At 40.2% G+C, this 1002640-nt stretch overlaps 1 protein-coding gene, 2 long non-coding RNA genes and 3 pseudogenes across 25 annotated transcripts; all 6 read left to right on the top strand.

Annotated features, from left to right (window-relative positions):
- Window positions 1–107827: 107827 nt before the first annotated feature.
- Window positions 107828–110986, top strand: LOC109702198 (large ribosomal subunit protein uL18-like; annotated as a pseudogene).
- Window positions 110987–163304: 52318 nt separating this feature from the next.
- On the top strand, window positions 163305–764597 carry Magi1 (membrane associated guanylate kinase, WW and PDZ domain containing 1). 23 transcript variants are annotated; one of them, XM_074044163.1, is made up of 25 exons: window positions 164173–165089; window positions 515388–515504; window positions 635803–635922; window positions 651354–651560; window positions 659391–659592; window positions 669516–669598; window positions 673792–673827; window positions 680277–680334; window positions 683328–683431; window positions 685875–685967; window positions 691830–692012; window positions 693077–693697; window positions 721598–721629; window positions 730982–731198; window positions 735133–735216; window positions 738030–738121; window positions 739507–739699; window positions 741728–742021; window positions 744858–745058; window positions 752489–752582; window positions 752712–752772; window positions 754509–754652; window positions 757058–757196; window positions 759255–759343; window positions 761146–761353. In XM_074044163.1, exons 1-25 carry the CDS (start codon window positions 164783–164785, stop codon window positions 761200–761202), a joined length of 3828 nt encoding a protein of 1275 aa, XP_073900264.1. In that variant the 5' UTR covers window positions 164173–164782; the 3' UTR covers window positions 761203–761353. The 23 variants fall into 23 exon arrangements, with proteins under 23 accessions (XP_073900258.1, XP_073900264.1, XP_020021877.2 ...); XM_020166288.2 differs by having other exon boundaries at window positions 744855–745058; XM_074044162.1 differs by having other exon boundaries at window positions 673789–673827.
- Window positions 284575–300276, top strand: LOC141411525 (uncharacterized). The gene is made up of 2 exons (XR_012436342.1): window positions 284575–297697; window positions 298158–300276. It is a non-coding gene; the product is annotated as an uncharacterized lncRNA (long non-coding RNA).
- LOC141413241 (small nucleolar RNA SNORA26) lies at window positions 395146–395254 on the top strand (annotated as a pseudogene).
- Window positions 526143–539649, top strand: LOC141411524 (uncharacterized). The gene is made up of 4 exons (XR_012436341.1): window positions 526143–529947; window positions 530985–531139; window positions 532306–532396; window positions 533593–539649. It is a non-coding gene; the product is annotated as an uncharacterized lncRNA (long non-coding RNA).
- Window positions 764598–892956: 128359 nt separating the features above from the next.
- LOC141413043 (U1 spliceosomal RNA) lies at window positions 892957–893161 on the top strand (annotated as a pseudogene).
- Window positions 893162–1002640: the final 109479 nt, after the last annotated feature.

The raw sequence follows: 1002640 nt of genomic DNA, 5'->3' as shown, positions 1-1002640 counted from the left end.
TAAAAATAAAAATATTTCGTTTCTTTGACCTAAAAACTAATATCCTTTATTTCACTTTAAATTATTTTCTTGTTCATGGGAGTAGGAGAGTAGTCATTAGAGGATAGGAAGGAGAGGACAGTGAGAATAAAGAGAGGGTCAGGTGGCCAAAATCAAAATACAGCTAGGGAGGGTCTGGGGAGTAGCCCAGTGGTAGAGCATCTGCCTCAGGTTAGAGCCCAGGTACTGCAGAAAAAAAGAGAATTCTCTACCTGTAGCTTACAGCAATTTATTATATATTTCATAAAGAACAGGAAGAGAATGGAAGTTTGAAGGTTTCCAACACAAATATTAAATAGAAATAATTACCCTGATCATTACACATTGCATACATAGATTATCACACATTGTGCCCCATAAATATTACAATTCTTATGTGTCAGCTAAAGATAAATTGGAATACAAAAATCTACTTGTTCAAATATTTACTGATTTGTCTTGTTCACTGTTGTACCCATGTATACACCTTGAAGTCCATGTCACTAATTAATAAAAGTTTCTAGGAGTAGGCCTGTCTTTACATTTACTAAACAGTCATCTTCTGATTTCCATGTATACTAAGGGTCCACTACATCTCACATGTGGTGTTAGGTACCTGATGGATGTTTTCTCAATCTTTGCATCAACTCTATGAGGTAAGCCCCACTGTCATCCTCATTTCACCTGATGCTCCAAGAAATTAAGAGGCCAACACAAAGATACAGAAAACATAACAGGGACAGGATGGGAAATTTGCTTAGTGTACTCATCAGCGTTCCTCAAAATGCTCTTCATAGCTTTAGCAGGTTCCTTGTCTAGCTGTTCTTCAATCCATCTCCCATAACTTTGCTAGAATCCTTATTCTCTTCTAGACAAGATGACATACAAATGAATAATGGAATAACTTTAGGTATTAAATGGGATTCAAATTCTGAAATACCACTCACTGGGTTTGAGCATAACTTCTCTGAGATTGAGTTTTCTACTCATAGTCAGACATGTCATACACTTTCAAGCCTCCTCATTTTTCAAATATTATTTCCTCGGAACACCTTTCTCTATGCTGCCTGCAAATACTAGTCGTCTCTTGTCTGCCACATGCCCCCTCCAAAAGCCCTCTTGAACTATGCTAGTTCATTTGCTCTATGCCAGCAGGATAATCTCTGCTGCTGGTGTTTATATGTTTTAAGGTCTCAAACAATTCAATGTGAACTACTAAGAATACACACCCATTTGATTAATTCAAAGTCACTTAATTAGGAAATTTGTTGATGTGCTCAAAATCCCTTTTGCCATGTAATGCAACATAGCCATGACAGCAATGTTCCATCATACTCATAGGTCCTGCTCAAAAGGAGCAAATACAAAAAAAACATATACACTGGGGGCAGAAATCTTGAGGCCATCTTAGAATTCCTCCTACCACACTTTCTGATAAGCCCTCACTGACAGCCTCAAAGGCCCTCATGTTTCTATCAATAGACTTTCACAGCCTTCAGATCCTTCCACCTTTCACCTACTCCCTGCTATTAAGGCATGACCACAGTTTGGGAGATACAACTGCATTCCGTCTCCAACTACCAGTGTACCTTGTTTATCCATTTCTGCATAACAAATTAGCAGCCTAAAACAACGGTAATGTTTTTTTATCTCACAGAGTTTCTGTAGGAATACTATAGTTGGGTGGTTTTGACTCAGGAATTTGGAGGTCACGGTAAAAATGTTGCCCAGGGGCATATCAAAAGATTTGATCAGGACTGGAGAATCCACTTCCAAGATGGTGGCACATTCCCATGACTGGCTAGCTACTGAACATAGCCTTAGTTCCTCACCACATGGACCTCCCTATGGTGCCACTTAAGCATCCTCATGACATGGCAGCTGGTTTTACCAAGTAATTTAAAATAAAACAAGACATAAACTATGATATCATTTATGACTTAGCTTCAAAGTCACTCAGTTGTCATTCCTGCAATAGCCTATTGGTTACACATGTCATCCATATATATTATGGGATTGGACTACACAAGGCATGAATACCAAGAATTAAGGATCAATGGATGCCATTTCCAGGAAATATAAGAGGGTGTGACACACTAAAGTGGCCAAATAAAAAATACCAAATGCTCACAAAGATGAAAACAACTCACAAATTGCTTTGGGAAAGTCAGTATCATACAACCATGATAAAATAGTGGTCCTCTTAAGAAATAAACCTAAGTTCATACAAAGAGTTTAACATGATTGTTCAATGCAGCTTTATCCATAACAAGCAAAAAAGGAAGCAACGCAACTGTCCATCAACTAATAAATGGATAAACACATTGGGATCCATTCTTACAATTGAATATTTCTTGACAATAGAAAGAAATGAATTACTGGTACATGCAATAGCATGGATTAATCTCAAAGCATGTGGTAAATGAAAAAAGACAGACACAAAAGGCTGCACACATCATGATCTCACTTATATGAAACTCTAAAAAATCTTGAGTCCACCTTAGGATTCCTCTTACCACACTTTCTATAAGTCCTCAGAAAATTATAGTGACAGAAAGCACATCAATGATTTCCAAAGTCAGAGGTGGAGGTAAAGACTGACTGAACAGGGGCGTAAAAAGTATTTTGCAATGATGGAGATATTCTTCATCATTATTGTGGAGGTGGTTGCATGGGTGTTTACATTAACAAAATTCACTGACTCTCACAATTAAAATAGATGCAATTATTATATATAAATTAAATCCCAATAGATTTTCTTAAGATGTGAGTACTTATCTCACAGGATAATGAGGATTGAATAGCATATGCATGGAAACTATTTAGCTCAGTTCTTGGCATACATAAAATATAAAATTTATTCTGTATTTTTCTATTTAGGTTACAGATTCTGAATATTATGAGAGACTAATAAGACATTAGAGTGCATATGCACATTGTAATACACACTAACATAATTTCCTAAGTGAAAATAATCTTGTTTCTTGTTACTAATGTTCTTTAAGGTTTTAAATACAATTCCTTCCCCAAGAGAAAATTTAACCCAGACATTTGACTTCAATTTTTGTTTGTTTCTTTGTTTTCGGTAGAACTGGGGTTTCAACTTAGGGTTTTACACTTTCAAAGCAGGTGTTCTACCACTTGAGCCATATCTCTAGTCCATTTTGCTCTGGTAATTTTGGAGATGGGGGTCTTGAGAACTATTTGCCCAGGCTGGTCTTGATCTGTGATCTTTCAGATCTCAGCTTCCCAAGTAGCTAGGGTTACATGTGTGAGTCACCAGCACACAGCTTGACTTAAATTTTGATTAAAAACAACCTTTGAAACAGGTGTGATGATGGTACATGCCTGTAATTCAAGTTACTCAGGAGGTATTAAAAAGAGAATCCATGGTCCAAGGCAAACCTAGGCAAAAATCCAGACTCTCTCTGAAAAATAACTAAAAGCACAAAGGCCTCGGAATGTGGCTCAAGTATTAGAATGCTTGCCTAGCAAGTGCAAGGTCCTAAGTTCACATGCTACTACCATCAAAAAAAAAAATCCTTTGAGCTAAAACTAAGGAAAAACTGTTCCTTCTCAACATAAAGATTGTAACTTTAAAAGAGAAATTGATTTGTTATCATTTTCTGGTAACCTAGAGGGAAATATAATTCTTTGGGAGCCTTTCAGAATCAAAATGAAATTGTCTTTTTTTGGGCAAATGTAAAAGCTTTACCAGGTAGCCCATGAAGTCACTAGCAGCCCTTTAGGAAATACAGATATTACAAACATGACCTGGGGCTTCTCTTTCATTGAAATACTAGCAGAAAGACTCATTATCACTGTGCATGTCTTTTAAATGGAATATTTCCATGTGAAATCATTATCAGCACACTGCAAGGTGAGAAACTATTAGATTAGGCTATGATAGCTTCTGCCTCATAAATGGGATTAAGGCCTTCGTAACAGAGGCTTCACTTGGCCCTTGGCCTTTTGACCTTCCACCTCCCACCATAGGAGGATGCAACTCTCCAGGTGCCATCTTGGAAGCAGGAACTGGGCTCCTGACATTGAATATGCTGGTTCCTTGATCATGGACTCCCCATCCTCCAGAATCATGAGAAATAAGTTTCTGTTCTGTATAAATTCCTCAGTCTATGCTATTTTGCTATAGTAGTGAAAAATGGATATTTAGGCCCTAGGCACAAACTCTTGGGATTCTACATGTCAGGTCCAGCCCCTATACACAAAATAAAGAAACGTGGTAAAAGGCAGAGAAAGGTTTATTATGTGTAGGGTATGCCATGAGAAGACAGCACTTCTGTTGTTCTTCTGCCATCTTCAGGCTTACATAGAAAAAGAATTGGGGACAAGAGGTGAGAGGTATGCATAATTATCAAATAGACCTGGTCACATGTGTGTTCTGGTGGATCATTATCTTAGTCCTTGTTTGGGGGAGAGATTCCAGAGAAGTTGTTATCATTGTCATCACTGGTCAGGTAAACAAGTCATTGCTGCCGGGGCAGGTGGTGTCTCTTGGTGGTCTCTGCTGTTTCTTAGGGGAAGTTTTGGTCCCTTGTCATAAAAATGTTATTAATCAGTTCTGTCGGTCCCAGAGCCCAAGGTGATTGCAAAGTGATTTCAGAAGCATTGACTTAGAGCAATGAGAAATACAAAATATAGGCAGGGATGCCAAGTTTTTCTCCGGCTTTTTATTAAGTAAAGAATCAGTGCTTTTCAGCAAAAGCAGTTTAAGCACTTTTTTACAGTAGCACAAAGTGACTAAGGCAATACTTAGAATCATTTTTAATGAAAATACTATGGAAGTATTTTAGTCCATCAGCAAATGGTAGCAAAAATATATAATGGAAAGGAAGTCAAAAGAAAGTTTTAAAAGGCTTGTGTGAAAGGCTAGTTTTCTGTTAAGTGATAGAATCATGAGTAAACATATCATGTGACTTTGTGCTTGCATTTCAAGACAGTGAGAAAAAAAAAGGTTGAGTCTTTCAACAAAGGATTTTGGGACAATCAGCCAATCATTCAGAAGAAAATAATGCTTGATTCCCATTCCTACTCTTTACCTCCAAAACCAATTCCAAATGTTCTAATTGCTAGAACTATTAAAAGAATACTAGGAAAAAAGATAAAGATTTCACCATTCTTGAGGTAAAGAAAAAGGTTCTAGTCCAATGTGATGGTATATGCCTGTAATTCCAGTAATCAGGAGGCTGAGGCAACAGGAGACTGAGGTCAGAACAGCCTGGACTACATAGAGAGACCCTGTATCAAAAAACTGAGAGCAAGAGAGAAGAGAAGAGACGAGACAGAAACAGAGAGAAGAATAAAAGGAAGGAAGAGAGAGGAGAAAGAAACATTCATTTAGAAAACTTTAAACTGGGGAAAACATACACACACACACACACACACACACACACACACACACACACACTTATTAGCATTGAAGTTTTAATGTATAAATAGCTCCCATAAATCAACAAGAGAAGGGCTGGGGAAGTGGCTCAAAGTAGTAGAGCACCTGCCTAGCAGGCCTAGAAGCATGAGGGCCTGAATTCAAACTCTAGTACCACCAAATAAATAAATAAGCAAATAAATAAAAACAGATTTAAAAAATCAACAAGAGAGAGATGAATACCAACAGAAAAAAAGTGGCCAGGGATTCCAAAAGAAGAAATACAAATAGTAATAAACATTTGAAGAATGTTTTTAAAACTTATTAGTAATACTAAATGAAAACTAAAACAAAAATAAGGCATATTTTAAATTTCATCAAACAGGCAGATTTTTTTTCTAGAGAAAGCACCACAACAATTTTTCTGGTGGTTAATATAGCAAGATATATAAAAACCCTTTGTAAAAATGTGCTTTGTCCTTGACTATTGTACTCTTTGTTTTGTACTCTAGGGTACTACTGAAATATGACATAAGGATATTCATTTCAGTGTTTGCCACAGAAAATAAGAATTTATAGAGTCAAAAATGTTCATCAGTGTGTTACTGAGATAATCATCTGCAGGCTACATCGGGGGAAGATCCACTCTCCTGTGTTGGCAGGATGAGTTCCTCACAGGATGTTGGACTGAGGGACTTAATTCCTACTGTCTGCTAGTGGAATGTATCTCTTAGCATCTTGCCACATGATCCTCTCCTGAGGCAGCTTGAAACATGGCATCTGGCTTCCTTCAGAGTAAGTGACCAAGAAAGAGTGAGAAGGCCAGGTGTGGTGGCTCATGCCTATAATCCTAGCTACTCCAGAGGTGGAGATCAGGAGGATTGAGGTTTGAGGCTAGCTCAGGCAAAAAGTTAGTGAGAACCCCATCTCAACCAATATAAGCTAGATATGGTGGTTCATGCCTGACATCCCAGGTCCATGAGAAGCATAAATAGGAGGATCACCATCCAGGCCTGCCCAGGGATAAACATTAGATCTTCTTTGAAAAACACCTGAAACAAAAAGGGCTAGAGGCATGGCTCAAGTGGAAGAGCTCCTGCCTGGCAAGCATGAGGCCCTAAATTCAAACCCCTACACCACACATACATACACATATAGCTCAGTGATACAGTGTGCACTTAGCAAGCTAGAGGTCCTCAGATCAATCCCCAGCATCAATTCCCCCCACACAAGCTAATCTTTGAGGTGATGTCCCATCACTTTTGCCAGCCCAAACTCAGAGGGAGGGAATTACACAAGGGCATGAATATAAGGCAGCAGGATTGCTGGTGGGTAATGTTAGAGACTATGTATCTTACATGCACAGAAGAAAAACTGTGAACACTGATTATCCCTGTGCATATTAAAAATGACACGTTTTCTTTTTGCATTAACAGTTTCTAATGAATAATTACCACTGCTGCAACTATTATCATCATACAAGTTTTTTGTTGCTGATCTATATCTGGTTGACGGCTACTCAAGTGGGATACTGTTTAATTCCTCATCTTCCTCCAGGAGCAAGTTGAAATATACCTGTCTAGGTTTGACAAAGAGTGATTCAGTTATCTTTCATAATTTTATTCAATTATGAAATATTTGACCCAAGATAATGCTTTGCTAGGTTGCGAAGATATAAATGAAAATAATCAGTATGAAATGCACTTTGGCTAATTTTCCCTCTGACAAAGTTCTCCACTCTGTGGGGTGTTCAAATTTTTCTAGAACCTTGAGTTTTGTGCATTTGGTACCCATCAGGTCCACAATCCTGTCACATTGAAATACGACACAGAACTGCCCTTGCTGTAATTGTTCCTCTATTGAGTTACATTGACAATTACCTGATAATTACAGGTCACCCTTGTGACACCTACCTGACACAGATGACAGCAAATGATGTTCCCCAGTCTTTAACTATGGCTACATAGTAGGACAAAACATAGATGTGGTTCATGATTTTCTTGTAAATCATTTAAAACAAATTTAAATAAATATAGTCTGCCAGCTAAGCCCAAATGAGAACTTTTATTATTCTTCAAATTAATTAACTCCATCAGAAAAGGCTAAACACTGATGGTCTGTTAACAATAACCTTTTTCTCTATAAACATCTCAACTTGATTTTTTTTTCTCATGGTTCCACTGTCCTTGCAGTCTACTAGGTTAAGAAGCCTGCCTCTTTTTTTTTTTTCATTTTTCTTTTATTATTCATATGTGCATACAAGGCTTGGGTCATTTCTCCCCACTGCCCCCACCCCCTCCCTTACCACCCACTCCACCTCCTCCCTCTCCCCCCCCAATACCCAGCAGAAACTATTTTGTCCTTATTTCTAATTTTGTTGTAGAGAGAGTATAAGCAATAATAGGAAGGAACAAGAGTTTTTGCTGGTTGAGATAAGGATAGCTATACAGGGCATTGACTCACATTGATTTCCTGTGCGTGGGTGTTACCTTCTAGGTTAATTCTTTTTGATCTAACCTTTTCTCTAGTACCTGTTCCTCTTTTCCTATTGGCCTCAGTTGCTTTAAGGTATCTGCTTTAGTTTCTCTGCGTTAAGGGCAACAAATGCTAGCTAGTTTTTTAGGTGTCTTACCTATCCTCATCCCTCCCTTGTGTGCTCTCGCTTTTATCATGTGCTCATAGTCCAATCCCCTTGTTGTGTTTGCCCTTGATCTAATGTCCACATATGAGGGAGAACATACGATTTTTGGTTTTTTGAGCCAGGCTAACCTCACTCAGAATGATGTTCTCCAATTCCATCCATTTACCAGCGAATGATAACATTTCGTTCTTCTTCATGGCTGCATAAAATTCCATTGTGTATAGATACCACATTTTCTTAATCCATTCGTCAGTGGGGGGGCATCTTGGCTGTTTCCATAACTTGGCTATTGTGAATAGTGCCGCAATAAACATGGGTGTGCAAGTGCCTCTGGAGTAACCTGTGTCACAGTCTTTTGGGTATATTCCCCAAGAGTGGTATTGCTGGATCAAATGGTAGATCAATGTCCAGCTTTTTAAGTAGCCTCCAAATTTTTTTCCAGAGTGGTTGTACTAGTCTACATTCCCACCAACAGTGTAAGAGGGTTCCTTTTTCCCCGCATCCTCGCCAACACCTGTTGTTGGTGGTGTTGCTGATGATGGCTATTCTAACAGGGGTGAGGTGGAATCTTAGCGTGGTTTTAATTTGCATTTCCTTTATTGCTAGAGATGGTGAGCATTTTTTCATGTGTTTTCTGGCCATTTGAATTTCTTCTTTTGAGAAAGTTCTGTTTAGTTCACGTGCCCATTTCTTTGTTGGTTCATTAGTTTTGGGAGAATTTAGTTTTTTAAGTTCCCTGTATATTCTGGTTATCAGTCCTTTGTCTGATGTATAGTTGGCAAATATTTTCTCCCACTCTGTGGGTGTTCTCTTCAGTTTAGAGACCATTTCTTTTGATGAACAGAAGCTTTTTAGTTTTATGAGGTCCCATTTATCTATGCTATCTCTTAGTTGCTGTGCTGCTGGGGTTTCATTGAGAAAGTTCTTACCTATACCTACTAACTCCAGAGTATTTCCTACTCTTTCTTGTATCAACTTAAGAGTTTGGGGTCTGATATTAAGATCCTTGATCCATTTTGAGTTAATCTTGGTATAGGGTGATATACATGGATCTAGTTTCAGTTTTTTGCAGACTGCTAACCAGTTTTCCCAGCAGTTTTTGTTGAAGAGGCTGCTATTTCTCCATCGTATATTTTTAGCTCCTTTGTCAAAGATAAGTTGCTTATAGTTGTGTGGCTTCATATCTGGATCTTCTATTCTGTTCCACTGGTCTTCATGTCTGTTTTTGTGCCAGTACCATGCTGTTTTTATTGTTATTGCTTTGTAATATAGTTTGAAGTCAGGTATTGTGATACCTCCAGCATTGTTCTTTTGACTGAGTATTGCCTTGGCTATTCGTGGCCTCTTGTGTTTCCATATAAATTTAACAGTAGATTTTTCAATCTCTTTAATGAATGTCATTGGAATTTTGATGGGAATTGCATTAAACATGTAGATTACTTTGGGGAGTATCAACATTTTTACTATGTTGATTCTACCGATCCATGAGCATGGGAGATCTCTCCACTTTCTATAGTCTTCCTCAATCTCTTTCTTCAGAAGTGTATAGTTTTCCTTGTAGAGGTCTTTCACATCTTTTGTTAGGTTTACACCTAGGTATTTGATTTTTTTTTAGGCTATTGTAAATGGAATTGTTTTCATATATTCTTTTTCAGTTTGTTCATTATTAGTGTATAGATATGCTGATTTTTCTATGTTGATTTTATATCCTGCTACTTGCTATAGCTATTGATGATGTCTAGAAGCTTCTGAGTAGAGTTTTTTGGGTCTTTAACGTATAGGATCATGTCGTCTGCAAATAGGGATATTTTGACAGTTTCTTTACCTATTTGTATTCCTTTTATTCCTTCTTCTTGCCTAATTGCTCTGGCTAGGAATTCCAGTACTATGTTGAATAGGAGTGGAGATAGTGGGCATCCTTGTCTGGTTCCTGATTTTAGAGGGAATGGTTTCAGTTTTTCTCCATTAAGTATAATGCTGGCTGTAGGTTTGTCATATATAGCTTTTATAATGTTGAGGAACTTTCCTTCTATTCCTAGTTTTCCTAGAGCTTTTATCATGAAATGATGTTGGATCTTATCAAAGGCTTTTTCTGCATCTATTGAGATGATCAAGTGGTTTTTGTCTTTGCTTCTGTTAATGTGGTTTATTACGATTATTGATTTTTGTATGTTGAACCACCCCTGCATCCCTGGGATGAAGCCTACTTGGTCGTGTGAATAATCTTTTTGATGTGTTGCTGAATTCGGTTTGCCATTATTTTGTTGAGGGTTTTTGCATCAATGTTCATTAAGGAGATTGGCCTATAGTTCTCCGTTTTGGAGGTGTCTTTGCCTGGTTTTGGGATAAGTGTAATACTGGAGAAGCCTGCCTCTTGTCCAACTTCTTATCTAACCTTCATGCCTGAGCCATCACCTACCCTTTAGAGACCCTATTCTCCTTTTCCTTCCCTCTACAAAACACTTTGGTTTAGTCCTTCAAAAATAATGGGGCAACACATGCCTATAATCTCAGCAGTCAGCAGGTAGAGGCAGGAGGATCTGAAGTTTGAGGATAGCCTGGGCTACATAGTGAAACCTTGTCTCAGAAAAATAGATTAATTAATTAGCCTATTAATTAATTAATGGCTGAAACAGTCACCATTCTCCTGACTCCATGTCCCCATTCTCGGTGCACAAGGACATCTCTGCATAAGTATGAGACATGGCAGCTGGGCGCCGGTGGCTCACACCTATAATCCTGGCTACTTGGGAGGCAGAGATTAGGAGGATTGAAGCTGGAAACTATCTCGAAAAAAATCCATCACAAAAAAGGACTGGTGGAGTGGCTCAAGTGTAGGCCCTGAGTTCAAGCCCCAGTACTGCAAAAAGTAAGTATGAGACATCCATTCCAAGGCAGTCCCCATGAAGATGAATGGCTTATAGACTCTATTTCTTTTCTCACTTTGTTCAAGCTATCACCCTATAAATTAAACATTATAATCAACTCTGGATTCCTACTTTCTGAAAGGAAAGCAATAAGCCCCAAGAGGAAATCACTGCCCCTTTGAAAGACAGTTTGGAAGTTTCACACAAATCTAGACGTAATCTTACGAATGACCTAGCAATTGCATTCCTTGGTATTGACCCAAAAGAGCTGAAAACATGGCTCACAAAAATCTGCACATGGATATTAAAGAAACTTTTATTCCTTAACTGGCAAACCTTGAAAGTAACCAAGAAGTTCTGCAGGAGGTGAATGGATAAATAAACTGTGATAATCCAGTCAAATTTGGGGAGGGGGAGGAAGGGAAGCTACTGGGGCTTGAACTCAAGGCTTCATACTTGCAAAGCAGGTACTCTACCATTTGAGCCATGCTCCCAGCCCCAACTGTGATAATCCAGACAATGGAATACTGTTTAATTCTAAAAAGAAATGAGCAATTGAGCCAAGAAAAGACATGGAGGAAACTTAAATGTATACCATTAAGTAAAAGAAGCCAATTAATATATATATATACTATATAATTGCAGCATATGCCATTCTGGAAAAGACAAAAGTATGGAGATAATAAAAGGATTAGTGGAGGTCTGTGGGGATAGCTCAGTGGTAGACTGCTTGCCTAGCATGCAGGAGGCCTTGGGTTTGATTCCCAGCACTAAAACAATCAGTAGTTACAAGGAATTGTGCAGGGAGAGAAAAGTAAACAGGCTGAGCACAGAGGATTTTTAGGGCAATAAAATTGTTCTGCATGAAGCTGTAATGATGCATTTGTGTCATTATACATTTGTCAAAACTCAGCATATATAACACCAAGAGTGATTTACCTAGTATAGCTATGCAGTTTGGGTAATAACAATATTTCAATTTAGATTCATCAACTATAATAAATGTACCACTTTAGTGGGGAACGTAGGTAATAAGCTTAAAAGTGCTCTGAACAATAGTCTGTCATATACTTTTAAAATAAGGAAGTCATTTACTATTCCTTGAGCTATCCAATGATAACATTCCTTAGTTACATTCCAACTTCCTACCCAGAGAGAGAACAAGAGGGAGGGAAAGAAGGAGAGAAGGAAGGAAAGGACGGAGAAAGAAAAAAGGAAAAGTAAGATAATATAGAAAGAGAGAGAAAGAGGAAACTCATATTTCTGCTCCACATTTAAAAGACACTTTTCCTACACCCCAAATATTCATGGACAAATGAATAAACAAAATGTAATATGTACTTTTATATACACAATAGAATATTTAAAAGGAGGGACATTCTGACACATGCAATATGCTAAGTGACATAAGACAGTCACAGAGACACATATTAAATGATTTCCCTTATATAAGGTACCTAGAGTTGTCAAATTCATAAAGACAGAAGTAGAATGGTTGTTGCAAGGGGCTGAAGGAAGTTATTGGAGTTAGTACTTAATATGTACAGTTTCTGTTGGGGAAGATGAAAAAATTCTCAAGATGAATAGTGGTGATGGTTGCACAAAAATGTGAATGTGATTCATACCCCTCAACTTTACACATGAAATTTTTGTTTGTTTGTTTTGTTTTTGTAGTGCTGGGGATCGAACCCAGGGCCTTACACATACTAGGCAACTGTTCGACCAGTGAACCCCCTCAAATGGTCATTTTTATATTATACACATTTTTTCAGAATAAAAAGATACTATTTCTTCATAGGATGTAGAAACTATTTAATGTATTCAGTTTCAAAGATGAAGTGTTTCCCAGGCTCCCAAGTAATGCTGACATGGACACTCTTTTTAATCAATAAATAATTGAATTTCTTCCTCCCCTACTCCTTCAGTGCACTGTGCCTCAGCAGCCAGAGTCACAGGAGGGAAGGAGAGGATGACAATAGCCATTAGTAAATGGATATATTACGAGCCATAGGACCCCAGGTAATTCACTTCTGTGGATAAGTTTAAAAGAATGTAGGATTACTTTGAATTTCCATTCACCAGCTCCCTCATTAAGTACCTTTCTCAGGCTGAGTTCGCCATGTTTTCTTCTTCATTGTGAACCTTGGGAAGAGCTCTGGGGCACTGTGGTCTTTTATTTATTACCTTCTGTCAAACAAACAGCAGGCCTCCTTACCAAAGGGCACAACCTTTTACTCTTCTGAGCTACTGGCATGCATCCCAAATGAGCACATTAGGTTTAATATTACAGGCCAAGCACTAATCTTGGCGATCTCTCCAGGTGAACCCCGTTTGAGTTCAAAGAATCGCTTTAAAAGGTGAATGGGTATCTTTATTTTGATGCAGGCTCAATGCTGCTAATAGTGCAAAATGGCCACCGGATTCTACAAATAATTACAGGAGAACATGTTACCACCTGTAGGTGATGTGCCATCCAGGGGGCGATCCCACATTCTCTGTTAGTTTCTAGTTTCGTTCTTTTTACAGGTATTATTTTCTAACAGATATTTTATATTTTCACCTTTAGCCTGAGTGATCTGGCCTGTTATGACAACTTCATGGCTCACCATTTACCTTTCTTTCCTAGCAACACTCAGCTTTTTGATCCATGGGATGAGACAAGCTTGTCTACACTTTCAGTCACAGGACCTTTGCACATGCTTGACTTCCACGCTCACATTTCTCCTTCCTACTCAATCTTCATTGGTTTAGAAATAAAGTCAGCAGTGATCCATTTTCAAGGAAAGGTATTTAACTCTGGCTGCTTTCTTGCTATCAACTTGTGGATATTGGGGGAGGGCCAGCTAAGAAGGGAACTTTAACCAGAGGGGTAAATCACAATAGAATAAGGAAACAGGTAAAAACTGTGTGTGTGCCAGAAGGCACTATCACAGGGAGACCTTCCTGCCACAAAGAGAGGCAGATACCACTTAAAGTGCATTTCTAAAATCTGACTAATTCCAAGAGAGGCTATTTTAAAATAACCCAATTGGAAATTTAGGCAATGTACACCCCATAGTACTCAGCCAATGAGGAAGCAGGGCAGGGACTTGTGCACTGGAGAATATAATGCTTATTGTAAGCACTTTGGGTGTGCCTGCTCTCCAGGTGCCTGATTTTGTAAGATGCCATTAAAGCCTTGTTTTCACTGTTGACCCTGTGTCTCTGAGTCCATTCTTCGAGTTTGGACAGGTGAGCGTATTTCTCAGAACTGAAGGTTCAGCCTCCTATGGTTTCCTTAGAGAGGTTGCCTTCACCTTATCCCACTGACACCATTTTTTTTTCACTCAGCACCTGTTGCAATGTGTAATTCTAAATTTGTGTGCTCATTTGTTCAACAGCTGTCTCTACCAGATTATAAAAATGTATGAAGACAAGGATAATTTCTATAAGTTCACCACTTGGGCCAGATTCACAATATGGGCTCAACTGTTGGAGTGAAGGAAAGAAGGGAGAAACAGGAGTGGGGAAGGAAGGAAGAGAATGAGGGAGACAAACAGCTTTTTGTTTAATTTTTGTTTTATTTCTTTTTGGGGTAATAGAGTTTGAACTCAGAGCCTCATGCTTGCTAGGGAGGCACTCCACCAGCCACATGATGCAGTTTTATATTCAGCTTCCTAAGAAAACTAATTTGCATTCTGAAGACCCAATAAGCATCCAAGACTCCTAGAGACCTGTGCTATTGCTCTGATATTTTTGACAGTTGGAAAACAAAGGATACCAATTTGCAATATGTGTATCTCACAAGGTAGCATGTGAAGTCCATGTTGTAATCTCTTATTTTTCCTGACCCCTGGCCTCTCCAAGAATTCAACATTATTTCCCTGCCATGATTTCCTTTGAAAAAATGGGCACTCTCAGAAGCATCACTGCTTCCAGACAGAGTAATGAGAAATCAGTTCTGTTGTGACCCGGTTGGCAAGACATTGGCTGTTTCACAAAACCAGGAAATTGTCTTTTTAAAAAAATCACTGTGGAGAGGATTCCAAGATGGCGGCTAGAGGTAGGAAGCAGAAAGCGAGCCTCCTATAGTGAAATCTTGGAGAGATGCTGGAGACACACTTTGCAGGCATAATCACTGAGAAAAGGCAAAACTTTGACCCCTCCACATCTCCAGCCGGTGCAGAGAATCTCCACTTCATGTCAAACGGAGAAACAAGGAGGGCCCACGGGGCCGCCAGTGGCCGATGCCCATACGGCTTGGGAAGACGCAGACCAGGTGAGCTTCGCGGTACCATGGTACCCCCACAGACAAGCCTGGGCCAGAGCAGCATAGCCCCCTGGACAGACTGACCTCCACCCGGGAAAAAAAGAGAAACTGAGTAATAAGCAATAAGAACAGTTAAGACACGCTGGAAAGAGGGTGGGGCGCCCTGAGCACTGAAGATTGGGGGAAGGGAATCGTTCCCAGGACTGTAAATAAACGAGCCGGGCAGGCCGGAGAGGTTCTGGCAGGAGCGGGGCGTGCGCCCAGCAACCAGGAGCGGGAAAGCTTGTGAGAGTAGAGGTGGGAGGAAAACTGCACAGGAGAGGGGGGAAGACCCACCTCCCACATGAACTGTAAATAAACACGCAGGCCTGACAACGCGGGGGCAGTGTCACCTTTCCCAGTGCTTGGAAAGGGGAAAGCCTGTAGCAGAGGCTCCCGCACAGGAGAACTCTGAGCAAACAAAGCCTGTGGGACCAGGTGAGTGCTAGCTCACCCCAGAGATCTGCATAAATAACGCCACCAGCTACAGGCTGAGAGAAGCAGGCAGGCAAGCCACAGTTGCAGATACCACTCTCAGAACTGCCTCCAGACGCTTTTTTTTCTTTTTCTCCCTACCATTGATGAGAGAACAACCGAATTGCACCTGCAAGCCAAAAAAATTACTGAAACTGTATTGCATTTGAACTGGGGACACTTGGTGGGACTTTTTTTTTTTTTTTTTTTGTGAGTGCGCAGTTTTGTTCTACTTTATGCATCCCCTTTGATGAGACAACTACAGAACAACATCTGAGGCACCAACTCCAGGACTGGAGATTGAGACGGACACCCAAATTATTAAGACTGAAACTGCATTGCATATAAACTTGGAAGTTTTTTGGGTTTTTTTTTTTAATTTTCTATTTTCCATTTTATTTTAATTCATTTTTATATATAGATATTACTTTCATTTACTTATTTTTTATTATTTTTATCTTTGATTTTCAATCCTCTCTCTGTCTCTCTAATGTCTGTTCAGCTTACTGTCGATTAGTACACTAACACTCACTGTTTATACCTTGGAAACTCTCTTGTCTGACACCTTGTTCTGCTTTCTCCCTCTTGTCTGTATATTTGTTTTCCCCTTTTCTTTAACTTCTTGCATCTCAGCTCACTCTTCCATTCTAAATATTACCATTGTTATTATTACAAGCTAGAAAATACTTAATTGCACACAGTACAGGGACAGTAACAACACCAAGGACAATGACGGGAAGACAGAAAAAACAGGGAAACCAGTTTCCCCACAGCAAAAAATTAGTACAGGAACCAGAGGGGAATGAAGAGAACAGAAACTCAGATCCAGACTCCAACAAAATGAACATAAACTATGCCAAAGGACCCAATGAAGCCCACAAAAATAATTTAAAAGAAGACATACTACAAGTACTCAATGAGAATTTTATAGAGATGATACTGGATAGGGTCAACCAAAATGTACAGGAGACACTCAAGAAATTCCAAGACAATAAAAATAGAGAATTTGAAAAAGCAAAAGAAGAAATAAAGGAAACCATAGAAGCACTGTATAAACACCAAAGTGAAAGAGAGAACACAATGAATAAAGGGATAAATGAACTCAGGACAAAAATAGACAACAATAAAGAAGAAAACTGCCAGGATATGGAAAACCTCAGAAAAAAGAACGAAACAGAACTGCAAAACAAAACGGAAGGCCAATCCAGCAGAATAGAACAAACAGAAGACAGAATCTCAGAACTTGAAGATGAAATGGTAATTAAAGGAAAAACCGAAGAACTATTAATTAAACAACTCAAGACCTGTGAAAAGAAAATGCAAGAACTCACTGACTCCATCAAAAGACCAAACTTGAGAATCATGGGCATCGAAGAAGGAGAAGAGGTGCAAGCGAAGGGAATGCGTAATATATTCAACAAAATAATAATGGAAAGTTTCCCAAATCTAGAGAAAGATATTCCCGTACAGATGCAAGAGGCCTCCAGGACACCAAACAGACCAGATCAAAATAGAACTACTCCACGACATATCATCATTAAAACAACAAGTTCAGAAACTAAGGAAAGAATATTGAAGGCTGTAAGAGAGAAAAAACAAGTAACATACCAAGGTAAACCCATGAAAATCACAGCAGACTTCTCAACAGAAACATTAAAAGCAAGAAGAGCAGGGGGTGAGATCTTCCGGGCACTGAATGAAAATAACTTCAACCCCAGGATACTCTACCCAGCAAAGCTATCATTCAAAATAGATGGAGCAATAAAAGTCTTCTATGATAAGCAGAAACTAAAACAATATGTGACCACAAAGCCACCATTACAAAAGATTCTGCAAGGGATCCTGCACACAGAAAGTGACACCCAACTTAACCATGAAAAGGCAGGCAGCACCAAACCACAGGATAAGAAAAAGCAAGACAGTAGAGAGTAACATCAAGTTAGGTATACACAATCAAACCTTCAAACAACTAAGACAACTAAATGGCAGGAATCACCACATACCTATCAGTACTAACGCTTAATGTTAATGGACTTAATTCACCCATCAAAAGACACCATTTGACAAAATGGATTAAAAAAGAAGATCCAACAATTTGTTGCTTACAGGAGACTCATCTCAGTGACAGAAATAAGCATATGCTTAGGATGAAAGGCTGGAAGAAGATTTACCAAGCCAATTCCCCCCGAAAACAAGCAGGAGTAGCAATACTTATCTCTGACAAAGTAGACTTCAAACCTACATTGATCAAACGAGATAAAGAAGGACATTCCATACTAATAAAAGGGGAAATAGACCAAAAGGAAATAATAATCATCAATCTGTACACACCCAATGTCAACGCACCCAATTTCATCAAACATACCCTGAAAGACCTAAAAGCATATATAAACGCCAACACAGTGGTTGTGGGAGACTTTAACACTCCATTGTCATCAATAGATAGGTCATCCAAACAAAAACTCAATAAAGAAATCCAAGATCTAAAATATGCAATAGATCAAGTGGACCTAGTAGATGTCTACAGAACATTTCATCCAACCTCTACACAATATACATTCTTCTCAGCAGCCCATGGAACCTTCTCCAAAATACATCATATCCTAGGGCACAAAGCAAGCCTCAGCAAATATAAGAAAATAGAAATAATACCGTGCATACTATCTGACCACAATGCAGTAAAAGTAGAACTCAACAACAAAAGTAAAGACAAAAAACATGCAAACAGCTGGAAACTAAATAACTCATTACTTAATGAAGAATGGATCATCGATGCAATAAAAGAGGAAATTAAAAAGTTCCTGGAAGTCAATGAAAATGAAAACACAACCTACTGGAACCTATGGGACACAGCTAAGGCAGTCTTGAGAGGAAAGTTTATAGCCATGAGTGCATATATTAAAAAGATTGAAAGATCCCAAATCAATGACCTAATGATACATCTCAAACTCCTAGAAAAACAAGAAAAAGCAAATCCCAAAACAAATAGAAGGAGAGAAATAATAAAAATAAGAGCTGAAATCAACAAAATAGAAACCAAAAAAAACCATACAAAGAATTAATGAAACAAAAAGTTGGTTCTTTGAAAAAATAAACAAGATCGATAGACCCCTGGCAAACCTGACTAAAATGAGGAGAGAAAAAACCCAAATTAGTAGAATTAGGAATGCAAAAGGGGAGATAACAACAAACACCATGGAAGTCCAGGAAATCATCAGAGACTACTTTGAGAACCTATATTCAAATAAATTTGAAAATCTAAAAGAAATGGACAGATTTCTAGACACATATGATCATCCAAAACTGAACCAAGAGGAAATTAATCACCTGAATAGACCTATAACACAAAATGAAATTGAAGCAGCAATCAAGAGTCTCCCGAAAAAGAAAAGTCCAGGGCCTGATGGATTCTCTGCTGAATTCTATCAGACCTTTAAAGAAGAACTGATACCAACCCTCCTTAAACTGTTCCACGAAATAGAAAGGGAAGGAAAACTGCCTAACACATTTTATGAAGCCAGTATTACACTTATCCCAAAACCAGGCAAAGACACCTCCAAAAAGGAGAACTATAGGCCAATCTCCTTAATGAACATTGATGCAAAAATCCTCAACAAAATAATGGCAAACCGAATTCAGAAACACATCAAAAAGATTATTCACCACGACCAAGTAGGCTTCATCCCAGGGATGCAGGGGTGGTTCAACATACGAAAATCAATAAACGTAATAAACCACATTAACAGAAGCAAAGACAAAAACCACTTGATCATCTCAATAGATGCAGAAAAAGCCTTTGATAAGATCCAACATCATTTCATGATAAAAGCTCTAAGAAAACTAGGAATAGAAGGAAAGTTCCTCAACATTATAAAAGCTATATATGACAAACCTACAGCCAGCATTATACTTAATGGAGAAAAACTGAAACCATTCCCTCTAAAATCAGGAACCAGACAAGGATGCCCACTATCTCCACTCCTATTCAACATAGTACTGGAATTCCTAGCCAGAGCAATTAGGCAAGAAGAAGGAATAAAAGGAATACAAATAGGTAAAGAAACTGTCAAAATATCCCTATTTGCAGATGACATGAACCTATACCTTAAAGACCCAAAAAACTCTACTCAGAAGCTTCTAGACACCATCAATAGCTATAGCAAGGTAGTAGGATATAAAATCAACATAGAAAAATCATTAGCATTTCTATACACTAACAATGAGCAAATGGAAAAAGAATGTATGAAAACAATTCCATTTACAATAGCCTCAAAAAAAAATCAAATACCTAGGTGTAAACCTAACAAAAGATGTGAAAGACCTCTACAAGGAAAACTATACACTTCTGAAGAAAGAGATTGAGGAAGACTATAGAAAGTGGAGAGATCTCCCATGCTCATGGATCGGTAGAATCAACATAGTAAAAATGTTGATACTCCCCAAAGTAATCTACATGTTTAATGCAATTCCCATCAAAATTCCAATGACATTCATTAAAGAGATTGAAAAATCTACTGTTAAATTTATATGGAAACACAAGAGGCCACGAATAGCCAAGGCAATACTCAGTCAAAAGAACAATGCAGGAGGTATCACAATACCTGACTTCAAACTATATTACAAAGCAATAACAATAAAAACAGCATGGTACTGGCACAAAAACAGACATGAAGACCAGTGGAACAGAATAGAAGATCCAGATATGAAGCCACACAACTATAAGCAACTTATCTTTGACAAAGGAGCTAAAAATATACAATGGAGAAATAGCAGCCTCTTCAACAAAAACTGCTGGGAAAACTGGTTAGCAGTCTGCAAAAAACTGAAACTAGATCCATGTATATCACCCTATACCAAGATTAACTCAAAATGGATCAAGGATCTTAATATCAGACCCCAAACTCTTAAGTTGATACAAGAAAGAGTAGGAAATACTCTGGAGTTAGTAGGTATAGGTAACAACTTTCTCAATGAAACCCCAGCAGCACAGCAACTAAGAGATAGCATAGATAAATGGGACCTCATAAAACTAAAAAGCTTCTGTTCATCAAAAGAAATGGTCTCTAAACTGAAGAGAACACCCACAGAGTGGGAGAAAATATTTGCCAACTATACATCAAAGGACTGATAACCAGAATATACAGGGAACTTAAAAAACTAAATTCTCCCAAAACTAATGAACCAATAAAGAAATGGGCACGTGAACTAAACAGAACTTTCTCAAAAGAAGAAATTCAAATGGCCAGAAAACACATGAAAAAATGCTCACCATTTCTAGCAATAAAGGAAATGCAAATTAAAACCACACTAAGATTCCACCTCACCCCTGTTAGAATAGCCATCATCAGCAACACCACCAACAACAGGTGTTGGCGAGGATGCGGGGAAAAAGGAAGCCTCTTACACTGTTGGTGGGAATGTAGACTAGTACAACCACTCTGGAAAAAAATTTGGAGGCTACTTAAAAAGCTGGACATCGATCTACCATTTGATCCAGCAATACCACTCTTGGGGATATACCCAAAAGAATGTGACACAGGTTACTCCAGAGGCACCTGCACACCCATGTTTATTGCGGCACTATTCACAATAGCCAAGTTATGGAAACAGCCAAGATGCCCCAGCACTGACGAATGGATTAAGAAAATGTGGTATCTATACACAATGGAATTTTATGCAGCCATGAAGAAGAACGAAATGTTATCATTTGCTGGTAAATGGATGGAATTGGAGAACATCATTCTGAGTGAGGTTAGCCTGGCCCAAAAGACCAAAAATCGTATGTTCTCCCTCATATGTGGACATTAGATCAAGGGCAAACACAACAAGGGGATTGGACTATGAGCACATGATAAAAGCGAGAGCACACAAGGGAGGGGTGAGGATAGGTAAGACACCTAAAAAACTAGCTAGCATTTGTTGCCCTTAATGCAGAGAAACTAAAGCAGATACCTTAAAGCAACTGAGGCCAATAGGAAAAGGGGAACAGGTACTAGGGAAAAGGTTAGATCAAAAAGAATTAACCTAGAAGGTAACACCCACGCACAGGAAATCAATGTGAGTCAATACCCTGTATAGCTATCCTTATCTCAACTAGCAAAACCCCTTGTTCCTTCCTATTATTGCTTATACTCTCTCTACAACAAAATTAGAAATAAGGGCAAAATAGTTTCTGCTGGGTATTGAGGGGGGGAGAGGGAGGGGGCGGAGTGGGTGGTAAGGGAGGGGGTGGGGGCAGTGGGGAGAAATGACCCAAGCCTTGTATGTACATATGAATAATAAAAGAAAATAAATAAAATAAATAAAATAAAATATCAAAAAAAAAATCACTGTGATGACCAGTGAGACTATATGATGTTTGCAGATACAAAATGGAAAGATCAAGGAAGAACCTAGATATTCATATTAGTAAAGCTTGAGAAAGAATGATTAAAAGTAAAAGTTTCCAGGGGCTGGGCATGTGGCCTAGTGTAGAATACTTGCCTAGCATACATGAGGCCCTGGGTTGGATCCCCAGCACCACAAAATAAATTGACCAATTAAATGTTTCCAAAACATTAATTCCCTTGAAAGGAGATGATTTCCTACAGTATATTAACTACACGTTTTTTTCTCCTATGTAGGCAACTTACCCTGAGTAAGTACTCAGGAAGTACTGTGCTTGCACTAGTGCTATGATTGCACTATGATTATTTCATGCTAGCATTGAATGATTTTTTTTTTATTTTGGTAGGACTAGGGTTTGAACTCAGGGCTTCACATTTCCAGAGTAGGTGCTCTACCACTAGAGCCATACCTCCAAGTCCATTTGCTCTGGTTATTTTGGAGATGGGGGGGTGTCTCTTGAACAATTTGTCTGGGCTGGCCTTAAACCATGATCCTCCCAATCTCAGTCTCCCAAGTAGCTAGGATTATAGGCATGAGCCACTGGTGCCCACGTGAATGAATTTTTTTTTTTTTTTTGAGATATAGAGTCTCACTATATTTACCAGGCTGATGTTAAACTCTGGAAAAAGGGATCCTCTAACCTCAGCCTTCTGTGTAGCTGGGACTATAGGGACAAACAACCATGCTTGGCATATAATGGATTTTTAATATGTGGGGAACAACCTCTTATTGATAAACTATCTGTTGGGTTTTATTGTTTGTTTTGTTCTGGTTTTTGGTGGTACTGAGGTTTGAACTCAGGGCCTTGTGCTTGCTAAGCAAGTGCTTTACTACTTGAGCCATGCTTCTGGCCCTTTTTGCTTTAGGTGGTTTTCAGATAAGGATTGTGCTTTTGCTCAGCTGGACTTGGACCAAAATCCTGCTACCTGTACCTCCCGAGTAGCTGGAATTATAGGTGTGGGCCACCATGCCTGGCTTGATAAACTGTTTCAATTGATCAATAGCAATACTAGATGACCTAATATACTGCCTTCCTTTTCCACCTCTTTTTCTCAACTTCTTTTTATAGCCCTATAAAAGATTAGAAGATCAAGAAAATTGGGACAGGTGTTATAAAAATGTTAAATCAAAAATATGTTTCTAAAGCCAGGTACCAGGGGCTCATGCCTGTAATCCTAGCTACTTGGGAGGCAGAGATCAGGAGAATGGCAGTTCAAAATCAGTCTAGGCAAATAGTTTGTAAAACCGTATCTTGAAAATACTCAATACAAACAAGGACTGGCAGAGTGGCTCAAGTGGTAGAGTGCCTGCCTAGCTAGTTCAAATCCCAGCACCACCAAATATATATGTGTGTGTGGGTTTCCAAAATGTTTAGTGTTAGCCTAACTTCTTTCCTAAATATTCTATAATTAACAATGAGACTAATTTGTAATGAGAAAAAAACTTGGTTGAACTATGCCTTTGTGCAATTGTTTTGAGCAGGTATTTGGAGATGAAGCCTATCATTTTACGTGTTTTGGGCTTATGCATCAAGACTTGGGCAGAACGTTGTGAGTAAAACGTTAAAATGAGGACTGCTGAGCTAAGCATTGCAATGCCTTTGAAACAAATATGGAGGCTGTCTTCCACAGCACTGTCTCATTGGAAATGACAGATTAAGATTTCCATGGGAGATTACATCTGAATTGTTTGTTGTAGCCCCCACTATCACCACCACCATCATTGGGACCATACTGAGAGTGGAAAAGTCATGAACTGGATCAGAATGGTTTCAAGGAGTATGGGGAAACTGAGGCTGCATTTTCTGTGTTAAGGTGGCCCTCTCACATGCCTCGTACACCTCATACGTTAAGGTGGCCCTCTGTAAGTGAGAAGAGCCAAAAAGCTGTGAACTGGGGTAGCAACTTGGCCTCCCAATGCTGTGCATGTAATCCTGTACCCATTCAAAAAACTAAGAAAAGATGGCATTAACTTTTACAACCATGCAGAATCTGCAATTACTGCTGAGCCAGATATGATATGACATGAAATGATATGATATAATATGATGCAGATATGTTGGCTGAAATCTCTTTAATTCTGAAATATCCTGTTATTCTATAGTAACTTATTCATTCTTCAAAAATTGTACTAACCCTTCTTTTCTGTGGTATTGGGGTTTGAACTCAGAACCTTACACTCTACCGCTTGAGCCACACCTCCAACCCCAAGAGGATTCTTTTTTAATAAGAGAAAAAGTGTGTATAGCTTTGCAGGTTGCACATTGCACAGCTCTAATGAATGGTGACTGTACTGTCATCCATGTGAGTGTTTTACTCATTTTTCATTGTGCCAATGTGCAGTCTGTGTAAGTGGCAATCTTTGAAATCGTGCGCAACCTATGTGGTCAGATAGGGCAGCCCTGCATCTACCTCAGTCTGAAGTTTTTGAGTTCCAAATGGACATTGTTTCAGATTTAAAAGGAAAGATTTTGTAGTAGGTGCTGTTATGTACTGCCCCATATCCTCTTGGCTCACCTGAGTTTACCTGTAGATAGTCCTGGCCACCAACAGTGCCCTACTTCAGGAATCAGTGCCTCTCATTCTGTTGACCTGAGTCAACATGGGAAGTTTGCAGACAAGGCAAGACATGTGGGTACAGAAAAGCCTAGCCTTCTCTCTGATGGGGGAGAGTGTTCCAGAAGTTCCCCAGGATAACTGAGACCTAGTTGCTTACAGTACTAATCTGCTCTGATATGTACACTTTATCACTTTCTTTTTCCTTTTCTTGTCTAAATTTTTTTCTTTTTTGTTTGGTTTGTTCTTTTTTTAATTATTGTTGTACTGGGGGTATATTGTGACATTTACAAAAGTTCTTACATTATATCATAATTGAATTCACCCTCTCCATCATTATCCTTTATCCTCCCTCCCCTCATTCTTGGAGTAGTTTCAACAGGTCTCATTTTTCCATTTACATACATGAGTACATGGTATTTCTACCATATTCACCCTCCTACACCCTTCCTTAATCCTCCCCCTTCCCACTGGTACCAACCCCCAGACAGGATCCATTTTGCCTTCCTGTTCTCTGTTTTTTGGGGAAAAAATATTTTTATTTGTTTAAGATAGCCATACAGGGTGTTTAATTGTGACATTTCCATGTATACATGTGTTATAACCCTAACAGTTTCATCCCCTCTATTTTTTTTTCATTTTTCTTTTATTATTCATATGTGCATACAAGGATTGGTTCATTTCTCCCCACTGCCCCCACCCCCTCCCTTACCACCCACTCCGCCCCCCTCCCTCTCCCCCACTCCCTCAATACCCAGCAGAAACTATTTTGCCCTTATTTCTAATTTTGCTGTAGAGAGAGTATAAGCAATAATAGGAAGGAACAAGGGTTTTTGCTGGTTGAGATAAGGATAGCTATACAGGGCATTGACTCACATTGATTTCCTGTGCGTGGGTGTTACCTTCTAGGTTAATTCTTTTTTCATCTAACCTTTTCTCTAGTACCTGTTCCCCTTTTCCTATTGGCCTCAGTTGCTTTAAGGTATCTGCTATAGTTTCTCTGCATTAAGGGTAACAAATGCTAGCTAGTTTTTTAGGTGTCTTACCTATCCTCATCCCTCCCTTGTGTGCTCTCGCTTTTATCATGTGCTCATAGTCCAATCCCATTGTTGTGTTTGCCCTTGATCTAATGTCCACATATGAGGGAGAACATACAATTTTTGGTTTTTTGAGCCAGGCTAACCTCACTCAGAATGATGTTCTCCAATTCCATCCATTTACCAGCGAATGATAACATTTCGTTCTTCTTCATGGCTGCATAAAATTCCATTGTGTATAGATACCACATTTTCTTAATCCATTCGTCAGTGGGGGGGCATCTTGGCTGTTTCCATAACTTGGCTATTGTGAATAGTGCCGCAATAAACATGGATGTGCAGGTGCCTCTGGAGTAACAGTCTTTTGGGTATATCCCCAAGAGTGGTATTGCTGGATCAAATGGTAGATCGATGTGCAGCTTTTTGAGTAGTCTCCAAATTTTTTTCCAGAGTGGTTGTACTAGTCTACATTCCCACCAACAGTGTAAGAGGCTTCCTTTTTCCCCGCATCCTCGCCAACACCTGTTGTTGGTGGTGTTGCTGATGATGGCTATTCTAACAGGGGTGAGGTGGAATCTTAGCATGGTTTTAATTTGCATTTCCTTTATTGCTAGAGATGGTGAGCATTTTTTCCTGTGTTTTCTGGCCATTTGAATTTCTTTTTTTGAGAAAGTTCTGTTTAGTTCACGTGCCCATTTCTTTGTTGGTTCATTAGTTTTGGGAGAATTTAGTTTTTTAAGTTCCCTGTATATTCTGGTTATCAGTCCTTTGTCTGATGTATAGTTGGCAAATATTTTCTCCCACTCTGTGGGTGTTCTCTTCAGTTTAGAGACCATTTCTTTTGATGAACAGAAGCTTTTTAGCTTTATGAGGTCCCATTTATCTATGCTATCTCTTAGTTGCTGTGCTGCTGGGGTTTCATTGAGAAAGTTGTTACCTATACCTACTAACTCCAGAGTATTTCCTACTCTTTCTTGTATCAACTTAAGAGTTTGGGGTCTGATATTAAGATCCTTGATCCATTTTGAGTTAATCTTGGTATAGGGTGATATACATGGATCTAGTTTCAGTTTTTTGCAGACTGCTAACCAGTTTTCCCAGCAGTTTTTGTTGAAGAGGCTGCTATTTCTCCATTGTATATTTTTAGCTCCTTTGTCAAAGATAAGTTGCTTATAGTTGTGTGGCTTCATATCTGGATCCTCTATTCTGTTCCACTGGTCTTCATGTCTGTTTTTGTGCCAGTACCATGCTGTTTTTATTGTTATTGCTTTGTAATATAGTTTGAAGTCAGGTATTGTGATACCTCCTGCATTGTTCTTTTGACTGAGTATTGCCTTGGCTATTCGTGGCCTCTTGTGTTTCCATATAAATTTAACAGTAGATTTTTCAATCTCTTTAATGAATGTCATTGGAATTTTGATGGGAATTGCATTAAACATGTAGATTACTTTGGGGAGTATCGACATTTTTACTATGTTGATTCTACCGATCCATGAGCATGGGAGATCTCTCCACTTTCTATAGTCTTCCTCAATCTCTTTCTTCAGAAGTGTATAGTTTTCCTTGTAGAGGTCTTTCACATCTTTTGTTAGGTTTACACCTAGGTATTTGATTTTTTTTTAGGCTATTGTAAATGGAATTGTTTTCATATATTCTTTTTCAGTTTGTTCATTATTAGTGTATAGAAATGCCAATGATTTTTCTATGTTGATTTTATATCCTGCTACCTTGCTATAGCTACTGATGATGTCTAGAAGCTTCTGAGTAGAGTTTTTTTGGGTCTTTAATGTATAGGATCATGTCATCTGCAAATAGGGATATTTTGACAGTTTCTTTACCTATTTGTATTCCTTTTATTCCTTCTTCTTGCCTAATTGCTCTGGCTAGGAATTCCAGTACTATGTTGAATAGGAGTGGAGATAGTGGGCATCCTTGTCTGGTTCCTGATTTTAGAGGGAATGGTTTTAATTTTTCTCCATTAAGTATAATGCTGGCTGGCTGTAGGTTTGTCATATATAGCTTTTATAATGTTGAGGAACTTTCCTTCTATTCCTAGTTTTCTTAGAGCTTTTATCATGAAATGATGTTGGATCTTATCAAAGGCTTTTTCTGCATCTATTGAGATGATCAAGTGGTTTTTGTCTTTGCTTCTGTTAATGTGGTTTATTACGTTTATTGATTTTCGTATGTTGAACCACCCCTGCATCCCTGGGATGAAGCCTACTTGGTCGTGGTGAATAATCTTTTTGATGTGTTTCTGAATTCGGTTTGCCATTATTTTGTTGAGGATTTTTGCATCAATGTTCATTAAGGAGATTGGCCTATAGTTCTCCTTTTTGGAGGTGTCTTTGCCTGGTTTTGGGATAAGTGTAATACTGGCTTCATAAAATGTGTTAGGCAGTTTTCCTTCCCTTTCTATTTCGTGGAACAGTTTAAGGAGGGTTGGTATCAGTTCTTCTTTAAAGGTCTGATAGAATTCAGCAGAGAATCCATCAGGCCCTGGACTTTTCTTTTTCGGGAGACTCTTGATTGCTGCTTCAATTTCATTTTGTGTTATAGGTCTATTCAGGTGATTAATTTCCTCTTGGTTCAGTTTTGGATGATCATATGTATCTAGAAATCTGTCCATTTCTTTAAGATTTTCAAATTTATTTGAATATAGGTTCTCAAAGTAGTCTCTGATGATTTCCTGGACTTCCATGGTGTTTGTTGTTATCTCCCCCTTTGCATTCCTGATTCTACTAATTTGGGTTTTTTCTCTCCTCATTTTAGTCAGGTTTGCCAGGGGTCTATCGATCTTGTTTATTTTTTCAAAGAACCAACTTTTTGTTTCATTAATTCTTTGTATGGTTTTTTTGGTTTCTATTTTGTTGATTTCAGCTCTTATTTTTATTATTTCTCTCCTTCTATTTGTTTTGGGATTTGCTTGTTCTTGTTTTTTCTAGGAGTTTGAGATGTATCATTAGGTCATTGATTTGGGATCTTTCAATCTTTTTAATATATGCACTCATGGCTATAAACTTTCCTCTCAAGACTGCCTTAGCTGTGTCCCATAGGTTCCAGTAGGTTGTGTTTTCATTTTCATTGACTTCCAGGAACTTTTTAATTTCCTCTTTTATTGCATCGATGATCCATTCTTCATTAAGTAATGAGTTATTTAGTTTCCAGCTGTTTGCATGTTTTTTGTCTTTACTTTTGTTGTTGAGTTCTACTTTTACTGCATTGTGGTCAGATAGTATGCACGGTATTATTTCTATTTTCTTATATTTGCTGAGGCTTGCTTTGTGCCCTAGGATATGATGTATTTTGGAGAAGGTTCCATGGGCTGCTGAGAAGAATGTATATTGTGTAGAGGTTGGATGAAATGTTCTGTAGACATCTACTAGGTCCACTTGATCTATTGCATATTTTAGATCTTGGATTTCTTTATTGAGTTTTTGTTTGGATGACCTATCTATTGATGACAATGGAGTGTTAAAGTCTCCCACAACCACTGTGTTGGCGTTTATATATGCTTTTAGGTCTTTCAGGGTATGTTTGATGAAATTGGGTGCGTTGACATTGGGTGCGTACAGATTGATGATTATTATTTCCTTTTGGTCTATTTCCCCTTTTATTAGTATGGAATGTCCTTTATCTCGTTTGATCAATGTAGGTTTGAAGTCTACTTTGTCAGAGATAAGTATTGCTACTCCTGCTTGTTTTCGGGGGGAATTGGCTTGGTAAATCTTCTTCCAGCCTTTCATCCTAAGCATATGCTTATTTCTGTCACTGAGATGAGTCTCCTGTAAGCAATAAATTGTTGGATCTTCTTTTTTAATCCATTTTGTCAAATGGTGTCTTTTGATGGGTGAATTAAGTCCATTAACGTTAAGCGTTAGTACTGATAGGTATGTGGTGATTCCTGCCATTTAGTTGTCTTAGTTGTTTGAAGGTTTGATTGTGTATACCTAACTTGATGTTACTCTCTACTGTCTTGCTTTTTCTTATCCTGTGGTTTGGTGCTGCCTGCCTTTTCATGGTTAAGTTGGGTGTCACTTTCTGTGTGCAGGATCCCTTGCAGAATCTTTTGTAATGGTGGCTTTGTGGTCACATATTGTTTTAGTTTCTGCTTATCATAGAAGACTTTTATTGCTCCATCTATTTTGAATGATAGCTTTGCTGGGTAGAGTATCCTGGGGTTGAAGTTATTTTCATTCAGTGCCCGGAAGATCTCACCCCACGCTCTTCTTGCTTTTAATGTTTCTGTTGAGAAGTCTGCTGTGATTTTCATGGGTTTACCTTGGTATGTTACTTGTTTTTTCTCTCTTACAGCCTTCAATATTCTTTCCTTAGTTTCTGAACTTGTTGTTTTAATGATGATATGTCGTGGAGTAGTTCTATTTTGATCTGGTCTGTTTGGTGTCCTGGAGGCCTCTTGCATCTGTATGGGAATATCTTTCTCTAGATTTGGGAAACTTTCCATTATTATTTTGTTGAATATATTACGCATTCCCTTCGCTTGTACCTCTTCTCCTTCTTCGATGCCCATGATTCTCAAGTTTGGTCTTTTGATGGAGTCAGTGAGTTCTTGCATTTTCTTTTCACAGGTCTTGAGTTGTTTAATTAATAGTTCTTCGGTTTTTCCTTTAATTACCATTTCATCTTCAAGTTCTGAGATTCTGTCTTCTGTTTGTTCTATTCTGCTGGATTGGCCTTCCGTTTTGTTTTGCAGTTCTGTTTCGTTCTTTTTTCTGAGGTTTTCCATATCCTGGCAGTTTTCTTCTTTATTGTTGTCTATTTTTGTCCTGAGTTCATTTATCCCTTTATTCATTGCGTTCTCTCTTTCACTTTGGTGTTTATACAGTGCTTCTATGGTTTCCTTTATTTCTTCTTTTGCTTTTTCAAATTCTCTATTTTTATTGTCTTGGAATTTCTTGAGTGTCTCCTGTACATTTTGGTTGACCTTATCCAGTATCATCTCTATAAAATTCTCATTGAGTACTTGTAGTATGTCTTCTTTTAAATTATTCTTGTGGGCTTCATTGGGTCCTTTGGCATAGTTTATGTTCATTTTGTTGGAGTCTGGATCTGAGTTTCTGTTCTCTTCATTCCCCTCTGGTTCCTGTACTAATTTTTTGCTGTGGGGAAACTGGTTTCCCTGTTTTTTCTGTCTTCCCGTCATTGTCCTTGGTGTTGTTACTGTCCCTGTACTGTGTGCAATTAAGTATTTTCTAGCTTGTAATAATAACAATGGTAATATTTAGAATGGAAGAGTGAGCTGAGATGGAAAGCAAGAAGTTAAAGAAAAGGGGAAAACAAATATACAGACAAGAGGGAGAAAGCAGAACAAGGTGTCAGACAAGAGAGTTTCAAAGGTATAAACAGGGAGTGTTAGTGTACTAATCGACAGTAAGCTGAACAGACATTAGAGAGACAGAGAGAGGATTGAAAATCAAAGATAAAAAAATAAAAAATAAGTAAATGGAAGTAATATCTATATATAAAAATGAATTAAAATAAAATGGAAAATAGAAAATTAAAAAAAAAAAAACAAAAAACAAAAAACTTCCAAGTTTATATGCAATGCAGTTTCAGTCTTAATAATTTGGGTGTCTGTCTCAATCTGCAGTCCTGGAGTTGGTGCCTCAGATGTTGTTCTGTAGTTGTCTCATCAAAGGGGATGCATAAAGTAGAACAAAACTATACACTCACTCACACACACACACACACACACACACACAAAAAAGCCCCACCAAGTGTCCCCAGTTCAAATGCAATACAGTTTCAGTAAGTTTTTCGGCTTGCAGGTGCAATTCGGTTGTTCTCTCATCAAAGGTAGGGAGAAAAAGAAAAAAAAGCGTCTGGAGACAGTTCTGAGAGTGGTATCTGCAACTGTGGCTTGCCTGCCTGCTGCTCTCAGCCTGTAGCTGGCGGCGTTATTTATGCAGATCTCTGGGGTGAGCTAGCACTCACCTGGTCCCACAGGCTTTGTTTGCTCAGAGTTCTCCTGTGCGGGAGCCTCTGCTACAGGCTTTCCCCTTTCCAAGCACTGGGAAAGGTGACACTGCCCCCGCGTTGTCAGGCCTGCGTGTTTATTTACAGTTCATGTGGGAGCCCCTCTCCTCTGAAGTTTTCCTTCCACTGCCACTTTCAGCAGCTTTCCCGCTCCTGCTTACTGGGCGGTGCTGCTGCTCCTGCCGGCCGCCATGTTTGTTTATAGTTCATGTGGGAAGTGGGTCTTCCCTCCTCTCACAAGCTTCCCCGCTCCTGGTTGCTGGGCGTGCGCCCTGCTCCCGCCAGAGCCTCTCCGGCCCGCCCGGCTTGTTTATTTACCGTCCCGGGAAGGATTCCCTTCCCCAATCTTCAGTGCTCAGGGCGCCCCACCCTCTTTCCAGTGTGTCTTAACTGTTCTTATTGCTTATTACTCAGTTTCTCTTTTTTTTTCCCGGGTGGAGGTCAGTCTGTCCAGGGGGCTATGCTGCTCTGGCCCAGGCTTGTCTGCAGGGCTACCACGGTACCGTGAAGGTCACCTGGTCCGTGTCTTCCCAAGCTGTATCTGCGCCGGCCACTGGCGGCCCCAGGGGCCCTCCTCGTTTCTCCTTTTAACGTGAAGTGGAGATTCTCTGCACCGGCTGGAGATGTGGAGGGGTCAAAGTTATGCCTTTTCTCAGTGATTATGCCTGCAAAGTGTGTCTCCAGCGTCTCTCCAAGATTTCACTATAGGAGGCTCGCTTTCTGCTTCCTACCTCTAGCCGCCATCTTGGAATCATCCCCTCTATTTTTCTCCTTTCAACCTTAGTCCCCTTCTTATGATGGTTTCAACAGGTTTAAAATTCTATATTCATTTTTGTATAGGAAATACATCAACCATATTCACCTTTTTAACTTCCTTCTTTTACCCTCCCTTTGTCACATGTGATCTACCTTAGTGTGACCTGTTTTGCATAATACTGTTTGTATTTGAATTGAACCTATGAAAACATGCAACCTTTGGCTTTCTGAGCCTGGCTAGCCTTACTTAAGATGATGTTCTCCAGTTCCATCCATTAACTTGCAAACAACAAAACTTCTTTTTTGTTTTCTTATTTGTGCTTTCAGATATTGTCTTCTCTGAAACTACCCGCACTCAAGTCCTTGTCTTATTTTCAGTTGTAGATGAAACCAAAATTAGGACAGGTGTCCTTATGAGCAAATGGCCTTAGTCGGATATAACTTGAAGTGTGGCCCATGGCTAAATATGTGTTGATAGGATGAATGAATAATTCTTCCTCAAGAGTCCAAGGAGCTGCCTCCACTGATAAGGAAGGTGGGTGGCAGAATGGAAAGTTGGAAATACCTCAACTGCCTGTGTGATACATGACAGAAAACACAACTGTCTCCCATCTATGCAATTAACCATGCTCCATTCCAAATGCAAACAACTCTGGCACTGAAGAATTCATGTTGCAATTATGAGTGGGCATAGGCATCACACTTTGTATTTATGCTGTCGAATGTCTCCCTCCACCCCTGAAATTCTCTTCAATTTTTTTTTTTTGCACAGTAGGGGCCCAAACCCAGGGTCTTGTGCATGCTAGACAAGCTCTCAGCCATGAAGCTACATTCCAGGCCTCTTTAATCTCTTAATAAAACACCTACAAACATTCCCATTACAATCCTAGCCTAATGCCTTGAAATAACCTAGTTTTGGAACAATAGCTACCTAACCAGAAAAAGACACAAGACTCTAGGGACAGGGAACTTCAAATCCATTTCTTTGTTCAAAATTATGCTTTTATCTCTGAGCCTCGATAATGCTTTTTTTTCCTTCTAATTCTATAAGGAACACATGTTCAAGGGGTGTGAAATTAACACAGTGCCTGTACAATCTCAATAAATAAACATGAAAACCTTTTCAGTGCCCATCACCAGCTTCATTCAATTAGTGAAATGTTAAAACATTGTTGCATTGTACAACCTAAACTTTTAATTTCTGGAAAACCCAAATACAATAAACAACTAACAAATAAGAAAGCTTGAAACCCTTCCCTTTCCTCCAAGACAGTGTTCCTAGCCAAACAAGGAAACAACAGTATGCTTTTCTGAGATTCACATTTAAGAAGAGTGGTTTCAAGCACCCTAACTTTGCCATACTTGCACATGGTAGACATTATCAATCCATCACTAAAACATCATACTCCTCAACAAAGTGTTGCCAGCCCTATCGGCAGTCAGTTACAATTGGTAAAAGAAAGTCATTTCTTCTACTGATATTTACTGAACTGCTACTATGTTTGGGTCACTGTTCTAGGTCTAGGACTGTAGTACTGGACAAGCAGATAATGGTCTTGCTTTTTCTGGGCTACTAGAATTCTGTGTTTTTAAAAAAACAGAAAGATTTGGTTTAGGGATACAACTCAGTGGTTAAGTATATGCTTAGCAGGCATAGGGCCCTGGGTTCAATCCCCCTCACCAAATAATAAAATCAATAAATAAAACCAGAAAATTTTGGAAAGTCTGAACCCCCAGAATTTGATGGCTTTGATATTATGGTCTGCATACTCTATCAAGTAGCCACTCTTGTGTTCATGTAAGCTTCCTCCTTTGAGATCAGCAATTCTAACATTGCATAATGAGGTCCATTATCTCCTTGCTAATAAAAACTCAGACATGGGGGTAAAGGTAAATAAATTGGGTAGAACATTCTTTCTCCCTCTTTACTTTTTTCCAACAGCACTAACCTACTCTGTACCAGGTGCTAAATTAGGAACAGGGAGTGGAAGGGGACTAAACTTCCTTCCCTGCCACTGCAATCCTCATAGTGCTGTGAGTGAGGTGAAAACAGAAGCAATGGGCTCTTTTCCTATGGTGGACTAGGACCTGAACTCACCAGTCGGCAGAACAGGCTCTGGAAAGGAATCAATCCACTGTACAACCATTGCTATACATACTCTGAAGTCATAGATTATTTGTAAGAGCTACACTACAATAGCTACCATCTTTGATGTAACCAATCCTTTCTTTTTTCTCTAGACTTAAGGGAAACCCAGAGGACAAAAAGTTCAAAACCATTCTGGTAATTTTTTATTTTTAAAAAAATTTAAATGTAAAACCAAACACCTATGTATTACCATCCAAAGGTACTTTGATATTTTATTAATCTACTGAAATTTTAAGAAAAATAAGGGAGCAGATCCTCCATCTGACCCTGGATACCACCCTTGACACTGACCATAAGGCAAGGACCATAATGCCCTTGCTCTGACTCTGACCCCTAACCCTAGCCCTGGCTCTATCTATCACTTGAGTCTGATAAGCCCTTCACTAGCCATAAATCTTAACTTAATCCTGACACACACCATGACCCAAATCCTCTCCCTAGTCCTGACCCTTACTATAACCCTAAAACTCACCCTTGCTTGACACTGACCCTGAGCCTTTCCTGCTTATGACCCTTTCTCACACAAACTCGGCCCTGACCACCTCTGACCTGAACCCTACCATCCTCTTGAGCTTGGCATTTCCCATCCTTATGAAATTGACTCTGATCCTGACACAAGCCTGATAATGATGTGAGCCAGCTGATTTTGAACATGAAATCTTGTATATGTGCACTAGTTTCATCTAGACTCCTTGTAATTCACGATAGGAATGTAGAAAACTATGTGTCATTCTGAACTGGCTTACATTTGTACTGGGTATTTTCAAATATGTTGCTTTGATTTGTGTTAATACTATCTACCTCAAAGTAAGAGTACAGTCAAGAACAATGTGTGGTTCTCATTGATTTGCCTCAGCTACAGCCTGGGTTCAACTCTATCAATTCTAGCAGTCATAAAGAATTGCCTTTAGGTGTTTATGTCTAGATCTGAGCTTGACTTCATCTTCATAACTTATCTCTACACCTACCTACAATTTTCAACTGTCTTCAAACTCTTAGTAAGAAATTCCTATCAAGGACAACATGTAAATGTAAACTTATTTCACATACATGGCTTATATTATCTTTATTTTGTTCTAATTCATAGTAAGGACAGTTGAGATCAATGTGAGTTCCTGAATTTTGAAGTTTTTCCTTACATAAATCTCATATACATTTGTGTTCAGGCAAATGAGGCAAACCAGGTCAGCATCAACCATTCCTCTAAAAAATAAATCTCCTGATTACTTCTTAAAGTAAAATGAGATAACTGTAAGGACAGGAAAACACATCCATTTCAAAGGCAAATTCTTACAAAGGCAAAACACACACACACACACACACACACACACACACACACACATTATATATATGGGGAAAAGAATATTCTACCCAGTTTATTTACCTTTTCCCCTTATGTCTAAGTTTTTATTAGTAAGGAGATAGTGGATCTCATGATGCAATGTTAGAATTGCTGGTCTTATAGGAGGAAGCTTACATGAAAACAACAAGAGTGGCTATTTCATAGAGTATGCAACCCAGAATATATATGTATATACACACACACACACACACACATATATATATGTAAGCCATATTTAGAATTGACCCTGATTTCTTAAAATATCAGTATATTAACAAAATATGAAAATTGTCTTTAGTTGCTAATAGATATACTTATCCTTCCCTTCTCAAAATTTTAGTTAATATGAGATGCCTAGTAAAAAATAACCCAGATGGTTTTTAACTTTCTGTCCTCTAGGTGTCACTTATGTCTACAGAAAAAGAAATAAAAGCATGATTACTGCAATTTGAGATAATAATTAATGTGGATCATTGATTATACTGGGTATAATAGAGTTTCTATTTGAGATAATAATTAATGTAGATTGCTGATTATACTCAGTGTAATAGAGTTTCTATTTGATTTTCTATTGATTTTTAAAAGCTGTAGTTCATTTTCATGATAAATTTAATCTGGCATACATTGTTTTATTTAATATACTGACAATTAAATTATACTTTTACTACAGCTAAAAACTTTATTTCCTAATTATGTGTTGTAAGAAGTCTCCAATCATAGAATTGGCCCCATATTCTAACAACATCCAATCAAGACCAAAACCTTTGCTTCCTAGGAACTCCTCATATCACCCAAAAATAGACAAAATTCCATAATGGAATTCTGACATGTCTTATTGAGACACCCTGCAGTTCCCAGGACCAAGCGCCCACCTTCTATGCAGCTGTTAATAAGCCTAAGTTATTAGTCTACAGTATATCCCTGGGAGTCTTTGACTCTAGTCCTGGCAAGACCTGGCATCCGTGGGTACAGGAAGTGTGCAGTCGGATTGGCCAGGATTGGATCCATGTTTCTGCCTTCTCAAAATATTTCTGCTTTCTCAAAATGTTGGCAGTGCTGGGGTTTGAACTCAGAACCCCATGCTTGTTAGGCAGGTACTTTACCACTTGAGCCACTCCACCAACCTTGTTTTTTGCTGGGATTTTCAGGATAGGGTCTCTGAACTTTTTTGCCCAGGCTGGGTTTGAACCATGATGCTCCTGATCTCTGCCTCCTGAGTATCTAGGATTTCAGACATGAGCCACCAGTACTTGGCAGGAGATAAATTCTTATAAACAAATAAACTGGGTGGTTTTAAGGGAGGCAATAATTTTCTCTTATATCTAGAGAAAAAAAATGAAAGATTGATTACGTAATGATAGTCATTAATGTTTTGATTGTACTGGGTACAAGGCTTGCAGAGGACAATTCTATTTTATAGCTATAGTCAAAACCTTATTTTTATGCTTTTATTTTTATGTATGCATATCCAAATCCCTACAAATAAGGGTATATAAATAAGTACTTTACTTTTTCCATAAATAATGTGCTAAAGGAATAAATAAAAATTTAAAAATTTCACGTTAAAATTAACTCCCAATACAGGTGCCTTTCGTCATCAAATTATTCTGTTAATTCTGTGTGTTTTTTGCATACTTTTTACCCATTCCTTCATACTTTAAAATCCGGTACAAATGCGGAGCTGATGAGCAGCAGGTGGAGACACTGAGCGGTGCGCGCGCCCCCCACCCCTCCCCCTCCCCCTCCCCTCCCCTCCCCTCCCCTTCCCCTCCCCTCCTCCTCCCCTCCCCCTGCCCCTCCCCACCAGACGCGCGCTCGCGGGCCTGCCCTGCGCAAGCGCACTTGTTTGAAGGAGCAGGTGGTGGGAATTCGGCATGTTGCTGAGGCCGGGACCCTGCCTTCTGTGTGGGTCTTCCTTTTGAGGAAGGAGAGGAATGCAACAGAGCTCTCGCTAATCCCTGCGTCTCGGCAGTCGCAGCAGGCGCTCCTGGAGCTGCCAAGGGCCCCCTAGCGCTGTCGTTTTTGGAGAACAGCAATTTGACCGCCTTGGCACCAGGAACAGTCGGTGCACGCTCAATGGTCAAGCAGGGGGCTTTTCTCCCAAGGTCAGCATAGGGCCAGGGCAAGGGGATTACAGCGCGCGTGTCCCACAGCAGTGAGTCCTGCCCACTCCCGCTCTGTGTAACGGACACAGGGCGGAGGCTCCCCTCTGCAAACTTTGTCAAGAGTGACACCTCTGCCCACTGGCCAGCATGCCTTGAGGAGCAGTGGGTGACTTCTGCCAAAAGAATTAAATTGCAGACGTTTTCTGGGTTTTAAATTTACGTCACTGGTAAAGGAGGTGGGGTTGGGTGGGCTGAGAGATCTGTCCCAGCTCCCTGTGTCCCCCTAGGAAGGACATGGGCAGAATGGAGTGTCAGGACCCCAGTCAGACCAAGGTGTTCAACCACCTGTTCCTTGAAGAAAGTTTCCCACTTGCATGGTAAGGGGATGGACAGATAGCTTGACTCCTAACTGGTAGACATGAAAGGTAATGGCATACTTTGGAAAGTGGGAATTCAAGAGCTCCTGGAGCTTCATTCATTTTAATTTTAAAATTCTCTTAGTTCTCTGTTTTCATCTTGAGGACTGCAGATGATAAGAAGTTTCTGTGTAAAAGTACTTAATAGCAGGACTAGTAAAGTGGGTGTCATTAGAGAGGTAAGTGGGAATTCCCCAAATGGGAATACAAAACCAAGCCACCCCAGTACCCCTCAACCCCCCACAGGGAAAGCATAGTTCTGCAGTGAGGGAAAACTTCAGTCCATCCTGAAAATACATACACAATAAACAAAACAGATGTACAATTCATTGGAAAAGGTGTTTGTATGAGGTCCATCCAGGGGTATTAAAGGGCCTGAGAGCCTCTGACTCCTGTCTTTGACCTACCCTAGGACTTTTATCAGAATTGTGTAGCTAGCAGGCAGCACATGCTTTGAAAAACATCTTTGACATCTTGATCTAAATTTAGGCCACTTGTACAGGTCTCATATTTTGTCAGTTTATCTTTGCTTTTTTGTTGAACTCCATGTTCAAGTGTTTGGGCAGCATCACTCAGCTATCCTGAGATCTTGATAGTCATCCTAAATTGAATTACAGACTTGTTTCTGACCATTTGAATTTCTACAAGACTTGTCTGTGTGATTATAAGAATGTCTGTCTGTATTACATTGTGTATATTGTTTTTGTTTAGCTCAGTGGTAAGTTCTTTATTTGTTATCCAATTTGGATAGTTTTTTTTTCAAGATTAGAAACATCTTTGTTTCTAAATGAATCCAAATTTGTGGACTACTCCCCAAGTTTATTTACTGTAGATATAAATATTTTCTCTTTTATTTTTTTGTGAGCAATCAAGCCTGGATGAGGACAGTTATACTCATTGTATGAACTGACTTAATTTCTGAAAGCTGTCTGTATTTTAAGGGTGAATTTAATTCTGTGTTAACTTTTTTAACATTGAAAAAATAAAATTTTGTCAAGGCTATCCAAAGGAATTTGCAGGAATAGTTCAAAAGTGTGTAGAAATAATCAGCATTAGAATAATTTGGTGACAAAAAGGAATATCTATTGATCTGGGCATAAAATATGGAGTAATTTTACACAAAAGGCTCAAATTCTGATCTTCCTCTTTTGGCACATTATTTATGTAACAAGTTGTAGTTAAAGACAGATTCCTTTTTTGTATGCATCAAGACATACATAGATATACAAGTATAAATAAGTAACAATTTAAAATTTTAAACTAGCATAAATGTCAGTCTACTGAAGAAAATATTAAATTTATTATATTGATGAACTATACAACTCTTTAAAATACAAAGTCAAATCTTATACATATACTAGTAATCCTTATTCTCAGTATAATCAACTATCTGTCAATTACTAGCTTTAACTTCATTAAAGGAATAGTTTTTTTCCTTATCTAGTCATAAGAGATAACTAGAAGGTTGATGGTAAGGTCACAGTCACATTCTAGGTATAGCTTAGGGACATGCTGAACACCAAGTAATCGTCATGGTTAGAGTTAGCATCATGGTCAGGTTCAGGGTGAATTTCAGGTTAAAGATTGGACAGAGGATCAGTATCAAGGTCAGCAGAAAGGACAAGGTCAAATAAGATGCAGCATACAAAATTTAGTGTCAAAACTATGTGAAACAGAAAGGCAATTCATAAAACTATAAATTACCAAAGGCTGGGGATGCAGCTCAGTGGTAGAGTACTTGCCTAGTGTGTGTGAGGCCCCGGGTTTGATCCCCAATATGACAAAAATTAATTAATTTTTTTAATCAACTAAAACGACCATATGACCCAGCAGTTCCATTTCTGTGTATATATATCCAAAAGAACTGAAAGTAGGGCCCCTAAGAGATATTTGTACTCCCATGTTCATATCAGCTTTATTCACAGAAACCAAACTGTAGAGCTAGGCATGGTGGCGCATGCCTGTAAATTCTAGCTACTTGGGAAGTGGAAGAAGGAAGACATGGAGTTTGAGGCCAGTATGGGAAAAGTTAGTGAGACTCTATCTCAAAAACAAAATTTAAAAAGGGGAGGGCTTGGCTCTTACACTGTTGGTGGGGATGTAGACTAGTACAACCACTCTGGAAAAAAATTTGGAGGCTACTTAAAAAGCTAAACATTGATCTCCCATATGATCCAGCAATACCACTCTTGGGGATATACCCAAAAGACTGTGACACAGGTTACTCCAGAGGCACCTGCACACCCATGTTTATTGCGGCACTATTCACAATAGCCAAGTTATGGAAACAGCCAAGATGCCCCACCACTGACGAATGGATTAAGAAAATGTGGTATCTATACACAATGGAATTTTATGCAGCCATGAAGAAGAACAAAATGTTATCATTCGCTGGTAAACGGATGGAATTGGAGAACATCATTCTGAGTGAGGTTAGCCTGGCCCAAAAGACCAAAAATCGTATGTTCTCCCTCATATGTGGACATTAGATCAAGGGCAAACACAACAATGGGATTAGACTATGAGCACATGATAAAAGCGAGAGCACACAAGGGAGGGGTGAGGATAGGTAAGACACCTAAAAAATTAGCTAGCATTTGTTGCCCTTAACACAGAGAAACTAAAGCAGATACCTTAAATGCAACTGAGGCCAATAGGAAAAGGGGAACAGGTACTAGAGAAAAGGTTAGATCAAAAAGAATTAACCTAGAAGGTAACACCCACACACAGGAAATCAATGTGAGTCAATACCCTGTATAGCTATCCTTATCTCAACCAGCAAAAACCCTTGTTCCTTCCTATTATTGCTTATACTCTCTCTACAACAAAATTAGAAATAAGGGCAAAATAGTTTCTGCTGGGTATTGAGGGGGTGGGGGGGAGAGGGAGGGGATGGAGTGGGTGGTAAGGGAGGGGGTGGGGGCATGGGGGAGAAATGAACCAAGCCTTGTATGCACATATGAATAATAAAAGAAAAAGAAAAAAAAAAGGGGGGAGGGCTTGGGCTCAGGTAGTAGAGCTGTCACCTAGCAAGTGTGAGGCCCTGGGTTCAATACAACTCTTGCATGATCTGATGGGTCAAATAGATTTCATTTCTCTATTTTGTACTAGGAGAATAAGAGATACTTTTTGATATTTTCCTGCATATGAAAATCGCAATATGAAATCTACTTCTTCAAACAATACCTTCCCCCTCATAGGAGACTCCAACAAGCTTTCCAGGCTATCATTTTTTCAGGGCCCTTCTAACCTCCCCTTCAGGAATCTCTGGTCTCAAATCATTTAAAGATATTGATTATCTGCTCCACCACAGACACTGTTCTTTCTTTTTGTCCTGGTTGCCTGTACTTGGTTTCAGTTTTCAGATAAGAAAGGAGAGTGCTGTAAGGCTCTATTTATAATATGTCCTTGAAAGCCGAGTGCAACTTCTTCAAACTAAAATACTGGCAGGTAAAGGGAGGAGACAAGGCAGGAGGTCACCCACAATGAGAATGACAGCTCTAGATGGATGAGCACAGGCACAAGGCACACTCTTAGGCAGGCTTGCACACATATGCAGGTCAAAACAAGTAAAAAGAAAAGAAACAGAGGTCCAGGAAAAGAAAGAGAAATGGCTGGTACATGATAGAAAGTCAATATATGTTCAGTGAAGGGGAAAAAGATGACAAGGAAGGAGGGAGGCAAGAATCCAGAGACTACAGATTTGCAGAAGAATGCAATGAACTTAGTCAGGGGACTTGAATTTTAAGTGTGGCTCTACATTTATTAGAAATTTGAGCTTGGACAAGTTGCTTGACCTCTCAGAACTTGGGTAGTCTCTTCCCTTGAGTGGGCAAAATATTTCCTTCCCAAGTAATCCCATAAGGTTGCTATGAAAATTGAATAAAAGAATGGCTATAGAAGTCCTTGGTAAACTGAAAAGACTGTAAATAAACAAGGTCCTCAACATCATTGTCATAGCCAGCAGTTGTTAGAGTGCTACTTGTGAACCAGTATGACATGCTTTGCGTACATTAAAGCATTTAACCTCATAGCAATCTTGCAGGAATAATCTGTTATTATTCTTCTTTACTCATGAGGAGACATAAAGAGGGATGGTAATTTGCTGGAGGTCTTTCAAATAGTCAGTGATCAACTAGAATTTGAACCAGGCCTTCCTGAGTCTAGCAACCAATTTTTTCTACCTCCTCCTGGGCCTTAATATATATCCAGTGCCTTTAAACATAGGCCAGTGAAATAAAATCTACTTCCCGGTGTTAAAGGACATTGTATTCATTTGCTAGGTCTGTCTTCACAGAATACCCCAGACTGAGTGGCTTAAACACGAGCAATGTATTTTCTCACTGTTTTGAAGACTGAAAGTTCAAGATCAAGGTGCCAGCAGGGTTAGTTTCTAGCGAGGCTTTCTTTCCAGTTTGCAGATGGCAGCCTTCTTGCTATGTCCTCATCACATGGCCTTTTCCTGTGCAAGCACACTCCTGCTGTCTCTTCTCTCCTACTAAGGCCACTAGTCAACTAGAATTGGGACCCTATCCTTATGACCTCATTTAACCTTCATGACTTTCCTAAAGACCCTGTCTCTAAATATAGTCATGCTAGGATTTAGGGCTTCATATGAATTTGAGGGGAACATAGTTTGATCCATAACAGATACATAATAGACATATACTCCAAAAAAAACCCCAAATTCCAAAGATTCTCTACTTTCCCCACCCCCCCACCAAGGAGACATTTAAAAAAAAAATCTCATCAGGTCAGCAACAGCCACTGCAGCAAAAATTCTCAGCTCTGAGTCCTGCCCAGATATCCACTCTCCCGTCATGCCAGGCAGCTCTGCTGCGAAGGAAAGAAGTGGGGTTTGTGCAAAACATTTAAAGTGTTCCTGCTCCCTCCCTCCCGCTCAAGAGCACTCTGCGGGAGTGAAGAGATCTGTCCCCTTTCCTCTTGCCAGGCATTGCTATTTATAGTTGCTGGCTCCTCTGAAGGAGTGAAGGGTTTTAAAATCACTTGCCCTGTTTTACATATGCCTTCTCCTAAGCCATTAAGAACTATTATTCCTGGTTCCCATGGGGGAGAGTGGGGGGGAAAGGGAGACAAAGAGGAGAACGATTTGCTACATGCAAAACTGCAGATCTTTCTTTTTTGAAAAGCCTCCAAGGAAAATAAATTGTGGTTTTATCCTATAGTGTTTTCTATTTAAGTCTGCCCATAACCAAGTCCTCTCCAATTGTTCTGAAAACCTAGAGAAAAAGTTTCAGCCAGGTTGACTTCATCCTTGAATCCTGCTTCACAGAGTTGCTGATGAGTTGTAGGACAAAATGAAAGAAAAGCCAGAGGGGTTTGTTGCCTGGATGCCAGAAGCCATTAAAGCATTTTGCAATTTATTTCTGAACTCCTAGAAGCACATGACAAATTACCAGCACCAATCTATCTAACAGTATCAGACTTCCGAACTTGTGAGCCATATGTTCACATCATTGCTTTGTGCAAATAGATACCCTAAATATGCATTGATCTGGCACATCTCATAAATATCTATCCGAATGTTCTCTTGTCTGCTAACACAGATATTAGTAATAATAATACTAAATAATACCAAGTTGCAGCCATGCCCAAGACTAAACTGTAGGTTTTGTTTGCACATTGAGTGAAAGCTATTTGTAATCATAAAAAGAAAAAAAAAATAGCCCAGTAACCAGAAGTTCTTATGGAAGATAGAATAAACTTGTATGTTACTGTTTTTATATGTGAATGTTAGAAGAAAAATAGAAATATGGTTGGACTTGATTTTTTTTTTTCATTTTTCTTTTATTATTCATATGTGCATACAAGGCTTGGTTCATTTCTCCCCCCTGCCCCCACCCCCTCCCTTACCACCCACTCCACCCCCTCCCGCTCCCCCCCTCAATACCCAGCAGAAACTATTTTGCCCTTATCTCTAATTTTGTTGTAGAGAGAATATAAGCAATAATAGGAAGGAACAAGGGGTTTTGCTGGTTGAGATAAGGATAGCTATACAGGGCATTGACTCACATTGATTTCCTGTGTGTGGGTGTTACCTTCTAGGTTAATTCTTTTTGATCTAACCTTTTCTCTAGTTCCTGGTCCCCTTTTCCTATTGGCCTCAGTTGCTTTAAGGTATCTGCTTTAGTTTCTCTGCATTAAGGGCAACAAATGCTAGCTAGTTTTTTAGGTGTCTTACCTATCCTCACCCCTCCCTTGTGTGCTCTCGCTTTTATCATGTGCTCATAGTCCAATCCCCTTGTTGTGTTTGCCCTTGATCTAATGTCCACATATGAGGGAGAACATACGATTTTTGGTCTTTTGAGCCAGGCTAACCTCACTCAGAATGATGTTCTCCAATTCCATCCATTTACCAGCGAATGATAACATTTCGTTCTTCTTCATGGCTGCATAAAATTCCATTGTGTATAGATACCACATTTTCTTAATCCATTCGTCAGTGGGGGGGCATCTTGGCTGTTTCCATAACTTGGCTATTGTGAATAGTGCCGCAATAAACATGGATGTGCAGGTGCCTCTGGAGTAACAGTCTTTTGGGTATATCCCCAAGAGTGGTATTGCTGGATCAAATGGTAGATCGATGGTTGGACTTGATTTATTCCCAATAAGAATTGTAGGTTGGTTTCAGCCATCTAGAGTAAGAACACTCTTTACTTTGGGAACCTTGCCTGTGTCCATGAATTAAGTGACAACTCATATTTACTGTCATAGTACTAATCTCACATTTTTTGGAAAAAATGAATTAAATATATTCCTAAATTTTCTGTTACCAAAACTTCCTTCCTGGTTTCTGTAGTTAACAATTGAAGTTCTGAGCCTTTAAAGACACAAGACTAGTTACTGGATGACAAATCAACAAATACTAACTTAGAAAAAATCTGAAAGAATCTTATTGCTGTAGTGATATTGTAATTGCTTGAGACTTGCTGAGTTTGTAGGTCATCATAACTTTTTTCAAAGCTTTGGATTTGGTCAATTTTTTTAGAAATTTAAGACTGCTTTACTTTCTTATTTAATTTGAGAACTTTTGAAAACATAATGCCAAAAAATATAATAAATGTATGTATGCCTTTCAACCAAATTAGCTAATGTTAGCAATTTTCCAACTGTCCTTGAATCTTTTCTTTAAGATACATAACAAAAATTATGAAAGTTGTAAGGTTTGTATTTCTGTATGCCTCTCCAAAGTGACCACCACCATGAGGAATTTGGAATATATCCTCCAGCCACAAATACATGTAGCCATTGATAACACGTTTTGTATATTTTTAAACAATTATATAAATATCTTATTGTATCAGTCACCAACTAAAATTTTTATTCTGCATTAAGATTTTTTTGAAAGATTTCCTTCTGTGCTACTTGCTGGCATTTTTAAACCATATTTAATTATTTAAAATAAAATAATTTACATCTCTTACTGCAATTAACAGGATAAGACAGTTCATAATTTTAATAAATCAGAGTTAACCTGGACACACCCATAATCCCAACGTTTATGGAGTATTATCAGAGAAGGCCACCTCCTTGATGTCTCACTTTGTGACCCCAAGTTTGGGGACAAAGACTTGGATCCAGCTAGTCTAACAGGGGAATTGTGGAAGACAAGCAGGTGTTGCAGATGTTGAAGTTGGTATAAATATGGGTTACTGAGATTGCCACAGGGCAAGTGTGGGTGGACACAACAGGGTTAATTTTCTAGCACCTCTTGAAAAGTACAGGAAATGCTGCCCACATAGGTCTGTCTGAAGGAAGAGGGTATGGAACATCCATCTGCAAGCTGCTCTTCCCCATTGGTTGAGGCTGGCCCCACAGCACTAGCTTTGTCTGATTTGGGACGCACTTTCTGTGAGCATGAAGGCACTGGGAAAAGGCCTTCAAGCAGAGCAAGAAAGATGCACAGTGCACATGTCATTGGGGCGTGATCAACCCAGATTAGTCCACTCACCCAGAATTACTGGGTCATCTAAACCCTCCCCTCAGCTAGGCCCATAGAGGCTGGACATCAGCTAATGGTAGGCCTCTGTTTTTCTTACAAATGACTATACAGAGTGGACCTTCCCTGCTTCCTAAAATCCAGCAAATAATGGAGAAGACCAGTTTTTCATCTCTTATAAGTTGTCTCAGAAAATTCCAAACAAGGGGTCACCATCACACAATTCTTTGTAGACTGCTTCCTTTCCCATAAGGAGAATGAAAGGTAAGTTGTGCATAAGTGTGAAGATGTCAACATCTTCCTCACTGGTCCTATACTAGATGCCAATTAAACGGGAGGACCACACCTGTTTGTAAAACTCCAGCACACAGTGGATACTCAGTAGATAGCTTGCGACCTGTCGGCTTAACTACTTTGTGCCTAAAATCCCAGTTTTACGCACCATTACTCTTCAAGGGATGTGTCCATATTCTGAGTTGTTTTTATACACACCATCAGGTCACCCATTTCCATATCTCACACATTGTGATCCCCTGGGCATCTATAGGACAGAGGACAGGTATGTCGTGAGAAAAAAGAGTCCATAGCATAGTTTCTGTCAAGGACAAAAGGCAAGAGGCAGAGAGAAGAGCAACTGGTAAGGGGAAGGCACTAGCTGTGAAGGAAGGTGGAACAAGTGAGTATTGTTAGGTTTGTTTTGTTTTGTTTTTTGTAGTACTGGGGCTTGAACTCAGGGCCTACACCATGAGTCACTCCATCAGCCCTTTTTTGTGATGGGTTTTTTTAAGATGGGGTGTTGTGAACTGTTTGCCCAGGCTGGCTTTGAACCGCTATCCTCCTGATCTCTGCCTCCTGAGTAGCTAGGATTATAGGCATGAGTCATCAGTGCCTGGCTGAGTTTTTGACTGTTGGGATCCTCCTTATGTGCAAAAGCAATTTATCCCAGTGATCTTTTGGATTAATTTCTTTGTTCAGAGCCCTCCTGTTACTTATTCTAAGTCTTGCTCAAAACCTATATGACAATCTCCTGTGTTCAGTCCAATAACATTCACCCTTTCCAAAATGCTGCAGGACTGAGATCACAACAGCTGATTTCCCTGTGGTACCTGGCATAGGTACAGTTCTCAGTGAACTGGTTAACCGTCCTCTCGCCCAACCCAGAGGGCCTTTTTTTTTTTTTAAATGAAGTATGTCAGGTTTCCAAGGCCAAAGGGAAGTAGAGGATGATAGTAATTATCTACATGACTCCAGCTGTAATCTCACTTTTGCCTGAATATAAGCCTTACCTTAATTGCCTTGGTAACTAGACAGAGACTTTATTCTTGGAATTACAAAATTGTAGGTCTAGCAAGAGACCTAAGAAGGTCATTTATCATCAGAATAATAAGCTCAATTATGTGGTAGAAATAGACACTAGGCACCTTTTCCCTTTCACATCTCTGGGAAGGGAGTTGATTTTTCAGCATCTCCACCCTGCATCTCACCCCCTTTTTATGTTTCCCCAACGAAGCCGCCAAAAGTGAAACCCAGACTCTACAAAATCCTGAGGAGTCCTTCAGAAAAAGAGCCTTCTAAGATGTCCTTTGGTTCCTGTTCACAAAAAAACACCATTTATTTTATTGGGTCAGTAAAATCTGATGCTAGACTTTGAAACCATGAGTCAAGTAAATACAAGAGTCTGAACCCTTTCAAACTTGAACTCCCAGTTTTTGGCAGGCTTTTTCCACCTCAATAGCTTGAGACTTCAGGTAATATCCTGTAACTGCAAATGGACTTTAGGAGAAGACTGATTTTATTTTTGTTATTTAATCAATAAGGTTCAAATGTATTTTTGATTTACTAGGCTCCAAGGCATTCACTGAATTTATATTAGAACAGCATATTATAGGAAATAAGCACTGTCACTTGTAAAGGATGTCACCATCCACAAACTCTCCCCATGTTCTCCCCCTCTGGCTGTAAAAGTGTTCATCATTCCTACCCCTTTATGCTTACATAACATCTCAACACTTTTCTCCGATTCCATGGAAGCACCAGAATATTTGCGTCAATGTTTTTTTCTTAAAGAACTTTGTATTCTCTGTATGTATAGATGGCTTTTCAAAGGCAATTACAGATGTCACTTATCTTGTACTATAGACTAAGCACACGATGAAAACTCCCTTTGCAACTTGGTATCTCTTTTAAAATTAAAAATTTCGTCCAGCTATGGTGTTCCAAAGATTCCATTTCTGCAAATGTTATGCTGTAATGAAAGGATCAGTGTGCTTATGGTTTCTAGTAATTATTTCTAATTATATATATTTTTTATTTTTTTAATTTAACAATGACTGCCTTTCTGCTGAGTACTTGCTATAGATGAGTGCTATGCAATTTGGTTTCAGCTTTGTTAGCCAGGTATATTTATTTCTTTTTTGTAGATGAGGAGACTGATTTTTGGAGCAATTTACTTATTTGCCCAGATAATAAAGGACTTCAGCTGCATTGGAATGAGGTCTGCATGTATGATTGAATTTTATGTGCCAACTTGATGTGGACATGGAGAGCCCCAATATTTAGTCCAATAGTATTCTGTACATTTCTATGAAGGATTTTGGATGAGATAAACATTGAAATTGGTAGTCAGAGTCAAACAGATTGTCCTCCTTAATGTGAACTGGCCTGATCCTATCAGTTGAAGGCTTGCATAGACCAAAAGGCTAGCCCTTCCTCAAGAAAGAGAGAATCACTTCTGCCTGACTGCCTTTGCTCTGAGACATTGACTTTTTGCCTGCCTTTGGCCTCCAGCTGAAACATCAACTCTTCCTGAGTCCTAAGCCTGTCTGCCTTCAGAACTAGAACTTAACCTATTGGCTCTCTGAGTCTCCAGCTTACCTCTGCACCCTGTGGATATTTGGACTTAACCACTTCCATAATCAATATGGGCCATTTCCTTTATATTTTATCTATCTATCTATCTATCTATCTATCTATCTATCTATCTATCTATATCTATATCTAACTAGCTAGCTAGCTATCCATCCTATACATCCATCCCATTGGTTCTCTAAGATTCCTGCTAACCCCTAATGCAGTATGATTTCAAAAGTCAGATTGGCAAGCCCTCATTACATCCAGTGTACCAGAGTCTTCATTTAATGTAGAGATCCACACATAATTCTACTCATTCTCTGAGTGAACAACAGTGTATCCAAGGTGGACCAAGCTTTAAAGATTTAAGTGACATCCGCTGCATACTTTGCACCACCTGATACCTAAGGCATAGCAATATTTTGTGACTTTTCATAATGCATTTTAATAAGCCTGACAACATCATCTCATTTTGCTCTTCATTTAGAAACAATGATGAATATTAATAAATGCCCAAGGCACAGTGTCTCTTTTCTTATGAGAACGTTGTTACATGCATAAGGAGCTTCTAGAAAGTTTGGTGTAAATGCTAAGGTGGAGGGATGTGTTCTGGACTCTATAAACTTAAGTAAAAACCTCCCAAGCTTCTGCTTCTCTCTGAGGAGGGGTTGGTAGAGACCCTGGATTTTTTGAAGAGAGCCATTCATCAGCCAGAAAAATTAAATAAGTTTCATTCTGAGGAATACTGCACAGGGACATCCTATTTGTTTTCTGCTATTATTTTAAGCAAGCCCATTCTACCAATGGATGAGTTAAGTTGTGTACTATTCTTATCAAGACCCCATAATGCTAAGTAGCAGACACTGTGTCAGTATGGGCAATAAAACCCCTAAAAACTCACTCCTCCACTTGAACAAAAAGAAACTGCATTCTTTTATAGAATAAATCCTTATTTGGATCAAATCCTACTCAAAGGAGAAAGGAGTTTAACTGTTTCCAAAGATCACCATTTTGCAGATGTGAAAGGTAAGGTAAGTTCAAGTGGGTGAAGAAAAGCAAAGCCCAAGACATTTAAATGTCTACCCCAGCCTTAGGTACCAGAAGTTAGCAGAACAGCCTCCTCCTCCACTCTCAGTCCATGTTGTTCAGGTAGAGCCAACCTGTACCCTAGCTCAGGAGGAAGGCCTATGGCCAAGACCTGGAAAATGTGATTATTCTATACCCTTGGCCAAGTTCTGGGTCAATGACAAGTATGTGGCCCGTGTCAGGCCAACTACAGTCAATTCTGGGACAATTTTTTTGTTTTAAATAACTGGACAGAAAGTACTTCTTTCTGATCTGGAAATTCTGGCATCTGTTCTCATCACACTTTGGAGAGAGACTGATGAAGATGTAGTAAGCACAGAGTGCAAAGCCAGGAGATGGAGAGAACAATGTTGGAGCCTGCTGGGGCTGAAATGTGCCCCCGTGAAATTCATATGTTGATGTCCCAACTGCCAGTCTCTCCAGTGTGAACTTATTTGGAAATAGGGTCTCTAATTAGGGTAGCATCTAATCTGTTATGACTAGTATTCTTATACAAAGGGCACATTTGGGTACAGAAAGATGCATACAGAAAGAACATCATGATGGAGAGAGGATGCTTCTAGGTGCCAAGAAACACCAAAGCTTGTCAACAGAAGCTAGGCAGAGATGCTGGATATGGTGGCTCATGCCGGTGATCCAGCTACTTGGGTAGTAAAGATACGAGGATCACAGTTTGAGGCCAGCCTGGGAAAAAGTTAGTAAGACTCTACTTCGAAGAACAAGTCAGGTGTAATGGTACATACTTGTAATCCCAGCTACATAGGAAGTATACATAGGAGAATCTTGGTCTAAGGCCCCAGTGAGAAAAATGCAAGACCCTGAAAAATAACTAAAGTAACTGGAAAATAACTGAAGCAAAAAAGGGTATAGCTCAAGTGGTAGAGCAAAGCACTGTGTTCAAACTCTAATACAAAAAAAAAAAAAAATCTAGGGAAAGAGATAAAACAGATTCTCCCTCATAGCCTCAAAAGGAATCAACCCTGCCAACGTCTTGGTGTCAAACTTCTAAGCTCCAAAGTTTAAGACAATAAACTTCTGATGTGTTGTGTAAGCCACTCAGTCATTGACACTTTGGTATGGACAGCCCAGACAAAATACTGTCTTGAAGGTGACTTACCCTAGAATTTTCAGCTTTCATTCTTTTTTCTTTTCTTTTCTTTTTTTTTTTTTTTGTGGTACTGGGGCTTGAACTCAGGGCCTTCATCTTGGAGTCACTCCACCAGCCCTTTTTTGATGAGTGTTTTCGATATAGGATCTCGAGAAATATTGGCTGGGGCTGGCTTTGAACCACAATCCTCCTGATCTCTGCCTCCTGAGTAGCAAGGATCACAGGCATGAGCCACCAGCGCCCAGCCTCCAATATTCTTTTTGTATAGGTTACTCCATAACCTATAGCACATCCTAGGAGGGCAAACAGGAGGGTGATAGGACAAGACTGTGACACCTAGGAAAAGTTGATGGACCTAGGGACAGTCAACCAGCAGAAATGACAACTTACAGGAAGTAGGTAAAAAAGCCCACAAGAGAGGGACATTTTCGGCGTGGTTTCCTGCGGTACCCCCAGGGCCCCCGCACATACATCCTGCACTATGACTATTTAATGAGTAAATGAAAAGAAAGTCTCAGGGTCCTCGCTGCAGATGCCAGAACATGTTTAAGAAAACACAGAGGGTGGGGGATATTATTACCTCATTCAAAGGATGTTGGAGACACCAAATAGTTGCAGGTGATTGGCTGAAGCTACAATAGTGCAACCATAATCCTGCCACAAATCCAGACATGAGGCTCCTGAATGCTGAGCATCGCAGTTTGGAATACTTTTGTCTCTGTCATCAAGGACCAAAAGAAACTTTTGATAAAAACTTTGCCCTCGACTCAAGTGGTAGAGTGCATGCTTTACAAGCAAGAAGTCCTGAATTAAAACCCCAGTTCTACCAAAAAAAAAAAAAAACAACCAAAAACCCCCAAATCTTTGCAACTTAAGCTTGTTTTCCCCATGCTACATTCTGGACCACAAGAATAAGATCTCCATAACATCCACGGGAGCATGGGAATAGTTCTGCTGCCAACTCTCCCAGTATGAAGGAATGTTTTCAGTGAAGAATAATCACAGCTCTTGGATGCTCGCCCTGGGCTGCGTTAGGCACTGTGGGATTGCATCTGGATGGAGGAGCAGTTTGTAGGGTCATTTAATGGCTGGGTGTCCCTGCTCAAATTACTAATCTCCTTGGTGTCTCAGTTTCCCAATTTGCACATTGGCAATGATTCTAGCATCATAGTACGTTGGCAGTGAGTTTTAAAAGACTTCCTCAGAGATCCTTGTGTATATTTAAGTTGAGTTACATATAAAGTAGCCAGCACAGTGCTAGGTGTATAGTGCCACGGGCCCCTCATCACAAGTCCAGCAGGCGTGCCATTTTACCACGCTGAAACAGAGGACGAGAAACCTGTGTATGGGGACAAAGTAGTTGGGCCTAGATCTGAACAGAAATCTATGTGACTTCAGAGCCTGAAATCTTAGATACCTACAGGCTTGTTGAACTGCTTCTGTCATTTCTGAATTATAAATATGGGAAATTTGGGGGCAACAGAGAAATTAATAAAGTTTTCAAAATATATTTCCTGCTTCATCTTTTTCATATCCTCATATAAGTTTATTAGGTGCCTGGATAGTTTTAAATATTTCTTTAATAAATTGTCAATAAAACCAGATAGGCAAGTATGAGTGCTTGATTTGCAAGCTTCCAAGCTTGCAAAGCGAAAATGCTGACTCCCCAAGTGTGTCCCTTTGTACAGCAGAGCTGGGCTCATGTTCAGTCTAGATTAGTGGCAAGTGGGCCTCAGTCAGCACTGTCCTTGTCACTGGGAGTATGAACAACACTTTTGCCCTTCTCCCCAGAAAAATACACATACAATTTCATGAGCCTCCAGATGACATCTATGAATTTCTAGTTTAAAAGAAAAAAAAAAAAACTCCTCTTAATTAGTATGACTCTAAAGCTTAAAAAAAAATCTGCAATCATGTTTTATACAGCAGCAAAAACAAACAAAAACACCATAGTTTGCCTATGCGCTTCTTCCAAATATCCACTAAAAATCTAACATCTGTATGCCGGTATGTGAAGTCACATGGAAGCCATTTTTTTTCATCCATCCAACATTTATCAAATGCCTATCATGCATTTGGCATTGTTTCTTTTTTTTTTTTTTTCATTTTTCTTTTATTATTCATATGTGCATACAAGGCTTGGTTCATTTCTCCCCCCTGCCCCCACCCCCTCCCTTACCACCCACTCCACCCCCTCCCGCTTCCCCCCTCAATACCCCGCAGAAACTATTTTGCCCTTATCTCTAATTTTGTTGTAGAGAGAGTATAAGCAATAATAGGAAGGAACAAGGGGTTTTGCTGGTTGAGATAAGGATAGCTATACAGGGCATTGACTCACATTGATTTCCTGTGCATGGCTGTTACCTTCTAGGTTAATTCTTTTTGATCTAACCTTTTCTCTAGTTCCTGGTCCCCTTTTCCTATTGGCCTCAGTTGCTTTAAGGTATCTGCTTTAGTTTCTCTGCATTAAGGGCAACAAATGCTAGCTAGTTTTTTAGGTGTCTTACCTATCCTCACCCCTCCCTTGTGTGCTCTCACTTTTATCATGTGCTCATAGTCCAATCCCCTTGTTGTGTTTGCCCTTGATCTAATGTCCACATATGAGGGAGAACATACGATTTTTGGTCTTTTGAGCCAGGCTAACCTCACTCAGAATGATGTTCTCCAATTCCATCCATTTACCAGCGAATGATAACATTTCGTTCTTCTTCATGGCTGCATAAAATTCCATTGTGTATAGATACCACATTTTCTTAATCCATTCGTCAGTGCTGGGACATCTTGGCTGTTTCCATAACTTGGCTATTGTGAATAGTGCCGCAATAAACATGGATGTGCAGGTGCCTCTGGAGTAACAGTCTTTTGGGTATATCCCCAAGAGTGGTATTGCTGGATCAAATGGTAGATCGATGTCCAGCTTTTTAAGTAGCCTCCAAATTTTTTTCCAGAGTGGTTGTACTAGTCTACATTCCCACCAACAGTGTAAGAGGGTTCCTTTTTCCCCGCATCCTCGCCAACACCTGTTGTTGGTGGTGTTGCTGATGATGGCTATTCTAACAGGGGTGAGGTGGAATCTTAGTGTGGTTTTAATTTGCATTTCCTTTATTGCTAGAGATGGTGAGCATTTTTTCATGTGTTTTCTGGCCATTTGAATTTCTTCTTTTGAGAAAGTTCTGTTTAGTTCACATGCCCATTTCTTTATTGGTTCATTAGTTTTGGGAGAATTTAGTTTTTTAAGTTCCCTGTATATTCTGGTTATCAGTCCTTTGTCTGATGTATAATTGGCAAATATTTTCTCCCACTCTGTGGGTGTTCTCTTCAGTTTAGAGACCATTTCTTTTGATGAACAGAAGCTTTTTAGTTTTATGAGGTCCCATTTATCTATGGTATCTCTTAGTTGCTGTGCTGCTGGGGTTTCATTGAGAAAGTTCTTACCTATACCTACTAACTCCAGAGTATTTCCTACTCTTTCTTGTATCAACTTAAGAGTTTGGGGTCTGATATTAAGATCCTTGATCCATTTTGAGTTAATCTTGGTATAGGGTGATATACATGGATCTAGTTTCAGTTTTTTGCAGACTGCTAACCAGTTTTCCCAGCAGTTTTTGTTGAAGAGGCTGCTATTTCTCCATCGTATATTTTTAGCTCCTTTGTCAAAGATAAGTTGCTCATAGTTGTGTGGCTTCATATCTGGATCCTCTATTCTGTTCCACTGGTCTTCATGTCTGTTTTTGTGCCAGTGCCATGCTGTTTTTATTGTTATTGCTTTGTAATATAGTTTGAAGTCAGGTATTGTGATACCTCCTGCATTGTTCTTTTGACTGAGTATTGCCTTGGCTATTCGTGGCCTCTTGTGTTTCCATATAAATTTAACAGTAGATTTTTCAATCTCTTTAATGAATGTCACTGGAATCTTGATGGGAATTGCATCACACATGTAGATTACTTTGGGGAGTATCGACATTTTTACTATGTTGACTCTACCAATCCATGAGCATGGGAGATCTCTCCACTTTCTATAGTCTTCCTCAATCTCTTTCTTCAGAAGTGTATAGTTTTCCTTGCAGAGGTCTTTCACATCTTTTGTTAGGTTTACACCTAGGTATTTGATTTTTTTTGAGGCCATTGTAAATGCAATTGTTTTCATACATTCTTTTTCCGTTTGCTCATTGTTAGTGTATAGAAATGCTAATGATTTTTCTATGTTGATTTTATATCCTGCTACCCTGCTATAGCTATTGATGATGTCTAGAAGCTTCTGAGTAGAGTTTTTTGGGTCTTCAAGGCATAGGATCACGTCGTCTGCAAATAGGGACATTTTGACAGTTTCTTTACCTATTTGTATTCCTTTTATTCCTTCTTCTTGCCTAATTGCTCTAGCTAGGAATTCCAGTACCACGCCAAATAGGAGTGGAGATAGTGGGCATCCTTGTCTGGCTCCTGATTTTAGAGGGAATGGTTTTAATTTTTCTCCGTTAAGTATAATGCTGGCTGTAGGTTTGTCATATATAGCTTTTATAATGTTGAGGAACTTTCCTTCTATTCCTAGTTTTCCTAGAGCTTTTATCATGAAATGATGTTGGATCTTATCAAAGGCTTTTTCTGCATCTATTGAGATGATCAAGTGGTTTTTGTCTTTGCTTCTGTTAATGTGGTTTATTACGTTTATTGATTTTCGTATGTTGAACCACCCCTGCATTCCTGGGATGAAGCCTACCTGGTCGTGGTGAATAATCTTTTTGATGTGTTGCTGAATTCGATTTGCCATTATTCCGCCGAGGATTTCTGCATCAACGTTCATTAAGGAGATTGGCCTATAGTTCCCCCCTTTGGAGGTGTCTTTGCCTGGTCTTGGGATAAGTGCAATACTGGCCTCATAAAATGTGTTTGGCAGTCTTCCTTCCCTTTCCATTTCATGGAACAGTCCAAGGAGGGTTGGTATCAGTTCCTCTCCAAAGGTCCGATAGAATTCAGCAGAGAATCCATCAGGTCCTGGACTTCCCTTTCCGGGGAGACTCTTGATTGCTGCCCCAACTTCATTTTGTGTTATAGGTCCATTCAGGTGATTAATCTCCTCTTGGTTCAGTTCTGGATGATCACACGTATCCAGAAATCTGTCCATTTCTTTTAGATTCTCAAATTTATTTGAATATAGGTTCTCAAAGTAGTCTCCGATGATTCCCTGGACCTCCATGGTGTTTGTTGTTATCTCCCCCTTTGCATTCCTGATTCTACTAATTTGGGTTTTTTCTCTCCTCATTTTAGTCAGGTTTGCCAGGGGTCTATCGATCCCGCTTATTTTTTCAAAGAACCAATTTTTTGTTTCATTAATTCTTTGTATGGTTTTTTTGGTTTCTATTTCGTTGATCTCAGCTCCTATTTTTATTATTTCTCTCCTTCTATTTGTTTCGGGATTTGCCTGTTCCTGCTTCTCTAGGAGTTTGAGATGTATCATTAGGTCATTGATTTGGTATCTTTCAATCTCTTTAACATATGCACTCATGGCTATAAACCCTCCTCTCAAGACCGCCCCAGCCGTGTCCCACAGGTTCCGGTAGGCCGTGCTTTCACCCTCATCGACCTCCAGGAACTTTTTAATCTCCTCTTTTATTGCATCGATGATCCATTCTTCATTAAGCAATGAGTTATTTAGTTTCCAGCTGTTTGCATGTTTTTTGTCTTTACTTTTGTTGTTGAGTTCTACTTTTACTGCATTGTGGTCAGATAGCATGCATGGTATTATTTCTATTTTCTTACATCTGCCGAGGCCTGCTTTGTGCCCTAGGATATGATCTATTTTGGAGAAGGTTCCATGGGCTGCTGAGAAGAATGCATACTGTGTAGAGGTTGGATGAAATGTTCTGTAGACATCTACTAGGTCCACTTGATCTATTGCATATTTTAGATCTTGGATTTCTTTATTGAGTTTTTGTTTGGATGACCCATCTATTGATGATAATGGAGTGTTAAAGTCTCCCACAACCACTGTGCTGGCGTCTATATATGCTTTTAGGTCTTTCAGGGTATGTTTGATGAAATTGGGTGCGCCGACATTGGGTGCGTACAGATTGACGATTATCATTTCCCTTTGGTCTATTTCCCCCTCCATTAGTATGGAATGTCCCTCCCTATCTCGTCTGATCAATGTAGGCCTGAAGTCTACCCTGTCAGAGATAAGCATTGCTACTCCTGCCCGCCCTCGGGGGCCATTGGCTTGGCAAATCTTCCTCCAGCCCCTCATCCTAAGCATATGGCATTGTTTCTGGATGGTGATAATTTAGTTATGAAAAAGACAAAGCTCTTGTTCTCAGGGAGATGAAATTCTAGCGGCAAGACTGACAGTAAACACAAAGAAAGCAACATAAGAAATAAAACAGAATAAGGTAACCAAAGAGTGACCGGTGGCTATTTTAGGTGAGGTAGGGCAGGAAAGTACCTGGGATTCACTTCAGCTGGAACCTGCATGGCGAGATGGAGCCAACTTTATGAAGGACTAAGAAACCACATAGCAAGGCAGAGGAAATAGCATGTGCAAAGGCCCTAAAAGGTAATGAGTTTGATCTTAGAGAAGATCAGAAACAGGGCGGCATGGTTAACACACTGAGTGTGAGCCCTCAGTAACTCTAGTAAGTGTAATTTCTGCATATCAAGTTTGAACAAATGTTAATAATGACTGTAAGTATGTAATAGGTTTTTAAGAACAGACACTGGCCAAGGCTGCTGGTTCACAGCTGTAATCCTAGCTATTTGGGAGGCTGATATCTAGAGGATCACAGTTCAAGGTCACATTGGAGGGGGAAAAAAAGTTCACAAGAACCCATCTCAGGGGAGAAAAGCCTGGGTGTAGCAGTATACACTTATCATTCCAGCTATGGTGGAAAGTTTAAAATAAGAGGATCATGGTCCCATCCAGCCTGGGCAAAAAGTGAGACCCTATCTCCAAAATAACCAGGGCAAAAGGAGAAGGAGTTATGGCTCAAGCAGCAGAGCACCTGACTTGCAAGCACAACGCCCTCAGTTCAAACCCCAGTACTGCCAAAGAATAGATTCTGATTGTGTGGGAAGTCTAGAAAATCAAATGTTTAAAAAAAAAAATCAAGAAATGATCAGCATTTTTCCAATTATTAAACACTCAATCAAAAAGGATCTTTGGGCCACAGATCATCTTTTAGGAACTGCTGTGCTAATACAACAGCTTCTCCAGGCCCTAAATGGCTTTGATTAGAAGGAAGCTTCTATGCACCCAACTTTGAGAACTAGGCTTGGCCTCTGCTTTCACTTAAGGTGTTAAATCTTCAACATCTGTAAATTATATTCCAAACACATGTCACCTTTTGGAGAAGAAGACAAGGGCCCATGGTTCCAGCAGACATATTTCAAGTTTGGGGGAAAAATCATAATAATTATGGTTGTGACTATAAGCCAGGTTCCAAAAGGCCTATCTAAAAATGCTTTAGGAAGGTAGGAGTTTCTAGGGATACAAAAAGAAGAGAGAAATTAATATAGACATGTCTGCAAAGGTTTTGGTCCTGCCTCAGAATTGCAGGAATGTTGCTGTACTGGGTTTACCTTAGTGCTGATGAAACCAAGTCCAGCAGATGGAGGAGTCTTCTACCACCCCAAATGGCAGTCATTCCGCCCATGTTTAAGCAAAACATCACAAAGCCAGGGTTTCTTTAAGGTTCTGGTTAGAAAGTAATACAGAAAGCTGGTTGCACTTAACTTTGAGTAGCTCATGTTTTTTTTTTTTAACCCATATTGAAAGAACACAGAGATCTTTCAGTTTATTATTTAACTTATTGAAAAATTTAATAGATGAAATCCATTAGTTTCATATCAAAGAAAGGAAAATTGAAGAGTTTTCCCATCACCAGCATCAAGACTGCAGGTTAGGAAAGAATGAAATAATATTTATTAAGCACTTAGAGACATGTGGAGAGATTAAAGGGTTAGCTCCCAGAGAATGTCACTGCAGCTTTTTGTATAGTGTTTGATAAAGCTTTCAAAAATCTTATTTTACTTGGGCCTCTTAATAACTCTTAGAGTTAGCATATTACTCAGGATCCTTTTAGGCTATAAATGGAAGATGACTTAAACATGCATATGCATAAAAGGGATTTTATTGGCTTATATAAAGTGGAGTGCATTCAGACCTAGCTAGATCCACAAGGCAGACTATCTCTCTCTCTACCTCTTAGTCTTTCTCCTATTATTCCATCTCCTTTTTTCTTTCTCCTTCCTTCTGTGTGTCTTGTTTTCACTTTTCATTTTAACATGTTAGCATCATTTTTTTCTACTGTGGATGCCTTCCTATGGGCAACTAACAGATCATCCTTGAAGACTGCAATTCCAGATGAAGTAGAAATCAGTTTAGGTGGGAAGGGTCTAACTGGCCTGACATTGCCATGTGCTCTTCCTTCCAGTCAATCTTTATGGACAATGGAATAGTTGCCACAATTCATATTCTTGAGCAAGCAGCAGATGGGACTGACATGGAACTAGGGCTAGGGTTATTAGTTCAGTCAGCCACAGAAAAAGGGGTGCTAAACTGAAGAATGCTACAAAGAGGCAGCATCAATATTATTAGCCCCATTTTTCAAATGAAGAAGCCTTAGTGGTGAACTTGACCAAATTTAAATATGTCTGTTCTCGACAGCCTCTAATTTCTTTCACAGAAGATTAAGTCTTCCATTCCATAAGACAGATGAGGTTTAAAATGCACCATAACAATGCATTAAATTCACATCACAGTAAAAATGGCTGTTACAAAATCCTTCTCTGAAAGACAGTCCTATTTCTGGGACAAGTGTGGTGTGCAGCTAAAGGAACAGAGAAGAATGCAGTGGAGAGAGTGACTGGAGTTCTTGTCACTCCCCCTCTACCCTGAAAACTTTTGAAGGAAAAATCTGTGACTTCCTTTCCTTTATCCCCTGCAGGGCTTGGCAAAGGATAGCACACAGCAGTAAATGTGAGCCAAGTAAAGAGAAATAAATTAGCACCCTCTGCTTGTCCTCTCTCCCTGGTAAATGGATGTGAATCCCACACTTGGCCTTCAATGTGATGTCCATCTGATTGACAGGACTGACCTTTCCTGCACTGGCAGGCTGTGAAGGTGTTTGATGGGTTGGAGAACCATGCAAATGATCTAGAATCATGAATTTACAAAATATTACAGCAGAGCTTAAAGTATTATATGACTCAACTCTGTTTTTACATATCAAAGAAAATATAGGCCAGAAAATGTATACCAAGCCCCACATTTTCTGGAGGTGTGGTGGGCATTGGGAGGGGTTTGTAGGCTACTGTCCTTGGTTCTGATCCACCCTTCATGCATGATGGTTTTGCCTGGTATTGGACACTTGGCCTCTTACCCAACTTCTCCAGATGCTTTGGGCTTTCCTGTATTTTCCCTCTTAGGATTGATGGGAGAAATAAGGCAAGTTATATACTATTTCAGAAAAAATAGAACTAAGCCTTCAATCACACTAGAAATGTAATTCTATATACTTTTAACAGTTCTCTCATCTTTTCTGATCATTATTCATCCTTTCTTTTCCCGAATTTGTGAATGACATTCAAAGAAATGAATTCGTTTGCTCCAAGCTCACAAATGAGCTGGAGGTCTCAGATTTCCTGAATCCTCAACTGTTGTCACCACAACACCACACTTTACTGTTTGACTAGTATCTGAAAGTGCTATTCATAGTGACTGAGGACTAAGGCATTCCCACCCTCTAGAAGCACCTGTATCAGCTATTTATGGCTGCATAACAAATTACTCCCAAACTAAGGAACTTAAAATAATAAATATGTATTCTCTCATAGCTTCTGTGGGTAAGGAGTTCAAAGGCAGCTTAGGTGAGGCATTTGAGCTCAGGATTTCTTAGGAAGTTGCAGTCAGGATAGCAGTCAGCACTGAAGGCTTGCTTAGGACTGGAGAATCTTCTCCAAGATGACTCACTATCATGGCGGGCAAGTTACTAATGATTATGGGTAGAAAGCCTCAGTTTCTCACCATGTGAGCCTCTCTACATGCTATGCTGAGAGTCCTTACAATATAGCCGTGGGCTTCAGGGAACTCAGGTAGAAATGGTAATGTCTTTCATGATCTCATCTCTAAATTCACATAATGTCACCTCTATTGGTCCAACCAAAGAAGCTGATAAAGGGCATACATCCTAAAGACTTGAATCATTGGTGGCTGTGTTGGAGGCTGGCCACCACAGCCTCTTCTGTACAACCTTTCCAGAGCACCTGTCCCACTATATGATAAATACCTGTCATTTGTGCACCTTCTGTGGCAGATCCAGATATCACCACTATCACCATTTCCCTTGCTAACATCACCCTAATTTTGTTCAGGTGTTAGGAAGCACTTTTTATAAGGATCAGCAACCTATGGCCTGTGGCCTGTTTTCATAGAGCCCATGAGCTAAAAATAATTTTTATATTTTTAAAGGTTATAAAAAATAAAAGAAGAATGTACAACACAGACCTATATACTTTACACAATACCTAAATTATTTGCTACCTGGCCCTTTACAGAAAAAACTGTTCAACCACCGTCAATGTCACGAACAGTAACTCACTCTAAACTTTCATGTTGGGTATTAAGAACAGGCAGATGTCTCAATTCTGGCCTAGAGGTTACAAGAGAAAGCACACTACACATTGGGGAGCTTCTGGAAAGCACTGTTCTCCCTCATCAGAAAAAAGTGAGTCCATCAGAGGAGATCCCTTATGGCTTTCATCCATCCTGCCTGAGTGGTTGTCTGGTGAGAATGAAGCTGTGGCAGCTATTTTGCAACTATGAGGGATAAACCAAAAATATTTTGGGGAAATTCCAAGATACCTGACCTTGTTGAGTTTTTCAATTAAGCTTCCCTAACCATCAACTTCTAGATTTTTGTTGCACCAGAGAATTAAAAGGATCTTTAAGACATTCTTTGGGTAATTTTGTAACTTGCAGCTGAAAAAACTTCTAAATTATATATGCACTTCCTGAGAGAATTTTAGAGGGCAAAAGTCTTGTTAAACACAGAATCCCTTGTTTCTACAATAAGCCCTGGCTAAATTCTTAAGTATTAGTTGTCTAAATCAGGATTTCTCAACCACAGCAATTGACATTTTGGGTCAGATAATTCTTTGCTGTGGAGAGTATCCTGTCCATTGTAGATGTTTACTGACATCCCTGGTCTCCACCCCTTAAATGTTACATCCCTTCTTCTGAGATGTGACAAACAAAAATGTTTCCAGACATTTCCAAAGGTCTCCTGGCAGATTTAAAAAAAAAAAAATCTCTGAGCCGGGCAGCAATGGTTCACATCTATAATCCTAGCTACTTGGGAGGCTGATATTGGGAGGATTGAAGTTAGAAGCCAGCCTAGGCAAATAGTTCATGAGACTCCCATCTCCAAAATAAGCAGAGCAAAATGGACTAGAGGTGTGGCTCAAGCAATAGAGTGTCTGCTTTGCAAATGCAAAGTTATTAAGTTCAAATCCCAGTTTCATCCAAAAAAATCCCCCAAAAAACAAAAAACCTCTGATTGAAACTCACTGGTCTAAATAAATACTAGGATATTTACTTCTACCATAAATGACTTACTATTGCAAATCTATAGATTCAACATGGGTTTAATCAAACTTTGATTAAGGCAGAGAGGCCTTAATACAATGGGCCCATGGAGAGGGTGAGCTAGAACCAGAAAGATCAGTGAAAAGGAGGGAGGTAGAACCACAGATATCTCAGCTCTGCCTCGAGCTGAACAGACCCAGAAATAACCCCTCCCCTCTCCTGTCTGGTCCTTTTTGAAGTGTAAATAGCATCATGAGAAGGTTTCTTGGTCTGCGCCTTCAATGAAACAGTCCTGGAAACCACAAAGGGCCAGGCAACAAAGATGAAAAGAAAGAAATGTGAGCTTGCTAATAGTATCCAGAGTCAAGAGAGATGGAGCCCTTTGGGGAAGAGGTTATGATAAAGGATGGAGGAGGAAAGATTAGAAGACAGCACATGAAAGTGGTTGAAAAACACAACCCAATAATGAAAAAAAATCCACCACTGCCTCAGAGGGAGGCCCTGCCACGCGCCTATCTCTTTTGAAACGACAACAGAAAAGTTTCCAACAAACTGTTTTCTGTCAAATGCTGGCCCCGGACAGATTGTGGCATATGGAATTCGGTTTGTCTTTTAAGTCACTGGGGTTTTCTCACTCAGCCTCACCAAATGGTGGCTGTAATTATGGCAGTAAATGCTTCTCAAATGACAGCTTTTTTCCTCTTTAAAAGAGTGAACATTTTAACGAGTATATTGAGGAACCCACAAAGCAAATGCAGGGTTTTTGGGGAGACAAGCTAGAGAACACAGTGCCTTATTTCCAAGAAAGAGCCCATGGCCAAAGGTGAAAGGTCAGAGTTCCAATCCAGACTGACCTCTCTCTAGCTTTGTGATCTTAATTAAGCCAGAATCTCTATCTTGCAGAGCCTGAATTTTGTCCACTGTGAATCAGGGTTAATTTATGAGGATTAAACAGGAACTTCTACATAAAAGAGCTTTTTATAAATTTGCCTCCATATGCAAGGAGTATCATTATCCTTGTCACTTGTACAATTGATGTCCCTCTATGACAGGTGAACAACCAAATGACATCACTTACACGAGGCACATACTATGCATTCATGCACCTATCAGTGGTCTTTGGATATTAGATTAATGTAAATTTCATCTTCAGTCTCATGCTTAAAATTCTTCCATGTTGTCCCATCCAAATGACTAGGGCCTCCATAATCCAGCCCTTCTCATCACTCCAGCCTTAAATCTTGTTGCCTTGCATGTCACATCAAAATCTTAGGTATTGCAAAGCACTTGCAGTTTGGGACAGACAATGATTTGACCGGCCCCCCCTAAAATCATGCTGAAATTTAATCACCATCATAATAGTATTAAGAGGTATGTCTGGTAGGTGTGGAGATACACACCTTGTAATCCCAACACTCAGGAGGCAGAGACAGGAGACAGGAGGATTATGAGCTAGAGGCTAGCCTAGGTTACATAAACTGAGACCCTGTCTCAAAAAACAAAACAAATAATCCAAAGAGGTATGAGATGATGAGGATGCTGCCTTCATGAATGGATTGAGGCCATTATCACAGCAGTGGGCTTCTGATAAGGGAGGAGTCAAGCCTGGCTTCTTGTCTCAAGTGTGTGGGCTTCCTCACCCCACACAGCACAAAAGCCCTTGTCAGATGACACCAGTGTGGCCTAGAACATGCAGCCTCCAGAATGTGAAGAAATAAATCTCTGTTCTTTAAAAATTACCCAACTTCAGGCACCTTGTTGCAGTAATAGAAAATAAAAGAAGACACTACACGTACTCCTTTCTCTCTCTTCCAGGTCTTGATATGTGGGCACAGAATGTTTGTTTTCCCTCTTGCTCAACCCTTGGTCTAATGAACTCTCACTTTCTCTTCAAATTCCAGTTTAGAAGTCACTTCCTCTGTGTTATGGGCTGACCTCGGGTACCTTGGAATGTGAGTGTATTTAGAGATAGGACCTTTTAAGAGAGAAGTGAGGTGAGAATGGGTCTTATGAGTTGGCCTTAACCCAATATAATTAGAGTCCCTAGAGCAATAGGAGGCTGGAAGGAAGGCCATGTGAAGACACAGGGAGCTAAGCAGAGAGACCCCAGAAGGAGCCACTTCTGCCTCCATCCTGATGTTAGACTTCTCTGCTGCAGAACTTCGAGAAAGTAAGTTTTTGTTGTTTGAGTCTCCAGCCACATGGCAATCTTAGCAAACTAATCCATCCTGGAAGCTTTCCATGACCCTCACCCCACCCCCAGTCACAAGCCTCTCACAACACCATCTATTTATTTTTCTTGCAAAACACACGGAAGTCACGTGGAATTGCTTCCTTTTTGCATGGTCCCTATCTTAGGGGGTGTGTGTGGGGTGGGGGGGGTGGATGACTGATGGTCCTGAGTCAGGGACTGTGTCTCTGCATCACCCAAACCTACCTAAATTCCTGGCATATTAAAGGCAGGCCATACACCTTCTACTGAAGGTAGATTGGTCGAGATGGTATCTTAGTCCACTTTTTGCTGCTATGACAAAATATCCAAGGTTGGGTAATTTATAAGAATTCTGAAAGCTGGGGAGTTTAAGAGTATGGCATCAGTGAGGACCTTGTACTGTTTCAATACACAGCAGAAAAGGCAACTCACAAGGATTAGACTTGCTTTATAACAACCAGCCTTTCCATGAATAGCCCACTCCCACAAGAAAGGGATTATGATTAATCTCTCTCTTTTTTGGCAGTACTGGGATTTGAACTCAGGATCTCACATTTGCTAGGCAAGTGTTCTACCACTTGAGCCACACCCCCAGCCCTTTTTGTTTTAAATGTTTTTCGAATAGGGCTTCACATTTATACTTGGGGCTGGCCTGGACTCTGATCCCCTTATTTATGCTTCCTATGTAGCTGAGATACAGGCACACACCACCAGGCCCAGCTTTCTGTTGGTTGAGATGGAGTCTTGTGAACTCATTGTCTGTGCTGGCCTCAAACTGTGATCCTTTTGATCTCCCACAAGTAGATAGGATTACAAATCCGCGCCACCACACCCAGTTTAATCTCTCTTAACGACCTAATCATCTCATTGTTTTCAGCAGTACTGGATTTTAAACTCAGGGCCTTACACTTGCTAGGCTTGAGCCACACCTCCAGTCCTTTTTAGATTATTTTTCAGATAGGGTCTTGCACTTCTGCCTGGGCTGGTCCTCCCACATAACTGAGATGACAGGCATACCCCACCACACCCAATTTATTGATTGAGGTAGAATCTCACTAACTTTTTGCCTGGCTGGCTTTGAACAGAGATCCTCCCAATCTCTGCCTCTCTAGTAGCTAGAACTACAGGCATGAGTCCTCACTCCCAGTCCTTAATTGCCTCTTAAAGGACCCAACATCTCTCAATAACATTACATTGGCAATTAAATCTCAACGTGAGTTTTGTCAGGGACAAAACACAGCAGATGGATATGAATGAGAAAATATTATGTCAGTTTCCAGATAACTTAGGTAAATACAAGCTTTACCATTGAACAAAAGATACGAAGTTAGAGTAGCATTTTCCTAGTTTACTAAATTCACTAGCATCTATAAAGTAGCTGTAACTCACTAAATGTATGCAAAGATTGCAAACGTTCTTTTTCTTTCTTTCTTTTCTGGCTGTACTAGAGTTTGAACTCAGGGCCTCATGCTCGCTAGGCAGCTGCTCAACCACTTGAGCCACTCCACCAGCAAACATTCTTGATCCTACAGTTATTAGTTGCCAAAGGAAATGTTCACGTGGATTTTTCACTATCCTTCTTGGTTCTGTGACTTGACATTTCTCTATTACAGAAAAGTCAAGATGGTGAGAGGAAAAGATGGAAGAAAAAAGAGAGAAGACTCTTTGTATATTTTAGAATCCACCATCAAAGATCTAAATCTGATAACTCCAATTGAGGCTTGTAAGGAAATATAGGCCCCAAAAGTGACCACGTGGAGAGGAGTGATCTGGCCAAGAGATTCTTTATTGCCGGGTGGGAGAGGGAGAGAGCCAAGAGAGCCAAGAGAGAGAAGCAGGAAGGGCAGGGGCTTAAATACCTGTCAGTGGGACTCAGCATGACCTGATTGGTTAGGATCTTATGGTTCATGCTGATTGGAGGTTGGGGCAGAAGGAGGATTCAAGCTAGACTTGAGGCAGGACTGTGACCCTGGGAGGCAGGACCGTGACTCTGGAAAACAGAAGCTTAAGGGTGCAGTAAGAACTGAAACCCATTGGCGCCATTATTGCCAACATTCCTCCCTTTTTTGTTTGTTAAGGAAGGGGCGCGTTGTGTTCGCTCTGGCTTCTTTGAGCTGGCAAGGGGCGGCGTAGGGGAAGAGAGGGTTAAATGGCAAACAATGTTGGGGTACACCCGGGCTCATGATGAGCCTCATGATGGCGTACACCCAGGCTCCAAAAATGAAGATTTCCTCTTCCCTGAAGTTGATGAAGTTCCCTTGCAGCCACAGGTCATAAAGTCTCGAGCCAATCCTCCGACCTCCGCATGGTGGGTATCAGCCAACTATCCCTGCGTTTTGGAGAGGTTGGTGTCCCTGGAGGTGCAACTGGTTAAATTTTGGATTAGCAAGAGTAGACATGCAGTGTGATACAAGGGAGGAAGCTTAAGAATAGGAGAGCAAGAACACAGGCATTAGGACGGCATTGGCCAGGAGACCACTGTGAAATGTTCTTCCCTAGACAATTTCAAGAGTCCTCCAACCACAGAGAGAGAAATGGGTGGCCATACATTATCTAAGACCCAAATAGGAATATTAGGAGGAGCATAAAAAGTTGTCTGTTCAGGGACTACATACCTAGGAATCTAAATTCTGCAAAATCCTATAACTGCCAGGAAAGTTGTAAGCTGTCTTATGGTGTGGGGGGTTGGGAAACAGAAGATTGGGTTGATGCATTTATGACTCAGGGAGTGAGTCTGTCCCTATAAGGCCACACCTAGGTAGGTGACCTGTGGGAGGCAGGGACTGTCAGGATTTAAATGTAACACTCTTGGATAAAAGAGAGCTTTAGCTCATTATTTTATATAAATTGACACTTTTAACCTTTTAAATGTTTGTACCATATTTAGATAAAGTATAACATAACACTGTTACAAGGTGGTCATTTAAGACACATAAGCAAATATGTAAATGAACTCTGATTTAGTAGTACTTAAAGCTTGACAAAATCAGCAGAAAACACTAATAATTTCTTTGATAAAATCTTTCTCTGTAATGATTTTTTGTAGATGTTACTCAGAGCAGAACAATATTAAGATAACCTTATTATTTCATAGACATAGAGGATTTGATTTTAGTTTGACATGACCCTAAAAATCTTTCAGGCAACTCTTAGATTATATTCAAATTTAACTTTATCACACATCAAAGTTTTTTATTATACACTTTTAAAACTTACTCAGACCTTTATATAACATACTAAACCCTTTGATGGCTTGTCCTAATCCTTCCTATTTGAAACAATCTTTAGGACAAACACCTTCTTTGCAAAATCCCTTCTCATCCAAAAAAACCATTCCTTTTTTCCTTTAATTTCTCAAAAAATACATTTATTACCTATCTATATCCTTTCCAGTTGTTTACTTTGTAACTTGTATTTTAAAATTAACTTTTATAAGAATTTTAAATTTATTGTAGGGGCTGGAGCAACTAATTAGTAGCCCTTGTTTTTAGGAATAGGCATAAGACTTCATCATCCCTCAGGCTTGAGGGGATATTGTTTTGGGTGTGGAAACTGTGAGGGATTTTTGAGTTTTATTTGAATAGGGAGGGCTATCCTGGCTCACCCTACACTCATCTCATCAGTCCACACTGTGGAATCTTTTTGTTCCTGAAGGAGGGGGCAGCAGAGATAGCTGCCTGGGGGGAGGAGAATTTGAGCTTTTAATTGAGATAGTAAATCCTGTCCCAGCAGGGACACTGGAGTTTCAGGTACTATGAGGAAAGAGTGACAGAAGAGGAGGTCTCCCCAAGAGCTGGCCAGAGGCCAGGTAAACTAGCGTTCTAGGGACTAGCCAGATTTGCCCCAAACGATAACTTTTGTCATTAGACCGGGGACCAGGAGAAAAAGGTAAAACAGAGAAACAGGCTCCACTGTCTAGGAGGAAAATGACCTTTTGTTTTTCTGCCATTATGGCTCCTCAACATTGATGCCAAGAAGTGGAGTGTGGCCAGGAGGCTTGGACCCATCAATCTGTAGGAGGTGGCACCTTGCCTTCCATCTGGTGACGGGGGCACTTAGACCTCCAGTGGTTACCCTTGCAGAGAGCAGGGTCCTGGTTGGGGGTGGGGCTTTCTCCCAGGCTGTCCCCCGTTAAGCATTCTCTGCAGAAGTGCCCCTCCTGTCCACCTTGGAAGCAAGTTCAGGATACAGGCCCCAGCCGGGTGGGGCCCTCTATGAGAGCAGCAATGAGGCCATGGTGTCTCTTATCTTTTTCTCTCCTGTTAGTAAGGTCCCGGACATACAGACATAGCCATAAATACAGACATGGCTAGCTGTATTACTTGCTACAATGACTTTTCCCTTAAGCCAGAGTCTGAATTTTTTACAAATATCTGGGGCTGACTGTTAGAAATTTATCTTTGAGGAGAACCTCTCCCACCTGTGACTCTGAGTTCACCGTGGTATGCTTTCTGATGTGTCCTTAAGATGCTTATAGAAAGGTAAGAGGATTTTTTTTTAAGTTGTTGCTGTAAAGTAAAGTTGTTATTTTACATTGACACCTGACATTCTGGAGAGCAAGTCTCTGAACTGTTCTGGGCCTCAGTTTCCTCGTTTGAAGAATGAGGGATCTGGTCTAGGTTAAACTATGTTTTTCCACTATGAGATGGCTGAAGTGACATTAATGCCCCCTATCTTCTTTACCGTTTTTTATTTATTTTTTTAGTAATGCTGGGGAATTGAATCCAGGGCTTTGCACATGCTGGGCAGACATTCTCCCATTGAGCTACTTCTTCAGCCCCAGAAGCAGTATTTTTTTTTTTTTTTTTTTACTTTGGCTGTACTGGGCTTGAACTAAGGACTTTCTGCTTGTAAAGTGGCACTCTACTGCTTGAGGCATATAATCATTTCCAACCTGAGCGGCCTGAGCCAGAATCCATTGCTTTTCTAATGAGAGAAATTTGTATAGGGGACCTCAGTTTACATTTTTTTTTTTTACTTTTATAGAAAAGGTCTAACTGGAGTATGGTATTGTTATTTAAGGAACCCTGTGAAGGCCACTTCTCTTGGTCACCCAAGGCATAATGAGGCCAGGCCTCAGTACAAAGCTTCCAACATCTACCAGCCAAAGACTGGAAGATGCAGGTCCCATCTAGAAAGAACAATATGTTAGGATCCTGTCTTTTAGCTAACAGCAGGCAGCCTCTTTAATAAAGGCTATCTTTTTAATGAAGAAATATTTGTAAAGTTAGAGAAGGGCATTCAGAGGGCATTTCAGGCCAATAAAAGTGCCATACGGGACAACTAGTGTTAATATTTGGAGGGAAAAATTTATGCTGAGGCCAAAGGTATAGAAAATTTAAATGAGAAATTTAGAGACCACAGTAATGTCTACTTTGTTATTTCTGGAACTATAACCTTGATCTAACAATTGACTTACAAGGGTCTGATGCCCTGAGGTGTGAGGTGGGGCTAGGAGCAGGACTTGTGCAAGGCGCCACTCCCTCCACACACACCTGGGACAAATGACCCTGACTGCCTAGGCCTGATCCTGCAGACTGTCACCCCTCCCCCCTTCCTGTGTACTCTGCGCGCGTTTATTCTAGGGGAAGTGGCAGTGGGTTGCAGCCATCGCCATGTGTGGCTGGCGGCCCAGGATGTATTGGGTCCTCTCTATGGATTTTTCTTAGCTATGGCAGGCATTTTTGCTGTGTCCAGAAGCCAGCATCCTGTGCACAGGTGCACCTGTTTGCTTCCCTCCTCCCCTTGCAGGGGCAGAGTTAGAGCGTGAGTGTGGCGGCTGCAGGTTTTTGCAAGCACTTTTGTAAAGCAGCTAATTTAAAGTTACGTTAGACTGAGAGGCCTGGCAAACTAGTTGGAACAACTTAAGTCATAAGGTACCATGCTACAGGTTTTTCATGGGAGGCAGGGTCCCAGTAAGCCCAGGGAGGGGAAGGCAGACAGAGACAGAGGACACATGGTGAGACCATAGAGGAGGCAGAAAAGGAGCTGACATCTTAGGTAAGGAAGGGGAAGGCAGAGTCTGGAGGCATGACACACACCTGAGGGATTAGCCATCACCTGTGTCTCCAGGTTGCTCCTATTGGTTGGTACTGGCAGGCTTTCAGCAAAACGAAGCCTCCACTCTCTGGTCACCAAATAAAGCATGAGCTCTCCCAGAGCTGGAACCACCTTGAGGCCAGAATTGGCAAGGAGTGGCTTGCTTAACTCCATGATGGGGAAAGTTTTTCAGGAAGATAGGAGGAGATAGGTATGGTAAGCAGTGCAAGAAGTCTGTTTACATGGGGAAGGAGGAGGTTTGGGAGAGGAATTGGCTGATTTAGAAACTGGTTTACAGGCTGATAGAATCTACGCAGGGGAACAGAAAGTACAGAGGGAGGGTTTGAAGTCAGAGAGCCAGATTTAGACAGAGGTATGAAAAGGCTTGGACATAATGGAATCTCTCCCCATTGTCCTGATTGCTCACAGTAGTTACATGTCCTGTAAAAGGTTGGGATCTAAAAACCCAAAAAGGGGCCAGTGACTTTGGTTGTTTAAAGGATAAGTGGGCCAAATTTGGGTGCAAAAGTGGATTAAATTTTTGGTTTTATGTCTGGTGTCAAACCCAAGGTGTCCAAATTATTGAGGAGGCATCTCAATGGGGAGTCAGCAGAGAAGAAGTAGAGGCACCCATTATGAGGGACCCGGTCCCAGAATGGGAGAGGAGGATATTATGTACTGTGGAGCATCCTCGCGCAGCACAAATATCTGAGAAAACGCAAAGCGCATGAGAACCAGTTGTCACTGAGTTCAGGTGGTTTGCAGGCCAGTGGCCAGTGGCTTGGATTACCTAGGCCTAGGTTTTGTAGGGTCCCAGACCCTGTAAAATCCAAACCCTGCAGAGAAGGGGATCCCTCTACCGTCTGAGCCACCCAGAGATAGCCCAAAGCAGGCGAAGTGTTCTAAAACCCAGAGACACTGAAGGGAGAGACCGCAAAGGGAGCCCAGAAGGGTATGTGGACTCACCAAAGAATGTCCAGTGTTGGATGCGAGCGAGGGCGATCAGGAGGATGAGTCCTGGCCAGTCACGTCCTCAGGGTGGTCGTGGGGTGAGTCAGAATGGGGGTCCCACCAGGATTAGTGGGGAGCCCCCATCTGAGTCATGGCACCAAATGTAAGGAAATATAGGCCCCAAAAGTGACCACGTGGAGAGGAGTGATCTGGCCAAGAGATTCTTTATTGCCGGGTGGGAGAGGGAGAGAGCCAAGAGAGAGAAGCAGGAAGGGCAAGGGCTTAAATACCCCTCAGTGGGACTCAGCATGACCTGATTGGTTAGGATCTTATGGTTCATGCTGATTGGAGGTTGGGGCAGAAGGAGGATTCAAGCTAGACTTGAGGCAGGACTGTGACCCTGGGAGGCAGGACCGTGACTCTGGAAAACAGAAGCTTAAGGGTGCAGTAAGAACTGAAACCTATCGGTGCCATTATTGCCAACAAGGCTGAAATCTATTTACACTGATTCCACAGGAACATAGTTGGTCACCACTTTCCCCGGAGCCATCCTTCAGAGCAAATTGGAAGAGTTTAAGGAATAAGTCCAAGAAGTTCTTTTTTTAAAAACATGGAGTCTCAGTCTATCCTCTTAATAATTGAAATTACCCAGTAATACCCAGACAAGATCAGCCTGTTTGATATTTAGATAACAAACCATTGAAAACTGCAACAGCCAGAGGGAGCAATTAGGGAGAAAGAAAATTAAGAGTTCTCAGATATATCCAGGTCTGTCAACTTTGTCAGCTAAGTGTTTCCTTTAATTACCACTGACTTTCATAATAGTCTACTAACCCAATACATCCATTAACACTTTGTCTCACAGATTATTCTGTACATAAAATCATTCATTTTGCAGTACTAGAGGGGAGGAGAAGACAGGTATATTGAGAAGAAATGCATCCTCTTACATGGTCACATTTGATTTTTAAAAATTCTTTTGCTTCAGAGCAAACTTTTAAAGCCAAGCTTTATTTTATTTTAACTGAATTGATCCATCATTCTAGCAGTGTTTTGACTCCAAGCATTTGCTTCTGTTGCAATATTTGTTACCCAATAGCTCTTTAGTAGGGGACAGAAATGATTTGACAAATCAAGTCAATAAAGCCATTCTACAAGTTTCATTATTAGTATTTTATGAAGGCAGTGCAGGACTTGGTTGGCACCAGGAGAATCAGGGACAAGGCCCATTTGAGGCCATTTACTACCCGTCTTAAGCCTCAGTCTCTCCCTTAACATTTCCTTTAAACTAAAGTTTCCCTTCAAGCTCCCCTCAGTTTCTTTCCAGTAAAATGGGGCATCGCTGAGGAAACCTGTTACATCCTACCTTTCAAGGTTTCCAGGGGACCCAAAGGAGAGAGTGGATGGGCTTTTTAGCATTTAAAACACACCAAAAATTTAAGGTATTCCAGTCTTTTGTGTTTACTGTGTAGTTTCATTAACTTCCAAGCACTGAAGGACAGAGCAGCTTCTGCCAGTACATGCCTGGCACTAGTATCTCCCAAGATTTACCAGTCCTGACTAATAAAATAGAAATTAAACACCAATAACCAGGAGTGAGAAATCAGATTGATGAGACGCTGCCTTACCTGAATATTAATTATGAATTAGGAGATTCCATTATGAGGCTGTGATAGGGATGCTTTATTGGTTCATCAATAGAGTTCATGTTAATGGACTGACATAAAACACCCTTGGAAGAAACAGCTCTGACTTTCCCACCCAAGACCATAAATGCAAAATAATTTACATGGCACAAAATCTATTCCCTTCCAGTCTGTAAAACTAATGAGAAACACCAGGCTTGGGAGAAAATCGAGGATTTAAAAGATCATAGATGCTAATTTCTTCCCTTTCTTCATTAGGTTCAAAACTTGCTATAATTATCAGACTTAGAATTCCCTAGAAGGAAAAGACAAAAAGACACTGGTTTGAACAGGAACTTTGACATAGGTATATGTACTGGCTCAAATGTTCATGCCCAAATCCTGCTAACTATGTTAGACTACTTGTCATTACTATAATGAAATACCCAAGACAGGCTAACTGTATAAAGAGATTTAGTTAGCTCACAGCTCTGGAGGCCCATGGGCACAATGTCAGCATCAGTTAGGATCTGGTAAGAATCTTATGGTTGGAGGGCAGGAGTGAGCACAGGTGGAAGAAATCACATCTCAGAACAGGAAGCCAAAGAGGCCAGGTGGGGCCAGGCTCAAGCATTGTAACAACCTTCTGTTAAGAACCAACCAGGGTCCCACCAGAAATATCTTACTCCCTTCTACCGGCATGTCTTCAGTTGACCTAAGGACTTTTCATTAGGCCTCACCAACCTTTAATAGGCTCCACGCCACCTCCCAATACTACCATCTGGGGACAAAGTTGCCAATAGGAACCTTGTGGGATGAACGAGATCCAAACCTTCACCCCGCCTAAAGCAGGACTTGGGCCTCACCTTGTCACAGTATGTTCTTGCCTCCTAGCCTCCTCTTACAAGCTGCTGTCCAGCAACTATTCAAGGAGAGGCCCTGGCCCTCTCCTCCTGCCCGAGGCTTCTGTGAGCACAGGGCAGCTCAGCAGGTGTCGCTCCTCACCATTCCTCATTCTAGCACCAGTATGGTAGAAGGTCACCACACATGGACCCTGCTCACTGGGTGCCAAAGCATCCTGAGTCTTTTCAGGTTTTCAGGAGCCTGGGTTCTTCCCTACATCTCCCCTCTTCTCTGACACTCAAGACCAATTCATTAAACAAGTCCTTTGTCTCTCCTCTCCCCCCTCCCCTTTGCCTCTCCACAAACAGATAAGTAAATCCTTAATTTTGTTCAGACAATAAAATAAAAACCACTTTTTATAACAACTTGTGATTTGAATATCTGTAGGAATCACCAGCCCCTAATCAAAAAGGGACAATACCACCCTGTACTGGTGGCTCATGCCTGTAATCCTTGCTACTGAGGAGGCAGAGATCAGGAGGATCACGGGGGGGAGGGGGTTGAAGCCAACCCGGGCAAACAGTTCATGAGACCCTGTTTTGAAAATACTCAACACAGAACAGGACTGGTAGAATGGCTCAAGTGGTAGAATGCCTGCCTAGCAAACGTAAGGCCTTGAGTTCAAATCCCAGTACCACCAAAAAAAAAAAAAAAGAGAGAGAGAGAAAGAGAGAATACCAACTGTCCATGCAGTTGCAGAGAAGTTGGAATTGGAATTTTTTCACACTGCTAAAAGGTAAAATGATGCAGCCATTTTGGAAGTAGCTTGACAATATTTTGAAATATTCAACATAGAGTTACCATATGATGCAGCAATTCCACTCCTAGGTGGGTACCAAAGAAAATTACAAATGTAACACTCACACAGAAACATGCACAAATGTTCATAGCAGCATTATCCATAATAACAAAAAGAATGAAAGCAAACTAAATGAGTAGATAAGTAAAATGGGGGTACATTCATACAATAGAATATTACTAAGCTATAAACAGGAATGAAGTACTGTTCATGCTACAACAGAGCCTTAAATACATGCTAAGTGAAAGTAGCCAGACATAAAGGCCACATAATAGCTAGGTGCACACCTTAGCTATTCAGGAGGCTGAGTGGGCAGGTTTATGAGTTGAGGCCAGCCTAGGCTACATAATGAGTTTGAGTCCAGTCTGGGTCACATAGTGAGACCCTATCTCAAGGAAAATTTTCATATATTTAAAGTGATTTTTTTCAATACTAGGGACTGAACTCAGGGCCTTGTGCATGCTAAGAAAGCATGAGGTTGCTACACCCTCAGTCCTTTCATAAAATTTTATTTTTAGACAGGGTCTGGCTAAGTTGCCCAGGCTGGCCTCAAACTTGCTATCCTCCTGCCTCAGCCTCCCAAGGAGCTGAAATTACAAGTATGTGCCACCATATGTGAATGGGAGGCCCATATATCATACCCACCTGGTGGAAAATTTAAAAGAACCAACAGGCTGATATAGTCACTTAATTGCTCGATAGCTACTTGGAAGCCAGGTATTGTGGTACGTGCCTGTGCTCTTAGCTTCTTGCGAGGTAGAGGCAGGAGTATCACAAGTTTGAGAGACCAGCTCCAGACAAAGTTAATGAGAAACTCTCTCAAAAACAAAAGACAGCCAGGCACTGGGGGCTCACACCTGGAATCCTAGCTATTCCGGAGACAGGGATCAGGAGGATCACAGTTTGAAGCCAGTCCAGACAAATAGTTCCTGGAGACCCTATCTCAAAAAAAACCTTTTGCAAAAAAGGGCTGGCAGAGTGGCTCAAGGTGTAGGCCCTGAGTTCAAATCCCAGTACTGCAGAAAAAAAAAAAAGACTGGGTGCATAGCTCAGGTGGTAGAACATTTGCCTAGCAAGTATGAGGCTGGGAATTCAATCCCCAGTACTGCTAAACAAACAAGTCAATAAATATAAATACATGCATGCATGCATACATAAATACATACATAGTTACTTGGCTAGAAGCCTTGCATGTACAAGATAGGGGTCTGAGTCACCTGGAAGAAGGCATGCTCATTTTTAATACCATGGATTTTGGAACCAGAATGTGTAAGTTTGCAGTCAAGTTCCACCACATGACTTTCAGCAAGTTATGTAAGCTTCCTGTGTGATTCCCTCCCTATAAGGTGGGGTAATAGGAGAATCTACCTCATGGTGTAGAGAGATTAAGTGAGCCAGTGCACGTGGCGTTTGCAGAAGGTGAAGCACTAGCTGCTGTTATGGCTGGATCTTTGTGGAATCTTTCCTATGGAAGGCTTTCAGAAAAACCAAGAGGCCTGAAGTAGAGGTGACCAGGTGAGCTCCCCTCTCTCACGACATCCCCTGACACTGTTCTAGTCAGGTGCCAAAGCCAGCAGGGGCCAGTGCTCTTCCATGTGGTATGGGCTCAGCCACTCAGAGCTGCTGTAATAGGTTCCAAAGGGAAGGGAGCCCCCAAGGCCTGGCTGTCCCTTCTGCAATCCCAAACTAACTCCAACTGTCCCTCACATCATCTCAAGCAAAGGGAGCTGTCCCAAAGGAACACTGGAGACTCTATTCCCAACTTTCTAAACACAACTGCCACATGCCTCAGCACTATTTTTAGTACGTCAGGCCAGTGTGACAGAACAGGACACCCAAAATGGCAATCCAAATTTAACCTTCCCACTCCTTACGATGTCATCCTACGTCCTATTGTTAATTTCTCCACATGCATCACCCTCTGGAGCTATGTCACTCCTGTACTTGTTTGTTGGAGTGTACAATTGTTTTCATTGCAGGATGAAGGTCCCTAAAAGCCAGGGTCCTTGTCTGACTTCCTCATTACTGCTGTATCCTAGCACTCAGAATAGTTTCAGCACATAAGAGGCACTCGGTGAACATTTGTGGAATGAATGAATGAATGAACGGTTCTGGGAATATCTGTCCACGCCTTTCCTCTGAGCCCATGCATCTGGGGCCCTGCATATTTGGAGGAGGAGGGGAATCGGAGGACCTCCCCACTTCCCCAATGTCTCTAACTGGACCCTAACTTGTCTCCTAAGCAAAGACATTAAACATTTCTTAGAAACTTGTTTTAGGAATTCAGAGACTCTGATTAATAAATAAGTCAGTGCCCAGCATGCCTGAGGCCCTGGGTTTGATTCCCAGCACTGCAAAAAAATAATTAATTAATTAAGGTACCTAAAAGGAGAGGCTGGGTGCTCATGTCTTTAAAAAAGAGGCAAAACAGAAGGAGCTCTCCACAGGGAAGGAAGACAAGAAAAGCAACTGCAGAAAGGAAGGGGCTAGGAGAAAGGAAGGGGCTAGGAGAAGGGAGAGGAGGGGGATCAGAGGGAAAGGGCTGAGCAAGATCTGAGTGTGCTGATTTTTTCTATTTGTCATTTACCCTCTTGAGGTCTGGCTGCACTTCCAGATTAGTTGATGCTTTCAGTTCACATTAGTTTGGTTTTTTGCAAACAAATAATTCCTCACTACATCACCCTAGCACAAAGAAGCCACTCTCAAAACCTTTGGTAACTGTAACGCATTTTTTCATTCATTCATTTGGTCACTTACTTCAGAAATACTTATTGAGCAGTCTCTGGGCTAAAAGGCAGAGACACATAGGTAGGCAGAAGTCACCAGCTCTGCCCTTGTAGAATTCTGGTAGAAGAGACAGCAATCAATCAAATAGGGACAAGAAGAGAAATGAGTGGACCCTTGCACCTCCCACTACTTAGGATGCTCCAGGAATGATGGTGGTTACGCAAAGTAGCTCCCAAGTCATATCTGATATTAAAGAGAACACGATCTGCTCATTAAAGAGAATGGTCACCTCATTCTTGACCCAAATCTGGCACATGTTTTATCTGATTTGATCCCTAGCTGATTCCATAAGGCTAAGCTTAGAATATGTCCATTTTATAGCCAAGTTTATAAACCTTGTCCTCACAGGGTTAAGTAACTTGTCCCAAGTGAACAAGACTGGGCGGATGCAGATCAGGAACTGGCTGAGCTGTGTCTTCAAAGCTTCAAAGGAGGGCTTTTCATTTCCCTCCTCCTACAGAATGTTGCTTTTTTCCAGGAGACGGTAAGTGTGGAAGAACTGTAGACACCGCACAACCCTGCAGAAACTTGAGACAGAAGGCATCCAGGCAGGATTCTGCTCTGCTATTTTTAGGATCAGCTCTGCCAAAACAATGCCAAGCAGCCAAGAGAAAAGGCATTCAGTTGGCTCTCTCTGCTGGAACTGCAGCCAGGTGGATCGCCACAGGTCTACCTGCGGGTACATCTCTCTCTCCTGGAGGCCCAGGGTCTCCCTCAGCAGGGGGGAAGGTGGCTGGCTGAAGTTGATGAGGCCTGTGGAAGCTCCCAGGCAACCAGGCTCTGTTCCTCAGGTGTCACATTCAGTGAGACCCTGCAGTGAAGACAGACAGTACAATCACAGAGCTTCTGAGAGGCTCAGATCAGGCTCCACCAAGCTCTTAGAGCTCAAAATTACTTTCCTGAACTCATCTAGGCACTACACTCCTGGGAAAATCTCATTTTCCTCCAACTTTATCTCACATTGCTGACAGAAAGGATAGAAATAACCTCCTCTGAGCTATAAAAACAAATGTCAGGAAACCCCCTAGAGCTCCCTCAGTGCCTAGGAAGCAGTAACCTTGTGTTCAGATGATTCTTCCTTAGAGCGAGACAGGAGCGGAACTTGCTGGGGTTTGCATTTGGCTTTACAAAAGGCAGCCCAGCAAGGAACTAGGAGAGCTGCCAGGGCCCTGCAGCTCAAAATATCTCCTACCGCACTGCTGGTGCCTGACATTCAACCTGGAGACTTCACTGCTTGGCTCACGAAAGCACCTCTCACGAGGCTATTTCTGGACTTCACCTAGGTTCGCACTTCAAAACACACAGTGATTGTAAGTCTGTGTATTCTGTAAATTATGTTTCTCAAAGTGTGGTCTGAGGAACTCCTGCTGAAGCTTTATCAGAATAAAGATCCAGATGTTGGGCCCCACTCTAGGCTGGATGAAGCCTTCAAGGTGTGAGGCCCGGGTATCTTCACTGGAAACAAGTAACTAGTTAATTCTTTCTTTTTTTTTTTTTTTTTTGGTGGTGGTACTGGGGCTTGAACTCAGGGCCAACACTTTGAGGCACTCCATCAGTCCTTTTTTTGTGTTTTTTTTTTTTTTTCAAGATAGGATCTTGAGAACTATTCAACAGGGCTGGCTTTGAATCGTGATCCTCCTGATCTCTGCTTCCTGAGTAGCTAGGATTACAGGCGTGAGCCACTAGTGCCTGACCTGTTAATTCTTAAGTACACTAAAGTTTGAAAATCTTGACTCTATACCACATGTTCCCCTACCAGTGTTCTAGCATTTACTGCAAATAAATCATTGGTTCTAAGATCTTGTCCCTCTAGACGAAGGGTACTCAAATGCAATGCTACGAGCAATTGAGCCAGGGAATTTTTGGTTTGGAGAAGGAAAGGCTCTTCTGGCATTAGAGGATGTTTGGCACCATCCCACTTGGTATTAGTAATTATTCCCCTGTGTTTGTGACTACCAAAAATGTCTCCAAGCTGGGCATGGTGGTACATTCCTGAGTCCTTAGCACTTAGGAGGCTGAGGCAGGAGGCACTCAAGATTGAGGCCAGCCTGGGCTACATAGCTACACAATGTCTCAAAAATCAAAACACTCAAAACAAAATTTCCCTAAACAGCAAAATCCTCTCTCCTTCCTCCACCTTGCCCTGTCACTGAGAGACACTGCTGTATCTCAGTGGCTCCCATCCTATATGTGTTAGAATTATACAAGGATCTTTTCAAATTCACATTGTTCTGTCTATGGTAGAATCCAGACACCTTGTGTCTTAAGAGCTTCCCAGGTAATTCTGTTATGCCAGAGTTGGAAACAGTTGCTCAATCTAGATAGATATTTGACACCAAGGGTCCACGTGTATATTTGCAATTTCGCAGAAGCCTCAAACAGGTAAGATACATGGATAGGGTTCTTTGAGCACCTATGCTCCATAAGGAGCAATCACCCATATCTGACATGATGAGTTACCTCTTCTGAAGCTAACAAGTGGATGACTATAGCCCAAATAAGTTGTAATTTCCTTTCTACCTCACCCTGTAGAGCCTAAGCTGGGCAAATCAGTTTAAGAGTAGATCTTTTCTTGATGGCTAAGTGAATATATGGCTTCTTTTCTACTGGATGATGCCATGTGGAGATATAACAGATAAAAAAGATGCAGTTATTTTGCCACCATCAAAAAGTCAACCAAGGGAATGTTATCATTCGCTGGTAAATGGATGGAATTGGAGAACATTATTCTGAGTGAGGTTAGCCTGGCCCAAAAGACCAAAAATCGTATGTTCTCTCTCACATGTGGACATTAGATCAAGGGCAAACACAACAAGGGGATTGGACTATGAGCACATGATAAAAGCGAGAGCACACAAGGAAGGGGTGAGGATAGGTAAGACACTTAAAAAACTAGCTAGCATTTGTTGCCCTTAATGCAGAGAAACTAAAGCAGATACCTTAAAGCAACTGAGGCCAATAGGAAAAGGGGACCAGGAACTAGAGAAAAGGTTAGATCAAAAAGAATTAACCTAGAAGGTAACACCCACGCACAGGAAATCAATGTGAGTCAATGCCCTGTATAGCTATCCTTATCTCAACCAGCAAAACCCCTTGTTCCTTCCTATTATTGCTTATACTCTCTCTACAACAAAATTAGAGATAAGGGCAAAATAGTTTCTGCTGGGTATTGAGGGGGTGGGGGGGGAGAGGGAGGGGGCTGGAGTGGGTGGTAAGGGAGGGGGTGGGGGCAGGGGGGAGAAATGAACCAAGCCTTGTATGCACATATGAATAATAAAAGAAAATAAATAAATAAATAAAGACAAAAAAAAAAAAAAGTCAACCAAGGAATGAAACTGGCACACAAAGGTGAGTAACGCCGAGAATCACAGAGAAACAGAGCTGGAGCCCTGATCAAGTTGTACCTGAATTCTGCCCTGTTACAGACTTCTTTAGTCACATTACAAAGTTAATCATCTTTATTTTATTTATTTATTTATGTATACTTTATTTTTTTTCTTTTATTCATGTGCACATACAATGTTTGGGTCATTTCTCCCCCCTTCCCCTCATCCCCTCCCTTCTCCCCCGGCCCCTCCCTCTCCCCCCTACCCCCCTCAATACAATCATCTTTATTTTTAAACTAAGCCTTTTGTTTTATTTTTAGATGAGGGTCACAAAATGTTGTTCAGGCAGTTCTCAAACTCATGAGCTTAAGTGATCCTCCTTCCTCAGCCTCCTGAGTAGTTAGGATTATAGTTGTGCACCATCTTGGTTTAAAGTAAGACTGTTGAAGCTAGATTTTCTGTTACTTGCTGCCAAAACCATTCTAATTGATACAGCACCCTAAGTTAACATCCTCTTACAACTATATTATATTACTTAGTCTTGGTATTTAAAATGTGGTCCTTGGACCAGCAGCTTCATCATCATCTGAGAGCTAGTCAGAAAAGCAGAACCTCAAGCTCTTGTCAAGATCTACTGAATCAGAAGTTGCACTCAAATAAGATACTTATATGCTTGGTATAAATATTCAAGCTTTAGAATCACTGGGCTATGGGACAGGAAGCAATGATAAAGAAAAGCTAGACGTGGATGCTTGGCTTCTCCAGTTGGGCTCGATGCTGTTATATACTAAATCACACCTCAGCGTCATTGACTCAATTAATCTTTCACTCATTCAACAAACACAAATTTAGCACTACATTTATAAATATGATCATGAGAAAAAAAGGAGGGGAATAATCTCTGCCCTTAAGGAGTTTGCTGTCCACTTGAGGAGACAGACATTACTTAATCACATAAATGAATGTTAAGTACCAATCATACAAGTGTTTGGAGAGGCACATGGAGCCATGGGGAGGCTGATCTGGTTAGGGTGGTCAGGCCTGACTGCCCTAAGAAGACCAGAAGACTGATTAGGGAAAGGTGGGGCAGGTGGAAGAGGAGAGGAGGCAAAGCAGAGAAGAGGTGATGTACAAGACCTTCCATGCAGGAAGAAGCAGGGTGAACTCAATGAGCCCCAGAAGGAAATGAAGCCTGGGGTGCAGACAGCTGGGCAGGGAAGTTTAGGATGAGCTTGGATGGATGACAAACATTAGGCCATGTGACACTTGAAAACCCATATTAGGTGGGCTGGGGAGGTAGTTCAATGGTAGAGCACATGCTCAGCTGGCACAAGGCTCTGGGTTCGATTCCCAGCACAGGAGGCTTTTCCATAGGTCCCAAACTTACAAAAAATAAGTGATGCATTTAGATGCAGATCCAGCACAGCACTGCTTATTCTTGAGAGTGACATTCAACCTGAACCCGTCTTCTAACACCTTCTGATCTTGTCTTCACCCCTCTCTCCTGTAACCCAGCCAAGTAGACTGGTGTAGTTCAGTGTGTTCACACCTTGCTTGCTATTTGGGGTTGGCAGGCAGAATGAGCATTTGGGTCAGCCTGCATTGGGTTGCTGTGAGTGTCACAACGACAGGAATTAGTGACATATGACATCATCATCACCACACTCAGCACTTCACAGCACACCCAGGCCCAAAGAGACAAGATAAATATGTGTTGGATGAACAACCCAACCTGGGTTCCTTCACTGCAGTGAGGCTCAGCACCTCATCTGTAAAATTTGGTATTAACAGTACCTGTTTCTTAGGGTTGTACTAATGAGGAGACTTAGTAATACACGGCACAGTGCAAGGCACATGTCACATGTTCTCCATGCCAAATTCACACACACACACTTCCAAAAGGGACCCCAAAGAAAACACTATGAGCAGCAGTTTCTTCAATCTAAAACAGACAATATCTAAAATATTGCCCAAGGGGTTGCTCCTGAAAGCCAGCATACTTGTGGTGATGTATGCTGTAATCCCAACACTTGGGAGGTTGAGGCGGGAGGATTGTGAGTTCAAAGACAGCCCTGGCTACACAGTAAGCCCCTATCTTTAGAATTTGTGGTACATTGTGTGCATGTATGGAAATATTACAATGAAATCCCTTTGTTCAACTAATATGTGCTAATGAAAATTGGGGAAAGAACCAAACATGTAACTCCTGAATTCTCCAAAGTGATTTTGTGAGTGAATGGAGAAATGGAGGTGTCCTCATTTACTACTGTCTCTTAGTTTCCAATCCAAATGTATCTTGTTAATTTTTTTTCTTCCAGGTGCCATGTTACACTCCCCACTCCCAGGAGCTGGGGACAGCATCTAGGGCCTCATGTATGCCAGGCAAGTGCTCTACCACAGAGCTGCACCCAAAGCCTTCTATATGTTTTTTAACTCATACTTGTATTATTTTAGCAGCTCAGTAACTATCTTTTAAAGTCACCTTTGAACTTCAGGCTCCTCTGGTTTGAGGAAAGTGCTTGACAAAGCCATGACCCTGACCTTCTGTGTCTCTCAACTGATCTGTGTACCAGGATCCCTGAACCTTGAGAAGTTCCACAGCTAATCACAAAGTAGACACAGTTGTGGGTGAGCATTACCCCCCCTAATCCTGCACCTCCCCGGCCATGTTCTCTGCCATGGGACCCTGAATACACATCTCAGTTTCCTTAACAGAAAACAGGGATCATAAGAGCCATGTGGAATGGTGATAAGCTAGGTGGCCTCCAGTGTGCTGGGGACAACCCAAGGTTTACCTATTCTTCCAGTGTAGGAATTACAAAACTGACCCAGCCAAGATGACAAACTGCATAGTTCCTTTATCAAGAGCTTGAGTTTTGCAGATGAGCAATGATTTAATGTGAATGACAATTTAGGTGACCTGCCTACACACTGTTTTACCTATAAAACGGCAAAAGTAATAGGATTTTTCCTCCCAGATTGTTCTAAGAAAAAATGCAAACCATGCAGGCAAAAGCACAATGAACTGGAGCTGCCCACCCTGCCCTCCACACTAGAGGCTCTTTCAGATTCCACTGTGAGAAAGACCTCCAATGTAAAATGACTTTGACAGGTTTCGTTGTTCCATATTCATACAGAAAATGTGTAGAAAGTACCTCAACCATATTCACCCTCCTTTACCCTCTTCGTCTCCCCTCCCCTCCCGATAGCGTCTCCTCCTTACAGGACCTGTTTTACACTCCTGCCCTTCATTGTTTAAGTACCTGTTCATTGTAAATTAAAAAAATAATAATAGAGGTGGAAAAAATAATGAAAGTGAATTATTAGGTATTTAAATGGGACATTCTCAAAGGTAAAATACTGGTTAAAAATACTCTGCTTTTCTTGTCAGAACAGGAATAGGAAACTAATATTTTCAAGTTAAATTTGTCATGCAAAAAATTATCTTCACAGAACATTATTACTGTGAGTATAACTTCACTTTCTTCAAAATAATTATTTTCAGAGCTCTCTTATAAATAAGTGACTAAACCTGCAAATTTTACTCAGACCAAGAAAAACAGATGTGGGGAGTTGTTTGGATTTGACTTGTTTTCAGTGAACTTCTTTGACTTTCATAATAGACAAGAAAAGACAAAAAATTGTACTGAGATGGAACATTTTCTCATTCCTGTTGCCACCCATAGGTTCATATCTACCTCTAAACAGAAGATATAACATTTTCCCTAGGTACTTTGTTTTGAAAGAATTAAAAGAAAGTTGCTGGTCTGGCTCTGAGGCTCATGCCTATAATCCTAGCTACCCTGGAAGTGGAGATCAGAAGGGTGACCATTTAAAGGCAAGCCTGGGCAAAAAGTTCATGAGACCCCCATCTCAACTAATGCCTGGATGTGGTGGCACATACCTGTCATCCCAGCTACATGGGAAGCATAAATAGGAGGATTGTGATCCAGACTGGCCTGGATATAAAGCAAGACCATATCTCTAAAATAAACAATACAAAAAGGGCTAGGGAGTGGCTCAAATGGAAGCTTTCAAGGCCCTGAGTTCAATCCCCCAGTACCACCCAAAAAAAAAAAAAAGTTGCCAAGTAATGTTGAGTTTGAAAAGAACACAAAACTTAGATTGGATAGGACCAATGATTCAGCAATGCCTTTAAAAAAGACCAAAAGACATGGACTCTGTATCTACCAAGAATTATCTTATAACAGGCCCCTTTGCATGGCTGAATCCAATCACAAATGTTGTTCTCACCAACTAGTACTTCAACCAGGTCAATAAGTATAAAGGCCACTTCAGAAACTGATATGCTCCTGTATGGTCACGTGTATAGGTTTTTGTTGTTCAGAGTGACCTAAGACAACAAAGTATTTACCCATCAAAAAGAACTGCAAAATACTCACCCAGCAAACTCTCACAGTTTGGATATAAAGTATCCCCAAAAAGGCTCATGGGTGGAAGGCTGGTTTCCCAATGCAGCAATGTGCAGAGGTTGGGTTTTGGGGAAGTGATTGGATAATGAGGGCTTCGACTTCATCAATGGATTCATCCACTGATGGATTCATAATTGGATGAGTTATTGGAAAGTGGTGGAAACTTTTGGAGGTAGGACTAAGTTAGAGGACATGGGTCACAGGGGTGTCCTTTGAAGGAAGTGTCTTGTCCTGGCCCCTTTACTTGCTCTCTCTGCTTCATGGCTGCTCTGCTCCCAGCACATCATCCCCATGGTGATAAGACACAGGCCTAAAAGGAAGGGAGCCAGCTGACCATGGACTGAAAACTCTGAAACCATGAGCCAAAATAAACCTGTTTCCCTTTAAACTGATTTTCTTGGGTATTTTGTCACAGCAACAAAAGCCCAACTCACACTTCCATTTAGGCTCCCATCCAATCGTTTATGTGATCTGGTGTGTTCGCTTGCTCCTTTCAGGTGACTCATTGTTCTTCTCTCACAGTTTCTAATACTGCTTAGGAAAAAGATGGGAAATCTGGATGTTTTTTTCCCTCCTGCTGACAGACAGCCTCCATTTCCATGAATTCAGTTTTCTCAACCATTGATTTTATACTAATTCCTAAGTGATTTCTTCTGGCATTCACTATTTTGCTGACTCACCCACCAGTCTCTCATGCCTCTGAAAAAGTCTTAGCTTGGATGAACACCCTACTTCTTTGGCCTGACCTTGCCCAGTTGCAAAGGGACCTCACTATTTCACCTATATGGTCCCTGTAAGTGTTGCCTAGCAACGTGTTCTCCATATGTTTCTACTTCCCAGAACTTTATGATTTTTGCAGTTTTTAAGGGCACGCTGAAAGACACTCAGCCAGTCAGCAGCCATCACAATGCCAGTCTAAGCCAGCTCAGCAGCATCTGGGGTCCCTACAGGTGTGCACACTGATCACTCTGCACACTCAGCCTCCTCTACTTCCAGGACTCTGCTCTCAAAATCCCACATTCTCTCTATATCACAATCTGCAAATTTTACACTGGGTTAGCCTCAAATTGTACTCCATACACACCACATCCAGTCATCCCTCCACTCACCATTCTGATACATACTATGTGTTCTCAGTTAAAGCAGAATAAACCGACACATTAGGGAAAAGGTAGGTCCCATCTGGGAAGCACTTGGGGAACACCAGTGTGCTTATGGTCCTTGAGAACCTCAGGTTTCCAGTTAGATGTTACCAAGATGGATTTTTCACTGGTTTCATTCTAGAGAACAAGCCCCACTTTTTATTGATGAGAAATGTAAAATTGTAGGAGCCATTTTCAAGGAGCATGGTGTTAGAAATCATACTTAGGTGTGGTCTAAAGATAGTCACCAAGCCCTGGTCACGTTGGCCTGTTTTGATTCCTTAAGAACACCGGGAACCCCCAAAAAGGAGAGCTTGGATACTCTGCCCCTGAGTCTTAACACAGCTGATTCTGTTTTGTCACTCAGGGGTCACCTTGAACTTGACTTTCTCAAAGAGGCTGTTTCTGAACTCCACTTGTTCTCCATCACATCACCCCTTTCGGGGCACCTAGCATCTGAAATTATTGCATTTCTTTTCTTACAGTCAGTGAGGACTTCACAAGTGGATCGTGGTGTCTTAGGGTCTCGTGCTTAGTCGGGCCCTCCACTTGGTTTGGTATAATGTTCTGCTGTTTCCATCTTGAAATTTTTCATAATTTTTTAAACAATGGTTCTGCACTTTTACCTTGTACTACAAGTCACTTAACATGCCTACTTATGGTTTATTGTCATTCTCTTTGCTCTTAGATTGTAAACCCTAGGACAGCAGGAGCCTTAGCTCTTCGGTTCAGTATTGGATTGTCAGTACCTAGAACACTTCAGGGAACACTGTAGAGTAAGCACGCCCAAATGGTCAAAAATAGCAAATTTAAAAAATCAAAAGAAATTTCAAAAACAAAAAAAATTTAATTCTTGCACGCACATTACACAGCTCAGTGGATGTAGAAAAGCTCTCAGTTCCATCTCATCTTCTGTTGGGTTTAAATTATTGTGATTGGCTGAGTGTTTCCCTGCCCTCAATTTTGTAAAACTCTGCTTCCCAAAAAGCAAAAATGGTAATCAAAAAGCAATGTAAAAGTTATGGTAATCCTCCTGAGTCAAAAAGGACACATAACGTACTCAACTGAAGGGATAAAGTGCGCATGTCTTTAGGGAAAGTTGGGCAGCTCTGTGGAAAAAATGAATCAAGCATCCTCAGTACAGCACTCAACTGTATGCGTCCTGAGCATACATGGCTTTTCCTCGATGGTGGTCTCTGTGGAACCATCTATCTGCCAATACAAAGGGTCTACTATAGCTGCTCAAATAAATATTCACATGAAACATATGACCCAGCAAGGTCACTCATCTACCCAGTAAAATTGAAAAAATGGTCATATTAACATCTGTACACGAATGTTACAGCAGCACGATTTATAATAGCCAAAAGGTAGAAACAGCTTGTACTTCCACCAATAGATAAACAAATACAAGTAACCATTCCTCAGGCATGAAAGAAAACTGTAGGGGAGAAAACATTTCTTTGTCACCCATTGCTAGGTTCCTAGCTGAAGAATGCACAATAAAAGAGCATTTAACAAGAGAAAAGCACACACATTTGATATAAGCGTTATGCGACATAGAAACCTTCACAAGTGAAGACCCCCTTCTAAAAAACGGAATTCTATGGTTTCGTGGTTCTTATAAATCTTTCTTTGCCCTTCACCACTTTGCCCTCTGGAGGCTGAAGCCTCTGTAGCATGTGGGCATGCTACAGAGTGAGAACCTGTCTCAAAAAGAAAAATAAGTGGGAGTGGGGAGTAACTGCTTATTGGGTATGGGGTTTTATGTTGGGTGATGAAAATAACTAGATACAGATGGCAACTGTACAACAGAGTGAGTATACTAGACACCACAAAATCGTTCACTTTGAAGTGATTAATTTTAATTGATCATGAATTAATTTTGTTATATGAATTTCATCTCAATTTAAAAAGGAAACCAATAGCAGTCTGCAAAAAACTGAAACTAGATCCATTTTTATCACACTATACCAATATTAACTCTAAATGGATCAAGGATCTTAATATCAGACCCCAAACTCTAAAGTTGGTATGGGAAAGAGTAGGAAATACTCTGGAATTAATAGGTATAGGCAAGAACTTTCTCAATGGAACCCCAGCAGCTCAGCAACTAAGAGATAGCATAGATAAATGGGACTTCATAAAACTAAAAAGCTTCTGCTCAACAAAAGAAATGGTCTCTAAAGTGAAAAGACCACCCACAGAGTGGGAGAAAACATTTGCCAGCTACACATCAGACAAAGGACTGATAACCAGAATATATAGGGAACTTAAAAAACTAAATTCTCCCAAAACTAATGAACCAATAAAGAAATGGGCAAGTGAACTAAACAGAACTTTCTCAAAAGAAGAAATTCAAATGGCCAAAAAACACATGAGAAAATGCTCACCATCTCTACCAATAAAGGAAATGCAAATTAAAACCACGCTAAGATTCCACCTCACCCCTGTTAGAATAGCCATCATCAGCAACACCACCAACAACAGGTTTTGGCGAGGATTCGGGGAAAAAGGAACCCTCTTACACTGTTGGTGGGAATGTAGACTAGTACAACCACTCTGGAAAAAAATTTGGAGGCTACTTAAAAAGCTGGACGTCGATCTACCATTTGATCCAGCAATACCACTCTTGGGGATATACCCAAAAGACTGTTACTCCAGAGGCACCTGCACACCCATGTTTACTGCGGCACTATTCACAATAGCCAAGTTATGGAAACAGCCAAGATGCCCCACCACTGACGAATGGATTAAGAAAATGTGGTATCTATAAACAATGGAATTTTATGCAGCCATGAAGAAGAACGAAATGTTATCATTCGCTGGTAAATGGATGGAATTGAAGAACATCATTCTGAGTGAGGTTAGCCTGGCCCAAAAGACCAAAAATCATATGTTCTCCCTCATATGCAGACATTAGATCAAGGGCAAACACAACAAGAGGATTGGACTTTGATCACATGATAAAAGCGAGAGCACACAAGGGAGGGGTGAGGATAGGCAAGACACCTAAAAAACTAGATAGCATTTGTTGTCCTCAACACAGAGAAACTAAAGCAGATACTTTAAAGCAACTGAATCCATTAGGAGAAGGGGACCAGGAACTACAGGAAAGGTTAGTTCGAGAAGAATTAACTTAAAAGGTAACACAAATGTACAGGAAATCAATGTGAGTCAACTCCCTGTATAGCTATCCTTATCTCAACCAGCAAAAACCCTTGGTCCTTCCTATTCTCTCTCTTCAACGAAATTAGAGATAAGGGCAGAATAGGTTCTGCCGGGTAGTGAGGGGTAAGATAGGGTAAGAGGGGGGAAGAAATGACCCAAACATTGTATGCACATATGAATAAAATAAAAATTAAAAAAAAAATAAATAAGTAAATAAAAAGGAAACCAAAAAATAAGTATTTGTCGAATGAATTTATATTTACAGACCTTGTTTCAGAGGCCATGACTAAATTTAAAGTATCGTTAACCTAGCCTAGGGCCCTAATGACACAAGTCCCTGGCTTTTCAGTCTGCATGAAGATAAGAACACATTCACCCCATTCTTTCAAACGACATTCGAAATATTTGCTTCCATCAAGGTGACAGGGCACTGTCATCATTAATGCCAAACCGATCACTATATTTTCCATTATGTTTTGTCTTATGTTATTTTCTAACTTTCAAAATTTTAAAGATGATTATAGATAAACATCCTGTTGTTAAAAAAATTATACAGAGAGATCCTGTATAATCTTCATCCATCTTCCCCTAACAGTAACAGCACACTATAGGATATTCTTACAACCAGGACACAGATGTGGACATATTCCTTCTAGAAGGACATATTCCTTCTAGAGCACCAGGGTCTCATTGGGTTTACAGGCATTTGTGTGCATGTATATGTGCTCACATGTGTGTGTAACAATAGCTCCTGTTAGTACATAGTTTGTAGACTTGTAAGAAATCCCGGAGAGATGCTGCCCCTACCACAGTCACCACAAGGAAATGGCCGAAAGCACAAGTTAAAAGGAAGAAATATTTCTAAAACCATGCAGGGCACTCAGTAGTCTGGAACCTGTTAGTTTACTCTTGCTTTTGACTTTGACTTGACTCTCAGCGCTGGGATTCTTTGGCAACAGATATGCATTTTGCTTAACGCAATAGACTGGGGTGGGGGGCGGTATATTACAGGAAGATTTCCTTCTGTCATTTGAGAAACTGGGAAACTTCAAAGTTGGCAAACAATAAATGGCAGCATAAAAAGGCGAGTGCCAGTGAGATTGTGTTTATGGAGCTCAGCCTGCTAATAAATTTAACTTGGACCTGGAACCTCAGGTGACTGAACACACTTGAGGACAGTTTTGTGTTTGGGACCATCCTGTGTGTGGTTCCATGCTATTTAAATGCTGCTAGCAAGAGTGCATTAGTTGAAGGACCAGGCATCTCGTTTTGCCTGCTTGGCATCCAACCCCATTTTCTGCTAGTAGTGTGTGGATTTTTCTTTGCAGACTCATTCACGTCCTCTCCTAGCCCAGCTGTTTTGGCGATTTCATCCACAACCCCTCCCCAAACTCACACACATCCATGGCTCCAAGGATGGGCACATGACTCAATTAACACCTTCCATTCTTCCACATAAAATCGTGGGTTCAGAAAATTCACATATCCAAAACTTGGTCAAAAGAGACATAATCACCAATGTTTTCCTAGACTGGTTAGAGAAAGAGACTCTCTCTGATGGACTTGAAGGTGTTAACTTAGTCATGGAGCATCTGAACACCAGCAGTAAAACCCACTGGCAATGAAGCCAACATGGAAGACAGCAGACCTCAGGGCTCTACTGAGCATATAGAACCAGCTACACCTAAAAGCTCTGAACTTCTGTTACATGAGTCAATAAACTAATCAAATAATTGTGTGTGTATGTGTGTGTTGGTCACTTACAATTTCATGAGAAGGATCAATGGCAAATAATGTCTATTAGGTTAAGCCCAAAGCCATATTCTAAAGCTAATTTAGTGTTTGTCCTCTCATCACTCAACAATCCTCTTATCTTCTCATCTGTCTGCATTACTGCCTGCAATCATTTGTCTGACCTCCGGCTTTGATGCTTAGCGTAAAATAAGTAACTCAAGTAGAGTAAATGAAAGGCACTGTGACTACATTAATGCTTCTGACCCTTTAATGTCGTCTTTTAAATAGGTTATGCTTGTGTAGCACTGCAGAGGACCATCTGAACCGCGCATTTAAGTTCTGTAATGAAATGGACGGCCCTCATTGTTTATTTATGCAATGCATGCAGCCTCCTTCTAAATCCTAATTCAATCTTCCGTCACTGTTTTGCAAGCTTGGAGCTCTAATGACTGCAAAAGAAATGTTTGCTGCTTCAGATGGTGCTATTAAAAGAAAATTGTTCCCAAAGAAATTCTTATCTCCTGATGGGGGGAGCTAAATCACTATAAATTATGGAAAAGGAAATTGCAAATGTGTCTTGCTTTCTCTTTATTGGAGCCATTGTTTTATCACAACTGTCAAGTTGAGCACACACCTATTTTGAAAAGCTTTTTACAGCTTTGGATTAAACGCAAACGGAGAAATAAGAGGCTGTATAATTAGGGAGACTCACGGAGCTTGCTTTGCAAACTCAAGGCAGGGTTTCACCATTACTTTTTGATTCACAAATGGCACCAGCAAGGGGTGGGGGAAGAAGAGGCACAAAAGGTGAAAAAGGGGAGAAATGCAACGCCAAAAAATACAGTTAAGACAAACAAACCAAGAAGATAACGGGTAATTGTGGCAGGAGAACAGTAAGAATCTTGAAAAGAAAACCTGAGACCCGCAGAGTTTCCTTCCTTGGGGCAGGGGCAAGAAAGGATAGGGATTTGAATGTGTTTACACTGAACAAGCACAGTCAATAAACCTGCCAACATTGATGTGGACTTTGATTTTACAAAAGTTGCATTGAAGGTGGCTGTTTCTTCCTCTCCACCACTGCAATTTCAATGAACTCAGGTAGCTGTAACCACTGTTCACGTCAATCATGGATGTACTTACTGGGCAAAGCCAGCAGAGGGAGCCCGAGATCAATGGGTGGGTTCCAAACCCTACCAAGGCACCCCTCCCCATCCAGAACCTTCCAATCTGGTTGGTGGCTAGGAACCTCTTTCTTTCTCCCATGCCTCCTGTCTGACTCACCTCTCTGCATTACCCTCTCTTTCCCTGAAACTTAATTCCTGTTCCCCAACATCCCTGCCTCTTTTCATGCTGCATATCTATTATCCCAGCCAAATTATCTGATTGGTCATTTGGAAACATTTTACCAAAGAGTTCAAGATTGACATCCTGTTGGCAGATCCTATGGTGAGTAGAAAAGGGTGGTCCTAACATAGGTCACACATTAAAAATAATGCTGAACGAAAGTGTGAACGTCAAGTAAAAAAGGCTTATAATTAAATATTACATGAAAATAACAGGTTACAGTACTGCGTCATAGTAGGAACTCAAATGTATAAAGATTATTTTTAATAAGAAAAAACCCAGAAATTTGTCAAATTAAACATGGCTGTTCTGTATATACTTGGCATACATGAGGCCTTGGGTTCAATTCCCAGCATCAAAAAAGGAAAAAAAAAAATTAAGCTGGGGGTGTAGTTCACTAGTAGAACACGTGCTTCACAGGTCAAAGGTCCTGGGTTCCATCCCCAGCAACTGCCCCACTGCTCTGGAGTGTGAGGCACATGGGGTGGGGGTTAGAGGATGATTTTTTTCTTGCTCATTATGCAAGAAATATGCATAAGCCTATGTCTTGGCCCCTTTGTCTTGGTATAACTAAACACTACCAATTAGCCAGGTGTGGTGGTACACATCTGTAATTCCAACATTTTGGAGGCTGAGGCAGGAGGATTGTGAGTTTGAGGCCAGTTTGAGCTACTTAGAGATACTCGGTCTCAAAAACAAACCACCACCACAACAAAAAAAAAAAAAACCCACAAAACCCACCAAACAACACAACAACAAAAAACCCCCACAGACTGGGTAATTTATAAACAATAGAAAATTATTTCCCACAGTTCTGAAAGCTGAGAGGTTCAAGATCAAGGTAACAGTAGAAAGGGTCTCACACTTTTTGCCAGGGCTGGTCTGAGACTATGAGCTTCCTACCTCCACCTACAGCATAACTAGAATGACATGTGTGTGCCACAATACCCAGCTTGTTGGTTTAAACGGGGTCTCACTAACTTTTTCCAAGGCTGCTCTACTCCCATCTCCACCTTCCAGGAAGTTGAAATTACAGGGATGCACCCCCCATGCCTGTCTCCCAATGGTCATGTCTTAAAGACTAAAAATGGATTCCTGAATGAGGAGACAGTGCAATGAGATAGAAAGAATATCAATTTAGGAACTGAATAAACCTGGAATCAAACCCGGCTAAGTAAATATAATTTATTGCATCTATTTACTTGAGTTTCTTCAAGGTGCTGTCTTTATCTGAAAGCCAAGGGAGAAGGATGAGTAGTTTTCAGTTATGTAATGGTCACTGGTACATCTCAGGTTAAAGGATAATATTCCCAAAAAAAGATAAAAATCATGGCTCACGTAGAGACCTAAAGTGAATACCTGAAGATGCTAACTCATTACTAATGAGAGGACTGATGAAATGTTGCAGCTATGCAAAGGAGACAAAGAGCAGACACACAAACAGATGGAAAGGCTGGAGAGAATCCCACAAAACCCTCTTCTTCTACAGTGGGAAGGGGAAATCAGTTGACTGGCCACAGACAAACTTCTTTGCATGACAACAGGTAAGAATCATTTCTGTTACTATTAGTTTTATCACCAATTTCTGAATTGTTCTGGTCAATACAGAAATCTATAGTAAAACCATTGTCAAGTTCACTTTCATTTCAACAGACCTGCAAGTGGGGATGTCAAAGACGAGGATATGCAACCCTGCAAATTTTCATTATCTCCAGTTACTTAGGCATTCCACTAAAAGAACATCCAGTCGCTTCTCTGGCTTATTCCAAAGTCTGAAATTTTGCCTTACCCTACCTTAAGACCTAACTGAAGATGTTGCCTCCATTCTGTGTGTGTGGTGTTGGGAATCGAACCCAGATCTTTGCCCATGCTAGGCAAACACTCTACCACTGAGCCCCAGCCCCAGCCCACCACCATCTTTTAAAAGAGTAGACCTATCAGACAAGATAGGTCAAGTAGAAAACAACTGTTCACAGTTAATACTTATTCCCATTAAAATATCACAGTGTTAAAGATTCTGCTGTAATTATCTAACAAATGGGAATGATGGAATAGATGATCTTTCAAGCCCCTTCAAATGTAAAATTGTAGGATTTTATCACCCAGAATGGTAATTTAAATTTTATTAAAGCCAAATTTCAAAAAAGGTTAAGAGAAAATTTATAATTAATCTGAAACAAAGATAAAGATGAAATTAACATGTAAGTTAATTATAAATAAAACTTGATCATAGATAGAAAAAATTAAAATATTTTCGGTAAAGTTGGAATTATATGAAGTCAGGCTTCTCCTTATTTAAGAAATAGCAGCAAAGAATGACAACAATTGAAGATGAAAAGTGAGAAAATCTCAAGTAAAAGTGTCCTGATTGATACAGAAATTTATGGTAAAACAATTTTCAAGGCATTCTTCAAGGTGATACACATAATGATTTTTAGTAATTTTATCTCATTTCTTTGTAAAAACTTCAGCACAGTTTCAGTAAGTATCATTTTTATACAGTTAAAAAAAGTAACTCCAGCAATTCTAAGCAATTAAGGTAGCTCTAGGCTGTCTTTCCCTTTAATTAGATAGTTACTACCAAATCATTAACATTGTAATATTTTAATGAGAATAATTATTAATTGTGGACAATTATTTTCTATTTTATCTATTTTGTATTTGATTTCTGGATTTTATAGTTTCAGATTTCCAGGGAAGTTCTATAAATTCTTCAACATCTTGCCACTGGCTCCAGATTAGCTGTGTCTTATTTTTAGTGTAGGGACACTAGTCTGTGACAAACCAACAACTCAATAATTCTCTCTTAGCCATTTAAATGACCCAAGCCTTTCAATAAATTTAGGGAACAGCAAAGGAATTCAAATGACATTTCCTTCTATTCACAAAAACTTCAACTTTTATGTTCTGTAATTAATGGTACTGTCTTACCAAGAGCAACATGACAAAATAGGGCCAGTTACCATTTACCATGGCCATCCAATAAAGGGTCAAAGGTTATCACAACAGGATATCTGTGTTTAAGTGGAAAGAGATAAAGAGACCAGGCAAGCTAGTTAGCCTCATTTTGTTTTCCAACTAGAAGGAAGTCCACCAAAATAGACTTTTGAATAGTGAAAGCTGCAATCTCAGTGCAAATGGTAATTTTTAACGTTCTAGCCCTTTTTTCCTTCCAACGATGGGTGACAAGACTATAAAACATTAGCATATATAATTCTAACTAGGCACAGCAGCTAGAGTTCTAGAATCTGTAGTTCTAGCATTTGGGAAGCTGAGAATTGAGAGTTTGAGGCCAGTCTGGGCTGCATTAGAAAACTATTCTAATTGAGTATGTGCAATATGTGATACTTCCCCTGTATCTTCTCATGGCCTGCATCCATTTCCACTCCCATCTCACAGAACAAGAGTAGCCAGGTTCTAGAAGTAGGGATGACCAGACCATATGGATGTTTGGTTGACGAGCATGGTTCTACTTTGAGCACCTTCTATACGCATCTCATCTCATGATTTTCCTTTCTCACAGATTTCCCTAATAGCTTTTCATTATGATTCTGTCAACCATCAGTACAACCCTTTACCTTTTTATTTATTGAAAATGGCACAGCTCTCAGGGAACCATGTATACCCTCTTCCTGGGCCTACAGAAGAAACCACTAAACCTCTAAGAGATTCAGCTTACATACACAATAAGTGGTCAGTTGGATTTGAATCCACATCTATTCAGTTTCTTCACTGATGCTCTTTGTCACTCATGTATTATATCCTGGTTGCAAAATAAATGTGTATTCTTTTTGTTTTGTTTTGTTTTTTCCATGCTAGGGATGGAACCCAGGGCCTTGTACATGCTAGGCAAGTGCTCCAACACTGAGCTACATCCCCAGTCCTGTATTCTTTTTTAAATAGACTTTACATGTTCTTTGTAAAGATAATCCAAACCATGCGGGAAGGTACAAAATAAGACAATAAAAATTACATTTCCACTGTGCCGTGCTTAATATTGGAATATATTGAGTTCCAGTTTTGTTGTTTTGCTTTGTTTGCTTTTCTTTGTTTTGCACTGAGGATTGAACCCAGGGTCTTGTACATGCTAGGCAAGCACTCCACCACTGAGCTACAACCCCAACTCCACGTTTCAGTTTTTCAAGAGCACTTTATAAAGCTGGAATCATCCAGTAATTGCATTCTAGAGCTCCTATGTTCACTCATATCAACACCATTTGCTCATTAGGTAGTTGAAGGCCACAGCTGCAGATAATTCCTTCAAATTAATGCAATAGAATATTTAAATCATTCAAGTTACATTTTTCTCTCTTTTTTTTTGGCACCAGGGTTTGAACTCAGGGCCTTACACTTGCTAGGCAGGTGCTCTACCACTTGACTCACTCCAAGTATTTTCGAGATGGGGTCTCATGCACTATTTGCCCACACTGGCCTTGAACTGTGAGCCTTCTGATCTCTGCTTCCTGAGTAGCTAGGATTATAAGCGTGAGACACTGGCACCTGGCTTCAAGTAACATTTTTTTTAAAGCCTGGTTATCATCAAAGTTTTTCATTTTTGGTGTGCATCCCATAAGTAGAATTAGTGTGTGGATAAGACATGGAACTCAGATATTAATCATATGAGGTTTTTTTTTTAAAGTAGAATATGGTGGTCCATGCCTGTAATCTCCAACTACTTGGAGGATCCTGAGCTCAAGGACAAACTGGGCCATATGGTGAGATTCTCATAAAAAGCAAGCAAACAAAAATACTGGTTCAGTGATAGAATGCTTGCCTAGCCTGTGCAAGGTCCTGGGTTGAATCCCCAGCAAAGAAAGAAAGAGAAAATAAAAGACTTCATACAGAGAAAATCATTACCAGAGTAGGGGGGGTGAGGGGGGATGTCTTAAATACATTAACATGTCTAAATTCACTATAATACGGATTTCTCTTTCCCTCCCTCCCTTCCTTCCTTTCTTCCTTTCTTTCTCTACTGGGTTTTGACAGGGCCTTGCACTTGCCAAATAGGCATTCTACCCCTTGAGCCATGTCCCCATTCTGGATGGGAAATATTTTCACTGTTTCTCTGTAAAGCATAAAAAGCCACTGGCAAATGTAACGTAAGATAGTATTATTACACCATGATGTTCTCTGACACTTCTCCACCCTCTTCCCTGTTGACGCTCTTGACAGTGGACTTGAACACTGATTTTCATTAGCCAGGATGTTTTAGGGGCTGTAGTTCTTGATTTGTGCAAAGGTATGCCTATCTGTTGCACATGTTAGATAAAGGACAGCTAATTATAGCCCAAAATACTGGGAGAAGAGAGCTGCCTGCAAGAAACTATATACGGCAGAGATTCTCAAGAAAAAAACCAATCCCTTGGAACTCCTATTGTGACCAGAAATTTTCCAAATATGAGAAGCATATTTGAGAACTGAACAGTACAGCTCAGTGGTAGAGTTCTTGTCCACCATGTGCAAGATCTGAGTTCAATCTGCAGTACCACACACACAAAAAAATTCACATTTCTTCCTAACAACTGACTTACGTGTAGACCTTTGTAAGGCTATATGTGAATAGGAACATAACACAGGGATAAAGTTTCGCCCAGTGCCACAGATGGCTTCTGGAAGTCAAAACACTGATCTCGCACAATGCATCTCCTTTAATAATGTCTACACTTACCAGGCTGGGTGATGGTTTAAACAGAATTTCCCTAAAATTGTTCCCTCTCTTTTAAGTTGTCCACATCTGGCTTATTTCCCTAAACTATTTTTTTTCTGGCATTACACTTTGGCAGGCTTAAGAAAAAAACAACAACAAGCAAAAATTCCTTGCCACACTCCATCCTGTGATCATTTACCACTACTGTCAAAAAGCAACTTCAATTTTTGCTCTGTGTATGTAGGAGAGAGAGGAGAGAAGAGAAAAAGAGAAACACTAGGAAAAGAAAGCCTTCATTACAGCACTGAGGGAATGCTTAGGGAAAATAAGAGCGATTTATCCGCTATCTGGAAGGCTAGATTTTATAGAACTCGGTAGATGTGGTTCCACTACTTTCTTTGACCAGATTAAATTAGAATCAACAAATGATCAGTAAAATCACAATTGACTTTGGCAAAGTTACCTCTGTCACTCAGAAGTCAACTCCAATGTTGACTCTTAGGACAGCTGCTTCCCCGACTTCTGGGTATAATGCAGAACCAGAGCCACCTTCCAACTCCTCCCCTGTTAATGACTGCACAGCATTTGTGGCTACTTGGCATATCTTGCAGGTGGTGTGTTTTTGTCAATGGCTACGTATTTGCTGCTTTGCTTTCTGTTTGACTGCACCTCAGTGACAGTTTAAAGAGGCCATGGTTACTATCAGTTTTAAGACAGGTATTACCAGTCAGTTCTCAAGATGCATTTAACTGTACGCTTCTCCCCATATTTGTTTAGAGAAGGAGCCCAACAAATACAAACAAATAACTGCTTCATTTCTTAATTTCCTTGCTGACAGGGGTGTCACAAGGTGGGCACGGAGACACAACCCAGAACTGCTAGGTGCAGATTTTCAAGAAAGCAACCTGTGGTGGTGAGGAATCTTCTGGAACACAGATTGAGTCTTTGCCATTTTGCCTACTTGCATTCCAGGAGCCATAAGTTTTGGATCACAGGGAGAAAGGAGAAGCAGACATGGCCCTTGACAGCCCCTTGGAGCCACAATATCAGCACCAACTGCCTACGTCTAGACTTCTAATTACATGAGAAAAATAAAACCCTCACTTGGTTTAAGCCATTGCTTTTGGTGTTTCTGTCACTTACTGTCAAAGTCATTCCCTGCTGATACATCACAGTAATTCCAGTACTTTGAACCTTGCCTGGCACTTGGTAAGATATTCAATATTTGTGAAACGGGGTGCACTTGAGGCCATTCAGAATCAGAAACTAATATAAAATAGCAGGGGACATGTTGGAGTTAGAGGATGCCAACAGATCATATTCTTCTTTCCTAAGGATTACAAGTCAATCAACAAATAGGAGAACCAAATAGAGATTTGTTAAAACAATCTTTCATTCATTCATTCAACATTCATTGGACTACTACAATGTATCAGACACCATGATAGATATTAGGGATAAAATAGCCAGTATAACAGACCAAAATTCCCACCCTATTGGGAGAAGTGGAAGAAGAAAGATAATAAGTAAGATATGTGGGCATGTCAGGAATCAGAGCAATTCAGAAAAAGCAATCAGAAAAGGTCTCCCTGAGGAGTCATTTAGATACAGCTCAGAAGGAGTCATGAATGTATAAGGAAAGAATGTTCTAAGTAGAAGAACAGAGACTTCATGGGCCTGTAGTGGACCCTTCCCAGGTATCACCCATTTTGGTAAAGCTTTACCATTTTGGTGCTGGCCTAATGTCAAACCATCAGCATTAGGGTTCTTTCTGCCTGGAGCTCTCTGGGTACTGGACCCTGCTCTGCCCTCTACATAGCTGGCTATTAATGCCGGGAACTGACACAGGCCAGGGACAGAGGAGAGTGGTGTACAAGTTCCCCAGGCCCCTGTCCCTCAGGTGGACTAACAGATGTCTAGGTATAGCAGTGGCTCTGAGACTTTGCCAGACGAATGGGATCAGTTGGCAACAGCAGTCACTGGCTAAATAGCACACCCTTTATTGGGGGCCCTTTCCTTTCCAAACTCCCTCTCCAATTTCCTACAGGCATTCAGATACGTGACTTACATCAAATTCTTGTCTCCAAGGCTGTTCCCATTGAGGACACAAGGTGAGAAAGGACCCAAGTTGGCCATATAGGGAGGCTGGTATTGCTATGGCTGAGAGAAAAGGAACAGGAGTAATGAGAGGGGAAGTCAGGCCAAGTGCCAGAGGCTCACACCTGTAATCCTAGCTACTCAGGAGGCTGAGATCAGGAGGATCACGGTTCAAAGCCAACCTGGGCAAATAGTTTGAGAGACCCTATCTCAAAAATAACCAACACACTAAATAAGGGCTGGTGGAGTGGCTCAAGTGGTAGAGTGCCTGCCTAGCAAGTGCAAGGCCCTGAGTTCAATCACCCCAGTACCACCAAAAAAAAAAAAAAAAGAGAGAGGAAGTCAGAGAGTGACCTAAGGTCATGGGGTCCAAGACCTTGTGGGACACCATAGACTTCAGCATTGACCCAAGTGAGAAAGGAAGCCTCAGAGGAGTTGGGCTACAGCAGTGACATATTCTGAGTTATGTTTCAAAGGTTCATTCTAGTTGACAACAGACCATAGCATGGTAATACTGGAAGCAGGGGACTCACAGAATACTTCCATTATTACAGCTATGCTGGTAACAGACGATGAGAACTTGGACCAGGGAGGAGGTCTCACAGCTGTTAAAGCTCGATTGAATAACTCTGCCCAGACACAATGCCAAAATGATCTTGCTTCTCCTTACCTCAGCTGAATTCCACCTCCAACAGAGCAGCCAGAAGACCTTGGCCTCCCAGCACACGGCAGTCAGCATTAAGTAAGTGACATGGATTTGGGTTGGAGTCCTGGCGCTATCACTTAGATCCAATGTGGCCTTGCACAAAATACCCATTTTCTCCATGGCCAAAATCTTACCCACCATGGAGGACTGCTCTGATTTAATTAAATAAGGGAATGTTTGCAAATTTCTGAGTTCAATGCTTATACTAATAAATGACAGCCTTAATATTACTCTGATCACCGTATTTCATCAGCTCTAAGACATCATTATTCTTAAATGCATTGTTACTTATCTACCTCCAAGGAAGATAAAAAGTACTGCCAATTAAACTAAGATACAAGGTCTTAATGACAGTGACAGTCCTGCATCAAGCACAAAAGAGATACATTGGCTTCTCACTGCTCTGAAATGTCTTTCAACTATTCCAAGAACTTCTCTTGCCTTCAGTTGCAGGGATGAGGTGTGATGGGAGATGCTTTTGCACATATTGGACAAACAGCATGAACGGAAGTATAATTGCAGACTTCATCTCTTTGAAGGATGCTTTCCAAATTCCCTTCCACAAAACAGAGGAATCAATGTCGTCCTTCCTTTGACAAATATTTGTTTCAATAACCTCACTGACACCCTGCTACTTTGCTTCAGTATTCACAAAAACTGAAAATAACTTTTCATTTTGGCACTGAATCTTTGTGTACTCTTTTGTAAAGTATATCAATTGCCAATCTTAACATATGCAGTTCCAACAGGGGTAAAACATTGTGGAAGCAACAATTTTGAACAGATAGGACCAAGTTAACAGATTCTCAGGCAGGAACAACAGCACTGTAAGCCATATGCATACACATTAAAACTCATGCACTAAAATGTCAACTGTAGGGAAAAATGTGTCTTTTCCCCATTTGTCACAGGTTCATGGCTGAGGCCCCTATAACAAAAGACAGATGAACAAGGGAAAAGCACACAAATTTATTTTACATACGTTTTATGTGACACAGGAGCTTTTAGAAATGAAGCAAATAGGGAGAACTATATTTTTGAAGGGTCATGCAGAAGCACGATTACAGGATGAAGAGGTATGATCTCATGGCCATATAAGCTAGAGGGAAGGGTGGTAGCAAGGCTTGTTTGTTCAGATCTTTCTTGGCACATTTGTGTCTTCATTCCTTCCCTCCACGTAGGGAGGGAGCCTCTCTGGAACGAGGGTCTTGTGAGCTTCTTTAGGTGAGGGTCAGCTGGATTTTATTTCCTGATAAATCCAAGGGAAGGTCAGAGACATTCTTTTTTGCTTCTGCAGTTTTCTCAAATGCCAAAGTGCCATATTTAGGCATAGCATATCCTATTACTAAGAGCCTCAAAGTGGAAACTTCCCAAATATCCATCAACAGTGGAATTAATTTTGGAATATGCATACTGTAGGACACACAGTAATAAGAATGAATTAAAAAACAACCAGCAACAACATACATAATTTTCATAGATATAACATGGAGAAAAAGAAACCAGATACCCAAATACAATTCTATTCATACATAATTCAATGACAATCAAAACTCACCCAAGTCATTAAAAGTCAGGAGAGTGGTTAGTTAGAGGGAAAGGTAGAATGATAACTAGATTTAGGCAAGAGAAGAACACACAGGGTGCCGGTAACTATCTGTTCTGTAGCTAGGTGCTGACTACATTGCATTTTGGATGGTTTATGAAAATGAAAATCCACTAAGTAGTACACTTACGACTTGTGCTATTTCTGTAAATATATTATAGACCCCAAAATGTTAGCGGGTTCAGTGGCTCATGCCAGTGAACCTCCAGTTACTCAGGAGATAGAGATCAGGAAGATCATGGTTTGAAGCCAGCCCAGGCAAAAAAGTTAATAAGACCCTATCCCAACAAATAAGCAGTTGTGGTGGTGCAAATCTGTTATCCCAGCTACACAGGAGGCCATAGGTTGGAGGATCGCAGTCCAAGTTCTACTCTGGGCAAAAAATATGAAACCCTACCTGAAAAATAACTAAGGCAAAAAAAAAAAAAAAAAAGCCAAAAGGCTGGGGGTGTAGCTCAAGTGATAGAGTGCATATCTAGCAAGTGTGTGGCCCTGAATTCAAACCCCTGTACTGCCAACAAAAGTTTACAGTATTTTGCATACATATATTTTGCATATATAAATGCAAAGCAACATTTCATTATTAGAATAAAAAGTGGCATTTGAAGGAAAGATAATTTATCATACCACCTTATCATAAAATCTTATTGACTAAAACTGTATACCAAATAAAACAATCGACACTTATTTCATTCTTTGCCTGCAGTTGCAATCAGAAATAGCATTTTGTTGAACAAGAAAAGTAATTTTCTTTTCACAGTTTTATTTTTATTTTCTTTCAAAGTAAATTCCTGCTAAACCTGCTCTCTCCCAAACACCCACCTACACTATGCATTGGAACACATTCCCTGCTTCAAGTGTCTCAGTGTAGTTTTCCTCCTCAGATAATGAAGACTTCCTGTGAGTGCAAAACACTGGAAGAACCCAGCAAAAGAAGTAACGATTTCTTCCTGGAAGAGCCAGGAATGCAATCCCCAAGAAGTGTGTAGAACAATGGCTTCCAACACAGGATCCCTCAGCTCCCAAGGTCAAGGCTCGATCATCAGGTGAGATGAGAATAATGACTAGAGGAAAGCCTGGACGTCAGTGGGATTGTGTTCTCTGTACTCTAGTAAAGAGTTTTATGCTGCAATCTACCGAACTTCTGCTCATTTACCTCCACTTTTAAAGCAGCCTTGGAGGTTGAAAAGACTGAAGTCTTGCTTCCAGGAAGGCATTCTTTCTGAATGCTGGTGTGTAACTTCTTTTTGTCTACTTTTACACCTGTGGTTGCAAGACTGATTTTACAATGCTCCTCGATGAATATATTAATTCATCCATCAGCTGAATCTCATACTACCTTCATACTACCCCTGCTGAGCAAGAAGAATCACCCAGCCCGGCCCACACTCTGTACCTGCTACATTAAAATAGTTTTTGGCAAAGTTTATACATATGTATTTACACATATATGTGTGTGTGTATGTATATACATACACATTTTTCTGTTTTTCTATGTTTATAAGCATTTTTCTGAGTTCTATCTATCTATCTATCACCACTTATAAATTCTGGAGGACCTCAGAGTGGATCCTGGCCCAGACTATCTTTTCTTCTTTCTTCATCTGCCTTTTCCTTTCCCTCCCTGTTTCCCTCCCTCCTTCCTTTTCTTCTCTCCTTCCTTCTTTTCCTTTCTTCCTTCCTTTTCTTCCTTCCTTCCTTCTTTCTTTCCCTTCCTTTTTTCTTTCTTCCCTTCTCTCTCTCTCTCTCTCTCTCTCTCTCTCTGTGCCTCTTTCCCTCCCTCCCTCCCTGTCTTTCCTCTTCCTTTCTTTCTATGTAGCCCACACTGGCCTCAAACTCAACACCCTCCTGCCTCACCTCACGTGCTGGAGTTAAGTTGTGCACCACCACACCCAGCAATCTGCCTATTTCCCCATCTGCTCCCATCGAGCCCCATGGCTTTAAAGTCCACCTACGAATCTGTAGGTGACTCTTGGTAAAAGAAAAAGGGAAGGAGTAAGAGAACTGCTCAGTACCGTGCACTGACAGTGCAGTGGCACGCCAGGTCAGATTGTACTTGAATCTTAAAAATGAACTTGGGATGCTTACAGCAGAAACAAAAGACCCTCTATCCAATGTAAAAGCTCCACATAAAACATGTGGGTGAGAGTGTGCAAATTCTGCTGTCTTTCCCATTTCCCACAAGATCTTCAGAATGAAACGGTGTTCTACTGGTCCTCAGGCTCTCAGCCCAGCTGGGCTTCCGGAAAATCACAGATATGCTCTGAACACACCTCAGGCGAGGGCAGTGGTTTTCACCTAAGGGGACACTGAGCAACACATCTGGAGGGTTTTTTTGGTTGTTACAATTGGAGAGGACATGCTTACTAGTAGCTAGAGGGTGGAGACCACCATGTTAGTCAGGTTCCTGGTACTTTAATGGAATGCCTGAAATAATTAACTTATAAAGAAAAAAAGCTCATTTTGGCTCACAGTTTTGGAGGTTCCAGTCCAAGGTCGAGTGGCCCCAATGTTTGGGGCCTATGCTGAGGAGCATACAGCACAGCAAACTGCTCACCTTGCGATCTGGGAACCCAAGAAGAATAAACCAAAGTCCCACAATTGGCTTTAAGGGCCTACCCCCAATAGCCCAGGGATCTCTTTTAGGGGCTCCTGTCCTAAAGTCCAGAGCACTCCCCAGTAGCACCACCTGGGTAGCTAGCCATTAATCAGGGATGTTGTAAAATATTCTACAGTGCACAGAGAAGCCCTGTGTGCACTTATCTGATTCCAAATGTCAGTAGTGGTAAGGTTAAAAAAACTCTGGGCTAGTGGGGACTGGTGGCTGATGCCTGTAATCCTAGCTACTTGGGAGGCTGAGATTGGGAGGATCATGGTTCAAGGCTAGCCCTTGTAAATAGTCTACAAAACCTTATCTTCAAAATAACCAGAGCCAAAAGGACTGGAGGTGTGGCTCAAGTGGTAGAGTGCCTGCTTTGCAAGCATGAAGCCCTGAGTTCAAACCCTGGTCCCACCAAAAAAAATAAGTAAATAAATAAAAACTGACTAAGGATAAGTAGATAAGTACTTTTTCTTCTTTCCCTTTACCCCCCCATCCCATCCTGCTCTGGCTGTCTCATTCGTCCACTGTTCTTCTAATTTAAGTAGTTACAACTCTGCTAGCTTAGACACCTAGCTTAGACACTAGCATTCTGATCTGTACACTGCCCCCAATTAAGCACACCTCCTAGTGTTCCTGCCCTTTGAATCTAAGTGGTTCCGTGACTCATTTTACCCAACAGGATGTGGCAAATATGATTCCATGCCACAGCCAGCTGAAACCTTAGAAACTTTTGTGCTTTCTTTTATTCTTTTGGCAGTACCGGGATTTGAACTCAGGGCCTCACATTTGCTAGGCAGCTATATTACCACTTTAACAACACCTCCAGACCTTTTCACTCTGATTATTATTATTATTCTTTTTGGTGGTACTTCAGCTTGAACTCAGAGTTACACCTTGAGCCACTCTACTAGCCCTGCTTTGTGAGGGGTTTTTTCAAGATAGGGTCTTGAGAACTATTTGCCCAGGCTGGTTTCAAACTGAAATCCTCCCAATCTCTGCCTCCTGAAGAGCTAGGATTACAGGCATGAGCCACTGGTGCCTGGCTTGCTCTGATTATTTTTGAAATAGGGTCTTACTTTTTGTCTGGGATGGCCTGGATTGTGCTCCTGCTATTTTTTGCTGCTCACTGTAGCTGGGATAGCAGATGTACACTATCATGCCTAGCTTTTTCTGTTGAGATGGGGTCTCTTGAACTCTTTTTGCCTAGACTGGCCTCAAACCACAATCCTCTTGATCTCAACCTCTCAAGTAGCTAAGATTACAGGCTTGAGCTACTGTGCCTAGTTCCAGCTTTTTATTTGTTGAGATAAGGTCTTGCTAACTTGTTGCCAGGGCTGGCTTTGAACCACAGTCCTCCTGATCTCCATGTCCCAAGTAGCTGGGATTACAAGTGTGAGCTGCTATGCACAGACTACTTTTGTGCTTGTAAAAGCCCTGAAGCTGAGCATGTTGGCTCATACCTATAATTCCAGCACTCAGCAGGCAGAAGCAGGAGGATTTTGAGTTTGAAGCCAACCTGGGCTACATAGAGAGACTCTGTCTCAAAAAGCAAAAGGCTGGGGATATAGCTCAGTGGTAGAGCACTTGCCTGGCATATGCAAGGCCCTGGGTTCGGTCCCTGAGGTGCTGTGTACAAAGTCCAGCTAGCAGGTGTCAAGACTAAATGATAAGGTGGCATATGCATGGAGAAGCATTGAGACTCCATGGATAGAGAAGAAGCCAATTTCCCAGGTAAGCCCAGCTTTCCAGTTGCTCCTTTCAAAGCAAAGAGCAAAGGAGCCCAAGGCCCATTGGGCCTCAGGCAACTGGAGCCACAGCAGACACCACAAGGAGCAGAAGAACCACTCAGCAGAAGCCAGTCAGCTCAGAATACTAAGAGATGACAAGACTGCTGTTTAGGAATTAAGGTCTAATGTTAAATAGACAACTCAAACTGCTTCCCTGACTCCAAAAGGAGAAGATGAGGTGGAATCATGATATTTCAAATTCATATTAGTCTCAGAATCCCTGAGACTAAACACAACCCCATCTGGAAGCACAATATGTATATATCTGTGAAGGATGATTTGGGAACACAAGTGACAGAAAAGTGGCTTTGACAGTAGTGGCTTCTTCCTTATATGGCAAGAAGTGTGAAGCCAGGTGCTTGCCAGAACTGATGCAATGACTCACAGAGGTCAGAGCACTGTTTCTGGGATCCAGACTTTCCTGTCGTGCTCTGACCACATATTCACAAGATTGCTGATGTCGTCGTGGTGGACATGATGTTAGCATTGAAGGGAGGAGGCAGAAAGAAAAAGGAAGAAAGTGGCAGACATGCCTGTCCCCTTTTAATAAGGATATCAATATTTTCCCAAGACTTCAGTGTTGGCTTCTTCTCATGTTTCATGGGCTAAAACTGGGTTGGCCATATGCAAATCAATAGCTGCCAGCGAGGCTGAGCACTGAGACACAGGAACGTCACGAGTGACTCTAACCACACTCCACCGTGTGAGGTTAGGCCCATGCCTCCACACACAAAGTCAAGGTCTCAGAAGAAAGGAGCAGGGCATGGATGCAGAGACAATGTGAAACACATGGAAAAGGAGCTGAGGCCATTGAACCAAGACAGAGCCTGCATGCATTCCTGTCAGTTCCACCTCCCTGCCCTCACTCTTCTCCACTCCCTCCAAGAAAACCCCAGGACTCCAGAGAGCCAAATCCAAAAGTCACTCCACTATGTTTTGACATCTCTTCCTGCTCTGACATTCTAGAATCTGTCCAGTCCCCTGAGGTAATTTCTTGGGGAATCATATTGCATTCTCATTCTCTCTCTCCCCCTCCCACCCTCTCCCCTGGGACAATCATCCAGTATTTTCTCTCTCTCAAATTGTAAGAGTCCTCCTTCCCTGCATCACGAGATTTCTTTCTTTTAGTCATGCAGTTATCAAGTTCCTTTTCATTTATTCACTCATTTATCAAGTTCGTTTTGGAAACTCTGACATCTCTTCTAAATGTAATGATCAGTAACAGGTGACACAATATCTTCACGATCGCCATTGCAATGATTGTCACAGGTTACTCTGACTACCCTTGGTTTCTAGAAGAGATTGTGAAGCTTGGGAAGATGGGTAAATGAGCCTAAGTTACACAGTGCTGAGCAGTCACTCAAACCATATGACAAAATCACATCAAGTGCTTTTTGCACAGACTAAATTCTGAAGTCTTTTCCAATGCCAGAAATTGAGTTGAGATTTTTAAAAATTGAGGTTCTTCTTTTTTGGGAATTATTTTCCAGGTAGGGACATTAAAAAAAAAAAAAAAAGGCCCTTGACCCCTATAGTGCTGGTAGGCTTCAAGGTTCATGTCAAGCTGCACACTAGGTTTGCCAAAGTTGTCAAGAATCTGCTGATGCTGGTGGCTCACACCTGTAATTCTGGCTACTCAGGAGGCAAAGATCAGGAGGATCATGGGCAAATAGTTCATGAGACCCTTCACAAAAATAGAGCTGGTGGAGTGACTCAAGGTGTAGGCTCTGAGTTCAAACCCCAGTACCACAAAAAAAAAAAAAGAAAGAAAGAAAAAGAAAAAAAAGAAAGCCTACTTTTAAGAGATACCAAGCAAAATTGAGAAGATGAGAGGGTAAAAGTGATGATTATGCTCAGAAACGCTTGGTGATCCTGGACAAAAATAACTGCAACACAATAGTGGAACTACTCTATGGAACTTGGGGGAGGAGAGAAAGGAAAAGAGAAAGATAGAGCATCAACAATATTGGAATGCCTAACATCTGTGAAGGTAGAGGATCTGTACTGAAAGCTGTTGAATAATGGAAAGTGAGAGGGAAGGGGTAAGGGAGAACAATGGAAGGGCTGAATGGACCAAAGTAAAGTACACTCACAGCAGGGACACATCGAGAAACCCCTTTGAACATTGACTTAGAAATTAGTATCTATTCTACATAGGTACAGTGTGTTGTGGGGTACTTGTGGGAGGGAGGAGGGTGAATAAAGGAGATGAAAGTGAGGGAATATGGTTGATGGACTTCATATATGAGCTAGAACAATGAGACCTCTTGCAATCGCTTTAAATGGGGCAGGGAGGGGGTCGAGGAGGAGAGATGGTGGGGGTGATCTAACCAATGTACAAGTAAGCCTATTCAGAATGTCACAATGAATCCCCCCATACAATGAATATATCCTAATAAAAAATTACAACACACCAAATACAGGATGATAGTTGGTGTAACTAACAGAGATACCATTTGCTAGATTGTTCATACCTAGGTAGAAGGGAACAGGATAGTTAGCATGGCTTATGCACAAGAACCACCAAAGAATGATATGAACATTGACCTCACAAATTATACAGCAGCCTGTGAATTGGTTTGCTGCTGGCCCACAGGCTTCTCAATGGGTCCGCATGGACAAGATTTCTGAAGGCCAAGTGGAGGTGACCAGTGTGGGAAGCGCTAGTGTTCAACCTGGTGCTTTTACCTGCTATTTGGATGCAGGCCTTGTCAGAACTACTGCTAGCAATAAAGTTTGGGGGCTCTGCAAGGAGTTGTGGATGGAGACTTGTCCATCCCTCCCAGTACTAAGCAAGTCCCTGCTTATGATTCTGAAGTCAAGAAGTTTAGTGCAGAGGTGAAGAAGGTGAGATGCTTATAAGAAACAGTCCTCTTGGTACCTAAAGACTAGCATGACCCCAGACATGATGGAACAGACTGTGAGAAAACTCATAGTGCTGTATGAGAGAATCCAGTCTAGGAAAAGAAGCCCATAAGGGAAGTTCCAGAGAGATGGAACCACCCAAAAATGCCTCTTGCCCAGAGCAGTAGCTCAAAAGAAGCCAACTTCATCAGAGCTCAGCAGCAGCTCTGAAAAGCTAAAACAAACAATTTTCTATGAAGAAAACAATAAAAACTAAAAACAAATAACTAAAAAAGAAAATGAGTTGGTAAATGAATACAGCCATCATTTCAGAGAGTAGAAGGATTAAGAAAACAAAATAAAGAGGAAAAGGGTATTCTTGGGATGAGTGGGGGGCTCTCTTTTGGCCATTCTGAGGAAGTGGTTATTTGAGCTGTGAAATGCCAGTCATGAGAAGATCTGGGAAAAAAGAGTTCCAGGTATTTATGAAGAAAGTCACATATTGAGGAATCATCGGTACCAGCGAGACTGGGCAAGAGAGAGGGAGAGAGGCGAGCAGGAGAGGGGAGATCAGAGTCGAGAGGAACCAGTGGAGATATAAACAGAAGCCAGCTTGTTCACTTATTCATAAGCCTCCCCTTCCCCATGATTCTTTTCAAAGAGCTCATCTGGTTCCAGTTCCACCTTCTTTGAGGGTCAAGAACTAGAAAGCTTAATTCCCAATGTTGCCGGTTCTGGAAGCCAGTGGTTTTACAGACACAGACTTGGAGGAGACATGGCGAGGGAAGAGTCTGTGGATGAATTTTCCTTGTGATCCTTCCTTTTTGCCTTCTCATTTGGAAGCTGGCATGAATCATTGTCTTTGCAGCTAGGAGAATAGCTGAGTCAAGCAAATACAATGCAAATACAATGGGATATACACTGCATCTATCTATCTATGGGAGGGCAGCCAGGGAGGGAGCCAATGCAGTGATATGTACTCCAAAACATGAAGGAAGAGCTCTAAGGCAGTTCCACTGCTGTGGATAAACCTTTGGTTTCTTTTAAGAAACCAATGAAGATACTTTACAACTGAGCATAAAACAAGTTGATTAAGCTTGAACCCAGGGCCCTACACATGGTAAGTTCTTGCCATAATACTGAATTACACCTACAGGCATTTTGGGGGAGGATGGTTGTTTGGTTTTTGTTTTAGTAAAATAAAGGTTGGAAGGAGAGAATTGGATGTGCTCCTTTTGAACTAGAGTCTAAGATAGCTTCAATGGACAAAGCAGATCTTTCAGTGTACAGGCAAGACCTGCATCTCCATGGGATTTTCATGAATCCCCAAACTCCATCTGCAAAGGTTCATAACAAGACTCTGGGAAACCACACTGGGAAACTGAGGGATGCACACTTGCCCTTTGATAGGGGCCTAAAACACTTGTAAAGGAAGTTCAAGATGGTGGTGGTATAACCTATAACAAACCAACTGAAGGACAGATCTTGGTCACACAAGAGTGACCACTAAGTATTCTATATTCTAACTCTTTAGTAGTATATGGGCGAATATGCGCAATTTTCTGTTTTTAAAGCTTCTTGGAAAGCAGAGTTAGATGATTGAAACTCCATTAAAACTACTTCTGGTTTGGGAGGGAGGAAAAGAGAGAGGGAGAAAGGGAAGGGAGGGAGAGAGGGGAAAGAGAGAGAGAGAGAGAAAGAGAGAGAGAGAGAGAGATTTGATTTAGTTAGATTTCTAAGTTCACAGTATGATGTCAGGCCCAGTCAAAGACAACCTAACTTGGTGGCTACCTGTGCAGATTCTATGCTCTTTGGAATGGTCGATTTTTCACTCTGCTGTTTTCCAGGAAAAATGTCATGAAGGAGTTCAAACTTTTTAACAAGATAAAGGTAATCACACCCAAATGGAAGGAAGGGAGGGAGGGAGGGAGGGAGGGAGGACAGAAAGACTTTTTTATACTATCCCAGTTGACATACACAGGATGGGAGAGGGAAGGAGATGAAACCTTCCCTTAGGTGTTTGAGATGCCTGATGCAAACTTTCCTATGGAGATTATTCCTTCTGTTAAGAGGATTCTTGGCCAAAGATCAAGGAAGACTTCCTTCTCTCTATTGGCCGCTGGTCAATTAGTTAATTTTGTAAGGTACTGAGTAACAGACTCAGAACTCAGAGAGAGAGTGCAAATTATAGATCTTGCTCTTAAACACAATTCAGTCTCCTCTGCGCCTCTGTCTCTGACTCCTTCTCATACCCTTCCCTACACACACACACACACACACACACACACACACACACACACACACACACACTGACTAGGCTGAAACAACGTTGGAGGCTATGGATCAATGGCAGTAATGGATCATTCAGCACAGGGGTTTTTGAGTGAAAAATAAACGTCAATATTTAAAGCAAAATTGCATTATGTGTCTTATTTATTGCCTCAGGCCCTACTTTCTGAAGAACTCAAGCCAACACCAGCAATAATCAGACATTATCTGCACTTTGTATGGCAGCTTTCTCCTGGTAGGACTCTTTTTGACTCCTATTAAAGTTCCCAATTGAATTACAGGAGCTGCTCTGACTTAGGAGGGAGGATACACCTGAAAATCAGAGTTCTTCCATAGTCAAGATAGAGACAGAATGGACCTCTCTTTCCCCCTAGTAGGGTGACCTCTTTTATATGTGAGATGAGGACACATGACATCCAAATACAACTTCCTCCTCCTCCTTGGAGTATGAAGCAGCTGGTTGCTTTTATGCTCAAATAGAAATATGACAAAGATAAAAAGCATGCTTAAATTCTCAAGATTTGGAGAAAAACAAGCTCTCAAGCTCCCGTTCTTTCTGTCATCAAAATGACTAAACTTAGGGTTAGGAATGAACTAGCCCAGGCTGGGCAATACCTGGGTCTTTTGTCTTCAAATCTTTTAGCACAAAACAAAGACTGCAAGCCAGGTCTTAGACCACTGAGGCAGGATCAACCAAAAGTCCCCTCCCTGGTAAAATGCCTGAGCCTAAAGGCAAGATATCTAGAAGTAGAGATCAGATGGATTCTGAAGATGATATGAGAAGGAAAAAAAAAAAAAAAAAAACATTTCCCTTTAACTAACCAATTCTCCTCTTAGAACTTTTTCTTATGGAAAAGTCAAGATTAATATAAAATGACACTATGATGGGATTGCTCATGTTATGGAAATTTTAAAAACATAAAATAATATGTATCTTTTATTAGTAACAGGATTACCCAAATTTCAATATCCACACAACGTAATACCAGGTAGTCATTCAAAATGATAATAAAGATTTGAGTTCCCTGACATGAAAAAGAAGTCCATGATTATATATTTGGGCTTAAAAAAGCATATTACTAAATATACTGGTAAGATTACCAGAACAACAGTTCTCAAAGTATGGTCCTTAGTCCAGCGGCCTCAGTATCATTAGGGAACTTCCTAAAAATGCAAAATTTTGGCCTCCCTCCCAAACCATTGAATCAGAATCTGTTATAGTGGAGTCAGCAAGATGGTTTAATAAGCCCTCCAGGTGATTCCGAAGCATGCTAAAGACTGAGGAATACCAGTCTGGAACAGAGAGGGTCCTGTAGGTGCTCACGAGGGGTGAATAAGGAATGTTTCTCCTTTGCGATTCTAACAAAGCCCTAAACCACGGGTATGGGGTATAGTGGCTGTAAATGGTCTTAAATAATTACTGCTTTATTATTTCACCTGAACTTGGATAGGGATGGTTCCAGGCCCTAGATTTAAGGCTGTGTCTGTATTTATTCTGATTCTTTCATGAATATGCCTCATTTCAGGCTATAGCCAGATGGCTGTTGTTCCAGGCATCATAGATCATATCCAGAAATACACACCCAGAGGCAAAAAGGTCCTGCTTCTCCTGGAGCCTTTTTGCTGTTGTTACTGTTGTTTGAGACAGGGTCTCCCTATGTAGCCCAGGCTAGCCATGAACTCACAGTCCTCCTGCCCTGCTCTGATTATCAGTGTGCACCACTGTGCTCGGCTTTGGAGTCTCTCACCATAAAAACTTTCACCAGGGTCCCTCTTCTCCCCCAGAGTGGTCTTCTTATCTCATCGGCCAGAATCAAGTCACATGCTCATTCTTAACTATTGGTGAGAGGTATAAGAAAACCACAAGTAGCTAAATTAATCAGGATTCACAGCTTAGCTGGAGCAAGGATCCCCATCCCTGAAGGATGCACACTGAACAAGCTAGGTCCCTCTAAAAAGAAGGCAAGGGAAAATGGCTTTGGGGTAGGCTGCATTTGTCCTAGGTTAATAACAGCTTTCTTGTATTTTTCCACAAAATCTAAGTGCTCCTCATTGCCATGAGTTATGTTTCAGGTATGTTGCAAAACGGAGCCTACTCTTCTTTTCTTTCTAGAATGTTCCTTGTTTTGGAACTGGTTCCCGAGTCTGAAGAGGAAGAAGGGTCTTTCCATCTTTTCTTTTAAGGTATCTCAAAAACCGACAATATCAAGTGCTAGCAAGGTCATGGAGCAAAGAATATGTTATACATAGCTGTGGAACCATCCGTCAGGACAAACATTTTTAAAAATTGCTTGGTAATATTGACTAAAGCTAAATGTACATATGTCCTATGACTAAGTAATTTTACTTCTGGAAATTACAGGAGAGAGGTGACATGCATGCAGCAGTTTTCTTCACAGCAGCACCAAAATGGAAGCAATCTAGGCGTCTAGCAATGGACAAATGGTAGTGGTACAGGTGTACAAAGGAATGCCGCAAAACAGTGAAAATGAACAAGCTAGGGCTATTCCCAACAACATGAATGCATCTCTCCAGTAAATGAGAGAAGTCAGACACAAAATAACGCATACTGTATAATTCATTTCAGTGGAGTTCAAAAACAGGTCAAATCGATCTGTGGTGCTAGAGGTCAGAAGAAAAAGGAAAACTGAAAAAAGAAAAATTTAACTTCTGGATGGTCTTGTTCTAGACAAGTAGTCTTTAGAAATAACACAGTATTATATTGTAAAACAAAAGATAAATAGACCAGTAGAATAAAACGATCCTAAACAGATCCAAGTATATATAAAATTTTAGCCTCTGATAAAGATGGCTTCCCAAGTCACCTGGCCAAAGACAGAAGTTTACTAAATGGTGCTGACACAACTGAGTAGTCAATTGTAGAAGAAGAGACTAGCTGGGAAACATGTCACACACCTGTAAACCCAGCACATGGGGGCAGAGGCAGGAGGATGGTGAGTTTGAAATCAGTCTGAGCTAAATAGTGACACCCTGTCTGAAAAAAAGAAAAGAAAAAGAAAAAACTAGATGCATCCTTTCTACCACACACCAGAAAATCTAAAATATAAATTAGGGAGCTAAGGGAAAAAAAATAAAAACACTAGAAGAAAACATAAGTGAATTTCTCATAACCTCAATGAAGGCAAAGGTTTTATATTAATGACCTCAAAATCCAGAGGCAATAAATGAGTGATAAATTCAATTTTATAACAGTAAAATTTTCCATAACAAAAAACCACTATGAACAAAGTCCAACGACAATTGATAATCTGGAAGAAGATATTTACAACATATACCTCAAATAAGGGCTAACTTCTCTAACACATAAAGAACATTTTTAAATTGCCTTGAGAACCTAATAAAAGAAGGAGGAAGACGCAAAGACACACACACAATTCACCATAACATTACATTTATATAGAAATGGTTATGAAACTTATGACATGATGTTTAAACTCCCTCCTAATTAGATAAACATAAATTTTTTAAATGCCAGAATATAATATTTCAGCTGCTAGGTTTATGTGACTGTGAGACTATAGGGAAACAGACACTGTCAAATACTGTTGATGGGAACACACGCTGGTTCAATTCCCGTGGAGGATATTTTGGATAATCTAATGAAACTGCATATCCACTTACCTTTTGACTTGGTCATTCCCTTTCTAGGGATTTATACCACAGCGACATTGCCAGCAATACAAAAGTACACACACAGAAAGTATTATAACAGTGTTGGTCATTGCAAAATAATGGAAACCACCTACATGGTCACACGGAGGACAGTGGGTGAATGATACACAATGAAGTGCTGTGTGGCTGTAAAAAGAATGAGGAAGTTCTCAATGAAGGGGTACAGACTATTTCCAGGAGAATGGTTTAAGTGAAAAAACCCAGAGAGTATGTGCAGTATGCTACTTTTCATGTGAGAAAGAATATTAAAAAATATGCATGTAAAGATTTATGATAGAAACTCATGATGTTGATAACCTATTTTTAAAAATGAGTAGAAATATGTGGAAAGAATGGGGACCTGGGAAAGAAGAAAGGGGAAATAACAGCTGAGTAAAAATTCTAGATCTTAGAAACAAGTTAATGTTTTACTGTTCTAAAAAATGAATATGTAATTGAGTCAAGCAAGATGCAGAGCAAAACTAAATACAAATGACTCTGTTACAGCTGACACAATAACCACTGGTGGAGCAGAGGAAAAGTAACTACTTAAGGTCAGAAAACAGTTTTACTATGTATTACAAGATTCAAGAATGGTACACAAATGCTGAATTCTGGTTAAATTTGATTTTCAGAGGCATATAGTTTAGTAATTTGGAAGTGATGCTCTATATATCCAAAGACTGGACAGTCAATGAGCATTTTACTTATTTACTTATTTGGTGATAGGAATTTGATATAGAGGCTTGTATATGCTAAGCACACAGAGCTACACCCCTACCCCAAGTAAATGTGTTATAAATGAGTTACTGTTTTCTGCCTGTCACAGACGAGAATGACAAATAATTTTTAAAAAAGGGGGGGTAGGAAGGAAGACTAGAATAAACACTGTGGTGTTGGACTGGAGTTGGAGTTACTATCCAGTACTATGGTTATCTATTCTTATCTAGAGTGATATACAGATAAACAGATATAGAAGTAGCAGGTGTTTGTGTTACTCTGTGCTCACAGATTTCCTCAGCGGACCCAGAAACAATGGAAGCAGTGGCACCCAGGGGCCCTACCCACACACAGAGCTCAGATCTTGGTCTCAAGATCATTTCCCAGCAAAAAAGAACAAGGGCTTCTTAAAGAAATGACTGATTCTGGGCAGGGGCAGAGAAAGCACAAGCTGACACTGGAACATCTTGTGATTCCACGAAGCAGGGAAGTACTAAAACAAAACCAAACAAATAACAACTGGTGGGGTGTGTTTAAAGGGACATAGGAGCCAACTTGAAGGCAATCCCAATGAGCAAAGCTAGAACAATCTGAGTAATGGAACAGCAATACTAACAGATTGTTACACACAAAATAAAACATCCATGAAAGCAACTAGCTCATAACTTAATAAAATAATCTTTACTAAAAAGAAATGACTAATGAACTAAAATTGGAAATAAGTAACTGCCTAAAATAACTGTCCTATGTTTGAATTCTGGTTCATAAATGTAGAAATATCATTAATAATGGAAACTAAAGTTAGTGGGCAAATGTATGAATAAGATATTTACATGATTTTAAAGTATCTTCCAATAAGATACTTATTAATTAGAAAAGGGGAAATAATAGCTTTACAGTAGAGATATTTGGTGAATCTACCTTCATTGCATGAGCGAGTGTCTGTCACTAATAAGGAGACACAGTCATGCATCTCTGGACAGAAAGAAAGCACTGAGAAAGGCACTAAATCACCCCAAAACTTACATCACTGTCCAAAATACATAACTTGAATTTAATCTTGAAGAAAGACCCCACACAAACCAAAGTTGATGGACATTATACAAAATAACTGACCAGTCTGTTTTAAAATGTCATGGCCCTGGGTGTGGTGACCCACATCTGTAATCCCCTTACTCAGGAGGCCCAGAAGATCAGCAGTTCAGTCAGCCTGGAGCAAAATTAGCACAAGACCCCATCTGAAAAACAAAGCAAACTAAAAAGCAAAAGGACTGGAGGTGTGATTCAAGAGGTAGAGTACAAGGCTCTGAGCTCAATCACCAGTACCACCAAAAGGACAAAAAAAAAAAAAAAAAGCTGTGACAGACAGTAGAACACAATGCATGAACCTGGCCTAGATCCCGGACCAGACAAAAGACATAGTGGAATAGTCAGAGAAATTGGCGTGTAGAATAGATCACAGCATTGTACCCAGGTTTACTTCCTGGTTTTGATCATTGTCCCATGACTTGGCAAAAGTGGGTGAAGGAGAGGCAGGGAACTCTTCATACTACTTTACTTTTTTTTTTTTTTTTTGGCAAGACTGAAATTATTCCAAAATGAAAGCATGAGAGAATTGGTGATTGCTCTTAGGGAAAGCGACAACTCAGAGGAGTATGAACACATTGAAGTGCTAGAACAATTCTCCATGTCAGTCTGGATTGGGGTACATGGGGTACGTAGATATTTAAACTCCACCAAGCAGTGAACACTTATGGTTTATGTACTTTGCTGTAGGTATGCTACTCCTGAATACTTTTTAAAACAAAGTGTTTAAAAAACCACACACAAATCAACCTCAGCCAACCAAAACTAAAGAGTAAGTTCAGTGATTTACACCAGTCCAGGCTCAGAATAAAAGTCAAGAACGTACCATTTATCATCATGGTGCTATCAATAAATATAACATGTCCCCAGGAGAGATATCACAGGTCAGATTTACAGCCCAATTCAGCATTTAAAGGGTGCTTATAGTTGACACCTGCAGTGTGAAGTGATTTTTAAATTTTCATTGATTATTCATGGCATAGTAGTAGAAGAGATTTTAATACCCTTTTTTTTTTAAGATGAGGAAACCAAATCTTAGAGAAGTGAAAAGACATTGGCCACCTAATCAGAGACTGGTAAAACCAGCATTTCAAAGCTGGCTGTGACTGATTTCTAAGTCCAGGCCGTGTCTGACTATCTCACACTGCCTCAAACAGGAGCTGGATCACCAGCACTGCAAACAAAACAATGAAAACCAGAAGATTTGACTTGTTTTTTTTTTTTTTTTCAAATGAATTCTAAGCTCCTTTTGTAGTTGTTGTCATTAAAACCTTTATCATGCCAGGTGCAGGAGGCAGAGATTAGAAGAATTGGGGTTCGAGGCCAGTGGAGGCAAGAAGTTAACAAGACCCCATCTCAACCAATAGCTGGGTGTGGTGGTGCTCACCTGTCATTCCAGCAAAAAAGGGGAAACAGATAGGAGGATGGTGGTGTAGATTGGCCTAGGTATAAAGCAAGACTCTATCTCAAAAATAAGCAACACAAAAAGAGCAGAGGCATAGTTCAAGTGGTAGATCACCTCCCTAGGAAGTGCAAGGCCCTGAGTTCAACCTCTAGAACCACCAAAAATAAAATAACTAAAGCATAAAAGGGCTGGGGAGTAGCTCAAGTGATAAGAGCATCTGCCTAGCAAGTACAAGATCCTGTGTTCAAACCCCAATACCACACGTGCGCACACACACACAAACTTTAAACACTTAGGTCTTTCTAAAAAATGTGACTCCAAATGTTGGAAGAAAACTTAAAAGTATAGCTTAAAGTGAGCTCATGCTTAAAAGTCCAGCTTTTAAGTATGAGCTCACTTTTTTTTTTTTTTTGCCTTTTGCTAACTTTTGGGTTTTACCTTTCCCTTCAAATTAAGTTGATTGCCTATCACTAATCATAATAAAATAATAGAACAAGTTCAGACAGATCCATTGTCAAGTCAATGGACAATGACTAACTTACTCCTTCGAGGTGAGTTTCTTTGCATCCCTTTGCAAATGTATTAGAGACTAGTCTGTAAGACCTCAAACAGCTCTTTTTGCAATGAGTCCCAGAACGCTAGAATCCTCTCAAAGAGTTTCCTACGTGGCCGGTACACTCTGGTACTTAAGACCACCAGTCTCCAAATCTGCTAGACCTCCTTGGAGCCCTGGCTCTCACTTCCAGTTGTATCAGCTTCCACAAGTTATTTAACTTCTGTGAAGTCCAATTTTTTTTTTATCATCAAATGAGACTGATACTAAGACAGCTGCTTATTTTCCTTGGGTTTTTGGAGAAGTAAATGAGGTACAGCATGCAGAGCACTTTGCATACCTCTTGACACGCACATACTGTCAACCATTATTATGGGCGCTAGTCCAAGCTAACAGGCATCTGTTCATTGTTCAAGTGCCTGCTCCAGGAGGTTTTACTGAGCACCTACTATGCACAAAGCACTCTGAGGGATACAAAGATGAATCCTTTTGGTATGTCCAAGGGAAATAATTTTACTCTGGAATTCACTCTACAGGTGTTTAGTGTATGTCTACCATTGTATCAGAGGTCAAGGAAACAGTCAATAAGACAAAGTCCCCAAACTCTGAAAGCGTATATTCTATTGTGAGGAAAGAGATACTCAGTCAGTCAACAAAGACACAAGATGGCTGCACTTGGTAGAAACAGGAAAACTGGTTAAGGAACAAAGGAGCGTAGGAGGCTACTGACTGATTATGGTAAGGCCTCTTGCTTCTTGCCCTTTCTTCCTTGCCCTTTCTAACTGCCTAACGTCTATGGAAACTAGAATAGCCACATCAACAGTAATGTGTAAGCAAGAGCTACAGAGGGCAAGGCCTTCCATCCTGGGCACCAGCTGCTCTGGTCTATGCCACTGTCATATTGTGTTTTTGCCACTCACAGGCCAGCCTAATAATAACCAAAACAATTACTCTCTCCTGGGAACATTTCTGCTTCCAACATCATCAAATATGGACATCTGGAATAAATTCAGAAATTGATTCACAAATGTAGAGAGAATGCCAGAGACTACAAAGTAGTAACACTTGAGATTAATTAAATACCGGGCAAACCCAAATCCATTTTGTCTCCCTTCCCATGCGTGAGCGATGGGTAACCTTTCCTTCTCCTCTGAGTCTAGCCTGGAGGCACTTCCTGAATCTGGTTAGCGCACACCCTCCTATGTGTCTGCTACCTTGCATGGCGATGTGACTATTGCTTTAAGTAACTGCAAGTCCACCAGCTTCACGATAAACTAAAGGGAAGGAAAATGGGAAACTTGCTGGAAGGAAGATGGCTTTTAGAACACAGTCGGTAAATAGAGTGAGAAGAGGCATCCTGGCTATATTTTTGAACTGGCAGAAAACTGCAGCGAGTACATTATTCAGCAGTAATATAATACTCTCCCACGAATATTCCCGGTGGGGAGAACCTGGGGTTTTAATCATTTAGTAATGCACTCGTGTCGGTCGATTCCTGCAGATTTGTCAAGGGCCGTAAATGAACCAAGTTTTATCTGTCTTTCTCTTTGGGGGCCAGTTCAATTTTTCATCTACAGCACAAACAACTTTAAGCAGAGAAGACATTGGCAAGGGAAATTTCCTTTGCAAGCACTCCTGGGCCTTCAGGTGCTGGGCTAAGCTGTTGCAGGAACTTGGTAAGGGATCTCTGGCACTGTCTGTAATCCAGAATCCCTGAAGCCTGTGTTAAGGCAGCAGGGTTGCATAGCATCCTAGAATTTTCTAGGCTCCTCATGAGAAGCCACTGTGGGTGAGGTTTGGTTTATGTGCTTGATTCCATGTGATCTTTCTTCTGTGTGATTTCAGGCACTTGTCGTTTTTGCTTCCCATTGGCTTCAGTCCCACTGTCATAGGCTTTCCTAGGGGTGCACTTCAATTTCCCTGGGGATTATTCACTGGGTGGATTTTGATCCCAGCTGGGTTATCACGTGCCACCCAGCACATGTTCCTCTGTTATCTTGTGTGTCTGGGAAGTGAAAACCAGTTGAGTGAGTTAACTCTGGCCTCTGCCTAAGACAGGCAGTAACACTGAGTAATGAAGAGGCTAGACGTTGGGAGGAAAGCCGACATGATCTGGATTTCAGTTTTGTCTCTGCTGGCTGTGTGTCCTGCAGACAGTTACTTAACTATTCTGAACCTTGGTTCCTTTTTTTTAAAAACATGGAAAAATGCTACCCAATTTCCAGGCTTGCTTAAAAAGTAAACAAGTGCATATATAAGAGGAGTTAGCTTTAGATCCTTAGGATAAAGGTTCAGGAAGAAGAGTAGACTTTTCTCCTAGAAATCATAAAAAAAAAAAACAAGTATTCTCTAAATAATTTCTATGAATGAAAACCACTGACATGTCACAGAAAAAGAAACAGGAATTGCTCTTAGCCATTTAAAAAGATGTTCAACTTCACTAATAAGAAAAATGCAAGTCAATACCATACAGGGATATAATTTCTCACTTATTAAACTGGCAAAAATCCCAAAATTTTACACCATACAATAATAAAGAGCAGATTCTGCACTCTCACACATTGCTGACAAGAGTGCAAAATGGTGCAACCCTTTAGGGGGCTAATCGGTAATCGCTATCAAAGTTACAAATGCATTGGCTTTTTACTCAGCAATTTCACTCCTGGGAATTTTGTTTTACAGCTGTACCTAAACCAGCACTAAGTGAAGTGACAGATACATGTTGTTACCAGTTGCAGAGCTGTGTGCATGAACAAGAGGTTGGAAATACCCAAGAGTCCAGCTAAAGGCCAATGGGTAAATAAACCATGGCTCATGGACTTAATATGACACAGCTGCAAGGGAGACAATGCATTCTCTTCACCCTATGAATTATCTCAGGGAAACTATTAAGTGAAAAGAGCAGGATGCAAAACTAGTATGGATCCTCCCAATTTCTATGAAAAAGGAGAAAAATAAGAATATATTTTTAACTGCTCAGAAATAAACAGCAAAAGGCAGCACAACGGATTAATGAGTGATTGAAGATTAGAGTCCAAAGGGTGGGAAACTAGGTAGGTGGAGTCAGGATTTAGAATAACACTTCTTTTGAGTTAATTTTTATATATATTTTTTTTTTGGTGGCACTAGGGCTTGAACTCAGGACCTCACACATGTTAGGCAGGTGCTCTACCACTTGAGCCTCAATGCCAGCCTAATTTCATTTTTCTTTTTGAACCTTGTAAATATATTGCCAACTCAATAAGGATAATTATCAAACACTTCTAAAATGAAGAAGGACTTTCCAGATCAGTTGGAGGTCATATTTCAATTATCTGCCATGTTGAATGTAAATGGCCCCTTGCCATATTATAAACCTTGAAGCTAGGGCATGTCTTACAGAGTCCAGTAACCTGGGTGGAGGGTCATGTGTCTTACTCTCAGTGAAAGAGCTGAATTAGCTCATCTTACTAAACCAATGAGTAACCAATGCTGCTTTGGAGTACAGGTTTGATCATTATCAAAACCTGTTAATCAAAGTGTTGGAGGAAAAAAAAGTGTTGGAGGTGTGACTCAAGAGGTAGAGTGCCTGCCTCGAAAGTGTGAAGCTTTGAGTTCAAACTTCAGTGCTGCTCAAGAAAAAAACCAAAACAACTCAATCAAGTCATACATGGTGGTTCATGCCTGTTACCCTGGCTACTGGGGAGGGAGAGATGGGGAGGACTGCAGTTCAAGGTCAATTCAGGCAAAAAGTTCACAAGACTCTATCTTTGTCAACAAAAGCTGGGCGTGATGGGCGCCTGTTGTCCCACATAGGAAGGAAGCATAAATAGGAAGACCGGGGCACAGGTCAGCCTGGCATAAACTCAAGACCCTATTTGAAAAATAACTAAAAGCAAAAAAAAAAGGTTGGGAGTGTGGCTCAAATGGTAAAATGCCTACCTAGAAAGCACAAGGTCCTGAGTTCAAAACCCAGTACTGGACTGGCGGAGTGGCACAAGTGGTAGAGCACCTGCCTAGCAAGCATGAATTCCTGAGTTCAAGCCCCAGTATCACAAAAAACAAAAACAACACCAAGAACAACAATAAAAAAACAGTTCTGTCAAAACAACAACTATCAATCCAGGAATGACATGGAAAAAAAATGAAACTTTCACTTTTTAAATGAGAAGGGGGAAAAAAAGTAGATCACTGAAGAACTCAGTGATAGGGGAAAAGGGAAGAAAAAAACCCAACTCTAATGTATTCCTTCTCTGAACTCTGCAGGGAACTTCAATCTAGTTTCCTTGCAGAGTTAACATTTAAAACTGAAACCCAAATACACAGCAGCACTTTCTTATAAAGGCCAGAAAGTACCCACACGTCTACCCTGGGTCTTGTTCAAACTGAGGTGGGACTTGTAGGGTCAGAGAACAAGCTTCTCCATAGAACTTTGAGCTCCTCCCTCACCATCAGTTCCCTGCTGGGAATGGGGGACCATCACCAAGACAAATGATTGATAAAATAACTCACATGCCCAAGAGCCAATAAAAATTTGTTCATCCACACCTCAACTTCCTCAATGGACAATAACTTATAAAAAAAAATGCCATCTCCTTTACTGTGGGGTGCCTGATTTATTGATTGGGCATCTGTTTCATATAAAGGACCCCGAATGGAACAACAATCTATGTTCTAACAAAACGGAGGATTCATTCCATAAATCACTTTCAACCTTTCAGATATCTCACACTGAATTTCTTTTAAATCCAGGCACATTTTTCTTTTCCACAGAACTGTCCTGCATGTTGCTATTAAAGTGGAAAAACACATATATATTTCAAGCTGTTAAAAGACATCAAAATAGCAATGGTAAATCTAGAAATCAGTTTATTTCTCTTTAGCTTTTTCCTAAAATAAAGCTCCTTTATAAATGTTTTCAGGATGAAATATTTAAAGCAGTCAAGGTCCTCAGAGATCTTCTAGCCCAATAATTTGCAAACAAGTGGAACTTCCTTGCTTGCTTCCCTACTCCCTTGCCAGAGCAGACATTACTAATTGATCAGTTCTTTCCTGTTAGAGTTGCTTGAGGCCCTGCTGTACTTTACAACCCAAAGTTCCAGGCAACCTCAATCAAGGAGCAGCAATTACCACACAGGATGGAACAGTCCAATCCAGGCACTTTCAAGATAATAGAGTCAAAGCATAGAAGGCAAAGGACACATTGCCAAGGTCAGGGATGAGTCAGTGATGCACCTGAAAACATATTCTTAGGTATGGAGTCCTGGTATTCTCCTGGATCCACACCACCTATGACTTGCACTCAAAGGTCAAGTATGAATTGTTTTGTATATGTGTGGTTTTTGTTTTTCAATAGAAGAATTTCTCCTTTCTTAAGGAAAAAAACCTTACACACACAAACAATCCTGATGTTGGAATTAAAGACCTCTGGTGCTGAAAACAGACACACAAGAGACAGAGAAAATCTTGACAAGTCAATTTCTCTTGATCAAGAGGGTGCAAGCATGTGCTCACTCCAGCTGCGCAAACACGAAAGCACAAAATGGCTGACCGTGGGTCCTCCTTATATCTGTGACGCAGTCGTACCTGCTCCTCACCTGGGATTTGTCCAGGTCAAAGGTTCACAGTCTTTCCCGATTGGCTAAAAGGCTTGGGGGATGGGTTAGGGTATGCAGTTTGGTGGCAATTGAGTCAGAAATCCAGAAGAAGAAGCAAGGACCCTTTAAACATGCAAGTCACCTAAGTCATCTAAGGACCTGAGGAATTTTTAAGTAATCTAAGAGAGTAACAAATACTTTGATAGAAAAGATTATTTTTCTTACACAAATTAGCTATACTTTTTCAAATAAAGGATATACCAAACATTCCCATCAAATGATTTAGAAGTCCTGGCTACCTGCCATTCTAAATATCATTTTGTTTTAGTGATAATCTTTTTTTTTCTTATCAATGTTCTTCTTCTTCAATGCAGAAGCCATAATTATTATTAAACAGGAAATTACTTTTCATTTGGGCTGACACAAATGAGCAGGCAGTGATCTTGATGCATGGGTAGTACCCTCACTTGTGCACGGTGACACAGGGAAGCTGCAAAGGCTTTTCATCGATGTATCACAGTCTTTATTTAACTTCAGTTGGGCTTTATTTTTTCCTTTGCTCCAACTAAACTTTCTCAGAATTACAGAATGTCAGAGGCAGATGAGGCCTTTCAATTCATGTGATTAGACACCTATGAGGAAGCAGAGAATTCTAGAAACGATTTGACCAGGATAACACGGTGTAGTTCAGATCTTGCCATTCTAAGCTCCTTCTAGTTCAGCACCCCACAATGCTAAGATCGAAATGAGGAATTTTATGTCCACCAGACAATCAAAAACACACTGAATTCTCTAATGAATGCTTTTTTTCTTTATCAATCAATACTTCTTAAGCTGTATTAGTATGCACAAAGCCCTGGATTCAATTCCAGTGCTACTAAAAATACCTTGCAAAACTGGGGACTGTGAAAGGATGTGGGGTTAGTTTAAGTGGTAGAGTGCCTGCCTAGCAAGCATGGGGCCCTGAGTTCAAACCCCAGAATAGCCAAAAAGAAAAGAAAAGAAAATAGAGTAATTTAGGACTGTAGATGTACCTCAGTGGTAGAGCACTTGCTTAGCCTGTAAAAAGCCCAGGATTCAATCCCCAGCACCAAAAAACAAACAATACTGTAATGTGCGTGTGAATCACCCAGGGATCTGACTAAAATGTAGACTACCATTCCATAGGCCTTGCATGGGACCTCACATTCTGCATTTCTAACTGCTCCCAGGCAAAACCAAAATTGCAGATCCATGGCCCAGTGATCTCTTTAGCCACAGATAACCATCTGGTTCTAGTAGTGAGGGATCCTTCACTGGATCTCTAACAAGTCACATAGGACCATCATCAATCAGGTTATTGAAGGTTGTATGGAGTGAGATTCAGCTTACACAGTCATGAGTTACTGGGAGAAATTAGGCAATTAGAGCTGTACTTGATAAGGAATAGAAAGATGAAGTTTTATTTTCTTTGTTGTTATCTTCCAATCTTCTCTGCTGTGTTTTCCCACCCCAGGTTCATATTTAGGGCAGCTTTTGTGACTTCTCCAGAAACATTCACATATGAGCAATCTCATTTTCAGGTATTAAAATGTCCAAGGTAGTGTAATATCAAAATTTGAGTTCCCATCCAGGTCAAGTTTTTCTCCCTAGCAGATCAGACCTAGCCCATGATAGGAAAGCAGCTGGAACTTGTTCTCACCTTGTTCTGCTTTGTCTTTTAGCAATTCTCTGCTTCCTCTAGACCCCATAGAATTGGGTGGGAAATAGGGAGAGAAGAGTCTTACTGAACTGGTGATAAAATCTCAGCCATTGAATCCTTCCCTATTAGGAAACTTTTGTGAGTTTTCTGGAGATTCAATACTTTCCTCCCCGTCCCCAAACTAGGGATTTCTGAGATGCCCCGTACCTTTGGCTAATGCATTGTTTCACTGACCAATTCATGTGGCTCCTTGTGGCCACATGAATGGCAGTATGGTACAGTCCATACTACCACATTCTACTACACTCTTCTTCGGAGAGGGGTTCTTTCAAGAGATTAAAACATGGCTACAACACCAATGGGGTATCCACAGTCTTGGCTTACAGTCTACTTTGTATGTTGTCTCTCACCCTTAGGCCTTGAGTTCTGGGCCCTCCAAAGCCCAGGAGAAATGATTCAGGTCCTTCTATGAATATTTTCATGCCATCTTGCTACCTTTGTTATTTTAATCTCATTTAGAACCACATAGTATAGAACGATGATCTATGGTGTTAAAAATCCCTAGAGATCTACAGAGTGGTTTTATATTTCTAATAAAATAATACTAATCCTACTAGCATAATGATTATGTGGCATTGAATTTCTTCCAATTCACTTAATTACAGTGATTGAACACCTATCAATTTTCAGGTACACTAAAATGTCTATGAATTTATGATTAAGTACTTCTAGAATTCTGGTAGGTGGCATTTTTGGATTTTCTTCACATGGAAAAGAAAGGTATCACATAGAATAGTAATCTCGTGGTTTTGAATCCTGGGGTTGTTCATTGGTAGGACTGAAGCACATTTAGAGAATGTGGTATAAGACTGGACATCACACAAGGTGGTTCTGATCCTACCACTGCAATGGCTGGACTAGTTCACATTAATTATCTCTTCAAAGTCTGTTCAACATAATAGCCATTTCTTGAGTAGATACCAAGCCCAGGCACTTGGCAACAAGGTTGAAGCTGTAAATCTGTGTTGTAATGGGATGTCGCTTGCTCTAAAAACTCTTTGACATTCACAGGTTCAAATATAGTGAAAATGGTCCTGGGACCTCATTACTAATTTTGTTTTGTATGGTCCTGGTTAAGGGGACCTTACCAGACAAGCTGGTGTCAGTGTTTGTCTCACTCAGACCCCCTAGTGAAGGTATCCTTACACTTAGGTTACCTTTTATGAGCCATGTGGGACTCCAGCGCTCTGCTCAAAGTTGATTGAAGCTGACAGCAGCATTTGAGCCTGCAGCAGCCATCGGTCAGCTAGACAGTGCCCCAGGTGATAGTTTAGTCCAAGAATTATAGAAGACCCTGATTATTTCAATTAGATTCTTCCCTAGGGATACCCAACTTATTTTCTAAAGAATCAAAACCCAACCTTTCAGCCACAACTTGCTCAAAAGCTGAAAAGGGGGGGAAGGGAGGGAAGAGAGGGAAGAAAGGCTCTCTGCCCATAACCATGCAGGGTAAATTATGCCAAAACTAAACAGATCCTATGCCAAGAGTAAAATAAAACCTAACAAAGAAGGGACTGTATAGCTCTAAAATTTATCATCTCTGCTCTTTGACCCAAGAATGCTACTACTTCTAGAAATGGATACTAAGGAAGTAATTGAACAAATGTAAGATATATGTATGAGTTACCAATAGTAATAGCAGTTTTCATAAGGAAGGGAAAAAAAGCCCAACCTAAATCAATAAGACACTGGATAAATTAAACTTTTATAGAATATCTACCTGTATATTATTATAGGAAGAAACTCATCATAGATGCAGTGAAAACAGTGTTTGTGTGACAGACTATAAATAGTATGTATGTGTATAATATGATTTATAAGGATAAAAGTCATATGGTTAATAAAAGTGATGATTCAGATTAGTGGAGATTTTTGCTTTCTATTTATGCTTTTCAATGTTTTTGATCTTTTAAACTATGTCCTTATATATGAGTTGAGTATCCGTAATATGAAAATCTGAAATGCTCCAAAACTCAAAAATTTTTGAGCACCACCATGACACCACAAGTAGAAAATTCCTCACTTAACCTCATGTGACAGATCATGGCCAATATGCAGGCCTACTACAAATGTTGTATGAAATTACCTTCAGGCAAGCCAGGTATGGTGGTTCATGCCTATAATCCCAGCTACTTGGGAGGTACATGACAGAAGAATGGAGGTTCAAGATCAACCTGGGCAAAAAGTTAGCTAGACACTACCTCAATAAAAAGCTGGGTTGGACACCAGTGGCTCATGCCTAGATACGTGAGAGACGGAGACCAGAAGATCAGGAGGAGAGCCCTGGCAAACAGTTCACAAGACCCCCATCTCCAAAATAACCAGAGCAAAATGGACTCAAGGTGTGGTTCAAGTGGTAGAGTGCCTGCTCTGAAAGTGTGAAGCCCTGAATTCAAAAAACCCCAGTTTCACCAAAAAAAAGAGTTAGGCATGGTGGGTGCATGCCTGAATCCCAGTGACACAAGAGGAGCACGTAGGAAGATCATCCAGGCCAGCCAGAGGCAAAAAACTTAGACCGTATCTGAAAAAATAGCTAAAAAAACAGGGTTGGGAGTGTGGCTTGCATGGTAGAGTGCCTGCTTAGCAAGCTCGAAGCCCTGAGTACAAACCCCAGTATCACCAAAAAAAAACCAAAACAAAACAAAACAAAAAAAACCCTCAGGCTACGTGTACTATGTATATATAAGGTACACATGAAACATAAAAGAATTTCATAGCCGGGTGTCAGTAGCTCACACCTGTAATCCTAGCTACTCAGGAAGCAAAGATCAGGAGCATCACAGTTCGAAGTCAGCCTGAGCAAAGTTCGAAAGGCCTATCTCAAAAATACTCAACACAAAAAGGGCTGGTGGAATGGCTCAAGTGGCAGAGTGCCTGTCTAGCAAGTGTGAGGCCCTGAGTTCAAGCTTCAGTACTGCCAAAAAATTTTCATGTTTAGATTTGGGTCCCTTCCCTAAGTTATCTACTTATGTGTGTGCAAATATTCCAAAAATTAAAAAATCAAATTCTAAAGCACTTCTTGTCCCAGGCATTTCAGATAAGGCATACTCAACCTGTATTTATAATCAGAAAAGAATTATTAAAAAAAAAACAAAGAAGCCAGGGTACAACTTACTAGGAGAGCACTTGTCAGCATGCATGAGGCCCTGGGGTTTAATCACTAATACCACAAATAACAATAATAATAATGATAATGATGCAATGAAATTAAATTGCTAGTTTTTTCCTTTGTGCATCTTTTGTGAAAAACCTGCAATAAACTAGAGTAGCTTATCTGTGGAAATGTACTACTAACCACAGGTAAAATTTTGTGTTCTAATAATTCTAACATATTTTACCTAACCCAGTATGTCCAAAAGTTATTCTAGTAAATAATTAATATAATTCCATTCAGCTATTTGCCTTCTTTTCCCCTAAGTCTGAAATTTTCCACATTCATAGCACATTGCAATTTAGACTAATCATATTCCAAGTGCTTAATAGGCATGTATATTGAAGAGTACAGTTTTAAGATATGTGTGCTGTTCTACACAGTCAGTAGTTAGCCAATCCTTTTTTCTTTTGCCCAAATGAATAGATCAATCATAAAAAAAAAAAAAGAAAGAAAGATCAGCCATGATCAAGTGTTAATAGTGGTTATGTTTGAGAAGGAAAATCTTTCATTTTCAGAGGTTTTTAATTTCAGAAGTTGTTCAGTTTTCTGCTTCAATGGTTTGTATTATATTGAAAATCTTCAAAAGTCTGTTGTCCATTGTTTTTGTTCATTTTGTCTTTTTAAGAAAACCTGATCTAGCCAGGCACAGGTGACTCATGCCTGTAATTCTAGCTGCTTAGAAGACAGAGATCAGGAAGATCGAGGTCTGAAGTCAGCCCTGGCAAATAATTTGCGAGACCCTATTTTGAAAAAACCCATCACAAAAAAAGGGCTGCTAGAGTGGCTCGAGGTGTAGGTCCTGAGTTCAAACTCCAAAACAGCAAAAAAAAAGAAAGAAAGCCTGATCTAATGAATGCCTTTCTCTCCCCGTCCCCACCCCAGCAAACACACCTTAGGTGAACTCTTACCTCTGTCTTATCTCTACTTTCATTCCACATTGTTGACAACAGGGGCAAAAGTCAGAATCCTCCATAGACACAGTTGTTGCTGACTCCTGGGGAAAGGAGTGGCAGGGGACAGCAATAAGAGGCACTTAATGTATTACTAGAGAATGATGGGAATTATTATTAGGGTTCCCTGAGTAATCTCTCTCTCACTCTCTCTTTTTCTCCTGAAGTGTTTTCCCCAAAGTGCCACCAAAGGATGTTTCTATGGCCTGACCGTCATGGAAAGGACAAGCCATCACATAGACAGGACAGCACAGTGGATTCAGGTCCTGGGTAGGAGTGTCTCTGGGTTTCCATATCCTTAACTGTAGAGATCAAAATAGCTCTCTACTTACAACCTATTTCAAATGTCTGCTTTTAAGATTTTTGTGTCAAATAAAAATACATAGAAAAAAGTGTGTACATCCTACGTGTGATGCTCAGTGACTGTTCACCTATTAAATATCCTCATGTAACCATCACTGTAATCAAGATGCAGAACCCTCTTAGCACCTTGGCAGCCCCTGCCAGGGCCCTCCATCTGTACTACCATAAACTGAGCAGGTTAAAAGGCCACAGCCTTCTCATCTCAGTTTTCAGAGGTCAAGACTCAGAACATGGCTTAGATGCTCTGCTCAGGTCTCCCAAAGCTTGGCTTCTCACCTAGGACTGGGCTCGCTCAAGTTGTTGGCAGACTACAGTTTCTCATGGCTATATAACTAAGGTCCCATTTTCTTGCCAGCTGATGGCTGGGGACCACTCTCAGGAACTACAGGCTGCCCACAGAACCTGGGCTTGTGGCCCCCATAGGCAGTTCACGGGTGTTGCTTCCTCCTAGGTCAGGAACAGCTTGTCTCTAGCTTCTTCTGTCTCTAACCTCTAGCTTCTCATTCAAGAGTCCACCTTAGAATTTTGCCTACCACAACATCCCCTAAGGCTATCCACTATCTGATATATAACACAATATTTTTACCTGTCTTTAAACATGATGAAAATGCATTCCTCCTGTGTCTGATTTCATTGAACGTTGTGTTTGTGCAATACCCTCCTTCTTCTGAATATAGTTGCTGAAGAGGCATCTCCATCATCTGTAATGTTTCATTAGTGTACCACAATACCACATCTTATCTATCCATTTACAGATTGATGGGCATTTGGGTAATTACTATTTGAGGATTAACAGTACTGCTATGAACATTCTAGAACATCTTTTGGTGAACATATGAATACACTACCAACCAGCTTTCCAAATTGGCTCTACCCACCAGCAGTGTTAGAAAAGCTCATGAGGCTGTGTTGTGGGTTATAAAATGTAATCATAAAGTTAGGACAGCACCTGGGATATAGTAATGACTAAATAAAAGTTAATATTCTCAGTAGAAATTCATGAATACTAAGCCCTTTTTTCTGGCACACTATGAAAGTCTATGAGGTGTGTCTGCCCATCTGACTGATATATCCCTAGGGATAAACTAACATCTATTAGCAAAGGGATTCCATCAATGTTGAACCTCCTCACAAAAAGAAATTCTACAGACTTACATTCACTCTCCTTTTCCTCAGCCTTTGCACCACTGCGTATAGTAAGAGGATACTGAAGTCTAAGAGTACTCTGCAGAGTACACTGAGAAGATAGTTTCTTTGAACTTGGCCAGGTAGCAACATTAAAACAAGCATCATGATATTTTTGCTTGCAGCCTCTGTCTATTGATAGATTTATTTTATTTATTGGCAATACTGGGGGTTGAATTCAGGGTCTCACCCTTGCTAGGCTGGTACTTTACTGCTTGAGCCCTTTTGGCTTTGGTTATTTTTAAGATAGGGTCTTGCTTTAAGTTCCATCCAGCCTGGACCAGTATCTTTTTACTTGTGCTTCTCCAAGTAGCTGGGATGACTGGTATGTGCCACTGTGCCCAGCCATTGGTTAAGAGAGAGTCTTACTAACTTTTGGCCCAGGCTGGCCTCCAGACACAATCCTGAGTAGCTAGGATTATAGGATTGAGCCATTGCGCCTGGCCATAGCAGCTATTTCTAAAACAGAGCCTACTCAGGTTGTTTCTTTGCAAGACAAGATGACTTGCTAGGATCATTAAACTATAAGAAACATCCTGGTTTAAAACCCTACCTAGGGAAAGTTTGTCTCATTTTGCAGAGGATTAAGAAGTGAAATGTAGTGGCCACAAAATGCGACTCTTCTGTATTTGGTTATTTTTCATCCAAGGGCTTGGGCATGTTAATCTATTCTTCCTAATTGTTCATTATTCCTAATAGGGGTGATGAGTCACTGGCTTCGGCTGCTTGATGCAAGGCCTTGGAAGGCTAAGTCAAATCAAGAAAAAGAGTAATAAGGAACTCTACAAATCCATCGTCGTATAAATCAAAGTCATTGCCTAGACTCAAAGCTCTTTAGAAGATGGCCTGATTTTAATTAGAGGGTCACTTAGCCTAACTTCCAGTTCCTCATTTGCAAAATAGAGCAAATGATGACATTATATAATGGCATTATAGGGCACCGAAACCCTTTTAGAGTATCAATCAAATACTTCATTCTCACACCATGCCAGACTTGGTGACAGGCAATGAACAGTTATTTATTAAGTATTAACCATGTATCAGCTATTATCATTTTCAACATTTAATTATTTGCATTTCAACTATCAACCTCGTGGAAAAGTAGCTGCAAAATTTGGAATCTTAAGCCAGCTTCATACATCCCCTCTCAAGTTCACGTCCACCCATGTGCATCAGCATATACCCACTGTCTACCACGGGCATGGATCCGGCTCCTTGAACCTGAATTCTCAATTTTTTCAGTCAGAAGATGGAAACTCATTGAGCCATCAGCCTCAGTGTTTCACAATTAAAAAGGCAGATAAGTCACAATTCAATGTTTTGGAGATTATCTGCCCTATATCCCCCACCCCCACCAACTAAGAAATGACAGGAAGATCATAAAACATGTCTGAAAATAGGTGGCTTCATTTTTACAGCACAAAATTTATTTTCGCCAACTCCTCCAGTCCCTGTGCCCCAAGCTCCCAGGACTCTACATGAAACTATCAGTGGGAAAACATTTCCAAAATGCTTTCCCCTCCCTCCGATACAGAGGTCCTAAATTTGTTTTCAGCCTTAGTCAGTTGCTTGAGGAATAAATAATAAAATTTACACTGGCAGAGGAACAAATGAAAGTCACAAAAGCCAAAGAATGGTACGGAACAGAACACTCATCTTTGGTGCCAAAATTCTTAGGTTCAAATCCTGGCAAAGATTTGCCTGGCTTAAAGTTCGCACATAAAATATAGGATATCAGTTCAATTTGAACTTCAACTAAACAACAAATAATTTTTTAGTAGAAATATATCCTGTGTAAAGATTTGGTATGTATTTCTGCTCAAAATTTATTTGTTGTTTATCTGAAATTCAAATTTAACTAGGTGTCCTGTATTTTGATTTGCTAAACCTGGTAACCCTATTCTGTTTATTACTTGTGTGACCTAGGGTAAGTCCCATAAACTTTCTGTGCTTGTGTCCTCTCTTCTGTAAAACAGGAACAGCAAAGGCATACTTCTCATATATGGCTGTAATTGTCAATATCTCAAGAAAAATGTCTGGTTCTCGTCCTTCTAGAAACATGGAATGATCGCCCGTCCTCATCTTCTGAAAGTGAAGTGAAGCCTGGGAATTGATTTAGCCAATGAAAAGCGAGCATGTGTCACTTCCTGGCAGAAGGGCTCCCTTCTCTCCCTTCCCCCCAACTTTCCACCAGACCCAAGGAAGATGCAAGGGTGAGGAAGAAAGGTACACCTATGGTTTTAAGTACAGAAACTTGGGAGTTTGTTAACTTGCCATGGTTGTGAGCTGTTATGAAGATTTTGTGAACTAATAATCAGCAGGGATTTGGGACATACGTGATAACCAGAGGGCACTAAATAAGCAGTGTAGTGTTTGCAACCCTGTTGGAGAAAAAGGAATTGACAAAAGCCTTGCTTGCTATTTGCATGTGTCAGCTTGGGTTGCGCACCAAAATGCCTTAGATTAGGTGGCTAAGAAAACCAGATATTTATGTTATTCCCGTTTGGGAGAGCGGAAGTCAAAGATCACGGTGCCAGGATGGTTGGGTTCTGGGGAGGGTTCTCTCCCTAACTTACAGATAGCCACCTTCCCATTGTGTGTTCATGTAGTCTTTGCTTGGTGCATGTGGTGCATGTGAGGAAAAGAAGAATGATTGCTCCCTTTCTCTTTCTCTTTCTCTTCTTATAAAACCATCAATCCTATTGGATTAGGACCACACCCTATGACCTGTATAACCTTAATTACCTCTTAAAGCTCTCTCTCCAAATTCAGTAATGTTGGGGAACAGGGCTTTAACATATGCATCTTACAGGGACACAATTCAGTCCATTGCATGGTTCACATTTTGGCAATAAACATGCATTGTCCAGTGCAGTTTTTTTTTCTCCAACCTAAGAAATTAAAACACCTACCTGTACCTACAGTGATTGGTAATGCACTCTCTATGCAGAAAGAAACATTTAGCACAGGGAGTTTCTTTAATCATTAGATAGAATTTTTATGTGTAAAACACTTCTGATACAAGGGTCTACTGCAATTGTAGCATGGGTTATAACAGAATGACTGACTCGATTGCAAACAACCAGGGCTGGGGCTGAGCAATCTGCAGAAGCCAGCCATGTGCACAATAATTCAGAGAGGGCAGAGAAACCGGATCCAGGGGGGAAATCACAGGCAGCTAATGAGAATCAGATGCAGTGTAATTCAGACCACAGCGCACATCTTGATCTCTGGGCACAGGGAATTACATCCATAAACAGACCAGACTTGATTTTATGCAGCGCTTTCACCCCCCAAGAATCCCCAAAGCATTGCAAAGCACACTCTTGTTACTGGTAGCTCAGTGATGTGGAAGGCGAACAGGGAAGATGGGGATTCAGAGCTCAGGCCCAGAGCCTTCATTTAGAATCCATGCCGTCCATGTGGCTGACTTACTGGGAGGCCAAGTGACCTTTACTGATAGAAAAATATACTTTTTTCCTTTTCAGTTAAAACATGCTCATAAAAAAATCCAAATATCCTTTAAGGAGGCTTTCAAACTTTGACCATAGACTACAGTTGGAAAATACATATTACATATTAGACTATTGCATATCTGTGTACATCTATATTTTTAAATACAACAGAAACAGAACTTCACAAAATATTACTTGCCTGTATTAAATGTGATGTATTCTGAGGTTATCAATTTTGATTTTTCAAAAGCTGATCACTGCCTAATTATGGATCACTGTTGTTTTTATAGCCCACTTCTGTACAAAATCTCCAATTCTGAAATCCACTGAATCCAATGAATTAAAGGATAGTGACTCTCCAGTTATACATAACATATGGCCCTAGGACTGTCATTTTACCTTTTTAGGTAGCCAACCTTCTGGGAGTCCTCCAGTTTTAACTTGCTAAGATTTTTACGTATGACACCTGTGTGTATAGATGAAGCAAAAATGTGCTGTAAGCATCTTCATGTGAAGAGACTGTTTAGAATTCTTGTTCTAAGAGTTAGGGCTTAAAGGTGAGAAGAAGTCCACTCTCTTCCAGCACTGAACACTGCTTTGGGTTGCCTCGATATTAGTCAGCAGTTTTTGGTTGCGTGTACAGTCTGCCCCACCAAATACCCACGAAAACAGCGAGTGGTCCATGGCTGAACAGTCCAGAGGCTGTGCGGGTTTCAGCCAGCTGGCTCTGGAAGTAGACAGGATGCCATGATAACCTGTTCTCCATCCCTGGATTCTACAGTCCTCTCTGTTGGCTTTTTTCTCTCTGTTCATAACTCCTCTGGACTTAAATTCTTCCTAAGACAGGAAAGCGGGCTCTTCCCTGCTGACCGGTTTGGCAAAAGCTCTAGGCTTCTCATTAGCCCAGCTTGGGTCACATGCCCTGTTCTGAACCAATCACTGGGACCAGGAATATGCCTTGCTCCAGTTGTTTAGGTCTGGGTCATCTGCCTACCCTTGGGGCATAGGGATGGCGTAAGACTAAGCCAACCCATGAACTTGAGAACGGCATCATGTCACAAAGGAAGATTGAGAGGTCACTTCCAAAAGCGAGGGGCAAAAATTTTAAGCAGATGATGAAAACTACTGACCTCGAACCTGCTAGACCACCAGTCCTTACCCCCTATTCAATCTTACAGCACACAGAGGAAGATGAAGGTCTTCATCTCCACATTTAGAGAACACTTGTCATTGAGAGAAATCCTAACATTCTCTCTCTCCAATCACATTTAGAACTGTGGCAAGGGAGTCTCCTGGCTTTCAAATGGGAAATTTAATGTGCTGTGAACTTCTGATTGTAAGCCGAAGAACTAAAAACTCTCTTTGGGGCCTTTTAGAAATTATCTTCCCTGATTTCATGCCCATGGTTTGTCATGTTGTAATTGAGTTCGGGGTTGTTCTGCAGCCGCCTTTGCAAACAAAGTTTAAACGTGTAGGTCACCTTGGATTAACCAACGCTTTGTATTGCGTGCTCCACTGATTGGCTCAACTGCTAGAGTCATGAATCCTTGCTCTGCCTTGCACGGAAAAGCAGAGAGAGGTAAAGCACATGGCTCACACAGAAAAACAACTTTCACACAATCTGACGGAGGAAGAATTCACATTGGAGAGCCATGGCTCTCCTGCATTTTGCTAAATACCTTTGTCTTCTGGGAAGCAAGACAAACAAAGCTGTGACTTTCAGACTCTGCAAATATTATTGCTGTGTACACGAAGGGGTTGACTTGCCCCAACACAGAAAAAGACAGACTAGAAGAAGTAACCACAGATTATTTTTTTTGTGGAACGTGTGCCTCTCCAACCTGCCTGTCAGGGTCAGAGTTTTGGTATTTGTTTGATCACTCTGTCTTGCTTTTAATAGTTCGGAGTTTTGAAAAGTAATTTCTCATTGAATATTTCAATTCAAGCTAGATAAAGGCAACCTGACCATGATATAGGCACATTTGTGACCTTCCAGAAAGAGACAAATTTCCTTCGGTTTTAGAAATAAACTGGGTGCTGGTGGCTCACACCTGTAATCCTAGCTATTCAGGATGCAGAGATTAAGAGGATCATGGTTCAAAATACTCCCTATCTTGAAAAAAAAAAAAAACAAAAAAATCCATCACAAAAAAGGGCTGGTGGAGTGGCTCAAGGTGTAGGCCCTGATTTCAAGCCCCAGTACCACAAAAAAAAAAAAAACCCAGTAACTATTTCTTTATAGGTATCACATCTGCAACAAAGAAACTAGTGCCTTCTCCACTGCCTAGAGCATTCTCCCTTCCCTTTCCTGTGGCTCTTTCTTTTCTCAGACTCTACATCTTGGCTTAAGGAGAGGCCATACTTTCTTAAAAATTGAACATTAAAAAAATTAAACATAAATGAAAGTAAGCAAAATTACCATACCTACCAAATCCATTTCAAGGTATCTATGCCAAGGGAAAGAAAAACATCTGACTGTGCAAATATGTGAATATTCATCGCCAAATTATTTATGACAGCCAGAAAGGGGGAACTACCCAAATATTCATCAACAGGTGAATGGGTAAACAAAATAAGGTATGTAACAGAATTATTCAGCCACAAAAAGGAAAGAAGTATGTTAATGCTACAATATGGATGAATCTTAAAAGCATTATGCTAAGTGAAAGAAACTGAGGCAAAAGATCACATATAGTATAATTTCAATGATATGTACAAATCTATAAAGACAGAAGGTATACTGGTTATGCATTCAGCTGGAAGCAGAAGTAAGAATTCACTATAAATGGGCATGTGGCTCTTACTGGGATAACAAGAATGTTCTAAAATTGGATTAGAGTGACAGTTATACAACTTGATTGATTTAATAAAAATGACTAAATCAAATAATCATAATAAGGCCAGGCCTTTCTTAAGCCCGAGATGAAATAAAATGCCCTTGCAAGGCTTTCCTTACTTTAAAAAACCTCTCACACTTCAAAGTACTTGAACTTGGTCTCACATAGCTGGGTTCTAGTTTCAGCTGTGCCATTAACCTACATGATCTTGGATAGGTCACCTGCCCTCCTTAAATGTTGAGATTTCAGAGGACAGGTGCATTTATATCAAATTATTTGTCAATAATCTGACAACATTATGCTTGTGATCCTCTTTCCTAATTGGCCGTGTGTTCAGAGCCTATTCTTTTATCTGTCTTGTACCTTTCCCTATGATGCATTAAAGGTCTCTGGGTCACAGAACACGGTGGGTAAGAATTCTGGGACCAGCTGCCTGAGTTTGAGCTGATACAGATGCCAGATGTATGACTATGGGTAAGTTATTTGACCACACCTATTTCATCACTGGGAAATGGACTTTTTGTGAGATATTTTAAGCCACATGTGAAAATTCAATGAGATGCTACCCGTATGTGGTAATATATATGCAGTGCTTAGAACAATGCCTGGCCTACAGTAAGCACTATGTAGGTGTTAATTATTATTGGTACACAGTGTGTCTAGAAAGAAAATAATGTGTACCTGGTGGCTTCTCACTGCCCAGAAAGGGTGTGTCCACTCTAACATGCATGCCCACCCACCAGCCTGTGTAACAGCACTGACCTTGTAATAACCTTGTTGTTTGTGTTTTGCCTACACATCCTTCGATCCCTCACCTCAGCTTCTCCTGGATGTAGGTTGACATTCAGAAACAACAAACTATTTTGTACTAGCATTTATTTTACTACTGTGTTCCTCAGTTCAATCATTTATTATTTACGAATTGAATGGTAACCGCTGTGGTTTCAGTGCATCCTTCAAGGGTTTGTGTGCTGCAAGCTTGGTGCTAGTGGTGGTATTGGGATATAATGTGCAACCTTTAAGAGGTGGGACCCAGTGGGAAATGATTAGGTCATAGAGGGTGCTGCTCTCAGAAGGAATAGATACAGTTCTTGTGGGACCCTGATAGTTCTTAAGAGAGGGTTGTTATAAAAAAACCAAGACCGGCCCCTCCCCTCTCTCTCGCTTCCTGTTTCACATGTGATCCCTCTCACACCCACTCTGACACAATGCCATCTGCCATAGTGTCCTCATAGCTGAGCTGATGCCGGTGCCATGCCCTTGAACCTTCAGAACTGTGAGCTAAATAAATCTTTTTCTTGATAAAGTATCTAACCTCAAGATATTTTGTTATAGTAATGGAAAACAGACTGACACACCAACCATGTGCTACATAGCCTCCTTGGTGCCAAGGACTAAATATAGAACAAGGTACAGTCCCTGTCCTCAAGAAGTTTCAGGTCAGAATCAGAGGTTCCTAAACTTCATCAGGCATCAAAATGACCCAGATAAAATGGTAAGATCATAGGGTGTGTCATAGAGAAGGGAGATTTTAGCATCTCCTCCCTGGCTCATCGCCTCCATCCACCCCATATACTACTTCTAATTTTAAAACAATGCTGGGGGCATGCCTCAGTGGTAGAGCACTTACCTAGCAAGTGCAAGGCCTTGACTTTAAACCCAGGAACTGCCAAAAAAATTTTTTTAAAATAATGTAATATATGAATCAAAATGTGTTTAGGAAATGTTGGTATTTTCACTGATCTTCAACATGTGAGATCACATGTGCTTGCTATACAAACCCAGTTTCAGGGTGAGTCTTCCTCATAACGAACCCCATCTTCCATTTTTTTCTATAGAGAAATTTTAGAGTTGGTCCCATGCTGTTAAGTTTTGTTTTTACTTATTTACTTATTTAAATCAGTATGATGGTAGATTTATAAAACATAGCCATTCTGAATCACAACCTCCAGGGATTTTACAATTTATTACAAAACAGTAGTAATCAAAATAGCTAAGAACACATGACAGGAAAAGTACAGCCTTTTCAACAAACAGTGCTGGGGAAACTGGACATCTATATGCAGAACAAAAATGGTACCTTATCTCATACTTTATACAAGAATCAACTGGAAATGGATGAAAGGCAAACACAGGACCTGGAACTATAAAACTACTGGAAGACAACCATAGAGGAAAAGCTCAATTAGATTGATCTGGGCAGAGAGTTCTTGGCTATGACCCCGAAAGCCATAGGCAATGAAAGCAAAAACAGACAAAAAGGATCACATGGCAAAGGAAACAACAGAGTGAAGATACTACCCACAGACTGGGAGAAAATATTTGTCAATCATACATTGGATAGGGGGCTAACATCCAAAATATATAAGGTGTTCAAATTACTCAGTAAGAAGAAAGCAAATAAGCTGATTTAAAAATGGTAAAAGGACCTCAACTGCCATTTCTCAACAGAAGACATACAAATAGCCAACATGTATATGAAAAATGCCCATCACTAGTCAGAGAAATGCAAATTAAAGCCATATGAGTCTTACCTTACATTTGTTAGATTATCATTATCAAGAAGATGAGAGCTATTTGTTGATGAAAATGTGGAGAAAAGGGTACATTTGTACACAGCTAGTAGTACTGTAAATCAATTCAGCTATTTTGGAAAACAATATGGCAGCTCCTCAAAAAAACTAAAAGCCAAACTATCATGTGATCCACAAATCCACTTCTAGGCATGTACCAAAAGGAACTGAAAACACCATGCCAAATAAAGGAGTGTACGCCTGTGTTCATTGTAGCATTATTCGTTAACAGCCAAGGTTTGGAATCAATGTAACTGTCCATCAATGCATGAATGAATGGATTTTAAAATGTGGTGTATACATATACAGTGGGATATTTCTCAGCACTTAAAGATCAGGAAATCTTGTCATTTGTGAAATCATGGATGAATCTAGAGGACATTGGAATAATCCGGGTACAGAGACAAATGCTATATAATCTTACCTATGTGCAGAATCTAAAAATGTCCCATTTACAGAAGTGGAGAGTAGTGTGGTGGTTACCTGAGGCTTGGGGGAGGGGAGCTGGGCATGACTGCTCAATGGTACAAAGACAGTAATAGTTCTGTTAATGTATTGCACAGCAAGGTGAGTATAGTTAAAAACAAGGTATTGTAAATTTCAAAATAACTACAAAAAAGGATCTGAAATGCTGAAATGTTCTTGTCACAAATGAGTGATAAGTTTTGATCTTATCAAAACCAATTAGATTGATCTGATTTCACAACATATACAATGTATCAATACATCACATTGTACCCCATAACTGTATACAATTATTTGTCAATTTAAAAAAATCTCCAGGTTACACCCAGGCATCTGTGACCTGTTGTTTGTTGTTGAGACAGGGTCTCACTACGTAGCCCAGGCTGACTTCAAACTTGAGATCTTGTTGCCTCAGTTTCTCGAGTACTGGGATTACAGACGTGCCCTACCATATGTGGCTGGCATCTGGGTTTTTAATATCCTTCTCAGGGGTTCAGTCTATGGGCTTGTGGCAACCATTGCTTTAAGTCATGGGTGGTGAGAGGCAGGATGAGTTAAGCCAAAGAAAGGGAGACCAACTAGGCAGGGGGTTAGGGGAGAACAGTAAAAACCAGGATACCAGGGAGTGAGGCAGAAAAACAGCTTCCAAGATGCCCAGGTCCTAATTCCTTAAGCCAATGAATATTACTTTACCTTGTAGAAAGGACTGTGTGTGTGTGACTAAGGATCTTGGATACTGTGTGTATTTGTGTGTGTGTTGGGAATCGAAGCCAGGATTTCACACAGGCTAAGCATGCATTCTACCACTGAACTGCACCCCCAGCTCAAATTAAAAATGACAGCAGAAGGAGGTTATCCTGGATTAGCTAGGTGGGCAGTGAGGCCCATCATGACTGTCCTTATAAGAGGGAAGCAGAAGAGGAGGACAACCACGTGACTGTCCAAGCAGGGAAAGTAAAGTGATAGCATATGAGAAAGGTGGCACAAGCCAATGTCAAGGACTGAAGCAAGGCAGCTGCCAGAAACGAGAAAAGACAAGGACACAAATTCCTCTAGAGCCTCTGGAAGGAATCTACCCTGCAACAGCTTGCTTTTAGATCCTTAAGCTTCCTTCAGATTTCTGAATTCTACCTCCTATCAGGGGATAAATATGGGCTGTGGTAAGCCACTAAATTTGTGGTTCATTTTTATAGCAGATACAGGAAACTAATGCAAAAGAAAAAAATTAATACAGAAATATGTGGAAGTGAAATCAATAGGATTTAATAACTGGCAGGATATATAAGGTGTGAGGGGAGAGATAAGGAGAAGAAGGAGGAGGAGGAGAAAGAGAGAGACAAAAGGAGGGAGAGATATTGGAGGAATTAAAATTAGGTTTGGCATGGCGGCTCACACCTGCAATTCCAGCTACTTCAAGATGGATATCAGGAGGATCATGGTTTATAGCTAGCCCAAGTAAAAAAAAGTTCATGAGAGCACCATCTCAACCAATAAAAGCTGGGTGTAGTGACAAATGCCTGTCATCCCAGCTATTCAAGAAGCTTAAATAGGCTTGAGGTCCAAATCCACCTGTGAGGAGGTTGGGAGGAATGCAAGACCTTACTTAAAAAAATACCTGGGGCTGGGGGTGTGGCTCAAGTGGTAGAGCATCTGCCTAGTAAGTGCAAGGCCCTGAGTTCAAACCCTAGACCCCAGTATTGCCAAAAAAAAAAAAGAGTGGGTCTAGGTTAGATGCTGATGATACCAATAAAAGGAGAAGGGAGAAGAAGAGGGATAGAATGAATTATCTGGTCAATTGTTTGGGTGCTGTACAGGCCAAAACCATGGTTTTGCAAGTCTGAAGTTTTGGTGCTGTCATTTGCAAAAAAAAGACAAAATGAAATGCTCTGTGCCTGGTAAGCTGTGAGGAAACCTGGCTTGAAATGATAGAGGAAGTAGCTGTGCCCCGTGTGGTTCACAGTCTGGGACTCGTACTCCAGGCAAGGATTTTGCTCCATACTGCCACCCCTTCTCCATCAGTCTAGAGAAGCGTTTAAAATGAGCCCTAACACCAGGGAAGGAGTAAGTGGAACACAGACCCAGGGCCTGGTGAGGCATGCGTCTATTGATACTGGAGACACAGACTCAAGGGGCTGGTCAATATTTTCTGCGTGAGCCTCATTACCTGGGACATAGGCTTAGCCAGTTTATCCTGTCCCCCTTTTTTAAGAGGAGTTTGGGAAACAAATGAAGAGTTTAATAAGATGCTTAAAGGGAATATTTGAACTGCTAGAAAAGCAAACTGCACTTAATCACCTCCAAACGTTTGAGAAACACATTTTCTGTCCAGCTGACACGCGAATTACAAACCTTTCCTAGTTCTTTATTAAAGAAACCCTGTGCAGACTAGAGAATCATTGTATAGCCTGGTTCTACTTCCTGGAAATAATGAAACTGTTTCCTTTCAAATGTTTTTGCTTTCCTACCTTCTCTAATTCTGATGGGTTTTTCTCTATCAAGGAGTTGGAGTGGAGACACAAGGGTTTTTCTCACACAGCTGCTCCTCCATCACCTATCCTTTCACAGTTGGTGACAGCTCAGGTTGAGCTCAACACCAGGCTTTCCCTCAGGTCCCTGTCACATCCATCACCAAGACCTGACCACCTCCATCTACTTGTCTCTCTTTTCAGCTCTGAAATTCTAAACATGGCTCTGTTATCTCCCACCTGGACCACTGCAACAGTTCCCTGAGCACAGACGGGTGCCCTTCCCAATGTCTCCTGACAGCTCCAAATGAGGTCTACCCCCAGCCAAGGGCAGCCTGTGAAGTCATGAGCTGTGAGACTGCTTTCGCTCACCCGTAATCTTCCTGAGCCTCCCTGTCTTCATCTACAAAACCAGATAATAACAGTAACTGCCTCTGAGGCTTGAGGTGAGGATTAAGTGAGAGTGAAGTCCTTCCCACTGCATCTGCAAATAGCAACGGACCAATAATTACATGGTATGGTTATTATTACCACGTGGCCTTTCCACTAGCCACCAATCAGCACAATCTCACATCAGTTATTATCAACATGTACCTATTTATTATACCACACTCATACATCCATTTATATAGATAAAATGTAAAGGGGGATTTAGGATTTCTTTTCTTTCCCATAATTTTTAGGGCAAGCAAAATTAGGAGAAAACACACATAATTTAAGTAAAATCAATTACACTTATGAACAGTGAATCACAGATAAAAAAGAAGTGTATAAATATGGGTTGGTGGACAATTTCATAGTTCTTTCCTTGAAGTTAACAAATTTCCTTTCAGATTTCATCTTATTCCCTGATGACCCCAAGTAAATAAATAAATTTCGAAAGAATCAAAATCTGACAATAGTGGAGTGGGCTCAGTTTTGAGAAGGGTATTTTCTCAGTATATGAAGAAAGAATTTAATTCTTAGCTGACCAAATATAAAGAATGAAAAGTCAGCAAGCAACACTGCCTCAGAGACCTCCGTCATAACACTACCGAAACAAAAATGTGTGTGTTTTCCATCCCATTAATTCCTTTTATCTCCAGAGCTGTTTAATCTCTCAAAATGTGCTCTGAGTTCTGTAATTCAAGAGCAAAGTCTCTGGCAACCATGTTTTGCAGGAAAAGCTCATTAACTTGATGTGAGGGAAGCTTTCTCTAAAGTAATGAAAAGAATATTTTTAAATGAAACACCATTTTATTACTTTTAAAGGACCCAGGACCGGAGTTAGAACTTTAAGAGGCTCTCAGGACTGAAGAGATTATGATGGTCATTTCCCACACCCTCCCAACCTTAAAATAAGTGAAAAGAAATCCAAGTTCTAGTTTTCCCACAACTACTCCATAATAGATGTTCTTGAAATAGCATATATTTAATTCTTTAAGAGAGTGTGTGTGTGTGTGTGTATGTGATTGTTTTGACTAAGCACGTATTTAGGAAGCCTCCCAGGATGCTAGACTATAAGGACTTCCATGTAGCAAAAAAGTCTAGTACAAGTGCTGGTCTGACAAAGGTAGAACTTAGAGACCTGGATTCAAATCCCAACTGTTTGAACTTGGACGAGTCTCTTCTCTCTGAACTTGTCTGTGGTTCAAACATGGCGTGGGAGTGAGAGTAGAAACACAGTGAGTGTCTCCTAGCTGGATATTAGTATACTCCTGTTTATAGCAAACCTGTTGTTTGTATGGAAAAGGTACCAAAGCCAGGCACTGCTGAGTTCTTTAAATAGATGAAGAAGGCAATCTTAAAAATAATTATTTTGTCAAAATTTGCTTAGAATGCTCAGATGACAGAGAATCTTTCAAAAACCCTACCAATTTTCAGGTTAGCAGAATCTAAGGTAATGAGTTTTTGGCGTCCTACAGTGTGGAGAGAAGGAATGAACAACAAAGGAAAGAAAATGATATATAGTGACCTAAGGAAAAAATATACACCATGTCAGTGTGCTTTAAGCATTTGGGGAGAAAACAAAGGGTTCTTTGCAGCAAAATGCTTGATGCCTGCCGGGAAAAACCACTTTGCTGAGAACAGGAAGACTTTCAATACCTGCTCAATCATTTCATGTCTTTTCTGTACATTACGGTGATTAAAAAAAAAAAAGGAGTTTTCATTTAACACATCTGAATCATTGTGTTAGATGATGAGGGTAAAGTGACCAATTAGACTTAAGCCTCACTCACATGGAACACATTGTTTGGTGGTAGGAACTTTCTACTGATAGCATTTATTGGGCAGTAACTATGTGCCAGGCACAGGTTTAGCACATCCCATTGGAGTGAATTTAATATGACTTTCACTAATGGGACTGAGTAAGAAGCTATGGAATTTCATCACACCTTTTCTTGCAGTGACCATCAAAAGTTGTTAATTGGTGTAGGAAGGGAAGGGCAAATACAATCAAAACCCTACATTTACGCCCCCCTCCCAAAATTCTATGTAATTCATTTAACAATGGGTCAGTGTTCTTCACAAATGTCATTATCATGAAAGACAGAAGAAGGCTGAGGAATTGACCAAACTCAAAGAAGATAATCACAAAATGTAATCTGCAATCTTTGTCTGGATCCTCTCCTGGAGAAAAAAATTTAATAAAAGTCCTTATTGGATCAATTGACAAAGCTGGCATATAGACAGTAGATTCAATAAAAATACTGATCAATGTTTAATTACCTCAACTAGATAAATGCCATATGGTTATGTAAGAGGATGTTCTTGTTCTTAGGAAATACACAGTGAGGAACTGAAGGGGAGGGCTGCATGAGAAATGCAACTTAATCCCCAAAGGAAGAGATTTTTACATATGACAAATGATAAAGTATGTGGGACAGGGTGTTAACAATTGGTGCATCTAGCTAAAGGATCTGGGGGAGTTTTTGGTACTTTTCTTGTAATTTTTCTTGACACTTACAATTATTTGTGGATAAATTATAAACTGTAAGTCTAGCCTGCTGGATTCCTGACAGCACAAAGGTAGAGAAAAAATCCCAAGCAATACTCTGCAGCTGGGTATCATTAAGAATGGTGTCCTGTTGTGACCAGATATTAAAAGTTTGCCCCGCCATGGTGAATTTTCATGGATTTGGACAATAAAATGAAACATTCTCCCAAACTAGGATTTTATTATCATTCCTCTGAGAATGTATACTTGGTCAAATATTCTTTATTTTGGCTCCAAGTTGCCTGCAATTTCAGAATGTGTTTTGAAATCAATTCATCTCTTTGACCAGATAAATATTGAAAAATCATTAAAAATATAAAGTAGAACTAACTTTTTGTGTTGAAACTCCTCTACACTATTCCCATTTCCACTCATCATGAGGGAATTTTTACTTGAAATCTGAAATCCCTAACGAGCTTAGTCCCTTGGTGACCCAAATATAACTTTCTCCTGATCTGAAGTTTTTCTTGTTTAACAATGTAATTTATGGCTAGCTGACACATATCTGGGGAGGTAAAAGATTCAAATACCAGCTGTGACTGGGGAGTTTGGGAGAAATAATTTTATGTAGACTCAGTTCTAAATGAAGGAAAAAACCTTACCTCAGAGGGGATGATGTAACAGATAATTATCATTTGCAAAATGTCTCAAGGTCTTGAGATGAAAGCAGCCCTGTGGGTATGTCAGGCTGTCATTTTTATGGTGGGCTCTCTTAAATTTCCTTGATAGTACATGGAGCACAACCATTTAGATTGTTTTCTCAGAGGCTTATGAAAGTGGGTACCTCACTTCACCAATGGAACAAATTTATTTATTTGCCCTTGGCCACTGGTAGGGTTCCTAGCAAAAGAAAGAAATTCCTAAGTGGGTCTGGTAGTTCGTGCCTATAATCCCAGCAGTAGGGAAACTGAGGCAGGAGGAACACAAGTTCAAGGTCAGCATGGGGTATATAGTGAGACCCTATCTTTTTTTCATCTTATCATTTCCTTTTATTTCCGTTATTATTTTGGTTTAATGTCTTCATACTACTATTGCCTTACTTCACTTGATCAAATAAATTAAATTCCACTAATATTTATTGAGCACCTATCCTGCATTAGGCTCAGAGAGAAAACTGGTAAACCAACAGACCCAGCCACTGGTCCCATGAAGCTCTTCAGTGGAAGAGAAAAAGGAAAAATATTCACACAATTAGCATTTTGTTTTAAAGTTGAACAAAGGACATAAACCAGAAATGAAGAGGAGAGACCTGAGGTGATAAAGATGGGACTGGGGTGTGTTACTTCTAGTAGATCTTTCCGGGGCAGGGGGGTTGTATTGAATGTGATCACGGATTTCCTTACAGGCGAAGTATTTTAATATCACACTACTTGGTCAAGAACGAAGCATCTGGGCTGCAGATGAGTTCAGCATCATTTTCTTAGCAGTGTTTCTCATTTTCTCAGAGTCTCAATATTTTTGAGGATTATATGATAGAAAGAAATATTACAACTACAGAAAAAGACCACAAATGCTGAGCCAAAATTGATTCCCACACACAATCCTAAAAATCAAGAGGAAATTAAATATTTTTTATAAGGTATAACATAAACAATATTACAATAATGAATTTAGGGACAGACAATGGGACTCACTGTCATTCCTAAGATAACATTTAATTAGGTATTGAAAGCTTTCTACAGTGTAAAGGCTCAGCAATACATACCTATTATTATGTGCTAGTTTTGCTTGTTTCACTTACAAAGATTGAATGATCTATCATGGAAATACCCCTTCTGATATAGGTCCAAAACAGTTGGTTTGTACAAAGTAACTGTAAAATTGTTAGGTTGGATGCCCGAGGCTCCCATCTGTAATCCTAGCTACTCTGGAGGCAAAGATCAAAGTCAGCCCAGCCAAATAGTTTGTGAGACCCTCTCTTGAAAATACCCAATACAGAAAAGGCTGGTGGAGTGGGTTAAGTGATAGAGCACCTGCCTAGCAAGCATGAAGTCCTGAGTTCAAACCCCAGTACTACCAAAAAAACCAAAAAACAAAAACAAAAAAACCCTACAAAATGGTTAGAACTAAAGTCCTTTAAATATTACTCCCAAATAACAACAGAGGACTGAACAATCATTGGTCTTATTACCTGCTTCTCAAGAGAACACAAATTGTGAGATCGTGGAGGTAAAGAATCAGTAACAAGTGTTTGCTGAATGAAAAAATGGAAGGTCAATGAATGAGAAGAAATCCTTCTCTGTGTAGAAAAACAGAGTTACATGTGAAAACCAAAACAAACCAACAAAGAAATGTTTGAGTCCTGTGAATGTCTCAGATGCAAAATTTTTGTTTCAACAGCCTATATTTACACCGTTATTTGGACACTTTTTTTGTGTGTGTGTGTAGGACTGAGGTTTGAACTTACATCTTCAGATTTGCAAAGCTTGAACCACACCAGTCCTTAAAACACCTTATACAGCTGTCAAACAGAACAGCATATGCATTTGTTGCAGCTTTGGGTAAGGTAGCTAAAGGTTACAGCCTAAATGACTCTCTCTAGAGTTTGGTTAACTAAATTATAAGACCAAAAAAAAATTGCAATAGTTTGCAGCTGTTTAATAATTTTAAGGGAATTTCCTCAGATGCCTGTGAAGGTGTTTGCTGCTGTTTCATTTCACTGATTAAATCAACTCAGTTACTCAGCACCCCTCCCCCGTTTGGGGGGGTTCATAACAATAAAATGAAGAATGAAAAACTTCTAGTCATGTTCCCATAGCTAAGAAACAGTTTAAATGTTGTCTGATATGAAATAACCTCTAAGACTCTTTCCCAGCAAAAAAGAGGCAAGGGATTGACAGAGTATTAAAAGGAGATCGCCACACAAAATATTTTACAAAGTATATCCACCAAAAACTATGTAGTTAAAATGTTGAATTTGAGGAAGTGAATGGATATGGGGGCGGGGAACACATGCTTCTCACTGCTTAGTACTGTTGGCAATTATTACATTATTATTATTATTATTTGTGCTGAGGATTGCAGCCCAGCTGAAAAGAATGCTAAGCCTGCAATCTGCTGCAGAGCTACACCTTCAGGTGTTGGCAATTAAAAAACCAACTAAAGTGTTCATTTTTTACTTACTCAAACTTCCACTGATATGTCTTGGAAGATTTCACTTAAAAAAACAATACAACTTGAGAGAAGATGCTTTGGGGAGCAGTTCTACCCCATTCTCATTACCTGTACATGCTGCTTTACTTTTAGAGGGCACAAAAGTGTTTGTGAATTTCTGTCATTTTTACCATTAGGTTAACTTGACCACCTATTACCTAAATCTCAATTTCAACAATAATAGAACGGAAGGACTTACTCAGTGGAGGAGTCCAGAAGCAGGGCAGGCCCCAGGTGAGATTTGATTGTAGCTCTTACCACTGTCTCCCATCCATCCTCTTACTTTGGCCTCCTCCGAATCAGAGTGGGCCGTGGGCAGGCCCTTCTGTTGGTAGCACCAAGGGTCAACCCTGTCCCAGGCCCTGTATCTCTACCACCACTGCACTGTCCAGAATCAGGATGTAGGGTGCCTCTGTCACAACATTCCGTGTCAAACACCCAAGTCCCTCCAATGAAGACCAAGGTCACAGGTGCAATGCTGAGTCAGTGACTATAGCCAGGTGGACAGAATGTGCCCATTAGCTGCACCTGGATTGTCTGCTCCTACCCTGGGGAGAAGTCACTTCCCAGCACACAGGTCTCCTGAGGAGACCCAGGGGCCTGGCAAGAGTTGCTCAAACAGTAGAGTGCCTGTTTTACTGGTAAAACCCCAGTCCCACCAAAAACGCAAAAGAGGATGTTGATGGAACATGAGGGCCATTGGGAAGGAGTAGAAAAGGAGGAGGTGCCGAGGTGGCAGACGTCAAATCTATTACATCAGACCCAAGAGCAAACACAGAGCTGGATGCCATGATGCGCCCTTTGTGCGCCCAGCTACCCGGGAGGACTGTTTGTGTGGATAAGTGTGCATTTGCTAGGCAACATAATAAGACCCAATTTCAGAAACAAAGAAAAAAAACCTCCAAAAGGCAAATACAGAATTGCCTCCAAAACGTTGATTCTTAGGCTTGCAAAAATGGTAATCAGTGCTCTGAGTGCACAACAGGTTTTTTAGGTAACACTACACATGACCTCCAAATGAAAGAATGATACCACCTTTGTATCTGATAATTTTACTTTTTTTTGGCAACACTGGGGTTTGAACTCAGGACCCCATGCTACCACTTGAGTTTTATCTCCAGCTCCTTTTGCTTTAGGTTATTTTTCAGATAGGGTCTTGATCTTTTTGCCTACCACGCAGCCTTGGGCTGAGATGCTCTTACCTTTGTCTTCCAAGTAGCTGGAATTACAGATACTAACCATCATGCTGGGATTGTTTGTTGAGCCTTTTTGCTCAGGTTGGCCTTGAACTATGATCCTCCAGATTTGTGCCTCCAAAGTAGCTGGGAACAATTTTACTTTTTAATACAAATTATTAAATGAGCCCAAATCCTAGAAGTACCATCACTAAGTCAAGATAAGAATGTAGCCTCATCTCTGTTGTGAAGGTCTAAATGTGCCCTTTGGATTCTGCTCTCCATGGGAGGAGTTCTCCATGGTCACAGTCAGCTTTTATTTATGGGTTTCTAACAGAAATCACAGCCAAGTTTGCTGACCTTTTCTAAAATTGGAATCTGGCAGAACCCACTACTCACAAAGCACAAGCTGCCTCTTCGCCACTAAGGCTATCAGATTGCTGGAGTTGTTAGACTGGCATTCAATCATCAAAAAATAACAACTGTATGCCACTTTCTGGGTAGGTGCTGGGGACACAGGAGGGAACAAGATAGGGTCACAGCTCCCCAGCAGCCCCTGAGGCTTGGTCTAGGTGGGAGGGCAGACCACAAATATATTTATTTAGACAGTTAAGTAAATACAAAATTGCAGAAGACCTTTTGTGAGTTGTCCCTTGCCCATGCCTACCAGTTCTTAAGGGTGGCTTCCCCTTATTCTCTGAGAGCCAGACATCGGGGTCTTTTATTCTCAGAACTTGTCCTGTTTCCTTTCCTCTCTTGAACACACACTGTTCCCTTTAAAAAAAGAAACACTTCCAATTCTCCTCGGCCACATTCCCCTTCCTTATGGCATCCTCTGCTCTTCCTTTGGGTTTCAATTTAAACTCCATGGCCTAAGAATCCTTGCCTAGATTTGACTAATGTCTTCATAGGACACTTTTTTTTTTTTTTGGCAGTTTGAATTCAGGGCCTTGTGCCATACCTCCAGTTCTTTGTGCTCTGGTTGTCTTGGAGATAGGGTTTCACTTTTTGCCCAGGCTGGCCCAGGACCGTGATCCTTCCATTTTAAGCTTCCCACTGTCACTGCCATGACAGGCTCACACCACCATGCCAAGACATTGGTTAAGATGGGGTCTCATGAACTATTTGCCTGGGCAGGCCTTGAACTGGGATCCTCCTGACCTCAGCCTCCCAAGTAGCTAGGATTACAGGCATGAACCACTGCACCCAGCTCGTCTCCCTCTTGCCACAAAGCTCCATTACAGTCAGACAAGTAAGGGAGACATCTGATTGCATCTGTTCCCCCAGCCAGATTCCCTACTTCTTGAGAGCAAGACCAGGTGCAAACTTTACCTCTGTGTTTCCAGGCTACACCATACACAGCTGCATCTCAGGGTCTCTTGCTATTTGCTGGATTTGACCATGGTCTCCCAGATGACTGCATGTCCCACTCCCTTGCTTCCTTTAGGTCTCTGCTCAAAATATGAACTTAGCCATGAGGCCTTCCCTTACCACCCAACAGGTAATAGCTAGTCACACTCTGGACATCACAATTCTTCCTTTCCCTTCCATAACACCCATTGTCAAAGATAATTTTTTCCTTTGTGTATTGCCCCATGCGAATAAAGCCTTTGCCTATTAGTTGATGGCTTTTTTCCCCAATAGCTCAAATGGCACCCGATGTGTTAGGTGTGCAAAAAAAAAAGTTTAATGAATGAAAAGATGAGTCAGTACATAATGCATAGCAAATGACTGGCAGATAGTAGGCACTTAAAAATATTCTGGAAAGAATGAAGGCCTAGATGAGGAAGTACAGGTACAGTTAAAACAAATACAGGCCATTTGGCCCAATTAGAGGAGTCACAAAAGTTGTACAGAATAAGAAAAAGGGTTTCATGCTGGGTGTGGTGGAGCATATCTGTAATCCCAGCACTGGGGAGGCTCAGATAGCAGCATCGGGGAGTCTCCTTTTGTGAGACTCTGGCTCACAAAAGGAAGCAGGGTGTTTCAGCCCTTTTGATTATGTTCAATAGGTAAAATGTTAGGCAAACTTTCTTAGCATTGGCGTCTAGACTAGAATGTGTGAGGCAGGGACGGGAACTCTGAGAAACCCTTCACTCTCCAGACGTCCTCTTTTCCACTGACTACCCCCATCCCCCACCCTGTTCCTCAACATATTTTCACTCAGCTGGCAGCTTTTGTAGTTCTGCAGTGTCTTGCCAAGAATGGAGATTAAAAATGTCCCATAGAGAAATTAGCATCAGGGTTGACCAATTGGAATCCAAACCCTGCAGCTATTTTCCAGCGTTCCTCAACTCCCAGGAGAAGCAGAGAGGAAAAGCAGCAGAGGTTAGAAGGCAGGGTTCTAGAAGTGTCATTCTCTCACTTACCATGGCTGAGTTGTGTGTAGGAGGAATCACATATCATGGAGCAGAGATTCCTGGGCCTGGGAGATGAATTCTCTCTGCCTTTTAAAACGTTGTGGTCTTTTGGTTCCTAATGATATGACAAAAGGAGCTATATGGTTTCTTCTGGAGCTGTGTCAGGATTTGCTCCATAAATTACCTGGAAGGATGCCATATGCAAATACAGAAAGAAATGGCAGTCTTAATATTCATGGTGACAGCTTAGTTGTCCTCAAGAGGCAGGGAAGGAGAAGTAGCTATCTTTTTAGTCTTCCCTCCCAACTTTTTTTTTTTTTTCTTGGCAACAGGTTGGGACCAGCCTAGAAATTTTAGTTAGTGCAGTTTTGCCTAAATTTTAACATTATTCCATATAATACTGATGATAAATTGTTATACTCCTTTGGAAACTACCTGTTCACAGACTATTTCTCCTGGGATATAGGAAGTCTCTTATGGAGGTGGTATGATTGTCTCCCCAAACCTGGATCGCTTTGCTTTTCATGAAACAAACACTAAGCAGATTAGTAATTCCATTCACATGCATGCCAAAAAAAAAAAAGATGAAGTATATATTTACCATCGTCATTGTTATTGTGAAACTCTACATGCAAAGTATTTCATGATAACTATCAGCAATCACTCGAATTTTATGGTTGAGCGCAGTGGGGCTCAGACAGGTTATAAAACTTGTCTAAGGACATACTAGGCGTTATGTGACACACCGGGATTTGGGTCTAGGACTACAGTTACAGAAGTCTGTGCTCCAAATCCAGATGCTGGAGTGAGCACTGGTATTTCTGCAATGTTCAAGTTTTCTCCTTTCTAAGTTACATTGTATACACCAGCCCATTCTATATTATTTTAGTATATCATAATTTTTTAATGGTATTAGTGTTTTGTTTTAATGTAGGTACAGTTCATTTTTAACATACTATTAATTATTACTATATTATTATTATTATTATTATTATTATTATTATCATTGCTTTGGGATGGAACCCAGGGCCTTGTGTATACCAGGCAAGTACCCAAGCATTAACCTACATTCTTAGCTCCAGAAGATTTTCTTAAATACATTTTTATTCTTAGTTGAAAAAAATCATTGTACATGTTTATGGGGCACAGTGACATTTCAGTACATGTATAAAATGTGTTTTGTTACCTCAAACAGTTTTCATTTCTTTGTGTTGGGAGCATTCAAAATCCTCTGTACAGGCTATTTTGAAATACTCAATTAATTGTTGCCAATCATAGTTGACACAGCTTTGTGGATCACAGCTCGTCACTCCTCCAAAGAAATCCTATAACTGGGAAGGAAGACTTTCCCTTCCTCTAGGAGCTAGAAAGCATGAATTTATTTTGTATTTGTCTGGATTTTCCCATTCTGAACACTTCATACAAATGGAATTATATGATGTTTATTTCTCCTTCTTTCACTTAACAACGTTTTCAAAATTTTCCATGTTTTAGCATGTATGGCTATCTGATTCCTTTTTATAGCTGAGTAATATTCCATTATATAGACATACTTCATTTTGTTTATCCATTTCTCTATTGAAGGACATCTGAGTTGTTTTCACCTTTTGACTGTGTGAATAATGGTGCTGTGAGCATTCCTGTAAAAGTTTTTGCTGGCACACCTGTTTTCAATTCTTTTGGAGAATTGAAGTATATATATATACATATATATATATATAAAACTTAGAATTGTTGAATCATAGTCTATGTTTAACTTAATAAGGAACTGCCAAACTGTTTTCCATAGCAACTATACCATTTTATAATCCCACTGCAATATATAAGGGTTCCTCCTCACCAACATTTGTTATTCTCCTTTTTTTTTGCTGGTATGGGGGATTGAACTCAGGACCTTGCACTTGCTAGGCAAGCACTCTACCACTTGAGCTATGCCCCCAATCCTTTTGCTTTTAGCTTGTTTTTCAGATAGGGTCTCAGGCTAACTTTTCTGGGCTGGCCTGGGACCTTGATCTTCCTGGGGTCATGGGCATGTCCTGCCAGGCCCAGAATTTGGTTCTCCACTTAAACAAGAATATCCTTCCTAACGGGCATACAGTGATATCTTATTAAGGTTTTGATTCACATTTCTCTGCTGCTGTTGGACATCATTTCTTGTGCTTTACAGTGTTTTCAAAGCAAGTTGCAATTTTTAGAATGGGTTTAGATTTGCAGGAAATTTTTAAAGATTATATAACAATATTGTAGAAACAGTCCCCATATAAATATATGGGTATATAAATATACTGGATGGTATCTCTTTGTCATCACGATTTCTTCTGCTTGGATTTTGAATTTTTTGATTGAGAATTATGTCACTATTATTATTAATGAAGATTATACTACATTGTTTACTGGTCTACAAAACCATAGTCTAGATCATCTCACAGTGAGGCTAGAAATTAAAAATGGAAGTCTTAGTCTCAGTCACATCAGGTTGAATACTGGCTGTGTCTTCTTAGGCAAGATATTTAACTTCTCTGAACTTCAGTCTCTTCATCTCTAAAGCAGGGAAAATATCTCCCTCATAGTTTCATGGGAATCAAATGACAAAGCACATTGAAAGTAGTTATGTGCAGTGTTTGGCTCACAGAAGACACTCCATAAATATGATGTTTGCTTTCATTTAAAAGCACAGAGCACTTTTTGTCTGTCTGTTCCCATAGCTGTCAGAATTTATGGGAGATCATCATACTGTCAGCATTCTTCCTTCATCCATGCATGGTACTTACTCATCCTTCAAGTATGGATTGAGCCCATGGCATGTGTCAGGCTGGTGCAAGAAGCATCCATCAGGAAGCAGAGGACCCTAGGATGGAATCCTTACTGTCATTTGCTAGGTGTGTGATCCTCGGCCAATTCCACAGCCTTGTCAAAGTGACTCCTTCCTCATCTGCAAAATGGGACTACACAGACTTCCTGTCTTGTAAAATGGTGGGGAATGAATAAATGTGGCCTATAAAGCATTTCCCAGAGTGCACAGTACAATAGGCATCCACTAAGAAAATGTTAGCCACAATTGCTACGACGGTCATGACTTTGATTAAGGCAAAGACAAATTTTTGTAAAGATTTAATGAGACAATAAGTGCAAAGATTTATAGCAGTGCATATCATGTTGTAAATATGTCTCCACATAAATGTTATTCTTCTTCTGATTTGCTTTTCACCCATTTAAAAATGTAAAATCATTCTTAGCTCATGAGTCATCCAGGGACAGGTTAAGGGATGGCTCAGCAGTGGGCTGTAACCCTTGGCAGAGTGCTTTCTGCACAGAAAGGGTGAGTGTGGTTTCATGAAACCTTCCTTTCCATCAAATGTGTATGTGTGTGCAGCTAGCGATGGGAAATGCATTTCTTACTGTGAATAGAAATCATAAAAGTTTCAAAAACACAAACCTCAACAAGGTTCTCAGCCATCTGGAAAGTAGTGTCAGGAAATGCCAGCTTGCCTTAGCAAGAGGATTGCATAGCTGCAATAGTTTAAGTTTAGTGGGGCCAATTAAAAATAAAGTCATACCAAGTCAAATTAGGAACTGAAGGAAGCTAAGTCAAGTCTAAAATAGGGTAACCCTACATGTGAGTGAATGAGTGAGACAGTGAGACAGAGTAGTGAGACAGAAAGAGAGGGGGAGGGAGGGAAAGAAGGAGAGGGGGGACAGAGAGAGAAAGAGAGAGAAAGAGAGAGAGAGAGAGAGAGAGAGAGAGAGAGAATAGCTATCTGTCTGGTGTTTGCTCCCATCACTCAGCTGTGAGCATTCCCAGCAGTCTCAGAGTTCTGGAGGCAAGGTCACGAGATCAAGGTCAAACATCTGAAAAATGCAGATGTTGTGAGTCTGAAAGCAGAAACATTCCCTAGCCTATGCTCGTTTGTGCACTCACTAAAGTGAGGGGCTAACTTAATAATTAAAACACAGTGTCTTCCAACACTTAGCTTAATTCAACACTTGTCTGCTGCATCTAAAATCCTTGGGGGACTCAAACTCAGGCAGGCTGTCTCTGCCAGGAGTGTCAGGAACATGTAGGATACAAGGACTCCAAATTTGGGCACTGACTCCCTGGGAGACATTGCTCATAAGCACTCTGGGTTTGCCTAAGCCTTTCCTCACCTGGGCAACAGTCCATAAAATGAGTTTAAAATTCTAGGAACGTGGTTAAGTCTGGAAAGTGAGCAATACATTTTTTTTTTTTTTTGGAGTCCTCATTCATCTGACTATACAATCTGGTAAGGAACAGTTTTTCAAAGATGGCACAGTTCAAGGGGCAAGGTGACACAGACTCTAGATTACTTCATTGTCTTGGGTCATTTCCCCCAAACCTCACCTGGGTTTGCTGCATCCACTTTGTGGTAAGACAAAATTGGAGTGGAGGTGACTCTAGTCACCTGAGAACTCTATGAACACCTCCATAAAACACACCTTCCAATACCTCAATGCACTTGGTCTTTCATTCCTTAAAATACTGTTAAAATAAACTAGAGGGAGGAGGCAAGAAATTCTCCTACAATGGCACCTTTAGTTTCTGAAGCCATGTTTACAAACTACAATCCTCCCTAATGACATGTTCTTCAGAACTTCCCTGCCTGTGAACTTCCTAAACACTGATTTTTTTCTTGTCCGAGTGCCAGATAAGGAGGTAGGCTTCCTCTAGGAAAAACAAAACAAAACAAAACAAAACACAATGTGTTTTAGTTCTGTGCCATTAGTTCCTATGAGGAATTAAAAAATAAGTATTTAATTCTTGTTGAATCAATTGACAAATAAAAAACAATCTATTTGTGCCATCCTGCAGCATAGAATTTTCTTTTTCAGCTTAGCCTCATAGGAACTCAAGCCCCATTTTAGAACACATGAAATAGATGTTACGTGGTTTAACCAGCCATCCATATTAAACAAGTATAATACTTGACTGGTTTCCATTATAAAGAGGTTAACACTACAGTGTTTCCACCCTCAGAATATCTTCAAAATACCTATAAAAATATGGGCTGGCCACTGCAGTTTTGATTGAAATCAAGGTGCTTTGGGATTTTTGGAGCTTTTAGATAGCTTCATAAGAGGCAACTATAAGATTCTGCAGAGAAGCCTACCTTCATGTTTCCCCAAGTAGCCCCAAGTTCACTTTCGCTCTACTAAGCTTGATTAGATAGCTGAGGATTGGGGCCTGTGTGGGCTGGGGATGAACCCAGAGCCTCATGCATGCTATATGTTCTTTCCAAGCTGCATCTCAGTCTTCTCTGATGACGCTTGATGTTTTTGACTCATTTGTGTTTACTGTTAAGGCCACTGAAAAATAGACAGTCTGCCTCCACTCTCAACAAATGAAATTGCTTTAGTGCAGACTGATTGCTTTTCCCTCCTGTTCGTGAAAAATCTCCTTTCTGCTGGGACTTGATAAACTGGACTGTGCAAGTGGCTTGCAGCTATTTTTTCCAGCAGGCTGGATAAGGCCAGTCTGCCTGAAGCAGGCCAGGGTAGAGCAACAGACAGGAAAGCAGAGCCAAGAGAGAGAGAGATACAGCTGAGGGCATCCTTGCACCTTTTCACCTAGACACACTGAAAGCGAGGTTCATTTCCAGCCTTGCCAGTTACATGGGGGATTATGTTTCCTGTTTTGTTTAAGCTAGTTAAATTGGGTTTTTGTCACTGGGAACCAAAAACATTCCATGACAAGTTGTTATCTTAGTCTTTCTAAAATCCTGAATGGTCAATACAAGAGCCTTGGTTAAATATATTTTGGAATATTCAAAAAAAGGATTATTATTCAGCTATTAAAAATGATATGTGTAGGCCTATGTTTACAAATAGGAAAATGATTGTCAATTACTGAGTGAAAAAATATAAAAGGATTACTTTATACCACAAATTAACTATAAATTCCAAATGGATAAAGGGAAGATAAACTCAAGAACGTAGAATGTGTGTGTGTGTGTGTGTGTGTGTGTGTGTGTGTGTGTGTGTGAGAGAGAGAGAGAGAGAGAGAGAGAGAGAGAGAGAGAGAGAATACTTACAAAGATCCAGGAGGAGAGCCACCCAAGTATAAAAGTGGTTAATTCTTGGTGGTAGGATGTGAATAATTCAATTTAATGCTCACTTTTTACTTATTTACTTTTTTTTAATTTGTTCTCCTCAAACTAATGTTACTAGAGTATTTTTTTAAAACATGGGCTGTTCAGTTTCAATGTATATTTTTCTCCTCTCCCATTCAGTTTTGCCTTGGTGCAGGAAACTGATAAAGATATGTAATAAAACACAGGAAGAAATATCAGAGAGAAAACTGATATTCCAATGGTGAAGTCCAGTACTAGTTAAGCACCTATTATGTTTGAACTAGCACATTTTTACAGAGTTGGTGGTTGATGGAATAAGAGATATACAAATGTCTGTTCTCAAGAAAATGCAAATTTCCTGTTTTCAAGGTAATTAGCAATATCATCAAGTACATTTTCAGTGAAATTACATAGGATGACATCCGATTTGATGTATTTAGTGTTGTAAATAGCTTACCCATTTGGGAAATCTTAGGAGAAATAGAATAAAATTTGGGGTTTCTCTTGGCTCCACAGAACTCAACCTAATGTCGCATCTTCCAGTACTCATTATTCATTTTTTTGCACAGACGCAAAACAGAACATTCGTCAGGATCTAAAAGTTTAAATCCTCTCTTCCTGGAGTTCCTTCTCTGGGGTATTGAAATGATAGCTCATTTCTGATGTCTTGAAAGGTCACAAAAATTAACATTTTATTTATTCTTGCTTAGATGAAAGTACCAAGGGGAGGAATAGTACAGACAGAGAAAATTAACCAATTGCCTGCCTAGTGAGGAGAAGAACACATTGTTAGGTGAATCATAAAAATGCCTCCACAAGGTCATTAGGAAAATGTCCCTTACTGCCACTCACCATTTGCATGAACTGTGGCATCAGTTTCCCCTATTGGTCTATGCTCCATGTCACCAGTATGAAGTCTGTAACCTTAATGTATACAAGGTATCATATTGATGCCTCTAATGTACACCTTTTGACTGCATTCTCCAGGAATCAAAAGATAGCTGACATATATTTGCTGGCCAATCTATTTCCTATCCTTGCATTTTCAGAAAAATGAGGTAAAATGCCAGTGTAAACTGCAATTATGACTGGGAAACTTTGGGAAGAAATAAATTTGGGGAAGGTTGAAGAAATGTACATTTCATATGCATGGTTTTTTCCTTCCTTCTAGTAGAGCTAGCTTCATGAAAATCAGATATGAATTTGTTGAGTTTATTATTACAGTTGACTCTTCATCCAAATCTACTGTACTTATTGAGCTCAGTGCTGAAATGCTTATGCAACAGTCTAAGGGTGTTTAGCACATCACCTGTACTGCCTCCCTCAAATCTCCAAACACTGTAGAAGTGTGTGCAAAGTGATCCTCTCTCCATTGCTGTCATTGGCACTATCTTCAGCGTCCTTCCATGAGCAACAGGAGCCTAGTTTCCAGAGTGGAACACTGCATTCCTTCAGACTAAAAGGAAGAGCTAGACAGGAGGGTAACTGAATTACTGGGCACACACTATGTGGGGAGGGGAGAACCGTTGCCCAAATATGCTAAATGGTCATATCCTACACTCTCTCAGTGCAGTGTTCTGAAAACCTTAAAAGTCCAAATGATGGACTTGTGAGTTTCCGTGTAATGGGCCCGTCTGTCCATTTGATCCAGTCATGGTGGAGATGAACGAGAGCTTCTGAAAAAGAGAGGCTGGAGGTCAAGTTCCTCTCACTACTGAGAACCACAGAGAACAGAACTGGGCAATGGTATTTTCAGTTCTGGATATCCAGGGATAAAGGTATCAACAGTAGCACACGTTTATGTGCGGGTATTTTTTGTAAGTTCTAGAAAGGAGGGGATGGATTATCGTTATTATCCAATACGAAACACCAACGGGCTCCAAAGTTCTCTTCTCCAACACTAGTTCTATGAATTTTTATTATATTCCTTGTTACAGGTATTCATTTTGCAAGTGTTCTCCCAAGGAAGTGGAGGCTGGGAGAGGTCACCAAGCTTGATGAAGATCACATGTTGGGGGACCCTCCCATCCTTTCTGAGTCTCTTCAACTTCCCTCTCTTGTTTTTTGGAATCTCTCCTGTGACTAATGACGAACAAGTTACAGATCTCGAAGGAGGAAAAGGAACTGCTTGCAGGCCCATTTTCAGGGAATTTGGGGAGAGCAACCCTTCAGGTCCCACTTCCCCAGGACAAACTCTCACTGAACCCCACCTCTGGGAGGCTTTGGCCGCGGCAGCAGCCCTGGGGCAGCGAATTCCGAAGTGGCCGCCTCGCCGCAGTCCCCGCGGGCGCCAGGGCGCTGGTGCAAGTCCCACACCTTTATCTCCTGTCCGGGGAGAAAGTCCGAAGGCTTCATGTCTCCGCCAGGAACTGGAGCCCGAGGCAGAGGACTGGCTGCCCGGGTCTTTGCTGGAAGGACAATTAAAGGTTAGCTAGAGCTCTTGATGACCACACTAGCCCTTGGGCTTTTCTTCTTTGCTTGCAACTTTTCCGGTGTCCCAAAAAGTTGGCTCCAAAGTTTAAGGGTGAGGGTGTATGTGTGGGCGCGTTTGACGCGCACAGGCACATCAGTTGGGGGGAGGAGGCTGTGGGTCCCCATCGTCCCCTTCCCTAGGGTTACAGAGACACCCGCAAGACCCCGCGCCAGTACCTGAGCCCGTGGGCGCAGGGCAGGCGGGGAGCAGGCGCACCTCAGGTCGGGCTTGGGTTTTAGAAAGAAATGTCGCGGGAGGCCGCGGACAAGCCGGGCTGGGTGACCGACAGCGTGACCAGCCACTAGCCGAGGGCGGAGAGAGGCTTAGGGCCGGCGTGAGGGCGTGCTTGTGTGCCTGAGTGTGAGCGCCCGAGTGAGTGTGCGAGTCTCCCCAACCCCCACCTGTTTGAAATGGTTTTTAAGTGCCCAACCTAGATCGCCTGTGTTTCAAAAGTTACAAACAGCTAGAAGAAAACACGTGCGCGGGCTCCTGCCCCAGGGCTGGGTTGAGGACATCGTCGGACCATGAGGAATGAAAGGGGTGTGGGAAGTGGGGGGCAGTAAACTGGCTTCTTCAACTGAAAGCCATCGGCTTTAGGACCCAACGGGAAACATACTGGAATCTCTCCCTTTGGGGAGGAGGGGAGGGGCGGGCCGGCCGGCGGGCGGCCGGCTGGGCGCATGCGCGCGCGTCTCCTCTTGCCGGCCGCTGCGCTCCGCCGCGCGGAATAGAATGAACTGTAACAAAACAAGCCGAGCCTTTGTATCTGCTTAAAGGGGCCGCGGGCACTTCCCTCCGGTCCCCTCCACTCCCGCCCCGCAGCCGCGTCTCCAGGGCTCCCAGCAACTGGCTGAAGGGCTTCCCTTGCCCTCAGGACCAGCCGGCCGGCGAGGAGAGGCGAGCCGGGCGAGAGGCAAAGAGGAGGCACCACATTTTCTTAGAGGCAAAGAAAGAAAGGAAGAGAGGGAGAGAGAGAGAAAAAAAATAACCCGAGCGGCGCAGAGTGGACTCTGGTCGGGAGAGCACGATCGCGCGCCGGAACGTGGACCGAGAGGCACCGGAATGCAAACAAAGCTGGCGGGCGCCGGTGCAGGGCTCGCGGGGGAGCCCAGAAAGTTTGTTTTATGATGGCTTGAGTGCGCGAGGGTGTGCAGGGGAGCGAGGCTGCCAAGTTTCTCTCTCCCGCTTCGTTATCTGGGGAGAGATGGTTCTCCCATGAACCAGCCGAGGCTCGGGGGCTCGTGCAAGTGGGGGCACCTGTCTCTCATTTTGTTATTTTTTTTTGGGGGGGGAGGAGGAGAGGTGTAACTCATCATGTCGAAAGTGATCCAGAAGAAGAATCACTGGACAAGCAGGGTTCACGAGTGCACCGTGAAGCGGGGACCCCAGGGCGAGCTGGGGGTGACGGTGTTGGGGGGCGCGGAGAACGGGGAGTTTCCGTATGTTGGAGCAGTGGCTGAAGCGGTGGGGCTTCCCGGCGGTGGCGAGGGCCCGAGGCTGGGTGAGGGGGAGCTGCTTCTGGAGGTGCAGGGGATCCGGGTGTCCGGCTTGCCCCGTTACGACGTGCTGGGAGTCATCGACAGCTGCAAGGAGGCGGTCACCTTCAAGGCCGTCAGACAAGGTAAGACGGGGCGTGCCTTCGGCAGCTCATCTAGGACACTGGGGATGGGGGCGCCCCCCATGGCCCCACCCCATCGTGGTTTCCCGCTTGCCTATTCCGTACGCAGCGACCAGAAGTTGAGGCCGTGCAAGAAACACACAAAGTTGTGAGGTTGTGGGGTGTTTGCCCACCTGCGTTTGGGAGAGGGGCTGGGTTTGCGTCGGGAAGCGCGGAGACGTTTGTCAGGCCTGATCTGCCAACCTGTTATCTCCGACACTCAGTACTGGCAGCCTCGCCTGCACCTGAAGGGAAGTTGGGGAACTGAGGCCCCGGCCAATGTGGACGCTCCTCCAGGCTACTTGGGGGAGCCATGCAGCGCGCCACTAGTCAGTTTCCAGATCTGGCGAGTGGGTGTAAGGAGGGAGAGGGTCTGCGGTTTATCGGACTCTTCCATCAGAAAATTGGCCTTACCCTACAGTCCCTCCAGGTGGGCTGGGTTTTGACCTCCTGGCGATTCCTAAACCCGCCGCCTCAAGAGCCTGCATGCACCCCACAGCTGGATAACGCACGTGTCTCCTCCGTGTGCAGACGCGGTGGGGGAGGGGGAAGGGGTGTTTCACGGGTGGCGCGAATCAAGTCCAAGTTTACCCAGCCGCCACCAACCACCTCCACCGCCGTCATTATGGATGATGATTATAATAATTCATTGTTAGTCTGCTTACGTGAGGGGCTTTCTGTCAGATGTTTTAGTTGAATTATCTCATTTTGATTTACGATTCTAATTGCAAATAAAGAAACCAGGACTGAGGTTTGTCAAGTGACTTGCTCAAGGTCACAAAACTACCAAAAGTGTTGGAATCTTAAGTAGGGAGGAGGAAGGGGTTGGGGTGGGTACCCCTTAGGGACTGGAAGGACTGATTTTCAAGGACGGAAGGGAAGCAAATTCCTTCCTTAGAAGTGTGTAGAGGAGGAGTGGTGCATTTGATGACACTTTCTCGGGTTTGTGTAGGCAAGGGCTGTCCCTCTATCTGCCCCTGGGAGAATGACTGCATTCCTTAGAGGGATCCCTCCTGCAACCAAGCACTGTGATGCAGCTTCTCCGGATGAAAGTCCCAACGGAGGTGGCAAAGTTGAATGTGGTGAAAAGTTGCCATATGCTTCCATCAGGAAGGCAGCAGCTGTAGCAGTGTGTCAAAGGAAAGGAGGACTGGGCTGAGCTGAGCTGGTCCTCTCAGAAACAGGCGTCCTCCAGATGAAACAGAAGAGGGGTAGGGTGGGGGGATAGCCTGAACTTTTGAGAACTTTGGGAGCTGAGGGACTGACACTTAGAAGTGGAAAGCTCTGTCATCTGTGTCCTTATCCTCCTCTCTTAGACACCTCCTCCAACAAGCCCTCCAGCATCTTGCCAGGTTGAAAAATTACTTCCTCCTCCATGTTTCCTTGAGGTGTATTTGTGTGTGTGTCACTGTGAACCATGACTTAGTCCTCATTTCCTCCTTTCTGTATAGATAGGTGACCTCGTTGAAAGAAGTGACGGTGACTCATTCCTTGCACATCTCTCTAGGCTTTGCTTGAGGTCTAATACCTTGCCTTGCCTGCTGGTTTGCCCTTCTCTGCAAGCTGGCTTGTGGCTATTACATAAGCCAATGTGTGAAAGCATGCAGAACAGTGCTGGCACATAGCAAGTGCTCAGTAAAGACGAGTTATTCCTGTTAGGTCTCGCTTGAATTTGAGCAGTTATTTATCCAGTAACCTGGACTATGAATTTCATGTCAGTTACCCACATGATTATGACTTGACAGAGCCATAGAGAAAACACTTTGTCAGGCATTTGATGGGAGCAGTGTGGGTCTCAGTTCAGGGCCATTTTGGAGGAAGGGCGATGACTGGCAGTGTCTTCTGGGCCCTGAACTGGGGCTAGTGTGCAGTGTACATGATGCTGTGTAGCTGAGCCCACACCTCCCACTGATTTCCACAGAACCTGGAGGCATGGTCCACGTTCATCCATGAAACCGAGGGACGTGTGACGGGATGACCAGGAAGGATAGAACCAGAGCCCTCTGGGTCTGGCAGAAACTGTAGGGTCTCCAGTTGTTAATTCCTTTCCCTCAGGACCATTCTTTGTGCATAGAAATGTTCGCAGCAGGGTGACTGTGTGAATCTACTTGTAACGAGATAGGAAGAAAAGACATTCTTAGGGGAACTGGGATGGCCTGGAATCCACTGCAGGGTGAAAGCTGTTTTATGCAGAGATGATATGGGCACAGTTACTTTTTCTGACGTCTTCATAGCAGAAAGATGGCCCTGGCCATCATTTCACAAGCTTTTTGTTCCCTCTTTCATATTGAGAATGCAATTTAAATTGTATGACAGAATGGTGTCTATGTCTTCATTACTGTGTCTTACTCATACCGTATTTGGTGTGTGGTGAAGAAAAAAGGTACTTTTGTGTTTGTATCTTGAGCTTGCCCCTCGCAGGGCCATGGGCCACTCTGGGAACTGTTTGTATAGAAGTGTCATGGTCTTGTGGGAAAGGTTGTAGTTCATGGCCATTCTCTGGAGAGATGCATGGGTCAAAATAGCCTATAGCAAATAGCCTTATACCACGCAGAATTGTGAATTGTGAAGGACTCAGACTAAATGGACCTACTGGGCTGGAGTCTGGTCATTTTAAATGGAGAGGAAATCCTTTGTCATAAAATGCCTAAAAAATGCCCATATATGTATCTTAGTTATGGATATGTTATTATATCTGTATTTTAAATGGAGAGGAAATCCTTTGTCATAAAATGCCTAAAAAATGCCCATATATGTATCTTAGTTATGGATATGTTATTATATCTGTATCTACATTGTCATTTACCTATAGTAAGATGTACAGATCTTTTTTAAGATAAGGTTCTTAAAGTGTGACTTTATTTTTAACTGCATGAGAACATAAAAATTGTACATATTGATGGGGGTTTGAGGTGACTATTATTATTATTATTATTATTTTGGTGGGACTGGGGTTTGAACTTAGGGCTTCGCTCTTGCAAAGCAGGCATTCTACTGCTTGAGTACATCTCCAGTCCATTTTGCTTTGATTATTTTGGAGATGGGGGTCTTGTGAACTATTTGCCCTGGCTGACCTCGAACTGAGGTCTTCCTGAGCTCATCCTCCCAAGAAGCAAGGATTGTAGTCATGAACCATGTGATGTTTTGCTATATGTGTATGTTGGGTAGTGTTTAAATCAGATTTGTGCTGATATGAAATGTCTACTTTGATGGGTTTTGACATGTATGTGTTCACGCTATCTCTCAAATCGGAACCTTTCCATCATCTCAGAAAGTTCCCTTATGTCTCTTTCTGGTTAATCCCTCCTAACCTCAACAAAAGGCCGTTTGATTTCTTTTACCACTGATTTGCCTGTTGTTTCTTCATAAATGTGAAATAATGTAGCGTGTACTCTTTTGTGTCTGGCTTTTTTCGTGCAAAATATTTTGGAGGTTTCATGTTGTGTATATCATTCTTTTCTTTTTTATTGCTGGGTAGTATTCCATTGTGTATATACACCAGCTCGTTTTTTTTTTTTTTTTTTTTTTGCATGTTGATCATTTTGACCATTGGCCATGTTTGACTATTATAAATAAAGCTGCTGTAATGGTTGCATTTGTTTAACATCCTTGCCAATCTTTGATTTTTGTCTGCCTTCACATTTAGTGGTTCTAGAGTTTACAGGGGAAAAAATATAGTTAGGGAAATTTTTTTTGTGTTTTCTTTTTTTGGTGCTGGGGATTGAACCCAGGGCCTCATGCATGCTAGGCAAGTGCTCTATCACTGAGCTACATCCCACCTGTAGTTAGGGAAATTTTGATACAGGATATAGCTGGTGTTTACTAAGTTCTTACCTTAGAATATGTCAGGCCAGTGTGCTGAGGGTTCAATCCCTAGTACCCAAACAACCAATCAAAACAGAAAACATAAGCTAGTACATTATGGGAATTCTCTTCACTTATCCAAACTGGACTCAGATTTTGGGAACCGAGATTAAGAGAGTTTGGGTAACTTTTCCAAGGGGCCTACGAGAAGTGGCAGAGGAGAGCCGGAACTCAGCCTTCTGTGATTCCTAAACTCTTGCTATTAATTGCTGGGGTGGAGTTCCTAGACCACTGCTATTAGTCTCACCCGAGACCAGGTTAGAACCGCACACTCCCTCCTGCACTAGGCCTGCTGACTCAGACACATCAGTCCTGGAGCCTGTGGGGTGTTCTCAGAACCCCTCAGGTATTGCTGGTGCTTGCTCCATTTTGACAACAGCTGCTGGAGGCTGAAAATGAGAAGATGATATGGAGTGAGGCTGAAGACCTGGGGTCCAGAACAAGTTGTGCCAGCTTCGGTGTCTTCTCTAACACATCCCCTCTTGTGGTCCTAAGTTTCTTCATGCCAAAAGTACGTGGGCGGGCCTGTCCTCAGGTCATTTGCTGCACTTCCATGAATAACCCAGACGATGAAGGTTGAAAATGGTGTGATTGCAGTTTCCCAAATGGGTATATTATAGGTCATGCTTTCATATTTTTGTAGATGAATTCTGTGGCTTTGCAAATTGCCCAGGAACCAAAATTGTCCCTCGACCTTTTTTTTAAAAGGCAGATTGGAGACAATAAATAACACACAATTTAAAAACCAAAACATTGTCTTCAGACTCCTCTCACTGCAGAGAGGGAATTGTAACCACATATGGTTGAATATAGTTCTTGGTGCCGTTTGTGTTTTTAAATTTTGATGCTGTGTATTTGTTTTGACCCATCAGAACATATGACAACAGCTCTGTAACAACAGAATTCTGTTACTATTTTTCCCTCCTTGTTTTAAAACACAGTGTCTTGGTTATCTTGCTTTGTTTATTTCCTGTGAATGTCTAGAACTTGCTTCCTCCTTCTCCCAAGATAGCCTCAAGATTGACTCCTTTACTTTTTTTCTATTGGGTTTTTTAAAAGACAGGGTCTTGCTGTGTAGTCCAGGCTGGCCTTGAACTCTTGATCCTCCTGCCTCAACTTCCTGAGTTCTGGGATTCCAGATGTGCACCACCATGCCTGGATTTTAACCACTTTTCTTAGTGTGTCTTCAGAGATACCGTCATTGGTCTCCTCAGTGACCTGATCCAAATGTCTTCCTCCTAAGTGCCTTGCAGTGGACTCTGGTGACAGGGAGGCCCTAATTCATAAGTGCATTGGGAAGAGATGCATGTAAGTGAGTCTCCCATGCAAGTCTAAGCCGTTCCCGGTACACCATTGATCACATGTAAGACAACTCTGAGCCCACCACCTCCCTCTTCTGCTGTATGTGTCTCTTCAGAGCCTTCTCCAAGTCTCATGATCTCCTCCTCCTTTATTGTTCACCTCTTCTTCTGCTAGACTATTAAGTTCCATGAAAATAAGAAGCCTGTCTCTGTGGTTCCATCTCTGTAGTACCTAAATATTACCTGGCACATGTTAGGTCCTCACTGTGTAATAGGTGCTCACTAAAACTGGTTGCACGAGGGCATGACTTTTTCATTCTTTCTTTTTCAGGTGATAAGTGCATCTCAGCCATCTGCAAAATCTGGCCTCTTTCTCCCTCCTCATCTTCTTCTCCTTTAGGAGCTCAGTGGCTTCCCTTGCTTATCACCTGCTCTTCCAATTAAAGCTGATTCCCTGTGGATATTAATTTATAGTGGGCTAATGAATTTAACGTGAAGGCCTAATGAATTGTATTTAGAAATTTCTGCCTGTTGACTCTAACTGAAGTTTAACACATGAACGTCTAAATTTCAGATGTTCAGCAGTGTGGTGATGAGGTTTTTTCTGTTGCATGTCAATGTGGGAACTGCTTTGTGTCACCCTAAGAAGGACACTTCACCTTCGTTTTCTTGCAGCCTCCTCTCTGTGTACAGTTTTTTTAGGTCAACAGCAAATCAAATCTTCGCTACAGAAAACAGTCAGATTTTAGTTCTCTCTCTTAAATTACTCTTTGTGTTTATATATCCTTTTTTTTTAAAACTTAAACTTTCAGAAATCAATCTGTTTTTGTTCTTGGTGCCAAAAGACCCCACTCAGAAGGATATTTTTAGTTTATACTGTGGAACACTCTGAGACTTTTATAATAAAATCATGCAAAGACAGCAACCCAACTTGTCTGTTGTTTCCAGTGCCCAGCCTTTGCCATTGGCTGTATTATTTAAGAATAGATTAACTTGACCTTATGAGGCAGTGGCGTACAATTGGTTCACTGCATTTGCTGGCATTCATTACCAGCTAGTTTCGGATGGCAGAATTGATGATATCCACCAAGGGGAATTAAGTGGTTTATAAGAGAAAACATTCTGACATCTCTTCACCACAAGGGTTTACATGAAGGATGTTGCTTTATAAACAATGGTTATTTAATGCAAAACACCACTCTGTGATGTTAGTGGTCCTTTGCTTGAGTTTGTATATACGTGTAACAGGATATGTTGATTTTGTATACACCAAGAATAAAGGCTGTCAGATTTGTTGAGGACTGACATTCATGTCCTAAAAAGTAGGTTACTGTATTCCTGCCTGTCTTTATGCAACCAGCTCACAGGTGAGACCTATAACCTTGAAAAGTTCCTAGTCAGTGCTGGAGCTGTGGTAGGCTGGCCCCTATGGAAGGTGGCATTCATGTGGTGTTTCTTGTAAATTCACCTTGTTGTTTCCCTAGCTGAAGCCTGTAGACGTCAAGGATGGGCCTATTGTATGGGACTTCTGTTTTATAGTACAGTGTTTTGTGGAAGGTTCAGTGTGTTCTGGATATCAGCTTTTGTGGTGGCCTGTAATGGACTTAGAAAATGTAATTTGAACAGTGTCTTTTAGGACTAAATAGTAATCTTCTTTTTCTAGCTCAGTAACTAAATAATAGAAGAATCTATTATTTATGATCATGTCTGTAGCCCTTATCTCAGAGTGAAAGCCAAAGTCCCTGCAGAAACTCCCAAGACCTGTAGGATCTGGCCCTTGATGTTACTTCTGACTTCCCACCCATGGCCTGCTAGCCCTCACCTTAATATCTGACAGGCTTGTTTCCTCATGAGCTTCAAGTCTTTCTCAAACGTCACCTTCAGTGAGACCTTCTCTGACCACGCTACCTAAAACTATAACTGCTGCCACCTGCCATTCCCTATTCTCCTTCTCTGCTTTACTTTACTCCATAATAGGTAAATCATTCAAACTAAGTAAATTCCCTCTAGAATCTAAAATCCAAGGAGGTAGGAGTGTTGTCTTTCACCCCACTCTCGCTGTATCCCTGCTACCAGGAGCTGTGCCTGCTGCATAGTAGTTGCGCTAGTATTTGCTGAGTGTCTGTTGTCAAACGTAGAACTAGAATAAATCTCTCCTGAGCTCAGGTGCCTCTGAATATTGTGATATATGAAAGTCTCTAAAAAAAGCAGTTAATTCATGATGGCTCACATTAAACTTCATAAGAGTTTAACATTTACAGTCTGTGGTTGTGGCTAAATAGAGCTTAGCTGATTGATCTCAAAGTATTTTTGAAGACAGTGAGCTTTGCTGGCCTTCTTGAATTGGTGTTGATATTATTGGTTTACATATAAGCACACTTAGATCCTTGGTGTCCTGTCAAGGAGAGGAGAGTCGAAGAGATAAGGTCACATTGAACTTGTATTTCTAATCTTAACTTTGTGTATTGAAGAGGTCTTGACTTTAAGAATAATTGAGTATTGATTTCAGGTGCTAGATGATTTTGGGAAGTGGCAGGGCCAAGGGTCACCAGGCAGTTGATCTAAACAGGAGACTTGAAGCTACTTGAGTCACCCTGAGGATCTCATTGACTGAGGGGTAGGTTTGTGCACAGCAACCCTTCCATAGCCCAGTCATTGAGCCCAGTCCATTTTCAGGCCTGTCTGCCCTTCATCCCTGCCCCTACCCCACCAAGATCCTTGTCTTGAGTTGAGGCCCTAGAAGCAGACTCTTAGTGGCTTATTTGGGAGGTGCTATCAGGAAGCCCAAGTAGAGGGGACAATGAGACAGGGGAGGGAAGATAGCCAATAAAGTTGCCTAAAAACAGCAAGGTCACCCCGGGGGATTGGGGTTGAATAATTAGGTTTAGGCACATGCTGAGTGTGTCAGGGAAGTTTGCAAACTCTCTCCCCCCTCATGTAGCCTGTGAGAAGCTTTTCCAACTGGCTGTGTGCGTGGACTTCTGTTCACATCTCCACTGTCGTGAGAATGAGTTACATAAGACAATTTACATTCTCACGGTTAAGTGTCAAGTCCACTGTTACTGCAGACAGAGGCATTTGTGTATGCTTTCTAGTGGGCCACGGTAATTTTTTCCACCAGACCAATCTTTTAGTCTGGTAGGAGACAAGACTTGAGACTCTCTTTATGGACAGTGGCATTATGGTGTAATTAAAAGGTCATTATGCCCTGATTATAAGTCATGTTTCAAAATTATTGCTAGATTCACTCTTAGCAGGCTGGTCATGCTGCTCGTAAAATAATCCACAAATAGCAATTTATTGAGGTGTTGTAGATTCAGATTTTAGGCTAGGCTGGCTGGCTTAGAAGGCAGGCTTTCCACCTGACCAGCTGGGGGAATTGGGGCAAGACACTTTACTTCTTTGAGCTATGATCTCCTCTCTGAAAATGGTAATGATAAAGACAGTTACCTTCTAAGGTAGATGGAGGAAGAAAATGAGATGGAAGTAAGCCACTTGGCACTAGGCCCGGCCCACAGTGATTGCTGAGAAAATACTGGCTTCTGTTGTTGGAATGTTCCTCATTTGAAAGCACCTGTGTGAGAAGAAAGAGCCTCTTGGGAGATGGCGACTCTGCCACACAGTTCTCTGGAGAGCTTTTCAAGTCTAGAAAAAGCACTCATTTTTTTTTCATGATTCAGATGCTGCCTTTTTAAAAGGCTCAGACTGGATTGGTTTCAGGTAGGTAGGAAGGAAGCCTGTAGAAACTCCAAGCGTTGGTGGAGGTCTCAGCCCACGTTGTCACCAGTGATGAATTGATTCTAATGATGGTCTTCAAATGGCAGGTTGTGGAGGAAAGGCAAGTTCTTGCCCTATTTCTTAGGTATTCTAGGCAGGCCGGTACCAGCATTGATGATCCTTGAGATGTTAACACTAAGGTCCTCCCGTTTTCCTACGACTACATTTGAGCCTCCACACTAACAATATCTGGGGAGGCCGTGAGGCTTAGTGGTTATAAAGGGCTCAGAGTCAGTTGGTCTGGGTTCAAATCCAGGCTCTGCCTTTTCCCAAATGAGAGACCACAGCAGGTTAACTGGCAGAACACCCATTCTCCTGGGTGGAAATGAGAATAATACTTGTCTTATAGGGTAGTTGTAAGGACTAAATAAAATGATGTATGTAAAACACTTGGTACCCTTCTTGGCTCTTATGTGAAATACACTAATACCAGTTATGATCATTTTTAGTCAAGAAATGGAGACACATCAGTGCGTTCTGCTAATGCCCCAGTTGGGGTCACCCCCAGGGACATTTTGCAGTGTCTAGAGTTGCTTTTGGCTGTCAATTAAGCATTGGATGCTGCTGGCATCTGGTGAGGAGAGTCAGAGAGGCTACTAAACATCCCATAATATACCACAGAGAATTGTCCCATCCAAATGTCCACTAGGCTGAGGTTGAGAAATCCTGCTGATTTCTCAACCTCAACCTCAATCTTCTTAACCTGAAGATTCCCTGTATCTTCAGGGTTAAACCAGGAACATGAATTAGGAGTGGTAGATTAGGAATTGTATCTATGGCATATGATACTCCGACATGTCACTGAGACCCAAGTTAAAGGGTTTACCAGGGTGGATGACTTCCTCTTATTTCAGCCGTGACAAGTATAGCTTTAGAGGTCAAGTTTATTCATCCAGACTACTGACACAGGTACGATTGAAACTCATATCCACCTGGTCCACTTGGTTACCTTGGGTTTCCATATTCCAAATGCTTTGACCACCCATATCCTGAAGCATCCATGTTCTTGTATTGTGGGGGTCAGTGTGGATGTAGCTGTTGGGGCTGGAGAAAGTGCTACGTGCCTGGTAACCCCACTGAATACAGCCCTAGAAATTAAAAAAAAAAAAAAAAATTCCCCAAGTGTTTCCTAGGCAGAAAACAGAATGTGCTACTATGTATTTTGAAGCAATTCTATTTATTTTCTACCTTCTTCTGTTCTTTGTGATCTCTCTCACCAACACTGTTGATTCCTTCTTCCTCAGTGTTCTAAGTAGTTTGAGTACACAAGATTGTTTCCACAGTCACAGTCTTGGCCAGCTGTTCTCCGCTCTGAATTATCAGTTCTTGAAGGCAGCAACCTTGCCTTATGTATTGTGTCATCTCTGCCCTGTATAGGAGCTCAGGAAATAGCTGTTGAGTTGAATTCTTTGGAGAATTATGCCTAACAAGTAGGCATAATTTTTACATTAAAAAAATTCTTGCCTGAGATCTTGTTGGCTAGAAAATCCACATTTTATTTTTAAGGCATATTAAATATACTTAGCCATATGTCTGAATTTTCTGGGATGATTTAAGATGGTTGTCTGCCAGTTGTAGCATTTTGAACTGTAGAGAAAATATTGAATTAATTGTGGTGAAGGTCTTAGTAGGCCTTTATTCTGGCCAGATGTGTGCAGTGGTTGCTTATGTAATGTGGCTGTGGGAGGTGCCACTTTGGCCTGATTTAAATCGAGTCAGTATCTTACCACCTGGATTCTTGGGGAAGCCTTGGAATTTACATCTGATAGGGAGCATGTGTTCATTTCCTTCTCCAACTATCAGCCTGTTTAAGTCTGTGTAACTTGGTTAAGAATTTAAAGCTCACGATCAAGTTGTTAGAAAAAAATAACTTTCCCTGGTATTGGAGCATGTGTATTTTTTCTTTATAAAAAGCATATGCATCAAGATTTTGGTTTCTCATCTTTTAAAAACTCAAATAGTGTTGTGACCTTTTGTGACTATCAATCACTACCCGTAGTTGGACTGTACTTATGTAGCTTGTTTTTTCCTAGTGAAATTTAAACTTTTTTCTACATTTAAACAACGTGTAGGACACAGAAAGATGCTAATATGGAAGGAAAATGTGTGCACGTTGCCCATAATCTCACCCCAGAGAAATACATATGATAACACCATAATTATCCATCCACCTATCCATACACATGCATCTCTCTCTCTCTCTCTCTCTCCATATGTGTATATGTATTTCTTTTTTGTAGATTTGGGGGCAGTATCTTTTTCTTGTTAGCATGGGATTGTATTTGGTGAGATTTTTCTATGTGCCTAAAAAAAAGGTCATAGATTTTTAAGTGCTCTGTTAGATAAACTCTATCATTTCAGTATCTACTGGATCTTCTTTTGGTTACTCTATAATGGGTTAGACCATGCTTTTTGGGGATGAGCATGTGGATTGTTTTCAGTTCTCATATAAAATTTTGGTGAATATCCTCACACATATACTTTAGTGAATCACTTCAGTTAGTTTGTTTGGATAGATGTCTAGAAATGGTGTATATGAATTTTTTTCTTTTTAAGACTTTTATTTATTTACTTATTAATTGTTTTTGGCAGTACAGGGGTTGTGAACTCAGGGCTTCACACTTGCTAGGCAGGTGCTCTACCATTTGAGCCACTCCTCCAGCCCTGTAAGATTTTTAATACTGCTCATCATGGTGCCATCCAGACAATATATTCATTTATCGCCCTGCATCTGGTGTGTATATGAGAATGCTGTAGGTCTTCACTTATCTCACTTGTAAGAGATAATACTACTAGAATTGTTTATTTGTAGCAGTCACGATAAACTCCCATACTGTGTAAATATTTTAAAGGATATTAGGAGTGGTGGGGGCTGGGGTGTACTGGAAGGGCTTACATTGTTTGAAGGGAAGACTTGCCATTCTGCTATAGCCTGTCGTTGCCCTATAACATCATTAGATCGGTGTTGCCAGCTTCTTCAACTTTTCAAAGAACCCATAAGCTTGGAATTTTTAAAAAGCAAAATTTCCTAATCTTTAAATGGCGATTTAGAGTTCTTTCAAACGTGGGTGAACCAAACAGAACACATCTGGGAGCCATATTTGGTCCTCAGGCGACAGGTTTGCAACCTCTTGTTTATGTATTTGTCTGTCTCACATATTTCATCTCTTTAAGAGCAGCAATCACATTTCTTACATCTTACTCTCCGGGCCCAGGATACTGACCAACTCACAAAAAAGGCCAAGAAATGTATGTGGACATGAATAATACATTCCGGAAGTGGTTTAATTTGGCACTAAAACTAGACCATGTAGGTTCACTGAGGCCCAGCTGGTGACAGCTCTCCAATTCTAGTTGAGGAGAGCTGGGGAGAGAGTGTATTTTGACAGCTGATCATAATTCTTGGAATATTTTGTCTTAGGGCCTGGGTCTGCTGAAACTTAGAACTGGGTGCAAAATCACATCTTGAAATTGACATTTGTATAGCTATGAATCCCCAGTATGGGAATAGAATCTATTTTCTGCTCAGGGATGATTTCACCGTGAAATGTCTGGCCTTCCAAATAAAAAAACCAAATGAACATTAAGCCTACCATTTGGGGAGGAAAGTTTCTAATAACAACCTGTTTCACATTCTACAGCAAAGGCAGGGTTCTAACTTTCCTCTAAGAGTGCGTTCCTTCAGGTCGCAGTTAACCTGTGAGGCCGGTGAACCCTGTTCTCCCATGCCATTCATTGTTAACTGTAGATTTCTGTTTGTTAAAAACCGGTGCAGCCCTTGCTGCTCTCCTGCCCGCATAATGGATTGCTCTGCATTGCATAATTCATGTTAGGCACTCTGTTTGCTGCACCAGGCTGAGCAGCAGGACCCTGGTAATTCAGAAGTTCAGTCAATGCGGTTTTTTCTATCAAGGACCTCTACAAAATCAAAACTCTAAAACCGACAGCAGAAGCCCAGTGTGGAGTTTAAATATGATTAGGTTTGGATTTGGTTCGTGGGTCTGTTTCGCTCCTCTGGTCTTCTCTCCGCATCTATATCAGAATGGAACATTCCAGTAGGCTGTCTAGGAATTCAGTTTTTAGATAGGATATTCTCTGTGTAATCCAGAACTTCATGTGTGAGACAGAACGAAGGAGAGTTTTCAAGTTTAGATTACTGTGTGGTCTGAGCAGCTTTCTTTAGTATGATAAGCACATTTGGGGCACTCAAAACCCCCTCAGCTTTGCATGAAATTTGGCTTCTGTCTGCTACTTTGAAATGCTCGAGACTGCTATGTAGCACATAAACCTTACGTTCCATGGTGCTGTAGGCTGGGTGATCCTTGGTAAAATTTTTGCGCTTTGATCTTTGTTAAGGAGAAGAGTCTGACTGAGCCAAAGTGCAAACCCACAAGCACCTGCACAGTGGATGTGAAACTCATTTGCTTCAGCTAGGATTAACAGGGTTGCCTCGCTGACCCTGGGTGCATGTTCAATTAACACCTATTTTTGCCCCCTGAGGTTTCATGATTGATAATTTTATGGCACTATAATAGCAGTGGGTAACTGATCATGGGGAATTCATGTCCAAGTTGCTGACACATGACCCAAAGCTAGGTCAGTTTGGGATTTTGTATTTTAAGTTTAGTGAGGAAGAGATGGGGGAAAAATTAGCAATTGTTCATTCCAGCTGAAGGATAGCAGAAAATGTCCCAGCTTTTTCCGGCTTTAAGCTATGAGGCACATTTCTTGTTCCAATACATTTTTCTTTCTAAATTACAAACAAAGAAAATGGTTTTGGAAGCACAAAGTGTTATCTCATTGTTGATGTATTAATTATACATGCATCATGACGTATAAGAGAGAAGTCAGGAAAAAAAGGATACCCAGCAAAGGCAACATTTCTATAGATGTTGCCTATTTGTGTCTGTAACTCAATGGGAAAATACTGGCAGGAGGAGGAAAGACTCTGGCTTTCTTATGCAGTGTGAATCTGTTTCTAAGACATTTTAGCTGAATATGTAAGCTTAAGCTATTCTCTGTGAAATAAATGATCTCAAAGAAAGATAATTGTGAGAAGCCATTGATGGAAATATGATTGCTAGTAGTTAGCTATTCTTGGAGAGTTTTGGTGGAAGGAGCCTGTCCTTGGGGTTTAATAAAACATGGTGAGGTGCCCAGCTGCCTGAATTCCTGGGGGAAAGAGACACATGACAAGGGGTTGTGGGCCAGTGCACCTGTCACCAGGCACGTCTGTTCACCTGATGGCTGCTAACAGATTGCAGGCAGAACTGCTTTGGAGAGAAAGGTCAGCTTTGGAAACACTGGCCCACAAATTGGATCTGGGTGAATGGGAAGGACATCAGAATTACCTGGGAGACTTTACAAGTTATGGGTGACTGGAGGTGGTGGCTTCATTAGTGATTCTGACCCATGTCTCACTGCCCAGCACAGTCCTGGTGTGCCAACTCCAAAGAATTGTCCATAGAACAGCCCTGATTCAGAGTCATTCAGGGTATATGTCAGATATAGGGGTGACAAGACCCCAGCTTAGATTTATGGAACTAGAACCCTGGGGGAGGGGGTGAACACAGTGTAGCTGTAGTGCTCAGAACAGTTCTGGCTGTTTGAAGTTCCAGGCTCTAGAATACTGGCTTTTTCAATTCCAGTTACCTACTAGATGGTGGGAATAGAGCCCACTGTACACTGGAATGAACAATGATTGAGTAAGGGGATTAAGAACGGAAAGAAACTGGATTATCTGAGCTGCTGGTTCTTTCAGGGGCAAATACTGGATATGTGTACATGTGTTTGTGTAAGGTCATTTTCTTGCTTTAGGGTTCCAGCATCAGTCTGACATCCTCTCCCTCCATTCCTGGAATAGTTTCAACAGGTCTCATTTTTCCATTTTCATACATGAGTACGTAATATTTCTACCATAGTCACCCTCCTACATCCTTTCCTTATATTCTCCCCACTCCCACTGGTCCTAGCCCTCAAGATAGGACCTGTTTTACCTTCCTGCTGCTTTTGAAAAAAACAAAAATACAGTTTTGTTTGTTTTAGATAGCTATACAGAATGTTTCATTGTGACATTTCCATGTATATATGTATTATAACCTGAATTGGCTCATCCTAGAGGGACCTTTTTTTCCCTTAGCACTATGTTTGCCTTTTTTAAAGGACCTCTGGGGGAAAGACAGCACTGGCCAACAGAACACACTGTGCTGTTAGTGTACTCTTTATGTTGTCCCCTATCTGATCCACTAGCCACACGTGGCTGTTGTGTACTTGAAATGTGACTAGTGTGTCTGAGGAAATTAATTTTAAATTTTATTTACATGTAATGAGTTTGAGTCTAGGTAGCTACCCATGGCTAGTGTCTACCATATTGAACACAGAAGACAATGCCATTACAAATAGTGAGGACAGTCGAGTCTTTGTTGTTACATTCAGCTACTCTAAGATAATTTTGGGCTCCAAGTGACACTTGGGCTTGATGCTTCTTAAATTTGAAAACTTGATATAGGTAATAAGTATTTCACTGTTCTTTTGGCCTTTTAAAGTCAATGCATTACTGATGACAGTTTTCTTAAGTTCAATAGATTGTGTGTGTCCATTTTCCAAGTTGTGTTTCAGGAGACTAGTGATAATATTTCTCCTGTTGGTTGCTCTGTATCCAACCCCTGATATAATGGGTGATTACAGTGGATGGTTGGAAAGTCATTTCCAATCATTGTGAGTATTTTATGCATGGAGACTCCAATTTGCCATTTTAGCACTTGATGTTTTTGATTACAATTAATTTAAAAAAATTCACATGGCTTAAAAAACCAAACCAAAACAAAGGGAAATAGCTGCTGCGTGTAAGTAAGTATTTCAGAGGTGCAGCGCTTCAGATGGGGTTTGATCAAGGTGATTTCCTTCAGAGCTACCAGTAGGCCATATGGTGCCGGAAGTCCACATGGTACCCATACTCCTTGAGGGTATAGCCAATAAACCTGTAATGGAAAATCTTGATCGTCTCAGTGCTTCTTTCTTCACTGCCAATGCCTTCAGCCTCACCTTGGTGTCTCTTGTTTGTAGAAGGGTAACTGATCAGTGAGGTGACAGGCATTCCTACTCATAGCTGAGAGAGAGGCCCAGAGCAATTCCATGCCCCTGTGGCTTCATTCTGCGATCTCTAAACCAGTTATTGAGGCTTATGCAAATTGGTGTCCACTTGCAGGGGGGTGGGGCAGCCCTCATTTGGGCCAAATAATTGTTTCATGTTGTTCATGCTTTCCTAGTGAACAGATAGGTGGTGGTAAGAAGGGTGACATCATGGAACAGATGCCAGATGTGTTCACTTCTTACACCTACCACCAACACTATCACTTCAACAGCTAGGAAGCCATGTTCTACTCTGGCTGTAACTCCAGAGCCTGTGCTATTAAATAGTATTCAAGAACAATGGTTTGTGGCTTCTGGGGTTGTAGCTTATTGGTAGAGTACTTGCATAGCATGCATGAGGCCGTGGGTTCAATTCTCAGCACCATAAAACGACCAAAAACACACAGAATTTTTTTTTCTTTTTCTTTTTCTTTTTTTGCGGTACTGAGGCTTGAACTCAGGGCCTGCTCCTTGAGCCATTCCGCTAGCCCTTTTTGTGATGGATTTTTTCCAGATAGGGTCTCATGAACTATTTGCCCGGGCTGGCTTAGAACCACAAACCTCCTGATCTCTGTCTCCTGAGTAGACAAAAATGGTTTTTAACCTTGTGGTGATTTCACACCTCCAGGACATTTGGCAGGGTCTGGACATGCTTTTGGTTTTTATAATTGGGAGATGCTACGGGCATATGGAGGGCAGAAGCCAGGGATGCCACTAAACATCCTACAGTGCACTGGACAGCCGCATGACAAAGACTTATCTGGCCTCAAATGCTGTTAGCACCAATGCTGGGAAACCCCACTCTCTAGATTCAAATGTGACCTTGTCATAGAATTGTATACAAGTTACTCCCCTTCTCAGCTGCCCACTGTGTTTTCTTCTCAGCAGTCATCAGCTGAAGGTGTCCTCCTTATTTACTGTTTGTCCTATGCAAATGTCACTACTTATGGACAGTAACCCAGTCCTTACATTTTACTGCTGTCATGGCTAGGTAGTGCCTGGCACCTGGCAGTTGAGAGGCATTAATATTTTTGGAATGAATAAATGAACCAGCCAAAATGGGTGCTTATTTTGGGTGGGTAGATGCATTCAGATATGGAAGTGGCTCAGGGAAGAGTCAAGAATTAACCAGAAGCTTTGAGTTATGGTAGGCAATAATGGACCCATTGTGGATCCCAAAGAGCAGAGTGAAAGGAGATCGGACAGTACGATCTCATTGTGCTGGCAAAATCCAACAAGCAATGACTTGAAAGAGAAGAGTGAGAGATAGTAACCAGGACCGGCTGTGCTGTGCTGAGTGAGGTAAGAGACTGAGCTCCATCACTGTTTAAGACCCTGGGTGTTTAGAATGCCGGGAATGCAAAGAGGGTCCCTAGCCCACCAGCAGCCATAGCTCTATCTGGGATCTAGGTCACAAGGGGCCATGATCCATGTGAGGCAAGTAGCTTAGTGGCGACAATGGACTGGCCTGGTTTTGGGTTCAGCTCCATCCCTTATAGGCTGTGTCACCTTGACTGAGTCCCTAATGCCTTTGTCTCAGTTTCCTCATCTATAAAAAGAGATGGTAATTGTGCCTGGCTCTAGGCCACATAGCTCAGTCCTTATGAGTTTTGTAATCTCAGGGTTTAAATCTTGGCTCTGTTACAAGGTGGAAAGGACAATGTCATCTTGGGGGGAAGAGCTTGGCCAAATGCTGTGCACAGGGAACATAGTCTTTGGAAAATAGCCTGCTTTTGTATCCCCTGGTGGTAGCAGAAATGCGTCCGTGTACTGTAGTGGCTAAGAGTATTTTCTTCATGGCTTATAAAAGAAACCAACCTTAAATATGCATGTGCAACTCCCCCGCCCCCCCCAAAGTATCCTAATCTTATCTTCGTTTCATGGTTTTGTGTGTGTGTGGGTGTGTGTGTGTGTGTGTGTGTGTGGGTGTGTGTGTGTGTATGTGTGTGAAGTACAACCAGCAATCATTTTTTTTTTTTCATTTTTCTTTTATTATTCATATGTGCATACAAGGCTTGGTTTATTTCTCCCCCCTGCCCCCACCCCCTCCCTTACCACCCACTCCACCCCCTCCCGCTCCCCCCCTCAATACCCAGCAGAAACTATTTTGCCCTTATCTCTAATTTTGTTGTAGAGAGAGTATAAGCAATAATAGGAAGGAACAAGGGGTTTTGCTGGTTGAGATAAGGATAGCTATACAGGGCATTGACTCACATTGATTTCCTGTGCGTGGGTGTTACCTTCTAGGTTAATTCCTTTTGATCTAACCTTTTCTCTAGTTCCTGGTCCCCTTTTCCTATTGGCCTCAGTTGCTTTAAGGTATCTGCTTTAGTTTCTCTGTGTTAAGGGCAACAAATGCTAGCTAGTTTTTTAGGTGTCTTACCTATCCTCACCCCTCCCTTGTGTGCTCTCGCTTTTATCATGTGCTCATAGTCCAATCCCCTTGTTGTGTTTGCCCTTGATCTAATGTCCACATATGAGGGAGAACATACGATTTTTGGTCTTTTGAGCCAGGCTAACCTCACTCAGAATGATGTTCTCCAATTCCATCCATTTACCAGCGAATGATAACATTTCGTTCTTCTTCATGGCTGCATAAAATTCCATTGTGTATAGATACCACATTTTCTTAATCCATTCGTCAGTGCTGGGGCATCTTGGCTGTTTCCATAACTTGGCTATTGTGAATAGTGCCGCAATAAACATGGATGTGCAGGTGCCTCTGGAGTAACAGTCTTTTGGGTATATCCCCAAGAGTGGTATTGCTGGATCAAATGGTAGATCGATGTCCAGCTTTTTAAGTAGCCTCCAAATTTTTTTCCAGAGTGGTTGTACTAGTCTACATTCCCACCAACAGTGTAAGAGGGTTCCTTTTTCCCCGCATCCTCGCCAACACCTGTTGTTGGTGGTGTTGCTGATGATGGCTATTCTAACAGGGGTGAGGTGGAATCTTAGTGTGGTTTTAATTTGCATTTCCTTTATTGCTAGAGATGGTGAGCATTTTTTCATGTGTTTTCTGGCCATTTGAATTTCTTCTTTTGAGAAAGTTCTGTTTAGTTCACCTGCCCATTTCTTTATTGGTTCATTAGTTTTGGGAGAATTTAGTTTTTTAAGTTCCCTGTATATTCTGGTTATCAGTCCTTTGTCTGATGTATAATTGGCAAATATTTTCTCCCACTCTGTGGGTGTTCTCTTCAGTTTAGAGACCATTTCTTTTGATGAACAGAAGCTTTTTAGTTTTATGAGGTCCCATTTATCTATGCTATCTCTTAGTTGCTGTGCTGCTGGGGTTTCATTGAGAAAGTTCTTACCTATACCTACTAACTCCAGAGTATTTCCTACTCTTTCTTGTATCAACTTAAGAGTTTGGGGTCTGATATTAAGATCCTTGATCCATTTTGAGTTAATCTTGGTATAGGGTGATATACATGGATCTAGTTTCAGTTTTTTGCAGACTGCTAACCAGTTTTCCCAGCAGTTTTTGTTGAAGAGGCTGCTATTTCTCCATCGTATATTTTTAGCTCCTTTGTCAAAGATAAGTTGCTTATAGTTGTGTGGCTTCATATCTGGATCCTCTATTCTGTTCCACTGGTCTTCATGTCTGTTTTTGTGCCAGTACCATGCTGTTTTTATTATTATTGCTTTGTAATATAGTTTGAAGTCAGGTATTGTGATACCTCCTGCATTGTTCTTTTGACTGAGTATTGCCTTGGCTATTCGTGGCCTCTTGTGTTTCCATATAAATTTAACAGTAGATTTTTCAATCTCTTTGATGAATGTCATTGGAATTTTGATGGGAATTGCATTAAACATGTAGATTACTTTTGGGAGTATCGACATTTTTACTATGTTGATTCTACCAATCCATGAGCATGGGAGATCTCTCCACTTTCTATAGTCTTCCTCAATCTCTTTCTTCAGAAGTGTATAGTTTTCCTTGTAGAGGTCTTTCACATCTTTTGTTAGGTTTACACCTAGGTATTTGATTTTTTTTGAGGCTATTGTAAATGGAATTGTTTTCATACATTCTTTTTCCGTTTGCTCATTGTTAGTGTATAGAAATGCTAATGATTTTTCTATGTTGATTTTATATCCTGCTACCTTGCTATAGCTATTGATGATGTCTAGAAGCTTCTGAGTAGAGTTTTTTGGGTCTTTAAGGTATAGGATCATGTCGTCTGCAAATAGGGATATTTTGACAGTTTCTTTACCTATTTGTATTCCTTTTATTCCTTCTTCTTGCCTAATTGCTCTGGCTAGGAATTCCAGTACTATGTTGAATAGGAGTGGAGATAGTGGGCATCCTTGTCTGACAACCAGCAATCATGATGGACCCCATTACTGACCAAGATAAAAGGAAGAAAAATAAGTGAATCCCAAATAATAATGCAATTTGCAGCTATTGACTCCCAAAGAAGAGTAAAGGTGTTTGCTTTTTCTTTTATCCTGTTGCTTGGCATTTTCGCTATTTGCCGATGGATTTTGGCTTTGCCCTCCTTTCTTGTGTTTACCTTGCAATCCTTCTCAAAGTTGGGAAGCTTCCACTGCTCACCTGCCTACCCTGTCCTGTTACCTGCCTTTACCTGTGGGAGAGGAGACTGAGGCACTATGACACTTAATAGCGGAGGATGCTTTAATACTTGTAGGCTCAGACTTTTTTTCCTAGGGCCACACGTGCATAATCACTGATCAACAGCACATGGCACCTTATCTTCCCCATTTTAGAGATCAGAAAACTGAAGCTTGAGAACTTGTGACTTGCCTAAGGTTTCCAAGCTGATTAAATGACAGCAATAGTTTTTCTCCAGCTGGGAAGCCTTGCAGGCAGCATTTGACAGGATGCTGTCCTATCATTGTGTGGCAGGTGGCGGGATGTCCCAAGGACTGTAGGGCATCACTGTGTGCTTGCAGGAGGAGCTTGATCTGAGGACAGCCTGGGCCTAGCACCCCTCTTTTCATTCCCGAGGGTGGCAGTCTTCACACCCTCCTTGGGGGAGGAGCTGCCTGTCCCTGGGCTGGGAGTTTGTGGCCAGCTCACTGCCACACAGAGCTGTTTTGTTTCTCTGTCGGCCACGCCCAGTGCATGTCTAGACTCAAGTGCTTGCATCCTCCAACTCTGACTGACACCACTTGTCAGGGTTCCAGGCAATAGAACTTGCACTTCATAGACATTGCAAGGTTATAGCGGACTTTAGAAAAATTATGGTGAAATATACATAACACGAAATACACTGCTTTAACCCATTTTAAAGTGTATAGCTCAGTAGCATTAAGTACTTACATGTGGTTATGCCAGTGTCACCACCATCCATCTCCAGAACTATGTCATTTTCCACAATGGAAAGTGTCACCACTAACACCTCCCCAATCCCCTTTGCTCCCAGCCCCTGGTAACCTCTGTGACATTTCTATGAATTTGGCTAGAGAAGCTTCATATCTGTGGAATCATACAGAGTTAGTCTTTTTGGAACTGGCTGATTTCACTTGGCACAGTGTTTTCAAGGTGCATCCCTGTTGAAGCCGTGTCACCATTTTCTGCCTGTTTGAGGCAGAATGCTATTCTATTGCCTGTACAAACCACATTTTGCTTGTCCATTGGGCTGTCCATGGACAGGTGGGTTGTTTTCACTGCTGGGCTTTTGGCTTCCTTTCCGGAGCAGGTGCAGTGATCAGATTTTCTTGATGTCTTTGCCTCCTCCCTTCTGCTTCTCTTCCTTTTTTGTTCTGCTTGACTTTCCCAGGTCTCTGAATGTCCCTAGCTCTGCCTGGATGGAATGTAGCCAGCACTGCTAACTTGTTTCTTTGGTGCTTAGAGCCATCTGCAGAAGGAGTATGTATCGGTTACCTGGTCTTCAGTATCACTGCCATCTTTAACTCAGTCAACATTATTACGTTTCTGGAAGGGAGGCTGGTTGCTCAGTTGTTATGTGTACAGGATTTGGATTGCATGCAGTCTGCATTCAAATGTGGTCCCATTGCTTGTGGGTTTGTGATTTTACTTCTATGAAGAAAGGTGTGGTAATAAGAACACACAGCTTAGCTTGTAGGGTTGCTGCAAGGATGAAGTGGAACAGTGCAGTGCACCTCACTATGGAACACCGAGCAGTACTGAGTTGCTGGTAGTTATTATGTTTGTGGTTTCCTTGCTTTTGAATCTGATAACTTTTGAGTCTTCATTTGTGGAGGTGCTGAGTTGACTGTGTAATAGACTCAAAACACTTCTGCTTAACACTCTGGGTTTTTATAATCTTTGCTGGCATCACTACCTCCTCTTAGACTTTATGGAGCTGAATTTGTTGGACCAAATTATATGGAACAGATTTGATAGAAACACATTCTAAGTCTACTGTCTTTATGTCTTCGTGTTATTTCCCTGAGAGCTCTCGAAGTCTGAATTTAGTCACCACTCTGTAGGAAGCCACAGATGATTATAGATCAATTAAATGAATCCTGAAATCTTTAGTATTCTAGAATAATTGATAAAAAGATGGAAGAATAGAAATGCAGATAGACATATTCCTGGGGAGTTGCCTGGCTTGGCCAGGTTTTCTTTCTGTTGGTAGTTGTAGCTGTGAATAGGATCAAAATTCAGCATCTAGACATTTATTGCTTGTACAAAAATATACCTTACACAGTTTTATTATTGCACTTTATTTTTAATATCTTTTAATCACTTGAGAAAGTAATGGTTCTGGGTTATCTAATATTGCACAGCCCTTCCTATGTGCTGTGTGTGCTAGACCTGTTCTTAATTAACTCATTTACTTCTTAATCAGCTCTTGTGAGTGTGGATATTATAGTCATTCCCATTTTATAGAGGAGGAAGTGGAGGCTCAGAGGAGTTAAGATGTTTTCTGCCACTGCTTTTAATGACAGATGGGAAGCAAAGCAGGTTCTGAGGTCCAGGAATGTTGGCTGTTTTTCCAGCTTGAGAAGAGGTTGGCTTTGTATCTAGTTAGTGATGAGGAAACAGGAGCAAGCCAGGGGCTTTGTGTCCAGGTTCATTTTGCTTTGATTTTGAGATGGAGTGTCTCTGTGCTGCTCTGGTCCTGAACTCCTGGGCTCAAGTGGTCCTTATGTCTCAGCCACTGAGTATCTTGGACTACAGGTCTGCAGTATTGGGCTTGACTTTTTTTTTTTTTTGGTACTGGGGTTGGAACTCAGGGCCTGATGCTTCCTGGGCAGGTGCTTTACCACTCGAGCCACACCCCTAATGTGTGTGTGACTTTTTATACCCAGGTTTGTGACACATTCTGAGCTGATTTTGATATACCACAAGAATTATGGAATTACTAATTTATCATTTAGCAAATATGCATCATATATATGTCTTTCCATTTAGATTTTTTCTAAATCAAGACAGACCATCAGTGTTTGACAGAGGCAGTTAGGAGACACCTGAGGCACGTGCTGCTGCGGAAGAGCCATTGTGATTACAGCTGCACTATTTTATTTCTGTTTTCTGAGTGATCCAGTGCCTCCTACTTACTAATTAATGCCTGTGCCTCAGTTTCTTCACAGATGGAAATATTTTATTCAGGAATTCAGTGAGCACTTAGTAATTTTATATTTATTGAGTCTGGGCAGCTGTCAGGAAGACGTCTCTCTGCTCTTTAAGGAACAGCCAGGGCTCTGTGGGCTGAGGATTTGTAACCATCCACTGTGGGGCTCTAAGTCCCTGACATGGAAGTTGGGTGCACAGCTCACCTTTGAACTGTTCCCCAAATGGTTTCTGTGCGCAGCTCAGGTTAGTGAGCATACTCCACTAGAAGTGTGTGAATGTGCACGTGGACCTGAAGACCACAGGGTGAGGTCAGATCCGGGAACCACCTGACCACAGGAGGCCTGGGCTGAGCCTCACCAAGAGGACATGGCCTTCTTCCCCTACCCTTGTGCTCATCTATTTACTGTTACTTTGTGTTGCTGTTGAATTTGGTGCTAGGGATGGAACCCAGGGCGTTGTGCACACTAAGCATGGGTCCTACCGCTGAGCCACACTCCCAGTCACTTGATTTATTTTAAAATAAATTCTTTTTTATGATTGGAGGGGAGATCCGGTGGGGTGGGTAAGACACAGCAGTGACAGAGTCTTAAATGCTATAAGCTTATGTTTTCCCCCGTGAAGATGCTGGCCCCATAGATACAAAAGCATAGATGTGTTCTGTGAGCCCGCGTTGACTTTTCCTTTCTGTGTAATGTGATTTGTATTTGATGCAATATGGGGTCACAATGAAGGGTCCAGCCTCTATAGGCAGTCAGTCCCAGGTCTGAAGCCCCTATCTACTCTGTCCTTCAGTGATATTTGATATTTAAAATCTCTTTTAAGCCTTTTTTTTTTTTAAGTCATAAAGTATCTACCTCACAGAATTGTTTGTGAGAATGAAGTGGTGTAACGCATGAGAAACAGTCATCGGAGTACCTCACGCATAGTAAGCACTCAAAAAATGCTGGCTGTTATTAATGTTATTTTACCGTGAATGACAGTGATATTAATCTGTTTAGTAAACATATACATCGTGATTTCTATGTGCAAATTAACGTGATTGATTCTGTGTGACTCAAAATTGAATGAAACATGTCCTTAAGGGATCACTCCTGGGCTGGAGGAGTAGCTCAAGTACTAGACTGCCTGCCTAGCAAGTGTGAGACCCTGAGCTCAAACCCCAGTACCACCAAAAAGAAAAAAAAAAAATAAAGGATCAGTCCTGCTGTTAAACAACAGCTAATGAAATTGTTAGCATTTATAATAAACCTTGATACTATTTTGAATCTGTGTTGTACAGATACAGAAACTGTGGCCTAGAGGTTAAGGCAGGTGATTTTGAGAGTTTTTGGAAAACTCTCTGGGGGTCTGTGTGACCCTGTGCCTATCTGTGGTGCTGAGTCTCTGAGTCCCCACCATCTAGAGCTGACCATGGGCTCAGATTTGTGGTTCAGGACAGGAGGGGAGAATTAGCCAGTGCTGTGGGTAGTTCTCAGGAGGGAAAGACGACTGAAGATCCTTTGCCAAAAGTTAGGCTCAGGCCTGGCCTTATCAGGAGTTTGTATTTGCCCTTCATAGGGTTTTTATAGGGATAGGGTGGGGTGTTATTGTGAGTGGAGGGGACATGAAGGGACAGTGGAAGCAGTAGCCTGAAGGCAGGAAATTTTCCAAGTGTGCTCTAGACCCTGAGTGTACAGAGTTGAGGGAGGGTGTAAGGAAATAAGGGAATGACTTAGCATTCTTTTGCTAGGTTTGGAGAATTTCAGAAGTGCCTGTTAACTCCTGGTCTTCAAATGATTTGATAAAGCCTTTTAGGAGAGTCTGTGGGAAGAACCCATTAAAAATGGTAACATTTTGGCCTAGCATTTCCACCACTAGAACCCTTTTCTCTGGCAAGTTCTCAAACCCATAAAAGACACATGTAGGGCTATGATCTATATAGTATTACTTAAAAAGACAAACATTTGAAGTTGGCTTATGTGTGTTGTGTGGTTGAAAACACACAGTACCTCCCCATAGTCAGTTACAATCATGGGATGGATCTCTGTCCCTGACATGTGAACAGATGCTACATTAAATGAAAAAGCAAGACTCAGCATCGATTGGAGGATCCCATTCTTGAAACATTATCATAGCCAATCTGGGTGGGTGTGTTCCTAAAAATAAAAAGGTCTGGACAACAGGGATTAGTAGATACCCGTGGCTGCCTCTAGGTCGGGTAACCCTATGGCCCAGTTGGTTAGAAATAGCTGTTTACACCTGTTGTCTTGGTGTAATTATTAATAGTTCATCCTTTCAGTCTCTGGGGTCCTGCTTTGGACAGTGGCTTATATGGTTATACCACTTTCCTCTGAGGATTAGAGTTGGAGCAAGAGGAGTGACCTGAAATCTACCTGCTACACGTGTGACTTGGTGATGTAGTTTACTACCCGCAAACAATTATTTTTTATAAGGTAAATAGAGAATTCCGTCCCTTCTACATGAGATAATAGTTCATGGCCAAACTGCCGTTGCATGGTCTTGTTTTTGGGAGGAGTTAACTTTTATCTTTTCTTTTCTTTTTGCTCTACTTAAATAAAGCTTCAGTGAAGTCATTGAAGACTTTCATTGTCAGAATAGTGTACAACATTTGTCACTAACAGCGTTTTTCAAAGACCTGGTGGGGATTTTTGCATTACCTTCTGAAATTCTTCCTTGGAAAAACAACACACCTTTTGAGAAACAAAACAAAACAAAACAGTAACATTGTGACCTTCCCATCCCCAGGTTCCTCAAACATAAATGTAGACACAATAGGAGTTTAAATTATTAAATGGACTACATTGCAAACTCTAGACCTAGCATGGGCTTCAGAGTTGGCGGGGTTCCTCTTTTTTTTTGTTTGCTTCCCACTAAAAATTCCAGAGGAAATGACGATGGGAGGGAAGTAGCTGCAGTTAGGAAATACCCAGAGTCCTTTTGAAATGCCCGCTCTGTGCTAGGGGACTTTCATTCTTTCCTCGAGACCCTTGAGAAGGAGTCTTATCCTGCTTTCATTTATATGGAAACTGAGCTCAGAGGAACTAAGCACCCTCCCAAGGTGCTTAGGATTCAAATCAGTCTCCTTTGGAATTCTGATGGTCACTTCACTAGGCAGAATTTTTCCACCTCAGTCTTGTTGACATTTGGCCATAATTCCTTGCTGTTGGAGGCTGTGGTCACCATTGTGATATTCTTAGCTACATCCCTGATCTCTGCCTTCTCCTTGCCAGTAACTCCTACATTCTCTCCTCTCTTAGTTGTAAGATTGCCAAAAGTCCCTTGGAGGGTAGAATAGACCTTGGTTGAGAATAAAGATAGTATACCTCAAGAGAGAACCTCACTGAATCCAGAGAAATCGGGGTGAATGCTGGGCACCAGTGGCTCACACTGATTGTGGTTTGATGCCAGAAAGTACTTAATGAGACATCTCCAAAATAACTAGAGCAAAATGGACTGGAGATGTGGCTCGAGCAGTAGAGTAACATGGAGCCTTGAGTTCAAGCTCCAGTTCCACCAAAAAAGAAAATGGAGAAAAGAAACCAAGGATTAACAATAGACAAGCAAAAGGGGACACTTATACTTAGCAGTGAGTGAACTCTTCCAGGTTTAAAACCCGGGCACCTGGAAAAAAGTAGCTGCAAAGCTTACCGATCAACAGTGGTTCTGGTCAAAATGGTGAGAAGATTGAAAATCTCAGACATTTCTAAGTCTATTAATCTTGCTTGTCTTTTGTTCCTCTTTGCCCTGATCATCTGGGGACGTGCTGTGACCATGAAGGCTCACATTACTCATTCCATATGGCTCCATTCAGCTTTTTAAGAATGTCGCCTATGGGCCGGGCATGTGGCTCAGAGGTGGAGCGCCTGCAGGAGGCCCTGGGTACTTAGATAAATCCACTGATTTGACAAATGTTGCTTGCAGCCATTTGGGAGCTTTTCCTGTGGTGCTTGGCTTTTGTACCATGCGTTCTCCTTAAAGGGTACACAGGCCTGTGATGCTGCCTGAAATGTTGATGACCTGTCCTGGAAATTCCTGCCCAGTGCGTGAACACAGCTGGGGATCTGCTTTTCTTATCTGTTTGCACCTCCGCTTTTCCATAATTATCTGGTTATTACTTAGTGTTAAGGTCTTTGTTTTGTGTTACAAATTAATGCTGGTGATAGGGAACTTTTTTTTTTTTTTGGTGGTACTACGATTTGAGCTCAGGGCCCCACATTTGCTAGGCAAGTGTTCCACCGCCTGAGCTACTCCACCAGCCCTTTTTTGGTTTAGTTATTTTTCATACAGGTTATTGCTTTTGCCCAGGGCTGGCCTTGGACCATGATCCTCCTACCTATGCCTCCTGAGTAGCTGGGATTACAGGTATGAGCCACTGTGTCCCACCCAGTTCTTAAACCTATATTTTTGTTGGTATATGACTATTGCAGTGTTAGTTGCAAGAAAAGAACACTTGGGACAGCTCCTTTCAATTTCCCCTTGCCATATGGGGACACTCATGAATTGGCTTTCTTCAGTATCACCAATTTTTGTTGAAAGGAACAGGTCAAATCACATGTTCTAAATGAATCACTGGCCCTCTGTTGCATTCCCCAGCTAGGGGTTATTTTGAATAAATTGATGTCCCTCCAATTCTTTGGGAAGCACTTAACTCAGTAGGTCCCTTACCAATTAAATAACACAGGTAACCCGGCAACACTTGGTTCCTTGGAGAGAACTTTCAAGTCTTGGCCCTTGGTTTATGGCTGAGTACAGCGCTAGCAGGAGACCAAACATGAAATATTTGTTCTATGCTTTTATCAGTGCCTGGATCCAAGAGCAAACGTGCCTTGTCAACACCAAGTTGGTGGTGACTGTGGTGTGCAAAAAATGGAAAATAGATGCAGTTCTGTTCATTGTTGAAATAGAGCAGAGGTCACACAGCTTCTCCAAATTCTACAAACAGGAAATTCCAAGAAGGAAATTCCATTTTACCAAAAAGGAGCCCTTAGGGATTTTCAGGTGGCTGTTCTAATGACATTGGAGTCCAGCCAAGCCGGAGAAAGTCTGAGTTCACTAGAAAGGTGTCAGCCGGGAACTCCTAGGAGGCACCTTTGTGTTTAGCCTTTCTCATCATCCACCTGCCTCCACCCTGGTCAGAGGGTCACTTTCTCCTGGAAGCAGCGTCCTTCCTTCAGTGCTCCTGGCCGCCGTGGGCATTAGTGAGCATTATGACAACCGAGAGTCCACGCTTTAAGAACTCAAGCGTAGGTGTGGGAGCCTTTGTGAGTTGCCCACATCATGGAGGCTGGCAGTGCCACTGGGAGCCAAGGCTTCTTAGAGTCTGTGTCACTGTTAACACCTCTCACCCTGCCTAGCCCCTTTGCGCTTGCTTGTAAAACGGGCTTAACAGCAGTTCCTGCTTCAGAGTTACTGTGATGGCTTAGTGAACCAGTATATGGGATGTTCAGCATTGTGTGGCATTGGGTCCAAGCATTTGGTACATGCCAGAAATCATGATTTTTTTAAGTAAAGAAGCATTTTTTTCCTGGATTTAAGAATACATGTGCTCATAATGGTAGGTTGAGAACCACTGTGCTGTGTAAAGGTAATTTATCTTTAGTGATCACCTGCCGTGTGTTAGGTGCCACATTCCTGGTTCTGCAGACTGTGTTTACCCCTCAGTGCCCTGGAAATGGAAGCATTATTGTGGCATTTCAGTTGATGAGGCTGGGAGAGGTTACCTCATCCGGGTAGTCAGTGGAATAACCAAGTTTTGAATTGGGATATTCCTTATTTTTATGAGTCTTAAGTACTGTTTAACACTACCTCCAGCATCTTGGGCAGCCACTCAGGCTGATTCACTCTCTGTGTGCACGTTTGTCTTTTGTGTTAGCGTTGGGACCTTTCTTGCTTATTTCTTTGGTAGGAAAAGGACTCCATTTGACGTGTGGGGTTAGCTTTGATGCAGCCCTGGGTCAGAAGGGAAGAAGAGATAATTTGTTATTACAGATAGACTGTCTGGGGCTAACTCTTGCTTCTTTAGTGAAATCCTTGGGTCTGCCCACTTCTCTTCACCCTCTTAAAACTGGTCAGGGGACCCCCCAGGTCTTAGGATCAAAGTCTTTATAGACCAACAAGAGCCCTTGCAGTCTGGCCCTGCCTCCTTTGCCATCCTCGGTCTGCACATGCTGTGTTTTTGTGGTTCCTTTTCTTTGCTGTGCCATGGTGCCTTTGCATGTGTCCTTCCTCTCCTTTGGATGCTGTTTCCTCCTTTCTGTACTGGGCCAATGTCTGTCTGTCCTGCAGTTCTCATTCTGTCACCAGTTTCTCCAGGAAGCCTTGCCTCACAGGGTCTGATCTTGTTTCCCTTCTGCATCACTCCTCACGCAGGCGCGCACTGGTGTGTTTGAGATGGTGTAAGTTGTGTCTACCCCCAGTGCTCACTGCTAGGCTGTGTGAGGCTAAGGGGCGTTGCTAGTTTTACTTCACTGGATCCACAGGGTCTGCTGGGCAGAGCCTGTATCTGGCATGCACTAACCTTTTAGAGACTTACTGGTAAGACTGAGCTCTGGGTTTACCCAAGGCTGTAGGGTCCAGTTTGGCAGACCCACAGCTTGACTGAGCTCTGATGGGATGCAGATCGTATTTCTGTAGGTTCAGCTGGGGCGTCTCTAAGATGCTCCCACAGGACACAGATGTTGGTCTGTTGAGCCCAGTGAGATCCAAGGAACAGGTGTGGGCAGGTGGGGGTCCATCCCCTTCTCGTACGTTTTTCTTCTGCTTTGAGGAAAGTGTGGCGGACACATTGAAATGGTGATTGATGCGCTGTCACTCCCACCTTTAGTTGCTTCCAGTGTCCCTTTTTTGTTTTGTTTTGTTTTTGGTGACACTGGGGCTTGAACTCAGGGCCTCACGTTTGCTAAGCAGGCGCTCTATCACTTGAGCCATTCTGCCAGTCCAGTGTCCCTTCTTGTCTGCAGTATATTTTCCCTTTGTATCAAGGCCATCCACAGCACTACCCCAGAGTCCTTGACAGATGGTCCTGAAACATTTCCTTCAAACGACCACAGACCATCCTGACAGTAGCTGCATGGGATGTAGTTAAGGTAAAAATTCATTTAAATAACCTCATTCCCCAATAATATTTATGTGTCTGTGTGCTCAGATATTTTCATGATCTTCCTCCCTCCCTTCTTTCTTTATTCCTTCCTTTCTCTCTACCTTTCTTCTTTTTGGGGCAGCGGTACTAGGGTTTGAACTCAGGACTTTGCACTTGCTATGCAACAGCTCTACCACTTGAGCCATGCTCTTAGCCCTTTTTGCTTCAGTTATTTTTCAGATAGATAGCTTTTTCCCAAGCTAACCTTAAATTGCAATCCTCCTTCCCATGCCTCCAGAATAACTGGAATTATAGATGTGAGCCACTATGCCCAGCTGTTTTTTTTTGAGATGAGGTCTTGCTCTCTTTTTTTTTTGCCCATGGTTGGTCTCGAAGTATGATCCTCCTCTCTCTCCCTTCCAAGTAGCTGTGATTAGAGGCTTGTACCACCATGCCTGGTCCTATGTTATGATTTCAAACAATAGTTCTGTACTTGATATCCTAAGAAACTTCCTTAATGTCTGGTACCACAAGCTAGTCAGAGTGTAAATAAATAAAAAAAGCTTCACATTGGAATTACCTAGGGCTTGGTGTTTGCTGAAAAATAAATTATTCTAGTTTCATATGTGTGTGTGTGTATTCATACAAGCATACACATGTGTGTATATGCATGTTACAGGGGAACTCTGACTTCTTTGACTTTGAGAATTTTTTAAGAGTTTAAAGCTCTGAATAAATCCATGATACTGTCTTTTTTTTTTTTTTATTTTGGTGCTAGTAGGGTTTGAATGCAGGGCCTCATGCTTGCTAGGTAGGTAGGTAGGTATGCTGTTACTTGAGCCACTCTGCCAGCCCAGTAATATTCTGTCTTATAAGGTGGGAATTTTTCTATCCTACTTAGCACTGGCACTGATTGTTTTCCCACCTCTCACAGGTTACTTCTCTTTTTCTGACATTATTTGTGTAGTAACAGCATAAATACGTCTCCCATCCTAATCCTCACCAGCAGTGGTCAAGGAGGGCTAAGTAGAATCGGTGTAGATTTCTGTTTACCTGGCAGTGCAGTGTGGTGGCAAAAGTCGCAAGCGTTAATGGCAGGCATAATTGAGTTGTCACTCGACAAGTTATTGACCTCTCTAAATGTTATTTTTAATCAGCTCAGGGTCACCCACATAAATACAGAGATCCAAAGTGGCTGACTGTGAAGGCAACGCCTCATTCCAAGAAATACTGCCCAGGAGACCACAGTAGACTTACTTGGTCCCAACCTTCTGTCTCTTGAAGAGCACTTAAAGGAATGCTGGTGGCTCCCTTCTGCAGCACTTCTGAAGGTACCCTGCCCTCTGCCTGTGTGTCTTCAGTGCAGTTCTAGGTACCTGGCAGGACTCTCTACACTTGGAGTTCTTCTTACTTAAGGAAGAGGTCTCTCTTCTCTGCACTCCACCCCTCTTGTGTCTCCTTCCCTTCTTTTTCTTGGTCCTTCAGCTGCTATTTTCTTATCTCACTTTGATTCCTTTCACCCATTCCGCTCATACACACTGCTGGCCTCAGCATGTACAGTAAGACACGGGAAGGAACAGAAGATTTTTCTAGCAGCTGAGGAGACGCAGATCTTGTGACTACTGATGATTGGACAGCTGGAGGTGGGGCTGTTATTTAGAAAACAAGGACATTAGAATTACATCTGAATCTGATGGAGATGGTGGCCCTGGTCAGCGATGTACCCAGAAGTCTCGACAGGTAGGCCTGTTAAGTCCTTAAAACAGATGAAGAGCCTGGAGAACAGTTCTTGGGTTTCAAAAGAAAAAAATAAAAGATGCTGCAAACTCAGGTATGGTCCACACACTGCAGATCATCAACTCTGTTCCCCTTTCTGGCTTGCTCCCTGAGTAGGAGTGTCACGGATGCCTCATTACTGAAGGCTGAGGTCTCCCTTGCAACCCATCCAGAGATCTGTAGGTCACATCGGCTCCGAATTAAGCCAAATGACGCTTTGCATATGGGGTCGCTATGTAAACAGCTGCTATCTGTGTTCCATTAAAACTAAAAAGCGTGATTTAACATGGCAAATTCATACTTTCATAGACTTCATCTTGATGTCATCCGAACTTTGGAATGATAATTCAGCAGATGTTTTAATACTCTTGAACATTACATTTAAATCAAATGCAATGGGATACAGAAGAAACCATGCTGCAGTGCAACTCAGAGGTATATGATATATGCCAAGGACCCTGCTAATTGTAACCAGGACCACTGTTTGTAATCATGGCTTCAAAGGTGACTTCTTGGGCTTCTGTGGCTGCAACCCCATTCTTCTGGTCTCTGCTGTGCTCTTTTGCCTGCCAAAGTGTTTGCTTTCAAACTGCAATATCCAAGGATGCCAGTGACTCACTCTCTCTCTGTCTCTCTCTGTCTCTGTCTCTGTCTCTCTCTCTAAAATTTGGTAGTGCTGGGGTTTCATCCTGGGGTCTTACGCTTGCTAGATGTGCTATACTGTTTGAGCACATGTCCCTAGTCTTTGAGACTTAGACTTTTTGACTTAATCATATTTGTGGGATTCTTTTGCCAGTGGTTTTGCACCAGGGCAGACTTTGTAAAGATGGAAGAATATTATCCACCATCCCCTTCCTTGAGGATAGTCAAGTCCATATCACATCCTCTTTGGTTTTTTTTTTTTTTGCAGTGCTAAGGATCAAACCCATGGCCTCATTCATGCTAGGCAAGTGCTCTACCACTGAGCTATGTTCCTAGCTCCTGTATCCCCTCCTCTTGAACTGGGATAAATCTTGATGGTTGTCTGGACTGAAAGTATATGACAGAAATCACATTATGGGACTTTTTAGGTTAGACTGTGAAATGCCCTGCTGTCTTGGGATGCTTGCTCTTGGAACCCAGCCATCATGCCACAAAGAGGCCCCCACTGGCCCCCACTTGAGCCATGCCTCCTGGTCCTCATAATGTCTTCATGATAATAGGTGTGAAGCAAAGAGGGTTGGGGGGTGTGGCTCAAGTGGTAGCAAGTGTGAGGCCCTGAGTTCAAACCTCAATACTGCCAAAAAAAAAAAAAAAAGAGTAGGTCTTAGGGGTCATGGTCACTTCTGGTTCTCAGTTGTTCAAGGGGAAAGGACTAACGCCAACTGTGCTGTCCATCTGCACAGTTATACGGGTACCACTTCCCTTCTCACCCCTCTTCCCTCTTTTGTGCTAGCAATTGAACACATCACTGTGTCACAATCCAGCATATTTCTTCTTTTGTATGTTCAAGGCAGGCAGGTCCAAGTAGTTAAGAAATTTCCACTAAGTATATGAATTTAAATTTAATACTGCCTTCATGGGGGTGTGTGTGCGTATGCATGTGTGTCTTGTCATTGCCAGTACCAGCCCTGTGCTATTTCTCTGGCTAGTGTCAATCATGAGATGTAACTTACATATTGGGCGGCTGACCCTTCCTGTGCCAGTTCCTCAAAATATAAACATCTTTGTTACTGTTTTTATTTTTCATCTTACCCTTTTTTTTTTATTGTTGTGCTGGCGGTACATTCTGATATTTACAAAAGTTCTTACAATATATCAAAAATATCATATCTGAATTCACCCCCTCCATCATTCTCCTTTATCCTCCCTCCCCCATTCGTGGAATAGTTTCAGCAGGTCTCATTTTTCCAGTTCAATACGTGGGTATACTGTATTTATACCATATTCACCCAAAAAGCCCAACTTTGGAGTGTGGTGAATCAGAAGCACTGTGTTTGAACGTCCATCTGGGACAGGTGAGTGGCAATCAGCACCAAGTTATTTCGTGAATGATACAGATCTTTCACCCTCTGGAATATCTTATAAATAGACTCATTTCCATCTAAGAGCTACATCCCTACAAATCAAGTTGGAGCTCGACTTCTGTATATTTGCATGCAAAGGAAACAAAATGTCAAGTGATTAAAATTGGTAGCTTAGAGAATTCTTTTTTATAGAGACATTTAACACAGTGAAATCTTTTCTCATCCAGACATTTTTCCTTTTTCTTCACATTTGCCCTTTGTTTTCATAAAGGCTAATTAAAAATGTTGTATTTCTAAGCTAAATATTGAAGTTACTGTTCTGCCTGGTAGAACTAATGGGGGTCCCTTTACTGGCAAGAGATTTCTGTACTGGGCATTTGCTTATGTTTATGAAATTCCCTGAATGAAATTGAGGCACAAGTGTGTCACATGACTGCAGAGGCTCTGGCACACTGGGCCTTGAGACACTGAAGCCCTAAAGTGCTTTACCAAACCTGAGCTTGCTGTGGAACAAGAGTGGAGAGGAGGGGAAGACTTGGACCTGGCTAATGATGATTCAGGGTAGCACTTCGTTTTATGTCTGTGAGAGCTTTCAACTTCCATCTTTTTCTAAGGGTTTTAACAGCTTGGCCTGTGGGCAAGCAATCATTTCATTAATACTGGCACAGATGTTCAGGTTTTTCCTTTGTTTTCTTCAGCCTACTTGCTTGTGATTAGGCAAATGCCTTATTATGAACCAAACAGGAAGCCAAATTGAGAGGGCAGGTGGGAGCCATCTTTAGGCTTCACTCATGCACGATTCCCCATTAGATAGGAATGGAGCCTGGTCATTACTTCTCTTGTTATGTGTCAGCCATACTTGTTACTCACCTCTATGTACCTCAGTGTTCCCCTTGTAAAATGGGGATAATTATAGAACCTGCCTCCTCCAGTTACTTTGAGGACTGGGGGACATGATGTCTGTCAGGCCTGCATATGTGGCATATAATAAAGTTTTAGATGCTATGTCACTTTTTAAAATATTCAAACTTTATTTCAAAATTTTCTTTTTGAAAATCCCTCTGATGTGTTTTCTTTCTTCCTAAAAGGTCTTCATCTCTCTGTCGTCTTCCAGCCTAATAAACCAATTCCTACTTGTTCTTCAAGACTGAACTCGAGCTGTGGTCTTCAGACCCTCTGCCTCCGAATACCAGCTTAGGGGTGTGCTCAGGTTACCCCATACTTGCTTCATTGGTCCCATTCCATTTTATTATTGTCAGAATACATTTCTGTCTCCTTGATAGCAGGCCCCTTAGGGAAAGTAATTCTGTCTTTTCCATCTCACTGTCTCTTGTGCCAGGACAAGGTATCTTCATGTCTTCTTTATTTTTTTTGGCAGTACTTGAGTTTGAACTCCTTGCTAGACAAGCATGCTACCACTTGAGCCATGCCTCCTGCTCCTCATGATGTCTTAATAAATGCTGACTGTAACTCTTGGAGCCTCAATGTCCTTCTTGGGCATTGGGTTCTTGCGATGATTTAGTGAAATAATGGATGTGGAACACTTTAGACAGTGCTCTCTCAGTAAGGTTGGTAGACTAAGAGGAGTAGTTGCTGCCCTTATGTAAAGGCCTGATACAGAAGGCAGAGCCCATGGTGGTGGATGTTGCCCTGTTGCTGACAGGGAATTAATATTCTTTAAGTGCCACCTTGGGCCAAGCTTCCAATGCTGAGTCTCATCCTGCCCAAGGGGGAGACAGGGGGCACTAAAGCTCAGTTCTCAGCTCACCTGCTCCCTTAAGAGATACTTGCTTTGGAACACCTTTCATTTTATCAGGTGCCTTTGCTTGGTTTCAACTTTTATTCCTGACAAGGCCCAACTGTACCTCAAGCTGTTTTTGCCTTTATCTTATTGGGTGGTGCTGGTTGGTTTTTTTTTTTTTTGGGGGGGAGTTTCCTTTAACCTACTGTTAGTAACAAAATGTGGTTGGGGTAGGAAGAAAGCAGGGGAAATAGGGTTGAAAGTGAAGATTGGCCCCTCAGCCTGGCTTCCTGAACCCATTCAGAGTCCCTAAAAGGTATTTGGGGGAGGAGTCTTAACCTATGTTTGTCAGTAAAAGAGAACAAGACCTGACTGACAAGCACATGTTTTCCAAAGATACAGTTCCCCAGGTTAACTTCAGTGTCAAGTGTCTGTACCTTTATGTGGGATGATCTGAACTCGGAGGAGCTGTGTAGGCTGTCTGGGGGCAGGCAGGTTACTCATTAGCTCACATGCAGTCAGACCACCAGCTTTACACAAACAGGCTGTATTTGCAAAACATGATGCAATTCGTTCTTGATGGCAAAAAGATTGTGGACTCCTAGTGCATCCTATCATGTCTTAAAAGGGAATTCAGCCACCACATAATAAAGAAAGGAGTAAATCAACATTAATACCATGTGTCAAAAAGCGACTGAGCTTCTGCCATAGAGAAAGCAATGAACTTCCCCAGGTTGTCTAGAAAGCATTTTGACTTTTAGGGCATTAATATATATATGTTAAAAAGTTGGATATGGTGGTATCTAAGGGTGGAGGATCATGAGTTTGAGGTTAGCCTGAACTACATAGAGACCCTATCTCAAAAAAACCAAGGACTGGGAATATAGCTCAGTAGTAGAACACTTGTCTACGGTGCACAGGCCCTGGGTTCAATCTCCAGAACTACAACAAGCAAACAAATAATATATATGTTAAAATAGACTTGATTTCAGAGTATTTCATCATATATTCACCTTAAGGCTTCGGTACTTTGCTAGGTGCATCATATATATGTATATATATGTGATGTATATATATCTATGTGTGTGTGTATATATATATATATATATATATATGTAAGTGGGGAAGGGATGGGGGTTAGGTATTGGTGTACATATGAATTTTTGGTATTTCGTGTCTTTGGCACATTCATAGTAGGCATATCAATATTGTTGATGGAGTGGCATAGTGGTCTCAGAATTTATTGGTCCTATCTCCTTTCTATTTCTCTTCTCCCTGCCTGCCTCCAAACTTACAATGTTTTTGAAAAGGGATTCTCTTATAGCCATTGCCTTGATTGATAAAGGGTCAGAATGAAAAGGTACTTATAAAGTGTAACGTGCTTTTTATCCCCACTTAGATGAGATTCAATTCTCTGTTAAGAACTGAAGTAATTGTAAATACAATATGTAAGTGAACTGTAAAACTACTTCCATTAAATGTTTCAAGTAGTGGAAATACATCAACACTAACCCTACGAAGCTATGTGCCTTAAAAGTTTACAGCCTTCATTTTATGAGCTTCCAGGCTTTTTGCACTAGATGAAAGGAACACTACCCTGTAAAAATTGGTATCTTATGAGCTTGAGGCTTTCACCAGCATTTTAGGAAAGGCAAAAGTAAAAGACAATGGTTTTAGAGTATGACCCACAAATATGAGGAGTGGTTGTTATCTTTTGGTGGCAGTTAAATAAGGGAGGCCTAATAGATTAGTCTTGGTATGTTAGGTCTTAATTTCTAAATATGTATTCTTTATTAAAGGAGTTTGTTCCAAAGAAAAAGCTAGGCTTACTGGTTGATGCGTTACAGAATTGCCCCAAGTAATGAATTTTTGGAAGTATGACTAGTGAACTTTTTTCATTTGTTATTTCAACAAATGTTTATTGAGAGCCTACTGTAACAGTTATCTCTTGACATAAAATGCTGTGTAATAAATAAATCGTCTTGAGCTCTGTGGCATTGGACATTAAGTGGCCTTACACTCACAGATCTGCAGGTTGGCTGGGGAACTCTGCTCTGTGTGTCTCATTCTGGAGCCTGGTATTGGAACTGACATCACACAAAGTCATTTCAGCACATATCCAAAGCAAGTCAATGAAGTATGTCCTCACATGGAGTTAGGAGAGGAGGAGGAGGCAATGTTTGCCAAAAAATAATTGAATCCACCAGCGCTGCTATTCACTTGTGATATTAGAGTTATAGTGGTGAACAGATTGATAAAGCCCTTAGTGTCATGGGCCTGACGGTCCTGTGTGTGTGTTGTTGAGAGAAAAGATAGGAAAGACAAAAGCAAGTCTTGGAACATGATCGTTTCAGACAGCAGGTAGGGCGACATGACAGTACATGACAATATTTGTCATCTATGTCATTTTCTCATTTTTGCTGACTTCTTTAGGGTTGGTATTCTTTTTTTTTGGAGTATGAACTACTAGCTTTAGTATTACAAATCTCAGCAAATGTGAACTTTGATCTGAGGATAAGTTGGTAGAAGTTTGAGTGGTTCGGATCTTGTATGGGATCTTATACAGTGCCCTTCAGGGTAAGTGAGTCAGTATGCTGCCTGACCTTGACCATCAGGGCAGGGACTGGACACACGCACACATTTTTAAGTCTCTGCTCCAGGAAGGCAGCATAATTCACAGGAGAAATTCTAAAGAACATTGATATCTCAATTACATTTCCTCCTTTACTCAGCAAATGAAGGAACCCAGCAGATGAGTTCCTTTTCAGCTGTGAAAGAATTGAGAGCTCACCTGACAAGGCATGTGCTGGAGATGATGTCATTTTTGCTGTGGATGACGACAGTGAGAGTGGCTTGTCAACAGGCATGCCTGCCAGTCATTTGATGATTTACCCTGGCTGGGACTGCTCACAGCTCAGGGTGCCTGTACCATGTGGAATAGTCTTAGAAGGGCAGAAAGCTTGCTGAGTTCCCAGCCCTCCTACTGTCCCAGCTGTCCGACACAGGCCAGAGGGTGTTTGCTTCACCTGGCAGAGCGCATACAACAGGAAATGTGGGAGTTCTCCACCCAACCTTGACAGACGGGAGGAAAGAGCAAAGCTGGCGGAAGTCTAACTTCATTTTTGGGTTTCAGACTGTCAGACTGGAAGGGAGAGTTGAAGTGGGGAATTTTTTTCCCCTTGGTTTTTCATTTATAGTTATCACTAAATATATTCCAGTGATGGAAAATTACGGCTTTTTACTTGCCATTTAGCAGCTGTGTCTGTATCTCTTTTTTAGTTTTTTGGTGTATATTTTAAATTCATTTAGGCTTGAATGGAGTGGAATTATGAGAGTTAAAAAAAAAAAAAACCCGAAGTGTCACACTTAATTTAGGGTTAGGTGCAGTATAAAAAGACAAGTTATAATAGTAGCTAGCAATCATTGAGCGCCTACTGTGTCCTGTATCTTGGGTAAAATGTCTGACACAGGTGATATCATTTTGCATCCTTCTGAACACTGAGTAGTTAATTGGATGCTGTAATTATTCCTATATTATAGACAGGGAAGCAGGCTCAGAGGTCATTGGTGGGTAATAGATTCTAATCTCCATTTTTGTGCTGTGGCACAGCACATTCTGAGAACTCTGGTTATTGTTTTAGGAAACGGAGAAAGATTCCTTTTTATTGGTGCACAGACTTTGATCGTATCTGTTCCCAGAATTCCCAGAGCAGACTTGGGCAGGTGCTGAGTACTGTAGAGACAAATGCTCTTGACTAGTTCCAAGCAGGAAGAGAAGGGCCCAGTGGAACAGTGCATGTTCAGCTGGAAGAGGTTAGGGGACGTTGTTAACTTTTGCTGTCTCAGGAATGTACTTGCTTCTTTCATGCCCTTCCCTGGACAGTAGCCTTGACTAGCATTTGAATTCAGTGTTTGGGACCTGGTGGCACACTTTGGATTTGATCTCTTATCTCAAAAAATTCTTTAAGGGAGCTATAAATCTGAATGGTGAAATTGAGTGAAAAGAATATGTCTTCTTGTCTCTCTCTCTCTCTCTCTCTCTCTAGCTGTACTGTTAATTTTTTTTTCTAACATTTCTAATGAACTTGAGTTGTCAGTGGGAGCAAATCTGTCTTCTCATTTCTTGGTCCCCCTGTGTTGGGACAGTGTGGGCCACTTACACACTCAATGACTCGTTGTGAATCTTGGTGACTGTTACCCCTATGAACGGCAGGATCGGGCAGAAAATGCATCTCCCCGCCATCCTGGAGCATTTGTTCTTCATGTTCTTGCTTATCTCAGCACCTTTCTGGAAATGTGTCTCTTGTCTGTCTGCACCAGGAAGGAGCCAAGGTCGAGCGACTCATCAGAGGATCCCAGTTGCTGCTGTGTTTGTCTAGGGTCTGTACACTGGGTGAGAGTTGAGGATCAGTGGTGAACAAAGTCCTTGTTCCCCCAGAAGCTTCTAGAATGGTGGAGGAGCTTCCTGTCTAGGGACTTTGTGCTGCTCGTTTGTAACAATGACCAAATACCCTTTTGTTTCTTTCATGTGACACAGTCAGGGGAAGTGGGAAATGTCCTCTTTGTCCATGGGACTTATCTGTGTGGAGGACAGAGGAAAGATGAGTGGATCCAATGGTTGAAGTTGTTCATTAGTCCATTTTTTATGTGTGTGTTATGGTGGGCTATTTTTTTGGAGGCCCTCAGTAAGCCCTGTATTCAAGTGCTTTCATACTTAGAGTCCTTTCCACTTCAGCCTAGACAGGACTTAAGACTGTTTTAAAGATGTGGCAGTAGCGAGGCTGCCCCCAACTGTGTACTAGAGTGGCCGGGACCCCAGACTTGGGAGTGTGGATGGCATCTTAGAAGCTTCAGCCCCAGACAGAGCATTTGCCTTGGGACCATTCACTGTGGTGGCGTGGTCCTTAGTCACTAACTGCCTTTCATGTTTGTTGAAGTGCCTCTTTTTCATGACATGACAATCTTTTTGAGGATAGGTCGAAATTGCTTTCCTTCTCTGAGTTGGAAGCACAGACTAGAAGGTAAGAGTATAGATCTTGCAACCTGGCTGGATGTTGTTCCTTTTCCAGGGTGCTGGCTTTTCCCAGCTGCCTTACTGGGAGATGTTTACCTAACATCCCTCAGCTGTGTGTGTGTGACTGCTGTCTGCACTGCAGATAGAGCCTGCCTCATGGAGTCTGAAAATTACCCAAGGTGATGTAGCACAATGTTTGATGAGACAACATTTGAACTACCTCATTCACAGGCTTGTTGTAATCACATCTCACTCAATTCGGTTAAAATGAGCTGTTTCCCAAGTCTGTAAAGGCTGCAGTGGTGAAGAAGTTTTTGGGTTTAGGCAGTGGAACCCAGCACAGTGCTTGGTACACACTTAGTGCTCGTCAACATTTGTTGACTGGCTGAAGACTGTGGGAAGTCTATTTCGATGTGGGTTATTCTTGTGCAGTAGGTGTTCAGTAAGGGCTTGCTGTTTTTCAGATTGCCTGTGGGTTCCTGCAGCGAACTCCAGACTCTGGCTGCATGAGTTCTTGTTCTGCCAACATAGGCTCACACCCTGTGGGATAGGAAGACCTAGTAGTCAGGAAGAGTCATAGGGGAATGGCGTCTGTGTTGCTGGGAGAACCATGTAAAGCAAGCACATTAGTCATGTGTCATTATAACCAACTCCATGAGGTCTGTGGCCATGACTCTGAATTAAATGGGGTGTTCTATTAGATATTTCATCTCCTGTCTGGAGTGTGCAAATCAAGCTCAAATGATGGCCAGACTCCCGGAAAGAGAAGGGCATTTGGGAAACCCAATAAGAGGTTCCTTTTTCCCTTGTTCTCATTCCTGGATCTGGAAGGTGGTGATAATGTTGAGGGTTTAAGTATTCAAAATGTGGTCAATGGACCAAGCAACAGCTTCAGCATCTCCTCAGAGCTACTTAGGTAGAGACTCTCAGTACCCTACTCAGACCTGTTCAATTTGAATCTGCATTTATTCTTATTCTTGAAGTATTGGAGATTAAACTCAGGGCTTCGAGTTTGCTAGGCAAGCACTCTGTCACTAGAGCCATGCCTCCAGCCCTTTTTGCTTAAGATTGTTTTTCTGATAGGGTCTAGTGCTTTTGCCTGGGCTGGTCTCAGACCATGATCCTCTTACTTCTGCCTCCCTAAGATTATGAGCATGCACCACCATGCCCAGCTTTTTTTTTGGGGTGGGGGGAGGATGGGGTGTTTCTAACTTTTTTGACTGGGCTGACCTCCAGCTGTGATCCTTCTATTTCCACCTCCCACATAGCTAGGATTACAGGCAAGTATCACCATGCTTGGCTTAAGAATCTGAATTATAGCAAGATCTACTTGGGCAGGTAGTTTGAAAGTTTTGTTTAGATAATTGTGATATTGAAGGGAAGGTAAATTGAGAGAGAGAAAATGCTACTTTTAAGTTATACTGCAGGGTGGTTCACTTTTTTTGTCAGGTTTTCTCCTTTGCACATTGTACTCAGTCTATGTTATTTCATCACAGAGAATGAAGGCTGGTACCCAGGACCTGGAGGAGGAGAACAAATGCTTTATTAAATTATTTACAGAAGGAATTTCTTTGTCACGATGCTAGTGAGGTAGTTTCCTTAGATGTGTGACTGTCAGGGATATCAAGAAAGAGAAAGAAGGCTGACATTTATGAAGTGCCTTTTGTATGGCAGTTAGTGTATGAGGTGCTCTCTGGGAGCTGTCTCATCCGGTCCTTTACAACTTCCTGAGTTTATTGAGGTTTTGCAGGGTAACTTACCTGAGGTCAAGTGCCAGGTCTGTCTGAGATCCCCACCTCTTCCAGCCCATCATCCTGCACATTTCTTTCTCATGACATTCAGGTTATTTTTTAAACTGATGTCAATGTGTAATTTTGGGCAGAATCTAAGCAAGAAAGGTATTTACACTAAAACTCACATTATTCCATCATAGTCTTAAATGTAGTAGTGACTGCTAACCATCCGAACTTCATTGCATCTGATGATTGCTAGGAGACAGTCGGCTAGGACCAGCTGGCCCAAGCTATTGCCTCAGTTTCCTGGGAACAAGGAAAAGTGACATGGAGTTCTGTCACCTGCATGTCCATAAATACAGTGGCAGTGCAGAAAAATACTTTCATGATCGAAGAAGTGTAAAACTTGGAATCTGAGGCAGAAGTGTTGAGATGGAAATCACCTTCATGGTTTTTGCCAGTTTGTCAGTAGTACTGAATTACTGATGTGCTATTTTACAACTGGTTACATTTCAAAAAATGAAATACTTTTTTTTTTTTGCAGTACTGGGATTTGAACTCAGGACCTCACGCTTGCTAGGCAGACAGTGTACCACTTGAGCCACTCTCCCAGCCCTCCCAAAATTAAATACATTTTAAGAGCAAGCTATATCACACTCATAATTGGGAGACCATACTGTTTGCCATACATACAACACACATCAGCTGAAGTTTCTGAGTGTGAGTCCTCTTGTCCCTTCATTAAAAAAAAAATCCACGTAGAGACTGAGATTGTAACTCAGTTGTAGGGCATTTGCCTAGCATGAATGAGATCCTTGGTCAGTTCCCCAGCACTGAAAAATAAATAAAATTCAGCAAATAGCCAATGTTAGAGAGGTGGATCCCCCCTCCCCTGCCACACACACACACATCGCATAGTTACAAGCTGTGACCTTCTGAGATTCAAAATCAGAAGGGTTGAAAGAGATTTAGAATTCTCATGATCTACTATTTTATCTCAGTGTCCACATACCACTTGAGTTCTTCTGCACATTGGCAGATGTGTTTGAAGGTAACTAAGGTTTTTGTTTGTTCAGACGTGGTCTCACTACATAGCCCTGGCTGACCTCGAACTCATGACCTTCCTGCCTCAGCCTCCCAAGTGCTGGGATCACAGGTGTGCACCACCATGCCTGCCTGATAACTAAGGTTTTTTTTTTTGTTTGTTTGTTCTTTTTTGTTTTAAGCATTCTCTTTCTAGCACCATCTCTGTACCAGTCGTTCAGCTCGCCTCACTTTAGCACAGGAGTATTTTGTTACTCTGAGTTCATGCTAGTCGGAGTGACTCTGGGTTAGAAGCAGACTGGTTGAACATAGTACCAAGGCAGGAGCTGAAATGTGAAGAATGAAATTTGAAGCATGTGCTGGAGAGTGACCTGACAGCTCTGCTCATGTGGTTTTAGAAGTTTTGGCTAAATTAGGAGAGCCTCCCTTACCATGGGCTTGTTCTTTGGCAGGCAGCCATGGTAAGTGTCAGCTATCCTGTAGGGGCTTACAGATCTTTCTAGGTGCTGGTCCTTCCATCGATAATGTCCTTAGTGTTTTCACTTTTCCATTTTTGCCAGTGGTGAAAGGCTTACTAAGAACCTATCAGAAATTTATAGTACTTGGAGCAAGACTTAGAACTTGACCTCACCCTCCCGTTCTTGACCGTGGGACTTGGGTGAACCTTCTTTCTTTCTGCACCTCAGATAGTCTCCATGTCCTTCCAGAGTTGGCCACTCCCTCTCCTCTCTCCTCTCAAGACCCCTTCTGATTATCATGATCAGGTATCTAGACTTTGGTCCTTCTCAAACCACCTTCATAGTTTCTTTACCTCTCTGTGCTTTCTTGAACAAGTTTTTACTGATATTTTTCTTTTGATCAAATCACTTCAGATTTTAGTTTGGATAGATCTGTTTTTTTTTTTAATTAAAAAAAAGGTAGCTAACTTTCCCCAAATACCTTTAAAATGAACACATAACTGCTAACATTTAAAAAAATTGTACCTGAGATTAGGGATGTAGCTCAGTGATAGAGCATGTGTTTAGCCTGTGCAAGGCCCTGGGTTCCATCCCCTGTACCACTAAAAAAAAACCAGACAGACAAATGAATAAATAAATATTGTACCACAAAATCATTTCACCTGCCACCCCTGCCCAATATAGTTTATATCAACCCTTAACCTATAACAATAGGTCTCTACTGCTGGCATTACATTGGATTGATATGGGAAGATAGAAAAGCTTCCCCAATTAAATTAAAATGGCTGGGAATGGGGTTCGGCTGTAAATAGTTTTTCTAAAAAGTTCCTTGGGTGGGGCTAGTGTGACCTGCTTTAGTTTCACCTGTTTTAACGCATGCTTTCCATTATTTCTGTATTTATCCTCTTAAAAACTTTCACTTTGAAACTTTAAGGTTATACAGGAACAATTCAGTTCTCGGGTACTGTCAGCATAGGCAGCATTTCAAGTGTCAGCTTTTGTGCTAGACCATTGGAGTAATGTGGTCAATCTCAGTACTGCCAGTATTAACCAGAGGATTACGGCAGCTGTCTGCATCTTTATGCGCCTTAGTTAAGTCAGCTGTCAAATGAGAGACTAATCCTTACCACGGGTTCTCCCAAAGTTGAATAAGGGTCAAGGAGGAAATGTATTTTTAAAATGGTTTTTTCATTTGTTTCAAGGATATCAGAGCATATAAATATTGTTCATTAGCACTACAAACAAGGAGGATAAGATATGGCGTAGGAAGAATCTAAGGAGAAATATTTCATATTAGTGGTGGTAATTTTGAAAACAGACTTCTTGCTAATTACAGCTATAGAACCTAGTCCGTGTTCTCACTCTTGGACTGTGATTGTCATCTATGTGGGACAGCTGCCTCATCTTAATGCTTGCACTGAGCACCCGCTGCTAATTGCAGTGCGGGCACAATCTCCTTGCTGCTTTGATGACAGCACTTAGAGGTTAGACTTCCTTTCCCTGTACCTCACTGTGGTTTTAATTGTGATTTTTGCTGTTACGAGTTTACATTGGATTTGTCCTCATTTGTGGGTGGAATCCTGGAAGTTGAAGGTTTCCGTGGTATTGGTAGCAGTCTTGCTTTGAGGCAGAGAGTGCTTGGGATGGAGGGATGTGGATAGGGAGAGAAAGCCTCCTTCCCAGGCTGCAAGTGGACCTGGTCTGGATTACACCTTTCCCAGGGCAGGTTGCTGGCATTGTCAGGAACGCAGTTATATATTCTTTCACCTTCAACTCCAAAATAGCTGAAGAAGATATAATGTAGGCTGGAAAAGACAGGATGCCACAGACATGAATGGATACCCCAGATTTGAGGCCCAATATAGATTTGAGTAACTTACAGGGGTTGTTGGAAACTTCCAGTCACTTACTGATGTATTTTCACACTTGATTGGAATGTCATGGGCCCCCGGCTAATGGTCTCTGGAAAGCAATTTTGTCTCATTTTTAAATTTGAAAAACATGTCCACATAATAACTTATATACCTGTCATATCATCAATGCGTTTTCAGATTTAGGATCTCATTTTTCTTTATAACATGGGGAGGTCATTGGGAAAGGAATCATCTTTGCTTAATGACACAGGCATTAAGGTCCAGTTTAAAAAAAAAAAAGGCAAAATAGAAGTGTTTTGAGTCCTGACTCCTGCCATTTATTAGCTGTGTGACATTGGGCAGATTAGCCTCTCTGAGCCATACTTTCAGAGACTCTCAGAAATACTATGCGTGGGGGTTTGAAGAATAAAAAAAAACATGGAAGCCATTGTGACTTAGCACACAGTTGGCAGTGAGTTGTTGAGGTAAAGATAGGTTAAATGATGGGTGTGGGATGGAGAACTAGTTCGCTCACAGAGACTGCAACTGTTTGGTGTTGTGGACAGGCTGCTGGTCTGACAGTCACCATGCTCACTTAGAAGTGCCAGCCCTGTATTCTCCAGCTGACCCTGTCCAATGTGTGTGCTAGTTAAATTTAATAATTCTAATTGTATGAATTAAAATGAAATAAATTAGTGACTTTCATTCCCTGGTCCCACTAGCCACTTTTCAAGTGTTCAGTGACCCACATATAGCTCTTGGCTGTGTATTACATGTTGTTTATCGTCTGTACCAGGTCAAAATTTCTCTTAACCATGCAGGCTTGGAGACTTTAATTACCTAACCTGAAATAAAGACGTGAAGGGGTCGTTTTCCTGTACTGCTGTTTTGGCTGGAGCTACATTTTCTCTGAGGACAAGGAACTTTGCCTCGTTTCTTGGCTGAGTTCCTTGACCTGGTCCTTTCCTTATGGCTTTGGTAAGAGATCTGGCCTTAGGAACAACTCCGTGACCCCGATCTGCCTGGAATTTGAACTGTCTGTCCTCTGCTTATCTTTTGGTCTAAATTTGGGCAAACCATGTGCCCCTTCTCCACTGCTAGATCTTTCTCTGTAAGGTGCAGCTTAGAAGAAAAAGGCAGAACCTTATTCTCTTACCTTTCTGCTCCTGGCCAGGGAGCTGCTCATCCTAACTGGAGTGTCAAGCAGAACCACAGTACATTTAACAAAGGGAAGAAATGCTAAAACACAGCTATAAAAATGTGGGTATATTTTAAATATTTATATCTAATAAGTTAATGGTTTTAGTGATCTGTCCTATCCCATCAGGAGTGACTGCCATTATGAGATAATTAGGGTTTTATACAAGTGTTACTTATCAATGTCTTGTAGAGTGTGTGGTCTGGTAGTGGGGCTCTTGTGGAATATTATAGTGATGGTAGTGCAGATTTAATCCAGTGAGTAGGTTGTAGTGACTGTGAATCTGAGCTCATAGGAAGTTCAAGTTGAAGTCCTTTGTGGCTAACAGACCCAGACTCAAAGCTCAGAGACTCCCGTGATAGGCCACGAGAGTGCAAGTTTTGTCTTTCTTAGAAACATTTGTTGTTGTTGTTTCTTAATGGTGAGGAGCATGCATATTTTAATGCAGGGGTTTCTCAGCGAAGAGGAAACAAATCTAGGCTCCATCATAAAGTAAGTCTTGTTTGCTTTCTGACATAAATATTTGCTTCTCTTTTCTTTATGTGGAATTACTATTTATTTTTCTCCTCTTGCTTTCTGCTCCAGTAGTTACTGATTTATGGACCATTGTTTACTTGTGCTCCCCTTTGAAGTTGTGAAAATCAAGCACAGTCCTTTTATCTGCATAATGTGGAGGGCTGTGAGGCGCTCCAAGGTCTCTGGGAAATGACTTAAAAACCACTGGTAAGCATTTCAACTCTGGATTTTTCTGTCTTTTGAAATTGGTTCAAACAGTTTGGATTAAAATAATTTGAGCAGACAATGAGGTTTACCTGGCACAATTCCAAGTCTGAATGCTTCTCTGTACCTATATTTTATTTGTTAAATAAATACTGTTAAAATTTTTGAATTTAATTACAGGCTTGATGAGTAGCCTTTCTGATAAGTTGTTTCCTTGTCCTTCCTTAGTTGCTGCTTCCCCTAATTTACCCCCCACTTATTCCCTCATGTTCTCCTATAGTTACCCAGCACCCTAGAGGATGCAGAAAGAGTTGGGAGCAGCCTCTTGGAGGCAGGGAACTTTGTCAAGTGATTTAACATCTTAGTCTCAGTGTTGTGGATTGGTTGTACTTGTCTCATAAGGTAAATTTATAAGTGGGTGGGAGTTGTCAATGAATTAATGCATATAAAGTACTTAAAGTGGTACCTGACATCTGGGAGCTCCTCAGTGTGTTGTCATTCATCACTTATTGAATTATCTTACTTGTCACATATTCATTGAATAACCCAAAAGGCCACATGCTGGGTATCGAGAACCCAGAGGTTAACAGAAAGAAGTGGCTTTGCATTTGTGGATCTTCGAACCTAGCAGTTACTTACATTTTATTTATTTATTTTCAGTAGTGGGGATTCAACTCAGGGATTCCCACTCAGGCCTCTACCACTTGAGTCATGGCCCTAGTCTTTTTGTTTTCAGTTGAATTTTCAGATAGGGTCTCCAGCTAACTTTTGCCTGAGCTGGCCTTGAACTGTGATCCTCCTGTCTCTACCTCTCAAGTAGCTGAGACCATAGGTTTGCACCACCACACCCACCTGCATCCATCCATCCATCCATCCTTCCAGCCTTCCATCTATCTATCTATCTATCTAAAATATTGCCCATCCACTGGGAAGTAAGCATTAAATGGGACAGTGATGGCCAGTTTACATATGCACACCTTCACCCTCTTTTTAATAGGTTTAAATAAGGTTTATGAAAAACATGCCATTTTATTCTCAAATTCATTCTGCACACTGAGGAGTAAGGAGAGTTTTCCCTTTCCTTTGTAGGTGAAGCTCTGTGAGACAGATTCTTGAAGTTCTTGCTGAGGTTAGGTTTGGGGGGGCGGTCTGCTACTTTGTCCAGTTCTCTACCATAGCCCTTCCTGCCCCTCTTTTGGTACTGATATCTACCCCCGGTGTTTCCTTATTGACCAAGCATGACAGACTTCCAGACATTCTGTTATTTTCTTGATCTGTGATGAACAAGATAGCCATGCCATTCCCCCGACCATGTAACTAGAAGATGGGATGGAGAAGTTCAAAGTGCTCTAAGAATGTATAACAGATTATTCTTAATATCATCTGAAATGGGGATGGCAGGTCAAAGAAGAATTTTTGCAGGGAAAGCATTTAAACTCACCTCTGTTAGTGAATTTAATGTCTTCTGAACGGAATCACAGTGACCTTGGTCATACACATGGATGTTCTTAATGAATATGAGAGTTAGTTGAGGTTAGTTGGTGCATAGGCTCCTCTTTGTTGGAAGTGTACACAACAGGCAACTGAGAAACATTGGAAAAGTTTATGTCTCAAGTGTAGTTGAAAATTCCTTTAGATATCACATTCTGAAGGGTTCAATGGATTGAAGATTCTTGAAATGAGTGCAAGACTAATAGACCTTCTCAAGGAGGAATCTTCCACCATTTTTCCTCTGATACTTTGAGAAGCTAAAACAAATTTCTTTCCCAGTATTTGGTTGTTTACTTACTAGCTACCTATCTGTAGGAAATGCCATATTGTCTCAGAACAATGGAAGCTGTAATCATTAGAGGGCATGGAGTTCTGACAGTGACTTTGGCTCTTTTTTTTTTTTTTTGGCATCTCTGAGTTCAGGTGCAAAGGATTATATTGCAGAAGGTCCAAGAGAATTGGAAATGGAGAAATGAGACATTGAAACTAAAGTTATTAAAATAGTGTCCATTTTGAATATGCTCAATACCTTGCTTGAGAACCATTAGTCAAGACGAATGCATTATGAACTGCAGATCTGTATAAAGACTTCTACCATAGTTGAAAAATTGTATTTTCAACTATGTATTGTATAATCAGAGTAAGGGCATGGAGATAGGACGGGGGAGCATGCAGGTTAGATGTATGTGGTCATTTCCTCCCCATGCCCAGGCAGATGTCCATTATGGCATCTTGGTGGAGATACTTGTCATTCTCATGTTAGTTGCTGGAATTAGCATATGAGATGAAATCTGTATGCATTCCTCATATATGACATTGCTTTTTTTTTCTGTTGATGTGAGCCAGATTTTACCCACATGGAGTTAACTTTTTGACAAAACACTTACCCTGCCTTAGTAGACAAAATAATATTTGCAGAGATCCTTTAGGTGAGCTGATGAAATGGATTCTATAAATACTCTACAACCTCGCTTAATTTCATCCATAGATGAGTTGGGGTGTGCACTGAATTTGTCTCTTGCATCCGAATCAGGGTCAATCTCTAAGCTCTATTAGCAGAAGTGTGTAATTAAGGTAAAGTGATTTAAGCAGGCTAGCCAGCCCTAAAATTAGCTCTTGCTTTGATAGTCCCCAGGTGCAAAAGCACACAACCCTGGTCCTTTCACCCTGGACACACTTGATTTCTTTTTCTTAGCTGTCTTTATATTTTAACAGGATTTTAGCAACTTTGATTTTGGTTAGATTTTGGAGCTAAAATTATCTTCTCCTGTGGAGCGTTAATCATATTTGAAATGTTGATTGGAACCTTAGCAACTTGTTTGTTAAATATTCTTTTAAGGCTAAGAGTTATATTAGTTATGTTTAGCTTATGATAAACCTCAGTCTTTCAAGCTATTTTTGGGCTGGTGTTTTGAGAACAATGTCATTATTATTGGCTCCTCTTTCTTTAAAGTGAACGTAGGTTGTGTAATCAAAGAAAGGATTTTAAGCCTACCTGGGAGGATTGACCAGGATAGCTGCAAGTTTCCCTTTGGTGGCAGTGGGAGTGAAGAATTTGACTTCTCTGCTGTTCCCAGTGTGCATCCTTGGGCAGGGTTTGCAGTTGTTCTTGTGCTGAGTTAAATGGAAATGACAACAGTACTCACCTCCTAGGGTTATAATAAGAATTAAATAAAATGACATTACAGTGAATGGGCTGGGTACAGTGCCTGTCACACTAAGCTTAAGATACAAGAACTTACAGGAGGCCAGAGCAGAACTAGGTTGAGAAAAGTGAGTTACCTGCCTCAGGTGCAAAAGTGAAGAGGCACTGAAAACCTTAGTAATCAAGGTATATAATACTAAATACACTACTTTATTCTGATCTTTTTATGCTTTTTGGTATTGGGGATTGAACCCCAGAGCTCCACACATGATAAGCATATGCTCTTACCACTGAGCTACACCCTCAGCTCCACTGCACTACTTTTCAAAATAAAAATTAATGATAAAGTCCTCAATGACCAAAATATGAAACAGAATAATTTCAGTATTTTCGGTATATGCTTCCGCCTTGCTTTTCTCCCCCCTCAGTCCAGGCCCCGTGCTCGCTGAGGGGGGCTCTTTCTGAGAACCATGGCTTAGCAGTGTTTCCAGGAATGGCAACCAGTTTGTACTGACCCACTGTGAAAGGCTACTTCCTCTTGAGTCACCAGCCTGCACTTTTAGGATGGCTCTCTAGAGTCAAGGGTGTAGAGCAGCCCTGGAATACTGTGGAACGCCCAGATTATTAAGCAACATGATTCCATATTTTTGGTCTTGTGACTGGCTGTAGGAGCCGTGAAGCTCAGACAATTGGAGTAACTGGCCTGTTCTGTTCACATAGAGGTTGTTCACCTCTTTCAACTCCAACCTGAAGTTCATTAGCAAAGCTGTTCTTTGAGAGGTGAAACATAGTCCCCCGTTCTTAATCCTGACCTGCCTTTTGAACACAAAAGGAAGAAGAAAGAAAGTGAAAGAACGAAGAGGTACCAATTTTTATTCATCTAGCTCTGGGTATTTTAAAGTTGTAGTGAAAGGGAAATGTTGCCATTCAAATTTCCCAAAGCCATGAGTGCTGGGAGTTTTACAAACACATCCCCAAGGAGCTTCATCAGGTTTCCTTGGGGTTGCTGGGCTACGCTGTTTGGAGGAAAAATAGCACTACCCTGAAGAGAGTAAGAATAGCTGAAACCACATGTCTCTGTGAGCTCTCAGCCAACTGCTCCTGATGGAAACCGAATTTAACCACTAGCATGGTTTTTGTTGGATGGCGTTTTGATTAAGCAACAGGCGACTTCCCAGCCCTGGAAATATGATCTATCGAAGATAGAAATAATATGACCCAAATAGAAGTCTAAGTAGCAGGAAGAGCTGGTAGGCTTAGTTGACAAATAATTATAAGAAAGTTGGACTGGATTTCATGTTTAATTCTTATTTATTTTTCCAGAGATCTTGTTATTTCTATGTGTAGGCGGAGCCAAAAAACCAAACCAAAACCAAACAACCCTGACTGTTCCCTCTAACTAGACTCCTTTTTTCTGGAATTGAAAACAATAGCAACAACAACAAAAAACAATCAAAAAACAAAAACAGAGTGAGTGAAATGGGTATTTGGGTGTGCCAAGCGAAGGAAGTGGTGCCTTGTTGATCCTTAAAATCATTGCTGTATGAATGAAGAAACTGAAGCTGAATCACTCCCGTGGTAGGATTTCAAATGACTCTTGTAATGAGGGCATGGAGTCCACCTGGGGGGCAGTCCCAGCAGGGATCTCTGAGTGGAGATTTGGGTGTGATAGAATAGGAGGGGACATCCATCTGTTAGCCCCCATCCTTTAGCCCTCTCCTGCCAGCATTCCAGGCTCCAGGGGATTCTACAGTCATCAGGCCAGAGAAGGTCACTGCTCTAATGGGAAGGTGGCAGGATGTCCTGATGAAGAGAATGAACTTGGATCCCAGCTTTATCACTTACAAGCTGTGTGTCTTGGGCAAGGTACTTAACCTTTCTGTGCTTTAGATTCTCACTTGCAAGATGAGGGTGATGCTGTTCCTTATCTTACATAATTGCTGCAAGAACTGGAGTGCTTAGACCTTACCTGGCACCTGGTAAGTCTTCCGTATCGCGTAAGCCCAGTTTTTATTAACCACTGTTATTGTAAGGCCTCCTTTGTGTGCGTATGCATGTGGCAGAGAGTAGGCATGCTGAGGAACAAATGCTGATAAAATGAGGGAACCAAAGCTAGTGACATAAAGGAATCAATCAGAACATGACTCCCAAGGGATCATGGGTGATGAGTCATAGATAGGCTCGTCAGGAAGAGTGGGTGCTGGAGACAGGACCCAGGTTCTGAGCAGGGTGCTCTGTTGGGGGTGGGGGAAGCAATAGGCAAAGAGAACAGCGTCCACAGTTCCCTGAGGCAGTGAGTTTGAGGAAGAGCAGAAGGCTTTTGGGGTTTAGGTTAGATGGGAGATGGCTCTAAAAAGAGGGGACAGGTCCCTCGTGACTTTATCAGTAGTCATGGTGACAAGCTTGGGTTTTATTGTAAAGATGGTAAGTTGTCAGATGAGCAGGGACATGACCCTGTGGGAACAAATTCTCCATGCCTCAGTTTCCCCTGTGATGAAGTGAGGCGGAGTCCTTGTAGGCAGAAATGAAAGTGAGGATACCTGTGGGGAGTGGAGTACGAGAAGCCTGTAAGCACAGTTGTACTCAATATTCTGCAGGCTGAGTTCAGCACAGCCCTAGCTGCAGAATAGGGTGAGAGTAAGCTGCAGAGCAGCTGCTTTTCCTAAAATGTTTATGTCAAATAATCTGTAGGCTGAGATTTGGCACAGCCCCAGCTGCAGAAGAGAGCGAGAAGGTGAGATGCATCTCAGCTGCTTTTCCTAAGCTGTTTACAACGTCAAGCCCTTCCCTGAGAACTGTTGCTCTACCTCCTTGTTTACCAATGGATATAAAAGACTCACTGAAGGAGGACGGGAGGTTTTTTTTTTTTTTTGATGGGGATTTTTTTAGCTGAAGGGAAATTGCTGGAGGGAGATTGCTGAAGGGGGAAAATGAATTGCTGAAGGGAGGATTGATGAAGGAAAAGAATTGCTGAAGGGGAATTGCTCAAGAGGGGTTGGTAGAATTGGTTGGTAGCTTGCGAGGGAACGGCTGCTGTTGGTTGTCTGCAAGACTGAGGGTGAGACTTTAAGAAAGCTAAAGAGAGAACATGGGTCAGTGCAAGTCTGCACTGAGAACTTTATACATAGGCTATAGAAAAGCTAAGCTAAAGAAAAGCTAAAGAGAACATGGGACAGTGCAAGTCTAAGGACCTGGACTTTAAGAGAGATTATGCTTAAAAAAAAGCTAAGAGAAAACATGGGACAGAGTAAGTCTAAGGAAAGAGCGTTTAAAAATTAGAAAAGAGAGTGGGTGGTAAGGGAGGGGGTGGGGGGAGGGGGGGAGAAATGAGCCAAGCCTTGTATGCACATATGAATAATAAAAGAAAAATGAAAAAAATAAAATAAAAATTAGAAAAGAAGACTTTAGAAGCAAGGTTTTAAAGAATTGTAAAGGAGTAAGACCTTAAAGAATAAAAATAGAGAAAAGAAGCAGAGTAGGTGAAGAGAATAATAGAGAAAAGAGGCTGTTGTGTGTCTCCATCTGAGTGCCCAGCACACCTGGCCCTAACTTTCTGTGTGTCTGTTTATCTTTTGTCCATTCTGCATCTCCCGTCAGCCCCAGTTAGCCCCAGTTAGGTTCAGTAGCAACAGGAGTCAGAGAAAGCTCACTCCAGGTACCAACCTCTTTCCACGTGCCCTGGGGGAGATGTGGTGAGAGGCCACACGGTTAGACTCCATGATGCCTTTCCATCTCCTTTCCAGTGCTGAGAGGCCCAAAGCCCACAGTCAACGGAAGGCAACCCTATAATGCCACCATCATTTATAAATAGGAATTGAGTATCATAAAAAAGGCCAGGGTTAAGTGCTTTAATTGACATTTTGCTTTCCTGGAATTAGGGTTTAAAAGATCGCCTACTGGGATGGTTTCCATTTCTTGTTAACTTGAAATATTTAAACGATTTCTGCTTGAAAATACCTGTAAGAGATACCGCTGAGAATGAAATGTCATTTGAAGATGGCTTCTATCTGTTTGTACCTTTTGAACAAAGTGAGTGTGAAATAGTAATTTGAATTACGCAGGCAGGAAAGGTTCAGCCTCCACTGCCTCTTCTTGTGTACCTGTGCTGTAAGCTAAATATGTTCTGATTGATTCCTTTATGTTACTGGTTTTGGTTCAACAAAGTCAGATGCAAGGGTAATTAATTCCAGAACATGATCAAAAGAAATTTTTTTTTTTACCATGAATAAACTCATCAGTGAGAAAGGGCTTTTAAATTAATTTTATATGGTGCACATTGTAACAGCCTTCCCTGCATTGTATTTAAAAAATGGTTATGTGTATTTGCTCCCCAATATTTCTGGAAGATGGGTTTCATGTCCCCTATAGATACCAAAATCCTGAGATGCCCAAGTCCCCTGTATACAATGAGATAGTATTTGCATAGAACTTACACATTCTCTTCTATATTTTAAATCATCTCGAGGTTACTGGTGATGCCTAAAACAGCGTAAATGCTAATAGTTGTTATACTGTATTGTTTAGGGAATGATGACAAGAAAAAAGTGTGTACACACTGGGTACTGATGCCACACTTGGCCGAATCCACACATGCAGATCCCACAGACAAAGGCTACTGACTGTATAGTAAATGACATCATTCAAGGGTGTTGGTGATGGTTTGCTTTATCTGTGAATGTTTTATGAGTCAGCAATAAATCATGTAATGTCAGACATGGGCTGGCCAGGGAGGAGCAGCAACAGGTCACAACCAGCACAGAGAGACGTGGCTGAGTTCACCAGATGCCCTGGCTTCTCAGCACTCAGAGCAGAACCATGATGAAACACCAGCAAAGGGCATGTGTGAAGGCACCCAGCTGGAAAGTCTGCCCTTTGGGATGGGGACTGTCCATAATACAGTGACGATGGAGTTCAGCTTGGCATTCGTTTCTCTTTAATTCCCAGCTCAAAAATGTAACTTGAACTCTCCTATGTTAGTGCATGCTAGTGTCTGCTGTCACCCTCTGGAAAGAAGAGTATGCCAATAAGAACACCCAAGAGCTTGATACAAGTGAGTGAAGGCTCAAACTCATGACAGTCAACATCTGTCAGTTATGATTTAATTTTAGTCCAAGTCTGAGTGACATTTGGTTAGGGAGGAAAAAGCAGAGAGAAACCAGTGTCAAGATTTTCGTGATGTAAAAACCATCTTCCAATTCAGATTCAAGGAACAGGACATTGTTGAAGAGTGTTTTCTTTATTTTATGCCTTACATAAAATGTGAAATTCTAGCTGGGCCTGGTGGTACATGCTTGTATTCCCAGCACTTGGGAGGCTGAGGCAGGAGGATCATGAGTTAGAGGCTAGCCTCTGGTAAGTTTAAGACCATCCTGAGCCACATAGCAAGACTCTGTCTCAAAAAAAACTAAGGGCTGGGTATGTAGCTCAGTGGTAGAGCATTTGGCTAGCATGTATAAGGCCCTGTGTTCAATCCCCAGCACAGAAAGAAAAAAAATAAAATAAAATTCTGGTAAGGACTCAAAATGATGGGACCATTTTGTGGTCTTACCTTTTTCCTTTACGTCTAGCCTGTGCTCCAGAAAGAGACAGATGTGATTTTGGAAATTTGCCTTCTGGGAACTGAATTATTTGCTGAGACAAGTGTTGAGTTTTTAGAATGAAAATAACTATTGGCTTAAGTTGGGTAGCAAAGAACATTTCAGTCATTTCTGGATCACAAAGAAATTCCAAGTTGACATTTCTCATGGATAATTACTGTTTCTTCCTTATAGATACTTCCTTTTTTATCTTTGCACTGTAGTATGAACGATTTGTATAAGTTTTTGCAACTCTGCAAAAATAATCCTGCTTCTGTGGTGCTGTGATAATTTGTCACTATCAGAACTTGGTTTAGGATTGAAAATTTCTGATGGTTTCTAATTCTGCACTAAGTTCTCTTCCAGTGATCTTGCCTTGTGGTGTCACTCTTGTGCATTTTTACCCCACACTGTGCCATGATTGGTCTCTGTGCCCAACAGCAGCATAGTGGTGGCCTGTCACTTTCAAGATTAGATTATACAAGTCTTTTGTCCTAGGTGTGTTCTTTCTTTCTCTCTGTCTCTCTTGTATCCTTTGCTCTAGGGTAGACCATGTGGTGAGCAGCACTATGTAGGTAAGGGATTGAAGTGGCCTATGACAGCCTCTTGAGTCAGCTTGGAAGAGGACCCTCTAGGGCCAGTCCAGCTGCAGGTGATTGCAGCTCCATCAACACTTCACTGCAAAGGCCTGAGAGATCCTGAGCCAGAAACACCCAGCAAAGCCACTATTGGTTTCCTGATCCCCTCCAGAAACCATCAGCTAATAAATGTCAGTTATTTGAAGCCACTAAGAACCAAACCCAGTAAGATCAGGCTCGTTTGTTACACAGCAATAAGTAACTGTTACAAACTGGCCGTATTTATCTACCCATTTACACATCTCTTTCTCTGTCCCACTGTTCAGGTTTTCAGCCAATGTTTGATGATTGGCTGTGTCTGTGGAGCTGACATAGCTTCATATTAGGATGCTAACATGCATGCCATGATCCATGTTCTTACGGAGCAAAATGGCTCCTTTCTGTAGTCAAACTCGGGCTGAATTCTACCTTGACACTTTCCTAGTTGTGTATTTGAGTTTCAGAAGTAAGTACGTGTTTAAAGGCACTTCTTAGTTTTGTGTACCTTTTCTTTTTAGCATTCTTAATACTAATTCTGAACAGGGAACAATCAACATCCATTTAAACTATTTTTGATTTATACTATAAAATGAATTTGTGATGAAATCAATGCAAAATTTATTGTGTGGTATTGTATTTATAAGTTGTGCTGTGCTTTAAGTGGATTATTTATCTTCATTGTATACATTTCTCCTGATTATCTGAATTGTTCTGGAAATGAAAAGAGTTTGAGAAAGAAAATGAGACTTGAGCCAAGTCAATAATATGTTCTAATGTTGATGGAGTGCTTTTCGTATGCCAGATTCTGGGATAGGCAATTTATGTACGTTTCTTCTCTTTATCCTCTCAAGATATTATTATTATGTCTATTTTATGAATAATGAAATAAAGATTCAGGGCAGTTAACTAGTAGAAAGTCTAAAAATCATTAAGCTTTAGAAATGAATTTCAACCCAGGTCTGAAGCTTTTAGCTACTCTGCTATAGATGTACAGACACATGCACTCCAGTACACAGAACCATGTTTCAGGAGTTTTTAGTTTGGCCAGGAGATACTCACCTGCACTGTCACTATGTGTTAAACAGAGTACTTTTTTTTTTTAATGGTAATACTGGGAGTTGAACCCAGGGCCTTGTGTTTGCTTGACAGACTCTCTACCACTTGAGCCACTCTGCCAGCCTAAAACAGAGTTTTTAAAAGGATGGTGGTTTGGCCAAATTTATATGAGAGTTTCATGGAGGCTTCAATAGTCTGAACTTTAGTGGGGTGTCTCACCAAATCTTGTGTAATTCCAAGGAACTTTTTTCTTTTTTCCTTACAAAGAGAATGAAGGTGGGGGAAAATATAGGAATTATTACATTGTAGGCTTTATGAAAATTTGCTTTAACAACTCCTCTTCCTCCTCCTCCTCATTATTATTATTATTATCATTCCAGTTCTAGGCATTATCCTAGTGCCCCACTTACGCTGGCCAAGTGTTCCATCACTGAGCTGCACCTTATCCCATATCTCAGTAAGTTCTGATTATCTTAACAGAGGGGGCTAATATTTGTGGAAGGATAGCAAACTACTTTTACTTTTAGTCTTCAAAAAAGTATATTTGGCACCTACTAGGAGGTGGTATGTTAGTGGAGGGACTATTTTTGATTTAATCAGTCTTGGCTTTAATCTGAGCACCTCTGTGTGTTAGATGTGTGGCAGTCAGTCAAGTTCCTATGTGCTTTTGAGGTTATTTCCCCACATATAAGAATGGTACATCATGTTTGCTATTGAGAGGATTGAGTGTATGCATAATATCTGCTTAGCAAATACTAACCATTAGTAGTTGGATATGTAGTTACTCTTCTTGGTATTTTTCCTGTTACTCTTCATCACTCTGTCATTAGCAGCCTCTCCTACCCAATCCTAACACTTCAGAGTAATCATAATTCTTTTAGCCAGAATACATGAGAGTTCAGACAACAGTGTGGTTCCAGCCAAGTGAAGCTCATATGGTGCCAACTGCCCAGGACAAGGTTACATAACAGAAATGAAGTAATTAATTTGTAATTTAAATAAAGGAAGAAGTATTTGTGTATGTTGCTTGTGTTATGTCTTGGGCAATGGACTATTATGCCAAAAAATAGTTGGAATTGCCAAGGTCTAATCACTTAAGCAGCAAATGCTCTTCTTTTGGTGATTTTCTGCTCCATTTCACCAAGTGAATAATTTGAATTGACAACAATGGCTTTATGTCATAAATCCCTCTTTTCATGGTCTTCTGCTTCTTTCTCTGCTGATAGTGTGTGTGTTCTTCATGTCTGCTGCCTTGTGTCCTCATCAGTTTTCCAAATGAGGGCTGGAGCTGCTTTGCTGTGTGAGGTAGTAGCTTGAGGTATCCTGAAGTGGCCCCCATTAGGCTGCATTGCTGGAATGGTGGCAGCTGAGCGACTTGACTCAGCCCTTTCCCTCTTTATCCCCGGCAGTCTCTTCCCCTTTGCTTTGCTCTCATCCCCTGTCTAAACACATTTGCCTTTGCATTTTCCTTTTGCTCTGTGTTGGGGTATAGGATGATGTTTGAGTGTTCCCAACAGGGGTATAGCAGGATAAGTAGTTTGCTTCTTGAGGGAAAACCCCTCAAAATGAAACTCTCCACTCCTGATCACCCATGCACAGTGGAGGGAAGCTGGAGGAGGGACGTGGAGCTGGTGGAAACCTAGGGAAGCACATCAGGCAGGAAGCTGGGAGGCCCCCCAGCAGGGTGTAGGAACGTGCCTGTCTTGAGGAAGTGATGTTATGCCTGAGGCTGCTGCACAGATCTTTGTGGGTAGTGGCAGGGTTTTTTGAATGGCATAAAAACCTGGAGCTTGAGTTGGGTGCAGATTGTTTCCTGTCTGGGTGAAGGGTCTCAGGGTACACCTTTCTACTACAGGAAAGGAGAAACCTTACAGTGAGGACACTGAGGCTGCAGTGCCTTGGGGAGCATTTCAGATGGGGTCCTGTTTGAATCAGGTACTCTCTAGGGAGGATATTGAGTTACGAGAGGTAGCAGTGAGTGTTTCCTGTATGTTCATTGTCACTCAAGACCGCAAGCCACAGATCCTTAAGGAATGAACCCACCTTTGTCAAGGCTCTGGGAGCCTTGTATATTTGGCTTTGCATTTTTTTAAATAACTGATATGTCTGTAGTTGTAGTACCAGCTGATCCTTACACACACTTGGCAAGTATGCTTTTTTCTTTGGTTGCTGTCTCGGTGAGGAAGCTGTGGAGACTTAATGTATCAGGGAGCTCTTATACATATGCTGTGTAATAAACTTTACCCAAAGTCTGTGGCCTTCAACAGCTAGCATGTCTTTCAGTCACAGGTTTGTGGGATGACGAGTAGGAATTTATTCAGGCTGTGAGTTGGCTAGTCTTGGCTCCTGAGTGTGGGCTTGGGTGCAGGCACGTATATTTCATTTATTTGCAGAGTACAGGAACAATGTGAAGAATTGTGAGTGATGGTGTGGCATACCGTTCCACTTAAAACTTTCCTGATTCTGTTTTTGTTTGTTTTTAAAAAATAGAGTGAAATATAGCTGACTTACAGTTTACCATTTTGAGTATTTAAAAACGTACAGGTCTGTGGTATCAGGTACATTCACATTGTTGTGTGACAAATAATCACCATCTCTAACACTGTTTTTCATTTGTGTTGATTAAACACTGACGTCCCATTTTCCTCTCCATGTAGCTCCTGGAACCCACCATTCTACTTTCTGTCTTTTTGCATTTGATCACTCTCAAAGGCTCATGCAAGTGCTTTTCTTTATCCATTCTTCTGTTGATGGACACTTTGGATTACAGTCCCATTTTCCTGATTCTTTGTCACTGCCTTCTCATTTTCCCCATGGCTGGGATCATCTGACGTGATTTAATGCTCTTTACCTCCTCAGACCCCGAGTCCAAGCACATCCATTCATTTATTCTACAAGTATATATTAAGTGCCTGCTGTGTACTAAGTACTATTAAAAACGAGCCTGAATTGTGTCAGCTATTTTAGCTGTGCTGGCCTACTTCATGGCCAATAGTTACATCTGCCTATTGAAATCTAACTAATTAAAGTAAAATAAAAATAATTTAAGTGAGTTCCTCAGCCACACTGTAGTTGCATTTCAAGTGCTTAATAGCGACACATGGCAGGTGGCAACTGTAAAACAGCACAGAGAGATAGCATTTCCATTACTGCAGAAAGTTCTGTTGGACAGTGCCAACTTAATGGGTTTGGGAAAAGCTAGATAGGACCAGGTGAGAGGAACAACTCTTTTTTAAACCACAAACCTGTTGGGGGGTGGGCAGCTTGTGAGTGCCAGCTTGCCATAGTGTATTCAGGCAAGTTTGAGCAATAAGCCAGTCAAAGCCCTCCTTCAGCACAGGAGGAAAACCAAGCAAGCAGTGCAGATTCTCTAGGTCAGTGGCAATTTTACGCCACCTCAGGCATTTGGCAATTTATACAGGTGAGTTTGGTTGTCATCATCGGGATGATAGGAGGTGGAAACGAGGGATGGTGGTAGACATCCTTCAGTACAGGACAGTCTGCCACATCACAGAACTGTGTAATGCCCAAATACCATTAACTCTACACTTGAAAAATGTTTCTGCTCCTGGTGAAAGGTTACAGGTAAGTGTGCGAGCCACATTTTCCAGCATGTAGCAAAAGCTCGAGAACAGTAAGAGGAAAGGAAGCCCTAGAGATGGACAGAGACTCCTGAGGGGTATGAGTGCCCATTTGCTTTATTCTTTGAGACCAGCCTTAGTCATTTGCCTGAGTTCTGTGAATTACTTAAGTATGACACTGATTTTACTATTTCACTTGAATTATTTTGAGTCAGGCTTTAGTCTTGGGCTACATGTACATAATATAGCAAATTACTTAGTGACTCCTTCTTTTAGTTACATCCTATGTAAAATTGGCTATACAAATATGCACCCTGCCTGCTGAATGTTTAAGTTACTTCCATGATTGTCCAACACATCAGGTAGGCAGGCAGTTCGTTGTAGCACGCTCACCATGGTGTTGTGACTAAATTCCAAATAGACCACTACACTCCTTATGAATCCTGTTTATTTCAAATAGTCTGATTTAGAATACTCATGGATGTTTACCTTTATTAAAGATTTTAAAAGACTATGTGTAAAATTAAAAAATTTCAAACAGTACAGAAAGATCTAGTATAGAAAAGTCTCAAATTTCCTGACTTCTCAAATTCCATACGGATGGAACCCCCTTAGTAGTTTCTGGTCCTAGTAATCGTGTATGCATAAAAAAATATTTTTTCCTCCTTCCTTTCACTGCTCTGTTGTACATAGGATATGTATACTGAAGCTACAGTATGCATTCTATACACACACACACACAATACACTCCATGTGTTTTTAACTGCTGTGTATTGTATGAGTTTCTGCTCTTTCCCTCTTAATATTTACAGTATGTTTTAGAGCTCTTTTTCCATCAGCACCAAAATTGACTCCACCCTTTTTAATGACTTGGAGTTTACCCCTGAGTCAGTATTCCACACATAATGCATTTAACCAGTCCTCCTCTGCTAGTGAGCATTATGGTCTTTCCAGCCTTTTGTTTTTATAGATAATGCCACACTGAGGTAAGTAATACACCCTGATCGTATGCACAAATAATTGTATTTATAAAATAAAATCCCCGTAGTAGATTTGCTGGTTCAATAGGTAGGCCTGTTTTGTGCTTTATTTTTATTTATTTGTATTTTGCAGATTGAACCGAGGGTTTACACATCCACCTCTTATTTTGTATTTTTGTTAGGTTGAAGTTGGCCTTGAGAAAGGTGCACTGCTTTTCACTTTCACCAGCTGTATATGGACATGCCTAAAATATGAATGACCCTCCCTCCCATTTTTTTTTAAAACCATCTTTTCTATCTCATTTCTCTCTCTAGTTTCCTCTCCTGACCCTAGACACAGCCTATAAGTGGTCAAGATTTTGGTTCAAGGGCTTATTTTATCACAGTCTGGGGAATGCTAATTCCAGGAGTATGCATAAAGACACAGTCTATCCCCTTTGAGAAACTGCCTGAAACCTGCCCCCTGGGCAGGGGCGTGAGATGCCTTGGAGACTCCTCTCCTCTTCCTTCCTGGGTGGAGCCTCCCCTCTTGGCCTCATCTGGGTGAAACTTTCTTAGTGCTCTTTCCTCCCTTCTAATCCCTAGGAGGCTTTTAAGAGCTGGCACTCATCTGTAGTGCCTGAGAAGTCAAAATCTATAAACTTGCTTTGGGTGTTTGCCAGTGCTTAAAGATAGGCATGGTTGAACCACTGCATTCCATGGCATTTTAGAAGCAGTGGTATCTGTTTGCATGAACAGTGTCAGGAAACAGGTTCCATTTGACTGTGTTGGCCTGACATTTCCATTAACACTTTGAGTGGGGAGAGGGTGTCTCTGGTTGAGCTGGCAAAGGACCCAGCTTTATAGCCCATTTCCTTCTCTTTCCCCGAGAAGCAAAGACTCCAGTTGGGGTAACCTTGCAACTTGATTCTTTGCCTACAGAGTTTAACTGGGATACTTTTGTGGGGAACATGTTAAGGATTCTTTTACTCTGACATCATTGACATGTCTTCTCTTTAGTGCTCTTCCAGTTTTGAGTGGGAAATGACATTGTGGGCTCTTCTCACTTTTTTCCCCAATGCTTTACTATGAAAAAATGTCAATGTACAGAAAAGTGGAAAGAATTGGATAGCAGACAACTGCATGCCCACTGTAGATTATGTAACTGGCATTTGAAATACTTGTGCAGTCTTCCATCAATCCACCCCTCTATCCATCCTTCTGGGCTCTTTCAGTGATGGTGTTGGAGAGACACTGGCACAGGTAGTTAGGAACATGTGCTGTGGAGCCAGACTGGCAAAGTCTGATTCCTGGCTCTACTCTTTACTAACCTTGTGAAGCCGTTGAATCTCTGGACCTTACTGTTCTCATCTATAAAATGGAAATAATAACCATGGCAACTTCATAGGGTTTGATGATATTAAATGAGTTAGTCATGCATAACATTTAGAACAGAGACTTTTGCATACTGAATTAACCATTTAGTAATGCTAGATAGTGCTAAATTAATATTAATTTCATACATTAAGAAAAGCTAATAGGTTTCATGGATTTTAGGGAAAAGCAGCCAGTGAGATTTAATCACAATCTGTCTTACTTCAGTGGTGGTAATCTCCATACTTTGTGCTTTCTCTCTTAGTGGCAAGATGCAGAAATTCAGGATTCTGTAAAGTGGCAGAGGTTTCTGTGGTTGCAAACAAATCTTCATCTGGCTTCTGGAAAACAGGAGGATACACCTAAGTGCTGTGAGCTGTGGATGTGACCTTGTGTTCTTGAGGGTTGAGCTTGTATCTTGTGAAAATACCTCAGTCTTCTTGCTGTCTGGGCTCTGGCTGACCTAGCTGGACCAAAATTACCTTGGGTTTTTTGGCAATGGATCATTTGTCAAATGTTAGAGGTGCTAGAAAATTCCTCCTAGTTTGCTGTCTGAGATAGCTTATGGAAAGAAGGTTAAAAGACAGAAATGAATGTGATTACTGACTTGATCCTAAGCATGGAACATTTTGAGAAGTCACACTGCAGTTGTTCATTTTAGGGTAGGAGTTAGGGCACATGGAAACCAATGTTATGCACATACTTCGTGACGCAAAGAGAAGGCTAAAAGAAACCCCTCTGATTGTCTTCTCCCTTAATTTCCTGCCTCTGTTCAAATGCATTCCTCTCTCCCTTTTCCTTTAAGGCCCCCTAAAAAAGCTAATCTTCCCCCTCTAATTAAGCGAACATAGTTTTTAATGGAATCATTTTATTTTCATTCTATTTGCTTTGAGAGTTGCCATATTTTCATGACAGCTGGTTCTCAGTGTGTACTTACAGACATGTCTGTTTCCACTTAAAAATTTTCATTTAAAATACATTTAATTACATAAAAGATTAGTTTTTAAGGGCTAAGGTAGAATAGTGGAAGTGGTACTTTTGTGGCAGAAGACATGAGGATGGGGTGCAAATGATAGAAGTGTTCTTAAACAGCGAACAAAGTGATCCCTTGAGTTTTTATATATTGTCTCTGTTGACAGTGGACGCTTTGGGCAGAGGGGACCCTTACCACATGGTTGCATCTGATTTGAAGGTAGTCAGTGGCAAATCATTTCCACTCTACATCTGTTTCTTGGCTAAGAAATAAATATGCAGTTGGTTCTGACCTCGTTGGAAGGTTTTAGAGCAAGGATAATTATGCCTTGGGGCTTTGGCCAGGCACGCTTGTCTCTAGGAAGCAGTCCTTGATATCAGCACCCAGAAGTAGGTGAGTTGGATACAGATGGTTTCCAAGAGCATTTCTCATTTGAAAATCTTCTTTCTCATGTGGCTTGGATGGCCAGGTTTGGGTACTTTATATCTGGAGAACTTGGAGGTGGCTTCTTAAGATGGAAAATATTAAAAAGGAACACTGCTAGTAGGTTGGGGTGCAACTCAGTGGTGAAGCCGTTGTAACTCGGTGGTAAAGCCTTCGGTTTGAGCCACAGTACCATAGAAGAATGAATGAATGAGTTGAGCCTGGTGGGTGGTGTGCTCCTGTCATCTCAGCTGCTTGGGAGGATGAAGGCAGAAGGATTACTTGAACCTAGGAGTTGGAAAGCAGCCTGGGCAACATGGCCAGACTCTCTTCCCAAAACAAAAAGTAGGCGGATTGGGGACCTCAGGGAATCCCAGAAACTGAATCCTAGCTAAGCCTGAGGATTTGCCTAATTTGTAGAGATTCTCTTCAGGGAGCTAAAGGTGTGCACCTGCCCAGAAGGCTCTGTTTGCTTTGAGTAAGCACTAAACAGCCTGAAGTTTGAGAAGAAGGGGAAGGGGGAAAGGGGAAGGGAAGATCCTTACCTTGGAAAGAGAACCAGATACTTTCTGCTAAGAACTTGTTGACTATTCAGGGAGCATTGAGAATGAGGGTGGGGTGGGGAGGTTTTGTTTTGTTTTTGGTGTGCAAAAGGATATTCCTGTCTCTGTAAGAGGAAGCAGTGATTCATTCCCCAACTTGCTGAAGGTGTATGAAGGATATGAGGCCCTGTCTGGAATGTCAAAGTGATTTCAGATGGGCCTCCTTTTCCTTTGTAGGGTCTGATTTTGACCCACTGAGAGGCCACCATACCTCAGTTGGCCAGTGGGTTGTCTTCCTTCATGTCCTGACGATGTCTAGCTTCCATTCCATGGATTTCTAACCACGGTAGTTGCTAGGGGAAGAGGTGTGCTGTCAAAGAGACGGGGAACGGGAATGAAAGACAGGGCAGGACCATTTTTGAGCTTAATAGGTTAGAACTGTGTTGCTGTCTCGGTCTGCAGTGCGGTCCCTCACAGGTTCCTTGCAGGGACTGATGAGATAAGAGTTAATATTAGTGCTCATAAAAATAGAGGCGGGGGTAGCTTAGTGATGGAGCATGTGTTTAACATGTGTGAGGCCCTGAGTTCACAGCCAAAACCCAACAACAATGATAAATAAAATTAAAAAGCTATACTAACAGTGGTTACATGACAACTCCCTGTTCTTCAGCCGAGGCCTGGCTTAGCCACTTTGCCAGCCTTGTGGTCTTGGACAACCTTGTAAAGCTTTAGAAGTGGCATTTGTCTAACATGAAGAACTGTGGACCTTCAGTCAACAGATTTTCTAAGTGCCCACCGTATCCCTGGCACTATGTCATACTTTGCCTGTTTTATATATTTATTTATCTCAAAGCTCTCTGCCCTTCTGGAAATTTCCAGAACTATTGTGATATTTCAGTAAAATACTGTATACTAATGGGCTTGGCATGTAAGTAGGGCTCTCTTAAAACTATAAAATAGTTATAGAAAAATTACCCACTGTTAAAATTATAAAATAATTATTATAGAAAAATTACCAACAGCCCATTCTATTAGTTGGTTATTATTTTTAACACCACAACTCTGAACAAATAACTTCATTATTTTCTATGCAGGATTAAAAAAAACACCAACAACTAATACTGTCAGAACTTTTTCACCTGCTTAGGAGAGAAAGCCTAATTTCTCTGCCCTAATTTTCTCTGACCTGAAACATGGTCTGGCTATGTTGCCCAGTCTGGCCTCGAACTCCTGGGCTCAAGCCAGCCTCCTGTCTCATCCTTCCAAGTGGCTAGGAATACAGGTGTGTGCCATCATGTCCTGCTGTATGCAAATGGACATTTTGAAGTAACAAAGCTAATTCTTCTAAGACAGGGCTCAGAAAGACCAGTGGTGGTGGTGGTGGCGGTGTGAGTGTGTGTGTATGTGCGCTCGAGTGTGGTTTCCTAGAGAAACTTGAATATACTTAGAGAATGCAGTTCAGAGAAACCTCACTCCATGAGACAAACAAGCCAAATATACATATTTAGAAACATACTGATATGAGAAAACTAGGAGAGAAAAAACAACTTCTTGATGAATGTTATGTTAAGTCAGGTCATGGAAATGCCCCAATTGGAGAAATAACCTTTTCCAAATCACTTAGCTGGTTGCTCAGGTGGCTCCCTCACTGTTCGTGCTAAGCAAGCAATTTGCTGTAAGCTTCATTCTTTTCAGCACAATGGAGCATTCATGATGTTTATCTGGCAGAAACTTTATTAAGGGAAGCCTGACAGGAGACTGGGGAAGGAGGGATGAGATCTGTCTTTATTGAAGAGCTTGTCTTTTGAAACATGTGAAATGATAAGAGTGGCTGAGGTCTCTGGTATCAGTTCAAGTTCTGCTGTTCTGAGTTTGAGAATCCCTGTTCTTCATGGAGTGCTTTTGTAAAACACTGTCTAAGAACTAGACCTCCTTTATCATTGGTTTCTCCTACGGGGCTCTGCTTTGATGTTATTTCCCCAAATACCCCATATAACTAGCTGTTACAGTCAGCTCTGTTGAATGCACAAATTATTTTTCATTGGATGTTTTTGTTTGTTTACATTGTTCCTTAATTTATATAAGGAATCTTCATGATGTAGGTCATTTATTCATGTTCATTGTCATGTAAGGAACTTGGGTTTTAGTTATTTTGGCAGTACTGGGGGTTGAACTAAGGGCCTCATGCTTACTAGGCAGGCATTCTCCCACGTGAGCCACTCTGCCAACTTTCATGTGAGGAAATAATAGCATGTATAAAAATAATAGCAATGGTTATCACCTAGGAAGGGACAAGATAAAGAACTTAATAAATTCAAAGAGATGAGGGGAAATGCCTTGTGGATAGGTAGTACCAAGCTCAGTGTGACTTATTTCTATAGATTTATGTCAAATAATTCTTTCACTGAGCAGAGACGAGTTAGTTTCCTGGCTGTTTGTTCAACTTCTAATGCGTCTCAAGTGGGCTAGCCTGCTGCAGGAGTATACCAGATGAAACAGGAATGCCCTCCTTTCATTCTCCTCTTGTCTGTGAAAGCATTGTGTCTGGGATTTCATGTTAGCTCAAAACAAAAGGAACCGAATTTATTTACTCATGTAATTATCCTATCAATACTTTGTACCTAGCCATGTCAGGCTGGCCTATGCTCTTTACTGTCTATAGCATGGGAAAGACAGATAAGTCCCTGCCCACCAGGAGCTTATAACTTAGTGACAGGTACAAAATGTCAATCAGGGTGATCTGTTATTAGTAGACAGGCAAGGAATCCATGCAAGTGGGGCATTTCAACTCATTTCTCAGATTTTTTTTCCCTTGTGGTTCCATAGGAGCAAGATGGTGTACTTGTTAGTTTTACCATCACTGTGACAGAATGCCTGACATCAACAACTTTAAAAGTGAAAGTTTTACTTTGGCTCATGGCTTTAGAAGGTTCAGTCCGTAGTTTCTTGGGCAGAAAATCATGGTTGCAAGAGTATGTGATGTGGTGGGTGGGGGATGTTTTCAACTTGAGAGAACATGAAGCAGAGACGGAGGAGCAGAAATGGACCAGGGAAAAGATGCAGCCAGGGAACCGCCCCCAGTGACCTACTTCTTCAGGTAGGTCCTACCTCCTACAGTTTCCAGACCCTTTCAAATAACTCCACCATTGGGGCTTGGTCCCTAACACATGAGCTTTTTTTTTTGGTGGGGAGACTTCATATCCATCTTCCCTACTTCACATGGGGAAATTATATGGAAACAAGGGTGGGAAAATTACAAGAAGAAATTGGACAATTAAGATGGGTGAAGGGTAGGTAGGTGAAAACCTACCTTTCTGTACAGTTCTGCTTAAGGAAAGCACTGTGTATGTTTGTGTGGACGATGAGATCTGTGATTCCAGCATCAAAGGTGGATGATTTTCTCCTCTTTGATTTTAGGATAAAATATTGTAATTAATTAGGATTAGGTGCTTTTTCTCCCTTTTGGAGTCCTTAGGACAGATCTCCTTTTTGTTTGGTGACTAGAGAGACCAGTGGCATGCTAGTGTTCTTGGAATTATTTGTACTGGTTGATCTGTTAGAAACCACTGTAAAGACAGATGTGTGTCTACCCTTCCCCCTGCTCTCTTCTCCAAAGAAGAGAACCTTGGTGAGGAATCTGTGAAATGTGAACTATGACTTGTTACTGAGGTTTAGTGAAATGGCTAGAGGTTTTCCAGGCAGAAGGCGAAAGCAGGATTGTCTAGGCACCACTTTCTTCTTATCTAGTTGGACTTTTCTGGGAGCTTTTCACATGGAGAATCCAGGCCCAGAGGGAAATCAGTGAACTGCCTAAAAACCCATCTGGGGTAAGTTTAAACCACTCCTGGAAGATACAGGCTGTACTCATTGGTTTGAGAAGAACAGAAAGAGACTTGTCTGTGTTATTCTTGGTATTAAAAGATAATTTAATCACTTGTTCATTAGGACTTTGTTAAGCACCTATTGTGCAGACATTGTATCTTGCCCTGGGGAAATCTGTGATGGGCAGAAGAATGATATTCTTTGTGGGGTTAATTGTGCAGATAAGGGCATGGTGACAATTAATGTGGAGGGCTAAGAGGAAGAGAATCACACTCTCAGACAGGAGAAGATGAAATGGCCCAATGTGGAAGAAAGGGAGAGCAGGGAGCATTTGAACACAGTGAGCTTCAGGTGTGTTTGAAATCTTTTTTGAAATTTAACCAAATGAAGAGGGTGGAGAATTGAGTTAGTTCAGAGTTTTAGGATTCACACCTTGTGGCCCTGCCATGCTCCTCAGACATTCCCAGAGAGTTCAATACCTTGTCTTTTAGCAGTTGTGAGAAGCATTAAAATTCTTCCTGCACTGCCCAAGGGACATGTGTATTTTTGCTTGCGAGGACCGTGGGCATTGGCTTTTTAACCTCAGATAGATGGGCCAAATTACCCAGAATTCTGTCATTTTCAGTATCACTGTTGGAAAATAAGTGTGATCCCCATGAGGAATGACATTTAAGACCAAGCTAGCCCCTGCTTCTCTTAGTAGGCATTACAGCATGTGTTTAGATTTACCCAGTCTATTCTGTGCCCAGACACTAAATTCCATTGCCACTGCAATAACCTCTAGACACCCTGCAAGTAAGTTTCTTCTTGAGATGGGTTGCATGTGTGTCCCTTTAGTGCCACAGTAAACAGATCTTCATTGAATATAAACATAGCTTAAAATACATCTGTGCTGAACTTAGAGGACCATCGTGATTTCTCCATACAGTTGTTTCTGCATGTGAAGATTATTGAACTGGTTTTAGAATGTGTTTATTTTTTTTTTAATTGTGCAAGTCTGAAAAACTTGGTTTAGACTTGGAGGTCTTTAAAGATGTACTTCCTTGTTTTTTTGCATGAGTGGGAAAGGAGAGGGAGGTCATCTGATAATTATGTACATCACTGTGGATGAGTTTTCACAAAGTTAACCCACCTGGGTCAGTAATCATAGTCTCAATAGAACATGACAGTAACCAAGAGTCCCCATTAGGGGCTCACCCCCTTCTCCTGAGAGTGACCACCTTTCGGACCTTGTTTTGTGTGTTTTGGAACTTTGTATGAACAGATGCTTTTGTTCTGGCTTCATTTGCTCACCATTATGCTGAGATTGGTCCATGTGACATGTAGCCATAGTCTGTTCGTGTTGACTTTCCTATGGTTTTCTAACATGCCTGTATCAACATTGCCTCCTTGCTGTGCTTTTGAGGATATTTGTGCTGCTTATAGATTGGGACTGTTTTGAATATCATTGCTGTGATGATGGTCATCCGTGTCTTTTGGTACACATGCACTGTCATTTCCCTGGGGTGTGCCCCGGAGTAGAATTGTAGTGTCTGGTCATCGATTATCCATTTATCTAATTTAAAATCATTCAACAGACAGTTCTGTTCCAGCTTGCATTCCCACCAGAAATATATGAGTTTCCATTATTTAACCTCATTGCCAGCACTCGGGTGGGATACTTTAATTTAATCCATCAAAAAGTATGACTATTTAAAATTGTTGTAGTTGATATGTTTCATTGAAAAGAAATGAGGCTGAGGTTTGGAGTCTATAAATGAACTTAGCTCAGCCCTTCTCTTGAAGGGCCACTTGGTGATTATTTAAGACTTTTAACTGTTGGTGAGGCAGTATTGTTAGGCCTCATTCTCTAGAATCTTAACACACCATGGTGCAAAATACCAGCATCAGATTATACGAGACTACATAGCTATTGAATCTGTGTGAGCTGCAGTCTCCTTACCTGCAAAACTGAGAATCATTTAAAACTCCCCCCCAGAGTTGGTACGAAGAGTATGTCAGTCATCTCCCCAAGAGGCGCTTAGCATTTGACCATAGCTGTTATAAGAGGGAAGTGATGAGGTTGCTCTGAGTCATAGGAAGAAGTGGCTGGCTACATTGCTTTGGAACACTCTTGTATTTGTTTTAGTTTATCTATTTTTAGGGGAGACAAAGTTATTTTACTGAGAGCTTTAGACGCCAAACCCCCCAGTATATCCTTTCTGGAAGCATCTCATGTGTTTGATGTCTGGGTGTCTCTGTGTTGTGGAAGACACCTCCAGCCCAGGGGCTGCTCTGGGGTATGTGTGTGCTTTTGACATAGGGCAGTGGAAAAGGAAATCATCTTTGGTTTGTCTTTTGCCACACAGGAGTTCTATTTTCTCTTTGTTGACCCTCTGCATCCTCCCCTGAAAATGCAACAGAGCCCTGCAGCATGGTAAATATTGTGACTGGCAGCACCAGTGTTGCTGGTGTTGTTTTCCCCTTTCTACAATTGCTTGGTTACCCAGGGTGACCAGTGTAAAAGCTCAGTGGTTGACATACTGACATTTGAAAGACAACCATTGCCATTCCAGAAATGAAAATGTGATACAAAGAAAAATAAGAACCACAAGGTAAATTTTCTTTGGTGGGGAATTGTGAGGTATTTGAAGAAGGAAAAGAGTGATGTGACTTTGCTTTTCTTCCCCAGCACCCAGATTTAGGCACCATCCCTGGGCCTTCGAGTAGATTCTTCAAAAACCACTGAGCATCCTTTAGATGGGTTACTCAGTACCTTCTTGTGAACACCACCTTGTTCTGTCCATTTGCCTGGCAGAACTTGCTAGAAGACAGGCCAGAAGGCTAGGAGAGGTGTAGCCCTTATCATGTCACCACAGAGATTATGACCTGGTGGAATGCCATTTGTAACTAGTTTTAAAAAAAAAAAAAAACCTAAAGACATTTTCTTCACTTCTTCCTCCTTTTCCTTTCTTTCTCTCTGTCCTTCTGTCTTTCCGTCTTTCTTAAGTCTATTTTTCTGTCTCTATGCCTGTCTTACCTTTCAGAAAGTAAGGAAAGGGAAGCTAATCAGAAGTGAGGCCTGCTGGTCTCTGGATTCACATAACAGAGACGGTCCCTAGCAGTAGCTTCTTATAAACTGCATAATTTGGGGCAAGTTCCTTCATTTCTTTAAGTGGCATTTCTTTCATCTCTTAATGGAGACAGCGCTTACACCATTGGTGGTGTGGTTAAAAACAACCAGGTGAGTTGCAAAAATAATAAACACCTTACTAATCTCTACTCAGTGGCAGGCATTCGTCTAAGTACTTGACGTTGTAAGTTCTTATCCCTCTCCTATCTGCCCTGTGGATTGGCACCCTCAGTTATAGGTGAGGAAACTGAGGTAGTGAGTGTTTAAGTAACTTGACCACGATTACTCAGTTAGTAGGTGACAGAGCTGGCATTTGAGAGGCAGTTTAGTCCAGAATCTGTGTCCTCAATCAAGATGCTGCTGCCTTCCCACTGTCCCTTTTATCATGTACCTCTGCTCCCTCTTGTCCTCTAGGCATGACCAGTTTGGCATCACTTCCTGTGTTTTTTGAAGCAGGAAACCTGTGGATTGTGTACAATCCACAGTAGACCATACCCATAGGCTCTGCCTAGGTAAAAATTAACCACCTTGCCCAGAGCTGGCCCCGTGGCCCAGGCTTGGCGGGGGCTGGCTGGCTTTCTTTCAGAGTGGCCTGGTTCTAGCTGGCTTGCTGCCTCAGACCTGGCTTTCTTTCCCACAAAGTTGCTTCTGAGAAAAAGTATGGGAAACAAATGACTTCAGAGGTTTTTAGAAACAAAAGTGCAAACTCTTAACAAATTTCATCTGGCCTCGAAATCTTATTACTCCAAATCTTGAAAATATTTTCTTATAGGATTATTCCCTGAAGGTTGTTAATCTGAAAATGATCCAACTTAATAGGCCTGACTTTTTGCCCCCTGGTATGGTGTCTTTTGGATTTGAGTGCTGGAGTGTGGGGGTTGAGGTAAAAATATTTCTCTGGAGGAAATGAAGTCATTTTATTTAATATTATAGCTGCCACTGGGATGCTATCATTTCAGAAAGGGATGCTGGTTCCATACAGCCAAGATGAAGTTTTTAAATTAGTCCAAGAGACTTTTTAAAAGGTAGCAGTGGGTTTTTTAGAGCCACAAACATTCTAGCGAGCTGTGTTTATCCTAAAATTCTTGCTCTAGTTCAATTTTACCTGACAAGCATCATCTTTCTAGATCCACGTGACACCCAAAGCCACATTTCCTGCTTCTCTGTTTTAGTACTTGGCCTTTAAAAGCTGTTTGACTTTTGGTGTCACAGAGTGGCAGTAAGCTAAAATGTTTCCCTGCCTGAGGTTCTTGTCTGAGAGAGGCTCCTCTGGCCCTGCAAGCTGGGCACAGCAGAGACAAACCTTCATTTGTTCACTGGAGGGAGGAATGTGGCTTGTTCACCTGACTCCCTGGATACACCTGTAGGGCTGGTTTCTGCTGAGCTCTTGAGGAAGGCGGTGTTTGCTGACCTTGGCAATTGTCAATAGTGACTGGATGCAGAGGGACAAGGTTTCTGTGTCCTCGTGTGGCTGGTGAAGTTCCAAATATGTGTGTAATCTCTCTTAAGCTGGTGTGGTGAAGCTGAAACTTGGCTTATCACTGGGCTGAGATTCTCCTGGAGCATATTTGAGATAACAGTGGAAAAAAGTGGCAGCTCTCGCATTCCCAGACCTGAGATACTAAGAAGCTTTATCTTTCCTCACAAAGAGGGGGATTTGGTTTGTTTAATTGGCCAACCTGACTGTGAGTAGGCCAGGAGTTTTAAAGGTGCCTTGCCTCATCTAGTTTTAATTTTATAGCAAGTAGCACAGAAGCAGGATTGAAGGCGATGGTACCTATGGTTGACTTGTGATGAGTAGTCTTTTTTTCTTTTTTTTTTGTTTGGTGGACTGAGGGCTTCTATGCTTGCTAGACTAGACAAGTGCTCTACCACTTAAGCCATGCCCTCACCCCAAGAGTAAGCATCTTAAGGTTTGATATTGTCTTCTCTTGAACACCCCCATAGACACCTTGTCTCTGTGACCTTGAGGTTAGCATGTCCCTGAGCCTCAGATGTGCCGTCTGTGGAGGGGATAATACTGGTAGTACTCAAGTCACTGGGTGGGAATAAGGACTTAGTATTTGTAGTCCTTAGACCAGTACCTGACACAGGATAACTGTTACTGACGTGTTTACAAATGAAAATCCTATGAAGTGCCACAGTATTTATGTGTTATCTCTGGTTACTGACTAGTCCAGCGCACAAAAATTAGCCATTAGATCAAAAGACCTGTTTGTTAGTATGTGTTTTTGTTTTTTTTTCTTTTACACATGCTGCCCTTGCCGTTCTTCCTGTTCCTTTGCAGAGCTAAAGTATCGGAAAAAGCCAAGTGCAAGTGCTTCCTTATAATATTGGTTTGGTCATGGTCAAAAACAGGAATTGTGAGTCATGAATACCAAGTTAACAGGAATGAGCCAAGGTAAAAGGACATCCTAAGGATGGGGGGACATCTGTGACACACTGACAAATTCATTAGGCATTAAAACTGCATTCGTAACCTCTTGGCTCCCCAGGAGATCTGTGGATAGAAATTAGTAGAGCCATAAATTTGGGTAGGGTAAAAGTTACATTGACATTTTCCTTGACCCCTGGCAGAAACTGAGCATTTCCTTCCATGATAAATGTAGGCGACAAACCACAGTGGCAAGCGATACCCATGACTTGGTCATTAAGTGGAATTTTAGATAATATTTCATAGTCTCATTTATGCTTATAACTACTTAGAAACTATAGGAGTAATTTTGTTTATCATTTTTTGTGCCTTCATGAAGAAAAATATAGATTTATTTAAAAAATATTTTAACTGTTTTATTATAGTTGGTTTCCTTTGTCCTCTTATATATTTTATTTTACCTACTTTTATTAATTAATTTTTTGTGGTGCTGGGATTTGAATTCAGGGCCTCATGTTTGGTAGGCAGGCAATCTATCATTTGAGCCATTCTGCCAGCCCTTTTGCTTATTTTTACACATTCTTTCTGATGTGGAGATATGGCTCAAGTGTTAAGAGTGCCTGCCTTGCAAGTGTGGAGCCCTGAGTTCAAATTCCAGTTCTGCCAAAAAAAGAAAGAAAGAAAGAAAGAAAGAAAGAAAGAAAGAAAGAAAGAAACAAAACCACAAAACCAACCAAAAACAAAAACCCCCAAACAAAAAAAAAATGTTATACTGAGAGGCACCCATCAGCCTCACCAGACTACTAAGGGAATATAGGCACAAAAAAGATTGTGGAATTTTAAATTTGAAAACTTAGACTGATTTGAATCTATAGAGCAACACTGTTCAGAAGAAATATAATGCAATTTAAAGCTACGCACAATTAAAAACTTTTTAGCCAAGCATGTCTGTAATCCTGACTACTTGGTAGACTGAGGCCAAGTTTGACGTTAGCCTGAACAACTTAACCAGACCCTGTTTTAAAAATAGAATGAAGAGGCTGAGGCTGTAGCTTAGTGGTAGAATGCTTGCCTGGTATGTGCAAGGCTTCATCTCTAACACCACAAAACTAACAGCACCCCCTACCTCCAATGTGTAGCTTCTTTAAAAAGAGAAAAAAGAGGAAGGTGAAATTAATTTAAAATATATATTGTATTCAAATGAATATATGTAAAATGTCATTTTTGGCAGGTTTCCAGTATTACAAATTACTCAATGAGCTATTTAACCTTTTACTTATTTATTTTTGGTGGTACTGCGGTTTGAACTCAGGGCCTCTGCACGTGCTAGGCAGGTGTTCTACCGCTTGAGACAAGCCCCCAACCCTTTTTGCTTTAGGTATTTTTCAAGTAGGGTCTTGAATTTATAGCCAGGCTGGCCTGGATTGAGATCCTTCTCATGCTGCTTGCACAGTTGGAATGATAGCTGTGAGACGGGGTCTCAGTAACTTTTTGCCTGGGCTGACTTTGAAAGGTGGTCCTCTCTCTCTCTGCTTCCAGAGTAGCTGAGATTATGGATGTGAGCCACTGTACCTGACTGGTACTTAACTTTTTGTCATGCAGAGTGTTTGAAGCATGCATGCCTTTTATACTTTCTCATTTGGGTGCTACAGGTTCACTAGGAATACTTTTCCACTTAGAAGAATTTCACTTGAAATGTGGATTGAAGTGGTTCCAAACTCAAGAAAAGTTTTGCATTCATTGCATTGTGTGATTAAGCTGAAATGAATGGGAATGAAATAAACCTAAGGCTGTAGTTCCTCAGCCAATGGAACCACAGCACAAGTCCTCAGGGGCTGCGTGAGGCCTCTCCAGAGCCTTCCCAAGGACAGCATAGTGGTTGAGCAGGGTTCGGGGGAGATTGCCTTAGATGAAGCTCTGATTTGTTTAGGGAAAAAGGTGCCACTTTACACCCTCTCCTTAGGGCACTCCCAGCCTCCTGCTGGTCACTGAGTAGGCCTTACTTTGGCAATGACCACAATGTGGAGCTTCGTCCAGAGTCTTTGTTTCACTCCAAGGAAGCATCCTCATTTAAGTGGTGGCCTTTCGAGGTTGTGACTGGAATTTTGTAATTTCCATTCCAAGGAGTTGTGAAGGGATTTACAAATTCTTGGAAAGATTCTATTGTTTTTTTCCTTGAGCAATCTTTGGCCTAATAATGGAATTTGATTTACATAGAGGATTTTTAGAACTTGTTTTGTTTGTTTCTCTTCCTGGAGAAAGCTGTGGGACACTATAACCTTTAAGTTAGTTCTCACTTCATGAATTCACAATATATCTTCTTTATCATTTGACAGCGAGGGCTGGATATAAGCCTGGTCTCTTAGCCTGTGGGGGCATGGAAGGTTCTACAGGTCCACCAGGAAGAGGACCCTTGGAACAAAGATTCAGTGAGACCCCTTGTCTCAAAACTACAGGTTAATGTGGTTACAAATGTCTCTTTCTTCTAGGAGTGCTCTCTGAACTTGAGCTAGGCTATTTTAGCAAATACTAACTTATCTGCTGGGATGGCTACCTTTACTTTCAATTTCCTAACTTTTTTCTGGCTTCATATTGGATGTGGCCTTTTATTTCTTTTGATTAAAATTCCCAAGCTGTGAAAAAAAATATGAGCAATAATGTTGCTAGTCCTTATTCCAGATTAAATATAGCACTAGACCCTAGATTTAAGTTTAAGAAACTTCTTCCCCTACACATATAAGTTTACAAACTTGGGGATTTAGGTACCTCTGGTTCAGACTTTTCCTTCTGTCACTTGTGATGTGTTCTGGCACTTCCAAGTCAAAGTTGATCTCTTTGGGGCTTTAGAGACCTGGAAGTGTGTCTCAGACCTCAGCCACACTGGAACCATTTGCTGAATATTATTCTGTGCCAGGGCATCTGAAAGGGAATAAAAAGGAATCTTGGTAAAATGAAGCAATAAACCGGATAAGTCTAAATGATGATTTCAACTAGGTGCATTTGCCAGAGGATTCTGTTGTTTGTTTTGTTAAAATCTGCACTGACAGAAACAGCAATTTCTAGCCAAATAGTAATACTAAGAGACCGCAGTTGACTGTGAGGAATTCATTCAACAAATATCTAGTGGTGGATGCATTCTGTGTCAGGTGGAAGGCGTTCTAGAATATAACAACTCAAATGCTGGACACACCCTGGCCTGGGTTTACTATACAGGGTTGGGAATGTATGTGATAGGACCAGGGCATTTGTACTTTAGTGAAGTGAGTGAGGAATGCTGTGTAACTTGGGAGGCGATGCCTACCTTGAAGAGTCCAGAGTTATGTGTCAAAGGAGGACATATAACTCCTTTGACACCCTTGAGGGAGTAACACCCACCTTCTTTGCACATCATTTTCTCTGTGTGTTGTGCACTGTGCCTCTCTGGCCTTCTCAGATTGGAGGAGACTGGGTGATTCAGTCCAGTCATTTTGCTTTGGGACATAAAATTCAGCTACATGATTTAAAGATACTGTATCTGTGGCATGCCTCCTTGTAAAACTTGTTTACAGTCTCACTGCAGTGAGATTTTATGATAAAACTGTAGCAGATTGAGGGTCAGGACTGGCTCAAGCAGTATAGAGTGCCTGCCTACCAAGTGCAAAGCCCTGAGTTCAAACTCCAGTACTGCCAAAAAACAGATTTTAATAGTTGCTTAAATAGTGTTTCTTGGCAGGTTTGTTTATTTATTTATTTATTTATTTTCGGTACTGGGGCCTGAACTCAGGACCTACACCTAGAGCCACTCCATCAACCCTTTTTTGTGAAAGTTTTTTTTCGAGGTAGGGTCTCACCAACTATTTGCCCTGGCTGGTTTCGAACCATGATCTGATCTCTGCCTCCTGAGTAGCCAGGATTATAGCTGTGAGCCATTGGCACTCAGCATGTGTAGCTTTTTAAATCTCTGGGTGGGAGATAGATATCCTTCTTTATAATGTTGTGATATATTTTACAAATATATGGAATAAGCTGGGCCAGTTTAAATTGTGTCCTTACCTTTTAAAGAAAAGACTTCTAACATTTAAATTTGGAGTCAGATGGGTTTTGGGATCATGACCACTCAACTTCCCACAAATTTTCAGGTTTCTGGTCCTACCTTGAAGCATAGGTTCCTGGAAAGCTGCATGTGAGTTTTAAATCCAGTTTAAAAGTTACCGTAAGCTCTATGTAGGCAGTTGGGATTCTCGTGTAACCAAGGGGGCAGGTGCATTGGGCATTTTATTCAGGCTATTGCAATAGGCAGAGTTTCACTATGAGAAGGCCTCAAGGTCAGGTCAAAGCCATTGCTGATTAACCCTTGCACTGAATCTGCACATCTTTGGTTTATCATTGGTGTAAAGGGAGCTTGATTTCCTGATCACTTTTTTCAGTGTTTTCATGGGTGACTTTAGGATGCCAATATAGGAGTTTTGTCTTTACAATTTATCTTAGGTCAGAAGTTAGAGAAGTCCTGTGTTTGTCCTCTGTTCCCCTTCTAAGTTTTTAATTATATTTAGGAGCTATGTATACCTTGCATGTCCTGTTTGGGATTTTACAAATTCTAATCACAGCGTAAGTATGAATAAAGCCATAACTTTAAAAGGATGGAGCCCCCATTATCTTAACATTTTGTTAATCTGCTTTCAGAAATTCTGAGCTGTGGCGTTTACATGAGTTCTCTTGCAATTTTAGGACCTGTTTCCTTTAGGGACTACAGGAAACACAAACTGGGAGGTGATTTTATATAAAAATAAGATGTTATTTATTTATTTATATGTTACTGAGAGCCCAAAGGCCTTAGAGTATCAAACCTAACATGATATAGAAAAAGAACCAGTTTTTCTTGACCTTTAGCTGTAAATTGAAATTAATTCATATAAAATGATGGAGATGAAAACACTGTGATTGTAGCATTTTGGGCATTGCTTAGTTGTCATTCATGTGGGATTTTAGATTTTACTTCAGAAGTGTGTTGTATAAACTCATAGCTGGATAGATTTCTTCAGCTATCTGCTTTTTCTTGTGCCTTCATTTTTGTCATTGTTTTTACTTAGTGCATATTAATGGTACAAAGGGATTTCCCTATGGTATTTCATACATGTTTATACTGTGCTTTGATCAGGGTTCTTTGTTTTCCCTGTTCTCGTTCCCTCCCCTATTTTAAAACAGTTTTTAGTGGGTTTTATTATGCCATCTTTGTTCATGGACACATCTCCTTTGATACTCACTCCTCCTCAATATTTTTTTTCCTCTGTCCCTTCCATGCATCCCCCAACAGCCTCACAGTTACATTCCTGTTATATATATGTGTATGTGGTATTTATTAGATCTGTCACACACCATTTATATAACACATTTATTATATATGTATTAGGTCTAGATTCTGCATATGAGAGAAAACATTAGATATTTGTGAACCTGTCTTATTTTGCTTAATTCGGTGATCTCTACTTCCATCCATTTTCTTGCAAATAACATAATTTCATTCTTTCTGGCTGAATAATACTCCACTGTGTAGACATATCACATTTTCTTTATCCATTCATCAGTTGGAGAGCACCTGGGCTGATCGCATAGCTCTGTTATTGCAAATAGTACTGCAGTAAACATGGGTGCCCAAGTGTCTCTATTGTATCCTGACTTACGTTCCTTTGGATATATGCCCAAGAGTGGTATTACTGGATCATGTGGCAGTTCTATTTTTAGTTTTTTGAGGAGCCTCCATCCTGATCTTCAAACTGGCTGCACTGTTTTGCAGTCCTACCAATGTTGTGTAAGAGTGTGGTGATGTATTCCTGCCCCCATCTTCACCAGCATTTGTTCTTTGTTTTCTTGATGGCAGCCATTCTGACTGGGGTGAGTTGGAATCTCAGAGTAGTTTTGATTTGCATTTCCTTATGGCCAGGGATGTTGAACACTTCTTAATGCATTTATCCGCCATTTGTACTTCTTCTTTCTAGAATTATCTTTTCAATTTATTTGCCAATTTATTAACTGGTTCGTTGGTTCTTTTGGAGGTTAGTCTTTTCAGCTCCATATATATTGTGGGTATTAATCCCTTGTCAGAAAAATAGCTGTGTTCAAAAAAAGTTCTAAAGTGTGTTGTGTAAATTCTTAACTGGACAAATTTCTTTACCCGTTTACTTTTTGCTGTACCTTCATTTTTTTTAATATTTAAAAATGCTTCTGTGTTTTTTTTTTTTTTTTCTACATGGATTATATCCTTTCTGTTTGTCATTTTCACGTCCCTGGCTGTGCATATCCTTGAGTCGGTGTCACACTGTGTGTGCATGTGTACCAGTTTTGGGAAATGAGTTGCTGCTGAAAACAACAAGGCCTGCTTACGGGCACAAGACCTAACCAACAGCTCACTGCGTGACATCGCCAAGACAAATAGGACTGAGCTATTCCCTTTTGGTGGCTGCTCTGTTCTCTGCTGATTTTATTGCCACCCGTGGCTCTGCTTCTTGATCACCTGGAGAAGTTGCTGAAATTTGTACCTTAAGAAAGCAGGAGTGGGGAAAGACTAAAACAAGATGTGATAATGTGTTAATATTCCATCTTAGTAAATAAATGAAATAAAGCAGCAAAGGCGGGGTGGGGGTAGAGGTGGAATTCTAACTGGCACCGAATGCAGAGGGCAGTGTCACCAGCCACTGAGACACAGCTAAGGACTTCAAGTTTCCAAAAGTTTTTTAGCTTGAGCTTCTTATGAAGTGAAGTAACACATTTTTTTGTTTCTTCTCTGTCACCACCCTTTTGGATTTCTAGTCATGGCCCTTAGTTCCCTGGGAGGGCAGAGCTGGGAGTACATGCAGGAATGGCAGGAAATGCCAGGACCTCATTCTGAGAGTCACTCTGCAGGGCTGTTTGCCCTCTTGGATGTGCTCATTCCAGCCCCTGCCAGTGTCCCTGTAGGCTGGCCTCAGACTGCTGTCAAATGCTGTTTTCCTCTTAAGTAAAAAATAAGAGTGCAGGGGTATTTTGATTTCGGATTTCAAAATATTTATTTGAGAAGTGCTGTTTCAATGTTAAGAAACTGAAAACATTACCACTCTAATGCTTAGTAAGCCTCTCTCAATTGTGGCTGTCTCTAGTACCTTCAACAGGGCTTGGCACCCAGCACACTTTCCTAGAATGATTGTAAGGCCACAGCTCAGTGACCCCAGAGTCTCTTCGGTGGTGGTTCTGAGTGCAGATTCTTGGACACACCTTCCCTAGGCCTTCAGTTTAGAACCAGGATGTCTGGGAGAGAGGACAGAGAACCTGTGTTGTATAGAAGGCATTCCCGCAAGCTTCTTGGTATTCTCTGCAGCACTTTCGCCCTAACACGCCAACTATTTCCCATTTCTCTGTTGCTTTTCCTGTCTGTTGGAACGTGAAGACGTGTTTAGTTCTAAATTCCATGTTCCCCTCCCCAGCAATACTATATTTTGAGTAGTCTCAGTACAGCGAGTGAATGAGTGCCTGTGTTGTATAATGAATATTTGCCTAGATGACATACATTTTCACGATAGTCAACAAAGTTGGTTCTTTCTTTAATACCTGATCATTTTCTTTTTGTGGCATTCCCCCCCCCCCACTTCTTATGTTGTGACACTGCAAGGAGTTAGTAATTAGGTATATAGTCCTCCCCCCCATTTTCGAACTGTTCTCTTGATGAGCTGGGGGGTTCTTTCTAGAACTACAATTTCTTGCAGAGAAGATGTAGTATCCAAAGGGTTCTTTTCATGCTATTAAAAAGCTATTGGCATTTTTACAACACTTTCAATCTCTGCTGTTTTGCTTGCTGAAAGTACATTAGTTTTTTTAAGGGAAAAATAACACAGAGTCGCTTTTCATTAAATTTTTACTAAGAAATTGCAAAACTGCTCAATGGAGTTGAGCCGGGATTCCTAAGCCCTTACCTTGGGGTCAGGCGCAGGGTTGTTTAGGCACTTCTAGATGGAGTTAAGCAGACTCTGTTTTCTGGAACTTGGCTTTTTTCATTTGAGAAAATAAAAAATTAGCCAATAATTCCTTAAGCTATGTGGTACTGATCTTTTATAGTCCAAGAAATTAATGCCCACTTCACACATAAGTTTGAGTCTTTGAAGTTCTGTAGAATTAATAGGTTTCATAATTGCAGAATTTCTGAAGATTTGTACTGTCACTAAGGTATAAAAGAAAGAATTCCCCAAATTTGTCTGACTATGAAATCTTTAATATTTTGGGATGCTACTCATTTAAAGTATTGTTTTAAGGCAATATTTTGTAGGACAAAATTCATGATGGTAGTAAAATCCATAGTGCTTATAGCCTAGACTTTACACTTACGTATACATAGACACACACACACACACACACACACACACACACACACACACACACACACACACACACACACAGTTAGTGCTTCTCATTTAGTAGGGTATTATTTCCCCAAGGGTTTTTTCCCTAAAGTGTGCTTGTGTTCTGAGAGGTACAGAGTTCAGAGTCAGAAAAGAATATTTCAAAAGATTATTTCTATATACTCTTGCACTAAAAGAAAAATCAGAACAAAACAAAAATACTGCATATGTAACATGAAGAATACAAGTATAAACATTGCAATTTATACTTCAAATAACATTAACATTTTTTCTTTAGTATGTGGTGATCTAATCCAGGACCTTATGCATGTGGGGCTCCAAAACTGAGCCTCCCACCACCCCCTCTTCCCCGCCCCCACTGCCCTGCAGCCCCCAGGGCAATACTAGTTGTATAAGCACATACTTATCTGCCACTAACTGTGTGCCAGCACTATTGTGAGCATTTTACAAATATTAATCTTCAAAACAAAACTTTGAGTGTAGCTGCTGTTATCCCTTCTCTCCTCTCCCCAGGATTAAACCCAAGGTCTTGTCAATGCTAAGGACACATTCTGCCGCTGAGCTATACCCGTAGCCAACATTTTTTATTTCTGAGGAGCATATTTTCTTCATTTATCAGAGAAGTCAAACCAGAGAGCTCCAGACTTTGAGCTGGGTTCTCATTTCAGTGGAGTAGCAGTGGTTCTTGAGGGAGTGTGGTATATGCAAGACATGGTTCCCCACGCACAGTTGGCCATGTCTGCAACTGGAATTTTTCTGATTGACACAACTGACAGAGTACGCCTGACACCTAGATGGTAGAGGCTAAGGGAGCTGAATTTGATTTGCAGTATTTTTCTTGTATACTGTTTCATATTAAATTACAGGTGTTTGGGGGTGTGTGTGTGTGTGTGTTTGGTAAACAGTGGAGGAAAAAGCTGAAAGATGGTGTTACTTTCCAGGAAACTTACAGTCCTTCTTCGAACTTCTCTATTCATTGAATTGTGGAGTAAGAAGGGGTTGTGTGAGGTTTTGGGTTTGTGAGGAGTTGAGAAATCTTCTACTGACTTGTGCTGGAGCAAGCCAAATCCTGGTTCATACGTTATGAGTTGTCTTTGGGTGAGGCAGAATGGTAACTGCTTTGTCTGCATGATTTTGTTTACTTCTTTTAACAATCCAATAAAGTTCACAACATAACTAGTTTTAAAGCTGCAGAAACGATCTCAATAATAAAGTGACTAGATTCCTGTTATGTACTGAAGGTTTGTGTTTAAAATTTTCATGTTGAAATCCTAACCCTAGTGTGATGGTATTCGAAGGTGGGGCCTTTGGGAGGTAATTAGGCCATAGGATTGGAGCCCTCAAGGAAGGGATTAGTGCCCATATAAAAACAGACCCTAGAGAGCTCTTTGCACTCTTTTCTGTCATGTGAACACAGGTCGAGAAGCCAGTAGTTGGCAGTAGTTGAGGAGAGGGCCCTCAACATTGCCCAGCTGTACTGGACTTCTGGCATGGAATTGATGGGAGACATAAATTTTTGTCATTTGTGAGCCACCTAATCTCTGGCCCTTTTGTTATAAACAGCAGCTGAACTGACTAAGACAGCCCCCTAATTTTGTCGATGCTTGGTATGAATAAGTAAGTAAGTAAGTTCTTTGAGTGTCCTTTTCTAGTCTTGTTTCCCTTTGATCTCTGCTTTGTTTGGAATAAGAAGTAGGGGTTGGAGAGCTCTCTCCTGGTTGTCACTCTCATCCTTTAAGGCTTTTTCCCTCCCAAATGGTCACCTTGCCCAGCTCCTGGCACATAATTGACAAGGATGTCAAAGTTTAGCTATCAAGAGACAGACACATAAAACAAACAACAATTAGGTAACTTGAAACCTCTGCCTCACTAAATGTTTCAACATTCTTACTTGATGCTTTTCATTTTGGTCACTTAAGATTTTGCTTTTTCTTTTTATCCTTCCTTGATCTCCAGAAACTGTAAAGTGATCCAGAAACTTAGTATTTTAAGAACAACCATTTATCAAGTGACCACAATGTGCTTACTAATGTTGAAAGAGGATGAGGAATGTCATCTTTGCTTCCAACCCTTATTAGACCCAAACTTCTCCATATTATGATGGCTTGAGTCTTTTAACTGCCCAAATCATTCACCCTTTCGTTTCTTACAGCGTCTTAGATAGAGTTCACACATTCCAGGGGAGATCAGATGGCTGTCTGAGTATGGAGAAGTGGGAATTGGTATTTTAGATCGACCATGTCTCTACTGCATCATGATTTTAATGGGTCCATAATTTAACATTCACCATTGAAATATTTTTATGAATGTATAAATAAGAGCCATCTTTAAGGCCACTTAACAGTGGTTCTTTTGCATCATTCAATCTGTTATGAATAATTAAGGATGAACTACAGTTACCTACTTTTGAGTTGTTTGTAATTTGTTCCAAACTAGCACTGGGATATTGATTTCCCCCCACAGAGTGTTAACATGGAAGAACATGAGATGATTATCATGTTGGTAATATATAGTTTGTGTGTTTTCTTTTTAATAATAAAGATTATACCTATTGCTAGATTAGCCTTCCTGTCCATAGTGGTAGAAATAAGGAAACTTGCACGGACAGAAGGCAGTTTTTAAAAAGAGAAATAAGAATGACTCTTCATTAACAACTGTGGAACCACAGTAAGTTCACAGAATATGTTTCATTGATGGTCTTAGTTGCTCATTGAGTGTACGCTCTGTTAGTTTAAAGTAAAAATATACGTTAATGGTTTTTTCTTTAGTTATGTTGTCATACGAGAATGATTTTGATGGGGTCACAAAAGAAATAGTAGTGCTGGTGTTTACTTTAGTGGCTTTGGGACGCCTAAATTAATGAGTTAAACAGGGCAGGATATAGCATCAGGAGGGGGAAGTTCCTGCTGTTTACCTACATTGGTTGCATTCTCTCTGAAAAAGACAGTGGGCAGAACCTTTTCTTTTGTCTCTGAGGTCCGGTTTCCTCTTGTGTTTGGCTAGCCTATCAGAACAAAATGATTTCAGTGATGTAAGCTCATTTCAGGAAATGTTTAATGAGTCGCAGGAAAACTATAAATAAGACTTGTGTCATTGTCGCACCAAAGAACAAGCACATCTGTAGGCCTTAATTAGGATGCCTGCGCCCCCGCCCCTTCCCCCCCCCCCAGTTCATTACAAGAGGGCTGTATTCTAATACATACATACTTGATGCTTTATTTTCATTAATTTTGTTCTGGGCTTTAAATTGTCCTGTCTGGATGTAGGAGAATTATCAAGTTCCACATGTGACTAGCGGGGAGGCTGTCATTTTTTACAGTGTCACCTGAAGTGTATCAAGGAGACATTCAGAGGTTGATCATTTTGTTTAGCCTGTGTGTAGTACTTGACCCACTTTGACCCACCTTGACCCAGTGAACGAGAACAGAGCTTGCTGTTAAAAGGCCCTTAAAGGGCAAAATAGTGTCTGCCAGGTACTGAGGGGGTGGGGGGGAGAGGGAGGGAGGGGGCGGAGTGGGTGGTAAGGGAGGGGGTGGGGGCAGGGGGGAGAAATGACCCAAGCCTTGTATGCACATATGAAAAAAAAAAAAAAGGCCTTTAAAGGAGAACATGGAAGTGGTTGGGGGTGTCGCTCAGCGGAAGAATGCTTGCCTTGCATGTGTGAGGCTCTGGGCTCCATTCCCAATATGAAAAAGAAAGAAAAAAAAAAAGTACATTTGAACTGTTTGTCCCAGTAACATTTTAGTTAGAGTAATTAAATTGAAATTTAATTTTCTGTCTACTGATAAAGTTATTTCTCATGAAAACGGTTTTTATTTGTATCTAGATAGTTGAAGAAAATTCTTAGTAGTAGCTTGAAGTTTGTCTTTGTATGTATTTGAACTTGAAGAAAGGATAGTTGTTTTGCCAAATAGCATGGAGTATACTTCTTAAAGTCAAGATTTAATCACATATTTATTTCTTAATAGAGTGTTACTTGTCTGCATTCTCTTGATCTTGACAACTGCTCTATTTCTTAACAAATTTTAAAAACTGTAAGAATGGTCATACTCTATTTTCCAACATATTGAAGGTAACATTTTACCTCTTCATAACTCTTTTGAGCTTAACTAATCTTAGTGCAACAGACTAATGTCTCTTTAATAAAATATTGCTTAATTTTGATAGAATTTCATTTTTCTCTCCCTCATTCTTTGTATCATATTTCACATTTGCAGTTGCTCTCCTGTTTGTCAGTGTTTAGTTAAATTGGAAGTAAAAATAAAATAGGGGAGAGGTTGGTGTGCAACTTGGTCCTAGAGCCCTTGCTTAGCATTACTGAGGCCCTGGATTCCATCCCCAGCACTGTCCACCCTCCCCACCCCCCAAAAAAAGTTTAAAAATGATATTTAGCAGGTGAGGCACAGCAAGCTGTGTTTGTGCTTATCCAAAGCAAGCCACACAGGAAACACACATGTACCCAGATGGCCTCAGGCTGCAGAGTTTGCCTGTGGACAGGCCATCAACCACAGATGGTCCAGACGTGGGGAAAGCTGTCAGCCCTAGAGACATCTACCTCCTGTCCATTGGGGGCAAGCAGGACACCCCCAGGAAGAAGCTGATTTCTAGACAGTTTCCTGGTGAGCCAACTGGGGAGGGAGAGGATTTCCTCAGCTGACACTGAGTATTGCTGCTCCAAACAGACAACGCCTCCAGCCTTAGAAACCAGTGGCAGAAAAAAAAAGGGCAATGGAGAAGGGACAGGGAGGGGCTGTTGAGGTTGCACTGGTATCAAATCATTGGTCACATCACCATTCTTTTGTCAGCACTGTGAAATCTCAGAGCAGTAACAACTTGTTGGAATTTTGATTCTGAATACAGACCTCTTCCTCCTTATCTGTCACCTCCCCAATGAAGTCTTTCTCTGGTAAAGTCATACTGGTGTAGGCCTTGCTTTTGGTAAGCTGTGCCAACTTGCTCAGGAGGGAAGATATTGTCTGTAGAGAAAGATAGGTAGAGTTTTTTTTTTAAAAGCAGCTTGACTTAAATTTTGCTGACTTTATTTTTGGCTGGCAAGGCAAATACAGTTTCTTCTGTGCTGTACTGATGGATCAGCACCTTGGGGGAGTGAGCCTTTTGTCTCTTCGCTTACCTCACTTCTGAGTCCTTCTTTCTATTCTCATCTGGTTGCCTCTCCAAGACTCATCAACTATATTAAAATGTGCCCGCCCTTCCACATGGAATATAATACATGTAAGCACATAAGAACTGATTTGAAGTTGACCTGCTGTGGATTATAGACAGCTAGCGAAACACATCTAAATTCTGCTTCTGCCATTTTTTTCCTTTGTGTTTTTATAATCATTCGTCTTCCCACTACCATGTTCGTCATATGTCTAGGGCCTTATGACTGAGTATGTGGTTCTCATGGATTATGCTGCTCTGTTGTGAAACCCCTTCCCTGGCCCCTCTCCATTGATTTCAGAATGAAGGTCGTCAGTGTCTACATAGAACTCCTTTTTCTGTTCGGTGCCTAACAAAGGTGACAAAGCTCAGTGGCTTAAAAAACAATCTGATTTGTCATTTCTCATGATTTTGTGGGTTGGTTGGCAAGGGTGGTTCTTGGCCTGGTTTTACATAGGCTCATTCTGTTCATCTGGATGGTGGCCAAGGCAGAAGTTCCAAAGTGGTCTCTCCCTGTGTCTGTCCTTTGGTCCTGGCTGTCCTCTGGAACACCTCAGTTCCTTTCCATGTGATTGCTTTTCTTCCATTGGGCTGTGTTGTTTTCCTTACTTGGTGGTTTGCATCCCAAAAGAGTGAAGGTGAGCTGGTACAGTGATATGCACCTGTAGTCCTAGTTACTTGGGAGGCTGAGGCAGGAAGGTCACTTGAATCCAGGAATTGGGAATCAGCCTGGGCGACATCGGGAGATCCTGTCTCATCAAAACAAAACCAAAGCCCCGAAGAAAATGAAGATGACAGAGGCAGGCTTCTTGATGCTTATGCCACATTGTGCCACCTTCACTCCCTCCCTCTGTGGGTCAGAGCAAGTTCCAGGCCACCTAGAATTCAAAGAGTGAGGCTATAGACCCTATCCCATGATGGGATTTATTACAGAGAATTAATCTACTTTATCGTTCCTCTCTATTCTTTGTACTTGCCCTCTTTCATTTTATATCACAGCCTCTAAACTTTCAGTTCCTTAAGCTCACTTTGTTCTCCAGCTCTTGGCCAGAAAGCATATGCTTGTCTCCATGTAGAAACTTCTTTATTGTCTGCTTTTTGAGCTAGCTGCTATACATGCATCAGACTTCACTTCATTCGTATTTATGAAAGTTGCCCTTCCTGTCCTGATACCCTAGATTTTGGAAAATGTAACCCTTCCTCTGTGATCTAATAGTTCCCTTTGTTTTTCTTGACAGTGTATCATTCGTCATTCTTTTATTGGAATTTTAAATTCATTTCTCCCTTTGCCTGAGAAACTAATATGCTGTAGGAGGGTGTTTTGCTCTTACTGAGCCTGTAGTTCCTGCAACAGTGAGTGGCTAGGCAGATTCCTTGTTAGTGTTTGATCACATGATTTTGACGTTTCCCTTGGGAATATACTCCCTCTCCCCCACTTTCTTTTTTTAACCTTTTCTTTTCAATTTAACAATCTGGCAGTAGGGACATAGCCCGTTTAAAGAGGGACTTGGTTTATAATAAAGCTGGAAGCCTTCTTCTTAGACTCACTTGGCATTAGTCCTGTCAAATCAGTTACTAACATGGATCTAATGTTGGGAGGAGTTTGTAAATTAGGTGGGTAAGGGTGTTACCTAAAGCTAAGCCTTTATTAGTAAAGAATGGAGAATAACTTTCCCCTAACTCATTCAACCTGTTATTTCTTCCTTTTGTGAACCTCTGTTGTGCTTAAAACACAATACAGTTGTCACTCTGATTGCCTTTTCCCATGTGCATGATTGGCCTCTAACCTAGGTTCACCTAGGTTTTATTCCATAAGACTTTATTGTACAAAATGCAATTGTACATTTTATACTTCATTTACATTCTTCACTGGCATCGTATCATAAATAATTACTAAACACCGACTCATCCATGGTATCTGTCTTATTTTACCCCATGCTCCATATTTAGTGTTAGTATAAGTTTTGTTGAGTGTGTATTCTAATCTATCCTGTTCTGTAGCCAGCCTTTAAAACCCTTTCTCCCCCTTCCAATAATTCTTATTTCCCTGTATTCATGCCTTTATATAGTTTTCTCCTAAACTAAGTAGGACTGATATTTGAACCAGTGGAAATCAGTGTCCCTCCCACAGCTAGATCATAAAGACCCCTTGGTTTCTACCTTGCTTTCCTGGATCACTCACTCTGGGTTAAGATGTATTATGAAGATAGACATATGACCTCTTGGAGAGATCTCTTGCCAACAGCCCTATCAGTGAACTATCTTAGAATGAGATTCTTTAGCCCCAGTCAAACCATCGGATGACTGCAACCCTGGCAAACAAACGTTTGACTGCAGCCACACCAGAGACTATTATTTGTTGTAGAGAGAGTATAAGCAATAATAGGAAGGAACAAGGGTTTTTGCTGGTTGAGATAAGGATAGCTATACAGGGAGTTGACTCATATTAATTTCCTGTGCGTGGGTGTTACCTTCTAGATTAATTCTTTTTGATCTAACCTTTTCTCTAGTTCCTGGTCCCCTTTTCCTATTGGCCTCACTTGCTTTTAAGGTATCTGCTTTAGTTTCTCTGCGTTAAGGGAAACAAATGCTAGCTAGTTTTTTAGGTGTCTTACCTGTCCTCACCCCTCCCTTGTGTGCTAAAGCTTTTATCATGTGCTCAAAGTCCAATCCCATTATTGTGTTTGCCCTTGATCTAATGTCCGCATATGAGGGAGAACGTACGATTTTTGGTCTTTTGGGCCAGGCTAACCTCATTCAGAATGATGTTCTCCAATTCCATCCATTTACCAGCGAATGATAACATTTCTTTCTTCTTCATGGCTGCATAAAATTCCATTGTGTATAGATACCACATTTTCTTAATCCATTCATCAGTGGTGGGGCATCTTGGCTGTTTCCATAACTTGGCTATTGTGAATAGTGCGGCAATAAACATGGGTGTGCAGGTGCCTCTGGAGTAACCTGTGTCACAGTCTTTTGGGTATATCCCCAAGAGTGGTATTTCTGGATCAAATGGTAGATCAATGTCTAGCTTTTTAAGTAGCCTCCAAATTTTTTTCAGAGTGGTTGTACTAGTCTACATTCCCACCAACAGTGTAAGAGGGTTCCTTTCCTCCCCCCCCCCCCCCCCATCCTCTCCAACACCTGTTGGTGGTGGTGTTGCTGATGATGGCTATTCTAACAGGGGTGAGGTGGAATCTTAGTGTGGTTTTAATTTGCATTTCCTTTATTGCTAGAGATGGTGAGCATTTTTTCATGTGTTTTCTGGCCATTTGAATTTCTTCTTTTGAGAAAGTTCTGTTTAGTTCACCTGCCCATTTCTTTATTGGTTCATTAGTTTTGGGAGAATTTGGTTTTTTAAGTTCCCTATATATTCTGGTTATCAGTCCTTTGTCTGATGTGTAGCTGGCAAGTATTTTCTCCCACTCTGTGGGTGTTCTCTTCAGTTTAGAGACCATTTCTTTTGATGAACAGAAGCTTTTTAGTTTTATGAGGTCCCATTTATCTATGCTATCTCTTAGGTGCTGTGCTGCTGGGGTTCCATTGAGAAAGTTCTTACCTATACCTACTAACTCCAGAGCATTTCCTACTCTTTCCTGTGTCACCTTTAGAGGGTGGGGTCTGATATTAAGGCTCTTGATCCGTTTTGCCGTTCTCCTTTTCTGCAAAGCAGTGGTAGAGGATAAATCCTGAATGACTTTTCCCTCTTGTTCCTCATTTCCAATTTGATTCTGGGTTGTGTCTTTTACCACGAAGACCTTTAGTATTTTGGGGTTATCGTATGTTACACACCTGAAAGAAGTAAAGATTGTGTTGAAAATGTACTTTTGTGATATCTGTAAGGAAAGGCCCTGTTCCTAGCTTTTCCAAATTATCATGTGTAAAGACACTGTTGGAAAAAGTAGAGGGCAGTATAAAGAAACACCCTCCTTTTGGTCAGTGTAAACTCAAGCGCTCTCTTGGCATTTTGAGCTGAGTATGTATAGCAGTTGGGTGTTCTTATTTGCCACATAGACGTCAGAGTCAGGATGTCTGAAATATTTTCTCTTTGGACAGTAAAATGAAGTAATCTGAATATAGCACAATCCACAGGTCTGCAGCAAGGCTTTCTTTACATTAGTGTAAGCCAAATGAAAGAGAAAATGAACAGAAAAATCTCATACAATCAGATCAGAAAAGTACAAGTTCAAATGTTCACTAAAAAAGAAAGTAATAGTGAAATCTTTTGAAGTACTTGTAACCACAAAAAGAAAATACAATAAGGTTTCTTTCTATTCTAAAATGATTGGGTTCTCAGGCTCTTTCTCTCCGTGGTTTATTTTCTGGAATACTTGACAATCCTAAGTTTCAGAGAAGTATAGGTTGAGCATCCTTAATTTGAAAATTCAACATATGAAATGCTCCATAGTCTGAATCTTTTTCAACACTGACATGACACCACAAGTAGAAAATTCCACAGTGTGAAATCTCATTTTATGCACTATAAAAATCACTGAAGAAAATGATCTTCAGGCTACGCATATAAGGTGTGTCTAAAAAACATACATGCATTTTGATTTTGGACTTGGGCTCCATCCCCAAGAAAATTCATTTCATATGTGGAAACTCCTCTGGTCCCAAGCATTTCAAATAAGGAATACTCAGCCAGTATTTTTTTGTTGTTGGTATTTTGTTTTGTTTGGTGGTACTGGGGCTTGAACTAAGGGCTGCACGCTTGCTACACAGGCATTCTACCACCTGAGCCATTCCAGCTCAACCTGTATTTTAAAAGGTGATGGCATGCCAATGGGGAAGAGATATTTTAAAATAAATGGCTTAATTAGTGTCATAAAGCTTTTTAGTAAGTATCCATGTATATTTTAGTTACAGTGCAGTGAAAAGCTAGTCATAAGAAAATGTAGGTGGGATTTCCACTGTGCTGTTTCCAGAATTGGGGTCAAATCCACACATAATGGCAGATTTTTTTTTAATGTATCCAACCTGGTTTTTTGCCTCACAATATAATTTGAAAGGAAGTTGAAGAAAACATGAAAATGCAGGTGGTCATTTTGATAAGAGTGTCTGTCTGGCTCAGAAGCTGCTAGTAAAGACTTACAGACAACGATAAGAGTGTTTACTTTAGAAAAAAGTGTGTGTGTGTATTTATTTATGTCATTTACCCTTCCAGAAAAGCTATGAGACACACAAGAAAATATTTTTCTCTTTGATGAAAGAGATGACAGTTTGGTTTAAGTGACTTGCCCAGAGTCACCTAACTGTTAGAAGTCAAAGAATGAACTCGAATTCAGGATTTCTGGCCCAGCTCACTGTCCACAATTCTTTGGTGCTCCTCAACTTCTTATCCTGAATTATTGCCCTGGGTGGATCTGTGCTATATGGCCTTTTGTTTGCAGTTTGTGGTATGTTGTTTGTGGTGATTTGTTGTAGTTTGATGCCTGTATGACTTTTGCGTCATGAAGGGTTCTCAAGTTACAGGAGGTGGAATTGTGCCCTGTATTATTTTGACCTCATTGAATTTGAGATGTAGAACATCTTTCAATTTCATCCAGGTTCTTTGCCTGTGTGATGGCTGGCTTTTCCTTGATTTGGGAGAGGCTGATGTATATAGGGACTTCCGAGGAGGATGAATGAAGTTTGTGGATTGGTAAGAGGAGGATGCTGCATGTACAGGTTCATTGTCATGGGCTCTTTTCATTTAGTAGGTTGAAAGGCATCCATGATAATCTCTTGTGTCTTACCAACACATTATTGTATTCCAGAAAGCTTATGCTGGTTGCAATCTTGGATTAAAACTGTTTCATTCATTTTCATGGTCTTGAAGAACAGGAGTAATTTCATTGTTTTGCTTCTAGGTTGGAATAATAGGCACACTGCAAGGTGTGGTTTTCCTTTCTTTGCGTTTTTATTTGAAGAGGTAGGTTTGAAAGGGAGAAGCTACACCTTTCATATTTAAAAGAAGGCATTAATCTTCTTCTCTAGCAATTAGAAGCATGGTAATTAGACTTGATATGGCTGGACATGTATTATAGAATTTTGGGATCTTTCAGGTGGAAGGAAACAATTGAATACAGGGACCAAAAGCCACATATTTTCCCCAGTGACAGTGTTGAGAGATACAGAGATGTGGACAGTAGGTATTTCTGCCCTGAGAGAGCAGTTGAGTCCTTGGGAGAGTGGTGCCCCATTTTGTCTCATGTGCTCTTTCAAATGGTGTCTTCCAATTCCTGTTTAAACAATCCTACTGGTGTAGTCTGAGAAACTCCCTATACATTCATTTTTTGTATTGTTGTTGCCTCAAATTCTCTTCTTAAGTATGCCAGTAATTATTGGTTAATAGCCAGCCATGGGCAGGACCACTGGTTGGTTGTGTTTGCTAATTTGCCATTGTTTACATTTCAGCACCATGGCCAATATTAAGTGACCAGTGTAGTTGCTGAATACAGGGTTGGGAAGAGTGGCACACAGTTGGCTGTCTGGTACTGAACGAGCCGGCTCCTGCCACCAGTAAGTCCCATATGTAATAAATTATTGCTACTGAACTATAATAACCGTAAAGGAGGGTGGATTCATTGCAGCCTTACTATGGGTCAGAAAATTTCAAAGTTCTTTGATACACGTTACCTTATTTAACCAGCACAATAACACAGAGAAGTAAGTACTGTTTAACTCTTCCAGTTTTAGGATGTTCTTTCTATTCCCAGGTGCTTGAACTCTCAATCTCTTTGGTTAGCTTGTGAAAAATGTAGTTGCTTCTAAAAGGCAGATCTGAGATTCAGACCCATCTTTCTGATTCTAGTCTGTACTGGTGATCAGTATAAAATATAAATAATTGTTCTAACATTTAATAGCTTTCCTTCCCCCCGCCCCCGCCGTAAGCATCCGTTTTTTGTTTTTCAAGAGAAGCCATTTCTTTATCTAGTTTTCTGAGCATCTGTTACATGTAGGCACTGTTTTAATGTGCACATATCAGTGAAAAAAAACCAGTCATCTTCATGGAGAAAGATAGATAATAAATTTATGTCAAAGCAATTTATGTGGCATAATGGGGTGAAAATGCTATGAAGGAGTAGAACAGTAGGGAGGACTATGTTCTGGTGGGACCTGCCCCGCAGTTTTAAAGAGGGTGATGATATTCTTGAAATAGCTTTCAGATACTTCACATTTCAGATTGCTTTTTTCTGGAAGGACATGCTGTGTTAAGTAGTCTTTCCTGGGCACCAGGTGTGGTCTGCCTGGCTCCCTGTGCAGTCAGGATCTCCTTTCCCTTGGTTTGCTCCCTTGTTTCTCCCCAGACTTGTGTCACACTCCTGGCTGGTGGTGGTCTTGTGGTCAGCCTAAACCACAAGGCCTTGCTACAGAAACACCTGCCAGCCACGCCAGGTTTCTTTCACTGGATCATTTTACTGCTGATTGATTGAACCCAGAAGTAGTGTTTTACATTCATCTCTGTGGTTGCTCATTATGTAAAAATCCTGCAGGGCTGCTTGCTATACAGGCAAATAAATCTCTGCCTTTATGACATCTCTAGTTCTTAATGCTCCTTGAAGCAGTGTTTTCAAGTGTGGGATCACCTGTGATACACGAGGAGATAGGAAGCAGTCCATGCTGAAGGCATTAAATGGCATTTGACTCCCACAATGACATCACACACCCTTTGCAGTCATTTTCAGTGGGTGTGTTATGTCAAGGAGAAAGTGTCATGTTGATTCCAGTGAGTTCCTAATCTTTTTTTTTTTTCCTGATGGGACTGGGATTTGAACTCAGAGCTTTGTGCTTGCAAAGCAGGTACTCTGCTGCTTGAGCCACACCTCCAATCCATTTTGCTCTGGTTATTTTGGAGATGGGGATCTTAAACTATAGTCCTGGGCTGGCCTTGAGCCTCAGTCCTCCCAATCTCAGCCTCCTAAGCAGCTAGGATTATAGGAATGAGTCCATGGTATTCAGCTAGTTGCTAGTATCTTTTAGGACTTGCAGACCTGCATTTGAGGGAGAGAGATGGAGATAGAGAGGGACAGGGGGAAGGAGAGGGAGGGAGGAAGGGAGAGATACCATTCTAGTTTTGGATCCTTAACAGATGACAGTTCTTAGCTAGGAATTGGTACCATGCTTATATTTATATTGTATTTATCATTCTGGTTACCTTCTATTTGTAGTGAGTGACACTGATTTTACCAATATAACAATGAAATAAAATTTCAAATTTAATCTATTCAAAAATGACTTTCTTTAAAGAAATATTAAATAGCAGAGGTAGTTTTTAAGTGCGGCCCATTGTAGAGGTTGCTGTTCTGTATCAGAAGTATGGTTGATGCTTTTTTAAACAGAGGTGCATGGTCGGTTGTAGACATAAATTCTCTTAAAAGCTCCTGTTGTAAAAATAAGTAACATTTTAATACTTAAAAATATCTAATTATAGTCATGTGTGTAAGTAGTGGAGCCGAGCATAAATTCTGGATCCAAACGCTCTTGCTTTGCATCTGTCACTCTTTTATTAATTGTGTGACCTTGAGTAAGGTACTCAGGGTACCTCAGTTTGCTCATCTGCAAATTGGAGATGAAACTATCTCAGAGGGTCGTTGTGAGGATTAACTGAGGGTAGTTATGGCTACATTCTTACAAGGTATTAGTAATATTCTTTTTGGAGGGGATAGAGTTCTTTGGGTTTATCTGTCTAACATGTTCTAATGAGTATTACTTAATACAACTACTTCTCTTTCTATGTAGAGTACTGTGTTAATATGACAAACAGTATTCTCCTTGTGTTTTTCCCAGCTCTGATGGGGAATTCTGTGCTCACTTGCCTTGGTTGTTTATAACTGTCCTTATCAGGTCAAAGTGGGCTTTTTGTACCAAGTCTGGGCAAAGTGCCCTTCATTGTCATTCTATTTGCCCTTTCAGCCAATTTCTTAAGTACTAAAAAAAAATAAAAAAATAAAAAATAAAAATAAAAACACCACCTGTACTGAGGGCTTTTATTACCTTGGAATCACATTCCAAAGGAAGTATCAAGGTTGGTACAGTAGATGAGGAACTAGAAATTTAAAGGTGCCTTCATCTGGGTCAGAGTTCCCTTCTTCTATGCTCTCATGGCTTCAGTTTATCAGTGAGCTCTGCTCTGTTGCAGAACGAGCAGTGAAGGTAAGTGAGGCAGAGACACCGGCATGGAAGAGCATGTCCTGTGGGGAGCTCTGCACAACTTGAGCTGCCCCAGAGATGTATGATAATTTTATGGGGGAATTAAAGGATCCTGTGGTTAGCCAACTGTGGCTAGGCTGAATTCATAAAGCTCAAATGACTTATTTATTTGCTTGACTTCTCAGAAAGTTTTGTGGCTAAAAACATCCACAAAATTTAGATACTCTAAAAATGCTCTCGGAATAGTTAACTTTAATTTAGCACGACTGTGTGCCAGGTGTGATTCTGAGCCCTGCGCATGTGTTAACTCTGTAAATACCCACAGGAGCCTCACGAGGTAGGCACAACTATTTATTCCCATTTGATGCACAAGGAAAAGGAAGCAGGGGGCAGGGGGGGCTTTGGTGTAGGATGCAGAGTTTCCTGAACTCAGCCCTGAGAGACAGGCTTTGCGATGTGTCTTAGGTAACTAAAGACCCACTCTGGGAAACCTGCTGTATGGCTCTCAGCAAACTGACTGATGCTTAGCTAGTTTTAGATGTAGGATGACCTTACTCTGACCTCACATTGTTGAGCATTCTGGTCCCTACACAGGAAATCATGGCCTCCCTTGGTGTCCCTGTGTCATATAAATTTGTCACCCAATGACACTCCCCCTACCCCTTTCAATACTACATTTTGAACTTAAGGCCTCTAGGATAAGGTCTCAGTTTTTTGTCCTGACTGTCCTTAGACACAGCTGCACACCACCATACCTGGCTTATTGATTGAGATGAGGGCCTGCTAACTTTTTGTCCAGGCAGAACTGGAACTGCAATCCTCTTGAGTAGCTGAAATTATAGGCATATATCACCATGTCTGTCCCTCAATGGTACTTTAGACTTAATGCTAGAAATTCTTGAAGCAGGCAGGACTCATAAATCTAAAAGAACAGGTTTAATTTTCTGTCTTTCTACTCTCCTGGATGGTGATCTCTGTGGACTGACCCTTCTTAATTTGGGTATTTTAATAGCTTCTCTTGAAGGCAAGAGCTTGATCTGTGGAAAGGAAAGACAGGTTTGAGTGGGGCCTGTGATCCGTCTTTAGTCCTGTGAAAAAACACGTGATTAATAAATCATTGAAATCTTTCTAAAGTTAAAAGGATGGGAAAAAATGCTACCTTTTTCATCAAGGTTTTAAATGTATGCCATTTGGTAAAGAGCCAAAGTGACATTTTTTACAGATGGTCTTAGCTTCAATTATTTATACATCCCCTTGAAATATTTCAGTATTATACAAGTGATGAAATAGTGTTGGGCAAATTACTATTTCTGCTCCTATAGACAGTTGAGATGAATACTTAAGCTCTTTAATTATTTCCCGTTACTTTTAGTATAATACCCGGATTCTTTGATGCTGCCTGCAAGATGGGGCCCCGTTCTATATACTTTTAGGGCTGATTCGGATTGAAATTGCTTTTTTGTGGTAATGAGAATACAACGCTCTTTTGGTGGCTATACTTAGCCGCAACATGTTCCTTGGCTCGTTACTGCACAACAGTAACTATTGGAAGGTGCACATGACTGGCCATCCTTGTCTGCTGTTTCCCTTAGCACCCTCCATGTAACCTTGGTAATTCTAACCTAACTTAAAATTACTTTGAACTGGGATCTGATGGCTCATACAGCCTGTAATCAGTTCAAGGCCAGCCTGGGTAAAAAGTTCATGAGGTCCCCATCTCAAAAATAACCAGAGTAAAATGGACTGGAGGTGTGACTCAAGCAGTAGCGTGCCTGTTTTGTAAGCATAAAGCCCTGAGTTCAAACCCTAGTCCCACCAGAAAAAAATCTAGTAATGTCTTTCATTTTTGCTAAAGGGTAAACTCCCTAAAAGATGGCTGTATATTTATAACGTTTACCACTGTATCTATTAGGACACTTAGAGGTGTCTAGAATAGACACCTAGGAGAGCCTGCCTAGTAGGCTTTTCATGATGTTGTTTAAATGCACAGACAGAATGGCAAGGGAATACACCAGTGGTTGCCATTTGATACCAACCTGGTCATCATGACTGGCTGGTTGCCATTACTGTTTCTTCTTTCTGTTCAGAGATTGTCTGTGGTGATGGGGAGTTGTAAGGCTTCATTTATTCATTACAATCTCTTCTCAGTTATAAAAGTTTTGGGGGGCTGCTCTGACAAACTTGGTGACTTACCAACAGAAATTTAATTTTTCCAAGTTCTGAAATCTTAAAGAGTTTAAAATCAAGGAGGTCTGTTTTTCCTCTGAAGGCTTTTAGGGAAGAATCCTTCCTGTTTCTGGCTTCTGGTGGCTGCCAGCATGTCCTGGCATCCTTACCTTATAGCCATGTGCTATAGTTTTGATTTAGAATGTCCCCTACAGGCCCGTGTATTGGTGGCTTGGTCCCTAGAGAGATGCTTTTGGGGAATGGCAAAACTTTTAAGGACTTGAGGTCACCCCTGAAGGGGATCATGAGACCCCAGTCTATTCCTCCTCCATTCTTTTGCTTTCTGACTAGGAGGAGAGAAATGTTGTCCTTTCCAGAGCAATAGGCCAGGTTGTCATAGACTGAAACCTCCAAAACTATCAGCCCAAATAAACCTTCTCTGTTTATAACTTAGTGATCTCGGGTGTAGGTGGTGGTGATGGAAAGCCAATTAACATACATTACCACTTTAGCATACTTTACCACTGCCTTCCCTCCTCCTGGCTATCTTCCCTGTGTGGATGTCTTCTCTTTTTTAAAGTATATCATTCACAATTAGTCTGAAGGCTTGCTCTAATCAGTGTGACCTCTTAACTAATTATGTCAGCAAAGAAAACCTATCTCTAAATAAGGTCACCTGATGTTCCAAGTGGACTTGAGTTTTAGGGGAGGGTCACAATTCAAGCCAGTATGCCAGGGGTTAACTCATTCATTGGCTGCCGATTCATGAACTGAGTCCTGTGACTTTGTTTATGGCATTTCATCCCTTATAATCTCAGTTTTTATAAAAGGAGACTACATATTGTACCTGAACCTTAGGAGTTTTTGAGGATTAAATAAGGCGATGCAGATAAATTAGTATATATGTAGCCAGCATATGCTATGCACTTGATATGCTTCTATAAATGTCTTTTTTTCAAACCTAAGCACAGATATATGTTCTAATTCTTTTTCTAAATCAATTCCAACTTTCTTCTGTGCTTTTAAAAAACTTTTTCTAGTAGGTTTTAGTAAATTAGCAATCATTTTGACCAATTCTTCAAGATCAGAGCCTTTATGTTGATTGGTGGTTATTCCAATACAGTAACAGGCTTTTAAAAAAAAATTTTAAGTTGATACTAAGATATGGACTGACTTAAGAAAATTGTCTTCTTAGATCAAGTTTTCCTGATTGCACATTGTCACATTGTCACATTGCACACGGGACAAAATACCCCATGACAGGGTTCTTCCAACTTGACAAAACAGTATTAAATCATTTTGCAGTGGTATGAAATGGTAATATAAGTCAAAATTGTATGTATGCATTTTCTGGGCAATTATAATCCAAACTGAACTTATTTTGTAAGTGGAGTCAATTTTGATTGTAAAATTGCAGCCCAAGTCTATTTTGTTCTTACCAAGTGAAAATGTAAGATTAATTAAAACCCATGGGGGGAGGGTTCATTCAACTTAATCTTAATTTTCATTTTCTTTTACATGTGCAGTTGAATAAATGTTCTCAAGAACAGGAAAAAGGGAATAAATTTAATTATACTGCTTTGTTTTTAAAAAGTATTTCTTAAGTCCTAGGAGAAAATGAAGAGTGTAAGTAATGGAATACTTTGAGGTGGTTGAGTCTAGGGAAAGAGAGATGAGGTTTACACTTGACACCTGTATTACAACTTTAAAAAGAGACAGTTCAGGATTAGAAATTTGGATGATGTTTGTGTGTGACTGGCAGAATTTGAAGATTCAGTATGTTTTGTTCCATATTGCTTAAAACTTAAAAGAAGATAATTTTAGAGCCACTTGGTTTTGAATTTCATTATCTTTAATGACTATCACAGAGCTCTTAGAGAAATTGTGGGCATATTCAGAAGTGTTTAGTTGGAAGAACAAAATACAGTAGAACAGAGGTGGTGACCAACACTTGAAGTGGGTGGAGGCCTGAAGTTCAATTCTCTTGTGTGGCCTAAGAGATGCTGTATTCAACAGTTTTCCATAGCTGTGACCAAAAGAACAGTGAGAACAACTTAAAGGGAGGAATTATTTACTTTGGTTCATAGCTTCAGAGGTTTCAGTTCATAGGGGCCTGTGGTGAGGCAGGACAACATGGCAGTTGGGTCATATGGCAGAGGCTAACTTACCTCATGAAAAGCAGGAAGGAGATGAAAGAAGGGAGTGGGAGAGGGATGGAGGAGGGTGAAAGCCTGCTTTCTCCTCTTTCCTGTTATTCTGTCCAGGTCCCCATTCTAGGGGATGGTGCCAACCACATTGAGGGAAGGTCTTCCCTACTCGAGTAATCCTCTTTGGAAATTCCTTCACAGACACTCAGAAGTGTGCTGTACTTCTCCTAGGTACTTCTCAGTCCAGTCAAGCGGACAGTCAGCATTAATTGGCACAGATGCACACAGGACCACAGGAGTAATTTGTGACAACCATTGCTCCCTGAAGTGAACGTGGCTGCTAGAAGTATGGTTTGTTCTCTGATTCTGAGCTCCCGAGCCTACTCTGGTGTCACTCTAAGAAGTAGTGTGTGGAATGAAACAGTGGATCAGAAGAGGAGCCAGGACCACTTACACTTCTGTTTTTCCTTAATGTCCAGGAATAAGAAGCTGATGACCAAGGGGCTAAGATTGAAAAACTTTAAAGGGGGGCAAGATGAGTATAGGTCTGAAATATTTGGTTAAATATTCAGTGAGTTTAATTCACTTTTGTCAAAAGGAAAAACTGATGAAATTCTGTTGAGCAAAGATCCTGAAAACTGATAGTCTTGGCAAATCAGTGTTTACTGTATGGCCTGGTTGCCTGTGTAGTCAGTGTTCTTGTGAACACACCCTTGGTCTGCCAGAATCATATGGGACTCCAGTTCTCTACCTTTTTGGCTAGTGTTTTTTTTTTTTGTTGTTGTTTCTTTTTTGAAAATGAGGCTTATTAACAAAGATCACTCAGCCATACAATTGAGTTCTTAACTTTTTTGCAGGGATTCTCCTTATCTTGAATTTATTTATTGGTGGAACAATTTGAAATGAAGAATATGTTAAATTCTCTGAGGTTAAGCAAACAATTATTTTAAGCCGACATGCTCAGCCACTGAGCAGTAGCCAAAAGAGGTCAGTTAAAGAATGTTGAGGAGCTAGACACTACTGTAGATCTCAAAAGTGTACAGTGTGGCTGGATACAGTGGCTCAAGCCTGTAACCCCAGCTACTTGGGAGGCAGAGATTGGGAAGATTGTTGTTCCAGGTCAATCCCAGGAAAAAGTTCGTGAGACCCCATCTCAACCAGTGGCTGGGTGTGTGATGACAGTGTGGTCCAGGTTGATCCAGGCATAAAGCAACACGCTGTTTGAAAAGTCACTGAAAGCAAAAAGGGCAGAGGGCATGCTAAAGTGGTAGAGGACTTGCCTAGCAAGCAGGAGGTACTGAGTTCAACCTATAGTACCATTAGAAAAAAAAAGAAAAAGTACAATATACAGGTGATCATTTCCAGCCCCAGATTTTTAATCAAGATAAGCAAAAGTATAGAGTGCAGAAAGTTAATGTGATATAATTATTTGGCTTCCTGTTTAAATCACAGATATCCTTGTAAAGATTTAATAAAATGCTTAATGATAGTAATTTATTTGTAATGGTTCTGTCCCAATCGCAGTATGTAGTCATTATCTTATAACTACGAAATTAATTCAGTACCATTTTTATTTTATTTTTCTGAATAGCTCTTAAAAGAAAACAAAAAAGACTGTTAGTGCAATTTTCAAGTCATAGCAAAATTGAGAGTGAAGGGCCGGCAGAGTGGCTCAAGTGATAGAGCACCAGCCTAGGAAGTGTGAGGCCCTGAGTTCAAATCCCAGTAGAACCAAAAAACAAAACAAGAGCAACAAAAAAGGAATAAAATTGAGGGTGAAGTACAGCGATTTCCCATGTACCCTTTGCTACTATCTTATGCATGGTTTCCACCCATCAACATCCCCAACCAGAGGGGTATGTTTGTTACAAATCATGAACCTACACGCACATACTCTCATTACCCAAAGACTGTAGTTAACCTTAGGGTTCACTCTTGGTGTTGCATTTTTTTTATGGATTTGGACAAATGTCTAGTGACATAAATCCACCATTGTTGTATCATCTAGAGTAGTTTTACTGCCCTAAAATCCTCGTTCACTGCTTATTCATCCCTCATCCCCACCTCCCAACTCCTGCCAGTCACATCTTTCTACTGCCTTGATTCTTCTGCCTTTCACTAAGGTCGTATGTTAGGAATCATATAGTGTGTAGCCTTTTCAGATTGGCCTCTTTCACTTAGTAATGGACATCTACTTTTCCTCCATGTGACTTCATGGCTTGATGTTGAATTTCTTAGTAGTGCTAAATAATATTCTGTTGTTTAGATATGCCATAGTTCATTTAGCCTTTCACTTACAGAAGGATGTCTTAGGGCTTTCAAGTTTAGGCAGTTGTGGATAAACTTGCTATAAACTTTCGTGTGTGTGTATAAATGTAGGTTTTCAGATCCATTGGGTAAATGCCAATGAGCGCTCTTGTTTATGTTTAGTTCTGTAAGAAACTTCAAAAACATCTTCCAAAGTTGCTTCCCCATTTTGCATTCCCAGTAGCAATGAATGAGGGTCCTTGTGTTTTGCACGCGTGCCAACAAGTGTTGGTGTGTTACTGTTCCATATTTGGGTCGTTCTGATATGTATGCAGCCATATCTTGTAGTTTCTCTGCATAGCTTTTTATTTTATTGTATTTTTCACTTTCAGAAGTGATACTGATGATACAGGAGGATGGGAGAGAAAGCAGATCATCTAGCTTCAGTTGTCTCTTCATCCTTAAAGTTTATCATCTGTTGTGTACCTTTCCAGTGTTTCTCTATCTACATGCAAAAAGGAAGTGTCCATGTATAAGTTTCAGAATAAAAACTGATGAATTTAGTCACCTTTGACATTGTAAATTTAGAACTTAAGCAAATACCTGGCAGTCCAGATAATTTTTTTTAAAGTCAAAGATAACTTTTTAGGACCATTATATATTCATCAGGTGAACAATTTTCAATGATGAAAAAAATGTAAGCAGTGAAAAGTAGGCCTTACCCCAATCACCTAGCTTCTTTCCACTTTCATCATTCCATCATTTGGGTTTCCTGGAGGTAGAGACATGTGTTGTGTGTGATGTCGCTTAATGATGGGGGATGTGTCTTCAGAAAAGAGTTATTAGGTGATTTGTCACTGTCGAAATAGAGAGTGTACTTTTCTTATGGGAACTTTGTTATGTGTGATCCGTCATTGACTGAACTATTGACATGAGATGCATGACTGTATATTTGCATAAGAACTACTTGAATATATTATACACTTATTATTGTATGTGTATTTTGGGTATACTATATTAATATATATATATTTGCCTATATAATATAAATGTGTATCTTTTATATATACAAATGGTGGCATGTACATAAATTTGCATCTTTTTTTCATTGATGGTACATTTTTGACTTTGTACAAATCAAAGTTTGACTTACTAAGCTATGGCCTCTTGTTTCAGGGTTATTTCATCATTTTTAGAACTAAGGAAGCACAAATGAACTGGGATGTCCATGGGGAGGAAAGCTAGGAAACAGAAAATAGCATTAGTTACCTGACAGTCATCATTTCACCATGCAGGAGGAGGCAGTTTTCAGGAAAGCATATGGAATCTGCCACTTGAAGGATGCATGTGCTCAGCCCGTAGGGATTATTCACCACATCACTGCTGCTATAAACTCCTCTTTTAATTAGGTAGGAAGCACCTGCGTGATATTACTTCATCATTTTTCCTTTTCCCAATCCAGTCTCCAGGGATTTAAAAAAACAAAAAAGAAAGAAAATGGGCCTAACAAGCTGGAATTTCAATTTTCTGTAGGGGTTAGCGTTCCATGTCTAAGAAAGGGCAAGCGTATAGATGCTCTGCTCCAACTGGGTGATAATAGTGACATTTTAAGGGCGTGAATTATGGAGGGCAAATGACTACAGGCTGCAAGGTGTTTGGCAGGACTTAGGTATTAGCATTCACATGTGTTTGAATCTGCTTTTTTGCTTTGAGTGTTTAAAAATACTTAAGAAAATTACAGCAGACCTTTGGTACCCATGGGAACCGGATGCTCAGGATGCACAAAGTTCAATGCTGTATTGTGGATGCTTGACTCATTTTTCCCATAATCCACCAACTTCCACTAAAGACACGCTGCCTTTTAACAAATCTCAAATGTTCACTTGATCTCTTTAATTAAGCACATTTACTTTGACCTTGCTTTTGGGGTACCCCAGATTTTTAGAAATTTAAGGGCAGGGAAACAGTCAACAGTTGACAGATCAGTCAAAAATGATTTGAACCCAACTGATAATACCGAGGGACTGAGAGTTTTTCCATATCCACTGAGCTGTGTGATGCAGGAGGGAATTTAAAATTTTTGTTTTTGAAATTTCTCTTGATTTTTTAAAATATTTTTGACCACAGTTGGTCAAAACCATGTGTAATAAATCAGTGAATAAGGCTTACAGTAATGCTGCAAGGTACAATGGTTTGTTCAAAGGTGAACGATACTCATGTTTTTTTCATCTCTGGACTCTTGAGTATCTCTATGAGATGGTCCAGCACCCTTTCTTGACATGGGAAAGTTGGCTGACACTGGCCCCACAGTAGTCAGCTTCTTGCAGCAGACTGATTAGCATGACTTTTTTCTTTTTTGCAGTACTGGGGTTTGAACTTAGGGTCTACACCTTGCACTCCACTAGCCCTTTTTTGTGAAGGATTTTTCCAGATAGGGTCTCTTGAGCTATTTGCTCAGGCTGGCTTTGAACTGTGAGCCTCCTGATCTCTGCCTCCTGGGTAACTAGGATTACAGGCATGAGCCACTGGTGCCTAGCACTAACCCAGATAGTTTTGTCATAAAAATGATTGCCATTTATTGAGTGCCTACTGTATACTAATAACTTTACAAATTCATTTTTGCGTAACCTTCATTTCTACCCCAAGAGACTGATGGTATCTTCTATGTTTTATGGGTGGGTTAACTGAGCCTCAGAAAAGTGACATATACAGAATGTCACTCACGTATCCTAAGCCATTGAACTCAGTTACGTGGTGTCTAATAAGTTTATTTTTGTGACCACCCTGAAGGTGTCCATCCACCACAAGCAACTTTGTTCTGAGTTGACACTCTTTTCAACTTGGTGACTAGTAAATTTAACATGTTCATTGGACATTTGTGGAACATTAGGTTCACACCCTGTTAAGGATGTTGGCCTTCCCAGAGGTCTCAGACCAACTGCTCGCGGGCGGAATTTGTGTTGTACCCATTTTGATTGTTTGGTTTTTGTTTGGGGAAGATGATGTAGTCTGCCCCTTGAATTGAGCATGGTTGCCTTGAAGCCTGGTGCTTGGCGTGAGCTTTGTTCTCTCTTGTTGCCTGTAATTCTGTTCCCAGCCTGCTCCCCTAGTCAAGGTTGTCTGTGTAGCCTCTGATCACATTTTACTTCTGTGATTTTAGAAACCATGAAACCAGGAAGGATCCCATTTGCAATGTGTTCATCTGTGGCTTCAGATTAATTAAGGCTATCGATTTGATTTTTGCTCTGCAATAAATGTTGCTGGCGTTTATATTACATAGTAGAAACAGCAAGTTGGCTTGTTTCTAGGTCAGTGCTAACCTTTATCATGAAGCCTCCTGTGGGCAGAATTCCTTGCCTAGCCTGCTAGTCTGCTGATTCTTGAACTGAATCTGAGACTTCGTTATTGCCCTGGGGTGATTTTGATCACAAGGCTACATCTAATGAAGAAGGCATGAAAGTTAGTTGTTTAAAAAAACAAAAATACATTTGGAGAAAAAGGAGAATGTCATTTTTTCCCTTTTTTATTTTTATTTTTGCTGGTGTTGGATTGGAACCCAGGGCCTTGGGCATGTTAGGCAAGTGCTCTACCACTGAGCGCACCCCCAGTGCTCCTCCCTAATTAACTCTAGCTTTAGACAGATTGTTCTCTGGCTTCATGTGAATGTCTTCTAAACCAGAATGTTCCAGAGCATCAGGGCCCCTTGAAAGAACCCAGAGAACCTGGGATCCATTCTACTGTTTGTGCACCTAGCCTACAACAAATGCAGGATGTTCCGAAGGCATTTCTCTTTCTTTTATTTCCTTCTTTCACTGACTTCTGACATGTTTTCAGTGCATTTCCTGTGAAAAATTTGCCCGGAGAGTGGTCTGTGCGGATGCATTTGGTAAGTATTTTCTATTCCCACATCCACTTAGGGGTCTGAAAGATGTACTAAGTTAGTTCAGCCCCCTCTGTAGTCTTGTCCTTTCTGTCCATCCTCTCCCTACCTCCCGGAATAGCTCTGTCTTTTAGCTTTCTTTAGACTATACTTTGTGGTCCCCCCTCAACCCCCCACCCCAATTTAATTAGAAATCTAGGTAGAAATTACCAAAAAGCATTAAGCCATGTTTTGGATTTTGGCAGGGGAGGGGCACAATCCTGTAGTTCCAATTCAATTTTTTTCATTAAGCATGAGTTTGTAAAATATTAAACAATTCTTGACAAAGTAGCATTTCAAACAATTAGACTAAAATAAAAGTTTATGTCGTTCTTCATGATTTCTGACAGATTCCTTGATGACATAGCGATGGGTCTTTAGATTGGTGACTGTACTTACACAGTAATTTGTAGCACACTCACAGAATTGTCCAGATGTACACTCAGGTGGACCTGTTCTCCTTCTTTTGGGCATGTTTGTTAATATCTTGTCACAGAGCTGATAAATCCTTCTCATATATATATTTTTTCCTTTTTCCTTTTATTTATTTTTTTTTGCAGTGCTGGGATTTGAACCTGGGGCCTTGCACATGCTAAGCTACAGCCTCAGCCCTGTGATTTCTTTTGGCTCTTAAAATATGAAGAAAACTGGTCCTAAGAGATGAGGTGCCTTGCCTGGGTGACATTGTGATTTACCTTAGTGAATCCATTTTCTAGCTCCTTGTTCTCATTCCTGAAACTCACCCTGCTTTAGGTGTGAGTTGAAAAATACTTTTTCAGTACTTGTTTATTACACCAAACAGAGATCCCAAATTCCCAGATAAAGCCAGATACAGATACACACAAGCTGTTTTTAACCATGCCCAAATCTTGATGGTCTGTATGCAAATTGTCCGCTTATAATGAATTTTATTTTGGGAGGAGGGCAGTACTTGAGTTTTAAATTTGAGGCCTTCATGCTTGCTAGGCAGTCTCTGTACCACTTGAGCCACAGCTCCAGCTCTTTTTGCTTTAGTTATTTTTCAGATAGGGTCTTAGGCTTTTTGCCTTGGTTGTGCTGGAGTGTGATTTTTCCTTATGCTTCCTGTGTAGCTTGGATCATAGGGTGTGTACTACCATGCTTAGCTTATTTTTGAGATAGGGTCTTGCTAACTTTGTGTCCAGCTGGCCTCAAACCATAATCCTCCTGATCTCTGCCTCCTAAGTAGGTAGGATTATAGATGTGAGCCACTCTCCTGGTCTGCTTATAATGAATGTTTAATCCCAGACTGGATTCTCCTAGCGTCTTTTAGCTTGCTGTTGAAGTCTTTTGGGTCCTATCCTGGCTCTGTGACAGATAGGTTAGGAACACGCCCTAAAATCTGATATGTATTATGACTTTTGAAGCGGGCTCTTTTTTAAAGAGATTAGGATTTTTTTCCCCCATCTAGCTGAAAGAATGGATTGTTGCATTTTACCTTAAGTAGCTTTCAAAACTGGGTTCACAGACATTCAACTGGGCAGTTTGATACCCAGACCTGAGGGAAGCTCAGTCAAGGAAGGAAGTATTCTGAGGTCTAATTCCTGTCACCCCCACATTTCCCCTCTTGTAAAGTGTGGTCATCAGTGGTTGAATCTTTAGGCTTCTGACGTACCTTTGGTTCATTTAATAGCTGTGCACGTACTTGGGCAAGGTTACTTTTCTTAATATCCTTGTTGTGTTTGTTATTGAAATGGGATTACACTACCTGTCTTGTGGGGTTTAAGTGCAGTAATGACTGGGAAGCCACTAGACACAGAATAGGTCTTGTACATAAGAAGCATTTGGAAATGATAGAAGACAAATCTTAACACCTTCCAGGTACCAAGTTTGATGCTAGAAAATTACCCAATAAAATGGTGGCTTTGCATTTATTTGGAAGAGCAGAGTAAATGAAAAAAAAAAGAGTCTATAATAGACATAAAAATTTTGAGGACAGAGTGGTCATGGTGTTGAGGTAGGAGCATTGAGGGGATTGAAAATAATCAGGGTTTTGGTACCAAGAAACAAGAATGATGTTAAGCATGTGAATTAGAATACCTTGGTAGTAAGTGGCAGAAAGTCTACCCTGAGTCCATTTTAGGTAGAAAATAAATGCATTGAAAACAGACAATAGAGACTTGGAATAATTTCTAGAATTGAGGAAGACCTAGGTAGTACTATCAGAAGGTAGAAAATGGGCAGCTCTTTCTACCTTTATGCGTAGAGGGTCCCAGTTCTCTGGTTTGGAGGATGAATCAACTGTGATCAATTTTAGTCTTTTTCTACTTGAGATTCCAGTTGCATGGAGGCATCTCCAAATGTCCCAGCTCAGGTAAAATGCCCACACAGAGCACCTTGACTATGGTTCCACCATACCTGACCCATGGAGATAAGGAGCTTTCCTTAGCAAAGAGGGATTGGGAGCAGGGAGGTGAATGCTTGTTGGGTGGCAGAAGTCTACCATGTCTGAAAGAGGCCTGAAAGTCGTCCTCTATTCATGAAAGTGATAGATGATAAGCAGGAATTTGATTCCGTCGGGGGAAATGTTAGAATGGAGAGGTGCTTGACTGTGTCCTGACAGTATTGGAATGCTTCTGGATATTCATGGAGGTTGAGGGTCACTTTTTTTCGCAGCAAGGTGTTTTATTTTATTTATTTATTTTTTCTTCTGATTGGTAGTATGCTTCAAGAGGATGTGAGACCCCAGTGTCTTCAGTTGTTTTTTTTTTTTTTTTTCTTTTATTATTCATATGTGCATACAAGGCTTGGGTCATTTCTCCCCCCTGCCCCCACCCCCTCCTTTACCACCCACTCTGCCCCCTCCCTCTCCCCCCCACCCCCTCAATACCCAGCAGAAACTATTTTGCCCTTATTTCTAATTTTGTTGTAGAGAGAGTATAAGCAATAATAGGAAGGACCAAGGGTTTTTGCTGGTTGAGATAAGGATAGCTATACAGGGAGTTGACTCACATTAATTTCCTGTGCGTGTGTGTTACCTTCTACAAGGCCCAGGGTCGAATCCCCAGAGCACAGACAGCACAAGCAGTACTGAGACTCTTCTCAGATTAGGGTGTCACTTTCCTAGCTTTGTCACACCTCCATGTGTTCCATGAGATTGGTTTTGGCATGGTACTCCCCCCAACAACCACTTGATTACAGTGTAAACCAGAAAGACACTTGGAACATGTTTTTTGTTTTTGAAGGTGTTTGCATTTCCTTTGCAATGTGCATTTCAAAGATGTGTTTATTGTCAGCTTATGTCATTGAACTACTGTTATTTAAAAACACATGTATTTTTAATAACTGGTATATTCTTTTCATGGGGGATAAAAGGTATTTCTCCCAAATTTCCATTACCAGTTATACTTATCTTTTACAGTGGTACTTGTGAAATCTTTGACAGCCAAAACTCCTTAAAATATTGATTGCTTTATATTCATTTATTCAAGGTAATTTTATCCCAACATCGACATATGGCTGTGAGCTAGCATTGTGTAGATGTCGTCTGGGTTTGCTTAGCTTGCTTGGAATTCCCAAGTCCCTGAAATCAAGTTGGTGCCTGTGCAGGAAGAGAGGCTTTATTTATGGAATGCAATGTGAGGATAGGCTCAGGGGGAGGCGCTGTGAGCAGGCAGCACTGGGCAACAACTTGAAATTAGTCATACTTGAAGTGGATTCCCAGTTGTGCACAGAGTTGGCATTGTAGAACGCCATCCCTTAAAAGGGGTTATTTTATCACAGTGGACATCATCTTCTGTATTTTAAAACCATAAACTTACCACTTTTATTAAAAAATTGATTCGTATCAGCACAATATGGCAGGAAGAAGTAGAGTTGGAAGTTTAGTCCCACCATATTATAGATAAAAACGATGAAGGATTGATCACATGATAGAAGCGAGAGCACACAAGGAAGGGGTGAGGATAGGTAAGACATCTAAAAAACTAGATAGCATCTGTTGCCCTCAACGCAGAGAAACTAATGCAGATATTTTAAAGCAACTGAGGCCAATAGGAGAAGGGGACCAGGACCCAGAGAAAAGGTTAGTTCAAGAAGAATTAACCTAGAAGGTAACACACACGCACAGGAAATCAATGTGAGTCAACTCCCTGTATAGCTATCCTTATCTCAACCAGCAAAAACCCTTGTTCCTTCCTATTATTGCTTATACTCTCTCTTCAACAAAATTAGATATAAGGGCAAAGTAGGTTCTGCTGGGTATCGAGGGGGTGGGGGGAGAGGGAGGGGGCGGAGTAGGTGGTAAAGGAGGGGGTGGGGGCAGGGGGGAGAAATGACCCAAACATTGTATGCACATATGAATAAAATAAAAATTAAAAAAAAAAAGAGACGGTGAAGGGTCTTTATGATTGATGACTAGAGGACTTGAGGACATCAGTCTTCAGGTATGGGAGATTGCCCTGAGGAGTCTATTAGAAAGTCAGACCCACTTTCCAGTAAGGAAAGTTAGCCAGGGCATCTCATATACTTCATACTGGGCAGAGTAGCTGCCAGTTTTTTCTTATTGGATTTTTGAAGTCTGTTAAAAGTTGCTTGCTTTAAAAATATTAAGGATTGCTGTGGACAGTGTTGATTGAGGGAGGAAGAAGAGTGTTTTGCAGTTGGGTAGACATTTTCTTTGTGTACTACCTTTGACTTTTTTATTGTGAACTAGTGAAGTATTCAGTATTTGGTCTCTTATTTTTTTTTTAAAACCATATTTATTTACAGGAACTTTTCCCTCAGGGCATGTTTGCTTATGTGTGGCATCTGGTTTATTTATTCTATGTTAAATTTGATTCTTTAATTCTTGTTTAAAGTTGTGCTCATGTGGAGTTTGTGTGCTTGCTGAATAATAAAAATTTCAGATCGTGATAAACACTAGAAAGAAAAACAAGGGAATCTGATAAAAAGTGACAGAGTGGGGGAGACACGTGACAGAATTTTCCTCATAAGCCTTTTTGTCAAGGTGACATTCAAGTTGAACATTAAATCAGGGCCAAGTTGGCATATTGGAATGCAGACAGAATGACTCTGTATCAAGGCCCCCAGGCAGGAACAAGTCTGACAAAAAAATCACTGGATGTGTGAAAAAGGAATTGGGGTAGCCAGAAACCATCTCAGAGGATGTTTGGTGACTCTGGAAGGAGTAATGGTAACTGGAAATGAGAATTCAGGAGTGGGCAATGTAAACCGCTGCGTTTTTCGAAGCATTCCTAGCGTTCCTAGATTTTAAACCCAACCAGCGCCTTCCTTTTTAACATGCCCACTTTGCTTTCAAAAGTGCTTGCTTTTCAGTAGCCAAAACCTTACTGGCTGGCAGCTCGAATTTCTAGGAAGGCAGTGGGAATGAGGGGACTTTGCGTGTGGGGATGTCCAAAGATTTGGTACCAGCAACCAGAGTTTGGATCTTGGTTCTGTTGCTGACAAGTGCTTGTGTCACTAGTGGTGGGTGAGGGTCTTGAGACAGTCCTCTAAGATGAAGGAAAAAGCGTGTGTGTGTGGTTTTCCTTATTTGGCCCTTTAGATTTTTGCCTCTGAATGTTAAATAAGAATTTCAGGGAGAGACACAAGGCAAGGAACAAACATTGATTCAGTAAGTAAAGTAGGACAGATGTATCTTAGAGGCAAGGCATGGCCATAGGAAAAGGGTACTACACATAGTTGTGGGTGCAGGCTCGTGATAGGATGTAGGGGAGGTTTGACACTAGGGGTACTTACACTTAGTAAAACGGGGCGCGGGGTAAGAGGGATGCTAATTAAGCAGCCCCTGGCTAAGTGTGGATGGTGGATCATTATCTCCATTCTAATGCTGCTAGGGGTTCTGGAAAAGTTGTTACCATTGTCATCACTTGAGGGGAACAATCTGGATCCCATGAGATGATTACTCCTATTTCAGGGTACAGCCTCATCATCATAGGTAATTGTCTTCATTTGGGGGGTGGTCTGTCTTGGGAGACTCTGGTCTTCCTTCAGGTGGTTTCAGCCACTTGTCATAAAGATGTTATCCATCAGCCCTGTCTTTCCTGTTATCTAGGATGTCTGCAGGAGAGAGATTCAGAGCAAAGGAGACAGATGTTTTTAGTTAACCTGAGGGTCCAAGTAAGGAGTCAGTGCCTTTTAGCAAAAGCAGTTTGTAAGGTCCTGTTTCAATAGGACTTTGGGGTAGTCACTAAGCCAGCAGGCCCCAGTCTGTGAAAGGGAATCTTCTCCACCTAGAGTTGTCTGAAGGATCAATGGAAATGACATATCTAAAGTGTTTATTATCAGTAACAGTATATATCATACCACATTGAAGGCAAAGGGAACGAGGCAGTGGTACTCTTCACAGTTTGAAAAATCTAATTACAGGCTCTCCTCAGGCAGTAGAGAAGAACTCATGTTAATTTTGTCAGTAAGCCATTTCTTTTCAAAAATCCTTAACCTTCATCAAGTGAAGCTTACTCCAGCTTTTTTCTTTTCTGTTTGTGAGGTAAACAAGAGACAAGACCTTTCTTTCTGAATTTGTGGGTCAGTGCTCGAGTCAGTAGGGAGATCTGATTTCTGTTACTATTCAGCTGTACAGGCCTGTGGTTATTTCCCTTGAGAGTTTACTGAAAGCATCCACTTTGGATGCTGAGGAGGGCTGGAATGGGCCCTGAGGCCCGGAGGAGTGGTCTTCTCTGGGAACAAAACCACAAACAGCCAGCGTTCTTGCTGATGTTCCTTTTCTGCTTCTACCCACTTGTCTTATCTTCTGGATGCCCTAGCCCGAAAGCGTCCTTCTTCATAAGGCCTTACTAGCCTTCCAGCCTACCTGGATGGCCCCCATCCCTGAGTCATGTGATTTTACAAGTCTCCCTTTCCGCTTTAGTCCTACTGAAGGTGAGGGAGATTGGGCCCTTGATCCTCTGCAGATGGGAGATGCCCTCGTTCCTTATAGAAAATGACTTAGTGTTTACATAGAACCTACACAGTCATCCCATATCCTTCATTTTTATTATTTGTTTATCTGTTTTTGAGGTGCTGGCGATCAAACCCAAGGCCTTATATATTCTGGGCAAGTGCTCTGCAAGTGAGCTATATCCCCAGCCCTCCCATAAACTCGAACACCTGATGCAATTGTAAATGTATTGTTTAGGGAATCTTGTATATGTCACTGCAGACACATTCCCCCCAGCCCCCGCCATGGATGTGGCACCTGTGATACGGAGGGCCAACTATATCCTCGTTATTGTGGGATGCTGTCATTTTCAAGATGTGCCCTCATGATAAAAACATTTTCAGGGAGAAGACTGACATGCTTGTACATCGTTAGATTCTTAGATCTAGAGATGTAAAAAAAAAAAACCCCAAATGAGCAGAATGTTACATTCTTAAAAAGGGAATACCCTAATTGTACACAAATCATCCCAAGAATTCCATTATTTGTGCATTCTAAAACCACTCTGAGAGCTCTTTCTATACCTCAAAGGAGCACAAGAGTCTGTCAGGTGACACATGTGTCCTGATTTTTGTGAAATGTTACTATTTAGATATGTAGTCATCTCCTGCTGTATGGTATAATTCTAGTGTAATTCAAAGTGTGTGCATTCCTCCAGTAAGTTGTTAGGCAACGTTTTTCTCAACCACCAGGGCAGTGCTACTCCAGATGTGCTCTGTATACCAGAGAGGGTGTGAAACTGCTTTCTTGCTGTCCACAGTGGTGTAAATACAGACATTGAGAGTAACCACTTAGAAACCGGACAGTATTTGCATAGAACAATTGTGTAATGTGTCCAGTGCTATAAAAAAAGTTTATACCTTGTGTTTCATGTGCGTTTTAAAGGTTTTTTCCCTTATAGTAAGTAGTTATTGGTGTATTTGGATACTTTTGGAAATAAGAAACAACTGATTCATTCCCACACATGGTTTGAGAAGCTGCGCTCTACAGTTGTAGCATCCAACCCTGACTGTATTAATATGCTGTTATTCAAATCAGAGAAGCCTGTGCATCAGTTCAATCAGAACTTTGTTGATATTAGCATAGTCATCAGTGTTATTCTTTTTTCGCTTTTCTTTTTCTCATTGTTCCCCCCTTCCTTCCTCTGTCCCTGGGTCCCTTCCCTCCCTCCCCCCTTCCTTCCTCTTCCCTCTCTGTGCGCTCCTCCCCACCCTTCATAGTCTTAAAGCTCCGCTTGTTACTGTAACGTGGGTCATGGTTGAGATCCCCTATGTAAAATATATAGTGCTTTTTGTTGTTGTTGTTTTTTGGTGGTACTGGAGCTTGAACTCAGGGCTTCAAGCTTGCAAAGCAGGTGCTTTACCACTTGAACCACACCTCTAGTCCATTTTGCTCTGGTTATTTTGGAGATGGAGGGCCAATCAACTATTTGCCTAAGCTGGCCTCAAACCATAATCTTCCTGATCTCAGCTCCCAAGTAGCTAGGATGACAAACGTGAGCCACTGGTGCCCTTCTGAATACCTACTTTTGCTGAGATGATGGGAATACTTGTTGATTTCTGTAAGAGATGAAAAGCCTCCAGGATTATGCTTTTGTTTTCCTGTCGCCTGCTTAAACTTTGTCTCAAGATGCTGTCCCAAGAGGATATTGGAAGGCAGTCTCACCTACCATGGTAGGGGGCTCTATAGATGTGGTGATCAACTATGACCTTGCTCTCTTTTGACTTCCATTCTAATGAAGGAAGGGACACAGGCTGTTAACAAATAAATGCAGAGGCAAAATCTTTGCTAATGACCAGTGTGAACTAAATGGGTAGGTGACCTATATTAGGCAGAGTGGTCTGAGACTCGGAGAATCAGGGAGAACAAGATGGGCAATGTGAGCTAAGGGATGGTGGGAACAGAGTCCTAGAAGTGGGCAGAGTTTGGAACTGGCAGAGCTTGGGCTGTCCTGGAAGTGGGCCAGGGAAGAACAGCCGCAGGGCCTTTAAGGCCCTGGTAAGGGTTTGGATTTTGTTCCTAGGGCAGTGACCATTTGTTGAAGGATGTTAGTCAGGAAATGAACTTCCCATCAGCAGGCTGACTTCTCAGAGGCTGAATATCACTTTGGAGGTATGGAAGGCAAAAAGGGGGCTGACCCTGACTCACCTTTCAAATTCTGAGAGTCTGATTTCAGGTCAAGCAGACAAAACAGAAAATGAAGGAGGGTCGGCCCCTCTGGCCTTCACTGGCTCTCCTCCATGTCTGTCTTATGGAAATCTCAGCCCTTGGTGTGCAGCAAAGTCTCTGCGTGATCTGAATTTATTTGGAAAATTGAATTGAAAAGTTACTCTACAATCTCCCCAACTTCCTCACAGTGTAAGTGTTGTGTCTGTTCCTTTTTAATTCCCTGAATTTACATGGTTTTGAGGAATGTGGATTTATTTTCTTTGCTTGATTTTAGGCAAATTGAAAACTGGGCTATTTATAAAAAGCACTTTAGGAACGTTGATTACAACAAACCAACTGGTGAGAATAGAAATAAAAAGGAAGGAAAAGCCTTCTTACTCCTCTCTTAAGAAAGCTGACCTCTGGGGAGGGAGTGTGTGTGTGTGTGTGTGTGTGTGTGTGTGTGTGTGTGTCTGTCTGTCTGTCTGGAGGCTTTCTTGTAGGCTATATTCTACATGCAAATGACATTTCACTAATGCTTTCTTTGTTCCAGGAGTTTCATTCTTGCCCTGCCCTATGGGGTAGCACTGCTGTTGTACCTCTTTTGTGCAAGAGGAAACTGAATTGTAGAGAGAAGTGACATGCCCAAGTCACAGCTGGCTGGAAATGGTAGAGCCAGGGTACACACCCAGTGCTGTAGCCCAAGCTCCACCATCCCACCCCTGCAGTACAGGAAGGCTTCAGCTAAGAGCCCTTGGTGAATGTGGACAACTTCCAGGGCCCCTTTTTACCCTACTGCCCTGGATGCCTCATTCTATATATTTAATGACACCTACGTCCCCTTTCATTCTCTTCCTTTTTAATCGTGAATTTGCTTTTGCTGAGGCTCCTGAAGTCAATTTTAGCTTTCTGTTGTGTTGCCTGAGGTTAATGGTGATGTTGGAAGGTCAATGCTGCTGGCTTGATCTTGCTCTTAGGCTGGAGAGGAAGGCAGGTCTACTGCCCCACTCCTGTGCCCTGATGGGGGAGCATGCTCAGTGTCCTGCTCTCAGGTAAGAGCACACACCTAGTCAATCCCGCCCCTTTTCAAGTTGCAGGAGGAGCCCTGCCTGCCTGTCTGCCTGTCTGTCCCAAATTGGAATGAGGGGGAGGGAGCCGCAGGCTGGTACAGGTAAGAAAACTGAGCTCTGAGTCTTTTCATAACTAACCTCAGCCCTTCTGCTGTGAGTCTAGGACGCCATGGGTGCTTCCAGCAGGGATAAATGGCTGGCTCCCTGTAGGGGTTTACTTTTGCATATTTAAGGGATTGGACCTGTCCCTGCCTTCTCCAGTCCGTATGTGGGCTGCCATCTTCCTGTACTGCTTGGAATTTTATTGTGAAGTAGCCATCTTGGTTCATTTTGGTTTTATTCTACTGTGTGAAGTTGGGCTCCATTCAGATGGATGGCAGCCTGTGGCTTCCCTGAGTTTGCCAGGCACCCTGGAGGTAGGAGCAGTATTCCAGAAATGTTTCTCTGGCAAGGCAGGAATCAGAGATGCATGAGTTCTTCCTTCTCTTTCCATGTTCCTCTCCCTTGAATTTGTACAGTAATAAATACCTATGAAATTATTCAGTAACTAGATGCAAATCCAGGTATTTATTCTCTACTATTGTTTTATTAGAAATTACAGTTAATCCCTATTAGAGAATTCTCAAAAAGATGTGTTATTTTTGCATTCTTTCACGTTTAATAAATAGCTCTGGAGGGGAAAATTATGATGTATGGTGTCCTTTCCTGATTAGACAGTTTTCATAGTTCTTTTTATATGGTGAATGTATTTTCTTTTTAAATAATAATGGATATTTAAACCAGGCAAGTGTCTTCAGAAGCAGAATAGGTACGCACGAGTAAGTGTGGTAATTATTGGGACCCTGTGGAATTGCAGGCATTTGTGGATTTTCATGCGTTCTTGGATGTCTAAATGCAAATTCATGGAAGGTACTTAGGGAAGGAGAGTAGTAGGGTTAGTCTATACAAAATGTGCCTTTTTCCCAGAAACTGTGCATTGGACTAGAGCTGCGGTAGAGCTTGAACAGAAGTTATTTGTGTATGTGGATAAATGATTTTCACCATTCTGAAGCTTAACAGAAATATTTTTCAATAGGGAAAAAAACAGCTCTCTTCCATTGCAGTTCTTTATTTTCCACAGCGGTAGCAAGCAGCAAGTGAGGGAATGTCTTTAATTGAAATCACAGAACTTCATCTCAGCCAACTTTCAATTGCTTCCCCAAGTGCTGCGTTTTGCCAGAGTTTCAAACAAGACTGTACAAGAAAGGAAAAGAATGTGGTATTCACAGCCACTAAAACGTTGTAAAAACAGCTCTGCTATCTCGGGCCAATTTAGTCCCCGCCCTAGTCTCATCATTCCACCCGGGGTGATCAGAAATGTAATTCATGTGCATCCTCTGAGCTTCTGGATCTCCACTCTGGGCCTGGGTGGTGGATTCCTTCTCTTTTCACAGACCACCCTCAGTTGTTTGCCCTTTTCTTCCTGTGGCCTCAACTTTTTCTTTCTTGTCTGTTGATTATGTTGGTTAGAGAAGAGTAGTAGGTTTCTGAGTTGCAAGTACCTCACTGCTTGGATAAAAATAAAAAGGATGTGTCTAATTTGAGGGTATAGGGCACTGAGGGACTCCACGGTTAGGGATACCCAGGGCTAAAGGTTTTGAACATTCAGGTTTTTCTGTGTCTGTTTTCCTGCTTCATGTGCTCTTCCTTCTTTTTTTATTTTTACTTTTTTAATTTTTGGCAGTACTGGGGTTTTAAACTCAGGGTCTTGTGCTTGCTAGACAGGCGCTGTACCTTTTGAGCCACCACGCCAGCCCTTTTTTGGGCACACAGTAGGGTCTCCTGAGCCATTTTCCTGGGGCTGCCTTTGAACCGCGATCCTCCTGATCTCTGCCTCGTGAATAGCTAGGATTACAGGCATGAGCCCCTGGCACCTGGCTTAACTCTTCCTTCATACTTCTATTCTTCTTTTAGCGTATACTGGTCTGCTTCCCTGGGCTGGACTGTCCCCATTTCCAATGCATCTCTTCCTCTTAAGGGCTCAGACAGACTGAGGCTACAATCATAGTCCTTACGGTTAAGTTCTGAGGAGCGGAGCTCTGATTGGTCCATAGTGGCTGTCCTGCCTTATCCTTGTGGCTTTCCATGTAGACATAGTGGCTGGGAGTGTGTCTGTTGTCATCAACAGAGAAGGGTGAGGTAATGGCTGTGAGATTGGGAAACCAGAGTATTTTTCTGCAACCCAATGGTGTTTACCACATTTGTGTTCCTATGCTTCTTTGGTGGGCTTTGTGTGTGTTTTTGTGTGTGCGTGCGCGTGTGCACTAGGGCTGAAATCCAAGCCCTTTGTGTATGTTAGGTACCCCAATTTCAGGTTCATCAAGACCCAGTCAAGGAGCTGGAGATGTAGCTCTGTATTAGTCAAATAGTGGTTAGTATTTACACGTATGGTGTTGGAAAGACACATATGGCAAAGTAATTGTGTGATAGTGTATTATGGGTACATGAGCATTTATTGAGTGCCTACTGTGTGCCAAGGCCTGTTTAAAATCTAATCCTAAACAAGTAACACATGATTCATTTAATTTTTATCCACATATTTATTACCTCCTCCTAATTATAACTTTTCTGGCTGTCTGTTACCCATCACATACATTATATTCAGTGAGTCGTTACGCTGAAGGTTGGTTAGCGATGTTGTGATTTTTACCATTTATTTCTGGGTTATGGGATTTTTAAAAGTTAATGAATTCAGAGAGGCCCGATATGACAAAACATAAGGTATTGCAGGGGTCCTTGACATAACTTCCAAAGCATGGTGAGTGGGTATGTACTACCCATCACCTCTCCCAAAAACCCACAAGAAGTATAATTTCCCAGTGTGATAGAAAGCTCATTATATTTTTGGTCCAGGTAATTGTAATCATGGGATGTATGATAATGTGAAAGCAAATCTGAAATTCTTTTGGAACATTAATTATTCTCTTTGATCTAAGCTTGCAAGTGATTAACTGCAAGATGTGTGAAAAACATTTGTTTCTGTTCCTCTTTGGATTTCCATGCATTTAAGGCCATTTTAGCACTTGCACTTGGACTTGACCAAGACTTCTATGGCATCTGGAAAATGTATCTGTTGGGGAGGGTTTGTTTTAATTCTCATTCCTTAATCTAATTTTAACTTTAATCCTCCTTTGCAAGTCTAATTCAAAATGTAGGCAAGTTAGCTGAAGCATATTAGAAACTGTTAAAATTTTCTTTGGGGGCTTTTGTGTGCGTATGGAGACTTGACATTCAGGACCAATTCATTTTCCAGCGTAAAAATGAGGACGTCTCATAGTGTTTTACTCATTTCTATGGGTCTTGATTTTATTTGTCTGCTATTGTTGCCTGAAAGGGGTTTTTAACAGAGTCAAGTCAAAAAGGCTGGTAGTGTTTTGACATGGTGACGTTTCTGGTATGTGTCAGCACCTCTGAGGTGATCTGTGTTTTTCCTGAGTTTGATGTTCCTCCCTTGCCTTCCTATGGTCTGTTTGTTTTCAGGTCATGATAAGCATAAGCCTGATTTCTGCAGTTGAATGAGCATAGTACACCTTGTTAGTAAGAATTACTGAGAGAAAATGGACCCGAGCAATTCTGAACTTCCTTCCTCTCATGACAGTTTTCGTGCAGCTGAATCCTCTCGGTTTAGGTTTTGTTACAGGAATGCATTTTCTATTTCTGAAAGAGATTCATTGGGACTGTAATAATTTTGTTTGGTTGCTGTGTTATTTTCATTCATTGTTTTATATCAGTGTATTTTGAAGGACCTTGCATAATAAGTGTGTTAAAATAATAGGAGCCTGGTGCCAATGGCTCACACCTGTAATCCTAGCTACTCAGGAGAGAGAGATCAGGAGGATCGTGGTTTGAAGCCAGCCTGGGCAAATAGTTCTGCGAGACCCTATCTCGAAAAAACCCTTCACAAAAAAGGGCTGGTGTGGAGTGGCTCAAGGTGAAGGCCCTGGGTTCAAGCCCCAGTACCACAAAAAAAAAAAAAAAAAAAAAAAGAACTTCCGAGAAATGAATCATATAAATGTATGAGCTATCATGGACTCCTATTTTCTGTGCTATCAACAATTTAAATTTCAGATTGTCCGTTTTATTTATGTGTGTATGTCTTATGATTTTACATACATAGGTATACATATGTACAACTAAGCATATGGAATTTAACTTGTACAAGTAAGTGCCTACCTTGTATGGTGTCACACTAGACTGTTCTGTACTACTGCTTTTCCACAGGGTTTTGCAAATAGAATATCTTTCCTGATCCATACCCTTTTCCCCTTCTTTTTTTATTTAAAACTTTCAGTGGTTGATGCTGGTTGAAACCTTTGGCAGAAATAGATAGATTGAGTCCTTTTGAGCAGGGATTGCATAGAAAGAATCGTGAAGCCTACTGGTATACCAAACTCTCTTGCTTGTGCCAGTCTTATTTAAAACATTTATTCTTAAGTATTCTAGGGAGAGGAAGCTGTTTATGAGTATATCTTGAGTTAAGCATTGGGGATTGTGTCACAAATTAATTGTAGGTAGCAAACATCTGTCTTATTTGGAGACAGTTTGCTTTAAAAAGTGATCGGTGTAGCAGTGTTGTTGAAATACCTCAGTGCTTTCTGTTAATTTTCTAAATACAAAAGAGTGGTGCATGATTATCAAAAAAAATTATTAGAAAAGACAGACCAAAACAAACAAAAAACCAACTACCTATAACTCCATGAATCAAATATAACCAGCGTTATCCCTTTGAAGTGTATTATTCAGGTGCATTAGGTGTGGGTGTGTAAAGTAAAAAAAAAAATTATGGTGACATAATTTTCACCATTTCTGTTTTCGCTTCCTGTTCAATCATGAGCATGTTGCTATATCAAAATGAACAAATGTGATTTTACATTATTTTTAAGGTTTGCTTAGTGTTCCATTGCATGGGTACATTATATCTGAAACCACTGATATCTGGGTTGTTTCTAGTTTTTCATGTTTTAGACAACTCTGAGATGAACATCCTTGCAGCTAAATATTTGTCCACCTTCTTAGTAATTTTCTTGGACAAGCTTTCCAGATAGGGAATGGCTGAGTACAGGGTTTAGATGATTTCAAGATCTTCTTGTTTGTTTTTAAATCACATGTAAGCAAATTGTCCTCTGCTGATACCCTTCCTGCCAGCACTGGCATGGTTGCCTGTAATCACTGCTGTTAGTAACGATGGTAACAATATTTATTATTAATATTTTTTTTTTAGTATCCTAATGGCTTCATTTTTTCCTGGGACTTCAGTTTTCTTCCTTGCCCACATCTGTTAATGGTGTTAGAATTTGAGGTTGCCTTTTGGAGAAAACTCCCATAGCTGTGCAGGTTTGATCTGGCTTCACGTTGCTGTTGTCAGCCAGGCTGTTGCATGGTGTTGATCTGATTCTCTTTGAACACCCTGTCCTGAGTGTTTTGGAGAAGAAGCGGTAGTGGGTCAGTCTAGATTTGGTCCAGATTCTTCTCTGAGCTGGAGAAGCACTGAGCGAGTGTCTTCATTGAACACCCAGAGCACCTCTCTGCTTCTAGGCAGACAAGGGGTATAAAAAATGAATAGGTTTCCTGGGAGATATGAATTGCTGTGGTTGGATATTTTGGGCTTAATGCCAATTACAGTTTGATAATTGAAAAATCCTTTCAGAGGACAAGTGTTTAGAAGTACATTCACTGATGGTCTAGCTCTACCTTGTTTTTCAACATTAATATTGAGTATAATTGACATGAGTTTGGATGAGGCTTCTCTATATAAATGACTTTGTTTCGATTTTCACCATTAACTGTGTGCCTGGCATGCCAAACTATAATGAATTTCAGTTAAATTATTCCCTTTGATACAGAAAGCTGTAGGAGAGATGGTCATTAATCATATCATTAATCATATCATAGTTTGTTGTAAGATCTGGGAAGAAAGAAAATCTGATTACTGTTTGAAGACAAAGATAGTGTCTGCTGTATTTTGCCTTCTGGAATGAATTATGGTAATTTTGAGATTACTGGCTTGTAACTCTGAGGTGACATTTTGATTTCTGAAACCTGAAGGTATCACCTAACTTTAGACCAGCAAATTCCCTATGTGTTTCACGTGTTTTTTTCTATAAATGCCAGTGGCAAAGGCATGGGGTAGAGGGCAAAGAACTGGAAAAAGGTACTGAGCCTTGGATGAAGCACCTGCCTGTTGTACTTGCTGTGACTCCACATGGGGAGGTGGTGCCCACTTGTAATAAGTCACATTTGTTAAAGAGCTACAGTCACTTTTATGCCTGGCATTTAGTCAACCCATAGGTGAAAGAAAGGACGGATGGATTTATTGTCAAGTTTTGCAAGATCATGCCTGTGTTACTGTTATCTTCCTTGAATAGCACACATCTGTAAAAGAGGGAGAGTTTTTCATTGGTTCTTATAAATAGCATCATTTAGTGCCTCTGTTTCTAATGCCTGTTATCGTTCAGTCCTATTTGGAAGTGTCAGTGATGGGTGTGTGTTGTTTCAGTCTCCTGCAGAGGTTCCATGACAACAGTAAACATTCATGTTTCAGGTTTCCATAAAGCAGTAAATTCAGATGATACAAGCAGCCTCAGCCTGCAATAAAGATGTATTGTGAAATTTCCCATCCCAGAAGACACTCTTAGAGCTGGGATTGGCCCTTTCAAGGCTGCCCATAGTGACGACTGTGAACTTGCCTTTCATACTTGGTGTCAGATGGCATCTGTGCTTCACTGGCTTCATTGTATTGCCTGGGTATGTCCTATTTAGACTTGATTGGATGGCTAGCACCACTTGCCTAGGTGGTTTCTATTCTTCTTGCACAATACTGTTGATATTTTATCTCTCTTTTCTTCTAATAGTCCACATTAAAAATAAGAACCAACCCTAACATTCAAATTTCCTGATAAAGCACCAATACTTTAGAATGGGGTTTCCTCCAGTTCCTTTCCAAATCTGTTCACTGACACGCGGATATCCCTTTTGCATGCTTTTGGTGGGATGATTGATTTGCTTTCATTAGTTTTCTTTCATTTTTTGAAAACACAGATGTGTCCTAGCTTTTAGAAGTAAGCAGGACAGCTTTTCAGTCAAATATTTCACAAGCACCGTGTGGTGGGGGGTTGGGCGGGGTTTAGAGTCACATGGGCCTGTGTTTTCATTCTGATATCCTCATTTATTAATCATGTCAGCTTGGGCTTGGGTCAAATGAAATTCCATTTTCTCGCTGTTAGGCAGGGATAGTGAAATTGAGTGCTTTTTAGGGATGGTGGTAGCAGTTGACTTCAGTGCTGTGCCCTGTTCCATATTGCTGAGGTTGTAGTGTGACTTTGACATTGTCTGCATGGCTGTTTGCTTTCTTCTCTTTGAGTTGAGGGGAGGGACTTGTGGTTATGGTGAGAGAATTCCAAGACAGGGTCATAAAAGATGGTATAACTTCTACTGCATTCTCTTGATACACTTGACTTTGGAATTCCTCCAGCAGCCATGAGGAAGCTCACAAGGCCACATGGAGAGGCCACATCTAGGTGTTCCAGTGGACAGCCCCAGCTGATATCCCTGCTGATTCGCCCTTGGCCTCAAGTCACCCTCACTCTTCCCAAAGGAAGTGCCAGAGTTCAAGAAGCAGACACAAAACATTTCAGTTGTGCTTTGTGCAAATTCCTGATTCGCAGAAATGATGAAATACAATAAAATGGTGGTTGTTGGCTTAAGCCAACAGTTTTTGGAATTTGTTCTGTAGCAGTAGGTAATCGGAATAAGATATTGTGATGTTAAAGAAATAGTTTTCTTCTAGGTTCAAAACTGTTTGTACACTTTATAACTGTGTGATCTTGGGTCTGGTATTTAACTTCTTGTGCTTGTGTTCTTCAATAGAAGGAGGTATGTAAGGATACCACCTCCTTCTAGACGTGTGAGAACTGGTGATTGAATATTTGTGAGATGCTCAGTAAATATTCATTGCCCTTATCTTTTATTAAATAGTATTGATGGAATTGGAGAATGTATGGAGAGAATTATGTGAATTGTATTTTGATTTTTTTTAAAGGGGTTATGCAAATTTTAAGTTCTTTTCTCTAGACAGGGCACCAGTTTGAATGTAATTTTTATAAAAGACAAAAAAGTGAAAAAAAAAATTGATGACCTGTATCTGATGAAATGTATACTGAGTTTACATATTTTGCTAAGGTGTGCATGTCTGGGAACTGTTGGCTTCTGTAGGAAGAGGCATAAGGACTGTGATTATAGGACAACAGAAGAAGGGATGAAGGATAAGAGGTGGGAAGGAAATTAATGGTAGGAATTTTTAATATCAGAAACTATGCTCCAGTCCTCTACAAGGGTAATCTTCCTAGGTACGCCAAGGCAGATAGTGAGAAAAGAATGCTGTTACTGTACTTTTTGCTGAAATTGAGTCTATTAGTTTCTTTCTCTGGGTTATACACGGGGAAAGAGGAACAATGACAATTTTGCTTCTAGGCTTAAAACTCTAGTTGTGTGCTCACTCTTCAGAGTTTATTTCTGCATTTGAGTAGCTTAGGAACCACTCTAAGCCTCAGTTTCTTCAGCTGTCAAGTGGGTCTAACGGTTCTTATTTCCAAGAGTTGTTAGGAAAATTCCATAGGATATGCTGTTTCCCAACGTTTCCCGATCACAAGCGCCCCTCTGTAGCATTTGCTAAGATAATTGGACCCATTCCAATTTCTAGGGATTCTGTGATTTTTTCTTTTCTTTTTCAGTACTGGAGATTGAACTCGGGTTCTCATGTTTGCTAGGCAGGCATCTACCACCTGAGCCACTCCATCAGTCCCGATTCTGTGATTTTTAAGTAAGTCTTCTGATAAGGCTGGTTTTGGAGGCATGAAGATTATGTGTATCTAGTCCATTCATTAAAACAATGGATAAGTGTTAGCTGCTTTTCTTTTTTGTGTGTGGTGTTGGGGTTTGAACTCAGGGCCTGTACTATGAGCCAGTCCACCAGCCCTTTTTTGTGATAGGTTTTTTCATGACAGTCTCACGTACTATTTTCCTGGGCTAGCTTCGAACCGTGATTCTTCTGATCTCTGCTTCCTGAGTAGCTAGGATTATAAGTGTGAGCCACCGGCACCTGGCTAGTTGCTATTATTTATCGTAATTATTTTAGTGCCATCGGTAACTTCTCATCAGTTACTGTGCTCTCTACATTTAGTTCTGTAGTTCATGACAGTTCTTAACATATAAACCAGGCAATGGCTGCAAATACTGACAGATCAATAAAATCTGTTTCCTTTTGTATTCATTTAAAAGCTATGCATATTACTAACCTCTTCCTTTACTTTTGGAGTATCAATTCTCATAACTGAGTTAATGAATTTTCTCCTAACCGATTAGACCTTTTGGAGGACTGGGTTGAGGCATCTTTTTTCTGATTAAAGAAAAGTAGTTTTGTAGATAGGATGACTGGACCTTGAGAGAAATTGTCCACTGACTGCCCATCTGGCTGTGACTAGAAGTCTTCATGATCTATGCGCCATTATCATTAGGTCACGTGTGCACGTGTGCATGTAAGGCGTGGGAAGTGACCTGAGTTGATAACTTTTATTTCTTTCATGAACAGCATGGGCAGGCATTATGGAGACAGACAACCTGTGGAATGACAGGTGGCTTCTGTGTTTTGCTTTCTATAAGGAGGAGCACGGTGGCCATGTTTGTCTACATGTGAGTATCCTCCTACAATCCCCTGTGAATTCATGCTGATAGATTGGCCTTCTGCTCAGCCGTTTGACGTCAGCAAGGCAGCCCTCCTCCAGGAAGCCTACCTTGGCAACAATAGATGGAAATGGCCATTATTTGTGCTTTCCTTAATAGCACAAAGTTTTGCATTGCTGTTATAGATAAGTTATTTCGAGGCCTTCCACGTTAACCTGTGTTGTCCTGAGAGGGAAATGCAGAGGCTGGTCTCTAGTTGAGTTCCCCAGTGAGTGTTAGCTTCCTGCGCTACTCAGGACAGTACTTACTGTCATTCATGTTGCTGGACAGCTGAGACTGAGGGTGCTGGGATGAAGTGCTGAGCACAGTGCTAAGGCCAGGAGAGAAAGCCTGTGTGTACCTCAGACAGCAGCTGCTGAAACTCCTCAGAGACTCCTAGAAACAGAAGGTGTTCTTGTCTTTAAAATGATGGGCCTTTCTCTTGTCTTTTAGCACGTTTTGTTCCACATGTCAGATGATTGCTTTCCTTGCCTAGTAAATTCAGCCCTCTTCTTCTGACCTGGGTCTACTCTAGTTACTTTCTGTTTCTATGGATATCACAGTGTCCAGGTCAGTTGAAACACGACTCTGGATTGAGGTGGTTCCTAATCTTTGAGTCTGTTCTTCAAAAACTTTAATAGTCACTTAATATTAGGGATGCTTTTAGGATCTCTTGGTTTTGAAAAATTACAATGAATCTGATAATGAATTAATAATAGCCTGTATAGGATATTATATATTATAATAATACAGTACTACATATACACACATATGATATATACACATATATGACATTTATATATTGTAGACAATAATCACATTAATCACATTATTTAGTATATAGAGAATTTGTGGCATTCATGTAGAGTCCCAAACTCCTTGGAATATCTGTTTCCTGTAGGCCATAGGTTGTGGGAGTGTTGAACTGATCATATTGGGAAATGTTCTTGCTTTCTTATTTCCTTCAGGGGAGAAATGAAAGCTTTTAATTCTCTGAAATGAGTATTTTATTTTTGAGTGTTTAAAAAAATGGTAAGATTCTATGAGTATTTTAAGCTTTTAATTTGCCTGTGAGTTTGTATATGTATTTGAGACTTGTTTGCAGTTTTGGTATTTTCTAAGGCTGCTTTCATTTCTAATTTCATTAGAAATTTTATTCCATTTACTACTTGAATAATTTTTTTTCCCCTTACCCAGTGGTAACTTGCAATGTAGTCTGACATGTGTTTCCTCTGAACTTAGCCACATAGGAGTGCTTTGGGGCATGGAGGGTTGCAATGGCAGTCCTTTGATTGCTAAAATTCTATACATACCACCCCTGCTCAACACTGTCTTTGGTTCTGGACACTAAGATAAAAGATAGTTTTCCATGTTTTTTGTTTTGTTTTGTGGTACTGGGTTTGAACCACACATGCAGCCCTCTTTGGTCTGGTTATTTTGGAAACAGGGTCTTGCTTTTTCCCTGACTGGCCTTGATCTTCCTGATCAGTCTTCCAAGTAGCTAGGATTACAGGTGTGAGCCATTGACCTCTGGTCTTATTTTTCAGTCTGTTTTCGAATATCCTTGGGCTTTTGTAAAGTTTCTGAGATGGATTTTAGATGCTCGATCTGGTTCTTGGGTATAATTCTGATAAGGTTGGGTACTAGGAATTGCTTTCATAGTAAGGAGAAGGTAATTTAGCTAGTGATCTGCTTTTCATAATGATTGCATGTTACTGATCTGAAGAAATGCTTGTTTGGTGATAGATTCTTCCTGAAGCACAAGATCCCACATTGAACTAATGACAGCCTGAATGATAAAGTTGTTGTATTCACTGCATTTGCAGGTGTGTTCTCTCTCTCTCTGTCTTTTTCCCTCTTCCTCTTTCTTTTCTCTCTCCCTCCTTGCCTCTCTCAATGGGTTCCTTCTTTGTAGCTCAGGTGGGCTTTGAACTTGCTAGGTATCCCAGGCTGGTCTTGAACTGACCCAGGCCCAGTGTTATGGTTTTAGATGTTGCCACACCCCTGGCTATTGTTCAGGTTCTAGTATTTGGTAACATTGAGTATGTGTGGCGTTACCATGTGCTGGTGTACGGTATTATTGTGTGTAGCACATCTATGCTGCGTGCAATGAGGAAGTGAGTTCTTGTCAACTAATACTGGATCAAACTCTAGGTTTAAAAATAGGCAGCCTTCTGTGTCCTCATAAGATCTTGATAGCCTTAGACAGTGAGGCTCAAAGACGAATTGCTTCACTACCCAAAGTGAAAACACTAGGTCTGACATGACAATGGTGTCTTGTGAGAGCTTCTTGATGTCTTAATCCAACATAGAATCTAGAATCTCTATTTTTGTTTTGACTTTTTTTTGTGTGGTATTGGGATTTGAACTCAGCCTATACCTTGAGCCACTCTACCAGCCCTTTTATGTGATGGGTCTTTTTTCAAGATAGGCTCTCACGAACTATTTGCCCCAGACTGGCTTTGAACCATGATCCTCCTGATCTCTGCCTCCTGAGTAGCTAGGATTATAGGCATAAGTCACTGGCGCCAGCTAATTTTTCTGAATCCTTAATGTTTCCTGACCTACCTTCTCCTCTTTCCTCCTTCCTCCCTTCCTCCCTTCCTCCCTCCCTCAGTGGAGTTTGAACTCGGGGTCTTACACTTTCTAGGCAGGCATTCTACCACTTGAGCCACTCCAGCATACTCCCATTGTGGTATGTGTTAAAGGCAAGGAATAAAGAAATAGACTCAGTGTTACCATTGTTATTTTTTTAATGTACAGTAGAATTTACAAGTGGGTAAATTTATGTCATCGAATTCATAGGGCTGTGGTTTTATTTGTAGATGGCAATTTCATTACCTGCCTCTGCCTTTTTTTGGTATTAGTGTGTCTTACAGAGTTCTAATATATGCATTATTTCTGTAGTTTATGTATATTATTAAATACATTTTATTACAAAGGTCCAAAGAAAAGACTGCGTTCTGAAGTAGAAAAGTAAATTTTCTGTTACCTCCCTCTGCCCCCAACCTAAAATTCTAATCCTCTAGATGTAACTAGTTTAAGATATATTTTTTCAATTTTTTTCCTACACATATAAAAATATGTCTGTGATCTTTGGAATCTGTTGTCTAGATGGCAGGTATACTGGTTTTACTTGTGTTTGAAATTCTTGCCTTCAGCTTGGACTATTCTCAGTCCGTATTTTAAGTTCACCTTGTATTTTATGAGTTCGCACTGAAGTCTTTGACATTAACTAGGTACTTAATTTTCTTCACTGATTAAAAAGTGACAAGTGGCATAAACCCATTGATTTTTTTTTTTTTTGAGGAAGAGATGTATAAGATGAGGTTGGAGAAGTTAAATACTTCTCTTGTTCTCTGTATTCGTTTTCTGTGTATCAGCGAGAGACATTTGTGTGCACGAGCTGGGATTTGCATTTCATAGTGACTTCATTAGAAGTTCGTTTCTGCCTTAACTAATGATCCAGCCCCATGGAGGTCAGCACTAATGTGGGGATTCTGCAAGGTTGGAGGCTCAGGTTCTGTTTCAGGTATTCCCTGCTACCACAGGGTGTTGTCCTTATCTGCTGTTGGGATAGTGGGAAGGGGACAAGGGAGGCCAGGTCTGTCTTCTTCACAGGTGTGACTTGGAACTTAACACACTACGCTTCTGCTCACATCTCAGAAACCAGAGGCTGCTCCATGGCCACAAGCAGCTGCCCTGAAAACCTTTAATCAGGCAGCCGTATGCTCAACTGAGAATTTGGAGGAATGAGAGAGTGTTTTAGGAGGAAATTCTAAATCTGTTGGTGAGTACTCCTTTATCATGTCCTTTAAAGAGAATCTTGAGACACACTTACTTGAGAATTAGTGAAAAAAAAATCCCATGGTGAACCAAACATATAACACATTAACTTTCATTTAAATGTTTTCTTATTCTCATTCATTTATGCAATTTGACTGTCAAAAATACTGAACCCAGAGTTATGGACCCCAGGCCCAAACTCCTTGGCTTTCACATGTCAGGTCTGGCCACTCACCCCTATTCACCAAATAAAGAGACATGGTGAAGGCAGAGAAAGATTTATCAGATCCCCTGGGATATGCTTTGGGAAGAGGCAAAGTAAGCACTTAGCCCGTCTTTAGCCATCTTTAGGGTACAGAAATGAGCTTTAGCTTTAAATGGACAAATGTACTCCCAGTCATGTGTGTGTTCCAGTGATCAGCTGGGACCTGGCTGGCTATTATCTCAGTTCTTTTTCTTCAAAGGTTACAGAAAAGCTCATATTGCTGTCATCACTTGAAGGGAACAGTCTGGTTCCCAAGATGTGATTACTCCTACTCCAGGGTGCAGCCTCATCATTATAGGTAATTGTCCTCATTTGGAGGGGTGGTCTGTCCTGCAAGGTTCTGCTGTTCCTCAGGGGTAGTGTCAGTCCCTTGTCTTAAAGATGTTATGGATCATTCCTGTCCTTTCTTGATTCCAAGGTGGCTGCAGGGCAGAATGGCTCAGAGCAAAGATAACAGGTATAAAATGGAGACAGGGATGCCAAACTTTTCTCCTGTGGTTAGTTAACTCATGGGTCTAAGTGAGGAGTCAGTGCTTTTCAGCAAAAGCAGTTTAATCACCTCTTACAATGTTATGCAGGATTTTGCTAACAATAAGATAATTACATACATCTGTGCAGAATAGATGTTGAGCAAGGTTTTATCGGATAATCAAACTACTTATAGTAGGATGGTGTGGAATATAACAGTTCAGTTCTCAATCTAACGGAAGGTTGGTCCAGTATAGTTTGAAACTTTAACTATAGACAGTATTGTTTAAATTGACTTTTGCTTTAATTTATCAAACTTGTTTGCTATAGTTAGAGAATGGAGATATAACAGTAATCTGTACTCAGAGATATCTCTGCTCAGATAGCCAATCACTTACTATTTAATATTTAAATGGCATAGTATGTTCAGATGAATGTGTCCACTGGTATATCTGTCTATTATCTATCTATCTATCTATCTATAATCTACACATGTATATACAGGTACTGTACAAGTGCATGAACCTTCTTCCATAGATTTCCACTATTTTATAGTCTGAAGTTTTTGGTTCATATTTGCTGCTTAATAGGGAATGTTCACCATACCTGTGAAAACAGTGTTTTTCATCACTGTCATGTGTGTTATGGATGTTTATCATGCATCTGTGTCCTGTTGAGCATTTAGGTTGTGTCTGAACTCCTGTTTTCGTCATGAACAAATTTTGTGCATACGATCTTACGTGTTTTTCTTACTATTTCTTTGAGCCAAATACTACATGTAAAATTGCTTGGCGTTTATACTTCAAGATTTTTGATATGAATTGTCCTGATACAAATTTCCTTGTACTCTCTCCAATTCTGGAGTTTTATCTTTCACTTAAATCTATGTTCATAAGGTAGCAAAATTAGTCGTGGGATAGCTCAGCATTTTAACAGTCAGGAAATGCATTCAAGTTATTTTAGGTTCTCTCTTCCTTAATTTTATGCTGCATTTTGAGGCTCTGTCCCTTTGTGTTAGAGGGAAATGCTTTTTGTCCATTGTTTACCCATTTTGTGTTTTTCTAGATGGTAGCTTAGTCAAGTTCTTCCTTTTTCCTGACACTCCATGGGGTGCAATTTATCCTTTTATGTTGGTAATGAGTGTGCACTTAGATACCTCATGCCTGATGTGTTCTGTGATCAGCTCCCTGTTGTATCTAAGGAGAGGGGACTAATGGCGTGCACAGGGAGAGGGGATGGATAGGCTTTTTTAGAGTTTGTGTTTTGTTTGTTACTTTGTGAATTCAGAAAGCTAATTAGTTGACCATCACCTTTAAATCCCTTTCATCTAACCTTGAACAAGTCTCTTCTTCTCTTGTTTATCTTCCTCTTGTTCTAGGATAGCTACACTCTATTTTGCCTTTCCACTAGAATGTCATTTTCTTTCTTTCTTTCTGAGGTTTTCCCTCCCATTTAGAGGGAGTGACTCTTCTAGAATTCCTTTTTTTTTTTTTTCTTCCCTTTTTAATGGACTGGGAAATTAAGACTGAAAGGTTTATTTCTTCCTGATGAATAGGAAATGTCCTGGTGCTAATTTATTGGGGGTTATGGCGGTAATGACATCATTTTACCAAAGCCCAGAGGCAATGCATATAAACACAAAAGATAGACATTGTTACTGTTTCAGCCATCTTTTCTGTTGTCTGGCTATAAGATAGGAAAATTAGAAGGAGGAGTGGATTAAAGACAGCCAAACAGTGGCAATTTAGGAATGTATCACTGTCATTCCTGGATATCTGGATATTCAGATGCCATATTCTGTCCCCCCCAGCCCCCACACACATGTACACACAGTGCTGGAGATGGAAGGGCCTCACGCATGATAGGCAACACTCTACCACTGAGCTACACCCCAGCCCCTTGAGGCCAGTGTTCAAAGCACGACAGTTCTTTTAAACAGTATCTTTTCAAAACTGTGCATATTAGTAATTCCATAATTGACTCATTCCTTTTAAACTGGGTGGTCTTCCAGCAGTATAATCTTTTAGCAACTGGCCAGAATCTGTGGGATTCCAGAAGTCTTTGTTTTCGTTGTTGCAAGGAATTATTTGTCTTACAAGTATTAAATTCTTCTTTCTTCTGGCACACCCTACTTGTAAAGTGCTGATGTTCACTCTTGAGGGTCACATTTCAGAAGTGTTTTATTTTGCTTCTTTTAGACTAGAAGTTGCTAGTATAACTTCTGCATAGGGAGGTTTTGACTCATTATTTCCATCTTGATTTAGAAACACAAAATCCAACTTCAATAATTGTTCTGTAATGAAATAGCTGAATGGTTCTTGGGACATTGGCTGATTTTTTTTGACTCACTTTTAGTATTTGCTTTTGAATTGTGCTTTTTTTCATAAGCGAGCATTGCATTTCCAGACCTGTGACTTCAACGTCTTTAGTGTGGCTCGGGCTGCTGAATAACTAGGGTATTTCAGAAGATGGGAAGGCACAGGATTCTGTAAATTGCTGATGTGGGCTGCCAGCCTGGGCTAGCTGGGTACGTGACCACAGGTGAGGTGCGCTTGGTACATTATCTCCCTGCACACTTTCTTTTCTGGGTTTTTTTCTATTCTCTTCCTTTAACTTTCCCCCCTCCCTTTCTTTTTCTTTTCTTCCCTCCCATTGGAGAATGTCTTTCAGCCTCATCGAGAGGGTCATCTTAAGATTCCATGTCCTCTGCTTCCTGAGAGAACATGTGACTTTAAGTTGCACCATTCAGACACTCTTCTGAAATTTGAATATGGAGCTGAGTGATACAACAACTATTCATAGCAAGGTGGCACAGAAGACTCCTCTTGCCTCTGCAGCCTAAATCCTCACAGTCCTGGTCTTCCTTAGGCTGTTTCTTTTATTGTGTGTCCACATAAGAAATTTCTTTTCCTCCTCTTAATTTAGCCAGTGTTGGTTTCTGTTGCCAGCTGAAGAATTCACTCTGCAGTATACATCTTGCAGTGGTCCCGAAGGGTCCTTATAAGGGTGCCTACCCAGCAAATTCACATTAACCCATCTCACAAAGAATCACATACAGATCAGAATGGTTATCTGTAAAGTTATCACAAGAAAGTCAGCTGTCGAGGTTGCACGCTGAGGCTGGCATGTTAGTGCATGCGTTGTTGGCAAGCCACATGGGAAGATGTGTCTAGGAAGTGCTAGTTGCAGGATCTGTGGTAGAAACCCAATCTCCTCTTGATCTTGACAGTGCTGGGAAGGGTACTGCCAGCTCTGTTTTCTCTGCCAGCTTTCCAGGCACTCTCCTGCCTCTTTACCACAGCCTGTGTAAGTGATCAAGGCACCTTCGTCCTCTCCTGTCCAGTTTGGTTAACTGAAGTACTTGGATGACTTTAGGAAGAGACTAGGAGCTGAGCTGTGCATAAACTTTAGAACACATTCTCCTGCATGCATAGAGTTCCTTAAGGCTGAGTAGAGATCATCTGACGAGCTGACGGCTTACTACACTCACAGGCCAATTCTAACTTCCAAGGCTTACAACTCATCACCTGGATTGGACTTTGGGTACGTCTGAATTCCTAATTACAGATTAGAAAGATTTTCACATGTGTGCCATAAAATGGCTATGCACCGCCCTTAGCCAAGAAGAGCTATTTTATTTCATACCCTTCTCCACCTCTTGATTTTTTTTCACTCCCAAGATCTTGGAGGAAGACCGATAATCCAGCTCTCCAGGTTAGAGGCTGCTGTAGGACCAAGCTTTTCCAGTATGACAGCCAGACTTGGTTTCCCTAGGAGTTTTTATGTCTTGCGCCCAAGTCTGGTGAGTGAGGAAAGTTGCATGCTTATCACCTTTACTTTTCTCTTGATTACTCTGTTGGGCTCACCAGCTTTCCTTGACTTTAACTTCCTCTATTGAATTCATTTTATTAATATGGTTTGTCCAAAGAAATCACCTTGATCAGGGTCCCAGAATACAGAATGGCTTCCTGTTTCTGTGGAGAAGCATCAGAGCCTGGTGATCAGGAGGTACAGAATCTCAGCTATGTGGGTGTGGCCAGTTCTTTCCTCAGAGGATGTACCCTTCCTGTGCCATGATTTCATGATCTCTAAATGGGAGGTCATCACAGTACTCAGATGGTGTTAATTTAGTGTATCAGTACATGGGAAGGTTTTTCATTACTGCCTTTTGCATTGACGGTTGAACTTGGCCCACTGAACACTGCACATGTGTTGTGTAGTACATCTGCAGTCATCGGCCTTCCTTGCCACACTTTCTAAGGCTAGGCATAATTACATGTGGTTGAGCATCTTGCATGTGCCACAGACTGCGGTATGTTTCATTAGTTATACTACAGAGTTGACTCACAGCAACAGCCTATCCACTAAGGCAGTCTTGAGCTCTGCTGTTCACATAAGGACAATTTGTTGGAAAAGTGAAGGCCCAAAGTCATACTCACCTTGTGAGGAGGTAGAGGAAGAATTCAAAGTGAGATGCACCATTTCCAAGGGGCAGCTCTCTGCTCCTTTTAATACCTCTGGACTATTGAAATTCTAACACATGTGGCCAGGGTCATTGAGCCAGTAGAGTGTCTGCTTTTTGTTTCCAGGGTGGCGTGGCTTGAGAATTGGGCCGTGTATTATTTTTCTGATTAATTTTAATGCTGTAACAGAAAAATTTAAAGCCATATCTTAAAAAATTAAAATGATATAATCCTTTAAAATTAAATTTCCTATTATTAAAGACTAAATAACTTATAAATACTTGTGAAATAAAAAAATGGATATAGTCAATAAATAGGATATAACTGAGTTATCTTTTAAGCAGAACCACTGATCCTTCTCTACTTCTTTCCCTTTTTCCTTCCTCCCTTCCTCCTTCCTTTGTTTCCTTCTTTCCTTCCTGTGCTGGGGCTTTTGAACTCAAAAGAAAAATTAAAACCGTTCCCTCTAAAATCAGGAACCAGACAAGGATGCCCACTATCTCCACTCCTATTCAACATAGTACTGGAATTCCTAGCCAGAGCAATTAGGCAAGAAGAAGGAATAAAAGGAATACAAATAGGTAAAGAAACTGTCAAAATATCCCTATTTGCAGACGACATGATCCTATACCTTAAAGACCCAAAAAACTCTACTCAGAAGCTTCTAGACATCATCAATAGCTATAGCAAAGTAGCAGGATATAAAATCAACATAGAAAAATCATTAGCATTTCTATACACTAACAATGAGCAAACGGAAAAAGAATGTATGAAAACAATTCCATTTACAATAGCCTCAAAAAAAATCAAATACCTAGGTGTAAACCTAACAAAAGATGTGAAAGACCTCTACAAGGAAAACTATACACTTCTGAAGAAAGAGATTGAGGAAGACTATAGAAAGTGGAGAGATCTCCCATGCTCATGGATTGGTAGAATCAACATAGTAAAAATGTCGATACTCCCCAAAGTAATCTACATGTTTAATGCAATTCCCATCAAAATTCCAATGACATTCATTAAAGAGATTGAAAAATCTACTGTGAAATTTATATGGAAACACAAGAGGCCACGAATAGCCAAGGCAATACTCAGTCAAAAGAACAATGCAGGAGGTATCACAATACCTGACTTCAAACTATATTACAAAGCAATAACAATAAAAACAGCATGGTACTGGCACAAAAACAGACATGAAGACCAGTGGAACAGAATAGAGGATCCAGATATGAAGCCACACAACTATGAGCAACTTATCTTTGACAAAGGAGCTAAAAATATACGATGGAGAAATAGCAGCCTCTTCAACAAAAACTGCTGGGAAAACTGGTTAGCAGTCTGCAAAAAACTGAAACTAGATCCATGTATATCACCCTATACCAAGATTAACTCAAAATGGATCAAGGATCTTAATATCAGACCCCAAACTCTTAAGTTGATACAGGAAAGAGTAGGAAATACTCTGGAGTTAGTAGGTATAGGTAAAAACTTTCTCAATGAAACCCCAGCAGCACAGCAACTAAGAGATAGCATAGATAAATGGGACCTCATAAAACTAAAAAGCTTCTGTTCATCAAAAGAAATGGTCTCTAAACTGAAGAGAACACCCACAGAGTGGGAGAAAATATTTGCCAATTATACATCAGACAAAGGACTGATAACCAGAATATACAGGGAACTTAAAAAACTAAATTCTCCCAAAACTAATGAACCAATAAAGAAATGGGCATGTGAACTAAACAGAACTTTCTCAAAAGAAGAAATTCAAATGGCCAGAAAACACATGAAAAAATGCTCACCATCTCTAGCAATAAAGGAAATGCAAATTAAAGCCACACTAAGATTCCACCTCACCCCTGTTAGAATAGCCATCATCAGCAACACCACCAACAACAGGTGTTGGCGAGGATGCGGGGAAAAAGGAACCCTTTTACACTGTTGGTGGGAATGTAGACTAGTACAACCACTCTGGAAAAAAATTTGGAGGCTACTTAAAAAGATGGACATCGATCTACCATTTGATCCAGCAATACCACTCTTGGGGATATACCCAAAAGACTGTTACTCCAGAGGCACCTGCACATCCATGTTTATTGCGGCACTATTCACAATAGCCAAGTTATGGAAACAGCCAAGATGTCCCAGCACTGACGAATGGATTAAGAAAATGTGGTATCTATACACAATGGAATTCTATGCAGCCATGAAGAAGAACGAAATGTTATCATTCGCTGGTAAATGGATGGAATTGGAGAACATCATTCTGAGTGAGGTTAGCCTGGCTCAAAAGACCAAAAATCGTATGTTCTCCCTCATATGTGGACATTAGATCAAGGGCAAACACAACAAGGGGATTGGACTATGAGCACATGATAAAAGCGAGAGCACACAAGGGAGGGGTGAGGATAGGTAAGACACCTAAAAAACTAGCTAGCATTTGTTGCCCTTAATGCAGAGAAACTAAAGCAGATACCTTAAAGCAACTGAGGCCAATAGGAAAAGGGGAACAGGAACTAGGGAAAAGGTTAGATCAAAAAGAATTAACCTAGAAGGTAACACCCACACACAGGAAATCAATGTGAGTCAATGCCCTGTATAGCTATCCTTATCTCAACCAGCAAAAACCCTTGTTCCTTCCTATTATTGCTTATACTCTCTCTACAACAAAATTAGAAATAAGGGCAAAATAGTTTCTGCGGGGTATTGAGGGGGGGAGCGGGAGGGGGTGGAGTGGGTGGTAAGGGAGGGGGTGGGGGCAGGGGGGAGAAATGAACCAAGCCTTGTATGCACATATGAATAATAAAAGAAAAAAAAAAAAAAAAAAAAAAAAGATCTCATGCTTGTTAGACAAGCACTCTACTACTTAAGCCATGGCTCTCAGCACTTTTTGCTTTAGTTATTTTTATTTTATTTTATTTTATTTTTGGTAGGGTCATGTTCTTTTGCTTGGGTCAGCCTTGGTCTGCAATCCTCCTACTTCTACCTTCCATGTAGCTGGGATTACAGGCATAAGCTACCATGCCTGGCTTTTTTCTTTTTCTGAGACAGGGTTTCACTATGTAGGCCAGGTTGTGCTCATGATTGATCCTTCTTCTCTGCTTCCTGAGTGCTGGGATCATGGACGTGTGCTACCGTATCCTTCTCTGATAGTTTTCTTAATGGACTAGAATCCTGACAATTTCACAACCTGAATTTCAGTATTTTGTTTGTGGCAGTAAGCATCCAATTCAGGACTTCACTCATGCTAGGCAAGTGCTGTACCCCAGAATTACATCTCCAGTCCCTTTATGTTTGTCAAAATAGTGTCATTCTGGATAATTATTTTGTAGATAGGGAATTGAAGACAGAAGGCTGTTTACTGACTTGCTAAAGGCCACCTGGTAAATTAACTGCAAAACTGGCATTAAAACCCTAGTTTTCCAACTCCTGTGCAGGTTGTATGGAGACCATCTTGTCCTTTAATAAGACAAGAGTGAATTTAAATTTGTATGTGATGCTTCCTGGGAAACTTAATCTGTTCAAAATGGTGTTTGGGAGCAATTGGCACATCTGCCAGGAGGCATCAGGCCCTGTATGTGGGTTACAGTGATGGAAGACGATGCCGATGCCATGATGAAAGAAGGAAAGAATTGGGTTCCCCCCTGCCACACACACACAGTGATTGGGACCTGCAGCCTGCTGGTTACTCATAATACTGAAATAAGCTTGCAGTTTCTTCTACCTGAGAGAACCTATATCTTTTTTGACTTTTATTTTCATCCCATCTACCTAAGACTTAGTCCTTAGCTCTTGGCTTGAAACTCTTCCCCTGAGAACCCGTCTGTTGTTCTGTACTCTGACCCTTCCATCCTGGGACCCTGGGACCCTGGGACCTTGGGTCATGTTCCATAAGGATGTCCTCAGATCCTATTGCATTTTCTCCTTCCCTCCTGTCATTACCAACAAGTAAAGGTTTGGGTCTTCATCATCCCTGTTGACTCTGTTGTCCAAAACATTTCTCTTGATGGTGGACTTGGGACTACCAACATGTTCTGATTAAGCAAACATACAAGTTTCTCCCAAACTCGTATGTTATCTGGACAGCCTTCCCATGGGCCATTTCCGTACTTGGCACTTAGGCACAAATTTCCACTCATTTTAACACAGCACGTTTTCCTTCTGATTTGTCATTCCCACCTATCAATATTGTTTGAGTAATCAATACTTAAATGTGATGCCTCTTGTTTTTAGAGTGAAGACTACCTGAGGATCTTTCCTTGGGCTGGTCACTGTTCTGTCCCCAGAGCACGAGTGCCATACAGTAGGAATTCAGTCGATATGTTGGAGAATTACTATTTTAATGGATACATACAGAGTATTTGGCTCATGGGAAGTTGGGTGTGCATAGGAGAGTAGAAAGATGAACCCAAAGCAGAAATACTGACAGACAAAATATTCACAATATTCTCTGTTCTTTCCACATTGTTTAACACAGGGCTTTGATTATTAGATAATCTTTGCTATTTCTTTTGATTGTAAGATGTTTTGAATTTTTTCATGAAGCTAGGAGTAGGGGTGACAGAACAGAAAAACATGGGGTAGAATAAACATGTCCTTTTTTTAAATGTTATTTGTTATTCCTCCTCTCCAGTGAAATGTGTAGTAACCTTTTTTTTTTCTTTTATTATTCATGTAGTAACCTTTAAAATGTGAATTCCATCCTTTGGATTCATCTCTTCTCCTGATTTAATGGTGAGGCAATTTTGGATTTCATTCTTCTTTACTTTTTGCCCTCAAGGAGTTTGCATTCTCATTGAAAGAAAGGATTAAACAGTGGTGTGCTTTAGAGGCTGAGAAAGGAATGGAGCCTTGTGGTTCATCACCTTTTCTGCTTTGTAATTATTATCTTCCCTGGGAAGGAAATGTTGAGTTGGCACACAGTAAATTACAGGGTATGTGTGTTTAAGTCTTTCTTCATTCATGGTAGCAGGAACCTGTTGGAGAAGTGGTTATAGACAAATGTGTAACTTGTTCATCATTTTTCTTGGTTTGTTTATCAAACACTTTGCATGTGGCACTTATTTAGCATTGTGTGGCATCCAAAGAAACACATCTACCCTCTCCTAGTAAAAAAGACAAAAATGATGACAACCAGCCACTGTGAACTTACTGAGTGCTTGGTATGTACTTGTTAAGAGATCTAGGTACGTGATTTATGCACTCAGCAAACATTTTTTAATCTGCCTACTGATACTAGTATTGTTTTAGATATTGGGTGTGTAGCGTGAGCAAGACCCAGCTCTTGCCTTTCTTAATCTTGAGTGTAGACAGGTAGCTGTGTTTGGAAGGCAGAGACATTTCACTTCCCATGATAATGTGAAAGGTGATGAAAGCAGTAGGCATTGATGACAGGGTCCCAGGTCATAGTGCTATGTTCATTTTTTCCTTAATTTAGGCGGTCACAACTATTGCTTTGAATTTCATTCTTGCTGTGGTGAAAATAAGTGGATAAATATGTAAACATTTCTTCTGCCTTTGCTGCTATGATGGTGTAGGGAGGGATGTTTCCTGTGGTGTGCAGTTGTCAAAGTCAGCCGTTCCTCATCTTCTCAGATTCAAGGCAGGATTGCTTACTTATATGACATGGCCATGCTGATCCCCTCTGTCGTGAAGCTTCTTGTTTTGGAACTGTGCAGCAGTTTCTTTTTCATAATTGTCCTAACGATACTTAGTTCTCCTTCTGTATTGCCACTTCCAAATCCCTGATGTTTTAGCTGAGTTGGGACACCAGGAGTCAGCCTTTCCTGATGGGGGCGATGAAATGTTGTCTGTGTACACCTTAGCCCACAGTGGCACCCCTGGGTCAGATTCTATTATAATGGGAACAGCACTACCACCTTGTCTACCACCAGGGGTATGGCTAGTGTTATCTTCATCCCCGCTCTATGGTTTTTTTGTTTTGTTCTTTTGGCAGCATTGGGGTTTGAACTCATGGCCTTCTGTTTGCTAGCCAGGCATTCTACCACTTGAGCCACACACCAAGTCCTTTTTGCTTTTACATGTTATTTTATTTTACATTTTATTTTACATGTAGGTTCTCGCATTTTTGCCCTTGGCCAGCCTCAGACTGCAACCATCCTACCTGTGGCCTTCCAGCACTGGGATGACAGGAGCACAACGCCATGCGTACCTTATTTGTTGAGATGGGGTTTCACGAACTTTTTGTCAAACTGACCTCCAACTGTGATCCTCCCAATCCACACCTCTTTCGTACCTAGGATTATAGATGTGAGCCACTGCTCCTGGCCTATATGGTTTTTAAGGGAGGTTTCTTTGAACACTTCTCAGGTAGACATTCAGTAGCTGAAGTCGCATGTCTGTTAGGGATGATGGGGGAAGAGCACGAGAGCAGAGGAGAGACTGTAGTAAGTACGAAGTGTGAACTCTGGAGTCCGTCAGACCCAATTCTGACACTTGTCCACTTGTCAGCTGTGTGGCTTTAGACAAATTTGTAGATGCTTGCTGTGGCTGGTATCCTCATCTATAAATGAGAATAAGAATAATCACGTAATCTTGTGATGCATTCTGCTCCTCACTGTGTGCAGGTCCTTCACCTAGACTACCTGCCATAAGCCTTATAATCCCTCTTCCAGCTGTAGGAGTCATCATTAGTCCAAATACTCGTTGAACACACAGCCAACATCTAGGGGAGGAGAGGTTTGGTTACAGGCACTTTGGCCGTCAAAGGTGGCTGTGATAGATGAAGTTTTGAGCGTGATGTCACTAAGTATGTGTAACATTTGTTCCAGCTGTGGTGTCATTACCATAAACTAAACTGTATTCTTCCAAGAGACCTGCTTCTTCCCTTGTGGGACAGTCCTGACTTCTTTCTGCAGGGAACCTTTACTCCCATTTCCTTCTTTTTTAAAATAGGAATTTAAACACATTTAAAAAAAAATCTGCAGTTTTAAAATTAAAAAAAAATTTTAGTCATGCATTGGAGAACTAGTCAAATGAATCATCTGACCCTTCACAATTAATTGAGCCACTGCCTCATTTGTTTAAGTACAATTTAACTTAAGAGGGCTTCAAGTTTGCTTAATAGTCTTTAAAATTAGGAATATATTATTTTGTTTTTAAATTTTTTGTGATTGTATGTTTTAAATTTAAATTTAAAAATTTAATTATAGTATTGTAGTGAGGGTATATCGTGACATTTACAAAAGTGCTTACAATATATCTTAGTTAAATTCACCCCTCCATCATTCTCCTTCCCCCATTCTTAGAACAGTTGCAGCAGGTCTCATTTTCCATTTTCATACATGACTATATAATATTTCTACTATATTCACCCGCCCACACCCTTTCTTACATCTTCCCCTCTCCCACTGGTACCAACCCCCCAGACAGGACCTGTTTTACCTTCCTGTTCTCTGTTTTTGAGAGAAAAAGAAGACATTTTTGTTTATTTAAGATACTTATAGAGAGAGTTTCGTTATGATGTTCCCATGTGTATATGTATTGTATCCCTCATTGGCTTATCCCCTCCATTTTTCTCCTTTCTACCTTAGTCCTCTTACAGTGTTTACTTCTATTTTCAAATCCTGCCCCCTGCAGGTGGAGGTGGGCCTGGTCTTCCAGTGTCCCAAAGGAAATACTGAACTGTTGTTCTTGGGACCTCCAGCGATCTTGAAATGCTTCAAGTCTTTTCTGCTTCCTCCTTCGCTTCGAGTTTTGTATCAACAAGTTGAAAAAATTTCAAGCAGTAATTCAGCTCCAGTCTCTGGTGCATTGAGAGGCTTTCTCATCCCCAATTAGGCTGCAAGCCTGTCTGGTGGGGTTACTCTTGTTTACTGAGGAGTTTTTGGTTTTTTTTAAAGCAGATTGATGGCATGGAAGTCATTCCACACTGCCTCCTGTGTTGACTTTGATTACTGCAACTCCCAGATGGAGCTCAGGCCATCCTGAGCAGATGAAAGGAGATAAGCAAGGTGAATGATGGGAGGTCTCTGAGAAGAAAGCTACCCCATGCAAAAACCTCTTCCCACCTTAGCACCTCCCCTGCCCTGCCCTGCCCGTTTCATTGATAAGTTGGAGGCAGCTCCAGCTCAGAACTGGTCCTTAACTCAATCTGGGTAGGGGCTATTTGTAAATGGGCTGACGGTATTGAAGCAAAGTGTAATGTTTAAACTGTCATGAATGTGATATGTAATCATGGTGGGAAACCTATCCTTTTTGTTTCTGGTGTGCTTTATCTTTTATTTCTTCCTTGTAATCTGGGAGTGTAATCAAAATTTGAGGATGGGAGAGAATGATAATTCATGTTTTCTTGGTTTATAAAGAATGGCCCTACATTGTTACGTCCTGACTTTTGACTTGAGTTCTGAAAACCTTGGCAGGTAAAGATTTCATCCTGAACCACAGTGGTTTTGTGATGTGCCATTTTTGTGGTTTGCTGTGAGCTTTTCTGTTCTTGAAGGTGGTCATGTTCTTTTGTGATGATCAGAAATCTTTCGCATGTTATTAGTGGACTGGAAATGCAGATAACTGTGCCCGCTTCTCACATCCCTGATCTGAGAGCTAAGGCTTTTTCTCCTAGTGTGGAACCTGCTCTCTTCCGTTAGGTTCACAGGAGATCATCTCAGGGGAACCTGTCCCCATGGATGGAAGTGGAGAAAAACACATTAAAATAACTGTGGGCATTTGATTGCTGTTCATACTTACATGGAGGCTGTCACACTAATGACCTACCTTAATTACTTGTGTTACCCAGTTGTGTGTTGCCAGAGAGGGAGCTGTGCTGTGGAGGGTGTCTTCTCTGCTGTGCAGTGAATTGACTCATACGGGTGATTATGTCTAAATCTACTTAGTTTGCAGGAGGATGGTCCTAGGCATCTCAAGGAACATTTTATGTAAGTCTCATATGGGCAAAGGTCCATAGGTTAGGCCATAGACTAGGTGGATCATGACATGGGTTTTGGACTCAACTTGCCTTTGAGTCCTGGTTTCAATTTGAACACTTTTTTTTGTCCTAATCAAGTATGATGATAATAATAGCAGCAGTAGTAATTATTATTATTATCATTATTATTATTATTATTGTTTGTGGTGCTAGGGATTGAACTCGGAGCCTCAGAATGCTAGACAAATGCTCTGCCATTGAGCTATAGCTCCAGCCCTTCATTAAGTCTTACTTGTGGATAATTTTTAAGAATGAAAAAAGTGCTTTAAGCAGGCTGGGGATGTTCCTCAGGGGTAGAATGTTTGCTTAGTGTGTGTGACGTACCGGATTTAATCCCAGCACCTAAAGAAACAAGACAAAGAAAAGGGACTTTGTAGGAGTCCTCAGGAAAGGTGTCGGTCTCTACCATTGCCATTCCTGCCTTTCCATGGCATAGCTGAGAGGGCACCCCTTTAACTCCTCAAGCTGTTTCTACTGATGTTTCCCTGTGTGTTTAGAAATCTCCTATATTTGTGGCTGATTGTTTCACTTACCTATTATTATCCCTTGGAAGGAAGTTGAGGATTTAATATTTTGGGAGGAGGGGTACTGGGTATTGAACCCAGGGCCTGGTGCATGCTAGGAATTGCTTTTCCATTGAGTTACACCCCCATCCCAAGAACTGCATTTTCTTATACTCCCCCGCTACCCCCACTTTTCTTCCTCCTACTATCTGTAGATTGGTACTAATATATCAGCATTTTTTGCTTGAATAACCACAGCTCAGCCACTTGGTGGACTATAATTATATTGCACTTTATGACATTTATAAAATGCTTTTTCTTTCGCTTAATGTCCTTTGTGCCTGTCTCATATTCTTACTCAGACCTGCAGAACTGAAGAAACCCTCCCAGCATAGGTAAACCATTGACAGAATCCATCAATTGCTATAAAAAAAAATTCTTAATTTCCTCACTCATGCTGTTTTCTGTCTTCTTGCTGTAACATGGACTGACTGCTTTCTGTGTGTATTCTCCATCTGTATCCTGGGAATTTCCTTCCTAATGTCCTTGAAAGAGAGGTTTCTTATCCCTCTGAGCCTCAGTTTCTTATCTGTGCAACCGATGGCAGAGAGGTGCAGTGAGTTGAATGATTTGAGATCTGTAGGCAGTGACATGACCTAAGAGTGCAGTCAGGATTAACTGCTGTTAGTTTTTTCCTTCTTCATCTTTTCCCTTTCTTTTTTATTATGTTACACTGTGGCCATTCAGCTGCTGTGCATCTTTAAGACTCAGGCAATATGATCATTCATAGTCCTTTCTCAGAGAGGCCCAGAGGAGATGGGTCTTCACTAAGGCTTTCTGCTCCTTGATGCAGAGAGCAGAGCTCGAACCAGAGCTCTGCACCTGTCGCTTTGGTCAGAGGCCTGTGTTCTTTCTTTTTTAACTCATGCAACTTCAGTAGCTTGCAGAGTGTTTTCTTCATTTTTCTCCTTTTTTCTGATTTCTTTTCCTTTCAAAATGTATAACAAGTTTATTGCGATAGATTATTCCAAATTCAAATATCATATAAACCAGCCATTTAGTGTGTTCAGTTTTGGGTTCAGCGATAGAGTACGTGGTTAGCATATGCAAGGTCCTCGGTTCTGTCTCCAGGACCCCCAAAACCATAGCTTATAATTCAGTATTCACAGAGTTCAGCCATCACTAAAATGCACCATTATCTCAAAAAGAAACCCTATAATCTTTAGCTATCACTTCCGTAGTGCCATGCCTTAGACAAATGCTAATGCATTTCCTGTCTCATAAGTTGCCTATTTCTGGACATTTTGCATAAATGGAACCAATAGCATAAGGCATTGTGACTGTCGTATCTTTACTAGTGTCTTTAAGATTGATGTATGTGTTAGCACGTGGTAGTTCTTTATTCCTTTTTCTTATAAATTTTGGAGGTTCTGGGAATTAAACCCAGGGCATCAGGGTACTGTACTTGTTAAACAAAAACTATCACTTGAGCCATGTCCCTGGTCCTTTTGTGTTTTGTTTTTGAGATTTGGTCTCCCTGCCTTTGCCTGGGTGGCCTGGAATTGACCATTCTCCTGCCTCTGCCTCCTGAGTAGCTGGGATTATAGCTTTGCACTGTCACAGCTGGATGACTTCATTCCTTTTTATGGCTCTGTCCCATTGTGGAGATAGACATTTTGTTTTTCCATTCATCAGTTGATGAACATTTTGGTTTGTTTTCACTTTTTGGCTATTAAAGTAATACTGCTCTGAATGTTTATGAAAAATTTTGTGAGTGTATGCCCTTGTGTCTCTTGGGTATGGACTAAGAATGAAATTGCTCATTCAAATGGAAACTCATTGGTTAACCATTTGAAAAATGCCTACCATAGCAGCTGCACATTCCCCCAGCAACACAGAGAGGTCTAGTTTCTTCACATCATCACTAACACTGTTATTATCTGTTTTCATATGCCAGTCAAGAGTATGTAAAGTGGCATATTATGGTTTTGATTTGTATTTCTCTGATAGTTAATCATATAGAACATCTCCTCATGTGTTTATTTGGTTATTTGTACATTATATTTGGATAAGTGTCAAATGCTTTGCTCATTTTTTGGGGGGATAGGAATGGTGTTGGAGTTTGAACTCTTTGGGAATGCATTTTCAGTTTCATGCTATTTTCAACCTGCAGTGGAGGTGACAGAAGATCCAGATGCATCCCTCTTTGTCTTTTCATTATTGAATTGTGATATTTCTTTATGGATAGTTAACAGTTGTATGGTTTGTATTTATTTTCTTTTGGGTCTTTGGGTCTTTTCACCATTTTCATAGTGTCATTTGCAGCCTCAAATTTTGCCTATTTTTTTTTTGTTCATACTTTTCTTAGTATCTTGCCTAACGCAAGGTCATGAAAAGTAACTCTTGTAACTACTAATAGTTTTATAAGGTTTTAGTTTGCTCTCCTATTTAGGTCTGTGATCCACTTTCAGTGGGTTTTAATGTAAGTATGAGGAAAGGGTCTCTTGTATGTGGATATGAAGTTTCAGCACTGTTAGTTTAGGAGACTTCTTATTGAGTTGTCTTGACATTCTTGTCCAAATGAAACTTACAGAAAGTTGGTTTTGAGCCAGGATCTCTCTATGAAGCCAGCCCGGTCTAGGACCCTCTGTGTAGCCCAGACTAGCCTTGAACTTGTAATGCTGCTGCATTGATCTCTGTAGTGCTAAGATTATAGGCATTTGTCACCACACCTGGGTTTGCATGAGTTTAGGTGCACTACCATTGTCCCATCTTAGTGTGCTGTTATTCTCCACAAGTGTGGATTACTAAGATAATAATGTAATAGTGATAATATACCAAATGGATCCCATCACCCCACCCCATTCACCTTTTTGACCAGACGAAATAAACATATTGGAGGGATGCATTTCTCTTGCAATAAAGGGAAGCTGGAGAACCAAAGTACCATAATGTACCAAGCAAAGACTATCGAATGTGCTAGAAAATATGCAACAGTGATTAATTTTGAAGGTCATCACAAGAATAATGTGTAGCATGAGCACAAGCAGTTCAGCTGCCAATGAGCTCTTCTCTAGCTTCTGCTCCAGACCTCTGTAACCTGAGGGCTTGCTGTGGGGCCAGAGAACACAGATGCACTTGGCCATGACTCCATGGGATGTGTCCTGATCCACATCCTCTGCATTCCCACACACACCAGGTTGTCTCAGGTCTCAGCCAAGAGACAGGTCAGCACTTTGCCTGTGGACAGCACCAAAGCCATCTTGGCCACTGCCCCAGAACTCTGGGAACTTGTGCAATGAAATGGATTCTGATGTTTTTATTGCCTTTGTGCTTTATTTTTTTTTTCAAGAATTGAAATCCAGGATACTTAAAGTACACTAATAAAAACATAGTTGGGTGACCTTTGAACCAATGTATTTTTTTGACACCATCACCAGGTCAAGATATGGAACATTGCAAACACCTCTGAAGAACCCTGTGCCTTTCCCACTCAGTGCTCTCCTCCTGGAGGGCAGCACTGTATACATTTGTCTTGCCTTCTAAGGAAACTCAAAATCAAAACAAAAGCCAACAACAAAAAATCCAAAAAGAAACACCTCACTATAGTATGTACTCTTTTATGTCTGGCCGAATTTGTTCATTATGCTTGAGAGGTACATTTGTTTATTAGTAGGTTCTTCTTCTTCCCCCACTTCCCGGGCTGATTTGGACATCAGTCCTCCTTCCTTTGCCTTTGAGTAGCTGGGATTGTAGACATGCTCACCACACCCAGATAGTGGTTCTTTTGTATTGATTGTACAACATTCTACTCCTTATTTATTTTTCTATTTATAGGCATCTGGATAGTTTGTAATTTGGGTCTATTTTCTGTAAAGATGCTGTATTTCTTTGTGTTTTAGTGTTTCAGTAGTCATAAGCACTTCTTTCTTTATTTACATAGGTATGCAAGAAGTAAGTCTAAGGGTAGATGTTTGTTTGACTTTAGAAGCATTGCCTAGTGGGTTTGGAGGTTTGATCTTTTCTTGCTTCTATCTGGTGTTTGTGGCCTCAGGTGTGTATAGGTCAGGAATTGGAAAGAAGAAATTGATGACAGCAGAATGGAGAAGGGCACTGTGTACTAAGGAAAGACAGGAGAGAGATAGAGAGGAAGAGCTGGAGACATTGGGATGATTAGACTGAGCATGACCTTTCACTGTGGATTCAAGCACTAACCCTACTTTTCTAGTTATTTAACTTGGAAGCACTTGGCTCACCTACGAGGCACATTTTCCTCACCTGCAGAATAGGGTGAGTATGGCGCTATGTGAAACATTGCTTAAAAGGAGCAGTTAATATGTCTTGAGGGCTTCCTTACCAGTCACTGCACAAGGTAATTATCTGTTGATCTTTGCAAAAAGCCTATGAGCTAGATACGGTTATTTCTCCAATTTTATTAGTTAGGAGGCTGAATGTATTAGCTTTCTATCTCTGTGACAAAATACCTGAGATAAACAGTTTAAAAAGAAGAAAGATTTATTTTGGCTCACAGTTTCAGCGGCCTCAGCCCATGGTTCTGAGCCCTGCTGCTTTTGGACTCATGGTGAGACAGAACCTCAGGGTAGGGAGCCTGTGGTAGAGCAAAGCTCACTTCATTGTAACCTGGAAGCAAAGAGAAAGAGAAGGGACTGGAGACAAAATACACCTTTGAAGGGCTCTTCCCCAGTGACTTACCTCCTCTAATTACACCACCCTGTGTCTTAAAGTTCTGCCATCTCTCAACATCATTAAGTTATGAATTCATACATGGATTACTCCATGGAGAGGTTAGCCCTCCTGATCCAGTTACCTCTCCAAAGCCCCACCTCGGAACTGCTGCATTGGAGACCAAGCCTTCAATACATGAGCTTTTGAGAACATTTTAGATCAATCATAACATTGAAGACCTGAGCAGTCCAGTAACATGTCCCCAAGTCACACAGCTGATTAGTTAGTAGGGTGAGAACTCCTGATAGACTGATTGGGACAGACCTGGGCCACAGACAGACATGAAGAGAATGTCTTTGCTTGCAGACCTGGTCAAGTGGAGAATATTATCCTCATAGGCAAGAGAACGTACCGAGTGACTCATCGTGGGGTGAAGAAGAAGTCCCTTTCTGTAATATTTAGCTGTATGTCTAGGGAAACGCTTTGAGTTTCTGTCCCAGTATTGGCTAAAAATCTTCGAACGGTGATAATGCTGAATGATCCAGATCCCGGCTCACTCTTAGTCTGCCTGAGTCATCCAGCCTGCTCCTTGTGAAGTCTGGTCCCAGGTAAAATTCCTTCCTGCTCCTTTTCTCTACCTCCCTCTGCCAGCTACGTTGCTAGCTACAGCGCTCCTTATGCCACTTGCTGGCTGCTGATTAATTTGCCATCTGAGATCTGATTCTGGCCTCCGGGAAAATGCCCTGAACTCCAGAATTATTTTTCTCTCTTCCTTTCAGCAGTTCCCAAGGTCTTCGCAGTGCTGTCCTCTGAGGTGTCCCAGGGTGCCAACCCTACAGTGAGTCACGTATCACAGAGGTTTCTGAGGAAAAAGTTAGTGCACCTCCTGTCCGTCTTCCCATTTCAGTTTTCCCTCAGCCCATAGTCTAAGGCACCTGGTGTTATCAGGTTAAATACCTTTTCATGTTGATAATTTATAGGAACATATGAAAGCATAAAACCATTGACTTACTTCTTTTTCTTTCACCAAAGGGTAAAGTTTCAGTGTACACAGTCTTGTCCCCCAGTCTTCCTGTCTCTCTTCTCCCCTATCTCCCATCTTCCTTTGCTCCTTTCTTCCTTGTTCCCTTCTTCCTTTCAGTGAGTTGCTTATTTGGTCCAATCCTTGACCTGGGACTAGAGGCTGTAAAGAGGCATTAAGATAACGACCTGACCCTCTGGGAGGTCAAGGTCCTGTGGGAAGATCAGTGTGTGAATTGATACGAAGGTTTTACATGTGGTTTGGACAGGCCTGTTCATTCATCTATAGAATGAAACAGAATGGTCGTTGGAGGTCCAGGCTTCCAGTATTGAGTTGATCTTGGGTCCTTGAGAAGTAAAAATAAATAAGTAAATAAAGTATCCCTGTGCTCAGACAGCTTATTAAATTAAATTTAGCCCCTATTCTTTCCATGTGTGTGTACTGATCATTGGAGACATTCGTCAACCTTACAGTCTCCTGTCTGTGGAACAGATAAAGTTCAGCATCCTTGTAGAATAAGTAGTTCTTTCTAAGAGGAGTTAAATTTGATGAAGAACGGCCCTTCCTCCTTCAGAATGATGTGATCCATTGTCAGGGCAGTCATCAATGGTGTATGCTACAAAGCCATGCAATACAATGCAGATTGCTTTTTCTGGATGAAGGAATAGAACAGATGTGACCAACAGTTTCCACGTGCCGGGCACTGTGTGACATGCTCCACACATGACTCTTGCCGTCTCGTTCTCATGACAGTTAATGAAGTAGGCAGTACTGTGTCCTCTTAATTTAGACCAGAAATGTGAGACAATAAGCAGTTCAATTTCAGTTCGGTTCAATTACAAATAATTGCTGAGTGCCTACTATGTATCAGGCTCTGTTATAGGCACTTAGAATCCCTCAGTTAAAAACCAGTCTTGCCTTTCGGAGGTGTGAGCAGGACAGATAGCGTAGGACATTTGGTGCAGAATGAAACATAATCAGTAAATTATGACGTATATTAGAAGTTGGTGAGGGATGAACAAAAGAAACAGTAGTCTCAGGGGTTTGAAAACATCTAGGGATAGTAGATTACAGGATTAAATTCAGTAGGCTGGGTGGACTTTATTGAGAGCCAAGAATTCAGTAAAATGTGCAAAATTATAAAACAAAAAAAGACTCCTCAGTCCCATAATCCAGCTGAAAATCTAGCTAAAAGGGTTTAAGAACTCAATGTACAAGTCTTTGTTGGACTGAGGAATGCAGGAACTGTTCAGCCTGTCACCCTTCCTCTCTGATGGCCTGTAGTATATTTGAGGGAGATTAGCCCCAAAGAAATACTTAGGTGCTCAAGTGAATAGTGCTGACAGATGTTCAGAGAAGGAAAGACTGGCTCTCAGGAAGCATTCTCCCAAGAGAGAGCTGCTGAGCACACGTTGTACACCAGGCCCTGTGACTGATACAGGGACTCATGGAGACTTTCTTCCATGACACACAGAGGCTGCCTGGGAGATGAAGTGGGGCAGTTACTAATAGGCTCTGTCTTGAGCGTCACACAACTTTTCAAAATCTGAGCTCTACCCTTCAACATTTGGCATGTTGCTTTACCTCTTTAAAATATGCTTTCCTTCTCTACGAAGTGGGGATATTGCAGTTCAGCTCAGGGGTTGACGTAAGCATTTCCTCTGGGGTCTGACATGTGTTGAACAGTCACTGTTGATCTGACATGACTATTACCCATCCTCAGTCTGCAAAACCTTTGAGGTTTTGCTCATAGTGAGTTTCGCTGGCAACAGGCCTGTGATACAGTTAGTCTTTCGAAGGTATCTGGAACCCAGGCCAGGGGAGAGGCCTATGGTGGAGAAACACTGAATGTCTTACTTCCTCCAGCCAACAGTGCCAGCTTTCCAGAACAGCATATAAACTGAAAGAACTCCTGGGTATTTTTCTCAGCAGGCCAACTTGTAAGCAAATGACAGGGTAGGGAGGAGTGGCTCGTGGGATCCTGACAGATCAGCAGTTATAAGAAGCCACTCTGGGGACTGCCATCTGTTCCCATCCTCCCTCACCTGACTGATGTATCTGAGCCTCCTACACTGAGTGGACTTCAGGAAGCACAAGTGCGTGGCAGGCACCCTGGGGACCAGAGGCTGGGGCAGTCCTGCAGGGAGGCTGCTGGCTGTGACCCATGCCCACACTTTGAGGTTAGGTGGGGCTGGGCTGGGTTGGGCTTGCAGAGGGCTCTGTGGAGCTGAGTTCTAGGAATTATTCCAGGAAGGACTCATGCATTCAGCCAACACTGCTACTCTGCCAGAGCCTGTATGAACAAAACCAATATTAGTTCAGGGGGTGCAGACTGGTGACCTGTTGATAGTGGCTATTGGGAGACAGGTGGGAACAAGTCTTACAAACTTCTCTTTAAAAAGACTTGACGGTGGATTGACAGCTAGGTTCTCCCACCCAGGGCAGAGGCAGCAGCTGCTGCTGCACAATTGTGAGCTGTCCTTAGTCTCTGCTGTCCAGTGCCCTACCCCCTGCCCTGTTACACTCAACACCTGGCTGCTTCACACTTGGTGAACAACCCTGAGTTAAGTTATTTTGCTAGCTTATTTCATGAACGAGGCAGCCTTAAAGAAAACAGTCAACCCTGGGAGACAGCAAAGTTTCGACCTGAGGGATGAGGAGGGCTGGTGGGGCAGAAGATGTGGCAGTACCACAGTGCTAATCAGATTTGACTTGGCATCTCTTTGTTCCAAAGGCCAAGTTACACAGGCTGTTCTGCCATTGCCTCATCTTTCTGTGCTGGACAGTGGTGTGTGGGTGTGCGTGTGTGTGTGTGTGTGTGTGTGTGTGTGTGTGTGTGTGTGTGTAAACAGTTGATCAAGGCCCGGGGACGAACTCTTAGGTCAGCTGACCCTTCTAAATCTCAGCACAGGATCCTCTCTTCCTGTTCTTTTAGTGTTGCTTTCTTTGTTAATCGTCTATGGTTTTCTTTTAAATGCATATATATATATTTTTTTAATGAGACAGGGTCTCACTAGATAGTCCATGTTGGCCTGAAACTCATTGTCTTCCTCCTTCAGCCTCCTGAATGCTGGGATTATTGGTGTGTACTAATATGTCTGACTTGCACATGTTATTTTTAAAGAAAAACAAAATTTAAAATATGGAAAAATTGGATACTGCAAATATAAGGAATTCTTCCAAACCACACTTATTTTTTTGTCGATAGAATAGATCTTTAAGTTTTCTATGTATTTATGTATCTAATATGTTTGGTGTGTATTTCCTGGGTTTAATCCCCAACACAACAAACAATCAATAAATCTTCATTTAAAAAACATTAAAAAATGATTTAAAAAACCCCACATAAACGAGGACTGGGCATGGTAACTCAAGCCTGTAATCCTAGCTAGTTGGGAGGTGGAGAACAGGAGGATTGTGGCTCAAGGCCAACCTGGGCAAAAAGTTCACATGTCCCCCATTTCAACCAATGGCTGACCATGGTGGTGCATGCCTGTCATCCCAGCTATGCAAGAAAGCACTGATGGGAGGATCGTGGTCCAGACTGGCCTGCATATAAAGTGAGACCCTGTCTCAAAAATAGCCAACATAAAGGGGGCTAGTGGAGTGGTTAAAGTGGTAGAGAGCCAACCTAGCAAGTGCTAGACCCTGTGTTTCAGTCCCCTACTCTTCCCCCCACCAAAAAAACAAAACACAGAAAACACCGTAAAAGAAGCTTAAAGAAAATAGGGCTGGGGATATAGCTCAGAGGTAGAACACTTGCCTAACATGCAAGAGGTCCTGGGTTTGAACCCTACTACTACAAAAATAGTGAAGTCTGCTTAGTCTCTGTTACTATAGCAGCAATGACCATTTACACATATTCCTTTACCCCTCCAGCCTTCTCTAGAAAACTTTTGATTTTCCTACTATTTACAGCCTTACTAAAAACCTCCTTTTGCACCTGAGCTCTATTTGAACAGTGGTGGGTCAGTAGACAGGACTTCTACATTAGTACATTAGTGCGATGTTTGCAGTGAAAATCCAGGGAAGGCCACCTGCTGTTCCTCCAAACAGCCTGGAAACACATGGTAGGGGATGGGCACAGGGTCATGCTCTCCTCTCCTTTTCATGGTGCACCACTCTGACTGGGAAACTGGAAGGAAAGTGCCATCTCCCCTCTCTGCACATCACAGCTGTGATGTGCAGCTGTGCAGTGCCAGTGAAGCCTCTTGCCATCTCGCTGTGGCTGATGGACAGCCTTGACAGACCAGACTTCCCATCACAGCTGCTGCTTTGGACTTGGTGAGTAAGCAGGCCATTCCCTCAACCTGCTTACAGAACTTGTCCATTCCACTTGTCACTCAGTGGGAAACTGTCCTGCAATGGGCCAGGGACAAGGCAGTGCCTAGTGTTCTGATTATCACCCCACACAGATCCTTTTAATCTTGGCTGCAAAAATCCATTACTGACATTTTGGTGAAGAACCTTCCTGCCATTCCCCACCCCCCTCTCCCTCTCCCTCTCCCTCTCCCTCTCCTTCTCTCTTTCCTTCTCTCTCTCTCTCTCTCTCTCTCTCTCTCTCTCTCTCTCTCTGTGTTTAGATTGGGGGTAATAATGTTCTTAACAAAATAGGATTATACTGTACTAACTTGTGAAACTTAATTTTTTACAATATACATGTGTGTGTATTTCATCTCATTTCATTTTCTGTTGAATGTTTATTCACTAACCTATTTAAAAATAAATCTTTCCACTGTCATTCAGTTAATATGTGTTGGAAAAATGGAGTAATTAAATAATCATATCAGTGGAGAACTGTGAAGGACAGTTACTCTGAGACCGTAGCAGGGGTCTCAGACCCCTGAGAACTAACACCCAGTATTTGAGGACTAAGATGCTGAGGAGGAATTGAGATAGGAAAAGGAGGCACCATCCAGTTTTTTAGGTGTGTAATATTCCATTTATAGGCATCTCAAGTCATTTTGAGGGGCATTTAGATTATTGCTGAGTTTCAATCTGCTTTATCCACTTTGATGGACAGGTTAGGGACTTGGAGCCCTTGGTCTAGCCGGGCACAGGGGAGTTGTCTTGCCTGAATGTACCCACATGCACTCTGGGCTTTCTTATGTCCAGTGATCCAGATTTGCAGATCTCAGTCTGGCTGCAGACAGAGGTAATTGATCTGCAAAGGAATTACAGGAAGGCAGTGGGCCTCATGCTGGGATGTTGAGGCCAAATAGTCACAGTACCATGCTCTGCCATAGTAACTCATGGTAGAGGGAATACGCCCTTGTTAGTTTGCGTATTCATACTTTAGCCATATAGCATTCATCAAGCCCTTACTCATGCCACCTAGTGTATTAAAGGTTGAGAATGTGGAGTTGAGGGCTCTTAACGTCTGCCTTCCAGAAGCTCACAGTACTGTGACTGAATAGACATGTCACTGTATGCCATTGTGAATAGGACTCTTGTAGTAAGGAGTGAGCCTCATCTGTTCCATCTGTCCTGGTAGCCAGAGGACACGGTGATCAGCAGCTCTACGAGAGCTGCTCAGAAGAGGGTATTTGAAGTGTTCCGTGAAGGCTAATGAGAATTTGGTACCATCTGGTATAAGGAACCTAGAGAGCAAAGCTTTCAAGGATACAGGAGTCCTGTCATTGCTGCTATAACAAAAAAGTCCAGAATTTCTGGGGCTTCACATGATAGAAATTTGTCTTCATTAAATGTCTAAAATCTGTGCATGATTTTCCTCCAAGTGGTCATTTTGTGGCTCTGTCATCTTCGACATGTGGCTCCTGTGCCACTGTGCCTTCTGCAACAAGCAGGTAGAAGAGGAAAGAATATGAAGTATCCTGAAGTTTTATGAGTCAAGCCTGAAATGGCCTCGTGGCACTTTGAACTCAATTACATGTCCATTCTTGCTGCATGTGGGCTGTGGAATGGAGCCCAGGTGTGTTGTACAGGCTGAAGAAGTGGTAAGCCTGGGTATGGGCTGTTTTACTTGTGTTTTTGAGGGTACTGACAATGATCTAGAGGAGAGGAGGAGGGGGCACAGAAAGGGAGGGAGGAGAATCTATGGTGAAATCATGCATAATTAATTAAGGCTGACATTTAGTGAGTGCTCACTGTATGGTTAAGTGCTATGAAGTGCTAAGCATTAACACTCTGAGATAGATTTTCTAATTTCTTCATTTTATAGAAGGAAAAACTTGGTGTAGGGATCATTTGCTGAGAACGACAAGAACCAGGATTCAGGCTGGTCTCCAGTCCAGCTCTTGAGCTCGTAACCGCTCACAGCTACCTCTTTCCAGACAGTATTGTCCTGCTGCTTGTGAACAGAAGAACCATGTCTGAGATGAGTCGGCAAGGTCTCAGACACAAGTAAAAGTGAACAATCAAAGATGAACAAGATGTGAAATCTGGAGCCTGGTGGTGCCAATTAAAGAGTGACAGGACATGTTCTGTGTGAGTTTTTCAGGAAGAGGTTGGTATTACCTGTTGTTCCAGATCAGCCAGCCATTGCGTGATGGCTGGCTCTGATGTAGCACTGTGGATCGTACAAGCCTGTTAATGTCTTGACAAGTTGCTGTCTGAAGGTTTTTATTGGCCACTCTGATAGTTGTTAAAGAAAAGCTAGGTCCACATTTTAGAAGTGTTGGTGGAAGAGCAATTTCTGTGATTCAGCCCTTGAGTCACTCTGTGACTTGTCTTTGTGTCCTGGGGCCCTCCCCTCTGTGTTTTCCACTCACCTTTAAGACGTAGGTCAAGTAGCTCCTCACCCTCACACTTTGCTTCCCTTCCTTAGGCAGAGATGGGATCATCGCTTCTCTGTTTTGTCACACAGTTGACTCTTCTGGAGTCTTACTCTGTTTCCCTAGTAGGGTAACAACATCTCCTGGTCAAAAGAAATACAGGTTAGTTTGGGGGTGTAATTTTATGGAGAAAAGGAGTTATTACCCAGCTATAGAAAACTGGGGTTGCAAACTCAGTGTCCTTAAGAGGCAGGGAGGTGACACAAGAACGATGCTCATCTATCTGGGTGAGAATCGTCAGTGGGATGGTAGCTAGACAAGAGAGTCTACAAAAGTGCAAACTCAATGTCTCCCTCCCAAAAGTCCCCCAAATTGTGTTAGCAAATAGTATGATTTGCACAGGGCATATTGAACCCACAGCTTCCACGTTGTGACCTCTAATGAGGATTACAGCTCCTTGGAGACATCTTTGAAAACAAGGAGCTGGAATGGAGAGCACCTAGCCAGGCTCCCTGCTCTCAGCAGCTAGAAAACTACGGTGAAGAGAGCTTGCTTTCTATTGCTCTTAACTTTGAGGGTGACCCTGGCCCTGGGTCCCAGGGCATGTCATGGCTATGTTGGCCTGACCCTGTCACATCCCTAGATATGCAGCTGAAAATACAGATCTTCATTACAGAACAACCTATGCCCCTCTTTTGCTTATGTGAAATCTGTATGTTACTGTAGAAGACATGGGAAAATGAAAGGGAAAGTAATGATTATTGTGTGTTGTTTTGAAATGGCTGGAAGAATATATTTGTCATGTCAAGATCAGTTCAGATCTGTGAAAGATGGTTTCTCTCCTCAAAGGAGCTGGCAGAAATGAAGACAAGAGACATTACTCACTGTAAGCCAACTGCACACATCCTGTTTTTCTCCCCTAAGGATTTGGTTCCGTGGCACTGGCCACCTTGGGGAGGGCAGGCTTCTATCACAAGCCTAGGAGGACCTTCTCTGTGGTACCTGGCTGAGGATGCCATCACCATGGCAAATCCCCACAGCTCTTGTTAGAATTGTACCCAGATATCCCTGCAGCTGGCCCTGAGGATTTGTCCCTTCTTGAGTTAGCATGGAGGGAGGGGACGGACATGAGCTGTGGTGCCATGGGCACTGGCACCAGCCCTGAACAGTAATGTGGCTTCTGATTTGCTCTGTGAAGATGTTTCCATCCATGCACAAATTCGCCTGTAGTTCTGGTGTAAGGATTAAACAATACCACATGTTTAAAGTTCATAGCACAGTAGTTGGCACACAGCAAGAATCCCCGTTGTCCTCTTTTAAGAATTCTTGTTCTGACTTTGGTGGCTCCAGTTGGATTTGTGGTGGATAGAGAGAAATTTGGAATTAGCCCATTCAGAAATGGAGATAAATTAATTTTGAAATAATCTCAAGTCAACGAGAAAATACAATTTGACTTATTAGTTCTTTTAGGCATTTGGAACATATATATTTGCATAAAATAATTATTGATAACTGTAGTGTGATTTCACCCCGTGCCATCACTGAGGAGGAGTTTCTTGCAGAGGTGACAGGACCAGGCCCTTGGTGTTTTATAGAGCAAAGATTTCCACTCATAGTGCTATTCCTCTCTCCCTTTCTTCTGCCCCAAAGACAAAAATATTCCCAATTAGGCCCAATGAAGAGATGAAGACTGTAATACAACTGGAGGTAAAGAAATTTTCAGTTCCTACTGGGACAAAGCAGTGATTTAGTTACCCTTCTGAAAATCCTGATTCTTGGCTTTTCACATTTATTAATAGCATTATCCACCTAGGCACAGTCGCAAAATCTACAAGATTAAAAATTAGTTGAATGCTGCAGAGACTTGTTGATGTGTTGTCTGTATAACAACTAAATTGTGTCTTCTGTTGCAAGGCTCTCTCTCCCAATCTCACTGCTTAGCTTTGTAAAACATAACTTTCCTTTCTCTTCTGTCAGCATGGAGCAGTGAGGTCTTTCTGAAGTCATCTGGAAACTTCTGTTGGTCCTGAATTTTTTTCCGGTGGTCTTGATCCTACTTGTGCATCAACTATTATTGAAATATACCTGTGAACACCCCTTTAGTATTAGTATAGTCGAAAATACTAGGTTTTTGTTAATCTCTGCTTAATCACCTGGCTGTTGTATAGCTAAACCCATTTGTTCCCTGCCTCTTTGCCTTCCTACCTCCTTTTAAGTGCCCAAGGCTGTTTTCAGTATGTCCCTGTAAAGCAAGGCCTACCTGTGGGAGACAGACTGCAGCACCCCCTAACCAGCTTCCTGGTGCATAACAGTTTTTACAATTTCAGGAAAGACAGCATCTCAGGCTTATTCCTTTTTAAGGTCTTCCTAGAGGGGAAAAATAGGCAAAGGAACTAAAAATCATAGACCTGCTCATTAACCCCCTATGACGTAATACTGCAAACATCTTGAGCGATGCCAGAGCCATCCAGCTCAGAACTCTATAACCCAGGCAGGACCCTGGACTCCAGTTTTCTCCTGTGTGGTTTGGGGAGTGCCTACGTCTGCTCTGGTTGCTGTAATGAGAGGATTAGTAGGTGTGAATTGGAGAATAGCAATGAAAGCATTCTGATTTGCAAGCAATCATAGGGTGATAATTAACAAAATTTCATCAGGTTTTAAGTTCTTCAAATGTGAAAAATAGGACATACCTGAAGTCAGATGACTTGGCAAACATGGCTGTGTTTGGATGGTTCCTCAGCTCTAATGCAGGCTTAGGTTTTGTGCTATGTTCTCCTGTTTCTTCCCTCCAGGCAACTGCTTGCCAGGGCTCATAAAGACTAGCTCTGTTTCCTGTTCTGAATGCTGCTGACCATGACTCTGGTAACTGACCTTATAACCAAAGGCCAAGGCTTGTGAGAAACAAGGGCTGCTTTTCTGCCAGGTGTAGTCCATGAGTGTGCAGCCCTGCTAAGCCCCATTACGTCTGTCTGGGGAGACTGATGTATGCAGGGAAGTCAGGGGGTGTTGGTTTTCATGTGTTTTTGGTAGTGTGTTTGACAATTTCTAATACGGATTAAGAGAAAAGGAAGTCCAGATCTATGGATGATTTGAGCTCTCCTTCCTTTAGGTGTCCTTATAAACTTGAGCTTTCCCAGAAACTCCCATAGAGAGGCAAGGTTCTCTTTCTTTGCTGCTGGCTGTAGTGAGGAGATTATTCCAGCTTTGGAGAGAAAGTACAGACAATCTGCTCCAAGTTTTGTGCCCCAGGTATCAATATAGAAGGGACAAGTTGACCTTTTGAGGAAGTACTATTGACAGTGAGGTTTGGCACTCAATGTCCTCATCTGAAATATGTCAGAATGGAGGGGAGTGAAACCTGGCTTGCTGTCTTGGGATCCTTGTTTACTATGATATTGCTTCTTCTGTGTCACCTGATTTGAAGGCAATCTTGTTATTCTCTGTGTGGGAAGGACACAGCATCAGGCAGTGTGCAGTGTGAGTCAGATGGATCGAGCACCTGAGTTCACTGAGTCTGTACTCTGGTGTATACTTTATCCAAGAGGACCTTGAGTGTTTCTTTCCATCTGTTATTCTTCCACCTTCTGGGAAGGAACATTATAGGGCTGGGAGAGGTAGGAATGGAAACACTGAACCCTTGAGCTATCTGTTGGCATAGAAAGTGCTCAGAATGTAGGGAGGTGTTCAGGTAAGACCTGCCTTTTGTTGTTGTGGAGTGTCTTCCATTCCTCTGGCTTTTCCTTCTCTTCCACGAGTTTGAGGACTGTATTCTGGACACCTTATCTAGATCTGTTCCCTATCCAGTATGGTGACCATTAACCAAATACAGCTATTTAAATTGAAATATAGATCAATTAAAACGAAACAATTAAGAAAAGCCCAAGTCCTTCAGTTGCCTTATTTGAATCGTTCAGTAAGCACATGTGACTTCCATCTAGGACAGTACAGGTTGAAAGCATTATCTTGTCACAGAAAGTTCTGAGGGAAGGCATTAGAGGTAAGCTCTGGAAAGCAAAGTCCTGTCTGCATGGATGTGCTTGCATCTCTCTCTCTCTCTCTTTCTCTCTCTCTCTGTGTGTGCACATACACATACGCTCACCATCAAGGCCTCAGGGCAGAGCCTGAGGTACCTGGACCATGAGAATCTCCAGTAACTGTGATGCCCGAGCAAGTGAGACAAAGATGAGTGGATATGCACACATAAGTGGAGGAAGGACTTTCATTCCGTATGTCATTGGCTTAGTGCCACCCTCATCTTCACCCACACCAGGGCACCCACAGGGGTACCTGGCTTAGTTCTCCTAATTTCGTATGTGCCATCTGCTACCTGTTGCCTTCCTTTATTTAATTACATGTCTTCCCTATTCTCCAGTACTGTTGAAACAGTACACAGGTCACTTTCCATCTTGTGGACCCCTGTTCGTTCTTGCTTGTAATGGCATCTTTCATGGAGCCCATCCTGTATGCAGGTTAGGGTGTCAAGTACTTTGGGGGGCACAATTGAAATCCTGCCATGTTTTTTGGAGGGAGCCCCCCATTTCCCTCATGGGAGAGTGGAGGCCCTCCAGGATTAGAAGCTTACCCAAGGTGAGCCAGTCCCTAGTCCTGGCAGAGCCAGTGGTGACACCCGTATCTAAGGTCAAAAAGCCTCTGGGTGGACTCTTCCTCATGGCTTCCTGTTTTATCAATATGCAGGTCAATCCTAGACACATGTATAGGGTATGTTAGAAACGATTTTGCCTAAGGAGGATTTACTCTTTATCTAGAACATGAAAAGCCTAGGGGACAGTGGTTAGAGGAACCTGAAGTGTACTGTTGTTTTTGTTCTGTGTTCTGCCACCTCTAGGTATAGCTCTTGTCCTCCCCAGACCTGAGGTTCCTAGAAGGGAAAAATGAAGAGGAGGATAAAAACCAGTGACAGCTCTCTGTCCCCTTAAGGAGCTTTTCTGGAATTCCCACCCATGAGTCTTCCTGATAATTCATTGGTCACCCATCTGTAGAGTGGAGGTTAGGCACACTCATCTGCTTCCTAGTGAAAGTGGGCTTCTGTCAACAAACAGTAAGAGAAAAATGAATCCTGGGTAGGCATTTCACAGTCTGTCTCAAGTTCATGTTTGCATTTTCATTTTGTAGATTGTAAACTCATGCTTCATAGATCTGAGCAGGTTTTGTTTTATTAACCCAGGGGGTAAATAATTGTCCCTGCTACTGCTGTCGCGAGTACCATCCCTGCATGTGTAATACCCAGCAAATGTTGAGCTTATGTCTTGCTTTCCTGGGCATTAGAATTTTTAGTCTTTCTCCCAAGGATACTGTTCCCATCTCTGAACTACCACCCTTCTCTCTGTGGTTTTTGACTTTGAGTAGATAAATCCCTTTTCAGTAATGTGACCATCTCTCATGGAACCCTGGGAGTTATGGGAGAATCATGGGTTGTGATGCAAATGTACAAACCAGGCAACACAGCAATCCTCTCAGGTGGCAGACAGTCACTTGTACAATGCAGTGACTGAGTATCCTCAGGGAAATGGTTTTATGCAAATTCTCCCAAACAGAATTTCCATGAGTATATTGGAAAGTTATTAATTTTGCAGAAAAGGTGGTTCTTCAAAGTCTTGCTTTTGAATCCACTTTTATTTATCTTGATTATCTATTTATTTCAGTCTTATGTAAGCAATGGTGAAAATACTGACATAGGAATTCCCAGGCTTTCTGAGAGTGGAGAGATACTCACGTATCATTACCTCCTTCTCTTGTCCTTTCAAAAATTAGATGTCTCATTTGTACAAAGCACTGCTGGATAAATTACTCGGATAGCATAATCTTTGAATGAAAAGCAGAAATGTCTTGGATTTGTTCATGTTTCCTTGTTTCTTTTTGCTTTAGTAAATTTTAAATAACAGGTCAGAGTTTTCATACAATCAACTTGTCTTTGTTAGGAGCATTTCTGATGGTTCCTGATTGAGACAACCATTTCTTCCCAAAGAGGTTTCCATTTTTAGTGTTAGCAACAAAATGCACCTAGCAGAAGGTAGCCTTAAAACAATTTAATAAAATATGATCTTTTGTAGGTGAGGACAGCTTTTGTGTTTTGTTTTCTTACCATTCACCTCTTTTTTGGATACATTTTGAGGTTATTTATTGATCCAGAAATTCATGATACATTTCTCTAATATTAAGTTGGTGGGGAGGATGGCAGGAGCAGAACAGAGAAATGAGTAAGGGTGTGATACACTGGAACATCGCAGCAACTGAGAAAAATGTGGCATGTGTTTTAGATTTTTGGTGTTGAAGTACTTGAGGCATAGAATTTATGTTAAATTTTTTTTTTTATCAGCACAGGGTTTGCCTAGAAGAATGAGCTAAGATCTTAGCCCTGCCAGGAACTCATTTATCAGTGTATTCAAAATGTACTTGTAGAACTATTCATATCATACTGCAGGTTTCCACTGAGCTGTGTACTTCATTTTGTTGGTTTGGACAATCTAGAGATTGACAAAAATCTGACGACTTATTTTGAATCAACAAAGAATGCTGGCAAGTGTCTCAGAGTAGCAATGCAAATATTTTCTGACACTTTGTCAGTTAAAACTTTGGGTATCTGGTATGTCTTCCTTTTTTTGTTTTTTTAAGTGGTTTTTTTTTTTTTTTTTTTTTTTCAGTGCTGGGGAACGAACTCAGGGCCTTGCACTTGCTAGGTGAGCGCTCTTCCACTGAGCTAAATCCCCAACCCCTTAAGTGGTAATGGAGGTGTGTATACACAAACCTCTAGTGAGTATGTGTGTGTTTTCTATTAGGTAGCATTTCACATTTTGTTGCATTAATACTAGGTCAGTTGTGTTTGCTCACTGTCTTCCTTTCCACCCCTCTGGCTCATATCTGATCTGGCCAGGCTTAGGAAGTCCATCCTAAACACAATCCCACTTTTATCACTAGCTGCCTTTGCCACGTCTTTGAAGCCACCAGGAGGATAAACTCGGTCAGGTTTTCTCCTTTGTGATAGAGCCAGACAAAAGGGCAGATATAGGTAGTATTGATCCATGAACTGACTTTGTAAAGTAGGCTGTTCATAGCCCCACCAGGTAGAAATTTGCCAGACTTACCATGGTAGTAACTAAACGCTCTGGAGCTTTCCCCTTCCCAGTTCAGTGTATCCTCACTTAACAGTCTTCCCCATAAGATTCAGCCTTTCCAACGCGTCCATATTCCTTTCAGATTCTTCCCCTTCCTCTTTCTGACACCCATAAAAACTGTGCAGCTTCTTGTGAAATTCTTTTGATTAAACTTTGTTTTATATTATTGACTATAAACATTTCATTTTCTGCTTGTATGTTTTAGAAGATGCTTCCGAACATACATAACCATGTAAATGTGTGTGTATTTAATTTAGCCTAAATAGATTTTCCTCAATGTGCTTTGCAAGATTACGCTCAGTCAGAACCACTTATGAAAAGCCAAGTAAGGCAGCAATGTGATATAAGTCAGCAAATAAGAGAAAATTAAAATATAAAGGCATTTATATAATAATAGAAATTACTTTCATAATCACGCTTGTTAATGTGCTAAACATCATATATACACACACACATAAAACTTGAAAAGATCATTTGTGTATATATATGTTCATATATACTTATATATGTGTATATGAAGTTTCAGGGATCATACCATGAATAATAGTTGTATCCCTGGCTGAGAGATTTGTCCCCTCACTTAGAGTAGATCCACAAGTGAGCATCTTGTGTGCCAGATGCAGTCCTAGGTACCAAGCATACAGCAGTGAGGAAAGCAGAGTCCTTGCTTTGCAGTGGGGGAGATTTTTAAAAAGAGACCTAGTGAAGGTAACTGACTAGTCTAGACTCAAGCAACAGATAAGGGAGGCAGTGGGAGTGAATTCTGTACCAAGATGCTTCTACGTTGGTGGTGGTGGCTTTCTTCTGCAGTCCTGTTTATCTGCCCTATCCTCCAGCATACTCCTGTAAAAACAGAGAACAAAAATTCAACATTACTTTGACAGCTTGAGTTTTATCCTAAAAGTTCATCCAGAGTTTATATCGTATTCTGTTACTTATCTTGGTTCTAATGGAAAACCCTTTCAGATGATGTAATGTGCCTCTCTGTATCTTTACACTCCAGGAAGATGTGTCTTCCTTATCTTGACATTTTGAAGTTGTCTTTGCATTAGTAGGATCTGCTATCATGGAATAAGGATGTTCCTCTTCAGCTATGGGACTTTCAATTTTAAAACCTGAGACTGAGTTTGCTTGGGAATAAGGGCTTTCCCAGGATTGCAGGACTTTCAGTGTATAAACTGACCAAGTCCTAGGCAAACTGACTAGTTGGTCACTTTGTATAATGCAAGCAGAAGGGGGCTATGATTATCATTTAGAGAGTTTAAAGAGTCATGGCTCCAAATATGTGGGTTAAAAAAAATCTTAGCAAATCCCCCAAATTAGTATTATTTTCATAAAGATACAGGATATCCAAATAAGTTTGAGTACTCCTATTTTATTTCACTTCTTCATTTTGTTTCTGCAGTATTGGGGTTTGAACTCAGGTCTTGAACTTGCTAGGCAGGCACTCTATCTCTTAAGCCATACCTCCAGCCCTTATTTCACTTCCAAAATCAGTTATTTAGAAGAAAAATACTATATACATCTAGATCATCATAATGCATAATTGATGAATTAACTTCTGGCATGTATTCCTGCTACATATCAAACCAGTGGGCTGGTGGAGTGGTTCAAATGGTGAGAACCTGAGTTCAAACCCCAGTACCACAAAAGAAAAAAAGAGAAAAAAAAAAAAGAAAAGATTCAAACCAGTAACTTATTTATCTGCATTGTAGAGAAATTCCCTAGATCAAACCTGAATCTACAGAAGGAAGAGCTATTTTCTTTGAGGTTAAATTTCTTTTATTCATATGTGCATACAATGTTTGGATCATTTCTCCTCCTTACCCTCCCCCCTCCCCCCCCTCGCCCCCTTGCTAGCCCCTACCTGAGCGAGGTTAAATTTCTGTAGGTTGCTTTATGCCAGCTTCAGATCTTTAGTGGAACCTGGAAAGAAGGAGAGGAAAAGGTAATATTGATTGATGTTAATTCGTTTGAATTCTTTCTCTATAAGATATGAAAAAAATACAACTTAACCCTCTTGAAACTGTCTAGAAGAAATACTTGCTGCTTATCAAAAAAAGTCATTTATTGATGACTTAGAGCATCTTAACAGACTTTATTTCGTTCAGTTTTTATAATCAATTAAGCTGTCGATTAATGAGTATTACCTGCAATAACAACCAATCACCAAATTCTGGTGTGTTTTAAAAGGGTTTGTTTTTGTGTATCATATGGGTTGGGGTGAAGAAAGACCTGTGCTCATCCTAGTCACGTAGGTTGACAGAGAAGCCACTATTCCTGGTAGCATAACTCCTGCCTTGCAAAAATGAAAAGAAGACGCTGGATGGTCTTAAATTGGCTGGTTAGAGTTTGAACTGGAAATGACTTCCTTTTCCCTCTGTGCTCCTCATTGGCCAACACAGATCACATGATCCTACCTATCCATAAGCCAAGAGTCCAAGAAATGGCACCTGGACATGTTTCCAACAGCAGAGCATTGGAAATAGTGGATGAGTTGCTCTGGTGTCTCCTGTTGCAGAAGCCTCTGCTTGAAGTTGAGGAACCCAAGGCTAAGATTGTTGAAGTAACTGAACCAGGAACAGTCAGCTTGGAGTGGGCTGGGTTCAGGCCAAGGATTCTATGGGCACAGCACCTATGCTTTTAACCACTGAGCTGCACTTGCATGTCTCTCAACAGTTTTCATCTCTTCATAAATTTCCTCCTTTCAAAATGAAAATTCTTAGTTTAAAGAAAATCAGATACAGCAGAAGTTGGGTAATTTTACTAAGAACACAGTTGTTTTCTTTGTGCAAACTGCTTCAAGATTTCAGTACATCTTAATTAAAGATTGTTTGTCAGTTCCTTGGAAGGGCTGTATTATCGTCAGCTGAGCAATGATGGGTCCATGGGGCTAGGAGTAAACTTACTTATGGGCTGATGTGGATCCCCAGGCCATAGGATGACATTCTAAGTATCTTATTAAGACTGTCCAGAACCCACACAGGATATAAAGCATTCTAGGTCAATTTGCTTTGCTTCACATTGCTTGGCCCACCTCTTTTAATTCTCCCATATGTTCTCCTTTATTGGAAATTTCACTTAGCATAACAGGCAGTTCCTGTGTTCACCATACTTCTGGTAACCCAAATAAAGACACATGGTTTGACAAAATGGGTCTCTTCTAACTCGTTTCCTCTTCTCGGTGCTGACAATAAATTTGACAAATATACTTCCTATCCTTTGAGTAATTATTATCCTCTGGCTATTGCTTTTGTGCTTCTACAAGGAAAAGGTATTTAGTTCTTCCCAGCTACCCAAAGTCAACAGAATTTTAAACTAATCGGTGAAAGTCTGAGTACCTCTTAGGTGTCGGTAACAACTGTACCTTGACTTACTAGGATTGCCACTGAATGAAATTTTCACACTAACTGCCATTAGTTGGTGGGATTTAGGAGTTCTTTGGAACTGTTTCATTTTTGTGCAAATGTGCTAGATTAATGAGCATCATTTTCATTGTGGTGAAGCAGATCACAGGGACCAGACAGCATGATAGGAACAGGCAAATAGCATTTAAATCTCAGCTCTGTCACATACTAGTTTTGTCATGTGATACCAAGCCTTGGCGATTCTACTTGGTGAAAAGCCCTGTACCCAGTGAAGTTGCATCATCTAAAACACATTTAAGAGCTGAGTGTGGGAGTCCCACACCGGCAATCCAAGCTTCTTGGGAGGCTGAGATCCGTAGAAACATGGTTCAAGGCCAGCCTGGGCAAATAGTTTGTGAGATTTCTATCTCCAAAATAACCAGAGCAAAATGGAGTGGAGGCATGGCTTAAGTGGTAGAGCACCTACTTTGCAAATGTGAATCCCTAAATTCAAACCCTAATCCCATCACTCCCCTAAAAAAGCACATTAGGGCCAGGGGTGAAACTCAGTGGTGGTGTGTGTTTGTCTTGCATACACAAGTCTCTGGGGTCCATCCTAAGGCACTCAGAAAAAAAAAGAAAGTAAAAAACACATTTAATTTGCACAAATCCTTTTTTTACGTTCTCATCATAAATTAATGAATGAGGGAAACAAGTGAATAACAGTTGAGTGATGTATTTCTCTATGATATGTAAGTTAAGGAGTGTTTAAAAGCACATTTCACCTAGAGAAAGTGATTTCTGTGTCTCTGTGGAGTCTTGTTGTGTTACCCAGACTGGTCCTGAACTCATGAGGTTACATGGTCTTGCACCCTACCCTCCCAAGTAACTAGGACTTCAGGCATGTGCTACTGTGCCAGACTTGAATTTGTATATTTTGATACTTATATATATTGACAAAAATATATTTGTGAGTATGCTTGAGAGAGAAGAATATCTCCATATGGATAAAAGCTAACTTTCTTCAACATTTCAGTTAGAATAATTTGAATAAATTAGAAGCTAAGGACTGTCTGTTCTTACGTCTCACATAGAGAACTTTGAAGACAAAGTGCTGTCCAGATCTTAATTTTAGAACACAGGGGAGCTTAGATTTTTGAGGAAAAAGAACCACCAGGTGGTGCCATTTTCTGATCCAGAGAGAACTGCAAACCCAAGCCAGGGAATTTCCATCTGGGATCCCCGTAACAATTTGGGATTTCTAAGGCATTCGGCCATCTGCCTCAGATTTAATGTTATTAAGTGCGTTGAAATTCTTGCACATTAAATCCGCACGTAGAAGACTCTGTCTCTAATTTGTGATTTGTCACGCTACCCTCATTTAGCCCATAGGATTTTTTGTATTTACAAGGAAGAAAACCGCCTCCGGTGGTCAGTTGCTGTCTGCACAGACAACTCATTATGTAGCAGTGTTTTCAGTAAGTACCTACCCTCAGGGCAGGGAAAATTTGGTGCAGAAAATAATTGTCTTAAAATTGGTGTAAACAATGTGCTTGCCTTTTTGGTATAACTACTACTGTTTGTAATCTATAAGAACAAGTCAGTGTTTCCCATCTTTACTTGGGGATGGGACCCCAAAGGATTAAAATACCAGCTAATTGTATTTGTCAACTCTCTGTCCTTTCACATATGTGTGAAATGCTTCCTCAGAAAAGTGGTGTCACGGCTGAGACCTTAGGCCTAGGAGTGGTTGCCTGGATTTGAATTACAAGCCCATTTCCTCGCTGCCTTGGATAAGTCACTTAACCTCTCAGGCCTTGTTATCCCATGTATGATGGGATCATAACACAACTTACTTTAGGGTTGTTACAAGGTCAAAAACCTGAAATGCGTATTTTTATAGAATAAGTGTTCAGGACATATGGGTGATCTTAATGGAAGCACTTGGACGCAGTTGCATCCAGATCAAATAGTGTGGTCCTCATTGAGCCAGAAGCCCCATCCCAGATCTGCTGTCCTGCCGTGCCCTTGGTGGCAGAGCACCATAAGCACGGAAATAGCTGGCATTACAAGCATGCATCACCATACTCTACTTAAAAGAAATGTTTGAGCCTTTAGCCTGGTTATCCATCTTTGAACTAGATAAGAAGGACAAGAGGATCTGTCTGCTAGATCATAAGGCCAGAAAAGTATTGAGTGGTGTGACGAATGACATTGGAAGCAAACCAACGATGCTTACCTTTTGTAAAGGACTGTGTAACTTCAGAAATCAAGGTCCTGTTGCTATGGCACTGTCTGCAATTTGCTCAAAGAAGAGGTTGAGGCAGGCGAGGCTGGAACAGATGGGGGTGAGGAGCTGAGCACTGCCCCTTGAAGGTAGACTTACATTATCATGATCTTCAGCCTGGCAGTGCAGAAGTCCAGCAAGGACATGCATGACCTCTACGCAGTTGTCAAGGATGTGGTTATGACATAGATGGTGGCACTCCATTAGAGATTGGCATTGGTTAATTTAAGGCACCAACTCTAATGAATTATCTCATGTATTCCACTGAGGTAGATATTATTATTATTATCCCTGTTTACAGGTAAAGATGATGACATTTAGTGAAGCTGGTTGACATATATAGTCAGTGATGGAGCCAGACACCAGTTCAGAGTTACTCTAAATCCATGCCTCATCTTAACCACTATATTGCCTACTCCTATACATTGAAGTTGGCAGATTAAATTCTTAGGCGAAAGAAGGGGTTGAATGCATTTATGTATGCACAAAGAGTGTGGATGTCTCTCTAAACTTTAAATCTTTAGTGAAAGTGGGCTCAGGGCTCCCTGACCTTTGCTTGGGTAGAGGAGAGATAAAGGACAATGGTATCATTTATTCAAGATTTAATTTTTATGCATTTAGGTCAGATCTGATGTGTGTTGGAAAACAACTGTAAAATACGACCTAAGACTTGGGTGAGTTGGGTTTTCACTGTTTTTGAGCTGCAGTTTGCACGCTGCTTCTCTGGACCTCTGTCCCCCAAAGTATGTCGTTAAGAAGTTCTGCATGCTCTCCCTAGTAGATATCTGTTGGTGTGTTAAAGTGAGAGTTCCTTGGGTAGGGAGGGTCAGAGCTTTTGATATGCTAAGAACCATCAGGGTTTCCCCAAAGGAGGACATGATTGTAATGTTCCCCAACCTTTTTTGATCATGGAACTCTCCATTTTCAGGGCTCCTCTGAGACTGTTCAAAACAGACCAAAGGATTGAACCCTGATACTTCCTTCCTCCCTTTCTCCCTCTCTCCCTCTCTCCCTCTCTCCCTCCATATACATTCTTTTGGTGCTGGGGATCCAACCAAGGGCTTGGTGTATGCTAGAGAAACTCTCTGCCGCTGGGGTACATCCTTAGCCTCCTGCTTTCTTTTACTTTCATTTCACTTTTGGTTGCTTCAATGTCAAAATCTTTCCACACAGTTTCAGTCCTGCTGATGACTTACTTCTCTGCAATGAGGAGAGCTGGAGTGAAGAAATCCTCTGGAAATCAGAGGGTCTTTGGAAATGAGTGAGCTAAATGACCCATAACTAAGCCTTATCTTCTCAGCTGGCTGCCTAACAAATTTATCAGGCTAAAATAAGAAGCATTCATAATTTCTCTGGCTTAGCCATCTGAGGGATGGCTTCACTTGGTACTTTAGCTCAGAATTTCTGATGGTGTTTCAGGGTGTCAACTGGGCAACAGCCTCATCTGAAGGTGTGACTGGGGTAATGGTGGGGGAATCACCTTCAAGATCCCTCTCTTGGTTGGCAGGCCTTCGTCCATCTCCTTGTGACCCTCTCTACTGGACTGCCACATGTATGACAACTGGCTGCTTCTAGGGGGAGAATGAAAAAGGCTCTCCTAAGACAGAAGACCCAATCTTCTTAAAACCTTATCTGGAAGTGGCATCTCAACCCTTCCCTCAGTTCTTGATGTTGGAAGTGCATCAGAAAGTTTGCTCCACACCAGTGGGGAGAGGATTATTTAAGGCTGTGAATGCTTTGAGGCGGGCATCACTGAGGACCATCATAGTGACTACTTACCATGAAAGTTTAAAGAGAGAGAGATTTTTAGTAAAAGAGATACCTTTTAATTTTCATTTGTATTGAGGACACCGAGAAGAGTTTACCAAAAAGTTTCCTGAGTCCCATTGTGAGGAACACATTTCATGGTCCAAGAGTAAGAAGAAAAGAGTAAGATAGATGCAGAAAGGAATAAGGAACAGCTTGTCACCATGACCTTTCCCCCTGGGAACCCTGAAGCTGGCAAGAAGAAAGGAAAGACAGAAGAAATTACAGAGAGAAGAACTTTGCTGTGGTCCAAATAATTCTTTCAGCAGGAACAATTTTAGTTTTAAACTACACATTTATAAAATTCAAAGGAACATAGGACTAAAAAAAAAAATGAAAAAACAGGTGTGAATTTCTTTGCTTGATTAAATAACCTTTTATACCTCCTCCCTTACCAGAGTGTAAATTACAGTGTTATAAAAAGGTGGTGATGTTGATTTGCTATCTCTTAAGACACCCAGGGGGGAAAATCAACTACTTCCTCTCTCTAGGAAACAGCTCCACAACTCAGGGCTGTGACATCTGTTTTGATGTTAGAGAAATAGCAATAAAAATTTGATGGAGGCAAGACAATTTCTGTGGTAGAGATCTGGAGCCGGAACTCAAAAGGAGGAATGATAAAAATACTCAAGCTGCTAGGAAAGTAATTAAACAGTTAAATAATTATTTAATGCTCACTTAATTATTTATTTCATTATTGGAATTGGCTTCCTTCATGTCAGTGGTATCAAACTACATAATGATAGTATTTTAAATTTTTCTTAAAAATATATTATTGTTGTACTGGGGGTACATTGTAACCTTTACACATGTTCTTACGATAAATCATAGTTGAATTCACTGCCTCCCCCATCATTCTCCTTTATCTCTTTCTTCCCCCCATTCCTGGAATAGTTTCAGTGGGTCTCATTTTTTTCATTTTCATACACGAGTACATAATATTTCCACTACATTCTCCCTCCTGCACCCTTTCCTTATATCCTCTCCCCTCCCACTGGTACCAGCCCCCTAAACAGGACTTGTTTTGAACTCCCATTGTCCTCCATGCATTTCTAGTTGGCTCATATCGGGCCACTTGTGATTTGACTCTTTGTTCTCCATATTTGAGGACCCACTGCCAAGAGGTGTGGCTATGTAATAATTAGGCTTGTGTGAAGCCTTGTATTGGCTCAACAGGGCAGGTGATGGGAAATTTATGACACTAAATGCTTATATTAGAAAAGAGGAAATTTCAAGTGAAATAAAAAAATGAATTCCTACTTTAAGAGATTAGAAGAAGAGTGAAGTAAACCCAAAGCAACAGAAGGAAGGAAATAAAGATAAAAGTCAGAAATCAGTGAAATTGGAAACAGAACATAATAGAGAAAAATCAATGAAACAAAGAGCTAGTTCTTTGAAAAGATCAATAAACCTGACAGACATCTAGCAAGACTGATGGATGAAAAAGGAAAAGACGCTAATTATAACTATAAAAAATGAAACCGAGGTCATCATTGCTAACATCATGTACCTTTTTTTTTTTTTTAACATCATTTACCTTTTATTGAAGACTAGTTGTGCCCCTTTCATCTTGGATCTGACAACCTGCTTCATGCAACATCAGGTGGATAGTGACACCAAAGCACTGTGCACCTGGGGTAATGTGGGTGGTATGCCACTGCCACCAAATTAGAGTGTTTTGATACTTCAGATTGAGCAGGGAACAAGCAGTTTGCCTGCAGTGATGTTGACTTCAGCTCTGCGCTCATCTATTATCCACGGTACCAATTTTATAATTAAAGCAGGAATAAACAAGTAGCTTAATGTAATCTGTGATGGAGAAGCAGGGCGGTTGAACAGAAGGACTGCATTCTGGTTTCAACCACAGAGTGGGAGAGTCTATATGTGGTGCAGTGGGTGATATAATTGTAAATATAAATTCTTAAATCTGCCAAATAATGGCCTATAAATACTTAGTATAAAATAAGAATGTTCTAATTTGCATTTAAATAGTTTAGTTTTCTTAGATTTCACTATAAAAATGTAATATTAATGCAAATATTGTTTGGCAATAAAAGTAAATACACCAGACAGAGTTACTAATTTCTCTCACACAGTCATCTATTTTCAAATATTGGCTTATCATGAGTGGCCTTTATCATACTTATGAGTTCTATTTGTTAAAGGAGGAAGAATCAGAAATCCAGGAAGTGCAGATGCATGGAATCAGAAATTCATTGGCTTTTTGGTAACAGTGAATCTTGTCTCCAATTCTGTTATAAATTAACTTGGTGATATATTTGTCATTGTTATTAAGTGATCTTTTTGACATTTTCTTCTCTTTCTGCTAGACATGTCTGAACAAATGAAAGTTTAAATATTTTTTGATATAGCAGTAGCCTTGTTTCCTGAAGTCCCTGAATAAAATAAATATTGTACCAAAGAGGCATTTAAAAAGGTTATAGACAAACCAAAATGGAATTCTAAAAGAAATGTTCAAATTATCCATGAGGAGGCAGGAAAAAGAAAAGTGAGAAAAGGAAAACAGAAAATAGAAAACAAAATACAATGAAAAATAGAATGGTTGACCAAAGACCACATAAGTAATTTCATAAAGGTGCTGGAGGTGGTGTAGTTTGGTGGTGAAGCATGTGCTTAGCATGTACAAGCCCTGGGGTGGAACACACACATGCATGCACGCACATGTTACACACACACCCTACTATACGCTGCCTTCAAGAAACTCACTTCATCCTATATGGACAGGATAAAGTAAGAGATGGAAAAAGTATAATATACAAACATTAATCAAAAGAAAGGAGTGACTATATTAATACCAAATAGAGTTCAGAGCTCATAAAATTAGCAGAGAGGGAAGTTTTATAATGCTAAAAGGGGAATTCCACCAAGTTGGCATAGGAATACTAAATACCTGTGTGCCAAACAACAGAGCCAAAAACTACGTGAAACAAAAACTAATAGAGATGAAAGGAGAAATGGAAAAATCTGCAATCATAGCTCTAGACTTCAACACCATCTCACAACAACTGAGGGAACGGCTAGAGAGAAAATCAACAAAGATCCTAAAGAACTCAACCATACCATCAAGCAACAGGATTGAATTGGCATTTGTAGACTACTTCCCCCAACAGTGGTAGAATCCATATTCTTTTTAGGCACACACAGATCATATGTTACAATAGACTATATCCTGGGCCACGAAAAAAACCTCACCAAACTTAAGAGAACTGAGATCATTCAGAGTGTGCTTTCAATCACAGAGCAACCAAACAGAAATCAAGTAAGAGAAGGATAACTCCAGCAATGTGAGCCTCCTGTGTTGTTTCCTGATGTTTTAAACACATTCACACTGCTTGAGGTTTCTGCATGGAACTTTCTTCCCTCACATTTTTCTCCTGGTTTATTCATTCTAAACATTAAATTCAGTACCATCTAGGAACTTCTGTAATTCTCTAAAGTAACCTCCATACAACATCCTTTGGCTGCTGACTTTCTGTTCCTCTCACCACTTTCACTTCACAGTGTCATTTTCTTATTAGTGTTTATTAATACCTGCAGTTAACTTTTTAAGAAAGATTTTTATCAACAGATGATACACACAAAAATATCAGGTCCAGAAAAGTAAATGTGACCTGTGTTGTGGTCACAGTATCCCCTGCACTCACAGTAGGTGTTAGGTCAAAATTTGTTGAGTGGACGATAGGTGTCTATTACATAGTTAGTCCTGTCTACCAGTAATCTAAAAACATTCTTGTTGCCATTAGAGATGTTGTGAAAGTTAGTAAACAACTTTTTTCCTACATGCAAATGAAAGAGAGTGCTTGCCTTCTTCTTTTCGGCTAGCCTTTGGTTTCATACAGTTGCTTACCTGATCAAACAAACTCTTGCCTGGATTGAAATAAGTTGGCTATACATGGGAGCATTCAGAAGCCTGCCAGCCAAATTTATGGAAAATAAACTGGAATGTTCCTTGCATTTAGTTGGAGTAATGAAATAAAATCTCATATAGCCTGGAATTTAAAAAGTGAATATTCTATATTTTATATAGAATAGTAACGACTTACAAATAGGTAAGTGATCATTGGTACCCTATGAGGTAGACACTTGCACTTATTCATGCACATTCAATCAAAGGTCACTGTCTAGTCTTTTAGTTTATGTCAAGTTGGTGTTGTACATGCATTGTTGTTTAAACTGAAGAGTTCTTACAGCGTGGTTGTTAGAAGATCCAGAGGTTTACATTCCAGTCCTTGTTCTTTCACTGATGCACTTGTTGGGAGACACTGGAAATGCCATTTATTCTTTTCCCCAAGCTATTTGTCTCTCCCATAAGAATCAGGATGATAACTGGATGGCCATAGAGCTATTGTGAGGATTTAAACAAAAAATAATTCATTCCTTGGTAGTGTCATATACTAAGTGAAAACAGTGTGTAGGGTCAAGCTCCCCACACTCCATCAGAACTTGAGAACCGCAGTAGTGTGCCATTTTCATCGAAAGTGGACACAGGCCCTGATGGCTGTAGTAAAGGCGGATACTTCCTGATGGACAGCCATTTCAATGAATATTCAGTATCTTCCATGTCTTTGCTCAGCTGGGGAGGTGTAGAAATGAACAAGAAGCTGAGAGCTTCTGAGAGAGATTGTCAAAACAATCTCAGTGCTTTTGTGACCCAGGAATCTTGAAGTGAGAGTGAATGTTCACAAGCAAAGCTGGAGGAGTCCAGGTGGAATGTTCTTGCAAAGAAGATGGGTGTGGATGAGTACGTCCCGTTCAGAGAAGTGCTACCAGTTTGGTTATGGAGAATTGCCCGAAAACTTTTTATGCTCTTGTGATTTCCCCATTCCCAGAAGCTTTATTTCAGTGCACTTAGCTTTTTTTTTTTCCCTTTATGTGCTCAGAGCATACTGAAAGTCTTTTACTACTGTTTGAAGAAACCCAAGCTCCTTCTTTGGCATCATTGGTAAAGGGCTTAATCATGTTTTAAGGCTCACGAACTGTATAGTACCAACTGCCTTTGTAGGCACTGATGGGAGACCTCAGTTCTGCCAACTCAGCATGGTGGTGGGTGGATCAGGGATTTCCACTGATGATTGTGCAGCTGCTCCCTTTGCAGTCACCATGAAGGCTTTGTGGGCAGCAAGAAAGAGGCGTCTCAAAAGGAGGAGTGGTTAAAACTGCAGAGGCCAGAAGGCACTGTGGGATGATTGACAAATTGTTAAAGACCTGCTGGTGAATGATGGTCTGAAGTATCTCAAGAGAGTATTAGCACAATATTTAAAGCAAAGCCCACAATTAGGATTTAGCTTTGCTAAGTCCAGGAGCCAGCATAGTGTGTAAATTACAACTCAGATGGTGTTCTCATGGGAACGTGTGTCATGGTGGTACAAATCAGGTTTGCCTTTTCTTAACTCTTCAGTCATGATTGAATACCTCCCATCTTTTTTTGTTTTCTTTAAGCCAATGTAGTTAAAATGGACATTTTATCTAAAAATTCCTATTCACACAAGTGGATTTTCTCTAGTAGGCACTTTAAATTTCTCCTTTGCAAAAGTCTGTGGAATTTTTTGCTGGTGCTGTGGGTTCATGTTTCCTGCCTGAATCTTAAGACTCAGAGTCATTTAGTTCTTTGCTTTTTTGCTTAGAAACTTGGCATTCTTTATTGTGGTTGCATGCCAACTGTCAATGGTTACAGGCCAGTCTTCAAACCTGCTTTATGGATTAAGTGTTCTGTTTTTGTGTACTTTGTAAGAATGGTCCAGTCCAAACGTGTACTTGGTTACAATGAGATGCTTTGTGTCTATACTTCTTCTTTCTCTACGTCATTCATAAAGGAGAGAATTCCAACTCATTACCCTTGGGTATTAGTCTACTTGTTTTGATCTTTCTACAAAGTAATGATACTTTGATTTTACAGACATTTCTCCCTCCCCAAGTTGCCAGTTTCTTCACAATTAGAAGAGGAAGCTTTTAGCAGGAGAAGCTGAGGCTTGCTAGGCAAGCAGTGCTTAGTCCAGGTGGTCCGTCAAATCAGGGGCAAGGGTCTGATTTGACAGACAACACCTGTGTGCTGTTGTCTAGGTCAGAGTTAGAAGTGAGGAATATTATGAGGAATCAGATCATTGTTAGGGCACTGTCAGTTCACATATATTCATGAATCCATTGGAATGCAGAATCAAATGCAGACTAAGCTCCTCATTTCACAAATGAAGGGGGAAAAATTAATGTCAGAGAGATCCAATGACCTGCCTAAAAATCCACAAGCAAATCTAAATTCCTGACTAGTGTTTATTTTTTAAATAACCTTCCTAAAACTAGGCAGTGCCACACCCTCCACAGTTTTGCATGCTTGCTTGCTTCAGTTTAATGCCAGATATTCCAAGTGGGACTCTTGATAAACAATGCAGAGGTCATCTCTATATTTCACTTAGTAAAATACTACAGGTAAGACAATCTTGGTGCAGTTTGGGTAAGAGATCCAGAGTTTAATCACCTGTACACTTCTGATTACTCTTAATATTGCATAATACATTACTGTTCATTGTGAACTACTTTGCAAATTAATTGCAAACATAAGTCAGCCTTGTTTAATCATTTCAGGGTGGTTGCCAGGAGCCTCTTCTCACAAGGGGTCTGATACAGAGTCTAGCTGTGGGTGTCTGATAGGAAGCTATGTGTATGAGTGAAAATGTGTTTGGCAAGAACTGATTATCTGTGGCTTGAAATTAGAAAAATAATTGAACTATTTGATTTTTAAAAACCTACTTTATGTTTTCCGTAAGAGCTTTCACTGGAGCTGCGGTTGCACCACTCATTGGTTCAGTGACTGGTGGTAAACTGACTTGTGCCAACTACAAGGTTGGTACAACTTTATTTGTAAGTTAATTGTTTGATAGTCATTTCTTTGACAATACTACTTTTCAGGTATGGTTTTACCAGTATATAAATAACCTCAGGAGGATTTGTGATTATTCAACAATCAGATTTATCCTTAAGGTATAAATTAGGAAAAGTGTGACATCTCAAGCAGAGGTTCCCCCTGACACAGTGTGTGCTCAGACTCTAGCACTGGTGTTGAGTTCCTGACACTGGTTTCTGTATTATGGACCTGGGCAGTGCTGGCAGTCAGAACTCAGAGGATCTTCGTATCTGACTGTGTACCAGCCTTTGTCTGCATGAATAATCTTACGTGGATCTAGAGTACAATTTTTTAAGTGTAGGTAGATGTTGTGATTAAGACCTTACATGCACAAGCATCGATGAATCCAGAGTAGAATTTGGGGCTTACGCATTTTATCGGTCAAAACCTAATGTAAGCACAAGTATTTCCACAGAGGTCCATGCCATGCTTTTGCCATTATGAAAGCATATTATGCTAGAAAAGTTTTAGAATTATTGATTCAAGTTAATTGTCTTTGCTATTTAGAATACTCTGGAATGATTTAATATTTTTGATAGGAATCTTGCAAAGACTTTCTCCAACATCAACAGCTGTCTTTGGCAATCATTGTACATGTGATTTTATGCAACTCTCACATTTATTAAAGAATATTTGTAAATAATAGTCTATGTATCTTAATCTGTTGGTGCTGCTACAACAAAATACCTTAGACTGGGTAATTTATAAACAACAGAAATTCATTGCTCACACTTCTAGGGGTTGGAAATTTTTAAGATCAAGGCATCAACAGATTTCAGTGTCTCTTGAGGGCTGGTTCCTCATAAACAGTGCCTTCTTATTTTCCTCAGATGGCAAAGGGAGCGAATGCTGGCTCCTTTATTAGGACAGTGTCCTGATGAAAACAGAGCCCTTAGAACTTCATCATAGTCCCATCGCTTAATATTGTCCCATCAGTTTCAGGCAGACCACCACACTCTGGAACTGTACCTGTTGTCTTTAAAGACTTGAAAGCCTAAGATGTGCAGAACTGAGGTTCATTTTGCCTGAGCCGTGTATTAGTTTCCTCTTGGTACCGTACAAACTAGCACAAACTTAGTTGCTCAGATGCAACAGGTTTATTATCTCAGATTTCTGAAGGTAAGCCCACCTGACATGGATCTCACTGGGTTAAAATCAAGATGTCGGCAGAGTTGTGTTTCTTTTTCAAGGCTCTAGAGGAAGATCTGTTTCCTTGTTCACTTGAGTTTTTGGCCCAATTCAGTGCATTGTGGTATGAGATCTTTGCTTTTTTGCTGGCTGTCAGCTAAGGGCCATTTGCAGCTTTGAGAGACAGCCTGGTATGTTTCTTGACTCGTCGCCCACTTCTTGGAGCTGTAAAGCCGGCAGCAGAGCTATGGATGTAGCTCAATGCTGGAGTTTGATCCCCAGAGCTGTAAGTAAGTAAATAAGTAAATCAGTCAATCAGTAAGTAAAAATTCTGCAACAACAGGTTGAACTTTACGCCTTTGGTCTCTTTCTTCCTACATCATCCCTCGGACAAGTAGAGGGAAGGCTCTGCCTTGTAAGAACCCATGTGATTAGATCAGCCTGCCAGACAATTTATAATTTTCCCATCTCAAGGCCCATACCCTTTATCCAGGTGATGCTGTTGGGTGATGGAAAGTGGACCCCCAAGAGAGATGCTGATCCTTCTTGAGAATGAGGAACCATTGTTAGCAGTGGAGGATGTCAGGGTGGGCACAAAGGCACATCGGTACAAGTTGGGTATACTGAGAAATTGAAAAATGTGGCTAAGAGCAGTACTCAGAGCATGGATTAATCTCCTCTCATTCATATTTAGGGACTTTCTTACTTGTCTCCCTAATGCTATCATCCATAGTATGATTAAAAGTTGTTGGGAAGAATTACTATTTGAAATCTCAAGTTAGTTATGTTTTCCATCTTGAAACTCTGCTACAGAGGATTTGTGGAGGGTCTGAGACGTTACAATATCCTAATTGCAAAAGTGTTGTCCTGTTAATACAATGCCTAGAATGTACTTGGAGAGAAGATTTTATTAAGTGCACACTGATAAAGGTCGGATTGGTCTGGTCTTCTGAGCTGGGACAGACTGTACCAAGACTCAAATGATGTAGACGCTTGTATAATGGTTGCAAAGGTCACTAGGAAAAATCTTTTTCTCGTTTACATATTAATTTATTTTGAAGTTTCATTAGATTGAGTTGCCGTACTTAACTGATCCAGAAGCAGATGAAGGCTTATTTGGGCTAAAACAACTGGTGAAAATTTACATAGACGATGATGTCTAATCTTTATTTGAGGGCACATTTAATAATAATATTCCCTCTACTTCTTACCTCAGTCATGATCAGGTGTAATGGCTCACAGTGCTAGCACTGGAGTACAGCTGCTTAAGCTAGTGTAATAATGGCGATTTCTTTATATTTAAGTTTTATTTTGTTCCCCTACCTATTATGAAGTAAAGCTGTTCATTCGACAAACACTAGAAACTTCAGAGAAGTCAAACAAAACAGAATTCTACCACAATCATAATACTCATTTGATAATGTTTTTCTACCACTTGGTATATATTTTTCCAGATTTTTCCCTGACATGTCCATGTGTCTGTGCATATACACATACACATATGCATACACACCCATCTGTGCAGACATGGGTATATATATGTCTTACTAAAATGAGATCATACATGTAAAATACATACACATATATGTATGTAATTTTCAAATGAGAATTTTCATCTCAAAACACTGTGAACATCTTTCCTTATAGATAAACACAGTTTTAGGAAATCCACTATATAATTTTGGTATAATTTATTTCACAAGTTCCATTCGGAGCTTCAGTAGTTGGTAGTGTTTAGCAAGCAGCTCTCTAGGGAAGCTGGTTTCCCTGGGGTAAAATGCATCCGCCTAGGCTGATTTCGAAGCGAGGTGTGTGGTCACTGAATGTAGACTTTAGAATTGGTACTACTCTTGGGAGCCAGTATGAGTCAGCTTCAGCACGTGACAGCTTAGGCTCAAGTTTCCTTCCTTCTTTATGTATTTATTTACTTTCTTTGTGGTATTAGAGATAGAAGTCAGCCTCACACATGCTAGGCAAGCACTCTATCACTGATTCACATCTGTAGCTGGAGCTCACAGTGTTTAAATAATTAATTTTAAGAGTAGTTGTTAAAGAGAAGTATTTAAATGCTAGACAGATTCTAAAAATGATGAGACCCACTCTGCTAGGGAAAAAAAAAAAAAAGAATGTATCATTGGTCAAAATGAGCTAAACTTTAAATATATTCTAGTCAGGCACCAGTGGCTCACACCTGTAATCTTAGTGACCCAGGAGACAGAGATCAGGAGGATTATGGTTTGAAGCTAGCCTGGGCAAATAGTTCAAGAGACCCTGTCTCTAAAGAACCCAACATTAAAACAGGGCTGGCGAATGGCTCAAGTGGTAGAGCGCTTGCCTATTAAATGTGAGGTCCAGAGTTCAAACCCCAATACCACCAAAAAAAAAAAAATCTAAATCAATGTGCATTGTAAAATTGACTATTTTCCATGGTCTGTTCTTTTTGGGGGGTGGGGCGGCCACTGAGGTTTGAAGATAGGGCTTCATGCTTGCAAAGCAGGGGCTCTTACCCCTTGAGCTGCACCTCCAGTCCATTTTGCTCTGGTTATTTTGGAGATGGGGGTCCTATATACTATTTTCCCAGGCTGGCCTCAAAGTGTGATCCTCTTGATCTCAGCCTCCCAAGTGGCTAGGATTATTGTTATGAGCCCCTGGCGCCCAGCTGGATTATGCCATTGATGGTAAGTTACCTGTCCACCTCCTCTGCTCCACAGGTATCTTACAGTCTTAAGCCATTTGTGTTTATATGTTAGGATATTTGGTCTTAGGTGACAGGGAAAGCAAATCACGCCTCTTTTAGGAAGCATCCTTATATATTTAATGTGATTTTTTTTTTAAACATTCCCATCACTGTTTTGGTGTTTGGGACCAAAAGAGTTTAGGACAGAAAGAAACATGCTATTTTTCAGTAAGGAGATAATTTGTGTAACTTCTTCAGAGGTTAAACTATTGATAGATAAGAGAAAAGACATAGTTACTGGTAACACTGCCTCCCTGGATAAAAATCCCGAGCACTGACTGCTGCCTTAGATGTGGAAGTATATTTAGGCAGCCAGCTTTAGTATAATGCAGAGCCATTGTGTCTGCTCTTTAGTTCATGAATCCATTAGTGGTGGGATGAGTGAGGTTAACAGGTCTCCTGAGAGCAAAGGATGGATTTATTTTTGAGGATAAAGAAACTTTCTATAGCGTATTTGGCTCATGTGTGCAATTACTTATGGCCTTTGGCACTGTTCACGTGTTTTATAACAGTTATAGTTTGGAATTCACCTAGGGCCTCCAGACATATGGACCTCTTCTTTTCTCCCATCTATACCACCATACATGTTCCTTTACCTCCCGGACCATGGGTCCAAGTGAGATGCATTGTTTTGGAACTTGTGAAGGGCTGTTGGCCACCTAGGAATTGGAAAGGAGGCCAGATGTGATGTGCAAACAAGGTTTACTCTGCCATCTGCAGCCCTGGCACTTAGTTGTAACTCTTCTCCAAGATCCCACCAAGGGCTTAAGGAAAAGGCAGAGCAGGGATTCCCACAGTTACGTTAAAATCCAAATTTGCAGAGTCTGTGGGCAGGCAGGAGTAGCTTGGCCACATAGCTCTTAATCCTCTTTTAATTAAAAATTTTAATTTTTAAATTTTTCCTAGGGAAAAAGATGGTAGGGTAATCATCAGTAACATTACTGATTGCTTTGTGTTGGGCTCAATGCTGAGAACTCTGTTTAATTTTAACAGCAGATCTAGAAGGCCGACTTCAAAATGTTCTCCATTTTACTGGTGAGGTGAAGAAGTTTAATTCACCCAGCATCTGGTACATGGCTGAACCAAGATTCATATCCAGTGTTTTAAGTTCTAGAGCCTGCTGTGCCCTGCTACCTCGCTCTCCTGGGGTGAAATGGAGGAGGGAGCAATACAGGTTTGTGTCTGTTATTCAGGGTGCACTAGCATCCTCAGTGCCTGGGTCATTCTTGCAGAGAGTACAGGCTCAGCAAATATTCATTGTGAAAAAAGATAGTTTGCTGTGGGAAGAGTTTTTCCTCACTTTATTGCATTCCCATCAAAAGAGAGATTCTGTACTAAGCTGTCAGTACTGCAGGAGAAGTCACTGGAAGACATACTTTGGTGACAAAGAGGAAGAGAATAAAAAAAAAAAGATGTTGACAACTGCAGTGTGTGGCAGTCACAGCAAGTTGAGGAAGGACTTAGTTTGCTTTAAGTGGACTTTACATGGCTGCCAGTAGCCTGGGACTCAGTGGTATGAATAAGAAATGACCTTTTCTTCATTTAACAAATATCTGTTGATTCCTAGTAGATTCCTAGGAATATAATAAAGAAGGATATGTTCCCCATTTTTTTTTTTTTGTTCTCCATTTTTGTGAGACCTGTTTTCCTCCTTTTTTTTTTTTTTTTGGTGGTATTGAGTTTGAACTCAGGGCCTCCTACCTGCTCGACCCGTGCTCTACCGCTTGAGCCATGTCCCCAGCCATTTTTGTAATAGTTATTTTTCAGGCCGGGTCTCTGTTTTTGTCTTGGTGGCTTGACCTGCAGTCCTCCTGCCTATGTCTCCCACATAGCTAGGGTGACAGGCATGTACCACCATGCCTAGGTTATTTGTTGAAATGGGGATCTCACTAACTTTTTGCTTGGGCTAGCATTCAACCACATTCCTCAAGATCTCTGCCTCCCAAGTAGCTGGGATTACAGGCATGAGCCACTGGGCCTTGCCAACCTCTTTTCCATCTTGTCACTAGGAAATACAATGGAACATAAAAAGGGTAGACAGAATAATATACCCCATTGTGCTATCCTCCATGCCCTCAAACTCTTCAGTCCTGTCCCTCACCATCCATGTCACCCATCCAGTCTTAGGTTGAATCAGTTCCTGGATGTCACATCCCTTCATAGATATTTAAAAATGAGTTTTTTTAAAAGTCAATTTAAACAATTTTAAGTAGATAGGTGTGGTGGCATATGCCTGTCATCCCAGCTACTGGGGAGATGAGGCAAGAGAATCAGGAGCTGGAAGCCAGCCCAGGCAAAGGTAGCATGAGACCCTGTCTCATAAACAAAATACAAACAAAAGGATTAAGGGTGTAGCTCAAGTGGAAGGGTGTCTGGCACATATCATAGTCAGTCAGTCAGTCAATCAGTTAATCTCCCATAAAGCTGAGGGTATCTCAAGTAGTAGAGTGCTTGCCTCATAAGCACAAGTCCCTGGGTTTAATCCCTAGTAACAACACCTCTCCCCCCATAATTCCTAGCCTTCAGATATCTAGTCAGTGTTCATATTACTACATATTAAATGCAATAAAATACTTGTCTTGCTGTTTGAATAGGATCTAAATAAGTTCTACCCATGGCAGTATGTCGGTTGAGTTTTGCTGTTGTTTATTTTTATCTGCTAAGTTTCTTCTCTGTACTGGTCTCTCTCTCTCTCTCTATCCTCCTCCTTCCCTCCTTTCTTGCAATTTACTTTTGCAGAAACTGGGCTGCTTGTCCTGTTGTTCCCTACAATGTGAAATAGATGACCCTGTCCCCGGTCCCTAGATTGATACAGACACTTGCTGTCTTCCCTTTTTGTGTCAACAAAAATGAAGTATCTCAGCAAGTTGAGGTGGTCACCTTGAAATATAGAAAAGAACTCCTAAAATGACAGATTTGTCTTAGGGTTTATTAGCTTATGTAGGCCATCCTTTCCCGATGGATATCTTGTCAAGAGTTTGAGTTCCCTACCATCTTCCTCTTTGTTCTTTGTTGGAGCTTAGCTATTTATATTAAATTTTGCCCCCACTTTGACACGTTAGGTCACAGGGGAAGCCAGCCCTCTGCCCATGTAAATTGCTGACTGTTTGTGATTGTGTTGCTTTCTTTGGTTAGTCATTTGCTGTATGTTGTGATTCCCATTTATTGTAGAGAGATCTGCAGAAGCCCCATGCTAGTAGCTAAGATTCAGGTCTCTTTGTTTTTGTAATATCTTAGCCTCTAAGAAGATCAGATTGACAAAATCCCTAGTGGCTTACTTGGTAAGAAACAGCATTTGTAAATAGGAAATAGCTTGGTGTTTTGGTTGTAACTTTTTTCAGTTTCTCATTGATTTCCAGAAATCATGTGGGGCAGAGTGGAAAGAAGTATAGTCATAGGCATTCTAGTGTGTGGGGAGTGGCACCAGACATGTAGACATATAAACTATGGCCAAAGTCCAGGAACCCTGAGCAGTGGCTCAGTCCTGGAGAGTCCAGAGAAGGTCTAAGGAGCCTCAACTATTGGTTTATATCACGAAGTCTGCTTCCTTGGGCTCTGAGATTCTGTGATTCTAACATTCTAATGCAGATGCACTTAAATTCAGTGTGAAGATCGGGCATCGTACCCAGTGCTTATTTCCCTGTCTTCTGTCAGCCTAAGAGCTTCTTAGGTTTACTTTGAACCACCACCTCTTCCTCTGCTTGTATAGACCCCAGCTCCTGGGGTAGCAGTGTGGCAAACAGAGAATAATATCCTTGGCCTGCAGTGATTGAGTCAGGGATTAGACTCAACAGTGTAAATTAAGCTGGTGCGGTGGGAAAAAGGCATTGTCGACTTGAACTTGGATGATTTGGCCTTTGGCTGCTGTGTTTCTACCATAAGGCTCTTGAGAAAAAAGCCTATAAAGATGAAAAGAGAGGCAATCTTGGTGATAAGACTGTGCCCCTGACTCATGCCTCAAGTCATGCCCTTTACGTGAGACAGGAAAGTCTTCAGGAAAGGTGACTTGAGTTATTTGAATGGCGTTTCCTGTTCTTGGAACCCAAGGAATCCTAGCTGATTCAGACACATTTGTGTGTTCCCAAGTAGGTTGCAGAAATGTGGTTTTGTGATTCTAGAGAGGCATGACCCCATGGAACATTAAAGTGTTACAGACTTTTGGTAGAGATGTTTCTAAATTAGAGTGGACTCGGTACCTCTTGACATTAACAAAACATCTCAGCACTCCATTCCTACCCCTCCGGCCACCAGCCTCTTGACGTGGAGGGTACTGCTTCTCATGAAACAAGTCAGGATATGCTCATCACAGATTGGATGTGAATAGCAAGAAAATCTTGGATAAATCTCAAAGGATAACGAGCAAGCTTCTAAAACTGTTGCCTTCTGGTAGCAATACGGGGGCTCATCTTTGAGGATCTCCAGCAAATGGTAATTGGATGCAGTGCAAGGTGAAAAGCAGAAGAACAAATGCAACAGTAAATAACAGTACTTTAAGTGAGGTAGGTTTTTTTTCTTCTTGCTTTAAATACGTGTTGGTGCAGCAGTAATGATTTGTTTCTGTTTGGGTGCTGATTGTCACATATTCCCATAGGTTTGTGTAAAGGTCAGTCAGCTGATTAATAAATTGTTGGAACAATCTTCAGAGTGGCCTGGGGCGGGGATGAGACTTGGAGATATTTACCCACCACAATGCATTGTATTTGCTTGCTGTACAGTTAAACAGTTTTGCGTGACAATTTCTGAATGGATAAACTCTGTTTTACCAAAACAGCCTTTCTTCCCCAACTTAGCCTTGTTTTGCCTTCATACTGGGGGTGGACTCAGCATGAAGTCTATGCAGTTGCTTTGTAAAAGAAATGCCTTGACTTGGATCAGAGGCAGTTATCTCTGCCTGTAACTCCATCCTTCTGCTATGCAGTTGTGTCCTTTGATCACGAGGGTGACCAGTGTGAGGGTGGAAGGAAAGAGGTAGAGTGCATAAAATTGAGGGCAAGTGAACTTAGTAACTATAAAGTAGTCCCAGTCCGAAATTCTGTTATTTGGTGAACATACGCATTTTTAAGAAAGCATGATAGAACTGTGCATTTTCCTGAGGAATATTTCCAGTAAGCATGAATATGCGTTAGCATTAATGAGCTTACAGTGAACCCTGCAACTCTGGGAGATCCTCTCATATAGGAGTCTTCTGCATTCTGGCTTCTCTACCCTCCAGTCTCCTCTCTCTAAGGCTGCCAGACACCTGTCCTATAAAACTTAAATCTGATGCCACAATGCTCTCTGGTGACCAGCTGAAAAGCCTTGATTAGATGTAGGAGTCATTCAGTGATGACCCCTGCTTCTTACCTTTCCACATTGGATCCCTCTTCCGCTACCCTCGAACCTACCCTTAAACTTACTAGACGTGGAGCTCCTCCTGCCAGCAGGATCCTGCTTCCTGCCGAGCTGCACTTGTCACCTGGGATTCACTAGCGTCTGGGAAGCATCTCCTCCCCTCTTGCCTCATCCCGGCTCAGTGCTCTTTCTTTGTGTCCTGACTGTACCCTGTGCTGACTCCCTTTTTTTTTTTTTTTTAACACCTATGAGTCCTCATTCAGCCATAAATCCAAATATTGTTCCATCATCCATCAAACTTAATCATGTTTATTGTCTGAGCTCTAGCACTTGGTATGGTGCTTGGCAAATATTGCCTTAGTAAATATTTGTTGAGTTAAATGTAGAATGACATTGAGATAGAAATAGATGTGCAAACTGGTGTAGTGAAGCTTGGTGGATAAACGCCCAGAACATCCACTCAGGAGGCGGAGATGCAGAGGATCACAGTACAAAGCCATCCGGGGCAAAAAGTTCACAAGACCCCTTCTTAACTAATAAAAGCCGAGTGTGGACTGTGTGTACCTGTCATCCCAGCTGTGGGGGAAGCATACGTAGGATCTCGTGGGAAGCATAAATAGGATCTCGGTCCGGGTCATTGTGGGTAGAGACAGGTGACCCTATTTAAAAAATAACTGTAGCAAAAAGGGCTGTGGGTGTGGCTCAAGTGAGAAAGTGCTTGCTTCATAGGATTGAAGCCCCCAAGCTGCATCCCAGTATTGCAAAAGGGAAAAGAAAGAAGTCGTCCATGGAGAACCCATTGTCCAACATTTTCTGGACTGGAATGCGTTTGAGGAGTATTGTGGGTTAAAAAAAAAACTTAAAAAATTCTATTCTAAAGGGAAAAATGAGGATTAGGGGTGTAGCTCAGTGGTAGAGTGCATGCTTGTCATGTGTGAGGCCACGAGTTCAATCTGTAACACCCAAAGAAGGAAAATCAGAGTGACAGAGAACCTCATAATTTCTCTTAGGTTTTCTTTAACTGCACTTAATGTGTCATGTGCTTTGGTTTTTGCTGTGTAACTAGAGAGGAACAATTAGACGGTGTCATCGTCTCTTGCATTGGAATGGAATGTTTTAAGCTATTATCCTGGTCAAAATTTCTTTTAGGCTTTGCTTTTCATTTTTTATTAGACCATTGTGTCTTGCTCTATTACATTTGCTATCTCATTAGCAGACAAACTCTTCCTTTCATTACTGTCATAAAAGTAGTATTTACCAAGGCCAGAGCAGTGCTTGTTCCTTGAACGACTTAGAGCAGAATGGGAATGGCCGGAAAGAGCATGTGTGTCCTCAGTGCTGAGGACACCTCCAGTCCCCAGCTGAGCACATCTGACAGATTTTCAGTGTCCATCATCTCTCCCCCTCTTCTATAACACTATTATGTTGTTAACTTGGCCTCACTTTGGAAAATGGGAAGAAGTACCAAGTATATTTTAGGGTTAACAAGATGTATATCAATTTTTTTGTGTGTGTGGTGCTAGGGATGGAAACAAGGGCCTGCACAACATGTTACTCAAGTATTCTACCATTGAGCTACCCATCCCCAGTTTTTGCTTATTTTTTCATTTGTCTTGTGCTGAGTATTGACCCTAGGTTTTCAAGCATGGTAAGCAAGTGACCTACCACTGAGCTATACCTCAGACAACCAGTAAGTTTTTGGCTTTTATCTCCAGTTTAAATTTCCAAGAGTAAGCTCTTGTTTTCTGTCAGATTGGTACCATGCCACAGATTCAGCATTAAGTAGTCCCTCCTTATCTGTGGGGATATGTCCCAAGACTTCCAGTGGATCCAGTGGATGCCAGAAACATCCAACAGTACCAAACCCTGTGTTTTCTACTTTTTTCCCTATACATATATACCTAGGATAAATGTGATTTTTTTTTTTCCAAATTAGGTACAGTGAGAGACTGCCAACAATAAGTAATAATAATTATAAGACTGTACTGTAATAAAAGTCATGTGAATGTGGCCCCTTTCTTGAAATATCTTAATGTATTCTATTTATCTTTTTTCTTATGATGGTGTGAGATGATATATAACCTGTGTAATGAGACGGAGTTAGATGAGTGATGCAGGCATTTGTGATGTAATGTTAGGGTTTTACTTGAGGGCCACTGGAATACCCAGCCACTACTAAGGGACTCATGGGCAGGTAGCATATGTGGTGTGGATTTGCTGGACAAAGGGATGATTCACATTCTGGGTGGGATGGAGCAAAATGACATGAATTTTCATTATGCTACTCAGAACTATACTCAATTTAACACTTACTGTTTATTTCTTTAATTTTCCACTTAATATTTTTGGACCATGGTTAATCATGGTTATTTGAAACCATGGAAAGTGAAACCATGAATAAGCTATGTGGGAACAGTACTGCCATAGTGCATTTACAAACTACCTGTAGAGCCATTCAGAATATAATGTCATTTTAAACTGTAGAAGCATTTCCATATATAATTAGCTAAATGTGTAACTGCAAAGCATTTCTAAATGCAATTAAGTTCAGTTATAAGATATGTCATCTCATATGCAAAATTGAAATAATCTTGAGAAGCGTATCTATCATTTTATGATAAAATTTAGGGAAATACGGAAATCTCTGGAATTAGTCAACTAACATATGCAGTCTTACAGTTCAAATTAAGAAATATATAGTAACTTGGCATGTTTTATATCTAAGAATATAAAATTCTTGCTGTCATAAAAGCGATGCATTGATAATTTTTTTGTAGACTACAATTTATATCTAAGCCTTTATATTTCTCATATATAAAATATATTCAATATGTTCCTTAATGTTTTCAATGTAATCACTTTAATATTGAAGATAACAGATACTCTGTCATTAAATTATTAACTAATCCACCCAATATATATTTGAAGCACTAGAGTAGGTGCTAATAATAGGAAGGTGAAATAAAACATTCTCTTAACCCATTTTAAAATAACCTCACATCTCAAAATTTCCTTCGTCTCTTTTGAATTATTGTGATGATACGGTATTTATGATGGTCACAGCAACGTAATTGATTCTTGCATTGTAGAGAAAAAAAATGAATAATCCTGAAGGGCTATGTCCTTTGAGCATATATGACTGAGTATTTCACATATCTTTAGTGGCATTGATCATTTCCCCCCTATTAGCTTAGCATCTGAATTGTTAACAAAGTTCTACTTTGGGCAATCAGTCATGGCAAATATTTGACACACTGTAAGAGATTCTATGTTTACAGCGAATGCCCCACTTAACAAATTCCAAACCAATAAAGCTGAGGAGTACTGATGGATCTCTAGAGTTGTGCTGTCCAATTTAGTAACCACTGTCTCCATGTTATTTAAATTTAAGTTAATTGAGATGAAATAAGATTTAAAATTCAGTTCCTTAGTCCCACTGGCTGTTGTAGCTGTAGGTTATGACATTGTGTAGCATCCATTATAGAACCTTTCCATCACTGAAGGAAGTGTTTTGGATAGCACTGTTCTAGAGATTTCCACAACCTTTTTTGCTAACTTAGCTTCTTTTATTAACAGAAAAGTTTTTTGTTTTTATTTATTTATTTATTTATTATTCATATGTGCATACAAGGCTTGGGTCATTTCTCCCCCCCGCCCCCACCCCCTCCCTTACCACCCACTCCACCCCCTCCCTCTCCCCCCCCACCCCCTCAATACCCAGCAGAAACTATTTTGCCCTTATCTCTAATTTTGTTGTAGAGAGAGTATAAGCAATAACAGGAAGGAACAAGAGTTTTTGCTGGTTGAGATAAGGATAGCTATACAGGGCATTGACTCACATTGATTTCCTGTGCGTGGGTGTTACTTTCTAGGTTAATTCTTTTTGATCTAACCTGTTCTCTAGTTCCTGGTTCACCTCTCCTATTGGCCTCAGTTGCTTTTAAGGTATCTGCTTTAGTTTCTCTGTGTTGAGGGCAACACATGCTAGCTAATTTTTTAGGTGTCTTACCTATCCTCACCCCTCCCTTGTGTGCTCTCGCTTTTATCATGTGCTCAAAGTCCAATCCCATTGTTGTGTTTGCCCTTGATCTAATGTCCACATATGAGGGAGAACATCGATTTTTGGTCTTTTGGGCCAGGCTAACCTCACTCAGAACGATGTTCTCCAATTCCATCCGTTTACCAGCGAATGATAACATTTTATTCTTCTTCATGGCTGCATAAAATTCCATTGTGTATAGATACCACGTTTTCTTAATCCATTCATCAGTGGTGGGGCATCTTGGCTGTTTCCATAACTTGGCTATTGTGAATAGTGCCACAATAAACATGGGTGTGCAGGTGCCTCTGGAGTAACCTGTGTCACAGTCTTTTGGGTATATCCCCAAGAGTGGTATTGCTGGATCAAATGGTAGATCAATGTCTAGCTTTTTAAGTAGCCTCCAAATTTTTTTCCAGAGAGGTTGTGCTAGTCTACATTCCCACCAACAGTGTAAGAGGGTTACTTTTTCCCCGCATCCTCGCCAACACCTGTTGGTGGTGGTAACACAAAAGTTTTATCTAAGATCCTTTCACATCCATCCTTCCTTCCTTTTCCCCCCCTTCCTTCCCTTCTCCCACTCACCTGCTCTCCTTGCCCTCTCCCTCCCATTTCTTTTCTTTCTTGTTTTTCTTGCTGGATATCAAACCCATCATGTTTTCTAAGCTTGACTCTACGTTAAAATCGTGTGGGGAGGGCTGAGGATGTGATTTAAGTGGTAGAGCACCTGCTTGGCAAGCACAAGGCCCTAAGTTCAAACTCTAGTCATAGATAAAAAAAATCACGTGGACAATGTTTGACAATGCCATTGTTCAGGCCAATTAGAAACAGATTGGGAGAGGAAGAAAAGTCAGGTATCAGTATTTAAGACAAAAAAAAAAAAAAGTCCCCTCAGTGATTACATACAGCCAGCTGCCAACATCTATGACCACCACTGGAGACAGACAATAACATTTATTTATTTACTTATTTATTTATGGTGTTGGGGATCGAACCTAGGGCCTTGTGCATGCTAAGCAGGCACTGTAGTTCTCAACTAAGCCCCTTGTTCTGCATTTTATTTTTTCAATATGGAAATTATTGCCTCCTGGTGTTGGTACTTCTCTCTCTTTTCTTATGTCCAGACTCCTTTGAAACCTGCCTAGCGGGAAGAAGTAGTGTACCATGACAGAGCTTAGCTTTTGGCGGGGAGGGGTGTCAGTTCTGCTCCCTGTTGAATAATCTTTGGTTAGTTAAATGAGCCCAGTGTAAACGTTCTTTACTTCATGTATAAAAGGTAGATAATAAACCTGTGAGGATTAGTTCAAATGAAGCATACAGAACATTGGCACATATGTATTTAATAAAAAATATTGTATAAGATAATTTTCTATTTTAAAAGATATTTAACATATATAATAAATGATGTATACATATACAAAATGATATACATACATATGTATGTATATGTCACTTATTATATATGTTAAATATCTTTTATATATATGCTACATATGTATGTGTATTTGGGGAGGAGCCAGTACTGGGGTTTGAACTCAGGGCCTTGTGCTTGCTAAGCAATCACTCTACCACTTGAACTATACCTCCAGCCCTTTTGCTTTGGTTATTTTTCAGATAGGGTCTTGCTTTATGTCAGACCCAGCTTGGACCTTTATCGGGACCTTGATCGTCCTGTTTATGCTTCCTGAGTAGTTATAATTACTGGTATAAGCTGCCCAGCCTAAAGTGTATTTCTAATATATTTTTACCATATAAAACTTTTGCTGAGATAATACTGCATGACTTGCCTTCATGAATGTTGCTCTCTCAGTCAGGAAACTTTAAAATATTTTCCCTTAATGTGTCCTATGACTAATCAAATAGACACCATTGTCATATGAATGGAGATAGACTCAGGGGCAGAAACTCTTCTATAATGGCAGCTGCATCTAGTAGAAGTTGCTGGCTTTCTTGGTTAGTACCTCGAAAGTGCTAAGTTGAGTGAACGTAAAGCCCTCAGCGAGTACTTCATCTCCACCAGCAGGCAAGTAGTACCTCCATTCTTGAAAGTCATTAGCAGCCAGTGTTGGCCCTACCTGGGTCAGGTCAGCCATCTCATTGCCAGAACATGGAGTCCAGAATTGTTAAGAGAGACTCTTTTCCAGCTCCTTAAACCACTAGGATTTCCTGGAAATTGGGGGAGAGGAAGGGACAGTCAATGACTCCTGCTGGCTCCTGTAGCCTGGTGGAGAAGAGGCTGTCATGACAGCAACTGGCTGGGAACTGTACCAGGTAGGACTTAAAAATACGTCTGTGGAGTGCATTTCCCAAGAGGCTGATCTTACAGCTTTCCCAAATCAAACCTAAAATGCAGTTAAATTTTACGAGCTTCATCCATCCTTTTCCTCTCCATAGACATTAGTATGTTCTTTCAAAAGGTATGTTTTTATAAGGAGCCTATTAAAATGCCAAGACTCTTAGCAACTGGTTGTATAAATGAACCATTTTATGTCTGTTTTTAAATGATCAAATCAAATTACTGTAGAAATGAAACCTGAATTATCATCAATTTCTCAGAGATATAAAAGCTCAACAGCCATATTTTTCTCCATAAAAGGCTACTTTTGTAACATCCTGTGGTGCTCTGGGTACCTCTGAACAGTCCTGACTTTTCAGGAAAGGTGACCTATGGGGGTTGGTCACGAAGATCCGCAGTTGCTGAAGAAATGAAGTGCTTGGTTTCTTAGCAAGAAACAAACAAACAAAACCCCCTATGTTGCACAGTTCAAAGACTAGAGTAGACCCAAGTCTGTAGGTCTTTCAGCCTTATAAAAGACTTGGTTTCATGGATGCCTTCTCGGATGTCTGAGGTGAGGGATAAATACTGGTAACTGCGACATTCTAAGCCTTAGTTAATATATGTCAAAAGGGCTTCTATGAAGCAATATACCTCAGTTGTTGAGATAAACATAATATGCATCATCACAGTTAGTTTTCACTACCTGAGGAATGTGATTTATCTTTTCTGCCTCACACAGGTGAAGTTAATGGAGGGTTGCCCCATTATGAAGAGTTTATTAGAGGTGACAATGCTGGTGTCTAGCAGAGAACTTTGAACCTTAAATTAGTAGGTACTCAAGACCAGCCCTTCAGTGAAACCTCCTAGATGTTGGCGAGTTACTCCCCACTTGTAGTCTGTTGATATTTTTATAAAATGGCTGCACCATAGTCCTTAGTGACATCCATTTTTTGTTTGTTTCATAAGCAGTAGAACCATTTCATTGCACATGATTCTAGGAGGATGGCTAATATGTAATGCAGGCTCAGTTTGGTTAAGTTTGGGGTGAATGGAGAAGAAACCCACACATAGGGGTTCTTTAGTCACCGCTGCAGGGTGCTTGTGTGTATATATATGGTTAGCACCTTGAGATTTTCAGAATAAATCTCAACTCCACTATCGAGGGGCTTTTAGATTGGTGCCATTCTCTCCTTGTCATGCATATTATTTATGGTCTCCATTGCCCTCAAACACCTGTGTACTGTCAACTCTCTGCTTCTGATTATTTCTGTAGGATACATTTCTGGAAGTGGGTGACTGGGTCAAAGAAGATGCATATTTTAAAGACATGTACATTGCCAAAACTCCTCCTCAAGAAAGAAGAAGGCACCATCTGCCAGTCAACTATAGGCTGTTAGTGGGTTCTGTCCATCACCATACAGTATATATTTCTTCAGAACAGCTGATAAATTGATAGGCCCCAAATAGTATCTCCTGGTGTCCATTTGATTTGTTTGGTTTGTAGCCACTTTTATTTTTGGTATTGAAGTTCAAACTCAGGGCTTTGTGCTTGCTCTACTGCTTGAGCCACACCTCTAGCCCTTTTTTGCTCTGGTTATTTTGGAGATAGGATCTCCCTTTTTCCCTAGACTGTGATCCTCCTGTTTTATGCTGCTTTCCATGGCTAGGTAGACAGACACACACCACCACATCGAGCTTTTTTCTGTTGGGATGGGGTCCTGTGAACTTTTGGCCCAGGCTGGCTGAACAGTGAGGTGGGAATGAAAAATAAAAGGAGCTTGCCAAAGGATCCATGATAAAATTTGAGGGAATAAGGTTGTGAGGTTTGGTAAGATAAGAGTCAGAGGGCATTCCAGTTTTATGTGTCAAGGCCATGCTCACTGCTCGCTCCTGGATTATTTTAGGAGAGCATGTGCTGTGCCATTGGGACCATTGCATTTTTGCATTTTTGTATTGCACTTTTATATATATGAGTCCTTGCTCAAAGAAGATTTAGGGCCATAGCAATGTATGTCCAACCAATTAGGCGTGGGTATATTGAGGAATATTGGGTTAAGATCAGATAAACAATATAGCAAAAATAATAACATTTTGAGAATATCATTTTGTGCTACCTTTTATGTTGCTCCTACATCAAGCCAGCTATTTTATAAGAATAACCAGGTGGGTGGCTTATTATTCTTTCTCCCATATAGTTAAATTATTTCTCATATGTCTAATATCCAGGAACAAATGTTTCCTGAAAGCTGTATCATGTAGCTTGGTTTTGAGTTACAGAAACACAGATCTGTTTCAGGCTGGAATAATGTAGAGATTCTGATGTTATGTTCCCTGCTCCCAGGTTTCTGTGAGGGAATTACACAAAAAGGCAGTTTTATATTTATAGCTGTTTGTATATATACATATACCTATATAACAAAAGACTTTTACATTTGCAGGAAATTACTATATATTCAACTATAGTCAACAAATTAGCTGACACTGAGTAAGTAACTGGCACTAAAAGCAACAGACTGGGAAGTCTTTATTATATAAGATACAGAGGTATCTAGTGCTACTTAGAGGCATGGATGAGACAGTCCTTGGGAATGACCTGGAATCTGGACCTGAGAAACCATCAGGAGTTTGTCTTTGTCTTGGCTCTGCTTTGTTGTTTTTGCTACATTCTCTTTCTGTGCAGCCCAGCTTTCATGTGAAAGGAAACACAAATAACCCTTAGTTTCTTCTAAAGTTCCAGCCACCCACAGCGACTGACTGGTGGGCTCTCAGTCACAGCTTCACATTCCCTGGAAAGAGACTCTGTGTTGCCAAGCTTGGGTCACATGACTACTCTTGGCCAATTTCATAGACCTTGGATTCCCAGTCAAACATGGCTGCCTGAGGCTCCCCATGGAGATCTGGCAGGAAGCTTCCCAAAAAGAGGGTTGGCTTCTGGGCTTGGCAGGCAATCCAAAGGATGTCTCATAGAATAAGAAAAAAGCAACCCAACTTTTATATACTAATCACCCAGCCTGTTACCAGAAAATGTGAGTGATTATAGCTTTCCTTGTTTGTCCAAGTCAGTAGGGGCTGAATGATATGACTGAAAGGAAAGGTTCCCATAACAATAGATGCTTTTCATATGTTGAGGAGCCAAGATGCAAAGATTATTCTAGGACAGTGCCTAGAGAAAAATAATGAAGTGTGCATGTCAACATTTTGCTTTCCTGTACACATGCGTTGGGGAATGCTCGACCTTTTTACAGTTAGTTTCTAGCAGCTTAAAATTTAGTAATCTTTTGAAAAGGAAAGCTTTCTTTGCTTGGTTTTTGAGTAACCATTTATTCAACTGTTTATCAACCCTTTGTTTAAAACCAGTGAATTAATTATCTCAGCAGACATATGTTAAGTACTTAATGTATGTCATGTACTTGCAAAGTGGTGAAACTAGAGTTCATCTGAAACATAGAGTCTCATGGATGAGAAAAGGGAGAGAGCTAAACAGATACAAAAATACTAAACACAGTTGTGAAGTGTGTTGTCAGTGCATAGCTTGCTGGAGTTGAGAGGAGTAGACCTGGGAAGGGAATCATTCCTTACCACATGTGGTGTTGGCCTTTCCCACTTGGCTCATTTCAGAAATGCAGCTCTAAGAGAGGGCTGCCTTCATCTTCCCTTAGACACACTCCCTAACAGCACCTACAGAGGAGGAGCCCTGATTGGTTCCTGAGAAATTAGAGAAGGGAAATACCCATCTGTTCATTCATCTCTCTCTAGGGAGTCAGGTTGGGGTTCGTTTTCCATTTGTGTTCTTCCCTGTTTCTTATCTGGAATAGTTTCTAACTTCTGCTCCTAATCAACACTGCAGCGGAATTACTCATGTTTCACTTACCAGTCTGTCTTGAAATAACCTTTTAGAAGCATTATTTCTCTAGGTAGAGGCATTACTGCCACACTAATGGGCCTCTTAGGTGTGGGGAGTAGAGACTGGGATTGAGAGAGAGGCCTCCTGCTGGCTAGACTGCAGAAACAGTCTCTGAATGCCAAGACATGAGGGGCTCTGGGAAAGAAGGTCCTCCTGGTTTCCTGGAAGTGCCACTGTATCTAAACTCCCATAAATTCCTATAAATAGCATATATTTTTTGAGTTAAAATAACTTTATCTAACCTTTGATCCTACAGGATATTTGATGAGTGAATTTCATGTACCTGTGCACATTTCTGCCATTATTTAAATCATAAGATACTTGGAAAAAGAGGAGATTCTGAAATGAAGGCAAATGATAGAGAAAGAATGATGGAAAAGTGCAAGAGAAAATGATGGAGAGTGGGAGGAAGGAGACAGTGAGAATGTGTGTGTGTGAGCTATGGGAGAACCATTCAAAATGGTATGTGCAGAAGAGGATGATGGATGAGAAGATCCCAGGTGAGTTTTGAGACTGACTGTGAGATCTTCCAGCAGGAGGAAGTGTATGGTATCCACCATTATCATACACGAGAAGACTGAATTGGATGTCCAGGTTATTGGTTTTGCCTGTGTAACATTCATTCTTCTTTATGTTGGCAATGGGCAACCCACCCTTTCCCTACTTCAGGGCTCAGGTGCAGGCCTGTGACCACAACAGAAAACCAGAGTGTCTCATCCTCAGCTTCAATTGGGTTTTATGTCACAGCTAGAAAAATTTTGATTTCTTTGTTCTGGTAGGACTGAGCTGAAGCCAAAGTAGAAAGTGTGTGAAAGACCCTTCATTTAAATTGTCCTTTCCACTCCATCAATCTTTCTTTCCTTTTACCTTCATTGCCATTGGTATTCTGACTTACGCAAGCCATACTGTTTCCATATTGCAAGGGAACTTAAAATGGGTGACATCAGAAGAGTGGATTTCTGTGATAGGTAAAGGTTTATATAAAACTCTCACCTACTTATTCAACCTCCCCCTGGAAATGGTGACAGTTGTAACAGTGTTCTAATGGCCTTAAATTATCCACTACATTTGAGCTGCTGAAGTGTCCAGAAACAAGCTTAGGGTCCCAGTGTGGTCAATTATTCCAGCTGTTAGAGCTTATCATCACTGTCTGTAATGGGAATGTTGCGTGAAACCTCAAATTGTTTTTTTACACCACTCTGATATGTGTTTGTGTGTGTAGCACAGTATTGTAATGTAAATGTGTTTTTTAATAAGCTACCCACGACTGTAATTGTGGGCTCCATCTCCTTTGCAGTCCCAGTATTCAAATATTTCTCTCGTATCAAATATCTGTGCTTTAGATTATTCCCTCTTTGGATGTTGCTCTCATTTTCCTGGCATAAATCTCCTTTTCTTTTCTTTTCCTTCTGGATTGTCCATGAGAAACATCAGTGCTGTACCTTACATATCCCAGCTGAGCTTCAGCTGGGAAGTTAATTAATGTTCTTGTAAGAGGAGAATGTACTTAAACTATCTGGTTTTACTTAAAAAGAGATATAAAAAGCCAAGATCCATGAAGGTCCTCAGTGAGTCCAGATGTATCTTGAGTGACGGAAGAGAATGGTCCCCAGTTTTCGAGGTGGTTGGAGGACTATTGGTCTTCTAAAGGTTTCGCCATGCAGTGAGATCCAAGGGTAGGTAACCTGTTACTTACTACTGTTAGCGTGTTGGCTGTTGACCTTTTTGTCCCTTGACCCTTGATATCTTTGTGCTCTAAGTGACTGAGGCTCAATATTTAGACCAATCTCATTTTAAACCTTGGCTCCATCAGGAAAACCAGCTACAGGACCTTGAATAATTTACTGTCTCTCAGTATTCAGTTTTTTCTCTAACCTGAGAATTCTGGTATCTTTCTTGAGCAGTTGCTCCGAGGATTGCTGTGGCCACGTGTAAAGCATGTGTTGTTTTTTTTTTTTTTTTCCATTTTTCTTTTATTATTCATATGTGCATACAAGGCTTGGTTCATTTCTCCCCCCTGCCCCCACCCCCTCCCTTACCACCCACTCCCTCCCTCCCTCTCCCCCCCCCCCATACCCAGCAAAGCATGTGTTGTTAATAGGAGCCAACCAGACTTCCCAGTCCAGTGGTGGCCTGCTTTATCTACCGCAGACATCATCTGTGCTATCATTTGGGCATCGTGTTTTATATTTATCTCTCTTTGGAGTAGTTGGTCTGAGTTCACAGAGCACCATCCTAATTCTTTATGTGGGAGAGGGGACAGTGTATAGCACGGTGGTTAAGATTACAGATTTAAAAGTTAGACCTGGTTGTGCTATGGTGTCTGCTGTGGTCTGAGTGTGTCTTTCCCAAAATAGTTTTGGAACTTAAATGCCCATGTGATAGCACTAAGAGGTGGAAACTTTGGCAGGTGATTAAGTCATGAGAACAGAACCCTCACAAAGGTGATAAGTACCACTACAAAAGAGGTTGAAGGGATACCCCGTTCCATTCTTGTCCTTCCTTTGTGCGAGGACACAGCAAGAAGGTGCCATCTTTGTAGCAGAGAGCAAGTTCTTTCTAGACACTGAAGTTGCTGCTTTCAGTACTGGATCTTGTACTTCCCAGCCTCCAGAACTGTGAGAAACAAATTTCTATTATTTGTAAATAACCCAGGCTAGGATACTTTGTTACATCTGCATGAATGGATTAAGACAGTCTCCAGTGGTCTTGAATAGAGGGTTTAAATTTACTGTGGCTTAGTTTCTTTATAAAATGTAGAAAATTATGTAGTACCTATTGCATAGGGTAGTTTTACAGGAAAAAGTGTATAAAGTAGATACTTTTTATCATTTTATTGCTGTTTTTACTGTCTTCATCATAGTCATCATTATTTTTCTTCAATGGAAATCACTTCTTCTCAACTGAGGGCTAGTTCACCCTTTCCCTCTCCCTCCCTCTGCCCGGGTGATATCAGAAGTGTCTGATAATATATGGAGACATTATTTTGATAGTCACAATTTGGGGACTATGCTACCAGTATCTAGTGGACAGAGGCCAGGGATGCTTTTAAATATCCTACAATATACTCTGATCCCAAGTGTCAGGAGTGTCAAAGTTGAAAACCCTGATGTAAATGAATTGTCCAGACCAGTTAGTGGTGGCATGGTAAGACTGCTCTTCCTCTTTATACCCTGGCGTCGCTGTGTCCCTTTTATGAAGCTATCTGGGAAAGGCTCCATTTGTAACACGATGCATTAGTTAGAGCTTTCTGCTTTTTAAAAATTTTTTTAGTACTAGGGTTTGAATTCAGGACCTACACCTTGAGCCATTCCACCAGCCCTTTTTTTTGTGAAGGGATTTTTCAAAATAGGGTCTCATGAACTATTTGCCTGGGCTGGCTTCGAACCACAATCCTCCTAATCTCTGTCTCTTGAGTAGCTAGGATTACAGGCGTGAGCCACCAGTGCCCAGCTGCCTTTCTTATTTGTGTCCTGTGCCAAGTAGAGTCTACGCCAGGCCATGACTGGCTCCATGAATGTGCCCAGAGAAAGAGAGGGATGGAGAGGAGTGGACTTTGAGATGCCTTTGTTTCTGTTAGATTTGTGTTAGTTTGTCATTGTTATCTTAAAGGTTTAAGAAGTCTTCATGGACCTTAATTTACATTTTTTTTGACGCACTCACATTACTGTTCCTGTGTGAGATGGTGTGAGGTTCTTTACTGTATGCAAAATCCACTTAGCACTTTGTTTTTCCTGCTTATTTCCATCTACAAGTGATGGACTGAGCACAGTTTCATAAGGAGCGATTTTAAGATGAAAATTCTGAGGGGCATATTATTTCAAATATTTCCTTAGCTTTCATTTATAGTTCCTAACTTGTAAAGAGACCACTGGGCAGAGAGAGAAAATGTATTAAAATGTGAATTCTTAAATACATTTCCATATGCATAATGTCAATTACAATATCGTTGCCTTCATAATTTCAGTTCAGAGTGTTAATTGTCGTCTCTCAATAGAATTCAGAGATCCCTAATACTGTTTTAATCTTTGTCACATTACTAGATTAGCAGTATTTGCTCTCTGGTTTAAAAATAAAAAGGTCAGCTTTCTTAGGTCTCATCTAAAACCTCATTCACTTTGCAAGTAGTTGGAAACAAATACAGAGACAGAAAGTTTTCGAAGATGTTACTGAAAACGATAAAGGAGGTCACTGGTGGGTCACGCCTGTAATCCTAGCTACTCAGGAGACAGAGATCAAGAAGATTACAGTTTAAAGCTAGCTCAGACAAGTAGTGTGCAGACCTTGTCTCAAAAATACCCAACCAAAAAGGGGCTGGTGGGGTGGCTCAAGTGTAAAGCGCCTGCCTAGCAAGTGTGAGGTCCTGAGTTCAAACTCCAGTACTAAAAGAAATAACAAAAGGAGGTGAGACTGAGGGAGTCTGCTCTTGGGGGTACTGGAAAGGTCTGTTTGTCTACCTGCATGGTGGTTACATGAGTGTGTGCATGTGTAGAACGTATGGAGGTGCAGACATGAAATTTACATTCTTCACTGTGGGTGGGTTAGATGTCAGCAAAAGACACGCCCACAGAGGAGGTAGTCTCTCTGGGGAGTGTTAAAGGATGAGGTGGTCTGGCCATGGCAGGAAAACGGCCAGGGTTCAGTACTTGAGGCGCGAGATTAAGAGTTCCTGTCATTCATTCTTTCAGCCATTCTTCCAGTGTTTGTTTAACCCCGGGATCGACATCTAGGATGGATGTCACAGGATGAACCAAAGGGTTGTCCAGATCCTCGTGAGGGTGTTGCCAACCATCTTCACTGATAGGAACAACCGGGTGGAACCACTGGTTTCTAACCCCAGGACTCAGTGTGGGGCTGGGAGGCATCACATTGTTAGGGAGCCTTAGAGTAATTTTGAAGGATTTCTTTATTTTTCTAGCCGTCTCTCACACAAATGCTTCGTTTGCCCCCATTTATTTATGTTTGTTTGTTTATTTATGGTACCAGAGTTTGAAATCAGGGCTTCAGGATTTCGAGGCAGGCACTCTACTGCTTGAGCCAGAACCCCAGCCCTTCTTGCTCTGATGATTTTGGAGAGTAAGTCTTGCTTTTTGCCCCAGCCTCCCTGGACCAAGATCCTCCTATTTTAGGCTTCCTGCTGTGCATGGATGACAAGTTTGTACCACCACATCTGGTTTTTCTCCCTTGAGATGGGTCTCACAAAAATAATGGCCTAGGCTGTCATTGAACTGCAGTCCGTTTCATCTAAGCCTTCCAAGTAGCTGGGATTATAGGTGTGAGTCACTGGCTCCTAGCTTGCCCTTTATTTTTAATTACTTAATTGATGACTGCATCTGGATGGCAAAAGATTAAAATCCCAACCACAAAAGGAAAATTGCTTTGTTTTCCTTTGTTCTTCTCCCCACTCCCCCACCAAATAGAACGTAGAGTTCCCTTATCAGAGGTAACCATTCTGTCCAGATCTTTTGTGAGAAGGGTTGGTAGTGTAGGGAGAATAGGAGGAGAAGGAAGGAGTGCGGAGAGTTTTGAGGCCAGAATTTCCATCGCAAATTTGATGAGCCATGCCTCACAGGTAGTAGAAGCTTGGATAAATTTTGAGTGTCTTTTTAAGAATAATGTAGGTGCTTTGGAGCTAATAAAATAGAAATTCTGTAGTGAATTTCTTGGAAGTTTTTGTTTATATTCATTTTCTTAATAGATATTGAAAATATGATTCACTCTCATGTTAAGTTCTATTAAATGCTTAAAATCTATCTATTTGATAAAGGTGGGAGCCACTGGGCTGGTTTAGGACAGGTGTTGAGTGGGGAGTAATTGAAAGTGAGGCAGACTGTCAGGGAGATGCACACAGACTTGCAAAGGTCTGCCTCAGACCTTGGTCATGTGACCTTTGTTCAGCCATGATTGCCCAAGGTGCTCTTTCTGCTAAGTCATCCAAGCACAAATATTTCCCTCCAAATTTGATAGATTTAGCAACCTGGAATTTTTCTAGAATGCTGTGACTTGACATCTAATCTTGAAATGTAGCCACTTTTACCACTTTAAAAGTTCAAAAATTCCCCCCACCCCCAGCCAGACCTATCATTTGGATGTACTGTATTTGATCTCAAAATACTCAAACCATTGGCGTGGTCCATCAGTGTGCCTATTTAACTGGACACTACAAACCTGTGTTTTCTTGAAATCTTTTTCTTCCCCCCTGACTTTCTGTGCTTCTTCCTTACTATTTCAGGAAGGGGTGTTCCACTGGAAACACTAGATCCATGATGTAAGCCCTCCAAAAGCTATTCCTGGGGTTATTCTTTCTTATTTTTCATAAATATCTAAATTGAAATAAACAAATGATTCTTAGCAGTTTGCAGGTAAACACAAGATGACTGAGAGAAAGGGCAAAGTAAGTACTTGCAGGGAAATTTTCTCATGTCATCTGGCCCATTCAATCCTCTTTCATCCAAGGAAGAACAAAACAAACTATGTAACAGATCATTTCACTCTAAGACAAAGGAAGAAAACACATGAGAAAAATGCCAGATAGTTCCTGGTAGAAACTAACATCAAAATACTTGCAAACCAGAGGAATGAATAAATAAATATTTTATTTTAGTTTTTATTATTGTATGCTCCCAGAAGCAACGATTTTTGTTAGTTTTTTATATGGTAGTTTATCTTCTAATTAGGAAGCATATTTCCCGTGATGGGAGCTCATGTTGCAGTGGACACAATTCTAATACTCAGAAGCAGTGTACATGCTTCATGGTGTCCCTGATCGAGCACCTGGTCACTTCTCACATTCCTTGGGTGATAAGGAGCAGCAAGACAAGGAGAGGGGAATTGGATGAGCTGACATTTAGGCCTGTCCTTTCTAAGATTTTCCTTTCACTCTTCATGGGGGTAAGAGAGAAATTCACAATTTCCAAAGCACACTCTTCAGTTTATATAAAATACTCTGAGATAATACAGCATCGATTATATTTAATATTTCATGCTCCATCACTGCTATGACACCTTTCAGTGTAAAGACCAGAAGGTAAGGATCGAAATGACGAAGAAGGTGATGATTTGCATTACCAGGCCTGCCACGTGCAGGGCTTTTCTAAATGCTTTCCATGTGGTAAGTCATGTGTTCTTCACCAAGTCCCCATAAAGAGCTCGGATTATTAGTGTCTCCACTTGTTGACGAGGAAACTGAAGCTTGGGATCAGTAATATACCCATTCAGTACAGCAAGTGGTAGACCTGGAATTATACAGTCTGACTCTTCAGGATGTCTGAAAAATTGGGAAGCATGGTATGAACTTAATTTAAAACAATATGGCAGTTGTATGTTCAAATAATATACTCACTGTTTTTTTTTTCCTCTCTCTCAATTACCAGACATCTTTTCAACTGAAGAAACATTTAAATGTAAAACATTAGTGCAATTGTTAATTGAGGGATGGGGAGTGTATAACATACTATAGAATTCCCCCAAATTCTGGAAACACTGGTCAAAAGGATATACTCTTAAAAATACGTGAATAGGGGCTTTCATATTCATTTAACACTATAGTTAACTGATTTATGAGCTTCCCTTTTAGTGTAGCTGGAACATTTTTAGAAATTTTTTTTTCTCTTTTTCTTGAGATGGTCTTACTATGGGTCTCACTCACTGTGACATAGGTGATACCACTGAGGTCCTTTGGAACTTCAGAGGGTCCCTGATGTAAGTTTCAGAGTGATGTCTGCTCCATGTTTTTTTTTTTTTTTTTAAAGGAAGAAAGATTTGTTTTGGTTCAGTGTTGTTTTTGGGTCTGTGGTAAGACAGTACAGCATGGAGGGGAGTGGGTTGTAGAGCAAAGCTGCTCACCTCATAGCAGCCAGGAAGCAGAGAGAGAGAGAGAGAGAACAGAGAGAGCATGCTCCTTCTTATAGCTCTGTTAAGCTATGAATCCATAAGTGGATTAATCCACTTGTGAAGGTCAAAGCACTCATGATTCATTCACCTCCCAAAGACCCCCTGCTCCATGGTTTTTGATGGCTTTTGTTTCTTAGGAGGAAGAATGGCATGGCATGAGTAGGCTGGTCCTTGTTCAGGGATTGTGTGGCTTTGTTTATGGTGAAGAATTGAAACCGCGTTTTAGAAATTGAGAGTGCTGTGTCCCTATGTCAAGGCATAGCTCCATAGCCGTGTTCAGCAGCATACTGGGTTGTCAGATCCAAGCACTTGCTGGGCCCTAGCACTGTGATCATGACAAAACTTCCCTCGAAGCTGGATAATTCCATAGAAATGTCAGTTGTCTGTGACCTGGACGCTTCTGAGTTCCTGAATGTTACCATTGGTTTATAGTCACAGAAATTCAGTTTGTGGTTTCTCTTTCAGTCTGTTTAGTTAGAAGCACAGTTTGTCATACATGGATCAGATTAATTTGGACAGTTTGTGGAATAATACAGTTAGCCATAGACTCTCAAGGCACCTTGTCCCTTTTACAGCTGCCTTGGGCACTCCTTTCATATTTCCTGGACTGTATTGTTTGTCTCTACTCTTGTTTTTGAAAACACAGGAGACCACTGAAGTGGGGTGGGTTGTTTTGACTGCACTAATTAGGCTTTCTTTGTATCCCAGAGACTAAAGATTTTAATTTTTTCCCCAAACTTCAAAATTTACCAGCGAATAAATGCTTCAACTTCAGTGTGTAATAAATAATCACTGCTTAGGAGACATAGCCAAGATTGTCTGCACGAATAGCAAGTACTCTGAAAATAATCAGAAGTACAAATGATTGGTATCAATCCAAGATCACACCCTTGAAACATGGAAAGAGTGAAAAAATACCTAAAATTTGGTGGCAGCTGTTAAAGGAGTGGTCCTCAAACTATAGCACTCAGGTCAATGTGGCCCACAGCCTATTTTCATAGCTATAGTTCTAAGGGAACATAGGCACGCCCATGTGTTATTTACTGTTATGTGTTAAGCAGAGTTCCACCTTTCTTTTCTTTTTTTAAAGAAAAATTTCTTTCATTTCTTGATGCATGTAGTCCATTTTCTTTCCCCTATAAACTAGCTTTTTTTGTTTTTTTCCCCAAGTGTACTTGGTGGAAAAATGGCCATTGTAGCCCTGACTTCAGGGCCACAGGACTATAAGCAATGCAGTAGTCCCTCCTCCACATCCAGGGGTTCTGCATCTGCAGAACCAACTGTAGATCAAAAATACCTGGAGGAAAATCTGTCAGTACTGAACATGTACAGACTTTATCCCCTCAAGTATTCAGCATAGGAACCATTTATATAGCGATCTAGAGATTATTTAAAGTGTGCAGGAGGATATGTGTAGGTTACAGGCAAATGCTAAGTCATTATATATAAGGGATCTGAACATCCATGGATTTTGGTATCTGCTGGGGATCCTGCAACCTACACACAGAATCCCAGCCCGGTTTAAAGACTTTTAAAAAGCACACTTTTGTTTTGTTAATTTTTTTTAATGGAAAGTAATTGTAGTAACAGGATGCTAGGTGAGGGAGTTCCTGGAAAATAGTGGTCCAAGGTGTTTCTGTTCCATTTTTTAACTTAATGGGCATGAAAGGCACATTCTATAGGTTTTCTCTAGGGGCCTGAGAGTGTTAAGAAGGGGGACAAAATGACAGCAGTGGCTCAGTAGGTTTGGACTCAGAGACTTGGGTTTTATTTCTGCGTTTATCTTCAAATGGCTGGGTGACTTTCAGTTACCCAGCCTCACCAGTCATGTGATTGAAGTGTGAAGCGAGAATGACTCAAATCTCTCAGGATTGGATGAAGGTTGAAATGGTACTCAGTCATTTGCAGAATTGAGGGACCTTATGGACAAAGAAAATGTTCTATGTCTCATGAGTACAGAATGTAGGAGGGAATTTTGGAAATGTGCCCATCTCTTGGCCATCCCAGTGTGATTTTCAAGGACTTTTGTTGTAGCCTGCAGGAGGTGTTTCTGAGGATGGTTAAAGATCCCTGGGAAATAACCGGAAAGGAGAGAATTCCTCAAGGCCTGGAACAGCTTCTCCTCTCCATCTACTTGCTTATCATCCTTCCAGGACGTTTTGGCCATTCTTTATTTTTAACATTGTATTTGTTGTATGAGTTTGGTGCTTTGGGAATAAATAAACTTCTCTAAATTTTCCTTTTCTTCTCACTAAGCAACCTCCACACATAACTGTAAGAAGCCATCCTGACCTATGGTGTTTCCTTTGAGGATGCCCCATTTCCCTGACTTACTTTCTGACATACCTCAGTTTGCTGTGGGTTGCAGCACAAAGAAAAATGCAAACTGAAAATAATTGAGAGAGGGTCTGGGAGATGTAGCAGAGGGGCTTCAGTGCAATCCAACCTGCGAAGTCTGTCTGAGCCCTTCAGATACTTCTTCCACACAGTTGGCAGTGGAGCTCATCAGGAGTGAATTTGCACAGATCCACCAACAAAAGCAGCCCCTGGAATAGTTCTGAATGTATCCTCTAAAATGCATAGGGAGGAGTGGTCATAACTTATGTACATTCTAGCAACTTGCTTCCAGAGAGAAGCAGCTGCTATGGTGGTAAAGGAATGATATTTGGAGCAAGACCAGGGTTGGAGTCCAGGTTTTCTTTTTCTTTTTTTTCCAGAGTTCATAGCTTTGGCTAGTCCAAACTCCTTTCTGAATCTTAGCAATATTATATGTAAGACTGGGCTGAGAACACCTACCTCGTGGGATGGTTGAGTGATTCCCAGAACAAATTACATTTACAAACCCCTTGTGCTGTTAACATACATGTTACTTGCTCCTGCTGGCCAAATGGGCTTTTGGAGAATTTCTCTTGATAGTTTTGTGAGAGTTTGCTTGGGTACAGAATCATTACAGTGTATGTTAATTACTTGTTAAGGTTTCTGGATTGAGCTCAAGAGAATTAGAAGGGCCTAAAAATGTGGGAGAAAAGGAAAAATGTACCCTCCAGATTAGCAGGCCATGGCAGAGATGACTCCCTAAGTATCATGTAAATAGGGTTTTACATGACTGACCTGTTTTTTCCTCTGTACCCTGGCCCTCTCCATACTTGGTTTTAGCCATGTTGAACTCTCTCTCATTTTTGGAATTTGCTAAGTTCTTGGCTTCCAGGCCTTTGTACTTTCTGCCTGGGATGATTTTCCTGCCCATATTTCAATGGGCACCTCCTGCTGTAACTTCAACTGTATCATCACACTCTTTGGTAGCTTTATTAACTACCCAAGGCCAAATTAGGTGTACAACTCCTGTTTTTCCATAAACCCATGGACTCCCTCATATTTTTTGGCCATCTTCTTGGTCTATTTGGTCTGCCAGCCTGGATAATCTGAGAGGACAGGGAATGTACCCTGTTTGCTATCATATCTCCATTACTGAGTATAGTTCTCTGTTACATGGAATGATTTTTAGGTGTATAAATGAATGATGTGTGAGAGTCAGTGCTGTTGTCACTCAAGCACAATGTGTTTTGGCATTCAATATGAAATTTCTGGGCTGCCTAGAACCAGCTAAACAACATCTTTGTTTTGACAGTAGATTGTTCATAAAAAATAGTAGAGGAAGACTTTTCAAGTTGAATTTATCTTTCAGCATTCAGGTTTCTTTTAGAGTGTGTTGCTGTGGAAATGTTCCAGGGCCTCAAAAGTTCAAGGTATCTTAGAAGATGGCTGGCGCCTGTGTCTGCAGCAGCTTGTGCTTTCCCCATTCATTACACAATAGAAGATTTGGTCTGAGGTTGTCTCTCAATGAGTTTTTGGAGCTGAATGTGGGTTCTGGAGAGGAAATAAGGCAGTGGTAGTGCTGCTCTCGACGCTGTTCTGAGTTGCTTGAAATAGGATGAAGAAAGAGAAGAATCTGATTTCCTCTAATAAAATGCTCTTGGTTGCTGTTGTATTAACAGGTTCATTGACTAAAAAATATGAAGTAGGAAGACCAAAAATGACAGTGAGAGAGCTGTGTTGGTCAATATTAAAGGAGTCTTTGGACAAAGGGATTATAGTCTGTACCACTGAAGGCACCTACAAACTTGTTGAGAGATAGTTAGGTCATTGTTGTTCATTCATTTGGGTATGAATGAAGAAAAGTATTTTGATCTGGTTTCCAAGGCACAGTAGAAATTAAAGAAATGTCAATTTCACTCATTCATTCATCTCATTCAGTTAATAAATATTTACTGAGGTCAGTTATGCCAGATTTTTTCCCCAGGGGGTGGAAATAAAGCAGAGAACCAGACAGTAACTATTTATGACATATTTCATTTCTTGTAATGATTTATGTTATCTCAATGTATTTTATCCTAAATAAATAGCTTTGTATAATCTTTTGTATGACGAGAAGGGAAGCAAATGAGCGCAGTGCAGTGCTATCTGTAGTTTCTCTGTTAATGACATTTAATTTAAACATTTACTTTTTGTCTGTGTTTATGTCATGATTTCATCACCTTTGGTCACATTTTTGGTTTAGATCTATTAGATGAAACATACTAGTTCCTTCTCCCCTCCAAAAAAAGGTAAATATTGCCCAAGTAGTTTTGAGTCTCTTTCTGTAGCCATGAAGTTAGCGCCCTCTTGTGGTTGACTGTATCTCTTACCATTTTTCTCAAATACCTGCTGCTTGAAATAAAAATTATATAGTAATTCATAAATACTTATGAGGTTAAATTACACTTTCAGCAGCTTTATTGAGATATACTTACTATACTATACAAAATTCATTCATGTGGTGTTTTTTGTTCATACCTGTAATCCTGGTACTTGGGAGGCTGAGATCAGGGAATTATCAGTTCTGGATCAGCCTTGGCTACATAGTGAGTTCCAGGCTAGTGTTTCTACATAGTCAGACCATCTCAAAAAACCAATAAACAAAAAACCCACAAAATTTATTCATGTAATATGTACAGTTCAGTATTTCAATAGACTCACAAGGTTGTGCAACCATCGCTATATTCTCACTTCAGAATATTTTTATTCCTTCTAAAAGTGACCCTGTATCAGTTGTTTGCTGCCTCATACCAACTGAGACTATAAGCAACCACAAATGTACTTTCTGTCTACAGAGTTGCCTATTATGAACATTTTTCTAAAGGGAACTGAATAATGTATATCTTTTATGATTTGCTAGTCTTATCTTGTTTTTGAGGTTCGTCCATGTTGTGACATGTGTCAGGACCTCGTTCCTTTTGGCAGATAATACTCATTTGTCCATTCTTCAGTCAGTAGTCCCTTGGATCAATTACATATTTTTTTTATGCACAAGCTTCTTGTGGACGTATGTTTTCACTTCTGTCTTATGTATACCTAGGAGTAGAATTGCTGGGTCATGTACTAACTCTGTGTTTAACTCTTTGAGGAACTCCCAGACTGTTTTCCAATCCCTGAAGACTCCTTTCCTCTACCTTCAAAGCCAGCAATGTTGCATCTCTCCATCTTTTTTCTGTAAGCACCCTTGTGGTTGTGTAGGGCCCATCCAGGTAAATACTATTTTAAATTCACCTTAATTGGGTAAATTATACTTGCCACGTATAATCTTCACAAGTCCCTGCGATCAGGGTGTGAACATCTTTGGGGCTAGTATGGTTGGTTACCATACTCCCTAATTATAATTTCTGTCAGGTGTGATGAAAAAGTACTTTTCTTTAATAGTCAGGGATTTTAGACTTGGGCCATATAATGAATGGACCTGAAATGAATCACGCTCCACCACCCCACCCCAAACTTCAGGAAGTCTGCCCACGACAGCCTGCTGCTTACCAGGGATTGTATTTGTATAGAACAGTGTCATGGTTACAGTGACGGACTCTCCAGTCCAGAGGCTCAGCCTCCCAGTGGCTTTGATTTCATGAAAGACACTGGAATTGTGAATGTTTTGTGGTTCCTGAGGGACAGTGTGAGGGAGATTAAGGGAAGAGTTGAGCATAGGCTTCAGCAAGTACCTTCCGTGGTAGTTGCTGTTATTACAGATGTCACCAACATTGTTTTGAAGCCATTGATGGTCCTGTAGCAACTTCAAGACCATGAGATGAAAACAGAATTATTTATGAGTTTAATGCCAAGTCAGTTTCATCATATCCTTGGGCCTTGAAAAGCAGCAATTACTATATAATTTGTGTAGTAATTCTCTTATTTCTGGGTGGGGAGGGATGTTTTAAAAAATCTCCACTTCTGTTTGAGGGGGATGAGGCAGCTATGTAGCTGAAGCCATCAAGTACCCTGGATCACATGATTCCCGGTGCCCAGCACAGGGAAGCTCTCAGTGAGTGCCGTGAGATGTCTTGTGACCAATCAGAGTCTGTTGTCCACTGTGTGCAGGCATTACTCTGTTTTCCTTCCACACATTAAAAAAAACAAACAAAAAACCCAACAAAAATACATAAACAGAAAATTCATCCATAGCCACTGCTCTAAGTATAAAATAAGCAGTGCACATGCCTCCTTTTCCCCACGAGAGCTCATTCTTCCTCATCAGCCCCCTTCTGTGAGCCACTGTTCAGAGCTTCCTTAATTTCCCTAAGTTTTTATAAGCAAGTCCGCACGTGATCTTAAAGTACACATTGGCTCAAAGTAGGGATTTATTTAAAAATGTTAGAAATATTTTTTCATAGATGGATTCTTTCCTCCAAGAGGAAACTATGATGGAGCTGTTGACAATTTCTGTTGCTCTATGATTGTGAGGATGAGAACGGAAACTTGCCATGAATACGTGGGTATTCATGATGACTTCCATGTCTGCTTTCCAGTCCTCTGCATCTCCCCAGTGTTGTGGTTGGAGAACTCCCACTTTCACTCTTCCTCAGGCCTTTGCTGCCAAGTCTTCCAGGCAAGTGTGCGATGGTAGAACTAAGCATGGATTTGATTAATTTGTGTGTGTTTGAGATGGGAAACTTCTTTGTCTCTTGGTATATTTGGTGGTGCTAACTTGGTGTAAATCACCTGTCTGCCTCTTTTTATGACACATTAACATGACATCTTATTTGTCATTGGTTCCTCTTCTGCAAGTTTGCCAAATGTGCTTGGAAAGGAAGGTTTGTGTTGCAGGTGTCATCTCCCTCTTTTGTTATTTCTTCTTTCCGTTATTCACATGGTATTTATTTCCCTTTTACCATTATTTGAATGGTAGAACATATTCCCATCCCATGGATCTAGCTAGTAAGGGAACAGGTTAGAGTTACTTGCCACCGCCTTGGCTTAACAACACACTTGTCACTTTCAAAAGATTGATGTCTTCGACAGGCCTTTAGGGATCAAGACCTTTGCCTCCCTGGTGTGAAAAATTTTCATTAGACTGGCTTCAAAAAGGCTTGTGTTCCCACAGGAGAGCCCATCTGCACGAACCTATAAATCCCTAGTTGGAATTTTCCTGGGAGGGGGCAGAAGCTATCAAAGGAAGGGATAAATGTATTAAGGGATTCTGCTGCTCCTGCTCTTGGAATGCAGATTTGACTTTACCTTTGTCAAGTTTAGCCTTAAATCTTCTCTTGGTTCCTTACTCAAGAAAACATAGGTAAAGAATCCCTTATGGCTGGGTTGAAGATGTGTGACCTTTGGAGAAATGGTGAGAGCTTCAGTGTGTGGCATCTGACAGTCACTGCTGCCTCTCCTTGCCTTGGGCTGAACCTTCAGAAGCTGCTTGGAGACTTTGTCATGTTTGCTTGAGACCAGGATGTGTCTGTCTGTGCACATCTGCATGGGGGCGGGGGCGGTGCTTTAGTCCTGCTGTGCCCAGCCTCTGATGGAAGAGGTCACACTGGCAGCACTGCATACTCAGGAGTGGAGAGGAGCCGAGTGAGGCTGATCCGTTACCCCTGTGCAGATCTAGGCCATGACTAAGCACTGCTCGACCTTTTAGAAAGTCAAGAATCACTCTTACCATTGATGAATACAGGCCTTCTCTCCCAGGCCCTGTGGACCTTTTGGACGGGATTATTCACTGTTTATTGGTGAGGGGTGGCAGCCATTGTGTGCATTAGAGGATGTTCCACAGTGTTTCTAGGTTCTACTCTTAAGTGACAGTAGGATCTTCCCAGTGTGACAACTGTTAATACACAGGATACTGCCAAATGTCCCCTTGAAAGCATCACTGCCCCAGGTGAAGACCTCTTTGGAAACTTGAGAGTTTGGGGTTTTTTTTTTTAAAGTTTCCAAAAGTGAAGACACATTTTGATTGTTTTTATTTATCTTTGTCTTTCTCCGTTGAACAAATAGTAAGAGGACGGGCACGAATGGACATGGTTGTAAAGTCAAGCATTCCCCAGCTCAGTTCTGACTCTTGGCCTCAAGTGGTCTTGGCAAACTGTGGGACTTGTGCTGTCCTAACCTGTGCAGTTGACGCCAAGTCCTCCCTCTTCTCTAGTTGTACTGGGGGCATGGTTTAGATCGCCTCTGTGGAGGGCCACAGTGTGTTGCAAGTGAAGTTGACTGTTCTTTATCCCTTCCTCCATCTTTCAGAATGCATTAGTGGTATAAATTGTGCCTCCTGTCACTGTAGGGCTACAGAGAATATAGTATGTAAAATTGCCTAGTATTGTGTAAGCACTCATTGAATGTTTGATGGTGAGTAAATGATACCTGGTACCTAAATTATTATGCATACCTACTTAACCATGATGTGACTGCATTCTCAAATAGCACTACAGCGGTGTGAGCTCAAACATACTGCTTGTGTGCCAGGCATCTTGCTAACTTTTTTAAATGTGTTACTTAATGGTCACAAAGACAGGTAATGAGGCAAGAGGTGTAGCTTGGTGGTTGAGCACTTGGCTAGCGTGTGTAGGGTCCTGAGTTTGAGCCCCAGTCTTGTGACACCTCAGTCAAATGAGTAGGGGGGATTTGAAGCCAGCTCTGTGCATTTGCTCCCCATCTTTTAGGAGACAATATATTTTTAAATCCATTTGCTAGTTATGCTATATATAGTCCCTGTATTTTCATAAATCATTCATAATGACTTTTGATTTTTTTATTTGCCAAACCTACTTTTTCCTCCCTTGACATGTAGCATTTGTTCTGCCCCAGTCACGCTAAGTTCTTTACAAAGAGAAATGGGCCCTCCTGGAGTAGGCAGTGTCACCGTCTGTTCTGTAGTTGAGATACTGAAGCGCTAAGAGCTGAAGTACGGCCCTGAGGTCACACAGCTTGCCAACACACATCTGTGTGTCTGCTTCTAAATGAAGTGATTTGCTTTTATAAATGAAGTCATTTTAGGGTCAGGAAAATCTTTTCAGTTTTTGCTTTTTATTCGTACACTTTATCCACACACTCATGCATTCATCCTGCAGTCCTTTTCGTGAGCATCTACTGTGTTCTAGGCTCTGTGCTGGTCCCTGGATGCCCTTGGGGAAGGTGAGAGGAGAAGGTAGAGTCCTGTGGAATCCGTCGCAGGAATCAGGAGCACTGTTCAGAAGGGACGTCCCAGGGTGTGAACGAAGCAGCCGCCATGGGTTTAAACAAAAGGGGCTGAAGTGCAGAAATGGTGGGATGAGGAGAGCGAATGCCTTTTTATTCATGAATCACACAAATGTCTTTCAGCTGCTCCAAGCTGGAGGCCATGGCTTCATGATTTACATTAAATCCGTGGTTATTTTGGGGGGGGTACCGTTTTTCGTTGCTATCATGAATTTTTTCTTTTTCATTATGATGCCTGAAAGCTGGCATTAATTACTGCAGTGGTGTGCCTGCCCAGAGATCTTGCTCAGCTGCCAAGAAAACAAAATATTGAAGGAGAATCAGAAAATCACTCCAGATGTATTCTATTATCATGTAGAAATCAGCCCTTACAAAACCGATGTCTCTTTTATAATTTAATGTGTTGGACAAGGAGATTTTTTTTTTAAATGTGAGTTTAAATAAAGGTTACCATTTCTTTTTTAAAGAATGATAGTTTTTCCTATGACTCAAAGACCATGTGAAATTTTTTGGAACTGTATCTTCAATTCTCTCACCTCCTCACCTTTTTTTGATATTCATATTTTTGTGCCTTTTTAAAAATAAGTGAGAGTAAAATATAATTAATTCAAGGTAAAACATTCAGAAGCCATCACAAACCCAGCAGTCTGCCCATAGTGTTTTGTCAGTAGTGAAGAGGGCTGCACTGGTTTCTTCCACTTCTCCTGCTCTATACCTGAAGGAGATGGTGGGGGGGATGAGGGGTTCTCTTTCAAGGGGACTGGCTAGGATCACAAACTACATTCAGAAGGTGACCAAAACAGGGAATTTGAGTACTAACTTCCTTGACTAGATTTGGGACACACTGTGTTGAGGGGAGGTTATGTTTTCTTTCTTTTTTAGAAACAAATTTTCTTTATTTATTTTTAAATATTATAAAGTTTCATCAAAGCCTAATTAATAATGGTACTAGGAAGACCTTTAGTCATACACTTAAAATCACGGTTAATATTTTAGCATGGGTAGTGCACATTTTTTCTGTGCATATCTGTTCACGTGGAGGCTGAGCAAACTCATTGTTTTCAATGGAAGATGCTCTCAATTGTAACAGCTGTCATCATTCCCCCAACAGAAGCAGGGGTTGTTTATGACTTTTTTTCATGGGATAAGGGAGAGAAGGAGAAACCTGATTATATCATAAGACTTCAGAAATTTTAGGCTAAAAAATGAATTTGAGCTCAATCTATATGTTGTTACTGTGCCTTTTTTTGATAAGAACTCTAATAAAAATTATAGCTGACATTTTTTTGAGCTCTTACTATATGCAAGGGATTGTGAGGTTTCTATACATTGGCTCATTAAATTTTTATATTATTCTATGATGGGATAATATTTTATCCCAATCTTGTAAATGAGGAAACTGAAGTTAGAAAGGATAAGTAATATCCTCAATGGATGTGCTGATCCATTGCAAAGACAGAAGTCAAGCCTGGGCTTCTCTGCTCTCAGAGGCTGACCATTTACCATCACCTTCCTTCTGTACATTAGAACCCTGTGTTAAGCACAGAATATATGCTCTGTGCTACTTGGCTCTTCATTGAGTTTTTTGGCCATGTGTTTCTTAAAGTCACTTGTGATCTTTCTTTATGTCTTTTTGTACTGGTTCACCACCAAATGGGAAAGCGTGTTAGGTGTGCCATTTCTCTTACAGCAGAATGAATGTCAAGGGTAAGAAGGGGTGCTCAGTATGTCCACAGCCTTGTGAACAGAAGCTTGGACTGTGAGTTTTAGGGGATATATAGTCCATGGGGTTATGATCACTTTTGAGTCCTTTTCACTAAACCTGGATGTTCAGAATAAGAATTTTGTTCTAATAAGATATTAAATATAGCACAAATTTGGGCTTCCAAAACTATCCAAGAGGCATTGCAGGACAAAATTTTTGCTCATTTGAAACATCTTCATTAAATTTATGGGTTGAAAAAAGTCACAGGGAGCAGGAAGAAGCATCAACAATATTGTGATAACTGTTCTTCTACACCTTTGTTGGAAATAATATCTACTATTTCACTGCTTCTGTGTTTGTGAATAACAGGATTTTGGTTCAGCAGGAACTTTGTCAGATATAGAAATTCATAAAAACAAAGTTTTACCCAGTGTTGGGACAAAACGTTATTATTACTATTTTATTAACTGGAAAATTGGGTTATGAAAACAAATGCACATGTACACGTGTGTATTGGGTGGGTTTGTGTTACAGGAATCTGTAGCAAGTAATTTCTGCATCAGCTATTTATCCTTTGGAATTTTCTCTGTTGTGAATTCTTTTTCATATTTGCTCTTTGGAAGAAATTATCCTAATTTGTACTCGTTCAGCAAGCACAAGTAATTCGTATTACAAGGAAAGTACAATGGGATATAAAAATTCTAAACTTTGAATCTAATTACAAAGAGTCATTAAAATTAATGACTTAAGTATAATTAAGGCACAAGCAGCCTACTCAGGCAGTCTGAGTCCTGAGAAATGCAAATTAGAATACAGTTATAGTTTCCTTCTGAGTTCTCATGTTCTCCAGAAGACAGTCTTCTCAACTTCTAGATCACATACAAGTTCAAAGGCAAGTGTAACTTAGAATTCTAAGGTCTGTCTACCTGCATTGCAGCCAGTGGAAGTTCTAAGGTGGTGGCTCTCGTAACAATTATGATGTGAATATACTTGGTGCCAGAATATCTGAATTTATCCTATCCCCCTCTCCTTTTGGTCACTAATCTTTCAGGGGTATTGGTTGTTGCTTTAATGTTATTCCTTGGTCTTAGTGATTCAGGGTTTGTGAGAACTTGAGAGTTCTTTTTCTTTCTTTCTTTTTTAAAAAGTTTAAATTTTATATGGATAAAACTGATCATTGCTAATATTTAAGGTAAGCTACTCTGTGTTAGGTACTTCTTTGAAATATGTATACATATACATATATTTTAGAATATATATATACATACATATTAGAATATATATACATATATATGTGAATATGTATACATATATGTGAATATATACATATGTATGAATATATATACATATATATGAATATATATTCTTTGAATATATATATATATATATATATATATATATATATATATATATATATATATATATGATTTCCTTTATTTCTTACAATGGCTCTGCCTCTCAGGTATTTTCAGGATTTAACAGATGAGGAAATAAGGTCTTGGAAGATCACATGACTTTTGCAAAGGAAGGAGGCTGGTCTGAGGCAGTCTGGATTTTCACCCAGCTCTGCAGACCCCAGGACCTCTGCAGTTGCTCATGACCTTCCTCCCTTTGTGCTAGTCTTCCTTCAGTTCCCCTCCATCAGTCATCATGCCAACCTCCCCCTGCAGCCTATTCATCGATCAGGAACTGGGTTGTAAAATCATGTCCCTGGAAATGAGGTCTTGTCCCAAATGGACACTCACTGACAAACCCACTCAACCTTGAAGTTTGTTAGCTTCCTGGCTTAAGAGTCTCTCCTTAGGCTGTCTCTTTTTTCTTTTTCCTGTCCCTGTTTACTTCTTTTGTACTGGCTGCTTTTGTAGTGGGTCAACTTGATAGGATTGAGGTGCACCTAGGACATTAGTAAAGCACTTTTTGGAGTGTCTTTGGGAGTTTGCAGAGAGGATTAAGTAAGGGGGAAGATCTGACCTGAATGCAGATGGCACCATCTCATTGGCTGGGGGCCCCAGATGGAATAGAAGAGGTAAAAAAAAGAGAAAGCTAGCTAGTTTTACTCTTCTGCTTTCTAGCATTCTGCCCCTCTGCTTTCTGGCTGCTATGTTGTGAGCTGCTTGCCACACCTTCCCAACCATGATGAACTGAAACCTTGGAAACCATGAGTCAAAATAAATCCTTTCTCCCTACGGTATTTTTGCTCAGGTATTTTGTCTTAGCAGCAACAAGAAGAAAAATCTGAGTAATACATTTTCTGTGTGTGAAAGGTGTTCTCCTCAAGGCAGCTCCTGCCCTCATTGTCTCTGCCAGTGGTCCAAGGACGAGGTACCTCTCCCCCTTCCTAGCATCATTTTCAGTCTCTGGATAGAACTTGGGGGGGCTCCCTTGGGTCCTTTGCTTACATTGGTATTGGTTGGCCACTGCGGTTCTTGTGCACACCCCCATGGCAGGAATGACAAGGTCCTATGATGGACAGCTGTACCAGAGTCCCTTGGAATCTGGACTAAAGAGACAAGGAATAATTTCTCCACAGTATCACAGAGCTAATGGGTAGAATCAGAAAGTCTCCATTTTGATAGGCAGATGTTGATTTCCACAATGAAGGGAATGAGCCTAATAAGTTACATTCTTTTCAAATACAAGATCATAAAATGGTCTTAGACACCATCTGGTCCCCAGTTTTAGTTATGTGCTCCAAACAACACTGGAGGATCCATGACTTCAGCTGAAGCAGTGAGATAATGCTTCATGTGTTTTCATGTGTTTTCTTGTGAATACTAGCAGAAAATAAACAATGAAGGCTCACATGCTCACTCATGTGTTTTCTTGTGAATACTAGCAGAAAATAAACAATGAAGGCTGATAGCAAATAACTGTTAACACATTTGGGGAAGATCAATTGTGCCTTCTTATGATATAGGGTTTTTTCTTTTTCCCCCTGCAGGCCTATACACTTATATTTGTAATTTTGTATTACACAGTTGTAAAATTTTCCATATTTATATCAAAATAAAATGTCAATATTTCCTCATGTTCTGCAAAGAGATTTTCACCTCCATATGCTGTACCACCTGAAAAGATTGAGAACTACCTTACAGGATTTTTTTTTTTCACCACATTCACATACCATCTGACTTGACATTTGCTCAGTAATGCTCTTTAATTGATATGTGCGCGTGTGTGCAGTGTGTGTGTGTGTGTGTAGAACCCAGGGTAAGCACACTTCCTCTGATGTACATTCCCAGCCTGTAAGTTAATTTCTTTAAAGATAAAATGATTTAGTTTAAAAAGGAAAATAAAAATACTGAGCCAGGCACCGGTGACTCATGCCTATAATTCTAGCTACCTGGGAGGCTGAGGTCAGGAGGATAACAGTTTGAGGCCAGTCTGGGCAAATAGTTCATGAGACTCCTAACTCCAAAATAAACAGAGGAAAATGGACTGCAGGTGTGGCTCAAGGGATAGAATGCCTGCTTTGCAAGTACAAAGCCCTGAGTTCAAACTCCATAAAAAAAAAAAAGAGAGAGGAAAATACTTTGAGATATGAACAACTAGCCTTTTTCTAATGCTCATTACCTGTTAAAAACATCTCTCAGTCCCGTCCCTCAGCCACCCGTGGAACATAAATCACCCTGGGAAACACTTGAGGTATGTAGATACCAGTTGATTAAAAGTAGATATCCGTTGCTGAAGTAAAGTGAGGCACAAGGAGTGACTTGCCCCTGTCCAGGATTGCTGGGCATGATTAGAAGAACTGACCCAGCAGGATTTTTGCCAGCTGCTGCTTTTGCACCTGGCAAGAGGGATGGTGATTAATTTTACCAAGTGGTGGGCAGTAGCAGCTAAGGGCAGTGATCAACACATGTTGTGATTTTACACATTTCCAGCAGTGCTTGACCAGTTTCCATGCCAGAGTTAGAAATCCCTATTTCAGTTCTCTAAAAGAACTGAACTGACTGCAGTCTTCTCTGGGACTGGAAGCTGCTTTGGAGCCTCTGGGAAAAGCTAAATGGCCACTGATGTCTTGTTCTAGTGGTGGCATTTCTGCAGGCAGTGTTCGGAATACCTGAGACACACAGATGGAAGTTTTGCCCAGGGATATATTTTCTTCTTCCTCCCCTATCTTTCTTGCACCCTTAATAGTAAGGTGGAGAGCAATAATCGAGGTCTGAACCCAAGACAGCAGAATGCCTGCATGCTACATATGTGTACAGGCTGAGATGTTCGTGGTGTATTTTGCTGCTGTTGTTTTTAAGAGACGGGGTCTCACTGTGCTGCTCAGGCTGACCCTGAACTGGGTTTAAGTGATCTTCTTGTTTCAGCCTCCAAAGTAGCTGGGATTATAGTCACTGCCACTGTGCCGGGTTCTCATGGTACATTCTGGAAACGAATGTGCCTGCCCAAGGGCCCCACTGGACCCAGTGACTCTCCATAGAGATTATGACAGGAGAGGTCATCTCATTGGTGGTGTTCAGGCTCTTTTATCGAGGAAGTGATGCAACATGGGAAGGCCTTCCAGTTGCCCTCCATCCTAAAAACCTGAACCAAAGGAGCACTTTTAACCTCTCTGTGCTTCACTTTCTTCACGTGACCAACAAGGATGAGAAACAGCACACCAGGATCATGATCACGGGAGATGAATAACTGATCACATCCTTCTTGCATTGGTTCTGCACTCCATCTTCTTATTGGGCTTCTGCAAATCAGTTGTCATCAGCTGTGAATGTGCTCTGAACAAAAGTATAGTAGGCTGTATTTTAAAATACAGTTGCATAGAGAGAATGGCCATGCATTTAAAGCAAGGTGGACACTCATTTCCCCGCAGTCCAGAGGTACCTGTGTTTATCTTGCCATCAGCAATAGTGGGGAGCTTTGCTTTATAAGGCATCTCACAGCCCAGGATTTCCTCATTGCCATTTGCATACCAGTCACTTTGGAATGTCCTTAAAATATAGCTTATACCTGGGGTGGACTTGGGGTTGTGCATTTCTAATAACTCCCTGTGATGCTGATACATGTTGCAGGTCTAAGTGCCAATAAAAGGCTGGGAGTGGTGGCTCAGTGCTGTAATCCCAGCTACGTGGGAGGTGGAGATAGGAGAATCTTGGTTCAAGGTCAACTTGGGCCAAAAGTTAGTGAAGTTGTATCTCAAAGAGCAAGCTGGGTGTGGTGAGGCATACCTGTGATCCTAGCTACATGGGAGGTATAGGTAGGTGGATCTCAGTCCAAGGCCAGCAAAAAGCCCCAGACCCTATCTGAAAAATAACTAAAGCATAAAGGGCTGGGTGTGTGGCTCAAGTGATAGAGGGCTTGTAGAGTGCTTGCCTACAAGTGCTTTGAGTTCAAGCCCCAGTACCAACAAAAACAAAAACCTGTATATGTATTAGGATTATATGTATATGTATTAGGATTATATACCTAAGTAATCATTTGGGTGCTCATCTTCCTTTTGCCATCAGGAAACAGGGTGGACACCTTTTGAAGAGCATTTTCTTACTGCTTCATGGATAAAGCCAATTTTGAGTTCAAATTTTGCCCCAAAATATATACAATTTCTTTTTTAAAGGCATTGAATCTTGTTAAGGCATGCCGCCTTTCACCTCAAAATTCATCTATTCAACTTACCAAGAGGCCGTTGACTGGTTTTAAGTTCCAAGGAGTTTTTAGCACTAACTTAGATAGAAATCCTTTATCAGAATCCCAGTGGGTTTCAGTAAGATGACACTGGAGAAGTGTGAATTGTCCCAGGAGTTTAAAGGTGAAGAAATATTACTCTCTACACAGAGCAGTTTTTACTTTATAAACATATTTCTCACATTTTTCCAAAAGGTAATGATTTCTTTAAAGTCTGTCACTGTAGTATTTTCTAAAGGAGAGAGATTAAAAATTAAACCCTAGAAAGGTTCAAACCAGGGTTCCTGAGTGTTCTGCCTTAATAGGAAAATCTAGGCCTCCCGTGCTTATTTCATCTTGCCATTTATTTCATTGATGTGAGTAAAGTCATTCTGCCCCACAGCTGGCTGTTATTATGGGAGCCCTGCAGGAGTGATTAGGTTTTCAGAAAAGCATTCTAACTTTCTGCTGTTTGATTTCAATAGGTTTTTTTTTTTTTCTTGGGTACTTCAGTAAAGCCCCACCCCCCAAAAAAAGATAAAAAGACTGATTGAAGCAGGCAACCTTTGCATTTTGGTTCTTGAATTTGATATAGTGGGATCAATATCCTTAAATAATTTTTTTCCAGGAGCTTACTTAAAGGATTTTTAGGTAGCTTGCCTATTTTGGCTTTGTTAAAAATCAAATCTAGTTCAAAGATGTAATTGGCTTTTATTAGTGATTCACAAATTGGGGAATATCTTGTCTAAGAGTTTATAAAAGGCAGAAAGTAGCTTCTATGGGAATAAGAGAACAGCAAAATTAAAACATGGGTGGGTGCCGTCAGGCTGCTTCAGAGGGGAGGGTGTCCTTATATACTTGGCCAGTTAACTATTGTCTCTCTCCTGACTTCTCACAGATCAGACAAACAAATTAGTTTCAGTTGGGTGACTTGGAAGTTTAACACAAGTGACTCCATTTTGGTTTGAGCTGATCTTTTGGGGACTGTTGCAGGAGCTTAGTTCAAAACAGTGACCTTTTTGTAAATTTCATTTAACAGTTTTCATGGCTTTGTTCAACATTAAAAAAAAATGGCAATACTAGGGTACCATCAAAATTTAGGGTCTCACACTTGCTCAGCAGGTGCTCTACCACTTAAGCCACAACTCCAGCCCTTTTTTGCTTTTGTTCTTTTTCAAGTATGGTCTCGTATTTTTGCTCAGGCTGGCCTTGGGCCTCAATCTTCCTACCTACTTCTATTGTATAGAGGCCACAGGCACGCACCACTATGGTTGGCTTATTTGTTGAGATAGGGTCTCACTAACTTTTTACCCATGCTGGCTTCAAATCATAAATCTTTTGATCTCTGTCTCCTGAGTAACTGGGATTATGGGTGAGAGCCACTGTGCTGGGCCCTCACAGCTTCATTTTGGAAGAGTTTTTTTTTTTCCTTGGTGGAAGGAATGGATGGCTTTGAGCTTCCTAAATATTATAAAATATCCTCTAATTTAGAAGATAAGAATTTTGAAAATGATTTGGTGATTCAGAAAGACATAGCTTTTTTTTTTTAACTTTGGAAAAATTATTTCTAGAAGTCAAGGATCATATGCTTTCTGGGTCAAGCAGGAGAATGAAATGTGTGAATTAGTGATGCCCAGTAAGCGGGAGATGGAGATGACAGTGATCAGGAGAGTTCACCCTGGCCAAACAGAGCATGGGTGCAGACTGACTTTCTATGCCATGATTCTGCCATCCCTTGTACATAATCCAGACCAAGCACTCACGTAAGAGGAAAGAGAAACAGAAGCTTAGAGAAGGGGGCCGTCACTTGCCCACGATGCTGATCTGTTACCCGCTGACCTGGTACTGGAATCTGGGCATCTTCATCCTCAGGCAGGTGTTACTTTATGACAGTAATGACTGTGATGACTGAGATGGGGAGTCATCTTTCATTGCTGTGGGTCACGGTCCACATCCTTTGCACTTTTCTTCATAGGTTTCCAGATAGTCATTTTCTCAAGTCTTGAAGCTTTTGCTGGTGAGCAGCAATTGCCAACTGTGCTATAACTGGAATTAGGTTGTAGATATCTAGGCAAACCCCAAAACTTCAACCTCTCTCCCTAAACATATTCATTAGAACACCAGTATATTTTTGAACTCCGGAAGGAGAATGTGATGTGTAATGTGTCATTTGCAACGGTTTGGCAGTGAGGTTATTCTTCTTTTTTCTTTTTGTGCATCCAGTTAAATTCATGTTTTGGGTTCATTGAAGGCATACTGCGTGTGCTGTGTCTCTAACACTGCTCCTGAAATAGCCATTGAGTCACTTGAAACCTGGTTTCCATTCTCTTTCATGCACATCTGCTGAGACACAGTCCATTTTGTGCCCCCCTTCAAGGGGACACAATAGTTGAGGTGTGTTCTGATTGTTGCCCGTCAGCTAGGACTCCTTGCTTCAGGTAATACGCTGCACCAAATGTAACCAAATCTTCTTAAAACCCCTGTTACTTGAAGTAGGTGTTCCCTTCTTATCTAAATGAGGGTTTGTGCTGGGCCTGTAGAAAGAACTTTGCTGAGTCTGTGAGGTTTAATTAGTCCTAACTATGTTAGGAAGGCAAATGTAAATATTCATAGCTGTTAATTAAATAAGCAGGAAAATGTTAGGCATAGTTCACTCCTGCCTGTTCCTCTCAATTTAATATCTAGTGAGAAGGAAAGCACAGATGGGACCAAAGAAGGGCTGGGATGGTCAGATCAAGTTATGTAGTGAAGGGCAGTGAATGTTCTAGTTTATTAGCAAGGCTCACATGTATATTAATGATTTAGGTGGGTATTACAGAAATGTAGACTTTATTCACGAAGAATCATGGCCTGGTTGAGAAACAAGGGAAGAACAGAAATTTGAAAATGGCAACCATGGTGAAGATGATCCATTGACTTGCAGAACGGGGAAAAAACAAAAAAGAGTTTGATTTTTTTATAGAGAAGGAACCACAAGCATTTCTCAGCTAGTGAGTAAATCTTCTTTACAAAATTAATTCCAAAAGGTGACATAGGCTCTGATTGGATATTTCTAAAGATCAGAAACTCAAAACTTGTCAAGGCAACTGAGGATGGAGGAAAGGCATCACAGTTTAGTGGATTTGATGTTAGGCTGTCCTGGGTCTAAATCCTTCCCTTCCAAGTCTTTAGCTGAATCACTTTTGGTAAATTACTTACATCTTTTTAAAATTCAGTTTTATTTATTTACTATAAAAAATATGAGTTACTAACACACACTTCATCAGGTTGTTAAGAGCACTAGTAAAACTGGCATTTGATATGTAGAAGAACATTGGTATATTTGTATTGGTCATTGCCAGTACTGCCACCAACTGCTTGGCTGTAACTTAAAAACATGAACAAGAAGTAAGAAAAAAAACAACAAAACTCCCTAACGGCAATCCTGTTCTGGGTAGCCTGTTTCTTGGTGTTTGCCATTTCCAGCACCAGAGCTATAAATGGGATTCATTGTACTTGCCAAATGTTTTTATTGGATAAGAGTTGATTAGATGCACTGTGTTTTAATGGGAACAGGAGAATCAGATAATGTAACTAAGTTCTTGTAGCATTGAGGACACCACATCGAGGACCACTCTGACTTCCCTGATGGAAAGTCTGCATTGATTCCTAGGGATACAGCTGCCTTAGGAGAATCAAAGGCACCATTTGGTTGACTTGATTTAGTTGCTATCATTTCTTTGATGATTAAGTGACCATTGTTCTGCCATATTCTCTGTTCAGTGTGGGAATCCTGCGGAAGCAGTACACAGTCTGTTTTCCATGCCACTTATCGAGCCACGTGAAAAAGAACAAAACCAAGCAAGAAGTGCCACCTTTAAATATTTAAAGCACATTAACACACCCCAGGCATGTGCTGAATCCTGTGTCCACACCTGTGCTTATTCCAGACACTTACTATCTGAAATTCCTTTCAAAGAATCATGTTAAGTGATACTATTTTCTCACCGTATTTAAAAGAGGATGCTTTGAAGAAAAAAAAAAAAAGGATGCTGTCTGCTGTCTGCAAAATGTATGGTTTTTGATGAGTCTTTTCCTAAATACTCTGTGGAGTTAGGTGATATTTCTAACAGGCCTCCGTTGTCAGGTTTTCTTTAAAACTTTAACATCATTTGAACTTTGATTTAGAGTAAACAGTGAAGAACCAAATTTAATAAACTGATACTCCTTTTCTTCTTTTGAAATGCTGGTTTTTGGAAAACTTAACACACATAGTAAAATGGAGCATCAAGCCATCTTTGCAAGGTCAAATCTAGACATTCACATTTTCCTTTTCTTTTGATTCTGGAGAGAGAGGGGCTGGAGTTAGGAGAAGCACAGAGGGAATAAGTCCAACAATTAATGTTATGTTGGCTTGAGTTAAACTTTTACATGAGGCTTGGGAATGTTTTTTTTAAACAAGGTTTCCCTTTCTCTCTCTCTCTCCCTCCTTCTTTCTCCCTTTCCCTCTCTCTCCCTTTCCCTCCCTCTCTCCCTTCCTCCCTTTTTCCCTCCCTCCCTCTCTCCCCCGCTTCCAGGCTGGTCTCAAACTGCTGGGGCCAAGCAATCCCATGAGCATCTCTTGATAATTTAATATCATATCAATTTTACCTCTACATTCTTTTTTAGGGTGGGAGAAGTAGAAATTCAGGTAACTATGTGTAAGCATTTCATATTCTTCACAAGAGGAGCAGAAAACACCTTCCTAATAACTAACTAGAATCCTTGTGGACAACCAGGACTTTTTCTCTTTTACTAGAAGTGTATTTACACAGAAGGGCAAAGGAAATTTCCATAAAACCCAGAGAATAGCTTGTAAAACTCCTCCCTGGATCCTGCCTAGAGTCACAGCTGAAAAAAAGTGCATTTATAAGCAATATGTATAGATTTACAACAAGGAGATGGTGCTGTTTGTCATTAGTGTAGGTAATACTTCTGAGTCCCACTGCCTGGGTTGGAATCCCAGCTTTTGTACTTAGCAGCTGGGTGGCTTTTATTTCCCTACTCTTTACTTTTCTGGGGGTGGTTGTATGAATTAAATTGAGTTGCTTTATCAAAAGCACTTGATGCATCATGAGTGCTCCTTAGATGCAGTTATTGTAAGGGTGGTAACCTCTTACCTCTGTCTTCCTAGAGTGTTTCAGCTTGGCCTGAGAGTTAAAGTGACATAAAACAAAACAGGAGGAATAGCATACGTACCTATTTAATAAAAGTTTTACGTGACAGAGGAACCATCCTAAGGAAATGAAGAGCCAAAGAAGTGGCAAAACTTACACACTTTCATGTTCAATTGAACAGAGAGGCAATTGTGAAAAAGTAACTGAACTACTTGGAGAACCTAAAGAAAAGAATTATTTTAGCAAGAACTGTTTGTACAGAATTCACTCAGTCTTTACTTCCTATCATTGATAATCAGAAGGTTACCTTCTAGTACATGAAGTACACCCTCCAAATGTGCGTTTTATTTTCTGCTTTCAGGAAGAAGGAGGAGAGGGTCACAGTGCCCTTCTTGTCCCTGCTGTTTTTTTTTTTAAGTGCTTTTAGTTCAAAGTAATCCTTATGCCAAAGTGGCGTATGTAGGGGTGAGTATTTGCTACCCTCCCTCCCATCGTCATCTCACCTAGCTCTGTGCTTGCCTCTGGAATGACTGGACATATTCAGTTGTATGGATGTGCCATCATAGATGGAGTAGTCCTTGCTTTAGGAAATTGATGGTGTTTTGATTCTTGGTCTAAACTGTGCCACAGTGACTGCTCATGTCCATTTACTTAGGCCTGCATTTAGACCTCATTCCAGACATGACAGTGACACCTGCCCTCCCTACTGTGAAGAATGCTGTTCTCTTTCATTTTCTAAGAGCATGCCAGGCTTTCAGTCCCATCTCAGCTACTTACTAGCTGTGTCACCTTGGTGAGGCATTTAGTTTCTCACAGCCTCAGTTTTCTCATCTATAAAATGGAAGGAACTATAGTACCCACTTCCTTGGGTGATTGTAAAAATTAAACAAGAAAAGTAGGTAAAATGCAGCCCAGTAACTAGCCCATAATAACTCACCAGTCATAATGTAACTGAAGAAACATATAGAAATAAAATAATTAATACAAAGAAACAAATAGGAACAAAGTAGCGATTGTCATTGCTAACATTCTTGATTCTTTTGCTCATGATTCTTCAAGTGAATAAATGAACAATGTGTGATTCACTGTCTTCTTGGGGTTATTATAATATAAAATAATGATGGCCTCCCTCTGAGAGCTGTGTGTTTTTTTCTCCTCTTCCTCCCCACCACCCCTCACATTCTTATTTCACTTATCCATCTGCTTGCAGTAATGAGATTCCAGAGGCCAGTTTTTGGGGAGTCAGTTGGTGCACAGTATCTGCCTCTTTTGCATCTTTTGTAGTCCCAAGGCACTGGTCAGACTTTCACCTTCTAGGAAGAGAAAGATGGTGGCCCAAGGAGCTGTTCATGGAATCCCTCCCCCAACACAAAGGATACATACCTGATTCTTGTTAGAGGGACAAAAATGGAGCCATTTGGCTTGTGACTATGCATGGACTGCCTTTCTGAAAAGCCCTGGGCCTTCAAGTGGCTCTCACTTGGTGAAATGCAGTCTTTCTGGGTTATTGTGAGCACTGGATAAATGGCAGGGTTACAGTAAAGAAAAAAGGGGACAATTTCCACCATCACCTCTGCCGACCTCCTGGAAGCTTTCTGGGCTCTTATTCTAGGTTGCCCAATTAATGTGTGAGTCCTCGAGGGTTAAGCAGCCCGCATTTTGTGTCCGTCTAATCCCATTTAAGAACAAGATGGAAAATACAACCCTTCATCATATCAAGACCATTTTTCATTCCTTGTAGCACTGTCCACACACCTGACTTGTTTTCATAAGCACTTGGGAACTCAGCAATCCTAGAGGGGAGGGTGGAGTTGGGCAGGTGACATTCCCTACCTGCAGCCGTCCTGGGCATCTGTTTTCTCCAACTGCCTGGACATTGTGCATTCCAGGCCATTCTTTGCTGGCTAATGAGAGCAGGCTGGCTGGCAGGATAAAGACATCTCCTGAAGCATTGTTCATTCAGCTTATGGCTGCTTGGGAACAAAATGGCTCATTCCTCTTAACCTCTGTGCCTTTGCCACCAGACAGGAGACAGATGTACAAGCATCTCAAGAGGTTAGGAATGAAACCTCAAGTAATTACTGCAGAAAATGGCTTAGCAATGTTGCAATTTGGTGTTTTGCTATAGTTCTGAAGAGGCCTTCCTCAGCAACCCTAGGAGCAGGTCTATTCCAAATACAGTGTATTATCAAAATGTCTAATGGTTCTGCATTTGACTCCACTTACCTTCTCTTGCTGTGTAGGAGTTCTTCCATTGCATCTCCAATCTGTTAATTATTCCTCTGTAATTTAGCTGTGATCAGATGGAGAAGTTGCGTTGCTGGAAAGTTGTGATGTCTAACAGCTGCTTTACCAAGAACATATCATTGTAGAAATGGATGGATACTCTAAAAATTGGGCATGCCTAGTGAGAATCAAGATGGGTTGAGGATTTCCAATCACAAGGGGTGCTTATTACTTGTTGGGCTGTAGGGGCACCCCATTCTTTCATCCTCAAATACCCTCCCAGTTCTGTAATTGGGCTCCCCGCCTCTGTCTTCAGGTCATCTGCCTGTGTGCATTAAATGTTATGGAAAGGGCAAATAAGCTTTTTGCACTCAGAGACAATTATGTCTGTCCCTTCACTCTTTCTTTCAAAGAAGTATTTCCAAGAAACTGCTGTCTGACAGACCATCTGAAGAGTGAAGTTTCTTTTCCTAGTTTTCTCTCTGTTGTGACTTTAAGTTTGCAAGACCCCTCCTCCCTTATCCTTCCTTTATTCTAAGACAGTGTTTTAGAATGGTAGCTAGGGACATAGCTACTTCCTAGCTGTGTGACTGGCCAGGTTTCTTAATCTTCTTGACCCCCAGTTTTTTTTTTTTCTTTCTTTCTTTTAGAAAAAAAAGTAATAGTAATAGTAACTTCTTCAAAGAATACTGTGTGACATGTAGTAAACAATTATTAATCATTGGGTATTTATTATGAACCTACAATACAGCCCGATGTACAGCTAGGTATTATGGAGGGTGAAAGAGAGGGAGAAGAAAAGGAAGAGGAAGAGGAGGAGGAGGACAACAACAATAATAGTGTTTGCTAACAGTAATTCTCCATGTGCAGTATGCCTTTCCCTGTATTAAGAGTTTGATGTAAAGTTGGGTGCAGTGGTATGCACCTGTAATCCTAGCTATTCAGGAGGCTAGGGCAGGAAGATTTTTGAGTTCAAGACTAGCCTAGGCAACAAAGGGTGACCCTGTCCTCAGAAAATGAACAACAACAAAAAGAAGCAGAGTTTGACACATGCCATGTCATTTTACCCTCAACATAATTTTATCAAGGAGATAAGTGTTACAGTCTCTCTTTTTGCCAAGGGAAGCAAAGGTCAGAGAGGTTATATAGGTTTTTACTGGTCAAAAATAGTAAGTAGGAAGATTTAAAGGGGCTGTCTACATCTGCCTTCCTCTTGGAGGTGATAACTAGCAAGGCTCCTTGAATGGGTAAAGGGAAAGGCATGTGTGACAAAGGGAAGTCCTACAGCACACCTCTTGTCCCAGTGCTTTGGGTTGGCTAGATGACATCTCCATGGTTTAGCACCCATCTTAGCCATCTAGATCCATTGTCTTAATGATTAGAGGTTTCTAGATATGACCATTGTGAATTCCCTTATCTCAGGAAAGTATAAGAGCACAGATACAAGCCAACATTTTGAGTCTTTACTCTTGTTTCCTGTGTGGGGAGCAGGAAATGTTTCTCTTCCACCCCCACCCCCTATTTCTCCCTACTGTATCCTGCTATACTAAAATAAGTCCTTGTTAAAACTTCCAAGAGAGAAAAAACAGTGCATGGAAGAACCAAGATTTGAATCCAGGCCTGTTGTAGAACCTTGTATTTTAATTTCAGTGATGCATGTCTCAAACCAAAATGAGCTTCATTGTCAGTTCACTTTATATTGTCACTGTCCCTTTAAATAGGAGAGAGTCAGTTTTCTTGGAACAAAGATCTCTTCACATTTCTCAATACCAGTTTTGTCCTCTGACTTTGAAACCATGACTTTTCTTTTGTGCTTTTATAGTAGAAAAAGAAATAAGGACAAATACTGAAGACTTCTGTTTGTCCAATCTTGGGGCCCATGTAAAGGAAAATCAGCTTCTTCTTTCTCTCCCTTCAGCTGCTGCAGGGCACACCACAGTATGTTGCAGTGGATGGCTTTTGGACTGGGGTTTTCTACCTCCAACTGTTGGTTGCTTGCTCAAATATTAATCTGTTATAATTATGTACGTGGGTTGAGGGTGCCAACAGCAACAATAACAGCTGCATCTCCTTGTTTACTCCTTGTTTATCTCATATGTTCCTCAGAACACATCCATGAAGGTGTAGACAAAGAAAACAGACATCTGTGACTTTTGAGGTTGAGATGATCACAATTGCAGCAGTTCAGTTCAAGATGTAAAACTCTGTCTGAAAGGAGAGCATCATGGAAGAACCAAAATGAGGGACTTGATTCAATTCCATGCTCACCCAGTGGGAAGACCAGACAGATGGCCTTACTCCTGTGACACTCAGTTTCCTTTTGTTGATAGTGGGCAGCATGGAAGTTCTCCTTTTGGGGGCTATGCTAACAAGTACATGGATGACATCATGTGTGAGAAGCTCCCAAGAATTAGGTGGGCTGTGTACAAAATGTGGATCCAAGAGAACATTTTTTTCCCCCACATATTTCAAGAGTGCCATTCTTGGGAAGTGAGCTCCAAGTAGCCTGGGCTACATAGTGAGACAAACAAACCCAAAATAAAAAGCAAAAAGGTAGAAAAAGAAAAGAAAGCAAGGAGACAGACTGGGTCTAATCCTTAGATGTTTCTGAGAGTCAGGAAATCAGTGATGTTAAGCATCTTTGAAGTGGATGCACAAACCCTCTCTCCTTCCACCTTGCTTTGTTGTTATATTTGCTCCCTTTCCCGATGCTCCTCCACCTTGCCTTCTTCCCATGGGATCAACAATTCCATTTTCAGTCATCTCTGCTGTGCCTCTCTGAGAAGAATCAGCTGGTACTGGGAGATTTTTCTCCTCAATATAAATCTGCCCTTGAGGTCAGCAGAGGTCTGTGGCAGGGGCAGAACACAATTAGGATCTAGGACTTTAGGGGCCTTAGGGTTCTGTCACTCTGAAGTGATGAGATATCTCAGAAACAGGCTTCTCAAGCCAGATCTTCTCAGAGAAGTTTCTAAAAAGACGAAAAATGCTCTGAAGTATCTTTCTGGAGTAGTGTGGCTAGCTTTGTTTTTCAAGTGAGATTAGGTGGTTAAAATTCAGATATCTTGCTTTCTATGTCAAAAGATGAAATTCTCAGCCAGGTACCAGTGCCTCAGTCCTATAATCTTAGCCACTTCGGAGGCAGAGATCACAAGAATTGAGGTTCAAGGCCAGCCTGGGTAAGTAGTTTGCAAGACCCCTGTCTCCAAAATAACCAGAACAAAATGGACTGGAGGTGTGGTTAAAGCAGTAAAGTGCCTGTTTTGCAAGTGTGAAGCCTTGTGTTCAACTCCAGTCCCACCAAAAATGAATTGAAAAAAGATGAAAATCTTAATACAACCAGATAAGGCAAAAGTACATGTCTGGTACCATCTCCCTTTAATCTCTAAAATAATTTCTTTTATGGTTGCTATTTTTCTTTAGGGGAAATGGCTGAGAAACCTAAATGTTGAAGCAGTTGCTTGTCCCTGTAGTACGTTAAACACTTTTGAGAAGATGGTTTAAGTCACCAGGCCAGTTTGTCTTTATTTCTTTAAATGTGATTTATAGAACATTGTTTTCAAAAAAGTATCCACAGGTAGTATAGCTGTAGTGGAGTCTGTTTTCAAATTTTGGAAATCTCTCTTCTATGAAAGCACTCTCCCTGTCTCCCTGCTTTCAGGACATGGATAGTTGGAAATCAGTGACGATTCAGAGTCTACAAAGACAAACGTTTTTTTCACCACATGTTGCTGTTACAAATTAGCAAATGGGAAACTGTAATTTCAGGAGGGCTCTTAAACTTTGTTTTCAGACAGAAACAATCCAAACTGAGATTATGAGAGTCTGAAGTATATTTTCCTGAGTGTTTGGGTAGAATTATTTCAGTATGGTTTTCTAGTTTTTATCCTGAACTAAAATGCTTAAAAGTTGTCATACCATGTATAGGTTCAGATATAATTCCCTCACTACCAAAGGATTTCTGTTGTTTGTGGAGACAGGTATGAGGAGGTGGAGGGTACGTGGTATTGTTCTGTTGGAACTGAGACAGGAGTGGAGACATCATTTTCTGTCACTTTCATTTTAGTTCTATTGAAGGTAAGAATTTCTACTGCTGACCTCAAGAGGTGTCACCTGGGAATAGGACTATCATTTTTCACAAAAGTAGCTTACAGGAAGAGACTGTGTTGCTGTAATTCACTTGAGAACACATACAGGAGGCAAAGGACATTTCTCAAACTTCGGAGAGATGCTTTTGACAGGCTTGTCATGGTGGAGTCCTCTGCCCCCAGGAGCGGGAGGCTGGGATGAAGGTGAAGCATTTACAAAGTCCTTCTGTTGTTCAGTCAGTTTGCATTTAAAGAAGCATCATGACCTTTGCTTATGTTTTTATGAGCTGTGTTTTAAGAGGGTCTAAATTGACTGCTGCATAACAACACATACGAAAATCTTCTGGGTTCTCTTTTCTGTCGCTCTTCGTCACTTGAGAGCTTTGTTCTCATCAAACCATTGAGTACCGCCATGTTTTCCTGTTTATGCTTAGAGAGTGCACCTGTTTCTTTCCAGGCAGCCACGTTTCACAATGGAACACAGCCTCCATTCTAGCTCCCTTTGTTCCTCAAGAAGCCACTAGTGGCAAGTAACCTCCATTTGTCCTTTTTCTTTTCAATGGGTGGGGGTCAGGGAGGAAAGTAAGTTGGGAAAAAGAAGTCCTTGAACTCTCCTACAGAAACTGTTTTAACTTCATGAATATTGAGTAGTTGTACCAGATTTAGAATATCTTTGGAATCATTCACTGTGAATGTTGAAATTATTTAAAAAATTCACAAGTGGAGAAGATGGTAAAACCATAGGAATTTGAAATGGAAGAGACCACAGACATCGGAATTTGGAGTATCTAGGTTTAAATTATCCAACGTTTGCATTACAGCATAATAATGTGTAAAATTGCCTCGAGGGTAACAGTTTTCTCAAATTGCTACTCTCTGAAGTAAGTTGGCACAGGGTTAATGAGAGTTTTATTTTAATAATGATGGTAACTTTATAGAATAGCTGTTGCCTTGACTTTTTTTTTTAGGCTAACTCAATTGTGGGTAAGTTAATTTCATTATTCACATGAGAAAATTTTAAAGCATTCCACCAAGCTTCCTGAAGACCATAAATGTATGTATAGTTGTATCCTTGGGTCTCATTTACATTTTCTTAGAAGACATACTCATTTTATATGCCTGTATGTAAATTCCTATGACTTCACGCCGACTCTCATCGCACACTGTCTAGAAGAAAGGAATTCTGATTACCACCCACACCCTTTCCTTGCCTCCTGCAGCACTCTGTGCAAAATGGTGTCTTTTAAATTTCATGTGCTTGATCGAATATGCTGATTCCGAAGACCACAGGTATAGAGTGAAGACCAGAAGCTGGACCTAGATATGACCTTGAACCCTGTCAAGATCCATAACCTTTCTAAGCCTTTTTCTCTTTGATTGTCAAAAATAGCTAACTATGTCCATCCTTGGTAAGCGTTAACTGAGATCATGTAAACACACTGTCTGGAGTGTAATATTTAATCAGCGAATGCATTTCCACCTCTGTTTATGTAGATGTTTTCCTTTTGAACAGGAAAAACAGTAACTAGATGACATGTATTCCAAATGGGTTTAACCTCCAAAATACTTATGTCCAAGTTGGTTGGCTAAGACGTTTTGATATGGGACTAGGTGTGAGGGCACACACCTGTATTCCCAACCATTCAGGAGGTAGAGGTAGGATGATTGCAACCTGGGCAAAAAGTTAGTGAGATCCTGTCTCAGAAACAAGCCAGGTATGGTGGTATGTGCCTGTAATCCCAACTACTTGGAAAGTAGTGTTAGGTGGGGGCATGGCTCAAGTGGTAGAGCACTTACCTAGCAAGCACAAAGCCCTAAGTTCAAACCTGAGTTCTGCCACCACCCCAAAAAAGAAAGAAAAGGTAGGGGGAGGAAGGAAGGAAGGAAGAATGAATTCCCTTGTGTTTATTGGTTTGATAAACACTAGGCAAGCTGGCATATTTAGTTGGAAATAGTGAGAGAAAAGTCTGCAAGACTTCTCTAAAGTTCTAATTCTTTCAGCACTCTTTTATTTATTTATTTTTTTATTCATATGTGCATACAAGGCTTGGGTCATTTCTCCCTCCTGCCCCTACCCCCTCCCTTACCACCCACTCCGCCCCCTCTCTCTCTCCCCCACCCCCTCGCTACCTGGCAGAAACTATTTTGCCCTTATCTCTAATTTTGTTGAAGAGAGAGTATAAGCAATAATAGGAAGGAACAAGGGTTTTTGCTGGTTGAGATAAGGATAGCTATACAGGGAGTTGACTCACATTAATTTCCTGTGCGTGGGTGTTACCTTCTAGGTTAATTCTTTTTGATCTAACCTTTTCTCTAGTTCCTGGTCCCCTTCTCCTATTGGCCTCAGTTGCTTTTAAGGTATCTGCTTTAGTTTCTCTGCATTGAGGGCAACAAATGCTAGCTAATTTTTTAGGTGTCTTACCTGTCCTCACCCCTCCCTTGTGTGTTCTAGCTTTTATCTTGTGATCAAAGTTCAATCCCCTTGTTGTTTGCCCTTGATCTAATGTCTGAATATGAGGGAGAACATACAATTTTTGGTCTTTGTGGCCAGGCTAACCTCACCTAGAATGATGTTCTCCAATTCCATCCATTTATCAGCAAATGATAACATTTCATTCTTCTTCATGGCTGCATAAAATTCCATTGTGTATAGATACCACATTTTCTTGATCCATTTGTCAGTAGTGGGGCATCTTGGCTGTTTCCATAACTTGGCTATTGTGAATAGTGCTGCAATAAACATGGGTGTGCAGGTGCCTCTGGAGTAACCTGTGTCACAGTCTTTTGGGTATATCCCCAAGAGTGGTATTGCTGGATCAAATGGTAGATCCATGTCTAGCTTTTTAAGTAGCCTCCAAATTTTTTTCCAGAGTGGTTGTACTAGTTTACATTCCCACCAACAGTGTAAGAGGGTTCCTTTTTCCCCACATCCTCTCCAACACCTGTTGTTGGTGGTGTTGCTGATGATGGCTATTCTAACAGGGGTGAGGTGGAATCTTAGTGTGGTTTTAATTTGCATTTCCTTTATCGCTAGAGATGGTGAGGATTTTTTCATGTGTTTTTTGGCCATTTGAATTTCTTCTTTTGGGAAAGTTCTGTTTAGTTCACTTGTCCATTTCTTTATTGGTTTGTTAGTTCAGCACTCTTGAACTAATAGTTCTTCTAATGGGGGATCCTGGTATTCCTGAAACCATTCTTCTTAAGACAATGTCTTTCAAAGTGGCCCTGATAAAAGGGAGGTTCATGAATATCAAAAAGTGCATCATGAAATATGTCTAAGAAAATTCTTGTTTCAGAAGCTTATAGAAGAACTTTCTGGATCTTGAAAAATGATACTGTATATAAAACTCTGAGGATTAAAACAAGTGAGTGTGCGTACAATTGGGGAAAAATTCTCATCTGCCTTGTTAGTTCTCTATAAATGTTTTCAATAGTTAATTTCTTTTAATTTTTTTTCACTAATTAGCTCTTTATTTTCTTCCCTCTTGAATTGTCACTTGAATGGGATGAGAATTAATTTTGAATGTGCTATTGTTTTTCCACTGGATCATAGGAATATTTTCTTGATACATTCTTTGTGGTGGTGATCAAAATTCTGTCTGGGGAAAAGTTAATTAGCCTGTACTAAGTTAGAGTTAGGAGAAAGAAGTTAGGGTGTTATTTTGTACAATAGGGTGACTATAGATAACACTAATGTACTATTTATTAAAAAATGCAAGATAGGATTTTGACTGTTTTCAGAATACAGGCATGATTAATGTTTGAGGTAATAAGTTTCCCCTAATTTGAACATTACCCGCAGTGAATCTGTCCAGTGTACCCAATGTATCTATCATGTGCACACAATATATTTATCATGTGCTACATTTTAAGTGAATGGAAAATGGGAGAAGGGAGGAGTAGAAAGTTCTCTGGCAGGAATAATCCAGAGATCAAGGAGAGAGATTTTGTGTGATAACAATGAATGTAAAATCACCCGTTCTGCTAGACAGTGTCCATTGGGAAGCCATCTGTGCCCCTGCCTGCTGACATGTGGTCACTTCCTGTGCTGTGTTAGGAGTTGCATGATTCTTGAGTTTGGAGCTCCTCTGCTTTTCCTGAGATTCCAACTTTGTTTTTTTCTTCTTTTTCCTGATTGTTGCTCTATAGTATGCAGTTTGCGTGTTGATTAAAGAAGAGTGGAGAGTAGGCCTTGGGGGCTAGGACATGGCTCAAGGGGTAGAGAGCCTGCCTAGCAAACACAAGGCCCTGAGTTCAAGCACCAGTACTGCCAATAAATAAATAAGTAAATAAATAAAAAAAAGTGGGCTTTGGAATCAACCATCCCGGGCATGAGTCTACACTCTTTATTACTCATGAGCTGTGTTGCTTAGTACAGATTACTTTTCCTATTATTACACACTCACACATAAAATGGAAATAATAACCATACCCAGTTTGTAGTGTTTTTTTTTTTTTTTTTAAAGAATCTGGTAACACTGTAAGGGTGCTTCCTAATAGTATTTTTTCTTACCCCCATCACTACCACCACAAAATTGGGTGGATGATGGTAATGTGTCTGTGATACCACAAATTGTGAGTCCAAACAGTTCAAGCCTCACAAGTCAACTGTGTGTGTGCATGCATGCATGTATGTTTGCGCTTGTATGTGTGTGCATGTTTTCTTGCCCAAGCTTTCCTATAGCTCCCAGGCGTTCACAGTCAACTCAGGACACATGGAGCTTACATCAGTTTCTGCCATCTTTTGTGCACAGCAGGAGCTCACTCTTTCTTTCCCTGTTTCCCATTTGCATGCCAGGTAAGAAAACTCATCCTGGTACTGCTAAAATGGTAATGCAGACTTTGTTCAGCACCATTGCAATAGGGCTCTTACAGCAGAGGAGAGAGCTTGGGCTTGATTCTGAATATATAGCAAAGAAGTGGGTATTTAGAGCTAGTGTACAGGGAGAGATGGGGTCAGTGGATAGAGAATTGCTAAGAGAAGGCTTCAGAGGATAAGGAGATTCTAGCTGAAAGTGGGCTAAACATGATCAGATATCAAGGGTTGGGTGTGAGTTAGTAGGATTCTTTGCTAAGACTGGAAGATCAGACAGGGTTCAAGGTTGAGGCCTAGCAGAAAAGAGGGCTCATGGAAGGCTGGCTGAAGTCAGGCACACGTCAAGGCCCTGTCCTGAGGGGAAAACAGATGCCTGCATGATGCATTCCCGCAGAACAGTTTGCTTCTGTGTGCTTAGGAATCTTACCTCTGTGATTACTGTTGTACCTTAGTAAAATTAGCTCTAAAATTTTGTGGCTACCGACCATTTTGAATTAATGATGTTACTAATTTTGACATTATATTTATTTGATTCATTACCATTTATAAGCACTTTTCCATATGTTATTTTATTTATCTTTTTCCATATCTCAAAAATATTTTAATTTGAATTTTAGAACAAGATTGTAGTTAATTCACTTTTTTGTATTTTCATCTTTACAGATTAATTTATTGTATATTTGACTTTTAGTTGATCAAAAATCATAAGGTGATCATAATATACACAAATGTAGGAATAAACATTTTTAATTTTAAAAGGTAATTTAAATTTATTTTGCATTTTTATTAGCACATATTGTACACGTGGGGATTTCATTGTGCCATTTATATATATTTACAATATATCTTTTTTTTTTTTTATTGTGCTGGGGGCACAATGTGACATTTACAAAAAAGTCCTTTATTCCTCACACCAAACTGAAGTAGATATTCCACCATCTTATAAAAGAAAATTGAATCTTAGAGAGGTCAAGTGACTTGTATAATACCATATTAAAGTAAATCGTGCAACGTAAATTTTCAGTCCAGGTCTTAAATATCCTTTTGAGTATCTTGAAAGATGCCTTTAAATATAAATAACTTGTAAAACTGCTTCCATAAGTAATTCTGTATTTGTAAAAGAATTAAATAAAGAAATTAATTTTTGAAAATTGATTAGAGACCATTCTTTAGTTGTAAATATAATATTCTTCTGAAATATAGAATTGCTGAATGAACTTAAGTGTTAGAATTTATGTATTTTAATTAGAAAATTATACTAGTGAATATAAATGTGCACAAACACACATATATATCCTTATACACACGCCATCCCCATTTGACTCAGTGATACTTGCAAAGGCCATTGTGAGTGAAATTTGGAAACTGTGTTTGTCATCTCTTGTTCCTAAGGCTACACTGGTAAATGACCCATCATCAGCTTGTCTCTTTGGTGAGAAGTACTGCTAGCATCCAGGAAGTGTTTTTGGAAATTAGCTTGTCAGGATCCTGTAGAACAGTGCCCTTTTCTTCGAAGGTCAGTGCCACATCATAATATTAGATGGAAAGGAGACATCAGGGTAGACAAAGGGTGACATTGCTTGCTCTTTGAAGATGACCCTGCCACACAGTGGGAATGCCTCAGCCTGACTCTGATGCCATCAATATTTCTCTCTGCTTTCTCCCTGTCTTTGTTAGTGCACCATACCCAGCAGGGGGCAGAACTAGAAGCCACCAGCTGAAGGATCCTTCCATTTATTTCACTTGTGAATCAACGACTAGTTTTACCATTTTTATTCAGATTTTTTTCCCCAAATAATTATAGCTTATACTCCTCAGGCACTTCCTCCATGACAAGCACTGTGTACATAGTAAATACATTGGTTGGATCAATCCTTGTAATAAATTTATTACATGTCTTAATTTGCAGTTTAAGAGGAAGAAACTGAGGCTCAAATTAAATAACTTGCCCACTCCTCTTGCATAAAGGAAGTTTTTTTTTTAGTTAGTAGCTTATTTCAATGTCTAGAACAATCACCACTGTCATATTCTTTCTTATGCTGCAAAAATTCCGAGGAGTCTTTTATTTCTTATGTTGAGAATAGTTGAGTACATAAGAGCCCTTCCTTTAAGGTCTCTGTTCCCCCTCAGTAGCTTGCAAGTTTCAGTGGATGTGAAGGACTTGGGGAGTGTGGAGAGGCACATGAAAAATATACATGTCTCTAAAACCCAGGATTCTAATAGAAAAGATCTGGGGTTGGACCCTAGAGTATGCTTTTTAACCTCAGGTAAGGGATCGATCACATTTGGGAAATTCTGATCTACACAGCAAATTTTGCCCTAATGCTGATTCTTACAGACACTAATTACATTGCCTTTGAGCTGTGTACATGTGTATTTGTTATATGTTACAAAATGTAAATAGCCATTTGGAGGAACTGTGTTATAGATTCTTTTATCAACTTTATGAACTCAGTCTACAGTTGATCTAGTTGTTTGATGTGATTGTAATGGCAGATGTTCTTAGCAGAGATGCATTCTAACCTGAGAAGTGGTGTTCAGCATCTCCCATCTGACTTTAGTGTTTATTCCTTGATCCCTATCTGAAAGGCTTATTTTGCTAACCTCTTCCCTACATGAAAATGCCTTTCAGATTCTCCAGATCTCTGTCCCTGCCTCCATCAGCACGCTGGCCACCATTGCAGGATAGATGCCTAGTGGTCCCCAGCCATCATTTTACAGATGAAATGAACAAACCTAACTGAAAAACATGAAAAAATGAGAGCACCGAGGGCACATCCATCTGTGTAGTATTCTGAACTCAAGGGTCTCAATAATCCTTAGGGTACTGTGTTCACACTTCGAGAATCACTTCCACGCACCTAAGTGACATTTCCTTTATTCCTATTCACCCTGTCTGTTTAAATGTGTCTTATCAAGGAGTCTTCACTTATGCTAGACTCCACCTCCCTATGCCACCCTCGCTGCATTCATGCTTATGCTAAAATGTCTGTATTGTTCCTAGGCTACACATTTCCAAGCACAGGGATGGAAGCTCTGTTTACTGTTCATCCCAGTTTCTTATATTCCCAGCACAGAGAAATAATTGAATATACTTACTAACTCAATAATTGACTTGGCAGAAGTGCAAACTAATATATTTTCCAGGAATTTGCTGGTAAAGAGGGAAGAGGCCTGAACACAGTTCGTTTCTATACTAGATTATAAAGTCCTTGGTGGGTGGAATCCTGGTATTGCCTTCTGTATCATCAACAGTGGTAATTTGTGCTCCGTGGTTGTGCGAAGTGAGTGGATGGATGTGTGACGAGTGTGAGTGGATGGATTCAGGGGCTGGATTGGATTTTAAAGTGGGAAATGAGGATCCATTAGATTATGTGATTGTTGTGTCCTGGAAATGACTAATTTCATGGTGGTTAATGCTATCTACTCCGAGTTATGCTTCGTACAGTGATTTTTATATAGTTGCATTAGGAGCTTTATTAAACATACATCCATGATAGGAGCCCTTACTCAAAACAGTCTTGAATCGGGGAAAAATATGTGTTGAATTAAGAATTCAATATCCACATGCTACTGCCAGCCTGCCACGAGAAGAAGAAATAATTGACTAAACATGTGGCTTAAACTACTAAGAAAGACATAAAATTATACCAATTGAATTTTAATATGTGTTATGTGTTTATGTTTTTCAGGTAAGGAATTACATTTGGTTCTGCCTGGTTTCCCACAGGACATGACAGATGCTGTCTTCCTGGGTTCATTTGTAACCTTCCAAATCATGCAGAATATGCATGCCTGCAAAATTAGGGCTTCCAATTGTAAGTAATATGCTCTGTGCTTCTGTCAGTGGAGTGGATCTTGTGGTAAGAGCTATGCCATATGCTCTGGGCTGTATCTCCTGTGTTCTCTGTTAGGCTGATTTTGGAATAATAGTCTGACTTACTGACCACTGGCCATGAGCACCACTTCCTAGGTCATTTTGAGGCTCTGGGCATGCTTTGCTTTCTGCCCTGCTACCTGTCCCATTCATCCTGCTTGAAATGCCTTTTCTTTTTTCTTCTGCACCTGTGTATTTTATTTATTATTTAATTGAGTTTTAATACTTTATTTTTCCTTTGGTTGTACTAGTGTTTGAACTCAGGGCCTTGCATTTGGTAGGCAGGCACTCTACCACTTGAGCCATGCTGCGAGACCATTTATTCATTATTTAAAATACGATGACTTCTGGTTCCCTGTATGTAACATTTCCATTGCAAAAAGAATCAAATGTAGAAAAATGTTTTAATCCGTAGTGGATAACCATATACAAAGAGAAATAAGCCAGACACAAAAGGACCAACATTATCTGGTTTCGCTTACATGAAAATCTAGAATGAACAAATTCATACATGCTGAAAGTACAGTTGGAGGAAACTAGGCTGGAAGGCGGAAGGGAATGGGAAATTATTACTTAATAGTTACAGGATTTCTCTTGGAGGTGATGAAAAACGTTTGAAAGTAGTTGTGCTAGTAACACAACACTGTAAATATAATTAATGCAACCCAATTTTACACTTAAATGGTTAAAATAGCAAATGTCCCATCTTTTTAAAGCCATAAATAAAGGAAAAAAATAATCAGCCCCCCCATAATGCCATCCCTCAGAGATTTCAATGTTGATACTTTGGCCACGTTTTCCATGCTGTTGTTTATTTTGAGACATATTTTCTGAAAATGTTGGTTATTGTTGGTGAGATCATATGGTATGATACATTCTTCGTTTCACTTTCTTCAGTCTTCTAAGTATTTTTCTGTACCATTGGAACCTTTGCACCAGTGCAGTTAGCTGCTTAAGATTTTGCGCTGAACAGACTCATTCGTAGTAGACCAGGTGTCACCATGGTCTTTCTAAGCAACCTGGTTATACCAACTTCTCCATTTCGCTCATTGAGGTAGAAGCCAGCAAGGGGGTTGAGCATTGGTATGCCATCGTCCGTGAAGACTAGTGCCTTGGGGGATGTTTGGAAGACACCTGATTGGAAGATCTGTGCACCCTTTACCTTTCCTCTGGTCTTAATATTCTCTGATACAGGGCCACTAGTTCCAAGACCTATAAACTATCTGAAAGGAACGAGCCAAAACCAAAGTACTAGCAAAATATTTTCTACAGTACAGGCAGATCTCTTCCTTCTCTCTGTTGTCAGTGAGATACCCAAGGAGCTTTTTGGCCTTTCCTGCAAATTGATTTGTAATATAATGAACAATTTGAAAGAGTCATTGCAAAACACACCCAAGTATGTTCTCTTATTAGAATTCTGATAAAAGAATGTAAAGTCTTTCTTTTTTTTTTTTTTGTAAGTAGCTGAAGGATAAAACCCAATACACAATAGCAGTGTTTTGGTGGGTATGTAACTTCTTTATATGTAGTTTAATTGTCCCAGATTTTCTTTTCTTGTATTAAAATATATCCTACCCCAAATCTGAGAAGTGACACACAAAAAGGAATATATGTTAAACACACTGTAGATACAGGAAAAAATTATTTTGACAAAAGCGTTAATGAAACTAATGGAAAAATTTAAAGACTTTTTCAATACTGGCAGAGAGAAGGCTTCTGAGATATTTTGGTTGATTTAGGAGGAGGTTGGTAGACCCTGAAGAACATAGTGTGTGGACAAACTGTTAGTAGTCTTTTAAACTTTCTTCTCCTTAGATCATGCTAGGCACATAGTGGAAATGTGACATTGAGTTGAATGAATGGATGGATTTTGAAAGTATAGAACTTTCTGAAACAGGAATGAACATATTACAACAGGAATGACAATATTTATTTTAACCCATGGTCTCAAGAAAATTGGCGGGGTGATAATAGATGTCATGGTATATGACTGTATATCTGACATCCAGAAGAATGTGTATAGAAAGTATACCAGATCTTACTGTTTTTCTTCAGCAGTTGATAAAAAAAGAAAGGCTTATTTTACCCTGCCTCCTATTTACCCCTTCTAGAAAAGCTACTTTTTACGTCTGTTTTCAGACTTTTGAGTGGGCAGATGTTTTAGAGTTTGTTTACAAACATTTTTTGCAGACATATTGATGATCACCAGGTTTCTTCAATTAACAGCAGCTTCTTTAGGCTGGTTTTCTGTGTTCTGATTGACAATGTGACAGATGCTGTAGGTTTCCACAGATGCAGGGATAGAGAAGTCACCAGCTCGGCAGAATTCAGTGGAAATCAGATGGTGAGCCCTGAGATGGCTCACACAAATGGAACTCAGATAAAGGGGAGGAAGCACGTGAAACAACCTCGCATAGATGGCATCTTATATTACGTCAGCAGTTGCCCATTTATGATGCATTGGCCACGCCCACACACATTCACTCATACCATCCTCTGAAAGGCTCTGGAAATAGAAACCCTGATGTGTCAGACTTCATAGACTTTACTTGCTCTATAGTGAAAAGAGTTTATTGGGATGGGAAGTATGCTCTTGGTTTGTTAGATTTTTGTAAAAGGGGGAAAATTCATGTATTATCTCCAAACATGAGCACAGGGATCCTAAGAATCATCTCTTGATTTTGAATGAGATAATGATATAAAACCTTTGACACGGTACCTGATGCTTGTAAGTGCTCCACAAGTGACGCCTGTGGTTGCTACTATTATGGTTACTGCTGTTGAACAGTAGAGATCTTTGAAGAGCAGTCTTTGTTCTTGCACTTGATGAAGTGTTACATGTGCAGTTGTAAGCATTTTGATGGAAATGTGTATAAATATCATCATACATGGATAAGTAGGGGCAATGAAAACCACATAATATGATTCTTGTGCATGCTGAGACTTTATCCCTAATAAGCTGCACATCCTGCTTAGCCAAAGTAGCCTCTTCTCCATATTGGACCCATTAATCTCTACCCAGTTCAGGCCCTAGCGTTTAATAGATATTTGTTGAATGAATTGGTGGTTAACAGGTCATGGATATTTTACCATTTGCAGCTTGGAAAGTGTATGTATGTCTGTGCATTTTTTAGAGTCTCCTTGTTGAAGGTTTTCAATGTATGTGTAATAAGTTCCATTTCCAAAGAAATATGTCAGTTGATTTCTGTGACATGGAATGATCTTGGGGTGTATTCGTCACTATTAAAACCATTAACTTGGCTCAGAACATAGGCTCTGTATAAAATGGGTCTTTTTTTATACTCCAGTTGCAGCTCAAGGGAGATAAAACTACTCCACAGTAAAGTTTTAAGTTTCTTTGTAAATCTTAAATATCAGTGCAATACCTGATGGTCTCAAGGATCAGTCCTTTTTATCTCATCAAATGAGCTTATCAATGGATATAGCTTAGTAGAAGAAGCAAAGATGGTAACCTCTTTTATTTTAGTAGAGCTATGGCTTCTACAAGTTCTGATGAGGAGCTCAAGGTCTGTGTGGTCATAATTACAGTCTTTGATTGTCTTTTTGCATCATTACAGAAGGAGCTTTAAAATGTGCATTTCAGAAACAGCTCAAATGGTATTAAACTCTTCACTATGCCCCCAAAGCCACCACTGAGACATGTTTCTCTGTGACAAAGGCAGTAAATCTGGAATGCTTAGGAAACAGTGTGAAGAAGTAAAGGCAATGGTCTGATAAATAATAATTGCACACTTTGTGTATGCATTCTAGAGGTTATACATACATATATGTGTGCAAAAACAGGTTACATATTTGTAACTGGATTTTTAGTTACTTAGTAATGTATGACTCAGTTTTTCACATGTCAATAAGGATTGTTTTCACAGCCTGAGTTTAGTCGTATGAAGTGGTGGTTTTATAGTTCAAGTTTGAAGAAGTTTTCAAAATCTCTGTTGCTCATAGTTTAAAATTGATGCAAAGTAATTAACAGCAATGGAGGTTTTTTTTTATCCTTCTCCCCACTATCTCTGAGGCTTTCCAGAGACTCTGGAAACAGTTTTTAGTTTAACAGTAAACAGGAAAAGAATGTGTGATCCTGCAACTAGACACCCTCATTGCTGCCTCAACCATCTTGCTAAGGCGGAAGCAGTAGGTGTGGTGGTCAGAAATACAGGTTTGGAACTGTGCTTCCTTGGTTCCGATCCCAGCAGTCTCACGATGTGTGACCTTTGGCAAGCTTGTTAATGACTCTCAGCAATGGTTTCTGCACCTGTGCATTGGGGTGGAAATTGTACTGACCTCGTAGGAGTCATGATGTGTGTAATGTACCTCGCACAGTGTAGAGCACCAGAAAATGTTACTAGCAGCATTATCACTCCCGGTTTATCAAATCCAGGGTATTCCATACCAGAAACACAAATAGAGGTTGTTGTTTTTTTTCCTGTATGTGTGTTTGGTTGTGTGTCTGTGTAAACTGACACACACTCCTGTCAGAGGCTTCAGGTAAACCAACATGTGAAAGTCATGCTAAGTCTTCTCTGAGGATATCCGTGGGCTGAGCGCAAGTTTAAGTGCAAACCTTTGATGTAAACACTTTGTACTATAGTGAGAAGATGAGGCCTAAAGGCATTGGCACAGAGAGGAAAGAAAACAGGAACTGTCAAAAGCACTGGTTGCTTACAGTTTTTCCTTTTACATTAGAAAATTGTAAAGAAATGCAGAAACTAGGAGACTTTAATGAGGCTTGTTTCACAGGCTAATGTGTGTGTGTGTGTGTGTGTGTATGCACGTGTTCAGCAATTAAGTGAACTTCAGACTTCCACATTCACCTTCCTCCAGCCTACTTGCTGCATGAGCTACAGTTTTGCTGATAAGGTGGGGTCCTAATGATCTCACTTCCATGTTCGAGAACTTTCATTCGTTCTAATTTGACATGACTTACATGGTCTTTGTGATTTGATGCCAGCTACTGACCCTTACAAAATCTTCATTTTTCTTTTCTCCTCTCAGTGGAGTTGTAAGACCCGACACTGTGTGGTAGCAGGTGGCTGTGAGTGAGGAGTGGTTGAAGTCATTATGCTAAGCATTCAGGTCACAGATGTACCTGTGACACAGGTACACAGCACTCTGCTTATCCATAGTGGAGCAATATTACATGATCGATTTATTCCCTGTCACATCCCCCTGTTCAGCACATTGGTGGATTTTAACTTGGTGCATACCTGGTAAGCAAATGAATTAGTTCCAAACATTGGCTTATCCTTGACCTGACGTTGCTTCTGTCTCTCCCTCTTTTCCTCCCTCCCTCTCTCTATATAGTCCAGGCAGACTCTGAACTCCCCATCCTCTTTCCTGAGCTTTCTGAATGATGTAATTATAGGCATGTACCACCATGCGCAGTTCTAAGAAGTTGCTGTTTAGAAATTAGTGTTGGGGTAGATTCTTCCATCCATCCATCCATCCATTCATCCACCTCTCCATCACTTTTAAAACTCTTGAAGCAAGTGTGACAATATTAGCATTCATTTCTTCTTGGTATGCACCAGGTGTTTATAATAGTCTATGAATGAAATTGTCTTTGAAATCAATAGCATGATCATTAATTTTATGTGTCACCTTGTCTGGATAAAGGGATGCTCAGATAGCTGGTAAGACAGTATTTTTCAGTGTGTCTGTGAGAGTGTTTTTGGAAGAAATTGACTTTTGATCAGTAGACTGGATAAACAAGATTTGCATAATCAGTGTGGGTGAGCATCTATATGTATCCTAACGGTTCTATTTCAGAGGAGAATAGACTGATCCAAACAGTATTCTGTTCAGTGGGGGTTCTGCTCTCACGTGTGGAGCTCCACTAATCTAAAAATCACCACTAGTAGATGCTAGGTAGGCGAGGCTGCTGCTGTTGCCAGGAATTGTTCTAATGGGTTAGGGCTAAAATGATAGACATGAAAGCACACTTGTTAGTGAGGCTCATGTAAAATCAGAGGAGAGGTAAATAATGGGATAGAGAATGGGAACTGGATAGCCATCCATTTAATATTTGAACTCATCTTCACAAATGTCAGCCTTAGCCAGGCGCAGTGGCTCAAGCCCTGTAATCCTAGTTTCTTTGGAGGTAGAGATTAAAAGTATTTTGAGTCAAAGCCAGTACAGGCAAAAAGTTGCTAAGACCCTCATATTGACTAATAAAATAGCTGGGCTGATAAGAGCATAAGTAGGAGGATCACAGTTCAGGCTGGCTTGGGCATAAAGTGAGGCCCTATCTTAAACCAAAAACAACGCAGAAAGGGCTCTGGGTACGGCTCAAGTTGTAGAGCGCTGCCTGGCAAAGTGCAGGCCTTGGGAAAAGATCAATGCACTCCTCAAAATTCTGTTTTGGGATTTTAACTGTTAAAATGTCTTAGGGAAGAGTTGTGTCTTTGGTTGGCTGGCATGACCTTCCTCAGAGCATCTAATCTGGTGTTTGGCATAAGAATAGCAGGCTGGAAGAACTAAGCTTCCTTGGCCAATATATGTTGCTTTTTTTTTTTGTCTTCACTAGATAATACCATCATTGATACACCACTCTGGGGCATGGGGGTTGAATGTTTCCTACAGTGGGGAGGGGGTAGTTTTTGCTACATTGGAGGAATTCATAGCAAGAGCTATGGGTGCCAAATTGAGTGTTGTCTGGCCATCAGTGGATTTTTTAGATTGCCCTTGACCTGTTGACAACATTACTGAGCGTAGTGATTTATAATGTCCATGCAGAGTGTCAAGTACAAGGAATCACAACTCTCCCAGTTATTGGTCCCTGTCTGAGTTCATTGTTAAGACAATGCAATCACTTCCATACTTTGTTTTCTATTGATCTCCTGTCATTTTACACACACACACACACACACACACACACACACACACACACACAACTTTTTAAAAACAGGATTATCCACTTTAAAAAATGAGAAGCCAAAACAATAAATTCTTCTTCTATTTGTTTATTATTAGAACACTTGCAGCCAGCAGTTTCTAACGTGGAAGTGAAATTTTAAACAAAGCAGTCTGCATGACCCTCTTTCATTTTCAAGGGAGAAATGAACAGTTAGGATTATAGTGCAATTCTAATGAGCTGGTGAAAAATACTTGCAGGTTAAATAGCATTCATTGATCTTTAAATTAGCTTTGTGTCTTTTAGGAATAATTTATCATTAAGTAATCAATAAGGGTTTTTGAGGCAGGGCAGATTTTTTAAGTCACTTAATTTTATGCACAGGTACATACTTTAAGAGAAAGCAGTTTTTATGTGAATTATAATGATCAGAAAGATAATTTTAGGATTTGTTTTTCTTCCTTTCTTGCTTGCTTTTTTTCTTTTTCCAGAGTTCTCCATCTAGACATGATACTGGATATAACCTTCCTAAAAATTTCTAGTGAATGTGTACATATATTCTGAGGATTGGACCACTTTATCAGATTTTAGGAACTCTGTGCCCTTCAGGAATCTTCATTGGTCATAGTTTTGAATCGGAATCAGTCACCTCAGAGTTTTCAAAGCTGCTGAAAGGTAGATTTGGCTCATGATAGGAAGGGTTATGTAGATAAGGCAATGTATCTAACCTGCAATGGAAAATGAGGTGGCGTCTTGCCAGCTCATTCTCACCTGCTCAGCCTCTTCTGCATCCCTTGGTCTATCAGCTCTGGAGAAAATGAGCTGATTGTGTGTCCTTATTTTTGAAAGAGATAAATGGACCTAAGGAGGGCCATTCCAGCAGGAGGAAGAATAGATTGGAGTTTAAATCAGACCCAGGATGGGGAAAAGTAACAGTTGGAGTTAGAACAGGAACTCCTGTGTTCGATGACACACCTGCATTGCTGTTCCCAGGGAGAGATTAATAACTGCAGTGGTGACATGGTCTCCGACAAATGTGTGAAGGTGGTTCCTTTTGCTCCATTTCCTGCATGGGAGTGTCCATGTGACTATTCCCTGTGTTTCCTGACTGATCAGGCTGTGGAAGAAATGGCCCAGACCATTATAGTGATTTATTTGTGCTTTAATATGCCATATAAAGCCACTTTGTTTCAAAATTAAGATGAGACAGCCAAGGAAGGGACTGGCTGAAGAGTTAAGCAGTCTTCAAATTACCACATCTGCTACATCTGTCCCTATAAACCAGATGGTTTTTTGATAGGATGAATCTCATTGAAGAAGAGATAGATGAGGTTGCCTTCTGGTTTTTCTCATGGATTGCTGATATTATAGACAAGCTTATAGGAGAAATGTCTGCGCTCTAGTGGGCTGCATCCGATATATTGTCATTGTCATTAATTTCTTTTCCAAGTCCAGTGTTTTAAGGTCATTAAGGCATCTAAAATGTGGATATTTTACATAAAATTATTGATCTAGCTTATCTTAACACACACACACACACACACACGTAATCTTGAAAACTGGGCTCAGGTCATCAGCAGGACCTTGGATCCTTACCCCATAATATGACCTGATTTTCTAGTTTGCCACAGTTCTCACCTTCTCACCATTCAATGATATGTTACACCTTGCTCATTTTTCTCATTACAGTATGATCAGTGAATTCAAGAATCACAGTCATGGATATCTTTGCATTAAGGAAAGTTCTCCACATATAGTCTGATGCCTTCAAGTAGTGGGTGTGCAAACCCTAGAAAGTGAACCAGACCTGGGGTGGGGGTGGAGGCAGTTGGCATTAATGATGTATAATCCCTGGCAAGATTTTTGGGTGATTTCCTTATGACCAAAATGTAAAACCATAAGTCTTAAAAGAGTTATATATGTTTCATACAAGATGTCTGCATTTTAAATCAGCTTCACATTCTTGTGTTCTAAGTTGTCAGAAATAAGTGCCTAATATGTTTCAGAGGTCAAGCTAGCCTTATTTCTTTTCCTGCTTGTGGTACTGAGATCCTCTAGAGGGCAATAGAGAGCAGCTTGCAGTTAGAGATGTAGGGCGGAAATTCTGGTTTGCGATGATTTAGAAACCTTTTTCTTTCCCTCTCTTCCTTCCATAACAGCTACTAAGACTATAGGGACATCATGGAAGATGTGGGATGAAAGATGAAACTTGCACTCTTGGCTAATTTTTGCTTATCAGTATCCCCAGGAGTCAGTCAATGAGAGAAGTTTGTGTCCATACAAGTGTTTAGAGGTTTTTGTATCTGAAATCACAGTACTGGACTCCAACCTGCATGTGTGTTTTGTTGACTGCTAAGTGCTCCACAGCTGGGCCGTATCCTCACGCATAGACATTGGAAAGAGAGGCCCAGCTCTCTCTATGTTGATTATGTTATTTCTAAGGTTTGTGACCTCTTCATCTTCAGGCCAAGAAAAGAGTTCATTTTATTCCTGAGCAGGTTAGAAGGAGTGAATTTTGATTCACATGGATAATTTCTACCAGGAAGCAATATAATATAAAGGGGTAAAAATTTTCACAAGACTTATCATACAGTTGTTTAATTGTGACCTTTTAATATCTGAATATTTTATCTCAACCACAAATAATCACTGTCAACAGTGTTTCATTTGGCAGTTTCTAAAACCTAGGAACTCATTCTGTCCTGGTCTGTAAACCTGGCATGGATATAATGAAGATTGCCCTTTCCATTCAAATTCTAGCTACTGTCAACATTTAATGTTCCTCTTAGTATCGGTCCTTGAATCCTGGAGACAAACATGCACAAAAGTTTATTTATTGGCTGAATTTAATTTTAGCTAGACTACAGCCCAGTGTTAAAGTTAGCCATGTGTTCATGTTTCTATCCATCACATGTAATAGTGTTTGGAGGTCCGAGTTGGCAAACAGACATTTTCATATTTTCTTTGGAGCTGTAACTCCCTGAGGACAGGGTTTCTTTCGTAGGAATATTTCTCTGTTCTCCCTTTTCTTTATATACTACTCATTAAATCATTGTGGTATGGGTTGTATGTTTTAAATGGACATTAAAATCTCCTTCCAGGGAGACTGGAAGAAATGCCCTGTTATACTGTGGTTACCTTTTGGGTTATCCAGTCACTGAAATTTGAGGTTAGGAGATATTTCCAGAAGAAACTTGACTTACCCTGCTTCTTTTTATTGAATATGGTAAAATGTGCAGCGGAGGTGACACTTCAGCCTCTCACACTATATAGGCTTTTGAGGAAACAGAACATGTGCTATTACATATCTCTCTTTATGGTCATTTATTTATACATAGCTCCTTCTGCTTTAGGAAGACACTTGTGCGATACACTGCTGCCATGGTGTAACAAAACTCTGATTTTGTGGTAGCACAATTATTTGATTTCACACGAAGCAGACCTGTCCCTAGTCAGACCTGATGAATCATGATTGGTCTAAGTTAGTCTGGTTGGATTATTCTGCTTCAACAGATTGATCTAGAGTTGTACCTGTGACTTAACTCCAACCAATAAGACATAAGAGGAAGTAGGAGAATGTCCTTTTTGGAACAAAAATGGCAGACCTTGGTAGACATAAATCATTTTGACACACCTGCTTGAAATGAGACTATCTTGTTTATAAATAAATTGGCCATCTTGCAAAAATAAGGTGACAGGAATGAGGAGGAAAACTTAACATGCAGGGAAGGTAGAATAGAATACATCTCTGTCTTTCACAGTATTGTTTTTATTTCTATCTTTTGACAGTACTTGGGGTTGAACTCGGGGCCTCCTGCTTTTTGGGCAGACACCCTACTACTTGAGCTGCTCTGCCAGCCCTTTTCATGTTTGTTATTTTTGAAATAGGGTCTTGCTTTATGCCCGGGCATGCCTGGACCGTGATGATGCTCCTATTTATGCCTCCTGTGTTGCTGGGATGACAGATGTGCATCACCATACCCAGCCATTGGGTGAGATGGGAATCTCACAAAGTTTTTGCCCAGGTTGTCTTTAAACCATGATCCTCCTAACCTCCGCATCTGGAGTAGCTAGGATTATAGATTTGAGCTACTGCGCCTGGCTTTCACGGCATTGTTGAATATCTGAATCAACCCCAGAAACCTTGTTCTTCCAGATTTCAGTGAGTAAAAGAAGCCATTCATTGTTTAAGCCACTGTTACTCAGTGATTCTCTTACTTGCAGCCAAAAGCATTCCTAACTGATAAATGCTTAAAAGGCGAGTGAACTAGGCAGTGGTATATTTTGTCTCATTCCACTCTTCTGCAAATATTGTTTTCTTCCGGTCTGGAAAGAATGACAGATGTTGAGAAATGTATTAGACTCTTGGTATGTATGGCCAAGTTTTAATTTTTAATCCAACAGGAAGTCCCAAAGTGTTTAGCAATAGAAAGAAAAGAGTCTATCATTTTTTGTTTAGTTTAATCATTCTTAACTGTATAACCAAAGATCAGAAGTATAGGATTGCATTGCCTGGCGATTTTGGTTTTGATGTGTTTCATCCCTCTCCCCAATTGCTTGTTTTGAAATCGAGTCCAGTCTGCTGCTTAGACTGCATTACTGTATTTACAGTAGACTGATTCAAAGGTCCTCTCAGGTGACTCTGTTTATGGCTGATTTCCCAGAGCAGCTGAAATGATTGGGAGGTAGGGATCTCTTTTGTTAGCATGCAGAACCTCAGAGATGGGCTTCAAAGATGGCAGGCATAGATTTGCTCAAGGGACTTGGCCTTGCTGGGCAATAACTGTAATGTTTAGATAACACTGGCAGTCATTCCTCTCTGAGTTACATTCAGCATCCTTTCTAACCTTTGGCTGGAGATCAGTCCACTTAAAATTTCAGATAAAATTAAACCTGTTAGGGACTCTATAAAATATATCTGTCACAATTGTGTGTTGTGATATATCCAGAATGTTAGAGTCACCCTGAACCTTTTGTACTAACTATATCATGATACTCACTGAAATCATTGAAAACTTTTAACTAGGAAGTATTTTAAAATTTGTAGTTTGTTTACTAATACAAGTCCAGGAAGCTTCAAATTATCTCACATAATGTAACATCTTTGGGTGACCTGCTATAAAAATACATAAGCAACTTGGAGTTGGTGTTTCATTCTGTATAAATATATTTCTATATAGCTTATTCTCTTCAGAGTGAATACTATTCCACACCCAATTTTTGTTGATTGCTAATCTCTAGAACAGATTTTTTAAAATTGAATAATGCAAATTCAGACTACCATAGGTCCAAGTTTTTACAAAATCTGATTGAATCAGGCCAGAATTAATCTGCTTTTACTGTATATCATTTCTTTTTTATCTTGAAATTTGTTAAGCATGGTAAGTTATCATTTTGTGAGGAGATGGCATAGAGGTATTGATTAGGAATCGAGGTAGAGCCTCACTATTTTAAAAAATAATTGACTTCTCTATACAATCCAGTTCTTCTGGAGAAATTGTGCTTATGCAGTTAAAAAGTTTTTTTTTTTTTTCTCATGTTCTTTTTTTCTTCCAAGATTCAAAAGAAGGTTGTTAAGAATAATGGTGCCTAGACAAAATAATATTAACACAAATGTGTTTTTTCTTTGCACCATTTCTTTGGAGTGATTGCATCTCTTCCATCAATGCTGCTTGAAGGATGAAAGTGCAGCTGTGAACCTGAACCTGAATGTGTGCTTCTTGCTTAGCTGGGTGAAGGTCAGGTTTGAGGAAGTGACCTACCAAGTTTAAGTGTGAATTCCTCTTCTTCATTCTTTAGGCTTTCCTGCTGCTCTTGCCCACACGGCAGCAGCTGTATTAACAAGAACTCACATCATGGCAGTTTCCTGCTAAAACCCACAAAGCAGCCTCCCTCAGATGAAGATCTACCTCCTTTCCCTACAGTGGCTGTGTAGTCCCATGTGATTTACCCTTCTCTAGGGCTCCTTCCTCTTTTCACAGGTTGCTCCAGCTCCAGTCATTCCTCCTTCATTTTTCCCAAAGTCATGTCTATCTCATTTGCAGCTTCCATTTGCCCAGTGTGAGAAATCTCTTTTCCTAGGTCTATGCTTGGCTGGCTCCTCCTTAATAGCACACACTCAGCTCTTGTGTCACCTCCTTGGAGGAGCCTCCCACCCTCATCCAATGTAAAGTAGTTCCTCCAATCCCACCCACAGCCATTCTCCATTTCATTACCTAGTTTGATACATCAGATTTAAAACATACAAGACTTCTGAATTTCTTTTATGCGTCTACATTTCTATTGTCTGTCTATGAAAACAGAAGTTCTGCCTTGCCTAACTTGTCTTATACAGATACTGAATGCTCCAGTGCTTAGAGCATATAGTGTTCACTCCTTCCCCATAGTTACTCCTTAAATAAAATGCAAATGAGGGAAACAATGAATGAATATATCTGAAATAGTTTCAAAGAGGTAGAATTAAATTAGGCCATGCACATAGAGTATTTTCCCAGTATATGTTAGGTTGTCTTCCTCCTCTTCATCCTCCTTCTTGTTCCTCTTCCTTTTCCTCTTCCTCTTCCTTTTAAGTGTGGTGCTGTGGTGTCTATAGACACAGAGCTTTGTTTGTGCTGAGCATACGCTGTACCACTGAGCTACATCCCAACCCACGTTTACTTCTTTTTATCCTAAAACATCTACCTCATTGGGAGTTAGATTTAGAATAAATTCCCACCCCTTTCTTTTTTTTTTACTTATTTATTTTTGAAACTTGAGATACAGTTTAAATGTTTATTGAATTTCCTTTATCAGGTAACAGAAATTAAATGTCTAAAGCCAGGGCTCCCAAACTGTGCTGTGTGAATACTGATGAAGTTCCATTAAAATGAGTGTGCTGTCAAGTAAGTTGATGGATTGCGGCAGCATGGTATTCCTGAAGAATATTCCATTACCATACTGAAGGATATTTGTGAGTCCTGCAGTGTAGAAATTTCTCTTACTTTGGCTCATGATTTACTACACATCTGTGGTCATCCTAGTCATTTTCTTCCAGTTCCTGTTAACATTGACTGTAATTATACCTCATCCATTCTTCCTCTCACCTTTTTGTATGCCACAGCTATAATAGTGTATGGCGATGTTTGCACGACCCTCTGAAACAGATTTGGAACCCTTAGGATGCTTACAGAATAAAGAGATCATCCTGGGGGAGGAGGGTGTCAGCTCCTCCAGGTCCTGTCTTGGCTCCCAAGAATGGAAGACATCAGTATTTCTAGAAATCCTGGTTGAGAAGTTGTGCTTTACAGCGCAGTTGTAGGTGGTGGTCTGGAAAATATATAGCCTCTTTTCAGATCAGTGTGTATAAAATACTATCATTCTCTCTCTGGCCATTTTCAAGATATCATCTAAGAAGTGAGGATAGCATTAATCAGATTTCCAGGCTTTGTGAGTACTGTGCAAACTTGGTGCTCTGAATAGAAAACCCCCCAAAAAGATGAAATACAAAACAAAACAGAAAACCAAGACCATATGTACCTGCTTTATGGAATAATCTTCAAAGATTTGGCAGAGCTTCTAAATCCACTTCTAAATTTTTTTTAATTTTTATTTTTTTTAGTATTCATATGTGCATACAATGCTTGGGCCATTTCTCCCCCCTGCCCCCACCCCCTCCCTTACCACCCACTCCACCCCCTCCTTCTCCACCCCCCACCCCCTCAATACCCAGCAGAAACTATTTTGCCCTTATCTCTAATTTTGTTGAAGAGAGAATATAGGCAATAATAGGAAGGAACAAGGGTTTTTGCTAGTTGAGATAAGGATAGCTATACAGGGAGTTGACTCGCATTGATTTCCTGTGCATGTGCGTTACCTTCTAGGTTAATTCTTTTTGATCTAACCTTTTCTCTAGTTCCTGGTCCCCTTCTCCTATTGGCCTCAGTTGCTTTTAAGGTATCTGCTTTAGTTTCTCTGTGTTGAGGGCAGCAAATGCTAGCTAATTTTTTAGGTTCCACTTCTAAATTGTTGGAAAACGTACATCACAGTAGACACCCATTGTTAGAGACCCAGTAACTTCACTGGATTGAATGGTTAGCATCCCACACACAGAATATTCAATTCTGCTAGACTTCCATTTTGTCATAATTTAATCTAAAAGCAAGGTTTCTCATTGTGAAATATTAAGCCAAGGTGTTTTATATAAAAAGCATTGAATTATCTTATTCTCCAGGTGGCGTGGTTTAAATAAGATGGAAGTGTAAATCTAATCAAGTATAAGACAATGTTTTTTTATACTGCATAGGTTCTTTATAAAAGACTGATTCATATGCAGCAGTAATTCATTTAATCTTAACAAGTCTTTGCATAATTTTATATTCCTTTACTATACTCTTTGCCAAGAATGTGTTCATGTAAATCACTTTTCCTCTGCTAAACTGACTCCAGAAAATATTTGAGAAGCAACTAGACTATGAACCCTTTACAGAATAGTTTCTATTTTTTTCCTTTATTTTTATTGCAAATTAAATTACCTGGAATCAGGCCTTCTGAGAGGTAGAGTTTCCATGTTTTTTTCCTGTTATTCTAACAGGCTTTATTGGAGGGACCAGAATGGAGACCTGTGAAGTCCTAAGCTCCAGACCTTCTGTCTGTGGTCATGGGCTAAGACTAGGCTCCTCATGGTTTAAGATGATTGAAATGAAATATGCTATTACTCATTCCTGGATGTGGACAGAGGGTGAAGGAGGAGATGCACTAATTCCTGTCTTAGAGCATCTTTATCTTGGTCTAAATGGCCTTCTTTCTTTTCCATACTGAGCCAGAGAGGAGCCAAAGGCTAGCCCACTTGTCCACTTCCAGCCTTAGTTTCTGAATGACCAAGTTTTCATGCCCTTGCCACTAACATTTAGTGGAATTGAGACTGTGGAAGCCTGGCTGATGACTGGCCACCTCTCCTCCCGCTGTCTTTTCATGATACAGATGGCCATGTGGATGGTGCTTTCATAAGAACTTGAATGTTTTATTTATACTTGTGTCTATAGGATGTCCTCAATTATAATTGCTAGCATTGGAAGTAGGTCCTAATACGCTCCTTATTTTTTCAGATTGAAACACAGGGGCACACAGAAGTCAAGTGGTCCCTTTGAAGTTATAAGTGATAGAACCAAGTTTCAACTCAAAGCATCATGGTCCCAAACCTGTGAATGTAGCCATTGCACTCTGCTGCCTCAGTATGACTTAATGATACCTGGAAGGGTAAAGACTCAAACTGTGTTGTATTAGAATCACATTTGGAATTCTTTCCTTCTGAGCGTATTGAAAAGTTGAGTTCTTTGAACTCAAGTGCTGAGTCTTGTGATTTTAAAACTAAGGAACATTTGAGCTGTGTTTTCGTGGTGATCATCTATTCATTGGTTAATTTGATAAATATTTATTGAGCACTTTTGTGTGCTAGACATTATTCTAGGTAATGGGAATTTGGGAACAAACAGAACAGGGGAAAGTCTTTCACCTCAGGTAGCATATATTGAGTCACATTCTAGTGGGCAGTCCTTTTCCTAAAGGACTTTCCTCTGGATGACTGAAGGAGAGCTGGAACAATTTTGACAATAACCTGAAAGATGAGACAGAATCACTTGGGTATCGTCGTATGGTGATGATTTTTGTTTCTATGGTAACCACTTTTCTTACCATCCCACTCCACCACTACATCTTAATTTCAACAGGACAGTGTGAGTTTATGTATAAGACTATGTGCTTTTGCAAAGCCTGTTTGGAATAGAAGAAAATTCTAATGTGTTTGGTTCTAAGCTGCATGGTGTTCAGGCTAATTAAACCTTTGCAGGCTCATCATCGTCAGTGTTTTGCTTGGAGTATAGAATTGGTGTGTTTGAAATGATGGCATATGTGCAGTTGGTGAATTTTAAAAATATATATGTTCACAGGCACACCTAGCAAATTCTCACTTTTCTAACCCAAAAAACATGCTAATTTTCACACAAAGATTTTTTTGGCACTCACACCTCATCTCACTAATGATTAAATACTCGAGGCTCTAATGAGGCCCTTTTATGTGATTAAGATTTCATTACTCTCATTTAAGCATAAGTTCTCCACCAAAACTGTGATTATGATGTGTTTTACATGTCTGAGTTACTAATGTTGTCATTCATTGTTGTTTTTCACTTCTTAGAATCAGTGAGGAAGTGCTGTTTAAAGAGGAGGCCATTACTTATGTTGCCCAAAGTTGCTGAATATGTTACAAATATAGCATCTGTAGAATTCAGGCCCCTTCTGGAGAAGCACTGTGAATGGGAGAGGTCTTGATAGAAGGGTCCTGAAAGTTTGAGAACGGATGCTGGAGGAGATTCCATGGGCTGAGGTGCCTCGATATGGCTCCTGCTATTGTTTCTACATCTGAAGAATCTCAGCTTGCTTTTGGGACTCTCTTGGGTTCAGGAAATCTTAACCTTTTCTCTGGGTGCTGGGTACCCTGTATAGAATGCCCAGTGTGAAAGCTTTGTGGAGCTGTAGCTCTTTGTTACACACTTACCCCTGTGACTATACCTACAGTGAGTGATCAAGGGATTTTAGTATTAGCCACAGTCTGGGTCAATTGTCCCTTTTCTCATGTCCTTTAGGTTTCATTGAGCAACTGTCATTGGTCCAATTTACTAACGTAGGTTTCCCCTTGAACCCACCTGACATCCTTTTCTAACTTGTGGCTGCAGTTCAGGCAATCAAATCAACCAGGGATCATTGTCCCCACTCAGTGATATTGAGTTCCAAATTCTCTCTTACAATTTTCCTTTAGAAGAATGGATGCCACTTCTCATGTCTACAAAAAATCAAGGATACCATTTGAGTGTGTTTTTTTCCCCTCCCCATGCACCTACTTCTAGAAACAGAAGTGTCTAGAAACTCACATGGTGATGCTTTCATTTTTCCCAGAAATATGGGCCAATGATGAGCTGAATTGTATTTGTTCATGTGAGACCTTGGCTGTTCAGAAATTTCTTGAGGCTTTCATGTCATGCTACAGTTTTGTAATTTTGGTGAACTCTAGTCTTTTTTATCAAAGAGTTTAATATCCTGTTGGAAAGAAGATGGGGCCTAACTATTTCCTTATGTCATCCAGCTCAACTGGTTCCAACAGTTTTCCTACTTACTAGGCCATTTAATCCTTAAAAAGTAAGCAAACCCATTCACAATAGCCAAGTTATGGAAACAGCCAAGATGCCCCAGCACTGATGAATGGATTAAGAAAATGTGGTATCTGTACACAATGGAATTTTATGCAGCCATGAAGAAGAACGAAATGTTATCATTCGCTGGTAAATGGATGGAATTGGAGAACATCATTCTGAGGAGGTTAGCCTGGCCCAAAAGATCAAAAATCGTATGTTCTCCCTCATATGTGGACATTAGATCAAGGGCAAACACAACAAGGGGATTGGACTATGAGTACATGATAAAAGCGAGAGCACACAAGGGAGGGGTGAGGATAGGTAAGACACCTAAAAAACTAGCTAGCATTTGTTGCCCTTAACGCAGAGAAACTAAAGCAGATACCTTAAAGCAACTGAGGCCAAGAGGAAAAGGGGAACAGGTACTAGAGAAAAGGTTAGATCAAAAAGAATTAACCTAGAAGGTAACACACACGCACAGGAAATCAATGTGAGTCAATGCCCTGTATAGCTATCCTTATCTCAACCAGCAAAAACCCTTGTTCCTTCCTATTATTGCTTATACTCTCTCTACAACAAAATTAGAAATAAGGGCAAAATAGTTTCTGCTGGGTATTGAGGTGGGGGGAGAGGGAGGGGGCAGAGTGGGTGGTAAGGGAGGGGGTGGGGGCGGGGGGAGAAATGAACCAAGCCTTGTATGCACATATGAATAATAAAAGAAAAATGAAAAAAAAAATAAAGATAATACTTTGTGATTAAAAGACATTTTCAAAAAAAAAGTAAGCAAACCCATCCAGGGATGGTAAGCAATGATGAGTTGGCCATGATTCAAATACCTGTACTACCATGATTTACTAGGTTCAGTTTCCTAATCTGTACAGCGGACACTCCATCTACCACCCAAGATCATTGCACAAATTGGTTGGCTCGATTCTTAGGCCATGGAAGTTCCATTCCTTATATTGTAGTTATGAGAATACTGTGGTGGTACTAATTGGCCCTGAGTAGGAAGCATGGAAGGAAAGTGGAAGGCAAGAGTTTCAAGGGCAGAATGAGAAGGTAGGAGGGCATTTCAGGAAGAAGAATCAACTTAGTCAAAACCCAGAGTTGAGAGCTGAGAAATTCTAGGACAGTTTGGGAGTTACATGTTGCTTAGTAGGCCTTTGGAATAATTTTGTTTGATTTTTTTCCAGTTTGAGCTTTGGAAAACAAAGATGCCACTCTAGTAGTAATCAAGTCTGTGTAATCCTACCTGGGGGAGGGGGAAAGGACATAAGAAAAACATCACTCAATGATTTTGTTCAATGGGTGTTTATTGGTACATTGTTTGGAACAGTAGTAACAAGAGGGGTAATTCCTTTGAGTATAACATGCTTTTCCCTTTCATATTTCTGTTTATGTGACCTTCTTCCCATCATCCAGAGGCATCCACTTGCCTCAAGAGATAAGGAGTCTTACAACAAGAAGGCAAGAATCAGTGCTTAACTTTTTGTCTATAAAAATAAGATATTCTAAGTCCCTTAAGTCTTCATTAGCATATCAAGAACGAGGCCCAGTGAACTTGAATGCCAAGTTTTATATGAAGAGGGTGGTCATATTTACTAGCTTGCCTGGGACAGGTCCAATTCATATACATTGTCCTGAACTGACCTGATGATCAATAGTTCTCCTTTCACTCAAATGCATTCTGGTTTGGACGATAAGTCACAGAGCAGCGATTGAGATGGAGAACACTTCAGGCCCAGTGGAATGTGGGAAAGAAGAAGGAAGATGGAAGGGGAGAGGAGTGGATAAATATATACATACATATGTGTTACCTTATAACCCAAAGTCAGAATTCCTCTGGGTGTGTGGAGTGGTGGTGGTAGAGGACACTTTAGCTAAACAATAGTATTGGCCTCATTATCTTTGGAACTTAAAGAAGGCCACAGTGGTGGGTGGTCCCATACCAAGGCATATTGGCAGCAGTTTAATAAGAACAGCAGCCTATCAGGTTTAGGCAGAGGGCAGCCCGTAGAGATCTGTCAGTCTTGAGTTTCCCTGGCTCCCACCTGGTGAGAAAGGGAAGTTGTGCCTGTTCCTCAGGGGGATATATGAGGTCCTGGTGAGATCTGATGGACTTGCATGGGGATGCCTTCTTGTGCATGAGGTAATGTCCTAGTGGGGGCAACCTAGATAGGTCATACCAGAGCTTGGTTGGAGGATAGAGCTGAGGTTCGGATGGTTCAGCCTGCCTTGAAGAAGTTAAAGTAGGATGGAACTGGGAAAGGAGAATGTGGGCTTCAGTTTCAGCCTGGAGAACAGAGCCAACCCGCTGATGGATGAAACTGGGGTAGGTGTGCCTCCTGTGTACATGGTGACATCTTGTAGATTAGCAGGGATAGGAGGACAGCGAGAGGGGGGACTTGCATGCTCATGAAGGAGATCAGTTCTTTCCTTCAAAATGTTCTTATCAAGCACTTCCTCAGTGTCAGGCACTGCTGTAGGTGCTGGGAATAGAGAAGGAAACAAAACTGACAAAACCTGCCTTTGTAGAACTTAGATTCCAAGGCTTTACCAAGGGCCCCATTTAAACTACATGAAGTTAAGATATTGTTAGCAATAAATTAACTTTAAACTACTCAGCCACCTGTGTGGGTGAGAGCTCTTAGAGAAGATGACAGTTAAGAAACTGCACTTGGTTTTGGCCATCTGAATGTTAGTATTTTAAAAATTTGACACTGATTGCAAAAAATTAGCAAAAACCTAAATATACAAACTTAGGGATTCAGTAGATGAATTGTGACGTTTCCTTAATAAAATACTATGTGTTAACAGGATATCACATATGCATATTGATTGATATAGAGTAGTGTTTCCTTTATGTGGTATAAATTGTAAAAACCAAGCTATAAAACAGCATATAATATTCCATTTTAAATTAAAATATGTAACATATACATTAAAAGTAATATACTACCTGTTTTATAAAAATGGAATTAAGTATATAGTAAACTCAGATGTGTTTATGTGTCTATATGTGTATAAATACATATGTGCACATTTTGAACACATGTATAAAGTTAACTAATGTAACTTTATGTGAATAGATTGCTATTTATGTGTCTTTTTGTATTTATCTCTGTGTTTAAGTTTTTGTTATGATTATATAATGTTTTAGTTTTAGAAGTTACTCTTAAATGATTATCCAACAATTTAGAGCACTTGCATTACATCCCTTCTTCCTATGAGTGTGTGTTACTGGGCAGTGTTTCTGAAAGGATGGGGTAAAGAGCAGGAAGAAGGAACTGACAGTATCTGTTGGTGCTCTTAGGAAGTAAGGGAGAGAGGAAGGGAAGGTTGATGATATCTGGGCGTAAGGGATGGAGGGAGAGAAGGAAGGAGGGCAGGAAGGAGGATTAATGATACCTGGTTAGGGAATCTTGAATCCTCTCGTGGCAATATTGTTTCTGGAAGATTCATAAGAAAAAGTGAACATTTTATACACCTTGCTTTTATGTTCTGCTCCTTCATGCTCTATCAATTTCCAGGCTTATCTGCCATATTTGTATGTGAATCATATACTAATTTGACCTCAGAATGGACTCAGAAATCTATAGCACTTTTGATCATAGGTTACTTTGATTATTTATACCAGAGTTATGAAAATGTGAAGAAACTTAAAGGCAAGGTGTTTTTAAGTGTGTAACTGAAATAAATTGTCTGTGTTTTGCAGAGAAAAGAGGTATGAGAGGAGGAGTAGACTGGGAAATATAAAGCAAAAGCAAGGCATTGAGAGTTTGGACTGGGGCCTTCAGGTCATTTCTGTTTCTCTTGTCTATTGATATAACTGATGAAAGAATGGCTCATCTCCATCTTGTTCTAGCACCATGTACTGTGCAGACAATTGCATCAGGTTCTCACAGGTATCCTTTTCCGTCACTGTAGGAAGCTTAGATCCAGCCAGAATGCTTCCAGCAATATTTCAGAACTTGCTTATAATGTAAGAGAGTCTGGCCACAGCTTTCCTTAAAAGAACAAAATGATATCACATTAACCACTGACAACATAGTCTATCAAATCAAGGACTTTTGGTAGACCTATCAAAGAAGAGATTTCTGAGATGAGAAGTTGGGTTTTGAGGCAGGAGGGTCTGTCTTAGGCATTGTGTGATGTTTCACAGCATCTCTGGCCTCTATCTACTCTAGATGGTAGCAGTGCTTCCCCCACCCAATTGTGACAACACACGTCTCCCAGGGTTGCCAAATGCCTCCAAGGGACAAAATCATCCTCAGTTGAGAACAACTGGGTCCATTTGAGTACAAAGACAGTGCTGTGACTTGTACTGTGTTAGTGCCCTATTGCTGTCATCTATATGACCCACTTCTGTCTTTCTCTGACTAAAGCCAGGAAAGGTTCTCCTCTTTTCAAGATTCATGTGATTTGGCCCATCCAGAAAATCCAGGCCAATCTTCCCAACTCAAACTCCTTTACATAATCATATCTGCAAAGTAAGGCGACATATTCTCTAGGTTCCAAGGAGCAGGGCATGGAACTCTTTGGGGAGCCATTTGTCCACCTGCCACGTTTGCCCATGTATTTCTTTTTGGGTTGAGCTAGTTAATTTGATTTTCAGTTACTGCATACAAGAGTCAGCAATAAAATGTTTGTCACATAGTTTGAAAACCTCTCTTTTAACCTTGCTACAATTTATAGAATCAGATTTTGAAAAGCAGCCTGGTGACACAAACAACAAAGCCTGGTACAGGGTATGGGGGTGCTCCATATGTACTTATCGAATGCAAGGCTGATTCTTTCCTCACATCTTGGGTCCAATGAAGAAGAGTTATTAGCTCTATGCTGTGAATTGTTAGGCAGGCAGGGCTCTGGGAGAGAGAATGCAGAAAAAGGGAGTAAACATTCCCTGCAAAGATAAGCAATTAAATGCATTTTGTAGAGCTGGGGATTTCAGAGTCAGGTAGCAAGGGAGAAATTGCAGCTCCCCACTGTTCTTAGCACTCTGTGAAATAAGATAGTCTGGCATTGTGGGAGCCTAATTGCACCTCCCCTTACCCTTCGTTTCCGTGCATCTCACATTGAAGTAAGTGATGGATAAATCAATCTTGGGTGGAGAAGAATGTGTTGTTCCTATTTTCCTTCTCTCAGCAGATTCTCAAGATGAAATATATTGATGTTCTGAGCCCTGTGAATGCTAGGGTCTGTGGGGAGATTATACAGATTCGTTTGGGATTATAGTTCCCTGGCCTGTAGCATATCTGACAATCCCTTCATCACCCTGGGGTGCTCAACAGCTATTCCAAATGTTCAAACTGATTCTGTATCTGTGCAGTATCTCACTGATAGGTAGATGGTATCTGATGAATCAGCCCCAAGAGGGTACCTTTAATTTTAAAAAGTCCAAGGGAGTTTGAGTGGTTTGGTTTAGTAAATACTTTCTTGGAATCCAATTTTGTGTTTTGTTCTTGGAATCCAATTTCAGAGAGACCAGATTGTCACATACCCTGAGTAGTCTCACGCACTTTTTGAAAGCTCTGCTCTAACAACAAACTGCTCTCAACACATGGTTGCTCACAAGAACATTTCAGCTGAATGAGCATTGCCTCCATTCTAGTTGACTAAAAGTACAAATCCCAAGCAGGATGAGTTCTACAATCTTAACCTTTTCCTGCTTTCTTAAAACAGCACAAAAGTCTGGGTTATAAAATGGAATGTTTTCATGTAATGAGTGCATATAAATATTTTATTGATGCAATTATCTTTGACATGAAATAATGCCACAGTGGGGCTACTGCCTGAGAGAAGTGATAGATCTACTGCTTTCCCCGGAGGGATTTCTTTTTAAATTTGTGTCTGGAACCGTGTTCCTTATGTGTACATGTCTGTGAGTAGAAGCCTTGTCATCCCCTGGAATGTGCTAAGTAGTAATGACGGAAGAAAGCAGGGTTGCTTTTTGCAGTCAAGATAAAATAGACAAATGCTGGTCCAGTTGGAATTTTCAAACTCCCAGAAGTACACCTAATGAAAGATGAATTTCAAAATCTGATCTTTTGGCATAGGAAGCAAGAGGGTTTTTTTTTTTTAATTAGCAAATTGAACTTACACCTTTGCTTTTGACAAAAAAGAAAAAGTAAATGAAAAATAAAGCCTGAAGAGATAGAAGAAAAATGCTATAAGGAAACCAATTTCTGACCTTGCAAAATTTACCAGTGTTGTATGAGCATTTTTTACTTTGATGCAGATTACAGAAGATTGTTACATACCATTCTACCATCTGATAAAGGTGATATGACCTGGATGAGGTACCTTCTTGCAAAGCATTGCTAATGAATACTTATATGTCTGAAATCATGTTCCTTCCTAGGTAGGTTTCCATTTTGAGAAGAGATCTATAAGCAATATCTTAATTACAGCTCTTCCACCTTCTTTGTTTTTATGACTCCTTGGCTTGCTCTCTCTCTTGACCTCTCTGTCTTGTATCAGCTTTGTCACCATCTTGTGTGCTGATTCTATAGATGGGGTGTGTGTTCACTGCTTTGAGTTTCTAGGAGAACAAGATACCACTGTTAATACTTATGATACTACTAGACTCAATAGCAATGGTAGACAGAAATTTGGGATGATTTGGACTGGTGATATGTGTGTGTATGTGTGTCTTTCATGCTGATTCCACCGAAGAGCTGTCATTAAAAGAGTTTACAATGTCAGGGAAGAAATAATTGAAGGCTTGATCTGACCTTTCTCTGGTAAACTAAGTTAAGGATCACTGGTGACTCTTGAGGATACCCTCAGGATCTGAGATTTTACCCTACTTAACAGCTGACAATTTCGTCTATTACAATGTCAAACATACTGGCAGAAAACACAAGACTCTTGGACAGAGATGGAGGATTCATTATCACAGCACAGCAAGTAGCACGAGCATCTTGTTTGTATAGGCTTCCTGTGCTCCCCAAATACCAAGGGGGTGATTCAAAGGGACCGGTGGGTACTGTGCACAATGACTTTGCTTCACAGTCCAGGAAACCTGCCAAATCTGCCTCTTTTGTGGCACGTTTCCGCTGGGTGAGAAGACTTTATCTCGTGTCTCAAGATTGTTCACTGCATGGGTAGGTGTGGCAATGCATGCCTATAATCCCAAGTACTCTGGAGGCAGAGTTTGGGAGCATCACAGTTTGAGGCCAGCCAGGGCAAAAAGTTTGCAAAGACCCCTTCTTAACAAATAAGCCAGGAATGGTGATACACCCTTATCATCCCAGCTATACAGAGACGTAAGTAGGAAGATTGCAGTCTGAGGCCATTCCTAGGTAAAGATTTATCCCCTATTTGGAAAAAATAGCTAAAGCACAAAAGAGCTAGGGACATGGCTCAAGAGGGAGAGTGCCTGTGTAGCAAGTGCAAGGCCCTAGAATGTTCACTGTAAACACAACCCCAAGCAGTGATCCAGGTGAAGTGTGATTAGGGACTAGCATTCCTTGTAGGATGCCCAGGAGTCAGAGACCATGGTGGATTGCGTCTGCCAAAGGGAGACACCGGGGGACCTCATATGAATATAATGACAGTAGCTACCACTGACTGCACAGGACTGCATGTGAGCGCTGTGCACATGGATTCCCTTTAATCCTTACCACCACCCAATGTACCATTATGCTGTTTTACAGATGGAGAAGCCAAGACCTCCAGAGTTTAAACAGCATCACCTGCTCTGGCAACAGCTCTAAAATGAGACTATATTATCTTCTCTTGTTTCTGTCTTTCGTGATTTTTACAATAATGCCATTTTATTTAAATTTTGTTTTCTGCGTCTCCACTATTGGAATGAAAGCTCTTTAACAGGAATTATTTATCATCTTTGTTTTCCCAGCAGCTAGATTAAGGCCTGGTGGTGTGTGGTAGATGCTGGGTCAGTGCTGGGGGACTGTGTCTGTTGTATTCAGGGGTATTTTCTCTGCTCAGCTAAGTGCCTTTGATCTAGTAGGTACACACCAAATATTTGTTGAATGTGTAAGTAAATGTATGAACCTGTCCCAGCACTGGGTAACTGAGCCAGGACTTGCACTGAGGTCTCTCTGGTTTATACATCTTGTACTTAATTATTAATCTCTGTTCTTTTCAGTTAGTAGTAGAATCAGTCCAGTGCTCTGAACTCCTTGGGGTTTAGAGTCTGTCTGGCTTGTTTTAATACTTCCCACAGGTACATAAACGGAATTATTTGGAAGGCAGTTAGAAATGAAAGTGTTTCATTTATTTTTATTGTTTTGAATTTCTCTTGTGAATTGATAGGGCAAAAACAATGGGTGTCTCCCAGAACCTGAAATAACCATTTTTTACTTAAAAATACAAAGCTTTTCCCAGAACTCCTGTGGGTGACAGCATAGAGGATTTGACCAAGAATGTTGAGTTTCTTCCCTGCCTGGTTTCCATGGCAATGGCTGCAGCTTTGATAAGGGCTGGTATGGCAGGAAGAAACAGCAGAAGACAGGGAGAGGCTGCAGCTCTCACGTAGCCAGGACCCTTTATGACCACACATGCTAGACCCTGCTGCAAATGATGGTGGACAGGCCCTGGCTCCCCAGTGGAAGCATGGACCCTAAAAAGCTATTGTGGCTCTCCTTATTGCATTTTTGAGAGATCAGTTTGTATTTGAGATAAAAGATTAACAGTAAGATTTCTTTTCTAGCTCTGATTTTCCTCCATGCATATTTAGGTGGAGAGTCTACCTGGTGATGGACTAAAGGTAGGATGGTGCTCACCTGCCAACGTTCCCAGAGATACTTCCAAGTATTGGGGGGTAAAATTTTGAGAAATATCCTAGTAGGCACTTCATTGAACAAATATTTATAAAGTGCTATATAGGCAGTCTTTTTCTGCATAATAACCACCAACCCCCAAAGTATAGTGACTGAAAACAATGATTTTGTTATTGTCACTCGTGCTTTGACACTGCTCCCTCCTGGCCTAGTTGACTGTGGTCAGATGATTGCTGCAGTTGGAGTCGTCTTGAAGGATGACTGATTTTTGTGTTGGGTAGTGACAGCTGGGATCTTGATTGGCACTGTCATCCGGAATACATACACATGGCCTCTCTATGTCGCCTGGGATCCCCACAGTATGTTAGTTGGGTTCTAGAGTGAGTGTCCAAAATAGAAGAGGTAAAGTCTCTTAAGCACTTGACCTGGAAACTGGTAAAGTATCACTTCTCCCTTAGTCTATTGCTCAAGAGCCCAGGATAAAAGAGAAGGGCACGTACACCCTACCTTACAGTGGGAGGAGAGTCAAAGAACTCTCAAACTGTGCTTTTAAACCAGTGCATGAGCTGACTGTGTGTAGGTGCTTTGAAGAAACACATTTCTTTCAGTCCTCATGGAGTTTATAGCCTAGGAGACAGCTTTAATCTAAAAATCATACCAATAAAATATAAATTGCAATATGGCAAGGGCCAAGACAGGGATGTGCTCTGAGGGTTCACAATATGGGGGTCACATTAGTTTGCTGGGGCAGCCATGACATAGTATCATAGATTGGGTAGTTTAAGTAACTGAAATTTATTTTCTCTCTCTCCTGGACAGTAAAAGTTTAAGATCAATGTGTGAGCAAGTTCACTGTCTTCTGAGGCCTCCTTCTTGGCTGGCAGGCAGCTGCCTTCTCTCTTGGGGCCTCATGTGGTGTTTCCTCTGTGCACATTCCTGCCTGTGTCCTAATGGACACCAGTCATATTGGACTGGGGCCTATCCATAAGATCTTATTTTTCTTAATTATCTCCATAAAGACCCTATCTACAGCCTTACCCACATTCTGAGACACTGGCTTAGAACTACAACATTTAAATTTGAAGGAAAGGGGAATGCAATTAAGCTTATAACAGGAATTTGACTGAAGATGTTTTTGCAGGTCTTTTTGCTTTTCACTGTGGATATAGACTCAAATTACTGAGTTTTAGATCATTTGGGCCGGTCTCTGTTTTTACTTTTATTTTTTTGCATTGAAGTGAAATGTTTACATGGTTCCAATAGAAAATTAAAAGTAAAGTGTATTAAACAAAATCTAGCTTCCAGAATTCAACTTCATTTCCTTTGCACGTCCTCTTCCCATTGATGCTGACTGTATATTCATAAAGAATCTATGTGTCCCATGATCACGGCATTAATAGAATTTTTCTCTTATAATTGTTTCCCTCCTGCTAGATTGTAAGTAAGCTTCATGCAGACAAGAACTTTTATTCTCTATTTCATAGTGTCATCCCTGAAAATGTGGCACTGTCCCTACAATGTAGCTGTAGTTGTTGAATGAAGGTATGGTACAAGAGTTCAGGGTGTATATTGGAAGCAATAGTTGTGGAAACCATTTACACCAAAGCCATAAAAATAGGTTGGGAGTATGAAGTGGAAGGAATATAAAAAGAAAGCGCAAAAGGCAGAAGTTCTGTGTTCATTGGACAGAGCAAGGAGAATTGAGCAGACAAAAAGCAGAGCACTTGAGAAATGTAAGGAAAGTGGGACTCCAGCAAAGTCCATATCTCTGAACAAGGAGGAAGAGCAGATTCAAGGTGGAGCCATTGGTCAAGAAGAGCTGACTGAAGAGTGCCCAATTGGACATTAGAAGACATAGCTCAAGTTTTGCTTCTCTTGATTGTTTGTGTGAGTTTGGGCAAATTAATCTCTGAAAATCACTTTCTTCACCATGTGAAAGGAGAATCATCACATCTGTCTGCATTACCTATTTCATAGGGTATGAAAGCTTCAAGAGACAGAAAAGTCTTAAAGCAAATCTAGAAACTATGAAGTGCTCTAGAAGTATAAGGGAAGAAAATAATTTCCCAAGTCAAGAATTCTCTAAATTTACCTGGCTAAAACCGGTGTCTTTTATTTGTTTATCATTTTTGGTGCTGGGGATTGAACCTAGGGTCTTGCACATGCTCAAGCACACTCTGCAATACTGAGCCACATCTCCAACCCACCTTCCCCTTTAAGTCATGCCTTGCCTCCCTTTCTTTCTGGCACAACCCATTATTTTGCTTTTCTAAACCAAGCCACAAAGGAGAATAACTTCTATACACACTTTCTTAAGTGACAAGGTGTTCTCCAATAGGCAGCTTTCACAGGAAAAAAAGCTTGGATTTTTAGGTGCCATGCTTCACTGTTTTCTCATCAGGTGAGATTTTTGGGAGAAGCTTTGATTGTAAGATCACTGGTTTCTAGTGAGTATTCCTAATAACTTAAATTTCACCAGACATTTCCAGGCAGCACCTGATGCATGCTACTTCTAGCTTATGTTTTAGTTAATATAGAAACTAATGTCATAAGCAAATTAGAGCCACTCATATTCTTTTCAAAGTGCTTAACTGAAGCAGGACTTGAATTTCTTAATCTGCCAAATGTAACGTGTGAAATGAACACTCTTCTCATTTTCTGATTAAGGTGGCACATGATGGTAGGGTGCTTTCAGCACATCTCTAATGGGTAAGATGCAGAGTCACGTGTTAAGTGCTCACTTTGCTCAGAAATGCCACAGTGCTGCTGACATTTTTCTGTTGTCTCTAATTTCCCATGTTTGTTTTCTCAGGGCTCATCTGCAGTGTTTCTAAACGAGGCTTAAATATTTTGTTCTCGGATGAGACTCCTGCAATGGCTCTTAAATTGGAGAGAGACCTCAGAAGTATTAATGGAGGTGGGGAAATCAGCTCACTTTTAACAACGGAGACTTGGCTGAGGACACAGCTTCAGAGACACATTTTCTTAAATGTGAGGTCCCTGTAATCCAATGTGCTAAGCACTGGACTGGAAACAAAGCAATAGAGGGTTTTCATTTCTGGCTGTTACTAACCACCTTTGCTTTGGAGATTGGTTTAAGAAATATGTCAGGCTGCCCATTTTTGTCCTCGTCCCTTTACATATTTCAAAAAGAACAAAACAAAAGCCAAGCGAGTGATGCAAGTGCAGAGCACAGTTCTGTCACACACACACAAAAGATCTATTATATACATCTGTTCATCTTTATTTGAAAATGATGGACTTATTTTTTTTTTAAGCTTAGTTTTTTTATGCCAAAGGCTGGTTGTGTGGGTCTGGCCCCTCTTCTGGGCACTAGTTAAATTAAAACAATTTGTTAATGCTGTTGACACCCAGAGTTCCCCATCCCCACTCCTACAGCCAGATCCTGTGGAGCACGGGTGGATTGGATGGCAGAGTTGGGACTTAATTCTTCCCTGCTTGGCTGAGTTTATCCTCCTTAACCTCTAATATCCGGCACCTACACAGATACCCTGGCATTTGTTAGAGAAGAATAGAAAGTAAGGGAAGAGTTGATTGAAATGTTTAGAAAGGTCTTTTTGAAAGCTACCAGAAGAAATGGAAGACTAGCTCCTGTCCCTTCTTTCTCTTTTCCTTCTTCTTCTCTTGTCTTTTCCTCTACGCCCTCCACTCCTGAGTCCTCCCTTCCTCCTTTCTCACTGTGGTTTCCATTGTTTCTACTCTCCTCTCCACTACCAATAATGCACTTGCCTGCCTCTCTGATTACCAAATCCTAATTGGAAGAAATCATTGATTGAACACTTCCTTCCCTCAACTTTGAAAAGGTAAAGATTTTGTGGATTAATGAGGCAATGGCAAGTCCCAGCCAGTCTCCTTACTCTATGTGTGTGAGGAGAAGTCTCCCTCCTCCATCAGTGAACCACCATGGCTCCTTTGGGCCAATCTCTTCCCTTCCACAGGTCAGAGGAGCCCTACCCAGACTCCTCACTTGTAATCACAGGTAGGTAGGGGATACTTATCTCAAAGACAGCTGATTTCCTCCTTTCCTGGTCCTCTTCTTTTCATAGGCTTTTGTTCCTCTTTAAAATGTATGCATATATGTATGTGTATGTGTGTATATATTCATACACATATGTATTTATACATATATGCACATATATATGGTTACAGTTATAGATGATTATTTTGGTAAATGGGACAGCTGTAGAAGTATGTCCAATTTTGATGAATATTTGTTTGTTTTGTTTTTGCAATACTGGGGAGTGAACCCAGAGCCTTGTGCTTGCAAGGCAAGTACTCTGCTAGCTAAACTCCACCTCCTAGCCCTTAGGTCTTTATTTTGTTTTTGTGTTTTATTTAGTATTTTGTTAGCAAGATGGGGTCTCATCTGGCCTGGCCTCAAACTTACGATCCTTTTTCTCTGCCTCCTGACTAATTAGGATTACAGGCAGGCATCACCACAGAACTGTTGTTATATGTCCACATTGATGCTCCAAAGAAGGATACTCCATGCGGTATCTACTCAGTTTCATATTCATCACATCATCACAGTGTCAGGCTGGTTAGGCATGGCCATGACTTTGGATTTTAAAGACCTCCTAATTGTCAATATTTATCAACGTGCTTTCCTTTGATTCAGCTATTGATGTCATGTAAAGGCGTTATTGATAAACTTGAGAGGGAAGCTTGAAATCTTATCTTTGGCTTAATAACTTTGTTCTCCAAAGACACTTTTGCCATCTTGATTGCATATTTTTATTATTTACACAGTGTCTCCATGTGGCACAGCATCAATCCTGAAGCATATGAGTAGTGAAATATTTAATTTGCAAGTGTGTGATGAAAGATTCAGTTTTTAAGTTATACCTAGGAGCCCTGCCAATCAGCATTGCAGAAAAGTCATCTACATCTAAGGGTCAGGTTTTGGGAATAGAAGCTCCTACATCTCCTGAAGCTATGGCAAACACATTCACGATTGATCAATGAGCTGTCATCCTCTCCGTATCTTTTGCCAAGTCTTTAGTGTATCCTACCACCATGCTCAGACAGTGGTTCAACTGAAGTGATAAATGAAACCCACAGGTGGCTTGGGTAAGGAAATCTTGGTTGTGCCTTGCAAAGATGGCATCGCAGGACCAAATTTCAAGCAAACTGAGCATCCTGCATAAAGGCCTTCAATGTCTGCCTTTTGGAATTAACTTGCTGAAACTTACTCCCAGGGCCGAGAGGGTCCTGTGGTGTCCAGCCTCTACCTGCTTTTCTAGCTCCCTCTCCTGTTACCTATGTCTTTCCCTGTGCATTTTGCTGCAGGCTACAGAAAGGCAGCAGTAGGCCTTCACTTTTCATTTCTCCTTCTCACATCTCTTTCCCTTCTCTTCCCATGCCTGGGTCTTCCTCATCTTTTACTCCAGTCCAGGCTGTTTCTGGTTCCTCACTCCCCAGGCTTCCCCCTGTCCTTATTTTGTTAGACTCGTAGTCTAATGCTGTTTCTTAGCTCGTTTGGAGAGAGGCCCTTGCCTCATTTTTGTTAGATTTCCTATCCATGGTACCATGCTTGCTCCTTGGTGGTGCTTTGCACACATCTGGAAACTCAGTAATTTCAATGGAAGCCAGAGGCTTTGCTAGGGTGCCTTCTTTCTCTAATAGTTGCAAATTATTCTATGGGACCTGTTCAGTTTAGGCTCATTCATGTCCACAGTTGCCATGGTTTATTTCACAGCATTGAAAAAGAAAGAAAAAGAAAAGGAAAACCAAAAAAAAAACAACAAAAAACATGGTCCTTTTAGACGGGGGCATTGATTTGATGAAGCTAGGATTTTTTTCTTTTAAATCCCATTTGCAAAGCAAGGTGAAATTTAGACTTGCCTATATACCAGATGGTTTTCTTGGAAAACTACAACAACAACAACAAAAAATGCTAGTATTTTCATTACATTGATTAGGGGGAAAATTCATTAGAGATCTGAGTTTGCTGACCCATTCAATAGAAAGCATTGAAAGGCTTATTCTTACGAACACACTTTGTACTTTTAGACAAGGATTTGTTACTATGGACTCAAGATAGAATTTTATGCAAAATCATATTTTAGCCACAGAAATATACTGCAAATAAGGAAATATCTCTCCACTATAAGAATTTTCCTCTATAAATCAATAGGCACATCTGTGCTTACATTGAGTTAGATTCTCTGGCTGCTGAGATGGTGTGTAGCCCCAGACCTATAAGTTTTCCCTGACAAGAGACTGAAGGTTTGACTTCCACCAGGGAGCCCGAATTTCAGTAGTCACTTGATTCTGAAATGCCTGTTTCAGTCTTAAGTAATCTCTGCAGTGGGACATGTTGAGGTCTGGTCATCCAGAGGGGCTATGAAATTGTCCAACATCTGTTACAATTGAGCTTTTGAAACTGATTCAAGGCCATACATTGCTGGTTTGCCTTTGGCCTTGGTAGTCATGAGCTGATCACCATGTGAATGCAGAAGCATTATCACCTGAGATTGCTCAATTTGATTGATACTTTGCACGATTACTTTTTTAGGAAAACTTGGGGTAAATTTCACAAAACAGTGAACTACTTTAAAGTGTATGATTTAGTGTACAACACAACTGCCTTTTCAGGAATGAGGTGCACTGTTGGTGGTGTTCCTCTTAGGACTTTACTAAGACACTGTGTATTTAATTCAAATTTCAGTAAGTTTCAAAACCCTGTCATAGCTGGCCTTGTGTGTCACTGAATACTAACTGCTTCATGAAATTTTCTAGAGTTGAGAAAAATACTCAGTTAAGCTCACACACACTAAAAATATTAAATGACTTAAAGTAACACTTTATTATCCAAATATAAGCTTAGAAATCCTTTTTTCCTATTTCAAATAGACCTTGATAAGAACATAGCTTGACTTAAAACCATGAAATGAGAGTTTTTAGAAAATCTCCTGAAATTCTCTGCATCAGTGCCATACCTGGTATTTATGTGAAAGTAATATAAGATGAATTGTGACTGATCCTTAACCTCAGCAAAGGTCTCCCACAATCCAACCAGGCAGAGCCATTTTTAATTGATTGGGGATTTGGGAAAGCCACTGAGGAGTCTGTGCAGCCGGAGAAAGCCGTGTTTTGAGTCTAGAAGGAAAATAAAGGATTATTGAGAAGGGTAGGTAAATATGAGACACATAGCTCACAGTGCACATCTACACAGCAGAATGGAATAGGACAGGGGCCAATGGATGACCACAAAGGAGAACAACTGTTTAGCACTTCATATTGGCATGTTTCTACAGTGTGAGCTGTTTAGACCATTTTGTATGAAATGGATCTCTGTGTTCATGCACTTGAATGTACAGAAATGAGCAGGAGCTGATTAAAATCCTTGTTGGGAAAGAAAATGGAAGTGGCTGGTAACACCATTCCTCAACTTAAAGACCACATAAGACCCAGTGCTAATCCTTGTGCCAAGTCAGTTGAGAGGGGGAAAAAATCTAATGCAAAATAATCTGTTTGGACAGAGATAATCAAAATCATAGAAGATCAAGGGCAAAAAGGTAAGGTGCAAAAAATCCTGAGGAAGCGAGTAGAAATAAGCCAATAGAGGACAGCCAGTATGATTCCAGCTTCCCACCCGGGCAGCTGGATGGTCTTTCCTGGGCAAGTCAGCTGAGTCTACACCTGGAGCTGGTGTTCATTTGGTAACAACTGTGTGTTAGAAAAGTGGATTGAGGTGAAGCAAACTGTGAATGAGATGATGCCTAAGAATGGACAGCTCCATTCAGTGGTGGGGAATAACAGTCTTGTCATGTCATTGAACTAAAACATAAAAGAAATGAGGCTGAACAGATAGCCAGCTGGACTTGGCCAAAAGTTGCATGCATTATGGTATTTCCCATGAAGATTATGAAAGACAGCAGTGGGTTGGTGACCCCTGGCCTTCTTGCACCTCTCCTCACTCCCTATGCTAGAAGAGACTTCATTAACTGAGACCCCTTAAAAAGCAAACTAAGCAATGAAAAGGGTGCTCAGATTGAACCAGCTTACTCAAAAACCCACTGAACTCCAGGCAAATGAATTTCTGGAAACGACGTGAAGCTTATCAGTGTCTAAGAAATCCCTAGCTAACACTGATGTTAGCAGTTCCCTGGGTTAATGGGGATTGGGAAGCATTTATTGGCAGTCTTCATTGCTTTTACTGATCTAGAACTCATTTTCCTGAGGTTTGGTTTACCCAAGCAAATCAGTACAGTTGCAATGTCCTGCTCCACCCCAAGACATCCCGGTCAGTGAGGGGGAGGCAGCCTGCACACTGGGAAGCCACAGTTGTTATAGTCTTCCCAGTGATCTAAACTTGAAATTAATCTGCTGTTTTCTATCACTATGACCTTAGGAAAGCGTTGCACATTTTCAGTTTGAGATGCCTAAACATACCCAAATAGTGGGATGACCTCGGGAGAAAGGTCCAGGCAGGAAGATTCATCAGCACAGAGATAGTAATTGAAGCTTAGGGCTTGGATAGAATCGCCTAAGGACAGTGCGTGGAATGAAGGAGAAAGGACAGCTGGGTGTATTTAAATTTTCTTACACAAGTTTTCCTTGGTTCTCTATGCTAATCACTGAGAAAAGTTGTCCAGGGCAGTCTTGCCAGCATTTGAATCGATAACTGTCTCTCCATCTTGGGTCCGGTGAAAGCCCTCATGGCGTTCATTACTCTAGGAAAACTCTCTCAGCATTGGAGCCGTTGTCACATTTGCTCATCTTCTAGTTGAGTAGTCATGCAAGCACATAACAAGGACTGAAACCCATCACCCTTGCCCAAACAGTAGGGAAATGAGCATCATGTCTTGAAGGGCACATGAGGCAGATTGTCAAGTGCAGCATGGAGCACCTGAACTTGGGAAATGGACTGCCTCTCCCAGATCAGTCCTCTCAGTGTCTCTGCTCCAGATCCTGCCTGCAAGGGTTCTTAGCATTCATTCTTAGCGGGGGGTGGTCCTGCATCTCTAAGATCTAAGGACCATAGTTTCTCGTCATCTTATGTTGAGCCTGAGCTTGTAGCATTGGAAATAAAGGGAGCTGCTTATTCATTAGAAGTGGGGCTTAAGGACCAAGGCTTTAGAGGATACCCGGATGACCAGGACAAAAAAAGTTCTCAGCATTCTTGGAATTCACATTCTGGAAGAGATATATGAGTAAAATACATAATTATAGGTGACTGAAGTACCCTGATGTGAAATAATTGGCTTATCTTCTTTAGCCAGGGAAAGCCTTTCAGACGAAGGGACCTTTAAGCTGAGCCTTGAAGGATGCACAGCAGAGAGAGATGGAGGGTGAGGAGCAGATACAGATGGGAAAAGGTCAAGGCAGGACAGTCTTGGTAATTTAGAAAGCAAGGAGAAGCTAGTGACTCTGCTTGTAGCTTCTGACTGGAATTTTGTATTTGTATTTAAAAACTTTACTGCCATGTGTCTTACCTATGCCATGTGAGAAGTCTCCCAGAGGGCACCCTACAAATTGCCTTACAATAAATTACAACATTGCCCCACAAAGTTCTGGTGGTATTGGGCTCAACTGTGCAAAGCTTTTCTGCCTAATGCTACATCCAAGGAGTGGTTTGTTGTGTTTGTGGATTGATTTTTAAACAAGCAGGGTGGGGAAAGAATGGCTGTAACTAAGCTGAGGCCTTACAGGCTGACAGTTTAAAAATATGTATGCAAATTCTTCTTGAGTGGATTTAACACTGCCATTGTAGGAGAGCAGAGGGCTGGTTTCTAGATACACATGTGGAATACTGAGCAGGAACCTCCGTCAGACTTGTCACCTTTACTACAGCAAATGTTCCATCCAGACCCTGACCAAAGGAGTGGTCACAGCCCAGTTGTTTCTGCTTGGATTTTCCTAGGAAGAGGAAATGAAGTAACAGGCTTGGGAGAATATATCCAGACATCGTGTGGGATTTGCATGTGATTTTCATAGTGCTTGATAAGCTAAAATCCGTTCTCAGAAAATGTTCAAGTTAAAGGTTTATCACACCAACCAGTGCAGCCATATATATATATTTTTTTTTACTATTCTCCTCTTGGTTCTATTCTTTTGCTCATATTGACTGTGAATCATTCATCTTTTTTTGTCAGAAGTGTCCATCTGTGATTCTGAGTGTCACCAAAGAAAAAGGGAAAACTCTGGTTCCACCAGAGACCATTTCTTGGCAAATGAAATTCTTATTCAAGCCCTTCCTGATCATAACTTTCTCAGCTCTGTGGTAAAAGAGTCTTTCTTTGGGGCTTGTCTGGAAGTCCAAGGGAGCCTTCTGTACAATGGGAAGGAGGAGGGAAGAAAAAACGAAATGTACCTTGAAAGGTGCTTGGATTCAAGTTCAGACATTATTCTTATAGTTGTACAACTTCAGATAAGTCAGTTTATCTATTGGAATCTTAGGGTTTTTTTTTTTTATATTTGTAAAATGAAAACCTCATAGGGCTATTGCAGAAATTAGATAATATTCAAGCAACACTTAGCATAGGGCAGGAATTAGTATTATTCACCTATTTGGATAACCCACTCATCAGTCATATTGTGTGCATGATTTTTCTCCAAGTTGTCAAGGAGCCCCTTGATGGTGGCCCAGAGTACTAAGAAGGGGCTGTTGACTAGATCACTTGGGGATCCCCAGCCCTCGTGTTCTGTAGGGATGGGAGTGACATGCACTCTGGTGTTCTCAAGAGCTGTGCTGCATCTTAAAAGTACTCACATTTACACTTAATATTTAATTAACAAATGCATTGACTTCATTAGAAGCAATTAATGAAACAGCTTTAAGTGAAGACGTTTTGTGAAGTTTCTGGATGGCAGGCTGTTAGACATTCATGTTTTCTATCCTTCAAGGGTTTCTTATGAGACACTTTACAGTCATTTTTTTAATTTGTCAATTCCTGCTAATTATCAAAACTGCTACCTGAAACAATCACACAACATTAGATGTAGTTGTTCAGTTTTATTTATAGGTAGATCCAGGGCAGCTATGGCATACAAAGCTTGATTTAAGGGAATATTTAAAACGTTAGATCCATATTTTATTTTACAAAAGGGAATATTTAAAACATTACATCCATATTTTATTTTACAAAAGTGATCATTCATTAAGATGATAGCATAAAATTTGCTGTTTGTTATTTAAAGGCTATCTGAAAAATCTTGTGAGGAATCATATTTTTAACTTATAAGATGAAAATTGTTAAAATTCTAGTTGGGCAGATTGTGCTAGCCTATAGTCTAGCTCCTTTGGAGGCTGAGGCAGGAGGATCATATGAGTTTGAGACCAGCTGGGCATGTCTGAGATTGACAGAGAGAGAGACACAGACGCTGAGACTAACATGTCACACTGTCTAGGGCAGTACATATCGAACTTGAGTTTAGATCAGCATCCTTTTCAAGGCTTATGAAAACAGGTTCCTGGGTCCCTACCTTCAGAGTTTTGATTCAGGAAATCTGGGGTAGGGACTGAGAAACTGCATTTCACTCAAATGCTCAGGGATTCTGCTGTTGCACCCGGGGATCCCACATGGAGGACTGATTTAGAGAAAATTTATAAGGTTTAGCAGCCTAGCCTTTCTCCACTCTTGTTTCCTTATTACACGTGTTTCGTGGTGAGAGGCATTGATCTTTGTTGAGAATCCAAATGTCTCTTCCTACTTGGTCTTCGGCTGCAATTGTTTAAGTGCAGAGTCTACTTTATGGTATCCAACTGGGGAAACAAAATATGAGGCTTCTGGACGTAGATTTCAATGGATGGATAAGCTGTTTAGATGAAAACAGCCTTAACCACTTTAATTGCCGGTGGGAATTCATGTATTCATTCATTCAACAGATATTTATTGGGGATTCCTTAGAGATCAACTGCTGTTCTCTTTGAGATACTCCATGAATAAAAAGGATATAATTCCATCCCTATTTAGAGTTTAAATATTAGACCAGGACTGGGAAGGGGTGGAAGGAGGAAATTGACATTAAGCAGATATCTACTGAGTAGAGAGAGTTATAAAGAAAGGCTTAAAGCTGGGTGAGATGACAGAAAGTGATGGAAAGGGAGGCAGGTGGCCCTGATAAAGTGACAGTTGAAGGAAATGTGAATATGGATTTATTTGCCGGGGCGGGGGGGGGGGGCGAGAAGATTCTGGTGAAGGAAAGTGGTTCCAAGTTAGAGAAGCAAGGTTGGGCTTGCTTTATTTGAAGAACAGCAGAGAGACCAGTGCCATTAGAACCTAGTAGGTGGAAGGGGAGGTGGAGGGTTTTGAGAGGTGTGATAGCACGCGCTTACCGTTTGAAGGGTCATTCTAGCTGCCTTTGAAGGGTAAGAACAAGGAAAGCATCCTAGGCTGTGAAAGATGATAAAAACACAGATACTCAGCACTCATGGCAGACATCACAAATCAATCACCTAGGCTTGGTGATCCATCAGTGGCTTGGATGTTGATTGGGAAGACTTCCCAACACAGCTGTCAGACCTGAGCCCTTGGCACACAGAATGAAATCTCTTTCTGTCTGATCCCAGCAGTTCATCTGTCAAATACCATTGCCTTATCTGTCCTGAGAAGAGGTCTAGCCATGTGTTCCAGATTCATTCCTTCATTCATCCTCAGTACATATTGAGCATTTTAAAAAGGAAGTCCATAAATAAATGGGCTTTATAATTTAAGACCCTAAGTTCTGTGTCCCAAAATGATGTAATTGAGACCTAAAAAAATGAGTCAGCCTTTGTAAGATAAAGGAGTTTTAGAAGGAGCAGGGACAGAAGGAGAGTGTCCAGCAGGTGCTTTGAGTGTCACTTTAGTTGACAGGTGTCCTGTGGCTTACTTCCATCAGTGTGAGATCTACAGCTCTGATCTCCATGTGACCGGATTGACTGGTGAACCTTTTCTTTTTTTTTTCCCTGATACTGGGATTTGAACTCAAGACCTCCTGCTTCCTGAACAAGTACTCTTCCACTTGAGCCATGTCTCCAGCCCTTTGATTATTAGGTAGGGTCTTGTGTTTTCACCTGGGACTGACCTCAGACCACAGTCCTGCCTATGTCTCCTGTGTAGTTGAGACCAAAAGTGTGCACCACAATGCCTGGCTTATTGGTTAAGATGGGGTCATGCTAATGTTTTGCCCAGGCTGTCCTCAAATCATGGCCTCCCAGTCTCTACCTGCTGAGTAGTTGAGCGCATATGTGTGAGCTACTGTGCCTGACTACTCTACATTGTTTTATTGGGAGTAATTCCTGAATCACTCACTACTGAGCTTTCTCTCAGTAGTCTCCCCCCTCCCTCCTCCCCCCCAAAAAACCCACTTCTCTTTTCCTGTCCACATTTTCTCTTGTTTTTCTAATTCAATTCTCTTCCTTTCCTTTTTCATCTCACCAGTTACTCACGTTGAGGTGGATTGTCAGGGGAACATGTGAGAATAGAGTCCACATGGCATTTATTAATTAATAAGATTATTAGTTGGAGGACCCTCTTCTCTCTCCTTTTACCTGAGTATTTTTTGATAAATACTCATCTAACTTACTATGTTTTCCCTTGAGCACAAGCAGCCTTATATACAAAACAAATTTCTCATTTTGTACCCTAATGTCGAAGTTGCTAAAACATACACTCACTAAAAAAAGTTACTCAGTAGGAAAAATGGAATACAAAGGAAACCTGGCCTGTTCAGAGAGACAGCAGCTAGAGTAGTGAGTAGTAATTGCAGGATTTTATTAAAAGTCTTTGATTGTAAATAATAGATTTCTGCCGCTTAGTGCCCTTGTTTCATTGCCCATTTGAGGTCCTGGCTTTGGGAAGTGCAGATGCAGGGTTGCTCCCAGGAGCAGGGGTCAGGAGCAAGTGGCAGAGAACCTGCTTTGCAGTGTGAGAGATCCCACACATGGCTCAGGAGGGACTGAAGGGTCAGCTAGAATCCATTGTCAGTGTTGCCTCAACTGTCTTTATTGATGATTCCTTCATGGGTCCAGTGCCTGAGGGTGGCTCACCCGGCTTTGGTTTACTCCTGTAAAATGGAGTTGCTTGAATCCACCTTATGGGGCTGTTGTGAAGTTGACCCCAGAATGGTGGGACACTTTCTGAAGCATTTCAGTTAATCCTTGTAAGAGTCTGGTGATGTAGACAGTGCTGTTCGCTGGTTCCTATAGAATAAACATGGCAGGGAAAGGATAAGTGATTGGCTCAGGGCACAGGGCTTAGTATGTATAATGTTTGATACATGTTCAATATTATATGAAAGTGATAACTGGAGCTGCTATGGCTTAGACTTTTAATTTTTAAGAAGTAGTTTGAATACATTACAGAGTATAAGAGGTCAGAGTCTTAATGCCTCTTGTTTGCTGTTTGCTTATTTGGCTTCATTTTATAACGTTTTCATCCTTATTTCCTGCTGATTTAAAAAAAAAAAACAAACAAAAGTTCTTTACTTTTTGTCCATTTTCCCCTCTCCTCTGGGGGTTCTGAATGTGGACACCCTGTCACAGTTCCCATCTGTGGGTCCTCTGGAATCAGGCCTTCGTTTGGTTTTCTAAAGAGGCTTACCTTCACTTTTTTTTCTTGGTGATAGGACAGTAGACATTTCAAAGGAGGCATTCAAGGTCTGCTGGGAAGTTGTGTTTCTGGCATCGCCCTTGCTCCAAATTTTCAGCGTCTTCAGGATCTAGTAGCTTTCTTGGACACATGGCCCCATTCCTCTGCTGTATCTGGTGCCTTGGAAACAGTCATGTGGACCAGGACCCAGGTCTTTGTAGAAACATATGCAAGCAAATCAAGGAATGACTGACCCTACAAGTTATAAGAACCTGCTGTTACTTAATGATTTGGGCAGTTTCTGAATAGCCCTATAGAAGATAACTATAGTTTTTTAGTTGTAAATTTTGGAGTATTTCTAATTGTAGATTTCTGTCTTTGTAGATTTGGGAGTTTCTTTGGAGTGTCAGAACTGACTTTCTGGGAGAGGATAGAAATAAATGCTGAGGCTTTCCCACCCAGCATCATTTGGAGCACCTCTGCTTTTGTCTGGCTTATCTATCTGGTTATTGCCTAAGATTTGATTTGAAGAATGGTTTCCACTACTAAAAAGTCACCTGATTGTGTTCTCCTCTCTGGCCTTTTTCAGGCATTCTCTGAATTCAATCCAGAATTATCTTTCCACAAATAATCTTTACTCCTACTTAAAATACCACAATGGAGTCTCATCGATAATACAAATGGTATCCACTGTCTGTCGAGCATTGCTGCGTCCTGGCCTCATTCTGAGCAGTTTATGTATATTAACTTATTTGTGTCTCTGTCTTGTGGATAGAGTGATGTGTTTGTGACTCTCCATTTTACAGATGACGAAACTGAGGCTCAGAGACTTGAAGTAACTTGCTGCAGTGATAACTGCTAGTAATTAATCTGAGAATAAAGGCAAAACAGGGTTCGTAAAGGTTCCTAATCTTTTTGTGCCTGGGCCTCTTGGGCAGTTTGGTGAAATATATGGAAACATCTTAGAGTATTACTTTAAATGCATATAATAAATACATAGCATAAAATGAAACTATATTAAGCAAAATTTTTTTGCAGATTTGTATTGTGTAGTTCATGGAAGTCATATATGGACTTGTTTACTCAGAATATCCAGAGTCAAGCAGCACCCATGATTTCCATGTAGGGATGAACACAAATGGATTTCAAGATATCTACGCAAGTCCTAACATGACATGAAAGGGAAGATGTCTGGTTTTTGTGGGAAAGAAAAGTTGGTAAAGAAGTGGCCATTCTTGCTGTCTCCTTTGTATATTAAATGTTTTTGTGTTCTCCAAATATTTAAGCCTTCTAAAATGCAAAGTTTAGGAAAATGCTGTACCAAGCTGGTGTCCTACAAATTAAAACTGTTAATGAGGCTAAAAATAAAAATAAAGGAAATTCAGAATTTCAATGAAAGATTGCTGAAAATAAGAACACAAGTTTTCCATCCACTTCTCAGACCTTTGGAATACACATATGATAATAACACGTACTGTGTGTAAATGCTATAATCCCGCCTCTGACCATTTCACCAGCCACTCTCTCCTCTTGCTTCCCCCGCACATACACACCCTGCTTACCGTGTGCCCCAGGCCCCCTCTCCTTCTCATCTCAGTCCAGGTGTCCCTTTCCCAGGGAAGATCTCCCTGACCTCTCCTAGTAGGTCACTGTCCTCTGTTATGTATTTGTTGAATCTCAGTGGACCTAGTCAGAGCCACAGGTCCGTCTGTGTTTGTGGAACTACGAGGGCAAGGTCTGTCTCTCCAATTACAGCTAAAGCCTTAGGAGCATAGCAGTTGTCTTGGGCTGCTATAACACAATAGGAGAGGTGAGGTAGCTTAAACGACAGAAATTTAGTTTTACAATTCCAAAGGCTAGATGACACAGGCCAGTGTGTCAACAGGGCTGGATTCCTTCCAATCCTTGTTCTTAGCTTGTGAATGTCTATTTTAGTCCTGTTTTACACGGTTACTCCTCTGTGTATATGTGTGTCCTTATCTCCTTTTTTTGTTAGATCACCAGTCATGTTGGGTTACAGCCTACCCTGAGCACCTCATTTTAACTTAATTACCTCTGTAAGGAACCTGTCTCTATGTATAGTTATGTTCTGAGGTCATCATACAGATTGGGGAGGGATTGGGAGCCGTGTCACAATTCTGTCAAAGGTATGAGGGAAGGAAAGAAGTCTGTTTTGCTCACCATTCTGCTCATATCACCTAGGATAGCATTTAGTCCAAAATATTCCAACAATAAATATGTGCTAAATGAATAAATCAGTGCATGCAAACAGGAATGAATGAATAAGCCAGGTATGGTGGTGCATACCTGTAATCCCAGCTACTTGGGAGATATGAGGCAAGAGGATCATAAGTTCAAGGCTGGCCTGGACAACTTAGGCCCTATCCAAAAATAAATAAAAGGACTGGAGATGTAGCTCAGTGGTAGAGCACTTGCTTAGCATGGAGGAGGCCCTGAGTTCAACACATCTACTGCCACACACACAAAATGAATGGTATCTTTGTTGATCATTTAAAAACATGAATTTATATCATATTTTCTAGCATTGAGAATTTTAGTAATTGCATATTCTTCCAGCTTTGCATTTTAGCATGCTGCCTAAGGTAGTACATCTGATCTAGGAATGTTCAGATAACATTTTTAAGAAATAACTAAAAAACCTCTTGTACCTATAGTTGTCTACGTGATCAGCTCAAATACTGTAAGTCATGTAATTAAATTACAAATACAGTATATTTAACTTTTGACTCTGGGTGATTGGCTGCAACTTGAATTTTGTTCTGTTCTGAAATGCAGCATGTTGACTGACTTGGTAATTTGGTTGCATCAAGAAAGATTTTGGCTTCTATGAGTTGCTGATGAAGTTGCAAATGATTCAGGCATCTGTCTTCTGGAATGGATTGAGTCCAGTTATTTATACTTTTTGCTTTCCACTTACGTGAACGCAATCACCATAGCTGTCTCAAGTAGAAAACATTGAGTTACCTTGTATCACAATGCTGACAGTGGGACTTCTGGAAAACGGTTAGTTTGGATATGCAGGATATTGGGACTTAAATTCTGTTAGATTTTGAAAATCAAGATTCTTACATTTTTATTTCCCAGCAGCAAATCTGGAAAACCAAGAATCAGCGACCTGCTTGAAATGGAGCTGGGGTCCCGAGTGTGATTTTCTGTCATGTTACACTTGCTAAAAATATTTTTAATAGAAAACTATGTGGTCAAAGGGGGAAAGCCAGTTTCTTAAATGCAGAATATCTCAGAGTCCCTTAATATGCGAATGTACATTGTGGCTTGAGGGTAATGGTGGTGGTGTGTAGACATTGACACTGACATTTGCCCTCCAAACTCTTTCTTAAGGCACTAATGTCCCAAGAAACACTCTGGGGGGGTGGCGGGAGAGGTTGTTCTAAAGTTAGTTTACATGCTGTGCTGGCTTGGTAAATGTGGTTTATCAGAATCTCGTGTTTTTCTCTTTCTCTGATAATCATGGCATCTCAAGAACTTCAGTGATGCTCACTATAGATTCTTACTACAGATAATTATAGTGGTTAAAGTTTTGTAGCTCTGGCTGTAAGTTTTTTGTTTTGAGGAAAACTGAGTAGTAAAGAAAAAAAGATCAAAGCATCTGTTAAGATTTATATTGCTGGTATCAGAAAGGTAGCTCCAACTGGCTTCCAAAACCAAGTGAAAGTGTGTCCAGAAAGGGTTTGTTTTTTTTTTTTTTTAAAGCTACATGTGTGTCAAGAGGACTAAGCTCACTGTCTGCTGGTTTTCTCTTCCTTGGTATCATTTGATTCTTAAAGGTGCAAGGTGATCTTTGCCTGTGTAAGCAACTAGACTTCACTATTTCTGCACCTGTAGTCCAAATGAGCTTTTCCACCCTTCCAACCATGTCCCAGGTTTGAGTCCAGTGACTCCTCTCTACCACACCTCTGGCTGTGACAAGGCAAAGCTGGATTGATGCCCTGTTGTCTCTTGTACCATGAGACAGTGTCAACTGCATTGAAAGCATGTGTCCTGATCCAGAGAGGGGGCTGGGATATAGATCCCCAGGAGAAGATGCAGGTGCTGTGGCCCAAAGAAGCAGAAATACACACTCCCTTCAGCTTGTTAGCTTGTGACACTTTTTCCTGTAAATCAAATGAAGATGACTTCCATTCATTGAGCTTCTAGTTAGGTAAACTGCAGCTAATGATGTTTGGCAAATAATTAGATGCTGGTGGAGTAAACACCTGGGTGTGTGTCACAAAAATAAAGAGGAGGGGGCAGGGTATTCAAGAAAGATCTTAAGTATTCCAGACTGTATAATGGACTAGGAGTAGGAGGGCTCCTTGCCCCTGAGCTCGCCTACCAAGGGGACTGTCCTTCATCTTGGTGGTCACCGTGACCCGACACCATAGTTAATTGGCAATGATTTTTTTCATTATTGTAGGATTAGGAAATTGATTGGAGGGGGAAGTCATTTACTGAAATAAGGAAGTAAAGGAGAAAAGGCAGATGTAGGATGGAAGCAGTTGAGTCAAATTTGAAGGTGTTTGACCTGCTGCTCAGGCGTTTTGAGAAATTGGCCGTTGGGAACTTTGAGCCTTGGTCTGTTTGAGAAAAATCTTGTCTTCAGTTCAAAACAAAACTTTCTTTGATAAAAGGGAAGACATATTGCCTTTGAGAAGCAGTAGGTGAGATGCTCTTAGAGTATTCTTAGAGCGTTTGCTTTCTCTTGAAAACACTGATACCTGGGTCTCAGAGGGGTTATGAGTTTCCAGATGTCTCCTTTTGTGACGGTAAATTGCCTTTGATGCCACATTTTGATGACATAGCATCACATTGCCTCAATGAGGACAGTGTGGGGCACCAGAATCACTGTTGAGGAACATTCACATTTGTTTCTCCTGCAACCTTCTTTAGTTCCACATTTTTCCGGGGAGAGGGATAGTGTAGAAAGACAAAGGTACAAATAGAACTGGCATTGTGTTTGAATAAATAGTTTCTTACTTTTCAACTCAGTGCCTCTCTGTTGTACACAGTATTTTTGTGTTTTGTTCATTATAATATAACGAAATTAATGTACGGGGTTCTTAGAATTATGTAGTGACTTACCTATAGAAAATAAAACTGGAAGGAAAGGAAGTTATAATAAGTGATGCCTAAGCAACAAGCTGGATAGAACAGTGCTCTTCCTGGGGAGCTTTTAGAAATGCAAATTTGGATTAAGGAGTTCCTGCATGGGGCCTTAGGATGTGCATTTCAAGCTCCCTGGTGAGGCCAGAGCTACTGTTCCAGGACTGTTATGAATAAGGAGGCTCCAGAGGACAGCATGGGACAGATGCACCTATGCACAGAATGAATCACTGTGAGCATTTCAGCTGTGAAACTGATGAACACAACTTTTGTGAATGTGCTCCTGCCCTGCCCTGCACTGTCAGTGGTGCACATTTCTGAAATGACACACAACTTTTCAGCAAAATCCAAACACATCAAAGTAGCAGTTTCCACTCAATTTACACAGTTTTACAAGTGGCAAGGATTAAAACCATAAAAATACTTCCCATTTATTTGTGCAAGGGTAGAAGGTTCTCTCTCAGCTTGGATGCTTGATGTTTCATTCACTGTCTCCTGAAAGAGACCTAAGTCATGCATACCATGGGCCAGCTTTTTTCCAAATCCTAATTTTGCTGCCCAGTTAATGTGACAGTTGTTTTTCTTTCCATCTTCAGAAAACACCTCCACAGATTTCCAGCGTGCCCCATGCAAGGGGGTGCTATCTGTTGACACCTCTTGAACCCAAAGGTCACTAAATGGGAATGGGGCGCAGAATGGTTTTAGGTGTGGTGTGTCATAGCCTAGAGTGTCCTAGGAGCCCAGGGCTCAGGGACAAGTAGAGCTACCGTCATTGAGAGTCACATAGCACATGACTGCAGAGTGGCACATTCTTTTCAGAGGTTTTCTCTGCTGTTCACTTGGTTGCCTTAGTAATTGAAGGATGAGTTGCTGTGGCCATATTTGCAGCTGACAGATTTGTTTTGCACCATGCTGTGAGAGGGCGTTAGATGGAAGCCTGTGAAAAATCGGAAGCAAATGGAGATCATTCTGGGGGAGGGGCAGAGCAAGCAACTTCTTAGTGAGCGCGGACCCAATGGTATTTTTCCAGCTGAATTCTGTCTCTGCCAGTAACCTTGTAGCTCCAATGTGAAGACCACAGACCTTGTACAACCCTGGAAATGCGAGAGAGTGACTATTTAGGGCTACAGAATTCCCTGAAGGATTTCTGTTGAACCTTATAATTTGACTTTTGAAAGTATTATAAAAATGATGGAATTGGTGAATGAATATAGCAACATGCAGAGTCAATTTTACTAGCTGCATTCAAAAAAAGATACTTATTTCTATTCAAGGGATCAACACTTCCAAATTCAACGTCACTGCCTCAGATAGTTTAATAACTGAAAATATTTAGCCTCTAGACAAACTACATGCATTCTTTGACACTGTGCTTGATATGAAATATATATGATATGGTTTTTTCTTCTTTTAATTTTTTTCTTCTTATTGTTGTGCTGGGGGTACATTGTGACATTTACAAAAGTTCTTACAATATATCATAGTTGAATTCACTCCCTCCATCATTCTTTAGATATCAAGCAATTTTAATAACACTAGAATATAAAAACAATATGCTCACTGTAGCCTGTTTGAAAAATAGATTAAAATTTGAGAAGAGAATTAAAAAGCAAACAAAGGCATGCTTAATCCCACCACCTAGAAATCACAACTGTCAGGAAGAATTTCTTCCTAATCTTTTTTTAATGCAAAATATGTAAGACCATGCTTACGTTCTAACAAAATGATAATAGTTCCACTGTTATTTTATGCAGGTATTCAGAAAAGATTATGAAGTGTGCGTCTTAATGGTACTTTTTCATGCAGGGGGTGGGAGATACTGGGCTTTGAGCTTGCTAGCCAGGTGCCCTACCACTTAAGCCATGTTCCTAGCCCTTTGGGTTTAGTTTTTTCATATAGAGTCTCTTGTTGATGCCCTGGCAGGCCTGGACCTCATCCTCCTGTTTACACCTCCTGTGTAGCTGGGATGACAGGCATGTGCCAAGCTTTTCTATTGGTTAAAATGGGGTCTTGCTAACATTTGTGCCTGAACTGGCTTCGAATTGCAATCCTCCTGAACTCTGCCTCCCAAGTAGCTGGCATTACAGGCATGAGCCACCATATCCAGCTTTTTAAAAACACTTTTCCATTGAAAATTTTTGAGATAATTGTAGATTCTCATGCATTTTTAAATTTGTTTATACATTTATTCATACATGTATACATTGTTTGGGCCATCTCTCCCTCTCCCCTTTCCCCCCTTGCTTCCAGACAGAACCTGTTCTGCCCTTTTCTCCAATTTTGTTGAAGAGAAGACATAAGCAATAATAAGAAAGACAAAGCGTTTTTGCTAGTTGAGATAAGGATAGCTATACAGAGAGATTCTTAGCATTGCTTCCAAGCAAAAGTGTATTACAACCCGAATTGGTTTATCTCTACCTGACCTCTTCACTACTTCCTTGTCACCTTCCCATAGTGACCTCTGTCAGTTTAAGGTTTCTGTTATTAGCTCCTCTGCAGTGGGCACATCAAACACTTTCAAGTTTTGGGTTTTCTACCTTTCTCTATTCCTCCTGTATATGTTCCCCACTTAGCTCGTGACCCATATCTAATAATATTACTGCATTTGTTTTAGGTCTAATGTCCTCATGTGAGGGAGAACATATGATTTTTGGCCTTCTGAGCCTGGCTAACTTAAGATGATGTTCTCCAGTTCCATCCATTTACTTGTGAATGACAAGATTTCATTCTTCTTCATGGCTGAGTAAAATTCCATTATGTATAAATACCACATTTCTTAATCCATTCGTCAGTAGTGGGGCATCTTAGCTGTTTCATAGCTTGGTTGTTGTGAGTAGTGCTGCAATAAGCATGGGTATGCAGTTTTATGAAATAACATAGTGAGAACCTTCCACACTAGCCAGTGTTGCCAGTGGAGTCATTTTGTAAAACTGTAGTAAAATACTTAGAGCCAAGATGTTGCCATTGGTACAGTCTCCCAAACTGATTGAAATTTCCCAAGATTTATTTATACTCATTTGGGTGGCTCTGTGGGTTTAGTTTTATGCAATTTTATAACCTTTGCAGATTGGTGTATTTTTACCATTGGAGTCAAAAGACTGGACAGAGCTGGGACTCTAGCTCAGTGGTGGAGTGCTTGTTCCATCTACAGCAGCACGACACACACACACAAAACACACAAGAACACAGACACAAACACACACAAACACGTACACACACAAACACACATAGACACAAACACACACACAGTATCTACAGCAACACCACACACAAAACACATAAGCACACACAGACACACACACATAAACACATAGACACAAACACAAACACACATATATACACACTATCTACAGCAACACCACACACACACACACAGACACACACACACACACACACACTAGTGAGCAGCTCTAACACCACAAGAATCCATTTATAGCCACATCCACCTCCTTCCTGCTTTCTTTCCCCAACCTCTGACAATTACTAATATATCTTCAATTTCTAAAATTTTGTCATTTCAAACTTCTGTATTGATGGAATATAAAATTTTCGTTACTGAGTAAGACGTCCTCATACGTATACACCATCTTTTACCACTCACCTGTTAAAGGATATCTTGGTTGTTGAAGGATTCCAGATTTTAGCTATTACAAATAAAGCTGCTGTAACATTCATTTATATAAGTTTCCTTTTTCTGGGGCAAATATACAAGAGTACATGCATTGCCTGAATGTTTAATTTTGTAAGAAATTCACAGACTTTTACTAGAGTGGCAGTACCATTGCACATTCCCACCTGCAGTAGAGGTTAAGTGTCCCTCATCTGAAAATCTGAATCCATATGCTCCAAATTCCAAAATTTTGAGGACTGTGACACCCCCAAAGTTTCAGATTTCAGATCATTTTGATTTTTGAATTTTCAGCTAGGGCTGAAAATAGATATTATTCAATAATGTCTATGCATGTATTCCAGAATCTGAAAAACTTCTGGTCCCAAGCCTCTTAAATAAGGGACACTGAACATTGATGTAGGAATAGTACAGATTTTCCCTCCACTCCTACCTCCCCCTTCTCCCCGCTCTTTCCTCTCTGCTCTCCTTCGTTGTTACCTTTTTTTTTTGTCTCCAGGACTAGGGTTTAAATTCAGGGCTTTGCACTTTGCTAAGCAAGTGCTCTTCCACTTGGGCTCCTCCAGCCTTTTTTGCTTCACTGTGTTTTTCAAATAGGGTTTTGCACTTTTACTTGAGACTGGCCTCTAACCACAGTAGCTGGCACCACAGATGTGTGCCACCATGTGCAGCCTTAGTTTGCCTTTTTTAAGAAAAAACTTTAAACCATATATTTTTAAAGAAGTGTGGGTTCCCAGCAAAATGGAAAGATGCAGAGATTTCACATATTCTTCCCGCTGCACACACGCATATCCACCCCATTTAACAACATTTCCTAGGGCTCCATTTGTTAAGACTGATGAACCTACATTGTCACATCATTATCATCTAAAGACCACAGTTTACATGAGGGTTCTCTCTTGGTGACGCACATTCTATGGCTTTAGATAAATGTTTCATGACACGTACCCTCTATTATGGTGTCATCCATTATTTTCATTGCCCTAAAAATCCTCTTAACTCTGTTAGCTTGTCCTTTTAATCTGTTCACATTGGCTTTCAAGTGATAAAAGTTGTAAGTTTTGATTAGCTTCACATTGTCCATTTTTCCTTCAGTGGATCATGCAGTGGTGTCATACACAATAACTCTTTTTCTTGCCCTATATCCAAACGATTTTTCCTAAAAGTCAACATTTATTTTTTCGATATCCAATTGCTCTAGAAATATTGGTTGAAAGATTACCTTTCTTCAATGAATAATCTTTGTACCATTGCCAAAAATTGGTGGGGCATATTTTTTTTATGGGTCTGTTTCTAGTTCCTGTGTTCTTTCCCGTTGATCTGTCTGTTTACCCCTGGGACATTCCACCCTATCTGCATTATTGTAGTAATACAGTGAGTGTTAACAGTGGGTAGAACGATTCTTTCCACCTCATGCTCCTTTGTCAGGTCTGCTGTAGGGTTACTTACTGTCACAGGGTCCCATTTTCTGGTTGTGCATGCCTACCAGTGATGTTAATTTTTCATCCTGAGCTCATGTTCTGGTTTTCCCTCCAGAGATCTTTATTTAATAGGAACATTTTTTTCCTTTCCCAGGTAATCATGTTGATTTTTAAAGAGTACTGTAAAATTTTAAATTATGGATGTGAGTGCTTTTATTTATGTCCACTTTAATGCACCAAACTCATCGTCACCTTGCTGTGAACTTAAGCCGATTCTGTATCACCTCCTCACTTGGGTGTCTAGTTCTTAGCTCTTTTTGTTCAGATGAAGCTACATGGTTGGGAATGAGAATGAAGAGGTGGAAATTACTTACTCACGACATATCAGTCTCTACTCAAAAGCAGGATGACTTTGCCTTGAGTCTCAGTGAACCTGAACATAAATATGAGTGCAGAGGGTCTGCTAGTGTTTACTTAAACAGAAAGTTTTTAGGGGTTGTCTTCCTTGGAAAATGTTTCCAAATAGCATGACAGTAGAATGATAGTGTAAATTATAATGTCTGCCCTGGTCGAATACATAAACATAAGAAGAGTTTTCTTTGTTAAAAAAGTTTTGGTTCATTTAGAGTAAAAATGATTTAACTCTCATTCTAAAATAATGGCAGGAAATTGTAATGATATTATCCTTCAGTGTCACATAGGCTCTTGGATACTTTTCAGGGACTCTTGAGAAAATGGAGATGAGAGAATCATTTGTTTGGGACAGATCTTGCCAGATTCTGGTGTGTGAGTGTGACCCAGACTTTGGAAGAGAAAGGGAATAAATCCAGGAGAAGGGATTTAGAATTTTATCTTAATGCCATAAATAATAGAATGGGTATCCTTAAGTATCTACAATGGTGTTTCAGCCACCAGTAGACCAAGGAGTGCCTGTTGTTTTCAAACTCCCTGAGACGTTTAAGCACAGATGATAAATCAAAGTACAAGAACGGAGATGCTTTGACTCTAAGTCCCCCTGCAGGTCTAGATCACTAGTCTGATCTATCTATGGACTCGTGGAGAATGCCTTTGTCAGAAGGGCTTAAACACCAAAGTAGGCCAAACCAATCTTTCATCCTCCCCAAAGCTCAAACTGAAATATCCAGTCCTGCCAGCCCATTATGAGGCAGCTTGCACATTTTCCTGGTTTACAAAAGACAGTACACATACACACACACAAACACACAGACAAATGTATATGTGTATGTATGTATATATATCTATATTTACATATATATTATATATATATGTCTTGTTTCATAATCATTGCCAACCATTTTAATTATTTGGATAACTATTTCTGTACTATATTATTAAAGGTATTTCTTTTCCCTCTCAAGAATGATAAATGCTATGGTCATAGTAATCTTATCATACTGAGCTCAGACAAATCAAAAAGAAGGAATGCATGACAGCAGGAGACTGTGGCTTAATATTTGGAAGACAGCTGACTTAGGCTGATGTCCACTGGTGTGTCTTTGCCAAGTTGAGGATAGGGTAGGGCATAGGAACCAGGAGAGATGCCAGACCTGTGCTACCTAAGTTCATGGAAGAATAAAAAGTACACACAAGAAAAGTATGAGGTACAAAGCATTTTTTAGTGGGATGCTGTCCCTGGTTTCTTACCTTCATTCTTAGAAGGGAAAAAGCTGTGGGATTAAGGGAAGAACTTGTCTTTCTAGCTTCAAAGTAAGAGTTCTGTCTGCTGTTTTTCTACTTGTCCAAGAGAAGAGAAGTCTAAAAGATGAGTATTGTCCTATAGCAGCCACTGCCCAAACAAGCCCCATGGAAATTAGAGAGACATAGGCGCTTCTGTTCGCCCACACACTAATGATTTCTAATGAGCACAACAAAACCCCACTCAGTCATGGCCACCACCACAGCTTCCTTTACTGTGGTCAGTCAGCCTTAGCTGTACTCCTCTTTCTGGAGGGTAGAGTGAGGGTAGGAGAAAGGGGGAATTTTCTTGAAAGGCACATATACCTCCTACTTTTGGTGAATAGCCCTGGGGCCAAAGTCCCAAAGTCATTCTTCTACTTGTAAGAAATGTGTGACATGATGGTACATTACCAGTGGCAGTGCCTGACTGGGGTACATCGTTGTCCCTTTTGGTATAGAGTTTTTTTGCATTATTCTTTAAGCAGATAAGTAGTGATGCCAGCAATTTAAACATGTCAAAAACATCATTTTAGAAGCAAAATTAAATTATTAAAGTGGTATTTTAAAAATTTCTTTGGGGAAGTGCTGTTGCTTCTAGCTCTGTGCTTTGTGTGACACTTGGAATTTTAGTTTTACATTCACCCATTTTGCATTTGCTAAAGAAGATATATTCTATTAAAATGCAAACTGGTGAGTGTCCTTATGTTTTGAATGACCTTGCCCTAAGTTCATTCTAACAGGGGAAATGACTCACAAGTTACAATACTTGATTATTACCAATTCCTTGGGAAATTGTCCCCACCCTTGTGGGAAGGCAGTAGGGTTGAGAACTGCTGACCAGGATGGTAGATGTCACTCAGCTGTGGGCTGTGAGGTCACATGCTCTGGGTTTGCTCTTCTTCTTGGTGGCTTTTCTGACTGGTCCAGGGGAGGCCTTAATCAGCTATGGGGTTGCTATTAAAGGAATTTTGAGAGTTATCAAAGAATCCCCAGAGAAATACCACCATGGGTACCAAGAAAACAATGGTTCAAGTTGGTACGGCCCTCCATACCAACCATGTATCAGAAATATTCAGAAAAAATGTTCAGTTCTACTGAGCACATTATATTTTTTTCTTGTCATTGTCCCTCAGTAATACAGTATAACAATTTACATAGCATTCACATTATATTAGGTATTTTAAGAAATGGAGAAATGACTTAAAATATACAATCAGGTGAGCCTAGATTATATAAAATGCTTTAATAAGGCACTTGAGCATCCACGATTTCTGTGTTCATGGGTGGGTTCCAGAACTATGTCCCACAGAGATGGAGGGACAGTTGTAATCACTAAGTATTATGTTAGATTCTAGGACCCAACTTACTGTACACACTTCCTATATCAAACACAGCGAGGATCAGGCATATTTGTGACAGTTGAGTGTATTCATTCGTGTTTTTAGGCTAGAGGATATATAGGCAGGTAGACAGGAAACCCTCACTGCAGAGATGACACACTCTAGGGGAAAACTGCTTTGTTAGTCCAAAGACATGCTTAGCTGATGAGAAATTAAACAACATGATTGAGGAGGAAAAAACCGAACGAGTGGAACACTGAAATAAAAAACGGTTCTGTCACTATTTAGGCCCATTATTCAAGTTTGAAGATTGGATGGCTCTTAATTATTCATTTGAGTGTCAATGAGGATTGAAAATAACTATCTTTGAAGTAAAAAGTACAAATTGAAATGACTAAAGAGATTCTTAGAATTCACACGAAAATATGTGTAGAGTTTTTCAGATTTTCAGGAGCCTGTTGAATCTCCTTATATAAGAGAGATTTTAAATCAGCTGACAGTTTTCTTGTTCGAGGAGTGTGAGCGCACAGGCTGACAAAATTTTAAAAGAACATGACTGAAGAGGGGAAGAAAATGATGGCTCTGGGGTTCCTATATTTAATAAGGCAAGCTGTGGTTAGTGTCACTATAACCAAATAACCAAATGCAAATGTGCTTCTGCAAGTCTTCCTGAAGTACAAGAGCATAGAGTGGACCCAAGGAAGTACTGAGTTCCTATTCTCTGCCACCATCTGTTCCCCCTGTCTAGGGACATCTTCCATTGGGTCTTTTTTTTTTGGTTAAAGCTTGTGGGCTTTTTGTTGTTGTTGTTGTTCATTTATTCACATGTGTGTACATCCCGTTGGGTCTTTACTTAATCCTTTTATGCCTCTTCCTTACTCTGTAATAAGTTTGATTTAATTTCTTTGTTTGCAAAGTGGATACTTGAGAAAAATGCAAAAATGCTATCACTTGGCAGTACAAGTAGCTAATTTTTAATAGAAAGGAATTATGCACAAGTCACCCATGATTAATATGGTATAGAGTTTTTGCCCTTCTGTATGGCAAGTGTCCTGATGTCTGCATCCAGTGTGTTCCTTTGTGGATCTGAATTGAGCAGGGTTGGCTTACTTGGCACGTGAAGAGTTTTGCCTTTGTTGTGGATATAAAAGAGTAAGAGACATTTAGGGGAGTTGTCACCAAACTTTCATACCAACCTCATAAAGCCAAGAGGTGTGGGGAGTGAAGAGGCTGCAGAGTGGTCACTTTCTCTCCTAAATGGCAAGGCTGGGTCAGATTTGAGCCTTCCATGTCACCTGCCCAAATCCAGGTCTGTCATTCACTTGAAGATCTCTTGTTACTGAGAGGGACAAACTGTACCAAGGAGCCAGGTCAGGTCTCCCTGCGCCTTAGCCCAGCATTCTTTACGGGATGCCTCAGTGACCACAGAAACCCGTTCTTAATTGTCCTGGTCTACCTTGCTGTGTGCCCCTGGCGTGACAGTAAATATCAAAATACTGATACATAAAAACAAAGTAAACAAAAATTACAAAATCAAATTGAAAGTAATAAAGTTAAAATGCCATAAAAGTTTTCCTTACCCTTTTTAACCCTAGTCTTAACTCCAAAGATGTTAGTGCTTCTAAAATACTAATCTGTAAATGCTCTAATCTGTAATCTAAACAGCCATAAATTGTGTATCTCTTCCTTATCACATACCTCCCTCCTCACTGTAAACAAATTCAGAGGGCCTCCACAGCTATACCATGTACATGAAAACATTGCATTAATACTTGCTGACTTAAATGGAACACATCTGTTCAAATCCCTTTGGCAGTCTCATTGGTAAGGAAGTCTGGGGACTGTGTGTGTGTATGTGACACACACTGGGATATGTCATTCCGTATTGTTGAACACAATATTGTCCCTCCAGAAAAACACTGTTGGTTTTGTGTGAGTCATTGACAAATTCAAAGGATGGTGTGACCATCTGTTTTCTGTAGCTCTTGAGGAAAGAACAAAAGGATTGAGCTCTGAGCCGAGAATGAGATGGGGGAGACAAAAGGAAGAAGTTTTTCACTGCTCAGGTTGTTAAACAGTCAATTGAACTGTGCCCAGGAACTCTGCTGTCTCCTTCCTGGGGTCTTCATAAAAAGAAGCATCTACTTTAATGGATGGGGTGGACACAGCCTTTTTCACGTGACCTCTCTGGTTTAGCTCAGTTCTGTGTTGTTAATTCAAACCTTTCCCCCTTTATCTTTCAGATTTATTTCATTTATTTTTAAGTTACAAAAGAAGTACACTCGCTCACCATATCCGTGGATTCCTCATTTGTAGATCCAGATAACTGCCAATCAAAAATATTCAGGGAACCAAAAATTCTAGAAAGTTCCAAAAAGCAAAACTTGTATTTGCTGTACACTATGACTTTAATTCACACAAAGGAGGTGATGTGTGGGAATTAAGTATTTTACAAGTAACCTAAATGTGACTTAAGGAAGCTATGCACAGGTTCTGTGCAAATGCTACACCGTTGTGTGTAAGTTAAGCATCCATGGATTTTGGTATCTGAATGGGGTATGGGATTAATCTCCCACAGCTACCAAGACCCAGTTTTCATTTGTTCAAAGAAAATGTGAGATTTCAGAAATTTATAAAGTTAAAAGTAAAAGTTCTTGTTCCATTTTCTTTTCCCTTTCCCATGGTCAGTAGTTTGATGGCTATCTTTTCATGACTTTTTACTTTAAATACGGAGACATTCATGTGTACACATCATGGTCGTTATAAAAATGTGATTTTAGAGTCTATTATCAGTTGGCATCTTTTCTTATCATTATTGAGTGTGAGTACATACATCTCATTTCCTTATAATAGATACATAGAATTTCTCATTATAGATCTATGTCATAATTTTAAAATTGTCACATAGATCAGTGTCTGGGTGTTTGCAAATGTTACCATTAAATATGGTACACACTCTGCTGAGATAACCATGTGGTTTTTCTCTTCTCAGCTGCTGACTTGTAGAGAGCATTAAAGTTTAAAGCCATCATACCAGGCAAATATTGAGTCCTGCCATAATTACCTTTGAAAATCCATTAAATTATCCCAGCATTTCTTATCAAGAGCCAAATTTTTCTCTGGTGTTGGAACAAAACGTTGTTTCTCTGGTTGAACCTGTATGAAGTGATTGGCTTGTGTTAGAGAGCCAGCTTTTATCAAAGGCAGTTGTTCTCGGGTTTGGCATATTGTCTTACTTTGCTTATGTAGTAGAAACCAGCAGGCCGGATATGTATGAGGCTATGTCCCTATAATGAGCTAGCTCATTCATCTTTCTCTTAGACTTATCTTGTATTTTTGGATTAAGCCCAACTTGGTCCATGGTGGGTTTATGTTTTACTTATTTTCATTTTCGGTATTCTCCTGAATTCATTGTAGTCTGATTCTGTGTGTGAGTTCATTTGAGTTTTTGTTCTGTGTATTTTTCATGAACTCCCTATTAAGTGTTCTATGATGTACTTTTAATAAAACTTGCAAGTTTTATTTCTTGGCCTCCCCATTTTAAATTTTCTGTTTATACTTTGGTAGAAATTACTTTGAGATTGGTGACTGCTACTTTCCAAACTGATTTTTTTCACCCAGTGTCTTCTCCTCCCTTGAAGTCTAGCGGCCATGGGCTTCACATTATACTTGAAACGGGAGCTTTTCATCCATCCTCCCACATGTAAACACATGGAAACAAACTTTGTAATTTCATTTTCATTTGGCCTTGTGAATCTAAATACGCACAGATTGTAACTGAGACTGACAGCAAGTTTGGTGGGGAGATGAGGGTGTATCAGGTCAGAATGTTCTCCCCTTCTAATTTCTGATCCTTTTATCTTATGAGCCAGCTGCTGCTTGAGTGCTTAGGTAGGATGGCCCTAGAATATCAATTCAATGCTCTCGTCTGTTAGGCACCAAGAGTGAAAGCATAGTAAGAGCACATTTCCCAGTGTGTGCAGGAAGTTTGAAGTTTATTTATTAACACTGCATGCATTTGTCAGGCTGCAGTGATTAGATTAATCCTCATTTTTTATATTTGATTAGCAGTTGCTCAGCCACTTGAAGCCAATACTGTAGTACAGATTTAGACTACTGATGTGATGGAGGTACACTAGGTTCTGAATTATACAGTAGACCGAGTAGTGGACAGCCATCAGGCCAGAGAACAGGGCAAGAAGGCGAATATTGAGAAGGCAAAGAGCACACTGGAATCTTTTCCTTTTTTCCTCTGAGTGATGACTAGAGAAAAGGCAGTGTTGAAACCTGTCTGGGAGCAGACAGCCTTGGAAGTAGCTGTTGCTAGAAACTAGAGAAAGGTAAATTGTGTCAGGAAAAATCCAAAGAAGGACTTGTTCTTGTGATGCATAGACTGTAACACCTCAGCCCCTGTCCTAAAAATCTAGTTCCCAAATTTGGACTTTTCATAGGTACTTCCTGGATTTAAGGACATCTGTGATCATCGGGTGAAATGAAATGACTGATTAGGTCTTGAAAATACACTGGAGGCCTTGCAAGAATTCTACCCAAAGGCCTCTTGCTGATCAGGTGGAGGTCAGCCTCTCTGTGCTCATGCCTTACCTTGTTGGCCTTGTCAGAGTGTGCAAAATCCACAGGCTACTTTTAAGCTACTTAACATCATTTTTTAGAGCTTCTCATATGGCCATTGCTTATGTCTGTGTCTGTAGTGTCACCTTCTGTTCCATCCTGGAATGCTAGGCCTGACCCTGTTGATTGATTATGTATGTTTATATATGAAGGACCCTACCTGGAAGACATTTCCCCATTTTGCTTATGTGATGGAAAGAACGAGGGAGAAATACCATTTTTTTGTTTTGTTTTTGCTGGTTTGAATACATCATCTTCTGTGAACATAGATAAGATAGGAACTGTCTGTAATATTTTTTAAATTAGAAAATTAGTCATACAAGAGGAAATAATAGGATTATTACATTTCCCGTGCCCATGTTGTATAAGATTATGCAGATGAGGCTCCACAGTAGACAGAGGAGGGGGGCTATGTCTGAAAATTGGTGTCATTTCAGAGAGAAGCACCCTTAGAGATCTCTGCCATGGATCACAAACTGAGGGTCATCGTGGGCATGGAGCAGCCTGTGGCAGAGTTGAGCTGCGTTCCTACCTGTTTTCAAATTTAAGCAAGATAATCTGAAGGTTGTAAGTGCTAGAGTTTCATGAATCCAGGGTACATGTAAATACATTGTGTTCAACCTGAGTATTTAGTGATAAAAGTTAAAGCTATTGACACACACACACACACACACACACACACACACACACACACAGAGTACTAGAGTTTGAACTACTCAAGGCCTTGCACTTGCTAGGTAAGTGCTCTACCATCCCTTTTTGCCTTAGTTTATGATAGGGTCCTGTGCTTTTGCCCTGGCCAAACTTGAATGGCAAGGCAACCCTTCTACTTTTGCCTCCCGAGTAACTAGGATTACAGGTATGGACCACCATACCCAGCTATAAATAATTAAAAATATTTTGTACATCGAAACAGACATGAATTACACTGTGTATAGCATGATATTCCTATGAAATTTTTAGATAAAATAGGAAACATCAGGAAATTGAGTATTTGAGGCAGTTACTTTAGGTTTTCCTTCCAAGTCATTGTAAGGAATTCATTCAATGTCTAATAAAGGGAAGGTTCAGTTCTGGGAGGGATGTGTAAGAACTTCTGTACTACCCCACTTACAGTAGTGTAAAGTACCCTTGCACGTGCAATCTTCAACCCAGGAATCTGAATCTTGCCAACAAAGAATCCTGTAAGTCCAAGCAAAAGTACAGCAATTCTGCCTGCCACCACCAGATGGCACTAGTGGTTGTTTGTATGATGCCTCTTTTGGCTGGAAAACAAGTATTTTTAAATACTCACCTTTTCAGAACCTAACACACAAATTGAGAGACTGGGATAGAAGAAGGCAGTTTACCATATTTGGTCTGTTGGTGTATCATTTAAGATTAAGTCCCTAGCCATCAAGAAAATTTGAGTAATTTCATTCACACATTAATGCTGGTTGGGGCCCACCCTCCAGTGTACCAGCAGTGCAGAATTCACAACAAAAACATGATAATAAAAATAAATTTTAAAAAGTAATACAGAATTCAAAGGAATAGATTTGAGTTAGAGCTACAAATCTGTTTCCTCTCAGATCAGTTTCTACCAAATTGTTTTAGTGGTATCTGATCTTCTCTTAATTAGTTGATAAAACACAATTCCATTGTATCGTGGTCTCATAATACAAGAAATCTCCTCCTTCTCCAACCCAGATAGGCACCTGTTCAACCTTTATTCTTCTAGGTCTTTCACCTACTTCTTGTTCTTAGGCTTACTTCCACAACCCAGATACTTCAGATATAATCACTTTTATTCTCTTTCTACATGTCAGCTTATAAAGCAATTGTGACCTCAGCTAATGTAGCCTGCATATTATTCACTAATTGGTAAAAGCAAACAGAAATAGTGTCTGTTTAAGTGAGTGGCACTGGGTGCCCGCACTGTGCTCGTTTTGGGCTTCACCAGTGTGTACAGATGCAACAGATGCTCATTCTCTGAAGTACTTTCTTGTCATAGGATGAATTTTTGTTGGCTTGGGGATTGGATCTGGGATTCTCACAGTAAAGCCTACACATCTACAGTGGAGTGATTCCCCACTTTTTTCTTATTCACTTCACTCTAAATGACCCAAAAGCATTGTGTGAATCTGGAAGTGTGGACATCTGCCTCAGTGTCACTTTGAGTCACAGTTTTCCAGTGAATCTAGTGTATGGAGATACGGGTTTTTAGGGTATTTGTTTTCCCCACTGAGGGATGTGACAGCCACATTGCATCACAGGAAAAATAAATCTCTAATTTGGGAGGAGATTTTTACCTCCTTTCAAAGGGAAGTGGAAGTCTTTCTAGCAAGGGCTCTGCCAGGTGTTGGGTCTGGAACACACAGATTGTATTTTCATCAAGGATTTTCTCTTTGACCAGGTATTCTCATAGTTACACGGAGATTGGAGTTATCCAAACGCTTTTTCCTTTGGGTGTTTGGACCCACTGTGTGCAGGTGCATGGCAGCCTGGCCACAAGTGAATCAGTGGGATCCAGGGCATTTTATAGACTGGGTTGTGAGCTGTGGGATTTTTATTTTTTTTATTTTTTATTTTTTGGTTCTGGGGTTTGAACTCAGGGTCTGTGTTTGCTAGACAAGTACTCTAGCAACACTCCCAGCCTTTTTTTGGGGGTGGGGGGTGGGGAGGCTTTAGTTTATTTTCAAATTAGGTCTCGATTTTACCCAGGACCAGCTTAAGATTGCAATTCTCCAACCTTCCAAGTAGCTGGAACTGCAGTTGTGTGCCACTACTTGACTTGTTTGTTGAGATAGGATCTCACTAATGTTTTGCCTGGCTGACATTGACCATGATCTCCCAATCTCTGTCTCTAGAGTAGCTGGATTACAGGTGTGAGCCACTGTGCCTGGCCCTGTGGGAGAGTCTTAAGCACAGTTTAGCTCTGCCACTCCATTGCTGCATAAGAGATTGGAGCCACGCAGAGCCTGTGAGTTACAAAGATGATATCATTAATTGGTAGGTGATGACTAGTCTAATAGTTTTGTCTGGATCTTTGGATTCTCGGAGTCAGTGGGAGGGCTGGTATCTACATTTTAAATCTTATTTTAAAAGAGATGCCCCAGGCTTTTCAGATGCAGAGCCAGGCTTAGGAATTCCTGTACTCTATTTCTCTTGATGCACAGCAGTGACTCTTAACGGGGAGTAGTTTGAGTTGCAGGGGACATTTGGCCAGCTCATTTGGGTGAGTTTGGCTCTTACTGGAGACATTTGTAGTTGTCAGCAATGGAGACTTCTCCTGGTATGTAGCGAGTAGAAGTCAGTGACACTCTAAAGATGCCTCCAAGCATGGCAGTGCTCAGCAATGAGTTAATTCCTCTGCCACAGCGACAGTAGTGCCATGGTTGGGAAACAGCACTTTACAGTGATTAGTAGCACAGCTCTAGCCCCTGCCAGATCCTGGGTCCAATGTCCACTCTTAGAAGCTCAGTGACCCCAGGCAAGTGGATCAAGTTTGTGAAGCTCCATTTTCCATATTGATGCTACCTGGTGGCATTGAGGTAGTGAGTAATGTACAGTGTTTAAAAGAACATGTTTTCAATAAGTATTAGGTGTTGTGATTAGCTGTCGTTACAGTGCAGGACTCTTAGTTGGGGAATGTGGTTGTGTTGCATGTGTGCCTGTGTTGTGCATGTGCTTGTGTGTTTTTCTGTATATACTTACCAGGATTGACATAGTGAATCTGCATAGCCTCGGGGCAAGGGCTGTATTTATCCACATTGCTGTGGAGACAGCCGAGGTTCCCTGGGGACAGAGTAATGACCAATAAGTTCCAGCAGTGGTGAATGTGATTCCAGAGAAAGCAGTGCTCCCCTAGTACTTGGTGCTAGATTCATGTCTGTTCTTCCTTTAATCCCTGAAAGGGTGAGGGAGGGCTGATGGAGCAGGGGCATGGGAGTCAGTTTCATTCTTATTTTTGGCATTATCTTTGCAAATAACCATAGCTAGATTGCAACTCCTCACAGGTAAAGACCTTTGTTATACTACTTTTGTACCCCATAATGACGAGATCTGAGCAAGACAGATTGATAGCACTCCATAAATATAGATGGACACCAACTTAGGATGGTTTGACTTGCAATTTTTCAACTTTATGTTGGTTTGAAAGTATATCCGTACAACAACTCTTTCTTTTTTGCCTTTAGTACATTATTCAATAAATTACATGAGCTGTTCAATACTTTATTATAAAATAGACTTCATGTTAGATGAGCTTGCTGTAGGCTAATGTGTTTGAGCACATTTAGGGCAGGTTATGCTGAGCTGTAGTGCTTAGTAGGTTAGGTGAACTGAATGCATTTTTAAGGTACAGTGTTTTTAACTCTGGATGAGTTATTGGTGCATAATCCTATTATAACTTGAGGAGAATCCTTATTTGTTGAGTTGAGGATTTGGGGGCAACCTATTAATTTTCATGTAACCTCAGAAAAGCTAAGAATTCAAATGAACCAGTCTCTGCTTGAGTCACTGTTCAAAAAAAAAAAAAAATTCTGAGTGCTGGGAGTGTGGCTCAAGTGATAGAGTACCTGCTTGGCAAGTGCAAGGCCTTGAGTTCAAATTCTGGTATTGTCAATAAAAAGTCTCGATGATAACGATAAGCACCTATGTATGTACATATATCTGTGTATGTCACACATACATGTATATGGATTACATGTGTGGTAGGCTTGTAAATGTTTTAGCAGCTGCTGTGGCAGGGGAGGAGTGATGGCACAAACATGAAGTTGAAAAGAAATGGTAGCAGGTCAGCTTGCTGTAGTACCAACTATTCAGTCACACTGTGTGCCAGCTACTATACTAACTGCTTTCAGTGTATTAGTTTTTTTAAACCTCATGCCAACTCTTTTGAAATGAGGAAAGTGAGGCACAGAGAGTTTAAGAAGCTAGCCCAAGGTCATGTGACTTGTAAGGGACAGAGCTGGGGTGGAGACCCAAGCAGCCTGGGTTCAGAGATCATGTTTTGCACCTTGATACTATGCTGTTACCTCTCAGAAAAAGAGCTCGTGGTACTTATTTAAAATTTCCTTAAGTTTAAAAAAAATTCACAGGGGGAGCACATTCTAAGTCATAACTAAGTGATTAAGATCACTTGCCCTGTCCCATTCACAGCTGCAGGTGGGGGTGTTAAAAAATTGGTCCCTTCGTTAAGAGTCCAGATGATTCCTTGGAAGGCATGCCTTCCTCCTGGCTCTCCATCTTCTCCCACCTGTGTCCTTCCTTCCCCAGCCTGTGCCAAGCATACTGCACGCTTCTCATGCACGCGTCTCCAGTGTCCTCAGAAAGCTTAATTAAGATTTGCCTCCTGGCTGCTTTTCTCACAGGAGTCAGCCACCATGGAATTCTGAGGAACCAGACTCTTCTAGCATTGCATTTATTCATGCTAGTGAAAGCTTTCCCCTCCCATCCTTGTCCTTTGTCACATATGTGCTCCTCCTCCAGTCTCACTTGTCCATTTGTGACTTTTTCCTCAAGGCTCAGCCCATTGCTTCCTTCTTCACAGGAACCCTCCTAATGTCACCAAAAATTTAGGCAAATGCCTTTAAAACTGTGCACGTCTTAATTTGAAGACGTTTCCCGTGTGTTCCCATTCTAAACAAAAGGATGTCATTTCAACTCACTGGGAACAAACAGGACACTGCCATTTTTCTTACATAAAAACATTCTTTTTTCATGTTCTCCTCCCCCAGCGGGATAACTATATATATCTAAGACGCATTTTGTGAGTCAGGCCATCTTGTTTGGGATGGAGATTGGCATGAAAAATGGGTAGTGAAGCCCGGTTCTTGTCTCCTCTTAATGGTCACCCTTGACTGTGGCCATTCAGGGAATGGTACCTGCTATTGAATTTCTGAAAGGGTCCAAGGCTGTCTACATGGTAAATGTGTGAAGAATCCTTACAATGAGGTGTCGAGGGTGAGGAGTCATGGAGGATCCATCACATTGTTGAAAAGACACGGAGTTATGGTTTGTTACATTTTTCTCTGTGGCCTGTGCCACCAAGACTAAAATAGCATTTCTCACCGTTGTTCCCTGGAGTTTGCTGGTGTTTAAAAGAAAGGAATTCTGGGAACTGCTCCTTGAAGAATTTTGTAGACATATTTCATTTCTATCTGCTCTTCAGGGCTTGTCAGATCTTTGACTGCATTGTATGACTGTCTACAAAGTTTTACCACATCTAGCATTCTCCAAAATTACCTTCCACTGAATTCTTTCTTCTCTTAGTATTTCCTGTCATGTGTGTTCAGTGAAATAGCATCTGGGGAATTTTGTACTGGAAAGAAAAGCTGTTGGACATTTGGAGATGATACCCAAATCCACCCTAAGCAGGAGTCAGTCCTTGTTCTTCTAGTCACCATTTACAGTCACTGTGTCAGTACCTCTGGTTATCTTTTAATACATTTTGTACATTGTTCTGGTTACTAATAAAGCAGTACATGGTGAACACATGCACACAAATAGGAAGTTTGAAAGAGGTAGGAAATTTGTTGAGAGCATCAGGGAGCCATTGGCAAACCCCTGCTGGGTATTGATCTGCAGAAGTCAATGTGTTCCTGCTTAGCACTGAGAAAGGCTTGGGCCTCAGCAGGTGCACTGCTGGTTAGTATTTGGGGTTGGGCTCCTTTTTCATGACCATAAGTAAGGTGTTTGCATTTTCCCTTTTTTTATGGTTTAAGAAAATATTTCCTAGAAGCAAAGTCAGGCCAGTTTCAGAGCATGAACTCTATATACCTGTAGGGCAATCTCTGTGGCGTGCAAATCAAATCTAGGTTAGGAAGAACAGGTCTTTTTTTACAATTTAGTTAGTTTTGATTGAGAGCATGACATATCACAGTAATTCATAAACACAGGTTAATGAATGAGGAGATTTTCAAACATTAAGATTTCTGGACTCTTCTGCTGAAAATTTTAATTCAGGAATATTGAGCTGGAGCCCAGAAATGTGAATTTTTCTTAGAGAAGTCTAGGTATAGTCTTTTTGGGTTATTCAAGGTAGCGTTGCTCAATATAGTCACTGTGAACACTGAATTAGCAAACAATGAGCCATTGCCCTTAAGGGAAGCATAGGACTGGTTCCAGAACCTCTCGGCACATTTCGTGTCATTTTTGTGTTTGTGTTTAAAGACACTTTAATGTTTTCCCTTCTTTTTCTTCCCTTCCTTTCTTTCTCCTTTCCTTTTCATTTCCTTTTTTCCCTCCCCTTACCCACTTTCCTTTCTCTTTTTTTCTTCCCTTTCCCTTCTCCTTCCCTGTTCTTTTTCTTCCCCTCTTCGCTTCCTTTTCCTCTTCCCCAGCAGGATCTCACTCTAGCTCAGGACTGACTTAAAACTTGCTATGTAGCCGAGGCTGGCCTTGAACTCACAATCACCCTCCCTAATACTACTATTATAGACATGTCCCACCCCATACAGCTTAATATGTATTTCTTCTAAAACATACATGCAGTATTTTATATAGTAAGAAGCTGCTGGAAATGGTTTGGCATTTTCCTGGCACTGGTAACATGACTTTCAGTTTCTTTGACTTTTAACCTCTCAACAATAATGCTTACTTATTGGTCATTATCTCACAAAGCCCCAATTTTAGCCCATTTTCTATCTCATGCATACCGTTACCATGCATTATAGATGCTGTAGCAACTTGGGCCATGGCCTTAGAGCAGAGAATTTATCTTTTGGACACACCTTGTTGTTGACTTGTTAACAACACTCACATCACAGTCAGCCCTATAACTCCTGCCTGAAACCTATGCTTTCTCTGTAAGGTACATCACAGCCTTCTTGCCTTAGAAGCATCATACAACTTTTTAGCATTATCCTTTAGGGTTATTTCAGACAAAAATCACCAACAAAAACACAAAATGTGAAAACATGGCACTAACTAGTTAGTGGAAAGCTAACTAGCTTTTAGTATGAGAGCTGAAACAAGAAGGCAGGGCATCCTCTTGTTTGATCTCAGCTGGGAACACACACACACTGGGTGAGTGAAATCACTCACAGCTCTGCACATGTCCATAAAGGACCTTGAAAGTGTTATGAGTATTGATTTGAGATTAAAAATAGAGTTTAGTGGGTAGGCAGATTCACAGTTATGGAATCCACTAATAATGAGGATTGATTGGCTCCATTTCTTCTTGTGATGCTAGATTGAGTAACCATTGTTACACGATAGTTGAAATGTCCCCTCCCCACATCTACCAGTTAAGAGTGATGCAGTTTTAGGTATGTTGTTGAATTTCTCTTCACCTCAGTTTTCTCATTTGTGAAATGAGGCCATCTCAAAAGCTGCCGCAGAGGACTGTTATGAGCATTAGTTAGATTGTAATCTTAGAACCATCATTTACACATATACATTGACTGGATAAATGTCATTAGCTGTTGTTGTTATTGGTGATACAAATGATAGAAGACTTTTGGAGACAGAAAACTTGTGTGCCCTGTCTACCTGGCCTGCCTTACACAACTGGCTTAACTTGTCTGGGTGTTTTGTTTTCTTTTTCATTCAGCGCACACTCTAATGGCAGCTCTGTTGTGAGCATTCCATGAAATGTCATACATGACAGAATTTGGTCCGCTCTGGAGCCCAGTGTAGTTGGGAGCACTTGCAGTGTCGTGGAGCAGCATAAATGGAGCTCATCCTTCTCCTCATGACCACACCTATCACTTAGGATGTACAGTTTTAGACACTGTTTCTCCACGAGGATTTAACATCTTGGAGTTAAAGCCTCATCCACACTCTGTAATGTATTATAGTCCTCGTGAACAATACTTTATCATTCTTCTGCTCATGCCAATGGTTCATGACCGGGGTGATTTGGGTCCTTAGGAGCCATTTGGTAATGTCTAGAGACATTTTTTGGAGGTGCTTCTGGTATGCAGTGGGTAGAGACCAGAGATGCTGGTAAAACTCCTGGAATTCACAGGTTAGCCCGCCATAGCTGAGAATTATCCAGCCCCAAATGTCAGTAGCGGTAAGGGTGGAAAACCCTGAACTAACAGAAAGCTCCCTGAAGGCAGGTAACTTGCTCTCTGTCCCAATCCCTGGCTTGGGAAGGGAGACCCAGTGGGCTGTCAGTAGAAACCTCCTGGATGAAGGAATCTGCAACTACACTTTGCTCTTTGCTTTGGTATTTATGTAGATTGGCTTAGTGACTTCTGTGTCTTAGGATTCAGTCTTTGACTTCTGTCCTTTCCTCTGGTTCTTTTTTATGGTTTTGGTGCTGTGGATTAAACCCAGGGCCTTGCATATGCCCTACCACTTGATTTTATTATTTTTTTAAAATGTTAATTGTACCATATTTCAAACACACAGGGAAAAATGGATAAGCTGTGTTCAAAGTGTTGTCCATGGACTGCGGCCACCTCCAAACTACGAGTCCACTGGGAAGCCAGTACAGAAAGTGAGATGAGAGTTTGGAATTTTTATGGCAGTTGGCCACTGCTGTGATGTCTCTTGTGGATGTGTAAATATCTGTAGCAGTATCAGTATTTGCTTTTACAATTTATAAGCTTTTAATATTTAAATTTTTGCATAATAGTTAAGACCTTTGGATAATTCATAGGCATGTTGTTTCCAATATTGTATTATGAAAACTTTAAAACAAAGAGAAGCGTTGAGAGAATTTGATAGTGCACATCAGCATGGCTGCCATTTACAACAGGGGTTGGCACCCTGCAGCCCGTAGACCAAACCCAGTTGCTTGGCTGTTTTTGTAAATGAAATTTTATCGGCATGCAGCCCTGACTGTCATTTCATGTATTGGCTTGGGCTGCTTTTGCACTCCAGTGGCGGGGCTGAGTATTTTCTGCAAAGCTCAGGCTTTGCAGCATGGATATTTAAAATCCTGGCCCTTCACCCCAGGACCATAAAAGTGGTAACTCAGTTGCACAGATGACTAGCATTTGGATTCCTCGTTCCCAGATTTCACAGATGTTGACCTTTTGGTATCTGAGATTCATACTTTTATCTCCTTTTCAATTTCACTGTCACCTTTTGCCTCTTTTTAAAGAAGCAAATCATATTCGTTGAGCAGCTAGCATGCTAAGCACAAATAGATGTTTCTCTTTTAGAACAGACAAGTTGTTCTGCCCAGCACCCACCTCTTCCTACCATCTCCTCCTCACACCTTCATCCCTGCATTGCAACTGAAGGTGGGATCTCAAAAATGGGACAGTACCACTGTTTAGGAAAGCAAGCAACAAAAACTTACCTTCCAGTTCGTGGTAGGTCTTAGAAGCAGGGGTGTGGGGAATGGAGAGGTGTAAGTCAAAGGATACCAAGTTGTAGTTACGTAGGATAAATAGGACTAGAGAGCTAATGTATGGTGAGGATGCTAAGTTAATACATGTAGGCATTGCTTAACAACCAGGCTCCATTCTCAGAAATCCGTTGTCAGGCAATTTCATCATTGCATGAACATCAGAGTGTATTTATACAAACTAAGACAGCTGCAATGGCACGAGTTGATACAATCTTAGGGGGCCACCGTAGCATATGATGTCTGTTATTGACAAACACCATTAACGTGGTGCAAAACTGTATTGCAATATACACTGGAAATTTGCTGAGAGAGTAGATAACAAAGATTAAACTATGTGAGATGATGGGTATGCTATTTCCTTGATGGCAGTAATCACTTCACTTTACTTTGTGCGTGAGTGTGCATATGTGTTGACCCCTGACATTCGTACTGTAAAAAGAGACATTATTAGGAAGTACAAGCAAACTAACATGTCTACTATACTGACCTCTTGGTCTTCTCTTTAGACCAGCCATTGGTAAACTCTACCAGTTTCACAAGTCTTACTGGAACACAGGCATGTGTTTTTATTGGAACACAGGCATGCCCATTCAGCCACTTACTGTCCTCAGGAGCTTTCATGCTAAATGGTAGAATCCAGTAGTTGCTACAGAAACCGTATGGTCCACAAAGCCTAAATTAATTACTGTCTGGCATTTTACAGGAAAGTTTGCTGAGTCCTAATTTAGATGAGTACTTTTTGTATAAAACTAGGCCAGGCTGCTCACTTCAATGTCAGATGTAAACAGTTTGGCTTTTCCATGGACTGAATAGATCTTCCTTGTTAATTGGGAGACAGAAGGGTAGCAGAGCACATCCAGTCTTCTGACTATTTTTCTTTTACTTCCATTCACTTTTTAGGTTGTTTTCTTTCAGCTTCTCTCCTGAAATTATGAGTAGAGCTTAGTAATTGCTCTGGATTTTTTTTTCTTGATGACAGTAATAAGAATAGTAAATTAAAGTTGGGTGTGGTGGCACACATAGGAGGCTGGGGTAGGAGGACCATGAGTTTGAGGCCATCTTGGGCTACACACAGTGAGACCCTGTCTCAAAAGACAAAAACAAGTAGTAAAAGAGTTAACACTTATTAGTGCCAGGTTGTGAATTTTATATGCCTTGTGTCAAGGACACTCCTGTGTCTAAATGCAGCCTTGTGGTAAGTATAAGTAGCTTGCCCGAAGTGTTCTGGCTTAGAAGTATAAAGTATCTTGAGTCTCAGTCAAGTTTTAATTGTACAGTGGACCTTACTAATTACTGATGTGTTGCTGTGGTTTGTTTGGACCCTTTATTTTAGAATGTTAATTTTCTTTCCTCCCCCCAGCCCAAAAACCAAGATGTCATTTTTAAACGGCTTGTTTCTTTTCAATTCGTCCAGGTTTAGTTACGAAGATGACTTCTGCATTTAATAATAAGATGCCATTTCCAGAACAACATACAGGATTCATTTTGTTGACAGGAAATCATTTATTCTGTAATTTACATAAGATAATGGAAATATCACTTGACATTTTCGTCTCTCTCCACTCATTCTGAATTCTAGAGTGGAGCTCCAAAAAGGCTAGTTCTACCCCTTTGGGGATATATATACTCACAATTAATCTAGTTGTACATCAACCCCTGAGTGAATATGCATAAGAAGATTCGGGGCTTTCAAACTGTTTTTTATTTTCTGGGGCTCTAAGTTGATGTCAGGAAAGATGATTTTGTGTCATGAAGGCTGCCTAATTTACTTCAGAAAATGTGGATTCATGTTGGACTCCTGGGGTGCAGTGTGATATTTTGTTTGATGTGCCTGTGAGGTGCTGGTTTGATGAGTGTACTTTTGTTTGAACTTGCTGCATTTCCCCCTACCAATCTTGATCCCATAATTAAGATTCCAGTAATAATTGGTCCTTTGGTATCATGTCACTGATTCCAAAGTGCTATAATAGCTTATTATGGTAGACTAGACATTGTGACCACCTGTGGGGACGCAGTCTCTATTCATCTTGTTTCATTATAACAAAATTTACTCAATCTGAAAGTGATAAGAATCATGAGGAGACAGATGTCAGAAAACTTCCTGCCATTCCAGTTTCCTGTGATTTTTAACCATGACTTTTGGAGTACTCCTGTGATAAAAGGGAAATCTGGCCATTTCTCCCTGATGAGAACTTTAAACTTTTTCAGATGGCAATAGCATTTTTTCTGTTTCCAAAGAATACATTGATTTCAGAGTCATCAGGGGAGAGTCACTTTGTATAGGTAGAGCAACAACTGAAGAGATTAATAATTATGGGTGTTTGCATATTTATTTTAAGCTTATCTGAATTTTCCAGGGCCTGTTTTCTGTGCACCTAGACAAGGTCAAGTTTCCAGAGCAAAGAGTACAAGAGTACTTGATTCTCCAGCACTCACTGCCATTGTGGTTACTTGTATAATTGTACAGGTAATGTCTGTCTCCACCGTTTGAGTATAAAGTAAGAGAGGGGAGAGGCCAGGTCTGACATCTTTATCTTATTACCTTAGTTTCCTATGGGGTATAGGATGTGGGACACTCACCTAGTGAATATTTGTGAAAAAAATTACTGAATAAGTGAAAGAAGCCTTACCCCACCAAGAATGTTGGATTTCATGGGACACTGATGCTGTGTCTTCCCTTTTTTTGTGTACTCCAGACTTGGTATTAATTGTGTGATGGAACCATTGTGTAAATGCCAGATATAGGCTGGGCATGGTGGTAAACACCTGCAGTCCCAGCTACTTGTGAGATGGAGATAGGAGGATTGCTGTTGGAGGTAACCCAGGCAAGTTAGTGAGACCTTAACTCAAAAACAAGGTGGATGTTGTGGCACATGCCCGTTCTCCTCCTTACTAAGAAGAGGAAGACATGAGGATATCAGACTGATGTCCATGGGGCAAAAGTAGGAGACCCTATCTGAAAATCAAAAACAAAAAACTAAAAGCAAAAGTGCTGGGGTTCTAGCAAGCAGGAGGCCCTGAGTTTAATTCCCAGTGCCATTAAAAAAAAAAAATACCTGTGTGATATGTTGAGTCCTTTTTAGGAGACTAAGCTATAATTTGTTTCTCCAGTAACTGCAGGCTATAAGCAATGATGAACTTGATCAAGTACAAGAAGAGATTCTGAGAATCTGTTCCCTTCCCATCCAGTCTCTCAGAGATTCTAGGGTGAGAACTGTAAAACTGTGACCAATATCACTATGACATAGGAAGTACCTTGGTGTCCCATTTCTCCAGACACAGAATTAGAAATTCTGGGATAAATGTACATCATGACATAGTATTGCCTTGGGGGTCAGACTCTGTACTTTCTCTGTGGGTGACCTTGGATTAATTGTTTAATACGGCTGAACCTCACTTGTATAACATAGGAATAAAATAGGACCTACCTGGCAGTTGTTGGCATTAAAACAACATAAAGGACTTGGCCTGAAGCATGTAAAAAAGGAAACGAGTATCACTGATTCATTAGGAAAGGAGGTGTGGATAGAATTCTGGTTGCTTTCTGGCTTTTATTGTGCCTTACTTCATACCAGTATGGGTCTACCCACGTAGAGGGCAAGAAAACCATCAGATTTAGACCTGAAACTATTTGTGTTTTGCAGGTATTTTATTTGGCCTTGGTAATGAATAGAAATTTCCATTGAGGAGGAAGGGCAAAAAGTAGGTTGTGAGGTGATGAAGAGTTCAGAGATGGGGAGGTGTGTGTGTGGGGAAAGCAAGAGAAAGGGAAGGAGGGAGAGAGAGAGAGATTGAGATTAAGATTGAGATTGATTGATTATATCCTATAGCCTTACAACTCAAACCATGGTCCATGAACCATGAACCAGGATCATTGTCATTACCTGGAAGCCAATTGAAAGTGTGGCATTTCAGGACCAACCCCTTCCTACTAAACCAATATATTATCGAATCTTTAGGTGACAGAGATACACATTAACGTTTGAGAAGAGCTATGCTAAAGAGTTCACTTGTTCAGAATCTTGATCTGGTTATTAGCAACTGGAATCTTGGTAAGTATGCAATGGTTAGGAAACACCATCTAAAAGTCTTTAAAGGATTAAGTTGGACTGCTAAAATAGCAACATTTTGTCAAATTACTAGGTTTTAATTGAACAGCAAACTAGAGCTTTATTCCTACCTTGACATATTGATCTTTGGCCCACCATGTCCCTATTAAAAGTCAGTGCTGATATTAATAAAGAGAATTATAAAGTTCTGTAGAGCGCAAGAGGAAGTGTTTTAATTGTTCTTTGAGTAAAAAACAGAGTAAGTTCATTGTAAACATTTCCTCATTCCATCCTCTTAATACAAGTTTTCCTCTTCAGCATTAAATCTCTCTCCCCAGAAAGGGTGACAAAGTCCATAAGTTTCCTTGGTGTTACTTGTACATCATTTTACAGTTGGAACATATTAAATTGACATTAAATCTCAAATTATTTTCTGTGTGACTCTGAATAATGCATTGGTAATTAAATCAGACATTGTGCTATAACCATTGCACACACATTATTTTAATTAACAATGACCCTCTAAGGGAGGAATTGTTAGGCTAGTTTGACAGATGAGGAGTGCATTCAGAGAGTATAACTGGCCTTCCCATTATCATCTAGCTATTCCGTAACAGGCTCAAGATTTAAAGAGGTCTCAGTGCCATCATTGCTATTACTTCCATGGGATGTGCTTAGGCAGGGTGGTTGACCTTTGCGTTTAAACTTGGGAGCAAGTTTCATTGCTATCAGACTTCGTCTGCACAAGACTAAGGCTAATTAGATTGCAGCCATGTAGAGATTTTAATAGGAACTAAACTTCAGCCAGACCGTAGAAAGTGGATGGTTTCACTGTCATTCCCCAGTTGCTTGGGAATCCAACCTTCTGAACCCTTGGCGAGAGGTATTAATATAAGTGATAAGGACAAGTGGCCCCTCAGCCAGTAGCTCATTCTGTGTGTGCAAAATAAAGGGCATCCACCCCCACCCCTCTGATCTCAAAGGCATGTTTTCTATTTGTTGCTCTGTCTTCTTGGGCAAGATACTTAGTTTGCATCTGTTGCTACTTCTTTGTCATTACATTGGAGGTAAAAAAATACTATTTAGCTCCTACGACGTTGGGGATACAAAGTATGGATGTATAAAGTTCCATAAATATATCATTAGCCCTATCTTTTTTTTCTTTTTTGATACCTCCTGATAAGTCCTGCGCTTCTTGTGAAGTACATCAGATAGTCTTTTTTCAATTTTTAATTTTAATATTTTTGGGAGGAATATGGGGATTTGAACTCAGGGCCTTGTGCTCTACTACTTGAGTCACACTCCCACCCCTTTATGTTTTTGAATAGAACTTCACCTTTATGCCTGGGTGGGACTGGATCTCGAGCCCTCTTCTTATCCCACATAGCTGGGATGACAGATGTGGGCCACCAAGTCCAGCTTTTTATTGGTTGTGATGGGGTCTAATTTTTTTGCTCAGCTGGCCTTGAACCACAGTCTCTTCAGTCTCAGCCTCCCAAGTAGCTACGGTTACAGGTGTGAACTACTGTGCCAGCTTAATTTTAAAAATTACTTTCTAGTATGTTCAAATAGGAGCTCACCATGTAGTGCAAGCTGGCCCAGAACTAGCTGTGTAGCTCAGGCTAGCTTCCATGTCCTGATCCTCATGTCTCTGATACTTGTGTGCTGGGATTAGAAGTCTACACCACCATGCCTGACTTTTGTGTGTGTGTGTGTGTGTGTGTCAGGCCAGGGATAAAATCCAGGGTCTTGTGCATGGTAGGCAAGCATGCAGCTTCCACCCCCAGCCCAGTAACTGTTAATTTGTTTTCATTTTTTGTTAGATGGCCTTTCTTTATCCACCCCCCCCACACACACACCACCAAAGTAGTTGGTGCTGAAAGATCCAAGTGTCCCTTTTCCTTTAACAACTGTCTTAATTCCATTAACTTTTTCTGGGTATTTCACCATACTTTGTATGTTTAAAATTTGTAGTTGAGAAATGCTTAAAAGGTACACGTTGTGTTTAGTATTAGTTTGGCATATAGGATTTGGCTCCTTTGAGTCTGAGACACACTTTGAATACTGACTTGAATTCCCCCGTTTCTACTGTGAAGTATTCTGGGAAACAAAGGTGGGCCCATACAAGTACATAAGTGTCGTGGGTTCAAGAAACGGTGAACCACATCAGAGGCAAAGGGGCTTCGACACAGATGTGAGTTTCCTAACTTTTGATTAAGAAGAAAGAATTTTTGCAACATATGGGCAAGAATTTCTTTGGCATTTTCTTTCTTTTCTTTTTTATTTAGCACTTCTTGAAACTTCGTTAATCTTTCCTCCCAATGCAGACCTGATGATACCGTAGGGTTACATTTCTATTAGAAAACTGAAATCTGGAGTGGTTATTCATGAGACCCACACTTGTGGGCCTAGACTGCCCTAATATCTTTTGATTTTAATCTCTCACTTCAGATTTGATTTATTTTTTAAACTTTTTATTGTTTTGCTGGGGATTCATTGTGGCATTTACAAAAATTCTTGCAATGTATCAAATATATCATACCTGAATTCACCCCCTCCATCATTCTCCTTTATCCTCCCCTCCCCCTTCAATTCCCTAATATCTCTGACATGGAGCTTTCTGCTTTGTTAGTGAACTCAAGGTATAGACAATCTTTGAGAAAGGACTTAACATCTGAGCAGATTTTTTTCTTCATTTTATTAACATGACTAATTAGAATTAATTATGTTAAGTTCAAATCCCATTCTTGCATTTTACTAAACTGTGTTATCTTCGGCAACTTTCTCATCTCTATGCCTCGTGTTTTTGTCTCTAACACAGAGAAAATGTTTAGCTTTCATTTCAAAGAATGGGGACGATTAGATTAAATAATGCATATGACCACTTGTCACAGTCATGTAATAAATTTTAGTCATCATCATGATAGAAAAAGACAACTCAAAATTCTCCTCTTTGTTTCAAATTGAGCAAAATGGAAACATGCTTTAAAATAACAAATCTGTTTGAATCCCACCCTACCATCCATCCACAGAGGAGGAAACAGAGTTCCTTTGTCATCTGTGTTTTGCTGGAGTTTGACTCAGTAATATTTCAGAAGTCACAGTTGACTGTGTATGTAATAATCTGTACCAAAACTGTGTGTGGCTAGATGTAGACTTTTTCCTTTTCATTAGTGTATTGCTTTATGTGTTTTTAAGGCTTTATGGATTTACAGTGACATGTCTTCCGATCCCATCTGGGACTACAGGTGGTGTTTTCCCCTCCCTACTCTGTCTGTATTCCCAGTCTTCCAACTGCTAGAATCCTGGGGAGTGAATGAGACACCCACCCTTCTCCCCCCTGCCCCGCACTGGCCTTCACACTGGTGAAAAGACTCACTGGGTCTTTAAGGTATAGGATCATGTCGTCTGCAAATAGGGATATTTTGACAGTTTCTTTACCTATTTGTATTCCTTTTATTCCTTCTTCTTGCCTAATTGCTCTGGCTAGGAATTCCAGTACTATGTTGAATAGGAGTGGAGATAGTGGGCATTCTTGTCTAGTTCCTGATTTTAGAGGGAATGGTTTCAGTTTTTCTCCGTTAAGTATAATGCTGGCTGTAGGTTTGTCATATATAGCTTTTATAATGTTGAGGAACTTTCCTTCTATTCCTAGTTTTCTTAGAGCTTTTATCATGAAATGATGTTGGATCTTATCAAAGGCTTTTTCTGCATCTGTTGAGAAGATCAAGTGGTTTTTGTCTTTGCTTCTGTTAATTTGGTTTATTACGTTTATTGATTTTCATATGTTGAACCACCCCTGCATCCCTGGGATGAAGCCTACTTGGTCGTGGTGAATAATCTTTTTGATGTGTTGTTGAATTCGGTTTGCCATTATTTTGTTGAGGATTTTTGCATCAATGTTCATTAAGGAGATTGGCCTATAGTTCTCCTTTTTGGAGGTGTCTTTGCCTGGTTTTGGGATAAGTGTAATACTGGCTTCATAAAATGTGTTAGGCAGTTTTCCTTCCCTTTCTATTTCGTGGAACAGTTTAAGGAGGGTTGGTATCAGTTCTTCTTTAAAGGTCTGATAGAATTCAGCAGAGAATCCATCAGGTCCTGGACTTTCCTTTTTGGGGAGACTCTTGATGGCTGCTTCAATTTCACTAGCTAGCATTTGTTGCCCTTAACGCAGAGAAACTAAAGCAGATACCTTAAAAGCAACTGAGGCCAATAGGAAAAGGGGAACAGGTACTAGAGAAAACGTTAGATCAAAAAGAATTAACCTAGAAGGTAACACCCACGCACAGGAAATCAATGCGAGTCAATGCCCTGTATAGCTATCCTTATCTCAACCAGCAAAAACCCTTGTTCCTTCCTATTATTGCTTATACTCTCTCTACAACAAAATTAGAAATAAGGGCAAAATAGTTTCTGCTGGGTATGGGGTGGAGGAGAGGAAGGGGGCGGAGTGGGTGGTAAGGGAGGGGGTGGGGGCAGGGGGGAGAAATGAACCAAGCCTTGTATGCACATATGAATAATAAAAGAAAAGGGAAAGAAAAAAGAAAAGACTCACTGTATAATGAAAGGAGTATAAAGGCTTTTATAATGAATACAACTGGGCTTGCTGTTCCAAAGTAGGAGATAACTTTCACTTTTTGAAATTGATATGAATGAATTATCGTGGCAAGAGGCATTTTTATATTTAAAGTTAAATTATTTAACAATTGAAAAATACAAAGAATCATGGCATATGCAACTATGTATTAAAATTTACTTTTCTTTAGCAACTGGGCATTAAAATCAATGTAGCCTGGAGTCTTATATTTGAGGCCCAGCACTCAGAAATTTGGGAAAATAAATGCAGTGGGCAGAGGGAGATAAATAGTTAGTAGGGTTTCCATATATGTTCATTTCATTCCCTGAGCAAAATTCATACTGTAAATTTTTGGATGAGCAGAGGCTAGTCATTGATATTTGGCAAATGGTCTTATAATCATACCCATGTGCCATCCCTATAATGGACAAGATATTCTTCATTGCAAGAAAAGTAGTCACTATTCATGTATCATTAGCACACAGGAAGAGACTCAATAGTGTGCATTGAATGAAGATTTGAATTTGAAGCTTGTGAGATTCACAGGCTGCCATACTTCTTTTTTTTTTTTTTTCATTTTTCTTTTATTATTCATATGTGCATACAAGGCTTGGTTCATTTCTCCCCCTGCCCCCACCCCCTCCCTTACCACCCACTCCACCCCCTCCCGCTCCCCCCCCTCAATACCCAGCAGAAACTATTTTGCCCTTATCTCTAATTTTGTTGTAGAGAGAGTATAAGCAATAATAGGAAGGAACAAGGGGTTTTGCTGGTTGAGATAAGGATAGCTATACAGAGCATTGACTCACATTAATTTCCTGTGCGTGGGTGTTACCTTCTAGGTTAATTCTTTTTGATTTAACCTTTTCTCTAGTACCTGTTCCCCTTTTCCTATTTGCCTCAGTTGCTTTAAGGTATCTGCTTTAGTTTCTCTGCATTAAGGGCAACAAATGCTAGCTAGTTTTTTAGGTGTCTTACCTATCCTCACCCCTCCCTTGTGTGCTCTCGCTTTTATCATGTGCTCATAGTCCAATCCCCTTGTTGGGTTTGCCCTTGATCTAATGTCCACATATTAGGGAGAACATACGATTTTTGGTCTTTTGGGCCAGGCTAACCTCACTCAGAATGATGTTCTCCAGTTCCATCCATTTACCAGCGAATGATAACATTTCGTTCTTCTTCATGGCTGCATAGAATTCCATTGTGTATAGATACCACATTTTCTTAATCCATTCGTCTGTGCTGGGGCATCTTGGCTGTTTCCATAACTTGGCTATTGTGAATAGTGCCGCAATAAACATGGATGTGCAGGTGCCTCTGGAGTAACAGTCTTTTGGGTATATCCCCAAGAGTGGTATTGCTGGATCAAATGGTAGATCGATGTCCAGCTTTTTAAGTAGCCTCCAAATTTTTTTCCAGAGTGGTTGTACTAGTCTACATTCCCACCAACAGTGTAAGAGGGTTCCTTTTTCCCCACATCCTCGCCAACACCTGTTGTTGGTGGTGTTGCTGATGATGGCTATTCTAACAGGGGTGAGGTGGAATCTTAGTGTGGTTTTAATTTGCATTTCCTTTATTGCTAGAGATGGTGAGCATTTTTTCATGTGTTTTCTGCTGCCATACTTCTTAACTGTCCTTTGCCCTTCATTTATGTTTGGGATGGATTGCCATTCCATATTCCTGTACACACACCTTAATATTCTCCTGCGGTCACTTGACAGTTTTTTTGGAAATTGGTATGCTCCCAGCTTTGTGTATCTTTGTGTGTGTGCATGCATGCATGTGTGTGTGTGTATGCGTTCATGCCCATGCATGCATGTGTGTAAACCCTTAGGTATGAATGATTGTGCAGCCCAACAGGGAAAGCACCAAATGACAACTGTTTCTATTCTGAGGACATTATCTTGACACAAAACTCTGCAACTTAGAAGTACAAGGGTAGGTGAAAAATCTTTCTACACCAAAACATTTTGATGCTACCTTTACCATTGGTTCTAGATCCAGGTCTATTTATAAAGACTTTAAAAATGACTGTTGTAGAGTTTTACTGAAAAATTCCATTATTGATAATGGAAAATACATGAAAGTATTGAGTACCAAATTAGTCATCTTTAATCTCAGCATCCAGAGATATTCTTGTTAACACATGGCTATATTTCTTTCTAGTTCATTTGCCTTTCATATTTCACTGTGTTGTAACCCTCCTTCTCTCCTTAAGGAAATGTAACACCTTAGTGTTTGCATATTTTGATTGTATTTGGAACTGTGTTTTATATACAGGAGCCCGTATCATAAGTGCAGTTAGACTCCGCCAAATGTAGCTAAAGCACTTTGGAAAAAGATAGAGAAATCAAAATTCCTCTTACTATACCTATTGTTTTCCAACCCCCATCTCTGCTAGATTTAAAATAACCTTGGCCTGGCTCCCTCTCCCTATCTCAGGGAAACGAAGGGCACAATAGAAATGCAAAGAGAAACTTGAAGATGTTTTTTGACTTTTAAGTTTCCAAAAGACCAGTTCCCGGCAGTTTAGGGAATTTTTAGCTATAATTTGTATTATTGATGGATGATGTGGGCTTCTGAAAGCCTGTGGAGGTGCAGGTGTTCCAGACACTTTGTTCTGTGCCCTTCCCTCTGCACACTTATGTTAAATTTTGTTTTAGTTAACACAAGAGCTTGCAGTGTTGGGATTTCATTCTGCATACTTCAGGAAGCTCATGAAGCATTAGAGAAAGCAGTCTGATTTGAGCTTTAGAAAAAGTGGGCTATGATTGGTGGAAGAGGCCTTAGTGGGAGGCAGGTGACTGCTGGGAAGGCCTCTGTCATAGTCTGGCAGTGAAACGGAGGAAGTGGGTCCTTCTGATGAGATACGCAGGATTGGGCAATTTGATATGATGTGGGGGAGAGAGAAGACGGAGTCAGAGATGACTTTTAGGCACAAGAAGTTGTCCTTTGTTCTCCTCAGATTATGATTCCAATGCATATTTCGATTGGAAAATGAAAAATAAAAGCATGTAGCATTGCTCACCTTGTTGAGGTTATTCTGACATTACTAGCAACCTCCGGATTCTTCATGGGTGAGGCAGCTCACCTGGTGAACTTCTGAGTACTGATTTTAGGCAAATGGGAGAAGGGAGTATTTTTGATAGCAGCTTAGGCCACGACTATAACCTGCTTGCCCACAGTTTGTGGCATCATGGTTTTCTGAAATCCACCCCCTAGTAACTCTAGTCATTGGCTGTAGCCTTCACAATTACACCCTCAGATTCTCAAAAATAAATGACCAGTGAACACCATCTTTCTTTCAGTTCCTCTGAAGCTGAGACCTTAGGGTCCTTGGTGCCCTTGCATTACCTGGAATTTGTCTACACATGGATGATTTCTAAATGTGGTCATAGAAAGTTGAATGAGTGACATTCTGTAGGGTTTGTGAGCCACGAAACCCACAGAAGGCCCAGGGAGAGTTCATTTCCTTCTTAGGATTCAATTAGTTGCCCCGTTCATTAGGTTGAAGCAGGAGTTCTTAGATGAGTATGCTTTTGTCCCCTGAGGACATTTGGCAATGTCTTGGAGATGCTTTTGGTTGTCTCAGCTGGTGGGAACAAAGTACTGGCATCTGGCATCTGGCAGGTAGAGACCAAGGTGCTAACCATCCTACAAAGCAAATATAGCCTCTCAGAGCAAAGATTTATCTAGCACATAGGCCAACATTGTTAAGGTCAAGAAACATGAATTAAAATTATATTTTTCCATTCTTTCTCCCCTTTGCTACTTGCTTTGAATGATGAGAACTTCTACTTTCTTTTTCAAATATTTAAATAATGGCAATGACAATATATTTAGAAGTAAAAACAGATCTTAGAAGAGTGTTTAATTATTTACCCATCCTTGATAAGCACTTTAAAAATATTTAAATAACTTCATAGCAATTATATAATTGGTTTAAAAACAATAATGAAACTCATTTTAACCACTTCTCACTTAGTTTTCAATTTTGATGGCATGTGTATAAATAATTATTGAAATTTGGAAGTGGATGTTGTTTTTGTTTAACAAATTTTAGCATTATGTCTTTAATTAGACTGGCTTTGTTTTTCAGCATGGTAGCTGAAGGAGATAGGTTTTAGATATTTATGTATAAATATTTCTAGAACAAGTTTGAACTGGAGTGATACATTCTCTAAAGATAAGCTGAAAAGTTTGTCAAAAATTTAGTCACTTTAAGATGAGAAGAAAAAAATTGGAGTGTAGTACAAATCATTTGAAAAATTAACTTCAGGGTTGAGTGAAACATATTGTTGCTTTCAAATATGTGATTATCTCTTGGATCCTCTGAAAATCTGGTGTTTTCTTGGTGCAATTTATAAAGATGGCGTGTCTGGGATGTCTGTTGTAAGAAAAACAAGAAAGCACACGGTTAGCAATTGACCTACTATGAACAATCAGTTCATTTCCTTGTCTGGTGAGTGCTGAGTCCTTGAGGCTGGAAAATGGGCTTCATGTACAGCTGCATCTGTCACCATGTGCAGGAAAGGCTCTAGATGTGCACAGCCAAGCAGCATCAGTGTCAGGACTGAATATTGCCCTGGAGCTCTAGCTGCCAGCTCTGTATTCTGCAGCAAATGTAGACCCAAGGACTGCAGGGAGTTGGACTCTTCTGGCTTCTTAGCTTTCCCTCCAGCGTAGGCCTAAGCTGCTTTGGTTGTTATTTTCAAGGAAAGTCCTCCAGACTATTTTGTTTTGTTCTTCTTGCTGGTGGTTGGATTGGCTAAAATCAAGCTGGAGGGCTGACAGGGTGGCTCAAGTGATAGAGTGCTTGTCTAGCAAGCATGAGGCCTTGAGTTCAAACCTCAGTCCCACAAAATAAAAGGAAAAAAAAAGACAGTCTAAAATCAAGCTGGTTTCTGGAGCACCTGGTTGTTAATGAGCCTGGTTTAGCCCATTGTGTGGGACTTTCCTCCAGCAGGTGACTCAGAAGCTTAGGAGAACAGTGACCAAGCAACAGCAATGACACCCAAATGTGACCTTATGTTGATTTTTAAACATTTAAAATTTTCATAAACTAAGCAAAAAAAAAAAAAAAGAAGTTTAGAGAATAAAGTGGGGGCAGGAGAGAAGAGCGAGTCACAGTGCCTTCTTAAAACAGCAATTTTGTTCTGTTTATTTTCATCTGGATATTGACTACAGACAAACACATAAACACTCCCACAGTAACACAACAGTATATGTTTTCAGAAGTGTGTGCTATTTATTTTACATACACTGATAACCATAAACACCTTTGGACTTGGCACAAAGTCTTCATTGTAACTTGCAAGAATTGTTTGGGAGTTTCTATCAATACCTCTCAGGCTTTAATTGTATGCTCAACTGGGGATGTTATTTTGATGCTGTTTCTGATCCAGGATGTTTGGGTCAGGACCTGAGGTTCTGGATTTGCAATGTATCCTCTGGCTGCTTTAGTAAATTTCTACAAACTGTGTGGCTTCATAACATAGAATTTATCTTCTCAGTTCTGGAAGGCAGAACTTGGAAATCAAGGTGTCAGGAAGGATATGCTCCCTTGTGAAGAAAATCTGCTCCTTGCCTCTTCCTGCCTCTCACCGAAGAAGGTTATAAAAATGGAATCAGAAGGAAAGTAACCACTTAGCATTTTTGGCTCAGCATAATTTTCTGGAGATTCTTCCAGCTGCTGCTTGTGTCAATAGATCCTGCCTTTGTTTTACGAGTGGTATTCCATGATGTGGGCCTACTGTTTTAACCATCCACCCACTGAAGGACATCTGGGTTGTTTCTATTTTTTTTCACTATTTCAAGTAAAGTTGCTAAAAATATTCACGCCTCCCGGTTTTCAAGTGAGTGTGGTTTTTCCTTGTTCTGGAATCATTGTCTAGGAGTACAATTGGTGGGTCATGTGGTAGTCACATGTTTAAGTAAGGAAACTGTCAAACTGTTGTCCAGAATGGCTATACCATTTTCCATTCCCACAGCAGCTCGGGAGTGGTTCAGCTTCTGTGTATCCTAGTCAGCATTAGGTGTTGTCATGGATTTCACCATTTGGAGAGGTGTGTAGCAATATAGCACTGTGCTTTTATTTTGCATTTCCCAAGTCACTAATGATGTTAGGTATCTTTTCATGTGCTCATTTGCCATCATTCATGAAATGGCCCTACTTGGAATCTGGTCCTATCTATTGCTGATTTTCTACCTGGGGGGAATTTGTTACTATTGGTTTACAATTGAAAACAGAAAGTTCTTTATTTAGATGCTAATAGGCAAATATTTTCTGCCAGTCTTTTTGTCCTTTTTACAGAAAAAGTTTTAGGTTTTCATTAAGAACAGCCTTTTTTTTTTTTCCCTTTTATAGATTATGGTTTTACTGTCAGGTCTCAGAATACTTTTCCTAGGTGTAAATACTGAAAATTTCATACATATTATAGTTTTAAGGCCATCATCCATTTAGAGTTAAGGTTTGTATAAGCTCATCTTCTTTTGGGTGTGAGGGACCAGTTGCTCCAGCACCATTTGTTGAGAAATTATCTTTTCTCCACTGACCTGCTTCTGTACCTTTGTGGAAAATTACTTGGACATATTTGTGTGGATCTGTTTTGGTTCTGTGTTCTGTCCTATTGAGCCAGTGTCTAGACCCTCCCCCTAATCAATTCCTTGATCTCGAATAATGTAACTATATAATAGTCATGACATCAAGTAAGCTGGTGCCTTCAAAGTTTTTCTTCATTTAAGTTTTGTTTTTTGGTTTATAGTTACTTTGCCTTCCTGTGTGAATATTAGAATAATCTTCTATATCTACAAAAAATGTTCATGAGATTGTGATAACAATTGTACTTCAATTGTAGAGAAGTTTGAAGAGAATTGATATGTTTTGCTATGTTGACTATTTGAATCCATGAATATGGTATGTATCTGTATTTGTTTAGGCATCCTTTGATTTATTTTACCAGTATGTTCTAGTTTCAGCATACGAGTCTTATATGATTTGTGAGACATACACTTATGGGTTCCATCATTTCTAAGCAATTGTAAATAACACTGTACCTTTAATTTGGTTTTCATTGTTAATCTGTAGAAGTGCATTCATTTTTGGATATAGAGCATCGATTCTGTGACCTTTCTGAACTTACTTATTATTTCTAGGAAAGTTTTTTTTTAAATAGATTTCTTGGGGATTTCTATAAAGATAATCTGGTCATGTGCAAATAAAGACAGTTCTGTCTCTGTCTTTCTAGTTGATAGGTCTTTTATTTCTTTTTCTGGCCTATTTTGCCAGAACATTCCAACACTTTGTTTAATAGAAGTGTTAAGAGCATTGACCATTTCCAGTTTAGGAAGGAAAGTATTCCATTTTTCACCAAGAGGCACCCCTTATCTAATTCCCGTTATTGACCATTTGTGTCCTACATCATTTTTCTCCTTTCTGTCTTATTCTAGAAATTTGCCAATTGTTTGACCTTTTGAAAGAATCAGCTATTTCATTAAATTTCCTCTGTTGTTATTCTGTTTTTAATTTCATTTGTGTTCTTATTATGCTTTTCCATGTTTGCATTTATTTAGCTTTACTTTTTGTGTATTTTGGGTCACCAAGAGAGATTATTGATTTGAGACTTTTGTACTTTACTGATCTAACTCCTGTACATTTTTTCCCTTGGCACTACTTAATCTGTGTTATACACATTTTTGTATGCTATAATTTTATTCAGTTCAGTTTTTAAAACATTTCTTTTGAGACTGTCTCCTTAATCCGTGAGTAATTGTTTTTAAAGTGTAATGTTTGTTTCCAAGTGTTTGGAGGTTTTTCTCATAGCTTTCTCTTATTGACTTCTAACCTTGTGGTTACAGAATATACTCCACACTTTCAGTTCTTGTAAATTTGTTGGGATTTGCTTTATCATAAACAATTCAGACAACTGTGTTATCAGTCAGGTTGTAAAGGAATCTTGGTTTATGTTCTGCAGACACTTGAAAAGCAGTGCCTGCTGTTGGGTGGAGTGTGCTGTAAGTATCTGTTAGATCCTGTTGGTTGAAGATGTTGACCTTTTTATATCTTACTAGTTTTCTGTCTAATTCTATCACTTGCTAAGAGAGGGATATTGAAGTCTTCTCCTTTAGGGTCTATTTATGTTTTTGCTTTATATATTCTGTACTTCTCCTTTTTGGTGCATACACTTTTAAAATTGTGGTATCTTGGTGGTTTGATCCTTTCGTTACTACATATTGCTTTTCTCTGTATTACCCTTTTGCTCTGAAGTCTACTTTATCTCGTATTAATGTAGCATTCCTGCTTTCTTTAGATTTATGTTTTCTTGATAACTTTTTGCAATCTTTTATTTTTATCATGCCTGTAGCACCACATTTGAAGTGAGTTTCTAATAGACAGAATATATATGGGTTATGCTTTTTATTTTAGTTTTTCTTCCCCCCTGGGTTTTGCTTTTTACTCTACTGTGCTACCTCTGTCTTTTAATTAGGTTGTATAGTCCATTTACATATAATGTTATTATTGACATGTTAATGCTTAAATCTTTTTTTTTTCATTTATATACCTGCTTTGCTGAGGGCTGAGTATTTTTGTAGCTTTCCATTTTCTTTTATCTCAAATATTTTAGAGGGTCTCTTTTTGTAACCTTTTTAGTAGCTGCTCTTGCTATTTTATATATATGTATATATATATATTTAATTTTTTTGTAGTCTACTGTTTTAGGCAGTTTACTGGCTCAGGCGGGTTATTAAAACTTTACCTTCCTTTACATCCCTATTGATAATACAGTTGTCTGAAAAATTTACCCTCTGTACACGTAAAGTCATATCAGTTAGCGTTATAATTTTTATTTCAATTATTGAGCCCATTTAGAAAAGTCTAGGGGAAAAGGAACATGAACCATTTACCTATATTTTTGCTCTTTGCGTTCTATTTTTTTCCTTTCTTTTATTACAGAATTCCTCCTACTTTTATAGTGACTTTTCTAGTCCATAAACTTCATCAGTCATCCTTTTAGGATAGGTCTGCTATCAACAAAGTCTATTAACTCTTCTTCATCCGAGAATGTCTTGATTCCCCCTTTATTCCTGAAGAATATTTTCCCTGGATATAGAATTCTGTGTTGACAGTTCTTTTCTTCCAACACTTGAAAAACGTTGTGCACCTTTCTTTCAGGTTTCCATGGTTTCTGAGAAAAACTCCTCAGTCACTCTACCTTTCTCCTTTATATAAGGTGTCATATTTTCTCAGTGCTTTCATTTTTTCATTTGTTTTCCTTTAGTACTTGAAAATTTGATTACAGTGTATTTTGGTGTGAATTTAAAAATTTTATCCTGTTTTTGGGTTTTCTTACCTTCTCGAATCTGTATGTTTAAAACTTTTGGTAAATCTGAGAAATTTCCAGTTATAATTTCTTTAAGTCTGTTTTTAGTTCTACTCTCTACTTTCTTTTGGGACATCAGTGACACAAATGCTAGATCTTTGGTTATGGGCCTACAATCCTTGAGACATGGTTTCATCCTTCATTCCTTCCTTCCTCCCTCCTTCCCTCCTTCCTTCCCTCCCTCCTTCCCTCCAATTATTTCCTTTGTGTTTTTCAGATTGGATAAATTGTAATGTTTTATCTCCAAATTGACTGGTATTGACTCATCAAGCTGATCATTTCCTGTTTTCCCTCCATAATGCTATTGAGCCCATCCACTTAAAAAATTTTCATTGGTCATAATTTATAGTCGTAAGGTTTCCATTTATTTTAACTCTATCTTCTCTTTGTTTGCTGAGACTTTATACTGTTTCATTGATTGCAAGTGCACTTGTACCGTTGCTCTTTGAATCACTGTTATAGTGACTTTTTAAATCCTTGCCAGATAATTTTACCATCTCTTTCATCGCACTCTTGGTATCTGTTGATTGTCATCATGCTTGGATTCTTCTGATTCTTGGTGTAACAAATGATTTTCTATTAAAGCCTGGGCATTTTGACTTCTATGAAATTCTGACTGTTTATTTAAATCTTTGGTTTTAAGTGGTTTTGTTTTATCACTGCTTTAGCAGTGACATTCCTAGGAGGAATGACACCTAGTTATTGCCAGATAGGGGGAGAACCCCCTGCTTGCGGGGGTTCCTGGCTTCTCTTCCTCCACTGACCTTAAGCAGGGAAAGTAGTTTCTTATTCTTGCTGGGTGGGGCAGTAGTTCTGGGTTCTTGTGGGAATTGCACAAATTGGGGTAAGAGGAAGTGGGGACAAGAGATTCCACCCTGTGGAGTTGAAAATTCTCTTTCTCTATGCAGTCTTCTCTGACATTGCCCTAGTTTGGAGCCCAGAATTGGGGTACCCCATTACAGCCTGGAAGTCTAGGCTCCCTGCTCAGTCATTGCTGGCTTGGGTGGTAGTGGAACTATATATATTTTTTTCTGTACTGATTGGCTGAAGTAGAACAGTTACCATCTAAAAGTTTTCTCTCTTGCCAGTTTACCTCTTTCCTGTTTCCTGTTTTTGTTTTTAATTAGAGAGAGCAGGCTTTTTTTTTTCTCCAATTCTGTTTTGTTTTTTTTTTTTAACCAATTGCCAACATCTTCATTTCCAATGCTGGGGTATACAAGATGTGAGAGAAACCATGAAGCTAATCCCCAATGTTGAGAGCTATCGCAAGATCCCTTTGTGGTCTGCCTTCTTCTCTTTCTGTTTCAGAATTTGTTTGTTTTATAGATGATATCCAAGATCTCTGGCTGTACTTAGTGGGAGGAAAAGAGAAATGTGCCCCATCTTCCCAGAGAGGGAAGTATGGCCCCTTTAGTTTTTGTAGATAGCAGGTGAGACAGTGACTTGGCTGTCTAATCCAGAACACTTAATAACAAGAGCTGTTGAGTTGGCATGAGGTGCTTCCTAGTAATATGAAGATTTTAAAGGAGATACTAATTACTAAGAAAACAGGTCTTTTGCATTTATCAGGTTCTTTTCTTTCCAGCCTTTTCAAAAGACCCTGAACTGGGAAGTCAGCAGTGGGAGGGCAAAGAGGGTGAGGAGCTGAGAAATGAATAACCAGCCCCACCATCTGGACTACTGCAGTTCAGAAAGTCACATGGCGCCACCAAGTTAGAGCTGCTTCTCTGTGTGCACTTGAGGTGCCAAGTGCTATATTTAAGCCAAGAACTGATTTTGAAAATATTTTTCTACTTCTGTTTTGTCAAACGTGTTCCCTGGCATATTATGTTAGGGCTTGTTCTGCTAAAGCTTAGCAGAGCCTTCTGTTTCTTCAAGCTGATTTGGCGTGCACAACTCAAACATTAGACCCTAGTTTTGGAACAGAAGTCTTCTCTAGAGATAGCACAAAGCGTGTTTTAATTCTTAAGCAGGTAATACCTTCCAAATGAGACGTGGAGCTCTTATTCCTTAATTGTTATTCTTTTATATGTGGTACTTATTTTTCTTAAGCTATTTTCTGCTCAAGCTTGTTTGACTACATTTTCCCTTTCCAGAACCTTTCTAATTATGGGGAGGAAAGCAAATGTTAAGCTAGTCTTCTTTTATCGAGAAAAACGGAAGAAAGCATAACTGGCTTACTTTCATAATTTGATTTTGCTTGAACTTTTAAGATACCAGTGTGACTTCACTGTATAAATAGAACTTACATATCCAGGAGAGATGTCTAGGTAAGCCAGAATAAAAACATTTTGATTTTAGTATTTGTATGAAAAAAGTGGTTTTCTGCTGGGCTCACATAGTTTTAATTTGCTGATGAAAAATTCTTGAAGCTTTTGCACTCCCTGGAGTGTTTTAGACAGAGGGTATGGTCATTATAACACCTGTACCTCTGATCTATGGCAGTATAATATCTCATTAAAGGAAATTGATGGTTCCTTTGATCACTGAGGGCTTGATCTGATTATGGGAGTGCATGTGTTGATGCTGGTGGCAGAAGATACCCCTTTGAGGTGGCACATGGGTTGGTGTGAGCTTGAGTGTAGAATTCATCAATGCAATAATTACCCAGCTCACAGCAGTCACATTGAGTTGTGTTTAGTTCGGGGGGGCCTTCTATCTGTCCTTTCATCTGCTCTAGTTTTTCTAAATGGGTCGGTGCTTGGTGTTGCTTCAGAAGTCAGCCTGGGCAACTTGTAAGACATGTTAGTGTGATTTCTGTGTGGGAAAGCCTCACATCTGTGAACTCAGGAGGCCATTTCTCACCTTGCCCTTTGTCATAGATCACAGCCAGGTGGAAACCTTGGTCCCTCCAGCCCCTAGCCCACACTTTCCACTTGATGTCTGTTCTTGAAACTGCATATAGGCTGCTGATGGCTTTTCTTGGGAATTTGTGTGAAAGAGGCTCAGTGAGAGACATCAAAAGTACTGGTCACTTGGAGTCTCCTGATTTTTTGAGATGAAATTTCTACCCAGCTAATTTGAGTTTTCTTCCTTAGTCATGGCAGGCAGCAACCCAATTTAAATTCTCAGAGCTGTGACTCTAAGAGAGTGTTAGACTTTTTTCACTTTCTCATTGATGTTCCTTACTCCCATCCCACTCTGCACCTGGTTCAGAGTCTTGTGCTTCAGGTTTGAAGCTAAGGGTATTTCATCTCAGATATGACGGATGCTCTATAAACAGAAGGCTCCTCGTAGCCTCCTGACAATTAGTGAATCTACTGTGATTTCAGATCCCAGAAGCTACCTATGCTTAGAACCCTGGCTACACATTGGAATTGCTAGAAGAAATTATTTTAATTCTGTTTTTTAAAATCTATTAAAAATAGTACTTTAAAAAAATTTAATCAGCCTAGTCCCATCATATAGATTCTTACCTAATTGGTCTGAGGTGGGGGCTTAGGGATTGATATTATTTTAGGCATACCCTAGGTGATTCTAATGAAACTTGAGTCAGATTAAGACCCCTGCCTGGTAATCCCTGGACCTCCGCAGGTTACCACATACATTCTGAGTAAGCCAACTGGTCTTCTGCTGTTAGAACTCTAGGAGAGAGGCTCCCACTATTCTTGGTACAGCCACATGGGACTCTAGTAAACCAAGGTCCTTCACCACATTCTTGCTGTAGCTCTTAGTCACTGTCAATTTTATTTTGTTCATACAGGCTTTTTATAAAGCAAACATTCTCAGTTGAAGTTTGGCATCTCCCTAGGGTGCAGGTTGGTCCCAAAAGGCATTGCAAAATTTACATAAAGTCACTTTGATTTCTAAAGGTAAACATCTCTCTTCTAAGGACTGGTCTGAAATCAAGCAACCCAAAAGAAGGTGTCCCTGTTCCCAAAGGCAGAAGTTGACACACTTCAGTTTGTTCCCCTGGCATATGTTTGCTTTCTAAGTTTTGGTAATTAAAGTGTCAAGGATTTGCTTACTCAATAGGGCACTGAGTAGTTGGGGGTTTGGGGCTGATCTGGCATGTTTGGTGCAGTTTTAAAAACATTATGTTAGGATTGGAGTGAATGTGTCTGTATATAAGCAATACCTGTGGAGGAGAAGCTGAAAGAATTCAGCTATTGGATCCCTTCTTGTGAGCAGACATACAGGTGAGTTTGAATTGTTTGCATTCTATACCATTGCTTCAGGAAAGGCAGTGGCAAGTATGCTTGGACAGGGTCGTATGTCACAGGGGTCTGTTAGAAACACTCTGAGCTCATTAGCTAGGAGAGTGCTTGGTTCCTTTGGCTGAGAGACACAGCTGAATTAATTTTTGTAGAGGACACTTGAAGGTCCTCTGAGGGTAGAGGCTTCTTTGGAATGGAAAGGGGAAAGCAAGGTAAGTACTGGAGATTTTTAGAATAAGAGAGATGCTGGAATTGTGGATTCCAGCCTATTCATTTGCAGACGTCTGAATTATGGCCAGATTACTAGACGTTCCAGAAACATTCATTAGGCACCGAGTGCAGTGCTTCGTGCTGTGTTGGCACTGCCAGAGGCAGATGATAAACTACTCAGGGTTCTCCAGGGAAACAGAACCAATAGGGGTGTGTGTGTGTGTGTGTGTGTGTGTGTGTGTGTGTGTGTGTGTGTGTGTGTGAGAGAGGGAGAGAGAGAGAGAGGGAAAAGGGGGGAGGAAGGAAGGAAGAGAGAGAGAGAGAAGGGAGGGGAGAATGAGTGAGACACATGTGATTATAGAGCCTAACACATCCCTAGAACTGAGGTGGACAAGCTGGAGACCTAGAAGAGCCAGTGGTAGTTCTAGTCAGAAGGTTGGCAGCCATGACACGTAAGATGAGCCTGTGTTTCAGTTCTAGTCCAAAGGCAGGAAAAACTGATTCTCAGGGCTGGAAGTATGGCTCAAGTGGGAGAGCAGTCTCAAAGCCCTAAGTTCAAATCCCAGTACCACCAAAACAAACAAGCAAACAAACAAAAAATATCTGAGTCTCAGCTCAAAGTAGTTAGGTAGAAGAGAAACCAATAATGGTCTCTCGTTAAGAGGGTCTTAGATCTCATAGGAAACTCTAATGGTGGGTGTGTGTGGGTGTGTGCTTGACAAATAAGAAAAAAAGGAAAGTGAATGAGATGAGGTCAAAGAGTGAGAACTGCTTTGTAGAACAGTAAGACAGAGCAACAACCTAGATAGGGCGAAGTCAGAGTCATCAGATAATGACTCTGATCAGCCACTGTGAACATTTCATCACACCTGTGGACCCCACACTAAGCTCTGCTGCCACTTGGTCATTGGCCCTATACTGGAAGACTTGCATGTACACTGAAGTATGTGCAAATCACACAGAATCTTAGCAATTTGGCAAAGTGTGCAGTGGGCTTACACAAGTGTCTACTGAAGGCCTTCTGCTGAGGGGCTGAGATTTGGTCAGCTAGGGTTTGAGTTTTATTCCTCCTTTTTGTCCTCTGATTTCATTGAGTCTTTGTTTGACTTGATCAAGTTTATTATGTATTATGCTTTTCATCCTCTGGATGTGTAAATTGCCAAGACAGAAAATGGCTATTTAGGTTTTTAATTCATTGAACTAAAAGTTTAAAAAGCTGTGGTCCTTTGGCTTGTTGGTCTCTGCAGTCGAGGGAAAAAAAACCCCAAAATGGCTGTTGAGAGTAATGCTAGTCTGCAACCAAAGAACTCATCAGAGGGGAAACCAGGCTGACAGATGTGACAGCGTTGCCTTATAAATCTCCTTTCGTGGTCGAGGTTGGCATATGGCCAGCGAGTGTCCTAATTATTGAATGGCTTTTTATAGCCCCATTATTTATAATCACTTTTGAATAGCAGCTGGAAGACGGCAGGGAAGGGGAGTGAAAATAGTAGAGCGTGAAAATTATAATTGTTTATAGAATTTTGGAGATTAGAAATATCTGGTGATCCACCTATGAAGTAAAAACTCTCCCTTAAATTTTTTTCAACAGGTACACTATGTACCATATTCTTTAAACGGAGCTGTGGTTGATTCAGATAGGCAAATCTTAATGAGTTAAGAATTTTAACTGAATAGGTTTTCAGTGTATAAAACAACTTGAGAACTTTGCACAGAGCTATGGTCACCTAACAGGTTTCTTTCTCTTTCTCTCTCTACTCCCTCCCCTCTCTCTCCTCCTCCCCTTTTTCCTCTTTGTCTCTCTCTCTCTCCCATTTCCCCTCCTCTCCCCTTGGGATCTTAGCTATTGTTTGTGACCCCCTTTTTTAATTAGGATAAATTAATTGTACAAAGGGTTTTCATTATGATATTTACAACATGCATATAATATACTTTGATCAAGTTCACCCCATCTATGTTACTCTTTCTTAACCAGTCATCCTCTTCCCCCCTTTTGTTTTTCACTTTGAAACACAATTACAGCAGGACTGTGTGGAAAGAATAATCTCTTAAGGGTGTCGTGCTGATGGGAAACTGGCTCACTGTTCTCAGACCCATCCAATGACGTGTGTATCCCCGGTCGTCTTCCTTCTCACAGTCTGGTATAAATTGCAGTAGTGGACCATGCTGTGATGCTGTTTTTCTGCGATTTGCCAGTGTAGGTCAGAGCACCGGGAACTCTGGCCCCTGCCAACTGTTGCATGAAGGATATCAGACTGTATTAGAATACACTTTGCCTCCCAGATTATCTCTTCCTCTCTGAGAATAAATTGGGGTGAGACTTTGAGGCTAAGGGAACAGCTGTCTTAATTAGTATGGATGTGTTTGAGGCTAGGAATGCCAATGGGGCCTCAGTTGTATTTGCATAAAAACATTGAAAAGGTCCTTTTTGTCTGGAGTCCTGAAACCCTACACTAGAAAGCTTCACCCCTGGCTGGCTCCTGAGAATGAACCTTGCTTCTGTGCCCTGGCTCAGCATCTTTGGAAGCTGTTGCTAGTCAGGTGTCACTTTCTTGGTTTCTTCACAGGTGCATGTTGAGAGACACATTGGGACACCTGTTATGTGGCAGTTTGCAAGAACAGTCAACCTTTTCATTTTGAGTTTTTCTAGTTTCATAGTGAGTATACCTGCTATAGGAAAATAATAATGTTATTTTATATTTTGGAAAATTTCAAACCCGTATTGAAGTTGGAAGGACAGCATAATGGATATCCCCAGCTCTTCATATCTTGCTAAATCCATTCCTGTCTCCATAGTCATACATATTTCCATTTTGTTGCACTTACATAAATACAGGCTGTACATACCATGGCACTGCATCCCAGATCCACAAGCATTGCTCCCCAACAATGACCTTTTCTTATAAGCCTGGCTACAACTGCCCCATTGCAACACTCAGTTGGTAACACCATCAGAATTCCAGTTCATACTCAGCATTTCCCCAGCTGAGTCTTAGACATCTTTTATTGTATGGTTTTGATCAAATTCGGGATCCAGTCAAGCTTACAACACTGCATTGTGATGACCCTTGCTAAAGAAAACAGTGTACTGGCACTTGCTCTGTGCTCTGTGGGTTAATGCTTGACCTCACTCAGCTTCTTCTTTAAAGCAGATGCCATTCCTGTTCCTCCTTACGGGTGAGGAGGTTAGGCTAAGAAGGGCTCAGCAACCTGCCTAATGAAGCTGGGAATATGGAGCCCAGACCTGAGCTAGTCAAATCTGGCTTGGGACCCATTGCTTTTCAATGCGTGCCCTTGGTTAGCCACACTCTGTAGGGGCATTTGTCATATCAAAAAATTTCCTGCAACACCAGCTATGCTTGTGGAGGGCTTTCCAAAAAAAAGAACTTTTACAAATGGAAGAACTTGAATATTGAAAGAATGTGTTTGCCTTTATCTTCTTAGTTGTTGCTTCTGAGTTTGTCCTTATCCTTGTTCTGATTATGGACCCCTCCCCTCCCACAGTTATGTGATTGATGACATAGTACCAGCCCCTGGGTGTTCGTCCTACAGATGTTGTTTTCTATCTAGGTAAGGGGGCAAGTTCTGATCCTGTTTATTCTTCTACAACATGGAACTGGTCATAGACCCAAGCTCATTGACTTTGAGTGAGGGTTGTAATGTTCTCTCTTAGTGTTGTATATAACAATGCTCCATAAAAGTTCATTGTCCTGTCTTAAGTCTAGTAGGTCCAGTTAGATTCTGACATAGTGTCTTTTCAAGAAGCTGCTGTCTTCTTGAAGGGCACAGGCATATGCATGTCTTCCAACTCTAGTGAGGGACTTGTAATACACATCTAACTTCAGCTTTTAGTGAAAATACACAGCTGTTTATTTGGGCTGGCCATAAGCTCTCATCAGCTGTATTACTTTGCTGACAGGGGACCATTGTCTTTCTGCTTTCTCTATATAAATCCTTTATGTGTTTTTCTGAACAGATGTTATTCCACTATCTGAGTTTAACTAGAATAAATATAGGGAGCACAAAAGCTGTAAATAATGAAAAAATAGAGATGATGGAATTTAAATCTAAGCTTGCTTTTCTTTCCGTGCCTAACTCAACTTTGTTCTCTCTGTGGGATGAAATTTGTTCTAAAAAGATTCACCAGGAGAAAAAGCATAGAGAAGGCAGGCAGGAAATAATAATAATAAAGCAGATTTCCTGAAGTGCTAGCAAAATGTTTTGTGCTCGTCCATGTGGGGCGTTAAATGTAAATAGTATTTTCTTGAGTTTCATCAGCACACATAAATCTATCCTGCTACCTCTTCCACATTACAGACTCAATGCATGTTTCTTTTTCTTCTTTTAATGCTAAAAAAAACAAAGTTTTACAGAAACATGATTGAAGGAATAGCCAGTCTTTCTACCATAGGGGAGTAGATCCAACCTCCATGTGTCTGATGAGGTTCCCACACTTGGGGTTGTGTGTGGGATGCTTGTGTTATTAGATGCTGTCATCAGCTCAGTTGTGAATGTCACCACTTGAAATTTTTGAGAGATGGGGAACTGATGGGAGAAATATAGAAACATGCTCATTCATTCCCTCATTTTCTGCAGGGGGCTTTGGTATAGCTTAGACTTGAACATGTGGTAGAATCACCTGGAAAGGCTTATGAAAGCAGATTTCTGAGTCCTACCCTCACAGTTTTTGACTGGGTTTGCTTGGATGGAATTAAAAAAACAAACACAAACTGCATTTCAGGTAAGTTTCTTTATATTGCTCTTGGTGGTGGTCATGGAGCTAGACTTTGAAGACAACTGGCTTAGACTAACCTGGAAGGCAGTAAACACTGTCCTACCTCCATCCATGCCCAAGGTTACTGCCGCTCCACCCAAGCGTTATGGAGAACTGTTCACTTGGGGATGCAGGGCCATCATCCAGAATAGGGGTTAGCAAATTGCTGTGGTGGGTCATATCTTTGCCCATTTTTATAAACAACATTTTGTTAGAAAATATCCTCATTTACCTATTGCCCCTGTTGGCATTCATACTTCCAGGGTAGAGCTGAGTAGGTGGATAGTCTGTATGGGCTGTTGAGACTGGACCATACATACTGTCTTAGCTCTTTACAGAACAGTACTTTTGACCCTCTGATCAAGGTTGATACTTTAATGTTATCTGGGAGAAGGGAAATTGGAAGTGTAGAAGGAACTGCTTCATCAAATGCTCCCAATTTGTGTGGTTTTTGTTGTTGTCTTTTTAGCTATCAGGACTTTTGTTTTGGTCTGGTTTTGTTAAGTATACATGATAATGACAGTCATTCATTATTTGTCTACCGACTACCCTTCAAATTAATTTGTATACTGGAAGTAGTTTCTAAAAATTAAAAGAACCCTAGTTTTATCATTGCAGCCTCTCATATATTATTGACATCTGCTTGAATTGTTGGTAGGATATTAAAAAGTCACATAAGCAAATGGGAAAACCCATTCTTATTTCAACATTGTCATCATGGCATGAGTGGTGTTGACTTCTCCACATTTTGGTTGGAAACTTAAATAACCTTTGTGGGAAGCAATTTGTTAATATGTGTTTCAACCTTTAAAAGTGTCCGTGCTCATCAGCCTAGTAATCACTCTTCCAGGGAATTTCAACAAAAATTTGTGTTCAGGGTTTTCCATTATAACATGATTTACAGTTTTTTAAAGGTAAGGGATCCAAATGTCCATTAATGTGAAACTGGTAATGATATGATGAGTCTCTCTGCTGACTTTGAGCTATTTAAGATCAAGCAGGATGCAGAGAAGTGAATCCACTCTTTTTGGAGGGGATTTGTATCAAGATTCTTAAAACATTTTTGTTGGATTTTGCCCAGTATTTCTACTTCCAGCATTGTGAGAAAATAATGAGAAATGCAGGTGGATTTTGTATAAGGAAGATAGACTCAGTGGAAAGATTTCACATAACTTACTGATGGTTAATGGCTTAGATAGGTTGTGGTGAGTTAATGAAATAGTAGGCAGCTCTTAAAACTGTATTTTGAGTACTAATAATAAATTGCAAGTGCTTAAGAACTGTTAGAAAATATGGCAATGAATCCACATTCATGGTACAATCCTACACACATCATGTTTAATAGACATCCAATTCTGCTGGGGCCTGTTTGTCACCGGCTAACCACAGACATTGGGATGCTTTCTACTCCCCTTGGCATTAGATGTCTTCATTCACCACATTGTCAAACTGTAGTGCTGGTCCCCTTTAATACTTTTGTTTGGCAGTACTAGCATTTGAATTCAAGGCCTTGAGCTTGCTAGGCAAGCACTCTGCTGTTGGAGTCATGCCCCTAGACCTTTTGCTATTTAGTTTATTTTTCAGATAGCGTCTAGCTTTTGCCTAGAATCAGCCTGGGGACTGTGATCCTACTATTTCCAGCTCCAACATAGCTGAGATCGCTGGTTTATGCTACCGGTGCCACCTCCCGGCATAGCTGGTATTTCAGGTGTGAGCCGTGCTGGATCCCTTTCAGTTCTTGTGTGGTCAGCATACAGGCTTCTTGCTGTCAACTGCCTCTATACTTGGCCCACTGCACAGCTGCAAAGTAACCTCAACTTTTGACCAACATTTAGACCTCCTCCGTATAATCCTTTCAGCACATTCCCACTGTGCTTAAAATAAAATGAAAGCCCCTTATCATGTCCCCTTCTAACCTTACTCCGATTCACCCCTTGTCTGAGTTTTGTGTTCTTCCTCCGGTGTGCCGACCTCTTATCTGCAGCCTGTTGAACACACTCTTCCTTCTGCCTGGAATACCCTTCTCCCACACTTTGCAGAGCTGTTTTTTCTCCTAAAGAAGGAAAAAAGATACCCTGTCCACCCTTCCTTAAACAGCCCTGTCTCTTCCTGCTCAAGGGTTCTGTACAATCCTTATTGTATTTTTAGAGTATTTGATTGTAGACATGTAGTAAATGTTTGTTGAATGAGTGAACGAATCTGCCCAAATGTTTAAGTGCATTGTAAGGCCACTTGTACTCGGTAGCTATTATTTATATGTGTGGCTATCATTTTATGATGTGGGTATATATGAGCATGTTGTACATATGTATGCATTCACAGGACATAATTAACAAAATGTATGCTGCAGATGAGGTAACAGGTGATTTTCCCTTGTACTTTTGTATATTTTTCAAATTTTTTTTAACTGGGATTTGAACTCATGCTCTTACATTTGCTAGGCAGGTACTCTACCACTTGGAGCCATGCCTATAAGCCCTTTTCACTTTTCTTCTTTTTAGAATAGGGTCTCACATTTATACTTGGCCAGGCCTGGACCATTTTCATCCTATTTATGCTTCCTGCATAGCTAGGATGACAAATGAACCCAGCTTATTTGTTGAGATGGGGGTCTGGCCTAGAATCACGATCACCCAATATCTCCTTCTCTTGAGTAGCAGAGGCTATAGGCACAAGCCTCCATGCCTGCTCAATTTTTTTTTATTTTTTTGAGACTAGAGCTTGCTATGTGGCCAAGGCAGACCTCAAACTCGTACTTCTCATGCATGGACCTCATGAGTACTGGAATTACAGGTGTGGTCTCCCACATCAGCATATTTTTCAAGTCTCATAGTAATTTATATTACTTTGTTATTGTGGTAAAATATACATAACATAAAATTGATCATTTTTACCATTTTTAAGGGTACAAGTGTTTGGCATAATGTATTTTCACATTGTACAAGCCTCACCACCATGCATCTCCAAAATGTTTTCATCCTCCCCAACGGAAACTCTGTCCCCAGTAAACAGTGACTCCCCAATAATTTGTATTACTTTTACAGTGAGGAAAATATTGGGAAAAAAATATTAGAAAGAAACAGCCAACCTCATTTTTCAGATAAAGCTAACTTACATGAATTTGGGGTTGCAAGTTTTAATGACTGTGGAACAAGTTAATTTGTTTTTCAGTTAGTAATTTTGTGCTCTACAACCCTGTCCCTTATAAATATAAACTGCTGAGCTAATACCTATTTTTTGCTGTGATGGCTTCATTGCAGCATAAACCATTTGTGTGTTGCCTTAATAAACAGAATTTTCTTACCACTGTAATGGTTCCTGTATGGACTGTGTGTTAAATCAGTATCACCTGGATGTGTGATTAGTTCTGATATCTTTATACAACTTTTCTTTTTTTTTTTTTTTTTTTCCATTTTTCTTTTATTATTCATATGTGCATACAAGGATACAAGGCTTGGTTTATTTCTCCCCCCTGCCCCCACCCCCTCCCTTACCACCCACTCCACCCCCTCCCGCTCCCCCCCTCAATACCCAGCAGAAACTATTTTGCCCTTATCTCTAATTTTGTTGTAGAGAGTGTATAAGCAATAATAGGAAGGAACAAGGGGTTTTGCTGGTTGAGATAAGGATAGCTATACAGGGCATTGACTCACATTGATTTCCTGTGCGTGGGTGTTACCTTCTAGGTTAATTCTTTTTAATCTAACCTTTTCTCTAGTTCCTGGTCCCCTTTTCCTATTGGCCTCAGTTGCTTTAAGGTATCTGCTTTAGTTTCTCTGCATTAAGGGCAACAAATGCTAGCTAGTTTTTTAGGTGTCTTACCTATCCTCACCCCTCCCTTGTGTGCTCTCGCTTTTATCATGTGCTCATAGTCCAATCCCCTTGTTGTGTTTGCCCTTGATCTAATGTCCACATATGAGGGAGAACATACGATTTTTGGTTTTTTGAGCCAGGCTAACCTCACTCAGAATGATGTTCTCCAATTCCATCCATTTACCAGCGAATGATAACATTTCGTTCTTCTTCATGGCTGCATAAAATTCCATTGTGTATAGATACCACATTTTCTTAATCCATTCGTCAGTGCTGGGGCATCTTGGCTGTTTCCATAACTTGGCTATTGTGAATAGTGCTGCAATAAACATGGGTGTGCAGGTGCCTCTGGAGTAACCTGTGTCACAGTCTTTTGGATATATCCCCAAAAGTGGTATTGCTGGATCAAATGGTATATCAATGTTTAGCTTTTTAAGTAGCCTCCAAATTTTTTTCCAGAGTGGTTGTACTAGTCTACATTCCCACCAACAGTGTAAGAGGGTTCCTTTTTCCCCGCATCCTCGCCAACACCTGTTGTTGGTGGTGTTGCTGATGATGGCTATTCTAACAGGGGTGAGGTGGAATCTTAGCGTGGTTTTAATTTGCATTTCCTTTATTGCTAGAGATGGTGAGCATTTTTTCATGTGTTTTTTGGCCATTTGAATTTCTTCTTTTGAGAAAGTTCTGTTTAGTTTACTTGCCCCTTTCTTTATTAGTTCATTAGTTGTTTCTGGCTCTTTCTCTAAGTCAGAAGGCTAGATTTTATGTTCATGTGCTTTCTTTGTTTTTTTTTTTTTTAAGAGTGACAGTTCATGTATGGATGATTTTACTTCTTTCCCCCTCACCTCAACAATTGTCCACTTGACATTATAACAATTTCCATCTTTCATTAAGTGCTTTCTTTCTGCCAAACACTGTCTGAGTGTTGTCTCCTTTAATGCTCACAATGGTCATGTGACATAGCCACTGTTATATCACTGTTCTATTTTTACAAAGAGATAAAGGAGGTTCAGAGATACAGCCTTGTGCTGGGCTCATCAGCTCATGAACAGTGGGCCAGGACTTGCACCAAGCCTGTCTGTCTTAACTGCCTATTCTCCTTTCAGCTCAACTCCTTCATGGAAACTGAGAACTAAGCATCTAGGACAGCACCTCACATATAGTACTCATTCAAACACACATTTTTAAAGTTTTGAAATCAACTTTCTTGCAGTGTGAAACACGTAAAATGAAAAGCATTTCTTTTATGCATATGGTTCTGGAAGTTTAGACAAATAAACCCATGTTATATGTTACCACAATCAAGAAATGCTATATTGAAATCTCCCCTCAAGAGTTTCTTTGTTCCTTTTCTTGGGACAGTTTGGGGAGGAAGGGCAGTATTTGGGTTTGAACTCAGGGCTATGTGCTTAGAAGGCAGGCATTCTACCACTGTGCCACACCTCCAGCCTTTCCATGCGTTAGTTTATTTTTCAGATAGAATCTCATGTTTTTGCCCCTTGTGTGGGTTGTCCCTTTTTAAAAACTTACTTTGAAATTATCATAGATTCACAGGATATTGTAAAAAAATATAGCAGCACCATATACCTTTATTGAAGATTCCCTAGTAATGTCCATATACTCTGTAGGCCTTACACCCTCATGTTCCTTTATAATTACTCTTTGCTTCTCTTGCTCCAGAGAGAATAGTTCTTTCACCGTAAATTAGTTTAACCAACCTGTTCAAAAGTTTTATGCATTATGAAGTTTTATGCATTTATGAAGTCATCTGAATGTTTTTTATTTTGTAATGTATGAAAATTAATCACATGGAAATAAGAGTGGGATTGTTAGACTATTGGCTAGAGAAGGTTTAACTTCATAAGATGCTACCAAATTGTGTTCCCAGAGGATGAATTGCTTTATATGCTTGCTGGCAGTGCCTGAGATTACTTGTTGTTCCCCAACCTTTCCAACATATTTGATTTTTTTTCAGTCTTTTTTATTTTTATTTCAGTGGATTTGTAGTGGGATCTTACTGTGTTTTAATTTTTGCATTTCTACTGACTGCTGCTGACGTCAACATGTCTTCATGTGCTTACTGATCATCCATCTATATTCCTTTGCCAACTATCTGTCCAGAAGTTTCCAGTTTGCAGAGGCATAGTGGTGAGCGGGTGTTTGTTTTCTTCATTCAGTAAAGAGTTTGTAAGTGATTGAGTGACTTAAAATTGACACATGTGTATGTAATTTTCTTTGGACCACTTGAACCTTGGGTATAAACTCAAACAAAATAGTTCAAATGGGGTTACTGTAGTCTATTACAGAATGAGCAAGTGTGGCAGGCAATCTGATTATGTATGTGACATTAAAATAATGATCAGTATGAATATCATCTTAACCATCTCTTCTTCATTTACTCTTTACCACTATGAGGAAGTTACCATCTTCTCACATAGTTAATTGTTTCTCTAAGGCTAAAAATGCTCTTACCTAATTTTTATTTTTGTCTAAAAATGGAAGGACAACTTTAGCCATGCTGTTTTTAGTTGGCATTGAAACATCTTTCTCCATTAACAGTGAATGCTAGCTAAGTCGAGCTATAAACCTTCTGTTGATCCTGTAGACTGTAATTTGTGATTATGATTGTTTTTAAAAAAATATCTTTTTCTGTGACACATTTGTTAGCTTTTCTTTTGTTTTGTTAAGTATAAAGGATTTCAAAGAAATAAATACACCAACCCACTTAGACAACTGTGACTCAAACAACAGCAACAATAATAAACAAGCAATATGGATGTGGTGATTCATGCTTGTAATTTCAGCTACTCAGGAGGCAGAGATCAGGAGGATCTTAGTTTGAGACCAGCCTGAAAAGATTAGCCAGATTTCCATCTCAGTCAGTAAACCAAGCATGGTGACACATGACTGTGACCTAGCTGTGATGAGGGCATAGATAGGAGGATTGAAGTGTGAGGCCAGCCTGGGCAAAAACTCAAGACCCTACCTGAAAAATACCTGAAGTGCAAAGGCTGGGGCATGGCTCAAATGGTAGAGCACCTCCCTGAGTTCAAACCCCATTACCTCAAAACCAAACAAACCAACTAACCAAACAAACAAACAAGAGGCAATATGTTACCCCTAATATTTGAAAGCAATGCAGGAAGAAAAGATGTATGTGTTGATATCTATCTATATGTAAAAATAAAGAACTGAGTCTTATTTCCTTAGCTCAAAGTTTTTCCCCTAAAGTAAGTAGATGTCCAAATTATGTTATGATTCCCTGTATTAATAAATGCATGGTCTCTCCTTTTTTTATTTTGCATTTTCTTTTATTTTTTGGTGCTGGAGGTGGGACTCGGGGCCTCACACATGGTTAACATCTCCTCTACTGCTGAGCTATCATCCCCCATCTCAGAGCCCCTCTCCTTTGTTAAATTCCTTTGCACACACGGGCACACACACACACACACACACCCACCCTAAATTGTAAAGACAAGCACTGCATAATCTTGCTCACATTGGTGTCATAGTGGTTGAGAGAAAAATGGTGGTAAGCAGAGGCTGGGGAGGGTGGGATGAAAGGGGATGGGCAGAGGTTGGCCAATGGATACCACATCAGAGTTATTAGGGCAAGAAGCTCTGATGTGCTACTGTGCAGTAGGGTAACTAGAGATAACAATGATGTACTCTGCATTTCAAAAAGCTAGAAGAAAGGATTGTGGAAGATTTTTTTTTTTGCCATAAATAAATGAGAAATGTTTGAGGAGATAAGCAGGCTTGCCCTGATTTTAACATTGCTCAATGTACATGTGCATGTAGACATTACATGGTATCCCTAATAGGATTAATATGTACAGTTTGCACTAAATTTTAAAAAGCAAAAAGGAATGAGACATTGGCCAGTATTCCACACGTTCCTCCCCAGTGTCAGCAACAGGAGGATCTCGCTTCTGCAGAGTAGTTCTTGTGTGGATGGCCTGAGCCTCAGTGAATCCGTCTCTTAGGGCCGTTTGCAAGTTTTTTGCTTTTATTTTTATTCATTTGCTGTTATGCAAATCCTATAGGAAATGCTGCTGGTGATCTGAGCAGACTTTTGTAGGGTAAATTCCTACCAGTTTGAATCCCTGCTGGAGGAACACTTTCTAAGTTGACAGTTACTGCTGGATTGTCATGTGCTCTTGCACCAGTAGCATCTCTAAGTGTGGCACCTATTGTCAGTGTAATAGTCTAGATGAAATTGTTATTTTAGCCTTCTAGAATTATGAGCTAGTGCCCCACATGAGCACTGGCTTATCTTTACCTCATTGTTGCTTGCTTTTCCTCTGCAGAGGGAAACCTGTGCACACCGTCCTGTGACTGAGGAGGGGTAGACTAGAATTGCTGTGTATAGCTTTCTCACACACAGTTCCCGGGCTGCTTGATCTCCAGGAAGCCCTTTTATTGATGTGTTTGTTCTGTGTGTTTGTTCTGTAGGAGGAAGGCTCAACAAGGACCTGCGACACTTTCTCAGTCAGCGCTTCCAGAAGGGGTCTGCAGATCATGAGCTCCAGCAGATCATAAGGGACAATCTGTACCGCCACGCTGTGCCTTGTAAGTAGCCAGTCTTTGACATCTTGCTGCTGGATGGATAGGTGAGAATTCAGGGGGAGAAAGAAGAACAGCTGGTTTTGGAACACTTGGTGGCTTGCCCGCCTAATGATGTCACAAGTCAAGAAAATCACAATTGACAGTGGGACCAACAACATAGTGTCATGGTGTGCCTGAGTTTTAGTTAGACTCTGCCACTTACTAGTATGCAGTGGTGACCACTGCAAACCTCTGGGAGGGTTACTTTTGGATTAGAGGGAAGGACATGCCAGTAATGGTAGCATCGTAGAACTGTCATGGGGGGTAAATAGAATGAGACATTTACATTTTGTAAAGTACTGGCAGAGTGTAAGGGTCCAGAGATGTTATTCACAGCTGTCATTAATGGAGGAACCAGGCCACAGGCCCTTAGACTCACCTTTGTGAGACTCATTGAGTCCCTAGTGGTCTCTCCCTTCGGTGAGAGGGACTGCAGTGGACGCTTCCCTTCTGCCCCATGCTTCTCTTCCACTCAGCCAGTTGGACAAACTCATAAGGCAGAGTTATTTGAAGAAATGATTTCCACATACTAAAAACAGAAGTTCCAAAACCCATTTGATTGATTACACCAAATCTGAGAAAGCATGATACAGGGCATAACAAGTCTGAAAGCAGAGCTTTTGTGTCACAGGAAGGCACACAGGCAGTCTGTCTATGTGCCTGCCTGTGTCTGTCTATAGGGAGATAAGTTGGCAGCTCGACTGTGGTGAGGAATTACCATGTTCTACCGCACTGTGTTTCTGTTCAGGCTAATCATAAGATGTGACTTTTGGGAATACATGGTGTTTAATTTCATTCAAAATACAAGGAAAGAATGGTTCTAGTTTTAGTACTTGAAATTTTACTTTTTCCTTTCTGTTACTCAGTCCTTTAAAGTTTGATGGTTTCTCTCTCTCTCTCTCTTTTTTTTTTTTTTAAGAAATATCATTTTTAACCCTCCCACCAAAAGGAGCAATACTTCAGTGTTCATTCTATCCTGCTTGTTGCTGTGGTTTGTTTGCTATAAATGGTTTTCTTTAAAAGAATGTTTTTTGAAAGTGATAAGCTATAGTGCTAATGTTTCCTCATACTACTGTAAAATAATAAATGGAACGAATCTAAGACACTCCATAGATTTACAAGGACCCAAGGGTAACTCTAGACTGTGACCTGAAGAGGTCAGATTTAGAATAGCCTCCCCCCCTCCCCCAGCCCGGCCCCCCATCCATTTTACTCATTAACAAAACGGGCTCTGAGAGGAAAAGAGATAAGTAACTTGGGACAAGGCCCCAGGGTTGCCACTCTTCACTGAGTGGTGGGGTTGCATCTAACAGAGAATAGTTTTGATGCTAATTTAGTGTGAATCTGTGGTACTCACTTTTTTCTGTCTTTCAGTGTTGGAGTTGAGAACTGTAATTCCAGTAATATCTGCATAATAATTCCATATATTTTAGCTCCGTAATAAATCCTAATCCTAATCCTATGGATGGGGCAAGAATTTCCGTTCTATCTTTATTGAGAAGAAACTGAGGTATTAAAGTAAACCAGGGATTGGGGAAGGAGGAATAAAGGAGAGTGATGGAGGGGTGAATTCAACCATGATAAATTGTAAGAAATTTTGTAAATGTCACATTGTACCCCCAGCACAACACTGATTAAAACAATTAAAAATAATAAGGTAAACCAGTGAGAACAAGGCTGTATGTGAGGAAGGCATGAGTGTCTGCCTTTACCACACTCTCATGGTTTACTCATACAAACCTTTTGAAGGTGGAGGTCTTTAACACCAATTTTACAGATGAGGAAACAGAGTCACAGAGAGATTAAATTACCTACAGGAATAGTGAGCCTGGGTTGTGTTTCAAGCAGCACAGTGTGAATGCAGTTTTGCAGAACTCAGTAACTCCAGATTCATGATTGTACTCTGTTGTAATTTTTGCCCTGCTTAGATTCCAATTTAAGAAATGGGGATGAAGCAAATGAGCACACCATTTCTTGACACATCTGTGGTGTTACTATGGTTACATTTTGGCAAGCATTCCCATTTATTTTTTCCGCTGATTTATTGGACCTGACTGTGAGCTAGATGGCTTCATTTGAAGTATACCACTATGTAGGAATTGGGGCAAAAATGACCTCAGTCTTTAAAAACAGTGGAAAAATCATGTTTGTCTTTGCTTGTAGAAAGCACTTGGAATTGGTGCTCTATTTGTACGAAACCACTAAGTCAAGAATTTGGAAAGCAGAAATGGTGTTCCTACTGAAAGACAAGTAACAACTCATTATATATTTCCTCCATAAAGTGGGAAGGAAATTCAGGAGAGGTCTGTTTCTGGGGCTGGTATGCCTTTTAACGTGAATAGTTCAGGGTGCTTTGGGGTACTGTTTCAGGCTTGAATTACTCTGGCCACATTTTTGTTTATTTTGATTCTTTGTGACTGGCAAAGCAGAGCTCTCTATCAACCCGCTGTGCTTATGGATGCAGAAGCCCTGGCTGGAGGTTGTTGTAAGTGGGCCACAGGGAACCCAGTTCATGGAATCTGTGTATTCCAGAACTTCCTGCCGCTGCTGCTCAGTTACTTCAGTGTTTTGAGAAGGGATGACCTCATGAACAGGTGCTTGATAGTAGGGGGTAGACTGTTTTTCCTGTACTTTTTAGGAGGCATATGGGTTTTAGATAGGAAGAAAGTAAAGCTCCCCATTCCCAAATTGTTTCAACATGGTCAGAATGTACTTCAGGTGGACATTCCCATTTAGAGTTCAATTTGATTCTGTTCCTTGATAAAGACAATGTGCATAACAGCAGTCCGGTTTTACAGCTTGGAAGATGGAACAACAAACTTAACTTCCTCCCAACTATACCGCTTCTAAATGCCACATTACTCACTTCTCACCCACTGATGTTGTTATTTTTTAATTTTTAACAGCTTTATTGAGATATAGTTCACATACGATGTAATTCATCTAATATGTTCATCCAACGCTATTTTTGTTACAGTTATTATTCTTCACTTCCTTTTATTCAGGAACTTTCATTATTCCTACAGTATGAAAAAGGTCAATGTAGTGGAAATGTAATTATGCTTACCATTGAAAATTACCACCACCACCCTCAAAAAAAAAAAAATGAGGACAGAAAAGAGAACCGGATGTAGAATGAGTCAGAAGTCTGGGTTGCTCTGCTAGCACTGTGGCCTGGTGCAGGTCATATAACCCCTCTGAGGCTCATTTACTCATCTGTAAAATGGAAATAGTAGCCCCAACTCAACCACTATCTGTCCAGTTACACACAGCAGCCCTGTGAGCTGGGTCTCAATGGAGGTTAATGGTGTCCCTAAGACCACATAGTCAGCAAGTAGCAAGGTCAGGTTAATCCATGTCACTCTGCTTCCCAAATTGGATATAATTAAAAATAGCCTCATTTGATTAATATAGAGACAGACAATTGGCAGTAAAAGTAAAAAGGAAAGATTTCTGATTGACAAATATAAGGGCTTAGCTGTATGAAATGATGGAGTATTTGTCTTGGAGATAGGAGTGGTGTAAGTCATGATTCCTTAAAAATAAGTATTCTTATCTGGGCTTAGAGCTGTACTCCTATAATCTCAGCACTTACAAGGTATAAGCAGGAAGTCACAAATTTAAGGCCATCCAGGGCTATACAGTGAGTTCAAGGCCAGTCTGGACTACATAACAAGACTCTTGAAAATGTCTGATTTTCAAGTCATTCACTGGGGCATGCAATAGAACTTTAATCATGAGTGCTCACATTTAAAAAAATTATTGTATAATTTTCTTAGGACATCTAGCCTTATGTCATTTTCTGCTAGGTCTCCTTTATATTTCTGAGAAAACCACCTTTAAATAAATGGATTTGAAATGCGCATGAACATCTCACTTCTCTATTCCTTAGAATCATCCGATTAATATTCCTGTCTCCTTCACTTCTAATTCTGTCAAATTCCACCCCCTCCCCATGAGTGCTTCAGCCATACAAACCAAGTCTTTCTGTCTCCAGCACACCTTGTGCTGTAGAGGTAATGTACCCATTACTTCTTCTGTTTCCCTACTTCCTCTTTGACCCATTCTTAGTCTTCTTTTTAGGTTTAGCATAGATGTCACTTCCTCCATGAAGTCCTCTCTGGCCTCTTCCATTGGGCCAGGTGCCTTCCTCACCATTTCCAGTGCCACCCACCCTCAGGCCTGCCCCGTGCTTGCCATGTGCCTATCTGCCCTATTAGAATGTAACTCTGGGGAGCAAGTGTTAGACCTCCCTCAGTATCAGCACACCCCTGATTGGTGACTGGACTGTAGGATAAATATTTGTTGAATGAATATATAAATACGTGGAAAAAGATGTACAATACTTCTCTTGTTTCTCCCCCGCCCCTTGGTTACCTAGCCTTTGAGAGAAACCTCAGAGCTACTTTTGCATAGACTTTCAGAATGCAAGGCAGCTCTCAGAGGCTTGAGCCCTGGGAAGGATCACAGACAGTGGATAAGGACGTCACTGATTACTTAGTAGGTAATCTGAACTCAGAGGGAAAAAGTCCAGGCTTCCGTGAGCTTGGAGCCAGAGTGCCCGTTCACAGCTCCTAATTACAGTCTGAGAATCACTGTGCCTCCTGTCTTGATAGCCTTCTTGTTTTATGACTTCCTGTCCTACTTGATGTGACAACATCTGAGATTGTTGCTTCAGAATGGCCGCTTTCCCCATGAAGATAAGTGCGTTACCTGACAGGGCTCGTCATTTGCTGTACTGCTCCTGTCAGAGCAAGATCAGCCCATCACGCAACGCTGCTTCTCTGGAATGCTGGTCATGCCCCGCCCCACCCCCAATTCCACTTCTCTGGGCTCTCCTCTGAGGGGCTCATCTTTCTGATCAGACCAAGGTCATCCAAAGGAAGAAAGGATAAATCAGGCTTGTTCACAGCTTAATACTTTGTAAGTCAAGGCTCTCTGTGATACAGAGACCACTATAACCTGCCTGAGAGTATTGATCGTTGATTTAACGGAGTTTACAAAGGGATTAAATGTATTTGATCTATGAGACAATTTAAATTTGATGTGGTAAACATAGGTGACCCTGGTCTTTATTTATGGAGATGCTGTATTCAGATGGTACAGCATCTGCTAACATTGACATTGTTTATTATTGTGAATGATGCTGTAAATTACCTCTGGGAGTATTTGAGCCTATTATTTTGTCTTAAGTACCATTGATTCCAGTATGGTTTACATGAAATCAACCCATTCTACTCTGGTCTTTAACACGTAGAGCTGATGATACAAGCTTGACTTTTTGATCAGCAAGAGGCCAGGATAAAGATGCCAGTGTTGTAAAATAGCTTCGTCTCTTGGAACATGGGTGTCTGTGTTCAGATTCTGTTGGACATTTGTGGAATGGTTCTGGTTGTAATTCATAATTAGAGAGTTCTCCAGTATCCATATGGCTGACCAGATAAAGAGCCTGGGAAACTTTTTTTAGTACTGTTATGGTCATTGTCCTCTAGCCAAAGGTACTGGTGTCTGAAATTAAAAGCACTGCTTGGTTTTTTGCAAAGCCTAGCCTGGGACTTGTAACAATGACAGTAGTTCTCCAGTTTGAGACTCCTACAGTATCCCATGTACTGTGCCATATATGGATACACATCTGTGTCTACATCATCTGTCTATCATATCACCTTTAACTCTAGCCTCATCTAGGGCAGGTAGCCTTTAAAGGACCAGAACTCAAGTTCATTTGATTCTCTCTCGTTACTGGTATTATGCCATTGGTTATACAAGGGTCTCTTGGGTATTCAATTAGGTGTTGACCTCTTCCCTTATGCTATGACTGTGGTATTTTCCTCTTTGCCCTGCCCAGCCCACTGATCCCCCCTCCTTACTGTGTAATCCTGCCCTTTTCTTTTCTTCTCCATCAAAACTTATTTGCTCTGCATCTGTTTCCTATTGGGCTTCCTGAAAGAAGCCAAGAATTGGGCAGGCAGAGTGGCTTAAGTGGTAGGGTACCTGCCTAGAAAGTGTGAAGCCTGAGTTCAAACCCCAGGACTGGGAGAAAAAGGAAGTCAAAAATTACAGCAAGAAAGTGAATGGTCCCTGCTCTGATACAGGATTTCTTGTTTAACAGAATATGTGTATGTTCACTAGCGACTTTAAGTGTGGTACTGCTAAGAACCCCCTCTGTAATGGGTGTTTCAGCAACAAAGATTCATGGGTAGTGAATTCTTATGCTTTTGATTTGTTTTTATGCTTTTTATGATATTTAGCATAGTGCACATACATGAAAAGCAGGGTAAATACAAGATTGCCTCTGCTTTCTGTGTTCCTCCTCATACATATTTTTCCTATCTCATGTATAAGGTGAGATATGGGGCAGGCACAGAGATTCAAGCCCATAATCTTAGCTACTTGGGAGGTGGAGATTGGGAAGATTGCAGTTTGAGGCCAGCTCATGCAAAAAGTTCCTGAGACCCCCGCCCCCCCCATCTCAACAAGTGGCTGGGTGTGGTGGCTCACACCTGTCATCCCAACTTTGTGGGAAGCACAAGTAGGAGCATTGCTATCCAGGCTGGCCTGGGCATAAAATCTCAAAAATAATCAAGGCTGAAAAAGGGCTGATGGAGTGACTCAAGTCACTCCTAGCAAGCACAAGTCCTTGAGGTCAACTAAAAAAAAAAAAAAAGAGGTGAGATATAATTTATTTTTCAGAGAATGACATGATATTCCAGGCAAGGGTTTCTGTGTCAAACTTAAAATCATGAGATTGGAAAAGATATGTTTTATTTAAATGTAATTAGAGTTAAAGTCGAGAGTCAGATAGCTAAAGAAATTGTCATCCCCACGATCACCTGGAGGGACACTGAAAAGTGGTGAGTGACATGGGAAGATTCTTTGTTGTGCTGGACTCTCTCCTTCACTGAGGCCAGCAGCATGGACTCCAACTTTTGCCAGCTGAGAAGAGAGGTTTCCAATCAGTGAGTTACACAAAAGACCTGGCTATTCCTGACTGGGACAGTTCCTGTCTTCTTGGGGCTGTCCCCAGGGAAGCACCCACTCACTGTGGAACCACACAATGAACTGTATGTGCATGTCTCATTGTTAAGGTATTGCTTTCCAGATCTGCCCCAGAATGGGCTGGTTTGTCTAATTTTGATATGATTTATTAACAAGTCTGCCTCTAATAAATATCTAAAGTCATTTTTCTCCAGTACCTTTTATTAGTAATACAAGTGACACATGACTTGATGGAGTATCACACCGTTGGTTACAAGGGATCGTCTGCTCCAGTCTGTGTCAGTGATTTCTGTTGATGCTCTGCATATCCTTTTTGCCTTTCCAGTTCCTTTTCTCATCTTATATCTTTGGTCAATCCTTCTCCTTCGAGGTTATCTAGACTGGTTTTCAATTTAAGATTCAAGAGCTCAAAATTTTAAATTCTACACTAGATAGGTAGCTGTCATTTATCACTCTGTGTGAATAATCTGAGCATGCTACAAGTATCATTTTGTTAGTTACACTGACAATGTGAGAGGCAGGTATTACAGTCATTATAGATGAGGTAAAGAGGGTTCAGGGAGGCTGAAGAACTCACCGGATGTCATGCTTATAATTTTTAAAAAAATAATAAAACAAACAAGTAGGGTTTACTGAGTACTCTCAATGTCAGAAACTCAAAAATATACTTCACTTACCTTATTTACTTTAGTCCTTTTAATAATGTTTTGAAGTATGAGTCATTATTAGATCCATTTTCCAAAGAAGAAAACCAGGTTTAGAGACTTCCCAGCTCAAATGCTTAGAAGGCTGAGTTTGAGTCCATCTGAGAGATCTCCAAATCATTATCATAAGCCATTGTGTTCTCTGGTCATTTGCTCTATCAGCTGGTTTATTTTTAGCAAAAGGCTGTATATTACAGAAATGAACATCACCAGAAAGGTGGCTCCATCACCCTCCGGCCATGGTCCAGAGCCACTCAGCACTTGTGGACTCACTTTTCCCCTTGGCGTGTATCACTGGCGCTTGATGGAGACATGTTGAGTCTGAAACATATAGGGTGGAGGACCAGCGATGCCAGCAGGTTCCTCACTGAGGAGGTTTTGTGCTTTCTGGGAAGCCATGTTTTTGTTATTTTTATTGCTGTTTCTGAGAAGTACACAAGCACCCAACAGTGAGCCTAACACTCCTTCTTACTTTTACCCTTCTCTGACATGACTTTGCAAACCCAACATTTTTTCTTTTGTCTTTTCAAGTCCTCTGTAGGCTTTGAGACAAGTTCTCTGTAGGTTCTGTAATCTGTTGTGTGTTGCTATCACAGAAATGCCACAGATAGGGAAATTTATAAAGAAAAGAAATTTATTGCTCACAGTTCTGGAGGCTGGAAAGTGTAATATTAAGGTGCTGCCTTCTGGCAAGGGCTTCATTGCTGAATAATCCCATGGTGGAGGATGAGGGAGCAAGAGCAGGCTGGATCCTCTTTTCAGGGAGGGGGGTCCACCCTATTGGGATGGTGAACCCATTCCCTCCATAGAGCCAATAATCCACTCATAAGGGCTCTTATGACCTATTAACTTCTTATTAAGCCTGAGCGCCCAACACTATTGCACTGCAGATTAAGTTTCTAACACACGTATTTTGGGGGGGACACATTCAAACAATAGCAACTTATTACTTACATGTACTTATATGCAGATTCCCTCCCTCCCCGTTTTTTCAAATAAGCTAAGTTTTAAGAAATGATTTTCCAACATTTGTTGAGTAGTGTCCTAACATTAGATGCTAGGCAAGAATATAGTGAGATTAATAGTGGGATGATTTAGCCAATGATAAGTGTGCTTGAAACAGCACGTTCCGGCACGTTCCCAGCATCAGCTAATTCCCACTGTTCTATTTCTAGGTATTTCTTATTATATGTTGTTAACCCTAATTGCGGTTGAATAGTTGCTGAGTGGATAGAGTCACAGTAGAAGGAAGAATCTTGAAAAATTACAAATGTAAAAGCTCATAAACACTGGTCTTGATTTATGTGTATCTGTTAATATGGTTTGCCTGGTGTTTTTTAGTCAAAGGTTCTTGGGGGTGTAAAAAAATGGGAAAGCTATAGGAATTTAAGTTTAATTAGAGATGATGTGATTTATAATCATACGAAAACATGTTAGACCAGGCCTGACCACTTAGTAATAACATGTATCATTGATTGCTTACTGTTTGCACCAGGCACCGTGCTAAGTGATTGACAAGTTCATCTCTTTTAACCCTCTCCAAACCTAACAGGCATAATGTTACTGTCTTGTTTTATATATATATATATATGCACATATATGTACATGTATATGTGGCAATTGACTTGTGGTGAGCTTAGCTAAGGGCCTGTCCAAGGACACAGTTTAAAAATGATAAGACTCAAGTTAAAATCCAATTCTAACCACTTCCAGAGTCCAAGCTCTTGGCTTATTTCTCTGCCTGCAGTCACCTTAAAAACCATTTTTGAAATTAACATATTGAATTTTAAAAGCACCTTCTCTTAATAACATATGGATTAGTCCTTGGCTGGATGTAGGATACTAATATATCTATTTGGCAGCCATGTTAATTTATTTAATTGCTTTATAATTTTCGCTGACATTTTTCATCAAGATTTGTTGTAATTGTAAAGCAATTTCCATAGCAATTTATGGAGGTACATGAAAATTTGAATAGTATCCTTACCATCTATTATTATGTCAAGAGATTTTATCATATTTAATTTTCCAAGAATCATTTAAGTCCAGAGAATAAAGTATAATGTAGTTCCAAGCAATTCTTCTCCTTCTATCAAACATGTTCAGTTAAAATAAGTACAAACAAATGTTCTGGCTTCTTCTGTGATTTGTGTGCATTTTTGCTAAAGCCAGGTAAGGACATTTTGCTGGTTGTGCTCTGGTTGACTTTCTAAAGACCTTGGCGTAGAGTAGGTTACCCAGACTGTTTGTCTTGAATTTAGACAAGAAAATGTCAGTTGTTTTATTTCAATTATAATATATATGAAATAGACTTATTAACCAATCAATGGCAACATTTCACCTTGCATTTGATATTAACCAATTACCTGGGGCAGGGGGTGTAGCTCAGTGCTTAGGGTGTACAAGGCCTTGTGTTCAATATCCAGCACCTTTCTCTCTGTCCCCCACATTAACCAGTTTCCCATCCTTGTTTTTAGGAAGTACATGCTAAAGTATTTAAGGGTAGATGGCCAGAGTGAATGTAACTTACTGTAAAGTGGCTATAAGAAATTAAAAATGATTAAAAATATATTAGGCCTAGTTAGGGAGAGGAAGAGAGAGAATAGATAGCAAGCCAATAAACTGACATGTTAATATAAGGTGAGTGTGGATAAAGAGTATATGGTGTTCTTCTTATTTTTGCAACTTTCTGTAAATTTGAAATTACTTCTAAGTAAAGTACTTTTTGAAAAAAAAAAAAAGAAATCAGCTCAGACCAAACATAATAAATAAACTATATTTGAAAGAAAGGGGATTATATGTGTTTTATTTGGAGGTCATTTTACCTTATTGATATCAGTGTTTTTAGCCAAGAATTGAGTTTTTGTTATTTCTTTGACAGATTATATCCATTAAAGTATGGAGAGACAGCTGGGCTCCCACCTGTAAGCCTAGCTAATTGGGAAGCTGAAGTCAGGAGAATCTGTGTTTAAAGTCAGCCCATGCAAATAGTTTGAGAGACTCCATCTCCAAAATAACCAGAGCAAAATGGACTGCAAGTGTGGCTCAAGTGGTAGAGCACCTGCCTGCTTTGCAAGTGAGAAGTCCTGAGTTCAAACCCCAGTCCCCTCCACACACGTACACAAAGTATGGAGAGACCACCCTGAAAGGTGCTGTACATATTTTAAAACAAAAATCTAACTCATAGAATACCATGTTTATGCTAAGTGTTTTAATTACAGCTTCTCATTTAATTAGTCCCTGTAGAAATCCGACAAAGTTACGTACTCCTGTTACCCTCAATTACAAATGAGGAAATTGAGGCTGGTAAGGCTGACCTGCCTACATTGTGAAGTAGGACTGTATCCACAGGCAGACAGGCTGAGGTACTAGAACTCCTACTAACCACGTTTTCTTTGCTCAAACCACGTACATGTAGCTACATATGGGCCTACGTGAAGATATTTAGAAAATAAGTTAGAAAAATCATTTTAAGTGGATTTTAAGAATCTGCTAATGAGAGTCTAGATGAATATAAAAGTATTCACTTAATAATAATAATTATATTATTACATGTATTAGGGACTAGCTATGCATGTGCCAGGTTTTACTCTATGATAGTATAAATAAGTCATTTGATCCTCAAAATGATCCTATGATATAGGTACTTTTAGTCTCCATTCAAAGAAATGAAAGAACAGAGAGGTTAAATAACTTGCTCAAAATGTCACAGTTTATAAGTTTCACTCTTAATCAGTGGCTCACATTGCCTATTAAAGAGAATATTTTAAAAGAGAAGCAAAAGAACCAGTAGTTAAGCATATTCCTTTACTTGGTGTGGTCTGTTTTTGTTCTAATTACTTCTGCAGGCTTAGATTCTTTCAAAGCCGCCACAGTACACAACTCCAGATTATTCAGTTTGTACTCTGAGATTGACGCCCTTGGTTCCTGGCAGTGCTTTGACTGCATGGCCTTAAGCCATGGCGCTGTTCTAATAGGAGATACTCAGCTTGATATACAACCCGAGAGAAAATAGAATCCCGTCGTCCTTCACCTCAAAGGTACATGTCTCAACGATGCTTTGCAAATATTTACCTTATCGCAATCCAGGTAATATCCACTGGATACTTGGTCATCAGAAACCAAATTCAATCTACTTACGACAGCTCTCCATTCTTAATTAAAGGATGGAGCTAGTATTAGGATTGGATAGTGGTGATTGTTTCTTTCTTCTTGCATCTATCAATCATTGGTGTATCTGCTTCTCTAATCATTTTCTGCTTTTCCATTCTCTGCCCATGGGCACGTGTGTGTTGAATGCTAGGATGAGCAGGGGACAGTGTTGGAACTTGGGCATTTAGAGACAAGATGCATAAATGTCCTCCTTTTGGGGAGCTTACCGTGTTGTGGGGAAGACAAGCAAGAGGCAAACACAGTAGAGTGTGGCAGTTCCATGCTAGGATGAGCCCAGGAATAAGTGGCACACAGCATCAATTCACAGTCATGAATCATTGTGACATGGGAAGTTAAAGAAATACTAAAGGAAAAGCAAGAGAAAAAGAAGTAGAAACTTTTCTCCCCTGAGAGAATCAGGAAACGTCCACCCACATGGCCTTCAGACTCCAGTTACTATCTCTAGGCCTATTTCCTCTGTAAAAGGAATTAGGTTTTTTTCAGGGGAACAATACCCAATGTAAACCCTAACCTTCTCTGCCCAGCCCCAAGATAATGTAGTCCTATAGTGGAGTTTGCTCCCCAGCAGCTCTTAAGTGTTAAAATACTACTTCTGTTTTTGACTCTTGAGAATCATTAAAAAATGAAATAAATTGCTACAACAAAAGTCAGGATGTCGTTTTAATATTTGTGTTTAATTATCTTAAATATACACAGCAATGTCATATAATTGTGCTATTCATTAACTGCGACATGCATAAAACAGTAGTTCAAAATACACTGAACGTGATGTATCTGATAACAGTCCTCAAGTTTAAATGTCTTTCATTACTTTGGTGTCTTTAGAGCTTTATTTGAAGAAAACACCAAAAGTCTAAATTCCTGGCCCTACATAGGTAGTTGATGTGGGAAATGACCTTGGCCCTGCCCCTCCCAAGCACCCCTTGATGGGTATGGGTTGCTGTGGAATGATTCCTTTGGACCAAGGCTTGGCAGCTTCAGACTCAGCTTTAGTTGCTGGTTAAAAGAAGCTTCAGTTCTCCAAGGACTGTCTGGCAAGCACTGTGGGCTTTGGCAGACCACTCTTACAGGGCTCAGCCTTCTCATCCCCGCACATTAGTCCTAGGACCATTTCATCTCAGCTGACATAGTTGAATTTGGGGCTTTTTTTTACCGTTATGACCTGTGTGTTAGAAGTGGAACCATTCTATTGGGGTCTTAGCTTCTTTGCTTTGGAAAGTGAGACACAATTTGGTTATGTTATAAATGAAATCATTTCCAAGGTTACAAGGCTGATGTCCTGTGAAAGATTTATTACTTTGGATTTCTAATCAGAGTTGCTATACATAAATAACTTTGACATTTTTCTTCTTCCCCATCTCATGGGATCAAACCATTGCAAACAGACCTTACATGACTATGGGAGTTGCAGTTTCTCTGTTCTCTACTTCTATCAACTTATTTGAGGGATACACATTTCTTCTTTTCATCTCTAAATGGTTTTGCACAGTTTCAGCATTGCTTAATTAGTGATTTGGGGAAAATAAAACCCACATCTGTTTCAGTAGAATTTGGTAGAATTTTCCAAATTTGGTAGAATTTCAAAAGAAAAATTTGCTTGAGTTGTAGGTGAAATGTTAGGTGATTTGACAAAAATAAGACATCCTATGTAGCAACTTGATGAACTGAAATTCTGTGCTGACTGATTGGCATAGTCTACCTGGTTTTTTTCCCCTAGTAGGTAGAAGTTTGTGGCTAATACTCATTCACTAAGTTTTGTGTTTGCACTGCATTCTAATTCTCCCAAAGGCCACCTATTGACAAGTGTCATTCAGTGCCCTGCATTATATCCAAATTAGACACTCATGCAAAACTATAGTTTGGGAATTTCAAAGGGGAATTTTGTGCCTTCTCTGTTCATAGTAGATTGGATTGTTTGCAGATCAAGAAATGGTCATATTACAAATAAAAATCTGATCATCTCTGAGGAGAATGGAGTGGTTGGAAAAAATAGCTTGTTAATAGAACGTTTTCTGTTTTGTTCTGAATTTATATTATTTGCTTTAGGGATCTGGCCTGTGTAGCACATCAACCTTTTTTTTACACTTCCTCTGTTCTTTCCTCTCTCCCTTTTACCTGCTCATCCTTGATTTACTTGCTCCTCTCCCTTTCCTTCCTTTTCTTTCACACAAACTTTACTGTATTCCAGATTTTAGCAAGGTATGATGTTTATGAACCTCATGGAGTAAGGTATATTTTATATCCAAGAGTTACCTTTTCTTGAACAAAAATTCAGGATTTAAATACATACTACAAATTATACAGATCTTAAATGAATAGCTTGGCAGATTTTTATATACACACAAGTGTGTGTACATGCGTGCAAACACATCCATCCATCCATATAATGGGTATCCAGATCAGTATATTGAATATTCAGCATTCTGACAGCTCCCTCATGTCTCCTTCTATTGACTATTTTGCTTTTCTCCCAGTGGTAACCATAATTCTGATGCTATGCTCATAGATAAATTCTGCCTCCTTTTGTGTTTCAGGTAAGTAGAATCACACAGCATGTGTTCTTTTGTTGTAACTTCCTTTGTTAATTTTGCTCCTATGAAATTTGTCCGTGTTGTTTGAATGTAGCAAGAGTTTCATTTTTTCCCAATATGTAGTCTTTCACTCTGTGCACACAACCTGATCCATCTTTGTTGATTTTGAACAGCCTTCAGTTTGTGAGCCTTATTACACAATAGACACAGGTGCTCCATTCTCAGAGTAGAATTACTGGCTCACAGCAAAGACGTATGTTCAGTTGTAATAAATATGGCCAAACAGTTCTCAAAGCGTTTGAAGCATTTGCTCGTATGTACTCAGAGTTCACGTCACTTCTCATCATCACCAGCTTTGAGTATTGTCATCATAAAAACCTTTTTTTAGTCCTGGTGGATGTGCAGTGATACTCTATTGTGACTTTAATTCGTATTTTTCTTAATGTAGAACGATACTGAGTACCATTTCACATTCTCTTTGTCCATTTGTGTATCTTTCTCAGCCTTTTCAAGTCTGCTTCTATTTTTCTTTTAAATTAGATTGTCTTTTTCTTTCCAGTTTGTAACATTAAGTGGGTCTTTGTGCTTGGTAGCTGCACTTGGGCAGGTTGCCTGACCTCTTTAACTTTCACTTACAGGAATGGAGACGGTAAGGCTGGTTGTGGTTGTACATGACTGTAATCTCAGAACTCCAGAGGCAAGAGGATTTGGTTAAATGTCAGCCTGGGCTACATAATGAGTTCAAGGGCAGCCTGGGCTTCATAGTGAGACCTTGCCTCAAAAAACCAAAACAAATCAGATAAACAGAAAACCCCAACAGAATGAAGCTTGTTATACCTATTCTATTCGTTCTGGGAAGAATGACATAAGGAAGTGTACAGTTAATCACTAAGTATTCTATTCTAGGAGCAAAGAAGGCATGGGTAAACACTATCTGCATTTTTAGCTGTCTATTCATGTATCAGGTAAAGGCTCATTATGACTAACACTTTCTTCCCTTCTTTTGCTTTTTGTGCTCTTCTTTGCACTCTTTTTCATAGAACAACAACAACAACAAAAAAGAGCGAGATTGGCCACATGCGTAATACATAATGAGCTGAAGTGACTGATTTGTCACAAAGGTCATAACAGTTCTCCTAAGAATTTCATCTTTGCAGTGTGGACAAATGAGAACCAGAAGTGAATTTCCAAAGAGGTAAATGAGACAAAATGCAGACATAGCACTTAATTAGAGACACCTACCAGGCCTGAGTATTGGTGGGTAGCATGGAAGATTAGGAGCTGGGCTTTGTCTTTTATATCTTCCCTGGTCAATTAGCTTCTCAGAGACTCTGTTTTCTCATGTGTAAAGTAGAGCTGACAATACTTCCCTTTCAAGGTTGTTGTGAGGGTCTGCACCATGCATAGCTCTCTATAAGCACTTTGCATATGGGAGATGCTGTGGTGGGTCACAGTCATGGGGAAGATGCAGAAGCACCCACTTTTGCTAACAGGCACAAGGCCTGTCTTACCACCACCTGATCTGGTGAGACAGTCTCAGGGCAGAGAAGTTTCAGGGAGCATTGTGACCCACAGCAGGAAGGGAAAAATATCAAAAAGAAGGAAAGGATCCTTTAATGTAGGAGGAGGCCGAATAGGTACCAAGTGGCTGAGTGTGAGACACTGTTCCCAGAAGTCCATTTGCACATCAGGATCATGTGTGGTGGGGCTAACCTGTGCATTCCAAATTATATTACAGCCAGTTTTCTTACTGTGATTGATACATGTATTTCAAAATATGCAGAATAAGAAAGAAGAGCAAATCGTAGTGGTTTTGGCAGTTATTGGACTTGCCTTAGGCACCCAAGAGAACTGTCTGGAAAATCAGTCTTCCTCCTTCAGCCTTCAGGGAACCAAGAGGCACAGTGGTAGGGTTGTTGAGTTGTGCCTAAGCTTCTGATATGGACAGATAGGAGTTTGACTCATAACCCCTCTGTTCTCTGGCATTATGATCTTGGATAAGTTCCTTCCTTCCCTCTTAATTATACAACTGGGGCAATAGTACTGTCCCTACAGATTTGCAGAGAGGATGAAAAGACATAATATGTGACAATATTTCCCTTCACATAGCAGGTGGCTAAGTTACAGAAAGAAATGCATGTACCTGGTGAGTAGACATTCACACTGTGTTAATTTTACTGATAACTTTAGTGGGTGGAGTTGAGCTATACAAAGAAGGTGGGAAAAGGTCTTGTGAAGGTATCTTCCCTGACACACATAGGACTTGGAAGAGTTTCCTCACTGGGTTGTAGGTATAAGTGTACTTTATTTTAGAGTTTGGTTCTCTCATTCTACCATGTAAATACTTAATGTTCTTTACAGCAGTTGCAGTTGAGATGTAACACACCACTGGGTCCAAGTTGGACAATTTATAATTTACTGACACAAGCCCTCTGATGGGCACATTGAAATGGTAAGTGAGGAATTGTAGCCCTTTTTGCTCCTCTCCCCCTTTGGCCTCCTGTAATGTGTAGAAAGGCCTGATTGGCTTGTAGGGCTCATTTTACCATATGGCCAGTTCTTGGGCTCTCTGAAATGAACGCTTGCCTGTCTCTGGGATGGTGAGCATGTCTGCAGTAGTGCGTGGCCCTTGTGAAGCACAGTGGTTTCTTACATCACTTTCCACAGCAAATATCAAATCTACATTAGCCGCCCACTTCAGTTACTCATTTGGCAGACTCCTTTGGAACCATATATGGCTGCTCTGTGCATGTAGCATTAAGTCCTACAGGTGAAAGGTTCTAACATGCACTTGACGAACATCAACTGCCCTCATTTGTGTTCTGAAGCCAGCAAGAGTCAAAGCAGAAAGACAACAGGGTGATGCCATACGTTTAATGTACGCGCCATGGTGTTAAAGATGGAGAGTTATGGTCTTGTAAAACAGCCCACTGATAGTGAGGTCTCGTTCTACAAACATAAAAGACTCATTTGACAGCATCCAATGTGCAATAAAAGCTTGAACTTTTTGGAATGTTCATGCTTGATGGAGCCATTGTAGATGGTTCTCCACTCTTTCGCTCCTTTGCACATATTTGCATTAGCCACTGTCAAGTAACAAACCAGAAATTTGCTGCTTCTGTGTTTCCTTGTAAAACACTGTGAAAAAGCTCACTTGTGCACCATCCAAGGATGGTCATCTTTGGCACCTTGAAGAGAAGTATTGCTAAGATAGTGACATTTTAGGGGAAATGTTACATATCTATTCTGTTTCCATTTCTCATTAACATTTACAAGTACTGGAATTCTGTTTATTTTCCATTTGCTCTTTGGTTGCCCAGTTTACTTCCAAAACCCAGAGAGTTGTCAGTGGAATTGTTTTGCATAAGGGGATCACTTCCTCACACATTCATTGCAATTCAAGTCCAAATCTAGACTGAAAACAGCACTATTCCTTTTTTATGGTAGAAATAAAAAGTTGTTATAAGGAATACACCCATCTCTGTAGGCATATATAAAACTGTGAAATAGTTTATTTTTATCATTGTCTCTTTTGTTATATAATACCAATGTCTTGATTCTTAGATACATATATCTGTCTGCATTTGGATGTTTTGAAACACACATGCTACATATTTAATGTAATCGTTGTCTTTTTTTTCCCCCCAGAAAAACTGTGAAGGGAAAGATGTATCTTGTAATTAATGGCATCTTAAAACTAAAGACATTTTGGTATTGAAAAATTGATATGGTATTGTCATCTAAATCTAAGTCCACATATTAAGAGCTAATGGCCTCTGTGGTGTTATTTAGAGGTTTCTGTCCATGATTATCTGGCCCCATTGCATCTGGGCCCATGGCGAGGAAGAACATGATGGTGAAGCATGGCAGCCAGGAAGAAGCAAGGATCCCAGTACCCTCTTGGAGGGTATGCTGCCAATAATGTAACTTCCTTCTACTAGTCCCCACCACCTAAAGGTCCATCACCCAGTAATGTCACAGGCTGGCAATCAAATGTCTAGCTCACAAGCCTTTGGGAGACATTTAAGATCGAAACCATATGTATCAACTTGTAGAAAATGTGTAATATACAGTAAGTAGAATGTTTGGGTTCACATGGGGGTGCTACACTCTACTTTATAGGTTTAGTAAAATCTCTTCGTAAAATATCCTTGCTTTTTTTTTTCCCCTTTTGGCAGTAGCTGTGAATAGGGATGAAGAAATTGTTCTATTTGGCATGTACTCACTGTTCTACTCAGGTTTTTTTATTGTTTCTTAAGGGAGTTTCATTAATTTATTACTTTAAAAAGTAATCCATTCTGTCTAGATTTTAAAATTGATATGAGTTATACATGGCATTCTCTTATACATGAAGATAAATAATCTTTTTTTCTATTTACAATGCCTCGCCTTTTTGTTCCTGAATCCACCTTCCCCACTTATGGTCCTGTTTTCCAAATATTTTTCGATTTTCCTAATGCTTTCACAGGAAAAGTTTTTCCTCTTGATTCTTTTTCGTTATCACTTCTAGTTTCCTATCTATATTTCTACCTTAATATCATTATTCTTTCATTCTACATTTCAAAATCTTTATTGAAATATAAGTCATATACTACACAGTTCAACCACTTCTTTAAAATTGAGTTTTAGTATGCAGTTGGTCCTCTGTAGCCACAGATTGAAGCAACTTGAGCTTCTGTACTATCCCATTAGACCTACTATGGGCACAGCTGTACTGAGCATGCACTGACTTTTCTCCTGTCATTATCCCCTAAACAGTATGGTATAACAACTAGTTATAAGTAATCCAGAGATGATGTATAGTCCAAGAGAGTGTGCAAATACTATCCCCTTTCACATGAGGGACTTAGCTTCTTCAGGCTTTCCTTTGCAAGTTCTGGAATCAGTTTCTCTTGGATACCAAGGGACAACTATATTCACTGGGGATCCTGAGTTTTTGAGACAATACAGAATAAAATAGTAACCATTAAGTTACCCTTTTGCATTTCAGTGGAAAGATGGGAAGTTTAGTCTAAACATATACAACCAGTAGCCCAAGATATAATAATATCTGTCATGACTATCTAACTTTAGAGTATTTTATCACCCCAATAAAGAAACCCTATTCCCATTAACAGTCTATCCTCAACTCCCATAGCCCTAGGTAACTTCTAATCTGCTCTCTGTTGCTGTACATTTGCCTATGAGCATAGTTCATATCACGGGGAATAATATAATATGTGGTATTTTATGTCTGATTTCTTTTACTTAGTGTAATAGTTTCAAGGTTTATCCATGAAATATCACACCTCTTTTCGCCCAATAATATTTTATTATGTGGGTATGGCACACTTTATTCACTAACCAGTAGATGGACATTTGAGTTGTTCCTATTTCTAGGTTATTATGAATAATGTTGCTTATGAATATTCATGTATAGATTTTTGTGTAGACATATGTTTTCATTTCTCTTGGGTACACCATAGAGCTAGAATTGCTGTGTCATATCATAATTTTAACTTTGTGAGGAGCTACCAGGTTGTTCTCCAAGATGGCTGTCTGGCTGTCCATTTTATATTCCCATATATGAGTTCCAATGTTTGCACATCCTTGCTCATGCTTGCCGTTTTGATTGTAGCATCTTAGTGGATATAAAGTGGAATCTTACTGTGGCATTGATTGATACCTTCCTGTTGACCAATTATGTTGAGCACTTTCTCATATGCTTATGGGCCACATGCATACCATCATTGGAGAAATGTCCATTTAAATCCTTCATTTAATTTTGAAATGTGTTGTCTTTTTATTATTTAGTTGTAGGAGTTCTTAATACATTCTGGGAATACGTCCATTATCAGATATGTGACATAAATATTATCTGCCATCCTATTGGCTGTCTTCTCATTTTCTTGGTAGTATGATTTTTCAGCAGAAAGCTCTTCACTTTCCATATCTTCTTCATCTAATTTTGTTGGTGTTGTTGCTGCTTGTTGTTTAACCCATATGTACTCTTGTTTTCTTCTAAGTTTTGTTGATTTAGGATTATTACGTTTTGAGTTAATCTTTGCAGATGGTATGAGATAGGGGCCAGCTTTGGTTTTTTGAATATGTATCTCAAATGTCCCATTATAGCTCTTATAGCTTCATCATCAGAAAGCATAATTCACTTATTTTTCTCTCGTATTCTCTAATAAGTGTATTTAAGGCTATAATTTCTTCTGTGTAGGTACTTGCAAACATCCCATGTGTTTTATTTTACCATTTTTGTTAATTTTTGCTTCCTTATTTCTTGTTAACATTTTTTGTTACATTCTACTCAATGAATTTGGCCAATATTGTCAGTTCAGCATAATTTTATCTTAAGGACAATTCTATTACAAAATAACTGTGAAGCCCTTTTCCCAACCCAACACATGTGTTAGACTGGTTTATTATATCCCATGGAGATGCCCTCAATAAATATTTGTGGAAAGACATATAGAGAACAAGGACTTAGAGTAGCACCCGGTGACTGACATGTCAGTAATAATATTTACTGAACACTTCTTCTGTGTCCTGTATTCATTTTTGACTTATATTCACTTAGTCTTCGTAACTCTCCCATGAGACAGGAACTCATTTTACTCCCATTTCTTACAGGTAAGAACATGGAAGTGTTGTAAGGAAAGGTTATTTACCAATGATCCCCATTGAGAAAGAGGTAGAGGTGGGTTTTGAACTAATTTGGTTCCAGATCCGACTCTCATAACTAATACACACTACTGTATATTGTCAGTAGTGGTCACTTTTCTATTTTACCTGATTGCTAAACATTTCTTTCCCTACTTTGAATATGTTCAGAAGAAATTCATGAACGTTTTCTCACAGTGTGTTAAAACGTTGCAAGTAAAGAAATGTCTACACCGTACCACACTCTGCACTGTGCCCTGAAGATACTGCAAAATGGCACTTGGGTCTAGAAGTCAGGGGCCAACAAAGGAGGGACCTGTTGGTTCTTACTTTTTAATGCATGACAAGTGAGATTTCAGAAGAAATGCAATAAAGCCCCTCTCCTGGCTTATGCTAGAGACCACACAAGCTCAGAGAGCCTTGGTTTTGAGATTGAGTGTGCATTGTCTGATAAAAACTGAGTAGATTTCCATGGTCTTTGGCTCTCTGACTGAAAATTATTTGTTATTGTTAGGGATATTTCCAAACCAAATGAGGGCTATTTTTCTCCCCCTATTGAAGATTGCAAAGCGACATCCTTGAATACTTACTGAATAAACGTTCCCTTCTTTCTTTCCTAAGGAGAATAGTTTTTGTGTTTTTGTTCCCTTCAGTGCAGTCTCTATGCAGCTTCCTTGCGGAAGAGCAATTTAATTTGTCTGCACAGTCATTTTCTTGTGGAAAACAAATAAAATACAAATTCCATTTTTCAGCATTAGGTCGTGGCTAAAGGCTTTTGAAAGTTTTATGTAATATCTGCTTTTCTATTTGATGACCATAGATGGGGAGGATTATATTTATGCTCACATGTACTATGTGTGGGATTGATAGTTTATTGTTTCTCTCAAACCAAAAATGTAATCTTTTGCTTCACATTCAGCTCTCAAGACCTTGTCACCTGCCCCAAAGTAGATGTGAGACAAGAATGAAGCAAATAAATATTTTTGTTCCAAAGCATCTCATTTTTCAGACAGGTAGAGCACTGTCCACAGTCCTGGTGCCTGCATTTTGCTAATAGAAGTCCTGGGAGCTTTTCCTTTTGTAGATCCCCTACAAAATGGAGGGTGGGAACAAACTGAGAAAGAATATATGAAAACAATTCCATTTACAATAGCCTCAAAAAAAATCAAATACCTAGGTGTAAACCTAACAAAGGATGTGAATGACCTCTACAAGGAAAACTATACACTTTTGAAGAAAGAGATTGAGGAAGACTATAGAAAGTGGAGAGATCTCCCATGCTCATGGATTGGTAGAATCAACATAGTAAAAATGTCTATACTCCCAAAAGTAATCTACATGTTTAATGCAATTCCCATTAAAATTCCAATGACATTCATTAAAGAGATTGAAAAATCTACTGTTAAACTTATATGGAAACACAAGAGGCCACGAATAGCCAAGGCAGTACTCAGTCAAAAGAACAATGCTGGAGGTATCACAATACCCGACTTCAAACTATATTACAAAGCAATAACAATAAAAACAGCATGGTACTGGCACAAAAACAGACATGAAGACCAGTGGAACAGAATAGAGGACCCAGATATGAAGCCACACAACTATAACCAACTTGTCTTTGACAAAGGTGCTAAAAATATATGATGGAGAAAAGACAGCCTCTTCAACAAAAACTGCTGGGAAAACTGGTTAGCAGTCTGCAAAAAACTGAAACTAGATCCATGTATGTCACCCTATACCAATATTAACTCAAAATGGATCAAGAACCTTAATATCAGACCCCAAACTCTAAAGTTGGTACAGGAAAGAGTAGGAAATACTCTGGAGTTAGTAGGTATAGGTAAGAATTTTCAATGGAACCCCAGCAGCACAGCAACTAAGAGATAACATAGATAAGTGGGACTTCATAAAACTAAAAGGCATCTGTTCATCAAAAGAAATGGTCTCTAAACTGAAGAGAACACCCACAGAGTGGGAGAAAAGATTTGCCAGCTACACATTAGACAAAGGACTGATAACCAGAATGTATAGGAAACTCAAAAAACTAAATTCTCCCAAAATTAATGAATTAATAAAGAAATGGGCAAGTGAAGTAAACAGAACTTTCTCAAAAGAAGAAATTCAAATGGCAAAAAAACACACGAAAAATGCTCACCATCTCTAGCAATAAAGGAAATGCAAATTAAAACCACGCTAAGATTCCACCTCACCCCTGTTAGAATAGCCATCATCAGCAACACCACCAACAACAGGTGTTGGCGAGGATGCGGGGAAAAAGGAACCCTCTTCCACTGTTGGTGGGAATGTAAACTAGTACAACCACTCTGGAAAAAAGTGTGGAGGCTACTTAAAAATCCAAACATTGATCTCCCATATGATCCAGCAATACCACTCTTGGGGATATACCCAAAAGACTGTGACACAGGTTACTCCAGAGGCACCTGCACACCCATGTTTATTGCTGCACCTATTCACAATAGCCAAGTTATGGAAACAGCCAAGATGCCCCACTACTGACGAATGGATCAAGAAAATGTGGTATCTATACACAATGGAATTTTATGCAGCCATGAAGAAGAATGAAATGTTCTCATTCGCCGGTAAATGGATGGAATTGGAGAACATCATTCTGAGTGAGGTTAGCCTGGCCCAAAAGACCAAAAATCGTATGTTCTCCCTCATATGTGGACATTAGATCAAAGGCAAACACAACAAGGGGATTGGGCTTTGATCACATGATAAAGCGAGAGCACACAAGGGAGGTATGAAGATAGGTAAGACACCCAAAAAACTAGATAGCATTTGTTGCCCTTAACGCAGAGAAAGTAAAGCAGATACCTTAAAAGCAACTGAGGCTAATAGGAGAAGGGGACCAGGAACTAGAGAAAAGGTTAGATCAAAAAGAATTAACCTAGAAGGTAACACACATGCACAGGAAATCAATGCAAGTCAACTCCCTGTATAGCTATCCTTATCTCAACTAGCAAAAACCCTTGGTCCTTCCTATTACCTCTTATACTCTCTGTTCAACAAAATTAGAAATAAGGGCAAAATAGTTTCTGCCTGGTAACGAGGGGTAAGGTGGGTTAGGGAGGGGGCGGAGGGAATGGGGGAGAAATGACCCAAACATTGTATGCACATATGAATTAAATAAAAATTAAAAAACAAAACAAAATGGAGGGTGGGTGCTTTCATTTTGTTCAGATACTTTATATAGAGAGAAAGTGTAGGCTGGGTATGGTAGCTCACACCTGCAATCCCAGCTACCTGGGAGGCAAAGATTGGGAGAATCAAAGTTTCAGGCTGGCCTGGGCAAAAATGGGAGAACCTATTTGAAAAATAACTAAAACAAAAAGGGCTTGGAGTGAGGCTTAAGTGGTGAAGTACTTACCGAGGTCAGGCCCAATATCATGTGTAAAAAGTGGAACAAAAACTACCCATTTGTGAGGATAATGCATACAAGGTGCCAAGCAAAGCTCATCCGTCTGTAAAAGCTGAAAGTGGAGGAGTTGGAACCCAGGGAGGTGTTGCGTCTTGACTATGATGAGTGACCAGAAGGAAAAAGAACATTAGAGGTGCATCCCTTCCAGAATTCTGGGTTCAGGGAATGCACAGAAAAGCACACTTAGATGCACATAGTTTACTGATTGGAGAATGTGGGTGAACACACTCTGTGTCTCATCTGCTGAGACATCCAACTGATCCTGCATTTGAGGGAAAGCTCTGTGCTCCCTGGCTATGTGACTGGCCTGCTGCCCTCTCACCTTTCCTTCCTCCATCCTTCACACCGCTTTGCCATCAACTAGAATCTGGCCTTCTGTCCATCTACAGTGCAGCTCCTTCAGTGCCCTCCTCTCCCTACTCTCCAGGGTAAGCAGTGTCTCTTGCTTTAATTGTTCCCTTCCCCATTTTCTTGTCACTCTTCATCTTGGAACATCTTCCATCCCCTTTGGCTCGGTCTGAGTTGTAAATATCACCTCCTGGAGGATGCTTGCAGGTGCCTCTGGATCACCTGGGCTGTGGGAAGGCAGGCATTGGGCAGTCCTTCCTCACACAGTCTGTAGGCCGCTCGTGTCTTGGTACATGGAGTGGTGTCCAGGCTGCCAACACTGACCATTCACTAATAGAGACCACTTCACCTTCTAAAGCTAGAAGTCTCTGAGTAAAATTTCCTATGCACGGAGCTGGAGTCCTGGATGCCTCACCAGAAAGAGATCTGAGATTGTTCCCCTGGATCCTTACACATCTTTTAACAAGTGAGTTTTAATAACATGTAGATAAATAGTAAAGTACTACTTGATCCTGATCACCGCTCTACCCTTAATTCTTCAGCGTGAGTTGCTTGAAAGTGGATCCTTCAAATTCACATTGTAAGCCTCACTGCTCTTGTTAACTCCAAGAAAACAATTACTTCAAATCTAAGTTATTTCTGTGAAATTTCTTCCAAAGTTGGGGAAGAGGCAGAAGGGCAGAAGTCACTTCTACCGGAAGGGATCTGAAAGGCTTGTGTCCCTGGCTCTGGTGAAGTCAGTTTGCATCCCTCACTAAGATGAGCCCACCCACCTACACTTGCCCTTACCCCTACAACTCCCCATCCACCCAGCAGCCTCTAGCACTTTGCAAAGGGGGAACCCCAGTTTCCCGCCTTTCCTTGGCTATGGACTCCTGAGGACCAAGGGGGTGATGGGAAACTAACATGGGGGGGGCAGTGCAGGAGGAGGCTCACCAGGTCCCCGCCCCCTCCTCAGGTGCAGTCCTAATCCCCCCTGGCCTAGATATCCAGCAGCCTCTAGGAACCCGGGCTCTGTGATGTAATGCTCTTTTTTCACACTCCCGGCTTAAATACAGATGGAAATTGTTGTCATGTGTTAGAAATGTCGCCAGTAATATAAAAGGCGCAAGCTTGGGCATCTTCTCTCCCTTCTCGCACCATCAGCTGCTCCTCCTGCCAGCGCCTCTGCCCTCGAAAAACCGCCGTGACTGTGGTCAGGTGGCCGAGGCGCCCCCAGCTCGCCTAGGAAGGGGTTCGGTTCCCACTCCCCCACCCCCGCCTCTCCTTCCAGCCGCTGCAGAGAGCCAAGGACCAGCGTGGTGGGAGGCTCTTTCAGCCGCACAAAGGGAAGGATTAATCTTGGAGATTGGCTGGGGTTTGCAGGCAAGTACAAGTGGTCCATGATCTCCCCTTGGCCACCCCCCACACCCCCACCCCGCTGCCCCCTGCCCACCTCTGGATTCGAACGCTCCACCTCTGGAGGAAGCCTGGGATCTAGCGGGCAGCGGCAGAGGCGCCTACCACTGAGGTTTGCGCTTGGATTATGGGAGCATCCATGGAGGTGAAGATGCCCTGTGTGGTGTGTGGACCAGAGAGAGGAGGGGCGGAAGAAACCGGGCCAGCCTGGGAGAGCCAGATGGCTGCGTTTTAATTCACCAGGCAGGCCCATTTGGCCAGGCAGGGTGGGAGGGGGAGGGAAAAAAAAATCAGGGGTCAGTGGGTGGGGAGAGGCTGGGCTCTGGAGCAGATGCCTGGTGAACAATGGGGCTTTTGAAAGGGATGCTGGAGGAAGTGTGGCGTGCGCTTTGTATTGCCTCCTCCGCATTGCAGGTTGGAATCGGGCAGCTACATTTTAATGAAGTGCATTCCAAAGTGCGCTCGTCAGCCTGGGCTTTTGGAGCGAGGGGCTCAGCTGAATGGGAACTGGGGGTGGGAGGGGGAGGGGGGCCGCCAAATGAGTTCCTGATGGATGGTAAAGGAGGAGATGAAAGCCTGCTCAGTGTGGAGGGCAGGGGAAGGGAGGGGGGGGAAATCAATACGTCCCCGTGCATATTAATAGGCTCCAGCAGGTGTTGGTAAATGTATGTTGCTGCATTGTTCTGGCGCCCAGACTGGGGAAGGCGGGGGAGAAGGACAGAGGCTTCTCCCGGGTGTACCGGGTGTACCGAAGTGGGCAAATGCCTTTGCACTTTGGAAGGCTTTGCAAGCGCTCAGGAAAATAAGGAAGGGTAGAACCCTGGTTTCCCCTTTCCCCGGTACCCCATTTTAAAATCGAAGATTGTACATGCGGAAGGCCTTTTAAGTTTGCTTCCTGGAAATTAACATGTGTTTATCAGAGCCCTGTCTTGTCTAGGTAAGCTATGCATGTTTGTGGGCATCAGAAAATAGAGGAATCTGAAGTCTGGTGTGCTCTCCCTATGTGGTAGTTGTAAGTGAATGGGCCAAGCCTACAAGGCTGGGCGGTGTTTTAAAGTGGCAGAAGGATGAGCTACCTTCCTTTCCCAAGTCCTGTGTCTCGCTGATTTGGGTACCAAGAAGTGGGCAAGGAAGCTGTTTTGTCCACAGTGTTGGCACATAGACTTTGCCTCCTACACAAAGGGAATGGATTTGCGTCTGAACTAAATTATTTGAGGGGATATATAGCTGATTTATAAATATTAGGAATGTGTCTGTTCTCTTTCCCAGAGTTGACCATGCTGAGGATGGTGCCCATTAAGAGATAGATCCCTTAGGAGTGTGGGCTGGTTAAAAATCCCTTACTGGGTTTTGTTGTTGTTGTTGTTTGTTTGCTTGTTTCACTATTCTTCAGTAGAATATATTCAATGCTTTCAGAAGATTCAGACATATTTGTCGCAGGTTCAGAAGAAAACTGGATGCTTTTGCAGGGGGTATCTTATGACTTTTTATATTAAAAACATACAACTATGGGTATAGATACAATTTGTATAACTACAGACATGTGCTTTGTAACACAGAATAACACTGTCTTTTGGGTTCTGTTGGGGAATGGAATTCTTAGTTGAGAGAAGCATATGTTTTCTCATCTGAAAATTGGTGTTTTCTGGAACTTTGGAATCCTGTATTGATTGGATATGCATTCAGATTCCTTTCATGTTTGAACTTGCACTGTAGCTCGTCAACAAGGCACAGCTCATCACTTGCCAATGAATTTTAGTGCTGTTGAAAGCTTTAGCAGATTAATGGTATCAACAGAGACTTGATTCCTCCATGTCTCAGCTGAGCAAACAGAAGCAGCCTGCCTTTGCCTCTCACTGCCTTTCTTCCTTGGGCTTTGGGCAAGGGGATGGAACAGAGGGAAGAGATTCCAGCTAGAACCCTTCTCTCTGTACCCCCACTCCCAATCTACCCGCCCCCATTGAGTTCAATACTGGAGGATGTTCGTGGTTTGCTTCCCTTCCCTGTGTCATTTCTTAGGCTACAAATTTCAGGTTGAGTTTTAATGGCAATGTTTTAAAAATGTTTGAGATTTGGTGTTTGGATTTGTTGTGTTTGTGCAAGAGAGCTGTGTAATCGGTCTCTTTACTCTTCGAATCAGGGTCTTTGAAAGCCTGCAGATAATAGTTTCATGTGCCTTTCATTAACAGACTAAACTCTTTCAATCACTATATTTCTTCTATACCTAGGACTGTTTTTATGACATACAATTATAGATGTATAGTCTTACATATGGAATAGGAATTATACTCATGAATTAATGGTACCATAAAATAATGACTATAGCTGGTCTTACACATCTAGCAGCGGGTTCTTTGGAGGAACCCTCTTTTCTCCCCTTGTTTCTCACTCACGCTTGGCGTATGGATGAAAATACAGGAGAGGAGAAGAAAAGGAGGGAGGGGAGAATGAATGAGCTCTTCATATTTACAAAGGAGTCTAGCACTGTGATTAATTGACACCAGTTATTGAAAAATTAAATTGTAATTTCCCTTTGACCCTGCACAGCATCATGTAAAGCAAGTGCCATAATAATGACTGGATTGCCTGTTTCATGGCTCTTACAAGTAGATAGATCCATGTGCTTTTCTCATGTTGGGTTTTTAGACTCGTCCTACGGAATAGAAATTGGGTGACACCTCTAATTAAATGCAAAAGAATTTCTGAAGTTAAAAGTGAAGATGGGCATGAGTGTACTAGAAAAAGCTAAATCAAAAGATCCCTCCCCCATCAGAACACCATGATTTTTTTTTCTTTGCAGTATTATTTTCCTGGCAAAATCCAGTTCATTTGGTAATCACCATTCTCTCAGTATGTTTATTTTTTTTCCTTTTAAAAAAATGTTTCTTATGTTGATAATCAGACCCCAAATATTTGAATGTAAGCACATCCCTTGCAGTCATACTGACACCCTCTGGCACCAGAAAAACTGTCATATTATTTATTGAGAAGTCTGGTGGGAAGAAAAGGCAACAATGCCAGCCACTGATTTGGGAACTCTGCTGATGTCTGTGTCTGACAGCAGGACTTTTTTTTTCTTTTCTTTTTTTGGCAGTACTGGGACTTGAACTCAGGGCCAACACCTTGAGCCACTCCATCAGCCCTTTTTGTGATGGATATTTTTGAGATAGGGTCTCACGAACTATTCGCCCAGGCTGACTTCAAACTGCGATTCTCCTGATCTTTGTCTCCTGAGTAGCTAGGATTACAGCTGTGAGCCACTGGCGCCTGGCAGCAGGTCACCTCTTGATGACTTTTCATCTTTTGAAGTGTTATGAACACTCACTACAAAGACCTTGTCCCTAGATCCCCAGGCCTTCCATTGAAGGCCTCTGGCACATAGACATTAATTTGGGATACCCACAGCCAGGAAAGTGATGCCCGAGCAGTGCCTGTGAGCAGTGTGCTGTACATTTCTCATTGGTAAACCTAATTTGACAGTGCGTTTGCATTGATAAAAATGGCTTCTCAAGAGTTTAGTGAGTTGATAACTGAGTACTATCTAGACACTTGCTTTAGTTTTCTTTCCTTCTCAGTATAACCTTGAGCTATGGTTGTTCATTTTGATTCTCCTTCCAAGGAGGTTGGCATCCTGAAAGTTTCATTAGGCCATCAGGGCTGGACATAAAAACAGAATGGGAAAATATTACCTAGCTTTTACTGAGATGTTTGAGATGTTCTTAAACATGAGTGTAACAGAGGGATGTTAGGCTTAAAAATGACTCACTAGGTTCTTTTTCTGATGCTTCTGGGGTTTGAACTCAAGGCCTCACACTTGCTAGGCAGGCAGGTTTTCTGCCACTTGAGCCACTGCCCCTCTCCCTGCCAGCCCTTGAAAGTTCTGAAATGAAAAGATTTGCAATGTTTGTGGTTATCTGATCTGAAAGGACAGAAAAAAAAAATCATAATGCATTTCCTCCCATTCTTGGTGGTGTGACACTCTTGTTTGTGGAGGTTTTCGATACTTGTCTTTCTGTATCCCAGTTCTCAACACAATACTAGCACATAATATATGTTCGGTAAATACTTGAATTAGTGGATGCATGAGGAATTTAGAGCAGTCATCCTGATGTTTGAGCTGACTGCTGAGTGCTCTATTGCTTTTACCAAAGCAAAGCAAGAGGGTAAACTCCATGAAAAACCATTCCAAAAAACAGAAAAAGGAAACATGGGTTCTCTTGTATTTAATGATACATATTCTTTTCCACAAACCAGATAGCTTATCCTGGATTCCCCAGTACATAAAAAAGCACTTAGCTTGCTGTTCACTGTGTAGTTGATTTTAAAGGTATTACTGCCCTCCTGATTCAAGAATCCCTTTGCCTCTCCTTTTTACCCTCCAGCAGACCTTGGGTCTGAGTTATTGTACTGGGTATATTTCTTTTCCACAATAAGGATTAGAGCCATGAGCATCTACAAACTTGACAACTGTATGAAATAATTTGCCTAAAAGACAGTAAGTGCCATCATTTTCTAATTAATTGTGGAGCAATGCCAAAGAGTGTTGCTTTAAAAATACATGATTATAGATACAGACCCGAAGCAAAAAAGTCTGTAGTCATTTAACTCCCTTTTATGAGGCTTAACACTTGGGTTTATGGAGGCCGTTGCCATTTCTCTTCCTAGTTTTTTGGACCCTTTAACTGATTATTTATAGTTATAACTGACAGTGAGCTCATAGTGGGAGTAACTTATATTTGAGTGCCTACTGTGTGCCAGGTACTTTTTATTTAGACAGTAGGCAATAGCACAGTGAACAAAGAAGACAAAATTTCCCTGCCCTTCTGGAGCTTGTATTAAAACCCCTGTTAATTTAATACTAATAAGATCAGGGAATAGGGAGTCAGGTAGAAATGATTAGTTAAAATGAAATCTTTCAGCTGTGAGAAGTTTGCTCCTTAAAAATTACTGTGGTTAGCAAAGCAGAAGTTGGCTTGATTGTTTGCAAAAAAAAAAAAAAAAAGTCAAGCGCAATAGAACAATACAGTATATAAGTACAGTGAGTCCTCTGTTGCACTCCCCGGTGTGTGTGTACACGTGTGTATGTATGTGTATACATGTGCCCAGTTTTCTACATTCATTTATATATAGCAGCTTTTTTTTTCTTTCAAGGAAAATGACATCATACTGCTCCTCCTATCCAACCAGTAAGTTACTTTTGTCCCCACCCGAAGTTGGCATCTTAATATAAGAATGCATGTATTCCTACCTAAATCTTGGTAACGACTACCTGACATCCTAATGCATGGGAAGAGAGTGTTACAATCTATTTAACCTTTACCCTGATGGTGAGCTTGTGGGCATTTCTTTCTCTGTATTCACAATGCCATAGTAACTACCTTGGCACATGAGTTCAGCTTGGTTTTTTGTGTTGTCATCACATCTGGGCAACATTTGCCTCTTTGTATGTCATTGCATATATATACCTACTTCATTCTTTCCAATAATTACTGGAACCTGGGTTTATTTGGTTGCTTTGTGCTAGGTCTGGCTCATTTAGTGCCAGAATATATAAGCATTCAGCAAATATTTATTTAGCAAACTTTCTGTGCTAAGAATTATTCTGGGTGCTTAGGAGATGCTTGGGATCAACTAGCATGTTCTGTTCAGGAGAGAGAGAACAATAAATGAACAATAAATGTAATACATAAGTAAATTATGAAAAGAAGCAGAGTATGGGTGTGACAAACATGGAAAGTGGGCACATTGCAGTTTTAAATAGGATTGTCAGGGTAGACCTCACAGGGAAAGTAACCTTCAAGCAGAAACTTGGGGAAGTGAGAGAAGGAGCCTCATGCATGTCTGGGTGGAGGCTAATCCAGAGCCAGGGCCACGTGGCAGAAGTGGTACCTGCATTTTCTGAATGGCAAGGAGGCCAGAGTGACTAGAATAGAGAGAGCAAGGGCAGGACTGTGGAAAGAGAGTTCAGAGTGTCAGGGAGGACAGACAGATGAGGCTTAAGTTGAGCGCACAACTGGCGTTCACTGCTGTCTTCACTACTCAGAATGCAAGGGAGTCAGGGCAGGGTCCCGATCAGAGTGGTGGCAAGCTCTCAACATTGAGAAGTCTCAGTGGAGCTGTTGTGTTGAGGTTGTCTGGAAGAGTGGAAGCAGATAGCATGGCGTTCATGGAGAACTTTGCCTTGCCATGATCTGGGTCATTGTTATGTAGTGAATGATCACATGTCATTGTCAGAATCAGGGTTGAAAGGTACACCCTTGCACACACAGCTTTGTGCTATATGTATTTCTCTGTGAAGTAAAAACACTTGAGTTAAATGGTGTGTATGTTCTAGGATCAAAAATAGTTCTAAAGATCACTCTACCCAAGGGAGTTTTCTCATTGTATGAGAGAATTCATTTTTTGGCAAAACTGAATATAATGAGTCTTTTAAAGTTGTATACATTTGATAGGTGAAAAGCTATGGACTTTTATGTTCTATATTCTTGTCTCTATGTCTTCTGGCTCAGGGTCTGTCCAGATTCTGGAAGATGTAGGAATTTGCTGTGCTCTGTGAAAGTTTGCACATTGGTGACATAGGTCATATTTAGTAGGACAAACTAATTGCTTGAGGACTTAACTCTCTGCAAGAGGATGTAACATATTCAGCTTTGTTCAAGCAGCTAATTAAAGACTAATGGGGAGACAGCTAAGTAGCAGTTTTAAAGTACATCTCCTTTAAAAGGGGAAATTTTGAATTATATCATCCTCAGAAAGAACAGTTTATTCCAACATTTGGGCAAGTTTTAATAGCAAACGTTGAATTAAAATAGTTGGCACAATGAAGGTGGTTAGAGGATTGAGTGAATTCAGATTTCTTTAAAGTTACAAAAGGGAATGAGCACCAAATTGGAATTTTAATGACTTTTTTACTAATTAATAAAACAAATTATTAAGAGCCAGCTATGAGGAAGACCTCATGCTAAATCCTGAGGATCCAATGATGTATGAAACACAGCTCTTCCCTCCCAGAGGTCCAGTGCCTTTGGTGGTGGTGGGAAATGCACCTAGGGCAATAATCCTCCACTGTCACATGGGCCATACAAGAAATTCATGAAGGTGTTTGGGGAACAGAGAGAGCAGGTGACTTTGTCTAGAATTCAGGTGAAGGAAGGTTTCATGGCAGAGGAGACACTGGTAGTGGGATTGAAAGGACAGGCAGGACAGACAGACTCCTGGAGACTCCAGGAAGAAGGCCTAAGCATGTACATCAAGGCACAGAGGCCAGTGTTTCTGGAGAGCATTATGTTATTGGTTGATTATTCAGTTGTATGAGTTGTGAGGGACAGGGGCTGGGGGCGTGGGTCAAGTGATAGAGTACTTGCCTAGCAAGTGTGAGGCCCTAAGTTTAAATCCTAGTTCCACCAAATAATAAATGAATAAGTAAACAAATAAAAAGTCCCTTTAAGAGTAGTGAGGAACAAGTCAGGCAAAGGACACAGAGACACTCCTATGACCTGTTCAGAGATAAGTCCTACAACTTATCCTGAGGGCAACAGAGTCTTGGAGGAGTTTAAACAGGAGAGTTACATGCTTATATTTGTATTTTTTGAAAGCCACTCTAGCAACCACCTAAGACAAGGGTCACCCAACTATGATCCTCAGGCCAAATGCAATCCACTGTCCGTGTTTACAAATAAGGTTTTATTGGAACATAGTCCTTAGTTTGGAACACATATATTTTTTTTATAGCTGTTTTTGTGCTACACCCAAAGGATGAAGTACTTGTAGCATCCAAAGATTACATAGCCTCCAAAGCCTGAACTATTTACTATGTGACTCTTTAAAGAGAGCTTGTTGACCCTTGAATTAAAGGATAAAGTTACTGCAGGGAGACCAACGAGGAAGCTGCGGTCAAAATGAAAGCCAAGTTAAGGCAGAGAAGTAAAAGAGAGACCCAAGAATTATTCAGGAGAGAGAGTTTAAAGGACTTAGTGAGTTATGGAGTGAGAAAGTGCAAGGGAGAGGGAGGGGTCCAAGATGACATGCGTGGTCATGGGAAGAGTGATTAGGGAAACTGGAAGGTCTCAAGGGACTTCTGAGTGGAGATTCTGGCAGAGTATAGATTGTTGAGCCTGGGACTGGCGTAAGGTTCAAAATGGAAAGTTTAAATTTAGAACTTTTTTCATAATGTCATGTTAAGACATTAAAGTCCAGATGCACTACGTTCTTTTGCCCCATCTTAATATCCTATCCTAGCAATGAATTTCCATCTCTGCCCATTGTAATCTCTCTGGGCCATTCGCAGCTCAACTTCACATTCTTTAGGAAGCCATCCTTCATATATTATGTGTTTGTCAGCTTTTCTTTGCTATGACAAGACACCCAATAAAACAATTTAAAGGAGAAAAGATTTATTTTGCTCACAGTTTCAGAGGTGTCAGTCCCATGGCTCCATTGTTTCTGAGCCATAGAGAGGCAAAACATGCCAGATAGCATGGTAGAGGAAAACTGCTCACCTCATGGCAGCCAAGAAGCAGAGAGGCAGATAGAAAGTGGCCAGGGACAAGATATACCCATTAAAGGCACACCTCAGGTGACCTGCTTCCTATCTCCTAGTTTCCATCATCTTCCAAGAATGCCATCAAAATATGATTCCATCAGTGGGTTACTCCATAGATTAGATGAGAGCCCAAGTGATCCAATCACTTATCAAAAGCCTCACCTCTGAGCCTTGCACTAAGGATCAAGCCTTCAATACAGGAGCCTTCAGGGGACATTTCATATCAAAACCAAAACATTGCCCCAGAAATTGGTTTTATTTGACATACCCAAGTCTTAAGTTTCTCAATGAAGAAAAAAAATCTTCATTAAAGCAAAACATGCAATCTGGTGTACTCTTCTTCTAAACTCTTCCTATAGCATTGTTGGAGACTCTTTACTATTGAGTTTCAAACAATTTCTTTTAATTTCACTACCTAGAATATCTGTTTCAGATTAAGTCCAGTGCCTCACACATTGTTGTGTGCCTTCCAGGGTCTGCAGTAAAACCACAGTTTAGTTGCATTTATATTTATTTCTTAGTTTCAGAACCTGATAGTTGAATGATGAAGAAAGAAGACACGCTTACCTGTCTCTACTGTCATTCATTCACTCATTGTTTCAATAGAAGTTTACTGAAAACATTGTATATTCCAGGCACTGCCACATTTCAAGGGTACAAGGATTAACACTTCTTGCCCTCAGGAAACTTTCATTCACCCCTATCCTTTCCCAATGTAGAATATAGAGTGATACTGCACAAGAATGCTGAGATTTTCTTTTTTTGCCCGACCTTCTCATTTTATAGATGCTTAAACTGCATAGAGATAGAACTTGAACTGCCTATCTCACTAGGAGAGAGATGAGGTTTTCATTGGTGTTATTCCAGATTGAACAATACAACCTGAGTCACATCGAAGGCATAGTAGTTCTTTGTCGTAATATGCAATTTACATTCTTGGAGTAGTTTGTCATCTTTGCCCTCATCAGTGTAGATGCTGAAGATTGCATTTTTAAAAAGTTTGTTATTAATACATCCCTACCAGACTTGCCTTTTACTGCAAATGCTCTGCCTTAATGGGGTCAAATTTAGGGAGGAATGCTTTACCCTTCATCCATGTTCATATCTCATATAATATGCTGCTATCTGTATTCTTGAGATCTGACATGGAAAATGAAGGAACACAGAGTTTCTGGCAGCTTCCCATTTTCATCCTTACAGGAGTTGAAAGCATCAATTTTCATTTCATGCTTTGAATTGCTTGTAATATGGGTTTTCAGTGTGTCTTTGGTAGGCAGATGAGCCAGAGTTCTGGGGCTGTTTAGGAAAGAAGCCTCCAAGGAAGGCAAGAGAATAGGAATAGGCTTTGGGACCCCAGGGAAGGGATCAAATGTGTGCTGGAGAATTGAGGTCCAGATACATTGCTCCCCCCACACTTGGGAGGTGAGCTGCACACACTTGCCAGCCACTTTGTAGAATTACTTGCTGATTTGAGTGTTTCTGCTGGCTTTCTTAGTGTTGTAATGTGGGGATGCAAATAAGTGGGAGGAGGGTGTGCTTAATACTCCAGAGACAGCAGGAAAAAAGATAAGGTTTGGAGACCAGCTTCCTCTTATTGAGGAAGGTCAAAAGATCCTCAAAGGATTTTAGCCCTGACCTTGGTAACAAAGTAGACTAAGATGGAGCTCCAGGGCACCTGACCAGGTTGTGTTTAATGTCTGTCTTCCTTCCTGGTAAAGCAGGATGCCAGGTGGCTGCAGCCTCTTTGTGAAGACGCTCAGTTTCTATGCAGCTTTTGTGACTTATTTCAGGCTGAGTAGAAACTTGCATCTCCCACCCCAGACACTTCCCTGTTTGCATTTTCCAGAATACAGAATGAAGGTGCTGGAGTGAGCTGTTCTGCTTGCCAACCCGCAAGAAGGTGTTAAAAAAAAAAAAAAAAAAAAGTCTGTTAAGTTACTTGCCAGTTTGAAAATGCGTTCCAACATTTTGTCATTAAGAAAACTTATTTTTGTTTCAGATGGCTTTTATCTACATGCATTTTAAGTATTTTTTGTGTATCTTTGGGAAGCGGCTAATTCTTAGTGTTAAAATCACAATTTTTGAAAGTGAGTTTTATTTGCTTTTTAAGTTTACTTACAATCAAAGCCATAGTGCTCTGAGTTTTGACTGTCGCATACAGTCATATAACTACCGGTTCATTCAATAATGGAATACTGCAATCACCCTAAAAATTCCTTCCACCTATCCCTCGCTAGTCTACCCTTTCCTCCTCCACCCCACCACATCTGTTTTCTCTTGCTAATAATTTTACCTTTACCCAAACATCATATAAATGGAACCATTTAGTACTAAGCTTTTGAATTGAGTTTCTTTCTCAGAATAAAATGGTATTAAGGCTCACTGTGTTGTTGCTTGCACCACTAGTTCCTTTGTATTGCTATGTATTATTCCATTTTATGACTGTACTGAAGCAGTGTTTATCCATTCATCACTTGAAGGACCATTGAATTGCTTTCGCTGGTGGGAATTATGAATAAGGTCACGAAAGGAGCTCCACAGAAAGCAAGAGAATAGGTTCAAAGCCCCAGGGAAAGAAACACGAGTGGTGGAGAAGGTTTTGTCCACACAGGTTTTCATTATGCTTGGATAAGCACCTAGGAGTGAGATCTCTCGGTTATATAATATGGATGTATTTAATGTTATATGAAACTGTCACTCTCTTCTGAAGCATTTGTCCCCACCCACAGTTTACACTGTGAGGAGCATCTTCTTCAACATGTGGTATAGATTGGGAACTGCTCATTCAAAAGTCTGAAATCCAACAGGTTTTGAGTATTACGATGGCACTCAAAAACTGTGGAGTTTCAAAACATTTCAGATTTTCAGATGAGAGATTTTCACATTCTATGCAAATATTTCAAAATCCAAAGACCCCGAAATCTGAAAGAATTCTATTCCAAGTGTTTTTGATAAGTGCTATGCTATATTGTCAAATAAAGTTTTTTTCTTAATCTTTTCTTTTTCTTTTTTTTTTTTTTTTTTTGTGGTACTAGGGTTTAAACCTTGGCCTTGTGCTTGCTAGGCAGGTGCTCTACAACTTGAACCGCACCCCAGCCCTTTTTGCGTTAGTTATTTTTAAAATAGAGTCTCTCACATTTATGCCATTGGTCCAGCCTAGACCACAGCCCTATTTAAGCTTCCTGAACATCTGGGGATAACTGGCTTGCCACTATGCCTACCTTTTATTGGTTGACATTGGGTCTTTCTCCTCCCAGTCTCTACCTCCTGAGTAGCTGGGATTACAGCCACCACACCCCACTTTTTCTTAGTCTTTCTAATAGTGTGTTGATGTTTTATTATGAGTTTAACTCCTGTTTCACAAATGATTATAGATGTTGAACTTGTTTGCATGCATGCACTCATTTGCCTTCCATATATCTTCATTGGTAAAGTATCAGTTCAAAGCCTTTATCCATTTTAAAAATTGGGTGGTTTAGAATCACAAATTTTAATGGAATACATATCAGTCAGTCCTGCTAACCATTGATTTTGCCTAATTTTAAAAATATCAAAATGTTATCTTCTTTTCTTTCTTAATAGTATCTTATTTTTCAAACATTAAGCTTATACTAGGAGTTGTACAGACCTGGCCTTATATCCTGACTCTTGTCACTGACTTAAGGATAACCTGGTCAATCATTTGACCTCTGTGAGGCTCATCTGTACAATGGTCTTAACGTCTAATTGCTGATGGATGACAGGATACACAGAGTGCCCTGCATAGAACCTGACAGATAGTAAGTATTCACTGAACATGAGAGTCGTTATTACAAGTCAGTAAGCCTTCTCACCTGGGTGAAGTTTTTTAGCACATCTGGCTCATACACAATGGTCTATAGAGTTCCTGAAGACAGGTCGTTGTTGGGTTTAGTTTCTCCTTTTAGCACCAAGGTCTGGCACAGGACCTGGTAAGTGAAAGGTTCGAATGAGCTGGTTAATGTGTGAATGAATGAAGGAAAGGATGAGTACTGTTTATGCTTGAGAATATCAATAAGACTATCACAAGTTTGGTTGTGTTAGTCACTGCCCTGAATCTTGAAGTGTTTATTGACTTGTATCCTTTTGGTGTTTTACATTTTCCATTAATTTCAGTGCTGTAGGCATTGATGTTTTTTCCTACATACTTATTTTTAGAGAAGTTGAGAGCATAAAAATTTGGAGGGGAGGGTGATAGGCTCACTTGCCTTGTTGTTTTATAATTTTTCAAAGGCCGAAAGGACCATGACCTGTGATTCCTTTATAGGTTTCTTTTGTACTTGAACGTGGTGTCTGCCAAAACTCCTAGGGTAAATCACTGGCTTCCTAGCTCTGTGCCAAATGAGGCTTATCGCTAACAATTTACCGAGGTTGCTACCATTTATTTCTTGGCTGTTTTTAGGATAGTAGGTATGTTTGTAGGCTGGGGTTTTCTTTCTCCAAGAAACCAGGCCAGTAGCTACAGCCTCTGGGTTCCTATAACCTGACCTCATTTTTAAGAAATTGCTGACTTTGGCAGGGGCCTGTCAGAGACTCACCAGCTCCAGCACTGGCCTCCTGAAAAGCATTGTTTCGCTTGGTCTGTGCTGTGTCAGCTGTTAGATCTAGGCCAGAATAGTTCTTAACATTCTGTAGGATGAGCTATACTTGAAACCAACTGTCCAGTGGAAGGGACAAAGTTAACTTTCAGCCAGTTTGCTTTCTTTTGCAAAAGTAGCTTTTTGAGGCTATGGGTAATGGCTGCAGAGATAGAGAATAACCTTGTGATGAGTCCTTGTGATGTGTTAATTATTGGAGGTTCCATCTAGCTACCGCTATTGCTGTGGAAATTCTCCAAACTGAACTGCCTTTCCTATTGTGGTGATCCATTTCACCTTTCAGAAACTTGTCAAGGTAGGAATCTCACCTTCAAGGAGAAAAGGAGTTAGCTTTTCCTGGTTTGTATGTTCAAAGTAACTCTTACTTGGTGAATTATCACCTAACCTGAATGTGTTTTCAGTTCCTTGAGTGAAGCCAGGCACCAGTGGCTCACACCTGTAATCCTAGCTATTTGGGAAAGTGAGATCAGAAGGATCATGGTCCCTGGCCAGCCAAGGCAAAAAAGTTTGCAAGAACTCATCTCAATGGAAAAAAACTGGGTATGGTGGCCTGGGAAGATCAGGTTGGCCTAGACAAAAAAACAAAAACAAAACTTGGTTGTCCTTATTAGAGTGTTAAGACTTGGCCAAAAGCTTGTAATTATAATGAGAAGGTAAACTGCCTATGTGTTGCTGTTTGGTCTATCTTTTGTTGTTTTTTGGTATAGCTGTCTCAAAAAATCTGACAGCACACATTTGTGTGTCATTAGTTACCAGCACCACTATTAGAATCTAAAGGAACTTATTGGAATTCACTGCAGTGTTTCTGGTAGAGACCAGAGGAACATATTATTTGCAAATAATAAAAGCAGACGAACTCTATCCTACTTAGCAGCTCTTTCCCACTGTAACATTGCCTAAATTCAACTTGCAAAAAAGCATGCCTTGGAGCTGGAAATAATGGAAGTGATAGCATCATAGGTTAAAAGACATTTTAAAATCAGTTCTAAGATCTTTAAATAGTATAACTCTAAGAGCAGCAGTAGCATCAGGAAAGAGAAGTTGCTTAACACCTGGACTTGCACTGCCCAGGTCAGTAGCTGCTAGGGCACACGTGTCTGTTAGAGTATTCCATAGGTGGTGCATCTGAATTGAAATCTGCTGTTGATATGAAATAGACCTCAGAGGTTAAAGACTCAGTGTGAATAAGTGAAGGTAAAACATCTCATTAATCATTTGTATATTGGTTTGATGTTGAAGTTACATTAGTTTGCCTATGTTGGGTTAGAGTAAATGCATTATTTTCACTTGTTTAGCTTACTGTTATTTTTGTATTTCACAATTACATAGGTCTCTATAGTCATATCTCATATCTCATGTCCATGATATTTGCTGATGAAACTTATTCATCTTTGGAAAACTCACATCCATAGAAGCAAAACCTTTGACTCACAGCAGCTCAGAGGGTCTTGTGGTCCATGGTGGCTGAAATGCCTTCCATGGATATGTGGGCTCATGGTGGCCTTGGTGTGAAGTTCAGGTTGGAGATAGGAGGTAGCAAGGTTAGGATGAAAGGAAAATCCCAGTGATTTCTCTGGAGAACCATGCTTTGTACAGGAGTCTTACTTGGTTTGGTTTTTATGCTGAGAATCCATAGGGCACGTCAACCTCAGGGAGCCTCTCTTTGATGTGATGCACCTGCTAGGAATTCCAAAGGGCTCTCGCTTAGAGTTAAGTGCTTCTGTGGCATCTTTAAAACTCTTCTGCTGATATTCCAGAGAATGGTGAGGGAGGCCTGTGTGTATTGCTGCCGACTGTGGATTTTTGAACCAACCATTAGGCCTGAGACTCTTCTGTGTGCCTAGTGCCCCTCCTGTGTGTAGGATCAGAAACTGCACACACATGAGCTGTATTCTTTGTTCACAGAGAGCCTACTCAGTTTCTAAACATTTAGCAATTGCTGTGTGCCATGCACTGTTTTAGGGAATGGGATGCAGTAGCAAGAAACTCCCTGCTAAACTTTAGGGAACTGGTATTCTGGTGGAGCCTGTAAAGTATAGTTCGATACTCACTTACAGTGAACATCTGAGCTCCAGAGGAACTTGGAAATTGTGGCGGCCGACCCATTTGTTAACAGAATAACTGTCATTGTACGTTTGAATCTACCCTAGGGGCCAGTGCAGTGCCTCACATCGTGTATGCTCATTCAGTGAATAGAAATTTATTAAACATCTTCCGTGTTCTAGCATTTGAGTGGGTGTTGGAGACATACTCATGAGTGGAAGTAAGACTGTTGTTTTCAGTCAGCTTAGAGTCCAGCTGCGGGTGAGTAAGGGAGCAGCATTAGACAGTGACCATGAAATAAAAGTAAGTTATGTGGTATGTGTGAAGTTGATAGAGCCGATTTGAAGGGAGAAGGCAAAGTAGGGCGAGGTATAAGGGGTATGGACCTTGCAAGGAGTGAGGTGCAGGAGGAAGCAGTCCAGGTAGAGGGAGCAGCCAATGCACAGTCACCAAGGCAGGAGTATGTCTGACTTTGAGGAGCAGCAAGGGTGCTGGGCCTGAGTGAGCCAAGTGGAGAGACAGTATTAGAAGATAAAGTTGAAGAGTTGAGGGGAAATCCAGTCATAGGGGAACTTCAGCTTTTACAATACAAGTTTTGAGCAGAGAGCTTCTATGTCTGACCTTTTTTATGATTATTAATGTGCAATACAATTCTGTATTGTTGGTGTGCAGTTCTATGAACTCTAACAGTTTCACACAGTTCTGTAGTTACTATCACAGGCAAGATATACAATCAGTCATCACTCCAGAAAAAATACTCCCTTGCACCTGCCCCCTTTTGACTTAGCATTTCAAAGGACAATTCTGGACCTTAGAGTGAGAGGAAAGCTAGGGGGTATGGAAAACCAATCAGGAGGTTTATGCAGCTCTCAAGTAATCAGTGGAGGAAACTTGCCACAGTGCAGAGAAAGTGGTGGGTTCTGGAACAGATGTAAAGGTGAGATTTGATAAAAGGTGTTGGAGAAAGAAAGGAAAAAGGATGACAATCTGACTTTTTGCCCTGAGCCCTAAGAAAGACTGGAGTCCTCATTTACTGAGATGGTACAGGTTGTAAATAGAGCCGATTTGAAGGCAAGTATTATTGTTCAACTCTGGACATTTTGAATCTAAATGTCTATAAGTATCTAGGCAGAAACGTCTGGGGAAGTCTGCTATATTGAAATGCACACATTAACGTTTAGAAATCCATGTGTACCTTGTGAGAGAAACAGTTGGAAACCAAGCTGGTGATGTTACAGGGGCCACTTATTAGTCTTCAGGATTCGGAGGTGCTTGGGGAATCAGATGTCCAAGACTGCTGGGTACCACATCTTCCATATAGCCCTTTAGTGTACTTTGATATTCATTCTGTGGTAGAAAAATGTTTTTTCCTTTCTGGGCAAAAACTACCACAAAATTGTTTGAAGCTGTAATTGTCCTGGGGCTTATGTGATTTGTTAATGAAGAAACATGACCTGTGTTAAGAGTGAGGAACAACTGGCTCAGAAGGACTCTTTTTATTCTACCAAAGATGTCTAACTCCAGAAACAACTTACAGTGTTTGACCTTGAGTCACTATGTATCAGTTTACTCATGTCTGATGCCTTCAGTGGCCACTACACTTGAATTAGAATGTGAAAATTAAAAGCAAAATGTGATCTATTGTTAGTTGAAAAAAAATTTTTAAAAGCTTTAGGTAGTCTGACTTTAAATTAGGTTGAGAACTTGTCTATACATGTACTTAATACATTCTGGAAAGGATAGTGAAAGTAGTTAACAGTTGCAGTCTTTGTGTTATTAAGCTATTGATAGAGTTTTGCTTCATTTAAAAACTTTTTTTCTTGTTTGGGGGACTTTCATCAGTGGACAGATATAATTTTCTTATTTATTCAGGAAGTATTTATTCAACATTAGATTCAGACTTGGACTTAGAATAGATCAGGGAGGAATGAGGCAGAGAAAGGTTTTGCCCTGAAGGAGCTAATAGTCTTACATGATCATTTGAGAACATTGTAGTTTTATAATCAGAAAAATACATTAAAAAATTAATGAAATAATACAAGTGAACTTGTTAAGTTTCGTTGGCTTTTTTTTGGGGGGGGGGGTTGGAGGAGCTGGTGATGGAGCCCAGGACTTTGTGCATGCTAGGTAAATGCTCTGCCACTGAGCTACATCCCCAACCTTGTTGGCTTTTTTATGCACCAATGATTAGTGAGTACTTCATAAACTGTGCTCCAGCCACATTTCTCCTTTGTTATATTCTCAGAAGCTCCAGAGGTGGCTGTTTGTGGATGTATGACTCCTAGCTGCATTTCATGCTTGCAGAATTGCATGCAGTTCTGTGACATTTGATAGTTCTGGGGCATTTGATAGCAGTGGGTAGTGGAGTCTCACTCCACTCACCATGGATGGGTTATTATATAAAGCCTGCACATGTGTCTGCATTGGGCTCAAAGGCCCAACCACAGGACAGCAAAAGGTATAATTATAATTGTAGCTTGGCAGAAGCATGGATGGAAGGTCCCACCTGCTGCCATGATGGCCTCAGTGTCATCATGACACCTGGCCTTGCTAAGCAAGTCACCTGACTTTGCTAAGTCTCTGTTGCCTCATCTGGAAAATACCCAGATTGGAACCTGATACTGTGTGCTGCTGCATGATTTATACAGTGGTGGGGCTGCACAGTGTGATTTGAACTTCAAGTCCATTCACTTCTGGGATATTTACATGGAAACCATGATCCGTTTCTGCCATGGGAGGCCTAGTGTCAAGTCCATGTTTTTGTTTCAGCGATACCCTCTCCTGCAGAAAAGTAAGGCAGCTCATTTAGGAGAGCTTGCAAGGGATATCTGTTCTCACTGAAAGACTTGGGCCAAGGAGACATTTTCACTTACAACCGACTCTCCATGTATAATGGACTTGGTATCCAACTATTACATTATTGGTGACTGGTCAGGTGCTACAAGTAGGAACACAGAATAGGAAAGGCTATTTTATTTAAAAAGAAAGAAAGAAAAACAAAAAACTCAGGATTTGGAACCTAAAAGAAATGTTTTCTTACATTTTCTCTATCCTGGATCTCATAGCTGGTCAGATTCATTCTCATTCATATTCTCTCTCTCTCTCTCTCTCTCTCTCTCTCTCTCTCTCATTTTCTAATCTTATAGCCGTTGGATATCTCTCTTAATCCCTCCCTTTCTCTCCCTCGCCTTCCCTTTCTCTCCCTCTCCTTCCCTTTCTCTCCCTCCTTTTCTCCCTCCCTCCCTCTTTCTGTCTCCTGTTTCCCCTCTCTTCATCCTCAGTCTCTTTTTTCCTTTCTCTTCTTGTGTAAAAATGTTGGTGTGGTGACTTCCTTCTAATTTTATAAAATACAGTATGTCCAGAAACAAAACAGAGCCATGTTTTTGTGTGTGATTCCTGGCAGAAGTGGTACAATTTCATCTCAGGATAAAACTGTGAATTTGTGGGAAGCAACATGGTATGGATATTTAGGGAAAGCAAACAGAACACTTAGCCTGGCAGCCGGTCACCTTTGTCTTGACCACCTGGGGAAATCACTAGTGATTCCTGAGAGCCAAGGCTCCTGAGGACAGATTTAGAGCATCCCTTTTGCAACAAGCAGACATACTGGGTAGGTAGCCAAGGAGCAGGCAGTACTGCCTTTCTGGTAGTCATGATATTAATTCAGATTATTCAAGTCAAATGTATGTGTGAGAAAAAGATACACAGAGGCAGAGATACATCACATACAAGAAGAAACAGAGACCAAAGTGTGGTTGGGAACACCTTCTTTGAGGCTGTACCTGGAGGAAGTGTGGAATGGGGGATGTGATTCTCCTGTTGTCAGTCCCAGAAGCCTCCTGTCACCAGCACGTCACTGCGCTGAGTGTGACTCTTATGTATAAAGTCACACATTTTTCATACAGAATGGTTCTTTAAGCATAAAACACCCTCTTCAGCTATAGCTCGCCCAGACAAATGGTGAGCTGCTCCAACACTGAACACACACTGAGTTCAGTGAGAGTCAGATATTACATTCCATGGATAGTTCAAATGATTCTTCAAGGATAATTTTGACTTCTGTGTAGGGCAGGCACTGGGGAGATGTCTGGTAGATGTTCACCTTGAGCACATAATTTAAGGGGTGCTAAAAAAAAATCAGCATTATTTTATGGAAAGAGAGATCAATATTGCTGACTTTTCTTTTTTTCCTCAGGCTCTGTGTGGCTCAGCATGGTACTTACTGACCTCTCCTTCATATAAAATTGGTGCTTTGTCCATCATAGGTTCTTTGCATTAATTTCAGTTTTTGCAAATATTGTACAAAATCCTATTGCTCTCAGTTATTGAGGGTTTTTTTGGGCAACCCCTTAAACTTGAACCCCAGGACTGTGCACCATTTGCTTCACCATGGTCTGGCTCTAACCTTGACATTTGTCTAGACATTTAGCTTTAGAAACCTGTAGTAGAATGTGACTCCCAGAGACAAAAAGAACATTCAGAGTGACTCTCTCAAGGAGTTCCGTTCTTAACACTATTAACTGTGTACATGCAATGAAATTTTTTATATGCTATGATTTGTGAAAGGCCTTTTACATATTCATTTAATACTTACTAAACACTGACTATTTCTCAGTGCACTCTTCTAAGTGATAGAGTTATACAGACTTGTGGAGCTCCCGTTCCACTGGTAGACATGCATTATCTTTAGTCCTCATGGCAGCTGTGCAGTATCAATATTGGTTTAGTCATTATTAAAGTGAAAAAAAAAGTTATGCTCTGAGAGTAATCCTGGCAGCAGATAACTGAGTGTGGTAATGTCTAGCACAGAACAGTGTAGAAAGAATTCAGTAAAAATGAAGCGTAGTTGTGACTTATCTTAGTCAATTGAAGGCTTCCTAGAATATATGAGTCCTAAATTGGCTCTTAAAGGAAGCCATTATTTAAATGCAAAGGCAGAAAGGTAACACTCTTTTCCCTTAATTTTTAGCAAAGCAGTAATTTGGCTCAGAAAGGCAGGTGAACAGGTGAAGATAAAAAAATATTTCCTTATGTCAATCAGCAGGACCCACTAGACCTCTGGAACCATGGAGATAGGACTAGCTGCAATCTGTTGGAGCTGGAATCCTTCACCCAGGTTCAGAGAGAAGAGTACATGATTGATTAGCACTGTCTACATGGAATTCCTAAGGGTCATCACTAATTTTGTGCTGGTGTGGCACTCACAACATTTTGGTGTTACTATGATGGTTGTCTTGGTAGGCTGAGCTGAATTTCAGAAAGTCACTTTTGGGAATATTACTGAATACTCCCCCCACCCTATATTCTCCCCATTCCCACACCATCAGTGATATAATTTCTATCACTGCAATTCTATCCCTAGACTTTTACATGAATGAAATCATGCACTATGTAGTCTGTTTTTGTGGGGGAATGGGTCTGTTTTCAGTCACAGCTTAAAAATGAATTATGCTTCATTCACTGTCATAATTTTCTTGAGGTTCCTTCATGATGTAGCATATAGCTCTCGTTCTTTATTTGATTGCTGAGTAGTATCTCATCTCATTCATTATATGGATGTACCATAATTTATCTGTTTAACCATGGACAGACATTGGATTGGTTCTAGATTGGGACTGCTAGAAAGCTGCTATGATTATTTGTGTAAAAGGATTTATATGGATGTAGGATTTCATTTCTCTTGGGTAAATATTTAGGAATAGAATGACTGGATATTATGTTATCACAGCTTTCAAAGAAATACACCACTTTTCTAGTGGTGGCTGGATCATTTTATGGTGCTGCCCAGCAGTGTTCAAGGGATCCAGTTTTCCCACATTTTCACCAGTAGTTGATTTGGACAGTCTTTTGAATTTTAACCTTCTAATAGCAGATAGTGGTTATCTCATTATTACTTTAATTTAGTTTCTATAATGATTAGTGTTGTTGAGCTTTTCATGTGCTCATTTGCCTTTTACATGTCTTCTTTGTTGAAATATTTATTCAAATATTTTACTCCTTTTATATTTGATGTTTTATTATCTTAATGAGTTTTTAGAATTTTTATATATTCTGAATAAAAATCCTTCATCAGATACATAATTTGCAAATATTTTTCCCAGTATGTGTCTTGTGTTTTTATCCTCTTAACAGTGTCTTTCAGAGAATGGAAGTTTTAATTTCACTGTAATTCCAATTATCCATTGTTACATTTATGAATCATGCTTTTGATATCATATTTAAGATGCTTTCATTTAACCTAAGGTCACAAAGATTTTTCTCCTGATTCCTTCTATAAATTTTATGGGGTTTTGTTTTACCTTTTTTTTTTTTTTTCTTTTGCAGCTACTGGGGATTGAACCCAGTAACCACATGCTAGGGCTATGAAAGCACTTTACCACTTGAACCATGCGCCCAGCCCTTATTTTTATGTTTATGGTCCTTTTGGAGTTTAGTTGATTTTTTTTTTTTAACATGGAAGTCTAAGTTTTTGCACCATTTGTTGAAAACATTTCTCTTCTCCACTGAATTTCTTTTGCTTCTTGCAAAAGGTATTTCTGGATTCTCTGTTTGGTTCTATCGATCTGCTAGTCTATCTTACACCAGTACAACTCCATCATAGTTATTGGGGATTTAATAAAATAGGTTAATAATACTCTTTCAACCTTAGTCTCCATTTTCAGATTTGTTTGGGCTATTATAGATAGTTTTTTTTAATATCACATAAATTTTAGCAAAAGGCGAAAGATTAATATGATCTGAAGAGAAACCAGAATATATGTATGAATTTTAGGAAAATTTTTTCCAGTTCTATAAAATGTATGGTGGGATTTTGGTTGGGACGGTGTTGAATATCTAGATTCAGATCAATTTGGGGGAAATTTAAAAATATTTCCCACAGGTGCTAAGCCTGCGGCTCAGTGGAAGAATGCTTGTCTAACATGTGTAATGCCCTGTGTTTGACCTCCAGCACCAACCAACCAAACAAACAGATTGCCCATGAGCAGAATAAATCTTTTCAATTTCAGTAAATTTTCATATGGATTATTCATAAGCTGTAGTCAGATTTACTCTTGGATATTATAGGCAGGTAGGTAGATAGAGAATAGATGTAGTTATATAGATACTATTTTATTAGGTTAGGCACTCTACCAATTGAGCCACTCTGGGAGCTCTATAGATGCTATTTTAAGTGCAGTTTTAAAATTTCATTTTCTGATTACAGATTGCAAGCAGATAGAAATACAACTGTTTTTTTGTATACTGATCTTGTGTTCTGTAATGTTTCAGATTTTAACAGATTTTCTGCACGTATCTTAAAGGGCCAGATAGCAAATATTTTAGACTTGTGAGTTGAATGGTCTCCATAGCAATTACTTTTTTTCCCATTGTAGGGTGAAAGTAGCCATAACAAGTGAATGGTAGCAATTGCACTTCAGCAAAATCTGCTTACAAAACTTGCTACTGTGTGCCAATCCCGGACATAGATCACCGTGCCATTTGAGAAAAAAATGACAGGTTTGGCATGCATTCTCCACCCTCAGTGCTCTTCACTTCCTGCCCTTGCTTTGTTGCGCTTACTAGGAGTTCTAATAATATGTTGATGTAAGGGAGGAATGTAGATGTTCCTGTCCTGGTTCCAGTTGTAGGCAGAAGGCAGTCCTTCTTTCACCATTAGGTGTGATATTAGCTGCAGGTTTCTCATCTATCCCTTTCCCAGGTTAAAGAAGTTATGTGCTATTAACAGTTTGCCAAACTTTTTATCACGAATCCATTGGCGTTTCCCAAATGCCTTTTCTGTGCCTATTGAGATGATTATATGGGTTTTCTCTTTTAGTTTAAGAGTCTGATGAATTACATTGACAGATTTCCTGTTGCTGAACCAATCTTAACTGGGATAAACTGTACTTTATCATGGTATGTTATTCTTTCATTTATTATACTTTTCCATTATTACTTATTATTTGCTCATGTGAGAGATTGATTGTCAATTTTCTTCTTATAATGAATTTTAAATATGCCTGTAATACTAAGGGAAAAATATCAGTGTGTAATATGTACAGTTTGACTCTATTTTGGTTAAAACAAAATAACCTTATATATGTACATATTTATAGGTTTTTATGAAATGAATGAATATGAAACACCAGCACATTGATTATTTTGGCCATGTGATTGGGGATAAGGATTAAGATGGCTCTCTTAACTTTTTTTCACTTACAAAATAAGCAGTTGAAACTAAAATTCTTGAGCAGACAGACTACAGAGGGTGACTGAAAGTTGGATACAAGCAATCTGGTTTTTGGCCAGAGCTTGATCCTTCCCAAACTGTTGGACAAAAACAGTGTTCCTGTGGTCTGAGTGAGCAGTGGACTAGGCATGGATTTTTGTAACTAGACAGATCTGACCTTGAATCCTGAACTTGCTATGGGCCTTTGGTTTCCTTGCATTTAAAATCAGCATAATAATACTTAGTGGACAATATTTGTGTAAAGATAAAGGGTAACGTAAGACAATAGAATGTAATAGAAAACATGTTATTGGTAATTGCTCCTACCACTACTGCTACTGCTTTTAGGATCAAAGCAACTCAAAGTTGCTCAGCTTTACATGCAGTGCCTAGTCCTGTCTCCACATTTGACAGGTGACCTCACCTTAAAGGATATGGGTTCACAACTTTGTAATATAGTTTTCATTCTTCCACTGGAGGGGACAGCAGTCACTTGACATCTGGTTTATCCAATGCAATGTGCAGTACACTGTGCTCTGGGAACACTGGGTTTCTTTCTGTCCCTTTAACATCTTTACTCTGCTCTCAACATCTAGATTTGTACTAACTGCTCTCTGATCCTTGGCAAATTGCCCTCTCCTCACTTAAATTAATTTTCCCTTGGAGCTACCCTTTAACCTCTTTAATTCCTTATTTTCTTATCCATAAAAATGGGACAAAAATGTTTTTCTTACAATTCGATATCAAAACAAAAGTATTCTTAAAAGTTGAGGATGGTGCCAGGCATGTAATAGTATGTGTATAATGTTGTAAATTGGTCTGTTCATCATTTTTGTTAGCCACAATTACAATAGTACCTTTCTTGTTTTTTTTATATTGATTCTCTATTAAAGGATAATTTCTTTCTGCTAAATATTTCCCCCTCCCAATTTGTGCATACAATCTTATATTTTTCTTCATCTCTGCCTAAAGAATAGTTCTTTTATTTTTCAATCTTTTCCTATGAAGTCGAGTAGTTTTAAATCCTCATTTTATGCATCAAATTATTAGGAATGTCTTGAGGTTATTTTTGTTACTGTACCATGTGTGCTTTTATAATCCTATGTACATCACTGAATGGAACAATATCAAATATGGAGGCTGGTAACATCTCTCAGAATTGATCCATTGGTCAGTACCCTTTGGTTGTGATTATCCAGTCACCCATGGCTTCTCCCTTGCCAAGGACATCATAGGAAAACTCTACCTTTTTGAAAGCTAGTAACTCTTTGATACTTTCATTTACCTGTTGTCTATAATAAAGTACCCTAAGAATTCCTTAGAGAAGTTGGTTGGCTAAAGGCTTTTTTGGATATACTCATGATATATCCTAGCAATGACTGCTTGCCTTTGAAGGGCACATTTAATAAATTGCTAAATAGAAAGACTTGTTAATATTCTGAAATTTCAGCTAGGGATTCAATTGAAGATCATTGGATGTGGTTGTAAATAATACTGCACCATTTTCTTTGAGCAATAGGTTTTCATTACAATGCATTCATGAGTTAAAACATTTACAGAATACTTGTTTCTTTTATGTTTTCCAAAATATAAAATTTGAGGAAAAACTTCTGTTATAAATTTGTATTGCCTTGATAGATGTTTGCAAGAAATAATTTGAAAACAGTAAGTTAAACGGGGAAAAAAAATCTCTTAGTATCAAACATTGCAGTTTTTAAAATGGAATTTTCCAAGCAGTTAATCCCAAATGTGGGCAGGTGCATGTGGTTTTTCACTTGCCAGAACATGTTTCGTGTTTAAAATTTTAATACAAAACGGTAAAAAGCAAACTGGCTTACAGGTTTTGGGAAAAAGAGGTGGCCTTTCTGTCTTCTCTCTTTGAGGAAACAAAATTAGTAAATACATCTGAATTTTGAGGTTCTTAAAAAAAATTTAAACCATCTTTTCCATAGATATAGTTGGCAAATCAAATTTGTTATTGAGTACTATGTTTTGTTTGTTTTTCTAGCAGTTCTTTTGACTCATTGATTTTATTAGAGACTCCAGACAAGTAGACAACCTGAAATGGAATAGAGTAGTGAGAATTGAGTGTAATCTGTGTTCAGTGCTTATTCTATTTTGCTGTTTTTTCACTTGATTTTTTTTTTTCTGCAAAAGTAGAAAAAAGTTGTAATACATCTAGATACCTGTCACTCAGGTTTAAAGATGACCAACACTTGGTGAGTCTTGTTTCATTGGTATTTCTATTTTGCCCCCTGCTAGTGGATTAATTTTGAGTAAATACTGGATGTCATATAATTTCATTTTCTAAACAGTTCATTGTGTCTGGATCTAGTAAACCTTGAAGATAAAGAACATTCCTAATGTTTGATATTTTGTAGTGATGGTGGTAGTGGTGGTGGTGGTGATAGTTCTTCCTCCTCCCTTCCCCCCCTCGCCCTTCTCTTCCTCTTTCTTTTTCTCCTTCCCCTCTTCCTCGTGTTCTTGCTTTCTTTTTCTCCTCCTCCTTCCTCCTTTCTTTGCTAGGAATGGAACCCAGAGCCTTGCACATGCTAGGCAAATGCTCTACCATTGAGCTACACCCCCAAACATACACGCTGTAGAAAGCATTGTAGAAATGAAAAGTGGGATAGACTTGCAACTCATCTTCTAATGCTGCCTGTGTTTCCTTGTCTTATCTCCACTGAGTATTTTAGTAAAGATAGTGTAAGTGTAATATTTTCTTATACTTTTTTAATCTTAAAGAATCTTTTAAAAATCCTGGAAGAATATAAACCAAAATAATCAGTGTGGCTATTTCTGAATTGTAGAAGGATTTACATATGTATACTTACTTAACTGCATTTTTTATTTCCATAGGGCACTTATATATTGGTTTTTTATTTTCATAAGTGGAAGATTTTTTTTGTTGTTGATACTGAGGTTTGAACTCACAGCCTCATGCTTGCTAGGCAGGTGCTCTTACCACTTGAGCCACTCCACCAGCCTCTTTTTGTGATAGGTTATTTCGAGATAGGGTTTCACGAACTATTTGCTCACTGCTGGCTTCAAACTGTGACCCTCCCGATCAGGAAACTCTGCTTCCTGAGTAGCTAGGATTACAGGTGTTAGCCACCAGCGTCCAGCTGTTGGGAAGATTTTTTAAACCTTCTAAATTGTGGTAAAATATACACGAATCTACCATCTTAGTCATTTTAAGTGCATCATTTATATTAAGTGCATTCATTTGTAATGTAGTGTAACAGTTACCAACTTCAGAACTTTTTCCTCATCCTAAACTGAGACTATACTCAGTCAACAATAAATCCATTTTCCCTCCTCGCTCCAGCTCTGTATCCATGACTTGTTTTCCTTTCTATATAAACCTGAGAACCTGTGAGTACTCAGAATGTCATATAAGAGGAACCATACAATATTTGTCATTCTGTGCCTGGGTTATTTTACTTAGCATACTACCTTTAAGGCCAACCATGTTTTAGCATGGTCAGAATTTCCTTGTTTGCATAGCTGAATATTATTCAGAAACCACATTTTATTTACCCATTCATCTGTTGATGAGCATTTGGTTTGTTTCTACAGGTTATTTTTTAAAAGTAACTTAAGTGTGTATTTTGTTAATTTCTTTTTAAAAGCCTCCAGAAAATTTTGAAGGTAGGCAGGCTTACTGGTGTTATTCTCACTTGTGGAAACTATGATTCGGAAAGCTCATTGGCTTGCAAGTGAACACAGTTAATTCGTATCTCTAGCCAGGACTTGGGACTCCAGATCTGTTTTTCTGATGTTGATAGGCAAGTTCTGTTTCCTGGGTTACATGTTAAAAATCCTAAAACTAATACTAGTTTATTTAAATCAGAATGTTTTTTCTGTCTATAAACTGACAGCTTCATTGATCCTCAAGTATCAGGATCATTTTACATCCTGGTCCCTGCACCTCAAATGCTGGTAGCACACACCTCTCATCACATGATAACCAAAAACACATGTACACATTTTCTAAACGCCTCTTGAGTGGTAGGACAGGCATTATGCCTCTGTCACATCTACAGACACTAAGACCAGGAAATCACTTTACAATCACTTCCTGTCCTTAGATACAAAATAATACAGAAACTGACAAGAGGGAACCTTAGCTTAGTGACTTCCATTATCATAAAATTACTCAGTGTAACAAAAATATTCTCCAACATTAATCTATCTAAATTAAATCTTCCTGTGAGTGTATACACTACACACTAGTTCTTTGGGGTGGAGTGGGAGACTCCGAGGCATTACCTCTAGGCTGGTGAAATGGTTCATTAGTCCCAAAGAGGACAATCTTTGTGTTTCTAGCAGCCACTGAGGCAGTCACCATGAATTGGCTCAGAGTCTGAACCTTCTGTCATTAGGAGAGTGGAGGGCTGTATTTATTTATTCTTGCAGTGAGAATCAGTGTCCTCTAACTGGGAAAGCTCAGGATTTGTCAGTTTTAGTGAATTCCATTGTATTTCTTACACTGGTTCTCTTATTTCCATCCATTTAGTTTGGGGCTTTAAGTATTCATAAACCAGGCAACCCTGACATACTGATTGTGATAAAAGGGGATATCCTTCTCTGGGCACACCTAGCTCCTATAGGTATTGATAAGTTCTTTGGGGTAAAACTTTTGGGGAGTCATAGTACCTGTATATAGGCAGTCTACACACACCCTCTTGCCATCTCCTGACCCACATATATGAAACGTGTTATGTAGATGGACAGCAGGGCATGGAAGGGACTTGGGAGTGCTGGAGCATATAAACAACTCTCATTATTCTGCACTCGTAATGCACGGCCAGGTGGCAGTGGAGGTCCAGTGTTGCCAGATCCTCTCAATTTTGAAAGACCTGGAAATCTGGAATTTTTTTCCTTGTGACTTCTCCCAAGTTTTAAACATTGGTACCTACTTTTTAAAATTGGGTTAAAATACATAAAACGTAAAGCTCACCATCTAAATTGTTTTTAAGAATACATAATAGTTCTCTGAGTTCCAGAACTCTTTTCATCTTGCAAGACTAAAATTCTGTACCAATTGAACAACTCATCGTTTCCCTCACTTCATTCTCTGCAAATTGCCATTTTCTACTTTCCGTCTCTATGCCTTTGGCTGCTCTAGAGACGATACGAATGATTTCATACAGGAGATTTTTTTTTTTGTGACTGAGTTATTTTTCTTCCTAGCATGTCCTCAAGGTTTGTTTATGTAGCATATGTCAGAATTTCCTTCCTTTAAAGCCAAATAATATTCTTTTGTAGATACATACCAGATTTCATTTATCTGTTCATCCATTGATGGACAGTTGGGTTGCTTGATGGCTCTTTTTAAAAAGAATTTAAAGTACTGTATAACAGTGGTCGTGGGAGACTTTAACACCCCATTATCATCAATAGATAGGTCATCCAAACAAAAAATCAATATAAAGAAATCCTAGATCTAAAATATACAATAGATCAAATGGACCTAGTTGATGTCTACAAAACATTTCATCCAACCTCTACACAATATACATTCTTCTCAGCAGCCTATGGAACCTTCTCCAAAATAGATCATATCCTAGGGTACAAAGCAAGCCTCAGAAAATATAAGAAAATAGAAATGATACCATGCTTACTATCTGATCACAATGCAATAAAACTAGAACTCAACAACAAAAGTAAAGACAAAAAACATGCAAACAGCTGGAAACTGAATAACTCATTGCTTAATGAACAATGGGTGAGTGATGAAATAAAAGAGGAAATTAAAAAGTTCCTGGAAGTCAATGAAAATGAAAACACAACCTACCAGAACCTATGGGACACAGCAAAGGCAGTCCTGAGAGGAAAGTTTATAGCCATGAGTGCATATGTTAAAAAAACTGAAAGATCCCAAATCAATGACCTAATGATACATTTCAGACTCCTAGAAAAATAAGAACAAGCAAATCCCAAAACAAATAGAAGGAGAGAAATAATAAAAACAAGAGCTGAAATCAATGAAATAGAAACCAAAAAAAAACCATACAAAGAATTAATGAAACAAAAAGTTGGTTCTTTAAAAAAATAAACAAGATTGACAAACCCCTGGCAAACCTGACTAAAATGAGGGGAGAAAAAACCCAAATTAGTAGAATCAGGAATGCAAAAGGGGAGATAACAACACACACCATGGAAGTCCAGGAAATCATCAGAGACTACTTCGAGAACCTATATTCAAATAAATTTGAAAACCTTAAAGAAATGGACAGATTTCTAGATACATATGATCATCCAAAACTGAACCAAGAGGATCTTAATCACCTGAATAGATCTATAACACAAAATGAAATGGAAGCAGCAATCAAGAGTCTCCCCAAAAAGAAAAGTCCAGGACCTGATGGATTCTCTGCTGAATTCTGTCAGACCTTTAAAGAAGAAATGATACCAACCCTCCTTAAACTGTTCTATGAAATAGAAAGGGAAGGAAAACTGCCTAACACATTTTATGAAGCCAGAATTAGACTTATCCCAAAACCAGGCAAAGATACCTCCAAAAAGGAGAACTATAGTCCAGTCTCCTTAATGAACATAGATGCAAAAATCCTCAATAAAATAATGGCAAACTGAATTCAACAACACATCAAAAAGATCATTCATGACAACCAAGTAGACTTCATCTCAGGAATGCAGGGGTGGTTCAACATATGAAAATCAATAAATGTAATAAACCACATTAACAGAAGCAAAGACAAAAACCACTTGATCATCTCAATAGATGCAGAAAAAGCCTTTGATAAGATCCAACACCAACTAGGAATAGAAGGAAAGTACCTCAACATTATAAAAGCTATATATGTCAAACCTACAGCCAGCATTATACTTAACGGAGAAAAACTGAAACCATTCCTTCTAAAATCAGGAACTAGACAAGGATGCCCACTATCTCCACTCCTATTCAACATAGTACTGGAATTCCTAGCCAGAGCAATTAGGCAAGAAGAAGGAATAAAAGGAATACAAATAGGTAAAGAAACTGTCAAAACATCCCTATTTGCAGATGACATGATCCTATACTTTAAAGACCCAAAAAACTCTACTCAGAAGCTTCTAGACATCATCAATAGCTATAGCAAGGTAGCAGGATATAAAATCAACATAGAAAAATCATTAACATTTCTATACGCTAATAATGAACAAACTGAAAAAGAATATATGAAAACAATTCCATTTACAATAGCCTCAAAAAAAAATCAAATACCTAGGTATAAACCTAACAAAAGAGGTGAATGACTTCTACAAGGAAAACTATAAACTTCTGAAGAAAGAGATTGAGGGAAAAAAAAAATGCAGAGATCTCCCATGCTCATGGATTGGTAGAATCAACATAGTAAAAATGTCTATAATCCCAAAAGTAATCTACATGTTTAATGCAGTTCCCATCAAAATTCCAATGACATTCATTAAAGACATTGAAAAATCTACCGTTAAATTTATATGGAAACACAAGAGGCCATGAGTAGCCAAGGCAGTCAAAAGAACAATGCTGGAGGTATCACAATACCCAACTTCAAACTATATTGCAAAGCAATAACAATAAAAACAGCATGGTACTGGCACAAAAACAGACATGAAGACCAGTGGAACAGAACAGAAGGACCCAGATATGAAGCCACACAACTATAACCATCTTGTCTCTGACAAAGGTGCTAAAAATATATGATGGAGAAAAGACAGCCTCTTCAACAAATACTGCTGGGAAAACTGGTTAGCAATCTGCAAAAAACTGAAACTAGATCCATGTATATCACCCTATACCAAGATTAACTCAAAATGAATCAAGGATCTTAATATCAGACCCCAAACTCTTAAGTTGATACAAGAAAGAGTAGGAAATACTCTGGAGTTAGTAGATATAGGTAAGAACTTTCTCAATGAAACCCCAGCAGCACAGCAACTAAGAGATAGCATAGATAAATGGGACCTCATAAAGCTAAAAAGCTTCTGTTCATCAAAAGAAATGGTCTCTAAACTGAAGAGAACACCCACAGAGTGGGAGAAAAGATTTGCCAACTATACATCAGACAAAGGACTGATAACCAGAATATATAGGGAACTTAAAAAACTAAATTCTCCCAAAACTAATGAACCAATAAAGAAATGGGCAAGTGAACTAAACAGAACTTTCTCAAAAGAAGAAATTCAAATGTCAAAAAAACACATGAAAAATGCTCACCATCTCTAGCAATAAAGGAAATGCAAATTAAAACCATGCTAAGATTCCACCTCACCCCTGTTAGAATAGCCATCATCAGCAACACCACCAACAACAGGTGTTGGCAAGGATGCGGGGAAAAAGGAACCCTCTTCCACTGTTGGTGGGAATGTAAACTAGTACAACCACTCTGGAAAAAAATTTGGAGGCTACTTAAAAAGCTAAACATTGATCTACCATTTGATCCAGCAATACCACTGTTGGGGATATACCCAAAAGACTGTGACACAGGTTACTCCAGAGGCACCTGCACACCCATGTTTATTGCAGCACTATTCACAATAGCCAAGTTATGGAAACAGCCAAGATGCCCCCCCACTGACGAATGGATTAAGAAAATGTGGTATCTATACACAATGGAATTTTATGCAGCCGTGAAGAAGAATGAAATGTTATCATTCGCTGGTAAATGGATGGAATTGGAGAACATCATTCTGAGTGAGGTTAGCCTGGCCCAAAAGACCAAAAATCGTATGTTCTCCCTCATATGCAGACATTAGATCAAGGGCAAACACAACAAGGGGATTGGACTTAAAGCACATGATAAAAGCGAGAGCACACAAGGGAGGGGTGAGGATAGGTAAGACACCCAAAAAACTAGCTAGCATTTGTTGCCCTCAACGCAGAGAAACTAAAACAGATATTTTAAAGCAACAGAGGCCAATAGGAGAAGGGGACCAGGAACTAGAGAAAAGGTGAGATCAAAAAGAATTTTTAGAAGGTAACACCCACGCACAGGAAATCAATGTGAGTGAATTCCCTGTATAGCTATCCTTATCTCAACCAGCAAAAACCCTTGTTCCTTCCTATTATTGCTTATACTCTCTCTTCAACAAAATTAGAGATAAGGGCAAAATAGTTTCTGCCAGGTAGCTAGGGGTAGAGGGGGAGAGGGAGGGGGTGGGGGGTAAGGGAGGGGATGGGAGAAGGGGAGAGAAATGACCCGAACATTGTATGCACATATGAATAAAGTAAAAATTAAAAAAAAAATAATGTACTGTGTAAGCTAAGCAAAACACTTCTCACCTAGGTGGGTTTAGCACATGGTATCAGGTGACCTATATGGATAATAAAAATATACATGGACATTATTATAAACTCACTGCTATAGGTTATAAAAACTTTGGGAGTGCAGAGAATAAAGTAACCCTGGAAATCCCACTGAAGGGAAAAACTCCTTAAAGGCTTGATAAAATTTATGGAGCATTATCAAAGATCTATCACCGCACTATACTCATATTTAATACTTAGTGGGGTTCAGACCCTAAAGAATACTTGAGCAGTTGTCCTCCCTTGGGAACCAACATGCAGAACCTCACAAAAGGCTTTGCCCACAACATGCACTAAACAGGTAAACCATGAAGAATGAATACATACATTTCAGTGTTGAACTGTGTCATCCCTGTTATCCCATACAGTTGGCAGGTCAGCCACCCTGAGCAGAGAACAGTCTCATCAAGGCAAGCTCTCCGCTCAAGTGCAATGATGCCAGATGCACAGTTTCATAAGGATGGCTCCATCATGCACCCTGATTTGATTATGATTAAGGATTTACCCGGCAGACCATAACAAGGAGTCACCTAGAGTGTTTTGATGGATATAACAAGGGCGCTCTATATCCTGTGCACAACCAATAAGAAAAATATGCGTATTCCTGTCAGTTGTTATTTTATTTTCATTGTCGCAAAGTTTGGGATATAAACTGGGAGCCAGGGGAAATAGTTTTTCTTTGGTACCAGCAAGGGAGTCACCTGCTCCTTTTCCAGCTGTGTGAAAAGTTAATGAAGAGGTCTTCAGGTGGATGCTTGGCCTTTCACCAGTCTTTCATGTTAATTGCCTTTCTGGTTGTGCCCTTTCTCTGATAAATGAGTGCCCCTGGGACAGTGCTTTTAAAGATTTCTGTGTTGATGTTGACATGGATGCTGACATTGGGATTTATATCCTGGCATCCCTTTGAAAGAAGCATTTAACTGCTCAGTCTAAATTAAACATAAATATAACATGCCAGTGGAATAGGTTACACCAGTGTATGAAGACTACACATTGTTTCTCCTCTGCTTCCTCCCCCTCCCCTTCCTTCTTTAATTATTCAGTTAAATGTGATGAAGTTCTAGGGAAATGATTCCATCAGTGGTTTTAGTAGTAAGACTTTGTCTGATTTGTAAATTTTAGGTGTTGACCTAAAATTGATAGAGGCATTTTCCCATCTTTGCCCATTCGCTTGCCTGCCTGACTTTTTTGGGGGAAGGACAGTGTGGGACATTCCTTTTTCCATTTTTCCAAGGTCCAAGGACACATAGAAGAAGCACAGAATAGGCAACAGGAATAGCCTCAAATTTAGACTTTTGACATTCCAAATGTATAGTGATGGAAAGTCATGGAGGTATGTTCACATGATTTTAATTGATGTATCTAGAGATTATACCACAACTTTTATAATCTTGTGAGGATATTTCATATAAGAGGTCTCAGAATCATAAGTATCCTTGGTCTTTAAGAGGCCCTATCCATTTTGCTTGCTTTGGAGAAGGGCTATTTATTGGAAGTATTGATGGCCTACTTTGGGTTGCCTTTTGCTAAGTGGCTAAACTCTTGAGCACATTTCAAATCAAATAAACAAAACCCCAGTGACAGGGACTTGAGAATACCTCCTTCTGAGGTAATATTGCCCCTTTCACCAAAGTACATATGGAAACAAATTTTCATATATTATTAGTGTGGAGTGTGGACTTTTTAACCTTTGCTGCCTTTAGCAGTTAATGTAACAATCATAGAAGTCATTTCTTTTGGCTGTGGAAAGGAACCACACACAAGCAAAATGGAGGAAGTGCAAATCATCTGGAATTTCAGTCAGTCACCATTAATGTTCTTATGTTGATAGTCTTTGCGTCTTTTTTTCTCTGTATGTAGATGATTTATGTAGACAAGTAAGATGTACAGCTATATTAATCAAACTTGCTTTATTTTCTTTTTTAAACCATAAATGTTGTGAATTTTTCTCTGCCAGTTAATATACTTGACATATCAGTGGCAAGAACTCTGTCCTTCTCCTCTCTGCGATAGGCTTTCACTTACTGCCAAATGCCATACTTGTGGGCATAGATGTTGTGTCAAAGGTTTTTTGTTTGTTTGTTGTTTTTTGCAGTACTGGGGATTGAACTCAAGCCCTCCTGCCAAAGATTGTTTCTTAATGAGAGTGGTGCTGCCCACACTAAACCACACTAACATCCTGAAGGGGAGGTCCTGGAAAGTCAAGTTAAACAAAACACCTTGACTCACAACCATGAATGCAAATGGCTGGTGTGCTCTTTTTTTTCTTAACTATTTCTGTAGTCTTGCAAGTTACTTGCTGACCATGAATGTTCCTGCATGTTTTCTAATTAGTATTGACATGTTAGATTTGGCTACATAGTGTAGATGAACAGTAAAGAAGATGATAGGCCTTGATAAAAATGTTGACTCTGTCTTCTTCTGGAGTTAGCCCGCATCTGATTTAGGCTACACTGTCTTATAATGAGAAAAGTGTTATTAGATCATGTACCTTTTTTCTCTTGCTCAGTTGTCAGTAGAGATATGTTTAACCCTTGATGAATTACTTGTGTTCATCTGTGCCTGTGTGTATATGCACACATGTGCTTGTGGGCACGGGCTGGTGCCTATTGGTGAGCATTCAGGTTTGGGAAAGCTGAGACAAGTATCAGGCTTTCTCAGCAGTTCAGCTGGCCTTAACTGGAGGTCTATTTTTATGTTCTTTGGGGAACCAATACTCTGGCAATGTAGCTTGCTGGCTCATGTCTATTTTTATGTTGTCACCTCACTTGGTCTAAAGCTTTTGGAATCATACTGTGTTTTTGCCATTGATGACTTGGTTGGCAGTGAGGGGTCAATAGACTTATTCTGTCAGAGGCATTTAATGATGTGTGACCTCAGTGATGCCATTTAAGAGCATTTTTTGACAAGATGTCCCTCTGCTAAAGCCCTTGGCTTCAGGTTAGAATATTGTTAGGAAATCAACATATTAAGCAAATAACACAAGAGAGGCTGTACCTATTTTTAATATCCCAGTGGATTCATGAATAGCCATTGCTTGGTGTACTATTTTTATTTTTATTTTTTTGTCTTTATATTGTTAGTATTGTAAATTGGATGACAATTCTTTGTCCACAGTTATTTTAGATTTCTGCAGGGAGTTATTTATAAGGGATCCTTTTTAAAAAAAAAAAAAAATCTCATTCGTTCTTCTGCCATCTAATTGTCTCTTTGCCTTGGCTAGATCTATTCAGTGAACAAGAAGAATCCGAATTAGATGTGGAAGGAGGCCAAAAAACAGGGGCAGAAATGGCAGTGGAAATACCAAAATCAGGGCACTTGTAAAGCTCATTGTGATTATAAAAGGAAGGAAAGAATCTTTAAAATAGATTTGTTCTGCATTTTTTTTTCTTAAAAGATTTGTTATCTATTTTTATAACCTTGTCTAAGGAAACCTGGTCCAGGCTCCCCAAGGTTACTTACCAGCTCTGTAATCTCTTCCAATTGGTTTTTCCAGTTGGAAAAGAGATTGACTTTGAGAGAAGTGAAGCAGTGGAAAAAAAGATGCAAGAGCTTGGGTGGTCCATTTGGACCTGTGTCTGGTTCCCCAGGAGTTCAGCCTCTAGTTGCATGGGAGCTTAACTATTATTTTATGTGTGCTATTGCTGGAAGCTGCATTTATTATTTCCTAAATGCCAGACACTAGAACCTACCTTAGTTTTTTGTTTTGATTTTCTGTGTGTGTGTTTTGTTGCCTGGGATTAGAACTCAGGGCCTTGCATGTGCTAAGCCAATACTCTGCCACTGAGCTCTGCCACTCCAGTACCTACCTTTGTAAAGAAGATGATACAGGCTGTGAAGGCTGTTACCATGATGGTAATGAATACAAAATATAAAGGCTGGGCATAGTGTTCTGGTACAAGCAAGCACTCAGTCACTGTTAGTAGCTAGCAATATTTGTGTTGAATTCATAGCAACTCCTGAATGAGGCAGTATGATTACCAATTGCACTTTACTGATGAAAACACTGACTCTTAGGAAGACGGGGTACCATACCCAAGGTTACCGAGCTAGTAAGTGGCTGCGTTTGAATTTGAATTGTCTGGTCTGATTATACAGTTTATGCTCATAAGCACCAGTGATGCTGATTGTTGTCATTTGTGTAGTTGGTGCTTGCTGTTCGCACCTACTTTACGAATGTCCTCTTTTAATCTTACCTGATTTACCGTGATCATAAGAGCTGGAGGTTTAGATTTTCATTTAGTTCTTCTTTCTGCCTTCTGCACTGTTATAGTGATTTCTGTCTCGAAAGCAGAGGAACAGGAAGTTGTATTTTACCAAAATTAAATTCCTGTTTTTGAACTCTGATTTTCCTTATCAGTTCTCCCTGCAGCCTTCTCTCTTTGCCCTTCTTAAACCCATTGTGAAGTAGGTAGACAGGTAGAGGGAAGCCACCACTATCTCACCCAGCAAAAGGATGAAATACCCTTGCTGGGGTGTGCCTGAGAGAGAAAAGATAGAGAAATATCCATGCATCAGCTGTTCCTTTCTAGAGATGGGGGAGCATTTGCAGTCTGCTAACTATGGACTTTTAGAGATTTGTGGGAGGAGGGTGTTGGGAATTGATCCCAGGGCCTCACACATGCTAATTCTTCTTCTACTGAGCTATACTCCTAGCCTCTGGTTATGTTCTTCATCTCCATGACCTTTCTTTCCTTATTTGAAATATTGAGATGATAATATTGCTTTAGAGGATAATTATAAGAAATGAAATATGTATTGAATACAGCAGAACTATGGCATCTGTTTCTGTTATTGCCAGTCAAAATCTACCTTGCCCTTGTGTAACTTTTGAGGTCTTAAAGGCCTGTTCCACTGAATACATGCTCATAAAACACTTTACCTGCTTTTGTATTTCACAAAAAAGATTTTAGTTAGCTGAACCTTCACCAGGGGGATTGAGTAGAATGTCAATTATTTTCTCCCTATCAATTTTCTTTGCATGCAAAGATCGACTGAATAGGATGTTTTGAAATGTAGGTAATTTTGGATCTTTTCTGCTTTGTTTCTTTTGCCCCATTTTGTTTCACTGTGGAACAAATTTCTGTGTGGGCTTCAGAGACCCATTCTTGCCACCGCCAGTATTCACAGGGCCAATCACTAGCCAGTTAGACCTTTAAAAGTGAGATGTGGTCCTAGGAAAGAAAGTAGAGGGGACTGGGGCTCTCAGCTGAAAGACACACGTAGGTGTCCAGGTGGTATGGCAGACTCTGAGTACTTGTTGGCCATCTGATGGCTTGCAAGGGCAACGCTTGGTTTCCCCATGTCTACTTCCTCCCATTTATGCCCAAAGCTCGCTCATCTTTATCCCAGCCCTGTTACTCCCTGGTGCCACTCCCACTCTCTCTTAATTTATGTTTGGTCTTTGGCTCAGTACTGTATTGGGGAATTAGCAAGGACAATGGTGCCTCCCATGGGAAGGATATTTGGTACCTCCCCAGTAGTAAAGGAAGCTGGAGAGCCTCTCTTCAGCAGCCTCCTCTTAGCCCATGTGATCATCCATCTGAAAGGTGCTCCTGCCTTCTAGCTGCACACATGACTCGGAGGCTGCCATATTGCTATCTAGTCCCCAGTGTTAGCAGTTTAAAACTGTGAATGTGCATTCCTTTGGACAGGTTCTGTAGATGAGTAATCTGGAAGTGGTGTAGCTGGGTGGCTTGGGCTCAGGAACTCTCCTGAGTTTGCACTTGAGGTGTCAGCCTGGGCTGCTGTAGTCTTTACAAGGCTTGAGGGTGGCTGAATGATGTACTCTGAAGATGTCTCATTTGCATTCCTGGTCACTTTTTTTCTGGTAGCTTGAAGAAGGCCACATGGACTTCTCCATAGAGTTGCTTGAGTGACTGCATGATGTAGAAACTACTTTCCCAGAATAGGAAACCAAAGAGCAAATTGCAAGTTATGCCCCTCAAGATTTCACTGTAGAAAGCACACATCATCATCATCTCTGCACCATCAAGTCAGCCGTGTCAATGTGGGAGGGGACTACGCTAGAGCTTGAGGAGGCAAGAGTCATTAGGTGTCAGCCCAACACTGGTGTCCATTTGCACACCACTGTCCCTTGATGAGTTTTATGAGTTCTGAGTCTGTTGTTTGTTCCCAACCCTGCTACATACTTGTTACCTTAATACTGCAGTGAAGTCATTTAATTAAAAAGTATGTAGAGCAAACAAATGTAAGTGAGGCAGAAAAAGAGTTGCTATTTTCTTAAACTCATGTCAAGCCATTAGGAAGACTTGCTAAAGGTTGATTGCTTAAAATTTGCTGTTAAATTAGATGTAAAGACTGTAAAATATAAAAAAGAGTTATACAAAACACTATAGCACTCAAATTGCTTTGCAATTTCTTTACATTATCAAATAAACCCAAATTGGAAATCATAGCCTCTGAATTATAGGTATGGTTGATACCAAGAAAGAGCCTGTAAAATCCCAAACAGGGAACCTAGATTCAAAAAAAGTTCTTGGTCTTCTTTAAAAGATGGATGAAAGAATGAACCTTGCATGTATGTATGTGTGTGTGTGTGTGTGTGTAAAAATGAAATACTTTGAATATGTATTTTTTTTTCTTTTGGTGTGTAGTACTGGTTTGAACTTGGGGCAGCTTTCAATGAACTCATCCTGTACTGAGCTCAAAAGAAAGTAGGCTTTAAATAAATGAGATGGTCCACAGGTTTTCTTACGTACTGGTAATTATAAAAGGAAGTTTACCACATTCTGTTCTTTTAAAGAGTCATGTAAATGAAAGCCTTACTTTTTTGCAACACTGTCTACGATGTTTTCTACATGTTAACACTTCAGAAGTTGAAATACATTCTACAATCAGTGACATTTTGTAATTTAGTTGACAGTATTTAGTTGCTTCAAAAATTATAATTATTGCCTTAGATTTGATAAAATATGATACGTCGTGTAGTTTGTGTTCTAGAAAAATGGGTTAAATGCATAGGAATGACAGGCTTGTTAAGATAGAGGTGGGTGTTTCTGCCCAGCTGAGTCTGTCTCAGCTTATTGGAAAAGTTTCATACAGCAATGGCTTGATTTTTAAATGTGAAAGCTCAGATTCGATTTTCCTTAAACAAAGGTAGTAAATACAACTGTGTTTCTCACTCTCCTAAAGTGTAAAATGAGAGAAGTGGTATAAATTATTCCCCAAGTTCTTATAGCCAAAACATCCTAAGATTCTGAGTCTTTTCTAGAAGAAACCACATCTTAATTCTTAATTTGGGAGTGGGAGGGCATTCTCAGCTGTCTTGTGAAACAGCATGAAAGAGAGTGACGTACATCACCCCTCTCCATAAACAGTGCCCCATCTAGGGGACCGTTGGATAGAAGAAGTTCGTGGCATTGCACTGCATGTTACGGTGACTATAGATAACAATAATGTATTATATGTTTCATAAAGCTAGAAAAAGGGATTTTGAATATTTTTGCCATAAAGAAATGATAAGTGTTTCTGGGGACAGGGATGTTTATCTTGATTTGAATATTGCAAAATGTATACACACATCAAAACATCACATGATACCCCATGAATGTGTACCATTTTTGAAGAGTGAATTTAAAAAATGAACTTCAGAAGAAACAAATAGAGTGAAATGCATCATCCCTCTCTACTAAACAGTGCCCAATGAGGGCAAGTTCTCCAAATTTGCCTATGATTGCAGGGGCTCATGGGTGTACCCCCTGCTTATTGCTGAACACTTCTCCATTCTTGGAGTTCAGCTAAATGTGCTCTTGAGTTTTGTTTTTGTGGGTTTTTTTTTTTTGAAGACATGATCTCAATATGTAGCCCAGGCTGGCCTCCATCTCCTTCCTCAGCCTCCCAAGTGCTGGCATTACGGGTGTGCACCACCATGCCCATTTTAAATTAGAACTTTTTAAGTTCTTCTGAGTTTATGAACTGTTCCTTAAACCTCAAACCTGTGTTAGTGTCATCCACCTCAGTCCTACAGCTTTTATTTCCATATGCCCAGCAATGAGTATTGCAACTGGGTGTCAGGTGCTAAGGATAAGGGAGAGAAGGCAAGAAGAGAGGGGGGAGTCTCTTAACATAATAATCAAACCGTATCTTCTCTTTAACCCAAAGCTCTGCCAAATATGAGAAGAGTTATTGATGGAGAAAGAAAATCAGTGTTAGTGCTTGAAGATCTATAAAAGCTTTTACTGCCTAGAGATACAAAGTCTTGATCAAAACCTCAAGGCTAATCTGGGGCCTAGTATACATAAGGTCCTGGGTTTGATCCCCAGCACTGCAAATCAAAACAAAACAAAATCCCCAAGTATAGAGTCCATTAAAGAAATAGGAAAAACATCAACTCTTACACTTCCTTCCTTTGAATCGTCTGATTTTTTTTTCCTTCTTCTTTTTTTCTTGTCTTTACGTATCTGCTCTTCTGATTATGTTGTGTCCATCAAAATTTCTGGTGGAAAGATGTCTGGTATGAACATTTTTAAAAAGTGGACTTGCCTAGTAACAATGCAAAACTTCATGGATCTCTTTCTTACAGAAAGCTAATTCAGTAGTTCCTACCGGAACTTATCACTGAACACTTCCTCCCAGATTGCTCAGTGTTTGAAGATTTTGCAACATGTCTGTCCATTGTTTTCTTTTTCTTTACCTTTGGTGGTACTGGGGTTAGATCTTTTTCTTTACCTTTGGTGGTACTGGGGTTAGATCTTTTTCTTTATCTTTGGTGGTAGTGAGGTTGGAACTCAGCCTTTAGAATATGTTTTAGCAGTTGTAGCCCTCCTTCTGAGAGGATCGAATAAATAAAAGGAGTTCATTTTTCATTGTACCATGATAATGGACACTTTTAACTTAAAAGAGACTTGTTTAATGACAATGATGTATCACTTTAACTGAAGGGATAAAAAATCAATGCTGATGTGTGATAGGGAATCCCCTTTGTCTTACAACAGAATTTTTGCTGTCATAATGGGACAATATCATTTTATTCTGTATATGTAGTATTCTGTTTTAAAAAAGAAGCTTTGAAGTCAAATTTGTATTGAATCCCAATTTATTGCCCATGAACCATGTGGACTTAGACAAGTTTTCTAATCTCTGGACCTCTGTTTTATGCTCTATTTTATCCCTATTTTGCTGGGGTTTGGGGCAGATTAAAAGAAGGAATGGATTAAACCACATGGTACAGCACCAAGCATCTCGGGAATTGTAGAACGTTAGAAATAAGAAGTATTGGAGACAAATATATTTCTCTATAGAGCAAGGAAAAAATTAAAATGGAAGTAAATTTAAAACTTTTAAGCTAGTAGGTAGATAAATATTTACATGTATATAACTGATATTTTGGAGGATGATAATATTGCACAATAACTTGGAAATGTTCCTCAAATTTTCAGAATGGTTTATTTAAAAGTTGTCTGGTTGTTAAAGACCAAAACTGCTTCTTCGTGACTGATGATAAGCAAAGAAAAAGTGGGCTGGTTGCTGTGTGGTGCACCTGTATGTAGTCCCAGATACTTTAGAGGCTAAGGCAGGAGGAACTCTTGAGCCCAGGAGTTCAAGGCCATCCCAGGAAACATAGTGAGAGAACATCTCACAAAAACCAAACGAAAACAAATAAACTAACAAACAAAAAAGAAAGATTGTAGTAGAGGCACTTGAGAATAAAGTCATTAAAACTCTTTGACTTAGAAGGTTGATTGTTCCCCACAGTTTCTGTCCTTTGTATTAGAGCCAATGTTTGCATCTGTGAGTTCATAGCCCATTATACTAGAAATGCTGTTAGGATTACATATAAGCTTTTGTGACTGGTAACATAATCCAGTTCTTGAGTTAGTGGTTAAAAATACAGATTCCTAGGCCTTTGCTCTGGAAATTTTGACCAAATAGATCAGGATGGGGTACTAAATATGAATTTTTTTTTTTCTAGCAAGTACTCCAGTTGGAAGTTTACAGTTAAGGAAGACTGAGAATCCCTACCCTCTGTTGCTAATCCATTGAAAGTATTGGGTAAAACCCATATGTTTCTTGAAGTAAACCTAACCACAAGACCTGAATTTGGAGAAGTGGCTGAGAGGGAATGGTGCAAGTCACAAATAAAATTTATCATTGTTTTGATTACACATTGCATATTGATGAACTGTTAGCGCTCCTTGTGGTCCTACTGGCTATATTTTTCTTAGAAAATGATCCTCCTTGCAACCAATAGTTATAACATTCCAGAGGAGAAGCCAACAAACTGTCATCCATGAAGAAGAAAAAAATTGCCAATTAAAAATGGAAACTTCAGATACATTTGGTCTCCTAATTGGGCACTGATAGTATCTCCCTCTAGTACCAAGGAAGGTGAAAAGGATGACAACTGTCCTTCAAGGATGAGAAAATCTGTTCATACCCTGGATGTCCATAGCTCTGCCAGACCTGGATCAGATGCTGTTTTATTGTTATTAATGGATGCTTGAGTGGAAGGCAGCTTGGTATTGTGTTCCTATTGAAGCATTCCTGCAGAGGGAAATTAATAGAGGATGAGGCTGTGGCTAGGGAACTTGTCAACATTATTATCACTTATTAATTATTATCTCATTTTAAGGCTCATATTACATATGTCAATTCCCTACCAAAAGCAAATTTAGCAAGGTGGTTAAGTTATTGAAGAAAAATCTTCCAAGTGTAAGGTCATCACTTAACTGTGTAATTCAACTATGTAATATTTTGGGGCAGGGGCTCTCATGTGCCTATCACAAAGTTCTAGAAATACCAGGGTGATGTGATAAGTCAAAGTGGATGAACAGATGGGTATTGAGCAATTTAGTTCTCTAAGTATATAACTGCTAATGACATATGTCAGAGCAAAGAGAGGAGCAAAGTTCTATGAGAGGTCATGACAGTGGCATTGAACCAAGTGTATTTATTTCCTATTGCTATGTGTGAAATTACCCCAAAGCATTGCAAACTTAAAACAGCAACCTTGTATGAGGGTCAAACATGTAGAAGTTCTACAGCTGGGCGGTCCTGACTCAAGCACTCTTAAAACAATGAAATCAGGCTGTCCATCCAGGCTGTAGTCATCTGAAAGCTTGACTGAGGTTGAAGGGTATACTTTGAAGATCACGTAAGTGGCTGTTGGCAAGGCACTTGAGTCCCTTACTGTGTGTGGCTCTCCATAAGGCTGGTCACCCTATGGCAGCTGGCTTTCCTCATAGCAGAGAGTCTAAAGTGAGACAGACAGTGTACAAACAAACAGGTGGGAGTGGTAACCTCGTGTTGGGAGGGAGATACATCATTTCTCCTGTGTTTTATTTGATTGTAGAAACCAACCTTTGCATGATATGATTAGAAAATATAGAAGAGTCTAAATAAAAGGAATTGGGGTTCAGTAAGGACCATCTGATAGGGCATCAACATGCTAAGTATGAGGGACTGTTGCTGGGCCCTTCTGAGGTGCCAGTCACGCTGACAGAGAAAGGACAAGTAGGCAGGAGGAGGGGCAGTTTGGTAGGGAGTCTTTTCCAGTACTCAGAGCAGGGAACGTTTTGAAACAGTGAACAAAGACCAGTGCAGATATAGCAGAAAGAACCTGGAATGAAATACTGAGCTATGATGCTGAAGATGGTCTGGCAGGGGCCACAGACCATACGTGCCCTTTTAGGTCAAATGAAGGATTTTTTTCTTTGGAATATTTTATTCTTTGGGAATGACATAATCAGATTTTTTAATTTTCTTTCTTTCTTTTTTTTTTTTAAAAGACATCTCTCTGCTTGCTGTGAGCAGTATGAATTATAGGTAGCGAAGCCAGCTTGAAAGCTGGCAAAAGATGATTGCGGATGAAGCTGTTGGCAGCAGAACTAGTAGTGGATGGACGTGAAATGTGTTTAGGAGGAAAATTGTCAGAATTTAGAGATGGAGCAAAGTTGTCCATAATGATTCCTTGGGTTCTGGCCTATGGAATGGGATGGATGAAGGTGAAATTCACAGATAAGCGAACCTGGGAGGACAACCAGCCTTCAGAAATACAATACAGAAATGATCCTGAAGTTACAGGTGTCAGTTGAGTGAAGGGATGCATCAGGTAGTTCAAAGTGTGAGGATGAGGCGGGATTTCTCTGCCAAGAGACCACTGAGATTCAGGAACGTATGTTGTCTTTTAAAAACCTTGTAATATAGCCATTCGCCAGTGGCCCATGGCTCTTGCCTGTAATCCTAGTTACTTGGGAGGCTGCCATCAGGAGGACCTCAGTTCAAGGTCAACCCCAGCAAAAAAAAATTTGTAAGACCCCATCTCAATTAGTAGCTGAGGCATGGTGGTACATGCCTGTCATCCCAGGTGTGTGGGAGGCTGAGATTAGGAGGATCATGGTTCCAGGCCAGCTAAGGCAAAAAGTTTGCAAGACCCCTTATCAACAGAAAAAGGTTGGGTGTGGTGGCATGTGCCTGTGATCCCAGTCACAGTGGAGAGCTTTAAATAGAAGAATTGGAGTCCAGCTTGGCCTGGGCAAAAAAAGAGATCCTATCTCCAAATTAACCAGAACAAAAAGGGCTGGAGCCATGGCTCAAGTGGTAGAGCACCTACTTAGCAAGCGTGATCCCTGAGTTCAAACCCCACTACCACCAAAAAAAACAAAAACAAAACACTTAGGACAGGTTTTGGTTTTTGTTTTATGTGTTAGTAGCTCAGGTCTGGCAAGGCATGACAGGGAATTCTTGAGATTTCTCTTTTGAAGATAATTCTTATTTTTTAAAACAAGCTGATAAAAGTTTTTGAATCCCAGCTTATTTTTTTTTCCAAGTGTAAGGGTCCATTAGGGCACAAAAGTGTAGGTCTCTATTCCTCCTTCCCACACCTTCCAAACTAATTTTCACACATATCCCCCCCACACCATATGTCTGTCTACCTGGCCCTCTCATACATACAGAAACACACACTTGTCAAGGAATTAAGTATGGCATGTCATTCCCGCATTTAAGAGTTTATGGGAAACAACATATACTCATTCTTGTATTCTGGGTCAGAAGCATGTTAATTAAATACCTACTTTGTGCCATACTCCAGGTTTTTTTTTTTTTTTTTTTTTTTAGTAAAGAAAACAACACCTCTTCTCACTTATTCCAGATCTCTGTGCTAAGCATTGTTCTAGGTAAGTACTTCACACCGGGCAGCAGACTTGTGAGCTCTCTTCTCATCCACTCCTGAGTGGAAGGCAGAGGACAAATGCCACACACTGCTATGAGCAACTACGTTTTGGAGACATTACAGGAGCCTAGGAATTTGTCATGGCCATAGTAAAAGGGAAGGCCCCTCAGGTAGGTATTGCCCAAAAGTGATTCTGAGGAGAAGTCCCTAGAGTATAATTTTAACCATGATGAAAGGGATTTTTGTCATGTTTTGTTCATGGCTGATCCCAAGCCTCTAGAAGGACCTAGTCTAGGGCAGGCCCTTGGAACACACCTGTTAATAGAATCGAACGAGCAGATCACTATTTAAGAATACTTTTCATTTGAAATAATTAGACCTAGAAAAAAGTTGCAAAAAATGGAACAGAGAGTTCATGTCTGTCTTTCTCTAAGCTACTCTTGATGTTGATATCTCATGTAACCATGAGTCCATGATCCAAACCAGGATGTGACCATCGGCTTAGAACTGTTAACTGAACTATGAAACTATGGGCGATGGCTTTCATCCCTTCTTCATTTCACCACTAACGGCCTCTTTTTGTTGTTGCAGAATTCAACCTGGGCTCTCAGGTTTTATTTGGTTGTTATGAGCCCAATCTGGTATGGTTTCTCAGTCCTTTCTTTGCCTTTTATGATTTTGATACTTTAGAAGAAGAGCTGTGGTTAGTTGTTTAGAATATCATTCAGGTTAGAAAATGGAAGGGCCCCTTCATGGCCAGGGTCTTTTGATGGCAAGAGTCCTTTGTGGGGCTTTCGGTGGGCTTGATAGATGGTAACACTTGGATGAAGTAAGGGCAAGAAGAGAATTCTTAGGCAAATAGAACTGTGTCTGAAAGTATCCATCCTGGAACCTTTCTGTGTTGTCTTGTTTCTTCTTTGCATGTGCAAGTGGGTGGGTAGCCTTAGCTGACTGGTTAAGTGTTGTAGTCATCCTAATCCACTTGTCCTGCTGCTTCAGGGCTTGCCTTTTCCCCATCAGTTGGAAGGTCGTCATGGTTTATGCTCAATCCAACCCAGCCTCCATATGGTGCCTCTTGTGCTCTTGGATTTGGGTTTTGGCTTTCTGGGCATCAGCTTCTTTTTTGCCCTTCTTTTGTCTGAGGACTTAGAATCATATTTGTTGTAATTACTCTTATATTTGCTTAAACTTAGGAACTACTACATACTGGACTCTTGGCCATACCTTCTCAATGGGAAGCCTTGTCACCCAAGGGGGTAAACATAGGTGCATTGGGGCAGGGTGTTAAAAATGTTACTGTGTTTTATGTATGAAGTAAAGATCTACCGAAACAGACATAAACAGAGACACAGTACTTCAACAGACAAACAATGTGTCTGTGGTATTAAATTTTCCTTGGAAGTAGGGGTTGCTTAGGGGATAGAAATCTAAAAAAAAGCTCACAGGTGAGAGCAATGATGGGAAATAAGACTGGAAAAACACTGCTCTAGGCAGTGCTTTTCCTGTGTGATTTCATTTACTTTGAGGAAAGTATTTTCATTATCTCCAATAAAAATTACAGATGTAACTGAGACTTCCCAAAGTTGAGTCTCGTGTCTAGGGTCACAAAGCAAGTGTGTACAGATTGGGGGTATCCATTCAGGACACGCCAATTCCAAAGTTAAATGGCATTGGTTATCCGTATCAATTAATAATCTTATTCATATTAAAAACTGATTCGAAGGTCAAGAAAAAGTACATAGCATGTCCTCAAATGAAGATGATCTTCTCTGGGTTACTCATTTATTTGTACTTCCCTTTGCACCGCTATCACTCATGTTGATAATTGTGGGTGAGATCTTTATACATCTGCAGTGTTGATTATAGGGTTCCTGTCTGGTCTAGATATATATCACCATGATATATATGGTGATTCAGTCTGCTTCATCATTATCTAGATTAACACAACACATAGCAAAGTGCTCAAAAATTATGTGTTGACTGAATAAAGGGGAAAGAAGGTAATATTTTAAGAAAAAAATGTCAAAGGCAAACTGAATTATTCTGTTTGATGTTAGGGCCATAACTAGCACTCTTTTTAAAAAAAAATAAACAACAATGATCAAAATGTCAAATAAGATTCATACCTACCACAGAGAAAATATTTCTGGGTGGCCAGTTAAGTTTGGTATAGAAACTGCCTCTAGCAACTAAGCCTCCACATGTATGACTTAATATTGTTATACCATGCATAGCTGACAGATTAAGTCAGACTTCATTTTTCCATCCATCTTGAGGGGCTCAAAAAGAAAAGCAAACTGAACTGTTGTTTTAGAAGGAATGGGGATAGTGTATTTAAGGGAAGGTGAAACATAATGGAGGGTCATTTTTCCTTTTTGTTTTTCACTTGAATATCAAGATCAGGGATTCAACCTCTTTTTAGGTGTTTCACTGTGCTGAACTGATCAGCAAATATCCCTAGCTGGATGAGGAAGTAGGTCCCTCTCCTGCAGAAACTTCCCATTTACTGTCTATGGACCAGAGACCTAAGTTGATCACTATATTATAAATAAATGATGAATCCTTCTCTTAGTCCCTTCCATGGCATGACACATGTATCTGGGGGAAGGGACAGTGAAATCTCATGTGTGTCATGTCAAAGGTAGCTATGGTGTTAATTTTGATTTTCCAAATTTTCCCTTATAGGCAAGGCAAATTTCAATTTTCAAAGATTTTATCAAAGTAAATTCAGAGGATTAGGGGACAAGAGAAGCTGGATTTTCTCAAAGGAAGCCCATTTTAATAGATCCGAGCAGATACAGATAAAGGGATGATGTCACCACTGAGCTCTCGTTTCCTTCTTCCCAGTGACATGGAGAGGGCATCTAAGAAAGTCTTTCACCAGTTCAAATAAACCCAAAAGTTGTGTAGCTCAGAATTTGAGAGTGGGTAGGAATTTTGCTGGCTGCTTCAAAAGAAAAGCCACTCTCTTACCCCAAAGTTAAACACAGGCTTCTTTTGGATATCTCTTTCTCTAAATCACATTTTTTTAGAGTTTTGTCAAGTGGTTTTTTGGTTTGGCTTTGCTCTTAATTCTCCTTTTCCTACTCCTCAGAAGTATATAGGGATGGATGGGAAATAAGGACACACCACACACACACACACACAAACACACACACACATATACACACACATGGCCGTATTACCTGGAGAGAGCTGCTCTCCAGCCCTCTTCATCAGAGAGGGTGGGCCCTTCGGGTCTGGTAATTACATGCTTTCTGCCTCCTAACATTCTTCCTTTGAGAATCCTTTCAGCAGGAAAGCCATGTACTATAGACACTCTGCTCCACCCATTGAATGACCTAATGTAATTATTCAAATTGGAATCACTTTCCCTCCAATAGGACTATCTCACCACCTCCTCCCATTTGCAGTTACCATCTAAGACATTCTTCTTTTGTATCTTATCATAACCAGGCTTATCTAGATCTCTGATGAGCTCCCCCTAGGGAAATTGTACCAGCTTTGCTTTGGAGAACCTCTCATATCAAATCCTTGGTGGCTGGTTTTTGTTTTGTTTTGATTTTTAAAAAAGATAAATGTCACTTACTCTCTGCTTAATCCATTCCCCCTTCCTTGAAGGAAGGCCTGTGTCAGACCCTCCATGTAGATTTTATTGTCCTCTGCTTTTCTCATGCACATGAAAAACCACTCGAATATTTTGTGAAGTCTAGCAAGTCATTGATGCTTTTGGCTTCCTTCTTAGGAGCTGATTTGCTGTTCCATGCAGTGACATGAGGACGCTGGAGGCCAATCCCAATTTAATGAAACTGATTATTCCCCATGAATACCCCATGCACTTACTTAGCCAGGAACCACCTGAAAGTAAAATTAAAACTGTGTATGAATCAGAAGGAAGAGCTGACCCGAGGTTTCCTAGGACTTCTTTTTCTTGACCTAGGGAGTCTCTCTCTTTTTTTTTTTAAAGGTTTTATTCTTGCCAATTAAGAGATGAAAAACCTTCCCAAACTCAAAAGTGTATGATGCCCTCTTAGTATTAAAATTCACAAAAGGTAGTGGTACTGGGAGACCCAGATCCGGGACTTTGAACTTGGACCTCAGGTATTTTTCTCGTACTTAACTGAGTGGTCTTTAGTAGTTACTTAACCTCTGTAAGCCTCATCTTTCTGAGCTTTAAAGTGGGGGGACATTTTTTTAAAAAACCAGTTCTTCCATTTAGGAGGCGTTGCATGAGGCTGAGATGCATTGCTTTAAGATCTGAGAGTGGGATCAGGATGGCCTCGCAGATATTTAAGGGCCCTTGAACGATAAGCTAAGGCGTGTAATTTTATCCTGTTGCATGAGTGCCTGTAGGGATTTTCATGGCGAACAGTGAATGTATGATTGGATTTGTGTTAACCGAAGTGGGAGTGAGTGATGGGCTGGCATAGCGTAGTGCTTTCAATGTAGTCTGTGCCAGAACAGAAATTTTGGCTCCTATAATCACTTAATAAAATGGCAGGTGCTATTTAAAAATTATGTAAGTAAAATGATGATTGAAAGTTCAGCTTTATTCCCGCCTAATCGCAAAGGAAAGCCGACAGTGTCGCGTCTGGCACCTCCACATCCATTTCCAAGGGTTGTTGCAACTCAGTGGGACCACATCCACCCTGGGTTAGGACCACGTGACCTTCCCCTAGTGGGTGCCCTGTTTATCCCTCCACCCACCCTACCCAAGGCCATGTGGAGTGGGGCGGGCACGCACTGTGGGGCGCCCCCCCCCCCCCCCCCCCCGCACCAGCCCCGAGTGTGAATAGCACGCATTGACGCTGCAGGAGCGGGCTGGGGGCGCCGGGGCTGTGCCTCCCGCCTGCGGGCCCCATAAAAGGAGCAGCTGCCGCCGGGCTGCTCAGATGCGCGGGGATGAGGCGGGCGGCTGAGTGCGCGCCTGGACTCAGGCAGTGACCTGGTGGAGTGGGACCTCGGGTGCTCCAGCAGGCAGGTAACCCAGAGCCAGAGCGGGCAGGGTTTGCCCTTGGGCTTGGAAGTGACAGCAGAGGAGGGGAGAGGTGCGGTTCAGGGAGGCTGGGAGGAGGCTGGGCTGGGATGAGGAAGCCGGGAAGGCGGACGGGAGGAGGAAAAGAAAGGAAGGGAGGAAGGAAGCAGCCGCGCCGGGAGCAGCTGGAATGCGCCGCGCTGCACTTGGCGCCTGCCTGGCGTTCAAGTTCCCCACCTCCCACCCCTGGCTGCTGGCGGCCGCATCCCTGCCCGCTGGCTCCCGCCCCGCGCTCGCCCGCCTGGAGGATGCTCCAGCCAGCCATGTTTTCCGGGCGAGCTGAGCAGCACAGCTGAGCCAGTGGCGGCACACAGGGGCAGCATGGGGCAGGTGGACGGAGATGGGGGCGGCCAGGGTGCCCTGGTCCTCTTCCGTTTAGGGGTCTGGGTCCCTTGGCGGTTCCAGGATCCTTTTTCCCTAGTGGCCTCCCATCCGCGCCTCCCCACTTCCCTGGCCTGCTGCCACTTCAGGAACTGTTGGCTCACCCCACCCCTCCAGTAGCCGGTATTTTGAGCTTCTTTATGAGTGGTGTTTGCATAAAGCTGGGCTCAGCTGGAGAAAATGGAGAGGGACTGAAAAGGGGAGGCCCTTTTGTGCACAGTGCTATTGTAGAGCCATCTTTTCCCTCCTAGCTCTGAGCCTCTGGAGGTCCCCAGTATAGGAACAGGGATAGTGGGGTGCCCCAAAGCTTCTTGGTCTACTGTATGCCAGCTGCCTCCACCCTGCCTCACTGGGTTCTTCATCTTTGGACACAAGGTTGCTCTGAAGCTGAGAGAGCTTCATGTCACCTGGGATACCCCCCAAATGCCCGGCCTGTTTCCATGGCTTCCCTGCCCACTCACAGGAAATGGAATTGTTGGTAATGTGCCTGTCTGCCTGGAGCAGAGTTTCCTTGTCCCCACCAGAGTGGATCCACATCCCTGGCTGTGTGTAGGTTCCAGCCTGAGCAGGGAGGTCGCCAGACACCTTTGCTTAAAACGCTGGTGGATGGGAGGTTTGGAGTTCCCAATTCCTCCACTTACTCCTCTGTTGCATATTATTCTTAATTGTCTCCTAGTAATGAAGCTTCATAGTTGGCCTTTTCTATAGTGGGTGGTGTTTGAACTCTAGGCTCTGTGTGATTGTGATTCTTTACCAAACACCTAACTACAGGCTAGACACCGTTTTCCATTCTTCTATTCTATTAGCCTATGTAATACTCAGCCAGCAACAATGTCATGGCCACTCGGTAGATAAATGAAAGATTTATCCAGTGTACGCAGACACTGTGACTGTGCTGGGATTTGATTTTAGGCATTATCACCTTACAGCTCAGGTCTTTATGTCTAAAACCTTCCCATGGTTTGATCCACCACTAACTGTAGAGTCAGATAGATGTGGGCTGAATTTTGGATCTGGCGTTTACAGAATTCACAAGTTATCCTATGTAAATCCTACATGATATCTTCTATGCTGATATAAAAGGCCTAGCACGTAACTTATAAGCAGGTATTTCCAGAGGCATTTGAAGTTAACTACAGTGCAGGGCTGTTCCAGTTACAGATTTAAAGCAGAGGCTGTCTACTCTTGGTCATTGAATGAATTTAGCAGAATACCTAAACTTCCCTAACTCAGCATTTACAGCTTTAAAATGAGTTGTTTTGTATAGAAAACAAACTTAAAGCAGTAAGCAGAGGACCTGGCACACTTAATAGGTGCTCAAGAAATGGTGCTGAATAGTGGATCTAGCATAGGCTCCTGTATTCGGTATGTTTTGTTTTGTTACATAGGTTAGAGTGGTGGTGGTTTAGTATTGCTGTTTCAGCTACAGACCTCCTACAAGTGTTTGCTTGCATACACGTGTATGTGTGCACACACACGTGTATGTGTGCACACACACAAATGCACAAAGCCCAAAGTCTACATTTGAAATTGTGTTAGGAGTTTAGTGGATTCTGACTTGTTGAGTAAAAGCCTTGCTTCTCTTGGCAAAGCAATTGCTGACTTTTAAGGGTTAGGGAAATTTCAAAGTTAATTCTAAAACTGTCTGAAAACCAGCTGGAAGAATTAACACCACACCTAACAGTTGCAAGGGGGAAAAAAATGGATTGACTATGACATTTACTTTCTTCATAAACTTTAAAAAGCTGTAACAAAATCTGCTAAACTGTTACAAATAGTCAACTGGAATCTTAACTTAGTCAAGTACTTCTAGAATTAGTATCTACACTGATGTAACTTTATGGATGTTGATAATGGCAAAATACATCATCCATTGAAAACTTTTCAAAATAGAATGTTGACATGGATAGAGTGACATGTTTTAAACAGCTGTTTCAGGTTTGGGCAATACATTTGTTTTTAATGGAAGAGGACACTGTATAAAAAAAAGAATATGTGTTAAGTGGAAAACAAACAAGTTCTCATCAATAAATGAAATTGTAGAATATATACATGCTCGTGGACTTGTGATAGGGGTTACATCCCAATAAACTCATTCATTATAAGCTGAAAATATCATTAGACAAAAATGTGTTTCCAGAGTTGAGGATGCAGCTCAGTTGACAGATGGAAGGTTTAGCAAGAACAAAGGCAGTCCTGGGTTTGATCCCCAGCAACACACACACACGCACACACACACGCACGCACGCACGCACGCACACACGCACACACACACACACGCTTTTGTTGCACCTAACTGACTGAATATCCTGGCTTAGTAACCCAGAATGCTGTAAATCAGCTTTTACCCCATCATCAATAGTGTGACTGACTTGGAGCTGCAGTTTTCTGCTACCACTCAGTATCCTGAGGGTATCTCACCACATATCCGTAGCACAAGGAAAAGATAAAAATTTTAATTTCAGTTCCTTCCCTCCCTCTTTCCCTCCCTTCCTTCCTTCTTTAACTGGTGTTTGAACTCGAGTGTTGCACTTGCTAGGCAGGTACTCTACCACTTGAGCCGCACCCCCAGATCATTTTCCTTTAGTTATTTTTCAGATAGGGTCTCACATTTCCAATTATTCAGTTTCTTCAATGTTATTATTTTGGGCCAGGTGTCAACATTTTTCTTTTCTACTGGTTTGTCAAGAATGACATGTTATAAAGGAATGTGTACTTTAACATTTGTGCCCATTTCTTAAGATTCAAGTCTTCATCACCTTCATCCTTGACCATCCTAGAAAACTGAAAATAGTGTGCAACTTTCTTTGAGCCTCCAAGAATCACATCCTTCTGTACGAGACAGGATTAGTATAGATGACAATGATGGAGAAGATGCTCACAATATGATAACATGTGGATAGCAGTTTTTAACTTATCTATCACACTCATCGATTGCATGTTCCCAAAATAACCCCATCAGTTTTGCTTTCTTGTTAGATATAACACTTATCATACTACTTGTTCCTCAGTGTCCTTCCTCTCTTCCTTTTTCCCTCCTTCCTTCCCTCTCTCCCTCCTTTCCTTTCTGTTTTGAAGTGCTGGGATCAAACCCAGAGCCTCTCACCTCTAGGCAAGCCCTCTACAACTGAGCCACACCACCAACTCCCTTGTTTCTTAAGATTTCTGACAGTATATATATTTCTGGACACTCAGGAGCTGGCTCGGTGCTACTAGTCTTGGTGTTGCTAGTAGCTTGGTGATGGAGCAGGATAAAAATGAGCCCTTGTGGCACTGTCTTTAACACAGGAAGGTGTATAAACTGGCCAGCCCACAATAACGAGCAAGCTTCCTCCTATCCTGGGTATACGAGTGAGTGCTGCCCTCTCATCTGTTGTAGAGTTGCTCTTGTTCTTCCTGGGTTCTGGTTAAGATTTGATAGGATATACAGTCTTTGAATCTTCTCTACTTCCTCACAGCATCCAGCCCAGAGCAAAGCCCTGCTTCTTTCAACCCTCCCCCCAACCACCTAAATTATCTGACATGACCCCACATCGTCTAGAAGTTCTTTGCAGTGTCCTCTTCCTGAGTCACCTCTCAGGTCCCCATGGTGTGCATTCTAAATCCCTGTTGTCATGACCAACTTGTTCAACTACAGGCGTGTTCCCCATTGATGGCAAAGCATTTGCTCTTTAGTTGTTTACAAACATAAGAACGTTCCAGCATTCTTTAGGTAACAGTTAAAGTAAAAATATGTCACTTTAAAATAAAATGGAAATTAATTCATTAGAGAGTCTGGAAAATACACAGAGATGCCAACAATAAAAGAAAAATTCTGTGTAATTCCACAGTGTAGCAATAATCATGATGAACTTTCAGATATATCTGTTTCATGTGTGCCTATCTACATGCACATTTGCTTCTATAGCTCCCCCTCCACACACGACAGGTGTAGATTCTTGATACTGTTCTGTATGTATAGTTTTATATATTTTTGTTTTGGTTTAATATGATAGTATAAATACTTTCATATATGTGTATGTATGAATTCTGATAATTAATTTTTCTGAAATGCATTTTTAGTTGTCAGTTATATCTTCTCGTGAGAATAGAAAGTTGTTCATTAATTATCTACAACTATCAGTTTCTCCTGTTCATTTACTTATTTTTTGTTTTTTGAGACAGAGTCTTTGCTCTGCTCCTAAGAGTAGCCTTAAACTCAGAATCCTCCTGCCTTGATGTCCCAAGCATTAAACTCATAGGCCTGTGTCACCACGCCTGGCAGTTTTCCCTTTGTAAATAAGTGTGATAAACTTCTTCATGTTTTAATGTATGTTCAGATTTCCATTACTTTGTTTCAGATAGATTTCCCTGGAAAAGTATAGACCATTTTCCCCTGAGGTGCTGGAGGTGTTATGCAAGTGCTCTACCACCGAGCTAGATCTCCAGCCCTTGGGTTTTTGAGACAGTTTGTCTCTATGTAGCTCAGGCTGACTTTGAACTTTCAATCCTCTTGCCTCTGTCTCAGTCTAGACTTTTAAAAAACATTCTCGATTTGTGTTACCTGATTATTTCTTCAAAATAGATTTGTAATATGTTTACATGTTTACCACCAGCAGATTTAGCAACGCCAGGCACTGCTGTAGGAATGCAGGACTGGGCACTGAAAAGCCCTGTCTACCTTGCTCCTGTTCTCACTCTCTTCCTTCTTCACAGCAGAGGGATATTTCATTTTCAAAAATGACTGTATTTGCTGTCATGGAGAGGAAGAAGGGAGAGGGAACGACAGCAGTGCAGGTGGAAGGGTTTGGCATTGAAGACACAGCCCAGGGAGAATGAACTGACACCTTTTGGGGGCATAATCTGATGAGGCACTGTCTTTCTCAGCGCTAGCAAGCAACTTTGTGAAATGAGCTGTCAATCAAATATTTGTGGAATAAATCAGTGACCATTCTGTTGTAGTCAAAAAGCAATCCAGATTATCAAAAACCTTTGAATAAAATGTAATCCTTGGGTCTTGGCGTGATGGCTCATGTCTGTAATCCCAGCTATTTGGGAGGCAGAGATAGGAGGATCAGGGTTGAGGCCATCCCAGGCAAAAAGTTAATGAGAAACCCCTCCCCCCCACTTCCCATCTCAAAAAAGCAAGCCAGTGTGGTGGTTTTTGCCTATATTCCGGGCTGCTTGGGAGACAGAGATAAGATTGGTGACTGAGGCCTACCCAGGTAAAAGTGTGAGACCCTACCTGAGGAACAAACTAAATCAAAAAAGGAAGGACTAAGGATATAACTTAAGTGACAGAGCACTATCGAGGAAGCATGAGGCCCTAAGTTCAAACACCATTACTGCCAATAAATTAATAAAGAAAGAAATTAATTAAGTGCAGCCCCTCTCCCCAAAATAAATATAGAAAATAATATCCCCTTCCATGTTTTAGGCTTATAACTGTTCTCTCATGCTGAAAATATTTACTGAGGGACCTCTTTTTACTGGCCTCTATTTTAGGCACTGTGAGTATAGCAGTGAGTGGCACCCAGTTTGCACTATAGAGCATGAATATGTAATGTCAAGTGCCATGTATCCTGCAATGCAAAATAATAAAGCGAGGTGAGGGGCTAGAGAATAAAGGGGTTTGCTGTTACAGCAAGCTGGCCTCACTAGCAGATTTATCACATAGGGTTTTGACCAAGCATGATAGGAAAAAAAAAAATCCTACAGCTGACTTGGCGCAGAGAAGCAGCTCTCAGTCAGTCCTGAGTTGCCTTCAGTTGTGTTCAAATCATTATGCAATCTACTGAGTGTTTCTCTGTGAAAATACAGCATGTCTCCCGAAAAGCAAGGTGAAAAATGTGCTCAATTGAAGTGATTACGTGAAAATTTGAGATTTATTGAAAGGTGGCACGTCTTTAGTGGAAGTTGAGTGGCATTATGGGAAAAACGAATTAAGCATCCACAATACTGCTCTGAATATAGAGTACAGAGGTGTATTAAGTGCATCTTGAGCACTCAAGTTTGTCCTCAATGGCATCTCCTTGGAACCATATGACCACAGATACCCAGGGTCTACTGTATTTATGTAATGTGGTCCAGTAGCAAATGTAAATGAAGAAGTGTCCTATTGGTCGTGATGGCTGATACGGAATCCTCACCACTGCTTCAGTATTACTGAACGTGTGAGTTGTTCCCTTGTATGGTTGGTTTCTGGCTTTCCCAGTGAGCCCTAAGCACTTCTTTCCCTGAGTTATTTAATCCACTATTCCAGTGATTTGATGAGGAGGTGATGATACCTTCTCTGCAGGGCGAGTGGATAGAGAGTGGGAGAAGTTACCCAAGGATAGAGATAATAGTCAAACTCTGGCATTGTGCAGAGTCCCTCAGAACTCATTGGTGAGGACTGAGGAGTCTAGGGCTAGCCCTTCTCCAGGACCCTAGGGCTCAGAAGGAAAATGCACTTGGGATCCACTCTACTAGTGAAAGGTTAATGAGAAGCTATTGGTATGTAAACGGTGTTTATATTGAGGACCAAGTGTTTTGTCTCCAGAAAAGTGGTCCAGGCTGGGCCCTCTCTTCATATGCTAAGTAGTTGTACACAGCTTTGTGTCTTGGAGCAGCCTGCAGAGCTGTGCCCACATTTGATCGGAGCTGCACTGCAGAGTTATTTGACATATGTTTCCTTACACCCCCATTATTGGACACATATGCTTTGGCCCATGATCACAAACGCAGATACAAGTTAAAAGGACACAGGCATCTTTCTTGTTGTTCTTGCTCCCTGGAGAATGGGGTATCCATTTCAGATGGCCCCTTGGCACTCTTTAGGGGAAATCGCTCTTTGTTTGATAGTAGTTGGTATGTGTGTTTTGTTCTATAAAAGAAAAATATGAAGACCAAATGGGTAGAAGTTGCTCTTGGTTTTTCTGGCTCCACCCCGCATCTCATTCTGTTGGGTGAGGTGGGAACACAGCCTCCAGCTAGTGGGTCTCACCTATGGAAGAGACTCACATTGAGGCTATAAGTAATTTTAAGCTCATTTACAAGCTTCTTTTGATAGTCCTGTAATGTTTTGTTCTCCCAATTTCTAAGAGCTTTGGCAATATCGCTGTTAAACCCAGCTTAACTTGGTATGAATCTCTCTGTAGAGGGACGATTTTTGGATATGCTTTCAGAAAGCAAATAACACACAAGAGAAGTGTTTTTGGATGAGCAAGAGGGAAAGATGGGCAGAAGGTTTTTCCTCATCACTCTGAAGGTGATGTGTGCCTCTTGGTCTGACTAAAGAACATCCCTTCCAGGCTCTCCATGGAAAGCAGTATTCTTAACCTGTAGCATTTTGTCCACTATGTTGAGAAGTTTTGGAAGTCTTGAGGGCATGGCTCCCTTCATGCCCAATAATGCTGTTGTCACCAGAGTCCTGGGCCCTTTGGCTTAGCTCTGGGTCCCAATGCCTGCCTGCATTAAGAGAAGACAAAGTAATGCATGTGGAAATGACAAGGTGGATTTGTTTACATCTTTGGCCAAAACTAGGAATAGAGAAATTCTCCACCTTGCTCACAATTTATAGTAAAGATGGGACAACCTGCAATCCCAGCTACTTGGGAGGTGAAGGTTAGGAGGGTATTGATTCAAGGTCAGCCAGGAAAAAGATTAGCAAGACCCCATCTCAACCAACAAGCCAGACCTGGTGGCACAAGGCTGTCATCCCAGTTACACGGGAGTGGGCATAGGTAAGAGGATTGTGGTCAGAGGCCAGCCCAAAGCAAAAATGCAAAACCCTCTCTGAAAAATTACTAAAGCAAAAGAGGGGTAGGGGTGTGGCTTAAGTGGTAGAGTGTCTGCCTAGCAAGCTTGAGGCCCTGAGTTCAAATCCCAGTACTGCCACGAAGGAAGAAGAGAGGGAGAGAGGGAGGGATGGAGGAAAAGGAGGGAGGGAGGGAGAGATGGGACGTTGGGTATGGCTTGTACAGAAACACCGACTTTGTAGTATCAATAGGAGTTGCCTGAGTAGAGAAAACAGGAAGGATCTCACAGGAAAGAGAATTGCATGAGAACAAGCATGTTGACATACATGTATGTGGTCTATTTGTAGACATCTTGCATTGGAGTACACCTAGAATGTAAATGCATGGAATGATGGGGGATGATGACTGACTGGTTTAGAGAAAGATGCATTGTGAAAGACCTGACTGTTGCAGATCTGTGCTATCCTCAGCAGTACCTGTATCTCACTTAAAACTCTTTCCATGGTCACAGCCAGTATCTTAGTTCATCCTGTCTGAAAACACAAAAGAGAATTTACTGGCTTACCTAATAAAGAGGTCCAAAAGTATACTACCTTCAGGTATGGTTAGATCTAGGAGCCCAAAGCTTGTTAGGAATTAGTCTTTGTACCTTTGTTCTGCCCTTGCTGTGTTATCATTCTCAGTCTCATCTCTGGGGGATGGATTAGTCCTAACAGCTTTGATCTCCCATCCTTACAGCTTAACCACCTGTATGAAAAGTGAGTTTGTACTTCTCCATGGTTAGAACCATAATCCAGACAGATTTCTGGGACATATGAGCCCTCTTGAGCACTGACTGGGGAATGGACCATATGGATGAGCTAGGTCAGCGTTATGTGCATCCCAGGAGCTGGGAGCTGGTTATAGGAATTTGGGTAATGAAGACTGAATTATAGAGTGAGATAGTTCATTTCCAATGTAAATTTCAGCCCACACCGTTGAAAGCATTGGCTCTTAATGGAAGCCAAACACTCCGGGATCCTTTTTGGTTCCTTTTTTCCTGTAACTGTTGCAAAGGAGCCAGCCAGAAGGCTTGTCATCTTTTTGGTAGAGATCCCAAGGAGAGAGAAGCTGTGGCTTTTTTTTTTTTTAGGGACATGAGTTCACACATACTCGCTCACTATTACAATAGTCCCCCTTTAGCTGTGTTTTCAGTTACCTGTAGTCATCTGCAGTCTGAAAATATTAAATGGAAAAATTCCAGAAACAAGATAATTGCCTGCTGGTCTGAGTAGTATGATGAAATCTTTTGGTGACCTGCTTTGTCCATTCTGGTATGTGATGCATCCCTTGGTCCACTGTATCCACACTGTATGTGCCACCCATCAGTTAGTCACTTGGAGCCATGTTGGTTCTTAGGTTGACTGATGTGGTGTCGTAGTTCTCTTAATCAAGGAACTTGTGTTTTGCTTAACAATGGCCCCAAAATAGGATTGGTGATGCTGACAACTCAGATATGCCAAAGAGAAGTCCTACAATGCTTTCTTTAAATGAGAAGGTGAAAATTCTCAACTTAGTAAAACAAAACAACAACAAAAAAGCCATGTCCTCAGCTTGCTAAGATCTATAGTACAATAAGGTATTTTGATAGACCACATTGACATAACTTCTATTACAGTATATCATTACAATTGCTTTATTACATTTTTTTTTTTTTTGGTGGTACTAGAACCCAGGGCATCATGCTTGCTAGGCTCTTGCCCTACCACCTGAGCCACACTCCTCATCCTTTTGCTTTTAATTATGTCTCAGACAGGGTCTCTCACTTTTTGCTGGGGCCAGATCCTCTCGCCTGCACCCCTTGGATAGCTGAAATTATAGAAGAATATCACCATATATGATACATTAAACTTTACCACGGGCATATATGTATAAGAAAAGACATAGACTATATAGGGCTCTAAACTATGTTCAGTTTCAGGGATCCGCTAGAGGTCTTGGACCATATGCCCCGTGGATACAGAAGGGCTTCTGTGTATATGCAGGTCACTTTCTTTTTGTCTGTCGTATTGTCCAATACCAGTTTCCCAAGACCATCCTGTGTGGGCAGTGTTGTATGCTAGGAGTTAAAGATAACCCCATCTTCACAGATCTTACAGCATAGTAGAAGACAAAAGATTCGAACAACAATGATAACAATGTATAGTGTTACATTAGTACATTTGTATATAACGGAACTGTCAATATGTACACCATAAAAGACAGGAGAGCTGTTCGCTGGTGGCTCATGCCTGTAATCCTAGCTACCCAAGAGGTGGGGATCAGGAGGATCGCAGTTCAAAGCCAGCCTGGGCAAATAGTTTGTGAGACCCTATCTTGAAAAAACCTTCACAAAAAAGGGCTGGTGGAGTGGCTCCACGTATAGGCCTTGAGTTCAAGCCCCAGTACCACAAAAAAAAAAAAAAAAAAAAGGACAGGAGAAAATATGGAAATAATACAGTCCCTGTCAGCTGTCTTTTTCCATGGCAAGGAAAGGTTCCAGAAGTCTGGACAGGAATTGAGGCAGGAATCGAATCTTTCCATTTGTTTTTAGTTCCTGTGTGCCCCTCATGGCATGAGCAGATCGCCAAGTGGGTGTGATTCTAGCACTTAGTGTATATTTTTAAAAATCCAACATGGTCCTTGAATCCAAGCCAGCTTCCTCAGCTGCTGTTTAACCAAAGCAGCAGCAATCAAGGGTGATTTTGACTATAAGCTGTCAAGAAAAAATATTGAGGTGTCATAATTAAGATGAGCGATTACCTAACTGATCTCTATTTTAAGAAATATTAATTTTCATTTTGCCAAATGCAGGCTTTGACTCCTCGCTCCCCCCCCCCACCCCCCACTATCATCTCCTCATAGGCAAATGCATAAAAAACCTGAATGAATGACAGTGTTTGAATGTCATTGATACTTTCATTCTACTGAAAGAGAAGGAAACTGCACATTTGGATGATTTTCCAGGTGGGAACATTGGCTGGTTTGACAAGATTTTTCTAGGGTGACACATACTTGTGTACTTTGAGAAACCTAGTTGAGTCAGTTCCCTCTTTGCCTTGCACAGTGTTGGCTGGTGGACAAAGTTGAGTCCACCATCCACTTTCCTCTTCCTCTTCCTCTTGCTACCTTGGGTTTCTTTCTGTACCTAGAAGCTTATTTCAGAGCTGTAGGAGATGAGGCATCTCACAGAGCTCACCTGTCTTCTTTCCCAGACTGGAGAGGGAGGTCGTGAAGCTGCTTCAAAGTTAACAATTATTTTCTCTTGAGCAGATCTCCCCTTTCAAGAGCTGTTCATTTGCAGGCTTTTAGGAAGTGGCGGGAAATTGTTTTAATGACCTGGTATTAGAAATATCGACTATCATCACACTTCTTTTCATCTTTCAGATCCTTTTCAGATTCATGGGAAGAAGTGACAGTAAAGTCCCTTGGGAACAGAAACAGCATGGGGAAGGAGCTGGCCTGGGCTGACCTCCTACCAGCCACGTTTGATTTTTCCAGGGTTATTTTTGCCCTTGGCAGTCTTCTTCCTCCCTAATTGCAGGGCCATATGGTGCCTTGTCCCCCACATGAAGAGTTGGCACTTCTCCTCCATTCAATTTCTGTCATTTCTGTTGCACAAATTACCTGCCATGGTGATGGGGTTGCACAGATCACCCCCTAGAGGCCTTGCAGCTTCCATATCTTAAACATGGGATCTGAAACTTGTAGGTACCCTACCTTGGTGACCAGGAATGAAAACACTACACACAAAATAGGGAAAGGAGACTGAGGCTTGGAGGCATCCAGACCTGGGTTCAAATCCTGGCTCATACTTGCCATCATTATTGTTCTCACAACAGCACAGTGAACATTCATTGAGTGTTAACATTGTGCCAGTATGCCAGGAACTGTGAGCTCATTTCCTGACCTCATTTATCTGTCATGCCAGCTCTCAGGGAACACGTCCCCACGTCCCATGGCTCAGGCCACTTTCTAACTCTGTTGTCTTTCCAAATGCTACACTCTGAAATACTGTCTAAAGCGAATATTAAATTGTGCTTTTACACTGTATTCCATGGCATAATCTGGAAATGGGACCACAAAACTCTGCAAGTTTAATTTTCAAGGTTTCTACCTTAAGTAAAATTAGACCAAGAAATGTCCTTATTCAAGTACTCTGAGAATATTTTTATAGATATTTTTTAGGAGCTACGTCTTAGGGAATATTTGGTCTCATTGAAAGGACTGTGCGTGCAGCTTTCTATAAGATTTTTTTTTCATTTATTCATGTGTGCATGCAATGTTTGGGTCATTTCTTCCCCCCTACCCCCCGCCAGCACCCCTACTCCCGCCCCCTCCCCCTACCCACTCCCTTCCAGGCAGAAACTGTTTTGCCCTTATCTCTAACTTTGTTGAAGAGAGAGTATAAACAATAATAAGAAGGACAAAGGGTTTTTAATAGTTGAGATAAGGATAGCTATACAGGGAGATTCCTCGCATTGCTTTCATGTCGACTCTTACTTGTTACTATTCTCAGATTCTTTGAATTCTGGAAAGGAATTCAGAGGAAGTGATAGTGTAGTGATAGGATTTTTTAAATGACTGGATGTTTAATGACATTTTGAAGCTGTATTTTGGAAGATGTTCATATTTCATGACAGTCAAAACACTGAAGAAATGATTGCAGAGTGGAAAGAAACTGAATCCAAAACTGAAAATCACTCGTAAAGTCTGAGTATGTGTAGAACAAGTTACCATCAACTTACTGTTTACCATCAACTTACTTGAACATGTACTGCTGTGTGGACAAATGTGGAATACAGTATTGCCACTCTACGAAGCTCCAGTGACCAGTGGCCTGATCCCCTTTTCTATTTGTTTCTCTTGGGCCTAACACAGTGTCTCTATTGAGAAGGTGGTCAGTAAATTTGGGCTGAATTAAATGCACTAATTTGGAAGAAACTCAAAACTGGGTCATCCATGTATTTTATAAGTTAGCCAATCAAAAATTGATACTGCATTGCTTTTGGATGTCAAGAGCTGTTCTGTGTGCTGAGAGGTACAGAGGAACCCCCCACCCAAAGCTTAGATGGAAGGAGACAGACAATAAAAAAGTATATAGTTATTTGAGCTATCAGGTGTTACAAAGAAAGCCATATGGTAGGGGAGACTAGGAGAAAGAGAAGGATCCCACTGAACCAATGGCACCACTGATGGTACCATTAGAGGGGGAAATTGACCAATGAAAACAGGCAGCCATGCAGGAACCTGAGGGTAGAATTGTTCTATCAGGAAAGGAGAGATGAGAACTCAGAGTAGGAGCACATCATCTCTTTCGCTCTTACACTTAAGTAACCTAGAGCAGGCAGTGCAGCTTCATGGTCCCCTGGACCCAGATTCCACCTGTATTTTTGCTCTGCCCTCACTGCTTTTGGCTCCTTCTCACTTGTTGCTTTGCATTTTTCCAATCTCAGGCTCCAAGCTTGAGCTGCCACATTTGCACAGCGACCAACCTGTCCTAGGAAGAGATAGAGAGTGGCTATGTGCCTTTTGTGATTAAGACCTTTTCCTGAAAGATCTGCTTAGATATGTCTGCTAAGATTGTATTTGGCTAGAGCATAATCTCTTGGTTATGTTTAGCTGCAAAGGAGTCTAGATTGCTAGTGTCCATTCCAAGGTTCCAGGTAGCCCTGGCAATCAGGAGTTCTGTTGCTAAGAAAGGATGGGAGAATGTAAATATCAAGGTGTAATCCCTGCCATCCATACAGAGCAAGCGCAAAAGCTTCCACATGGCCAGGGCAGCTGAGTCTGGAGAGAGTGAGGAGTCAGAGAGGAAAGCAGGAGTGAGATCACGTAGGACTTCTTTAGGCCATTGTTACGGTATTAAAGATTTGTTCTTCATGGGAAACATTGGGACACTGATTAGAACCCATTGGCTTAGAATTTGCAATCCTTTCAGTTAGGTTTTTAGAAGTTTACTGTGATTGCTGTAGGAAATGAACTCTAGGGAAGGCAAACTGGAGGATGTACACACTTACAGGAGTTGATGGTGGTATTTTATACTGCATTTGTTGACAGTTGAGAGAGCAAGGTGTGGTCTGGTGTAGAGTACATGTTGGATGTAAAGATGAGAAATTAGCAATAATAGTAGCCAATTTTTTAATTGAAAACTTCCAATGGGCAGTGCACCATTTGAAGTACCTTATTGCTTTGACTGACTCCTTTAATCTGCATAGTAACTCTATGTCATAGGTGCTTTTTATTACCATTTAATACATGAAGAAACTGAAGTGTGGAGACGCCAAGTCCTTGCCCAAGGTCGCTTAGCTGGAAACTGGAAGAGCCACGATTCAAACCCAATAATAGGGCCCCAGGGCACAGGTTCTTAAGGCTGTTCTGTGATTCTTGAGGTTGATGTCTAAGTGCTTCACCTAGCAGTTGGTTGGGATGGTTCAACCACTGAGATGGATTAGGGAACTGGGGCTGGAGAGCAAATCCATAATAGTTTGGTGTGTTAATTTTATTATTATAAATAAACAAATGTAACTGTGAACTAAGTTTAATACCTGTCATTATGAATAATAATTACATCCTTAATTTTGAAATAGTTTAGACTCATAAATTTGCAAGCACACTGAAGAAAGGTCCTACGTATCCTTCTCCAGCATCCCCCAATTGTAGCATCTTAAGCACGTATTGTATTAATTCTGAGATGTCTCTTAGAGACGTAAGTGGAAATTTCATGCAGTCACTTGGGTAATAGGCAAGTCTGTAGCTCTGATAACAACCCTAGCTATAAATTTGAGATATAAATTTAAGCTATGGAGCTGTTGGAGTTAATTTTCCCAGAGATTTGTGTGTTTTCTGAGAGAATTTAGCATAAGAAGAGAGATTTGGATTTTACTTGGAACTTAATGATAAGAAGTGCTGTTAATTACACTGTGCATGTCCCAGACACTTTGTTAAACACTTTACATGAATTATGTCATTCATTTCTCAGCAAATCGAAGGTATGGGGATTATTGTCATTGTTTTTCAGAGGTAAATAGAAGCTTATGGGAACTGTAAACAATAGCAGTAACAGTGAGGATCCCAACATTGGGCTGTGTTTTTGATCATTGTGCTATACCATTTGGAGTGTTCCTGGAATGGAAAAGTCAAGGTCAGTCCTAGCAGTTGCCTATTTCAACAACATGGGTAACATTGGTAATGGGAATTAAGTAAGTGACATTGAAAGCAGCACTGAACACTAGAGGATGTCCTTCTCTGATTTAACTTATGTGATATGGACTTGCTTTTGCTGCAGGTACTCACTGTACTTTGTGCTATATGCAGCACAGATTTTGTTAAACACCTAATAGAAGCCAAGCACTGTCACAGGTATATAGGTAATTATAAGCAGGTGAAATATGAAGTGCCCTTAATGTGCTTTGAAAGATCACAGTTGTGAAGCTGGGAGAGGGTCAAGATGAGCTCGTAGAGGAGGAAGGAGAGGGAAGGCTTACCACTGCAGATGTTAGCTGCTGTGTGTGTATCATAACTACTATTGATTATTTCTATGAGTATGTTATATGTGTTTGTATATCTACATGCATATATGTGTATGTATTTTTAAATACTTAAAACCTATTCTAATCGTATATGTACACTCAGAATAATTGAAAACAGGTTCAAACAAAAGCTCATGTATGAATGTTGATTGCTATCAACATACACTATTAACAGCAGCCACAAAGGGGATGCAACCTAAAAGTCCACTGGTGAATGGATCAACAAAATGTGGTATGTCTATATGATGGAATAGTGTGTGGCCACAAAAAGGAATGAAGCACTGATACATGCTGCATCATGGGTGAACACTGAAAACATGCTACACATGAAGAAAGGCAGACACCAAAGGCCACATAATGTCTGATTCCATCTATATGGAATCTATGGCAAGTCCACAGTAGTTACCAAGGAGAAAGGAGGGTAGAAAATGAGTACTTAGTGGGTTTGCAATGTCCCTTTGTGATGATGGAATGTTCAGGAACTAGATGGGTTGACGGTTGGGTGACACTGTGAATGTACTCAAAGCCACTGAATTGCAGATTTGGAAATGGTTTCAATGGTGACTTTTGCATTTCACTTATTTTTACCATAATTAATAAAGTATCTCCTCAAAACCTTTTTCTTATGAGCTAGGAGCAGAATTTCTAAGTTTTCTTTTTTTATTTCTGGAAAATAACACATCCCAGTTAGGCATTAGTTAATGACAATATTTTGGATGGCCAAATCATGTGTTGGCACAGTGGCCAAAGTTTACCTTGGGAAGAGAAAAAAGAAATGGGAGTTGACATTTATTTAGCATTTGTTTTCTGCCAGGCACCATGCAAAGAGCTTAACTGGATTATCAGATTTAAATTATTACAACAGCCCTTTGTGGTGAGTGGCATTTCCTTCACGTTACATCGAGAGATTGAGATACGGGAGGTCCTGTAACCTGTCCAGCATCTTACAGAGAGAGAGGTACAGGTGCTGTGGGTTCCAGGTTCATTGGGCACTCCATGGGGCTGTGCGACAGCTCCTTGAATTTTACAGTGTTAGGAGAACTTGTACCAGTTGACATGCAGAAAAACGAAGGCAAGGTGAACGTGGGGTGCTCCTGTTCGTTTAACAGAATCTGCATCGCAGACCATCTTTTCTCAAGGTTCCAGTTTTTGCTTGATGTGAGTGAGAGCTGTGAACTAGGAAGGAATTTGTAAGCAGCCTTTACTTAACTTAATGTTCTCCTAAAATCATACTCTTTCAGTTGACCAAAACAACTAATCTATAAAAATAAGTGTAATATTTCCAATCTTTTATAAAATTGCCAATTGGTAATTAAAATCTCTCTAAAATATCATTAACTTTGAAAATAACACTGCAGTGTCTTGCTGGGAGCCTCTGCTGAGTATTCTTGTGGTGGCATCCCACGCTCCTTAATGGCAGGAGGTGGGGGAGTGGATATTTGGACTCAGAGCTGGGACTTTGTTTCCTGAAAGGTGACAAAGGATCTCTGCTGTGTGACCAGGGGACCATGGCTTTTCCTCTACACTTTTATCCTAGAAGCAGTAATTTTGGGTGACTGCTTGATAAATGTAGATAGTCACCAGAGGAAGAAGTAAACATGTAGACTCAGCATTCTTGCATTATAACGACCATTCTAAATAATTTCAAGCCCACATTTTTTGACTTGATGCATATGTTATATGTCTCAAATTAAGGACACGACTCTTTCTTTTACCCCTTTCTCACTCCTGCCTGCTGGTGGCCTTCAAAAGGGACTTAGTGTTAATGATCAATGGCAAAGCAAAGAGCAAACAGCTGTGGGTTTGATGGCTATTTGATTTTTGAACCTGCAGAGGATTGTGGGACTATTGAGTCACCCAATTATCTGCACTGTCAGTTGAGGGAATGCACCTGTCATAACCTTGAAAGAGTTGTGTCTATAAAAGGTAGCCTGGAGATTACCCTCCTGATTACTCTTGTATTTATTTAAAGTGATGAGAAGGTAGGTCAAGTGCAGTCATGTGGGCATGCAAGGATAGAATAGGGCTTTTCAGCTATTAAGCCATTGGAGGTATGTGCAGTGTGTTATTAGAGTAATTGAACTGTGTTTCCATAAAGAGGATAGTTCATTATCAACTTCTTGTTTTAATTCTGTCATCATAGCAGCTGTAGCACCTATGAACTAATTTGCATGCATATGAAGCATTCTGGACAGCTTGGAAGCATGATTACCACACAGCATACGTTGCTAGAAAGAGTGGTGCTTTTGCAAGACGGTGTGCTTGTGGGACCCATCTCCCTGACTTTGTTACATTTCAGATGAAATACATGCAAGAAATAGTCATTGTGGTGATGCCCCATTTGTTTTACAGGCAATCACTTCCCAAGTTACCTTAATTTGAGCTGTCATTTTGGCAAAAAATGGCAAAGATGTCAATAACACCTTCACAGTGAACTGAACATCGAGGAGGGTAGGGGGAAAAAAAGGAAAAGGAAATGAAACAGTCACATATCTCACTCTGATGAATTTTACTTACTTGTGGGTGTGACTATTTAGGTAATATAAGTTATGATGGGAATGGAGGACATAAGATGACTTCTTGAAAAACAGAAATATAAGACATTCCATTTGTTCTCCTATGCTTACCAGCCCTATTGCAGGTCCTCAGGAGCAAGCATGTGGCTAGTTTGGGGCAAGGCAACCTAAGGATGTGTCACTGTTGGCATCTACATGAAATTGTCCAGTCTTTCATTTTTCTCACTAAATAGTGCAGCTACAAAATAGCAGAGCCTCAGTCAGCCTGGAACCTTGTTGCTGTGTGGAGCACATCCCTTCCCATCCCATTCTTCTGATCTGCATGGGTGTGAGCAGGAAAACAGTCCTTGGTGTACAGAACCTCCAACATTTGAGATTGTTATCTGAGCATAACTGTTTTCCTAATGAATACAGCCCCCCCTTCTGCAATGTGTAACACTTTCTTCTTAGTATCAATTTAGTGATTAGTAAACCTGCATATTATATCCAAAAAAATCCTAATTATATATAACAAGCATTTCTTTGTTTTTGCAAAGATTAGGAAGCCTTTTTGTATACTACATATTTTCTAAGAATTGGGATTTCCCTGGTATTGTAATTTGAAAAAGTCACCAGAATCCCCAGGAAAGTAGGCAGTCAGGACAGGAGACTGACTATGTTTTGGCCTCCCGTATGTGGGGCAGGGTGACAGTGTTTATCTAATGAATAAATAGGTCAATGCCATTGACCTTGAGGATATTAAGGATTAGGACACTCAACTACTGCTTTAGTGACAAGATGATCATGTCATTCTTCTGTTTTTTCATGAATTTTTACAACTCAGAGGTTCTGGGCTACTGAAAGAGGAAGACACATTTGGTGCTTCTTCCGGACAATAGCACACACTGAAAGTAAAGCCGGCATTTTATCTCGTCTCCTTAGAAGCTAAGGTAGTGGGTGGACCTGAAAACAGAAGCAGAAGGTTTACATTTCTTAGGCAGTGGTGATTCTTTAGTGTGAATAAAATCTTTAGTTATCATGAATTTATCTTTGTTCTGCAGGATTAAAAAGTATTCCCGAGGTCAGTTGTTTCTCTGTCACTTAGCCATATTTGTGGATAATGTACTTGCTCATAAATTATTCTACAGGAGAAAAGAGGGAGAAAAAGAAAACCTGCTGAGAGTTGATGTGTCTGTAAGGATAAGGTCTAGTGCTACTGGAGGTTGGAGGAAGGTGTTCTGTCCTGCAGTTGGCAGTCCATGATGAAGTGATTTTGGACTTCTTCCAAGAAGGTATCCACAGATGAGGCAGCTTTGACTTCAGGACAGGAGGTCACAGTGCCTGGGGGTCTTGCAGATTGATGGCAGTGAACTAGAAAGAGGCCAGTCATTATAACAGATGGGAGAATGTGTGCATTTGAGTGTAGGGATGCAGTTCCAAGTAGGTATTGAAAATGAAGACTGAGAGAAGTGGAGCAGGGGTTGAGGTGGGGGGAGGAGAGCAGAGTGGTTTCCAGCAAGCAGCCCCTGGACCTCTATTGTAAAGTAACTGTTTTTTTGAAGACAGATGTGAGTCCACACCTCCAAGAGCTGTGGCTTGAATGCTTGATCAGAAGGGCAATGTTGGCAGATTATTAATGGGCTGGGCTGGGAGCTTTGCCAGTTTTCCTCATATTTTCATGGATCATGGCCAAAACCTTGTGGATGAGTTCCGACCTCCAGGGAGAGCCCCGTGGAGCTGAAAGAGAGTTAGATTGTGAGTGACTATAAGGAATTCTGCATGGCCTGATGTTTCAGACATCCACTCATGGTGGTCTGCTGCTTAGCTCCTCTTAGTTCTGCTCTAAGTCTTCTACATTTCGATGCTATCCATGGTTTTCAGACTCACTAGGGCAGCACAGTAGGATGTGTGTTGACACTCTTGTCGTTTGGGCTGCATTTCTGCAGGGTTCCTACATTCTCCCTTTTGCCTAGTCCCCTTTGATGCTGGCATGGTCACCTGTGCTAGCAAGGATCAAATGAGGTTCTGAAACAACTGTGCATTTGCTTTGGGAAGTTGCAAAAGACTTTCCAATGACCTTATGTGCCTGTTGCAAAAGAGGGGCAATAGTACCAGAGGTGAACATTTATTGTTATTAAGTCCCATGAAATGCCAAGACCTGTATAAGAGCAACCTCCTGTTAGTTTTTGGAACTGCTGATTAGAATTGACTATTTCTCCTGCACTTGTTTTCTTCGGATGGAACCTGTGAGATCCTTCATTGATATCAGACAGAACAAACCAGATATTTCCATTGGGTAGTGTTGTCTGTTTCCATTGTGATTTCAGAGTATAGATCCAAATTTTTTAGCTGTGAAACGTTGCTATGGAATAGCAAAATTTCCCCAAAGACCAAAACTGTCTCTTCTCTCTTTCCCTCTTTTCTTTCTCTTTCTCCGCTTTTTCCCTTTTCCCTCTGTTGCCTTCCCTCCCTTTTCCTTTCCCTCCTTCCTTTCTCAGAGTTTCACTGAGCATTTGCCATGTAACAGGCACTGGGGTAATTTGAGATCTGTGGTTTTGTATTTGAGTTTCTGTGGATGGCAGGATGGTAGGGCATCCTGGATTCTTTATAGTGTGATCACCCAGGATTTGTACTCAGGAAGAATTTATGTATGTTCTCTTTAGTAGTACAAAATACTTAGATCCCTGTGGCTAATTTGTGTTTGTAGTTAGTTTTAACTGCTGTATCCAGTTCTTCGCAGCACTGAGAGAAGGATTCTTGACAGTTGAGTCCTGACTTACATGCAGGTCAATTTTCAAGCATACTTCACAAACAAAATTGGTTCAGGTCAAGATTCTCCTGAAATTCTCTGAATTTTGTGTGGAGTCTAATAGTCCAGAGGGCCAAGGTGGACCTATTGAAATGCATGTGGAGCAGACCTCGTGGAAGGGCAGCCTGTCATGTGCTGGGCACATCATAAGTTCATTCAAATGAAAAAATGACACCTTTCTATACTTGGCTGTGTGTGGGGGGGGTGGTTTCTCTTCCCTTTTTCAACTCCTTTTTTATCCTTTTGTTCTGACCTCACTGATATTATTAAGGTTATCCACATTAAATGACATTTATAATGATTCCACTAATCCTCTCGTGGACCTCCGCAGTCTAGAGCATTGCCTTATTAATCATCCCAAGCATCTGCAGTGGAGTTTTTCTGTTCTTGAGGTAGATGATTGTTGTGTATTGTTCAGCAACAATTAAGTGAGTATTATGGACTACCAAATGGACTAAGATCACACGTACTTTATTTATGGATTGTGGTGTAAAAGACTCTTTGCTAGACAAGCTCTGTGTGCCTGGATCCCATGCTCAGCCCCCAGGGGTTATGCATTCTGCTTGAGGAGACAAGGTCATCCCAGTGTGCAGTGTGTGGTGGTGTGACATAGGAAAGGAGTAGATGCTATGAGAACCCATAGTGATGATACCCAGTCCAGCCTTTCTGAATCTTAACAAGGTTTCCTGAAAAGAGGGGTTGGCTGAGCTTAGCCTGAAGCCTAAAGAAAATGCAAGGTCCTCCCACCCCAGCAGGAATGGGTGACTTAAGTGTTTTCTGATGGAGGAATAACAGGTATAAGGTCTCCAAGTGCAGACAACCATGGGACATGCCATACTCAGCTGAATTAGCCAAGACTTCCCTGCCTTGGGAGGGGTTGCAAGGAGCTAGAAATATCCAACCTAGAATTCCAAGCCTTGACAGATAGGAATGGAGAAAAACCAAAACAAAACAGGAGCAGGTCATGGAAAGATTTTCAGTGCCTCTACAGAATTTGCACATTAGTGTTAGTCCTGTGAAATGCTGTCTGTGAAGAAAGATTAGGAAAATGAAGCATGTTTTACTTTTTTGGTAATCTGATTAATAGCAGTGTTTGAAAGACTTTTCAGATGTCTTGCAGTATTCTGTTTAATTGGGTTAAATCTTGTGCTCTCCAAAATTATTTGACTCAGATCTATTTATTGATTAGACTGTATTACTATTTTTATGCCATACTCTGAAAGAAGATACTGCATTTGGTGAAGGAGAGAAGCACAATTCTATTTTGGTTCTTTCTTCTTCCATGGTAGTTTCTCTCTGCATTGCTGCCTTCCTGGTTGTAATACAGAGAGGTTTGGGAGCCCATTGTTGCCTTATGATTGTGTAGCTGTAAAGAAGAATTATGGAAATGATAGAGTGATACATCTCTGATACATTAAATCCTATTGAAATAAGAAATACGATTAATGTCCATGTTTAATTTTAAACAGAGAAATGGTTTCTTTATAAAAGTGAGATATCTGACTATTAGTCTATAATGACTTTCTAATGCATTTCAATATCAGACCCAAATTTCATAAAACTCCTTTGCCGTAAATGACTCATTAACATACAGTAAGGAATATAGCCCTTCACATTATCTAACAACCACCCAATAGGAAACTAAATCACTTGGAAACTCAGGTGTGCATATTTACATTAAAACAGTGAATCTTCATTGTTCATGAATATTCATTGTACTGTATATTTGCTCAGTAAGTACTACAGGTCTCAAGTCAATAATTTGTGAAGTATACATTTCACAAAGTAATGGCATGTCGACATACATATTTAAATATTTATTAAACCAAACATCTGTTGTACTTGCTCCTAAGTGTGGGCTATTGAGATTTTTAAAGAGACTTTCTTTTCCAGCCTCCTTTCAATGATGTATCTCATAGGCTGGTTGTTTATTATAAAGACATGTGACAGTAGGTTTCTCTGTTTTGCTATAGCTGTTAGGTCAGAATTTTATTGTTTCTGGGTAATGGCCACAGAAAGACTTTTATTGTTAAAAATCCCTTCTCCATTCACTCTATATAAAGTGATATACTTACCTAGGTAAGCATCTTGAACAGTAATGTGTTATCACTTCAGGTTAATAAGAAGAGTCTCCTCCTCTCTGAGGTAGATGGTATATTGCACCTCTAGGTTTTTCTAAGGGGGTCTGTGCTAATCAACAGAGAGGTTATGGATGGATGGATTGATAAACTCATACCCTTTCCTTTTGTCAGTTTGCAGAATGTCATAATCGGTGTCATAATAGTCTGTTGTTCACTGAGTTGGTCCACTTGAACCATGCCACCTACTCTGTGGAACGGAAATAAGCTATCCTCACTGAGGCCTATTCAAACTGCAGATTCATGTACAAATAAATGCATGGTACTGCTTTGCGCCACTAAGTTTGAAAGTGGTTTGTGATATGGCAATAAATAACCAAAACCGAATTCATGATGGTAAATTTCTAGGCACTTGTTGGGAAGCCCTATACTAATATATAAGATCTTAGGGTTTTGGCTTTATATTGGAATCCAATTATATTACTTAACTGGTGATGATGGACAAATTAGTAGATTCTTCTAAACCTGAGTTCCCTCATCTGTTAAGTAAATGAGAATAATAGTAGGGCCTAGTTCCCCTAGATGTTTTAAGGTTCCACTGAGAAAATGAACATAAGATGGTTTGCACAACTCCTGATATACAATGAACATTCAAAAGGAGAAAAAAGTAAACTATTAACAGGATTGGGCTTTTTTGTAACCTTTTTAAAATGACTGTTATATCAAGAGCCCATAGACCCAAAGGAGTCAGTCCCAAGGGAATGAAAACCACAGGTGAGTAGCCATCCTTACACATCAACAGTGCTCATTATGGTGCTGTGTGGTTATCTGTCACACTGCCTGTCAGAAGCCTCTTGTGATGAGTGAACTATGGTGGGCCTGGAAGGAGCTAACCAAACAGTACCAATGCTCAGCATAATAGTTTTCAAAATGTTGTTAACACTACCACATCTATTTTGGTCCACTTCTACCATGTTGATTGGTGTTGCTGCACTGCTGTACTGGCTGTTAGCTGAGAGCCTTGGTTCCTCTCCACATGGGTATCGCCAGCTTCCTCCCAGAATGGTGGGTTTGTTTTAAGAGCCAACGTGCTAAAAGACCAAAGTAGGAGATGCGAGGATTCCTCTGACTGAGCCTTGGAAGCAGCACAGCATCACTTCCCCCACTTTCTCTCTGTGGAACCATTTACTTACTAAGGCCAACATGTATATAAAAGGAGGAGAATTCTCAGTGGGAAGAATTTGTAACCTATCACAACCTTTAACTTCGATTAATATGTTAACCTCCTAACTATTCTTCTTTTGTCTATCCAAAGGAGCTTATTCTCAGTTCAGTTGATAGAGTGATCTCTTTAATATCAAAGTCAGATCACCACACTCCTGTGCTGAAAACCCTTGGGGGACTTCCCATTTTACTCCTAAGAACCTAAGTCTTTAGGTGGCCTCCATCTTCTGGTGGTGTCAACTCTCAATTGTGTCTGATCTGGTGTCTTACTCTGACCCCACTCTCCCTGCTTCTTATTGTAATTCAAATTCCATTCTTATTCCTGCCCTACAACACATTGATTTGGTGTCCTACACTATACTAGTACGTTATTGCAGTGTGTAGCTTCTGCCCTCTTTCCTTCAGTCCTAGGTGCCTCTCACTGAGGTATTCCCTGACTATATAAAACCACCACCCAGAATTAGTTACCACTCTTCTATTAGTTCTTCCTTACAGCAAGTGGGAATATTATATATTTATTACTTTCATCATTGTGTATCTCCACTAGGAGATGAGTTTGTTCCCTTCCTTCCTTCTTTCCCCCTCCCTCCACTGTATCCCACCGCCTTAAACTGGCTCATAGTATTTATTAAGCATTTGTTGAAATCATGGAGAATTTCAACATAGGTCTTAATTTTTCATGATGTTTTGTGTTCATGAAGTATTTTAATTGGTGAATATAACTTAATGTCTCCTAGTGCTATCAAATTAATTCTGATTTGACAAGCTTCTCATGTAGGATTTCAGGTTACATGAAGGAGTCCAGGGCACAGGGCTCTAATCTAATAGGAATTGCTACTAATTTCCATCTCTTCCCACCTTGTCTATTTCGTAGAGCAATAAAACATTCCAAGGACTTACTCTCTTATAAAGTTATCTGAGCCATGATGTACCTTTATTTCCACAAATAATTGTGTACCTACTGTTTTCCCACTTCTGACAGTCACTGAGGATGTAGCAGGGCAGACACAACCCGGATGGTGTTAATATTGTGGGGAATGAGGAAGATAAATATACACACATATAAAGTAATTACAGATCCATGAAAAGACAAAATGGTGAAAGACAAAAATGAAAGACAAAAATGGTGGGTGGTTGCAAAGGAGAACTAAAGGGGACTCGCTTTAGATGGGGTCAGGGAAGGCTTTGGAGACATGGCTGGTCTTCAGGTGAAACCTCGACAATGGCTTCTGTTAGTTTTAAGCTACCAATTAGATAGATTATTCATTCAACTAATGTTTATTCAGCAGCTAACATGGGCCAGATAGTGTTCCAGGAGATCACAATTCAACAGCACAAAACAGACAAAACCCTTGGTGCCCAGAGAGCTTATATACTAGTGTGAGAAGATGATTTTATTCTAAAACTATAATATACTTGGTGCAATAGTCCTCCTTTATGTGGAGGAGATACATCCTAAGACCCCCAGTGGATCCCTGAAACCACAGCAAACTGTATATATGCCATGTTTTTTCCTATACATAAATGCACATGATAAGGCTTAATGTAAAAATTAGGCATGGTAAGAGATGAACAATAATAGAAAATAGAATAGTTATGACAGTGTACTGTAATAAACTTGTATGGGATGTGACCTTCCTCTATCTCACAATAGCTTACTGTGCTATACACACCCTCTTCTTGTTGTCTTTTCCATCTAAACTTAAGCACTCACCACACTCTGTGGTCATAACTTTTGCAGTATGAGGTAAAACAGCAAAAGCAGTGAAAATTTGTTTTTCCTTTTCCAAGTTCCATAGGCAGAAGATTTGTTCTTACTGGAGATCTTAGTTATCTCAGCATATTTTTTTTTCCTTAAGTTGAGAAATTTCACCTTTTCACTTAAAGGAACCGCTTAATTGCTTCTCTTTGGCATACCCCAATTGCCAGGGTCTTTACTCTTATACTTTAGGGACACTATTTAATAAAAAAAAGAGTTAATGGAACACAAGTCCTGTGATTACCACTATAATTTATCTGATAAATAAGACAGATACTTAGTGAGTAACGGGCAGGTAGCATATACAGTGTGGTTACACGGAACAGGAGTGATTCACGTCCCATAAAACAGTACAAGATTTCATCGTGCTACTCAGCACAGTGCACGATTTAAAACTTAAGAATTGTTTATTTCTGGACTTTTTAATTTTATACTTTTGGACTGAAACTACAGGAAGCATAGCCACAGATAAAACCACAGATGGGGAAGTACAGTGGTGCTACTGTATGCCAAACAAAGCCCAGTTAGGACATCAAAAGTCATAGTTGGTGTTTCAGCAGAGAGAGATTTCTCTAAAGAATTGGTGTTTGGAGGTCTGAAAAAGCAAAAGGAGATGTTTAATGTCACACAAGGAAATCACTTCAGGAAGCAGCTTGTACTCTTTGAGTGGGAGAACCAAAATGAAGAAAGAAATTGGGGTTATTTGACTCTCAGGACTTAGAGGAGCGATCCGTGTTGGGGGCTGAGAGCACAGATGCCTGAGTAGGCAACCCTGGCACCTCTCACGATGCTCAGAAGTTGATTCAGCAACGTAGTAGACTGAGCCAGCTGCTGTTAGCAGAGTGAATGACCCCTGGTGGGGACATAGGAACAGGTAACCAAGCAGGAAGTAGCCAGTGCCCTCTCCACAAGTACTTCTCAGCACTTCCCCACTAAGAGGAATTTTGAGAAATGCAGTTTGTAGATTCCCAACCTCAGTATCACAGTATAGAAGGGAGGGTAGATTTAGAGCTAAGAGACGCATCCATAACCAGTGCAGACACTGATGTGTGCTATGAAGAAAGAGAAAGCAGAACAGGTGTAGTACAAGGGTGGGAGGAAGTGGGGAGAGGAGGCTGCAGCTTAGAATAAGGTGTTAAGGAACTCCTTACCAAGAAGGCAACATTTGACTGAACACTAAAGGAGGTTTGGGATACCAGAATGTGGTGAGGATGAGTAATTGCAAGTACAAAGGCCCTGAGGCAGGATCTTTTCTGGAGTATTCCAGGAACAAGGGGGCTAATCTTGCTGACACAGAATGAGATAGGAAGCCATGTAGCATAAAGCCTTAGAGCATAGACCACAATTAACAAATTCTGGTTTTTAATGCCAGTTCAGCCTGCACAAAGAGGGGGCAAGTATTATATCCATTCCCAATTCTTATTTTCCTTGTGGGCATATTAATATGAAGCTCGTAGGTGCAATGAGATTTCAGAGGAAGAAGAACGTAGCACACTTAGTGCCTGAAACGTCAATGCTTAAGAAATATTTTGCAGTGGTGGTGGTAATAGTAGACCTCTAGCGTCGATTGAGCACCTGTTATCATCATCCTTGCTACTGTAATGCTTTTTTAAGGAGCTAGAAAGTCTAGGGCAAAAAATGTGATAATTTCTGTTCGTCCAATTCCTTCACTCCCTATAAAGACTTCTGAGTTGCTCATCAGCCAGTACGACTTTCTCTAAGCTTTGGGATGTGTTCTAAGTGTCCCTTTCGGTATCCGTGAGTGACAAGGATAGTGACGTGGTTGTGAAAAGGAGCAAGGCTTTGTCCCTGTGAAGAACTGGTCCATGTCACTCAGTGTAGATTATAATGAGGCCTGCCTCGGTGAGCAGCGGTTCTGGTGGCTAACAATTGAGCTGAAGATTCCAGGAAGTCATCCCTGGACATGGAGTGGTGACTGGGGACACTGGGTGTTAACTATGGGTGACGGTTATTTCTACAAGGTAAGGATGCTTTTTTTCTTCATGCTCATTTGTAGCTTCTGTTTTCTCAGGCACTTCCTACATCTGGAAAGAGAAATAAGAGACCAAAATCTGTTCAGGCCCTCTTCTGTGAATACTATATTTTTCCATTGCTTGATATTGGCATACGTAATCATTCTTTGACGTTAGTCAGTGTTCATTTAAGTACTTCGAAAGCTACAGCTTTTTCTTAATGGTCTCATTTCCTATCGTGCCTATGTAAAACTACAAAAGAATTTCCAGTAAGAGAATTTCATAAGGTGATTAGCTTTTAGAATTACTAACTTTGACTTCTTTCTTTCTTTTCTTCCTTTCATTTTGTTTCTCTCTCTCTTTCCCTCCCTCCCTTCCGTCCTTCCTTCCTTCCTTCCTTTTCTTTCTTTCTTTCTTTTTTTTGTCTGTTCTTTTTGATGCTGGGTTTCAAACCCAGTGCCTCACACATGCTACACAAGTGCTCCACCATTGAGCTGTACTCCAACTCTAACTTTAATTTCTTAGTATTCTTTTCATATGTAACTTGTGTTACATGTTGAGATTAGGAGATGCTTTTACAATTTCTCAGCTGCTTCATTTACCACCCCTTTCCTTGTTTTGTTTTGTTTTACAAAGTCAAGCTCTGGAAGACCATGGCAGTAGCTTCTGGATTTATGAAAGACTTTGACACCTTGTTCCCCTCTGGGCAAAAATGTGGGTCTCCCAGAAGATGAGAGCATAACTGCTGGGTAAATGGGTTAAGAGGCAGGTATCTGGGGAGAGCTGCTTGTGAAAGCTCTGGGGTTATCTATCACATTGCCAGGTCTGGCCTTGCTGACTAGGAGCTAATGGCAGTATACCCTGTTGCCATCTATAGGAAATAAGATTGCTTCTCCCCCCCCCACCCCCTTGCCCTTGACCAGCAAGTACTGTTGACAGGAATGATGAATTAGATGAAAACCAAGAGGGCGAGCCAGTAAGCATCATGTTATACGACATTTAATTAATGTATGGGAAACAAAACAAAAGAACAAGCAAAATTCTTCAGTTTCTCTGTTTAAGAATAGATTGCTTGTAGGTCACAACAAAGGTATCATTGTCTTTTAATGAATTAATTTATTTAAAAATTCTTGCCTCTAAGAAGTATCCCTTGGTTTGACCATTGATTGGATTTTATTTGAATTCACATTAGGTCCAGTTTTGTAGATGACAAGAGCATAATTTATATTTTTTGGGTTAATAAGAACCCTGCAGGCTTAAAATGATGTGACCATCTTAGAAAGCAAAGTACTCACCTGACATCTCTAAAATAAGGTTTGTTGGAAAGGGCCAATTTCTGTTAGAATCTGTAGAATAATTATTATGTAATAATTGGTCAATGTAACTTGTGATAGTAAATATTTCTGCTTGATTTTTTTCCAAAACCTGACCACTGCTTTTCTTATAATTCCATTGATGTTGCATGTGATATTCTAATAAAATAATTTATCTAAAAGTCAGTGTGGGTGAAGGTCAGATTTTGGTTACTGATGTCAACCCAGGCTTCTGTGCATCACAGTACTGGGGTTTGAACTCAGAGCCTTGCTCTCACTAGGCAAGCAGTCTACATTTTCAAAGCAAATGTTTAGAAGCATTAGTCATTTTTTAAAGAGAATTTTTAAAAGCTGCTTAATTTGGCTTCCTAGTCAGAACGAAAAATAATAATTTATGTGACTCATCGATCTAGATAGTGTAGTGTATATCATAAAACAAGCTAACATTGTGTCAGGAGTGGTACTACATAATGTGTGAGTGTAATTGCTCACTGAGAAATGAACTAACTGAAAGGGCAATAACAGTTAATCAGCTGGGTCTCCATCATTTTGCAGTTGATCCAAGTCCATGTATTTTTGGATTGTAATGTATAGTCATAGAGCTAATTGGCACACATTAACTACAGGAAGGGAAGGTTGTGATGGGGTCAAGGCTGTACTACAGTTTTCTGGGAATCTGTTGACATCACAGGTTTGGGGGGAAACGAGAGTTATAAACAATAGCATGAGTCACAAGAGTAGACTGAGCTGCCTGGGATCCCACCCTTCATTGATGTGCACGTGCTCAGCTCCTCTAGGCCTTTGCTCAAGAGATGCTCATGGAGGTGTTGGTGCCAAGTCTAAAACCTCTTCAAAGGTAAATACTGGTATAAAAAAAGAGGGAGAAGCACATGTTAAAAAATAGGTAATACCCTTCATTTTGATGGTGTTCACTGCTTAGCCCCTTTTCAACACTTTCTACTGTTTAGATAGAGATTTCACTGCTTCCACTAAGGTCTTGCTTCTACTATAAAGCCACACGTAAGTAGTACAGTGGCATGCTTTTCTTTAGTTTAGGCTAGTTTGTATCCTACTCTTTATTCTTTCCAAATCTTCTGGCTTGCACCCATACAACATTCTCTTTTGTTGACTTTGACTTAGCAGTATGTATAGTTGGTGAGAGCCAAAATACAATTTATACATTCATGAATGTTGACTGTATACCTAAGAAAGCTTTTGAAACTACCATGCCTAAATGAAATGAGAAATGAAGTATTCTTTTCTGGTATCTACCTTAAATTGTTCTTATCATTGCTCAGCCATGGTACTAAACATTAAATGATATCTGTCTGTATCCAACTACATAGTATTTGTTCAGTAAGTATTGCATTCATTGAACGAAAAGGAGTCAGTCACCTGGAGAATAATATGGTTGACATGAAATTAGGGGTATTGAGGTTGTCACATATACACATTGCATTTGAATAAACAGGCTTTTTTTTTGTGAATCAGTATGAGTGCCTGTAAAATGATGCTACTGATAAGATGTGTTGACTTTGTGATTTCTTATCAAAAGACAATCCAGTGACTTATAGTCAGGGGTTGTATACATTTGTGTGAATGACTTTGAAAAATGGTAAGTAAAGATGGAAATGTTTGTTAAAGTAGGAAAAATGCACTCCTCTTTGGAGAAAGAAATTAGGCCTTACATATAGAAAACCTGTGCTCCAGGTTAGCAGTATTGTAACTGATCAGTAGCTGGACGTTTTTCCCCTACAGTGCTGCCGTGATAAGGATTGAACCAGGGCTTTCTGTGTGCTGGGCAAACATTCTACCTCCAAGATCCCCTCCCCCAGCCCAGTAGCCGATTATTTTCCTTTTTCCATAACCATTCCCCTTTAATGGCACAAAGCAGGATGTGATGGACGATGAGCTTGCTGCTATTGTTAAGACTGTTGTTTCTGTAGTGCGAGTTATCACCAAGCTAAGCATTGTACGTTATTGTTTTATATAATCCTCACACAACCTTAGGAGGCATGTGTTATTGTTATTATTCCCATTTTACTTATTTTTGTCTTTTTGTGTTTGGCCTGGGATCCTACACATGCTAGGCAAGTGTTCTACCACATTCCAGCCCTATTTCCATTTTAGAGATGAGGAAACCAAGGCCACAGTGTTGAACTTGGCCATGGTGCGGAGCTGTGATTTAAACTTACAACATCTGATTTTGGACTTTATAATAGTGTTTCTATACTGACATTCTATATCTCTGCAGATTTTAGGAAAATGATAGAAATTCTCATTTCAGTGATTTCAGATCTTACACTTGCTTTGGGTTCCTATGTCAAGGGGACTAATGGAAACAGCTGTTAAATTGTCCAAGAGTGGATTATATCTTGTATTATTATTTACAGAAATGTTACTACTACTATATGAAGTTACAATATCCATGACAGCAGAGATTTTACCTATTTATTAATTTTTATAGTATATACTTTTTTTTTTTTGAGAAAGGGCCTCACTTTGTAGTCCAGGCTGGCACCAAACTACCCAACCTCCTGCCTCCACCTCCTGAGTGCTATGATATACAATCACATACCATAAAATGTATGCTTTTGAAGTGTACAGTTCATTGGTCTTTACAGTAACATAACTATGCAACAAGTAGATTTAATTATAGAATATTCTTACTGCTCCCCCCCAAATAAACAAATGCCCATGAGAAGTCACTCCTGATTTTTTTCTTTCTAAGAAAGTTGCCTAATAGAATCACTCAGTGCTCAGTCTCGGGTGTGCAAACTCATGTAATTTGCAGAAACTTGATATTCTTAATGAATCACAGCTTTTCACCAAAATAATCATTTTCTTTCATAAGCTTTTGTAAATTATCTGGTTGAAATCATTGGAAAGGAGTTCATTTCATTTTATACAAACAATGGCAATAATTAATTCCAAAAAGTAAAAGTATTACCTATCATAATGGAGAAAATCTGTCTAATCTAATCCCTTGTTATCACAGGCGACCTTTAGCACTAAGATGTGACATTTCTGATATCCTGAATTATTTTCTGAACAAACATATATCAAGATAATCCTCAGAAGTTGAGTTTTGATGTGTGTATATTTAATGTTGAAGCTTCTTATCCCGTATTTCCTGGATGCTTTTAATACTGTATGAAATGAATCAGCGATGGCTTGAGAATTTTGCTTTCCTGTGTTTCATGAGTGCAGGGTTTCTATGAGTTTTTATGTCACAAAGTTCTCAACCCTGCTTAAAGAGAAAAAGTGGTAAATACTCAGGATCAAGTAATTACACCAGTTTTCTATTGCATGGATTCTGGGCCAGTTTACCTGGTTATACTTTTTGGTTAGGAGACCATAAGACAAGTTCCCAAGAGCTTGGGTTTGGGATTCAGGAAGTTCCTGGGAGGGTTTATCAACTTTCATTGCCCCCACCCTCAAATCTACAACCTGTCTTACCTTTATTTGGTGAGGACAGTTGTTGATTTATTTATTCATTGTCAGGTAAAGAACCATGGGATCTCAGTTTGTCCTTCCACCCCTGTTATCTTTTGTTTAGAGATGTTTTTTCACTGCTATGTGACAATAAAATCCTGCATTCAAATCCTGGTCCTGCCATTTACCAGCTGTGTAATATCTGACAAGTCACATAATCTCTCTCTGTACATTTTCTGATCTGTCATGTGAGGGTAATATTAACTACTTTATAGGGTTGTTGTAAGGATTAAATGAGATAATGAATGTAAAATATAAATGTTGGCCTAAGAGCAGATTTTTTTAAGAACATCATTTTAAATGCCTTATATTTGATAAGGATTTGTACCCTTGGATGTGAATTATTTTGTAGATACTCTTTAGCTGTACAAATGATGGCAAAGAGGGGATAAAAAGGAATTGCCCAAGGTCAGCCACACAGTTGATACAGTGGCAGGGATGAACAGAATTGGTTCTTCTCACACTCTCGCCATCCTTTTGAGCCTTTGCTAATTATTGTGAGCCATTTGCTTGCTGTAGGCAAGTATACCTTCTTCTTATATCACCATATGGTTCGCTCAGCCATCTGCCAGGTCCTTACTTTTCCTTGAAAGGTATCCACTATTCTAATTACTGAGGGCCTCTGGCCTCCCTGAAAAGGATGTATGGTCATTTTGAGTAGTTCCTCTTGAACTACTTAGACGCAATGATCAACACGTCTTTCCTTTCATCCCAAGTCACAGCTGTAGAGAGAAAACCTAGAAGTGGGATCACAAAGGTTAGACTGGATGCGTCACATCTGTATGTCTAGGCTCTTGTTCTGAGTCATCAGCATAATGGAACAAGCCTAATCCTCATTCATTTCAGGTATTTTGGATGTGACATGGTAGTGAGCTTCCTGTCATCACATGGCACCCTCCCTGCAGTATGGAAGCTGATGAGCTCCACAGAGTACATTGTAGCTTCAATGAAATAATTGTCTTTACTCACCTGGTTTCGAGCAGCCTGGCATATTCTGTTCAGGACATGATCACTGAGGATTCTGATTTAAGACTGAGTTAGAAATAGAAAAATGTGGGTACTGCTTCTGTCCTTTTGTTACCATGATTGGGAAGATTGGAGAGAGGGAGTCCCCCAATTAGTCAGAATGGTGTTGCTAGAAAAGATCTTACCTTTTCCCAGTGTGACCTTCCTTCCTTGTGAAGAAGTGATTTATAGGTTTCCACATAGGAAGGTTTGAAGACACAACAACTTCCAAGTTTCTTTGTTGTCCCTGTTGGGATTGGGTTGACCTTCATTCCTCTTTCTTTTCTAATGCTCTGTAGGGATAATATTCAGTCGGGTCCCTCCAACTTGCTTTCCCGTTTGTAATGAGTCATCAGTTCAGGTTGGACATAGACCCGATCAGATTTGAAACTCTTTGGAGACAAAGACCTTTTCTGCTTTGTTCTGATAGATGCACAGCACACTTGTGTGGGGTGTGTTCAGTGACACTAACGGTTTGAATCTCTCATCTCTGAGTCCCTTTTCCCCACCATGACGCTAATGGTATTCAGAGGTAGGACCTTCAGGAGAGAATTAGGATGGATTAGGTCATGAGAGTGGGTCCCTCATGATGGAATTATTATTAATAAGTGAGGAAGAAACAAGAAAGTGTCCTCTCTCCGCCATATGAGGATGCAGCAAAAAAGACAGCTGTTTACAAACCAGAAAGCAGGCCCTTACCAGACACTCAGTCTGCTAAAAACTTGACCTTAGACTTCCAGCCTCTGGAACTGTGAGAAGTAAATGTGTTTAGTTTAAGCCACCCCATCTGTAGCATTGTGTTATAGCTGCTGAACCTAAGAGAAATCCATGTAATTATGTTAAGGAGAAACGTCTCACTTGGTTGCTAATAGGTCTCTAACACCTTTCTAATGTTTTTATCTCTTTTTATAATAAGAGTCTTGAATTCAGATCTCAGGCTCCAGATCAAATGAAATGGCTTTAATTTTGTTGCATTTGTTTTTTATACTTACTGTTTGGGATAGGATGAAACTGATTCTTCATTGGAGATAATGCTAAATGTTTCCTTTAAAGAAAAAAAAAATGGGGAGGGGGCGGCGTGGGTGGTAAGGGAGGGGGTGGGGGCGGGGGGGAGAAATGAACCAAGCCTTGTATGCACATATGAATAATAAAAGAAAAAAAAATGTATCTTGCTCCTAGAGCTAGGACTTGCTGCTTCTCCAGCCCTTGGACATCAGAATTTGAAGCTGTCTACTCTCCAGGGCTTTCAGGCCTTTGACCTCAGACCACTGACTTCCCTGGTTCTAGGGTTTCTTTTGGAGTTGGACTGAGTTGTGTTTCAGTAATCCCAGTGTCTCCAGGGTACAGATGGCCTGTTTTGGGTCTTCTCAGCCCCATAATCTTGTGAGCAAGTTCCCCTAATCCACTCTTACATGTGTTTCATCACTTCTATTAGTCTGTCTCTCTGGAGAACTCTAAAATAGCCCCAAACCTCTGTCATCCCCTTTTGTAATCACCCCAGCTGGCCTCAATACCCCTGCAAATTACAAAAACAAAAAACAAAAAAAAGTAAGCAGTAGTAGTTTACTTTGGATTTTGACAAATGCATAAGCATTAAGCGTCCATGGCAATCAGGATACACAATATTTACCTTCTCTGTTTGCTGCATCAGGCTGTCCCCATGAGTTTAACTTCTGCCTCCCTGTTATCCATTCCTGGAGTGTCCATTTCTGTGGTAGTTTCACCTTTTCTAGAGCACCATGTATATAGAATCATACAGTATGTATCCTCTTGAGTTTGGCTTTTCAAGTATTTGAGATTATTCCATGTTGTTGTGTATATCAGTGTATTTGCTGAGTAGCGTTTCACTGTGATGACCCATTGAGCATCCATTCACAGTTGAAGTTTGGGTTGCTTTCCAGTTTGGAGTGCTTTTGTATAAGGCTATGATAAATATTAGTGAGCAGGCTTTTGTTGTTTTTGTGTTGTGTGTGTGTGTGTGAAACTTGAGTTTTATTTCTCTGGGATAAATAGGCATTGGATGGTTGGAATATGATAAATTTATATTTAACTTTTTTATTAGCATATATTAATTGTACAAAGGGATTTCATTGTGATATCTCCATACATTCACATAATGTAATTTGATCATATTCACCTCCTCTATTACTCTTTCTTGCCTCTCCCTTGTTTTTTTTTAATTAATAAAATTTCATGGGTTTTATTACAACATTTTCATGCATACATTCTATGTACTTACTTTGGTCATATTCTCCCCTGTCTCCCAGCCTCTCTTCTTTTCCCCTTCCCCTTCCTGCTGGTTTTCCCCCAGCAAGTAGTCCCCCTTGTATGTTTATGTCCTTTTTTAAAATAAAAATCTAGATTCTGCCTTTGAGAGAGAGAATGTGGTATTGTCTTTCTCAGTCTGGTTTATTTTGCTTAACATAATGATCTCCAGTTCCATCCATTTTCCTGTAATGACATACCTTCATTTTTCTTAATGGCTGAACAAAACTCCATCATGTATACAAACCACATTTTCTTTACCCATTCATCTGTTGATGGATACCTAGATTGATTCCATAGCTTGGCTATCGTAAATAATGCTGCAAATAATAGGTTTATCTTTTTAACAAACTGTTGAACTCCTTTTCAAAATACTATTTTTTGTTCTTACCAGAAAGGCTTAAGAGTTCAAGTTGCTCCATATTTTTGCCAGCATCTAGTATTGTAAATTTTTTTTCCCCATTCCAATAGGTGTGTGGTGACCATGTGTTTCCTTTTCTGTATGAACATATCTAAACTTTTTGAAAAACATTTAGATTTGAAGGGCAAATATTGAATAAATAGTGACACTGATCCTCAGATCTGTAACAATTGTGAGAGAAGCAGGCAACAGCACAGATCTGGGGGAAAAACATACTCTTGCATTTCTGTTAGCTACACAAGGAACAGCATGGGACTGCCCTGGCTATCTGACTGATATCCTGGATATTTAACAGATGTAAACATTTGTGTTCCAGAAGAAAATGGTGGTCTATCTTTAATGTGTTTCATGGTCTTTAACAGTTGAAGTAAGTGTAATTTTTTGAAGTCTTGTTAGATTTTGATAAGTGGGAGCCAGATTAATTTATCATTGAGTATTAACAGTTTGATCTGAGTGGGATGATGATGGGCCTATTAGCAATCTGGCCCTGAGACCATTTGGACAGTTGCTGAGTGAGACCTCAACATAGATGGCTTGTCTTAAAACCTGATGGTATTGGGAACAGGAAACAGTAGGAAATGGCTTGTCACTAGGATTTTATTTTCTGCCTCCACTGGATATTTCAAGAGAATTTCTAGAATAAGAAGAGATTGCACATGCGCTCCCTGTCCAGTTTCCTTTCTCTAGCCATGGCTTTTTAAGTTTGATGATAAGGAAGGTCACCTTGTGATTTCCTAAGTGAGGGTCATTGAAGTCAGGTATACTAGAAGTTTATGAACCATAAAATGTGCATAAGAAGCAAATAACCACTCAAGCTTTACCAGGTGAACTTTGAGGGCAGTGCTAATTCCTTCTGAGACAATCAGCAGGACAGAGCTCCAATGAGTTAGTTATGATTTGGTGGCAGAAAGGGTCGGTAAGGTTCACTCTCTGGATACAAATCTCATAGGTCATTTTAAACACTTAAAAATGACTGCTTCATAATTAATACTTTGAGATTTTAAAATAAAATCAGATGGAAAAATAGTACCACCTTCTCTGTTTTATTTGTAGTGTATTCCTATTCATAGCAGAAGGCAAGTATTATTGACCTTGGTGTTGGCTGTCTATGAAATAGGGAACCTTGAAAGAAACTGATTTACTTGGAACCTATCATTCTTTTGCACATTTTTGCAAAGACTTGATTGAAGATGCTTGAAACAGATGCCCAAGAGTCAAGTCTTAAGATATTTCTTAAATGATCATTGAATTCAGTTTATAATTGCTGAAGCAAGTGCCTACCCATTGGCACAATTAGAATATGAGAGGTATCTCTTCCTATATCTGAAGCCATCCTCCTGGGTTACCACTGTTAGGGGTTTGTTATTATTCCACCCATTCACTATGTGGATATAAACTTATAAAGCATGATGAATGCATAGGCTTTCATCTTCTGTTCCTCAATGAAATGCAGCAACAGTGTACATATTACGCTCTACCATATTTGTATCGCTTCATTGCCCTTTGCAGGCATTCCTTCTGGCAGCTGTGTGCAGGTTGAACCATTTTTTACAGTTTGCTATTAGAGAGCTAAAATATTCTCCTCAGGGTAGACCCACCACATTTCATTCTATCATTTCCATATTCGTGGGCACAATTTTTCTGGTAGGACTGCTTTTCTTTTTGGTCTTATTTTATTTTGTACATCTTTTGCTCATCACATTGCTACAAATAGCTAAGATTTTTTTACCCCCAAGAGACCACAGTCAATAAGAACCAAATAGAATTTTTAGGACATAGCATAGAGTTTGGCTAGGTCATTTTTCAAAGCATTTATGAGCTTTTAGAAGGAAACTTTTTGTATAGCGGTTCAAGATGTCTTGCTCTTTAATGTAAGGATGTTTCTTGTTATTTTGAGAGCTAAATGTGCTTTGGGGAATAGGACTGAACTCAGTATAAAACAGACAACTCAAGTACTCTCAGGGTTTAGAGCTGTACTGACCAATCTGGTAGCCATTTAGCTACATGTGACTACTAAAATTTGAAGTAAATAAAAACTTAAATTCAGTTCCTCAGTCCCACTAGCCACTTTTCAATAGCCATATGTGGGTAGAGGGTTCCATGTTAGACAGCAGCAGTATGGAATATTTGCATGAAAGCAAAAAGCTCTGTTGGACAAGGATGGTTGAGAACAAGAGACAACGTAAGAATGTTGACATTCAAACCATGTCTGTGCCCAACTAGTTATGTGACCCTGGGCAGGTTACACTGAGACTCAGCTTCCTCATCAATAAAATGAATATAATATTAATCCTACTTTTGTGTTTTACTGTGAAGATTAAATGCTTATCGCCTTGCTTCAACATAAGTAAACATCTAAAGAGAGGCAAGCCATTATTTTTTTCCCCAGTGTTTGCTACTCTTTTTATCTTTTCTTTTTGAAGAAGGGGAATATTGTGTTTATTAGTTTAAAACTAGTAACTGAACAATTTTGTTGGCCTGGTTTCCAGCTAGACAAACAGAATGCAGTATTATTGGCTAAAAAAAAAACAACCCAGTTTGTCAGCATGGTACCTTTTGTTTTGTTTTGTTTTGTTTAAATACGTGGTCCCTAAGAAACATGACAGAATTTGTTTTACTTCTCTTCTGTCAGGAAGTAACCCTTCTGGCTTTGTTAGAAGCATGGTTTGTAATAATTGTACCCACCCCAGATGGCTCCTGAAAACCCTTTGAAATGCCATCTGTCAGGCGTGTGTCCAGCCCGCAGCCTGTCATTCTGCTACAAGAAAAGAGGAGGCGGGGGCCCTCCCTGGGTCCTTTCTCCCAGCATCGCTGAATGGAGCCTGGTATGTTGGCCCAGACCCAGCGCGGGTTGCTCCGAGGATAACCGGGTGTAAACCTCCTGCTAGCCTATGCAGGGAAAGGTTTTGTCTGGGTAATAAACCCTGAAGGTCCTGTTGGGGGAGACTTGCCCACCTACCCACCTCCTTCCCCTGCAAAATGGTGTCTCTGTTAGTTTTCTTTTTTTCCTCTAAAATATACCTTTTTTTTGGAGTTCTTGATTATTTCAAATCCTTTCAGAAAATTGGGACCCAGGAGTGACTGTTATTTGTAAAATGAGTCTGACAAATTAGATGCAAAAAACATGATTGAAAAGAAATGGCAAAATTAAGATAGTTATAGAAGGAGAGGGAAAAAAACATTGTCTAGTCTAGGAAGACTTTAAAAGCCCACAAGTCTTTGGTTCGGTTTTATTTTATCCTCATCCTTTTTTTGCAGTGGATTAGGTTAATGGAATGTGGGCGTGGAAACTGAGCATGTGAGTTACCATATAGAGCATATTGAGGACAGATCCAACCACAGCATGTTTCAAAGAGAGTCTGTTCTTGCACTGCACTGGAATTTCCCAAGATGAGGTAGACTGTTTGTGTTTTCCAAGTGGCCGGCTGAACAGCTTTTTCATTTGGCTCCAAGACCTCACACCCTCCTCCTTTGCTCCTGCCTTGCTGCCTACAGTTTCTTGCTTTTCTTTGAGGATTTGCCTTCTATTCCTAGCCTCTGAAACATAGACGGTCTTCATGTTCAATACATCCTTCTCTGCTGCTTTTTCAACAGTTTCTCCTGAGATTTGGTTTTCAGTGTCTTGCTTTCAAATGCCCCTGGTTTACTGATCAACTGATCACTTCTAAGTTTCTTCAGCCTTTAAGATCACTGGACCTCTACCTCTCTGTACCAAGGTGCCTAGTTTCAAATGTTGTATTTGTCCAAAGTGAACTCTTGATCCCCTGCACCGACAATTTCCTCCAGTCTTCTCCATGTCAGTAAATGGTGCAACCCATTTACCCAGGTCAAAAAATGAGAAATCAGTCTGTATTCTTTCTTTTTTTGTCCTTTTTTTTTTATTATTATTATATTGTTATATTAGAGTTACCTTGTGACATTTACAAAAATTCTCACAATATATCATAGTTAAATTCACCCCTTCTATTATTCTCCTTTATTCCCCTCCCCCTATTCCTGAATAGTTTCAACAGGTCTCATTTTTTCCATTTTCATACATGGATACATAATTTTTCTACCTCATTCACCTTCCTACACCCTTTCCTTATATTCTCCCCCTCCCATTGGTACTAAACCCCCAGATAGGACCTGTTTTACCTTCCTATTCTCTGCTTTTGAAAAAAAAGACATTTTTGTTTAAGATAGCTATATATTCTTCTTTCTTACATGTTATATCTCATCATTCAGCAAATTCTGTTATTTTTGTCTTTAAAATATAGTGAGAAGTTGACATACTTTTAGTTTTCCACGTTATGGACTCGTTACAACTCTAAGATATCCATGCTTTATAGTTGAAATCTGAGTGCTGCTTACTTCTTCCAAGTGTAATCTAGTGTACACTTGATTATCTCCCTCTTGAACTCTGGGGTAGCCACCTAACTGGTCCCACCTTCCCTTACTCTGTCCACAGCCTGCTCTCTGTAAAGGAGAGATCTTTTAAAAATAAAGGCACCACCTTGCTGCAAACCGTCTTATGACTTCTGGTTGCCCTAGGTGTGGCCTTCCTCATCTGACCCCTTGCTTTCATTTCTAACCTTATTGGCCTTCCACCAACATGCTGAGCCTAGTCAGCCCACATCAAAGCCTTTAACCTGACTGCCTGGAGACCTTCCTGTCACCTCCCACGAGCCAGGCTTTTCTTATTCCCCTACCTGGAACTGCATCCTTATTCCTTACCTTGCCTCCTTCAGCCAAGACACTCTGTAGCCCCCTCCCCTTCTAACTCTTTAGCCTGCAAAGGAATTATTTCCACCTAAAGTTATGTGCTATATTTGTTCACATGCATATTTATTTTCTGTCTCGTGGTAAAATACATATTTCGTTGGGGTGGGGACTTTGTCTTCACCATTGTCAGTGCCTTAATTGGTGCTTGGCATGTATTAAGACTTCAGAAAACACTTATTACATAAATGAAGCATACAAATGACATCTGTGCCATATATACATATATGTATATGTATATAGTGTCAGACTGTTAGATTGCCGTATGGGATTGGAAGTATAATGTTCTATCAACTCACTTAATTCTAGCAGTAAAAGAAACTGTAATATCTACTAGTAATTGCTGAGCCAAGCCTTCTAAAAGGCTCATCTCATTCAACATGTACAACAAACCTACGGTATGGTTTTGTATTATTAGCCCTACTTTATAGAAGAAGATACTGAGATGTAACAGAAGCCAAGTATGTCCAGGACCAGAAGTTGGGGTGTCAGTCCATGAACCTGCCTGACCCACCCAGGCCCCTGGCCTTCCACAATACAAGACACTCTCTTTCCTTGAGTACCCACTGTGTGTGCTGACATTTGACTTCCTGAACATGTGTGTGTATGTTGCTGGAGATCCAGCTACCTCAGATATTTTAAAGATTTGGTACATTGAATAATGTATTTAGCCTTAGTGATATATGCAAACAATTCTTGAGGTTTTGGACTAGGGGAATTATGACTTTCCAGGGTATACATGTGAACATGGCCCTTTACATAGGCATGGGATCAGGGATTGAATGGTACTAGGAAGGTCAGGACTGCTGGGCACATGAGGTTGGTTATTTAATTACTTTAAAATTGAAGAGATAGAATCCTAGGAATAGGGGAAATCCCTGCTTATTATACAGGAAAGCCTTAAATCACCACCACTGATAATGATGCCTTGCAAACTGAGCTGTGTTGATTTTATCCCCTAATCTGAACGTAGGAGCAGAAATCACTTTTTTTTCTTTGCTCTGTTTTGTTCTTCTGTAGTATTCAGCATAGGCTCCTAGTACACACTGCATAATCGCTTCTTAGTTTATTTTCTTTTCTTATTTTCTGTGTAAGCCTCATTCTGCTCATTGCCTCCACACTTGTGGTTGAGACTGAACTAAAATAATAGATTCACAGCTCGGCACCTGAGCGGGGTGCATTAAGTGCTGTTGAGGTTCTAGATTATTTCATAAAAGAAATTGTTCCACTGATTAGCTATTGAGAATATGAGCAGATTAATTCAGGGCGAGAGTTTTTCTTTCAACTGTGATGTCCTTCCTTTGTAGCGAGAGTTCATGGGTGGCCTCTTTACCAAACGTATTAATTACATGGAGAGCAGCAGCATTTTAATCCCTGGGAGATATCCAACCACAGATCTTGGGCAATTGCATTTCTCCAGTGATGTGTTTATGCAATGGGTGTCATTTTCTTCAAAGGGCTTATTACATTGGAACTTGCCGGATGTATCAGGGAGCACAAGAATTTCAAGGCCTGAGATAAAAATATAAGCCCCTTAGGCACTGAGCTTAGGGTGGATAACTTTTCAGTATTTACTGGAGCTCTAAAAGCTGCTAGTTGTGATTTTGTCTGTGTAATATCCTGTTCACTTTTTTCATTCAGTGCATTTTAAAAAATGTAAAACTGTCTCCAGATTACCTAGTTGTGTGGAGTTTCCTCTTTTCTCTTGCTGGAGGGTGGAAGTCAGGATGCCGTTCTAAAAGAAAGAGGTTACTTTTATTTCTTTGGTGGCTGTCTGGATAGATAAGAGGGCAGGGTTCCAGGCACACCAGCCTACTGAACAGGTTCACTTAATTATACCTGCATGTGGCACTTCCTGTTCTTGTAGACCGATGGCTTCTTGTTCCTTTGTCTTCTGCAGGCACAACCCGAAATCCAAGAGAAGGAGAGGTGCCTGGCGTGGATTACAACTTTCTGACTGTGAAGGAGTTCCTGGACCTCGAGCAAAGCGGGAATCTTCTAGAAGTTGGCACCTATGAAGGTGAGCTCCTCTATTGCTCTGAAGCCACAGGAAGTGTGTCGCTCCTGAGTATTCCCAAGGCTGTCAGGGTAAAATGGATTACAGCCTGAGGAACTCTAAACAAATAATAGGATATTGCAGTTTGCTTCATATGATTAAGCGAAATAAAATATATGGAGTAGAGCTTTGTGGTGGTCTTTACAAATCCAGAAGTTTTGTCTTTTGGCTTATGAATTGAAGTGTATTGTTTTGTGTTTCGTATGGATGTAGGTGGGATTTGAAGAAAGAAGAGGAAGAATCGTGGGTAATCACGTGGTGTGACCTTATGGGAAGTGGTGTTTTACTTCTGAAGGAATGGAACACCCTTTGTACTGCTGGTTGGTTTCTGATGTTCTTCAGGAGTCTTTTGTGCTGCTTACTTTCTGTGAACTGTTTCCATAGTTCATAGGGCAAAATATTCAGTAAATGACCTACCACCTGCACTGCTTTTCAGTTCAGCTTCAGTTCCACAAAGTGTGGCTGATGGGTGAGTCTCTCATTTCTCTTCTGAAGTTCGGTTATGTAGTTGTTAGCGTGTGCCCTCACATGTGTGCGTGTACATCTCTGTGTGTTCCTGCTCCTTCCCTGTCTTACACGCAACGCAGTATGCAGTGCACTCTGACACCTTGCTCTTTTGGTTGTCTGTCCTCCTCCTCCTCGTCTTCCTCCTCCTCCTCCTCTTCCTCCTCTTTCGTTTTGGTTTTACTATAACTTGTTTAACTGGTTTTCCAAATGTATATTTATATACATATTTCTTTTAATTAAAAAGTTACATTGAAGTCTTTGCTTCTCTTTTCTGTGTGATAAACACTTCTCCATACTTTATCCTGTTACACTGAAATAGATCCTTGCTAAGACCAAAAAAATTTAAGTTGACAAGTAATAATTACTATGTATACAGGGTATATGCTTCAGTATGTTTATGTAATGTGTAAGGATCAATACAGGCTAATTGGCATATCTCCCACTTCAAACATTTATCTATCTCTCTACCTATCTATTTATTTATTTTTGCCATGCTGGCGATCAAACTCAGGGCTTTGCACGTGCTAGGCAAGTGCTCTACCACTGAACTAAGTCCCCAACGCTTGATTTTTTGAGGCTGGTCTTGCCATGTCTTTCTTTACTCTGTATGGCTCAGGTTAGCCTTGAATTCAGTATGTAGTCAGTCTGGCCTGGAACTCATGATCTTCCTGCTTTCACTTCCCAAGTGCTGGGATTACAGGCATGTGCTACCATGTCCAGCTATCTTTTCCTTGTGTTAGGAATATTCAAAATCCTCTCTCCTAATTGTTTTCAAGTGTACAGTTAATTGTTGTCCATCTGTAGTTATCCTGCTGTAGACTAGAGCGGTAGAAGTTACTCTTCCTATCCAATTGCATCCGTGTTCCCATTAACCATCCTCTCTTCATCTCCCCTTCCCCAGCAGTTTGCAATCTCTAATCATCACTGTTTTACTTTATATCTCTATGAGACCATCTTCTTTAGCTGCACATTCAGGTGAGAATATGGTTTTCCATGCTTGCCTGATTTATGTTCTCCATGCTCATCCATATTGACACTAATGATCAGTTTGCTTTTTATGACTGAATAATATTTCCCTGTGTATGTAAAGCACATATCTTTTCATTTGTGGTAGACATGTGAATTGATTCCATGTGCTGGCTGTAAAGATTGGAGCAATAAACATCGAAGTATAGATATGTCTATGACACAGTGACTTACTTCCTATGGATATATACATGGTAATTGGATTGCTAGATGAAATGGTGGCTCTATTTCTAGTTTTCTAAGGAACCTACCTGTTTTTATAATGGCTCTAATAATTTCCATTCATTGTATAAGAGTTCCCTTTTCTCCACATCTAGTGCTTACTTTTTGCTAGTATTTGTTACTTTTGGGTTTTTTTTTTTTTTTGATAATAGCTATTCTAACTGGAATGAGATAATATCCCATTATGGGTTTGATTTGCACTTTCATAGGCGATGTTGAGAAATGCTATATACTTGTTTATTTGTGTCTCTTCAGAGTGTTAAGTTTTCTGGACACAGTACTACAGCTTGATCTTTGGAGTGTGGTATGGTGCTATTAACTAAGTCAAATTATTAATCTGCTTATAGTTCTTTATAAAGTTTTAATACTTAGATTTAATGGATAATCACAGAGCACTTAAAAGTTTAAGCTTAAAACAAAGATAAATAGAAAGTTAATTATTATTTAATCAGGGGCAATATAGCTTTGACATAATAGCCCCTAGAAGTCAAGTCATGATCATGAATCTTAGGTGTGTGGTTTCTGGTTTGATGGATCCAGAAGGGGAAGGAGTACTACCTCTACACCTGTTGCTTATTTTTCCAAACTGTGAATATACGTTGGATGGACAGTTATTTTGGGTGCTGTTCATTACCAATTGGCTTAGTTCCCTGGACACCAATGTGAGCAGGTTTCTATGGATTGGGTGGGGATCTATGAAAGATTAAGGTTGGAGTGAAGTGAGTAAGGGAAGGGAGTGGAGGGGTTGCACAAGGAGCTTCTTGTCCTTGTGATGCTAGTTAAAAGTTCAGCAACCACAGTAAAGCAGGTACGACCAAACTCCTCTTTGGTTAGTAGTGAATTGTCTTTTATTTGAAATTAGTTATGCCAGTCTGGGGAGCCCAAGTCCCCAGACACTGCATCCACTTGCATTTGAAGGGAGACACAATAAAAGAATATGGGATGGAAAGGCAAAGCTTATGATCTAGACAACAGTTTAATTTGGGGAAAGAAAAGTAAACTCACTTATTCAGATGTTTATGTGACAAATTACATTTAGGTGGAGCAATTTCCTTTTCTCATTTAGCTTCATCATTGCAACAAGGGTAGCTGTTATTGTTGCTGAATTTTTAGATGGAAATGCTGAAGCCAGATGACAGTAAGTAACTTTCTCAAAGTTGTACAGTGGTTCTAGGATGCTACAGCAGGAACCAAACCCAGCTCAGTATGACTTTCAGAACCTATACTCTTTCCTGAAAACCTCAAGAATATCCTGGGTACAACAAATCACCCATTAGAACTTCAGTACTTCCTGATGTATAGCAGGAGGGAAATAAATATTTTTTTGGAAAATATCTGATTGTCTTTAAAATTGTATTCCAGCCAATGCAAGTTGATTATTGCTGAGTTGAAATTTTCTAAAACCCCAGATTAATCCCTTTCACATATTTGACATGTGTGGGCTTCCGCCTTTGACTTTTCTGTGGTTGAATTTCCCTGCCATCTGAGATAGCTCATGACTTTTTGCAACTGATGGAGTATATTATGTTGACTCTTACAAGCTGAGAACAAAATGGAATTGTTGTTAAGTGCTGGGTACTACAGCAGGAAGAGTGCCAGGGAGATGCTGAGAGGCCTGCCTCTATCCTGGCCTCCCGTGGGTGACAGCCATGTATGATCTGTCAGTGGACACTTTAACAAGCAGGTAGACTCTGCAGACACACTGCCTGGGTTTGAGTCTCAGTCTCTTCTGTTGAGCAGTGTGCCCTCCAGCAAGTCACTTAATGCTTCATGTCTCCCTTTCCCTTTGGTAAAATGGCAACAATCACAGTGCCTCCTTATAGGTAGGACTTAATGAGACAGTAACTGGAAAGGGCTTCACCAAGTTCCTGACACGTGTAAGCTCTCAATTAACATTGGCTCTTATATTTTCATACACAACTGGTCTGAAATTGCTACCACAGTGCTTTCTCACTCTTCTTCCAGTCAGCAAGCTGCAGATTTTCCAGTAAAATATCTGTGCTTACTTCCCAGGTTCTAACCACCTTTTTTTAACCTCCTCCAATTTCTTTCTCTGGGCCTGTATTGATTCCATAGAGGAGAAGAAGTGTAGTACCATATTTAAGTAAAAGTAATCATGCTCCTGATTGTTATTGTGTAGATAAGTGTTCCCTGTGTACTCAACACTTGGTACCGAGCCTATGGGGTCAATTAGGAAGTGATAGAACCTTTAAGGTGGGACCTATTTGGAAGTCTTCCAGTCTTATAGGGGCCTGGGCTCTCCTCTCTCTCTTTTCCTCTCTCTGTCACATAAGATGAGCACATTGCACTATCAGGTGTTCCCACCATGGCATGTTTCCTTGTTATAGGCCCAAAGTGAAAGAGTCAACTGGTTCTGCAGCCTAGGTTGCAGAATCACTGGAACCTCTGACACTGTGAGCCAAAATAAAAACTTCCTTTTTCTTAGTTGATTATCTCAGGTATTTTGTATTCCATCACACAATGATGCAATAATTCCTACCATAAAGAACTTCAAAATCTTTAAGTCCAACTTGCTTGCCCCTCTCCCCCTAGGTGACCAGTACTAAAGTATCAGGTGCAAATATTCAGAAAATTTACACACAAATGACATATACATATATACTCTTGTTTATTTTGCTCTTTTCTTGCTCTTTCTACACATTACCCCATACGCTTCTATCATATTCTTTATAATGCTGCGTGGTATCCAAGTATATGAATATACAAAATATTTTTAACCAATCCTCTATGGATGGACATTTAGGATGTTCCTTACCACAGCACCTTTTTTGGGGGTGGAGCATATTGTTATAAATAGTGCTAAGGTAAGCATCCCTGTACACATGTCTCTGTATGCTGTTGGGAGTAGAGAAATACGTGGTCGGTTTCTAGCACTGCATTTTTTTTTTTTTTTCTTTTCAGATGGGCTCTAACTATGTTGCCTAGGCTAGTCTTGAACACTTGTGCTAAGTAATTCTTCTGCCTCAACAGTTTAGTTTTAAAGCCCTTTCTTGCATTCACAATTCATTTCAACAAGCATCTCTAAGTGTTTATTTTGTCTTGAGGCCACCGGTGTGATGTACAGGACAGAAGACCAGAGCAGCTCTGCCTTGGAGAGTGTTCATGCTTAATAGTTACTTACTTTTGCTAACACTCGTACAGCACATATTCTGTGCAGGGTGCTCTCTAAAGTACATTATATGCACCAACTCATTTAATCTTCCTAAGAAGCCTCTGAGATGGGTAATGTTCACACTCACTTTCAAAAGGGCACCATGAGTCCTAGAGATGCTAGTGATTTTTGCTGAGTTCACATGGTGAACCCAAGATACGGCTGGGATTCAAATCCAGGCTTTCTGGCTCCAGGTCCTGCCCACGACAGCCCCTCAGTCTTATAAGACAAATTAAATGTGAACCATTTAAGAGAAATGAAGTGTTTTGAGAGGGGAACTACAGGGTACTCCTGAAGCCCATGGCAAGGGCAGTGTCTGTAAGCTACTGTCAGAGGAGGCCGCTGGAGGAAGTGAAGCTGGTGAAGGTCACATGAGCTGCTCAGACCCAATATCTAAGCTTAGTCCTGAATCCAGACAGTGAACACAGTGAACCCAGAGAAGTCTCGGATGATGACTTGTAGAAGGCAAAGGAAGTGACCATACCTTTCTTCCTTTAGAACCAGTGTCAGCTCTGGTCTGGGAGAGCTCTGGTCCATGCTGGGATATTCAGTGTTTTCAGCGACTCAATATGGTAGCCATTAGCCACATGAATTTCTGGCACTGAGTGGCTGAATTTAAAATTAAATTATATTGAATATAAACTGATGTAAATTTAAGTAGCCACACATGACCCTTGGCAGCTGTATTTATTCAACACTTTTTTGGAATAAAAGCTTCTAGAAGGAAGAGGGTGCCTGTGGAAGATGCTCTCTCTCCTCACCCTTCACACAACAAAGCACATCTTGAGCTAAGCGTCTTTTAAAAAGATGCATCCTCCCTGAGAGGATGTTACTGCAGAGCGGCGTGATCTTCTGCAGAAACGTCCCATGTCATAAGATATGACAAGGAAAGTAAGCTGATAAAGCCTCCAGGTCTGATAACCTTCTCATTTGTTTTCAGTCCCAGTATTTGTCTGGGGTTTAGAGTGACAGGGCAGTAGGATTTGAAAGCTGGAGTGCAGTACAGCTTCTCTCTTCACATGGCAGAACTGGGGTCCAGGGAGAGGTCGGTCTATGGCACTAAAGAGAATTAGGGACAAAGCCTGGCAAACTGCCTGTGTCCAGCTCATGCCACAGGCCAGGCCAGGATGCTATAATTTCCCCACTGCCTGAAAAGCAACACTTCTTTTGTAGCTCTGATTATTAGTTTGTGCATTCGTTCATGAAAGATATGATGCTAAATAAAAACCACTATGGGAACCAGGCATGGTCTGTGATCTTGGCCACTAGGGAGGTGGCGAGAGGAGGCTCACTGTTTGAGGCCAAGTGGGCAAAAGTGCAACACCCTGTCTGAAAAACTGAAAGTTAAAAAGGGCTAGGGCATGATTGAGGTGAGGCCCTGATATTAAACCCCAGTGCTGCCCCCAATAACTTAAATAATTAAATTTAAAAAATAAAAGTAAATGTAGTCAGTTGTGTTTATGGTTCTTTGTCTAGTGGACAGGACACATCAAATACTTAGTTTTAAGTGTGCTAAGATCTTTAAAGGAATCTGTACACTGGGCAGATTCAGTGACTTTGGAATACGGAGCAGCTTCCCCTGTGAAAGTAGTAACTGAGGGGAGACCAGATGGATGAGCCTGGAGTTGGGTGCCTAGCTGCAAACGAACACCTGCTGTGCATTTAATCTCGCTTCTGAAGTTGAAGTTAGCTGTGAACTGTATTGGTGATGGTGGTGGCGAAGACTTGACTGACTCTAGAAATACTTATGTAATTAAACAGCTGGATTTGGGAACCTACTGGTTATTGTGAGAAGGAGGAAGAAGAGACAGGTGTTGGCAGTTCTCCCGGGATAACTTCTAGTCTCTTAGCTTCTGACACTGGAGAAATGATGGTACCATTTGCTAAGATCAGAAATGCTATTAAATAGGGCATGGTGGTAAACAACTGTAATCCCAGGCTTTGGAAGACAGAGGCAGGAGAATCACTAGTTACAGGCCGGTCAGAACTACATAGTGACATCTTGTCTCAACAACAACAGCAAAAAGAAATGGTTGCAGGGCTAGGTTTGGGGAAGGATCAGGGGCTCTGTCATGGAACCTCCCCCACCCCTCACCAGCTTCAGGTGAGGAGATATATATACTCCCAACAGAGCTGCACCCCTTCCACTACGCAAGGAACCTGCCCCTTATCCCTCCCCAAGCACAGGGTTATTTAGTAGAGTTTGTCAGCGAGCTCTGCTCTGCAGTTTGATCCGCTTCTCATTCTGTCACTGGCCAGAAATGCCATCAAGGCAAGGCAGGGAAGATAAGAATAAACTCTGGGCCAATCATCCTAATTGCTCACCGAGCTAATTGATTTGATACAGTTCTTGAAATAAATCAGCCAAACCATCTCCCCTTTGCATTACTTTCCTTTTTTTTTTTTTTTAAATTTGCTGTTGACATTTTCTCTCTGCAAGACAGGTTGCCACCTCAGCCAGCCCTTGGGACTTCCCTAGGAGAGAGTTTACAAGGGATGAACTCTTCAGCGGGGGTGGCTCCAAACATGCCTGTTTTACAAATGCCTCTGAGTAGAAGAGGCTCATTATACACTTAGAGCATTGCAAAGGTTCTCCTTCAGCATAGAACTGCAGTGCCAGGGTGACATTTTGGAATGGAGTTATGGGTTGCATATTTCTGCATGCTAATTAGGAAAGAGGATGTCAGTATTCAATAATGTGATTGTTTTGCTTCCTAGAAGTACAGCTGCCAACAGTGTACTTTGGGGGGACACAGAGATAAAGCAGGGGTGAAGAGACTTCTTGTTTTGTCATTGAAGAAAACGAGACCGGCTGGAGTCCTGTTCTTTGGCAGGCCCTGGAAGCCGTCTGTTGTGATAAGCTCTGTTGGCAAACTCTGCCATGGAATATTCTCTGTTGATAATGAAAGGAACCAAATGAAATCTGGGCTGTCATTGGCTGTTCCTCTGCGTATGAAGATAGGGAGGCTGAGACTGGGGAAGTTTGATTTAATTCCTTGCTCAGAGATTCCCCAAGGATTTCAGGAGGAAAGGGTGTCAGTGTTAGAGGCAGACAGATCTGTTTCAATGTCAGTCATCATTTATGAATTTTGTGAAAATTTGAATAATAATGCTTTATTTTCCATAAAATTGTTATAAACATTAACTTGTGTTCTCTTTAGTGTCATTGTCAAAGTCACTAGCAAAGAGGAACGTCTAATTATAGGACATTGGCTTATTATCCTTTTGTGCTCGTAAATTATACTCTTGTAGGATGGAGCAGGTAGGAAAAAGTAGTGGAGAGAAAGTGGCGGGAGTTTTATGCATGATATTATGTGTTGAGCAAGGAAGTGACAGAGCAAGGCAGAAATGGTGTGGATCTGCAGTAATTTAGATGTAATGATGCAGTGGAAAGAAACTGCATTGAAGCCTTACATGGTGGATCACACCTGTGACCCCAGCACTCAGAAGGCAGAGGCAGAAGGAGCCACGGTTCTAGGCTGGTCTGAGCTACATAATAAGACCCTGTCTTTAAAAAAAAAAAAAGAAAAGAAAAAGGGATGGAGAGAAACTTCTCTGAGTCATATTGTTAAAAACCAGATCCACAATACAGGTGTATAGGAGGATCCCAGGCTAGAATTCATGGATAGTCTCTCAACTTATTCATTTACATCTTCTACAAAGAATTACTGAGTCACAATGTGGCCTGGGCACACATGGGTTACAAAGCCAGGTGTGACTCCTGCCCTCATGGGCCTCACAGTCTAGAAGTGAACACAGATACTGACGGATATGGTTTGATAAATCAGAAAAGGAAATCAGTTAGGAGGGAGAGGTGTGTGTTCCCCTCTTGACACAGAACTGGCAAGGACAGGTTTGATCCAGGCTGCAGAGTCAGAAATAGTTGTTGAGGATGGGTGGGTGGTAGTAGGTTGAGTGGTAGAAGAAATAGGTACAGAGCTGTGAGGGAGGGTGCAATGTGCCTGTGGGGGCAGGAGAAGCCCACCCATGTTATAAAGCCTGCCTGGAGAGCTGGCAGGACCAGAGCATTTGGGGTCCTTGAGGCCAAGACAAGGCCAGTCATGCTGGGTGTCTGTATTTGCATCTCCATGTTTGTCTATAAATTACACTGAGAGGGAGTAAGGGTTTTGTAAACACTTTCCCCCCAGAGGGGAAAAGATTTCTACCCTCCTTTGGAGTGATATTGACCCTATCATATGCTTGGACTCTCAGCTGAGGGTGGTCACGGCCATTCTGGTCTTTTGCTTATTTTCAAATATTACCTGTTCCTATATGAAAATGGAAAAATGAGACCTATTGAAACTATTCTAACAAAGTGGGGAGGGGGAGGGATAAAGGAGAATGATGGAGAGGGGTGAATTTAACTAAAATATAAACATTTTTGTAAATGTCACAGTGTACCCCTCGTACAACAATAATATGATAATTAAAAAGTTTTTAAAGCTTATCCTGTAGAATGACGGAAAAGAATTCCATACTACCTGGTACTCCATTTACCCCAGACTAGCCATGGGATCCTACAAGACACACGTCTGCTGCTCTGGGACACCTTGTGTTGTTGTCTGCAAGAGGAATAATTTTCTCTGTAGATGTGGTCCCTGGACAGGTAGAAGCAGCATTACCTGTGTACTTGGTAGAATTTTTACCTGGCCTAGTGAATCAGCATCTGTATTTCATACACTTTGCTTGCACGTAACAGTTTGGAGAAATGGATGCATGCTATAAAAAAGAATGATTGTGAGAACCTAGTTTCAGTTCCATTTTTTACATTTTATTTCCAGTATGTAGCGTAGTACCTGGTATAAAAAGGGCTCTCTGTAGGGAAATACGTGAAGGGATGAATGGTAACTTTGTACACATGGAGAGACCGTAGAGAGTTGATTCATTCTCACTTAAAATCCAGGGTTATGGTCCTCCTTAAATATTTTATAAAGCTCTAAAATTGATTTTCAGTCTCCATTAATTTTTCAATGTGTGTTAGAACGTATTTTCTTTGGCTTGGCCATGGCCAAAGATTGTGCCTTTAATTAAGGCCAACAGGACCTTCCTCTTTCCTCTTCCTTTGCCCTCCCCTGCCTTCCCTAGCCACCATCCCTGTTGGATTTTATTGTAGAACCAGTTCTGAAAATAGCAACAGAGAGGAACACGTTCCCACTTGGGAGGGAGCCCAGGCACCTCAGGAAGGGCATGTTGGTTAACGTGGAGACTGGGACACTCAGCAGGCTGATAGCTCATGAAACTGTGCATCCTGCCAAGTGATAACCTTAATTAACTTTTTAAACATTTTAATTCTTCAAATGACTTGTACTTAGTATCACCCAGTGATCCACAGATCCTTCATACAGAGTTTCTTGTGCATGCTGTATATTCTGTAAAGTTTGTGTTTCTACCATGGCTAGACTTGGCTTGATTTTATGACCAGAATGGAGAGTCTTGTAAGGTCGGGAGTTTTCTGGGAGGTAGGAGATGTGATCTCAGATACTCAGGAGCAAGAGGTCAGGTAAGAGGGCAAGTAGGCTGGGGACAGGCAGTGGAATCCTATGGTAACTGTGGCATACTATGTAGGACCTGCCCTGTTTGCTGTTGCCTGGTAGAGATAGTTCACAACATAATCTCATTGGCCAAAAGCTCAGAACCAAAATGGATTTGCTCAAAATCAATCCATTCAAAGACCAGTTTGTGAACTATTGAGGAGTTTTGGAATTTTGAAGTTTTCTGTACATTCCTGCTCATGCCTATATCCACGCCCCTATGTCTGTCCAGGTCTTTGCACTGCCAAAGCCTTTGGGCACTATTGTGGATTTGGGTCCAAGTTCTTTTACTCTGCAGAAAGCATTGATTCATTGAATGTGTTGGGGCAATGGTTTTAAACACTGACTTACTTGTCAACATTGCGTAAGAGAGATAGAGTCCCTGGGACCAGACCTTACAGTTAATCTAGTGGTAGTGGGAATCCAGGTTTTAATTGGAAAGGTTCCATTTTTAAATGATGAACACTAATTCAAATTGTTTTAAAATAACACATATGTAGAATACTTAGTACACATGAGGCCCTGAGTTCAGTCCTCTAGCACTGAAAGAAAAAGAAATAAAATATGTAGGACAAAACCACAGAACATGTCTCTGAAAGAAAACTTAAATCCTCCTCTGCAGCTAGAAGCTTTTCTGTGATGGTTACCAGATGGGAAATGAGAAACACTGGAAAGATTTGAATACCTTGAAAGGTGACAAAGTGCCTTCAGAAAATGTAGTATTTGGGGTTGGCAGAGTAGATCTAGTGGATCAAGTTGTAGTGTGCCTGCCTAGCAAGTATGAGGCCCAGAGTTCAAACCCCAGTAACTCAAGAAAAGAAATTATAATATTGTCAGGACTACCCTGTTAAGTCACCATGGTTGATACTTCCATTCTTACCTCAGAGAAGGTACTAGATTCTGAGTATAGAAGGCTTGGTGTTTGGTTTGTGGCACGCTTCTTGCTTATTTTTTACAGCAAAAAATGGGAATTGTCAGTTATGATGGATTGGCTGTTTCAGCTAGGTCATCTCAGTAATTCTAAAAGCATTATGGTATAGACTTCATTTTAAAGATTAGAAATACAAATCAACATTATGTAGTATTTATCCAGCCTCACTCTGGTAGCTGACTGTGGCATAAGCAAAAGGTAAAAGGACTGGCTTATTTTATCTTCATTAACAGGTGCTGTAGGTGTAAACTAAGCTGTTTTCCAGTTTTAAGATTGAGAGCACAGACTTAATAAAAACTGGTAAAAATTACTTGCCAGAATCACACAGGTAGTTAATGGTGAAACTGGAACTGTGGGCTGTGTCTTCCAAGCTCTTTCTTTCTTTTTTTTATATATTTTATGGTTGTTGCACTAGGGGTACATTGTGACATTTACAAAATTTCTTGCAATTTATCATAGTTCAATTCACCCTCTCCATCATTCTCCTTTATCCTCCTTCCCCCCATTCCTGAAAAAGTTTCAACAGGTCTCATTTTTCCATTTACATGTATGTGTACAGAATATTTCTACCATATCCATCTTCCAATCCACTTTCCTTATATCCTCCCTCTTCTTCTTCCTCTTCTCATCCCCCCAGACAGGACATGTTTTGCCTTCCCGTTCTTTGTTTTTGTAGGAAAAAAATGTCATTTTTTGTTTATTTAAAATAGCTATACAGGGTGTTTCATTGTGACATTTCCATGTATATATGTATTATAACCCGAATTGGTTCATCCCCTCTATTTTTCTTCTTTCTATCTTAGTTCCCTTCTTATTGTGATTTCAGTAGGTTTAAAAATTCTATATTCGTTCTTGTATAGGAAGTACATCAGCCATATTCGCCTTCTTAGTCTTTCTTTATTGACATGGGGTGCTGAGGGTCCCTGGTAATGTTAAACCCATACATTAGATTAAACAAAATGAAATTGCTGATGTTAGGCAATTTTTATCTTCCACAACAGCAATTTCATATGGCTGTTATAATAGGTACTTCATCTGTCTCCAGTCAATCTTAAACTAATTTCTAGAAAAAGGAAACTGAGTGAGTAGGTTATTTTGTATAGTTTCATTGATAAATCAACTAATCATTTATTAATTTAAGAATGACTTTGAACTTGAAAACTGAGGTCAGGCACTCACTGGGAAATCCACACTAAATTGTCAAATTTAAGGTGAAACTGTTAGCTGTGTCATAAACCTGAATGCCAAAGGTGAAACTGAATTTTAAATGATAATGCTTCAGTTTTATGTCACTGAACCTGAGTGATACAGTTATGAAATGACAATTTAAAAAGTATGAGTAAGGTGTCTTATCCTTTGGCTCCACTTTTTGGTAATTTCTTATTTATAGACATTAGCCTTAGTTTAACATCTGACTCTAAAGTGAACTCAGTGTTTTGGTATACCAGTGATTGGGAGGAACTGAAATGAAATTCAGTGATGCTTTATCTCTGGTTTTAACTCAGTGTGATTTGTTTTTAAGTAGATAATGGTCTTGTTTTCCTAAACTTCACCAGTCTTCAGTTAATGAAGTTAGTACCTTGGTCTAGTGGCACCTTCAAGGAAGGTACGGGACATTGTTTGATGTGACCTCTGAGGAAGTAGAAGATGAAGTTCATTTCTTGGTTCGTACATATGCTAATTCTTCCTTTATCAGGGGTTAGCCCCTATAAAAAAGGCATATGGAATGCCTTCCTTCAAGGTGGTTCTTCTCAATTGCTGTGCCTATAAGTTAGAAGCCTGAAAGAAGTTTCTTGAAGAAATTGATGGATCACCTTCTGTGAAAAAAACTAATGACTAGCTTAAAGCCACCAAAATGTGCTCACCAGATTCTTCTCTGGATCCTTCAGATTTAAACAATGTGCCCTTGGATCTGCTAGGCTTTTTTAAATTTGGATGTTCAAAGTCCCCCTGCTGACACATCTGTTACACCACTCTCAAAGAATGTAAATTTGATGAATCAAAAAAACACTTTAAAGAAATAATATTAGACCCTCCCCTCTTAACAGAAAAATCATACTTATGAGGATGAAGCTTAATGATAGAAGCAAATTCTTTATTATCTGTAGGTGTCTTGACTACCAACTTTTGGTCTTTTTTTGGGGGAAGGGGTTATGTAATAAAATATGTATGTTGTTTATCTAGGTACTGAGGTTAAACATTGTGGTGGATCATAAGTAACAATGTACATGATTTATTATTTTTATTATTAGTGTTATTATTGTTTACAAATTCTGCTTTACTAAACATAGAATTACAAACATTGGTTAGGATTTATGCAAGGGCCTCACATCATTTCCGGTCTGCTGGGCTTTACTTTGAAAGACATAAAATGGTCACTGGCATTTTAATGTTGATGTTTTTTATCATATTGTCACTTAATACTATTGGTCATAAACTATGGTTTTCAAACCTGGGTTATTCTTGAACTATCTTCATGATTTTATGTATATCATTACCTGTCATTATTTACTTAATGTTTTCTTTAAGGAAATGTTTAAAATATCTTTGCTTTTTAATGTAAAATTTCAAAAGGAAACTCTTAACACTATCATCATGATTATATTATTCCATTGATTGTTATACTAAGCTGCCTTCTAAAACTTCTAGTTAAAAATAAATCAGCCTTGTACTCTCTATACAAAGGTGAATCTAGAATTTCTAAATTGGTTGAAACCACCACAAGAAAGGGACTAAGGTCAAAAGAAGAAAAGTAGAGAAGATGAACCAAATTGGGCTATAAAACATAACCATGGAAGTGCCACAAGGAAACTCCCCATGTTAAACAACGAAAAATGTCATTTTTTTTCTTCTTCTTTTCGTGTACAAAATTGGAGAACAGGAGGACAAAACAGGTCCTGGATCGGGAGCACCAGTGGGAGGAAGGGGGAGGTGGGGGAGGGTGAATATGGTGCAAATACTTTGTACACATGTATGCAAATGGAAAAATGGTATCTGTTGAAATATCTGTTGAAATGCTATCTAGAAATGGAGGGAGGGAAAGATGAAGGAGAATGGTGGAGGGGGTGAATTCAAGTAAAATATATTTAATATATTTGTTAGAACTTCTGCAAATGCCACAATGTACCTCCACCCAGCACAACAATTAAAAAAGAAAACGAAAGAAATATTCTAGCCCCAACACCCCCCAAAAATCAGCTTTTTTTCCTTAATTTTGAAAGGCTCATATGTCTTAGTAGTTAGATTTTTCTATTGCAAAATAAAAAGATTCATATCTATTCAAATAAAAAAAAAAGAATACACAGTTCACTTAATATAACCAATCAAAACCACATAGCACACTGTATCGGGAACTAAACCAAACTTTGGGAGAAGTGTGAAGATGAGGAAAGGTGAGGATGACCATTATCAAAAGAGTGATCCCTTTGGTGCGCCACCACCAACAGAGCTTTCTGTGAAAACTTGGCAAGGGTTTCTTCCCACCCTGCCCGACCCTAAGTGTCAAGCCTGCCATTCAGTTTAAGAGGCGCCACGTGGTGTTCACTGCCCTCCTTTTAAAATAATGCCCTAGTCCCCTCTTGAAGAGGGAAGGTGACCTCAACTTTTGAGGGCTATAAAGATGTGGCAGTAATGAATTTTTATTTTCTGTAAGGCTCGCTCTAAATCAGATTCAGCATTATGTTGGTGGCTATATAGAAAAAGATGACCAATTGAAATTCAAATGTAATGAGGATGAAGGTTTGCTATTCAATTCAGCTGCCTTTGTAAACGCTCTAGTAGGTTCTTTGCACCAAGAGTGCAGCTTTCCTCTTCTCTTTTGCAATCACCATATGTAGCTGGGTAGGAAAGACATCTTTGCTAATCCATTTCAGAAATGAAATACAGTGTGTTCTACTTTTCCAGTTTCATTTGATTTTTTTAACGTACTGTGAGATTTGGATGAGAAGTCTTGAAAAAAAAAAAGTCTTCTTTTTGAAACATGCAAATGTGTCTCTCCATCACCTAGGAAACTATTATGGGACACCCAAACCTCCCAGCCAGCCAGTCAGTGGGAAAGTGATCACAACGGATGCCTTGCAAAGCCTTCAGTCTGGCTCCAAACAGTCGACCCCGAAGCGAACCAAGTCCTATAATGATATGCAAAATGCTGTCATAGTCCATGCAGACAATGAGGAGGAGGATGACGTTCCTGAAATGAACAGTAGCTTTACAGGTAAAGACCACACTGTGTGCCCCCCCCCCCCGCCCCCACTGGATGTGGCAAAAGAGGGCAGTGGGAGGCTTTTGTATAAGAAGGATGCTGTTCTCAAGAGGACTTCAGGAGGATTGCTAAACTCATACTCTGCCCACACTGAAGCTGGGGGAAGAGGTGTTCTTGTCCTTGGTCTATTTGTCATGCTTCTTCCTAGGATTATTTTAACGCCCTTCATCAAATATCTTAAAAGTAACTGGGGATAAATGTGTGAAAAGGGGAGTGGAGAAGGATAAGCCTGGTTTCTTTCTCTTCAGAATGGTGCAATATGTTTGTTTATTTTATTTTTTTACTTTGTTCATTGAGTTCCTTGACCTTGAAGCTTCCTCGTAAGTATGGCTGATTACTACCAGTTAAAAGATGAGAATTTATTAGTTTAACGTCAGTTGCTGCTGTGTGGAAGGCTAGCAGCATCCTCTTCTGTCATATCTTTGTAATACAAATATAGTAGAATTGTATCATGTCTTCAATTAACATGAGCAAATTTTACTATATACTCTAAAAAGGGGACAGACGGGAAAATAAATATTCTAAGGTCCTGTGCTAACTTGTCATTCTATATTATATAGCACAGGTTATTGATTGCATTACACAACTTGTAACTGAATTGAAAGCTATGTACCCCGAAGCTTAGATGTGATATACATTAGGAAGCAATGGTCAAGGACAAGGTCAGGCAATCTTCGTATTGCATGACTCCATGGGGTACAATTCAGAGGCCGGATGTGTGCTCCTGGCTTAATGCAGTGACCCAGAACATTCAAGCTTATGAGGATGTGAATTCATTGGATAACTAAAAATGTAACAACTGTATAAGATGTGACTAGCCCCAGTCTATAATGTGACTTAGAAGCCTGTCTTGTTTCTTCTATTTTTTCCTATATTTAAAATTTTCCCTAATGATTTTGGAGTTACAGCTATAGACATGTTATACGTTTTCAGCATGTCACCAAACTTTTGTCATTACTTGGGTAAACTGAGCCCCAGTAAGTCACGAGACTAGTGGACGTGTATCCTTGGCCCCCTCTTTTTCATGAAGTATATATATAACAGCATATTCAGGAAACCATTGCTATGGTTCAATACTGTCCACAGCCTGTGAGGGACTCCCTGAGGTTTTGCCATTTGCTAACTAAATTCAGAAGCCTAACATTTGTTAAGAGGACAATACAATTTTTTTGACTTTATTATCTTAACAATAGCATAGCTCAACCTTTTAGCAGGAAGTATCGGGTAAAAAAGGAAGAAAATTGATACTATGGTTTGGCTCTTGGTAGTTGTCTTACGAATAGTAGGCTTAATTTCATTCTTCTGTAAAATTACTGGCTAGGATTGGTTTCTCCTTGTAGCTCTTATGAAATTGAGTCCATGAAAATTTCCATTTTTTTTTTCAATTAATATGGGGTAGACCAATGGGTGACAACCTTTAGTTGTAATATCTATAACTTTGCTGTTTTTATATATGCTTTTATTAAAATCAACTGATTCATCCCTTGGGACTATTTCATGAATTTATTAATCCTCACCAAAATGAAAACATGGTAATGTTCCTTTTTTAAAATGTCTAACATTATAATGTCTTGTTAGTTCAGTAAATAAGAATGGCGGATCATGATATAACCCAAACATAGATGTGGTCATAGCAGCAGAAGCCATTGTGGGTAAGGTTCAGTGAAACAGTTCGGACTGTGTGGTCTCCAGGAAGCTAAAGTGCCTCTGTTTGCCCTCCTCTTACATACTAAGGAGATTTCTTGGTAGAAAGCAAGAGCAAAGTAGAGGTAGCTGGCCGTAGATCTTGATATATTTTATATTTCTAACTACTATAAATTTCTGTCTCTAGAAGCCATATCTCAGGAAATCTGATCTCATTATAATCCCCACTTCAAATTTTAGCATCTAAGGACAACATGGGCTAAAATCAGTCTGATCACTGGTTTACACACAAAACAGAAAACCAGGTAGAACCTGATTCGATTCTTCAAGTTCCTATGTTGACACCAAGGCCAGTGGGGGGGGAGGGGGGGGGAGGGAGAGGAAGAGAAAGAGAGAGGGAGGGGGGAGAGAGAAAGAGAAGGAGGGAGGGAGGGGTAGAGAGAGAGAGAAGAAAAGAAAAGGGAGGGAGAGACAAGCAGTCCTCCGATACATAAGATGGGACATCCTCAGTATGTAAGGAATATGTTGAGTGATGTCCCTTCACTTACAAAACTCATGATCATGATCTGCCATACAGTAACTCATAGTAATTGCTTCAGATAATTAACACTGCCCATTCTCTGATATATGTTTGAGAAGGTAGCTGTGTCGATGCATTTTGTACTCTGAACCACTTTAGGTTAGCAATCCACCAAGCCACTTTGAACTTAGAGTAACAGTGGCAGAATAAGATCTTGGCTCTGGTTGGCTGAACTGTGATGAAGGCATAAGAATGCTATCCAAAGGTAGAAATACTATGGATGCATTAAGAATGATACTTATCACACTGTTTCAGAGATTCTGCTGTTGCACTGTCTGTACTGCCCTTTGCTTACATCTCTTGAAGGAGTCATGACTAAATAATACACCTAAACAGCACTGAGCGTATCTGCTGACAGAGCCCTAGGGAGCCCAGTGGACAGCCAGTGTCCTCAGGAGGCAGCCCACCCTTCCGTTCTTCAGGGGATGCTGCACATGCTCCAGACAGAAGCTAAGCAATGAACAGAAACTCTCCAGGGGGTTGACTGTTGAACACCAGCCAAGGAGACCGTCTCCCACAAATTGTGCCCAAATTATGGAGCTAAAAGGAGCCATTGAAGGAGCACACTGTTTATGTGTACTTAATGAGAGTAGTTACCCTGTTGACCAGAGTACACAGTTATTCTTATAAACAAGCAAAAGCTTTTCTAAAAACACTTTGTTATGGATAGCTTGGAGACTAGGTAATAAACCACCACAACTAAAAAGTCTCTGGTTCACCCATTGATCACATCCAGGAGACATCAAAGGGTTATTTAATCCTGTTTCTAGGCTTTTCTTCCTGGCACTCCTCCCCCCATTGTTGGTCATTTGCTTGCTGACTTCTTTTTCCTTGGTAAGCAATGCTGAAGGATTGCTTTGAATGTGAAAAGGCGATACTTACAGGCTAAGGTTTCTGTACTCCTAATCACTTGGAAGACACTTTTCTAAACTCTCAGGACAGCCACATAGGTTCTCCAGTATCACAAAGCCCAGTGCCTGTCAGAGCTGCCAGGCCCGCCCAAAATGTGTTTTAAATCAGCTTTATCAACCTAGGAGGCCGGAACCATTTCTGACTGATTTTGCACGGTGAGAGACACATGTAAATCTGAAAGCATAGACAATTTAAGATTAGCCACAGAACTTTTTTTTCTTTTGGCATAAGCTTATGTCCTCAAAGTCACTTCCAAAGACTCCAGTTATGTTTGGGAGAGGGCAGAGGAAGTAAATGCTTGGAGGCTTCTGATTTACTATGAATAAATATCATTTGTGTTCATTTGCAGTTGACAAACCAGTTTCGTATGTATCTGCTGAACCTCCTAGAAGTCTTGAGAGAGAGAACGCTAAAGGATAGTGCATGTCACACTAGGTTTCCTGTCTCCCTGTCTGGGCTCGTTCTAGCATTCCATTCTACTGTCCTCTGATTTATTTGATTTATTTGATTTACTGGCAGCCTTTAGTGAGAAGGTGATAAATTAAATGAAAGGGGTTTTTTTTCTTTTCTTTTTTTTTTTCAAATCCAAGCATGTATCAAAGTCAAAGCCATGACTGGGGCTCTGAACTCTTGAGTCTGCCCTACGTCTGCTCCAATCTCTCATTTTTAAACTTCTGTTTCCTTTCAGAGAATAAGATTGTTGGGCTGGGGCTGTAGTTCTAGTAGAGAGTTTGCCTAGCATGCATGAGGCCTTGGGTTAGATCCCCAGCTCCTTCACCCCTCCCCCCCAAAAAAAACAATCATTGTTTAAGGTTCTGTTTAACTGGGAGGAGGACCAGTAAAGTAAAACCAAATACTTGTATAATTTAAAATATGGCCCACTTTTTTCTTTTTCTCAAGGAAATTAAATTTACTTTGATATTTTCCTACCAAGCTACTATTTCCTACATGTGGTTGAGGTTTTAGAACATTGGCAGGACATTTTTCATAAACATAAATTATAGATAATCAATGTTAAAGTGAGACCATCTCTCATCTCATATGTGTTGACCCACTCATTACTGGTACCCTTTTCTCTTATATCTAGTTTCCACTAAAATAGTTTAATTAAAATTTAGCAATGAAATCATTCAAAAGGCAGTTTGCTATCTTTTCACTATCATGTTAAAAGATAAACACAAGCCAGGCATAGTGGTGTACATCTGTAGTCTCAGTTACTTGGGAGGCAGAGACAGGAGAATCACTTCAGGCCAACCTGGGCAGCATGGTGAAAACTTGCCTCCAAAAATAAGCAAACAAACAAAAAGGCAAACATTGGGCTGGAGATATAGTTTGGTGATAGAGTGCTTTCCTGCCATATGCAGGGTCCTGAGTTCCATCCCCCAACAATGCAAAAAAAAAATCACAAACATGGGCTTTGGACATTTGAATTTCCAGTAAGAGGCCCCACTCCCAAGCATAGCTGAGCACACACTAGGTGCTAGGCACTTTTCTAAGCATTTCTTATTTATTTGTATATTTATTCATTCATTTATATATTTCTTGGTGGCACTGGGTTTTGAACTCAGAGCCTTGCACTTGCTAGGCAGGCATTCCACCACTTGAGCCATGCCTCCAGCCCTTTTTTGTTGGTTAATTTTGAGATAGGGTATGGCTTCATGCCTGGGGCAGCATGGACTGTTGTCCTGTTTGTGCTTCCCTATGTAGGCAGATGATAGGCATGTACCACTATGCCCAGCCCTTGGTTGAGATGGGGTCTTGCAAACTTGAGACTGACCTCAAACTGTGATCCTCCTAATCTCTACCTCCCAAGTAGGTGGGATTACAGGTATCAGACATCATACCCAGCCTCTTAAGCACTTCACATCTGTGGAAGCATTCTGTGGGTAAGTGGTAAAGACAAAATTCAAACTTCACCACATGGCTCCAGAGTCAGGGCTGCATGCCACTCCCTTTCAGATTTTGCTTGTGTAACATTCGTTGTCTTTTAAAGGAGTTAGGATTGAAAAAACTGGGAGATTACACATAAAAATACAGACTTCCTTCTTCTCTTGAAAAAAATCAGAAGTGTAAGGTCCTGAGTCCCCTTTATTCTCTAGAGCGTGCTTCCGATCCCCCTCCATGGGAGATACACTCCCTCTAGAGCCCCATACAGAGTCATCGTGTTTGTGTCTCTGGCCTTAAGCACTGGGCAGAGAAGTTTGCACCCCGCTCCCTAGCCCACTGGCTGCAGGGGAACCCTCTCTAGAAGCCAAAAGTTCTAGTGATTCTGGAACATGGCAGGTTCAAACCCTGAGGAAGTAAATCCCAAATGAAGTGAAGACTTTTTAAACAACCAGTGTGCCACCTCACTATTTTCTTTCCACCCTTTGGAGAACTCATTGTGTCTCTGTCTCAAAATGTGGTTCTTGTATCTCTTGAGTCTTCATCCCCTTGGTGCTTTAAAAATGGACATGGTTAAGCCTTACCCCAAACCTGTTCTCTAGGTGGGGACCCAAGAGTATCCATTATAATGATCTTGATGTACACTTCAGTGTGAGAGTGTACCCTCCTGAAGGGATGTCAGAAAGGTATGATGCTTCTAGTGAACTAAAGATGAGTTATTTGTGCTCACTTTTACTTTTATTTTGTTATTTATCAAAAATTTGAGAATACTTTTTCCATTTTGGCCTAATTTCCTTTCAGTGCTTTCAAATCTATAGCTATTCTACTAACCTGTACTTATAGATACAAGTTGTAAAACCAACTCATGCTGGTTTAAGCAGGAAGAATAGAATGATTGAACGGGGTAGGAGTAGCCTTGATTTCAGGTATGAGTCAGGGATCTGTGGGGTATGAGTCAGGGATCTGTGGTATTCTCCAGTGTTCATCTCTACCTTCCTCTACATGAGTTTCATTCTTAGGTAGTTCTGGAGAAGCCATGTCAAGGTAGCCACTAACACCTACAGTGTAAGAGCCTCTCAGCTCAATAGCCCAATGTCAAGAGGGCACCCACTTGCTCAGTAGTTCAGCAAAACTTCCCTACCTGATCTGCATTGCTTTGCCTTGATATCATACCAACTCCTGAACCAATCACAGAGAAAAATACTAGAGTATTTGCAATTGGCAAAGCAGGTTCTTAGAAGCAGAAGTTGGTTTGTGTCAGTTTCCACCCGAATGGAAGGAGTGATTTCCAAACAGAGGCCTGAGACAGAAGACATGCACAGCAGGAATAACCTATAGGTAGGCTCCTCAGTGGATCTGAGTTTTGGTGGAGTCTTTGTTTTATAGGCTTGCTGTGCCTCTTATCCAGTATTGGAATTATCTTCATTCTCACGTGTGTCATTGGGAGCTTCTCATTGCAGACAGTGTTTGAGAACAGCCTTTTATTATTCTTCACTCTGCTTTCACTTCATCAGAAATGTCTACAGGAGAATTACTGTGGGAGATAGAAAATCGCTACATACCCTGATTATTATGTTTTAAAGCCCCATGGAGATTGACATTTAATATCAGCGAGAAACAAAAATTCAACCAGAATGTCAGCAGCTGTTTGTGGATACTTTGATGACATCACCCCTGATGTTTCTAGTTAGTAAAAAGGCAAGGAGACTCAAGCACGGAGAGTCCTCTTTTAAGACCCAAGTCCTATCAGTCCTCCCACGCAGTCTGTTCTGGGGTAACTGTCTTGGTTTTCATAGCAAGAGTCTCTTTAGTTTTCCAAAAGAGGTTCAAATGTGACTCACTAGTAAAACTGTCTCCATATCCTGAACTTTTATATCCTTTTCAGCTTCATTTGTAAATCTTTGATCTTGGGAGTGTCTACCAAAAATGTTTTAAATAGCTTATGCAAAAACGCATAAAAATGCCACTGTGTCTGGGTTTTCACTTGGGCTTCTTTTCTGAGTCATGAAACTAAGTAATACCATTGGAATGAGAGTGAGGTCAGTCTGTATTTTGATGACCTTCCTGGTTTAAGGTTTAAGGGTCTTTAGAGTTTGCGTTGTTCATTGGTTTCTTCGGAACCATTTCCAAGATTGTGCATTATTTGGCTATATTGTTCTCATATCCTTTCTTTTTAAGTAAAATAAGTTTCATTAGCCTTTTTTTTTTCAATTTTGATGCTGTGGATTGAATCCGTGACCTTATGAATGTTAAGCACACCCTTTACTACTACATTTCATCTTTAGCCCTGTTGGTCATTTTGGTGCTTTCTAGTTAAGGAACACTCATCTAAGTAAAATAGATAATCAGAGTCAGTGACCAGTAGGCTAGGCACAATAGTTCATACCTGTAAGCCAGCAAAGATTGGGAGAATGGAGGTTTTAGGCCTTCCTGGGCAAAAAGTTAGTGAGATCCCACCAACAAGCTGGTCATGGTGGTGTATGCTTTTCATCCCAGCCATGGAAGAGGCCCTAAGTAGAAGGAATGGGGAAAAGCACGAGTCCCTGTCTGAAAAATTACTAAAAGCAAAAAGGACTGGAGGTGTAGCTCAAGTGGTAGAGCACCTGCCTAGCAAGCACAAGGCTCTGAGTTCAAGCCCCAGTATCACCCCCAGTAATAATAATTAATAATAATAATAATATAGATGTACCAGTATTATATTCCCGGGATGAATAACTTTGTATTTATTTTTGTCTCTCTCTCCCCCACACCTCATGGAACAGCCGATTCTGGTGACCAGGACGAGCACACTCTCCAAGAAGCCACACTCCCACCTGTGAATAGTACTATCATCGCCGCTCCCATCACGGACCCTTCTCAGAAGTTCCCTCAGTACCTACCTCTTTCTGCAGAGGATAATTTAGGTCCTCTACCTGAAAACTGGGAGATGGCCTATACCGAAAATGGAGAAGTCTATTTTATAGAGTAAAGTATACCATTCTTGCTACCTGAATCTCTTCCTCTCTTTCTTTTTCCTTTCTTTCCTTGTTCTATCAGCTCAGATAGAAATTAAATATGAAAGAATTGACCATCACGGATGTTATTTTTTTCTGAGATTTAACAAACTTTGTAGTAGAAACAGTATTTACCCATAGTTTAAAGCGTTTGAGGAAGTATAAAGTTAACCATTTCCCCTAAAGGGCTAGTCAACTAAATCATGGTATCTGTAAGTTATGTTGTCATATATAAACAATATATTTGACCATTAAGAATAGGAAATTCTTTGCTCATTATTTCTTAATTGGGTTGTAATTTTCTTATAGTTGAGCATCAAAACTTTTTTATATATGCTGGATAGAATACCTTCATTGTATTTATGACTTGTACACACATTTTCTCCAAGTCTGACTTTTCAGTGTCTTAACCGTGTCTTTGAAAGAGCAGAAGTTCTTAATATGATCAAGTCTAGTTTATCCTTATTTTCGATTGTGCTCTTGGGATAATAGATAAGAAATCATTGCCTAACCTAAAGTAAAAAAGATTTTCTAGTACATTTCCTCTAGAAATTTTACAGTTTTGCATCTTACATTTAGGTCATTTTAAGTTAATTTTTTTACATGGTGCAAGGGTGTGAATTGAAGTTTCAGAAATATAGATGTGAAAGCCTTTCAAAATTATAAAACTTAAATTCTATATACTTAAACACTGAACAAGGTAACCTTTACAAAAAAGGGGAAAAAAATGCCTGCAGTGGAAATTGTTCTTGGAAACCTACACTTGATTCTCCTAAAAAGTAATATTCAATTTTTTAAATCTCTGCTTTGACTTTATTATCTTGTCATTGAGAGTCACCATTTTTCATGAATCATAAAAAAGAGAAAAAGGCCAGTTTATACTCTTTAAGCAGTAGTGCAAGGCATTGGGTTCTAGCCACAACATATAAAAAATAAAATAAAATCGTAGATAAATGTATAGTCCCCATAGAATGAAATTGACAGTCTACTGTCAAGAAGACAATTACAAAAGAGGGGCATTGCAGAAGAATATATGAAGCATTTCAGTCTGTAAAGTATATGCCTGTATAGACACACGGGCTCTGTGTGTACACTATAGGTACACATTTATTTCTGTGACTATGTGGATATACTTCTATATAGGGAAAAATTCTGGAAGTATCTTCTAATGGTTGAGTTTAAGGAAGGAATTGATATGTAGCATATGAAAAGCAATGAAAATCAGAAAATATAATTTCTCTATAAACACATGGGAGTGAATGAGAAAGCATGGGTCTTAGAACAGTCTCTTTGAGAACCTGCCTGGGAAGAAGTGTGGAGAGAGAAGGGGCAATCCATGTGTCTTTCTTAATGTTAATGACTAATGCTTATTAAAGATGGGTATGGAAGATATCTTTTCCTGAGAGTCAGAGAAGTATAGCGGTTAACACTTAAAAAGTCACATTGTTATCACCACTACTAGTTGTGTGACCTTGGGAACTTGAGTTTATTTCTGCATCCCAATTTTCCCTATCAGGAAATGAGGATAATACATGGCACTTACCTTCTCAAACTGTTGGGGAAATAGAGGATATGGTAGTGTAAATTAATTGGGTGTGTAATAATTAGTGACCAATAATGTTATTCTTGCCACTTTCATCATCATCTGTAGTTATGACAGAAGAATTTTAACATTGTTTTAAAAAATTTGTCAAAAAACTGGTTTCCGCCAGAAGCCCAGAACTTTGTACTTAGCTTTGGTAACAAATTGCCTTCAAAATTATGTCCACCAGTAAGAATTATTCTGGGAAAAGAGCAGTATAATAGAGGCATTCCTGTTACAGAATGATGTGTGAAAATCAATGCTTAGACAAGAATGATTTTGTCCCAGTCTGAGCTGGTAAATTTTTAGAAAAGAAATAGGCCCCCAGGTATGGCTGGCTTACAGGAGAATGCAGTAAGTTGCTTCTTCTTCATAATTCAATTTAACTTTTACTTGATATGAGGCCAGGGGTTCATTGGGCTGCTGTTTAGAAAATTTTACAAAAATGTGGCTTATGACAAGTATGAGGTTTGTTCTCTAGCTCTCAAATTCAATAGGGACTATCTGTATAATACTATTTTCAGGTGGGGATACATCTCAGTGGTATGCATGAGGCCCTAGGTCTACAAAAAATTTTTATACATGTATAAAATTATTTTTATACATATACCATTTACATGGTGGTCTTTCTATACTGGTTACTGAGTTTTCAAGTGTCTTTTACTTGGCAAAACAACTTCTTGGAGTATTGTATGTGGAATAGCAAGTTAAATTAGAATTGGATCTATTTTGTTTTATGTATGTGTGTATTTCCATACATATATTTTACAATTTTGAGGAAGTCTAAAATACTATATTAGTTATACTATATTACTAAAACACTGGAAATTAAAAAGAACATTAAAAAATCAAGCATGAACCCAGAAACCTTGGACATCTATAGAAAACAAATGTACAAGGACCTTGAAGGGAGAAGCAAATGAAGTAGACTGCCTCCTAGCTAGGGATCAAAGGAGGGTCCAGGTAGGTCATTCCTGAAGGCTTTTTAGTTCATTTATCTCAAGCTTAGGCAGAAAACCCCAGAAATACCAATAGATAGATGCCAAAAAGTCCTATTGCAAACCTGCTTTCTCTAGTGATAGGATCATCCCACAAGACAGAAGAGTTTCACTGAACTATTCTTGTACTCTAGCCAACAAAACAGAATAACCGATGGTTGTACGCTGGCTGCCACCAGCCAAGATCAAGTGGGTGATCTCCCTTGACAGTCTCCCTGCTCTTCTCCCTTGACAGTCTCCCTGCAGGTGTTGTCAGAAGACTGTGGTGAAACTGGTGCTTTGGTTGCAGTGAGGTGGGAAGCAGTACTGCTCTCCCTACCTGGATTCTGAGACCACATGAGAGAGTCTGGACCTCTACCCCCACCTGGAAGGAGGAGACATCAGTTTCTCCCCTCTGGGGTGTTGTCCAGAGAGGCTGAGAGGAGAGTCAGGACTTCTACCACCATCCCTTAGTAGTGTCCACCCTCTCCCTGTGGAGTAGTGAGGCCCAGATGGGATTAGTGTTAACATTCTTCTTCCCTTCCCAGCTACCATGGGATCAGGAAAGGCCTTGTCGGGGGATCTGGAGGACCCTCCCCACCCTCAAGTGACATGGCACCCCTTCCCTGTCCAGTGTCACCTGGAAGTAATAGGTACCATTCCCTTTCTTCTCTGGAGCAGTGAAAGGGAGAAATATCTAAAATAGTTTTTAATAAAATTGAGAATCCTATTATACCTAAAATGTCCAGGCCATTTACAAAGTCACTTTTCTACCAAGAACCAGGAAGATCTTAAATTGAGACAAGGCAATCAATAGATGTCAACACCAAGATGACAGCAATGTTAGAATTATCTAACATGATTATGAAAAGTAGGCATTATAGCCAGGTGTGGTGATGCATACCTGTAATCCCAGCGCATGGAGACTGAAGCTGGAGGATCATCAGCTACATAGTGAGACCCTTTCTCAAAAAATAAAATCAGTTGAATAAAATAAAAATAAAAACCATTGTAAAACTATTTCAGTGAATAATTGTCCACATTTGAAACAAATGGGAAAATAGGAAGCTTCTACAAAGTCTCACCAAAGCAGAAGACAATATAAAAATAGAAAATTTTAACTCAAAAATATAATAGTTGAAGTAAAAAGCTCAGTACATTGATTCAGCAGTAGCCAACTGTTCAACAGTAGAATAAAAGGGAGAAAGGAAGGAATCCATGAACTTGGAGATAGAAAGTAGAAATTATGTAATCTGAACAACACAAAAACTGGGGGTGGGGGGGGAACGGAAAAGAACAGAGAGCTTCAGGGGTTTTTGGGTAAATAACGAGAGATCTAACATTTGTTATCAGTGTCCCAGGAAAAGAGAGTATGTGGGACTGAGAAAATAAATTGAATGAGTATTTCAAAATTTCCCAAATTTGGCAAAAGAAGTAAAGAATTCAAGATTCTGGGTAGACTCAAAGAGAATCAGCCCCCTTCCCAAAAAAACTACACCAAAAAACAATACATCATAGTCAAGTTTCTGAAAACTAAAAACAAAAATCTTAAAATGAGCAGAAGAAATGACACCTATTACATGTAAGTAACAGTCCAAATGACAGCTCACTTCTTTTCAGAACTAGCAGAGGCCAGAAGGAAATGGCAACACATTTTGAAGGTGCTGAAAGAAAAGAATTAACCCAGTCTTCTACATCCAGTGAAAATATCCCGCAGATTGAAGGGGAAATCAAAATACACATAGATGGAGAGAAACTAAGAAAATTTGTCACAAATAGGTCTATCCTAAGTAAATGTCTAAAGGCCATTCTCTAAATAAGAAGAGACTGCTCAGAGAAATAATCTTGGAACATTAAGAAGGGCGAAATAATGAGGAAGTGAAATATAGGTAAATAAGATACATTTGTCTTCATCTCTTGATTTTTTTCTAAATTAAGTGTGAGGATCGAAGCAAAAATAACACTTAATATTTTTCCCAAGTGTATGTGGAAAAATATTAAGCTAATTTTATTTTATAAATGAGGAAGGGAAAAGCAATATAAATGGAGATAAGGTTTCTGTGCTTTAAGGGAACTAGTGAAATGATGATTCCTATAGATTGTGATAAGACCTATATAAAGTAATACCTAAATGTGGTAAGATATATTTAGCATTTATGTGATGCATATGTTTCACCTAAAGCAGCCACTTCAAAAGCTGTACAGAGATACAAGTAAGAGCACTATAGATAAATCAGAATAGATTTTTGAAGTCAAATAACCCACAGGAAGGCTGGAAAAATATAAAACACAGGAAAAAAATGAAAACAAAAACCAAAGTAGAATACTTAAATCTTTACATTATTAACAATTATATTAAAATGAAGTAAATATGGTAGTTAAAAGAATCCCAGTGGATTAAAACATATGATTCAATCATATGCTATCTCCAAAAGACTTATTCCAAATATAACAGCTTAGGTATCTTGGAAATAAAAGGATGGAAATTTTTATCTTGTAAACATTAATCAAAAAAGAGCAAGAGTTGCCAAATTAATACGTGATAAAAGAAGAAAACATTCAAGCATGTGAGTCCTAAGCAACAACACTTCTAAAAAAGCCTGAGATTCAAAAAAGTAGTCTCAAGAATTTTTTTAAAACAAATGAAAAAATAGTGTATCAAAATAGGTGTGCACAGTCCAATCAGTGATGAGGTGTACATTTGTAGCATTAAAAAACATATCTTAGAAAAGAGAAAAAGGCTAAAGTTCTTCCCTTAAGAACCTGGAAAAAGATTAAACTCAAAATAACCAGGTGGGAAGGAATCGAAAAGAAATGAAATTGAAAACAGAAAAATCCATGAGATAAAAGCCGGTTTTTCAAAAGATCCATAAAATTGATGGCTACTTAGCAAGACTGACAAAGAAAGAATGAGAGACACATTTGCCTACATTAGGAATTAAGTAGGGAATAAATGCAGACCCTAAAGACATCCAGAAGATCCAACAGATTTATACACACAAAAAATTACCAACTTAGATGAAATGGACCAATTGCTTGAGAGTCACAGACCAGTGCAACTCAACTAAGTAGTAAATCAAGCCGGGCGCCAGTGACTCATGCCTGTAATCCTAGCTACTCAGGAGGCAGAGATCAGGAGGACTGCAGTTCGAAGCCAGCCCAGGCAAATAGTTCGTGAGGCCCTATCAAAAAAAAAACCATCACAAAGGCTGGTGGAGTGATTGAAGGTGTAGGCCCTAAGTTCAAGCCATAGTACCACAAAAAAAAAAAAAAAAGTAAATAATTTAAATACCCTTATAACGCTTAAGGTAAAGAAATTTATAATTTCAAATTCCTGAAAAAGTCTTAGACCCAAATGGTTTCACTGAAGAAGGAAAAATTAATACCATTTCTTCAGTCCTTTCTTATATATAGAAGAGGAGGTATACTTCACAGTTGTTTTTGTGAAGAAGGTTTTGATATCACATTGATATCAAAACTAAACAAAGAGAACAAAAAAAGGTACAGATGAAACAATCTTTAACAAATATTAACAAGTCATATTCAACAAAAACTATTTCTGTGACTAAGGGGGAATTATTGTAAGGATGCAAGGCTGACTCCATTGCACGTGCATAGCATGTGCAAGGGTCTAGGTTCAAACCCCAGCACTTCAAAACAATAAAAGAAAGAAGAGTCAAGTCAGTGTAACCCACCATATTAACAGAGTAAAGGAAAAAAATTAGACCATCATGTTCGTAGCAGAAAAAAATTATAAAATTCAACTCTTTTATAATAAAACTCAGACAAAACACAGCAGTTTGATTTGATAAGGAACATAAATTTAAAAAAACCCGTAACCAACATTATACTTCATAGTGAAAGAAGAAATAGGACTCGGGACATGGCTTAAGTGATCAGTGATAGACTGCCTTGCCTAGGATATACACAAAAGATGTACCCTTCCTGCATGTTTGAAAACAAACCGAAGATGTCAGCTCTCTCCACTCTTCTCAACATCATGCTGATGCTGAATGTCTAGACGTGTTCATAAAGCAAGAAAAGGACTTAAAAAGCCACAGAGATTGGGAAGGAAGAAATAAATTCTCCCTACATGATTATGTAGAAAATTGCAAAAAATATATTCCTACCCCCCAAAAATCTTTGAGTTCAGCAAGATGAAAGCTAGGCATACACATATCAACTGATGATCTGTATGACAGCAGTGAACACTTGGACACCAAAGTTGGAAATGCTGTTGACAGTTGCTCAACTGCATTAGGTCTTCATCTAAAAATCATGTTCAGAATTGTGCATGCTGTACATGACTAAATGCTGATGGACGAAATCAAAGAAAGTGTAAATAAATGAAAGTACATACTCTGCTTATAGACTGGGAAACTCAGAATTGCTGAAGATACCCATGCTCCTAAAATCTACATACAGGTTTAATGCAATTCCCATTAAAGTCTCAGTGAGGTGTTTTGTGAATATAGATAAGTTTATTTGAAACATATATGGAAAGGCAAAGGGAACAATGATGAAAACAATTTTGAATTCGAAGAATAAAAGTAATCAGTCTATTTGATATTACTATTTATAGTAATAAAGACTTGGTGGTATTGATGAAGGGATAGTCTCACAGATCTATGGGATAGAATGTAGAACCCAGAAATAGACCCATAAATGTACCCAGCTGGTTTTTGACAAAGACAAGAAAGCAGCTCATGAGAGGGAAAACAGCCTTCTCAATATGTGTGCTGAAGCAAGTGACAGCCAGAGACATGTAACTTAGCTTCAACCTAAACCTCAGCCGTTACACAAAAAAACTAACTCAAGCCATGGACTCAAGGATGACACATAAAGCAAGAAAACATTTAGGAATTAAAAAAAAAATCTTTGAAATCTAAGGCTAGTCCAAGAGTTCTTAGATGCCATCAAAAGTATGATATGATACTAAAAAAGGAAAATTGATCAATTTGGCCTCATTAAAATGAAATGGTTTGACTTACAAAAGACCCTACTAGGATGGCAATGCAAACCACAGATTGAGAGAAAAAATTTGCAGACCTCTATCTAAAAAAAGACTAGTTATCTATAATATATGAAGAATTCTCATAACTCAAGTATGAAAAACAAACCATTCAGCTAGAACATGAACTAAAGACACACACAAATATGTCACTAAAGAGAATATATATAAGTGGTACATGAAAAAAACAACCATTCAGTAACATTAGCCATAAGGAAATGAATGTCAAAACCACAGTGAGATATCACTACATACCTATTAGGATGGCTGAAATAAAAAATAGTGACAACAGAAAATGATGGCAAAGATGCAGAGAAGATGGATCATTCATGCCTTGCTGGTGGGAATGTAAAATTGTATGATATTCCAGAATATACTTCCTAAAAAACCGAGCATGCAATTACCATGTGATCCAGCAGTTGCACACACAGTCATTTATCCCAGAGCAGTAAACAATATTCACACAAGAGCCTATGCATAAATGTTTATCTTAAATTTATTCTGAACAGCAAAAATCTGGAACTGTCTTTGCGTGGCTCATTGGTACATCCAGTGCCATGGAATACCATACTACTCAGCCAGTGAACGAGTTAGTCACCAGTATCTGCAACAATCTGGAGAGTTATGCTGAATGACAACACCAGTCCAAAAACACTAATCCTGTGATTCCATTTATATAACATCGTTGAAGTAACAAAATTATAGAAGTAGAGAGCAGATTAGTGGCTGCGGGATTAAGAAGAGGTTTGGAAGGAAGGGTTGAAAGGGAGCCAGGTGTATGATTATGGGGGATCCTGACGATGATAGAAATGTCTTGTATCTTGACTGAGTGGATATCAGTGTTCTAGTTGTCACAGTGTACAGTTTTACAAGGTGTCACCACTGATGGATTTAGGTAGAGAACACGTGGGATCTAGCTGTATTATTTCTTCAGGTACTTTAAAGTAAAGAGGTTGTTTTCTTAAATCGTGCGTAATCTTGATTCCCAGCAGTGACCAGGGTCACTAGACCATTGTGTAGAACAGTGCACTCCACGGAGTCTGGTAGAGGACTCCTTGGGTTTGACTCCCAGTTCTGCTGTATATCAGTGCTGTGTCCTTAAGCAGACATCTTCAATTTGCTGTCCCCAGTTTACTCATCTGGAAAATGGAAAGTAATGATTTTAATGCTAATATTACTTCCATTGGATGATTATTCTAGGAATTAAATAAATTATACATGTAAAAGACATAGCTGCTCACAGTTCTAAGTAGTCAAGTAGTAGTGGTGGTGGTTTCTATACTTTAATTCTTTTTTTTTTCTTTTAACAGTTGAGATGGTGTGTATACATTTGCATATTTTGTTTTTTACTTACCATACTTTTTTCTTTAATAATTAGTGAAATAAAAATCTAAAATTCTTTGGTGACACCCTTCCTTTTCATCCATATCAATAGCCTGAACTTCAAAGTTTGGTTAAAAAATTAGGTAAACTTAAAGCATTTGTTTTTTCATTTCTCGTTGGTAGCCAGAGCTATTGGACATGGAATTCCCTGCCCACCCACTTAGCTGCACAGTGTAGAGGGGGCTCAAGCAGCCTTGGGGAAGTACAAAGGCTGACTTCTGGCCATGCCTGTGTATTTCCAACATAAATGAAGGACAATATCCTTGGCAGTGTTTCTGTCCACTCTGAGACATCAAAATCCCCATTGTCTGTTAAAACACTTCATCTAGGGTTGGCCTAGGCCTCCACAAAGCTGTTGTATGGCTGCGTAGCTTCTCCAAGCTTCCTCTTGGCCCAGCTTCTCTTTAGGACAGGTAATTTTGAGTTGCCTTCAGTATGTCTAGCATAATTTAGAATGTTGTAATGAATTACGAATATTAGTAGTTTTGAACCACTTGTGTGAATTGAGGTAGTTTCACACTGTCATGACAATGCTTATGTAATATGAGTGAAACAATGGTCTTTGTGAATTTCAGTATCCAAGATTTCAATCATAGACAAATTTAAAATAAACTAAAATTTGCCAACGGGAAGACTAATACAATAAGTCTAGACGAGAGTAGACAGTACAGGCAAAGCATGTCATTTGTCACTCTTCTTTCAAAACTAAAGCTGGTATTACATTTTAAGCTATCAGTAATTGAATGATTATAACGTAAGTAGGGAAAATGCTTCCCTAAGACTCTCCCCGAGCCATTTTCTCTTCCCAGACCCCAACTCTCTTGTGACTTGGGTTTGCTGTTGGAAAGTATCTTACTTTGATTGAAGAGTAAATATTCAAGTGTGCTTAATTCTCCTCTTTCTTTTTAAACAACTGTCTTCTGTTTGTTTTCGGATTATAGCCATAACACAAAAACAACATCTTGGTTAGACCCTCGGTGCCTGAACAAGCAGCAGAAGCCTCTGGAAGAGTGTGAAGATGATGGTAAGGATGAGGAATGTCTCAGGTTCAGTGAGTTGGGGGTTTATTTACATGTGCAAATATTAGCATTATGGTAGCAAGAAAATCTGGTTTGTAACATTGAGTTTTTAAGCGGTAACTCAAGTTCTAGGAAATGCACTGTGGTTTACAAAGGCAGGAGGATATTCACTAGAATTGTTACAAGAACAAATCCTTTATGTCACACACTAGTATCTCCAATGGAAATAGAACCTGAGCACGGCAAGAAGCTATTCAAATACAGTTACCTGCTCTGTTTTTAGGAATTTGAAAAAAAAAAGAAACAACTAGAAGATGTCTAGAAATAAAGAAAACAGTGATTCGGTGGTCACCAGACCTCCTGGACCCCAGCTATATGTTATGAAAATCCTACAGGAAGAAATAGGAGTTTTTCTTGGGCTGTTATTTCCCCAGCTTGGGAGAGAGGGGGTACAGATCTTGACATGTTGGAGATCTGCGTCTATTAGGATATGTCCATAACTTCCAAAAAGTTTATTTTTCTGAGAAAGAGACAAGGTGTTAACTACTGCCTCCCTCTCTCTGTTCATCTTGGAAACAAACTATCTGGTGATAAGAGCTTTTGTTGGAAAAGTTTATTTCAAGGCTTTGGGGTTTCTAATTATTTCTGTACCATGTTAAAAATAAAATAGCAAGTATGTCCCTTTTCAGTAGTACACTGAAATCTATCCCAATCGCTACTAAAATTACTTTTAGGGATGGACTTATTAAAAGGAAAATGGTTTATTTTCTTGTCCATTTTTCATTTCTGGCATTTGAATTAGTAGTATAATTATGGAATACATATTTTCCTATAAGATAACAAGTTTATGAATTCATCCTGTCATGCAGAATTGTGGCATATATAAATGTGAGGCTTGAAAATGCAAGCCAGTATTTTAAAGTATAATTCTGTCAAAACCTTGTACTCCAAGAACCTCCCATTATACATGGTGTGTAGGTTACATGAAATAAGCATACTGTGTTCATATTTATCTGAGTAACTTCAACTGGGAACATATGTCCTTAAGAGACAGGACTGAGGCACTCATTTTATTTTGCTTGCTTGGTTGCATTGCTGAGGAAGGAATGGACCTGATATTATTAACTCTTCTGTATTTTGCATGCTTTCCTGGGACAGCAGAGATTCTGTTTAATGTATAATACATAGGTGATCAGTTCTCAAAGATCAGAACATAAAACACATTTAACCATATAACTTTGTGGAACAAAATGTCATCCTTATTTGATGACTGATAATTTTGAAGGCAGATTAGGTACTCTTACTACTGTAGAGTTTTTCAGTGTCCATTATAAATACATTAGGACATATGAAGTTGCCTGTTAATACTATTTGATAGATAACAGAAAAACATGAGTGCTTTTACTGAGAAAATCCCTTATTGAGGTAAAGGCATAAGAAGCGTTACTGAATGTTTTTGTTACCAAATCTAGTATTCTGTCATTCTTAGAATTCTTGTGATTTATATTGTTACTTCCTTTAGCACAAGTATATGTAATTCATACCAAATGCAGTTAGCTTAGTAATTATCCCTTCAACATCAGAAACCATATCCTATTTCTAAAAGATATTGTATGTATGTCTGTGTGCCTACACACACAAACACCACAAATGTATAATCAGATTATGGGGAACATCAGTTTGCATTTTTGGTTGCCAGTTAATACAAGTCTACCTTGTGTTATTATTTATGTTATTTTCCCAAATCAGGAAAACACTGCTGCTTACAAACATTGTCCCTGAATGTATGTGTGTGTGAGTGATGGGGAGGAGCTGGGGATTGAACCCAGGGCCTTGCAAATGCAAGGTAAGCATGCTACCACTTAGCTACATCCCCAGTCTGTCCCTGTATTTCTTTACATTCGCTGTGGCTCATATGCCACAGAGATGTTACATTGGATCTAACAGTCTGGCATCAAACTTAATTATTGTAAAATGTTGTGTTTTCTTTTTTCTTATCTCAAAAATTGAGTTAATTGCTCTTCTGGTCATTGCTCTGTGTCTAGCTTTATTAGAAGCCTCTGACATTGCCTTTGAGCTCCAGGCCATCGGCTTCATCTGCCTGATTGATACCCCAACTGGGTTTCTCAAGGAGACTTCAACCTCAGTCTGATTAACACCAAGCTAATGATCTTCTCTCCCCCCCCCCCCCCCCGCCCCAAAGTCCTCCTAGATGTTTTCTATCCCAGTTAAGGGTAAATTCATGCAGACTCAAGAGTCCCCTTCATTATCACCTCTCTTCACACCCGTTTGTAAAACATGAGCATTCTGAATTTACTTGGTCTCCTAAATATCTCTAGAATACATTCCCTATTTCCTTCCCCACTCTACCTTTCTTAGTCTGGTTCACACTTACTTCCCACCTGGACTCTTGACTGTCTTCTTTTAAAACTGCACCCAGAGGATTTTCCTTTTACTGTAAACGAGCTGATATTATCATTGACCACCCTTCAAGCTCTGTCCAGTGGATCTGTAGTCTGCTTAGTAAATGTGAGTCCTCAGCTTACTTTTCTAAGCCCAAGGGAGTTCAGCTACCCGAACCCCTCCCCTCGCTGTTCTGTCTCCCTTGCTGTCTGCTCTGCATCCCCACTGAATCCCTGCTGCCTGGCAGTCACATATGCAGTTCTCTCACACTTCACAAATTGTTACTGAAAACCTTCTACATGACACATGCTCTGTGCCCTTCAGGTTTATTAGTGACTCCAGCTGTCAGAAAGCCCTGCTCTCACAGAGCTTAAATTCTAGTCATGTCTTACTCAACATCTTCTTCCTGTCAAATTTCCCATATCCTTCCCATTCCAGTTCAGAGACTTCTTCCATGACCAGATAAGATCAGGTCACTTTTCCTATAGATCTTACTCTAGAGAACTTTTCAATTGTAACTTTAGTTTTGTTTCTGTTAGTGTTGAACTTGTGTCCTCTTCCCAAAGGGTAGAACTGTGTCTGCGTTCTTTTGATATCTGTCACCTAGCACAGTGACTGTCATATCATAGGTTTCTGTAAATAATTACTGAAAAAAAATGAATGAACACTCCCAAAGGCGCTATTCAATAACATGAAAATAGGCGTTTTTAGCAATTATTTTGTGTAAACTGGATAGCCTTCTTTAAGAAACTATACCTCTTGAAACTCATTCTTGGAATTTTAAGTCAAAACTCTTCAGGGTATATACGGTCATGTTGATTACTTAAGTCAGTAATAGATACACTCATTCATTTGAGAACTATTTAGTACCTAACATGTTCCATAAACTACCCTGGACACCAAGGATTCTGCGGTGGTAAAAACAGGTTTAACCCGTTTTCCCTGTATTTGTGGAACTTCCTCTGGAGACCAGAGCTACCTGCCGTGTACTGGGGAGATGCTCTGTATGAAATAATCTTTGGGTGTTGTGCTGTGTTTTCTACCCAGTAATGATCAAATGTTTTGCTGGCAACCAGAGAAGCCAAGAGTGGAAAGGATCTTCACTTATTTTGCTCACTAAAATCTTGAAAACATGTTCATTCTATTACTGCAGAACATTTTGACTTAGAAAGCTTATATACAAGCAACTATCAAAATCACTGAACTCTGCCTCCCAGACCTCCTTCAGGGTAGCCTTCAAGCCTGACTTCCGTATACATCAACATGACAGTCCATCTAGAAAGTTCCTTTGGAAAAATGTTGAACTCATTTATACAATCTGCTTTTTCGATTTGACCTCACCTTCCCTTTTTCAAGTAGCAGTATTACCTGTGTATTAAATGCTTTAATTGTCAGTGTAATGGCCTCTCTGATGAGAGGATTATTGAAGGATTAAAAGGACTAATATTGAAAGGTCTAATAGCTTTGTTTGCTGCAAATAAGGTCTGCAATAAGTGACTTCCCACTTAAGGACATTGAGACCACAAAGGTGTTTGTCATCTTTTATAACCAATCAAATCCTATTTTGACATGCAAGGAAATGAGGCATATAATCATTTTGCCAATATCAGCTTTTACTGTTTTGTGATTTACACTGAGGTCATGGGTTTACTAGCTAACCAATGTAATAACCCACAATGCAGGTAAGGACAAATATGTGATGTGTTTGTGGCTGTTTCTCTGACGGGAGTTTCTTTCTTGGTGCTGGTGTCTGAATTTTTCTTTCTCTCTCATTCCTGCTCTTCCTTTGGAGAAGAAGGGGTACACACCGAGGAGCTGGACAGTGAACTAGGTAAACGCTCTGCCTGCTATTGCTGCATGACTGCCCTGCATGGTGGATTGCTTAATCTCTCTGGGTCTTTCTCTCCAGTTTTTTGTTTTCTTCCCCCACCTCCCCAGAGGTATGGGGATTGAACTCAGGGCCTTGTGCTTGGTAGGCGAATACTCTACCACTTGAGTCACAAACACCCTAGTCCTTTTTGCTTCTTTTTTAGTTTGTTTTTCAGATAGGGTCCTATACTTTTGCCTGGTGACCTCAGACTTCAATCCTTTTACCTACACCTCCTGAGGAGCTGGGATTACAGGCATGTACCACCATGCCCAGCTAATCCCTCTGTTTCTAGAGTTTACACTTCTCCAATTATGATCTTCACTCTAGCTTATCCATGAGTTTGTCAGTAGGCATCATATACAGTTGAAATACATTGTGTCTGAATAGGAAAAAGTATGAGTGAATTGAAACTAGAATGAGAATTAGCAAATTGCTGATGGGAAATTCTGTAAATTGAAGATTGAGAAAGAACTGAAGTGATGCCTGCTGTGACCTTTGAATTTGTCTCGGCCTCATTGCTTCATTTGTTTAGTGTGAATGGTTTATCTACATGGGAGGTAGAAAAAAAAACAGAGCTAAATAAACAAAAAAGATGAATTTAATGGCTGCAGGGGTAGTTGCAATAAGATAATTTCAGTGATTAATTGGATAGTTAGTGAGTCTTTTGGTGGTGGTGTTATTAAATCATGGACCACATTGCAGACCTTGCCTTGCCACTATACAGAATGTCTTTGGAACCAGAAGTAGTGCTAATTGTGCCATTTTTCTTAGTGAGTATTTATCAATGTAAGTCAAGTCTTGACTACACTAGCTAGTATGGTTTAAAGTAATTTATTTGTGCAGGTGATGCCAGGCTCTGTATATTGAATTGTATTCCCTCTTAAGTGCTCTGTGTTCACATTTGAACAATATTAAAATTAGCTTGCATTCCATCTGAGGCATCCACTGAGCAGTAAGTGAAAAGGCAAAAGTTTCAGTTAAATTACAGAAGAAAGCCTTAGCTGATACAAATTGACCAAAATTCAAAGTTATTTGACATCAAAATCAATGGAACTGTCCATAAGATTATTGAAACTATCTGGCATTTTTGAAATTATCTTAAGTTCTACAAATCGTACAAAAATAGGTAATCGTTTTAATTCTGTTTTGGTTTTGTTACATAGATAAGGGTAATTGTGATTGAGTAAGTTGCGGTATAGATTCAGCTCTGTTTTTCTTGATGATTAGAAAATGTCCTGTTATAGTTGAGGGATAGTCCGAAAATTACCAATCACTCAGTAACTATTAGGGAATGTGTTTCAGGTACTGGGGATTAAACCCAGAGCTTTGCGCACGCCGGGCAAACACTTATGCCCTCAATCCTTTTGGTTTTGTTTTTGAGACAAGGTCTTGTGCAACTTTACCCAGACTCTCTTTGAACTCACCTCCTTCCTTTGCCTCCCATGTAGCTGAGGGATACATTTTAAAGATGTTTAGCTGGGTGTGGTGGTTCAGGTCTGTAATCCTAGTTACTTGGGAGGTTGAGATTGGGAGTATCATGGTTCGAGGCCAGACCAAGCAAGTAGTTCCTGAGGCCCCATCTCCAAAATACTCCAAAGCAAAATGGACTGGAGGTGTGGCTCAAGCAGTAAAGGGCTTGCTTTGCAAATGTGAAGCCCTGAGTTTAAACCCCAGTCCCACCAAAAAAAAAAAAAAAAAAGCTGCAGAGATCAGAAGGATCAAGGTTAGAGGCCAGTCCAGGCAAGAAATTAGCAAGACCCCTTCTCTATCAATAAGCCAGACATGGTGGCGCACATGTGTGTATCCCAGGAATGAAGAAGGCTGTGGGTAAGAGGATCATGGTCTGAAGCTTGCTAGGGCAAGAAGGTGAGACCCTACCTAAAAAATAAGAAAGCATAAAAGGATTGGGGGTGAGGCTCAAGTGGTAGCAAACCTGCCTAGCAAGCTTGAGGCACTAAGTGCAAACCCCAGTATCAGGATAAAATAAAAAAAGTTGTTTAATAAGTTGTCCTGTGGTCATTGCTGTCTCAGTGTCTTGAGGTTCACCTTATATAATAGAACAATTTGAAACTAACTTTATTTAAAAAAAAAAAGAATTTACCAATTTAGTGATAGTAGATAGAATAACTGAAAAGAGACAGAACTAGGTTTTCCATATACAAAGTGACTATCTTAATTACCTGTTCAAGCAATTTCAACCACGCTTGCTACCTGAGTAATCTATGTGGGTGGGCGTTCTGCAAAGCCAGGTGGCCAACGAGAAGACAAAACTGTGCCCAGAGGCACAACCTTAATTGCTTCTGTGAAAGTTTGAATGTTGACGTTCAAAAAAGAAGTTTCTGTATTTTTCTTTCCCCATGTGACTGCGACATTGTGGGAACTTTCCAGTGGTGTTAAGGATGATAAAAAATGAATTCTAATGGAGCATATGTCCCTTCTCATAGTCATAGCTATAGGTGGGAGGTGATAGTGGAGCTGTCTCTAGGGTCAGATCAGACTGCCTGGAGGCTCTCCAGTTACTGACTCCTGCACTTAGGGACTCCCTACTTCCTGGCTTCCTACTTGGCTCTATGACCTTGGCAAAGTTGTTCGCCTTCTTTTTGCCACCCTTTAAAAAAGAAATACATAAATTGGGACTGAACTGGGAGCTCCCTTGATGCTTATGAGGCATTTGACTGCTCAGTATTTGCTTCTGTGGCTGAAATTGGTTGTGCGTGATATTTTTGAGGCCACATAATAAGAATATATGCCAGTATTCACCTCTGTGATCGGCACCTGTTGATTGTATTACCAGTTTTATTATCTCTTACTTCTCTCTCGTTGGACTGACAGTGCTTCTTTACAGTACTTTATCCCTTTAACACGGGACAAGCGAGGAGCCTGAATGCAACCTTGTAGGGAGAGTAGACAGAACCCTTGATTTTTGCCCACGCCAGTCCACTGTAGAAAGAGTAGTATGTGTACATGCACACACCCATGTGTGCTGTTTTTTGTTGTGTTCATTGAAGATTCTGTTGACAGAATTTTCTTAATAAAAGGGGTCTAATTTCAAACAAAAGCAAAACTGTCCGGTTTTCAGTGAACAGTGATTCCAAATGTGACAAGGAACTTCTCCCTAAGCCACCTTGGGAGGCATGAACAGTTGGTGTAGGTGTTGGCCACAGATCATCTGATTATGGAGTTGTCATTTCTGACCTCTGTCATTTTGGGTGGGTCAGTAGCTCCATTATGCACTTTGGGTTTGCAGATTCTATTGAGTCTTCTGCAGAACGGTCCCTTGAATCCAAAGACACCAGAAGAACCTTGCTTTTGAAACTACTGGGTGTTGATGTGGCAAAATCAATAAGAGAGGCAGAGACAAGAAAATGAATTCCCCTTACCAACCAAAATTATGCCATAATTTTGAAATTTATCCTTGAGTTTGAACATGATTTTTGATCTGTTCACTGACAGCTCTCTTTATAAGGGTTTAGGATATTTGACTGCTCAATATTTGCTTCTGTGGCAGGAAATTGGTACCACATTATATTTTCAGAGGCAAGGAGAGCAAGCACATAGGCCATGGAAGCTTTCCTGGTAGAGCTGTCACTGGTCGAACACTTGTTGTGTGCCGTGCTGTGTTTTGCAAGTGTTCTCCTTGTAAATGGCATTTACCTTTGAGCTGATTCAGGAGAAAGATATGGTTCAGAGATGTCGAATAACCACCTAAGGCCACAGAGTGATAGAGTTTAGCAGTAATAAGGTCCAGTCCAGATGTGAGCGGTTCTAGAAGGGTCTCAGCCTCCTCCAGTCTCAGTAGGTCTTACAGTCTTATCTGCTGCCTGACCATCATTAGACATAGCAGGTGGTTTTTGTTTAAGAAAAAAAAACAAACTATAATATAATCACTTTCCAGGCTTAAATATTTTCTGCATTTTCAGATTTTTAGAACCAAATGACAAATTCTAGGACAAACATCTTCCTTTTTTTAAATTGATGACCCATTTCTATTTTAAGCATCAGGAGACTAATTCCTGTTATTAAGTTAATCACCATATTGGAAACAAGAAATCTATCTTTTTGATTCAAAATGAGTTTTAACTTGGAAAAACTGGAAAAATTCTGGAGTTTGCTCATCTGTTCCAGAAGTACTTAAATTGACAAATGTTCAGAAACACCAGTTGACTGACCCCATTTCTGAACTCCAGGACATTAAGTTGTTGATGAAGCAACAGGTCAAAAGTCAGGGGTGGCTTCTTGAACCCTGCATCAAAGCACAGGCCGTGAGACTGAATTTTCTGCTTTTCTAGTACACTTGTGTTTCTCCTTGTGTCCTTGATGTCTGACACATTATCAGGCCAGCAATAAATGCTTGGCAAATGAGCCAATTAAATGTGGAATATTTCCCCATTGTAACTAAAGATAATCAGGTCAAATATTTCAGGTTGCACATTTTGGGAAGAGGTCTGGTTTGATTAATTATAGTATGGTCCCTCACCTCACCCATTCTTCTCACCCTTGTGACTCTGCTCCGATTTGCAATTGTTAATTCTTCAATTTCCCCACTCTGGAAATATTTTCCTCGTTCTTTTTCATTTAAATGGTAATATCCAGCTTTATTGTAAGGAGAAACCATTTCCCAAGCATTTAATTTACATGGCTCGCAAGACTCCGTGTATCAAAATGCCAAGTTGTATCTACATCAGCAAATGGGACCTGTCTTGCATGTTAGTAGCTTATATCTCCTGAATTCAAAGACAGCTATAGAACCTGTTATGTGTTAAAAAAAATAATAATAATAATAGAAAAGAAAGGAGGGGAAAACCCATCTCTTTGTTTGCAAACAAGTAACATGTGGAGTAAAAACCATGAAATTAATATTTCTTGATGTTCAGCCAAATCTGAGCAAAACACAAACTTTGAGTAATTAGTCTGTGTGTGTTTGTGTACACACGATGTCTCCAACTCTGTCTGGGACTATTAGTGACATGTGTGAGACCTCTACCCATGAAATGGTCAGTGTTTGAAAATAGTGATTACATGATTCCTGGAATTAAAAAATCAACAAGACTCCTTCAAAGTAAATGACATTTCAAGTCTTGGTAGTATTCCATTCAAGTTGCTCTTAATAGTTAACTGCTAGGAATAATGATTACCTTTGGAGCATAGTATTCTACCAGCTGTGTTAACTATGCAGATCACGGTGGCTTTCAAATCAAGTTGAGTAATTGCTGCTGTGTCTGGAAGGATTATCAATCACTCACTCACACTCCAACCTAGGTGCTCCCTTCACCAATAAAATACTGTGGTGCAGTGAGCCTTTCCACAACTGATTCTTGTTGCAACAGAACCCACTGCTGTCTAAAATGAAAGTCCAGTAGAGCATGGCTACGTTTTGAAAGGCACATATATCCCCATCTTAACACCACATTTTAAAGAACGGTGTCTTCCCCCAAAGGTAACAGGCAGTCTAGCAGCAAGACCTGTGTTTCTCCTTCTTTCTTTTTTTGTCGTTATGATAGTAGGGCTTGAACTCAGGACCTTGCATTGAGCTACGTCCTCAGCCATTTTTGCTTTAGTTATTTTTCAGGTAGGAGCTCACACATTTTGCCTTGGCTGCCCTCAAACCATGATCCTCCTACTTCTGACTCCCATGTAGTTGGGATTTCAGTTATGTGCTACCATGCCCTGTTTGTTTGTGAGATGAAACCTTGCTAAATTTTTGCATAAGATGGCCTCAAACTGCAATTCTCCTGGTCTCTGTGTCCTAAATTGCTGGGATTACAGGCGTGCACCACTTCACATGCAACCTGTATTTCTCTTTTATAGGTAAAATTCTGGGGAAGATGGACTGGCCCAATATGGCAACAGTGACAGATACATGCATTTCAGAAACCCATCACCATGTGGGCATTTTTATTTACCAACAAGCATTTTAATTAGGAACAAGGAGAAAATTAAATGCAGGTTTAATTTTCTTCAAGGTAAAGCAAAACCAGGACTATTGTATGGAAAATGAAACAGAAACATTAATTTTTATTCATTGTTGCTTATGGAGGTAAGGTAGCTGGAAAGAAAATGAGAAAATCTGTAACTATTTAAGTAGGAGCTAGGCACTCAAGGCAAGTTTTAAGTATTTCCATTAAAATCAAATTTAATAGTTGGTTAAGAATAAAGACAGCTGGGAGTACACTTTAAGTTTATTTTCTTGAGTGAAATGCCAGTAGACCAAAAAACTGTTCTTTGTGTAAGAAAGTACACTGAACACAACAAAAAGAATAGAATCTTCCTTTCAGTTCTGGATATACAGTTTTAATTGGATTTAAGGCATTTTTATGAATCTTTCTTCCTTCACCTAACTCTGTTGTTGACAGTCCCCAGGCTCTTCAAGAATCGGCTCTTCTATCCCTAAATGCTCTTTTATTTTGCAGAACTGCCTGCTGGTTGGGAAAAGATCGAAGACCCTGTCTATGGTGTCTACTATGTAGAGTAAGTGCCTGTTGATAATTCCCACATTAGTTTGTGCGCCTGTGGAGTCATGTACTAACTTTAATACTCATTTATAGTGAAAATGTTTTAATGAATGAGAAAATATCTAGTGGATGTGAAGATAGTAAAATCTGTTAGTAAATTGAGGAAGGCAGGGTTCTTGTCTTGTTTTTTCCCATAGGCAGGCTGTAGCTCACCGGGGCTGAGCCTCGTCTTGGCAAATGGCAGATGTCTAGTAAGTAGAGTTGAAGTGGTGAGTGGGAAAGCCAGGGTGCAGCGGAGCACATGTATAGTGGTTGTGTTCAGGAAGATGTGTTTGGCCTGTTTTTTGTTGTGCCCAGGTCTGAGCTTCTCATTAATTATTCATTCATTCTGACATTCTAAAAGGATTAGACAAATCTTAATAATTTATAAAACATTGCCAAGAGTAAGAAGGAAATGGAGAACAGGCTCAGTCACAGGAACTGTGATCTGTGGGCCTCCTTGCATCTTCCTTCCTTGAGTCCCATGTACATGGCTTCTGTTGTCTATTTCCAAACGTCTCAAACCTTTATCATGACCTCTTCACCATGGACCTTATTCCAGCACTGGGCACACACACTGTCCTTTCATCAGGACCACCGATTGACAGCATGATACTTAAGAAAATAAAAGATCCGAGAGATGGAATACTGAAAAAACAGGCTTTCTGTCTTTTCCACTGTGAAGGATGAGATAACTAATAAAATGATCCTTTGAAAGAAACAAGTGTCATATAAATATTGCGTACCCATTATCCCTCCTGCCACAGTGAAGATAAAAGGCATGTCTTCTCTCCCCAATGATGCTGGCAGTGCAAAGTCATTTGTATAATGCCCTGGTGATGTGAACATATGATGCCAGGCTGTAAAATGCTTAGAATCTTACTGTAAAAAATGACGAGTTGAATATAGAAGTGTCCTTGGCTGACACTAACATTGCCTCCTTTGTACCAAAGAAAGAGCTGGCAATTTGGGGCATCAGAGAGGCAAGTGAGGTCCTTTCTCTGACCTTGTGAAATGAATTTCCTTTGTAAGTTCTGGGGGTCATCTGTTTTTACAGGAGTATAGTGAGATTTCTGCTGACTCAAGACTCCTTTTACATTTTCCCCCAACCAACTTGTGCATTTAGTAAGAAGATGGGCTCTTCTTGGAACTTGGGTTTTGAGGGGCAAGGAATTACCTCACTATTTAGTTCTCCTTCTCCATCTCTTAATACCCAATCCACAAATGCACTAATGAGAGACAATTTCTTAAAAAGAATATGCCTGTGAGAATTAAGAATTAAAGAAGTAGACCCTTAGTAATAATTAAGGATAATCAATCTATCCAACCCTATTTGATCAAAATCAAAAGTCAAGCCTGGCTTTAAAAAATAGAGTTCTAAAGATTCTTGTTTGTGGATTACAAAGTGTATATAAGTACATATAAATATGTGTATGCTTGTCAATTTGCATAGCACGTGTACCGAAGAAATTTACAACGTGTATATATATGTGTGTGTATATGTATATGTATATATATATATTATATTTACCTATACTTGTACATACATGCACAGTAAATAAGGCCACAACAAAAATATATGTGTATCTACACATGTGTTAGTATATGTATGTGGTTTTTTTGTAACAGCCTTATTACTTACATACCAATGTAAAATATCTGGGTCTTTGTCACTTTGAGCACATCACATCTGCTTAGGTTAGCTATATTTGGAGTCTCTTTGCCTAAGGGGTATACTTTTAATCCTGCTTCCTTGTCAGATGGTCAGAATAGTTGACAGATGTTAGTGGAGTCCTTTTAACTTCATCTTTTAGTATATGATTCTATTTCTGTGGACAGTTACACAGAGTCCTGGCACTGTATGTGTCAGACATTCTACTTCCGTCTTACTTTTCAATAATTCTAAAATCTGTTTCTTGTTGAGTTCAAGCAATTTCCCCATCAGGTGACATGTTAGAAAGCTGGGTAGAGTCAGTGGTTAAAATTTGAAAGCAGACAGAGCTGAGCTTGCATGTGGTATTCCTTACCAAGCTATATTACATTTGGTGAGTTTTTAACTACTCAGAAGATTATTGTGGTTATCCATAAAATATAGTTGTTCTCCACTTATCCATGGTTTTGCTTTCTGTGGTCTCACTTACCTGAGGTCGGCTGTGGTCCAAAAACATGATATGGGAAATCCCAGAAATAAATAATTCAAAAGTTTTAAATTGAGTGCCATTCCAAGTAACAAGATGAAATCTCAAGCCATCGAGTTCCATCAAGCTCAAGATGTGACTCATTCCTTTGACCCAGTGTACCTGTACTCTATACACTGCTAGCCTGTTGACTGCTTTGCCATCTCAGTCATCGGACTGATAACCACAGCTCTAGTGTTCAAGTAACACTTGTTCTACTTATAATGGCCCCAAAGCCCAAGAGTAGTGATGCTGGCTGTGCAGTATGGTAAAGAAAAGGCATAAAGTGCTAACTTTAAATGAAAAGGTGAAAATTCTCAACTTAGTAAGGAGAGAAAAAGAATCATATGCTCAGGTTGTTAAAATCTATGGGAAGTTATTATTGTTAATCTCTTACTATACCTAATTTATAAACTAAACTTTGTCATCCATGGTATGCATGTATGTGGAAAAACCATAGCACATTTCGGATTCACTATTTTCCTTGGTTTCAGGCATACACTGGGATCTGGAAACTTCCCTCGTGAACAGCGGGGTACTACTGTATGAATAATAATGGGACGTGTCTCCTAGCATTTACTGAGAATTTTCAAATAAAATGCACAGACACCTGGTAGCACAGTGCCCAGTGCCTGTAAGCAGTCAGTAATGGAAACTTCGTTTCTATTTCCTCTTCTGAACTTTGCATTTTGACACAAGACTTATACAGTGTATACAAGGGACTTAACATGGTTGGTCTTTTGCTGGTGGGATGAATGTTTCCCAGCTGAAAATCGTTTTCCTTTCTCCCCAGCCACATCAACAGGAAGACACAGTACGAGAACCCAGTTCTAGAAGCCAAAAGGAAGAAGCAGTTAGAACAGCAGCAGCAGCAGCAGCAGCCGCCACCGCCAGAAGGTTGGTCTCTTCCTTGCAGGCTTTTTGCTGAGCTGGGAACATGGGGCAAAGCTTGGGCACTGACACCCCCGTGTGGTCAGAACTGGCCTTAGTTGAGTCATTCTCTTGCCAGGCGAGGAGTGCTGTGCTGGGTGGTGGAACACAGAGATTCTGCTGGCTCTCCACACTTGACACACCCTACTGAATGGCCAAAGGGGGCCCATTTCAAAAGGCACCCAGATCTCCATGCCACCTTAGAAGGAAGCACTGTTCAGATGTTGTGAGAGTGAAGGAACCCCAGCGACATTTGCATCAAAACTGCTATCTAAATCCAAATGCCTTTTAGCATTTTTCCTTTAGACAGAATTAAGTTTTAATTTTAGGAATATTACAGTCAGAAAGAGCTGACCATTTTGGATGCTTCTTAAAAGTTACTAATTACGAATATGAATCATTCGGGAGAGTAGCACTTAAAATTCTCTAATGTGTGTCCCCTTCCCATTCTCAAAGGTAAACTTTGGGTAGCAATTTTCTAGTGATATACAAATTGCATATGTTAACAAACATCACCTAATTTGGTATGAATATATTTTGCACATGTGTGAGTGACCTGTTTTTTCTCACTTTCTATTTCTTGCACCTATTTCAAAATTACAGATTTACCATGCACACACACACACACTTTTTTTTTTTTTTTTTTTTTTTGCAGTACTGGAGTTTGAACTCAGGGCTAAACTTACTAAGCAGGTGCTCTACTACTTGAGTCACTCCACCAGCCCTTCGTTGAGTTAGGTATTTTCAAGATAGGGTCTCACAAAGTATTTGCTTGGGGTTAGCTTTGAAAAGCAATCCTCCTGATCTCTGCCTCCTGAATAACTAGTATTACAGGTGTGAGCCACCAGCACCTGGCTTTCACCTTATAGTTTTTAATGACTTCATAATGTGTCATTTAATGAATGTCTTCACCATTATTTAGCCATCCATTTGTTAATAAATACTTAGGTTTTTCCCAGTTTTTCATTGAGGTCTTTTAAAATCATCTACTCCATTCTCCTCTCAATATAGTCTAGGAATATCAAATATTTGAATTATCAGTTGTAACACTTGTGTTACTACAATATTGAATAGAACTATGTACTTTCTTTGTATATGTGTGTGGTTGATGCTGGATCTAACCCAGGGCCTCCTGCACGCTGAGCACATACCCTATCACTGAGCTACATGTTCAGCCCGTAAATATAATAAATCTAGACTATAGACTATGGGTGATCCAACTGTTTCTGTGTATGACCACACAGTAAATACTTCCAGTTTTGTCTCTGTTACAAGTACTCACTCTGCCACTATGGATGAAAGCAGCAATAGACATTATATAACGAATAAGTATAGCTGTGTGTCAATAAAATTTGACTTATGGTCACTGTAATTTGAACCTCGTATGACTTTTATGTGTCACAACATATTCTTCCTTTTCCTTCTCTTTGTGGATTGTTTTTTGGAGCTGAGGTCTCACTATCACTGTCACTAACCTCACACTATCTAGTCAAGCTGACCTCAAACTCATGGTCCTCCTGCCTCAGCCTCCTGAATGCTGAGGTTTACAGACTTGCACCACCACACGGGGGTTAATTTTTTTTTTTTTTCTTAACTATTTAAAAATCTAAAAGCTACTCTTGACTAGCAGGCTGTATAGAAACAGGCATTGGACCCAGTTTGGTTGGTAAGCCTTGGTTTGCCACCTGCTGCCCTGCACTATATAATTTAGACTGAGAGTGTGTTTGCCAATTGAAAAGTTCTCTACCTTAGTGTCTTAAAAAACATTTTAAAGTGTATTTTTCCTGAGATGTTAAAACTTGGTAGTGTTGGAAAATGCCACTTGAGCAATGGGAGTGTTCCACTGAATATGTTAGTTAAGCTGGAAAGTGACTCTAGTGCTTCTCAAGGTCACTCCTATGAGGCCTCTGAGGTACATAAGACCAGAATTGGGACCCAGGAGTCCTGCCAGTGGCTCCATTTCAGAGACAGCAGGAGTTAGCATCTTAGCAAACTACTGTAATCTATCTCCATGTGGTTCATTGCCTAATACTGTCAGGTTCAGTGGGCTAGCCCAGGCCTCGGTTCTCTTTAGAGAACCTCACATGCCTCAGAAAAGGTTCTGTCTGAGAATGCTGCCTTTGGGTGACCTACACCTTTGCTGATATTTTTCCTTGCTCTTACTTTGAACCCTCCAACCAGAGAGAACTGCAGTTTTTATTGGCTAAATCAGTATTTCTAACCCCCAAATGTCTCAGGTGAGAGAAAAAGATTTTTTATGTCCCTTAACATGAAGTGAGTTCAGGCACCAGCTTCTTTTTGGTGTAAGCTGTCTTCCCTTGGTTTATGGGTTTGGGTATTACTGAGAAGAAAGGAAGTGGACCAGCTGTTTGAAGGAAAATCAAGAACCGGTTTCTTTTCTTTCTTGTAGAATGGACAGACGATCCCTCATCCCTTGTGCCTCCAGCTGTTCCTTCCCATCCCCCAAGCAATCCAGAGCCAGCCAGGGAAGCTCCACTTCAGGGTAATGTGTTTTTATAATTACGTCATGGTGTTAGCCCAAAAGTCTCATTCTTACTAAGGCAGTTTAAAATGTGGAGTCTTGTAACTCACAAGTTTTGCTTCCATACTAAAAAACCATAAATAATGAAAGAATTCTACATGTATTGTTAATTAGATATGTCAGAAAATTAGTAACCTTTCTGAATAAAATTCAGCTATTTGTACTATTCTAAAAATGATAATGCCTGCTAAATGATACTGAAACCAGTTGTCCTCAATCTGAGCACTATTGACATTTTTAGCCGGATAATTCATGTATGGAACTTTCCTGTGCATTATGGGATGCTTTGAACTATCCCTTAGATATGAGGAACACATCTCCACCTCCCACCTTAGGACAACCAAAAATGTCCCCAGACTTTGCTAAATGCCCTTCTCAGGGTTGGGAGTGACTGACTTAGAAACCACAGACACTTAATACCATTGGTTTTTTTTTTGTTTTCTTTGTTTGTTTATTTGGTGAAACTGGGGTTTAAACTCAGGACTTCATACTTGCAAATCAGGCGCTCTACTGCTTAGCCACACCTTCAGTCCTTAACACAATGTTAAATGAGAGTAATTCAAACCTCAGCACTAGGTATTTCAAGACTCCAGTCAACACATTTGCTTTTGAATAGGATTTTCTTGTAACTGTTAATGACTTTGTGTCTCCTCTTCCTGCCACTATTTTGACATTTAAAAGTTTCACAGCATTTCTGTGGGTCTCACTTACATTCACAAATAGTATGCACCCACTAGAGAGAATCATTCTTAAAAATTGGGAGCTCTCAAACCTGGCTCTTTTCAGACCTCTTTATCCTCAGTGATGGGAAAGGCTTCTGGGAGATTTTTGATTATATTTTTTCTCTTAAATGAGGAAAATTGAACAAGCATCTTGTTTGATAGCATTAGGGAGTGTTTATGGTACAGAACCATAAAAAATAGTATGAAATTTATCTTTCTGTCTACATTTTTAGCAAGCTATCTGTTAGATATAAGAAGGAAAGTAAAATAACTTTTCTCCCATTACAACTCCTCCCTTATAATTTTCACAATAAATTGTTTTTCTGCTAGCTTGACATTGTCATGAGGTTAATATCATTTTATGTAAAATGCTTTTTTCTGGTGTAAGTATACTTTTAATGGCAATGCTGCCTTTAAAAAAGGTGTAGATATATATACAATCACTATATAGTGATTGTAGCCTCCTCAGTACTTTTTAAATATACAATTCTTTGCTTGGCTCATGTCGTCTTAGTAGTAAGTGAGTTTCTATCTCATAGTAAGTGAGTGAGCTACACCAGCCTCTTTAAATTCTTTGAACCAGTCAAACTGTGGACCATTTCTGAGCTTTTGCATGGACTCCTCCCTGTACCCAGTTCTTTTTCCTCCAACTCTATGAACGCCTGTTCATGTCAGTCTTGAATAGAATCCCCTATCATAGTCATTCTTCACCATCTTACACTTCTCATTTGTAGAATTTTATAGTTAGTGTGATTGGTGTTCTGTTAATTAACAGACATTTTCTTATTAGACTTGATATTCCATGGAGGCATGAAACTATGGGGGCTTTTGTTTGTTTTTTTTTTTCAAACAAACAGAGCTACTTGAAAGGCTTAGATCAGGAGGATTATGGTTCAAAGCCAAGCAGGGCAAAAAAAAAAAAAAAAAGTTAGTGAGACCCCCATCTCAACCAATACTGGGTGCAGTGCCCCATATGTGCTATCCCAATCTACATGGGAGGCTGAGAACAGAAGGATCATGATTCCAGGCCAGCCCCATCTCATTGGAAAAAGCTGGGCATGGTGGTTCCAGCCTGTCATCCCAGCTATGACAAGAAGCATAAAATAGGAAGACTGCCATCCAGGCTGGCCTGAGCAAAATAACCAGAGTCAAAACATCTGGAGGCTTTGCTCAAGTGGTAGCGCATCTACCTAGAAAGTACAAAGCTCTGAGTTCAAACCCCAGTACCACCAACCAACCAATAAACAAAAACCTTCCAAACCAGGTATCATCCTGTGATATTTTCTGCTAAAACTATTGTTGAGTGAAAGAGTGAACATATATACACATCTATCCATGCAGTCACACATACCTGTGATAGCCAGCCAGGCTATTTTAAAGAATTACCTTAGAGATTAAATATGTCAAAACCCTAAAGATTCGGGTTCTGGGTGTACCAGGTACTTAGGTCACCAACTAAGGATCCAAATGGTATTTATCTGTAAACTTCATCTCAAATAGTTTTCTTTCTTGAAGCCACTCCCCTTCTTTTTTTTTTTTTGGGGGGGGGTGGTGGTGGGGGAGGAGCCATGCTAGGGATAGAATTCAGGACCTCACAAGTACCAGCCCAGCACTCTACGCCTGAGCCACTCTCCCAGCACTTGCCCCCTTTTTTTCTTTTTACTTTTTCTTCCTTCGCTCTGTTAGGCATGGCAGTAACCTGTAAACATCCACATGCACTGGACTCTCCCTGGGATCAGCTCACACATTTTACAACCCTTCTTTGTTGCCTCGATACTGGCCTTCATTCGTCATACAGTATTATAATCCTTGGAATATAATGTATGCCAAAGAGCACAGTTAAAATCCCCACCACCACCCCTGCTTTGACTTCAGTGTTAGGCTCACTGCTTGTGACTCTGCATTACCTGCCTTCTGAGCATGCATCTGGATCTGCTAGCTAGTATTGATCATGTGAGCAGGAAGAAGCCATTTTGCTAGCTTGGTTAGATGGCTTGGATTAATTTTGCTAAATTTATTGCTCAACCAAATTGTCCTCTGATTGAGAGCATACTTTTAACAGTTATTTTTGGAGATGTGCTCTTATGCAGACTCCTCCAGTTCAAGCTTATTCTTGGGGCAAGATCTTTGAAGCCTCCCCTGCAGCATACGCACTCCACTCTTCCCCTGTCAGCATAACTCATTTGTTGAGCCCTTATTCTGTGCCCCACACCTACCTAAGCTTTTACATCGTCCATCATGGCTCTTCGCAACCATTGTTACCTCCATTTACATGTGCAACACTCAGGCACAGAGACTTGGTCACTTGCCACTAAGTAGGGAGCAAAGATAAACACCAGTTGTCATTAAGAATAGTTTAGCTCTGGCTAAAATCTGTTTGTTGGTTTTTGTGGGATACCTCATTGCATGGTCTTAAGTCTCTGCTAGCCAATACATTGGTTACATGTTTGCATTTGAATTTAAATTTATATGAATTGCAATTAAAAAATTAAAAGGTTGAGTTCTTCAGTTCCACTAGCCACATTCAAGGACATGACAGTTATGTGACTCCCATATTGGCAGGTACAGAAATGGAGTTTTCCTATCATTACAGAAAGCGCTGTTGGACAGCACTGGGCTGGTGAATTCAAATGGAAGAGCCAATATTAGTCCGGAAGAGGAACTATCCCAAAGAGTGGTTCGAGGGTAGAATTTTGGGTCAAAATCTAGAAGATTCTGACTCAGTAAGCCTAGAGTAGGAACCAAAGAAAGTACTTTATCAAATGCCACTGAGATGAGTTTCATACACAGCCAGGTCTTCAAATTGCTTTCTGGCCAACAGGGTAAGAGTCTGAAAATTACACAGACCACAGAGCTGCAGCCAAAGCTTCAAATCCTACTTGTGGGGAGAAACTAATTTCTTTCCAAAAGCTGCATTAACTAATGGTCCTGCCATACATAAAGTGTAATAAAATGTGCATAAATGTGAAACCTTCTGATCTTCCCTCTCTAGTTGAGCATGGCAAATGGAAGTCAGTGGTGTAGTTTCAAAGCCCCGCTCATGTCTCGATATTAAGTTGAAAACATTCTAAGCACAAAATATGCTAATGGCTTTTTAAAACATTCAGAGAAACTGCCTGGTGTATTTTTACGCCTTTTAACTTTGCCTATAATATGAGTGAAAAGTTCCAACACCCAAATGTTTCTTTTCAACTTTCCTCTCAGAGACCTATTGAATCTCACTTTGTTTTGCTTTTGTTCATTCATTCATTCATTCATTCACTCAATGGAAATTTTTAGAGCACATAAAATGTGCCAGACTGTGTTCTAACCACTGGATATAAAATAAAAATTCTCATGCAGATTACATTCTATATACATTCCTGAGCCTGGGGAATAGTATGACCAAATCAGCAAGCAGATGCATCCCATGTTGAAAAGTAGGAAATGCTAAGGACAAAAGTATGACAGGAGAGGGAATGGGAAATGGAGGAGGCATTGTGTATTTAATACTACAGTCAGGGAAAGTTCACTGAGAAGATGGTAACTCTGGCTATCTTTGCATAACTGAAATGTGCTTCACTGCAAGCTCTCTGAATTCCTGGCAGCCTTTGCTGCAAGAGTCTTAGCCATTTACCTTCTTCCCCCAAAGTAAATTTAGGGTCATCTCACCTGTCCTCAGTTTTCCATCTTAGCAGTTATCTCCCTACAGTCTTGCAGCAGGTGACTTTCCCCTCCTTGTACATAGACAGGTGACTCTGCATGACAGGTCCTATTGAGTCTTGTCTTTCTTGAGCTCCAGTGACAGTGCTGCAGCTTGTCAAACATCCAGTAGTCCTGGAGATCGCACTAAAGAGGAAGTTAGTGAGCAGACTTCTGACTACAAGCAATTTAAAAGAGCCTTCTTTTTAATAGCCAGGGACTTTTAAAATATGCAATTAAAAATTGTATGCATGCCCAGAGACTTTTCAGGCCTTTTAGTTACAGCTAACTAAAAATAACTCTCCTTCCCATGTGTAGGGGGACTTCTTTTTCTCCCATTTTTTTTGGACAACATTTTTTGATAGAAAAGAAATAAGGCAGATGAGGACCCTTATAAAGGCAGGACATAGGAAATGAAATTAGGAGTAGTGAAATTACATGTCCCCTATTTGAAGTAACCATAGAAATTCCAGTAAGTTTCTTAATTATAGAGAAACAGTTAATAAAGCCCAAAAATAAAGCTTTCTGATTTATATCTAAAATGTTACTTATGAATATGTCAAAAACAAAAAAGCCCAGTAAACACTTAGGTCAGACGTTTGGGAGTTATTTAGTTCTCTATTAATTTGTTTTAAATAGTCAGCTGAATTTGAAGCTACATGGCTCTTGTTAGTAAGTACTTTGGTTAATAGGTTTTATTTTGACTTGCTTTTTAAATTATTATTATTGTCATTGTTACTATTTTTTAAATACCCAAAGTCAAATGTCCTAAGCATTTTTTAAAAATCATAGATCTTACCAATAGACTTGGATTTGCCATTTCACAAATTGTTAAAAAATGCAAATAAATAAGAAAAGTCAATAGACTTTACAATTCCTTTGAAAGTAATAACCTTTAATTTTGAAAATAGTGATTCTTCATTTTTGTCAGATTCTTCTTTGTGACCATGATATGTCTCTTGGTATTAGCTGTGCATTTTCAGCTTGAGCCTTTGGTTTGGTTTCAAACTAAAAGTTTCAGTCAGTTGGTTTTACATGGAGAAGCCAAGCCCAAAGCAGCAAATATAAAATAGTGACCCAAAACAAGGACTGACTCTGTTTTCGGTAAAGGAGCTTAATTGCTGTCAGGCTACATGAACTGAATCCAAGGAAGTGTGTCACCCAGTTGGGACCAGTTTTGCTCTTTCTTGTGTATTCTTTTGGACCTTAAAGGTGACATACAATATCAGCCTCTTAAACAAACAGGACTGGGGGCACCCCATTCCTGAAATCAAGAGAGGACATACCTAAGACATATCTGTACCCAAAGGCCCCAGCCACAAGCTTGCAGAGTTATCTCTGTGTTGTCTCATTGTTTGTTTACTTCTCCTTCTCACTCATAGACATAAACAATCCTTATACTTTTCTTATTTTAATCCAGGCAAACCCTTTTTTACACGAAACCCTTCTGAGTTGAAAGGCAAGTTCATCCACACAAAGCTGCGGAAAAGCAGTCGTGGCTTTGGCTTCACGGTTGTTGGAGGAGATGAACCTGATGAGTTCCTCCAGATCAAGAGCCTGGTCCTAGATGGTCCTGCCGCACTAGACGGCAAGATGGAGACAGGTGAGTCTGTAGGGCCATAGCATGTTCTGTGTGCTGGGATTTCCACCCATGCTGGAACAAGACCAAACAGCATCGTGATTTCAGATGGTCATAAAGATCCCTCATCACCAGATCCCTCAGCACAAAAACCCATCCCTTGATCTGGAAGCCAGAGCCTTTGAAGCTATTTTAACTTTTAGGAAATTGTTAGGGTGCTATTGCAGTAAATTAGTAATGTACTGAAAACGTAGATCCATTTGAATAAATGAATTCTAAACTGGGATCTGCAGTGAGAATTTCTTTTCAGAAGAAAACTCCAGTGTCCTCTCAATGATTATTGTATTCTCAATAGCAGGGAAGACTCTAGCAGCTAAAGGAATGCTTTATTGGCAGTTAAGATGAGCAATAGAAACGGTCTCTTTATATATGACGGTACTACCCCTGCTTCCTACTTTTGCTTCAATTTCATATTGGTGATAGGGAAGAAGCAGAACTTGACCTCCACCCTCTTAAAATTTTGGCCCTGAAAATTACAAAAGATAGGTTAATAGGAGAAAAGCACATAGATGTATTTACTATTTGTTTTATATGGCATTGGACACTCAGAAGGAAGTACAAACCCAAGACTGTAAATATGCAGTTAGAGTTGGACATTACTGTGTGGAACACAGAACAGTAGATTATAAAAATATGGCAAGCCAAAGGGGCCTTGGGCTTAATGGCATAGAGAAATGAGTTGGGAGTGAAGGGTGAGTTTAACAAGGTGGGTGTGTAGACATTTCTCTTGCCTTTGACGTCAGGTCTGTGATGATAAGAATGTTCCTGAAGTAGTAAGACGGTTACTTCTTGATATAGGAACGTCATCTTCCACATGAAGTGCTCCTTCTTGCTTTCAGGAAGAAAGTGGGCAGGATGGGAGTGCCTTTCCTATACCTGATGGTTTTTTTAAGTGTCTTTAGCTTAAAGTCATGTTTACGCCATAGTGGCATATTTGGGGTGGTGTATTCTGATCATGAGAACATTATAATATTAACACTGCGTTTCTTGGTGCTGTATTTTGATGGCCAAACTCTTCCCTTCTACAGGGGATGTAATTGTCAGCGTGAACGACACCTGCGTTTTGGGACACACACATGCACAAGTTGTGAAAATCTTCCAGTCCATTCCCATTGGTGCCAGCGTGGACCTTGAACTCTGTCGAGGTTATCCATTGCCTTTTGACCCTGATGACCCCAATACAAGTTTAGTGACCTCAGTGGCCATTTTGGACAAAGAACCAATTATTGTGAATGGACAAGAGACCTATGATTCTCCAGCAAGCCACAGTAGTAAAACAGGCAAAGTCAACAGCGTGAAGGATGCCAGGCCGAGCAGCCCTGCTGACGTGGCTTCTAACAGTTCCCATGGTTACCCCAATGACACCGTGTCTTTAGCTTCTTCCATAGCCACTCAGCCAGAACTCATCACTGTCCACATAGTCAAAGGGCCAATGGGCTTTGGTTTTACTATAGCGGACAGTCCTGGTGGAGGTGGCCAGAGAGTGAAGCAGATCGTTGACAGTCCAAGGTGCCGCGGGCTAAAAGAAGGGGATCTTATAGTGGAAGTGAATAAAAAGAACGTGCAGGCGCTCACACACAACCAAGTCGTGGATATGCTGATTGAATGCCCAAAGGGAAGTGAGGTCACACTGTTGGTGCAGCGAGGAGGTATGTAGGTTGGTTTTGTTCTCTTCTGTTTTAATCTGAAATCCATTGCTTTGCTTGCTGGTCTTCAAGGTCATTGCTTGGGTTTAAAAAATATTCCTTTAGGTTGATTTTATTTTTTTACAGTATTGGGAATTAAACCCAGGGCTTGGGCATAGGCAAGTGCTCTACCACTGAGCTATATCCCCAGCCCAAGATCATTTTTATTTAAATATTTGGCAATACTTTCAAAATGAAATGCTAGCCTTTTTAAAATAAAATTTATGGTTTATAGATAAACCATAAATTATAGCAGGTAGAGTCCTGCTTTAAAACATAAATCAAATTGTACCTTTTAAAAACCATTAAGATTTAATAGGACAGGCATAGTGGTGCCCACCTATAATTCCAGCTACTTGGGAAGTGAAGGTCAGAAGGACTACGGTTTGAGGCCCACCCCAGGCAAAAAATTAGCAAGACCCCATCTCAATCAATAAGCCAGGTGTGGTGATGTGCACCTGTGGTCCCCGCTGTGCAGGAGGCAGAGGTGGGAGAATATCAGTCCAGGTGAATCCCAGGCAAAAATGCAAGACCCCATCTAAAAAAATAATTAAAGCAAAAAGAGGGCTAGGGGCATATCTCAAGTGGCATAGCATCTGCCTAGGAAGCAGGATGCCTTGAGTTCGTATTCTAGTACCACCAAAAAAAAGTTAAGATTTAAAAACCTTTATTCTTTAAGAATACTGAGTTCGGTCTACACAGGCCACAAACTCCTCCCACCTCAACCCCCTCTGCTCTCCCTCTCCTCACTGTGATTTATCCACCCTACCTTCTTTCCTAAAGTTACCTTAGTGTGTCAAGCCCTTCCCTTTGTGCCTTCCTGTTCCCTCTGCCTGGATTGGTCTTTTCCCAGCCCCCAGTTTCATTCGGGTCTCTTCCTGAGAGAGGGCTTCTGTGCACACTTTATTTAAATTACCCCCGACACGTCCATAATCTCTTCCACATCCCTCCATCATGATGGCTTTTATGACATTTTTTGTATATTTACTTCTTTGCCTTTGATTTCGTTAGAACACAAGTTCCATAAGGTCAGATGATGTGTTCACAGCTGTTATCCCCAGCACTTAACATACCAGACTCCTTTTAAATATTCACAGGTTAATGGATATGTGTATGATTATATTTATACGTGGCAGAGCAATGACCTACCAGTCATATTAAAAATGTCCCTTGGCCTATTCACGTGGGAATGAAGTGGTTGAGGATCTCAGAGGACTGGGATCTTCTAAATCTTGAGACACTCAGCTTCCTTCCTTCTTTCTCCCTGCCTCAGCATCCCCTGTGCCCCTCTCAGTTCCACCAGCACTCCAAGGACCTCACATGGAGACATAATCCCACACATAGAAAAATGACTTTCTCCTGGGATATAGATGCATGACTAGTTGTGACTGCATGTTGTGCACAGTGACCTAAGATTGGTTGCTCCCCTGATCATTGCCAAAATGATTTGTTTCTTGCACAAAGACCTCTGAAAAGAGATCAAGCCCCAGACTTGGTTCCCTTGCAGTGAAGGAGCTCATTTATGTCACATAGCCACACACTCATGCTCTCGTGACGTTTCATGCTGTATGATCAAAGTGATTGGGGTCACTGGGAGGAAATCCAAGGTACAGTGCAACCTATCTGTGTGCATTGCTCTCTCAAGCCTTGCTGAGAAAGCTATTGTGCAGGTTTTGTTTTCCAGTACAATTTTGAAGTCTCTTCTTGTACCTTGACCACTTGGTTCCCAGATCGTTGTTTCTTTAAGAGTGACCAAAATATAGTTGGAAATAACGATTGGAAGAATGAGAATGACGATCATGATGGTGATGGTGACTCTTGACAAGTCAGTGAATTCCAGAGTGGATTTGTAGCTACACGTGCCTCTCAGCTGACCTGCTCACTTCCCTAGGACTTAGGAAAGTGCCAGCCTTCTGAGTAGGTCACCTGATTCCCAATCTGGTACTCTGTCTGGACCGTTAATTCTGTTATGCTGTAAATTCTCAATAACACTGACTTTTGCATACTTGTTCATGACTGTAGCTAACAACCTGGAACCTTTTAAATAGTTCTTGGCACATCTTTGATCCAGTTCATTTGGCATTCACAAACCACTCTCATCTCCTCTCTAACCTATTTGCTCCTTTGTTTCTATTATCAATATGATGTGTTGAGTTTTTTTATCCCATTAGCTTCACATTTAAAAGGACCAAACAGTCAGTCACAGTGGCTTACATCTGTAATCCCAGCTATTGAGGAAGCAGAGATAGGTGGATTATGGTTCTGAGGCCAGGTCGGGTAAAAAAGTTAGCAAAACTCCCATCTCAACCAATAAATTTGGGCATGGTGGTGCATGCCTGCCATCCCAGCTACACAAGAGGCATAAATAGGAGGTTCATGGTCCAAGCCGGCCTCATGCAAAAATTTGAGACCTTATTTGAAATATAACTGAAGTAGAAACAGCTAGGGGTGTGGCTCCAATAGTAGAGTGCTAGGCAAGTGCAAAGCCCTGAATTCAAACCCCAGTACCACCAAAAAATTTAAGCTAAAGGGACCAAAAAATAAAATCTCATTACCATCTCCAAAGTTAGGACTCTTATTGCAATAAATTTACCTAATATCACAAAACTGATTATAGAAACATACTGCTTGATTTTAACTATGTTTGTACTTCCTCTTCTTAATTCCTAAAACCTTCTTTCTGTTAATGCCATTACACTTTATAAGATTCATATGGAAAAATCCAAAATATATTGCCTCATTAGTCAACATCTTACATAGTTTATTCCAGAATCTGAGTAATTTAAAATCACTATAACATCAGCAGTCTTTAAAATATGCCATATGCCTTGCGTTTGATTTATGTATGGGATGGAATGTTTGTACATCTGCAGTTGGCAGGCTAGCACCAGCTCCTATTAATCTCTCTCAAAAGCATATAAATATATTTGTTTCTGGCAGGCATTAGTTGTTTGAATCAGGGCTGACATTTAATCATCCCTCCTTTAGGGTGGGGACGTGATGAGAAGGTTTCATGGAGGAACAGGACAGCAACTCCACTAAACCAGAGCCTGAATGGTCACTTCACTGATTGCTTCTAAGGAACCTCATTTCTATCCTAGCTCATAGTAAGCAGATTGATAAACTCATTGATAATCCATGCAGTGATTCTCAAGAATTCAGATTGCAAGGAGGAGGCTTTCTATGTGCTATAAAATGGGTCTTTTCTACTTGAGGGGCAAAAGTGGCTATTTTTTAAAATTTTTATTGTTTTATTATTCATATGTGCATACAATGCTTGGGTCATTTCTCCCCCCTGCTCCCACCCACTCCCTTACCACCCACTCCGCCCCCTCCCTTCCCCCCCACCCTCTCAATAAAAGTGGCTATTTTTTATAGCATCTGTTTTATCATGTCCAAATTTGTTGTTAAGATCTGGTAATGGTAATTTCACTTTTTTAGTACTTTCAGACTGCTGCTCCCTTTCTCCCCAATATGAAAATCAAACAGAGGCTAAAATACCTTTTATAAATTTCTCAGGTTAGGCTTAGAGTTGCTGGGGCTGTGCACCTGCGGGTTTGTTCACAAGCCCTTCCGGTAACACTTCCCTGCCTCTGGTTCAGCTCTCAGGTGTATTGGTTAAAGTGCAGCCCTGTCTGCCTCTGCCTGGCTCCCCATCTTCCCTTCCCCTTGTCCTTTCCTCCTTCTCCCTCTGCTGTCCAGTCAGTCAGGAGAGTACTTTTTACTTGTTTTTTTTTTTTTTTTTTTTTTTAATGTAGCATTTGCATTCAGAAATCTTGTCACTTGACACCAGTGTGAGTCCAGAGGCTTTTTTGAAGTGTTTAGAAAATCATGCTAGAAGAGGATTACTTAAGAGTAATTTTCTTCCTTAATTTACAAAAGATAGTGCCAAGAATGGTGCCTTGTGCTTGCAGTCTCAGCTATGAGAGAAGCATAGTTTGGCAGATCACAGTTCGAAGCCAGTCCCAGGCAAGAGGCACAAAACTCTAGCTGAAAAATAAGCTGAAGCAAAAAGAGCTGGGGGCATGGCTCAAGTGGGAGAGCGCTTGAGGCCCTGAGTTCAAACCCCGGTACCGCACAAAAAAATTACAAAACTTGTAATTATAAAACTTATAATTACTTAAAAATTATAAAACTTGTCCTATAAAGTTTTAAAATATATATATTAAGGTTACCTGTACCCTTCTGTAAAATACTGTGCATCCTCAGCTATTTCATACCGACTATAGATGTGACTCTCTTTAAAAACTGATGTTTTTGTTGAATCTAAATACTGCATTTCAGGAAAAGATTTGGCGGTGCTTTTGAGAGAACACATGTATCAAAAAGAGACTTGAAGGGAAGGTGTCAGGAGCTGGCCTTTGGGTCAAGCTCTGCCCCAAAGCTGCTTTGATCTCTAGTCAACTTCATCCTACCCTGGCATTCCTTCCTTCCTCCTCCCTCCTCCTCCTCTCCCCTTCCCTCCCTCCTTCCTCCTCTTTCCCCCTCCCTCCCTCCCTCTCTCTCTCTCTTTCTTTTGCCATACTGAGGGTTGACTCAGGGCCTTGTGCTTGCTAGGCAGGCACTATCATTTGAGCCACTCTGCCAGCCCTTTTGGAGACAGGGTCTCACTTTATGCCTGATCTCAGTCCAGACCGCAATCCTCCTGTTCATCTTCCCCACATAGCTGGGGATGACAGACTTCTACCACCATGCCCAAATCAGTGTTTGAGACTGGGCCTCGTGAACTTTTTGCCCAGGCTGACCTGGAACCTCCTGATCTCTGCTTGCGAAGTAGCTAGGATTACAGGCTTGAGCCACTATACCCAGCCCCGGCATTCATTTCCTTATAAAAAAAAAATGGAGGTTTTGCACTAGAGAACCTTTTTGGCAGCCTCTCTGGGTCTTTTTGTTTTATGGCAGGAATGGCTGTTGTTATGTTGATGAAAGATCACAAGATTTTGGAGCTAGAGGATGAAATTTTGAATCCTGGCTCCTACCTTCACTCCCTTGTGACTTTAAGCAAGTCACTTACCTTCTCTGAGCTTAGTTCAACATCTGAAAAGTGTGAATGATGTAAATTAAATACGGTCACATTTGTGTCAAGTCCTGGCGTAGAAGTAGTTGTTACATGATAAACCAGTAGTGTTTTACTAATACTACAGAAGCAGTTGGGTGGGGGGTGGCTTTTTATTTGAAAAACAGAAAGAAAAATAGCTCTAGCCAGGATCTGAGAGTCTTAGTCTCCGTATAACGTTCAGGCATCTGTATTTTTGTTTTAGAAACTCTGTTGTTGATTCTGATGTACAACCAGGATCTCAAATAACGTTAGCCTCCTGGCCCCACAGTTCTTTCTCATTTTGATTCCATGACATCTACCTTGTGAACTAGTAAATTTATAATGCTGAAAAACATATTAATCTCTGAATAATTTTCTTTTTTGTTTTTTAGTGCTAGGGATCAAACCCAGAACCTTGAATACAGTAAGCACAAGCTCTACCACTTAACTACACCCTTAGTTCTTAACTTTTTTTTTTTTTTGAGATACTAGAATTTGAACTCAGGACCTCACACTTGCTAGGTAGTTGCTCTGCTATTTGAGCCATATCCCCAGCCCTTTTTACCTCCTATGTTCAGCTAGGCTTATAGACATGTACTACTACACCTGGCTTATTGGCTGAGATGGGTCTCAGACGGGCCCTAAACCATGATCCTCCCAGTTTCTCCTTCCTGAGTAGCTAGAATTACGGGAATGAGCCATCCCATCTGGCCCCCGGAGCCCTTGAACTTTTATAAGTATCAGATTTTTTTTTAATGGACCTTTTCTAAGGTCCATTTCAGCTCCCACTTTCTGCATTTTTCTGCTCAGATTAGAAGGAGGACTTGATATAGGAGAAGCTCGTTTTGAGCACAGTCTCTGTTTGGTATTTGCTGGTCACAATAGTAGCGAAAGCAATGTGTTGCTTCCCTATTTGCATAAGCAGTATACAGAATGCTTTGATAGGTCACAAGGTAATTGTAGGATCTGACTCTAAAGTAATGAAATGTTCAAATTCCTAGAGGGCAAGATGGGTCTAACTCCTTATACCCAGACACACCAGGGTTGTGGTAAGGTTCTTGGTAAATATTAGCTAAATAAATTAAAGTTGATCTACAAGTCACAGGAGAAACTTAATCATATAGCTTTATAGTCACACCTAACTGTGGAAGAACAGTGATGAGAGTTAAAAAATCAGGTATGAAAATGGCAGGGATGGTCATGGTGCCATTGCTGTCATTTGCTGAGCACTGACTGTGGGCCAGGCGTGGTACCATGGAACAGGCAGTACACATACACACAGAAAACCTAGCAATACCTCATTGTCGTGACCCAACTGGAATGGCCACCAGTTTGCGGTGTAAAATGAAGGCAGTAACTGTTACCTCCTGCGATAGGAAAAAAATATAGAGAAGTTGTCTTTATGTTAGGTGTGGAAACGCCACCACTAAATTTGGGTGATATAAAACAAAGGGGGCAATAGCTGGTCTGATTGAGAAAGCAGGCAGAGGGTTCGTAATTAAAGTGGCGAACACTTCTGCAGTGTGCCAGGCACAGCACTTCACATTTCACATGCATTTAACATACAATTCATGGAGCACTCTTAGGTAAGTATAGTCTAGTTCCACATTAGAGAAGTTGACTGGTGGGTTTCAGTGATCTTCCCAAAACCATGTACTTGGTTAATGGGCAAAGCAGCACTGAAATTCATGAACTTTGACCCAGAGACTGTTGAACCACTACACTAAACAGCCTCTTGGCTTAAAGGCAAGAAACTGCCCAGTAGCACATCTGTTGAGAAGTGTATCTTATGTGAATAAGGTCTGAAGTCCACAGGCAAATTGATGCCGTTTAATTCTCATCCACATTTACTGATGACATTTAGTTCATTAAGTCATCATTGATCCAAACAGGAAAAGCAGTATCTAATCTCCTCATCTAAGCACATCATTACCATTTGCTCCTCTGTGTGTGTGTGTGTGTGTGTGTGTGTGTGTATCTATTTTCCTTCTGAAATGATGCGAAACCATCACAGTTAGAACCACAGTGAGCTGTATACCTGAGAGTTAAATGGAGTGATCAGGCACCTCTCTTCTCTTTGCCCTCTGGTCTTGGACTGGAGAATGAATTGCAAATTGTACCACTTAAGTGTCACTGCCAGAATGTCTCACACTGAGCAACAGAGAGACCTAAGAAAGGGAATTGGAGTTGCTCAAAACGTGACATCCTAATAGTGCTGCATTCGTAAGTCCTTATCAGCAAATACTGTTGGCTCCTCTTCTTAAGATACCCAGGCTTGGATTACATCCCACCCTCCCCAGCCTCTGCTGTCCGTCACAGGACACCTGGCCATGCAGTGACTGTGTCAGGTCTCTGTACTTCCCCAGTCTGTTCTCTGGCTAGTGTGATTTAATGTAAGTTGGATCAAGGTACTCCTCACGTCAAAGTGGCTTCCTGGCATTCAGTGTAAACTCACAGTCCTGTGTTAGACCCTTACTAGTTGCTGTTCCCTCTGTTTTTCTCTCCCCCTCCTTCACATCCTCAGGCCTCTGCTCCAAAGTCCTTTCATCTGAGAAGCCTTTCCTGACCACTCCACATGAGTGGAGTCCACCATCATCTCTTGTAACTCTGCTACTCCCTTCTTCTTCCTCATGGCACTTAGACAGGTGTCCCTTCTCATGCACCTCCCACTCCCACGGAGCATGCTTGAACTCATACACAAATTGTGTTTGTTTATTTATATGTGTGTGTATGTGTGTATGATAAGTTTTAATTTGTTAATTAGGCACGAGATTAACAGCAATAGCAAATTATAAACTAGAATAATTATAACAATATACATGCTACTCTGAATAGCATGCAGTTTAATACTTCGTAATAGTTTACTTCAGGAATTTTCCATATAATATTTGAGACAGGGTGCTGAAAGTGAAGCATCACATAAGGGGATCCTGCTTTACTTACTTGATCACAGTCATTACTTTATTTCCAGTGCCCAAAACAGGGCCTGGCACTTTGTAGGTATTCTAGAAATCAGGTGTTGAATGAACACATGAGATCATGCCAGGCCATTTGTTTTCATGAACAGAACACTAATCCTCATAAGAACTTTCCTAGATGAAGTGCTAAAGTGATAGCTGAGGATAAAAACCAACATCACATAGCAGAAAGGTGACAGAGCCTGGATCTGAACACAGGTCTGTTTGCCTGCAAAGCCTGAGCACTGTGCCTCAAGCTACTCACAGGGACAAGGAATTGGATTGATGGGATATCTGGAGACCAGGTATAGGAATCAAGCCGATGTGCCATGTTGGCCCCAACGCATCTCCTCTCGTGACCAGTTAAGTCACTACTGTGAAATGATTTTAAATAATTCAGTTCCTTGATCCCACTGGCTTCAAGCGCTCAATGCCACAGCAAGTGGCTACCGTATTGGGCAGGGTCAATGAGAACATCTCCATCATTGAAGAAAGTGCTGTTGGACAGCACAGGTCTGGAAAGTTCAATCATTTTACTTCCAGCAGTATGATGTTGAGTGCTCTTTATTTTATCCTGTCTTAATTTTATACAAGAAAAATATGGTGATGAAGGTAGCTGCATGGTTAGTGGCTTTCATTTTGATATGACAGTAATAAAAATAGGTCCTGCGCAATTCAGTTCTCTCCATATGTTGACCGCTAAAATCATATGTTTATTTATTTACTTATTCCTTTTGTGGCACTGGAGATGGAACCCAGGGCTTTGTACATGCTAGGCAATCACTTTGCCACTGAGCTATATACCCAGCCCTCTGAGCTCTTTACATGTGTTACTGAAATGCCAGGGAACTCAAGGAACTGAGAACTTAAGCTTTGTAGAGTGTATTTGCTTAGGGCGATCTCCACTTTCTGGGCCCTGGCATGGCTTCACCAGGCTTTCAAGGGGATTATAGGACCTCACCTGGTTTAGCATCTCAACTTCTCACACTGGATTAATGTTGAAGGAGCTTAATTTAAATAATCTTATTAAAGTCCCTTTTATCCAAAAAAAAGTAGAAGAAAATTTAAAATACAAGAAAAAAAAAAAACCCAAAATCTATGTACTCTGCCACTTTTTAAGTTATGAGCAACCTACAGCTTATGGGAATGCATTTGAGAAGAAGGTCAAGTTGAGGGCTCCTTGGTGTATTTATCTGACACAGTTATCTCAAAACTAATTGATCTCACTGCTTACCTGTGGCACTTAGGTGTCCTAATACTTTTGGAAGCTCTTGTCACATCCAGTTTGCGGCCTAAATCTTCCTAGCTGTTAGAAGTTGTTCAAATTAAAATTAGCAAACTTCTAGCACTTCTGCAGTGCTAAATAGGATGGCTCTCTGCTATTAAAGAGTCTTCTAGTCTTTATTAGTGATGCAGTTTTAAGTTGTTATTTTGGTTTATTGCCATGGGTTGAAGGTATCAAGGATTTTATTTGAGAATTCTTTATGAAATGTTAGCTCACATTTGCATTTGAGATGACTTATAGCAAGATATGAGATAAATGTAAAAACCTTTCTAATTTGGTTCTCCTTCCTTATATAATGCATAAGAATTAGCCCTCACTTTCACAGCTTCAGGAGTTATGATTTCTTCGATTATTTTTGGCCTTAATAATTTAAAAACCTAAGCTGCCTCACTTATTCTAATACAGATATGCAATTTCAGATGTGGAGTGATTCGGGTTTTATTCCTTAATAATACAGAGTGGTTGACACACCTCAAACTTCTGTTTATTTCCTATAAAGCAATGTCTCATCTTCCTTGAAAGTAAGCATAAGTCACCAACTTAATAACTTATGTACATTATTTATTATAAACGAGTATGTGATTTATAGTTCTCATTAAAGCCCACCTTTCTGGAAGAGTGGTAGAATTTTATGGGCTTGATTGTCAGGCTATAGAATTGTGATTCTGTGCTTCTACTTACAGGGCTGAAATTTGACTGTGAAGAAGTTGCCCTGTTATCCCTTCTGGGGATTGTCTAGACCCTGAGAACACAGCAGAAACATGTGCAAAGAAAACAGGCTCCTGATCTTGAGAAGCCTTTATTCTAAAGGAAGTCAAGAAAGAGTAAAAATGCACAAATGAACAATATCAGCCAGAGGAAAGTGCTATGAAGCAGATCAAAGGAGGTGGGGTGACAAGTGTGGTCCTTGACTCCTCTAGACTGGGCAGCGGGCATTGATCAACCAGAGAGAAGGGAACTGATTTCCAAGAAGGGACAGTTAGTACAAAGAGCACAGTATGACTGGAGACAGAAAAACAAGGGGAGTGGTGACCATGGTCACAAACTGGAGACCAGGAATTTCATTTTCAGAGTGGCATCCAGTTTCAAGCAGAGAAGGGATGAGCTCTCACTAACCACTTCAGATATTTCTCTGGCATGGGTGGAAAGAATATATTTTAGGGAAACCTGAGTGGAAGAGGAAGAACTATTGCTGAGATTCAAGCAAACGTGTTGGCAACTTGTACTAAAGCAAAGATACAGGGCAGCCATGGATTTGAGATGTGAATGAGAGTCAGGGATTGGAAAACTTCTGTAAAAAGCCACATAGTAAATGTTTTAGGCTTTTGGGCTTATGTTCTCTGTTCCCACTCATCTCTGCCCTTGACGTAGAGATGGGTGCTTGTGTTCGAAGGAAACATGAAAGGACTTATGGGCTGTAGTTTGGCTGACCCCAGCTAGAGAAGGGAGGGAAAAGGGAAGAGCAAAAATGACCCCTGGATGTTTTATCTGAGCAATCTCTCTGCTAACTTTTGGTTATGGGAAGAAGAGTGGATTGGCCCTGTGCTGTGGGGTTAGGGGTTCCTCCTTAGACGTGTTCATTGTGAAATGACTCCATTGGCTTCCAAGTAAAGTAGAAATATAGGTAGTTGTCTGGAGTCTGGGGTTAGAGCAGGAGAAAGGTACATTTATGGGCCATTATCACGTCAATGAATGCTTTACAAACTGCGCACTCTGGCCCATTACTACACCATAAAATCAATGTGTCAGGCTACAGCTGGTGTCTTTCTTAAACGTGAAAGAGAATAAAAGACATCAGAGTAAAGGTAAATACTTTTCCATGGAATATTTGTGTGTATGCATTTACACACACCTGCACATACATGAGATGTATGTGTGCATGGATATGTTATGTAATGTATTCCTCACTGTGAGCCACAATCACAATGTTATAAAACACACATGCAGACTGTATTTAAAGCCATGGGGCTGCTGAGGTTTCAAAGAGTGACAAGTAGAAAGAAGGGGGCAAAACAGAACCCTAAGGCCCATCACTTTCAGGGTCAGGCTGAGGAGGAGGTGCCAGAAAAGATGGAATAGCCAGTGTGCATAGGGGAAAGAATAGGAAAACGAGTGTGTCACAGAATCTAAGAGTAGATACACATCTCCAGGAAAGGTGTCCAGTACCAGGAGGTGAAGGCACCCGAGGGTTCAGTGTTAATTATGGCATGGATAAACTCCTGAGCAGAGCTGTGCAGTGTGCTGAGGATGCAGTCAGCCCAGTGTGGGTGGCAAGAGGAGCCAGGGGGCTGGAGATTCAGGCAAGCTGTTGAGTTTTGTTGTGAAGTGGAACCAAGAAAAGAGGTATGTGGGGATGTGGGGTCCAAGGAGAGGGTTTTGTTTTAATTCTGAGATTGAAGATACCACAGCAGACTTCTGTGCTGACAGGAAAGATTCAGATGGAGAAAATGTTGAGGAAAGGAGAAGGGGGAGATCTTTGCACCCTTAGTTCTAGGAGTGAAGTCTAAGAAGAAGGAGGTAGGACCCATCCCAGGAGAGGACTGACCTTTGGAGCAACAGATGCAAACTGTGCAGAAAATGAGACTAGAATTGGTCATCTTTTTTGTCTTGAAAGTGAAAACATTTGTATATTTGAGGTTCCCAGTTCAGAGAAGCAATTGAGGTTATACCAAAGCTGGGGTTTTCTTGCTTTTTTTTTTTTCCCCCTTTTCTGTTCAGTGTCATAGCTCTAGCAATATTTAAAGCAAGCCTCTTCCATTCGTGGTCTTTATCAAGGACATCCTTTGTCTCCAACTCTGAAATAAGAAGAGAGAAAACAGAATGCATGCTCTAGCTGTGGAAAGCACTAGCAACTAAATGTTACCAGAGTAATGTATGGTCTCTGTGTGGTGTATAGTTGACAAGGGGCGAGACAGGGAGGACAAGGACTGGAAAGAGAGCCTATTTAGATGACAGGAGGCTAGAGCTGCTGCCCTTTCAATACATTGGACCTTAGCAATCCTTTCCTGTGAGAGTCCACCCTGTGCATTGTAGGACACTCAGCAGTGACAGTAGCATACCTGTCCCCTCCCCAATGTTGATAACCAAAAGTCTCCAGACATTGCCAAATGTCTCACAGGGGACAAAGTCACCCTCTGTGAGGACTGCTGGACTAGGTCTATGGTTTGAAATGTGGGGAGAATTTAGAGCTGTGGACTGGTGGTGTGGACAGTAATGTACGAGTCACTCGTATATCGTTTAGCAGTCTCTTCATAAAATTTGAATAAATTTGGCAGCAATTCCAGTTTGCCATTGGCCTGGTATCTCCTCTTATCTGACATCTGTCCTTGAACTTGTACATGAGCCCTGCAGGCAGCTGAGTGTGAGACATAAGGACAGCATGCATGAGGGGACTAAGGGAGGCAGGTGTATATGCGTGGCTGTGCTTAGAGCTGCAGCAGACACATTTCCTAGGTATTTCTTTTCATTATCACCATCACAAAATTCCAATAACTGGCTTTTTCTTTCTGTGGCTTAATTTCTGCTTTTTGGTTTATTTTTAATGAAAGAACTACAGACATGTTTTCTATTAACTTTAGGAGGGTTTTTTTGTTTTTTTCTTTACCCTTATCTTAGTTCCATATGAAAATTATTAGTTATTAGAAACCTTGGGTAATTTCTGCCACGTGAAAAGTGTCTGGTGGGAGGCATTTTATTGTGATAGTTTCTCCCATCTCTTTATACTAGCTTTGTATCTTTCATCCATTAAAGTTCTCTTTATTGCAAGAGCTACCTTCGTACCCTTCATTTTTCAGTTCTGAACAGTCTCAAAACTGTCACCTGAAGTTGAGGTATGTGTGATATGCTTCAACCTTCATTTCCCTCAAGTCAGTCTCATATTCTTTTGCCATCATCTGGAGTTAAGAATTTGCTATGGTGCTTATTGAGTCTGTCTGTGCAGTGTCACCTACAGATTTCAAGGCATTTCCCAACTCATATCTTGTTGCTATTTTTTATTGTGTTCCTGCTCAGATATTAATCATGACCCCTGTCTGTGAACAGAAGTCTTTTTGTTACAGAATTCTTGGTAAACTCTTAATATGCTCAAAAATAGCATTGGGATATGCCTATAATCCCAGCTTCATGGGCGGCACAGGTGGAGGTCTACCTAGGCACAAGCATGAGACCCTATCTGAAAAACAAACTAAAAAAGGACAGGGGGCAGTAGGCCTTAAGTGGTGGAGCACTTGCCTTGCAAGTAGGAGGCTTGGGATTCAATCCTCAGTACACCACCATCCCCACCCCCCCAAAAAAGGGTCCTTAGAAGTGTTAGGTTTCCACTGGCAACATGAGGCATGCTTTTTTTGTGCCAAGTTGTTATCTGTGTTATTTCAAACTCCATAAAGACGCTTTTTGTGTTTTAAATTTTCTCAGTGTTTTTGCTTTCTCACCATATGCAATAAATGCTGTTTAATTCATTCAGCAGGCTTCAGCACTGTGCTATCTGTCATTTTAGATGATGACATGAAAGTAAACACCTAAAATGTATGGGCTTAATCGCATCTTCACCATTTTCTCTTTTTCTAGAAATCTGATTTGGTATATTGCATTTGCCATTAAAAAAATTCTAATATACCATTTGTGATCTTCATGTTGAGGAAAGATTGCTCAAAAGATCCATTTTTCTGTCACAGAGTAGCAGTTCTAGGGAAGTTGCAGTGTGAACCGTTTATTTACATGACTGTAATTGGAGGAAATTCCTTTATTTACCTGGTACTGGTTATCAGCTTACCTCATTCAACAACCTAGGTGTCAAATTAGGCTTTTACTTTGCTAATTGGTATGTTCATTGACCCTGGTATGATGAACACATATGAAAGCTATTTTTAAAAAGCCTTTCAACAGGGGCATGTTGCCTTGTGCCTATACTCCTAGCTCTTTGGAAGGCAGAGATCAGGAGGATCAAAGTTCAAGGACACCCTGGGGACAAAAGTTCCTGAGACCCCCCCCACACCTCAACCATCTTTCATTAAAATGGGTGTGGTGGCACACACCTGTCATCCCAGGTTACCAGGAAGCACAAATAAGAAGATCATGGTCCAGGCCAGCTAGGACATGAACTCAAGACCCTATTTGCAAACTAACAAAAACAAAAAGGGTGGGGGAGGGTAGCTGAAGTAATACAGTGCCTGCCTATATGTGCAAAACCCTGAGTTCAAACCCCAGTACTGCCAAAAAAAAAAAAAAAAAAAAAAGTAAAAATAAAAGAAAGCAAAAAGACATTTGTATAGTTCCATGAGCACTAATCAGTTATTTTTTTAATCACTTGCAGATAGCTGGAACAAAGTCCATGTTATTTTTTCGTGGTTTCTTAATTTTAAAATGACTTGTGTTCTCTGTAGTTACTTTTGCCATAGATTAGATACCAACTGCCAAAGTCTCAGAGAATGCATTAAAAAAATAATAGCACTGCCCATGAATTAGTGGAAGCCAATGTTTGTATAGTGTGTCTGCTCCTGTAAAGAAACTTTCACTTTAACTAACACTCTGGCAATAGAAGGCAGAGAAGGCTAGCTTTCAACCCAGACTGACTGCCAGTAATGCCTCCTTTTCTCACTTGTAACAACCACCAGTGTCTGGCATGGTCACATGTCCCCTGAAGGACAAACTCAAACCTAATTGAGAAAAACTTTTAATTCATTTGATGCCCATTTGTTTTTGCTTATTGCAAATGCTCTGGTTTTTTTTACATGCAAATGAAATCAGTTTCTGGATTGTTTTTTGTGAAACTTGGATAGAACTTTAAAGAATTCCCCATTTCTTCCTAGTATTGCGCCTGCCCCTCTTCACTAATGGAAGTAGCACCTTGGCCAATTGTGACCAAGCCCCATGACAACTACCTGTGGCTGGCTGTGCATGCTGGCCAGCCTTGGGCTGTCCAGGTCTGAGCTCTGAAGTGTCATCTGACCTATGAGTAGAACTCATTGTAGTGAAGAGTGCAATGAGTTAGGCTTGTCACATCCTCAGCTTGTTGTGTCCTGGCCAGGTGGAGACTTAAGGCTTTCTGACCTTTGCTCTGTCAGTTTGGAAGGGTCTTGAGAGAAAGGTGGAAGAGATCTGGAAGTATTTTCAATATTTTTGATTCAATTGCTGGGAAGAGTTAAGGGAAGGAGAGAAGAAGGGCCTCAGGGAAGAGCTAAAAGGCCACAGACATGTGTTCCTTTGGTCTGCGATGACACGTTCTTTCAATAAACAAAGAAGGAAAGTCAGCACCACGTAGTAGGTGTTTCATGAAGTGAAATTATTCCAGTGTGAAGCACTCATCATTATAGATTCTATGCTTCCTCCTCTTTTTCTTTTGCTTGTGAAACAATAGTTGTCATTTACCTCCTCCTTTTAAAGTCATTTTAAAGTTGTTCTTAGTTTGCAAAATAAGGAATTGGCATTTTATGGTCAGTTGCTCAATTCTGTTTCACAAAAATTTGCTGGTTTGTGAAATTTGCAACCCAGGAAGCACTGCTGCAGGGAAAAGGCCCATGGAAGGTACAGGATGGAATAGGACAAGAGAACAAACCCACTGAGTAATGTGCAAATGGGGCGTCTGAGTCCAAAGCACAAGAAGAGATTATCACTGCTTCCAGGGTCTCTTAATTTATGGAGAAGCAGAACATAATTCCTTCACCCTTTTAGTGAGGTAACTCAGGGAATGTCAAATCCAAAAGCAAGAGAAAAAAGAAAATGAGAGAACTGGGCACATTCAGCGTGCTTAAGGCTTCCCAAAATATCCATGGCTCATTTCTTGTATGTAAAAAGCAGTCTCAGAAACTTTATGACAGCTTTTAAAAATTCATTTTGTGTGTGTTTGCTTGCATTAAGCTCTCCATCTGCATCGACTCTCGGCCTCCTTTACCAAGAAAAACAACGACAGGAAACAGCCAAAATCAGAGAGCAAAGAAAGGCAAGGGATCTACCATTTGATCTCCAGAGTGAGAAATGTGTTGAGTTGAAAGCACACAGGGTCAGCTTGTGTTTCCGCTTCATTGCCATAAATGTGGTGCTCGGTGATGCATCTTGTTCCCAGCTAAAATATTTCATTCAGTGACCACACAGTCTTCAGATTGTACCTGCATCTTAAATGCTTTTGGCCTATAAAAGTTATTTGTAAAGAGACTGATCCTGTGTGTGTGTGTGTTAGGGTGTGTCAGGGTAGAAATGACTCCTGTAATTTGGATTTAAGTAAACGCAACTGGCACAATGAGTATCGACTCACTGCAACCTGAAATCTAATCAGTGAACAAAGCAGAAGCTTCCCCTTCTCCCTGTAGCCTTCCTTATGGGGCAGCGATTCATTAGAAATTGACATAGTCACAGAAACAGCTTTTTTCCCCTCTCTAGTGCATATCATCACTTAGACCAGTTCATCTATTGTTTCAGCAAGAAGATTTTGAAGACATTTAATATCTCCATGGGAAATGAATGGAATATGTCCTTTGCTCTTTGGAAAAACCTGACCTGTCAGTAAATGACCTCTTTGAGTCTCACTTACAGACTTTTTGAATAACGCATTGCTGTTGGATCTGATGCTGGTTGCCTGCACTGTTAACTGTGACCAATGCTATCAGAGGCTCCTATGACTTACTAAATTTAAGACAGTGAAATTAAGTTTGCTATGGTGCCAGGGGTGTTCTTGGTTGTAATTAAGCTAACTGAAATTGCCAAATACACGCCCTTAAAGAATAAGCTGGAAATTTTCCCTCCTGCTTTGCCCAAGTACATTGTAAGAAGAATAATTGTCACACCCATCAGGCAGTTAAAGCTGTTGAAGAGATTCATGGCTTTGTCTGAGAACAGGACCTGATAATTCTTTTCCTTGGTGTCTGTCTGCTTTTTGTGGGGAAGGATGAGGCGTTCAGAGCCTTATAATCAAAGTTGCTTGCATAGGTGAAGATATGAAGGTGCATGAAGATATGAACCTGAAGTGTTATTTAGGCTCTCGGAGTTTCTTGTCCATTTGCTGGACTGGAGCTGCGAGGGTTGAGGTTTCTTTCTGAGCTTGCTGTGTGTTTTGAGAAGCGCACTCAGCAGTGTGATCAGGACACAAGGTGGCACAGTAGAACCTAGTTCTCAGTGCTGAGTGAGACAGCTCACCAATACATCAAGAAGCAGACCAAGGATCGAGAGCTGTTAAACAGGCACAGCAGTGATAGTGGTGATAAAAGAAAGGCTAGGCTCTTCCTGCAGCCCTTGCCATACAGACTCACTTTATAAGCTCTGCACATTCATCCATTCACTCAGAAAATGTTTAATTGAACTGAAGATAAGATACTGTACCCAGGCTGGAGAGAGACTGATAAGGATAAACCAGGTCCTTGAAATGGAGACAATAAACAAGTAAACAACAATAAACAACATAAGCCAAAGCAAGTAGACAAATAGGGTAACTTTGGAGAGTGAGATGGTCTGTGGAAACAATGAGGCTGGATTATGTGAATCCAGTATAATTTAAAACAAAAAAGTAGAAAGGGTCACTTCAGATCTGCTGATGACCCGTATGGCCTCTTGGAAGTGACCTTTGAGGAGAATCCCTGAGTGATGGCAAGAAGCAGCCACGCGTGCATAGATCTATCGACGTACTCTTCCAGGAGGGAACGGAAGTAGTCAAACTGTGAGTGGCAGCCTGACTGGAGCGTGTGGACATGGAACTAAAGTAGGAAGTAAAATGAAGGAGTTAGGTAGGTTACATCAAGGAAGGCTTGGTTCGAGATGGAGAAGAATCCATAATTCATTGAATCTGTCCGGAAGCCATGGGACCTTATAGCTAGGAGACCACACGTCTGATGTATGCTGGCCTCTGTGTGGACAGTACATTACAGAACATAGAGACTATATCAAAGGGCCCCCCCACTGCTGAGGCTCTTGTGGTCATTCAGGCAAGAAATGGAAGTAGCAGTGCAGATGGAAGGATCTAGATGGGTTCAAGGTACTTTTTGGAGACATACGAGATTGCAGACATAAGGAAACCCCAACGAGGACCTTGGGTTTCAGGATTTGGTGTCCTGCAGGGATAAAAGTCAGAATATTCTCCTAGATCTTTTTTGATCCTGTGTCTACTTTACCATGCTAAAATGAGCAGTCAGTAATGCTGAAGTAAAGTGTCCTGGCATGGATTTTTCTAACGTAGATGCTTCTTGGCACCAATTACAGAGATAGGTTTCCCTTTGGGACTGGTGACCTTAAAATAAGGCCCACACAGCATCCTGTTTTTGGAAAAGGCATCCTTATACTTTTTTTTCTTAATGTCGGTGAGCTATTTTGAGCTATTATTTCATAATATCCCCTCTGCATCCTAATGCAGTTAAAAGTCAAACTTTAAAATTCGAAGGAACTGCTGTGCAGTTTCCAGGCCACTGTGCTCTCCTCCCCATCCTAGGGAGACCTTTTAACTACTGATGAAAGGAATAGTTTTCAGTGCTAACTCATAACCATTCACACAAAAAGAAATTCAAGTTCAAAATACAGGTTTAGAAACATCCGGCCCTTGGTCTGATGCTTAGTCTTCTCCGGAGGAAGTGTGTTTAGACTGAGGTGAGACCTTCCTCCTAAACACTGTAATTACAACTTTCAGCCCATGCGGTCTGAGTCTTCTAGACCCAGATGAGAAACCAGTTAAATTCCACCCTGAAAAAGTAGATCCTAGCGGACTATGCCCTGAAGAAGAAAAGTGTGCCTTTGTGCATCATGACAAATGAGTGATCTCTTTAAAGTCGACAGCTCTTTTTCTTTCCCACTCTGAAGACAAGACACCATAACTCACTCCACTTCTGACTCACTCCATGTTTTCCCTAGCCCCATCTTTTCAAAAAGAATCCTGTTACCACACAGTGTCAGGAAACATTTGCAAGGCAGATAAAGTTACTACTCATTTTAAAAACTATTTCAGAAAGCTTGGCATTAGTCATGTAGCTCTAAAGACTTGCCTTATTGCCCCAGATCTGAGACTGATTGATCTCACTGTATCTTTAGTGTGTGTAGCTTTCAATGGTCAATGATTTAGGAACTGTGACTTGGAGTAAAATATCAGAGATGCATTAAGAAACAGATTGACTGTACAGTACCACCACCCCATTCTATCTGTAGAAAGGAGATAATCTTTCTACATTCCCAGCACCATTATGAGTTTACAATGCCTCAACCTACTGACGTATCACTGGTGGATGCTGAGTTCATGTTCTCCACAAGGCTGTATGAAAAGTTTTCTGCAAATGCATTTTATATGTCTCAACAACCGTAGTTTTCATCCCTACATATTGGGCTGTTATCCAAAACAGTACAAGAATCTTTGAATAAGGTTGTGCAGTTTAGTATTTAAAAGCATAGGCTTGGCATTAGATCACAACTCCTCAGTTTTGCTTGACCTTAGCCACGTTGTTTAACCATTAGTGTTCTAGTTTTCTCATCTGTAAAATAGGGAGGGTATTAGGGCTTACTCAAAGATCAGTAATGAAGAATAAATGTGTGTCACAGCCAAGGTCTCAACACTTCTTAGTTATTTTGTACTTAGTCCTTGCTTTTGAAGATTTTTTTTTTTAGAAGAGATAAGTCCAGTTTTCTGTCCTTCAAGGTATAGTTCATATATATATATGACAGCTCTGTGAATCGAACCTAGGGTCTCACACATGCTAGGCAAGCACTCCACTGCTGAGCTACAATCCCATTCTGTACTTGTGTTTTTGAATCAACAATAGAACATTCTGCCATTTCAGTTGCACCTTTTCTGAAGTTCCATTTCTTTCTGAGGAAGTACATGAATACAGTTCATCCATCCTACCTCAGTCTTTCAGCAGCACAAGGTATTAATGACTTCTGGTCTTTCAGCACCTGTGTCAGGTCAAAGCTTCTGACTCGGAGGTGAAAGGCTCTGTAAACCATTAGCAGTCACCAGCCTTGCCGACCATTTATTTCTCCTAGGGACATATTTATTAGGCTATATGTACTGTGTAATTGAAGCAGACTTCTCTGTAGCCATAAAACCTGTACAACTATATTCTTAATCTTCGTCACAAAATGCCAAGTGACACAGAATTGGGAGTTCCTTATTCCAGACCCTGATGTCCATCCATCCCTGTAAATTATGAAGGCCACAGTATTTCATAATGACCATTTTTTTTCCAAAGGAAAGATGAGCTTCATCTTTCGGGGACTTTTGGGTCTGATACTCCTGTTCTTGGAAGCTGATATCATGTTTATATTGAAAAATTACTCTGCAGGGTTGGTGATAGTATTTGACTAGAGGAAGGAGGAAAAAAAATCAAACATGTCCAAACTATGGTCATTTTTCATTTTGTTTATGGATTCAATTTTGTGATATGTAGTACTTATAAGATCATTTGGTGAAAATATACCTTGTCTTGAGCATGGCCTTGAATTTATGCTGGCACACTTATTTAGCCTGAAAAAATCTTAAAAAGTCATCATCATTATTCAGTTGATCACCAGTCATTACAAGTTATTCTCCTCCTTCTCCCCGTGGTTAAATTCTGGATGTCCTTCAGTTGCACCCCATCCTTTCTGCTCCTTCCTTCCTTTTAGATTAGATTTCTTGTCTCTGCACTCTTATGAGCTATGGCACTTCCTTCTATCATGGCACTTCCTGCTCACCGCTCTGAATTATAACTGTTTGCTTCTATGAACAGACTGTGAGCTCCGTCAGGGCAAGGGTCATAGCCCATTTACCTGACCTCTTCTGTAATGCTCTGCTAGGCATATGTCAGAGCTTAGCAAATCTTGTATGAAGGAATAATCACATGGCTAATTCCTTCTTATGACTCAGTACTTAGCTAAAAGTCTTTTCAAGAAACACTTGCTTAGTATAAGGTATCTGAGCATCCCAGGTCCGGCCTCTGTCCTGTTATCCTTGTCTTCACAGATGTTAACTGCTGCTGAAATTCTGTGAGTAATGGGAACACCATGAAAACAGGACCTTGTAGGTCTTATCATTGCTTTATTTCACGCCAGCTCCTGGCATAGTAGGACCTCAGCACAGTTCAGTTACATTCGTGCGTGAATTTTTCTTCCAGCCTTCAGTGGAAAGAGCTAGGGTTGACTGACCTTTCCCTTTCTTATTTTCTGATCTGCCCTGAGCATTGTATCAGTAAATAGAGATCAGTGTCAATTTATGTCATTGTTTACATATTCTGGATTAAACAAAACAAACAAAAAAAGCTAGTTGTCAGAGAATGTGCAGATGGCTTTTGTAGAAGGATCATGAACGTTGATTATTTAGAGCTACCATTTGCAGCCATCATTGGTTCTTTGTGGCTTGGTCTCACTGTTTTTCCTACCTCCCTCTTCATCTGCATCTCAGTGGCCTCACTCTTGATTCTTCTTCATACAACAAATCAATACATTACTTAGCAGACACATTCTTTTTTCACCCAGCAGCATTTTTGCTGATAAATACTAGTGTTCCTTAATGTAGTTTTCCTATAATTATTTTTCAGTTGTGTTCTTTGGATCTTTCTAGGAAAGAAGTAGAAACAAGCAATGGACCATTCCCTTTCTGCTTGATCCTTCTCATTGACCCTTCTCTGTGTGTACTTACAATGTAGATGCAGCCCTTATTACAGGTAAAAACTTAGCTAAAATGGACCTCACCTTAGGAATTGCTTCTAACAGTGTAACCATGGGCATGGACAAGTGTAACCAGGAGACAAAAGGCCCAACTGGGTGGATTTCTCAGGGCCACTGGTGGAGGGTTCATGGACTCCCCAATTAATATGTAAAATCGTGTGTTTCTGTGTGGCTGTGCTTGACAGTCCCTTGAACAGCTTTTTTTCCCATTTTCAGTCAAGGTCATAACCCAATAATTTAGTAGCATAGATACTTGAGTAGGAATGAGCTGAGAGAGCTAAATCTAGCATTGCACTTGGTTCATAAGTACGTACCGTTGTCCGGGCGCAGCAGATCCTGGCTCCAGTGTTCAGTAAGGATTCACTGTTTATGTCTATAGTTGCATTATATTTCAAATTAAGAAGATTTGTAACAAGAATATGAATTTCCCATTATTCCTAATGTTCAGAAACAGTATTTTAATATATATTCTTTAGTCTTTGGATGTATAATATATGTGTGTAAATACGCATGTCTAGCTATATATGCATACCTACTTTTTAACAACAAGCTTCTGTTTCTATCTGTGGCTTTTACTCTGCCTTTTATTTTATATTTCATTACAACTTTCCCCAGTCACTAAACAGTCTTCATTGTACTTACTTTTATGGATTCATAAATTTTTTTACCTTATCAACAGAAGTCTGTTTGCTCTATCCCTGTTCTCAGAAGCTCAGATTATTTCCAGTGTTTAATCTTTAAATAATGCTGTGTTGAACATCTTTTCATAGGAACCTTCACAAGATTTTCTGATGTTCTTTTGTTTCTCAGTTCCAAATTCTAATGTTGAGCTGAGTTAAAGCTGGCTAAATTTTAGGGTCTAGAATTGCGGGTTATGCATTGATAGATTTCAGAATGATGGAGAAGACATGTTGGGAACTCATGGGATCTGAGGTGAACATGAGCTCCAGAGTCCACTGTCCTCTTTGTTGGTCCCTGAGAATAACTAGCCTGTTATCCAAATCTCAGTGTTCTCCTTTTGGAGTCTTATCTCTACAGACTGACTCTCCCTTCCCCCTGTCATTACATATACAGTTCCTGCTCCTTACACATTGTGTTACCTGATTTACCTCCCATACCTTTTTAGTACAGCATTTTGCTTTGCAAAACTCCATAAAGAACCTCATGTTTTCAATGACGTGTGAATTAGTGACCCAGTGTTTGTTAGAATGCTTAAGGGAAGCCAAAATGCTTCCATTAAAATGCTCAAATTCAGAGACCTAATGGAATGGGGAGAATACAGACAACAATGAGAAAAATGCATATCAATGACAGAGCACATTGTAAGTCAACATTGTATGTCACATTGATTTTAGGATTGACTCTTTCAAAGTTCTTGCTTCAGTTTTTCTTGGATCTTTCAGTTAGTGAGGTTGGTTGGCTTCTCTCTTCCCTTAAGTCTGGGGCACATTAGGTCCAAAGAAGTCCTTCTCTGTCTGAACAATTCGGGGCATGATAGTTCAGCTGAGCTTTTCTACTTGACCAAGCAAAGTGTTTATATCTAAAAGGGTGCTTAAAGAACTATGTGTCATCGGGGTGTGGTGATACACACCTGTAATCCCATCACTGGAGGCTGAGGAGGAGGGTGACAAGTTCCATATGTGTCTACATTCATTTGAGGAAAAAGAAGCAACCCATGGAAAATGCAGAGGTACCAGTGATAGCTTTAGAGATTTTAAAATGCAATAAAACATTCTGAAATGTGCTGAATTTTTTGTTTAGTGTGGTATTCTGTGTGTATATGTATGTTTCTTCATAAATAAATAAAACTTTTCTTGTTGCAAGAGATATTAAAATAGGTACTAAAACTACCTGTGATCCCATGAGCCAAAGAAAATGATGTTTCATTGTATATCCTTCTGGACTTTGTTCACAAATGCATGTATATTCTATCATATTTTTAATTTTTCCCTATAAATTATTTATGCCCAACCATTACAAAATTTCATCAAGAATAACATTCTGCAAAGTTTATGGCCTTGGTGTTTGAAGGGAAAGATTCTTGTTAACCAGTCAGGTCACCAGCAGAGAACTTGCTTGTTTTCTCCAAAGGGACACTTGTTCTTAGGTTTCTCACTTGTGTAGATCACACTCAGGCTCATACTTTGAACATACACTTCCCTGTAAAAGTTTTCTGGGACCCCTTAGAAGTGGCATTTGCTCCCTTCTGGCCACTAAGGGCAGATGGTGCCATCTGTAACCACATTCTTCTGCCTCTTTGGAAAACTCCCTGCATGGACCAGATGAGCCCATTAAGACAGGTGCCATTTCTGCCCTCAGGCCTCACACGTGGTATGTGATGTGACATAGAACACAACCCTCCTGCTGTCACAGAAGGCACGAAGTGTGCATTTGTCTAAGAAAAACCAGGGGTGTGCCATTAAATATGGGGTCATGCCGCCTCCTGTAGCCCGTCCAGCACAGTATGGCTTGTAGTTATCTCTGTCCCAACAAGGACAGCAGGTGTAGGAGAATTCTGCCACACAGTGACCCTCTGAGGGTTTTTCCTGGGTCTCTCAGCTGTTTTCAATCCTTCCGAATAGTTTTAGCTAAAATAAATTATAAATTGTAATAGGGAGGTTTGTTCCAACATTCATATTTATTAGATTTTAAGATTTAATGACCAGCGGGCCTAAAACAAATGTTTGATTTCTTTTTTTTAAAAAAGCAGTCAAGTGGACGCTCTTGATTTTAACTATTTAAATATTAATTTGAGGTCATAACCCACTTTTGGCTCCTGTAAAAGGTGTGGCTTTTTGAAATGAAGGTTTTCAGCAAGTCGCTAGCAATGAGGAACCAGTGCCTCCGTAATTTTTTTTTTTTTTTTTCTGGTAAGACTGGGGTTTGAACTCAGGGCTTTGCACTTGCGGAGCAGGTGCTCTACCACTTGAGCCACACCTCCAGTCCATTTTGCTCTGGTTATTTAGGAAATAGGGTCTCAAGAACTATTTGTCTGGGCTGGCCTCAAACCATGCTTCTCTTGATCTCAGCCTCCCAAGTAGCTAGGATTGTAGGCCTGAGCCACTGGTGCCTACTCTGTTTATATTTAAAAAGAAATCTTATTTGTAAAATATAACTATGTTGGTTGAACTGGGACCTTTTAGAATGTTTCATGGACCACCTCCTAGAGGAAACAGACTTTAGTTGGTTACCCCCATATCTTTCAGACTGGTTTTGTATAGTTGACAGTGGGAGGCCATTAATTACTTTATATTTTTAAATCACTATTTTACTGCTCAGTAAGATATGAATGTGATCTCCTTTAAAAAGAATTCTAATTAAGGATAAAGTATCCTTAAACTAGTGTCTCTGATCCCTTCCCCCTACCCACCATCTATCCTTATTACCAGTTTGGTGAGGACATTCATGGAAGTCTAAAGCTGTGCATGTGTTTGAGTGCGTTGAACACACAGATTCCACTATACCTACCATTCTGTGGCATGCCATTTTCACCCAACATTGTGGTTTGGAAGTCGGTCCCATGTCATTACCTGCAGAGAGAGCACATTCCTTTCAGCCTGTGCACAGGGCTTTGTACGAGGTCACTTGGATGACTGATTATTTAGGATTTCCATTGGTTTCCCATTTGCCTCGCTACCAAAATGCTGCAGTGCCCATCCCTGAGAATGCACCCTTGAAGGAGGAGGCAGGTGTTTCTCTGTGATAATGAATAGTCCCCTTTATTTTACGTGTCCAGATCTTTAGCTACAAGGAATTTAAGATTGGCCAGAAGTCTTAAATGATTACCAGCATGTGAATTCAAACGATTTTCTCTGACTTTACTTACCTAGTTGGAGATTCTTTATGAATTTTTGTAAGTCTTTGGGATCCTAGGCTAAGTATATCTGAATTAGGGGGGATGATCTAAGTTTAATCACAAAATGGCATATAATTTTGAAGTATATACAGTGACCTATACCAATATGACATGATAAAAGTCCTTAAAGATATCATATTAATGAACCAATAAAAGCACCTAGTAATTATATTTATGACTAAAGACATATCAGAATTGTCCAACACATTCTTATCTATAGGTGAAATGTTTCTCTAAATCTTCTTTATATATTAATTTGTTTAGGAAATGTTTTTTCCCTAGCTAGAGCCAAATAGCCCTACCCACTTCCTTTCTGAATGATTCAGTTAGCCAAGGAAGGTGAAAGAGCTGGACATTGGAGTTGGGCCAGGTCAGGTTTTATACATTTGGATTTATTTAATTATGTTAGCAATATTCCAAAGTAAGTCGTTGTAGTTACATTTCATCAGTGGAGAAACCGAGGCACAGAGGACTCTAAAGTGACATGCTAAACATGGCTGGAGTTTGCCTGATTCAAAAGAATAATATGGCATTCTTTTTACTGTATTACAGTTTCCTTAAATGTGGTCAAGACACCCTTTCCATCAGAATCCATGGGAAAATTTGTTAATACTGCAGATACTCAGGCTCCTGAAATGGGGCCTGGAACTCTGCATTTTTAACAGGTGCTGAGTGTTCCTTGTGTATTCTGAAATCTGACAGCCACTCTGCCAGACAATGGTGACCTCATTTTGGTGATGTGAGAAGCCTTGTCAGAGAGTGCCTAGTGCCACTTGGGACAAGTGATTCTTGACAAGCCTGAGTTGGAGTGGGCACATTAGCATTGCTCATCTGGGTGGCTTCCTCCTTCCTCACCCACTTCCACTACCTCCGATTATTTGCACTGACTTAGCATGGATCATGGTTTGACAAGTCATTTCCAAAACAGTTGAAGTCATCATGCTAGATGGGAATCACTTTCAAAAGCAAGTTGAAATTTCTAGTGCAGAATCATCACATCCCAAGTGTATCTTTGGCGCTTGATACAGATGGGATCTACATCCTGCAGTCTAACCACTGCTCAAACAAAAAACATGCAAAGAGGTGGCAGCTTGTGAAAAGGATTACTTTTGAAACACCCATATGTGCTTTATTTTCTTTTCTCGCCTTCCTTTCCCACCCTTCCCTAGTGACAGATTCTCCATAAACCTGCCCCCAATTACTGCTCATTTTCCTAGAAGTCAGGAGATCAGTGAGCTCTTCTGGCTGGAGCCCTCCTACTAAGGTCAGGGTTTGGGGACAGCTAGCCAGGTTCAGTGACCACCATTGTCTCCTTTGCCTTTTTCTTTCTCCATTATTATCTTGTTTCTCAGCTCTGTGAAAAATTTCCTTTCCACTCCCAAATGACATGCTTTCCCGGAGGGACTAGTGGAGCCCCAGTCTTTTCCAATGAGCTGAATAGGAGGTCGCTTGGATGACTGACAGGCATGAAGACAGACGTGCTGGTGGGGATCCTAGACCAACTTGGATTTGTTTTCATATTTCATCCTTCTTGGCTGGCAAAAGATCATCCGTCTTTGTTTTGATGTTGAGCTCATGCAAGTAAAGAAGGCATTTCCTCTCCTGAAAGGCAGAGGAAAAAAAAAAAAAAAGACAGAAAAAGACAGAAAAGAAAAACATTTTAATTTTAACCATGCACTCCTTTGAAACTAAATATATACCCCTTCCTCTGTCCTGATTGGTCCACTTCAATTGACAAGTGGATCGCAAGGAAAGGAAATGTCCTGGACTTAATTGTAAGTTAAGTCCCTCTTAATCCAGAAGAGCATTTGAGATTCTGTCCAAGTGTTCAATTTCCCAGGCCGCTGAGGTCTGAATTTCTTTTCCCAGCCTCTAGGCTGCTGCAGTACAAGTCAGCATAGCTAATGCAGATAGATCTCCTGCCTCTCGCTCTCCTCCTCCCTCTGCTTTGATTCCATATGAACAGCCTGGTAACTCCGATGCTGGGGAGAAATCTGACATAACTCTGCAGATGGCTAGGTGGCCATGAAACACGTGGGGACTGTTCTTTAAGAAAAAGGTAACATTTATATGCTAATGATTTCTTCCCCCCTCCCCTCCTTGTTGCATTTTTTTCCAGGGTTGCCAGTTCCCAAGAAGAGCCCAAAGTCGGTAAGGACTTGTCAGTTACTTGGTGCTTGTTTGGGGGTGGGGGCTGGGGGGGCGCTGGTGGTAGGAGGGAACGCTATCTAGCTTCACCTCTCTAAATGTGTTTCGGAGTGGATAGGGGAGACAGGAGATGAGGTTGATTTATTAAGTTCTGAGGATCTGTTTGGTGTAGATGATATTTGGGCTTGTCTTTTAACTGTGTTGGGATTTGTGGACAGGCTCAGGAACTAGGATAAAAAATGCATGTTTGGTATTTTCTGTACCCAAATACATAACAACTCTCCTGCAGATGGATGAGTTTCTTAGCTGTTTTAACTTGATACAAATGCTATTGTTTCCTTTGGAGAAAAAGAGAAAAAAAAAAAAAAAGGCTCCACCTGCTTCCTGAGTAGCATTGCTCTCAACTGGCGTTCACTGCCGTTCACATGGCTACCCATCCTCTCCCTGCGCTTGCTTATTCACGGGACGCATTAGTTACAAAATCAAAAGCCCATAGGTTTTGAGAAGAAGGCTGTGCCCGGTAGCCCGGTATAGGTCCATGCTCAGGTGGAACAGTGGTCACTGTCCAGCCTTGAGAAGAAGGCATTTCTTTGCTGTGAAATGTCCTTTGTTGCTTTGCTAGCTTTAGCAGGCATTATGCTGCAGGTATAGGATTCTCAAAAAAAAATCAATGTTTTGCTGTCCTTTCTAATCTGGTTTGCCTGAAGATGCATTACCTCTGTTGACATGTTGGCTAATAGTTTAAAGGCTATATAGTGTTTTGCTTGGTGGTATGAACTCTTGCTCCCGGGGCACTAACAACAAATTAAAATGCGACTTTAAAACTCAAGATGCCTGTGAAATTGAGCTGGGTGGAAGAGGCTTCCCAATTCATTAACATTAGGATTTTTATTTAAAGCGGGAGGAGGGGGTGAGGGGGCTTCCTTGTGGCTTAGATTACTTAGGGGAGGGAAAAATTACAGTTTTGTGTCATCCAGAAAAGGGGGACTGTTAAAACTTTGCAGCTCACGGTGCTGCAGCTGAATTCCTTCCACCTGTCTCCAAGCCTGGCATTTCGAGGCAGAAGTTTATTAAGGAGATGAGAGGGGGAGTGTCTTGCATTCTGAAGCCCTGCTCGCCAAGTTCTCCAAAGAGGAAAACCTGCAATAAGTGATGTGATTCCAGTGACGTTGTGCCATGGTGATCAGAACATTGACTTCAGGGCTGCTACCCTTGTCAGTTTGTGTTAATGTCCAGGCAGGAGTGCTGGTCAGTGCCCACACTGGGACCACAGAGATGTCAAAGAGTGTGAGTGTGCGCATGTGTGTCTCCCAGTCCTTGGGTCATAGTCAGAAACCCATTCAGCCTTCAGAAAAATAGAAGTGCATCTGGAAGATGTGTCTCATGAGCTCAGGTTAGTGTGAGCCACCCATTTTTCTCCACCCCTCCACATGGCATGGGGTCTGAAAGGGAGATCCCAGGGAGATAGTAGTCTTGCATTGCTAGTATGACATCAGTTAGCTAGGTGTTCTTTTCTGGTTTGCATCTGATTGAAATTTACTGTGCAAAAGGATTTTTATAATCTGCTTGCACCTCACCTTCCCCAAAGTATTCTGGAATTATCTGGAACTCAAAGGCTATCAAACAGGTGTAGAGCCTGTATTCATGAAATCAGGAGAATTCCCTCTGACCGTTTATTTTTTGTAAAAGCCATGTCATTAGCAAGTAGCAAGCCAATTACTCCGGCTGTGTTCCTAGGATAAAAGCTCTCTCAACTGCTTTGCCCACAGTCTGTTGGCTCTTAATTACCACAAGCTAAGAGAAGGGTGTGCTGCTGGGCTCAAAAAGAACAAGCCCCCAGTTTGGGGCTTGTCCTCACCTGGTTCCTGAGCTACGATTGGGATGATGGTTTTCACAGCATTGCTGGCACACTCTTGCAGCTGCTGCATACAATTTGGAGGCTGTTGGCCAAGGGCTGCCGTTGGCAGTAAAGCACTGTTAGCATCTGTATTCAACGGGCGCTCTGTACAGGTGGGTTGGAGACCATTTCCCTTCCCCAGTTTGAATTTGGATGATGTCCTGCCAGAGAGAGAGACAGAGGTGATTATGGGATGTTTCTGGTGGGGTTGGAGAGAATCCATGGGGAAGCTGGATGTCCTGGGACCAGTGAGCCACTCAGGTATGACATACAGGTCAATTATGCAGGCTACAGAATGAAAAGCTCACAGATGGTGACTGTCTTAGATTTCCTGGTAGCTCTGTGAATATAGTGTCTGAACCCAGGTCCAGAGTTTTCTTGATTGTTCTTTTTTAAAGGCTTGTGATGTGATTGGCTTCCTTGTATGACTGACAGCTTCCTGTGTTCTCATACCTTTTCTTTCTTTTTTTTTTCCCTCAAAATAACTGTTTTCAGTAATTAGGTAGTTGAGTTTTTATTAGAGAAGAAGGCTTACCTTTTTAATTTTTTTTTCACCTCCTGGATAGTTCCCATAGCATACTCTTAATAAGTAATTTCACCAACTAGAATTTAGTTTAAATGTTGAATGTGTGGTTTATACGCTCATTGGGGACAATGATAGTGTCTTAATAAAGTTTTATTAATTTAATATCTGAACTTCCATAACATCAGGGATTTTTCTGCCAAATGGCAAAGGCAGAAATAAGACATATTTGCTGTCAGATTTTAGATCTCTCTGGAAAACTGATCCTGTGGCCTAACTTAATCATCCTGACTGGAAACTTATTTAACTGAGACTCTCATTTTAAATCACACCCAAAGATCTTATGTCTAGAAATTGAAAACTCTAAATTTCACACTAAACCTTGAATTTTAAGTCATATCCACCCATGTTTTCCTTCAAGGTCATGTTCCAACTTTTCCTTTCTCTCGCTCTCTTCATCTGTCCATCCATCATATATCCCTTCATCCATCCTTACTTCTACCATGTATTCAGCAAAGTAGTGTTAAGAACCTATTAATTGTGAGGCTTAGTGTGAGTCATTGAAAATAAATAAATAAGATGGTCTTGGCATCTTTCATCTTGCAGCTCATGACTATTGATTGTACTTTCCAAAACAGGATGCATTATCAGAATTCACAAAAATACTTTTACTCCATCAACAAGTATTTACTGAGATCTTCTCCAAGTATTCAGGAGGAACTAGGACAGAAAATATTCCTGCCTCTGTGTAACTGGGAAAAGAGAAACAGTAATGTCATCAACAGGCAGGTCTATACAGACCCTTACCTCATGGGGTTTAAAGTCTGATGAGCATATACTTTCAAAAGTTAATAAAGCATAAGTATAGGACAGAGTACACACATTGTGAAAGTCACTCAGCTTTAAGTCACAGTAACATAAGTTAAATAGTCATATAAAGCCCAACACACAAGATGGAGTGAAATGCTGTGATCGAACTATGGAATTCTTTGGAGTTCCCTGGCAGCCTGAGCAGCATAGGAATCACATTATTTACTTAGCTATTATTGTCGGATAAAAGAAAGCATACCATATTCAGTAAGGAGACACACCTGCCAAGTCACTAAAAAACTCACAAAGTTTTTATGTACAGGAATCTCCTTGTACTAAACATAGCAAACTGAAAGGTATCAATAGTGGACAGGTTTCTGTTCCACTTTCCTCTGTCCCTTTTTCCTGCAAGGGATGCTAAAGCAGATTTCTAAAAAAATCTTATCACTAAGACATGTGAGGGAGAGAGGTGAGTGACTCCCACCTGAGTCACTCAACTTTGTGTACACTGTCCCTGTTTTCACCTTCCTCTGCCCCCACCCGTACCCCTCTCCCCCTGGTCAGCATAGTAATAGATCCCATGAAAGCTTCTACATGCCACAAGGAGAAGCAGAATGGTGGATGGGAGAAGGAATAGGTTTACTTAAAGTAGTTGTCTTGCCTCTTACCTCCCACAGTGACTCATGTTCTGCATGGAGAACCATTGGAACCCACTTGGAAACTAGACTTTGCTGTTGTGTTAGAGTTCTTTAAAACATTCACTGTGAACCAAAATTCATTTTCATATCCAATCAGTGTTTTCCTTTTCACCATTAACTCCTTTTACCAGGCTTTTGGAAAGAAATTGTTTCTCTTAGACCGATTCATGATAAAAGAAAGAAGGGCCATCCTCTTCTTTGGCTTGGAACTGAGTCTGATTTTCACACAACCTTTAATGACATTGGCCTCATACCTCATCAGCACTTGGAGTTTTTCCTGTTATCCATGTAAATCACTGCAGTAGCCTTGGGTCTTGGCAGATAAGTGAACTGTAAATAATTTTGCTTTAAAATAGATCAATTTGTCATTTTTTAAGCCACATGAATTCTTTTCATCATTTAAGCTCCTAAGTGCTGTCTGTATTCATTTGCTCTTCCGAGCAAATATTTTCAGTTCATTTTATAAGTACCTCTATTTCTAAATCATTCTGTGAAATACTGATGAGATAAAACTTTCCCATTTCCATTTATAAAAACCATCACATCTTCCCGATTTTCCTGGTCTGACAGTAACTAGTATGAGAGTCACTCATTTTAGGGAGATGGCTACAGTTTTATTTTAAAAGGTTTTATGATATAAGTTCACAGCCAGAATGTGGCCAGGGATGTTTGTGGAGGTCTTAAAATAAAACCCATTTCTTTCTTCCTTGTTGGCCATGACTTTAGACTCAGAAATAAAGTTCTTACTTAATCCTGGTGATATCTATCTCACTATGTGGCCCCTCTTTCTAAACCTTTACTCAAGTTAAAGACTTGGGGGTGAGTACCTCGTTTCTAAGATGTCCTCTTCCTCCTCCTCTTTTCTGTTCACCTGGTCAGCAATGCTTGTTGAATCTGGCACCAAAATGTCTTTTGATCTCACTGTTCCTCTCACTCATCACTACCACTGTCCCAGTATAAGCCACCTCGGATCTGTCGGTTAGATGGCAGCAGTACTCCCTGACTGGCCTCTCTCCTTTCACTCCTTTTTCCACCGGTCTATTCCCTACCTGGAAACCAGACCAGACTTTCTGGAAATATATTGGCTCTTGGTGCATCCCTATTTTAAATCCATGAATGAATTCCCCTCTTAAACTAGGAATGAAACCCAGGCTCCCTATAGAGGTCCACAAGGCATTTGCATTATTTGACCCCCAAGTTTATCTCATGCCACCCCATGTCCTTACCATTCTTCAAACAATCCAAGCTTATTTTTACTTTGGGGACTTTGAACATGCTGGGTCCATTAACAGGATACTCTTCTACAGACTCCTCTTTACATCCTATTTAAGGGATGTTGTGGTCTGTTGTTATAAATATATTATGAATATTTGATTAATATCCATCTACAAAATCTGCTTACACACATGAGATACACACTCATGTATAAATTCCAGGAGGTCAAGTACCATCTCTCTCTCTCTCTCTCTCTCTCTCTCTCTCTCTCTCTCTCTCTCTCCATTGTATGCCTTAAAGTCTAGCACACAAAAGATGACCAATAGGTATTTGTTGGTAGAGTGAATAAATGTTTTACAGGTAATCACTGTAGGAGGGCCTAGCCTAGAGTTCTTCTCCACATCCACGTTATTAGGTGCATAGGGCGCCTTTAACAGGCCTGGACACGTATCTTTGCTATTTGTCTCTGTCCCAGTGCCTTACCTAGGAAAACAAAGTGATGTTACATACCTGTAATTTCAGCACTTGGGAGGTAGAATTAGGAGAATCATGAGTTCCAGGCCAGCCTAGGCTACCTAGTGAGGCCCTGTCTCAAACAAAACAAAACCACCAAAAAGTGTGGTGAAAGACAATGATAATGGATGCATATCTGATCCTGTGCTGTCATTAATGCAGAAGTGAATTTACTTTCACGCCCAAAGACTTTTGAGAGGTAATCCAGAAAAGCCATACACGCTAACTTTAATTTGATTGATCTATAAACATACCTTTTTCTCCTGAACAATTCCGGGCTCTAACCAGGTAGAGGACAAATAATTAGCATGCTCACAGAAAATGAAAAATTGTGTTTTGAACACACACACACACAAACTCTATAGCTTAAAAAAAAAAAAACAAGTGCAATACAGAATGCATTGTCAAATTATAGGGTTTTCATAATTGATTCTGAGAAGGAACATAGACTGAGGTTAGATCTTACGAAAAGGAAAGTCCCCAAAAGCTTCTAGGCCTTAGCGTGCCATTTAGATATGCCAGTGAATGAGTGCTTAATGGTGGTACAGGTTTTGAAGCACATTCTTAGGATGCCCCTCGACTTTCACTCCCCAAATTGAAGGACAAAGTTTAGATGGTATTTAAAAGGAACTCAGAGATATGGTTTGACTGAGAAGCAGTTTTTCCATCTCATTCCAGATTATGTCTGTCATTTTGTGTTAAATCTGACCTAAATGAATCATTTATTGAGGAGGTGAGAAAGACTGTTAAAATTTTTTAAATGGCCCAAGTGTTCCCAATGGACTTCGTTTGCATACTCCCTTTAGTGTGAAGCCATCTCTCCTTAAACTTAAGGGATCTAGATTCCTTCATGCCAGAGATTTGTTAAGTGGGGTAGACATCATGGGGTCTTCGAATCCACAGATGTGGCTCGCCACACTGTGAGCACACACCTGTGAGTAAGGTGTAAAAGCACATAGGCATTTTCTATGGCAGAAAGATCCAGCTCTTGTATTCCACTCTCTCAGTGGGGCAGAGCTGCCAGAAAGATATTTTTCTCTAGTTTAGGAAAAGCGATCAAATGGAAGAGGCTCAAGCTAGGTTTCCAGGGGCAACGGCCAAAGAGGACAGTGGGTCAGGGACTGCAAAGTAACCCTGCAGAAGAAACAGCACTGAAGTGTTTCCTTCCACAGTGCCTTTGTGGTAAGGACTCAATAGCTACCAGGGTTAGAGACTTAACTCCAGCTCTGAAATGAGTTCAGTGTTGATGGACTCACCCTACAATCTGGTATTTGCAACTCATTCACAGATCCAAAAGAGGGTGCACATTTGAAGGGAGGTATGCAACTGTCAAGGTAAATTTAGACATCCTTTATTGAATTGTTTTTACGTTTGGAATACCTCCTTCCTCCCCCTGCCAACAAAAAGAACAAAAAGTAACAATCATTAATTCTGGTCACCAAAATTCATTTCAAAATGAATTTCAATATTGAATTGGTTATAAAATAGTCCCTGTGCATTATTTTAAAATTTTATTTATCTATTTGGGAAAGTATGAAACTAAAAGGGGAAATCCCACCTATAATCCCACTTGTTTCTTGTAGTGTGTGCTCACGCTAACAGTGGGCTGATACGCTACACAATTGTTTATAATTGAGATCCTTGTAAGGACCACATAGAAGAGAAAAACAAATTCCCAAACACATCCAAAAGTAAGTGGGTTTTGTGTCTGTCTTTACCTTTCTCACCCTCAAAATCTTTGTAGAGCATAGTGACCTCTAACCCTAACTCCTGGAGAGGAAAAAACAGGAGAATCTCATTCCAGGGCTAGCTGGGGCAAAAGTGCAAGACCCTGTCTGACAAAAACAAACTGAAAACCAAAGGACTGAAGTATGGCTTGACCCTGAGTTCAATCCCCACTACCTTTAAAAAATAAAAAAGCCTTCACACCACATCGCTCCTAGGGAAGCTACAGGATAGGTATTGCGTCTTGGGCAGAAGCGAGAGATCTGACCGTTGGCAGAGTCTGCTTCTATTTCAAGTATTTGATATGCTGATCCATCCGGGTCCAACCTGAGTACTTTATGCTCAAAAGGGAACAAGGGGGATGTGGTGTTATTATGGCATTTGTCCTCACCCAAATGTTAATGTGTTTTCCTGGCATGTTCACAAGAGTATGTAAGTAAGTTAAGCCTCTTCCTGTACTATTACCAGTCTTAAAATATGGTGTGTCAATTTTTACCACAGGCACACCAAGGACAATTTTAGATGGCCTATCTTGCCTTCATGAAATATATGGCTAATTTTCCTCACTTTAGAATCCTTGGCAAAATCTATGTTCTGATCTATTCTGTAACAGTCAAGAGCAAATACAGTCGTGTCCTCCATGGGCTTTCTTCTGATACTTGTTTCAAAGCAAGGTGTAGAAGGATAGGAAATAGATAGACCTGAGAATTAAATGAAAAGGATCATGGAAATTCCCAGGTGGAATGAAAGATGGAGGATACCTGGGGAGAAAGCAAGAAAGAACTGTTTTGATAGGATTGATGATGACACCTGGTATAGAAAAAATTAAGAGCCTGAACTGCTTAGAGTTGAAGATCTTACAAAGTACTTTTAAAACAGAAGTATATAGGATCTGTAAGAGAGGATGGACACACCCTTCATGTCTTCCACCTCTTTATGATGCTCTGAGGCACCTAGGGACATGTGACATCTGTTAGATAGAAGGGCAAGATTTCAATTTTGAATGGGAAAAACAAATTACCATAGTTTTTTTTGAAGAAAACAGTAACTAAAATTGTTTTATTTCCCAACCAGCATTTTTCATCCCAGTATGTTTTGCTCTCCAATCAATGATCATTCAGAGTCCATTTCATAAAATGGGAAGGGTCTTTACTAAGCTAGTTTTAATGAATAGGGACTTGCTTATTTATTGAAATTTAAATGGAACTCCCCTTTGACTACTACTTACATTTTGGACAAGTTGCAAGTGTAAGAAAACTGAGTCCCAGGGGGCATCTCATACACAGTTCGATCTTGATCTTTCATCCAACGGCAATAGTTCCAGCTGGGGCCGAGGTGAGACACTTTGGCTGCAAAATTGATTAGCTAAGAATTATGAAAGCTCTTACTTATTCACATGTAAGTTCTAGTAGACATAAAATACTAGGCATGATTTCTTAAAGATATAATGTCTGTCTCTTGGTCTAAAAGAACTGATGGCAAACTTTTAGAGAAGGGTTGGATATTTTATTATTAAAAGATGCAACATAGGGGGCCCCAAGGAGTATTTTGAGTCCTGATTGTATTTCTTCTGGATATTATAGTCTTTCAGCTAAACCACTCATGGTATTTTGTGTCACATGTTTTTGTCAAGAAATAAAGATGTTAAAACTGATACATCTTGCAATAAACAAGCCCAGTATCTTAGCTGAGGACCTTAGATGAAAATTGGATATGTTTCCTGTTACAGACCAGAGAGAACAGCATGGTTTCTGATTAAGTCTTTCTGTCTGGACTGCCCCTCTATCTGTCTGCCAATCACTTGGGGATTTATCTGCATTCAACATTAGCAGGAGAAAGGTAGAAGCCAACGTGTTGGTGATATATTTGTGTATTTGTATGCAGAAATGCTGAAAAAAGACAGGGTGATAGGAAACACCCACTCGGCAAACTAGCATTAATCTCTTCTTGGCCTTTTCCCTTGCTTACTTTCAGCAACCACTGGAAAGGAAAGACAGCCAGAATAGTTCCCAGCACAGTGTTTCCAGCCACCGGAGCCTGCACACGGCATCACCAAGCCACGGCACTCAGGTGCTCCCAGAATACCCACCTGCAGAGGCCGCCACTCCAGATCAGACTGACAGTGCTGCACAGAAAAAGCCAGATCCTTTTAAAATCTGGGCCCAATCCAGGAGCATGTATGAAAACCGACGTGAGTAACACCCTAGCTTCTACCTTCCCCAGACCCCTCCCTGGGGCTCTGACTTTCTCTGTGGCCTTCTGAAAATAGAAGAGGTTCAGAGTTTAAAGGACTGAAGGCAAACTGGGTGGGAGGCAAAAGGATCTGAGGGCAAGTAGAATCTGCTGTGTTCATGGGGATCCATTGTGTCTTCAGTTTGAGGAGAGGGTACAAGTGGATGACCATCAAATAGACAGCCTGGATTGGTTTATTTTTTGTTCACTTAAAAGAAGTGACAGATCAGAACTGCTGTCTCCTTAAGTCTTCCCTGAGTGAGGGTTGTGGCATGCCCTGAGCTCATGTTTTGTGAAACAGTTCTACTATACAATAGAACACAAATGTGACTATAGGAGGAAAGCAAATGCCTTCTTAGTGGTCTTGGTTTTTAAAACTACTGGTAAATGGTTTTTTTAACCATTATCAGTCCTTCTAAATGTTCCCCTCAAAAAGAGAAAGCAAACAATAGAGAGTGATTTGTGCTTTATTTATACAACAGTTGAGTTCTTTGGTTTTACCTTTTCTATAAAAATGAGCTTGTGATGGTGTACTTTGTCACTTCTTAAGTCTTATAAACCTTGTGTCCCCATAGGTTCAACTTTTTTCTTTTTATTATGGAATGATGTCCAAAGATTCTTCATTATAAATAGTACTCATTTATCTCATTAATGAAAGTTTCTGAAGTGCTGGAATTTTGGGTGATGAATTGTAGACTGGCCTCTTTTGGGGGCCAATCTTAGAAATTTTTGCAATTTTTGAGCTCTTTCTCCTGAGTATAATGGGTCAGGGGCAGCATGTGTGACATACCTGCCTCTCCTTTTCCCTCTTTGGTATGAGATGGGGTAAAAGGTGTCAAGAGGGAGGCTGCCAAGTGGAAGGATCTGAGAAAAGAGGAAAAGAAAAGAGCATCATTTTGCCCATCCTCTTTGTCCATCCACCCTTCAACACCAGTTTTGTTCCTAGCCATAGCCATGGTCACCTCTCAGATGGGGACCCCACAGAGGGTTGTGTCACAAAGGTTATAAAAGGGGTAAAGGCACCCAGCTTCTCCATGTATGCGTAGCTGAGCCATGTTCCTGTGCTGGCTGAAGGGTAAGTTGGGAGACTTCAACTGCTGTGTGACCCAGACAAAGGAGAGGAGTGAGGCCAGCAACCCCAACTGAAAAGGAGTTTCACCCTTGGGTGAAACTCACAGTGGGTGGGCCCAAGAGAGCCTGGGGTCCTGTTGCTTACCATCCCTTAGAAGTTGCTCAGGGCCTCTTCATCCTTTTCTCCTCATAGGATCCTTGCCCAGTTATTGCAACAGTGTGTGCCATTAAATAGGCTGTGTTGGCTAAGGCTCGCTATGGTGACAAAAAGCCAGCTAATTTGAACAGGGATTTATTTAGTGTCGAGACTGAAAAGACACCACTGAAGTGCCCTGGAGACCAGGCTGAAGGAAATGAACTTCCCTTTGGAACCTCCCTCACACATGAAATAGATGCTCAGTGGCCTTTATCTGAAATGCTCAGAACCAAAAGTTTTTCAGATTTCAGATATTTTCAGATTTTGAAATACTTGCTTATTCATGATGACCTATCTTGGAAATGGGACCTAAGTCTAAACTTGAAATTCATTTAGGCTTCATATATACCTTACACACATAGCCTGAGGGTAATTTTATTCAATATTTCTAATGATTTTGTGCACAAAACAGTTTTGTGCTGAGGAGTTTTTCACTGATAGTATCATGTCAGTACTTATAAAATTTCAGATTTCAGAGCATTTCAAATTTTGGATTATGGACATTCAATTGCCATGCATCTGGGGTCCATGCTTACTGTGACTCCTCCCTAACTGTAGTGATTTCACTTTTAAAAATGGCTAAAGAAATGTCTCCCAGAGGGGGAGTATTTTCTTACTCCTTTCACATTTCTCTCTAGCCATATGGCTCCTCCAATCAATGACCTAACTTCAGGGGATGTTGAACGATTACTTTATTGACCATACTCCTGCTTTCTCAATACAGTACACATTTATGATTGATTTTTCCATGTCCGAATCTTTTTGTGATCAAATAAATCATGTTCTGAAGCACTGGCAGAGCCTTCTGGATTGACAGGACAGATCTCGTGCATCCCTTCCATAGGAGGCTCCAGCTCATTTTCACCCTGATGGAGGCAGATTTCTTAGGATTTATATATTTTATTCAACTTTTAAGGAAGTTTTCACCAGAAAAAAAGAGCAAAATATGTAATGTGGCCATAACCAGCTGCTATAAGCATTGCAATTGCTCAGGTGGCAGACAGACTGACATATTTGGAGTGGTTTCATTTTTGTTCCTTCTTGAGCTTTAACGTATAAGGAATCAGATGTAGCACACAAATGAGAATCAATTTCTTTTTGGTGATTAGAGTCTCTGTAATTGAGTGATAGTGGAAACCTCATGGATGTTCAGATTCCCATGGATTTCTTCTTCACTGCTAAATGAGAATAGAGGTGAGGACCCCGCCCCCATGGTAATTACTCAGTATCTCTCACAGATTGTCTTCCTTTCATAGTACCTATGAATGAACCTGCATCAATCTTGTCTTTGAATCAGCATTTGCTGTATCCAGGATGAGTTTCTGTCATCGCCCTAGGTTGTTTTATGAACCACAACCAAAAAGTTCCGTGCACAGCTCTTATGAATGTGATTCCCTGTCTCTCCCTTCATAATGCAAGAAATGGAGGTACTCCAGGAAAACTAAGAAAATCGAACACAGCTGCAACTTAATTGTACCTTACTACCCCAATTTGGGCGAAAATACTTTTTCCTCCTATTGAACTTTATTGGTAACGGCAATGTGAAGATACACTCATTCTGATCACAGTCCTTCACATGGTCTAAATGTTTAGCAAAATAGCATATTCTTGAGATGGCCAACTGCCAAATCAGCAGTGTCAGACTGAATCAATCTGAATTAAAGATGTGTTAATGAATCCCTTTGAAGGGTTTCAATGTTTAATTAAAAGCAAAGAGAAGTGTTGAAGTCCTTTGTTGCCTGTTTTGTGTTTTCTCGAGATGACATACTAATTGTGTCTATGTCTTTAAAAATGACATTGATACAATCTTATCAGTAAATGTTCTGGACAATTAGCTGGTATCTAGTAGTGTTTACTGCAAAAGAAATTCCAATGCTTGTAATTGAAATTTTTGCCCCTTCACGATATAATTTGGAAAGAAAACAGCTCAAAGCTGTCATATTAGCCAACATTGTAAACCTGCCCTGCTTTGAAGAGAGGTGCTTACAAGTTTGGCACTAGGGACTGAGTTCCTTTATCATGGTGTGTTTAAAGAGCTCATGCATATGTCTGGGTTTTAAGATCTATTGTGACAGTTCTTGTTTGTATGTTTGCTGAGATCTTGGACAGTTTCTGTGATTTGCATCTCAAATATAAGACTGTTCTGGTTTGAACTGCCTAGAATTCACCAGGACAGGTATTTGTACAAGAATAAATTCTATCAGAAACTTGATACTCTTTTAAATAAATACTCTTCTCTAGCAGTGGCACAAATATACTTAAATTTTTTTAACAGCAGTAAGGATTTAGACAGACCAATAGTTCATGACATAATTGAAACAAGGTCATTTGAGAATGTGTGCTTTAGAGTCTAATTAAATATGAAGAGCCTAAGATGGTAATGGGAGTTATAGGAAAGTCTCAATGGCACAATTATAAACTCTAGCTTTTTGTTGAGTGAAGCACCCTGAAAAAAAAGGAAGTAAAAAATGGAATCACAGCTATAGTCCTTTAATTCATAGCATCATGACATTTATTGTGGAAGCTGAATAGCACATTCCTTATCAATCACAACTGAAGTAAAATGAACTGAGAGAAAGAACGTACATTAAGCTTTGCCAAAAAAATTGTAAAATTAATATTCCAGCTATGTCACCTTCGCCTGCCTCGGGATTGAGCAAGGGTGAAAGAGAAAGAGAAATCAGTTCTACAAATTTTGGAGAATGTCAGAGTAAGGACCTGCTGCAAAGTTGTATTTCTCAATTATCATTCATCCTGTTTGATGTTCCCATCAGTCTGGGGGGTTGCGGGAGATGTTCAGAAAAGGGAAGGAAGAAAAAAGTGCCACAAAGGGGAAACACGTTGGTGTTTCCTTGTTGGCCAAGCATGAAAGACGAGATCAAAAGTAATGTTGCGTGTCTTTGCCAAGTCTGGAAACGTGTTATGTGTCCGTAGTGATGGAGCCACCAGGAATGTCTCTGTAAACCTGGTGACTCCATCCTGTCAAGGGAAGTCTTTTGAGTGCTTTATTGAGTTAATACTGGCATTGCCAAAAGATTAACGGCAAAGATTGTTTCCTGTATGAGAATTTAAAAATGAAGACAACTGAGCAAGATTTTTTTTTTTAGCTCTGTAAGATTAGTCTCACTTAGAAAAAGAAAAAAAGCAATATTAGTATCAGAAAAATGGCCCAGTGCTTTCTGAAAACTGAATTCTAACATAGTCTGCCTGAAGTAGAGAACAAACCATTTGTGGGGAGTGGTTTAGAAACCTCAACACTTCTTCTAAGAAGAAGTGGTGTCGGAGTAGAGAAATTTTAGAATTCCATAATACACTTCAATTCTAATTTATCACCAAATGTGATACATATTTGGGTGGGTAGCATTTAGTTGGTGGAAGAGTAAACATGTAAAAATGCTAAAATTAAAGTACCAGAAGACTTTTCTTTGTGCCATATCTGTGTGTCAGTGTTTGTGTGTGTATCCCTGCTCATTGTTGGTGTCATTAACATCCAGAGTATAATTGGGCACCTTTCTATTCAACAGAAAGCTCTTTAAACAAATTTGCCATTTTCCTGTTGATTCTTGAAAGGAAACCAATGCTTTTTTTTCCTGTGGACTAAACTGTGTGATAAGCCTAAATCTGTTGGCCACAATCCTCCCATCCTATGATAGCTAACACCTGAAAGTGCAACATAAGGCAGAAACTTGCTACATTTGGTGTCCCTGTAGGATGGGCAAATGTTCCTGTGTTAAATGATGCTGACAAAAATGGATCTGGGCTGGAGTCTCTGCAGAGGCCCTGTCCTTGTTCACAGAGAGGCCTCATACTCAGCCGACTTCAAGCAATCTCTGCCAGCAACCCAGTGCTGGCTGAAAAGCAGCAGTGGTCTATTAGGGTTATAATCCTCCTGCTTGGGTGAACCTAAGAGGAAACACTGCTTGATTTAATTTGTTGTTTCAATGAGGCTATTATAGAAAATACCCTTTACCCAGCTACTCGAACAGAAATAAAATATTGTTACCTTAACGTGCTCAAGAAAATATTACTCTCCAATTGTTTTATGGTAGTCTTGTAATGTAGCTGAGTTCATGTTCTATCAACAATTATAATAAAAAAAGGACTGGATAAAACGCACCCATTTAAAGCCCTTGCATTTAGACAGCTCAAGCAAAATAGCAGATTCAGAGTCCTCTGACTTGTACTTACCTGTTCATTTATTTCCTCTCTCTTGTATTTTATTCACTGTTCAGCTTAAGCAGTGGGTGACTCACTAAAACAGGACATCTCTTGCCAATGTGAAACCTAAACAAACACCTTCTTCTTCCCTAACTCATTGTACAAAATTGGACAAATTTTCAGGTCTACACACTTTTTCAGCCCAAAATCTAATAAATTAAACCAGAAAGTAAGTGGTGTTTAAAAATCTCCTTTAGGATTCACTGCAACTGATTATATTTGTTTCTTTAAATAAAAGATAATGTCCCTTTATAGACCATAAAATGTTCTGTCTACACATTAATATATTAAATAAGAATTAAATGAAATTACCATAATGAAGTGACAGGACAGTATATAGAATGACTTCATTCTCTAAGCATTTTCTTCTGGATATCACTTCTCTTTTTAAAAAATGAGATTTTCATTTCAAAACCCTAGTCCATTACTTAGTGTTAAACATAAAACATCAAGTTATTGGATAATAAGTTAATACTTATAATGTTGAAATATCATAGGCAAATTAAGGAGAAAACAGTTATTTAGCAATAAGTTAGGGTTAGTTAATATAGAACTTCTTATCACTATTGAGCTTAAGAATATGGATGACTGGCTATTTTTTGATAATAGTAATAAAGTTTCTATTTGGAAATACTAAGATTAGTTTTTGTTTTGTTTTGTATGGTTCTGGGGCCTTGCAAATGATTGTCAAGTGCTCTACCACTGAGCTATAGCCTCCAGCCCTTTGAGAGTAATTTTTTAACAATGATGATCTAACATATCAAATTATTAATGTTACTGGTCTTGATTACCTTCAGAAAGAAAAAAACGACTTAAAAAACAAATCAGAAACATTTTTAAATGCAAGCCCTTGTCTTGGTTTAGGTGATAAAACTCCAGATCACTTTATGGGAGTTGTAAATCCAAGCCAGCCTCTGCCTCAGGGGAGACTCTGACTTAACCAGAGTCCTCTTCATGGACACTTCTCTGTGATGGGGTGCATAATGATTTTAATTTACTTAATCCCTTTGCAGCGATACTGAGGAGAGTGACCAAGGCTGACTCCTGTTTTAGTTGGCTGTGATAGTGATTAGGAATTATCAGACAGTGATAGTCCTTTGAAGAACTGTAGTGCTCAATGACTGTCCCTACTGTTTCCTTGTGCCTGGTGTTTATGTGTCCAGATCTGTTTGTTTCTTTGTCTGAGTTGAAAAGCTTTCATCTACTTAAGCATCATTAGTCACGGCCCTGTAATTGTCTTCATCTCAGGGACCATGGCTCCCTTTATCAGTGAAATAATGTCTCTTCTTCCTCCCCTCTCTGCAGTTCCAGATTACCAGGAACAAGACATCTTCCTCTGGAGAAAAGAGACCGGATTTGGATTTAGGATTCTGGGTGGAAATGAGCCAGGGGAACCTGTGAGTCTTTTTTGTGCTTCTCTCCCCAGTGCTGTTTTCTAAGACTTCAAAGCAGTGATAGATCACCAAGATTATAGTCTAGCTAGGTGCAGCACTGACTCTTTCATCCTGAGCAGTGTGGGCTTCTGTGGAGCCCCTTTGGTCTTGAGCAAAAAGGGATGAGATCCCTTCTAAAGTTTGTATTGTGAGCTGTAGCCTCTGAAGACCACCCCCCAATAAGAAAAAGGAAAAGAAAATGCAAAGTGGCGTGATCATCAACTAATACAATGATCTAAGCCCTGTGGCCACTTCTGTTCTATCTGCAGCAGGTTGTGGGCTTTGTATATTAAGTAACTAGTACAGAGAGGATTTTGCCAGGCAGCATAGAGATTCGAGAAAGTAGCATTCCTGTATTTACAAAAGTAGAGAAAGAACCCTGAACGAGGGTCAGAACACATTGAACTTCATCCGAGCCTCATTTTCCTTAGCTGGTGAATAAATTCAATATAACATTGCAGGTTCTTTTGAAAGGAGGAAAGACTACAAAGATAAGTGTCATTGATTCCCTTGTGATAATAATAGCTATTATTTACTGAGCACTTACTTTGGACCTGGCACTATGCTAAAGGCTTTAAGCACACGTTCTTTCATTTATTCTTCAAATCTGTGAGCTTTTCCCCATTTTTTAGATCAGAAAATAGACACAGAAAGACTAACTTACCCAAGATCACGTAGCCAATAAATGAAGGCATTGACAAGGTGTCAACTCCGGCGTCCTTCATATTCTTAGACATTGTTTCCTCAAAGTTCCTTATAAACTATAAATGTCACGTAAAGGTGATTGTAACATTATTATCTACTGAGAAGGCAAGACACATGCAAATATTTAAGCTCAAGTTCAGTAAATGGCAAATAGACACTAAATAGAAAGATTCTCCTTGCAGGTGCTAATAGACTGCAGAACTGGGGATGTCAAGCCAGGTTTTGCTTCGTGCATTCACTCATGTTCTATTTACTGATCATGCCCTATTTCTGGACTCTCAAAGAAAAGTAACATTAATACTATAATTAGCTAGTTTAATGAAAGGAGGGATCTTACGTAAAGAGGAAAGGAGAAACAATCTTAGAATCTTCTCTGCAGAAGAGAAAAAGATAGAGTCATCAGTAGATTACAGTTCAACATCAAGGAAGCTAGCAAGAAATAGCTGTTCTTTCTGCTGTTCAAAAAATTGTTACAGCCCTCATATAATGCCTTGTACATAGTGAGTGCTTAATAAATGTTTACGGCATTGCATGTAGACACGAATGAATGAATTGAATCGAATTATTCCCAGAGATACCGAAGCCATGAGTACAGTAATAAACCAAGAGGGCAATGTTTCATCCATCATCCGATTACTCAACAGATTTATATTGGTCACATTGTACCACTGGGTGCTGCTGATACGGATGGCCGCCTGAGGTCTGGTGATGAATTAATCTGTGTAGACGGGACACCAGTAATTGGAAAATCACACCAACTTGTGGTCCAGCTTATGCAACAAGCTGCCAAGCAAGGCCACGTCAATCTCACAGTGCGGCGTAAAGTGGTGTTTGCTGGTATGTCTTTCATTCATTCCTTCGGATGGTGCACTGTCACTTTTATGTCTGCCTCCTCAAGCTTCTATTTTAGCAAATGTTTGCAAATGTGATCAAGCTCAGAATTTCCAGATGGTTTGCTTCTCTCCAACCCTGCAAAACTGCTGTCATTCAGAAGTACTTTAATGTGTAATTTGCATATGTTCAGCAAAGGCTTCTAGAAGAAGGCTAGTTGAACTTAGACATCCTCCTTTATTTGAGATAATCCTCAAGAAAAGAGGTTATTAGGAGTGTCAGAAAAGTTGTAGCCTCAAATTAAGAGGACAGAAAATTAGATTTTACTGCAAAATATACTAAAAAAAGTTAGTGTTACCGTACATAGCTCATTGTTGCTTGTTATGTGTATGAAATCAGGCTCTAATTTTTCTTTCTGCGAGAAAGCAGCAGAGCTGGCCAGGTGTAGGTCATCTCTGATTCCCTCCTCCTGTCCTTAAGTGTCAGACTCTGGATCTCAAAATACTACGTATCTTCCCAAAAGAACCTTCCTCCAAATGCCTTCGATTTTGACATTCCCTCTGTGTCATTGTTGTGACTCACAGCTTGCTTCTCTATCAGAATTTGCCATTTGAGACCACTTATCATGTGCACGTCTGGCCTGTCCACTGGCTTGCCAACTTCCTGAAAGCAGACACCTTAATTACCCACCTTCCTATTCAGCCCCCACCTCAAAGCCTCTCAGACAGAATGCAGAAGACGATGAAGTGTTGTAGAAATTGAATTCCTAAAGAAATGTGACATGAAATAGTATGAATTCCCCTATAGCATTAATATTAGTATAACAAATACCTAGCAGATAAAATTAATTGGTACCTTTTTAAAAAAAAAAACTAATATAACTCATTGTAAGTGGTATATAATTAATTGCAGAATTAAGATATCAAAAACCAGTATGAGAGCCCTAACTACCATAGCCATGGAAAGCGGTGCTGATCAGCTAATCATTCATGGCCCCCAAAAGTCCTTTTTGACCATAATATCCCATGCAACCAATGGCAGTCAGTGATAATTGGTTTTTGAGATGAATTGAAAACTATTTGACTTCCCTGGCTCAAATAAATAAGAGGACAGTGTCATTTTTTCATTTGTTTCAGTTTTACTTTTAAAACCTTAAATACTTTAGATTTCTTTTATCTCTGTGTAAATGGCTATAAGAGACATTACTCTAAGTGAAATAAGCTGATCACAGAAAGGACAAATTTATATCTGTGTACCTTTTGTGAGGTATGTAAAGGAGTCAGATTCATACAAGCAAATAGGTAGAATGGTGATAGGGAAGGTTGTGGGGGGATGGGAAGTAGTTATGTAATGGGGACAGAGTTTTAGTTGGGGAAGATGACAAAGTCCTCTTATGTAGACTCTTTAGGAGTGCTTTCCCCTGTCAGCTGACAAAGCAGTACAACTGGCATGATGCCTAAGCCAGGAAGGAGCTGGTGCCTCTAGTTCTGAGATTAGAGTAGATGCTGACATCTGGAAGGTAGAAACAGAAGCTACTCGTGCCTCTCACAGGTGTCCTGAATCCCACGTAGATCAGTCTTAAAGGGTGCAGTTAACTTAGGGTCTCCTGCCTGATGAAAAATGCGAAATCTGAGCAGAAATGCGGCTGGGAAGTAATGACAGTATGAACGTGCAGCTAAGGCTGTGTCCGAGAAACCAAGGTGGTGGCTGTCATTGGCATGCCCCACATCCATGCTTTGTGTAGGTTCTCATCTGTGCCATGGGGAAATATTTCAGAGTGGGCTGGTCCTGCTGCAAACTTGGTTGTTGATAGTTAACAGTATGCTGTCATTATCCACTAAGTATTTGGAGCCCACCTCAGTGTTTTCCTGGGTCAGTGCTCCTGATACTGTCTAGTCAACCCAGGCCAGATGCCATGTCCCTTTGCTAATCCCTTGGTTTCTGGCAGGAAGTGGAGGTGAGGGAAGTAGAAGGGGGTGGCAGCATGCCTTTCCTGGTGAGGTCAAGTGGCTTAGATGTACATCTCTATTGCAGTGCCCAAGACAGAGAACGAGGTGCCCTCTCCTGCCTCATCACACCACAGCAGCACCCAGCCAGCCTCACTGACAGAAGAGAAGCGCACACCGCAGGGTAGCCAGAACTCGCTGAACACGGTGAGCTCAGGCAGTGGCAGCACAAGTGGCATCGGGAGTGGTGGTGGCGGTGGCAGCGGCGTGGTGAGCACCGTGGTGCAGCCCTATGATGTGGAGATCCGGCGTGGGGAGAATGAGGGCTTCGGCTTTGTCATTGTGTCCTCAGTGAGCAGGCCTGAAGCAGGCACGACTTTCGGTGAGTGCTGGAAAAGATTGAGCCCAGGCTTGCCTACCCTGCCAAGGGTGTGTTCTCTTGCCAGAGAAAGACAGCCAAGATCTCATTAACAGAAATGCTTTAATGCTTTTTTTTGCTTTGGGTGATTAAAGTCTTAATTGGGGATGGAGTTTATTTGGTAGTTTTTTGCTTTCTGAAGGACTGGGAATATTTTTTTAACCCTTTCAGCTTTCATTCCAAATGTGTGGTCATACACATAGCTTCAAGCATGAAATTTGAATAGCAAGCCCTTGACAACATAAAATATCAGAAATTTTTATCAGAGAAAGACTTTGGAAAGGTCTTGATTAGGGTATCATTAATAATCAATGCCCTCAGAAAGTCATACGAGCTTTAAAAAGAATATAAGGCTTTTTTGTTTAAGTCCTAGGAAAAATAGAGGTGTAAGGAGAAATATGGCATGAGACGTGTTATCCACCTCTTCTGTGTCCTTCCTCTGTCCCTATCTGAATGTTTTTTAATTTTAGGTAATATTTTTATTGTACCTAAAAATCTGGTTAAAATCTGAGTTAGGAGCCATCTGATTTTAGGTCTTATTCCGAGCTTGGGGGTGACAGCCAAGTGTGGAGAAGTGCAGTTGTCAGCCTCTCCAAAGCTTAACTGTCTGCTGGATGTATGAGCACAGACATACAGGTGATTCCAAGAGCCAGTCATAGGAATCTGTTTCCCATTAAAATGAACTTTAGATGTACACTCCACAAGTGATCTACCTTCCCAATTAGATAAAAAGTCCTTTGCCATATCCCAAGCACATTCATTAATAAAGAATGTGATGGAAGGAGAGAACCTGTGCTGGCTTTGATGTGACAAAGGACTTGACCACATGGAGTCTGATGACCAGTGGCCTAGGTCACCCACTAGTTAGGATCAGCAAAGTGCTATATCCCTTTAGTGTTCTGACTCCATAGAACCAACCCACTCTGTCTCCATTTAGTCTTGGTAAGTTGCTTCCTGTCCAAGTTGTCTTCCCCCTAAGTTTTATGTTTGGAAGAGGAAACTCAGGCAGGTCTATGCATGTGTGGCTGCAGTAACAAACACCCATTACTAACCATGCTTTTGTGAGCTATATTAATGAAGTCATCACAGCATGTCCTAGATGGATGACCTGACACCAAAGCCAGGGGTTTTTGTTTGTGTGTTTTGTTTTGCTTTTTAATTAACTTCAGAGACCTTTGTGCTTACTTTAAAAAGAGAAAGAAAGAGGGGAAGAAGAAATCCCGAGGTTTTTCAGAGCTATAATTTGACTATCCCTATGTAGCTTGTAATACTCTTAGGTATTTCAGAATTCTTACTTTCAGTTTCTAGAAAAAAAAAAAAGTAGGTATGTCAGGTGGCAGCCAATGTGTTATGTAATGAATGTTGAATGTTTTCACTCACAATTTGATTGTTTTCCTTTGGTTCTTACAATCAACAAATTAAACTTTCCCTAATACCTTGCATGAGACTTCTGAACTATGCAAAACTTTCTTCATGCCTGCTGTGTTAGACCTTTGTCATTCCAGTTGTCCTGGGACACAAGCTTAACTTAGTCAAGACCTTGAATTCGAGGATGCCCACTTTCCACTATATCCCCTTGTTGGATTCCAATAGACAGTTCACTCTCTTTGTAAAAGTTCTTTGACCTTGGTGTTACATCCAATGAAACAAACTCAGGCAACTATGCTAATTCAGAGGAATTAAAGTACATTTCCTCATCCATCTTACCCTTCAGGTCTAAATTATAATAGCAGAGCCTACTGAGTTGGTTTCATTGTCTCCCATGTTAATTTTGTCACCCAAAGGTAGCTTCAACTAAATAACTATCTTCCTACTTCCCAGAAAGACAAATTCTCAAAATAGGTGAATGAACATAAGAAACATTGAAGCCTAGAAACCTCATGTCAGGCCTCAAATCTCATTATGGATGTGCATTAACTGTTGAAAATAAAGGAGATGATTTAAGGAAAATGGTTGAGGAATGGCCTGAGCCTAGTTTTGGATCAATGGCCTCAGCCCGAGTAGGTACTAGACTTTCATATTCCTTTGAGGGGATTTTTGTGGGGCAGGAAGATTTCAGAACTGATGAGCCTACAAGAGCCTATCCTGAAAGCATATGAGATGGGTTGATTGAGCAAAGATCCTTCAAGGAAAAAGAAGTGTCCAGAATGGGGGCTTAGTTGGCTCAGCTCTTATATTTAGGCCCATTTTTTTGTTTGTTTGTTCATTTTTTGGTGATGCTTTCACCATTCTGAATAGAAGGAAGAAAGTGGTGCTCCATTGGGTGTTTTCAGATTGAACTATTGATGCTAGAAAACTCATAGGCCTCACTCAGAAGCCTAGCAATTCTTTATCTAAATGGAGAAAGAACAAAACATTGGCAGAAGCTTAAACAACAGTTGGCAAAAGTGAAGTGACACTAACACAGAATGAGTAAAAGCATCCATCTCGGCTCTGGGTTTTACATTTGCAGTCCCAAAATAAGCCAACAATAAGCTATTTTGAGGCTCTCAAGATTTCTTGAACGTGCCAAGTATCCCATATTTTGTAATTGTTTTAAGGAGGGAAGAAGGGATTTCCCCCTCATTTTAAATCAGAAAAGGGCTGAAGCCAAGAACCCTAGTTTCAGGTCATTGATGTTAGATACCCCGAGTATTGCCATCGTTTTGACCATCGGCACAGAGCTCTCCTTTAATAACATTTGCTTAATGCTTTAATTAATTAACACTTAACCTTCTCTTTCCCTTTTCAACCCTTTTTCTCCTCCCTTCACTATATTCCCACGTAACTTAAAAAAAACTAAAACTCAATATCAAAGCAGGCAATGCATGTGTGGCTATGCCTCACAAAATAGGTCGGATTATTGAGGGGAGCCCTGCTGACCGCTGTGGCAAGCTGAAAGTAGGAGACCGGATCTTGGCAGTAAATGGATGTTCCATCACCAACAAATCCCATTCAGACATTGTCAACTTAATCAAGGAAGCAGGAAATACAGTTACCCTCCGCATCATTCCTGGGGATGGTAAAGTATACCTATTATCTATCTCTCTCCCTCTCCTCTCCTTTTGTCTCCTTTCCTCTCTTCTCTCTCTTCTCTCTCTCCTCTCTCCTCTTCTCTCTTTTCTTTTCTCTCTTCTCTCTCTCTCTCTCTCTTTCTTATTAGTGTCCATGTAATTAAATATTGTTGAATTACAGGCAGCTTTATTCATCTCTAACTGAACATACCTATCCAACAAACATGAGCCACTGTTACTAAACCATTCCTCACCCACTTAATCCTCTAGCCCTATGACCTTTTTTTTTGATACAGATATAAAAATTCCAGAACGTCTCCAACTTTTTTTTGGTAGCTTGTTTTTGCTGTCCTTGTCTTCAAAACTGTAGGATAGTTTTAATACAGGTAGTAAAAATCCCCTGAAGTCATTAGTGATTTTTTTAAGCAATCTCTAAAATTTAGTAATGTAACTGGTGACATTATAAAACCTAAAACCTACCTAATGGCAACAGAGAGTCAATACTACTTTTTTTCAGAGTAAGTGACTATATCAAAGTTTTTTATTCAACGAGAACATCTTAGGGCTTATGTCTACATGATTTGTCCCTAATTTTTAGATGTGGATGAAAGAAAAATTAAGTGTTTGTCTTTATATCTACATGAAACTGCACTATTCTTGTTTGCTTGACTGGTTAAATTCAAATCTTTGGTTCTTTTTCATCCCGTTGACTCAGTGACTTGTAGTGGGTGCCAAATAGCATCTAAGGGGTAAAAACCACGCGTCCTCCATGCACAGAATAGCCTCACAGTAAAAAGTTTCCCAGTGCAAAAAGATCAATGCTCATCTCATTATTCAGCTTTTATAAAAGTGAAGTTTGTATATGAACATCAGTAATTATAGATTGCTGGGAGACTCAAATCCTGAATATGGCCCTCATTCTAAGCCAACTTTGACAGGAAAGTAATACTTGTCCCAAAATGTTTAACTTTTTGTTTTCATTCTTTCCATACATGTTATAAGATAAAATATGTATTCTAAAAGTCAGTATTTCTCAAGAGGAAAATGTGAAAATAAGAAAATCCACATTTTATCTCAAAGTTATTCACCAAATGAATATTTTGTATACTAATGGTTAGAAAGTGAGTCTTATGGCTCCAAATTTAAGTGGTGTAGCTGTTGCTCTCCAGAAAAAAAGTAAATGTAAAACCAAATAGTACATATTTGAAAATTGCTCAAAGAACAGAGAACTTTCTGTGGGCCCAAAATATCCCATATCAATTACAGAGGGAAAAAAATAGCTCCTTGAATGATGGTCTATTTCACCCTCTTTCAAACTCATGGTTAGTAATTTACCATCTGGTATGGAATCCATTCTACCAATTTGCCACTCTGGAAAGCTATTACAGTTTACAAAAGTGATCACAGAAGATAAAACATGGATTCCTGATGGAAAGGATAAGGGAAGCCAGAAAAATGAACTGAAAAATGCTTCTGAGAACCAAAGATAATGTATAATTTTAGACATGTTTATCCACATGCCATGTAGAGTTGTTAAAAAATGAATCCAGTAGTAGAGGGGGTGAATTAGCTCAAAGGACATAATATACATGTATGGAAATACCACAATGAAACCCCTTTGTACAATTAACATACACTAATTTTAAAAAGAGAAAGAAAAATAAATTCAAAAGAACTGGACACAGAAATTGACTTTCTGGTTCTATATTGAACAGTCTTATTGTGGGAATGAGGATGGTCCAAAAAGGAAGGAAAAAGAGAAAGCACTCCTAAGCAAGAGCTTAGAGTTTTAAATTCAGGAAAGACATCATACATAGAAGCAAATTATACTACAGTGTGCGTACTAGATACTGACTTAATTTAATACTGTACAGAAAACCTGAACTCCAAAACATAAAATGCACAGTGAATTATCTGCTAGCAGATGGCAATGAAAGGCATTTTTAAAACTTCAGTAATTAAATAATGAAATTCAGGTAACTACCCCATGTCCTTTGATTAGATGACAGTAAGCATAAAGTTGACACAATATGTGAAGGATTGATACTTTCCTAAGGTGTCACATATTCTCCAGAGGATGTGATTTTTCTCCACAATATTTCATGAAATCATTGCCATGTTAATAAAACTCTTTGCCAGTGACTTTGTGCCAGGGACCAGGTAAAGGAAAGCATGTCTGGCAGAAGGTCAATGTATAATGTTCATCTTTTAAAAGAAACTGAAATTGACTTCTTGGAAATTAGAGGTGAGGCAGTACAGTTAGATTTCCAAAGAGATGCAGGAGTGATCCTGGAGAACTTTGCAAATAACTTAGAGGATAGCGAATAACCATTACAGTCTGGGTCTGTTTCCTCCACGGGTAAGTGTGTTGGACACGCTTGTAGAGTAAGGGGAGTGCTGTCTGGGTTAGGGACCTCTGGTCTCCTTTAGATCTTTCATTTTCATACTTAGTTTATCAAGTAGACCAACTTGTTTCATGGTATCTGTGAGGAGGCTGAAGTTCTTAACCACAGTGGCTCTAAGCTCTTAGGAGCTCTTAGGATACTGTTCTTGGAAACCCTAAAAGGCACTGGAAGACGATTCACCCTTATTTGGGCAGTGCTGAGAACTTCTTCTGAATCCACTTCCTCAAATTTTTGCTTTTTGTTGTTTCTGTTTGTTTGTTTTTTTTTTCTGGAGTCAGGGTCTCACTAGGTAGCTCAGGCTGGCATCAAACAAACAATCCTCCTGCGTGCTGGGATTACAGGTGTGTTCCACCACACCTTGCTGAATCCATTTCTTTAGCTTAGGCTGATAACTTTTTTCTTGTTACTGATGCCTTCTCCTTCCTCTACTTTCCCTTATCTCAGCCTTAGTTTCCCTCACTCTGTTTCCCCTTTCCCCTCTCACCTCTCCAATAATATTCCAAAGCACGACTATCCTTTACGTGGCATTACTCTGCTATTGGAAGGCCTACCTTTACAGATCTTGGACAGGCCAAGATTGGAAGAATCTCTACCTTTTATATGTTTGGGGTCAGGGTGGGAGGTAGGGTGGAAACCTTTTCTCTGAGGAGATCTGATCAGGGGATAGTAAATGCAAAATGGCAGCAAAATGGCCTAGAGAATAGCAGAAGATAATGAGTCTGAACTTAAACTTTGACATGTCAAACCACACTTGCATTGCATGGAAATGTCCGTTGCTTTCTAAGTGGGAGTAAGACTTTAATCAGACAGAGAAGAGCTTAACTGAGCCAGGCTAATGTGCAATCAAGTTGAAGATAACGAAAACATTTATGAGCTTAAAATATCTATTATTTAAATTGTGGTCTGAAAATTGTACTTCAGTTCACTCTGAGTCAAAGAATTTGATTATAGAGGATATGGAGCTGGGAAAACACAGATACCACTATTTCCCTGGCAAAGGCATAGAATAATAAGATGACTCCCAAAAGTTTTCACGTATTTGTGGGATTCAAATTTCCCAATGTTGTTTTCAGGTATTTATTACATATGTGTTTACACACTGAAATATTTATGAAAGAAATGATTGTATCCTTTGTTGATTTGCTTGGCTTTTCAGTGTAGATTCCATCCCAGAAGCTAAGGGTATTGACGTGGGAATGGGGTTAGAATTGTAATCACTTGTCTCAGAGATAGGTCAACACCAAGGTAAAGCCTCCTGTCAGAAGAATAAGTGCTTGACTTACAACAGCCTCCTGATAGTGCCTTGAGAGCTAGGATTTGCTTTTCTTGATACATGATTGCTACAAAAAGTATCATAATATCCATTTTCATTCCTCTGGGAGAGCTAAAGTAGATGTAAACACTATTTAATAAAGGATGTAGGGTACTTTCTAGAATTTGCCATAAGAATATCCAATCTGTACATCTTTCTTGGAGCTTTAAAACTCAAATACATTCACAGCCCCTTATAATATTGCTGCTGGAGGACAGAGAAACTCAGTCTGATTTCAGGCCCTTCTTTCATATTTTTTTATTATGCAAGGCAAATTTTGCTTTGGGGGATAGAGCTATAAATTTTTGATAAATGGGCTTCGTTACTATATTTTTAAAAGTTAGAGAGCATTTCAACAGATACGATCTTGGTTTCATTCCAGATGAAGGCTTAAAAGTTTGTAAAAACAAGTATACCTTTATTGATATTATGAAAGCGTACTGCAAATCAAAGGCATGCTAAAAATTATTTTGGTGCTCTGAACACGGCCCATAAAATCCAACAGGCAAAGCAGGGTATTTTGTATTTTAATTAATCTATGATACTGCTTAGTGAAGTTGGCGTTATCTATGTAGTAAAATAAAAACATTGCTTATTTGAAAGGAATCTACCAAATAGGTTTGGTTCTCCTGACACCAACACTTAATTCCCATGTAAATAAAATAAGACTAAAAGTGAACTTATTAGGCAGGCTGTGAGTTTAATTCCCAGCATCTCTACTTATTCTTAGATAATCTTGAACATGTTTACTTATCTTTTCTGTGCCTCAGTGTCTTCATCTGTAAACTGGGGTGGGAACTGCACCTGTCAAGTGGTAAGAATCCAGTGAAGTAGTGCATGTCATAAAGGACTAGCACTGTTTGCCTGGTGTTCTCTAAATAATAAGAATAACAATGAGCAAATGTTATTGAGCTGAAGTAAACATTTGAATATTGAATGATATTTTTTAAGTATTTATGCCTCTGAAATATTTAGATATAACTATGACTGGGAAAAGTAGAAAAGAATAGGTAAATTAATGAATGCATTCTGTTTCCATGTGTGTTGAGTGATTATCTATTACATGTCATCAGATCATTAAAGCAACAGAAATAAAAAAAAAACTGAGAATAAGAGTTCATCTGCCTAGAAAAGTCGGATTACCAATAATACAAAAAGTCTAAAGGGGAGCCTCTGTACAATTCAATAATTTTAATCACTTTAATTACAAGGCAACATTCTTTTTGATATTCTGATTATGATTTCCCCATGGCCCAAGCAATCTTGTGATTTCCCAGAGAGTCTCCATAAAATGAATTGCAGTGAGCTCTATGAAGTTTGTTAAAGGTCCAGTGCCTGTGTTTATGAAAGCTCTGATGAGTCATGTGGACAGACTGTACAGTCTCTCTGCCCCATGTATTGACATAGTGGATGTGCTTCATAAATATTGCTTACATTCATCACCTAGGTTCTGACAGTTAAGTCCTGCCCCAAGATGGTGGTGATATGAGAGTGCTAATGTCCCTCCAGAGGCTCTAAAAATCACATTGTAGTAGCATTAATGATACTCTTTTACTTACAGTGCTGGGGATGGAACCCAGGGTCTTATGTACACCAGGCAGACAAACTGCCAGTGAGCTACATGCCCAACCCAATAATATGCTTTTAATATAGTAGTATATATCAAAACTATGCTCATCCTTTTGAGCAATATTTATGTGTTAGGTGCTATCCTGAATACTTTCCTTTTAGATAAGCTTTGCACCAATTTCTTTAAGAGACTTTTGTTATTCCCCTTGTGCATTTGCGGAAACTGAGGCATTGAATGTTTAAGTAATTTGTGTAAGTCCCATCTAGTACACTGCAGAACCTTGGAATCAAGCCAAAATGGTCTGACTTTACAGTCTGACCTCTTAACTACTGGACTAATGTGCCTCCCAGTAAGCTTGAGAAGCAACGCCTCCTCCCCTCAGAGGGACTGAGGGCACATTGTCTCTGTAAAGGCTCTGAGGAATCCATGGGAACAACACAACAAACACCAATGGGAACATTCCCCTTTGCTTTACCCATTAGTTCCCAAATTTAACTGACCACAGGTTCCTTCCCCTCAATCTTCAGGCTCACTTGGTAAAATACATCGTGAGGAACATTGTCCTAAAAGTTGAATAGGATTCATAAGGCAATTCTCTTAAACTGTTAAAATCCTATTAACCTTCTCATCTTGCAAAGAGTTTAAATACAAAGTCACAATAGCAGCCAGGGCCAAAGCTGCAGTAAATGGGTATTTAATACATGTCAGGCACCTAACTAAAATACTTCATATCCTTTCATCCAAGAGAAGGGAATTACTGTCATTATCGCCTTTTGCTGTATAAGAAAAATAAGGCACACAGCTGATGGGTAGGGAAAAAAAGGGATTTGAATCTGGGTCTGAATCTCAAACCCATGCTTTTAACCACTGTGGGTAATGAAAATAAAATAATTGGAAGCCATACTCAAGCTGAGTAATATCCTTGGGAAATTAAAATGGAAGATAGACCACAAACAATTGGGATATGTGGGGTGTCTTTTGTCCCAAAACTGCAGTGCAAGGAAATATATTCCAGGTTTCTCAATTTGGAATACTTAAAATATTTTCCCATAGAAACCTTGTCATGCCTGGTGGGTAGATATATGTCTTTAGCAAACATTAAATTGCTTACTGTGAATCATAGGACTCATGGGAACTTCTAGACTTCAAGGTGCACTATGAATTAAATGGGCACTTACAGGCTAATCTTAGAACGCTACACCACCGTTAGCAATTTCTTGATTAGAAAATGAACACCAAGTTCCAAAGAGTCAACTTAAAAATAAATATTAAAAGTACAACTTGCTTATGGTTGGCTCTGCCTGCCTTTGATCATAATGAAGAAATAATTACTAGAAAAGTATATAACCATTATTATATGAACGATTAAATTTTAACACTTGCATGTGGGCATGCAGTTATACTCATGCATATATTCAGATTCTGAGTCTCCAGACTTCTAGAGATTAATGAAGTTGCCTATGGATGTGATTAGTGGAGAAGAAAAGTCAATTTACATAGGGATGTAATCATATTCATTACATTAAGGTAGGCTCTTGATTTATACAACTTGTATTTACAAACTCTGGTTCATCTAATGCAAGTTTAAAATTAATCTTTCATGAGTGGTGCTAGATGAGATCTGTCAAGAGTTACATATTTTCAGTTGGGCTTCGTTAAAAGTAGTAGAGAAGAAAGTGAATATCACTTGTATGTGTTTAACAACATGTTAGCATACTTCTGATTTTAATATTCACATGAGGAAATCAAGCAGACTCACTAAATACTGCTGATAAATTGCAGGAAATGTTAGCAGAGACATTTGTTATCAATCTGTAAAATTCTGAAGGATAGCTCTAATGTGTGTAGTGCTTGGATGGGACTGCCAACCTGCAGAGGGAGGGGAGGAGTGAGATGCACCTGCATTGGCTGTCGTTTGAGAGCAGCATTTCCTTTGGCAAACTGTTGGATTTGTGGTGATGTCTGGTGGGGAGGAGGGTAATAGGGGCATCCATGGCCCAAAACAAAGATCTCAAAATGTTTCATTAAATTCCTGGGTATTTGAAATTGGGGAGAAGTCAGACTTGTCATTTAGATCCAGGGCTTCTGTGTGCCTCCCAGTTAGGCAGTGTCTTCTCTAAGGCCTTCATTTCTTTATGCTCTGTCCTACAGAGTCCTCGAATGCCACCTTGCTGACCAATGCTGAGAAGATTGCCACCATCACCACCACACATGCCCCTTCTCAGCCGGGGGCCCAGGAGACAAGGTCAGATATAGCTTGCGTTTCTTTTGTTAGTTTAAAGGGAAATAAAGTAACTCCTGGCATGATAATACAAGTCTTTGATTCTCAGTTCCCCTTGGGTTACTGTTATATTTATTTCTTTCACTTTGGCAGGAACACCTCCAAACCAAAGCCGGAATCTCAGTTCGAGTTCAAAGCACCCCAGGCTACACAGGTGAAGGCCCTTTCTCCTTTTCTTTCCCATATTTCTTGCTCATGTCCTTCCAACTTTTTGAAGCTATTTTTGTAAGATATTGTTTAAAGGCATCCTTAATTTAAAATAACCTTTTGTAAGATGATTGACTCACATTTGGTTGTCTGGAAATGATATCTTTATTTTACTACATTTGAAAAAATAATTCCTAAACATTCTTTTCTAGGGGGAAAACAAAATAAAAGCTATCACAAGGATAAGTTACCAAAGAAAAAGCAAAGCAGCTAATGTCTATCTTCTCATAGTTTTCTTTTTTTTTTTTAATTTTTTTTTATTCATATGTGCATACAATGTTTAGGTCATTTCTCTCCCCCTTCCCCTCACCCCCTCTCTTACCCCCCCCCCCAACTCCCACCCTTATCCCCCATTACCCCTCACTACCAGGCAGAAACTATTCTGCCCTTATCTCTAATTTTATTGATGAGAGAGTATAAGCAATAAGAGGAAGGACCAAGGGTTTTGCTAGTTGAGATAAGGATAGCTATACAGGGAGTTGACATGCATTGATTTCCTGTACATGTGTGTTACCTTCTAAGTTAATTCTTCTCGAACTAACCTTTTCTCTAGTTCCTGGTCCCCTTCTCCTATTGGCCTCAGTTGCTTTAAAGTATCTGCTTTAGTTTCTCTGCGTTGAGGACAACAAATGCTAGCTAGTTTTTTAGGTGTCTTACCTATCCTCACCCCTCCCTTGTGTGCTCTCGCTTTTATCATGTGCTCATAGTCCAATCCCCTTGTTGTGTTTGCCCTTGATCTAATGTCCACATATGAGGGAGAACATACGATTTTTGGTCCTTGGGCCAGGCTAACCTCACTCAGAATGATGTTCTCCAGTTCCATCCATTTACCAGCGAATGATAACATTTCGTTCTTCTTCATGGCTGCATAAAATTCCATTGTGTAAATACCACATTTTTTTAATCCAAAGAACTATTTCTGCCAAGAAAATACCTTTTTGGGGTTTTTTTGGTCATGTATTTCTCTTGGGCTTGTGAATTTCAGGTGAAGCTCATAGAGCAAGATACCTGTCCCTCAGGATGATAACAGAGGGTACACAATTAATACCCAGAGAAACAAATGTGAGAAATATTGGATGATGGGAAGTTAAATAAATTTCTTTTTTATTCCCCTCTTGGAGCCTTCAGTAGTCCATTCATGGTTTTTCCTCAGTGGAATAGGAACTTCTCCCCAGATTGGGGGGTGTGGTGGGATTGGGCACTGCTAACGTTTATCAAATATGGGCAAAGGAAGCTGAACGCGTAGCAATGAGTGGTAGTATCATGTAATGAATTTCTCTTTCCCAAATTCAAATTGCGAGGGCTGAGGATGTAGCTCAGTGGTTGAGTGTTTGCCTAGCATGCATGAGACCCTGGGTTCAATTCCCAATACCAAAAAAAAAAAAAAAAGTTCTTACATCAAATTGCAGCCCTACCAGCTGAATTTTAACACAGATGATACAGTACATACATGCCTTTACGTAGGCATGCTTGTGAATATTTTCAAATTCTGGATTTCCAACTTCTGAGATGAATAAAGCAAAATAAAGATGATTAATAAATATTTAAGAGTCACCAAGAGGGAGATAGACACTGTGCCTTTTTTGTGAAGTTAACATAATAAGAGAATGTTTGGGTAGAGCTGAGGAGAAATATGTGGATGGAAGTTATCCCAGAATGATTGCATTTAATTTCTTTAAATAGGAACAAGATTTTTACACTGTGGAACTGGAAAGAGGAGCCAAGGGATTTGGCTTTAGTCTTCGAGGGGGTCGAGAGTATAACATGGACCTCTATGTTCTGCGCTTAGCAGAGGATGGTCCTGCGGAAAGGTGTGGAAAGATGAGGGTAAGTCAGGAAAGGAGGCTGGAGTAGATGTAAGTAAACCTTCAACAGTCACTTGATATCCATGGTTAGAACATTCGTGTTTAAGAAAATTATATTTTCTATGGCTTTCAAGACACTATAAATGCATGACTCCTGCCCTACTCTACTATCTATTTCTTCCTTACGCATAATTAGTTATAGCTGCTGAAGTTAGGCGACTCTTTGGGGTTGAGTGAAGGATTAAAATTACTAACAAATGCACTAAAGTAGGTATTTTCTGAATGTCATTTCCATCGTTCTTGTGCTTAACTGCATGTGGCAGGCACATGATGTCACAAGAATTCCTGGGTGCTGCAGGATGCTTAGAGAGCAGGAGAGCCATGTGGCCCTGGGAGATTCTGGGTGGTGAGCCCCATTCATTCTCTAGCTAGTCACCAGCTTTCTTCCTCCAGCCCTCTACTTCAGCACAGGGTCTCCAACTCCGTAGCATTGATACTCAAGGGTGTTCTATAGTGATCAAAGATGCAGATTTTAACTGTATGCATGCCAAAAGGTCACTCTACTCTGTTTAGTGCCTAACATCTGATACTATGGAAAAATGTGTCACTCTCCTGCACAGATTAGATCATTGGGAAAAGGTAAATCATCTCATTGTAGATAAGTCACATAGATTGAGATGTGTGCATGGGGAGCCATTTGCAACAAATTAAAGAAATCAAGTCAGGAAAGAAAATTGAAATAAATTGGGCCTGAGCTGCATGAGGAAAAACTGACCAAGAATGAGGAACTCAAGACTGTACTTGCACATAAAGCACAATTTTGGTTCTGAAGTATCTTCAGACTGAAGTTTTAACAAGTTTTTCTTGATTGAGAAAGTGGAGCATTAGTGTGGTTTCAGATAATTAAACTGTGAAAAATGGTGCATACATGTAAAAATACGATTTCCAGAATCAAACAGTAGACCCGCTTCTTCTGTATCCTTCCCTTTGCATACCAGTGTATAATTTGTGCAAATACAAGGGAAGATGCATAGTGATTGTGTATACATGCTCCTTTTGTTTGAGTTTTAATCATTTAAAAAGTTTGTGATTGAATGTAGTATCATTATTGTGATAACTTTATATAATGGTTCATATCACACTCACCCAGTGTCCTTGCACCTTGGTAGGTGTGGTGTGTTTTGCATTTCTTTCTACAGATGAGGATGTGGACTACGGGAAGTTGAAGCAATATCATTTAGTGAATAAGAGATAAGACTCAGATTAATGACTTTAGATTCCATAGCCAGTGCTTGTCCTCTTTGTTCTGGAATATAAACTCTGTGTGAGCAGTATTCTAGTCACTTTTGTTCAGTAAATGCTACAGTCATTGTGCTCACCACCATCGTGATCTCTGCTGAAGGCTCACCTGTAGAAGGGGTTTCTTCTAAACAACTCATATGGTGATTTGGAACTCAGCAGAACTCAGTGCTACGGGGACATCAGCTGTAGCCCTCCCTCATTTTCTTATCATGGTACTCCATAGAGCAGTGTGTTCACTCAGCTGTCCCTGGGACAAAAGGCTGAGAAAAATGAACTTAAAAAGAGGAAAGGTGTATTTTGACTCATAGTTTCAAAAGATTCAATCCATGCTCAGTTAGTTTCATTGTTGTTGGTGAGACAGACCATCATGGGGGGAGCAAAACTGCTTACCTCATGGAAGCTAAGAAGCAAAAGATGAAGAGAAGAAAGGGATGGGTTCCCAATATCTCCTTCTAGGACACCCCCCCCCCCAACAATGACCTAACTTCCTTCTACTAGGCTCAACCCCCTAAACCTTCCACCATCTTCCAGTAGCAGTGTAGGTTGGGGAGCCAAACCTTTTAATTAAGCACAAGGGTCTTTGGTGGGGGGAACACTTTGAAACTAGCAGGCAACATACAACATACATCAGTGAGAGCAAATGATAGAAGAAATGAGGGCAAGTAAGAAGCCAAAGTGTTTTGTAACTTTATCTTTGACCTGACATCCTAATATGTTTGCTATATTCTTTTGGCGTAAAGTGAGTCGCTAGGTCTAGGCCACATTCAAAGGAAACAGGATTACACATAGATGTGACTTCAAGGAGACAGGGATCACTGGGAGTCATCCTGGAAGTATCTACCACATCCTCCTCCCCTCAGCAACTCATACTCCCCTTACTGCTTTTTTTTTTTTTTTCCTTTTGCACTTATTATTTAGCATACATGGATTTTCTAATTTCCTTACTGTCTTTCCCTCATTAGAATCCAGTCTCCATGAAGGTAGAGATTTCTGTTTGTTTTTTCTCACTGCTGCATCCTAAGCAATAGAAAACTTTCTGGAATATGTGTAATGAATATTTGATGAATCACTCAGTAGAAGAATCTTTAAAGGACCTCCTCATTTTGCTCTCTCTTGTCTTGACAGATTGGTGATGAAATTCTGGAGATTAATGGTGAGACCACAAAAAACATGAAGCATTCTCGGGCCATAGAACTGATTAAGAATGGTGGCCGCAGAGTTCGTCTGTTTCTGAGGCGGGGAGACGGCTCGGTCCCAGAATATGGTGGGTCAAACTATGAAAACATTCCTTCCTTCCCTGGCATGACTCCATGAATTTGTCTCCAGACGGCAGCAGGAAAGTCCTTTTTGTTTCCCCTATTCACCAGTGTCTTACCAGCCTCTCGCACCATGTGATTATTTGCCTCGCTTGTTCTGAAATCTCTACACATTTCATCCTTTTGCTTGCTTACGTGGACTGGGGCATGGCCTAAGACAAGATCTTGATAGCCCCCTTTCTGATAATCAGAGAGAACATTTTGTCTAGTCCGACCAAGAGCGAAGGAATGTTTGTTTGAACTGTGCCAAACTGTTTCTCAGCTCCAATTGTTAGCACAAAACGACTATATACTCCTTTTAAGAAGCAGGAAAGCAGGTTTCCTGAGTGATGTGTTGAGGCACAATATAAATATATATTTTTTCTTTTTTGGTTACTTGATGTCTTAAGAGGCGTAAAATTTCAAGATATTTGGGGGCTTTTCTCACCTCCTTTATGCTCTGTATACAATAATCCTCCATCTTTCCCACTGGTCTCTTACCCCTAGTCAGACCACCGGAGCCCACTACTATCAAATGAACAAAGAAAAAACTGTTGCTCTATTAGCCATATATTTTAAGTGATAAAGGATGAACTAGATTCCCAGTGCTCATCATGAGGGAAACAAGTTACTATACCTTTCCTGTGAGGAAAGCCAGGTTATTTGTAGCGTTCCTTTCCCATATCTTTAGACATGATTTGAGTAGACAGCAGTGATCCTTACATAGCTTAGCATTCTGATGGCAAGATATTGTATATTGTAATAATTATGTCCTATTTATTTGAGATTCTTGTTTAAAACTAAGTAAAAAACAAAAAAAGGAAACTATGCCCTAGATGTAGGGCTTTTTTTTCCCAACCAAAGGTCTACAAAAGTTTCTATAGAAACTGTGATTGAATAGTCCTCATATACATTGGTCCCCTTTATTCGGGATTTATCTGTTACCACCCTCTTTTCTGAAAGTCTCTCTGCACAATTCCCAGTTGTGTTTCGGACTTGATGAGCTGCTGACTTCAGACATAGCTCAAGGAGGAGAACAGCTCCTTTGAAGGGCAGCCTTCCCAGGTATTAGACGTTGGTACAGGTGTACAGTATGAGGGGTCTGAGTTAAGGCGGGGAGAGTATCAGACAAGGACCCTTTACACATGTCCAACCAGAGGGGAACACTGATGACAACATTCCGATGTCCTGGCTGTGCACTGTACTGAACTAACCTTAGGGGTATTGATGCCACTGAAACCGTGTAACATTGTCTCCCTTTTCTGTCTTCCCTATGCTTCTGTTGGATGTGATATTTCATTTGAGAGTCATCGTCAGTAACCTGTGTACCTTCTCCAAACCTGTGTCTTTGCACTGAGGATGAAAATCCAACACTAACAAATGTTCTTTGGGCTAAAAATAAAGATCATTTAAATATACGGTTTTCCAAGAAGGGTTGAACATGCCAGGGTTATGCTGCTGTACTGTTTCCATGTGTCATTTGGACTAAATCTCTCTAATTCTATTTATTGATTAGAGTCACAAATGGGTTACAATATGTTAAGTTCCAATATTTTTCTGACTTGATTGGAACCTGCTTCTCTGTGAGGCTATTTTTGTAATGAGTTTTTTGTACTTAATTTAACTGCCGTGGTCTTGGGGCGGGGGGTGGGGGGGTGGAAGGGAACTTTGTTCTTTTGTTGTTTATTGTTAATGCTCTCCTATGCCAGCCTGTCATTGTTGCAGTTGTTTGAGAAAACACAAAACAAAACAAAAAGCAAAAGGGTGCATCCTTTGTCTGGGTTCTCAAGTCATCTTAATGGCTGTCTAAAAACGTCACTGTTCCAATATACGGTCTCTGCAGCCTTATTTGAGTGTTGCCTTAGACTGTCTTGACTGGACGAATAAACTCTCTTTGCCCTATGTTAACAAATGCAGATTTTTTTTCTTTCTTCCTTGTTATAGGGATTCTAAATGTTCTACTTTTTCTCTTTCTCTCTTTCTCTTTCTCTCTGACTGTTCTTGGTGCTGGGCCCTCCCTTCTACAGCGATGATACCTCCTAATATCGCTGCATGTATGAGAAATGAAAAGCTCGGGGAGGCTTGCTTCTACCTAATGGGCCATAATCAAACTACGGTTTGTAGCTCAATCAATACTAGGTGTTTCTGTGCTGTGGCCTAATTTCCTCATTGCTTCTGCTTAGCTCTATTTTGATATGTTTGGCAATTCATTCTGAGCACCCTGCGTTCTTTGAATTGTAAGTACCCTGCTGACCCTGTTGAAGTGTTGCTCTCCCTTGTCTTAAAAGTAGGCGTAAGAATCCAAGTTAGAGTGACAGTAGTGATCTAAGTGCCCCCCCCCAGGTGTCAAAAGACTTTTTGTCTTCATCCTAGTAGGCCACCGAGAATTTTGAAAGAATGAGCTCGATATCATAGTTCTCTCACCTACGCAGAGAGTGCTTTGCTAGATAGTTAGAAGAGATAACTATCTCTTGCCAAGGTATCTCTTGGCAAACTACAATCCATGGGCCAAATCCTGTCCACAGTCTGTTTTTGTAAATAAAGTTTTATTGACACATAGCCATATCACATTTCTCTTATTTGCACCGCAAGGGCAGAATTGAATATTTGCAACAGGGACTGTTTGGTCCAAAATTTGATCCTTTAGAAAAACTTACAGGACCCTTGCTCTATACTGTATTCCTGCTTTTGTTAAAAGTCACCTTGGGTTTTGGGAGATCCTTCATGAAACATATTAAATTGCTTACTATTGATCTTGTTGCCTCATGAAAGATCTTTTAAGAACCCTGTTCTCCACAGTGCAGTATATCATTTCAGGTGCCAATAGCTTGGGTTTATAACTGCAACAAAGCATCCCTGCTTTGCAAAGAGCCCTCAAAAATTTAAGATGCTACCCAAAACATTTGCAGTGTCATTTCAGATAGTATAACAACAATAAATAGGAGTTGTCATGGGATGCCCTATTTTAATTTGCAGGATGCCTGATGGTGCACAAAGCAGTCCAGTGGCTCCGCAGTTCATAAATACCATTGCTTCATATGGCATAAGGAAAACGTACCTTTAAATTGAAGGATTTCATAAGCCCTAATCTCAGATGGGTACCTAAAAACCCTTCTTGCCCTCCCTTTTTTCTGTCAGAAAACTCTGAATTTTTAAGAAGAGCCCCTTATTTTTGAGTTTACACAAAAGTTGACAAAGTAGTTAAGTAATTTCAGTAATACGCACAAGTGTAGAAAGAGTAGTTTAATGGACCATGTCGCGTTTGCCAATCAGCATCCGGCCTGTGTGTTGCCTCCATAATCCCCTTTGCCCAACACCCTGTGTTGTTTTTTTTAAAGTGCAAGTACACTTTACATATAGTGAAATACGTAAGTCCGGTGTATCCAGTTTAATCACCACCCAGATGAGACACAGACTATTTCTACCTCCTGAAAGCTTCCCTCAAGCCCGTCCAGGTTACTGTCCTAGGTTACTTTTAAGCAAGTAAAAACAAGTGTTTTGTTGTTTTGTTTTTTAATGAAGGAATATGTGGGGGGAGGGGAGGAGGGAGAGGAAGAAGGGCTGGTGGGTGGGGAAGCAAGCACAAGGGATAGGTAATACGGGGAAGTTCTGATACTTCTAGAAAGATTATTTGGGTTGTTTTTAAATACCAGAACCACGACTAGTTCGATCAGTTCTCGAATCATGGATGTCTTGCGCATGGAGAACAGTCAGCTAGATATCGAAAGCCACAAATACTAGTTTTTAACCCCAAGTTGTAGCTGTACTGAGGTTAACCAGGATTCAGTTGGCTTTGATTCTGACTGCTCTGACAGTTGTCCGTTTGTCGTGACTAATGAGTCAAGTGCGGGCGGGAGCGGGGGCCAGAACCAAAAGATCCTTCTTACCAAACGGTTGCTCTCCTTTCTCTTCCCCCAGACCCCAGCAGCGACCGGAACGGCCCCTCCACCGGTGCACAAGGTGTTCCGGAAGTGAGGCCCGGGCCGCCCGACCGCCGGCCGCATCCATCATTGGAGTCCAGTTACCCACCCGATCGTCACAAATCATCACCACATGGGGAAAAGCGGGCACATGCGAAGGACGCAAAAGGCAGCAGAGAGTACAGCAGACAACCCAATGAACACCACACCTGGAATGGAACTTCTAGAAAAGCCGACAGCGGGGCATACCGACCCAAGGACCGGGCACCCGAGGGGGGACGGAGAGATGCGCAGCAGCCCGAGCGCCTGGAGACCAATGGCCCCAAGAGGAGGTCCCCGGAGAAGCGCCGGGAAGGCACCCGGAGCGCTGACAATACTTTGGAGAGGAGGGAGAAGCATGAGAAGAGAAGGGAGCCGTCTCCCGAGAGGAGGCGGGAACGGTCGCCCGGCCGGCGGCGCAGGTCCCTGGAGAGACTCCTGGAGCAGAGACGGTCCCCAGAGCGCAGGCGCGGGGCCTCCCCGGAGAGGAGAGCCAAGTCCAGCGACCGCAGGCGCGCCAGGTCCCCCGAGCGCCGGCGAGAGCGCTCCCTGGACCGAAGGAACCGGGAGGACCGAGCCGGCCACCACCGAGAGAGGGAAGAGGCCGGTGTGAAACAGGAGGCCGGCAGAAGTTCCAGAAATGCCCCTGAGCAGAGAAGGCGGCCTTACAAAGAATGTAGCACCGACCTCAGCATCTGAGACGCCAACCTTTACCGTGTCAAAGGTTCTAAGAGGAAGGTCACAAACCTGAAATCATTTAGTTTCTTACCTAATGAAGCATCTGACACCTGATGATCCTCTGAAGAGCAACGAACATTTTGTGCGTTTGAAATCTTATCAGAAAAAAAATATATATATGAAAAGTGTTGTGCCTGATGTATCATATTAAAGAAAGTATTTTTAAAATGCATACTTTTTTTGGAAGTTATTTGCCAAAATACTAGCCCAGAGGGATGTAGATTTTGTTTCTACATAAACTGTAGAATTGTCAAGAATTGTTCCCCTTTTTTGGGCAAACTTTTTTCTCTCCTGGTTAAATGGGGCTGTTGGTCATTTTCTCTAAGTAAGGGAAATTACTAAGTTTAATTAACTTGATGTAGACTGTTAAGTAGTGATGTAGTGCTATACTGTAGACAGGAGTTTTTCTTATAAGCAAAGAGCAAAAAGACAAACTTCTACTTGTAAAAACTGAGGACATTTTGGAATGAATTAGGATTGCCAGTGATCCTAAAATTAAGCAAACTGTATGACAAGACTACTATTACAAATGAAGGATATTTATAGCTAAACCGTGCAGCACAAAGAAATTATATGTTCTTGAGTTATAGTTTGTTCAAAAAAAAAGTTTGTACTCTCCCTGGCCCAGGAAGGCACAGAGACAAGAAGTCTGGCCGCCATTACCCAAATACAGCCTAAGCACAGATTGCCAAGTCCATTAGCATCTCCACTATAGAATAGGATCTCATGTAAGGCAATGCCATCACAGCTTTGCTCAAGAACTAGAAGGAAGAGACAGCAAACACCTGTATTGTCAGATTTGAATCTGAGTAGATGGGACTGTAGGACAGTGTGCCCAGTAAGAGGAGACATAAACATCCCCACTGTGGAAAGCACCCCCCTCCTTTGTAGCATAAGCCTGTGGTTGCCTTCTGCCAAATTGGGGTGGAGAGAATGAGCTTTGGTGGAAGGAACCTTTCTCTTGCTGTTTAAAACCATGAGAGTTAGGGCTGCTCATTCCTAGAAATGCTGATTGCACTTTCAAACCATATTCAACATCTTTAGGTTTGTCTTTGACAGCAGAACAAAACTTAGTGACATTTCTTTTTTTTTAAGATCCATTCTTTTCTGAACCCTCAGGAGGTGTGGATGGGTTGGCTGTAGCCCCGGGATGTGGTTTAAAAGGATTACTGCCTAGCTGAGCCAAAACGTTTGCTTGTACCTGTTGGACCACTGTAGCAAACCGATGCTTACAGTGCATTGTGTATTTCTGTAGTACTGTTTTGCATTTTCCATACAGACACAAAACTTTGCAAGTCAATCACTGTTGTTCCCATGGTACTGTATTAAAAAAAAAAAAAAAGAAAAAAAACCAATCATTGTGTGTACAAAGTTAAAAATTGTAATTAATAGAGCCTGTTGGAGAAAAACAAAAACAACTGTTGCCTTTTTTTCCTGTATAAAAGAGAATTTATGACAAAAATTTAGCTGTGAGGAATGTGATATGTGTTTATATTTCTGAAAATGAACAAATTGATTCATGGGGATATATTTTAATGTAAACTAAATCAGGTATGTAAAGTTGTTTTAAAATGGGAGACTATATAAGTAATTCTCTAAAGCTTTAGTTGGTTTGGGATATCATCATTTCCTCCATGGTGAGCCTGCTTGTGAATTATTAAGCACTCGTTTGCATTCTCTGTTCTTCACTCATTTATATTTCTTGCCATGTGCTATGGACTTAATGCTCTTTCTGTATTGATGAAAAGCGGTATGTGGGCCGATCTTTTTATAAAACACTATGCATATATAAATATTACATTGTTCATAGCTTTATTTGACTTATGGGTTTGTACATACCATTAGAATGAGTAGCTATAGTCGTGTGGACATTTATAAAACAAGTTCCTTTCCTGGAACAAGCACGATGTACATGCTGTAGCTAAAAAGGAAGAAAAAGTCTGTGGATGCTATTTTCATTATCATGAATTTTCCATATGAGCATACATTGAGCTGTGTAGTAAAGCTGAGGAAGAGTACAAGGGAGTGATGATTTTTAATAATTCTTAAGAGCTAACTTGGGTATTTTATTCCTAAGGCTCCACTGCTAGGATTTTTTCTCACTAGTTCTAGCACAATCTGTGATATTAAATAACTGATGCTCGCAATTGTGGTCCAGGGTTTTAAATAAGTGAAATCAAGGTGGATTTTTGGAGTACATATTGAAGTTAACATCTTGATGTTTTTCTTGTTGAAAGAGATGGTATTTGACATTTTAAAATCTGTACTGCCACCTTAGCTTGTCTCAGTTCCTGAAGACTTTTTGGTGTGGCAATGTCACCTTAATCCCACACATCAGACTTGCTTTGGAAATACCATATTGTGCAGGGGCTGTGCATTAAGCCGAAAGATAGATTTCTTTGAACTACTGTAATCTTAAATTGGAAACGGATTCTTGATTCTCCCCCTCCCCTTTCATGTAAAAGTGTTGATGAGAGATGATGGATGAGTATTTTGTATGATGAAATCAAACCATTTAGAACTTCCCTCGCTCCATTACACAGTTGATGCCTAAAAGAATGTCGGGGGGAGGACTTAATACCCTTCTTGTATTTTTTAAGTTTCTTTTGTGAAAGATTTTTTAATACATTTTTACTGTAAAAAATACATGGAAATGTATGCATTCCATAATCACTATTGCTTCTGATTGGTATCTTCCTTGTCTCCATGTTGTCTCAAATGTATTAGGGTCAAGTTGTCAGTGGAGGGTCCCTGATCCCACCTCTCTAACATTCCATTCTTTTGGAAGAAAAAAAAAGGGACCCTGTGGTTGCTGTGCCAAAGTGTCTTATTGCTCAAAGTGTGGTCTATGAAACAGCTGCCTCATCACCACTGGGAAACTTCTAGAAATGTAGAATCTCAGACCCCACTCCAGACCTACTGAGTCAAACTGTATATTTAACAAGATCCTCAGCTAATTTGTGCACTGGGAATTTGAACATACTGCATAGAAGCCTGGTAGTAAAGCAAATTCTGCCAAGGCAAGAGCTTTACTTCCTAACTCTGTGATACTCGTGCAGGGTCCTTAACCAAGTGAAGCTCCTTTCCTCCTCTTTGAAGGGATGTACCTCACAGTGTTGATCAGAATAAGTGCAAAGTGCTTGGCACACCTCTGGCAATCAGTAAATGACTTTTTTTTATTGAGTTTCTAAACAATTAAAATGAAGAAATACATTTTCTCTATTAAAATGGAGAAGAAACACTTTTAGTTTAATTGTAAAATTAAATAATATGACTCATGCTACTAAATATACTATACTTACCACTGTTTTGAAATATGAAACCAAAATGCTATGCTCTGAAATTGAGACAAAAATAGTCTCCAAGCATAGCGTTTGAAGGTAGACGTATACATTAGGAATAATGACTACCAAGTCATACCAGATGCAAAGCCTGATCCATTACCTTATGACTTAAAAAGCCCCTGGTCTGATCATGTAGTTTCAAATAACTTTCTCATTTCCTTCACACACTTTGTGGGTTGTTCCTTTTGTATGACTTTGTGCCTGGGGTTTTCCTACAGAGTCGAAGCTCCTGGGCATTCAAAAGGGTATTGTGCTCAATAGCAGGCCTTCCTACAGTGCATCTCTTTTGCTGTATTTTGCTTCATTTGGTTACCAACATGGTAATTACGGACACTGCTCTCTTCCTTAGTATCTCATTTGTGAAAGAAGGCATCTAGAAATGGTCCCTAGCTTAACCAATAACTAAAGCTATTTGTAAAGCCCTAACGTCACACAAATCCTGTGCCTGCCATAAATAGCCACACTAAAAAGAATGTGCTGAGACTTAATTATAGATGTCAGGACTTTTCCTGCTGGTGGGCAAGCTGAGGCTCACCTTTGGTGGTCTGCATTAATCTTGAAAGGAAGAGCCCTTCCAAATTCCTCTAGGTGAATTTTCTTATTATGAGGCAATGCCATCACCATTGTGAGTGGTCACACAATAAGATCAGTGCTTTTGAAATACACATTACAAGGTTGCAAGAAGGACAATGGCATCCCAACTCCTCAGGAGGTAGAAAGCAAGGCCAATCTATGCAAAAAGTTAGCAAGGTCTCATCTCAAGTAATAAGCCAAGTATGGTGGACTGTGATAGTCATCCCAGGAGGTTCGAGATCCAGACCAGCCCCAGGCAAAATGAGAAGCTTTAAAAAGTAACCTAAAGCAAAAAGGGCTGGAGGTGTGTGGCTTACATGGTACAGCACCTGCCTAGCAAAAATCCACTAAAAGGAAATGACGAAGCTCAGTCCTTTCCACCACAACTTGGGGTCTGTCTTGCAAGGATGGGCCTTACGTGAACTATTTTGACTAGTGGGAAGCAAAAGGGATGCAGTCATACTTCATTAGCGTTTGTTGGATCCAAAGCCCAAGATCCATTGCTTGGATTTAAACAAGGAGGTATTAACTTGTGATATATGCTAAATACTCAAGTATTGCATTTGACTGCTGTCTCTTACTGCAGTGAATATTGTGATGTTTCTGGGGGAAATAAGGCCATGATCTCCACTGCCTGCAGCTCCAAACACCTCACCGGTAAGCACTGATGGGGAACTAGAAAGGCTGCTAATTTGTACAAATAATACCCTAGGCTTGTTTCTCAGTGACTTGTTTTCTTGCATATTTATTGAAGACCAAGTCTGTGCCAGGTGCATGATAGATGGGAATACCTGGTTCTTGGTCTAGAAAGCTTATAGTTGAATGGGAGAAGAAAAAAATATAATCCACATACCATGAAGAGGCATAGTGCACAGTGATAGTGATGAGTAAAGATTCAGCCAGATTGAGGAAAGTGATAATTGGACAGACCAGAAGGATTTGCTTGGTACCAGAAAAAGTACAGTGCAGGCTGAGGCAGAGGTACAGAGGGAAGGAAGGGACTGTGGTCCAAATGGAAGTGTAAATCCATAAAGGGCCAGTCCAGCCTTATTCCAAATTTCAGACTTTAAATAGACAAGGAACCATTGAAGAGCTTTTACCAAGCCCTTGAGTTGTGTCTCTTGAGGGAGAGGGAATGTGACCAGGTCAAGACTGAGTTTGAGAAAGATAGCCTCAGCACCGTGGCCAGCAGACTGGGGGAAGAGAATTAGGCACAGGTGCTCATCCACACAGCACCTGTTGCCATGTAATCCCATCCCAGAGAACACGAGCGTCCTTGTCATTTTGCCATCTTACTAAAATAATTCATCATCCCTGGTTGCAAGCTGAAGCCCTGAGTTCAAACTCCAGTCTCTCTCACACACAAAAATGTTCATTACCTGTCCTATCTAAATCCTTTTATTTCTCTTCACTATACCTTTACCAGTACACTCAGAATACTTTGCACTTTGTACCCAGTTTCTTTTGTTAGATAAATTCAGTCATTTACTATTTTATCTGGTTTTCTCTAGTCTTACAAATTCCTTTGCTTGTTTTTCTAGGTATCAAATGTAATCTGGTTTTCCCTCCCTCCCTCTCTTCCTTCCCTCTTTTGATGTTGGTACCCTATTTTGAAAAACACTTTAAATTTACAAAACTAATGAATACTTATAATAACAAATTCAACCATTTCAGGAGAATATAAAATAAAAGGTGGCAGTCTTCACCGTCAGTCAATCCTAGTCCACAGAAGTGATTACTGCATTGCCAGTGGGGCTTCTGGGGTAAGATGGTGGATTAGAAGTTTCTGTTATACAATACTATAAATGAGAAAATCATGGTAGCAGAGGGGAGAACATTCTCTGAGGAAATAGGAAGAGCATCAAGAATTAAAGAGGTGACTCATTAGAAACACCACCAACAACAGGTGTTGGCAAAGATGTGGGGAAAAAGGAACCCTTATACACTGCTGGTGGGAATGCAAACTAGTACGACTACTATGGAAAAAAAATTTGGAGGCTTCTCAAAATCTAAACATAGATCTGCCATATGATCCAGCAACCCCACTCTTGGGGATATACCCAAAGGAATGCAACACAGGTTACTCCAAAAGCATTTGCACACCCATGTTTATTGCAGTGCTATTCACAGCCAAGTTATAGAAAGAGCCAAGGTGCCCCCACTATTGATGAATGGATTAAGAAAACATGGTATTTATACACAATGGAATACTACTCAGCCATGAAGAAGAATGAAATCTTAACATTTGCAGGTAAATGGATGGAACTGAAGAACATCCTGAGCGAGGTTAGCCAGGCCAAGAAGACCAAGAATCTTATGTTCTCCCTCATATGTGGACTTTAGATCAAGAGCAAACACACAAGGGGATTGGACTTTAATCATATGATAAAGTGAGCACACAAGGAAGGTTTGAGGATAGGCAAGAAACCACCCCCCCAAAAAAAACAAAACAAGATAGCTTTTGATGTCCTCAATGCAAAGGAACTAATGCAGAAACTTTAAAGTGACAGAGGCCAATAGGAGAAGGGGACCAGGAACTAAAGAAAAGGTTAGTTCAAGAAGAATTAACCTAGAAGGTAACACACATGCACAGGAAATTAATGTGAGTCAACTCCCTGTATAGCTATCCTTAACTCAACCAGCAAAACCCCTTGTTCCTTCCTATTATTGCTTATACTCTCTCTTCAACAAAATTAGAGATAAGGGCAAAATAGCTTCTGTCTGGTATCAAGAGGGTGGGGGGAGAGGGAGTGGGCAGGGGAAAGGGCAAGAAATGACCCAAACATTGTATGCACATATGAATTTAAAAAAGTCAAAAAAAAGGTGACAGGACAGCTAAAAACACACGATAACAGGTGACACAGAAAAGTACAAAACACGATTCCAACCCCAGCTCCTCTGGGTGGCAAGGGGGCAGGGAGGGAAAGTGAGCTGAAACCACAAGGAAAGCCAGAGGCAGACCTGGAGATAACAGACTGGCAATTCTAGTCAAAAGAAAAAAATCCGTGGTTCTTGGAAACCTTAAAACCAGTGTGGGGATTTGATCTTGACAGTGACTCCTTCATAGCAGAAATCCATGGTATCCATTTCTCAGAGATGTCCATCAGGCACCATCTTGAGAGGGGACCTGTCATGTGAGACTGACATCCTGTAGGTGCCTGAAGATGCTCTTCCACAGTATCTGGGTGGGAGATGGCCACAAGAGGCAGCTGGAGAGGGGGACGCAGATCCACTAAGAAATTTAAGCAGCAGGGAGCTCAGGTTGTGGAGGATATGATGGTCAGTGGCCTGAACCTTTGTGGTGAGGAGCAAGCCTCACAGCTGTTGGATTACTGACTGCAGAAACTAAAAGCCCCAAGCTTATAGCCAACAATTGCTCGGCCTCTGGAGCTGCCTCCCTGCTGTATGTGGTTTGCTGCCAGGTGGGACTGAGCATTCTGACCCCAAGCCCAGTGGGTCACTGGATTTTTGCAGCCTGTTCGCTACCTCAGGGTGGCTTACTGCTGGGTGCCTCAGAACAGCAGGCAGAGTTCTGGGTTCCCTCAGTTTCACCCCTTTGGTGCAGAACTCACTACTCTGTTTGTTTCATTAGTTCTCATTCTCTGATGCACTCAGGAGACACACCTTGGCTTGGACATTTGCTGCCTCTGGGTATGCAAACTGGGGTGCCTCTGTAGTGAACGGTAATCTGCCTGGCCCATAGACCACAAAGTTTGTTGGGGCCAGCAGCAGCTCTTGGTATACAAAAAGGGAAGCTTCTGAAGTGAATGCAGCCCTGATGCCAACAACGTACCATTGACTTGCTCTGTCCTTTGCCCACTCTATCCAAGGAGAACAGAGGAGCCAGAATAGACTCCAGGTATGGCCCATTACCCCCCATCTGGTAGATTCCAATATTAGAGGACCCAGAAAGAAGCATCTCCAATTATTTTTCTTCACCTTCCCCTCTTCTTCTTCCAGTGCCAGGGTTTGAACTCGTGGCCTTATGCTTGCTAGGCCATTTGAGCCATTCTCCCAGCCCTTTTTTAAAAATATTATTTAATTTTTATTATCATATTGTTGTACTGGGGGCATATTGTGACACAGAAGTTCTTATAATATAGTTGAATCACCCCTCCATCATTCTCCTTTATCCCCCCTCCCCCCCGTTCCAGCTCTTTCTTGCTTTAATTATTTTTCAGGTATGGTTTTCATTTGCATTCAGGCTGGACTTGGACTACAGTCCTCCTGTCTACACCTCCCACCTAGTTACTTTTTTACTTTTTACTATATTTTTAGTATTACTTTTACTTTATTTAAAAAAATCTTTTATATTATTATTTTGTTTGGGCAGCACTGAGATTTGAATTCAGAACTTCATGCTTGCTAGACACACACTCTTACCACTTGAGCCATTCTGCCAGCTCTCTTCTGTGATGGGTTGTTTCAAGATAGGGACTCGCAAACTATTTGCCTGGGGCTGGCTTCAAATGGCGATCCTCCTGATCTCTACCTCCTGAATAGCTAGGATTACAGGTGTAAGCCACCAGCACCTAGCTATGGTTTTATTTTTTACTCTTTTTGTCTAATTTTATGTTTTTTTCCTTATTCTGTAATTGAATTTTTATCTCTTCCTCTTTTCCTCTTCATCACATACTTTTGCTATTTTTCTTTTATTTAACCTTGCTCATTTTCTTCTTTCTTTTCCCTGCCTTTCTTTATTTCATTCTTTTATTATTTTTTCTTTCCTCTAATTATCTTATTATTACTTTTACCATTATTAATTTTTAATGTCATAGTTCATTCTGCATTATTTTTTGCCACTTTCCCATGGTTGGTTGTGGCACAGTTGTCTTTAATTGATTTTTATTGCTTTTTTTTTTTTTTTGGTATTGCTGTATTGCTAGTTTGTTTTCTTTTCTCTGGGTAGTACTGGGAATAGAACCCTCAAAAGAAGGATGCTAAGATCCCCACATAAAACAGAAAGAGGTAAACCACACCATAGAAACACAAGAAATATAAAAAAAGCAAGGCAACTCAACTCCTCCAAAGTTCCTAACTTTTTAATAACTGAATCCAAAGATATTGAAATGGTTGAAATGCCAGGAAATAATTCAAAAGTCTAACTATAAACATAATCAATGACTTCAAAAAGGACTCAAATAAGTAGATGAATGAACTAAAAAAATCAAGATTTAAATGAGAAATTCAACAACTTAGATGAGAAATTCAGCAGAAAGATTATGGGAAAAAAATAAATTGCAATCTTAGAAATGGAAAGCTCAATAAATCAAGTAAAAAACTCAATGGAAGCTGGGTGCCGGTGGCTCATGCCTATAATTCTAGCTACTCAGGAGGCAGAGATCAGGAGGATCATGGTTTGAAGCCAGCCCAGGCAAATAGTTCACAAGACCCTATCTCAAAAAATACCGAACACACAAAAGGGCTGGTGGAGTGGCTCAAGTGGCAGAGCACCTGCCTAGCAAGTACAAGGCCCTGAGTTCAAACCCTACTGCTGTCAAAAAAATAAAAAATAAATGGAAAGCATCACCAATGCACTAAGCCAGGTGGAGAAAAGAATATCAGTGATTGAAGACAAGGCTGAGGAATTACTACATTCACATAGCAATAAAGGCAACAAAAAGCAATCATGACCACAATATTCAAGACCTCTGAGATGTTATAAAGAGACCAAACTTACAAATCTGTGGTGTAGAAGAGAGAACTGAAATATAGACTAGTCACAGAGAAAACCTATTCAATGAAATTGTAGCAAAACAAATCCAAATCTAGGGAAACAAAGAAGACACGTAGAACCCCAAACACACACGACCAGAAAATAGCATCTCCATGTCATATTTAAAGTGCTAAGAGTACTGAGCAAAGAAAGAAAACTGGAAGCTGTGAGAGAAGTGCAAAGTTCTTAACAGAACATCATACTTCACAGCAGAAACCCTAAAGACCAGGAGAGCAAGGACTGATGTATTTCAAAGCCTGAAACAAATAACTACCAAGCAAGATTACTATATCCAGCATAATTATCCATTAAAATCAAAGGAGAAATGAAGATTTTCTATGATAAATGTAAACAGAAGCAATTCATGATCACTAAGTGAGCATTGCAAGAGATATTTATTTATTTTTTACTTTTTTTTATTATTTTATTATTCATATATGCATACAATGCTTGGGTCATTTCTCCCCCCTGCCCCCACCCCCTCCCTTATCACCCACTCCACCCCCTCCCTCTCCCCCCAACCCCCTCAATACCTAGCAGAAACTATTTTGCCCTTATTTCTAATTTTGTTGTAGAAAGAGTATAAGCAATAATAGGAACGAACAAGGGTTTTTGCTCATTGAGATAAGGATAGCTATACAGGGAGTTGACTCACATTAATTTCCTGTGCATGGGTGTTACCTTCTAGGTTAATTCTTTTTGATCTAACCTTTTCTCTAGTACCTGTTCCCCTTTTCCTATTGGCCTCAGTTGCTTTAAGGTATCTGCTTTAGTTTCTCTGCGTTAAGGGCAACAAATGCTAGCTAATTTTTTAGGTGTCTTATCTATCCTCATACCTCCCTTGTGTGCTCTCACTTTCATCGTGCTCAAAGTCCAATCCCCTTGTTGTGTTTGCCCTTAATCTAATATCCACATATGAGGGAGAACATACAATTTTTGGTCTTTTGGGCCAGGCTAACCTCACTCAGAATGATGTTCTCCAATTCCATCCATTTACCAGCGAATGGTAACATTTCATTCTTCTTCATGGCTGCATAAAATTCCATTGTGTATAGATACCACATTTTCTTAATCAATTCGTCAGTGGAGGGGCATCTTGGCTGTTTCCATAACTTGGCTATTGTGAATAGTGCCACAATAAACATGGGTGTGCAGGTGCCTCTGGAGTAACCTGTGTCACAGTCTTTTGGGTATATCCCCAAGAGTGGTATTGCTGGATCAAATGGTAGATCAATGTTTAGCTTTTTAAGTAGCCTCCAAATTTTTTTCCAGAGTGGTTGTACTAGTTTACATTCCCACCAACAGTGTAAGAGGGTTCCTTTTTCCCCTGCATCCTCGCCAACACCTGTTGTTAGTGGTGTTGCTAATGATGGCTATTCTAACAGGGGTGAGGTGGAATCTTAGTGTGGTTTTAATTTACATTTCCTTTATTGCTAGAGATGGTGAGCATTTTTTCATGTTTTTTGGCCATTTGAGTTTCTTCTTTTGAGAAAGTTCTGTTTAGTTCACTTGCTGCAAAAGATATTTAAAGTAACACTACACACAGAAGAGGTGGGAAAATATACACAAGACCAGGAAACAGTAAATCTCAAGGATAAATAAATGAGAAGCAGGAAAGAATCAAACATTAACTCACTAAGCCAGCAAATCTCTAAGATGAAGAAGGGAGAAGTTAGGTACCTACCTCTCAATAATAGCACTAAATATAAATAGTCTTAACTCTCCAATTAAAAGATGCAAACTAACTGAATGGATTAAAAAAAAACAAGATCCAAGTGTTTGATGTCTACAAGAAACTCACCTCCCTGGGGGTGGGGGGGAAATACATAGACTTAAAGTGAAAGGTTTTCTGAGCAAATGGAATCCAAGCAAGAGGAAGTAGGTATACTTATATGTGACTAAGCAGACTTTAAACTAAAATCAGTCAGAAGGGATAAAGAAGATCACTGTATATTAATAAAGGGAACACTATCAAGAATATGTAGTAATTTTAGTATATATCCAATTTCATAAAATGAACACTATTGAACACAAAGGGATAGACAGGTTCAGGTATGTAAATAGTGAGTGACTTCAATATACTAAATTCACATCACATGAACTTAACAGCTACAGAATATTTTAGCCTAGAGCTGTGGAATACACATTCTTCTCAGCAGCCCATGGAACATTTTAAGCCACAAAGCCTTAACAGATACAAAACACCAAAATAATATCTTGCATTTTATCATATTATGACAATAAAAGTAGAAATCAGCAGCAAGAGAAATAATGCAAACTATACAAACAGGGAGATTAAACAATACACTTTACATTGAAGACATTGGGGAGGAAATGTTAAAATTCCTAGAATCAAATGAGAATGAAAACACAATTCACCAGAATCTTTGGGACAAAGCAAAGGCAATTCTAAGAGGTTTATAACTATGAGTTCTTATATTAAAAAATGAAAGAGGTCTCAAAATAAATAATCTAATGATGTGACTCATGCTCTTAGGAAAACAAGACCAAACTGAACCCAAAAAAGAAATGAGTTAGGACATAAATCAATGAAGTGGTGACCTCAAGAACAATACAAAGGATCAATGAAACAAATAGTGGTACTTAAAAATGATAGATAAGATTGGCAAAGCCTTAGCTAAACTAACCAAAAGAAAGAGAAGACCCAAATTATTAAAAATTTAAAATGAAGAAGGGGATATTATACTAGATACCAGTGACCTACAGAATCATTAGGGGACATTTTGAAAACTTATATTCTAATTAATTGGAACAGGTAGAAGAAATGGATAAATTTCTAGGCATGTATGAGCTACCAAAATTGAACCAAGAAGATATCAACAACCTAAATGGATCCATAATAAGCAGTGTGATTGAAGTAATAATAGAGTCTCCTGATAAAGAAAAATCCAGGACCAAATGGGTTCACTGCTGAGTTATACCAGACTTTTAAAGAAAAAATAACACCAGTTTCTCAAACTATTTCATGAAATGGGAAGGGAATAAACACTTCCAAACTCATTGCACTAAGACATTATCACTCTGACACCAAAACTGGATAAGGATACAACAAAAAATAAAACTATGTACCAATTTCCTTGATGAACATATGCACAAAAATCCTCCATAAATACTTGCAGATTGAATTCAACAGCACATAAATAACATTATCTATCACGATCAAGCTGGTTTCATTGCAGGGATGCAAGGCTGGTTTAACATACGCAAATCAATAAGTGCAATACAGCACTTAGAATCAAGAGGGAAAAATCACAATTATCTCAAGATGCAGAAAAAGCCTTTGATAAAATCTGACACCCTTTTATGATGAAAGCCCCCAAAAACCTAGAAATAGAAGGACAATACTTCAATATAATAAAAGCTACATATAAGAACCTGTAGGCAACATTAAGCTGAATGGGTAAAAGCTAAAAACATTCCCCCTACAATTAAGAATGAGACAAGGGTGTCCACTCTCTCCATTCTTATTCAATATAGTACTTGAATTCTTAACCAGAGCAATAATGGAAAAGAAATAAAAGGGGTGAAGATAGAAAAAGTTAAATCATCTCTGTTTGTATGTGGTATGATTCTATACCTTAAAGACTCCACCAGAAAACTCTTGGACCTGATAAACACTTTCAGAAAAGCAGCAGGATACAAAGTCAACACACAAAGCTAGTATTTTTCTATAATCCATCAATGAATACACTGATAAATAAGGAAAACAATCCCATTCATAATAGTCTTTCAAAAAAAACCAACCCTAGGAATGAACCTAACCATGGAAGCAGAAGACCTCTAAAGTGAAAACTATAAAACACTGAAGAAAGAAATTGAAGAAGACACCTGAAGATGAGATGGATGTTCATGGATCAACAGAATTAGTATTTTGAAAATGGCCATTTTATGGAAAGCAATCTACATATTCAATGTAGCATGCATTAAAATTCCAACAACATTCTTCACAGAACTAGAAAAAACCCCAAAATTTATATGAAAGCACAAAAGACACCACATAGCCAACATGATCCTGAACAAACAGAGCAGAGCTGGAGGTATCACAATACCTGATTTCAAATTTGTACTACAAAGCCATAGTAACAAAAACAGCATGACACTGACACAAAAACAGACACGTGGTCCAAGGAATAGCATAGAAGACCAGAAGCAAGCCAAGGCAACTGCAGTCTGGGTTGTTGACAAAGATGCCAGAAACACACATTGGAGGAAAGACATCCTCTTCCACAAATAGTGCTGAGAACCTAGATGTCCACATGTAGAAGACTGAAGGTAGCCTCTCATCCCAAGCAAAAACCAGCTCAACGTGGATCAGAGACCTTCATGTAAGACCTGAAACTTCGATGTACTTGAGGAAATCTCTGCAAGATAGGGACACAGGCGAGGACTTTCTTAACAGGACTCTAGTAGTTTAGGAAATCGGAGCAAGGGTGGACAAAAGGGAGTGCATCAAATTTAAGAAGCTTCTACATAGCAAAGGAAACAACCAACAGAGTGAAGAGATAGCCTACAGAATGGAAGAAAGTGTTTTTCAGTTGTTCATCTATCAGGGGATTAATATCTAGAATATAAAGAACTCAAAAAGTTAAACATGACAAGGCATGGTGTTCATGGTGGTTCATACCTATAATCTCAGTTACCTAAGGGGGTGGAGACAGGAAGATCTCGGATCAAGGCCAACCTGGGCAAAAGTTAATGAGGCCCTATATCAAAAAACAAGTTGGGCATGGTAGAGCACACCTGTAATTCTAGCCAATCAGGAGGTGGAGATTGTAGGAACATGGTCAGAGGCCAGTCTAGGTTAAAGTTAATGCAACACTATCTCAAAAAAAGGCTGGAACCACGTATGGTGGCACATGTCTGTAATTCCGAAGGTAGAGATCAGGAGGCTTTTGATTCAAGGTCAGCCATGGCAAAAAAAGTTAGCAAGACCCTCATCTCTATAAACAAGCTGGGCATGGTGGTGCATTTCTGTAATCCCAGCTAATTGGGAGGCATAGGTTGAAAGATCCTGGTATGAGGCCAGCTCCAGGCAAAAAAGCAGAGACCTTATCTGAAAAGTAAAGCAAAAAAGACCTCAACTGCCTAGCAAGCATGAGGGTCCCTGTTCAATCTCCAGTACCACTGAGAAAAAAAAAATTAAACACCAGAAAACAAATATTTTGGCAAATAAACTGAATAGACATTTTTCAAAGGGAGTACAAATGCTCATTAAATACATGAAAAAATGATCAATATCTTTAGCATTGGGGAAATGCAAATTAAAACACAGATTCCATCTCACTCACCCCAGTCGGAATGGCTGTCCTCAAGCAAACAATTACCTGATACGCTTTTGGGTTGGATTTAAATTAATCCAGCCACCTACTAAAACCTGTATGAAAGCTCAAAAAACTAAAAGTGTAAGATCCAGACATATCTCTCCTGGGCATATACCTGAAGGAGTCAAAGTCAGCAAACAGTAGAGACACCTGCACACCCATGCTTATGTCGCCATTTCACAATAGCCACAATACAGAATCAGCCTAGGTGCTGTGGACAGATAAAGAAAATGGGGCATGTTCACACAGTGGAGTATTATTCAGTCAGAAAGAAGAATGAAATCGTGTTCTTTGCAGGAAAATGGATGGATCTGGAGACCACGTTAAACAACCTAACCAGACTTAGAAAGACAAATGTTGCTTGTTTTCTCTAATGTATGGAATTTGGATTAAAAAAAAAAAGACATGAAAGTAGAAGGGGGACAATCTGTGAAGAGGAAGGGGACCAGTGTGAGGGGGAAGAGGGGACAAGAGAGGAAAACGTAGAGGTGGATATGGTCAAGGTACAGTGCATATGTGTATTTCAATGTCATAATGAAACCCATTATTTTATGCAATTAATATATGCTAATCATTTTTTTCAAAAAGTGTTATTAAAAGCCAGGTTTATGACATTTCTCGTCTATCTGTCTAAGTAGCTATATATATATATATGTGTAAAGTCTAGTTTTTTTTAGTGAGTCATTGAGGACTTACTGTTTTATGAATTGTTTCTTATATATTGTGTATAGATTTCCTCGTCAGGAGTGTGTGTGATAGATAGATACATAGATATAAAGACAGACAGGAAGATGAAAGATGGATTGACAGACAGACAGACAGACAGATAGATGATAAATACGTTTATACATACACACATATCTGTAGAGCTAGTTCACCTACGGATTCTGCTCCCCGTAGCAGTCAAAGGAATTCTTTTGAAGTATCAAGTGAAAGCCCCAGTGCTCCAGCCCCTCCTGGCCTGTCTGACCCTCCTGGCCAGTTCCATTCCAGCCACACTCTGGCACAGGCATCCCCAGCCTTGGGGATTTTGCCTTAGCCACAGTTCTACCCCACGCTCTTTCCCCACATGTCATGGCTGGCTTCCTCTCTTCATTCAAATCTGTGCTCCTATCTCACTCTTCCAAGGCTTTCTGCCTTGGCCACCCTATTTACAGGCTGCAATTCAATTCCTCTGTTCTTGTTTCCCCTCTATAGCACTTTCCATAAACTTTTATAAGTTGTTTGTTCAGAACTGGCCTGAGCTCTCAATTCTCCTTCTGCCTCCCAAGTGCTGGGATTACAGGCATATGCTCCATGCTCAACACTTCCCACCTTCTAACCAGTTTCATAATGGATGTGCATACCTTTTATCTGTACCATTGACCCCCTGCCCCCTCTAGAATTGGGGCCAGCATTCAGAATGTGCAACCTATGCAGCCAGACAGAGCTGTGCACTTAGAAGGGCCCCTTCTCTTGCTTAATACTCTGCAGCCACGGTCTTGAATTTTTAGTACTTTTTGGACAAGGAACCCCACATTTTCAATTTGCACTGGGTCCTGCAAGTTGTGTCCATGGCTTGTCTAGAATGGAAGGTTCACATGGTCAAGAGACTTAATGTCAGCTTTGAGAGGGTAAGCGTCTTTGTTCTGGTCTCTGATGAAGTCCAAGTTCAATGCCTGCCACTGTTTGGTGCTCAGTGAGTACAAGTTCTTCACTCTCTCTTAATGACTGCATGTTCTGGAGTTGACTACAATCTATTAAACAAGTCCCCTGTGGATACACAGTTGCTATTACAAAAATATGCTGCTTCAAGCAACCTTATACTTCAACTTGCTATCCTTGAGTGGTTTGGTTTAAATGGTTTTGAAGGGATAAATTGTGACTCCCAGTTCTTTTTTATGTCTGGTGACACTGATATTATTGACAATTTGCAAGGTTTCATTAGGAACAGCTGTTTTTAGCAAAGTGCTTGCAGGCAGTGGGATGATTTCCCATAGGATAAGCATTTCCAAGCACAGCATACCTGCTAAACCAATGGTTTGTAGCCCTGGATGCACACTGGACCCAACTAGGGAGTTATGAATACACGCATGCCTGGGCGCCTCCCAGAGATTCTGATGTGATTGATCTGGCTGTAGCCTGGTTATACAAAGGGTGCAGGGTGATTCTCTTAGGCAACAGATACAGTCTCCATCTTTAATTTTATGGGATTGAATAGAACTATCTGCTGCTTTCTCGTTTCTCTGTAGGGTGTCTGCTCTTGGCTTTTTGAGATTGCAGTAGTGGCTCAAAGAAAAGATGGCTCAAGATTATTTTTGCAAACCTTCCTACTTGATTGAGGTTATTTGCCAAATATAAATTTAACATGCATGTATGTATCGGTTGTGAATTCTGCTGTACATTCCTGTCAGCACTGCATTATTCATTAGTAAAGATAACTGAGCAGACCTTCCATTCTCAAGAAGGGGCCAGAAGAACTGACATTGTACCAAGATTTAGACAGAGTATGTCTTTCTCTCAAATTCCTTTGGGACATATTTTAATGCTTTTATTTAAGTGAAACCTGTAGTATGTTACCAATGAGAAAGACAATATTGAGTAATGAGCAATTAGGAGTATTTTCTAGCAAGTTTTTAGTTTCCCAACTACTTCTGATACTTCTGCTCTCCCCAGGCTCCATGTGGCAACTACTTTTAGCATGAAACTTTGGGGCTGAAAAATGTGTTGTGACTGAATGGAGTGTGACATTCCTATGACCAAAATAACAGTCAAGTTTTAAATTTTGAGGAGAAAGTGTTGCTGACAATGAATTCCATTTATCTAGAAGCTCTATATTGATACAGGAGTCTCACATATGTCCAGGACAGTGGTCCTGATCCTGCCACTGATGACAAGTAGTCCGAATTCAGGACTAAAGGGGAACTCAAGAATGTATCTGAAACAATCCTGAAATGTGGAATCAAGGAGCATCTCTCTTCTACTGACTGCTAGATGTGGCAGAATAATGAAAATTTCATCTCTTTCTCCAACCCATCAACTGGACAGTCTTCCTTGTAGTTACCTTTTCCAGGAGGAAATTTATGAGGCAGATTTTCCAATTTTTCATTTTCTCCTAAAAATAATACTTTACTCAAAACAGTTTGTTAGCAAGTGTGCACTGAGTTTCTATTATTTCCCATGCATGATGCTGGGTGCTTAGGTTAAACAAAGCAATAAATCCCCTGCCTTCCTGAAATTTAGAGTCTGGCAGGAAAACCAGACACTGGGTAATTGAGTTAACTTGCGGTAAGAGCTCTGGAGGTGTATGTGGTACCCTGGAGTGTCTGCAATAGGACTTCATGTGACTCATGCCAAGAAGAAAGGCAAAGAGGAAGACAAGGTCTCCAGGGAGAAAAGTAAGACCTGGGCAAAGGCTCTGTAGTAAAGGGAGGGTAGCTTATTCGTGGAGTGGAGGGAAGGCCATGGGACTTAAAGATCTAGCATAGTGAGGGAGAAAAACATAGGAAAAGGCTCAAAATGTTCCTGTGAGCCTTACAGAGACAAACCACTGCTTGTTCCATAAGGGGAGAAAAGAGAGACCATAGAACAATTGACAGAAGACTAGGTGGCTGCTCTCCAATTGCTAAAATAATTCCCACAAGAAAAATTCTGTGAGGACAGCCCACATTCGACTTTTGGATAATCCTAAAACATGTTAGAATAACAGGGGTTGCTCTCCTGCTTATAGGAGGAGCAAATGTTTTCTGATTCTTCTTTCGAGAGCCAACATTTGGGTTCTAGAAACCATGCTTGGGCTTGGGAGGATCTTTGCTGCCATTAGCTGATCTTCTGAGACACTTGTATTATGGGGAAACATTTCCTGCAGATAACTGGGCAGAACAATTGAGCACTGTCCTGAGTCCCATGAAATTACCAGGTCTGGCTTACGATGGCTTTTTCCCCCTTAACCTACTTCAGAAATCTATTTCTTTTTTTTAAAATTACTTTGTTATATTTATCTGATTTGGGTTTTATTATTGTTATTATTTTAGTCTTCATTTTTGTTAAAAATTTATTTCTTCTCTCTTTCTAGACCACATTGAAATAAATGAGAAATCACAAAGGCACACGCTTAAGTAATGAAAATGTCTTTATTTTTCTTTCTAGTAACGTAATTTAATTTGGATTTTGAGGTAAGAGTTCTTTGAGGCTCTCCACAGCATCAATGGTTAATACACAAATGCTGGGAAATGTGTGACCCACTTACATTTAGAGCAGAGACACAGGCGTTTTTCTCTACGACTTTATGCTACTTTTAAGAAGGGCCAGATGTGATCATCACTGATCCAACTTTTGAGAAAACTTGGAAGAGCAGTTGAGACAAACAAAACAAAAACCAAAACCCTTAATTTTTATTTGTTTATGATACAGGTAAGACATATAACATTAGGTACTTATTAAAAAAGTCCAGATAGTGTAAGATAAAAACTCCTCTGCTAAATCCCAGTCTTCTTCCAGAGCTAACCACTGTTGGTGAATTGGGGCTGTTCTCCCAGACACCTCACTGTGTGTGGGCAAATGCCCCAAAGCATTGTCTGCATGTGTTTGTGAGTGTGGATATCATGTTGTCTGAGGGGGTCCTAAAATGACAAGTACCCGATCACGTGTCTACTGTTTGGCAGGGCTTTCAGTTTTCTCCCATTTAATAAATCTTGCTGCTTTTACCAGGTCAGTGAATAGTCTCGTGCCTGGTTGTTGGCTTGTTGCTTGTTTTGTCAGCTGCTAAATTTTTAAACTGTAGCGGATTAGTCTGCTCCAGTTGCCATCATAGACGACCACAGATTAGGAGTCATCTATTTCCTAACAGTTCTGGAGGCCAGAAGTCCAAGATCAAGGTGGCAATATCTGTTTCTCGAGAGGACTCTCTTCTTGGCTTGCAGACAGCCGCTTTCTTGCTATGTCCTCACAAGCCCTTGCTCTGTGTATGTGCTTCTGGTGTCTCTTCCTCTTAAGGACATCATTTCTATCAGATTAAGACCCCACTCTTACGACATCATTTAACTTTACTTATCTCTTTAAAGACCTCTCTCTCTCTACAAAAACAGACACAGTGAGAATTAGGGATTGCATATAGAAATTTGGGGGGGCAACCAGTTCATTTCCATAGTATATAGTATGAATGTCCTAGATTTTACTTTATATCTTTGACATTGTCTGCTTTGGAATAAACTCCTTCACTTTTTTTTTTTTTAAAGTTAAATGCAGCATGATTTTTCTTCCTTGGTCTAAAAGGAATCAAGATTTCCGTCTTCCGTCAACTCTGAGGAGGTAGCGGGAGACCAGAAAGAGGGAATGAAGCCAAGGAGAGAGAGATTGATTTTTAACAGACTGATACCCAATTCCTCATTCTCACTAGCCCACAGAGTTTGCAGCTTCCCTCCCTGCTAAGCTACAAAGTGGGAGAATCTGGCATTTGAGGATGAAAAGTGGGAGGAGGCAGGCAAAGCCAGAAATGTCCTATGTGGGCTGCAAGCTTTCCTTGAAAATCAGCATTGCCAGTAGGAAACCTGAGAAGACAAAAAAAAAAAAAAAAAAAAAAAAACCCTGCAGGCCCCAGGCAGACCCCAGCTCTGTTTCAGCCACCACCCAGACAGAACTGTATAGAAGAGGTGCATCCTGTTACCTTTCCATTCTGTGGTCTCTCAGTGCCCCATGTCAGGGGAAGATGTGGAGAACTTTGTTCATTTGGTTCAAAGAGTAATGAATCAGGGAAGACCAATCTTTTAAAATTTTTTTCCTGGTAAATGTACAAGGGCTTTGCAGTGCTGGAGAGAAAAGACTTTGACATCTAGTCTAAGGCAGTGATTCTCACTCAAAATTCTCAGGGAATTTTGATGTCCAGGGACCAGTTATCAACGTCTGGAGACATTTTGGTTGTCACACTGGTGGAGAAGGTTTACGTGTGACTGGTGTCGAGTGGGTTGAAGCCAGGAATGCTCCTGATGTCCTGTGATGCACAGAACAGTCCTCCACAATAATGAATTATCAAAATGTTAGCACTGCTGGGGTTGTGAAAGTGCACCAACCCAAACGACATTTACTGGGAGCTGGCTATTGGGAAAATAATTTCAGAGAATATTGACACGTTAATTTTATGGAAGATGTAATTTTAGACAAGCCTCCATTCCTTCCTCCCAAATTACTGATTTGAATGTTTCTTTGCAGCACTGGGTATGTCATTAATCAATTTCCTTTATTTTTTTTTTTCAGACAGCTATTGAGGCAGTCTTTTACATTTCTCAGTTATAGCACCCAGGATTCTTGGAGACCAGTTTGTGACATCCACAGACACCCTAATTTTGGTTCCATACTCATCTTTTGTGTTACTTTTCACTCGCTATCAAGCAGCCTTATTTAAATTTCACCCCTCCAACTCAAGATTCACCTTGAATTAAAACATAATGTACACTTCCCAAGGTGTGATGAGGATTAATTGGTAAGGTGCTTTGAAGATAACAAGTCCACTTAGAGTTCTAACTATTATAATTAGACAAATTAGGTACTTTTTAGCCATTCCTAGTGGCTTTGATCCTCCCTATCTGCTTCCTGAACAGTTGACTGGGAGGAAGGATATTCAAATAAGCAGTAGTGGCCAGCAGCAGAAAAGTGCAAACCTCATTTGTGATGGCTATTTTCAGATTCTCTTTTAATGGTGAGATGAGGAGAAAAACATCCCAAGGGAAATTAAAAACCCCTAGCAGTGATAGAAGACTTCAAGTTACTACTTCAGAAACACCAATAAGTAAATTAGAAAAATGATGTATTCTCTCATTACTATTCAGTCTGTCTGTCTGTCTTGCTCCCTCTCCCCCACCCCTTGCAAAGAAGAAAGCATGATGGTGAGACTCTGCTAAAACTCTCTGAAGGAAACTACCATTTGCATTAGAGAAATCTTTATTTTCCACGCTGATTCTTCATTTCTTTGGCGTTGACTTCTTTTGTTATCATCATCTTGTACTTACACAGTCCTTTGGAGTTTGGAAAAAAAATTGAAAGCACAAAGCACCTACTATGTGCCAGGCACTGTGTTAGGACCCCATTTCGTCCTCCAGTACCTGTTGAGATAGGTACAGTCACCTCCAGCTTACAGAAATCAGCACTGAGGTGTCCTGGAGACTGCTCTCCTGACAGACTGTGGTCATGGAGCCTGCAAGTGACAACGTGCAAGGCTGATTGTTTCAATGCCAATGTATCCTTTCCAGAACCTCAAGCTAAACTCAAGCTAAAAGAAGTTTCTCTGCATCTTTTTTTTTTTTTTCCTCCAACCTGGCTTTTGTCCCCCTAAGAGTTCAGTAAGGAAGGAGGCATTTCTGTCTCTCTCTCTCTCTCTCTCTCTCTCTCTCTCCTTCTCTCTCTCTCTCTCTCTCTCTCCTCTCTCTCTCTCTCTCTCTGTCTCTTTCAGATAAAGACAGGAGTTAAAGGATTTGCTGATAAGCTAGTGGGTGAATCACCTTACTCATTCTCCTATGTTCCTCAAGCTCTAAAATTTGGCTTCCTCTCTGACCCCTTGACACCGAGCCTTCCAGGGTCACCTGTCATTCCCTTCTTCCCCTCTGCAGCACTGAACACAGTCCTCCTTAACTGACCCCTTTGGTTTTGTTGGTTCCTTTGTCAGCCTTCCCCTTTGGTATCTCCTTGTCCCTGTGTGCCTTGTAAGCACAGATGTCTCCCCAGGGACCCTCTTGGGCCTTCTTCACTTCAGTGATTCCATCTTTCCCTGGTTATGTTAGTGCTTCCTGAACTTTGCTGTGTATCAGAGTCACTTAGGAAAGCTTTTAGACTTCCCCCACTGTGCTGAAGACTAATTAGCTCAGAATCTGATAATCAATTTTTTTTCTTCACAGCTGTCTAGGTAATTCCAGAGTGCAGCCAGTTCTGACAACCAGAGACATGAATCAGCTCCTGAATGTACTTCTCAAGTGTGTGCACTTAGCCTTGACCTTTCCCCTCAATGCACCTGTATCTCTTCCTGTTCTGTTTCCTACAGACACTTCAGGTTCAACATGACCAAAGAGTAGAGCTGCCAAATCTAGCAAGTGAAAATACAGAGGGCTCAGTTATATCTGAGACTCCCATAAGACATACCCTGAACTGCAAATGTACCTGGGCATCCATCACTGTGTTTGGCAATCCTACCAAGGAGACAATAACCTCTTTTGAATTCTCTCTGTGCCTGTGCCCCTCAGCTCAGGGAAGAGCTTCTCAGTCCTGTGACCCCATGGTAAAGCCTCAGTGTGGTCTTTGACCTCTTTCCTTCTTTTTCATGCTAAGTTCATTCACCTGCTCCTCTGACTCACCCTCTGCAAGGTTGAAATGCTTCTAGAATCTTTCCTTCTTCTCTGCTTGGGCCAGCTCCTTAGGCCCACACTCATCATCTCCACCTTTCATTCCCATTCCTTTTGTAGGGCACAGCAGGCAACTGTTTCAGGGCACAACAGCTGAAACTGCCATGTCTACAGCCTGAATTTCAGTGCTGTAAGCTTTCGCTGGCCAGTGGAACAGGCTCTTCCTGTGTTAGCAGCAGGGTAGACAGACCAGGGAATCAGACATGCCCAACCCAGCAGCCCTAAATCCAAGTCTTGGTTATGTGATCTAGACTTTTCCAGAGCTTCCCAGTAGGATTAAGTGTCATTGCCCATAGTGGGAATTTGCTTATTAATGCTCCATTCTGTCTAACTTTCTCACCCCTTCCCATTAATAAAATAATAACCACCCAAGTAAGCTACTTGCCCTTGGACCCTTATCTCAGGATCTACTGCTGGGGGCTCCCAAATTAAGACACCCATAAATTCCTGCTAGCCCTTTCTTGGAGTGTCAGGTCATTACCACAAATGTGCTTAATGATGGAATAACATGAAGAATTGAATGACTGCACAGAATCAAGTTTGAATAAATGCCTTTCAGAGATTTTGCAGGATTAACGGCCTCTTTTCCTTCTTATTGAATCCCATTCCTAAAACCAGGGAGAATATCTGTCCCAAGCTCTTTTTGGGCACACTTACACAACTCTCAGCCACCTCTTAAATGCCCCCTCTGTTCCTGAAAGGTCAACACAAGTGATCTCGATTCTTGCATCTAGAGAGAGAGAAGATTTCAGGCAAGTGAAGCAGAGTACAAAAAGTAAAGTTTATTGGAATAGAAAGATACTTTCTAAGGTGCAAGCAGGCAGGTCACCCAAGAAAGAGTTTGAGAATGACAGTGACGTGCAGCCCAGCACAGGCTTTTATTGATGTGTAAGGGGCTTGGAGTGACAAGCCCCTCCCAAAGACCAGACTACCAGACTACCGGGAGTAACTGACATGAAAATTGTGAAAGAATAATGGCACATCTCAAGAAACACTCTGCTTGTGCAATTACCCATGGCCACCTAAGAAAAACCCATGGTTAGGGAATTTAAACATACTGTGAGATTATGATAGCATGATAATGGGCAAAAGGCAGCTTTTAGTCAAAGCAGCCACTTTAACTGGATTCTACCAGAAATTGTTTTTCATATGGGACGGTGTGCAGGAAGACATAATGGTGACCTTCTCCATACCAGTTCACACCCGCCCTCCTCCCTATCAGTCACATCAGGATTTCTTGTATGTTTTGCAGATGTTTTACAAGGAAGTTGAGCCAAAGCCTAGATGTAGAAAAGTTTAACTTGCAGAAAGCAAGGAGGGAGGGAGGGAGGAAGAGAGAGAGAGAGAGAGAGAGAGAGAAGGACCCTCAGCACATAGGCATTGAATCAAGGATCTTCCATTTTTTTAGGGTTCCCTCTGCTACTTGCCATCTTCACCCATAAAGGAAGAAGGTCCCTGGGAGCATGCTGATGGTATTAACCCTGGTCACAGATGATTGGACAGAGTGGACATCTGGCCTAAACTGCACCAATGAAATCCATGCTCTCAGGACTATGACTTAAATATTCTAGTTAGGACCCAGCTAAGAAAAACCAAACATAGGAACAATGAGACAGCCATTTTCCAGTGCACAGGCTAAGTAATGGGAAAAGCTACTCTGCAGAGTGAGAAAAGTAAATAGGCAGAGATGAGAGAAGCAGAATGCTGTCTTGGTTCCTGGCTGTGTTCCAACCCCTCCTGAAGCTAATGATCTCCCTGGGATCCAGAGGCAACCTGTATCTTTCTAATGCTAGATTTTAGCCTGCTCAAGTCCGCTTCTGTAACTTCTAACCAAAGGGTTCTAGTGAATACAGTTTCCATGGAGCTTGTCACAAAAGAAAAGAAACATCTTTGATGTGTTTTCCTGGTGGAATATTTTGTCCTAACCACTCAGGTGGCCAACAGTAAGTAACCAGTGCCCACAGCAGGGCTAGGGGTAAAGGTAGGGAGCTCAGTGGTTCGTGTTTTTGTTTTCAGACAGGCTTCTTTTTTTCTTTTTTCATCCATTCGTTTGTCTGTACAACTGGAGTATTTTGGTGCCATTTTACTTCTTAGGACACCTTGTGTCCATTATATATTAACTTTGGGGCATAAGTATAACCTGTGACAATCACCTTTGAAATTATAAATACTTCTCTTAAGAACAGTTAAATAAGAAACATCAGCAATGACATCTTTCAGCTCTTCTAAAAATTTGGTTCATCGAGGCATAAATTTTCAAAGAACTGAGTTAATGAATTAATTTTTCCAACTCCCCTTGCTCAAGTGACACTCCAATCCTGAGTGTGCCAGTAAGGAGCTGGTATTGGAATGGCCTTGGTGAGAGACTGACTGCACTGGTGATCCCAATTAATGGCTTTTCTGTATTCATTCCTTTTGTCCTGAACCTTTATTAGTTCTGTTTTAAGATGATTCTGGGTCTGCCTTGTGACTTTCTTTAGCCAAAGGAGCACAGTAGAGATGACAGCATGACAGTTCTGCGCCTAAGTCTCAAGAGACCTTGGCCAATCCACTTACTCTCCCACACAGTTGCTCTGCTCACACTTTGGCCCATCCAGACAGTGAGAGCTAGTCATGGCTAGTGTGCTGGGGGATCAGAGGCCATGTAAAACACCACCTAGTCTCAGAGTGTCATCAGAGACTAGGCAATCCTCATCAACCTATCAGCTGTTGTGGACACATGAGCCAGCCCAGTCACGATCGGCAAGATCAGAACTACCCAGGGTACTGTAGCAATGGTTGTTTAAAACTACATTTTAGCTAGGTGCCAGTGGCGTGGTGCATGCCTATAATCCTCGCTACTTAGAAGGCAGAAATCAGGAGGATTGTGGTCTAACGTCAGCTCAGGCAAATAGTTCATAACACCCCATCTCCAAAACAGAGCAAAATGCACTGGAGGTGTGGCTCAAGCTGTAAAACACCTGCTTTGTAAGTGCAAAGTCCTGAGTTCAAACCCCAGTACTGCCCAAAAAAACAAGCCAAAACAAAAACCTACAGCATTTTAATTGTTTACCCTCATTGTAGTAGTTGATAGATAAAGCTGATAGCTGTCAAATCTTTCAACTGGAATTATAAATGCATTAGTCCCTGACATGAAACTTAATAGCAAAGGATATTATGGTTCTATCTATATGTGCTATCATAGATTTTCAACGAATTTGAAGGCTACATTCCAAATGATTGAGTAAACATGAGCTCTATTGTGTACATGGAAGTCATGCTACAGGGATTTAGGTATTATCTGAAAGAGATTGATGCTCAGAGAAATGGTTAGCAAATCCTACCCATGCTGGGTTTTTGCAAATAAAGTGTTGTTGGAACACAGTTTTTGCACTCACTTGTTTATATATTGTGGGTAGTTGTTTTTGCACAACAAAGGCAGAATTGTATAATTGTGACAAAGACATTGGGACCTGAAGTCTAAAATAGTCATTCCCTGACCCTTTATAGAAAAAGTTTGCCAACCCCTGTAGCAGAGAAGCTAAAGCTAACATTCTGTGTGCTAATACTTGAGAAAGATGTACTGTACAAATTATGACTGCCAGGAAAGAAAAAATAATTTGAAGAATTAGAAGCAAAACCATGACATTGCAGAGGTAGTGCTCCAAACAGCAGCCACCCACTTGGAATAGAGGTGGCTGGCACATGAAACATGCAGGCAGCTTCCTCTGTGGAGAACAGCAGGGGGTTATTTAATTAATCACCAATAGCAATTCCTCTATTCAACAACAGGGCACCCAGCTTGTTCTAAATATAAACATCACCCTTGAACTCCCTCACCATCACTTTTTACCATAGTCTACAACTCAGAGTATGTAATCCTCTCTGGAGTGCAATGTTTTTTGGAATGTAAGAAACCTTAGAGAAAAATCTTGCAAAGATTGGTTCCAATTAACTCTGCCACTGATTTACTGTCTAATAAATACACAGAGGGAGAGCCATGAAGATTAACCAGGCTTCTCATGGAGGATGGAGTCTAGATATTCAAACACTCCCATCTTAGCATAAAAATAGCAGTAGTACTTGGGGATATACCCAAAAGACTGTTACTCCAGAGGCACCTGCACATCCATGTTTATTGTGGCACTATTCACAATAGCCAAGTTATGGAAACAGCCAAGATGCCCCAGCACTGACAAATGGATTAAGAAAATGTGGTATCTATACACAATGGAATTTTATGCAGCCATGAAGAAGAACGAAATGTTATCATTCGCTGGTAAATGGATGGAATTGGAGAACATCATTCTGAGTGAGGTTAGCCTGGCTCAAAAAACCAAAAATCGTATGTTCTCCCTCATATGTGAACATTAGATTAAGGGCAAACACAACAAGGGGATTGGACTATGAGCACATGATAAAAGCGAGAGCACACAAGTAAGGGGTGAGGATAGGTAAGACACCTAAAAACTTAGCTAGCATTTGTTGCCCTTAACGCAGAGAAACTAAAGCAGATACCTTAAAGCAACTGAGGCCAATAGGAAAAGGGGAACAGGTACTAGAGAAAAGGTTAGATCAAAAAGAATTAACCTAGAAGGTAACACCCACGCACAGGAAATCAATGTGACTCAATGCCCTGTATAGCTATCCTTATCTCAACCAGCAAAAACCCTTGTTCCTTCCTATTATTGCTTATACTCTCTCTACAACAAAATTAGAAATAAGGGCAAAATAGTTTCTGCTGGGTATTAAGGGGGTGGGGAGGAGAGGGAGGGGGTGGAGTGGATGGTAAGGGAGGGGGTGGGGGCAGGGGGGAGAAATGAACCAAGCCTTGTATGCACATATGAATAATAAAAGAAAAATGAAAAAAAAAAAAGAAAAAAAATAGCAGTAGTAAAAAGGTATGGGTGAATGACATGGATAAAATTTTCTTCCTAAATTTATCTTAATTGAAGTGTATGAGAGAAATCCATAATTTGTAATGTAAATAACTGCTGTGATTGATGTGTCTGCTTCTCTTTCTTCTTGCCCCATTATCTGAAACCTTGCTGTGTGTCATGCATTGTGCAAAGCCTCCACCTGTACACTGGAGAGAATGCCAAAGACAACATGTCTCAGACAGAGCTATTGGCAACTCTGCCAAAACCTACTTTTGTCCAGCCTCTCCAGCCCACTTTATGGCAGTGGCCCTTCTTTGTCATTCACACCCCAAGAATAGCAATTCTTTGGCCTCTCTTTTCTTATTTCTTTAATACATCATCAAATTCTGTCACTTCTTCTATTGACATATCACCCACACTGGTCAACTTCTCCATGGCACAATAGCTGTCACCATAGTCTATAACACCAGGGTCTCTCACTCTGAAGCCTGGGCAATCCTCTGTAAATAGTCCCATTGCTTCCCTCGTCCCCATGATGGCCAGTTTTCCCCACAGTAGCCAGAGTGGTCTGTTCAAGATGTCAATCAGGTCAAATGTCTTTCCTGCCCAAACTTTCCAGTAGCCTCCCCCACCACTCTAATTCTAGTCCTCTTCTGGCCAGCTACAATGTCCTATGTGAGCTTACCACTCACAGATTCTCTGACTTCACCTTTGATGGTTTTATTCTTCCCTGACTTCAGTATTCTAACCACTCCATACTTCTGATTCTTCCAAAGTCCCTCCTCATTCCCACCTACATGTGCCATTGTCTCTCCCTGGGAGACTCCTCCATAAACAGCTGCACTGCCTTCTCCTTGGCTCTACTCCATGCTTCTCAGCTGGACCATGTGTGGAGACACTTTTGGTTATCAGATCTGGGGGGAATGGGTGCTTCCGGCCTCAAATTGGTAGAGGCCGGGAATGCTACTGAACACCCTACAGGACACATGACAGTAACTAGCACAAAGAATTTTCTGGCCCAATGTCAGTAGTTCCAAGTTTGAAAAACTCTGACCTGAGTTCTCTGCTTAGATATTGTCTTCAGAGATGAATCCTTTTAAAGTCCCTCTTTTCAAAAGAGCATTTGTCCTCTTCTTCCCCCACCACTGCTTAACACTATCTGGAGTAAGAGTGAATATTTCTGGTTTTGTGTCCCATCCCCATGAATGTAAACTCCTTGAGGGCAGGAGCTTTGTCTATTGTGTCTAGGGGGTGCCTGGTGCATAGTTAGCCTTCTGGGGAGGTTATCCACAGCCACACATGGCTAATAAGAAGAAAGCTGATCATTTGTCTATTGCCCTCTTAAGCCACTGCACATATGGATGCAATCCAAGGAAAAGCTCTGTGCTTATTATACAAATGCCACTTGAAGACCATTTTCCTAGCTGTTGCCTTCCAGTTTTCCATGGTCTCCCCATGCTGTATTACTCATCCCTGCTGTGTAGAAATTCTAGATCCACTAATGCCCAGATCCTCTGACCCTCCTTTAACAAATGCATATTTCTATATCTCTGACTTCTCCTAACCCCAAAACGGCTGATACAAGTGAGGTGGAAATTCTGGGCAGCCAGATGCCCCATCACACACGAGCTGTCAATCTCTCAGCAAACCCCACTGTCAATATTGGATTAATTGCTTGCTTAACCTCCAGTTCTCTGTAGCTTTTCACTCTCAGACAACATTACCAGTTTCCTTCAGTTCCAACTTGGCAATAACAGAGGAAGGCTTGAAATGATTATCCTACTTTACAGACAGCATGAATTCCTGGCTCTTTTTCATGAACATAAAATTGTGAATGCCCTTTGTTCTTATAAAAGCCATGGGCTTAAAATGAAGACATTTACTTTGCTTTCTTGACTTCTCTATACCTTAAAATGACTTCAAGTTTTGTTTTTCAAAGATCTGTATTTATGTATTTTAACATTGGCTATGGGGTTAGAACCCAGGCCTTGCATTTGCTAGGCAGACACTCTACCCCCAGCCCTTTTTGCTTTAGAAATTTTGGAGACAAAGTCTCTTGGGTCTAGTCTTAGGGACCTAGACCACGACCCTCCTATATTTGTGCTTCTTGAGTTGATTAGGTTAGCAGGAGTATACAACACACGAAGCTTTTTTAAAAATTGATCTGCAGTGGAGTCTCATGAACTTTTGGAGGGCTGGCTTTGAACTGTGATCCTTTTGATGTCTGTCATGGAGTAGCTGGTACAGATGTGATCCACTGTACTCAGCTTAATATTGCACATTTTTAACTTTATGTTTTCATATTTCCATAGATTTTTCTCTTTTTAACCTCTGCTCTCCCGGTACACACACACACACACACCCCACTTATTTGTCATGCTGAATAATAGTCATCATTACCATGATCATGATCTTGACAGAAGATGGCTGGTTGTCAGAGGGGAGTGAGCCCCCAGCTCCACATCCCCAGTGCTGCAAAATGGAGCATACTACCCCTCCTTGGAAGAAGGTTCCAGACTTTTGGCTGTGGCTTGCTGTTCTGTCCTTCTCAGTCATGCACTTTCCTGCTCTGAAGCCTGCTCCTTAATGAAATAATTTCTTGGCAGCCCTCTCAGCATGCAGCTGAGCCCTTCAGCTTCTCATCTGGGATTTCCTGTCAACCTTGACCTCCCTTGGCTCTGACTGGGAAAGTAGCCTGCAGACTTGCCTGATTCCAGCCTTGCATCATCTGAATTTCCTCTTTCTTTGGAGACAAGCTGCATTTGTTCTTTCTTCATAATCCCTATGAGGTCTTCGCCTTGAGAGAGGCCCTGGAGCTCTTTGAGTCACATTTGAGCTACATGTTGTGTTGGCTGAAAATCTAATTTGCAAAGCCCAGGAGAAACCTATGGAGATAATTAATGCTTTAAGGAAGTAGTGTAGATGGAACATGAGGCAGGAGGTGACACAGTGAAAAGAATTCAAGCTTTGGAGTAAGACATTGGTTCAAATTCTGTTCTACTGTATCCATGTTATGTGGCCCAGAGTAAATCACTAAATCTCTCTGGGTTTCAATCCACTCCACAAAATGGGATTTATAATATCTACCATTTTAGGACTTAGAGAGGATTGATGATAAACTATATATAATGCTAATGAACCAACATGTTAGTCATTAATGAAGTGACTATTTGTATTGTTACTGAAAATCTTAGCTATGGAATATATGTTTTCTGTGAAAACCCTGGCATTTATTTCTCTATAAATATACTTCACAACTGTGTGTGTGTGTGTGTGTATGTGTGTGTGTGTGTGTGTGTTGCTGGTAATTGAACCCAGAGTCTTGAACATGCTGGGCAAACACTCTACCACAGAGCTACATCCCCAGCCCACAACTGGGTTCTAATCTTGCCTCTTTCCCAAGAGGTAAAACCTGGGACATACTCTCCTCATGGGGCCTCTGAAATGCCACTCATTAAGGATTCTAAGATGTCCTTTTAGTATGTGCATTAAGTAGATGTCATCAACCTTATGGCTTTGTTTGTGGCCAATTATTTGAGTAATGGACCTGGTTTCCTACATCTCTGAGCTCTTAGGTCTTGCATGTTGCTGTTGGTTGGATGTGGTTGGTTCCCCAAGAACTCATTTTGAAATTTGATTCCCTATGTAATGATGTTGAGTTGTGGTGGTACCTTTAAGAGATAATTAAGTCATGGAGACTCTACCCTCAGGAATGGATTAATGTGCTTACTGAGAAACTGGGTTGGGACTTGGGAGGGACTTGGGGATCCTGAACCTGGATTAGCTACTGCAAGCGTAGTTCATTATAACATTCACCTGTGGTATTTGGTATTTTGCCTCTTCTGCTAGCCACTCTTGCATAGGTTACTGCCATGTCACAGTATCCAATATGACACCCCCACCAGAAGTCACACTGGTGCCAGTGCTATGCTCTTGGACTTCCAGAACTGTGAACTAGATAAACATCTTGTGTTTATAAATCATTAGGTTTTCCATTTCAGCAATATAAAATGAACTAAGACAGTTGAGTTGCCTCAGCCTTTTGGACACCTCAGGCAGAGTAATGACAACTGACTGAAAGACAACTGTTACATTTGTCTTGAATTTTAAAGCTTTGCAACATCAAAAGAAAATAAAATGTCAGGGATGCTCCTTTTTTCCCCTGCTTTGTCTTGCTTAACTAAATAAGCCATTGCTAATCGAAGAAGAAGAAGAAGAAGAAGAAGAAGAAGAAGAAGAAGAAGAAGAAGAAGAAGAAGAAGAAGGAAAAGAAGACTCACTTATAACTCACCATAGGCCTAGGAGGTGTGTATAATAATTTTGTGCCTATTTTGTAGATAAGGAAATGAGGCCTAGGAGAAAAATTCCTAAGAAACTATGGGATTAGGCCTGATTTCCCATCCTTGCCAGCTTCCTCACTGCAGCGTGCATGTGGTGGTCTTCACTCATACGTGGAAAGGCCCTCTGGCTCCCGAGTCTCCAAGCTGTCTGATGGCATGCTGACCAGTCCGTCCTCCTCAAAAAGCACTGCCTCTGCTTGGCTTTGATGGGATGAGGTCACTAGGTTGCATCTGGGGAGGTTCTGTGGCTTACTTCATCACAGTCAGTAATGACTTTTCAACTGAGGAGGACCTGAATACCTTTTATCATAGTATGAATGATAGAAATGATGATGGAAACTCCTATTTCCACAGGACTTCCAAAGACACTGGGGTAAGTGCCTCACAGAGGTGACCTCTTTTAACTCTTATTTAACGAGCTTTGTAATGAAGAGGAGCTTCAGTGTAGAAGTTGGCGGGACTAACCCTATGGGACAGAGAAGAACTAAGACACAGTGGAAGGGTAACCTGTCCAGTATCACATGGCAGGTGTGTGGAAAAGACAGGATTGGACCTTGGATTCTGGAGCCCACATGCTTCAGCCCTTACTTTTAATGGGCAAACCTATTCAACCACACTTTTTCGTGTGCTGCATGGGTGGTTAGGACTCTATTAGAGGCTAGGAAGATGCCACCTCTAGCTGTATAAACTGGAATTCATGGGACAAAAGAAAGAGAGGCAGATCATTTCATAGCTATAAGCCAGGTGCATAAATAGTTGTGAAGACAGAGAAGGGAGACAGTAACTCTTGACACCTGACACTCATGACAGTGTCAGGAACTATGTCCCACAGGGATGTGAGGATGAAAAGTTTCTTTGGAGGAGAATCAAAGCATACTTCAGGGAAGAACAGTAGCTCCTTTATAAGTTGTGACAAAAGCATCACACATCTTTGGAAATGTTGATTTTTTAAAAATTTTGCTGTAGCTGAAACACAAGTAGTAAGGAAGAGAGAGTTAAGGAAATTAAAGTGGAGGAAAAGAATCTGAGCCTATGACATCCTATACTAATCTAGATAGTTGGATTGACTACTAACATAAAAAGGTGCAAACATTGCACTTCAAGCAGGAAAGTGGTGGGCTGAGGCTCAATTTGGGGAAACTGTTTTGTTTACTGGCAGTTGGGTAGCAAAGGGGAGCAGAGGTAGGAACCCAACTAGCAAACTATTATCAAAGTCCAGCAAAAAAAAAAAATGTAGGGGCAGATATAAGACTGTAGGAATCAGGAGGCAGAGGAAAGAAGACTTAGAGACATAGTGGACCACTGGACAGAAGTTATTGATGTGGAAGTCAGCTTGGGGAGATGGAGATAATGCAGCCATACTCATGTTTCTCTCTTGGAAGAATAGACACTTTTAATATTCATCAAGATAGCAAAAATGAGAGCTGGAATAGGGTCAAGAGGAAATTTGGTTTTGGTTTTATGTTATGCAAAGGCGTCTAAGTGTAAGAGTTTGAAGTTCAAGAGAGAAATCAGTAGACTCATGCGAGGATGATGTCTCAGTTAATTCATCCCAAGTATCCAGCAGCTGTGTTGATATTGCCCACTCCCAGTCATGCCCGATTAGTTTAAGACACTTGTTCCCGTCCAGGATAATCCTGACTTTCCCCACCTTGTCAGTGGATGCTGCTGGCATTTAGTGGGCAAAGGCCAAGGATGGTGCAAAATGTCACACAATGCACAGGAAAATCTCTGCACAAAGAAACAATACTGATGTCAATAGTGCTGAGGTCAAGAAACCTGTGTCTAAGGGTAGAGATATCTCACCCCAGTTTGGCCAATCAGAATTTTCTCTTCAAGGAATTTGAACAAATGGTAAGACTTGTGGTTGGAAGGCACCTAGAGCCATGTCATATTTTGATAATGTCAGAAAAGAAAGATGAATTAGGTAATCGGGGTGTGCCCTTGAAGGCGATTGAAAGATACTGATCTCGTCTGCTCTCTCTTTTGTTTCCTGGCTGCCATGAGGTGAGCAGTTTGCTGTACCACATGCTCCTCCTATGAAGTCCTGCCTTGCCACAGGCACAAAAACACTGGGACCCACTGACCATGGCCTGAAACCACCAAAACTGTGAGTCAAATATGCCTTTCCTATTTTGAAGTTAATTTGTTTCAGGTATTTGTTACAGTAACAGATAGTTGACTAAAATAATGTTCTAACTATACTTTGGTCAAGATTGCCTATAAACAAAGAACTTATATTAGTACTTTTGATTGCCAATGACAGAATTCATCCAAGAAGGTAAAAGTTAAGGAAACCTGTTGGTTCATGATCCAGAGAAGTTTGAATATTTGCTAGCCATATTTGGGGACGGGTCTTCTTTTTGCCTTACTCTGTTCTGTTTGCCTTTAGTATTGCCTTCCGATCTTTTTTTTTCTGTGACTAGAAGACAGAAAGAAGAACAGGCTGGACAAGTAGACTATAGCTGCTACTTTGCTTTACAGAAGCAAAATATTATTAGGGAAAGAACTTCTTTGTTGCTTATATATGCTCTGTTGAAAGTTGAGTAGGAAGCAACCTTAGAAATCTGCTATTACCAGAGGATTTCTACCTCAACAACCCATGGAGGCATACATTACCATCCATGTCAGGGTCCCAACTCTAGTGATTTTCAACCAGACACACATACAATATGGAGCCATTCTGGAATCTCACTGTATGGCGGAAGTTCGAGACCTTCATATACTCCCCTTCCATTTTGTAACAACAATCCAAGTCTCTCGTTTGACTCAGAGTTGTTAAGTTACCTTACTATAGCAAGTTAGTAGCTAAATCTAGAAGTAACAGTTTTTGAATCAAAATAAGGGTTTCTGTGGAAGAGATTATCAACTGTAAACTATCAGGTAGGGTTCTAGTCAATGGTCTGTGGGCAGAAGCTATGAACACCATATTCAGGTAACCCAAGAATTCATGTGTTGAAGATGGCAAAGCCTGTTCACAAAAGAAGTGCGTGAGAAGGACCGTGTCACTGTGTTTGCCTACTTTGACCAGTTACAAAAGCAAAAAATATGCTTCTAATGTCTGGGTTCTATTTGTTACAGCAGTTAGTCTATCCTTAGGCAGAAGCTGTTTGCTAGTTTTGCTATACCACACTCATTCTATTAGACAGGCTTATGTAGGAAGAAATAGTACTTCCTTGTCTCAACACAAAATAGAGTAATTTAGACTCCCTGGTGGTCATATTTTGAAACAGTTATCATCCTGCTCATCTCCCCACTGAATTTCCATTGTTAATTTAACTTGTCCTGATTATAGACACAATTGAGGACAAATGACATCATTTCTTCAAGATCTTTTAGCCAACTACAGTGAAGTTTAAATTAGAAGCAGAGAACCATGAATCATATTAGCAGGAAGCTTTAAAACTCATCACAATAGCTCTGCTGTGGTGTTTTCCATGGCCGTTGGTTCTGTTCCCAAGGCCACTGTCCTTAAGATTGGTTAGCGTGCTGTCTATTCTTAGAAGATTCTGCATTTCTCTCCTCCCTCAGTGATTCAAAGAGAGACTCCTAATGAGTCTTTCATGATGAAAGGAAAAGAAGGCTTGCTTCTGTAATCCTTAGCTTAAGGGAGCTTGCCACCCAGGGTAGAGTTCCAGGAGACCATGACAGTATGAATGAGGGAGGACATTATGTAACAAAACCACACAGCCAGGTCTGGCGGAGTGGCTCAAGTGATAGAACTCCTGCCTAGCAAACAAACAAAACCACACAGCCACAGTATAATTATTGCTGTTGCTTGTTAACCTCTCCCCTTACGCCAGTGTGTGTAATAAAATACTGTGTTGTTTAATCACCACAATACTGTTGCAGCAACCATTACTACCCCATTTTATAGCTGAGAAAACAAGCTCATTGAGGCAGAATAGCCTATCCTATTTAGTAGTGGCACTTATGCTTGGAGTTGGGCCAGCTTACCTGGCTCTATAGTTTCAGCTCAGAATCGTCTGATTGATTTCTCTCTCCAATGGTGTCCTGGGGAAGGCAAATGAGTGACTGACTGAGTGTCCTAGGGTAGAGGTTTCCGTCTGAAGACAATACAAGAGGAGACTTTTAGGGCAGAAGGAAATGGGATATTTTATGGGAGGGCAGAGTTGTAAGTACTTGTTGATGGAAAAAGTGATATAATGTGAGTTATGGGGCTGTTCACAGGTAGGGTACAGTGATTTTTGCCATTAACTAAAGGTCCAATCAAGAGATTAGCAAGGATATTTGAATTTGAGATTACATAGTCTGGATAGTTCCCACAAGCCAGTGTGTACTTCCTGCTTCAATTCTTTCTGATACTCAGATTGTATCTTATAATCTACCAGAGGGTTTCATTCTGTACTTTTTCCTGTGATTCCACTCTCCCCTCTTCAATCATTCACCCTGTTTATGGATGTCTTAGGTTGTGCTCCCCTAGAAGTGAACCATGAGGCCAAGCAATTGGGAGCAAGTAGTTTACTTGGAAGATGATGCCACAAAGCATTGAGAAAGAGGTGAGAAGTGAGACAGAAAAGAAACTAAGCCAGTACAAGGTATATTAATGGAGCTCAGTCCCACGGGCAGAGTCCCTGGGAGGCAGAATAGAACATACCTCCAAGATGATCTCCCCAAAGCAGAAACCATCAGCTGAGCAGTGAAAGCTGACATTGCTGAGCACTGAAAATGTGGGCTACAGTGGGACAGACTGAAGAAAGCAGGGTCTGAGAAAAAGGAGGGCTGCATTCTAGCCAAGGGTCAGTGCAGTGTGGTGAAAAAGCTCCAGACCAGAAAGATGGGAATTTTCCAATCCTATTTCCTCTTCTACCAGGCTGGCTAAGCTTGAGAAGTGACTTCCCATTTTGGGGCCTCAGTTTTCTCATCTGCATTAAAAGGATTGTGGGATAAATGATCCTAGATCCTTTCTAGCTCACTCGGTAGTTCTTTGAGTCAAAATCATGTGATAGACTCAAAGAAACAGACCCATCTAAAAAGATAAATTATGATAGATACCTTGTTCCTCTCTAATACACTAAAAGGTTAAATATGATGTCTTGTTTCATCTTTACAGCACCACAATGAAAATGGGCACTCTTTTTTTTTTTTCATTTTTCTTTTATTATTCATATGTGCATACAAGGCTTGGTTCATTTCTCCCCCCTGCCCCCACCCCCTCCCTTACCACCCACTCCACCCCCTCCCGCTCCCCCACCTCGATACCCAGCAGAAACTATTTTGCCCTTATCTCTAATTTTGTTGTAGAGAGAGTATAAGCAATAATAGGAAGGAACAAGGGGTTTTGCTGGTTGAGATAAGGATAGCTATACAGGGCATTGACTCACATTGATTTCCTGTGCGTGGGTGTTACCTTCTAGGTTAATTCTTTTTGATCTAACCTTTTCTCTAGTTCCTGGTCCCCTTTTCCTATTGGCCTCAGTTGCTTTAAGGTATCTGCTTTAGTTTCTCTGCGTTAAGGGCAACAAATGCTAGCTAAGTTTTTAGGTGTCTTATCTATCCTCACCCCTTCCTTGTGTGCTCTCGCTTTTATCATGTGCTCATAGTCCAATCCCCTTGTTGTGTTTGCCCTTGATCTAATGTCCACATATGAGGGAGAACATACGATTTTTGGTCTTTTGGGCCAGGCTAACCTCACTCAGAATGATGTTCTCCAATTCCATCCATTTACCAGCGAATGATAACATTTCGTTCTTCTTCATGGCTGCATAAAATTCCATTGTGTATAGATACCACATTTTCTTAATCCATTCGTCAGTGCTGGGGCATCTTGGCTGTTTCCATAACTTGGCTATTGTGAATAGTGCCGCAATAAACATGGATGTGCAGGTGCCTCTGGAGTAACAGTCTTTTGGGTATATCCCCAAGAGTGGTATTGCTGGATCAAATGGTAGATCGATGTCCAGCTTTTTAAGTAGCCTCCAAATTTTTTTCCAGAGTGGTTGTACTAGTCTACATTCCCACCAACAGTGTAAGAGGGTTCCTTTTTCCCCGCATCCTCGCCAACACCTGTTATTGGTGGTGTTGCTGATGATGGCTATTCTAACAGGGGTGAGGTGGAATCTTAGTGTGGTTTTAATTTGCATTTCCTTTATTGCTAGAGATGGTGAGCATTTTTTCATGTGTTTTCTGGCCAGAAAATGGGCACTCTTTTGTTTGTATTTGTAGAACAGCAAACAAAGCAAGACTGACTAATTTGCATAGATAATAAGTGATATAGCTGGGGTTGGAGTTCGTGCCAGTCTGAGTCATAGTACTATATTCTGCTGCCTCCCACTTTTCTGATGATGGCCTGGAGCATCAGTGACACAGAATCCTGTCCCATGTGCTATGTATATGGAAGCACAGTGGAACCCCTTGCTCTGCAATGTTACGGTACACATGGATTATGAGCACAACCTAGAATTCTGTCTGATAGACATCTATATAAAAAGCCGTGTCCTGGAATAGGAATTTAGAGCTGGTGGAGTGTCTCAGGTGATAGGAGCGCCTAGCAAAGCATGAGGCCCTGAGTTCAAACCTCAGTTTGAAAAAGTTTATGAAACTTGTTTTTTTGCAAAAAACAGTTACACTAGAATAGGAATTTATAACTAAAATATAGTTTGCCCAAGACCATCACTTTTATCGTGCTACCAATCACTTCTTGATGACTTACTATAGGCCTACACTATTCTTAGGGCTTTATGTTAGTCCTCTTACTCCATCTGTGTGAGAACCCCAGTGAGGTAGATATAATGACTATCCCCATTTTGCATATAAGAAAACTAAAGCACAGAGAAGTTGAGTAGTTTGGCTGGGTCACATGACTTTAAGTGGCAGAGCCAGGAGTGTGGCTTCAGAGACCTTTCGTGTTCCTTTTCCAGATTCAGACTTATCCACTTGGACCTATTGAAGGACTTTGGACTTCATATCATTATACTACTTAGATGCTAACGGAGAGAGGCGAGTGAGAGCCCTTTCACTTCAGTCAAGGATAACCAGATACCACTCTGGCTTAAAAGGGAGCCCTCCAGATCTACTCTTTCTCTAATAGTTTGGTCAAATCCAAAAAGACTTAAAAAAAGACTAAAAAAAAGAAATCCATTCAGGGATATGGCATTTACCAGGATCTTTGTGATTGTTTGCAAGCTGTGTTGCATGCCAATGTTCTCCTAGTATGTCTTTCATTTGCTTCGAGTTACTCCCGAATTAGGGCAGGCAGGGTGATTTTGCATAGTAACGCAGTCCCTTTGTGCTTCTGGCTACAGAATCTGAGGGCATTCTTGAAGTGAAAACACACAGGCCAAGACTGGCCACCCATAGGCAACCATGATGACTTCTCCATCTAGTTACTCTGACACTCATTCATCAGATCATTCATTCACTCATCCTCCCATCCATCCATCCATCCATCTATCCATCCATCTGTTCTTTCATTCATTCATTCATAAATTACACACCAATTCACTGTCAGATTCTATATGAAATGCCATAGGGAACACCAAAAGTTGAACAAGTTTCCTTCAGAGTCCTTAAAGACCCATTGGTCTTTGGCCAGAGTACTGAAATGTGGAATTGAGGCATAGATAAGGGAAAAACCAAGTAATCATAAAATGGAATTAGGAGGCAATTATATTATTCATAAAGCAAATGTTAAATAATGAAAAGGTACATGTTAAAAGCTATGTACTCCAGGACTGGAGGTGTGGCTCAAGTGGTAGAGTACTTGCCTAGCAAGTGTAAGGCCCTGAGTTCAAAACACAGCACTTCCAGAAAAAAAAAGAAAGAAAGGGAAAAAATGGACTTCAGAAAAACAACAGTAACATTTAAACAGTGAAATAGCAAAAGTATATCTCAAATTAGAGAAAACAGGAGGGTAAAATATTTTCTTTCCAAAATAAATAACTATTTAAGTGCAAATTAAAGGACATCTTCAGTATTTTTTTGGAGAAATGTGCTTTTTCTGGTTGGTTGTTATTTAACAGAGTTAAAATTAGGTCAGATTTTACTGGTGGCTTCTAACTTCACCTCTGATGTTAGCCTTGAGCCATCTCAAGGCCTATTGTCAATCAGGACATAGCTACAGTTCCTTCGATGAATCTGAAGGCAGTGTGTAATTATGCAAGAAGAGGGAGCAAAGTCTAGTTTGCTCCTGAAGGTGACAGTTACAGGTGTTGAAGTGTGGACTTTTCTCAGCAATTAAGGATCAGTTTGTCCTCTGTAGAGAAGAGACATGAAGATAGGCAAGAAAATATTTCTCCTTTCCAGGGAGAACTGCACATCCTGACCTCTGCAGGTGCCTTGGCTGCTCTATGTGAGGAGCATGAGAGATTATTTATATGGGAAGTATCGGGGATAAAGCAGGGTATGGGTCCCGTGACCTACTAAGATGAAAAATTGATGATGCATATTTAAATTTGATGTGTGTTGCCATGAATCCTTAAGCTATACATGATGTGTCCCCATGTCCCTTTATTTGTTAATTCCAAAATATGAATGTCAACGCTCATTGAAGTTGTAATCTTCTTTCCTCCTGTCTTTATAATTGGTCCACTTCTGTCCTCCTATCCATTTACCCATCTTCTGATCCTCAGCCCCAAAGAGAATCTTATTCCACTCCTCTGTGTAGCTCCCATAGTTGTCTCAGGAGTGCTTTATCTCCAGAGTTAGTAAAACAGAGCCCAAGTTAAAGAGGCAAGTTCTATGTGCTAAAGGCTATACTGTGGCAATTGAATTATTGATGGGCCATATACACAGCAACCTCGTCACTGCAGACCATCATTGAAAAGCTAACCCTAGAAAGGAAAGCTCCAGAGGGAGACAGTGTAGGTCAGAAAGCCCTGCACAGAATCTTGTGAGACAATTCTGCAGGACTTGATTGATAGTCGGTGTGCTCTTGTCCTCTATGGTTTTAAGAGAGACCTGTCAGCATGGAGTAATTATTTTGGGAGAAGTCAAGGTAGATTTTCTAGACCAGGGCCAGCCAATAGAAATTTTTGTAGTGATAAAAGTGTTCTGTATCTCTGCCGTCCAATGTGGAAGTGATCAGCTGTATGTGGCTATTGAACCCTTGAGATGCAGCTAGTATGACTAGAGGACTGAAATTTTAATTTTACTTAATTTTAATGAATTGAAACTTATATCTAAACTGTCACATGTGACTAGTGGCTCTTATACTGGACAGTGCATCTTTAGACAGACACATTTGCCATAGCCAAATGACCAAAGCCCTGTTGTGTGAGGTCATTTAGTGCAGAGGCAGAGAGGCTGCAAAAGCTCCAACAGCTAAATATTATCTTTATTCATATATCCATTCTTTTCATTTACTAGATCTTTTTTAAACAACCACCATGTGTCTGTACTATTGTAGATGTTGGGGACTTACCACAGGACGGAATGGATAAAAATCTTTGTTGTTATGCAGCTAACTAGAAAAAATGTCTCCACTAAACCTATAAATAATAAAAATACATAGACTATCAGTAGATCACTTGTGACACATTCAAACCAGGGGAAAGGGAGGGGAGGAGGGTAAGAGTTGAAGTTGTGGTCGTAAATAAAACCAGGGAAGGCCTCAGCAAGGTAAACAAGGTGAGAGATTGGGCCTGAGGTTACTTGTGTGCCAATTAGAGGGAACTGTGAACTAAAATGTCCTGAACTGGGTGGGCTCCTAGCAGGCTCAAGGAACAGCAAGTGAGGAAGGAATTGGCAGGAAGGAAAATAGGAGATGAAAACACATGATGGTGACTTCTATGAGGGTGGCAGCCATGTAGGTGGATATCTGTTGATGATAGATCTGTCGGCATGTGGTTTGGGCGCGTAAGAGTAAGAGAGGAGCCCAAGGTGATTCCAAGGATATTAGCCCCGGCAAGTAAAGTGCTAAAGTTGTCACTGATTGAGATGGTGGGCCATATTTATAATGTAATCTTGACTTGTCAGGAAGAGGCTAAATCAGATCTTGTCAAATCCTGGAAATGAAACTTGGTGCTTTCTTGCTAACCCATGGCAGATACTGGGCACAAGCTTGAATGTGGTCTCAGAATTCTTAGCATAGTTCTTTTGGACGTCAGTATGTGTCTGCTCAAAACTATCACTAGATTCTATTATGCATGTGATCCTGTGAGGAAGGTGAGGACTTAATGTGACTCATTTCATGAATCTGGGTTCTCGCAGAATGATTTCATTTTTATATCATTGCTTGTATTATTGCGACTGGGTTCTCTGGAATTCCCTTTTCCGGGAAATTGATGCAAGGAGAAGATTGACAGAACTATGCAGAGTGTGCTGACCTGTACTGCTGTCACCATTCATATCTGTCTAGGGCTTGGATCATTGCAAATGATCAGTAAGTGTTGGTTAACTTGATTTTTTTTAATTAACAAAAGATTTTAAGGTGACCGTACTACATTAAGTAATGTAAGCATTACTTAATGCTCACCTTCTGTGAGTTGGGTGCCAGAGGTCTAGAAGTGCTAACCATGGAGAGGAGAGTATGAGCAATAATCCATGATTATTAAGCCAATACTGACTAGGAAACTACTGTACGTCACAAACTGGGCTAAATACCAATACACAGAAGTACATAAGACTCATGTCTTGCCTCAGGTAGCTCGGAGTTTAGTAAGGATGCTCTCACTGTAGAACAATCGTGCTAGGAGGGTCACAGATCCATATGAGCTTGAATCTTGGGCAGAGATTGCAAAGAACCTTATCTTCCCACTTCTTGTCATTAGGTATGTTCTAAGGACATTGTTCCCAGTTTCTAGATAAAAAAAACTGAGGACCAAACAGGATCTATAACTGTCCAAGGGCATACACTGAGCCTTTGTGGCAATTGTTCTCAACAGGGGTACTTTTTCCCTCTATGAGGCATTTGGCAATGTCTGAAGATATTTTTGGTTGTTACAGCTGAGAAGGTGCTACTGGCATGCAGTGAATTGAAGGCAGGGATAGATGAGCTAAACACCCTACAATGTCCCAGATAGCCTCACAACAGAGAATTGTCCAGCCCTGTGTCAATAGCTCCAAGGTCACAAAATCCAGCTTCAGGCTTAACCTGTAGAGCATCAGAGTTGTGGATCTACTTACATCACATGTGAAGGAGACAGTGAAGCATGGAAACTTCCAGAAGCTTATATATTGAAAACTTGACTCTTAAATTGAAGGCCACTGTGTGTGCATTCTGGACAGCTTGGAAGTGTTTGCTGATGCAGGTCCTTTGGACGGGCCAACTTTCTGTCCATCTTCTTTGGCTTTGGACTTCACTTTGGCTTGTGTTTTTGTGTTCTGAGTCAAGCTAAACAGTGTTTGTCCAGAGAAAAATTAGGAGATTTGCTTAGGAAAAGGAAAAGAGAAAAAACATCTGTTTTTGTTGGCAGTGTGCTGTTGACCTCACAGGTGAAGACAATGAGAGGAAAAGGGGCAAAGCTTTGGCAGAAGAAGACTGTTTCACCATGGTGAGCCTGCTATGTGCACACGATTAGCAAATTCCTAATCCTTCAAATATCAAAGAAAAACTGTGAAAGCCATGACAGTGGAAGGGTCAGAAAGAGACTTGCAAAATACTTTGATCTCTCACTATATGCTTAGGTCTTGAGAAGAAATCCTTTAACCTTCCAAAAGCTTCTTTAACCACTTAAAATAAAACATCAAAATCCTTATGGTACTCTGGAAGGTCCTGCCAACCTCTCTTATCCTCTTGTTCATTTCCCTCCCACCTCACTGGCCTCTTTGCTGCTCCCTGAGCTCACCAGACACTATCCCACCTCAGGGCCTTTGTATCCGCTGTTTTCTCTGCTTTGGAATCTCTCCCCTCCTCTATAAATTCCACATGTCTTACTCCTTCACTTTCTTCATGTCTCTAGGCAGAGACACAGATGCTGTTATGTTCTGCACATGAAATGCCTCCCACGGTTCCCATGTGTTGGATGCTTGGTCCCCAGCTGGTGGCATGATTTCCTGAGTTGATGAAAACTAAGAGGTGGGGCCTAGCTGGAGGAAGTAGGTCACTGGGGGTGTGCCTTTGAAGGTTAGGCCTGGTTCCTTCTGTTCCCTCTTCTTCCTGCCCATATGAGGTGGGTAATGTCTGCCATATGCTTCCGTTGCCATGATATTCTGCCTTACCACAGGCTTAGAATCAACCACGCCAAGGAGTATGGTCTGAAATCTCTAAAACTGTGTGAAAATCAATTCTTCCTCCCCTTAAGTTGTTTCTGCCAGGTATTTTGTACAGCAGTGAAAAGTAATACAGATGCCTTCTTCAGCCATTACTTCCATGGATATCTTTCTTAATTTTCTTTCCCTGTTTTTCACTTGTATAATTTGTTTTAGGGCTTGGTTGGTTGTTGTCTGATTCCATCTAGTTAGTAAGCTCATGGCAACAGAGATTCTTCCCTTTGGTTCATACTACCCCTTAATAGCCAGCACAACGGTCTGCACGTTGTAGACATGGAATACATATTCGTTAAAAGAATGCATATGACAAGATAGAGAATTCGAGCTCGCATGTACACAGGCAGACTAAGATGCTGTCATTGTAGGTAGAATACTGGAAACGTTGTGCCTGTCTATGTGCTGCCCCTTGAGAGCTGTGGAACCTGTGTAGAAGGCAGCTTCTTTTAAAAAGGCTCCCAGTGACATCTGCTTCCTGATGTTTAGGGGAGAGAGTCTACAATGTGTCTTCTGAGGCATGGAGTTTATGGAAGGGAGGCAGCAGTTGAGGCTGGGACCAGGTCAAGGCCAAACCCTTGAAAGGCTTTGTGTATATTGAGAAGGGGCCTGGGAGATTTTCCTGTGGGTCATGGGTACACTGAAACATTTTGAGTCTGCAGTATGTTAGAAGGGGCTGTGCCAAAAAGGATTTTAAGCTTGGAACTGATAGGTTACACTGTTGTTTTATGTTGCATTTTTTAAGTGCATGAGTAATGTGTATATTCTCATTGTAAATAATTAATGCAAGTCACCTTTTCAACTTTTTAAACCCCATTTGCCCTCCCCAAAGACATCCTGGTTTTGATTTGTTGTATTGCCCACAGTGACACATGTACAGTGACTTGCTGCAACCCTGTGTTTAGTGACATCATGGTATTAGTTTGAAATTGAGCAATTTTGCATTATGTTGGCAAAAAGCACTCAAATCAGAGCTCCCCTTGTCCTCCCAGAAAGCTTTCTTGCAAAGATGCCTCTGGTCATGTGTATCCTTTAAGACCCTTTTCTAGTTATTTAAATGTAAGAATTCATTTTAGACTGATAGCTAGAAACATGCATAAGTAGTTCAAAACATGAACCCTCGAGTCAGGGTTCAATTCCTGACTCTGTCACATCTACAGGTCCTTGTGTGAACTATCTAATCCCTGTGATTTCTATGTAGGATACAGATAATAATTGTTACCTCATAGACTTATTTCAAGGGACAGGGCCTGCCACATGGTCTGGCCCTATAAAAGTAGGCTCGGGGAATGAACATGAGTTCAGAGACGGAAGAAACAGGGCCACAGCCCACAGGTGAGAACCTCTCTGAAGTGTGGGGACTTGCCAGGGCTTGCCATAACGTGAACGGGGCCATTCTGTAAGTGACATTCTACAACTTCCTTTCTTTTTTAGTGGTACATCTTAGAGAACTTAGAATCAGCATTCATTTTTTAATTAAAAGTTTTGTTTAGAGGTACTGTAAATTCTCATGCATTTGTAAGAAAATAAACAGATTCATGTATACCTTCAAAAGTGTTACACGATGGCATCATCTTGTAAAGTCAAACTGACAACCATCCCAACCAAAACAGGCAGTGACCTAGTGCAGGTACAGATTGACTACATCTCAAGAACCCTCCTGTTACCCTTGGAGAGTCACCCTGCTTTCCTCCCTGCTCCACTTCCTCTTCAAACCCTGGCAACTACTGACATGTTCTTGATTTGTGTAATTTTTGGATTTCAAAATGGACATAAATGGTATATTGTAGTAGGTAAGCTTTTGGAATTGACCCTTCTCACTCAGCATGATTCTCTTGAGGAGTCAGTCACTTCATTGCATGCATTAACTATTAGTCCTTTTTATTGTCAAATAGTATTCCACAGTACGGATATACCACTGTTGGCTTAACCTTTTCACCTATTAAAGGACATTTTGATTGTTTCCAGCTTTTGATAATTAGGAATGTTATAAGTGTTCATGTGTAGGTTGGATTGTTTCTATCTTTCACTCCAAATCTTGGCTTTATAAAGCAAAAAACAGAGCCCAGGGCATTCACCACAAGGTTGGTTCTTTAATCACAAATGTTCTACCTCTTCCTTTCCTTCCAAGGTTTCCTTATTTTTTTTGTATATTTAATATCCAGAGTTTTAATTATGCTTTTGAGGAAGAATAGGCAAAAAATATGATTATTTTCTCTCTCTGGAAGCAGAAGTCGTAGCATTCTTTTCGGTTGCTGAATATTACCCTTAAAAACTCCTATTTTGATGATGACTCTAAATTGCCCTCCAAAAAAAGTCTTTCCCAGATCACTCTCTGACATGCTGTCATAGAAACTGGGTAATTTCTGGGCATGGATAGTTAGCTCTATACTCATCTGATGCTTGTTAGGTACAAATGGGGTAAAATAGTATAACCCTGTCACACACTGGATGTGGGCTTAAACATGGGCTTGCTTTTTGGTGCACCTGAGGGTTGAGTGTTTTTAGCAGTGGCCAGGTGTCTGCTGAGTGGATGGCCTTATGGCTGTTTGATCCAGTGGACCTATGGTGAGCGCTTTGTTGAATAAATTAGAGAGCTATTTGGACTAGTGGGATGGTTCAGAATCAAACCCTTATAAGTTGTCCCAGCCATTTGGACATGCCTGGGGAAGTTAGCAGGAGTTCAGAGATAAGAAGAAACAGGACCACAAGTCTGATGTGGGGAGTCTCACTAAAGTGGGGTATTGGATGGTAGATCCAATGTTTGAGGCCCAAGGAAAAGTCAGGAGGAATTGCCAGGTAAAGGAAGGGATGAGTTTAGGTAGGTGTGTGAAATTGTAATAATCCACGTGGAAGCCTGAAGAGACAGCCTCAGGAGATATGGGGGCCCAGACTCATGTCGGAGAGGCAGAGTGTGGGATGAGTGTGACAACCAAACTGCCAGAGAGGCCCTTGGAGAAATTTTCAGCTATCAGGTGAGGAAAAGATGAAGGAAAGATTTGAGATCTGACAAAGGGACAGTAGAATTTCAAACGAGGAAACAGTATATTCTAGAAAAATAGCAAAGTAATAGTTCTACTTGTGGTTTTGTCTGTGCAATGAACTTAGCAGCCTAAATCATAGATCAGAGTTTCTGTGTGTCAAGAATTTGGACATTGTCTACTTGAACTGTGTGCTCCACACCCCACCAGGCTACAACCAAGGTGCTGACCACGGCTGCATCATTGTCAGAAGTTTGACTGAGGAAGGGTACAAGTGCAGAATTGATTCCCTTGCAGCTGCAGGGTTCATGGAAACTGGTTTCTTTAAAGGCAGCTGTTGCCTCCCACGGAGAGATAGACAGAAAGAGAGAGAGAGGGAGAGAGAAGAGGGAGTCTCTAGAATGAATGTGCTAGCAGTGCAGAGTTCTATAGAACATACTATAACTCGGGACGATCTTTATTTGTTGGAAGCACACTCTCAGAGGAATAGGATGGTTTAAAGATGTGAAGCCCATGTGGTGCGGATTAAGGTGAGCACCCTGGAGTTTACCACAATAGCAAGGGTATCGGCAGTTATTGGAATATTGGATTCAAGGGGGCAAGGAAAGACCTAACGTAGCTGTGAGGAACACTGGAGAGAAGGCTTGGCACAGAGTCTGGGGCTACATTCTGGGGAATCTTAAGGAGGATTTAAGGGATTGTGCTGTTGCAGTTGTGGAACTTATTAATGAACTTTTCCATCCTTGGTTTCCCACTGCTTCCTGAAGCCAACGTGTTTGTTAAGAAACATGTTTTTGTTTTCAATTTTTTCCTGATTCTCATTTCCCAAGGAACTGTTCCTTTCAAAAAGTGCTTTAGAAATAAAATGATAATTGTACTTAAGTCAAGTATCTACACTGAATTAACCTAGACCATTTTCTACAGTTTCATTATTTGGTGAGTTGAAGCTGAACACAAAAACTCCTGCATTGAGAAGCAAGACAACAAATAACCTCTGCAACCTTTTGTGTAGCACAACCCCTCTGAGGGACTCATTGTAGAGAACAGAATGTGCTACTTGTTAAATACGTGAGTGTCTGTTTAGGGATCTATATCAGAAAAAAAAGAGATTGTGGGAATATTCAGGAAGGTAAAAATACTGGGAGAAGAAGCTCCTTTGGACTATGTCAAAACAATTCTCCAAAGTTGTATAAAAGATTGAAAAATAATGGCAGTGCCAAATCAAATAGTTCTCTGAAGCAGGAGTTTTAGCCTCTAAAACAGCAATTGTCAAAATGCTTTCTGAACACCCGTGCAATGCTGGATGTGTAACTATTTGCATCCTTTGGTTGATAAAGTATACGTTGACCAAAAGTACAGTGTTTTCAATGAATTTATAATTATCTTGAAGATGAGATGATGGATACTTAAACAAAGAAGGAGTCTTGCTGGGTGGGTTTCTTTTGGGGTAAAAATTAAGAGATTCAGAGAGATATTACTATAGACCTTCTGCCACCATTTGTCAAACAGTTGGCAGTTGAGCTGGCAGGATTTTGTTCCTCTCAGCTTTCTAGGTACTCTGTTCAACTTTCATGAGGCCAGACTTCTAAAAATGTGTTGATCATATCTCTGTATGATGAAGAAGATGAACGTTTAACATCAGTGGTTAATTTGTGTGTGTGTGTATGTGTATACACATGTGTGTTTGTGACAAGGATTCCTTTGGGAATTGTTTTGTTTTGTTTTTAGAGGCAGAGTGTCACTATGTATCCCAGGCTGGCCTTGAACTCCTGCCTCAGCCTCCTGGTGCTGAGATCATAGGCATAAAAAACTATGCCTGACTCCTTTGGGAATCTTAGTGAAAGATATGGCCATTTCTCCTGGCAATGCTCATGTGCAGAAAATTGCATACTTTCAAGAGGTTCATGAGCTTCCTGAAATCAATCACCTAATGTGGACATCCATAAAATAGTAGCAAATCCAAACATAAAAATCTATAACTTATTCTGTCTGCACCTAGTGATCGATATACCTATGAATTGGGGCATACCTCTAGGGATATTTGGGTCACTGGTCTAAGCGATGAGAAGGAGCCTTCCTTATCACTATGTGTTGGGGATTCTCATGTCAAATCCTAGATGTAGAGGATAATGAAGACCCAACCCGATTCATGCTTGTATTGGAATTTTGTTTTCTATAATGTTTGAAATTTTTCTGCATGGAAACTTGTTTGTTAGGCAGAGTTTTTCTTTGTGATAGTAGGGGAGATATGTAACTGTCTATTATGGTTAATCCGAACATTAAAACAATCAATGCCATTATCTATGTGCATGTGAGAGAGCAAGAGCGAGGAGAGAGAAAAGATAGAGAAGAGAAAAGTAGAGGAAGAGAGAGTGTTGTGGTGACTTTGTGTTGTGAGTGTGTGATTGTTGTTGTGACACAATGCCTGCAAAAACAACTTATGGGAGAAGGATTTCTTTTGGTACGTAGTTTCAGAGTTCAATCCATGGTCACTTGGCTCCATTGCTTCTGGGCCTATGTGTTCGGAGGCAGAACATCATGGTGAGGAGCATGTGGTGGAGTAAAGTGACTCACCTCATGACATGGAGAAAGCAGGGGGAGAGGATGGGACTGGGAATAAGGCAACGGCATACCTACAGTGACCTAATTCCTCTAGTAGACTCCACTTACTAGTTTCCACCACCTTCCAATAATGTCATCAAATTATGAATTCATCAAAGGATTATCCTTTGATTAGGTAAGAGTCTTCATGATCCAAATACTTACTCAAAGTTTCATTTCTGAACATTACGATGGAGACCAAGCCTTCAACATGTGAATTTGGTGTGTGTGTGGGGGGGGGAACTTCATATCTAAACCATAATATACAGAAATAGAAACAGAGAAAGGAAGAGATACATAGTGAAGGGCATAGAGAGACAGGCTTGAAAATATAGAATAGCTGAGAAAGATACACACGTATTGACATATGTAGTTAGGGAGGAAGGAAGAAACAGAGATAGAGATAGGCAAAGATAGAGATTCCATCAATAAGTGCTGTGCTCTGAATGTTTGGGTCCCCCCAGAATGTCCATACCTAATCATATATTGATACCTTATCCCCAATGCAATAATAATAAGGATAGGTATTTAGGAGGTACTCTGCTTATGAGATGAATAGAATTCATGCCCTTATAAAAAAGATGCTACAGATGGTTGTTTGCCCCTTCCACCATGTGAAGATGCTGATAGAAGGCACCATTTATGCAGGATGGGCCCTCACCAGATACCAAATGTGCTGGCATCTTGATCTTGGACTTCTCAGCCAGTTCTAGGACTCCTAGAACCATGAGTAATAAATTTCTATTGTTTATAAGTGTCCCAAATGAAAGTATTATGGCAGCTTGAATGGACTAAGGCAGATTGTTGGGGAGGTGAACAGATGAGCATAAGAGACAGATAGAATGAAAGGCAGAGAATTTCTAAGCCAGTGAGCACTGTGGGGGTCTCCTGCCTTCTGACTAATACTGGGGTACAAGTAATGTAGGTTATCATCATGATAACTATGAAGGGGATGGTGGATGCTTAAGTGAAGAGGGAAGGTCTGCTGGGTGGATCATTTCCTGGGTAAAAAGTGATTCACAAAGGGCATTACTATAGACCTTGCATTAAACAGTTGTCCAAGACAGTGCTATAGAAAGAAATAGTCACCTCTCAGCTTTCCAGAAGTTCTGTTGAACTTCTGAGAAATTTTGCTGAATTTCTGAAAATATGTTTATCATATCTCTCTATGACAGAGACAAAACATGCTTTCATCTTTTCCCAGAAAATTGCTAAGATTCTTCTGAATACCTGGTCTGTGAATGTTACACGAAGTGAAAGGACCTTATTCTAGTTTTTGATGAGGCCTCAGCCAAGGCCAGTATTAACATTGAGAGAGAGAGAGTGAGAGAGAGATGAAAAATTTGAAGGCAATATCTTTTGATGTGCAAAGAATTACTCACTGGTTTCCCATGTGCTACATGGCTGTAACTCACATAGTAAATGTTCAGTGCCTTTAATGTCTTGGAACATAAAAGTATTTGGACCTTTTTGCTTGGAAAGATGATAGCTCATGTGTTCATGCTTATGTCCCTGATAAACACGTGCTTTGAGTAACTATTCAATCTCTCCTACCTGCTGAGTTGATGAAAACTATAGACAATTTGCCAGAAAGCCTCCTTTTCATGTGTCACTGTTAGATCACCTTAGGACCCCATTTGTGTCAGAAGAATGACTGACTGTTTAATAAAACCTTGTCTGGAATAGTTTTCTGACCACCAGAATTAGACATCAGTACTACACTCTGGTGCTTATTATGGCTTGCTGTATGGTGGATTTATTGTGGGACAAATAGACTTGAAAAACTATGGCATAGAGAATAGAAGTAGAAATCAAGATAATTTGGTAGATCACATTCTGTGAATAAAGAGAAGAGCTTCATAGGACATTTTTAGGGAAGGAAGTGTTATAAGGATTGGCCAGGAAGCACATTGCATGAAAGGATCTGGAAAGATATTTGGGATCACAGGTGGAATCATAACCTTGAGTAAGATCCCTGGGATCAGGAGTCTCTGTATTTTGGTGATATTATTTGATAGTGTTAACTTCAGAATAGTACCTGACTCTTCATAGGTGCTAAAAAAAATATTGAATTAATGAATGAAAAATGAATATCATGTTAAACAGAAATATGTATGCATTAAAATAAGGAGCTAGCAATATAGAATTGCTAAATTGTTAAAGAGAAATTGAAATTACTGAGATGTTTTAGAAGATCAGTTGTTGATAACACAAAACAGGTATCACCAATTTCAGCACTGGCAAAAGCATTTAAAAAAATCACCTAATTTAGTTTTTTTTTATACTTCTAGACTCCATCCTATTTATTTAAATAAAGGCTTTTGCCTTGCTGAGAACTGAGTCATTAGAGACAGTATAGGAACCCTGACTCTTTGGTAGAAAGACAAGTCTGATCAAACCCTATAGTAGTGGGACTGATGTTGCTTCTGTAGTTGTCATTGTAGAAGTACCTCTTCATCACACTTTCCACTCGTTCTGTGCTAGGCAATGCAGCATGTGCTTCCAAGCTATTATTTACTCACGAATGAATTCTGTAATGTTAGATCTTACTATCCTTGTTTTCTTCATGAGGGCAGAGAGGCTTACAGAGGGTCTTTAACTTGCCCAAGGTCACTCAGCTACACTGGGAATGGCGTGACACTTAGAAATACATTTAGTTCCACTCCCGATTGCCCTTATTTATAAACATTAACTTCCATTCTAAGCTAATTTGTCAGTGACATAACTACTTCACTGTCTGAGAATGCTCTGGATTAATTCTTTTCTTCTGAACCATGAGGTATTTGCATGTATATCAGTATTAATATTAGATTATTAACTCTTGGAGGATAGAGCTCACTCTTTAATCCTCTTTATAAAGTGCTTAGCTTGGTCCCCAGAGCCTTACACTTAGAATATGCCCAATAATTTATCCAACAAGTAATTGAATGAATGAGCAAGCATCACATGTAAATTAGTACCTTTCCTTTGGGCACACAAAACTACTTTCAATGTATAAATAACTTTGTGCTCTACATGTTCATTATACACAATTCAAAAGAATCAGAGAAAAAGATCAAAAAGAATTGAATTTCACACCATGAAAGGTTTTGTAATGCTGATGAGGTACATGGTTCTTTTTCTCCGGGAGCCTGTGGTAGAACCTGTGGCTCCTGTCTCCTTGCCTGGGTTGAGCACTGGAGATTTCCAAGTTCCTTTGGGAGCCATTGTGAAGGACTCCTTGGGGATGGGGCTGGCAGTGTTTTCTCTGTCTGTTCTCAAGGCGTTTACAGTGGTGTTCTTTGAGGACTTGTTAATGTTTTAAGCCACAACAGCCTGATTTCCCTCAATATTCTTTACGCCTAATAACTATTTTCAGGTTCTACTACCCTGCCTGTGAACCTTCTGAATGTGAAATGGGAGAAGGAACACCTCATAAAAATTTTTGCTCTTTTGTTTTTTGACATTGTAAGAAATAACATTTAATAATACAGATATATAATAATTTTTTGTGTTAACATATGCAATAGAGTCAAATTGCAGCTATACTGGGAAGTACATTGTTTTTATTTTTATATTTTTAATTTCTTAACTTTTAAATGAGCATACAATTAACTAATATGAGGTGATTTCATTGTGATAATTCCATATTGTGTACAGTATACTTTGAACAAGTTCACCCCCTCCATTACATTCTCATTACTCCTTTCTCCTTGCTTTTTCAAATAGTGTTTGTTGGATATCATTATGCTATCTTCATATAAAATGGCTCTTGAAGGAAGCCTTGTGTTCTCTGTTAAAGGTGCCCAGGAGGTGGTCTGGACTGGTGTGTTGGGTTTTATCTGACTGCAGATGTGATGGTTAATGTTATATGTCAACCTGATGAGTCATGGAATGCCCAGGTGTTTGCTCACAAGTTGATCTTGATGTGTTGGTCAAGGTCATTTTGGATGAGATAAGCATTTGAATCAGTAGACTGAGTAAAGTAGATTGCCCTCCCCAAGGTGGGTGAGCCTTATCCAATCAGCTGAAGGACTAACTAGAACAAAATGCCTACCTGCTCATGCATAAGTGGGAACTTCTGCCTGACTGTGTTTGACCCAGGACATTGCCTTTCCTTCTCTTTGGACTTTTCTTGGGCCTCAAGCCTGGGGCTTCCAGACAAGGAGAGGCCCCATTGACTCTTCCGGTCCTCAGGCCTTTGAACTCAGATTGGACTTACTCCATGGGCTCTCGGGTATCTCCAGTTTGTCAATTACCGATGTTGGGGTTTCTCAGCTAATTCCTTATAATATTATCTCTTTATATCTATCATCTATCTATCTATCATCTATCATCTATCTATCTATCTATCTATCTATCTATCTATCTATCTATCTATCATCTGTATTGGCATCTATATGCTTGTAGCTATAGATAGCCGAATTTCCTATTGGATATTTTCTCTGGAGAATCCCAAGTAATATAGCTTGAAACAACAACTACAAGGCTAAATGAGTAAAAGATTTGTCACACAGATAGAAGTAACTCAGAATTATCAGTGCTGGGTCAACATGGCAATACAGCCATAGTAAGGACCCAGGCTCTGTCTATCTTCCTTTTTTACCTTCTCTATGACCTTGTTCTCTCATACTCTCTTGGACTGCTGCATATCTAGGAGTTGTTTTTATTTTCCAGGTAGGAAGGAGATAGAAGGGCAGAAAGCCAAAAGAGCTCCTCAGAAGCCTCAGGTGGCAATAAGGCCAATACACCTTACTGGCCAGGTGTATGCCACATGGATGTCATTGACTTCTGAGGACTTGGGAGATGAAGCATGAGCTGAGCATATTACTGCAAGAAATGAACTTGGACTTCTCTTAGGAAGAGTGGGGAATGAAGATTAAGTAGGGTGCTAGCAATGTTCTCCTTGGATTGTTAGACTGCCGTTTCCAAACCAGAAGTAGATTTGGGCGCTTGGTTGGCTTTGAAGATTACGTAGATTCAAAATAAATTTAAAATTGTTTATAGAATGCCCATTTTGAGTCAGGCATAGTTCTAGGACTGAAGCACAGGATGCCTAATCACTTAGACAAGGTCCTTGGTTCATGAAACTTACTTTCCATGAGAAGGGGACAGGCACAACTTTTCTAAACAGATGAAGATGGCAATTTGAGACAATACGTGTGTAGAGGAAATAAGTAGCACAGTGGTATAATGACCAGCTTTAGCAGGTAGTCAGAGAAGGATCTCTAAGGAGATGACATTAAAATGAGAACTAAAAGACGAGGAAGAACTGACCATATCTAGAACCTGGCTTCATAAAAAAGCATGTGCAAAAGTCCTCCAGAAAGAACATGTTGTAATGTTCAAGCAATAGACTCTGGAACTAGATAGTGAGAGAGGTGGATAGTTTGATCATTTTAGGACTTGGCATGGTCTATGCAATTTATTTGGGGGTCTTTGGAGCTAGGAAGTGACATGAATTGATTTATGTTTATAAAAGTCTAGTCATGGAATCCAAACAAACTTCAAGGTAACATAACCAACTTACAGAGAACAGCTTCAGCATCTTTATTTGTTTATAACTTTTCTATGAAATCCTTATTAGGAGTAGGCATAGTGGTACCTGCTTGTGATCCCAGCATTCAGGAGGCTGAGGCAGGAGAGTCAAGAGTTTGAGGCCAGGGCTGGGATGTAGCTCGGTGGTACAGCGCTTGCCTAGCATGCCTGAGGCCCTGGGTTCGATCCCAGCACCAAAAAAGAAAAAGACAAAAAAAAAAAAAAAAAAGAGTTTGAGGCCAGCCTGGGCTACATAGTAAGATCCAGTTTCAATAAAACAACAACAACAAAAATAAACAAGAAGAAAAAAAAAATCCTCATAAAGACAATGATTTCAGCATTCTAGTTGAAGGCTAAGATTAATAGTGAAAGGAAAATACACTCAAGGATGAAGTTTAAGAAAACATGAACATCATCTGTCTTTCTAAAGTCATTTTTTTAATGCTGCAAATTATTCCACCTGTGCTTGGAAGCACCAACTCAATTACTCAAGTCTCTGCTTGCCATTAAAGTTTTGCTATTCCTGTTACTTTATTTCAAGAATCTTAAGTGTGATTGTTTTCAACATTTCTAGAAAAGGGGCTTCAAAATTGTTTGTTTGCACATTCTTTTACTGTTCATTCCTTTTTATTCAGACATCTTCCATCTGGAAGCACTTTTTTTTTTGTCTGAAGTACATAAGTTAGAATTTGATTTGATGGGCAGCCTTAATTTTTGCTTGTCTAACAATGTCTTTATTTCACCCTTGTTTTTGAAGGATTTGGGGAGTGGGAGCTGTAGGATTCTAGGTTAGCAGTTATTTGTCTTTAGAACATTAAAGTTGTAAATTCATTATTGTCTTCCATGGTTATTGTTGGCAAGTCAAGCATCCATCTAACAGCTACAATTTTTTTTCTTTTTTAAAAAATAGTTTTGCATTTAAACATTTATTAACTTTATCTGCCTGAAGTTTTACTCTGATTTATCTAGGTTCTGATTCTTTAAAAATGTCCTGCTTGAAATTTCATTTAGCTTCTTTAATCTGTGGACTGGTATCTTTCACCAGTTATGGAAAATCTTCTGTTCATTAAAATTTCAAATACTGCTTCTGTGCCCTTTTGTTACAATCATGTTTTTGAAAATTTTAAAATGTGTATTAGACTTTCTCTCTCTGCCTCCACCTCCCTGTCTTTTCCAGTTGTTTGGCCCAGGGTGCTATGTGAACAAAAGTGTTCTGTTCTCTCTTTCGGTTTGCTATTCTCTTTTCATCTGGATGTTGCCTGATCTGTACCTTACATTTAAATGTATTTGTATTTTTTACTTATGGAACTTCAGTTAGGTTCTGTTTCAAATCTTCTGTGACATTTGTATCCTTCCCTAAACTCCGCATTTATTTCCAAATTGATTTTTTATTTCTTTAAGCATAGAAGCCCAGTTCCAGTTTTTAGTAATGTATTTGTTCTGAAAATTACAATGTCTGAGACATAGGGGTCCCTGTTTCTGCAGGTTCTCACTTATGGAATAGTATTTTATTACGTACTTTCTTATCTTTCTGTGATATTTGTGTGGAGGTGAGTAGAGGGCTCTTGGTGACTGAGACCTATTTTAATTTAAAGGTGGTTTATGGTTTTTGAATCACTTAGGTGCTTCACAATTGTTGGTGTTCATCCTTGAGAGGATAGTGATATGCCTCACCTTTAAACTCTTAGGTTAAGGTAAATGGAGGCAGTTCATCACACAACCATGGAATTGGCCCCCTCCTTTAACTTTTGTTTTCCTTATGTCACAAGGACATCAACAACACCGCTCTGTTTCTTCTAGATTAGCAAATGGCTACAGAGCTAAGGCAACTCTGAGGTTTCCCATTGCTTGTCTTATTTTGGTGCCTATTTGATATTTCCTTTTTATTTTGTCTGCTCTTTGATGCTGTTAAAAGGATTAAAAATGTTTAATGCATTAGTATAGCAGTTTTCAGTGGAGATATTCCTCCAAATAACCCATTAGTCATTGCCAACTCATCAACTTCTCAAAGAATCATGTTTAACAATAATAACCTAATAGTCTTTTCTGACAGTCAAGTCAGAAAAAAAGCTAAGACACTAGGGGAATTCTTTGACTTCTACCCTATTTTTCTTCTTTATCTGGTTTTTAACTTTAGATTATTTCTTATTTCTTGAGATTTATATTCTTTTTCAAAGGTGCCGTCAACTCAGAATGCCAAGGAGGAAATGAGGTGAATGTATGAAAACTACTGCAGGGAAATTTGGGCCTTAACTCTTCTCTATCCCGGATGTGGGGTTGCATATATAATCACCACCATTCTATAAAATTGGCCAAACTGGCTCATTTAAATAATTTCTTTAGCATGTTTCCAGAAAGAGAGTGGTCTGAGCTGGATTCATCTGGTAGAAAAACCAGAGACATCCATGAAGAGGTAAACTGGAAAGGAAGTAGCAGACACCCACTTCTTTCAGATGAATGCAATTCCAGACTGCATAGAGTTTCAGGTCTAAAAACTGTCTTCCTCCACTTAGGCTTTGCATGAACCTTTAACTGTATTTTTTCATGCTCCATGAAGTATATTTAGGATCTCAGTTTTGTTATTATGGGACTGTTACATAAGATATGCTATCTTCCATTTAATGAGGTTTTTAAGATTATGATTTATTCCCTCCATCTCCATTACTAATGTTTTTTTTCCTTCCTTTTAAATTCCCTGTGGCTCTACTTAGACTTTTTATGTTCATTACTCATCTCACACATACTCAATTTGCTTTTTTTTCCTAAATGGAAATAGTTTTATTTTTATTTTCTTATTATTTGAGTGATACAGCCTCATAAAAGTAGAAAACCAGAAAACCTCTCTAATTGTGCTTTCCATGATAACTTCTATTAACCTTTACCAAAACTTTTGGTAGATTTCATTACAAACTTCTCTTTATCTTCCTCTGTGTCAGTTTGTGTTACACATACACTACATGTAATTTATGTGTACTACACATATGAAGTACATAAAGTAACACAAACATGCATATATATGAAGTGTGTGCATGCATATGTGGACACACACATATTTATTTATAAAAGTGTGATGCACTGTATGTGTGAGAAAAGCAAAGCTGTTTTTTATTAATAAAATATGTGATCATGTCTATCTTTTTCTTTTTTAAGTTAAATTTAATTTTCATCTGTTATATAAATACATACAAATTGTACATATTAATGGAGTATCATGTCGTGTTTTGATAAATGTATATTTTGCATAATGTTTAATTCAAGGTAAGCATATCCATCTTATTTCTTTATAGTGAAGATTTTTAAAATCCTTTCTAGCTTTTTGAAATGTACAGAACATTATTGTCATCTTTAGTTACCCTAGAATGCAACAGCACACCAGAACTTCCTGCTCCTCTCTAATTATAACTCAGTACTTATTCATCAACTTGTCCCCATCCTTCCCTACCCTCTACTCTCCCCAGCCACTGATACCCACCATTCTCCTCCTAACTTCTATAGAAATCAGCCTTTTTAGATTCCATAAATGAGGGAGATCTTGTCTTTCTGTGCCTGGCTTACTTCACTTAGCACAATGATCTCCAGCTATATCCATATTTTCACCAGCAACAGGATTTCATTCTTTTATTGTGTGTGTGTACCACACTTTCTTTATCCATTCATCAGTTGATAGGTGCTAGCTTGATTCCATTTCTTTGCTGTCATAAATGATGCTGTGATGACTGTAGGAGTGCAGATTTCTCTTCAACATACTGATTTTATCTCTTTTAGGTATGTACCCAGGAGTGGGATTTCTAGATCATATCTTGTTCACTTTTAATTTTTCAAGGAACCTCCATTCTGTTTTCCATAATGATTATACTAATTTACACTCCTACCAACAATGTGCTAGGGGTCCCTTTTCTCCACATTCTTGCCAGTGCTTGTTGTACTTAGTCTTTTTGGTAATAGTTAGTCCTGGGGTAAGGTGGTATTCTCATGATTTGGTTAGCATTTCCCAGATGATTAGTGATGTTATACATTTTTTCATGTTGGGCATTTGTATGTCTCCTTTTGAGAAAAATCTATGTAGGTCCAGTACACATCTCTTAATTTATTATTTTTTTTGCTATTAAGTTTTTTGCATTGTTTTTATAACCTGGGTATCAACTCCTTGTCAGATGTATAGTTTGCAAATATTTCCTCCCACTCTGTAGGTTATCTCTTCATTGTGTTGTTTGCTTTGCTGTATAGAAGCTTTGTGATTTGATATAATCCCATTTGCTTATTTTTTCCCATTTCTTTCTTGTACTCTTGAGGTCTTGTTCAAAAAATGCTTTTCCATTTCAAAGTCCCAAAGCACTCCCTCTGTGGTTATTTCTGATAGTTTCAGGTCTTACATGAATTATTTAACCTATTTTGAGTTGATTTTTGAAATTGGTGAGAGGTAGGGATCATTCTGTTGTACGTGGATATTCAGTTTTCCCAACACTGGTTTTAGAAAAGACTGCAACTTTACTTTGCATTCTTGGGATCCTTGTCAAAAACCGGTTGTCTATACAAATGTGGGTTTACTTCTAAGCTCTCTATTCTTTTCCACTGCACTCTATGTCTTCATGCCAACACCATGCTATTTTAATTACTTCAGCTTTGAAGTATATTTTGAAGTCAACTATTGTAATGCTTCCAACTTTGCTTTATTTGTTCAACATAGCTTTGGCTATTTGGCATTGTTTATTTCCGTGAAGAATGTCATTGGTATTCTGATAGAGACAACAATGAATCTGTATGTTGTTTTGGCTAGTGCTGTCATTTTAACAATATTGATTCTTCTAATCCATGAGCATGGGATATCTTTCTTCCCCCCTTTTTTTGTGTCCTTTCTAATTTCTTTTGTTACTGTTTTATAATTTTCATTGTAGAGATCTTTCTCCTGTCTGGTTGAATTTATTCTTTGGGCATTTTGTTTTCTTTGCAGCTATTGTAAATAAAGTTAAGTTCTTGATTTCTAGCAAATAGTTTTAGTTTATGCTTGGTGTATAGCAATGCTACCAATTTTTGTAAATGGATTTTGTACCCTGAAAATTTGTTTATTAGTCTTACTAGGTTTTGTGGTTACATCTCTGGGAGTTTTCTGTATATAAGAGCATGTCATATGCAAGCAGCAACAATTTGACTTCTTCTTTTCTGATCTAGATATCCTTTGTTTCTTTTTCTTGCCTGATTGCTCTGGCTAGGACTTTCATCACTATGTTGAACAGAAGTGGCAAAAGCGGCCATTCTCATCTTGTTCCAGATCTTAGAGAGAAAGCTTTCATATTTTCCCCATTCAGTATATTGTTAGCTATTGTCTTATTATACATAGCTTTTATTATATTGAGATATGTTCCTTCTATACCTAATTTGTTAAGTGTTTTTATCATGAAAGAATGTTGAATTTTTTAACTAAGAGATTTGACAGTTTCACATTTCACAATACTAATGGAAACTGCATTTTTTCATCCTACTTCTCCTCTCTCTCTCTCTCCCTCCCTCCCTCCCTCCTACCCTTCCTTTCTCCCTCCCCTTCTCTCATCTCTCTTTCTCTTTCATCTCTGTCTTGCTCTAACTCTCCCTTCCTCTCTAATATTGTGGATTTAATCTAGCACCTTGCTCATGGTAGGCAAGCACTCCATCACCAAGTCTCTGTTCTCTTTCTGATAGGAAGTAGGAGCAAGTCTTCCTTGTTATGCTCTAAGAAAATACCCAGAGTCATAGCACCATGGTCAGGTCTAGTAGATGAAGTAATTTAAAATTGATATCAAGAGGTCTCCCTTCTGTTCTTATCTGTCTGATGAGTCATTATGGCTGAGTGAGCACCATCATGGAACAGGTGGGAGGTTTCATTGTTATATGAAGCCTCCTATGGGCAGCCGCATTCTAGAGGCAAGTCCTACCAGCATCATCCCAGGAGGTAGAGGGCCCATTCTTGGCAACATGAGAAGGCCTATTATATGGGGTTCTGGCATCATACTAGGGCAAGAAGGACCTAGGAGACTATGATGAGGTGGGACCAACACACCTGCAAGGAATGGGAGCAGAGAATGGAGTAGGAGGTATCTTGCTTTGTGAAATGCAACTGTTGTTTTTTCAGTAAGCCTGCTCTTTCATCCATTTCTGATAGTAGTCTTTCACATTCTCTTTGTGTTTTCTATTATTGCTGTATCTTTTTTACGGACGGAGAATTGTGAATGAGACTTGTATCACAGCAGTCACAATAAAGCTTGAACATGTTGATCTATGGGCAATTGGCCACACTGTCAGGGATGGATTTTAATTTTTTTAAAGACACTTTCTCACTATTTAGTTCAGGCTGGCCTTGAACTCACAGTTTCCCTGCTTCAGCATCTTGAATGCTGGAATGGCATGAAACATCATACCCAGAAGGGATGTTGAATTTTATCAAATGCCTTTCTTATGTCTACTGAGATGATTGCTATTGCTTTTGTCCTCCATTGGATTTTTCCATCTATGTCAATCAAAGATATTGGCCTGTAATTTTCCTTTTGTATGCCTTTATCTGGTTTGGGGATTAGGGTGATGCTGGCGTTATGGAATGTGCTTGGAAGAATTTCTTCCTCTCCTTCTTTTTTTGGAAAAACTTAAGGAGAATTAATATTAGTTGTTCTTCAAATGTGTGGTAGAACTCAAGAGTGAAGCCATCTGGTCATGGGATTTTCTTTGATGGGAGACTTTTTATTACCAAGTCAGTCTTGTTACTGGTTATTGATCTATTCAGGTTTTCTGTTTTGTTATCAATCCTGATAGCATATATGTGTCCAGGAGTTTTTCCATGTCTTCTAAGTTATCAAATTTATTGGCATATAATTGTTTATAATAATGTCTAATGATATTTTGTATTTCTATAGTGTCTGTTATAAAATCTCTGATTTTATTTGCTTCCTCTCTTTTCCTTAGTCTAGCTGAGGGTTTTTTTTATTTTGTATCTTTTAAAAGAATGAGCTCTTTGTTTTGTTGATATTTTGTAATTTTTTAGTCTCTTTATTTTTGCATCCATCTTTATTCTTTCCTTCTACTAATATTGGGTTTGATTTTTTTTTTTTGGAGTTTCTTAATATACAGGGATTTGTTGTTTATTGGAGAACTCTCTACCTTGTATTTTTAAATGTTTTTGCTACTATATAATTGTTGTGCAGGGCAGTTTAATTGTGGCATTTCCTTTGGATGTACGCATTGATTGCTGTAAACTTCCTTCTTAGTACTACCCTCATTTTATCCCATAGGTTTGATACATTTGTCTCCATTTTCATTTGTTTCAAGAAAGTTTTGAATTTCTTTATTGATTTCTTCCCTGATCCATTGGTTGTTCAAAAATAAGTTGCTTAATTTCCATGTATTTGTATAGCTTCCAAAGTTTCTCTTGTTATTAATTTGTAGTTTTATTGTGTTATGGTCACAAAAGATCCTTGGTGTGAATTCAGTTTTTAAAAATTTGTTGGGACTTGTTTTGTGGCTTATTGTGTGATCATGTCTATAGAGTGTTCTGTGTGGTGGTGAGAAAAAGGTGTATTTAGCAGGTGTTTGAGGGAATGTTCTGTAGCTGTCTGTTAGAACCATTTGGTCTAGGACATGATGTAACTGCTGTTTGTTGATTTTCTGTCTATATGATCTATACATTGCTGAGAGTGAGGTATTAAAATCCTCAATTATTATGGTATTTTAGCCTGTCTTTCCTGTAGTTCTCTTAGATTTAGATATTTGGGTGTTCTGATATTGGGGTGCCTGTATATTTAGAATTGTTATTTCCCTTTGCTGAATTAACCCTTTTATGATTATATGAGGACCTTCTTTGTCTTTTAAAATTGTTTTTAATTCAAGATTTTGTCTGACATAATTATGGCTACTCTTGCTTTCCTTTAGATTCCATTTGCATAGAATATCTTATTTCATTCCTTCCCTTTCAGTGTGTGTGTGTATGTTGTAAGAGAGGCAGTGAGTTTTTTGTAGGCAACACATAGTTGGGTTTTGTTTTTTATCCAGTCAATCACTCTGTGTCTTTTAATTACGGCATTTAAGATCTCTCTACAGTTATTTTAAAACTTGTTTTTTAGTTGGAGTTCCTTTCTTTCTTTGTCCTTCTCTTACATGATTTACTCTAGTAGTATGTTTTGATTCCTTGTTTGTTACTTTTGGTTGTCTATTATATATTTTTTGCTCTGTGGGTGTCATGAGACTCACAAAAACATCTTTTGATTATCATAAGCTATTTTGATATGATAGCAACTTAAAAATGAGCATAAGAAAAAAAAAAGAGAAAATACACTAATAAGAAAACTCTACCCTTGCACTGCCCATTCCTCCCACATTTTGAACTTCTAATATCCCATTTTACAATTTTCTGTATTGCCTATCCCCTAACTGGGACTCCTAATATTAACACAATTAGTTTTGTTTTTTATGGTGCTGGAATTGAATTTAGAGCCTTGCACAGGCTTTATGTGTAAGGGATTCTATTACTTGAGCCATGCCCCAGCCCTTTTTTGCTTTAGTTATTTTTCAGGCAGTTTTTTCCTGGGGATAGCCTCAGACTGTGATACTTATACCTATTGCCTCCCAAGTAGCTGGGATCACAGACATGCAGATCACACCCAGTTTATTGAGATGGGACCTCATGAACATTTTTTTGCCTAGGCTGACCTCAAATTATGATCCTTCAAGTCTTTGTCTCCTGAGTAGTTGAAATTATAGGCATGAGCCACTGTATACAGCCTGACCTGTAAGATTTCTGATGAAAAGTCTGCTTCCAGACAAATTGTGACACACCCTTATGCATTATTTGTTTTCTCTAGCCACCTTGAGAATCTTCTCTTTATCTTTAACCTTTGAAAGCTTGACAAAAAGATGTCTTGGGGTAGAGTTGATTCAAATGAATATAACATTTGACCTTCCTGTACATGGATATTTGTATCCTTCATTAGGTTTTGGGAATTTTCTGTTATTGTTTCTTTAAATAAGCTTCCTACACATTTGGTATTCTCAAGTCCCTCTTCAGCCCCAGTGACTTCAATACTTGCTCTTTTAATTCTATCCCAAAGTTTCCATAAGCTTTCTTCCTTCCTTTTCATTCTTTTTTCTGATTGGTCCTCTGACTGTATTTTTAAACAGCCTGCCTTTAAACTCTCTAATTCTTTGTTTTTTTCATCTATTCTCCTATTGATGACTGTTATTTAAATTTTGCTTGGTATTTTTCAGTTTCAGGATTTACATTTGATTTTTTAGAAATTTCTTCCATCTCTTTGTTAAAAGTATCTGTTAGAGTATTTATTGTTTCTCTGTGTTTTCTTCAATCTCTTTAAGTTTACTTAAAACAACTGTTTTTCACTCTGTATCTGAGAGGCCTGTCTTAGTGATTACTATCTGATCATTTTGTGGTACCTTATTTTGGCTATTAGGTGAGGTCATGGCTTCCTGAAAGCTCTTGGTATTCGCTGGCATGCAATGTCATGAGTGAATTGAAGGATTAGGGTTTTTTCCCTGGTCTTCCTACTCTGCTTTTGTTTGTGCTCATCTTTCTAAACAGGCTGCTTATTCACTCTGAGCCTATAGTCACTTCTGTATTTTAGCACTGAAAGGAACCAGGTTTGTTGGGAGTTAGCTGTTGGTATGTTCTTACTTTTCCAGCATAAAAGGGTGCTCTAAGCCCTGTTTTGTCTCAAATTCACAGCTACTGTGTTGTTCATAATGAGCCAGAGAAATACCTAGAAATAATGTATCTGTACAAGCCTCTTTCTGTGGTTGGGGTAGCCCCAGGTGCCTTGTCCAGTTATTGGGCTGCCTCTGAGCAGAATCACCATGTATGGACAGCTCTAGGTTCCTATGTCATATCTGAGGGCACTAATGCTGCCAAGTTATGTCACACCCTAAGCTTACATCCCATAATGACAGAGAGCACTAACACTTAAACTGCCTATTGCTAAGGTAGATTTGTAGGTCAAGACCACTGCACCCAGTCATAGGTGAAGCTGGAATGAGTAGAAATTCAGATCAGGACTATATGTCTTCCCTTAATATCAGGGCTGTTCTAGAAACTCCATCCATCTGCAGGCGGGTTGGGGATAGGGATCACTGGCATCTGCTCAGTGTTAGATTTCATCAGTCTGACACTAAGTTTCAGAACAAAGTCCTGAGCTTGTTACCCTGACACACCCTTTAAGGGCAGCAACATGTCTTTTTGTATCAGATACCCTTTCATTTAGCAATAAAATGATGGTCTGTGTACAAAACCTTGAAATTGGAAACAAATAGTTGAATTCTGAATTCTGAGTTTTCAGACTCAACATATGAGTTTTAGAGATTTCAGGAGCAACTGGGCAAAGAAGTGGAGGGGAACCTTGTGGAAAAATGGCTAACTAGCCAGCAAATTGGCCAGAGACAAAGTAAAGGCCAGTGGCAGGTATAGAGAAATTGAGAAACTAAATGACAAAACCAAACATGAACAACAAATGATAATGAATGACCAAGTCCAGTTTTAGTCACTCTCTGAGTCAAAATGTTTTCAGTGTCCCATTTCCCACCTCTCCTTCCTCACTCTGTTCTAAACCACCTGCAGAGGAGCTGATACCTTCTTTTGTCTGGGACATTTTGTGGAATGAAGGTATGAGGTGGTACTCAATGTGGACTGACACTTTCCAGAAAAGTGCAAGTAGAGGGGAGAATCAGAGCAACAATGGAACATTCCAGGTAAGGTAGAAGTTGGAGCCAGTGTTGGTGAGAAGACATGTTAACTGGGACTCAAACTCAGATAACTGACCCAACAAATCCTATGTGCTTCACATGAGCATGGTGGCTTCCATCTTGCCCTTCCCACCCATTGCCAATAACTGTGGTCTAGTTCCAATATTACTTAAGTAAATTGCATCCTTAGCCATGTAAGGATTTCTGAATTCCATTTATTACTGCATCCTTACCCCATACTCATTCTGGAATTCTCCACTGCAGTTTTTATGATTATCAATAAATTCTATCTCATCCTTTTTTACATCATATAAGGTAAGATATTTTGAATCACTCTTATCCATTCAAAAATAAATATGTGAGGAGTCTTGGTTGATGGCAGCCCCAAATACTAGAAAACTAACTTCAGTAAGCCCTAGAAAGATGCTAACTTCTTTTCTTTATTCTGTATTTATCCAACATGTTATTACTTAAAGCAGGAGTGAAGGATGGGGATGAAGAAACAGAGATTGGTTGAAGAAAAATATGGAGTTATTAAATCCCAGATTTCCCATTTCATTCTGTTCAGCCAGTAGACTACCCTTCTCTACCCCTGACAGGAGAGCAGCTATATCTTTGTGTAGAAACTGAATGTGAGAAATAGCTTATTGTATCATCATCCCACAGTGAAACCCTCCCACTCACCAACCACATTCGTCCATACCGAGATTCTGACTTTTTTTTTTTAGTATCTCACTTTTTAGGAGAGGTAACAAAGAATCGACACACATTTGAACTTAAAGAGACAAAAAGAGGATCAAATAAAACTATAAAACAAAAAACCCTCCAAGAATATAACAGAAACAACCACTAATTAATAATCTTCAGAGATATTTGACATTATTGTGTCTGTGAGATGAGAACAAGAGGCTATAAAAGGAAAACCCCCAAAGAGAAATAACTAGGAAATTAGAGGCTGAGATGAAATGAAAAGCAAGGCTGAAATTAAGTCTATCAATGAGAGACTAAGTCTATAGAAGAGTATCACAAAGAGAGATGGACGAAAGAGCAAAGATAAGAAAATCAGAGGACAATTACAAGAAGCCTAGGATCCAGGCAACAGTAATTTTCTAAAACAGAGAAAAGAGAGGAGGAAAACCCTTCAATTAATCAAATAAAACATCTGGAAAAAAAGGCAGTGAGCTCCAGAATGAAAGGGACCCATGGATGCTATTGTGGGTGGAATCATGTACTCTCAAAATTTATGTTAATGTAAATGTCAGGATGTGATCTTACACAGAAATATGGAATATGCAGTTATATTTAATTACAGTAAAATGAGGTCACATGGGATTAGAGTGGGGCCCAAATCCAGGGACAGTGGTGTCCTTACGAGAAGACCACACAAAGAAGTCGGGGAGACACAAAAGAAGGACATGTGACAACTGAGACAGAAATCGGAGTGATAATGTGGCTACAGGCTAAGCGATGACGAGAATTACTAGTAATCACCAGCAGCTAGAAGAAAGGCGTGGAGTCAACACTCCCTCAGTCTCCAGCAGGAAACTTTCTGCAGAAGGAAGTCTGCTGACACCTTGATTTTGGATGTGTAGTCTACACTATGAGAGGACACCCGTCTATGGCTTTGAGACATCCAGTTTGTGGTACTTTGTTATAGCATCCCTGGGGACCTAATTCAAGTACCCTATGGATGAGGCCAGACCTTCATTGAAGCGTATCATCATGGTGTTTTAAAACCAAAAGACGGAAGTGTGAATTCTACACGCTTCAGGGAGTCAAGTGAAGAGTATTAGGAGTCATGCGTGGCATGTCAGAGTCACATGCAGAGTGTTGGGTTTATGTGTGGAGTGAGTACCAAAGACAATGTGTGAGTATCATGGGTCATACATGGAGAATCAGGGCTTTTGTAAGGAGCACCAGGGGTCATTTCTCATCATCATCAAAACAGGAAAGTAGATACAATGCAGCAACAAAGTTCTAAGTAAAAAGATTTTCAAGCTAAAACTTTGTCAACTAAGAGTAGACAAATGACACTGCTATACTTGTAAGGAATCAAATATTTACTTCAGGACAATATTCCCTAGGAAGATTCTCGAGGGTGTGTTCCAATAACGGAAGAAACAACAATGACATAAGCAAACATGGAATTCTGGAACAAGCCTTCCAGTGCTGAAGAATTGCAAAAGAAAGGATGGGGGGTGACATTTACATACAGGAATAGTTACAAAGATATAGAGTGGAGCAAGTAGATGGATGGCTCTGGGATAGAGGTCTTTGGGGAAGAAAAAAGTAGAACTTAAGTGTTTGAATGAATGAAAAACATAGCTCATAGGTGTGTGGCAAAGATCTTGCAGTATTTGGAAAATATCCATTTGTACTGAGAAAATCAGGCAATTAATGAAAAACCCAAAGCAATGATTGCCTCCAGAAAAAATGAAGGATTGCCCAAGGAAGAAAGTATGGTCCTAATGTGTAGATTGGCTCAGAAATAGCACAAATTCTGCAGATAAAGTTTCACATTGGTTAGCTGAAAAAGGATAGTAAAGGCATAATATTTATAAGTATGGAAGTAAATGTTAAGGAAGACAGCTATAAGGGGTGACTATGTAGAAATTGGTCTGAAGTATGCAGAAAGGTTGGACAAAGGAATGCTGTTCCTATTGTCATTAAATTAAAATACTGATTGGTATTTAAAACAATACATCTATATTATCTTGACAAACATTAAAATTATTGTAAAAGGTGGCAGATGTTTTTATATAGCATATTTTACATATACAATCTAAAAAATTTCATTTGGTGTTCAACTGAGAATTTTTCAATATTGAGGGAAAGTAATCTGTTGAAATCTTTGAGAGATAGTACAATGATATAAAATCAAATAAACTTGATTTGGGGGTGTTTAAAAAGTTTTCCATGATAATTTTTAAGATAAGCAACTTTTGCCTTATTTACTAACTGAAAAACTAACTTCATGTGAAATGAGATTCCACACCAACAGAGACTAGAGTTATGACATTTAGCAAAAGACAGACAACTGAGCAAGCTAATGAGCAAAAACCAACCAAACAAATCAGGGTAGCCAACCAAAATTGAATTTCAGATAAGCAATAACTTTTAGAAGTAGGAGTATGTCCTAAATACTGAATGAGACATACCAAAGTATTATTCATTTTTTATTAGAAACTAAAATTTAATAGTGTGTCTTATATTTTATGTGGTAATCTTAATGGAGATCAATAGATAATTGTTGGAACTCTTTTTCTTTTAATAACCCATTAATATATGTCATCCAAGAATTATCAAAATCTGCTTGCAGTCTACCTCTTTTTTCAGTCTCTATCAACTTTTGGTGTTAATGAATTCCGTAGGGTGACCAGCCATCGACAACTTCAGAAGAATGACTCCATCTGTTTGCTGTGGCATAAATGTATCTGTTATAAAATAGTGGCCAAAATAATGATGAATGCAAACCTTAAGGATGAGTTTAGGTAAGTGTCACAGTAAGCATTTTCCCCTCTGTTGGGGGAAAATAGGGAATACAAAGTTGAATGTCATATATGAGTGAGGTGGCACATACAAGGTGGTAACCTTGTCCAAAGATCATCAAATATTAAGTTGCTCTTATCTGTCCCTTTGAACCCTGGCTTAATATCATAATAGTCAGGGCTATCACCAATCAAGCTTTTATCCCATATCAGTACAGTTTTGTTAGAATAATTCCCTAGAACCTCTTTTACCTTTAATATAATTGTAGAGTAATTCATTCTTGTTCATTGGCAATTAGATGGTCAGAGTTGCTATGTGCAGTTTTCAAATTCTTTCCAGAATTCAACTCGTCGAACAGCTTGGAGAAATCAAAGAAGCCATAAAGCGGTCAGTTCCATACCACTGCTTTTCAATGATTTCCAGCATGGTGTAAATTCTATCTACAGTGGACTTAGGAGCCCGAAATCTCTAGCTTCATAGTGTGGTGTTTTCTGGGTCTCAAAGAACTCTTTCTGAGACTACATGTTTTACTATAATGACTTCCCTAGTTCATGCTCTCTTCACTCCTTCTTCCTTCGAGTTTAAAAGGCAGAATAATTTTCTCCTCGTAATTACCATCTTTGATTTTCCATGTCTATCCAAAAATGTCAATATACTTCTTTGTTCTGAGACTCTTGGCTTCTAAAAGTTTTGTAGCTTTATTAATTTAATTGCTTGGGTTTCTTCAATTTACGACTGTTTTAGTTACTTTGTCCACTTCCTGATAGTCTACCCCAAACTTCAAGAACCCGAGATTGTTTGTCTGTGTATAGTTCTGAACTGAAATAATAAGCCATTGGTGGAAAGAACCATACAAATCCTAATTTGAATTCTGGCTCCATGCTTTTCTGTCCATATAATACAGAGTAAGTCACTGAAGCTCTTCTTATCCCCATTTTCCTAGACTGTAAAATGGTGACAATAGTATGTACCATGTAGATTGGGCTCAAATAAGATGCAAGTGTCATTGTACTGTCTGTCACATACAAGCCACACTGTAAACATAGCTATTCAGAGAGTATTTTCATATAAACTATCATGAGTTTTGGTTAACTCCATGCCTACCACCCAAACACGTAGTCTTGTCAGGAATTATCTCAACCCCAAGTAGATTATTTGCTTCGTATACAAGGGCTTTTAGGTGGACACATGGGGCTTAGAATCCAAGGATTGTGATGCATTTCACTCATTCTAGTATACTATACCACCTTATGACCTCACTGGGAAGGAAATGTTTTTTAAGCCTCTGCTTTCCCTGGATTAATTTTAAAAAGTCTCTGTATTGTGTTTCCATTTGGATCATCTGAGAAGCATATTCATTGCTTTTAGCTCTTGAAACTTTTCCAATTATAGGATGTATCTACAAGGTCTTTCTCACCTCGCAAGGAATGGAAAATAGTTAATGAAAAGCATTAAATTTGGAAAATGTGATTCATTCAATACTGATGTGCATGGTGTCTGTGCATGTTAACATTGATGTGTGTAATATCTCTGAACTAGAAGTGCATTTGGAAATACGAGAACATTAAGTGCTATACCTTGGAACAGAAAGCACTACGCTGAATTATGCCAGAAGGAATCACTAAGCAGTCACATGGTAAGTGAAGTAAGGTTAAAAGGTGTGGCTATAGTGACAATATACTCTGGTTTCATTGCCAAGTAGTTTTATTGATCGCTACCCTTCAGGAGCCTTCAGCAATATGAAGACAGATTTCTCCTATTTTTCTCTGAGAATGATCTAAAGGAGGTGTTTCCAATGGCCAGGGAGGCATTTATCCAGAGGCTCACCTGCAGTTTTGGTATCTCTGAGAAGGAAGCCAGTCTGTTATGGTAACTCTTCTTAGTTACCATGAAAGTCTTTTCCTTTGGATGGGTTTAGCCTAAGTGTGAAACAAATGACCATGCTTTATGTTTTGTTCCTACAAGAAACTCACCTGGTTGTAGCAAAGTCTATCAATTACACAGGAATGACACAGACAGGCTTTTCATTAACAGAACCTGCATTTTGTTCAGAAATTAATGTCCTGTAGCTGAATCATAATTAATTTAAACTGTCACTTTTCCAGCTTTCCCTTTGCGCTAGGATAGTGAACAACGAGTTCTAGTTGGTTAGGTGTAACTGGAAGTTGGTTGAGGCATCCTGGGAAGCAGAGCTTGTCAGTACCAACATTACCTCTTCCTCAACGCAATGTGGATGCAATGGCAATGCTACAGCCAGTCACCAGCAAAAGGTAACTGTGAAAAAGCAAAGATAGCAATTGTCTACTTGCTTGCTTCTTGTGTAAGCCACAGAGTGGTGGGTTTTCTATTACTTCAAGCCAAAAGCACTCCTAACTGACATCCCTGCTTGGTTATTGTCTTTTTGTCTGTCTCTCTCTGTCTTTGTCTCTGTCTCTGTCTCTGTCTCTCTCTCTCATCATTTACTTTGGAGAAAGATACCTGCCATGTTGTGTGCACTCAGAATCACAGAAGGAAATCCATGTCACAAGGGACAGAGGCTTCCCGTCACCATGCAAGCACGTTCTTCAGCCCCAGTCCAGCTCGACTAGGCTGCTTGACCAGAACTTCCTCAGGGTCACAATCACCCAGCTAAACTGCTCTTGAATTCCTAAATCATTGAAACCAGGATCCAGTGTTTATTGTCTTGAGATGTCAAGTTTTGTGGTAATTTGCCATGCAGTAACAGGTAACCAATTTAATTGCCTTCTCAAGGAGCCTTTCCCTCTCCACCTATTTAACACGTACTCTGTCTCCTGTTATTACAAAACCGCCTTACAGCTTGTTCTTTTCCTTGGCACTTTTTACCACCTATGGGTTCCGAGGACAGTATTTTTGGACTGTTTTATTTAATGCCATGTCCTCAGAACACAAAGCAGTTCATGGCACATAGTAGAGGCAATATTTGTGAGATTAGTTAAGGAACATTCTGTTCTATAAACTGTACTCTGAACAATCTTGTTCTATCCCTACCTTTCTCACTTGCAAAGTAATATGCAGAAATAGTCACTGGAGAGTCTGGCTTTCATTTTTGAATCTGAATGAGATTTGTAGTAGGGGAAAACCAATTTTAAGCCATACATCTATCCATATTTATCTGCTTATATTGTATTATGTCCCCTCAGAGTAGACTTCACTAAAAAGGAAGGAATTTAGGGTGTGATGTCTGTTAGAACAAGTAGATCTGATTTTTTTTTTTTTTTTGGTAATACTAGGGATTGAACCCAGGACCTTGAACATGCTAAGCAAGCACTCTCTCATTCAAGCTACTCCCCCAGCCCAGAACAAGTAGATTGGAATTTTAATTCCAACTCTACCACACAATCTCTTCCATTTTATTTTTGTCAACCATATTGTCTTCCTCAATTTTAAGTTATATAGAAAAAACAAACTTTTTATAGTTCCCGAAAACATTGTGCCTATTTCATCTGCATTTGTGCTTTAAATTTTGCCTAATCACTTCCTGATGATGATCTTGGAGAAAGATGAAGTCCAGAAGGGTTATAATTGCTTGGCTTATCCTCAGGGCTAAGAGTTGAAGGAGACTTGGAGTAAATACTTGGAAGTTTGCAAAGCTAGTTTTCCAGGCCTCACATTGACCACCACAATCAGATTTGTTAAAGAATCAAGGCCCAGGGCACCTACCCAAGGCTTTGATCTAGAATAATTGCTAATCTAATGGAACTTTAATATTCAAGGAATTATCTCCCCCAGTGAGCTCTTTTCTATGGAGGGGGGTGGAGGAGAGTTTGATATGATAGTAAAGTTCAATTCATATTAGTAGTTTTGGGAAGAATTGTTTAAAATATTGCATTTCTTGGCTGCTCAATACCAGCTATTCTTTGTCATCTAGTCTCTATTCTGTAATGTTCTGGTACTATTTGGATTATTCCCTTTTTGTTACTATTTAGCTTGTCCATTTAAAATAGCTTATACCCCTCATGTCTCTGAAAATGGCTTCTGTCAAAATTTTGTGTTAATGGCTATTTGGCATCTGTCTGTATTTCTCTCACACTTTCTCTCTCTCTCCAACTTTTTCTCTGTTCCTTTAATTGAAAATAGGAAACTCCTAATGCAATCAGGTTCAGACACAAAGGAGTGTTTATTGGCCTACATAAGTGAAAAGCCCAGGGATAGCTTCAGATGTGATTTGACCTAGCATTTGATGATGTTTTCACATATCTACATACTTTTCTTTGGGATTTGCTTGGTTCTGCCCCCTTCTGAGTCAGCTTCATCTTGATTGATTTTCCTAGGTGGCTAAGATGGCTAGTGTCATTCCAGTTCCCACTTCAGCAAACCATGCATCCAGATAGAGAATATGCACCTATTTTCTTGAGTTTTAAACCTAAACGTGTGGATCTGAAATAGTCTAGGTCACATACATGGAAGAGGCTATTGTTTGACATATATACCCTCTCTTCTCTAGTAGTAGAATTTCATCTGGGCACATATACATATGAGAAAGGTTTTATTTTCTACCTTCCCTGATATTGACATGGACATGTGACTGTGTTCCAGTGATAAGATGTCAATGAAAGTATTGTGGTTAGCCATGGCATTCCACTCTGAAGAAGAGGAAACATGGGGGTTTTCCTAGTAGTAATCAATCTTGAGAGTAGGCAGATAAGAACAGCATTACAAGAATAGAACAAGATAGAAAAAACTTTGACTTGGGCTAGGTGCAGTGGTTCAAACCTATAATCCTAGCTACTTGGGAAGTGGAGATTGGGAGGATCATAGTTTGAGGTCACCCCAGGCAAAAATTTAGAGGACCCATCTCAATCAATGGTTGGGTATGTGGTGAATGCTTGTTAGCCCCAGCTATAAGGGGAAGCTGCCTAGGCTGGCCTGGGCATAGAGTAAGACCCTATCTCAAAAATAACCAATGCAAAAAGTGCTGGTAGAATGGCTTACATGGTAGAGCACCTATCTAGTACAAGGCCGTGAATTCAAACCCCAGTATCACCAAAAGAAAAAGGGAGGGAGGGGCAGGGAACTTTGGCCCTAATGATTCCACAGAACAGAACCACTATACCAACTAAGTGTCATATATGTCCCTATCCTTGAACTATGACTTGGAGGATGGGATGTGCATCCAAATTGGCTTAGAGGAGGCCATGAGCTACACTGCTGGAGCACGGGGTAGAGTCACCTTCCCAGAGCCACAGTATCGCAAAATGAAAATGGACCTGTTGAGAAGAGGAAGGGAGCATGGGAAACCACTGCCAGTTGTCCACTAATTTATTTTCCTTTTCCTACCTCTATTATTCTGTTGTTAAATACCTCTGACCAACTTTGCCTGCAACTCTGGGATTGCTGCTGGCTTTAAGTAGCCTAACAGAAAATAACAAAAATGAGGAGGTTGTCACAGTGTCTTGGAAAATGATGGCATCCAAACAATGATTTGGTGACAACTGTGTAGGGCGTGCTGCTCCTTTGGAAGAATGAGGGAAGATTAAGATGACTGCCTTTCTTTAATTATAGGCTTTGTGCATAGGGCCTGTGTCTTCTTCACAAAGGTTGTGTTCAGTACACGTTTGCCACTTGAATGTATTTAATCATGGCAGTACTGAGAATTAAATAGACTCTTCACACTGAATCCTGGATATGACATTAACCAAGAAAAACAGGGAAAAGAAATAGATTGTAAGAAAATATGGTTATAACTCTTACTAGAACAGAATAGTTTTTCCAATGGCACAGAAGTATAAATTTAGGGCACATAGTTATATTTGACACAGTGATAGAAAGAAGCAAGGAATAGAGATAGAAAACTCTTAGGGTAGACATCCCCCACGTTCACCTGCTTATATTTAATTTCATTGTTTGCTCAAATATGGTATTCAGGGAGGAATATTGTTATGATTTAGATTTTAAATCCCAGATGGTTTTCTGTTAAAATGTTTGTCCCACTTGATGCTGCTATTGGGAGGTGGTGTAACCCTTAAGTGGTGGGGCCTTTTGGAAGGAAGTGAGGTCACTGGGGATATGCTTTTGAAGGGATATTGGGACCTTGGCCCCTTCTCTTCCTTGTGTTTCCCAGCTGCCATGAGGTGAGCAGATCAGTTCCACCAAGAGCTCCCTACCATGCTGTTTTTGCCTTGCCATGGACCTAAAAGCAATAGCACCAACTGACCATGGACTAAAACCTGTGAAACAGTGAGCCAAAATAACTCTTCTCTTAAAATTGATTTTTCAGTGGTTTTTTTGTTTGTTTTGGATGGTATTGGGGTTTGAACTTAGGACCTTGTAGTGCCATACCTCCAGCCCTTTTTTTAGCTAGGTTCTCGTTTTTGTTTTTGTTTTTTTGTCCAGGCTAGCCTGTACTGTGATCCTCCTCTTTTTTTCCTGCTGTTGCTGGGATGACAGAGGTTTGCCACTGTGCCCAGCTATTGATAGAGATGGGGGGGGGGGGTTGTCTCACTTTTTTTTTTTTGCCCAGGCTGGCCTTCAACTGTGATCCTCCCAATGTCAGCTTCCCAGTAGGATTACAAGTGTAAATCACTGATGCCTGACTTTTTCAGGTACTTCATTACAGCAACAGAAAGCTGACTAATAAGGATATTTAACATGCCAAGAATTTATTTTAAACACAAATTAAAGGGCAGTGAAGTGAGGCATGGAACTGAAAGCAGTTCACTTTCCTGCTTACTCACAAGTATCCTGAAGAGATCCATCTCACTGATTGAAATAAAATGCCACAAAATAGCAGTGCTTACTGTGAAGCCTTTCCCTGTACAGAGGGAAAAAACTTGGGGGGCTTTCAAGGGACATATTCCCCTAGACTTCTTGAATAGAGTTAAAACATCTATGTCTCTGATAAAGACCATATTAAAAGTACAAAAGTCAATGAAGGAAGGCCTAAAAAGTACTCTACTAATATGGATAGAGCAAAAGCTATAGTAGGGAAAAACTACCAGCAGGTAATGGGGAAATTGCTATGAAGGTGCCAGTGTTTGTATTTGCATAAGAGCTCCAGTTATATGCATTGTTTCAGCTAAATATTTTATAATATGTCACCGTAGGCTGTATTACACATCAGTCAAAGCAAGGAGCCTGTGCTCAGTGTCTCTCTTTCCATTGTTGTGTGAACAATGTGCTTCAAACACTTGTCTAAACAAGGTTTAGCACTGCTGCAGGCAGAAGCAATGACTGCTGGGATATTACTAGAAAAGGGGGGAAGATCTTAGCAGCTGAATGGTTCCATTGCAAATAAATTCCTGGCTTGGATTAAATATTTTCATGGTGTCCATTGACTTTGGATGCTGCTGACCATATTTGGCCAAGTTATTAACCTATGGGCATGGGTACCACACATCATAAATGACTTGCTGGGGTCATGCAGTGAATGTGACAGCTTCATGTGGACTGAGCTGACAGCATAGATACAGCCCTCAGCTCTGGTGTTTTTCAAAGACTATAGGGAATAACTAGTCTTGGTTAGACTGCTTGTTGAGAGCAAAGTTCATCCCAAGCGTTCCCAGCATAGAACTCTTACTTGAAGCGAGTCTGTGCCAAGCATACAACGAGACCACTTAAGCAGTTACTGTCTCTACTCTGAGCCTGAGTGAAGAGTCATTATAGAAACTTTGGGGTCTGAATCACATAGAGAGTGCTTGTTATGTCCTTGGCAGTGATTAGGGGCTGGAGCCTGACCATAATCTGGGAAGGCAGGGATGGTTATTGATGAACGACCAATCATTCTAGAAGGGAGTGGGATGAATGGAGGGAGAACTGGAGTCCACCAGTGTAGGAAGCTCAAGATATTTTAAAGGGTTGTGGGCACGAGCTACAGCCTTCATTTTATAGTGGTCTAAAGTTATTATTGAGGTGGCCTTTATATTTGGGCAACAAAGACACTTGACTTTGAGTTAGGGAATTTGTACCCCAGTAAGTCCCTGCCTTCTGGGTAACTCTGGTCCTAAGTGAATTAGCTCTGTAGAAAAACATTCCTTTGATGTTGGTGGGAGACATGGTACTACCTACGCTGAATGTCATCGTTGGGGGTGAAGAGGATACAGTTAACTCTCTTCCAGGAACTTGGTCCTCTAAGGCTGGGATTCTGGGATTTCTGAATTTCTTTCATCTTTGGAATCACTGGAGAGCTGTGTGTGTGTGTGTGTGATACTGGGGTTTGAACTCAGGACTTCACTCTTACTAGGCAGGTGCTCTACTGCTTGAGACATGTCTCCAGCCCTTTTAGTTCTGTTGATTTTAGACATAGGGTTTTACTTTATGCCCAGGCTTGAATGGACCATGCTCTTCCTATTTTAAGCTTCCTCCTATTGATGGGATGACAGGCATGTGCCACCATGCCCAACTTTTTCTGTTGAAATGGGGTCTTACAAACTTTTTTTGCCCCAGCTGACCTGGAACCACCATCTTCCTGATCTCCGTCTCCCATATAGTTCAGGATGGCAGGTGCATGCCTCTGTGACCAGCTATGGGTTAAGATGAGTCTCGTGAATTCTATACCTGAGCTGGCATCAATCCTCCTGATCTTAGCCTCACTAGTAACTAAGATTCTAGATATGAGCCACTGGTGCCTGGCTACTGGGAGCTTTAAACATGCTGATTCCTGGGCTCCCCCCCAGAGTTGTTAGATAGGAGACTCTGGGAATGGGGTTTGAGATGAAGTCTTTGAAAAGGCTCCACAGGGGATTTTGAGGAATGGAAGACTGGAGACTCTGTGTCAGATTGTATAGGAACAATCCCTGTTTTGCTGCTTCTCAGATGCATAAGCCTAGATACCTAATTACTTCAGTGCTGGCCTCTGTTACATAAAGTAGCAATTGTCCTTCCCTAGGCTGTGAGTGAGGGGCTTCATGTTGGGAGGAGCTCAGCATAAATAATGCCAGGCACATAACTGACACCCTACACAAGTTAAGTATTATTTAGCTACTAAGACAATGGCACTCCTTAGAATCCACATCTGTCTGTACCTTCTCCATCCACCAAAGCTTAGAATACTGACAGTAATGATAACAGCTAAGCATTATTGAATGTTTACTATATATTAGACAGCATAAAGTTCTCCCAGTTATTAGCTCATAATCACAAGTATTTCTAACAGGTGGTATTATCTCTGTTGTTTAAAAGAAGTGTCCAACACTAAGAAAGGCGAAGGAGTATGTCCGAGTCCCATCCCTTCGGGTTGATGAGCAGCAGAGCTGGCACTGGTCAGCAGTCTGTATGACTGCAAAGCTCTGATACCTAATAAGTTACTACTTTTCATCACTGCCTAGCACCTTTCCTCTAGAAGAAGAACTTGGAGAGCTTTTTACAACCGTCTCTCAATACTTTTCACAGTTGTCTAGTGTCTGCACCAGCCAAATACTTAATTATTTTTTGGCATGATATGGAATGCTTTTTCAAAAGTCATACATCTCCTTTGTCTCTGCTGAGACTCAATGTCCTTAAAAATGATTTATCTGTTTTCTATAACTGAGACTTGGATAAATGGATTACTCTCATTGTTCCTTCTGGAAAACCACTTCAGCATCATAAGGACACTAGGGTTGCTTTATGATTCCTCTTTAGCCTCCCTCTGGCCCTGCCCAATGCTGATGATACAGGGACAATGGGAAGATGCTCATGGAGTTCTTTGTTGGAAACTACCTGACCTGGTTTGAGGTCCCTGAGAATTTTCTTTCAGAAATTTCTTTTGTTCAAAGTGTAGGCTGTGTTCCTTGCTTTGGAAGACATTGAAATTTTCTTATTTCTTAGCTCTATCACTAGTCTAGATTGTGGAGCCTTGAAGAGGAGGATTCTCAAGTGACTTGGGATCAAGCTGCCTTACCTAGCCGGTCTACCCTCCCCCCTCATTTTCCTTGATCTCTCTTGGAGATGACTGTTGAGTTCTCTCTAGCATGAACATTTTTTTTTTCATCTTCAGACATTTCATAATCTTTCATGTCCAGGGAGTAATAAGGAAGACTATTACAGTCTCACAGTGCTCTGTGTATTCCTTCTTAGCACTCATCACAACTGTTTAAAACATATTTCTCTGTGTGTTTACCTGACTAATGTCTCTCTTCAGCTCCAGGCTCTATGTCTGTTTTGTACATTACAACATTCTTAGTATATCAGAGTGTCTGGCACATGGTAGATGTTCAATAAATATTTGCTGAATAAATGAATGGATTTATCATTTTGATATTCATAGAGAGCAAGCACAGATCAAAATACAATTCAAATTGGCTCAATCATGAAAAGGGAATTATTGACTCACATAATTGAAAATTCAGGTGTAGATTTGGGAATGGATACAGAGATGAATGCATCCGAATGCTCAAACAGCAAACATTAAAATCTACTTTCCTCAATCTCTCAGCTCTCTCTCTCTCTCTATTACCTTCATTCTCAGGCAGTCTGTACCTTATGATGAATACCATCCACTAGCTTCAGGATGGCATCCTCATAGGTTAGTCATCTGAGTATATTTTTCTCAACTCTTCCACCAGAAGACTTGGACTTGAATATCCTGACTCGACTTAGATAATATGCCCATATCCTGAGTCAATCATTGTTGCTAGGAAGGATTAAATGAGTTGTCCAAGTTTTGGTTTTGCCCAGACCAGGATCAAGGAAAAGTATAGATGGATCACCAAAACCATGTGTCTGCGAGTATAGGAGGTTTCTTACCCCCATGCTAGACTCAGATGCTATTTCTGGAAAGTAGAAGAAAATATGCTGGATGAACGAAACTCATAGCTATCCATTATGGTGCTAAAATACCTGTAGGTCTGAGAAGCATCTATCCCCCAAAAGTAGACAGGCTCTTAGCAAGAAGAGATAGCAGGTTGGTGCCGTCCAGAGCTTCCTAGAGCACTACATGAGGTCCATAATGACAAAGTTCCAGCTTAGTCTTCTCTCCTAAGAAGAATTCAACTGAAGTTTTGAGCCATGGCTTCATATGGTAAAGAGAAGTGGTCTTTACTGGAAGGGCATGGGGAAAGATTCTACAAAAGGGAGCAGGGCTTGACCACCACAAGCCTTCATGGAGGCTGATTTCTTTAAATATCATTGAAGACCTTTTCTTCCATAAAGTCTTCTAGCACATCTCACAAGGTCAGCCAGATCCTTCAGGGTCTGTGTGTGTAGCTAGCTTCTATTTTCACTAGTCCTGCCCCAGGGATCCCAAGAATGGCCCACGTGATGATAGATGGTCCAGCTTGCTACTCTTAGGTTTGACTTTCTAGTAAAATTCTCTTGGATAATAGATTTATCTACAACCTGGAATAGCAAGCCCTTGACTTCCATTTGTTTAGTAATCATTTTTCCTCTTAATATTTAATCTTAGCATTTTATTTATTTTTCTGGAGAATTACTCCTCTGCTGAGTGTGGGCTCCAAGTACCAGCATTCTGCTACAGAAAGTGGGGGATGGAAAGGGAAGAGCAGAGTGCACTACCCACTTTCTGAAAAGAAAGGAGGTGGATTTACTTGACTCAGACATGTTCCACCAGGACTTTAAATTTTGAACTGGTGATATAGGTATCAAGAAAATGTTTGGAAGAATTGACATGGCAGTTGGTGGCAATGGCAGTGACAATAGTGGTATTACTAAGCTATTTCTGAAGGGAGACAGTTGCTATGTTTTTTGCTCTCAGAAAGTTGGCCTAAGCGTTCTACCACTCCCACCCCTTACCTTCTACCTACCCACTGATACTGAGCCCTATATATATTCCAATAACTCCTTCTCACTGAGAGTGGTACAGTTGGTTTTTCTTGGCTGCAGCCAGGAATCCTAACCAATGCACTAATTAAAAAAAATTGCTTAGCTGCATTTTGTAGGTGAACAATTCTAACTGCAATTCATTCCCATTGGAGAAAATGTTCCACCTTAAGATAACGTCGCTGGGCTTTGAACCAGGAGAACAGAATTTGCAATACCAATTCCATAACCACTTAGCTGTATGATTTCCAGTAAGTTATCTAATGTCCGTCTCAGTTTCTTTACCTAGAAAATGGGAGTGAACAATTTTCTTCTCATAGGGCTGTTGTGAGTGCTAGTAGGAAAACATGGCAGAAAAGCATAAGTACTACATCAATAATAGATGTAATAAATATGAGATATAATGTATATGGATCATCTGAGTATGGATGAGTTTAATTCCTCAGCGTTGCAACTGCATTTCCCCTCTATTGAGTACATGCTAATTACTAGTAGTAGGATTTATGACTTCATTCTAGAGAAATTTATTAAATGCCCACTATGTGTCAGGTACTGTTCTTTAATTAGCATTTTTATAAGGGATTTATCATTTGCTGCCAATCTGTCATCTTCTTCCAGCTCTGGGGAACACACCACTCATCCCAATGCCTGCAGGAGGAAGTGGCTAACCAGCTTGCAGGTGTTCTGCCTCCTTTGCCAAGAGTCCCTGCTCACCCCTCAAAGAAAACTCTAATGCAAGCAGGAAGCATCCTTTCTTACAATGTTCTTCCTTTTCTCAGAGGAAATGTTCACTTCTGCAAGTAGTCTTTTGGTGCCGGGTTTTGCCCTGACAACTCTTTAAGGTAAAAATGCTATGTTTAGCTACAATTGAGACTTTGATGTGAGTGGGATTGGCTCAACTGGCAAGCGGACAGATGATCATTTCAAACACCAATGCCAGCTGGCATTGCTTTTTGGACAAAAAGGGAACCATATAACAATGTCATGATTGTGTTGACAAAAAAAAAAAAAGAAAGTAAAACTCAGTCACTTAAGCACCATACTGTAAGAATTATTCTCAAGTAATGAATATATATGTTTAACTTTATGGCTAGTTTAATAACCAACAAAAGGTGAGGGGGGAAAGGCAAAGTCTTCCATTCAATTAATGAATACAATGTACTTGTCCTAAAACAAAATTTCTTTGATATACATTGACCCCTCCATAGTGTGGTCAAGCATCCTGAGATTACAGAAGACAGGTATGGGGAAAACTTGGCAGGTGGGGTTTGCCTAGAATGTGCTAGAGACATTAAAAAACAATTTTTTTTTTTGCAGTAGTGGGGTTTGAACTCAGGGCCTCATGCTTGCTAGGCAGGCGCTCTATCACTGGAGCTGCTCCACCAGCCCCCAGACATTCTTGTATGAGCCTCAGTAGACTCTTCTTTCCCAGTCAAAAGAAGAGACAATTTTACTGGGAGATTTATTTATCTGCCTTAAGACAGCTATGAAATATTATCTGCAGTGTTAATATCTGTTACTATCTAGCTAACTCTCCTGAAGTTTGGATGAGAGCTGAGGCAAAGAGCCATTTTTAAAGTTATTTATTTACAATTCCTGAAAGAATACAAAAAAGGGAAAGTTTCCTTGTTGAATAATGATTCATGATGATTCAGCATTTCTGGATTGCCAACCCTACCATGCTCACATAGGAATTAGCATAAAACTCACCTTCAGAAGGGTCTTTTGTCTTTGTTCCATGAAGCTGATCTATGCTGGGTCTTTCTTTGGCTTACCAAAGAAAGTAAAGATTCACAGAATGTGAGAATGGAAGGAGACTTTGGAAATCTTCAGATTTAGCCTCCTCCACTTTTTCTAGAAACTACGAGTATACAATCTAAGTGAGTACTAAGAATTGTGAGGAATGTCACACTGGAAACTAAGCTTTTCTGAATTTCAATGTCCTTCCTCCTACCACACTCTCTCCATTCTTTCAAAACAACCATTTTGAGGATGTGGTACTGTGCAAATGCCAGATTACAGTGACCACATCAGTCTGTGAGGCAAGGTCTTTGCCTCATAATTATTACTTCCCCTTTCTTATGGGTTACCTGTGTATTTAATAGATGACTTTCAGGAGTAACATGGAGTGGAAGAAAGGAGAAGCAAATGCCATTTTCTACAAAATCTCTCCTATGGGACTAAATAGAAAAGAGAAGCCTGGGAAGTGTGAGATTCAGCTTTCTGAAAGAGGCTCAGTGGGTTTGATGACCTTGATGCTCATGCTACAGTTGTTATGGCAACAGGAAAGTGAAATGATGGTTGCTAAGGGACACCAAACCGAAGCAATCTCCATCATTTACTGGTCACTCTACTCTGGGACTCAGAAATCCACCTAAAGCAAGGATGAGTCAGCAAAACAAATTTTAAAGATTGAGTTCAAATCATCTGTATTTAGTAGTATTTGTTCTTTAAGAAAGTCCTAAGGTTTTGAAATGGTTAGGGTGATTTTTTTTTTTTACAGTCTTAAATGACTTAAATGTAATGAAAATATTTCAAAAAGAAGAAACGCTCCTGTCACCATGCCTGCCAATCCCCTCAGGCACCAGGACACCATTTCATTTACTAACAGATGATTTTTGAAGCAGGTAATATATTCACAGTATAAAACTTTGCCTCCAGAAAGGTCAACCTAATTAGTGAAGAGAAAACTTAGGCTATACCTGAAAATGACTAATGAGTCATTAAATGGATGTTTCCTTGTGCCAACCTGGGAGGACAGTCAGTGACATCAATGTCCATTTTCTCAAGTGTTGGTTCTCATCCCTCCTCACATTTGTCAAAATCCACACTGGGTGCAAGATGCTTTGTTGACCAAAGAGTGCTCAGCAAAAAACATGGGTAACATTTGTCTGTAATAGAATCAAATACCTCTGTGTTTCAGAGCTCAGTGGAAAATGCATGTATAAGTTCCCCATTTTGTCTCCATCTGGCACACACTAATACTTATTTATCATATGAATTTCTTAACTGTTGGGTGGGTTACAGGAAGAGGCACACTACCATATATGAGCATCCCGTGGATGAAAACTGAATGTGGGCTGTGTGCTGAGATCTAGAAAAAAGGGTCTTGTCCTTTCCCCTGCCCTTTCTTTTTTACCTCCTCAACTATTTACTGAGCATGTCTTATCTGCCAGGTAATCTAACAGAATCTGGGGATTCAGAATTAATAAGGGTATGCCATTGGCCTTTAGGAGTGTATTCACAGTGTGATCACGGACCTCTGACCAGATATGATACAGTGCTCTAAGTGTTCTGGGGAGGGGGTGAGGATAGAGAAGAGCTATAGCTGGGTGGGGATGCCAGTTTAACTTTCAGAGGGGCATCTTCATGTAGTATACTTAACAAACATGTGTGCACATGGATACTCTTTTCTGTCATGGATCTAGGGGAGAAATTGTGTATGTGCGATTTTAGTGACTTAACATAGGTTCCTTGGGAGCAGATGCTAAGACAAAGTTGAAATACAAGGAATTCAGGGGATACTGCCTATGCAAGACAAAGAAGAACAGAGCATGAATACGCAGGGAGAGCCTTCAGACCATGATATAGGTCTGACATCTATGAAAGGTAAGCGGGAAGGGAAGGACCTCCAGGAAGCTCTGGTGTAAGAGTGTCTGCAGAGGCTTCTAATGTGGGTGAGCCCTGTACCCTGTGCCACTGTGGTACTGGAGTGTGCCCAGAATTGGGTGGGCTTTGCTGAAAGTAAATGTAGACTCTGAGTAGTTACCTATGATGGCAGCATGTGAGCTAATACAGAAAAATACCTGGACATGTACTACAATATGTCATTTTATTTTGTTGCTCAAAATTCGGTCCTTTCACATTTATGGGAGGTTCTTCTATTTTGTGTAGTTCTTTTTAGGAAGTTGAAGGAGGCTGTCATAGGTTGGAAACAGATCCCAGGAGACATGTTTGCCTGTAGGTGGTTCAGTGGTTCCCCTTAAGAACAATATCTTTAAGGGGATGAATAAAGCAGGATTTGGCAGAGGGTAAATTTGAACTATAATATAATTTGCCTAGAGACATCACTGACCCCAACAGGAAGCTCTGAGATTGGGATGGCCCTTCAGAGATGTCCCAAATTATGGTATTTTTACTCCTGTGTCAGCCAGGCATTGGGACTGGTGAGGCAGCTCTTCCCATGAAGACAGTTCCTGGGAAGGGATTCATTGATGAGTCATAGTAGGTAGCAACCCCAGAGCTGGGGGATGAGGACTGTAGGGCATGGTAGTATCCTTACAGGTTGCCTGCCTGCTAGGTCAAGTGCACATGGGCTATGCTCTGTCCATCAAATTTTCAGCATGATTTTGTCTTGGACAAATGACACCAAGATGAAGGATTCAATAACATCCACTTAGGGTGATGGCAACAGTGGAATACATGGGTGTCTTTGGAGGTTTGTGGCAGTCGTAACTGTTCCAAATATTCTGAAACACAGCTTTTAGTGCTTCATGGTTCCAATCTTTGTGCTTGAATAGCTGGTTGATTTTCGGAGTTTCTGGTTGGCTCCCAATAAGCTCTAGTTTATCTTTAGACATTGAAAGTTGGTTTTGGCTTCTTGGAACTAGGAGATCTGACTTATCAAAAGGAATAAATGGCAAAAGAGAAAGACAAAGAAGGAAAGCTAAATTATAAGATGTTTATTTTCTGTATCAGTATGAATATAAAATGGTACCTTTTAAATAGGATATGGCAGTGGTACTTAAATTTTATTTCCTACCCTCTGTCAACTTCACTTCTTTAACTCCAGAGAAGAATAGGATAAAAAAATAGGTAAAATTCTCTTTTTACAACTACATTTACAAACAACTACACAAAATGAACAATGTGATAGACTGCGTTTGGCAGAGAGGTGGCATCTATTTTATATACTTTTTTTTAACATTATATTCTCAAGCATAGTTGCCAAAGAGTACACTTGCACAAGATGTATCCCACTAAGTGGATTAAGTTAATCAGCTGAGAAAAATGGGATGTCACAACTGAGTATATTAAAATCACTTACAAGGCCAAGATGGGTGAAGTCAGATTAAGAAGTGTAGTAGTTGTTTAAGACTATGGTGACAATTCTGTAAGGGCTCTTTGGATTATCCACATTCAAGGTGTGTAGGCATAACATGACCTGAGAAGGAGGTGCTGTGGCTCTTGGAACAAAGACTCAGAGGCAACAGCCTTCAGAAGTCATTCCAAGAAGTAGACCAGAAGGATAAGAGCCAGGAAGATAGTTTGCATATATTAATGGGAACATGTTGGGGATGTTGAAATCTTTGCCTAATAGATTAATAAATCATGGATTAATAGGGAGATATCCAGTGGGGAAATCAAAGTTCTCAACCAATCTACTTATGTGTACATAGAGTGCTCCTTGGGTTAGGTCATTAAAACTCTGTTAGAATGTACTTAGCAAAGCAAGTGGTACAAATGTGAAACTAAATTGCCTCGCCTTGTTGACTGCATTGAAGGCAAATCAACTCAAGTGGGTTCCTGCCTCCCTTTTGGAGGGTGCCTGCTGGTAGAGGAAATGGATCCCAGCAGGAGCAGATCTCTTAGTACTTAATCTCTCATTACTACTGTCTCAGCACTGATAGGCTTGAGATAGCCAGGGTAGAAATTAGGGTGCTTGTTGCATGGCCTCTTGAAATATAGGGATAATGAGGTAATCCTGGAAAAAAATGTATCCCGTTTGGTTTGTGGGGTCTCGAAGCTTTGGAATAGAAAAGGAATGTTCTTTGAATAGAATGGTCACCAAAAGGCTTATGGAGGCCACATATGGGCATGGCCAGTAAGATCAAAGGGAGCCAAGGATACAGAGATATTAGAAGTGAAGCTGTGATGAGTAGGGAAGAATGGTCCAGGAAGAAGGAACAGCTTTGCAAATGCTCTGTGGCGAACAAAAGAGCTTGGTATCTTTAAGAAACTGAAAGGGGACAATGCAGTGTGGCTGGAATTACTGAGTGGGAGAAGACTGTGGAGTGGGAGCAGGGAGATTTGGCACTCTGAGAGTGCAGGAAGTGGCCCATTATGCTGGGTTAACTGGACCATGATACACATTTGGGTTTTGTTCAAAGTGTATCAACAGGAAGTCACTAAGAAGTTTTAAGGCAAAGGGTGACATGATTAGATTTCTATAAAAGAATACCAAAGCTTCACTAAGGAGGACAGATTGGAGGGAAACAAAAGTGGAGTCAGGTAAATCAGTAGGGGCAATTACAGAAGTCCAGGAGGGATGTGGCAATAGCTTGGTCCAGGGTAATGGGACCAGTTGAAGTTGAGAGAGGCTGATGAGTTAATGGTACAATTAGGAGGTAGAAAAAAGGTGTAGTGATAAATTGGCTGGGGAAGAGGGATGGTTAGAATGGGAGGAAAATAGGAGAGCACCCAAGTTTCTGTTTTGAGCTGCCACTAGTGTGTACTAGGGTTACTGTATGGCTTGAGTTGTAGTCCTTGACCCAGTTTTACTCTGCAATTATATTCCTTCCAGGTCTTGTTAAGTCAAGGTCTCAATCACAGCCTTTCCTTATTCTTATGGTTGCTTGGTGTCCAGAGAAAAAGCAGCCCTCTCCTGAGTGAATTGTCAATAGGATTGAAAAACTGAACTCCTTTTGGTTATCAGCGCCACAAGACTAGCCTCTCACATGCAATGCTGGATCCTTGAATGATTTAGAATCAGCTCTTCTTACTCAGCCCTAATGTGAATGCATTGCCTGTTGATTATCTCAGACAAAACTTATTACCCTGAATTTAAGACTCCTTCAGCTCCATTTCAATTAATGTGGCTATGAGTGTGCATATTAGAATGGCCAAGCACAGCCAGGATTTAATTGATTTAATTTGCATATCTCATTCTGAAAGAATTATATGTTGTAAATTCACCCTCTGGCAGGACCTGACCATTGCTACCTCCTTGGTGAATACAAAATTAGCTTCCCAGAAGGTTTCTTCAACCCTGGATGCCTTTAGATCACTTAAGATTCCCGATGTTTATTCCATCTTTTTCGAGGCATGTATTGAACTCTCTTGGGAAGTGAATGTGAGTTTGGGGGAAGCTGTGAGTATGATTAGATTGTTTATAAGAGAAGCAAGTGCCACTGAGACGCACATCATCTTTGAGCCATTTCCAAGTGATCTTTTGGGATTTGTGCTCTGGGTGGTAAAAACAGAGCAGAGCTTTTGATGGAGAGTCAGTGTGTTTTTCCAGACCAAGACACACTTCCCAGAATCTTCCTGGATACTGTTGGAGTTTTATGATAAGAGAAAAGATCCAGTGGAAAATCTTATAGTTCTTATATCTATATATGTGAATATTAAATGTATTGTATAAAGTTTAATGCATAAATAGATGAGTGACTGAAAATTACCAAGCATGCACCAGGGTAACTGTATCAGATGATGAAATACTGGACTCTTCCCATGGTACCTGGAAAATAGCTGCTGTCCTGGAGTGCTCCTCTTGCTAACCTTTGCATCCCCTGGTTTCCATTTGGCCCAGCAGCCTAAGTGGCAATACTTAGCCCTTGGTATGGTGCCTCCAAGCCTCTACCTCAGTTCTACAGCTGGAGTCCTTTCTCACTGGTTGGTAATACCATGTGTGTGTGAGTGTGTATGTGATATGTGTGTATGTGATATGTGTGTGTGTGTGTGTGTGTGTGTGTGAGATGGAATCTGACCTCATGTTTATGTTTGTTCATCAATTTATCTACTTAACAATGACAGAGTGCTACTTTGTGCCAGATACTGTGCTAATTTGAGGGGATATGAAGTTGAGGTAGATAGTACCCATGCTGAAGGAGATTAGTCCAGGACTGGAGACTGGGACATGAATATGTCAGTACAATGATACAGAGAGAGGCAAAGGGAACCATAATATCACTGGGAGGGAGGCTCTTAATCCAGTCTGGGATTATGATGTGGTAAGTAGTCAGTGAAAACTTCTCAGAGGATGTAATAAGTGAGCTGAATCTTACAGGATGACTGAGGATCACCTTTAGGAAGGGGTAGAGGTGTGGAAGGAGACCCACTGGGTTTTATAGGCATTAAGTGTCTAGAGAGTTGGGAGAAGTAAATGGGGCCAGAACAGGAAAGACTTGATGTTTACAATAATTATCATTTTGTCTGCTGAGTATTCCTTCTGCTAAAAGACTCCTTCTTCTTTTGTGATACTGTAGTCCCCATTTAGACTAGTAGCTTGAAAGCAACTGACTCCTATCTCCTGTTATTAGGGATGGGTATGTAAAAAAGGTCACACAAAATCTATACTCTGTTGCCTTGGCACAATGATTGGTTCAATGCTAGGCATGGGTCCCAAGTCACACTAGCAAGAGTCAGTGCCAAGATATGTGATGGAGGTATTGGATAAAGGAAGTCTCTCTCTTTCTGATGGTATTGCTCAACCTTTGGAGGCCAACTTGGCACTGTAAGGAAAACAATCAAACCATTACCTTAGAAAGCAGAGTTGAAACATTAAAAAAAAAAAAAGCCCCAGATTCTTGATGAGATCATCTGAGCAGCTGAGTTCCACTGTACTGAAGCCCATCTATCCCTTGGCTTCCTAAGTGACATGAAAAGTGACATGAAAATAATCTGTGCAATTTAAGCCAAATCAAAGTCATGTGCAAGTGAAAGAGACTTGCTTAGTTCATTTTCTCTAGAGAGCAAGCCACCCGGATTCTTGAAAATGGTGCAGATTCAGAGATGAGTGGTTGTAGAAGACTTCACCAAGGATGTGAAGATGGAAATTTCAGAGAAGTAGTGTTTACTTGCACAAAGAGCTCTGTGCCAAGTTGAATATAGTTTATTCTCTTAAGCAAGTCTGAGAGCAGAATCACCTTCAAATTCTGACTCTAGGTACATAAGCTCCTGTTCCTGTTGAAGGTGAACATATTCAGTCCATGTAGTCTACTTCTCACCTATTTATTTGCTTACATTTTTAAATGAGCAGTTCAAAGGGAAATGTTAACACCCTTGAATCTGATTATGAATTTTGATTCTGAAACACTGCACTACATTCCTGAACTAATATGTTTTCCTGAGGATTGCTTCATGATGTCATTGGTACTTTGTATTTCATGGCAAGATAACTTGATAATGTGGTGATATCAACAATAACAATGATAATCACTTAGCCTATGCCAACATCTACTCTAAGCTCTTTGTATTTAAGTGGCTTCTGAGGATGGCAACCAGTATTAACCCACTTTAGAGGTAAGCATGCTGAGGTTAAGGGAGTCTGGAATGTTCCCAAACTCATTCAACTAACAAGTGACAGAATTGGCATAAAGATTACCTTTATTCTTTTTTTTTTTTTGTGGAAAAATTTTTTTCTATTATATACATCCATATGGGAAAATTAACCTTCAAAGGCTTAGATTTTTTATGTTGTCTGACATTTATTTTATATGATTTTAATTTGCTAGTTCTTTGACTCTGTCTCATTGCTTTGTATATCACCTCCATATCAATAATTTAGGGCCTCTAGTTAACAAGAAATAATGACTCTCTTCTTTTCTATGCAACTCTGATGACCAGCCTTTGAGCTCTACCCCCAACTGTTCAAAGTTATTGCCTTTCATGGATAATTTTGTGTGATTTCTGAAACATTGCAATGGATATTTTATCTTTGGTTGCTTAATAAATACAATCACCACCACAGCCTTTAGCATTTCAGGGAACCACTCTCTTTGGTTTCTCAGCAATAATGAATCTATCTACCAGAGGAACAGCCTTAAGGGACTCCAATTCTAGAATGAATGAAAAATTTTTCTTATAGTGCCAAAAAAAAAAAAACCCAAAAAAACAAAAACCCAAAAACCAAAAAACCCCTGAGGCTTCCCTTGGTGTTATTTCATGATTTTTTTCCCCCTACTCACATGACTTTGAGCTCTGTGATTGTTGTCCGTCAGTGTCATTTGTCAAGTGACTGTTAAGAGGTCCAGGGTTAGACTGGTCTGATTTTCTATGAGTATTAAAGACAGGCATAGAGTACTCTGGAGGAACATTTCATGCCAGATGCTGAGGCAAAACATAGAAAGGGTGTTAATGTTTCTTATATTTTTAAATTTAAAACTCTTCATACAGCATGTTTGAGTCAAGCCTCTTGATTACTTTTATTTGTATTCACTGACAGGAAATTGTTTTCACTAAACCATCTTTCCTGCACTGACAACTAAAAATGAAACATGACCAAAAAACCGTCCCCAAAAAAACCTTCCTGGGAGAGTCATTCCAGAATCTCTCAGTTGTTGGCTGTGAAGAAAAACCAGAACCTAGAGCAGTTCTTGGTAATGAAGTCATTCCTTATAACAGCTTTACATGTGAGAAGAGCTTCTGTTTGGCTGGTATTGTGAAAAGAGGGCTCCTTGATAGCAGTTTTTGTCATTGTTTTACTTGAGGGAAGCCAAACGTTCTTTGTCATTAGGTTCCTTACAACTGTTGGTTCCTCACTTGTGTGTATCCAGACCCATTTTCTACCCCTTTGGATAAACTTGTTGAAATATTCTATATAAGATACTTTTTTTTTTTTTTTGGTGATATTGCTCAGCAGGAAAGGGATGAGCCCATGCAAGGTATTGGATGACTCTACTAAGATGATTCTATTAGTTATAAACTGAATTCAGAACAAAGTTTTAATCTGTAGAGCAGAGTTTAGGAATTGTAGTAGGTAATTATTTTAGTTAGGGTCCAGCTACAGGTAATGCAAAATAGTCTACTAGATTTAAATAGAAATGGTTTTAGTATATATCAGAGAGACATTAGAAGAGCTGGAGAAATAGGTGCATACAGGCTGGGCTTCCTAGAACGTCTCCAAAAGCAAATCACAGAACTGGTTCACAAAGAAGCTACAACCATTGGAATGATTGGCAAGCCTCCAATTCAGTTGTTGGCCCAAGATTACATTGCCTTGCCCATGATTTACCAACATTTGGGGTACCTGAATTCTATTTCTTGCTGTCCAGGAAGCTGAGGGCCATGTGTCAGGACCTCCCAGCTCCTGGCTCGAATTAACAGCTTAAGTAGCTATCTGTTGCCTGGGCCATGTGAGCCTGAGTGAAAGTGAATGTGTGCTGTGTAGTTTTTTTAGCTTTCAGCCTTTAGAATCTGGGAAGGCACACTACAAAGGGAAGGGGATGGAGAGGCGGGAGCCAAAGCTACCACATCTGTTGTTTTGTTTGGTTGGCACCACATCTTCCTGTTTCTTCTGGAAACAGAACTTTTATTTTTTCTCCTGTGAGGAAACAATTCAGTCATTGGTAGACACTGACTCAGATCTGCCAATTACACTAACCCGTCCCCCTAGATGTTGTAATTGGTTTATAGATATGCCCTCGATCCATTTTAGTTCAGAAATCTCTTTTCCAAGGCTCCTGTGCCAAAGCTATGAACAAGGACCTGTTCTTACTACAGGCAATCCTGAACACACAGAATATGAATGTGCACTACTGCTGGGGGTTGGCCACTGTGAAGGGAGGGTGTATTTGAAAATGAAACAAAGTAAGGGGGATGGGAGAGATACAGAGTTCCTTTGATTTTACTTGAAAGTCTGGGTCACACTGTGCCTAAGTGTGTTAAGCTTTTGATTTCTCAGGTATATGATCCTGTAAGTTCCCTTTTGCCAGGGTTCAAATGGGGTTTCTGTCACCTAAGCTCTGATTAGTAATTATGTGAATTAACATATTTTGATATGCCCTTTTTGTACTTATACCTAGGGAAATGTCACTCTGTGAAAATCATAGAGATTGTGGCATCTTATTTCCCATAAAAGTCCTTATTTTATTGGTAAGAGGTTTGTAGAGGGGATTCTGGGAGACTTACTTGAGGTCTCTTCTGAGGGCAGGGGGGTCTGAACAATTCATCGCTTTGTGGAAATATAGTATTATGTTGTGTCATTTAAAGCTGGGGTGACCTGGTCAGCAATAAATCTTAGAGACAGATTGTACTTTTCTCAGGAGTCTTTTCAGTAGTCAGCTTTTTTTGGTACAAGGCTGGTTTGTTCATTCATTCATTTATTCATTCATTCAGCATTTTGGGATCTCAGCTCTGTAGATTAGTACATTTGCCTTTTAAATAAAGAAATAGCTATAGAACTCCACTGTTTACAAACCTTTTTTTCTTTTCTGTTTGGTAATACTGGTGTTTGAACCCAGGACTGGGCACAGGCTAGGCAGGTGCTCTACCACTTGAGCCACGCCTCCAGGCCATTTTTTTTTTTTTTTTTTGCTTTTAGCTGTTTCTCAGATAGGGTCTCACATTTTTCCTTGGGCCAGCTTTAGACCCAAGTCCTCTTACCTGTGCCTCCTATGAAGCTGGGATTACAGATGTCACTGTTGTGTCCAGTTTATTGATTGAAGTGGGGGCTTGCTAGTTTTTTGCCCACGCTGAACTCAAACCATGATCCTCCCAGTCTCCACCTCCTGTGTAGCTGGGATCACAGATGTAAGCCACCACACCTGCCTAACAAACTCTTAATGGCTCTATGCTGTCTGGGAAAAGGCCAAATTTTAGACCCTTTTAAGTCCAGCCCTCACTTGTCTTTGCAGAGGGTCTCTGTGGCAGATGCTCTGAGATGGTTGCCTCTGCCCTGACAAGCCTTGGTTCTCATCCACACCCTCAGTACCATTGTTCACGTGACTCTTGGGTAAAGACGCACTTCCTTGCATATGCATTTTTTAAGATTTGGATCAGGTTGCACTTATTCCAAACCCTGATGTTTGAATTAAGAGCCACCTCTCCTTTGAGTCCATTTCTTTATTTCACTCTTACTCGATTTATCACCTCATAATAAAACTATTTTATGCGCTTTTCCTTTATTACACTGAGCTACTAAAAAGTCGATATAATATCACACTCACCCTTTTATCTTCAGTGCCCAAGAAGAATTAACTGGGCTGACTCCTCCATTAGTTTGTTGTAGCAGCAACTATTTCTTTGCAATATTTGTCATGATTGGAATTTTATAGTTGTTGGTGTGAGTTTTGCATTAATTTATCTTCTTTACTAGCTTAAAAGCCTAAAAGGGCTAAGATGCATGAGTAATTTTGCTTGACAACCTGTCTCCACTGCCTTGTGTAGTTCCTGACCCATGGCAGGTGCTGAAGAAACATATTGACTGGATGAGTGAAGTCATTGCTAAGTGAATGAATGAATGAATCAGGAATCACAGATTGTGCTATCCTCTGCAGGGGCATTAGTAGTTTAAAAGGAAGAGAGTGCTTTCTACTAGTGGACAGAGACAGTAAGTCAATAAAAGTGGAATTTTAGGCAGTGTAGACCCTGTGTGTACACTAAATTTCTATTTTACAGAATTTCTATCTTACAGAAAAGTTGAAGAAACAATGCAAAGAATGTGCCCCTTCCTCCAACTACCAGAACCATCTGAGAGTAAGTAACAAACACAGGGTCCAGTCATTTCCCAATACTTTAGACTGCATTTGATTTAAACATGAACAATGTCCTATATAACTATACTACAACCATTGACATCAGACTGTTAACGTTAATAACTGGCTACTATGAAACCCACAGACCCCATTTAAATCTCATCAATTGTTCCAGTAACTATCTTTATAGCAGAAGGGTCTAAGCCTTGTCACATGGTCCATTTGGTTGTCTTGTCTTTTTAGAATCTTTGAATATTAAGTGTTTCTCAGTCTTTCTTTGGCTTTCATGACCTCGAGACACTTTAAATATTCCAGTCCATTTATTTGGCATGGTTTTCCTCATTTTTGTTTGCCTTATGTTTCCTCCTGATTAGATTTAGTTTATGCGTGGTTGGCAGGGCTACCACAGAAGACAAAGCTGTGCTCATCTCATTGTTTCCAGTTACAGGTGAGTTTTCCTAGATCAGTGGATTGAATGCATGACCTTAAAGTTTCCCCATTGCAAATGTGTTCTTTTTTCCCTTTGTGATTAAGAGGAATTCAAATGTGTTCTTTTTTCCCTTTGTGATTAAGAGGAATTTTTGTGGGGAAATATTTTGAGGCTATTGCGAATATCCACTTCTCACTGAATTTTCATTGAAGGATAAGTATTTGACAAATATTTATTATTGGGTACTTATTATATAAGAGATTACAGAGGTGTTATGTGGATTCAAATATAGTTGTTTTTGCCTTCAAGGACAAACATAATAACTCTAATTTAAATAAATATATATAGTAAGTGGGATAAATGATTTTGTCAGATGAGAATGACTAGGAAAAGGTTCACAAGAGAAAACATCTGGGCTGGGGGGATTGTGTCAATTTCCACAGATATTAGAATAATTAGAAATAGATATTAGAATAATTGAGTAAAAGCAAAGACAACAAAATATAAGGCATAGAGAGGAAAGTAGTGAGGTCACTTTATATGTGCATTTAACTTAAGTTCAACTCCATGTGTTAGAGGTGGGGTAGGGAGGAAGTATGAAAAGAGTGAGAGAATATTTAAAGGATATCCTTTAAATATTTATATATAAGGATATCCTTATATATAAAATATATTTGGTGTTACTGGCATTTGAACTCAGGGCTTTCCTCTTGCCAGCATATACTCTACCACTCGAGCCACACCCCAAGCTCTTTTTATGCTTTAGTTCTTTTTCAGATAAAGATCTTGCATTTTTGTCAAGGATGGCTTTGGACCATGATCCTACCCATCTTTGACTCCAGATAGCTGGGATTACAGGTTTTGAACCACAACACCTGGCTTGAAGGAGATGTTTTGGAGTAAAGAATTCTTCCTGTCATTTCCATTTCTCAGGCACAATTTCACCCTTAGGTCTTAGGTCCCCTTCCCTGGATCCTGTACTTTGAGGAGGTCCCATCTCACTGTCTCTGTCTCTCTCTTTCTCTCTCTCTCACACACACATATACACACACAACTTATTAAAGAGCGTGCATAAGCATGTGTGTCACTCATGATCCCACACTCAGAGCTGGCACAGGAGAGTTGTAACCCGGAGCAAACACTGCCATGATTAGCACCTTTCAGGCCCCAGAGAATAGTTCAGCACAATTTCCCAATGTCCTCACAGCAAATGGTGACATGGTCTCAGTGCCATGGAGCTTGTAGACTGCACTGCAGCTGATGTCAGAGAAGGAATTACTCCAGAATGCAGGAGGCCAGAAGTGACCGAAGCTGAGAAGGAGGTAAGGAAAAGGTTTCCTTTTGGATAGCATGAATACAAGAATCTTGTTTCAAGGTTACTCATGAGTTAGGTCTGGACTAGTAACATTCACACAAGGCAGAGAGGAGTAAATTTGCAATAGTCAACAGCTTTACTCTTAAGCTCATAGCTATTTAGGTCTAGATGTAGCACAAATGAAGCTGGGTATAGAATTCTTTGCACAATTTCAACAGTGAGAATTGAAATTGTGAGTGACTTTATTTTTATATATTTAATAAGATTTTCTGCATGTTGAAAATATTTTAAAATATTGTTTTATTCAGCAAACTTTGACTTAAAATTCTGATACTTATTAGTTTAAATTTTATCTCTAATTCCAGTAGCTAGTTTAACATATTGTAGAAGAAAAATAAAATTTGAAGGCAATGCTTTAAATGATATTAAATAATTTAATATTAATAATACATGTAAGATGATAAAACACTAAATAAAAATTAAGAATCTAATTTAAATAACTTAATTTTTACCTCATTGAACTTACTTTGGTACACCTTTTATTTATTTATTTTTATTTTATTTTGCGGTACTGGGATTTGAACTCAGGGCTTACACCTTGAGCCACCCCACCAGCTCTTTTTTGTGATGGGTTTTTTTTAAGATAGGGTCTTGCAAACTATTTGCCCAGGCTGACTTCGAACTGCAATCCTCCTGATCTCTGCCTTCTGAATAGTTAGGATTACAGGCGTGAGCCCCCGGCACCCAGCAAATACACTTTTTTAAATAAAAATATTATTGAATCTCATATAATTTGAATATAGTTTACATTTTATTGTATACTTTATATAATTATTAATAGTCACAAATTATGTGAAAATTTTGATTATAGTTAAATGATTAGTGATTCTATGAAAATAATGGCAAAAATATCAAGATTATAGAATAGATACATAAGAATTTATGAATAAATATGACTTTAATACTTATCTAAAACACAACATCCAATTTTGAATGGTAATCTTTAAATTCAATCCTTTGTGATATTTCTATGATTTTTGGTACCTTAAGAGCCTTGGCTTTACACATATTTCTGTCTGTGAGGAATTTGCATTAAGGCAGGACAAGAGAACATTTAGTTGTTGCTAATAGAAACCTGGTATAAGGGCCCTGCAAATGTTACAGATGGGCCTTCCCAGACTCTCTTCCCTCTCTGCCACTTAGATAATCCCCCAGGTTTATGACTACCTTGAACTCTAGAGATAACTCCAGGATTATTTTCAAATTCTGTGCCTTGGATGGGATTGGATGTGTTTGTACAGTAGTTGTTGGGGTCTACTTCATCTTCAGATGGCTTTGCAGATTATCAGGAATTCTGTGCACACTGTAAGTTCTTTTGGTGAAACTCTGATGGTAGTTGGCAGTTATAGCCAGGCTTCAACTAACAAGAAGTTTAATAAACTTCCAGAGTGAGTCCAGTGTTTTTGGGCTGGCCAGTTTATCGTTTAATCATCTCTCCACTGATTGAGATTGATCTGCAATGCATGGTGTGTCTGTGCCCCCTTCTCCTACAATTCCCAGGGGAATTGCAATTTAAGCTCTCTTCCTTTTACTAAGGGGCTGACTGCTGTTACAGACTGTCTCCTCTGTACCCTCTGCTCCTCCTTTGCTTTGATTGTATGTGAGGTTTTCTTTTTTTTCCTTATCAAAAAAGCAATACATGTGTTTATAGAAGGGGAAAAAAGATAGGTAAAGAGAATAAAATAAAAACATCAACATCCTACCAGGCAGACACAGCCTCTGATAACATATCAGTTTATATCTTTAGAATCACTTGGGGAGCTTTTAAAGAATACCAATGCCTGTTCTCTACCTCCAGAGATTCTGAATCAGGTGGTCTGGAGTGGACCTGGACAGGGCTAGCTTCTCTTAATGTGTAACTGTAAGTGACATTTAGTCTATAAAATGGGGTCTACTTCATCTTCAGATGGCTTTGCAGATTATCAGGAATTCTGTGCACACTGTACCTTGCCTATTTGTACCTTGTCAAAATAGGCAAAATATAATTCAGCTTTGTTACCTGATTTCAACATTTTATAGTTGTTACAAGCATCTTTTCACAGAGGGATGAAAGATGCAACCCATCTCTTTAGTGGCCTTGCAGTATGATTCAATGTGCTTAATCATTCCCTGGTGGATATTTCACCTGGGCAGGAGGGGGTGGGGCTAGAAAAGAATAAAAATGTCCAGAAATCTTATAAATGTAGAGAAAAGTACAGCAAGTTTGCCTTGTGTTATGACAGATGACATAATTGGAATTTTTTGGTATATAGCTAGAGTTTGCATTGAGGCAGCTTCAAATAATTGCTTATTAGTCATAGACACACCTGGAAGTTAATTCAGTTACTTATTTATCATTCATACATTATTCAACCAACACATATTGAGTCTCACATTGAGAATACAAAGATGAATAAGATTTTGTTCTTTACCCAAGGAACTTATAAGCAAGATCAGAGACAGATGACCAAATAGCTACGTGTTTGTTTATTGAGCATCTAGTCTGTTCCAGACCTCTTCTAATCACTTCCATATTCTCAATTAATGTTGAGCACTGCCTGATAAGGTCAGTATTATTTTTATTATCCTCTTCTACTGATAAGGATATTGATGCCCAAAGAGGAGACCATCTAAGGTTACATTGCCATTGGGTGGCAGAGCTAGGAATCAAGACAAGGCAGTCTGGTTTCAGGGACCATGCCCCCCCAACTCTATCTCCTACTTCAGGAATGACACGGCTAAGGACAGCAGGTGCAGTGTCAGGGCTCTTAGGGAGGAAGGGGCCAGCTCTAATGTGGGAATGGAGTAAAGAGGAAGGCTTTGGAGCCTAGAGGATGCATTTAATTCTTTAAGTAAAAATGCAGTAAGAAGTAAGAGTAGGTAAATACATAGCACAGAGATCCCCAGTGCTGCATCTCTTGTTTGTTGTACATGTGTCATTTCTTCTCTGTATGTCCTGTATGTGCCTAGTATGTCCTGATATTGCATAGGACCCACAGGAGGATCAATTGAGATAGTCTGGGAGTCTTTTGAGCATGGGTGGGATCATTCATGCATCAGTCCTGGGTAAGACAATAATGACTGTAGGCTGAGGACAGGACAGAACACCTGCCTTCTTCCATGGGTAGATGAAAGAATGTATGCTACAGGGGATAGAGGGTAGCACCCCTCAAAGACTAGGATAAGATGAAGGAGAAATCTAATTTGTTGCTTCAGTAGAGGAGACTGCTGAAGGATTTATCTAGAAGAGTCTTCCTAAATGCCTACTACTCAAACCCACTTGCAGGAGGCTCCCTGGTAGCTGGAAGGGAGTACAGTTTAGGAAAATGCATGGAGACATCATGCAGAAATAAGCGCAGAGCTAGGTATTACCAGTAGGGGGCAGAAAATCACATGGTGAGAATTAGAAAGCAGATTACCTGGGAGAGTGCTTAACAATTCCTACATCTATTGATTGTCTTTGTTAATAGAGTTGGTTCTGGCTTTGTGATAATTTTTTTTTTTTTTTGTGGAACTGGGGTTTGAACTCAGGTTCTACACCTTGAGCCACAACCCTTTTTGTGAAGGGTTTTTTTGGGATAGGGTCTCATGAACTACTCCCCTGGCTGGCTTTGAAGGCTGCTCCTTCTGATCTCTGCCTCCTGAGTAGCTGGGATTACAAGCACCCTGCTTTTGTGATTATCTTGATGGGTTTGTTCATACAAGTATAAAGAACAGGAGCTGTACAGGCACCAATGACTCTGTTGTCATTTTACACTGAAAACCACAACAATGACAACAATATCTTGCTCTGGTGGGCTTAGAAGTATTTTCTTATAGGAGGAAGTCCACACATAGAAAGACTTCAGGGTTGATTGTTTTAGGTCTTAAGGAATTTGGTTGTGTTAGTGCAAGCATAGAATCTGGCAAGGGACTGAATCTCTTATTTTGTGACAAGGGGAAGAATGGAAGATATGCAGGAACTGGGGACAAAGGAGAATTAGGGAGGTGCCTTAGGCTGTTGGGAAGAAGGTAGTAGTTGTTTTACACGCAAGAAGGGGGTGCAAGAAGCCATCTGGGTAGCTATAGAGGACAGCTCCAGACTGCATGGATTTTGACCTGAAAGCATCATGCTTCTAGAAATCATCACACTAAGAAAAACACCTGGAGGCCAGGAGGTTGGGCAGCTGTAGGCTATGTGGAATTCTTCGGTTTGTTCAATTAATGTACCCTTTGGTAACTGCACAACAAGCACTGGCTTTTTCCTTCTGCAAAATAAAAGAAGATGCAAAACTGAAGAAATGCAAGGCTTTCCAGTAGGGCAAGGTCCTAGAGGCCTGGAAGGGAGCTGGGCTCAGTGGAGTATGAGGATCCCCCCAGGAAGCAATGCAAAAATTCTGCTGTTGCAACTTTCCATGGTGACAATCCCCAGTGGTCAGCCAAGTGGAAAGGTGGCAAGTCCAGAATTACAGCCAAATGAATGCCCCTGAAGATTTGAATGATGTGTTCACGGGTGACCTGAGCACATTCCCTGGGCGGTGCTATGACACAGAGGTTAAGCTATGGTCTCTGGAGTCAGATGGTCCTTGGTTCCAAATTCCATTCTACTTTCTAGATGCTTGATGCTTGATCATGATAGCTGACTTAACCTCTTTAGTCTCAGTTTCCCCATCCATAACACATACTAGGATCATTACACTGCTTACAAGAGATAGTTAACGGTGAAAGTGATTAGTAGAGTCCTTGGGAAATGCTTAATAAAGTCTAGCTGTTCTTGCTTTCTTTATTCTTAGTCTCTGTCACAGCCGCTGTGGTGGTAGGAACTTTGATGAGCTTTGTGGTGACATAAAGACCAATGAATGTGTGTGGGGAACTGAGGCACAGGGCCTCAAAAGACTTTTGAAGAGAAGATTATATGGCAGCTCGCTAGAAAGGTTGAGGCTGATAGAGGACATAGTGCCCCTTTTGGGAGAAACAGCTCTGTTTTTGAAATACTTGACATCTGTTCATGTGTTTAGCTAAAGCTAATTGACACAATTCCAAGAATTTTATTCAGGTAAAACTTGTATATGTGTCTGCCTCAAACACTGATCTTCGTTTGATTCATTCTATGTCTGTCTGTCTATGTATCTATCTAGTTATCTATCATCTATCTATCTATCTACCTACCTATCTACCTGGTATCTATTCCTCTCATCCATCCATCCATGCATCCATGCATCCATCCATCCACACATCCATCCATGTATCCCTGGCACTGAGTTATGTTCTTGATGTATAAATGATAAAGATTTTCCTGCCCCCAGGAAGGTGTGAGAAAGATGTGAAAGAAACAATATCAGGATCACAGCATTCATAGGACTCTGGGAGGCAACTAGCAGTGTCCCCACCTCCAGATTTCCAGCAATGCTGACTTATATGCATTGTACCCTTCAGTGTCTCAGCATGAGCCATGGAGCTCTGATTGCTTCTCTAAGGTTTCCACTTTGCTGAGAGGGTGAGGAAAATGTGAGCTCTGCCATCAAAAACAACTGTCATCAACAACTTGTGACATAAAGCATCTTACCATTCTTGACAAACCCATTCTTAATTTTTTGCCCCTCTTGAAATCCACAAGAGAAGTATTAAGATAAATCTTCTAAAATTTTTAAGGTTCAATCTAATCCCTAATTTCAGAAGAGCAAGAAATGCTATATATTTTTAAAATTTATTGAAATCATATTTTCTGATTATTAGTGTCCAGCTGGCCATGGATCAGGAAACTGATTGTCTCATTATTGGTGTTTCTGCCATTCCATGGTTATGCCAAGGTTTCAAGGTCTTATCCAAACCCAATCAAGAGGACTTAGAAATGACATTCTGTTCATCTGCTTAGACACTGGTGTCATGGTGTCTCCAAGGACAGATCCCATGATACCAGGCTATCCTGGTCATGTGGAGATCTTGGTTTCATTCTGAGCTTTTAGTCCCATCCTTGGGTGCCCTGGGTAGGACTTACCCTTCCCAGCCTGGGGATATGGCCTTAAATGGATCTATTAATCTCCCACAGAGTGTCACCATCTTTATCACTTCATAGTTTTTAGAAACGCTTCCTTACTCCCCATAGCACTCCGTAAACTCACCTATAACTTTTTGGTGGCCTGTCATCACCTATTACATAGAGCAACTTGAATTATTGACAGAACCATTGACAGGCCCTAAGAACTCCATTGAAGTGCGGTATGTCACATCACCTGAAGTTCTTATTTAAATTCCCATTGTGATTCATCAGGTCTGGAGTGGATCCTGGAGGGTTAGTTGACTTAGTCCAGGTAAAGTGTACAGAGAATGATGCTGGGTAAGGACATTAGAACTGGAATCCTCAGTTTTTCCAAAGTTCAGGGGACAGAAAAGTGAAAAATACCTTAGGAACATTTTGAGTAGTTAATCATGGATAAAGCCAGACAACGGATTTTAAGTACTACTAAGCATAGAAGTCACCAGGGGACCTTGTTAAAATATGGATGCCCATGCACACAAATATATTTTACAAAAGCGCAGCTACGGAAGCCACTGTAAAGATTCCAAACCAAACTGGGCTGAGATCCAGGAAACCAGCATTTCAAAAAGACCCTGTATGATTCCAAGGCAGTTGTTTTTCCTACATCCACTAAGAGATGAAGGCATTGTGGGATTTGGTGAGGAGGTTTTATGTGTAGTACCTCTGAAGAGAAAGCTGTGGCCTTTGCTTATTCAGAATGTGATCATTGAGGTAGAAGCCTTGACATCACTTGGTCACCTGGGGGTCATCATTCAGTGTCTTTGGTGCATTTGTTTGGATAGACCTTCTGTCTTCTCACCTTTTCACTAGATGACTGTTAGGAATTTTCATTTTGAAAACCTCAGTGACAGAGGGCTCTCTAACATCTCACATTGAGCGGTTACTGTGTCTATCTAGTTCTCTAGTGAAGAATGACCAGTAATTGTGTGCTTATCTGGATCATGGGATATGGGTGACATCACATATATGTGGTACCAGCATTCATCTTGTAACTACGTACACAGAAAGTGCCTTCTCTCCTATGAAGCCACTTTCTTATTCTCTCTTTCCAAGGGGAAATGACCCTATATGTTTTCTGAACCTTCATTTCTATCTACCTATGCTAGTAGTTCTCAACTTTGACCACACGTCAGAATTACCTGAGAGTCTTTATAAACATATAAATATTCATGGCCTTGGTCAGACAGATGGAATCAGGTTCTCTAAGGGTAAGAAAGAGGTAATTAACTTGTTTTTAAGAACTTTCCAAGTAATAGTGATGCACATGGGAGATTAAGAGCCACTGGTCCCTACAGCCTCCCCATTCTGTGGTATAGTTACTTGTAGCAGTGACTTTTCTCTCCTTCAGGATTGGATACTCTGGATCCCATCAGTCTATCCCCATCTCTATCCTGTCTCCCACTTAACATCTACCTCACTGCTATGTACCTAATAGGTGATAATTTATTGGGCAAATATTGTAGATGCTGCCATATGTGAGAAAGGGAAAGAAATGATTTAATTTTAGCATCCAAAAGTTGGTAAGTTCCTAAATAAAAAAGTTGCAACTACCTAAATTCATAAAATACTTTGAATAATGAAAAGGGTTGTTTTAACTGAATTCTATTTTTTTTTTTTTTGAGGTGGGATCTCCTTCAGTATCTCAGGCTGATCTAGAACTCACAATGCCTTGAACTCAAACCATTCCTGGTTAATTAAAAAAATTTAAAACATGCTTATTGTTCTTATCGAAGAAATATTTCATGTTCATTCCTGAAGGATAGAAGGAGAAGCAGGAGGAGCTCCTCCAAGATAAAGCCTGTCATTTCTGTCCAGGTTAGACTACTTGGCTGCTGTTTCATAAGATAGAAAACCTGCCTTTCTATGTGCTAAGTTGGGAGATGTGCACACAATTCATAGATGAACAAAAATTCCTTTTGCTTTCTAGTTCACTCTTCCCTAAAATGCCATCAGGATCAACTCCTTTTGCCTAAAGTTTTGTCCTGTGATTGAAATGCAAACAGTAGTTAAGTCTGTCATGCTATGAGCCTCTGGGCACTGAGCTAAGCCCTTTACTCTTATCTCCTTAAGTCCTCCCAAGAGCCTTGTGTGTTAAAATACTCCCAACATACCCAGCTCCTTTTATTCTGATTGTCCTCTTTGCTGTGTCTCCTATTGGAAATGGCACTCCTCTCCTCCCCTTTCCCTCTTCCCCTGTCCACTATCAAGTCTCCCCTTCCTCAGGGTCAGTGACAGTTTCCAAGGATAAACTGTCCCCATCTGTTAAACCAGGTCACAGGAGCCCATCAGACACGCTAGTGCACCTTACACTGTCTATTATGAAACCCTAGTGGGAGTTTATATGAATCCACAGACCATCAATGGTACAAATCTTTAAAAAACAAAAACAAAAACCGAAGAGTAGAAAATAAAGGGGAAAGAGGCTTCTTAGTAATCCAGGACATCAGAAATTTTCAAGACTCTTAGATTTGATCTAAAGAATTCATTACAAAGTAAAGTTTTGGGGTAGTGGTGCATGTTGTAATCCTGGCTACTCAGGAGGCAGAGGCAGGAGGATCAAGGTGCAGGGCAAAGTTAATGAGACCCTATCTCAAAAATAAAATACAAACAAAAGGACTGGGAGCATGGTTCAAATGGGAGAGTGAGAGTGTTTGTTCTAAGAGGCCCTAGATTCATCCCTAGTACTGCAAGGGAAAAAAAAAAGGCAGCAAAATAAGTCTTAAGAGGGACCAAGTGAGGGAGGGAGGAAGAACTCAGAAAATTCTGAAAGGCACCCCCTGCTATGTACCTAATCTCCAGACATCTGTCAGTGGCCAGAAAGTCCATCTTCTGAGATAATCAGAGAGGAGAATTCTGAGTATAGAAATGGAAATGGAACAGTTCTCAGAAGCTGTGTCCCTGGAAGAGCAAGAAGCATACCTGCAGAGGCATAGGCTTTTTCCTTTAGGCTTCTCTTGAGTTTTCTGTATCATTTCCTTACCCATTATTTCTCACCCAGACTACTACATAGTGGCTAATCAAGAGAATTTTTGAGGAAGGAAGGAATTAGCCTCAAAAATGGTAATTTGTGCACTATTTGAGGTTGGGTCTTACCCTTATATTGCTTATCTCTTATGAATAAATTTTTTTTTGCAAGATGGAATCACTGACCATCAATTTTATGAGACATACTGCTCAGAAGTCTCAAGAAAATGCCACCATTAAAAAAATGACCTGTCTTACTGAGTTTACTCTTAGGTTATGATTGGAACTCCTAATTAACCTCTGCAAACATGGAGACGAGGAAAGGAACTCAGCAGAAAAGCAATTAAGGGGCTCCCTCTGATTGTTTTCCCCATTAACCAAGTCTATTGAAATCACTAAGCCAGCTGTGGTAAGTCTATTTAATAACTTTCTTTTCATTTCCTGATTTCTTTCTCAGTTTCTCTTGCCCTCCTCATTCCTGGGCTGCCTGGATTCATTGTTTGTTATTTCCATCCATATGCTCCTTTAAAATAATCATGTGGATTTATGTTGAAGTCAGCTCTGGTAGTTAGTTTCCTTGGCCAGCAGATATCAATGATGGAAATCAATAGAACAAAGACTGACATAAAGGAGGAAGGAAGAAAACTGAAAAATATATTCTCTCCCTCAGCCTAGTGTTCAACAGGGTGTTGAAATTATGTTTTGCTTTTAATTAAAAATATATCTTTTCCCACAAAGGCCCCTCATGTGATGAGGCACAAGAGGGCAGTGTTACGTTAAATTACGTTAAATTAAACTTTATGAAGATGTGATTGGTGGTAGGAACATCATTCATCATAATTTTGGCAATGAGACTTCTGTGCTAGTGGCAGTGAGAATGTGAATAACACAGGAGGAAGGATCACAACCCATCTGTAGGCTCATAGCTTTTGAACGTGAAGCTTCATGACATTAGCAAATGGACAGTACTCTGCTAGAGAAAGGAGATTACTCCTCCACTTCTGAGCCACCCAGGGACCCTGCAGTCCATAGCCACTGTAGGATATGTTTTAAGCAACCCTTGGATTTTAGAAGTCTCACTTATTTTTATAATTTCATCTTCTCTGGAGTGCTGTAGACAGATGACACAGGCTAAGGGAATGGGAGGGGATGGGTGCTTGAGATAAAAAGCTTAGTCCATGTGAAGATTTGTACCTCAGCATTCCAGGATCACAAGAAACTGCACTCAAGTTTCACTCAAGCTCCAAAGCCAGGAGGCATTAATGTCCCACCTTTTGCAAGATGGAGCATGACTGGCCTCGAGTCCAGAAATGTCCTTGTCTTTGCTTTACCCTGTTCATTTGACAATTCTTCACTTGGCATCTTGACCATGCCCACAGAATATGGGCATCTGTCCTGGATGATTTTTCAATCAGCCACTTCTTTGTGCTTAATTTGCACACCTATAGAACCTGGCTAGAAATGAGGCTATAATGTTTATATGTATATTAAAATAGGGAAAGCCCTGCCATGATGACTAGCATATAGTTACATCTTGACAAATGGTAAACAATTTTATTGATCCTGTCAATCTATGACATGAATGACGTTGAAAATGACTTCAATTTCTCCTTCTTCATTTTTTTTTTGGGGGGGTAGGATGTGCTAGTGAAGTGTTCTATCACTGAGTTGTATCCCCAGCCCTTTTTTCTGTTATACTTTCAAGATATTTTCTACATCAAAATGCACTTAAATTTAAAAACAAATTTAGAAATATTAGCTGGAAGTTGGGTGGCCTTGGAAGTACAATTTATCATCCAAACTGGGACATCTTTGAAAGTGAAAGGAAATGCTAATAGTAATTGCCCTAGGACAACAGGCATAAACCAGAACTGTCCAAGACAAATCAAGATATATGGTCATGCTAATAAAATGTACACGTTTTACTAAAGCAATAAATTCAGATCTGCAGTGCAGGGAGACTGACCCGTGAATCTTTATTCCATGGGCAGGCAATGAGAAATGCTTTGGGTATAAATATCTCTCATATCCAAGGAGAAAAATCCATGGAAACCTCTTAATCCAAGTCCCCAGTCCTGCTACCTCAGAGACTAAGCTTTACCCCTCCTCCAGGTTCTCTTTTCTCATAGCATTTACACCTGTGTGTGAACTTTTGCTTTAGCTTCCTGGCACCTGTGGAATGATATTTGCAGGGATGGAGCTAGGGCTGGGGAAAAGATGCCATTTAGGAATCACCTACTCAGGCTGGGTGCAGGGTGCATGCCTGTAATCCTGTTTACTCACGAGGCAGAGATTGGGAGGATCAAAATTCAAAGCCAATCCAGGGAAATACTGTGACACCTATCTCAATCAGCAAGTACTTGTGAGAATGAGGTAGGAGGATTTTTAATTCAAGACCACCCTGGGTCATACAGCAAGACCCTGCTTCAAACAGAATCACCTATTCAGGGTTATGCTATTCAAATCCAGGCCAATCCAGGTATCCCTTCTTTGTGGTATCGTGGCCTTTCTTTTTTTTTTTTTCCACTGATTATATCACATTTTGTGTATTGACTATGGAGAATAAGAACTCGGTCTCATTCATCATTGTCACCAACCTATGAGGACAGTGCCTGGCACAGACTTTAATGTCTTTAAAGATGAAAGAAAACAATGACCTGAGCCCTTGAGTTACAAAGGAAAAGGTCAGCCAGTACCCATAAAGACATGCCAGGCTCTTCCCAGCAAAACATAAAACTTGCAACAGCTAAACAGCTATTGAGCTTTTATGATGGGCCAGTTCTTCCTAAGCACTTTACCTTTTTATTGATTTAATCTTTATAACTGTCTTCCTCCTGTTTTATAGATGGAAAAACTGAGGCGTAGAGATTTGGGATACCTTGCTTTTGATTGTATCTCTATGAAGTCAATTGAGATCAGTGCTGAATGTTTCAGAGGTTCCCGGGGAGGTCTGAGAGCTGATACAGGCAACGGGGCCTCTGAGGTGAATGAGAACCTCTCATGCTACAACTAATATGGAGTCACCATTGACCAAAAATTCTATGAGTTTTTCCTTCCAAAAAGTACAGACCTATCCATCATGCCATGTGCCTTTTCTCCCTCTGTTCTCAGAGAACCTTTTTTTTTTTTTTCTAGGTTGAATTTGGACTCTACTTTTAAGAGATTTTTAAAAGAGATTTATCTTTGGAGAGGTCACTTTGGCTACTTTTAAGAAATCCAATACTTGTCTATCAAGGACTACTTCCCACTATAGGTAATGCTTGTGGAGCTGGTGCAAAGGGTTTTGAGTAGTTCAGGAAGATTTCTTATAAGTAGTCAAGAGAAGTCATTTACTTCCCTGGTTGCTATTGCTGGTGAATTCGCTCATATTTCACTTGTCCATGATAGCTTCTCCTTGGAAACTTCCTGAAGAACAGGTATTTCCTCCTTTTCTTTGTCTCATAGTTTTGTAGTTAGAGATAATTGTCTTTAGTCAGCTTTCCAGTGTGCCAGCCAGCTTCTTCTTTGCCAAATCTGACGAAATAGGCTCATAGAACACATCCTAGGGGTTTGCAGACACACGTGTTCTTGCCACTGCTACTACACCATTCACGGAATGTTCTTGGCAGTTCGGAAAGAAGGCAATTCAGCAGTTGGTGTCATTTTCCCAATATTATGTAACAGCACAGATATCTTTTTTTTTCTTTTTCTCTTAACTCTAGTCAACTTTTTTTTCTTTTTCTTTTTTTTTATTCATATGTGCATACAATGTTTGGGTCATTTCTCCCCCCTCCCCCCACCTCTCCCTTACCACCCACCCTGTCCCTTCCCTCTCCCCGACCCCCTCGATACCCGGCAGAAACTATTTTGCCCTTATCTCTAATTTTGTTGAAGAGAGAGTATAAGCAATAATAGGAAGGAACAAGGGTTTTTGCCGGTTGAGATAAGGATAGCTATACAGGGAGTTGACTCACATTAATTTCCTGTGCATGTGTGTTACCTTCTAGGTTAATTCTTTTTGATCTAACCTTTTTTTCTAGTTCCTGGTCCCCTTCTCCTATTGGCCTCAGTTGCTTTTAAGGTATCTGCTTTAGTTTCTCTGCATTGAGGGCAACAAATGCTAGCTAGTTTTTTAGGTGTCTTACCTATCCTCATAGCTTCCTTGCAGCACAGATATCTTAAAAGAGGTGAACTCATTGTTATGCCACATTTGAACTCATTCTTTCAAACAAGAACAAAATCAATATTTTTAATCCACCCTGAGTGTGGGCTTGGAAGCTCCTGTTTGAGAATAGCCTAGGAGTGTCTCATCACTTAGTGAAAAGAGAGAGAGAGAGAGAAAGAGAGAGAGTTTGCACAGTATATCAGGATAGTATGGTTTTACTCCTATAACAAACAGCCCCCAAATATTAGTGGTGCATAACAACAAAGGTTCATGTGGTAAGGCTTGTCTGAGGACTGTTCTCAGAATCCTAGGTGAACAAAAGACTCATTTCAATATAAATATATGCTGCCTCGGTCACTAAAGCATTGAGAAGGGAACAGAGGACCACCAACAAGCATACAAAGCTTCTTCCAATAGTGATGCTCACACCTCATAGGCCAGAGGAAATCACTTGTCCACATCTAAATTCTAAGAAGTTGGGAAGGCAGAGAGCTGAGAATATTGTTGAACAGCATGGATGACCTTCACACCTCCTTTTTCCTATCCACCTTTTATCACAAAAGTACAGATATATAGAAAGGTTGAAAGCTTATACACTGAATGTCCATGAAATTTTCACATGTAGGTCCAACTATTCTTAATGGTTACATATTTGTTTGTGTGTGTGTGTGTGTGTGTACATGTGTTTGTATCTTGCCCTTTCTTCATGTCATACACTTTGCTTTGTGGGGATGGAGTTCCCACTCAGGTGACTGTGGGACATTGTGGCCACCTTGTGTTTGCCAGCCCCTTTGGAGGAGCTGCCAGGGGCTCCTCTTCTCTCTGGATGGAGAAATGTGAGGAGGTGATACTCAAAGTGCTTGCACGTTGCCACTGCCAAGGCAGCCTTACTTGGAGGTAAAGGCAACAATGGAGGATAGATTGAAGAGATAGACAGCAGGAACCAGGACCTTGGAGGTATTGTTTGAGTCTTTGCTGAAATCATTGTTAGTTTTAGACTTTTCATTTAGGCAAAAATTATTCTGTTTGTAAATGCTTAAGAGTATAAAGCTGTAGGAGAGTGTAAAGAGAGGTGAACATGACTGAAGTACTTTATATGCATGTACAAAAATAATGAAACTTGTTAAAATTATTTTAGGTGGGGAAGGGGGAATAAGGAAGAGTAATAGAGGATGCGAAGTTGATCAAAGTACATTTTATGCATGTATGGAAATATAACCATGAAACCTGTTGGTATAATTAACATATGTTATTAAAAAGAAAAATGCTTAAGAGTATAATAAAAGACTAGCAGAGAGGACCATACTCTTTTGGGTGTATTAAGTAGTACTTGGCCTATGAATGGTGACAGATTGCATAAAGCTTAAAAATACTATCTACCTTTCTCATGTAACATTACCAGTTTCATCATCATCATCATAATAATATCAAGAGTTATCATTTATACTAACATTATCCTTTTCTAGGCCTTTGTTTTCTGGTACTTGTCAAGCTACGTAAAGTTGGAAGTAGCCAATGCACAAATGAATATAAGCCAGACATGGCTGACTTGGTGACTAGTTAAGGTTTATGCTAAAGGCAGGGCTGAATTTAGGGGTTCAAATAAACCCTTCATCCTGTGCACAAGATCGCTCCTTAAGGCAAAAAATTAAAAATTCTGACTATTCCAGAACCACACAGTCATAGGTCAACCATCCTGGCAGCAAGCTAGGGTACTTCTATCTACCTGTATCTGTATATGATTACACAGAAGAAGTTTGCTTGGACCTTCTAACCCTGTTGGATCAATTGCTATTGCAGGGAAATTAGGAACTAATTTTGCCCAAGTGTGCAGGGAGCGGAGTAGGTGCCATGTTTGACCACTTCTGGAACAGGCGATCATGGTGATAGATTTGAAAGAAGGATGCTGACAGATGAAAATGGCAGGGATCTTTACATCTTATTTTATTCACCTACCTACCAATCTATCCAGCTAGCAAAAAGATGAAAATGAACAAATGAATACAGGCTTTTATTGAAAGCTTATCATAAAGCTTATTATAGAGCAGGCAGTGTGCTAAGTTCCGTGCGAGATTCCCAAGGGGTGGTAGGCACAAATATTGCCACTAAGGAGCACATGGGGTTCTTAATTTATGATACAAATAAGTGTTTATATTTATCTTGCAAATAAAGATAGCACAAGGTCAGAAGTGCTAAGCAGAAGAGAGATAGAATAGAAAGGCTATAAATTTTTCAGAGGAAGGAGCTGTTGTCTACAGCTGGGGAAATTGGGAGTGATCTCAGAGGCAAGGCTGGCACAATGATTAAAGACATGGGTTACTGACATCTCAAAGAGCAGAGTTTGAATGTTGGCTCCCCTGGCTATTAGCTGTGTGGTGTTGGGCGAGTCACTTATACCCTTTAAAGAAATATCACTGCCTCTGAAATGGGAGTAAGATAGGATGAGGTACGAGTGTGCCCTCAGTCCAGGGCCTGACATGAAACAAAGGCTCAATGAATGGCAGGTGTCAGGGTTTGTTGTAGCTGTTTTTAGAGCTTTATTTGAAATGTTCCACCTGAAGGAGGAATGTGGCGTCCTTAACGATACTGTGACTGTGCAGAGGATATTGAAAGCTGGGGAGACGGTAAGAACACCAGGGCCTTGTCTGTGGAATGAGGGAGGAAGGAAACTTGTTTTTATATGATGGACAGAAGCCACAAGGTAGGTGGCAGTGAGATTGTGTCCTACCCATTTGTGTGTCCACAGCTTTATGTTTCCTATTGAAAAGGACAAAGAGACAACCAAAGAAAACTAGGCCTGAGTTACATGGAAAATGGCACAGGGTCTGTTTTAGATTAGTGGAAATGGAATGGGTGGGAAATGTTTGGTTGTTTGATCAGAAAAATAGCTATTTAAAAAGTCCCAGGTTTGTACATTCTCCAGAATATTTATTCCTAGAAATAATGCCAGGGAAGTCAAGTGATGTAGGAAGAAAAAAAAGAAGAGTCTTGAATCCACCTGGCTTGGATGCACAGATATGAGAGGGCCCAGCTAAAGTTGTAAGCATCACAATTTTCCTATCTGCACTTTAGAGTCATGCTCTGCCTTCTTTGCAGGAGTTTTGGAAGGACAAGGAATAAAGTGACATAATGAAATATAAATTGTCAGAGGAGCCATTAGTATCGTGGGGCAGTACAGGAGTATGGGATGCGGGGGTGGGGCAAGTGCATAGTTGAGTAAAAGTACCTCAGGATGTCACATCAAGTTGGATGTGGCTTTCCTAACTCCAGCCCTGCCATTGGAGGATGACTTGTGTGCTCTGAGGGTATTTCAATAATGGGTGTTTTCGTTTTGATGAAAATCTAGCAAAACGATATAAGCATGGTCTACACATCTGACTCTCCTCAGAACCAAGTACTGCCACACAGTGTCTCTGTCCACATTTGCACTGGGGTTTATGATTGTGTTGGAGCCAAGAAAGAGTTGTCACCAGAGTGAAGGCAGACCTTACACTTTTTTTTTGTGATACTTGGGCTTGAACTCAGGGCTTTCACCTTGAGCCACTCGACCAACCCTATTTTTGTGAAGGGATTTTCGAGATAGGATCTTGTGAATTATTTGCCCTGGCTGACTTTGAACCACAATCCTCCTGATTTCTGCCTCCTGAGTAGTTAGGATCACAGGCGTGAGCCACTGGTGCCTGGCCAGACCTTATGACTGAATGAGGAATCTTGGCTAAGGAAAGACCACATCATATCATGGAGTACTGTATACACAGCTCAAGTAAATTTGCAAGTGGTGATTTAGGATAAGCAAACATCATTATCTTACACATTCCTATTTGTATTTAGAAATTTTCAGGCTGGGGACATGGCTCAAGTCGTAGAGCACTTGCATGACAAGTGGAGTTCAAAAAGCAGTTCTGCCAAAGGAAAGATTTTTTTAGTTGTGTTTGGATTTAATTTTTAATTTTTTATAGCCACATAAAGCTTGGGAGTTTAAAAAATAGTCTGGTTTTATGTTGCTATATATTTTGTTACTATTATAATAAAATAAATATTATAAAAGTTATTTAAATTGCTATTAAATAACTATTTAATATAACTATTAAATAGTTTAATACTATTTAATAGTTTAATAGTTTAAACTATTTAATATAACTATTAAATAACTATTTAATATAACTATTGCTATGATTTTTTCATTGAAGAGGGATCATATGCACTTGTTTGAGAAAAAAACAACTGCAACTTATTTGCATTTCAAATAAGTAGATGAAAAGATGTACACATCATTAGTGAACAGGGAAATACAAGATAATACCACAACAAGAAATCATTACATGTCTACTGAAATTGTGAAAATTAAAAAGACCAACTCTTACCAAGTATTGGCAAGGTTGTGTAGCAACTGGAGTGTTCATATGGTGCTAGTGGGAATATACTAGGATACAACCACTTTGGAAAATAATCTGATATGATCCAGCCATTTTATTTGTAGCTATTTACCCAAGAGAAATGAAAACATTTGTTCACACAAAGACATTAGGTAAATTCTCACAGCAGCTTAATTTCTAATAGTGCCAAATGGGACTGATCCAAGTGCTCATCTACAATAAATGTATATGCATTGTGGTATATCCCTATAATGGATTATTACTCAGCAATTAAAAAGGAATGAGCCATTTGTAAACCACATTACATGAATTAATATCAAAATCAAAGAGCTGAGTAAAAGAAGAAGCAAAAAATTATAGTGTGATTGATTCCATTTACACAAAACTCTAGAAAATGCCAATTAAGGTATCCTGACAGATCAACAGTTTCCTGGGAGTGGTGTAGGGACAGGGATGAGATGACAAAAGGGCATAAGAAGACATTTAGAGGAGATAGACATACTCCTTTTCTTCATTGGGATGATGGTTTCACAGATACATGCATATTTCAGAACTCATCAAATCATAGCCTTTAATATGTGCCATTTACTGTATGTTACTATGTTTTAATAAAGCTGTCAAAAAGTAAGATACTGGAGCCTGGCATATTGGTGCATGCCTGTAGTTGCTGCTTCTTGGGAGGCAGAGACAGGGATATCACAGGTTCAAGTCCAGCCCAGACAAAGGAGACCCTATCTCACAAATAAAATAGAAACAATAGGGCCCGGGCAAGTGGCGAGCAAATGTGAAGCTCTGGGTTCAATTTCCAGGGCTGCAAAAATGAATAAATAATTAAGTAAAAAGAAAACACACACATTTTCACTAAACTTTGCCATAATATGGACTCGGTGTTTGAATTACAGCTTTGTCTCTTACTGTTAGTGTTAGCTCAGGCAAAAACTTAACATTTTAAATATATGTTAGTTGACTGGGATGAGTAAAATCTCAATGTAGTTTGATTTGCATTTCCCTGATGGCTAAAGATGTTGAACACTTTTTTCATGTATTTATGGACCATTTGTACTTATTTTGAGAACTGACTGTTCAATTGATTTGTCCATTTATTGATTGAATTACTTGTTCTTTTGGTGTTGAATTTTTTTAGTTCTTTATATATTCTGAATATTAATTCCCTGTCAGAAGAATAACTGGCAAAGATTTTTCTCCCATTCTGTAGGCTGTCTCTTCACTCTGGTGATTATTTCCTTTGCTGTGCAGAAGCATTTTTATTTGATGCAATCCCATTTGCCAGTTCTTGCTTATTTACTGATCTAGTGGAGTCCTGTTCAGAAAGTCCTTGACTATGCCTATACCTTGAAGTGGTTTCCTTATGCCTTTCTCTAGTAGTTTCAATGTTTCCACTCTTATATTAAGGTCTTTGATTCATTTTGCATTGACTTGTACAGGAGGAGAGAGAAGGATCTAGTTTCTGTCTTCTACTTGTGGATATCCAGTTTCCCAGCACCATTTGTTGAAAAGGCTGTCTTCTCTGATGTGTGCTTTTGGAACCTTTCTTGGGAATCTGTTGGCTCTGACTTCATGAGTTTATTTCAGCATACTCTATCTGAGAGAAAGGCAACCCAGCAAAGATTTACAAGTGGATATAAGCTTGCTTTCCAGAACGGAAGGCCCTCCATTAGCTCCTCATGGAATGATAATTTGGAATAATTGAGGACAATTTGACCTGAGCAGAAACTGGGTTTATATATTTTCCAAGTAGCTCCAATTATGTGGCTTATTTTCAAACATTTTCCAAAGATGACAATTAACAAATGAAACTTTTCCTCAGAAGCCTGATTTGATGGACGCAAATTTTAGCTGGATTATACTCACTATTTATCAAATTTGTCTATATGCTAGGCTCCATACAAGAGCTTTTGTTATACTCTCTTATTGAGTGTAACACTCACTTTAAGCCTAACTCCTTTTTACAAGCAAGGGTAGTGTGGAGCTAAGTGTGGGCATTTGTAGCTAAGTAATTTGTGGAAGGTTGTATCCAGCTAGAAATTGCTAGCCCAGGAACTTGAGCCCATGTCTTGGTAATCAAAGCTTGTTTGTGATAAATCAATAGAGCAGAGAGTGAAGAGTAGGTGTCAGAGGTGGCCTGTCTGAGCTCGAGTCTTGACTCTAGGTTGAAAAGAAAAAAGAATGAGTAAATGAATGACTTTGCTGTACGTAATATTGCTCTAAGACAGGGGAGAAGGTCCAGAATGCTCTAAATGATTAGCAGAGAAGAGGCAATAATTTTGGGGAATGGAAGGCAGCATGAGGTCACTCAGTGCCCAACCTAGAGAGTTAGAGAAGGGATGGAGGATTGAGGAGAGGGGTGGTGATGTGGCAGGAAGATAGAGTTACAGGGAAGATGGAGGTATTGATTGATATACACCAGCATCCTATGTGTCTTTGCCCATATTATGTCATAGCAGGTATCACATCTGGCATATGACCCGATGCCTAGAGGCACTTCATAAGTGGTATCATATCATTGTTATCAAACCTATTGTTACTGCTTTCTATCAAATAACAGCCTCTGCAGAAACAGCTGTCTCACCAATTGTCACTGCATTCTGTTCCTTTTAGTTACTTCAGGCTGGAGGCCCAATTTCATGCAGTCCCATCCAGCCTCATTCTAAGTCACATTATGACTTATGTCTGTGCAATTGCTCTTCTGCCTTGTTTTCTTCATTTGTCTAGCTTGATTTTTAATATCATTTTATTTTTAAGATGTATTTTATTTATTTACTTTTTGGAAACAAGGTCTCAAGATTTAAACCCAGGCTGGCTTTGAACTTGCAGTCTTCCTGCCTCTGCCTCCCGAGTGCTGGGGTTGTAGGCATGTTCCACCATGTCCGTCTTAATATATATTTTAACTAAACAGGAAATACGTATTTTGCTGATGGCTCAAGCCTTGTAATCCTAGCTCCTTGGGAGGCAGAGATCAGGAGGATTGAGGTTTGAGACTAGCAGGAGTGAAAAAAGTTTGAAGATCCCATCTCAAACAATGGCGGGCACAGTGGTGTATGTTGGGCATCCTAGCTACACAGGGAAGCACAAATGGGAGAATCATGGTCTAGGGCAGTTCAGGCCTAAAACTAGATCCTATCTGAAAAATAACCAAAGCAAAAAAGGGTGGGGATACGGCTCGTGTGTAAAGCACCTGCCAAGCAAGCATGAGGCCTTGAGTTTAAGTAAGAACTCAATACTATGAAATGCCGCTAATTTAATATTAAATGTTTTATATTTAGAAAATTGGTATATGTTACCATTTTAAATAATGGGAATGTGACCATCCTGGTCTATAAATCTTTGTGCCTGTCCTTCCCTGTGTCATTAGAATATATTTTTGAAGCAGAACCAACAAAGCCATTTGTCACCAGTCTCAGTTGTGACCTCCAGCACTAGGTTGAGGGGTTAAACCCTAGATGGAAACTTCAGTCTGTCTTTGTGAAAAATGGATGATGAAAATTTGCCTTTCTTGATTTACATCTAGCTTCCCTGGTGGAGTCTGCTCTAGGGCATCTCAGAGGTAACATTTAAAAATGGTATTTGGGAAACTCACCTACTAAAAATGCCCCAGGCATTTTCAATTTTGCAGTTTTTCCCTAGAGGGTTTCTACAGAGCTACCTGTAGGTCCAAGTTCTGAAATTCCGGTAGGAATTATGATCTCTCTATTGAGGGTGAGGGTTTCTTCGTTCTTTGAGAGAACTCAGACTACTACTTTTGGTCCCTGTTACCCAACCTGAATTGTAGCATTTTGCCATCAGTGAAGGCAAACTAGTTCAAATTGGTCATTACAAGGGTTAGAGCGAGACTATCAGCCTGGAGAGGAAGCAGATCCAAGGCAACCAATTATACTTCTGTTTTCTCTAAAGTAAGCTGAAAGTTACAAAGAAAACCCATGCTCCCTACTAGGAAAAGAAAAGGCTTAGAAGGACACTGTGTGGCTTGATGTTGGAGACTTCTCGCCTCTACTGACTTCTTCATGAGCTGAAAAGAAAAAAGCACGCATTTTGGAGAAAAGACCCTGAGCCATGTGAGCTGCATTCACATTTCTCACGAGAATGGAAAGAAATGTGGCTGCTGTCTTGGAACTTAGGGAGTGAAATCCTCTCCAACTGGCTCCCCAGGGAAATTCCACAGCACAAATTCGGCAGTATCTCCAGTTTTGTGGGTTGCAATGGACCTCTAGCCCCAAGGCTCAGCTGCCTTGTGTTTTTGTGAGGCCTTTGTTTGCCCAAAAAACAAAGGGGGGTAAATCTAACCACTGGGCAGAATGGAATTCCTGTAGTTAACCTCTTTTCTAAAGCACTCTGTTAGTTAAAATACTTATCTTGTAGTTTTTGTAAAATACTTAAGTGGAAAACCTAAAAGGAAAACTATGTTAGAGATGGCTGTCTAATTCTTTAAATGGGTAGAAGACTTGCACAAATACTTTATAAAAGAGAATAACCAAAATTACAATAATATTTGAAGAATACTAACATTAATTACCATGCAAATGAAAATTAGAACCCATCAAAATGACTAAGTGGTTTCTATGTTATTCAGGCAAATGTATGTTTAGCCAATGATACAATAATTCAATGCTAATATATACCCCAAAGGGATGTGCTCAGACATGCACTGAAAGGCATATACCAGAATGGTCACAGAAGCACCATTTTAATAGCCACAAAATTGGAATCAAACAAAATGTTATTACTATAGAGTAGGTAATTTGTGTTATATTTACACAATAGAATACTACAAAGCAATATAAAGAAGAAAGTACATGACACACAACAACATGGATGAATCTCAGAGATGTAGAGAAAGAAAAAATCCCAAAGGGATTCCATTGGGTAATGTTAAAACAGGCTAAGCTGACTGATGGTGGTAGAGATGAAGGTGGTATTCATGTGGTACACGAGAGGCTTCTAGAATGTTGGTAAAGTTCTAGTTCTTGCCTGATTTCATAGGTGTAAATGATTTGTAAAAATTCATTAAGTCATGCACATACACACATATATGGCACATTTCATATGTATGGTATACTTTAATGAAATAGTTTGCTTTGTTTTAAAAGTAAAAGTTACAAAGGGAGGTGTCTGATAAATACCAAGGAGTCTCATTTTATCAGGAGAAGAAATAGAGTATGATTGTTTCAAGGAGAATGTGTTTTGAACTTATATCTTCTTTTGCTCAGTAAGTGCAAGATGAAAATTTGTGGGTAAAGATATTTTGCTCAACTGAACCTTGTTCTTTAAAGAGGTCATGTCATGGATCATTTTTGAGAAGGTCCATGCTCTTTAATTCATCTTGTTTATGAATGAAGGCTTTTGTTCATTAAGCTTGCTTCCAGAAAGGTCCACCAGAACAGCTTCAAATGAGTCATTTGCTGTTGTCCTGTATTCGTTTATTTTAAGTCAAGCTGTATTCTCAAATAGAATCTACATTCCTACTGTATTAGTTTTGTAGAGCTGCCATAACAAATAACTATAAACTGGACAGCTTAAAACGATAGAACTACATTTTTTCATGGTCCTGGAGGCCTGAAGTCTGGAATCAAGGCATTGGCAGGACCTCTGTCCCTAAGAATTCTCTAGAGGGGAATCCTTGGCCTTTTCTCACTTGTGGTGGCTTTTGGCCTTCCTAGTCTTGTGGCTGTGTAATTCCAGTCTCTGCCTCTCTGTCTTGATTTGGCCTGTCTCCTGTGTTTCTCAGTGAAGGGCCACCCTAACTCCAAGATGATTTTTTTACCTCAAGATCCTTAAAAATTTTGACTGTGAAGACTCTATTTCCACAAGCATTGTGGGCTCCCAGGAGCCCCACTGGAGCACTGATTTTTCCCTCCAGTCATTAAGCAAACATTTTTAAGCCTCTACTATAGGCCACGTAAACTCTGCCCCAGACCCAGGAGGTAAAGACCTTAACAACTAGTGTTAAATTGCAACTATGTGCCAGGGTTTTTATCATTTAATCCTCTTGATAATCCTGTTATTTTTACAGATGTTGCAACTGTGGTTGCAGCCAGAGTTTAAGGAACTTTCTCAAAGTCACACAACTAATGAGTGATTGAGCTGAGGTCTGTCTGCTCCAAAAAGCAGATCCCTGCTCTCAAAATGATGCCACATGGCCACAAGCATGCTCCCTATGGGCCAGGCCTTGAATTAGAGCATAGGAAATAGAATTAGACCATGGGCCCTGCCTCTGAGAAGCTCATGACCTATGTAGTCCCAGTTAACCTGAGAGAATTAAGGGCAAACCATTTCATTGACTCAATAAGTGCATAATGAACGTGTCACATGTGCTTGATGTGATTTTAGGTGCTGGTGAACTGTTAGTAAATGTGACCTCTCTGCTCTCTTGGAGCTTACAATCTACAGGGGTAACATAATAAATAAAGAAGGAGGAAATAAGATATATCCAGATTGTGAAGGAAACATTGAACTAGGAGAACAATAATAATTTGGTATGACATTTTCTGCACAAATAAAAATCCAACACTGGTCCTTGAGAGCAGAGCCATGTGTAGGTACTCAAGGTGGTAGAGCCTAGTAGTTAGGTTGTAAAGATTGCATAAATGCAACACTGCTACTCACATCCTAGGTGACCCCCCCCCCCCAAATTTACTTGAAACCTCGTGGAATCCTCACCTTGCAAAGTTGTTTGACCAATTTAATTAATGAATGATTTTGCATCACATTTAATGCACAGTGAGGGTCCAGCAAAAGTTGGGATCCATGGGTACCATAATTCTTATGTAGACAATGTGGTTAGAGAAGGGACAGGGTGAGAAGCAGCTGCTAAGGCACCCCTGTCTCCCTCTACCCATGAATAGTACTGTGCATTGGGTCACCTCTGCTGCACAGGGGCTGGCCTCATTGCAAGCTCACACACAGCTTAGAGAGGTAATAGCTGACCACAAGGCACTGTGTTCTCCTTTTTAAAATCTTGCTTGCATTCCTCCTGACCATGTACAGCCATAACCCAATTCGTCTTCACATCCTCCATTCACTAACTCTGTTTCCTGCCCTTTCAAAGCTGCTTACTGCCCCAGAGCCTCCCTCCCCCACCCCCTGCTGGACTGAGTAGCATGTGCTTGCATGTGGCCATGGCTGAAAGCACCTTATTATACATCCAGGGGAGGTTTGAATATTGACAGCAGTGGCTGCTGCCTGGATGCAACACACAATTGCAGAGCTGATTTCTCTCTCCTCCTACAGTGATATGATAGATTTCCTTCCTGGAGAGCTCTGCAGGCAAGATTTAAGTCTGTTTTTCCCTGCTGTGAGTCTGGAATAAAGTCTTCACAGATTGCCCAAGCAGGTTCAGTGACTCACTCTCACTTGCCGGTGTGCTCCTCACTCCTCTGCACGGAGGGGACAACCTGATTTAGTAAATGTCACTCTTGCTGTCCATTCATCACCAGCCCCAGACACACTCCTGCACGGTGAAATTTTGTCGCAGACGCTCCCTTTAGCCGGTGATATTAGTGAAGAGCCTTTTTCCCATGTAGCCTTTCATTAGACTTTCCTTCTTTCAGGAGAGAGATTCATTACATGTCAGGGTCACTCCATGGCTTAACAAGCCAGTGATTCCTGGACCACTTCTGAAGTCTTTGGAAAAAAGTCTGTGTTAAAGCTGATTGTTTTTGGCAGGATGTAGATTTTTGGGGTGGGGTGGGGGTCTGAGTTGTATGAATGAACTGTTTACAGAGTTTAAAAATACTGGCTTAGGAGTAATAAGGCTCAAGTTTGATCCAATCACTAGTAACTTTTTCTGCTCTGTTTTTTTGAGACAGTGTCTTGCTATGTAGCCCAGGATGGATTTGAATTCAAGATCCTGCTGCCTCAGCTCCCTAGTGCTGGGATTACAGATATGGGCCACCATGCCTGGCTCACTTACTGGTTTTTTGTATAGTACTGGGCAAGTTTGAAGTTCTCTGATCCCCAGTTTGTTCATGTCTGGGATAGTACTGAAATTGGGAGTGGTTACATGATATGACACGAGCACTGAGTGAAGGGGAGAGCATCAAGCTAAACCTCAGTACAAGTTGGTGGTTGTTGGTGCAATTGTCTTTGGTGCTGTGACACTGCTATTGGTGGTGGTGTTCTTTATTACCAGGTCAATGGTTCAGTCTTTTCTCTCAGCCTTGCTTTCCTGGAGGGGTGGAGGGATTGTCTTTTAGAAGCGTTTTTTTTTTTTTTGTTTGTTTGTTTTTTGCTTCCTCCGAGCAGATTATAAGAGGGGGAAGTGAAGATATTGTAGAGGGATATAGTTTAAATGAGTTGCCTCCAAACTTTAGGTGGTACCAATGTGATAGTATCAAGAGGTGGGGCCTCTTAGATGTCATGAGGCCACACAGGTTCCTCATGTTGTGATTGACCAGCTTGCCCATTTGCCTTCTGTAAGGTCGCAGCAAGAAGGCCCTCACCTTTTTTTTTTTCTTCTTTGATCAGTATTTATTTATTCTTTCATTTATTTATTTATTTATTTTTTCTTTTATTATTCATATGTGCATACAAGGCTTGGGTCATTTCTCCCCCCTGCCCCCACCCCCTCCCTTACCACCCACTCCACCCCCTCCCTCTCCCCCCCACCCCCTCAATACCCAGCAGAAACTATTTTGCCCTTATTTCTAATTTTGTTGTAGAGAGAGTATAAGCAATAACAGGAAGGAACAAGGGTTTTTGCTGGTTGAGATAAGGATAGCTATACAGGGAGTTGACTCACATTGATTTCCTGTGCGTGGGTGTTGCCTTCTAGGTTAATTCTTTTTTTTTTTTTTTTTTTTCATTTTTCTTTTATTATTCATATGTGCATACAAGGCTTGGTTCATTTCTCCCCCCTGCCCCCACCCCCTCCCTTACCACCCACTCCACCCCCTCCCGCTTCCCCCCTCAATACCCAGCAGAAACTATTTTGCCCTTATTTCTAATTTTGTTGTAGAGAGAGTATAAGCAATAACAGGAAGGAACAAGGGTTTTTGCTGGTTGAGATAAGGATAGCTATACAGGGCATTGACTCACATTGATTTCCTGTGCGTGGGTGTTGCCTTCTAGGTTAATTCTTTTTGATCTACCCTTTTCTCTAGTTCCTGGTCCCCTTTTCCTATTGGCCTCAGTTGCTTTTAAGGTATCTGCTTTAGTTTCTCTGCATTAAGGGCAACAAATGCTAGCTAGTTTTTTAGGTGTCTTACCTATCCTCACCTCTCCCTTGTGTGCTCTCGCTTTTATCATGTGCTCATAGTCCAATCCCATTGTTGTGTTTGCCCTTGATCTAATGTCCACATATGAGGGAGAACATACGATTTTTGGTCTTTTGAGGCCCTCACCTTGAACTTCCAGCAGAACTGTAAGGAAATAAATTTCCATTTCCTGTAAATTTCCTAGTCTTAGTTATTTTGGTGTAACAGCACAAAATAGACAAAAACATGGAGGCAACATATTTCCATGTTTAAAAACAAAAGAAGGAGCTGGGTGTGGTGGTGCATGCCTGTGATCCCAGCACTCAGGAGGTGGAGGCAGGAGGATTGTTAGTTCAAAGCCAGCCTGAGGACATAGCCAGACCCTATGCAAAGCACCAAGATCTGGGGATGTAGCTAGGTGGTAGAGGGCTTGCTTAGCATGCACGACACCCTGGGTTCCACCCTCAGCACTGACGGACCCTCAACTTGGGGTCACAAAATGTGATGCTGAATTCTTGGTTTTCAAAAATTGCCTGCTAGAATTTGGGCAAGTCCTTTAGCACTTTTGAGCTTTCTTTTTGTCTCATACTACCTTTAAATGGTTGCTGTGACGTTTTATAATAGTTTTTAAATTTAATTTTATTCTTATGGCATCTACTATCTATTAGCTGCACAGTGTAGCTCAGGAACTGTGATAAATTCTTTATAAACATCAGCTTAATTGTCTCAACAATCCTGTGAGTCCAAATGAGCATGTGAAAAAAATCTCAGCATCTTTTGGTGGCCTGCTGTATGAAGTTCAGACTCCTGACATGGCATTTAGAGGCCTTTCAGGTCTGACCCAGACCCCATTTCTATCCATATGTCCTGTCTGTCGCTGGGGTCTGTGCTTCCTCTAGGGTAGCCCTAATTTACTTGGCACTGTCCAAATGGACCTCTGAGTCTTTTTTAATCTGCTCCTTCTGATTTATACCTTTCTCCTGTCTGCTTGTTTGCCTGGATAGCTTCTTTTCCTTTAGAGTCAGAATAGGCAAACTTCGCTGTGACCTATGACTCTGGCTTCTCAAATAGAACCTGTTACCTTGTCCTATGTGTTTTCAGGGTACCCTGCACATGATTTCTCACACAGCACACACCGCACTCTGTGAAGGCCATCTTTGAGAATCTATAATCCTTTCTGTTCCAAACCCTACACAGGAAACTTTGATTGCCAACACCTCACTCAGTGCCTGGCACACGGCAAATGCTCAATCTGTGCTTATGGAATGAACGAACAGAATGTGCTCAGCGGTGTTTGCACCCTCTATCATCTCTTTGGCCTTGTCCAACCTCAGTGGGACTAGGAGGAGGTACTTTGGTTTGAAAATGAGTTTTGCACTGCAATGCATGTCAGCTCAGGAGATCCTTATTCTTTAGGGAAGACTGGTTTGCCTTGGAGAAGATCTCAAGCAATGCTCCTGGGCCCAGGAGCACTGACATTATACAAGGCACAAGAACACACTTGGTCCATAAATTTCACTCAAGAAATTTACCCTGAGTATGCAATCAATGCTGGGAAACATTTTATATTCTTGATATTCATCACTTGTGTTTTATATAGTAGCAAACAACTCTTGAAAAAATCTAGATATAGCATTTGTTGCCGTCAACGCAGAGAAACTAAAGCAGATACTTTAAAGCAACTGAGGCCAATAGGAGAAGGGGACCAGGAACTAGAGAAAAGGTTAGTTCTAGAAGAATTAACTTAGAAGGTAACACGCATGCACAGGAAATCAATGTGAGTCAACTCCCTGTATAGCTATCCTTATCTCAACTAGCAAAAACCCTTGGTCCTTCCTATTATTGCTTATACTCTCTCTTCAACAAAATTAGAGATAAGGGCAAAATAGTTTCTGCCTGGTAGTGAGGGGTTGGGGGGGGTAAGGGAAGAGGCGAGAGGGGGAGTAAGGGAAGGAAAAATGACCCAAACATTGTATGCACATATGAATAAAATAAAAAAAAGAAAAAATCTAGATGTCTTACAATGAGGGATTGTAGAATAAATGATGTCAGATCTGTATAAAATAATTCAAGTCATCCATTAAAAATGCTATAGATGGAATATTTTATATTTGGGAAAAGATGTTCTCATGTAGAGAAAGAAAAACAGATTACAAAATCTGCATGGTCTCTTATTTATAAAATTGGTCTACTATTTATGAAAATGCATTGTATATTATTTAACAAAATATATTTTTAACTTTATTATACACGTAATATAAATGTATCTATATGTATTTGTGTGCGTGTGTATGTGTGTGGATGCATGTGATATGCTTGAGAAGAGATTTTGAAGAGAACATACCAATGTGTTAACAAGAATTATTCTCTCTGGTTGGTGGAGTAACAGGCATAAAGATTCTTTTGTTTTGGTGGTACTGGGGTTTGAACTTAGGGCCTTGCACTTGCTAGGCAGCCGTTCTACCACTTGAGCCATTCTGCCAGCCTGAGATTCTTTTTCATGTATTAAAAATATTCTAAAGTTATATTCAATGTTAAAAGACACTTACATTCATAGCAGTGTTCTGTAGAGTTTGTTTTCCAAATAGTATCTCCTTACATTAAAACAAAAATTTTCTTCTAAAGTGACTTAGTGAAATAATGATGGCTGTAACCAATCAAAGTCTCTTCTCTATTAGATGTGACAAACTGTTCTGAAAAGTGATGTCTTTGGGACAATTCACAATTGGATTGCTGGGGTGAAAAATTATCTTAGTTCAGGCAGAAGGAGAGGGTGAATTATAATTGCTTCTTTAAATGGATTTTAGGTTGAGAGTACTGATTGATTTATGGCTTAAATCAGGCTTTCAGAAAAGTTCCTAAATATATTAGCCAACAAAATGGTTAACCCATTCAGGTTCCACAGATGGCTTTATAATGAGATATTTAAAGTGGAAATTGTGAGAAACTATTCAACTGTAGGCAAGTTGCCATCTGCAAGGTTAATGTAATTATATAGACCCAACCTCACCAAATTCCTTCCTTCACAATCTAGCTCTTGATTATGTAGTATCTTATATTCTTCCCTTGTTGTTTTCAGGAATAAATTATGTTCTTTTCATCACATCATGAGTTTCTTAAGGTAAGGCTATGCTTTATACTTTTCTTCTCTAGAAAACCAATATGCAGCTTGAGGAGAGAGTAGTGGATGAATAACCTTGACCTGTTTTTAGTGTTTCAAGTGTTATTCAGCTATGGTATATTTTTACAACCTAGTTCCATTTAATCCAACTAAAATGTCTATTTCTTTGGCTCTTGGCTGGAACTGAAACAACAAGGTAGTAATCTAGGTTATGTCGGTTTGCTAGATGTGCCAATTGGTTGTTGAGGACATTATAGAAATTTCTGAAATGTGTGTGAAGGACCAGCTGTCAGAGTCCCATTTGTTTGACAGTGAAGAATTGCAAACCATTGGCCAAGGACATAGTTCAACACAATGTTAATGTATAATATGTGCTAGTTAGCCACAGGGGGAAAAATATCTCCATTTCATCAAGATAGTTTATTCATTTTGTTTGACCTCAAATCAAGGAGACCAAATAAGAGGTACTGTCTGAAAATTTTTAATCCCAACTGTGTTGAAACAGTGTTTTGCAATTAGGTTGCATTAGAATCACCTGTGATTTTTTTTTTTTTGGTGGGGGGGTGCTAAGTATTGAACACAGGACCTTATAGATGTTAGAAAAGGACTCTACCACTGAACTACTTGCTCACCCTGGGAAACTTTTATAAATACATAATCTCTGCTTTCCTCCTTCCTTCCACTCCAAATTCTAACTTAGTAGATCTGGAGTAAGATTTGGACATCTGAATTTTTAACAAATACCCAGAAAATTATGCATAGTTAAATTTAAGAACTACTAATGTGGTTCAACATTTAAAAAAAACTTAAAATTTCTTTTTAATCCTATGACAACTTAAGGATTTTTTCCTCCCTAACTAAATTCAAAGGGGATTCCTAAGTCTCTCCTCTGCATACAAGTGGTCTACCTTGGATGATTGCTAGAATTTTCCAGCTCTTTCTGGCTGTTCATTCTCCCCCATCTCTTCCCCTTCCCCATCTTCTCCTCAGCAGGCATGTTTTATAGGCTTTTCCTTGGTGAAATGTGAAGTCTGCTTTACCTGCCATGAGATCAGTGGGAATCCTCTGCCGATAATTCAGTGACCCCTTTTCTTCCTTGTTTAAATGGCATGGAAATGCTAAATGCAAGGCGGGGAGGTAACCAGATAGCTTTAATGGGAATTATTAATTTAGTAAGGAAAAAAAGTACAATTTGGTTCCAGATAATAATTCAATGGATACATCCAGTCTATTATTCTTCTCTTCCTTAAAGATCATTCATTTTTCTAACTGTAGAGGTAAAGCAGACTACTGTCATGACTGGATGTGCATTTAGGGTGTTTTGCCAGTTTGGAAGCAGCAATCCCTGCACTGTTAACGCAACAGTGTTTAATGTAACAGTGCAGTGAGAAGTCTCGATGCTGTTAAGAAATTTAGAGATAATCAGATAATCAAAACTGATATATATCAATATAAATGAAGTCTCAAATTAAATATCAGCACATGGAATTTCATCCCAAAGAATATTGTTTAGAGTAAGCACATTTGGAGGGAGAATGATAACATTTAAAATGATCAAGATGCACCACTAAATGACACAAAAGCAGTTAAATATATTCTGTCATGAACCCAATTTTGCAATAAAACCTAAAGAGAAAAAGAAACTGATTGGTAGTAAATACTTCAAAAATATCTGTGGTTGTTTCTAGATGACATAATTACAGTAAATTTTTTATTCATCTTTTTCTATTGTAATTTTTCTGCATTTTCTAAATTTCCTATACCAAATGCATACTAACTCTCTAATCAGAAAATAAAATGAACTGGTTTTATAAAGATCACGGCGTGTACATTAGATACTGACCTAACTTTCATTTATTCATATCCACACTGAGATTTGAGTTCTGGATACAGAGTACAAATCAATGTTTCATTAAAGACACGCAGCTGTGGGGTCAAATGGGAAGGGAGCTGGGACTAGGGTTGTGATTATGACAACTTTAGGGTCACTTGCACTCAGGCCACATGAAACCCATGGCAGGCATTACCATTGACTTTGGCCATTTTTCTCTATAGAGCCCTAGTATCAAAATGTCCCCAAATCCCACCAATTAGCAGCAGTTTATTGGAGGGGGCACACAGGGAACAGCTTAGTGCTCTTTACTGGCTCAGTGTACAGTTCTTGTTCCCAAGGCATTATATCTAATTAGGAGACATGTCAAACATGAGTATACAGTTGAATTTTCATCTCAAAATAACCAAAGAAAGAAGAAATGCCATAAAAGGCAGTCCATGATTAATGATCAAATGAACGGTAAGAGGGGACCCATTTATTTGGGATGGTGAGAGCATTAAATATTATCCAATATGTTCCACCTTTGTCTATATGATGCCAAGTGTGTGGAGGAAAAATGGTCTCTGCCTCTCACTTTGTGACTCAGAATACTTTCCAGTTCTGGATGATAAGAGTAGACACACACATTTTATCTGGCAGTGAACTTGAGCTTGTTGATTTATCTTTCTGAGTCTTATTTTCTTTAAAGTGAGTCAAGAGGCTTTACTGTGAGATGTGGCAAATGTGATAATATGTACACATTTTGAAACTGTAGGAGAAAGGTATGAATGTTATTTAAGTATTTAAGCCTGCTTGAAAGCTTTTATTTTCACAGGCTGTTTATCCCATGTACCAAATGATGGCCTCCCTACTCTGTTGCTGGGATAAAGCATTTCTATCTCTGTGTAAGAAAGGTTTGCAAAGCAGATGGGTGTGTGTGATTACTAATTGTAACCCCCTTCTTGCATCCCTATATTTCTTTTCATTTATGATATCAACAGAACACATTAAAGCATATAGTGGGAACCATGAGACAGTTATAGAATGAATGAATGAGAGCTCTATTGCTTCCCAATATTGGGCTATGGCTGATTCACTTTAATTTGTTAAAGCATAGTATTTTGTCAGGAGATTGTATGGTGGCAGAACATTCCATATTTTTTTAGACCACCAAATGAGGAAGAGTGTGAGGGAAGAGATGAATATTGTGGAATGCCATTTTTTTGGGTATTCCACAATAGTCAGTCCCAACTTGGCCACTTACTGGTTGTGTGCTGAGAGTCTTTGTTGTTGTTGTTTTCCCTACACAACTCTCACTTTCTCTTTATTAGGGTAACAAAACCCCAATTTTCACTCCAATACCTGTCCTTCCTCCATTTGGTACACATTTCTGGTTGAGGTACAGTGTTTAAGCTGCCCTGGCTAATCCGAGCCCCAGCAATTGAATGAGAAATGGGTGTAATCCATGTCAGTGGACTTCAGATACCTTTTTTTTTTTTTTTGGCAGTGTTGGGGATTGAACTCAGAGCCTCACACTTGCTAGGCAAGTGCTCCTACCACTTGAGCCACACCCACAACCCTTTTGCTTTCAGTTTGTGTGCTTTTGCCACTCTGATCTAGAATGGTCTCATTTGCCAATATGGTGAGGCTGGCTACTGGGTGGGCAGTTGGGGTATCCAGACTGTACCTCTTCTATCGTCTGCAGATTAGCTTGAGGCTTGTTCTTATGGTGACCTAGCAGTACCCTAAGAGAGCAAGCGACAGTCATTTAAGTACTAGGTTTGGAACTGCTATGTCTTCATGCTTGCTGCTTCTGTTGGCTAACGCAAGACACAAGGCCAGCCCAAATTCAAGGAGAGGAGAAACGAATCCAAGATCTCAGTGGGAGGAGTGGGAAAATCACATTGCAAACTCCAGAGCTATGGGAGGGGAGTAGTTGGGGCTTTATTTGTAATTACTATGTAGTTACATTCTCTCAGAAATAATTTTTTACTTCACTACTCTACTTTTAGATTTCTCCAGGATATATAACCTGTATTTATTGTTCTAGAACATATATTTTTCCAGAAAATATATAGCCTATTCTTATTTTGGGGATTATGTTTATAGAAACTGAATATATGTACTGTGTTACAACTTACTCTTCTCAACTTGACAATATATCTTGGATGCATTTCCAGGTCTATGTATATCAAGTGCTTCCAAATAGACTAAATGTAGATAATTTCTTTGCCTCTGACCTTCTTGGACTCTGGGATTCTATTGCTCACTATGGACCAATTTTTTCAAATATTCAGGTTCATATCTTCCATGTAACAGCTAGATATCCAAGCAGGGAAAAAGTTGAGCCTGTAATCTTGACTGAGCATATATGTCAATTTCAAGTGTTGCGTGATTTCACCCTTACTGGTTAGAAGATTATTGGTCATTATTATTATTATTAATTATAATGATAATTAAAAGACTGCTTCTATACTTACCTGGCAGGGGAGATACCATGATCACGAAGGTGGTTTTCCCAGGGCGAGGCTTATCCATTGCACTCCGGATGTGCTGACCCCTGCGATTTCCCCAAATGTGGGAAACTCGACTGCATAATTTGTGGTAGTGGGGGAAAAAAAAAAAAAAAAAAAAAAAAAAAAAAAAAAAAAAAAAGACTGCTTCTGTTGAAACCCTAGCAATTGACTCTAATTACCCGATGGGAATATAATACTGATTGTTCTAGATCTATTGCCTGTCTTCTGGTTTGCAACAATTCAGCAAATATGCTAAAATTGGTAGACAGTGCACACTACTAAGAATAGGTAACCCAGTTGTAGTTAATAAAGTGGTCACCAAGCTGATTACATAGTCATCAAGTTAATGAAGGTTGATAGGCTGAGGGCTGTTGGGCTCTGGCTTCTTTCTGGCTCTTTGGTTTTGATGAATCAATGAAATCTTAGAGCTGCTCATTCAAGGCATGCCCTCCCAGTTCTTCAGCACCTTTGGCCTGCTGACAGCTTATACTGTAGAAACTGGTTTTGGAAATCTGAATCGATTGTTTTGTGTTATGATTAACACCTATTTTGGAAATTTTAATTAACAGATGCTAGCAAAACAACATTAAGGCAGTTATAGATCCCATGATAAGTGATTCATTAGTAAAATAATTACTTTTCAATCTTTCTTTCCTTTAGCATTACCACAGTTTAGCCATCAGTGACATTGATTGAGAATTGATCAGACTAATGTGACATGAGTCAAGAGCCAGTGGATTTTTGTATCTGCTACAAAGCAAATTTTTTCCATTCATTCATTTATTCACTCAAAAAATATTGAGTACCTGCTGTTTGCTAAGCCTGCTCTATGCTATGGGCCTGTAAAGACAAATAAAACGTGGTTTTGTCATAACGGTCTTTCATTTTAGTAGAGGGAGATGGATTCCTATAATGTGTTTGGAAGAGTTTCATGAACTGGTATTGATGTAATATCCTAAAAAAAATTGAAATGTTTTATAAATATGGCTTATGTAGTGTTTCTACCCTTTTAAATCACTTTGTGTGGATTAACTCATTAAATTCCCATAAAATAATATATGTGTCACTATTTTATTTATTTCACAGAAAATATATCTGAGCTATAGAAAGGGTAAGGCATAAAGGAGTATTAGTCAGTATTATGTTTCTTTAGAGAAGCATAATAAATGGGATGTTGTGTGTGTGTATATTCACATATATGTTGTATATATCATACAGAGAGAGAAAACAAGAGAGATAGACAAAGAGAAACAGTGATTTTAGGAATTGGTTCATGCCATTGTGAGAACTGGCAAATCTGAAATCTCCAGGGCAGGCTGACAGACTAGAGACTCAGGGAAGAGGTGGTGCATCTTGAGTCTGAAGGCAGCCTGGAGGCAGAGTTTCTTTTTGTTCAGTGAACTCTTTTATTCTTTTTCTCTCTTGAGGCCCTCACTTGATTGGATGAAGATCACACACACCATGGAGAATAACCTCCTTTAAATAAAGTCTACTCATTTATATGTTTATCACACCTAAAAAAACAACCCCATGGCAATATCTAGACTGATGTTTGACCAAAAACTGGATACTGTGGCCTATGCAAATTGTTGCATGAAATTAATCATCACAGTCTACCCTTGTAAACTTGGCACCCATATGCATCTCCTTGAGCCATACTTAGTCTACAAATAAAGACAATAACAAGGCCATGCTTTTGCCTAAAATGATACAAATGTCCCATGTACAACTGAAAATCCACTAAGTCTGTCCCCAGAAGAGGATATCTGCTCTTTGATACCCTGTAGCTTAAATAACACGCTATAAAGTTAGTGATACTTAAGTCTTGTAAGGTAAAGCCAAGGGAAGAAAACAAAGGTATCTGAATATCTGTATGTGCATACATATGTACATATGCACATGTGTATGAACACACTTATTCACAAATAAAATGAAGAAATACTCATAAAAATTATAGTTCCCTTTCTGTAATTACTTGGAGATCAACAGCTAATAACTATCTCCTTCTACTTCCCATCCCCTATTCCACTTATTCCCAACTCAACTGGCCCTTCAGATGGTCATATTTCTTTACCTAATATGGGGACTCAGACCTTCCTTTCTGAAAGGTCCGGGGCATTGGTAATCTTGCCTGAATTGAGCTGTTGGAGTTTTCCATTGACTTTAGTTCTAAGAAATTCCTAAGCAATCTGCTGGACTCCTTTGTACTCTTCCTCACCTCCTTCATGGAGTAGCCACAGTTCTTTGGTAATCAGGATTAATCACCCCAGCCAGCATGATGTCTTTTTTCTTTTCCTGTTGATTGGGAATGATTAATAGCCCAAACTGGTTAGATGACAATCTTAATTTTCAGGTCTGTGGAATAATTTTTCTTTCTCCTATTGAAAGTATTTGGAATTTTCAAAGAGGTCTTTGGAACTAAGACCTCTTGTCTAGCAGAGAATAAGTTCTTGGGAGTTAAGAATAAAAATTTTTGCTAGGGGATCTCTAGGTGTACTTGCTGGAGGACACACTTAATTTCCTGGACCCCTGAGTCCTGGCTATGGGAGAAGTAGCCCCACGCTGACTCACAGCTTATGTAGTCTGTATATATTCAGAGCATCTAAGCTTTTTACCCCAGCTTTGCCACAAATTTCTACCTAGGTGGCATTGCATTGAGTTTTCAAAAGATCATCCCATCATTCTGTCAAGCCAGTTATTTCAGGATGGTGAGGAACATGGGAAGATCAGTGAATTCCATGAGCATGGACCCATTGCCATACTTCAGTTACCATGATATAAATTCCTTGATCAGAAGCAATGGTGTGTGTGGGATACCATGAAGGTGAGTAAGCATTTTTAAGTGCAGATGCTAATTTTGGCAAAAGCATTGCACACAGAAAGGCAAATGTATATTCAGAGTGTCTGTCCAAGAAGGACCAAATGCTGTCCCTTCCATGACATAAATGGTTTAATGTAGTCACCTTGTCATCAGTTAGCTGGTTGCTCACTCTATGGGAAGGGTACTATGTTGCATACTCAGTGTTGGTCTCTCTTGCTGACAGAGGTTGAGGTCACACAGCCAGTAAGAGTATGGTTCCAAAGTCTGCTATTCTCTAGATGGAGAATAGCAAGCAGAGAAGGAAGTTGTTTTCAGAAAAAAAGAAATCAAAACCCAGGAATTTGAAGAGAAAGTAGTAAATAAGATTGAAGAGACTTGACTTTGATTACAGGTCAATCAGCAACTTTGTATGGGATATCTCGGCTCCTTTTTGCCTTCTGTGTCTCATCTGTAAACTTACGGATTTATTTCAATCATGGTTCTTCAAATGGTGTTAAGAATCAGGTTCTGGAAATGGGATTTAGAAATCTCACCATTTGAGAGTCAAGCAAGTGGGTTTCTTGGGTGTCTCACTTCCATCATCTTTACTTCAGAGAAACTTAACTTTCATTGACTAGAGTTTGAAGACCACTAGACCAGAAGATCAGACCTCTTTCTTCACCATCTAGAGGAATGAGACTGAGGTGCAGGCAACGTTTACTATAATATAACTTCCTTCCCTAGGAGCTTTCAACCTAAAAACTGTTTGCAGTGCTTTATGGCTTAGTGACTTAACAAAATCACGTGGCTTGACTGGATGGGTTTCGCTCTTCATGGTGGTAACTGAGGTGCCTCATAAAGTTATGTTCAGATGGTGGCTAAGCTGGGCCACATACATGTGCTCTCATGTGTATGAGGTCTCAACACTCGCTTGCTGTCATGTCCTCTCGTCTTCCAAGGCCTCGCCATAAGGCCTCTTTCATGCCAGGCTATCCTGGACTTGTGTAACAAGTGGTATCTCTCTCTCTTTCTCTCTATCATGGTCCTGGAGTTTGAACTCAGGGCTTCATGCTTGCTGGGCAGGTGCTCTACCTTGAGCTATGCCCCCAGGCATTTTTTTGTTTACTTACTTTTTTCAGGTTGGGTCTTCTGTTTCCCCACCCAGTCTGAGGCACGTCTAAAACCAAGATCCTTCTACTTACACCTTCCGTATAGCTGAGATGAAGATGTATACTACCATGCTCAGCTTCTTGACTTAGATGGGGTCTCGCTAACATTTTGCCTTGCTTGTCTTGAACTGCCAACCTTCTGATCTCCTGAATAGCTGGAATTACAGACCTTAGCTACAGCACCCAGTCTATAATGATCTAATTGAGTATAATTTCTGCCATATTTCATTGGTTGATGCAAGCCACAATTACAGTCCCCGTTCATAAAAAAGAAATATCCCTTCACCCCTTGATGTGTAAAGTTACATGTGTGTACCAGGGAGTGAAAAATTCTTATTGGCTTCTCTAGTTTCACTGTTGTTTTTCTGCTCTTCATTTCATTAATTTCTGCTCTAATCTTAATTGTGTTCCTCCTTCTCTTTGCTTAGTCTTTTCCTCCAGTGTCTTTAGGTGGACAGCTGTGTTATTGATTTTAAATCTTCTTCCTTATTTTTTGTTTGTTTTTTGCAGTACTGAGGCTTGAACTCAAGGCCTTCACCTTGAGCCACTCCACCAGCCCTTTTTTGTGAAGGTTTTTTTGAGATAGGGTCTTGCAGAACTATTTGCCTGAGCTGGCTTGGAACTGCAATTCTCCTGCCTCCTCAGTAGCTAGGATTACAGGCGTGAGTCACCAGCACCCAGCTGTCTTCTTTCCTAATGTAGATATTTACAGCTATAAATTTCCCTATAAGCAACACTTTAACTGCATCTCACAAGATTTGTTTAATGTCTTCATTTTCACTTATCATACAATATTTTTTGGTTTTCATTGTGATTTCTTTCTTGATCCATCAATTATAGCTAGGACTGTGTTGTTTAATTTGCATATATTTGTGAATTTCTGACATTTCTATCTCCCATTGATTTCTCATTTCAATCCCTTGTCAGTGACCATGGTTAGTATGATTTAAAGTATTAAACTTATGATTTAAAGTATAAAACTTATGATTTTATGAATTGTTATCTATTTACTTAAATTTATCCATTTATTTTTATGAATTATTTCATTGCCTAGATATCATCTCTCCTGTAGAATGTTCATGTGTATTGTGTTATCATTAGTGAAATGTTTTATAGATTTCTATAGGTCTAGTTGGTTTAAGTTCGAGTCTTCTGTTTCCTTTTTGATTTCCTATTTAGTTGTCCTGTACATATGGTCTCTGACTCTTATTGTAGAGTTATCAATTTCTGTTTCAGTTGTGTCAGGTTTTTTTTTTTTCCTGGTCCTGGGATTTGAACTCAGGGCCTCATGCTTGCTAGGCAGGTGCTCTACCAGTTGCACCATGCCCCCAGACTTTCTGTTTTAGTTATTTTTCAGATAGGGTCTCAAGTTTTTTTTACCCTGGCTGAACTTGGACCACATTTCCTTTACCCATGCCTCCCTCATAGTGGGATTATAGGTGTGAGCAACTGTACCTGGTTGGCCTCAGTTCTGTTAGTTTTGCTTCTTATATTTGGGGCTGTTTATTTTTAGATGTGCATGTTTATCATCTTGTATGACTGACCTTTTGCCATTATGAAATATTGTTCTTTATTTCAAATTTTAATATAGTAACATTTTTTTTGCTCTTTGCATTCTATATTGTTTTCTATCCTTTACTTTGTGTGTATTTGTCTTTGCATTTAAAGTGTGAATTGAATGTTGTGTTTTTACTTGGTTTAACAATCTCTGCCTTTTAATAGAATTGGTTAATGCACTCAAATTTAACCTTATTTCTATAGAGCTGGATTAATGTCTGCTACTTTACTTTTTATCTGAGAGCTTTCCTTTTTCTACCTGACTTATGTCATTCTTATTTGTCTATTTCTTCTTTACTGTTTTCTTTGGAACTAAATGAGAATCGTCTAATAAAATGTTTTAATTCCTTCATGACCTTTTCACTCTTTATTTTACAGTTATTTTCTCAGAAGTTCCTCTAGGGCTTACCACTTATGTCTTAAATGATCAGACTCTACTTCCGACTTATACAAACTCAATTCCAGTGAGCTTTAGAAAGAATCTTATGTATTTCTCTGCCATCTTCCCATTCTTATGCCATTGTTGTTATATGTATTACTTTGTTCTATATGACAAACCCAACAGTGCATTTTTATAATTGCTACTTTAAATAATTTTATATCCTTTAGAGAGGCTGAGAGAAGACAGGGGGACAAATTTACATTTATAGATTCGTTATATTGATCTTCCTATTTGTCAAGTGTGGTTCTTTTCATTTGTTTCTGTGGATCTAAGTTGCCATTTGGTATCATTTTCTTTCTCTAGTACAGCTTTCTCTGACTTACCATCTTTGTATTGATATTGTCAAACTCTGCACTGATATGTGTTAGGCCTACAGTATTACAATTAAATACATATGTTTTATGCAGTTGCTTTTTAAATCTGTTAAAAGGAAAAAAGAGAATAAATAAGTATTCACGGTGGTTTTTATAATGAACTCATTACCTTTACTGGTGCACTTTGTTTTTTCATGTGGATTTGAACTGTTTTCTGGGATTAGCTTCTTTCAGTCTAAAGAACTTCTATTAGTATTTCTTGTAAGATGGGTTAATGACAGTCTTTGGAGAAAATCTACTGTAAATTGTAGAATTCAATAAAGCCATGCACTGGGCCAGGAGCATATCAACTCTATCCACCACCAACAGATGGCATTATAGGTTGCATCAATAGCATCACAAATGCACTTAGGATGATGTTGTGTGGAGCTGGAACTGTAAGAAGAGGAAATTTCAGTAATTCTGGGCAGTGTGCAAAGCAATATTTCTGTAGAGAGGCTCCAGGAAGTCAGAGAATGGGAAGCTCTTGAGTATGGAACAAGCTCTGAGCTGTCAAAGTGGCGCCCTTGGTTAATACAATCCATAAAGCAGAGGAGAGGAGGCTTATGGCTCTGGCTCCTTCCCAAGACAAAGAATGTATTCCTAATTATATTGTGGCAGCTTAAAAATAGGTCATATCTACTGTCTCAGTTATTTTGCAATGACCCTGTAATCTAAACCAGTTCCTTGCCCTCTATTTAATTTGGAAAAATCATTAAAATGAAACAGATCAAGAGTCCAATTAGGAAAGTCCTGCTGCATAGCAGATAATTACTGCTTTTGCAGAAAGTGAGTGTCTTTGGATATACCTGGATCAGGAGACGCAGTGCCAAGCACCATAGGTCAGGCACCCTGCTAGACATCATCAAGGATTTCTCTCTAATGCCTCCTGAAAACAACCCTGTGAGTCAGATGTTATTATCTTCTGTTTATAGGAGCAGAATCTGGAGCCCTGTGAGTTTAAGTAACTGGGTCAGGTCACAAAGCTAGTAAGTAGAAGAGAGTTGAAATGTGGGTCTTTGTGTTCCAGGTCTCATGACAGTCATAAGGGTCAGAACAGTAAATTGGACACTTCAAGAATACCCTTTAGTTCTAGTTTCAGGAGGACCATTGTTCCTCATCAACATCCCACCCTTCCCCATTCTGCCTGCAGCCAGCTTGTGTTCTATGGCTTGCTCTGTTTTATGCATAGACTGATACCCTAATGAAGGTACATACCATACTATTTGGTGATTCAGTGGTTTGGAAATTGTAGCATAATTATAATTGTTTTATTTCCCTCTCTCCAATACAGAGGAACTCACAGTGCCTCATTTGCCTTCTCAGTAGTACAAGCTGCAATTGGAGTTTATGTGCGAAGTTGTTTTGCAGGTCATGAAACTTTGAATGCTTTCATGATCTTATTCTAATAGGAGCCAATAAGATACCTGGTTGGTGAATTAAAAAATGCTGGCATGGCTGCCAGAAGATCTTTGTTGCATTAGTACTTCTACCACAAATCAGTTTCATGAACTTGGGCAAGTCATTTTTCCTTTCTGGTCCTCCATTTCTACATCTGGAAGATAACAGGGTTGTAATTAATACTTCTTGATTTCCAGACTCAGGACCTCAAGACTAGGGTTTTGTTATAACCTCATCAGACCCCTAGAGTTGGGAGAAAAGCAACTCAACAGGACCATGAGCTTGACTTTTACCTGTCCCAGGATCAATCTTGTCATAGGACGCACAAGCCTATTGCCCAGGTACTTGCCTGTGTTGGTCAGCTTTCTTTCGCTGTAGCAAATACCTGAGATAATCAACTTTTAAGGAGATAAGTCTTGTTTGGGCTCACAGTTTTGGAGGTTACAATCCATGATCAGTTGACTCTGTTGCTTTTAAGCTTGTGGTAAGGTAGCACATCATGGGTGGAATCCTCGGTAAAGCAAAATGGCTCATCTCAGCAAGAGAAAAGAAAAGACAAGACTAGGGACCCAAAATCCCCTTCAAAGGCATGTCCCGAGTGTCCTGAGGACCTCATACTAGGTTCCATGTCCTCAATGCCCCACACCGTCCCAGTAGGACAGTGGGCTGGGGACCACGCCTTTAACATGTAGGCCTTTGCAGAACATTCCAGATCCAAACTATGGCATTGCTCATCCAATCACTCTTTCCCATCCATTCCCACCAGAAGCTCCACACTTCTTTACTCTCTTTTGGTTTATTTTTCTGGGTTCTGAATTCAAGGACTCAGTCTTCCCATTGTCTTGATATCACTGTTCTAAAACACCAATGTAATGACCACATTTCCTGCCTTGTATTGACCCTTACTCTATCCGTTTGATACCATGTTTTGAATTGCTATATGAGGTGCTAAAAACATTTAAAACCCTTGTAACATGACTTGAAATGAGAGAACCATCATCATCTCCACTGTAGAGATAAAGATGAAGGCCAGAGAGCATAAGAGGCAGAACTAAGACTACAACTTAGATTTTGACACGAGAATCTATCTATGAGCCATCAGATTTCCTCCCATGTTAAATGGAAGACTGGGCAACCTCAGAACCACTCACCTGGAGTGGGAGTTCTGGGTTGAGGTCCTTCCTCCAAAATTGTGTGTCAGCTTCTAAGTAGGGGAAGAATGGAATATCTAATCTAGGATTTTAGATAAAACTGTTAAAGTTGTTTTGAGTCCATCCATCAGGATAGGGAGCCAGGGCTCAGAAAAGACAAATGTGGGGAATCCTAAGGGTGGGTAGGAAGAATAGAACTCTGTTGTCTGAGTTGGAGGATTTGTGAATTAAGGACAATAACCCCAACTTTTGGCAATCATGTCTCCTGTCACAATTATATCCATTTAGGGTAGATATTCACTAATATACCACTTCAAAATGGCTTTAAAGACTATTTCCATCTTAGAGTTTCTGGAGGAATATATCTAATTGTGTCTTTTAGCCATAAGACCTGATTGCTGCTCAAACTAGTCCAGCCTCCACTTTCATGAGGATGCCTTTCATGGACAATGAAACTGAGTGAGACAATAGAGAGGAGACACCTGTCCCTTCCATTCTTTGGGAAGGAAGGGAAAAGGAAGAGAGAGGAACTTAAGAGCTATTGCTCATAGAAAACTCTAAGTCATAGACTTTGTGTTCAGATAGTTTGTAGCTCGGGAAATCACATTAAGGGAGGCTGACAACAATTTTGAAGGTCAGAACAAACTGTAAAGTGTCAATTCTTGTACTGGCATTTTGGTGATGAGAAGCACTTTTGCTGGGGATTTCTGTGCTGACACAGAATATTTCTCTTAGTTCACATATCCTAGTTAATAACTAGATGATAGGTTGTTTTGTGTTCTTGTGAGAATTTGGCATATACATAACCTGAATCAAGCTGAGAAAATTTTCTCATTGCCAGAATCAATCCCAGTTGCTGTTTTATCTTTTAACGTAACCTTGGCCTTCCCACAAAGGAAACTCGCACACAAAAGAGATCTTTGGGGTACTTGCTAGTGCCTATTGTTCTTCAGGCATAATTTAATTCTGTCTTTTATGTAGATAGGAAAATGGAGGTACTTATTTAAGAATAGGTAGCATACATGCAAAATCTAGAATGTACCCTTCTAAGTGTGGAAAACAGTAACCTAAAAATGATCTTTTAAAAAAGCAAAGCCCAAAACTCCCAGCTCCTTCTATAGATACATCTCTTAAAAAAACAAAAAACAAAAGTGAAACCATTTTTAGAATAAGGTGCCCTGGGGCCTAAAGCTTCTTTTAAAATTCTATATTCAACAATTTTTATGCAAACGATTTCATTTCTCTCCTTGTGCCAAATACAAATAATGATAGTCCTTTCTTAAAGCTTAATAAGGAGCTTTTTTTAAGGGTGTTGGTTTGGTTTTATGAACTCATTTAGTTAGAAGAACATGTTTATAATAGCCAAACAGGATTTTATGGAGTAATTAGTGATTAGAAAGAAGCAAGCACAATGTTCTTTTGAAGTGGGGAGGGCTCAAGTTCTTCTGATAAACAGGTAATTTACGAAGTGCTCCTGGTTCCACTGTATTTGTCTACTCTGACCTCTAGCTGTCATCCTACAGGCCCAAGTGCACTTAGGCTGCTAAGAATGCTAGCAGATGAGAATGACCTCAGAGACCTGGATAAGAAGACTTTGGTGCAAGCCATTTATTCTTCAGACCAAAAAAAATTGTTCCTTTTGTGTTATGACTTAAAAAGCTCCTCTGCTGGCACACGTGGGACTTGGAGAAGGTCTAGGACTATTCTGATCTCTAGTCTCTAGTACCACCTCTAGCCACTACTCACAGCTAAGTTAAAAGAGTATGCTTCCTAGGCAAAGGCAACTTTAAAACAAATCTAGTTTACATCTTGTTAACAGACTGTTGTCCAGAATCTCCTACTGAATTGACATTGCTTGAGTTTTGGAAAATAATTCCCTAAGGGAATTTTCTGCCACCATCAGTGTCTGTGCTAATAACTCAATTACAAGACACTTGTTTCTTCAAGTTTGACCTTTGAGCCTATAGAAACCTTCGGTGATATGGAGCTGCTCTGGAGGGATGCTTAGATAACTTCCAAAATGGCTCTCAGTGATAGCTGCCACCTATACTCATGATCCTATGTAACCATCTCTCCTTCATAGTGGAATGGACCTTGTGACTTGTTTCTTAGGAATAGAATAGGACATAGTGATAGGATGTCACTTCTGGGGTTAGGTTGTACAAGACTGTGTGCTCTGCCTTGGCCTCTACCCCCTACCCCTTTTCACTTGCTCATCCTGATGTTAGGTAACTTCCATTTTGTGAGCTGCCCTGCAGAGAAATCCATGTGACAAGAGATCAAGAATGTTCTCTTGTCTATGCCCTGTGAGGAAGTAGAGACTTTCATTCATTGTACAGTCCACGGGGATATGAATCCTGCCTAAAACAGTGTGAGATTGGAAGTGGTCCTGTCCTAGTTCAACTTTCCTTTTTATTTTATCTTCTCTTTATTTTTTGGTGGTACTGGAGATCAAACTCAGAGCCTTGTGCTTACTAGACAAGTAATCTATCACTTGAGCTACACCTCAGGACCCCGGTTCTGATGAGATCTTAGCAGTGGCTGAAACATTAATTGTAGAAGTGCTGACACAGGCTACAGCTAAGCTGCTCTTGGGTTTTTGACCCAAAGAAATACTTAAGATAATAAGTGCTCTAAATCACTAAGTTTTGGATCTTAAAGAAATATTTGCATCCTCAAGTAATACAATTATTGAGTCAAATTCTAATCTTATCTTGACACCTCAATTTTATACTTTTTATCCCTTTATTTTCATCTGGATTAACTTTGTTATGTGCATTAAAAATGAATTGCATTTTTACCTTGATATTTGCATAAATAATTAGAATTTTTAATTTAGTTCCTAGCTAAAATTGTATCCATCTCTTTGGTATTTTCCTGGTCCCCTTTGGTTGTAAAATCATAAGTGAAAGAAACCAAACTCAAGCTAGCTTAAACAAAACAACTAAAAACCCGTATGTGTGAAAAGTCCAAAGAAGATGTATACTGGCCTTAGCATAATCATATGCAGGAATTCTGATACTGATGTCATGACTTAGTTACTCTCTGCTAGTCACTGCTTTCCACACCTCTGTCTCTGCTTTCTCTTGGCCTATCTTTATTTTAAGGTCAACTTTCTTTCTTCTTTTATCAAAAGTATCACCCCAAGTAGACAATACAGAGAAAAGGACAGCATCTTTTTTCTCTAGGATGTGAACTGAACTCCTCAGGATTCTCTGATTGGCTCTGCTGGATAATGGGAATCCTTCCTTGGACCAATCATGGTGTCCAGGGTGAGATGTTCTGATTAGACAGATTGGACTGCATATCTGCCCCTGAAGCAGAAGACTGGAAATTATCTAGAGAACAACTTCAGAAAGGTTATATGGAACTGATGAGGGGAAGAGTTCCTAAAAGGGAAAAATCTCCAGATGGCTAAAAGTACCAGAAGTCCACTAGAAGAAAGATGATTTATTTCATAGGATGGTATTGCTATTTATTGCTATATAACAGATCGCCCAAACTTAGTAGCATTCAACAACAATAATCACTGTTATCTCTTATAGTCCCCGGAGCTGAATAGGCTCAGTTAGGTAGTTCTCACATTGGGTTGTTAAAACAATTGTAGCCAGGTGGTGGAGTTGACTCAGACATTAATCATGAATTAGTTGCTCAAGATGAGAAGTCTCAAACAGCTGGAATTCCTTGTGTAGCTCCCTCTTTCTCCATGTGGTCTCTCTACATGGTGGTTAGAAGGTAACCAGATGCCTCACACAACTCCAGAGGTGTCTGACCCAAGAGGACAGGACACTGGTCACCTTTAGTAGGTCTGGGCTCAGAAATCACTTGGCGCCACTTCTGCTGACATCTCTTTGATCAAAATGGGATAGGTTCAAGGGGAGTGGAATGAGATTCTACCCTTGATGAGAGAGGAATCAAAGAATTTGGGAACACATTTAAAAAGCATCACATACAAATTTTAAAAATTCTTTTTCCTCTTCTGAACTAGGACTTAATTATGAATTATTCCCTGATGAGGTCAAGATGTGACTGAAGCCCAAGTATGTTTGACAGAGGAAGATGATAAAGTCACTAAATATGAAGAATGAGGTTTTAAACTTTTGGACTAGAAAAAAAATGAGATTTATCTTTCAAGTCAGTACACCAAATTCTAATGAAGCTTTTGATATAACACTGCTAATTTATACATAGCCAGGTGTTTAACTTGGCTGTTTAATTGACTTCAGTTTTCCTCCTGGGGAGAGGACAGTGTGCATGCTCCATCATGTACTAGGGTTCTAGTATTTTGGGGGAGGGTTCTAGATATCTTTAGGGGTTTGTTTTCTTGTATAAATTATCATTTTATTGAGGAAAACATTCTAAGCAGAACTGGTTTTTGCTCTATATATTTGTCTAGTCTTTTTGCAAGCCACCATTTGTAGCATTTTTCCTAAGGGTTTCTAAACTTGTGTTTGTGCCTTGCTGCCTGTGTGCATGCATGTGTGTTTGTGTGTGTGTGCATAACACATAGATGATTTAAGTTGGTTTATCAGTAAAACTGAGGGAAGCAGTTAGCTTTTCCTGTCTGAGAAAAACTTTGATGGCGACTTTCATTAACTCTATTTGCAACAAACTTGGATTGTGAACTTAAGCAAGTCATGCCATCTTTTTGTGCCTCAGTTTCTTTGTTGGGCCACACTGGGTATGGAGTTCAGTGTAGTTAGGCACAGATGTAATGTATCAACCTTAAAACCTCAGGTGTTCAGCCTCACATGTAAAACATAGACTCTCACCATATTCTGACTATGTACTCAAACCCCAGAGACCTAAAAATAGACTAACTCAGCCTCTCCATAATTCCCAACTCCTTCTGGGTCACTGCCAAATGCTTCCACTCTTCTGATAAGATGCAGGAAGAGATGGAGGATACAAAATGGATTTTACAAGACCCCTTTTCCCCACTGGTAAGACAAGGGATGAGGAGAAGTACAAGATGAATTTCAGGATATCATTTGGGTGCTATGGGTGCACGAGACAATGAAACATAAATTTCATGACAACCTTTCGGTTCTCAGGCCAGACTCTCTGCCAGTGCATCTCCATGGGGGAGATGGGGAGGTGGGGGGATGGTTCAGGGAACTCAACCAAACAGAACACACATTAGTGTACTAAGGCAAGAAATATTTATGAATTGGGGAGGTGGGAGTCATGGAGATTAGATCTTCCTCTGATTATCCCTGAGCCCAGTTGCCTCTGCTGAGGTTCCAATAAAGAGCTCGTAAAGACAGGGAGAGAAGCAGATCAGGCTGACTTTTGGAAAGGAAATTCTCTTAACATCTTTCATCTGTAAACACAGGTCCCAACTAGGGGCACATCTGAAGAGCTGGTCTGAAGTAAGCCTTTGCTTCCAAAACCCAATTTATCTAGTTCTAGTGAAGTGCCTACCATATAGTGGGACCTCTGCAGATATTCATCAAATGAGCTAACTAACTTATCTGAACAGCAAAATGTAGTGTAGCTGTCAGATACAGACAGACTTGAGATTCATTCTCAGTTCTCTCTTTTCAAACCATAAGCTTGAAAATGGTATGTATGGTTTCTGTGTCAATCAACATCCAACCAGAAAAACAGAACTCACTCTATGTATTTAACATTGAGAGGCTGTGATGCAGAGAATCAGTTATAAGGTAATGGAGAGAGGCCCAGAAGCCAACAGGAGCCTTGGAGACATACCACATATAAGCAGCAGTAGGAAGTTCATATACCACTTGCATGGAATGACACAGTGGAAGCAGAAAAGCTTAATCTCAGAGTCTGAGGTCAACTGGCACAAGGCTACCAACAAAGATTTTGGATGAGCTTTAATTTTTATACTTTGTGTCATGAAAATTATGTTAGTTAAATTTTTTTTCAAACTATCCATACCTCCACCTCAATCTAATTCTAATAGTCTCACTCTAGTAAGAATCACTGAATAAGGGAAGTTCAATCAGTGAACAAAAAACCTGGCTTGTAGCAGATGTTTGGTAAGTTTTTCAACAAAATGAAGTTATATAATACAAACATCTGTTGGAAAGTAGCAGAGTAAGTTGCCATCACCTTGGAGTAAAATAGTTCATAAGATGCTTTTCTCTAACTGGGTGATGAATGGGTCTGGTATCCCCTATAGCTCCTCATGCAGAGGCACAGAGAAAGGTCAAAGCTGTTTAAAGAGACATGACCAACCCAGATTTTTGGTTATAATTCAATCACAAATGTCCGCCCTAAATCCTGTCATCTACTCTAGAGGTATTGCCTGATAGATAATTCCTTGCTCCAAGCTAACCCTTTGTTGTGGATATCTCACATGCATTTTAAAGAGTCACATAAACTCTAACCCCTTCTCTCCCTAATAAAAGATAATGCACACAGCAGTCCAGAGGTGGTGTAACCATGAGTTAGCTCTTAATCTCTCCCAGGAAAGGTCCTGGGGTGTCTCATTTTTCTCCTTCTCCCAGAGAGTTAGGCTTTAACCTGTTTTCTCTATAGACCAGTCATTTTTTGGTATGGGTCAAGATGACACTTTATTTACTTAATCTTGACTCTCAAAAAAGGTTTAGAGATGGGATTTAACTAGAAGAAGGGATTTCGAAAGTCCAGATAAGACTTGTCCTAAGGGCTGGAAGAGGAATGGATTAGAAGTCTCTGTCTTGCTTTTCACAAAATTCCTATCTGCCTCACCTAGCTTCCTATATGGAAGGCCTGAGGAGAGAATTTATGAATCTGTAAGAATATAAGGTTTCATCTAACTCTGTCACATATAATAAACAGCGATTGAAAGAGAAGCTTTTTTTTTTTTTTTTTGGTTTCTTTTTTTTCTGGGCAGAAGAGACACCAACATTTCAAAATTACCAAAATTGTCTTTCTTTGTTGTTTCTCAGAATTGCCAAGCCTGGTCCTGTCTGAGAGTTTTTGTGCTTCTGTTCTGATAGGAGCTCTGTTCCTTCAGCTTGGCCCCTTGTCCCATCTGGGGATTACTGAGGTCTCTGTTTAAAAGTCACCTCCTCAAAGATGCCTTCTTTGACCATCTGGCTGACATATGCCCTGTCTCTGGTACAGCTGACCTTTCAGAGGGACAAAAACAAAGCAGGGTGATGCTTGTTCAGTATGTCATGAACCAAAGTAGGATGAGGGAGATAGAGAATAACCTGGGAGGATGCTGGAAGAGGGTTTTATTGGCTGGCCCGCAAAGGTCTCCTTGATAAGTTGACATTTGAATGAAGGGCAGGAGCTCTTTGCTTTCAAAGAAAAGCAAGAAAGCTAGAGGACTGGGTTGAAGTTACATGTTGGGCACAAGTAAGAGACTCAGTCAGCAAGAAAGCTAGCCGATCATGGCCCAGATCATGGAAATGGTGATAAAATTGTGGGTTTTCCTGAGGGAGAGGGAATGTTCTATGCAAAGGGTTAATTAAGATGGCCTAGTTTTCTTTTGATCATTCTTGTTCCTTTATGGAAATAAGACTGCAGGGAATTAAGAAGGGGAGGAGAAAGACCAGTTCAGTAGTACCTTCTTTGGTATTTCTTTGAATGATTGGGGAGAGAGTTCACATATAGTATCTACAGGAAATTGGTTCCTGGACATTCCAAAGATAATAAAATTCATGGTTGTTCAAGTTCCTTATATACAATGGAGCAGAATTTGCATATAACCTATGCATGTCCTCCAGTACACTTAAAGTTATCTCTAGGTTACTTATCATACCCAATGCAAATCTTAATCAAATAGTTATAATGATTTGTTATTTAGAGAACATTGTCAAGAAGATAAAACTGTGTTCATGTTCAGTACAGAGACAATTTTTTTCCTGAATATTTAGGAGCTGAGGTTGATTGAATTCATGGATGTGGAAACCATGGATATAGAGAACCTTCTGTACCTTGAATTCCCTTTTTATTTCTACTGACTGCCCCTCTGAACTCTGACAACCTAGCCCTTCTGGATCCTGGGGTTTATCTGGTTTACATGTGCATTGAATGTTCACAGTATACCAGTCACAATGCGAAGCACAGGGGTAAAAAACTTGGCACCCACAGTTATTGATAAAAACCAAAAATAGCATAATACTGAATAAGGAGAAATTGTGTTTTCAGAGGTGCTTTTAAGTCAATGATGGTTTAGCTTCCCAGGACTTACTCAACTTAAGAAGGCTAAATGGGGTACAGTGAGAGAATGAGCTGCTTTGTTTTTTCCTTTCTTGCTCTCCTGCTTGTAAAAATGTTTGTGAGACAAACACACGGCCTGAACATCAGAAAGAAGATTGGCAAGGAGGAGGAAAACTTGGTTTCATCCTTTGAATCATCTGGCAAGGGCAGAGGTCCTGAGCTCAGAGGAGGATTTTCTACCTGAAATAACTCACTCTGTTTCTCAGCTCCATGGCAGGGAAACATTCCAAAGCCAAGCTTGTGTCTGGACTCTTGTTCACTTGTAGTAAACCCCTGGAGTTGATACTAGCAGGGGCACAATGGCATTGGTTCAGTTTGGGACCCCCAAAGTGCCAGAGGGGAAGTGTCCATGTGGCGTGAATATTTTCTTCCAGGCTTCCAATAGCATCCCATTACCATGACAACAAAGGGACCACACCTCTTGTGGGATCCAACGATGGCAGGAAGCAAAAGAACTCTGAAAAGACCAAGTTATAAAGCTTTTCAGTGTTGTGTGTAATCCTGGAGAACTCACTGTCTTGAGCCTGTTTGAAACAGAAAATGAGTTGCAGATGGACTTGCAAGAGAGTTGCTCTGAAGAAAATGCCTTTGGAATCTTGGACATTCCTGCTCCACTCCCTCTTTACTTGTTATCAACTGTTAATGAAATGGCTTGCATTCATCCTAGGTATTGCCTTGAACTGGAGTTGAAAGTATCAGTTAATTCTACCAGGACCAAAGTGGGAGAGATAAGAAGACCAGTGCACCAAGACCAACAAATAAATTACATCTGTGTCATGTTTACTCTGCATTGCTAATACAGCCTTATGCTCAGGTTAAATTTCATTCCACAGATCCTCTCAGGGTTCAAATTCTAACTTGAGCCTTCACATTTTTAAATTTTAAGTGCTGCCTTTTGTGGTTTATTTTGCCTGCTTTCCTGGGGGGGGTGGACATCTGTGATTTGCACAATACCAGGTCAAAAGTCCTTGGAATACATGGTAGCGGGTCATTTTATAGAACGGAATAATGGAATGATCTTTATGCCATGAAAGAAATAACTAGTATCAAGACTTCACACAGTGACCTCAAGTCTTTGCCTCTGCTAACTCTATTACCACCACCATTCCTGTTCTCCTTTTGAAAGATGGAAATATGGACCACAACACTGAGCACCCAGTGGATCAATCAGAGTATGACATAAAGCAGACACTGCAAGGGGATTACCACACGGACTGCTTCTTAGAAGAATGCAAACAGGGGCCATCTGTAAAGTAATTACCATTTACTGACTGGTAGTGGTGTACACTCCACTCTGTCAAACCTCATGGTAAATAAACACATTAGGAGAGTCTTAATTCTCTCTGTTCTCTTGGTGGCATCCATTTGCTTTTGATTTGATTCATGCTATTTGGATCTCAGTTTTCATTTGAAGCCCCCAGATAATGGAAGAGAGGCAACCATGCTGTTGCCTTTGTGTAATGCCAGGTTAGTCTTTCTCACATGGGATAGATTTGTTTCTAAGAGGATATTTGACAGTGTCTGATGTAATTTTTGAGTGTCACAGCTAGGAGAGGGTTCTGGCACCTAGTGATGGTGCTCAACGTTCTACACTGCGTGAGTCAGCAAACAATTACCCTGTCTAACATGTCAGTAACAGGAGGTGGAGAAACCCAGCCCACCTGAATTATTTGACTAGGACCCTTATCCTCTCCCCAATGCCAGTATCTTTCTCAGTGGCCCTGTAAAGATCTACCGGAAAATGTATATTTATTTGCATTGACTTTCAGATTTTTAAAAAATGGACTCTTTCCCATGAGGAGATTGAGAGTTTTTACTGAGAGCTAGTAAACTTTGGAGTAAAACAGAGTACAGTTCCATTCTTTGGGTCTGTTGCACACTAGTTGTATTGCCTTGAGCAAGAGACTTAACTGCGGTGAACTCGGTTTCTACATTTGTGAAATGAGAAGTGCAATATTTGTGGTGAGGATTAAGCAAGAAAATGAATTTGAAACACAGCACACCATGTGTGGTCCACAGTTATACTTGATAAGTGATAGTTACTCACCTTTGCATGGCACCATCAGTAAGCGACTCTGCCGAGCAGAATGACTGATGGCTGCATTTATTATTTTTATTGTGGGTAGTTAGGAAAATATATGGCAGTTTCTGTATCACATGAAGATCTCCCTGATTACCAGCCTCTCTGGGGAAAGCTTGTGCTGTATGTGTGGTTTTTGATCATCGATATAGAAGCCTAAGAAATCACAATAGAAGATGTTTACAACTATAAGCAGAAGCAACTAACAGGAAAAGAAATGCCTGACTCATAAAAAGTTAAACAATAACTTGAATTTTATGGTGATATCATTTGGGAAAATTCTTAGGAAAAAAAAAGTGATGTTAAGAAGACATTGCTGTATCCTTGAGCTCAGTGGCTCACCCCCATCTTGACTCCCCAAGAAATGTTTCTGAGACATCAGTTTCCAGGCAAAGCATCTCCTGTGAACAGGGCTTCTAATAGGCTTCTGAGAGGGCCTTCAGCATGGCTTAGGAGGGTCGCTTGTGATGGAAGGCCCCTGCGGTTTTCATTTTGGACTTGACTTAATCAAAAACAATCATGCTAACAAAAGAGTGGGGGCAGGGAGTCTGCTTCTCCCAATTTTTCTATTATGTAGCCAATTTAATGTTGGACTTCTCAAAGGACTTTAAAATATAAGACAGCAGGAAAAATCATTTAATATAGAAATGTCAGCATGGACTAAACCTAAGTAGAGTAAATCAAGCATGAAGAGGTACAGTGTTGTAAGGATGGAAGGATAGAGGGGTTTTATTCTTTATTAATTTTAGCACTCAATAACACAGTGCCATGGCATTGGCCATTCCATGCATGAATGTTATTGCTAAGAAAAGGCTTTCATGAGACACACACCAGAGAGTATAAGTGTACCTCTTATCTGTCTTCAGCTAGTCCCGGTTGGTTGAATACAACGAGAATTGAAAAAACAAAGAATCACACTGATTACCTTGTGTGATACTAAACATCACAAATATTTCTCCAATCCAACTGTTGCACCTGAAATTCCACCATAGAAATTATCTTTGCATTAAAACATTATAGTTTAAGCACAGAGAAAACGTTTTATCTGGAAATGGCAACCCAGTGATTATCAAGCTTTTTTGCATATTAGAATTTTTTTAGAGAACCTCAAAAAATTGATGCCAGGCAACTCCACAAGGAAATATACTTTAACTGGCTTAGGATAAACTATAAGCATTTAAAAGAATTCTCCCACATAAATTTTTATTTATGTAACCAGGGTTGAGAGTCACTACAGTAACAACTTATGCTCCAGTCTTTGTGTATTTTTTCTGCTTCAAAATATCTGTGGATTGCCACACACCTTCATTGGCCACAGTGACTCACTTTGGGATTGATTCATGACACGAACCTTGTGTTTGGGTAGGGGAACAGAGAAACTGGGGCAAAGAGGATGAGCAGGAGATATAGCTTGAAGACACTCCCCAAGCAGAGTGATGTTAAAGTATTTAGTAACCTGTGTTGCTCGGTGAGCACTGAAGTGTCAGATCTGGTCATTGACAAGCCTTTGACATTGAGAGTCAGTATATGAGGATTCTGACTTCCATGATCCATTCACACTGTGAAATCATCCTGTTGTCAACTGTCTCCTAACAAAAACCCAAGCCAGGGGAGGAGAGGTGGCAGTTAAGAGTATTTGGGGACCAAAAGTGCAGGGTGTCTGAGTGGCTATGTAGCTGAGAACAGAAAGGTTTAATAATGGAGCAGCACTGGATGGAAGATGAATTAAGGTTTGGGATTCAAAAGCAGATGTTACCTACTTCCCAGGGTTTCTTGCTTCAGCCATGTTGTTGAGTGCTGAGATGTCTTATAAACATAGTGCCCTTTATAAGAATTCTAGAGATGAGCTATAAAAAACTTAGAACTGAAAAAGTTAAGTCTTCTAGTGAGAACTAATGCTTTGCAGTAAATTCCCACAGGTCACATAACAACCAAATTATAAATTGTGGAGCCTGAGACCCAAGGGGTCATCATGACATTGTGTATCATTAAACTGGTAACCTTTATATCTGTTGGCGTTTGGGAACAGTCTCCTGCAGATCAAATCATCTTATTTCCTGAGAGCAAAAGAATTTCCAAGGAAATGTGAAATCCTTTTTATTTACTTGTTTGTTTATTTTTCAACTGTTCCTCCAACACTAGCTTGGCTCTATTTAGCACTCCCTGGCTCCCCACTGCAACCTTTCCTCAGGCGATCCTGGTCTGTTTATGGCGAAAGTTGAAAATATAAGTTGGTGTATAATCGAAAGTTCATCCTTAAAAATTTGGTGTGTAATTGTCTTTTGGGAAATTAAATACTCTTTGATGCTAGTCCACCTTTGAGTAATTTCAAGCTGATTTGAAGAAAAAGTGGTAAGAATTGAGGTAGATTATGTTCTTGCAGGTTCTGAGCATGTTTGGGACTTTCAGATAAGAAATCTAAAAATCAATTTAGGCCATGTGCCTTCAGACACATTTCTAAGCTGTAGTGATTTATTAAAACATTTGCCAGATATGTTTTCCCCCACTCTTTCTCTACAAGTGCTTAACTGCTCATGGACAAGATTTTCCTTGACAACAATGAAGCATTACATTGCTGAACTGTAATTTATGTGATTTTTAAGGTCAAGGGGATATTTGATCCCACCATCACTACCACCTTCAAAGAAAAGAAGAGTTAATCTTGTTTCCTTGCTGTCCACTGGTAAGTGAAAAATGTCCCTGTGGCAAAGATGGGTTGTTAGTTAAAGGTCATTCTGGCTTAACTGTGAAACAACCTTCACTTCTGGCTCAGAATCTCTATTTAATGTTTGTACAAATGATTACTGACAGGCTTTTGTGTGGAGATTTGAAGCTGTCTTCTTAGCCCTTTTGAAACTGTGGCCATATTAATTTTTTACTTATTAAAAATTGTTGGTTTGGATCTGAATACTGTTAGTTATTTTTACCCTTTCGTTGTTAACACAGTATCATCATTGTTCTCTGAAAAGATCTTTTCTACCATTTTATTGTCATTCATCCCATCTGCATATACCCCACTCTCATTTATATAAATGGTTCTATGTATTATTTCATAGAGTTTTTTCCATTTTTGACCCTTTTTTCCCACTAAGTATGATGCATTTAAGATTTCCAGTGACCAACAGGAGGTCAACTGCATGATCTAGTGTTCTCTTCCAAATAGTTGGAAATGGGCTGGCTGAAATTTAGGGCTCCTCCCCTCTCCCAGTTGAATTGGCTTCACTGAGCCTCACTCAGTTTCCCACAGATTTCTACAGGTGCTCTCAGCATGAGCATGTAACAACTCCTCCTGAGTAGCCACAACCCTAACACAGGTGGTTTGGCCTCTGCTCACAAGGACTCTTACCTGGTATGGAATCCTCTCTTGGAGCACAACCCCTGGTGTATCTGGCAGTACCCTGGGCCAAGAGCATCTCTGCATGGGCTGTTGTGATAAAGGGCAACTGAGCATCCAACATCCTGCTGTGGTCCTTCTTTCTGGAACTTCCCATTTGAGACTTAGAGTGTTAGCAAAGCCCTGCATTTGACCAAAGCCTCCCATGTTTGTGTGTAGTAATGTATTTCTAACTTTGCATAGCACTCAATGACATGCATCTCCTGCTTAAAAAATGTCCAACTTTTGCCACCTCAAACAGTGTACAGAGACCATCCATACACATGTCCCTATGAACCTTCGTAAATGTATTCTGGAGGAGAATTGCTAAGCATAGGAAAAGGCTATGAATAACTTGCTTGAGTAGTTCCAGATTGTTCATATGATCTAGTGCTCTCTTGCCTCCCTGCCCACAGCTGATCAGCCCTGGGTCAACTGATTACCTGGTCCAAGCTGAGCCACTTGGGTTCCATCTTGAAATTTAGAGTCAGGAAAGGAAGTCAGTCTTAAAATCTGACTTGGAAGATGCCATCTTGAGCTAGTATGTTCAGAGTGCAACAATCTATGGTGAGAGGCCAAGAGGAGAGACTGCCATACGGAGAGGTTCAGAGATCCAGAGCCAGGCTGTCTTGATGCATTCTGGCTCTTTTGTGTTTGGGCCCCATCTTTATTGACCAATTTCCTGTTCCTGAGTTCCAAACTATATTTTTGTACAAAGAAAGATGCCATGAATTTCTGTTACTTGACGAAATGAGCTTTTAACACAAAAAGAATGAGTCCTCCTAAAAATCTATGCTAAGAAGGCCAAATTTGATCTGAATGTTTGTAGACGTTTGATGAAAGCTGTGTCTTAGAGCTTTTTGGGAAGGGAGTTCAGGTTTGGATTGAAAGCCAAGTTTTATCAGCTGCTTTTCTCTTGAGAGATGAGATTCTTCTATCAGATACAAGCAATAAATAATTATTCTTGGCTTTCTCTTAAGGTATTAAAAAAGATAATATTCATCAGAAAAGTTATCTAGAACCAAGACCCTATACACATTAGATAAGGCTTGGCATATGTGAAGACAGCTGTTTTAATGTGTGACTTTCAAGTAATCTGGTTGGCATCACCTAAGCACAACACACATACAATTAATTTAAATTTTCCTATTTAAATAGTTTCTTAGTATGTAAATTACTCTTTTGCCTTTGGTCACAAATTATAGTAGAGCCTTTAAAACTGTAGGCACTTCTTCCTCAATCAATTGACTGTTCTCTCACCTGTCCTTGGATAGGCTTTACTCAGGTTTGGGTGCTCATAATATGTTGGGTTTTTTTGGAGACAGGAAGACAGGATCTTGCTATGTACCTTAGGATGGGCTGGCTGGCACTCACTATGTAGCCAAGGCTTGCCTTGAACTCACAGTCCTCTTGCCTCAGTTTCCCAAGTGCTGGCATTGCAGGTATATACCACACCTGATTTTGTAACATCTTTTCGCAAGGCTGGTTCAAAAAATGTCTAGCTGAGTTTTGTTTCAGAGAAAAATGCAGTGTTAGGTCAGCAAAATGGGAATTCTTGGATTTCACATCATTGAAAATTCTTGCCTTTTTTTTTTTAATGACCAAATATATAGAGAATAGTGGAAAGAAATCCATAATGGCAGGATATAAAAATATGGTTGCTACAATGCCAAAATACCTTCTGTCCTATGTTGCAACAACACTAAAGGTAAATGCAGCTGTTTCTATAGTTTTACTAAGAAAATGACTTCCCCCATTTAAAGTTAGCTGTCAGATCTTTTTGTTTCATTGGGACTACCCTCTGCACACTGAATGATATTCTCTCTCAGAATTATTTCATGTTCTGTGTAGTTGTTGCCCAATAATTTTATCTTTTTCTTTTTTCTCATTGTGCCTTTCTTGGTTCATAGCCCATCTGTTGTGAATCTCAGATAAAATGTAGTAAAAATTTAGATTTATGACAAGCGAAAATCTGAATCAGGTGGTTTGCAGTTAAGGAAAACCAGATTCTTAGTGGTTAAAATCTAGCAAAATCACAGGTAAAGGGAGAATATACAGAAAAACATAAGAAAAAGAAGTGAAAAATGACCTGGTTGTTCCATCCGAACATTTCTATGTGGGCAATGCAAAGATCAGCACAAAACAGTTGAGGTTGTGGAGAAGCAACAGCCTAGATCCTATGAGTTTAAGAAAAAGAAACTTATTTATTTCAGTTTATATGCTCTTGCTTTTCCCATGAAGATAAAAGGCAGAATTTCAAAGCCACAATTCTTTTGCTCCTCGGAAATGTTTTTGTGTTCATGCTATTGTTACAAAGCTAAAACTTCTTTCTCTTCTTTGGACAAATGACTGTGGGCTTATACCACATGCTTAAGTTTTTAGCCTATTTTAGTCATTTAAAGTTTAAGAAGTGAGTCAGAATAAATGGATGAGAGAGTTCCATTCTCTGGTTCCCAGGTCACGGGAAGCCCCTCTTTCTTGGTCTTGGACTTGTATATACACTCTTTTCTCCCTGTCAACAGAACTTGTCTCTGGTAAGCAGAGGTCCCTGGGGGAGATACTGCTTTGGTCACCTGTCAGCTGCCCTGTCTTCATTCCTCTCTGAGAATGTTTCCTACCTTTCAAAGCAGGTTAGGATCTGGGGGATTATACTCCCAGAATGCTTTCTTTAAAGGCTTAAATTAGAAGCTGCCCTAAAAGTGGCCGCATGTTTTGCTTAGCCAACCTAGGGTTTTAATAAAAAATTAAATTTCAGTGCAGTCTCCATGATTCCTTTGTACTTATCCCCATCACAATGCACACATTTATGCTACCTGCTTGGTCTCCGTGAGGATTTTGTAATGTCTCAGTTAGAGGACAGAGTAACTGGCACCGTAGGCCATCCATTTCTCTATCTCTAATGAAATGTATTTGTGCCTCATATATGCTAGACTCTGTGCTACAGGCTGAGGATGTAATGGCAAGCATTAAATTATCAAAAGGTTCTGCTGTCCAGGAATTTAGAGTCTGGTAGAAAAGACAGGCACTACTCAAGCAATCCTACTGAATGAATGTATAATTAGAAACAGAAACATATTTAAGCTCTATAAAGGAAAAAGAAAAAAAAAACTGATTCTGGGCTGGGGGGTGGAATGTGGTTAAAGAAGATTCTCCTAAAAGGGCAGATGGAGATGGGATCTGAAGAATGAGCAGGACCAATAGGCCATGGGACACCAAGGGCTTGGTATTGGCCATAGCATGCTCATATGGACAGAGTAGTTGGGCACAGGGGGAATTTACTGCAGTTGAGGTAGATGAGGTGTATAGTGCATTGGATTGTAGACCAACTAAGATTTTTTTCTTGGTCTTAAGAGTCAAAGGAAGTCATGGAAAGGAAGCAGATGTCAGTATTGTGATGTGGTAGAAGTTACACAACTTCTGCTTAGTGCAAAATGGAGGTATAGGAACAAGAGAGAAGCAGTGAGCTAATGAGGAGAAGGAAGAAGATGGTGGCTTGGACCAGTATGGAGACATGAGACTTGGAGAGTTAATTGGCAGATCCAGTAGATAGAAGATCCAGTAGATACAATTGATAGTCCCAGGTGACAGGTTGGACTTTAGGGTGAGGGAAAAATAGGACAGGGAGCAAGAATAATTCTTAGATTTCTGGCTCTGTGATGGGAGGGATGGTGGTCCATGTCAGCAAGATAGATTATTATGACAAAGTGGAATCCCTACTGTACCTTGGTCATTTATTTCTAATACCTCCCTGTTTGCCTACATTTCATTTCCATCTTCATCTACACTGAGCTATGAGACACTTGAGAAAGATGCAACACGGAGATTTTGACAGGTGGCAAAGTGAGCATTTATTATGGGCCAGGCAATGAATTAAGTACTGGGCTTCTAGTGGTAAGAAAAATTAGACCATGTTCCTTCCTTCTTATAGTGCCCAGTCTAATAAGGCAGACAAACAATAAAGAATTACAATTCCATCGCCATGTCTTTTTACTCCTGTGATAATTACCATGAGATTATGACAAAGTGGACCAATGCAGCTCTGGTGCGTGGGGCAGAGTAAGGTAGGAAGTGTTTCCTTGGGAACAGTGGTTTAAGTGATGATTTAAATGATTAGTTGGCAATGAGAAGACAAACAGAACATTCCAGGAGGAGGAAATCAACATTTCTTAGGTCTCCTGGAATCAAAAGGATGGGCATTTAAAGAGTACCCGTGATGTCCTTCTACCTGCTAAAGATGATAGTAAGAAGTAGAAATTGTCAAGGGAAGGGGAAGAGGGATGGCATGTTGGTGGGAGCAAGGAGGGTGGTATCAAGAAAGAACTTGTGACTTTAACACTCTTACTCAAGCACTGACTCATTCCTCTTTTATTTTGCACTTAACTCCTTGGTCTGGAGAGTTTTATTTGACCATCATTTAATTCCCCTTAGGTCCTGAGTCTACTTTTTGATTAGGGTTGTAGAAAGTGTATCACATGGTAACCAACTTCTCTAAGTCACTCACTGGAATGTTTTCTCCCTCCCACTGATGTCACAGCCTTCTCCAGAGGACGTGGCTTTTATCCTTGTCCTGGATGAGAATGGAGATTGAGACAATTCATAAGAGATAAGGTGGCATGGAGTAGTCTCAAGGCAATGTATGCCTTACTGTCTTCTGTTCTAACATATACTTTGGTGTGAAGATGCTCTGATTTCTCTTTTCTTTTTTAGACAATTACGTTTTCTCCAGTCTCTCTGTCCCTATCTGTCTGTTTCTCTCTCTCTAGTACTGAGGATTATACCCAGGGGCAAGGGCTCTATCACTTGAGTCACATTTCTGAGATAGGGTCTCACTAACTTTGCCTGGGCTGGTCTCAAACTCATGATCCTCTTATCTCTGTCCCTGGAGTAACTAGGATTATAGGCACACACCTTTATGCCTGACTTTCCTGTCTCCTTTCTAAGCATTAACATCTTTGCCCTGCCTCATCTGAGTACTACTTCATGTTAGTTTAAGTTCTTCTGTGGGCTACAAAAAAAGAGGCCTCACAAAAAGCTCCTCCTCACTTAATGACTTGCTTGGAATTTGTGCAAAAAAGTGTCAAGGTGTATTTTCAGCTCCTCGATACACTCAGCTGCACGTTAATTGGAGACATCTCTTTAGAAAGGAGATCAGGGATTTTTTTTTTTTTTAATCTCAGTGGCTTTCCCAGGAATTAGTGCTGTGCTCATGTCCCAAGATGGGTAGTTTCTTCTTGGTTGGTTCTGGAGACAATGTAATTGGTTTTATCTTAGAAATGAAATAACCTCCCACTTGTGCACTCCTGGTATCACAGATTCTCAAGCAATTGCTTTTTAGTGTCTGAAGACAGAAAAATATATATAGCTTTTAGATTTGTTTTGAAACAGTTTAGGCACCCTAGATTTTTTTGAATTGATATATATGCATGTTGTGCGTATGTGTATATGTGTGAGTGTATGTGTATATGTGTGAGTATGTGTGTGTTTGGGAGGCAGAAGGCAGAGGAAACACAAATCCATGGAAAGAGTATGAGACAAGGAACTTGGAATACCAGCAGGGAATCTGTCCCTAGACAGTCTGCACAATTCTGAGCACATTATCCCACCATCCCAATCTGTTGCTACCTCTGTAAAATAGAGTGGATAAAAATTTCCACCTTCTCAAAGCACTGATTTTAGGATAGGAATAAATGTTCGAGTATTATTCTAAGAATTGCTGCCTCTTCTCTTGTGAGGTAATAATTTATTCATTGATTCATGCATCAGTAAAGTTGACTTGCTGGTGGAGAAAGGACTGGAGGGGACTAAGTAGGGGTGAGGGAGCAGTACAGTGGGGGACAACAGTCAGGAAAGAGGTGAGGGTGTCCTACCTCACGGTGGCGACAGAGATGGTGGGAAGAAGGGGATGGAGTCCAGATAAGGTGGAGCCAAGTGATGACAATTTTTATGGGGGAGATAAAACTCATCATTAAAGTCTGAGATGAGTGATTGCAGACAAATATGTAGAAGAGTGTGTTCTGAGAAGAAATAGGTTATTGAGTCTTGGATACAAACTACTTCCTATTTTGTTTTATGTGCCCAAAGTCATGCTTTTAGAAAGGCAAAAAAAAAAGATTGCTTTCCATGGAAAGATCACAAGTCACCAAGTTGATGCATTTTCATTTTTAGTAACATATGGAATGAAGAATTTCTTCATTAACTTCTAGTTAATTTAGACAAATTTCTTAGGGTGTGGCAATAGCAACTTCAAAACCTCAAAGAAACTTAAGAATTGTAGCATAGTTCAAAATGACTTTCATCTGTCCTTGAACACAAAACTGGTGTTCGGGACTTATCACAACCAAGGAATGTGTTGAGGTACCTACTCAGCATGGAGTTACTGATGCTTTCATCTGACTGGTACACACTCACTGCTAACAGAACCAGGACAAGCACATCAATACCAATCAATGCAATAGAACTTCCATTATAAATTGTATAATTGCAATAGACCTTTTTCCTGACTTCTTTATTCTATTTTTTAAATATTAGTATGTTACAAACAGAGAGTTTGCAGATATGAGTTATACTGGCTGAAAATATCATAATAGCTGAGAGCACTCTTTGGAGACTGAGATTGAATTGAATTAACTACAAGTATGTCTGCTTTCATTATAGTCTCTATTTTTTGATCTGCTAGTATGCAATTTTTAGGAGAGAAGTTGATACACCATTATTGTTCCTTCTAAAGAAATGAGTGATACACATGTCGCTTTTCTTTAGCATAGTACTGTACATTTATGTAGGGGAAATTTTTTATAATCTAATTATTCATACATTGGTGAGCATTTGTCTTACCATAGGCATGTGGCTTATGGAAGGAGAAAAGATATTATTTCTGCCTTTATGAATGGAGGACCTGACCTACATCTTAGAATGAAGCATGTAAATTTGTAAAGTAATGGCAAGTTGTAACATCAAGGGGATTTGGACTTTAGTCTAAGTGTAATGTGGTAAATCATTGTAAATTTCTGAGCAAGGGAGTACTCAACCTGACACAGGTTAAAGTCTATAGTTTTGTTATTGGATAAAGGGTAGATTGGGCAGAATAGCATAGCCAATAAGTACAATAAAAGTTGCTCAGCATTATTAGTTATTAGAGAATGAAAATCCAAGCTATAATGAAATACCAGAATGAGATATCACTTCACATCCAGCAGGAAGACTATAATCAAAATGACAGATATAACAAGAGTTGGCAAGGATGTGGAAGAATCAATGGCAAATGCAAAATAGTACATCCAGTTTGGAAAACAGGCAATTCTTCAGAATATTTATGATAGAGTTTACATCCAGTTTGGAAAACAGGCAATTCTTCAGAATATTTATGATAGAGTTAACCATGTATATGGCCTAGTAATTCTTCTCCTGGGCATTTACCTAGGACAAATGAAAATGTATGTCCACAGAAACACTTTGTACATGAATGTTAATAGTGGCATTATTCATAACAAAAATAAGTGGGAATAAACCAAATGTCCATCTGCTGATAAGGTGATATGTAACACTTGGCATTTACACACAATTCATTCATAAAAGGTAATAAATTCATCATCTAGATACAACATGATTGTATCTACAATCATGAAACATTAATAAAAAGAATTAAATAATGAAATGAAAGAAGCCAGTCAGAAAAGACCACATATTGTAGGACTCTTTTGATATGAAATATCTAGAATACGCAAGTCCATGGAGACCAAAGGTAGATTAGAATTTGCAATGGCCTTGGAAGTGGGAATGAAGGATGCTTCTAATGGTTATGAGAGGTTTTTGGGGGGGGAAGGGAGGAGAGAAGATGGTTACATGATTTGGTGAATATACTAAAATTTACTGAACTGTACACTTAGATGAGTGAATTGGATGATATGTGTATTATATCTCATTAAAGATGTTAAGAAAAAGAAAAAGACAAATGAGAAGGGAAACAAGTGGGGTGCACTTGGTTTACATTTGCTCAGGCTCTGCAAAGAGAGAAATTGATACACCATGTTTTTCTTTTCCTTCTCTAACAGAAAAATAATTCACTAATTTTACTAGCTCAAATCACGTTCCTTCTTTAAATTTTCCTTGGATGCCTGGCACTGTAATACATCATCCTTGTTTTGTGAGGCCCAGTACATATGGCATGCACCTCTAGAAGATCTTAACACCTAGAATCTCAAAGATGCATTTTGAATTCTGTCTCCCCAATCTCCTCCTCCCTCCCTTCCTTCTATCCTCCTTTCTTTCCTTTTTCTCTTTCTCTTCAGTCTGACTCTCTCCTTCCTTCCACTTGTTTTTAAACAATCGGAAGGGAGTTTTTTCTGTCACCTTAAAGTCCTTAAATTTCTGTTCTCCAATCCAGTAAGTATAAATGTGCTTCCATTCGTTTCCTACAGTTGTTTGTGTAACAAACTTTGCTTGTACAGAGGTTCACTTTATTCTCTTTACAACATTCCTCAACTTCCTTCCAGTACTTAGTTTTTGCTGGCAATGTTCAGAGGATGTAACAAGTAAATTTCTTCATAATCCATTCAACAAAAGTTTTCAGTGAATGTGTATTGAGCACTTCTAGTGAAACAGGAGGAGATGGAAGAGTCTAAGACTTTGACATTATATAAAATGGATGAGAAGTGTACTGCAAAGACTTAAGTTGGCTGACATGAGAAATAATGACTGAGAGGCAGCTTAACATTGGGTGGGCCAGTGAAGAGATTGTATTTGAATGGTTATCTGAATGTCAAGGAGGATCACATAAAGCTTTCCTGGAGGAGGTAGCATTTCATGCATAGACTCAGCATCAGAAAGTGCTGGAACGCTCAACAATCTTCCTAGTGTGACTATAGTTTGAGAGATGCAGAAGAGGCATAGGTACAAGTGAAGAATTAGCAGGGGTTCGAACTTCTGTCGTTTGCTTGTTGCTGACAGGCATTAAGAGTTTTCTAATTGCAAGGGAAGGCATTAAAGAAAATTTGACCCATGCACTAGTATGCAAATGGGTTTCGGTTTGGGAATTTCATGTGTTTATTTTAGTTTAAAAATCTTTTTGCTTATAAAGAAAATAACATGCCAGTCTAGAAAGCCTAAAGGGAAAGTGGAGAGATGATGGAGGGAGAGTTGAGGCTTCTCACTGCCTCTGAGGTCCCAACTGGTAAACAGTGAAACACACAAGATGCTGAGTTTCAAAGTGATTAAAAGATAACGTCTAGAGCTGCTGTTGCCAAATAATTATTGTGGCTTTTGTCTTTTTACATAATGAAATTCCTGGTTAAAGGCAACAGGAAAGGATTTGTTTCTATCAGGAAGAGTTGTAAAAGGATTTCATGTTGCCACACAGAAGGGAATGTACATCTCATAATGGACCTGATTTGAAAAAAATTCCTTTTGGCTGGAGAATCAAAGAACTGTAGCATCCCATAATCCCAGCCACAATCTAAAAGAGCATTTTGGAAGAAACAATGTAATTCCAGTGAAAATCTATTGAGCAAATCAAATTCCTTAATTATGTCTTTTCTTTTTCGGTTTTAGAAATTCTGTTCCTAGGAATTTATCTTGAGGAAAAGATCACAGATCTGTATAAACACTTAGTCCAAGGGTATTCAGCCACTTGAAAATATAGTAAATTTGAAAACTTTCTACATAGATAATAGTAGGGAAATGGTTAAGTACGTCTCTGTGATGTAACATTCTGTATTACACACAATAATGTTTTGTCATTATGTTTTGGCAGTACTAGGGGCTCAACTCAGTAACTTTTATTTTCTAGGCAGGCGCTCTTCTGCTTGACCCACTCCCTCAGCCCTATTTTTTTTTTTTTTGCTTTAGTTATTTTTTGAAAGGGTCTCTTGTTTATGCCCAGGTCACCCTGAACTGTGATCACCATATTTGCATTTTCTGCATAGTTGGGATGACAGACACACACCACCATTCTCAACGTATTGGTTGAGCTAGAATCTGAGTAATTTTTGCTTAGGCCAGCCTCAAACTGCAGTCTTCCCCAACTCTGCTTTCCAAGTAGCTGGAAATACAGATGTGTGTCATAGTGCATAGCTGTATTATAATGTTTTAGAAGATTATTTAATGACAATAATTCTTCCATAAAAATATGGTTAAGGGAAAAATGTGACAAGTCCCACCTCCAAATAACAGTTGATGGTTAGATTGAAAAGGTTTACAAACATCATGTACACTTTGGTGTTAATTATGGAAGTTGTGTATTTAGAAAGAAAACTAAAGCCTTTTTCAAAATGTTTGCTGTTGTTAATTTTGAGAGAATAAACAATAAGATTTTTATTTTTTATTCTTTTAATTTATATTTATCCCTATTCATTTATTTTCTGAAATTTATAAAGTGAATCTAAGTATAGAAAGTAATAAAAGAAATCCATCCATCAAGAAATAATTAATAAAAATGACTGAAGACTTTCCTGGTGTGCGTCAGGCAATTTACCTTATGATAAATAAATAAATACTTATTATGACCATCTCCTGAGATAGGTACTGTTGTCAATCCATTTACTGTTGTCAACTGAGGATTGATGATGTTGGTAACATATCAAAGTCACATATGTAGCAAATACTGGCAGTGAGTTTAGAACTGCAGGAAGTCCGACACCACAGTCCACCTCTCAAACTATGACACTTTATTTTTAACAAATGCCTAAACAGAAAATAAGACGTCTCTGTTACCAGATATGATGTGAGCAGTCTTTGTTCAAATGCATTGTTTAGAACTCACCATTTCCTCAGTGAGGAGTGGCTAGTGACTATGTGTCTTTATAGAATGTGAATTTCCTTATAGAATATGGATTCCATCATTTTCTGGGAGACTTTGTGACTAAAGAACACATCTGTGTTTTCTTATAGGTATTTGGACAAACAGGCCACACCAGACTTCGCCAGTCAGGATTCTGATGAGTCCATAGGGGGAAAAATCAAGTAAGTTGATTTTTAGCTAAGCTTTTTTGTTTCTGGGTTTCCAATGCATGTATTGTACCACTTCTACTTATTATGACCTTACTGTGCATTGTCTTGGTCTAGTCCTTGTCATGCAAACTTTTTATAAAGCTAGACCCTGTGTTTGAAGCAAGAACACATAATAGAGGCATGAAAAGAAAACTTTGCAGCTGGAAGCTGCAGTGACATTAGAAAGAGGCTAAAATCAGAATTGCTGAAAATCGTGGCAGCTGCAGACTGTGTGATGAATATTATTATTGGATGTTTGATAATGCCAGGCATGGTACTACATATATGCACATAGCATGTTCTTGCATTTACTTTTCACAATAGTCCAGGAGATGGGTATTGCATTCACCCCACTTTATACAGAGAAAGCTGATTTGTAGAGAGGTAAATTGCCCCAGGGTGCAGGCAGTACTAGCACTTTTCATCAAAGGTGATTTTTGCTTCCACAATGGCCAGTCACAATCAGGTCTATATTTCTTCCCCAAATATAAATCCTTAAGTTATTGTTTTTATTATTGTCTTTCTTCTACTGGGTGACAAAGAAATTAAAGGGTTTTTTTTTTTTAGTGAGCTTTCAGCATTCTTTGTGAGAGAAGCAATCATTTCCCTCCTGTTATAAAAACTCTTCACACTCCTCACAGTCATCTGTGCTCCTTTGGTGGCCCCTAGGGACTCATGATCCTGAGTTGCCCTGCAGAGAACATGTTGTATCTTCATCAGGGGCTCTGGGACCAGTTCGGTCATCATAAAATGATTTCAGCAGGCACTAAATCAGAGTGGCTGCAAGTGTAGATCCTGACAAACCCATGCCTTTCTTCATTTCTCTGTCACTGTGGTTTACACAAGGTATTGCTGGGCAACATGGCTGACACCCTGGTTCCTCTGGCATCTGAAAGCTACTGAAAGGCTTTCTTACTTTGCATCTCTCCAGCCTGTCCCCTGTGTCGCATCTGTGGCTGCCATGCTGGGAAGAGCCTGTCATTGTACAATGACTAGGTTCTCTCTTGGCCCCTATATTGAATCAGAGCCATATTTCTGGGACAGTCCCTTTCTCCTTGCTTGTTGTTTGCTGTAAGTCCCTGAATGATTATCAGCAGTTATGCTGGCCCTTCAAATCGACATGATAGTTTGAATGCCATTTCAGCTTGGGTCATTTTCAGCTTAATTTTAACATATCACCTTTTTCTCCATGGGCTTCTTATGCTCATCTCTATCCTCTTGTTGGTCCTGAAAAAGATTCTCTTTTTTACCCTGCTGTTTAGCACACTCGAAATGATTACTGTGTTCATGACCTCCTGTTCAGTGTTGCTGTTCTCTAATAGCCCATCTTTCAATGAGTTATCATGCACTTAAGTAAAAGCATTACCCCTTTCCTTAACACAAAAAATAATCAGTGTTCATTTTAGCAAATCATTTGAAAAAAAATATGAAAAATCACATGCAATCGAAGTGGCCAGAGGTTACTAATGTTGACATACAGGTGTGTTCTCTTTGTACAGGCACATGTGGATAGACGTAACTCCTATGTACAGTTAAGAAAATGCATTTTAAAAAAATGGCTGTGGTTTTAGCTGGTTGGCTAAGGAAAGGGTCATACTTCTGTATGAGATAAATGTTGTCTTATTTATTTATTTATTCCATGGGCAGTTTTCTTATTTATTTATTTATTTTTATTATTCATATGTGCATACAATGCTTGGGTCATTTCTCCCCCCTGCCCCCACCCCTTCTGTTACCACCCACTCCACCCCCTCCCTCTCCCCCCTACCCCCTCGATACCCGGCAGAAACTATTTTGCCCTTATCTCTAATTTTGTTGAAGAGAGAGTATAAGCAATAATAGGAAGGAACAAGGGTTTTTGCTTGGTTGAGATAAGGATAGCTATACAGGGAGTTGACTCACATTGATTTCCTGTGCGTGGGTGTTACCTTCTAGGTTAATTCTTCTTGATCTAACCTTTTCTCTAGTTCCTGGTCCCCTTCTCATATTGGCCTCAGTTGCTTTTAAGGTATCTGCTTTAGTTTCTCTGCGTTGAGGGCAACAAATGCTAGCTAATTTTTTAGGTGTCTTACCTATCCTCATATCTCCCTTGTGTGCTCTCGCTTTTATCTTGTGATCAAAGTTCAATCCCCTTATTGTGTTGCCCTTGATCTAATGTCCACATATGAGGGAGGACATACAATTTTTGGTCTTTTGGGCCAGGCTAACCTCACTCCGAATGATGTTCTCCAATTCCATCCATTTATCAGCAAATGATAACATTTCATTCTTCTTCATGGCTGCATAAAATTCCATTGTGTATAGATACCACATTTTCTTAATCCATTCATCAGTGGTGGGGCATCATGGCTGTTTCCATAACTTGGCTATTGTGAATAGTGCTGCAATAAACATGGGTGTGCAGATACCTCTGGAGTAACCTGTGTCACAGTTTTTTGGGTATATCCCCAAGAGTGGTATTGCTGGATCAAATGGTAGATCAATGTTTAGCTTTTTAAGTAGCCTCCAAATTTTTTTCCAGAGTGGTTGCACTAGTTTACATTCCCACCAACAGTGTAAGAGGATTTGTTTTTCCCCGAATCCTCGCCAACACCTGCTGTTCGTGGTGTTGCTAATGATGGCTATTCTAACAGGGGTGAGGTGGAATCTTAGTGTGGTTTTAATTTGCATTTCCTTTATTGCTAGAGATGGTGAGCATTTTTTCATGTGTTTTTTTGGCCATTTGAATTTCTTCTTTTGAGAAAGTTCTGTTTAGTTCACTTGCCCATTTCTTTATTGGTTCATTAGTTTTGGGAGAATTTAGTTTTTTAAGTTCCCTATATATTCTGGTTATCAGTCCCACTCTGTGGGTGTTCTCTTCAGTTTAGAGACCATTTCTTTTGATGAGCAGAGCTTTTTAGTTTTATGAAGTCCCATTCATCTATGCTATCTCTTAGTTGCTGTGCTGCTGGGGTTCCATTGAGAAAGTTCTTACCTATACCTACTAACTCCAGAGCATTTCCTACTCTTTCCTGTATCAACTTTAGAGTTTGTGGTCTGATATTAAGATCCTTGATCCATTTTGAGTTAATATTGGTATAGGGTGATATACATGGATCTAGTTTCAGTTTTTTGCAGACTGCTGACCAGTTTTCCCAGCAGTTTTTGTTGAAGAGGCTGCTTTTTCTCCATCGTATATTTTTAGCGCCTTTGTCAAAGACAAATTGGTTATAGTTGTGTGGCTTCATATCCGGGTCCTCTATTCTGTTCCACTGGTCTACATGTCTGTTTTTGTGTCAGTACCATGCTGTTTTTATTGTTATTGCTTTGTAATATAGTTTGAGGTCAGGTATTGTGATACCTCCTGCATTGTTCTTTTGACTGAGTATTGCCTTGGCTATTTGTGGCCTCTTGTGTTTCCATATAAATTTCACGGTAGATTTTTCAATCTCTTTAATGAATGTCATTGGAATTTTGATGGGAATTGCATTAAACATGTAGATTACTTTTGGGAGTATAGACATTTTTACTATGTTGATTCTACCAATCCATGAGCATGGGAGATCTCTCTACTTTCTATAGTCTTCCTCAATCTCTTTCTTCAGAAGTTAGAGTTTTCCTTGTAAAGGTCATTCACATCCTTTGTTAGGTAATGTTGTCTTATTTAATGTCAACAGTTACTCTTATCTTTATTAAGTTACAATGTGCATATATATTTTAGTGCACAGATACCCAATATAGTTTGAGACACGCATTCCTATGTATACACATATATAACTATCACCAGAATAAAGATATAGACCCCCCCCAAGTGACCCCCCCACCAAGATTCCCTTGTATTTCTTCCCCGTTAATAGCTCCTCCCCAAGAGGAAATCACTATTCTGACTTCTGTGACCATACATTAATTTTGCAATTTTTGGACTTCATATGTAGTTATATAGTAATTACCCTTTGGTATTTGGTTTCTTTTGCTCAATCTTATGTCTATAAAATTCACCCATGTTGGGACTAACAGAAGTTTGCTCTTTTTATTAAATAAATGCAAAGTATTCCTTATCTAAACATTTCACAATTTATTTTGTTGATGGGTGTTTGGTTTATTTCCAGTTTCAGGCTCTTTTGAATGACGATACTGTTCTGAGTAAGGCTGAGGCCATTGTTATAATTGCATCTTCTTCCAACTTCTCCCTCTGGCCTCCTGTCCCACCACTATCAGTCTTGGAGTCCTCCCTAATGATCTTCTCTCAGGCTGATAATCTCCATCTCACAGCTGACTTCTCCAACCTGAGCTGCAACAACAGCCTCCATGGATTTATTTTATCAAGTTGGCTGTTCTGTTTTATTTTGCTCTAAGAATTAGAGAATCTCAGCTTTAGAAGTCAAGTTTTCATAAAGTCCCAGTCCCAAAAGAGATAGAAACTGGCATGCCAGGTGCACTGTCAGATTGAATGCTGTGGTCAAAGGTGATTTTTCTAAATCTGAATGAACATTCTCCAGGTTTTTAGGCAAGAACTTTATGTAAAATGTGAAAAGTGGTGTTGTAGGAGGTATATTATGGCTCTGTATATACAAAACTAACTGGAGAAGTATCTTCAATAATTGTAATCATTTGGACAGAAGGAAACAATAAGAAGGAAAGGAGAGATGTGAGACCCTCTCTGGAGGAAGAGGTATAGGTTAAAGGCAAAGTGGCCATGGGTGAGATTGTCAGAGAAGACAATGGAGAAGTTAACGATGACATCACTTCTCTGAATCCAGGTGGCTGGGATTACATTTCTCATTCATTCATTTGGGCTTTGGAAATGATGAAAAGAATGTAATGAAGCATGCTTTTAAAAAATATAGATGTCAGGATGAAATACTGGTGTGTAAATAAAGATATGCAGAGTCAGTTTAAGAACATGGTAGAATGATAAAAAGATCTTTCAAGGGAGGAGAGATATGGGCTTTTCATGTAATGAAGAAGTTAACAAGAAGGATAACCATTGGGGGTGTGTATATTATGATATGTTTGTTATTTATTATTACATAACAAAATACCCCAAAACATAGCAGCTCAAATCAACTTCCTCTTCTCCTCATCCTCCTTCTTCTTTCTTCTTCTTCTGGTACTGGGGTTTGAACTCAGGGTTTCACACCTGCAAAGCAGGCAGTCAAAAGTAAGCATTCTACTGCCTGAACCACACATCCTGTCTGACTACATATTTATTATTTCACAGACTCTGTGAGTCAGGAATCCATGGGCAACTTAGCTGGTCCTCTAGCTTTGGGTTTCTCACAGGGCTGGGGTCATCTCAAGATTTTCCTGGGAAGGATTTTTCCAGGATTTCTCATGTGTTCGTTGGCAGGCTCCTTTCTTTGCAGGTTGTTGGAATGAGTTTTAGCTCTTCATGAGTTGTTGCTTTTGTTCCTTGTTATGTGGGTATCTCCATTGGGCAGCTGACAGCATGGTAGCTGTTATGGGAGAAGTTAAGAGAGAATGCCAGCAACACAGAGATAACTTGTAAGATGGAAGTCAGATTTTTTTAAGATGTGAAATATTTTAACTGATACATAAAACAAAAAATTGTTTGTATAAATGGGTGGAGTACCAGCTTGAAGCAGGTTATGTAATCAGTATCTTTGCTGAATGTATGATACATTGCATGATGTTTAATGCAGGTTAAACATATTTATCTCCTCCAATATTTGTCATTTCTTTATGGTAAAAAGTTTCAGAATCCTTTCTTCTAGCTTGTTGAAATGTATAGGACGTTATTGTTATCAATAGTCACCCTACTATAAAATAGCACACCAGAACTTCTTGCTCTAAACTGTAACAGTAACAATAGATCAACTTTTCCCCATCCCTTCCCATTCTTTCCAGACTCTGGTAAGCACTATTGTACTCTCAACTTCTATGAGACTAAATTTAAAAAATTTCACAGAGGAGTGAGGGCATGTGGTACTTGTTGATGTCTGCCTATCTTATTTTACACGTCAGACTCTTGTAACTTCATCATAGAAAGAAATGACATCCCATCACTAGTGTTATATTCCTGGGCATCTCACCAGATCCTGGACACACTCAAAGGAAGGAGATTATACCCCAGGGCCCGAGTACCAGGAGGAGAGTCCTTGTCAGTATGTCACAGTGGCCAACCACATCAACATAGAGTCATGTAGGAAGAAATGGTGGTCATATTACTACCAAAAAATTTCTCTAGGCATTTTTTTTTTGCTACCTTTAACTTTGCAGTCAGGAAGTTCCCTAAGATTAGTAGAAATGCCTCCTTTGATAGGAGCCGTATGTCATTGGAGGTGTTTTTGGCATTTACTAATGCACTCTGTAACTTGATTAGAAAAGTGAACTGTGCAACACTGTGTAATTTAAAACACTTTTCTAGCAAAAAAATGTATTACCTTTAATTAGACTCATTTAAAGCTGTTAAGATTCTTGTCAGAAATAATTTTTAAGTGGATGTGTCAAGATAAAAACAGCAGTTGTCAAGCGAAGAAAACGGTAATTTCTGCATGTGCTGTCTGGAGTATGAGCAATTGGCTCTTTGAGAACTAGCTGAGCATTTGTGGCTTACAGTTTCTTTCATAGCAGCTACTCTGGTATTTAGGAATTCAAATTGTTGGAATGCTATTGTTTGTGGTAAATATTTGTCCTGTGAGTAGGGAATTAAATTTGGTTTCTACCCCATAATATAGACAAAAGCATCACCAAGAAGGGAACGCATGTAAGCATTTCAGTTCACCAACTGGCTGAACACAGACATGAGCAAAGCATTCTGGGTGATTACAGAGTGGAATAATAATAACAATAATGAAGACCACTCTTTGATGAAAGCCAACCAGGAAATGTTAAGCATTTGAAAAACCTTGAATTCTGTTTGTAATCATTTTAGACGACTAAATTCTCTAGCTAAGTTTTGTTACTGAGCAGTGAAAAGGTGGGCTTGACCTCTGTGATAAGGTTTCTTTGTAGTGGCACTACTATCATTTTGGGTTACATAATTCTTTATGGGGGAACTGCCCTGTGTATTATAAAATGTTTAGCAGCATTCCTGACTTCACTTCATTAGATCCAGTAGCTCTGCTCCCCTCAACCTCAACCCCAGTTTTGACAACTAAATATTTTCCAGGCATCGTCATATGAACTCAGGGAGAGGGAGAGGATGGAAAAATTACCCACCATGGGTATCAACCTAGCTTTTGAATTAGGGAATTCGGAATTAACAAGATGTCATGTCATCTTACTTTTACATATTGAGATGATATGTGTGTTGTCTTTTCTCTTGGTCTTCCAAAGCAAAATTCTTTATGATATATATAACCATTAATTCTCCTATTCATTGAATTAATAAATAGTCAATGAGTTGAGTGCTTAAGATCTTACCACACACTGTACAAGGTACTGAGAAAAATAGATATGGATTTTTATCCTTAAGAAACTTGAGATATCAGAGGGCATGAGTTGAGGACTTAGGTCATTTATACAAATAACTAAAAGGTACATATGGGAATACCAAGTTTGGCAGAAAGAAGTAAAATTTTATGACAGATTACAAAGCAGGAAAAACTTCTATTTTTCCCTTAACTGGATCTCTGGACCAAAACACCAAATCTTATGAGGTCAGGCAGAAGTCACAAGTTCTCAACCAGAAGTAGTAAGATAGAGGCTGCACATTCAAGAGGACCAATAATGGGAAGAGCCTGAAACACTGACAAACAGCCCCTGGCCCCTTTTATTGGCACTGCTCATGAGCTCCATGGCACAAGGGATGCTGTCAAAGCGCTAAGCTGGTTTTATGGAAGGGGAGGCCTTCTAATGGGACCAAACTATTCTTTTCTTGCACAGAGTGCCTGGTAACTCAGCAGTGGTGTGTGGAGAGCAATGCCACGCCCAAGAGAGGCAGTGGAGTAGTTATCACAGGGGCCTCCTTCCAAGTGTCTGCCACAGGCCGGCAGCATGCCGGCGTCCTCACCACTCGTGCTTTCTCATTTGGATGGACCTTCTAAAAAAGAAAATTCTCCCTCAGATGGTGTTATTATCCACAAATCTCGTGGTGGTCCAGATCTCAGAATATAGCTCCAAGACTGTTAACAAGTGTTCACTTGAAGACTTTTATTAACAAATTAGTTTTTCAACTGCCAAGTGAAACAAGATATACATATCCTTTATTGTAACTTGGACTCTTTTAGGTAGATCATAAATCTCTCATAGAGAGCTATCATAGTAAGCCTTTCCCATATTTATTTGATTACAAAACCATTTTTGTTTTGTTGCATCTCATGAGAACATGCTTTATGCTTTGGATAACTCTCACTTGTTATGAATGAGTTTATTAAATGAGGGGCTGTTGCCAGCTCTCTGGACTTTAAGTGACTGGGGGTATATCAGGAACATATATTATCCCGTGTAGCCTGTGACTACTACCAAACTCCTCCCTCCCTCTGGTACTTGCTGAGGACAAACATGGCAGCCTGCCTGATTCTACCACTGCTAATCCTCCAAGTAGATTTCCGTCTTCATCACCAACTTCTCAGATTTTATTATGCATCACAGAAAGTGGCGAGGTCTGGAGATGCTAACTGATTACTTTAGAAAGGGTGATGAGGAAATGGTAGGTGAAAAAGAATAGAAATAGGGAGGCAGAAATGAAAAGTGGGACAGGTTTGGTGAGCAGTTGGTTTTTGAGAAGGGAAGAAGATGGGTCTTGAGAGCAGCTTTCATACATCCAGGGATTTGGGGAAGATTGAGTGATTGGTCATAGATTCTTTTTCTGGGTGCTATGAGAGTATTTTTCTTTTTGCTAGTACTGGGGTTTGAACTCATGGCCTCATGCTTGAGAGGTACACACTCTACTACTTGTGCCATGCCCTCAATCCTTTTTTGCTTTAGTTGTTTTTCAGGTAGGGTCTCCTGTTTTTGCCCAGAGCTGACCTCAGGGCATGATTCTCCTACCTATGTCCTCCATGTAGCTGGGATCACAGATGTGAGTCATTACTCCCAGTTTATTGGTTTAAATGGGATCTCGCTAACTTCTTGCCCAAGCTGGCCTCCAACTGTGATTCTCCTCATCTCTGCCTCATGAATTACTGTGATTACAGAAGTGAGCCATCATGCCTGGCAAAAGTAATTTATTCTTAATTTGACTTTTTTTGCTTATCAAATTGCAGCAAACGTTTAAAGTGCTTTTTACTTACCATGGTTGCTAGGATGAATTTCTTTAAATAAGGTGAGGCGGAACTTTAAGGTGGGATCCGACAGGCCTCTATTTGTAAGAGTTGTTAAGTAGTGTATTTAATGGGAAGCAGAGATTATGGGATAAGGTGAAAGAGAGAGTGTGAGTGTCCTGGAAATAAAGGCAGAATGGGATGATGTGGTGAAATCTATCTTCTTTTTACCCAACTTCTTAGAATAATGAGCACCTCACTTTGGGAATTGCTCTTCCACTGCTTATGGCTCTGAGGAGCTGCCAATCACACAAGCAGCCATGCACTCTCAGGAATGTGCATACAAAGTAGGCCTGGCAGATCATAGAACATGTTTCCATGGCCATAGGGACAAGCACATGACCCAATTCAGACCAATCAGAGTCCTCCCAAGCAAATTTATATTGAGAGACAAGGGACTAGAGAAGCTGTGGTGTTGCTAAGCAGGAATGAGGAAAGCCTAGCGTTATCTGCATTCATATTTTTTTTTCCTTCTATTCCTCAACCTGGTCAAGAGGAAAAAGCCTATCTATAGAAAAGGGGAACGACAACAAGAAGAATCTGAATTTGGAGATGGGGGGAGATGGTAAAACCATATCGTCTATGTTACTGGGGCCAGCTTCCCCTTGGACTCCCTGTTATTGGAACCAGTCATTCCAGTTTGGCTTAACTCATTCAAGTTTAGTTTCTGATATTTGTAATCAAGAGTCCATAAGTTGTGAGTGCTTTGAAGGCAGAAAAGTATAGATGGATTCCATGAAGTAGAAAGACCATGTAGATGAGCTCCATTTGGTTAGAGCAGAACCTGGGGGGCCTAATGGTGTGAGGGAGGAGTGGGAATTGGAAAGGCAATGAGAGCTGAGAAGTTAATTTCTTCTCTGAATTGGCTGCCTGCCTATGGTGATGAAGCAAGAGGAGCTGGGTTCCAGGGATGAAGATTTGATTTTGAATTACCTAAGTCATGTTCTAAAGATTTATGGGGTTTTTTTTTCTTGTATTTGTTTCATCACTGTGGTTGCCATGATTCATTTAGGTTTAAAAAAATATAGGTCCCTAGTATTTTATTGGTTGCTCCTTTTAAGAGTTAGAAGAGGCTAGATGTACTGGGAAAATATGATGCTTTGTTGTGATTTCTTAGGACTTTGAGCAGACTGCTGCATCAATGTGACAGGATAGTCTAGAGTCTGCCCAAGTTCAGGTGAGTGCAATTCCTTACACCATCAGGGCAGGGAGGCATGTCAGATTGCATTGGCACCTGTAGTTTCTCTTCGAAGACACTCTCTATGTATTTCTTTTGTAAATGCAGTTCATTCTGCCCAAATTAATGTCTTATTTTCTGTGTTTATCAAAGGCAGTATCTTAGATGATATTCTTTGAAGTCAGAAGCACTGAGTTCTTGAGAGAAAAGACAGAGTATATTGATTTTTCACTGTGAAGTTGGAGCTCAAATAGGCAGCACAACACCAGTTTTCCCCCCTTGTTAATTTTTTTTCCTACCCTTCTGTTCAAAAGAAAGTCCTTGGGCAGCTGTCCCAGGTCTTAGATTTTCATGTTTCTCGTTTTCTACTCTCTCTATACTTCTAGAATTCATGTAGTATAGACTCAAACTGGATTAGAAATCTCATTCTAAAGGTAATTGAACTGGGAAATTAACTTACTCTTTGGTATATATGCACGGGCATAGGGTGGCCTACTTGGCTTAGTGCTAAGTAGGTGTGCCAGCACACTTGCATTTCTGGTAGGTAAATTCCCATAAATTGGCACCAGGTCTGGTAATTTCTAATCACAGTCTGGGACCTTTTCTCCCTCTCTAAAAGGGCATTGGGCCATCTGTGCTGTGGGGACTTGGTAATGTTAGTTTATTTTTAAATGGTAAGAACTACAATAGATTGGTTAAAAAAAAAAACTCAGGATGTATAGCCAAATGAATTGAAATTATGTGCCCAAAGTGGTGATGCTGTGACAACAATGGCGACTGATATTTTTTATCGGATATTACTACATGTGCAGTACTTTTGGCAGCATGCTACCTGTGTTCTTAATTGTTGCGACTTCTTCATCTTTTGGATGAGAAAACTGAGGCTTTGGGACCAAACTCACACAGCTAGTCTGCAATGTCAGTGGGATGTAGACCCATTTCTCTGTGACTCCAGAACCTAAGTTCTAAAGCTGCTGATTGATACTCAACTAGGGAATGAGTTTGATATGTATATCAGGTCAATGGCCATCTTGCTAGGCTGTTGGTGGGTGGGATTCTGAAGCTGGATTGTCGGGGCACTAGGTAGAGAGAACAAGAGGCAGGCTTAGAGGAGAAGAGAAGCAAGTGGGGTAGTGACCCAAAGAGGCTGGACAGTAAAACCGGGGTCATATGTTATTATAAGGATTTGGTGGCTTAAGCCTAAAATCCTTGGGAAGCATTTGAAAGGCTTACAGCAGGAGAGGAACAATCATTTTTGTAAGATGATACCATCCTCACTGTGAAAAATGGATCCCAATGACCAAATTGAGAGTAAGAGGACCTTTTAGGAGGTTGTTCCACTGATACCGCTAACAGGAGAGCACTAACTATGGCATGAACTAAACTGCTTGATTCAACCAACCAATTTAGGTAATGTTGTCCCCAAATGTTTAGTCTGAAAAACTACCATTCATCTCTTCTGTCTTTTAATTCTCTCCATTGCTCATGCCTTTCAACTGGTCGAGGAAGCTTGAGATGGTTTCTGAAGAAGGCATTCATCAAAAATGAGTGTTAAGGAGGATTAGTGCACAGAAGTGACTCGACCCTTTGCCCTGGATGCACACAGGTGTCTGGTGAAAGGACAGATATGTCTTTGGTGAAAGTGGAGGAGGCAGACCTGAAGGACTGGGTTGGTTATAGGTAATAGGTGTAGGATGGGAGGTACCATCTGTTTCCAAGTCAGACATCTCAAGGGAGTAGGAAAGGCTAGAGATGGAGAATCAAGGCTGTTATTTTTAAGCTATGAGACTGTGGCTGTCACTTAGCCTCCTCGGTGGCTTTGTCTTGAAAGTGGAGATAATGATTCTGTGTTTCTCAGAGTTACTGGAGGATTCAATAAAAAGGCATATGTGGAAATGCTTTAAAAGCCACAGGTCATTCTGTATGCATTAATTACCATGTTTAGTCACTGGGATGAGAGACAACTTATGGATTTAACGGGCAGCTTTACTGGGAAAGCATATACATGTTTTAATATAGCTTTTCTCAGGGATCTGAGTGTCATTCTTAGGATGTGATCATGTTTTCTATTGTAAAAAAGGTACTCAACAACTTGCATTTCTGTTTTTAGGAAGCAGTCCTGTCATAGTATTATAAGAACATAAGCTTTGGAATGATACAGATATACATTTAACTCTATGAAATTTGATTCCTGTATGACCTGGATGAAATTATTTAACTTTACTGAAAATCTGTTTTATCCTCTGGAAACTGGATTTGTTAGTAGAATGGATGTTATAAACCTGTTTTGAGGATTAAATGAAGAACTTCCTATTTATAGTTAACACAGTGGTTATTTCCTCTAAAGAACACACAATTGTATATCCTAATTTTTTCTCAGTATTGAGGATCATTGGTTATTATATCATTATTTTAATAGTTGTATAATATTCCATGAGGTTGTTATATTTTTATTTTAACTATCCATCTTTAAAAGTGTAAATTGTCTCCAGTTTTTTCAGTATTATAAGTAAACATTTTCCTATGTGAAAAAACAGGCTATGTGGTAGTTATTATTTCAATGCACTTTACAGTTTGCTACACCTTATTGTTCAATCATCCTTATCAATAGAGAAAGTCTGTACAAAGGATCTTCCACTAATTCCCCTAAATTCCTTGGCAATGCTCTCAGAGAGGAAATCAAATCAGAGAGGTGGAGACAGCTTGTTGTTGGAAGAGATAATGATGAAAGCAAATGACCTTAGGCCAGTTTACATTCTCGATGTTCCAGGTCGACTGTGCATCCATCACCACGTAGAAGTTCCCGCCAGCCTTTACATCATCAGCAGTGTTCCCTCGCTGGGGACCCATGGAGTGCACGTTGGCCCAGTGTCCCTGAGGTGATGCTGACGCACAGCCTTGAAAGGTTCCAACCAGCAATGGGGAGGCAATGGGCACCAGGCCCAGCTGGGACTTGTGATGTCACAGAGGAATCTCAGTATTTGGATGGCTGACAGTGTCTGCTTTTGCCAGCTGTGCACTGGAAGTCAGAAGGGAATTCAGCTTCTAGAAATTCCCTCCTGCCCAGAGCCTGTCAAAATCAGCACAAGACTCTTTGCACTTAGAGATTTTTTTCTACAAATAGTTGCAGACACTAAAGAAAATAAGGAAAATGAGAAAGGGATGTCTGCTTGTCCTGAGGAGCAGCCACAGATCCTCTCTGAGCAGATGGCCTGACAGTTATTCCCATCCATGAGGCGCAATGCTTCACCTCCTAGCATCTGGCTTAGGGCATCTTCCTGTCCTTTGCCGAAGCTAAAGACATGCATAGAACAAAAACTGTAGGGGGAGCTATTTTGTTTTGAATGCAGAGTGTGATCTGCCTTTTCAAGTAAGCAAGATACTATTAAGATTCTAAATTTCTTTTTAAGAAACAAATTACTTTCTGGGGGCATTATGAAATGCTTATAGAAAGAACCTCCATTTGCCATGTAAGAAACTTCATTTCATATGCACCAGTGTGAATCTAAATTAAGAAATGAAACACATGCTCTCTCAGTTATACCAAGTGGTATTTGGGCATTTTAGGGATAATGAAGAAAAAAAAAAAAAAATAGAAGCTTTGAAGCCAAACAGAACTGGATTTGGATTCTAGCTCAGCTAAGCGACCTTACTTAGTAGCTAAGAGGCATTGGCAAATTGATTCACAACCCTAGAAAATGGAAATAGAAAAACTTGTTCCCCAATGTTCTTATTTGGATTTGACACTGCATTTAAAGCTTGACAAGTTGTAAGTGCTCAAAAATTCCTTTTATACCCTTTTATTTCTCAGTAGTGTGAGATATTTTACCTATTCATACCCATCTGTGAATTTTGTCTCTTTGATTGCTTTCTTGTTTTTTATGGGATGATGTGATGACGTTCACAAATCAAGGCACGTCCTCAAAGACGATTTCTTCAGTGAGGCTGGGTATCCCTGTTCATATCATCGATAGGATGGGTGAAGGATGGAGTCTCCAAAGAATGGTGTTTGATGCTATTTGGGAAATGTGTTTGTGCCTAAGCACAGGTCAGAGAGAAAATAATGACAGAATGGCATTTGCTTCTGTGCAGAAACCTGGCCAGTGATTTGAAAAGAATCCTGAACAAAAGCATATTTCTTGGCATGCCATGCATCTGTGGCTGTAGAAGCCCAGGGACCATTTTACCTTACCCAGACATAATATTCTGTTCAGGTTAAGCCTCCATCAGAACTCAGAATGCCATAAGGTACAGCAAGCCAATTTCTCAGCGTCCAACAAAACAAAGATTGCTTTGGAATCTGTTTTATAAATCACAAATGGGACTTACTGCCAGGCCAAGAAAACTATTACTAGTTAACCAATAGATGAAAAGAAGGAGGGGAGAAGAAACAGCATGAAATACCAGCAACACAGTGTAGGGGAAAACATTTTGCTTATCTTTCTCCTTTGACTGTGTTGGATGGATCAGGGCATCTAAATGAGGAGCTATATCCTCTTAGGATATGAACTCAGAGAATTTGTCAGAAGCCTTAGCTAGAGGTGGTTCTCTTAATTTTTTTTCTCCAGCCACATTTATACAAGAGAATTCTATATTTGATAGCATCCTGTATTCCCCCTAATTAACAAAGGAATCTTGAATTTTCCATGATGGTAGTATTTAAGCTACCTCAAGTCCAGTCTTAAAATACTTATTGCACTTAAGAGGTATTCTTAGAATAAAACCGGAAGGAAACCTGGAGACAATACTCCAGTTCTCTTATTTTATAGGTGACAAAGTCAGGGCCCGAGTTTAGTTCCTTCTCAGGGCAACACAGTGATGGGTTCTGGACTGGGTGAAGAATTCATTTGTATTTCCATCCTGATGCTCTGTTGATTTAGCCATGTCATCTTTGGGGGTTGCTGGGTAATAAGAGGATACCACTGGGTACAATCATTGTGGAATAACATGACATCCTACAACAACATAAGCAGTCATATGATTTAATCAGAAAGCAGCCGTGTAGGAGAGAAACAGGAATGGGTGAATGAATGAGTTGGTTCAGTAAAAGTCAATGAGGCACAACATATAAGAGGCACTCAGGCCTTGATTTTTGTGGTCCTGTTCATAAATCCAACAAAGTGGAAGACAGTGAATGAAAATTGGCCATGATGACATCATTTGGATATTGAAACTATTTGTTCCCTAAAAGTGAATTCTACCCTGAACACTTCTGATATAGGAACTAATAGTTTAGCTTTTCTCTTTCTCTCTCTCTCTCTCTCTCTCTCTCTCTCTCTCTCTCTGCTTCCTCTCCCCACCCCCTACTCAAGTAATTAGGTTCAGTTCAAGGAAAATCTTTAGCCCCACACAAGATAAAGAACTCTAAGAGACACATTAACCTCACTCTTCCAATAGATTGCTTTGTGTTGTAAGATGCTCAGCCACACTTCAAGACAAAAGAAAAGAAATACTGGATTGGCTGATTTTTTGATGTTAGTTGTTTTATTTATTTTTCATTTTATTGTTTTGTAAAGAACATATAAGAAACTCTCCAACTGATTTTTGACATGGTTCTTAGATTCTGATCCTTCTGAAGCAACCCCCCCCAACCATTTTCTGAGTGGTTCCTGGATACTATCGCTATAAAAGACTAAGATATGGAAAGATGTAGCCAAAGTAAAATTTTAAAAAAGCCTAGCTACCTGAAATGTGGAAAAATGATTACACTGGCTAAGGTGTGTGTGTGAAAATGAAATATTCAAGTTTGAGGTTGATGTTATTTTCCAAAAGCTCCTAACAAATTCAGAAACAGGCCAAATGCACAATTAAGAAGGACTTGCTTGGGAAGGTATGCATTAATTAAAAGCAATACCCATGGAAACAGAGTATCACTCTTTCAAAATAGAGTCCTGGCACTGAAACTCTTTGGCTGTAAACCAGCCTCACTTGAGTTCCTTTGTTTATCCTTGAACTAATCACTATGGCTCCAGGGATGTGATGCTGTGATTGGTCAGTTTAGGTCACGTGTCAGCTATGGAGCTGTGAAGACGTTGAATTTCCCTACTGACAGTTACAGAATCAGCATTTCTGTAAGGAAAATCACGATAACGAAAGATGAGTGAACTGAAGTCAGGCAAGTAATAGCAGAAGACATCCAGACTAGATGTTTTCTCCACAGTGGTTCATTAGTTTATTTTTTTTTCTGTAAAAAAATACCACAGGCAGACTAACTTTATAAAGAAAAGAAGTTTATTTAATTCACAGTTTTGGAAGTTCAATGGCATGGTGCTGGCGATGACCTGTTTGGTTGTGACATCATCATGGTGGGAGCAAAAGATGACATTGTAAAACCAGGAAGACAGAAAGAGAATGCAGTCCCACAATCCCTTCCAAGAGCACCTACCAAATTGACTAAGGACCTTCTACCAGTCCCCATCTCTTAACTCCACTCCCCAACATTGCCACACTGAAGACCACATTCCTAATACACATTTAAAGGACAAACTATAGATAGTGGACATTGTGTAGAACTTCAGAATCCTTGAATGGTATATTTCTACATGAAACAATTTTGCCCAACATACACACTTCTATATGATTTATAGAAACCATCCTTTTTTTTTTCTACATTAGAGACTCTACACATACAGTAATAGTTTTGCATTACTGAAAATGTTGGAAACTTATAGAATGTTTTTGGTTCATGAGTATAATATCAAGAAAGTAAATATCAAATGTTATAAAATCATAAAAAACTTCAGGTTCAATTTTTGTTACATGGCCTTATTATAAACTCAAGATTTCTTGCAGAGTACATTGATGTAAGTAAGTTCAGAGATCTAAAACTACAGGTTTTACAAAACTATCCCCTTGAATATACCACTTTCTAGAACTTTCTCAATTAATTAGCTATAAAGAAAGGACACACTGGTTGGGATGGCTAATGGTCCCACCAGAATGGTTTTTGGAATCACTTTGTCCATTTGCAATACTACTTAAATAAACTTTAAAATGTACTCTATTGTGCTATTTCAAAGGCTACGGTTTGATGATTTTTCTCATTATAATTTTGTGTGTGTGTGTGTTTGGTGCTGGGGAGTGAACCCAGGGCCTTGTGTGTGTTAAGCAAGTGCTTTGCCACTGAACAACATCCCTCCTCCACCAAGACCTCATCGAAATTTTCTTAAGCCTTCCTTTCAGAAAATTTTGATGCAGAAATAATTTTTAAATTTTAAAATCTTTAATAGCTAGGAAATGTATCTCATTCTAAGATAACACAAGGATACTCACAATAGAATTTGCATACGTACAACCCATAGGCAGTTAGCTAAATGCAGTGTTGGAAGAAATTAAGACATGATGACCTGACTTCCCCTTCTTCAACTTGATAATTCACTTTCAGAGACAGGTGAATATGCCATCTGTCATATTCTTCCATTTCCTTTGTAGTAAATTTAACTGGTTTTAATTACCATGTTTTGCTGACTTAATGTAGTATGTAGTGTTTGAGTTGAAAGAGGTATGAACAACTAAAATTACATCTCATTTTTTAGGGACTTTTGTTCTTAAATACAGGAAGCTCTAAACTCTCCAACAGCAAATTTCATTAACACCCAGGCAGTACTATAAATGATGGTACAGTAAGGGAGGGGGTGGGGGCAGGGGGGAGAAATGAACCAAGCCTTGTATGCACATATGAATAATAAAAGAAAAATGAAAAAAAAATGATGGTACACTATTGAGTGAGTGGCTTGAACTTGAGTCAGGAGATTAGCTTTCCTAGCAAACTGTCAGTTTTTACTCTTAAATTATGGTGATCAGTTAATGTTTTTTGTTTTGTCTTTGAAGTTGAATCCTCTTTCCTCAGTCATGTCAGTCAGAAAAGAAGATTTTTCTTCTCATCTGAGCTTTGCACACTTTTTCTTTAGGTAATCAACACCTCTCCTCCTTCCCCACAATGTCACTCCTTTGTTATTATCCACATTCATCAATTTCTAAATATTTCTCTAAAATTCTGAGTGGTTTGATAGGTTAAACTGAATCCTGTTATTGACTCTATTAAATAACACTTGAAAACTGCTCTGTAGACTTTAGTGTGGGTCTGTCAGATCTGGAGTAAAATGTCATTGTATTTGACTCTATTTTGGAAGGAGGGAGAAGGAGAAAGAGGAATAGGGAAAAAAGAGAGAGACAGAGAGAGAGAAGGGAGTTATCAGAATCACTTGCTAAAGCTCTCTCTGTTTTTAGACAAAAAAAATGGTCTAAGGAAAGAAAAAAAAGTCAATTTCTTAGAAACATTCTATGATATCCAGTCAAAAGCTTGTGAGTACAAGTGCACACACCTACTTGCCCAAGAATGTTCACTGCTACCTTAGTTGCTATCACTAAAAAATAAAAATGGAAACAGACTAAATTTCCAGATGCAAAATTAAATAAACCATGGCACAATGTGATGTTATGTGATATTTAAAAAAGATATAGTAGATTTCCCTGAATCACTTGAAATGAAAGCAACTGCACAATAGTTGTTAAAGCAGAGTTGTTGTTTTGGTGAGATATATGTCTTGATCTCATTTTTGCTCATGTTTACAGAAGTCCAGTTACCTGAGCAGTGAGATTTATGGGTAATGGGTAGGAAGGATTTTACTGCTACCTTGACGTACCCCCTCATTAAAAACATGATTAGCATATATAAAGATTTTCAAATGCACATAGGCCAAAGAAAATAGTCTATGAAGTTTTCCCAATATGCAAATGAGAGAACTGAACATGGAGAAATTAACTGACTTTCACATTATCACACAGCTCATTAGAGCCAGAAGTAGAATTTGAATCCATATTTTGGACTTATGCAAGGAGATTTTATTTGATTGCTCCTCTACCAGATTGGCCTTCCTTATATTAAATATTCAGAAAAAAATCATTTTTAAATCATTAATACTGTATCTTTGTATAAAACATAACTAAAAACAACTCCCTAACCCCATAAACCTTGGCATTTCAACTGTAGAAGTTTAGACCTTGCTTCTCTTCTTGTTATCCACACATACTCCTTTCCATACAAATTAGAAGCAAATGCTTCTCTTTAGTTCTCCAGTGAGTCTCATTGTCGTTTCCTAGGGAGGATAACCCTAGTGCAGGGAAGAAATATCTTAAATAACTCATTCATTAGAGGATGAGGGGGGCAGGAGGACTTTTACGCTGTTTGGGTACCAGTCTGATCACCCAGTATTAGGGAAAGTCTCCAGAGGCTAGCTCTTCTAACAAAGGCTCTCATTGTGGTGATATCCATGCACTGACTTCACAAGACCATCTCCTCATCTCTGAATTGAGCTCTGTTTCTTTTACATTTTTTTTTTTAACTTGGACTCATTCTTTCCTTCCTCCATGGCCACTCACAAGGAATTGCTGTGGATGAAAGCAATAGCACATGAACTTGTTCACCTCATTCATTGTGTCCTTGTGGTCCTCTTCAAGTTGCAGACATTTAAACTGATTCAATTGCCATGTTCTGTTTCTATCTGGAAAGGTTCTGACCTTGGTGAGTGCCAGGGAGTAAACATTGTAACAGACAGAGAAAGGAGAGGATCAGAAGAATAGGGGGGTTCTGAGGCAAATTTTAATGTCATCTAATCCTCAGGATCAGTCACCACCGTCATCTGTCTAATGGATGAATTCTTCAGCACTGCCATTTACTGGGCATTGACGAAAGCCAGGACTGGGGTGGGTATTATACATTACAAACTTCCTGGAGAGGTTCTGTTATCATTCCCATTTGCATTTAGAAAGATTGAAGCCAATATGATATAGGAGATTTGTTCAAAGTCACATTAGCCAAGGACTATATTGCTTGTTTTGGAGGAAAATTGTCTTCTTTCAGGATTCAATCTTTGGGCAGGAAGACAGTCTAAAGAACTTTAAGATAGTAGTGATAGAAGTAGAGTTCTCTACTGCTGCTTTTCCCCATCATATTCAGCTTATTAGTTTATAGGGGAGCTCTGACTTTCTGAAAACATCTATTGATTTCCTTGTGTGGGAAGATTTACAGAGACAATTTGTCAGCCTCAGATGCCATTGAAACATCCCCTGCTTTGTCATGGATAGGAAGGATGTTTGTAAAAGGCAGGCCAAGTAATGTCATCATTTGGCCTCATTTATGAAATGGATGGCTGTGTTCTTGGCACTAAGAAAGATGCCCCAAAGCCATTTGAAAGATGAAAGGACCGATCTTGAAACAGATTTGCTGGAAGATCATAATCCAAGAATCTAAAACATTAGTTTGCATAAAATGAGACCAGAAAACTACTAGAATCTTTTGAAATTTCTATTCAGAATTTTCACAGCATGGAGGGAAATTTTCTTTGCTTCAGCCTTTAAAATTACCTCTTTCTATAGGATGGGGAGAAAGTTTTCCTACTCCTTAGTAATGGATTTCAAAGCTATGTAAGCAGAAGTGTATTCTCACTTTACCTGACCTTGAGATCAGGGTGTTTCTGTTAAACACTATAGTTAAATAGTTCTTTTTGTTTTTACAGCTTGGAGCTGATATTAGTATAAATAATAAGTATGTCCTATCTTGGGTGTTTATCAAAGTGTCACCCAGCAATTAGATGAATCAGAAAGAAAGGAACATAGTACACCATTATTCTGTCTTGAAGCTTGTCTTGTATCTAAGTTGAAAATCGCAATTTGCTGGTTCACATAACTAGGTTAGAAATATTGAAGAAGCAAGTGCTGCTCTTTGGTGATAATCCATAGAGGAATAACTTTTGCTACCTTCTGCTAACATCACCAATTGATTTTGGAAATGATAGGGATAGATTCCCTGGGGACCATCAGTTGCTGTGTAACACATCATGAAATATAGTAATCATGTTTCTATAAATGTTTATGTCTCATGTGACCTTGAAAGTTGGATATTAAGTTATATTAATAATAAAAGCTTAATCCCTACAAAATCCAGACTGCAGTTTTATCATCTATCTATCTATCATCTATCTCTATCTACCTATCTATATCTATCTATCTATCTACCTATCTATACCTATCTATTGTTCTATCTATCTATCTATCTATCTATCTATCATCTATCATCTATCGATGTAAGTATAATATTCAGATATATCTAGATACTGTGGATGGAACTTTTCCCCTCAGTGAAGGTGGGGGCAAGATCTGAGATGTTGCTATCACACTAACGGGTTAAGTTTTGTAGGGCAAATCTGAAAGAGTTTAATTTTTCTCAGTTCTTTGTCTCTTCTCTGCAAGCTGCCACGCCATGCTTTATTTAGGTAACATGTAAAGGATGTCTCTTCAGTACATCTTTTGGGCATGGAAAAAGTACAAAAATAAGTAAGTACTATGTAGAAATATAATAGTGGACCTGCATGTTTAACATGTAAAAATATTATTTCCAGTACTATTTGGTTCTGAGTTAATAGGAATTAAAGGGAAAAGAAGTATTAATTTAAAAATATGTGTTGTGTTACTTAAAAAGAGATTTCAAATATTTTAGGTAAGAACATTAGTTTTCCTTTCTTATAATTTACAACTACTTCACCAGTCCACATCCTATTAAGTACATTTTTTACTGGCTCAAGTCTTGACTACATTTTTCAGAATTCTGTAGTAGGAATTTCAAGAAGAAGGCATAGTTTAACTCCTGGAAAAGGTGGAGTAAGGATCTGTGAAAATTCATTCTTTCATAAAAGAAATGAGATTTTAAAAGGAAAAAAAAAGGAAAGTCAACTTTTGACAACAATCTGGGAGTATTTATCCAACAAAATGGCTGAAAGTTGGTAAAAATGACAAGAGTGAAATTTCTGGTGTTAAGGCTTTAAGGGATCAAAATTTAATACTCTCTTATCTTTTTCTGCTTAAGTTCAAAACTGAGTGGAAGATGGAAGCAAGGAAAGGCAGATGCTGAGTCCCCTTTGCTTGGACAGGCATTTTCCCCACTTGCTGCAATAGCTGGCTTCCTCTGCAGTCTGGTTGGTTCTGAAAGGGAGGACAGAGGGACTGATGAGCACACCCAGGTCATTCTTCCAAATTCACCTGAGAATTCACTTTCCTGGGGTCAGGAGGGAGCAAACAGAGGGCAGACAAGCAGCCTTGTTAGTCTAGTTGATGCTGTGTGCTGTGGAGTCAAAGCCAATGGTGATCTTTGTCAAAGCCAGTCAAGTTTTGCATATAATAACACACACAATCGAATGGTAGAGACACAGTTACAGGTATAAGCGTACAACACAGAGATACATAAGGGATAAACACTGGAGGGCTGATGGGGCAGAGAGGGCTTGTGATGTCATGGCTTTGACATCTGGGTGCTTTGGGTTCCTGTTGATGTAATAAGTGCTTTTAGTTTTTTTTTATTTTTAAGGAGATAAAGCAAATTTCTACAACTGTCTGCTGTTGTTTAGAAGAAGGAAAACATGTTAACATCAAGCTTCCATAAGATAATGCGTGAAAAGACCTTATAAACTCTAAAAACAAATATAAAGCATTTAGCTTTAAAAAAATAAATAAATAAAATAAAATAAAATTTACCATAACTGGGGGCATGACTTAAATGATAGAGTGCTTGCCTAGCAAATATGAGGTCTTGAATTCAAACCCCAGTACCACAACAAAACAAAACAAAACAAAACAAAAGCCATAATTTCACCCACTTCTTTAGTTCTGATAAGCCTTGAAAATCCTCAGTGTTGCAACCGTACAGCAGTGAAAACCTGTAGCCCTACTGGAGGGGACTAACTGCCAGTCCCTGGTAAAGTTTCACCTTCAGTCTGCCTGAAATTTGCTGAAAAGCTCCATTCTCAGCGCTAGTTGGTATTTGACCTGATTGGAGCCCACTCTGTAGGGATAGTATTACGCCTGAGGCATAATTGCTGAAAACAATTAGTGGCAGTTATTTAACATTACAGCTCTCTGAGGCACCATTACCAGTTGGGCTACCAAGAAATTGACCTAAAAGCAAAACAAAAGTAGTACTAAACAAACAAACAACAACCCAACCAACCAACCAACCAACCAAACAAACTTAAAAAGGAAAACGGGGTTACCCATAGGGGACTTTGAGAGGCTCCTGCACTTTCTTGGATTCTAGAAAGGCAGGGATACTCAATGTTAAATTCTTAAGAATACACAATTTTAGTTAATGAATGAGTTTAATTAAGTTGTGGGATATACAATCAATACAGAAAATGCAATTGTATTTTTATATACTAGCAATGAGTAAATTAAAAATGAAGTGGAGAAAGCCTTTCTATCTACAGTATCATCAAAAAAAATAAAACACTTAGAGATAAATTTAACAAGAGAATTAGGAGACTTGTGATTGAAGCTCTAGGAATACCTATGTAAAAAAGAAAGATGTTCCCTGTCTATGGTTTGGAAGAATTAATGCTAAGATGGTAATATTCTCCAAACTGATCTACAGATTCGATGTAATCTCCTTAAACTCCAAGCTGTCTTTCTTTGCAGGAATGGAAAAGTTGACCCTGAAATTCATATGAAAATTCAAGGGACCCAGAAAGGCTAAAACGATCTTGAAAAAGAATAAAATCAGAGAATTCACACTTTCTTTTCTTTTCTGTTCTCATTTTTACATTTACTGACATGCATATACATTGGGCCACCTCCCCTGCACCCACTTTCTAATTTCAAATTTGATTGCAAATCTCCAGTAATCCAGATAGTATTGCATTGGCCTGAGGACAGACAAATAGATCAATGGAATAGAATTGAATGTGTGAAATAAAGCCTGATGTTTACATTTAACTGATTTTTGACAAGTGTTCCAAGATAATTCTCAACTAAGCACATAGACTTCTCAGCAAATGGTGGTGGGTGAGTGGATGTTCACATGTGGGATCAAGTGGTACCCTTACCTTACATCATATAAAAAAATCAATTCACAGTGTATCAGAGACCTAAATCTAAGAAGCAAGTATTTTTGTGAGATTAGATTAGGTCTAGTTTCTTAGAAATGATTCCAAAAGCACAAATGACAAAAAAATAAAGATAAATCAGACATCATCAAAATAAAAGCTTCTGTGCTTCAAAGCACACCACCAATAAAGTAAAAAACCTCAGATGGTGGGAGGATATATTTTCAAAAAAATATCTAATAAATGTCTCATATCCAGATTATTAAAGAAATTTTACAATTCGACTATAAAAAAAAACAAGCCAGTTGTGGTGGGGTACGCCTGTAATCCCTGCTATTTAAAAGTCGGAGGCAGGAGGATTGTGAGTTTGAGGTCAGCCCAGTCAAAGTTAGCAAGACCCTATCTAAAAAACAAAATCAAACAAATCAAAATCAAACTAGTGTATAGTTCAAGTAGCAGAGTGCTGGCCTAGCAAGAACAGGGCTCTGGTTTCAATCCCCAGTAGTGAAGATTAAAAAAAAGACAATCTAATTTAAAAATGGCAGAGGATTGATTTTTATAGACTTTTGTCCAAAAAGACACACAAGTAGCCAAGGGACACAAGATAATATGCTTAGTATTGTTATTCATTAGGGAAGAGTAAGTCAAAACCACATAAGATATCATTTCTCAACCACTAGGTTATCTATAACCAAAAAACAAATAAGCCAGGTATGGTAGCACAGGCTTGTAATCATAGCACTCAGGAGGTTGAAGCAAGAGAATTGCAAGTTTGAGCCCAGCCTTGGCTATGTAGTAAGATCCTGTTTCATTAAAAATAGACAAGTAAGAACAAATGGTGGTGAGGCTGTGAAGAAATTGGAACCCTCTTCCATTGCTGGTAGGACTGCAGAATAGGGCAGCTACTTTGAACATAGTTTAGTTCTTCCTCAAAACTTGAAGGCATAGGTGTCATATGACCCAGACATTCTAATATAACATATATACTATGCAGAATTGAAAATAATTGTTATCATAAAAGATTTTATAAGGATGTTCAGAGCATTATTCCTAATAGATAAAAAATAGACACAATTCATACATCCATCAGTTAATAGATGGGAGCAACAAAGTGTAGTGTAGGTATACAGTGCAATGTTATCCAGGTATAAAAAGAGTGGACACTGCGATCTACTACAAAATTATGAACTTTGAAATATTATTGTAAGTGAGAGAAGTCCTTCATAAAAGGTTCCATATTGTAGCTTTGCATGTATATGAGTTATCCAGTATCCATATATGCACAGAGACAGAAAGTGGGTTTGTTGATGCCAGGGCCTGAGTGGAGGAGGAGGTGGAGAACGCCTGTTAACGGATCTGAGGATTCTTTTTGGGTGTGATGAAAATGTTCTGGAATTAGATGGTGGTGATGGTTGCACAACTCTGTGAATATCCTTAAAATGCTGAATTGCATGACTTGAAAGGCTGGCTCTTGTGGTATATGAGTTTTGCCTCAACAAAGTTATTATTGAAAGGGAAGAGACCTTTCCCAGCTGTTGTCATTTGATGCTCTCAGGGCTTCTGCAGAAGACACAGAAGAACTCAGTCCCTCTATTTTATGTTTTTAAGACCCCCATCAGCAAAATGTAATCACACGTATCACTGCTATCAATTACATAAATGGAATAGATTTCTTCACAGATGCTCATGTAGATGGGATTCACTCATACACCCAGGCAAAAGGTTTTGGTCATTGTACACCAAACTTGGCAGAGACAAAGACATGGGGAGGGTAAGGCAGGATAATACAGGCCTGAGGATTTTGCCCTTGATTGACAATGATAAAGAGACTCTTCCTAGATCTGTAACTATCCAGCCTGGCTCTCTCTACTGACTGCCTTTAACTGATAACGGTTTGTCTGCCAAGTACTGCTAATTATTTTAGATTGTGAGATTTCACTGTGATTAAATTAATTAAAATCTGTCTTTCTGGTATCTTAAATCAAGCCTAGGCCTCTCAGAGATTAACCACCGTGTTTTACTTAAATTAGTGAGTGATTAAAATGAGATTGGAAAAGAACCCAGACTCTTCTAGCTAGTATAATAACAAAAGATGATAAACAACAAAAAAATTGAGCCTTTTAGAAACCAGGATGGCTTTAAACCTGTAGTGTTTAGTGGTAATCTGTTGTTGTTGGCCCGGTCTAATCTTTGTTAGGTAAATATCTTTATTTGATGCTCACATTTTATTCTAACACTAATATTAACATTATATTATGGAAAGACTGACCTGGTGCAGTAGCTCATGTCTGTAATCCCAGCTACTCAGGAGATGAAGATTAAGAAGATTGCTGTTCAAGGCCAGCCTGCACAATAAAATTAGCATTTCAACAAAAAAGCTGGACTAGATGTTGTGGTATATGTCTGTAATCCCATCTATGGGGGTGGAATAAATAGAAGGATTATGCGCCAGGTTAGTCTGGGCAAAAATGTAAGTCCTTGTTAAAAACTAAAGCAAAAAGGACTGGAAGCATGGATCAAGTGGTAAATCCTATATCTAGCTATATCCATCTATCTATATCTATCTATCTCCTGGCAAGATGTTTTTAATTGCTACTAGAAATAGCTAGGTACATCAAAATGATGAAAACAGGTATATAAGAAATTTGAGTTTCAAGATTCTAGTTTTTGTTTGTTCATATACATACACAAATATTTGTTTTGCTCTTTGCTTCTTAAGTCATGCGTGCTTATATGAACTCGGTCTAACCAATGTGTTATACTTGAGGAAGTGTAATTGTAAAATAGATTATGGATTTAAATCTTCCCTGAGAACAAACTAAGGGACTGACAGGTTCTTTCAGGGAAACGTTGAAACATCCATCGAGCGTAGAGCTTTTCCCTCTTTTGGGCATTTGACAATTCCACTTTGGACATATTTACCTTCGGTTTGTCACAAGAGGACAAAGAGGAAGGCTTTGAACTGTCACCTGCAAGCTGAATTATCTGATATCATGGATATAATTTAAGGAATCTGGGGGTATGTCTTGTTTGCTTAGATCTGATTTATAAGGTGAAATTCCCATATAGATATGAATATGGTAATCTGGAAGAGTGATTTAGATTGTTTCTGTCTCCTAGAGACTATGTTTTTGTTAAAGAATGCATGTAAATTACAAATTAGAGGACCATTTTTAGGCAGTTTTAGACTTTTGTACTTATATTGGTGAGTGAAGCAGTTAAGCATTATCACAAAGATTTGGAGATGTTTCCAAACCAGGTGGAAAAGTATTGTTCCATTCCTGCTCAGGGAGAAGTGTCCCCAAAAGAAGAAAGACTTGGTAGGAAATTCAGATTGGCTTAAATTTTAGAAGAATTACATCTAAAGTGGAAATAAATTTTCAGAACTTGGTGAATCTACATAATCTCTTAAAGTTTAGGGGATTAAATACAGGAATTTCAGGGTCATAGATCCCCAGAGTGCATGCATGCCTGAGTGCATATGTCATGTCCCATTTGAGGTGGAAATCAATAATAGAACAGAACAAACATTCCTGCTAAACTCTCAGATGCCTCCAAGATGTACCCCACTAACCCTCGCCTTCCTCTGTGTTCTTCCCTTGTGTAATTTCATCCTATCTTTCATCCCAAAGGCATGAGACTGGCCTTTTTTTTTTTTTATTTAGAGAATACTTTATTAGTTTCTGTAATCAAACCCACGTAGATAAGACCTTACATATTTAATACAGTGTGTTACCCCTATACAAATGGAAAAAAAATTAAGTTTAATGTTTCTAGACCAATATGGCTATTAATTTCTGTACAATGCCAACTCAACACAGTAAACTGGGATACTTTTTTCCAAAGTTGACAGCACAGCTAAAGTTTCCAAAAATTCAAATTATATATATATGTGTATATATATTTATATTTATATAAAAAGACCAATAATAGGGGTATGTTATGCACCAATAGCAGCAACAGCTTTTCCAGGTGAGACTGGCCTTGACCATAAGATACTACAGACGTGAAGTATGAGGCTTTCAAGGTTAAGTCTTAATAGTCATTTTGACCATGGCCTTGCTCTCTTGGGTTACTTCCTCTGGGGGAAGCCAGCCTCCATGTCATGAAGACTCTCAATCTTATGAAAAAGCCCATGTAGTAAGGCCTGCTGATAAGGCCTACTAAGCTTGGTAGACATCTGAGTCAGCCATCTTGGAAGTGGATCCTCCAACTTCCTGTTAGGCCCAGAGCCAGAACTATTCAACTCAGCATGTCCTTATTTCCTGACCTTAGAAACTATAAGAGAGAATAAACGCTTATTGTTGTTTTAAGATACTCACAGCAGTTGATAACTAGCATGTAATGTTCGAAAGGTGAGCTCAGGAAGCTTCCACGAGGGAGTGAGGCCCCTGAGTGAGGGAAGAGAGAGAGCTCATCAAAGGGTATTTAAAGAGTGAGTTACTGCAGAGGACAGTTAGGCTCCATACCCCTTTAGGGCTCATTTAGGATGCACCTGAGAACTGTCTCCTTATGGGAAGAGGAAGCTTGCAACTTTTTCCCCAATGAGTCCCATTTCTCATTGGCTGAACAATTCCTGTAGAGTCATTAAATTCACAGAACTCACAGGCTTCCTTGTTCTTGGATTCTCCCAGAATATGAGGAAAGCCTCAGCCAGGGAAGCAGAAAGCTGTTTCCAGCAAGTAAAAGACCTACCCACTGAGGCCTTAAGTGAACACAGGGTGGACTGAGTGAATTATAGGGAGGATTATGTGGTGGGATGCTGATAATATCTACCACATTGCTTCACAGCCTCTCTCATCGCCACACTTTGAGCAGTCACTCCCAATCCATTAGAGCTGGGATTTGAGATGAAGTCCACTTGTCTTGTCTGGTCTGGAATGTACTCCCCACTCTTTGTTCTGCCTTCTCCACTCAACACCACTTTCCACCTGGTGAATTCTTACTTAACCCTCCAAGGTCAAAGGTTACCTACCCAGTGACCTGTCCCTAATAACACACCCTTTGCTTGGTGCAGTTTGCCTCCCTTTCTTTCTAATCCCCAGCTTTCAATAGTTACATGGATTATAATAACTTCTTGTGTTTGTCTCCCTCATTCACCTATCTGTGAAGTTTTGCTCATGGATGTACTCTGAATACCAGTATATACACCAGCATACATTAGGTATTTAGAAATGTGAGCTAAAAGAGCAAAACCAAAGGATTCCAGGACAATGTACAACTTCCATAGTGTTACTTAGTATTCTATGTTTATTTTTCCTACCAAAGCACACACAGATACATCTTTTATTATATGCAAAAGAAAAATATTTGCATCTTGTTCCATTCCTTGGATTTCTTTGACTAGAAGGAGGAAGCCAGGTGAGAAAAAAGATTCTGCCAAAGTCACTGGGGTTAGGAACAAATAATGTTAAGCCTCAGACTACCCACTACCTGAATCAACATATGGTCTTTTCTGTCTGTTGTATCCAACTGCCTTGGTTGAGAACTTGTTCCTTCAAGAAAACAAATGCAATGAATGTGTCACCATGTGAAGTTTGGTATGAGGTTTGGTTCTTATTATTAAATTTTGTAGGATAGTGTTTATATTTGAAGGGGAAAAAGTGACCAGCCCTTTTTCAAAGCTGGCATTGTTTGTAAAAGTGCCCGGGGAATGCAGCATCCCCAAACACTAACAGATGTCATTTTCTTGTCCTGGGTTGACCCTGGGCCCTTTCCCATGGTTCACTGGACTCTATGGAGACTTAGCCAGTGTGGATTAAGTCATCTTCCCCTCGGGGTAGGACAAACCAACGGAAGTGCTTCACTTTGGCTCATTTTGTTTTGCTTTTACTCTATCAGAGAGGTTCTATGGCTTATATTTAGGGCATCGAATAGTCCTTGGATGTGGAGAATCCCTTTTTGTCAGATGCCAAGAGTTAAGTGGATTTTTCAGGGGGCATTATGAAAGGTGCTAACAGATGTTGATGTCAACTTTGTCATTAACATGCCTCTCCAAAGCCACCTGATGTCCCTGGGTTAAGGCTTTTCTTTCAGCCTTTTCTCATTACATTTTAGCTCTGTTTTGTGAAATAAACCTTTGAAGAAATTTGAGAGCTATTTTGGAAACCTAAGCAATAGGAAGTGTCTACAGCTCTGAAATATGCCTTTGACCTTATTCTTCATGCTTATGGGCCACAGAAGGCAAAGGCAGATGCAAAGGATTTTCCTGTGCTCTGAAGGTATGATAGTCCTCTAAAAATTAAGTTAAATCTGTTATAATTATAACATTTTCCATTGTGGTATTTGTAAAGAAAAAATCTGTATAATTTGGTGTGAAGAAATTCATGTCATGCTTAAACTTTCAAATGCTTTTATTTATCCCAAAGGTGGATGTAATCTAATAATACACATCAAATATATTTTATTTTACTGTTATCTGTAGTAGAGATGAAGAATAAATGCCAGTATCAAGCTTTGGATTTGCATTTTTGGAAATGATTTGGGACCCATTTGCCTATAAAGAAAAGTTAGAGCTGTTTTTAATCAGCTGCTTTCATTTAATTTCAGTTTTAATTCACACAAACTAGTTTTGTTTGGGCTCAATTCAGTTAGGACCATAAGCAATAATTGAGTATGCAACAGCAGGAAAGACACTATCGTGTCTATTTCTGAGGATACCCTTTTCCACAAAAAGTTCCATTTCCTACCAATTAGGCTGTTAAAGACATGAAGTGTCAAGGATATATCTAGCATTTCCTGGCCAAACATCCATTCTTCTTTCCTCTAACTCCTAGTCACTCCCCCCCTCCCAAAGACAATTCTACTTAGAGGAAATTCCACCAAGAGGTACTCTAAGACTTAGGATGGGCCAATTAAGGTCAGTGATTACATCAGGGACAGGCATGTGTCCTAAATCAGAGCAGTCAAAGTCCTACTGGGGACCCTTGCTGGAATTATCAGGCAAGAATTGGACTCGTCTTCAAGATCTTAGATGTCAGGGAACAAGCCACTGAGAGTTGTCAGTGGCTACTTTTGTCACCAGATGGACAGAACCTACCTTGGAAATGGAGCAATTTGTATGAGAGCTGAGCCCATGGACAGTGAGAAAGAGGTAATTCTTATGAGAGCTAGCCTTGCCAGGAACAACTGAACTTGGCCTTCATGTTACATGAGCCCATAAGATACTTTTGTGGTTGTTCTTGTCTAAGCTCTAGGAGTTGGAATCTAAATGAGTCTGGGAGATCCTTTGTAGAACAGACCTCTTGCAGATATGACAGGGTTCTGGGAGAAGAGGTGGGAAGGTACATAAAGGCATGACTTACTCTGGATGTCATGCCAAGTCTTTGGCTTAAACTCTGTGATTGGGGGGCTGGGCTGGGGTAGAGGGATCTGGAATGAATGCAGAATAGGGTGTGGTCTCATCCCTACTCAGCACTGACCCAGGAACTGTTGCAAATCACTTCCGGGGCTAATGCCTGTGAATTGTGGGCTGCGGTTGCTTCCATGCCAGACATATGTTGGTAAATTACGAAGTATTCCGAGGAGCCCTCAGGCCTGGGTGAAGAATTAACACTGTAGAAAACAGGGGAGATGGCATTTTCACACTGTGGGCTTCTCTACCACATTCCTTTCCTTTTTTAACCTGCAAGTAATCTTTTAACCTATTTTATGTTGAAGATTTCATTGGAAAATGAAGAAAAAGGAATTTTTTCTTAGAAGTGTTTGAAACCATGTTGGTGGCCTCTAAGCTTCTTTTCAGCCTGTTTCTTGGACAAGGTCAAGATATTAATCTCTGGGAAGGTCATATTGAAGGGCACAGAGCACTTGTTTGCATCACAGCTGGGTTAAACTTCTTAACGTGTATCTTGAGATTCTGCTGATGCCTTGAGCCAAATGGTTCAGTGTACCCTTTCCCCAAGGACGGGTTTGTTTTCTTGATAATGCTAAAGAAGTTTAGATTATTGGCTTCCTTTCCAAAAAAGACTATGTTCATTTTTTTAAAAGTGAATGGTTTAACATTTTTTTTAAAAATACACAAACAGTACTTGTTCATTATAGAGATTTTTTAAAAAAATCAGACCATTAAAGGGATAAGTATCTTCCACAGTCCTGTGACCCAACAATAATTCTTGTGCTTGTTTTTGAGATGAGATGTGGGGGAGGTGATGTTTCAATAACTTTTTCGTGGCCTCAGACCAAGATCCTTCTGTCTTTGCCTCCCAAGTAGCTGGAATTACAGGCATCCACCACTATGCCTGGTCCTTCTCCTCCAAGTCTTTCAGTTCTTAAAAGGGCTCATTTGCTTTTGCCTCTAGACCTTTGCTTGCTGTTTTCCACTTTCTTCACCCTGCTAGTTGGACTGTAGATCTCAGCTAAGATGGCCCAACTTCCAGGGAAACATGTTTTTCCAGCTGGGCTTTGCGAGGCACACACTTCCAGAGCGTGCTCTGCTTTCCTGAGCACCTACCACTGTGGAACTTTGTTACTTGCTCACTCACCTGGTAAACTCACCTGCAGTTCCATGGTAGCAAAACTAGTTGACCCTCACCAACCATCATTGTGTGCTTAGTTCTCGGCTGATAGAAAGTAGTTACTCAACTACATTAAGATTGGCTTAATGAACCAATGTTTTTCAACAACTAATTTTAAAAATATATTTCTTAGGTTTTCCTTTTCTCAATTAAAAAAATGTTTGTGCCAGCAGCTGAAACTTCAGTCCCTCAGGGTGCTGTGTTAAAGAATTGTCACAGTGTGTGAGAGCCATCTCTGCTTGCTTCAGTTGCTGCCTCTGCCCTGTCAAGGCATTAATGTCACCTGTGTGCCTTTGCTCTGTGCCCGGCACTGTGCGGGTGCTTTTTCATTTGTCAGCTCCAGTGTGTTGTTGGGGCCCTTGCAGAGCAGGGAGGCTCATTACTGTTTTTTAGGTTAGAAATGAGAACCTTCTAGCAGTTAAGTAATTTGTTCAAGGACATGCAACTGTTAAGTTAAATTGGGATCTGAACTGGATTCAGCTGTTTCTGAATTTAATTAAGGTTTTGCTTTTTCCCTTGGCTTAGTTCATGCAGGCAGCTGTAACAAAATACCATAGGCCATGTAGCTTAAAAACAACCTCAGTGTAATTTTCCCAGTTCTGGAGACTGGCCAGTCCAAGATCAAGGTATCAGCAGTGTTGGTGTCTAATGAGGACCCACTTTCTGGTTCATAGATGGTAACTTGTTGTTACATCTTCTCATAGTAGAAAGGACAAGGAAGTTCTCTGGAGCCCCTTTTTGTAAAGGTACTGGTTCTATTCATGAGGGTTATACCCTCTGCATTGTCCAACCATTTGCCAAAGACTCTACTTCTGAATATTGTCTTATTAGGAATCAGAGTTCAATATGAATTTGAGGAGATAGTAACATTCATAACATAGCACCACTCTGATGGTTCCCTGGCCCATGACCTCAGGTCTATTTATAAGAAAGTTTTTATTAGGGTCCAGCAAAATAAAGAATTTAACAACAGCAACAACAATAACAATAAAAGCCACTGTTTTCTCCTAATTCAATTAGTTTAGCCCGAGGGAGATGCTGCATACATAGTTCAACTACAATGAATGGTAACATTTCAAGATATTTTAATATGGAAGGTTATTTGTTGTTCTTGCTGCTGCTTTGGAAGGTATTGGCCAGTCCCTGGAGGAATGAGACATCTTCCTGAAGGATGCCAGTGACAATTTCCTCCCATTTTTAGGAAGTGGAAATGAAAGAATTCTACTTTAAAGAATAAGCCTTTGCCTGGTTTCAGGAAATCACGACTGTGTTTTCCCTTCTGAATTCAGATTCTGCTTGAATGAGGAAATAAAGGGTTCCTAGAGGGCCAAATAAAGACACAGGTAGGAGTGGTGGGGAGTTGAGTGGTAGCGTGTGGGAAGAGCATCCCAGGGGAAGGAACCAGAAGCCCATGGCCTGGTTCAAAGGGGGATGTGACAGTGTCTAGGTTTTTCTGAGAAGGTGCTTGGGAATCTGCCCCAAGAAAAAGCAGCAGGTGGAACACTTACCAACATGCTTACATAAAAACAAGCAGTAAGCATGACCTTGGCCAAGATCTCTAGCCACGTGACTCTCCAGTCTTCACACAGGGCCCTCTAAGTACCCTTAGAGTTGAGGACCTAGCAAAAGCAACCTGGCCCAAGCTAAGCACCTTTTCCCTCTGAGGACCTGTGTGTCCCTTCTCACAGTTCTCTGAGAGTGACTGTGGATTTAGTGGGGACCCTTGAGCTGACTCCCCGCTGTGTGCAGAAGGGGCCTGGGCGTGGGCAGGTGTGTGCCTTCTGTGCACTTGGATGAACAGCTGTTTGGGATGAGACACTGGAGTGCGGATGTGAGCTGTATAGTGCAGACGTCCTCTCATCCTGTGTGGGAACTGCCCACAGCTTAAGCATTAGTGAGCCCCCAGTGCACAGTCCCAGATGAGGTTATGTTCGAGCGGAATCTACAGCTCAGGGAAGCTCTAAGCCTTCTGCAGGATTGTGCCAGTCTCTTCTGTTTTCCTCTTTTGCCTCCTGAGTCTTCTCAGCCTTTTTTTGTCTTATGTCTGATCTTAGCATGAAATTCTGATTCTCATATTTTCATCAAAAGTCCACTTCCCTCAGCATTTTCCAAGGTGTAATTTTCCTGAAGAGTTTGGGTGCACCCCAGGGAAAGGATGTCCCAGTCACTCAAAGCTGAGTATGAGTGACCTTCAGATACTACAAGTGACCTTCCCCATAGTGAAAGCATCTTGGAAAGTTTGCTTTAGATCCCCACTTGCCCACTGTTTCACCCTGAAGATTTGTGTCACAGCGCCTGGCTCAGTGCCTAGAGTGTCAACCACTTTTCTTGACTGGTTAAGTACATTTGTGCATGTGTGCATGAGTAAATAGCCAAGAGCTATTCACCTAGGAAGGCCAGGATGAAATGGAGAAACTTGGGGCTTAGTAGAGTGTCTTGTATTTGAAGAGGACTCTAATTCACCCTGACAAGCTTTACTGGCACTGCCTCTCCTGCTCAAGGATGGGTGGATGTTCCACCTAACCAGATGTGGGCAGTTCTCCTCTTGGTCATGCAGTACACGGGAAAACCTGTCCCAGTTGGCCTTTTGACATAGTGACAAGCTCACTTTTTACTGTTATATTGTTACAACTATTGCTTCAATCCCTATCTGAGTTTTAGAATTTAGGCAACTTTAGGCTTCTAGCCTGGCCTCACATTTAAAAAATGATGTGGTGTTATTGGATTCATAGCCAGAATCAGAATTCCATTAATTTGCTTCTTGGTTCACAGTCCTTCACGTCAACAAGTTCTCCTTCCTTCTAATCAGGGCTCATGTGCTTAACAGTGCCCTAGTAGGAAACACAAATGAGGCAAGTTTCCAGTCAGAAGACAAAAGGGAGTGGTGAGGAGTGTGATAAACTGGAGTACATGCCCTAGCTAACGGGCACACCTATACCATAGCTGCAATCAAGTGTGACAGGAGAGAGGATGCTTCTTTTAGAATTGTCTGAAATCTGGATATTGAAAAATATTCAACTTTTTATTTTGGCAGAAAATTTTTAAAAAAATTGAAAATGTCATGTATGCTGAACACATCTTCCAGACCTGGTCACAGGCTTTTATTGGCAACTTCTGTTCTATATATCTTCCACTGAACAGCAGAGTAAAGTTACACAGTACTGCCACAGGTCATTTGATAATCATGACCTTCTCTATATCAGTATCTGAGGATAATTTCTTTTAAAAAAGCATCCTTGTGTAGTGGGGCATGGTGGTGCCTAACTGTAATCCCAGTTCTAAAGAAGCAGAGTCAGGAGGATGGTGAGTTCAAGGCCTGTCTGAGCTACATAGAAAGATCCTGTCTCAACAAACAGACGACAGACAAAACAACCCAACCAGCCAACTGACAAACAATATCCTTACGTAAGTTTAATATGCTCCCTCAAATACTGCTCTTACTCTTGGCATTTGGTTGTGTTTTATTCTGAGGAGAGATGGATTCTGTTACATTTTTGTCCCTTTGCAAGCAGCTGGGTAGGAGGTCAAAAGCTTCTAGAAGCTTTCTTCCTGGGCATGTGACTTTGGGCAGGCTACTAATTTCTCTGTGCCTCAGTTTCTTTATGAACTAAATGGAGATGATCATATACTTCACAGTGTTGTTGCAAGGGTTAACTGACCTGTATGGAAATTGCTTTGGAATAGTACTGGACACCTAGAAAACTCTGTAAATTTTGCTATGATTAGGGTGATTTTGTTAGTATTTCTAGTGAATTGTGCATATCCTTGGATCCACCATGGATTGTGTCCTTCATGGGGATAACAGCTGAACAAAGGTTGTTGGTAGTGTCCTCTGTGACATGTAAGCAGATGATGGCCATGACTAGCAAAACTTGATCCCTATGTCTTCTCATATGGCTATCATCTTGTGGCGATCAGGGAGTCATCAGGCTACATAGATTTAGATAAAAGAGAAAGGACTCAAGTAGAGTTCGAGACCCTACCAATGTGTGTGTGTGTGTGTGTGTGTGTGTGTGTGTGTGTGTGTGTGTGTTTATGGGATTTGAATTCCCAGCTTTGTAATTGCTAGGCAGGCTTTCTACTGCTTGAGCTATACCTCCAGCTCTTTTTGGTCTGTTTTTTTGAGATAGGGTCTTGTCCATGCTGGCCTGGACCCCATCCTCCTATTTCATGCTTCCCGCCACATTGGGGTGACATGCACACACCATCACACCCAGCCATTGGTTGAGATGGAGTCTTGAGAACTTTTTTTTGCCCTGGCTTTCCTCTAACTGCAATCCCTCTGATCTCAGCCTCCTTGGTAGCTAGGATTAAAGGTGTGAGCCACTAGCACCTGGCTCCAGGTAGCTTTTCAGTTCTGAGAGAGAGACCCAGGCTGATTTAAAACTGGGAACTCTCCTAAACTAAAGTGTCTACTGCTGCTGTTATCATGAATATGCAATCAAAAACAGCAACTTTGGCTGCTCGGATTGGCTCTTAAGTTATTCAGTGTTCTTAGAATGTCTACTAAGATGTTTTAGTATTATTGGAGTCAATTTTCATTGTCACTGCCTTTTACAAGCTCCAACTTTCATCATTGAATCTTTTTCTTGGTTCTTATCTTACAGTGCTGGGAATTGAACTCAGAACCTCACATACTCAAAGCAAGTGCTCTACTACTTGAGCTATGCCCTAGCCCTTGTATGTACCATCTTAAAGCATGTACCCTCCAGCTGCTGAAACAGTCTGGAACTTCCCACTGAAGTCAAGGCACAAACCCTTTCTATGTAGGCAAGAGGCTGTCCAGAAACAGATGGGCAGCCTGTGGCTTGTGTTTCTTAATAGTCACATACCAGGGGTCCGATAGCTGCCATGTAACATAATGGTGGGAAGGCTGGTTTAAGATCTTGTTTCACAAACATTTTAGAGAGTTGCTACATGAATCTCCTGACCTGCATCATATTTTTGCTGTAAAGCCACCCTCCCAGGAAAGGAGAAGAGCGTATATTTCCAGGTGGCACACAGGTGTAATACGAAAGGAATGTAGATGGGTTCTGTGGTGTGGAATCGCTGCCATTTCTCTTTGAGCTGTCAGAGAGGCAGAGGTGGCTTTGTATGGAGAGGACTCCTCTGTCTAAAAAATGTCCCTCCCTCTGTGTGGATTATTCCCTCTATGATTAATCTTTTTTCTTTTTCCTCTTTTCCTGTTCAGATAAAACTCTATAGAGAGAGGTGTCAGAAAGAAATTTACTAGGGCCTGCTCCCCATGCCCTCCCACCTTCCATTCTGATGTTTATGAGCGAGAAAGAAGAGGACTCAGAGAATCCATAAAAGTTGATGTGTGACTGCCTGAAGAGCTGTGATCATTTCCTGAGGTGGGAATCTTGATGACTATGACAGATGCTGGCTGTCTCTGTCTGCTCTTGGGAACCTGTCTGATGGTGGGGAGGTGTGGGTGGACAAGAGCCCATGGGGTTTCTCCATTGACTTCCAAAGCCACCCATACCTCATCACTCCCATTGGACAAACCTTTCTCTTGCTCTAAAAGGTTTAAGGAGATCTAATTCCATTTTATCCACACCTCTGCTTGGTAGCACCATGACCCCATGGGCTACTTATGCTTGAGGTTAATTGGTTTCTTTGGAGTTCTGGATTCTCTTACAGAAGTTCTAGCATCCTTCTCAATTTCTTCTCTAACTAATGGAAAACTGGATCTTATGTCTCTATTTTGATTTGCTTTTCCTTGAACTGTGATTTTCCCCTCTTGATTGAAACAGGAGTGACTTTCTTATTACATTCTATCCCTTCCTAGAAATGATATCAGAATTGGAGCAGTCATAGCTGTTCATTGTCTAATGTCTTCTTGATGGGTCAATTATAGCCAACAAAGAATTTTAGGTGACATTTCACCGGAGACATGTAAACTCTGTTGTAACTTTGATTTCTGTCCTATCACTTCTTATTGTATTTTCCCTGCTTTGGCTGCAGTCCTCCATGTGGTTTTTAATCCATCCCAGGTGTTGAACCTTACAAACTTATTTGTGTGGTCAACATGTTATATTAGAACAGCCTCTGTTAATCTGGAGTGAGTTTGGGGCTTGGTTAACATGTGTTTGTGCCAATTCTTGTGTCTTAAATTCAAAGATATTCCTATTTTTGTAAATTCTGCTAACCAAGTTATCCCTACCCTAGTACTCATCTGATTAATACCTACTCTGCTTCATGGATTCTGGCATCTCCAACTATAGATGGAAAGTTTTGGTAGCTATGCATTTTATTTGAAGTTGTGATAAGAACTGACTTTTATGTTTACTGTTGATAAAGGGATTTAAAAAATGTTCATCTACTGATGGATTATTGGAAATCCTTTATAAACTGTAACAAAAATAACATACTTTTGGAGTCTTGGCTGCTGTTCCTGGAAGGTCTCTACCCAAGGCTTTAAAGCATTGGGGAAGGGAATGAAATCCTGGAAATGTCCTATTTTGCACACCTAGTATTGTAGCTACTAGCCACATGTCACTCTAGAATATTTAAAATGCAGCCAAGCTAAGAAACTCAAGTTTTCATTTGCTGTCATTTAAATTGTCCTAGCGGCAGGAGTAATATTTGTGAAAAAGAGAAGTTTGGTTATGAAGACTTCTATTAAGTTTGTGAATTACTGTCTTGTCCTTCCTCCTTATGTGTAAATCTGCCTGGAAAAATTAATAAGAATGGTGCTTATAACATTTTTGACTCTTTATTATATGCTATAGGTTTTAAAATGCATGATCTTATTTGGTCTTCAAACCGTAAGGAGGCTACTATCACCACCTTTCTTTATTGTTAAAATGGAGGCAAAGGTGGAAAGTAACTTGCCCAAGGTCACATGGGAAATTGGAATAGCAGCCTGAGGCCCAGAAGCCCCCACATGGGTGCTTGGATCTCTCTATAAGACACTGAACCGTTATTGATGAACTGTCTGACTGGGACCCATGTGAATTTCCTAGGGAGACTGAAGCAGACTACTATAAATTGGATGGCTTGGAATAACAGAGATTTATTGTCTCACAGTTGTGGGTGTTATATGTCTAAGATCAAGGTGTCCTCGAGGCCACACTCTCTCTGAAACCATCGGGCAGAATCCTTTCTTGTCTCTTCCTGGCTCCTGTGGGGTGCTGCACTTTTTTTGGCACCCAGGGCTTGTGATGTATCTCTCCCCTCTTGCATCTTTCCATGGCCTTCTGTGTGTGTCTATGTGTCCACATGGCTGACTTCTGATAAGTGCATCAGTTACCCTGGATCAGGGGCCCACCCTACTCCTGTGTGACCTCATTTTAACTAAGTACACTTGTAAAGACCGTGCTTCCCAATTAAGTCATGTTCTGAAGTTCTGGGGGTTAGGACTTCAGTCTGTCTTCTTTAGGAGGATACAATTCAACTTCCTTCCTTCCTTCCTTCCTTCCTTCCTTCCTTCCTTCCTTCCTTCCTTCTTCCCTTCCTCCCTTCCTCCCTCCCTCCCTCCCTCCCTCCTCTCCCTCCCTTCCTCTCTTTTTTCCTGGCAGGCATTGCTAAGTGATGAAGAATGAAGGCTGTGACCAGTGCAAAGACTGTCCTCTATGAGTCTACTGGTTAATGCCAGGGCTCTTTCTTTCACATCCCTTGTCTCCACAGCAGGTGCCAGGGCACAGCCTTCCTGGAAGTTCAGAAGGTGGAGGAGGTGGTGGCAGAAGTCAGCATGACTTTGTACCCACATGGGTTTTCAGGACTTCCAAAAGTAGCCCAATGTTGCAGGACAGGTGCTACTGGTGGAAGGGAAGAGGGCAGCAGGGACAGTAGCTCTTCCTCCACATAGCCTGATGCTGTGGAGAGAAGGCCGAACTCAGGATGCTTCAGGCTGGGTCAGCTCTTCAGTTCCCATTGTGTGAACCAGTCGCCAAGACTGACTTCCTCTCTGAGTCCCAGTGGATTTCTCTGTTGTCAACATGGAGTTAATTCTGTGTTCCTGAACCCTCCCCTGCCTTCCATAGCCCTCAGCCCTGTTCCCTCCTCTGTGTACTGATTGATGCAGTTAGGTCACAGACCAATGAAGCCTTTACATTTTTTTGGCTGTTTAACTCACAATTATTTCCACCTTTTTCAGACTTGTGTATTGCTGTGGAAACATGGAAGAAAAGTTCTACTTTTGCTCTGGCCCCTGTGGCACCTTGCCATTAGCACCTCCTAGGAAGTTAGGGAATAATGCACTTGTCAAAGCAGTCTGTTTCCCCAGTGTCCCATCTGAGAGAGTCTGGTGGTCATCCTGGATATGTCGTACTTGCAGTGAGTAACAGTGTGAGTCCTTTCTTCCCCCCGACCATGCCTCAGTCTTCTGGTGCGGTCCTGGGCTCACTGAATCAAGACTTGTTCTTTTTTTTTTTTGCAATAACCTTGTGAGTCTTGTCGTAGGAAAGTACAGGACATTCAAGGGTAAATAAAGAAGAGTTTGGGGCTACACCCATTCTTGGCTCCAGTTAGCTATGTTCCAAATTACACACAGATACAGAATCCTGAATTTTCCACATTTTCTTGGGCATTGGAAAGACAGAAACAGAAGAAGACATCCCTCCTTAGTCATTAGCTACATTCTTGGAGCTGATCTGCTCAGGGAGCTGGTACATAATTATTTTCTGCCACCCCTATGAGATAGGTATTCAAAGAAAATGGTTTGCTCAGAAGAGTTCTGTGATGTAAACAATGTCATTTAACTTTTAAATCTCTAAAATGAACACCTCTTAACTGATAATGCAGCTTCTAAAACTTTGTGTTTTTTCTTATAAAGATTTTACTGAAAGTATTCCTCATTTTTTCCTTACTTAAAATTCTTGAGGGGAAATTTATCTTCCAAATATGATTATGCCAATTTCCTAAAAAATGTGCAATAACTTTGTAGGGGAACTTAATTCCATAAGTGTTTATTTAATAGTCAGCCCTGGATCTGGTTACATTTCAGTGAGAATGCAGAAGAATCCACAAGTAGCTATGGTTTAAGGAAGGTAGACATGAGTTTCTTTCTTACATTTAAGAAGCCAACAGTAGTCCATTGAGGAATGGCATTGTAGTCTGTGGTCTCAGAGAACAAGATTTCTTTTGTTTCACTTCTCCATCATGTGTCTTTTCCTTTCCTGGACACATTTTGTGCTCCGGAATGGATGCTGACCTCCAGCCATGGCATCTACATTCTAAAGGGAATACACTCCCCCTTCCTTTGATGGAATTTCCTAATGGTTGTACAATTTAGTGTTGATATTCATAGTTGCTTAATGCCAAGGTAGTGGCTAATTGGAAAAGGACGAGGAAATGTAGATTTTGTTCCAGGTTGCTTGTGGACAGCTAAAAAACAAGTGACCTTATATAAAGAGAAGGATAGAAGAGAATAACGAGTAGGCCTAGGCCAACTGGGATTGAATAAATTAGGTCTGCCCCAACTTGCCCTCAAATTCCCTCCATTCTCTCTCTCTGCTTGCCTTTGTCTTTTGAGCCTCATCTTTCAGTAGTCTCTTCATAGATATTCTAATCTCTGTTATTCCTACCTCCTCTCAGCTCCTCAAATTGCTCTTTCCTACCATTACTCTTTGCCTGTGCTGTTTCTTTGTTTCTTTGGTCATTGTGGAATGCTCTCCTTTTTTTTTTTTTTTAAACCTACTTCTTGTTTGTGTTAGACTTTTTGTTGCTGTGACAAAATACCTGACAGAAACAGCTTAAGTAAGGAAAGATTTATTTTGGCTCATAGTTTCAGATATTTCAGCCTACAATTGGGTTACTCCATTGCTTTTAGGTCTGTGGCAAGGCAGAAGCATCATGGTGAAAGAAAACTGCTCACCTCATGGCAGCCAACAAGCAGAGAGAGAAAGAAACATGGAGGAAGAGGCTGGGGTCAAGATATATCTTTCCAGGGCACCAGTGACATACTTTCTCCAACTAGGCTCCACCTTCTGCAGTCTGACCACCTCCCAATAGTCTCTTCAAAACTTGAATCCATCAGTGAATGAATCCATTCATGATCCAATCACTTCCTAAAAGCCCCACCTCTGAACAGTGCTTGCATCAGGGACCAAACTTCAGTACCTGAGATTTTAGGGGGACCCTTCAGATTCAAGCCATATCACTGTGAACATTTTGTCTTCTGGCTCTGAGCTCATTTCACATGTCCCAGAAGCTCTTCCTGGTTTTAGGAAGTATAAAGTTTAGTGGTCACCTATTCTTATAAGACAGTGTTCTCTTTCATCTGTGTTGGTTGCTGTCTTTAGTTACACACCCATTTGTGTCTCTCTGATGATTTCTTCTTTTTCTACTTTACCACAAGCTCCTTGAGGGTAAAGACTATACTTATGTTTCCTACTGCCAAACCCATTGTGCCTATCAGAGCTCAACGAATGATGGACCCTTAATAAATGTGTGTTGAATGAATGAGTGCAACAATAAGTAAATTAATAAAATATTTAATAGTTTGACTCTGGCAATACATTACACAGAATTAGGTAGTTATACATGCAGATGGCTGAATATTTAAAGAGAAAAACTGAGAAACAATGTAGTGAATGATTGGCTTTCTATGAAAGATACCATTTTTTCTTCTACCATGATTTTTCTTTCTATCATTTATATTTAGCTTAGTAGTAGATGTACTCTCCAAATTAGTGAAAATGGCTGTTTTCTTGTAGGAATCAATTTGTTTACTGATTAGCTTTGCAGTTTTTCTAATTGGCTATTTTGGTCTCCCCTGGATCTGATCTGCAAATGAGAGAATGTGGTTCTGTGCCTACCCTATGCAAATGCCTCACTCATTTTATGCTAGTTTACTCATTTAGAAATTGGGATAATAAGAGCACTATCCCTTAGGTATGTGTTTGTTTGAATAGGCTATGTTTCAGCAAGAAATCTTCCCAAAACTCAGGCACATGATTCATTGACATGATCCGCTGTGAGACAGGTGGCTCCCAGAGCAACTTCTATGCATCCAACAGTTGGATTTATGTTAGCTCAATCTCGTGACATTGCCATTTCAATGCATAGCTTCCAGGAGAGTGGGAGGGAAAGCATGGGGAAGGAGGTCATCATTTCTCAGCTTTTAATTACTTCTAGTTGGAAGGGACCTGTGTCACACCTTGGAGCACATTGGTGAGGATTAGTCACTGGGCCCCACCTTTCTATTCCACAGAGCAGCAACACGTGGGATATTAAATACAAGGCTTCTCTCCAGAAAGTAACTGTGACCATAAAATGGCGATAAGGATGACAACATGACATTCTGAGTGGTGTTTCCTTGAAAGCTGAAGTTATGTTTCTCTTTATCCTTTACCTCACAACACCCCCTCCATAAACAGGTCATAATTAACATATGAAAAATACCTTCTAAATGTCTGTCTGATATAGAAAACAAAGACAAAAAGAGAAGCTAGCATTCAATAAGTAAGAACTGTGACTCTGATGCTGGAATTCCAATGAAGGCAAAAAAAATTGCAGATAGATGCACTCCAGAGATATCCTCGCAGAGATACTGAATATATTTGAACCAGGTATGTAGGACAAATAGGATTCCAGGGGATAGAGAATATTCTCAGAAGGGAAGATGTGGGGGTTCAGAAAAAGTTACTAATAGGAGCAATGTTCCTGTGACATCAAAATGTCACACAGGAAGGGATGCTGGATAGAAGAAAGAGAAGTACACCTGAGAATTCTCATGAAGGAGGTGTGTGTCTTAAGTAGCTGACAAAAATGGCTTCAGCCACACCAGTGCTGCAGTGCCTGTCCCTCTCCTCCTGGATTTTCCTTGTTGCTCCTCCACCCTCTATGCTCCAAATCCCAAAGAAAGAAAGCACTCATTTTTCACCCGACTCTCATATTAAGTGAACAAAGAAAATCTTTTCTTCCTTACCCTAGGACTACTCTATAAGATTTGTGCACATTGTGATAAAAATATGGAAAATGGCTTTGAAACAAAAATATCATCCTGATTTTTTTTCAAATACTTTCATATAATCTCCCTGTTACTCTGGAATAGCTGGCAGGGTTGGGGTAGCTGTATCTGGGCCATCTCTCTCATCTCTTTTTTGAAGAGGATTGTTAGAAAACCTGTGATTTGTCTTTTCATCTGTTGTTTTCCACATTTGCAGCAAGTGAGCAAATGTCATTGGACTTTGTTCCTCCTTTTTTTTTTTCCCCCTGAGTAAAATGTCCTTTCTGTTTCTATGGAAACCCTCTGGAAGTGCTACCAGGATTTTTTGGTAGAAACTACTGATTCTTTATGCTGTGGGAATTGTCCTAGCAGGGACTGGGAATGTGGAGCATTTTCCTTGAGGTGGGCTCAGTTCTCTTAGAGGGTATTCTTAAAATCAAGTTACTTATGATATCCCAAGAAGGAAGCAAAGATCCACAATTTGTGGTGGAACTTAAGGTGACACCCCCAATGGGATGAAGTTCCAAATGGAGTCTGAGGGAACTCTGGGAACGAGCAGTGCCCTCTGGTGGAACATGGCAGTTGTCAATAGCACGTCATGGGCCAATCTTTTTAAGACTGATGAAGAGTGAAAAAAGAAGGCTATAGTGGAATGGACTGGTACATCAATCAAGGGCATTAGGATCTTTGGGCTTGCTTTATGCATACTGTAATAAATCAAGGTAAAAACTAATCCATCACAGCCACTCTGAGGAGCAGGTACTTTGCTTGGAAAATGAAAAGCAAGGAAAAGGACCTGCATCTGGGGAGAATTAATGAGTGCTGGGAGGGTGTCGGCAGCCAGGAAGCTGGTGGCTTGTTGGTATCACTCCAGTGGCCTGGGAATTTGAATTAATGAGAAAAGAGAGGGAAGACTGGGATATAACAGGGTATGAGACGGCAGACTATATTAATACCCACAGGAGCAGAGAGCTTAGATGTCATTATAAAAAAAATAGCCTGGCTTGCAACAAAGATTGATGATAAGAGAAGAAAGGAAAGGGAAAGGTCTTTTGAAAACATTTTTTCCTTGACCAGGAAGTAATTTATTTACTGTTTCACATGACAAGAGACGCAAAATGAGAGTTTCCTGGGATGGAAAGGGGGGGGGGTGTTAAGATTTGGCAATCATTTAGGGGCTTAGGATAGAGTTTCCTGAACCTGTATGCCAAGCAGGTAGGTATGAGCAGTGTGTGGATGAGGAGGCATTTCCCTGCAGCAGGGTGGGAGGACAGACATCTGGTGGCTGAACAGCACAAGGATTTAGAGCGTAGGAAGACACAAAATCAGACCAAACTATGTACAATGCCAGAAACATAAGGAGGTCTCTGGGCCAGAGGAAACTGAAAATAATAACTTTCATTTACTTAGATTTAGCCAAGAATATATTATTTGAGCTAATCTTCATAACAGTGTCCATTTTACAAATGAGTGGATTGAGACTTAAAGTTGTTAAGTGATATGACAAGCATACAGTTAAGCTGGAGGGTCAAGACTTACCTGATACCTGAGCTGCCTTTCCTGGGGGACCTCTGAGAGACAGTACACAGGCATAAAGGTCAAAGTAGATGTGTGTCCTGTGTCAGGCAGTGATTAAAGAACAAAAATACATGTTGACAACTATTTTGTTTCCTATATACTTTCTTGACTTCATGACCTCAGATCCTTGTCCTGGTCTTTTTTTGTCTTGTTTACTATCTTTTCTCTTCTTTTACTTGTACCCACCTCTTAGAGTGTGGTTTTGATCTACCTTCTCATTCTGGTTTGCTCCTTGTTTATATCCAAGCAGGTAACATAGAATCATGGTTAAAGGTACAGTTCCTGGTGCTTAGCTGCCTTGGTTCAAATCCTGGCTTTGCAATTAGGCTAGCTGAGACAGTCTTTTGTGCATTAGTTACCTCAAGTTTTAGTTTTACCTATGGCTATATAACAAGCAGCCCATAACTTAGTAGCTCAAAACTATTACAACCAGGTGCCCACAATTCTGCATATTGCCATGCTTTGGGCATGAGTGACTCAGCTCGGGCATCTCAACTCTGCTCCATGCATTGTTGGCTGTGGAGCTGGGAAAAGAAATGGGGGATGTATGGGAGGGCTTGACACAACTAAGGGAGGGTCCAAGATAGCATTACTCAGAAGCCTGGGGCTTCAACTGGGGTGGACAGAAAAGAGTGGGATTTGCTGACCCTCTCTGTCTCTCCATGTGGTCTCTCCTCATTCAACAGACTAGACTGGAAATCTTTGCTGGATCCCAAGATGGTAAAAGCAGAACCTTTCTATTTTTTTAAGGTGTAGGTCCAGAAGTATAAGTCACATAACATCATTTCTGTTGCATTTTATTGGTCATAGAGAGTCACCAGGCCAGCCTAAGTTTAAGGACCAGAGAAATGGATTCTTCTTGGTGAGAAAAATAGCACATGTGACAAAGTTGGGTGGGATTGTGGGAAGCTGATTTTGCAGAGAGTGTACTACAGAGAAGATAAATGATCCTTCCTAATTGGGTGGTTGAAATTGGTAGTTCGTATTATCGACTTACTTACGCCTGACAACAACTTCATTAGCTATCTAGAGAAAAGTATAATGAGTTACTGATCTGGGATTCTCTTTTGAGATAAAATGCAGACCAGTGCATTTTTGGAGGAGGGTGTGAATTTACTGGCACAATGCTTGTTGTAATCTACGAGGATGTGCTAAAGGAAGAAATTAAAACATCTACCAGTTAGATGACATTTTGTTTCCTTCATAGACAAGGGCATGCTGAAAACTTTCCAAATAGCTAATTCCCTCATAATTATCTAAATTATAATTTGATTCTTATGAGGGTTTGAGAAAATTATTACAAGAATGAATTTATTATTTGAAATAAAGTCTACTTGTCTCACAAATCATGAATTTACCAAGGTTCTTCTTATCAGTGGTTATTGTAGATAATGTGGAATATTTTCTGTACAGTATGTTTGATAATGGCTTCATTACAGCATGTCATAAATAAGTGGTCAATGTAGGTGTGCCCATGACTTTGGTTTGGAACAGCAGGGGACTGGCTGACCTTCTTCATCTATCCTCATGGTCTCTGATCATCCAACAGTATAACCCAGCCAGATTTTTTATAACTTCTGAAGAGAATCCCATGAGTGATGAGGTACATAGCACCATCCAAGACAGACAGGTGCCTCAGCACATCCAGTCAGCTCCTTAGCTTGGATCCTATGTCATATTATAGATATGAACTGACTCAGGTTTTCCTTCCATGTTAAATTCTGCAAAGCTCCTATATGAATATTTCAATGCCCTATTCCTCAGTCACACAACTAAACAATCCATCTTCCATAGACAACCATCATTTTCCCATCTGATTTAAATGAATTCATGCAAGCACAGTTCTTGAGAGGTCCCTAATACTTTATTCGTAAACAGACAATGGATGGAATTAAGTCAAGCAGGAAGGCAAAACATGGAGGAGGAATGAATGAATGAATGATTTCAGGTCTTTCATTAACATGAAACAGCTACCACCTTGTTTAGGAGGTAGTTAAAAGAATTCAACATTGTGGAGGGTTGAAGAGGGCAAAGGGACTGAAAATAAATGTCTCATTTATAGTGGTTTCCTAAGATCAGTCTCTATGTACTTTGATTTAATTGCACAAAATGTCCTGTGACATACAAATACTAGAAGAGAAATCTCAAATAAAAGTGCCAGGGGACATCAACTCATTTAGCTTGCTCCTCCACCTTCACAGCAGTTACCAAAGTGTTCCTCTAATCTCCAGCCATAGGAGAAGGCTGCCTTACATCTGAACCAGTGAACAGAGGTGAGTGCATTATGTTTTGTTTAGTGACAGACTTTTTGGTTCATCCAGCCAATCTGCATCTGCAAATCATAGATTCTAGGCTAGCACCCCACTTTAAAGGTGATTAACCTTTTGGAAAGTGTTTAATAGATACTTGGGAAGAGGAAGCAATGATTTATGTAAGGCCTTTCCCACAGAGAAGTTGTACTTCACCCACTAGGGACGACACTCTTTTCTTACATACTGAAATTATTTCATTGCTGGCCATGCTGAGGGAAGTTGCTATGTTCATCTTGCCTGACTTTGTTTTTCTCCTTTCCTCAATATCACTTTGTCTCATTCCATGGGACTGACAGGCAAAGATACTCTTTTGAATGATGGGGGAACATGTGATATAAGCAATCTTGTCCTGTGGACATAGTGAAGCCACATTCTTCTCTATTCTCTGAGTCAGCAGGAATTCTAAGGCTTCTGTAACCAGGTCTTGGAAGGGGAATTTGTGAACCTGTCATGACCATGGCACCTGCTTATTACCTTGGACTTCTCTTGTTGTCATGGACAACACTTCTCTCTTACCAAGCTTGATTCTTTCTACCGAAGACAGCAATGTCACCTAATATTTATTAGGAAGCACGGATGAGGTTACAGAGCCTATGAGGCCAAGAAGCTTAGAACTTCCTAGAAGAGTAATTTGTGACCTGGATAAGGCATTCCTTGACATGCAGGTGAGAGCCCTGGCTAGGAGCCAGAAGGTCTTTCTTTAGTCCTAAATTCATCCTTGGATTCACTCATTTGGTGGCCTTTATAGCTGTGGTGGTAATGACGCCAGTCTCAATTCTCAGGATCTCTGTGTGGGTAGAATGTCCCAATGCATATATTCAAGAGCTACAAGGAAGGCTAAAACTGTGAGCATTTATGAATGTGCAAGCTGATTGATCATTGCATCTAATCTGAAAGAAAATGTAAATCAGTGCTCAGAGTGTGGATAGTGGAGTAGAAAAGCATGGGTTCAAGGACATGCTCGGCCAGTGTTAGCTGTGTGATCTTATACAAAGTCCTTAACATCTCTGAGGCTCACTGTTTTCATCTGTCAAAGAAGAATGAGAAAAAAAATGGTGCTTTCTTTTCAGGGTACTGTGGCAATTAAGAAAGTCCATGCATATGGAGCACTTAGCACAATGCCTTACATTTAGGAGAAACTCAGGAAAACATGGCTTTTAGGTTTATTATTAGTAAAGACGATTAGCAACCGAACAAACACCTTAAATACACTGGATGGCTTGGTTTGGCAGCCTCAGAGAAGAGGAAATTAAAAGAAAGTTTTGGTCAAACGACAATACTACAACAGAATGCCGTTTAGGAGATATGTACCATCCAGAAGTTGTGAGCTGTGAAAGACATGTGTAGAGGATATTCCAAAGAAAGACACCTAGAAAATGGAAATTTCTTCTTATTTATGTAGCAGACTGTATTGTTTGCTTTCTGCATCCTCCCTCCAGGGAGTGGGGTTTGTGTGTACATATTTTTCCTTTTCAATAAAACTTTAATCCTTCCCGGACATTTCCTATCAGCAAAGAGGATCCTCTGTCCAACTAACGACAGTCCTGATTTGTTTGAGCCAGTTGAGGAATTTCCTTTGTCAAAACATTATTTTAGGATTGGGCATGAGACCAGATCTGGCTAATGAAAAATAATGATGTCATCTGGGAGACTTCTCAGAATTTTTCCAGAAGGTTATATTTTACTCTCAAGCTCAGGAAGAGATTTTAGATCTTTCCTCCATGTATGAAGCCTGGAACTGTGTGGCACTGTCTTATGATTATGACAACAGTTAACCTCAAGTGAAACTCCTGTGTTGAGGACTGGTAGAGTTTACACATCAAACACAATGATTTTCTAATGCAGACAGCGTTCTTCTATACCACCTGTTCTTCTGACATCTTCTTTGGCAACATGGCTCCTGACGTCACTCATGTTTATCCTTGCTCTGCTCTTTCAACACTGAAAGTGTGGCGTTTTCAGTGCTGTTATTTTTAGCTATTATGTACTTGAAGGCCAGTCATGGGAATTACTTTCTTTAGAAGACAAATTTTGCAAGGACTAGCAGGCTCCATTCTTGTCAATCAGTAGTAGAGTAGAAAGAAGAAAGTATTCATAATCTGAGCATCTGATCTTCTCTTTGAACTTCAACTTGGTAGTCATGGGCTTTAGACAAATGACTTTTCTCTCAGCCTCAGAATCATCATCTTTAAATGATGTTAATAACATTAAATTTTCCCCCTTGCTGCAAAGAATCAAGTAAGATAATGTACACAGGGTGTACAATGACACTTCTGAAATACCATAGGAATGTAAAACATCAATGACACCATTAGCAATTATGATATCTCAGGTCTACAGCAAAGAAAGAAGCGTGCTATTGAAATTTGGGAGTGCTTTGACTTTCTTTAGTCTTTCACCAGAGGAGAAATTCAAGCTGATTTTCACTCCATGATAGCATAAGAAGGACAAGCCAGAGGGAGTAATTTATCTCTCTTTCTCTTGGAAGTATTAAGTCAGTAAAGTTAAATTAAAAAAACCTAACTCATTCCCTCTCAGGACAGCATAGAGCCTTTCCACCTTCTTTAGTCCTTGCTTATAGGTGCCATGTGGAGTAGTTCAGATACTTTCTCCTTGATGAGCAACAGAATCCAGTTTGGAAAAACAAGAATGATGGTCATCATTTTTGGACATTGGAAAGCCAATCTCCAGCCCAGATATCACAAGGATGATGGCTTTTGGAGGTTGAGACACACCTCAAGGGGACTAGGGAAAATTCAACAGCTTCTGCCTAAAAGATAAACCCAGGATTATCTGTAGAGCAGGCTGTTTTTCTCTGTGCCTTAAGGAACCATTTTGGGGTAGGCTATGGGATTGGCAAGTTTCTAAGATCTGTTCATTAGAATTGGACTTTTAGAGACTCCCACTTAGCAACATTGATGAAAAAATTTAGAATTTAAGGTGTCAGGGTCTCATGAACAGTGATAACACAAGTCAGTAAAGAATCAATCCAGAATACAATATCAAAGTGACCTTCAAACCAGTCTCTTAATGTTGAGGAAATGGTTGGTCTCAATGAAAGCACCTCTGTCTAGGAGTTGTATTGGGAAATACATGGGTGCAACTGTAGTTGCTCCATACATTGGAAGTATTTACAGCCTTTGTGCCTATGTGCAGATGAAGCCATCTGATTGCTCTAATTCCTAGTTTAGTGCCCAATATGCAAATATTGAAATGCACAGTGTATGATGATAAAGGGCTCTCACATTTCCTTTCTTTATTTCATTATTTATTTATTTATGTATGTTACATGTTGATAAGTTATGTAATTGTGAATTTTATTTCAGGATAGGAAAGAAGGCTTTGCCCAGTAAATGGCTGGTAACTGCTGGCTTTCCACAAGGAGAAAACTTCCTTATTTTCAACAGAATTCTTCAATTTTCTAACCAGTTGATTCAGGGTTGTGTGGTAACTTCTCTCCTTTCAGAAAGCATTTGTCAGTGCCAACTCCTCCCTGCTCAAAAAGTGTTTGAAGAAAAGAGTTCATTGACTGGCAAGTAATTCAGTTATGAGTCAGAGAAGAGCTAGTACATTAGGACAGCAATCTGGAGGACAATTTTTTATGTTCCTACATAATTAGCTAATCTCTTTCATGACTTACAGTGCTGACTACAGATATACATTTGCCATGTATACATGTGACCATTTCTTTTTCCAGGTTACTTTTGTGTAGGCGGTTGATTTCTTAAGCTCTGTTTCTTGGTTACCAGCTTTTACAAGTGCTGAAATCTGCATGAGTACTTAATGTGGAATGTTCAGTTACTTGTCACTGGCAAGTTGTACTATATTAAAAATTGAAATCTGAATCTTTTCTGTGTATTTACAAGATGCTGGCCTGTTCTGTTCATAGGTTGATAGCTCACTTTTTATAGACTTTAATTGTGAGGTAGCCAGACTTTTTTGAGGGTTGCTTTCATGTGCAAAGAAGGTTAGCATGCAGTCCCTGGGCTGACATAATATAAGGTAGGACTCACCATTTTGTTCTGATGCAGTGAGCTGCAAAACTCTGTTTGTGCATATGTGTGTGGGAAGGTTAATTCCTCATAACTTGTAAATCCCCCAAATTGAGTTAAAATGTAAATATAGCATTTTGAAAGCCAAATTGATTATAACAATTTTTCTTAGGCTCACCTTAAAACAAATAACTTATAAAATACTCCTAGAAAATGGATCCCAAAGAATGAGCTAAACTGAAGGTAAGCTGAAGCTGAAGGGATTATCCAGGGTCCATTCCCTGATTTGGAAGAAACCGGAAAAAAAAAAAAAAAAAGAAGGAGCAAAATTTGGTCAAGAGAGTCTAGTGACTGATGGAGCAAAGTGAGCAGTTGTAGATGAAGTATGTCAGTAGGCAACACAAAGGGACAGACAATAAAAAGGTGAGTTGTGTCCTTGTTCACCTTCTCATTCCCATACACAACACAGCTGATGATTTGGAAATTCCTTAAGAATATTGTCTCTGAGTGCCTCTAAACTCAGAGCTCCAGCAAGCCACTAACACTCATTCTTGGCCCATGAAGTGAAGCATTTCTTTCTGCTCACGTTAGGGCATTCTTTTTAAGTGATCCCAGGAGTATAAAGGAGCACAAGAGAAAGAAGTCCTTTAAGTGATACAGGGAATCACCTACTGATTACGAACCTCTCAGACTGGCAGGCCTCCAAGCAGTCAGCTCGTCTGTTCTAAGGTAGGTGTTCTCTTAGCAAGTTAGCTTATTTAGTATGACAAAAATTTCTTAGAGAGAGACAGTGCAAGAAAGGGAGAGAGAAAGACAGACAGACAGACACGTACACACACAGAGACAATGATCTTTAAATGAATAGCCATACAAGTTGATGTTTCTTAATCTCAGGGAAACAAAAGACAAAACAAAAATTCCAAATCATTTTTCAAGGAAAATCATTCATTGTGATGTGTGTAGACAAGACCTAATGATACCTTTGATTATGCAGGCATGATATCTATTATTTGTGTACAAGGAAAGTTTTTAGGTTTTTTATTTAATATTTGGAGTCTGAAAATGTACCATAGAGGTGGGCATGGGTGGCTCACCCCTATAATCCTAGCTACTCAAGAGGCAAAGATCAGGAGGATCGAGGTTCAAAGTCAGCCTGGGCAAATAGTCCTATAAGATTATCTCAAAAAACCCTTCACAAAAAAGGGCTGGAGTGGCTCAAAGTGTGGGCCCTGAGTTCAAGCCCCAGTACCAAAAAAAAAAAAAGAAAGAAAGAAAGAAAGAAAATTGTACCATAGATATGCAGCTTATTGGTTGCATTGTCTTGTAAATGACTTACAGTTTGGGGCTTAATTTGAGAACTTGCACCTTAACTCTAATTTTTTACTCAAGCACCCATGGATGCTGCAATTAGAAAACTCTCAAGGCTAATCACTAGGGACCATGACTATAAAACGGCCTTTTTTTAGTCTATTGAGAAACAAAACATCTCAAAACAATAAATACTGTGTTTCTGCAATGTGTCCTGTTGGATTCGTTGGCTAAATTCTTTAAGTAAAAGCAAGTAAAGGGGCAATGCTTTTGTTCTCCTGAGCTTTGCTCTAAAGGAAGTAAATTTCCCTGTTGAGGATTATTTGGTCTTTCAGGGAAAAGGCAATGGGGATCAAACAGAGCCTGGAGTCTTCTTAGGAGCAAACAGAAAATGCCACGAGTCTGTCTACCCCTGGGCAGACTGATGGCTCAGTGTCTGGAGAATCTTTAGATTCTCTCTAGCCCCTTTTGTCTAGAGCTGGCAAAGGCAGAAGATTAATGTCAATAGGGAGGCAGCCTCTACTGGATGTTGGAAATACAGATCTCACTGTTGACTGGGCTGTAGATCAAAAACGTTTTCCATTTAGACAGACCCTGGGAGGAGATTTTCAAATCAGGGAGAGATATTCATGTCAAAAGTGAAAGACAAGCCTCCAAAGGAAAAGAAGGTGCCTAAGAACCCAGGAGCAAGAGACCATAGGCATCTCACATCTTAACCTGGACAACTTCTGGCTTCTGTTGGTTGGACAAGAAGGAAAGTAGGAGGGTAGAGGTCCTGTCTATGGTTACAGCCTTCGTTCAGTGGTAACATACACAGGTCACCTTTGAGATTCACTAGCAGAGCTCAGGTGTTTGGTTTCCAGTGTTTAGTTCCCGTTTGAATGTATGGGTTTAGAAACTGATTTTCATTGACAAAGTTTGGAGAGATAATTTACCATCTCTCCTCCCCCAGGTGAAGCATTTGGATAATTTACTTCCATGGAAGGTAGAAAGACTTAGACTAATCATAAAATGTACTTTGCTAAAGTATGAGGGCAGATCTGGCTGGCATCCAGAAAACAGTCAGTGGTCCTGACTGATAACTGGAAGGGTCACCAATGGGTAAGCAGTGAATTTTCAGGAGCTGAAACTCACTTTTGACTGGTCTTTGGCTGTACTGTTTATTAATTCTTCATTGTTGATTTGTTCACTCAACAACCAAATATTATTCTCTCGTTAGTTCTGATCTTGGCGCTAGGATTAAAGGCCTCTGGGTAGGTTGGAGGGATGGGGAAGTCTCACCTGCTTAGTCCTCTTACATTCTATTCTGCACACAGAGCAGAGTCCACTCTTTAAGAGCAGAAATCAGGTGAGCTCTTACCTTCACCAAGATGCTTGTTTGGCTTCCATTCTCCTATAAAACAACTTCCACACTGCTTCCCCTGACTTTAATAGCTTGCAGGAGTGAGGTCTCAACCACTTCCTGGAACCAAAGTGACTTCCTATCATAACACTGTATTTCATTTACTTCATAGCACGGATCAATGTCAACTATCCTTTTATTTATCTAATTGTCTTTTCCGTTTAAATGTCAGCACCTTAAGAATGAAGAGCTTGTCTACATGGCCTACTACTACCTTCTGAGTATTGAGCACACAGATGCATTTATTAAATATGCATCAAATTCATGAATCCTAGGTACATTTCCAAATTCTTCTGTTTTAAAAATGGATTTCACTCGACTTCTTAACAATCTTCAAGCACACAGTACATAGTTACAGTCACCATGCTGTAAGATCTCCCAAACTCAACAGGTTTGTGTTTTTGCAAGATGGCACACATTGCCATGTGGAGGATACATTGAAGAAACCTCAGGGACCGGTGTAATAGCTCAAGTAGTGGAAATGGATGGCAACGAAATGTATTTTGGAAGTAAAATGAAGGAGATTAGGTGTCAGGCTAGACATGGGGTGGGGCAGGAGAAAGGGGGTTGTTTTAGGGTAACCAGCATCCATGAGAGTTAATGTCACAGTGACTTAGGGTTGAAATGTGGCCTCTTTGAAAGTCATTTCCAAATCCAGCCCATGGAATCATCTGCCTCCACACGCAGAGTTTGGCTTTTGCCTGTTTTGTCAAAAATCTTAATTGTGTCAGAAACTTATTGGGCTTGACTGACTTAGAGATTCTGTCAAACCCAAGTAGTCCAACATTTTTCTTGAAAGTCAATGGAACATGTACTAAGGAGAGCTTTCAAGCTTTCAGTTTTCTACTCAAAACATAATACTGTCATCATATATATAAAACTGCCAACACTATATGACCTGGCCAAAAAAGAAAATAACAAAATAACCACAGATTTAAGACATTAGGGGTACTCATCTCCTTTAAGAAGGGGACAGGAGGTTTAATTAATGAGTTAACAATGGTGGTGCTGGAGTTTTAACAGGGCCTCACGATTGCTATACAGGCCCTCTACCACTGGAACTGTGCCCTCAGTTCATTTTTGCTTTAGTTGTTTTTGACTAGAGTTTCACATTTTTGCCCATAGCACCCTGGCCCTCCTATGCCTTCCACACAACGGGGATTATAGTTGTTGACACCACACCTGGCTTATTGGTTTAGATGAGAGTCTTGGTAAGTTTTTCTTTTTTTTTTTGCCTGGGCTAGCCTCAAAATGATCCTCCTGATCACCTCCTGCGTAGCTGAGATTATACCACCATACTTGACCACATAGGAATGTTTATAATAAGGGATTTTCTTTCATGTTTCATTGAACCTATGGACTTGCTAAAAATTACCTAGATCGTGGTCATCTTTTGAGTCCTTAGAAACTACAGCTGTTACTTATCTCTTTTCTCCTTCTATTTCATCACTATGTTGTGGACATATCTCACTGTCTTTCTTCCATTCTTCTCTGAGCAGTTTCTCTTTGAGTTACCTCGTATGTCCTGACAAGGGTCTTCTACTTGAAGATCAAATAGTTAAGTGGGTGACACCAATTCAGAAGCAAGAAATATCAATATTGGTTTAAGGAACTCTTGCACAAATATACATAAAATACTAAGATGACTTGTGCAACCAACTCCTATCTGTTCTCCATTTTATTCATTCATTTGGTTAACAAATATTTATTGAGTGTCTATGTGCCAGACACAGAGTACTAGGAATATGGAGTTTAAGGCCAAGGAAAAGAAACAGTGAAAAAATAATTAGATATACAAGAGTGTCACCACAATTGTGCAACTGTTCTCATGTCAAAGCTGAGGGACCTATGAGATCATAGGACAGAGGGAACAAACTATCTAGTTTGAGTATTGAGTGTGGTCTTCTCTGGAGGCTGTAGCATGGAGGATGAAGGAGAGAGTTAGCTAGGTAGAGTACCAGGCCAACCCATCAGGACACAGGCCTTCTTGTGCAGAGAAAGCCAAACTGGCTGAAGTCTAGTAAGCTCAGAGGGAAGTGGGGCAGCAGGAGCGAGACAGCTAGGGAGTTTGAAATTTGTCCTAAGCATTTTGAGCATAATCCTAAGAGCCATGAGAAACCATTTAAACAGGATATGGGCAGCATCTTGTACCTCTCAGCATTTTCTTTCCCTTGGATTTGATGTTTGTCCAATTTCTACAGTGGATTTGGCAGCCAAGGGAGTGGAGATCAGTACCTGGGATTAGTGTATTAACTGTAATTAGACTTTATATACTGACACCCCAAGCCAGGACAGCACACTGGCAGCAGAGCATGACCTGAGGATTGAAGTCTACAGAAAGTTGTTGCGTCCATGTCTGGGAGGTTTATACGGGGAGCTTTAACAAAAGCCATCAACCCAACTCAACTTCTCGCCTATTCCATGTTTGTGTTAGAGCCTGTGAAACGCTTGAACTATTGCAGCCTTGATAAAGTCTTACAAAGCACATTTCAGATCATCAAATTCCTTGTCTTTCTCTCTGTCTCTCTTTAATCTGGAAGACTTCAGTGATATCCACAGCAGCAGCTGGAGATAATTTCTTTTAAAATTCAATACACATACAATGTTTTGACAAGTTTCAGCACTTTTAAAAGTGTCTTACCATGAGCTAATTAGATAGTACTGTGGACGGCAAAGGCACTTAGTCTTTGAAAGGCTGAAATTGTTCTGAAGATAACTGTAGTGGTAATATATGTAAGTCAAGCAGGATGATATGGAGGTAATGTTGTATCAGACTGATTAAATAACAACAAAGTCCTTTACTTCTGTGGTAATGGAGTCCCCAACCTTCAGTTCAAATTAGACACATACCAAAAATAGCAAAAGAAGCAGGCAGAATTTGTTTAAAATTTTTCCCTGATCTGCAAACTATTTTAAAAATATTATGGGAATTGTTTTCCAAGGAGAGCCACTAGTTTGTCTTCAATAACATTCAAGATTTTTCAGGACAGATTTATTGTCTTATAATTTTTTGATGTACACGGATGACATGGGACACCCACAGTGCCAGAGTTACTATGTATTATATTCTAAGAAATCTTTTATGAATTCCCTTTTCTAATATCAACTTCACTCTTTTAGGCTCCAAAATCGATCCTTTTTGCTATGAATATAAAAAGAACAGTAGTTGTTGGTTGATGCTCAAGCAATTTATTTATTTATTTATTTTCAAAGCCAATCCTGAATTAGTCTGACAGCTAATTCAGGTCCACAAGCTGGAGATTGTTTTCATTTTGTAAATTCACAGTAGTCACAGAAACACAGAGCTAACGTCAGCGTAAGAAATCTGTGTTGTCTATCCTTCTGTAGTGTAAATGCTAAATTATAGCTACTTGGAGCTCTAGTTCTAGTTTAACATCATTAAGTAATTCAGTACAGATATTTGTGAAAGTCAACAGAAGCTTTGTGAAATAATGTAGAAAACTGTTCGTTTTTTTGGAAGCGGTGTACAAGGGTAAGTGCATATACCTCGATTATAGGAGTTACCTTAGATTTTTATTGCCTTCATCGCCTTCCTATCTGAAAATGGACAAGCAAAGCCTGCAAATATGTCACTAATATAAAGCTAGGGTCCATAGTGGCCCAATCTCATCTGATTTCACACACACACAAAAGAGTCATCAGTAGTGACATACCCAAAGATAGTTTTTTAGAAGTTAAGTTTTTGATGAAGTTCTCCAAGACTGGCAGGTGGAGACATTGTATAGCGCTCCTTTTATAACTTTGCTCTCACCTTTTCTGGTTGTTTGCAACTGTCTACCATCTCTCCTTCCTATCTCTACATTTCCCTGAATGGTACCCTTGGCCTGAATCATTCCCATTGCATTTCTTCACTTTACTCACTCTTCATCATGCATGTCTGCTTTGCCTCTCATACTTCTTTCCCTTCTCTTGCCTAGCCATTTTTAGACGAAATTGGAAGTGAGGAGATTACAAGGTAAGTGAGGAGCCTTTGTCCTTCATGGTGTGGGTAGGTTTTAGGAGGCAAATATAACCCATGCGTTGCCTCCATATTTGAATGTGGGTGTAAACCAGCATGGGCTCCTTGTTCAAAAGTAGATTCTGATTTCACATGTCTGGGATGGGGTTTTCATTTCTACATCCCTACCAAGCTCATCCCAGGAGGGTCTGTTGCTGCAGGTCCCTGACCACACAGTGAAGAGCAAGGACTTAGAATTAGTCAAGCTCAAAGTTGAGAGAGATAAGGCCTGGATGTTAAGAATGGCCACAAATAGGGTGACAGCATCTACTTTATTTGTGACTATATTACATTACCTGATAACACAGTCCACCCTATTCAGTATTTTTTTTTGCCCATGATCTTGAAAAAAGAAAACCCTAGATATGCATTCCTTTTTTTCCCATTCCTGTCTTCTCCTAACACTTGAAATGTCTGAGCAATGCCACATTTCTTGAAGCAACCCCATTTATTCCAGACATGCATCTGGCATGTGATTTACACTGAATCCAGAGGCACCAAAGCACTTTTGTCTGACCCTTGCAGTCTTCAGAGATCCATTCTTCACTCCCAAGTACACTCACACCCCACACTTGGCCATAGCTCACTTCTGACAGGCCGGTTTGGATCTTAATCACAGCTCCCAAAGTTTTGGTTAACATAGCTTTATCCGTGAACTTAATCAGCCAAGCTCTCCACTCCATCATTTCAGCCATTGATCAAACAACAGCCACTAAATCATAGAGAGTCCTGGCTGATCCCTGAAAACGATGCTGATTCCTGATGCCGAGCCGTTGGTGGAAACTACCTTGTATTGCCTTTTAACCACTCAGTGACCAGTGATATTTTAGTTGGATTATTTCAGAAGAATTCATAATGAACCATTTTTAAAAACATGTTTATTTAATGCAACACCTGCTTTTTATTTTAAAAATGTAAAAATGTGGAAGTATGTAGTACACATAGTGGAATTTGTTTTCATTTTCCCTTTCTCTTATTCTCCTCCTCAAATGTATTTTTTTCTCCTGAAGCTTTTTTTTTTTTTTTTTTGCATTTTATATCTATGTGTATTGTCTCGGACACATTTACAACTTACTGTATATCCATGTCCTTTTGCCAGTCCCAGATTTCTTGCAGCTTAAAGGGCTGTTAGACTAACTGAGGCCAATATATTATAAACAGAAGTGACTTTTGTCACTGCTTGTATTATACATATTGATGCTTATAATAGTAAGAATAAATTTTTGTGAACTTTCTTCCTTTTATTGTAAAGACTGAAGAAGTTCCAGCTTTCAAATGGTGCAGATACAAAATAGAGAATCTTTGTTGGGTTGGGTCCCTGAATGACTATGGATTGGGTTTCTTTTTCATTTTGCATATTTGTACTAAATATATTTCACTAGCAAAATATATCTTAATTGTGTTTAATTACTAAGATATCAGGGTTAATTAATTATTGCAGCAAAATTAATAATAGTCTTGCACATATATCTGTAATTATGGTATTTAACAAGATCCAATAGGATCATGGTAATATATAGAGAAAGGTTTGCGGCTAATTTTTTCACTTAACATTTCTAGCATCAGTCGTTGTCAGGAAGTAAAAAGTTACAAAATCATAGTCTTGGAACCAGATTTTGACATGTTAATAACCATCCACTTAACATAGTCTGACAAAATTTATGTATAAGGTAAATATTGAATATATACATGTCTACAAATGTGCATATGTAAATACTTGTCATTTAGTCATTTTGCAAATGCATTGACAATAATTTTAGATGATTTTAGATATAAGACAGTATAGTATGACAAGGTTTTAGTGGCTTTCCATTACTATTTAGCAAATGCCTGAGATAATTAATTTATAAGGAGAAAAAATTTATTTTGGCTCACAGTTTTAGAGATTGTGGTCCATATATGGTTGGCCCCATTGCATGTGGCAAAATAGCACATCATGGTGGGAAAAGGTGGCTAAGCACAACCTACCTTATAGCCAAAAAGCAAAAGAAATAGGGAGGATACTGGGGTCTGACAGTTCCCTCCAAGGGCTCACTCCCCATGAGCTAAAGACCTCCCCCTAGGACCTATCTCCAAAAATATCCATCATCTCTTATTAGTGCCACCAGGGATCATGCCTTTAACACATGATCTTTGGGGGACATTCAAGATAATCAACCATAACAGAAAGATTTGTGAGAGACCAGAATAGCATTCTCATAAAGGAAAAAAAGTATTGAAAGAGATTTTCTCCAGATTGAAAAAACTGAAGAATGCAATGAATAATGAGTCAAAAGAGAGAAAAGTCTCTTGTCTTTTGGGAAATGCCATAGAAAAGCATAAATGTGTTTCTAGATGATAAAAAAATTTAGGATACCTAATTATTGACAAAGTGCGGGCAGTGTAAATCATGAAGAAGAAATAAATGCTACAAAAGCGTGTGAAGATATAGCTCATTTAAATTTTGTGGATAATAAAACAATGTTCTTACATTTTTATTGGAAGTTTTAAGAGGTCAGAGTTCAATTAATCTAGGGATTTTATTGTTGGAACAGACTTATAGCACAGCTACATTGGAGTTTTATTTATAGTTCTGATCTATGAGGTTAGAGAAAACATTGCCACCTTTTCTGATGCTTTGAATATATCCTTTGCTTATCCAGCTCTCCTTCATTAAGATAGGAGTTTTCAAGCTTAATGCAAGATAATACTAATTTAGAGAATCACTTCTGTGTGGATACTGATTGTATTTTCAGTGTCCAGAATTGTTTTTCTTTCCTAATGAGCATCTTGATTTTCTTTTGGGGGAACCCCATTTTATGATGTCTTATTCTTAAGACTATTTTCCTTTCATTGAGAACTTTTCTTTTTCTGTCTAGGTGAGACAAAAAGTCAAGTTATACATCTATCTCATCACAGAAGTATAGGGGAGTCAGGAAATATCTTCTGTCACTTCCTAATTGTTTCCATTCTGCTGTTAGAAAAATGAAGAGGAGAAAGTGGAGGCAATGCGAATCAGACATGAAGGACAGAGCCTCATTGTGCTAACAGATACCAATGACAGGACAGAAAGGAGCCCTTCACTTCATTTTGTTTTCTATTTTTGTTCTTATTTCTCTACAAAAATCTGTCTCCCCTTTTTTTCCTTGCATTTCTTGGTCTTTCCTTTTTCCTTCCAGTCTATCCTTTTCGTCCTTTTAGTACTAAAGGAACCAATGTCAGGAAATCTCTTTTCTGTGTTGTCAGTCAACAATGCTTTTCTCTCCCTCTTTACTCCCTCTCATATCCTTGTCCTTTCATTGTAAAAAAGTAAGGGAAAATGTCTAGGCTATGTTTTCCACAATCGAAGGGTTTAATTCCATCATTCTCTGTTGAAGGAATTTCATATGATTCGTAGGGTTTCCCTTGGTCTGGATGTTTTTCTCACTGAGGACTGCCTTGTTTGGCTCTGAGAGATATATACTGTGCCTGGATTATGTCATCTGCCCAAAGATTTGATTCTGAAGCTGCTAATCTTTTGCACATAACAATAGTTTTGCTCAGTTCTCCATATCTAGTTTTCATGTATTTTGTCATTATCCAACTTAATTCTAGCTGGAGCTGCCGAACCCTCAAAAATTAAATGGTCTCGTCAACTCTGGACCCAAGGCCAAATAGCTTTAAGCATCTTCCAGCCCCCACAACTATGGCTTCTACTTCCTCTTTCTTCTTCCTCGCCTAGCCACTCCCTTCTCCCAGTAAAATCTCTTCTTATATAGTGACAGTACAGTTAAAAAAAATAATACAAACAAACATACTTCATTAGTAACTGTGACCCTCTGAGCTGACCATCAGAAGACCGTATTGTTGCTATTACACAGATGCCCCTTATTTTTCAGCAGAGAAAAAGATGCCAAAAGTTCTTATTCTGTACACTTTATAGAGACAATGAGGTTATACAAATGTATAGTCTCAGGAATTATGATCGACACCCTTGTGGTTTGTGTCATCAGTTTCTGTGATGAATGGCATGCCACTAAGAAGAATCACTTAAAGTGGAAGGAGGAACTCTCATGGTTGTATCAGATGGTGCTCGTTAAAGTCAGCTTTGAGCATTTCACCCACATCACTGCTTGTGATGATGTATGTTGACTGTCTCAGAGGAAATGTTGGGGCATGTTATTTTTTGATCCAAATAAATGGAAATAAGGAAAAATATATCTAGAACATCCTTCTTATACCAGAAGCACATCCACACTGACCTGGTCCAATGTCCTTATTCTTTAATATAGATGCTGATACTCAGAGTTGTTAAAAGACCCGCTCAAGTTACCAAGGAATTTCTGGGCAAAATCTGGACTAGAATTAAGGTCTGGTGTCTGAGATCAGTGCCCTTGCAACTTCTTTGAAATTCATAATTAATATTTTTCTTATGTTAACTATATTTTTTGCTTTTATCCTTGAGTCCTTTTTGAGAATTTCAGTAAATTCAACAAGTATAAATTCATTTGCACCTTTACTTGTTAAGATTCATTGTATGCCAAGACATATGCTTGTGATTTGAGTGGGTGTAGGAATTATATAGCTGTAATTAATTTTCTATTGTTGTTATTCAAGTGATGATAAACTTGGTGATTTAAAACCATATAACTGGAAAAAAAAAACTTTAAAGTTCTGAAAGTTAAAAGTCTCACCATAGTGTTTAAGATATGAATTCTAGGGCCCAGTTGGCTCCGTTTGAATAACAGCTGTGTGACCTCAAATAACTTACTTCACTGTTCTGATTCAGTTGCCTCTTCTATAAAATATGGGTATCGATAGTACCTGTCACTCAGGTTTGTTGTGAAAAAATATAAAAGTTAACTCATATTAAGCATATAGAGCAATGTCTTACACATTGTGGATAGGAGGAAATAGAGAAAAACATACTTTTTATCATAGTAATTGCTATAAAAATTGAGTGGTAAAATCTCTCTTTGGGAGCTTACATTTGAGTTGTCAACAGACTTTGCAGTATGAATTCTCTAAGTATTTGAATAGTTTCATTAATATATTTAGTGGGCTTGGTGTAGAAGAAAAGATAGGACATTTTGAGCAGAGGCAAAAAAAAAAAAAAAAAGAGAAAGGATTGAATCCAAAAAGAAAACTGAACCTGAGAATGGTCTATCTACCTATAAGGTAGACAAGTGTTGCAAATGGCCTGAACCAGTTTGTTCGTACTTGCTGAGATCTTTGAGTAAGTGTTGTAGCACCTGAGAATGAGTGCTATAGAGGAGAAATGGAGGTAGGTGTCTCATCCCCTGTAAATTTTTGTACCATGTGGCACTTCGTTAATGAGAGCAAGGCTCAAACCAATCTCTGCCACACCTGTGAACATTTCTTAACCAGTCTCCCCTGTGATCCTAAGGCTAAACCTACTCTCTGTTGGTTCTCTGCCCAACACCATGATGACAGGGGCACTTGGAGGCAAACATGGGCATGGTGTAAGGAAGAATTAACAGGCTTATTTGCATCAGGCAGCAGAAGCACCTATGCTGGGCTTGAGTGGCTGGCTCACTGTAGCAGCATTGATAGGCTACTGGCCTCACCAGATCCTCCTGCCCCGTCTTTGTAAGGGTGAATGCTCCTGTCTGGTGTTTTTAATATATTACATATATATCATTCACTTTGCCAATGAACAAATTATTTCTGGTACCTATTATTCTAATTCATGTATCCAAAGGTATAACTTTAAAGGCATCTGAAACGCTGGTTATAGAACTGCTTGACTATGAATTTCTGATTCGGGTCTTTCAAATGCTAACTTGATTTTCATTCTTCACATGTAATCACCTGACCCTAGAGTGCTTAGATTTAATTTATATAGATATAGCTATATTTTGCATGGACTATTAAAACACTGTTATGTTAACTTGCACAGTGGTATAAATGGCTATAGTGAAGAGTGCTAAAGAGCAAAGGGCGAGGAGGATCCAGGTGGGTTTTGGCTTTTTTATGCACCAGTTCTTTTTATTTTATTTTATTTTATTTTATTTTTTATTGTTTTATTATTCATATGTGCATACAAGGCTTGGGTCATTTCTCCCCTCTGCCCCCACCCCCTCCCTTACCACCCACTCCGCCCCCTCCTTCTCCCCCCAACCCCCTCAATACCCAGCAGAAACTATTTTGCCCTTATCTCTAATTTTGTTGAAGAGAGAGTATAAGCAATAATAGGAAGGAACAAGGGTTTTTGCTGGTTGACATAAGGATAGCTATACAGGGAGTTGACTCACATTAATTTCCTGTGCGTGTGTGTTACCTTCTAGGTTAATTCTTTTTGATCTCACTTTTTCTCTAGTTCCTGGTCCCCTTTTCCTATTGGCCTCGGTTGCTTTTAAGGTATCTGCTTTAGTTTCTCTGCGTTAAGGGCAACAAATGCTAGCTAGTTTTTTTAGGTGTCTTACCTATCCTCACCCCTTACTTGTGTGCTCTCACTTTTATCATGTGCTCAAAGTCCAATCCCCTTGTTGTGTTTGTCCTTGATGTAATGTCCTCATATGAGGGAGAACATACGATTTTTGGTCTTTTGGGCCAGGCTAACCTCACTCAGAATGATGTTCTCCAATTCCATCCATTTACCAGCAAATGATAACATTTCGTTCTTCTTCATGGCTGCATAAAATTCCATTGTATGCACCAGTTCTTGAATCTCCAAATCTCTTTCAGCATAAATCCCATCTGTATGAAATCATATTCTCAACCAGGTGTGGTGGATTGGCTCAAGCCTGTTATCCAAGCTACTTAGAAGGCTGAGATTGGGAGGATCATGGTGTGAGGACAGCCAGGGCAAAAAGTTTGGGAGACCCCCATCTCAACTAATAAAAAGCTGGGTGCAGTGCTGCACACCTGTCATCCTAGCTATGTGGGAAGCATGTGTAGAAGGCTCACAGTCCAGGTCAGTCCATCATAAAAGGAAGACACTCTCTCAAAAAAATAACCAAATAAAAAAGGGCTGGGGACATGGCTCAAGTGGTAGAGTATATACCCTGAGTTCAAGCCCCAGTACTAGCAAAAAATCAACCAACTAACCAAACACACAAGCCCCATACTCTCAAACCTCTCATCATAATAAAAATTTTGTCATCTTTATAGGTATTAACCTGTGGCTTGGTATTGAAAAACTAAGAGACAACAAACTTAGATCATCTCATCAAAGGGCCAAGAGGAATGGCTCAAGAGAAGGGAAACTCAACAGTATTTCTAGGTCCCAGTCTAGCTTCTGCTTTCCAGAAAACTTACTTCTGGAGAAGTAAGTGGGTGAGATCAGGCGAGGGCCAGGAAAACACAGGGCTCTTCACAAATGGGACACTTGCACTAGGTTCTGACATCAACAGACAGGGGCAAAATATTTGGGTTGCTCTGTGTATTCTGCTAAGTGACCCATGACCTCCCTTGGAGGGATATGTCAAATCAGAGTTATTCTGTGTGATGAAAGGTTCTCATAAGGCCAGGACAGAGGGAAGAGCAGGGAGTCATCAGTGCTTTGTTCTCAAGATCTAGTGGTCCTAGTGTCTAATGGTGTCAAGAAATCCAGTGAAATGAACACCTAAAGCAGCTGTAGAAGTAGGTATTATGCAGGTCACTTTGATTGGTGCAACAGAAACAGAACCAAGATCAAAGCTGGAGAGTGATGGAGGATCGTCTAAGTCGATTTGATGGACTAAACACACATCTTATTCATCTTCCCGAAACCTCAGCAAGACTACACAGAAGAGTCTGGGGCACTCTATTCTTGGGTCAGAATAGACTGGCAACAGTTATCACTGGAGACGACAGTCTTAGGATTGTGTGTCCATAGTGATATTGATCCAATATGCATGTGTAATGCTCTATGTCTGGTGTATTCCTGTCACATGTAGATTACTGTCACCTCTCACCCTTTGTCTCTCTCCTCTGATTGGTTCTCTTTTTATCCCATTTCTTCATTAATTTTCTCATTTTTGATGGAGTACATCCCTCAGTAGCTTTTGAAGAGTACATAGTTTTTTTTTGAGGATGCACATGTCTAAATGTGATGTCTTAACCCTCAGAGTCACCTAATAGTTTAAGCTGGCTGTGGAATTCTACTGTGAAAATCTTCCTTGCTTCCACTGCCACACTGAGAAGTCCTAAGTTTTTCTAATTTCTCTCAGTTTATATCTAACCTATTTTTTTTCTTTTGTGTGTGAACACTTGTAAAATCTTATCTTTGTCTCCAAAGGTAGTATTTATTTCATCATAGATATATATATATATATATAGAGAGAGAGAGAGAGAGAAAGAGAGAGAGAGAGAAGAAAGGAAGAAAGAAAGAAAGTCCCATGGGTTGTTTATTGGCCAGATATAGTTAGTATCTAGGTTCAAGTGCTCTTTGAACTGAATTGATTTTTAATCTAGGCCCAGTTGAACTCACTTCAGAGACAGGCTCAGTCATCAGAGACATTGAAGCAAGGCTGGGAATCCAAAATGTGATTTCAACACATGATAAAACAAGGCTGTTTCCACAGCGTGGGAGGTGCAATTCCCTGAACAGCAAACACTGGCTTTCCATATCACACTGCCTGGCAAATCATTGTTTTCTTTTCAATAATCTTTGGCTCACCATCCTTAGGCAATATGAAAAACTAAAAGGAAAACATTAAGCCAGAAGGCTGTCGGAAATCCCCTGGCTTTCAATTTTGCACTACTTGCATCACTAAAATGATATTTCAACAAATAAAGTTGTCAGAAGTTAAGGTAGACTCCAGAACTAGGCAAAAATCCATGATTGGATGCTTGCCTAATCTCATGGTCCATTTTCTCCCTAACAGAAGCTATGGGAAATGAAAAAACGAAGAACTACATCCCTTTTTAAATTTTGGATTTTTGGCACAAAGTTAAGTGCTTGTAATTTGTTTTTACAAATGGAACAAATGTTTTAGAAATAAACTTCTGTTCAACTTTCCTAATACAATTGATGACTTTCTCCTCAGTTATCTCATTTTAAATGCATGTTACCAAGTGATTGGAATCTTTTCTCTAGTGTTTTAGCAATAAGAAAAAAAAAAAAAAAGGAAAAAACCCACAAGGGCAGTTACTAATGCCAGCCTTCAATGATCTGAAAAATCCCTAACCCAGTCCTCAATGATTTGAAATGTCCCTAACTTAGTCCTAGAGAAAGGGCATTGTATGGTAGAGAATGAAGAATGTGAGGACAAGATGTAGGTCTTATTCATATATGTGTATGCACATCTATGCAAATATGTATTGAATAATCAGTCGTGCATTGTTGGGTCCCTGCCATGTGATGTGTACTGTGCTCAGTGAACAATAATGAATAAGACAGATATTTCTTCAGTAGACTTCAGCGTTCAAGAAGAAAATGAGTATATAATTTCATCTCAGATAACTTTATTACATGAAATGAAATACGCTCAGAGGAAAATGAATAATTTCTTAAGACTAATTTGATCCAGTAATACCACTCTTGGGGATATACCCCAAAGAATGTGACACAGGTTACTTCAGAGGCACCAGCACACCCATGTTTATTGCGGCACTATTCACAATAGCCAAGTTATGGAAACAGCCAAGATGCCCCACCACTGACGAATGGATTAAGAAAATGTGGTATCTATACACAATGGAATTCTATGTAGCCATGAAGAAGAACGAAATGTTATCATTCGCCGGTAAATGGATGGAATTGGAGAACATCATTCTGAGTGAGGTTAGCCTGGCCCAAAAGACCAAAAATCGTATGTTCTCCCTCATATGTGGACATTAGATCAAGGGCAAACACAACAAGGGGATTGGACTATGAGCACATGATAAAAGCGAGAGCACACAAGTAAGGGGTGAGGATAGGTAAGACACCTAAAAAAACTAGCTAGCATTTGTTGCCCTTAATGCAGAGAAACTAAAGCAGATACCTTAAAAGCAACTGAGGCCAATAGGAAAAGGGGAACAGGTACTAGAGAAAAGGTTAGATCAAAAAGAATTAACCTAGAAGGTAACACTCACGCACAGGAAATCAATGTGAGTCAATGCCCTGTATAGCTATCCTTATCTCAACCAGCAAAAACCCTTGTTCCTTCCTATTATTGCTTATACTCTCTCTACAACAAAATTAGAAATAAGGGCAAAATAGTTTCTGCTGGGTATTGGGGGGGGGGAGAGGGAGGGGGCGGAGTGGGTGGTAAGGGAGGGGGTGGGGGCATGGGGGAGAAATGAACCAAGCCTTGCATGCACATATGAATAATAAAAGAAAAATGAAAAAAAAAAAGACTACAACTGAGAGGAGATATTAATAATGAAGATTATTAATCTGAGGTATTTTCTTCAGGTCAGAGTGAACAGACTATTGACCAATAGTGAGAGAATGAATAAAACAGGGAAACAAAGAATGCTATGGGTTAGAGTATGACTCAGAGGTAGAGAAGCCAGTAAATAAGGCTAATTAATGGAGGTAGGAGGAAAATTAAGGAAAGCCATGCTGCAGAAGTGAGGCAGTGGTTTCAAGATCTAGTGGTCCTAGTGTCTAATGCTGTCAAGAAATCCAGTGAAATGAACACCTAAAGCAGCTGTAGAAGTAGGTATTATGCAGGTCACTTTGATTGGTGCAACAGAAACAGAACCAAGATCAAAGCTGGAGAGTGATGGAGGATTGTCTAAGTCGATTTGATGGACTAAACACACATCTTATTCATCTTCCTGAAACCTCAGCAAGACTACAATAGGGAATTTTTTTTAACTCATGGCCGGCAAAAAAATGAGAAGAGGCAAAAAGACAATGACAACAACACTTTGGAAGCTTGAAAGCAGATGTCTAAGCAGTAACTGTCTTAACAGACTTGGGGAAGCTGAATTCCAAGCCAGTCATGAGGAAACCTAGGCACAGAAATGATTTTTATCACAGTCCTCAAAAGACACAGGAATTTTCACCATCCACTGATAACTCCAGAACTAGGGGTACAGCTGTGTAGGGCATTTACAAAATGAAAAGGTTTGGGTAAAATCCCCTCTCTCCATTTCACCCAGTGGGGTAACTGCCTTTCCCCTACTGCACAGAAATTAGATGTTTATTACCTAGCTGGTAAAGTGAATGCTGTCCTGAAAACAAGGTAGACTAAGCAATCTGTATGGAACGCTGAATAAAGAGACTATATCCTTCTTTCCTGCTGGGCTCCAAGTCCATGGTGATCCAGATCCTCTTCCTCTAGGCAGTGGTGTGAGAAATTTCCCTGGGATCCTGACCTAGGTAAGGGGAAAAAAAAACCCAAAACCCTAAAGATACTTATATTGAGGGTTCATCTGAAAAATGACCCACTCAAGACCCCTGAAGTAAGCCTTAAAGTTGTCAAGCACCACCTGCACACTCAGTTCATCCAATCAATTCAATTTTTAACTTTTTTTTTTTTTTGACAGTACTAGAGTTTGAATTCTGGGCCTCCTGCTTGCTAGGAAGGTACTCTACCACTTGAACTGCACCTCTAGCCCTTTTTTATTTTAGCTATTTTTCAGATAGAGTCTAGGCTTTTGCTCAGGCCAGCCTCAGACTGCTATCCTCCTGCCTATGGCCTTCACATAGCTGAAATCACAGGTGTGCACCACCATGCCCAGCTGAGTGAGATGGGGTCTTGGAAAGTGTTTGCCCAGGCTGGACTTGAATTTTGATCTTCCTGATCTCTACCTCCTGAGTAGCTGGGATTATAGGTATGAGCCCCTATGCCTGGCCTCAATATTTTACTTTTAATCATGAGCACATGGCCAAGACATTTGGAAGAATGTTTCTACCATGGAAGACAGAGAACATTAAAATGTGTGAACAGAATAAAGGAAATTGGAGAGAGCACGCTGTAGAAGTAAGCTTCAAAAATGACCATTCAAATATTTTCTGAATAACAAAAGTAAATATTTCTTCCATAAGCAAAACAAGAGACTCTTGAAAATAAAAAAATATGATTACAAAAAATGAACAATTATACAGAAAGGTTGAAAGATAAAATGTATGGAATTATCACAATGAAATCTTGTGTTGTTAGTGTATGCTAATTCATTAATAAAATTAAATTAAAAATTAATTTCTCAGAAAGAAAAGCAAAAACAAAAGAATTAAAAGAGACAATGGTTCATGCCTGAAATCCTAGCCTGCCTCCTTCCTTCCTTCCTTCCTGTGACTTAAAATGGCCTCAACTATTATTAACTATGATTTGATTACTGCACTAGTCTCAGACGTTTTATTTACATATTGTGTGGAGCTACTGCACAAAACATAATGTTGTAGTTACTCTCTAAATATGGTAGAAAACAAACAGAAAAGTTTGAGGAAGGTAGAAAATAAGCACGTACATGTATTGAAAATCCAAACACTTTTTGGTCAAAGAAAATAGTGTGATGGTATAGACATCTTTGAGTGCATGTATGTAGGTCTTTAGACCAAAGTCGCCTTGGAAAAGCTTTTTGAGGAGCTACTTTCAAGCTGAAATGTGGAAAATAACAAGAAGCTAGGCATTCAAAGACCCAAGGGCATTCCATATGGGATAAATAGAGCCAGAAATCTAGGCTATCAGAGGCAGAACTGAAAGAGCAAGATGGCTGAATGGTGGTGCATAGTGTTTTCAGATAATGTTAGAAAGGTGGCTGTTGCTTGGATCATGGAGGACAGGGAACCTCAGAGACTCCACCTGAAGACACTAAAACCATCAGAGTCCACCAAATAAAAATTGCTTTCATAACAACACTAAATTTTTGTTTCCTTGTCTACATTTATTCTGTGATCAGCATGCACTGGAGTTTTCCAGAGATGACACACAACCTTTCTTGAATCTCTCAGATTGCTGAGGTCTCAGGGCAACCAAGTCACCTGACATCTAAGGAAAGACAGGTACCTGTAAGGAGAGGTGGCCCTTGAGCCATTCAAGCTGAAAAATTTTCAAATATGAATTTAAATGACTGATCTGAAGGCTGAGGGTTGCAAATACACATGTGAAGAGCCCTTCAGAACTTTGGACACAATGGGACATGACACAGGTGATTTTTCATGGACCTCACCAAATACTCCTAAGAAAGATTAGAGGTAAGTGAGCATCCAGAGCAAAAGTTCCTTGTGATACAGACCTCAAGGAAGTGAACAGTACTACTGGGAAAGGCATCAACTCCCCCTCAAGGCCCTCCAGTTGGAGCTACCATATAAGGAGTTTAAGACAATATGGCAAAGACTATTGAAAAATGGATAATGTGCAATGTCAGATAATTAACTTTGGCAGAGAGATGTAAGTTCTAAGAAATAATCAAATAGAAATGGTAGAAGTGAAAAACAGAGATAAAAAATGCCTTTGACAAGCTTACCAGTAGACTCAATACAGTCAATGAAGGAGCTGGTGAAATTGAAGATAGGCCAATAGAAATTATCCAATCTGGAACAACAATGGAAAAAAGAATTTAAAAGTAAATAAAAAAAAAGGACTGAGCATCGAAGAGTTGTGGAACCATATCAAATGATCTAACATGGCATCTGATGAGAATCCTAGGATGGGAACTGATAAAGTACATAGAAGAAATGTTATTTGAAATATATGGTTGAGAGCTTTCTAAAATTAATGACAGATGCCAAACCACAGATCTCAGAAGCTTAGTGAACACCAAGAAACACTTGCACATATCATTTCTAAACTTTCTAAAAACCAAAGATAAAGAAAAACCTCGTAGTCAGCAAATGGGAAAAAGAAACATTACATAAAGATGAATGAAGATAAAAATTATAAGAATTTTCTCATCAAATCTCTGAAAGCCAGAAGACAATGGAATGACATCTTTAAATTGCTGAAAGAGCAATCCAACACTCCATCAAGTCAGAATTCTATACTCATGAAAACTCTTTCAACAACAAAAGAGACTTTTTCAGACAAATAGGAACTGAGAGAATTCATTACTAGTAGATCTGTTATGTAAAATAATGTGAAAGGGACTTTTTTTTAGGCAGAATAATATACCTAGAAAAACTTTGATCTACATGAAGAAATGAGGAACTTTGGAAATGGCATTAATGTATATAAATATAAAATTATTTCCTTCTCGCTTTAAATTGTTCTAAAACATAATTTATTGTCTGAAGCAAGCTGTAATGTAGTGCCTGTTTAAAGCATATCTATAAATAAAATGCATGAAACAATAGTACAGAGAAAAAAGAAAGGAAGTGGAAGAATATTGTAAGTTCCTTGCATTCCATGTGAAACAGTATGTTATTTGAAGGTAATATAATAATTAAAAATACATATTGTAAACTCTAGAGAAACAACAAAAATGATTTTAAAAGAGGAATAGAAAAATCTCAGTTTTAATTTCTAATATGGTGTGTGTGTGTGTGTGTGTGTGTGTGTGTGTGTGTGTGTGTGTATTTTACCCAGTTGGTGGTGGGGTTTTTTTCCTTGGTGGTACTGGGGATTGAACTCAGGGTCTCATGCTTGCTAGATAAGTGCTCTACCACTTGAGCAATTCCAGTCTTTTTGCTTTTCAGATAAGGTCTCTCACCTTTGCTTGGTGACCTCAGCCTACCATCTTCCTATTTCCAGCTCCTGAGTAGCTAAGATTACAGGCATGCACCACAATGCCTAGCTACATTCCTCACTAATTTTAAAGAGTTTAATGAGGTCCTGAGATAAAAAAAATTAGAATTGTCAGTGTGGCTTTGGGTTTTATTCTAAGTGATTGGAATGCCTTTTGAGGTTCAGAGGAAAGGGAAGAAGATGCAGGTCGACGTTATAAACACATGTGGGGAGTAGATTACAGAAAGGAAGAATGGAGGTGGAAGACCAGTCAGGAGGCCACCATACTCATCCAGGCCATATGTGGTGACTTGGACAAAAGTGGTGGGAATACAGATAGAGACTAGTGCATGGATTAGAATAGTTTTTGGATGTTGCACTTATGGATGACTTTGGGATAAGGGAGAAGGATTAATTAAGGATAACTCATAGATTTTTTAATCAACTTTATTAATTGAACTTTATGCTTTTAAAATGTAGAGTATAGAAGTAGCTGAGTGTTGAAAGATACACACACACACACACACACATACATGGAAATTCAATATGCCATCAGGGCATTTTTGAAAGACATTTTGCTATGCTGATTCACAGGAGTGTGTATGTATGTGTATATGTTGTGTGTGTGTGTGTATACATGCTTGTGAGTCTACCACCATAATACAGAAACAATGCTTTTACAAATCCTAAACAATTTTTATGCCTCTTTGTTGACTTCTAGATTTTTACTATAGCAACTGAAAGAATATGATGGTGTTAATTTCTATGGTTCATCCATTAAGGGAAGAGTATGCTAAGAAGCGGAGTGTTGGGAATGAAGAATTCTAGCAGTCGATTGATAGACTGTTTCCAGTGATTATGTTTTACCTTCTCCAAGAAGATTTTCCTATCCCATTGGCCTTGCTCCTCTCAGCTGGAGGACAGCTGGCTCTGCCCTGCATGGTATATTACAGTTCCCTTTATAGTGCACTTACCTGCTGTTCCATTGTAATTGCATTTATATCTGCAAATACTGAGCTCCTAAGAGCAGTGCCTGCATATCTGAGCCCAGAGTCTGACACCTAATGGGCAGGCAATAAATGCTTGATGAATAAAATGAATGTGATTGATTCTCACTTTGCTCAGGTTTCCCATCACCACTAAGAAGCATTTTCCATAACCAACTATAGTACAAAAAGTCCACCATCACCCACTAGTTGCCTGAGAGCTGTACATTTTTGTTTCATTGCTCAAGAGACATCTTTCTTGATGTAATACTGGCTTTTACTGGCAAGAGACAGCATCTGTAAGCTGGCTGCCTGGAAAAAAGGCATTCCAGGATCAGAGTGATGATAATGGATTTAGAAACTCCAGCCTCTGGAGTCCTGAATGCTAACACAGGTGTCCAGACAGCCTTCAAAACAGGCTCCACCCATGTTTTCTGTAATGTGATTAATGCCTTGCAGAAATATCTCCTTTTGGGAGACCAAAGATGAAGGCTTAGATTTGGGGCCAAGTTTTCTAAATTGAAATATATATACAATGAAGCACACAAGTAAATTTTTGGTATGTGCAATGTATCACCCAAATCAAAATACACATTTCCAGCCCTCCAGAATCTAAGAAGAAATTAAGAATAGGGAGAGGACACTACTGACAAATGGATCAAGAAAATGTATTTATACACAATGGAATTTTATGCAGCCATGAAGAAGAATGAAATCTTATCATTCGCAGGTAAATGGATGGAACTTGAGAACATTATTCTGAGTGAGGTTAGCCTGGCCCAAAAGACCAAAAATCTGAAGAGTCTGATGTAATAAAACAGACTGAAATACAGAGAATTTATAGCTCAATTTTTGTTTTCATTACTATCTATTGTATAAGGAAAGCAATTTAATGACGTCTTACATGTATGTGGAGTAATAGCATATTTGCAAGTTGATTGGCTAATTAAAGATGTACATTGTAAACCCTGGAGAAATGCAAATTTCTTTTAAAGAGGTATAAAAATCTAGGTAATATAATCATCGCATTTCTTACACTTTTGCGCAGAGATATATTCAAATATTTAAGAATATTTTAAACTTCTTCCTCCGAACTCTTATTTTATATGTACTTTCATGTGCTTAACAACTAGTTTCATCAGTGAGAACAGAAAAATATTCAGTGCAGTCTTAACTGAATAAATGAAGTGTCTGGATTAGTGGGTCTGAACTGAAAAGGTCGTGCAGGTAACAAAGAGTTGTGCTCTGCATTTCTTGTCCCAGTCAGCTATGTTACAGATAATTGACCACGGAGTTTGGAATGAAAAGTCTACACTGCTTCTTAGAGCACCTTATGGATTCACTCACTCATCTGAAATATGCCAACACTCAGAGGATGAAAACAAGA

The sequence above is a fragment of the Castor canadensis genome, chromosome 10 (assembly GCF_047511655.1).
Source record: "Castor canadensis chromosome 10, mCasCan1.hap1v2, whole genome shotgun sequence".
Lineage (NCBI taxonomy): Eukaryota > Metazoa > Chordata > Mammalia > Rodentia > Castoridae > Castor > Castor canadensis.
This window is presented reverse-complemented; position numbering and strand designations above follow the sequence as displayed.

Coding starts and splice junctions, on each gene's coding strand:
- Magi1 (XM_074044146.1), top strand. CDS start 164,783: ATGTCGAAAGTGATCCAGAAGAAGAATCACTGGACAAGCAGGGTTCAC. Junction 721,630..730,981: donor CCAAGAAGAGCCCAAAGTCG/GTAAGGACTTGT, acceptor GCTTACTTTCAG/CAACCACTGGAAAGGAAAGA. Junction 738,122..739,506: donor GAAATGAGCCAGGGGAACCT/GTGAGTCTTTTT, acceptor ATTACTCAACAG/ATTTATATTGGTCACATTGT.